The following is a 1,153,433-nucleotide window of genomic DNA, read 5'->3' as shown; positions in this document are numbered from 1 at the left end:
CAAGTCTACAAGAGCTTATGCTACCTGCTTCTTTCTTTGGTTAGGCCCTGTACAGACCAGCCAGAAAGGCTGGCACAATGCACCCCCAACTATGTCCCCCAGGGTGCCCTGACACTGTGAGCCACTCTACATGGCACACAGCATCATGGCACACCTCCAGATGATGCAGCACTGAAGGTGAACCATATAGTTGCGCCATCACAACTATGGCACCCTTTTGCACCCTTTTGAGGGTGCAAAAAGGAGCCACTTTTTGTGTCCTCAAAAGGCCAGATTGAGGCTACAGCATGAGGTTGCCATGGCCCCAATCCAGCTAGGGAAAGGGGCAGCATCCTGCCACCCCTTAGGGGTGGTCTGTTGAGCCCCTTAGTCTCAAAGGGGCTACAAGATTATTTTGCAAAATAATCTCTTTCATTGAAGAGAAGAATTGTATTCTTTACATCTCTACTCATTAAAGGAACTTTCTTCCCACTCATTATATTACTTTTGAAATGTAACTTCATTTTACCCTTATTAACAAAGATATGAACTTGCTACAGTCACTAAACATAGTCATTGCAACTACAAAAATGACAATACTACACACTGTTGCAGCACTCTTATTCCACTTTCACTACTATGGTTCCCTCCTGTCTCATTCTGGGATTTGTAATTTAATAAAGCCTAAGAGCTTTCTGGCTGAGAATGCTAAATGTCCCTCCCTAAACTGCAAATTGCAGGATTCCATAGGTGGCAACAAGAGGAATAAAAGTGGAAAAATAACATGGTGCTAAAGAAGAGTGCTGAGGATACCATGGACAGCTAAAAAGATAAATGGGTGCTACAACAGATAAAGCCAGAGATCTACCTGGAAGCCAAGTTGACAAAACTTAGGCTGTTGTACTTTGGGCACATCATGAGAAGGGAGAACTCACTGGGAAAAAAAATAATGCTTGGAAAGGTGGTGGGTAGTAGAAAGAGAGGAAGACCACATGCTAGATGGATGGACTCTATTATGGGTATGAGTTTACAGGACCTAAACAGAGCAATGGAAGACAGGGAGTCTTGGAGATGTGTCATCCACAGGGTTACCAGGGGTTGAGATCGATTTGAGGGCAGTTAACAACAACAACAAATAGCATTATAGCATTATGGTGCAGTATTGTCCTAACATACCCCTGACTAAAAAGTCTACCTTTTGTGAGCTAAAACTCAACAAGTGAACACAACCTGATCCTTTCCCACAATATTGAAGTCCAGACATCCAGTCAAACTCAAGCCCTATTCAGGCATCCTGCCCTTCACACAATAGGGTAGAGTACAGTGACGAATATGCTAATTGAATGAAATATGAAATATTTATTTATATCCCCCCTCTTCCATTTTGGGGATCGAGGCGGGTAACAACATGATTTATACAATACACAGTAATAAAAACAACAAGAAATCCATGAGACCCGAACCCTAACCCTCCCTCCCAACTATAAAAATTTTAAAATAATAAAAACTTAAATAAAATATATGACAATACATCAAAAATTATTACTCAATCAACAAATAAGGAGGAGACTGGTGAGATGGGTGGATTCAGTCGGTTCTGGGCATAATTAATCAGGGAAGGCCTACTGGAGGCAGCCTGAGTAGTGAAAAACAGGCACACATGTGCACATGCAGCCCCTCTGCACTGTCCCAAAGCACCCTTGGAACCGGACCCAGACTGGCTGCTCCAGGAGGCTTCTACTGCCCCCCTCATGTGTTTTGCATGGATACATGCAGCCCCTCTGCACGGCCCCCTCTCCTGTGCCCAAGCTCACGGGAGGCTGTAGTATCTCATCTGGAGGAGCTGCTCCTGGACGTTCTATTCAGTGTCCTGGGCCACCTGGCCGAGCCAGACCACCCGGCCATCAGCCACATCCTCCTTCAGCTTCTGGTTCATGAGCACAACATGCCTGTTGGAAGTGCCGCTCACCTGGGGCCCGGTCAGCAGTACACAGTAGGTGTGTTGGCTCCACTCAAAGATGACCCCTGCAAAGGCAATAATGTTCTCTGTGCTGTTGTTCATCTCCAGGAGGACATTGGGGAGGGAGGAGTGGAACAGTTCTGCCCCTTCCATCACATTCCCCATTCCCAGGACCTTATACAGTACATGATGAAAAGGTGAACCTCTGCACAGGGGACCAGGGTGTCTTCTTTACCCATGAAGGCTCTCCACATGATTAAAAACTTTGATCTTCGATAGACTTAAACTGCACAGAGAACCTTCATGAGTAAGAAAAACTTTCCACTACAGATATTTCCAACTGTGGAAGACAATGATGATGCTGGAGGAGAACCAGGCAATAGGTTGAGCTCCAGATGTCTCTGTCATGAAGTGGTAATCTGTTGGGTAAGGAGGAATGCCCTCAAAGGATTTGTCAGTTTCTATTCATATCCCACTTTTCTTCCCAAAAGTAGTACACAAAGTGGCTAACAATAAAATTCAAGTAAAAGAGAATACAATTAAAACATAAAACAGGTATAGAATAATTTTAGATAGATTGATGAAAAGAAACGTGCACTTCAATTAAGTCTTCTTTTTTAAAAAACAAGTTTTGAATATTCATGAGTGATGTTATCTGTAACTGTCTAAAAGTTATGATGGCTAAAAGTGGAACCATTGCATGTGCATTTAAAGGCCACACAACTGACTGGAGAAGGTTATTTGCAACACAACTTGCTTGTCATATAGCCACCATTATAAGGATTGCTCCAATAGATGGATTGGATGTTGTAATTCGTGTGTTCCAATGTTCAGTCCTTAGGTAAGAGATTACTGCTAGACTGTATGTCAGTTGGGATTAATGGGTAAGTCTCTCAGAGACTAGACATTATGTTTCACCATATCCCTAAAAAAAATCCTGAGTTTAACTCGGTCCAATCTCTGCAAGATGAGCAGCTTTTCAGCACACCTTAAAAGAGATTGGTGTACTCGCTGTAGAATGAGAAATCTTCTCCATCACCCAAGAGTCTACTCCAAATCAAATAAGACTTTCTCTTTTAATAATACCTCTACTGCCTTCGCTCTGTTGACCTTAGAATGGGAATCAAAGAGAAAAAGATATCATACATAAAACAAAGAAAACGGAAAACAGCAAGAACCGAATTGAATTCCACCTAAATGTCACCTTGCAAGTTCGCCTTTATTATTTGATAGCAAGGCAATTTTGCTGACAAATCTGTTATCAGCTGTGTGTTGCACAAAAGGAAAGGAAGGACTGTGACAGGTCACTGAAAAGTCATTGTTATATAACAAAGGTCTTAGCAGCATTCTGAAATGCTAGTTATGTTATGTCACAGGTGTACAACTCAAATCATGGCAAGAATCACTTGATGGCTGCAGTGCTTATATCATACATTTCATAAATCCATTCATGCATAGCAGAAGTGTGAATTATTAAAACCAGATTGCATCTGTACCATGGATTTTTACCTAGCACAAAATTAGAAAATTTGCCTAGTAACACTGTGTTGTCCTTAAATGGAGAGTCAGTCTATCAGTTCCACAGAATGAACTGGGCTAAATTAGGCAACCCAACAGGGCTCACCCAAGACAGTTTGCTGCCTGAGCTAAAGGATAAAATGTTGCCCCAGAAGTGTATGTGTTCTGTTAAAGGTGAAACATCAGTCAGAGGCCAGGGTAACAAGCATGATCCCAATAATGCTTTTAGATGTCCATACTATATAGTTTGTGGTTTCTGTCATATGGAAACCCTATGAATGAGAGATTTCCAAGGCACCCTATTGTCAATGGCCCTGCTCAAGTCCTGCGTATTTAGGGCCATGTCTTCCTTGATTGAGTCTATCCATGTAGAATGAGCTCTTCCGCTTTTCCTACTGCCTCCTACCTTAACAAGTATTATTGTCACTTCTAGCAAAAGCAGCAATAGTGAATCATACCTTCTCATGAAATAGTCAGTCTCAGTTTCATCATTTTGGCTTCTAGGGAGAGTTCAACCTTGATTTGCTCTACTGTTCTATGCTTGCTGAAGAGCTAGTTTGAAAACTAATTGGAATAGCACCCAGACCACTCAAACAGAGTTGTGAATCCATTTCTAATCACAAGCATACTTTTGGTGGCAAAACTAGGTAATGGAATTTATGGCAGCAAAGACTGTTGTCATTTTAAATTTAAACTAGAAGAGGTTTGACTTAGCTTCTACTATTAAACTCTTTTTCTCTGCATACCAGACAATGAGGGGTAACATGGCCGTGTAGTGTGGAAAAGTGTGCTTCTTTTAAAACCCAGGATAAACATTTTTTTAAAGGGGAAAAAAACAAACATGCAAGATGCCATTTTAGCACCCCTGCAACCCATGTTCAAAGACTGTTAGAGGAGAAAATTTCTTTGTCTAAATCCCTGAGTTTAAATGAAGACTGTTGAATAATGCAAGTTCATTGAAATCAATGGCAAAGACTGAAAATAATTGATTTGAATCAAAACACTCTACAATCAAATTTGGAGGGATTGAACTGTTGGGTCATACAGTGGTTTCTGAATGGATTTGATTGAATTGTATTGAAGGATCTTGCATCTTCATTACATTAAACTGAAGGTAGTGTAAATGATGTCTTTTTTAACAACCTTTATTGTCTCCTTTTTAAGTGCTGATAGCTAGATTACACTAGGACTAGAGATGCCTGGGAATTAACTGAAATATGGTGAGGTGAGGGTGGGGGTCTGAAAGAAAGAGGGCAATTTGCTCTCCTTGATGGATAACTCTGTGGTTATTCTCTTTAGATTTAGATTCTCAAATGAATAAATCATATACCAGCCACTGTGCTTTATATCCATTATTTTGTGATGTTTTAGTCTCATGAAATAAAGGCTTTCTATCTTATCTCCTGTGGGCATGGCAACATTGTGAACTAAGCATCCACTAATGTTAGCATACAGCTTTAGACTCAATATTTCCTCCGGTCTCCCCATCCCTCAATATTTGCAACAGATTGCTACAAAATAATTCCAAGTAGTTAGGGTTGCTCCACAAAAGCCTTGAAATGTCATAACTGTTTACATCAACCTCCTGTGAGTTGATAATTAGCGTTAATAGAGATTTCTTCTTGTTACAACATATTATCTGCTTGTTAATTGTTGACTTGAGGATTTAGAGATAAAGCTTGTCACAATGTCAGGGGTGAGCACCTAAGTTTCATTTAAATCTAGAACCTGATAGAAAGCTGCCTTTTAATAATTCATACAAGTGATTCTTCTGTCCCAGAACTGTCTTTATCTGGTATGGAGAACTTGAGGCCAGTAGACCTGTGGCTTGTGTGGCTTCTTCCCAATCATTAGCTAGAAATCCATCTGGGATTCCACTCCAGATGCTGTCTAGGCAGCTGTAATGTTTTCTAACACTTTTCTTGTGTGGAGAGACCAGGCCAATCTCAAGCAGCTGTATAATTTTATTGATGATACAACTGCATACCATTGGGGCTGACTTGGGAGAAAAAGGAAAATGGAAGAATGAATATCCTTTTGCAGACTGTTACAGGCTGGATGAATTTTAGTTGACAACTCCTCAGCCTCTGAATGTACCATTAAAAGGTTTATATATCAGTAAAAAAGCACATATAACCTGGTAAAATGTATAGATAGTAGAATATAGAGTCAATGGAGATTATCACATGGGAGGTACAGCATCCTTCCCTCATTCTTAAACACTGCTCATTGCGTGATTGGGGGCCGAAGATTATCACAGCCCCATGCACCTCTTTCATCCTTCTCACGTGTGTAAAATGTAATGGAGCCATCCTTGTGCACTTCTCCCATCGGTAACATGTAATGGAGCCGTCATTTGGTATTAATGGGAATTCCCGTGGTTTCTCAGCAATATCAGGACTCAGCAAATGCAAATGAGAAATCACCCAGGGTCAGGGGCTTTCGCAGCAGACAATGATAACTAATTAAGCAGACACTAATCCTCTTTACTTATCTTCCCACCCTGCCATCAACAACAAAACAATACACAGATTATCATGGAGATCACCCCTCCCTATCCAGGGTCACACAGTATATATATCCAACTCTCTTCCATGCCAGCATTCTCTAAAGATGCCAGCCACAGATGCTGGTTAAACATCAGGAATAAATTCTTCTAGAACATGGCCACATAGTCTGAAAAGCCCACAAAAACTACTCCTAGATCTCTTTCACATGTACTGTTGTCAAAGAAGGTGTCACCCATTCTGTATGTGTGTATCTCATTTTTTCTGCCTAAATGTAGTGCCTTACATTTCTGCCTGATGAAATTAATTTGGCTAGTTTTGCTCCAACTGTCCAATGTGTTAATGTCATTTTGAATTCTAATCCTACCCTCTGGTATTAATTATCCCTAATGCTAATCCTATTCTAATGCTATCCTCTGGTATTAGCTCCCCCTCCCAATTTTCTGTCATCTGCAAATTTGATAAACATGTTCTCTATTCTGTCATCCAAGTGATTTACAAAGCTGTTGAACAGCACTAGTCCCAGGACAGAACCCTGTGGCACCCTGCTAGTCACTTCTCTCTAGGATGAGATGGAGTCACTGTTGAGTACCCTTTGGATTCAGTCAGTTAAGCAATTAGAAATCCATCAAACTGTCAAGTTGTCCAGCCCACATTTTATTAGCTTTTTTGCAAGGACATCATGGAGGGCCTTGTTAAAGGCCTTACTGAAATTAAGATATGCTACATCCACAGCATTCCCTTCATCTATCAAGCTTGTAAATCTACTAATAAAAGAGATAAGATTAGTCTGGCATGACTTGTTCTTGAGAAACCCATGCTGACTTTTAGTGATCACAGCATTTCTTTCTAAGTGCTTATTATTATTATTATTATTATTATTATTAACCTTTATTTATAAAGCGCTGTAAATTTACACAGCGCTGTACACACAGTCTTTTTAATTAGACCTACAGTCTGTCTGTTTCATGATCTGATCTAAAATCTTTCCTGGCATTGATGCCAGTCTGACTGGGTGGTAATGTCAGGGATGATGGGAGTTGTGGCTCTTCACCTCTGGCCTGGAACTCACCACCTGGTTGTGCACCACACTGACCAGTTTTGGCCAGTTGTTATATCTTTGCAAGAGTTGCAGAGAACAGGCTGAAGACCCTGACAAACTCTCCAAGCCTTCTCGCTCTTGCTTCCACAGAAGTCTTCACCCTTCTTCACCAGGGTCCTGCTGGTTCTTGTATCTTCACCCAAGACACCAGACAACTCAGTAGTCTTATATAAAAGATCTACTTTATTCTACTATATACACAGCTCCAAACTATCCAACACAACAATACTCCTCACTCCTACTATCCACAACTACTACCCACAAAATACATTGGGATTCATAGTCATTAATATAGTCCTTGGATCATACCACCCACTCTTGTCAGTATCCACCCAGTGGGCGTGTACAACCATTCTCATTGGCTCTCTTGTTTCTATCCAGAATTGGTGATTTCATCATCTCAGCCTTGACCACTTAACAATTCTCAGGTGTGTTCAATTATCCACTTTACATTTTCTGTCCTTGGCATTCAGGACTTGTTAATTCCATTATCTTTTACACCTGTGTGGTTGCTACTTGCTTCTGCTGAGTCACCCTGACTCTCACATACATGTTTTATTTCAATCACTGTATGTCCCATGTTGCTTTTTCCTTAACAGGTAATTATCTGGGTCCCCTTTTATTTCCTTTTTTTGAAGACAAGGACAACATTTGCCCTCCTCCAGTCTGCTGGGACTTCTCCATAGGACTTAGTTCCAGCTATATATGTATTACCACTCTAACATTATTGATTTGCCTGGATTCACCTTTCCAGAATTCAAAGGAAGAAGTTATAGACATATGCTTTACTCCTATTGATTTTGATTGCACTTATACTGTGCTCCACAGTGCTGCAGGCAATGCTTTTAATATGCCATCCATCTTCTATAAATCATATATGACTAGTACTTAATTGATACTCAAGGCACTTAAGGGCATTTTCACCATATTGCTGATAATCTTCTTTAACAGCTAGAAATTCAGGCATGCACCAACATTTCTTAACAAATTATTATTATTATTAACCTTTATTTATGAAGCGCTGTAAATTTACACAGCGCTGTACATACAATCTTTTTAGTTAGACGGTTCCCTGCTCTCAGGCTTACAATCTAAAAACCACAAAAGGTTTCATTCCAGCAAAAAATATTTGAATTACAAAATAAGACAATGCAGTGACTTACAAGAATGTTGCAATGTAGCAGGTTTTCATATCTGAAGCTATGTATTCAGCTGCCACTAGGTACAGCTACTGTCTCAGTCAGAATCAGATGCAAATACAGCTGTTTGATTATGCCTATCTTATGCAAGGGAATGTTGTTGTTTGCTTCCATGTCTATCACATCTAATAGAAAATAAAGTATCCTTATTGTTTGCCAGCCTGCAAATATAGTTAATGGTTCTTGATTATCTGAGACTAAGTATAGTCTAGGTGTAAATTTACATTTCAAACTTTCCCCAAGTACACAATTAAACAATATACATTGAAAAAAACTGAACAGCCCATACAAAATAGAAGCAAAAAGCATTCCAAATGGCCATGTGAGGGATTTTTGCTTCCTGAAATCTTGTGATTGTTTCTTTACTTTACCTTGCTCTACCTTGCCCACAGAGCAGCCATCAAAGCTCTTTTATCAGCCATTTACATTTTCATCCAGAGCCATTAACACATCATTCCTTCATTTCATGTACTCCACATGGCACATTCAAAATCATTAAGGTTATCCAAGCATTACTAAGATGCACTGAAGCATGTTTTGTGGTTACTTTTTACATTGCTGGGCAATGGTGCTACAGTTTACTTAACTTTGTTAATGATTCTGAAGGAATGACAAATCTGGTAAGGCTCCTGAAATGTTTGGGGAAGTGTGAGGACCTGGACTGTTGCCCAGAAATATTTTATGGTTCATCTGCCCTTATCTATATCTCCCCAGAAAGGCATCTTTAGGAAATCTAGTGTTAATATAGCAGGCTTTCTATAGTTTCTTATTTATTTCTTATATTTAAACAATTTACAAGTATTCACGGATCCTTCCAAGTGCCTAATCCTTGGAGAGAGCCAGTATAATGTAGTGATTTGAGTATTGGACAATGACTCTGGACACCAGTATTTGAATTTCTGCTTGGCCATGGAAACCCACTGAGTGACCTTACACAAGTTATGCTCAGTCAGCCTCAGAGAGAGAGAGAAAGGCAAACCTCCTCTGAACAAATCTTGCCAAGAAAACCACATGACAGTTTCACCTTAGCAAAAATTCAAAACACACCACAACAAATTGTGGAGTTACCTAAATAAGCCTAGGAATATAACAGCATCATGGATAATACATGCAGTCATTTCCATATTGAGTGGCTCAATGTCATCTTACCTCCGCAAAGTGACCAAGGCATTTGATGATTTTACGTTTTGCTGAAGACTTCTGGAAAAATGCTAGAAGCATGAATTGGAGGTGGTGGTGAGGAATCACATGAATCAATGTTCTCCCCTACAGATAACATCTGTGCAAAATACTAGATGTCAGCAAGAATGGATTTGGTCTAGACCTCTGAGTTTGCCAGATTTTTACATCTTGGATACCTTTTGATGGAATTCAATCATGCAACCATTCCTTCACCAAAATGAAGTGTTACATTCCAGCAGTAGTGATGACCTGACGGTTGACACCAGAAACCTTCTAAGTGTATTTCACTTATACCTAAGAACAAAAAAATTATGTCTGTTTCTGTTCCATGTCACCTTCCTTAGTTTGTACCATTCCATTTCTGCATAAATCTTTATATTCAAATAAAATCCTCTCAAAACAGTACATAAATGTGATTTTTTTAAAAAGTATTTAAAAGTGTGTTTACTCTCAAAATAATCTTTAAATGTATATTTTGATAATGTTCAACTGCTGAAGACTGCATTGGAACATTCAGAGAAGTACCAAATAAGATGAAGAGTCTATTTCTAATGTGTACATTAGCATTGGATGGGGGGGGGTTAATTTCATAAATGAATTGTCAGACTAAATTCTCTAAAGTAATCATACTTCTTGTGCCTCTTCTTTCTCATTTTTTTCTGCCATCCACCTTACCTGCTCAGCACTGCTGTCTTCACATAAGATCCTCCCCAGTCCATGCACAGAAAGATTTATTTTCATGCACTCTTTCATTAGTTCTCCAACTTCAACCAGTAAGACTGGTTACAAAGCAATAGACACAGCTGCTGAGTGACATCTTAGAAGAGTGGGGGAAGAATATTCCATATTCAGACTAGCAGAGTACAGCAGAGGCTTAGAGATTAACATGCTGACTCTGATGATCTTGTCAGCAGTTTGAAACCCAAGCATTGCATGATGGAGTGAGCTCCCATCACCAGTCCCAGCTTCTGCCAAGTGAGCGGATCAAAAGCATGTTAATAGTGCAAGGAGATAAATAGGTACCACTTTGGTGGGAAGGTAACAGCGTTCTCTGCAGGTATGCTGTCCACATGACCATGGAGTTGTCTTTGACAACGCTGGCTCCCCCAGCTTAGTAATGGAAGTGAGCACAAACCTCTGCAGTCAGACATGACTAGACAAACTTGTCAAAGGGGAAAGCACAGTGAGTTTATCTCCATTAAGCAGGTATAACTACTTTGGAGCTTATCTCTATTAAGCAGGTATAACTACTTTGGAACTTCATAGCAACTTAAAAAGGAAAACCTCCATTTATTATTATTGTTCATGAAATCCATTAATGATAGTGCAGAATCCTAAAACATAATCACAGAAACCTACCAAGCTGGCTTCCATGTGCTTAATGTTGCTCAGATAACCTTTAGGGAGGCTCCATGTGTTGCCTGGCTGCTTCTAGCTAGGAAAAGAAATCAGCAGAAAGTGACCTCAAAGGAGGAAACAAGAGACACCTATAGCATTCTATACTTATATCTTTTAAAAGACAGAAGGGGGAGGCACTAGAAACAATACTATACCCCTATTGTCCCCTTCACCTATTCAGGCTTTGGACTAGACCATAAGTTTAGCATGGGGGATCTCAGACCCTTACAATTGGTAGGCATCAGTTAAAGAGATGGTGGGGCACACACGATATCACAAAGGCACACCACTCATGGGGCTGTAATTCAGATCAGAAGGGGTGCCCCAATAAAGAGGCCTCTGCAGACCATTGCAGTTGTTGGCCCTGATCCAAGAGCCTGATCCAAGAGTTCAGTGCTCAATCTAGCTAGTTTTCCTTCATTAAAGCAGGGTGTGTGTGACGTTTTCCTCCCAATTAGTAAAAGGCTATTTCCTGCAATTAGTCCTTTGAGACCAATAGTGCAGATAAAGTATCAAAGCACAGATTGGTTAAAATGTTCTAAATGACCAATTACTACTCAACCTTCTCACACAGAAGAATGAGGGCAAATCCAGATGGCGCCTTCCTATGTGCCTCAGATAAATCATTCAGTACACAAGGGTGTGTGTGAAAGTGTCCCTCGGGAAAAGAAATGATCTTTTCGCCAGTGGCTTACTCCCATGCTTATAGCAACAGGGCCTCATACTGATTTTGCAGCCCATCATAACAGTGCCTTGGACTGCTGGTAGAGCTGCATGAATGTTCTATAGAGTGCTGCAGGTCAGGGATTCTCACTCTCTCAAATCTTCCACCTTTCCAACAGCTTTAAGAAAGAATCCAGCAAGTGAAACTTTTTCTTTCCTGCACTTGCATGTTGGAAATATCTTTGGCTGCCATATTACAGCTTGTCACAGGATTGTTAAAATAAGGCTGCGGGGAAAAATAATGATTTCTTTTAATATTGTTTTTATTGTTATATTGTTCCTTATTCATTTTTTCATAATAATAATAGTAATAATCATGGGAAACATTTATACGAGTGTGTTTTAGTATCCTTCTCTCAGCTATTCTGGAATGAAGAACTAATTGTATGCCACATGTGAACTGGGCACGTACATCCAATTTCTGTGTTTGTAATGTATATCTTTATTCATTACTATTATATAATTTTTGCACAGATGACATACTCCACTTATTCTTTGATCATTCCCTTCCCAGTAAGGTTTTAAAGGCAGTACATTGCCTTCCTTGTCATGGAATACATAATCTAATCAAAATGAATCAATTGCAGTTTGTTACAAGCTATAAAAGATTTCCAAGAAATGTCTGCAAAATTTTTATGGCGTACTGACTGTTTCTTCTTTTTGCCTTAATTTATTAAAATTTTCAGTAATGAAATATGCATCCTTAGTGGCCTTTCTTACATATATTTATTTGTCCTTATTTCCCACCTCTTCTGTGGGAACAAATAGAATTTGTCTTAGGCAAAAAGGGGAAAAGAAGAAGAAGCAGGGCACAAACCTTGTTAGATTCTTCCTAGTTTATCAGCACTCATCTGCTAGCTTTATTTTCCCACAATGGCCTGAACCTAAATTGTTATGCCTTTGAGCAATGTTCTTTAGAGTACCATTGTTGGAAGTATGTTAATAATTACAGGACATTAGTAGGCAATGAAAGTGCCCAGTAGCTGGTGGGAAGCTGTCAGAGCTTTTTAGGTTTTTGTCCCCACCCCTTTGAAAATTATCACCCTTCTGAAGCTCAGAGGAGTGACAACAGTTTCACTATTGACTCACTCTGTGCTCTGCTGGGATGTCCTGCCGGTAGTATTTTAGTATGTTTTAGTGTGGTCAAATATACACACAGATCTATAGTGCACAGCTGGCTTAAAGAACACATATTTTAATTCAAACAGTCTTATTCATAGCTTTAAGTAGATTTAAGTAAAAGCAGGCCTGTAGCTAGGCTGGGGCAACCGGGGCATTGCCCCGGGGGCCCCAGCCAAAGGGGCCCCCAAACGGCAGTACACCAAGAAGGGAGCATGTGAATGCTCTGTCATACTGAGCCCTACTTTCTGCTCCAGGGCACCTAAAGGCCTAGCTACAGGCCTGAGTAAAAGAGAATGGCATTAGCATCTTCATTATCTAAAGTGATTTTCAGAAAGGAAAGTAGAGGCTTTAGAGGACATATGCATGAAAGTCCATCAGTACTAGACATTTTCTGGAATAGAATTGGGTGGCTCTGCCCATCTCTTATCTTTCTATACTTCTACAGCAGTGGTGGGTAAAGTGTGGCCCCTAGGGTTTGGGGGAGCCTTCAGAATCCTAGGGGTATAACTCTCCATGCTCTCCTGGGAGGCTAATGTGGCCCACTGGCCCTCCACTGCTGTCCACTTCTGCTGTAAAATAATGTGAAAAGAAGATTGGAGACATTCTGCTCAGAGCTACTATCAGTCCTACAAGCTGGAGCCAAAAAAGAAACAGCACCTGGGGGTGACTGATTTGTCTTTCTTCTTGAAAATGCACTAAACAGTGTAATTAATTTTTCATATTTATATCAATGCTTATGTCACATTTGTGTCAGGAAATTTCTTCTGATGGGGGGGAAGAGCTTGGAGAAGTTTTCTTCTTCTTCTTTTCTGTATTATAAACTATGTAGAATCCCAACAGCCACCAAAGCCAGTCCAAAAAGTAACTTTTCTGAGTTTGGATCTAGTTAGCCCTTCTTTCATTGCACTAGTACAATGACACATTGCAATACAAAATAGATAAAACACTTGCTTTCCCAGCACAGCATATGTTTTAACCACAGGGGAGTTTATGCAACATAGACACTAGCGAGGGTGCAGTTTACACATCAGTTCTGCATTTTCAAAGCAGGGGGCTGGCAGCTGCTGAGAAACATGCCCATATGGCAGCAGCTGATCTAGTCTCTGGAAATGAGGCATGTAAATGGTAACACAGGCTGTTGTTTTCCACAGATTCAGTCATTTGGGAAGTAGAGCAAAATTACATATTGTAATGAACTCATTCTGTGATGATGCCAAAACTTCTGACAGTGATTGGCTGCACAGTCCTGATGTCAGAGAAGGACAGAGCAAACAAAGGCATATTAAAATGTTTCTACATTTGGTTATGTTTTCTTTGTTTCTATAAGACAACAATAACAACATGACTTTTATAATGTATAGAACACCCATCCAAAGGGAAGGTCCTCATATGGGAGGGGAAACAAAGCAAAGAAACCCCCATATTATTTTGTCATCCAAAATGACCTCAGTGACCCTTCCATACCATATTATTTTTAAAAATAAATTTTCCTTCAAAAGATACCTATTACTGGTAGTAATTAAGCTCAAAATTAACAATAATAAAGATAATAATGCATTTGTGGGGGGAATTTAAAAACATACAACTTGCTAATGCTTTATGAACCATTTTGTAGAACCAAAGCTTTTGTGAAACACATCCAGGCCATGCTGGCCATACAGCAAAGTGTGATAATGACCAAAATCCACGAAACAGTGATACCTTTGTTGGGATGACCAAAATGCAGAAAATGTCATTAACTTTCAAATCTCAACTGGCTGCTTCACTGGGCACAGATGTTAAAAATACTACAGAAGGAAAAAAAAGTGATGATCTTAGCCACAGGCCTGCATTTTGTCAAGATGCTATTGATGGTTTTCTAATTATGGAGGGATATCTATGCCGGCAGGCCACTCCTCCTTCTGGGGGAAACAAAGCATTTTAAAATCCAGAAATTTTAAATTCCATTAGAAAAACAAAAAGATACTTCCTATGACATCTTCCAGGATGTCACAGTCCTTTGTAAAGTCACAAACCCCTTTATTAGGCAGAGAACACTGAATCTCTCAAGAATTTTTTTTGGTAGCATTAGTTAAATCAGGCCAATTGCAATCCCAGTTAAAAAAATGTTCTACCTTTGTTGAAAGTAGAGACATCAAATAATAAAATCCTAAACCACTAGCTCCCTCTTTTTTGCTGCTAAAATGTGGTATCTTCACATCCAGGAATGTCTGGGAAAGCAGCAAAGAGCTGATAATGAGTCCAGACAAACACAAAAAGACTCCACACAGAATTTGTGGAGCAAGATAAGTCTTGCAAGGCAGACTTACAGGCAAAGGCAGACGAAGTCAGGAATCAGTCCAAGTATAAGTCAAAGGGTCAAGCTAAAAGTGAAGTCAGTCAGTTGAGGTCAAGGGTTCCAGAAGAGCAGCATGGTCAGATCAGTCCATAGTCCAAAGGGTTAAGCCAAGAAATCAGTATTGAGTCAGGAAGCAAGATGCTTTCTCCAGAGAACTCAGATAACTTCTGACAAAATCTCTGGTGTCCTTCTCAGGCTTTTATCATTAGCTCACAGTAGCACAGGCGGTTCTTTTGATAGGCTACCATTTTTCATAAAGTCTCCTCGAGTGCTGGAAGCACGCCCTTTCTGATCTTCTCTGGCTCAAGCTAGGTAGAGCTAGGGCAGAGCTAGGGCCAAGCTCGGGTTTCAGCTGAGGCTCCAGCTCAGCTTCAGAGTTGTCCTCTGAGTCCTCAGCCAGGCCGGCCCTGACAAAAAACACATCCAGAGATAGCCTTGTTGCCCATATAGCAAATTGCAAAATCCACAAAACAGTGCTACCTTTATTGGACCAAACAAAATACATAAACTATATGTCACAAGCTTTCAAAGTTCCACTGGCTTCTGCATCATTCACTGCATTCACAACTGGCATTTTTGTTTGTCTTACAATATCCTCTGCATTTTATTATGTGTTGTGATATACTCCATCCCCACCATAATGCCCATTAAGACAGTATATTGCTGAATTAATGTGGAAGTGATTTTCCTCTTAACCCACTGTTCCACTGCAGACTACTAGATTTTTTTTTTGTGGGTGGGGGGAGTAACAATGGACTAAATTCATTGAATGGCTCACTTGTTAAGAAGACAAATGGCTATTTTATATTTAGTGCCCATAATCATACTGTTAGTTCCAATTAGAGTAAACCCCTTGAATCAAGGAGTTTAATTAGGCTTGCCATTTCACAGTTCCAGGCGGGACCTTCCTGGTTTTTTGACCTTGGGGAAGGTCCTGTCCTGCCTCTGCATTCTGTCCCAGGGACAGCTGGACTCCTGGTTCTTGCCACTCCATCTCAGCCTTCCCTTCCCAAAGCAGCCTCTGCTTGTGTTGGAGAGGCTGCAGTCAGGCTCCCAGCTCCTGCATGATCCCTATTGGCCAGGGAGGGAGGAGGAGGAGGAGCTTTTCCATTCAGCCCAGCAGAGACTACAGGGAGAGCTGTGGAGAAGGCAGGCAGAAGGTATGGTTTTTGCAAGGCCTGGTAGGCTTGTGTCTGGAGGGGGAGAACAGGGGAAGGAAGGGTTTCCCCAGGGTTTTGCAAAGATTTCTTCAGAGAGGGGTTGCCATTGCATCCTCTGAGATTGAGAGAGACTGATTTTCCCCAGGGATTTTGCAAGGTTTCTTCAGAGAGGGGTTGCCATTGCCATCTCCTGAGGCTGAGAGAGTGTGATTTAGCCCAGTGGGGTATTTTTATGTCCAAGCAACAGATTGAACCCTGGTCCTTCTCTACCACTGCCTCCTAATGTCCCTTAATTCTATTATTATTATTATTATTATTAACTGAAAAAGTCTCTTTCCTCAGATGCATTTAGTCTCAGAAGTGCAACAAGATCTCTATGATATAAGGATTTATGTTAATGTGATTGTTTGCCTTTAGTTGGTTGTGTCCCCCATTTTTTTGAATGTCCTACATTCTGAGCTAAATTTTGTCCAACATTTTATCCTTGATTTTGTCCTACATTTTTCTATGTTTTGTCTCGGTTTGCTGATAGTGAATTATGGCAATCCTAGGTTGAATCAACTTACCATTCAGCAGTTTATTTAATAGGTTTGTTGTGTTTGAGACTAAAGAGTTTATCGCATGGGGGTTAAACCGCTCCCCAGCGCGTTCTAACGGGGGCAAGCGGGGGCGCGCACGGAACGCGATGGGCACCAGATGGGGCCCAAAACGCAACTTTATCGCACGGGGGGATGCCGCCGCCGCGTGTTCCCATCGCGTCCCAATTCGGTTCCAGAGGGCGCCATTTCTGGGAACTGTTTCAAAGCATCCCCAGAAATGGCGCCCTCTGGAACCGAATTGGGACGCGATGGGAACGCGCGGCGGCGGCGGCGTCCCCCCGTGCGATAAAGTCGCGTTTTGGGCCCCATCCGGTGCCCATCGCATTCCGTGCCTGCCCCCGCTCGCCCCCGTTAGAACGCGATGGGGAGCGGTTTAACCCCCATGAGCTAAACTTCAAAGTAATGACATTCAGCCCAGCGTGTTCCAATGAGCAATGTGTTCCATTCATTAATGTTTTTGGGTTTGTTAGTTTTTAACCATATGTGATGGTCCTGTGAAAAGGCAAAAAGTATTGGGTTCCGATTCATAAATTGTTGGAAAATATTTTAAAAGTTAAATTCAAATGAAGCCAGATGTTTTTGTTTGTTTGTTCGTTTTGGTTTGGATTGGGTTTTTTTTTGCTGGCCATGATGGACAGACATCTAGAAAAAGAACATGGATATTTATTTATTTATTTATTTATTTACACTACATGGTGTAGTGTAAATAAATAGAGTTTTGTTTCATAAAAGCACAGAATTGGAAAGACTACTGTTCCAGTACAAAAGGACTGGCTGATGAAACTATACAACTTGGCAAAAATGAACAGGTTGACAAGATTGATTAAAGAGTGGCCATTGTCAAACTTCAAGAAGGAATGGAATGTACTGATTATAATATTGGAGAAATATATGGGAGGAAATTAACAGTATTAGGTTTCAAGGATGAATAGAATTTCATGTACAGCAGAAGAATATTGAGCATATTGAGAATGAGAAAGTTAGATAAAATAATAATTATATCCAGCAACAGGGAAATAGGAAGGCAATGGTGGTGTGTTTAATTTGTATTTATATTTGTTGTTCTCTTTTGCTGTTATGTCTCTCTTCTCTTTGTTACTTTTTTACTGCTGTAATTCATTCTTTTTTTAAAAAAATATGACTTTGGTTTCTCTGTCATGATGTAGGAATTATGCTATGATATTTAAAAAAATAAATTAAATGATTAAAATGCAGTGTATTGGGGTGTAAGAGAAGAGATTTGCTCTTGGTGCACAGCATTAAGCTTGTCTGAAACTTCACAATTCTCTCTCTACACACTTATCATCATCTGTGCTAAACATACTAAAGCTGATCCTTAGTCTTCACTAGTATATAGATCTTCCCTTATTTTATTCTTGTATACACTCACTCCTTCCCAAGATATTCCCTGACTTCTTTCTTTCTTTCTTTCTTTCTTTCTTTCTTTCTTTCTCCAACAGCCATCATATCTGTGGCCTGTTACAGACAGCCAAAATAAAGCTGCTTCGAGTCACAGTGGAGGTATGGTGTTTCAATGATGCATGCGTCCTAAGAGTCCAGAAGCCACACCAAAGCCACGCTCCAGTCCTTCCATCATTGAAGCACCATACCTCCACTGTGACTCGAAGCAGCTTTATTTTGGCTGTCTGTAACAGGCCTGTATTTCCTTGTTTGCCTTCAAGTTTTACCTCTGGAAATACTTTTGTTTTATTCCATTATAGTGCTTTTTTCTTTTCCTTTTACTTGTGCTTGTTTTCTTTTTCCTCAGTGATTCCTATGTGTACCTGTAACATTCACCTCAGAAAGCATTTTAATGAATTTAAGGTTCCTGACAGACTGTTTTCTACTAAATGCTTTTTGTAATCCCCAGCTTTCCTCCAGTTAACTTTTCAGGCTACACTAAAAAGCACTATACATTTCCTTTCAGTAATTCTCTACTGTTTACCCAACCAGTTACCTCAGGAATCTTCCCCTCCCCCTCCCCCAAGAATTTATCCTCTGCCTTTTCACTTCTCTTTCCCTAAGAACACCGCTTTCAGCAAAACTCTATCACATGTCCACTCTCAAAACCTCTCTTTGGTTTTCTTTTAGCCAAATAGTCCAACTCTGAATGTTAGGCTGCATAGCACCAAAGTCATCTTGCCTGTAAGAACAAATAAATTTGTGGAGAATGCAGTGTATTTGTTTTCTTTGGAAGAAATCCTGGAAGCCAAGTTGAGAGCATCTGAGTAAAACTTAAGGGGAACAGAAACAACAAAAATGTGGTGGTGTTGGGGGTCTACTACAGACCTCCAAGCCAAACTGAGGACTGGGATGATGCCTTCTTGGGGTCCTGTCTTGCCCTTAGGAAGCAAACCAGACTCCCAGCATGAAGAGTCAGTATCGCACAGTGATTTTAAGTGAGTGTTCAAGCTCACCAAAACATCAGCTGAGAAATAGAAGTCGTCCAGTCTTGTCTAAATCATTCACAGCAGGTGAATTCAGTCCAGACAGGTTGTCCAAAGGGTAGTCCAGAAGAGCAGTCAGATGTCCAGGCAGAGTTCAAGGCAATCAGTCAGGCAATCGGTCATAGCACATCAGTGTAGCTTCATCCCAAGGAAAAGGTTGGTTGTCAGTGCTTGACTGGGGGAAGTGCTGAGTTTTTATAGCCCACTCGGGCTTTATAATACAGTTCAGTATAAGTGTGGGGCTATACAGACCACCCCAAATGGGCAGTCTTAAGCCACCCCTTTACTGTCTGGATCAGGGCCACGGCAACCTCGTGCCACAGCCCTGATCCAGCCTCTGGAGAGCGCAAAAACGAGCTGCAAAAAGCGTCCAAGGGGTGGCATAGCTGGGTGGCGTGGCTTTATGATGCCCCTTTGGTGCTGCATCATGTGGATGCAGCAGCAGAAGTGCATCATGATGGTGTGCACCGTGTGGAGTGGTGCCCTGGGGGCGGGGTTAGGGCATCCAGCATAAGGACACTGAGCCCTGACTCCACCTATAGGCCGGTGCTTTCTGCCAGTCTGTATAGGGCCTGTATTTAGAGAGTAATCTGCGTTGATTCTCTGTTTTACTACTAATTTTTCATTTCTTACATTAATCAAGATTCCTAATTGAAAACCAAGCATACATATGTTTCATCCCAGCTAGTGGTTTTCCCTTTAATGCAGACTATTATTTCATGCTACATTTTTTGTTAAACTGAAAGCTATGAGAGAGAGCAGAATTAATGTGAAAGAATTACTTTTTTGAACAATTCCAAATCTACCCAGCCATTTAGCATGGTAGCAGGTCATCATACTGGGACTTGTAGTATCACTTTTTCCAAACTTTATTGGAGAGTTTTACAGTGCTGGGATGAAAATTAACCTGCAGATCATGAAGACTCTCTCACTCAAGAGGTAAGATGAATGAAGAAGTGATGACAGCAGTAAAAAAGATGTGTCAGCTGCTGGTTTTATCTTCAAAAAAGCTGGCCCCTACTGCACAACCTTGTCAAGGCAACTCTCTCACAAAGCAACAGAGAAATGTTTCTATTGCTTCATCAGTTTTCAGCAGGAGGCTATAAGGGAGAGGTCACAAAATCTCTTGAAAAATGGGAGGTAAAAAATTCCACACACTGCAGGGGCCCTTGAATGAAGGAGGTCACCTGGAGTAAGTGGGATTTTGGATACTTTTCTTTAAAATACTCTTGAGCAAAGAAATTTACTAAAGATACTTGCAAATCACTTTTCTACTCACCAAGGCCCCCAAAGCAATATTCAATAAAGTCATAATTTTTCTGATTTCTGTATATGGTTGTGAAAGTGAAAGCTGACAGGGAAAAATCAGAACATTTGAAATGTGGTGCTGGAGGAGAGTTCTATATATACCATAGACTATGAACAAGACAAATAAATGGGTATAGGACCATTTGTTGTTGTGGTGTGCCTCCAAGTCATTTCTGACTTATAGCGACTCTCTCATGGAGTTTTATTGGCAAGATTTGTTCAGAAGAGGTTTGTCACTGCCTTCCCCTGAGGCTGAGGGCATGTGACTTGCCCAAGGGCACACAATGGGTCTTATAGTCAAGCTGGGAATTGAATCCTGATCTCCAGAGTTTTAGCTCAGTACTCAAATCACTATGCCACGCCAGCTCTCCGAGACCATAGCACATTAGAAACAAAAATGACTAACCAGAGGCTGTCATATTTTGGAAATATCATGAGCTGACATGATGTACTGGGGGAAAAATAATAGTGTTTGATTCATTGGGAGGCAGTTGGAAAAGAGGAAGACCATTAACACAGGTGGGTTGAGTCAATCAAGTAAACCACAATCCTGAATTTGCAGTTTGCAGACAGCTCCATTATAAATAACAAAACATTGTTACTGATGAAAAAGTCCATTCATTTTCCTTTGCCTTTCATTTCCTGGCTTTGGGCAGCTTGAGCCAATATGACATTTCTGCTATTATATTGGCAGATTTTTGATCACTGAACTTCTTTCCATTGGGATAACTTACTTGTACTCAGATTTTAGTTTTATTTTAATAAAACCTAAAGGAACTGCTACAGTTTTCTAAAGACAGCAGAATTTTGTCAGAATGCCCATGGCTGGATAACAGAAAAAGGAATTTCTAGCTACATATCTCAAGGGGAGGTTATGGATTTCAGATTTGAGAACATAAAGCATTGGCAGAACCTTTGCTCATTGTAATCACTATAATTTACACACTCTTGGTCATCCCCATCAGTAGAATGGATGCCAAGTTTGAAAAATGTTTGCAAAAACCTGAGTATGTGGGTTTTGTCATAGTTTCCAACTGTTAGTAGCTACATGGGCATGACTAGTACTTGAGATTAGCTAATGACCCCTTTAAGAGATTGTAAAATAAATATCTAATGTCCTTTATTCTACAGTTAGGAACATAGCTGGCATCTAAGTGAATGCTGAATGCCTATTCTTACTTTTGAAATGCATCTTGGTTGAAATCTCTTTAAAGCTCTACATGGCTTGGGTCCAACCTATTTGAGCGATCGCCTGCTTCCATATAATCCGCCCCGCACCCTCAGGTCCTCTGGAAGGAATCTATTGCAGCCTTTAAAAACCAGACTAACTGCTACCTCCCAGAGGGCCTTCTCTGCAATTGCTCCCAAACTATGGAACGGTCTACCGGACGAGATCCGTCAAATTGCCAGCTTAGACAGCTTTAAAAAAGCTGTCAAGACGGATCACTTCCAGCAGGCCTTTCCTGAATAAAAGTGCCCGGCCACGGAATGACTGCCCCCCACATCATGTATTAGCCCACCGCTCTGTCCTCGTATTTGTGTGTGTGTGTGTGTGTTTAATAGATTTTTAAATTGTACATGTTTAATCCTATTTTAAGGGGGGGGGAATTTGGGACATAATTTTGTAAATGTGGATTTTAATATGTTGTGAGCTGCTTTGATTGTCTTGTAACAGAAAAGCGGGATATAAATAAAAGTTTTATTTATTATTTGACTGACTGAAGAGTCTTCTATTGTCTAACATTATGGCCAAATGAATGCTATAGCTTGTCTTGAACAAAATCGAATTTAGCTTTCCCCTTAACTTATGGACATTTTAAAACAAGCTGAAACTAGATATGTGGAAACTCATGAGGCCAAGAATAACTGTTGGCTTAGATAATGGTGAGTGGAGAGCATTTGACTGGTGGCAGCAGCAGCAAGTTGGCAATTTTTTCTGCCACAAATTTATAACTGAACTTTCAACTTGCCCTACACCATGGCATATGGTGAAAGTGTGGCCCATGGATAACATGGAACCCTAAACCTGATTTTACTGCTTATAAAGCACCTGAGAAAACTGAATTACAAAAACTTCTGAGCCTATCTCTGCAGCCTTTAGAGTCACATTTTTAATGAAAACTGAATGCTGAACTTCACACTACTTTGAGTAAATTACATGTAGCTGTGCCACACTCCAAAATAAGTAAGTACCCACTGCATTGCCATTCCATTGTACACCCACCCATCTCATCAGCCACACAGTCACATGTATGATGCACTGCCTATACACTGTCTGGTTTGTGTATGTTGCAATTGCATCTGTTGCATTATTGGCAATCTGCCCTGTTTGATGTACTTTCATGTTTTGGCTTTGCCACAGTCGGCCACTGGCACTGGGCTGTTTACATGCTGGTGCAATGGTGTGCATTTTCTGTGTTAAGTCAGAGTATCCAAGCTTCTTTTTGCTCCTGTTTATAGCCCAAGAGCATGGCTGCATTTTGCTTTCTACCCGCTTTTGCCTTGTGCATCGTCTAAGTAGCTAGGCTTCAAAGTGTTTTGAAGCCCCTTTATTTGGCTCATTGGGTGATCCCTACATGAGAGTCCAAATCTATAGCAAGATCAGGGTCAAAGCTTCTGTTCAAGATTATGGCAGCAGGTAATCTGTCTCCCTGGTCTTGCTCAAAGCTTTGAAAAGTTACTGTTTGGACTATAACTCTGACAAGACCCTAGCCATCATGGTCACTGACTGCAGTCAGCAATTTTTCCAAACAATTTTTCGAGTAACAGTTTTGCTGCACTACTGACTGGATGTCAAATTAGCCTTGAATTACTCAGGCTCTGAAGTATTTGCTGGATAATAGGAGTACAAGAGATGAAGGTGTGTGTGAGAGAGAATTTGTCGTACCATCTATACAACTGACAAGAGATGAAAGTCTTTAGAACTCCTCAGTTCTGCTGCTTTACTCCAGTTAATAATGGAGGCTGAAAAGCTGAGGACTGCTTTACTCCAGTTAATAATGAAGGCTGAAAAGCTGATTCTAAGTTCCAAGAAGCCTGCTGAAAGATGTGGATATTCAAAAGTAAAAACAGTTGCTTGCTGCTCTCCTATTCTCTTCAACAGATAAATGGGGCACAGACTTCAAAGAATGATAGGTCAAGAATAGGTGGCTAATTTGCTCCCTCCAACTGAGAGGTAGCATCTGAATTCCATCTGCTACCTAGGAACTAACATTATGATTTCAGATTAGGTTGTGGCCAATGGGGCAGTACAGGTATCTGTAGTATGATGGTCACCACTACAGATAAATTGTTGAATAGAGTGGAGTCACACCCAATACCAACAGAGTTTCTTCAATGGCTGGCTTCATTATTCATCATCATCATCATCATCATCATCCATCTGGGCTGAGAAAGGAGTATTTCGACAGGCCAGCTCCCAGCTGCAGTGTCTGCAAGAATTAACTGGTACAAATTGCTGAGCTGGCAACTCCTCTAATGCACCTGTTCTCTGTTTATGTCATAGAATGGACTCAAATGTGAAGGTTGATGATCCAGAGGCTATGGACAATTAGGAAGTTATATATTTGCACAAGATCCATGTTATGATTTCTATATATATATTACAGACTCTGATAGTTTGCCCCCTTGTTTGCTGTCATGTTACTGATATCAGACAGTAGGATTAAGATACACATGCCACTGTATTGCCATTACAGAAATACCATGTGTCTTTTCACATTTACAGATGCATGGAATTCAGCCTTTTTATTATATTTCACTGTGGGATTAACCTTTTGTTCCTTTCGCAGGTCATTTAGGGGCTGTTGGATGTTACGAATCTCTTTCTCTCTCTGATGCCATCATAGGTTTGTAAGCAGTGCAGGAGGTTGTTTAAAACAAGCATGTTGGGGACAAGTCTTGGGAAGCTTTGGAGCCATTAAACCAAAACCCTCTTATTTCATCCTCCTCATAATTTCATCACTATTTTTTTATTATTTATTCAAAGAAGGTTTCTAGGTACCTTAGAATTAAAACACAAAAGTGAAAAACAATATGTAATACAAACCAATACCCCACCCCCTACCAAATAAATTATAAGAAAAATTATTTGGTAGGGGATAGCAGGTGATATTAAAAACTCGTTGAATCATATTCTACTAAATGACTCTAGAAAGGACAAAATTACATTGTAACCCTAAAGTTGGTCTGCCAGTTTCTATTTCTTAAAAACCTCTAAGAGGGGAAGTGAAAGGAAAAAAATATTTGTGTTGGGGTGGGGGGGTTATGGAAAAGGCACCTTCTCTTCCACCTAACCTTACCAATGTTATCCCAACAGAGTTTAGGAAGTAGTAGCTCTGTCATCATGGACCTGGCCCACACAATCCTAGTGTTGCTCTATGTGAGTTTTACACCAAAGTTTGGAAATTTTTGTGACCATCTAATTTTGTCAGCCTTCCTACCTTAAAAATTTAACTGTCCCAAGGTATTGCATCTTGTTCACCAAGGAAAGATGCAATGTTTTTCTTTCAAACCTTTGTTTTGGAAGGTTTGTTGGGATACCTACCTCTGCTTGATGTTGCCCTTGTGCACAGCAAGTAGTTAAAATTCTATTACATATTTTGTTCTCTTGTGTCTTTTATAACCAGTGCTGTAATCGGCTAATTGCCCCCTTATTGAGAGGCAAACTGAGCCATTCTGAATTATTTTATATTAATTTTTGTTGCAAGACAAATGCATGAGTATTACCCTGTCGGTTGCAAATTTTTTGTCACTGGCTGTTAAAATTAGAGAGAACTAATTATTAAAAAGGGGTCTGACTAATGGATCTATATCCTAGGTCTATAATTTTATAATCAAAACAATCTCCAGTGTTGTAATCTAATCTGACCACTTAATTTTATTCTCAACTTTCTGTATTTTAAAGTATTTTAATGTATTCTCTCCATTTTATATTGGTTCATGTGTTACGCAACCTTTCCATTTATGTGATCTAAGGTACTGTATGCCTCAGTGGGTCTGCTGACCATAAATAAAGATTGATAGGAAATGGGAGGGAAAAGATAGAAGAAATGTGCTGAAAACAATATTTAATTAAATTGGAGAGGTAATTCTTAAAAGATTAATAGGTAAAAATGAAATATGCCATAAGACCAGAGAAAAGGAAGTAATGAATGGAGTGTGTATGGTAAACATTATAGATAAATTAGTTGATTCATTTAGATGAAAGTTTTAATGAAATTTAGAAATTTGTAATAGTGTTTGATTGAGTAGGGAAATGACAAATTAGTAATGGAAAGGAATGATTGCTAACTATTTGTGTGTGGTTTCTGTTTTTTGTGATACATGGCTTGTTTTTAAATTGAGGTGAAAATATTAATTAAAAGATTTGTAAAAAAAATGAGGAAAGTTAAATTTATCCTGGTTAAGAAGAACTGTAATAATAAAATCAGATATTTTATCAAGGCTTTTTATTGTTTTCAAATGAATCCCCAAACACTGAATTATTACTATTTCAAAATTCCATACCAGTAAACTTCAGGTCCAGTGGGATTTTGAAATTAGATCTAGATGCTCACTCAGTTTGAGACCCTAAAACTGGCCATGTGACATATAAGCTGTCTGGACTTATTCATTTCTTATATTCAGCTACCCATTAATAAATGATTTCTCTGTTTTGAATTGTCATTCTCTGCAGAGTGTTGATGTGTGTGCACCTGTATGGTTGAAAACTGTTGCATAATGTACCATGCACTGCTGCTATTTCAAGCAATATCCACAACCTCTTGACATTGCCTGCTTCCCTATGGCATCTACAGTGATTGCCTGTGCTGAGAAGCACTCTGGACCTACTAGCAACATTTGTAAAGTTTGCCAAGTGCCTTGCAGCATGACGAGAGGCCATCATTAAAGAGTGTGACTTTGAATAACCTGGCTAATGTGAGTACAAAGCTGCTAAAAAGTGAACACTGCTGAACAGCTTCTCACTGAGCCCAAACTAATGAGATTAAAAAAAATACTTCATGGGCTACACCATTTCAAAAAAGAGAAATGGGCAAAAACCTTGAGTGTTCAGGGCTATTAAGAGTGGACAAATATTTTTCCTTCTGTATTTATTAGTCAATGTTTATTTGCCTTAGGCTCTGGAGAGTAACACAACCATTAAAATTATATAAACCATAGTAAATGTAGATTAAAGTGGGCAATTAAAATATTCTTATATGTGTCCACTGCCAGTGAACACCCACTTAAATAAAAACTCTTACATCATTTCCCAAAAATGAACACTTAAAAAAAAGAAGTTACAGAATTGGATAATGGCCAATACCTTTTCTCATGAACATGCTACTGTCTTCTGAAACTTGCTGCAGAGAAGTTGCTTTAGTTAAAGGAAGGCTTCTGAAGATACAGGAAAGCTTAGGAAATGCCCTTCATGACATGTTGAATCATATTTGCTAAGATACTTATTGGTCATTGCTGCCAGTATGGTGCACATATGCAACAAACTTGTCCAAGAGAGCCTGTGACATTGATATCATGGCTTCTCAGTGTCTCATTCATATCAAAAGGTAGACTAGCATTTAGCTTCAGCTTCTGCATAGTCTTCTAGAAAAGCTTCATGATTATGAATAGTGATTGCTCAGTTTAACAAGCAGGCATAGCAACTGCAAATGTTAAGGTCACGGTGAGCCCAATACATTAGGCTGCTTGAGGCACAGATGCTGCCTGTTTCATAGCATGTACAGAACCTGACTGGAATGGCCATTGAATTTTATTCCAACACTGCCAACAGAATAACATCCTTCACTGAACCTGAGGACAGCAGTTTAGGCAATGGAGCACACAGAGCAATGTCTTCTAATATTTTGTTGTTGCTGCCGCCTCTTTTTGCCTTATGGTAGTTAGTTAAGGTAGATGAGTAAGCAGGAAGGATAAAATAAATATTTAAAAAAATTGTATTTGTGCAACAGTGATACTTTCTTATTCTGTGAATTAGTAATGTCTTCATAAGGACCATGAAAACAGCACCTATCGCTTCAATAAAAAAACCATCTGGTAGGCCTCTGGTGCTGATCTACATGGTCTGTCTGTGAAGATGATCAAATCAAAGTATAACAACTTCCCTTTGCTCTGTGTCTACAGTATCATGAGACCTGTACAGAAAGCCAATCCTATCCTGAGCCCAACAAAATCCCAATCCCAGCCTGAGCCCAACACATATCCTAGGATGGGGATACTACGTGCACAATGTCTAACTGGGCTTTCCCAGCTAGATATTTTATTCAATGCACTCATGTCAATGTTACTATGACAATATCAGTGAGAATGGCAACCCACTTCTGGAAAGTGAATTCTGTGTATACAATAAGGGAGTTCATATGTTACACTGTACACATATTTAGGCTATAAAAATGCATGTTCAGATGTTTGTGAGAATTTCTACCTGGGTTCATTCTTGAATTGTACCTAGACCATGAAATCTCCTTAAATCCAGAGTATAGGTAACGTGTACAGCTATAATGAAGCAGATTTCTATTTAAGGGGATTGATGAACACAATCTAAATATACAAAGTTTCAGCGTGTACATCTTGCACTGAGATTCCCCCCCTTAGTAGGGAGTTCTGATGAGGATATTGTGTGTATATGTGAGAGAATCATGAAGGAGAATGGAATCCCTAAGAGGAGAAAGAAACTGAGGAGAGCACAATGAGAAAGTAAGTGTGTGGATAAAAAGCACCAGCTGGAACACAGAACCACAGCTATCACCCTCATAGAGCCTTCTTCATGCAACAGCTGCTTCAAGGTTAGAGAATAGCACAATGAAGCCTAGAGCTGCTGTCCAGCCTTAGATCTGTAACAGGTAACAAGCCTCAGACTCAGACAAATTAGACTCCGATCTTTCCTTTTTACAATTTTTGCTTTTAGATTTAAATTATCTGAATTGCTCTTACTGCTTTCTTCCCCATTTTCCAACTTTCTAAGAAATAAATCTTGTCAGCAAATATTTTCTACTTTCATTAGCATTTTTATTCCATTTTGAAAATTTCATAACAATATTTTTGATGGGTAGTTAAAATAAACATTCTGTACAGTTGAACTACTTGCATTTATAAATTAGTATGCTTTTGCCAGAGCCTGTTTGCTATTCAGAGACTCGGTGTCAAGCTCTACTGACCATCCCTATGGACACCATCAAAGCTACAGGCAGTAGTGACTGATCAGTCTCTAAGAAACTATAATTTAATATGCCATGAAGAGCATTTCCTAACCTTATCTGTACCTCAGAAGCATTCATATTTCTCTATAGGGTAGCAACCATATTTTTATGAACAAATGATTAAATTTTAAAAAATCAATTTACACAAGGTCCTCATGTCCAATTCCTTATTTCTTCTGCTTGTTAATTAAAGAAGTCTGGCTATTTGAACAGCAATAGACCTGTACAAGCATTTGCCTAAACATGTATATGGTTAAAACCAAGGCTGGGGATATGTATGGCACATAAGCCCTACCCCACCATATCTCTAAGTACCTTTGGTGTATATTAGACTTTTGCACATTGTGCATGAAGGTCTGGAAAGGGCTCTATAACTGAATTCATGGTACAACACATATCTGTAACCCACCCATCTCAATATCACCTCAACATCCACAACAGAACACAAGGCACAACATGAGCCAACAATTGATCTCTGTGATAATTCTCCTCTACTATTTTTTGGGCAAACTAACCATTACAATTGTACCAGAAAAGAAATGACATTACTCCTTGCCACATTGCAGTCATGATATAATACCTATGTAGATTTGTCACTAGAAAGTGGAACTCATTATAATTTGTTATTGGTAATTAGTTACTTCCCCCCCCCCCCCCAAAAAAAAAGTGTGAAAGCTTCCTTCTATGGCTGTAAACATTCACTTACTATGTTCAAGGATGTGTGTGTGGGGGAGGGGGGAGATTGCCAGTTTTCGTGTGTTTTTCATTTTTTTTCACACTTCAGGACTTTTTCAAAACAATAATTGATGCAAAAAACCCCCCTTATTTTTATGAGATTTTTTTTTTTTTTTTGGCAAAAAAAAAAAAAAATTCCCCCAAAAACAGTGTATAAAACATGCCTTTTTATTACAAAAGAAAATTTTGGTCAAAACACACAAAATTTATTTTTGAACAAATTAAATCTTCACAATTTTAATATACAATAACAAAAATCTCATTAAAGCTGACCATTTCCCCTACAGTTTTTCCCAGCGTGTTAAGCCATCCTTTCTGATGGAGAGTGAAGGAATTCACATATGTTTTTTATATCCCCATGTCCTTTATTATCTCAAATGTTACCAGTGCTGCATCCATGTTAATTGTTTAGGCACAACTGGTAAATTATAATGTGTGCTGCGTGCCTTATGGCAACTGTAAGGTGTACCTATCACATGGTTTTCTTGGAAAGATTATTCAGAGAAAGTTGGTCTTTGCCTTTGTCTGAGGCTAAGAGAGTGTGACTTAGCCAAAGTCACTCAGTAGATTTCCATGGTCAAGCAAGGATTTGAACCCTGGTCTTCAGAGTCAGAATCCAATGCTCAAACCATTACACCACTCTGATTCTGGCATTTTATATTCCCCACTGAAAGATAAGGGGAAAGAAACTTATTGTTTTCTATCTACACTTAACCCCATGTTAGGATTGGTTAAATTTTCCAGTTACAACTGTTAGCTCTCCCTTAACTCCTTTCTTGCATCTAACCATTCTCCCTCCTGTAATTGCTTGGTGTTGGAATACAGCTCAGGGATATTGGCCCGCATACTTCAAAAGTCACTGGGGAAATTTAGTACAGGATAAAACAGAAAAATTCAGGAGAATGCTTCAATTACAAAGTAAAGCCCAAAGGGCCTGAGGCTTCCCTTAGCACTTATTCTTTTTTTCCCTCCCAGATAATTTCTTGTGTAGGTCTAAAATGAAAACAGACGGCTAGCAAAGGTTTCTTTGGAGTATCACACTACTTGCGCAAGATTGCAAGGGCTAACTAATATCTTTTCCTTCAGCGCAAATTAAAAGGGGAGGTGAATTAACAAGGCTTTGAAAGCAACAACACTGTTTGTGCAAGCTCCCAACAGAGCTTGGCATTATACCACCGAGATAAGCCTGTGTAAATTACAAATGGCTTATTTGCTTTAGAGATTGTTAATCTTTAGAATGGGAGCAAATGAGGAAGTCAAACATATTGATGACCCAATCCTGCTCATGTTTTCTCAGAAACAAGTTCTCATTTGGTTCAATAGAATTTACTCTCCAGTAGATGTGCACAGAAATGCAGACTGTTTTTAAGGCCTACCCCATTTGTCCTTCATTAAATTTTTGGCAGTGGTGAAAAGTCCCTCTACCTTTGGTGACTTTTGGGGGTTTTCTCCAATCAAAAGATTGTTGACAGGGTGTTGGCTGATTCAGAAAACATTGCCTCAGTCAACTGAAATTGCCATTCTTTGAGGGGGAATTATACCATCCCTCCCAATAACACTACATTCAACTTGAACTAAAAAACTAGCTAGCTTTCAGTGCATCCTCATTTCTTTTCTTAATAGAATAAATGAACAAATGCATAAGAGTGAAAGATTTTTTCTAGAAGTAAATTTCTAAATTTTGCTTTAAAAATATTTTATTATTATTATTATTATTATTATTATTATTACTAGAAATTTACTTCTGGGAAAGCATCTTGAACTCCTATGCATTTGTTCATTTATTGAATTAAGAAAAGAAATGGGGGGTGCACTGAAAGCTAGCTAATTTCTTAGTTCAAGTTGAATAAATGTATCATATGTAGACATCAGATAATAACAGAAGAAATAATATTTTTATTTGTATTTGCAGAAAATTTGCATGTTCTCTAAACCTTGCTAATAGTTTAGAACATGCATATTTTCTGCAAATGCAAATCCAAATATTCTTTCTTCAGTTATTTTCTGATGTCTACATATGAGACATTTTCATCCCCTAAAAGGTAAGCAAGAATTTTTTATATTGACCCAACAAGGTAATATGACAATGTCAGTTCTGCACATGAAAAGTAAAACCATCCTAATGAAGGAAGTAGGTACACTCAAAGCCTTGCTATGTTGGAGAACCTTCTTCCTCCCCCACCACCTCCTCAGTAGACTGTTCTTTCACTTTTTATACTATGTCAACCTTATTGTTTGGACTGCTGTAACCCACTCTTTGGTAACTTCAGTGGGTTCAAAATGTGGTATCTAGAATGCTAGCAGGGACCAGTTATAGGGAGCATATAACTCCCTTATTGAAATAGCTTCACTATTGGTTTGTTTCCAGGCACAACTCAAAGTGCTGGTCATGGCCTATGGAGCCTTATATAGCTTACATTCAGACTATGTGAAAGACTGTATCTCCCCATGAAACCTGCAAGAACTCTAAGATCTTCATGTGAAAGCTTTATCTCTGTCCTGCCACCATAACAGGTTTGATTGGTGAGGACACAAGAGATCCTTCTCAGTGGCTGCTCCCACCCTCTGCCCTTCTATGGCAGGCAAGGCTGAACCCCTTGCTGCATTCCTTTCATCAGGAGACAATTTAAAACAAAACAAAACAAACCAGGCTTTTAAACTAACTGGGCAAGGTTTTTCTATTGGAGTGTATGTTTTATTTATTATTTATTATTTATTTTTGCATATTTTAAAATAATTTAATATTGTTTTAACTGAGATGATGTTAAGTGTTTTTAAAATTGCATGGGTAGATTTTGGTTGATTTCTTCCTGTGAGCCTCCTTGGGTCCCACTCTAGGAGAAAAGCAGCATATAAATAATCATTAAATCTTAGGCTAGCATGCTAAACCAGTAGATCATGGTATTCTGGCAGAATGAAAGATACTTCAATCATGCCCCTGAATTACTCATTTGTGCCTCTTGTACTACCCAAAAACTTATTGGGAAATATATTTGTCCAGAAAGCTTTTTGTGGATATACTGGAGGCCTCTAGGATGAGAATACTTCTTACCTCAAGCTGCTCAGGCCTAATTCCCACTTACCTTATAGTCCAGTTCCAGATCCAAATTCTTCATTTGGTTCCAGTCCTGGCGTGGTTCCCACTATGCACTGGGTTCTGTCGTAGCAGAGGAGGTCACAAAGAAGGAGAGTTGTACAGAAGCCAGGAACACTGGGAAGGAGGTCACACGGGAAGGAGGCCGAGGAGACAGACTGGCCAGCAGGTATAGAAGCGTAAGGGACACTTTTAGAGGCCAGTAGGCTGGGGATATTGCAGCTGCCCCCTCCCCATCACAGGGAGTGGATTCGAGTCTGCCTCCCTGGTTCCCATTTGGGCTGAATCGATTTATTTCTAAATAAATTGATTCAGCCCCAGAACACCCTATTTTACCAGCATCTTTTTGACATGGGTTCAGTGAACAAAAACCATGCTCCCCCTTTCTGAATCACTTCAGCGATTCGAATTAAGTGGGAACCATGGTGGTTTAAACTGAATCATTTGGAATCACGATCTGGTTAAAACCATGGGGGAAACAAGGCCTCAAATTCTTTTTTATTATGAAAAGACACTTCTACATTTGTTCTCTCCTGGAGCTCCCTAGCTGACATCTCACAAGGTTTAGCATTGGTTTGCCTACTGCTTAAATCTGAGGTAGCCAGGGGCACGTTCTGTACGGGCCCTATTGGACGCCGTCATTACGCGCGAGGGGCGGTGCTTCCTGACACACCTTGCCCCTCGCATGTAACAAGGGCATCAAAATGGTGGCGCCCTATAGAAATGGGCACCGCCATTTTGACGTGACAGACGCCTAGTGTCCGCACATCTCAGCTCCCTTGTGGCGCTGCAAGTATGCCATTGGTGCCTTGCGACATCACAATGGCGCCTCAAGAAGAACCCACTTTTTGCAGGTTCTTCTTGCTGCGCTGGGGAACTGCGCGGTTTGTCCACTGCGGTTCTCTCGTGCAGCAACCACGGGCACCAGCAGACTGCCCTTTTGGGTGGTATGTAAAGCGCCAATATTACCTGTTTGGCTAGTCTTTACCCAGATTCTAGGCATGCTGTTCAATAACTGTGTAGACCACAATTACTGAAAGAAAAGGGGAATCAACACTTGTATGAAACAATTAGAGAGGGGAGTCTACACAACATCTGCACATTTGTTTCACCCTTCTGTGTTTTCCTTTATTCTATGTACTTTTGTTTCCTTCCTACCTACAGGGGTAATTTGTCCCTTGTCTTAAGTTCTGGTGTCACTAGGATGGGCATCACCTAAATCTCAGGAAGACCTTCCTGATGGTCAGAGCTGTTCAACTCCCTTAGAGAGTGGTTGAGTCTCCTTCTTTGGAGATTTTTAAACAGAAACGGGATGGCCATCTGTTGGTGATGCTTTGATTGGTGTTCCTGCTTGACAGAAGGTTAGACTCAATGGCCCTTGTGGTCTCTTCCAGTCCTATTATTCTATGATTCTATGTCTACTCAGAAGTAAGTCAATTGAACTCAATTGAACTCTGGTCCAAAACACACTGCAAAAATAATCCAGTTTGAGAATGCTTTAACTGCCCTAGCTCAGTGCTAGGGAATTCTAGGAACTGTAGTTTTGTGAGATATTTAGCCTTTTCTGTCAGAAAGCTCTGGTGCCACAATAGACTACAATTCCCAGGATTCTCTAACACTGAGCCAGGGCAGTTAAAGCATTCTCAAACTGGATTATTTCTGCAGTGTGATTTGGACCTGTGCCTCAAGTAGATGGGTACAGAATTGCTGCTTTAAGCAATCTAACTGTAAACAGCCAAAACCATCTTGTGTAAAAAGCTACGAACTGTGTGATACAGTTATATTATAATACTTCCCATTAAATGTTATTTTAAAGGAAAATACTTACATATTACAGTGCTAATACTTCTAATAAATAACCGTAAGAAGTCTTAATAATGTTCTGGTTGTCATGACTTGATGAAATATATTTTTCCTACAAGTTGATCACAGGAATATATTTGTTTACTTTAAAGGGAGTGTAAGAGTAGTACATGATGAAAATAATATATTTGTTTATTGTATAGCAGGTACAAGATTTATGAGGTTACTAACTTTTCATTTTCTCCCACTTAAGTGTTGCTGATGACTAATATGCCAATAACTATATTATTCACATTTTGCAACATTAAACAGATTTTGCAATGAGGCTGATTTTTTTAAAAAAAATTGTGTGTGTATCTGTGTGTGTGTGTGTGTGTGTGTGTGTGTGTGTTATATTGCATGTTTGTTGCAACCACAATTCTAAAAGAGTTCAAAATTGCATTGAATGAATCTGATATTGGAAGATGGAGCTGCATTGTCAAGACTGAAAATTATTTCAAATTGCAGTTAGAAAGCATCAAATTTTATTTATTTATTTATTTACATTTATTTCTTCCATAAAAACATTTTAAAAACATATGAACACACAAATCATTTTATCTCTTATATACAACTAATATTAATGGACAAGTTAAAAAAAAACCCAAAACAAAAAAAAACCACCCACTAATCCTACAACGGATCTATAGTAAACATTCAACATTGGACATAAACAAATCTAGAACTATACTTCTAAAATACTTTACAACATAAAAATGACTTCCTATCCTTTACCCGGGTTATTCCTTAATTTCCACACATATCTTGAGATAGCATCAAATATTTAGAAATAATCTCTGTTTAAACTTTGTGAGTTCCAATTGTGGTGGCCCAGTTACTCCACATTATGGGGCAGTACAGACCGCCGCAAAACAGTGGTCTGTATTTGCCTGTTTTAATGCCAGAGAGACGGCACAGGCCCCAAACTGCACGCTGTCCCTCCAGAGTAAAAGGAACCCAGTGTTTCCGGGTTCTTTTTGTGGCGGCAAAGTTACACCAGTGGTGCACTCGCGACATAAGCGACGTGTGGTGATGTGCGAACGCTGCATGTTGCTTACATAAAAATGGCAGCACCTGTGTGGACAGAATGCTGCCATTACTCTGCCATGCTGTGCTAGGGTTAGGGATCATGCCATTGGTGCACCATCCCTAACCCTAGTATTGATGCCAGCATGGTGCATTCAGCCCATCTGTTCTGGGCCTATGTCTTAGTAGAGGAGTGTGCTGTAAAGAGTTGTAGTGTTATCAAAGCCTATCTGAACTGTAGTAAAGGGGGAATTACAGGGTCTCAAAATCCTGTAAAAATAGAAGGAGATACTCATCTCCAAGATTATGGCCAAAATCAGCAGTTTGGGCCTCTCATACTCCCCAGTGAAACATTTTCAGTTTCCATATCGCTCACATACTATACCATCCAAATTTTTGTGACACTTCCAAGGCCCATCTAAAGTTGCAAAAGCCATTCTTCCAAAGCTACCTAGAATAATGCAGAGCCACATTACCTGTGGTCACAGTTGAAGAGAAGGCCTAAATTGCAGTGAAAGTTGTGGGCCTAAATACCCTAAAGGCATCAGATTATGTCTGATTTTGGAAGCTAAGCAAGGTCAGTCCTAGTTAGTACTTGGATGGGATGGCGCCAATGAAAACCAACTCGACTTGAACACCACAAATAAAATTGGGGAGGGGAGGAAAACACAAGTTACAGGCTATGAAAGTTCCTGCTGTGGAAGATCCAGCACCTTCTCAGGTTGACATGTCTACCAAGATGCTCCCCTGGAAAGGCTTGCAAGTTGTCCACAATGGAACCCCAGCTCTTGAAGAAATGGGACAAAGTGTGGACCCTCAGTTTGTAAAACAAGGGGAGATTCACAATAAGGATTCTGGTTTGGCCTCCTCCTGGAGTTGGCAGCGCCAGTGACAGGTCTGGAAGCAGAGGCATCGTGCGGCTCCCTAAGCCTCTAGTCCTATACTAGGCTATATTTCAGAGGAAGGAACTGGCAAAACCATCTCTGCATATTCATTGATTAAGAAAATTCTATGAAGGCAACTTGAAGGCACAGACACACAAAGAGTGAAAGACATAAAGCCTGCTGTAGTTAAGGCTCAGACCTATTAATCTTATTGGAATAATGTCTGTGCTTTACCTATATTGCCTTAGGTTCTACAGATCTTGATGGCTTGGTTTTTGTTGCATGCAGTTTTGTTCCCGTTGTGTTGCTCAAGCCCTCATCTAGATAGCAGAGAAACCCATGAGGCACATGGAACATCTAACCATTACACAGTCCATGTGGTAACTTATAGCATTTTAGCATTTTCTGAATGAATACCTTAGACAGTACCCTGTGGGACCCCCTCGTGACCCTGTGGGACCTCGCTCCAGGATGAAAAAGATCCATTGTTGAGCACCCTTTGGGTTCAGCCAGTCAACCAAATTTTAATAAAGTGACATTTGGAAAATAGTTGCAGAGCAGTAAGGCTCACTCTGGGGAAAAGGGAGGCTTGATATATTGACATATGGTATACTGGCCAGTAGCTTACTAGACTATTGCAACACTATATTCTTCCCTTAAAATGTTGTAGCTCTGATGTCAATGAGTCACTGAAATGTAGCATTGCTTACAGATATAGTGGAAGAAAGTAATGTCAAAATGGCTGTCGAAGAATATTTCATATCCTGAGAAAATCCTTCAAAAAATTAAATACACGAATAGGGACCCTGTCATGTGCATTGAGAGCTTAAGAGAATGTTCTGCCTTGCTTTTAATGCATCTCAGTTATAGCTGATGACTACATGCATTAGGCTCTTCTAAGTTGTGGTTCCAAAATTCTGGAACTCATTCCCTCATGAGGTCCCTGCTGGGCTACTTTCCCCTGCTGGACTACTGCTTTACAACTTACAATGAGGAATGCATACAGACATTAAAATATTATAACTAGCTAGACCAAAATATGGTCTAAATAATATCTCAGCAGAATTTACTGACAACATTAGAAACAGATTCACACTACTAAACATAATAGACCAAGAACCAGAGAAACTATGGTCTGAGGCCAGGCACATAATAAAAGAAGACAGACACTTTCAGTAAACAAACAAAAAGAGAAAAAACCATGGATGACAGAAAAAACATTACAAGCAATAAAGTAAAGAAGAGAAGAAAAACAAAAGAGAGATAGGAACAAACTAAGAATTAAGAATGCAATAGTACAATGGCTTGTGCGGGAAGATAAAGTAAATTACTACAATGACCAAAGCAGAGAAACAGAAGACAACAACAATAAGGGAAGAACAAGAGATCTGTTTCACAGGATATAGAAAACCAAAGGAAAATTCAAACCAAGGACTGGGGTGCTCTATGACACTAAAAATAACATAATTCAAGACCAGGAGGAAATAAAAAGACATTGGATGCAATACACAGAAGAATTATACAAAAGAGATGACAAAATGAAGGACACATGTAATGAAGAGCCATATGAAGTTGAACCCCAAATTCTAAAAAGCGAGGTGGAAACAGCAATAAGAGAAATAGCAAAAAACAAATCACCAGGAACATATGATATTCCAGTTGAACTGCTGCAATCCACATAAACACTCTAGTGATAACCAACATTTGTCAACAGATATGGAAAACAATTCCAACAGATTGGAAGCGATCGATATACATCCCCATACACAAAAAGGGAAACATAAGAGAATGCAGCAACTATAGGACCACAGAACTGATCTCCCATGCAAACAAAGTCATGTCAAAATTCTACAACATACACTCCAACTATACACAGAGAGAAATCCCAGAGGTTCAAGAGGGATTTAGGAAAGGAAGAGGCACTAGGAACCACACTACAAACACACTATGATGGCTAATGGAGAGCTACAGGGAATTCCAAAAGAAAATCAACACGTGCTTTATAGACTATAGCAAAGCCTTTGACTGCAAAGATAATGAAAGGCTATGGAATGCCCTTAAACATGGGAGTGCCAACACATCTGATAGTTCTGATGGGGAATCTGTACTCAGGACAAAAGGCTACTGTCAGAAGAGAACATGAAGAAACAGAATGGTTTGTAATGGGCAAAAAGGTCAGACAGGGCTGTATCTTTTCACCCTATCTGTTCAACTTGTATGTAGAACATATTCTAAGAAAAGCAGGCTTGGACACAGAAGAAGGAGGGGTGAAAATAGGAGAAAGGAATATCAACAATCTAAGATATGCAGATGGCATCATAGTGCTAGCAGAAAACCTCAAAGACCTGGAACGCCTACTAAGGAAGATCAAAGAAGAAAGTGGAAAGGCAGCTTTAATGTTGAACATAAAGAAAACAAAAATGATAACCACTGAGGACCTTCACAACTTCAGCCTAGACAATGAAGAAATAGAAATAGTAAAAGAATCCCCATACCTGGGATCAAACATTGACAGATTTTTTGTGGGTTTTTTTGGGCTATGTGGCCACAAAAAACTATGGATGCCTGCCATGAAAGCCTTCAACTTCACACACATTGATAGAAATGACGACTGCAGTCAGGAAATCAGAAGAAGATTAAGAATGGGGAGGGTGGCTATGAAAGAACTAGAAAAGATTCTAAAATGCAAAGATATACAACTGAGCACAAAAGTTAGAATGATGCAAGCCATCTTCTTCAGTACAGTCCTGGTAAGAACATTTCCATATTAAATCATATTTGAAACAGAGAGAACTTGAAGTTTGAAAAATTCAAAGGAAGGAGAAAATGTCATTGAAAGATTCTCTCTTTTCTGTCCTGTAAGCCATTGCTGAATTGAAAGGCCGGGTATTTGTCATGCATGCGCCTAACCTACTGTAGCCTTCCTCTTATCTATTTCCATCTGGCCAGTGTCTTCTGCCTTTTCAGTGTATGCAAATTAGTACATAGAATGAAACTATTCAATTTTCTCTGCTACAGTTGGAAGTGAAAAAGCACCATAGCTCAATTTTGTTGGATTTACATATACACAAATTTAGCTGAGACATGTCCACTTGAATCTCTCTCATATATACTGTATTCTGCACTCTAGTATCAACAACCAAAAAGCATATATAAAATATGAAAGTTTACATGTAATAACTAAAGTGCCAGACTAATGAAGTACCTGCTGTCCAAATACCCTGCAATGAAAAAGGGATGGGTTTAACTCATATCATATTCCATAAAGTGCTGTAATATATACATTTTTGTGAATACTATCAAATAAAACTGATCAGTCTCCTGCTATCATTGAATGCTACTGCTATCATAAATGAATTCCCTGAAATATTTTTGCAGGCCCAAATTGAATGGTGATGTGATGCCACCAGTCTTCCTGTCTTGATTGTGCAGTCCTACTCATGGATCTATGAAGTCCAAGGTCCAAGCTTTGTAACATGGAATATTTTTGTTTACAGACTTGCAAACCAACCATTCTTATTGGAAACCCACCTTTCTTTATCTGCATGAAAAAATAGAAAGTCAACAACAAGAAAAAATTTCAGTGAACCAGATCAATTTGTTTCAGTGTGCCATTGTTGCACAAAATATAATGTGCAAAATCCAAGTTTTAAGTGGCAGAACTTTGGAAAGCTCCCCTAAACTGTTTAAAACCTAGCTTTAAATATTTCCCGCACCCTCTGGATCAGCTTTTGGAGTTGGAGTGGGAGCTACAGGGAAAAGGAAGAATCACCATTCCTCCATTTCCACTAGATTTTGTCATTACACCAGGAGGTACCCTCCACTGTATTCTGCCCAAAGGAATAGCCATGTGATGCATTCATATTACTAGATTTCAGTGCATTATCTTTCACGGCATATCCCAAATTCATTATTTCAATGGACATGTCCAGATTTTTTTAGGGGAAAAAAAACTAACTTCCAACATATTTGAACACGAGGAAAAGACTTGTGTTTCTAACAACAACAACAACAAAAACAAAAACACCTCCCACAATTTTCTCATTGCCCTTCTAACAAAGTGTTGGCTAAATCTCTAATTTGTAGGCAATGTTAAATCTGGGTGACAGAGAACATGGCAAATTTAATTCTGGATTCCTAAAAATTGTATATCTATAGATTATCTCTTTATGTTGTAGCCCATTCTCATTGGTTGCTCAAGCTTTCTGTGGCATTTGACAATTAGCCAAAGCTATCTTTTTCTCACTTTTTAAATTATAAAATGTGACAAATAGATTTTTTTGAAAAAATTCAAAACTTCCTGAAAGTTAATGAATTCTGCTAGAAATAAACCAATGACCATAGTGATCTTATCTTGTGATCTTGTTGTTGTTGTTGTTGCAGTATACCTTCAAGTTGTTTCCAATGTATGGTTATCCTAAGGTGACTCCATCATAGGATTTTCTTGGTTCAGAGGAGGTTTTTCCATTGCCCTCCCCTGCGGCTGTGAGTGTGCGAGCTGCCCAAGGTCACCTAGTGGGTTCTCATGTCCAAGAGGGGATTCTAACCCTATTTTCCAGACCTGTAATCCAGCATTGAAACAACTACATTTTATTTTTATTTTGTTTATTTTATTCATTTGTATGCTGCCTTTCTCCCAGAAGGTACCCAAGGAGCTGTCACACTGTATTTCATGGTTTCATGGTACAAGCCATAAATCCAGATAATGTCATTTCACACACACACACACACACACACACATTTTTACATCCTCTTTTGGATGGTACCGTACACAATCCAGATATGCATTTGAAGTATATTAGATAATTGCACCTTATCCCATAGCCTTTCCAAAAAGCCTTAGAATGAATAAATTATTTCAATATGTCACGGGGGGGCGGGCAACACCTGTCAGAGGAGCTTATCACACAGGGCTGCAGGAATGCAGCCAGCACAGAATGACACGGGGTGTGATGGGAACAGAATGGGGAAAGGATGCATTTTACTGCACATCGGAACACTGCTGACGCTGCCAGAAGTCCCTGTTCTGTTCCCCATCTATCCCAGAGGAGGCAATTTTCAAGAACTGTTCTGAACAGTTCTTGAAAATCAACTCCTCTGGGACGGATGGGGAATGGAATGGAACACGGACCTCCGTTGGCGTTGGCAGCATTCCAGCATGCAATAAAATGTGTACTTTCTCTGTTTCATTCCCGTCACGCCCCCTTTCATTCTGTGCTAGCTGCATTCCTGCTGCCCCATGCAATAAGCTCCAGAATCATACAATCATAGAATCATAGTGTTGGAAGAAACCCCAAGGGCCATCCTGTGCACTCCTGCCAGAAGATCATCCAGCCTTTGTTTAAAACCTCCAAAGAAGGAGACTCAACCACTGTCCAAGAGACTTTTCTCCACTATCAAACAGCTCTTGCTTGGAGTATATCCACAATGAGCATTAGAAGAATGGAGAACAACTGCATGAACTTTGACTCAAGACTGTGCCCTCATATGCCATCACAACCATGGACAGGAAATCAGGCCAGCCTCCTTATCCTCCTCTTCGTTTTCTGGTGTATAATTTTTATGAACACAAACAGATACACACACACACACACACACACACACACACACACACACAAAACAAAACACATAATAAAATGTTAATAATAATAATAATAAGTGAATTATTACAATTATTATTAGCCTGCCTCTCCCTTTTTGATTGAAAAAAATAAGCAAATAACAGGTACATAATACAAAGTCATAAAATCACAATCCCCATTCCCCCCAAAATTTGTTTAAAAACAAATTCAGATTAAAATTCCAATTTGAATTAAAAATTATAAAGGCGGGTGGATAGTAGCGGTAACAAACAAACATTAAATCACAAGGAAAAGAAAGACAAAAAAAATTACTTCTTAATTAGTTTTCAGTCACTCTTCCCCCATTTCAACATGTACATATCTGTTATATCAGCTTCGCATCTAGTCTTGTCAGCATATCTCTAAGTCTTTATGATCTTCCAAAAGTTTTACCACTTAACTCTTTCTTCTTTCTATTTTAACTACTTTCTCCTTTGTTCTTATCTTTGTTCTTACCCTGTTTTGTTAGTGTTTTTCTCACTTTCACCTAAGCTTATATGAAATAACATGTATTCTTTGTCATTGAGTATCTTTAACATTCCCATCTCTGTACATGTTGGTTCTTCTTCAGATGATAATTTAAATTCAACCATTTTTCCTTCCAGAATAGCAAAACTGGTTTCCAATCTTTAAATACTTTCTCTGTGGATAGGCCAGCCTATTCTTCTGACTCTGGGATCTTCCTGCCTCTGCCAGGATTGCAGCCATAGGTCCAGGGGCTGCAGGAGCAGCCAGTTCTCACTATTCTCACATTTGAAGATTCATACTCTTCTTCCTATAATCTCTTTTGCAAAACTGAGAAGGCCTAGGTTCCCAGAGTAATGTAGACATAATAAGCAAACTAGATCAGGGGCATGTATATTCAAGGCATTCTTCCACATGTAGTCCTTAAGTCTGTACCTCTTCCAGTCTATCAAATACTTCAGGAAACCCTGATAATAATTTTGAATTTTAGAGGATAGAAGGGTGGGACCTAGAGGCAAAAGGGAATTGGGTTAATTTTGCCATGAGGGGAAAGGTACCAATGAAATGGACATTTAATTGTTAGACAAGGTAACAAAGAGGCAAATAACAGGGGAACAGCCAGACTTTATCACTCAGCATGAAGGCTAGATCTTGGCTATGAGAATTTTTGTCCAGACAAAATTACCCTTCAATTACCTATTGTTTGTCTATCTAAAATAATCAGTGTGTGTGTGCGTGCACGCGCACGCACCTGAAGCCAGAACTCTAAGAGAAACCTGGCATGTATTATAAGGTGACTCCTAAGGATTGTCCTATATTTTAAGATTGATTTATTCTTTTTATTTTTTAAAATGAAAGTTGCAATTCTATCTTTACTCAATAGATAGCAGGCTTTCTTGATTATCAGAGAAATTTACTTTCTCTAGAGGGCCACTAGCCAGGTCCATGTAGTTTTTCCATTGGCAGGATTCTTAGGCTCTTCAAACAGGGGAGAGAGAAAGAAGGGAAGTGGGGAAGAGAGAAAGAAAGAAAAAGAGAGAGAGAGAGAGAGAGGATGTCCCTGTTAAGGTTAAAAGAAAATAAGGAAAGGGAAAGGAAAGGAATAAAAACACCTTTCTGGTAGTAGTCGTTGTAGTTGTGTGCCTTCAAGTCATTTTCAACTTATGGGGGCCATTCAGTGTACCTTTTACCTCGGTTAAGGAACTAGATTAAAAGCGGGAAGTTCATACTGGCCCCTATTCTTCTACACCCGAATTCAAGGCTTGCACACCCATTCAGGGGCAAATGCCCCTTGGTGTGAATCTTTTGAAAGCGGAGTTTTACCTGTATCTTTTGAGAAAAACTGGGTGCTCGCAAATGTGAACTTGGACTCGGTCATGTTCGGGTCAAGTTCAGGGGAGTGATTAGGTCAGAGGGAGCGCAGAGGGAGGAACATGCCTCCGCTCACGCAGGCAGCTTTTTCTCTCTTCCCCCCCTTTTTTGTAATTTTTATTTTTGACAGACTATGCAAATAGTTCAACAGGTTGATACATATTGACAGAATGTGTCTGCTTGTGCTACATTTTCATTTCTGCTTGCTGCCGGTATGGCAGGTCACTTTGCAAGAGGCATTTTTAAAAAATTATTTATGTGTGTAATATGCGAATGCCACAATGCAAATGTTACAAATGTTTCCCTTTCAATTTGGCAAATTGATACAATATGTGAATGCTTTTGCTTCATATGTACATGTGTATTTTAAGGCATTCTGGGGTCGCAGTCAGAGGGAAAGCAGGAGGATTCAGAGATGGCATTCTGGTGAGGCATTATTATTATTATTATTATTATGACGGGAAGGCAATGGCTTCGGAGGTAGAATTAGGTTGGAAGGGAAGGGGAGACAAGAGGCTGGAAGGCTGCAAAACCCATGACTTTGGGGGAATCACACTCTCTCAGCCTCAGGGGAAAGGCAATGGCAAATCTCCTCAGAACCAATCTTGCCAAGAGAACCCCAGGATGGGATCGTTTTAGGGTTGCCATAAGCGGGGCCAAACCGGGTTATTTCTCCAGTGTGGATGCAGCCTCAGAAGGACCCCCAAGTGCTTCTCCTTCAAAGGAAGGGAACCTTTACCTTGACGAAGAAGGAAATGTCATGCTCTTGCTTCTCTTCCAGAAGTGCAGCGAGGAGGCTGGGCTCTTCCCCCACTGCCTCCTCCTCCTCCTCCTCCTCCTTTCCTTGCATGCCATTCACCTACAGGGCAGCCCCTCTTTCCTCTGGCCCTTGGGGGACTCCCTCGGAGGAATTGCCAGCCTGGACTTCGGGGGTGGCCTCCTCTTCCTTTTCCTCCTCCTCCTCCTCGGGGTCCCCTGGGGATGCAGAAGCAGCATCTCCCCCTCTATCTTCTTTCTCGGAGGCTTTCCCCAGATGCAGCCTGGCTCCGCAATCTGCCGCCCGACGGAGCCTCCGCCACCTTGGCTCCCACCTCTCCATCCTTCTTCTCTTTCTCCTCAGCTCCTTCCTCCTTCTTGCTCCTCTCCCTCAGGCATTGCTTTCCCCAGCTCCTCTCCTTCTCCTTTGTTCTCCTCCTTCCCTCCTTCTTTCTCTTCTCCCTCCTCCTCCTCTTCCTCAGATTCCTCTCCTGAGGCTAGTTGCCTAGGAGGGGCACCACCACAATAAACACAACACCAAAGTTGGAGGAATGGCCACAACTTTATTAACTCAACATTAAAACAGTGTAGGGTTGGCCCAAAGCATGAAGTCATGATCTGTAAAATCGAACAACACCCCGGTTGATCGATGACCACAATTTCAGGATGATCTATGGGCTAGGGGATGCAATCTCGCAGCTATGTGAAGTTCTGATTGCCTCTTATCCCTTAAGCCCCTAGTCACCGGGTAACGTAATGGCCCCCACAATGGCCATAACGTATGCCCTCAATATACCCGGGTCCAAAGGACTCCCTCTCCAGTGCTCCATAGCCCTGGAAACTACTCTTAGCAGATCATGGCCTATGCTGCCGCCCCTCAGTTGTGATAAAAAACACACCAACCCTAGAGAGGGAGGGTGGGGAGCTGAGCAAAAATGGCCCCGAACGCCGGGCAACAAGGCCTTATATAGGCCACTGCAAAGAGGGAGGGGCCGGGAGCACACTCCTCCCCTCCAGGGCAGCCAACCAATCAGTTCTCTGGAGGACCAGAAACCAGGACCATAGAGAGGTCCTCTGAGCTGCCTAGAGCAGCCAAAACAGGAAGTTCCTCCCCGACCCCTTAGCCAGCCAATCAGATGATTTTTTGGCCCCAGCAAAGCATGCTGGGGTGTACCAGGCCCGGTAGGGCCTCTTCGGTCGGCGCGACCTCCCGGCGGCAATGCAGCTCGTCGGGGGAGTCTGCTGGCTGTTCTTAGTCTTGGCTTCCTATTTGACCCTTCATTATCGTTCACTCCACAGATCCAAGCTACAGCCAAATCATGCAGTTTCTTTCTTTATAATCTCATCAGAATTTGACCATTTCTTTCTGTTTCGACAGCAAAGACTTTGGTGCATGTATTGGTGATATCGCTCCTAGATTATTGCAACTCATTGCTAGTGGGTCTTCCTATTTCCCACCTTAGCCCCCTAATTTCTGTGCAATGCTTAGTGGCCAGGATCATTTTCTCTGCCAGTCACTTTGACCATGTTCCCCCCTTGTTGTTATCCCTCCAATGGCTCCCCATTCCTTTCACAATCCACTATAAAAATTTTTCTCCTGACCTTTAAAGCCCTTCAGGGCTTGGCTCCCTCTTATCATCTCTCCTTACCACCCTCCACACGCATTGAGATCTTATGACACCAGTCTCCTGACCCAGCCAAGTGTCTCCTCCTCTCGTGCTCAAATCTGCACCTTCTCATGTGTTACTCCTCATGCCTGGAATCTCCTCCCCATACAATTAAGAACTATTCCTTCCTTGGCTAATTGTAAGGCCAAAATGAAGACTCTCTTGTTTAGCGAGGCATTCCAAATTACTGGTTGTTCATCTGCTGCTTATTTTGTCTTTATTGTATACTAGTTAGTGTTATTTTAGGGATATTTTAATCATGTAATGTTGTTGTACACTGCTTGGCAGGTTTTATTCTCCCCCCCCCCCCTTACTTTATTTGACCCTTACTATGTAAAGTGCTGTGCAAACTCTACAGCGCTCTATAAATAAATGTTATTAATAAATAATAATCATAATCTATGGTGCCATTGGAAAGTCGAATGTGAGTGAATTACAGCACTCCTTAGAATGATATCACGTGACCTTATGGAGCATGGTGAACAAAGGGCAAATAAGGTGAGAAGACACCATCTTCAGGCACCAGCTTTTCAATATGTCAGACACAGTAAAGACTTCGGTTGGCTTCATTGTAAGCCTCATCTGTTTCTCCTGTTGAGGCTGTGCTGTCACCCTTTTGAAGCTACATCATTTCATGTGTGAAGACATCTGAGGAAGGCTCAGTCTTCCAGCCCTTGTTCCTCCTTTTGTCACAAGTACCATAGCCAACTGTGATGTATCAATTTGTGCCATCCAGTACCATACCATGGAAAAGACAGACAACTAGGGCCTTAATTCAAACAGTTCATGCCATATAGGGTCCAGTTTTGTAGCAATGCCACCAAGCCTATGCTTATCCTTTTGGTCCTAATTTGAAGGGATGCCTTCCAGCAAACACACTATATGTCCCATAGTGGATTGATGTCATCTTGGTCCCAATCCTTGGGCTTGCCAATGGAGGCACAAACCTAGATTATACTTAACAACTGGTTTGTCAGCTGGTGGGAACATTACCCACTGTGGGCAGTTCTTATCCCAGGTGATCAGTTCAAATTGTTCTTACCCCAGGTGGTCCAACTCTATTTCCATGCCCCCCGCAGCGTTTTGGATAAGGGTGGTATGCTCATGAGGGATGTTTATAAAATGAAAAAGCCCTGGATGTACAAGCTAACCTGTGCTATGGTAAATTTTATTTATTCAAGGGGTATAGAGGCCTTCAGTGTTTTGCTGCCTAAGGAGGCAACAGATGGACAACAAGGCTCATCCAAAGAAATCAGTTTGTCCAGAATACACAATGCAGCTCAACCTGGGGCCCCATGTGCCAAAAAGAAAGCATTGGCATTTTTATCTTCAATCTAATCTTCCTTTCAAATTCCCTTCTTCAATCTAATCTTCCTTTCAAATCCCCTTCTGCTTCTCAGCATCACTACTTCACCTCTGAAATATATATCAGGCATTATTTTTAATGCAGTTGCCAGACATAACCTTTGGGGCATAATATGAAAGAACTGGAAAAATAATTAGACCACCAGGGACTGTGGTTCCCCTAACACTCATACACCTTCTTTCATGCATGCAAGACCTCTCAAGAGATGGATGCTGGATATACTATAAATAAAGTCAATAACCCACATTCAGTATGAAGTAGTTTGGGAAAATGGGGCCTAGTGTTCCTGTAGCATTTGCGAATTGTACCTTGGACACCTGGAAAAATGGTGGTGGCTACTGTTGCCACTGCTGCTGCTGAATGCCAGTTTGCTGACCTCAATTTTCTTAGCAGAGAAAAGAACAGGTCAAGCAGAAAGTATTTAAGGAGAAAATGTGTTTCCCTGCAGATGGAAAGTCAGTTGTAGTAGATGGCAATATACTTCCTGAAATCCACCAAATTAATTTTTATATTGCACTGTGAATGCAGGAGCAGGATGTAGGAGACCTAATGATAATGGGCTTTGATGTTGTACCAGAATTCAACCGAGCAGCTTCATAAGAAGAAGTATCAGAGCACAGCTCCATCTTCTGTAGCTGCAGCAGAGATGGCAATGCTTTCTAACTGCTGTACAATCCAGGATATTAACTGGAGTAGTTTACATTCCCAGTGCAATAAATGATGCATTGTGAAAAGAAGATGAAAACACTGGGCTCTAATAATGTCTCACATTCCATTTCAAGACATCTCACCTCCAACTGTTGTGATTCTGCAATTCCATGTGTTCCTTAAAGGTTATATTTTGAGTATCTATATCATGGGCACTAAGGTCACTGAAACGATGCTGTGACATAGAGTAGCAACAGGCATGTACAAAATCCACTGAGTTGCATTTGTGACAGACAAATATAGAAATACAAAAGTTGCAACAGTTTTTTAGCACACAAGGATCGTAGGCTGGACTGTATTGTGGACCCAATTGCCTCAGTGTTCACCTTATTCTGCAGCTATGAAAGCAGTCCTTAATCAGGCAGATCAAAGATATAAAAAGCTAGCTCGATTTTGTTGCCTTTTCCCAAATTCCACCTACATTCTCATGGCCTCTTTTATTTGTATCCACTTGCAAGAATCCCCCCCTTCCCGCATACATATTTTCCATATGTATTTTTGTAATGCACATGTTTGTTTACTCACTTTTTCTTATGTGGCATTTCATATCTATTTCCTCCATTAAATAGAATATATTTGTTATAGTTATATAGTTAAAGTGCATAATTTGTTTTGCCATTTACTTTTTTAAAAGTATGTTTGGCATCCCACAACTATTTCATCAGCATCACAAATCTGTGAATTTCTGAGGTCATGTGCATTGTGGCCAAAATTCCACTGCACTGCTGGTGGAGTTTAAATCTTTGTTAGCACAGTTACACTGGTAGTCCAGTGAGAAAATCTGCTCCTTCTGCAGACCAGTAGTCTAGCAAGGCCAAGGGCTGTCTGTCAATTTGCATGCAATGCTCTTTGGCAGAGCATATGCTCATAGATATAGTGCATGCAAGTTCTATGTTCAGTGGCTGGCATTCTTAGATAAGGCCTCCACACCCCCCACGCCATCGGGGAGAGAGGCCAGAGGACTCGCCTGCGCCTGTTTGGGGCATTTCCCTCCACCGGGAGGAGGCCGGTGGCAGCGGCCTCTATAAAATCTCGGCTTGCCGGCCCCGACGGAGGATGCCTCCACACCCCCCACGCCATCGGGGAGAGAGGCCAGAGGACTCGCCTGCGCCTGTTTGGGGCGTTTCCCTCCACCGGGAGGAGGCCGGTGGCAGCGGCCTCTATAAAATCTCGGCTTGCCGGCCCCGACGGAGGACGCCTCCACACCCCCCACGCCATCGGGGAGAGAGGCCAGAGGACTCGCCTGCGCCTGTTTGGGGTGTCTCCACTGCCGCTGCTGCTAGCGCGGCCGGAAGAACTGTGGCTTGTGCCCTGATACCATCTGGGCAATCTGGAGTCTTTTGTTTTTGTGGTAACTCTGGGGGTTGGAGGGCTAATTGCTGTTTGGATATTGTTATTGCTGTTATTGTTGTTATGTAATATTGGCTGTTTTGTGATATGCACTGAGAATTATATTGTTGCCTTTGTATTGAGATGTATTGCCATTGATGTTATGATGTTATGATGTTTTTGAGATATGCTGTATTATGTTATTGTTTGCGAACTGTTGTAAACCGCTTTGATTAATTCATTTTAGAAAAGCAGTATACAAATAAATCTTATTATTATTATTATTATTATTAAACCAGGAATGAGAAATGTGTGGCTTATGGACTGCATGTATTCTAATTAGACTTCTACTTTGTTTGGTTCTTACAATACTCCCCTGAAACTGGTATACTGGGGGACAAATTAGCCTCTGAGGGGCACACTTGACTATTTTAAGGTTATTCTTCCTACCTGAGATAGTCCTTTTCACAATGGAAAGTGACATCATTTTTTTAAAATGGGGGATGGCTTCAGTTTAGCAAGGCTGCAGGGGAAAATGTAATGGTATGGTTTCTCAACCCTTAGGGATGCCCAGCCCAACTTAGATGATACCAAATGAAATAGAAGAGTGATCTGTCATAGTGTAAAGCCTCTACACTGTTGAGCATAGCATAAGAATTTTCCATGCAGAACTCTCCTATGCTGTCCCTTTTACCAATCCCAGTACTCACAGTTTTGTTGTGATATCCCTCCCTCATGGTGGCAGTGGAGAGTAGGGGCAGGGGATTGGAGTAGTGGCTGGTTATGTTCCATAGCCAGATGCAGACTGATGACATTTTCTTCTGAAATCCTCTGGGGTTTTCCTAACAACTCAGTAGATGATCTCTTTGGTCTGCATCTGACTATGGAAACACAGGGCCTGGACAGACTGGCACTTTGGGCTGTCCTGGGCCCAAACTAGGGCTATGGTACGGCACAGTGTTCACATGCTTCCAAACCCTACCATGAGCCACGGGTGCCATCTTGGCACACCCCCGTTTACACGGGGCATGCCATGATGACGTCCGCCTTGTGCAGCGCCTAAATGGCGCGGTGTATGGAGGGCATCATAACACTGCAGTTATGGCGCTCATTCTGCTGTGCAAAAAGAAGCCCCTTTTCAGGGTTTCTTTTGGGGCTGTGCACAGGTTGTCACGGCCTGCTTCCAGGACAGAAAGGAGTGGCATCTCACTGCCCCTTTCTGCCAATCTGTCCAGCCCCATAGATAGATGTTTGCCTAATTCCCTCAACTCACCTCCAGCAATGGAATGGCCATATGGGGTATCTCAGTGCACCAATGAGTCTGGGGGAGAAGCCTTAGTGAAGGGTGTGGAAGACAATAACAACCTCTGTGACAACTGCAACCACAACAAAAACACATGCAGGCAAAAGGTGGCATCTTGTTAGTGGCATACACATTACACCTGTGTAGGCAACTAACAAGATGCCAGCTAGTGAGTGAAATAAGAAGATAAAATAAAAAAAAGAAAGATGGGGACTAGTACCTATTGTGATGACACTGTGAATAGGTCATAGTATGAGCCATTAGAAACTAAGCACAAGAAAATAAATTTGTGAAGAATGGTGGAGATTCCACCAGTCTGTTGCCCACTAGTTGCCACCATGTTGTGAACAATTAGCTCCCACTCATTAATTACCTTGTCTATATGAATGGGACCCCATCACCAGCTGACAGGTTTTGAAGACCAGTAATTTGATTTAAAAGGTATTTTATGTTTCTTGCTTTAATACTCCAAACCTATTTTTCTATACTGCAAGCAGTGCATATTATTAATGTCTTTAACAACTGTGCTTAGGCATGGGAACAGAATATAGCAGAGATTCAATTAGTTTAAACAAATGATAATTTATTTATTTACAATGTATCCTTAAACAGGTTTGAAACATATTGGTGTAATTAAATATATTTTGAAACAGTCTCTTTGGGTTACTTGTATTAATGAATTGATTATATTAGTCCTTGTCCCTAACCAGCCTTTTTCAGTCTATCATGTAATCTCCATCTCCACTTAACTGAATAACTACTGCCTAAGAGGACTTAGGACTTTATCACACGGGGGGGGGGGGGGGTGTGTGTGGATTGGAGGTTTAAAGTGACATTATCCTGGGAAAGACATGTGATTGCGGGAAGATTTTCACCCACATTGCGATTAAAGAGGATTTATCCCAGGAATAACCAGGGAATAACCAGCAACAAATCATTCACAGGATTTCCTCATGAATGATTTGTTGCTGGTCATGCCCTGGTTATTCCAGGCTTAAATCCTCTTTAATTGCAATATGTGTTGAAATCTTCCCATGATCACACAACTTTCCCAGGATAATGGCAGTTTAAACCCCTTTTACCATTGAGATACCTGTTCCCTCTCTAGCAAGAATACTGTATGCCTGTGAATACAATGCTGATCTCCAGAGTGCTTCTTCAGTCTTCCCTTCAGTACACCATATACTGATGCCTGAAATTCACTGTCTTCTGCTGATGCTGTATATCGTTCTTGCTCAGAGGCTGCCTCTGGAGTTTTTCTCTCCTCACATGCAGCTGTCTTCCAGAGTGATTTCAGCTTTGCCTCCTGGTTTTCCTCAGCCTTCTGTTGTTGGTCTCAAGCCCTGCGGCTCTTCCTAGCCGCTTTTGACTTCTCTCTGCAGTGACTGCTCCCCACTGACTTCTTTATTCATTGACTGCTCCCTGCTGACTGCTTCCAGAGTGAATCAACTGAAATGAACTGATGCCTTGTATATATTCTACAGTCAGAAGAAACTATCAGCCAATCAGATTCTCAGTGGGTAGAATTTCCATCAACTCACTGTAAAAAAAAAGAAAGAAAGAAAGGATCAGTAGAGGATCATGGAATGTTAACCTTGTAACAATTAAATATTACTGGTTTGGATGTCTTTTCTTAACAGATAAGGCAAAAAACCTCTCTTGTGTGATCAAATTTGCTTTAAAGATTTCCCCTTGTCAGGTTGCTTTTAAAAGCTGCAATCTGCATCTAGCTATGTTCCTACAGTTAGATGCCCAATGATACCACCATCTGGAGCCTCTGGGATCCTGAGGAAATCCCAGAGGAAGTCAGCTAATAGACATCCAGCTATAGCAAGATAGCTTGTTATTTCTCCACAAATACCATCACCCTTTGGCTAGTACAGTGGTACCTCGGGTTACGAATTTAATTCGTTCCGCGGCGCCGTTCGTAACCCGATACATTTCGCAACCCGAAAAGGCACTGGAAACCGCTAGCCGCGGCTTCCGATTTGAATTTCGCGCCGAAATAAATTTCGTAACCCGAAAAATCCTTCGTAACCCGGAACAGTTTTTTCCAATGGAACTTTTTCGTACCCCGGAAATTTCGTAACGCGGTGAATTCGTATCCCGGGGTACCACTGTAAATGGAGGAAATGTAGAAACTGAAAGTTAGGTTGGGGTGAGTGGGAGACATGTCTTAGTTTTTAGTTCTGCCAATTCAGAACTTTGCAATATGTCTCCTGTTGCATGATTTCAGTCCTTGTCTAGTTTAATTCCTCAGTGGTGCCTTTCTCTTACAACCCAGGTTCAAAACAAAACTTGACAACCCATTCCCTCACTTTAAAAACAAAACAAAACATACATATATCTGTTTATTTTGAATGTTACATCATCACTGTCTTGCAACTTAGGACCAAAACAGATGGACAGTAAGTGCTGCCATGAAGCAGCATGGCTGGCTGCACATTTGCCAGCTTCATAGCGTTTTGGCAGTGCGGTACACACACCATGCTGAAAAAATGCTAAAAAGCCACCTCTGCCACAAAGCCACCTTTTTCCTGGCTCAAAAAGAAGTAGCTTTCTGCTGCTTCATTTTAAGCTGGGAAAACACCAGGTTGGGGACATGGCGTGCAGTTGCCACAGCCCCAACCTGGGAATCAAAGGGGCAGTGTGTCGCGCCTCCTTCATGGCCATCTATTTCAGCCCTTAATCTTGATTTGTCTTAAAGCTGAGCTCACAAATATTTGTTAGGATCTAAATACTCCCCACCCTGAATTCTGAAATGCTATTCCTGGCACAGGGAATGTCTACACTTCCCACACTTGGTGTTTTGATGTGAAAAGAGGGAAAGTCTCCAGGTTCATTTTACCCAAACTTCAGGAATATTCTGTTTGGTAACAGTACCTGCGTACAAATGTCAAGATTGCAAAACACTTCAGTAGCTGTACCCAATTGTACAAGGGAAGAAAAGCTCTGATGATAACTAGATGTTTTATGAAATAGAAAATTTAATACCATGCCTAGAATTGAGCTGTGCTTTTGCAGGCAAGAGAGTTCTTGAATACAGCTGTCTTTTTATGGCCATACCCTATGTTAGGATTTACCTTTTCCAAATTGAAATCCATCCTATATTTCATAGAATCACAGAATCATAGAGTTGGGAGAGACCACAAGGGCCATCCAGTCCAACCCCCTGCCATGCAGGAAATCCAAATCAAAGCATTCCAAACAGATGGCCATCCAGCCTCTGTTTGAAGACCTCCAAGGAAGGAGACTCCACTACACTCTGAGGAAATTTGTTCCACTGTCGAACAGCCCTTACTGTCAGGAAGTTCTTCCTAATGTTGAGATGGAATATCTTTTCCTGTAGCTTGCATCCATTGTTCCGGGTCCTGAACTCTGGAGCAGCAGAAAACAAGCTTGCTCCCTCCTCACTATGACATCCCTTCAAATATTTAAACAGGGCTGTTATATCACCTCTTAATCTTCTTTTCTCCAGGCTAAACATCCCCAGCTCCCTAAGTTTCTCAATGTCCTTTTTAAATTGTGGTTCCCAGAACTGGACACAATATTCCAGGTGGGGCCTGACTAAAGCAGAATACAGTGGCACTATTACTTTCCTTGATGCAGCCTAAAATTGCATCGGCCTTTTTAGCTGCCGCATCGCACTGTTCACTCATGTTCAACTTGTGGTCTACTTGGACTCCTAGATCCCTTTCACACGTTGTCTCCTTCAGCCAGGTGTCCCCCATCCTATATCTGTGCATTTTTTTTCTGCCCTAAGTGCAGTACCTTATATTTCTCCATGTTAAATTTCATTTTGTTAGCTTTGGCCCAGCTTTCAAGTCTATTCAGGTCATTTTAAAAAACAGTTTCCCACTCCTGTTGTACGCACACACTGATTTGAAACTTTTTGTACTTGCCAGGGAATATGACAATTTAGGAAATCAAATGTATCAAAATAAAATATAAATTCTCATTTGAAATATAGATATATCACTCATCCATTGACCACATTGAACCCTTCAAAATTCTATGGTAAAGGAAACAAGTACCCTTAGGTTAACTACTTGGCAGGTGTACTCAAAAACATTTTGACAGATCCAGAAATATTTTTTGAAGTCTGCCCAAAACCTCAAACTGGCACAAGGAACAGTTATGTTTGACAATGCTCTAAGGCATGCTTTTCTGGTCTGAAAATGCCTGAGGTAATGTAGGGGGGAGAACATGGCAGTTTAGCCTTTTGAATACACTCTAGAACGTTAGGGCTTGTGGCCTTGGGCTATTTCTCTCTCTATCTATCTATCTATCTATCTATCTATCTATCTATCTATCTATGAAATCCTAGTGTTTGTATAAAATTGCATATCATTTTGTTCTTGAGAATAAATTACAGAGTGGCTTATACATCAAAAACAGTGTAGAAACAAGCAGTAGTAGAACCTCCTACTATGAGCACATGCAGAACTGTAATTTTTCCTGCCATCTGCTTTGGTTCTGTCTTATGAAACAGAGCTGTCTTTTCTGTTTCAGAGGTGCTGATCAACATGATGCTTGTCAATGTCCAAATTTTGATAGCTTCAGTATTCAGGAAAGGGAACTAAGGGGGAAATGTTAGATGGAGATGGGGAAAGATCCCTACATACCTAATCAGCTCCTATATTCTAAAGCAGAGTTGAGTAATGAGTAGTTCTACAGATTCTGGTGGACTGCAGTTCCCACTATCCCTCACCATTGACTGTACAGAGCATAGGAATTAGTCTAGCAATATTTTGAGAACTACACATTCTCCCACCCTGTTCTAAGGCCATCAAGACTGAAAATGTCTGTGGGATAAGGATCTACACAGAGACATATTTATGACTAATTTAAGTCCTGTTTATTTCCAATGAATATACACTAAACATGGGATCCAACCCAATGTTATTGTGATGGGCTGTTGAGCTGAGAAGATTTTGATAAATTTTCAATAAAGTGTCAATTAGTCAAATCGATTCCTTCAAGCTTCCTCCTCTTCCACTGGCCCATTTCATTTCCAAATTATTATATTTTTTTAATGGAGGTGGAGGAGAAATATTTTTGTGGTGGCCTCATATATTTGTGGGAAACTCAAATCTATAACTTTATTGTAGATATTTTATTATATGGATGTCTTATTTTGTTTTCTACATTTTAGAAATTAACACAGTGTTGCATTGTGGGCAGGGCACTCTGCGACATATTGGCCACACGTGTGTTCCAAGCAAACTCTGTCTTTCAGGCACAAACCCACAAACATGTTTCACAGATGCTTCAAACTTTACTTAACAGAATTCACAGGTTCCAACACCCAAATAAACTTCACTGTCAAAGGCAGTCTCTAGTGCTTTCACTGAGATTCCTCGTCAACCTCTCCCTTCAGACTGGACCACTTCTCCAGGGTTTCTATTTCTGCTTTGTCTCTCTCACTGAGCCTTGGACCCTGCTCCCACTGTTCAGCCTTCGAATCCCACCACTCTCCTTCCAGCGTTCCTCCCTCCTTTTGGCACCACTCCCCTTCATGGGGATACCTAAAGCCTCATTCCTCTTTTGGTTGTGCCCCAACTCTTAACAGCCCATGCTTCCCTTGCAAAGTCACTGGGCATCCCTCTCTTCCAGGACTCCTAATTTAATTACCTTCTCTGTCCCTGGTCTGACCGCCTCACTGCACCCAGTTCTTCCACATCTTGCCCTCCTCCCCGTGTGCTCCTCTCCCTCACCTTTTAGCTCTCTTCCCCAGGTCCACACCCCTTCCTCTTGGGCTTCCCCTGGGTCCTCCCTTCTCTCATGTTGCAGTTCTGCCCAATCAACCCTCTCCTTGCCCTCCCCTTCCTGACTACATATTTTCCAATGATTTTTAAAAACTTTCCAAAGTATGGACTGTAAGCCTAGAAATGTTCAGGATTGTAACCAAAAATGGCTTCCACTCCCATTTTATTCTGGGAGGAACAGAATCAGATAATATAAAATTTATTGTGAAATTGTAAAAATTACTTGCCTTGATCTTCATGGACCATTATTTGTTTCTGTGCACCACATATGATGTTTTCTTGTACATTCTTACACAATCCATCTATATTAATATTATCTTGTATGGAGTGTGTGCAGAAGTAGTTTTGTTTGTCTTTTCAAATGCTCTTCTTTATTTCATAAGTTTCTGCATTTCAGACATCACCCTTTTCTGGACTGCACAAGTCAGTGTGCTTAGATAGGGGGGAAAAACCCAATATGTTGATTGATAGAGATACCACAATAGAACAGCAAGATCCACAGACTAAAATGGTGAAGGGTCTGGAAACCATGCCCTGTGAGGAATGACTTAGGGAGCTGAGGATGTTTAGCCTGGAGAAGAGAAGATTAAGAGGTGATATGATAGCCCTGTTTAAATATTTGAAGGGATGCCATATTGAGGAGGGAGCAAGCTTGTTTTCTGCTGCTCCAGAGTTCAGGACCCGGAACAATGGATGCAAGCTACAGGAAAAGAGATTCGACCTCAGCATTAGGAGGAACTTCCACGACAGTGGAACACACTCCCTTGGAGTGGGGTGGAGTCTCCTTCCTTGGAGGTCTTTAAACAGAGGCTGGATGGCCATCTGTCAGGGATGCTTTGACTGAGAATTCCTGAATGGCAGGGGTTGGACTGGATGGCCCTTGTAGTTTCTTCCAACTCTACAGTTCTATGATTCTATAATTCTATGATTCTATGTGCATAACTAGACCTTGGCTGGAGACACCCTGTTTCCTCCAGAGCTATTTTCAGCCCCTTTCCAGCTCTCTCTCATGGTTTGTTCCTTTACTATTGTAGCACTGCTGATAGTTACTGGGAGAAGACAAAGAACTAGGTAATCCAATTAATTTTTTTTATTATTTGTAAAGCATGTGAACATACAACCTACAACATATAACATATATGTATAAATTACAAAACAGAAAACATCAAAACAGAACAAAACATATTGGATTCAGTTACCTCTTGGATATATCCTAGATCCTAACCCACATATTATATCAAGTATCTTATACTTCCTAGATGGTCTTTACCACTCTTATTTGTTCATATACGTTTGTTTCCTCTCTCTTTGTGCTGGTTTCCCTTAGGGACCAATATAACATAAAATAGACAGCAACCCACAGGATTGACTGAGTGTCTATCCTATATATAACCCGCTATATAGCTTCATAGATAACATGGTTACATATACTTATAGCATATATTTACAACCTTTCTGACATTTCCACCTAAGTCACACATGCATTTAATTCTATCTATATATTTTTAATCAAGGTAATCCAATTAAGAGGCAAAACAGACTGGCTAGAAAAGCCAGCATCATGGTGGAGCTGGAGTGTCGCGGCTGCATGCTGCATGTCCCGACTCCGCTCTGATGCCAGCATCACATTGCATGCCCAGCCACATGGCTGGGGGCATCACAGTGCTCCTTTCATGCAGCATTTATACACAACGCACCAAAGAAACACTGAAAAGCCACCACCACAGTGTCAAGGGTGACTTTTTTCCAGAACTAAAAAGAGCGGCATTTTGCTATTCTTTTTAGAACCAGCAAAATGCCGGATCAGGGAACGGTGTGCAGTTGCCACTGCCCTGATCTGGCACTGAAAGGGATGGTGGGAAGCCACTCCTTTGGGGCCATCTGTCGAGCCTGAGAGTCCTCAAGACTGGTTCTGTCTGTTACCTTTCCCACACTACCTTTAACATTTCATCAAGCAGTGTCCATATATTTGCAAACATAAATTTGCATTCTTAAGGGCTAGAAAGCTGAATGTTTTTAATGACTGAGGATCAATTTAGGTGCTGAATTTTACATTCTGTCGATTAATCTGCTTCTGACATATAATGGTGAAAGAATCAGAATGAATACAGCCCTGTTAAAGTATTGTCATGTATATAAACATGCATGGCATTGCACCCATTGATTTGCCTTCCAGAAGAATCCCTTCTTGTCCTGCTATTGTGCCATTCAAAAGTCACCATGAGAAATGTGTCATCTGAGGTAAACATCAGCAGGATGGTTTCTAGCACCTATCCAAAACCATAAATTGTGAGATTACAGGTATACTGAAGGATGCAAATTTTGCATTATTACATTCTCTCACACAAGCATGACTTTCTTTCTTTTTAAAAATAACAATTTTCTTTTGATGGAATGGTGATACTTTTTTGCACATCTCTTTGTGATTTTTCAAAAAACCCTTTCCCAAAAATTTCACTTCACAATAACCTTTTTGCAAAATTTCATTGCACAGAGTAGTAGTTATACAAAATATGCTTTTTGTGGGTGGTGGGGGAGCATGCATTTTGTACAAAAGGCCCCCTTCTCCCAAGCACACACCATTTGTTGCTATTGGTGATGCTGAGGAAAAGACATGTTGGTTGGTTCATTCTTGCACAGGGGTGAAACATCTTGTGGCAGTTGACAATTTTTTCAGCTATGTATTTCAGTGTGTCATCACACCCTTCTGCATCAAAGACCAAAAAAGTGTGAACATTGATTGCATTCCGAACATTCATACCATCATTCCTCTCTTTTCTCCAAGCTTTCCTGCCACCATACTGATTTACTAGAGTAGCATATTAAAAATAAGTCTGATATATTTATCAAATGAAATAAAAAATAAATCTATTACATAAAACAGTGTGAAAGTGGTTTTCCCCCCAGAAAGGTTCAGTTTTTTTCCTCTGTGGTACAACAATACAGTTGCATCAAGTTCAGATTTTTAGTATGGCTTTCAGAGGTATCCGTTTTTGTTTACACACCTTGTAAATCAACAAATATGTTATTAAAATAAAGGTGCTTTATTAAACCCAACCTTTTATTTTCCTGGAATCAAAAAGTATTGGCTCCTTCTTTGATGCAGGCATATTGATTCTGAGTCAAAGAATAGAAGGACAAGCTTATTAGCTGCAGCACTTGTCACAATCTAGTGTTCCATAACACATCAATAAAGGGCTCAGCACCTCCATAACAAAGAGAATTGTGTAATACTTTGAGATTTTTGTTTTTTAATGGACACAAATGCACATCACCTAAAGAACTTTCAAACAAACACAGAAACAAGAACAAAGATACAGGTTTGTTTAGGCCTTTACTAAGGCTTGAATAAGAACAACTAAAATTTTAGCAGGCAATCTGACAATCAGCCTTGCACTTTCACTATTTAACAGAGCTTTAAACTATTATTGTTAGGTTACATTTCCCAGATTCAGCTGTACTCCAGAAAATATGCCTTTTCAAAGCCCAGCATTTCAGTATATGATATTTGGTTGCTATTTTTTCAAAAATAGAATGCAGTCAATTTTCTTTCAATAGCCTATTGTGTTAAGCATAATTTGACAGAATTGGGGGCATACTCATCAAATTTGCAGATGACACCAGATTAGGAGGAATAGCTAATACTCCAGAGGACAGGATCAAAATTTAAAATGGCCTGAATAGACTAGAAAGCTGGGCCAAAGCTAACAAAATGAATTTCAACAGGGAGAAATGTAAGGTACTGCACTTAGAGCAGAAAAATAAAATGCACAGATATAGGATGGGGGACACATGGCTGAATGAAACTATGTGTGAAAGGGATCTGGGAGTCCACAAGTTGAACATGAGTCAACAGTGTGATGCAGCAGCTGAAAAGGCCAATGCAATTTTAGGCTGCATCAATAAAAGTATAGTGTCTAGAACAAGAGAAGTAATAGTGCCACTCTATTCTGCTTTGGTCAGGCCCCACCTGGAATATTGTGTCCAGTTCTGGGCACTACAATTCAAAAAGAACATGAGAAACTGGAGCGTGTCCAAAGCAGGGCGACTAAAATGGTGAAGGGTCTGGAAACCATGCCCTATGAGGAACGACTTAAGGAGCTGGGGATGTTTAGCCTGGAGAAAAGAAGGTTAAGAGGTGATATGATAGCCCTGTTTACATGTTTGAAGGGATGTCACATTGAGGAGGGAGCAAGCTTGTTTTCTGCTGACCCGGAACAATGGATGCAAACTGCAGGAAAAGGGATTCCACATCAACATTAGGAGGAACTTCCTGACAGTAAGGGCTGTTCAACAGTGGAACAAACTCCCTCGGAGTGTAGTGTTCAGATCTTCAGACAGAGGCTGTATGGACATCTGTCGGGGATGCTTTGATTGAGATTTTCTGCATGGCAGGGGGTTGGACTGGATAGCACTTGCGGTCTTTCCAACTCTACGATTCTGTGATTCTACCTTTTTTTTACTTCTGTGGTAAATTTGGACTGCATCTGTACTGCAGAAATAATGCAGTTTTATACCACTTTAACTGCAATGACTCAGTGCTATGGAATTCTAGGATTGGTAGTTCTATGAGATATTTAGCCTTCTCTGTCAGACAGCTTTGGTGCCACAACAAACTACAAATCCCAGGATTCCATAATATTAAATGGTGTCAGTGAAAGTGGTGTCAGACTGCATTATTTCTGCATTGCAGATGCTGCCTTTGTTTTAACATGACTACTATCATGTACATATTTGTAATTAATGAGACCATCTGATCTAATTTGCTTCCTGGTTACTTTTTTAGCCATGAAGTTAGAATGTGTACCTCTTGAATTTGGGAATAGCCAAAGCTGTCAATGTCATTTTATGTTACAGCTTTCAATTTTATATGAAATATTTATTCTCCTCCCTCCCTCCCTCCATCCTTCCCTCCCTCCTGCTCCTTTCTCCTGCTCCCTCCCTGTATGAGTGTAAAATAACTGTACCCCACCAGATGGAGGAAAATATTATTAGTGCTGTTGTTCTCGTAATGCAAAGCCCTATTCTCATTTTTAGATGGAGAATGATCAAAATGCTTTCGGTCCAAAACACACTGCAGAAATAATGCTTTAATTGCCTTGGCTCAATGCTAGGGAATTCTGAGAACTGTAGTTTTGTGAGAGCTCTGGTGCCATAACAAACTACAATTCACTGGATTCCCTAGCAGGGCAGCTAAAGTGATCTCAAACTGGATTATTTCTGCAGTGTGTTTTGGACCTTAATTAAATCTCAGTATTATATTCTAAAAATAATATATGATTCCTTCCTTCCTTCCTTCCTTCCTTCCTTCCTTCCTTCCTTCCTTCTCTTTCTACACAGGTGTTCTCCCAAGTGGTTAAAAAAAATGTCTGTCATGTAATGTGACATTCCCATGTTTTGCCAGCATTGTTTAACTTGGTCACTGGAAGGTAAGCATGGCTTAATTTCAATTTCTGAAGGCCGAGATACATGTCTCTGAGAAAATCCCACCGTTGGCAGAAAAAACGGAAAAGAACAGGAAATATATATTCCCCCTGACATCTATCTTAACCTAGGTTACCATCTCTGGAGTCCTTCCTTTGGCCTGTCTCTTCCCTGCACATTGCCACAGATAGCCTTGTATGCCTCCACACCTTTTTTTTTTTTTTTTGTCTCCTGTGGAATTTATTCACCTATTTCCTCTCTGAGCAGAAAAAACAAAAAGGGAAAACTGCTGATTGATTTCACTCTTGGAAAGTCCCTGTCATCATGTTTGATGACTTCATTGCAGAAATGAAATAGGCATGGGAGATGCAATGTTTTCAAAACAATTTGGAGCAGGAGGAGGAGAACACAGGTAGTGGGAGGCAGTGGGCTGGCAGAGCCTGGAGACATTGATGGCCTTTATTCGTCAATTCCCATGTTGTGCTGGGCCTGCTGCAGGCTGCAGACAGAAAACAATATTGTTATGATTCTTATTAGTTTTTATTTTATAAAGCCTGAACTACACTCTACAGGGGCTTCAGCCAGAGCTGCAAATCATAGCCATGCCTGACTGGCTGCCTGGGCACCTCATCTTCTCTCTAATGGACTACCTATCTCCTGGAAAAAAAGAAACAGCAACAACAAAAAGAAAAGAACAATAATAGACAGTGTTTTTCTCATCAGCGGCACTAAAGGTAGTAATTTTGGGAGCCTGCTGGCTGTCTCAGAACTCACCAAAGCAGGAATCTTTCTTATGTCTACTCAGCTCATCTAACATAACATGGGATATGAGTAGTGTGATGACAGAGATGTACATACATCCAGTAGGAGCTTACCTTCACCCTAAAAAGAGTGAAAGATTATTTGAGGTGGACATATACATGTACTGTTGTACGTGTGTGTCATCTGCATCATGTTATATGTGCCAAAGGGAAAGGTCCTTGTGTGTTTTCTCCTCAACTCTACCTAAAAAGATTCTTCTGTTTGAAAAGTTTATGAATGATTTCTGGTTGCATTTGTTTGAATAGGTGTCATGATTGCAGAATTTGTGATCCATCGAGAAAAGTGCTTGTATAGTAGTCATCTAGGGACTCAGTAAATGTCCAGGTTTTGCTGACAACCTGGGACTGACAAATGAGAGGGGTTTTCAAGAACTTGCCATGCCACAGTTTATGCTTTTTGGATTATATGCAGTTTGGTGTGTAACAAAAGAAGTGAGTTCAAATGCCTGAGAAGTGTGTGTGTGTACATTTATAAACTCACACTTGGTAAACAATATGGAGATCTATAAAGCTGGAGCTTTTTGAAATTATCCAGTTTCCATCTTGAACCTCATTCCATCCTAATTTCATATAATAATAATAATAATAATAATAATAATAATAATAATAAGTTTTATTTATAGACCGCTATTCCGCAATTATCATAGCGGTGTACAGTAAAAATTGCAATACAAAATTAGCCCCTACCCACCCCCTCACTCCTTCCAGGCTGGATGATGATAGTTGGCGATGGAGGGAGGGCTCTGTCTCTTCAGGGCAGTCCCGATGGTGTTGGACCCGCCCCCTCACTCCCTCCAGGCTGGATGATGACAGTTGGCTGTGGAAGGAGGGCTCTGTCTCTTCAGGGCAGTCCCAATGGTGTTCGATGAAGGGGGGGTATGCATTTTTTTGTGTACATTTTTCATGTGTACGTATTTCTGTGTGTGTTTTGCTTAGTGCACCCTTTCATCGGCGCAGGAAGGAGCTCCAAAATGGAGCTCCTTCCTGGTCTTGCATTGCTGGCGCAGCCTTTAGATGGCTGCGCCCAGCAATGCAGAGGAGAAAGGGGCCAAGTTTCTTCTCCTCCCCACTGCTGCGGGGTGTCCTTGGGGCTTCAAGCCCCAAGGACACCCCTTTCCAGGCCTTGGGGAAGTGACCTTTTGCCGCTTCCCCGCGGCCTGGAAAGCGGTGGATCGGGGCCTCAGCGGCTGCCGCTCTGGTCGCTGAGGCCCCAATCCAGCGGGGAAAGGGGCAGGTGCAGGCCTCTGCTTTTCGGCGGTCTGTAACGTGCCAGAGTATCATATTGCAAACATTCTTTGGATAATGAAGTGCACCAAAGAATTTCCGAAGACAATCAGTTTATGTTTTATAGATTATAGCAAAGTCTTTGATTGTGTAGATTATGAGTAATTCCTAAAGAAATGAGTGTTCACAACATTATATTGTCTGGTGTATAACCCTGTACTCAGGACAAGAGGCTACTAACAAAACAGAATGGTTTATAATTGGCAAGAGGGTCAAGATAGGCTGCATTTTAATCAGTTTATCTATTCAATGTATATACTGAATATATCATACATAAAGCAGGATTAGACTCAGTGGAAAGAGGCATGAAAATTGGACTTTAAAATTAAACACTTTAAGATATGCAAATGACACCATACTACTAGCAGAGACTTAGAACAATTTATGAAGAAAGTCAAGAAAGAAAGTGCAGAGCCAGGTTTACAGCTGAAAGTTAAGAAAAAAATGCAAGACTACAGCTGATTTACATAACTTTAAAGTAGACAAGGAAGGCATTAAAATGGCTAAAGATTTTCTATACCTTGCCTCAATCATCGATCAGAATGGAGACTACAGCAAGAAATCAGAAGAGCAGACCTTGGAAGGGCAACCATTAAAGAAGATCTTGTTATATAAAGATACATAACTTAATATTAAAATTAGGATTGCCCATGCTATCATATTTCCAATCTCTATGTATGGTTGCAAAATCTGGACAGTGTAGAAAGCGGAGAGGAAGAAAATCAGCTCATTTGAAATATGATCCTGGAGAAGACTACTACAGATACTGTGGACTGCTAAAAAGACAAATAAATAGGCCCAAGTGCAAATAAAGTCTGAACTCTCCCTAGAAGCCAAGATGACTAAATTGAGACTGTCATATTTTAGACATATCATGAGGACACATGGTTCATTAGAAAAGACAGGAATGCTTGGTAAGGAAGAAGGCAGTGGGAAAACTGCATTCCAGATAGATAGACTCAATTAAGAGAGCCACTGCCATAAATCTGAAAGGCCTGAGCATGGTTGCTGATCACTGGGTGACTTGGAGTTCTCTCATTCATAGGGTCACCATAAGTTGAAGTTGACATGATGGCAGTGAACAACAACAACAATCTCAAATTTGTCATTTTGCCTAATCCCGGTAAAAGCTCCACCTCACTTCCCAGCCTGACCACTGTGTACTAGCAAGGCCAGCAGTTGTTATCTCAGTTATGTTAGTTTTGTATTGCTATCATAAAAATAATAGCATTATATATTAAATATCTATTATTGTTCAGAAGGTTAAGGCAATCTCTTATCAGCATATGTATAGCTGAAATTTCCCATTTTCTATCATCCATAAGTCTCCCTTGATGACTACTTGTTAACTTTGGCAAAACTGAGAATCATTCTTCATGGAAATATATAAACAAACTAGAAAAGAGACCAGCATGCTTTGTAAAGTATGGAAGAATTATGGGGGAATTTGCCATACTCATTCCCCTGTACTTCCTCAGGGAATACAATGTAGCACAATTTCAGGTGCCACTTTGTATTCTGTTGAAATACGTTCACATTGAGTCTCCTCTGTTAAGAATGACTCATAACAGAACTCTGAAGGAAAGACATTAGATAAACTCATTTTCAAAGCAGAAGCTTTTGAGTGATGCCCCCAGGGAGGACAGTATCTGGATGCTGTCAGGATGAAGTCAAATTGCAAAGATCATTGAGAGACAGATTTTGACACCACAGCATGAGGCTGCCCCAAAGATGTGCTGGCTAAAGTAAGGAGGGGTTGAGCTTCATTTTCATTCACATCTGTTCTACAGTGTAGCCAGGTGAGTTCACAAAATAAGGTTTAATGTGTTCTGGCATGATGATTCCATTAAGAAAAATATGAGTTACTCCTATCACATTGTATACAAATACACAAATATAAAGTTCCAGCCTTGTAGTGGGGTTGTGTGGCAGCCAATCCCCTTGTTGTTAGCACTCTAATCTTTGGACAAGCTAGTTCTCCCACACAGTGAGGCAGCCTTGGTGATCCTGTGTGCACCCCATAAGCAAGCATGACTGGAGCATTGCAGAGACAACAACTTGTGTCCACATGGAAGAAAAATTATTACAACTGTTCTCATTTGACTCCCTTTTTAGATAGACCACACAGGTATTGAATACACAAGGAAATCACACAAGAACCTCTGGTGGTGATGGCAGGGCATTAGGTCACTAGAAGATGGGCTCGTCCTAGAGATCATCAAGCCAAGCCAAATAGGAATCAATATCCCTTTCCAAACCAAAACCTGCTCAGTTTTTGGCTAACTTTGTGCTCATCATCAGTATGAATCCTACCTTAACTCATGCTGGAGTTTCAGCATCAATGGGCTATAGGTGTTGTCCAAGTTCCCGCCTACTTTCTGCCCTTATCAAATATAATCTCTGTCTGTAGTACTACTGATACATACTCCAGAAGCTAGTCCACTGTCTCAGGCAGGCTTATGTGGTCCATTTTCATGAAGACTGCATGTTTTCCCTCATTCTTTTAAGCATAAATTATAGTGAATTGAAATAAGTATCTATTATTTGGGGGGGGGGGGGGGTTATAAGGGATTTGCTATCTGTACAGTGCCTCTCTCAGCTGTTATCAACTGACAAACATGAATTATTTTTAAAGAAACAACAGAGGAATCCTGCATAGACATAATGATTGTGTGTAGTTACTCAAATGTGTTTAGGCAATCAACTGCTGAGCAAGACGCTGATGTAAGAAATAAGACAAAACTCTGATAAGTAAAACCTGAACAATACAATGTATGGATATAAAAGGACTTTTTAGATCACCATGTAATCTAAATGATAAGAGTAAAGATATCTTGAGCTTACTGAAACACTGCTTTCATAGTTAAAGCTGGGAGGCCCTTTGAGGTCTCAAGAATGGTCATAGAGGACTGAATGAGTTATAGGGGGCTGAGGGTTTCCAGACTTATTTTAGACTTTTAGCTGTAGGAATATTATGTATAGATGTGTTGAGCTATGTGTGTTAATATGGAAATATGGATAAGTGCTTGTAACCAATGGTGATTTACTACTTTGGTAACTACATCTGATAACACAAATTAATTGTGGCCACCTTGTTGCAATTATATTTTTCTTTTTCAAAGATGTGTTGTTATATATGGATATAACATATAACTCATATAAATACATAGAAGCTAAAATGCAACACAGAGTGTTCAGCTATATAAAGAGACAATTTTACCATGTGCCCAGGGGCTTTCTTTCTCTATAAACTAACTTGCACTGTAAAATTTATTTTGTACACTCAATTGGAAAAGGACATTTAACATGACAAGGGAGCCCAGAGGGGTTTCCACAGAATCTAGATTGAAGATACTTCTAAATGACTAATGTACATCCACTTTTGGCAGAGGTAATTAGAGAGTTTCACATAGGCTGATGATCTGTATGAAAGGGAATACCGGCCTGCCTGCCTGCCTGCCTGCCTTTGTTTCTTTCTTTGTCTCTCTGTCTCAGAACATGACCTATACATGAGCAAACAGTCAGGAAGGAAGCATAAAACAATCTGACATTCAACAACAAATAACAACATAAAAACTGAACTCTATACAATAGTTGTATTATCTCTGTAGCAGTGATTAGATTAAGGGGGGGGGGGGGGATAAGAGAGCCCTTCCTGGATTTCATAAATCATACCTGACTCATTCCAGTTCTAGCCCTTGTAGCTCAAAGTAACAACAGCTAGTGGGCTTGCCTACATGGGCCAAATAAAACAGTATCTCTTCATCATCACTGCGAACTGCTCAGATAATGAACAGGATGATTCGAGATGAATCCTGGCTTTTTCATGGTCTCAGGTCTTTAATCCAGAGAAAAAAGTGGAGATTTACTCTGGTTTTGAGCAGAAAATCCAGATAGCCATGGGTACAAATGGATGCACTTCATAGCAGTATTGCCATGAAGGGTTGGGTCCAGGGTTTTTAGTGGGTGTGACTGGTTGGGTCTGGCAGGTATGGTGTGTGTCACCATGTTTTTCTATTGCAGTGTATTCCAGTGGTAAAGGATTAGATCAGGGGTCAGCAACCCCCGGCCCGTGGGCCTGATCCGGCCCACGGAGGTGGCAGGACTGGGCCCTGCTCGCTCCTGCCGCCGCCGATTGCCGCCGCTCCGGGCGCCATTTTGTTCTTCAAAATGGCGGCGCCCATTGGGAGGCCCGGTGCAGCCCCTGGAGCCCTCCAACAGGGCTCCGGCAGCCACAGCGGGCCTCTAGGAGGCCCGGTGCGCTCGCTGGAGCCCTGTTGGAGGGCTCCAGGGGCCACAGCGGGCCTCCAAATGGGCGCCGCCCTCCTCCCTCCGCCCTCCTCCCTCCTGGCTCCACCCTCCGCCCTCCTCCCTCCGCCCTTCTCCCTCCTGGCCCCGCCCTCTGCCCTCTGCCCTTCTCCCTCCTGGCTCTGCCCTCCTCCCTCTGCCCTTCTCCCTCCTGGCTCCGCCCTACGCCCTCAGCCCCCCTCCTCCCTCCTCCTCCTAAATGGAAGAGCGGGGAAAGGAGGAGGAGGCAGAGTGAGAGAGAGAGAGAGAGAAAGAGAGACACACGCACACACACACCGAGAGCCAGAGCCACTCAGGGCCATAACTACCATGGGGCGAGAGGGGCACCGCGCCGCCCTCCCTTGCCTCACAAATGCCTCTCTCTCTCTCTCTCTCCATCTTCCCTCCTTAGCCCAGCCTCCCTTTCCCAGCAACAGAGAAGTCAGGACTGGGGGCCTGAGGGGGAGGTGCTGGTGCAAGGCCGGTAAAAAGGAGCCGAGGAGGAGAGTGAGGGACGGGAATGGTGCCAATTTCTGAGGGCTGCCTCAGTCAGGCTGCATCCACACTGGAGAAATAACCCAGTTTGGCAGGGCTTTAACTCTTTTCTGGCTCAAGAATATGGAATTGTGGGAGGTAAAGTATGTGGTGGGGCCCAGATATCAAGGTTTGACTCCTTTCTGGCTCAAGGCTGTGGAATTCTGGGAGGTGGAGTATGTGGTGGGGCCTAGATATCAAGGTTTCACTCCATTTTGGCTCAAGGCTGTGGAATTCTGGGAGGTGGAGTATGTGGTGGGGCCCAGATATCAAGGTTTGACTCCTTTTTGGCTCAAGGCTGTGGAATCCTGGGAGGTGGAGTATGTGGTGGGGCCCAGATATCAAGGTTTGACTCCTTTCTGGCTCAAGGCTGTGGAATTCTGGGAGGTGGAGTATGTGGTGGGGCCCAGATATCAAGGTTTGACTCCTTTTTGGCTCAAGGCTGTGGAATCCTGGGAGGTGGAGTATGTGGTGGGGCCCAGATATCAAGGTTTGACTCCTTTTTGGCTCAAGGCTGTGGAATCCTGGGAGGTGGAGTATGTGATGGGGCCCAGATATCAAGGTTTGACTCCTTTCTGGCTCAAGGCTATGGAATTCTGGGAGGTGGAGTATGTGGTGGGGCCCAGATATCAAGGCTTAACTGGTTTTCTGGCTCAAGGCTATGGAATTCTGGGAGTTAGAGTAAGTTGTGGGGCCCAGAGCTCAAGGCTTAACTCTTTTCTGGCCTCTTTTTATAGGACACGTCCTACATTTCAGATTTCTACCCAGAAGGAATTTCAAAATGTCCTCATTTTTTGTAAGATGACCAGATGTCCTCCTTTTCTAGGATGTGTCCTATGTTTCAACCTTCTAGCCAGGAGGAATGTCAAAATGTCTTTCATTTTTGGTAGGATGACCACATGTCCTCCTTTATCCAGGACACGGCCTACATTTCAGCCCTGCCCAGGAGCAATGTCAAAACGTCTTCCATTTTACCAGGGTGACCAGACGTCCTCCTTTATCCAGGACACATCCTACATTTCTGCCCAGGAGGAATTTCAAAACATCCTGGTTTGTTCAGAGCTTGCCTTTGCCAGTCTTTCCTTGAGGCTGAGAGTGTGTGACTTACATGCCTAGTGGGTTTTCTTGGTTTGTTCAGAGATGTTGCCTTTGGTGACTTGGCTGTGTCTGAGTGTATGTATGTGTGCCTTCAAGAGGTTTTCTTGGGAGGCTGGTTCAGAGAGGGTTTGACTTTGCCATCCTCTGAGGCTGAGAGTGTATGACTTGCCCCAAGGTTTTCTTGGAAGATTTGTTCAGAGGGGATTTGCCTTCACTTTCTTTTAAGGTTGTGACAAGCCCATTGGTTTTTTTTATGCCCAAAGAAGGGATCAAATCTCTGTTCTCCTCCACTGCTCCTTCCTGCCACACTTCCTCAGATACATTTAGTCTCAGAGGTGCTCCAAAATCTCTATGTCTTTGAATTCTATTATTATTATTATTATTATTATTATTATTATTATTATCTGAAAGAAAGAAGTTGGCAGCATGAGCTTTCCTAAAGTCTGCTTCCTCAGATGCATTTACTCTCAGAGGTGCAACAAGATTTCTATAATGTAAGCATTAATATTAATGTTTATTTTAGAAATTAATGATGTTTTTGGCTTTTAGCTGGTTATGTCCTCCATTTTTCTTGAATGGCTTACATTTTGGGGTAAATTTTGTCCTACATTTTTTCTACATTTTGTCCCAGTTTGGTGATAGAGAATTATGACAACCCTACCCCAAAGGAGCCACGACATGCGGTTCCTTTGTCCACTGCAACAGAGGCCCCATAAGCACCCTGGAGCGGCACTATGACGTCCCTCATGTGCTGCACCATTTGGACATGAGCCATATCATCGACATGCACCCCATGTAAACAGCGGTGTGCCAAGATGGTGCTTGGGGCTCACGGTAGGACTCAGGACATTAAAAAATATAGGGGCCTCAAATGTATTTTCTGCCCCAGGGCCCCTAAAGGCCTAGCTACGGGCCTGGAGCCACTGCCACTGCCACGTGAGAGGTTGGTTCATTGGGGGAGGGGGGTTATCGGAAGCTACACCTACTACCTGTGCCTTTCCGGGTTGAGACAGTGTGCATGCATTTTCCCTGTTTTGTGGCCTTGCCTTCTGGTAGCTTCTATGCATGCAAATATTGTTATTATTATGGTTACCCCTTGGTATTCTCTTTGCAAAATCCCTCCACATGGGTTTGCTTGCTCCTTTGTGGTTTGAGACACAGTGTGCATGCATTTTTCCTGTTCTGTGGCCTTGCCTTCTGGTAGCTTCTATGCTTGCAAATATTGTTATTATTATGCTTATAATACACTGTTATTTAATAACGAATAAAGTTTGTTTATTTAACTTTACTTGTTCTTGTTCTTCATTTTAAATATTGTATATGTTCCCATTTTGTTTTTTACTTCAAAATATAATGTTTGCAGTGTATGTAGGAATTATTCCTTATTTTTTATTTATTTTATTGTTTAAAAAATTATTTAATTATTTATTTTGGGGCTTCGGCCGAAGGAAGGGACTGAGGAGGAGAGGCCAGGCACATGCCTCCTTCTCCTTGCGGGGCTTTGGTGGAAGCTCCGCCCCTGGCATGCTGCTCCGCCCTGGAGGGTGGAAGCTCCGCCCAGCATGTGGCTCCGCCCCCAGAGGGTGGAAGCTCCACCCCAGTGTGCGGCTCCGCCCCGGAGGGTGGAAGCTCCACCCCCGGCTTCAGCCCCCCAGTTGTCTGAAGGACAGCAACCCGGCCCCCAGCTCAAAAAGGTTGCCTACCCCTGAGTTACATTTAACTATCCAATCCCTCTTCCTACTTCCCCGGATTAAGTGTTGGTTTTGTTTGTACTCTTTTTAACCTCTCCCTTTCTGATCCTTCCAGCCACCCATCTGATCTGTGCTGTATCATCTTTGATCTTACCATTTCACCCTCCAATTCTCCCGTCAATCATTCATTATCCTGCTCATACAGAGATCTCAAACACTCACACTCTCTGCCCCACCTTCATACATATATTGCTGATCTCCATACAAATGACTGGGGAAATGATTGGAGAGGAGAAGGGCAAAAACAGTACCAATGAATGCAATAGTTGGGCAGGGTGGGAGGAAGTGGGGGGGGGGGGGGCTAAACAGATCTCACTCCTGACTTCTGATCTTATGGCCAGACATTTTCATACATAAAAGATGAATAATATACAATTTTCTTTTTTCATAGTGTGTGTGCACTTGCGTGTGCGCGTGCCTGTGTTTACATTTAAAATTCCCTCACTCACTCACTGAGGTGGCAAATGGGGAAATGGGATTGGCTGGGTAGTCATCCGATCAGAGTAGATACAATAGATTGTCAGGCAAACAATAAGAGCCATTGGCGGATAAGTTGATGCATGCTGAGAAGGGGGAAGGAAGCAAGTTTTTTGGGGAAATGTATGGTTGAGTGTCCCAATGTCACCTTGCTGTGTCTGTGAATGTGTGGTCATTCAAAGTCATTTGTGTGGCCACTGTGGACCAGAAAAATGCAAGGTGAGGTTGATTTTTTTCATCAGCATATATATGCCCATTAACAAACTAACACTTTCTCCATATACTACATATGGCAAACTCATGATCCTCTTCATGTTAGAAATAGGTGTACACATTGAATTTGGCTAGTACAGATGGAGGAGAAATTCATTTTGATTCTATTTTTTTTTTTTACAGAAATACCAACCTAAACACATATTTTCTTTTTAAAATAAAATGAAATTTAGGTTTAAAGGGCAAGAGAGAGTTTTTGTCCTCATATGTTTTCCCAAGGCATTGAGGGAAACTACAGATTTTTCTTATGTTCTTGTAAATGCTGACAAAACCCCAGGCAATCTTAATAAAAATCCACCAAGTTGCCTCAAAGTTCCTGTAAATATCTCAAAATTCCTGTGCAATTTCAGTCTTAAAAAGAACTTCTAGTGTCATTTGACATTTTAAAACTTCATTCTTTTGATAGCAGCTGTAGTATGAAAATGAGACAGGAAGCCAGGGCAGAACATGAAAGGCAGGGTTTATTTGATGACTGTGACAGATGCAAACAACAGTTTTAACAAAAGAGGCCAAAGATGAAAAACATGACAGGAAGGAATGAGGCAGCTAATTGTCTGATATCAACAAATTATTTAGGGTAATTAAAAGCAAAAAATAACACCAAAAAGCTGACAACAAATCTCCCAAGACTGGAGAGATGATTATTGAAATGACAAATGTTGTCAAATATAAGCAAGTGTGATGCAATGTACATTTTGAGACAAAAACATTCCAACTTCATATATATGCTGATAGAGGTTGAGTTAATAAGAAAACTAGGGAAATGACCTTGCAGTTGTGCTGGATAGCTTGATCAAATAGTTGATCCATTGCATGGTAGCTGTGGAAAACACAGATTTTGCTTTGGGGATCCCTAGGAAAGGATTTGATTATAAAGGTGCCATTGTCATAATGGGTTTAGAGAGATGGATCCTGGAACAAATCAAGTCTGATCTCTCACTAGAAGCCAAAGTCACTAGACTGTAGCTATTATACTTTGGAGGGATCACAAGAAAATGCAACTCAATGGAAAGGCAATAAAGCTAAGGGAATATAATAGGGTAGGGAAAAAAAGAGAAATAAGAGAAATAAGCATTGCAGATGGATTGACTCAGTCTATGATGCCAAGGCCCTGAGTTTGCAAGTCCTAAGCGGGGCTGTTAATAACAGGTGCTCTTGGAGATCTCTCATTCATAGGGTCACCTTAAGTCAAATTGTTGACACATAATAACAACATAGGTGTGATCACAGTTGGACTATTGTGTACAATTCTGGTTACTGCATCACAAAAAGGCTATCAGAGAGCTGAGGAAAGGGCAAAAAAGGAAAACAAATTATCAAGTTATTCTCTAGTGAAGTTACAATATGTAAAGCTTTTTAGCTTGTTAGTGGGAACATGACAGAGCCGTACTATAAACTTAATATAGACATACATTTTCCTCCTTATAACATTGGAACAAAAAATCATCCAATGAGACTCTTTTTCACACAGTAGTTGGAATGCACTACCACAAGATGAAATAATGGAAACCAACTTGAATGGCTTTAAAAGAGAGTTACAAAATTCAAAGAGGATAAGGCTATTAAAGGAGTCAGTTGCTATAGTGGTTTGAGCATTGGACTACGACTCCAGAAACCAGGGTTTGAATCCCCGCTCAGCCATGGAAACCTACCAGCTGACCTTTGGCAAGTCACACTCTCTCAGCCTCAGAGGAAGGTAAACACACACACACACCTTGTTGCTCACACCTGCTATTCAGTAAGTGGGGACAGGGTGTGTATGTGTGTGTCTAAAAACTGGGAGACACTAGTTCACTACATAACTAAGGTGATCATGTAGCTAAATGGATGATCCCTAATTACGAGCACGGTTAGCAAACCTACCTTTTATCAGAAACTATGCTAGAGGAGTATACTAGAAGTTAGTTCTTAATGTGGAAAGAAAAGGAAATACCAACAACATCACAAACCATATGCCCACTAAGTTTAACCCATATAAATTTAGCCCAAAATATAAACCATGAACTGCCACTGAATGCCCTGAGAAGCAAAGTGGTGATAAGGGAACTGCTTTTCAAAGATCAAGTGCATATGGGCTACTCTCTCCTTGATTATTAGTCAAGACATGTGACCACAAATACACAAAAGGTATTTGAGGGAAAAGGTGGCCTTGATATGCAATCACAAATAAAATCATTTCTGCAAACTATGTATCTCATGGGAAATGGTGGTTTTCTTCCACCAGTTATATATAAGACCCAGTCAATTAAAGACACATTTATCTGAAGACATTTTTATCAAGACGCCTTCTAGCACCATCTGTACAATATCCTGGCCCAGTATAACAAAGGGGAAGAAAACCTTAGAAGAGGGAGTCGCCACACTTGTATTCACTGTTTAATTTCTGGAGAATCAGGGGAGATGTGTGCCCTAAGGCAGAGTGAAGGTTACAATTCAATGAAGAAAAAAACCACATTGTTTCTATTTTTGTTTAAAATAAATCTGGCAATGTTTAAAAATATCTACAGAACGGCAAACATAGTAGGCATTTGATATTCTTATCACCTGTGATGTCACAAGCACTATCTGATATATGTCCATGAAAATCTGGGGCAGAAGGCTAATTTAGGGAGTGCAGTGCAGGGCAAGTTCTATAGAACACATAGCTCTGTGGTCATTTGGTATCTGCTGGGGTTTGGTTCAAGGACCCCCATGGCTATCCAACATCCATGGAGTACAATCATATACAGTGGTGTAGGCAAAATGGTCTCCCTTATACAAAATGGCAAAATCAACATTTGATTTTAGGATTTTTTTAAAAAAAATATTTTACAGACATGGATGGTTGACTCCATGGATGCAGAATCCATGCATACAGAGGGCCAATCACATTGCCAATAGCTGCTTCTTTGTGTCTGTTGGCTGGGGTGGATGCCTCACTGTTTAATTGTAGAGATGGCCCTGTTTTTTTAATAATATAACATAGTCTTTTTTTGTTCTTCCACACTTGTACAATCCTAAAGTGATAAGTCCATCCTATGTTGTCAAGGCACTACAAACAACAGATGGGGCAGATGGCATGGAGACAGCAAATTTAGTGATAGTGTCAAAGGTTAGCATTGCTAAGCACCTGATGAGCAGTAATTTTTTAAAATCCTAAGATCTAAGCTTGGTTTCTATAGTAAAGCCCCCGCTGCTGCTTCCTTGAAAACACCTCAAGGATGCATTAACTACGTCCAGGATCCAAATAATCAACTCAGCCCTGACCAATTGCACAAGCTAGGATGAATAACTGTTCCAGAGAACATGGTAGATTTTGGTTATCTGAGCAACCTGTCCACATGCCTAGGTAGCACACAAAGAAATTTATGGATACTAACATGATTAGAAGGCTCTCTAGCATTTCCTCCCTGTCTAGAATAACAATGGCAGCCAGGTCAGTATGGATGGGACTCCTGGGAGTGATTTTAGCTGCAAAATGCTACATACACTGGTCACATCAGGTTTCCAAGTTGTCCACTATTACCAGGGACAAATTGTAGGACAACTTCTAGACCAAACTGTAGGACAACTGCAGGACAAAACTCAGCCCAAAATGTGGGACATTTAAGGTCCTACATTTTTCTTAAATGTCCTACATTTTGGGCTGAGTTTTGTCCTGCAGTTGTCCTACAGTTTGGTCTTGAATTTGTTCCACATTTTGTCCCTGGTAATAGTGGACAATTATGGCAACCCTAGTAAAGGATTCCTTTCACCATTTGACAGAGCTTCAAAGGACAATATTGAGCATATGCAGTGGTTTCAGAGAAGGAAGTTTTCCTTGTTAACATCATCACCACCACCAATCAAGATAAAAAATGAATTATTCTATATGTATTTATTTTGAGACTTCTGTTGTGACATACACCATTTGTGACATATTCATTGACCCTGGCATTTCATTAGTCCTAGTTTCTAAGCGTGCCAAAGAGCAAAATATATCTCTGCAACTGAGTCAACAACATTTGGGCATGTTTCTATCAATACCGCTGGTCATCCCCAGTAGATGCTGGTGGCTTCAATGCCAATGAAATGGTGAATCCACTCAGGGTTCAGTCCAAACTTGGAGGAGCTGTCTGAAGTTCTGAATCCATTTGCCAGGTGGAGTTGAACACCTTGCATAGCTCCTTTGCTTTCTGAATTTTACAAACAAAAATCCAAGGCAGATTGGCCACCCTATTGACATGAGAGCTGTCAGCTTTTGCTGGTTACTGCCCTACTACAGGCATCATTTCAGCAAATGGGGGAAATGCAGATGAGGGGAAATCCTCCAGAGACTTCAGACAACCACATGGATTCAGTAGTCTCAAAATGGGTTTTCAATTCCAATTTGCAAGATGATCGAGTAACAATTGGGCTGTGCCAATGCAGACAGTAGGTTCCTACAACCATAGGCCATCTTCTATAGTGGGCCCTTGGTATCTGAGGGGTTTGGTTCCAAGACTCTCCATGGATATCAACATCCATGGATGTGCATGTCCTTTTATGTACAGTGGTGTAGTAAAATGGTGTCCCTTATATAAAATGGCAAGATTAAGGTTTACTTTTTGGATTTTAAAAATATATATTTTCAAGCCATGGATGGTTGAGCCTGTTGATACAGAATCTATGGGAGTAGAATGTGTGGATACAGAGGACTGACTGTACATCAAATAAGAGAAAGAGAACCAAAATATGTATCACAAAATGTGCTAGGCCAGCTATTATCATGTCCCACCCCTATAAAGGTGATCTCAACATGGATTTTAAGATCAGTGAAGAGTATCATTCTTGAGGACCTCAGTGTCACAATCAAGACCATTGACTGCTAGATAGATAGATGGCCAATACAATGCCAATCCAGTTTCAAACTCCTGCTATGAGATACAACCACACAAAACTGCATAACGTTTGACAGGATACATGACCAGGGATATGAAATCCTGAGACAGCTCCCTGTCTCTCTGTTCAAACTGGTGCTGAAGGGGGGAGGAGCCACGAGCGATGGTGTGAGCAGCTAAGATCGACCGCTCCTGAAAGCAAAGCCTAAAAAGCTAAAAAAATCTCTCCTAATGAGAAAAAAAACTGTGAGTAACTGCAAATAAATATATTGGAAAGGGAAGAGAGCAGATTGGAACTGTTTAATTAAAGTTTTAAAGGGAAGGAAGAGAAATAAACAGCAATCTTACATACGGCTTTGCCGGCTAGAGGTTTGTCAGTCGAGCGGACGCTTGGATTGCTGGTAGATGTCTAAAAGCCAAAAGAAAAAAAAGGAACTCAAACAAACAGTGATAAACTGGGGAAGAGTGTCTAAACAACACCCTTCCGATAAGGCTTATAGTCGTTTGCAAAGAATAAGTTCACAAGAGAAGCTTGGAACTTGTAATAAAGAAATGAAAAAGACAATGTCTATGGAGGCGGTGGGAAAAAATGGAGCTAGACCTAAAGAACATGGCGAAGTTCCGGGAACAGAGCCAAAACAAGAAGAAATAAAGATATGGTTAGAAAAAACTCTCACTGAAAACCAAAACAAAGGTTTTGAGACCATGAACGAGTTGATAATTAAAAATAATGCTATTTTAACAGAAACTACAGTGGTACCCCGGGATACGAATTGATCGCGTTACGAAATTTCCGGGGTACGAAAAAGTTAGATTGGAAAAAACTGTTCCAGGTAACGAAAGATTTTTCGGGTTACGAAATTCATTTCGGCGCGTTTCGGCGCGAAATTCAAATGCGAAGCGCGGCTAGCGGCTTTCCAGCGCTAACGGAAAGCCTTTTCGGGTTGCGAAATGTATCGGGTTACGAACGGCGCCGCGGAACGAATTAATTTCGTAACCCGAGGTAGCACTGTATAACTAAGACAATTATGGGTGAAATTAACAAATCTTTTCAGATGATTACAAAAGAAATTGAACAAGTGGATAAAAAAGTCCAATTAATACAAAGTCAACAAAAAGATCAGCAAAAAATAACTTTGGAACATTCAACCAGATTGGATCAGCTGGAAAGGAAAATTATTGACTTGCAGGATCGTAACAGAAGGAATAATATCCGCATTCGAGGCTTTCCTGAGTTGCCAAATGAAACATCCAGATCATTAAAAACAGAAATCCTTAAATGGCTACAAAGCATTGTCCCTCAGATGACTTGGGCAGAGGAGGAAGTGGAACGACTACACAGAGCATCAACAGTTAAAAGGGGCTTGACCCCTAGAGATGTAATCATGAAAATAACAAGTTTCTACAAGAAAGATCAGTTAATGAAAGAAATCAGGAAACTCTCAGGAGGACTGAAATATGGAACCACCACAATTGAAATTTACAATGATTTATGTCCAGAGACTATTAGTTGGAGAAGAAGCATTAAGCCTTGTATTGCAGTTCTGCAAAAAAATGGAATAAGATACAGTTGGGGCTATCCTGTATTTTTGAAATTTCAATGGAAAGGAAAGCAGCACAAGATTTTCTCCATGGAGCAAGGATTGCAGCTGTTGGAGCAATTGGATCTGGCCAAGCAAGGAGGAGAGAGCGACAAGGGTGCAGCTGGAGGAGCCAAGGAATGATAGAAAACAAGGACAAGGACGTTGACTTTTTTGCTATTCTATAATTTTCTCTTTTTCTTCTTTTTCTTCACTTTCTTCTTTTTTTTTTAAAGGACATGACAGGAGAGATTAATAATAAACAACCAGGAGGAAGAAATGGACCACACATCGGAGAGATGGCTTCTTTCTCCCCCCCCCCTCCTGGAGGGCTAATAGAAGCCATGGGCGAGGTCTAAGACCGTGGGGATGGAGGAGGGGAAGAAAGGATAGGTGGGTTAAATGGGGAAGGGGGGAGGGACGGGAGGGAGGGAGGGAGGGGGGAAATGTTTGTAGGGGTAGTGCACTGAAGAGCCTAGATAGAAGATGTAGAATAGCAACATGGATAACAAAATAAGGATAGCAACATTAAACGTGAAAGGACTGGGGTCTGTAATTAAAAGAAAAAGGATTGAATCATTAATGAAAAAACAGAAAGCAGATATTTTTTTTATTCAGGAAACGCACCAAGCGAAATCAGGATTGTCGGAATTGAAGATGAACTGGGTTGCCACATATGAAAAAGCATATGGTACTTCTAAAGCAAGAGGAGTAGCAACCTTAATATCTAAGAAATGTGGGTTTGATATACTAAAAGTTAAGTCAGATGAAAAAGGAAGATTTGTATTGGTGCAAGGAACGATGGGGGGAGAAAAATACTTGTTGGTAAATGTGTATGCTCCAAATGAAAATCAAATGGAATTTTATGAAAAAGTATTTAAGGAAATGGAGGATATGCAGGGAGATTACACAATTATGGCAGGAGATTTCAATATGGTCATGGATAAGGTTAAAGATAAATCAGACCCAACAATAAGGGACAGACTTAATAAGATTACACCTTTGAACAAGATAATGAATAGGAAAGAATTAAAAGATGTATGGAGATTGATTAAAGGAGATGAAAAGAACTATACTTACTATTCAGCGGTTCATAAAAATTATTCTAGAATAGATTTCATTTTTGTATCCAAAAATATGATGTCAAGGGTATTAAATAGTGAAATAGAAGGAATAAAAGTTACAGATCATGGAAGAGCAAACATGGATTTCATAATTAAAAAAGATTATAGAGAAGCAAAAAGATGGAGGTTAGACACTAGCATACTTAATAATAAAGAAATAGTGAATAAAATAGAGGAAGAATGGCAGGTTATATCGGATATTAATAACAAAGAGTTTTCTCAAGCTTTATTATGGGATACTATGAAAGCAGTGGCAAGAGGGATTTGTATTAGGGAAACATGCAAGGTAAGGAGACAAAAGGAAGAGAGAAAAATCAAATTGGAAACGGAAATTGAAAAATTAAATAAGGATTATATAAAGAATAGAAGTAAAAATATATATATAAAACTGCAAGCGAAAAGAAAGGAATTAGAGAAGATAGAAATAGATCAGATCCAGAAAAATTTGATATATTTACGGAGGGAGTTTTTTGAATATAGTAACAAAAATTCAAAAATGTTAGCAAGATTAACACAAAAAAAGAAAGAGAAAAATCTGATAGGGGTTATAAAGGACAAAACAGGGAAAAAATGTATGCTGATGAAAGAAAAGATAAAGATATTTGAAGAATACTACAAAGATTTATATACAGCAGGGGATAGTTCAATTGACAAAATTGAGGAATATATAGAGAAAAATTGGAGAACAAAGATAGAAGAAGAGGATAAAGAAATAATGGAACAACCAGTTTTGAAAAAAGAAATTGAAGAAGTGATAGATAAATTAAAAGGAGGGAAATCACCAGGAATGGATGGATTAGGACCAGAATATTATAAAACTTTTAAAAAGGTTTTAATACCTAAATTAGAAGTGTTATACAATAAAATTTTAAATGGCGAAAGGATCCCACCATCATGGGACCACTCAATGATAATATTGATTCCAAAACCGGATAAAGATTTGTCAGATCCAGGCTCATACAGATCTATATCCCTTATCAATCAGGATGCTAAAATATTAACAGCCATAATGGCAAAAAAGAATGAATAAGTTTATATATAAATATATTCAAAATGATCAATGTGGATTTGTACAAGGAAGACAAATGTCAAATTTAATAGGAAGAGTACTGAATAAAATAAATATAATAGAGAAAAGAAAGCAGAAAGCAGGAATAATGGCATTAGATATTTATAAAGCTTTTGATTGTGTGGAATGGCCAGCATTAAAAATAACGTTAAAGAAATTAGGTATGGGAGAAAAGTTTAGAGGATTGATAGATCAGTTATATTTAAATAATACAGCAGTAGTAACAATAAATGATGGAATAACAGAACAAATTTCAATTTCTAGAGGAACAAGGCAAGGATACCCTCTTTCCCCGGTTTTATTTGCAATAATTATTGAAATATTAGCAAATATTATTACGGAGGATAAAAATCTGGAAGGAATTGGGATGAGAAAATTGAATAAGATAAGTTTATTTGCAGATGATACTCTATTAACAATTAGAGACCCCTTGGAAAAAATGAATAATGTGAAAAACCATTTAAAGGAGTTTGGACAAATGACAGGACTAAGAGTCAATTGGAATAAATCAGAGCTAATGTTGTTCAATTATCCAAAAACGGAAGAACAGGAATTTGTAAAGGATGGAAAGATAGATATAAAGGTAAAAGATACAATTAAATATCTAGGAATAAAAATTACAAAAAATCTACACAAATTAGAGGATCAGAACTATAAAAAATTAAGAATAGAAATTAAAAGGAAATTAGAAGAATATAAAAATATAAAATTATCATGGTTCGGTAGAATCGCATTAATAAAAATGAAAATTCTGCCTAAGATTAATTTTTTGTTTAGGATGTTGCCAATACAAATATCAGAGGTTGAAATTAAAAATTGGCAAGTATTAGTGAATAACTATTGTAATGGGAGTAAAAAAGCAAGGATTAATAAAAGATATTGGTATAAACCCCCAAAAGAAGGAGGTTTGGGTCTCCCAAATTTAAAATTGTACTATAATGCAAACCAAATAAGATATATTATAGATGGAATCATAGAGAAAGGGGAATTAGATTGGTTAGAGATGGAAACAACTGGAATAGAGGAAAAATTGGAAAATATATTTTTTAAAGAACTTACTATGAAAGAAATGAAGGAAATAGAAAACCCCTTTTTAAAGAATATATTAGAAATTTGGAAAAAAAATAAAGAAAAACTAATGCCAGCTATTTCACCTTTAACACCAGTTATAATGCTAAAAAATTTTCCAGTAAATTTAAAGGAAGAAGTAGGGAAATTAGTAAAAGGTCAAGAAATACATAGGATAAGAGAATGGATGAAGACTATGAGGGAGAAAGGGAAAATAAAGGAGAAATTGCAAGGATCAAAATTAACTTGGTATAATTGTATTCAATTGGAACAATGGATAAAGAAGTATGAGAAAAATATAGGAGAGATTAGAGAATACACAAAATTTGAACAGTTGATTAGGCAAAGAGAAAGTATAGAGGCAAATGAAACTTTGAAAGGGGTCACAAGTGAAATATATAAATTATTATTAAAATATAATGAGAAAGAAGATTATTTAAAGACAACATGGGAGGATGATTTAGTACAAAAAATAAATGACCACGAATGGGGGAAAATTTGGAATCAACGCCATTTAAAATTTTATTCTATACGAATAAAAGAGAACTACTACAAAATAATTTGGAAATGGTATTTAACGCCTGTAAGGTTAAGTCATATAAATAAGAATTATTCAAGGTTATGTTGGAGAGGGTGTCAAGAGATAGGCACTTATATGCATATGTGGTGGGGTTGTAGAACTGTAAGGAAATTTTGGCAAATTGTATTTGAGGAGATAAAAGAAATAACAAAAATTGATTTAGAATTTAGTCCAAAGATAGCGTTATTATCTTTATATGATAAAATTAACTGCACCCAAGTTATAAAGGATCTAATTACAAATTTATTAACAGCGGTGAGATTAATGATAGCAAAAAAGTGGATAGACCAGGGAGATTTACAAATACAAGATTGGTATAGAGAGATTTGGCAAATAGCAATTAATGATAAGTTAACTAGTGAAATTAAGTTTAAAAGAGGAATAATCAAGAGAAATGATTTCGAAGCAATATGGAAAACATTTGTACAAAAAGTTTTAGGAAAAGGAGGAGGTGTTTTACCACCAGAGGAAGAGTTACAATTCTGGAGATAGAGTAATAAGAAGACAGGCTCGGGTGATGGGGAGCACTTGGGGGAAGGGGGGAATTATGAAAAATATATGATGAAAAGAAATATGAATTAAAGTTAGATAAAGTAGTAAAGAATGGAATATAAAGGGATATATTATATGTATGGGGAATATAATGTAAAAGTCCTTTTTATATATTATTGTAAGGTGAATTTAATCAATATTTTATCAATTTATTATAATAACATGTATTAATTTCATTCTACCAATAAAATAATAATAAAAAAATAAAAAAACCCAAAAACAAACAAACAAACTGGTGCTGAAAAAGACAACTTGGTGGACACATATGAGAGCAGGTTAACCATTCTCACTTCATCCAACTATATCTGGGGGTGGGGAGGGGGGCACAAGCTGAAGTTGGCATGTTTTTTATGGACTGAATCAGAAAAAAAAAACCATTCTATTCCATTTGCCAACCCTTTCCCTTTCTTTAAATATAGGAAATTGTGGGCAAATTAGTAATGTTAATGAGGTGAGAAAATGAACTGGAAAGCGATAAAATGCACAAATGTCTCAATCCCCTTTTGTTCATCTGATGCCAATGCACCTCACAAGGATAACACCTTCTGTGTTTTGCAGTTCAGCAACAGTGTCCCCTTGCTCCTGCTCTCTTGAAAGTATAACAGACTAAATGATAGCATCTCTCTTCCTCCCTCCACAGGTCCAGACTATGATGCCTGAATATGGCTAGAGGGTCAGCCTTTAGACAGAGTGGCCAACAATGCAGTTGCAAATGTAAAGCTAGCTAAGTGTCAGCCCATAAATCTTGCTCAGATCACCCTCTCTGCCTTGATCAGGAGACGGCTCAGTTATTGTTGCAGCCAAATATGCCAGTCTTCATTTTGTACAAGGAGAAGAAAATGTCTTGACTGGAATTTGCAAACTACTTGAGGGTTTCAGACACCCAGTTCCCACTTAATTTAGTGACAATTGAGTATCCCTTAAATTACTTTGCAACTCTCAGTCAGAAACAGTACTAAAACTCACAAGCCTAATGGCATTTTGGCCTTCCCTTGGGAAGACAAAGTATCCCAGTCATTTCAGCAGGCAGATGATGATGATGATGATGATGATGATGATGATGATGATGATGATGATTTGTTATTTCTAAACTCTTCAACTATGTTGTTGTCATGAGAATCAATGTACAATGAAGTAAGCAACGACCAATAAAAAACCTGATATCTGCCCCAAAGAGGCTACAATCAAAATGGTTAAGGTTAATTGCGTGGTATATACTTTGAATTATAGAAGTCTTTCTGGTATTCCAACAGAATGACACATTACATCACTTCTGTGAAAAAATGAGGAGGAATCCACCTTTCTCATTGGTGTTCACTACAGCCCATGAATCTTGAAGGGAAGATGCAGTTTTTTGTGGGATGGGGCAGGAATAGTTTTGGTGTGAGACATGAGGGAAGTGAGGGAAGGCATGGACTGGTGTACCTCTTCTGCAGCATGATAAGTCTGACCTGAACAATAAAAGGAAGTTTATCCTGGTTGTAGAGATGGGCCAGTGTTTCAGCTTTGCTTACCTACACATTTGAACTTTGCAAACTTTGATAAATGCTGATCAAAAGCCAAGGGAAATGAAATTCTCACTTCTCCTAGTTGGAAGACTTACTTGTCATTTTGAGACATGTATTTTAAAGCATCAATAATGTCTATAATAGGCTCAGGCCTTATCTGTACAGACCAAAGACTTATTCTCCCCCTCCCCACCATTCTGGTGTCATCCTGTTGAGACAGGGCACATCCCAAACCCTGGTTCAGGTGCAGGCAGTTCGGATAATGTCTGGCACATTCCACACCAGAACTGGGGTTTAAAGCCTTAATGCAAAATTTAAAAATTTACCTGTCACTTCAGGTCTTCCAGGAAGATCCAGAGTCCTTTGTTTCTGTGCCACAGTAGCTGTCTGCATGGACATTCTGTCAAGCTTACCAGTGCATTCACCACCACTGCAGGCCATTCGTTCTGAGGTCAGAATGAAGTGTCCAGCCATTTGCTTATCACTGGGTGCCTTATTCTGACCTCAGAAGAGAGTGACTCATGGTGGTTGTGGTGGCAGACACACTGGGCAGCTTGGCAGGATACCTGTGCAGACAACTGCTGAGGCTTGGAAACAGGCTGAGGTAAAAGGAGAAGGTTGCAGCAGCTGCAGGGCCAAGATATCCTGTGCTACCCCCAGAGTATCCTGGCCAGTGCAAATGAAGTCAGAGTTCAACTCCTGAAACATGAATACCTAGAGTGTGCAGAGAGGCTATATAGGAAAGCACACAGTCAGATCTTTGACACGTGATCCCTGGAACAAGGGTGTCTGAAATATGATGGCTGGGTGTTGTTGTTTTTTTATGTGTTTCATTTCTTTCAGTAACTCTGTGCTCCTGAAGGTATCACAGTATGTCACATTTTCTTGATATTGATGGAAGTAAGTTGAAGTAAGACATAGATGGTCTTCTTGTGTCTATCTTGACTTATGGTATTTATAGGGAAAAGCCAGTGAATACTGATTTGCAACAACAGCAATTCCTGACAAGGCAATGGTGAGTATGTAACAGTTAAGCAGTGGCCTTGCTGGTGAGAATCCCAAGTTCAGATCCCTGCTGAGCTGTGAATCCTTCCAGACAGGCTTGAGAAAACTACAGTCTTTCAAGCTAACAAACCTTGCTGGACTGTTGAGAATTAAATCACTGCTGAGCTCCATAGAGAAAGGAGGAGCACAAGGTTTTTTTAAACCTCTTTTAAAAGAACTGGCAAAAGGAATTGTAGTGCTGAGTATTATATAGCCTCCTGTTGTGTTGGTTTTGTTAGTATTATATAACTGCAAAGTCTACCATAATTTTAATCTACTACATGAGCTAACACAAAGCCCACATAAAAAATAGGTGTAGAACATGTCAAGTGAATTATTGCCTCTTTCCTTCCACTGTATCAGTAGTCGGGGACCTCTTTTGGTCAAGGGGCTGAATTCCAGCTCTGCAAAAATCTCAGGAGCCTCATTCTAGCTGTGGGTGGGCCTAAGGGTATAGGACTGAGACCAAAGCCCTGGTAGCCCTGGTGGTGCAGTAGTTAAATGCTGGTACTGCAGCCACAATGTTGTGAGTTTGATCCAAAAGGGTTCCAGGTTGACTCAGTCTTCCATCCTTTCATAGGTCAGTAAAATGAGTACCCAGCTTGTTATGGGTAATTGGCTCAGATCGTAAACTACTTAACAGGCTGAGGTAAAGGGGGAAGATTGTAGCAGCTGCAGGACCAAGCTATTCCAGGCTATATCACCAGAGTACCCTGGTCAGTGCTAATGAAGTCAGAGTTCAACTCCTGAAATATGAATACTTAGAGAGTACAGAGAGGCTGTATGGGAAGGCATGCAGTCAGACCTTTTTGAGTTCTGCTTGAGCACACAATGAAACAGTATAGAAATGTAAATGCTATTGCTATTGCAAAGCGCTGCAGATGGGAACAAAGCAGAGATGGACATGAGAAAGTGTGATTCTCATCAATTTTGGAATTACAGGTCAATTCTCTTTATATTTAGTGGCAAGTCCCAGTCAAATACTTGACTTTTTAAAAACAATTATAAAGTATTAAAAGAATAGAATATTTAAATGACTTGAAATATGCTCTTATTACCAGTTACTGCTTGCAGATAACAGCTGGGTTTCTGCTGTCTTCATTCAGCTCTGAGGAGGGAAATCCCAGCTCATATCTCCAATAAGTCAGCAGATACAAGTACAATGCTGGAGGAAGAAGAGAGGCATCTGCTGAAGAGGCATATGGGCCAATGGGGAATCTCTGTAGGCCAAACCCAGCCTATGGACCAGAGGTGCCTGATTCCTGGTATAAATCTTAACTGTTGAGGGGAGACCATTGGCAATTGGGTAAGAGTCGTCTTGGTTGTAGGTTTTGTTTCCCAAGAAGGCACATCCCTGAAACATTTCACTATCTTCTTGTTGCTATGCAAATATTTTATTATTGTAGGATTTTACAGTTAAGGTGTAACTGCTGTTGATTTTATTTACTGCACACAATTTATGGACTATTCAGTGTTGTGTTACCTTCACTAGAAGTATTTAAGCAGATGCTGTGAGCTATCAATGAGAGATGCAGCAGTTGCATTTTTCATTGTTGATCAGGTACTGAAAATTTTGTGGGGAATGGCTTGGACAGGATGACCTCTAAGATTGCTTCAAACATTTAAGATTCTAAAATCCTATAAATGTTTTACATTTTGTTTAAATGTTTGAACTGCCTTTATATTATTTATATGAAAAGGCAGCATAAAAATGAGTAAAATAACTTCATAGATAAAAACAAAAACAAAACTACTTTGCTGAGTCTTGTGATGTTCTGTGCCTAAAGGCAGCAAGTGCCAAGGAAAACAGACTTTAGTAGGGAGAAGCAGTCCCACGTGAAACAGGTAAAACAGATACACAAGTAATCACTGTGCAGGTCTCCCTTCTGACTTCTAATCAGGGCTGACCTTGCTTAACTTCTGAAATCACACAGGATCTGGTTCCTTCAGGTATTTAGGCATTTTCACTCCAAGTTATTGCCCTAATATGAAAGGCTATCATGGCTACTGTTGCACAATTAATACTACTATGTTTCTTTTAAAAATGCTTTAAAATCATAATAGTTCATAATTTACCTATCCAGGAGATGTTATGAAGAGAACTCCTGTTCAGTTTCTGGGTGTTGCCAAGTGAAGTTCTCCATTGGCAGTGGTGATTCAAATGTCAGTGAGGCAGTGAATCCACTATGGATTTTTGTATTAATTCTAAAGTAGCTGTTACTGAATGCTGTCTCCAAATTGGTTCAGCACCTCCTTTCCAGTTCAAACTAAAATTGGAGTGGATTTACTGTGCAGTTGGCTTATGGTTTATCAGCTGCCACATGACATATATTATATAATTAGAAATGTCACCAAATTCTGACATCCCAGTAGATGAAATTTGGCAATGATAAATTGGTATTTCTGATATGAACCATGTCAGAACAGTTGTAGTTCTGGAACACAAATGGATAACATATAGCCCTCTGGATGTTTTGGAGAGTCTGGGGCTCCTGCCATCCATTACTACCCTATCTATCTATTTATTTATTCATTTCATTTCATTTATATGCCGCCTTGCTCCCCAAAGGGATCCAAGTATCATTATTATTATTATTATTATTATTAAACTTTATTTATGAAGCGCTGTAGGTGTAGGCTATCCTAGCAGGATGATGGGATGATGATTACTACCCTACCCTACTAAGCTACCCTAGTAGGATGGTGGGGATTCACAACAAAAACTGGAGTATCACATGTCTGTCTTAAGGCTTCTGCAATATGGTAGCCTTTGCTATTATGTATACCATTGACATAATAATAAATACAATGACAACAATGAAGCAGGTTGTTGCAGAAGTGCTCTGTTGGTGCTACCATAACTGATATTGGTGTATTGGCAGCAGAATTCTGACCACAAAATTCTAAAACAAATTTTGGAAAAGGAGGTAAACATTCAGTATGTTTGGAAGGGGGGTAGGGAATGAAAAGATGATTCTTTTCTACCCACTTGTGTATCCCTTTGTTTGCTTGACCTTATTATTTCATTGGAATACTTTGAGTCATCTCTTGTCTAGGGATGTAATTCTGTCTAGGAATGTAATTCTTTCTAACAGTGGAAAGAAAAAAAAATATTCATTGCTTCTTTTGAGAAGCAATGAATTATTTTTTCTTTACATTGTGAGAAAGTCTTTGAAATCAACAGTTTTTTTAAGCCTGTTTGCAATTCAGGACTTATTCTGTACAAAATAAGCATGTTGTTACAGGAATCAGGAAGTAGTATTTTCTGCAAAGAAATATTATTTTGGTGCAGAAAATGCTGTTCTCCCATGCAAATTTGCACTTTCTGCACAAGAAACATTTTTTTCTATGCAGGACATAATAGTACAGTTGGCTTTCCTCTGTGTGTGTGTGTGTGTGTGTGAGAGAGAGAGAGAGAGAGAGAGAGAGCACAAACTTTGATTTTTGCCATTTTTTCCAAGGGACACCATTTCACTATGCCATTGTATTTAATTTGATTTGAGCATCCATGGATTTAGGTAGCTATGGCAAGGTGGGTCCTCAAACCAAACTCCAGTGGATACCAAGAGCACACTATATTTCCTGGCCAGAACATGCTCTTTTATTTGTGAAAAACCGATGTATGAATTTTATGTAGAATAGGTTCTAAACTGCAGGGATTCTTATCAGTGCAGGAGTCTTCTCATCAAGCTCCCCCAACACTCAAAAAACAAACATATTTTTGAGATTCCCCCCCCCCCCCCAAATATTTTTAAAATATTATTTTCATCCCTACTCTTGTACCCATACTAAGACCTTGGTGTGATTGGAGAATATGAAGAAAGGCATATATCAATTATAGCAAATCCCTGTTGAACCCCTGGGGCACTGCTGCTCACAGTGGCAAAGTCCACTGAAAAGACCAGGAGAATAGCCAGCAAAAGGCACGGAATCTGCCTCAGTATTGTAAAATCTAACCAAAAGATTGTTAGCAGGTGTGGGGTTTCTATATCTCCTCCTCCCTTCAGTCTTCTGACTTGTTGCAGTTTGTTTTTCTGCTGTGCACATCAAGAATAGATGCTGCTGCAGCAGCCTATTGAAGCTAAGACCATGTTTGACCTTGGAAAGTAAGTGCATTAATCCACTGCACCAGGCAGTCCTTCCTTTCCTAATCCTCTTGCTGATGAAGGACAATATTATCATGTTGGCAAAGTCAATGGTAATGCCTTACGACAAGCTGCTTCCCTCCAGCAACCCCTGCATTATATTAACTTTATCTAGAGATTGCTGAACTGCTGGCAAAAGAAAGGAAATGGGGGAGGCTGGTTCTGCCTGACTTGTTAGGCAATGACCTTCTTTTAAAATATCCCTAGAGAATATTAAAGAGCTATGTGAGCAAAAGAGATCCATTTGCAAAAGCCAGTACCCCACTGCCCTCATTTTAATACTCAGTGTGTCTTCGCCTCAAATGCATAGTCTGCTTTATGACTGGGGTATCCCAACATCTTGGCACACTGTCACTATGCCAACCAACCAACCAGCCAATCATGCCTCATTTGGTGTCACATTTTTTCTCATTTTAAGAAGTGCACTTTCTTAATTTTTAAATGACTTCAAATCTAACAATTGTGGGTGGTGAGACCTTTTGCTACAATACCTTAACTGTTCTGCAAACCCATTGTGAATAGCAGAAGCCTACAGACAGAAAACAGGGATGATTAAAGAAACAAACAAAAAATAATGTTTCACATTAGCCTTAAACTAGAATCATTCAACCCAGCTTTTGGGTGGGGATTATTATATAACTATCTAAACTTCAATATTCTGAAGGTTTCACATTCAGAGTCTGATATCTAATTCAATGACTCTGCAGTCAAATAAGCACAAATACACAAAGGCTAACTAATTCCCAATCCAGTAAACTGTTCTTTTATTTACTTCTATATTTAAATATTTATCTACTAAATTTCCTCTTCGGAAAAGTGTGTCAGGGTGTGTTTATAGCCTGCCATTTGTAAGCACACCTTAAAGGAACAAGTGGCTGCATATTGTGGAAACCTGGTTCTCTTGCAATATAAATAACATATCCACAGAAGAATATAAGAACATAAGAATATTGGATCAGTCCAAAGGCCTATCTGGTGCAGCATTCTATTACCACAGGGCCAATGAGATACAGGACATGAGTTTAATAACATCTTTTCCCTTGTTTTTCCCAGAAACTGCCATTATGAGGCAATACATAGGAACCATTACTAATATCTTCCTTGCCCTGCCACTATTTGGTATAACGCAACTGCCTTAGTAAACTAGTGTGGCATAATGGTTTCAGTGTTGGACTATGACTCTGGAGATCAGGATTCATTTCCCAGCTTTGCCATGAAACCCACTGGATGACCTAGGCAAGTCATATTCTCTCAGCCTCAGGGGAAGGCAATGGCAAACCTCTTCTGAACAAATCTTGCCAAGAAAACCCCAAGATAGGTTTGCCTTAGAGTCACCATAAGTCAGAAATGATTTGAAGGAACACAACACACACACACACACACACACACACACACACACCCCTGCCTTAGGCAACAGGTACTGAGGAGTAGCAAAGGTAGACCCTTGGCCTGAGTCCTCTGCCTATTCCCCTCTGTTGATGGCTGTTATTGAGTTACCAGTATTCAATTGATAATCCAGATAGTTTCTCCATGTGGAATGCAGCATGGTCCAGGTGGAACTGTCCTTCACTTCTGGAATCAAAATGATTTGGTTCAGTCCTGGATGTTGTTTCCATTGCCCTCTTTCTCCCCCCACCCATACACACACACACTCAATTTTTTGCTTAGTTTTGTCTTCTTTCAAAGAGTTTTCTGTAAAGATGCTCCAGCCAATGTGTTCTCTTTTCTTCCTATCTGTCCGCACCTTCTGACAACAATATTGCTCCAGCTCCCAGCTGTTCGTATGCATCACCATTGCTGTCACTCACCTCTAGAGATGTAGGGTCCCCCTGCAGATCATCCATTAGGAGACACTTTAACAGTTTCAAAGTGAGTATGTCCTTTACCTGTGCTGATTGATTTGAAAGAAATGGCTTTTGTTTCTTTTCTTTTCTTGTTTTGTTTTGTTATTGACTGTGCACAAATAAAGCATTTTCTACAAGATGATATTAGTTTGTTAGCATAGCCAACACAATGCTGACTTCAGCAGGTATGTACGTTTGTATGCATGTATATAAAACAAACACAATTCTTTCATGTTGGTACAGAAGCCAAGAGCCATTTAGAGCAGCAGTCCCCATATTATCTCATTATATAAATTATCTCACCTTTGGTAACAATGGAAATTGAGGAAATTCTGCATAAATTCACCCCGGAAAAAAAGAAAGCTCAACTTCCTTGATTCTTTGAGTTAAGAAAGGTTGAGAACAGAGATGGATTGAGAGGCAGCATAAGTCACCATCTAATAAAGCTTCATGTAAAATTCATGAGAAGTAGGCCTAGGACCACACAGGATCTCTCATACTCAGCACTATTTGGAAGAACCACAAAATGTGGTGGGAGGATAAAGAGAACCAAAGCATTTCTTACCTTTTAATGTGACTGTGATCAATCACATCTGTAACTGACACTGACATCCACTTTTCAAGGTGAATTTAGAGCATCTTTCTGTTTCTGCTCTTTGACAACTTGCCCAGCAACTTTCCCCAAGCTTCTGCCCTCATGGTTAATGATACTTCAACATTCAACATCCTGCCCCTTCACATGGAGGCATGGGGATTGTACTCTAACTTGTTCGGAGGGCAGAACACTAGATTGAGAGAGGCTATTTTACGCCACTAAGAAACCTTAAGCAAGTCACACTCTCTCAGCCTTGGATGGAGGCAAAGGCAACCCCCCTCTGAACAAATCTTGTCCCTATTCCTCCCTGCCCCCCCCCCAAAAAAAAACCCTCTCTGATTTGTCTTAGGGTCGCCATAGGCAGAAATGATTTGAAGGCACACAAGTGCTCTTAGGTGACATTTGTAGGTTGAGTAAGAATTTGAGATATGTAAAAAATCTACCAATGTCTCATTTATGGCCAAGACAGACTATCCCATCAGGACAAGACATCCTATTGATGATTGTCAAGCTCTTACAGGATATCTGACTTCCAGTGTGAGAGTAAACACTTTGCTTTGTGCAATTTGTACACACAGAGAGAGAAAAAACCCCTTAGATTTTTAGTTTTATGAAGCTAAGCAAGAAAAAAGTACAAATTGATTACTGAAAAAACTGGAGACAACCCCCTATCCAAATGTTTCTACATTTAATAGTCTATGCAACAAGGTAAGAGTTGCTGCAGTTTTGCACTTTGTGCATTCACAGAAATGCTCTAAAATTGGTTTCTCAAATGTACAATTTCTCCAGCACACACAATCTCACCATGTTGCAGTGAGGAAGAAAATGTTACCTTTCCTATTTAGTGCAGAGTATGAACTACATCACAATTTACATCCCCAATAAAGCTAAATGTGATATGGGAGGTACAGTGATATATTAGTGGAGAAAGACTTTGAAAGGTAATAGGAAGGTTTCTGATATTCATGCTTTTATGCATGGCAGTGAAAGTTATGGCTAATATAAGCCTGGCTCCCAGGTGCTGTGTTTACACCAAAAGTAAATTCATCTTCTCTTGCCTGAAAATATTTACCACTGAACAGTATCACTGCAATCTAAATATAAGTGGACAACTTGTCACCTTGTCCCACAACAAGGCAGTATCTGCAGTTCACTTATTTATTTTTAATTGCATTTCTACAAATGCAGTCATGCTAGCTGAAAGACAGAATAACTAGAGCTGCCTGCCATTGCCTTAACTCTACCACAGGTGAACCCAATATAGTGTTTACTCTTATATCAGTTTCAAAAATCATCATGGATATGAAGAACATTTTCATTAGAGATTGACCAATTAGCCTATCTCTGAGCTATACCAGTTTCCTATATATTGAGTCATGATTGCATTCCATCCAACTTTCACTGTGGTAAGCATTAAAAAAATACCCCACAAACATTAAAATGTTAATTTCCCTTCATAAGCAATTTTCCTTTACTCATGTGTCCTGTACACAATATCCTTTCCCTGTGTACAATTTTTTACCCAGAGTTTTAGACCTGAAAGCTGAATTTCAAAGTTCAAAAAAGTACACAGTGCAAAAAATAACTGTGAAAATCCAATCTATAGATTAATCTGGCAATGTAAATTAGACTATTTCAATTAAAAACAAGGACCTAATGACATTCTATTCCATTTTGTCATTGTTTTTTCCATATGGTTTGTCTCTTGGCCCTACATGGCTTGGGTCCAGAATACTTGAGGGAATGCCTTCTTCAGTATTGTACGTCCTGCACATTAAGCTCCTCTGGGAAGAATTTATTACAGCCTAAAAGATCTAGGCTAACATCAGTTTCCCAGAGGGCTACTGTTGCTCCAAAATTATGGAAAGACCTGCTGGAGGAGACCCACCACATTTCCACTTTGACAGCTTTTAAGAAAGCACTCAAGACAGATCTCTTCCAGCAGGCCTTTACAGCTTAGTTACTCCTCCCCAGATATATAGATATAAATCTGGATACAAACCTGAAATGAACATGATCACGATTATGAAAAATGCCTCCTTGTCTGCTTATTTTCTTCCAAATTCTAGTTGAATGTTTTTAATTTTTTACTGTTTTTAATGCTTTTATACTATGACTGTTTAATCCTGTTTTAGCATTGGGAATGGGGGGCAGGTATAGGGATTGTTTTCTTCTTAGATTTTATTGTAACTTTGATGCATTTTACTGTTGTAACCTGCCTGGATTCTCTGTGATAGGGCGGGCTAGAAATAAATCTTTATTATTATTATTATTATTATTGGCATGATTGGGCATTGTCTAATAACTGTGGAATTGTACAGACTGGCGAAAAGCTCCAGCCTGTAGGTGGAGTGAGGGCTGTTGCCAGGGTACCATGGTGACACACCTCTGGCACTGCATCCAAATCATGCAGCACGGTGGCTATGATGCCCCTTTGAGGGCACAAAAAGGAGCCAGGTTTTTTGGCTCCTTTTTGTGCTCTGCAGAGGCCAGATCAGTGTCACAGCATGAGGTTGCCATGGCACCAATCTGGCCAGTTAAAGGGGCAGCCCATGTATTGCTTGAAAGGGTAAACAACACAGACCAGAAGCAAGCATCGTGGCAAAAATATTTTGTAACTCTGTTGTGTGCGTTAACTTGCCAGTAGAAGCCTCTCCATGAATATTTATTGTGTACTGTGATTTTAGTCCCCCCCCCCCCCACAGGTACACAAACACATATACACACACCCTGTAAAACAAGAAGACTGAGCACAAATAGGAAAAAAAGAAGAAGCAAAAAAACACCTCTGATACAGAATGAGAGCACTTTAATGGAGTGCTCTTGGCACAGGCCTGTCAATTTGCTGGTATCTATTTGGTAACCAAAACCATAGCAAAGCTAACAACCCAACCTCTCTGATTTTCTGAAAAGTAAATACTGTTTCCTACACACCCCCATGGCAGTGGCAAGACACAGCTGGATTCGCCAGGGAAGTGGCATGCTATTAATCATTTTCAAAATGGATTGTTCAACCTTACTGTTTTCGTCTGAGGAACAAGCTATCCATTTCTATCATGGGAATATTCCAGTAACTGGATCTTGATGGGCTGGTTTAATATCTCATAGGATCAGACTTGTGTCACAAGATCACTGTGAGGCTTACTGAACTCTGATGCTGCTATTTATTTATTTTTAAAAAATGAACTTGGGTTAAGAATAGTGCCCCCTTTCCTGAAACATTATTTCTCCCTACTGTCTAGCAGAGTGAATGGGAATACAAGAAGAGTGTCCTTGGGCCATATATGACCCATGGTCCACAAGTTGCCCTGATGTGTCATAAAATCATGATGTATTCCATGAAAAGTGCCCTTGCCCTTAAAATAGCAAAAAGATCATCATGATTTCATGAGTCAATTTTGGTCCTGTGGAAACTGCAGTCATCAGGCTAGAACCTCAAAGCCACCTTCCACCATTAGCACATACTCAGGGTATGGTTGCTTTAATGTTTATTTTTAACAGAAGTCTCAGTGGATACTGTTGTTGGCTAGAATTTTAAAACTGGGAATTTAACTTGGAGAATACATTTAGAAAAGGAAGAAGGAGGAGTGAAGACAGGAGAAGGAACATCAACAAGCTAAGATATATGGATGACACCATACCACTAGCAGAAAACATCATAGACTTGGGACAAATACCAAGGGATGTTAAAGAACAATGTCAAATGCAGGCTTACTGCTAAACATAAAGAAAACAAAAATAATGGATTTACATAAATTCAACCTAGATAATGAGGAAATCAAAATATTCGAATATTTCCCACACCTTGGATCAAACATTGATCAGAATGGAGACTGCACTCAAGAAATCAGAAGACTAGGAATGGGAAGGGCAGCCATGAAAGAACTAGTCAAGATCCTAATGTGTAAAGCTATACAACTGAACATTAAAGTTAGTGTCATCCAAGCCATTTGCATTACCATGTGAAAATGTGAGAGTTGAACAGTGAAGAAAGCAGATAGAAAGAAAATCAACTCATTTGAGATGTGGTGCTGGAGAAGAGTGCTGGGGGTACTGCAGATGGCCAAAAAGACAAATTAGTTTTTGAACTTTCCCTAGAAGCCAAGATGACTAAATTGAGACTGTCATACTTTGACTACATCATAAGAAAGCATTAGAAAAGTCAGTAATGCTAGGAAAGGTGGGAGTTCTTACCTCCAACCTATATCCTATAAACTGATAAGCCCTTTCCCACATCTATCTTAGGGCTGAGAGGAGCTCCACTTCTCAATGTGGGGGCTAGAAAAATGCTTACATCCAGTCTGCAACTGATTAAGATGGGGAAAAACAGAGCTTTCCCCACTCAATAGTTGGAAAGGGAAACTTTTCAGTGCTGGATAGGAAAAGTAACTCCTCCCTCAGATAATTTGCATTACTTAGCTAAGAAGATAGGGAAGGAGAGAAAGAAAAACAAAAACAAAACAAAGAGATATAAAATTGAGATTTTTTTTTCAACCAGACCGCTTGAGACCTCTGACTAAACCCTGATTTGGGGCTCTTCACACCTGAAGAAGGTCCCAAACAGCAAATTTTGCACACCAAAAATGGCTGCAATATCATTTCCGATTCTGATGAAGCCTGCATGGGTTGGAGGGCTTAAAATAGGGTGGGCACAACATCTGTTCCTCTGCAGCCACCCATGCATAGTGCATGGCACTTAAACAATATCTTTGTGTTGAAATCTGGGAGGGGGGGAGACTTAAGATAGAACCCTCATCTACTACTGGTATGCTGCCTGTGGTGTGTTGAGTCTTAGGCCAAAAATACTCCCACAACAACATGAGACCTGCTAAGAGAAATGGGCACATGTCTTTGAATGTTCTTTAGAAAAAAATTGTTACCATATTTCCCCTCTCTTATCTGGTAGTAGTAGCACATGGCACCGCTTGCAGACATTAATCTGGCAACAGTTTCTCCATCCATGCTGTGGGTTGCACATTTTAAAAATTTGTCTACCATGCAACTACTAAAAGCAGAAGGGAAAAAAAATAGAAATCTTATAGTGAAAAAAAATCTAGGAAAAAAAATAGCAACCCTAGCCATGGCTGGTTGTGTTTAGAAGTCAATAAGAAGACAGAAGTGTGCTATGAAAGTTTAAAACCTAAACACAACACTTTGACTATTTAAATTATGTGTCTCTATGTTTTGAAAACCTGTCTCCTAATATTTAAGGCTGTGGCTATCTTTTGAAGCTTCAAGGCTGCTGGCACCGTGTTTCTTCAGCAGGAGAAGAACTGACTACTGAGGCTGCTAACAGCAAAGAAAGAAACAATTTCAGCATTTAACAACCTCTGGATCAGTAAGCCATATATCTCCTGAGCCTGCTGTGCCCTGCCAGGATTTCATTCTGTCTCATTAGCTGGAATGTTCCATTTTTGGTAACCCCAGAGGTCACTTCTTTTGCACATTTCTTACTGCTTCATAGAGGAAGAGGTTTTCTTCCCCTAAGTAAGAAGCTGCAACTAGTCAGAGCTCTCTCTTTACCTCCTTGCTCACATTTTCATCTCCTCATGTGCTTGTGAAACAGACAGGTGGAAGCCACCAGTTCTGCTATGCTGTTAATGAGTGGGGCTGCTCCTTCCCAACTCCTTTATTCACCGTAGGCTGGGAAATACCCCCTGCAGTTATTAAAAACACTGTTAATCTTTCCAAGGTGTTTGTAATTGGTGTAGCTCACCCACTGGGCTTAGCAGAGAAAAGAAGGAAGGTACAAAGGTCTCTTTCTTTTTCAAAGTTAGATTTTAAATTTAGATCTCAGTAAGTTTTTTTTTTTTTCATCTGTGGAAGGTCAAGTCTACTGATTGTTCTTCCCTAAGAAGGAAGTGACTCATACTGGGGGAGCTTTGCAATGCTTTCTTGTTTTTCAGACCCTTAAGGTGTGCTGTAGAAGCAAAGCAGACTTATTCCATAGATGGCAGTTAATTCTTGTAAGAAAGAAATCCAGTGTGCCATTGCATTCTGTCCCTCTTGCTTGCCCAACTAAATACATTTATCCTAGCTCACTATGCACTACCCTCCACATCATGACAAATTACACAACAAATCATCAGCTAATGAAGGAAATGCAGTGGCTTGATACTCTGCAGGAAAAAACCCCCACAGCTCAGTCATCCTGCCCCTGTCCACTATTCTGGTGCTGAAAAATCCTCCTAATTATTGCCACTTACACAGTGAACACTAACAGTTTTATATTTGATATCCAGCATTTAATCACTGATGTTCAGTCTTTAGGAGTCATGTTTGGGAATCTTTTGATGGTTTATTAGCATTGTGTGGTTAGCTGCAATGGCTGACCTTGTTCATCAGCAATCAACCAATTAATGGCTTGATTACTGATGAGGAATATTGGTCACAACAGCCAACTGCATAGTGTTACTTTGTGGAGCCCCTGACCTCTTGCTTCCTCTTTCTTTTAATTACTTTTTCTGTGTGAGTGGCTTTTGCTCAGGAGGACATGTTAACCATTAATTTTTGCTGACACGGCATGTGTGGAAGCATAATGCTATGCAGAAAAGATTAGAGCATGTTTTGCCTATGTGCCCTCTCTGCTTGGTGAAGAGCAGCATGAAGAGTCCAAGTTAGTAGTAGCATGCCATATAGTAAATACACTCTCAAAGCAGGCACCCTGTTCCCAGAAAGGGATCTAACATTCATTAAGAGAGGGAAATAGTTTCAGCATCAGTTACATTGCACTGTATAGAGAGTGCATCTATACTTCAAAGAGACAGAAGTTTGATACCACTTGGTTATGGCTCCAGCCTATGGAATCCTAGGATTTGTAATATAAAGAAATATTTAGATGTCTCTGGTACACTCCCTGAACTATAGCTCCTTAAAAGAGCATTCTAAGTACCTCACTAAACTAGAAATCTCAGGAATTTATAGGATGGAGCCACTTAAAGTAGTATCAGGCGGGATACAGACCACCCAAAAGAGCAGTCTCCCGCCACCCTCATTTGTTGCGTGAGGGAGCCGCAGCGGACAAACCATGTGGCTCCCTATCGCAACAAAAAGAAGTCGCAAAAAGCGGCTTCTTTCTGCGGTGCCATTATGACTCTGCAAGGTGCCAATGGTGTACTTGCGGCATCATGAAGGCGGTGAGATGTGAAGACGCTAGGCATCCATCATTTCAAAATGGTGGCACCCATGTGTATAGGGTGCCACCATTTTTACACCCTCGTTACGTGCAAGGGGCAAGGCATGTCAGGAAGTGCCGCCCCTTGCGCATAACGACGGCGCCCGATAGGGACTATCTATACAGTACCTCAGACTGCTATAAATGTGTAGTTTAGTTAGATCCCAAGTGAAACAGCCACCCTACAGAAATCAACAGGGCTTGAAACAGAACTCATTGATCAAATATATTAAATTTATTTCAGTGGCTTCACTCTGACTATGTTTGTATATATGCAGCCTACTGCATTTCCCACTAGCTAAAACCCGTTACCAACTGAAGATGTGGTGCTAACCCCAATGGTACAGATCCAAAAACAAATAGTTATGATTTTGTTTTGTTCTGCAAAAGCTGTGAGAGAGAAGGGGGGGGGGGAGAGAGAGAGAGAGAGAAGGAAGATCTTACAGCTGTAATGGTGCTGTACACAACAGAGCCTGTATCATACAAGCTGCAGTTATCAGAAGCTCCTTTTTATTAAAATTCATTATATGTTTGTTCCCTCCTGTTACTTTAGTCCTGTATACTCCTGCCTAAAAAGCATTCTATTTTCTGCAAATTTAATTATCCCAATGCTTTGAATTTTCCCCAGGCCATTTAGATAAGTGAAGTTATACTCTGTTACACAATTATCAATTTCTTCTTAAACACAATGCACCAAATTGCCTTCCCTAGCTTCAGTACAGGAAAGTCAGGATTAAATGAAAGGAAAATGTTAATCCTGATTTTATAGACCAAAGCTCAATAGCACCAAGGCAATAAATGCTATTGACCAAGAGAGGCAGACAGTATTTGTATCATTTCAGGTACATTATTGTCATGGACCCATGGATGTTAGAACAACTTTCTAAATTCTACAAGGAACATAGAGATAGAGATGTGAGCTCTATTCAGGCATTATTGATTGAGGATTAAGTAAACATGCAAGGAGAGGGGGCACATGAGTCTTGCCCCTCTCCATTCCCAGTTCTGTCATACTACACATGGAGGGTGACATTTTGAAGGGAAAAAAAATAAATCCACTTCTATGTAGGGTCCCCTGGGAAATCAGGGTCTTGAATTACAGGGAGATTCTTGACAGATAGCTTTCCTTTGCAAACTCATGCTCTCCTCATGAAGACAGTGACAGAATGAGAGTTAGCAGACTCCCTTTCCTTGTGTGTTAACTTAAATAATATTTGATAAGGCCATAGCTCTAAGCCCTATTTGGACATTTTGTTTTGTAACTAAAATGAACACAGGTAGAAGGGGAGTGTGCTAGTCCCAACTCCCTCTACCTTCATTCTCTATGTGTAGACACTAGAAACAAAGTGGAGATGTCTCCATAGGCAGGAGAACTATTTTCTTTTTATTTTCCCTTTCCCTGTGAGGAAACTGATGACTGAGAGAGTTAGGGTTAGCACACTCAATTTTTGTGGTTTTGCTTAAAGTGCATAGCACAATGCTTGAACTGTGCTATAGCTACAGACACAAAAATTAAAGACATGAAGCAGATTTGGTCATTCTGCCTATTCTTACTTTACCTTGTGAAATAGCTCAGTAATTCACAATCTGTGTCCTGCATATGTCCTATTTTTGGTCACTGTAGAAGTGGGGGGGGGGGGGGCTCAACACTTCCCCAAACTTTCTATACAGTCCAGTATTTTCTCCATTAAAAAACCCCCTCAGGAAACCAGTTTTTCATTGCTGATTTGAATATTTTTCAATATTCTTTCCATCCTTACTAGAGGGTCACTCATTTTGTACCCTTTCCTTAACTGTTAATGCACCAAATGTTTGAATGTGCAATAGGAACTACCCCAACCTTCTTTACAATTCCCCTGTCTCATAGTGTGGATTGCTGGAATGTCCATTCAGTGCCCAGTAGAGAATGGGTGTGGTTGAAGAGCATCTGGCTATGTCTTGACAGGTGCCTACATAATGAAGGAGTCTTCCCCAGGGATCTCCCAGGGTCCTCTGGATAATTATTGTGTATCTGACTATAGGAACATAGCTGGACACTCCTCCACCACACCATACTCTCCACTAGCCACTATATGGCTGTGTTAAAAGGGTCCCAGCATGAGACAAGTGGGCACTGAGAAAGGTGAGCATGGTCTCAGGTAGCTAGATCTGTATGCCTTTTCTACCAATGCAGGATCTTGGTCTTTTTGTTTTTTGTTTTTTCTTATCGTGCTAGGGGGGGGGGGGGAAGGCCATTCTGCTGGATTTTATCTAAATACCTCTCCCCCTCTCACCCACACATATACTCTAGACGAATGCTAGGTTCAAAGCATTTTGCTTCATATTAAATTGTAGCAAGAACGCCACACTGCCACGGCTGCAGCCATTTGCAGTGGTAGCAAATAAGAACAAGAAACAATTGTACTACTGGTTTGTACTACTGGTTCTGCTAATGCTGTGCTCCACAGTCAAGAAACTGCATGGCATGATCTATCCTCTGGAGAAATATGGTTTGATGCTCCCTGCACAATCTGTTTCTTTTCCCACAGAAACAAACAAAGCCATTCATGCACTCCTGTAGAATTAAGTTTTGAATATAAGTCCCATGAAGAAATGAATAAGGTTTAGAGTCACACATTATGCTGCAGCTACAGGCAACCTTGCACATTATAACAAGCACTGAAAAAGGATGAACCATTAATACATACCTCCTAGTTTTGCACTGATATACTTGAGGACAACACAGATGCCACATGTATGCAGCACAAAGATGCTGATGGGGGGGGGGGTGTTCAGGGTTGCACCAAATAGCCCCTTCCTACCTTGCATTCAAGTTGACCTTGAACAGATTTACCTTCACTTGTAGGCTCCATGCAGGAATGATGCTGAGTGCTTTTAGGGTAAGGAGTGGAGCCAGAAGACTCCTGTGTCTGAATCTTGGTGAAACCAGGCATGACAATAAATGCATGATAATATTTATCATGATGTTCGAGGGATTTCATCATCCCGCCCCCCCCCCCATTAATAATAGAAACTGCAAAATGGAGGAGATGGAGAAAGTTCAGCTATGTGACATATGGGGGCACAAAGACCAAGACATTCATTCTATAACAGCCCCACACTAAACATCCCCAACCTACTTCCCACTTCCATTAAGAAACTTCCATTGATGCCAACAATACCATCACTTCAAAGGGCAGTTGCAGCTTTTCAAGGGTGTTTTGACAAAATTTGGGGGAAGCTTATCCCACCCCCCTTTGCATGCACTGAAGTCCCAGTCCAACTCAATATTCTCCATAGCTATTATTGAAAGGGGGGAGAGGGAGAGGGAAATTGAATGCATGAGTGCATGTAACATTAGGTCTGTATTGATCCTGAGTGTGGACAAAGAAAACATCTGTACAAACCAATGCTTTCCCAGGAAAGAGACAGAAAGAACAACCCTGAGTTTTTTATGCCCCAACCTTCAGTGAGAAGATTATGGTCCTATCAGGTCTACAGACCTCCTCATATAGACCCCTCGATCCTCTGCTTTCCCTCTTCCTTTTGTCATTGTCTTCATGACCAATTTTGCTACCCAGAGTGCTTGCTGATTCTCCATTCCCAATTATGCAAATTGCTGATGCTTCCTTTTGACAGGTTTCATGTGCTATGGATATGTGCTGTCATAAGGAAACATTCCTTATGAGCAGTACCATAGGGAAATAGCATCACTAGCAGATTATGCAAACAACAGATACACATAATAATCTTCAGAGAGGCAAGGAGGAGGTAGTGGAAATTTCAGAAAGAAAATAAGTTGTCTATAAGATCAGAGAAATATTTGAGGTAAAATGATGGAAACACAATATCCAAATAATGTGGAGTCTGAAAATGATAAATATCAGCAGGAACTGGAAGGTTGCAGTGTGAAACTAGAGACATGGGCCTCGAGAGGAACCAAAATTCTAAGGAGAGTTGCAAAGCCATGACACCTGGCTGGATGGGTCAGGACCAGAGCTTGGGAAAGTTACATTTTTTTAATTCCTAGTTTCAACAGTCCTTCAGTTGGTTCTTGCTGTTCCGAGACCTGTTCTCTACGCTTTGCACCTGTGCAGTGTTCTTGCACCTGGGATGAACATAGAAAATCTGCTTTGACAGCACATTTGGCCTTAGTATTACACTTGGCTGTCCTTTCTCACCTCCAAATGCATGCCTTTGCCAAGCCTTCATTTCCTAGAAATGTTCTTCTTCTAACTCTTGTCAGTTGTAAATGCAATTGCTATTCACTTCCCATCAGCTTCATCAATGCCAGAGAGGGAAAAGGGAGTGCAGTTTAGCATGTGGGATTGTACAGCAATGTTGTGAACAGGAAATAGATATTTAGCATGACAGACCACATCATTTTCAGCAGATAGTGTGTTGTGTGTATGTATGTTTCTTTAAGTTGTCTGTCGACTTAGTGCAAGCCCATGAATTTCATAGGTTTTTTTTTATAGGTGAATAATACTCAGAGGTGGTTTTGCCAGTTTCTTCTTCTGATATATAGCCTACAGCACCTAGTATTTTCTGATGGTCTCCCATTCAAGTACTAACCAAGGCCGAGCCTGCTTAGTTTCCAAGAGCAAGTGGAATGTGGTGCCTTTAGAGTATTTAGAATCTAGAGAGTGTGTTACAAAGGGCCTATTCAAGGTGTTTTTGTTTCTGAATGAGTACCTTCTGACACAGAAGCCCTGATATTTGGAAGAATATTCAATATTGAGCACAGCACATCCAAACATTTGATGCATTGACAGTTAAGGAAAGGGTGACAAATGAGTGGCCCTCTAGTAAGGATGAAAGAATTCAAAAATATTCAAATCAGCAATGAAAAACAAAACATATTTATTTTTGGTGCAAACCCCCCCCCCCAGTATTTTCTTTTTAATTTTTTTTAATTAAATTTTATTTTAAAAAATTGTACAAATAATATTCCATCAATACATCTCCAATCTCATAACCTTATACATCGAATAATAGAAGTCTTCTAAATACTGTTTCTCTTTAGCATTTCTGTACTTCCTGGTGAGCTGAAGTTTTACCACATTTACTTAATGTTTATTTTACTGAACTCTTAGCATTTTCATTACCACTATTGCTTTTTGAGCTTTCCAAACTTAACTTTCCCCGACACTTCCTACTATACCAACTACATCTACTTTTTCCTATTAAAAGACCAATTCTTTATCATCATAATTTCTTTATCATAGATCTTCATCTATTCTCAACATCCGTATATACAATTAACTTTAACCTAATTACAAGTATAGCTTCAACTAATAAATTAGTACTATCCCTAAATCAGAGTATGATTAAGTTTCTAAGATCGTATACATTTTGTTGTCATTTTTGTTTTGCAGATAATCTTTCCAGACCTCCCATTCCTTATAGAAGCTTTCGAGTGGCTTGTCTTTCAATAAATATGTCAGCTTGTCAATTTCATATAGATCTAACATCTTCCATTTCCATTCTTAAATCCCTGGACATTCTTCTTTTTTCCAGTTTTTAGCAAATATAATTCTTGCAGTGGTCAGGGTGAATAACATAATCCTCTCGTATTTCTTATCCAGATTAAGATCTTCCATCATATTCAAGAGATATAATATTGCGATCGGTCTTCCTTTAATTCCAAATATTTTCTTCATCTCTGTGTGGATACTTTTCCAAATATTTTTGGCTTTAGGGCAATTCCACCACATATGTAGATAGCTACCGACTTCTTCTTTACATTTCCAGCATATGTTTTTATTTTGTTTAAACATTTTTGCCAACTTATACGGAGTAAGGTACCACCTATACATGGATTTGTATATATTTTCTTTTAGTTCAACACTAATAATTTGTTTAATTTTTTCCTTCCAAAGTCTCTCCCATTGTTCTAATTGAATCACTTCATTTAAATCTTTCGCCCATTTTAACATAAATTCTTTAACAATTTCGGTTTCCAATTCATATGTCAGTATTAATTTATATAATTTTGAAATTTGTTTCTGTGGTTGTCTTCTTATTTTTTCCAATTGTGATTCTCCTTCTCCAATTCCACCTTCTCTCATATCAAGTAGAAATCTTTTCCTAATTTGTCTATAGGCAAACCAATTAATTATATACCCTGCCGACATTAAATCTTCTCATGATTTCATTATTATTTTCCCTTCTTCCTATATCGTAAAGTCTTCATAAGTCACCCATTCAATCTTTTTATACTCTTCCCTTCCACACATAGCTTCATTAGTTGATGCCCACAAAGGTATTTTTGGGCATCATTTCTTCTTGTATTTTAGCCATACTCTCATCAAAGGTTTCCTGATTAGATGATTCTTGAAATTATTATCATATTTGATTTTGTCATACAGCATGTATCCGTGCAATCCAAATTTCAATTCAAATTTTTCCAAATTTAAGTTTCTTTTATTTAAAACCAGTATTTTCTATGCAGAATGCAAAATGCAAAATGCAAAATGCAAAAAACAAAACAAAAAAACACTGTTTTTGATGTTTTCAAAGAATAAGTCCTGAACTACAATTTTGTAGGATTATCTCACAAAGATTGAGAAAAATGGCAGAATTATTTGTTCAGTGCCTTGAGGACTGGACCACAAATCTGGAAAACAAGGTTTGATCCTTGCTTGACCATGGAAACTCAGTGGAAGAATTTGACCAAGTCACACTCTCCTAGCCTCAGAAGACTTAGGCGGGTTATAGACCGCCCATTTGGGGCGGTCTGGATCCGCCCCTTTCCCCAGAGTATCGGGGCTTCAGCAGCTACACCGGCAGCCGCTGAGGCCCCGATCCGCTGCTTTTCGGGCTGTGGGGAAGCAGCAAAACGCCGCTTCCCCGCTGCCAGAAAAGGGGTGTCCTTGGGGCTTCAAGCCCCAAGGACACCCCGCGGCGGCGGGGAGGGGGCGAAAGGGGCCACTTGGCCCCTTTCTCCCTTGCTTCGCTGGGCGCAGCCATCTGAAGGCTGCGCCCAGCGAAGCAAAGCGGCGCCGCGGACCAGGAAGGAGCTCCGAAACGGAGCTCCTTCCTGGTCCGCGGAAAGGGCGCCCTAGGCGCCCTGCCGCGGATTGAGGATGTCATGTCTGCGCCGCCCCGTCTAGAGGAGGCGCGGCCGTGACGTCCTCATGGCGGCGGCCATATGGAAGGGCCGCCGCCGTTTAGTGCGTGACGGGCACGCACTAGGGTTAGGGCGGTGCGGAAGCACTGCCCTTTTGTAACCCTAGTGCGTGCTCGTCACGCACTAAAGTGCCGGTGTGTAACCGGCCTAAGGCAAACCATTTCTGAACAAATCTTGCCAAGAAAACCCCATGATAGAGTTGTCTTAGGGTTGTCATATGTCAGAAATGACTTGAAGACATAAAACAACAAATGAAAATGAAATGAATATAATTTTATATCCCTGCCCTCTAGATGTTGTTACCACAGAAACAGTTTATTAACTAAGGAGTAACTTATTGGTATTAATTAAGGCATAAATTCACTAAAATTCAACCATACAGATTAACAGTTAGGCTAGATAATAGAATTTCTTCTGTAAGAAAAATCAAGGTTTCTTTGGATCATATAGAATCCACACATTAGGCTGAATATCTACTGATTAAATCAGGGGCAGGAAAAGTATGGCCTGTGGGCTGCTTGTGATTCCCGAGAACCCAATATGATGGGCGGGTGAATCTTTCTTGATTACTTTTGGTTGTCAGTAACCGAAATTCCCTCTAGGTGACATGGAGGAAGTTCACCATGATTTTGTCCCCCCATTTTAGTCCTGGGGAGTCATTTTTCTAACAGGTGAACTGATAGTTGACTTCCATGGCCCCATCTCCACTCACAGATAAATCAGTATGCGATCCGAATTGATGGATTAATTCAACAGTGGAACGTGGTTCCCACTATATTTGTCCTGATCACATTTTCCCCCTCCAAAATAATCCACTTGTGGTTCACATTCAAGCATGACTCAATTCAAAATGAACTCGCTCCAGCCAAAGGGCAAATTTAAATCGATTCCAATCCACATGTGGTTCACATTTGTGCAGATTTGATTTATCAAAAAAGAAGTGAAAAAAATCAGGGTCAAAAAGACATGGGTTAAATGGGTCTAGCGCATGGCCTCCTTCTTGCAGTTGCTTCAGTGAATCAGATTATGTGAGAACCAGGGTCATTTGAACCGGTTCAAACCAATTCATGGTCCGGTTTAAAAGATAATGGGAATGAGCATTTAAAAAATTGATGCTTCTGGGTCTAAAATGCACAGGGGTACTAAAACATGGCACCCCCCCCCCCCCCCACACACACACAGCCATAGAGAGTATTTGGCAAAATTTTGGAGTAAAGTGGTTTGTAGGAGGTATGCAGTGAGATGTGTGAATCTCCAACACCTTTAGGAGGGGCACGTGGTCTCCTAACCACCAACAGTTGCCCCCACCTTGTTTAAATGCTCCAAAATAAATATGTATGAGGAATATGTTTCATAATATGTGTAAGTATTTTCTTCGTCTACTTCTCCCATAAATGTAAGAAACATGTAAAGACTGCAGATGAGAAGGGTAACCATAGACAGAGAAATAACAAGCAGCATGAAGGAATCAAGAAGTACAGTACAACAAAAGGAATAAGTATGGTCGATGGGAAGAGGGGAAAATGTGAGAAGAAAACTCAGATGGAGAGAAAGGAATAATTACTAAAGCCATCAAAATAAGTCACCAAAAGCAAAAACAAACAAACATGGCTTCTTAACTCTCCCAAAAGTTTTAACTCACATGTTCTTTTGGTATCAATATCTGTCCCTCTGTTCAGTTATTGTCTCTATGCAGCAAAGAGGATGGAAAGTGAAATTATGAGCCTTCACAGTCAAAGCCCCTTCTTCAAAACATAGTGATTTGAGAGCTTCTGGTAAAAGTGTCCACATATTAAGGTGAATTTGTCCATCACTTGCTTTCATGGGCCTGTTACAGACTGCCATAATAAAGCTGCTTCGGGTCTCTTTGGAGGTATGCTATTTAAATGATGCCTGTGTCCTAAGAGTCCTGAGGTCGCGCCAAAGCCACACTCCATTCCTAAGCACTGGAGTGCAGCTTTGGTGCAGCTTCCGGATTCTTAGGATGCACACATCATTTAAACAGCATACCTCCAAAGAGACCCGAAGCAGCTTTATTTTGGCAGTCTGTAACAGGCCATGGAAACAAAACCTGAACAACACTCCGCCATGCCTTTCTAAAGTCTGAACCATTGGTACTGATGCACATCTGATGCACATCCTCAATCCAGATCATATTGCTAACTGAAACTTTTCATGGAATTCAAAAAGGTGGCACTCTTCTTGCTGCAGAAAGGGATTCTGTCTCACACAGATATTTTCTTAGGATGGGGCTAATGGGAGTAACCAAGTATTCTTTATAAAAACAGAAAAAGTGTTCAAATTTTTATACCCCCCCCCCACTCCTCTTTTTTTGTCAGCTATTGATGTGATAACATCACTGATCAATCCATTTGTGGGTACAAGTGTAACAAAAAAAGTAGGTATGGATACAGAAAAAAAATATCAGTTGACTGTGGTTTCCCATTCTGAAACATCTGTTTGCACCTTGAACTGTTAACTCACAAAATGGATGCCAGGGAATTATTATCCTCATATTCTTGTTGCCTCTCCAGGTCACTCACAGCTAAACGTCTATCTTTAGGGAGCGTATTTTTTTCCTCATTCTGGATATAACAATTCTCCTTGTTTTATTTAACCTGATCTTTTGAAAGAGAAGTGCTCATGAAGAGAGTCTGATTTAAGTGCTGCCTATTCTCTTTAGCCTCCGGTTCACCTCTTCTGCATGTAAACAAATCAGAGACTAACTACACCTTAAATATGAATGTGAGTGACTGAGCGCTGATGCCATTTAAAAAAAAAAACCGGAACGCAGTAGCTCAGTCTTAAGACAATGTGGATCTTTTCATTATGCACTGGAATAGGTTAGACCTTGAAGGAAACATTAGAGAAGAGGTATTTACAAGGGTAAAATAATAACCCTATGTAGTGGCTTTCTCTGATAGCATTCACATTTCATTGTATTATTTCATTATATATATATATTTTCCAAAGCTAGGATAGGACAGGATATTATGTTTGATATTTGGATTTTAGGCTCTACTTTTTTTGTACTGTTGGTGTATCATGTTTGTATGTGTATAATTCTTTTAAACGATAAAGATTAAAAATAACAAAAACAGCTTTGAGAGAGAATTAGAATGGCAAAGCAGTGATGTGCATTCATGTACACACAACTGCCTTCTAAACCCTTTCTTCTCCTGTCATTCTATCCTGTAATCACTCTTCCCTGCAAGTCCCTTTTCAATTTTGGAAATATGTTGTCCTATGAGAAAACAAAACAAAACAAAACAAAAACATGCTTGCAAACAAGCATTTGAGATTTTGCAAGAGAGGCATAATTGATGGGAAACTGTTGAGAATACCTTCTTCTATTCTAAATTACCGTCTTATTCCAATCAAGGATGGAGAAGGTGTAACCTTCCAAATGTTGTTCGATTGCAACTCCTATATTCATTCAATATGATAGCAAAAGATGATGGGAATTAGAATTCGCCATGTGGAAGGCCCCATGTTCTTCAAATGTAATATATGGGCTCAGTTCAGGACTCACTTACATACATACGTGTAATGTGTAGCCAACTCCTCACCAGAACTTAGAATAATTCTCCTGATCACCTCACCACAAAATTCCTAAGCAAGTGTACAGCTTGCTGATATCAGGCATACAAGTGAGGTGGCAGGGGTGTAATAAATACCAACATATGTTCCTACCTACAGACAAATTATCTGTTCCTGACAGAACAAGAGCACTGTTCGGGAAGAATTTTGCCTTCCACAACTTCATTCCAAAACTGTGAGAATGAACAGACCCTCATTTATTTTGAGCCTATATGATATAGGAAACTTCCTATAATCATTAATGACAAGTCTACTTAAATTGCATTGAGATCAACTTTTCCAACAAACTGGAAAAATGGTCCAGTGTCACAGAAATGTAGTATAGGTTGTGGTGGTTTCCCCCCCCACACACACACACTTTTCAGAGGAAGATGGTTGTTAAAAGGGAGGGCTTGGAGGATGCCAACTGCCCAGTTTCACACTTGCATGACATGGTGCTAGTCACTGACCATTACTGCCTGACAGCTGCATTCCATGTTCCAAATAAAGCACACAGATCTCCAGCTCTTAAACTGGATTGCTCAAGTTTTATGTTGTCTAAAGGGGGGGGGGGGGGGGGGGAGAGAAGTCCCCACTTCATAAAGGCCCAGTTTCTTGTAACGCTGCTCAATTTCCTTTTGGTCTCCACTCATCATTTCAACCTGGTTTGTGGAAAAAGGCACAGAAAATAAGAATATATCACATGGCATGGGTTGAATAGAATAGAAAGCCCCATCCAAGAGGTTTTCATGGCCCTTTGTATTCCCCTTTTCCTGTCTGCTCCTGTATTCCTGTGCAGGGGCATTGTGGATTAAGAAATTATCAAGTTTGTTATCCATAAATCAGTTAGTCACTTGTAATTAAATAGCTGCTGGTTCTCTTTCTCTTCTGACTCATCCTGACTCATCTTCCTGTGGATGCTCTTAGAAACACCCTACATTGGAAGCCAAGGTAATCTTAATAGGGAGACTTTTCTTCATTGTGAATGTCCCAACAGAGAACATCTTCATTTCAGGTCTCACAAGATTTCATTAAATGTTCAGGAATGTAGGGTATAAAAAAATTAAAAGGAATTCCACAGGCTAGGAATAGGATAGCAGGCAAAAAGTACCACGAAATAAGGGTCTGTAGTAACTAAATCCATCCACATTAGACATAGCTATTAATCTATTAGCCTTAGCTGAAGCATTACAGAAAACTATAATGTAAACACAATGACTGCCACTCCAGTTTACGCCTTCTCTTCAGTTGTATGACAGTCTCAATTTAGTCATCTTGGCTTTTAGGGAGAGTTCAGGCTTGATTTGCTGTGTGACCCACTGATTTGTCTTTTAAGCAATCCACAATATCCACAGAACTCTTCTCCAGCACATCTCAGATAGGTTTATTCTCTTCCTGTCTGCTTTCTTCATTGTTGAGCTTTCACATCCATACACAGAAATGAGAAATACAATGGCACATACAATCCTAACTTTAATATTCAATTATGCATCTCTATCCTTCAGGATCTTGACCAGTTCCTTCATAGCTGCCCTTCCAAGTCCTAGTCTTCTTTTGATTTCTTGACCACAGTCTCAATTCTGATTAATGATTGAGCCAAGATATGAACTACCGAATTTAAATGTCTTTGTCTGCTTTAAAGTTATATAAATAATTTGTGATCATTATTTTTGTTTCTTAATGTTTAGCTTTAAACCTGCCTTTTCACTTTCTTCCTTGATGTTCTTCAACAATCCTTCCAAGTCTTTGCTATTTTCTATTAGTACTATAATGTCATCTGCATATTTTAGTGTTGATGTTCCTTCCTCCAATTTTTACATTTCCTTCTTCAAAGTCTGATCCTGCTTTACATATGATGTTTTCAGTATACAAATTAAACAGGGTGCATCTGTTCAGCCTTGCCTGACCCCATTGCCCATTGGAAACCATTCTATCCTCATAGTAGCCTCTTCTCCTGAGTACAGATTATGTAACAGTACAATCAGATGCTGTGGCACATTTTAAAAGAGAGATCCATGGATTTTCATGATCTATACAGTAATAGGCTTTGTTATAATATATGTAGTACATGCTGAAATAGATTTGAAAAAATCAAATCCCCCCCCCCCCCCCGTGGATAAAATTATCTTAAGTGGAGTGCACTATGGGGGTTTGGGACTTACCTTATTTATGGGATGGCTGAGGTGTGTGCATATGTCCTGTCTTTTACAAGACACTCATGTTTTCTATGTTCTGCAGTCTTCCCAGTCTTCAGTTAAAGCCCAGGAGAAGACATGAAGTGTCTCACTGCATGAGGTTACAGCAATGGAGAGCAGAAGGAAAGAAAGAAGGAAGATAGAGCTCTTAGAAAAAATAATAAGCAATAACTACTTGTCTAAAATCACCCCCCTGGAAACATTTAAAAAGAGGCTTAAAACCTTCCTCTTCTGTCAAGCTTTCCTCTCTGGAAAATGAAGTTGTGTATTTTGATCCCATCGACTCTCTGCCTCACCCTATTGAATGACTGTTTTAGATTTGTATATTGTGTTACTGGTTTTTTCTATTTTTATGATGTGTTTGTAACTGGTTTTAATTCTGTGTAAACTGCTTTGATCTTATGGAAAAGCGGTATATAAATAAAATTTATTATTATTATTAAAATGAAGACACTAGAAAAATACTGAAGTATCCTGATAATGAGGCAGATTAATAAAAGAATCATAGAATCATAGAATCGTAGAGTTGGAAGAGACCACTAGGGCCATCCAGTCCAACCCCCTGCCATGCAGGAAATCCAAATCAAAGCATCCCTGACAGATGGCCATCCAGCCTCTGTTTAAAGACCTCCAAGGAAGGAGACTCTATCACCTTCCGAGGAAGTGCATTCCACTGCCGAACAGCCCTTACTGTCAGGAAGTTCCTCCTAATGTTCAGGTGGAATCTCTTTTCCTGTAGTTTGCATCCATTGTTCCGGGTCCTGTTCTCTGGAGCAGCAGAAAACAAGCTTGCTCCCTCCTGAATATGACATCCTTTCAAATATTTAAACAGGGCTATCATATCACCTCTTAACCTTCTTTTCTCCAGGCTAAACATCCCCAGCTCCCTAAGTCGTTCCTCATAGGGCATGGTCTCCAGACCCTTCACCATTTTTGTCGCCCTCCTTTGGACACGCTCCAGTTTCTCAATGTCCTTTTTGAATTGTGGCGCCCAGAACTGGACACAATATTCTAGGTGGGGCCTGACCAAAGCAGAATACAGTGGCACTATTACTTCTCTTGATCTAGACACTATACTTCTATTGATGCAGCCTAAAATAGCATTGGCCTTTTTAGCTGCCGCATCACACTGTTCACTCATGTTCAACTTGTGGTCTACTTGGACTCCTAGATCCCTTTCACACGTAGTTTCATTCAGCCAGGTGTCACCCATCCTATATCTGTGCGTTTTATTTTTCCGCCCTAAGTGCAATACCTTACATTTCTCTGTGTTGAATTTCATTTTGTTAGCTTTGGCCCAGCTTTCTAGTCTATTCAGGTCATTTTGAATCTTGATCCTGTCCTCTGGGGTATTAGCTATTCCCCCTAATTTGGTGTCATCTGCAAATTTGATAAGTATGCTCCCAATTCTGTCATCCAGGTCATTGATAAAGATGTTGAATAGCACTGGGCCCAGGACAGAGCCCTGTGGGACCCCACTGGTCACTTCTCTCCAGGATGAAAAGGAGCCATTGTTGAGCACCCTTTGGGTTCGGCCGGTCAACCAATTACAGATCCATTTAACAGTTCCTTTGTCTAGCCCACATTTTGCAAGCTTGTTTGCAAGAATGTCATGGGAAACCTTGTCAAAGGCCTTACTGAAATCAAGATATACTATATCCACAGCATTCCCTTCATTCCCTTCATTCCTTGTGGAAGCCTTGTCCACAAGGAAAGGTGATGTTCAGGAAGCTATACAACAGATTTCAAGAAAGAACTACCTTCACATCTATCTTTCTTCACAAGAAGAATATCTTACAGCCCACCAGGTTTGATTCAAAATTGCTGTCAATGATGCCAGAGAGGCGTCTGCTGTGACTCTACATGCCATTTCAGGGGGAAAGGACCTCAAGCACACCAATCTAATGTAATGCATTTACATCATATTCACACACACACACACACCCCCGACCAACATGCTTAGAAAAATATTTTGTAATAAATTTAATCCAAATTACTGGTGTCCATCTCTTTATTTTTCCTCTCCATCTGTAGCTTTATGCTTAGGACTGCTACAATGAAATCCAGTTTTTAGTTCCAACCAGAATAGACCCATTAAAACTCAATAGGAGTTTTGTAAATAAGTATTTATGCAAATTCCATGTATTCAATGGGTCTACTTTAGGAGGGACTAATAATTGGATTTAAACCTAGATTAGACTAAATAGTTTTTAAAATGGTCTATTTAAGGGAACTTTGGAAATCCATTGCCTAGGTTTTTTTTCCAAGAATCTGTGTACAATCTTTCAACCAGAATGTTAAACAATTCTTCCTAGAGTTTTGCATAGGAAAGATTGCTGCAAATGATGCACATGAATCAATGTGATTATATACTTCTCTCAAGACTAAGAAATATTCTGCCTCTCTCTCTTCTGAAACCCACTTCTGTCATTTCAGCTGAAGCATGCCAGAGATAGTTGTGAAAGTAGCAATGAACACAAGAGACTTCAGGAGACTTATCCAGGCAAAACAAATTGACAAGACAAGATTAATATCCAGGAACTATTAACTATAAGACAGGACAAAAACACAAAATGACAGAATATCCTTAATAGTCACATACAGTTCCCAACTGAGACCACTCAGCAGCATCATTAACAAGCTACAACCAATTCTGGGGAATAACAATCATTTTCAGAAGCTCTGGGAGACAAAACATTATTGGTCTACAGAAACCCTCCATATCTTACTTACAACAGGATATATAACATGTATGGTAATACAGGGACAAGACCCTGCCACAAACCTAGATGCTAATTCTGTCCCCACATCTACTCTGGGAGCAATATTAAACAGACCAATAATATCATTCACAGCATTAGAGGTACTCCAATGTGATATATGCCATGCTATGCCAGCAATGCTCCTCTACACATTACATTGAACAACATGAGAATATCTATGCAAGAATGGACACAAATCTGACATTAGAAATAGCAATAGCCCAAAACCAGTTGCAGAACATTTTAACCTTCATGGACATGCAGTGAGTGATTTACAGATTGCAGTTCTTGACCACGGAAATTACAAAGGAAGATCTGAAAGTCAGACTGCTGAATTGAAGTATATTCACGAATTCCAATTCATTAGCAGATATATGAACAAGGACAATGGTTTCATGGCACACAACATATATTAAGACAAGAGTCCTCTTTACTGCACATATAATAAAAGGAACCTTCTCAGGGAGACTTTTGAACCCTAAGAAATGGACTTTTGTTAAACTGGTTTATTGCTTTCATGCATCAACACCAACTGAACACTGCAAATATCTGAAAGATCTGATCATCTTATGTAGCCCTCTGAAAATTTAGAACAAGGGTCATTATTTACATTTTTCTGGATCCTATTACTCTCTGTCTCACACCCACAACTGCATAACTACACTCTATGTCTGTGGCCTTAATACCATTTGGTACTGCAATCAAAAACCTAGGTTTATAGCTATGAAATGTGTTGTTGGCCATTCAAGTCATCTCCAACTTATGGCAACTCTTAGGTGAAGCTATCACAGGATTTTCTTGGCAGGTTTCTTCAGAGGGGGTTTGTTATTGCCATCCTCTGAAGCTGAGAGAGTGTGACTCACTCAAGTTCATCCAGTCAGCTTTCATGGCTGAGCAGAGATTTGAACCCTGGCCTCCAGAGTCACAGTCCAGCACTCAAACAGCTACACCACACTGGCTTTCCACAAAAGCTACTGCGAAAATAAAAACAAGTTAGTCTTAAAGGTGATGCCACATTTCACAACACCTTTTCTCTGTTGTCCTTCCTCCTTTTGAATTTTTCCACACACATCTTATACCAATCCTGATCATAAGAACCTTCTATTCTAATTTTTCAGTCTCCATTGGTACTTCACCAGTCTTTACAGACGTTCTCCCACACTTTTGTCCATGTCTACCTGATTTTTCCACCTTTTCTCACTTTCATATTTCTTCTTCTTCATGAAGGGCAATTACATTTTCCTGGTCAGACACAAGCAGGCCAGAGACAAGACACTCAGAGAATGTATTATCTACTTTGCTTCAGCAACTGCATCACAATGTTCTAACAGTCAGAATGAGCAATTCGAACCAGTGCTTCTTATAATATAGGGCCCAAACAGACAGGACAAAATAAAGCTGCTTCGGGGTCACTTTGGAAGTATGCTATTTAAATGATACACACATCTTAAGAGGCCAGAAGCTGTGCCAAAGCTGCACTCCAGTGCTTAGGACTGGAGCGTGGCCTTGGTGTGGCTTCCAGCTTCTTAGGACGCATGCAGCATTTAAACAGCATACCTCCAAAGTGACCCCGAAGCAGCTTTATTTTGGCCTGTCTGTTCAGGCCCATAGTTTCTAGAACATTTACAAAGGCCTGGTACAGACAGGCCCTGAAGGATGCCCTTGTCATGTGCCACACTCCGCTCGCCCCACGCATGTGATGAGGGCATCCTTGCTGTGCGGTGCCGCATAAACGGTGTGCGTAGCAATGACATCACTGCTGCGTGGCCTCCAGATGGAGCCATGCAGCAGCAACATGCCCGCGCCACCACCAGCAGTTTGCGATGGTGCAAAAAGGACCCGCTTTTCAGTGCTCCTTTTTTCTTGCATAGCCGAGTTGCGCAATTTGGTTGCTGCAGCGTGGCTATGTGCAAAAGAGAGGCAGCGGCTGGCCACCTCTTTCTGGTGGTCTGTACCCCACCAAAGTTCTTCAAATATTGCACATGTGCTAAGTTTTTTCTACTAATCCATGTATTTTAGATTGAGGCTGGGGGGGGGGGGGGGTAGGGAGTATTGGTCAGTCAAAATATCAGGTGGGCCATCTATAGTTTTCTTTTGAGTGAAAAACTTATTTTATCAGCTCCTGTGCTCTTCTTTTCCAGGGAAAAACAACATATGCAGAATGTAAGGTTCACTTGCTACCTTAACAGTTTCTGGCAGAATTCCCTATTAGCCATGACAAATATTATTATGCTGAAGTCTGTAGCACCTTAAGCAAATGCCCAAGTGAAGGCATGTTAGCTTCCTCTTCATTGACCTACTTTGCCTAATGGTAATAATGCCCTAGACCTGGGTACTGTAAACTGAAATATGGGGAGACTAGGATTGGGGCACAGTCTTATAGTCATGGAGGGAGGGGGTTGAGCAAGATCATATTTTGCAAGAGCCCAGCTTTTTGAAGCTGCCATGCATCTCACATCTTTTCTGTGGTGCCTTAGTGACTCACTAAGCAGCAGGAGGGATTGATCTCCAAGCGCACAGGTGCATACCATGCCTTTGGCACTTATGCAATATTGTTCACTCCCTAATTCATTCCCAGCACACAGCACACCTTTCCTCACATTTAATGCAGCTGTCTCTTGAATACTGTCTAACTTGCCTTCCTCCCTTTGAAGCAGACTTTGGTTGGATGAAACGCATACATGAACAGTGATGCATTAAATACCATTCTTCTTCCAAATGCTTAGCTTCAGAAGGGGGTCAGTCAAACAGCCAAATTGTCAGCACTTCTCTTTAAGCATTTATGCCTCAGTTGGTTTCAATTCTCTTAGGGTCTGATTAAACTGACAAGGAAAGGGATGATTCAGAAGTGCTTATTATGGGGGGAGATGGGGCAGAATGAAACAAAAGGGGTCACAGGGAGCAGTAATTTTTAAAAGCTTCTGAAAAAAAAATCTTCCATTAATGCATAAGTGTCTAGTTAGAGACAAATGGGCAGAACCTCCAGTAAAACCAACTCCTGACATCTCATTAATTTTCATTCTAGAACGTCAGCAAGCTTGGGATAAGACAGATAAGCTCCCAAGCAGACAGATGAGTGAATGAGCTCTGATTCCCAAGTTGCATGTGTGCATAGGACAGTAGCCAAAAATTTAAGGAAATCAGTATTTACTTATGAACCAACTCAGATTGTTGTCCAGTTTATGATGCCAGATTATCTTGTATATGTATTCATACTCTGTGTATACATGCTCAGATCTTCGTGAGAATGTGGAAACACATAAGACTCTGTGTGAACACATTCCATTACATTTGGGCTGAGATCTTACATTATTTCAACATAGTGTAAATATCCTCCAGTGGAGTTATGTTATACAACTCCTATGTTATTGGGTGCCTTCAAGTCACTTCTGATTTATGGTGACCCTAAAGTGAACCTATGAGGTTTTCTGAAGCTGAGAGAGCTGAGAGTGTATGGCTTGCCAGGATTACCCATTGAGTTTCAATGGCCGAGCAGGGATTTGAACCCTGGCCAGAGTCATAGTCCAACATTCAAACCACTGTACTAGGTCATACACCTCCTATATGGAATATCAATACAGCACAACATATGTGGATCAATTTTCAATGTGCATGGCTGACAATATGTTGTACAATTGCAATGCACAATTTGCAGAGGCAATGCATATTCACATGGCACTCTGTACTTTAATGCACTGCTGCGTGTGGAATGATCCTCACATGTGCAACTACACTTGCACCAAGAACAGTTGAACAGGACTATAGTGCATTGACAACATAAATCAATTCACATAAAGAGCACAACTTACACCTGTGTTTGTCACTAACAGAATGCTGGCCAAAAAATGTACCAGGATACAAATCCAGCAAGCTAAGTACAGTGTACATGTGCTGTGGGTTACATGTGAAAAATTCTACCTGCATACAGAACAAGAATCTGTGTATATATGGACATAGTACACATTCCTCATCAGGGCTATCATATGTAGTGGCACTTCCATTTCTTTAAGGGTATTCCATAACTTTTCATTATCTATGCAGTCAAAGGCTTTGCTATACTCTATAAGGCACATGCTGATTTTCTTTTGATATTTTTTGTTCCATGAACCATCATATGTTCACAATGTTGTCCCTAGTCCCTCTTCCTTTCCTGAACCCCACTTGCACCTCTGAGATTTGTCTCTCTGTGTGTATTGATATATACACTACAGTATTTTGAGCATGATTTTGCTTGCATGGTAAATTAATGCTATAGTTCAATAGTTGCTGAAGTCTTTTGTGTCTCCTTTTTTTGTGGATGAGCATGTATATTGATTCTTTCCAATCCGTTGGCCATTGTTTTGTTTTCTATATTTGTTGGCACTAGAGTTGCTTCTGTCTGTGTGGATTGTAGCAGTTCAATTGGGACATCATATGTTACTGGTAATTACATGTGAAAGGGATCTAGGGGTCATAGTAGACCACAAGTTGAACATGAGTTAGCAGTGTGATGCAGCTGCTAAAAAAGTCAATGTGATTCTAGGCTGTATAGATTCTAGAAGGATAGTGTCTACATCAAGGGAAGTAATAGTATCACTCTGTTCTGCTTTGGTCAGGCCTTACCTGCATCCAGTTCCAGGCACCACAATTCAAAAAGAATATTGACAAACTAGAGTGTGTGCAGAGGAGGGTGACCAAAATGGTGAAGGTTCTGGAAACCATAAAACCCTATAAGGAGAGGCTTAGGGATCTGGGTATGTTTAGCCTGGATAAAAGAAGGCTAAGAGGTGATATGATAGCCCTGATATTTGAAGGGTCATCACATTGAGGATGGAGCAAGCTTGTTTTTTGCTGCTCTGGAGACTAGGACATAGGGCAATGGATGCAAACTATAGGAGAAGTGATTCCAGCTCAACATTAGGAAGAGTTTCCTGCATAGTGACAGTGGAACACACTCCCTATGAGTGTGATGGAGTCTCCTTCTTTGGAGGGTTTTTAACAGAGCTGGATTAAACAGAGTTGGGGATACTTTGATTGTCTATTCCTGCATGGCAGGGGTTGGATTGATGGCCCTTGAGATCTCTTCCAACTGTATGATTCTATGATTCTATTATTTATTCTTCCCAATTTTCTGTCAGTATATCTTCCACCTTACTTTCTAAGATTTGTGGTTCGGCTTTGTATGGTTTTTCATTCCATGTAGTTTTTTTAAATCATTTTATCATCTCTTTTATATAACTCTCTGTGTATTGCTTCCACTATATTTTTATATTTTCTTGTTCATGTAGTATGTTCTTATTATTATTGTAGAGTATCCCTGTTCTTGGTTTGAACTTTTCTTTGAGTTGTCAGATCTAGTGGAATTGATCTCAGATTATCTATGTTAAATGTAACTTGTGAACATGTTTGAAGAATTTTGTGAACATCAAATATGTGCCTAATTCAATTTCAGTTTAAAATTGTCTCTACACAAGTCTTATGTTTCTGCTTTCCAAGCCAGCCACATTATTTACAAACTTCTCTAGCAGATTCAGATAATGACATCTTTCATTTTTAACCCTCCCATGTTTCCTCATTGCTTTTTCCATCATAACACAAGTAAATCAGTCTTAACATGGTGATTCCATGCCACCTTACTATGAATAATAATGGAAGGAAAGATGTAATAGCTCTACAATGAATTGTGTGTGTATACACATACACATGCAAGATTAATTACTAGGACTAGAAGTCCTCCATCTGCAAGCAGCCTAAGTCAAAAGGTATCCATTCTGTATCTTCTCTCAGTCAAAACAAATAAGCCACCATCCTCTAAAGGAGTGCAAAATTTAGGGGACAAATTCAACCGTCACATATTTTTATTCTAGATTAAATTACAGTTGGCTCTCCATAGCCACAGATTTTTTTATTCATAGATTCAACTATCCATGGTTTGAATACACACACACACACACACACACACACACACACTGTATATATTGAAAACTGTCTTTGCATAGTGTGTGTTTCTCTGTGAGTTGTTGCTGAATATATTCTGAAAGTGTTGGAACTCTTGTGGTCAGGGCCTGCCAAAATTTATGTTTGGTGATGGTTGGGAAAGATTAGTGAAAAAGATACATAAGTGAAATTCATGTAGTTTTATAGTTTTGATATTATTTTCAGAGCAATTTAATCTGGACAGAGTGATCCATGACAGATCTACTGCTGTTGACTTTGTAAAGTCATGGGATTAGTCTTGTGGTGCCTTAAAGATTAATATATTTATTGGGAATAAATTTTCATTTGATTGTTCTGATGTGTAACCTGTACTCAGGACAAGAGGATATTGTTAGGATAGGATATAGAGAAAAGGAATGTTTCCACTTGGCAAGGAGGTCAGGTAAGGCTGCATTTTATCACCCTATCTGTTTAATTGTATGCTGAACATACCATACATCAAGCAGGACTAAACCCAGAGGAAGGAGGTGTGAAAATTGATGGAAGGAACACCAACAATCTCAATAGGCAGATGACACAATACTGCTAGCAGAAAGTTACAAATACTTTAAACAATTACTGAAGAAATGCAAGAAAAAAAGTGCAAAGGCAGGTTTACAGTTGAACAACCCTGAGGAAACTGGGAGAAGGTGTGAAAGTTAGAAGCAAAAAAGCTTTGGCCATCCAGCTTTTTGGGAACAGAGCTGCCATGCAATTGGTAGGAAGCTGTGAAACATATGAATACTGGCAAGACTCCAGCTTCAAAAGAGAATAATGGTTCAAAATAGCATTCATTTGGCATCTTTTTGTTTGTTCTTCTGACACCAATGTTATGATGGTGTTATGGAAAATAAGGAATAGAAAGGAGGGTGCAACAGCAAGCACTGCTCCAATGGTCAATCCCAAAAGTCTTTGTGCTCTAGGGAGTATTTTGTGTATTTTCTTTTCTCTGTAAGTTGCTCAGTAATTTTATTACTTTACAAAGCAATGTCCAATGGCTTAACTAGAGATCTTCCCTGCTGGATACAATGGAGACCAAAGGAAAGCCAGCTTACTTTAAAAGTAATCATGGTTTTCTAGAACAGGCTTTGTAATCACGGGTTATCAAAGTGGCCACTATGCTATCACATAGTGAGTTAGAAACTTTAATACAGAAGGCAGTTGATGGAAGTGGAAAGGCTTTAATCAGCTCTGGCATGTGGGATGAGAGGAAAAGATATACATTGTGTTTGCTAATTTATAAGGCAATGTAAATGCTTTTCCAAATACACACAAAAACTGGCTGTCTGAACCTAATTAAGGCTGTTGAGTGACAACAATTGTACCTTCTTACCACATCATGTGCAAATCATGGGCACTAAAGCAAAACAACGAATACTTAAGGACCAAAGTACTCTTGTCTGCATAATAACCAGCATGTTCACATACTGTGGCTGGGGTATATTTTATTTTATATTACAACAGCTTTCAGCAGGACTGATCCAAAAAAATATAGTCTAAGGAAAACAACAACAACATGGCACCCTCTTCCTGTTCCACATATCAAAGGCTGACTGAATTTTAAGTTTAGCACTGATGATCATAGAATCATAGAAGAGACCACAAGGACCATCCAGTTCAACCCCCTGCCATACAGGAATACACAATCAAAGCACCTATGATAGATGGCCAAATGGGACAATGGCTTCCATTAAACTTGACAGTATCACACTAGCTTAGGTGGAGAAGGTGCAACAGTCATCATCTCCATTTTCACCTCCTAGCATGTGCCATGTGAGGTAGCAACCTCATTTCCTAATGGTAGGGTTGGCCCTGGCTTTCAATAAAATCCATCTGCTAGGCAAACATGTTCTAGGACATCCTATTGCAGATTACAATCAAATTTTGCCAAAAGCTTTATTTTGAATTTGGTATGTTAATTTTGGATAAAAATAATCTGAGGAATTTCAAGAAAAGCTAAAAAAAAAATGTAGAAAATATTAAACTGATTAAAAGTGGTATAAAATGAGATAAATTAGTTGTGTGCATGCAAAAATGAAGGACTACAAAAATGAAGGTGTGAAAATGGACAACTACAAAATTCCCAGCTTGGGCATGAAACCCACTGGGCAAGCATCATTCTCTCAGCCTCAGGGGAAGGCAATGGCAAACTTCCTATTAAGAAAATCATGATAGGTTCACCTTAGGGTTGCCATAAGTCAGAAATGACTTGAAGGCACACAACAGCAGCAGCAACAGTAGCAGCAGCAACAACAATGAGATTAGAAGATCTTCACACATTTTTTATTTTTTTGGTATTTCAGGAGGTTTTTTGGTTTCTTTTTTCAGAAAATTCATGCGTTAAAAATTGTACAAAAGTGTTTATGCATTGAAAATGTACTGCTTTCTGATGTAATTACTCCATTTTATGCAAAAGGGGGGGGGGGAAGCAGAACCCAGTGGGTTTGGGGCAAACTTTCTTTTTGACATAATTTCCTGCAATGCAAAAATATCTTGCAGCATTTCACAATTTTTGAAGAGGCTTTCTAAATGTATTCAGACAATCATTTTTGAAAACTGAAAAATCTGCAAATGTACTTTACATCTATAGTATGTGTGTGCATCTACCATTAGGAGTGCTGCCAAAAAAGATTTGGTGTTGTGCTGTGAGAGCACTATCTCATTTTCTGGATTAAACATGAAATATAAAAAAAGTAACTGATATGAAGTCGAAGGCTTTCATGGCTGGCATCCATAGTTTATTTGTGGATTTTTGGGGGGCTATGTGGCCATGTTCTAGAAGGTTTTCTTCCTGACGTTTCGCCAGCATCTGTGGCTGGCACCTTCAGAGAGTGCTTGCCTGGAAAGGACTTGAGTATATATATTGTGTGACCTGGGAAGGCAGGAGTGATTTGCCTTCCCAGGTCACACAAGCAGACACTAATCCTCCTTTGCAGACCCTCCCACCCTGAGGCCTGCCATTAGCTACAGAACAATACACATGCAAATCACTCCTGCCTTTTCAGGTCAAGCAATATATATACCCAACTCCTTTCCAGTCAAGCATTCTCTGAAGATGCCAGCCACAGATGCTAGCGAAACATCAGGAATAAACTCTTCTAGAACATGGCCACATAACCCAAAAAACCCACAAAAAACTAAGTAACTGATATGTTTACCAATGCGAGGGAGTCACGGGGCAGATTGATTTCCCAATAGCCAATCCTGCTTCATGCTGACTGTAGAGTGAGATGCCACGGGAGGAGTACATATAAAAGGGAGGAGTAAGTGACGGTTTGGGAGGCAGAAGAAGAGAACCGTTTAGTTTAGAAGACTTCAGTGGAATGATCAGGTAGAGCTCCATTGAGAGAGTAGGGAGAGTTAGGCAGATGAGTGAAGTCAGAGATCAATTCAGGGAAGGTTAGTAAATAGAATGTGAGTGGGGAATTGCCTGCAACTGTTGATTTATTGTAACCATACTATTTGTGAATCTGTCTAAATAAGCCACATTCTTACTACATGTTATTAAATAAAGTTAAGGTTTGTTTGTTACAAAGAAGCTTCTGCCTGAGTGTGTTCACAGCCATATAGACACAGGAAATATGCAACCAAAGACATCAAACGTTTAAGAGCAGGACACTGGGGACCCTAGCCCTTATACATTTAAGAAAAGTATATAAAGGGTGAATCTTGGGCAGATGTCATTGACAAGAGGTCTTCTCATGTCTCTGAGGTAATAAAGTAACCTTTCAGCATAGACAGGAAGCCCCTTGTAACAACCAATTACAGTGAGAGTTATTTGTCCAATAGGCAAGAGAAGCAGCCTATTACTGCATGTCAGGGAATGGAATAGATCCTTGTAGCCCCTTCCAGTGTTATGATTCTATCCTGGACCCCACTTTTGCTTCTTTATCTCTGATGATTTCATGATTGTACCACAATTAACAATTTCTGCTTCTCTAACTCAAATCTCATTGTAAGGGGGGAAGGCACTACTAATAGGATGGCAGATAAAATCAAAACGAGGCGGATGAAACTGGGCTCATAGCTAATATTTATTTGATATTGGCTCACTGATCCCATTGAAACCCCATGAAGAAATGGGGGGGGGGGGTTACTCCTATGTTGCTTTCCTTTCTATTTTAAACATATCTCGAGAAAATAAAAATAGTCTTGATCCAATGCTTGTAGGCAGGAGGGGGTGAAGATAGCCTGCATAACATCTTGGTTCTCTGGATGATCCTGCCAGTAAATATACCCAATGGTGTGAATGCTTTTCTGACACAAAGGCTTGAGGACTGAACTTGATGAGATCAATGTGGTTCACTAAGGCCACTGAGCAGCTATTGGGCAATAATAACTTTCTGCAAGCTGGATTTGAACTAGTGATCTAAACAGAGAATGGCTTCTAAGCACTTTAATAATCCCTTAAGATGTCTGCTACCTGCCTTACAGCCAGCAAATAAGACCTTGCTGTCTGCCTGTCAGTTTCTGTCCAAAGATCAGACAAAAAAACAAAACAAAAAAAAACCAAAGCAAAAAAATAATAATGATGAAAAAACAGAGCAACAACTCAGAGACTGTCCTTGCTGCAATAATTTTGCTTCTGATTTCCTTTGTACATGGAGTTGCCTATAGTAAATTAACACACATTATCGCACCAGGGAATCTATTGTGAGTCCAATGTTACATTCCTACCCTGCCATTGTTAAACATGGCATGCAAGTCTGTTTTTCCAAGGAAGCAATTGAAAGAGGACTAAGTACTTGCATTTTGAATCTGCAGCTGGGAAAGAGTGAAAGCGTGGATAAGACTGCAAAGCACAATAATGATGGTGGAGGAAAGACAGCACCTATTTTGTGGCATTTTAATAAACCGAATGGATCTAGATTGTCCTCTTATCAGTCTCCAGTTCCCACTTTGCTTGCATGAGACCTCAAGAGTAGCGTCTTGTGACACTGGGCTGTGTTGCCATGGAAACTCCTAGGATATCATCAATAAATGCATGGCAAGGTTACATGGAACTAAACATTCGAACTTTGGGGGTATAAAAGAAAGAAGACTGATATGACAAATTTCCACCTCAGAAAATTGACTATGAAATAGCTATGTTTGTCAGAGTGGCAATCTTTTTTAGTAGATTTATTCTATCACAGACCACCTTTCAGGCTTTGAGCTTCAATGCTTTAAACAGGATACAATATATTAACTGTATTTTTAAAGCCACTTTGAGCAACCAGTGGAATGGTGTGGCTCAAGGAAGGTAGTGATTTTCAATGAATCTTCTATCATCTGCCAAACATGCTCACATGTAGACCTCTGTACTCTCTGTCCAACTTCTTTGCCACAGTGAGTCAATGAATCTGCTGAATCTTTCCTACCATAGCGGCTGGGCTTGAAAAAGGTGAATACCATGAAACTAATTCAGTGAGTGCAGCTCTAGATCAAGCTAGATGAACATGAATCTCCTTTCAGTGTTATTGAACATTGGGTTGATCACTCTACTCCTGCTTGTTGATCACAAGACACCCTGTTCTGACTTCAGCAGAAGTGCCAGCATGCTGGCCAAGCACTCTCAGGGAGCTACTGTGCCAGAGAGGAAGTGGCAGAGGTAGCTCCTTGTGCTGCTTAATGCAGGGTAAGTGGGATGTTGCAGCTCTTGGTGTGTGGACAACTGGATAAGATGAATCAGACTTGCTCCAGCTGTCCATGTGGACAAAAGGACTTGTGTAACTCTGGTTTTTTTTGGGAAACTCCAGGATTTTGGCCAACTCTACTCACTTTGTAGCAAAGTTGGCTTAAAGGCCAAAACCACAGATTCTCCCTGGAAGAAACCATTTATCAAGAAGACTGCCAGCTCCTGCTTTGGGGCAAGTGTAGCATTTTTCATCAGTGTAGACAAACTCCTGGCCTCTAAACCATGGCTTCTACCCAGATTATCCCATGGCCAATCCTCCTAGTCCTCTGTATAATGAGTCCTCTGGGTGAAAGAATCCCAATCACTGGGAGATAGATCCCTAAAATTATTTAGAAATTATATAGAACCAAAGAAAGGAAATTTATCTGGGCAAGTGTGATCCATTTTCCACCCTAACTGTTATAAGGTTATATAAGCATGTTGCTAATGGAAACATTTACCCTTCTCTCATTTCGAGCTGTCAGTCTGCTCCCAGCCATACACAATCAGGCTAGGCAACCTCTCCAAACTGCAAACAATGGACAAGTTCATGCTTTATCAGGATCGGGTAGCAAAAAATATGAGTAATACAGTAGTGTTTTTTTTAAGTATTCAGGTTTAAATTCATATTAAGTTAATTAACATTACATTAAGATAATTCAGTCACTATTAAGTTAAAGATCAAAAATTAAATAAAAGGGGTATTCAAGCTATACTGAAAGGAATAAAAATTATAGAATAGTGAATAAAATCCACAGGAGCATAGCAAGCTATGAACATTGGTCCATCTAGCTTTGTGCAGTTGACATTGATTGGCAGTGGCTCTCTGAGGTTTTAGACAAGATTTTCTTTTCTAGTCTTACCTGGAAATGTTGGGAATTAAACCACAGCTGTAATGCATGTTCTGTCACTTTTAACCTCCATGTTGTGTCTCTTTCATTCTGTGTACATAGTAGTCCTAAACTTAGTTCTTCCCATCATAGCAAAGCTGTGCTTCCACAGCACAACAAACAAGATAGCACAGCTATGTGCTAGTTCTGAGAAAATGGGGTGCACCTCTCCCCTGGGGATGTTAAGGCAGTCCCCCCAAATAAAAAGTGTACTTTACAATGAAATTTCACTTTAGCACCCAAATTTCTAGCATTGTGCTAACTTAAAAGTCCAATTGAACAATTAGAAATACAGATTAGGCATCAAAAGAAAAAAAGGAGGGCAAGCCAAGTTACCAAGGAAATGCAGACAATTCATATAAGAGAGTTCCAAGCATGAATGATTTTCAACATCTCACTCTTTGTATTGTTAGAAAATTGAAGGCTGAAAAAAAAATTCATTGTGGGAGCACAATTCATATTGGGGGGATGCCTTCATTCTCTCCCCACCCCAATAGCTACACCCTGCCTCTACCTCTTTCCCTCTCTCTTTTATAAAAAAAAGAGCAATAAGGTGTTCTTTATCAATTAGCTTTTATAACATGAGCTTTGTAATTATTATTTTTGTCTGATCACCCTGTGGAGAGGGGAGACTCATCAGCCATCCAATCCATTAAGTCCACTTTACCCACCTCTTGCAGAGTTTCTGATCCTTCCAGAGTCTCCATCTTCTTGCAGATTCTGTGATTCTTGCAGGTTCTCTGATCCTTCCAGGGACCATGGCACAGATTGCAAGTGCAGACAGTGCAGCTGGTGGTATAAATTCTTTATTTCCAGTAAATATACTAAATGATGTCACTTGAATTCCCTTGCACATTGAAATAATAAGGAGACATGGGGCTGTGCCTGCCTGGTGACCATGCTTCCCCTGTCATTACTGATATGCATACTAGCCATAGTGAGATACACATTTAACATCCATTTAGGTAACATATGCATGTATCACCTTATATATGTTGAGCTGTTCCACATGTGAGGGAGGTTCCAGGCCTCATAAATATATTCCACTTTGTAGATGAGCTCTTTGCACATATGTTTGTAGATGTATGGTGTCCCCTCACTTTGGGCTGACAAAGGTCATGACTGTTGAGCATCCAATCATAGAGGATAGCACCCACAGCTCTGTGTCTTTTGTCTACTGTCCATGGGGTGAACATACAAGAAGGTGTTCTGTATCACCTACATATCATGACTGGTAGAGGTCATGACAGATATGACCATGGCAGCCATGAAACTCTCCTAACCAAGTAGAGGGAAGTCTAGTGGGGTCTGATTGTATGTATGTATGTATGTATGTAAGTATGTATGTATGTATGTATGTAGAAAGAACAGTGATTCCCAAACTCTGACCTTCCTAATGTTTTTCGACTTTGGCTCCCAGAATCCCAGATTATTGACCAAGATGGCTGAGACTTCTGGGGGATGAAGTCCAAAACACCTGGAAAGTCAGAGTTTGGGGGCCACTGATGCATAGTTCCCTGACCACAGGCTTACAATCTAAGCAGAAATGACACAAAAGGAGAAGAGAAAAGCAGTGGGGATGCGGATCATGTCCGGTAGATACTGCCAGTTCTTCTCTCCCTTCAAGGCCAGGGCAGTGGCAGTTGGAATGGAGGGAGGGTCTTTCATCTGCCTCTGGGGCTAGGCATGGTGGAGTTATGCTTACCTCTTTTTCTCTCCCTCAGAGGCCAGGGTGGAAGTAATTAAGATGGATGCAGGATCTTTCATTTGGGGCTAGGTATGGTGGAGCTGTGGCTGCCTCTTCTTCTCTCCCTCTGAGGCCAGGGTGGTGGGAGTTAAGATGGAAGGAGGATTGCAGGGTGAGGAAGACAGAATCCTTACCCTGACTGTGGCTTATCTCCTCAGCTGTTATTGGTGTGTGAAATCATCTTGAGAGCTTGGTTGTGGAGAGGTATACAGTGGGCTAGGGAATGTTCAGCAGCTCTATCCATGAAATGTTGTAATAAAAGTGGACCATTTGCACACTTCCAAAACGACCAGGTCAGTTCTGTGTTCAAAGATATTACACTCCTGCTGACACATCTAGTTTGTCCCTTTGTGATTAGGAATGCTGAACAGATGCCTGATATTCAGTGGGCTGAATAAACCAGAGCCAAACTAGAGATTGCTGAGGGGGCTTTCATTTTTACAAGAGATGCAGAATGGTTACTGGGCAGGGAATGTTTGGTTTATTTCCTAGAGGATTTTCTGCCCCCAGTCTCTTGATGTTTGCTTTGAAATACAGCCTGCTGTTTTGACACCTTTATATTACCTTTCTGTGTTCATTGGAGCCTTTGTTGTTTTAACATCAAAGTGATGCTGTCCTGCTCTTTCAGGGAAATGCCTGTCTCATGTTCTATAGAATATTTCAAATCTACCTTAATGGGTCCTAAAATGGATTCCACTGGTGCTCCATGTATATATGATGACTTTAACTAAGGTCTGGACTTGTGTTTTTAACAGTCACCAGTATAGTCCCGGAGATACAAATTATGCAAGAAGATCATTGGATATTTTGAACAGACGCGTTTCATTTCAGCATGGCTTCTGAGGATAGTTAAGAATTTCATTTGGATAATATCATTTTAAGAGAACAAAAAAATTATCAAATTTCTTCATAAGCAGAACAGAAAGAAACGTTTTAAAAATGGATTGTGGGGGAATATCAAAGTGGCAGGGAATGTTGAGTGCAGAACTATTTTTTTTAAAGTCTCCATTGGAATCTCTTTGCATTCAGTTATGGTTGTGTTGCTGAATCAAGGTTGCCACCACTTCCCCCCCTCACAAATAATTCTTCATTTTTAATGTTTCATGGCAGGCAGGTGCAACATGGGGCTCTCCATCTGTACTTAGTACTTTGATTATTACAGATGGATGAGAATTTCATTTGATTCATTTTTGTAAACCTTACCAAACTTTGCAAAATATTCAAAAACAGAACAGAATTACATTGGGAATTTAAATTTTAAAAATACCATTAAAACTGACAGATCCATCAGCAGGATCATTCTGCTCTACTCTTTTCATAATTGCAACATTTCAGAGAATTGTGAGGTGATTTGTCTTGTTGTTCTGGATATGTATTTGGCCATTACCATGTTCCTATTTCCTTTTCATTAACTTGGATGAATACGTGCAGTTTTCATACCTCTTAACTTATTTCTTTTGATCCTAAACTATTTTACTGGAAGTTTCTTTCTTTCATCATGGCTAGATCCCTTCTTTTCCACAAATTCTTGGGATGATCAACCTCCTAACTGCTGGAGTTTGATTATGAAATTTAAGTTCCACACATGAGTCAGTAAGTTAATTGGATTCTAAAAAGAGAGTAGAACTCCCTGCAGGACTCTTAATATATGCCTACAGCATCTCCTGGATCAAGAGTGCCAAATTGCAATCCATATGTTCTCCTGAAGAGCTGGACTGTTCCCCCCATAGTGGCATCTTTGAGGTTGGTGTCATCCGGTGTGTGTGTGTGGGGGGGGGGGGGGATGAACTGCCCCGCTCTCCCTCTGCCACCCACCCGCCCAGACCACTGCAGCCCCTGCAAAGACCTTCAGAGTCCAGTGTGGCTGCAGCCATCCCTGACCCCCCCCCCCCCCGAAATGCCTTCAGAGTCTGGTGAGGCTACAGCCATGCTGGACTCTGAAGGCACAGCCCCCCAGTAACTGCTACTAGTGAGGGGGCAGCTCTGCAGCTTCCAGAAGACCCATTTAGGGTCCTGTGTCATTGCTTGGTGAGTGGGAAAGTGTCCCTTTTCACTCACCCAGTAGCAGTGCCAGGCCCTACAGGTGTACTGCCCCACTTGGTGACACCTACCTCTGGGGTAACACCTACCTCTGGTGTGTAACCTGGTGTGGTACACCTTGCTGCACTCCCCACTTTTTGAATTTTTGTGTGTGATATTTTCAAATTAGTGTACAAATGAAAGGAGGTTTGTACATACGTTGGAAGTATATACCATGGTTTGTTTTTTTTTGTTTTTGTTTTTTGCATAATTTTCAAATGTCCACATGTTGTCAAATGCATTTTTCTTTCTTTTAAGGAAGCCTGGTGGTGCTGTGGTTAAATGCCAGTACTGCAGCCACAAGGTTGTGAGTTCGATCTCAAAGGATCAAGGTTGACTTATCCTTCCATCCTTTTGTAGGTTGGTAAAATGAGTACCCAGTTTGTTGGGGGAAATTGGCTTACAGATCTAAACTGCTTAGAGAGTGTGTGGTTCACTATTAAGCAGTATAGAAATGTAAATGCTATTGTTATTGCATCTTTTATAGAATGTATTGCAAGATCTGTATTGCAAGACATATATGGATTTCCAGCTGTGTGTGTCCAGTTCAACATTCATTCCGGAAGGTGTAAAATCAGAGACATCCATTTTAATAACTCAAAGAAGCTGATTTGTCAAACGTCTCTAACTGTATTTCGAAGAACCTAAGACAGTGGTCATACACTATGATAGTGATGAGCTGCAAATCATCTGCCTGCCATTGATAACTGCCATGGGTACTGTCCCTTCTCTGTAACTTCCCTAAGCCATATTTAGGAGTCATGTGATTTGCCTTTTCTATTCCTCGAAGTATACAAGGATCCTACTCCACTTCCCCTGAAATTGCCACAAACACAGCCATGAAAATCAAAACATCCCACAAAGATCAGGGATTTTGTAGCATTTTGAAAATTAACTCAGATCACAGCAATTTATGGATCTAGAAGAGGGACCAGAAACATATTTGGAAAGACACCATCCTTTTTCTTCCAGGTCTAAAATCAGAAAAGAGTTTGCTTGATTTTGGGCTTCAGTGATTGTAGAAGCTGTTATTGTTACAAATGTGCTTTCTCCAGTTCCTTATCTGTGAAAGAACATGTTTAATATACAGTTGGCCTTCTGTTTCCACAGTATCTGTATCCATGGATTCACCCATCCACAGCTTGAATATATATATAATATATGAATTAATTTTAGAGAACAAAAAGCAAACCTCAATTTTGCCATTTTATATAAGGGGCCCCATTTTAGTATACCATTGTATATAATGGGACTTGCATCTCCATGGATTTTGGTATTTATGGGTGGTCCTGAAACCACAATGGATCCCAAGAGATCACTGTACTTCACTGATGTCTAGTGTATCTAGTTTGGCCATAAAAGAGATGATGCATGGAGACAAAAAGAAAAGGGGAAGCTGCAAAGTTTGTATCTGTCTTAAAACAGAATTCAGGACATGTTATGGAGACTTAATTGAACTTGGTTGGTTTGTAGACCATTTGTAGACCTAGACTGTGCTCTACAGGCTAATGATTACTCCAGCTCAGACATCAGAAGGGCTGCAAGATACAGAAAAACCCATAGGAGTGCAGACAAAAAACCACCCAAAGAGAAGGTATTTTTACTATTCATCAAAGGAGTTGCAGACAGACTAGGGCACACATGAGGCAAAACATCAAAAATAAACTTTTCTAGAACACAGCCTCATAGCCTGAAAAACCCACAAATACTATGGATACCAGCCAAGAAAGCTTTTGATTTCACAGTTCTGAGGAACTCAAAAGCCTGCTCAGTCTTTTGTGACATTTCAGTTGGCCCTAATAAAGGTATTAGCATGTGATGTTTGATTTTAACTAACAGACAAACAATGTCTTGTACATGTTGATACACAGTAAGTATTTATGTGTTTTAAAAAATAGTAAACTAGCTTTTAAGGGACAGTAGTGCTTCTCCCCCTTCATTTGCCACCATAATAAATCAGAGTGTTATCCACAGTAGTTCTATGGGAAGACAGTGAGAATTATAATTCTGTATTTGAAAATGGGTTTATACTGAAAGGATCCCACTGAGGAAAATATTATTTGAAGTATTTCCTTGTCAAGGATTTTGATATGGCTTAATCTGAAGTTAGCTTGTACACAGTTTCACCCAAGGTCTCAAATAGAGGATAGCAATCTGTCCTCACTGTTATATTCTTCTCATTGTTTAACCTTACTGGGATAGATTCTCCTCTGTCATAAGGGACAGAATTGCACAGGTCATCAGTGGGAATCAAGTCAGTCTGCCAATCCTGAAAGCACTGTCTTTTGTAGCAGTTTCTGGTCTTAAATTGCCCTCAGTTTTTAAAACAGACAGCTAAGGCAATAATAAACAGAAAATGTAAAAAGAAGTTCCTAATGTTTCAGATTCTAGAAGCTTATACTCCTTCCCAAAAAACTTTTTAAACTACTTAGTGCTGACAAATTGTGTTGTTTTAGGACAGGATTAAAGGCTTTTGGTGTTATGGTTTTTTTCTTTGTTTGTTTTTTTAATTAAAGTGGTGTGATATTAGGGGATATGGCTTTCCAACTGACAGTTGCCCACACCTCCTTTAAAAACATGAAGACATTTCTATAAGATTGGAGGACAAATATTTTTCAAAAACTCTTCATGGTACAAAATGTATGTGGAAAGACCCTCCCCCTAAATCACCATTCTCTACTTTCTCTGGCTTGAAATACAAGAACTGTGGACATACAAGATGAAAGTGTAATTACAGTGAACGGCGGAGTTACACCCACCGCCATTCTTTTTCTTCTTGTTCATTTACAATAGAAATGCCCATGTATGCCATGTTTTCCTTCTGTGTCCACTGAAAGAAGAATTTTCATTTGGGGTAGCCAGCGAGATCTACTTCTTACCTTTCATCCTAAAGAGTCTTTGTGCCACCTCTTTTTTTGGAGGAGGGGGACAACGAATCCTAACTGACAAGTTAACTGGGCAAATGTCAAGTTAAGAGAAGGTGGCTGGACCAAATAAAAATAGCAATCTAAACTTTACCTAGGGTTAAGGGACAGGTGTTGACAAGAATAATCATTGCTATGTTGTGAGAGATATTTAACTGTTGTTACCAGTGGCTCCCATGTCATTGGGGTGGTGAATCTTCTCCAAGCTTTCCCTGGACTATAAAGGAGCTATCCAACTTTCTGAACTTGTAAATTCTGAAAGGATAGGTACTTTATATAGCTTCTTAAAAGTTTTGACTAAATCCCAGAGCAGAATCTCCACTGAATTGAAAACCATCACCTATCACTCATTGTGACTTAAGTTAAGAATGCTAGATCCAGTTCTATAGATTAGGTCTTTGCTTTCTTTTATTTCGTGAAAGAAATGTCATAATATCCAAAAGAGGAGGGAAGTGACAGCTGCGTTTGTAAATGATCTCGACAACCTCATGCCACATTCAAAACACTGATTTTAACAGTTTTGTATTTTGACTTCTGCAGGGAAGACTGAGTTGTCTTTTTCTCTCCTGCCTATCTGCCTTCCTAGTCCAGAGGACTGTTGCCTTGGAATGCAGCGTCCCAGCAGGGAAAGGATTGAAGATATTTAAGAGGCCAAGGGCAGCCCAGGGCTATTGACTGGTCTGTGAAAGCTGGTGGAAGGGCTGTCTTGCTGGTCCCCAGGCAGCCAATCAATGCTAATTCCCTGCTGATCCTTGTAGCCGCTGGCCCATTGCTCAAGCAAGAGTGCTGCCCTGCTGAGCAATGATTTGTGGGATATAATTGGCTTAATGCTTGGCTTGGTCGTTTAGTGTTACTAAATGACATAACATCAGCTGCCTTCCAGCTCCACCAGGAATAAATCTCTGTAGGCAAGTAAAACCTAGGGTAAATTGGCAAGTTTTCTTGCAGAGGACAAACAAAGACATTTTTTAAGTCATTGAGGTCTAAGTTTGGCAAATTCCATCAAGGATGTGTGGATAGTCAGGATGGTGTTTATGATTCCTCATAGTCCATCAAAGCTCCTCATGTTCATACTCTGTGCATTCAGCATATCCCTTGCAATCTTCAGACTCATCTAATGTCATTCTACTCATAGCAAAAAATAAAAAGTGTGCTTGAACCTCTGAGGCAGATTTATTGCGATATTACTTGATGAAGGAAACAACACCCTAATCCTTTGGCTGAACAGAATAGTCAATGCATGGGGAAGAGCATAGGATTACTCCAATTGTCTATAGATGGATATGTCTGTTCTGCACAGGACATAAGATCTCTACTCACTTAGAATTCCTGTAGTTTGCAGAGATTTAAATGTGTACAGAGATTGTCCAGGCATACAAGGTATGTCTAGTAAAGAATTTATGACAGCATTTTTGGATCATGTAATTTATTTTTATTTTTATTTATTTATTCCTAGGATTTATATACCCTCTTTATCCCACAATGGGATTCATGCAATTCAAGAAAACACACACAAACACACTGTCAGGAATGACATGTTCTGTTGTTTGTATGTGTATACAAAGTATTTGTTACCCATGGGCCAAACTTGGAGGGTACGTTTGTCTCTCACCTCCGTGCAGTTGCCCCACTTTTCTGTGGTTGCAAATGAAAGAAGGGGAAAAGCCAGAAGCTCACATGCCTCTTAATGATATTGAGCATTGGCAGCTAATCCAAAAAGAGGCTAAGCCCTTTTTAGTTTAAGATTGGCTTTCTTCATATCATGCAACTATAAGGACAAACAAACCTAACACAGTAAAAGGACATTTGCTCTCTGTGACATTATTGTACAGCCAAATATGATTGGCCACATGACAGCAATTCTGTTATTTGTCAGGAAAACAAAATGATTCTGAACAACAACAACAAAAAGATGCAGCAACTAACTGGAGCAGCAGACTGATATAAAAAGAGTAAGCTATCTAAGGTTATCCATGAAGGATTTCAAACCCCTGAAAACCTCATTTTTGTGTTAGCTTCCTTACACCCCTCCTTCTTTGATATCAGATCTGCAATATGGTCAAGTATGACAGCATCGATTTAATCATCTTTGCTTCCAGGAAGACTTCAGGCTTGATCTGTTCAAGGACTTATTTCTCTGTCTTTCTGGCCATCCATGGAATCCTCGGCACTCTTCTTCAGCACCACATCTCAAATGAATTGTCTTTCGATCCACTTTCTTTACTGTCCAGCTTTCATATCTATACATGGTGCTGGGGAATATAATAGCTTGGATGATCCATCCACAAACATCTAGTAACATTTCCCTTCATGTCACCCATTGACTTATGGAAACACCCTGAATTTCACAGGGTTTTCTCTAAGGTAAGGAACGCTCAAAGATGGTTTTTCAGTTCTTTCTTTGGAAAAATAGCCTACAACACATGGAATTCATTGTGATATCCTGTCTGAGTACTAACCAGAACAGCCACCATGAATATGCTAGCATTTTATACCTGTTCTGCCAAGTTATTGAAAGGGGAAAGATGGAAGGGAAAAGAGTAAGAAAAAGGTAACAGCAGAGAATAACAGCAGATAGCATTCTATATAATGTTAAGTTCAGGATTATCCCAGGCCCTGCAGTTTCTGGTCCAAAACCTGAGACCTGGGAAAGGGCCTGTGATGATCTTGATTTCAGAAAGGCCTTTGACAAGGTTTCCCATGACATTCTTGCACACAAGCTTGTAAAATGTGGGCTAGACAAGGCAACTGTTACATGGATTTGTAACTGGTTGACCAGCCGAACCCAAAGGGTGCTCAACAATGGCTCCTTTTCATCCTGGAGAGAAGTGACGAGTGGGGTTCCACAGGGCTCTGTCCTGGGCCCAGTGTTATTCAACATCTTTATCAATGACCTGGATGACAGAATTGGGAGTATACTCATCAAATTTGCAGATGACACCAAATTAGGAGGAATAGCTAATACCCCAGAGGACAGGACCAAGATTCAAAATGACCTGAATAGACTAGAAAGCTGGGCCACAGCTAACAAAATGAAATTCAACACGGAGAAATGTAAGGTATTGCACTTAAGGCGGAAAAATAAAATGCACAAATATAGGATGGGGGACACCTGGCTGAATGAAACTACGTGTGAAAGGGATCTAGGAGTCCAAGTAGACCACAAGTTGAACATGAGTCAACAGTGTGATGTGGCAGCTAAAAAGGCCAATGCAATTTTAGGCTGCATCAATAAAAGTATAGTGTCTAGATCAAGAGAAGTAATAGTTCCACTGTATTCTGCTTTGATCAGGCCCCACCTAGAATATTGTGTCCAGTTCTGGGCGCCACAATTCAGAAAGGACATTGAGAAACTGGAGCGTGTCCAAAGGAGGGCGACAAAAATGGTGAAGGGTCTGGAAACCATGTCCTATGAGGAACGCCTTAGGGAGCTGGGGATGTTTAGCCTGGAGAAAAGAAGGTTAAGAGGTGATATGATAGCGCTGTTTAAATATTTGAAGGGATGTCATATTGAGGAGGGAACAAGCTTGTTTTCTTCTGCTCCAGAGAACAGAACCCGGAACAATGGATGCAAGCTGCAGGAAAAGAGATTCCACCTCAACATTAGGAGGAACTTCCTGACAGTAAGGGCTGTTCGACAGTGGAATGCACTTCCTCGGAGGGTGATAGAGTCTCCTTCCTTGGAGGTCTTTAAACAGAGGCTGGATGGCCATGTGTCAGGGATGCTTTGATTTGGATTTCCTGCATGGCAGGGGGTTGGACTGGATGGCCCTAGTGGTCTCTTCCAACTCTACGATTCTATGATTCTATGATCTCAGTCAAGGTTATGCATTAAGTCCTGACTACAAATGCTTGCAGCTTCTCATTCTCCCTCACAAACAGAGAACATATTTTCATAGTTTTTTGTGAGTTTTTGGGGCTATGTGGCTATGTTCTGGAAGAGTTTATTCCTGATATTTCACCAGCATCCTGGTGAAATGTCAAGAATAAACAGTTCCAGAACACAGCCACATAGCTTGAAAAATCCACCATATATATATATATATATATATGGATGCTGGTCATGAAAGCCTTTGACTTAACATATTTTCATGTTTGGAAATCAAGACAGAAATCTTAGATAATAGGACTGTACACAAATAAAGCTGAAATGAGGGGATCGTTCTTTCTCATTTAGGTAGGGAGAAGGTATGAGGAAGATTTAATGTAGCCAATTTGCTTCTAGCCATAAGATGAATGCAGAGCCCAGCAGAGGGTGAGCCCTGGCACTGCAATGACTGGGAGGGAAGGAAGAAGCTAATTAAATTCCTCCACATTTGCAGCTTTGACTTTTATGGATTTGATTATTCATGGATTTTATTAATATGTCCTCTCTAGGAATAGCTAGGTGCTCCAGCGCAACCCTATGGTCAGCTTTAACAAAAAGTCACATTGAAGGACCTAGAGATTCCTAGAGAGAACACTCCACTAGCTCCTCCAGTACAATTCTATGCTCAATATCTGGCAGATGTTGACCAGAGTGTTGCACTGGAGGACCTAGAGATTCCTGGAGAGGTGTTCTCTCAGGTAAAAACATAATGCTATTGTTATTTGCAGTTTTCCCAGATTCATAGAGGTCCTGTGCCCAGTGAATGTGGAGGGATCAGTGTCCATAGACTTCCTGGGGAGTTTCATCAAGTTGTAGCAACAAATCAATTAAACCTTGCAAACTGCAGGAAGCTGCTGCTCTATACTAGCTAGGTTTTTCCTTTCCTTTTCTTTTTGCAAGGAGCTGAGTCCATCAAAATTGGAAAATGTGCACCCTCCTCTCCCATCTGGACACGACCCACAAAAAGTGGAGCCTCAGGGCCAGACATTCAAATATGGCAAACCTAATTCTATAAATTCATATGTCGTGACCTTAATATGGACATTGATTACACAGGCCACATGAGACCCCCAGCTATTTTTCAATGCCTAAAGCCACCTTCAAATTTAAGTGTCTAACATGTGGGTTTTTTTTAAATCTACAAAAAAGTGAGTTTACAAGAAAAAAGTTTCCCCAGCAGTCTTTTAGAGAAGACTATCACTTAAAACAAGGCATATGCTTTCCAGAGAAATGGGAATTCAAGCAATATTCAAGCAATATTAAATGGCTATTTCCTAGTTTTAGTTTCCACCATATTGCCACATTTCAGTGGTGATAGGGGCAGGATCCATAGTCATTGACTCAGGGGCAGTACAGATCAGCACTTTGTGCTGGCCTGTACATGTGGTGAGGGCTGAATTTCCGCACACTCTAAGCCCTCACTGTGCTGCCTGGGCACCATCTTGGCATGCCCCTATCCACACTGCATGCTCCATCCTCAGGTGCAGCTCTCAAACAACACTGCACGGAAGGGGCATCATCATGGTGTGCCAGCACTCCTATAACGCCCCTTCCAGGGAGCAAGAAGAAGTTGCTTTTCATGGCTTCTTTTTTGTTCCCTGCAGGGAGCGGATCACTGCCGTGATGTGTGGTTGCCACAGCAATGATCTTGGACTAAAAGGGGCGGCTACATGCTGCCTGTTTGTAGAACCTCTCAGTAGATCTTTGGCTGGAGGTGTGGCAGACAGTGTTGCCAATTTCGCGACTTTCACGCGAAAACGGGGACTTTTCAGAGCTTTTTGTGTGATTTTCGTGCCTGGCTCTAATTCAGTGCCTTTTCCGTGACTTTGGCCCATTTCAGCTCCAGCCTGCTGCAGAGCAACCAACCCTTTGGAGTGTAACAGTTTTCAGCCAATCAGAGAGAGGGCTGGAGAAAAAAGTCTCTCTCTCTCTCTCTCTCAATGACTCCCTCTGAGAGCGAGGACGGAGCAAGAGCAAACCAACCAACCAACCAACTGTTTGGAGGAATCACACTAACAGTTTTCAGCCAATCAGAGAGAGGACAGTGATTGCCCCCCCCCCCCACCTCAGGCATTCTCAGGCTCCAGGGGAAAGCAAAGTGGCTGCTGTGTGATCATGTGAATGTGATGTCCCTGTGTGTGTGTGTGTGTGTGTGTGTGTGTTAGTGATTAAATATGCCTCTGAGCATGGGCAGAGCACCTGGTCAGTTGGCATCCCTGCCCTGTCTTCCAAGAATTTTGTTTTGTGGCTCTCTTTTTCGTTCTCTTTTCCATTGCCATCCATACTGCAGAAATAATCCAGTTTGGCACTGCTTCTAACTGCAAGGCTCCCTGCGATGATGGGATTCTGGGCACAACAAACCACCAAGCCCAGAATTTCATGCATGGAGCCCTGGCTGCCGGTAAAAGCAGAGTCTCAACATGTCACAACAAACTACAATTCCCAGGATTCCTTGGTTTGACAAGGGAATTGCCTCCACGCTTCCAGATCACAGCCCCAGAGAATGAGTCTACAGGATATCAGTGTTGCCAGTTTAAGTCCACTTCTTCAGCTACATTTGGATTTAATAATGATAATAATAATAATAATAATAATAATAATTGATGATGATAGAGAGATCTTGTAGCACCTTTGAGTCTCACTGAAAAAAAAGTTGGCAGCATGAGCTTTCCTAGACTTAAGCATATTTCCTCAGATGCATGGGAACTGTAGTTCATTGTGGCACCACAGCTCTTTCTCACAAAACTACAATTCCCAGGGTTCCCTAGCACTGAGCCAAGGCAGTTAAAGCAGTCTCAAACTGGATTATTTCTGCAGTATGGATTGGACCTTGAGCATTTTTAATAACGAAGGTCCAAAACACTGCAGAAATAATCCAGTTTGTGACCGCTTTAACTCTCCTGGCTCAGTGCTAGGGAAACCTGGGAATTGTAGTTTGTTGTGGCAACAGAGCTCTTTTTGATAAAGAAGTCTCAATGTCTCACAGAACTACACTTCCCAGGGTTCCCTAGCACTGAGCCAGGGTAGTTAAAGCAGTCTCAAACTGGATTATTTCTGCAGCGTGTCTTGGACCCAACTCAGGCTGCATCTTCACTCCAGACTCCAGAGACAATCCAGTTTCATACCATTTTTACTGCCATGGCCCAGTGCTATGAAATCCTGGGAATTGTAGTTTGTTGTCACACCAGAGTTTGCTGAGAGAGAAGATTAAATGTCTCCAAAAACTAGAATTCCCAGGATTCCATAGCACTGAGCCATGGCAATTAAAAGGGTGTCAAACTGGATTTATTTCTGCAGTGCGGTTGCAGCCGAACACATTTCTATTTGGCACAAAGCTTCCTGAACCCCCTTCATGTCAAAATAAATATCTTAAAAAGACTGAAAGATTCTTTGTTTGGTTCAATGGTGATTTTGAGAGTTGAAATAAGTTACAATTATTTGTATTCAATTATGTTTACATTTATTTGCAAAACATCTGCCATTTTAACATTATGGGAATTTTCTGGGAATTGTGACTGAATATTCCGTGTGATGTGGGGGGATTCAGCGTCTTTTGGACAAACGTTTTCAGGAATTATCTTTGAGGCTTGTTGGCAACACTGGTGGCAGAACAACCTGTCAGGAAAGTCTTACTCTTTGGAAGGGAACCAGCTGCACGGGAAGGGGCTACTCTATTTCACTTGAGAGGTTTCTGCACACATCCCAATAGTTTTCATGAAGAATGAGAGCACAATAGATATCACCATTAAAAATACTTTGAAATTAAAATGCAAGTACATAGAGACTTTTACTTCCCTAAGTACTATTCAGAATGTGTTCTGATTCCAAATATTTTTGCAGACAGGGCAGAGAATGGCACTAGGAGTACTGATAACTTCCTTAGAAAAATGCCATCCTAGCACTCTGGGTCTTACTCTGTCAGTGGAATCTGCCAAGATTTATAACGTACCAAGTGAACTGGGTTCATCAATTTAAGAAGTACATTTTATCCTGGAAGATGAGACAAGATGGTTGACAGATTCAGCAAGGGTGAGCAAAGAGTAAGGACTCTGACAAATTGACTATTGGCATTAAAATCAGAAATCCACAGATAGGACTGGGACATTCCAGGAAGTTAAGATGACCAGACAAGGATGAGGCCAAAGGAGCAATATCTACAGAACAGCTCATTTATAGCCCATTAACCTAGCCATTCTGTGTATTTCCCTTCTCCCTGAATTGCAAGATGTACACAATTAGCTCATGCTATTCTTTGCATGCCTCAAATTGTTGTAGTCCAAAGCAGAAGTAGCAAAATTGACTAAATGAACCATTTACATTGAGAATAAGTCACCTGAATTGCTTTGAGCACCACAGATCCTGATTTTTGCCTACATCTCTCTCGGGACAGAAACATAAAAAAGGGCATTTTACATTTCTAGAGACAAAGACCCAAAACACAATGCAGAAACAATCCAGTTTGAAACCACTTTACCTGCTCTGACTCAAGGCTAGGGAATTTTGGGAACTGTAATTTTGTGAGACATTTAGCCTTCTCTGTCAGAGAGCTCTGGTGCAACAAAAAACTACAATTCCCAGCATCCTCTAGCACTGAGCCAGGGCAATTAAAGTGGTCTCAGTCTGGATTATTTCTGCAGTGTGTTTTAAACCAAAGACAAACCAAACCAAAGGGTTCTGACAAAGAAATAATTAAGAAAATAACAGCACCCTGGAGCAAAAAAATGTAGTATTTAAAAGGGTATAAATACCCCACTGGAAGGTATAAAAATGCTAAGGGTAAATATATATTGATAATAAAATTTTCAAACCTCAAAACCAGAGAAACTAGCCCTGGAGAAAAGCCAATCAAACAACAGAAAGGATAGAGAACCCCCCCTCCTTTTTTTCGTTGGCTAATATGGAAAAGAAACAGTTATATTAATAAAAACACAAGGCCAGATGCGTTTCGACTGACGTCATCTTCAGTGGCCTGCCAATGTTTAAAATATAAAATGTATAATAACTCCTTAGCACACAATGTGACTTTGCTGAATTCAAAAGCTGCAATGAGCTTAACCTGCTCTCAGAGTGTCTTATATAACCAGCTGTGCTGGTAATGAGCATAATCCTGCTAAGACTCAAGGAAAGATCCTAGCATAGGGTGTAAAGTAACAATAAGAATCTGAAAATCACCATCACACATGAGGTCAACGTGAATTAAAAAACCCATCAATGAGTTCATTTGAGTTCCAGTATTTATGGTTATGTATCAGATATCCCATCTGAATACTAAATTTTAAAGGAAATACTTCTCCTGTACCATCAACCTTTACAAATCCAATATCGGGAACCATCATGCCAGAACACAAAGAAAATAGGAAACAGATATAAAAATACTCAAACTAACCAATTCACATTTTCATTTAAACCACCCAGGGATTCAGAATTCAAACGATGGATCCATTTGAGTTCCAATATTTGTAATTGTTTTATTTTTTTCATATTAGATATCTCATCTATCCACCAGAATTTGAATGAATCAAAAGTGTAATGTTCCTCTACAAAATGTTTAACCAATGGGGCTTCCAATTTTCGATTTTTGATACAACTTGTGTGTTCAATAATTCGGGTCCTTATCTCTCTGCTGGTCATACCCACATAGATTAGTTTACAAGGGCATTCAATTATGTATATTACATTTTTACTCGCACATGTAAATAATTTATATAATTCATAGCTTTTACCATCAGCAGTATTAACAAAACATTTAAAATTACTGCTGTGTCTACATACTGAGCAATGTCCACAGATGTAATGTCCCTTGACTGTCAGACTTTTTTGTATAACTGGACAATCAAAGCCTGCCCGTACTAATATATTCTTGATGTTTTGAGTACGTCTGTAAGCGAACATCGGTTTGTTTTTGTATCCAGGTATATTTTCCAGCAAATGCCAATGCTTCATAATGCTTTCTTTAATCCTCTGTGAATGTGTATTAAAAGTGAGTGGTATGACCACTCTATCCGGTGCTCTCTTAGGTCTAGAATCAAACAGAAGTTTCCTTCAATCCAACCTCCGAACTTTATCTTGTGCCTCTTTAATAACCTTCAAGGGATACCCTTTCTCCAAGAACTGGAGGCATGTGATGTTCAATTCCCTTTCAGAGCCTGCCAGCGTATTGCAATTACGTCTAATACGTAAGAATTGTGAATAAGGAAGGTTATTTTTAAGAGGTTTGGGATGGTAGCTATCGTATCTTAAAAATGAATCTTAAAAATCTTAAAAATGAATTCACATCCTTTGGTTTTCTATATATGTTACAAAAGAGCCCCTTTCTATATGAATATTAATATCTAGAAAATTCACTGTGCACGGATTGTATGTCATATCAAATTTAATACTTTCATGGATCCCGTTAAGAAAAACCAAAAATTCCTTAAGTGAAGTCTCAGAACCCACCCATATACAAAAAATATCATCTAAGAATCTCTTCCACGTATTTATATGGGGGGGGGGGGATAACTCATTACTTAGTATATGGCTACCTTCAAAATGATCCATGTAGAGGTTCACCCCAGAATTGGGTATGATGGGTATCAAAATTCAAAAAATTGTAAACTTAAATGATAAACCCTTTCAAATATGGAATAAGGAAATAACGAAATTTATCTGGGATGAGAAAAAGCCGAGGGTTAAAATGAAAATGGATCTCACCCCAGGAAGCATTTTATAGAAGAGAGATGATGGGAGGCGAGAAATGGATAACATATACAACTTTAATTAAAATGGAAGGAAGATGTAGGAACATAAAAACACTGGAAGAGCTTCTAGAGGAGCGGGTGGAGATCAACTGGTTTAATTACCAACAAATCAAAGAGTGATTTAAAAAAGATAGTACAGAACAAGGGTTTGAAGGAAGAGGAAAATGAGTTAGATAAAATAATAACTGGGGATAAACCTAAACTGATTAGTAACATTTATAAACTCATACTTAACTTGGACCAGGAACCAGAAACTATCAAAAATGTAATGATTCAATGGGCACAAAATGCAGGGCATTCAATAGAACTTAAAAAGTGGGAAAACATTTGGAACAAAATAGGGAAATATACAAAATCACAAAATCTGAGAAGAATTTCTACAAAATGTATCCACGTTGGTATATTACCCCAGAAAAATTGGCCAAAATGTATAAGAACAACTCAAATTTATGTTGGAAATGTAACAAAGAGCCAGGGACATTCTACCATTGCTGGTGGACATGCAGCAAAGCAAAACAATACTGGAAGAATATAAATAGTATTGTAGAAAAGATTCTAGAGAAAAAAATACAATTAAACCCTGAATTTTATTTACTAAACATGTCGGGCCCTGAAGTAGGAAAAAACCATGAAAAAATTTGTTCTTATATGACTACGACAGCACGTATAATGTTTGCACAGAATTGGAAATTAAAAATAGTACCCGAAACTACAAATTGGCTAACCAAATTAAATGATATGGTAGAATTATGTGAATTATGTCCCTATGCTGTTTCTCTGAGAGCCTTTCATTTAAAAATACCCTAGTGCTCTCTCATGACTACATTTCTTTTTTCTGTGTGAAGCCATAGTACCCCTTAATTTTGTACAAGTATAAGAATTAGATAGAAATTGTAAGTGGGAAATGTAAATTCTGTGGCTGATAATTTTGCTTATGTCACTCCAGAAAACGTATCAGAAGCTTGCTCCCCATAAATTGAAGGGAGTGCAGTAAGACAAGTTGTTGCTGCTTTCAAACTGCAATTTTAATATCCCAGGTTTACTTTTGCTTTTGTGAAGGAGTTTCCTTCTTTTGCTGTTGATGCTTGATTTTCCATGCTTGCATGGACGTACTGTGCTTTTCTTCATGCCTGCTGAAGGATAGCTTAAGGCAAAATTTCTTCAGCTGGAATTTCTAGAAAAGAGCTTCAGGCAAAGTGGTTGAAGTTTTCTCTCTTTTCCCCATTTGTGGTACCATCTAAAGCAAAAGTGGGCAACATGTGGCCCACCAGATATTAATTAATTAATTAATTAATTTGTTTATTTATATACCGCTATTCCAAAGATCATAGTGGTGAACAGCACGTAAGCTAATTAGCATGTAAGCTAATTTGCCCCAACAGTCTGGGTACTCATTTTAGCAACCTTGGAAGGATGCAAGCCTGAGTCGAGCTTGGGCCCTTTTGCTGGTCTTGAACTCGCAACCTTGTGGTTTCAAGTGAATGGTTGCAGTACAGGCATTTAACCACTGCGCCACCAGGGCTCCATTGTTACACTACAATGCCCACATAACATCTATTGTTACACTACAATGCCCACATAACATCACATCTGGCTATCCTAGCTCGGATTGATGGGAGCTGTAGAAATGATGATGATGATGATGATGATGATGATGCAGATGATGTGGATGACAAACCAGCAGTGCAGCAGAGACCAATAGGACAGTTCTATCTATGCATGTCTAATCAGAAGGAAGCCCTGTAGATTTTAATTGAAATTTTGTTGTTGTTAACTGTGATTAAATTGACTTTGACTTATGGTGACCCTATGAATGAAAGGCCTTCAAGTCACTCTGTCATCAAACATTCTGATCGGGTCTTCTAGACTGCAGCTTCCTTGACTGAGTCTATCCATCTGGAATGTGGCATTCTTTTTTTCTTACTGCCTTCCAAACTTGCCAAGCATTATTATATTTTCTAGTGAGTAATGTCTTTTCATGATATGGCTAGTCATCTTGATATGGCTACTCATCAAGGAGAATTCAGGCTTGATTTGTTCTAGGAGTTGCAATAACAAGTTGCCTGTCATAAAATGCTGGGAGTTAGGTGGGATGGGCTATACAGCAGAAATGGTATTATTAAAACATGTTCTCAGACACAGGTATTAATGCTGGAATGAAGGCAAACATGACAAACCTGTTCAAGATCATTCTTTGGTTGTAACAACATAGAAAGCATGGTATGAGAAAGAAAGGAGAAGATATGTTTATTGATATGATAATGGAAGTTCTCTCCCCCCCCCCCCCCCCCCAATTGTATTGAACCCTTGTCTTGTTTCTTGGAATTCATTTTCATAAGTTTCAAATCCACTAAAACCAAATTCCTGAATTTACCAATAATATTTATAATTGTATACCAATCCAACTTGCTGAAGCTGTAGAGGTCATCTTTTACTAGTTAACAATCTGTTGAGTGAATCCCTGTAAGATTGAAGCAGATTTATGCATGACATTTCTCTATCTTGTAATAGAGAAAATGTAAATTATTTTATAAGTCAATGCAATAGCTTTAAGTGAATTTGACTCTGAGGTCTAGTGTTTTCATAGATTTCACTCCTTTCTACTACTATCCCATGCTGCAAGTCATTTGATACAAACACACAACAGGAAGGAGTTAGGACTGAGTGATTAATTCAGATTTCTTTATTTCTATTTTCTAGTCCTGCATTCTGCATATTAAATCTCAGGAGATTTATTCAAGAGATGCTTCTGCTTATAAACCTGAGAGCAAAATGCCATCAAGAAATAAAAGAAAGTAAACAAATGATCATTGTCCAGTAGAGGTTCTGAATTTGACATGGGATGCATATACAATGAATAAACAATATACCAGCATTGTTCTTCACAGGGAATCCTCAGAATGGCAATGCACAGCAGAAACATTTTAGAAAATATATCCTGCCCGAAGATAATCCAGAAAACAACAGAAGAGATAAGTGCTAAGAACTGATGTATTGTTTGGCCAGTGCTCACAATAATGAGGGATGGCAAGTTGATGATGGGCCGTGAAGTCATGTGTTTTTTTCTCTTTATTTTCCTCAACAATAGAACAAAAACACGAACAGCTTGTCCACTGAGTGTAAAGAGTCTAGTCAGGTTAGAGGGTGTGGAGAAGGGAGAGCAGCTGATCAATAGGACAATCATAGCAAAGATTTCCTTTAAGAGGCAGTCCACATGTTATGCAGAAAGAGAAGGTTGGCTATCTGCAATGTGCCAGTTGAGAATGAGGCGGTGTATCATATTGTTGTAAAAGCACAACTTAGGTCAAGACTGTCAGAAAGACCTTATCTTCCAATATGCACCTGCTTAGGTCCTGTGATCGTTTGGGGAGGGCTTTTCCTTGGTTAGCAAATTTCCCACCCTCCCATACTGTATCTTCAAACATGTCATGGATGAAAACTGGTAAAGAGAGTTCAAGATGGTAAAAGTTATTAATGTGGAAGAATATAGAAGCTAGGAGAAGATGCAGCAATTTATTTTTGCCTGAATCCAAAAGAAAGGGCAAGTTTTTGCTCCCCTCTTCTCTTCCCCATTGAGTTAACCAAGTACAAACTACTTTTTCCAATTTGGACTCATTTTGCAGCAATTCAAGTAAGTTGAGGCCAACGGGACAAAGTGGGAGGAGAAGAGACAAACTGGGACATTTTAAAATCAGATAAAAAACTGAGATGAGAGAGGATTAATTGGGACTGCCCCTGCCAGGTCAGAACAACTAATAGTATACCCTCACAGACCTTTCTGGGAGGATACAGGAGAGACAAGCTTCTCGGAGGTTGCTTCCAAATTGTGGAATTTTTCTGGCTCCCTCTCTGCTTTCTACTCAGTAGCAGACCTTGCACCTTTTTATTTAAACAGGCTTTCCATTTTTTATGCATGGTGGTGTAATTGGTTTTTAATGTGGAATTATATATATATATATATATATATATATATATATTAATAATAATTAATAATTTGTTTTATTTATATACCGCTATTCCAAAGATCATAGCGGTGAACAGCAAGTAAGCTAATTAGCAAGTAAGCTAATTTGCCCCCAATAGTCTGGGTACTCATTTTAGCGACCTCGGAAGGATGCAAGCCTGAGTCAAGCTTGGGCCCTTTTGCTGGTCTTGAACTCGCAACCTTGTGGTTTTGAGTGAATGGCTGCAGTACAGGCATTTAACCACTGCGCCACCACTGAATGTGTTTTTAACTTTTTAAAATGTTTCAGTTGGACTGTTTGTCTTTTAATTTTTGTCTTATTTGTTATTTCCGCTATTTAACTTATTCTAAGCAACATTGGCTCACATATAGAAAGGTGAGATATAAGTTAAGAATTAATATTATAAATACTCACCTGTGTAAATAAATATTCACCTATTCACCTGGTAGTCAAGGACTGCTGTCCCAGCCAAGAATTTTCACTGGATCCACTCCTTTTCACTTGCTGCCCCTCACTCCTGTAACCTCCCCCCCCAGCATGGTTCATCACCTCTTTAACCACCTTCAAAACTGAGTTAAAGACAATACTGTTCAGGGAAGCATTCCCAGACATTGCATGATTGTTATCCAATGTTATTTTAATTTGTTGTCTGCTATATTTTATTGTTTGAATGTTAAGATATATTAATATGTATTAGGTTTAATTATTTTCATTGAATGTATGCCATAGGCAGGTTTATTGTATCTATTTTACTTGACTGTATGTATAGTGCTGTGTAAATTTACAGCACTTTATAAATAAAGCTTAATAATAATAATAATAATAATAATGTAAGGAGGGATTGTAAAATCCTCTTTCTGCATTTAGAAAGCTAGCATTTTAGGAGAATGTGCAGCAGATAGAGAGAGAGAGAATAAGAGAGAGTTCAAAACATGTAGAATATGTAGAACATTGTAGTGACTTGTATGTTTTTAGTTACAAATATTGAAACAACTGCTGAGTATTGAATATCAAAATAATTCATCTATCAAGAACTCTCAAGAGTTGTAGGAAAAAAACACCACACATGGCTTTTCCAAGCTTTTCTAATTTGTCTAAACAGTATATGTTTATAAATAATAATAATAATAATAATAATAATAATAATAATAAATTATTTATAGCATAATTTATCTATCTTGATTTAGCCAGAGTTGAGCAGCATTTTTGGATTCCCCTTTAGCTACAGCATTCAACATAGCCAAAATACAGGAAAGTCTTTTCCTATGCTCATTTGAATATATTCCCTTCAGAAGTACTTGAAGGTCGGTACAGGAAAATCCCAATTTAGAATCAAGTTTGTGTATGTGGAGAAGGAAACACTGAAATTGTTGTCCATGTCATACTCTTTTGTTCTTTGAACATAGATTCATGAAAAAAGTTAAGCCTCTTTGTTACTATTTTCTAAATCTCCTCCTTGAGGATTGTGATCCTATGAGCATATTAAAAACAACTAAAAGTACATTTATTATAGTTGTGGTATTGGGATAACACATAAATCATCTCTTAAAACATAATTTCTTAAAAATCAAATAGCATCTATTATCCACATTATCATATACATACCTATTATCAGGGATTTCTGAAGTTGCAGTCTGCACTCTCAACAAAGTGGACACTCTGAGACCTCATTCCCACTACGTTTTAAACCAGTTTGCAAACCTATTTGAAGTGGTTTAAATGACCTTTATTCACACTTGAGGAGAATTGCTGAAGCAATTTTTTTTGGGGGGGGGGGGGCTCATGAACTAGACCCATTTCACCTTTTTCTTTTTGACGCTCATTTTTTTCTGCATCTTTTGCAATTAATTGATTCAGTGTGAGTGTGAACAGGATGTGAATCGGAATCTATAACGTGATCAGATGATCATCCATTGAAGAGGGTCCTTTTTGGAATCAAATCATTTATTAATGTGAACGAGAAGTGGGTTATTTTACAACAAGAAAATGTGATCAGGGCAAATGCAGTGTGAACCACACTCCACTGTCGAATCAATCCATCAATTTGGATCACAAACCGAGTTATTTGTAAGTGGGAATGAGGCCTGAATATTACAAAGAAGGGACTAGGACTACCAATGGGTTCATATTTATGGATTTTTGAATAATAATAATAATAATAATAATAATAATAATAATTTATTTCTATCCTGCCTCTCCAATAAGATCGAGGTGGCTTACAGCAATAATAAAATCCATACAATAAATAATAAATAATAAAGCCTTTCATATCATACATGCTGATCCTGTCATTGTAGTGGCATTGAATTAATGTGAACTCCTGTTAATGCAAAATGCCAAAGTAATGCCCCTTCAGTGACAAGACAATGACAGGATCAGTGTGACATCATTTGAAAAGCTTTTGCACTTTCTGGATGGGATATTGTCCGGATAAGCACAATGTCTTATGAAAGTCCTTCTTGCAATCACATTGGAAGAATGGGACAGGGACGTGGCAATGACATCCCATCCCCAGTGTGATAATTTCCAATTCCACCATATAGAGAATCAGCTTTGAATATATGCGGTTGCTTCTGTTGTGTGCATTCACATTTTTTCCAGCTTATGGTGATCCTAGGGCAAATCTATCATGGGGTTGTCTGAGGCTGGCAGTGTGTGATTTGCCCATGATCACCCAGTAGGTTTCCATGGTTGAGTGAGGATTCAAACCCTGATTTTCAGAGTTGCATTCCAACACTCAAATCACAATGTCAGACTGTTTCCTTTAGAATATATGATGACATCTAGTCAAATCAGAGAAAGGGCAATGTTTCCTGCCCTTATTATATTGTGACACTCTGCAAAACAAGAAGGGAAAATTACTTTTAGTAATCTGGAAGGATGGTACGATTTCCACCACAATGAGAACCATGAACAAGAAGTGGGAACTGGAGATCAAGAGATGAGTGAGGCAAGGGGCTTTGTGAAACCTTTCCATCTCTCCCAATCATTTGTCCAAGTTCTATAAACTTACCATATGTACAGTATATACCACTTATTCATCCATACTGTGGTAACAGTGTTATAATCATACATGCACAAACATAATACAGAACCAGTGTGTCCCAGTTGCGAAAGAAACTATTAACCTTGACAATGAAATTGAGCAAGCAGAACTAAAACTGCTATTACAGTTCATATCCCAAGCAATAAATGATGCAATAAAGCCTGAAGCTTTGTTTAGGTGGGGAAATAAATGTGGAAGAGCACAATGACGATATCACTAAAATCAACACATTGTGTCACAATATGAAAACCTGAAAAGCCTGGTAGCAATAGAAAAATAGCAGGCTGGTTAAATAGGGAAGGTATCTTAAAGACTAAAAGGGGTTTGCCTTCTGTCAGCAATAGGAAAACTCAACAGAAAATATTGGCTACAAAAAGAAATGGTTGGTATGAAGCTGAGAGAAGAGTGAGCTCTTATTTCTTGCCGTGTTTCTACCAAGTGCTTACATGGAGAATAATAATTGGAGAGTGCATTGAATGGCAAACCCACTCATTATTAACTCCATGGATTTTCAGAAGCCATTTGTCAGCACCTTGGGTTGTAATTCATTATGGATCATCTTGAAGTGTTGAGGTATGCTAGAAAAACTCATTAACATCCTTAAGGAAGAACACGAGGACTTGAAAACGAAGATCCACATTGGCTTGCAAAGAAGGACATATTTTTGCCCTTCCTTTTAAAAACATGATCCCCAATTCCCATTACTGAAGCACATAACTAAGTAGGCCAGGACCAGTGGAGGTTGATGGCTCCATTGTAAGTAAGGTGGTGAATATGTTTTGTATTTCAGTCTGAATTTAAAATGAGCTATCCTGGGGGTGCTCCTTGACTCGTCGCTCCTGATGACAAATCAGGTAAATGTGACGGTCAGGAGTGCCTGTTATCAGCTTCGGCTGATACGCCAGCTGCGCCCTTTTCTGGAAGTAAGGGATCTCGAGACCGTTGTGCACGCGCTGGTAACCTCACGCCTTGACTTCTGTAATGCGCTCTACATGGGGCTACCCCTGTGCTTGACTCGAAAATTACAGCTGGTTCAAAACATGGCAGCCAGGCTTGTCTCAGGAACATCTAGGAGGGACCACATTACTCCGGTTTTGAGGTCCCTCCACTGGCTGCCTATCAGCTTCCGGGCCCAGTACAAGGTGTTGGTTATCACCTTTAAAGCCCTAAATGGCTTGGGTCCAAGCTATCTCAGGGACCGCCTCCTCCCGTACAATCCTCCCCGCGCTCTCCGGTCCTCTGGGAGGAACTTACTGCAGCCTTTAAAATCTAGGCTTGCAGCGACCTCCCAGAGGGCGTTCTCTGCTGTCGCCCCCAAACTCTGGAACGACCTGCCGAATGAGATCCGTCAGATAACATCATTAGACAGCTTTAAAAAAGCGGTCAAGACGGATCTCTTCCGGCAGGCCTTTCCAGACTAACCATCCCGGCCCAGGTTCCCTGATTCCCTCATTCCTCCCGTGGCCCCATCTTAGTGATGGTCGAGGATCAACAGAGGGATATCAGGGTTTTTAGTTTTAATTGCTGTTTTTATGCTTGATATTGTGTTTTTAATATGTTATACTGTTTAATATTGTCTTAAGGGGGGGAGGGATAAAGTGTTTTTAATTGTTATATTTTATATTTCACTGTTGTCAACCGCCCGGATTGGTTTGCCACAGGGCGGTATATAAATAATAATAATAATAATAATAATAATAATAATTATTATTATTATTATTATTATTATTATTATTATTACCATAGGCCTATTTTGGAGATAGGATGTAGCATGTTGACTAATTCACTTAATGTTCAGGCTTAAACCTGGAGTAGATTCAATGCACAAATGACACATTGCCCATATTACCTATGCAGGGATAGGGAAAACGTATGTGTATGTGTGTGTGTGTGTGTGTGTGTAGGGGGGGGACAATTGCCCCCAGATAAATCTTTTTCACCCCATAGATGCTTTTAAAAAGTGCCACAACTGGTGCATTCTGCAAATTTTTTGCTTTTCCATCCTCTCCAAAATGATGTGATAACATTTCCATTTTCAGCACAATTCACAGTACAACTTGCTGGGGATGTGGATAGTAGTGGAGGCAAGAAAAGTCTAGGACCTTATCACATTTTCCATCCCTGGCCTATTTCATAATCCTCATTATGTATCCAATACAGCTATATTGTGTGGAGACACATTAATGGATGTGAAGAGCTATGAAGTCTACAGCTGTAGATGTTCCTCAGTCATCCTTACCTGTGTCAAGATTTTCTGGATTAAAACATTTTAATCTGCATAAATTTGCTCAAATCTTGCCCATTGAGTCCAGGAAGAAAATATAGCAGAGCTGTGAAATCGCAGCCTCCTGTTTCAAAGGAATGCATGGAAATAGGAAACTTCTAGTGGTGGGCAGTCAGTGATGAGAGCTAGTTTAGTGTCGTGTTTTCATCACTGGATTACAACTCTGCAGACCAGGATTTGAATTTGTGATTGGTCATGGAAACCCACTGGGTGACTGTGGGCAAGCCACATTCTCTCAGCCTTAGAGGAAGGGAAAAGAAGACCTTTTTGCCAGATATTGCCAAGAAAACCCAGTGCTTGGTTCGCTTTAGGGCTGCGATAACATGGAAACAAGTTGAAGGCATACAGCAATGAAAGCAAAGTGATAGCATCCATTTTTCTTAGGTGCATAAGCCCCAAGAAAATGCAAGTGTACCAAATCTCACATTGATTTGCCCTCTATGTTCAGTTAGACCTGCTGTGCACCCTCCATTTTTGCCCCTTATTCTGCCCCATTAATTATGTTTTGTATGCTCTGAGTGACCTCAGTTCAAAATACCATTAACCAAGCACCCTTAGGTTCTTCAGGAAATCAGTCTCTGCTCGGAAAATAATGATTCATTAAGTATTTTGCCCTGATGTTATGTTTCCAGTATGACACCAACAGCATCCTATATGGAATTAAGTGCAGTTGATTGAACTAATGCACCCTACCCTGCTGGCAAAACCAGCAGGAGAATTTAAAGGGCAACATAGTTATTTCTACCCATCTACCAATCAAGAAGAAAGTACTATCTATTCATGTTAGAGCATATCTTCTGTCCTGCAAGCTCAGGGCAAGCTCCTCTCTCTAGACAAAAGGAAAGAAGCCAAACTGCAATGTTTTTTGCCCAATATAGGCTTTATGAATAGGACTCATGCCAACCAATAACCATCCATCTGATCAATCCCAACTTGCATTCTCCAAACAATTCCCAGAATTATTTTAAAAATAAAGAGCCATACCTCTTCTCCTCAATCCTTCTTCAAACCTAACTCTTAAAAGCCTCATTTAGAAAACAGAAAAACTAAATTCTTAGGATGTGAGGTTGAAGTCTTTCATGGCTGGCATCCATAGTTTTTCGGGCTATGTGGCCCTGTTCTGTGTTTTGCCTGCATCTGTGCGCATATATATATATATATATATATATATATATATATATATATATATATAATTTCTATCTTCCTGCCTCTCCCAATGGATCGAAGCGGGATCACAACAAGGTTAAAATTACAATTACAGCATTAAACCCACAGTTAAAATAAAAACATAAAAACATAAGAACCTAAAAACATTAACAACAATCAATCATGGGGTCAGCTGGTCTCATTCCATACTAGTGGTCTTCATAGTAGGTCAAGAGGATAAGTGCGGTGGAAGAGCTCTGTCTTTACCGCCTTCTTGAAGGTTTCTAGGGATATAACAAGGTGGGTCTCCTCTGGGAGTCCATTCCAAAGTCTAGGGGCAGCTATGCTGAATGAATATGGGTCACACAGTATATATACCGCACTCACTTCCATACCACCAGCCTCTGAAGATGCCAGTCACAGATGCAGAATAAATTCTTTCAGAACATGGCCACATAGCCTGAAAAATCCACAAAAAATTATACATTCTCAGGAATTCAGAATACCACACAAAATGCCAGTGATGTGTTCTAGGCAGCACGGTTATCAAACAGCTGGGGGAAGTTGTATATTTGGACTCCAGTTCCAAAAATCCCCTAGTGATCATAACAAGCCATCCTCACTAAAAAATTCTGGGAATCACACCCCAACCATAAGTTTTCTAATATCTGCTCTGTACAACTAAGACTAGTTCCAGAAACTATTAAAAATACACAGCCTCTCTGACTGGTGGACATCTTAGCTGGAGAGTCTGGGAGCTGTGTTCCAAAAGGTAACTTTTCTAAATAGTGATCTTTATAAGAGAAAAGTTCTACTGGCATGGGGAAAATGAACCTCCCCACTGCACTATTTTTCAAAATGTGAATTCACTGCAAGTCAATTTCTAGGACTTTTTATGGCAGACAGACATTGAATATTTGTTGTCTTTTTGTCTTCATTTAAAGGCCCAAAGACATCCAGACTGCAACTTACAAGGATATAAGAACATCATAATATGAAGAACAACCAAGTTATATAAAACATTTGCAGTGCAGAGTTGGGATTTAAGAATACATTCTGATGTAAAACACTGTATGGTGTAAACACTTGAAATGTATAAATATATTGTCTCTTCCTTTCATTGTAATTTGAAGTGTTGTTGCCACTGCTGTGTAGCTTATTGTGAAACAGCTGGAAATGGATTCCAACCACAACATTCTGTATGAAACAGCTCATGTGGTATAGCAGAATGGGCCTTATTTTCAAAGAGCAAAAATTAAAATGAGAATCTTGTACCATGAAGTTAAGGGGGAGGGAAACCATCCAATTTAGAGCATTAGAGGAATCAATGGAGACCAGTTCTAGAATGAGAAGTTGGGATTGGTTTGGTTCTGTAACCACAGAAGTGCTTGGCTCAATGAAATAAAAGTGGTTGGTCTGAAACAAAGTTTTTTAAAATATCATTTTGTCTCTGAGACATGTAAAATGAAAACATGGTAGCAGATTATATAAAACGTATGCTCTATGAAACCCATGCAAATGAGACAGTTTGACAGTCAGGGCTCCCAATGAAAAAACCTTGAGGGTAACATTTACAGAATCTTAGATCTGGTAATATTTGGTGAAGCTCCATATAAATGAATGTGAATTAAGTTATAACCAGTTCAATTCCAATTTATTTTAATGGATCTACTCCAAATTTGACTATGTCTGGATCCAGCTTACAACAGAAGAGAAGGGGGAGACTGGTGCTTTGCTTGTTCTGAAATATGGAATTGAAAGTGCCATACATAAGATCCTCAAACAGTATTCCAAACAGTATCTGGTAGGGATGACTGAAGAAAGTACACTGAAATAAAATACTACACACATGCACACAGACGCACAGACGGATGCACGCATGCACGCACGCACGCACGCACACACACACACACACACACAGATTAGTGCAGAAATGTGAATAGGGGAGATTTCAACATGAAATCAAGTAAAAATAACCTAAATCAGAAACAGATTCTTAGTGTGTATATACTGGATGGAAAAAATATTTCATAATATTAGAAAAATAACTGAAAAACATGTTTTCCAAGTTCTGAGAAACCTTGACAAGAAGATTCCTGGATTGACAAGTATTTTTGCACTTCAGGATGCATTCTATGCAAAATTCATATATGCTTGTTTAGCACAGAAAACAGCATTTTCTGTGCTTTAAACAGTATTCTCTGTGCAGGAAGTATTTCCTGTGCAGAAAAGGTTTTCCTGTGCAGAAAATACTGTAATTGGGGTTTTAATCTGTGCAAAATTCATAAAAGTCATGTTTGCACAGAAAACATTTTTAACCAGATTATAGCATATATGTGCAGAAAACATTTTTTCTGAATAAAAATTGTTTTCTGGACAGAAAATGCCCCCCACCGCCCCCCCGGTCAGAGATTGCTGTTTTCTGTTCATGGCAAACATTTGTAAATTTTGCAAATGCCACAAATTGCAAATAGGCTTTGAAAACTGCATGGCTTTCGGATGCTTTCTTGCACTTGAAAGAAAATTGTTAAAATTATCAATTGCTTCCTTCAGAAGAAACTTAGGGGTGAAACACATGGGCTGAATGAAGCAGCTTCCAGCCACTTTAGAGGCATGTCAATTGGACAATGCACACCTCCAAAGTGGCTGGAAGCCACATCGAAGCCATGCTCCTGTCCTTAGGACTGGAGCAAAAAGGAGTCAGGATAAAATGACTTCTGGTGGTGCCATTTGGCCCCTGAGTGCCTTGGGAGCAAGCTATGTAGACACAGAGTCCCAACTGGCTTCTGGTCAGAGTGGACCAGGCTGCTCTTTTGTGACCGCCTCCTCTGGCCCTTTGTGAAGAATTGGATCTCGTGTGTGTGTGTGTGTGTGTGTGTGTATACATTCTGTGTGGAGAGGACTATAACTCCCAGAATCCATTTCAATATAATCTAATTCACAAGATTTTGTTCTTTTGGTTTTCTGCAGGGGGGCATATTTTTAAGAATAACAAAAGGTAATAAATACATGAAATTCATTTATATAACAAATCCATTTACTGACAATATATTTAGAGCCTGAAGAAGGTCTAAAAAATAGACACAGGGTGAACCATGTTGGGCCTTCTAACCAATGAAGATTTTTTTTAGCATGTCGAAATTTGTATCCTTTGTGTGTGTGTATAGATACCTAGCCATTGATCAAATCCAGCCGTAAGCAGCTTTATAAAGGTTGTTGTATCGTATGACTGTGGCTTGGTAATGGGAAATAAATATGGCACCATGCAGATAGCTGGAACGTTTTTCCACATATTTTTAAAAATCTGGACTAACCATGATATAATTAGATTTTCTTTGTTTTCTTACATTTTTGAGAGAATTCATAAAAATAATTTTTAAAAATTAAAAAAAAAATCCCCAATTCACAGTATGATTTGGCATCACTAAAGAATCCCCACTGTCAGGATGAGATGTCTCATAAATAATTGTCCACTCTATATAATGTTGTACTTATAAAAATGGCTATGGGTGGAGACAATAGACCAAGATTGGGATCACTGTCAGAGAGCTACATTGTATGAGGAGATCCCTGAGGTTGAAAGCAAAAGAGCCACATTCCACCTTAAAAATAGCAGGGGCTCACAAGTGTTCCTAACCTTTCTCTCTACTCTGGCTTTCTCTCCACAATCCAACTGTCTCTGCCTCTTTGACATTCTTGGAATTGAACTGCCTGAATGTTTGAGAGCTGCATCTCACTGCCCCAGGCAAGAGTATTGATTAGTCAGTAACCTGAGAAGGAGGGCACCTGCTGACTTGGTTAAAAGAAGAGGCAAAAATAGATAGTGATAAATTGGTTTATAATTATCTGTGAGTCCCTTTGTTTGCAAGGTTGGTACAGCCAAAGCTGTGTTCAAGAATTAGAGGTCTGCAAGGTGGCTTTATTAAGAAGTTGTCTACAGAGTGAGCATTTTTAGTTTTTAAAGTGACTTATCATACTTACATAATGTTACGTTCCCTTGGGAGCTTCCTGTCTTTGCTCATTGACGGAATTATACAAACCATAGCTGGTGAAATCTTGTGTTAAGTGCATGAAGTTGGAGTGGGGGAGGGAGACTTTTGTTGGGTCCTAATTTTTAAATTAATCATTCTGATTCCTTCTCCCAAGCTGATACATAGATTAGAATAGAGACAGATATATATATACAGACTTTCTTCTGGTCTGCCCCTGCTTCCATCCATCCAGTTTCTTTTTCATTTTTTCCCTTCTTTATAAAGCCCAAATCCATCCCTTCTATTTGCATTTTTGTGCAATTTACACATTTTTCCAGACTACATGTATTGGATGCATGCATACACCCTGTTGACATAAGCTTCGGTGTGTTTTTGTACACCTTTGAAATGATCAATGTTTTTCCCTACACTTTCCTAACATTCATATTTCATAAAAGGCACCCTCATCCATATCATAGTGTGTGGATTTCAGAAAACAACATGTATTTTGCCAGGATCCTGTCTGGTTAGTACAGACCAGAGATAATCTGCATAAATTAGACAACTGATATTGAGTCCTAACTGAAATAGATAACAATTATTTTGTGGACTGCCTACTTCTGTGATATTCTGTGATATGGTTCTTACCTGCATACAAAAATGCATACATCAGGAAAAGTTTGTGTAAAAATGTGTATTTTAGGAAAAGCTGCATACAAAAATGCATCTTAGGAAAATAGCATAGTGAATGCATAAAGTAGAGGGAAATCTTACAAAATAAATATACCAGGTAAAAATAATAATAATACAATTTTCAATCTTTTAAAAAAGCTGACTGATGAGTCATTTAATGGATAGGATGCATCTCTAGATCAAAGCTTTGAAAAGCTGCTGTTGTTTTAAAAAGAAGAAACTCCCAGAAACTTACAGCTAACAAGACCAGTTCCAAGCTCTAAACTGTGAATTGAACATATGCAAAATTGACAGACTGGAGTAGAAATAAACTGATTTGTTCATTCATATCAGGATCTAACAGAGTCCCAGTGGTGAGGATCAGACACATCAGCTAGGGATCCAACAAAATGAAGTTACCTCCTGATACCAATGCTAAGAATTCCTTACAATCAGGCTGACTATATAAGGGAATTATTAAAAATGAAAGAATTATGGCTTTGCTACTCCTAAGGATACATCTGGAAGTAGTTGAGTGGTTTGTGAGAAGTGTTAGCGATGGGAATAATTAGTCTGTTACATGGGAGTTTATCTTTGTGCAGTAAGGTACAATCATATGAAGGCTGTGCAAAAGAAACTCAGTGTCACTCACTAACATGGGATTTGTATTGGTCTTTTCTGAACAGAAAGAGGTAACGATTCATATCCTTGTAATTTCAAAGGAGAAGTAATCAAAATACTGAGTTCTTACTTCACGGAAAATTTTAAAGAGTTTCTCTTTCCATTCATTCAGTACCAAATTAAGCTATTCATAAAGGAAGAATGGAAGACATTTTCAGCAGAACAATGCTTCTGAAACTAGCTTACTTGAGAATCAATGTGAAATGAATCAGTTTCCATTCTTTCCTCTAACAGTGAACAAGCTTGATTCTATCATCCTTCCAGCTTGTTCCCTGGTGAACTGATTGTATAAAAGAGATACCGATGGTTTCATATAAGCCACCCACCAGTACAAGAGGCTGCCATAAAAATGCTTGTGATAGAAGAGCGTTTGTCAGAGAGTAAAGATTATGGTAGACATGGAAAGAGTCCATCTTCTATCATAATGGCTTTTCTTTGTCCCCCCCCCCCCCAAATTAAAAAATCAAAATATTAGTTACAGTAATAAACACATCTTTAGGGCGATCTTTGCTATTGTGTCCATTAACAATTCATCTGCAAATTTCTCCACAAATCATGAGATCACCATCTGTGATCCTTCAGTACTTCTTTTGTCCTTCATTCTTTTCTTAAATACCCTTGTAAACTGCTGCTACACTACAGAATTAATGAAGTTTGACACTGTTTTAACTGTCATGGCTCCACTCTATGGAATCCTTGGCTTTGAAGTTTGCAGATGCACCAGAGCTCTCTGAAAGAGAGGGCTAAATATTTCACAAAATTACAAATCCCAGAATTTCAGATTGCAAATCCCAGTGAGCCATGGCAGTTAAAGCAGAATCAAACTGCATTAATTCTGTAGTGTAGATGCACCCATTGCTTGCTCAGTCCCTTTCATATTATGTTTCTTCATTCTTATCTTCTTCATTCGTTTCTTCCCCTAGAGCAAAATTTCCTTTTTGTTCCCAAAATGGCTTTCCTTGTGGCAGCCCTAATAGCAGGTTAAATGACATGAGTGAAATTTCTGGAAAAGAAGATAGCGAGAACTTCAAATTGATGGGTGTAAGAAAGTCCCTACAACAAGAGCAAAAGTATCTGATAAACTCTTAAATCTACAATAATCTGGCTTTACTCCTTTCCCTCTTCTGCCACAGTTTAGTTGCCTAATCTTGGCTGCTTTGTAGTTTCACTTGTAAAGCAATAATAGCATCCACCTGCATTGCCAAGTGTTTTGTCAACCCTTAAGAACATTTAAATGCTGTAACAAATAGAGAACATAGCCCAGCCATATCTCATTAGTAAACAAAATACAAAACAGAAGCAATGGCAGTGTCCTTGAAGACAACTCATTTGTTCTGTTCTGTGTTCTATGCTCTTCTGTCAGACCTTGGAAAATATACTTTTTGGCTTTTACCTCCCAGAATTGCTCAGCGGATGTGGCTACTAGTTACAAAAGCTGGAGGATACTGACAATGTTTTTTTCAATGCTAACTTTCACAAGCTCTAACTACTGTTTCCAATAATGTTTGGATTTTAACTCCGATTTCAGTGGGATGCTTCACTGCATCATGTCCTCAGGCAAGTTCACATCACACTTCTTTAGGCATGATCAACGAAGTCATGATGAAAGACAAAGTTATTTTTTCTCACCATAACCTGAGTTTTCTCAGTTAGCTCATACTCTGCAATCTCTATCATGTGCTTTTCTTCAGTTTTGTTTCTCAAGGCAGTCATCTGGTAAATATTCATCTGTCATTCCAGCCACCTCTCATCAAGTCAGTCAGTCCCTATCATCCAATTCTTTCTTCTGCTGAGAAGAGTCCTGTTCTAATGAAGCTTTAGTTACAGGATCAGGTGAGCTGGCACAATGCTGACAAGAGACACTTGGGTTGGTAGTAGGGCCCAGGAAAGTAGGAAGTATAGGAAGATACTACCTAGAAGACAGTAAAGTATAAATGACAAGGAGATGTGGAACTGAGGAAAGCGGCCTTCCATGTAATCACTGAAAATAACACACCATTTCTTGGGCTAAATATTTCTAGTGCAATCTACAATTATAGAAAGGAAAGCAAATCTGTACTTATTTGATTTGCATATTCGAGATATAAAAATGTTTTCTCTCCACTGGACAAGATTACCAGAGGTTTTGTGAATTTTTAAACTCTTTTTTGGGGGGACAGGGCCATTTGGGACTTTTTAAAATAATTTGTGTGAAAAATGTTATTGTACAAAAAACAAAAAATAAGGAAAAGCAGTGTCTTCTAAATAACCATCACTATAAAAACAAAACACTGTTTGTGTTTTGTTTATCTTCATAATTTTTTCATAGTAATTCAAAATGCCCCCCAAACCTCAGGACAATTGACAATTTTTTCCACTGGGGTGCTTCAGTGTGTCAAGCCATCCTTTCTATTCAGCTCAAAATTGCATGCCAGTTCAAAATTGCACATGGACTTTTGCCTGCAGAATTCCATGGAACTACAGTGTCTAGAACTGAGTAGAGTCAGCTTGTCTATAAAGACAGAATGCTTGATGTTGACAGTTCATCACACTGAAGTAAGGTTGTTGTTGTTGTTGTTGTGTTCTTTGAAGTCATTTCCAACTCATGGCGACCCTAAGGCAAACCTATCATCAGGTTTTATTGGCAAATTTTCTTAACATCAGGGAAGAAAAATGGAACAATAGCCATTTTACAAGATCCAAAGAGACCTTTAAATATATTCTTCTGGTGCCTTGAGTGTACTGTACTGTCCATGTAAGTTTTTCTTCAGGTCACAGCTGCAGGGTTCCTTTTTGTGAAATCCTCCCATTTGCATTAGATAGACTATGGCCTGTTACAGACAGCCAAAATAAAGCTGCTTCGAGTCACAGTGGAGGTATGGTGTTTCAATGATGCATGCGTCCTAAGAGTCCAGAAGTCACACCAAAGCCATGCTTCAGCCCTAAGGACTGTGTATCTCAAGGCGTCGTCTGACACCCCAACCGATAGACTATACAAGTATAACTTGTTAATCAGAATTCTCTTCACACACACAATTGCTCTGTTTAGGAGACAGAACAATTGAAATCTGATTTTCAGTGAAGATTTCCTCACTAACACCAATGGCATCAGTTCTTCCTGAGGTCAGGTTCTGTAAGCTAGAGATAAGAAATGTCTACTAAGGAGTTAACTCTGGTGTCACTGTCTTCTGGACTAATGATGTCCCCAGATGGCACAGAGGGAGAACATTATTTACTGAGGACACCAAGCAAGCAATTGTTCTCTGGGAGAAAGTAATAAATTTTGTCACATTTCAGTGAGTCCATCACTGCTACTCACAACCTCAGTGATGCAGAGCTCTGTTTATTCCTTCCCCTTGAATATTGATGCTATAATGGAGGACTCCGTTCGCTCCACCCAGCCAATCTGGAAGGGCACTTGTGAGGTTTGAGTTTAATGTTATTGCAGTAGTAAGTAGCAAACTGAACTGCAACTAGAGCTGGATTTCAAGTCATGGTCATAAATAGCAAGCATCCCCCTTATTGCTTCTTCCAATTCACCTTGAGTTCTTTTGGGTTGAGATACCACTGAACTGTAGAATGAACACACATGGGGGTTGAAGCTGCAGCAATTTAAGTAGCAGAACTGGTCAAGTAAGATTGCAAGCAGGATGCTATCTCATCCTAATCTATTTTCTATGGCTTCATTCCTTTCCCGTGATAGAGAAGGGGGCACTGGGACTGGGAGACCTAGCATGGTGTAATGTTTTGAGCATTGGACTATGACTCTGGAGAATATGGTTTGAATTCCAGTTTATCCATGTAAACCCACTGGGTAACCGTGAGCAATTCACACACTCTCATCCTCAGAGGATGGCAATGGCAACCCCCCTCTGAAGAAACTTGTCAATAAAACCCTGTGATAAGGTCCCCTTAGGGTCGCCATAAGTTGGAAACAAAGACACACAACAACTAGAACTGGCAGTGTACCTAAACATTCTGGTTCATAGAATTAAAACACCCAGCTTGCCTCAGACATTACAAAAAAATTGGAGTTTACTATGATTCATTCAGAGGGAGTGATTTTCTATACCTACTCCAGAAGATCCTCTAGAATTGCCATTTGTCTTTCACAAAACTGTATGTATGGAGGGGATAATTTGGGAGATGATAGGCCTCAGGGAGCACTGGGTAAAGTAGAGTTCAGCTCAGCATGTAAATTAGTAAGAAAGAGAATGAAGATGGAAAAGTCTTTCTTCCAAATTAAAAATAAAATAGCAGTCACTCTGCCTTCATGCAAACCTTCTGATCAAATTACATATGCCCAAAGTATGGCTCCTAAGAAATGTGTATTTCAAATTAATTACTCACTGTCCTTTGGTATTTAAATCATTCAATCTAGGTGCTAATCAACTGCAAAAAGGACCATCCCTAGCCAAGACATTTACCCTTCCCTGATCTTAATGGCCCATTCACAGCTTTGAAGTAGGAAACTCTGCAAGTCTCAGTTCTTTAATTTTATGAGGAATCGCCACTTGGAGAATCTTTTTAAGTATATTAAGTGAAGCCTGGCATCAAAGGAAGTAGTCTCAGTTCACCTGACCGTAGAAGCCTTGTTAACATTGGCTCACATAAAATATTAGCATTGTAAATTAGTTTAGCCTCTTTAAGTTGATTGGGCCAGTGCCCCAGAGGCTACCGCCCTTCCTTCATTTCTATTCCTTTGAAAAGAAACTTGGCTACCTGAAGAAAGGAATCTTAGATTGCTTCCAGGGGAATTTCTCTCCATCTCAACACAAATTGCTTAAGAAGAGAGCTTGTAAATGTCACTTTTACAAAACCAAACAACTGCAGCTTCCAGCATCTCCCAGCTGGCATCGCCAGTGGCTATACCAAAAAGTATCTGTGAAGCTCTGCCACAGTCATCATCTGGGAGTGGGAGTCACAATTGCCCACCCCAGCCTTGATCCTTGCAAATCTGTTGGTTCCAAAAGTCCAGTAACATGAGCAGCTGTCCCACTATCTTATTGAGGTGAGAAAAGTGGATGAACAGTTGTAGCCAGAGGAATGGGGCACAATTACAAGTACCTTGCAGAATAATTGCCAGAACCTCTTTCTATAGGCAGTTCTTCCTAAGGACAGGTGACTATAGTATAAATAACCTGGTGTTATCCAGCAGACATGAAGCATGGAAATTTAGTCAGAACACACAAGGCTGTCTGGAAAGCGGGAAGTTTCAGATTCCTCTCTCTTAAGGGAAGTCACTTTTCTGTTGCTAATGAAAGTGAATTTTTATTACCTTTATCTACAGTGCAATAATAATAATAATAATAATAATAATAATAATAATAATAATAGCCCTTTGTCCTTGGTCCATGCGTGACCAAGAAGGAGAGTAGCCTTAGCCTTTGCCTACATTAGGATTTCTCCAGAGCAACTGAACTATAACAGAAAAAAAATCTGGTACAAAATATAGGTCAATGTCTCTACTGTAATCAGTCTTCATCTCCTGTATGATTTTAAAACATATTTTGCCTGATGAAGGAGCCAGTGGAGCTTTGAACACTTGCATGATCTCGTTGGAGGATTTAGGATGTCCAGTAAAGATATCGCTCTTTTGTGGATGTTGCATTTTGTTATATTTTGCTCCATGGCCAATACAGCCACCTTTGAATATATATATATATATATATATATATATATATATATATATGAGATAAATCAGATCCTAAAGAGTAAACATATAAAACTGTATGAAAGTTAGAACTGGACCCGGAAATCAAATCTCAGCTTTTTCTATGTATCAGCTGGATCAGTGGTTTTGACAAAGAAAACACAACTGGATCCTAGGAACTTAAATATTATTTTCTTAATCAACTACCAAGATTTTTTTTTATTTGGATTTCCCCCTCTCAAAATTACACCATCATAGATAGGTTGCCTGCAGTCGTGCTGTTTTTTAATTAAAGAAAAGGTGTTTATGCTCAAATGCTAGACCTTTTAGAATTCAGTTTGGTTCCAGAACTAATTCCAGCCAGTTTAGTTCCAGAACTAGCTCCAAATTGTCAATTATCCATAATTAATAATGGAAATTTGGCCATCACTATGTGAAGTTTCTCTGACTAACTTTTAGGAAACTTTATTAACTGCTCTTTGAGACAAAATAAATGAGGCAGGAAAAGCTGAAGGGAAACACAATGATACCAGATATTGTGCCAAGAGATGTATACAAGAATCCAGTCAGATGAAAGAGGAAGAGTAATACTATCACACTGAATGTAATCTATTCAGTGTCCCATCGGGGCAGTTATTAATTGCATTGAAAAAGATAAATGGCCATTGGCTCCATCACCAAAGGAAATAATTCTACTAATAATGAGGCCCAACTGACTAACAGAGATCCTTGATAACTACAATTTTTCATAATGAACTATATTTCATTAAGAATGTGTAGAATGTAAACAATAAATTCTGAGGGTTGCTCATAAAAGATTGCCATCCCATAAAAGAGTTCCACATCAGCCCCCACAAGAAGATTTAGAAAGTTCCACCATCTTGTTTTGTTAGAATCACAGAGTTATAAGGGACTCCAAGGACCATCTAGTTCCATTCCCTGCCATGTAGGAATAAATAACTAAAGTAGTGCCAATAGTTCCTATGAGGACCAAAAGGAAGATGTTAATGGTTAGTGGGCTTGACAAGTGGCTAATAAACATTGCCTTTAGGCGATTTCAGCTTTAAAAAATCAGAAAGTAGCCAAAAATGACTTACAATTGCATAAGCATGGCTCATCAAATATCTTGAAGAGTCAGATACATCAGCCTTCAGAGCATGTCTACCTCTTCACTACAAAACAATTGCATTTGGGTTGCACATTGGATAAGAAAGTAAAAATTTGGGTAGAAAATGATTAATATTTCTTCCTCATCTTTGTCTTGGAGTAGAATGGTTTTGTATCTAGTACTGATAGAATGTGGCCAAGTGAAAAATGAGGACCATACAAACTAAGAATGATATCAGGGTATAAATTATCTTCTTTTCTTCCCTGTGTCAAATGAATCCAGATTTAACTGAATTTTTTTAAAGAGCAAATCAAGTTTGTTTAAATAAACTCTCCTCCTGGTTACTCACATCCTTAGAGGGAATTTTTCTGCTTTAAGTGTCAGCAATTGAAATTGTTTGAAGTGCCATGAGAAATTTCAGCTAGGAAAGAAATAATTTTTAGACCTTTGAAAAGGAAAATATCAGTAATTTTTTTCAACAAATGGTATGTACTTCAGTTGGGTGGTATGGATGATTGAGTCGGTGCTCTGAACCAGGGACAGGCAAATGTATGGGGGCCAGGGACCAGTTGCTCCCCTCCAGGTCCCTTTGTGAGGCACACCCCCAAAGCAAATCAAAATGTGCCCATTTTCTTCTGTAGTCCATCTCAAAATGTCATTAGGAAGCATATCTTCCAACTGCTTCGATTTGGCAGGAGCACTCCTGATTAATCCTCTGTTGTCCCACTTTTTGCGCTAGTCCTAAAAGTCTGACTTTCTCTCTCCTCCTTACACTTTACCCTTTTGTCTTTGACATATTACTTTAGTAGGTGCTAACAGAGCTCAAAGTGCAGAAGTAGTTTGTACTCAGTTAACGCTGCAAGGAGGAGAGGAGAGGAGGAAGAGGCAAAGTCTTGAACTTCCAAGTAGGCTTAAGCAAATGGCCTCTCCTAGCTTTTGTATTTTTCCTCATTAATAATAGGAAGATGATTCGTCATCTTGACCAAACGTTGGCCACAAACCCCAGTTTTCATTAGTGAAATGTTTGAAAGCATGAGGAAGTGCCATTTTGAGATGGACTATAAGGAGAAACAGATGTACATATTTACAGCTAGTATAGGTTGCTGTGATGCTTTTGAGGATGAGGTGAGGGGATTTTTTTTTGCCATGTTTTCATGTGTTGGGGCCTTCTGTGTGGTTTGGGAGCAAAAATTGCCTAATGACTATTGCTGTGTTTTTAATAGGGGATTTGAGCTTCTTTGGGGTACTGATAGAGGGGCTTCATGGACCACAAAGGCTGGAGCTCCCAAGAACCTTCAAGCTGGGAGAAAAGAAGAGCCATTGTTTTCCTGGACCTCTAGCACCAACAAGTTGTGTTTTGCTCTCAGCAGTAGAACCACAGAACTCAGAAGTTAAGCAGAAGTATACTGGTAAAGAGTTACACTCTGCCAGCAGCCAACAGAATCTCAGTCATGATAGGAATGTAATTAATGTGCATTAAAAAATGCAAATAGAGGAGGGTGATTCAGATTATGCAGGGGTGCGTATGATGTAACTCTTTTTCCCTGACAATTTCCAACAAAAGTCTCCTTCCTTATGTTACTACTTGCATTTCAGTGGAAGGCTCCAATGCTACCAATGCGAGCTTACCTTGATATGTAAATTTTAACTTGAAAGAGAAGATTTTGTTTTAAACATGGCACAGAGAAAAAACTCTCCTTAGCCGTCCTGCATGGCACCAAGGTGGTTAAGCCTCCATCCATAGCTATTTAAAAACAAATAAAGAAAACATACAAACAAACAAACAGAAAACAAACAGGTTACATCTAGTTGGGCCATAATGTACCAGTCTGATATGTTACAAAATTTCATTTTGCAATGGAGAGTCCTGAATACCTGAAAGAAAGGATAAGAAATTACTCTGCTTTAGACTCTGCCAGTCAGAGTACACAACATTATCCTAGATGTACCAAAAATGTTCTGATTTGGAATAGCCCAGCTTATATTTACAGTATGCCCTTGCCTTATGTGGGGGATCTGTTCCAGACCCCTCCTCGTAAGGCAAATAGTGCATATGTTTGAGTCCCATTGAAAACAATGGGGCTCATGCATTATGTGCGTGTGCACCATTGCAACCCCATCACACGACTTTCAGCATAAGCTAAAAGCCACGTAAAAGATGCCCACATATGATGCGGGCGCACTGTACCAGGCTCATTACTGGAGGCATTCTGTTTCTCTGTTCCATCAACTCTCTTCCTTGCTGTCATTGACACAGGGCAGTGGGAAAATGGGATAGCTCGTTGTCTTTTGTATCATTTTTTCCTTTATGTTATTGCAGTCTCTCCTGCCCTACACCCATTCAAGGGCAGCAATTAATAGGTTGAAGGCAGTGTTCACTTTAATTGCCCAGGATGTTTGCATACTGTTGAATATTTTCCCAAATGCACATACACTTTTTAGAGAGAACGGATTGTTTGAAAGACCTTTTACGATAAATTCAACAAATCTCCTATTACGACTATAACTATTCATGGCTGAGTTAACTCTTCACACATTTTATGGATCTCAAGTAATATAGAGCAAGTCAAGGGCAAGCCATTTTAAAGCCCCTTGTTTTCCTATTAATTCACTTTATTCCTGGGTAACAGTCCATATAATGCAAAGCTAAATGTGTGTTTATATACACATGGCACTGGCAAAATCTAAAGAATGATGAATGTAAAGTCAGAGGCCAATTGTGGCCAGGTACATGCCTGAATGATGCCAAAACTCATCGGTCATGATCCTCATCATGGAGATGTAGCATAGAAGTTCCACATGAAAAACTATACTATGGCTTCGCTCTCTCTCATTTAATCCACCCCCACCCCCACCCGCTGTTTTCATCCAGGATCCTTTATCATTGCAACTGGCTAGATCACTACTAGGAATATAAAGAATATTCACATATCTTCTCATTCTCAATGAAAGAAGCTGTCTTGATACATTGAAGCACCTTACTGAAAACGTAGTCAATTGGCATGAAGTTGTTGGGCTTGGAATTTCTTTTTTTGTTTGTTTCTTTTTTTTTTTCTTTTGGATTTTTTGCACTTTAGGGGAACATGTGGTGGATGCGACGGTCAGGAGCACCTGTTATCAGCTTTGGCTGATACGCCAGCTGCGTCCCTACCTGAGCCGGGGGGACCTAGAAACAGAGGTAACGCTCTGGTAACCTCTCGGTTGGATTTCTGCAACGCGCTCTACATGGGGCAACCCTTTGTACCATACCCGGAAGCTGCAATTAGTGCAAAATATGGCAGCAAGACTGGTCACTAACATACCTAGGGCCAGTCATATAACACCGGTCTTAAAAGACCTACATTGGCTGCCTATTCGCTTCCGGGCACAATACAAGGTGTTGGTTATAACCTATACAGCCCTAAATGGCTTGGGCCCAGAGTACTTAAAGGACCGCCTCTCTCCGTACAACCCGCCCCGCACACTCAGATCCACCAGGCAGCATCTGTTAAGAGTTCCGGAGGCCAGATTGGTCAATACCACCAGAAGGGCCTTTTCCACCTCGGCCTCTACTCTCTGGAACTTGCTGCCCATCGAGCTCCGTTCAGCAACCTCCCTAGCCCAATTTAAGAAGGGGCTGAAAACGTTCTTCTTCAAGCAGGCTTACCCCTGATTCTTTGCCCTGAGAGTCCCCTCTCCCCCCCCCCCCCCCGTTAGTAGTTTGTGATTCGGCACAAGTTATTTTATTGTTTTAATTGTACTGTTTTTTAATTTGTATTGGATGTATATGATTATTGTTGTAAACCGCCCTGATGTTTCGAAGAGCGGTATATAAATAAAGTTTTTATTATTATTATTATTATTATTATTATTATTAACATTTCATTTGTGCAAGACACTTTCCCCTTCAAAACCACTGTTTCTGTATTATTCACAAAGTAAAAGGCTTTTTCTACAAAACCACAATTTCTTACACAAAATCTCTTTCACAAAAAATCTCAAGAATTTGTTTAAAAATGTAAAAATGTGCATCTAAAAAGGAACAAAAAAAGTCTTATACAGTGGATCCTTGTTATACGCTGGGGTTTGGTTCCAAGATCCCCCGTGTATAACAAAATCCGTGTATGCTCAAGTCCCATTAAGTATAATGACATAGCAAAATGGTGTCCCTAATAAAAAATGGAACATCAAGGTAAATTTATACTTTTTTGGAACATTTTCAAACCGTGTATGCTTAAATCCGTGTATAAAAAATCCATGTATAAGAAGGGCCGACTGTAGTCTTACCCAGCAGGGGGGAAATGACACTCTTTCTTGCATTGGAAAATGAAATAAGCAAAGATTTACATCTCTAGTATCTGCACACCAATCTACTTTCTTTTTTAAAAAAGTGTTTTCATGTCTAATCATTGATAGTGAAGCAAAGCTAAATTTATTAGTAGGAGACTTAAATGATTATCACACTAGGGCTTACCATCTCTCAATCGTCCCTTGATTGTTGAAGAAGCACATGTGTGTGAAAGCCTGGTGTGCTTCCTCAATGTCAGGGAATTGTCAGCTCCATCTAGCGTCACTGAATCATTCAGGGAGAGTGAATTTTCTTTTAACACAAAGTTTCCATTAAGAGGAAATTCTCTCTCCCTGAATGATTCAGTGACGCTAGAGGGAGCCGATGATTCCCTGACACTGAGGAAGCGTGCCAGGCTTTCATACATGTGCACTTCCTCAATGATCCAGGGATGATTGAGAGACGGTAAGCCCTAGTGTGATAATCTACTTAGACAGAGAGACATCTATGGCAATATAGGAAGAAATAATCTTATTCTATAGAAACATAACCATGGTATCTATGTGCAAGAAGAGCAGAGGGTTGAAGTTCTGTTATTGTTAGAAAAATCTGGATGTGTCAGGCAACAGACAAGTTGAAAGAACATATAAACAATACAACCGTCTTAGGATTGTTGAATAAAGATGAGAGGGGGGCAAGAGAAAGAATTAATGAACAGAGGTAGACCTCTGTGTTCTGAAGGAATGGAGCATATTAAGAGGGTTAAAGAAGGGTATATCAGGGTACTGTTGATACAGTTATTGGTATGGCAAGAAGCTGTAGGCCAATCCAGTTAACCCCAAAGTGATTTTGATTGCAGAGGGGAGACAGAGGACCTTTGTGGCCTTCTACTTTTTGTATGTCTCTGCTCTGTAACACCAGAGACCTAAACTACACAAGGGTCCTAACCAAATAGCAAAAGCTCTCAGGTGCAAAGATCTGGCCTTTGACATACTGGGGGCCGCAGAGACAGTGATGAAAATGTGTGGGAGGGGGAAGGGCCAAAGCTATCATTTCCTCTTCTCTCTTTCAAGTAATGGCAATGGGGAGGAGGAGAAAATGTCACTGAATAGTGCTTATGTTATTGGGGTTCGAAGTAGAGGAAGATGGAACGTTCTTCTTCATTTTGTCTACCTAGGTTACTTCTGCTTTGAATTAGCCATCTACATTTATTATCCAGGTGGTGGGTTGTCATGGCACACGATTTGCTTTATAGATAAAAGAGTTCAGTTTCAATCCCTGGCATCTCTGGGTAGAACTCAAAACCTTTTCTCGCTGAAACTTGGAGAGTTGCTGCCAGTCAATGTAGACAATAATCTGTGTGGACCAATGATCTTATATGGCTAAGCTTCATCTGTTCCTAGTAGAGCTTGAGGAAGTTACTTTTGGATTACAACTCCCCAAGTGGTTCAGGCAGCATGATAATTGGTTATGCTGTCTGAAGGAATCTGATAATTTAAATCCCAAAAGGAAAATGTTCAAACCGCTGGTTCCTGATGTACTTGGAACCACTGTGAATCTGAATTTTAAAATGATGTTGACTCCTTTTCCCACTGAAGATTAACTTCCATCCTCCCCCAATTTGAATGTTCAAAGTGACAAGAAAAGAAAACAGTTTAATGCTGACTTCAGCATGTTCAAGGACAGGGGCTCTGAGCTCAAACACATTCTGGAGAACCTTTGTATGTAAAAACAGCTGTGATAGTGTTTGATAAATGCTTCAGGATTAAGTATGAGCTCCCTGATCTCTCTGACCAGCTTGTTTCAAAACAGGTCCAGCTGAAAAGCAGTGATAATGATGAGGTCCTTTCTGTTGTGTTTGTAAGAACATTTCCATTTAAATGCATATTCTGACCTTCCTCTCAGGCAGAATAAATAACCAATAAATTATTCAAGCAAGTGTTTAACATAGCTGGAAATTAACACTCTTTCAACACTGCCCACACTGACAACTACCTACAAGGTGTGAGAAGAACTAAAACAATTAATTGCTGGGTGAAGCTGATGCATCAGCATGCCTCAGAATGTATATTCACCCCAATGTGTCTGCTCTATTCATGACCTAGCCCCAGAAAGTTTATTTAAGGTGCGGGACAGATGGCCCTTTTGTGGTATAGTGGTGGAGTAGCTAGAGTTAGGGACCGTGTGGCAACTGCAAAGTCCCTATCTCTAGCACATACTGGCAGCACCAGTTATGTCACGAGTGTGCCATTTCACAGTCAGACGTAACTGGCACGGAGGAAAAAGAACCCTCTTTTTGTGGGTTCTTTCTTCTCTGGAGGGAAGCCGCACAGTTTGCTGGCTGCAGCTTCTGTCTGGAGGAAAAAAGGCCTCAGGCAGGCCGCCCTTTTCGGGTGGTCTGTCCCAGGCCATAGCCCCCTTTCACAACATAAAAAGCAAAAGTCATTTGATGAAGTTGAATGGTGGGGGACTAAAAGCAAAAAGGAGATATTTTTCCCCATAATACACAATTAATCTATGGAATTCACTACAACAATATGAGGTGGTGGACATCAAGTTACAATCTTATACTCAGTCTTACAATTTGGGGTTAACCTACACTGAAGACATTGCATGCAGTTCTTTATCTGTTCTTACTGTAAAATATGTAAAGTACTTTAAAGTAAAAATGAAGTCTGTGGGAAGAGGAATGGCCTCTCTTCCAAAATGTATCACCTGGTATTGACACTGGCAGTTAAGAAAGAAAAAAGAAGTGGCAAATTTTGAAAGGAAGAGTGGCTAGTGAAGGAAGGACTGTATTTCCCCATGTATGGAGGTCTTAACTAGGAAATTGGGACTAAGAGCCTTCATGACTATTTTATTGTAATTAAAAAAAAACAGGCAAAGAATTATGTAATACATCTTTAATATAACATGCAGTTCTAACCTTGGCTAGTTTTAATAGTGGTTTAAATATATATTACCTGCAATATGTGTAAAGGCACACCAATAAAGTATGTGATATACAGCCTTTTGCACAGTATGTGTGTCCCACCTTTTATACCTTTGGTAAGAATGAAAGAGTAAATTTAAAATCTGAATTACATACAGCAAAGTGGAAAAAAAATCAGTTTTTCAGAATCATAATTCAGTATGGACTGACTTCACACTTCCCAGTGAAGCACTTTATTGTGAAGTTCCAGAACTATCAGTTTGTAAAACCTTAAGCAGACTCCAGCTGCTGTTGTTTGGACAACAGAAGTGTCCAGAAATTGACAGGAGATGGATAGCAGAAATTAACCCTTTAAAGTTGTTTGATACATTTCTTAATATGTTGTTGTTTTTTCCCTACATTTTTTCAGCACAAAAATGTCCTGTGCAGACTACAGCCCAAACAGGATGCATGTGGGTGTGCATATAGGGATGCATATACACATACAAGATTCTAAAGAAAAAAATCTCTCTTTATATTGTGTGTGTACACATGTGTGTGTGCCTCTTTGAGTTCAGTGGGACTTATTCCAGAAAGTAAATGCAGAGGACATAATTGCTACAGAGACCCAGAATTTGTGGAGATATCTGCTGGTTTCTGACACCTCTTGAACTGCACTTCATAAAAGTACAGTCTATATTTTTAGATGGTATGGCTGGTTTTCAGGCCTAGAACCTTGATCTGAAGGAGAGAGGGAGGGAGGGAAGGGGTGATGTGAAGCAATTGTCAGGATCCAAATCTCGGATTTCCTGTCATAGCTTATAGATACATGCTTGTTTATAGTAGTTTATGCTTGATGAAAAGATGTGTTTTCATGGGTTAATGATGGTGTCAGCACTCACAATCCTTGGAGTGGTTACCAAACAAATGTGTGAGGAGTAGAGATTGCACTGAGAGTTTCAAAGCCAGTCCTGTGAAAATGGTTGATACAGGGTTGGAAGGAGCGGTTGACTCTAGGAATGAAATAATGTGAAAATGTTTAGTTCTATGAGTGAGTTGGGTGTCAGTATGCTCAATGTTTGAATTGCTCTGTGCTTTAATTACACTGTATAACCACTCAATCCTTAGTCCTGACAACTTAAGTCTGCTAAAAACATCTTTGGTTTCTGAATAAGGTTTTCTTGGTTTTACTGCTAAAACCTGGATTTCTGAACACCAGACGCCTGGTGGCACAGGCATTAAATGTTTGTACTGTAGTTACAATGTTGTGAGTTTGATCCCTGCAGAGCTCCAGGTTGACTCTGCCTTCCATCCATTCATAGATCAGTAAAATGTGTACCCAGCTTGTTGGAGGGCAAAAACAAAACAAAAACTGGATTCAGCTTTTCAAGCAATTCCATTTACTGTCAGTGCTCCAATCCCTAACCTGTCAGATAATCAGGGTCTTTTTCTATCTCTACACAGCATCCCTCCAGAGTAAAAACAACCCAGAAAAACAGGGTTCTTTTTTAGCTGCCGGGCAGACATCATGAGTGTGCCAATGGCGCACTCGTGATGTAAGCGATGTGCAGCTACGTGTATATGCTGTGCATCGCTTACATCAAAATGGTGGCACCCCTGTACATGGGACGCTGCCATTAGTCCACTGCCACTCCATGCTAGGGTTAGGGACTGGGCAGTTGGTGTGTGGTACCTAACCCTAGAATTGGAGGTGGCATGGCGCTTTGGGACTGTCTGTAAACTTTTTTCTCTTTCTTCTTGCCCTTGACATGTGTATTTTATTGTTTTCCTGTTCCTGTTTTTTGTAGTAATGTTTTTAACTGTTATACTGAATTTTAATCCTGTATTGAAATGTTTTTATAAATTTTGTAAGCCACCCTGATCATATCCATGGAAGGGCGGGGTAGAAATAAAATTTATTATTATTATTATTATTATGCCATAGGCTTTTATTTTTGCAAATGAAACAGAAATTTGAAAAACAGAAATTTAGTTGAATAAAAGTGATTTGAATCAAATTAATTTGTTGAGACTCATGAGTCCTAACCCTCTCTCTTTACACACACACACACACACACACACACACACACACACACACACACAGAGAGAGAGAGAGAGGGAGAGAGAGAGAGAGAGAGAGAGGGAGAGAGAGAGAGAGAGAGAGAGAGAGAGAGAGAGATGTTCAACAGTTCTGGGTCCAAAATGTGAACAAGAACAACACAAATCACTTTGTGAAGTCGAAGACTTTCATGACCGGCACCCATTTTTTTGGGTGGTTTTTTTGGGCTATGTGGCCATGTACTAAAAAAGTTTCTTCCTGACCTTTCGCCAGCATCTGTGGCTGGCATCTTCAGAGAAAGATGCCAGCCACAGATGCTGGTGAAACGTCAGGAAGAAACTCTTCAAGAACATGGCCACATAGCCTGAAAAACCCACCAAAACTACAAATCATTTTCTTCTCCCTGCCAATAGTACTGTTTTGTTTTTTAGGCAATGTCTCTTGAACACTAGTGTGCTTGACAGGTAACCCAAATACCCACTTCCTTTCCACATTGTTTTTGCTCCTTCTTTCTTCAGCTTCTTTGGTGCAAAATGAGGGGTGAGGAAAGAAAAACCTGCCATGAATTTATGACCTTTTGACTATTTCTGCTGAGTTTGATATTACACATTGATTTATTTTTCACATGGTTTCATGTCTCCCCAGCTGGGGCGGGAGAGGTGTAGTTACTAGCCTGGTAAACAGAGCTCTATTATACTGTATAGCAGAGAGAGGGAATGTGTGGCCTTCCACACATGGTACTGCAACTCACCTTATGAATGATAATGGGGATAGTCAAGGGACATCTGGAAAACCATAGATTCCTCATCCTATTTTGCTGTCAATTGCCCTGATGAAGGAGCTTATAGACAGCAGTCTAGCTGGACTCTGAAGCTTAAATGACACTAGGCAGCAGTCCCATTTGTTTGTGCTTGTGATTCTACTTATATTTCCCCTCATCTGGTTTATTGCATCATCCCATTTATCCCTCCCCTTCTCCACAGCAAATAACCTAAGAAACATTGCTAGATGTGTCTCTTTCTGCTGCTGCTGCTGCTGCTGCTGCTGCTGCTTAGCTCAAAGTTTCACCTCAGGTGTCTTTGGGTTAATTAAAACTTACAGAAGCTGATGCTCAAGAGTGGGTACAGTCATCTTTCAATACAGCTAAAGCATGGTGCTGTCTGACAATTTTAATATGGGGGCACTTATCTCAGTAAGGATAGTTTTTATGCATGAAAGCAGGTAAGCTTATAGCTGAACACTACCTGTGTGACTCCCCTTCTTTCCAAGTCTCCATACTTTGGAATAAGCTCATTTAATAAAAAGTCTGCACTTTTGCTGTTTTTCAGCCCTTATCTCCTTGCCATTTCTGCTTCAGTTATTCATCTATTTCCAGTGAGGAAAAGTCCTCACTCCCCCCCCCCCTTCCCACCAAGAGAGTGGCTAGGGAAGATTGTGCATATCAGACATGTGGGGAGAGTCATGTAAACATTAAATACAAATGCAATTTGATCTAATTCTACAGTGGATTACAAACAATATTTGGTGTTACTTGTGTCTTGTGCTTGTTTCTCCTTCAAAGTACCAAATTTGGTCCAGTAATCTTTCCTGGGTGAGTTTCTATCACATTTGGCACCACATCAAACTGGAAAAAAATCCAGATCAAAAGAAAGAGGAATACAATGAAAGCTCATCATGGTCCATGCTTAACAAAGTAGATATGTCAGGAGATCCAGTTCAAAATATTAGTTACAACATTTTAAGGATGAAATCCTCTTGGTGACACAACAACAACAACAACAACAACAACAACAACCAATAATAAATAATGTCTTACCCACCTAGAGGTGGGGAACAACAATTAACAAATATTAGTTTGTTAGGAAGGATCGAATTAGGGGAATTTAATTAACTCAAATTTACAAGAGGCGTGTCCTAACAACGCACGCAGCGGATCGGGTCCCTATGTGTATCAGAGGTCATCTAGTCCAACTCCAAGAAACTGAGACTCCAATGCCAATGAATTGCAATCAAAATATAAACATTTATTAAAGCCACTCAACAAAAGGGATCACACACACACATACACACACACACACACATTCAATGCTAAAGCAAGGGAGGGGGAGAGTTTGGTAGTAAAGGAGAAAGGATAGAGGCACCATTGAAATAATTACCTTAGGAGTCTTCTCCAAAGCGATGGATGCGAGGGATGGTGGATGGTGAACACGGCCGCGGGGAATGGGGAAAGCAAGCGGCGACCGTGGTGGCTAGGAGCTGAGTTCTGGCAGACAAAGCTAACTTAGAGGCCCGAAAGAGACAGTGAGCATTGGCTTAGCTCAAGTGATTTCAGCAGAGCCCAAAGCTCAGGGAACTCAAGCCTGGAGCAGCAGCTCTGACAAGCAAGGTTTTGAGGTTTGGAACTTCAGCTCAACAAGCCCAATGAGGGCAGAAATCTTGGTCCTATTTATATTGAGAAACATATCCTCAGGCTATGGATATCTGATGAACAAAGGTCTTGATGGCTATCTTTTGTCTAAGTTTAAAGTTAAACAATGGATACACAAAGGAGAGGTCTGACACCTTTCAGGGAAACGCAAATATCTGAATGGCAGAGCTGTTTAAGACAATCACTTGCTCATTAGGAGAGAGGCTACTTCTTTGTCCTCTTCTCTTTGGGGCTGCCTGCAAAACTGGTAGGGCAACTCCCAGAACTGGTTTCTTAAGGTTTTAAATTTACCTTTTTCTAGGTCCAGCCAGGCTTGCTGGCTACGTGGTCAGCTCGCTTTTAGGGTAATGGCGGCTTGCGATGGGGTCAGTCAGGGGTCATGATTTTTGATCACTTGGCACCCAAAATTTATATAAAACCAAACTTGGTAACAAGTTAAAACACACATCAAGTTAAAAGGACAAATAAAATGTATACACATTAAAACGATGCACATCAAATATTCAACATTTAAAATTCATGATTTAAAAGTCATCAGGATAAGCCTGCCAGAAGAGACTGGTGTTCATGAAAGCGTAATCTCTAGACTCTGGCGGGTTACACACCGCCATTAAAGTACGGAGTCAGTCCGTACTAGGGTTAGGAAGATGTGGTGCTTCCGCACCCACCTAACCCTAGTACGGACTGAGTCCGTACAAAATGGCAGCTCCCCTTCCACAAGGGGGCCGCCATGATGATGTCACGACCGCGCCACCTCTATACGGGGCAGTGCGGACATGACATCATCGGTCCATGCCAGGGCACTTAGTGCGCCCTTTCCGCGGACCAGGAAGGAGCTCCGTTTCGGAGCTCCTTCCTGGTTTGCGGCGCTGCTTTGCCTCGCTGGGCGCAGCCTTCAGACGGCTGCGCCCAGCGAAGCAAGGGAGAAAGGGGCCAAGCGGCCCCTTTCTCCTTCTCCCCACCGCCGCGGGGTGTCCTTGGGGCTTGAAGCCCCAAGGACACCCCTTTTCAGGCTGTGGGGAAGCGGCGTTTTGCCGCTTCCCCGCAGCCTGAAAAGCGGCGGTTCGGGGCCTCAGCGGCTGCCATTCTGGCAGCTGAGGCCCCGATACACTGGGGAAAGGGGCGGGTACAGCCCGCCCCAAATGGGCGGTCTGTAACCCGCCCATGTCTCTGTCTCTGGGGTCATTCACACTACAGAAATAACCTGTGTGGAACCGGTTTATTTCTGTGAAATTAACAGGTGGGGGGGGGCAGAAAGCCTACTTAAACCAGTGCATTTGACATTGGGTTCCTTAACAGTTCTTTTTAAAAGATCTGCAAGATCTGCATCTCTGATAGTGTGAGTAAGCTATTAGATTGATCCAGATTGTGCTGCTACTGTTCCAGAAATGGAGGTGCCTCCATTTTGCTCTGAATGGTGAAGTGAAAATGGTGGCAAGTGGGAATGGTGACTGAGTTTAAATGCCCTGGTGAGGTTCTGTAGCGTAAAATGTAGTGAGAACACCAAGCCAGTTCAGTGCAGAGATGCAGATCTTTTCAGCATAAGAATCTAAGTGTGAATGAGCCTCAAGTCTCTTTCTCTTTCTCTCTTCCCTCTATTTATGTCCAAATGTAGAAGAAATTATGACCAGTGTAAGGCTCTACGTTCCTCCTTGAGGGAAGGTGGAACATTCCTGCATACACCCCTTCATCTTATTCATAGCCAAAGGGTTCTTATGAGTACGCATACCTTGACTGTTGTTGCACACCTGCATATACCACTAAGAGGATCTAGCCATAGTATGTTGTAACAAACATATTGAATGGGGCCTTGTAAACCAATTGGCAGCCAGTGCAAATTAAACAAAATTTAAGTAGCATGTTCCAGTGTCATTTCATAGGCAGAACTATGGCCTGAAACAGAGAGGCCAAATGACACATTTTGGCCATCCCACCCCCCTCCACGCCGGAGGCTGTGGAGCTGGCATGGGCTTTTTGCTGCCCTCCTACTGGTGGAGACCAGGGCAGTTAAAATCATGCCATGGCTTGTTGCCATGGCATGAGGCTTTAGGGGGTGTGGTTAAGAGCATGCTTTGCCTGTCATCCCCTGGGTGTCTCATTCCTGGATTAACCGTCGACCCACCCACCCGCCACTGGTATAGTGTGAAGTTTCACTTGGTCGCCTAGGGGCCATGTAGGAATTTTCCCCCCTTTCCATGGGGTTTTTCGCCTACACCACACTGTTCCCAGTGGCATAAGGGAGATTGACTGAGGTGGAGTCACAATAATACATGATTTGGTTTGAAATTTGTTGATTCCAATTGGACGTATTTATTTATATTTTGCATAAATCTTTGGATTTGATCTCGGCGAGCACCTTGGACACCCTACTGGGTGTTAGGAAAATTTCTGGAAGCACCTCTATGGGTCTTGCGACCTGGGGGGGGGTGGATGAAAGGAATGGACCTTGGGTCTGGCTGGAAGGTATACCCGGACTTTAATCTTCGCAGATTGGGAAGGGGGATTTCTTGCTGGGCTTCCTTATGCGAGCTGTCCAACGGCAACCCAACTTATGGACTGTCGTTGAGGGCCCAGGTGTTATAGTCCTTGATAAGCTGCAGAGGTAGTCTGCGGTAAGACACCGGTATGCAGCTTTGCCTGTCTCCCACATTTGTTTTGGTTATGATACTAGTTGCAGTTCCATTAAGAACTTAATAAATAGGTTAATAAATGGCTCTGTTTTTAACCCATACAACTTGTGTCTGGTCTCTTTATTCCAGGGGTAGGGTAGCAATCCACGAGTGTTTGGAGCATAGCATTTAGATGACGTGATACTGATGCTGCATCTTCCGAAAAGAACTGAGCAAAAAAGGAGCAGAAAATCTACTCTTTTTTGGCGGCCCAGTTCAGGACTGCAGTGGGAGCCCAGATTGGGGTCAGGTACATGTGGTCACTACAGCCCTGGTGCAAACAGTGTCACAGCAGTCCTGCTGTGCCCATCTGCCTACACCTCCAACTATGCCTTTTAGGGGATTGTGTTCTCTGCTCTGTCTGCACTCAAAGAATACTTCAAGCTACTTAATTTTCAAAATTACATTGAAAGACTCCAACTTTGGTAAATTCTGAGAAATATTTATTTTCCTCTAAATTTCTATATCTTGGTCACAGAGGTCTCTGCTTTGGGCTTTTCATCTGCCCAAGGCAACATTTTACCATGATTCTGTGTTGTACGATTAGCATTGTCTGCATGCACTGCCACAAGATAAGCGTGTTTAATTGTGCAGAGAGAAAGCACACACTTTTGCAAGGAAATGGATTAATGGGGAATGCTCAATATGTGATTTTTCATTTGCCAGGATCGAAGTCTATTTAGTGTGCCTATCTCTGTGTGGAGTGTTACAGCCCTTTTCCACCCACACCAACTTTCTCAGTGTATGCAACAGCTTCCTTGGGTTGCAGCCAATATTGAGGTTTCATGAAATTTGATGCACCATTGTTCGCTTTCTTCTCATAGCCTTGTCCTTCCTCTGTCTGATGGAACAGTGAGTAATAATCTACATGCTGGGCAGACAGGAGCTATTCGGGACTTACTGCTGCCATTTTCTTTGTCCTCAGCATGGTTCCTGATAGTTGCAGTTGTGATAATTTAAGTCAGAATAGATACCATCTTTGCTTTATCTATCAATACATTTTACTGTGTTATGTGTTATGTAGATTGCCTGCCATTTCTTCATGGGAAATTGGGACACCAGGCAAAAATGCATATGTTACAGAACTAATAAAAAATCATATGAGTCAAACAGAAAGTGGTCAATGAAAAGGAGACAATGTACACAGCCATCAAGGAACTTTTTTTCCAGTTCCTTCCCAACTGCACTGTATTCATTCCACCTTTAAATACAAAACAACAAAAACTCACTCTCTGTTTCCCCTTTGGTTTTCTACTCCATTATTTTCAGTGTTTTAATTCATTAAGCTGAGTCCCCTTTATTGTTATGTTTATTCCCTTGATCTCCACTAAAATATCAGTTGCATAGGAACAGACAAATAGGCAGGAGTGTAACAGCTTGACAGGAGGGTGCAATGAGTCACAGTTTGTCATTCCCTGCAGACAGAAACTTCTGAATATCTGGTGATGTTACTGTTTAACAAGTGGCTAGCATATAGAGGCTGAAGCTGCTACAGGTCATGTTGGAACAGTATGGGGAATAAGGAAAACAATTCTTATTATAGAACTATATCCAGGAGTCAGAAGGATTAGAAATTTACTTTATTGTGGCCCTGCTGGTTGGATGATTTGGGGGTCTACAGTCCAGTATTTTAACCTTTCCATATTTTGGGAGTTAGAACATGGTTGGGCTAAAGCCATGTGAATTTCTCAACACTTTTCTTTTCTTTTCATCACTTCTTCAGTGCTTCATAGAATTGTGAAGTCCTTTGTTTATATAAGGTATTCATACACATATGTTGGGACAAAGTACATTTAGAAATATGTATCCTTTCAGAAAATACATCAAAATAGCAGAAAAGTTAGTTTTTAGAATGAATATAATAACATGCTGAAGCCATCCCAATCTGATCAGTAGTAGGATCTTTATCTGTGTGCAGAGCATCTTCCCACAATTGCTCAGTTAAGGATAGTGTCAGTGTTTTATTAGATTCATTTTTCTGCAATGTAGATTCCCAAGTTCTGCAAAATACCCATTTAAATATGTATTCAAATATGATTTTCCATTGTTACCATTGTGGATTTCAGATATGGGAGGTTGAAGAATTTATGAGTGAAAGCAGGTAAAATAGATCCAGAGCAGAGTCAAATACTGACATGTCCATCTGTAAGTATGGCAACGTTGATATTAAGAGCATAGGACATGATCTGAAGCCCTTAATGCCTTTCCTTCTGGTGATGTCCTCACTCTTCTGGAAATGCATCTATTTGGAGGTACAGATATGCTCAACAATAAAAGTTAAGATTATTCATTATCTTAAAATGCTCTCCATTTTTGGAGCCTGAGTGGATTTGTAAGAACTTAAGTTCTTCTTTTAACCCTAAGGTTTTTAAATTATAGAAGGAATGTTTCAGGTTGTAGAACCAGCTAACACAACTTCAATAATGTTTGCAGGAACTGGCTAAATGCTGCAGGACACAGATATTTCTCTTCTTCACTGATACATCCTATAGTTGGATAGGAATGAAAAGAGATGTCAGATCCATCCTTCTGCCCTAAGACCATAAAATGCATGGTACTGCTTACATACACCTACGCATACATACACACACAGAGAGGCTAACAGAGACCTCCAGTGCTGCTTTTTCAGTGCAGGAGCCTGGTGTGTTAAAAACACCTTTAGGCAGTCTTTAAAGTCTATTAGTAATTTAGAAAACAGAAGTCTCAGAAGCAATATGCTCTGCTACAATGCAACAGGCACACAAAGATTTTCTATCTTTTCCCTTCTATTTCATGACAGCTGTCTCAGACCAATACTAAGCTACAGGCTTGGAAAACCCTCCAGCAACCCTTCATCATATTGCAGACCAGTTAACTGTAAAAAGAGCATCAATGAAGTCAGCCTTGAGTATGTAAGACAAGTGAAGGGGGAAGATATCTCAGTGTGATTGTGGATAAAGTAGACTGTGTTTCCAATATCCTTGCTTGAGCAGTCTTGCTTACTGCTCACAGTCTCCTATAGAAGACTGCATCATCAGGCCTTCAGAGTGGAGTGAAAAGTGTGAAACAAGAGATGAATGTAGGTTGAGGAGAGTGCCATGTACTAAAAGAGGTATGAGAAACTGCAGTGGGTCTGGGAGCCAGTTTTCTGCCATTAGGATCTTCCATGAGCTGCATAGACTGCCAGAAACAGCATGAAGCAAAACAAAACTAACTGGTATTACTTTTTTACATTGAACACTGCACAGAGGCCCTGCAGACACTGTAAGACATGTTTCAGAGATGAATAGCCACTGCTCAAAATTTGCAGGAGAGATAATTTGCCTTTAAAAAAAACAGTAAAAGGATAGGCTTGATATTCTGGATAGGTCAAAGGCCACACGCACACGCACACTGACTTGGAGAGCCAGGACTGTACATTATTCACCCTTGTATTAAGTGAAAAGGATTTAGCAGGCCATGTGGAAAAGAGGAAGAGAAAAAGAAGAAGCACCTCACCATGTTGAAAGATGGACTTTACTAGCCCAAAAGTCCAGAACACACAAGTTACAGGGGAAAAATATGAGGGGAGAGAGGGAGGGAGAGAGAGAGGGAAGGATGATTGACTAATCTTATTTATAAAGCCATTGAAACTGCAGTGGCCTGGGTTATAAGGTAAATTCAGGAAGTTTTTGTGGGTTTTTTGGGCTAAATTCAGGAAATTCATAAAGTGAATGTTTGTATGCTTTCTCCAGTCTTCCATTCCTACAGATGGCTTTGTTCCCCTTAAAGCCTCCTTGGCCAATATGATATGGGATTCTGCTGAGAACAGGTAGGAGGGGGTGAGAAGCATTCCCTTTGGTGCTGGAGGGGGAGATAATGAGAAACTTTCTTTCAGATGAGCATCCCAACTGGGGGATTCTAGGGTCCTAAAATGTAACTCTTCTCAGCTCAGGTTTTAGAATTCAAACCTCATTTGAGGCATTCTTCCCCTGGCCCAGCATCCTCCCATTTCCCAGCCCAGGTTGGTCAAGAATGACTTCAAATTAGGAGCCCTTTGTCATTTCATAATTGTGATGAAGAAGACTGTGAAGTGCTATGTAGCTGGAGAGAAGATAGCTGTGTGGGAAAGATAACCAGGGATCTGGTGCCAGAACAAACTACAGTTTGCAAAATTTCATAATATAGAGTCATGGTAATGAAAATGGTGTCAAACCAGATTATTTCTGCAGTGTCTGTCTGCATGACAGACTTTTGGTTAATTGGTTTTTGATGGAATCCACCACCACCACCACCACCACCCCCCGGAAATCAAATTAGTTGTTCTTGCTGCTGTTAACATTAATAATATGCCACCATTTGCCCCAAACTGAGACTCAATGTAGTTTTACACATGTAAAGGATTACAAATGAGTTACAAACATACAAAATTCCAACATTAAAATAGAATTAAAGTATTAACAGTATTAAAACAATTTAGAACAGATAATTAAAAGATTTGTTTTAAAAAATACTGTAGAAAAGTATGCTTAAAACATTACAGCATCCTTTTTAAAGCCCTTTCTTTAAAAACCTTTCAATTCTAAAAGTTTTTTTAATTTTATAAAAGCCATCTCTGCCAAAGAAAGAACAGCAAGGAGGGGGCTATTCTAGTCTCCAGAGTTTAGGGGTAGCCACCAAGAAGACCCCATCTTGTATCCGCCAACTGATCCTGTGAAGGTCATGGGACTGAAAGAATGTCCTCTCTTGAGGATTTCAGATTCTAAGCATAGAATAGGTGAAAATATGGTTTGTCAGCTTGGATCTAACCCATATAGGGCTTTATAAGGCATGACCAGCACTTTAAATTGTCCCAAGAAACAGAGGAGCTGTAGAGCTGTTGGATCAGTGAAGTTGTATAATCCTTAGAACGGAGGATATAGCTGATAATTTCTTGATGGAGGAAATAGACATTTTCAGTTAACTTACTATATTAAACATGTGCAGGATTGCCTTTTCACCAGTATTGAGTAATCTCAGCCTCCTGAACCCATTTGCTTATACACACATGACCCATTTGTTCACCTCCCCCTAAACCTTTGATGCTTGATGATGTTTGCTAGCAACTGATGCTGCTTATATTGTGGTAGGAAAGCAGCTCACATCTGCTTATACCATCCTCCCTTGGGATCCATGTGTAGTAAAGCAGGGGCAGCTGAGGGAGTTGGGAGGGGTGAAGAGGGTCAGGTGGCACAGGAGAAGGAGGAGGAGTCAGGGGAGGAGCCAGAAGAAGAGGTGTGGCCCCAGGGGGTTATAAGTAGTCAGGAGGAGAGGCGTGTGGGAAAAGGGAGATGTGGAAGAGTGGGTTGTGGAAGGGACAGCCCAGGTAACCCACAACCCTTGACGAAAGGCTATACCTGTTTCCCTTCAAGGGAGACATGGGGTGCAGCAACTGGGGCTGCACAAGGAGAACCAACTAAGAGACCCCAGACTGGAAAGAGACTTTGTTTACCCTAGAGAAGGAGACTAGAGGCAGCAGGAAAGAGGTAGTCTGGAAGGCGAGTGGTGGGACCCAAAGGGCGAGTGTTGGGAACAAGGCCCAAAACCAAAGGAAATAGAGAAGGCCGAGAGGGAGCCGCTGGAGAAGTACCGAAGGGAATGCCGAAGGTCAGCGGCAAGCCACAAGGATCCAGCTGAAGGGCAGAGGGGATGTAGAGGAGACTCCCTAGGGGCCAGACCGGAGGTGGTTGAAAGTTTATGTTTGTGAGAAGAGCTTGGGACTAAGTTGCAAGTTGTGTTGACTGGGCATTATTAAAGTTTCTGTTGCAAGCACCCTCACCTGTGCAAGTTTGTTACTCACGAGGAGTCAGTTTCCTAAGCTAGAGACCCAGGATGCAGCCGGCCACGCCTGTCCCGCTCACACCATGTCACTTGACTACCTGTGGGGGCAAATGGAGGGAGTTAAAATGGGACACTCACCCAGGGGGGCATGCCTCCATTCAAGCCAATGGGGCTTGAAAATGTGCAATTTTCCAGAACAGATCCCTTGTGAAAACGGAGGGAGGACTGTAGTAGGATATAATAACTGGCTAACAAATCCAGTCATTTCTCCTAACACCAAACCATGTTTTTCAGTGTTGTAAGATCCACAAACACACATTCTTAAGTTAATAGCTTCAACAAAGGACTTGCATTTCAATGACATTGCCAGAATTTTAGTGGGTGATGGAGCCACAGTACTCACTTGAATTCTGCTACTGTGGTGGCATAATTCATCATAGCTAGCACACCACTGACATTCCCACTAAGTGTTAGCTTTTAAACATACAGGGTTTTCATTATTTATCATTTCTATCACACTTCCATGTGCAAAATGCCTCTCTCTTTCTCTTTCTCTCTCTCTCCCCCCTCTGAATATTGATGTTTGTGAGATATGTTAATCTGAGAGATAGTGATTCATAACTACATGACTCTGGAATTCTTCAGTGTAAAAGCATGGTATGAATTTAAGGGAGGGAGGGAAGCGGGGAAGAATATCTATATCTTCCTTCTGAACCACTCTGTCTACTTCACTACACTTGTGAAATAGTTGTTTTATCATTGTCTTTGTAAATCATCGTTAAAGTAGAAGTGTGCAGGAAATAAGAGGCAGAACTTGTTAAATTACTTTGCAAAAATTATTGTTCTGTTACTCATCACAGTGCTTAAAAAGTTACCCTTACCTTACAGCCTGGGATGCTGAAAATAATTAACTTGTTGTATTAATTGGCACACTGATTTAGGCCCAGTATAGACTGACACTTTGTGCCGGCCTGGGGCCAAAAGTAGGTCTCAGGAGAGTGGAGCATCTGCACACTCCTGACCCCTACCATGTGCCATGGATGCCACCTTGGCGCACCATCATTTACACGGGGCATGCAATGAAAATGTCCACACGGCGCAGCACCCAAACAGTGTGGCGATGCACGGATGTCATCATTGCGAGTGAGCATGCCAATGGCGCCCTGTGCGTGACAGAAAAAGAAACCACCAGGAGTGGGTTCTTTTTAAGCCTTGCGGAGGCTGCAGCGTTTATCTCCCATCAAGGGCAGAAAGGGGCGGCATCTGGCCGCCCCTTTCTGCCCATCTGTATCTCCCCTTATACTTCACCCTCACTTTTTGATATCATTTATAGGGGAAATAACCTTATAGTTGACAAGAGAGTGGTATAAATGTGCTGTCAAACTGTTTCTTTAAATGCCTTTAGTGCTGGAAATACAGCCGGCTGTCTGCATCCACAGATTTTTTTTTTATCCATGGATTTAACCATCCATGTGAACTGTATAATTGTATTTTAAGGGGGTTGGGATACTGCGATGGGATTGTGTTGCACAGAGAGGCAAGATATAAATAAATTTTTATATTATTATTATTTATTAGTGAAAATATTCACAAATAATATAAATTCCAAAAACAAAACTTGTTTTTGCCATTTTATATAAGGGACATGATTTCATTGTGCAATTGTGTTTAATGGGACTTGAGCATCCATGGATTTTGGTATCCACGGTGAGGGTGGTAGGCTGGAACCAAACCCCAGCAGATACCAAGGGCCCACTGTAATTAGAAACTGCTATAGCTTGTTAACCCCAAAAGTAGCCAGTAGCCAGTTATACAGTTTCTTTTAACTTATACTGAAAGACTCCCCAAACTTTCTTAGAGGAACAGCTTGTCATTGAGCATCCAAATTTCTGGGTATGTCAACTATCCCTTCTATTGTTTCAACTAGGCTTTTCTCCTTCCTATTTTCACGTAGGTGGGCATACAGTCCAGGAATCTTTAAAACAAAGGGTCTGGGATATCAATGCACAATTAGATATAGCCTCATTGGATGGCTGTAAATCTCTAAAGTGGTTATCTAAAAATAAAACAGTATTTGGCCTTGAAAAATATCTTAGATCACACCTAACACAGAGCCAGAGAACAGCATTCACTAGAACAAGATTTGAACAACTGAACTCCATGGTAAGAACAGGGCGATTCCAAAAAATACCTTACCATGAAAGAATATGTATTTGTGGTGCTTCAGCTGTAGAAGACATTACACATATCCTGTTCTACTGTTGTCTATATGATAAGGAGAGATCCCATTACTTACAACCATTTTTGGTCAACATGACCAACTGAGATTCCACCGTCAAATTGTCCCATCTCCTTTCTTGAGAGAACTTACACCCAATGTGATGTATTGCAAAATTTATTGTAAAAGCTGCTTATTTAAGAGATCAGTTTATCACACAAAACGGAGTCTCATGCCATGGAGATGAGTTTATTTAATACCCTTATTGATTTACTTGACTCTGTTTTAGGTGGTTTGTCTCAAGTTTTATTTTTGTATGTATTTTGACTCTCGGATTTTCTATTTTGTATTTTGCAATTTGTATTGTGCATTTCTTGATTTAATTTCAAATTTGGTTTTAATTTTTGATTGCTCATGTTCCAGTGCCCTCTAATCTGAAAACAGGGGCTGTTGTTTAGAGAAATAATTGGCAGGCAGCAAGTATGAGGTGCTTCCATTGGTACCTCAGATGAGTTACTGGGTTGAACAATAGTGTATGCTTTACTTCCTGAGAAGAGCATGCAACTTGCATTTTTGTGAATGTCATGTAAGAAAAAAAGAAATTAAGAAATCTTTGTGTGGTCTAGGTGATGAAGAGCACATCTTGGAAAAGTTACTTGTTTGGTACTACTAATAAAGAGTGTAGACTGCAGTTAGAGATTCTGGTTAAGGATAAAAAATACCCTGGCTTAGAACAGTGGTCCCCCAACTTTTTTGGCTACTGCCCCCTTTCATCTTGGGTGACAGCCCTAGTGCCTCCGCCCATGCATATTTCTTTACATAAAGTCTAATGTTATATTGTAAATTCAAAACAATCAGTCTTGGTCACTGCTCCCTTTGCCACCTGGTCAACCTAGAAACAGAAACCAAACAGCTGGCTGAGCAGGGACCAAGAAGCCTCTTGCCCATGCTGGCCTTGTGGCAAAGGCCATTTGAAGGCAAGAGGCCTCTTAGTTGCTGAACAGCCAGCTATTTGGTAGCTGATCCCAAAGTACCCAAGTGCAAAGGGAGAAGTTTCTCCCCGGTGAGGAAGGACTCTCTATGCTTCTTCTTTGGGGTATAGAATCATAGAATCATAGAGTTGGAAGAGACCGCATGGGCCATCCAGTCCAACCCCCTGCCATGCAGGAAATCCAATCAAAGCATCCCCAATAGATGGCCATCTAGCCTCTGCTTAAAGACCTCCAAGAAAGGAGACTCCACTACACTCCAAGGGAGTGTGTTCCACTGTCGAACAACCCTTACTGTCAGGACGTTCTTCCTAATGCTGAGGTGGAATCTCTTTTCCTGGAGCTTGCATCCATTGTTCCGGGTCCTGTTCTCTGGAGCAGCAGAAAACAAGCTTGCTCCCTCCTCAATATGACATCTTTCAAATATTTAAACAGGGCTATCATATCAGGGGTATGGGGGTGCAGTGTATATAAAGGGCACATGCTCTGGAGTGGAAACTGGTGTGGACAAGGAAAGGGAGAGATTTTAACTACAGGAGCCACTCCAAGGTGAAGGACTCTTTAAGAGAATTGACCCTAGGTACTTTTTATCCTCTTTCCCCGGAGATATACTTTTCCAGAGATGTGCATCAAGTGTTTGCCCCCCAAAAAACATTTTTTCTGCTATCTCTTCTCTCAACCTATCCAATGAAAGAAAGCAGGAACAGCATTGCAGCTCCAACAAGCTAGCCAAGTCCTGGAAAATCTAAGAAAGCTTAAGCAGGGTCACAGATTTGTTGCCACTTTTCTTCTGCCACCATATGCTCTAACCCATTGCTCCATTCAGTCAGTCTGTCTCAAAATGGCACCAATCCAAACCACAGAAAAGATGCTCTGCACAGAAGTCCAGTGATAATTTCCCAAACGCCCCTACTAGCAAGAGACATAGCTAAGGGTGCAGTGGTTTTAAGGGACCCTGAAAAGTTATTTCCCACCATAGTCCTAAAGGCCCCTGGTTCCCCTTGTTTTTCTTGCACACCAATACTTTGAGTTAAAGCCCTCCTGTCACTTCCCCTCACTGCAACATCTAAATGTTGTGCTGCCAGACTGCCCAGAAGCCAGCCCATGCGTGGGCAACTGGGAGGCGTGAAGCCAGCTTTTGGGCAGCTTCAGCATCAAAATGCCGTGCTCTGAAGCTGACCGGACTGCAGCTCTAAGGGATAGTATGTTTTGCTCCCAAGTGTACAAAAGTTTATGATAGAATCTTTTTTACTCAATCTCAGAAGTGCTACAAAATTCCTTTGCATACTGAAATTTTAGACTAACATGTGAATAGGTGGAGGGAGATACAGGACTGTCCCCTAGAGATGGAAGATGGAGGACTTCAGGACCAGGGAGTGCCACTGGAGCCAGAGAGGAGAGCCAGCAACCCAGAATAGCTGAGAATTGGATGAGGAAGGGTGAGCCTGAGGGTTTAAGAGAGAAGGGAGAGGTGGACGGAAAATGGAGTGAAGAAGAAGAGGCGCCTGAGGTGATTTGGGAAAGGAGAGAGGGGAGGGAAAATATTGAGGGAGAGGAGGGGGGATGGCAGCCCTGTCTAAAAGAGGCTTGAGAGGTAGAAGAGGAAGTTGGGGACTGAACAGCCTGAAGGAGCAAAGGGTGGAAGGGTTCCTGGCTGAGTGAGTTTGAGCTGCAACCCTGGATTCCTGGGAGGGTGGACTGCCTGATTTTCACCATGTGGCAAGGATGCCCCAGTTGTGCTGGGACATTAGAGGGAGGTGCTTGCCCTTAGATGGCCACCCAGAGGCTTGGGAAAAAGTTGACTCTGAAAAGTTGGCCCAGTACAGATGGGTGGAAAGCGCCATCCTCAGGCCAAAATTAGGGTTTGGGAGCACGCAGTAACCACATACTCCCAATAATATGGAACTGCAACACCATCATGGCAGCCTCCTGTCCACACAGGAGGTGCCATGTTGACGCAAGCACCTCATAGAATCCAGACATTGCTGGCAGGAAGTGGCATCATGGTGGCGCCCTTTCCTGTTTTTGGCATCATAAAAAAGAAGATCCATCTACTTGTATACACAAAGTCATAGATACAATTAACAACTTTGGTACAACATCAGGATTTAAAATAAACACACAAAAATCAGTGATTATAACTAAAAAGGTACCCTTAGCTGAAGAAAAGGAAATACAAGATTGTATGAAATGCAAAGTTGTGACAAAGAGCAAATACTTAGGAATATGGATTACTAACAGAAATATTGAACTCTTCAAGAACAATTGTAAGTCCATGTGGAAAAAAATTAAACAAGAGCTTATGAAATGGTCTAAATTAAATCTATCATTTTCTGGAAGAATCGCTAGTCAGAATGTCAGTGCTGCCAAAACTCAATTATCGTTTCACTAATATCCCAATCATCTCGAATCTAAAAATATTAGAAGAATGGAATAAAGAAATAAGGAAGTTTGGGCGGGAAAGAAACCACATGTAAAATTGATACACATGTAAATGGTGGCTGTAATTTACCAGATCTCCAGTTATACTTTCAAGCTAACAGTTTAATTTGGGTGAAAGATTGGATAAATCTGAACGATGACAAGTTGCATGCTTTGGAGGGATTTAACATCTGTTTCGGCTGGCACGCGTACCTATGGTACGAAAAACACAAAATTAACAGAGATGTTTAGCATCACTTTATTCGGAAAACCATTTTGACATCCTGGTTGAAAGTAAAGCAATTCTTCTATAGGAAAATTCCTGAATGGATCTCTCCCCATGAGGCATTCTTTAATAGAACACAGATCTCCAAGTGGCTAGGGTATGAGGACTTATTAATAAAAAATAATATGAACAATTAGAGTTTGAAAATGATAGAAGAAATAAAGACTATGGGGATAGAAAAACACTGGTTTCTTTACTATCAACTCCCAAATAGGTTCAAATTGGGTGCAGAACTTGAAAGCTTTGAATCTGAGAAAAACGATCTAGACAACATACTTTTAAAAGAGAAACAGAAATTAACATTTAAATTATATAAAATTTTGTTGCAAAGAAAGGTGGAACAGGATGTCGCAAAGGATTCTATGATTCAGTGGGCCAGAGATATTGGCAGAACAATTGATTTGGAAAGCTGGCAAAATGCCAGGAAAAAAACATTGAAATTTACATCTTGCCAAAATCTTCATGAAAACTTCAAAAAAAAAAAATTGAATTCCAGTGGCATCTGACTCTGGCTAAGATTGCTAAAATTAATAGAGGAAAGAATAATCTCTACTGGAAATGTTTGAAAGCAAAAGGAACATGGTATCACGTCTGGTGGGAGTGTCCTAAGTTAAAAATTTTTGGAATCGAATCCATTCAGTAATAACTAAAACCATTGGAGTGAAGTTTGAAAAACTTCCAGAGATGTATCTCTTAAATATTAAGATTTTCATTTCTCTAAATGCAAAAATTGCATTATGTGGACTCCCTTTGCGTTAAAAGGAAATCTCCCTTGCTTCCCTGCTTCCCTTGCAACGATTGAAGAATGCTAGCAGGGAGACTCGTTTCCATGGAGAATAATGAGCGCTCCCATCATTCACACACAGAGCCTGCTTTTCTCTTTCAGCTGCTTTTGGAGGACGTTTAACCAGAGATTCAAGCAAGTGTGAAATCTTCTATGACAAACAAACTTCCAAAGAAAATAGAAACTCTTCATTGGTGTAAAATTCTCTACATGACTACAGCTGGAAGGTTACTTCTGGCTCAATATTGGAAATTAAGCACAATTCCAACTACAGATGAGTGGTTATTAAAACTTTATGATATGGTGGAAATGGACCATTTGACAAACATTATTCATGGAAAAGAGGAGGAAAAAATTGAAAAGGAATGGGAGACAGTAAAGGTTTTGTGTGGTAAACGATGGAAATAATTGTACTAGAGTGCAGTTAGGAAAGTATACTTATAAGCAAGTTCTACTTTACAATAAGAATAATAGGGATGTGTAAATTAATAAAGCAATAAATATACTGAAGTTATCTAGACATATTAAATATATAGGGAAACAATGCAAAATGGCAGTAATATACACACAAGATGAATGTTATAGGAAGGAAGTATACCTACTTAATTTGGAACAAAAACAATAACTGCAGAAGGTTTTTGAAATTCAGTTTATTTCAAATAGTTAATTGTTATGGATTGACTATAAGATTACATACAATTGGGTAGACATAGACAGTTGAATACCATATATTATTTGACATGAAGATGTTTAAAACTGTTTTTATGCACATTTTTTTATATTTTTTTTTTTAAAAAGAAGCCACTCTAGGCAGTTTCTTTTTGGCAGTGCATCAGTGCTGCAGCATGCAGCTGCTGCAGCACCGACTTGGGGCCATGACGGGCGGCACAGAGCTGCCTGTCTCTCAAGCCCCTTAGAAAAGGAAACTCCTATGAAGGGCAAGACCCTGATAGACTGGTAGCAAGACCTGCATGGGTTGTTGGAGAGTTGTGAAGAAACATACCCTGACTTCAAGGACACCTGAGTTCAAGGACATTTAAGTTGTTTCAATAAAGATTTTGTTTAAGCATCATGGCCAGCTTGAAGGACCTTTATTTGTTTGGTTGCCCATGCACATACCCAGAATGCCCAACCCCACAGGAGTGACCTGTGACCCGCAAAGCATGGCCATGTCTCTGAATTATTGCTTATTAGAGATGTAATGTGATCAGTCCACTGCCTAGGAAAACTGGCTGTTCAGAAGAATTTTTACCAGTTTATGCACATGAGGGCGGGGCTGGTGTAGCAGGCTGCATGCTTCTCCTTAAGCTCCTCCCCTTTAGGCCCGGCATGGGTGCAACAAACTTACTCCAGCCACGCCACGTGTTCGATAACTCTTTTAATGTAACTCAGACTTGAGCCCCAAAGTAACAGTAAATAAACAAAGAAACGCTTTCCTCAGCCAAACATAAAACCAATACCCCTTCCGCTCAGGTCTCCTCGTTAATAGGGGCCTTGGGGAAAATTCCCTCAAGCTTCAGTCTTGTCCTCTAAACCGACGGACTCCGAGTTCTTTTCCAGCTGCTCTTTGTCCGCCTTCTCCACCTCGGGGGGTTCTGGGCCCACTTCCCAATGGTCCCCTTTCGGGTCCCACCACTCGTCCTCCAGTTCGTTTAGGGCTCTCAGCACCCACTCCTCTGTGTCGGAATAGGTAAAGTCCCCTTCCTCCCTGGGGTTGCGCAGTAGTACCTCCTCATGCGGTTCCTTCTGCCGCGTTAGCAAGTGTCGGCGCAGAGAGACTGGTGCCCCGTCCCGCTGGGGAGTTCTCCACACCTGAGCTTTCCCTTCCACAGCCACGGCTGCGCGTCCCGTTCTTCCACGTCCTGTCCTTTCCCCCGTGCGCCTCAGCCCTTCCTCTTTTATCTCCCCTGGGGACCACTCCCCGCCCCTTCCAGGCTCCGCCTCAATCTTCTCCCTACTCCCTCCTCCCTATTCTGCCACCTGGGCGCCCTTAGCCTCCTCAACTCTCCCCAGTCCAGGCATCACCTCCTTACAGCACAATAGTTTCTGGATCATTTAATCTGAAAGCAAAATTCTCCCATCCTACACACACACACACGAACAAAGAAAACCAAAGCAAAGTAATCTGTTATCTTACAGAGAGAAATGCAAATAATCCTAGATTTTGTATTGTCTTGTTTCATAGTAGTGTTCAGTACATGAAGGGAGGGTGTTGTAGGAGAAGATGAGGAAAGGAAAAACAAAAGGAAGACAAGATGTCTTTTCTTTTCCCTTAATTAATCTTGGAAGATGATGACATCTCAGGATGAAAAATGAGTAGTAAATGCCCTGCTAACAGCCTTTCATAAAGATCTATCTCTTTGACAAATGAGCTCCAAGCCACAGGACTCAGGAACTCAACTCTGTCAGTACATTAGTGGGGGCTTTGCAGTCAAAAGGAAGGAAGAAAAGAATCAAGTGTGGAGGAATGGGAAGCTCTTCAGAATGAAAGCTTCTCCTTTATGTTTCTGTAGTCATTCTGTTAAGAAGTATCCTTCATCAAAGGGCATAATTTTGCCTGAAGCTTGATTACAGAAAAGGGGACAACATTTGTTACATATCTGTGACCCAGTCTTCCTTTACTTCTTTGATTCTTTTCCCATGGGAAGGAGATTTAGATCAGGAAAATGGAGTTGATGTCACCCATACGCACTGTGCCATTCCCCTATTTGGATCTGTGGTCTCTCCTCCTCTGCCATTTCTTCATGGACTCGAGTTGGGCCCAAAATGTGGAAAAAGCTTACTATTCATGTTTTTGCTGTCATTTTAGGATACAAAAAAATTCTTTCAGAACACAGCCACATAGCCCAAAAAACCCCACAAAAACATATGGATGCTGGCCCTGAAAGCCTTCACATATTAAAAACTAACATCAAATCTGTAGAATGTAAGAATTCCATTCATTTTGTACCTTGAACTTATTCAGTTTTTCAGTTTAAAACCATACCCTCCAACTGTCTCAATTTGACAGGGACCATCCCAATTAATCCTCTTTTGTCCCACTTTTTTCACCTGCTTCTAAAGTGTCCATGTTTCTGTCTCTTCGTTCCAATTACCCACTTTCTCCTCACCTGCAAACTGAGTTCAAAACACAAATCTGGTTTGTACTCAGTTAACTCAACCAAATAGAGGAGAGAAACCTTGCCCTTCTTGGTAGGTTCAGGCAAAAAATAAACTGCTGCAGCATCTCCTAGCTTGTGTGTTCTTCTTCATTAATAGCTTTTATCATATTGTACACACTTTGCCCACCTATGTCTTGGTTTTCATCCATGAAATGTTGGAGGGTATGCTGAACATGCAAGCTGGAGTGCAGATCTATTCACCCTATCCAGATGCAGCTCTGTGGGAAAAACTGTAGCCCAAAATATCCATGAGGTGCCCTACCCCTATTATATTGTATTCAACGTCACAGTGTGATAACTGGCCATAAAAGAAACTTGTGGAGGTTTGCATACATTCCAAACTTCCATTAGAGCTAGCAAACGCTCCATGCCTATATTCACTAATTGCAAGTTTGTATGTTTGCTTTATAAGAGTTGACAGCCTATATTTATGGTAACTTCCCATTTGTTTGGTTCTTGCATCATGTAAGCTACAACCATCATTTTTCTTTGACTTTTATTTTTTTCCTCCTCTTTCCTTTCCTGTTTCATTTTTTAGTACTACACATGCCAACCAGAGTGCAGTTATATTTCAGTATTCACACCATTCAGATGCAGCTCTGTAGAACAAGGAACACAGACAAAAAAGTGTGCATAAGATGTATAAAATAAGGCATACTTTACTAGAAAAAGTATATAGAAAGAAAAAAAAAGTGACTTCAAAAAGTACATATAAAAATCAAAGTTAAAAACCAAAATGCATAGGAGAAAGGTATGCAAAAATGCATACAAATCAGACTTTGACAACAATGACATCTACTAATACAGGAAGCTGGAAAAATAAAAGGTATAAATAAAAAATGTTTGGATTTGTCCATACCTACACATCTGTATACAATCATCATTTAATGCCCTACATGGCTTGGGCCCGAGTTACGTAAGGGAACGCCTCTCCCTACACAATCTGCCCCTCACTCTCAGAACATCAGGGAAGAAATTATTGGAATATACGTAAACTAGACTAATTACAACTTCCCATAAAGTGTTTACAGCCGTGGCCCCTAAACTATGAAACAGCTTACTGAAAGAGATCCATCTTATTAACACTTTAGAAGCCTTTAAGAAGGCACTTAAGATGGATCTCTTCTGGTGGGCCTATCCATCTGACCTTCTATAGCTGATCTCAAAGAATACTCCCACTTCTGACTTTAATAGCCTGGAAAACAGACAATGATTTGGTCATTTTAGTGATTGGTAGTAGTTTGGTTGTTCGTTCTATTGATTGTATTTTTAGATAATACTGTATCTTGTATTTTATTGTTGATTTTATTCTCTGTTGTAATCCCGCCTCGACCTGCAGGGAGAGGTGGGAAATACAAATAAAATTATTTATTATTATTATTATTATTATTATTATTATTATTATTATCATACAGGTGGAACCAATATGCTGGACTCCAGATGTTTTAGACTGCAGTCCCCATAACCCTCTGCTAACAATGGTCAGGAACTATTGAACATGAGTTTTCTTATCCCCTTCATATTGTAATTCAGCCTCACAGTGTGATTTTTTTTCCCTAAAAAGATTTGTGGAAAGTTGTATATACGCTCCAGACTTCCATTAGAGTTAACAACCTTTGCATGCTTATACTACTAATTGTTAGTTTGCATATTTCTTTAAAGGAGTTTATGCATAGTATATATTTATGGTAACATCCTGTTTATTCCCTGTTAGCGCACTCTTTCTCATCTTGCATCATGTAACCTACAGCCTTCTCTCTCCTCCGTTAGACAATGTGTGTGCTTATGAACAAATATTGTATGTAAATCTAATATGTTTTTATAAACAAGTAAATAACTTCTTTCTTTCTTTGCAAGAAAGTGTTGTAGGGGGACTGTTAAAGTGCATGTTTCTTGCAAAGTGTTTGGGGGGGAGGAGACTGATTGTTCAGCTTCTGACTTCTGACTGTTAATTTCTTTACTCTGCTTAAGAATATTGTGGGTTCATTGTGTGAATACTTGTAGGAATAGTAGCATCACTACTATTTTGAGTATTGCAGGGAAAAACCTACAGTGTGAGAAGAGCATTACATAAGATCCTTAGAATGCGCTGGGCAACTTTTGGGAGACCAGGAGCCATTTTTGTCATCACCCAAATTTTATTGGATTGCAACACTGCCACAAATTTGGCCTAGATATTCCAGGCTGGAATAGCTTTTGGATCATCCAACCACAAACTGCACAGTGTTACAATGTTTCCCTAATTAATCTGCATTATTTATTAAGATGTGTCATTTATTGGGATCTGTGTTTGCCAAGTGCCCATTTTATGCTAATAAATAAAAAAATAGAGTAACATCTTACAAGACTGAAGGGCCTATAACATATCGCCCTACAAAGGTCTTGCTTCAGTGTCTTTCAGAACCAGGAAATTAGAAAACATTACACCCATGAAACAGGATTTCTGACATAAACTATGTGGTGAGCCTGTGTACTCAACAACTCACTGTAAGGAGGTGCTTCCACAGTGAGGCAATTTCAAGAGGTTTTCTCATGACTTCTGTACATATCAGAAAATCTGCATAGATCCAGTGGCATGAAAGGGAATGTGGTAAGAGCAAATCTAATGATTCTCTGTATCTGGGTTGCTTTTTTTGCTTTAATGTATCTGTAGGTGAGTAAATGGGCAAGAAACCAAATGAGATTTTACTAATAACATTCCTCCAGGCTTCATCTCCAAGAATTTTGTCTGAAATTTTGTCTGAAATAGAAATGGGGAAGGTGGGGGGGGGGTTTCTCTTTGTATTTATACTGATAAAGCCTGGTGGGACCACTTAATTCCAGAGAAACACAATGATGTAACTACAGCTGACCTCTCCTCTCAGTGCTGGTAACGACCTCAGCTATAGACGTAGAGACCCATAAAAGCCATTCCCACAGGACAACCACAACTATAAAGTTTATTACCCAATAAAGAATGATCTGCAAATTTAGAGGCTTTTTACTGATCAATAAAAGCAGCATTAACTAAATGATCAGTGCTTACTACCCCTCCCCACTCATGTTAGCCCATCCCAGCTATGCTGAAACTACATCTTTTGGGCAAAGTCCAAATTTCCCTTTAATCAGCTCTGGAAGATGTAAGTAATGTCTAATGTGCAAATGAGTAGCTAGTTGCCTGCAAGGCTAGTATAATGATGTTGAAATAACCATCAGGTCTACAATTCTGTTCAGCAGCAAAGGCAAAGGTTTCCTTGTTGCACGATGGACAAGGCCACATCAAGTTCTGGCAAAAGAACCTATGGATTTTGCATGCTGGGTAGGCAAATTTTCTCTCTCTGCAGTACCCACAGCCAGGAGTATGTGCTTGGAACATTTTCAAGGTTTTCATAGTTGAAAAATTATATCTTGTGATGCCTTCTTTTTGTTTAAAATTTACTATTTTGTTTAAAATGAACTAAATTTTTTACTTCATTTGTATTCGTTCTTTCATGTTTCACATTTAACTTTGCATGTGGGATGGTTTTTATTTTAACTGAATGAGGGAGAAACCCCCCAGCTGAGATCTCTGCCTGAGAATTCTAAATACCCCTCCTTAAAACTGCAAATCCCAGAATGCAACAGGAGGCAGCTAGAGCAGTTAAAGTGGAATAGTAGCACTATAAGGGTATAGTGTGATAAATGTTTCTGTCTTCTGTTAGCATTTTGCCATCTTCTCCATGCAGTGGCCCTATCGTTTCCTTCTTCTTCCTTTTGCTGCAGACATATCCATAAAAGCCCTTTTTGTTGTTCTTAACCTCTCTATGTTTTGCCAGCATCTGTGGCTGGCCCTTCTCTGAAGATGCCAGCCACAGATACTGGCAAAACGTCAAGAATAAACTCTTCTAGAACATGGCCCCATAGCCCGAAAAACCCACAAAAACAATTAGAATTAAAATTAAATAAAAACATTAATTCAAATAACAGTGGGCAGAATCTTAACATATATGGGAGAGATCATTGTATGGCCGAGTGTACATGGTTATAGAGTGTACATGGCTGCATTAGAAGTCTAGCAGTAGGCATAGCTCTAGTAGCAGTCAGTTCCTTGGAAAAAATTCCAGTTTCCAGTTCACAGAAACATCAGGAAAGAATCTTTCTGATAATCATAGATTAACTCATTTTAGAAAATTCTGCCAATGTGATTTCTCTGCAATATAAAAGTAGGTAGGAATGAAATTTTCTTGAATATATATATGATTATTGGAGACGTTGGCCTGAACACCTAAATATTCATCCCAACATATTGAAAGCAGAAAGTCACCTCCTGTGGTGAAGTAACTGCTGGCATCCCAACAGGCTTCGGTTTAACCAGGCCAGCTTCTAATAAGTGTGAAATGAAGCTGCATAGAAAAATATGAGCTTCTGCCTAGAAATGCAGAGCTTCATTACATATTGGGGGCAATGGTAAATTGTGCAGAAAAGAATGAAAATAATGTTTACTCAAAGGTGTTTTCATGGGGAACTAGCAGTGTTTGGATGCTGAGAAGCAAGATTAACCCAGGTGTAAAAAATGTTGCTAAGGACAGAATGCATTTAAAATGGAAAAACTTCAAAAGCAGAAAGAATTGGTACTAAAATAAAGGGTATAGGAAACCTAGTGTTCTGAACATGTTTTAGATGACAAATCCCATAATTCTTACTCTTAGCCATTGACATTCTGGCTGGAGCTGATGGGAGTTATAGTCCAAAGTGTTTGGAGGATAACAGGTTTTCTCCCCCAGTTTAAAGAATGGTGGCATGAAAATGCTTGATTTTTGCTTTTTGACAGAATAAGTGTATCCCAATTCACATATGCCCTTAAAATGTGCTTTCATGTTATATAAGATACAGATCTTTTTTGAGATTTTAAAAGAAGGGCATCACAACCACGTTTAGAGTGGATTAGAGTGGACCACTAAAATCAGTGGAGCCGAACTCAGTAATGAATAATTTTCCCCACTGATGTTTAGTAGGAAGCAAGACTAAGGGTCCATACAGACAGGCCAAAATAAAGCTGCTTTGGGTCACTTTGGAACTATGCTGTTTAAATGACACATGCATCTTAAGAGGCCAGAACCTAGGACTGGAGCATGGCTTTGGCATGGCTTCTGGCTTCTTAGGATGCATGCATCATTTAAACAACATGTCGCTAAAGTATCTCTAAAGTGACCCAAAGCAGCTTTATTTTGGCCTGTCTGTTTGGGCCCTAAATCTGGATTTAACCCATTGAGTGAATTCCAAATGTCATTCCCTAGAAAACCCCAGTCAATTTTAGAAGGAAACAAAAATAATACAGAACAAATCATAAATGCAGACCAATCTCAGGGTTTGAACCAATAGTTCAAGAATTCTACATCTTTTATGGTGAGGAATGTGAGACAGTGAGAAAAAGTATATAAGAAGATGTGAAAAGAAAAGGAAAAGAAAAGAAGATGTAAGATAAAGGAGTGGAGTATAGAAGAGAAGTTAAAGGAAAGAAATGATTACGGGAAGATAAGGGAGGGAGTTATTCTAGTGAGACTTATGTAAGATGACTAAGAGGGATGTTTTATTATTGTTGTTTAAAATATAACTGAATTGAATATACTTGTGGATATTGGATGAATTTATGTATATGTAAATATCATGGTTTTAATAGTAGTGGTGGTAGTAGTAATAATAACAATAATAATAATAACAACAATCAATTTTACATCCTTTTGCGACCTGCAAGAGAAAAAACTGAATCTCTAAAAATAAATGGGGAAAGCTGGTTTGCAAAGGACTTATTCCTAAACATCACTTCCTAAATGTCCTTCCATGTTTGTATCATTCTTTTTTGTTACAGAAAAGTAGTGAACATTGATATAGATAAAAGTGGTGAACATTAATATAGATAATAAATATAACATAATAACATATCATTTGTGTGTAGTGTACATCAACAAGAGGAGGCCTGCAGTCTTTTCATTTTGTTTTTAATTAATCCTACATGTACTCCTTTGCCCCAATAGAAACCACTCCCCAACTCCCAGACTCACCCCCACCTCAATTTCTGAACCTTAGATGATCTGGTATGTCCACACAGTGAAAACAGATGCACCCCTGGTCTACTGAAAAGGTGCTTTGAAAACATGCATTTTTAAGGCAACATGCCATTTCTACTTGTGCACTCTATGCAATTACACCTTTAGTTACACTGTTATATGGATAAAAGAAAACAGCAGAAATTCCAAAGGCGAGCCCTCACTCTCCAAATACAGAATAATTCAGAGAGAAATCCTTGGTTTTATTACTCACCACTGAATACGCATTAAAACCATTGCCTGCTCTAATAATGCTTTTCTTCATCTTCAGCGAGCCATTATCGGCACAGGTGGGAAAACCAACTCTAAAACACTAAAAGCTGCAATCAAAATTATTGATGCCATTCTAAATGAAACGTAGGAAGCGAACAAGAGACAAATAAATTATAACCATCATGACTAGGGCCTAATACATTATTTTTGTGGCGTTTTATGCCTCAGTCCTTTTTGTATGGCTTGACTGCTACTATTTCAAGGCTCGATCTTAATTATCAGAGTCCAATTAGCAGATTTTAAATGGCTTTTATTAGCATTTGTGGAAATGCTTTCAAGAACTGCAACATAAAGTAAGACAATGAGCAACAGCATACCATAAACAATACTAAGGAGAGAGAGAGAGAGAGACATCTAGAGTTGATCACAGTAAAGTCAATAACAATTAGCTGGTTCTGTATAGATCTAGAACATTCCATTCCATATCTGACTAAAAGGGCCAATGGACTGTTGGAATGACAGGACATCTGGGGCCTTCTAGGGTAATAACACCAAGAAGCAGTAGTTGCAGTTAGCTCTGTATGACAAACACTGGAAAAAATTAAAATAATAAAATGAAAAAGAAAAGAAACACCTGCATAGTACGAACAAGTGTAATTTCCATGAATGAGCAAATAAAAACAATTGTAAAAGAAAAAAGCAGACACCAGGCTAACACAAAGAAGTGTAATTTTTTCTGAATCAATAATGTAACAAAGGAAGTTTTACTAAAACAAAAGTAGTAACAACATTTATGATTTTTGACTTCCATTTTGGTGGCAAAACCTATAGATCTATGTTTGTTTTTTAAACATTCTGTGAATAGCTGGTAATGCAGGCTTATCTGCTTTCCCACTTTCTCACTGTTCACACATGCTCAGTAAGGAATTCTGGAAGCAGCTGCAAATTTACCATGTTACTGTTGTAGGCAGGTATAGATATCTACAATAGGATTAGCTAGAGTAGAATCCCATTCTGCTAAAACACATTGCTGCAACACAATTCTGAAAGTCTGTGTTTCTCCAGCCATCCTTCACCATCCTCCTAGTTACAATGCTGCAACAACTTTTGAGCTAGACAGGACAATGGGAAAATGTTGGAGACTTGGTAGACATAAAAATAGTTCATAAAATGGAGATTCTTTGTTAGAATCTTTGTTAACTGATGCTTGCCTGCACTTATTTCTTTTATTTCTTTTGCCCTCCCCTGCACATTTCACATTCCCTTGTCTCATCTTATGCCTTCTGAGACATGTCTGCATGGACCACGATACTCTAGGGCAGCCTGGCATATCCTGGCCACATGGCTGCACACAACTGCCCCCATACATAGTCCCTTATTCCTGCTGTCTGAACAGGCTTCCCACTCAACCATCCGACGCACCTGCTACCATCATAGGCTATTAAAATTTAAATTTTATTTCCTGGAGTACCCACATTGCCAGAAGGAGAAGGGGTCTGCTTGCATGACTGTCCCTCCATAACACTTAAACTGAGAACAGCTGCATCTTGACAAGATGCAGGCTTGTGCTTAACATCATTAAAAAAAAAATCTCCTGTATGATTTTTAACACCTTTGACTGATGACAAAGCCAGAGGAACTTCTATAGCATACAACATGTATTTTGTGCATTTTGGTTTTGGAGGGAAGGCCTACAGAGCTCACTGCCATTCTCCACCTGGTTGGCATTCCCATATTCTCTCTGTTTTTGTTTATACCCATTGGCCAATCAGAAACTAAGGCCTAAGGCAGCCAATGTTAAGCATTATCAGTTTTGGCACACACCCACATGCTTACACAAATCCATTCACTGCTGTGCTCTTCCGAACAGCAATCAAATGAGACCTCTGCACCCCAGATGATTTACTTCGTCCTTCTCAAGCAGGCAACCATTAATCCTTGTTTCTGAAGCCATGGTGTCATTTCACAGAGACATATGGCAGTGGGAATCATGGAGCCCCATAAATAAGAAATGATTCAAGAACCATTCATCTTCCTTCCTACACACTGTCTCAGCTATACCAAGGCCTTTACTGGATTCGCCCTTGTCCCTTGCTTCCAGAACATGACACTGCATCATGGTCAAGGAATGGCTCTGTAGTCATCGAGCTTAGCTGTGCATGGTGATTTACCTTGGATGTACTGTAAAGATCTTTTAACCTTTCCCCTTCCTTATGTAGGCGGAAGGTGCATTGTTCTCAAATTTTCCTCTGGGTTTCTTTTTCTTGTTGAACAATGGGAAGGAAAAATAACTCCTGTGGTCCAATCAAGTATTATTTTCCTTTCAGCATAACAAGTACAAGGTGAGGCACTCCAAAGAAAACCTAACTTTCCTTCCTAATCTCAGTTTCTTTCCCAAAATAAATAATCTTTTTTAAAACAGCAAAGTTTCCAGAAACTCATTCTAATGACTGCTACCACAGTTCTGGGATCAGAAATAAATTCCTGCATGATTTGAAGGTAGAGAAGTTCCCAAAGCTGTTTTTTCTCCTCCTCATTTGCTGCCACTGCCATGCTCCCCCACCCCCCATGCTAGATGGAAATTGCCTGTTTTGATGAACCAATGTTTTTACAAGTGGAAGGGCTGCTTATGCTGTATATAGCATTTTTTCTTTGTGGAAACCTGAAAAGTACATAATCTCAACAATATACTGGCTATGGCCAATCAACCTACTGTGGGAGAATATACTGCGTCAGATGGTAATTGATTCTGAATACAACCCAGATTTCAGCACTTCTAGCTGTCTTAGGCTCTTTGTGTCCTGCACAGCCTGCTGATCAGAAATACTATGACATATTTTCTACAACTTGTTATTAATAATGGAATCTGAGGAACCAGTTAGGGGGCAGTAATAAAAAAATAAAAAATTAAGTGAGAGCTAGCATGTTCCACTGAAAAAAAAATTATAGTTGGACCTCCAAGGCCTATAGTGATTTCAGAAGCATATCTGAATCTCTAATTGTGTGGCACTGCATGTCACAGTTCCTCTGTTTCCATTCTCTATGGCCTTTGAAGTTTTCCCTTGCCATATGATGAGCATAAGCCACAGTGTCATGAATATGAGCTGATCATTTAGTAATGTCACTCTATATTTGTCTGTTCCTGGCAACTCCAGCATTGTCATGAAGAGCTGTGATATCAGCTCCTGAATCCTAATCAACTGATTTAGCCCATAGACTATGTTCCCCCTGCCTTTCCAGTCCATAACAATCAGAGCAATTGCATGGGTAAAGGCTCTGACTGGTATTATCAAACTATAGATAATTGATAGCCAACACTAGTATAACATGAACAAGAAGAATTTCCTTGTGTTCTGCACTATCTTTGTTGACTGAGGACATATGTGCCTTTTTCAGTGAGGTAGCACAGAAAAAGCCATTTATTTGCCATTAATTTTTAATGATGCCTTGTTTCCAATGAGAACCTGTCTGTCTTTGTCTGTTTGTTGCTTCTGAGGAGATTCGTTACTTTGATGGATTTGTGTAATTTTTCTCAAGTGCTGTAGGCGACAACAATAAAATTTACTTTATACACACAGGAAAAACACACAAAACTGCCTTCTCTAGAGCTAGACTAATAAGGAAAGTAAAAAAAGGAAATCAAATAATGGAGCAGAATCTTCTGAAAGGTAAACACACACAATGTTATCAATGATGAAATCAGATCCAATGTTCCAGATCTCTGAGAGCCAAAGAACCCTTTATCTGGCAGGATGGCTAGATCAGCAAATTATTCCCTAAGATTTCAGGGACAAACGTTGAGAAAACAGATCAAGTCCTTCTGATGTCATAAGGTAGGTCCTTGAGATGTCACAGAAATGAAGCAGGCAAGAGTTGACAGGCATGCTGGCTGGAACTGCATCTAAGTCAGCAGATTGTGGAAATGGGCATGAGGGCAGTAGAGGTAAATATGCCCAGAATATGGGCAAAATCCAGCTAACCAGGCAATGTGCACCCCACAGCCAGAGAAAGGATCTTTTGATGCTGAGCATGACACAAAATGGACTCAGTATCTGCAGTATTTTTTTACTGTTACTACTAGGGCTCACATCCCACATGGTTATACCTGTAGCATGCATGACATGGGGAGTGCTGGGGCTCTATGCCACTACTTCTAAACTGGCACAACAAGAATAGTCACAAGTCATAACACTCGCAACTCCATTCCCTGTCTTTCTTTAAATAGCACAATAGGTCCCACATACATGCTGTATTACCTGAACTGGAACTGGAACTGATAGCCATCTGCCAAATTATTTTGGACTGGGTAGCCTTGTAAAATTCTCAGCTGACTTTTTGTATGCAGCTTCTAAGGCGCTTTTATTTCTAAGTGCCAAGGTGCCTAAGCCATTTGAGAATAATTTAAGTGCAATTATTACCTTTTCCAATGCCTATCTTGGAGAGGTTACTATTTGAATCATAATTCAATTCCTGATCTGGGATTCAGTGTGTATTGAACCTGTTTTTGTGCATATATGTATGGCACACTGCAAAGCTGGACTACTCCCTCAGTGTTCAGTGGGAAACAATGTGAAGATATATTAACCACACCGAAATTAGTAATGGGGGTGCGGATGGTGACAACTGTTTATTTGCTACATCTTATGCAGTCTTTACATGGCACAAGTCCAGAGATATGCACCAAGTCCCCCCCCCCCCCCCGCTAGCCGATGGTTTCTTCTTGCCTACTTGTAGCACCTCTGAGATTAACTGAAAGAAAGAAGTTGGTAGCATGAGCTTTCATAGACTTGAGCTTAAGGAAATAGACTCAAGTCTTAAAGAGCTCATGTTACCAAATTCTTTCTATCAAATACTCTCAAAGGTGCTACAAGATCACTTTGCATAATGACTTTTCAGACTAACATGGCTGTTGCTTTTAATTTTACTCTTTTAAGAAAGTTACACCTGTCTTCTCCCCAAAGTGGTTGGAGTGGTGTTTTTTTCTAGTCCATTTTTATTATTACATCTCTTAAACTAGGATGAACAGCTGTGGCCACAAAGACAATGAAAGAAATGTCATTTAAAGTAGGGTAAATAAACCAGAAGTGGCCAGAATTCTACTGAAGGGCCACATAAATAGTTTGAGGGTCCCAGGCCATACTTTACCCAATCCAGTCCTAGACACAGGAGGAAGCAATAGCAGTGAACAATATGGATGTCCTATAGGGAAGTGGGAAATGTGTGTGTGTGTGCGTGCGTGCGTGCATGCATATGTGTATATGTTAAGCCTTTAGAAAATGCATTGCCTTGAAGAATAAAATCTCTAGAAGCCCTTTGATGTGTGAGGACCTTTGTCTGACCAATAGTTATTTTTCACATCAGTTTGCTGGCATTTGTTATGGCCTGACACTTTTGGACTCTTTGAGTCAAAACCAACATAACATGACTTGAACTCTATTTCATGCTATCCAGTGGCCTTGATAAGGTCTGAAGCAGGTCTGGCTGCTGCATAGGATTGATCTGGTTGTGGAAGAGATCACTGATAAGGTGTTACTGATTAAAGCAAAAGAAAGAGAAGCTTCTCTGAAGGACATCCATGGTCCCCATACAAAAGCCTATTTCCAATCTCCAAGGGAACATGGTCATGATCTATGACTTCAGTGGCCAAGCAACAAATGAAATGTTTTTGCTTTTCATCCATGGCCTGAAAGCAAGCACTGACTGTTATGAGAACTGAAAATGCTTTGTGGAGAAGAGAAATTATATGCTTCCTCCCTCCTCCCATCCCCAGCCCAAAGAATGGCCTGCTTGTTGTTTTGCTCAGTTCATGGCCTTGTGTGATATGCCCAGGACATAAATACTTTTCAGTTTTAGTTTCTGGAGGCAGAGGAAAAAATAAGGGTGTTCACAGAAATTATGGTGGTAGGAAGTTGGTATTGGAGCTACTGAGGAATACAAAAAAAAAAAAAAAAAGGAGAGAGCCAGGTTAGAACATCAGAGGCAACATGTTGCAAGGTACGAAAATAGAAGGTAGAGAAGTCTCTATGTAGCATAGGGTGTTTAGGGAAATTCAAACTTCATGAATTCTGTTATGTACTGCAATGTATTTTTACAGATTTTTGTTTTAAATCATCAACTAAACTTGAAATGCAAGGAGTTTATAAGCAACCTAATTCCTATGTGGATCCTCCATATTGGGTACCAGGTACTTATTTGTACCTCATAAATCTGGAGCTGGAGCTATTTTGTTGATGGTGGCTTCCTCCACAGCCTTGGCTCTATCCAGATACGTGGAGTACTGGATGGGGAGGCGTTACAAACCGCTGCTTTGCGGCAGTCTCCTGGCGCTGCTGTTTGCTCCGTGAGGGAGCCACCGCAGCCAAACCGCGCGGCTCCCTTACAGAGCAAAAAAGAAGCTCCAAAATGGAGCTTCTTCTGGAAGCACGCTCATGACGCCGCGAGGCGTCATTAGCACCGTGTGACGTGCGGATGCACAGCGTCCGTTACGTCAAGATGGCGGGGCCGTGTGGAACGGCCGCTGCCATTTGTTACGGACAGAGTCTGTAACAGGAATAGGGGCGTCTGGAAGAGACACCCCTTTTTTAAACTGGGACATCCTGAGGACGTCCCAAGTGTCGGTTTGAAACCCGCCGTACTCACACGCTAGTTAGTTAGGAAGGTTGGCTAGTGAGTAGAGGTGGGACTTATCCAGTAGACCCAGGAAGCAGGGGACTTAAGTCAGCTGAGTCACCTGGACATAAAAAGAGTTATACTCCTGGCACCAGGCTCATTTGTCTTCCTCGTTCCACCACTTGAGTCCTTTGTTGTAATATGTTCTGAACTTTAATAGGTTTGAAGGGCATTGCCATGACGTTGTTTAGTTGATGAGGAGGAATTTTAACCCATAGACCAACTAACCTCTACACCTGTGGTGGTTTCAACTCTTCCATAACAATACCTGACTATTTTAGATTTATACACTGTTAATATGTGTGCCTTTTTGTCAAGGCATGTTTGAATATTAAGTCAGATACATCACAGGAATTAGGTAGGCTTAAACCCCAGTATGGGGATCTCCTTAAAGGACTTTGGAAGTGAGGTTCACAGGCAGCAGCTCAGTTTAGAGGCTGGTATCCTGATCCCATTCCAGATAATGTTATTGTTAGAATTCACACAGCTGTCCACAGTGTAATTGAAGTCATTAGTCCAACCACTTCCAGTGACCTCTCCAACAAATGAGTTGGTATGAATGTTGGTTGGGAGGCCAATCAACCAATAAAACAGATCAGCCCATTGAACACCATATTCCACTGGATCTGTAATCAATAAAGTTGTGGCACATCACCCAGTTCACAGTATTAGTCCTTTTCTTGTTCTCCTCATCTGCTTGAGCCCATACACCTATCACCATTGAGGCATGATATATTCTATGGCTTTTAGGTTTGGACTGCATGTACCAAAAGGCCCATTCTCTCCTCCTTCTCTTGTCATCCTGTTTGGACGATGGACATCTCAAACCCTGCTTCTGGTGCAAGTAATCTGGATGATGTCTGGCATGATCCACACCAGAACTGGAGTATAACACCATTAAAATGCATTTTAAAATATATATCTTTTGAATTTTCAAAAGATTTCCAGAACATCCAGAGCCCTCCACTTCCATGCCCATGGCAGCTATTCTGTATGGGTGTCCTTCTGACCTGCTTGGCACATCTACCACCACCATGAGTTGCTTGTTCTGTAGTCAGAATCAGGCACCCAGCCATTATCACTGGGTGCCTTATTCTGACCTCGGAAGTGAGCAACCTGCAGCTGTAGCAGAAGCACCAGATGGCCCAGCAAGACACAGGTGCAGACAGCTGCCAAGGTGCGGAAATAGAGGGTCAGATAATGAAGGGAGATCAGCTGTGGGCCAAGATACTCCGGGCTGCCCCTGCAGTGTCATCCCTAGTTTAGACAAGACCTTAGTCTTATTGGGAGAAAGTTTGAGAAAGAACTGGCAATTAGGATTACACAAATAAAGGATGGAAACCTAATGGTTAGTCTCAAAAAGAGTAGACTCATTCACTTGCTGAATGGCGAGTCAACACATACATAAATTCAACTGATTCAATGGCTCTGCTGTAGTTGGATCTAACAAGAGAATTAAGCTAAATATCTTTTGAAGTTGGCCAATGAATCTAGTATTTGTCAGATGTTTCTTGTGCTTATTTTCCCATGTCCACCGCAGGTATGCACAGCTCACACCCCAAACTTACATTCCACTGTCCCTAATGCATATTGCCCAATTCTTTACATTATTCCCATAATTCCCCATCTATGTGTCATTCTTTCACACGTGGAATTCTGTTGCATGTTTTAACTGATGTATTTTAATTGATGCTGTTCACTGTTGAATTGTTGTTCCCTGTCTCAATCCATAGGGAGCAAAAGGAGCAAAGGATAAGAAATAATAATAATAATAATAATAATAATGCAGCTCCATTGTTTGACACCAATAACAACAACAACAATAACAATAACAATAATGGGTATCAAACAACAGAGCCGTATGTGCATTAGTTGGTTCTCTTTGTGTTAAGTTTATCTCATGCAGGAGGCAAATTGGCACACAGTCTGTATCCATGTGCACGAAATCTATATTATGGATGTTAAGTTGGTACCCTCTTTATCCATATATATATATATATATATATATATATATATATATATTCCATATATGTAATCTAGTTCTAACCATTACCAAAAAGTAACTCTAATTTGAAATTTAATAGATTCCAACCACTAAGTGGAAGCACTTTGTAGCCAGTGCCCATTATCAGATAAGTTTCTAAGCTGTCACTACATAACACTAAGGAATTTATAAATCACCACAAATTGCATAAGCAGTTGACATGCCAAATATATGCTGTTATTGTCCTTACACAGAGCAGCTGTAGTATCATACTAAAAACTATTTGAAGTTGGTTCCAAGTACTGTTAGTAGCAAGTAATTTCGCCTTCCAAGGATCCCATTTTCCATTAAAATGGAAGTGCTACCCAGGGGTGATTTTCTCCTCAATACTTCTACATCTACAGAACTTTGTGAATGATCTCAGGACTTTGAATACAGCTCATTGACTTAAAAGTCAGCTTATACTTAAAATACCAAGGCATAATGGGACGCAGTGCCTAACATGGGAAATTATCTTTGAATTTGGATATAAACAGACCACTTCTATTTTGAAAATAATGTAATACCATAGAGAGAAAGCTGATTACTTAAAATTGCTCCATCAGAAATATGATTTCAAACAGAAAATCAAGTGTGTGCAATTTTGTAGCCTTCAGAAAATACACATTTTTGTTTGTTTGTTTTCTTTTTCATTTCATTTTAATGCTATCTACATGTTCTGGCGATCAGTGGAAAAATCATTTGCTTGTGGACAAGAACTATCAATTATTTTTATCCCAGCTACCCAATCTTATTCTACACAATTACAAAATCCAATAAATAAAGGAATGCCAGCCCTCAATTATTTGTCTTATTTTCAGTAGCATAGTATTCCCTGGATAATTTGACTTTTACTAGCCTCAAGGCAACATTGTGCTGGGCGAAACTTATTAGCATCTACGTAACATACCATAACCAAGATCAAGCTGGGAAGGGAACCAACTTGTTTTGAGACTGCAGGGGATGCTGATTAGACACTGAATTTATTTAGTGGAAAAGTACACATGAGTGCTGCTGCTAGAATAACTTTAAAACTGTAAGGGAAAGTTTTGCGAAATTGCTAGCTAAATTGAGGCTTTTAACTTCTTTCCTAGACATACAAGGAAATGGTCCCATTTACACATGTATTGATCACAGCAGTTGAACGAAAATGGGGTCTGACAAGCACTCAAGCATTTGTGGAAATGAGGTGCTTATTTAGATGTCAAAACATAGACATAGGCATGTGCCGTTTGGTCCCCATCAAAAGAAATATATTGGCCTCTCTTTCTAGTGAGGGTTGTTGCTTTCTAGAAAATTTGTTTCCTGCTCTCTACCAGGCACCACAAATGCAGGAGCTGGTTATAATAAACATGAAAAAAATCAATGACATAATTTGGAAGATTCATTTGTTGACTGTTACCCTGAGAATTCCACATCTAGTGGCTGTGCTGGCTGGGGTATTCCAAAAACATATTTCAGGGCAAATAACCCTCCTTCAGTATCCTAGTTGTCCACATTATATTCTGTTTTTCCCTTCTATTAAATATTTGATTACATCCCTATACAGTAGACTGGTGATGCTGCATAAGTAGTAAACTTTACCGTCTTCAGGGGGACTTACCCCGGGAGGGATATGATTAAGACTGTGTGTTTGGTTTTGATTTTTCATGTATGAAAACACTTTACACACATTATGCCATGAATCCTCACAGTTTCTCTGAAAGGCAGGCAGTTTAGTGCTATTTATTTTACAGAAGAGACTGAGAAAGTCCAAACTAAATTTTGTGATCACACTGGGCTTAAGGTCAAGGTCTCACATTCTTCTCTGCCAGTTTTCTCAATAATCTCCAACCAGAACCTCTTCCTTAGCATGGAGTCTACTGAAATAAAAGGAACAGCTTGATGTATTTATCCTGTATAATGGTAGGTTTCTAGTGTTACAGACTTGGTAATTACTATGGAGTTTCTCTGTTGTTTTCATGGTCAGGGTCAAGTATGAAAAGGGTCTTGAACTCAGTGATCATGTTATTATATGCAGATTTATAGATTAACACATTTTTACCTGGCACTGAGTTGTAGGCTATGTCTACATGAGCCAAATAACATGCCTCTCCCCATCCTTTCGATAGGGAGTCCAGACAATGCAGAGCCCAATCACCAGTTCTGCCACAAACAGTCCAGATGCTATCCAGCCCATTCACTGCCAAATCTGGGTATCTCTTTCTTAAAGTGGATTTAAAAAGTCACAGTTTTCTCTGGATCTTCCCAGAAGATCCAGTGTTCCAATGCAGGATGGCTGTTTAAAATGTGTCCTGCTGTGCTTCCTGGCACAGCCACTGCCACTGCCACTGTAGTTCACTTTCTTTGAAGTCAGACCAATGTTCCCAGCCATGGTCTGATTCTCAGTGGTGGCCATCATGGCAGGTGGCATAGCAAGACACATGTGCAAACAGCCACATGGCAATGGGGGACATTGGTGCAGCTACAGGGCCAAAATACTCTGGGGTGCTCCTAGAGTATACTGGACCATGAAGACACCACTGTTGTCTCATCCATTGTTAGTGGATGAGGGAAGAGGATAGGTATGCTGCAGGCAGCTATGCTGTTGTTCTTTATCCAGCACTTAACTATATTTTCATGCAAACACTAGAATGAGGAAGCATAGCTCATTCAGCAAATGAGGGAAATTATACCTAACAAAATGTGAAAGCAGTGGAGAGGAATGAGGCCTTAGCTTTGCCACAACTCTTATCTTTGCCACTTTAACAGACATGAAGAATGCAAGAGTGCAAAGCCAATTTGTCTGCAAGATTTAAGTAGTTTTCTCTACCCTAATCACAACAGCAATAAGTATTTGTAATGTCATTTAAAGCCCTAAATGGCTAGGGGCCTTGTAAATTGGAGGAATGCCTACCCAAGAACTGAAATCTGCTAGATGGGCCCTCATCTGTACCCTGCCAGCCAGGATAATATGCTGTGGGACAACACCAGAGAGGGTCTTCTCTGATATGGCAACACAGGTATGGAATACCTTTCCCTAAGAGCCCCAGTTGGTGCCAATTGGCATTCCAGTGCCAAGTGAAAATGCAGCTGTTTATTAAAGCCAATTTGGCATCATTAGTTTTATAAGAGCCTTCACATGGATATGGTTTAAAATCACTTTTAAACTATTTAACCAGTAAACATTTAAGGGTAGCCGTGTTGGCCATCGAGCAAATACAATATTATCCAAACAATTATACTTTTATTGAGCCAACGAAAATGCACGATTACATGTTGCAAACTTTCGAAGTCACACTGGCTTCTTCCTCAAGCAAACAGGAGAAAGAAATTGAAGATGGTAGTCATAGGCCTGCATTTTCTGTTTCTGGTCTTAGTACAGATGCTAGGGAGGGCTATCGCCAGGCTGGCACCTCCCCCTTTGGCCATGTGGTCACTGGTAGATTTTCAAAGTCAAGGAAGCTTAGTGTCCATTTGCAATTCAAAGAAGATGTTTAATTGAAATTCAGCATGTCTTCTTCCTTTGTGAAGGAGTCTGTGGCTTCACAAAGGAAGGAGACATGTAAATCACTTCCTCCCAACCAAGGGTAACACAGTATATATACCCCACTCATTTCTATGCCACCAATCTCTGAAGATGCCAGCCACAGATGGAGGCAAAATGTCAGGGATAAATTCTCCCAGAACATAGCCCAAAAACTCACAAAAAAAACCTATGGATGATTGTCGTGAGAGCATTCAACTTCACATTTAACCAGTTTTAATTTGCCTTTTTAACTTGTTAAATTTTAAACTTGTTTTAGCCTTTTTAGAATTATTATTATTTTTACACTGTTTTATAATAAGTTAGGTTGGTTTTACTGTATGCCACCTTGAGATCTTTAGATAGTGGGTGGGATACAAATATTTTAATAAATAACTAAAATAATAGGTGGGCTATCCAGGGGAAGTATTAGGTCTGAACATTATTATAAGCAGAGTGAGGTGACTGACTCAAGGGGCAGATGCTGGGAGGCTGGCAATAGCAGTCCCCATGCTCTTTTTTTATTGACACACACAACATGTCATGAAGCCTGTCCTATGTCACCTAAGCTGGCCTGTTCCTTTCAGTTATGGAAGGGAATACTAGTCTTTCAGCAGTTTTTAACTATGTCCCACTGACAGTCAGTTGTGATCTTCTGCACATGCAATGGGGAGAGCGTATATCTTTTCTTTCCCCTCAGGAGTCACGTATCAGGTCTGTCATGGGAAAATAATATTTCCCCCAAATATAGTACTTCCAATGACCAGAAATGGTGTCATCTGTTCAAAATCCAGGAGGTGGACCTGGTGTATTTATTTGTTGAATAAATAAAGCACATTTATTATACGAACATTGAATGGTGTGGAAAGAAACTACTTGACTGTAAACATTTTAAGAGCCACCAATATGACAGTTCAGCTAGCATTTCCACATGTCAGTCATTGGTGCTTTCATGTATCTAGGTTTAAAAGGTTATTTGTGTGTGTGTGTGTGTGTGGGGGGGTTATATCAATGTATTCCAAAGTTCATTTTGGTACATACTGTATATACCCCTGTATAAGTCTAGAAATTTTAGCCTAAAAATTGACCTCAAAAAAATGAGTTGACTTACCTACAGGTCAATGTATGTATTATACTTTAACTCTTATTTAAAAAGGAGTCATCCCCTGGTGACAGTCAAGAGTGTAATCTTTTCTGGAAGCACCAGTCCTTCTCTATTTTCTTATCCATCCAGCCTTTAGTGTGAGCACAAAGTTATGCCTGCTGGAATAAGTTCTTTAGCATTGTTTCCTTTGCTTCATCCTTCAGATCCTTTGTTACATGTCCCTAAGTTTTACCCTCGACTTAGCCATGGGTCATATAAAATTCATAATTTTGGCCCTAAAACCTTCCCTTGACTTATACATGAGGACAGCTTACAGTCGGGTATATACGGTAGTTCATTTAGTACATATAGTACATAGCTGCAGCTGAAACACATGTATTATATTTAACTGGCCATATCTCAAGATGTGAAATAACAATAAAATACTATTCTGATTTTTTTAAAAAAAATACAAAAGGCAATCTATACTTCTTTATTGGTAGTGAAGGCTTGTGAAAACAAAGATGTACTACACATCAAAGTTTACATTTCCTACTGCATTTCCCAGCCCAAGGGTAAAGGTGTATGGATGATTCCTGTATGGGGTGAATAAATGGCAGCTTCATTTTTCTAGGTCTCATAAAAAAAAAAGAAAATTAAATTCTTTCCATGTTATTCATGTAGAAATTTGCAGTTTTTTCACTGCCTGTTACTAGTATGGAGGCAGCCAAGAGGTATCCGCTTGCCATTCAGCCATTAAAGATTAGGAGTTTAAAAAGGTAACAAATAAACAAAAAGGAAAAAAAGAAGAATTGGTAGCCCCAATTCTGCACCATAAATATGACTAGATTCACCTTGAGATTTAAGAGCTAAGCATTTGAAGTCCTGGATTGGTAAACCTGTCATTTTCTCCTACTTTCCTTTTGTAAAAATCTCAAATTCTTTCCATCATGATCATGAAAAAAATGCATATTTCAGGAAGATCTTGTGACAAATCAAACAAAACACTACATTTTGGAAAATACAAGAAACAGCCATGTGTATTTAAGTCTGCAATTTCAATAGACACATGGACAAACCCTCTCTGCAAAGTTTGTCAAAGTCAAAAACACTAAGTTCCTACCAAGACATTTCCCTGTAGTCCTTGTTAATTCCTTAAGATTTTCCTCATCTCTTATCAAAGTCTAATGTTCAAAGAAACAGAATGAAGCTGCCTCAGCAGTTTTCTCTTATTTTCACTATTGCTCAATCAAGTCCATTAACAACCCCTTTTCAGCTTTTTCCCCCCTTCTGTAGCTTTCTGCAAGGAAAAGTAGCCTTCCTTTTCAGTAGAAGCTGCCAGGCAGAGCTGTCTAGAAAATTCACTTCTTTATGCCGTTCCAGGAGCTGCCCCCTTGCTTTTCTTCACAGTTGCTGAGTCCATCTGCTTCACCCTCATGAAATCCATGCCCTCAAACCTCTGCTCTTATCACACAAAAGCACAGCAATCTCTATGTTCAGCTGTGAGGTTCAGTTTTGCTGTAATAAGGTGTTGTGGGGCAGACACCAAAGAATCACACGAAGGGGGTGCTTCTTTCTAGCATTTGAACATGCCATTTTTTTGCTGTTCAATAAAGGAAATAGCATTGCTTCTCATGCTTGGCTTCAGTTGAGAGTTTCTGCCTGGGGCTTTCCCTGTGCTACATTTGTCTGGCTTTGTAGTATGGTTCTGAAAGTATGTAATTCTTTAAAAGTGATGTGTACTGCAGCATTACTATTGTTAGACAACTATTACCTCCATATTTAGACATTGACCTGCTGTTATCAGACTAGGCCTGGCAAGTCTGCTAACCTTAAAATTCTGCTGCAGTTTCTTTACTATATGGCAGTAATGAACACTTCCTCTAGAAACAGCATTTTTTGCAGAATCTCAGGTACATCTTGAGCATATTTTCTCAGATTGTATATTTAGATGCTGTGGTTCCAGCTCACACAGACAGACAAACCAGGACTGGCCCTTTATACTTCTTTAGGGGAAACATCTCTCCATAGTTCTGTGCCCATTGGGATGTAGTTATGGGAGAGAAGCAAAATTAGAACATTGCCCCCAAAACAGTTCTCCCCCAAAGGAAATTTTTATTTAGTTCTCAAATGTCTAGCATGGAAGTAACTTAAAACTGTTTTGTTTTAATTTATAATCATCTTGTGTTAGCCTTTTTGTAAGCTGCCTTGCATCCCATGCCAGGAGAAAAATGGCATAATAATCCATCCACCCATCCATCCCTCTCTCCCTCAAGAGTGCATTTAAAAATGCAATGTATCCAAGGAAAAGGGGCAGGCAAAATTACCAAGGGGATGCAAACAGCAAATATAAGAGTTCAAGGTGCAAATGAGTTTCAAGTTTTCATTCTCTGTAATGCTGGAAATATACAAGACACTTATCCTGTGGGCCCCATGCAGCCTCATCAATTTCTTATGCAACCCAGTGTTCCCTTCCTCAAATGTAACATTAAAAAATGGAGAATCACACTTCTAGAAGCCTCTAGAAAGTACGATTTAAAATCATAGTATACCCATCACACACCTGTACCACTTAAAGGTGAGAAACGGGGAGGTAGTATAACACTGAAAGTTGAAGTGAAGTTTTGGCTGCTTCAGGTTTCATTTGGAAGAGTGATGTGCCAGGTCCCAAGACTGAACCAAATTGTTCACTCGATCTGCCTAAATGCCCACTCTTGACCTAAATGCTTATAAACCACCCTGGTGTGGCCTGATAGTAAAGAGAACCTATCTAGGATTCAGAGATTTTAAAAGAGTTACCTCTAGCCAAGCAAATCTCCAATTCCAGAATTTAGTATCCATACTACTTCTAAAGGTATAATGCATTAATCTTATCTCCTATCCCTGGTAAGAATGGAAGGCTGGAGGTTTATAGAGCATTAGCAGTGCTATTGTATATTTATCTAAAATCTAACAAACCTTTACCATATCAGCTCATTGGAGCATTTTAGCATTTTCAGGACTAAGTCTTTAGATAATCTTATCAGATAGAACATAGAGCTTTCCATGGAATAAGCTATAACATGATTGTTCATTCAACTACAGTATTTTAAAAAGTCTACTAGTGCAGATCATCTTCTCTTCTCCCATCCTGATAGCTCATGATGTCTTATCGATTATAATGGCTTTACATAAATAAGCAATTAAAGGCTTACCATGAGAAAAGCTTGAGAAAAGTGCCCTTGTGTTACTTGACAATATAAATCAGCATGACAATTCTTAGGAAAATACATATTAGTACAAAGTTGTTGACAGATACATTTCAGTATTATCCCACTGTAAAGGTCTGAAAGGTCATTCATCAAGCATATGAGTGATCTCTGCAACTGTATCCTTAAGAAACACAACTAGAATAGAAATGGAATCGAATCCTAGCAAGGCCTGTCCCTTCTTTTGAATATGTAATGTGTTTCTTTCAAATATGAAAGGACTGTTTGTTCATTGTTCTCCCATGTGTATACTAGGGAGGGGTGGACCACATTTCTTTGCCCTCCAACTCTACCCCTCCCTGTGTCTCCCTCAAGAGATATTCAGTGCTTAGTTCTTCATCTATGCTCCAGTCACCAAGTCTTGTTTTTCCTTTCATCTTGCTGGATAACCTGTGACTGACTTGGATGGGATTAACTGCCCAACAGCTCTTATACTTCAATCACTTGATTCATAGGAGAAGAAGCAATCATTAAATATCTCGTTAGACTGTCAAAAGTGTAATGTATAGGAATGTGAAGTTAGGAAAAGTAGAAATGAAAATTAGGTTGTCCAAAGCTGAGAGGACATGGGCTATTGATGGGGTCTAGAATGGTAACCCCCATAAAACACATTTTCCATAATCTTCCTATACAGGGCTGGTAAAATCCTCCAATTTAAGTAATTTTATATTATTGTAAATGACACCATAGTAGACATATTATCAAATATAAATTAACATTATGCACACATTTAAAGTCATACATTTTTCTTTATTTAATTCCAAAGTGTAAGGAATCTGGGATTGTAAAAAATGTAAATGTAAGGAATCTGGGATTGGATAGAGATGAGGAGTATTTGCTGTAACAAATGCAGATCATGTGGTTATAGCCTTTGGACAGAAAGATGTACAAAAATGAAAGGTAGATAGATGGCAATATTATATTTTGAAATACATAAGGTTTGGTTTTTCTTAGAAGGCATAATGGGGTAGATGGGTCAATTGAAAGAAGGTGATTGGCTAAGGAAATTGAATAAACTAGCAGAAATAGTTAAAGAAAAGGAAATTATAAAATTATAAAAAATTACAATTAATATGATTCTGCACATCAAAGGAAAGGGATTTTGAATAAATAATAACTTTGTTCCCTAAGGTAGGAGGAGGGGAGGGGAGGGGAGGGGGGACGAGTCATAGCAGAAGGAACATTAATATATGGGCTATTGGGATAAGTAACTTGATGGTTATATGTTAGTATTAATGATTTTGTATTAAATTTTGGGTATATCAAATACACACACACACACACACACACACATATACACACACATAAAAATAATTATTGCAAATATCAGTATCAATAATAATAATAATGCATATTCAAAGAGCTGAAATGAACACTCAGCCAAACTTAAAACCTTCCAATTTTGTCAAATTTGTATCCATTGCGTTCACATGCAGATTTTTTTTTTTTGTGTGTGGTTTTGCAAAATGTAAGTGTTCAAATGTAAGTAGGAAACCATAGTTTGGACATAACTAAAGTTTGAACATTTATTTTTGTGATGTGTGGTTTGTTTGTAGCAGGAACTCATCAATTCAGATTCATTCTTTCAAAGATATCTCAAACCTATTTGCTAGTCTTTCCCCTTCCATGGTTTTATGAATTCAAAGCTTAGGAGTAACTCCAGTGGAGCAGTGGAATATGTTAGTGCTTGTCCTGTTGTTTTTTCCCATTTGCTTACTTGTAGTTTTGGTATATGAATGTCCTGCCGAGATGTTTGCATATAAACTAAACAAACATACCAACAACAGCATGGGTGGACTGAGAATCTGGTCAGGTCTTCATGCCTTCAGACTCCTCCTCTCAACCCACTGAGCACAATATCAGCTACTGTGTTAGCTAAACAGACTTTGTGGTACAATAATCATGTATTTTTGCAAAAGGCTCTACGTCTATCAGACTTTTAAAAAATAAACAATAGTGTGGAGTGTGTATGTTTATTTATCACACCTACAGCTGATAGCAGCCTATGCAGGCTATTTTTCCTGCAACAAAAGATAAACAAAAAAACAGGGAAATGTTTTCCCAGTCTTTTTCTTTCTAATTTCACTCCAGTCTGACTGATGGATGCTGCTGTTCCTGACCACACTGAATGGAGCAGCTGAGAACAAAATTGCTTCTGAGCTCAAATAACATTTCACTCATATTTATTCCTGGCTAAAGTTTAGTTGGGAGACTCAGCTTGACAACAGTTCTCACAAAGCCCATGTTCATTTCTTTGCCAGGGTAGCAACGTATATGGGTGCCAGATGAGGAATAAATTAAGCTAACCCCATTTTTGCATGTAATATCTATTCAGATCCTCGAGGCATGTACTTATCAGTAACATTTTTACTTAACTACATGGAGGGGGGGGGGCAATAATGAAATTAGAACTACAGTACTTTAGAACACCAAGGTAATAAGGAATAGATTCGCTCCCCTTTCACTATAATTGTACATCACTAGTTAATTTGATTCCTACAGAGGTGCGCCTTCAATAAATGATGGAGGAGGAATATCACATAACTCAAATGCTTCAAGCCAGCATAGCCAATGGTGAAGGGCAATAGGAGTTGTAGTCCAATAATAGCTGGAAGGCAACACATTCCCTTTCCATATAGTAAGTGATGTATTAGAAACTGGAAGGCATGGTGCAACTGCAAAGTAGTCACTGTGGCATGGTAGTTAAGTAGAAATCACTAAATCAATCCAGTTGGTAATCAGTTACCCTAAGATATCTTTATGGTAAAATATGACTCCTCAGTCTTGTAATTACAGGAAAGTGTATATTCTGCAGGCCCCTAGCAATACAATTCATAATTTTTGATCAAAAATACTCTTCTACTCTGGAGGGTTCCAGGTCAGGCAGGGACGTAGCCAGGATTTTAGGAAGGGGGGGTCCAGACTAAGTGCCACCATTATAATGGGGCTTGGGCGCGGCAGCACAGAAGCACGCACCATTCATTTTTCTAATGGAAGGGGGGGGTCCGGACCCCAAGATCCCCCCCCCCCTTGGCTACATCCCTGGGTCAGGGGCACCAAAGGCGGAACAAAAAAAAGCAAACAAACCACAGAAACCCACCACCACCATCACCATTTTCTCTATGATTTGTAACATCTTTGCATGATGAAAAGGAAACCATGTATGATGTATTTTATGCTTTGGAGATGGCCCAACAAAGACCCTTTACTTCTCTGTGGATTTTGTTGTTTTTTCCTACCTCCTTGTAATCCATGGGGCACACCATTCACATCCCTGCTTTACAAAAATGTACAAATGTTTTGAAAAGTACAAAACCCCTCCAAGATGGACCAAAAAAACCAACAAATATTACTCATTGCTCTGCAGTGAGAAGGAAAATGTTGGCACTAAACCATTGACCATGCAAAAATGAACCAATTCCGGATTTACACCTCTAGTCTTGAAGCCTGAACAAGGCACTTACTCAAAACTTGGAGGCAGGAATGGTGAGCTGACAGGTTTTCTCAGTAGATAGGTCAAGTAGGAAACAAATTGTTTGTGGGTGAGACATCGGTGGGATCACACTCTGAGGGGAGAAAGTTGAAAGACACCTGCAGCCTCAGTTCATGCCTGCACAACTGATCAACCTCACTGCAGATCTTGCTAGTAATTTGTTAAATAAATCAGGGTCCCTAGTTCATCCAATGCCTGTGCCTCAACCTTATCTTCTGGGTGGTGTACAAACCAATCTGCTATTCTTGGGGGCAGAACTGAGATCCAGGCAAGCATACAATTCTAACTTTGAGCATCTCTCCCCCCCCCCACCCGCCCCCATTTTTGAAGTATCCAACCAGAGGGTTATGTTGGTAATATGGTATGCATGTGTCTCCAGTCTTATAGCAATCTTATGAATCTTGCTGAGGTTTCCTTAAATAAGCAATAGTCAAAGGTAGTTTGCCACTTCTTAATGGGAGACTGCCAATGAATACCAGGTGCTGTAGACTATATTTCACAGGAATGTTGGTAATATCATACTGGCATTAATCTATTATGGCAGCTTACTGTTGTGTTTTCTTAAGCACAAGAGAATTTAATAGCAACTTGTCCAGGTCTAGCAGCTGTCACTGAAGGGTAGAATCAAGATATTAGACAGGAACTGTTTCTAAATAAATGTATATCCTTCATCCATCAAGCAAGAATCCTTTTGGATAAGGCTGGCATGAGTTGTTGGCAAATACAAGGCTAATAAAACTTGGGACACATTGTTATCTTTGTGGAATAACTTCTCAGAGGAATGTAAATCTCAGATTTTTGGATAGGCTTCTTTCTACTTTTGGATATGATTTTTTGAACTGAAGGAGAAAGAAAGAAAGAAAGAAAGAAAGAAGGAAGGAAGGAAGGAAGGAAGGAAGGAAGGAAGAAAGTAAGTAAGTATCACTGGGAATTCATTGGTTCACAAGAGAAGAATCTAGCCAGTATGCTTTTACAGATACATAAAATCTAGCCAGTAACATTTGCAGGCACATAAATGTTAGCCAGTAAGTTTTTACAGATAGCAGCTTCGTAACCAGTGGAAAACGCTTCAAATACCCCATTGCCCACAGTTAAACCCACCATGTAAGTGTTCTGTAATTAATAGCAGTCTCATATAAGCTGTTCTTCCAGTACCACAGGAATTAGATCTCTCAGTGCCTGAATAAGTCACCTCAGTGTTTCACCCAGAGAATTAATGCTCAACAATTACACCAAATATTAAAGGATTCTAGTGTTTGTTGCACATATTTAGAAAACAGCTGTAAGCTTTAGCCTGATGGCATACGTCTTTCTTTTCCATATCATACTGTAACACAAAGAGAAAGAGAAAAAGGAGAGAACATCTAAAGATATGAAGGTCAAGAATATTAAGATAATTGTTTAAATTAAATGTTTCCCATGAGTCTTCAAATGTTTCCCCATGAGTAACATTTTCGTGACATTTTGAAGCAGTCAAGAGTTGTTGGAAATGAATGACACAATATAAATGGTGTGGTATGACCATGGTAACTGATTAGCATGAAATGTATGTGGCAGTTTTGAATATTGCAACATTTTACAGTGGCATTAATCCACTAGTCCTGAAAGTCAAAATGATTGCTTGCAAACATGGAACTTAATACTCTGTTTTTCAGGCTACGAATCTCTTGAGTTATTGCAGTGAAGTAAATGCCTTTAGGATTGTATCCTAAATATCTGCCAGGCACATCCTCTCCTAATGGGAGGGAGGAGAGAAGAAAGATGAGTTGAAGGCGACTATTTAAATCTGTTGCAATGGTGTTTAAAAACAATGATTAAAAAAATAATTCTCTCTGATACCTTTTAAAGAAAGCTACAGCACATGAACTGAAAAGCCTGGAAATGCATCCCCACAGATGGAGCTACGAGCTGAGAGTAAGTAACATACCACATGAACTCATTCTCTGTCATTAACTTCAAAAATGGTTTCAACATTTATTCAGACATAAACTGACCCCAAATTATTATCCCATTAACAGCAAAAAACAAAACAAAAACCAACGCTGTTGCTAAGTAATTTGAGTTACTGGCCCATTGCTTACTTCACTGGAAATCTTTCAAAAAACAGAAATATAAACTAGTAGAGTGGGGATGCCATTCCTCCCCTATAGCTATTCACCTTAGGAGCGGCAGACCGCTACATTCTGGTCCCACATCCAAATATCACAGACAGTGACAGCCTAAGGTTAGCATTTAGTTTATTGATCAGTCATGCAAATTCTTCCAAAATCAGTAGCATTTGATCTCTACTTGAGACATAGGATCAGATTACATGTAAACCCAAAGCATAGTTTGGTGGTTTATGAACAAGAATCCAACTTGTATGCTCATATCACTGATACCTTTCCTCTTCATATTTTCATCACAAGCTCTGTGTAAGGTATGAGGGCTACGGATTGAATGCCACCTATTCTTGATGTGCTGCACTGACATAGCTGAGACTCTGGGTGCATTTGCAATGAATGAATGAATGAATATATTTCCCTTGTTTATCAATGTTCCAGGTATGGTGGTGATGATGACTGCACTGTTTCATTTCAAACTTGAAGCAGTTCATATTCTTTCTTGGAAAAGTCCCCCCCCCCTCTTTTCCAGTGATAACAATTTCCAACTGTTTCACTTGTCTCAAAGCAGGAGCAATTAGAGATATGAATAATTCTTTGAGCTGACACTATGGGTGTGCCCTGTTGAGGTTGCACAGCCCCCTCCCAATTCATCATGGCATCAGAGCTGTGTGGTGCTTTACTAGTTTGATATGAACACAATTTTTTTTTAAAAAAACAAAACATGCTGTTCTTTCTTTCATTTTACTTTTCAGTGCCTATTTTTCCAAAGCCTCTAGCCCAGTAATTCCCAAACTTTGGTTTTCCAGATATTTTGGATATTCAGCTCCTAGAATTCTTGCCTGCCGGCCAAGCTGCAGGGTCTTCTGAGAGGTGAAGTCCAAAACACTTGGAAGACCAAAGTTTGCAAACCACGGCTCTAGCTCTTTGAAGCTTTATACAGCACACTTCTGAAGCAAATTCCATTGCATCCTATGAAACTCTGACAGATACATGAAAATAGACATGTCTACTCAGAAACAAGCCACATTGCCTTCAATGGTACTTTCACTCAGGTAAAGGTACATATCTACTCTGAAACAAGCTAAGAGGAATCTTACACATGTATATGCTGATTTCATCAGCAAATGGGGAAAACTTTAATCACAGCAGCAGATCTCCTTCCAGAGAATCCAAGAAAAGAATGGCAGCATAAGCAAGTAAGTAAGGAGGCTACAGCAGGAAGAACTAGGGAATACTGCTGCTTCCATAAGTTTATTCTTGTGAGCTGTACAAACACTTCAGCAAGAAAATGTGGCCAATAAATGTGCCTGGAGGAATAAGAGGAGGCAGGGTTTTGATAAAGACACAGAACATCATCATGGAGGAGGAACAAAAAAGAATGAGACATCTCAAAGAACCAAGTGAAGTTAGAATTAATTTAAACGATTGTTTTAAAAGTACAAATGAAAAGGTGCTGGTGATGGCAAAAATGGTTATCAATGACATCGGCTGTATGTTTGCATCATGTGAATCAATTATTTAAGTCCTGAAAAAATACTATACATTCAGGCACAGATAGAGTCACTTTAATCTGTGTGAATTTACCTTCTTTCTCTTGATGTTAAAGAGAAAGCTGATGATCAAGAACTGGTACTAGAGGTGGGCTGATCTCAGTCTGATTGTTAGGATAGGATCTGAGACAGGAATTGGAAAGGGAAAGACATGAGTATTTTACAGCTGTTCTGGGAAGGATTTCAGAGCAGGTATGGATAGTGTGGTATGCACAGACAGACAATCTGGAAAAATTACTATTTTAACAATAAATGATAATCCATCAGCCAGCAAGGCAATGCTGGATGTGGGATCCTGCACACTGCTGTTCAAAATCTAACTTTTCCAAGCCCTGTGTACTAACTATGTATTCACTATGCTGAAGATGATATATCAATAGCTGTATATGCTTTTATCTATTTCCAGTCGAACTGTTTTATACATATGCTTGTTCTCTTCATTACTTACCTTTAGCCTCTGAGATCAAATACTACCTAACCAAATTAGAGTTCTAATAAATTTGCACCAAAGAGGTCATTTTGAAAAGGCAAGACATGAAATCCAAAATCAAAGACCTTCAGTTTTAGGTATGGAAAGAACCAGTGGAGGCTTCTGAAATGAATCTCTATGATATATGGCTGTCTGCTTTATATCTAGGAGTTCTTCAGTAAGAAATAAGGAATCATTGTGTTTAACACTTTCCTTCTTCATCTCATCTTAGTTGGGAGACTTAAGCAGGAAGACACATATATATTTAACTAAGGAGATCGTGATCTAGGGTACTCACCCTATATTTGTTTTATTTATAATACTTAAACATAGAGACACAGTCACACAAAGGCAGTCTTTCATTTAATTTTTTAAAAGAATCTCTTTGACTAAGTGCCAATTCATCAATGCATTAGAAACAGAACATTAATCTGCTCCTCCCGCCTCTGCCATAATTGTAACATTTTCCTTTTAATGAGGTGGAGCAGGAGAATGGGAAGGTAATTGTGCCGATACTGATGGAAGGTTTCTTTTATAATTTTCAGACTAATGATGACATTTAACTTGTATTGTTTCTCTGCAGCAAGGGGCCTTCCTTCAGAAAGAGATGGATTACCATTGGAGGTAAGGTATAAAGAATCTACCCCAAAAACTGGCACTCTCTCCCAAATCACAAACATGTTCTTCTTGCATCATGGCCAGACAATGAGCTCTCATTTATTAGCAATGTGAATGTACCAGATTTGGCAGACTGGATGGACAGAAAGACAACAGTTGGGAAAGATGCAAAGAGGAAAACTAGATGTCTGCAGGCTGGTCAGTATGAGACAACTATCCATATGTCACTCAATGGAATGATTTTTAAGCTAATGGGCAAACCTGACTTGTATCCCTCTCTTACAGTAGGGATAGTGGCTGGAAAAAATTGTTTGTCACCATGAATAAAAAGGGATCTCCTGTTTCCCAGTATGGAACTGGAGTTGTGACTTCTATTCAAAGGCAAGACAATCATGTCTATTTTTTGAAATGGGTGGCAGGTCAGGCCTGTGTCAGAGATGGGTGGATATATGTGTTTTGCTTTCTCCTGCATACCAATCCTAATGACAGCAGACATAGTAAAGTGGTTTAGGTGGTGGACCAAGGATCCAGGAGACCATTGTTCAGTTCCTAGCTCACCTGTGAGAATACAGTGAATGACCTTGGGAAGTCACACTCTCTCAAGGCAATGGCAAACCACTCAAATAAATCTCACCAAGAAAACCCTACGATAGGGTTGTCATAAAGCTGAAGTGTCTTCAAGGCACATAGCAACAACAAGATACTAAACTTTTCGTTAAAATTCTAGTAAAAAAAGAATTGAACTGACATTCTCAACCATTACTGCTTTTTATGCATACCATATTGCACATGATTAAAATACATATCCTATTGAATGGTTTTTCCCTTCAAAACTCTTTTGACAAGGGTCTGCTCTTTTCCTGGTGAGTGTTTTGTTTATTTCAAAGGAAGTGCCAAAAATTAAACTTGCATCCTATACCATCTTAACCAGATATTCCAACAGCATGAATCCTCTTGAGTGCCTCATCTCCCATGCTGACAGACCATAGAGGATTAAGCAATGGTACTGAGTACACAAAGCTTTACTGTTCCACTCCCAAAAGGAATGTTGAGTAAAACAGAAAATCCCAAACTCATGTAGAGGCTTTATTTTCCAACCTCCCCTTGTCCTCTGAAGCAATAGAAGCTGTCTCCAGCACAGCCTGAAAACCAACTGGGTTTCCCAATTAAAAAGAAAAAGAAAAAGAATAATTCCCCTTTCAAATACTCAGTAAACAGATTCTCAATATCCAGTTGGTTAGTGTAAACGCTGCTCCCTGCTAGCTGTTCTCCTACTTTCATCAAGCAAAACCAACCAAAAAAGCCTTACACTGTAAAGTGGGAAGGATTACTTGCTGAGAGAGCTCACTTTTGCACAGGATAAGCCTTGCTGGACAACCTGTTGTTCCTTCCTTCCCCATCAGTGAGGTTTTTTAAAAAAATGGTGCTCTTTTTGAGGTCAGAGACACAGTGCCCAGAATTGATCGTATGGATGGGCACCTCATTGTAAGCTCACAGGGAGTGAACCATGGCAGCAGTGGTGGTGCTAGGTGACACAGTGGGACTTGTGTATAAGTGGCTGTCTGCCTGGCATTGCTGCAGATTGCTACAGATTTTGTAGCATATTCTCAAGGAAAAGATGAGTTATTTTGTACTGATTTGAGGGTGGGGAGAAGGGTGGATTCAGTGCAGAAATGGCCTTCCATTGTGAAAATAGTCCATACTCAAATCGAGGATTTAGCCCTGTGTCATGTGGACTGATCAAAACTGGTTTAATTGGTTTGTGGAGATATGCCCTGAGACTCAAGGGAGTTTGCAAAAGATAGAGAACTGCAATAAAAACAAAAGTTGAGATTAAAATAGTATTAAACTAACAATGGCATTGATACATTTAAAATATTACTTTAAAACAAAGGTCAAAAACAGTACAGCACCTGATCTTTTTAAGTAATCTCCAAAGGTTTACTGAAATATAAAGGTCTTCTCATCTGCTTCCAAAAACAGCAAAGAAGGAGCCAGCCTAATCTTCCTAGAGAGGAAGTTTCAAACTCTGGGAGCAGCCACAGAGAAGACCGTCTCCCACATTCTCATGAAATGTGCCTTTGAAAGGGGTGACATAGTGAAAAAGGCCTCCTCTGAATATCTTAAAGCTTGAGAAAGTAAATATGGAAAGATACAGTCCTGCAGAAAATCTGGACCTGAGCCATAAAGGCTTCATAGATCGGGGAGAAAGTTGTATGTAAATTAAAACAAACAGAAAGTCTGCAGGAATGCAAACCAGTTATCAGTGAGCACAGGTTTGTGAAGTTTGTTAACTGTAGCGATCTCGCAGTACAGTTACATCATATTTTGCCCATATCTATCTATTTTTCTAAAAGATATACTAAAGCCCAAGAAAAGGTAGAAAGAAGAGAAGCTACTCTCAGAAAGGGAGATAAACTGAACATTAATATCCATGGCATTTGCCCTAAGACAATTGCAAGAGAAATGTAGAAAGCAGAACAAAGGACTCTATGTAACATTTGTCGACCTCACCAAAGCCTTCGACACTGTGAGTAGAAAAGGTCTGTGGCAGATCCTGGAATGACTAGGATGCCCCCCCCCCCCCCACAAATTCCTCAAAATGATTATCCTGCTACATGAAGGCTGGCAAGGTCAAGTCAAATATGGTGACGCTCTCTCTGAGCTCTTTCTAATAACTAACAGAGTGAAACAAGGTTGTGTTCTCGCTCCAACTCTCTTTACAGTCTTCTTCAGCATGATGCTCCAAAGGGCTATGGCAGATCTCGAAGAAGAAGACAGCATTAATATACGCTATCGTACTGATGGTAGGCTGTTTAACCCAAGCTGCCTGAGGGCTCGCACGAAGACTCTAAACTATCTAGTCCATGAGCTGCTTTTTGCTGACGATGCTGCCCTCATTGCCCATACGGAAGCAGCTCTGAAGCATCTAACATCTTGTTTTGCTACAGCTGCAGAGCACTTTGGGCTGGAAGTCAGTCTGAAGAAAATGGAAGTTCTCTACCAGCCGGCACCACAGGAAGAACACTACCATCCTCACGTCACTGTAGGCAAATTTGTACTTAGGTCCATGTAGCAGTTCACCTACCTGGGAAGCATCATCTCCTCAGACGCCAAGATTGATAAAGAGACCGATCACAGATTAGCAAAGGCGTATAATGCATTTGGAAGGCTTCACAAAAGAGTCTGGAGTAACAAACACCGGAGGCGAAGCACAAAAATCAGTGTGTATAGAGCCATTATACTGTCTATTCTCCGTTATGGGTCTGAAACATAGGTCACCTATCGCCAACACCTACGACTCCTCGAACGCTTTCATCAGCGCTGTTTATGCACAATTCTAAATATACACTGGACTGACCATGTGACAAATGTTGCTGTCCTTGACAAGCAGGGATCACTAGCACTGAGGGCATGCTATTGTGGATGCAGCTGCGTTGGCCAGGACATGTTTCTAGGATGAAGGACCATCGCCTCCCCCAAATAGTATTCTATGGTGAACCCGCCACAGATCAGCGTAAGAGGGGCGCTCAAAAGAGAGATACAAGGACTCCCTGAAACAACATCTCAGGCTCGGCCAAATTGATCACCAACAATGGTCCACCCTGGACTCGCATCGGGAGGCATGGAGACACACTATCCATGATGCTGCAGCCTTTTTTGAAAGCTCACACTGAACAAGTCTCGAAGAGAAATGACAATGCAGAAAGAACCACAACCCGGAAACATTACCCAAGGAGACTTTCTGCTGTGCTTTCTGCAACCGGACTTGTTTATCTCGGATTGGCCTTTTATTCATCAACACGCTTGTAGAAAGCGCGGGATGAGTCCTTCCTGAATCTTCGTATGTGAAGAAAAGCCAGAGAGAGAGAGCATATCCATAGACACAATCTCTATGTTGTTTGCAGGCTCCTCTTCTCTATACAGAATTCAACATTGTTGTTGTTGTAGTTGTTATTCATAACTTCAGCACAATATTAATAATGAGTGTGATAATTTAAGGCAGGGTTTGACAGTCTACACCTGATTTCAGAAGCACTCTGCAAACTATCAATTCTGGTCTCTATAAGAGTGTTGTATCATGTGTCTAGCAGCCAACTAGGTAAAGAAAGCAGGGATGTTGGGTGAGAGAGAGATGTGAGGAAGAAAGAAAGAAAGCCTTCACCTACCTTTGGTTGTAGTTCTGTCAGCTACTTCAGCTACTGTCTTCAACTTTCCCTCCTGATGAAAGCCCATGAAAGGCCATACCCCCAACCCAACAACCACTGGCCTGGCCATGGAGGGAGACAAGAAGAGACAGGTACAGTTCCATCATCTCTAGGCCCAGAAGCAGATGAAAGGTGCTTCCTCCATCCCAAATACTACTGCCTTGGCCTTGGAAGGAGACAAGAAGCTGGCACAGCTCCTAGGGTCAGAAGGAGATAATAAGCCATTACAACTTCTATTGCCCTGGCGGAAAAAGGAGAGAAGAACCAGAAGTATCTGTTGGACTTAATCCACTCCTCCACTGCCATTCCCTTTTCCTTGTTTGACATGTCTTATTTATCTTGTAAGCCTGATGGCAGGGAACTATTAAATCAAACATTTGTAAGCTGCTCTGAGAGCCTTTGTGGTTGAAGAGTGGGGTATAAATACTCTAAACAGACAAACAAATCTGCTCATACCTGACATATGGATCCCAACAGATGACCCCAACAGGAATGCAATGTTCAATTGAAACAAAAAAGTTGACCTTCCCTGATTTGCAATATGGATCAAGAATTAGGCAAATAATACTTAAAATAGATCCCATAGAATAAGATTAAATTCTGGATTCCTCTATTGATCACAAATGTTAAACATCTACCAAAGAAATACTCCAGAAAGAAACTATTCATGGATTTGTAGAAGGAAGTGACAAAGTAACATATAATGAAGCATGTGTATGCTAAAAATGAGCCAACAGTTCTCTAAAGCTAATGAACTGTAGATCAGCAGCTAATTTCTCCCACAATTCTCTAGCATCAGTTTTTACCCAACAACATTCCCTTCCATTGTTATGATCAGCTATTTAGTGTGAACAGTGAGGTAGATGTGATTTTATACTGCTTGTTGTGCCTACTCTCATTTATCCCTAGCCATCATGGCTACTAGCCAGATCACACATATCATTCTCATGTCACAATAAACCAATTCCCTTTTAAAAGTACTTCTTTAACTCATTCCAGAGTGACTCCCTGCCTTATCATAACAAAACATTTTTCTAGCTCATTGTGTATCTCATTATATAATATGTAGCTTTTTATTTCTGTTTTGCTTTTTTTTTTAAAAAATGTAAAACATTTGAAAATGGCCTACAGTTGGGGGGGGGGGGGGATTAATGCATTAGTCTCCCAGCCTGAGGCCTGCCATTAGAACAGAACAATACACATGCAAATCACTCCTGCATTCCCAGGCTCACACAGTATATATATATATATATATATATATATATATATATATATATATCCACTTTCTCCAGGCAAGCGTTCTCTGAAGATGCCAGCCACAGATGCTGGCGAAATGTCAGGAAGAAACTCTTCTAAAACATGGCCACATAGCCTGAAAAACCAACAAAAAACTTTGTCATGTCCTATTAACAGAAGAATATTTTAAAAATCACATAAGAATATAAAAGAGCAATACCAGATCAGACCAAACACCTATCTAGTCTAGCCTTCTGTTTACACATAAGTCAAAATAGATGCTTATGGAAAGCCAAAGCAGGATGTGACCCTCTAGCTCATCTCCCTAACAATTATATGCAAAAGCATATCACCTCTGATATTGGAGGTAACATACCACTACTTGAGGGAATGCCTCTCCCTACACAATCCACCCCACACTCTCATAACATCTGGAAAGAACCTATTGGAGTACTCAAAACCCAAGCTAACAACAACCTCATACAGAACATTCACTGCCGCAGCCCCCAGATTGTGGAACACCTTGCCGGAGGAGATCTGTCTTATCACCACCTTAGATGCCTTCAAGAAGGCACTAAAGACAGATCTCTTCCAGCAGGCCTACCCACCTGATATTTCATAAGAGATCTTAAATACTCCACTTCTGATCTGATTGTATGAATGTTAGTGTGAATGTTAGTTGATGTTTTGTTATTTTAGTGAATTAATAGTAATGTCATTGTTTTAACGATTGCATTTTATATGGAATTGCTTTAGTTGCTGTAATCCTACCTCAATCCGCAGGGAAAGGTGGGAAATATAAATAAAAATTATTATTATTATTATTATTATTATTATTATTATTAGTGCTCATTCATAGTTTTATTTCTCATTTATTTGTATAAATCCCTTTAAAGTACTTCATTCCTCCCCCCCCCCACTTTTTTCACCCACTTAGGTTCATTGGCTAACTCCAGTATTAAGAGAGACAGACCGGGGGGGCAGGAGCGGACCTGACCTGACCTGACATTTCTTCAGTCGCTTTCTCCACACTATGCATTATTTTTTTTATATTTCTGTGATATTCTCCTTTATTGATCTTGTTTCTAAGTTAAAGAGTTCCAAGTGTTATTATCTTTCCTCTTAGGAGAGTTGCTCCAGCCCCTTGAATATGTTGATTTGTTTCTCCTGTACATTACCAGTTTTGTGATATCCTTTTTTGAACTGGAGTGTCCAGAACTATACATAGAAAATCCCAGTTGTGTCATGTGGTGCTTGACTGTTGTATATTTTTTCCAAGCTTGCTTAGAATGATTATAGTAAGGATAATTGTAAGGTGGCATTTTAGCATAAAAAAGGTAAAGTGTGAAAACAAGGAAGCATAAGTGAGTAAAGAAGTAAAGATACATGATATGATGTCCAAAAATGGATGCTGATAAACATCATTTCAGAAGGAACGGGCTAGGATTTGAAGCTAGGAGATGGTTCTGTTTGTTTGCAATAGATGGTAGAGTCATCAGGGTTTTAGATCAGGAATATATCTGAGATGATCTGATGAAACATAAAGTAAGCATAAGCTAAATTTAACATAGTTTTAGTTTTGATGGTTGTCATTTATGTTGTTGTTTTGTGCCTTCAAGTCTCTTCCAGCTTATGGCAACCCTAAGGCAAATCTATCATGGGATTTTCTTGGCAAGATTTGTTCAGAGAAGGGTTTACATACATAGTTGAGGTGACATATAGTTTAATAAAAATGTGTTTGTTCAATCACACCAGGTTCTTTGTCCTGACTCTCCAAGGCTTTTTCAAAGCAGCAAAGGAAGAAATATTTTAGGGTATGGCAGCAAATGATAATCAGTAAGGCCCTTATCACACGTGAAAATTGGAACTCCAATCCAAAGCCATTCCAAAGGGAAGGGGAAGTAGATTCAATTCAAATCTAAGCCAATTCACGTGATTTATTATCTCATTCCTGAGGCAAAGCTGAGCAGATGCAACATAAGTTATCATACCATGCAGATTCAACAATTCGAACTGGCACCCTTGCACATGCTCACTGGGGTTCTGAAAGCATTGAGAACTTTAATGCTTCCGGGGAGAAGAAGGGGGCCACTTGCTGTTTCCTGTTTCACGTGAATGCTAGCCTCACATGAATGAATGCTTCACGTTTCTTCTTCCTTTCTATTTTATTCTATTTTTATTGTATTTCAACAATTTATAATAATAATAATAATAATAACTTTATTACGGCCATTTGGCCAGCACAAATTTCAACAATTTAGCAATGCCCGCAACTCCCGCCATGTGTGGTCTCGAGTATGTGTACGCGAGCATGAGTGTGTGCGCATGTGTGGTGTCCAAATATAGATATATTCACATATATACATACATACACACAGACACACACACATGTATATATGTATACAGATACATATATGTGTATACACACACACACACATATATATATGTTTATGTATGTATATGTATGTGTGTGTGTGTATGCATATATGGAGGTAAATATATATACACACACACATATATATTTGTAGATATGTACACACACACACACATATATATACACACATATATATATAGGAGAAGGAAGAAGAACAACAGTGGATGCAAACGGAGGCAAGATCAGGGTAACAAAAGAAGGAAGAAGAGGAAGAGAAGGAAGCAGAAGAACGGAGGGAGCAAACGGAGGCAAGATCTGGGTAACAGAAGAGGGAGGAAAAGGAGGAAGCAGAAGGACAGAGGGGGCAAACGGAGGCAGGGGTACCGGAAGCAAATGGCACAAAATTGCAGTTTCACATCATGGGAAATGTGGCACCTTGGAGGTTGTGGGGGAGTGTACCAGGACCAAAGCAAAGTTGCATTCCAGACCAAGACCAATTTGAATTGGATTCGAATTGACCTTGGAAAAAGATTTGTGAATTTGCTAGTTCACTGAATTCACCTACTTCTGGAGTGATTTAGGATTGGGCTTGGGATGACTCAGCATAGACAGCAATCATGTATGATAATCTATCACGTAATAACGTGAATTCCCATGATTGGGTCCGGAATGGCTTCAGATTGGAGTTCCAAAAATCCTCATGTGATAAGGGCCTCAGAAGTGGCAAAGTAAACTGTGCTATTTTTTAAACTACCTTCTTGCTCTTGAAGAATGAACACAGGTGGAAAGGATGTGATTCTTCACACCATAGATTCCTTCTTAATATTGGGAAGTGAAAGGATTATGAAATAAAATGTTGGCAGCAACAGCAATGCATTAAGAATGAGAACTCAGGACCATATTAAAAGGAATCAATAGTACTTGCAGTGATTTTCAAGAATTAGGAGGTGATAATGGCTGAAAATGTTTGCTAAGAAGAAAATGGAGTGAAGCATAAATAGAAGGGAGCAACCTAAACCCCACGTTTCAGAAGGTGGGAAATAGAAATTATTCTACTGATTCACACCAAAACAGTGAATTTGAGAGCAAAGACTATTTGGGGCAAAAGGAAAAAGAGACTAAACAACAATAATATTTCAAGCTATCTCCTATGTGCTGGTCATAGCACAAGAACCTCAACACACACTTTTGTCAGTCATCAAAGAGATCAAGAAAAGCAGTACAGTCCCATGGCTGAAAGCATATGAACTTAAAATAATATTGTGGATTGAACAAATATTGAAGCAAAGAGTGTGGTGGGGAGCTGTTACATCAAATAAATGAATATATCTTACAGAATGCAAATAACAAAAAATGAAAAGCAGCCCTATAAAGATGTTATTTGCCTAAGCTTATTCAAGAATGTTTGATGAAGAAAGTGAAATGTTCTTGCCTTTTCTCCCAATAACTAGAGCAGAGAATTGAGTTAGCACAAATTTTCTGCCTAGAATAGTAAATTTTCATGACAATTTTACAAGGCTGTTTCAAATGTTCAGCAAGGAATAAAATTTAATATAAACGTTCTCAATCAAAGACTGATGTAGTGGGAGATGGGGGTAGTAATATACAGGAAGATTCTGGGAGAGATACAAATGTTACCAAAAGAGGAAACTGAATGTTAGGATGCAATGGGAATTTCTTTCTGCCTGTCATTCTTTCTTTGTCATACCATATCAGCTTCCTTTCAATGCTAACCCAGAATGAGCAAGACTTTGGAGAAAGAAGACTTTTTCATAGCTCCATACACTTGCTCCCTTCCCAAGACCATAATGGAGAAAGAGCTTCCCTGAAGAAACCATGGGTTGAATGGAATCAGTGAATTCTTGCTTCTCCTACACCTTTCCCTGTTTCCATATCCTCAAAGATCTGTATGTAGTTGTAAGCTCTAGGAGAAATTTTGAGTAAAAGATACATACAATGCCATTCTATCACTGAAGTCTCCTGATGTGCAGGAGGCTAGACTTTTCATATGCTAAAGTGCCTTTACACTGTAGAATGTACAGTGGGCATGGAGGCATTTTTGTCTTGTTTTAGTCCCCTCCAGCCAATTTAGCTTTTTTAGACAATAGGAAATGAGCTAAAAACAGTTTGTGTTCATGTCCAGTTTTAAATAAAAGGTCTCTCCTGGGTCTAAATTGGCCTGAGTGGCAAACACGTGTAGAAATGGCCACAATGCCGTGTAAAAGGCATGTGAGAGCATTTTGGAGCTATACACCACACACACACACACACACTATTTACTCATGGGGGGCAGGTCCATAAAAATGGCCCTGGGGACTGTATTCCACAATGTGCTCAGCCTTGGTCTATGGTGCAGCAAACTAAGAATGAATTATATCCTCTCATCTCTTACAGCCACTCTTCTTTCTCATGTTTCTCCTTTTTCTTGCTGCCTTTCATGATTCCTGAAACTGTGATCCTACAAGTATCCCAGCCACTCATAATCACTGCCTTTGTGTTCCTTTGATCTATGTTCTGTCCAGGTTGCTCTTCTTTCTGACTCCCTTTTTCAGTGCCTTTGTCATTAGTTCTTGAATTTCATTTCAGGCATTAAATCAGAGACTGGATGGCATGTATGCCTACAGAACAATATGATTTAAGTGACATTTCACCCACCTACCAGTAATTTACTGAACACAGAAACAGACAGGAAACATGGAGCAGATCATGAATATATAGGATTATGATTACCATTATTATAAACCAAAAAAATCTGTTTTTTGTTTATTCGCCATGTGTGATACAAATATTAAAAAAACCACACAACCATCTGGTCATTGATTTCAGACAGCAAAAGATAGCCCAAAAGTGCAAGAATACATGAAACATCTAAACCTTCACTGAGGCAACAATTTAAAGGATTTCAAAGTCTGTTTTCATAAGCCTTTTGGGACTCAGATGTAGTATATTGATTAAACTTCAGGAGCAGTTAAAGGCTGCTTCGGCATGACTAATTAATACAGTGATGCCCTGATGCCCCTGCTTGTTGTTTTACCTAGGTTTATTCTGTCAAATCAATTAATATTCATAGCTCCCAAGAAAGAAGCCTCTGTTTATCATCTGATAAATCGATCAATGCATTGATCCATTTGAAATAATTAACTGTCTTGTCCTTTGGGACTGACAATTCCATTCCTATAGTGTCCAAAGAGACCATACATTGAAATGAAAAACATTAATACAACACAGGGGAAATCAGACAATACTTGTTGAGTCAACAACAGAAGCAAGTGAGCTTTTAATATCCACACACTTTCAACACCCAGCCTTTTAAGTAATGCTCAACACACTGTCAAAATGATCTCTCTCCTGCAAGAACTGATCTTTCCTGATAATGATTCTTGTTGCTAGATCTCTTCAACTTGAGTGTGTAACCGTTCTTTTGACAAGGCATTTTGTCTTCACCAGGCATGGTTAATCTGAATTGAGGCTGCACATGGCAGTTAATTACAATGGATGCTGTTGCATCATGTTTCAGTTCAAGCCACTGATTGGTGCCAGGGGAAAGAAATAATGGGTGTATGTGGGTGTGTAATTCTCTGAGCTTCATTGTCACAATGGCCTGTTTAGGAGATTACATATACAGAAGAAAGCAGGTAGCAAGGGAAGATAAAGCTGCCAGCACTGCAGGGTGATTTCAGAAAGGATAGTTCTATAAGGAACATCTCATTCTTCCCAGAGCTATGTTGTGCAGATAGAAACCTTAGGTTTTGATTCATTATTGTATTTCTTTCTCATTGTTTCTAAAAGGAGTTTAAAGCAGGTGTGTATGGAGGAGGAAAGAGATTGGCAGCCTTTTTAGTGATATATGCAGCTGTAAGTACAATGTACATCTGGGTATCTCTTTTTCTGGTCATAGAGAGGAGTCAAAGCATAGTTTTACCTGGGAGGAGCTTTATCTTCCCATGCAGAATCTTGGCCAATATTTTGCAGGTAGTGTTGGTACTGAAGTCTCACTCCTCTTTTTAAACCAACTTCTTTAAGGAAATATTTATAGAGGTTGGTAATGTATTCCACCAGTTCCTTCCTACTCTGAACTCACATTGGGCTTCACCACTGAATGCTGCCAAGAATAGAAATCTTTGAGCCGTGCACATTGGAAGTATGTGTTGGCTTCCATCTACTCAACCTGCATCTTACAGGGGAATTGGAGGGGAAAGGATGGTGGAACTTGGGAAGCTGAAATTATTGTGGAGTTGTGGCTGATAATTTGGGGTATCTAATCCCCAAGACTAGGATAGGTAGGAACAGCTTTGGCCATTGCCTTTGAGGAACTCACTATAGTAATTTTGTTATGGTGGGCCTTGGAGAAAGAAGATCCTGCAAGCAAACTCCCAGAAGTCCACATGTGCACAGTCTTCCTTCTGTGGACTTATTCACTGTCATTTAGAATTAGATGCGTAAAACTGATCTGCTAGAAGTGGATTTGGTCTTTGGTCAAGCCTCACCTGGAATACTATATCCAGTTCTGGACACCACAATTTAAAAAGGATGTTGACAAGTTGGACTGTGTCCAGAGGAGGGTGACCAAAATGGTGAAGGGTCTGGAAACCATGCCTTATGAAGAGAGATTTAGGGAGCTGGGTATGTTCAGCCTGGAGAAGAGAAGGTTAAGAGGGGATGATATCCCTGTTTAAGTATTTGAAAGGGTATCATATAGAGGATGGAGCAAGCTTGTTTTCTGTTGCTCTAGAGAGCAGGATCTGGAGCAATGGATTCAAACTAGAAGAAAAGAGATTCCAACTCAACTTTAGGAAGAACTTCCTGACAGTAAGAGCTCTTTGGAGGTTTTTAATCAGAGTCTGGATGGTCATCTGTCAGGGGTGCTTTGATTCTGTGTTCCTACATGGCAAGGAGTTGTACTAGATGGCCCTTATGGTCTTGTCCAACTCTATGATTCTATTCTTCTTTTATTCCTTCCCATGTCAGCACCACCACCTTCCTGAAAATGCTATGCAGAGGATTAAGTGAACCTGATGAAGGGGGGCAGGCTGTAGCAGAGGGAGAGAGGGAAGGCAGACCTTCCACAAGCTGTACCCATTTACTAGCATAGTGTGGGCATCATATTGCATTATTATTGTATTGGATTATATTATATAGTACTGTTGTATTATGAGGGCTAATTTTATGGGAATTTTAACACTGGAAGTTTTACATGCTCTGTATGTATTTTATCTGTTGTGATCCTACCTCAATCCATAAGGAGAGGCAGGAAATAAAAATAAATTATTATTATTATTATTATTATTATTATTATTATTAGGCCTATGAGCTGCCCGGACCTGGTGTCTGCACTTCCACTTCCTGCTACTAACAAATTTGCTACCAGAATTTTTTTTTAAAAAAATGATTTCTCCTTACAACATGGAACATTTTGTTCACTTTCTTTTTGATGCTTGAACATGTTCCCATGAACCTCTTGGAAACAGAATTCAGATTACAAAGAACAGGTGTGCAACCCATGCATCTTGTTTTAAAGAGAAATTGGATGGGAGGGTTTACCTTCACCATTGTGGTGGCAAATTTACCAGCACAATAACAACATGATAAGACACTGTCCCCAGTGGATTCAGGTGGACCATGACCTCCTGCTTCCAAGAGTTGTCCATGTATTGGAAGGCAGAACTTGGATTAAATTTAGTATCCAAGATGTCTTTGTTCTGCATCACAACATGAGTTAGTTGCTTTCATAATTTTCTTTCAATATTTTTCCTGTTTGCATGATTCATGTAACTTCTCACAAAACTGTTCTAGTAATCAATACTGCTTGTGTAAAATATTTCTACTGTGACTTTCAACTCAGTGGGTATACAAGCAGCTTATAACTCCAGTGAAGAACAAAACAGATATAAACATAATAATGAAATATAATTGAAAATGGATGAATCTTTCAGTTTTGGTTTCTCTTAGTTTCTTGTGTTTCCAGACCATGCTTTTTTCAATTTCTGTATCAGTATGGGGCTTTTAAAAATTTTACATTAAAAATTGTTTTCCCCAATATACACATTTTTGGAAACAGTTTCTTCTCATACCATTATTTTTAACACTTCCAACAAATAAATGGGTATATTATGAATTTCAGACAATTACATATAAAATTCTATGACATCTAAGTCCAGAAGGATGACTGCTTACGATGTCCATATTTATTTATTAGAGTACTTATACCCCGCCCTTCAGCCCTAAAGGCTATCAGAGCCTTTATTGTTTCAGGAAGTGTGAATTTAGGAAGTTTGTATCAAAACACAGCTGAAAAGAATTCTCATCTAACTCTGAATACAGTGCATTCAAATGAATAGGCAATTAAATAAACTTAAAGCATAACAAGACATTTCCTCAAACAATCAGGAAGCCCCAAAAGCTAGCTGAAAAAGAAACATGTTAGGTATTTAAAGTACCTTACATTTACATTTAAAGTAAGGGAGGTGGTGGCTTAGTGGTTGAGATGCCAATTCTGATTATTGGAAGATCAGAAGGTTGGCAATTTGAGGCCTGAGTGTTGCATGATGGGATGAGCTCCCATCACTAGTCCCAGCTTCTGCCAACCTAGCAGTTCCAAAGCATGCAAATGCAAATAGATAAATAGGTAATACTTCGGTGGGAAGGTAACAATGTTTGGTGCAGTCATGCTGGTCACATGACCACAGGAATAGTCTTCAGACAATGCTGGCTCTGGCTTAGTAACAGAGATGAGCACGCCCCCCTACAGTCAGTTAAGATTAGACATTCATGTCAAGGAACTACCTTTACCTTTATACATTTAAAAGTCAGAAACTAAGGAATGAGCATCCTTGCTCAAAGGGATGTGAACATTCAACAGTTTTGGTTTTATTGTCTTTCTCAGAATCTTATCTGCATTCTCATTCCATCCCAGTACTATGTCAAGTAGCAAGTTCCCACCCTGCCTTCATGGACATTTCTGCATAATTTTGTATAACTATTCCCTGATATACAAATTTTTATTCCTTTTATTTATTTGCTTCACCATGTCTGTGTATATTTTTTTCAAAGCTATGCATTTCTATTCATGTATATTTTCAAAATATGTATGCCAGTCCACAAAGCCCCCTGACCTCCCCCCCCCCTCCATTTTTTAAAAGGTGCAAATTTGGGGGTGTTTTTAATAAAAAAAAAACAAGAAAAAGTCCCCCAAACATAGTAAAAATGCCCGATCCCTACACAGAAAGTCTCTCAGAACTCCCATCATCACCTTGACTTTCATTGAGGACCTCCTCAAAATGATGATAGGAAGTGACAGGACATTCTTTCCAGTTGCCATTTTGGGAATGAATCCAATGAAGGCCCAAGTATTTGGGAACACAGTTGTGGGAATGTTATCCACAAGAGGTAGAGTGGGAGGAATTGACCTCTATCCCCCACATGGCCTACCCCATTCTGTATGGTGGAAGATCCCAAGCAGAACTTTTGTGGAGGATAGTAAAGCAGAAATCAGGACTGTGCAGCCCTCTAAATGTTGTTAAACTGCTCTTCACATATGCCCGAATCATAATGGCCAATGACTGGAATTATTAGAGTTGTGATCGGCATCAGGAGATATAGGAGAACCTGGTGCCTAAACATTCCTGGGACAAGACCATTAAGAACTTAAAAGTTAGAACAAGGTCTTCGAACTAATTTTAGGAGTCCAGTACAAACTGAGTGGAAGTTGTTTCAAGACTGGCATCCTGTGTTCTCTGTAGCCTATCCAAAGCAGCAATCTTGTGGCCATTTTCTGAACTTTCATGCTTTCTATGTACTCTTCAAGAGCAGCTCCATGCAGGATATGTTATGGTAATAAAGTCTGGAACTTACTGCAATGTACAGTAGGCATTTTTTTTATATACTGGGAACAGACATAGCTGGTATATCAGAATAATTAGAAGTATTCAGAGGGATCACTGTTATCTGGATCCCAAAGCATCCCCAGCAGCAAAGCCCAGTCTTCAAGCAGAATACAACTTAAACAGGCTGCACATTTATCCAGTTTCAGCTATATTTCCAGCTGAAAGCTTTTCTGTTTGTTTCTGATTATTCGCCCTCATCCTGTCCATCAATGACTTAGAACACCTGTTCAGAACTTCCACTGCCTCCCTGGAATTAATTGGAAAGGAGAGATTGAGGTCAAGTATCATCAACATACTGATGACACATGACACTTCAAATGTGCAGAAAACCTCACGTAGCTGTTCCATGTAGTTCTTCAATAATAAGGAAGATAATATACAACCTTGCAGAATCTCACAAGCAAAAAGCCATGAGGTACAGTAGAGTCGTAAATCTTCAAAAATTACATTCTCTCTGGATAGAATAAGTAATTTTGCCATTTTTGCCTCCTTGCTAGTAGAAACCGATTCAAAACTACAGTTTTCGAAGACTATTTGCAGTACAGGACTTATTTTGTGCAACAACAACAACAACAGCAGCAAAAACGTGCATAAAGGGTTTTTTGTGCAAAAAATAACATTCTCTGTGAAGAAGTGTTTTTTGTGCTGTTTTTCTCTTTCCATAGAAATGTTATTTTCTACACTGAAAAACTGCTTTCTATGAAATAAACTTTTTTTTTTCTGGAAACAAAAATATTGTTTTCTGAGCATTTTTTTCCAGACTTTTTATGCAGAGTAAATGCAAAGATTTCACCAGCTTAGGTTCCTCCTGATTAGGGTTTCCCAAGACTTAAGAAACTTTTAAAAAATTATACTTTTGAATATGCTTTCCATCTCTAGGGTACAGCAACAATCCTGAGGCAGTACTTTTTGGACCAACCTTCTTGGAAGGACTTGAACCACTGAAGCATAGAAGACATCCTAATTTTATTCCCATGGGACACCACGGAATGACACCCAGGACACCCAGGCTCCCACTGAAGGTCACTGGGAGATCCAGGAGAACCAATAAGACTGTTCTCATCCTCTCCATTTAGCATGTCAGTTATCCACTGTAGTTCCCACAGGAGATTTTGCCCCTCAAAATGAATATAATAATGATAATGATAATGATAATAATAATAATAATAATAATAATAATGCAAGCTGATGCCAGACAGATAAGGACATCAAACACTGGGATGTTTTAAAATGTATGTATTTATTATAAGCATTTATACTTGCTCTCAGTATAGCTCAAAATATAGCAATGAAGGAAAAACACATTCACATTCTACTTTCTCAGGTTTTGTTGGATTTACAGCCTTGGCCTCAAAAGAGTCTGAACAGCCATAAAATAAAGGGAGAGTCCCCTTTCAAGGACAGCAAACAAACAGGTAAGTGTTAAAGGAAATAAATACATCACACCCCATAGACAATCTCTTTTTAATATGGAGTAGTTTCTTCATTCTCTATGTGGTGGCTTAGTGGTTAAGATGTCAGTTCTAATGATCAGAAAATCGGAAGGTTGGCAGTTCGAGGTCCAAGTTCCACATGATGGGGTGAGCACCCATCACTAGTTCCAGCTTCTGACAACCTAGCAGTTAGAAAGCATGCAAATGCAAGTAAACAAATAGGTACCACTGCAGTGGGAAGGTAACAGTGTACGGTGCAGTCATGCTGGCCACATGATCACCAGAGCAGTCCTTGGACAATGCTGGCTCTTTGGGTTAGTAACGGAGATGAGCACCACCCTCTACAGTCTGTTACAACTAGACATTCACATCAAGGGACTACTTTTACTTTACTTTTAGTTTCTTAGCTATGATATATATATATGTGTGTGTGTGTGTGTACGCGCGCGTGCACATACATGTGTGTGTGTGTGTGTTTCTGTATTAAGATGATTATGCAACCCATTATGGGTAATACTACATATACTGTAGTTACCACTTTCTATCTCTATTTTACACACTCTCTTACCCATTCAATTAAAAAGAGTTTACAGGGGGCATGCAGTTTGGGATGAAATATATTTTTTGGACTGCAGTTTCCAGACTCCACTCCTAGTCAAAATGGCCATGCTGACTAGGGGGGACTTGGGAGTTGCAGTCCAAAGAAACAAACTGTTCTAAGCTCTGGCTGCTAACACAAGAGAGCTACATTTCAAGAGATGAAGGCATGCTTCTCCGCCTACCACACCCACCATTCTGATCTGAACAGATTGCAGTTGATTCTTGACAGTTCCATCACAGCCAAAATGAAGCTGACACACTGCAGAGAAATGAGAAATGTGTAGTTATTAGGAGTCATAAGCTATGATTAATTGGGATGCAGTGAAAAGAACAATCTATGGCTTGCTCAGCAAAGAGATGCACGATAAGACTGTAAACATTTAAAGTACGTAAAAATGTCCCATGAAGAAGTGGGATTATTTATTGTTGCATAGTGATGAAAAACTGGCAGAATGCTTTCAGTTAAGAACAGGAGAAAAACCATGGGACTCACTTCCTGGCAGCAATATTACAGAGAAGCATGGTGAGCTGCCATCTTGCTATCTAGTAAAGCAATCACTGTTTCTTCACTGCTTGTCACTTGCTGATAATACTTAGAATTTATTTAGTGTTTTACAAAAGTATTTAAGTTACTTCAAATGCATTAAGACTCTAAGAATTACATAAAAAGTTCTGTGGTACCATTTATTACATTTGTAAGCCTTCTTTCAAGAATCTCAAAGAGACAGCCATGTCAGTCTGTTTCAACATAAAAAGGAAGGGGGAATCTCATAAAAAGTAAAATCTCTGAAACGGAGCCATATCCAAAGTCTTTAATAAACCTATTCTTGCAACTCAGTAAGTATGTTAGGTTCCCAGAAACACATAATCTTAGAGTTGGAAGGGCCATAAGGGCTATCTAGTCTGCCATGCTGGAATACACAATGACAGCACTCCTGAAAGATGCCTATCCAACCTCTGTTTAGAAGCCTCCAAAGATGGAGAATCCACCACCAGCAACCCAAGGCAGGCTATTATACTGCTGAACAGTTCTTATAGTAAAGATGTTCTTCCTAACATTTATGTAGAATCTCTTTTATTCTACAGACAGTGAATACTCAGCAAATGCAGTTGAAGGGGGATTTATTGTCTGATTTAGTTAATTCTATTGTTATTTAATACTGTTTTAATCTTGATTTTGTGTTTTTAACTATATGTGTTTTATTGTATTGTGCTTTTTTGTAAGCCACCTTGAATTCTAGCCTGGGAAAAAGATGGGATATAAATAAAGGGATGGGTGGATGGAGTTAAGGCATGGTGGTAAATGTCTTACAGAGAGCTAGTCTTCTTCCAGCCATTTAAAACACCTGAAAGAAATCAGTCCACGGTCCTTTCAATTGCTCTGATCCTGAAATGTAGGCATGATGTGAATCACCATAGGTTCATTAAAGCTAATTAGTGCCATTTGGAGAAGGAATCTATCCCATCTGGTTATAAAGCTGAACCCCATATGTGCAGACAGAGGGAGCAACGGGGAAAAGATGGGGAGATTTTAGACAATATTCTTCTACCATCCTTGCTTTGATCTTTGGGCTGTTTTTTTTTTTTTTTTTAAATGCATTGGTTTCATATCATGCCCTCCTCATTTCCAGGCTGTAATTGGATGGCTTTTGTCTTGTAACTTCCTTTCATGAGGAAAATGATAAAGTTTTCCTTGGTTTTAAAGTTGCTATGAGTTAAAGGCAGGGAAAAAACACAACATTATCATGCTTTGGGAGTAGAACTTCCATTTGATAAGTCCTTGTTGAGTTCATGTTTTTGACCAAACCCTCTTGGTTTTTATTGAACAAAAGGAATCAGCACAGAAGAACCATCAGCAAGCTCTTTAAAAAGAGAGAGAAGAAAGAGAAAGGACTATTTATAACCTGTAGACATCTGATCTGAGCAGTGCTAAAACTCCAATTCAAAATATTGACCAATGAAAAGTAAAATAACTACAATAAATAACCAAGCTTCTCTGGACAATCTCCTTCATGACAAGGAGAGGGATCATAGAAATATAGAATCATAGAGTTGTAAGAGACCACAAGGGCTACCCAGACCACCCCTCTGCCATGCCTCAGTCAAAGCACCCCCCCCCCAACAGATGGGTATCCAGTCTCTGTTTAAAAGCCTTCAGGAAACTACAATCGAACAGCTCTTGCTGTCCAGATATTCTTCCTAACGTTGAGGTGGAATCTCTTTTCCTGTATTTTGAATCCATTGCACTCGGTCTTATTCTCTGCAGCTGCAGGAAACAAGCTTGCTCTCCTCTCAACAAGACACCCCTTGAAATATTTAAACAGGGCTATCATATCACCTCTTAACCATCTCTTCTCCAAGCTAAGCATACCCAGCTCCCTAAGTCTCTCCTCATAGGGCATGGTTTCCAGGCCCTTCAACCTTTTGGTTGCCCTCCTCTGGACATATTTCAGCTTCTCAATATCCTTTTGAACTGTGGTGGTCCAAACTGGACACAGATGTGGAATACACAGAAAAATAGCAGAAAAAAATGAGGAAATCCTATCTGCAGCCAGGACCTGTAGGAGGAAGGTTTAGCTGGTACATCAGGCTGGGGCTTGGAGACCCAAGCAGGGGCTTCTGAATTTCTAATGGCCCCCTTCCTTAAAAAGAAAAAGAAAGAAATAAAGAACTTCATAGGTCCACTACATTGCCTTGTTTTACAAAGGTTAGCAGACATGTAGCTCTTTGTGTATTTTCTTGGTTTTTTACTAGGATCTGTCTATTTTTCTTGTGAAACGAATGGATCATTTCACCCTGTGAAATGGGGTGTATTCACTTATACTTCTAAATTCTGGTTGTTGATCATTGCTCACATTGGCAATGTAATCAGGAGGGCCATCATTTTATTACATAACATATATTTACTATGTCTTTCAGGTTCAAATTTGACAAGTTCTTTTTAGACTTAGAAAGTATCCTCACAAATCAGGGTGGCAGAAAGGACAGGAAAGGACAAAAATAGAGGCAAGGCAGAAAAAAGGACAGCAGAAACTCTTCCAGGTAGGACTAACACCACCTAATACACTTCCTGCAGAAGACTTCCCAAGCTCCTCTGTTCTGGAAGAATTAGAAGAAATTTGTTTCTTCCCCTCTAAAAGAAGGAGCTGGTGTAATCACAAGTGAACCAACAAATATAGACCAGCAGAAAATAAAAACAAAGACTCAGATGTAGGAATGTAGGAAATGCTCCATCAGTTGATGTAAAAGTAAGTGAAATTCTTTTTTTCCCCTGATTGTTCTGACAGGAGCAATGTTGAGTCAATTGTTGGCCTTGACATGATGGGTAATAATAATAATAATAATAAGAAGAAGAAGAAGAAGAAGAAGAAGAAGAAGTTTATTTGTATTTTCCTGCTTCTCCCAATGGATCGAAGCAGGATTACAACCAAATGAAAAAAGAAAAATACAAATAGAAAAAGAGGTTTCTAGGGCCACATCCCAATACCTAAACAATTCCCAAAGGACATAAACAATCAAGCTTTTTCAGAAAGTGCCTTAAAATTGCAGGCTACTAATGGAGAACTATGGCCCAGTACACACCGCCAGGAAGCGGTATCCTGGCAGTGATAATAGGGCTCGAGAGCGTGCACCAACCAAGTGCTCTCGAGCCCTTGATGTGTTTAGAACACATCAAATGACTTATAATTTGTTTAGTTGAAACTTTCAATGACAGGAATCATTAGAAATTGCATAATTTGCTCTGTACATGGTATGTCAGATACCAGGTGGTTTGATGGACTTGAAAGTATCAAACATTATGAATCTCACATTATCAGCATTGTTAGTATTGCAAGATCTTTTAGATCCTGACTAAACAGCCAAGAGAAGGAATGAAGTGAATGTAGTATTAGCATACCTAAAAAAAAAAGTTTGTGTGTTAACATTGGTTGTTCAGAATGAAGTGTTGGCTCAAATAGATATTTGCAACAAGCTCACTCAAGCCATTGGATGTAGAGATATCTAACATTGAAACTCTCCTTGAATATTTGATAAAGTTACAAAACAACTTGAAAAGCATCTGGAGTGAAGCCAAAGTGGTGACATCACATCTTCAGATGGAAATCAAAGTCTCCCATTGCCACAGAGGCATGCATCAAAAAAGAAGGGTGCACAGCGACACAACACCTGATTCCAATGTGACAGAAAGGTCTGTTTGGAAATATTGTTGACAATTCCAGCTACAGTAGCATCACTAGGAAGATCTGGACCTTTTGAATATTAAATACTCAATTTTGAGAGGCGCCTCATCCCTGCCCGTCAGGGGCAGTGAAAGCAGTCTTGTTCCACCTGGCAAAATTTCTCTCAGAAGCCCTCTTTGCAGTTTATCTTAGAAAAAACAAGGATTTGTTAATGCTAGGAGCCCTCAATCTGAAATAGCCTGAAATAGCTTGCTGGGAAAATACCCTGGTCACTCTGACGCTTTTTACATCAGCAACTTACTAAATAGCCAGGTACCCGAGGTGGTATTTAGGGTAGCTAAGTTCTGTTACATTGTATGCAAACTCCGATCCCAAATGGTAAATGGGAAGTAACATAGGCAAGTCTGTAAATCTGTTAGGTTAAGACATTTAGGGAAGAACCTAGGAAGTAACGAAGTTCGACCTAGGACATGTCTGAGTTCAATGTTAGTCGACAAAAATTGGGATCATAATATTTTAGAATATGATATCTGCTGTTTACCATTTAAGTTGCCGCCTTACTTTGCTTATGCCTCAAAATCTGTGCATACTATAGACATAAAGTTTTAAGGCAAGGGAACTGGGAACTAACAAAGCCAATTTTGTATAGACCGTATGATTTTAGGAGAACCCTAGGAGAGTTGGCGGTTGGCACCAGATTTGCCTTAACTATTTTTTGAAATGGTAAGAGCCCTTGCTTTTATTTATGATTTTAATGCTTGTATAATTGTGTATGATGTTAATGTTCATAATCGTGTATAGAAATCTATGAATTTCTATTATGACTTTCCATATTTATATGCTGTGATATTGTTGGTCAATGACCGAATAAATTTTATACATACATACAAATAGCCTGTGGTTTACAATATTCTCTCCTTCCCATCCCCTGGTATTCTTTAATACATTATTAATTTTGCAGAATAGCTGCCACTCTTCCTGGTGTTACAAAAAGGTGTGAACCACCCTGCCTTACAGAATTCCCTCCGCCTAGCTCAGCCTCTGCATACCCACCAATCCCTGTAATTACTTCTTTGTTCTAGACCTCATTTGCAATTGCTGTAATTATACTCAGTAAAACACAAGGCAATCCCATTATTTATTTATTCAATCATTCATTCATTCATTCCCTCCCCCAAGACCAAAAACAGCATTGAGAGTAAACAGCTTCTCTCCAGACAGCAGGATGTCGAAGCCTAGAAGCACCACAAAAGGAAAGGACTGTCGAGTTGCTGGTTAAACAAGAGGGTGGCCCAACTCAAGAAAACATAAAAAGCTGCCTTAATTACTATTCCTACTTGGACTGCTTATTGGCTGAGATACGTCAGCCCCCCTGCAAAGCCTCCTGTGATCTGTCTAATCATTGTTGTGGATTTGTAACAAGCTTGGTGGTTCCAGCTGAAGGAGCTTTTCCTTTCTTGCTCCACTTTCCTCTCTAATCTTTAATCATGGTCGCTGCAAAGGTCAAAAGTATTCTTCATTAACTCCTAGGCTGCAGAGCTCAAGACATCTTCCTGTCATTTGGCATAGAGGGAGTGGACAGAAGAAAAGCTACAATAATCAGAATATAGTTGAGTCATGATTACCATCAAGGGTCTTTTCCTGCCAGTTGAGGAGCAGTGTGTGTCTGTCTGTACATTTCTATATGAGTGGGTCTTGTCTCTAATTTTGTTGTCATGTGCCTTCACGTCAACTCCAATTTAGGCTAATCCTGTCATAAGATTTTCTTGACAAGATTCACTAAGTGGACTTTTGCCATCATATTTCTCTAAGATGTATCCACACTGCACAATTATAGCACTTCAGTACCACCTTAATTGGCATGGCTACATCCTATGGAAACCTGGAAGATCTTGTATGTTGTCTCTAGTATACTACCTTCAGTTACAACACTAAAGCTCTCTGGCACAGAATTATAAGTATCTCACCAAATTACAAAGCTCGGGATTTCATAAAATAGAACTAAGGCAGTATCAAAGCACTATAATTAGGCAGTATGAATACACCCTGAGAAAATGTGACTTTCCCAAGATCATCCAGTGAGTTGCCATGGCTGAGTGAGTATTTGAACCCTGGTTTCCACAGCCCTAGTGCAATGCTCAAACAATTATATCACACTGGCTCTCGTGGTCCTTTTACATCACACAGATATAGCACAATTTATTTTGTTATATCTGCCATGGCTGCATCCTATGAGTTTACAGTTTGGTGAGACACTACATCTCTCTAATAAAGAACCATCCATAAGCTGCAAATACTATGTTGGGCTAGCTCAGGCAGTAACCATGTTGTAGGTGATTCCAAAGTTCAGGTTTCCTTTAGTTCTTATCTGGTATTCATAACTAGGCAATGGTAATCTGCAGAAACAGGGTTTTGAACATGATGTTGTGATAACATGCATACCATTTTCAGCCTTACAAGTAATCTACCCAGCATAGCTATTTCACCCCAAATAATATAGTAGTAGTGTGTCATAATGGTTTCAGTGTTGGACTATGACTTTGGAGAACTGGGTTTGATTCCCAGCTCAGCCATGAAACCTACTGGAAACCTTGGACAAATCACATTCTCTATCCACAGGGGAAGACAATGGCAAACCTCTTCTGAACAAATCTTGCCAAAAATGCCTAATAATAGGTTTTGCTTTATAGGGTCATCATAAGCTGGAAATGACTTGAAGGCACATAACACACACACACAGTGAGGGGCTTCTGACTGAAGATGAAAATAGTACCACTTGGTTGTTGAATGGCTCCAAAGCAAGAAGAAAGTGTTGTATGTATGGTCTTTTTTGCTGATGCTCCTAACACTTCATAAGAGTTCAAGATGGTGAGGAAGAGGTGAGCCACATTCATGCTAAAATTACCCAAGGGGTAAAAAATAAGAGTGAACAAAGTGTGCCACGTGGGCTGCATGTGGCCCCCAGTATGACGCTTAAGCATCACACAAACCTATGTATGATCCTTTCCTGACTCTCAAAAAGATTTTCCCCCAGAAAAAGGCCAGAGTACATCTGCCTTTAGAAGACAAATAATACATCCCTGCAACTTCTGGCAGTGTGGTTCGCCTTTTAAAGCAACTCTCAAAAGATTTTTACAGGCAAAAGTATCAGAGGGAGGATGCATGTGGGAAGGCAAAAATGACCCTGGATCTTAAAACATTACCCACCCTGATCTAAAACAAAGATATTTGCTGTGTCTGTAGATTTCTTAAATTCACAGTGCATGGAATATAAATAAATAAATAAATAAATCTTTTATTTTTATCCCACTTTCCTGTGATGAGACAATCAAAGTGGCTCACAACATATAAAAATATCCACATTTACAAAATTATGTCCCAAATCCCCCCCCTTAAAACAGGATTAAACATGTTACAATTAAAATATCTATTAAAAACACAATTAAAAAAAATAAAAAATATAACAAGGACAGAGTGGTGGGCTAATACATGATGTGAGGGGCAGTCATTCTGTGGCCAGGCACTTTTATTCAGGAAAGGTGCCTAAGATGGCAATTTGACGGATCTCGTCCGGCAGGCCGTTCTATAGTTTGGGAGCAATTGCAGAGAAGGCACTCTGGGAGGTAGCAGTTAGTTTGGTTTTTAAAGGCTGAAATAGATTCCTCCCAGAGGACCTGAAGGTGTGGGGCGGATTATATGGGAGCAGGTGATCCCTCAAATAGGTTGGACTCAAGCCATGTAGGGCTTTAAAGGTTACAACCAACACCTTGTACTGTGCCCAGAAATAGGCAGCCAGTGAAGAGATTTTAGGATGGGTGTTATTCGGTCACTCCTAGTTTTTCCGGCGACCAGCCTGGCTGCCATATTTAGCACTAGTTGAAGTTTCTGGACTAGGCACAAGGGTAGCCCCATGTAGAGCGCATTACAAAAATCAAGTCGTGAAGTTACCAGTGAATGTACAACAGTTTCTAGGTCCTTTACTTCCAGGAAAGGGCGCATCTGGTGTATCAGCCTGAGCTGATAGCAGGCGCTCCTGATTGTCTCATTTACTTGGTTTGTCATGTGACGCGACGGATCTAGGAGCAACCCCAGACTGCGAACACAGTCCTTTGTGGAGAGCGTGACCCCATCTAGGATCAGAGGTTGCAACCCTGTACCTGGTTTGGGGGCCCCTACTGTAAGTACCTCCATTTTGCCTGGATTCAGCTTGAGTTTGTTTTTCCTCATCCAGCCAATTACCGCTTCAAGACACTGAGTGAGGGGAGAAATGCCATCTGTTGTCATAGCTGCTGATAGGGACATGGAGAAATATATTTGAGTGTCATCAGCGTACTGATAACACCCTGCCCCATGTCTGTGAATGATTTCTCCCAGCGGCTTCATATAAATGTTGAATAGCATCGGGGACAGTATGGCACCTTGAGGGATGCCACATTTAAGCTCCGTTTTTGAGGAGCGACTGTCCCCGAGCATCACACTCTGGAATCTACCCGAGAGGAAGGACCGGAACCACTGGAGTGCAGTGCCACCGATTCCTAACTCTCCCAGGCGTTCCAAGAGGATGTCATGATCTATTGTGTTGAAGGCCGCTGAGAGGTCTAGAAATACCAACAGGGTTACAGTTCCTCTGTCAATGCCTAGACGAAGATCGTCAGCCAGAGCAATATGCCTGTTTGTGACTGTTTACATATTTTATGAAGATTCTGAGCTAAATCCAGTCTAGTACAAATAGAATAAAAATTCCTATTTAATAATAATAAATAAACTGTTTATTTATAGCCCGCTTTTCCTTGGCAGATCAAAGCGGGTTACACAGAAGTACACAAATGTACACTTTACAAACAGTAATCACATAAGCATCCAAATCAATATATAATCTATTAAAAACAATATTAAAATTACAAGATTAAAACCATACAAAAACTAGCTTAAAGTGCTGGTGCAATGAGTGCAGCGGGGGGAGAGCAGATCTTACAACATCTGGAGGAAAGCCTGTTGGAAGAGGAAGGTTTTTAACTTCTTCCTAAATAGGTCAAGGGAGGTAGCCGAGCGGAGCTCACCGGGAAGAGAGTTCCAAAGCTGCGGGGCCAAGATAGAGAACGCCCTCTGTGCAGTCACAGAATACTTCGTGTCTGGAACCCTCAACAGTTGCTTCCCGGCCGACCTGAGAGCGCGGGGCGGATTATATGGGGAGAGGCGGTCCTCCAAGTACCCTGGGCCCTATTTGAGCTAGATTACATTGTTGTCCAAGCACTTGTGCAAGAGGTTGTACATATACAGTACTGGAAGCCTCCCTTGTGCATACTCTGAAAATGCATAATTGCACCATGGACCTTATGCTAGGGTAGAGTGGGAACTGTACAACCCTCTAGATCAGTGATTTCCAACCTTTTCTATGCCCCCACACCCCTAGGAAATGTTTGATTAATGTCCACACCCCTTTACAAGCTATATCACATTTAAAGAAGTTTAATTTCTAATTTCTGAACCACAAATAGAACCACATACAATATTGTAGGTGAACAAACTGAACAACAATAAAAAAGCTTTTGAGTCCGTGCACAAAATGCAAATCTAAATTGTGTAATTAGATTCTAATTTATTCAGAAAAAAGAGTGATAACTTGTGACTCATCATTCAAGAACGCAAGCCACTATTTGTCACACCCCCGAAGTTCCATCTCGCACCCCTTGGGGGGGACAGGACCCCCAGGTTGGAAGCCCCTGCTCTAGATGTTATTGAGCGCAGCTCCCCGCATTCCTTCCCATTGACTGGTCTACTCAGACTTGCAGTTCATCAACATCTGGAAACATCACAATTTCCATCCCCAGGTTAAGGCAATGAAAACATTAGATACAGTCCTCTGGCTTTTGGTAAGGTGTCAAAATTGTTTGAGTAATATTTATCATAATTATAATTTTTTACTGTCTATGAACCATAAAATGGAGAAATAGTCATACTTGATTGAACTCCCATATAATCCCAAAGCCACAACTGTAAACTGAAACTGTGCTAACCTTTTGGGAAGGAAATAAGGATCACAGGTGCTGGGCATTTCCAGTTCTCTTACTGCCACTATAGCCGGTATGGAGAATGTTTTCAGCTGGACTGAGTTATTCTAAGCATTGATGATAACTGCTATTAGTATTCCTGTGCTTATCTAGATCCTCATCCTGTTAGTAGTTCAGCAACCCTGGTTAGCCAATGCCTCCATTTTGACAGACTCTCATTTCCTTATGTAAGGAGCGAAATATTTCCACAGTATAGGTCACATCATTAAATACTTGCAACTAGAATTATTTATGAGATGTTATAGCTTTGCAAATTGTGGCTCTTGAAGTATTTTCATAAGTATTTATGAGAAACCGAGGGCTAGTAGATCATTATGGGATGCCAACAGAGGTTGCGACTTGGATTCCTCCCACACACACACACCCTCAGTAAGATTGCTTCTTTTTCAGTATTTTGATATTTCATCTTTTGGGAGCTTGTTTTTTGTTTTTTCCATCTGCAGGTTAAATGCTTAACCAAGTTGCTACAAAGGTGAACAATGGTCTCAGTTGCAAGGCCTCTCTATGAAGATAAAGGAGAATATTTAGCATCAACAGAATTATATTTTCTTTTAATCCTCCATCACATTGTAAATACATTTGCATCATCATCATCATCATCATCATCATCATCATCATCATCTTCTTATTTATTAATACCTCACCTTGCTCTCAAATTGAGACTCAAAACTGGTTATAAATTGAAAGTTAAAAATGTAAAAACATTAAAACAGAATTAAACTGTTAACTATTAAAACAGTTTATAGCATACACTTAAAATGGTAAAAGAACAGTACAATCTAAATTACAGCAACCTCTTACAAGCTCATGTAAAAAAAAAAACCTTTCCTTCTAAAAAACTACAACAAAAACACCCTTCAATTCTAAAAGTCTTGTCAGAATAAAAAAACAAAAGTATTTGCCAGAAGGAGAACAGCTAGTCTCACCTTAGGGTGTACTAATAAATTTTTTCCTGATGTTCTGAGAGTGCAGGGTGGACTATATGGGGAGAGACATTCCCTCAAATAACTAGGACCCAAGCCATATAGGGCTTTATAGGTAATAACCAACACTTTGTATTGAGCCCAGAAGTTAATAGGCAGCCAGTGTAAAGATCTTAGTACCGGTGTTATATGGTCTGACCTGGAGGCTCCAGAGACCAATCTGGCTGCAGCATTCCGAGCTGAAGCTTCCGAACCTGGTACAAAGGTAGCCCCATGTAGAGTGCATTACAGAAGTCCAAACAAGAGGTTACCAGTGCATGTACTATGGTTTCAAGGTCCCTTCGGTCCAGACAGGGATGCAGTTGGCGTATCAGCCAAAGCTGATACCAAGCACTCCTGACTATCACATCCACTTGAGATGATAACTGGAGAGATGAGTCCAGGAGTACTCTCAAACTGCGGACATTGTCCTTTAGGGGAAGTGTGACCCTGTCCAGGACTGGATGACAAATTTCCCTGCCTGGGCTTGGGGTACCTGTTTTCTCTGGATTCAGCTTGAGTTTGTTTTCCCTCATCCAGCCCATTACTGACTTCAGGCAGGCAACCAAAGGAGAGATGCCATCCTTAGTCACTGTATCAGTCGAAGACACGGAGAGATAAATCTGGGTGTCATCAGCGTACTGATAACACCGAGCTCCGTGTCTCCTGATGATCTGTCCCAGCAGCTTCATGTAAATGCTAAATAGCATGGGGGACAGAATGGCGCCTTGGGGGATACCAGATGTCAACTCTCTTTTGCGAGAGCAGCTGTCCCCCAGCCTCACCATCTGGAACCTTCCCAAGAGGTAGGACCGGAACCACTGAAGCACAGTTTCCCCAATACCTAACTCTCTCAGGCATTCCAGAAGGATACCATGGTCAATGGTATCGAAGGCCGCTGAGATGTCCAAGAGCACCAGCAGGGTCACATTTCCCCTGCCGATGCCCAGACGAAGATCATCGACTAAGGCGACCATGGCAGTCTCAACTCCGTATCCCACTCTAAAGCCAGTTTGAAGTGGGTCTAGATAATCAGTTTCATCCAAGACAGCTTGGAATTGAAAGGCGACTGTCCTCTCAATCACCTTGCCCAAGAATGGTAACAGAGAGACCGGTCTATAATTACACATCTGCAGGGGTCAAGGGAGGGTTTCTTTAAAAGTGGTTTCACTATTGCCTGTTTCAAGGCCGATGGAAATATCCCCTCCTGAAGAGATGCATTAACTATACGATGTAAGGAAGTTTTTATTGCATCTCCTCCCTGAACGGTCAACCAGGAAGGGCAAGGATAGAGAGAGCATGTCGTCCTTTTCACACTACCAAGGAGCGTGTCCATGTCCTCAGTATTTACAAACTCAAAACGATCCAGAATAACATTGTTTCCAGAGTCACTGGATACCTGTGACTCTGGAAACAAGTCATGACCAGCACTGTGAATTGTTTCAGAGGCAAGGTGGCAGCCCGTGGAACTGATGGAGCAGGGGAGTCATGTAATCTCTGTAGTCAGACCCAGATAACACTGGGACTACAGTTTTAGATACCAAGGGAAGTTTCTGAACACTCTTCGGGGGTAGCTCTGCATAGAGCACGTTACAGCAATTTAAATGATGTAACTAATGCACATGTCACCATGGTGAGATTAGGCAGCTCCATGAATACACACAGTTGGCACATGAGATTAAAGTGTGCACAAGCACTTCTTTTTTTTTTTTAATTATTTTATTGGTAGAATGAAATTAATACATGTTATTATAATAAATTGATAAAATATTGATTAAATTCACCTTACAATAATATATAAAAAAGACTTTTACATTATATTCCCCATACATATAATATATCCCTTTATATTCCATTCTTTACTACTTTATCTAACTTTAATTCATATTTCTTTTCATCATATATTTTTCATAATTCCCCCCTTCCCCCAAGTGCTCCCCATCACCCGAGCCTGTCTTCTTATTACTCTATCTCCAGAATTGTAACTCTTCCTCTGGTGGTAAAACACCTCCTTCTTTTCCTAAAACTTTTTGTACAAATGTTTTCCATATTGCTTCGAAATCATTTCTCTTGATTATTCCTCTTTTAAACTTAATTTCACTAGTTAACTTATCATTAATTGCTATTTGCCAAATCTCTCTATACCAATCTTGTATTTGTAAATCTCCCTGGTCTTTCCACTTTTTTGCTATCATTAATCTCGCCGCTGTTAATAAATTTGTAATTAGATCCTTTATAACTTGGGTGCAGTTAATTTTATCATATAAAGATAATAACGCTATCTTTGGACTAAATTCTAAATCAATTTTTGTTATTTCTTTTATCTCCTCAAATACAATTTGCCAAAATTTCCTTACGGTTCTACAACCCCACCACATATGCATATAAGGTGCACAAGCACTTCTAGCCACCAAAAAAAACCCCAAACATCCAGGTTGTAGGCTGAGTCCAGGGTTACATCCAAACTACAAACCAGCTGCTTCAGAAGCAGCATAAACCCATCTAGCATAGGCCAGATCCCTATGGTTTGATCAGCCTTTTGACTGAGCTTTTCTTCTCTGGATTGAACTCCAGTTTTTTTTTTTGCCCCCATTATTACTGATGCTAGATCCTGGTTTAGAACAGAAACAGACTTCTTAGAGTTGGGGGTGGGTAAGAGAGAATAAATAGAATTGGGTGTCATCAGCATACTAGTTGCACTGTTGCTCAAAATTCTGGATGACCTCCCCTAATGGTTTCATGAAGATTTTGAACAGCATGTTGAACAGCAGAGTCCTGAGGGATCCCATAGGCCAATAACAAAGGAGTCAGACAAGAATACCACAGTACCACTTTCAAAACTTGCCTCTCCAGGAAGAAATGGAGCCCTCCCAATAAGATCTAGCCCATTTTCTGTCATACTCTCTCCATGTCTTCTGCCAATGTTGCCGTAGTCGCCATCTCACTCATTTCATCACTCTCGGCCCCTTGGAAAATCAAGGGGTAGTTTGGCTACTCCACAAGAAGGGATAGTCAGGACTGATAATATCCACTGCTTTGGCCATTTCTCCATTCCAGAGGTCAACCAGAGCTTCAATAGAATGCCAAGGTGACATGAAAATCCCTAAGAGCCATTATAAATCCATCTGTATCCATTGGTCTTCTGAGGCACACCATCCTAATCAGTCTCCCACCCTTGTCCTAGTGAATCTAAATCAGACCAGGCAGTGATTTTTCCACGACAACAGAACTATAGAAAGTTCCTCCACACCAAGACCATTATCACCTCTTCCTGCAGGGAAAACAAGGACCAGAGTGTGATCAGTGTCATGAGTAGGGCCAGATACTATGTAGAACAGACTCATTGTTGTCATGAAATCCTGACTGCAGGCTGTAAACCAAAATAATCCTTATTCTATCCCACCCACCAACTTTCAGATAGAAACATTCAAACCTGGCAGACTGTCGGACAGGGGCCCTGGTCAAGAAATGAAATCATGCAAGTTCAAAGTAAATTAAAATTTTGGTGAGCATTAGCGCTATTATCTGGTTTCAGGGTGATAGCGAAGCAACCATAGCACAGTAGCAATCACATCCTTTGAAATAACATGAATGAGGAATCATAGAGTCATAGAATTGGAAGGTACCCCAAGGGCCATCTAGCCAATTCCTCTGTGAATACAAGAATCCACCATTAATACATCACAGTCAGTGCCCATCCAAGTTTAATTTACAAATTTCCAATAAAAGAGAATCTACCACCTTCTGAGAGGGTTTGTTCCACTGTAAAATAGCTCTTGCCTTTAGGAAAATCTTCCTAATCTTTATGAATGAATGAATGAAATTTTATTTCTATACTGCTATTCCTTGCAGATCACAGCGGTTTACAATATCTCCATCACAAAAACAATATAACAACCCATATCCCAACAATACAAAAAACCCACCCATAGCAATTAAACACAATACAGAATAATCTAGAAACATTCCATACAATCATTCACAATCTAAAACCAATTAAAACCATACAGCAAAGATAGCTGGATCGAACAGTATGCAACGAGGGAGAGAAAGGATGGTATTAAGGCACATGGGGGAAGGCTTGACGGAAAAGAAAGGTCTTCAAATTTTTCCTAAAGAGATCTAGAGAGGTTGCTGAGCGGAGCTCGTTGGGCAAGGAGTTCCAGGTCTGAGGGGCCATGGTGGAGAAAGCCCTTTGAGAAGAAAAGACATACCTTGTCTTAGGAACTCTTAAAAGATGTTTTTCGCCCGATCTGAGAGCACGGGGCGGACTGTATGGGGAGAGGCGGTCCTACAAGTACCCTGGGCCCAAGCCATTTAGGGCTTTAAAGGTCATTACCAACACCTTGTATTGCGCCCGGAAGTGAATGGGCAGCCAATGTAGGTCTTGCAATATAGGTGTTATATGGCTGGTCCTGGAACATCCAGTGACTAGCCTTGCTGCCATATTCTGAACCAATTGTAGCTTCCGGGTTTGGTACAAAGATTGCCCCATGTAGAGCGCATTACAGAAATCCAACCGAGAGGTTACCAGAGCATGTACCACCGTTTCAAGGTCCCCCCAGCCCAGGTAGGGTCGCAGCTGGCGTATCAGCCGAAGCCGATAACAGGTGCTCCTGACCGTCGCATCCACCTGAGATGTAAGGTGGAGCGACGAGTCCAGAAGCACCCCCAGACTGCGAACTGAGTCCTTCAGGGGGAGCGTGACCCTGGTCAGGACAGGTGGACAAATATCCATCCCCGGGCCCGGGGAACCTATCACGAGTACTTCCGTTTTCTCTGGATTCAAGCTGAGTCTGTTTTCTCTCATCCAGCCCGTTACCAACTCCATACAGGCATTTAGAGGAGAGATGCCATCCCTAGTCATTGCATCAGTCGGAGACACAGAGAAACATATTTGGGTGTCATCAGCGTACTGATAACACCGAGCTCCGTGTCTCCGGATGACCTCTCCCAGCGGCTTCATGTAAATGTTAAATAGCATGGGGGACAAAATCGCTCCCTGAGGGACAACAGATGTAAGGGCGCCTTGTCGGAGCGACAGTCCCCCAGCTGAACCATCTGGAATCTTCCTGAGAGGTAAGAATGGAACCACTGGAGCGCAGTGCCCCCGATACCCAACTCCCCCAGGCGTTCCAGAGGATACCATGCTCAATGGTATCGAAAGCCGCCGAGATGTCCAAAAGCAGTAACAGGGACACACTACCCCTGTCCATGCCCAGACGGAGATCATCGACCAGGGAGACCAAGGCAGTATCAACTCCATAGCCTGCCCGGAAGTCAGTTTGAAATGGGTCTAGAAAATCCGTTTCATCCAAGATCCCTTGAAGCTGGAAGGCAACTGCCCTCTCAATCACCTTCCCTAGAAAAGGCAGCAGCGAGACAGGCTGATAATTATTTCGAATTAGGGGGTCTAGGGAGGGCTTTTTTAATAAAGGTTTTACAACGGCCGCTTTTAAACTTGATGGAAACCGCCCATCCCTAAAAGATGAATTAATTATCCGGCGTAACATCTCTGTCACAGCCATTCCCCCCTGAGCTGCCAGCCATGAAGGGCAGGGATCGAGAGAGCACGTCGTCTTCCTAATGCTACAAAGAATCTTGTCCACATCCTCGGTACTGACAGACTCAAAATGATCCAGTACAACAGAGTCCACGGAAGCTCCGGACACCTCTACTCTAGATTCTGAACTAATACTGGCATCGAGATTGGCCCTTATCCAAGAGATTTTATCTGTGAAGAAGTTGTTAAACTCGTCACAGCAGGCTTTGGATGGTTCCAAAATAGGGTTCAGGGGGGGAGGCAGTTGGGTAAGCTCCCTCACTACCCTGAACAGCTCTGCCGGACGCAACTCCGCGGACGCAATATGTGCAGCATAGAACGAATTCTTTGCTGCACTTATTGCCACTCCATAGGCCTTCAAAAGAGAGTCTAGAAGTGTCTTGTCAGCTAAGTGATGATGTCTTCGCCAGTTGCGCTCTAGTCGTTGCACAGCCTGCTTCCTTTCCCTGAGATCTTCCGTGTACCAGGGCTTTTTATTGGAAGCAGGCTGGAAAGGACGCTTGGGAGCGATGCTGTGTATAGCCCTGGAGAGATCTGTATCCCAGGTGTTAGGGCATCAACAGAATCGCCATCAGTACCAGCCATATGCCCCTCTAGGGCTTCCTGGAACCTTTTGGGTTCCATCAGCCTTCGAGGGTGGACCATCCTAATAGGTCCACCACCCCCGGGAGGGATCTGGGTAGAAGCCTTGATACTAGCCTTGACCAAGAAATGATCCGTCCATGACAAGGCAGAGATATTAGTTACCTCTGCCCATGGAGACTCCATGTCCGTACGAAAGACGACATCGAGCATATTACTGGCGGAATGCGTAGGCCCTGAGACCAGTTGGGACAGGACCATGGCAGTCATGGTAGCCATGAACTCCCGAGCCGCACCAGTTGGACCATGACCGGCTCCGAAGGGGATGTTGAGGTTCCCCAGGACAAGAAGCCTAGGGGACTCCAGCACCAACTCTGAGACCAGCTGCGTCAGCTCAGCTAGGGAGTCTGTTAGCGCACGGGGTGGCCGGTAGACCAACAGAATCCCTAAACTGTCCCTGGCCTTCAGGGTCAGGTAGATACACTCGATAAAGTCCATTTGTCGGACATGGTTCCTGGTCAAGGAAAGGGTGTTCTTATGGATCAAGGCAACACCACCACCCCCGCCGCCCACCTAACCTGGTCTGGTCCTTAACTGAGTACTCGGCTGGGAGGGCCTGTGCCCACACCGCTTCACTCTCAGGCCCGAGCCAGGTCTCAGTAATGCAAGCCAGGTCACAGCTGTTATCATCAATTAGATTGTGTATAATGTGGGTCTTATTCCTAACAGACCTGGCATTGCACAGGAGCAGAGACAGGGTTTGGGGTACGGTTGGACTGACCCTCAGATCTCTTTGGTTAGGAGAGTGGATGGAAGGAGAGATAGATATTACGCATCAATCTCGCCTTCCCTTCCGATATAATTCCACTCTCCTACCGCTATATCTCCCCCTGCCCCACACTACTCCAATAGGAGCCCCACTTAGCCTAGCAACACCACCCGTCACCTCATCAACCTGAACACACCCCATGTCCATATAATCTCCCCACAATAGTGCAACAATACCACAGCAGAGGATGACTACCGCACAAGTCATTCCTCTGCTGCAGACACAGCTAACAGGATCCCGCCCCTGGTTCTCCTGCGACAATGTGCAGTTGCGCTGGTGCGCTGAGATGGAATTCCGTCAGCGGCGTCCTCTGGGTCAGTGCACAGCTGCGCAGTTCTTACACCTAACACCAAAGGAGCCACTCCGGAGACAGAAAAAACACATAGCAAACAGTCCTTCGGGGGCCTTGGAGGGGGGCGGGACGAGGAGGACACCAGCGGGCTGGCTTTTGAGCCATCTGTGCCACGGACACGCCCCTCCCCGCCTTCCCCCAGCTGTTCCTGACTTCCCTCAGTCCTGGCTGGAGCGCTGAGATGGAATTCCGTCGGCGGCATCCTCTGGGTCAGTGCGCAGCTGCGCAGTTCTTACACCCAACACCAAAGGAGCCGCTCCGGAGACAGCAAAAACAAGATCTCCGGGCGAGGAAGCGGGACCTGCGACGGCTAGAGCACCACTGGCGGAAACACCTACACTTAGCCGACAAGGCTCTCCTAGACCGCCTGTTGGAGGACTACGGAGAGGTGATACGAGCAGCTAAGAACTCGTTCTATGGTGCTCGTGTCGCGTCCGTGGAGTCGCGTCCAGCAGAGTTGTTCAGGGTGGTCAGGGAGCTAACTCAGCTCCCTCCCACCCCGAACCAGATCCTTGAACCTTTTAAGGCCTGCTGTGACCAATTTAACAACTTCTTCGCGGATAAAACCTCTCGGATAAGCGAAGATCTTAATGCCGGCATTAGAGCAGAACCTAGGGTAGAGGCATCCAGAGCCTCCGTGGACTCTATTAAACTGGATCAGTTTGAGTTGGTAAGTACCGATGATGTGGACAAGATCCTTGGAAGCGTTCGGAAGACAACCTGCTCTCTCGATCCCTGTCCCTCATGGCTAGCGGCTCAGGGGGGACCGGCTGTAACCTTGTTGTTACACCGGATTATAAATACATCACTGAGGGATGGGCAATTTCCAACCAGCTTGAAATTGGCCACCATAAAACCGCTGCTAAAAAAGCCCTCCCTCGACCCCCTGGTGCATAGTAATTATCGACCAGTCTCGCTGCTGCCATTTTTGGGGAAGGTGATCGAGAGGGCGGTTGCAATCCAGCTTCGATCGATCTTGGATGAAACGGATTATCTGGACCCATTTCAAACTGGCTTTCGGGCGGGCTACGGGGTTGAGACGGCCGTGGTCGCCTTGGTCGATGATCTCCGTCTGGGCATCGACAGGGGAAGTGTGTCCCTGTTGGTGCTCTTGGACATCTCAGCGGCTTTTGATACCATAGACCATGGTATCCTTCTGGAGCGCCTGGCAGAGGTGGGAATCGGGGGCACTGCGCTCCAGTGGTTCTGTCCTACCTCTTTGGGAGGTTCCAGATGGTGCAGCTGGGAGACGTGTGCTCCGATAAGAGGGCCCTCACAACTGGGGTCCCTCAAGGAGCCATTCTGTCTCCCATGCTATTTAACATTTACATGAAACCGCTGGGAGAGATCATCCGGAGACATGGGGCGGGGGGTTATCAGTACGCTGATGACACCCAAATAGTTTTCTCTATGTCTCCGACTGATGCAGTGACTGAGGATGGCGTCTCTCCTCTCGTGGCCTGTCTGGAGTCGGTAATGGGCTGGATGAGGGAAAACCGACTCAGTCTGAATCCAGAGAAAACGGAGGTACTTGTGACAGGTTCCCCTGGTCCAGGAATGGCGGTGGTTCCACCTGTCCTGAACGGGATCACGCTTCCTGTGAAGGACTCCGTGCACAGTCTGGGGGTGCTTCTTGATTCGTTGCTTCACCTTACAGCTCAGGTGAATGCGATGGTCAAGAGCACCTGTTATCAGCTTCGGCTTATTCGCCAGCTGCGCCCATACCTGGCCCAGAGAGACCTTGGAACGGTGGTACATGCTCTGGTAACCTCTCGTTTGGATTTCTGCAATGCGCTCTACATGGGGCAACCCTTATACCATTCCCGGAAACTACAGATGGTACAGAATATGGCAGCCAGACTGGTCACTGGTACTTCCAGGGCCAGCCATATTACACCTATACTTAAAGATCTGCATTGGCTGCCCATTCGCTTCCGGGCACAGTACAAGGTGTTGGTGATAATCTATAAAGCCCTATATGGCTGGGGCCCAGGATACCTGAAGGACCGCCTCTCTCCATACATTCCGCCCCGCACCCTCAGAACTTCTGGGCAGCAACTACTGAGGGTCCCAGGGGCTAGACTAACCTCCACAACGAGGAGGTCATATTCCATCGTCGCCCCAGCCCTCTGGAATACGCTGCCCATAGAGCTCCGCTCGGCCACCTCCCTGGCCCAGTTTAAGAAGGAGCTAAAAACCTTCTTATTTCAATCTGCATTCCCCGAATGAAGTTCCAGCTGGTCTTCCCCCCCCCCCCCCCCGACGACAATGGTGATTGGCTGATGGTGTTTCAATTTTGTTTTTAATATGAATGTATTGTATTTTTATGGTGTTTTTGTATTGTTATTGTGCTGTTCACCACCCTGATCGATGGAAGGGCGGTATACAAATAAAATTTTTATTATTTATTATTTATTTATTAAGACAGAAACTCAACTGGAAATGAGCAATAAAAGATTACTCTACTACTACTACTACCTTCTCTCCTTCCTCCTCTTCTTCTTCACCATCACTGAATTCAATGCTCTTTTAAGCAATCAATCTATCGGTCAATAGTCATTCCAGAACCAGAATCTAATTCTTAGGCTATGTTCACAGACTGGGGCTGAAATGAACATTTCAGATACATAAAATTTGATGAAAATTTCCAAATTCTGAATGTGTAATTGCAAGATTGAGATTTAATTCAGATTTGGAATCTCGGTGTTTTTAATCTTTCTTTTCAGAATTTAAAATGAAATTGCTTTAAAATTCTTGGTGTCTCTCCAGTATTTTGATATTGGCAGGCATAAAATATGAAATGTCATAAGCTGTCAGGTGGGAAGTACTAAATACATAATATGTTACCTATCAAATGCTATCAGATGCTAAATATAACTACACATCAGTGACCAAATCATGTGAAATAGTAAATGCTGCTGCACACTAATTGTCAGCACTATATGTCATCTATCAACACCATTATATGTCAGCTATCAAGTACTGCCAAATATCCTCAGTCAAATATCAAAACTGATCTCAAGCATTATTGGATACAAATTCAGCTATCAACTATTCTGCAAACAATGTGTGAAATCATTCATTCACAGACTATCTGAAGATCACATGAAATGTTCAGATGAAAGGTGTTGCTTAGTTTTTCAGCCAATTGATTTTAGCCCTTGCATGACATTAAAAGCAAGCCAATGGTTGCATTTGTCCCCAGTTTTCCACTAAGACACAAACAAGTCATGGATCCGCACTGTGGAGTAGTGTGATGACTAATATTTCTTGGCTGCCCTTACTGACAGAGGGAATACCCCATTGATCCTCCTGTGTCTCCTGGATCCATTTCTGTCATACTTCTCAGAGTGCCTGGACTGACCTGGACTGGCTTTTTAACATCACCTGCTTGCTCCTTTATTCACTCTCTGACTTGCGTTCAGGGCAAAGACACAGGATTTGAGATCTCCTGAAAGGGCAGCAAGTTGTTAGCTATTCATTTTGTTATTACCCCCTTTTTACTGCTAAGAATAGTGAAGTGTGCCTGCTGTTTTTTTTCTCTCATGTACCAAAATAATTTGGTTGACTTTGGATACAGTGCTCTCTCACCAAGGTGGCCCTATAAAGGGCAACATTTGATGTTCTGCTTTAGGCAGATAACTATGTTGGGCAGGCCCCATTTGCCCTGCCCTGCCCTGCCCACAAAAGGTCTAACAAGGTAGAGTGATGGAAATGTACATGCAATCTACCTGGAAAGCTTTAGTTGAATTCTCTGGGACTTAGGACCTACACATAGGACTGAGCTGTAAGGCTGTCACATTGTGCCTACATTACTTGAGCAAGCCCCACAGAAACACAGCAGGAGTTGCTAAGTAAGCATGTGTAACATTGGGCTGCATGGAATCAGCAAAGCAATGCCTCCTGGGAGACTAAAGAAACAAGGTATACCACAGGCTACAGTGAAAGGGAGAGGGAAGATGTAGTTCCATTTTTAAAAGGTGCAGAGACAGTTTTCGCTTCTTTGTGTAATCCTTACTTTTATTTCATTACTCTGTTTCTCTTGCTTGCTCAAGTCTCCTGATGTCTTTAAAGTTTCACATCAGAAAATAACCACTTTCAAGCAAGAATAAAACAAACAAGGTCATTGGAAAAGATGAAGAATAATGAGGTTCTTTTGCCAGGAATCCTTGCTCTTCATTTTGGCATTCCCCTCCTCCCCTTCCTCTTTCATCTTGCTCTGGAAAAAGAAAAAGAAATCTTTACTAATCCCTTTGGAGCCCTCGCTCGGGCTCTGCCTGTGATGTGAGAGGATGCCAAAAATAAAAGAATTTCATCAAACCATAAGAGAGAAACAGCTCCTCCCCCTCCCACCCCAGGCCTCCTTCCAGTGCTTGTGTTGGGGGGGGGGGTGAGGTAGGGGGCAGGTGGGCACCACTTCCCTTGTTGCCTCCTGGTGGGACCACAGCCATGTAACTAGGTCACATTTGCACACAGCTCGGACTCTGCAGAGATTTCTCTTTCTGCCTTAATTTCTTTTCCTTTCAGTCTCAGGGATTTGGGAATTGATGAAAGTCTCAGAGCAGGTTTTTAAATAGTTGATTAAACAGCAATCAGCAGAGAACTAGCTACGAGCAGCCCTCCAAGAACAGGGGTGGCTTTTTCTATTCAGTTATATTTGTCTGACTCTCATCTAAGAGCCACTTCACAGACTAGTTGATGGTCACTCATGTTTACTACTGATGCGGTAAGGAACTATGCTGAGTCCTGACTACTCCTTAGTACATATACAGTGCATCCCTGCCAAATGAATATAATCCCTTTAACAGCTGATAGTAGTTATCGTGATTATTTGGAGGCTACGTAAATACATTTATATTGCAGAATAAATGCTACAATAATGATTTAATCAGAGTTACAAATTCTATTTGAAATTACAATTTAACATCAGGTCTTCAAATTGTTGTCTCTGTGTAGCAATTCACTGTTTGCATCGTTGAAGCACAGAGTTGCAAACCTCACTTAAAGTGTCACTTGTAATTTCACGGCACTTCTCTATTACTGTAATCTTTAATTGTATTTGGTTTTGTGGCACAAACTCTGTCTTAAGGTACCTCCCTATAAGAAGCAGCTGCTAAATGGTGTATACATTTTGGGGAGATACCCTGTATATGTATGTATAATACATTCACATGTTAGAGTTTTACAGGTAAATATTTACATATTTTGTCTGTATTCTTTTAAAAAGCAACTTAGGATGTACCTTTAAGGGCCATTCCCACTACGATTTAATCCAAAGCACCATTCGGGCTATATGATCCTAGTTCCCACTTGAAATCGATCCTGATCATGATTTGATCAATTTCAGTGGTGATAAAGTGGGGCAAATGCAATAAAACAACGATCTTTCCTGAGACTACTTTCAAAGTGGTTCCTTTGGAAAAATCGATTCCGAAGAGTGTTCCCTACAGATAGGAATCAAACAAACAAACAAGCTTAATTTATATACCGCTTCATACTGCCTGAGCAGTGTCTAAGCGGTTTACAACTGTAAGCTAATTTGCTCCCAACAGTCTGGGTACTCATTTTAGCGACCTTGGAAGGATGCAAGCCTGAGTTGAGCTTGAGCCCTTTTGCTGGTCTTGAACTCGTAACCTTATGGTTTTGAGTGAGTGGCTGCAGTACAGGCATTTAACCACTGCACCACCAGGGCTCCTAATCGATTCTTTCTGGAGGGGGAGGGACGAATGGGAGAAGGGGTGGAAGATGTCACACACACACCGTGCTGAATTTTTTAAAAGTAAAAGTTAATCAATAAATTGATAGTTTGATTTGGCATTTACTTGCAAAGGCATGTAACTGCCAAATCATTCAATCAATTTTGTGACCAATTTATTAAAATACACACACACCCAAACAGCACATTAATTTGCCTTGCCTTCCTCTCCTCCTCTTCCTCTTCCTTTTGCCCAGGACCCTCACCCTTCTTTGTCTCTCCTTCCTCCCCTTCCCTCTCCCCTTCTTCTTCCTCACTGCTCCCCCACTCCCATCCCTTGCCTTCCTCTCCTCCTGGTTCTCTGCACTCAGCCCCAAGGATGAGCGCCCTGGGTGAGGGGCATAGCAGTAGACCAAAGTCAGGCCGGGCCAAGTGGCTGAGCATCAGGGAGTTCTCATCGTATGGCTGCCAGCCCCACAACAGGGTGCTCCAGCCTGCCAGCCAGCCAATCACCACCGAGGAGGAGGAAGGAGAGGGGGACAAGGTGTGAAAGAGCCCAGCCGGCTTGCCCAAAAATGGTGGGTGTGGCGGGTAGAAGGCAGGGATGTCAAGGGAAACCCACCCCTGCCCATGGGTCCTCCTTCTCTAGGACATGCTCTCCATTTCACACACACACACCTGCCACACACAGGCTTGTAAGTCCTAGCTACAAAAAGAAGTGATTTCATAGAAGTAACAGAAAAAAAACCTTTCATGGTGAGAACTAGGTCCTTTTGGAATCAAATTCCAAAAGGCAGTGAGAGCAAATCAGGATTAGATTCAACCTACAAGTGGGAATGACCCCTAAGATGACAGAGATATCCCAGATGGTCCTGTCATTAGGCAGAATATGGCACCTGACTCAGGTGGAAGATTGTAAAGGACAGGGAATAGAGTCTTTTGCTTGCCCTGTATCACCTAAGCTGGTTTGCTACCCTCAGGTGTAGTGAAAGGTGTTGTCCCATCAACAGTCTTTAATAGGTTTTAACAGTAAGTCTGATCAACTTTTGTACATGGAATGGAAGAAACCACAATTCTTTTATCTCATACACAAAAATATCTTCAGGCAGTCCCAAGAGTTATGAAATCAGGAGTTCTCCTATGTATGCTGATATTCTTCACACCCTGTTCCATATTCATTAACCACATTTCTTCCACAGAACCATAGCCATCTGCATTACATGCAATCAATGATCAATTAGGTGTTTTTTACACTTCTGAATCTCTGAATGGATCTCCAACCTATACTGTTTTTCCACATTCACATAAATTGCAGGAACAAGAATCTTGTGGATAGCCAGCTTTCCACCAAACCATTCTGAAAGTTTCTCAGGTCATCAGTTTTTGTCACAATGGCCTTGTGAAATGTGTGGGATTAGAACTGGTTAAAACCTCACCCCAACTAAAGTTTTTTGCCATATGCTTTGTAGTTCAGGTTACAGCTAGGACATGCCCTGATGTTTTATCTATCTCTATCTGCAGAAATTTAGGGCTCAGTTGAAAGCATGATTTTCCAGGGTTCTAGTTAGCACAGAAAGTCTATTGTGGGGAGGGGAAAGTGTGGTCCCCAGAGCCCACTTTTTAACCCCCAATCACCCAAACCCTGCCACAGAATGGCCCCCTCTCTGTTGTCCTTCCACTGGCAAGCTAAGACCTCCCAGTTCAGACAGGCATTTAAAACATAAAGTTTTTAGATAACGTCCTAGGGATGTTGCATTATTTTAAAGAGTATAGTTTTTAAGTGTTTTTATCTTTATAACTGTATTATATTTTTAAACTAATGATCTGTTTTAAATTGTAATAGTTTAATTCCATTTTAATTATCACTTTTGTAAGTTTTTAATCGTATTGTATTTTTAGACTGTAAGCTGCTTTGAGTCATAATTTGGGGGGGAGTGGGGATACAAATAATAATAATAATAATAATAATAATAATAATAATAATAATAATCTTTTTTCAGTATAGTTTGGGTGATCTTTACACCCAAATTGTGCTAACTAGTAGAATCCTCCCATACCTCTACAAAGTTCCAGAACACCCTACTCCAGATACAGTCTTTTTCAGCTGTACCTTGGCCAAAATTGTGACCAGCCACTTTCAGTCACCAGTGGACTGGTCAGGCTGGAAAAAAAAGCAGTGCTGGGGCAGGTAGTGTGTGTGTGTGTGGGGGGGGGAAGGTCCAACTGTAGGTGGGAAATTGGAACCTAACCTCCTCCTGGAGGTTGCCCATCTTGACTATATGAATGACATCTTCTACAGATTGTTCCTTTCTCTACATGGAAGGCAAATGTGATGTGTGCTGGCTGTGGACTGTGCACTATCCGTTTTATTAACTCAGCATGATTATTTACAAAACATTATTGTGTGCTGCTCAATCAGATGTGTATCTGCTCTGCAACTACCTAATCAATGCACTGAAGTTGTTTGCGCCCAGAGGTAACATGCACCACGTAATTCAGGCACTAGCTGTAACCTTGGGGCAGATACAAGGGCACACCAGATTTCCTATGATCCCAGTGCTTCCTTTGCATTTTGCTTTGTGTATTCATTACAGATTTCATATACAGATACCTTATCTAAGATGGCAGCATACCTACCTGATTATAAAAGAGTGAAGGGTTTTTGTCATATCCCTGGCAACAGCTGAGAATCTCTTCTTATTTTGGCTGATATTCCTCTTGTTACCTTGCTCATGAAACACAGATACTTTTAACTGCTTAGAATCTCTTCATCAGTCTTGATACAGATCTGTAAAGTTTAGTTCTGTGTACTTTGGAAGAGTATGTCACCTTGCAGAAGGACAAACTGTAGCTCATGTGAAATTCTGAGATTTTCAGGTCATTTTTAAAAAATCTAATCACATATATATATATATATATATATATATATATATATATTTCCATAGCAATGCTTCTCTGACACTTTTTTCCCAATGCTTTTTTTTCTTCCTCCTCACTGCAGTGCCATTTGTTACTGTCGTTATCCCAAACAAGGGTACAAGCCCTGTCCAGTTAAGGATAAATGTTGTTTTATTGTGTTTAGAAAAATGGTTGATACAGCTTTTATGGTTTCTGTCATTCTCTACATATAATTTCAGCTCCCCTTTTTGGAGTTAGTCCAAGTGTTTGGAAGTAGTGAGAGAAATGTTGAGTTGTGACTTGCCTGATGAACAGATGCTGTCATTCTATGAAGGACTCTCATTGCTGGTAAACTGCAGTTTGTTGTTTTGTTTGTGCCTTCAAGCAATTTCCCATTTATGGCAACTCTAAGGCAAACCTATCATGTGGTTTTCTTGGCAAGATTTCTTCAGATGGGGGTTGCCATTGCCTTCCTCTGAAGCTGAGACAGTGTGACTTGCCTGTGGTCAGCCAGTTGGATTGTTGCATGGAATCAGATTTTTTTTAAAAAAAAAATAAATTAGCCAAAAAAGTTAGTGTTTTTTTTAGTTCAGTGCAAAATCTATGCATTCCTCCAACAATAAGAACTCTCTCTGTTTTCACCAAAATGTTTTCTCTGCTGTTTTCTGTTTTTTTTTTAATATCTATAATAGATAGATAGATAGATAGATAGATAGATAGATAGATAGAATCAGCAACCTTGAATGAAGTGTTATGACTTGTTTGTCTGCAAGACTAACCTTTCTCTTCAGGCCAGTAGATGCCAAAGCACACATGCTGCTGTCTATATATATATCAGTCTTCAGAAATGGAGCAGTCTGCATTGCTAGACACTCTATAACTGAGAGTCTGAGGAGGCAGCCTTCTCATTATCACACTTGTTGAGGAAAGTGCATCTTGCTGGAGATGAAAGTCCTTTCTGTTCTCTCCTTTGTTCTCAGATCCTGTTTCTTCCTACTTCCAGGTGTTTTGTACGAGGTAGGGGATGAAGGTCAGCATTTGCTGCTCGGAGTCTGTGTATTTTCCAAATGTGCCAGCATGACCTATTTACACCCATCTCTCTGACCTGCCATGAAGTGAGGCTGCAGATGAAAACTGCAAGGAATGCTTGGGGAGACTGGATATAGGCTTTCTGGTGAAATGAACATTTAAAGAGGAAGGGCCTAAAATGCAGGCGTGAGAAGAGGCAAGGGGACCTTGGTGCTATTTTCTTGTATGTTTCTTAAAGCTGCTATTATGACATATTTTTAAATTAAAATGTTTTCTGAGTAGATATGGTTGTGATTTATGTCTCTCTGTCCTTTACTCAGGGATGCTGATCCATTCCTTTTTCACCTCAGCTAATCCACAGGGTGAAGCAGAAAGCAGAACTGCCTAGAAAGGCACCAAGACTGAGGTGTGATCTCAAAAGAGTATCTGTCCTTTTATGGCAAGGGTTTTACAAAATGAAATGAAGAAACTGAAAAGGGGGCCTCTTGTGTGCTGTCAGACAGATCCTGTCCAAGAGAAGCTGAATACCATGAAAATAATGGCCTTTGAGTCTGGATGAATCTGTGTTTCCATTGTCTTCAGAATATCACTATCACTCCTGGAACAAAGCATGAGCTCTGAGATGAATTCTTTTAATGTTTTAGGGTCATCAACCAGGCTGGAGGAATGAAGAGTAGACCAAAAGACAATTTTATGCTCAAGAATAGAGATGTAAAGAATATTCATCAAAATTCGATAAACTGAAGAAATATTTGTTACTCAAAGATTTTGAAAGATTTTTAAAGAGAAGAAATTATGAGCACTTCTCAATTGACAAGTAAGAATTTTGATTTTAAATTCAATAGCCAGGATTTGAGTATTTTGCATAAGCAAAGCTACCATTCATACTGAGTTTTTCTAGCAGAGGAATGTTCTTTAAACCTTTGCCAAACTTCCTTTGACATGCTAATTGACTTTGAAATGCCAGGTAATTAATATAAATGTTTGCCTCCTTTGTCTTTAATTTTCATTTGAGAAATCTGTGAAAAATACTTCTCGACAGGGAGAGAAAAAATAACCTTTTGAACGTGGAACTTTTGAAAAAAAAATTTTTTTTAAATTGCATTTAGTTCTCAAAGGGATAGAAGAAAAAAATTGGTTCGTCACACTACTCAAGAGCTCCCAAGAACCTTCTGTACAACAACACATGGGATTTCTCGGTAATGTCCCCAGACATCTTCTGAACAAATCTTTCAATTACCAACTTCTCAACAGCAAAGGAGTATGAGTAGCCTATATTATTTATACCCTTTTGCCCAATTGGTTCAGAAGAGGGCACAATGAAACAGTGTCTGGGCTCAGATGTAGGAGTTTCTTAGAAAAAGAATGTTAGTTCCATGCAATGTTTGTGGATGAGTACATGGATGGTTAAGAATTACAAATCTGCACAACAGGAGGAAAGGGGTGAATCTCAGTCCAGACACATCGTAGCTCAAATGTCCAATGTGCTGTATTTTTCCAGCCCTTTCCTGAAGACTGAAAATACCCTTATCGTCACAGTGCACCTGTTCACACAGCCATTCTGAATCTGGAAGGTTTTATTTGGGAACAAAAATCTGATTGTGATAAATGAATTAAATGATAGCAGAGAGACAGAATACTTTTCCTGCTCTCACAAGCCTCCCGCTTGAAAAAAAAACTTGTTCATTATAAGAGAATACAAAACACCCTAGCAGAATCCACACCTAATGAAAAGCTGATTTACCAGAGACTCAGTTCATTACTGGACTTGTTGAGTAGAATATAGCCCTAAGGAGACACAACATAAATCTGCTGAGTAAAGGGGGGTGGAAAGATTGGGTGAACTCTTTCAAGCAGTAAGATGCTTGAAAGATGCTGGTGCCTTAATGGAAGCCCTTTCTAATGTTTATCTCTTCCTGGGACATTTCCATTTCCTCTTAACAAATAGGATGTTCATAGGTAAGAAGGTGGTTTGTCATTTCATAGATCTTTGTGAAACATGATCTTTACAGAAGATGCTACTCTATAAAGTAAGCACTTCCATGCCTCATTTAATCTGAGAACAATCCTCTGATATATTCAAAGATGGAATAGGGTTGAACAAGGGTTGTGGGAAAGTGACTTGTCCAGACTCATCCAGTAAATAAAGGATGATGGTAATTTTCATTTGGTCTTCATTTTTAAATGAACTGAACCAATTTCATTCAGATGTACTGAACCACAATGCAAACTGAAACACAGGTATTTTTTGGATTCTAGTCTTCTGATTGCAATTTTTACTACACAAAATTACTTTCACAAATGTGTACATTAGGGAAAGTTACATACGGAAATGTATATTTTAGGGAGAAATAGTAGAACCTGAAAATGGATAACTAAACAATTCTGGGAATTGCAGTCCTTGCCCACCACCCCCAATATTTCCCAGGTTCTGATAAACACATATAAAAATGAATATATTAAGGAATGTTGCAAATGCAAATCTTAGTGTTGTGTATTTTTAAATAATGAGAATAACATGGAAATTGGATGAAACAGTTGTATGAAAGACTAAAAACATATGGAGCAGATATAGATTGAATTATTGTTCACATAGGCGGGATACAAACCGCCGCTTTGCGGCGGTCTGCCGCCGCCGCCAGTTAGTCCGCGGGGGAGCCGGAGCCTCCACACGGCACGGCTCCCGTGTAGACTGAAAAAGAAGCTCCAAAATGGAGCTTCTTTTAGAGTCGCGTTTGCGACGTAGCGAGGCGCCAGGGGCGCACTCGCTACGTCACAAAGGACGCGACGCATACGGACGCTCAGCGTCCAATACGCAAAGATGGCGCCGGCCATGTAGAAGGGCCGGCGCCATCTTGTACGGACGGAGTCCGTATTAGGCCCAGGGGCGTCTAGAAGAGACGCCCCTTTTTTAAAATGGCCATTGTCCCCTTCTTCCTTTTGATACCAATGTTTGGATTTCAGCTCAGTGCAGAGATGAGATACTAGAGGTATCTATTGCATGACTGAGATGTTCACACATGGTATTTAGCTTCACTGTAGTAAACCAGGGATCTGCTTGCTTAACTAGTTTTACAACAGATGTTAAAATATATGATATGTACATTCAGGGGTATGATCCACAAAAGTATGTTTCACCCCTTTTTTATATAAAATGGTTTTAACTGATTATTATATTTGCCTTTTTCTGTTTGCCCTGCAATATCACAGCAAACTAATGACAGTGAACAAAAATGGATTTATAGGATTCAATGGCCAACAAGACAGAAATACCTGCAGACCTCTGAATTCCTGGAAAGGGGGGGGGGTCATTACAGAAGATGGAGGCCTAAACAAAGAAATGGAAAAGTTGTCAGAAGTTTTTTAACAGAGGTTGGCTCATCAACACTCAGGGGTATGTGAGTGGTGAATTCATGTGCAGGGAGGAGGTTTGGCTAGATATCCCTTTGGCATTCCTTCTAACTGCCAAGAATTTCATAGGTTGGAGCTACAGTACATAAAGTGGCATTAAACTTTCTACAGTGTAGGTGTGCCTTAGGAAGATCAACATAGACTGAGCACAGAAAAAAACAGTCTATAACTTGAGAATGTCTAATGTTCTATCTCCACTTTACTCACAGGTCATATTTAAAGAAATTCTACTGGGTTTACATTCGCCCATTTAAATGGTTCATGATTGGAGGTTTCTCCACTACAGCGTATGTCAAGATTCATACTGTGTTCAAAATTGTTGTTTTTAAAAGAGGAAATCAATGCAGGGCTATAAACATATTTACACATTTCAGTATCCTAGCAAATCTTTTATCTTACCCATCACAAGAAAATATTTGAATTAAAATAAGATATTTTAAAGTAAGATAAATTAAATTAAAATAAGATATTTTAATTCACACACAAAAAAATCTAAATTAAAAGGAAATCTCTTCTGAAAGTAACTGGTTTGTCTCCACTGTGTGTCCATATGCTAGGACTGTGTGTCTATTTGGACATAAAATGTTAACTTAAAAATGCATTGTTTACTCATGATACCACATGCCTGCTGAATGTGAGATGTCTTGCATTTCTGCCATCTCCAACAGTGTGGTGATGGCCTATATTCCTAAAACAGAATGGGAAGTTCAAGGCAGGCTTGAACCATTGAGGTGCGGACTAGCAGTGAAAATATATATGTTTGAGCACTGCTGCAGTTTACAGCATTGTAGGCCAGTTTTTTCATCTGTTGCAGTAAGTGCTCTGTTAATTTAACACATGTAGAGGCTTCTGGGTTTTTTAAAATAATATTTATAAATACAGGGTCCACATCTGATATTTCTGAGGTAATTGAATGTTAATAGGATTCATTAGTGATTGAGACACAGTTTATTAGTCCCATGTCATCTCTCCTACACAAGGCCAATGAATTCCATGTTTTATACATCATCCATTTTATAAGGGAGGCTTTTAAATATAAAAATGATTATTTTCACTGTGTTATTTTCTTTCATCTCCTAATTAGGCCTCTGAAGGTTTAAGATAAGTTTAGAAAAGTTTTTAATTTTAGCTAATTTTTCAGACTAGACTTTTACTCCTTGCTATTAAATGGTTTATAACCAAAGCAGATGCCAGTTTGTGAGACTCCTTGGTTTCTCCTCCCATTTTTATCTCTCTGTGTTGTTTCATTTTCTTAAAAATTGGGGCTACAAAGCTATAGTGCTAGGGATGGTTTGGCTGTCCACATAACTACAGCTCTCCCAATACTTTACTGGTAGCTGAGGATGATGAGAATTATATGCCAAAACATCTGGAAGGCCCCAAACCCTTGTTCCCGCTGTCATATTAGTGGTAATGATGATTCCATAGGAGAGCTTGCCAAGTTCTTGAGACTTTAAGGCTATAAGAAAATAAATAAATAATATATATATTTTTAAAAGGGGGTGGGGGGGAGAGAAGAAGAGATGGGCTGCATACACACTATTAGACTGAGGGACCAGAAACCCAATCTCACAGATCTGTACTTCATGGGTTAGAAGGGGATGACACACTGGGAACTTTATCGCACAGCGTTATGATAACATTCCGGGAATCGAATGAGAACAGAATGTAGTGAAGTTTACTGCACAGTATGGGTCCCATCGAGTTCCCATTCTGAGCTCAAAGTGTTCCAACAGCGTTCCAGGGTGAGAATGATGAAAAACAGTTCTCAGAAAGATGGAATACTGTTACATGAAAAGTTAGTGCAGTAATCTTAGCCGTTCTTATATCCGTTCTGTCAGTCCTCATGTCCTGATTGACTGAGACAATTTCCTCCTCTGCAGTCCTAGAGCGTCCAAAAAGCCTAATGCTCTTCCGGGTATGACGTGGCGCCATGTTAACATGTAGGAATGATTTTCCTCAAAGCAGAAATGGTCCCCCCCCCCCACATCATATTTAAACAAATGTTTACATGTGAATAGTTTTTATTTTTTATGGATACACACACACACACACACACGTGTTTGTTTATGTACACACACACACACACACACACATATATATACACACACATACACATATGTGTGTGATATGTATATGCATGTATATCTTTCTTTATATCTGTATGTATATATGTGTGTGTATATATGTGTGTGTGTGTGTGTGTGTGTGTGTGTGTGTAATTGGTATTGATACATAATTGTCCACTATTACCAGGGACAAAATATAGGACAAATTCGAGACCAAACTGTAGGACAACTGCAGGACAAAACTCAGCCCAAAATGTAGGACATTTAAGGTCCTCCCTTTTTCTTAAATGTCCTACATTTTGTGCTGAGTTTTGTCCTGCAGTTGTCCTACAGTTTGGTCTCGAATTTGTCCTATATTTTGTCCCTGGTAATAGTGGACAATTATGGCAACCCTATGATATATCTTAATCTAAAAGATATAATCACAGATGCATGTGTGTGTGTGTGTGTGTGTGTATTGTGTGTGTGTGTGTGTGTGTGTATATATATATATATATATATATCTCACATATACACAGAGGCATATGTATGTGTATGTATGTGTTTAGATATCTCTCTGTGTGTGTGTGGATAGATAGATAGATGATAGATAGATAGATAGATAGATAGATAGATAGATAGATAGATAGATAGATACAATTGTTATGGAGATACACATATATGTATACACATATGCATATGAGTGTGTATGTATGTATATGATGTTAAGGAGAAAGTGTGTGCAGATATGTATATAGATATATCTGTATGTGTGAGTGTGTGTGCACGCATATATATATATATATATATATATGACCTAGAACATAACTACTTGTCCCCTCAAAAATTTGCATACCAACCCACACTGCAAGTAAAAACAAACTGTGATGAGGAAAACCTAGAATTTGATTACTAGAAGAAAATCTATCTATCCACACTGATGAAGTAAAGCATTTTCAATCCTTAGTAAACATCACCAGTTTTTAATTATCAGTATATCACCAGTATATCATTAGTAGTACATCATACAGATTTCAAATGGACTTTTTTTCTTTTCTTTTCTTTTTTTAATAATGTAATACCACACTGTTCAAGGGGAAAAAAAACTTTAGAATTTTTTTTTAGAAAACTAATGTATACTGGGTGCCAGTTTTCACATTAAGAAAGATACATCAGATATTTATTGACCTTTGTTAGATGTAGAGACAACATTGTGATGCTGCAGCAAAGAAATTTAATGGTATATCATGGTATACCATGAGCAATCAGTGTGATAAAACTGGAAATAAGGCAAGTGGCTAAAGTGCATTGAAAAAACATGGAAATTGGATGAAACGTTGGATTGAAAAAACAAATGCAACAAACAAACAAACAAACAAACAAACAAAAAACAAGAAAATATAAACTTTTATTGTAATAAGAAACAAAAGCACCCATTCAAAGGGGGTACTGTGCAATATAATGTGTTCCCATTATGTTATCATCTCGTTATTACTTCTCGAATGCGATGAGTCCCGTTCCCAGATCATTTTGTCATGGAACATTTTCAGAACTCTATGGGAACGTTACAAGTTTTGATGCAATGAAGTTCTGGGTTTGAGGAATTACATGTTGAGTTATATCGATCCTATCAATCTAAAAAAAAAAGGGGGGGGGATGGCCAATGAAAAAAGCCGACAATAGAAAGGGTGCAGCTGCTACATTTTCTGTGGGCATTCCATTTATTTAAATGGGGGGCATGGATGGAGAGAGAGAAAGGAGGATGAGAGCAGGAGGTTCTGGAAAGAAAATATACAGGGCAGTCCAACCATCGCAATGTTGATTTGCACAAAACAGCAAATAAAAGAGTGTCCTCCAGCAACTGAAGTAAAACAAGCATATACAAATGATACAAACAGATCATGACATGCTACTTGCTAATACATATGAAAGACTGGCTAAGGAGATCATCAGACAAGGGCAAAATGCTGAAAATAAAAGGCATACTCCTGGCAAAGTCATGCAATCATGCTGAGGATTTTTAGACACATCACACTTATCCAGGACTTAACCCATGAAGATCCACAAATGCTCCAGCAACGAACCATTCAGGGAGAAGTCCCAGGAATTGTTTGTTGCTGGAGCACTCCTGGATCTTCAAGGGTTAAGTCCTGGATAAGCGCGATGTGTCTGAAAATCTTCAGTGTGATCACACAACTTTGCCGGTAGTATGCCTTTTTCTTCCCCAATTTCCCCCCATCTGATAATCTCCTAAGTGGGTATGTTGCAAGAGAAGGAAAATATGCTCCTGCTCCAGAATAACCTCAGGGTTTAGGTAGCAACAGAAAAATGGAGCTTCACAGAGGCTTGCAATGGCTTTGGCATCTACAATGCTTTTATCTTGGTGTTCTTCTGACCAGGGTTGCTTAGCCCAGAGGGTTTTTGGTGTTTGGGGTCCAGATCTGTGAGGCTGGGTCTGCTGGATTCCTGTATGAGGAATAAACTTAGAGTTTGAGGAACCCCTGCTGCAGAGGTTGTGGGCATGAACTGGACCAAGAGCATGAAAGCTCAAACAAAATTGAAAAAGAAACAGAACAGGCATACTGAGGGTGTTGGGATTCCGTTTTATGCAAATTATTTGATGTTCTGAACCTTGAGGGAAAACTGCTGCTTTTAGTTAAAACAAAGACATTTTCTGAGGAAAAATGGCTTGATATGAGGTGATCTATTGGGTGGGTCTATTGGGTGAGTGTGGGTCATTGTAAAGGTTCACCCTGACCAGGGGAGAGATGAGGAAGCGACGAGAACAGCAGAATTGGCAAAAGGGGGACTGCATTCCAGTCAGAAACATTTTCATGTTAAAAGGAATGTTATTATACTCCTAACTTTAATGAAACAGAAAATAAACCATATACAAATGATATGGACTTTCTCTATTATTCCTTCATGAGGTTCCCACCCCATGAAAGTTTTGGACAGGTCCACTATTGGTAGGACGTTTCTTTTGCCTAGTGAGATTGCCCAGATCACAACAAAAGAGACTGGAGCACTTGTTTCGTTTTTCTCCCCATCTGTTCCAAATCAGAAGGGATTGCCTAACTTGTAGTTGTGGGCTGGCCCTTCCATTTCTTTAATTGTGACACATGGAAGTACTTTAGCCAGTGTCCCTTCTTATGTGGGATCTCCACCTGGTAGACAGCAGAAGAAACTGTCTTGGTTCTTTTTTCCAGGTCCTAGTCATTTTGCCAACAAAGTGTGTTTGTCTTCTGAGAATGCCATATACATTACAGGCACATTCCTCACTGGGTGGCGAATGAGCAGCCCAGGGGCTCTATGCAGTCCCTAACCCCCAATTTTATAACCTCCAGCATCCACTGGTGAAACCAAAGTCATAGAATCATAGAGCTGGAACATCCTTGCCTATTATTATTATTATTATTATTATTATTATTATTATTATTATTATTTTAAATGCAATATTTTCCAGGTGATTTTCCATCTGAAACCTGGCCAAAATGATTCCAAACCACCCACATATGCAGCAATTTGGAAATATCACCCTCCCAGAACTCTAACCCTGAAGCAAAACAAAAGCAAAGAACTGAAAATCAGGCAATATGATACACAAAAGTAATAGAACAATGCAGACATAGGGAATCACAGAGAGTGAAATTGGTCTCTGGTTGCCACGCAATTCCCCACCACCATTATTTTCCTGTTACTAACAGCTAGACTATTCTTGCTAGCAAGTATGTAAAACAATGCCTCTCAATATGTGACACAAGCAAGGCTTTCCAAGAAAAAACAAGAGTGACCAAACAAATCTTGCTTGATGTTCATATGCTGCCTTGTTCCTTGGATAAAATTTAAGGTTTCCCAAACTTTAATGTTATCTGTTTTACATTAGGGATGGCTGGATCACCATAGTTCTGGTCCTGTCACATGCGCTCATTCATAAATTCTATTGGTCCTGTTTGTTTATTGGTTAGAAAATTTTCTTATACTCAAAATAATGCACAAAAATAACAATGGAATGCTTAATTTATTGCATTTAGTTTCCATTTATTTTGTCATAACATACAGCTTTGCATATATTTTCTTTTTAAAATGTGTATTTTTGATTTATAGTTTAGAATAGTGTTGTGACAAGATGTGTCTGAAATATTTGGAAAACTATGAAAACTGAAGGATAACTGCATTCTGAACCATGGATTAGCCCTGAAAGTGTGAATCCAGCAACCCTAATTTGCATTCCCTTATAAGTACTTAAAGTAGCCAGACTGAAATGTCAGGCAGAAGGGATCATCAGAAGGTCTGATGACTGAAATAAAGAGTCTCCATTATATCCTACCAAGGCATCATGTTCTTAAACAAGCAGCAGTTCTTCAAAAGAAAGAAACGCTTTAAAAAAGACATTTGGCAAAGCTGTCAAGGCTATACAAAAATTACAGCTGCAGTTGTGGCATAAAATAAATTGGAAAGCATTCTAAAATGTAAGCTTTTTATTGAATTAAATATTAACATAAATAACAAAATGACTTGAGAACTGAATGTGGTATTGATTTAAATATTTAATCTGGTAAAAGAAACTATATGAGTGTGGGAGGGGGAAGAGTTGCCCGTGGTTCATTTTGCTATGCTGCGTCTGCTGCATATGTTTAGAGGCTTCATGGGAATTAAAGTAAAAGATCAGAGGATTCTGATGAAGCATCAACAGGATCTTAGTTGGATGGGGGAAAGCGGGGAGTATGAATATCCTGCAGAGTTTCATAAATTGTCAGCATCTGGAAATCAAGGCAGTTGTTTTATCTCCAGAACCTCCTGCAAAACAATGCAGAAATCTGGCTCCTACAATACCCAAACAGAACATTATTCATATATTACAACATAATAAAATCATTTAATAAATACAATTAATGCATACCACCCTTCTAATACATGTACATCACTCAGAAAAGGACATGACAACAAAAATTCCACAATCAAGTACCAAATAATCATGCAACAATATAACACAGGATCAGGGTCAGCTGCTATGTCAGTTGGGTAGTGAATCTGTTCCATGTTTTAGTCTAAATTTAAAGAAGCTAGCCAATAATTTGTGATGCATAGTCTTAGGATGGAATGGAAATTCATTGGAGTCACATTTCCATATGGCTATACAGTATCTGTTTGTACCTCTGAAGCTTTACAATGAAACAGAGCACATCTTGTCTTAAAAATCCATACATTTGTGAAGCTTGTAGTGTATTTCAAAGAAAGAAAATGTGCACAAACCCACATGCTCAAAGCATAACTAAAAATGTCTACATTTGAAAAATCCATAGCACTGTGAAAATGCTAACAAACATGCATACATTTTTAAAAAATCATATATTTAGGGAAATGTGTTCATTAAAAACTGTACATATTTTATGCAGGAGGAATACAGAAGTCTTACAATCATGGTACAGAACTAGAATAAAATGAAAAAGCTGGTGGAATTTTGAGAACCTGAAAGACAATAACCCGTGTCAGAATCGCCTTAGAGTTACCATAAGCCAGAAGCAACTTGAAGGCACACAGCAATGATATACGGTCCTGATCTCTTACATCTATATGGCAACCAGGTTGTAACACAGGAATCTTGTCTAATTTTAGAGAAATGACAGGGGATAATGAAGAACTGGCAATGGACGCATTGATTCTAGATTTGTCTGAGACAACAAAGTCCATGGCTAAAGATAAGATTTAAGGTAGGCTTCAAATTTATGTATCTGTCATCTGCACCACAGTGTATCTCAATTGTGTTTTGGGGTTTGTCTTGTTTGTGCAATAATAATAGGGGCACATGGATAGATTCTTAATTCAACTTATTTTGGCACAGAAGACCAATTGTCTGTTTAGAAGAAAGGCACCTCTTCATTGGGGCACATGAAAAGCAACATCATAAAACAAAGATATACTTGCCAAATTAATGGTTTAAAAAGAAAACATATATGACGAAGAATGCCCCCCTACATCTCCTTGAAATGACAATTTTTCTATCAGCTGAATAAAATGTATTTGTTGTTGTTGTTGTTATCCAGTGCTTTTACTTCAGCTCTGACATGGAGTGTACCCCTCTTATAACAGATTAAAACAACTCACTTTTTCCTCCACAAAGTATATCCCTATTTGATTACTGATTGATTTTAATAATGATTTAATCTTTGAATCTTCACTGAAATACAAAATGAAAAAGCATATTTAGCATCCATGGACCCATGTAATGTGGTTTTATGGGAAAATTTTGCAAAGGGAAAAGCAGACTAACAATATTCTGCATTGTATTCTGTGGTTTGTGCACATGCAATTTGAATTTGAAAAGTATTTAAGAGAATAACATGCTCTAAAACAAGAGAAAGTAAACAGAATTGAAGTTCAAGAGATGTTGCTTTGCTCAGTGTCTGAGTAAAGAAAAGGAATGGGCAACCAAGGATAGCAATTGGAGCATAACCATCTTTCACAAAAACAGCTAAATCAAAAACGTATTCTAAACAAAAGAGCTGACAAAGATGAACTTGATTTTGGCTTTGATTCTGCACTTAGAATCTCTAGTTCAACCAACTGGAAATATTGACAGATGTTAGGATTCCAGATCTGAAACATGGAAACAGCAGTTTCCAAATAAGAACAAGGCTAGTTTTAAAACCGACAATGCAAGAATTTACCATAAGACCTCTGCAGAGTAGACTGACTCACCACTAGTACTGGGCACAGCATGATTATGTAAGTGCTAGTGGTAATATTGGGACAAGGAATACTTGTTCAAGGTCTGGAGCAGTAGTGCTGTCAGCAAGTAGAAAATAGGGTTTAGAATGTAGACATTATATAAAGTCAGACCAATGGTTTGTTAGCTCATTATCACTGAAAGACATCGATCTTTTTTGGAGATGCCATGGATGGAATCAAGGGACCTTTTGCAGTCCTCTGTTATTGAATTTTGGCCCTTTCCTGATATGACTATAGATTCCCAGGCTTATGACAAAAAATGCTGTTTTAGGAAAGATAGGTATATTTATCACCCATTATATTTTAGACGAGACATCACTGTTACTCCAAAGCATTTAGATTTGTGGTTGATTCAGTGATTCTACATACTGTTATGAATAAATGCATTAGTAAAAATCATTTATTTATTTTGTCGCAGTGACCACATGGAACTCCTCTGTAATGGACTGGGGCTTGATCAGGGCCACTACACCAAAACATATTAGAGTACAATCAACATGAAGAAAGCCATAGGGTAGTTTTTTGAAGAAGTAGCCATATTAGTCTCTTGCAGCATTAAAAAAAAGGAAGGCAGGGCCTTTAATATTAACTTTTTTTTATTTTCACACACATTTTTGTGGATATAAACTTACTTCTTTGGATATAGTACAGAGTGATAAAGCCACAGGGATATAAGAACACTGATTTGGTGACAAATGCAGATATTTTACTACAGAGAAACACACCGTTTGACTGATGGAAGTCAGAATTCCTTACAGACAGAGGTGTACTGCATCTCCAGGCAACAGGGGCTAACCTACTGACCAATACAGTTTTTCCGGGGTGGTTGCCTCTGAGGGCAGTGAGACCAGGTTGTGTATGTGGAGTATCCTGGACCTGGAGCTGCCCTGACCCTCTCTCCATTCACTAGGGCCCTCTGTTATGATGCCACAATGAGTTACTTTGTTCTGAGATCAGAACAAAGCAATAAGTGTCAATGACATGGCTGGGTGGCTCATTCTGATGATCTCAGAGCAAGTGACATGCTATGATGATGGTTGTGCTCAGTAGCATAGTGGGATGCACATGCAAACAACAACTGGCATTTCAATGGAGAGTTTCAGATCTTCTGGGAAGATCCTGGGCAAATAGTAAGGTTTTTTTTAAAAAAAAATATTCTATTTTAAGAAGGCTAAACCCCAGATTTGGTGCTGAACAAGACAGATGTTGTCAAAACTGTTCGCACCAGAATCAGGGAATGGGCCCTGTGTTGTCCAGACTTCCCATTGAGCAGACAAGGGCCCAGCCTAGTCTCAGTCCCACACCACAAAGCAAGATCAAGGCTGTAGGCTGAATAGATTTATATAGTGAATGTTTAAATATACAGGTTGCTGCTCTCTCCTATAGAAACCTGGAAAATAAAAAAGACAGACAGCTATAGCAATAGATCACTCTCAGCTAAGCCAAAGGATAGGGACATGTGGTCTCTAAGAAGCTATCAAGAAAGTAGATGATCTCATGTTTTAATCTCCTGAAATGCCATGCTTGGGTAAATAATGCAGTGTGGTCTCTTGCCTGTGTGATTTAGCCCTCTTCAAGCTGTGTGTTACCATAATGGAAACTCAAGGCAAGTTCTACTGATATGCAGGCCACATACACAACACCTTCTTTAAATCCCTATGCTGGCTTCCTATCCTAAATGCTGCTGAAATGATTTGTTCTTGCCTGAAAGCTTTCTAGCTTTGTCCACCCATTCTGTTTTGTATCACTTGATATCCCCATCCAAGACTATCATTCCTCCTGTTCTACTGCCCTCAACTGTCCACTTTTTTTCTGTTTATAAAAGAATATCCACCATTGTCCCTTTGCTGTCCATGAGATCTAGAACTACCTCTCAAAACATTAGGTGGATACTGCCTCTTTTACTTACCTGCACATAGAATCATAGAATCATAGAGTTGGAAGAGACCACAAGGGCCGTCCAGTCCAACCCCCTGCCATGCAGGAAATCCAAATCAAAGCATATCCAACAGATGGCCACCCAGCCTCTGTTTGAAGACCTCCAAGGAGGAAGACTCCACTACACTCCGAGGAAGTGTGTTCCACTACATAGGATGTAGTCTTCAGTATCTTGGTTACCAGATAGAGGACAGAAGTTTCATTCATCTCTTTTTCAGAGATTTAATCTGATGTTTTCTGATTCTCCCAAATCAGCTGCCAAATCAGTACTTTTCAAAGGAGTCATTTTGGTTGCCAGCTCAGTAATTCATTTTTTTTCTATTAGGGTTTTATGCATATACCAATGATGGTCCAAATACCAATATAAAGAGACTTCACTAGATCTAACTACTGCTGGAGTTGTTTCCTACTTGGGAGGAAACAAATAAATAAGGGTGGGAGGAAGGGACAAGGGAGATGAAGATCCAAAGCCTTTTGACCCAAGGGGAGACCATGTACAAAAGCAACTGAGAAGCACCTGTGAAGATGAATTCAGCAAAGTAGTGTGGAACCTTTGATCTTCCAGACCTTTTGAGCTACAGTTCCTACAAATCTCTCACCATTGTTGCTTGGGCTTCTGGGAGCCCAAAAGATTCTCCATCCTGATCTATAGACTCTAGGGAGCAACACAAGATCACAGTGATGAAGACTCAAATCAATTGACTTGGACCCAAGTTGGACTTTAATCACTGATTCAACTCACAACATTTATATTTTTTAGTGAATGACCACCCCTTTCTCAGCCAGATTGGGGCCACAGCAACTGCACATCACAGTCCCAATCTGCAAAGAGCAGCTCTTTTTTGTACCCTGGAAAGGGCATGATAGCTGTGCCACTGCAGCTGTATGGTGCTCCTTCAGCACTGTGTTTTCTGGACACAGCATCTGCACACGGCATCATGGTGCTCTGGAGGTGGAACCAGGGTGTGCATTGTGGAGATGCTACACCCTGACTCTGCCCCCCCCCCAAGTCAGCCCAAAGTGCCGGTCTGAAGAGCCCCTGACTTGCTGGCATAATTCACTTCAAGCAGCAGGCAAGACCCATATCCAGAATGTGTTTCTCAGAGCAGAACTGCAAATTTATTAGGCAATGGGTTTGAGGCAGAAGCTTTAGAAGACTATTTGATGGGCAGTGAGGACAGGCTGTCAAGAAGACCTCAACACCCGCCTCAAGCCTATTGTTTGATATGCTTGCTGTTCCCCTCCAAGAAGTGCATCAGGTCTCTTTTTTTTTCCTATTAAAACTTGAAACTTGACTTTAGTCTTGACTTGAAAGTACTGTATCTCGCAAGGACTTGAAAAATCAACTTGAAACGTGAAGACTTGACTTAAGATCTGGAGTGAAAAGTTTGAATAAATCACTGCAGGATAAATCTGTTTAACTGTTTAACTTATTAAGTTTGCATTTGCTACTATTTTTCAATTCAGCATAGTTATTGTATCTTTAAAGTGATCAAAAATGACAGGTCAATAACCTCTTCTTTCAGACATAAAACTCAATATTCATGGATTCCTGATTACTGTAAGTTGTTAAGCTACTATGATGAAGATACAAAAGTTCAAGGAATTAAGTAGATTTTGAAGAGTGGTATTAATAAAGTGAATCCGTCTGATGATAAAACTAACATGGCTTTAATTGGGTTACTAGATCTGACCTCTGTCACATATTCCAACATCCCATGATCACAACTGGGTAGTGCAATGTGAAATTGTTTTACAGGGCACCAGTGGGCCCACTCTAAGAAGCTGCTTCTAATTCACTGCAAAAGGTGAATAAAGAGAATAAAGGGTAAATAAAGAGAATCAAGAGAATAACATATTATTTTTCTTTTTCTTTTCAAAAAGCCATTTTCTATATGAAATGCTCATCTCTTGGGGCTTTCTGATATTCCCCTGTCAGTCTCCATCTATATCATGACCTCTTTGAGAGGGTGGCAGAGAAAGTAGAATATTAGGCAGTTTACTGAGTCTGAAAGTTACTCTGCGTGGGACATGCTGGCAAGAAAGAATAAGAAAGAGAGGGAGCAAGACAGTTAGCTGAAGACTGATGAAGAAAGACAAGAGGCACTCAGCAGTGACTAAGAGTGACCAAGGAAAACCAAGACAGCAGCAGAGAAGTGCAAGAGGCATCGAAGCAGAGCAGCCGACTGTGGCTGCTGGCAGATGCTGAGTCGTAAGGAGGATTAACAGAGTTCTGTCCACTTACCAACATGTTATTACCAGGCAATGCTTCTCAGCTAGTCTGAGATTTTCAATCACAATGCATGAGGTAGGTCTAATTCCAGGGACTCCTCACTGCTATTACCCCAGGGCAGGAGAACTGCTGAGTGCTTCACCTCAGCAGGCTGTGCCTTGAAAGTCTTGAGAGTCAGATGTTGCTTCCACTGAATTGCTCATGGTATCTGAACACTCAGTCCAAGACAGAGTGAATGAGAGATGATCAAACTGATATTGCTGAAAAAATGCACCTTAAAAATTTCATATATATCCACAGATTATCTGCCTCGTTAACATAGAAGCTACCATGACAACATCATTTCCAAACTTTGCACACAATGCCAGTGCAAATTCTTTGAGAATATATGTCCAGCATGAAATTGTCATTTTATAGATGCCATTCATTCTGCTCCTACCCTGTTAACTACATAATTTCTTCATTTATAGCTAGGTTTTGGGTATTAAATACTGAATTTGGGAAAGTGAATTGTAATCCATGAAAGTGCATACTAAAACAAAGCAGTTAGTCTTAAAGGTAACTGCTACCTTCCTTCCTTCCTTCCTTCCTTCCTTCCTTCCTTCTTTTTTTCTTTTCTTTTTACACTGAAACAAACTAGGATGCCTATCCTTTTGAATGTTGGCACATATCAGGGAAACAGGGAAGATGATTTCAGTCAAACTTTCTGATCAACACACATAGGATCATGTCTGCACCTGAAAATTTCAACCCATTTTTCCTGGAAAAATAATTTCAAAAAAGTTAAAGGCATGTTTTGATTTTCACCTGGTGGTCAATGGAGAAGACATTCATCAATATAATATTAGAAAATGAGGTGAAGTAACCCTCTTCCTCAGACCTGAGATGAACCATCATGTTCATTCAAGCCTCCTGGCCAATACAATTTAATCTGAGTGAACAAGATGAGCTTCTAAGACAAATATTTCTTTGGTGTGCTCAGTCATATGTACAGCAGTGGCAGAAGCAGCCATGGAATCCCCATGTTTAGTTACTGGATAGGTAAATGTTGCTCCTCAGTTTTCTGTGTTTTTCTGGCCCAGCACATACGGGCCCTCTGTGACGCCCTTGTCACATGCTAGGGTTGCTTCAGGGTGGAGTACGCACACACTCTGCAACCCTAGCATGTGACAAGGGCGTAATAATGGCAGTGCCCTGTATACACGGGACCACTATTGTTGTGTAAGTGCCATGTGGCATCCACACGGTGCCATGCCGTGCTTAAATAACGAGTGCGCCAATGACGCAGTTGTTACGCCACCCTTGCGGCGTGAAAAGAACCCACTTTTCACAGGTTCTTTTTCCACCGGAGGGAAGCCGTGCGGTTTGGCAGCTGTGGCTTCCCTCCTGCAGAAAAACAGGTGCCAGCAGCCCGCTGTTTTTGGGGGTCTGTACTGCGCCATAATTACTTTAAATCTCTTCAAGTAACATCTTAATCCTTAGCTCACCTTATAGAGCTGTCTATGCTGGTGTTCTGGGCATGTGAGAGACATTGTCTATTAACTTGCCCTTTGATCTGTTTTATGAGCTTGGAAACATTGGCCTGAATCCTGTTGCTGGTCCTAACTACAGTAGGCTCACTGAATAGATGGGATTTACTCACCATTCAACAATTGATTTACTGAGTCTACTCTAATTTGGACGAATCAAAAGAATTCCAGCCATTGCTTTTTTAAAAGGCCGAAGTCCCCAAAATACCCTAGGCAATTCTGGGAGTTATAGTCCAAAAGTACAAACTTTGAGTGAGGCCCACTGCACTCTGTTAATGGGTTCACATAATGCCCAGTCTTTTGGAACAGCCATGTCCCATCACATTAGCAAAGGCCCTGACCATTGTGAAGTCAAAGGCTTTCATAGATGGCATCCATAGTTTTTCATGGGTTTTTCAGACTATGTGGCTGTGTTCTAGAAGAGGTTTTTTTTTTCCCCCTGACATTTTGCCAGTATCTGTGGCTGGCATCTTCAGAGAACCTCTTCTAACTGCTACATAGCCTGAAAAACCCATGAAAAGCCCTGACCATTCTCAAATGCCTGTTGTCTACCTGTCTGAGGCTACTTAGCTCCATTATTATTTGGCAATGAGGACAGAGCTGTTCCTGCATGAATCCTGTGAGGTTTTTAAGAATGGCAAGCTCTGCCCTGCAGGGCACGAGTCTGGCAATTGTGTAAGGAAACCATTCTGTGCTGGCACATCCCATTTAAGCTCTTAAGCTTCTGTTTGAATTTCTGTTGTAAAACATCAAACTGATTAAAATAAAATAAAAATCTCCTTAATCCTGAGCACAGATCCTGATGAATATTTCAGCTTTGGCTTCCTTTTATGCATTCTGTAAATCCATAAAGCGGTAAAAAGAGAATTCCACTGCACATCCAATATGCACATAGCAGGAGAGCAATGAAGTACACTAGTTCTGAAAAGGAGCAGCAGTGTTAGGTGTGTCAGTTGACCTTGTTTACTTTAGCCAATGTAAGGAGTGATAAATCTCTATTGCCTCAGCTTGAGGTGAGACTGCATTGTTCAATCCCCTCTGGTGTGACTACAAGAAGCACGGAGGATTAATCTCAGAGGCAGAATACTCTGGGCACACTCTTTCATACTGGATATTGGGGTGGATCCAGGCTTAACCCCACTCAGAGTAGACCAGCTGAATCAGCGGGGCATCATTTAATTTATGTCCCAATGATTTCAGTAAGGCTGCTCTAAGCATAACTCCAGAATGGATCCAACCTAGCAAGTCAATGAGAAGGCAAACTGACATTAACATCATACAAAGGTGCCACAGCACACAGCAGCAGAGTAGGATTGTAGGGCTATTATTGGCACCTCTTGACCCTCAACAGTCTGAACAAGCAGATTAGCAGTGACTAGGAGTGACGTTTGCAGCAACCAGACCAGTTTTTGATTTTCTTTTTCAGAAGAGAAAAAAACAGCATTTATGGATCAAAACAGGCCTACTAGCATCTAGTTTTACCCCTCCCCCCCAAAAAAGCATCTGGTAGGGCTGAATTGTATTGAGGAGGTATCCAGGAGGAGCATTAGCCATGTGAGACATCCTGCAGTTTGCCTCACAACACAGAGAGAAAGCCATCACCTGGGGGAAAGTACTTCATCCCCTCACTGCTTAGCATCTTGATTCTGAATGCCCCCATGCTGTAACTTCTAAAGAGGAGTGGGACTGGTTTTGCCTATTTTGGCTTGATCCATAAATTTAGGAATAAGCGAGCCTGAAACATCTCTTCTTCCCTTAATTTCCAAGACAATAAACGAAACAAACTATGATATTTTTGTCATGGCTACTCATGTATAAGTAACTACAAGTAACTAACCTATGTTTAGTTTGATTCCAGAACTGTCTGTATTGTTGTGTCCCTGAATCTCAACATTCATTCAGAGGACATTCCCTAAAGAGAGAGAGAGAGAAAAGGCAGGCACTGTTCATCCATCACATTTATCTGTATGCCCCAGACTTTCACTCCTAAACCAGAGGACTATACAAAAATCTAAATCTCCAAAGAAAATCTTACACAATAATAATAATAAATTGGGAATGCTACTAGAAGAGGAGGGGTGGGGCATTTGTTTTTCCTTTCAATGGTGTTTTAGTTCAATGGATTTCATATTGCAAATACCCCAGTGGCCACTAGGGGGCACCATATTACCTCAAACTTCTTGTCCCCCCACAAACACATTTTAAGAGAAAACTGTAAAATCTCTGTAATATTATAAATGCTGACTGAAGCATACAAACCAGAGTGGTGGGGGAAGAATTATCCGGGTGCCTCTGCTCCTTGCCTCTTCTATCTAGCATTCACAGACACAGAGACACACCTCAGGCAAGAGTGCAGCTTTCTTATTATTTATGCAGCCTCTTCCCTTCATAAATATACAAATTGTATCCAAATTAGGCAGTAATAGGCAGGCCAGGGATTAGCTTGAAACTACTTCATTTATGGAAGTATGTTTGCATATACACATGCTGGCTGATTTGAAAATGGAGCAAAGCACGTTTAGCAGTGAGGTAGCTATGGAAACATAACCAAAATTGTTGTAGTACCTTGCATGCTGAGCCGGTTCCTACAGCCAGAGAACACTGTCAAGGGAAGAGAGAATATTGTTTCTTATAAATTATACAATGTGAGGTGTGCAGCTAGCACAATCAATACATTAGCATCTAGAAATAGGGAAGCTCCAGGCAAACATTGCTAATAGAATTATGGTCCCCAAAGACTTAATAGTGGCATTGGGCAAGGTTTTCTCAGTTCTTTGTTGGTGTTCAATCCAAGTTCTCTCCACTACCTCCCACATCCTTCTTTAAATATGTAGATCATTATGAGTTATTATAAATAAGTTTCTGTGTGTGTGTGTGTGTGTGTGTGAACTTATGGTGACTGTGAACTATGAATGTCATTGGGTTTCCTTATGCAAGGAACACTCATAGGTAGTTTTGCCCGTTCCTTCCTCTGAAATATAGCATACAGCATACCTGGTATTTGTTGGCATCCCACCCAGTACTAATCAGGGCTGATCCTGCTTAGTTTCCAAGATCAGAGAGGATCTGGTGCCTTTAGGGGATTTAGGCTCTCTGATTATACATACTGCAGCTAGATATAGTATTCCAAGCACCATCTTTCAACAACAACCAAAAAAAAAAAAACCCAAAAATATCGAGGCAGGTATGTCTTGAGAAAACTCCCTTTGCAGACTTGAAACTACCAATATTTGATGCCTAGATCTGATGACAAGTCTAGCTGTGGATCTGAATTGGACAAGAAAAGCTGTCTTTATCTAAGGCCAGGTTACCTTGATTTCAGATATATATTGTCCACAAATTACTCATAGCATACAGTGATAGATTTGACAGAAACTGAAATCAAGTTTCTAGTGTTCTGAACCAAGTTGGGAGGAAAATGCCTTCAGCAACCAAGGAAAGTGAGATAAGGATTCAGCTCTCCTCATCTGTTTGTGCTGTTTATTGAACAAAATACAACCTGCCCACCCTGCACTTTAATATATAGGAATGAAGAAGCCATGTAAACTACAAACATGGTTGTGTGTGGTTACATCTCATTTGACCCACAAAATCATTTTACATAATTATTTGCACCACGAACAGAGAAAGATGTTCTCAAATAAACTGAGTGCTTGTCTCATTCCATGTGTAATGTGTCAAATAGTAAAGTGACAACATTGTTTTGCAGGAGGAGCTATTGCACTTCTCCAAGAAAAAGGAACTATATCCTGCCGCAAAAGGATAAAAATTTGCTTGAAATTTGCATATGCTAACACACACACATATATGCAAACTGAGAAATAATTATAATTTAAACATACATCCAATACATTTCACCATAATGGGGATGACTACAGCCAAGTGATGTTCCTCCTTTTGTTTGGGTGTTGTGTTGATGGACATCTCCAAGGTCTCGTTTCACCCTTTCTGTGAACTGTTATCTATAAGATGCACTAAGATGAATAGCACATAAGACAAATGTCTGTTTTGGCCCAGCTACATGTTACACATGCTAGCTGTGTACTATTTTTCTTTTCTTCAAAGCAGAACACAAAACATCCTTGGTAGCCTGAGATCTTAAAGATGTGATCTTAAAGCACTACACCCAGAAGATTTCAGGACAAAGGGGGAGATGTAGGAACAGAGAAATAAGTTTTATTTCAGAGAAGCCCATCTGAGCACAACCACACTTACAGTGTAATCCTATGTGTGTTTACTCAGAAATAAATCTCACTGAGATCAATGAGATATCCTGCAAGATATCTGAATACAGGATTTCAACATTAATTGTGAATGAAACTGCATATAGATGATATCCAAGAGAAGCCATGCAAAGATATCCCATGGAGTAGAGTGGGCAAAGGGGGCAAGTGACACAGGTACCCAGGAGCTTCAATTTCCCTAACCTGTGCAGCCCTTAATTTTAGCTGTTTATTTTTCACAGGAAAGTGGCCTTTGTGTTATATAGAGTGCATGAGGAAATCTATGCTTTCTCTTCCCTGTTATTTTTCTTCAAGAAAAATCTGACATGCAAAGCCAAGCTCACTCCCTCTGAAGTACACATTGGTGTGATCCAGACTGGCACTTTGCACCTGCCTGGCCATGTACTAGGGTTGCCCGGGGGCGGAGTGTCCGCAGGCCCCACAACCCTAGCACGTGACGGCGCCGTAATCATGGCGGCCCCTCATCGACACAGGGGCCACCATGATTACATCATGCACGTGCTGCATCCAAACGGTATGGCGTGTGCATGACGTCTCTGTGCCCCCCAGGCCATTTATGGTGGCCTGGCTGCGGCACGAGAAGAAGCTCCAAAATGGAGTTCCTTCTGGGCGCGCGCCTCATTCCCACAGCCACAAAATGGCTGCAGGAACGACACCAGGGAGACAGGAGCCGGGCAGCCCCTTTCTTCCATGGCTTCTGCTCCTGGGGTGTCCAGGGGTATGAAGCCCCAAGGACAGCCCTGTACCTCACATGTTTTCTTATGCTGACACTGTGAAAAAGGCATAAATTAATTGACAAGTCCTATGCTCTCAGTGGCTTTCATTGATTTCATTGAGATCTAGCTGATTTGGCTCCTAGTTCTCAGTGTAATTGGCATAGTTCTCTCTTATATACAGCAGGTGTGGCTATACTGTTAAACCCAACCCATGGATTCCTAGACAACAATCCATGTGTATGTTGTCTATAAAACATAATTCATTTCATTCAGTGGTTGGGATCTAGACCCTTGTCACATTGTTCCCATCACATTCAGTCTAAGGATTTTTTGATGCCATGTGAATCTGAATACGCAGCAAAATCTTATTTCCTGCATTTGTTTCTTAAGAAGCTACACTTTAATTGATTTATTTTTTAACAGTACTCAAGACAGTGAAGAAAATGTTAGAAATGTGTTGGCAAAGTTTGTCAAAGCTGAGAAATCCGAAGGAGGCCTTGGGCAGGGACTTTTCTTGCTTCCACTGACATTCCCTATTGCCCTTTTTTTCCTCTTAAGTATATGCATAGATATGTCTAATCTCTCTCTCTCTCTCTCCACACACACACATGCACACACACACACACACACGGGGAAGAGGGCATATATGTAATCAGAGCATTATGAGAACTGCAGACCTTGGATTCTCTCACATACATGCTGAACAATTTTTTTTTTAAGTAATGGAACTAGTGGGTTTTCTTACTTTATACCCTGGATTTTGAATAGAGGCAAAATACACCTAGGCCTCATTTCAACAACTGATGCTCATTAGCTTTTCATTTCCAGGTTTCTATGACAGCTAAACAGGGTGTCACTTGCGCAAATCAACACTGTATTATTCCAGCTAGAATAGTATGTCAGCTTGGTTTTTCAGCCAGGTTGAATAAAACGACTTAAAGAGCTATTTACCATCTAAAAGTGCTATTCCTAGAAACACTAAGCTCATCTTTTGTATAGTTAGCTCAGCCCTTGCAACCATGACAGGACCTCCATATGTGTTGGGCTACAACTCTTATTATTGCCAACATCATGGCAATGGCTACAGTAACATGGGATAATGGGAGTTAAACACATCCAGAGGGCTGCAGATCGTGAAAGTATGGTGTAGCAAATAGATATCAAATAGAGAGAAGCTGCATAGGAGGACAAGATAGAAACCAGCAGAGTTTCTGTGGCTACACCAAGAGAACATGAACATAGAGAGAACAAATGGAGGTGGGGAGACATTTCTGTCATCACAGAAAATGCACAGCAACTGCAACAAGCAATACTAACATACCTTGGGCTCTGGGGGCTCTGAACCTTGTTGAGGGAGGACCCAAAGGGTTGGAGGCCACACTAATGGTTCTAATGGGCTGCCTGATGCTCAGAAGACACACTTTGCGTACCTCTGATGCAGCTACTGTGACACTAGAGTTGACAGTGAGCATCACTTAATATATTGGGACAAATTAAGCAGTGGTTTATTGCAGCTAATGTTTGTTAGTTAGTTTGTTTGTTTCAAAGGATTCTTAAGAGATTTTGGAGTTAGCTACTACAGTTCTTCAAAAACTCATCCAGATCTGATATTTGCACATGCATATCTTTATGACATGGGAGTTAGGCAGAAGTCTTTATCCATCCCACTGTTGTGTAGCTTTCAATAATCAGAAGGAGGAAAAAATCTTTACTGTCCATTGTTAAACTTTACTGTTGAATGTTTTAATAAACAGTCAAGTTCATTCCCTTAAATCGTTGCATCAGCAGTAAAACAGAGAAGTACCCTTGGCTTATGATATTCTTCTATCTGCCTCACTGGTATATTGGAAATGAAACAATAACAGATATTCAGGAGCCAGATCAGAACTTGGAAAAGTTACATCTTGTGATTTCAACTCAAAAAAATTACAGGTGGCTATGCTGGCTCATGGATTCTGGGAACTGGGTTAAAAAAACGAATATGTCCAGTCTCTGGCCATGATTCACCGGAAAGATAAAGAACTATTTAACCCAAGGATTTTTTTTAAAGAAAATAAATGAAGAATTGTGCATTGACCCTGGAAAAATTAATAACAGCATGATTGTAGATCAGACTAAGGTAATTGTTCTTTGTTCTTTTGCCCTACTTCAAGTAATATTGAATCACTCAATCATGTTTCAAGCTAAGAAAGATAATGCTTGATCCCTCAACAGTATATCTCCTTGAGACACGTTAGAAGTCCCATAAAGCCAAGACCATTGTATGATTTAAAGACAACATAGTTCCAGTTATTTTGCATTGCTTAATGCTGACATTGAGAGAACTGCACGGTGGGGCAACGATCTGCTCCAAAAAGGAGCCGTGAAACACAGCTCCTTTGTGTGCCACTACAGAGGTGCCATGAGCATCCTGGAGCAGCGCTGTGCCATCCCTCATGCACTGTGCCATTTGGATGCTCTGCATGGTGGGCATCATCATCGTGCACCCTGTGTAAATGGTGGCATGCCAAGATGGCACCTGTGGCACACAGTAGGGCTTGGGAGCATGCGGTCTCTCTGCTCTCCCGAGCCCCAGGCCAGTGCAAAGTGCTGGTCTGTACTGGGCTATTGTCACTTCATGTAGACTTCCATAGGTGACCACATCAAATTTCCACAAATCTCAGTTCTATCCAGATCATTGGATCTTCTGAATAAACATGTCTATGATCAGGCTCCACAAGGAAATCTTTTTCAAAAAGCCAAGTGCAAAAGCTGAGAAAGGGACACAGCTGAATAGCAGTTTTGTAAAATGAATAGGAGTACTAGGTTTTCAGTCAAATTGCCTGGATGATGAACATGACTGAAAAGATCTCTGGGAAGTCATCTCAGTATGTGTATGAAATTCTGTCACTTGATGAACTGGTAGTCAGCACTGGAGGTCAATAAAAGTTTGGATTTTAGTGAACATTACATTTCCATCACAGAATTTTAGGCAGAAGTGTATTAGTATTATGTGTGTATATAAACTGCACAAATTAATATATTGCCCTTACATAGCTGTTTGGCATTTTAGTAAGGCAAAACGATAATTGACAAAGTGCAGTCTATATAACTAGCCAGAATTTGGCATGGCGTGAACTATAACTCTGATTCTGTATGGTACAAAAAGGAAGTTAATCATATTACACCACCCATTATATAATGGGTGGAACATGCAGAATTATTTTCCATTTTCAACCCAAAGAGGGGGATGGTATCTTACAAATATTTCCTTTAAAAAACACACCATAGACTTGACTCCTGCAATTAACTGCATTACATTTATACATTATTTTTCAGTGGACAAAGACACTTCCCTTCTGTCTGATCTTGTTAACAAATAAGCGTATAATTGCATTTTGTCCCCTTCTCCTCCTTTTACTACCCATGTTTTAACATAATATTTAGAATTTGAACATAATATTTATAGAGAGTCAAATCCTGATAAGGATAAAACATATTTATTTTTTATTTCATTAAAATCTCCAGATATGAAACATACATTTTCAGTTGTGTGCTCAGAAAGCAATAAAGATTATTGTGCATAATTTTTCAGTAATTGATAATAAATTACAGCTGCTCCTCAGAGGCTCTGATGATAGCATTAAAGTCTCTTTTTAAAGCTTAGAAAAAGATTTATTTGCCTTAACCAATGCACAGGAGGTGGCCAGCATCAGTAGTCTGTCTGATCTGTCCCTATATTGGATTGTAAAGTTATCAGCCCATTATCCTGGGTCAGCAGTTTATGAGCTTTTTTTCATACATCAAGAAGCTATTTGGAGCCCACCTACCCACCCAGAGTAAAAGCCAAAAGTAAATTGATCCTTGCCCATGTCTACCTCTTGGGCAGGATTTAACTCATAAGATCAGACATAAAGAGCCAGTTGAAAAGGAAAATCTGAATATGGGGTGTCTTTGATAGGTTGGTTTGTTAGTTTCCACTCAGTCTAAAGATCTATTCTCCTCCTCAAGCTGTATTTTGGGGGAAGCTGCTTGTGTAGGCAACTCATATAAGGAAAAGCTAGTTACAGTCTCCTCTGCATATATATGTACATATATTTTCACAATTGCAATTCCAGGTTGAGGGTGCTTTCTCTCCATTGCTTCCATTTGCTTTCCCCTCCCCGTCTCCAGCTTAGTTGACTGCAGTGTCACTCAAGGCATTGTGGAAAATTGAAAAATGCTTCCCACTTAAAATAGTTCTGGAATTTCATGGAGATAATAGACACTATGGGAAATAGAAAATGGTGCAGGTGAGCCAGCATGATGCAATAGTTTGAGCATTGGACAATCATTCTGGAGACCAGGGTTCGAATATCTGCTCAGTCATGAAAATCCAGTGGGTGACTTTTGGCAAGTGGCGCTATCTCAGCCTCAAGGGATGGCAATGGCAAACCTCATCTGAAGAAACTTGCCAAGAAAATCCTATGGGTTGCCATAATTGGAAAACGATTTGAAAGCACACAACAACATCAACAAATCTTGGTACAGTCACTTGGTGCAGAAGGCTCAAGGCATGCATCATTGAGCACTGCTGGAGCACAGTAATCTCTGTAGCTGCCTGTGTGTTCCAGCATTTGCAATTACATGAGCTTCCTTCTATAGCAGTGTATTCCATGCTAAGCAGGATGGCCCTCAGCATTAAAAGAAATGAGGAAGCAAACTCTGAGAGTAGGTACTGGGTAGCAGCAGCAAGATATTGGAAGAGTGGACTCAGAACTAAATAACTATCCTGTTATAGTTACAAGGAAAAGGTGTCCTTTGTCTCAGACAAAAAAATGTTTTGGTCCATCCCTACTGATAGGTCTAAATACTGCAGCAGAGAAAAAGGCAAACTGTGGGTTCATCTACATAATAATAATAATAATAATAATAATAATAATGCCCAGTGGGCATTATTATTATTATTATTATTATTATTATTATTATTTGTATCTTTCCTTTCCCTGTATTGGATCGAGGCAGGTAACAACAAACATAAAAACAATAAAAATAAAACACAACAAACCACAAGTAAAAACATAGCAAAACATATAAAATGCAATTCCCTATCTCCCTCCCACCTTAAAATACCATTAAAAATGACAATTCCCAACTGGAGAGTGAACATTCCAAGGAGGTCAATTTGGGAATGCCTGCCGGAAGAGATCTGTTTTTATTGCCTTCTTAAAGGCCTCCAAAGATGTTATAAGGCAGATCTCCTCCAGCAGGTCATTCCAGATTTTTGGAGTGAGAACAGAAAATGTCCTCTGGGAAGTTGTTACCAGTCTGGTTTTCTTAGACTGCACGAGATTCTTCCCAGAGGACCTGAGAGTGCGGGAAGGATTGTATGGGAGGAGGCGTTCCCTCAGGTAAGCTGGACCCAAGCCATGCAGGGCTTTATAGGTAATGACCAACCAACACCTTATACTGTGCCCTACACTTATCTACGCTGTAGAAATAATGCAGTTTGACAACATTTTAAGTGCTGTAGTTCCATCATATAGTATCCTGGGATTTCTAGTTTTAGAAGGCCTTTAGCTTTCCCTGCCACAGAGTACTGGTGCATCACTTCAGGCTAGCCTGAAGAAGAAGAGCCCTCTCTCCAGTCCATCTGCCTTGGTCCAGGCCTCAGAGGGAGAGAAGAATGCTGGACTGGATCCCCTCCCCCCTCACCATTCCCTTCTCCTTTTGTGTTGTGTCTTTTTAGATTGTAAGCCTGAGGGCAGGGAACTGACTATTATCCCCTCTGTTGTAAGCCGCCCGGATTCCCAGTGATTGGGCGGCATATAAATAAATCCTATTATTATTATTATTATCATCACAAAGCTACAGATCTCAGGATTCTGTAGGTGGAGCCATGGAAAGTAAACTGGTATCAAACTACATTATTTCTAGATGCAACCAGAGAGGAAACAGGGGCTATTAGCAGGTTCCGGTTCAGATCACTTAATATGCTGGACTCAGTGTCAGAAGGCAATACAAAAACAACAACAACAACAACAACAACAACAACAACAACAAACAGCATGATGCAAAAACTGTATAGTAGTGTAGAAACAAAGGATCCTTTTAAAAAGAAAAAAACTATTGCGTGTGTTCTTCAGAGTATTTCAGAAACACAACCACACTAAAGCAAGATTTAGTTTTTTGTTAGATAAGAATCACAACTCCTGGAAGCTCATCTGGAGAGAATTCTTTGTTTTGTAGCCATTTGGGTTAGCAAGGGAAGATCTGGGATCTGGTAGAAACATGTTCAAGCACCAGACCACATATTGTTTGTTGCCTTCCTCTGTTCCTGGAGAAAAGAATTGTAAGCATTGGAAGTCCCATAAAAGAATTTTGTTTTGTGTTTTACACAGTGGCATCAGAACATCGGTGCTCAGTTGTGATAGACAAATTCATTGCTATTCTAGAAGCAGTGGGTGAAACAATGTAAACACTCTGCAAGGGACCAAACTGAAATCCCATACATCATAGGCACAGAGCATTCCACCACATAGAGGGGTTTGATAGTTGCATGCAGATTAAAGAGATGGGACTGTGATGCAGTCATGGAGCTGGACTAATCCCTCTCATGGCAGACATGATGTTCAGGTTGCTGCCAGAGGGAATTAAAACCACCAGGCCAATTCAAACAGATCAAGTTATTCTAGAGCTGAGCAAAGACAAAGCGAGAATGATACCAAAGCAGTAAAAATAAATCAGTGACAGAGGTGGAGCAGCAGAAGACAAATGAAGTTCAAATTCCTCCTTGTTTATTTGAATGTTTGGACCACTTTCCACATGATTTATGCATTTGCTTCCATATATTTTTCATTTTTTTATTTATTTTGGAGATAATTGGATTTCGAAGCTTTGCAGCCAGACAATGTAATTGATCTCTAAAAAGATGGATTTGTCACTTAGCTGTGCAGAAACCTGGCAATTGGAAAGGGAAAGCAAATACACCGATATATAAACAGACACCAAATACTATAATATACTATATACTATTTACTATATACTCCTTCCTGCCCCACCCTATGGCACAATACGTAGGTCAGAGAGAAAGGTACAAGGTTTCACATCAGAATCTGTATGTCATCAACAGCTGGGGGCATGGGTAATGGAAGATTGGCATTTGGGGTATGACAAGTGGGCATAGTGCCATTCCATCTCTTGGCATGCTCAGTTGAAAAAATTGAAATCAGCTAACATTTGAACATTGGATGTTTCACTGCCTCACTGTGGTATATTATCTATATTGCCCAATCTTACCTAGATCACTTTTAAAAGGACCTTATTTTAGTTGCCAATGATGATTTTTCATGTATTTGCAGCTACCCACCATTTAAAATGGGGTGGGATATCATCATGTAGAATGAGGCAGAGACTTCAGGCAGTAGATTGCATGTGTCATACCAGGACAACAAATTGCTAGTTATTTATGGTGATGTAAATGTTCTGCCAGCTTCTGTCAACCTAGCAGTTTGAAAGCGTGCAAATGCAAGTAGATAAATACTGTAGGTACTGCATAGGTGGGAAGGTATCATTCAGGACAGTCACAGGACCACCAGAGTCATCTTTGGACAATGCTGGCTTTTAAGCTTAGTAATAGAGATGAGCACTGCCCCTACAGTTGGTTATGACTAGGCATTCATGTCAAGTAGAAATCTTTAACTATTACCTTGTAAATGTTTTAGTGCAAATCTTGCCATGACAGCCCCCATAGCAATTTCTTCAAGAAGAGTTCAAAAGGCAGGTGATTTTGTTGATTCATGCTAAATAAACAAATAAACAAATTTCTAGATGTTTTTATCACACTAGGAGCAAATCGTTACTAAATCTTAAGGTTTGTGGCCACTGACAAGTAAGCTACCCCCAGATATTTTGGAAAATAATAGGGATTGCTAATAAGAATATGCTGTTGCCAGAAAAATCCATTTCCTTTCCAGCTATTGTAGGGATTACAATAAATTCAAATAAAACAGGAGAATCTGGGTAGAAGTGGTGGCAAATGATGTCATAGTCCCTGCCAATCAAAAAGATCCATGACATTAATCTTATGAACTCTGGCTTCACTAGTCAGAAACTTGCCTTCAGAATGAGCTAGCAGCCAGGACATTTCTATAAAGTTATATTCCCAGTAGATTGAGCTCACTGGCAGAGATTGGTGAAAAGGCCAGGTCATCAGGGGCCTTAACACTGGTGTTTACCGGAGGATTTTTTGAGGAGGAAGCCCGCAGTTCTGTTTCAGTGATTACTTAAGACTTCTCAGTATGGACACTGAGGGAACTGCTACAGTCACCTGCCACATTGGGGGATGTTTGTCTTCTTGCCTACAGATGTGGAGAACTTCACATGCACCAAGTGAAAGTTGGTAGCACTCTTGGAGAGGAAACTCCAGCAGCTGGAGTCCAGAGTAGAGAGCAAAAGGATTTCCGGGACAGAACAGAACAAACGGTCTTGGACGAGGACCACACAGAGGAAGTTGCTGGGGAGGAGGAGGTCACTTCACATACACAGGAGGCAGGCAAATGGAGGAATGTCACACAGAGAAGTAGGGAAACAAGAGAATCGATTCAAAGCTCTTTCCCTTATCAAGGAGGATGAGGAAGAGCAACATGGAGACTTCAGGCACAGAGCAGGGGAGCTTGAGTGTTCCACGAGAGGGAACAGTTGCTGCTAAGCCTCAGAGGAGGCGGGTGGTCATGGTGGGAGACTTCTTGTTGAGGAGTAAAGAAGCAGTGATTTGTAAGCCTTACAAGATGTCTCGAGAGGTGTATTGTCTCCCCAGGGCAAAGATCCGTGATGTGACAGAGAGGCTGACAAGAATGGTCAAGCCTCCTGACCAATACCCCTTCCTTTTGGTCCATGTGGGAACCAATGACACTGCAAGAGAGAGCCTTCAGAATATCAGAAGGGATTACGAGGCTCATGGTAAGAAGCTGAAAGAAATGGATGCATAGATTGTCATCTCATCTCTTCTGCCAGTTGAAGGGCATGGTCCAGGAAGGGAGAGGAAAATAGTGGATGTGAACAAGTGGCTCCACAGATGGTGCCACCGAGAACGATTTGGATTCCTTGATCATGGTCTGTGGTCCTATGAGGACAGACTTCTGGCAAAGGATGGGGTGCATCTCACGTCAGTTGGCAGAAACGTTTTTGTCAACAGTCTCAAGAATTTGGTCGGAAGGGCTTTAAACTGAGTTATGTGGGGGAGGGAGACAGTATTCTGGAAGGCAAAAGGGCTGGAGAAAATAGCCAGACTGTCATAGAGGGAATAAGGCAAAGAGTGCAAGGACCCAACAGTGGGAGGTAAAAAATCTTACAGAGGCAGCAAGTAATGGGAACACATGGGTGTTTATCACACAGAGGTTTTTGCAGCTCAGATCCGGGGTGACTCCTGGTTCAGCTATGCAAATTCACATTATAATGTGAATGTTTTATCACACCTGGTCGCCCTTCTGTTGCCCTTCCGAATCAAGGGGGAATTGAATCCAAGACAAGTCACATGATGCGGATTCAAGCAAAGCGGAGTGAGTGCACATTGTATTACCACACTGGTGGGATTCAACGATTTGAATCGGCACCCTTGTGCATGCTCAGTGGGGGTCTGAATGCATCGCGATCTTGTACGTGATTGGGGTGCAAAGGGACACAAGTTCTTGTTCCCTGTTTCATGTAATTGCGTGATTGTGTGAATATTTGCTTCATGAATATTTCTGTGTCTTCTTCATCCCCTTTTTTTAATTTTCTCTTCCATTTCAACAATTTCAACAGATAGATAGATAGATGATAGATAGATAGATAGATAGATAGATAGATAGATAGACAGACAGACATATCTGTATGTTCACATTCACACACACACACACACACACACACACACACATTCCCCAAAAATGAGTTGCCTGGAAAGTTGCCCTGAAAGTGAAAGAACCACCAAAAGGAAATGGGGGGAAATTGCAGCACTGCATCATGGAAAATTTGCAACACGGGGGGGGGGGGGGGCTGCGGTGCTGTACCAGAGCAGAAGCAAAGTTGCATTCCATACCAGACCAATTCAGAGTGAAATTGATGTGAGCTTGAAAGCGAATTCTGTGAATTCACTTTTTTTCTGAATTCACCAAAATGAGGGGTCACTTTGGAAACATTGCGGGAGTGCCACGGAAGGAGCCCCCATGGAAAGGAATTGTGTGTGATAACATCACGTTATCACGTGAATTCATATTGTTGGACCCTCAGTCACGGCGGAACTGAGCTGCAAAAAGCTACAAAAACCTCCATGTGATAAGGCTCATGGTCTTTGATGTCTCTACACTAATACATAGAGCATGGGAAATAAGCAAGATGAACTTGAACACCTACTACAACAAAGCAAATATGACATAATAGGCACCACTGAAACCTGGTGGGATGAGTCTCATGATTGGAATGTAGAAATAGAGGGGTATAGCCTTTTTAAGAGAAACAGGCCAAACAGGAAAGGAGGAGGAATAGCATTATGTGTCAGGGATATTTACACCAGTGAAGAGATCCAGGACATCAAAACTGGAAGCCAGGTGGAAAGCATCTGGATGAAAATTAAAGGGGAGGGAAACAACAGGGATGTTATGGTGGGAGTCTACTACAGACCTCCAAGTCAGATGGAGGAATTGGATAGTGCCTTTCTAGAACAGATGACCACACACTCAGAAAGGAGAGATGTACAGTGCTACCTCGGGTTACAAAATTAATTCGTTCCGCGGCGCCGTTCGTAACCCGATAAATTTCTCAACCCGAAAAGGCGCTGGAAAGCCGCTAGCCGCCCGCTAGCCGCGCTTTCAGATTTGAATTTCGCGCCGAAAAAAATTTCGTAACCCGAAAAAATCTTCGTAACCCGGAACAGTTTTTTCCTATCTAACTTTTTCGTACCCCGGAAATTTCGTAACGCGAGCAATTCGTATCCCGGGGTACCACTGTATTAGTGATGGGTAACTTCAACTACCCTGATATTTGCTGGACTTCAAACTCAGCCAGATCCTCAAAGTCTAGAAAATTCCTCACTTGCCTTGAAGACAATTTCATTGTCCAAAATGTGGAAGAGGCAAGAAGGGGGTCAGCTATTTTAGATCTGATTCTAACCAACAGCAATGACTTGGTTAATGGGGCGCAAGTGGTGGGATCATTAGGTGGAAGTGACCATGTTCTCCTGGAGTTTGTTATATAGTGGAAAGGAGAAGTCAGGCATAGTCAGACATGTATTCTAGACTTTAGGAAAACGGATTTTAGTAAACTTTTCTTTAAGTAAACTTAGAGAAACGATCAACTTGGTGGAGTAGGGCATCATCACCACCCTCCAGTCTATGTCATTCCAGTCCATCATGGAACATGTATAAGAAATGGAAAAAGGGGGAAATCACAAAAAAGGAATTCAAAGAAATAGCAGGCATGTGTAGGAGTAAAGTCAGAAAAGTTAAAGTGCAGAATGAACTCAAGCTTGCTAGACAGGTTAAGAACAACCAAAAGGGCTTTTTTGGATATGTCCACAGCAAAAGGAAGAAGAAGGAAATGGTAGGGCCACTGTGTGAAGAAGATGGCAAAATGCAAACAGAGGACAGAGAAAGGGCAGAATTATTCAACAGCTTCTTTGCCTCAGTCTTCTCAGAAAAGGCAAAGGGTGTTTAACCTAAGGATAATGGAGCAGAGGACAGAATAGGGAAACAGGATAAATAAAAAGATAGTAGAGGAATACCTTGTTAATCTAAATGAATATAAATCTCCAGGACCAGATGAACTACATCCAAGAGTATCAAAGGGCTGGCAAATGTAATATTGGAGCCATTGGGCAGTAATCTTTGAAAACTCCCAGAGAACAGGAGAAGACTGGAGGAGGGCAAACATTGTCCCCATCTTCAAAAGGGGGGGGGGGAGCGGATTCCAATAATTATCGTCCAGTTGGTTTGACATCAATACCAGGAAAGGTTCTGGAGCAGATCATTAAACAGAGAATCTGTGAACATCTAGAAGGCAAATCACAAAAAGTCAACATGGGTTTCAGAAAAACAAGTCATGCCAGACAAATCTAATTTTTTTAATATAAAATTACCAGCTTGGTAGATGAAGGGAATGCTGTGGATATAGTATATCTTGATGTTTGTAAGGCCTTTGACAGTGTTCCCCATGACATTCTTGAAAACAAGCTTGTAAAATGTGGGCTAGACAAGGTAACTGTTACATGGACTTGTAACTGGTTGACCGGCCGAACCCAAAGGGTGCTCAACAATGGCTCCTTTTCATCCTTGAGAGAAGTGACCAGTGGGGTCCCACAGGGGTCTCTCCTGGGGCCAGTGTTATTCAACATCTTTATCAATGACTTGGATGACAGAATTGGGGCATACTCATCAAATTTGCAGATGACACCAAATTAGGAGGATTAGCAAATACCCCAGAGGACAGGATCAAAATTCAAAATGACCTGAATAGACTACAAAGCTGGGGCAAAGCTAACCAAATGAAATTCAACACAGAGAAATGTAAGGTACTGCACTTAGGGTGGAAAAAATGAAGTGCACAGATATAGGATGGGGGACACCTGGCTGAATGAAACTACGTGTGAAAGGGATCTAGGAGTCCAAGTAAACCACAAGTTGAACATGCGTCAGCAGTGTGATGCGGCTGCTAAAAAGGCCAATGCAAGTTTAGGTTGCATCAATAAAAGTATAGTGTCTAGATCAAGGGAAGTAATAGTGCCACACTATTCTGGTCAGGCCCCACCTGGTTTACTGTGTCCAGTTCTGGGCACCACAATTCAAAAAGGATGTTGAGAAACTGGAGCACGTGCAAAGGAGGGTGACTAAAATGGTGATGGGCCTGGAAACCAGGCCCTATGAAGAACGACTAAGGGAGCTGGATATGTTTAGCCTGGAGAAGAGAAGGTTAAGAGGTGATATGATAGCCCTGTTTAAAAATTTGAAGGGATGTCATATTAAGGAGGGAGCAAGATTGTTTTCTACTGTTCCAGAGAACACGACCCAGAACAATGGATGCAAGCTACAGGAAAAGAGATTCCACCTCAACATTAGGAGGAACTTCCTGACAGTAAGGGCTGTTCGACAGTGGAACAAAATCCCTCGGAGTGTAGTGGAGTCTCCTTCCTTAGAGGTTTATAAACAGAGGCTGGATGGCCATCTGTTGGAGATGCTTTGATTGCATGGCAGGGGTTGGAGTGGATGGCCCTTGTGGTCTCTTCCAACTCTAGGACTCTATGATTCTATGGTTCTACGATTCTACACTGCTAGTTATTTCCCTTGTTTTTAACTTGATTGTTCTTGCTACAAATGGGCAGAGATGGTTGAGGAGGCCTTTTGTTTTTTTCCCTCCTTGCCAAGATGACTTTGCTGCCTTCAGGTCTGGTATAATCATCCCATTTCTTACTTTGTCCCATTTTAAAATAAACTTGCTTCCATCAAAATCATTACAGTTTATTTTCCCTCCAAAATGGCAATGGTGGCAGCTACTCAATTCCCAGAAAACATCAATTGGCACAGAGCAGTGACAAAGAGGGATAAAGCAACAGAATCATATGTTATATTGGTGGATTCAGGGTTTGTTTGTTTTTTTCACTGATAAAATAGATCAGACTTCTTAACCCAGGTTAGTGCCCTATGGAAGTATTGGACGAAAAACCCCATCATTCACACCCACTATGGCCAATTGTCATGCTGGAAAAGAATGATAGGAATTATAGTTGTCAGCTATAGTAAACACATTTACACAATCCCCATTTAAGGAAGCAAAATAAATTTTCATAAATTTCATTCTTGCAAGCAAGAACTAATTTCTTAATTTTTCTCCTCAACATGAGAAAGTAGTTAAAAAAACTGCACACTTTTTGGATACTATTGAGAGAAGTGGATACTATTAGCAATTTTGGACATATTCTGTGCAAAAAAATATATATGCACATGATTTTTTGGTGCAGAAAGTTGTATTATCCTTCACAGAAAACAGAAAACAGAACAAGTTTCCTGCATAAAAAGCATCATTCTCTGCCCATGAGGAAAAACATGCTTTTTATTATTATTATTTTACTCAGAGTAAGATTCTCACCTACCTAGGATTTTTTTGGCCAGGGCAAGAAACTCTTTTTTTTTTAACATTACAAAATATTTTAAAATATTATTTTCACCCCTAGCTTAAGGAAGGCTGTTTTATCCGAGGGCTGTGTTTTCTCACTGTTTCCTATAGCAGACTTGCACTGCAACACTATTGTGTGTTTTCTCATAATTAAGTCCCTCTGCGTGCAGTAGGGCTTACATCTAGTAAGTGTCTTTAATCTTGCCAGGAGTGACACTTATTTACATTACACCTAGATCCAAATTCACGTCTGGAAAATGGCTTCTGATTTTCATAGTTGCTTATACTAGGTTTTCATAATGCACATGAATACAGTATGATCACACTGACATCCAGAGTTATGAATCACGAAAGCGCCCCATTTTTTTTATTTTAAAAAGTAAAAGGATTTAGAATCATAATAAATAGCTTTGCCATCTGGCTTAGGATCCCCTAAGACTTTGAGTTTTATGGCTCATCTCCATAGAAAGGGTTTATGAACTTCATTCTAATGTAAACTGAGAGTCTGACAGAAACTCACGACTCAAAAACTGGATCTTTGACAGCCGAAAGACACATAATAACATTGCATTGAGTATTGGCAGAAACTTTGATGATGTATGTCTTTTCTGAAATATCAATTAACTAGGGTTGCCAGATTTGATGCAGCACAGGTTTCCTGCACCTCTCCTCCTTAACTAGGGTTGCCAAGTTGCACACAAGACAGAGCTCTTGTAACTTTAAGCTCAAACAGAGTGAGAAGCAGGATGAGGTACCACAAAATTATATGAAGCCATGGCCAGCTACCTGTCTTCCATTACATTTCAATCTTGAACTTTCAACCACAGCCCTTCCCTCCTTACACAGGTGTTGCCTCAGCTATGGAGAGTGGAAGTGTCAGAAACAAGAACAGAGCTGGGTGCTTCTCTGCTCCCTTGCCCTTCATAGATGAAGCAAAAAGACAACAACGTTTGAAGACAACAACAGTGGCTGAAAGTTCAAGTTTGAAAGGTAATAATAATAATAATAATAATAATAATAGATTTATTTATAGCCCGCCCAATCACTAAGAATCAGGGTGGGTTACAACAATAAAAAATATAGTAAAAATACAGTAAAATTCAAAATTAATCCTTTTTCCACCATCCCCATCCCAGTCTTAAAACAATACTATTAAATAATCACTATATAAAACATTAAAATACAATTGGCTAAAAATTGGGGGAAATTGGGTGGCCAGGAAAAAACATAACTAACAATCGAATTTGCATTCATATTCATATTTGGGGAGGGGAAGCTAGATTGGGAAGGCCTGCCAGAAGAGATCCATCTTAAGAACTTCCTTAAAAGCTGTAAGAGGGGAGATGTGGCTTATCTGCTCCAGCAGGTCATTCCATAACTTTGGAGCAGTGGTGGAAAAGGCACTCTGGGTAACTGAAGTTAGCCTGGATTTTTTTGGCTGAAGTAGATTCTTCCCAGAGAATCATAAAGTGCAGAACAGACAGTATGGAAGAAAGTGTTAAGTATTCTGGACCCAAGCCATGTAGGGCTTTAAAGTTAATCACCAACACCTTGTACCTTGCCCAGAAACTAATGGGCAGCCAGTGGAGGGACTTCAGAACTGGTGTTATATGATCATTTCGAGAAGTACCCGTGATCAGTCTGGCTGCCAAGGTGAGGAAAGACAGCTATTTTTGCCTGATTTCACTGAGTTTTGTGTTATATTGTCCGTCTTTTCAACCAATTTAGGCTTAAAGTTACAAGAGCTCTCTCCTGTATACAACCTGGCAATGTTATTCTCAACAGATCTTGGAGCAGGATGGGGTATTTTTGTTAAGTACGACAAAGATATCTGTCCTTTCCTACCTAGTGACATGCGGGTACAATATAATCTCTCTCCATGTTGGGAAGAGCAGTACCTATTGAATCTGTAAGGGTAGAGGATTATTTGTAAGTTTGTTTTGATATTTATCAAAAATTGTGTGCTGCTTTTGGCATTCATGATGTAAAGGACTTGGGATATAGTACATTTCAACAAAGGGGAAAGTGAAATGTACAGATTCTCTCAACCCTAATTATGGTTACTATTTATATAACAGAAGTATGTGTTCTTTCCTCTTCATTCACACAAATAAAGTCATATCTAATTTGACCTAAAATAGAGAGTTCAGGGGAGGAGTTAAATGTGTTTAAAGAGAAGAGGACAACACGATTTAGCTATCCCCCCCCCCCCGAAAAATAATACTGCTTAGTGTTGGCTTTTTTTTTAAGAAAATGAAAAGTGAAACAAATATCTCTGGTCAAATAATTAAAATGTGCCATTGCTGAAATATTGCAACAATTAAGTGGGAAGGAAGGACAAGAAAGAGAGACTTCATTTGGTAATGTCAGTTAATGTGGAGTTGTTGGGTTTTTAAAAAAAGTGCTGAACTAGATTGCTTCTAGTACTGATACTGTGCCACCAATTATATATCTACCATGTGTTTGCTTATTTTCCAGTCATGCAATGGGAAATGTGCAATGATTGTTTCCACAATCCCAGTGATCAAGTGGTACTTTGAAGACACTGACAAATAGGTATGCATCATACAACAATGTGCCATGGTTATCTTAGTAGAACTCCAGTTACACTAGTGTAAACTGAATACAGTATTTGAGCAAGGGTTCAAAAATGTTACTATGTACACAAGGGAATGTGGGTATGCAAATGACACCAGCATAATTATTTTGGTTTTGCTGTTTACAAATATAAAAAACTGGGGCAGGGGTGGGGACTCAATATTAGCTGGATGAACAGGGAAGCAACCCAAAACAATGATACTGTGAGCTAGTTGATTTCAGTTTGCCATCTTATGTTAATGCTATGTAGAATTACTTTTTAAAAACCAACAACAACAAAAAAACCAAACCAAAACAGGAGGACAATGTACAGTGCAGTGTTATCAAATCACCCTCGTCAAAACTCCCTGAACGCAAGGCCCTGAATTTCTCCAAAAGTCCCTGAATGGGGGTGGGACTTGTAGGTCAGGAGGTGGGACATCTGGGTCAATTGGCAGGGTTTTAGGGTCAGGGGTGGGGTTTCTGGGGTGGGAAGTATATCAGCCATTTTTGGGGTGGGGACTTCCATGTCGGCCATTTTTGGGGGGCAGGAACTTCCAGGAACATATTAGGTTTGGATTCCCCATAATTATATTTGGCAGAAGGCTTAAATTCCAAGAATCTTCCCTGAAATGTGACAAATTCCCCAAATGGCCCTGAAAGCTTTCAAAAATCCCTATTTTTTGGCAACACTGGTAAAGTGTCCAACCAGAAGTACAATGAAAAGTCAATGAAAAGTAATGAAAGAGGGCTGGGGTGGGATGGGATTAGATAAACCAACAGCTAACATCTCTACCCATGCAACCAGTTGATGCCCACAAATAAAGTGGAAAACCAGCTGCCTCTATAAACCATGTTAGTTAGACTGAGCACAAAGATATCAGCCAAGATCTTGCATGGGAGACGTGCAGAGCAATCATTACATGCATGTGGCTCCATGCTTTCCTTTCCTTTCCTCTTCCATAGCAGTCATGTCCTGTGGGTCTACTCCTGCTGCTGCTGTTATTAAACAGCCATGCAGGGAATTAATGGAGAAGGCAGACAACTGGGCAGCAGGGTCTCCCTCTCCATCCTTCTTCAGTTTACTACTGAGATGAGCAGAGGGATGAGATTGATTTTCTTCTACATCTCACACACATATGTCACTAAGAGGATGCTAGCCCATAATTGTCAGTTTTCAACAGAAACAGATATCAGTTTTCAATGTGATGAAAAACTGTCAGAAGAATGTGGGAAATGAGATGAAAAAGCACAAGGTTAGCAGAATGTCATTTGAATCTTGGGTGGAGGAGTGGGGAAGGGTATAAAGTACTGTGCAGAAACTCACTACTAGAACAATACATTTCATCAACATAGATGAGTCCATTATCCTCCTCTTCAGCCCAAAAGACTCTCAGCATAATGCTCATACCAATAAAGTAAGATGGTCCTCAACCACAGGCTTACCATCAAAATCAACTCAAAACAAAAAGAAAAAAAATGAGGAGTCAGGGAGAAGAAAAGTGCAAATTTAGACATCAGTTCTAAAAGTTAAACAACCCTTCTTACAAGGACCACCTGAAATGGAAAGAATATCATAGAATTACAGATCTGGAAAAGACTTCATGACCATCCAGTCCAACCCACTGCCATGCAGAAATACACAATTTAAACACTCTCAGAATGCCCCAGATGGACATCCAGCCTCTGTTTAAAAAAACTCCAAAGACTATGCCACTCTCTGAGGCAGGTATTCCACTGTCAAGCACTTCTTATCACCAGAAAGTTCTTTCTAATGTTTAGGTGGAATCTCTTTTCCTTGAGTTTGAATCCAACGCTCCATGTCCTAGACTCTGGGGCAGCACAAAACAAGCTTGACGTAAATGTGGCTATCACCTCACCCCATTATCTTCTCTTCCCCAGGTTAAACACCTACTTTCTCTGTAGCCATTCCCAGGACTTTTTTGCTTTCTATCTGGTAAGCAAAACTCACTGTTACAGATACGCAGCTTGATGCCAGATTTAAGAGATTATTGCATTAGCTTCACTGCCAGGACAGGCCTGGGATTTAACTTTCTTAAGGTGGATCTTATTGCACTCACTAATTGCTGGGCAGTATGCAGCCCATATTCTTGAAAAGTTGTGAGAGAAGCCTGGGGTCTTCAGAATTGTGAATTACCTTTGGTTTTCTCTTTTAACCTTTTCTCATAAGGACTGAGGGGGAGAAGGGGGCAGTCGTACAATTAAATTAAGGAAAAGAACATATTTAAGTGCATCTCAGCACAGGATGGTAATTTGTTTTCAGAGCTCCATGTTCTTTTATATATAGATGTATTCATCCCTCTTCTCTGACAATGCACATTATTTTTTTGTTTCACTAGCTCACTTGGGTAGAGGGTGGGAATTGTTGCAATAGATAAACTGTTGGAGATCAGAAATTCTAAGTGATTATTTACCAATCATCCAGTGATCTACTTTGTGTGCACTCCTGTTTTCCAGAGTAATATAACATGTTTCTTTACAAGCCTACAGGGTTTGTAATCAGAGAGATCACAAAGGGAAGTGATGAATGTGGGTAAGAAAGGAAGAATTTGACCTTTTAATAAGGTGCCAGAATCATTCCCACATCCAACCTGGCTATGTAGTGTAATCCAAAACCAGGAACTCAACAACTAATCAGATGAACTTTACTGAGTGCCAAAAAACCTACTTTCCCTTCTGACTTGGTTTTCTAGTAAACTGAGGGACTTCTTGTAGTCATAGGAATGAGCAACGGAACTGCTGAGAAGCTGAGTAACCATTGCTATAAAGTACTATATGGAGAGCATTGAAGAGGAGCCCAGTTTGTCTAGCCCATTCCCATCTACAAAGAATCAGAGTGTGAAAAAATATTTTTTAAAAAAATTCTAGTGTGTTAATTGTTAATGTATAACTCAAGAGAGCAAGCAAGATGTAATAGTTTGAGCACTGGGCTACAGCTCTGGAGATCAGAATCTGAATCCCCAGCTGGCCTTAGAAACCCACTGGGTGACCTTGGCAAGTCACACTCTCTCCCAGTTTCAGAGAGAGGAAAAGATAAATCCCCTCTAAACGTGCCAAGAAAATCTCTGCCTGGTTTGCTTTAGAGTCACCATAAGTCAGAAACAACTTGAAGGTACACAACAAGAAATGTATTATTCGTAGGACCTAACTGTTCTAACAGTAAACACATTATTAACTTGTTACTTTTAAGCTGCTTTTAATTTTAATATTCATTTTAAAAAATGGTAAAAATGGCCAAATACCACCACACAACAAAAGTATTGTACAAGCCTTACTCATGGTGTAGCTCCAACACTCAGTGATACAATACAGTGATGCTGCATCTACAACACTCAATGCTCTTACAAAATGAACATAGTTATGTCCTCATTATGTCAATGAGCAACACATTACAGACACTGTGATGTGATAACATCCTGTGTTACTTCCAAGTTTGATTAGAAAAGAGAGTAATTCTCTCTTACAGCAACTGTATTTCAGACTGTGATTGGAAGTACGGTCTTATCCTTTGCAAATAATGATCTCTATCACTGAGACATTTTAGGAAGAAATCTTGAGATGCTCGGTGAGTATAGCTACCAGCAAACACTTTTCTTCCTGGTGGGTTCACACCCAAGCAAATCAAATAGTTATGGTTTAAAGGCTACATTTTTAGTTTAAAGGCCAGTAGAATAGCCCCCAGCATGTTATTACAGTATTTCCATAGAATTTTTGTGGGTTGTAAGGAGACTTGCTTTACAAATAAATCTCCACTCCACTCCACTCCACTTGTCAATATATTTTAAAATCAGCAGGAGATAGTGTTACTGGCTATAATGCTTCCCCATATGAATCCTATAAAGTCCCTGGTATTCTGGTTCATAGTCTTCTATACTTCTTCCTTTCTAGCATGCAACAGCTGCATACTAAGAATCCATCACTGTACCTGTCAGTTCAGGAAAGTGGCTTCAGTACTTAGCACTCTGCAGAGTGCAGCAAAATCACTTGGCATGGACTGCAGTTTCTCTCTTCCCCATCCTATTTTGCTCAGCATAATAAAGTCTTTGGGGATACAATTTCCACTAGAACTTGTTAACAATTTATAACTATTGGCTTAATACTGGGGGGGGGGGGGGAGGGGGTGTCCTTCATTAAATTAGCCTCCAATCCAGACTGTCTGAAAGAAAACATATCCTTAAAAATGCAAGGATTATACACAAACCTCACAAAGCCAATAAAAATAGAAGCAGTGAGGGTAGGTGTTTGCTGTCATAGAAGATCTGAAGTCACCAAAAACTGAGCTTTGGTATTGTTCTTTATCCTTTTCACTTGTCATTTGTAAAGGGTCCCTGTTGCAAGCATAGTCAAAGCAAAATTCATTATGTTTTTCAGCAGCTTCAGATAAATAATTGAAGCTAAAAAGGTCATGAGAAAAGTAGACAAAAATTACGGTCATCCAGCTCAAGATCTCCTGGTCACCAGATGCCTTGGACATTGACCAAGTATTCCTAGCATAGCTAATATCTTTTTAAAAAGTTATTTTTAAGGCTGTGTTCTCTGAATATAAGCCCCCTTTGATTCCTCAGGGCCCAACAGTTTGGGGCTCTCCAGATACTGTTGGGCTACAATCCTCATCAGTTCTGGACAGCAAAGTGCACAGTGGGGGATGCTAGGAGCTGCACAACGATAGATTCCCCATGCCTACATTTAGATAAGCAATAGCCTTCAATGAGATGGGAAGTGGAATCTCGTACACAAAATATCCGGAACAAAACATAAGAATACCAAGTGGTTCATCTTATTGTAGTCACACGATAGCAGTGAGATGTGAACTTTCACAGCCCCATTCTATACATTTTAATTAATCTGAATAAATGTTCATTATTATGAAGTAAGCTTCGAGGTTTATGAAGAACTGCTCGAACCCTAACTCTAACCAACAGTTAGAGAGGAGAGAGGTGGACATGTATTGCAAATCTATGTTAGGTAATGTATGGCGTCAAATAATTTCAGAATAAAATCAACCTGTGTTTTATAAAGACTTTGACTGAGTTGATCAGCAAAAACTATGGGCTGTTCTAAGAGAAAGGAGTGTGCCACAACATTTTACTGTTCTGATGCAGAACCTGTATTCAAGACAAGAGACCACTCATCTGAAGCCACAGGTCAAGAAGCACCCCCAGACTGTGTTCACAGTCTGGGGGTGCTTCTTGACCCGTCACTTCAGATGAGGAATCAGGTGAATGCGACAGTCAAGAGAGCCTGTTATCAGCTTCAGTTGATACACCAGCTGCACCCTTTCCTGGAACGGGATGACCTCAAAACCGTAGTACATGTGCTGGTAACCTCAAGACTTAATTTTTGCAATGCGCTGTACATGGGGTTACCCTTGTGGCTAGTCCAGAAACTCCAGTTGGTACAGAATATGGCAGCCAGGTTGGTCACAGGAACAGCAAGGAGTGACCATCTAACACCAATACTGAAGTCACTCCACTGGCTGCCTATCAGTTTCTGGGCACAGTACAAGGTGTTGGTTATCACCTTTAAAGCCCTACATGGCTCAGGCCCAACCTATCTAAGGGATCGCCTCCTTCCATATAATCCAGCCCTTAAAGACCAGATTGACAGCGACCTCTCAGAGGACATTTTCTGCAGCTGCTCCCAATTTATGGAATGGCCTGCCGGATGAGATCTGTCAAATTACCAATCTAGAGAGCTTTAAAAAAGCCATTAAGATGGATCTCTTCTGGCAGGCCTTCCCGGAATAAAATACTCGGCCATTAATAAGTCCTCCCATCTATCGAACTCTGCTCATGGTTTTTATTTGGTCATTATTTATTTATTTATTTATTTATTTGGTTTTTATTTGGATTATTCGGATTTTAGCATGTTAATTTTAATCTTATAATGTTTAAGCTTGTTTTAAGGGGGGTACTGTGTATATATAGATGCATTTTAGTCTGTTGTATGCCACTTTGATTGCTTGACAAAAAGCGGGATAAAAATAAAATATTTATTTATTTATTTATTTTATGAGAGAAATATGGAGAAATGAGCTGCTTTCCCATTTGCAAGGGGTTCAGACAAGGGTGCATTTTATCATCCTGTGTAATTTATATACTGAACATATGATATGGAAAGCTGTATTAGACTCAGAGGAAGGAGGCATGAAAATTGGGAGAAGTAGCATCAACAATTTACAAGATATATAGGGAACATCACAGTATTAGTAGAAATTAGCAAAGGCATGGAATGACTATTGAAAATATTCAAGGAAGAAGGTGAAAACACAGGCTTACATTTGAACAGTAAGAGAACAAAAATAATGAACACAAATGATTTACAGACATTTATGGTGCATGAAATAGAGTTTTTCTATACCTTCTGTGAGTAATTGATCAAAATGTAGACTGTAGTCAAGCAATCAGAAGACTAGGACTTGGAAGGGCAGCTATGAAGGAACTAGATAAGATTCTGAAATATAAAGATATTTAACTGAGTACCAAAGTCAAGATCATCCATCCTATAGTACTGTGGTGGCAAACCTATGTATGGCATGCATGCCAGAGGTGGCACACTAAGCCATTTTTCAGGGCACACAGAGAGTGGGGAAGAGGAGAAACACGTGTATGCCTGTTTCTCCTCTTCCCTGCAGTCCAAGGCCTTCAGCTGCCTCCATAGGCAGTTGAAGGCCCGGGAGGGTGTTGGAGGAGGAGAAGGAACAGGCTGAAGACCCAGGGGGTGGGGTGGGGGAAGAGTAGGAACAAGATTGCACCTTTTATTCCCCCCCTTACCTCCCCGGGCCATCAGTTGTCTGTGGAAAGGCAGTTGAAGGGATAGCAGGGTAGGGGAAAGAAGTCCCATCCTGGAAATCCCTCCCCCATAATGCAGAAGTCCTGCCTCCGAAAGATGGAATTCCCACCCTGGAAGTCCTCCCTCCCCCCGCCCCCCGGAAGTCCTGTCCCTTGCTAAGGTAACACTCAGTCCCTAAAAGGTTTGATTTAGTCTAAACGTGGTGCTACAAGAATTGGCAGCATCATGTGCTTGAATACGCCAAGGGAACAATAAGAAAGAATCAGCAAGCAGTGAATAGCATCCAACATACATTCCACTGAACAGAGATCAACAATGAATGAAACACCAAAGCTGCTACAGTTCATGGGTCGACCACAAAGCAAAAGCCTCGAGGCATCACTTCTGGCTCTTTCCCCCATTTGCTTAAATAAGGCTCTTTCCCTTATTCAGTTTTGCATTTCAGTCCCAGTAGGGGGTTCAGTGTCTCCACCCTGTGTCCATCAGAATGTGAATTGAAGAGGAAAGACTGCACCTCATCACTTCTGCCGAATTGGTTTCCTAATTGATGCGGCACATTTTAACAAGCAATCATGAAGAATTCTGTTGGAAAAAAAAAGATGGGAGGGGGAAATGGGCACCTTCAGTGTTCAGGCTGTTAACTGTAATTAGCCTGGTTTCTGAGATGTAATTATCTTGCAATCTCAAGGCAAACACCCTGGAGGGAGCTGCACAGTTAAAGACAATGTGGCATTAAAAATAAATTATTAGAATGATGCCCACTTACTGCTGCTGCTGCTTCAGGATCTCTCCCTGTTTCCATTTCTTATTTAGGAAGCTATATTCAGGCATGTATGACTTACCTAGCCCACCTATCTGGTGAAATGTGCATATTTGCATTCTAGTTATAAAATGCAGAAGGGAGTTGAGGCAGGACAGTGCATGTTGGGGGGGGGGGGGGGAGTAAGAGATAGAATATATCCTTGACACACTAGGACTGCTGTTTTGCTTTGTCACCCTACAATTAGAAAACCACTACATTTGTGAAGGAATTTAATTCTTACTGTCTGTTTAATAGATCACACTTGACTATGTGTTTTAGGTGTTTGAAAACAAATGATATGTAAGAAGAGTGTGATGTTGTGGTGGGGGAAATGTATAAGTTGAAAGCTCACTGGAATTCTGTTTCAAGAGCAACAAGATACTAAGACACCAACGCTATCATAGCTAGTTGTTGTCAAGCTTCATTTCCAGAAAAAGAAGACCCGGGATTCAACTACCAAGAAGCCCCTCATCTAGGAACCCTTTCTCCTAATTCCTGTTGTATAGGAAGTTTTCCAAAGGTACTTCAAAATGAGGGAATGGCACTCTGCACAAGTTGGACACACTTCCTGTATGCCTTTATTTAATAATGACTGGAAACAGGTGCTAGCAAACATTAAACTCTTCATTTATTGCCAGGGGGTGAATAAATAGAGGGTTTTCCCCCCTCAGTACTACACTCATCAGAAGTAGTTGATTGCTGCCATATTTCTCATTTGTATGCTAAATATCCTGTAGTTGTGTTTTCCCCAACTATTTATTCTACTACAGGTTAAATTTCCTTTATCCGAAATACTTGGCACCAAAAGTGTTTTGGATTTCAGATTTTTTTTCATTTTAAAATATTTTTAAAAAGCAGAATTACTCAACACCTTCTTTGCCTCAGTCTTCTCAGAAAAGGAAAAGGGTGTTCAACCTGAGGATAATGGAGCAGAGGACAGAATAGGGGAATTTCAGTACAGAATAAGTAAGGAGATAGTACAGGAATACCTTGTTAATCTAAACGAATATAAATCTCCAGAACCAGATGAACTACATCCAAGGGTATTAAAAGAACTGGCAGGAGTAATATTGGAGCCATTGGCAATGATCTTTGAGAACTCCTGGAGAACAGGAGAAATCCCAGCAGACTGGAGGAGGGCAAATGTTGTCCCCATCTTCAAAAAGGGGGGGAAAAAGGATCCAAACAATTATCGTCCAGTTAGTCTGACATCGATACCAGGAAAGATTCTAGAGCAGATCATTAAAAAGAGAGACTGTGAACATCTAGAAAGCAATGCCATAATCACAAAAAGTCAACACGGGTTTCAGAGAAAGAAGTCATGCCAGACAAACCTGATCTCTTTTTTTGATAAAATTACTAGCTTGGTAGATGAAGGGAATGCTGTGGATATCGTATATCTTGATTTCAGTAAGGCTTTTGACAAAGTTTCCCATGACATTCTTGTTAACAAGCTTATAAAATGTGGGATAGACAAGGCAGCTGTTACATGGATTCGTAATTGGTTGACTGGACGAACCCAAAGGGTGCTCAGCAATGGCTCCTTTTCATCCTGGAGAGAAGTGACCAGTGGGGTCCCACAGGGTTCTGTCCTGGGCCCAGTGCTATTCAACATCTTTATCAACGACTTGGATGACAGAATTGGAAGCATTCTTATCAAATTTGCAGATGACACCAAATTAGGAGGAGTAGCTAACACTCCAGAGGACAGGATAAACATTTAAGATGACCTGAATAAACTAGAAAGTTGGGCCACAGCTAACAAAATGAACTTCAACAGGGAGAAATGCAAGGTACTGCACTTAGGGCGGAAAAATAAAATACACAGATATAGGATGGGAGACACATGGCTGAACGAGACTATGTGTGAAAGGGATCTGGGCGTCCAAGTAGACAACAAGTTGAACATGAGTGAACAGTGCGATGCGGCAGCTAAAAAGGCCAATGCAATTTTAGGCTGCATCAGTAAGAGTATCGTATCTAGATCAAGAGAAGTAATAGTGCCACTATATTCTGCTTTGGTCAGGCCCCACCTGGAATATTGTGTCCAGTTCTGGGCGCCACAATTCAAAAAGGATGTTGAAAAACTGGAACGTGTCCAAAGGAGGGCAAGTAAAATGGTGAAAGGTCTGGAAACCATGTCCTATGAGGAACGACTTAAGGAGCTGGGGATGTTTATTTTTTATTTTTATTTTTTGAGTTTTTATCATATTTATTTACATTCATTACTTTTGATCTGTGTTTTACATATTACTTTTCCATACAGTACACTCTATACAATTTTATAGAGTACATGAATTGAGTACAGTCTTCCCAAATTCTTACATGTTTCAATACATCTAACATATATTTGCTGTTTATGTGATCCATAGATTATTCCATATTCTCTATCCAATATCTAGTTATGGGTACCCATTCAATTTCTCTTTTTTCCTTTGTTTCATTATTAATTAGTGCAGTTAAGATGTCCATATCTTTATATTCTAATACCTTTTGTAGCCAGTCCTCAATGCTTGGTATACATTCCAATTTCCAATTTTTTGCTAGTAGAGTTCTTGCCGCTGTGATCAAATACAGCATAATTCTCCAATGTAATTTTTCTGTCTTTTCGCCCAAGAAGGATGTCATATTTAATAAGTACAGTTCGGGGGACATAGAGTGTTGTATTCCAAATATTTCTTGTATACATTTATGAATTTTGAACCAGAATTTTTTAATTTTTTGGCAAGACCACCATATATGATGGTAGGAACCTTTTTCTTTAAGACATTTCCAACATCTGTCATCCTTTAAATTGTAATATTTAGCTATTCTAGTTGGTGTATAATACCACCTGTTTACTATTTTAATATAATTTTCTCTAAGGTCTTGCGATGCTGTGAACTTATAAGATTTTTTCCAAGCCTGTTCCCAATTTTCAAACAATATTTCATGTCCCAATTCCTGTGCCCATTTAATCATGTATGTGGTGACTGTTTCATGTTCCAATTCTCTTCTTACAAATAATTTATATAATCTTGAAATCTTCCCTTTATCTTCTCCCCAAATAATTTGATCTAGCTCATTTACATCCTTCTCGAAGCCTTCTCTTTTTAAATCTTTTTTATATCTTTGTGTTATTTGTAAATATTCAAACCATGTTGTGTTTATTCCATTTTCTTTTAAGTCTTCTTTGGATTTTAATTTCACATTTCCACTTCTTTCTTTCACAAGTAAATCCTTATATGTAACCCATTTGTCTTTCTCTTTTCCCCTTACAATTAGGAAAGCTTCATCAATTGATACCCATTCTGGCAACCCTCTGTAGAATTTTCCTTTTATTGTTCGCCATGTGTTTAACAATGCTTTCCTTATAAGATGTTTGTTTATAGCCTTATCCGTAATTTCTTTGGGGTACCAGAGATGGGCATGCCAACCACTATTTATATTGTTAGCTTCCAAATTTAATAGTTTTCTGTCTTTTAACATTATCCATTCCTGGATCCATAGCATACTGCAAGCTCTATAATACATTCTCAGATCTGGCAATGCACAGCCTCCTAGGTCTTTTTCTTTTTTTAAGATTTTGCTTCTCCCCGACCATTTGGGCTGGGGAGGAGATTTTGCTGGCCTCTCATTGGAGAGACCAGCATTTTAAAGGAAAACAGCATGCTCTGCTGTCTGTTGGCAGAGGAGGGGGTGGGTTTTAGCCTGCTTGGGGCTTGCCTGCCCAAACTCCTCTCACTTGGCTTCAAACTGGAGCAGGAAGGAGGCCTGAGATGCCTGTTCCTGCCCAGCACTCCTTTGGCCGGCCTTGGAGAAGAGGGGCCTGAAAGCCAGCAGGGAGCCAGCTGGCCTGATTGTGGGAAGCCCTTGGCAGGACAAGAGATCTCTGGAGGCTAAGTTATGGGGCTGGGAAGGGGGCTTGGGTCCTTCTTCACAGCAGCCCTCAGTTGGGCTCCTGGGGGAGGAAGTGAATATCCTCTTCAAGTTCTGTGCCTGCTACCTTCCTCCCCCTGTTAATAATTTCAGTAGCCATTTGGTTTGAGGAAGTTGGCAGCCATTTTATATAGCTGCCTTGCAGCCTTGTTGTGGGAAGAAGGCCTGGGGCTCAGTGAGGAGGGTCCTTCCACTGCAGAGGGCCCCAACTTTACATAACAATCCTCAATCAGACCTATTCCACTGATACCTTAAAGGACTCAGATCCTGTCTGATGTTGGGAGCTAAGCAGTGTCTGCCCTGGTTAGTGTTTGGGTGGGAGGCCGCCAGTGCTGCAGGCTATATTTCAGAGGAAAGAAGTGGCAATGCCACCTCTGAGTCTTATTTTAGGCTAAAAATGTTCATGCTAAGCTGGGTTTGCCCAGATGGTTTTTGTAGGGGAGTGTGCCCATAAACACAAGAGCAGCTGGTGTTTCATTCACTGCTGGCTGCCTCCCTTGCTGCTGAGAAGTGTGGCAGCCATTTTCTATTGGCAGCCATTTTATATAGCTGCATTTGCAGCCTTCTTCTGGGGAGGCCTGTGGCTCAGTGAGGGTGCTTTGCATCTCCAGGGGGCCCTAGTTTGGCATAACAATCTCTAATCAGTCATTTGGGAATAAAAGTTTTCATGCTAAGCTGGTGTTTAATTCATTCTATAACAGCATTCAGTGCTGGCTACCCTCCCTTGCTGATTTGGTTGAGGCTCAGTAGCCATTTTGTATTGGCAGCCAATTTATATAACTGCATTCCCAGACTTGTTTGGGGAGGTCTCTGGCTCAGTTGCGGGTGTCAAACAACTATAGAGGGCCACAGAGTGCCATAACAATCTGTAATCAGTCATTTTGGAATAAAAATTTTCATGCTAAGCCAGGTTGGTCTGGACATTTTTTGGGAGGGAGTCTGCCAGTAAACGCAAGGGCAGCTGGTGCTTCATTCCCTTTATAACAGCATTCTGTGCTGGCTACCCTCCATTACTGATCAGTGTGGCAGCCATTTATTTATTTATTTATTTATTTCCAGCCATTTATTATTGTCACATTGTCAGCCTTGTTGAGATTATGTCTGTGCTTCTACAAGGGGTGTCATACAATTTCAGGGGACCCCAGTTCCACATATCAAGTGTTAATCAGCCATTTTCGAGTTAATTTTAATGCTAAGCTGGGTCCAGTATGGACGATATTTGGATGGGAGTCCACCATTAAATACAAAGATGGCTGGTGACACAAACATATACATTCATTAGTGTTGGAATGGGTGATGTATTATACAATTCAAGTTTGTTCTGTTCAATAAGGCCTTTGGTTTTTGGAGCGCATCCTTATAATAGGAACCATCATTTACTCAGTTAAAGTAATTGCTAATAGCTCCAAAGAAAGGAATAGGGGGACAAGGGCCCCGTCCCCAAAGAGGAGGATAATGATAATGATATTCATTGGGATTCAGTGCTATCCAGGTTGCAGGCTTTGGAATCTGAGAGGGTGGAATATGTTCCAAATGCATCTTCTGGGTGTATGTCAGCTGTGATGTTGGAGCAAAAGAGATTATTTAACAAAGTTTGCCTCGTCTTATTCCCCTTGAGCAGTTACAAGCCCAAGATGAGGGTTCTTCACAGTCAATGTGTCAGGAGGCTTCCAGAGGGTCAGCAAGCTACAGTGGATGGTAATGTTTTGGACATTTCACCAGGTGAGGAACTTGAGCAACGGTTTCTTTCATCACTGGTCACTTGACCACGGGGTCTGGGCCAGTTGCAGGCTGTATCACAGTCTAACCCCATACCTGGGACTTTCATGGCTACAGGGGTGCCATCTTCCCCTTCTGCTAGGCCTACACAAGGTGAGCGCTCGTATAGTGGACATCTGGTCCAGAAAACACCTATTTTGTCTTCCTTTCATGGTTCAGGACCAACAAGCCAGCAACAGAAGCTGTTATGCTGGGAGTTTGGCTCACAGGGTGTCTGTAACTGAAAGCCCTGTAGGTTCAAGCATGAATGCTCATTGTGTGGAGGGAACGACTTCTTTAAGAATTGCACCCTGATAAGGGGACAAATGGGACATAAGGACCAGGATACAAGAAAGATAGGTGGCCCTGCCACCCCTGCTACAAAAGGGACCTAGCTCATTATCTGGCTGAAACGTTATCCCATCAGAGAGGCTGCATTGTTGTTATAAGGTTTTACTTAAGGTTTGAAGATCCCTTTTTGTGATAATTCGTGCCCCTTTCTGGCTCCTAACTTAAAATTAGTTGGGCAAATGGGAGACCTGGTATATAAATGACAATCAAGTAAGTTTCCGAAGATAGGTTGATTCAGCTCTTCAGGAACCTCCTGTTCTGAACCGGAGGGTCTCTCCATTGGGGATAGTCCCTAAGAAGACACTGGGGAAATTCCAGCTTTGACATCATCTTTCTTTTCCCAAGAGAGACTGTGTTAATGATGCCATTCCACACCAATTGGCTACTGTTAAATATATCTCTTTTGGCACCGCCATGAGGGTAGTCAGCAAATATGGATTGAAAGCAGAGTTGGCAAAATGTGAGACTCAGCTTTTCGCCTGTTGTCGGTTCACCCAGGCAAATTTGATTTGTTAGGTTTTAGTTTTGTTGGTACATTTTATATGGATCTGACACTTCCTATGGGGTGCTGAATGTCTTGTTCAATTTTTCAAATGTTTAGCACATTTTTGGAATGGGTGTTTAAGACCAAACTGGGCTTAAAAGGAGTTATACATTATTTAGATGATTTCCTGTTCATGGGGGCATCTAGCTTTGGCCAGTATCCCCAATTACTACATTGTTTTGAAACACTAGCTGGAGAGTTGGTGTATTCATCAGAGAATACAGAAGGCCATGCCAATAGCTTACCTTCCTAAGTAAAATTATAGATACTATTAACCAATGCTGGTAGAGGGTCAACTGCTTTGCTTCCCTTAGAAAGGCAACACTAAGGGAATTTCAAGAGCTCATTGGCCACTTTAATTTCAACTTTAGGGTTGTGGCCCCAGATAGGGCCTTCTTAAAATGTCTCTGTGATGCCATTTCACACTTTTACCATAGGACGAGGTTGATTCAAACTATCCACTATTTGATCTATATTCTTAGATAAGTTCAATAGTATAACCATTTTGAGAGAGGTTAAGAAGCTAGATGCCTAGCTACGTATTTTCTGATAATACAGGTTCAGTAGGCTTTGTAGTCCACTTTTGGAAAAGGTGGTATGCCCACAGGTGGCCTGTGCAATAATTAGAATCAGATATTACTTTAGACTTAACATTCTTGCAATTGTTCCCCATTTTAGTTGTCGTACATTTATGGACAAGCGAGTTGGCCAACTCTGGTGTGACAACATGGTGTTTGTACAAGTAGTGAGTTCATTGACCTCTAGATCACATAAGGTTATGAGATTAAAATGTGCATTCACATTGCATTGCTTGTCACGTAACATTCTCTTCGCAGCCTCTCTGGAATTGACAGTGAGATTCCTGATTCTATTTCCTGTATGCAGATGGAGCGATTCAGGCAACTAGCTCCAGAGGTGACAGATTCTCTACTCCTGATGTCAACAGACATATGGAGTCTTGGCAGGAAAAAGTAGTTCTGGCTATGGGATTGTCATTGACACCTGCGTCAAAGAAAACCTATGTCAGGGCGGCCAATGAATTTATGACAGTCCAAAGATGCTCAGGGTTGGCTGACCGGTACCCTGTGTCTGTTATACATTTCTTACAGTTTTGTGTGTCCTTACATGATAAAGGTTTAACAGTTTTGTCTAGACAGAACAGGCTTTCGGCTACAGCCTTTTGCTATAGCCATGATACTTCATGTAATTTTAGGATACATAAGCTACTGGAATGATGATACATTGAAGCTATAAGAACTAAGTACCCACACAAGCCTGTCAACCAATATTTTAAAGGGTCTCAGTGCTATTTGGCCACCTCTATCCACTTCCTGTTATAAGGCGATGCTTTTCCGTGCAGCTGCACTAAATGCCTTTTTTTGGCATGCTGAGGATAAGCGAGCTGGGGTAGCTTCAAGACAAGATCTCTCCAATAAGGCCCTGTTATTTCAAGATGTTACTCTATCTGAGCAGTCTTTCCTCCTTTTTATCCATTCCTCCAAATCAGACCAGGCAAAAAATGGTAGGGTGCTGCAACTACTATCATTTAGTGATAAATTGCTCTGTCCTGTTAGAGCTTTAGACAAATTTCTACAAGTTAAAGGTCATACCCCTGGCACTTTGTTATGCTATTTGGATGGGCTACCAATCACCAGGTTCCAGTTTTGTTCAGTTCCAGTAAGAATATTAAATTGTTTATGCCTTAATGGAGGTGTATTTGCCACATACTCCTTTCGTATAGGGGTTGCATCTACAGTGGCTGCCTTGGGCGTACATCAATTAGATATGCAGAGGATCAGTCAATGAAATCTGAAGTCTATAGGTCATGTTTGCAACCTCTGACTTATTTATGGTGTTTTTGTATGATCTGTTTCAGATGCAGTACGCCCTGTGATGAGACACCGTGTGTGGATCTGCAGACACATCATGGTGTTCTGGGTGGCTCGCCAAGCCAGGAGGTGCCATTTTAGAAGCCAGCTGGGGCTACCAGATAAGGCCATTGTTGAATGGAAAGAAAAACGTGTCCTGTGGTGGCACGGGCTCCTGTCTTTGGCGAAGGCCAGTTTCTGCCCCCTCTTGTTTTGGAGATACATTTGGGAGGCAATGATTTGGTTTTGTTCAAGGGCAGGGCCCTTGTTTGTCAAGCCATTCATGACATGCAGTGCATTCATGAGAGATGGCATTTTGTTATGCTGTTAGGGTTGGCGATGCTGCCACACCGAGTTTGGGGTGGTGGAGGTGATCCATGCCTTTACAATAGGGCCTGTAAAAGAGCCAACAATAAGATCTGCAAGGCTATAAATGGAGGATTGGGTTTCTACCTGGCTCACAATGATATCGTGTTGCTTAAGCCTGAGCTCTACTGAGCAGATGGCATCCATGTTTTTGAAGTGGAGAACCAGCTCTTTCTTCGAGATCTGCAAGCAGGGGTTTTGGCTGTTTGGCCAGCCTTGTGGGGGATAGGGGCTAAGCCGACGCTTGCCCCTTATCTGTGGCATAGGCGGGGGGAGATAGTTGTTTTTCCAGCGATGGAGAGAAGGCATCCTTGATGTATGGCTAGACCCTGTGGCTCGCTCTAGGTCAGGCAGGAAGTAGACAAAACTTTAGAGGCGTGTCCACAGGATAGGACTAACCCCCAAAGCAAGTTTCAGTTTCAGTTCCAGTTTCGTTTCTGCCTCTGCTCTTGTCAGACGCTTTCAGATCAGCTCTGCTGCTTTTCCTCCTCTATTTCTTTCAACAACAAAAACAACAACAACAACTTTATTTCTCTCCTGTTCCTTTTGCCTCTGCCTCCTATCTGTCCCCTCTCCTGTCTCTTTGGACTGCCAGGGGACCAACAATGATGTCAGGGGCTGGGGATCAGGAGGACAGCCCAGGCATGTCCTGTGATTCCCTGAACTTGGCTAGAGAGCAACCCAGTCACTCTCTCAGCCCCTATGAAGACAAGGAGCCTGCTGCTAGGACTGCCAGGGCCAGGTCGGAGGAGGGAGAACCCTCGTCTCCGAACCTACAGGGGCCCCACTGCACCCTCCAGCAAAAGGACCGGACCCAGGCCACATTTGAGGACTCAGGACAGGGTGTGACTACTACCCCCACCCAACTGGCCCCCCCGCTGCAAGCATTGCCACCGGAGCTCTCCTCCATAATTGCTTCCCTCATCTCCTTCCAAGCTGCAGCTTTATCTGGCCAACAGCCCTGTCCTGCAGCCCTTCCCCTCTCTCTGGGGATGACTGGCACCATTTCAGACCACCGGAGACAGCCTTCCGTCCCTACCTCTCAGCCAGCTCCAGTCCAGTGCATCCCTGTCTCTGCCCAGAGAGCCCCAACCAGGACAAGGTCTTCCTCTTCCTCCTCTCCAGTTGCCCGCTCTTCCCTGGATTCCATCCCTCCCTCTGAAAGGGGAAAATTCACCCCCAGGGAAACTGCCATTAAGCCTCACAAAAAGGGCGGGAAAAGTCTCCCGGGCTCCTCTGCAGCTGCTGCTAAGACAAAAACTAAGCGACCAGCGCCACCTACTGGCCAACAACACAAATCAAAAAAGCCCAAAGCCTCCATTATTCTGCATTCTTCTGATGATGTGGATGATGCAGAGGACCTTTCAAACAAATTATGTCACAGTGAAGAGGGCTTACTCACCCTTGACGAATTATCTGTTGATGATGATGATGAAGAAGATCCCACACCCTCCTCCAGCAGGCTTTTCCCCCAAGAGGACTTTCAAATCCTGTTGAAAAAAGCAATAAAAACTCTTGAGTTGCCTATAAATGCCACCATCCCTCAAACTCAAGACACAGACCTTCCCCAGGGAAAGGGCGACTCCTTCCCACAACCTGGGCCCCCTTCTATCGAGGTCCCCTTTACTTCAGATTTTATGAAGGTTATTAGGGAAGAGTGGTCTAAGCCAGCCACTGCCAGACCAAATCCTCAATCATTCAAAAATTTTTATAACCTTCCCCAATCGGTCATGTCAAAGCTCCAAGTCCCCTTGGTTGATGCTCCCGTTGCAGCTTTGACCACGTCCGCGGTCTACTGCAAAGATGGAGACGATGCCTAAAAAACCACGAAGACAAAAGAGCCGATTCGGCCTTAAGAAAATCATTTGATGCCTCCTCCACAGCCATCAGGGCTGCATCTACTGTCTCCATTCTCTCCAGGGCCGCTTTTACTTGGGCTAGAGACCTTATCCAAGAAGTACCTAAGGGAAACATTAAATTACGCCAGGGCATCAATAAACTTCTCAAGGTGTTGGCTTTTTCTTCTGATGCTTCTCTTGACATCATGCAACTAAGTGCCAGGGCTCAAGCAGCATCTGTCCCAGTAAGGAGACAGATTTGGCTAAAAAATTGGACGGTTGATGCCAAGTCCAAACAAAACCTCACCATGGCCCCCTTCAGCGGACAAAAACTATTTGGAGACGCACTCGAACCCGTCCTCATAGAAACCAAGGACAAGAAAAAAGCCTTACCTTCACTACTCAAAAGAGATGAAAAGCGATCCTTTCGCCAGGGACAGGGTTCCTTTCGCTCATACAAAAACAATCAATCTTCCTTTCGTTCCAGAGACCCTAGGTCCAACAAAAATCAGTGGTCTGACCGAAAGCCATGTGGCCGACAACAATACCACTCCCGAGGATTCGGAAGGCCTAACAACTCTTCCAACCAACAACAGGGGCCATCTATCTCCAAACAAAACCGTAATTCCCCCAGAGAATGACTGGCCGCCACACCTAGTGGGCGGCAGACTTCTACACTTCGCCCACATTTGGGAAGCCTCAACTGCAGACAAATGGGTTCTCACCACACTGAGACACGGTTATCTGATAGACTTTTACAACCTTCCTCACGACCACTTTGTTCCATCACCGATGTCTCAACGTCACAAAAAACACAAGTTGATGTTACAAGCCATAGATCACCTACTACAAATTGGAGCGATAGAACAAGTTCCATCTTCAGAAATATACAAAGGTTGCTACTCTATTTTGTTCATTGTGCCAAAAAAGGACGGGTCATGGAGGGCTCTACTGGACCTAAAATGGGTCAACAAATTTGTCAGAAAACGTCGTTTCCGTATGGAAACTCTAAAGACCATCCTAGAGGCCATCAGACCTCACGACTTTCTTTGTTCTCTAGATTTAACTCAAGCCTACCTTCATGTTCCTGTTCACCCTCTCCACCGCCGATTTCTGAGATTCTCCTACCACCACAACCATTACCAATACAAGGCCCTTCAATTTGGCCTCTCATCAGCTCCTCGGGTTTTTACAAAGATCATGATATCACTGGTGGCCCATTGGAGACTACAGGGAATCCACGTCCATCCTTATTTGGACGGCATCTTAATTCGCTCACCATCACTCCAACAAGGCCGTCAGGATGTCCATCTGGTCCTATCCTCATTGACAAGACATGGTTTTCTGGTCAATCGTGGGAAGAGCCACCTAGAGCCTTGCCAACATATTCTCCACCTCGGGGCGATCATCGATACCCTACATGGCAAGGTATACCTCTCACCAGAAAGAATAAACAAACTTCGTCAGACCATCAACCTCGTGTCTCGCTCTCACTCGACAAATCTTTTACTCCTGGCGAGATTACAAGGCTTAATGATATCAACGATAGACTGCACACCCTGGGCCCGATTTCACTCAAGGCCTCTTCAGTGGTTTCTCCTTCCTCACCAAAAACACATATCCTCAAAGGTCAACAAACGACTGATACTTCCTCACTGAGTCAGACACTCCCTCCTTTGGTGGACTTCTCCCAATTTCAAAACAGGTCGGCCACTCTGGCCTCCTCAAGAACTACAACTGACGACAGATGCCAGTCTGCGGGGCTGGGGAGCCACACTCAACAACTCCTATACACAGGGAAGATGGTCCGTCCAAGAACAAAGCCACAACATAAATCTCCTAGAACTCAGAGCGGTGCGCCTGGCTCTTCTACAATTCTCATCCCTGGTCAAAGGACAACCAGTGTTGATTCTGACAGACAACATGTCAACAAAAGCCCACATAAATCGACAAGGAGGCACAAGATCAAAGTCTCTAATGAGCGAGACAGAGCTTCTTTTCAAGTGGTCACAAACAAATCTCCTCTCGATAAGATCAGAACACATCAAGGGGACTCTAAATACGAGAGCCGACTGGCTCAGCAGACAGGACATAGACCAGTCAGAGTGGCAGCTACATCCCCAAGTCTTTCACATGGTGACACACAAGCTCGGAACGCCCCTGGTAGATCTCTTCGCATCGCCCATAAACAATCAACTGCCACGCTTCTTCTCTCGGTTCCTAACTCAAGGAGCGGAACAAATGGACGCTCTACATGCCCCATGGCCAGACGGGATTCTATATGCCTTCCCTCCAACGTCCATGATCAACAAGTGCCTAAAAAAGGCAAGAAAAGAAAGAGCGACAATAATTCTAATAGCCCCATACTGGCCAAGAAGACCATGGTTCTCAGAGATCCTGACAATGGCTCAAGAGTCTCTCAAGCTCCCGCTTCGCCCAGACCTTCTATTCCAGGGTCAGTTTCACCATCCAGATCCAGCCTGGCTCAACCTTCACGCTTGGAGGTTGAACGCCAAAATATGATAAAAGAAGGGCTCACGTCTAGGGTGATAGACACCATCATCAATGCTAGACGACCTTCCACCAGACGAATATACGAATATTCTTTCAGATCATTTGCCCGTTGGTGTAAGCTAAACAAACTTAACCCACTCAAGGCATCTGTGAGCTCTCTACTTTCTTACCTCCAAGAAGGACTTGATAAAGGTCTTAAGCCCAACACTCTCAAAAGACAGGTCTCTGCCATCACGTCTGCTTTTCCTCAAAAACACGCTAACAAACTGTCCAACAACTACTATGTCAGAAGGTTTCTTCGAGCAGCCACTCTCATCTGACCTCCCACAGTACACAGATACCCTAACTGGGACCTACACAAGGTACTTTCGGCTCTTACCAAAGCTCCGTTTGAACCACTAAAAGACATAGACTTAAAATTCCTTACCTGGAAGGTTCTATTCCTCACGGCCATCACCTCGGCCAAGAGAGTCTCAGAACTTGGCGCCCTGTCCATACGCAAGGAGCTCTGCGTGTTCAGAGAAGACTCTGTGTTGCTAAGACTAGATCCAACGTTTATAACCAAGATAAACTCTACATTCCACAGGTCCCAAGATATCATCTTACCTTCTTTTTGCCCTCAACCCAAAAAAGACTTGGAAAAGACCTGGCATACACTGGATGTTCGGAGGGCTCTCCGCACTTATATTAATAGAACTAAAAGGTTCCGTTTGACTGACAGCCTTTTTATCTCGTTCCACAAAAATTCCATGGGAAAAAAGGTGTCCGTTTCTACACTTTCTCGATGGATCAGGTCCTGCATATCCATGTGTTATACAGATTCTAAAAAGCCTCTTCCTGGAACTGTTTTCGCTCATTCTACACGTAGTGCTTCAACCTCGGCGTCACTCTCCACTAATGCCTCTCTAGAAGAGATCTGCAGGGCAGCTACATGGTCCTCGACATCTACCTTTGTCCGACATTACCGCCTGGACTCCTTCCAGTCATCTGAGGCGGCTTTTGGAAGAAGGGTACTACAGGCTGTAGTACCTCATTAACTCAATCTCCTTCTACCCACCCTTATTTTTGGGGAGCTATGCCATATCCCATACATCAAGGATGCCTTCTCTCCATCGCTGGAAAAATAAACATTGGCTTACCTGGTGAGATGTTTGTTTTAAGCGATGGAGACGAAGGCATCCTCCCCTCCCTCTGATTGGTCTTGATCTCCTGGCACCCAGTTTTTGAGGTCAACCATTAGTGTTTTTTCTCGTCACATTGGACGTTTACAGTTTTTTGGTTACTGGGTCTTTTTCAGATGCCCTAAAATTTGGTTCTTAGTTGTTTGAGAGTTCTTAGAAACTTTCCTTCTCTAGGCTGTTACATTAACTGAAACTTGCTTTGGGGGTTAGTCCTATCCTGTGGACACGCCTCTAAAGTTTTGTCTACTTCCTGCCTGACCTAGAGCGAGCCACAGGGTCTAACCATACATCAAGGATGCCTTCGTCTCCATCGCTTAAAACAAACATCTCACCAGGTAAGCCAATATTTATTTCAGTGAACACCTCGGCACCCTCCTAAAGGGTGAAGCTAGGTCTCTGGAAATCACGTTTAGGTCTTGCGAGTAAACGTGAAGGGAAAGAGACTTGCCTTGGGGCTGGCTTGAGATTTAAGCCCTCACTTAAGTCTGGCGAGTTAAGTGGGGGAGTCTTGGGTTGGCCTTCCAGATGTGGGCCGGCCGGGGAGCAACCCAATTATGGATTGCCCTTGGGGCCCAGGTGTTTTCGCCCTTTGGAAGCTGGGGAATTGGTCTTGGAGCAGACCATCCGCCAGCTGTTCCTACACAAGGTTCTCCCCCCTGGTTTTTTTGCAGTTCTCGAAGAAATAAGTTTAAATAAGTTGAGTTAAATAAAGTTGCCCATTTTATAACCCAGTTCTCTGTGTCTGGTCTCATTATTAATGAGTTGGTCAGCAATGAATTGTATTCTGGCCTTTTTCCCTTTCCATACAAAGCTAAGTATTCCTTTTTCCCATGTTTTAAATACTTTTTCGTTTGTAATAATTGGTAAATTTATAAATAAAAACATAAATTTTGGGAGAACGTTCATTTTAATTGCGGCAATTCTGCCTAATAAGAAAAGAGATTCCACCTCAACATTAGGAATAACTTCCTGACAGTAAGGGCTGTCTGACAGTGGAACAAATTCCCTCGGAGTGTAGTGGAGTCTCCTTCCTTGGAGGTCTTTAAACAGAGTCTAGAGGGCCATCTGTCGGAGATGATTTGATTTGGATTCCTGCATGACAGGGGGTTGGACTGGATGGCCCTTGCGGTCTCTTCCAACTCTATGATTCTATGATTCTATTTTTATTTGCATATATGTACATAATGATATAAGTATATCAAGATACCTTGCTGGTGGGACCGAAGAATAAACACAGAATTCATTTATGTTTCATATACACCTTCTACACAAAACCTGAAGATAATTTTATATAATATTTTAATAATTATGTGCATGAAACAAAATTCGTGTACATTGAAACATCAGAAAGTAAAGGTGTCACTATATCAGCCACCCATGAAAATGTTTTGGTTTTTGGACTATTTGGGATTTTGGAATTCTGGATAAGGGAGTTTCAACTGGTACCAGTTATTGGTAAATTCATTTCTGTTGTATTCTTGTATCTTCTTATGTCTCTTTCTTCTAGGTAACAGAGCACTATATGTTGCACGTCCCCATCCCCTAATATATCCCCTCACTTCCCTCACTCACAAGACATTTTCAAATTACTTTCCAAAGGAAGGGGTGCCTGTTCTACCAATGACTACAGATGGGAAGAATATTTTAAAATATTCCAAAACAGCCAAAAAACATTTTTTTTCTTTTGTGTCAAGAAACCCTGATTTGGAGAATTGTGGACAGACAAAAATCTTCACAGCTCAAGATTTATTTTATGCAAATTTTATATAAAAATAGAAAACTATGCCAAAATGTTATCGGCAAATTTAGCCCAGAATATGTCTTGAACTGCAAATATTGTTTGAAAACTGGACAATTATCAAAGCCTTTTTCACAGTGAGATGCAAGTTGCTAATGTTGGCCCAGTACAGACAGGCAGCTCCATGAGGCCCATTTTTCCCCCTTGTCCGTGCTGCAGCAGTGGCACTGCAAGGCACCAATGCGCTGCCAAAAAAGCCGCTCTAAGCAGCTTCTTTTTAGCAGCGCTGTAAAGGGAAAAGGGTGCCACCATGATGCCACTTCCTGGAAGTGACGTTTAGACGCTGCGTGGAGGCAAAGTCATCCATAGTGGCTACCATGTGGACAGGAGGCCACCCTGATGATGGAGTCCGTATGGACTAGGGTTCTGGAGCATGTGATTGGTGCATGCTCTGGAACTCTAGAATCAGCACGGGCACACTGATACCTTCCCATCTGTACCGAGCCGTTGTTTCTTTCAAGAAGAAAATTATTAAAGAATTACATTCCCACAAATGGCTGAAGAAAAGAGTTTGGTAAAAAAAATATTTTTAGATGATGGCAGCTCCCAGAATCTACTGGTCAGCATGGCCACTAGCCAACCAAGCTGGAGGATTCTGGGAGTTGTCATCCAAATATTTAGCCTTTCTAATTTTTGAATACAAGTATATGATTTGGTTACTAGACCAGGAACTTAAAAAAACATTTCCTCTTTAAAAGCTCTGATAAAACCAGTGAGATGGGAGGCAGTTTTGAGTAGCAGCTGGGTGGATGGTGAACTCCATATCCTTGCCAGCTGGAGACAGTAAGCAGCCTCAACTCATGGAGGCGTGCACTGGTGAACAGGCAACATTTTCCCTTTGACCGTTCAAAGTCAAGGGAACAATCACGGTGTTCTCAAACTGTCTGCTACTTCTATAAGGACCCCATCTGACCCTCCATCAAGGATTTGCGACCTTCTTTGGAGGCCTTTAAGAAGGCAATAAAATTGGATCTCTTCCGGCAGGCCTTCCCAAACTGATCTCCTCAGAAATTTCACTCTCCATTTGGTTAGCTGTACCCACCGGACTTTGATCTCCATCTATTTAATTAACCATTTTATTGGGAATTGTTTTTTAATTGTATTTTAGGGTGGGAGGGAGATAGTGGAACTAGGATCTAATATGTCATGTTATGCTTTTATCTATTGATATTTGATTTTTTGTTCTTGTTTGCTGTTACCCGCCTCAATCCAATACAGGGAGAGGCGGGATACAAATAAATATTGTTATTAGTAATAGTAGTAGTAGCCACAGTTGTACTGAAATACTCTTTTTTGGAGTGCATCTACACTGTAGAAATAATGCAATTTGAGCCTACCTTAACTGCCATGGCTCTATCCTACAGAATTCCGGGATCTGTAGTTTTGTGAGACATCAGTATTCTTTGGTAAAGAAGGTTAAAGACATAATAAAACTACAGATCCCAAGATCCCATTGGATGTAGCTACAACACTTAAAGTTTTGGCAAGCTATTATTTCTACCATGTAGTTGCACTCTAAGTCAATACCTGACTGATTGCATTAATGAATTTAAAGCAGGGATAGGGAAGCTTTGGCCCTCCAGACTTTATGCACTTGATCTCCCACAATCCCCTACCTTGGGGCTTCTGAAAGCTAATCTGTAGGGCCAAAACATTCTCACTACTGTTTGAAAGGGCTGAAAGAAGTTTAGGGCTGAAAGAAAGAATGGAGCCCTGGTGGCGCAGTGGGTAAATGCCTGTACTGCAGCCATTCACTCAAAACCACAAGGTTGCGAGTTCAAGACCAGCAAAAGGGCCCAAGCTCGACTCAGGCTTGCATCCTTCCGAGGTCGCTAAAATGAGTACCTAGACTGTTGGGGGCAAATTAGCTTACTTGCTAATTAGCTTACTTGCTGTTCACCGCTATGATCCTTGGAATAGCGGTATATAAATAAAACAAATTATTACATGCAAACCATAGTCTTCTGAAAATCACTGGAAAATGAAATATATTTTTCTAAAATATGGAGCAGGGGAGGAGGAATTTTATGGACCAAAGCTTATAAACAAAATGATTGCAAGTTACATCTTGCCCGAGGAAACAATTCCCAACATTTAACACACCTACTGATTCCTCCTTTGCTAGTATGCAATTAATATATGCTTTTGAATTGGAAGCTAGACTGAAAATGTAAGTGACTTTATAACAGCTTTAATGGCAGCAGCTCCTCTTGGGTCAACCTCATAATTCTTCATATAGCAGGAAGCAGCTGCATTGTCTCCTTTTTTTTTCTACCTCTCCTCCTATCTAGTCACTCACAAGATGCACAGAGCAAATCTGGAGAGCCCATTAAAAGCCACTCATCTGGAAAATAGTCTCTGGGCCTTGTGCTCACACTGGGGTCTTCTTTGCGGCTGAGAGCAATCTGACAGCAGCAACGGCAGCAGCATGTCCGTGGGGAGAAGATGGGGTTGTTAATGGCTTTGCACACAGAGCGTGTGGCAGTTTTCATAAAGTGATTAATAATTAACATGCCAAGCCTATTCAAATCTATTGAGGCTATAGACTAGAAATTCTTTCACAAATGAATCATTCGCCACACACATGCATGCATGTGCACATCTGACATATTGTTCCACTGGAAAAAAGAAACCAAAACAGCAATAGAAGCATATCACCTTTATTTCCTCAGATGGAAAAAAACCTATCTATTTTGCTTACCATCCTGAATATGAATAAATATGTGAATTTTGGTGTGTGTGTGTGTGTGCACACCTTCAAGTAGCCTGCCGACTTATGGTGACTCCATAACAATGCTTTTATTTAATGTGTGTGTGAGTGTGTGTGCGTGCATGTGCATGCATGAATGCACACCTTCAAGTCATCTGTCAGCTTGAAGTGAACCATTAATTTAATGAGGTTTTTTAGGCAAGGAATATGCAGGTGGTTTTCCCAGTAAATTCCTCAGAAATCTAACCTATAGCACCTGTTTGTTCTTTATGCTGTGTACCTTCAAGTCATTGCTGACTTATGGAAACCCTAAAGCAACCCTATCATGGGTTTTTCTTAGCAAGATTTCTTCAGAGAAGGTTTGACACTGCCTTCCCTTGAGGCTGAGAACTTGTGACAGTGGGTTTCATGGCCAAGCAGAGGATCGATTCATGGTCTTCAGGCTCATAGTCCAACACTCAAACCATCATCTGTACTGAAACAAAAAAACCTCTCCAATAGACATCCATCAAATTATATGAGAACAACTAGGCCTAGCCCATTCTATTTCCCTCTTGTATCAGCACTGAAGAGCCAGTGTGATTTCAGCGTTCAGCGAGGACTATGGGAGATCAGGGTTTGAATCCCCATTCAGCTGTGGAAATTTATGGGGAGACCTTGCGCAAGTCATACTCACTCTGCCTGATTAGCATGTAATCGAAAGGCTTTCATGGCTGGCATCCATAGGTTTTGTTGGGGTTTTGGGGGGGGGGGGCCTTCGGGCTATGTGGCCATGTTCTATGAGTTTCTTCCTGATGTTTCACCAGCATCTCTGAAGATGCCAGCCACAGATGCTGGCGAAACGTCAGGAAGAAACTCTTCTAGAACATGGCCACATAGCCCGAAAAACCCACAAAAAACTAAGAATGTAATTCTTCATTAATTTTCTTGAAGAAAGCAACAATTAATAATTTTATCAATTATCCTCCAAGCTGGCTTTGAATTTCTCTCTGGTGGGTAGAGAAGGTTAGGGAGGTCTGTCACCACGTGGCAGACAATAGTATTACAGCCTATGGACAATTTTTAATTGAGTGGGCTCTTGTTATCTGCTGGGTTTTGGTGCCAGGATCCCTTGTGGATATCAAAATTCATGGGTGATCAAGTTCCATTATATATAATGAAGTAGTCAAATGATGTGCCTTATATAAAATGGCAAACTCAAGGTTTGCTTATTGAAGATTGTTTTTAATTCCAAAAACCACTTTAGAAATGGTTGAATCCATGGATGCAGAATGGTTGGATACATAGGGATAACTGCATCTGTGATGAACATTTTCAAAATGCCTTTACTAGGTATACCAAGTTTCAGGGTTTCATGATCTTGGCATTAAGGACACAAACAGGTAGACATACTTTTATTATTAGACACACACTGAGAGAGCATTGATTGTAGTAATATGTAAGTAAATTCACTTAAATTGTTATAATCCAAAATATCTATCTCTGCAGATCTATTAAAATAGTGGAATTCTGCAATTTGTTTCATACCTCCTTTTCAACCCCCTTCATTTTAAAATACCATCAATCCAAATAAATACAAGATAACTGATTGCTTCAGAGATGCAGTTTAGCTTAGACTGTGGTTTGAACTACTTTAGGATCACAATCTTGGACCAAAGATCTAAGGTTATATACAAGACGTGAGCCAGGCACACCAGTGTTCATAGCCTTTGTAGGAAAGGGTCAGCATCTCATAATATTACAAGCAATCAATTCTTTGTTAAAGAATCTGTTTATTGTTTTGGCAAAACCATAGGTTGCAGTAATAACTACTCATGCTATTTTCTTTCCAGCTCATCCTGGACCATGAGATCCACAATTTCATCTAGAAACTTCAAGTTTAAAAACAACAACAACAACAATCTCTCTCTCTCTCTCTCTCTCTCTCTCACACACACACACACACTAGTGTTCTCTCCAGCCTTCTTCACCTCAGTAGCTTCTTCTGTCTTACATGAGTTTCCCAGTATGGGTCCAGCTGATGGAGTGGAACAATATGCCTTTATGGAGAGCAAGGAGAGTCAGGATTAATTTGCACATAAGCCCTACCAAAAGCAGGCCTACAGCCGGCAATTCTGGACAACCCCATCAATTCTGCTAATGACCAGGATAATGATGGCATTCTTGTTAGTAACTGTGGAGATAACAAGGCAAACGCTAGTCACAATTATTGTAAAATGTGCAGAAGGCAATTTGGAATAATAAATGTTTAGAATGTTAGGGTTTTTTTAAAGGGTGCTTGTCATTAGCAGCCTCTCTAGGCCCAGAGTGTAAAAGGGCCCTCTGGTAAATTTTATATAGGAGAGACCTGGAGTGCATTGCTTCCTAATTTACCAAAGCTATCTCTTCATGTTAAACCAGATGAATGAAGACCTTCCTGCTCTTTAGGTTATGAAGCAGCATAAGACCTCACCATGGGATCGCCCAAAACACAGAATGTTCTTATTTCTTATTTATTTCAAGGATTTATATCCCATCTTCTGCAGTGGATGTTTCCAGATTCTGCCTAAGTTACCATCTTTTGTTTTAGAATAGCTCAGTCTATACCAGAATGGATCCCTATACTACCACAGAAGGGAAAGGAACTATTTAAAGTATTTTTCATTTCTATAAATCATATTATTCAATCCAGTTTGCCAGGACATTGTCTATTCTTCCTACATCTTCATACATGTATGCCTGTTCCATAGTCTTGAGAGTCCTTGTGTACATATATTCTCCGCCTCTTCAACTTCCCTCACAGCTTCCTCACATTGGGTGTGTTTTGTTGCCCTATTCAATGTTCATGTCTAGATGAAGTGACACAATAATTACATAATTCTTTCATAAGCAGAAGTAGTCAGATGTTGGGGGCCATCCTGAAAATTAGAATACATTTCCAACTATCCAGGTTTATGATCACAGACCAGTCTTCCTGATGTCTAACCAAAATATCTTATTTTCTTCTTTAACAGATTATAAACTGCATTTCTAGACTTTATTCTTTCCAAGTAGGGTGGAAATTAGACTAAGAGCCCCTTCATCTACCAGGAGGAAAGACTGATTATCTTTAGAACTATGAGAATTAGCTCGAGGACAGTGTCTACAAAGATAATGGCACGGATCACCAAAGAGGCAGTGGAGTTACCACCATCCTTCCATATGTCTAGGGCACTAAAATGTACAATAACTATACACAATTTAAAATTGAAGATGTGTCTAAGCTAAGGCTGCAATGAAGAAATCATAGAAAGTTGTAGGAAAGGTGAGATAGAAAGAAAGAAAGAAAGAAAGAAAGAAAGAAAGAAAGAAAGAACGAACTAAGGCACGTTAAAGACGCGCACAAAGTACGCGTGGAGCATGTATTAGGGTTAGGAAGAGGTGTCACTTCCTGATGCCCCTAACCCTAATACGCACAGAGTGCGTAGAAAATGGCAGCGCCCTATACACATGGGTGCCGCCATGACTACGTCACGACCGCGCTGCCTCCAAACAGGGCGGCGCGGAAGTGACGTAGTGGGGCCATGCGAGGGCGCCTGGGGCACCCTTTCCACGGCCCTGGAAAGAGCTCCGTTTCGGAGCTCCTTCCTGGATTTGCGTCGCTGGCGCAGCCTGTACACAGCTGCGCCAGCAAACCAAATGAGAAAGGGGCCCCGCAGCCCCTTTCTCTGTGTCCCTGCCGCCCCCGGGTGTCCTTGGGGCATGAAGCCCCAAGGACACCCCTTTCCAGGCCGCGGGGAAACAGCCTTTTGCTGCTTCCCCGCAGCCTGGAAAGTGGCAGATCAGGGCCTCAGAGGCTGCCGTTGTGACAGCTGAGGCCCCGATACAGCAGGGAAAAGGCCAGTTACAGGCCGCCCCAAACGGGCAGTCTGTAACTCACCTATGTTAATGCAAACAATAAGATCTGGAGCAAGATTATGTTGCTGCAGGTCCAATATTCTGGAGCACATTTTAAAACGTGAGATTGTGTGAATTTGATCACTTCTTAGGGGCTCCAACTCCCCATCTGTAAAATGTGATTAATGTTTCCTTTCTTTCAGTTCAGTACTGGGGGTGGGGGAGGTGCTCTATCAATAGCATCCAGCATATTGGCAAGGAGAATGGGCAAACAGACAGCACTGTAATACTGGCAACTATGCTTTAGTGCTTTGAAATCCCTGTTCATTCCCAAAGGATCTCCAGCAAGGGTAACCAACTGTGAATCAATGGCTGTGGACTGATGGATCAATGACAACCAAAGTCTCTCCTTTGGGAATCATTAACAATTTTGTGGTCCCTAAAGGTTCTCCTTGCTATTAACTGATTAATGAATTCATTAACGCCTATTACATCAGGCAAGGGTTGGCACCTAGCAAACAGCTCTGTATCTTTGCTAGCTTTTTAAAAAATTTCTTTACAGATTGGCAAGCCATTAAGTGCTGTTTCTTGACACAGTGATCCTTTATTGATCATCCAGAAACGACCATCAGCTTACAGACTTCACCCCAAGCAGCATTGATGGGATCCGTAATGAGGTGCTATAATAAAAGGTTTATTGCCACACTAAACCTTTCCTTTGAGATAGGCAAACACTTCTTCTAATGGTGTAGATTTCAGTGACTTGGTGCCATTTTCCCAGTTCTGTGTGAAATGCTCCTCTGGGATTCACACAGACCTGTCTAACTGAGAGTCTAAAAGGCCCATTCTGTATTTTTAAGGCTCTCCCTACCTCCCTTCACAAGCAAGCATCAAGTACAGCCATGCAAAAGCCAAAAGTTTTATACAGAAAATGATTTTGATTGCAGCACTTAGTTCCTCAGGGCCTCTTTGAGACTCTGTTGATTAAATGCAGCTGCCTTTCCCTCAACAAGGGTTGTCCCCAGGCATCCAGGCATCACTAGAAATTGTGAAGAGCTGGACACACTTCATTTCTCCTCAAACAGTGCCACTATTCAGTGTGTGTGTGTGTATCTTCTCTTCACCACTAGGTTTGGACCATTCCTTTCTCACTTCCACTTGACCAGAAAACTAGGAATTAAAGCAAGTACCATATCAGGTTTAAGGCTGTGATCTTCTGTGTCCCTAATCAAACCTCTCTCCACTTCCCCAAGACTTGAAGCTGAACAACAAAATTATTCAACAAAAACATTGTTGCAACAATAGTAAACAAATTGAATTTGCATGTACAAATACAAAGCATCCGGTTTTTCAGAACAGGCAATCTTCCTGCCTTCCTAGGTTAATCTCTGTGACAAAAATATTGTCTTTTGCTATTCTGTAAAAGAAGCCTGAAAATGAAGATTCCACATATGTTGGAGAGAAAACAAGCAAAAAGAAAAGAAAAGAAGCTTTGCCAGTCTTTGTTTGTTTCCCTTCAAGGGCATTGAATAGTATATTTTATTTTTTGCTTGCTTTATTTGAACCTGGTGTCATTCTAACACCATTGTACATGGCAGTGGAAACAGATGGGGAACTTTGGCGCATTACAGAGCACCCAAAAAGGGCGCTCTGCTGGCGCCGCTAGTTGCTGCGTCCGGAAACTGCAGCGGCCAAACCGCACGATTCACAGATGCAGCAAAAAGAAGCCGCAAAAAGCGGCTTCTTTTTGGGACCTGGAAATGGCGCCGCAAGTAGCCAATGGCACACTAGCGGCATCACTTTCGCCATGCGACGTGCGGACGCTAGGCATCCATGATGTCAAGATGGTGGCGCCCATGTAGAACGGGCACCACCATATTGTACGTGCCGAGTGCGTACTAGGGTTAGGGGCGTCCAGAAAGGACGCCCCTTTCTAACCTTAGTACCTGCGCGGCATGTACTTTTTGCCCATCTGGAACGGGCCTTTGAAAGATCTTGTTTAACAATAGCATTCCATATTTGGAACATGTATAGGAGCCAGAAGAATTGGGCTGAATGCTACTTGTTCTGTGTCTTCAAGTCATTTCCAACTCTAAGGCAAAGCTATCATGGTCTTTACTTGGCAAGATTTGTTCAGAGGTGTTTGCCTTTGCCTTCTTTTGAGGCTGAGAGAATGTGATTTGCCCAAAGTCAACTAGTGAGTTTCCATGGCCAAGTAAATATTTGAATCCTGGTCTCTAGAGTCTAAAGACATTTGAGACAAAATGTAGGCTTGTGACTCTAACACTGGGGCTGTGCAGACGGGCGGCTAAACCCTGCCCGTTTTTACCCCAGAATAAGGCTGCAGCAACCACATGCCTCAGGCTCTGGAGGTAACAAAAACAACCTGCTTTTGGTCAGGTTCTTTTTGCATCCCTGAAGGGGTGCCATAGGCGCATTCGCACACCATGATGACATGCCTTCTGCACAGCGCTGTTTGGGTGCTGTGCATGATGAGTGTCATCATGGAGCACATCATGTAAATAGGAACACACTAAGATGGTGCCCAAGTGGTGCAAAGTGCCGGCCTGTAGAGCCTTTTTCACTTTTTTCCTCCTGTATGGTTTTTAACATCTTTCCCTGATGAAACATTTTTGCCAACAGTCTCAATAATCTCAATAATTAAACAGAGGGGTATAACCTTTTTAAGAGAAACAGGCCAAACAAGAAAGGAGGAGGAACAGCATTATATGTCATGGATATTTACACCAGTGAAGAGATCCAGGACATCAAAACTGGAATCCAGGTGGAGAGCATCTGGATAAAAATTAAAGGGGAGGAAAATATCAGGGATGTTATTGTCTACTACAGACCCCCAAGTTAGATGGAGGAATTTGATGATGCCTTTCTAGAACAGATGATCACACACTCTGAAAGGAAACATGCAGTAGTGATGGGTGATTTCAACTATCCTGATATTTGCTGGAATTCAAACTCAGAAAAATCCTCAAGGTCTAGCAAATTTCTCACTTGACTCGAAGACAATTTCATTGTCCAGAATGTGGAAGAGGCAAGAAGGGGGTCAGCTATTTTAGATCTGATCCTGACGAACAGGGATGACCTGGTTAATGGGGTGCAAGTGGCAGGATCATTAGGTGGAAGTGACCATGTTCTCCTGGAGTTTGTTATACAGTGGAAAGGAGAAGCCAGGCATAGACTCCTAGACTTTAGGAAAGCTGAGTTTAGTAAACTTAGAGAAATACTGAGGGTGATCCAATGGTAAAGAATACTAAAAGAGAAGGGAGTTCAAGATGGATGGGAGTTTCTTAAAAGGGAGATACAATTTAAAATAGTTCCAGTGAGGAAGAAAAATTGGAGGTGTCTCAAGAAACCAGGATGGATGACTAGGGAACTTTCAACTGAATTAAGTTTTGAATGGAACATGTATAAGAAATGGAAAAATGGCGAAATCATCAACAGGGAATTCAAACAAATAGCTAGCATGTATAGGGATAAATCAGAAAAGCTAAAGTTCAGAATGAACTTAGGCTTGCTAGAGAGGTTAAGAACAACAAAAAGGGCTTTTTTATATATATATATGTCCGCAGCAAAAGGAAGAAAAAGGAAATGGTAGGGCCACTGCATGGAGATGACAAAATGCTAACAGGGGACAGAGAAAGGGCAGAATTTCTCAACACCTTATTTGGCTCAGTCTTCTCAGAAAAGGCAAAAGGTGCTTAACCTAAGGATAATGGAGCAGAGGACAGAACAGGGGAAATTCAGCATAGAATAAATAAAGAGATAGTACAGGAATACCTTGTTAATCTAAATGAATATAAGTCTCCAGGACCAGATGAACTACATCCAAGAATATCAAAGGTCTGGCAAATGTAATATCAGAGCCATTGGCAATAACATTTGAGAACTCCTGCAGAACAGAAGTCCCAGCAGACTGGAGGAGGGCAAACGTTGTCCCCATCTTCAAAAAGGGAAAAAAGAGGATCCCAACAATTATCATCCAGTTAGTCTGGCATCTATACCAGGAAAGATTCTAGAGTAGCTCATTAAACAAAGAGTCTGTGAACATCTAGAAGGCAATTCCATAATCACAAAAAGTCAACATGGGTTTCAGAAAAACAAGTCATGCCAGACAAATCAATTTTTTTTGATAAAATTACCAGCTTGATAGATGATGGGAATGCTGTAGATATAGTATAACTTGATTTCAGTAAGGCCTTTGACAAGGTTCCCCATGACGTTCTTGCAAACAAGCTTGTAAAATGTGGGCTAGACAAGGTAAATATTTTGAAGGGATGTCATATTGAGGAGAGAGCAAGGTTGTTTTCTGCTGCTGCAGAGAACAGGACCTGGAGCAATGGATGTAAGCTACAGGAAAAGAGATTCCACCTCAACATTATGAGGGACTTCCTGACAGTAAAGGATGTTCGACAGTGGAACACCCCCCCCCCTCAGATTGTGGTGGAGTCTCCCTCCTTGGAAGTCTTTAAACAGAGGCTGAATGGCCATCTGTCAGGTATGCTTTGATTGAGAGTTCCTGCATGGCAGGGGGTTGGACTGGATGGTCCTTGTGGTCTCTTCCAACTCTATGATTCTATGAAGAAGTTAGTGAAACTTCAAAAGCTTGCATGATGCATTTTGTGCATTTTGGTTGGCCAATAAATGTAAAAGTGGCAAGAATATGAGAAAAAGAGTACTAGGAAAAGAGGAAGCTGCAAGAATACAGTGAGTATGTAAAAATGCAATGTAGTTGATCCTCTGGCCCAGGTGCCCTCTGTGACCACTCTGTGCTTCTTAATAGCTGAAGCATGTAGATGCTAAGAGTTCTTTGAGAGAACTCTTATTCACAAAGAATGAACAAATTGTCATGAGATGGAAATGGGAAGCATATTCAAAAGTATTCAAAAACTGGTTAGAAAAAAGTTGTTTCATCAGTGTTAAGAATCTCTTACAAGATGAATCCTGTACTGAGATGGATCTTCATGGTTTAGAACTTATTCATATTATTGTTTTGTACAGAAAATAAGGGTATTGGAGATAGTACTTAGTTATGCAGGTGTAATTAAGTAGCTGATGTAGAATGTTATGCATCATCAAAGATGAAGAAAACAATACTCTATGGAGATTATCATTCGGAGCAGGCAAGTGTCCTTCTCCTTTCATCAAATTGTGTTAATCATGCAATCAGGGGGAAGCTTATCACACCTCTGCATACTTATTCTATTCTTCTCCTGTCTGTAAATAGAAATGGACCAGTCATTTGGTAATAATGGGAGTTTCCATTAATACCAAATGATGAGTCTGTTACTGTTTGTGGATGGGAGAAGAATGGGATAAGTGCACAGGGGTATGATAATCTTCCCCTTGATCATTTGATTAACACAATTTAACAATTAGAGAAGGACACTTTCCTCCTGTGTGATACTGCCCTATGTTATTTTCACTGTCCCTTTGAAGCCCAAAGTGATCTGAAGTTCATTCACATGTATTTTCCTCTCAGAACCATCTCCTCCTCCTCCTCCTCCTCCTCCTCCTCCATCATCATCATTTTCAGAAATTTGTATAGAAACTGCTGTCAGTACCACAAGTGTAAGGTGTGGAAGGCAGGAAAATGATAGGAGTTTTCATCTTCACTGTTGCTTATCTTCTGGTTTGGAAAACAGCTCTTGCAGTTGCTTTAGGTTTTTAAAAATTGATTTACTTAAAATACTTATATCTCACCTTTCTTCATGCTAACAGGCCTCCAGATATTTGGCAATGAAAAATAATAAATACACAACACATATAATAAGTTTTTAAAAATGAAATGGTGAGTAATGAAATCTCTAGAGGATGACGATGTGAAATGTCCACTCCTCATTCCTTAGAGGTTATCTGTTCCAGAATTATATACTTTAAAAATATACATCCCACTGAACAGCACTGGGTGTCTGGGCCTCAAAAGTGCAAACATGAGATGGCTTTCTTTTTCATAACTTAAATGTTAATGAAGTTAACTTGAATTAAATATTTTGCTCCTGTTTCTTTGTATATTTTCCCCAAAATCAAAGCTCATACAAGCAATGAGATACCATATACAGAACCACACCCACACTAGAGGAAATTATGTATGAGCCCTGAGGATATTTTAAATGAATATCCGTACCAAATATCAAAGCACAAGGGGGAAGGGGATTGTACATGATGAAAAAGAAAATTATCCAGGAAGTATCCCCCAGATGTGATGTAAAGATAGAAGTGGCAAAATGTGATGTTGCTCAACAACACCAGGAAATACTTGCTAGGGACTTGTTTCCCCCTATGATTTAAAGTGAATTGCCGATTGGTTTATATGACCATCATTCCCATTTGAAACCAGTTCTGATCCTAGTGTGATCGGTTTCAATTGCAATGAAGTGAGGCAAATGCAAAAAAAATCACTCTTTCCTGATTCTAGTTCTTTGGTGGTGGTTTTGGAAAGAATCGATTCTAAAGCACATTCAAGTGGGAACGCCAGATGTGAATTGCATAATTCTGGAGGGGAGAGACTAATGGCAGAGAGGTGTTTGCCATCCCTCCTTAGTTTTTGGTAGATCCACCATTCCTCCTCCTCCTCTTAGTGCTGCCTTTGTGCTTGTGGTGTGACCTATGAGTGCATTTTTAAAAAATAAATAAATAAAATTCATAGAAGATTTGATTTATTAATTTTGCAACTACTTGCAAAGGCAAGTAGTTGCAAAACCAATGAATCGAATCTTCTTTCACTATATATATATATATATATATATATATATATATATATGCGCCATGGAGCCCTTTGAGGGTTTTAGCACTGTGTCCTGAGCACTTCTTTGGGGGAAGCACTTCCTGAGTGATGCCCAGCCAAGAAGCCCAATGCCTGACAGTGCCCTGTCCTTACTTACAGCCTGGGCTGCCACTTATGTCACTGATGATGCACAGATGATTGACATTCATTTTGACGTTGTGCAAACTAGTGGGGATGATAATCATGCCAAAAAAGAAGCAATTACAAGGACATAATGAAATCTACATTCATAGTGGGAACGACAGACCTTTTGGAATCGATTTACCAACACAGACTGAAGGCGAATCCCTAACTGATTTAAATGTAAGTGGGAATGAGCCCTAGGACACATTCACTGAAGTCCATAAGAGAAAAAATCCTATCCTTAAGGATGGAGAGGTAGCAAAAATATACTATTGACTAACTCTTTGGGATTTAAGCAGGGTGGCATTCTATGGCCTTCCAGATGTTTTAGCACTCTAGCTCCCAGCATTTCTCATAACTAGCTACACTAGGTGAGGCTGTTGGCATGTACAGTCCAACAACATCTGGAAGGCTGCATAATTCCCTTCCATAGCTTAAAGGAGGAAACAAATCAATAACTTAAAAAGTGTAAATAGGAGGGGCAAATAAATAGCCCCAGTGATAATTGGAACAAATGATCAATTTAGACCCAGAAAATCAAAATTTATATCCCTCATTTAACAGAATCATCTTCATCTTGAAGTATGTCTGAACTTCACATTTACCTGTCTGGTACCACTTTAATTGTTGTGACATCATCTAAATGAATCTGGGGATCTGCAGTTTGCTGAGTTAATTGGAATTCTGTTGTAGAGAGTTACTAGTCCACTGCCCTGAGCTACAGTTCACATGAACCCCAAGAACCTATCTACACTTACAGAATAAAATTGATCTAATTGTCAGTCCTTTTCTTCTCAAGGCTTATTGATACCTTCTAAATGCCTCATCAAACTAAAATCCCAGGATTCCTTAGGAGGCAGCCATGATAATTAATGCTTTATGAAATGGATATAATTGTATAGGGCAGATTACACATCTTGTATCTATGGTGAATCGTTTCATTCTCTTGTGCATTTGCCTCCACAAAACTGGAGTAACAAACTACAGTCAGACCTCCTTATCCATGGATTTTTTATCCATGGATTCAAACATCCACAGCTTGAAAATATTCCAAAAAAGTTTAAATTCCAAATAGCAAATCTTGATTTTTCCATTTTATATAAGGGACACCATTTTACTCTGTCATTGTATTTAATGGGACTTGATGGATTTTGTTATACACGGGGAGTCCTGGTACCAAACTGCAGCCAATAATAAGGGCCCATTGTATCTCCTCCCCATGGTTGTAGAGCACAACTGTGTGCAGTAAACCACATTGAACAGCATGAACCTATGCATGTCTTCTCATAAGTAAGCCTTGATTAAATGGGACTTCTTCTCTCCATATAGGAGAATACCCTAAATTGCCCCATTCTCTATAGCTAAGAGGCATAGTCAGAGCAACATCAGAGACATGTTCTCATCTTATATTCACACCAGGCAAGGCCCCGCCTAGAACACTGACAGTAATTCCTGGGGTTGGAGTATGTTTTGATGAATAAACATAGGTAACAGTGTTCCATTCCCCCATCCCATTCCCTCTCCCCTCACTCCCCACAGACACAACTTTGATGCATATTCTTGTCCAGCGAGGAGCAATTGTTTCTAAATGTCATCCTCCCTCCTACCCCCACTATTCTGCTGACCTTATCAGAGAGCTGGATCGATACACCGACCCTCTCGGAGTGCAAAGCTGCATGTGAATGCTGAAGAGAAGCAATTAAAATGGAATTTCAAGGATAGAAATGGGGGGGGGGAGATTTCCTCCATTGTGTCCCCAGGGAGAAAAACGAATGATCCAGAAGCAACTGCGGCTCTTAGAATTATCATAAACATAATTGGTATTTGATAAAGCAGGAAATGAAACATAATGTCCATTAATCATGGTGACAACTGGAGAACTCCACATGTGCCATAGTGCAGATGCGTCTGAGGCAGACTCTCTGCTAATTCACTTCCTGGGTCTCCAGGGAACTTCCCATTGGCATATGGGAAGCCCCATTTGGAAACCTGCCGTACAGGTCCAGGAGCTGCCAAAGGCAGGGTTTGTGATATCATGTTTCAGGGTAAATTCCAGATATTGGAAAAGTTATTTTGGGGTACAATGAGTCCCAGAATCCCCAAGACAGTAGTTATGGGGGGGGGGGGAATCTGTGAAGAATCTTGCAAATTCTGTCTAACAGAGAGTCCTCTGGGGCACTCTATATGGCAAATTTCCCCTGAAAAAATATTGCTGATACTACTGGAATTTTCTTCTATTGAAATTCCTACAGATTTGTTTTCTTAAGCAAAAGCTTCCCATTTTGCACCCTTCCTTTTATCATATACCATCTAATGCATTTTCACTGATCAGATCAAAATCCTTTTTAGTATGCCCATTACATTCCTGTAGATATTCCTTATGATTAAATGAATCCACTAAACCTTTGCTGGATATACAAGAGTCATGCCTGCAACTTTCTTTCAGAGAACCTCATACTTCCTATGTTCCTACGTTCCTGCCTTAAACCCCAACTTTTCCTTGAAGCTTTTGGAAAAAGAAAACCCTATACCCAGTTCCCAGCACTATACTGTAACTAAGATCATTTTCATACAGGGCTTTCTTTATGCAGGGGTAGTGGTTTAGTGTTGGCAAGAAGGGGGACTTTTGCTCCTAGTGTAATTCCAGTTTTTTGCTACCCAAACCAATCAATTTATTTTTGTATTATTCAGAGTTCTTTTCATTCATGTGAAAAATCCTTTTCATAGTGTCCTGATTTAGGGATCAGTTTGGGTCATGTAGTAGATATGCTTACTCAAGGTTTGTCCAGGCTTCCAACTCTTACTTTATTCCCAGTAGGGGAGACAGAAGGAAAAACTTAGTACACCAAGGACAAAGCTTCCCCTGGAAATTGCTATGATCTCCCAGATTCTAAAGCAGAACTGAGCCGATGCATAAAACAACCCAGCTGTTCTCTCCACTGAAAATTGCATGAAAAGATTTGAAATACGTTGGTTATGTTTATGTAATTTGCAGTGCAATCTTGTGTTGTTCTATGCAGAAGAAAGCTTCACTGAGTTCAGTGGGACTTCTAATTAAGACTGTACCTAGCCAGTATGAGGAAACCACTACCTGACTTCAGGGTGGTCTCATTTTACTTCACAATTGATCAGCATTCAACCACCAGATTTTGCAATTAGAAAGAATTTTACACATCCATTTGGGCAAAACAAGCAAGTTCATAAAATATATATGTGGTAGCTGTGGGAGAGAAGGGAGAAACAGATAAGATGTCAATGGTAAACAGAGGATGCAAACTTTTATGAAACTGGCAACTGAGCACTAATTGGGACAGGGTATGTAATGAAGTCTGGACTAGTAACCCATCTGTGGTATTTCCAAGTGCAAACCATATGAAAGTTGGCAGATTTGGACATACTTAGAGACAGAGCTGGTGGGTATCTGTCTGAACCAGTGTTTTATTCTGTAAATGCAGTAGAATGCTATCTAATGAGCTTTCAAAGCCTGTTAAACTGAAAGACTTTTGGAGGGGCAAAAAGAGTGCTGTGAAAAATCTCTTTCCGGGAGAATCAAAAAGGTAATCAAAGAAAGCCTCTACTATCCTGGGAAATTTCTCCATGCACCCTGATTCTCATCTAACCATGGGAAGAAAGCAAATTTAGTAGTGCCAGCCACAGCATTCACAGATGGCTGCTCCTCCTAAATAAGCATTACATTAGTGTAAAGGGGGAATTAAAGGAAGAAGTGAAGAAATTGCTAAGCTTTGAGGATGGTGGCATGTTCAGTCTTGGGTGATGCTCTAGCTGTATAAAAAGGGACACAATATTTAAAATGATGGTATGTATTATTTTAGACATTGCATGTGATTTATTTGGCTAGCACTCAGCAGCACACAATGTTCTAGATCTTCACAATAACTTGTCTGTAGAAGTGTCAGAATGTAAATAGCTTCTACTGCAGCTATTTCCAGATTAATGTATCTTTCAAAATGCTTTGCTATTTCATTACTGATCAAGTGCTTACAGTTCTCTCCCATCTCATGCTTGACCACAAGATTATGTTAAGCAGGTTTTGAATCCTCAGACATCTCTGTTGGCTTGCATAATGGAGACTGTATTTTGGCTTTCTCTAATGATACATACAGCTTTTGAACAATCTGTATCTCTTTCATGCAAGAACCAATCCAGCACTGAAATGATCTCAGAATTTTACTCTGTGGGTGAAAAATGCTTCTAAGACTGGGACTATGTTAGCAGTTGTATTTTTTCCAGGGTTACCTAATGGTGAGGGAAGGCAAACAAAATCTGCCAGCTCCAAGCTGTCTAGTTCATGAATGCCTTACCTCTTTTAAGATTGCAGTGAGAACCTGTAATTCCATGGGGGCAGACCACAAAATGAGATTACTTTGACAAGTATTCAGTGTAACCATACTATGCCTTGGCCCATTTGCTCTCTTAAGATCATAGTTTTGTCCATTTGATAATTTAACAGGCTGTTGTTTTAATTCTATTGGTAGTTTCAATTCTATCCAGGAAGCCTCAGTTCTGTTTCATTTTTTATTAATCCATGACAATGTGCAAAATTTCTCACCCCAGCTTGACTCCCAGAAGGAAAATTTGTTGATGTTGATTTAGGTGAGCCTTTAATGGTTGTGTTATGGGGGGAAAGGAAACTATAATACAAGGGAAAGAAAAGGAAAAGAAAAAGAAAAATACTATGACATTAGCTGCCAAATAGGTGAATACCACAGGGGTGGGATTCACACCTTTCAGGTCATTCATGGCTCTCTACATTATAATTTCAGTTGTTTCATCTGTGAATACTTGTGACCAATTGCATTTAACATCTTAGTCCCAGTTCTCTGTCCACCATTAAGCACTCAGAGATAGTCCTTTCACATTTGCCCTTAGTGCATCCCCCATGTGCTGGCTCAGCTATTTTGCTAGTATTCAGTTTGTCCTTTGCACTCCAAAAGTTTGGTTGCTGGCTGGAAGGGCATACAAAAAAATCTGGAAAGATCCTAAACACATTCTTGATAGAAAAATCTAAATTTAACTTTAATCTGGCTTTTGGAAAATTTCAACACCTGCCTAATGATGAGAACAAGCTTTCTTAACCCTAATTAATAAGTAGTAAGAGAAATATATTTGTTTTCCAGTTCAATGCAGACTCAGGGTGAGTCTACACCAGCAATTTAATCTGGGATCAGTCTGATTATGCCCCTGACCAGCTCTGGACAAACCACATGCACCAGGCTGAATCGAGTGCAATATGAGTACGTACTTGCCAGCTGTTGTACATACGGCTCAACTAGGTTGATTTTGCATTGGCTCTGCTAGATCGTCCCCTGTTTTAGGAGCTTCTGACACAACCTCCTTGTGGAAAGTAACTCTGTGTAAAGTCTGCGAGGTTCGCTGCTGCTTCTGCTGAGGACAGCAATGAGCACCTGTACATATGAGCTTCACTGGCAGGATGTGGGGGATACGGGCCACACTGACTGACACCATGAAAGGGAGGTGACACCACTGAAGGAGGGGTGACACCCAGTGAACACCCCCACCTCCCTGCCATCCACCATGGCATGTGGAAGGTAGGGAGAAGGCCTAGCTCCCCCGTCCCTGCCGCATACTGCTTTGATTTAGAGTAAAGCCACATAGGACAGGTAGGGAGAGGTCCTGACTCCTGCCTGTCCCTGCTCCAAGCAGCTTTACTTTAGAGTAAAGCCACACAGGACAGGGAGAGAGAGGGCCCGGCTCCACCCCAACCCTGCCTCATGCAGCTTTACTTTAGAGTAAATCCATGCTGGACATGGAGGGAGAGGGCCTGGCTTCTCCTCCATCCCTGTCTATACAGCTGTGTTTCAAATTGGATCAGTGGTGCTAAAAATCTTTAATTTTCTGGACCAGTTTGTTCATTCCTTGGGATATGTTTTATTCGGTCAATGACCAGCATCCCATTCCTTGGGAAGTTCATCAAAAATTTTGTTACACAGCACATACCCCAAGGACAGGAAAAAGGTATAAAACCCCCTCAAACATCAGCAATATCATTCACTCTCCCTGATAAACCCACACTTGCTGTCTAAATCTCCAGCAGACCTCTCTCCCAGATTGTTAAATATACCCCCTTCTTGACCCTTAATCTTATGTTATTCAACTTTTCAACCTTCCCTTTTTGTTGTGTTGTGTGAGTCTTATTGATCAATCAGCAATTTTGTGTGTATTTGAGTGCTCCCTTGCACATTTCTAATTTTTTTAAAAAAACTCATTATTTATTCAGAATTGGAATTTCTTGCGGTTAGTTCTGGTATAGAGAGGTGTAAAAAGATCCCCAGTTACCCACTTCTCTCATGCCTCCATTTAGGCTAATTAATTTCCCCAACATTCAAAGGACACACTTATATAAAGGACACATCTTTTGGGGTAGAATTTCCCTGCACTGATCAGCTGTGGAAAGGGATGGTGTGGCTCTTGGCATGTAGACAACTGGATCGGGCTGAATCAGACTCAGTCCAGCTATCCATGTGCCAAAAGAATCCAGGACCATGCTGAGGTTTCTGGGAAACAATGGGATTTCCCTCCAAATTTGCTTAGTTAGGAGTAATGTTGGGTTATGGGAAGAAAAACTTCTAGTTCCTCTCTAGAAGTAGCTGTACATCATCCAGACTGCCAGCTCTGGCTTTAGGGTGAATATGGCATTTTCCACCATAGTACACAAGCCCTTACTGAATTTTACACTTTTGAACCAAAAACAATAAAATAAAATAAAATAAAATAAAGCTTTCCAAAATTTGCATTTCTCCAAATTTTGCTTTGGCATACCCCAGTCAAAAAGAGTAATTACAATGGGTGCTCAAATATGTAAATATATCTATTAGTGCAATTATGAAGCAAAACAGATGGGCATCCAAGAGTGATCAGAAGCCGCTTCCAGACTGATTGCCCCAGGGCATAGCCCCAGGGGTGCCTTCTGCCGTAGTCCCAAATAGACCGCAACAAGAAGCAGAAAAGATCTGCTCTTTTGGGGGCCAATTTTGGTCCCCCTTAGGTGGCTCCAGTGTAGCCCTGGGGTGGCGTCTGGACTCTCTGGGGGCATGCATCATCTAAATGCATTGGGGAAAATTTACTAGGAGAAATGCACACAAAATGTGTATGAATATTCATGCAAACCATAAAAAAGAATCAGACTGTACATATTGGGATGAACTAAATTAAGGATTGGAAAAATGAGAAACAATACAAAATCCAGAATTGACAGGTTTGTCCAGTCCTATCTGAGAATTGGTTCTAGTGTTGTTGAATCTTTTTTGCAGTTCCCACCTCTGTTAAAAGTCCTTTGGTCTTTCTCCAAATTCATCTCATATTTTACTTTGATGAACAGTGATGGAAACAAAGGCATGTCATGGGTTTGCAGATTATTGGCTCATTCTATGACAGTGAAAGGGGATGTTGGCAATGTTGATATAAAACACTAGAGCTATCACAAGCAAAAAGGACCCCTTTTGACCATCAGCATACTTTAGACTAGGAGTGGACAATTGCTGATGTTTAGGGAGTTGAATTTCACACCATGGAGGACCTTGAAGGGCTCCCTGCCCCATGGTGTCAATAGGGTTAGTGTTACCACAGTGCAATAACTCATGTTGCCCCCCCCCCTCAGGCAAGCAGGTACTTCAGAGTAGACAATATGGAGAGAGTATGAGAGGGTAGGGGGCAGTGAAAGGAGAAGTGACAACTGGAGGGAAGGGTGCTCTTCATCCACCCCTCCCTTCCTGACCACCTCGCCATCCTTCCCATCTCACTCAAGTTGCCCAATCATCCCTCTACACTTCTGCAGCTACTGTCCACCTGCTGCAGCTACTAGCAGAGGTGGGATGCTGATGCTTCCTGTTAGTCCCTCCCCCCCGCACCCCATCCTTGGCTTCAACCAGTTCTCTGCCACTGCCACCACCACCTTGTGTTTCTCTGCCACCTTTGGCTATCTTGGCTGAGGTCTTTGTCTTAGTATAGACCAAGAGCTTAGCCTCGAATTCAATTTAACTGTTCTTAAGCTAGTCCTTTCCTTCTTATCACCTTGTTGTAGAGCCACAAGACAGAATAACAACTTACCTTCCTGATCCACCCACTTCAATGAAATTTTCTCTCTCTCTCTTTGCAACCACATTCACATCCCAGTGTTATCTAACAGCTGCCAAGGACAATAGATGAGGGATTCCTCCCACACACTTATTTACTTAAAATATCATATTTCATTTAATTTTAGTGCATTTAGCTTACTTAAAATATCATATTTTGTTTAAATTTAGTCCACTTATTGTGGATAAATTGCATAAGTGGGCTATTCTTGTTGTTGTTATTATTGCTGTTGCACTACGTGGACTGTTGTTGTTACTACTAATTTTATTGTTGCTGTTTTTATCCTTGATGAGAGGTCTTCTGTTTTTCTCTTGGCCGCTGGTGAATTCAGTGCAATTATTGTCATAGAGTGTACTGCTTTTAGTTCTAATCTGCTCCAGATAAACTGATTATAACATTCTCTTCCTAAGGGAGAGTCAATAAAGGCTTGACTGGCAGTGCCCATTTTATTAGCCAAGTGTCACCATGGACTTCCCTGTGTCCTAGAGAAATGCTAATGCTCAGCAACGCTGCACAGAGGACTACTTTGCAAGCAGTCTGAAGGATTATTTAAGTATTACAATTATCTTCTCTGTAATTCAAATGCTGCTTTATCACTTTTTTCATATCAAACCTTTTCCCTCTTAAGGATATTGTTCTACTTGTTATTGTTTTTGATAAGTGGCCCATACTTCAGATTCATACTAAATGCATTCTTGAATAACCACAGCTTTGAACTGCATCTCATTACTCAGGATGGTGGAATTTAATGAAATTAGAAACCATAGTTTTCCAACATGATATACAAAAATCTCCCTGCCAAAAATAATAAAAAATAAATTGCCTTAAGAAGATTCCAAGTCACAGAGGTTCATCTGGGAGCCGCGACAGAATTATTTCAGACACTCCTAGTATTTAAAATCTCTCGGTCTACAACAATAACAGCCCCTGATCTGAGCAATGGGTCACTTTATCCTTCCATTTTGGGGTGTCCATGCTGGGTTGCCCACAGACACAGTTTACCAGAGAAGGTAATCCATGTAATATTTCTCTTAGTTGCAGAGGATCCATGGTTTGACAGTCTTTGCAAGTATAGATCTAGCTAAATAACAGATTATTTGGAAACACAAGGCTATTAGAATTAGCAGTAGCAAATAGGAACTTCCAATTGACTCCATAAAAAGGAAGTGGTCATCTTTGTGGAGCAGTCCATGTCCACAAAAATATGCGTAAAGCAAAGATTGGTAACAATGACAAAAGCAGGAAGTGTCCATGGACAGCATTGTACATGGACAGCATTGTAGACCAAGGAAAGGTAACTAGTGGAGGTAATGAAAACAGGTGTAAAGTCGAAGGCTTTCATGGCCGGAATCCATAGTTTTTTGTGGGATTTTCAGGCTATGTGGCCATGTTCTAGCAGAGTTTCTTCCTGACGTTTCGCCAGCATCTGTGGCTGGCATCTTCAGAGAATGCTTTGCCTGGAAAAACTGGGTGTATATACACTGTGTGAGCCTGGGAATGCAGGAGTGATTTGCATGTGTATTGTTATGTGTTGATGTCTGGCCTCAGCCTGGGAGGGTAATGCAAATGAGGATTAATGTCTGCTGATTGGTGATCAATTATCTGCTGGGAAAGTCCCTGACTCTGAATGGTTTCCCATTTGCATTTGCTGAGTCCTTATTTTGCTATTCTTCAGAACTGGTGGCCAAATTTTGTTCACTTTGCATTAGCCTCCCAGGCTGAGGCCAGCCATCAACACAGAACAATACACATGCAAATCACTCCTGCATTCCCAGGCTCACACAGTATATATACACCCAATTTTTCCAGGCAAAGCATTCTCTGAAGATGCCAACCACAGATGCTGGCGAAACGTCAGAAAGAAACTTTGCTAGAACATGGCCACAAAGCCCGAAAAACCCACAAAAAACAATGAAAACAGACTTTTTTTTAAACTAGTCTTTACTCTGAAAAGCTTGGGGTAACCTATGTGGTTTTCTCCCCTACACAACTTTATTCTCACAGGAAACCCTGTGTCGTAAATTATATATAAGGTGAAGGAGGAGTTAATAGCATAGATGCAGTGGGAATTCAAACATATATATATTCCTCCTACATCAGCAATGCCCAAACCACTACACCAGAATGTGGTTTGGGTGTTGGACTAAGACTCTGGGAACCAGGGTTAAAATCTCCCTTAGCCATGAAAACCATGAAAACCCATTGGGTGACCTTGGGCAAGTCAGGCACCACCTAGAATATTGTGTCCAGTTTGGGACACCACAATTCAAAAAGGACATCAAGAAACTGAAGCGTGTCCAAAGGAGGGCGACTAAAATGGTGAAGGGTCTGGAAACCATGCCCTACGAGGAATGACTTAGGGAGCTGGGGATGTTTAGCCTGGAGAAGAGAAGGTTAACAGGTGACATGATAGCCCTGTTTAAATACTTGAAAGGATGTCACATTGAGGAGGCAGCAAGCTTGTTTTCTGCTACTCTAGAGACTAGGACACGGAGCAATGGATGCAAGCAACATAAAAAGAGATTCCACCTCAACATTAGGAGGAACTTCCTGACAGTAAGGGCTGTTTGACAGTGGAACAAACCCCCTCAAAGTGTAGTGGAATCTCCTTCCTTAGAGGTCTTTAAACAGAGGCTGGATGGCCATTTGTCGGGGACGCTTTGATTGTGATTTACTGCATGGCAGGGGGTTGGACTGGATGGCCCTTGAGGTCTATTCCAACTCTATGATTCTATGATTCTATGATTGACATATTCCCTGCCTCAGAAGATAAAGGTAATACCCCTCTGAACAATTTTTTTCCATAGGTTTGCTGTAAATCAGAAATGACTTGCAGGTACACCACAACACCTTCTTACTATGACCTGTCACTCTTACAGGGGTGAGAATCATGTGACCCACAAAATTGTGTGGTCTCCTGGAGCCCCACAACCCTACAATTTTTTTTTAAAAAAATCAGCTACCCCACTGCCTTTCCCACCCAAAAATAGACCCCAAACTCTCCCTTTTGACCCATACATCAATTTTAAGGTAATCCACCTGAAGATGACTGGAAGTGACTTGTGGGTGCCTGAAACATCATTTTTAGTTACTGTTGGGCATGCTGGTGCAGCCTACCAAGGGTGTGGAGGAATCAAAAATGGCTCTCAAACCCCTGCTACAATTTATACACCTTGCAGGATCTCAGTGCAAATAGTCACATAACTAGACTACACAGACTTCTTTTATGCTAAGTTCTTAAAACACCACAAATGATGCATTGTACCTCTTTGGACTAGGACAGACTGTATTTATTTTTTATTGATTTCTCCATTTCTCATATTTGCATCCTACCAATTTTCCTGCAAAGAATTCAGAGAAGTGTACATAAGCTTATCTTACTTCATTATCATAACACCCCTGTGAGGAATGTTAGGCAACAAGGTCTTGGCTAGTTTCTTGCTCAGCAGAAATTTTATCCAGACTGGAAGAAAATGTCTTCCATACTTCCAAATGCCAGTGCAACAGCCACACCCAATCTCTTTTTTTATTTTAAACTTTATTAAAACAACTACTTATTGTATTTACATAACAAGACTAATAAAGCAAAGACAAACAAAGAAGACATTATTTCAGTCTCCGTTATTACCACATTGTCTATTACTCTTATCTTCCATAACTGAAATACCTTTTTCCATTTTTCATCATATTGCTGTGATGTTCTATCATTTTTAGACATTGCAATCATATCCAATATAGCTAATTCAATCAGCTTCATACTCCACTCATCTGATGTTGGGACAGTTTTGGATCTCCATTACTTCGCATATAACAATCGGGCAGTTGTAATCATGTATAACAAAACACTCACTTCATCTTGGACCAAATTATCAGGTATTACATCAGTTATATTCAACAAAAATAATTCGGGATTCAATGGAATATTTTTTTTAGTGTGAGTGTTATGTTTTTATGTATCTGTTTCCAATTTTTTTTTTTTACTTTACTATACTGCCACCAAAGATGATACAATGAACCACCTTTCTGATTGCACTTCCAACAATTTGTATTACCATGTTTACCTATTTTGGCACATCTAGTTAGAGTCATATAACATCTAAAGAACAATTTATACTAGTTTTCTTTTACGTTATTACATTTGGTAAAGCAAAGGTTTCTTTTCCAGACATTCTCCCAATTGGTCATAGGTATTTCTTTCCCTATATTTTGGGGCCATATTATCATGTTTGTTTTAACTGTCTCCTCTGTCATTTCCATACTTAATAAAAAATTGTAAATCTTTTAAATTAACTTGATCCTATTTTCCTTAATAATTTTATCAAATTCTGTCTCATTATCTTCTATACCATATTTAACAACTGCGTGTTACAGACCGCCTAAAAGCGGCGGTCTGCTGCCACCGCTGGTTGCTGGGTCCGGGAACCGCAGCGACCAAACCGCACAGTTCCCAGGAGCACCAAAAAAGAAACGCCAAAATGGAACTTCTTTTTGCGGCCCGGGAGTGGCGCCACGAGGCGCTAGTCATGCACTCATGCTGTCACTTCCTCCACACGACGTCCGGATGCTATGCGTCTGCGACATCAAAATGGCGGCCCCATGTGGATGGGCGCCGCCATTTTGTATGGACTCAGTCCGTACTAGGGTTGAGGGGCATCAGAAAGTGACGCCCCTTCATAACCCTAATATGCCCCTTCCTAATCCTAATACGCACTTTAGGCGCGTGTGTAACGCGCCTATGTCTCTTTTCCAGTCTTCTCTAATTTGCCAATATTTGAACCAATTAATCTGGAGGTCCACCTCCAATATTTCTTCTTATTGCCTTAAATACTCTATTTCTCCACACCCAATGAGCCACATGCAATCTCTTGATAGGTCTGGAGAGCAAAGTGTTAACCTTCCTGCAGGGAATGGCATGAGCCATAAAACACTTCAGAGCTCTTGCAGCAGTGCTTAGGGTGTCAGCAAAATGAAAACAGAATAAAACTCTAATTCAAGATAATTATGAGTTGATTCACATTGACTCTAAGCAGAGTCCTGGCTTAATTACTCATTGTTTTCTATCCAACAAATCTATAGAACTTTGAGAAACTGTTACAACTCCTACTGCCTCTTTGGGGACAATTTCCTACATATGCAAACATACAATATTTGCTCTAAGAATGGGAAATCATTTCTATTTGTTTCAACCTCACAAAACCCACCAACCATCCACAATGTGGTAAACAATACAAAAAAAATTCTGAGCTGGCTGCTAAATGAAACAGAATAATAGAGAAGTTGATTTTTAGCCAGGTGGTTCAGATATGCATGTGTATATCTTTGTTTCTCATAACCTGGCAAGTGAGCATGGTGTGTGATGGCATTATCAAATGACAACACTTCCATGATACAAGTAGGATAGTTAAATACATAAACTTGCTTTTTCTGACCATCAGAACCTGGACACATACCAACCCCAGTATTCAGTATTTAATGTAATGTAATAACTTGATGAACTGAATTAGTTACTTGATAGACTGGCCTCCTCAGCACAAATGAAACTAGGGTGAAGCAAAACAAGATTATAAAGGATGATGCTATGCAACTTCCCACATAGAAGTGGCACTAATAAGAATACAAAATAAAAGCCATTCAGTGAGAGTCATTTTAGAATGGGGTGGGAAATATGTGGCCCTCCAGATGGTGGTAGACTGCAACTTCCATGAGTCCTACTTCATATTGTAACCCTAGAGATTTGGGGGAATTAAAATCAGCTCAAATGTAGCAATGTCTACTGGCTGGGTTACTTAGCCTTGGGACCAATCCCTTTGTATACCAAGTTCAGAGACACAAAGAATTCCAGAGACAGGGTCCTAAACAAATAATGAGTTTTATTTTAAAAGGGGGAATCAACAATCATACAAAAACACAAACATGCATGCTCACAAGGACTAAGAAATTCAAAGATGTTATGCTGGAACAGAGTAGGCCAGACTGACAGAGATACTATACCTGAATAGCTAGCTGCTGCTCTTATTACAGATCTGGAGATGAAAGGGGAACTCAATTGGGCCTGAGACAAATGGAGATTGGTGAGCTAAAGAGGAGCTAGCTGAGTAAAACTGGCAGCATATCTGCCTATTACTAGACTAAGCCAAAGACACAAAGGAAGGGCACCAATTTTTATAGTGAATTTCAACCCTGGGGCAAAATTCAAGGCATTGCAAAGAGCCAGATGGTGGTGCCTTCTTTGAAATGGATTTGAATCACTTTGAAGTCAGTTTTCCAAGGTGGTAACATTGTGGTATGAATGTGAGTGATGGGCCCGGCCTGCACATCCAAGGCAAGAGGGATTAGTGTACAGGACTACCTGAATTGTTGACTCTTTGATGTCAGACCATTGTTGGTATTTCTCACTTCCTCTAGATTGTCTGGACAAACAGAACCCAAATAACTCCTAGTGCTAGCCTACGTGTGATGGAAAGATTGTAATAATGGCATACACTTCAGGGTCATAGAAGGGCCATTTAACCTGTATTTTATTTCAACTCTGACATCAAAAGACGAGGGGTCTCTCCAGTGCTCTCCAGTGCTATCAATTGTGAGTAATGCTGAGAATTGTAGTCCACAAACAACTCAAAGGACACAGATTTCCACCCCACATTTTAAGGCATGATTGCCACCTTTTCACTTGTGAATGGATGGCTCTTTCTCTTACGTTCACCTTTTTAATGTCTCACATTCTTTGTGTCAAATTTATTAGCAAATATTGGTAAGTTCTGATGAAACACAGATCAAAAAATTCTCACCAATTTGCATGGAACAAAATTCAGGAGGTACAGATATTTTCACTATAAAATGGAAATATAACTCTCCCTCCATTCCAACTGCGACTGCTGTGGACTCTGAGGGGGAAAAGAACCATCGTTGCCAGTCCCAGCTGCTGGTGAGGCACTCTCCCTCCATTCCAACTGCCATTGCTGTGGACTCTGAGGGAGAGAAGAGTGTAAAACACCCCAGCAGAGAGAGATGTTGGGTCCGGCGGGCGGGGGGGAGAAGCTGCTGGTTCTACTGACATTTGGACCTCTGCCTTCCAAATGGATTCCTCTCTCTTCAGGACTGAGACCGTGACTCAATAGGCACTGTGTTTGCCATCACTCACAGCTGCTTTGCCTGTCAGGGCTATAAAACCAGGACCTGACAAGGCTCTGCTGCAAAACAGCCCAGCAGAGAGTATGAGAGGGCCACAGTGACTATCTGGGGCAGGGGGAGGATGAAACTGCTAGTTTTACTGCTGCTTGGACCTCTGCCTTCCAAGTACCTTATAAGAAGAAGAGCCCTCCCATCTGGTGCCATGTGGCCATGGAGGGAGAGATGCAGGCCCAGCTCCATTGGGTCTGGCCTGAGCTAAGAAGCAGAGCCCTCCCTTGAGTCCATCTGGTGCCATCTGGCCAAGGAGGGAGAGATGCAGGCCCAAATCCATCAGGCCTGGCCTAGATTAAGAAGCTGAGCCCTCCCTCCAGTCCATCTGTCTTGGTCCAGGCCTCAGAGGGAGAGAAGAACTGCTGGACCTGATCCCCTTCCCCACTACATTCCCTTCTCCTTTTGTGTCATGTCTTTTTAGATTGTAAGCTTGAGGGCAGGGAACCGTCTTATTAAAAATAATAATAATTGTAAGCCACTCTGAGAGCCATTGGGGCTGAAGGACAGGGTATAAATACCGTAAATAAATAATAAATAAAAATAATCGTATTATGCCTGCCTTCTAGATGTTAAAGAGGTGGAGTGTCAGCAAAAATGACTGGCAACATCTTCATGGCATTGTAGTCATGGTTGAATAAAGAGAAATCCAAAGCCAGACCTTTCAGCATCCAAAGCGATCTGTCTTGTTGGGCAAACCTGCCAGTTTCCCATTCTCCTACATTCATTAAAAAAAAATATCTAATTCTTCCAAACAAATTTGTGAAGAAATTTGTGATTATGATTATTGGAGAAATCTTATCAAAAAAATCAATCCACAACTTTCTCACCCATTTTTTTTTATCATTTTTGGTACTAAAGTGAAATTTCTACATGGTAGGCAGCTGAAATAAAATGTCAAATCATGCTCTAAGGCACCTTAATTGTCTATTAATTACCACATAAATCATACTGTCACCCACAGGTATGCTCCTGATGGCTCATTCACACTGGACTGGCAGCAGTACTTTTTCTTGGTTTGCTCACTAACAATGTAGGTTTCCTGACCTAGAGAACAAAGAGATTTACACTGCAATGGAGAAGCTTGAGGTGAAAAAAAGTTTCATGGATAGTAAAGCCCAGAGAAGTGCTAATGCAAAAGGTTTTCCCACACTTTCCACAGCAGATCTGACCCATTTTGTGTTGACTGGGTATCTTGCTCCTTTTTTTCACTGAGAGGTTGGATGACCATGAAACAAAATCTGAACTGCATTTGGGACTCTCATTCACTGAACATCAACAATTCTTTTTTTAAAACACACACACACAACTATTTATTTCTCACCTCTATCAGAATGATGTACAAGAAAATAAGCTCAGAACAGTTTAAAATGATATGAATAGTTTTAAAAGACTAAGAGCATATTTAACAGTTTAACACTTTAATAGTGAAAACAAGACAATTTAAAACAAAAAATTAAAATAATGACATCAAAATCCACAAAACCGTGATAACTTTATCGGACCAACCAAAATGCACAATATGCATGTGGCAAGTTTTCAAACTCCACTGGCTTCCTTGTCAGGCAAAGGTGTTAAAAATCACCTTTTCAATTTCCACCAATTAGGATTTGAAAACTTTAATACAAGGCCATCCTTTAAGTAATGCTAGTGTTAGTGCCAACTGAATCTCTATGGGGAGAGTAACTAGTTGCCACAGCAGAGAAGGTCCTCTCCCACATCCTCCACAGTATATTGCTCCCACTGGCAGGACACAGAGTGAGGGTCCTCCAACATACTCCAATTCTCACTTAAGCAAATATGTAAGGAGTGACATTCTTTTAAGTGTTAAGGTTTCAAGCTATTTAGGGCTTTAGACTGGTAGCATGTTGACTCAGCAGTGTGGGGCATAGGAATGGAAAAATACTTGAAAATATTTGGAGAATGGTTGAAAAGCTGATTTCTTGAATGTAAAGGAGAACTAGAACTAATGAAAATCCTGATGAGAATCTTCACAGTTCAGGTTTCATCCTGTACACGATTTGCAAATGGTTTTGTTTTTTTGGTTTTTTTGCACAGAAAACATTTTTTGTACACACAAAAGCCACATGCAAATTTTGTCCTGAATAAGTAGCCAGTTACAATCTTTTCTCTGCAGGAAATAGTATTTTCTGCATTGAAAATGCTGTGTCATGCAGATTAAATGCTCTTCTTCTGCAAACACAAACTTCCACATGCAAATTTTGTACAAAATAAGTCCCAATGTGAGTAGTCTTTGAAAACTGCATAGTTTTCAAAGATTTGTCACACAGTGGGATAAAATTTGCTAAAATTATTCATTGCTTCTTTCAAGAATGAAATTAGTGAAGAATTGCATCCCTAGTGTGGCATAACAATAAATAGTACTTAAGCTTTTGCTCCAGCATACATCATGTAGTTTGCATGAGAAAGTCCCAAAATACAGTAGCCTCCTAAAAAGGATCAATGGTAGTAGGCTTAGGAAAATCTATGCCTGAGTTCTGGGGAACTGCTACAAGCTATGCTATAAAGTACTACATTAGAGAGACCACTGACCTGACCAAGAATTACTTTTTATATTCCAAAGACATGGCGAGAACTGAAGCATAAGTCACTATTCCAATCACCTTACTTTTATCTGTACTTGCATTCTGACTTATGAGACTCTCTTCTGTGGAGAGATACCGATTCTCCAAATACTGGTAAAGAATGTGTATTCTCCACAAAGCAATATCACATGCATCTCCTTTCTTTTGCTTAGATACAAGTATCTGAAGATAAGAAACACAAGTCAATCATACTTTCTTTTTAAATTCTTCCTTCAAACAGCCAAGGTTATTTTCTGGGAGTGGTTTTTCCCAAGTATATTTCCTGGATGTATCTGTCCAGATGTCCTTGATAACTTTTTCAATATTATTGCCACCTTTCTGTTTGAGAGAGGGAAAGAGGAAGAGAAATGGATGCTATGATTTTAAAATCTATATCTCTCAGCATAATAGCATAAGGACCTGTCAAGTCTATCAGTGCTGTTCTTTAACTGATTCATCACTATGCTCTCTGTCTGGCCCATTTTGGTTTTATTGGACTATTTCAATAAAAATCAAGACTTCCAGAAATAAAAACTAGCAGGATGCTAAGCTAGTTGCTAACTAACCAGTGGTACAAAGTTATCTCTTTACAGAAGAATCTACTAATAAAAAGAGGGATTTAAAAAAAAAATCAAGGAGTATTGGGAAATTCCCTGTCTTCTAAACCTTTCATGAAGTGTCAGAAAGTCAAGCTTTAAACTCTCAAGTTTCCAACAAGAGAAATAAAATGGCACAGTTCTCTTTACCAGATACCTTCAATTTTAATAATCTTGCCACATGCTCTGAATGGAAAGAAAGATTTAATTGCTTTAACCTGGCCACAAAGCTGAGCATGGCGGAATGAACAGTGGAAATATGTTCCATTCTCTATGCTATGAGATAGGAAGGCACTGATTAGTCCTTTCCTTGGCTGAAGGGGACTATGCAACAATGAAACTGTTCCGTTCTCGGGAAGAGTTTATAAAAGGTTGTTTTATATAGCTTTCTTGTCCATAGAGCTTCCATTACTTCAATTGCAGGATGGATGGATGGATGGACGGACGGACGGACAGACAGACAGATGATAGACAGATGTGTTTCTAAGATTTAAAAATATCTCTCCACAGAGATGCTCAAATACATTATCATAATCATTCCTTCCTGTTGGATAATAGTAGGGATAGTTCTAGACTTGACTATTGGAGATGTCTTCTGACATCTGTAGCCCATTATGGTACTCACCAGGCCAACAACATTCTGTAGCTGACTTGGATAGGAAATACAGTACCAAAATCCAACAGAAGTGTACATGGATATTGCAATAACCACCACAATGGCTGTAAGTGGCACCAAATGGCATTGTAACCTGGCAGTAGCAGCTGCATTTCTGACCCACAGAAGGGACCTCTTCTTGTGCATCCTGTAGTTGATTTTGATCATCACATATGAAGATGTATATTCTCAAAAAAAAAAAAAAAAAAAAGGAGCTGAGTTCATCCCTACTATCATTTCTTCATCACAAGATTAATTTATGTTATATCAGAGAGTTGTGGTGTTCTTCTGTGTTGGCCCAAGCATTGCAAAAGCAACAGTTCAGATGCTGCTATAATTCTCATCTCGTAGATTATTATTATTATTATTATTATTATTATTATTATTATTATTATGCTTTATTTATAAAGTGCTATAGATATACACAGCACTGTACATATAAACAGTATAACATGCCCATGTCATACAATCTAAGAAATAACAGCACAATACTTATAAATAATACATAACAATACAGGAAAGGGTTCAATAAAGTAAAGCAGGCAACAAATTAAAAATGTCAAATAACAAATAATAACCATGCAATGCCTGGGAACGCTTCTTGGAACAGGTTGGTCTTCAACTCAGTTTTGAAACTGGTTAAAGAAGTGATGACCCGTGTTCATGGGGGAAGAAGGTTCTAGGAGTGAGGGGCATCAAGTGAAAAGGGATGAATCTGGGATGGGGTAGTGAAAATCCTAGGCTGAGACAGCAGACCTTGACTACCAGAATGGAAGGCACGAGTGGGAAGGTGAGGAGAAAGAAAGTCTGATAAATAAAGAGGGGCCAGCCCATGCAGGGCTTTAAAAGTCAAGAACAGGAGATTATACTGAATATGGAAAGGGAGGGGGAGCCAGTGAAGGGATGACAATAAAGGAGAGATATGGTCAGAGCGGTGGGCAGATGTGATAATACATGCAGCTGAATGCTTGGCAGAAATGAAAGGATGGAGGTGAGAAAGAGCAAGCCCTGCCCAAAGAATGTTATGAAAATCAAGTCGTGATACCACTAGGGCATGGACCAAAATCTTGGCAGTAGAGGCTGAGAGAAATGGACGGATTTTGGCAATATTGTATGAAAAGAATCTAAATGCCTTAGCTGTGTTCTGGATCTGGGGGATACATGACAGAGAAGAATAAAAAATAAAACCAAGACTACAGGCTTCCTGAACTGGTTGAATAGAAATATCATCAACAGAAACAGTATTGAAGAGTAGACTTAGGTGGGAAAATGAGAAGCTCTGTTTTGGACATATTGAGCTTCAAGTGTCGATGCCACATCCACTGACAGACAGCTGTAAGACAAGATGAAACTTGCTGTTCATGACCCGGAGAAAGGTCAGGGGTGGAAAGATGAGCTGAGTGTCATCGGCGTACAAATGATAGGAAAAGCCAAAAGAGCTAATAAGTTTTCCAAGGAACAAGGTGTAGAAAGAAAACAAAAGGGGAACCAGAACAGAGCCCTGGGGGACTCCAACAGATAAGGGGACAGAGGACATCTTACCACCCCTGACCACTGCAAAAGATCTATCTGACTGATAAGATCTAAACCAGTCAAGAACAGAGTCCGAGAATCCAAGGTCAGAAAGTATATCAACTAGAAGACTGCGATCAATGGTGTCAAAGGCCGCAGACAAATCAAGAAGGATGAGAACAGAGTAAAGGCCATTAGCCTTGGCCCATAAAAGATCATCTGAGATCTTTGTGAGGGCTATCTCTGTAGAATGCCGTGGGCGCAAACCAGACTGAAAGGGATCAAGAATGGAGTGGGCTTCAAGAAACTCAAGGTAGCGAAAATAAATGACCCGTTCCAGAACCTTAGAAAGAAAAGGAAGAAGAGAAATTGGACTAGAGCTAGACAAAGAAGAGGGGTCATATGAAGGTGGTTTTTTTTCAGAATAGAGGAAACTAAAGCATGTTTAAAGACCGTAGGGAAAGAACCCGGAGAGAGAGAGAGAGAGAGAGAGAGAGAGAGAGATTGATTAAAGATATAGAGAAGCGAGGGCAGAAAAGAGGGAGCTATAGAAATTAGAAGATGAGTAGGAATTGGATCAAGAGAACAAGTTGCAGGTTTGGAAAAGTTCAGCAGTGTAACGAGTTCATCCAAATAAACAGGAGGAAACACAGAAAATTTTTTAGGTGAGAGTGATAGAAGATTAGTAGTAGAAGGAAAATCAGGAGGGACTATCTCAGAGTGAATAGTGGTAATCTTTCAGATGAAATTGTTAGCGAAATCATTAGGAGAGAATGATGAAGAGACAGGAGGCAATGGAGGTTTAAGCAAAGTGTTGAAGGTGGGGAACAAACGCTGCGGGCACCTCTTATTGGCACAGATCAATGATTTATAATAATTCTGTTTTGCCATGGACAGGGTGCATGAAAAGGAAGAAAGAACAAATTTGTAAAATTAGCCCACTCCCTGGACTTTTTCCAAATGTGTTCAGTTGTTCAGTTGCTCGAGAGCAGGACCAGAGAAACCCAACAATGGGAGTAAGCCAGGGCTGAGGCCTAGTCATAGAGGAAGATGCGCATACAGAGACAGGGGCAAAGCTGTCAAGAGTTGAAGAAAGAGTGGAGTTAAATAAAGATATTGCTGAATCAGCAGAATCCCCAAGATTTAGAGAAGAGAGAGATGAATCCAAGGTCTGACTGAGATGGTTAAAATTAACAGATTGAAGATCACAAAAATAGCGTTGAACAGTATGACGAGGAGGTGGAGTATAAGTAAGAGTAAAGGAAATAGATAGCCAAGCAACAGCGCTGTCAGTGGTAGTAACTTGTGAGCCACAACAGCTCTGTATTTCAGGCAGAAAAGCAGCTGGAACAACTAACTATACATCCAGACTCAGCCACAGAACAAAAATAGAATGCAAAAGATAGAAGGACAACAGACAGGTAGATAGTAAAGTAACTTGTGGCACTTCAGAAGACATCTTCCAAGTGCCAGGGGGCATGGTCTCCCAAGATGGGCTTCTCTTTCCATTCATAAACAAAGGCATGCTCTGTCAATCCCAGCATTGTTAATGGTCCAGAGAGGGACCTTGCATTGACATTCAACCTCTGCAGGCTATAAACCCATCAGCAATGAATGCTTCCTCTCAATCACTGGAGCCTTTAATTTACAGTATTCTCTGCTATCCAACTTTTTCTCCCTCTTTACCTACTTTTCTTTCATTCTCTCTCTCCTCTCCTACCTCCAGAATTGTAGTTTTCTTTGTTTGGAAATTGATATTAAAAAATCCATCTCCCAGCCACCATTTCTCATAATGATGTTTACATCAGGGGGAAAAAGGGGGGAGGGGTATTTTTTAAAAAACAGAATTTATTACTCACTGACCCAAAGCTTTGCTATACATCACGGAGGTTTTGAAAGTTAGTTTCCACAGCAACATGATGTAACATACCAGCCTGCTTTAGAAACTGCAAGATTTAACTCTTAAACACCTGGATCCAGTCTCCCACCATACATGTACACACTGTTCTGAGCATAGAATTAATTGGTGTCAGATGTATATGGTTTATTTGCAGAGGTAAGGAAATCATATTTGCTAACTATCTGTATTGCCAAGAAAGTCATATGGAATAAGTGATAGTTGGGATGGGGTGGGGAGGGGGGAGAAAGACAACTTCAGAGGGTCTGTGAAACATAGCCACTGCAATCCAGAGGCAAATGAAAAATAAATTAAATCCTCTTGTCCAGACCAAATAATAATAATAATAATAATAATAATAATAATAATAAATTTTATTTATATACCGCCTTTCCAAAGGAGCAAGGCAGTTTACAAAATTACATAAACAAAAACATAAAATATATAAACAGCATAAGCAAATACATAAAATACCTACACAATATTTAACATATACAAACTAAAATTCCATCCCTCATCCCTTAACTAAAATACAATCATCAATTCCAATTTAAATTAATTAAATATTTAAAATAGATAAATATTTAATTAATTTAAATTGGAATTGATGATTCCACGGCCATGTTGGAAGGGAGATTAAAAAAAACACCTTTTGAATTTCGTTTTTGCCCATGTGGCTCGGGCGCTGTTGAAACCAATGAGCATGTTCTCCTTTATTGTCAATTCTATAGAGACATTCGTCACCAACTGATTAGCCCACTACTGAGTAAATTCCCAGGTAAAACTGACTCCTTCTATTTATGCCTCCTATTGGATAACAATGATTCTACAGTATCCCATAAGGTGGCTAAATTTTGTTACATTGTTTGTAAACTGCGCCCTCAACTGACAAATGGTCATTTTATTACCGTGTAGAAAGATCTGTTTGGATATTGTATATGTATAGTCTATTATCAGTTTATATTTTAACCTGTTACTGTTATACTGATACGCTGTTTGTGTGGTTTTGTTTTTATACTGGTCAAAGACCGAATAAATTTTATTACTATTACTAAAATAGATAAACTTAAAATAAGCAAGTTAAAATTTGAATTATAAAATTTTAAAATAGGTAGGCATAGATGGGACATTTGGGGCAAACAGCCCAAATGACACATGGATATGCTCTCTACGTGAGCTAGGTAGATTCCTCAAAAAGATGGAGAAAGGAGAAAAGAGAACAAAGAGAAAGAAAGTGCATTAGTTCCAAGTCCACTTGGTTTGAAAGAAAAGCTTGAAAAATTGAAAAATTGCTATAATAGGAAGAGGGATGAGGGAAAACTACTCATGATCATTTGGTTTTTAATTCCATATTTCTTAGCTGCTACCTAAACTCATACAAACAAACATACAGAAATATTTTGGAGTAACAATTTTAGAATACAGATACTGGAGAGAAAATGCAACAGAACTACTAATTGGCATTTGGCATTTGCTGCTTTCATAAAAAATGGATGCAAATTATATTAACTGTACACAGACACTGCCAAATATGCAATATGAGAATAAATGTGCCCTGCATATATTTAGCTTGTTCTTCTGTGGCTTTTGGTCCAGGCCAGAGGTATCATGAGCAGGTTTCACAGGTCTGTCCAACAAGCAGCCAGTGCTTGGTTTTTACAGAATATTCATCAGTTGTTGTCTGTGGTATAGGGCATGATATGCTATGGAAGAAAAATGTTCTTCAGATGCATCAGTCATGGATGTTTGCAGAGTGCTTGGCCTTGGGGCTTAGGGTGGGAGAGAGGAGAAAAAGCATGCTGTTTTAACACATGCAAATGCAAGGGTAACCATCTTCATAGTAAGACAAATTCCGAAGTTCCCAGTGTACCAAAACCTTTAACAGGCCAACCAAAAAAGTACAAACTTCTCTTTGAAAGCTTTCAAAATGTTTTTGCTATCTTCAGTCACCAGAATTCTAAATCAGCTATTTAGTTAAGTCTGCATAACTAAGTAAAACCTCCTGTCCTGAGGCTCTTCCAATTTATTTCATTTATTTTATTTCAAGGATTTATATCCCACCTTTCTCCCACAATGGGATTCAAGCCCACATAAGAGCTGGCTGCCATATTTGAAGAAGGAGCACCTATTAATTTCTGATTGGGGTGCAAAGAAGATATTTCCTCTTCTCTTACCCAAACAGCAAGGCTGAAACAAAGACTTGTGACTGGGGTCTTGTTTCTAATTAGTGCAGCCTTACTTGCTGGTGGAGGGGGGGGAATCATCTTCCTTGCACCCCAATCAGAAGCTGAACAGACCTTCTTCACTCAGTCAGTCAGCTAATAAGATGGGATGGGTGGCATTTGTCTAGGTTAACAGTAAAACTATGCAGTCTTATTGAATAAATGTCAGTTATTCACAAATAAATCTAGGTTATAAATCTGTAACTGCAGTCTTGAATATCATCCTGTATTTTGTATGTTGCCTGTGTAATGGAGTTATTGTTGTTGTTATTATTATTATTATTATTATTATTGGTATTTATACCCCACCCTTCAGCCTAATGGCAATCAGAGCAGCTTACAATTATTATTTTTTAAAATGTAAAAATCAGACAGTTGGTCTCACAGAACTTTCAGGGCTGAAAGGGGGTTCACATGTAAAGATTTTTGCACTGTTGTCTAAAGTACTTTGCAATTATTATTATTATTAACCTTTATTTATAAAGCGCTGTAAATTTACACAGCGCTGTACATACAATCTTTTTAATTAGACGGTTCCCTGCCCTCAGGCTTACAATCTAAAAAGAAATGACATAAAAGGAGAAGGGAAAGGTGGTGGGGCTAGTAGGCTAATACATATAAAGTACATAGCAATACAGAAAATGGTTCGATAAAACAGGCATCAAAAGAATATCAAATAGCAAGCGACAATTATGCAATGTATTATCTGTTTCATTGCTATGCTACTGCTGTTAGCTCCCACATGGAACATAATGAGGGAACTTTTTGAAACTTCTTAAGGGCCCCAGCTAGCTTCATCCACCCTTGGAGGTATTTTGTAGACAAAAATGGACAAGGGAAATGTTGTTGCTTTTGTTTTATTGTCTTTATGCCCAGGCACTCCATGACCATGGAGCAGAGGTGACCTTACCTTTGTATCTGCATAGACCCTTTCTTCATAACACAAATTCTCCTGCACACACATATTTTGGGGGAAAGGTTCAGCATCTTGGATCACTCCTGCAAAGTTTGTTCTACAATCTGATACAGATTCACTTGCTCCACAGACACAAAAGCCATCAGCTGGGAAGATTCCTGTTTAGCCCCATTCTCTATTAACAAAGTCATTGTACATCTCCATTATGACTCTGGAGTTCATGGGTTTGCTATAAAAGGGAAGTTAATGTTTCTCACTTACTTAATCTTTGTCCAAAAAAAAAAAAAAGCTTCATTTTCTTAAACATCCTCCTGGAAGACCATGTTAATAACAAGATCAGTTTCACTAGTTAAGGGAAGTGCAAAGTGCTTTCATTGTGGAAAAAGCCACCTATGTGCTATATATTGTAAAGAATAAGTAAGAGAGCTCTTCCCAGCTTCCCCTAAGTCAGCAGTTCTGAAAAGAGGCCAACACTCAACAGTTTTACTCAGGAAGGCTTTGAGTGTGTTCTTAAAATAAAAAAAAGCATATCCTGACTTACCAGTGCAGCATTAAGGCTGTCTAGTTTTATGAACTAGAAAAAAAGAAGACATAAGAAAGCAACGCTATGGATACTTTGTCTCTTGAACCACTTACTCTGGTTGCTTTTTGGCACTGAACTACAGTAAAGCACAGCAGATACAAAGCTTGGATCGCTCCCCCACCCCGGGTGAAATTCAAAGAATCTCTGATCCAAAGTAGCTGGAGGGTTCTTGGTGTTGCCACTCTAAAAGCTGCTTTGCAAAATAAATAAATAAATAAATAAATAAAATAAAAAAAATTAACTTTAGATCTGTAGTCCAAAAATACTTTAAAAATTAGACTGAATCTCCAAAAATTCTGTCCTCTATGTTGGTATGGCAGTTGTGAGAGATGTAAAACCACAAAGTAGTGGTGTTAATGTATGGGGTGTCAGCTGGTGTGGGAGCAGGGCTTCCAGGGGATGGGGACAAAAGACCACACCCCTCACCTCACTACCACATCTCTCTACTCATGAGTAGAACAGCATGTGCAGAGGGATGTGCACAATCCTTCACTGCTGCACGCCACTCTACGCATGAGTAGATAAACACATGGGGGGGGGCATGCTCCTTTCCTGCTGCATGCTGTTCTGCTCATCAATAGAATGACATGCAGCAGGGTGTGTATGTGCACATTCTCTCGCTGCCATGTGTCACTCTACTCATGAATAGAACAGCGTGTGACTGGGAGAGGGTGTCACCCAGTGTGGTCCACACTTCTTGCACCCCCATCCCACCCACCCCCAGTGATACCACTCCCCCAAAGTAACTTTTTCAAGTTCAGAATTCTTAGGTGGGCATAAGGTAGATCAGGACTGGGTGATTTCTCTGGCTGATTTCAAGTCATCTTCATCCATTTGTGATTGTAAACATTTTATCAGTTCAGTTGGGGGGTCTAAATCAACCTCTTAAGATCACTTGATTGAAATGTTGATTTGTATTCGAGCAAACAGCAGATCATTCCAGTATACAATTCATTTGGTTCAGGAGGTAATCAGCTCTGCCACTCACCACCACCCAACCCACCATTTTGCATCAGAATTGTTGTAAAGGTCAGAGGTTAATGCACTGAAACATTCTGAACATATGAAAGTACAATATGTATGCTATTGTGTTACTACTTCCATTGTATTTCCATAACACAAATGGCATTAAGCCAGGTTATATTTTAAAACTAGAGGCATACATTGATGTGAGTTCTAGACCTTGATTTGTTCTTTTACAAATTGGCCTAGCTGACTTCAGGCTGATTCAAAAGCAGTTCATTTTGGCTCAGGTCCTGACCCAAGCAAAATCTGGACATCCCAAAGTTTGGGCCTGCCCTTGATTATCACTGGAAATTTTAAAAATATCATAACTTTTCTTTTTCTCAGAATTGGATAAAACTAAAAGTGTGGTAGCTCTTTGAGAGTGGATTACTCATGACAAATTTCAGACAAATAAGCATAATTGCTGGCATACAGTACTGCAGTTATAGATTCATAACTTAGGCTTATGAATCCATGATGACTCTGTATTCAGTAAGACAAACACCTTAACAGCCTGCAAACAGACTGAGTGAAGGAAGTCTGTCCAACTGGTGAACAGAATGCAAGGAATTAAAAGATATATCCGTATTAATCTGTAGAATCAGTAAATAGAAAGATATTGTACCACCTTTGAGACTAATTGAAAGAAAGAAATTGGCATCATGAGCTTTCATAGACTTCACTCTACTTCCTCAGATGAATTTGGTGGAGTGGAAGCCAGGTACAGACTTATACATGCCAATAGTATGTGAGGATGTTAATACAAATTACAAGTCCTTTGTGTATGGAAATGAAGTTGCAGGTCCAATTTTAACGATGTTCGTTAATACACAAAGACATAGGAAACTGGTCTTTTTGCATGGAGATGAAGTGGCAGATCCAGATTTGCAATGGGACTAGCCTGTGATGATGGGAATAGATGAATGTAGGGCACTTCCATGAGGATGGGTTCAGATACTGTTGAAGTGCATGTAGTGTGTCAGGAAACCATGGTCTTTGTTCAATACATTTTTGAGGGACTGTAGTTTGTGGATGAATTCCAGTTCTGCTGTTTCTCTTTCCAATCTACCTTTATAGTTCTTTTGTTCAACAACTGCTGTTCTGAGGTCTGAGATGGAGTTCCCAGGGAGATTGAAATGTTCTGACACCAGTTTTTGTGTATTCCCATTTGCCATAATTGTCCACTAAAACCTGGGACAAAATGTAGGACAAAATCTAGACCAAACTGTAGGACAACTGCAGGACAAAACTCAGCCCAAAATGTAGGACATTTAAGAAAAATGGAGTACCTTAAATGTCCTACATTTTTGGCTGAGTTTTGTCCTGCAGTTGTCCTACAGTTTGGTCTAGATTTTGTCCTACATTTTGTCCCGAGTTTTAGTGGACAATTATGGCAACCTTATACTGATTTATGTCCATTTATCCAGTGCAAGGAAGATCGTGTTTCCAAACCACTCCCCACCAGTGAGCAAGGCCTGGCAATGCAAAGAAGGATCCCATCACAATTCTTTGTTGATACATATGTAAACAAACAAAATTCTGTCAGAACCACATTCGCTCCATCAAAACTCAGGGGTTCAAGAGAATCTGGTAAAATGTTCCCTAAGTTTAAAAGGTGGACATATTGGTTGGCACTTAGTGGACTAACACACAGGTCACCAAATCCTAATCGTCCTCACTAGGGCAATATATATTTAAAGTATGCTTATGACTTGTTAAAATGTGTCTTCTTTCTTATATAATAAGGTTAAGTTGGCCAAAACATTGAAATCTAGCCAACAGAGGTCACATTGTCATCACAGCATTCTCTATTCCCACTTCTACCAAAAAAGAATCTGTTTAGTTATTAGGAGGATTCCCACTTCATCCCTCAGGGGATGTTCTGTAAGGACGTGGTCCATGACAGCATGCACTGTCTCTCAACATTTCTCCTTCTTCTTTAATCTTCTGTCATTATCACTATCTCCACTGCAGAAGGTTTTAATGAATAACGTGTTTCAAATGTATGAGCTGTGGCACTGGATTTCACTTGGAGAAAGAAAACAATGAGGTGCATTTATAATATCGCAGAGAAAATATTGCATGCCTAACACCCATAGCAAAGTGACTACTGAGCCACTTCAAGATTTTGTATACCATGCTCATTGTGCATAATCAAAATACAAGAATTAGTTCCAAGGCAGCCTTCAATTCTTGACAAGTTGCTGTTGCTTAAACAATAACAAAGGGTTTCTTGCAAACAAAAATAAAAAAGAAGAACCTAAGGCCTGGTGAGGCCAAATGTTTTTTCATAGCACACATCACCCAGAACATGTTATTGCAAATGGAAGCTGGTTATTTCAAAGAGAGCTCTGAGGCAGCAGCTCTGCTTTGCTATATGGCTTCCTGCTTCTTTTAACAAGATTAATGTCATTATCAAACTCATTCTCAAGATGCTACATCCTCCATTTATCTTCAAACCCATGCATCTTTCAAACAATGACATTGACCTCTCTACCAAAAGCTGGAGAGCAGGCAATTTATTATAAGCCTCAAATTAAACTGCCTTAAACAGTAAAGCTTTTTCCCCCATAGAGGTGGGAGAGACATGATTGCTGAAGAAGGTACAGCTTCATGAGAGTTGGGCACGTTACAGGCCACCCCTTTGGGGCGGCCTGTAACCGGCCCTTTCCCCGCCGGATCAGGGCCTCAGCTGCCAGAATGGCAGCCTCCGAGGCCCCGATCCGCCGTTTTCCAGGCCACGGAGAAGTGGCAAAAGGCTGTCTAAAGGCTGCGCCAGTGACACAATCCACAGAAGGAGCTCCATTTTGGAGCTCCTTCTCGTGCTGCGGAAAGGGCGCTCTAGGCGCCTTCATGCGGTGCGACGACGTCACAACCGCGCCACCTCGTTTGGAGGCGGCGCGGTGGTGACGTAGTCATGGCGGCACCCATCTGTATAGGGCGCTGCCATTTTGTACGGACTGGGTCCATACTAGGGTTAGGGGCATCCGGAAGGGACGCCCCTTTCTAACCCTAGTACTGACCCAGTCCCTACTATTACGCCCGTGCAGAACAGGCCTAAGTTTAGCATATGTTATATACTAGGGACCTCCTTGACAAAAACCTCATCTTGGCCATTGTTACATGAAGTTATTGTTGTTGTTCTTAACTGCACTCTAGTCAACTTCAACTCATGACAATCCTGTGGATGAGACATCTCCAAGCCTCACTGTCCTCAGCCTCTCTGCTCAGGTCCTGCAGGCCCAGGCCCGTGTCTTCCCTCATCAAGTCTAACCATCTGGCACATGGTCTTCCTTTCTTTCTAGTGCCTTCCACCTTTCCTAGCAGCCCTGTATTTTCTAACAATTCGTTTTTCCTCATGTTGTGGCCAAAGTATGACAGCCTCAATTTAGACATTTTGGGTTCCAGAGAGATGCGGAACATAAATTCTAAGTAAATGACTAGACATCTAAACAACTAGCCTTTTCTAATATGAACTTGCCCATGCAGTGACATAATGTTTGAGGGCTCGTTTCTGGGTCCTTCTGCCATCAGAGGTGAAGCAGGGGAAAAACCATTTGATGGGATTTCCCCAAATATGGAATGCTGTCTACATGGCCTATTTGTCCCAAGTCAGCTAATTTGGGCTGGAGATCAACATTTAAAGGTTCTGAAACTATTTGCAGGGATCTGTACCTTGGAGAGTTCATTTGAATCTCAAATTACCTAGAACAGATTCAATACCCCACTAAAATGGAGCTGCTGCTCAAAGTCCTTGTTGTTCACATTAGTCTACTAGGCTCTAAGTAATTTTCATGTTTTGGGATTTATTTTGGGTTCATGATCTCTTTTACTGGCTGTTTTATATGTCTTTTTCTTTGGATTTGGTTATCCTGACCCCTGGTTTTTCATGGTGTATTCTGGAATGGTTGAGACTTTTCTACTGCATTCACCTCATTTGAACTCCAATGAACTCCCTTGCTCAGCTCTGTATGCCCTGGACAGGCCTGACATACTTGTAAGCTTTTCCCACTGTAGCCAGCTTTCCTGGACAGGCCTGACTTACTTGCTGCATTTAGGTACAGGAGAACTATGAGAACTGCAGCAAAGATCAGAGAAGTAAGGGAAGCTTGAGGGTGTGGTGGTACATGATGTATGATCTTCCCTGCTGATAAAATGTTTTGGTTCTGTTTGTGAGCCCTGGCTCCATTACATCTCTGATTTGATTGCTTTCTGTGAAAATGGCCATTTTCCTTTATGTCAGCCTGACATGGTATAAATCATCTCTCACCTATTCCACACCTCACCATTTATTCTAAATCTGCAATACACATTTGCTGTATCTTTTATTGGAAGCTTCTTCACTCCAGAAAGAAAAATCTTTCCCTGAAATCCAAATTAGCATACAACTAAGGCAACCACAGCCTGCTGTCATAGTTTAAATGTGTCAATGTTCCCATCTTCACTGGGCCAACTGAGCTGACCTCTGGCTCCCTCTGCTTTTGAACCAGTGCTGTTAATAACAACTTCTCTTACCAAAGTGATGGCGAGATCGACTACTTCACCCAGCATGTTTTATCTGAACTGAAATTTGGCAGTCCGTGATGTTTTAGCAAAAACTTCTGCTAATCATTTTCAGTTCAGGAATATCTGAGAGCATCATAACCTCAGGAAATCTTCCACATTAGATGCCTGCAGGCCAGCTTCAATCTGATTATCCCTAATGGCAATCCTGATGAAGAGGTTCTTGTACAGAAAAAAGGCACTTGAGTGATTGGTTAGTTGCTGCCAACAAATGGAAATACAGTATCTTTCTCCCACAGCTTAGAAAAAATACTTTTTTGGACTACAGCTCCCAGATCCCCTAGCCAGCATAGCAACTATGCAGGGATAAAATCCTTATAATCATTCTCTATAAATAAAGTTTTCCTGCCTATGTACTGATCGTGCCAACTAGCAGAATATTCCATAGATGGTTTTAGACGTGATCATTGGCAACTAGTGCTCAGCTAATGATGAAATACAAAGCCTTTTGCCAAAGTAGCAAGTCACTCCGGGTCTTTCTCCCACCTCTTCCTGACAGCCAGAAACAAGAACACTTTGAAACATTTAAGTATTCATTTTTCCCTATAATTTTCTATAACTTGCATTTAAAAGGTAGTGGTGGTGGTGGTGGTGGTGGTGGTGGTGAATCTATTTTCAAACAACAGGAATAATGATTTCTTGATGTAAAGTACACAAAGCCAATGAATCTGCAAGCCTAGGTATTGAACAAAGCCTGAGTAATTGGCTGACTTTGTATAATTGATTTTGACAAATATGTGATTACAGATGTGAAAAGAAGGCACTTATTTGTACAATTTTTGTAACTAATCTTAGCATTAATTTCCCTGTTGTGTGATTTGTTCTCCTTTGGATAGACAAAAAGAAAAAAAGAAAAGAGGATAAACATTCTCAAAACAATGTATTTATTGTTATTCAAGAGGGGATCCTACAGACACTTAGACAGTGAGACCCTTGCAACATCCTTCTCAGTAGGCATATAAAGGATTGCACTGCCAGTGTCTGACAGGGGCCTTGTCATGATTCTCTCAAGGACACAATCTACCAAGCATTGCTTTAGTTTAGAATAGTACAATTCACTACCAAATAAAAAAAGCATGCCCAGGAAAACGTCTTTGGTTCATTTGACCCCTTGAAGGCACCAGTCCATTTCATATAGCCTGTCACATTTTCAGTATGCTATTCTAAAATAAGTAAAGTCCAGTGCTCAGTGGCAAAACATATGCTGTACTGATGGAAGAGTTAAAGTTCAGTTCTTGATATATCCCTCTGAAAGGACCATCACAGTCAAACTAGAGGTGATAGAGGACTTGTATGATAAGGATTGGTTTTATCAATCAATGTGGCCTATGACCCATTTTACATTGGTGCCCTGCCACCAGGATGGGTCTTTCCTCCCTTCTCATCTCATTTGTTGCCCCAGGTGCTGCCTGAAAGTCTCCACTTGAGAATTTCCTAGAGCAGGTTTGGGGAGTGCAGACATGGCTCTAGTGAGTAGAAGGATCACCTACTTACTTTTGCAGTGAAACAATTGAACACACATAGTGTACAAAAATGCAAAAACCTGAGGAAAGTGCACACAATACACACACACACACGTGAAAGTATGTCCAAAACAGATTGAATTTAAAAATGTCCATATTAGGAAAAATTGTGTATAAAATGGGCATGGAAAAGAAGGAATGTAAATGCACATACATTTTCATATGGTCTTGCAAACTCTGTTAGAAATGGGCCAGAACAAATGCAACATACAAAATTAGAAACTGAGTGAAATCAAACTTTTCAAATTTCTCAATCCCTAATGTGTCTTTCCCTTGTTGCCCTTTCTATAATATAAATCCATCCATTTTCAAACGCCTATGATAACATGGCAGGAGGACAGGTACAGATGTTGATCATGCCTTTCATCTCCTGGACTACATTGTAATGTTTGTGTAGTGGGTGATTATTTACACTGTGGACAGGCCATAGTGAAACACATTCTCAATGTCAACAATCTCCATCATCAAACAAGTAGTCTCATTGGACTGCTAATTCACAAAACAATAACCACAGGAAATTTTAATGTTGGACCTGCTATATCATCTCTGGTTTAAGCCTTCAAGAAATGGATGGGAAAGATCTCTTTCTGATATTTTAGAGAAACTTTCCTCATCATGCTGCCCCTCAGCTTGGTTGGACTACAACTGCTTTCATCATCAAGCAACACAAACAGTTACCTGGGTTAGGAATGATGAAAACTGTGGTCCAACGTATCTGCAGGGCACCAGAGTGAAGAAGGCTCTTTTCGGAAGGCATTACCCACTGGAGTAAATGGACCAGCAGATTTGACAATACCAAGCAGGCATCATACTCAAGGCTCAAACACAAGGATTTGTGTGCTCAAAATGACAAAAAATGGAACTGAGTTATTTCCAAAATGACATTGTCACAAGTTGTTGAATCAAATTTTCGAAAGGCAATTTTGTTTAGCTGGACTGGTTGAAAAATAAGATGCCAAATCTTTCTTAGGTGTCAGTTCAAAGCAACATTTTTCATCTTGATTTGTGCCAGTGGGTCAAAGACTTTACTGAAATCAATAATTTCACACAGAGAAAGAGTGGTTTTAATTAGCATTTTCAGAGATACAGTTTTTGTATTATGGGCATTTCACCATTTGAATAGGTCAGGCTTTCACTGGAAGAGCTACTATTTTACAAACATCAATATTTGGAACCAAATACAGTATAATCAAAGGTAATGTTATTCCTAGTATGTCTGTATCTGCTATAAAGATGAAGCCCCTATTCCACCCACTGCTTCACAATTCCTGTTGGGGCAATGTCATTGACATATTGCTGAAAAGATAGACACTGCGGATATTTTCACCTCCCTTGCTTACTCTTGTTCCTTTTACATCCTATGATTCCATAGCAGGAAAAGCAAAAGAAACACAGAGTACTAGCTGATGCTGGTGTTGTCTCCATAAAGTACTGAGTTTAGATCTGGCCAGCTGTTACAATGGGAGCTGGATGCCACACTTCCTTTAGCTCCTTCAGAATTTCTAGCTGAAATGTCTGTGCAGAGACTAGCTTAACAAAGGCTAATGGAGATAGTATTATACCTCGTCCCAGTGCCTGAGGATTTAGTACCCAGGAGAGGGAGGCATTGTTGAAAAGGGGTGTAGAAGGCTGTGTAATTAGGATTAATGGGATGACATTAGGCGAGGGGAAATTTACACTGAATATCAGGAAGGGAGAAAAACCACCTGACAGTGATATTTATGAGTCTGCGGAATGACGTCCCAAGGGAAATAGCTCCAATTGCTTAATTTATTTAATCTCCTCTATCAGACTGTCAGGAATGAGCCATTCAGAGCCCATTTTAGGAAATTTCTCAATTCACAAATGCAGGTAATAATCAAACAGTAGTCTTATCTTGTCCATGATGAGCAAAAGCACCTATGACATATGTGGCCAATAAAACTGAAATTTCAGAATAGCTCTTCTTTTCACATCTGAAGAAGCAAGTGGAATTGCAGACCATGACCAGAAATTAACAGGATGAGATCTGATCCTGAAAATTATTTCTGCAAAGCACAAACCAGAAGACAGGTTGAAAATGAGAAGTTAAATTCTTTGAACCATTTAGTTACTACCCCATGTCACTTGCTCTGCCAAATTTAAACTGCAATCCTATGCTCACTTTACTAGGACTCAGCCCCACTGAAGTGAATGACACTGACTTCTGAGTGCTATGTATATCAGAGAAAGAAATCATGCAGGCCCGCCAAACCTTTTGGGTTGTATCTCCCACTGTTCCGCAACATTGACTGCTGATGACTAGAGCAGCTGGGAGTTGCAGTTCAATAACAAATTCAGCCCTAGTGGTGCACTGGTTAAATGCCTGTACTGCAGCCATTCACAGCCACAAGGTTGTGAGTTCGATCCCAAGGCTCCAGGGTCAACTCACCCTGGCATCCTTCCATGGCCTGATAAAATCAGTACCCAACTTGTTGGAGGCAATTAGTTTACACATTGTAAACCACTTGGGGAGTATTTAAGTGCATTGATAAATGGCACAGAAATGTATTTGCTGTTGTTTGGTATAACATATGGAAGATGACACAGTCTCATTCCTGAGGTGTATTAAAATTACAGCTTAATAAATAATCAGTAAGCAATCAGAGAACGTCCTAGCCAGAGGACAGATGCATAGAGTTTTAAATCTATTCCATGGTTAGGACCAAGCAATCTAGAAGAACTTAATGTTTGGACAGAACAAGAGAGAGAGAGATTAAAATGAGCAAGCAGTCTCAAACATCTGGTTTGAAACAAGCCCCACTGAGTTCAGTCAAATTCATCCAGAATCTTCAACTAGTTCAATGCAATACATGTTTACTCTGAAACCACTCATGTAAAGTGCTATGAATGCTGATGGTGCTATATAAATTAACAATGCTGATGGTGCAGATGATAATAAGTAGTAGTTGTTGTCATCCAACAGTATCTGGACAGCCAGACTTTCACCACCACCTAGCTAGACCTTAGCTTTCAAAATAAGTTGTAAGTAAATGGTTCATATTATTCCTATGAGCAGAAGAAGCCAAGCTACACCTCTCTGAGCCCCAAAATGGAGAAAGGGAAAATCCCCAAAGCATAGTGTTCTTTAGGTAAATGAAGAAACTATCAGCGAGGCCATGAAATGCCCAAGGTCCTACTGAATAGCAGTCCCTGACCTCACCATGCTCTTTCCAGATGTTTCCTGCATGTCTCTTGCTTAATGTATTGATGAGTCTGTAAATTTGGTTGCCTACATGACCTTTGACTCTTATGTCACTACCCAGAAAAGTGACACTCCTGGGCAGGTTCTGAATGACATTTGTCACAAATGCTGGACCAATTATGAGGTTGCATCATCCTGCAAACATTAGTGAAAAAACTTGGAATTCATCCATTAGAAAGGAGAAACTATGCTATGTCAGCAATTTATTCATCAGTACTGAGATATTATTAGTATTGTTGTTGTTATCTTTATTATTATCATTTATTATTATTCTTTCCCTCAATATTGGGTCTCAAGGCAAATTACAATTTATTAAAATATACAAAACTTCAGTACAAATGAATATGTTTGTGAATGTGTGATATTATTTAAAAACAATTAAATTACAGATATAAAATATTTTAAAATTAGTTAAAAGACAGACAAAAAAATTCAAAAAAATAGCATATCATTAAAAGCTCATTGCAGTAAATTCCTGAAAGTCTGATGAAAGAGAAAAGTTTTACTGGAAGAATAAGAGTAAGGAGGGAGCCATCCAAGGCCTGTTACAGACTGCCAAAATAAAGCTGCTTCGGGTCTCTTTGGAGGTATGCTATTTAAATGATGCATGCATCTTAAGAATCTGGAAGCTGCACCAAAAGCTGCACTCTGGTGCTTAGGAATGGAGTGTGGCTTTGGTGCAACCTCCGGACTCTTAGGACCCATGCATCATTTAAATAGCATACCTCCAAAGAGACCCGAAGTGTCCTTGGATGTGAGAGAGTCCCAAAATCTGAGACCAGCCATCATATTCCACTCTGTAGTACAGAGAGAAGGGCATCCCTTGAATATCTCAGACCTGCAGCAAACTCTCATAGGGAGATCTGGTCCCTATACATATGATAAACCCTCTCATTATGAGTGGAAAGAATCAGCTATTTATGATAATAAAATTAGGGACCAAAATCAGAGTCCTTTTATAGGGCACTATCTGACAAATAATTTCTATGTAGGCATTTATTTTTACATAAAGCAGCCCTGAGCTGATAGATTCTTTACTCTTTTCCAACCAGCTACTCTGAAGAAACCAGCCACAGATTTGTTGAGGTGACAACTGAGAAGAACTCTGAATGAAACAGTCATGATGCTTCTCAAAACAACTGCTAAGCCCAAGCAAAGCTTTTCATAAAATGTTAATTAGGGAATATTTTAAGCTATAAACAGAAAAGGGGTAGGGACATTAGTTACCTATGATTAGTGATGGCAAAATTTTTTGGTGGTTTTGAAATGCTTGCCAAAATTACCCATGATCAAATATCCCTTCCTTCAGAAATGGCAGATTAGTGTTACTTGAGATTTATTTATTATTTATTTTTCATGTTTTAAAAGTGTGACTGGCTAAACGTGTGTTCAGTTGAAAAATACACAGCAATGATTTTGTCACTGGGGAAAATGTGTACCAGTTTTTACATGGGTAAACGTCCATAAATAACAATGTACATTACTAAAATAAATTGTACAGAAAATGTGTACAACTCTCAAGCAGAGAAAATAAAGTCTTGGTATCTGGTATGAGCAAAGGAAGAGGTACGAAAACAGATTAAATTTGGAGAAATGCCACACAATTTAAACTGAGATAATTTCATATCCCTGCTTATGAAAATCCATATTTAGCAAAAGCCGACTCAACAAATATATCAATGTATTGTTAGCTCTTTCCAAGCTATTTTTTATCTTATAGGGTTTTCTTGGGAGGTGGGGGGCTTGTAAAAATGAAACACATCAATCCTTGGTGTGTGTGGGAGGGGTTGAGTAACCACCAAGATAGTGTAAAGGCCTCCTGTCTCTGTGTATCTTTCCAGGTTAGTTATATGTGGTTTTTATCTTAACTCGTATGTATTAACATTTTTGCTGTACACCGCTTTGATCACTGGAAAAGCGTTATAGAAATAAAGTATTATTATTATTATTATTATTATTATTATTATTAGTGTGCCCAAAGAATTCTGGGATAATATTATACTGGAAATCCTTTATTTAATAAAGTGGGTGGGGATATATAATAATAATAATAATAATAATAATAATAATAATTTGTTTTATTTATATACCGCTATTCCAAAGATCATAGCGGTGAACAGCAAGCAAGCTAATCAGCAAGTAAGCTAATTTGCCCCCAACAGTCTGGGTACTCATTTTAGCGACCTCGGAAGGATGCAAGCCTGAGTCGAGCTTGGGCCCTTTTGCTGGTCTTGAACTCGCAACCTTGTGGTTTCGAGTGAATGGCTGCAGTACAGGCATTTAACCACTGCGCCACCAGGGCATATATATAATCTCATTTTTGTGCCAATAAAATGACCTTGGGAGCTGCATGCAGCCTGCACTTTGCCCATTCCTGATTTAAAATTATGCTCTTTAGTCCACGTTTACTCCATGTTGGATTTCTACCATCAGTTATCTGCATCTGCTGTGGGATAGAATCCACAAAATATGATAAGTAGCAAACCTTGTTGATCTTTAAGGTGCTGTAAAAATCTTTTCTGTTTCATCTTTTGATGCTGCCTAAATATGAGGATCTTAACGGAAAAGAAGTTAGAATGTATTAATGAAATGATAAGATACAATTTGACATGATTCCTTTACTGTTCTTTTTGGATATGTGGAGAAAAAAGTGCCTCAAGAAGAGCAGATGATGATCATTAATTTGCTAATGGCCACTAGAACTGTAATCAGTTATAAACAGTAGCAAACAGATATCCCATCAATAAGAATGGATGTTCAGGATTTGGATGTGGTAGTTAGGTGAAACCTAAACATTATTAACATTGGAGAAGGAAAGCAGAAAAGGAAATATTTTATTGGAAAATGGTCTTTTTGTTGTTTTTGAATAATAGTGCAGGACATAAAGGTGCAGAACATGCAACACTGTGATTTACTGAGAATGCTATGAGGATGAGAAAATGATTTACAGCTGTAAGTTAAAGTTATACTTATTGGTTGGTTGGAATAATAATATAAATGTCTAGACAATGAAAATATAAATCAGATGTATTTGCATTAATTAAAAGTGGGGGGGGAAGGAGGGAGGGAAGGAGGGAAATAATGAATATTTTTTAAAAAAATATTTTTCCACAAATTTTGGAGCCCTACTGAACACACTGCCCCACCATTATGTGTGCAGTGCCTTCTTTCATCAGATCTCCATCAAAAACAGAGGAAATGGTTGTGAAATCTTTTCCAACACTTAAAACCATTTGAATCCTCCTTTTATTTCCATTGCCTTTAGCAATCATTTTTATAATCCTAAGGGCCTCTGAACAAATCTTTCCAAGAAAACCCTGTGGTACGCTCACTTTAGGATTACCATGAGTTGAAAACAACTTGAAGGCGCACAACAATAACAACATCTAAGACAAAACAGAAAAGAAAAAAAACAAGTTATGGGCATCTCTTTAAAAAAATTCACATATTCGACAAATCAAAGGCTCTGTCCTGTGAAGAAGCAATGAAGATTGCCTCAGAATGGGTGGTGTCCCATAACTCAAAGAACAATAAAAAGAGAAATCTTAATGCATTTGGCCAATTAAAGAATTCCATAAATGGAAGGAGGTAACTTCTTCCTGACCCTTGTACCAATCAGCCCTTAACCTAAAACATGAGAATTGATTACTTTCAACTTGCAGTAGCATGTATAATTACAAATGTTATTATTGGTCATAAAATTATCTAGTCCTTTTAAAAATCTTTCCATAAGAGTATTTGACTCATTGCCCTTTAAGACAATGAATTCTATAGCATTAACACAGAGAGAAAGAGATACGTTGGGAGAACACAGTGCTAACCAGTCTGCAATATTTTCCATAAAAATCAGAGAGGGAATCTTGGAACATCAAGTGAATCCTTCCCAGTGCAGCATATACATCTCCCTGACACATGGCATAAATATCAATGAAAATAGTGCACATATTGATAGAAATAAAGCGAGCAACCTCCAAGCGCTACTGTCGTCCTTCATTTTCAATTATTTGGCCTTTAAGTTGATGTGGGGTGGAGATGAGACTGCTTCCTCTTTCACTCTGTTAATAACAAGGCTGTCAGAACTGGGACTGAAGGAAACTTGTCAGCTTTTCCTGGGAACCTATGAAGGTCACTGTAGTGCAACCTCAGCGTTCCTTGACATAAAAATACACACAAACACACATGTTGTATGCCCACACTAGAAGACACCAGGCAGAAGGGGCTAGTGAGCATGCTTCAGGCTACCTGACAGGATGGGTTGCTCCTACAGCTGAGATACCTATAAACAGCTCGATTCTGAAAGTCCACTAGCCAGCAGCACAGCTTAGGGGCATGCAGACCAGAAGCCACAAAGAGAAATGTCCCCACAACCCTACACTACAACCTCTACCATTCCAGGTGGGTCTGCTTTTTGAAAAGAGATCAGCCACTGCAGTTCCTCATCAGTGTTTGCACCTCCCTCTCACAAACATGTGAATGTTCATGTGTTATCCCTATGAATTATGATTTGGCCCAATGGTTCAGGAACCCCTAAAGAAGTGCCTGCTCTTACTAGTTCAGTTCAGTTGGAGAGGAAAAGCTGAAGAAGAGAGGAGCTGCAGCTGTTTGGTATATGAATTAGGCCATTTTTACCGGGAATAACGTAGAAGGCTTTTTATTTATGTATTAAGGAGGAGACAAAAAGATAAATATCTTACAGTGGGATTTCAGCTATATATTCCAACCTTTTAAAAAGTATTTTATTTAGGGCTCTAAGGTTTGTCTCCAAAGTTGCTACTCTACTGGAGGTAAAGCAGAAAAGTTTGACAGTCAAGTCCTACACTGGCATCTCATTGGATGCACTCAATTTTTTGGCCACTGAATATCATATATATTAATATATCATTATCATATTTATATGATAATATATATTGGACTTAAATTTTGTTTGCAATATTCATTCACCATTGGCCCCATAGAACCCAGAGAGTGGTACACATGTAAATCAGGAAGGGGAATGACAGCAGGAGCTATAGAAGGTCTTCAAGTGCCCCACTGATATGCTCCTACCATTCCCTCCAACATTTGAAAGAAAAAAAACAGGGTCCCTTTCATACTACGCAGATATAGCATTATGATTCCATTTTAACCATAATGGTTCCATCATATGGAATCCTAGGATTTATAAGAGTATTTGAAATTCTTACCGAAAAAGCTCTAGTACTTCACAAACCATAGGATGCAGTCATGACAATTCCAGTGATCTCAGAGCGTGGCCAACAGAGCTACCCCAGATTTTTTTTTCCTGGATTTAAAGATACAAAATTTAGCTACAACAGGGGAATCCTAAACAAGAGAAAACCAGACGACTGGGACCTCACTCATTGAGGTTCTCTGCTTCCAACAAAGGAAAAACTCTTTTATTGGACTTTAATCTGGGACTACAATTGCTACATTTTACCTGTACAGGTCTATACAGTGTATGGCACTTTCTACTCATCATCATTATTATTTTTATTTTTTAAAAAAACCATGCTAAATTACTAGATAAAACAAAATAAGAACCTATCTAATGTAATGAAGGCTGCAGGCATATACCCAGTTTCTCTTTAATTCAGTGGTCTTATCTCTGAGTAGATTTGGGACTACATGGTACAATGCAATTACTATCCATAATGAATGAATAAAACCCCAAGTATTAAACTAAAATACCATGGGACCTCAGTATCCACTGGGGATCCATTCCAGACTCCCATGCAGATACCAAAATCCGCGGATGCTCAAGTCCCAAAGGGTGGTGTGAGACCAGACCACCATGATCCCCATGGATACTTATAAGATGATATTTATTAGAGAAATCCATTATTTAAACAGCCTGATCCCTGCTGAACTATTCTAGAAGGGTAAAGAAAGCATACAGACATGCTTCAGAATGACCTCCTCCCTGCAGAATGAAAGAACACATGTCAAAGACCAAAAAACAAGGAGGAGTGGTCAACTATAACAAAAGGCAGTTATTTTAGTAATCCTGGCTGAACCAGTGGAAGAAGCCCTGGTGGCATAATGGTTAAATGGCTGTAATGCAGCCACAACATTGTAAGTTCAGTCCTAGAGAAGGGCTCCAGGGTCCACTCAGTCTTCCATCCTTTCATAGGTCAGTAAAATGAGTACCCAGCTTGTTGGGGGCAAGTGGCTTACACATTGTAAATTGCTTAGGGAATGCTAGTTCACAGATAAGCGGTATACAAGTGTACTTGCTATTGCTGTTGCTATAATCTGTCCATAATATTTTGGGGATAGTGGCAGACAGAGGAAGTAAACAAGCAGAAAAAGTTCTTACTCTCTGGACTTTACTGCACTCCCTGTCTCCAGCCCAGTCCGAGAACGGAACGGTCAGAACCAGGAACGAGTGTGGAATGAGTGGGGGATGCATTTTACTGCACACACCGTCCCTCACTCATTCTGTTCTGTTCCCCTTCCATTCCAGATCCGTCCCAGAGGAGGCAATTTTTGAGAACTGTTCAAAACAGTTCTCAAAATTGCCTCCCTCTGGGACAGATCTGGAATGGAAGAGGAACAGAACGGAATGAGTGAGGGACGGTGTGTGCAGTAAAATGCATCCCCCCACTTATTCCAGCCCCATCCCGGACCCTTTTGGGCCATTCTGAGACCGAGCCTGCAGCCTGTGTGGTAAACTTCTCTCTCTGTCTCAGCCATAGTATCCATAGTGTACAACAAAGCAGTCAGGAAAAAAAAAAAGCAGAACCTGATGTATCTTCCAACACTAACAACACCAGAATGGCCCCTTGTTGCTCATACCTGCTCTTATCTATTTATTATTATTTTACTTGTAGCCTGTTTTTACTCAAAGCAGCTCATGATAAGATTATTTTTAAAAGGTTTATATAAAAACACAGTTGTAGCATTAAAATAAAATGAAACAAATAATTTTGTTTGTTTGTTTGTTTAAATAAAGTGTGTAAAGGGGAATTCTACCCAATACAAGATACGAGGCACAAAAGAATCTGCAAAATCTTATATTGTACTGGTATGTACTTCAGATCAATGAATCTGTATTTGCTTCAGTACATCATACTTACGCTTCAACGTATCACAGAAATCAGGCAAACCAAATACTATAATTGTGGCTACTGTTAGGGATCATTGGTATACTAGCAGCCAGAAGGAGACATTCAGTGCCTATCTGGCACAGTTGGATTTAGAAAGTATATATCCAATAACACCTTCAAAAGTTATACACAGCAAGAAAACAAGTTATATATTTATATAATAACTAATGTGCAAAGAGTTGAATATTAAACTCCTTTTAACCTTGAGGGAGTATTTTTTCTGACAATCTATTTTCCATGCAATAAATATGAAGTTGTTAGTCTTTTGTTGCAGGAGATCCAAATGTCAAGGCTACCTCTTTCCTAACACTTAAACTGCAAGGTGTTGATGCTAAGAAAATGCAATAATGATTTACTTCGTATAACTTATTAATTGTCTAGTTGTCTAAGACAGTGAGTGATGTGCAGTTTATAACACGGAAACAATAGTGCAAAAGTGGAAAGGAAAGTTAATAAAAAAGAAAAAGAAACCCCAGAGATATCAAATGCCCATGGAGTATTGAAGTAATCCTATACACATAAGGACTGGTAATACAGTATATTTCTGGTCCATTTCACTTCTGCAGATGTACATTCATATGACAATTCCTTCCCATTTCATTATTAATGTGAAAAGTGAAGGTTAGGTCACTTTGTATGGCAATATGTTGTTGCTTTTGCTATATGCCTTCAAGTTGTTTCTGACTTATGGTGCTTCTATGGCAAATCTATCATGGATTTTCAGGGGCTATACCCCAAAATGATCAATCCCTGTGAAAGATTTGGAAACAGCAATCTTTTTGCATGTAAAACTGTTTAGTCTGTCCCCAAATGAAATTTTCTCCAAAAAGTCCTAAAGTATGAAAAAAAATATATCAAAAACTCTCATAATGTCACTCAGCAAGGGGGAAATTTTTGGAATGTTTTGTTCTTGAATGCAAGAATTAAATAGGGGAATATTTAAATCCCTATGTGAAGACTAGCTGGGGTTTTCATCCCATCTTCAACAATCTACCTGGCTATGAAACTCACCCATCTGTCCCTATCTACTTTATAGGGTTTTAGAGAGGGAAAAATAAGGAGATATTACTGCCTTGAGTTCCTTGAAAGAAAGGCATGATAGAAATGTAATAAATAGACTATTTTAGGCATGTCTGCCAAACATCCTGAAGAAAACCTGGATTTTGAAGAAGTCCTATGATACCGAACTGAACTTTCAGGGAGAATCTAACCCTGTATTTGGAACAGGAGAACTTGTCTCTTGGCTATGACTTGCAAGGATTTTATGTAAAGGTCAAAGTAGACATGGCATGTGGCCTTGCAACTAACATGTAACCTAGCAAGTGTGAAAGGAGAGTTAAACATTTTCTCTTCTACTTGGGTTCCTGCAAAAATCACTCCTACAAAGATGAATAGACAGTTTCCATTGGCATCAATGCAAGGTTTTGCTTCGATGGAAATAGAAGCTTCAGAGAAGGATTCGAGGGAGGGGGAGGTATTCATCAGCAAATACAAAAAAAGTTGTATTTCTCCTCCCTCCCTGTCTGTTGTTGTTGTTGTTTTGTTGTTGTTGTTGTTGTGTGCCTTCAAGTCATTTCCAATGTATGGCAACCCTAAATCATGAGGTTTTCTTGGAAAGATTTGTTTAGAGGAGGTTTATCATTGCCATTGCTGACAGCTAGTGTGGCGTAGTGGTTTGAGTGTTGGACTTAGACTTTGGAGATCAGGGTTCGATTCCCAGCTCTGCCATGAAACCCACTAGGTGACTTTGGACAAACCCTGTCCATTACAGTTGTAATAACTACCCCCATTCTTCTAGCTAGCTATCATCTCACTTTCCCCACAGTTCAGATGATGGCTGTTTATAATGTGAATTAAAATAGAATACACCTAAAAAGGCAATCAATTATAACAGTGAAAAACAATTTTTTAAAAAATGAAAGAAGATATCATATTATAACTAGATACTGAAATTAGAACAGCTTAAAGCCTTTTAAAAATATAACTTAGTATTATAGAAATGGAGAACGCAAAGAGTATATCTTACCCTGCAAAAGACCAATCCTCAGCAGCCAGGTTGTAGCCAAAATCTTCTCTCTCCTACATGTTTTTCTTTAAAAAGAAGAGTAAATATGAGTACCAGCTCTATTCTATCCTGAACCAAGGGTACTACTTCCCCATGAATATAAAAATGCAAAATGGCTATTATGCTACAGAGGAGTATAGTGCAATTGGTACAATGTGGTTAAAGCATGCTTTGATTGATCATCTGGATAGGCTCTAGTCTAGAGCATTGCTCAGTCCTGTATTTCGTTACATCATCTTGTACAAAATGGCTTTGTATATAAATAGTTGCTCCAGGACCATTATATTGCAAGTATTATATAAATGGAGAAACCTCAAGGGTCAGTGACTACAAACCTTTACAGCAAGGCATGATTCATTACACCTAAATCATTCATGTCAGATACTTATTATGTTGCACAGCAAGCAGCGTATGATAAAATAATCTCCAATGGAGATTGTAGTTTTACCTAAACAGAAATGAGCAGCAGTCTACAGACAGCCCCCTTCCCTTAAAATATTGTTTTTCATGGTATGCACATTCATCCCAAATACAGGTTTTGCAGCTTTTGGTACTAGCCCAAAATTAGGCAATGATATAATACCTCTGTAGTATTAGGTTCATCAGGTGCCTTAAAAACAATTAGCTGGCATCCCATACAGTACTTATAATGATGCAAGCAAGACTTATGACATTGTAAATATTGCAGTTGACATTTATAGTCATCGCATCATTGCCTTAGCTACAAATGTTCCCACAAACCCACCTTAGAAGCCAAGCAAGTATACAAAAGAAAGGAATTCTAAGGTGCTGAAAAGATGGGCATTGATGAATGAAGCATCAACCTCCTTCCCACCAGATGTGCATGATACAAAAAAGCAGTTGTGACAAGCCCCTACAAGGGTCCCTGGCACTGCTTTTTGTACTATGTCTCATTGGTAGGAAAGGGTTCGATGTGTCATCATTCAGCATCCTACTCCCCAGTGCCTCAGAATTCCTTCAGTTGGTGCAGCTGCCAGGCTTCTAAGTTATGTTTGGGGAGGCAAATCAGCAGACAGAGCTACAGCAACAGAGCTCCATTGTCACAGCTGCTTCTGACAATGTAGGCTCTCAGTCAACTATCTCTTATTGCAACGTTCAGCTACCTTCCTGACTGCTATACTCAATATATGGGAATAGAGACAAAGGAGAGATAAACCATTTGAGAGAAAGCAGCACAATACCTGCTTTGTACACAAAAGGTCGCAGTTTCATATCCTGGCATCCCCAGTTAGAAGAATTAGGTAGAAGTCAGGGGAACACACTATGGCTGAGATCCCAGAGAGCTTCTCCAAATCATATGAGCAAATATTTCGTTAGAAGGACAACCAATCTGACACGATATAGAACAATGTGAAGTCAAAGGCTTTCATGGCCAGCATCCATAGTTTTTTGTGGGTTTTTTGGGCTATGTGGCCATGTTCTAGAAGAGTTTATTCCTGACATTTTGCCAGCATCTGTGGCTGGCATCTTCAGAGACTGCTGACCTATACTGTGTGATCCTGGGTAAGGAGGAGTGATTCCCATGTTAATCTGTGTATTGTTCTGTTGTTGATGGTCGGGCCTCAGGGTAGAAAGATATGCAAAAGAGGATTAGTGTCTGCTAATTGGTTATCCTTGTCTGCTGAGAAAGCCCCTGTCCCTGAGTAGTTTCTCATTTTCATTTGCTGAGTCCTGGTTTTGGTATTCTTCAGGATTGGTAGTCCAACTTTTTTTACGTTAAGGGTTTCTTCTTTCCTGTTGAAGTTGTCCAAGTGTTTGTGGATTTCAATGGCTTCCCTGTGCATTCTGACCTGATAGCTGTTGGCATGATCCAGAATTTCAGTGTTTTCAAATAGCATTTTGTGCCCAGGATGGTTTGTAATGTGTTCTGCTACTGTTGATTTTTCTGGCTGACCCAGTCTGCAGTGTCTCTCATGTTCCTTGATTCGTGTTTGGACACTGCATTTGGTGGTTCCTATGTAGACTTGTACACAGCTGCTTGGTATCCAGTAAATTCCTGCAGCTGTGAGAGGGTCTCTCCTATCTTTCGCCGTGTGCAGAACTTGCTGGATTTTCTTGGTCAGTTTGTAAACAATTTGGAGGTTGTGCTTCTTCACCACTTTGCCTATTCTGTCTGTGACTCCTTTGATGTATGGTAGTAATACCTTCCCTTTGGGTGGTTGCTTGTCTTCACTCCTCTGGGGTTTTTCTGGGGCTAGCAGCTCTTCTGATGTCTGAACTGGAATAACCATTCACCTCTAGAGCTCGGTGTAGGTACTTCAATTTATCTTCCAAGAAATGGGGTTCGCAGATGCATTTTGCCTGGTCTACCAGTGTATTTATTGTGCTTATTTTTTGTTCTGGGTGATGGTTGGAGTTCTTGTGCAGGAATCTGTCTGTATGTGTAGGTTTTCTGTATACTGTGTCATCCGAACCTTGGTTCGGTTTGTGGATGACTAGGACATCCAATTGCAGTGTTCCTTCCTTTTTCCATAGTGAATTGGATGTTAGGGTGGATGTTGTTCAGATGGTTCAGGAACACAGCCAGATCTTCTTCTCCAAGACTCCAAATGGTCAAAGTATCATCCATGTATCGGAATCAAGTTGTGGGCTTTTTCAGTGCTGTTTCCAGGGCTTGTTTTTCAACGTGTTCCGTGTAAAAGTTCGCTATCACAGGGCTTAGAGGGCTTCCCATTGCTACCCCATCTCTCTGTTCATAGAATCCATTGTCCCACTGGAAATAGCTTGTGGTGAGGCAATGTTTGAACAGGGCTGTGATGTGTTCTGGAAAAATTTGTCGTATGAGTGTCATAGTGTCCATTATTGGGACTTTGGTGAACAGGGAGACCACATCAAAGCTGATTAGTATGTCTCCAGGTTTTAGTTCAAGGTTATTGATTTTTCCTATGAAGTGAGCTGAGTCCTTGATGTAGTGTGTGTGTGTGTGTGGGGGGGGAGGTTATGCTCTATATGGGTTTGTAATTGTGTGGCCAGAAACTTGGCCAAGTCATATGTGGTGAGGGATCCAATAGCACTCACTATGGGTCAGAGTGGAATGGAATCCTTGTGGATCTTGGGAAGTCCATATAGTCTTTGTGGGATTTGCACAAACTTTGTCTTGTAGTTGGCTGAATTGAGGAGTTTTTGATCAATTGATCAGGGTCAGGGGCTTTCCCTGCAGACAATGATCACCAATTAGTAGACACTAATCCTCTTTTGCATTTCCTCCTACCCTGAGGCCCGGCCATAAAAAACAGAACAATACACAGAGTAACATGGGAATCACTCCTCCTTACCCAGGATCAGACAATATATATTTATATACCCACTCTCTTCCAGGTCAGCATTCTCTGAAGATACCAGCCACAGATGTTGGCAAAACGTCAGGAATAAACTCTTCTAGAACATGGCCAAATAGCTGGAAAACCCCACAAAAAACTATGATATAGAACTGTTTCGTATTCTGTTGTGTTCCATAGCATTCAAAAAAACATCAAAACAAACAACTTAAATAGAAAAAGCAGCAGCCCTCAAGATGGAAGTTCATATTAAAGGACTGGAATTTCACTTGAATGAGAAAAAAACCCTGTTTATGGTTCAGTTCTAATTATACTGTCATTGCCTTTAGGCATCAGTAGCTTCTAGTTGTATTCCACAGAATCCTAGGGGAATTGAAAGAAGTGAAGGAATCTGCTCATGATGTGTCAGAACTAAGAGGCTGAATCTATCTTAAGCATAGAGGTAAGAGGGGGATGTTTTAAAAGAGAACATGAACAGAAATTCCTCACTATTTTTCAAAATCCTTTTATGTACACACTTCATGCTATATTTTAGAATTGCTGTAATTAGTGAAGGAATATGAAACCTGTGTCATACCTTGAGATAAATGAAAATTTCTTTTAAGTTTTTTTTATACTTTTTTCCCAAAACATGCAGATTTAATTATATTCAGGATTTGAATTTGAAGTTCAAAACATAAATCAAGTGAAACCAAACTGATAGTTTTTTCCATCCAGACCCATTGCATGAAGAGGTTAACCTGGGACTTTATCATATCAGGTGTGTACAGCACCAAAATCGCATCAGTCTAGGAAATGCAAACATACTAGGTTGGGGACAGTCATTATTGCACAGCCCTTCCAAATTACCATGGTGCTGCTTCTGTCCCTGCCCCTGTCTACTGCATGCCAGCATCCATAGCCTCATCTCCCTGCCCTTGCCGTTCCTAGCATACCTTTCTGTCTTTATTTATTTAATTTTTATTTTTAATGTAATTGCATGATCATGGCAATCCATTAAGTAATAATAAATAAAGAAAAGATAAAGAAAAGAAATTAAAAAAAAACCTTCTTGGGAGTAGTAGCAAGGGGGAGAGGAGTAGATTCATGCCCACTCACACCAAGTCACTGCCTACATATCAAAAATGCTCCAGGAGGAACCTATTATACATGTATCAACAACAAACAAGCAGTACATTGTCCATCAACAAGAAAGAGCGATCTAGTGACAGATGGACTATAGAGCAGCTACTGGACCTACATAACATGGTGTGATAAGGCACAGCTACAGACTCTGTTATCTTGCTCTAATTGCACTCTTAAAGCCTTGTGTGATAAAATTCTTGATAAACTTTTCTAACTCTTTTTGAATCCCTTGTACTCAATTGGACTAGGACTGCCATTTCTCTTTCCCAATGATTAAAACCTGTGTGTCAATCAGACACAATACAATCCTCCCCATGCAAGGAATAGCTGAACCTAGGACAAAAAGGGAAGGTGAAAATTTGCTTCAATTAATTTTTTGAAGAATTTATAAAATATCCTCACTTTTAAATTTGAAATAACTTGATGATTCAAAAATGCCAATGCAGATAAAATGAAAGATTTCCCTTATTCATAACTACCATTATTTTTCAATCTATTTAGTGGGTAATTTGGAGGAGAAAGTCCATGTGAAGTAACCGTGACATAACATCATTATGCCTTTGAAGCACAGTGTTGGCTCAAGCATTAACAAATCAATGACACTCAAGTTACAGAAGTTAGATTTCACCAATGAGCTGGTAAAGGATGAAGGCATCCCAGCAGGTCTGTCTTGCCCACTTGCCTCCAAGGGTAATCAAAGCCTCTTCTCTAATTTCCAAATGCCATCCTTGTCTTAGCTACCCAGCAGCTTTTTTTTCTTACATAAGCCTGGAATCAAGCAAAGAACAAAAGGCCAGTTGTCTGACTGTTGTGAGAGGATGTCAGAACAAAGCTGACATATCTAAATTCACTATCTAATTAAATCTTTTTAATTATCTCCACCAGCCCCAGATCTCAGTGTGTGTTAATAAAACAGGGATGCACCTGTGAAGCAGTTAACTATTCATCACCCAGTTGGAGGAAAGGGTATCATGAGAAAAGGAAAGGACAAGAATACAAAAGGAAGGATATAAATAAATGGTAATTATGCAAGAGGGAAACTTTTCTTCCAGTATTCAATTATGTTGGTTGAGTCTTTGCCTCATTAGTAAAACAAAAAGGAAGACTTTTTTAAAAGTGCAAAAGTGCTCTGTAGGTTGTTTTTCTACACTGTAGAAATAATTCAGTTTTATGCTACTTTTACTGCCATGGATCTTCCAATAGAATCTTGGGATTTGTTAGTTTTGTGAGGCACCAGGACTCCTTGGTAGAGAAGGCTAAAGAACTTATAAAAATGACAAATTCTAGGATTCCACGGGTTAGAGCTACATCAAAGTGGTGTCAAACTCCATTATTTCCACAGTTTTAACACAGATTTAACTGCCATGGCACAATGCTATAGAATTTTGGGATCTGTAGTTTTGTGAGATAGTCAGCCTTCTCTGTCAGAGAGCTCTGGAGCCACAACAAACTACAAATTTTCTTTCAATTCATTTTCAATTGTTCAAGCTACATGTTCTTTCCTGACTGAACATGAAGCAACTTGTGAATATTATTAAAGTCTTTAAAAATCAATTGAAAGTGGGGGGAAAACCTTACACAGGTGCACTCATCAAATTCAATATTTACAACCACTCCTACTCTCCATTTGTCTGTCTGATAGCTTGTTAAATATAAGGCACCCTTCAGGGGAAGAAAAGAAAGGGTGCCATCTTAATTCACCACTAACATGGTTGAAAAGATAGGGATTCAAAAGCAAAGCACTAGAATGGATTAAGAAATCCACCATTTCATTTCCCCCTGCTCAATTTCTTTCTTTTCTTTTTTTTAAAATGTCAAATTCTTCAAATATGAACTACGTTTTGTTTTTGAATTTTTTTTTCAAAGGTCAACTGCATTATCATCTTTCCTTGGATTTAATACTGGACAGGTATTAAGAGAAACAAGTACACTGGAACCAAACCACGACAAGGCATCTTCCAGGGCAGCCACACTGCTTTATGGGTGACTTCATTATAAAACAGGGGAAAAAATAGAAACAGAGAAAACTAGCTGGTTTCCTTGCCACACTCCAGCTCCATGTACTTCTGTGCTTTTATGATTGTGCTATACCATGCTGTTCTGCTAATGGTGGCTGCTGTCTGTGTGGTACTACTGACTCTTAAATTGCCACAGACTGTGATGTTTCACTGACACAGAAGTCTCTGCATATCACTGGGGGAACTGTTAGACTCCAAGAGAGGAGGTCCTGAAACCCATGGTGGTGTCAAAGACAACAAGGAAATCAGTATGCTGAGAACTTCACCAGACAGCACAATAAAAGACACTCATATAACCTTGGAAGGAGGCCTGGCATGGAGCAAGGGCTTAGATAGAAGGATCCTAGGAAGGAAATCCAGTGCCCTTCTGGAAACCATCATATCTTGACAGGTAACGAATGAAGCAGCTCACCTCTGACGTTAAAAAAGGTAGTCCAGCCTATGATGATTCAGGTCAGTGATATGCCTGATCCTTTATAACGGTTCCACTTGAACTCTTTCTTTTTAGTTCATGTAGCTTATAATAAGATTGGAATGTAAGAGTGTAAAATTCTAACAGATGTATCTTCTGGGTTCCTGTTGCCAGTCCACTTGGACGTGTCCCAGACATTTTATTTATAGGACATATTTCACCACTTTGCACCAGCTTTCTGGCATCTCTCCAGTAGCTCTAAAAGCAATAACCTCCATTTTAGACAGCTGTGGGTGATGCTTTTTATGATGGCTTTACATTACTGAAGTGTCCCAAAGTAGCTTTTGGTTCCAAAGGGATATTCAGTGACTTCACCTTGGACAATGGACTACTAGCAGAAGTTGAGTGCTACATCCTACTGAGACAGACAATGGTCAAAGGGAAATCAATAATCAGACTCTGCATAAAATAGATTTATTGTTTAGCAAATGGATAGTGAAAATGTAAACTCTTAGTGAGGGCTAATGCTTGCTAGGTCAAGAACATTTAAAACTGGGTTTTTATTTGACTGTGGGGGAGAAAAACCTCATTGGGATGGGATTTTAGAAAGGATTTTAGTTATTTACATGGTTCCCTTCTGGCTCATCCCTCAAATCCATTGAACTTTAAGTAGAGTATTATTATTTTTTAACATACATCTCATGGAGATTTGTTGCTGCTGGAATATATGAAAATCCCAGTTGTTTTTTACAGCCATTTCTTCGTTCCCAGCAATCTACCCCACCCCCACCCCCATGTCATTCTCCTAAAAGTAACAGCTTTGCTTATGAGACAAGGGGATGGATATCAAATAATCAGAAGTGCCAGTGGAGTCTGAAGATTTCAGTCATCATGATTTGCAATATGAACTGCCCGTTACAGACTTTCTGGACTAATGTGTGAATCAGAACTTAATTACCCAGCAACTTTTGTGCATTTTTACTATTGTGACATATGTCTCAGCTAAAAACAGAAAATCCCTTCTAAATGTGTATTTCAATGTGGGTGTATTTTAAAATCACAGATTAATGTGGAAAAGCCGACTTATGGCTGAGCACATGAAAAAAGTGAAAAAGACCAGAAAATCCTCCTCTGTAACATTTTACTTTCTCTTATGATTTTTCTTAGACAATGGAATCAAAGGCTGAATCGCTTCAGATAGGGGAAGCTCACTTCATTATGGCCTGTTACAGACTGCCAAAATAAAGCTGCTTCGGGTCCCTTTGGAGGTATGCTGTTTAAATGATGCATGCATCCTAAGAATCCATAAGCTGCACCAAAGCTGCACTCCAGTGCTTAGGAATGGAGTGTGGCTTTGGCGCAACTTCCGGACTCATAGGACCCATGCATCATTTAAATAGCATACCTCCAAAGAGACCCCAAGCAGCTTTATTTTGGCAGTCTGTGGCGGGTTATAGACCACCGCTTTGAGGCGGTCTGCCGCCGCCGCCACTTGCTCCGTGCGGGAGCCATAGCAGCCACACCGCGCGGCTCCCGCGCGGAGCAAAAAAGGAGCTCCAAAATGGAGCTCCTTCTTGCGGCGCCTCTATGACGTCACGAGGCGCCGCTGGCACATTTGCGATGTCATAGGCGCCGCGACACGTCCGGACGCTATGCGTACGATACGTAAAGATGGCGCCGGCCGTGTGGAACGGCCGGCGCCATATTGTACGGACAGAGTCCGTATTAGGCCCAGGGGCGTCTAGAAGAGACGCCCCTTTTTTAAAATGGGACGACCTGTGGACGTCCCATGTGCCGGTGTGTAACCGGCCTGTAACAGGCCTATGAGTAGTAAAGAGAGCTTCCAATCCCGTATAGCTATGTAATTTAACATGCTTACAGTTCATTTTCAGATTTTTCCCAGCAACACAGAAATTGGGAGGGGTATTCCCTTACTACAGGGAGGAAGAGAGGAGTGGTCTTATTGCTCCTCTCCCAATTTCTCAAAGGTTATGCAGATGGTGTAAATAATCCCAGTAGAATGTGAGTAGAATCTGTGTTGTTCACATGAATTGCCAAAAGCCCCACAAAACCCAGGAAAATAGATCTGAGAGTTTTTTGTTTTTTTAGTTTTCCTGAAAGATAAAACTCTGTATGTCTTGAATATCTTTTGAATACACCCACATCATTGACTCCAACTTTATTGACAGTGCCGACACATGTGGGCAACAGAACTCAGAGATATGCACATTGAAGTGGTTCCGATTAAAAAATAGTGTGAACAACAAATCAGGAATGTATGAGTGAGATTATTTGCATAGTTGTGTTGCAAAACAAAACATCTATACAACCCCACAGTGTTGTTGGGAAAAATCTGAATTGGAACTGTAAACATGTTAAATTACAGAGCTCTCTGGGATTAGAAGACCTGCTTTATTGGGACTTCTAACTGCATGGAACTCTACAATTGCCTTCAACCAAATGTGATTCTAGCATTTGGAAAACATCACAGACTTGACTTGGAAAAATTACTAAGGAAGGTCAAAGATGAAAGGCAAGCCTAATGTGGAACATAAGGAAAACAAAAATAATCACCAAAGAAGAAATATAATGAGCCCTTGGTTCCAGGATCCCCCCATGGATACCAAGTCCCATTAATACAATGGCATAGTAAAATGGTGTCCCTTACATAAAACTGCAAAATCAAGGTTTGCTTTTAGTAATTTATAGTTTTTTAAAAAATGTTTTCAAGCTGTAGTGGTTGAATCTGTGGATATAAAATCCATGGATATGGAGGACCGACTACATAAATTCGGCCTAGACAATGAGGAAATTGAAACTGTTAAAGAGTTCCCATACCTAGGATCAAACACTGATCAAAATGGAGACTGAAGTCAAGAAATCAGAAGACTAAGAAGGGAAGGGCAGGTATGAGAGAACTAGACAAAATCCTAAGAAGTAAAGATATACAACTGAGCACTAACGTTAGAATTGTCCAAACCATTATATACTCCATCACTATGTACAGATGCAAAAGCAGGACATTAAAGAAAGGCAATAAGAGGAAAATAAACTCATTTGAAATGTGATGCTGGAGAAGAGTGCTGAAGATATCATGGACAGCCAAAAAAAAAACCAAATAAATGAGTCAAGCCTGAAATCTTCTTGGAAGCCAAGATGATCAATCTGAGACTGTCAGCCTTTGGCCACATCATGAGAAGATATGATTCATAAGAAAATTCACATCCCCTGGGCCACCATTGCTGAAGATGTGTGTTTGCTGCCCTCTTGAATGAGGCCAGGAGCCAATTAAATGTGGTGTTTCCACCCCACATCAGGGAAGGGTTGGGGGTGGAGCTGAGGCTATTTAAGCCAGCACCACCCTTCCTTATCCCTCTTTGATTTGTTGTCCCACCCTCCTGCTTTGACTTCAGTGTGACTGTGTAGGTTGTGTTAAGGGCTGGGTAGGAATTTTCTCCCCTTTCCAAGGGTTTTTGGCCTACATCACACTGTTGTTCTGGGACTTGGAAAATTGGCTTAGGTGTGGACTTAAATAGGTGGTCACTGGCTGTTGATGGGGGGGGGGGATTAGTTGTCAGGTGAACACCTATGGCACCCGTTTGGGCTGAAGGTTAGGCTTCTTATACTTTATCTTTAGGTCTTGTGACTAAGGGGAGAGGGAAAGAGACCTTCCTTAGGGCTGACCTGGGATATAATCCTCAATCAAGTCCTGTGAGTTGAAGGAGAAAACCTCAGGTTGGCGTTCCAGATGCAAGCTGGCCAGGGAGCAACCCAGTCATGGGTTTTTCCACAGAGCTCAGGTGTTTCGCCCAGGGAAAGCTGAGGAGGCAGTCTGAGGAATAGACCACCTGCCACAGCTGTTCCCACACCAGGTTGCTCCCTTAAAATTTTACAGGTTTTCAAGAAGACAGTTAAATAGGTTAATTCAATAAAGTGGTCCATTTTACAACCCATATATGTGTCTGGTCTCTTATTTCAAGTTGGACAGCAAAACAATTACCAGGAAAGGGAGAGAGTAGTAGAAAACGAAGAAGACCACATGCCAGATGGATAAACTCAATAAGGGAGGTCGTGAATCTGAATTTGCAGGACCTAAGCAGAGCAGTGGAGGACAGGAGGTCTTGGATATGTCTCATCTACAGGGTCATGATTATCTGACATTGATCTCAGTGCAGTGAAGAACAACAACAAATGCAATTCCAAATCCTTTTCAGTCTTTCCCTGGAAACGCAAAACAATAGAGAGTAGAGAAGAGAGGACTGGATCATGTGTTTCTAGCTCTCTCTGTTAATTTAGAGACATAAACCCCTGAAAAGGACTGCTGTAAATCAGCAGACAGAATTAGAATGCAAAAGGCTGATCTATAGTGTATACAGAGAATCAGTGTGGTGTTGTGGTTTGAGTGTTGGATTACGACTCTGGAGATTAGGCTTCAGTTCCCTGCTTAGCCATGGAAACCCACTGGATGACCTGGGTTGAGTCATGCACACCCAGCTGCAGAAAACTCCATGATAGGGTTGCCTTATTGTCACCATAACTGTGGCCGAATTGAGATGAAGAGGTGAAAGCCTGAAAAAGTTATTTTGAAGAATAACTACATCTGGAATCCCACAGCCAGCCATTGGGATCCTGAAAACCATAAACCTAAAAGCAATTTTTGCAAGCTGAGGAACAGATCAGTAGTGTATCCAAATCTACCCTGACAGTTTTTTTAACCGCCATCTGGGAAACTGGGACATCTCTGGCTTCATAATCCATGTGGTAGTGATTGTTCTTATTACAAATAACACTTCCAAATGACCTAGGCTTTAAAATGTGTGTTGTTGAATAATCCTGGAGGCCACTGATTTGAAAGGAGTCTGTTTGATTCCAAATCTTGTTCTGTTTTAAATTCTGCTTTAGTTTTCCACAAGAGCTTTAGCCACAGCAAAGTGTTCATTAGTTATTTTCCTTAATTCTTTTATATTTCTTGATCCCTTCTGTTGTATTCTCTTGGACTTGAAAACACTGCTTTCCAGCTTCATTTCTGTTGGATCACCTTGGATATTGTTCTAATTGTTTTTGTACCCAATATGCCCTCTGTCCGTGCTATGTTGCAGCCTCTGAAGCAAAAAATCAGAGGACATTTGCAATGTAGTCAGGAATATGACAGGATATATAGCTAGCAGATGGAGGCCATTGAGCTCTAAGGGATAAATCTGTTATATGGACTTGACACTCAAAGGCCCTCTTAGAGGAGTATGCGGTGAATTTTTTCACTGACAAATAGTAGCAGTAAGATGACCAATAGACGTTAAAATGTTATGAAATATGAATATACTAACCAGGAATCTTGCTTTCCTCAGTGGAATTTTTTTACACTGTCCCAAAGCAGACTAGAAGAATATGTAGCTTAAAAATGTGTTTTTTCCCTAAACGGCTTTCAAAATCTTCCTGTGGGCAATGCACAGGCCTTTAGGTAACCACCCATCAATTGTCCCAATAGCAAATCCTCATATTATTGAAACTAAGGGAGGTTTGCCAAATTAAACGGTGTCATAATGAAAAGAAGTATCTGTCCTGAACCTTGACCGAGTCTTTCATTTTCCAAAGGTACTGCTGTCTCTTCTTATCTTTTGCACTGCAGCAAAACAGCAGATTTGTAATGCTATATTCTGCACAACTCCTGAGCTGTAAAGTGCCACCAGAGATCTTATCTTCCTGTCCTCTTCCTTTTTTTCCTACTTCATACCACCTACTTTTGGTTGTTTGGTTTTACATCATGTCCTCCTGCCTTCCCCCAAAAGTGGTACACAAGAAGACTTGCTGTATTAAAACAACCATCATCATCAAACCAAGTATTCTTCTCTGGAATGATTTGATTTGAATGATGACCTGCATTCCTTGGACATTTTTATTTATTTATTTTTAAATTAAAGGAGGGAGTGAACAGACAGGCCCAGCTCCACCAGGGCTAGCCTGAAGAAGAAGAGCCCTCCCCCAGTCCATCTGCCTTGGTCCAGGCCTCAGAGGGAGAGAATAGCCACTGGACCCCATCCCCTTTCCGATCACCATTCCCTTCTCCTTTTGTGTCATGTCTTTTAGATTGTAAGCCTTAGGGAAGGGAACTGTCTAATTAAAAATAACAATTGTAAGCCACTCTGATAGCCTTTAGGGCTGAAGGGAGGGGTATAAATACCATTAAAAAATTGAACATTACAACAAAGTAATCTGAAACCCCTAGAATACTTGTAAAATGGATTAAAAATCAACACATAGACTATATTTTAATACTGGCATTATTTTATATCTGGTTCTTCACAGATGATATCCTAGTGGCACTCCAAGTCTATATTCACCTTTGTTTGTTTGCCCTCTGTGACTTTCCCAGCATTATTTTGTGTGTATGTTAGAGAGAGACAGAAAGGTATAACTAAGAGATAAGTGGCAGAAAATAGCTGAAGGGTAGGTTAAACAGGGAAATGGCAACCAGTAATAGTATTTTTAAAATAAAAAGAAAACACCAAACACACACACACACACACACACACACGGAAATACCATCCTCATTTGAAATGAAATAATGTTTTCCGTAAAACAAAAACAAAACAGACATACTATCATAAACAGTCCACTTTGACATTTTTTTCTGTCTGAAGAAAAAAAAAAAACACCTGATGATATACTTCAGGTTTACATTTTAAGAAAGTACATGCATGCAGGGTTAGTTTAAGTACAATGACCTTGATCTGGATCTCTATTTTCATAGATTCCCCCTCCCCTCTACATTTCACTTATGTTGTTGTTGTGTGCCTCCAAGTTATTTCTGACTTATAGCAAACCTAAAGCAAACCTATCATAGGGTTTTCTTGGCAAAATTTGTCAGATGAATTTTGCCATTGCCTTACCCTGAGCATGGGACTTGCCCAAGGTTTTATGGGTTTTATGGCCAAACTGTGAATCAAACACTGGTTTCCAGAGTTGTAGTTCAACACTCAGACCGCTATGCCACTCTGGCTTTCTACTAAAGGGTGGTCAGCTGTTTTTTTGTTTTGTTTTGTCGTGTTTTTTTTAAAAAAAAACTAATTCCATAATTTCACATTTCAAATCATGTTAAGGTTATAGGGAATACTTTTAATCAGTGGCACAGTGAAACCAGGGTTTTCAGGTTTGATGCATAAATGTCCCTTTCTGGGGAGCACATAAGTATGATTTGTGCAGATTTTAAATGTTTGTAGGGTTGTGTGTGTGTCGGGGGGGGGGGGTAACTCTTGCTATGTTTGTAAGCCTCCACTACATGAGTCTCTCACAAATACAGCAGTGAGAATGGCCACCAGTTTGTGGAATCTTGCTATGACACTGAATACACCTCTTAAACAGGGCCTTAGAAGCCATAAACAAATAGATGTGGTGCTATGAGCTCTGAAGCCCTGATGAAAAAAAGAAAGAAAGAAATGTTCAAGTGAACAAAAATAGAAACAAAGTAAAAAGCAAAGTAGATATCACTCAGTGACAGAAGAAAAATGCCTGGCTGGATTCTCAGAGACAGTGAAATTCCTATAAACAATATGGTAGTGGCAGATGAAAAGGAACTGAGGGAAAGAGCAGGAAGACCAATGCTGATGAATCAGAATCCATGGGGCTACTACCAAAAATTGGGCCACTTAGCTATAGAAATTTCCCAAGCAGACTCTGCACAGGTGCAAAACAACTCAAAGAACCACAGTTCCAGGTAATCAATCCATTCTTTTATTAAATTATTAAGAGTAACAAAATTGCCAGCTACCACTTTCTTTGGGCATCTATGTCCTTTCTGAATTTAGCTACAATCCTCACAGAAGCCAGAAAGGAGGATGAATTTTTCCAGCAAAATATATATTATTGTAAACCATTATTGCAAAGTATTTGGAGGTGGCTTGCACTTGAGTGGATGACAAAAAGGCATTATCTTTACAAAACGTCAAATCCTGATGGAGTTAGAAAATCCAATAACTGATTTGTTGATATAGATCAACATGGCTGCCTGCTTTTTCAGAACTGCCTTGGGAGTATGGCCATGGGACAGCTGTGTTGCGATTCACATGTCAATATTTACAACCTCACCACTGCTCCTGGTGGGTTTTAGGAGCTGTTAGTTGAGGGAAATTACATTAGCCATTCATTCCTCATTTGTGTTATTATGCAGTATCACACGGAAATGAGTACTGTATGGGAAAATATCTATTATAAATTAAAGCAGTATATAAACAGAAATGAATATTAGTTTTAATAAACATACTCTCCCTGGGATTACTACACAGTGTGCATCCAACACTATAATGCCTGTAAGCTTAGAAAAAACTTATTAAAATAATCAGAGTAATTTTGTAATTCACACTTGGACTGCAAATCTGATGGAGCTTGCAGTAATATTTAATGAAATATTACATTGTTTAAAGTATTCCCAGTGAAATATGCTCTTAATTGATTTCTGACCTGTGAAAAACACTTCAGAGAAAAGAGAGCTGAGATGGGATGGGATATTAGCCTCCTGTTTCAACCATTTTCCTTCCTATGTGCACTTTTCTCATAGAAAGCCAGTCTGACACCAACAAACACATCATGGGAGATACCACAACACTACTTTAAAAAAAATCATATGGTGGAATTAAAAAATAGAAGCGCCACTAATAGGAATCTAAAGTTCATATCTGCAGGCCTTCTTTCTCTACCACCTCCAGATCCTGTAGATCATCAGCTTGCTCCAATGTTGTTGGGTTTTTATCAGCCAGTTGAGAATGCATTGCCACTGGGAGAAAATTGCCTATTAAGCTAAATATGGCTTTTAGTGCTGGATTTCTTCAAACATGAACTATAGGAGTACTCACTGATCTCCAACAGTTATCATAGATGCTCAGGTACGTGTTGGAAAAGAATGTCAAGAAATGCACTTGGGGTGAAGCAGACAGCCCTGAAGGAGTGGCTCTGCACCGCCCCTTTGAGCATTGAATCGGGGCTGCAGCAACCGCATGCTATGGCTCCAATCTGGCATTTTTCCAGCTCCAAAAGAAGTGACAAAATGCCACTCCTTTTCGGGGAAGAAAAAAGCTGCCCTTGCCACCACCATGGTAGCTCTTCTGCATTTCTTCAGCACAGCATGTGTAAATGCTTAGCCACAGAAATGTCATGATTCCATCCGCCATCTGGTCAGGTGGGCAGCATGTTGCTGGCTTGGGGGCAGAGTCAGGGCATGTGCCATGTGTATGCCATGCCCCCACTGCACCGTGATGCCAATGTCTGTATGGCCCCTTAGATGCTTTGGGTGATGATTCTTCCTAAAAGATACAAAATGTTAGAAAAACTTGTGTATGAGTTGAGCATCTCGGAGCTCATTCATACTACACACAGTGCTATTATTCCACTTTAACTGCTATGGTTTCATCCTATGGAATCCTGGGATTTTTAGTTTATTGGGGCATTAGAACACTCTGGCTAAGAATTCTAAATGCTCCTCCTTGTACTGCAGGTCTGAAGATTTCAAAGGATGTTTCCATGGCAGTTAAAGTGAAATAACAGAACTACAATAGCATGAATAGGCCCTCAGTCAAGTAAAGGATGACACTAGCTTGAATGCAGTAATTTACACCAGTGTAAATCATTTCTTCAAATGTGATATACTAGCATCATGGGACATCAACAAACTGTCTCTGTCAGGAGATAAAATTGGACAGTTTTATCTCCAGATGAGAATGGCTTTTGTTGTTCTTCCCTTGTCAGCACACTGCTGAGGCCATTATATCTCTGCTGACTTGCCTTCTTCACCATCACCATAGTCACAGTGGTCAATAGGATCTTGGCCTCTGACTACCCTCAATGGGCTTAATATTTCTATCTTGCATTGATCACCAGGCAGGTTTCACAATCATAGCCAATGATAATAAAGACCCAATAAAAATATTTAAAATTATTATTGTGCTCTTTTTCTTTCTCACTCCCTTCATGGGACCCCTGCTTTCTTTCTTCATAGTGACACAATGCAAGTGAAAAGTTTTTGCCTGTTAAAACTGCATGGGACAAACTTGCTCATCTATAGGAGGAGGAGGAGGGAGGGGGGGTTAAAACCACTTCAATCTGCCTGTCTTTATCCCTTTTTATCCTTATTCCATTTTTTTGTATTTTATTTTATTTTCTATTAGAAAGTCATTAATCTTCCTCATAGACTCACAACCCTGACAGCTGAGCTCTTGTCATACTACTGTCATAGCACTCCTGAAGTAGTCCCCCCCCCTCTGTTTTAATGTACCCTTCAAAGCTCACCAGTTAGTTACACTGTTTTCGATTAGCAGGCCAGGGAGAGTGAGGTCATGTGAAGAAGAGATGAGAGGGAAGCAAGAAGAGGAGGACATGCAGGGGATCCCACAAGGAACTCCAACTCCCGCTGAAAAGGTCAATGCGTATTTGAATCATCTGCAGTGCTCCATGACAGAGATATACACTCAGCCCAATGCAGTGATACTTGATAAAGAGGTTAACGAAGTGGAAAGATTGCAGCAAGAACAGAATAGGCCCCTCTTCTCCCATGATGCACCATTTTGTTGCCATGGTGATTTGAAAAAGAATTTTGTGTTGTTGCTGTTTTGGAGGCCTTTCTCTATCCCTACTAACCTTGACCTTTTGTGTGTGTGTGTATGGGGGGGGGGGGGGTTAATAAGAGATAAGGAATTCCATTTCTTCTTATCTAGTTGTGGCTGGCTGCCTTAGTAGCTTTGATGAAGGCAAGAGGTGTACCAGGGGCTGTCAAATTGTCGAAGCATGTTTAGATTCCAAATTGATAAGCAACAGAAAATAATGTAGGGGTTGTTAATTAAGGGTGATATGGGAAAGAACTCTCTTTCCTTTTTTCTTCTCTCTTTTTTGCTGATTAATAAATTCTGTATGTTTCTGAAAAAGCAGAAATTATTATTAAACCTATATAAGAGCAGGAAATGAAGGTTGGGGTGGTAAGATAAGAAATGTGCCCTCAGTCAACTATGACGATGCCTTGGGGCTAATAGATAGATAGATATGTTCAGTTAAAAAGAAGCCTGCATTATTATGGTCACAGTTTATGTTCAATAAGCAGTCCAGGAGTACTGATACTTCCTTCTTGCTTTTCACAGAGCGAGTGGTCAGTGAGAAACAACTAATGATATGGAATTAGTTTAGACAGGTTGAAGGTGAGAAGGTTTTGATGCCTATACAAAAAGATCTGAAGTTCACCACTCCCAACTTAGAGCAGTTTGTAATGTATCTCCAGATAACAACAGACAAATTTCAACATTTGGCACAAGAAACTGATATTTCCATCCTTGGCTATTCTTCTTGCAAACATAATATCTTACATGGGTTGACTTCTGAGAAGTCTCTTTTTCAGTTCTGCTCCAAAGTTTTATGTACACATCCAGGGCATAAACTTCAAGATTGCTTTTCCTTTTAAAAGGATCAGAAGTGTGAAACCATGAGAACACCACACATGTATATATTAGTTTGGCTACAGCTGATTCTGTCTCTGGAACAACAATGCATACATCCATTGAAAAGTGACTCTCCAAAATAATGAAAAGAACAGATGTCTGTACTTTTCATGGTACAAATGTTATACTCAATGGTCACAAAGCATGGTATAGTTGGATTTCAAATCCTAGAAGATTAGTTAGTGGGCTTGACATGAGTGCAAAATGACTATTAATTTTTATCAAAGACAAGACAGCATCTTTCCTTAGCAACAACAGCAGTTTGTCTTAGCAACAAAGCACCAAATAAAAATGGTGTGTAGTACCTGTGGGGAGAATAGCCTAAATCTTGTTGCTTCCAGCTAGAACAGAACAAGTGAGTCCATGGGACTTAGATAAGTGTTGGTTTACAACTCAGTGGTTGCAATCCTGCATGGCTCAGTATAACATGGCAGTTCCCCATGTTCAACTATACTATATGCAGCCATTTTCTGCCAACACCCCTAAAAGCAAGCTCAAATCCCTTAAGGCATTCAAATATGACTAGTATATCACTTCTCAGTCTTCTCCAAGCTAAACATACCCAGGTCCCTAAGCCATTCCTCATAAGGCAAACATTAATACTTATAGATTATACTTCTAACATATCCCAGTTCAGCACTGCTGTAGTATCTCAAGACAGGTGTTGATGCATGTTTCCACATCTTCCTGAAAATGAGTTATTGTAGACTTCAAAGTACATATGGATGGAGACAGTAGTTCCTGACACACATATCACACTGGCATTATAGAATTTGGTTGCCTGTCTGCTAATACTTTGAGTAGCAGAAATGTTCTAATTTCTGTCATGATGGCCTCTGCTCCTTCTGACTGTTAGATATATTTGCTGCTTCTAACTTCATTTTTGGGTGAAAATAAATGGAGAAAGAAATAAAAAACAACACTGTGGTTCAAGTTTATTACAGACCATCAAACCAAGACAAGGTGGGGGATAAGGTTTTTCTGAAATAAATCTCAGAAATCTCCAAGAAGCAAGAATTGGTAGTTATGGGGGACTTCAATTATCCTGATAACTGCTGGAAGACTAGCTCTGCTAAGCATAGGCTCTTGAACAGATTCCTAGTGTGTCTTGCATATAATCTCCTCTTTATAAAAGTGGAGAAAGGAACAAGGAGATCAATAACAATGGCCTTCATCTTAACCAGTTGGAAGGAGTTGGTCACTGGAATCAAATCAGTTGGTACTTAAGGGAGGAGTGGCCATGTAATGCTAGAATTCATGATTGTGGGACCGGCAAAATAAGTGTACACTCACCCCTCCTAACTCGCAGATCTGGGATCCACACCCTCAAATATCTGTGGAGGAGCAACCTCTGCTATTTCCATGGCGTGTGCATGCCCCATTCAAGCCTATGAGGCTTGAATATGCATGAGCCTCCATTTTCATGAGGGAGAGGTCCAGAATGGATCCCCCACAAAAATGGAGGGCCAAGTGTACAGTCAAATGAAAACCTTGGATTTTAAAAAAGGTGATTTTCTCAAGCTCAGGGAAATACTGGACAAAATCCCATAGCTAGAGATGTTGAAGGAAAAGAACACCTAGCATGGGTGGGATTTCATGAAGAAGGAACTGATGAAAGCACAATCAAAACAATTCCATAGAAGAAGAAAAATGGCAACATTTGAAAAAGCCAATGTTGTTGCACAATAAACTTGGGGAAGAAGTAGAAAGAGTATGCATAAAAAAGGAAGGAAGGATAAATCACAAAGGAAGAATACATATGTGTAGCCCAAGCTTGAAAGCTCAAAATAATTTGTCAAGGCAAGCAAACAACAACATTTTTTTCCAAATATGTTAAAAGCAAGGGAATAATGAAGAAAAGAGTGGGGCCACTGCTCAGCAAGGATGACAATATGCTAACAGATCACAATGAAAAGGCAGAATTGCTCAGTACATATTTTGCTTCAATTCCACCCTTCCCTTAAAAAACAACAACTGTGTGCTTCAGTGCATCAGGAGAGACCTTGGCAAGGAATCCAGGTTGCAAATCAAGACCAATAAGGAGTTAATAAAGAATCACCTAGGCCTCAAGCAGACAGCCCAAAGTGGCCACTGTAAGGCCAGTCTGGGGTGGGGCGTGCACACAACACATGCCCCCAGATTTCTCAGAAGCAAATGCAGAGGCCACACCAGGGCCACCAAACATGGCTCAAAACCAGCCATGAAAGGAGCAGTTTCTTATTGCTCCTTTTCGTGGCCTGTTCAGAACCATGGCAGTGGGTGCTCCGGGCCAACACTATCTGGTTTCCATGGTCCTGTAGCAGTCCCATGGTGATCAGCCACTCCTTTAGCCTGTATACTTCCCCCCTAGTTGACCTAAATGGGTTCAAATCTGCAGGGCCAGATTAACTGCATCCCTGAATACTGAAGAAACTTGCTAGTGTACTTACAGAACCACTAGACATCATTTTTCTAGAAATCCTGGAGAAGGAGTGAGATGTCTGGACTGGAGATGAACAAACATTGATTCTCTCTTCAAATGGGTTAAAAAGAAAATTCAGGAAACTACAGACCAGTCAGACTTACTTCAATACCAGGAAAAATATTAGAACAGATTATACTGTAATTTGCTTGCAAGTATCTTGATGACAATACAGTGATTAGTAGAAGTCAGCACGGGATTGTTAATAACAAATTCTGCCAAAATATATATCTTTTTTTGATTAGGCCACTAGTTTAGATTTCTGTAATGCACTTTACATGGGGCAACCCTTGTACCAGACCCGGAAGCTTCAATTAGTGCAGAATATGGCTGCTAGGCTGGTTACTGGATGCCCCAGAGCCAGCCATATAACACCAGTCTTAAAAGATCTTCATTGGCTGCCTATTCGCTTCCGGGCCAAATACAAGGTGTTGGTTATCACCTACAAAGCCCTTAATGGCTTGGGCCCAGAGTACTTGGAGGACCGCCTTTCCCCATACAATCCGCCCTGCACTCTCAGATCGGGTGAGAAACATCTTTTAAGAGTTCCTGATGTTAGGTATGTGTCATCTCGGAGGGTTTTCTCTGTTGCAGCACCACAGCTCTGGAACTCCCTCCCCAACGAGCTCCATACTTCCACCTCCCTTGATGTCTTCAAGAAGAACCTGAAGACTTATTTGTTCCGCCAGGCTTTCCCACCGTGAGCCTTGTTGTTATGCTTCCTCCTGCAGTGTTTCGTTGTATTCCATTCTACACAGCCACTTGTATGGTTATTATTGTATTGTACTGTTTGTAAATGTTTTTATTGCTATTTGTGATATTGTTGGGGAAGGGGGTTGTGATGTTTTTATCTGTTTTTATCTTGCTGTACACCGCTGTGATCTTTGGAACAGCGGTATAGAAATAATTTATTATTATTATTATTATTATTATTATTATTATTATTATTTAGTAAATGGTGGGAACTCTGCGGCTGTCATTTATCTGGATTTCAGCAAACATTGGATAAGGTCCTCCATGATATTTTGATTAGCAATCTGCAAACAAAGAGGGAAAGTGGAAGGAGGAAAGAGTAACTGGAATGCTTTAAAAGCAGCTGAAAAGTTGGGTTCAGAGGACAGATGCCCAGGGGAAACAAAGGGAAGGTATGTTGCCCTTACCTATACAAAATTCCTCATGGAAACCTTTTGTAGTGACCAAGGCCCCAAGGATCCCCCTACCCTGCAATTTTTGCCTCTGCCCACCTCAAGGAAAATCATCTCACTGCAACCCTAGTGGCAAGGGAAGTTACATGAAATCTTCCAGTTTTGAGCAGCCTATTTCTCCAATGCTTCATTTTGTTCATGGCCACTGGGCTGTGGCCTTTTTTCTCTTTCAACCACCACCTATATTCACAGATTTTTAAATGGCTTCCATGCTTGGGCTGCAACACAATGTATTGCCTTCTGTTACTGAAGTTATAATCCATAGATTGCACTGGGGCCTAGACTAGACAATGTCTCTGTGTGCTGCATTTTTAGCAGCATAGGCAACACTGGTCTTTAAACTCCACACAGCTCCTTAAATTGCCTTTGTGCACTACTTGCCCCCAAGCTCCCTGGAGTTCTTGCTTACTTGCAGAAATGTGCCTGACCCATCAGTCACTGGAAACATGCTACATTTCATCTTCAAGTGTGAAAGGGGGAAAAACAGTCATAAAAGATTTATTGAAACAAATTTCTCTTTCAGTGGAGAGTGCAGGTTGATATGATCGCCTTTTCATTTTGTCTTTCTCTCTCCTCCTGAGCTTACAATTTGAACAATTGCCCAGGCTTGTCTGTCCATTCCCAGCCTGCCAAACCATTTTCAATAACAAGATCCATCTCGTCCTCCTCAAGGTTTTATTGTCTTCATATCCTTGGAGAACAGATGCCTTCACTCCCTTTTATCACTTGAGCAACATGTGTTTAGATTGTAAACATCCTGATAACACTTTTGTTAGCTAGCTCTTCAGAAGTGAAATAATAAAGCTATTGATAACATTTCTAGTAGTGATGCTCACAACTACCACCCTACACTGTCATTACTAGGAACAGACAGACAACATGTGTATCTTGTTTCGATATGGATTTCATCATTGCTGAATGCACAAGATAAAGCTTCAGAAATAGTATCCTTGATCATGTTACTTTGCTCAGGTAAGGTAATAAAGAAAGAAATATTATTTTAGCCCAGTTCTCTTTTAGGAAAATGCAGATCTCTGAAGCCAACACCTAAAGATGTTTTCCCTTTCCCAGACTCATATTTCATTTGTGTCTGATTCTGTTTCTCAAATCTGTACGAGTCTGTGTGCATAATTAAATTGTACGCACTATTTGAAGTCAAAAAGATGTGTTTAAGCAATATTATTTTCTACAGATGTGTCTGCAGGTGTTACTCAGTGTGAAGTTTCCACCCTTCAGACAGTCCAGGAAGTATGGACCAAGACAAGCCTGCAAAACAATAGACTTAACGTGTAGATTATTCTCTGACATATTAAGGATTTTTTTAAGATATAAACAATATAATACTCATAATATCTGTGTATAGATTTGAAAAAGGGACAGTGAAGAAAACTGAAAGGGAAAAAATGAATTCATTTGAAATGTAGTGCTACAGCAGAGTTCTGCAAATATCATGGACTGTCAAAAAGACAAATAAATGAGTCTGAGAGTAAATCAAGCCTAAACTCTCAGTAGAAGCCAAACATGACTAAATAGAGGCTATTGAACTTTGGACACATTGTGAGATGGCATAACTTACTAGAAAAAAATAGTGATTTGGTGAAGCTGAAGGCAGTAGGAAAAGAGCAAGATTGGACTGGAGCTGAATTGATTCAGTCAAGAAAGCCATGACATTGAGTTTGCAAGGTCTCTTGGAAGTCTTATATTCATAGGTCACAATAAGTTGAAGGTGACTTGATGACACATAACATACAGACACATATACACACAAAGATAATGGTGGAAAATACATACTAACTACACAGAGGAGCAGAAGCAGTAGATAATTGTTTGCCTGTGACATACAGTATCTCATTCAACTCTTTTAATTTTTATTCATGTGGATTCTTAGAAAGTGATCACCATCACACAGTAATCTTCAGATGTCTTTGTAGCACTTTTTGTTCATGCAGAAGACTACAAAATATCTTTCCTTGCTAATTTTTTAACCATTCCTAATATTTTTGAAATGAAGACAAATGCAACCAGATTCATGCTATGAAATGGATGGATTTTAAGTCAGCTCCTTGGAATTTAGTAAAGGCACCCAAGCCCTATTTTTAACATTTCGATGAAGTCAAAAATTCCTTGCATCTTAATTTGGGAACATGGGCTGAGGGACAGCAGAGACAGCAGAAAACCTCACAGCCACATTTCCTTTTCCAAAACAGCCATTTCCTTAAATGCTTCTAAATTAGCCTTTCTTATTGCATTTATTCTCCCTCTTGATGTTGTTATTATCCTGTTTACCCAGCATCACTCTGTGAGCATCTCCAGGCTCCTTCCAGCCAGCACACACAATACGTTACAATTATATAATTACACCATTGTAATCAAATAATTAAGATACTTGTTAAACACATATTAGAGCCTACAAAGAAAAACGAGTGGCAGACGCAGAAAAGGCATGGACAAAAGAGAGGAAGGGTGGGAAGTAGGTGGTTCTACTAGGGATTCTAGGCTTTGGCCTTTGGTGCTAACTGACTGAGATTATTTGTTCAGGCAACTAAATAAGACAGTACAGTTGTAGCTTTACAACTCAATCACTATCTTATTAAAGGAGATTTTTGAGAATTTATTAAGGGCTATAATTTGGATAGTGCTATTCTAAATTAATTTGGAACACTGTTGTTTAGTTTTCATAAATACAGATGGTCAAATGTATCATTTCAGTTTGACTTGGTTTCTCATATTTCCATTTCTAAGGTCAATCTATCCCAGATCTGCAGTGAATTGTAGAGATTTTGTAGACTACGTGGAAATTCATGTGTATTATGGTGTTATGTGTGTGTATGAATTTGGGTATGCATCTTTTTCATATTCACATGTTTTAAGTATTAGACTCATGGAACGTAATCACTTCACAAATTCTGCCATAATTTCAACAACTTCCACCCACCATCTACCTGACTCTGGAACACTCCAGACAGAACATTCACTTTTTTGACAGCACAGTGCAGCTATATAATGGATATCTAAGCACCATGTTATACCGATAGCCTACTGAATGCCACACATACTTACATGCTTCCACACAGAACACACTACCAAATCTATTTTTATAGTCAGGAATGTCAGTATAAACATATCTACTCCGATCCACAAAAGAGAAATTAAAAATGCATGAATTTGCAGCTGGAAATTCTCAAACTGCAATATCCACCAAATGAGGTGGAAAAACAAATCCATAAGGCAAGATTGATACCAAGAAACAATCTAGCACAACACAATCGAAACCAGACATTGAAACTACTAGTTGTCATATATAGTTCCCAGCTGAGTCAATTCAAACACATCATCAACAAATTACAACCAATTCTGGAGGAGCCTACTGACCCCAGCAGAAGTGAGGCTGGTAGAGCTTTACTTGCTTAAAGATCACCCACTCCATCTTAAACAACTACTTACTGAGAACAAGACACATAACTAGAATAAAATATGTTTCTTGATACTGGGTAACACTGAAAAGGAAAAATCTGGATAGATGAGAATTTCAGTTGAGGACTTATTCTGTGAAAAATCTCCACATTGTTTTCACACATAATGTCATTTTTTGCACAGAAAACAGCATTTTCTATATAGAAAATAATATTTTCCATGCAGTTTCCAGGACAGAAAATATTTCCTATACAGAAAATGCTATTCACACACATACACCATGTGTGAATCTGGCACAGAATAAGTCTCCAACTACAGCAATTTTTGTATAGGAAACAACATTTTCTATGCAGAAAATATTTTATTAAAATCTAAATGTTTTATGTGCTGGAATATTATTTTCTTCACAGAAAAAAGCTATTCCATGTGCAGAAAATGTTGTTTTCTGCACAAAATGTCACTTGTGAATTTTTCACAGAAAAAGTCCTAAACTCTGAATACTTTTCATAAACTTCAGTTTTCAAAGATTTTCTCACAATGGGAACAAAACCATTATAATTATTAATTACTTCTTTTTTTAAAAAAATGTTATTTCTTCTATTTACATTTACAGCTACAATTAAGGTACTAATAATTCTTTCAAAGATACATATACAGGCAAAAAAGGGAGAATATTTATACTAGAATCACTAGCAGAAGTGGTAAAGAAGAAATGGAAAGAAAATATGCTTCAGTTTAAAAGATGGACTTCCATTAAATTATAGATATAGACCTCAAGAATCAGTAAAGAACTCCAAAACCAGCCTATAAAAAGATGAAAGTAATGTTGGTAAGGTTTCTTTTTTTGTCCTCCCTTCCTTCCCTTCTCTTCTTCTTTTAGAAAACTTGTAGCTATTGTATGTTGTTTGCATATCTTAAATTATTGACATTTCTTCCTCCTATTTTCACTCCTCCTTCTGTGTCCAACCTTGCTTTCCTTACAATATGTTCAGCGTATAGGTTAGACAGGTAGGGTGATAATATTCATCCATGTCTGGCCCCTTTGCCAATTGGAACCAATCTGTTTCTCTGAGTTCTGTTCTGACAGTAGCTTCTTGTCCTGAGTACAGATTGCACATCGGGACTATCAGATGCATTGGCACTCCCGTGTCTTTAAAGGTGTTCCATAGTTTTTCATGATCTATGCAGTCAAAGGCTTTGCTATAGTCTATAAACCACATGTTGATTTTCTTTTGGTATTCCCTGTTGTGCGCCATTAGCCATTATATGTTTGCACTGTGGTCCCTAGTGCTTCATCCTTTCCTGAACCCTGCTGGGACCTCTGAATTTCTCTCTCCATTTATGGTTGGAATCTATGGCAGTGTACAGACCACCCCTTTGGGGCGGCCTGCACCCACCTCTTTCCCCGACAGATCAGGGCCTCAGTTGCCACAGCAGCAGCCCTGAGGCCCCGATCCGCCGCTTTTCCAGGCTGTGGGGAAGCGGCCTTTTGCTGCTTCCCCACGGCTTGGAAAGGGGTGTCCTTGGGGCTTCATTGTTGCGGCCTGTGTGCTGCGCCCATAACCCTTGTTGGGACCTATGGAAATGACGCACAGTGTCCACCACGACCACTTGCAGAGTTCAACCACGTCAACAGGACGCCAAGAAGAAGGAATCTGTGAAGATGTCTTCAACTAATAATGACTCTTACAAGTCTTCACTCTAAACAAGGGCTTTAATCTTCCTTTGCAGTATTTACAACATAGATATACACAGTGTATTGGACATCCGTCTCTAATACACACTATTTACACCAACCAACAATAACACAACCTCTCAGGCAGCCACATTAACACACAACCATCTCACTGCCTCTCAGTAACAGACACAGCCTACTCTCTGAGGCACCAACTGTCTCTCTGTAACAGTTGAGAACTGACAGTTGACAGTTGCATCAACATTTCGATGATGCCCTGTTTGAATGCTGACACATTAATTGCCACTGGAGCTGTAAATTATCTGCACAACAGCTCCCCCTAGTGGCCACACCAATGTCATTTTCTGACATTCCCCTCCAAATGACATGTGGTGTGCCCCATGTGTCATTTACCCTAGTTCCATGTGTGTTTCTATGAACCTTCCCGTTCCACACGTCCTTTGATTTCCTGGATCTCTTCCACCCCTCCTGCTCAGTGCATGTCCCCCTGAGCTTTTCTTGGGTGTTCACAGATCTCCTGACTGCTATCACTGAAGAGACCTGTGCTTGCTTCACTACAAAGAACTTGCCCTTCTGAGACCTCATAGGTATCAGGAACGTTCCTTGACTACCCTCAGTGTCACTGCCACTAACCCTGGCCTGAGTGTTTTGCTCCTAAACCTCAACCTGTTCTTTCTTTACAGTCTCTTTCTTTGGTTTTGACTGCAAGTCTCCAGGCTGTTTTAACACACCTGTTCCTTCATCCACCACATCAGTGCAAGCTCGTGCCTCTTGCACCACAAACCTCTCTGGTGGTTTCCTGACTCGTTGAGTCCTTCGTGGAATAATCTCTGTACACCCCCTATCCCCCTTACTTTCACTACTTGTCTGCACCTCTGCATCTGCAGATGGCACTTTCTCACTCACTCTAGTAGTGATGGGTGAGGTCTGTATACTTCTATGTTCCCTGGAGGTGCTAGGCTGGCCATCTGGCTTAACCTCTGGTGTTTGTGTGTCCACTGAATTGCTAGGCTCCTCCAAAGTGCCTTGTTTATGTAAATCACTAGGCTGATGTGAAGTGACCGGTTCCTCATCCTTCACATCCCTGGATGCTTGTACCCCTCCATTTTCAGAGTTTGTGTTAACACCAATGTTTTTAAACTTAACAAAAACATCTTGATTTGGATACACTTTTTCCCACCCAGCATGGGTTTCAAATCTAGCACTTCTGGAATACAAAATTCTGTTCCCATCCATTAGGAACCTGTATTTTTTCCCTTCATAGCCCATAAAACGCAGCCTTTGGCTCTTAGGCTCATTCTTTTTCCTGAACTGAGAAGCAATGTACACAGAGGCATACTGGCCAAATACCCTCAAGTATTTTAGGTTGGGTGCTCTGCCATATAACAGTTTATATGGGGTTTGATTAATTACACTGCACCATGACCTATTTACAATGTGGCAAGCCGTTCTTGTGGCTTCTCCCCACAAATTTGCTGGTGCTCCAGAATCTTCCAGCATACAGTCCCTGATTTGATTAATCATTCCTATCCTGTGTTCAGCTAAACCATCTTCTGCAGGACTACCAGGATTCGTGGTCTTATGCTGGATTCCCTTCCGCCCAAACCATTGCTGTAATTTGTTACAGAGGAATTCCCCACCTCTATCCGTCACAAAAGTGCCCACTTTGTAGGGAAACTCCCTCTCAATGGAATTCATCCACTTCTTGATCATATCAACAGCCTCACTTTTGTTTTTGGGCATTGCAACGTAAGAAAACCGGGTATGCCTGTCCACAATCAGTAAAGTAAACTTGTTACCCCCTACACTCTTTACTCGATGTGGCCCTGACAAGTCTGCACGTACCACCTGAAAAGGCCTTTGGGTTACGCATTTGCTCACCTTTGCTACAGGATAAGCCTTGACTTTTACCTTCTTACACACAGCACAGTCAAGGTAACTATTATAGTTCTCTACCCTGAACTCTGGGCATATCTTTTCCAAATTTCTCAAACCTTTGAAACTTATATGGCTCATAACTCGATGGAAGTAATGTGCACAACCATCATGCAATGGCTTATTTGTTACATTCCCACACTGCCCCTGTGCCACCATGTGGTAAATATGGTTTTTCTTTACAGCTTTACCACACACTACGCCCTCTTTGGATACAATCCCTTCATTCCCTTTGAAAAGGATCTCATACCCATCAGAGGTAAGAGAAGATACACTTACAAGGTTATTTAGCAGTTTTGGTGCACATGGTACATTATGAAAAACCTTTTTCAAACCTGGGATTAACACAGACCCTTGTACTTCCTCCTTGCCAGAGTCACCATCTGCAAACACAACAGTGTCCACTGGTGCTGGCCTTGGGCTCTGTAGTTCATCCCTGTTAGGGATCATGTGATGAGAACACCCACTGTCCAAAATCCAGACAGACTGGTCCTTTTTCCCACTCACAACTCCCTCCACAGAAGTAGCAAGCCCCCTCCCATCCTGGGGCTTCTTCTTATATGAAGTCTGTCCTTTCTTTGCCGCAGAGACCTTCGGACAGTTCTTTCTCAGATGCCTAGTCTCTCCACAGGAATAACATCTCCGTGTCCTGCAGACAGCAGCACTCCCCTCCTCGGGCAAGGATGTAGGTTGGTTGGTTGGTTGTCGTCTCCAGCTGGTCGCTCCCTTGAAGCTCTCCTCAGAGTCTCTCCTCTGTACTTCCTCCAGGATCCTTGATGCAACAAGGTCCACATTCAAATCAGCTTCAGCTACTCCCTGAAGGTTATACATCAGAAATTCCCAATCATTGTTTAGACTACTCAAGAGTATGTAGGCTTTCTGGGATTCTTCTATTAAGATGCCATGCTCACTGCACTCTGCGAAGTTGTCCTGCATTTTCTTTAAATGCACAAGCACAGATTCACCTTCCTGTTGCTTGCAGCAGTATAGCTTTCTGCTACAGAGCATCTTAGACAAGGCTCCAGCTGGTTGATTAATGCTTTCCAGTGCTTTCCACACATCAAACGCTGACCTCTTATTTCTGATGTGATTCAGTTGGTTTGGCTCTACAGCTAAAACAATTGCTGCTGTAGCCTTTTCGTCACCAGCTAACTCGTCTTCATTAGTAGGATCTGGCTGTTTCTTTACATAGTCCCATAAGTCCTGCTTTATCAACAAAGCCTTCATGTAGACTTTCCAGGAAAAATAATTTTTGTCATTTAATTTTTCAAATCTGATGGCCGTTTCCACGTTGCGCTGAGTCGGCGACTTTAACAGACGCAAACAAACACACCAAACAGACTGATAAGAGTAGAGTCTGTGAGTAGACACACTTAACTCACTTCTCTTCAGGACTTTTTCTCTTCAGCCCTCCAATAAGCCAAACACAGCTCACAAGTTGCAGAACTAGATCTCCCACAGCTTCTCTGGTGAAACACTCTGCTACAAAACCAGATGCCAGCACTATCTGCACATCTACTCTGTCTACACTGTAACAGGTTCTAACAACATCAGAGGTGCATTTACTTGCTTATCCTCCAATATGATAGATAGCATCCCCTGTCAGCAATGCCCCTCTGCACTCTACATTGGACAAACAGGGCATTCTCTACACAAGAGTATAAATTGACATAAATTAGTGGCAGAACATTTTAATTTTTCTGGGCATACAGTCAATAGCCTTCAAGTTGCTGCTCTTAAAACAAAAAGAAAAAAGTTACGTGAAGAGTGGAAAAATAAACCACTGAACTGTACACAGACTTAGTTTTTTGACTTCACATTGTACACAGACTGCTTTCATGCCTCATGACTAATAAACCAGCTGCTTGACAGATATGTTTTCACCTTGCACAAATCTTTGTGTGCTTATTTTACTACACTCACAATTTGTATTTTTCTGTATCCTGTTACACTCTAGTCTCAGCTCCACAACCATGGAACTCCCTTGTTGAAACAGCTTCATTGGCTACCAGTTTGTTTCAGGGCACAATTCTATGTGCTGATCATGACCTATAAAGCCCTGTACGGCTTAGATCCAGAGTATCTGAAGGACTGTATTTCCCCATACCAACCAGAAAGTGTCCTAAAATCTCTTGGTTCTACCACCATCACAGGCTTGCTTGGTGAGGAAACAAGACAGACCCTTCTCAATGGCTGCTCCTATTCTCTGGAACTCCTTCCACAGGAAGCTAAGTTTGCCTCCTCTTTGGTTACCTTTTCCTGGCAAGCAAAGATGCTTTAATTCAGATAGACTTTTCATATATAACCATATCATCGTGGAGATTTTATACAAGGTGTGTGCTCTATTCATGTTTTTAAGGTTTGTATGTTTTAAGTGATTTTATATGATTTTAGCATGATGATTTTAATCCACCTAGAGAAGAGGTGAAGGCTCTCTGAAGTATTGCTGCTAAGTTCTTTAAGTCAGTGCAGGGAAACAGGAGAGGGCTTAGGCATTGTTGCTAGAATTCCTGGGGGAAAGAAGGGAGTGAAAAACAGGATGTCCCATGTGAGATATATTTCAGTTAGTAATAAGAATATGGAGATTAGCAGTGCTTTTAAAGGCGCTGTAGTTTCTATGGGCTGAAGAGACTCTGCCTATGCTGAGCAAGCTGTCCTGCCAGCTCATTATAGAGACAAGTTTAAAAAAAACACTTTGCAGCATTCACTGGAGGCCAAACTAAATGTGTCATTCATTGCATGAATGCAATTTATATTTGGTTTGTGCCTAAAACAATTATACACTAATCCTCAATACAGGGAGTTGGGAGCTCTCTAAAACATCCCATGGATTGGCAAAAAAACAAAAACAATACACAGACAAATAAATGGATATGAGAGCAAATCAATCCTGAACTCTCATTAGGAGCCAAAATGACTAAACTAAAATGATCATACTTCAGACATATCAAGAGACAACATGGCTCATTAGAAAAGACTAAAGTTGAAAGCGGTAAGAAAAAAGGAAGACCATATAACAGGTGAATTGTCTCAATCAAAAAAGCCACAGTCCTGGGTTTACAAGGCCTATGCAGGTCTGTTAATAACAGGGTCTCTTGGAGGTCTCTCATTCATAAGGTCACCATAAGGTGAAGATGGTTTGATGGCAATTAACAAATTTAAAAAAATGATAAGCTATAACCAGTTCTGGAGAATAATGTTCTCAAGAACTCTAGGTGGTAGTCCATTATTCTATAAACCTCCAAATCTCAAACAGTGACTCTCCTTCAATAGGACACATAGAATGGATGAGAAGACATGAACAAGAACTTGAGAGAAACCCAGACAACATCACAAGACCTAATAATATCACCCATAATATTAGAGGTGTATTCACTCACTCATTCTCTAATGTGATATGTAATCCTTTGTCAACAATTCCGCTTGGCACTCTGCACTGGACAAAGAGGACTATTTCTTCACAAAGAGATAAATGGATACATATCAGACATTAGGCATGATACGACTTCAAAATTGGTTGAAGAACATGTTGACATTTCCTGGCAGCAATCCTAGGACCCTGTCAAAAGATCAAAGAGAGACTGGAAAGAGAAATAGCTGAATATATCCACAGTCCAATGGACTCCATTGACAGTAGTTTGAACAATGATAATGCTTTCTTGGAGCACTACACATATTAAGCACTACTTAAAATCTTAGCTACTAAGTGGGGTTCTCTTTCCTGCTTTATTGTAAAATTGTATTGGCCCTATAGCCCTATCAATTCACTAGACCAAGAAATTCCTTCACTATTCATGTTTGCCTGCTCATCTTGGCTTACATGTAAAACCTGCCTCTCACCTTTGTCCCTTTAACTATTCTTTATGACTGTTGTCGAGTGTGAAGTTGTCACCCCATCAAAATACTTGCTTCTTTCACATCTCTGTTATATTCATACACTATTCTTCATGACCCTCTCACTTTCACAACAATGGGGTGAAGTAGGATGGCCAAAAGGAGTACTCAAAGACCACTCTGGGTGTGGTTGGGTGGAGACCAGAAGCAGCTTTTTGCTGATCCTTTTTGTGTTGGTTTTTCCTAGCTTGGTGTACCCTCCACAGAGCTTTTGAACATGGGGGGAGGGGGGAGGGTGTATCATTTGAACATCATGCCCCCAAAGCAGCCAGAAACTGCTTTATTTGGCCTGTCTACTTTTGGCCTATGCCTCTGAATACTCTAACTAAAAGTTGTACATGTTGGCTGAAGGGATGAATAAATATGCAATCTGATACACATTTCCTTGGATATCATTGAAAACAGCAGGACTTAGTTCTGAATAAATACAGATAAAATTGGACTTTAAGTTTGCATTCTTATGGGAGCATGCTGTAGTTATTTTACAGTAAAAATCCTATCACAAGGATTCCCCCTCTTCACTCTCTTCACCTTAAGATATGAGGCGCATGATGAAGCACAAGATCTTTCTCTGTGTACATCATTTACAACATAACATACAACTGTAACAAGGTTTTAGGAAGAGAAGTGCCTTCTCTAACGTCTCAAAAAACTTACAAAGATCACCAATTATTTTCACCAATTAGGATGTCACTTCTGATTACAAACATAGGCCCCTTGAACATATCACATTGCTCCCTCATGTGGTATTTTAATTTAAAGCAGGAGCAGGGGGATGAGTGGCCCTTTTGATGTTGCTGAATTCCTGTCATCTGCTGGAAGTGAAAAAATGAGCAACCATGTTTGCATGAGTGATGATGTGGCACTAGGGGCCAACAGAAGTAGAGGCAGGCAGTTAAGACTCTCTGGCACATTCCCTCTTTATGGTTTATCTCTGTTTCTTCTTCTCCTGTAGACTGCACTCACAGTATTGAACATAGGAGTTTATCACGCTGCCCTTTCCCAGCCTTTCTGCCCAAGATAGGCACAGGATGAAAATTTTTAAAAGTGGATTTTATGTACACCTCTGTGGCCTGGCAGGAGGCATCCCATACCCAATCTGGACTTCTCCCACACCTTGCAAAGAATGGGGAAATCCCATTCTTTCAAAAAGTGTGGGAGAAATCCAGATCGCGTGTGGGATGCCATAATGGGGTACAGATGCCTCCTCCCTGCACATGGAGGTGTGCAATAAAATCTGCACTTAAAAGTTTTCATCCCACACCTAGCTTGGGAGGAAAGAATGGAAAAGGGCAGTGCAATAAACTTCAGTTTTCTCCCCCACACACTTCATCTCTCTCCTTCTTAATTTTGCATCAAATCAAAGCCGAGCTCAGCTTTTCTGTCTCTCAGATATACACTACACTCTAGTAAAATGTCCTCTTCCCTTAAGATGTTTATGTTGCTGATGATTTCAAACACCACCTTCTATATATGTTAACACACTCAGCCCTAGCTAGAACAGTGAGGCATGATGGGAGTTGTAGTCAAAAAACTAGAGGGCTCACATTCCGTGCCCCTGATTTTATAGTACCAATCCTTATTGACTGATTGGTTTGTTTCATTTCATTTATATGCCGCCTTTCTCCCAGAAAGGTACCCAAGGCAGTTCACAGAAAAATCATTTGAATAACTCTACAATAAAAAAATATAAAACAATTAAGATCAACTTGCTAAAACAGTATAAAATTGCATTAAATATACAAAAGTTAAAAAACATAACCAGAACATACACCCTGTATAAAAACATCCTTGACAACAATTATATATTAAAAGCCTGTAACAGTATATATTAAAATCCTTTCTACACTCATTTAAAGTAGACACTGTTCATCTCAATGGATGGTGCCATTCTTAGATATGATAAATTCCTGGAATAATTATAGATGAATATAGGATGAACACTGGTTCTTCCCCTTTCTTCCATGTAGGGTTATAGGTGGATAATATGTGGTCCTCCAGATGTTATTGGACTGCATTTTCCATCATCCTAGCCACCACAGCTAATGGTGAAGGCTTCTGAGATCATACATTATATCTGCCCAATAAGAAAAAGTTCTCTTGGCTGCAAACAAAACATCACAAATGTATATGATAAAAATATAAACACATCATACATTGCAACAGCATCAAGATGAGAACAAGTACTCCACCAAGTTTTAGTTCATGAGCTTACAGGTTCAAGAGTTCAATGACATCAAGCATTCAAATGCAGTAACACTGCAATGGAAGACATAGTCTGCTTCTAATATGAAATCCTTTTGTCATTAGCTGCTAACCTTTGTCAGTGTCAGCCAGACATTGAGAAACAGACAAAATAGAGAGAAGAAAATTATAGAGAGACATCTTTGTCAGGAGCAACTGTTAGGCCAACACCTTTGAAAAGTGCCCTAAACAGTGCTTGGAATGTTACTTTTTAGAAGGAACTAGATGCCTTAGCTATTACCCTGATCATGCAATACATTCTTCATTCCTCTGGTTATCTAATACTTGCTATTGTTACTATAGTCCAGAAAAAAAAACTTGTTGGGTCCAAAACACCCTGCAGAAATAATCCAGTTTGAGAGTGCTGTAACTGCCCTGGCTCAGTGCTAGGGAATCCTGAGAATTGTGACACCAGAGCTCTCTGGCAGAGAAGGGTAAATGTCTCACAAAGCTACAGTACCCAGAATTCCCTAGCATTAAGACAGGACAGTTAAAGTGGTCTCAAACTGGATTACTTCTGCAGTGTGTTTTGGACTTATGTCACCATAACCCAAATGACTCCTAGCATTCATGATATGTCAATGGCTATGAGGACTATGATACATTCTTTGGTTTCCTTTCTGGTTCTGAAACTCAGCTATCAGTTTTTCAGGAATCATAGAATCACAGAGTTGGGTGGGACTCCAAGGGCCATCTGGCCTAACTCCTTGCCAGTATAGGGTTAGCACCACTGAGTTCTAGCTCTCTAACTTTTCAAATGTAGCACACATCTTTTAATCAAGACTACAGACTTTCATGCAGACCATGGGCAACTCATGGACCAAACAGCCCTCACAGTTTTAAGGAGAGACACTCCCCTGCTCAGTCTACCCACTGTTGCATGGAAGCTTTATTTAAACTCCTAGCATTAAGTAGGAACCTCATCAAAGAATGGAATGAATATGCAGCTTCTGCTTGCTTATTTATTCTGTTCTATGACTAGCTTGATTACAAACAATATTAAACAATATTAAAAATTGAAGTGATCATTATCACTACAGTTCTTTGCCCATACCAAGAGGTCCATCATTTATGCTAGTGCTCCACTGTTTGTGCTCTGGGAAAAAATATTGATCTACTTGTACAATGGGAACAAGGACTGGCATCAGTGGTGAAGGAACTGTAAACTAGGGCTGGAACAGATGGGCAGGCAAAAACAGCTCGATTCTGCTTTTCCCAAAGTGAGTCGAAACCCTGCTGCTGGCATGGCCTGCTTCCAAGCCAGGCCGAATACACATGGCCTGATTGTAAGGCAAAGCCACACCATCACACAACCACATCCCCTGCAACCTCCAAATACCTCCTATGTCCACACAGATGCCATTTCATTGCATGGCCACCCCTTTGATTGGCCACACAGTGGCACCTGTGATGCTCTATCTTTACAGGGCATTAGTGTGAGAGTGATACATTGGCAAAGCACAATCATGGAAACCCCCTTCATGCCCCCCCCCCCCCCCGTTGGACTGTCTGGTTTGTATATATGATAATTACATCCATTGGAGTTGCCAAACTTTCATTTCTTTGCTTTATCACAGCCCTGCACTCACATCAGGGCATTTATATGCAGCCCAGCCTTTACACCCAGCCTTTAAAGGAGCTAGAAACTGCTTTATTTTGCCCATCTGTTTTGCCCCAGAGACTTTTCTTAAGCAGAAGATCAAGTGGTACAATAATATTGATCTCTTTTATGTGCATGTGACATACCATTCATCCATCTTAAAAACATTCACCAAGAACTAGGGTGCAATCTCATGTATTCCAACTGGAAAATGAGAAAGTTATTTGGGGAACTACAGTTGCAGAATCTCCTAGCCAGCATGGCCAATAGTCACACTGAATGGGAAATTCTGTGTATTGTAGTCCCAAAATAACAATAACAACAACAACAACAACAACAACAACACATGCAACCTCTGACCAGGAGCACAGAGACATGTGGCTTTTCCTTGCTGTGGTGCCTTTTTGCAAATTGGCTAAGAATAATTTATACTTCGTAGTAATATTATGTCTACAGCTGCCTGGTATGTGCTCCCCAGGCAGTAGTGAATGTGGAGTGCTGTTAAAGCAAACCGTTTTCCTTTAGATACAGTATTAAATCTCTGATTCATGGTATGCAAAAGAACTCATATTGTCAATTCCTGTTCTAAGACATGCTTGGTTTCCTTTAAGAGATACTACCATCAAGTCCAGAACTGATTAAAGATGGGGAATAAAATAACCTGTAGGTAAGCCGCTGTATATATAAGGCATGAAAAAGGACCATGAGAAGAAACTAAATGAAATGAAACATATTCACTTAGAAATGAGATATGGAATGACTCCACTATTTCAGATGCAACCCTGGAGGACTTCTTACCATGTCTTAGAGGACTTTGCTTAACCAAGTCATTTTGAATAGGATTTATTAACATCAGAGTGTTGATTGAACTGCTAAAAGCACATCCCAGAGGATATCACAGACATTTGCAAAGGCACAATGTGGTAAGCTGCTCTAGTCCTTGTAATTTCAATCACAAGGGACCCTAAAGTGATGATTACAGTACATGCTGGCCAGTGCTGTTTCCTTGACTTAACCACAAAGCCTGAAACAATCTTCTTAAATCTTTCAGTAATTTAATAATTGATTTTAAAAAACATTTTTTCTTCTTTTGCTAAAGTTTAAATTATAATCAAGGGTGATGGAAGGTTAAGCCTGATCCTATACAGGTTTACTTAAATGTAATAATAATAATGATAATGATAATAATAATAATAATAATAAGCTTTATTTGTATACCGCTTTTCTGTGGCTGATCAAAGCGGTTTCCAATATCAGATTAACAATACAAAACACATCATGATTCTGCTTCTCTCCCCTCAAGATGGTGGTCGGGAGGAGGGCTCTTCTTCTTGGCAGGCAGAGGCCTGCTGTTTCTTGCCTGCTTCTCTCCCCTCAAGGTGATAGTCTTACTCCCACATAAATAGGCATAGGATTGAATAGTAGAGTTATAATAGTGAAATCCAGTTTCTTGCCTTGATGCTATACTTCCCAGAAATAGCTATCTAGTTATTCTGCCCACAGTGGGCCATAACTGATCCATACATATTCTTTTATTATGAGCTCCTATTCTTCAACATTTATTTACCACCATTGTGTCAATGGTGCCACAGCACAAAAGGTTTTCTCAGCTCATGGTACCAACTGCCTAACGTCAGAAGGTAAGGGGATCTGAAGAAAAATTTTACACATGACAGGCATGTACAAGAAAATGCTGTCTTCAGGTATCTAATCCCTGAGCGATGTACAGCTAAGCCCTGCATTTGGAATGTTTCCACATGGAATTTAACAAGATAGAATCTAAGAATAGATAGAAAATAATAATAACTTTATTACGGCCAATTGGCCAGCACGAATAGATAGAAAAAAAAGGAAAAAATGGAAGAGGGAGAAAAACATAATTTTCATCAACCTTCTGTGGACAAAGTGAATATGTATACCATCTATAGGACAGAACTGAGGTTGAAACAAATGAACCCCCAAATTCACTCTAAATTTTGAAGGGGTTGATTTGGAAGGTACTGTTTTATTGATTTGGGGGGGGTGGGAATTTTTAAGTGCTTTCCAAGGCAGTCTCTACTATAGGGCAGATGGGGTAAATAAAATTGTTTCCTTTTTTTCATTTTGCTAAACTGTAAAAATGATGTTTTTTTTGCTGTCCTTTACAGCAGTGAAACTCTCAATTGCTGTATGCCCTCCTCTTATTCTCCATTTCCCCCACAAATACCTCTTGTATAACATCTGTACCTGCATGGCAACATATGGATTTAGCAATGAATGCTAACAAGGATATAATTCGTCACTAATTTTCTTCTCAAATGAAAAAGCAAAGAGTTTCAGTACATTTCTTTTTACTGAGAAAAAGTGTTTGAAAACTATGTTGTTTTTGAAGCCTATTCACAGTTCATTACTTATTTTGCACAAAGTTATTGGATAGTTTTGTACCAAATTCCCAGCATTTTCTGCATAGGAAACAACATGTGGAACAACCACATGAAAATGTTGTGCAGAATAAGTTCTCAATTAAAGTATTTTCAGCTCAAGGAACTGGTTTTCCTCTGCATAAGAATATTAATTTCTGTGCATAAAATGCTGTTTCCTCCCAATTTTTGCAGAACACAACCACATGTGAATTTTGTGCAGAATAAATTCTGAACTGTGATGGTTTTCATCTGTCCAGGATTTTTCTATTCTGGTTTCTCAAGACAAAAAGTGGTTTCTTTGTTTTTAAATCAATTCTTGAATACTTTCAAATATTCTTTCAATCCCTTCTAATACTGAAGGGGAAAACTATATTTCCTACAATGAATCTCATACAGACCCACCCTGTAATAGACACATGCTTCATAAGAACCAATTTCATTCTTAAATGAGAATAAAACTAAAGAAAGAAAGTATAATTTGTTAACTTTTGGTTTGGTTTGGTTTGGTTTCCTTAATAAGGAACCTTGAAATATGGGATGTATGGACATAGGGCAATGTATCTTTCCCAAAATAGTTGATGGGCATATCAAGTCATCCTTTTGAGTTGACTATAAAAGGATCCTAATGACAACTTTAAGTACCATTTGATTGCCTGAAAAAAGAGGCTCTGCTTCTATTGTTTCATTTCTTTAGTCTTTCCCCTGTTCCTGCATTCTCTCCTTATTCTTGACCTCTGCTCTTGCTTTTCCTAGCAACTGCCTGCATCACCTCCTTAGAGAGACCCACCTCACATTTTGAAGACTATTGATGTAAACAAACACTGAGAACAAGGAGCAGAGTTTGGGTCAAGTCAGTAGTCCAGACCACAGAGGGAATATTGTTGGAGGAACATTTCAAAGGGGGGTGGGGGCTATTTGCTACACTCCTGAATGCACTCATTGTTGGCAGTATGTTCCCATGAGCATGTGACACAGTTCAAAAGTGGAGGTTTCTAGACACAGCTATATCTGGAAAGCATGGCTTTTGCCTTGTGGAATGCTCTTAATTAACCATAGAAAGCATTTTGTAAAAATTATCATGGAAACCCTGACCCGTTTTAATAGATGTGAGTAAATGTCTGGTCCCATCAAAATGGGCATTTCACAGTGGCTGATACTGTCAGTCTGCTTCAGTTAATGAAGGTACAAAAATAATTAAAACCCACCATGTATCCATCAAGAATGTTAAAATGGTTGATCAAGGGGCAAACTTGGTACTGTCAGAGTAGATTGTGGCTACGCTGACTGCACCAAAGCCAGGGTGCATTGTTCACACACCATCTTTAACACCTTGCTTGAGAAGTTCACATTACATAGAATTGGATTTAACAAAGATTTCTTCCACTTGGGCTCCTGTTTATAAACCTTTCAGATATCAGGGCCACATAACTCCAAATATAATAAAACCTTTTCTCAATGATAGTACTTTAACTAGTTTCACAAACTGCCTATAGTATTATACAGGTTGAGTCTTTCTTATTCAGAATGTGGAAATCTGAAATCTGAAATATTACAAAATCCAAAACTGCCCATATGGCTGGCTAAGATAGTGACACCTTTGCTTTCTGATGGCTCAGTGTACATAAATGTTGTTAATTAAAAATTATGTATATAATTGCCTTCAGGCTATGTTTATCAGGTGTATATGAAACATAAATGAATTTCATCTTCTGACTTGGGTCCTATCTCCAAGATATTTCCTTATGTGTGTGCCAATATTCCAATTTTCAAGGTAAAAACCAACACTTTGAATTCTGCCTGGAAATGGGCTTGTAGCCAATGTAGATGTTTCAATGTGGAATTCACATGATCCCTGTGCCCGGCCCCAGTCATCAGCCTGGCCATAGCATTTTGGACCCGATGAAGTTTCTGAAAAGTTTCCAAAGGCAGCCCTATATGGAGCATGTTACAGTAGAAATGTAATTAAGTCTTGTGTCACCATAGCCAGATCTGACTTTGCAAAGAACAGGCATAGCTAGTGTACTTGTTTTTACTGTGCAAATGCATTTCTGGACACAGCAGGTTAATAATAATAATAATAGCTAAAACTTAGATATCCAGGCTCAGAGATGAGTCTAAGGATACACCCAAGTTGTGAACCTGAGATTCTGGAGGGAGTGTGACCCCATCAAGCACAAGCTCAATCCCTGTTGCCTGGCATGGCTTCCGGCTGATCAGGAGCACCTCTGTCTTGTTTGAATTAAGTTTCAGTTTGTTCACCCTTATCCAGTCCATTACTGACATCAGACACTGTTTAAGTGCAGAAACAGCTTCCTTGGAATCAAATGAAAAAGAGGTAGAATTGTGTGTCATCAGCATATTGATGAAACTGAACCCCAAAATTCCAGATAACTCCTTCCAGCAGTTTTCTGTAAATATTAAAAAGCATGGGAGACAGAACCGAGCCCTGAGAGACACCACAGAATAGTGCCCAGAATATTGACAACAGACGTTTCTCAGCATCATTCTGAGTTCACCCCTTCAAGAGTGACTAGATCCACTGTAAAACAATGCCCTGAAGTACAATCTCAGAGAGGTGACCCAGAAGGATATCATAGTTGATGGTATTAAGAGCCGCTGAGAGATCCAACAGAACAAACAGGGACAAATTCCCCCTGTTTGGTTCACTGCATAGATCATCTACCAAGGCAATCAAAACTATTTCTGTCATATAATCAGGCCTCAAGCCAGGCTGAAATGGATCTAGATAATCCATTTCATCCAGGAACCCCTGAAGCTGGGAAGCCACCACACAGTACTTTGCCCCAGAAAAGGAATATGGCCCCATTCCCACTTACATTTAAACCAGTTTGTGATTTGCTTTTGCTCCGTGTAGGTGAATCAATTCTAAAAGGTCCATTGTTCCCACAATGAAAGTGGATCTTTTCATTATCCCTTTGTATTTGCTTCTTTTTTGGAATGATTGTCCCCCATGTCATTCATTTGTGCATCATCGGTGACATAAGCGGCAGCCTGGCTTGGGAACTATATTTTTTTTAGAAAAAAAAATTGATAGAAGATTCAATTCATTGGTTTTGCAACTATTTGCTTCACTGAGCTGCCATCAGCCTGATCACTTGGCTTACCACCCAAGTAGTTGCAAAATCAATGAATTGAATCTTCTGTCAATTTTTTTTAAAAAAACCATGTGTCCATAGGTCACACTGAAAGCACAAAGGCAGTGCTGAGAGGTGAGCGGGAATGGTAGATCTACCAAAAACCCAGGAGGGGTGTTTACAATCCCTCCTCAGTTTTTGGTAGATCCACCATCCACCGCCTCTCAGCGCTGCCATTACTCCCTGCCTTCCAGAATGATGTGATTCAGATCTGTCATTCCCATTTGTTGAACACACTTTGGAATCATGTTTTTTTTTTTTTTCAAAAGAACCACCAAAGAACTAATATCAAGCGCAGGGTTTTAGCATTTGCCTCACTTCATTGTGATTGAAACGGATCACAGTAGGATCAGAACTGGTTTCAAATGGGAATGACAATCATATAATTCAATCAGCAATTAGCTTTAAATCATAGAGGGAATGCGGCCTATATGGTGGAATTCATAGAGGATTTTTTTTTTTCATTAATGGCCTCGCCACAGCCTCTTTTAGACAAGATGGAAATTTGCCATGCTGTGGTGAGGCATTCACTATTCCCCTTACCCAATGTGCCTGTCCCCCTCAGGCTGCTTTTAACAGCCACAGGAAAAGCATGGGCCCATTATGCATGTGGTAACTCTCATTTCTCACTTGCCGAGGCAAGAGGAAGAACCCCAAGAGCCATCAGGAATTCATCCAGATCCTCAGGTCTCCTGGGGCAGACCATCTTAATCCTCCCCCCAAAGAGGCTGATTAAGCCTAAACCCCACCAGGTAGTGATCAGTCTATGACAATGGAATTTCCAAAAGTTACTCTACACATAGATCACTGTCATCCCATGCAGAACAGAAAACCAGGTCCAAAGTATGTCCTGCAGCAGAGATGGCCTGAGCTGTTATTGACAGCCCCATGGTTGTCATGATAGACAAGAAGTCCTGAGCTACTGCTGCCACAGCAATCTTTGAAAAGATGTTGAAATCCCCCAGTACAACCCTGCCCCCAACATTAGCTCAGCCAACTTAGGAAGGCAGACTTTTGAGTTTCAGGGTGGCCAATACACTAACAACATCCCTCTTCTGTCCAGACTGTAGGATGGGGCAGCTGGTGAGGGAAATAGCATCCTGATAGATCACTGCCACACAGCTTCCCCACTACCCAGGCCATACCTGCTGCTGTACAGAGAATTCAGATGAACAGAGCTGGAAGAGATTAAAATGCAAAGCTTCATCTAGCCAGATATCTTAGTATAATACAAGCCAGGTTGACATGCTCATAAAGGATTAAGTTCTACATCAAGGAAGTTTTCTCATTCACTGACCTGGCAATGAGCAGCAGAATTTCAACCCAGTGATCTGTTGCCAACGCTATCCAGACTATTTGAAGTGGGCAGAGGTTTAGGCATAACCAACACCATGAAGATCTCCCTTCTACTATGATAATGGGACTGTCTCCCTGTGCCATCTCTCTGTGTGTGCCCATCATTATAACAGCTGCTCCCTGGACTGCTTCCTCTCACATAACCAATTTTCTTTTGTTAGCAGGCCAATTATTTAAAAGTTTTAAAAGACCAGCATTCCAAAGTAATACATATTATGAAATAATCTAAAATAACCATTAAAAAATGAAAACACCACATACACTCAATTGGAGTATTTTTGTTTTGTTTTGAAATCCTCTCCTGTCTCTGTCCCATGGACACATGCATACCTATACACATACACATGCACACAAAGCAATATTTGGGCCGAGGGTCATCTGCCCCTGGAGTGGCTTCTGGATGTGATCAGCTCAGAACTCAGAACAGGAAGAGTCCTTCATCCTAGTCATCTGAAATTGCTTCTGGCTGCTGCTGTGGTGACTCTGACATGGTCAAAGAGAGCTCAGCCTATACAATAGTTAGTACTCAGAAGGCTGGTTTTCAGGTGAGAAATCTCAATGAAAAGTAAAACAACAATAACCATTTTGTTCTGGAGTGTTCCTTAACCATTGCTTCACATATGGGCTCAAAAATATTGTTGATAGTGGAATGGGGTAGCTTGTTTCCAGCACATTTTTTTCTGGGAGCTGTAAAACTCTTCTCTGTGTAGCAGTAACCTGGAGTTGTCCATCCCACTGCCCTATGTTCCTAGGAAGCTACTAAAAGAAGTTTCTCAAAGATCCAGTTATCAGTATCAGACAGCAATGTGTTGCTAGCTTGTTTTTCTTGCTGGTACATTTGTTTCATATATATATATATATATATATATATATATATATATAGAGAGAGAGAGAGAGAGAGAGAGAGAGAGAGAGAGAGAATATTTGTGTGACGGCATGAGCATTAATGAACTTCCTTGTTTCTAGATTACTGTATTTTAGTTTTTCTGTCATTAAAAGTAATTTTTGTTTCCTTTATTCATTGTTTGTTTTTTATGTGCATCTAAAGAGACTTTAAAAATATTTTAAAGGATACAAGTCAATGCATGCTTCCTTCCTCACCCCTCTGAATGAATGCATTATCTATTCCAGACAAAGGTGACAAATACTTGTTTATTACAGTCTGCAAACAGGACATTTTTAAAGGGTGTGTGTCATTTCCTTTCTTTGTAATTCCATACGCTGTAAATTCCCTAAACCTTTGAACTCATGTCTGCTTAACAAACTATTATCTGTTTAAACTTTATGTTCACTTTTTAAAAAGTAATTCATAACTCTGGAGCCTTGAGAGAAAGTTCACACAGAAAAAAGAAAGAAAGAAAGAAGAAAGAAAGAAAGAAAGAAAGAAAGACGTATATACTCATGTATAAGTTGACTTCATGTATAAGTGAGGGCAGGTTTTGGGGACAAAATCATGGATTTTGATATGACCCATGGATAAATCAAGGGTCAAACTCAGAGGCATGTAACAAAGGATTTAAATAAAGGGGGGAAACACTACTTTGCTCCCTCCTTCTCTCTGTCTCTGGACCTCTTCCAAGAGTCCCAGTCTGGCCATGCAAAATATGGACACAAACCTCCAATTTCCCCCCCTTTCTCACAAATTTCCCCAAGGCTGATGGCTTGCAAAAAGGGGGAAACAGACCTTCGATTTCCCTCCTTTCCCCACAACCTTCCCCAAGGCTGACCGCTTACAAAAAGGGGGACACAGACATCCGATTTCCCTCCTTTCTCCACAGCTGTCCCCAAGGCTGATAGCTTGCAGAAAGGGGGACACAGACCACCGATTTCTCTCCCCTCTCTCATCCCTTCCTTCTCCACAGATTTCCGAAGGCTCACAGAGATGTATTACTGTATTGAGCCGTATATACGTCTAATTAGGATTTTGGAGCCCATTTTTGGGCTTAAGTTTTTTTGACATATAGATGAATTTATACGATAAACATGGGCAACCATAATTGTTTAATTATTTACATTCATCTGAAAGGGATCAACTTAATGAAGCTCCATCAGTCTGGGGTCTCCAAGACCTCCCACACTGCTGATGGCCCCAGGGGAAGCTATCTAATTAACTTTCCTTACATGACCTTCCATAGACAAGGCTACCCTCTTCAGGTCATTGAACCCAAAATAGGAGATCCACTCTAGAATGGTCCCAATGTTTTCTCCTGTAATGATCCCAGGGGGCCCATAACTTTAAGGGATAAACAGAGGCTCACCATACATGTTAAACAGGTGCCTTCAGATTCTCAACAATATTAATTAATTAATTTGTTTTATTTATATACCGCTATTCCAAAGATCATAGTGGTGAACAGCAAGTAAGCTAATTAGCAAGTAAGCTAATTTGCCCCCAACAGTCTGGGTACTCATTTTAGCGACCTCAGAAGGATGGAAGCCTGAGTCGAGCTTGGGCCCTTTTGCTGGTCTTGAACTCGCAACCTTGTGGTTTTTGAGTGAATGGCTGCAGTACAGGCATTTAACCACTGCGCCACCATGAGTCCTCTCCCTGATTTTCCTGCTAAAAAGCCAACTATTTAAGCACCACCCAAACCAATAGCCCCATGGTTCCCATCACTACTCAATGCAGAGTAGGCAAAAACAAACAAAAATCCAAAACATAGCTTCAACCATGGGGGTAAAACTTAGTATCTGGCCCCAAAGTAACTTACTGAAGTCAGCAATAGTTAGTGAGGGATGGTGGGCCAAGCAGAGAAGAAGGGAAAGAGGAAACAGGGAGGCAAAGCCAGACCCCTTATTGGTGGGTGCTCACTCCCATTATATCATGATGCAACCATTGCAGCATTTCCTTTTCCTTGCCTCATTCTGTTGGGCAAAGAAATGACACCAACCAAAGAGCCCTCTGTTGACTGTGCATTCATTGAGCTGCTTAACTTCTTGGTCTGGTATATACCCACATAAAGTAATGGCCACATCCACACATACACACCACCACCACCACCCACATAAATTTTGATCCACACCAGTTAAAAAGAGTATGTTGTTTAGAGATGGATAGTTTGATTCATTTTTTTTAAAAGGAGGGGGGGGGTCATTTCCAAAATCCATACTTTTTAAATAAACATGGTGCAAATAATTGAGATTAAAAGTTCAAATGAGGAAATGACCATGGTCATTGTACTGAATTCTCTTCTTTGATAGGCTCCTTATCTTTAAGACTATACACCTGCCAGGTAACACAGAATCCTCTTCGTACTGAAAATAGTTGTTTCTACTGGATTTGACTGCTGCAAATAGCTGACTTTCCCCAAATTCCCATGATCCAAAAACTGGCAGGAGTAGACTCAGGATATACAACCTTTTTCACTTGGAGGACTTGGGAACCAGGACCACATGCACATATTTACACTCTTTCCCCCATCCCATGTTTCCCACATACACACATGTACATTTTCCTATAGAAAAATACCTCAGCACCCAAGGATAGGGAAGTTTAAGCTATAAAATCTCCCATCCCCAAGTGATCACCACCAAGATTGTTTTTTTTCTGTCTACCACAACTACCTACTAAAGGATGGAAAACCATTATTAGAATTAGGATCTTTATGGTTCAAAGAGTGCTGCCCAGAAATCTTGATGATCTTTTGCTGGTAACTAGTAGGATGGCAGTTTTCCCATCACTAACTTGCTGATCAGTTGGGCTGGAGGAAAAAGGGACTGAAGTGAAAATTGGGTTTAGCATTATATGGTGATATGCATATATTACAGTAGTGTGATTTAAATCAATGAAAGCAAAGCATAGATGAGACACAGTCTTTAATATGTGCTGGCATCTAAACTTCTAAGTTTCATTGCCAGCATCTGAAATTTCCCACATTGTCTGCCACTCGGGTCCTATTGTACTTTCCCAATAGACTGCAGTATCCACTCAGAGTGAGTCCAAACTAGGCAGCTTACATTTCATTCTTATTGAAATCAAGCCTACTCATTCAATTAATTTCATTAGCACTAAAATATGATCACCTTTGTCTAGATACAGCCCATTACTGGTATATTAAGGAGTGACATTTATCCAAATGTTTAAGGCATCAAAATCCTTCTCTCTGCAACATTGCATTTGTATTTTTACTAGTATCTTTGGTATTTGCATCCCTTTCTATGTGCATTTTCAGGTTTTTGTGTGCTGTACAGGTGTTTTGTAAATCTCCAGTGATTTGAAACAGCCATACTGTATATTCAATAGACAATGCAATAAAAACAATTTAACATTTTCCATTCACCTCTGAGCACAATATTACAATATTCCTTGCTTGTAGACGCAAGAGAGAAATACATTTAAATAATGCACAAGTGACACTTCTGATTCTTTTTTCCAGTCCTTTCTGTGGAATGTAACATCTGTAGCACTTTGTACAGGCCCTAGGCAGTTCAGCTGAGCAATGAAGGTGGAGGAGAGCAAACCTTGATCGCTAGCCTAGATAAACTCAGTCAGTGTAGTTATATTTAAGTGTTGTGCTATGTGCAGAAGGATACTTCATACATTAGTTACACAAGAACAGACAAGAAGATTTTCAGTGCAATAGAACTATACAGTTAAATGTTTATAAAGTTACAGTCCCAAATGGAGCTCCCAACCCACAGTTCACAGCCTTTTGACTACAGTTTTTGAAAATTGATAGGGGGCTTATTCTAACTAATTTTCTAAAAAGAGGATTTGGGTATCTTCACTCTGGAAAAGCACTGTAAAGACGATGGTTGGGTTACAGGATAGATCTGAATCTCTACTATCCCTGAATATTCCCAACTCTGTAATTCAACAATATACATACAGTCTCAATGTATCTGTTTCTTACGCATATCTAGATTTATCTCAGCCCTCATTTTTCTCTTTGCCTTTTTTTGCGATATTCTGTTTTAAAGATGATTCTAACTTCATAAGCAATGTATTATTTTATAATGTATTTGATGTGTTTGATGTTTTATTTTATTATTTTTTATGCTTTTTATGGATTTTTACAATGTATTGATGTTATATTTGTTTTGACGGATTGCTTTCTTTTTGTAATGGCATATGGTACACAAATAAACTTATTTACTTACTTACCCTGGAAAGTAACACTTAAAGGGTGAGATGATCAAAATCTTCAAATATCTGATGGGCATGTCTCTGATAGGTGACAAAATAAATTTGTTTTCTGTACCTACACAACAAATGAACCTTTCTTTTTGTGGTCTACATCAATTTCACATGTGTCATTTGATCATAAGTCTACTCTATCCAGTTTATGCATCAGTCAGCAATAAAGTATTCATGTGCATGTGTACGCACACACACACATACTGATATTCATTTACGTTTGGTACAAATGTTGTTCAGATAGGATGATACAGGGGAACACCTTCTGTTCTGTCCCTAAAATTTAGAATGAGAAATGTAATGCTGTATGAAAAATACAGAAATCTTATATTAAATCTCTTAATTCTTCCTGCCTGAAATTCATTTATTTGTCTTTTTATTTCTCCTTATCATTTAGTTAAGGAGATTTAAAAAAAAAAAACTTCCTGATAGTAAGGGTTGTTTGGCAGTGGAACAAATTACCTGAGGTAATGGTTAGCTGAGAGCCTGAATACCCTTAAGACACCAGATCTCTCCCCCCCCCCTCAGATCTAGGAAGCTAAGCAGAGTCAGCCCTGGTTAGTACTTAGATGGGTGAGTACCAATGAATATGAGGTGCTGTAGGCTATAAGTCATAGAAAGGAAATGGGAAAAAAACACCTCTGAGTCTTCCTTGCCTAACAAGACCCTATGGAAATTTCATGGGGTCACCATAAGGCAAATAAGGTGATTTGAAGTGTGTCTCTGTGTGTATGCACATACTGTTTTGTTGGAATCTCTTTACAAATAAACTTACCATTGATAGAGCGTACTCTCCATCTTTCTTTCTATGCCACACTTTTAGACATGCTCTTAGATAGACAAATGGTTTTCCTGACATCAGAAGACCTTTGAACTTTTAAGAGGATAAATATGGGTGGAAGAAGGGTGTTTTTGGTACATTCCCATTTTTCCGTTAAAAAATAATTATTAATTGTACAAAAAGCCATGGTGTGTTTTAATTATAGCCATAAAAAATTACCCCATTCATCAGTTTCTAATCTGCTATTTCCTTGCAATCGGGAGGCAACTGTTTTATTATTGATTAACTCTTAGCAGACCACAGACATAAATCAATCCTACAGTTTTACCATATATCAGGGTTTTTTTTGGGGGGGGGGGGTTACAATGGAACCTCATCCTTCAGCAGGCAAGACCTCTTTTCTATGAAATCATTATCGCATGGTTGCTCCAGATAGCTTGGTTATTTTCACAACCTGCTTATAATTCCTTAATTGCCATCAAGACTTTCTGGTAATAGGAGCTACACTGTATTATCAAAAAATTTTCTTGGAGTGGAACCACAGATTTTGATGAAAGTAAAAAATATTTGTCACATCAGTTCTTAACTGTCATCTAGCTCTCCATTTTCCATTAGTGATTAATCCCCTGTCCAAAATATATTTTCAAGGCATTTCCTTGGGTTGTTTGGAAAATAAGTTATGCATTGTTGCAGTTTCATTTCTGGTATTCTTGGTACATCAGTGCAGAATACAGCTACTGTATAAAATTCAGTGTATCTATTTTATCATTATAATGTCACAAATGGTCGTAGCTTTCACATTCTACCAGAATTCTTCATCAGGCATGATGATACACAAACTATCAGATAAGAGAGAATCAAGGGGTCTAAAATCTAGTCGGATGGGTTATCCATTGTGTGTGTCTGAAGTGTCAGCTGCACAGATGCTGGGGCTATTATTTCTGCAAGACAGACAATGCAGATTCAGTGAGGGGAAAAAGATGTTAAATTATCAGTGTGCAGTCTCTATAGGCAAAAGACTGGCTGTAACCCCTATAAATCTGCCCATTGCCTGGGGGAAAAAATAAACTCCCTCACAGGCTTGGAGAAGAGCAAGAATAACATAGCTCTATCTGCCAAGTTGGAAATTAAATGTACGTGTAGCACTAGATGAAAAAAAAGTCATTTAAAGTGAAAACACTAGTCATCCCTAATGGTTGGCAGGACAAGCCTCATTTAATTTTGTTTCCATTTATGGGCCACACAACTACTTTGTGCCTACTTGCTTTTTGCATTTGTTATTGAATGTAGCTATTAAAACTGTTGCTGTGTGCCTTCAAACCAATTCTGACTTGTGGTGACCCTATCTAGGCAAGATTTGTTCAGAGTGGACTTATCTTTGCCTTCCTCTGTATCTGAGAGAGTGTGACTTGGCCAAGATCACCCAGTGGGTTTCTATGGCTCAACAAGGTTTTGAACTTTGGTCTCCAGAATCCTAGTCCGGCACTCAAACTACTGCACTACATATGCCGGCATCTTATGGCAGTTTGAGCATTAGATTACCTCTAGAGACCAGGGTTTGATTCTCCACTTGGCTATGGAAACCCACTGGATGATCTTGAGCAAGTCACACTCTCTCAGCCATAGAGGAAGTCAAAGATAAGTCCACTCTGAACAAATCTTGCCTGGAAACATCACATGATAGAGTTACCTTAGAATTACCAAAAGTCAGAAATGATTTAATGGCACATAAGATAACAATTACAATTTGAGATCCTTGGGTGTGCCTCAGAAGAATCATATTAAAATAGTAGTGACCAACTTTGTTTTTTGTTTTTTTAATAACTGTTCACACATACTTTAGGAGTAACTTTTGTTGTTGTGTACCTTCAAATCATTTCCAACTTATGGCAACCCTAAGGTGAACCTATCACAGGGTTTATGGGAGCTGAGACTGTGTCACCTAGTGGGTTTCCATAGCTGAGTGGGAAATTAAATCCAGATTTCCATATTTATAGTCCTACACTCAAACCACCACATCATGCTGGCTCTCAGGAAAAACTACCCTCCTAAACAACTCTACTCTGAATACTCAGTTTTACTAAATATATGCACATCCTATTAATCTATTCAGAAGGGCAGAGCTAAAGAAGCAAGCCCCGGAATACCAAATAGGTACAAGATGACCTATTGGAACAAGAAACATCAACAACTGCAGATGACACCATCCCAGTAACAAAAAATAGCAGAGAGCAGAGACCTGGAATTATTACTGAAGAAAGTCAAAGAAGAAAGTGCAAAAACAGGTTTATAGTTGAACATTAACAAAACAAAAATAATGACCACAGATGAATTGCATAACCTTAAAGTAGATTATGAAAACATTGAAATAGTTAATAATTTTCCATACCTTGGCTCAATCATTAATCAGAATGGAGACTTCATTTAAGATGACTAGACTGAGACTGTCATACTTTGGGCATATCACACAGGACTCACTAGAAAAGATTTCAGTGCTTATAAACATGGGGGGGGGGGAGGAAAAGAGGAAGATTAATAGATTTAATCAAAGAAGCTACAGCTATGTGTCTTCAAGACCTCAGCAGGGCAGCTGATGATAGGGTGAATTGGAGGTCTCTCATTCACAAGGTCACCATGGGTTAAAGCTGACTTAAGGACTGTTAACAATAAGCAAGCTGATGACACATTTCTTGAAATGTAGATATGATAGCAAAAAATAACATGGATATGCATCTTCCATATGTCCATATGAGTTAGATGTCCAGTTTAGAGTTAAAGCCTGAAGAAGAAGAGCCCTCCCTCCAGTCTATCTGCCTTGGTCCAGGCCTCAGAGGGAGAGAAGAATGCTGGACCTGATCCCCTCCCCACCATTCCCTTCTCCTTTTGTGTCGTGTCTTTTTAGATTGTAAACCTGAGGGCAGGGAACCGTCTATTATCCCCTCTGTTGTAAGCCGCCCGGATTTCCAGTGATTGGGCAGCATATAAATAAATCCTATTATTATTATTATTATTATTATTATTATTATTATTAAACAGGCCACAACTTCATTAATATAATACATTAATTATTCAGAGTATAAAGGTGAGAAGATCTACATTTACAGGGCTGATCAACTGCTGTTACCTGTCCACATTCATGCTGTATGAGCCTACCATTAGCTCAACCCTGAGCCAATTCCACTTGCTTTTGGGAGACTGGAGAGGACCATTTACAAGGTGCTGCCCCTCCATTGGCCAAATCCATAAGCAATCTTTCTAGGGCCTCCCCCTCAGGGGCACTACTAGGGGGACAGTGGCAGTGAATGATGCACCAGGTGAAACCCTGGGGGGGGGATGATACAACTGCTCCACAAACACTTGCCTTTGGGCAGAAACAGGCTGAGATGTTTGCCTACTTCTCAGTGTAGAGATAGTGTGAGTGGGGTGGGGCTCAGTGTGAAGAGAAAGGAGGGGCCCAGGGTTTATTTCAAAAAATTAAATTTTAAATTTTGTGCTTTTAATTTTGCTAATTGTTTATGTCACCACTGTTGTTATCATGACATTGAGCATTATACAGGAAATATTCTTTTCAAATTTTCTTTATAAACATCACATTTTACCCAATTTTCACTTTAACCACATGGAACAATGTACATGCATAGACACTGAGGCTGTACACATGATATTGTAATTTAAAGCTGTACATTTAATTTTGCTAATTGTTAATGGCACCACTGTTGTTACCATGGCATTCAAAAATACATAGGAATTATGTTTTATGAGAAACTTTAGTACAAAAGCAATTGCAAAGTGTTCTGTATAGTGTAGTTTGTGAGGAGGTCAGTGGAAGGGGTGACACCAAGGATCACCACACTAGGTGTGATGCTACTGGTCCCTCTCCCCCTCCCACATCTACATCTCCAGTATTTTTAGTGTATTGGTCTCCTCTCATTCACCTTTATCCCTGTCAGTTGTGACATAATGCAAGAAGCAACATTGTTATCAGATAGCATACTAAACATGAACATAGACACAGTCATCTTACCCCACTTAGCCTCAGTTTCTGTAATAGTCCCCAGGAAAGGTGAAAGGCATGTTATGCACATTTACACACCCAAGTCTTCCAGGCTTCACCAGGCAACCAGCAAATGCCTAGGGAAACCCAAAACGTATGAGTGAGTGCTGAGTGGCAGACCACAAAAGTGGATGGATAACATGGCACATGACTATATAAGGACTATAGGAGATGAGCCTCTCACAAGATTTCTGAGCCTCATGAAACTAAAATGTCACACTTTTAGTGCACTGGTATCCCCTCATTCCTCTTTATCCACTTCAGTTATGGAATATTTCTAGATCTCAAAAATGGCTACAGTTTGCAGCCATCACAACATCCTTCGCAATCTTTACCTGTTCAGCTTGGTCAGGCAGCTCAGCTGAAATCAAGTGCCAGTGATGCTCGCCACAATAGCATCTCCCTTAACTAGGTGCTTTCAGAAAGAGGCCCATCTAGCCATCCATCCCTTTATAGCCCGCCTTTTTCACAGAGACCCAAAAAATACGGGCCAAAAAGTCTGGCTTCTGGCTGTTTCGGGGACATAGCATGCAAATGATGCATGCCCCCAAAATGGCCAAAAGCCATACTGAGGCTGCCTATGATGCACTGAGGTTGTCAGCAAAAGGAGCCAAAAGTCACTCCTTGCCAGTAGCTTTCTTGGGACTGCAGTGCCAGCCCGCTTTAAGAGCGGGTAATCCAATCGCCATGGTCCCTGGCCAATCAGGACTGAAGCAGCTCCAAGCTGCCAGTCTGCTTTGCCCCAGACTGAGACTCAAGGCAATGTACAAAAAGCCAGAAAATAGATTTATTCCATTGTGTGCCTTTTTTTGCTGAAAAGGTGGTATAAATATTAAAGAAACAAACAAGAATTATCCACCTTTCGTACTCATCACTATTTGTCCTACTGCTACCTTTTTATAATATTTTGAAACTTACTGCTCCTGGAGAAACTACTGAGGATAAAGTGAGTGCTGAAGCTATTAAACCTGGATTAAGTATCTGAGAACAAACCCTTTGACCAAACATAAATTTAGAAACAAGGATGTATTTGATGGGGTTAGGCATCACATTTGTTACATCAGATGACCACTGTACAAGCCATTAATTAAACAACAAGATGAAGATTTATTCCTTTGTTTCTAGAGTGCTATAAATTAAACACACTCTTCGGCCTTGCTAAATGGCTTCAGATTCCAGCATGAGGCATTCAAGCACTTTGCAATCAAGAAAATATAATTCTGTAGTTAAAGGTTAACTCTCTTGTATCTCTCTCAGCAAGATCAAACAAACTACAATACTGTTGCCTTGGTCAAAGTAAGCTTTCCTTCTCAGAGCAGCTAAATGATAAACCCACTCACAATCTCAGCATATGAAAAACCAATACTATTTTATTTCTAACTCTGCAATACAACCAGGTGTAGTAAATAACGGGTTCTTCACATTCATGTCAGCAGTGGAGGTGGTTGCATCTGATGTTAGTGGAGTGGTGAATCCTTTTCAGGCTTTAGGAAGTTGAACCATAAGCACAAAATATGATCAGAATCTTGGATAGTTTTCTTAGAGTTCACTTTAAAACCAAGAGTAGCTTGCCACTTTAATAATAATAAATAAAAATTTTATTTGTATACCACCCTTCCATCAGATCAGGGCGGTTCACAACAGTTAAAACACAATAAACATACACATTAAAATCATACATCATAACAATATTACAAAAGCATAAAAACAAAAGGCCCCAGGTTAGCCAATCCCGTTGCCAGTGTGGCAGGGGGAGGCCTATAGGACCTTATTCAGGGAATGCAGTCCTGAACAGGAAGGTCTTAAGATCTCGTCTGAATTGGGCCAGGGAGGTAGCTGAGCGGAGCTCTGTGGGCAGCGTGTTCCAAAGGGCCGGGGCGGCGATGGAAAAAGTCCTCCTGGTAGTAGAGACAAGTCTCGCCCCGGGAACCCTAAGTAGTTGCTGCCCAGATGTTCTGAGGGTGCGGGACGGAATATATGGGGAGAGGCGGTCCTTCAGGTATCCTGGGCCCAAGCCATTTAGGGCTTTATAGGTCAACACCAACACCTTATATTGCGCCCGGAAGCGAATGGGCAGCCAATGGAGATCTTTTAATACCGGTGTTATATGGCTGGCCCTGGACGTACCAGTGACCAGCCTGGCTGCCATGTTCTGCACCATTTGAAGCTTCCGGGTTTGGTATAAGGGTTGCCCCATGTAGAGTACATTGCAGAAATCCAGTCTCGAGGTTACCAGGGCATGTACTACAGTTTCAAGGTCCCTCTGGGCCAGGTATGGGCGCAGCTGGCGAATGAGCCGAAGCTGATGACAGGTGCTCTTGACCGTCGCATTCACCTGAGCAGTCAGGTGAAGGGACGAGTCAAGGAGCACCCCCAGACTGCGCACGGAGTCCTTCACAGGGAGCATGACCCCGTTCAGGACAGGTGGAACCACCGCCATTCCTGGACCAGGGGAACCTATCACAAGTACCTCCGTTTTCTCTGGATTCAGCCTGAGTCGGTTTTCCCTCATCCAGCCCATTACTGACTCCAGACAGGCCACGAGAGGAGAGACGCCATCCTCAGTCACTGCATCAGTCGGAGACATAGAGAAGATTATTTGGGTGTCATCAGCGTACTGATAACCCCGCGCCCCATGTCTCTGGATGATCTCTCCCCGCGGTTTCATGTAAATGTTAAATAGCATGGGAGACAGAATGGCTCCTTGAGGGACCCCAGTTTTAAGGGCCCTCTCATCGGAGCGCACATCTCCCAGCTGCACCATCTGGGACCTCCCAGAGAGGTAGGACCGGAACCACTGGAGCGCAGTGCCCCCGATTCCCACCTCTGCCAGGCGCCCCAGAAGGATACCATGGTCTATGGTATCGAAAGCCGCTGAGATGTCCAAGAGCACCAACAGGGAGACGCTTCCCCTGTCGATGCCCAGACGGAGATCATCAACCAAGGCGACCATGGCCGTCTCAACCCCGTAACCCGCCCGAAAGCCAGTTTGAAATGGGTCCAGATAATCCGTTTCATCCAAGACCCTCTGAAGCTGGATTGCAACCGCCCTCTCGATCACCTTCCCTAGAAATGGCAGCAGTGAAACAGGCCGATAATTGTTATACTCCAGGGGGTCGAGGGAGGGCTTTTTTAATAAAGGTTTTACCATGGCCAATTTAAGAGCAGATGGAAATTGCCCATCCCTCAGAGATGTATTAATAATCCGGTGTAACAATAAAGTTACTACCGGTCCCCCCTGGGCTGCTAGCCACGAGGGACAGGGATCGAGAGAGCAGGTCGTCTTCCGAACACTTCCGAGGATCTTGTCCACATCATCGGTTCTCACCAACTCAAACCGATCCAGTTTAATAAAGTCCACGGAGGCCCTGGATGCCTCTACTCTAGGTTCTGCCTGAATGTCGGCGTTAAGACCTTCGCTTATCCGAGAAGTTTTATCCACGAAGAAGTTGTTAAATTGGTCGCAGCAGGCCTTAGAAGGTTCAAGGATCTGGTTCAGGGCAGGAGGGAGCTGAGTTAGCTCCCTGACCACCCTGAACAACTCTGCTGGACGCGACTCCGCGGACGCGATACGAGCACCATAGAACGAATTCTTTGCTGCTCGTATCGCCTCTCCGTAGTCCTCTAACAGTTGGGCTAGGAGAGTCTTGTCGTCTAAGCGAAGGTGTTTCCGCCAACGGTACTCTAGCCGTCGCAGCTCCCGCTTCCTTGCCCGGAGATCTTCCGTATACCAGGGCTTGCGTTTGGAAGCAGGTCTGAGAGGACGCTTGGGAGCGATACTGTGTATAGCCCTCGAGAGACCGGTATTCCAGATACCAGTCAGGGCATCAACAGAATCGCCGTCACTTCCAACCATGTGTCCCTCTAGGGCTTCCTGGAACCTCTTGGGTTCCATTAGCCTTCGAGGGTGGACCATCCTAATAGGTCCGCCACCCCCGGGGGGGATCTGGGTAGAGACCTTGATTTTTGCCTCAACCAGGAAATGATCCGTCCATGGCAGGGGGGAAATATTGGATATTTCCACCCACGGATTTTCCACATCAGAACAGAAGACCAAATCGAGCGTATTATCTGCGCAATGCGTGGGACCCAGAATCAGCTGGGACAGGCCCATGGCCGCCATGGTATCCATGAATTCGCGAGCCGCACCGGGTGGAACATAGCTGGCCGTGAGGGAGATGTTGAAGTCGCCCAGGACAAGTAGCCTGGGCGTCTCCAGCATCAGTTCAGCGACCAGCTGTGTCAGCTCGTTAAGGGAGTCCGTTAGCACATGGGGTGGCCGATACACCAACAGAATCCCTAGACTGTTCCTAGCTTTTAGGGTCAGGTATATGCACTCGATATAGGACGTCCGTCAGATGTGGTTCCTGGTGAGGGACACGGTGTTCCTATGTATCAAGGCCACACACACCCCCGCCCACCTAACCTGGGCTGGTCCTTCACCGAGAACCCGGCAGGCAGGGCCTGAGCCCACACAGCATCCCCTTCAGGCCCCAGCCAGGTCTCGGTAATGCAAGCCAGATCACAACTTCGATCCTCCAGTAGCTCATGGAGGATGTGGGTCTTGTTGTTAATTGATCTGGCATTGCACAGGAGCAGCGACAGGGTTTGTGGCACGGTTGGAGTGACCCTCAGGTCCCTTAGGTTGGGAGGGGGACCGGAAGGGGAGATAGATATGAGGCATCGATCTCGCCTTCCCCTGGAACGCAAGTCCCTCCTCCCACCGCCATACCTCCCCCTGCCCCACACAACCTCAATAGGAGCTCCGCTCAAGATGATGTTATCCCCTTCCTCCCCAGCCCATGCATCCCCCGCGTCCATGACCTCCCCCCCACCCTACACCAACAATATAAAGAGCAGAGGGTAGCCACCACAGGCATCCTCTGCTCTAGGCTAACCCACCACTTCCCTAGCCCAGCAAAAACTGCGCAGCTGCGCAGATGCGGAGTCCCGCTGCGGTGCTCCTCAGTCCGTGGGCGGCACTCCCAGGGCGGTGCGCAGATGCGCACCTCCGACACCCCGGGAGGAGGCCGCCCGGCAGAAGCGCGGCTTGGCTGCGGAGTCCGGCGAGGCGGGGGCAAAGGGGGTGTGACAAGAAGGTCCGGCGTCCGGCTTATAAGCTCGCCGCTCTCACCTGGCGAGCTCACTCCCTGTCTTCCCCCCAGGAGTCTTTTAAAGGGCCCGCTCCCCGGCTGCCGCCAAAGGCCAAAGCAGCCAAAAAAGAGTCCCGCTGCGGTGCTCCTCAGTCCGTGGGCGGCACTCCCGGGGCGGTGCGCAGATGCGCACCTCCGACACCCCGGGAGGAGGCCACCCGGCAGAAGCGCGGCTTGGCTGCGGAGTCCGGCGAGGCGGGGGCAAAGGGGGCGTGACAAGAAGGTCCGGCGTCCGGCTTATAAGCTCGCCGCTCTCACCTGGCGAGCTCACTCCCTGTCTTCCCCCCAGGAGTCTTTTAAAGGGCCCGCTCCCCGGCTGCCGCCAAAGAGAGGGTGTGTCTTTGAGGCACCCCATGAATTGAGGCCAGGGTGTTTAATCAGGGCATGGCTGCATTGGCTGAGCCTGGGCACATGAAGGGGACAGACCAAAGCTATTTAAGTTGTCTCACCTACTCCTTCTTCCCTCTTTCAAATTTGCAACCTGCCCTCCGGCCTTAAGGACAGTACGAACTTGTTTGGGTACTCCGGGCCGAGTAGGAATTTTCTCCCCTTTCCCCGGGTGTTTTTGCCTATCCCTTACTGTAACTAGGGACTGGTAATTGGCTTTCAACAGGCTGCTAACTAGGTTTCCCTGGGCTTTAGGAGGGGGAGGGGGAGATTCAGTGTATTTTATATGTATTATCCTATTATTTCTTAGATTGTACACCATAGGCAGGTTTACTCATATATTTATTGTTTTTATGTACAGTGCTGTGCAAATCTACAGCACTAAATAAATAAATAAATAAATAATACACAATAATACACCTAGGCACCCCCTTGTGGTGACAGGTCTGGCTCTGAGCAGCCTTTATAAGTCAATGGACCTGGAGGTTGCTCAAAAAACAGCCTTTGGGGTAGATATGGGGGTTTTACCCTCTCTTACAAACTCGGAGTTTGGGAGAGTGTGCCTCATGTCTACCTCCCTATGAATGGCTGAGAATACAAACCGAGTTGTTGAATTGCCCTCAGACTCTGGTGTTTTCGCTCAATGGGAAGGCTGAAGAGATGGTGTCAGAACAACACCTGGCTTCAGCTGAACCCGCATGAGGATTCCACCCTCAGTTGATGTCACTCAAGAGTTAAAGTTAAGAGTTTAGATTCTAAGCCTGAGGGCAGGGAACTGTCTAATTAAAAATAATAATTGTAAGCCGCTCCGATAGCCTTTAGGGCCAAAGAGTGGGGTATAAATGCCATAATAAATAAATATGTTCTCGTTAAAGAGGCTTCAGGTCTAATAAATGGCCCATTTTTATACATCCACTTTATGTGTCTGGTCTCTATTTCATGGTGGGGTCTCAAATGTGGCTCATGGTAAATAATATGTCCCAATCTGGTCCGTGCAGGTTCAGCTGTATCAGATATTTCCAGGGCTTCTCTCACAGTACATAATTTTAGCACTTTGATTGTTATACATCTTATGACATGATGGGGTATGTGGTTTAGTGAGGCAGTAGAGCTTTCTAGCCAAGAATTCAGCTAAAAAATTCCCAATCTGAAATCTCAAGATTCTGTAGAATGTTACCATGGCAGCTGGACTGGAATCATAACACTGTAATTGCATAGTATGAAAGGGCCCCAGATGATTTTCAGCAGCAGACAAACAGGGCACAGTAAGAGGTGGCAGTTATGTCTAAATTGAATTCCAAAGCAGACAGTAGGTGGGGGCAGTGGCATCATTAAGGTTGGCATCACTTAGTGCAGTAATTCATGGTGTTACTCCTCCCACTGACCTCCTCTCATACCACACCATACAAACTCCTTAATAATATTTTTGTACTAATGTTACTCATAAATCATAAACCCCATATATCACTGAATGTAATGATAATAGTTGTGACATAAAATAACTAGCAAAATTAAAATTATACATTTAAATTACAATATCATATGTACAGCCTAAATGTATTTACATGTACAATACATAGTTTTATGTGGTTAAAGTGAAAATCGGTGAAAATTGGTTAAGATTGATTAAGATCTGATGCTTTTAAATTTTTTTTAAATAATTTAAAAATTTATACTGAATAGAAAAATCAATTTTAAAATTTAACATTTATTTTATAAAAAAACATGGGGCCTCTCCATTCTGTTTTAAAGGGAAACACACAAACACCATCGCCAGTTTGTGCCCAGAGTCAGATGTTTGAGGAGCTGTGGTATCATCTCCCCCCCCCCCCTTTTAGGGTGTCCCCTGGTGCAGTACACACCCTGTGCCTACCCTTTGTGATGCCCCTGGGCAGTGGGACATGTTCAGATCTTCCAGCATTTAAAACCAACTGTAACAACACAAGGTGCTGTGATCTGGACTGCCTCTTCAATCCTTTAAGTTGCTGTTCCCTTCAAAGGGAACAGATGTCTGTTTGCCTTTCTTTCACTCTATACAGGGTTAATTGGAAATTCAAGAGGCTGCATGTGATGCTGATCTTTACAGGTTCAGACACAGTTTGTCCATTTATCTCAGCAATGTATCTAACACAGAGCAATGCTCCCTCCTCTATGAAGTAACTGTTTTGGAGGGTGCCATTCTACGAAATAGCCCACCCAACTCAAATATATGAGAAGACATCTAATCGCAGATGTCCCACATAAGATCTTCATACTTTAATCCTTTCACCCGCATGCTCAAGGTAAATACCATCTCCTAGTATAAGAACTGTGTGTAGAGAGATGATTCTTACTCTCAAAGGTAACATTCTACTAAGTTCTGTAGCTGCATCGCAAAGTCAGACCTTTCTTCATCTCTGTGCAATCTAGTGAGTTCTCAGCAATGGTAACAGCTATAAATGAGCTTAAAAGCAAGCAGTTTTGACAAAACATTTTAAATTTCAATCTTAACACATGAAAAATGTTGTATTGTGTAATGTATTTTGTTGAAGCTTGGTCAATTTGTGTCAAAACACATCAAGATTCAAATTCAGTTTTCATTCCTCAGTAATATTTGAGAAATAGAAAGTTGGAAGTAAAAGAAAGTGCAAATTTTTCATCTGAAAGTAAGCCAAGAAGTGTGTGTGTGTGGGGGGGGGGGGTTGCCAAGGTTTTGTTTTTTTCTCAAGAAAATGAAATTTGGAATATTGGCACCCTACACAGAGAGAAGGTTTCCATACAGAAAACATTCTTAATGTCATTGTGTCCTGGGCAAAAGCCTTCCCAGCTGGGTACGCTGTTAAGGAGCAGGTCTGGGAAAGTGGGCGAGGGGGCCACATCAACTTAGCCAGGAACCCAGTCTGGACAACAAGGCACATCGAGTGTATTTACCTAACCCTAAAAACCAAGGACAGTTTAGGGATTCTGCTGGTTTACCGTCCACCCTGTTGCCTAGCAGACTCCCTGGCCGAGCTGACACAGCTGGTCTCGGAGCTGATGTTGGAGTCTCCTAGGCTTCTTATCCTAGGAGACCTCAACATCCCCTTCGAGGCCGGCTCATTAGATTTAACAGGCGCAGCTCGGCAGTTCATGGATTCCATGACAGCCATGTGCCTGTCCCAATTGGTTTCAGGTCCGACACATTGTGTGGGTAATACACTTGATCTGGTCTTCAGTAAGGACAGGGAAGATCCATGGGCAGAGGTAACTCATACCTCTCCCTTGTCATGGATGGATCACTTCCTGGTTAAGGTGGAACTGACGGACACAACATATATCCCCCGGGGGGTGGAGGACCTATTAAAATGGTCTGCCCTCGAAGGCTGATGGAACCAAAAAGGTTCCAAGAAGCCTTAGAGGGAGCTGTGGTTGGGAACGATGGCGATTCTGTCAAAACCCTGGTTAATACTTAGAACAACAATCTTCCTGGGGCACTAGATACCATCACTCCTGAGCATCTATTCCAGCCCGCTCCGAATAGAGAATCCTAGTATACAGAAGATCTCTGGCAGATGAAGTGGGCTGCACAACAACTAGAGCACTGCTGGCGGAAACACCAGTGCATATCTGATAAGACACTCCATGAAAAGATGTTGCATTCCTATGGCGTGGCAATCGATGCAGCAAAGGATTCATTCTGTGCTGCATGGATTGCATCGGTGGAGTCTCGTCCAGCAGAGCTGTTCAGGGTGGTTAAGGAGTTAACTCAACTACCTTCCACCCTGAACCCTTTACTAGAACCCACTACAGCCTGCTGTGACACTTTTAACAATTTCTTCGCTGATAAAATCTCTCAGATAAGGGCTGATCTTGATGTTGGCATTTTGGCAGAATCAATAAGAGAGATATCCAGTGATTTTGTAAACAGGATTAAACTGGATCACCTTGAGTTTGTAAATACCGATGACACGGACAAGCTCCTTGGAAGCATAAGGAAGATGACTTGCCCCCTCGATCCTTGCCCTTCTTGGTTGACCGTTCAGGGAGGTGATGCAATAAAAACATCTTTACAGCTTATAATAAATGCATCCTTTCGGGAGGGAATATTTCCATCCACTTTGAAACAAGAAATGGTGAAACCACTTTTAAAGAAATCCTCCCTAGACCCCCTGATCAGAAATAACTATAGACCAGTCTCTTTGTTACCATTCTTGGGCAAAGTGATTGAGAGGGCGATGGCCTTCCAACTCCAAGCTGTCTTGGATGAAACTGATTATCTGGACCCATTTGAAACTGGCTTCAGGGCCGGTTATGGAGTTGAGATAGCCATGGTCGTCTTAGTCAGTGACCTCCGTCTAGGCATCAACAGGGGAAGTGTGACCTTGTTGGTGCTCTTAGACATCTCAGTGGCCTTCGATACCATACACCATGGTATCCTTCTAGAATGCCTGAGAGAGTTAGGTATTGGGGGCACTATGCTCCAGTGGTTCCACTCCTACCTCTCGCGTAGATTCCAGATGGTGAGGCTGGGGGAGAGTTGCTCCCGTAAAAAAGAGCTGACATCTGGTGTCCCTCAGGGTGCCATTCTGTCCCCCATGCTGTTTAACATTTATATGAAGCCGCTGAGTGAGATCATCCGGAGACATGGGTCATGGTGTTATCAGTATGATGATGACATCCAGATCTATCTCTCTATGTCTCCGACTGACACAGTGACTAAGGATGGTATCTCCTCTGGATGCCTGTCTAGGGTCAGTAATGAGCTGGATGAGGGAAAACAAACTCAGATTGAATCCAGAGAAAACAGAGGTACTTGTGATAGGTACCCCAAGCCCAGGCAGGGAAATTTGCCACCCAGTCCCGAACGGGGTCACACTTCCCCTAAAGCACAAAGTTCACAGTTTGGGAGTACTCCTGGATTTATCTCTACAATTATCATCTCAAGTAGATGCGATGGCCAGGAGTGCTTGGTACCAGCTTCGGCTGATACGTCAACTGCGCCCCTACCTGGACCGAAAGGACCTTGAAACTGTGGTACATGCACTGGTAATCTCTCATGCAGATTTCTGCAATGCGCTCTACATGGGGCTACCTTTGTACCAAGTTTGGAAGCTTCAACTAGTCCAAAACACAGCAGCCAGATTGGTCACTGGAACTTCCAGGTCAGACCACATAACACCTGTATTAAAATCTCTACACTGGCTACCAATTAGCTTCCGGGCACAGTACAAAGTGTTGGTTATCACCTTTAAAGCCCTATATGGCTTGGGTCCAAGTTACTTGAGGGAACGCCTCTCCCTGTAAAATCCGCCCCGCACTCTCAGAACAACTGGGAAGAATCTACTAGTTTATACAAAAGTTAGACTAGTAACTACTTCTCAAAGAGCATACACAGCTATGACTACCACGCTTTGGAACAATCTTCCGGAAGAGATCAGAATGATTCCAACCTTAGATGCCTTTAAGAAGGCACTAAAACACATCTCTTCCGGCAAGCATACCCCGCTGATCTTCTATAAGATCTGATGTAAACTTCACCGCAGGAAAAATTAAGATAACTTTATTGCAGGATGTATTGTGGTTTTATTATTGTACTGTCTTATGTTGTTCTGGTTTTAAATTGTTTTTAAAATTGTAATTTTAGAAATTTTGTCTGTTGAAATATTGTTGTAATCCCGTTTTGATCCGTCGGGAGAGGCGGGAAAATAGAAATAAAACCTATTATTATTATTATATTTATTATTATACTTATTATTATTATTATTATTATTGAGAATATTTACACATTCCCTAAAGAAGTAAGAATTTTATGTGTCATTGGAGAAAAAAGTCATTCTAACCTGGTTAGCATCTATTGTACAGCTCTCCTTTTTGAAATCAGTGAGAAGGAACATGTTAAAGGATAAAAACCAGAAAGGAAAGCAGCCATTTCTCCCACCACATCATAACCTTTTGTCTTTCTCATTTAAACAGAATTTTAGAATAGATTTCACCATCTTAGTATTTCCACATACTCACCAACCTACCAGTAGGATTATACATTTATATGTGTTTAGACTGAAGACCTGAAATGGAATACTAATTGCCACAAATGGCCAAGGACCAGCTGAGCCAACCTCCAGCTGAAGCTGTGCTGAATCCAAATTTCTTCATCTTTAAGGCTTTTGGCAGTTAGTTTGGAGCACTCTCCCACTAGATGGAATTTATGCTGGGCTTGTGTGTCCCTGGCTGGAGGAGGTTTTCATCTTGTATGAGTAAGCTCTTTCCTTGTCCCACATTTCCTCTGCCCTGGTTTTGACTCTACTGCTAGCAAACCATTCTGTTGGCAGAAATCAGAGATCAACAAACAAAAGAAGACTTGACGAGTAGAAGAGCATCGCTTCTGGCTAAAGGTGGGTTCTGCCAAATGCAGAAACTTGCACTTAGTCTTAACTTTTTACTGTTAGTGCAATGTTGAGGACTGCAGAGTTAGTTATACAAGGAAAACATGCAGAGGAGAAAAATCTCCCATGGATCCAGGCCCAGGACAGCATTAAACATGTGTCTCATTCTCTTCCAGATCTTGGCTCATGTTCCAGACAATTCACATGTGTGGTCAAAACTCAGGCTGAATGTGAGGAATTAAAAGAAAATCAGCAACTGTAGCCAGGCACTGTGGAGAACAATATCAGGAGGGATAGGAAGAACGAGCTGCTAACTCTAGCAAACATCAATCAAAGCTGGATAAAGGCAGAAGTAACAAGCTCACTTAAAGTGTCACCTCACTGAGAGCAATTTGATGTATTCTTCACAAAGGCAATTATTTATTCATAAATAAAACAAAAAAGGGTGATTTTTCAAAGGCTGCATTGTTTGGAGAGGCAAAGGCAGCAAGAAGCCCACCCAAGGAGAACTGCCTGACATTTTCTTCCTATTGTTGGATGGTGAGTTTTTCCCTGTCTCATCATACCAACTGATTTAATTATTTTAAATGAGAAGAAAACAGGACACTGCTACAGCAGGAGCATCAACTTTGCTGACTGATCTAAAAAATAAATAAATTTCTTTCAATCCCGTAGGCAGAATTCAGAGGACCACATACTGGCCCTTGAAAAATGGAGCAGTATAGGGCCACTTCAAAAGTTATGCATTTCCTACAGGGAGATACAGACAACAGTGGCGAATCCACATATAAATTGCCATAATGTTCTCTACACAGGATGCAAACACAGAAGGTTCTTACTATGCAGGAATACTAGCATTTCTCAAACTATCCATTCTCATATCAAGGCAGGTTAAATTTGTTTGTTTAAAATATTTTTATCCTACCTCTCAATTAAAACTTGCAAGTATTTTTAAACTCAGTAGCTATTTCAAACAAACATACAAACAGCTGACAAAAAAGTTTAAGAAGGCATTTTGATTGCTAAACTACCCTAAAACAATTCTGTAAACTACTACCTTTTACTTGCAATCTCTGTGAACCTCCTTGGAAATTTTGAATGTTGGTTTACACAAACAAATGTCTTGCAACACAATATACTCTCAGCAAACACCCCAACATTTTCAGCCAACAGACAGAGGAATCCGAGGCCCAAATTATAAAAACCACACTATTCTCAATAATCCTATCTTTAGAAATAATTCCTCCATAGTTCGGAACATGAAAATACTAATTACTGAGCTTCCATAGATGTTCTCAGAAACCAGGGAAGTGTATAAGTGATTTTTGAGACACACTGGCTGATTGTTGATCATTATGGTGCATTACAGTCAGTGCAAAGGAAACTTGTAGCATCTCTGAGACTAATGGCAAGAAAGAAGCTAGTAGCATGAGCTTTCTTAGGAAGTAGGCTCAAGTATATGAAAGCTCATTCACCCAGGTTGTTTCTTTGTTAGGTGTGGAGCAGAGCACCCAAAAAAGGCAGATGGGGGTTGCCACAGCAATCACACACTGCAGACCCAATCTGCATTGGAGCCAGCCCAAACAGGAGTGGAAAAGGTCTGTTCTTATTTGGGCTGGTAAAAAGCCACAACCCCAGAGCAGTTTCTGGGCGCTCTGACAACATGCAGCATGTAAATTCCATGGCCCCAAAGTGTCCTGAAGCCACCTCTGTGTGATTGGCTCAGTGGCTTCTGGGCGGCTTGGGAGCATGAGGTGTGTAAACGCCACACTCCCAAACTGCCTGGAAGGAGGCTTAACTTGCTGGTCTGTTCCAGCCATAGGGGCTGGACAGACTGCCCCAAAAGGGTGGGCTGAAGCCACCAGTTTTTGTATTCAAGGGACGCCACAGCAGGCAAACTGTGCAGCTCTGCACCAAAAAGAACCCGGAAAAAACGGGTTATTTTAAGTCTGTGTGGCGGATGTCAAGAGTGAGCCATTGGTGCACTGTGGTTCATCAGTGACATAAGCAACGTGCAGCAATGCCTATACACTGTGCATCACTTATGTAATGATGGAGGCCACCATCATGGCTCCATTGTTACGTGCTAGGGTTCAGGAGCATGTGGTTGGTGCATGCCCTAGAATCAGTGCTGGCACACCGCTTCCCACCCATCTGTCTTGGGCCTTAGTCTCAAATGTGTAAGTAGTAAGTAAGTAAAATTTTATTTGTATACCGCCTTTCTAAGACCAAGGCGGTTTCCAACATTCCACATAACAATAACAATATGACAATATGTCAATATAAACAGTATAAAATCACAAAAACATAACATTAAAAACCTTATACAATAAAAACAATAAAAACCACCACTCATGCCAGCTGACATGCTGACAAAGGGGGCGAGGAGAGAATACTTCAGGGGTCAGAGAGTCAAGGGTAAGCCTGCTCAAATAGGAATGTTTTTAACCCCTTCCTAAACTGAGTAAGGGAGGCGGCCGAGCGGAGCTCAAAGGGCAGCGCGTTCCAGAGGCTGGGGGCCGAGATGGAAAAGGCCCTCCTAGTAGTAGCAACTAATCTGGCCTCTGGAACCCTTAGCAATTGCTGCCCGGTTGATCTGAGTGTGCGGGGCGGATTGTACGGAGAGAGGCGGTCCTCTAAGTACCCTGGGCCCAAGCCATTTAGGGCTTTATAGGTAACAACCAACACCTTGTATTGCGCCCGGAAGCGAATAGGCAGCCAGTGTAGGTCTTTAAGGACCGGTGTTATATGACTGGCCCTGGCTGTACCAGTGACCAGTCGTGCTGCCATATTCTGCACTAATTGCAGCTTCCGGGTATGATACAAGGGCTGCCCCATGTAGACCGCATTGCAGAAATCCAAACGAGAGGTTACCAGAGCATGTACTACAGTTTCAAGGTCCCTCCGGCCCAGGTAGGGACGCAGCTGGCGTATCAGCCGAAGCTGATAACAGGTGCTCCTGACTGTCGCACTCACCTGAGATGTAAGGTGAAGCAACGAGTCAAGGAGCACCCCCAAACTGCGTATCGAGTCCTTCACAGGAAGCGTGATCCCGTTTAGGACAGGTGGAACCACCGCCGTTCCCGGACCAGGGGAACCTATCATGAGTACTTCCGTTTTCTCTGGATTAAGGCTGAGTCTGTTTTCCCTCATCCAGCCCATTACCGACTCCAGACAGGCCACGAGAGAAGATGCCATCCCTGGTCACTGCATCAGTCGGAGACATAGAGAAAACTATTTGGGTGTCATCAGCGTACTGATAACCCCACGCCCCATGTCTCCGGATGATCTCTCCCAGCGGTTTCATGTAAATGTTAAAAAGCATGGGAGACAGGATGGCTCCTTGGGGGACCCCAGATGTAAGGGCCCTCCTATCAGAGCACACGTCCCCCAGCTGCACCATCTGGAACCTCCCGGAGAGGTAGGATCGGAACCACTGGAGCGCAGTGCCCCCGATTCCCAACTCTCCCAGGCGCTCCAGAAGGATACCATGGTCTATGGTATCGAAAGCCGCTGAGATGTCTAAGAGCACTAACGGGGACACGTTCCCCCTGTCCATGCCCAGACGGAGATCATCGACCAAGGCGACCATAGCAGTCTCAACCCCGTAACCCGCCCGAAAGCCGGTTTGAAATGCATCTAGATAATCCGTTTCATCCAAGATCGATTGAAGCTGGATTGCAACCACCCTCTCGATCACCTTCCCTAAAAATGGCAGTAGCGAAACTGGCCGATAATTGTTATGCATCAGGGGGTCAAGGGAGGGCTTTTTGAGCAGAGGTTTTACCGTGGCCAATTTTAAGCTCAATGGAAATTGCCCATCCCTCAGAGATGTATTAATAATCCGGTGTAACATTAAAGTTACTGCCGGTCCCCCCTGAGCCGCTAGCCATGAGGGACAGGGATCGAGGGAGCAGGTTGTCTTCCTAACACTTCTAAGGATCTTGTCCACATCCTCGGTACTCACAGACTCAAAATGATCCAGTATAACCGAGTCCACGGAGGCTCTGGACACCTCTATTCTGGTTTCTGCTCTAACGCTGGCACCGAGACCTTCCCTTATCCGAGAGGTTTTATCCGCGAAGAAGTTGTTAAATTGGTCACAGCAGGCCTTAGTTGGTTCAAAAATCAGGTTCGGGGCAGGAGGGAGCTGAGTTAGTTCCCTCACCACCCTGAACAGCTCTGCTGGACGCGACTCTGCGGACGCGATGCGTGCGCCAAAGAACGATTCCTTTGCCGCATCTATCGCCTCTCCATAGTCGTCAAAAAGACGGTCTAGGAGAGCCTTGTCAGGTAAGCGCTGGTGTTTCCGCCAGACACGCTCTAGCCGTCGCAGCACCCGCTTCCTTGCCCGGAGATCTTCCGTATACCAGGGCTTCTTTTTGGAAGCAGGCCTGAGAGGACGCTTGGGAGCGATACTGTGTATAGCCCTGGAGAGATCAGTGTCCCACATTTTACTCAGGGCATCAACAGAATCGCCGTCATTTCTAACCATATACCCCTGTAGGGCTTCCTGGAACCTTTTGGGTTCCATCAGCCTTCGAGGGTGGACCATTCGAATAGGTCCGCCACCCCCGGGAGGGATCTGGGTAGATGCCTTGATTTTTGCCTCTACCAGAAAATGATACGTCCATGACAGGGGGGAAATATTAGATATTTCCGCCCACGGAATTTCCATGTCTGAACAAAAGACCATATCAAGTGTATTACCCGCAGAATGCATAGGCCCCAGGACCAGTTGTGACAGGCCCATGGATGTCATGGTATCCATGAATTCCCGAGCCGCACCGGATGGAATATAGTTGGCCGCGAGGGAGATGTTGAAGTCCCCCAGGACCAAAAGCCTGGGGGACTCCAGAATCAGCTCCGAGACCAACTGTGTCAGCTCGTTAAGGGAGTCAGTTAGCGCACGGGGTGGCCGATAGACCAACAGAATCCCTAGACTGTCCCTGGCCTTCAGGGTCAAGTAAATACACTCGATATAGGAGGTTTGAGGGACATGGTTTCTGGTCAGAGACAAGGTGTTCTTATACACCAAGGCAACACCCCCCCCCCACCCACCTAACCTGTTCTGGTCCTTCACTGAGTACCTGGCAGGTAGGGCCTGAGCCCCACACAGCTTCCCCTTCATGCCCTAACCAGGTCTCAGTAATGCAAGCCAGGTCACAATTGTTCTCCTCGAGCAGGTCGTGGATGATGTGGGTCTTATTTTTGATGGACCTGGCATTGCACAGGAGCAGAGACAGGGTTTGTGGTATGGTTGGAATGACCCTCAGATCTCTTTGGTTAGGAGAGGGATGGGAAGGAGAGATAGATATTAAGCATCGATCTCGCCTTCCCCTGGAACGCTGATCCTCTCTCCTACCGCCATACCTCCCCCTGCCCCACACTACTCCAATAAGAGCCCCGCCCAAACCAGGTAAATTACCCTCTGCTACAAGATCTCTTTGCATACTGATTTTCCAGAGTAACATGGCTATGTCTTTGAATTCTATTACAGTGCAATCTTATGCATATTTTCATAGACATAATCCCTCTGAATTCAATGCAGCTTATTCTCAAGCAACTGAGTATAGTGTTGTAACTATACAGTCACATCTTGGAATCAGACTAGTAGCAGCTGAAGATTTTTTTATTAATAGACACTATGATTATTATTTTAAAAGAATTTTAAAGAATTGCATTATGTGAATTTTTATTGCTTATTAAATATAATTCCTCTCCCTTATTTTAGAGCTATACTATACTTGTGTGTACAGTTCTGTGCAGTGGTGGATATATAGGCAGGGACATAATTTGAATGTTGCCAGTGATTTACAAGGAGGGAGAGTCTTCTCCAAGACTGGTCATGAATGCTTATAAGTACAGTCCTTATGAATGGTGAATGGAGAGAATTAAAATGGGGCGCATGCTCCCAAGGGAGTGCACATCCATTTGAGCCAACAGGGCTTGAATATGCACATTTTTTCATTTTCATGGGGAGGAGGAGGTCTGGAACAGATCCCCTGCAAAAAAGGAGGGGTGACTGTACTTGTGATAGGCTGTGCTAACTCATTACAACTAACTTTTCAATACATCACAAAGGAATAGTCGATAGTCCATATGTTGCCATATGTTTCAAGCTGGCTGCTGGAAGTACTACACAGTTGCTGTCCTTCAGTTACCTTGGACCTCATTCCCACTATAAAAAGAATCGAATCGCTGATCGAATTAAATGACCCTTGTTCCCATTTGAAACTGGTTCCTGTCGAAGGCAAAAGAACTGTTTTTTACAGACACTAGCTTAAAAGAGGTTCTTTTGAAAAAACGTGATTCCAAAGAGTGCTGAACAAGTGGGAATGACAGATTGGAATCACAGCATTCTGGAGGGGAAAGACTAATGGCAGAGGAGTGTTTATCATCCCTCCCCATTTTTGGGGGGGAGATGTCATTCCTCCATACCCCCTCCATCTGGTGCTGTATTGTCATTTATTGGTATGACTTTCGGTTCCTTTTTTTAAAAGAAAAATAAAATTAATCGATGAAGTGACAGAATGGTTTAGCAACTACTTGCAAAGGTGCTAAACCACTCTCTCTCTTCATCGATTAATTGTATTTACAAAAGAAAAGAAGAAAAGAAAAGATGCACTGCCCTCCTTCCTACAAGCCTCCCTGGATGCCTGCGCCCTCCTTCTTCCAGGCTTCCTGGATGCTGGCACCTTCCCTTTCCAAGGCTTCCTGAAAGCCAGTGCCCTCCTTCCAAACCCAGGGCAGAAACCAAATCACAGTGGGATCAGAGCTTGAGAGAAATATGTTTTAGAAGACAGTTCTCACATTACCCCAGTCAGCCCCACTACAAGCTACTGTCTAGGGACTGAAGACGTGTAGTCTGAAAAGTAACTTTTTGAAGTCCTAATTGAGGACAATACTTCCTTCCCTCCCTCTCAGGTTTTCTGGGTTTTTAAAAATGGTGCACACCAATAGCATGAAATGTGACTATCACCGTTCATACATCTTTCATCTATTTTCCCCTGGATGCACACCCATTACCAAGAATGTTGCCACCCACTCCCATTTACAGACTGTGAACAAGGTAGCAAGAAATTTGAACTAACAGAAAGAATCGATAAATAATGTTAAACCACTAAAGGAAGTTGAGAAACGATGTGCCAAGTGCATGAAACACTGAGATGAATATGTGGAATATCATGTCAATTCCTTAGCTCTAGGTCATTCTCTTCTTGGTGGGGCCAAGAACATTTCTGCATCCTTTGTAACCATAATAAAATGAGATTGAATGGTATGCATCTAAAGTTTCCCTTGGTTCTGATAAAACAGTCTTCCTGCACAGCACAGGTGGAAAACTCAGATGTTTGGGATGTCAGCTTCCCATATCCAGAACTACCATGGCCAGTGGTAAGGCAATGTAATCCAAACCATTTGGAAGGTGCAGAACTTCTCCACTCTTGCTCTAGACAGGAAGTTTTCTTCCAGAGGAAAGATTCCTTCCTCTTGGGAAAGCCATTTTCATTAGAAGTGAACCATTGTAGTCAACCCCCATGTTTTTGTCCCAATCTAAAGCTCAACATTAAGATTCAAACTATTTTTTTCAAGTATTTTTCAAACAAAGGCCTTCATTCCATTCAAACACCCAATCAAATGAGATATTCAAACCTTCTCCACTTAAAATCATAAACCCTTTTATTGGACAGGCTAGGGTTGCTTACATTCAATGCTTCTATGTGTCTTTCACTTCTTTACTGATGCAAAATGAAATAAAACCACATATTTGGGTTCCATGAAACTGAATCCTTCTTCCAAACATTTTAGCTTGTATTGCTCTGTGTGATACACGTGCACAAAAAGCACACATAATCACAATTCATTATTAATACCGCCTTTCTTGTTATAAAATGGTTCTATATTTTAGCCTTTCAGATGGAGCTGGTTGACAGTGAACTTAATGTGCCAATGGCAACTACACTGAGCATGGAATGCTTTGCAATTCTCTTTTAATCTATCTGGCACAGAGAGACTTATGGAAAGTGGAGTCCCCTGACAGTTCATTAATTTGGAGAAGGTGTGCTACTGCAGAGTGCTGCCAGGGTATACACACTTACAGTAACACACAGCACCAGAAACCAATACTTTAACTCACTGCATGACACTCACCCCCACCCTCACCCCTTCCAAATCTCTTGCCAGGTCTGGCTCTTCCAAAGTCTGTTCTTAAAGACAGTTTGGTTTAATGATTTGCTGTGCTTAACTATTGAACAATTAATAAATAATGAATAAGAGGAGAAATATTATTTATTGCTAAATGAAGACATCATTCACCAGGAAAGGTAGAGCTTAGTGGAGCAGTTGCTCTAAGCTGCCAAGGAGATCTATGCATTAATCAGAAAAGGCCTTGGCTCCTCTCTTTGCCATGTTCCCATGAGTGCACAGGTGCCGCTTCCATCAGAAGCAAGCTGAAGCAGACAGATACCAACTGGGAATCAAATCCTCAGGGAGAATCTGCTGCTCAAATATAAAAGGCAGTAGCACATGTTCCGCCATCCCTTTTCAGAGAGAACTCAAGGGACCCAGACAGCCATTAGCTGTGCAGGCAGATTGACCCGTGTAGGAGTGATGGGAGAGAGGAGCCATTTGTTCTTATGCAGCATAGGAGGCCAAATAACAATAACAACAACAACAACAAAACAGAGGGCCAAACTCAAGTTAATTCATATTTTTATAATTCCAACTGCACATTATAATATTACATGGAGATGAAAAGGTTACACCAGACAAATCCTTCACTAAATAAAATGCAGTGCCTTTTATTGCTCCCCCTAACACTTACAATAGTTCAGATGCTGTGCTGATTATAGTTAAGACACCTGCAGGAAAGCATGCATTCTAATTCCTGGAGCACATCTGTACACAATATTTTCGGTGGATAAACAAGTACATATTTTCACTGCTCACTGCTCAGAAAGACCTCTCCAACTGAAGGAATCAGTATTAAAACATCAAACATGGATCAATGAGGACAAATGTTAAGTAGTGAACACTGAAAGACACAGCATGGTGTAGTGGTGTGAGCATTGGACTATGACTCTGGAAATCAGGGTTCAAATCACTATTCAGCCATAGAAACCCACTGGGTGACCTTGGGCAAGTCACAGTTTCTCAGCCTCACAGAACACAAAAGAAACCCCTTTCTGAACAAATATTGCCAACAAAACCATCTGATAGGTTTGACTTAGAGTCACTGTAAGTCAGAAATGATAACAACAATGAATACTAGTGGATGAAAAATTCTACTTTCCCATCTATGCTGAGCAGGATTCAGCTGTCATTGATTGGTCATGGAAGGGATCTTGGGATTTAGAGGATGTCTGTGTTAAAATATTTATCATTGGCCCAGTGTATGTCCACTGTGAAAATGGCAAAATCCATCTTACATATCATTAGGAAAGGATTTGAAAATAAAACTATCAATATGCTTCTGTATACATGTATAGTATGACCAGATTTGTAATACGGTGCAAAGGATTGTACCTCAGAAAAGATTTTGTGGAGCTGCCAAAGGGCAACTCCAGAGTTAATGTCAAAAATCACCCATTATGTTTTCAGTTTCATAATTTTTTTTGTGATGCTTCCACAAGGAGGAGTCTCTTTCCAGCTTTCCCTCTTATTTTGTTTGGAACATTACATTTTTTGTTTCCCTTCTGTGTGCCATGGGCACAGACCTGTATGCAAGCATCTTCAGCAGAAATATTTTCAAGGAATGTCCTGTAAAGGGAAAAGTGCATACCAGCAAGCTTTCTTTGGCTAACCTTTCACCTGAGCCAACTGCTACACGTCAATATAGATGTGCTAATGTAACTTGAATCCACAGAGGGCATTTCCTGCCCTTTCAAGATTATCTTTCTGATGAAGCAAAAAGCTTCTTTTTATTTCAAAATCACCACACCACCTCTTCTCTATGCCCAGCATTCACTCAGACCTCCCATTGGGGATATTTCCAGGTCATTGATCAGAAGGCTGGATCCTGGGTGGAATAGTGTTGGGATATGCTGCTTTGATCTGTGTGGTTACAAAGAAATATGGCCTTAGATAAAGTCAGCAAATCTTTCAACCTGTAGATTCTCCACATCCTTGAGAACAAGCTAGTAAAAGTGCAGGTTGCTGCTGCTCTTGTTTTATACTGCTGAAGGATACCACTTATTTTTTCAGTTGCAAAGCAAAGTACAATAGCCCAAGGGGTGTGAATTGTGTATTACATGTTACACCTCAACCATGGCCTAAATCCTATGGTTAGTCTTGACTAAAGTATTCATTCAATCAATGGAATTTTCCTATGTGTTGACATTCAGGGTAGTCAGCCATCAGGGGATGGTACAATTTACAAAGAAGGTTGTACACTAGTTCTGTCTAACAATGAGGGGGGGGGAGGGAAAGCTAAAGGATGTATTTCAAGTAATCCTCAAGCAATCTTTCCAAGCTTTGGGCTCCTGAACATTCTTAGACTACAATGCCCATAATCAGTGGCCAATATGGTTGATGATAGAACATGTAATAGCATCCCTTCCTCTGTCAGGTATTTTTGCTAAAACTTCCCCAAACTGTTTTAATCTTTGCAATTGTTCTTGATACCTGGATATTTTCAAAACCTATGTAGGTAACAACAGTTACCTGCAATAGCAGAAAAAGAGAAAAATACTTGGGGGTAAAAACCTGTGACTCCTTTCTCTCCCACTGCTTTTCCATTGCAACTTACTATCATCCTGAGAGTGACTTGCAAGAGAAAGTCAAGAAGTTTTTGTTATCTTTGGTGGGATACAGACCGCCCCTTTAAGGCAGCCTGCACCCGCCCCTTTCCCCTCCGGATTGGGGCCTGGGCATCCACAGTGGCAGCCCCAGAGGCCCCAATCCACCGCTTCTCCAGGCCTTGGGGAAGTGGCAAAACGCCGCTTCCCTGTGGCCTGGAAAAGGGTGTCCTTGAGGTTTCATACCCCAAGGACACCCCGACAGCTGCAGGGATGGGGAGAAAGGGGCCGCTAGACCCCTTTCTCTTCTGTATCACTGGCGCAGCTGTGTAAAGGCTGCACCAGCGATGCATGCGGCAAAAAGGAGCTCCATTTCAGAGCACCTTCCTGCGATGCTGAAAGGGTGCCCCAAGTGCCTTGCAGCATCGTGGGGACATCATGCCCATGCCAAGCCATTTCTCCATGGCGTGGCCATGACATCATAATGGCGGCACTAATGTATACAGAGTGCCGCCATTATCATGCCACCGCGACGTGCTAGGCTTGCGGGTCGTGTGGTGGTGCCGCCCTTGGGCAACCCTAGCACGTATCCAGACCAGCACAAAGCACCGGTCTGGAAAGCCCCTTTGACTGCTATGTAGTGTTTCATTTGATTCTCAACTGATAATGAACAGTTCTTGGGAAACATAAAGGATACAGAATATTTTTTTAATTTCTATTATATAAAAGAAAAGAAAATACAGGCAAATACTCACAACAACAAACAAACAATACAAATACAAACAATATAAATACAAATCATATACAAACAAATGCATTCAAACATATAATCTATCTGTTTGCTTAATTAAATAGTTCTGTATCTTTCTTTCCCAGTTGGCTTTACCTTACATAAATGTAATTAAACTGTTTCTTTCTAACTGGGATATCCTCAAGGACTACTATATCTTTTCTTCATCTTATGTTTCCAACTTTAGTCTTTATATACATTCCACATTATAAATAATTAACCACCTCCCTATAACTGATTTCTAAAGATAGCCAACATTAACTTGTGTTAAGTTTTACTTACTCAGTGATTGCAAATTAAATTGTTCTTTATCTTTTATAATTTCTTAGTACAATTGAATTTTCTTCTCCAATTCCTTTACCCATTTATAACATCACTTTAGTTTTGTTATTCTTTCTGGTTTATCTTTGTTAGTTACATGCACCTGGCTGAACAAGACTACATATGAAAGGGATCTAGGAGACCAAGTAGACCATAAATTGACCATGAGTCAACAGTGTGATGCGGCAGCTAACAAGACCAATGCCATTTTAGGCTGCATCAATAGAAGCATAGTGTCTAGATCAAGTGAAGTAATAGTGCCACTCTATTCTGCTTTGGTCAGGCCCCACCTGGAATACTGTGTCCAGTTCTGGGCACCACAATTAAAAAAGGACATTGAGAAACTGGAGCGTGTCCAAAGGAGAGTGACTAAAATGGTGAAGGGTCTGGAAACCATGCCCTATGAGGAATGACTTAGGGAACTGGGGATGTTTAGCCTGTAGAAGAGAAGGTTAAGAGGTGATATGATAGCTCAGTTTAAATATTTGAAGCGATGTCATGTTGAGGAGGGAGCAAGCTTGTTTTCTGCTGCTCTAGAGACTAGAACGCAGAACAATGGATGCAAACTACAGGAAAAAAGATTCCACCTCAATATTAGGAGGAACTTCCTGACAGTAAGGGCTGTTCGACAGTGGAACAAACTCCCTTGGAGTGCAGTGGAGTCTCCTTCCTTAGAGGTCTTCAAACAGAGGCTGAATGGCCATCTGTTGGGGATGATTTGATTTAGATTTCCTGCATAGCAGGGGGTTGGACTGGATGGCCCTTGCGGTCTCTTCCAACTCTACGATTCTATGATTCCATATTTCCATTGCCTTTCTATCATGTCTACTGATGTATACTGGATTAAAGCTGTTCAAATATCCATGCTCATCATCTCTCATAGTCTTACTAACCATTCTTCAATACTTGGTGTTTCATTTTTCTCTCTCTAATGATTTGCATATATAATTCTAGCTATTGACACCATGTATAACATTATCCTTCGAAAAAGAAATTCTATCATCTTATCTACTTCATGGATCATATTTAACAAAAAGAGTTCTGGACTCATTGGTATTTTAATTTGTAATATTTCCATTAGTCTATGAATTTTGCTCCAGAATTTCTTTGCTAAATTGCATTTTCACTGCATATGGTGGAATTGCTTTTTTAACATTTCCAACATTTCGTAGTTCCAGTGTTATACAGCGTGTTTAATTTGGCTGGATACAGATACCAGCGGTACATCATTTTAAGGAAGTTTTCTTTCAAATCTTGGCAAAGGGGAAATTTGTTGGTTAACTGCCATGTCTTTTCCCAATATTCCAACTCAATGTTTTCCCCATTGTATCATCACATGTTTTATTGTTTCATGTTCTAAACTTCTTTCTTTAAATAATTTATAATATTTTGATATATGGTGACCTTTTTTATCTATTATTATTTTGTCCAGTTCCATTGTGGTTTCTTCAAATCCTTCTTTTCTTTGATCTACCTTAAATCTTTCTTTCAGTTGCATAAAAACATACCAGTTGTTGATTAATCTTTTCTTTTCTAATTGTTCAAAGTGATTCAAAGTGAGTACTGCTCTTATCTGATTGAAGTTCCTTTGGCATCTTTCCTGGTCAGAACATCTCCAAATTTTTGGTCCCAAATTTCATGTTTGCTTGCACCCATCTCCAGTATGTCAACTATGTAAAAACCTGACTGTCTTCAAAAGATAGCTATTCCATGGCCTCTACAGCCATCTCATTGTACACCCACAAATTTCATGATGCATGCAATGTATCTACAAACTGAACTATTCTACAATTGTTCTTTTATGAAACTGTTCCATTTCCCAGAATGTATCTGAATCTCCTTTTATGCCAGGGCATCTACAGTAAGTGAGAGCAGACCTACCTAGCCACTTATCCATTTATTTATTTAGCAGCTACTGGGTGACCTTGGGCAAATCACATGCACGAAGCCTCAGGGGAAGGCAATGACAAACCTCCTCTGAGCAAATCTTGCCAAGAAAACTCTATGATATGTTCATGTTAGGATCACCATAAATTGGAAATGACTTGAAGACACAGAACAACAACAAAAAATAATGAGTCCACCTTGTCATCACCCTAACTGACTTCCTTCAAGAAGACCATTTTTCCTTTCTTGGGATGCTAGGCGCCACTCATTTCCTATAACCCCATAACTCTTCCTCTGAATTCCTATGGCTGTGATCCTACAGCCATCACTATCCTGCTGTATCCATGAAAGCAAACAGGCCTAGAGAATGAATCCTGCAAGCTCTCATAATACAGAGCAATGCTCCCAATCTTGTCCCCTAGATGGGATTGAACTACAATTTCCATAATTCCCAAGCAGTGTTAGTAATGGATAGGGATTATGGGAGCTGCAGTCTAACAGTTGGGCATTTACGCCTTTGCTTTAACAACAGTTCACACTTCATAATATATCCCTTATAATAATAAAAAAAAATCTACACTGGGTTACACTTCTTTTATTACCAAAATTGTTAGGTTTAAACTTTAAATCATGATAAGAAATCAGCTGGGCATATTCAGTCAAACTTCATCCCCTTTCCCTCCACCATTCCCTTCTCCTTTTGTTTTGTGTCTTTTAGAGTGTAAGCCTGAGGGCAGGGGACTGTCTGATTATAAATAATAATTGTAAGCCGCTATGAGAGCCATTAGGGCTGAACGGTGGGGTATAAATACCTAAATAATAAAATAAATAAACTGCACATGCCTAAAATTCACATATGCAAAGTTTCAAGTTGAACTCTTAGCTTCTCTAGTTAAAGCCTGGGCAGCCAACTACTGAATCTTGTAAAGCTGTGGGATGTCATCTCCCATGATCCCTTACTACTATAAGCTGAATAGAGGTGAGATGAGTCACAGTCCAGCAACATTTTGAAGGGTACATTTTGCCCGCTCTTGGGATCTCAGGAAGTCAGGTTAGAGTGGCTCTCTCTGTTTGACAAGAAACCAAATAGATTAATTCAGTACATAGTGTCTCTTTATCTTGAGTTCCAAAGGAGATGCAGGCATGAATTAGCAACTTTTTCATATGTTGGCATCTGAGTGCGAGTATTACTGAGTGCTATTTCATCATCAGGAGCCACATGTATGGAAACAATTTTCCTTCCCTCCTGAATTCCAGAAAATGCTTGCATCAAGCCATTGAACTGAGCACCTATTTCTGCAGTAAATGTTTGCATATTTAAACTCTCTCCTGAAAGCCCACCTGTACTATACTGCCTATAAAGCATCTGATAGTAATTAAGCAGCTGGTGTATTGCAATGACTGTTTATTGCACCATTCCTCGCAGTCTCACTTTTAACTGTGGCTGTATTTTCTTTTCATGTTAGCCGTTCCATGAATTCTTCTTCACAGAAATCCTGAACAAGATCTTCCTCTCCAACCAAAGTACAAGGAACTGGAAACATCCACTATCCGCTATGTCTGGTACAAGGGCAGGAAGTATACCTTTTCTCTTCCCACTACACATTATACACACAAAGAATGACATGAAAGCTGGCTTCTGAAGAATCAAAATGCTATACAAGGCATCAGGTGGATTCACTGAAAAATGATCCCTGGAGCCCAAAAAGACAAATTGCCTTAAATACAGAGACCAACACCAAGCAATCAGTCTAACTTTAAAAAGTAATAATAGGGGCATGGTGTTTATACAAATCTGGGAAAGTATTTAGCAACTATGTAACCTTTCAACAATAAAGGAGATGTCACCCTGACATAAAGATTATTTATTTTAACAATGTAGCAACAAGATGGCTTTTCCCCCCTTTTTGAGTTCTTGGCATCATGTGATAAAATTAATTAAATGCATCTCTGACCCTGCTGGGCTTCTTTAAATATTTGCACTTCTCCACTGCGCTGTTTGGTTAATGAAATGAAATTAATGAGCTCATTAGATTCTGCCTTAATCTTTCAAATATAAACGTGACAGTCAGGCTCACTTATTCTCTCTCTCTCTCTCTCTCTCTCTCTCTCTCTCTCTCATATTTTCCTTGTTTGGAAATTTGCTTCTGGGGAGCCAAAACTGAATGGATGAATTATCCATTATATGAGCAGCAACCAGGCAAGGCTGTAAATCTGAAAAAGATGAGGATTACGTTCTTGAATCTTGGATATTTAAAGTTGGGCTTCAACATCCTCATTTGTGCCTTCCTTTGAGTGTTTTGCTTCTTGAAGATAGCAAGTCCACAGTGGATATTGCAGAAGAAGTAGGATATAATAGTTCAGCAAAGAATATACCAGCCCCCAAGGAGAACAAAATGCAAACCTGAATACAGTCAATTCCAGAAGAAGTTATGCTTCATGAATTCAGCCACTGCATCATGCTTTCCTTCCCTCTTCCTTTCCAGTTCAATTCCTCACATCGCATGTATTTTAGACTGCAAGTGTGAATGTAGGGAATGTGTATTTATTTTTGCATGCTGCCCTGGGAGTGTTTTTGGTTGAACAATGGGGTTAAAAAATATCAACAGTATTGAAATAAATAATAAATAAAGCATGGCATGGATTTTGCAATTCTTAGAACTGGATTAGATTAGGATTAGATCAGAAGCTTTATTGATAATAGTATTAATTGACACTGATACTAATCAATGTTGTTGTTGTGTGCCTTCAAGTCATTTCCAATTTATGGTAACCCTAAGGCAAAACTATTATGGGATTTTCTTGGCTAGATTTCTTCAGAATGAGGTTTGCGAATAAATTTCCTAGTCCAATTCTTGAAACACTACAATAAATCAATCAATATCCTGTATTTATTTTCTTCTAAATATATGGATTTAGTATTAGTCTCAGTTCTGGCATTTAATTATCAGACAAAAATAATGGAGGGCAGATTATGGCTATTAGCCATGGTAGTTGAAGGGAAGCTGTCATGAATTACTTACTGGGTAGCAACAGTGGGAGAAGACTCTTGTGGCTTCTTGGAAACATTTAGTTGGCCACTGGTGATGACAGAATGTTTGATATGGTCTTTAAGTGCTCTTAAGTGCCCATCCATCCCCTCCCTATCGCCCAGCTTTCCTTCTTCTGCTCACTTTGGAACTGTTGCTCTGCTGATTCAAAAGCAGCAGTACTTCATGATCTTTTTCTCTCCTGGTCTCTCAATCTTCTTGCTCTGACTGAAACTTGGCTCCCGGCCCATGCTACTGTTACCTCTGCCGCCCTTTCTTATGGCGGTCTTTCTTTTACTCATTCAAGCCGTCCTGAGGGCAGAGGAGGAGGGGTCGGCATCTTATTGTCCAACTCCTGCCAGTTTCAACTGCGTTCTTCCCCCCCCCCCCAGCTATTGTTTTTCTTCTTTCGAATTTCACTCTATCCGACTCTTCTTTCCTTTACAGCTGCGTGTTGCTGTCATTTATTGCCCTCCCCCACCCCCACCCACCCACCCCCCGGTTCTGCCAACCAATTTCTTTCTGATTTTGAGTCTTGGCTCACATTTTTTCTTTCAGATTCGGTTCCCTCTCTGATTCTCGGTGACTTCAATATCCATATTGATGATCCTACAAATTCTTCAACCTCTCGCTTCAATTCCCTCTTAGTTTCCTTCGATCTTCTACTTCACTCCAATTCTTCAACTCACAACTTCAAGGTCACTGTCTTGACCTTGTTTTTGTTGCTAAGTGTGTCATCTCTGACTACTTGACATCTGACTTTCCTCTTTCTGATCATCATTTAATCTCTTTTACTCTCACTTATATCCCACCCCCTCGTCATACTGCCCTCCGCCAATTCCGTAACTTCCAATCTGTTCACTCCAATCTTCTCACTCAGTCCTTGGACTCATCTCTTGCTGCTCTTAACCTTGGGGACTCTGCAGATTCAGCTATGTCTTTGCTTAACTCCACTCTTTCCTCAACTCTTGACAGCTTTGCCCCTATATCTACGCATGTGTCCTCCTCTTCTTCTATGACTAGGCCTCAGCCCTGGATCACTCCCATCGCTAGGTTCCTCCGGTCCTGCTCTCGAAAGTCCAGGGAGTGGGCCGACATTATCCATTATAAGTTCATTCTCTCTTCCTTCTCGCACGCCTTAGCTATGGCAAAACAGAATGATTATAAACTATTGATCAGCGCCAAAGAGAGGCGCCTGCAGCGTTTGTTCTCTTGTTTCAACACACTACTAAAACCTTCTGCTCCCCCTGTTTCTTCATTATTTTCTCCTTCTGATTTTTCCAATTATTTCATTATAAAAATCACTACTATTTGGTCGGAGTTGACTCTTTCTTATTTGGTTCCCACCATTAATCTCCTGGCTCCTCCTACTAACAAATTCTCTGTGTTTTCTCCTGTTTCTCTGGATGAACTCTCTACGCTGCTGAACTCTTCCAAACCTACAACCTGTTCTCTTGACCCAATTCCTTCTCATCTCCTAATCTCCATTGCTCCTTCTTTTTAGCCCTCCCTCCTCTACATCTTTAACCTCTCTCTCTCTCTACTGGCTCCTTACCCTTGATCTTTAAACACGCTCTAGTTTCCCCTATTCTGAAAAAACCTTCTCTCACCCCTTCTTCTTTGTCTAGCTATCGCCCGATTTCTCTTCTTCCTTTTCTTTCTAAGGTTCTGGAACGAGTCGTCTACTGTTGCTGTCTTGAATTTCTCAAAACCAACTCCATCTTGCACCCTTTCCAGTCTGGTTTCCGCCCACAGCACTCCACAGAGATGGCCCTCATCTCAAATGATCTCCTGCGGACCAAGGCTAATGGCCTTTACTCTATCCTTGTCCTCCTCGATTTGTCTGCGGCCTTCGACACTGTGGACCACTGTCTTTTAGTTGACTTACTTTCTGACCTTGGCTTCTCGGGCTCCGTTCTTGATTGGTTTAAATCTTACTTGTCAGATAGATCTTTTGCAGTGGTCTCGGGCGGCCAGTCTTCGTCCTCTGTTCCCCTATCTGTTGGAGTTCCTCAGGGTTCTGTTCTGGGTGCCCTCCTGTTCTCTCTATACACACTGTCTCTTGGTAAACTTATCAGTTCTTTTGGTTTCTCTTATCATCTGTATGCCGATGATACTCAGCTGTATCTTTCAACCCCTGACCTCTCGCCAGGGCTTGAGCAGCAAGTTTCATCTTGTCTGACAGCTGACTCCCACTGGATGTGTCATCGGTGCTTGAAGCTCAACATGTCCAAGACGGAGCTTCTTGTTTTCCCTCCTAAGCCCACCCTTCAATATTCCTTTTCTATTTCCATTGACAACATCTCTATTCAGCTGGTCCAGGAAGCCCGCAGTCTTGGTTTCATTTTTGACTCCTCTCTCTCATTTATCCCTCAGATCCAGGCCACAGCCATGGTCTGTAGATTTTTCCCCTATAATATTTCCAAAATCCATCCATATTTTTCTGCTTCCATTGTAAAGACTTTAGTCCATGCCTTAGTGGTCTCACGATTAGATTACTGCAACCTTCTCTTGGCAGGGCTTCCTCTCTCTCACCTCCACCCATTGATTTCTGTTCAGCACTCAGCTGCTTGTATTATCTCATTTGCTTGCCAGGACGACCATGTCTCCCCCCTATTGTCATCCCTTCACTGGCTCTCCTTTCCCTTCTGCATTCAGTACAAGCTTCTCCTGCTCACTTTTAAAGCCCTGCATGGGCTGGCCCCTCCCTATCTCTCTGAACTTCTTTCTCCCTACATTCCTACTCGTTCCCTCCGTTCTGGTAGCCAAGGTCTCTTGTCCCAGCCCAGGATTTCTATGGCTCTGGCCTGGATTTGTCCCTTCTCGCTTGCTGCCCCTCACTCCTGGAACCTCCTCCCCTTACAAGCATGACTCATCACGTCTCTAACCAGTTTTAAAACTGAGTTAAAGACCATATTGTTTAGAGAAGTGTTCCCAGGGAGTCTGTGATTGTGACCTGGCTGTTCTGAAGCTTGACTCAATATTTGATATTTGCTGTTTTAACTTGTTTTCTTATGATGTTTTTAACTTGTTGTTTTAACCTCTAGATTGTACACCATAGGCAGGCTTTTTATATATCCTTGATTTTATTTGGTTTTTGTACAGTGCCGTGTACATTTATAGCACTTTATAAATAAAGCTAATAATAATAATAATAATAATAATAATAATAATTCTTATGTTAATATAGAGAGATGGCAGAATGTTACATTTATGTTGTTGTTATGTATCTTTACTGGTTATGCAGTTATGTATCTTTGACCAGGTATGCGGTCAAGGAGCAGGTCAGGAGAAGTGGGTGAGGGGGAGGAGTTGCCTTGGTCCATAAAAGTACACTTTGACCAGGAGACCTATCTGGAAAACAGAACACATTGAGTGTATTTACCTGACCCTTAAGGCTAAGGACAGTCTAGGTGTTCTGTTAGTATAGCATTCCTCTATTACCTAACAGACTCCCTGGCCGAGCTGATCTCGGAGCTGGTGCTGGAGTCTCTTAGGCTTCTGGTTCTGGGAGACCTCAACATCCCCTTCGAGGCCAGCTCATTAGATCTGACAGGTGCAGCTTGGGAGTTCATGACTTCCATGATAGCCATGGGCCTGTACCAATTAAGTCTCGGGTCCAACACATTGTGCTGGTAATACACTCAATGTGGTCTTCAGTACAGATCAGGAATATCCGTGGACAGAAGTAACTTAGACCTCTGCCCTGTCATGGACAAATCACTCTCTGGTCAAAGTGGGACTGAAGTCCACTACCTATATCCCTCTCGGGGGGGGGGGGGTTAGGACCTATTAAAATGGTCCGCCCTCAAAAGCTGATGGAACCCAAAAGGTTCCAGGAATCTCTAGAGGGATTTATGATTGGGAATGACAGTGATTCTGTGATACCTGGAACAACAATCTTACCAGGGCCATAGACACCATCGCTCTCGAGTGTCCTTTCCAGACTGCTTTAAATAAAAAACCATGATACACAAAAAATCTTCGCCAAATAAAGGGGGCTGTGCAATGACTAGAGTGCTGCTGGCGGAAACATCAACGTTTATCTGACAAGACACTCCACAAGAACTCATTGGATTCTTATGGAATGGCAATAGATGCAGCAAAGAATTTTTTCTATGCTTCACATATTGCAGAGTCTCATCTACTGAGCTGTTCAGGGTGGTTAAAGAGCTAACCCAACTACCTCCCCCTCTGAACATTTTATTGGAACCAACTAAGGCCTGCTGTGATGCTTTCAATAATTTTTTTGCGGATAAAATCTCTCAGATAAATCCTAGTCCAAGACTCAAACTTCTATACCATGATGGCTTAAATATATACAATTCCAGATATGCACACACACACCTATGTGTTTTTGTGTATGCCTGTATGTGCATGCAATAAAGAGGGAGAGAGAGTGAGATGTTGTAACAGCAGCAACATTAATAGAAGGGGTAGATCTGGAACAAACTACAAGCTCATCCCTTTCAGTATAGCACTAGACAGCCATTTTGCCATTGACACTATTATGTTCTAGCTAAGTGATACAGAGGGAAAAGAAAATACATGTTCACAAAGTAGAAGAGGGATGAATAGCACTGAAATGGATCTTGAAGCTTCTGTCATAACCATGGGACTCAAGCAGTTCCTGCATAAGTGAGATGAGTGTCTGGATAATTTTACTGCTCTTTCATTAGACAGGGTTGGAGAAGGTGTTTCAATTTGAGGTAGCAGTAACCAGCTGAGTTCCAGCCCCAGTATTCAGATGGCTACATTGGTCAGAATACTCCAGGCTGCTCCTAGAGTATTCTGGCCCTGAAACTACCCCAAATTCCACCATTATATACACATTCTGGAGTTAAGCTAGGCAGCTGTTAACACAGTGTACCTCTATATCACCTGCCATCGCCGCTGTGACCTGCTCCCTCTGAGGCCAGAAATAAGATGCCCAATGTCCATTGTATGATTGGGCACCTGACTGTGACCTCACTGAGTGCACCAGAGGCAGTGGGCAGCACAGAGGAATGTTGTGTAAACAGCACCTGGGATTATGCTTCAGATTTTATTGGAAGGTGGGGGGGGGGAATGGTGAGGTTTTTCCCCCCCAAATGATTTAATGCAGGTATGGCCTGGACTTACTGTGAAACTGTCTTTCCCAGTCCATAGTCGAATTGGGACTTTGGCTCTGCATCATGAAGACAGGACAACATGATAGAGGAGAAAAACTGCTTTATTTAACCCATGAAGACATGCCCTAAGAGTTCCAAAGGCTCCACTTACTTCAGATCTCACTCCTCCTCCTGAATCATGCAGGCAAGGCTAGATTAAAATGGCTAGGGCCATGGAACAGTTTGGAGGGGAAAGACCGCCTTTGTGCATGTGTACATGCTGTTCTATAAGTTGGGAATATATATGCATTAAATATAACAGACACCAGTATTACAGCTTTCATGTGTGAATCCATTTTTAAGCCTGCTATTTGGATAACAATAATAGCTGAATTCCATGCAGTTTTACTCACTTTTTTGAGTAACACACAATATGTTGGTAATGGAAACACTGGAAGTATTGGGAAGTGACTGGTGAAGAAAAGGGAAGCTACACATATTTCCTTCAGCATTAAGAACCTATCCTTTGAGGGGACTGGAGCAATTTCACCAACTAAACTGTTGATAAACTGATATCAAGTAAAAGAAGCACACTGTCTTTAGTCATGGATCAGATATAACCGCAGAGGTTTCTCTGATGCCACTCATCATTGGGAGAGTGAAAGCATGCCTGCTATTCAACATTGGTTGGAGCTTAGAGGAGAGCATGTTTGAGTGTCTGCACAGAAAATATGAGAAGCTGCTGCAGAAGGGGGGGGGGTCATATTAGGCCCACAGACCCATGTCTTCCCTCCCAGTATTTTAAATTTTCTGATATTTTTTTCTGTGTCCCAAGCACACAGGTAGGAAATCAAAGAGCAGGTGGCTGAAGATACAAGTCATTGATGTTATCAAGATGGTGAAAGGTTGCTATGTGTCTTCAAGTCATTTCTAATTTATATTTACTCTAAGGCAAACCTATCATTGGATGAACTTTTTCTTTTAATAATGGTGGGGGGGGGGGGGGGAGCAACAGCAGCCCATTTGAAGCTCTCCAAAAAGAGACAGACCAGTCCCAGCTGTGACTAGAGCACAAAATATTCCCTGGCCAAGATGATGTAGGCAGTTTACAGACCGCCCCTTTGGGGCGGCCTGTACCCACTCCTTTCCCTGACAGATCGGGGCCTCAGCTGCCACAGCGGCAGCCCTGAGGCCCCGATCCACCGCTTTTCCAAGCCAAGGGGAAGTGGAAAAGGCCGCTTCCCCGTGGCTTCAAGCCCCAAGGACACCCCAACAGTGGAGGGGAAAGGGAGTAAGAGGCCACTCGGCCCCTTTCTCCTTTGTGTCGCTGGTGCAGTGACACAAAACCAAGAAGGAGCTCCAAAATGGAGCTCCTTCTGGTGCCATGGAAAGGGCGCCACAGGCGCCCTTCTGCGACGCCAGGACATCACGTCCGCACCGCTGCATTTGGAGGCGGCACGGCCATGACGTTGTAATGGTGGCGCCCATGTGGACAGGGCGCCACCATTTTGTATGTACGTAGTAGGATTGGGGGCATCTAAAAGAGATGCCCCCAGGCAACCCCAGTATGTACAGAGTACGTACTTGGGTGCCTGTTTGTAAAGGGCCATGCAGACCTCTTTGTATATATGTCATGAATAAGACACCTATATATGAAAGTGGTCAGAGCTTAGTGGGATCATATCTATCTCCCATAAAGCAAGTCCCAGGTTTATTATTGGCATTTCCCCTTGAAGAAATCTCCAGCATCAAGAATGGAAAAAATACTTTTTGCTTTAGAAAGTCATAACAAAAGGTATGTATAGGTCTAGATGGGTCAATGAGGTCTAATTCAATATAAGGCAGTGTAATGCAGAAGTGGTTAGACTCAGCATCAGACTAAAGAGATCTGAGTCCAGGTCTCTATTCCTCATGAAGTGAACTGGGTGATCTTGTCCTATTCTTTCTCTCTCTCTCAGTATACCCACTTCACAAAGCCATTGTGAAGACAGAACATGGGAAGCAGGACCATATATTGTATACAACCCCTGAGCTCCTCAGAAGAAAGGTGGGATGAAAATGCAGTAAAAATGATCTTCAGCTGGTTCCAGCCAAAGATGTTGCTTTAACAGCAAGGCTGAATGAATATTTTATAAGTGTACAAACACATTCCTAGGTTATTACATATTAGGTGCCTGTTTGTCCTCGTGTGTGTGTGTGTGTGTGTGTGTGTAGCAAAATATATTCTTGTCCATAGTAAGAAAGCTGGTAGATGAAAGCTGACTGTGGCAGCTCAGAATATGTTCTTATAACTGTTTCTGCATTTCTAAAGTGCATTCCTCTCTTATCTGTGCTGTTTACCAATATGTTCAATAAATCATTATTCTTTATCTGATACGATGCCTGTGCCGCATTTTAAGTGAGGCTTACAGTTATGGGAAATGCAGTGCGAGGAGAATATAAATGACCAGGTAACAGTCAATGGCTCAGCTGTGCCTAGTAAGGCTGTTAGTTTATCACAGAGCTCTATAGCCATCCCAACTGTGAAAGGAAAACTCTGTTTTCTGGAATCCTATACTGAAGAAGGCAAAAATAATAAGATCAGGCATTTAAAAGTCTGGTGCTATTTCTAACTAAACTCGTTCTTGCTCAGCAACTTAAAACAAGAATAATAGGATTCCTAAAGCGAACACTGCTGCCTCTCCATCCTGAAGTATGCTCTAGAACAGGGATTCTAGCACTCTCTAGACATTATTGGATTTTCAGCTCTCAGTAGCCCTAGTCAGTCTAGCCAACAGTGAGAAATGTTGTGAGATACAGTTCAATGACATCTGGTTGGCAGCCCAGAGATGACAGGAGCAGGATTATTGGCTTCAGTCAGTGACACCTTTTTATGGATCCAGTAGAATGAAGTGGTAAGATAGACTGCAACACCTATAAGAGATATCACTTTTGAATGCTCTATCATCCAAACATTGCCCTGTTGATTGAAAATTTGCACTAGTTGTTGTTTTTGTTAACATTTAGAAATATTTAGATTACACATGTAGTCTAAACTGGCTGAGCACTATAGAATGCTATCATGCAGAATGGTGCACTGGTGGACCAAACCACAGAATAAGGTAGTTCCATGTTGCACGATCATGATATTGGCTGTAGCTTTATGGGTTTGCTAATCCTGGGATTTCTTATTACACCTCAGCCATGTTGGCCAATAGTCTGGGATTCTGGGAGCTGAAGTCCAAAATTCCTTAATGAGCACAGTTTGGGGACCACTGGTTTAGGCAAACGTTAGTTTCTCTTCTTTGGATACTATTTTTATTTATTTATTTCTAGGATTTATATCCTGCCTTTCTGCCACAATGAGATACTATTCTGCCACTAATAGTGTATCTAAAATGCATTCTCTCTCTCCCCTCCCTTTGTAACTTTTGGCAATAGTTATCATATGATGTGGCATTATCACACTATATTGTTCCTGTCTCTGGTTTGCTTCATTGGCTGACATTGCTTGGGATGGGAGGGGTGTGTGACTGAGCCATGTTGATCAATAGTCTGGGATTCTGAGATCTGAAGTCCAAAATCACTTAAAGAGCACAGTTTGGGGACCACTGAGTTACTTGTGATATTTTTTAGCATTTTCCCTAAGTTATCTTCAGACAGATTTTCTGATTATCAAGTCTTGGTATGACAATGTCTATACTTGGCAATCACTGGTCTCACTCCTTACTTTGGAAATTATGGGTGATCCTTTCCACTCCAAATCAACCACTCATATACAGTCTTAGTGATTGTATGCCATGCTTGTTAAATTACAAATTTTGGAACATGAAGCATAGAAAATTAATACACATGGAGGGGATCAGGACAATGTCTTTCCTTGAATTGCCTCATGACCTCTACTTTGTAACCCCCAAGACTGAACTTTTAAGTCTCATTTGCAATACTGAGAGAGAAAAGAGAAAGAAAAAAAGAAGGGGAGGAATCAGGTCTTATGAAAATCAGTTTTAGCACATCTCTAAAACAGGCAACAAGGAACTGTGACATCCAATTTCTGGAGAAGGGGAAGCATAACAGTAATTAAATTTTCTGATCTTGTTAGCCAATTTCTCCAATCACTGCCCCAGAATGGAGATGGGGAAGAGAGAAGGGGCATGCTTGCATCAGCAACGCTGGTGAGGGAAATTAGGTTTTCACGGATTATTGGGTTAGTTCCACTTCTCCCACTTTTTAATTTATTTGTCTGCATGTTCCATAGAGCTGAAAGGCCGAGAATTTCCCCTCATTTTTTCATATTAAAACAGAGCAGGTGGAGGGGATAATGAAAACATGAGAAAGGTGGGAGTAAATGAGAAAATGTTTGAGTATGAGAGAATGACAGATAAAAATCTGGGTGTCATCATTGTAGCTGTTGTTTTTTAAAAATCCTTTCATTGCAGCCATCATTGTTGTTTCCATCTTCAAAGCTGACAAAATAGCCTCTGAACATATTTATATGGCAATATCCACTTGGCATGGTATGAATTTTTAAAAAGAATGAAAATATACTAACATATTGCCAACTTTTCATTTCTTTGTTTTCCCTTCTCATATTAAAGAAATCAAACCAAGAATCAATGTTTGAACCTCCAGGGAATTTCTCAGGGGCTTGAATGTTGACATTCTTTCCAATTGTTTTTGAAATATAAAGGAATGTCCCAAATGTACCTAAGGGAATTGTACAGGTAAATTATATGTGGTTATTTAAGGCTAAATAGGGAGAGGTCTCCTAGAAACAATTTACAGAAGGTGTTGCATTTAAAATATCTGACTTAAGCCTTCTTTTCAAGAAGAGGATGAGGGGGGAAAGGGAAAACTAACAACAATAACAATCTCAACAGCATTTGGCTTATGAACTGTAAAAAACAGTAGTGCTTCAGTAACAGCCAGCACTGCAACCATAATATTGTTGCAGTACAGTTGAATTCATGGTAGGTTTCTTTGGCCATGAAAGTTCAAAGTTCATATTCAGGGTCAGACATGAAACTTATTTCATGGTCTTAAAAAAAAGACAACAAGGTGAAGCTACCTGCATTGTTGTTGTAAAGATGAAGAAGATAAGGAATATAAACCACTCTGTATGCTGAATGGTATTATAAACTAGTCAATTCTATCATGTATACCACTTGACTTTCCAGTTGCCAGGAAATGAAGAGTTACAAGCTTTGACTCTGGGACATAGTAACCACAAAGAATTCATAATTAAGTGGAAAACTGTATAGTTATATAAATTTGGGCCCACATCAAGTGTGTCACTGTACTAGTGCAAAGCCTCTAGCAGTTGAACATTTTCAGAATCAATGCAAGGATTGTATGTAGTCTAGTTTTCATTGCATAAATTATGGTGCAAAGAGCTTGCAAACTTGCACCTACACCTGATTCCATAACCACTTGTGCAAAGGTGTAACCCAGTGCAATTATACTACATTTTCATTGATATTCATGGGGGGTTAGGGGCATAAGACTCTCATGAATGTGAAAAAGCCATAAATATGGGGGAAAGTCCAGAATGGAAGAGGAGGAACACATGCACCTTTTAAAACTGCTCTGTTCAGTCAAAGGACTTAGACTCTGAAGACATCGGGGAGGCTGAAACAGGGGCTGATCTGGGGCTGCCTGGATCAGCAGTCCCAGAGCAGGCTCAGGAAGCCGCAAAGGGAGAAACAGATTCTATGGACTCCAGGCTGCAGGTGCTAGGACCTGTGGATAGAAGACAGGTCAAGGAGGCTTTGAGGTGTTCTTCCGGGCTAGAAGCCAAGAAGAGAGCTAATAGGTTTCAGCTGAGAGAAGCAGAGGCTTTTTAATAGACTTCCAGCTGCAGAGGTTCTTTGCAGCCAATAAACAGTCTTGCAGCCTTGTTGTTCCTGTATTCCTTGCTCTTTGATTCCTGACACTAGTTATCTGACCTCTGGACTTGCCTTGTGACTATGCTCTTGCTTCTGCCCTTTGCTGTGACTGACTGGTATTGTGTGTTCTTTGGACTGGACTCTGGACTATTCCTTTGTATATTCCCCTGCTGTGCTGCCCTCAGTAGAGGTAAGCAGGACAGCATCCTTCCTAACTGCTCTAATCCTAGGCTTGGCTTTTCCACCCTCCTGTCAAGTGTGTGCACCCTTTCAAACTGCTCCTATCCTCAGCTTCCCCCTCCCCCCACCAGAAGCATGTGCATTCCCTTCCAGGCCATGCAAAGGGGCACAGTCAATTTTTTTATTTATTATTATTATTATTATGTTCATTTATATCCTGCTTTCCTCCCAGTACAGGGACTCAAGGTAACAAATAATCAAATCATTGAATGTTAAACCCATGAATATGGAGGGCTGACTGCATTAAGGATTTCAATTCCATTAGTATTTAATTAGATTTAAGACACACAAACATGCATGTTTGCTTACTTACTAGAAATCACAAATATTTTCCCTGATCTGTGTTTAGTAAAACTAAAATTTTAAAAATATTTGCTACCCACTTCCTAATTTTGGTTGGCATGCTGTACTGAAGTTACAAATTCATAAACTAAAGATATGGATCCTTTAATGCTCCATATTCAATAAAACTATATAGCCTTACTGTAAGACAACATAAAAACTCCCCCAACCCACCTTAATAACCAGCAGCTTCATTGGGCAAAGAAGGTTGGTTAAACTAACAAATGGAACACAAGAAGGAGGATTTTCCAACAACACATCAATACTCTGCAACAATCAAGAGCAGGATCCTGGCATACTCCTTGTCCTTGGTATAGAGTACAACACAGACAGCTAGGCAGATGAAGAGCATAGTAGACCTACCTCTCAAAACCCAGAGACAGAGCAGAAACATGCCCATGCAGGAGACAAATGGGGGTACCCCCATCTCAGCCACAAAACACAGATACAAACCAGATAATACTTACTGCAAGTGTACACAAACAAGAAGGGGGAGGCTTGTGTTAGTCAAAGAGTATTTATAGAAAATATGCTGCAATCAAACAACAAATGTGGGAGTCTTGCTGTTGTTGTTGTGTGCCCTCAAGTTATTTCTGACTTATACTGACCCTATATAGTGTTTTCTGGGGCTGAAAATATGTGACTTGCCCAAGGTCACCCAATGAGGAATCAAACCCTGGTCTCCAAGTTCATAGTCCAACATTCAAATCACTACACTTAGCAAAAAGAACTGCAATACTCGGGCAGTAGCCATACCACTCCAAATTTGCACTTTCTTCATGTACCATTGCCTTATACAGATGACTATATGACTGACTTGGTAAATGACAGTCTAATATCTGTCCTTCAGTTTGAAGAGCTGTTCACTCCACTTTGGGGTTAGAGATTAAGAACCATCAGAAATTAGAGTAGTTGCTCTCTAATGGTTTAGCACCAAGTCAGCCCATTATTAGGTTTGTCAGGCCCTGAAATTTCAACACCAAACCTAACACAGGGACGTAGCCAAGAGGGGGGGGGGTTCTTGGGGTCCGGACCTCCTCCTTCCATTAGAAAAATGAATGGTGCGTGCTGCTGCGCCACCGCGCCCAAGCCCCATTATAATGGTGGCACTTAGTTTGGACCCCCCCCCTTCCTAAAATCCTGGCTACGTCCCTGCCTAACACCTAGCAATAACCCTTTGTGATGTCACAGGAGGCAGGCACTGGCGATGTCATAAGGGTGATGATACATGAGTCAGCCCCTGGAGATGTCATTCAACAGGATAAATTAAGCATCAACTGCAGTTATGCAAAGTATACCATCCAAAAAATAAACACCAAGTTTAAGTAATGAGGAATATATATATACACACAGAGACTTTTCAAGACAACTCTGTCCCTGAGATTCTTCCCCCTTGCCCTAAGAACTAGAAAAGAGGGGCAAGGCCTAAGATCTGGGAACCTGGTGAGATTGGAGCTCAGTATTTGCATCTAACTACTTACTGATTTGTATTTTCCCCCAAATAACCAAAGTATCTCTATGGGCCGAAGCAGACTGCAGAAATAATCCATCTTGAAACCACTTTAAATGCCCTGGCTCAGTGCTAGGGAATTTGGGGAACTGTAGTTTATTATGGCACCAGAGTTCTCTGACAGAGAAGGCTAAATGTCTCACAAAACTACACTTCCCAGAATTCTCTAGAATTGAGCCATTTTATTACTATAATCATGGTATTAAAGCCATGTGTAGTTATCTCCTTAATGAGCAAAAACTTTACCTCTTTTGCAGCATAACATTTTAACATTACTTTTATCTATTTAAGTGTCCAGTCATTAAATCCTGTGGGACAAATAGGATATTAATAAATAGAGATTTATTTTAAAAAAATTAAAAGAACTACTGCGATAGCAACTATTTTTGCTTACAACATACAACAGTGCCTCAGAACCACAACAGTAATTAATTTCTTTTTAAAACTGATTTTTGAACCCTCAGCAAGATATAATTTATTCTATTTAAACTATAGTGATTGTTTTGAATACATACACACACACACAAATCAACATGTGCAAATTGTTGTGCTCTTTTGCTTCCTTCGGGGTTTTTTTTTTGGGGGGGGGGGAGTAGTAAATCATTTCCTCTGTTTTGGCCATATTTACATGTAGTTCAAGAGTTGTGCCCATTTGTTTTCACCTGTCTCCTCCATCTCACAATTTGTTTGATTCATAGCATAGCAGGCCCTGATCTCTTAAAGTAGCAGGAGACAGTGAAGCAATTCAATCACACTTAAGGCCTGCCCTACCTCAGAAGAATAACAAACTTTTGTGGCTGCGAGTTAAAAAAAAAAGATACAGTCTCCTTAAACTGTCAAGCAAGTTATGAAATTTATCCACTGAATAATCGGGGGGGGGGGGGGGAACCACACACAAATAAAACAAGGTACCCTCAGGATCACAAAATTTGTAGGCATAGGCCAGGTCTCATGCACACATCTGGTCCTTCTCCTTCCAGATAACCATGATTATCAATGTTCTTGTTTAATGATATTATTATATTATATCTCACTCCCCCCCGCCCCCAAATCAGGGACTCAGTGGTGTACAAGGTTAAAACAGATATACTTTTAAAATGTGTGCATTTTGCCTGTTGATTTATGAATTTCATACGGTTTTCTTTGCAAGGAATACTCAAAGGTGGTTTTGCTAGTCTTTTTCTCTGAAATCTACCCTACAGTACCTGTTATTTGTTTGTGGTCTTTTATCCAATTACCAACAAGGGGCCTGACCCTACTTAGCTTCCAAGATCAGATAACATCTGGTGCCTTTAGGGAATAAAAATCATATCATACAAAAATTAAAAATAAAACAACAAATAAACAGTAAGGCACATTTGCCCTGAGCAATCAGACATCAAAGACGTGCAAAAACAGAAAGATTTCTACTTGCCTATAGATGGATAGCAGGGAGGGTGCAAGTCTAACCTCCCTAGGAAAAAGAGTTTTGGAGCTGGGTGCAGCCAACAGAAAGGGCCTCTCCTTGTTCCTATCAGACACACCTGGAGAGTGGTGGGACAGAAAGAAGGGCTTCCTCATTATATTTATGTGAAACATCCTAAGCAATGGTTAAAGGCAAATGTTTTTGTGCATGAAATGTCCCCTTTTGATTTTGCTTAGCAAAGAGGAAACCAGATTGCCAACAAATTGCCAATGGAAGTCTGAAACTCTGCTTGGAGAGTGACCCCTTCCCCCTGGAAAGTGGTCCCTGTTTGTCTGCAGCTGTATCGTGAATAGGAGTGTGTGTGTGTGTGTGGGGGGGGTGTCTTGGCTGCAGCAGAGCACAAGATGAAGCAAAACACTGGTGGAGGGGGGAGAGAAAAGATGTGCCTTATTTTGGCTCAGAAAATAATGTGTTTGTTCTGCTTTCAGCAACATTACAGCCAAGAGAATGAGGCCTCAGGGAGTGCTAGATCACACAGTCCAGGTGTCTGCTCTAAGGAGGAGAAACTCTCCAGGTTTCCAAGCAGCCTTTGCCAGAAGTTTAGTAATTGAAGTTCAGCTTGACCCCTGAGTGCTTGTCTGCTCTTTGGGAGGAAGCAGAGAGGCTGGGCATAATCGGAACAAGCTCATAATTAAAAGCTTTTTAGCCTTTATGAGTTCCCAGCTCACATAGCTGTGGCGGGAGGAGTTGTTTTCATTTTACCTCATTATGTCTAGAGCATTGAAACCACAATGAATTTAAGTGGGCTTTGCCAACTCTTGTCGCTTGCTGAACAAAGAAGGCATCAGGGATGTGAACAACTGCAGCAGAGTTCATATAAATGTTTGAGTTTGCTGGCAGAGATTAACCACCACCAGGAAGCAATTTGTTGGGGAGTGTGGCAGTGTGGTGGAAGCAGTGAAATAGAAATTTAGCTCTCCCAGAGCTATAAATTGGCAATTCGAAGTACTTGGGGCAAGTTTGTAATGAGCACTTTTCATACTTTTAAAACATGGTGCTATACCCTCTGGATTCATCTTCTGGAAATCTCCACCAGAGGTCCTTGGATGTTGATCAAAGGGAAAATATATTTTGGAGTTCAAGAGTTTGCACTGCCTTGCCTCTTTCTCATATATGGTCACACACACTGTGACTCTGTATGAGAAAGAGATGGGGGAGAAAGCAAAAATGTTAGCATGTTAGCCAGCAGAGGGCAAGGTGATTATTGTTGTTGTTAACTGCCATCAATCCAACTTTGACTTAGGGTGATCCTATGAATGAGAGGCCTCCAACTCACCTTTTCAGCAACAGTCCTTCTCAGGACTCACAGAGACAGGGCTGTGGCTTCCTTCGTTGAATCTATCCCGAATGCGTCCCTTCTCGCTTGCTGCCCCTTACTCCTGGAACCTTCTTCCCCCACATGCACACCTCATCACTTCTCTACCCAGTTTCAAAACTGAGTTAAAGACTATATTGTTTAGAGAAGCGTTCCCAGAGGCGAGCCCCTCTCTGACCCAGGAAGCCTCCTTTTAACCATCCATTAAGAAGCCAAGCCCTTCCTCCAGTCCATCTGCCTTGGTCCAGGCCTTGGAGGTGAAGAAGATCTGCTGGACCTGATCCTATTCCCCACCACCACTCCCTTCTCCTTTTGTGTCGTGTCTTTTTAGATTATAAGCCTGAGGGCAGGGAACCGTCTGACTAAAAGATTGTATGTACAGCGCTGTGTAAATTTACAGCGCTTTATAAATAAAGGTTAATAATAATAATAATAATAATAATAATAATAATAATAATATGGAATGCCATCCTCCACTTTTCATACTTTCATCTATCTTACCAAGCATTATTGTATTTTCTAGTGAGTCATGTCTTCTCATTATATGACCAAAGTGGGACAATCTCAATTTAGCCATCTTGGGCGCGTTACAGACCGCCCTTTTGGGGTGGCCTGTATCCGGCCCTTTCCCTGCTATATCGGGGCCTCAGCTGCCACAATGGCAGCCTCTGAGGCCCCAATCCGCCGCTTTCCAGGCCACGGGGAAGCAACAAAAGGCTGCTTCCCCGCAGCCTGGAAAGGGATGTCCTTGGGGCTTCATGTCCCAAGGACACCCAAGGGCGGCAGGAACAAAAAGAAAGGGGCTGCCTGGCCGCTTTCTGTTTTGCGTCGCTGGCGCAGCCATCTGAAGGCTGCGCCCAGCGACGCAAAGCTGGAAGGAGCTCCGAAACGGAGCACCTTCCGACACTGTGGAAAGGGCACACCAGGCGCCCTCGCGCGGTGCCCGTACGTCACTTCTGTGCCACTCCGTTTGGAGGCGGTGCAGTCATGATGTACCAATGGCAGCAGCCCTTGTGTATAGGGTGCCGCCATTTTGTACGTGCTCAGCACATACTAGGGTTAGGGCATCCGGAAGGGACACCCTTTCCTAACCCTAGTATGTGCCGAGCACGTACTTTACACGTGTCTGTAACGCGACTTGGCTTCTAGGGAAAGTTCAGGCTTTATTTGCTTTAGGACCCATTTATTTGTCCATGATATCCTCATAACTCTTTCTAGCACCACATTTCAAACAAGTTGATTTTCTTCCTACCAGCTTTCTTCATTGTCCAGCTTTCACAACCATACATAGAAATTGGAAATAAAATGACATGGACCAGCTGACTTCAGTATTCAGTGGTATACCTTTACACTTCAGGACCTTGTCTAGTTCCTTCACAACGGCCTCCCCAGTTCTAGTCTTCTGATTATTATTTTTTTTAACTACAGTCTCCCTTATGATTAATGATGAAGCCATGATATGGAGAACCTTGAACTATTTCAATGTCTTCATTGTCTACTTTAAAGTTATATAAATCATCTATGGTCATTATTTTTTTCTTAATGTTCAGCTGTAAATCTGTCTTTGTACTTTCTTCCTTGACTTTCTTCAGCAATTGTTCCAAGTCTTTGCATTTTTCTGCTAATAGTATGGTGTCATTTTCCTATTTTAAATTGTTGATGGTCTTCCTCCAATTTTCACACCTTCTTCCTCTGAATCTAGTCCTTCTTTCCATATGATATTTTCAGCATGCAACCAGAAAAGACAATGTAATTTTCTTTGTTTTACTAATGTTGATTATTTTTTTTTATTTGTCTACTCCTCTAAACCACAAAGATTACACATAGCTGAGGTTGTAATTACAATACAGGACCTTGCAGCTCCATTAGTAACAAAAGTTATTTTTTTAAAAAAAATACTGAATTATTAAATTTAAACTGTACTTTTAATATATCAAATATGATATATGCCATACTACATTATACATAATATATTTAATGTGCTAAAGTAACAAAGTAATGTGCAGTCTCTAATATTGATTTTTTTTAAAAAAAAAATATCTACCGTTTTCCATTTTTTTTCCTGAAAAAATTATAACAACCCTGGGGTCCCCCCCCCCCCCCCCCAATGTTCAGAATCTCCAGATCTTACATCTCTGGATTTAACAATGTATAATTTCTAAAATCAGATGGAATTGGTGTGTTCAGGGTGATATGGCGGTTTCAATGTCTGAACAGACATATATATTAAATACTGTTAAAGACTTAAAGACTCAGAATGTTGTGTTCCAGCATGTAAACACAGTCCCTTTAAAATGAAAGTGTGTGTGCTCGAGTGGGTGGGGAGAAGACATATAGCAAAGCTAGGCCATTATTAAATCATAGCTTTTAGGGGAAGGGGAAGGACATGTGGCCATCTGGGGGATGCCACTTTTAGGCCCAGAGTCTAAATCTCAACCCCTATCACACATATCTTCCATGTACAAAGGGAAACCAGCACCAAGGATATAATAGTAATAGTAATAATAATAATAATAATAATATTTATATTGTCCTGCCTCTCCCGATGGATCGAAGCGGGATTACAGTCAAATTATGCAATCAACAATAATTCTAAAACAATTATTTAAAATCACAATATAAACCATATGCAATCTAAAAACAGTTAATACAATATAAAATCTTACTGACAACCTGAGATAGACTCCTGATCAGGAGGTAGTATTTTTCTGAGGTCTCTGTTGTAAACCGCTCGGATTCCCAGTGATTGGGCGGTATATAAATAAAACCTATTATTATTATTATTATTATTATTATTATTATTATTATTATTATAAAAGATCAGGGGGGTATGCTTGCCGGAAGAGGTAAGTTTTCAATGCCTTTTTGAATGCATCCATGGTAGAAATATGCAGCAGATGAGGAGTCACTGGGGCAGATATTAGTTCCTCGCTGTGTTTCCACTCTTTGCAACATATCTGAGAACTTGGTAATTTGACATATGAACCAGGCAGAGAACAAATTTGCTGGAGAATAAGGATGACACAACTAGGTTGAAACTAAAAGGACATTAAATCCTTTTTTTATTTTTTATTTTTTATTTAATATTCTTAAAATTATACCATACATAACATCTATCTGTCTGTCTGTCTGTCTGTCTGTCTGTCTATCTTCTTACATTCTTATGTTCTAATACATTATATCTAAATATCTTTAATATACCACCTCAGTGCTTCCCTTCCCAGAGCCATTCCCATCCTTATATTCCATCCAAAATTTCAGCTCCTCTCGTGAAGGTAATTTCCAGTCTTCTTTTCTCAGTTCTTTTTCAATAATTTTTTCCATATTTCATCAAGTCATTTCTTTTCCATAGTCCTTTTCTCACTTTCAATTTACATGTTAATTTGTCATTAATCACTAATTTCCGTACTTCTTTATACAAATCCTCCAATTCTACATTTATTTTCATTTTCCAATATCTTGCTATGATTGATCTCACTGCTGTAATCAAATTTGTTACCAAATCTTTTTCCTCTTTTTTCCATTCCCCAGCATTATATAATGATAACAAAACTAGATTTGGTTTTCTATCTATTTTCATATTCATAATATTTTCTATTTCTAATACCACTTTTTCCCAAAATTTTTGTATATGTTTACATTGCCACCCCATATGGATATATGACTCCACTTCTTGACAACCTCTCCAACAATTTTTTGAATTATTCTTATCAATGTTGTGTAATGTCACTGGTGTCAAATACCATTTCCAAACCAATTTATAATATACCACCGTTCACTCTCGACATGCTCAGAGGTGCAAGGAACATACAAAGCTGCACAACACATATTATAGGAAATCAAATGGGAAGAGCATGAATCAAGGGAAGGTAGACACAGTAAAACAATCAATGGAATAAAAAAATATTGCAATACTTGGGGAGAATGAGCTAAACTGGACAGCAGTGGGACATTTTGAATCAGATTACAGTGTGCCACTGATCCAAGTTATACAATAACCATACTCCAACTACAGAGTCAGAAGAAAATGAAAGTGTAAGATTCTGTGCTGCAGTCCAGTGGGATATTTATCACACAACAAAAGAGGACTTCTTGTTTATCATAGGTGATTGGAACACAAATGTAGAAAACAGAACAGAGTCAAAGACTTTAGGAAAATTTTACCTAGGATCAAGAAATGAAGCAAGAAACTGACTGAATTTTGCAGGGCCAACAGTTTGTTCATCACAAATACCTTCTTCATACATCTGGAGAGAAGACTATACATCTGGCCATTGCCAGATGGCCAATACAAAAATCATATACAGTACATAACTGGGACCAGAAGATGGAGAAGCTCTAGTCTTGTGGCAAAAACTTGATCAGGCATAGATTATAGCACAGATCATGAACTACCATCAAAAATTTGAATAAACCTAAAGAAGAAAGCTAAACAAGCTATCATGCTGAAATATGACCTAAGAACATCACAACAGAATTTTTTTAAAATGTTAAAAATAGATTTGCAGTCCTAAGCCAAATTGACCAGGAACCAGATGAACTATCTACAGAAACAAGGACATGTGCTTTATAGACTAGCATAGTCTTTGACTCTACAGATCATTGAAATCTATGGATTTCTCTAAAAGAATTGGGGTTGTTACTACATTTGATTGTCCTGATACCTGTACTCAGACACGAGACAGTTGTAAGAACAGATAACAACAAAGTCCTTCATAGTGCCAAGCAGATATAAAACACTCATTCCCATGAACAGAACTGAGAAACTGAAGCCAAGGCCATTAATTGGAATGGTGTAAATTACTATGCATTGTTATGTTTCTTCTCGACATTCCTGACTTGGGGCAGTCATATGCTATCACAAGGTTTTCTTGGCAAAATTTGTTCAGAATAGGTTTGCTTTTACCTTCCTCTGAAGCTGAGAGATTGTGACTTGCCCAAAGTTACCTAGTGGATTTTCATGGCCATGTGGAGATCTGATCCTTGGTCTCCAGAGTTGTAGTCCAGCACTCAAACCCCTACACCATGCTGATTTTCTATTCTATACTGTGCACAGTCTTAAATAATAGTCTACATGTTACATGATTTTTTGAAATAATATGGTGAGGAGGGTAAAAATATTAACACCTAGTCGTAAGTATTTTCAATGAATCATAGAATCATAGAGTTGGAAGAGACCTCATGGGCCATCCAGTCCAACCCCCTGGCATGCAGGAACACAAAATCAAAGTACACAGTCACCAGCAGATGGTCATCCAATATCTCTCTAAAGACCTCCAAAGAAGGAGACTTCACCACTCTCTGAGGCAGCATATTCCACTGCTGAACAGCTCTTACTGTCAAGAAATTCTTCCTAATGTTGAGGTGGAATGTCTTTTCCTGTCATTTGAATCCATTGCTCTGAGTGCTGTTCTCTGGACTTCTCAACCTTCTTAAGCTTCTGTTTTCTGGGTTAAACATGCACAGCTCCCTAAGTCACTTCTCATAGGGCATGGTTTCTAGACCTTTTACCATTTTAGTTACCCTCCTCTGGACATGCTCCAGCTTGTCAACATTCTGTTTGAATTGTGATGCCCAAAATTGGACACAGTATTCCAAGCGAGGCTTGAGCAAAGGGGATCTAGACAGTACTAATGTCGCAGCCTAGAATCACATTGGCCTTTTTTAGCTGACACATCACACTGCTGATTCATATTTATCTGATGGTGTATTAAGACTAAGACTTTGGTAGAAGAGGGTAAAAATTGGAGTGAAGAAGTTCACATTTGTGTGTGTGCCCTCCCCACAAGCCTGAACATCCCTATTCAGCCTGGTTAATACTTGGGTGGAAGACCATAAGGTAGTATCAAGCATCTTCATATCATATGGACAGAAAAGGATGTTGCCAGATTGCTGTTATCAATCAGAGATTATGATCCTTTGTTAGGTGGGCCAGTAGGTTGACTCATTGTAGGACAACTTCCTGTATTCCTAAGTAAATCCCCTTGATTTCACTAGGGCTGTCCCAATACACCCAGTGCATCTAAATGAAAAATCTGTCTCCAGTCCCAGGTATATCAGTCAACAAATATCAGTCCTTGGCTCTCTCGATGTCAAGAGTGGAAATTAGGAAAGTGTCTCAACACAATGGAATGCTTATAAGAGATGATGTAGAAGTGGAGAACAAGAGATGGAAAGAGCACCTGCACTCCAGTTCTCCGATGACAGAAATGCTTTGGCAATGATTTGCATTGACTACAGGAGCTCCTGCTGTACTAAATCAAGGCAAAGAATTTACAGCAAATTAATGAAACTAATTTTCTGACTGGAATCATCTTCTGTGAATTATCATGTCCTTACTCATTAAATAAATTATCTGTGTCTTCCAAGACATTAAGAATGTATTGTAAATTACACTCCTTCATAAATAATTTGTTTCTGCACAGGCTTAAATATATAATAGGAGTGGAATATCGACAGGGGTGGGTAGAAGTACAGTGGAAAACAAAAACCTCCAAAGTGAATCAGAACAGTCAAAGGATAAGGCAAGTAATTAGAAGGGGGCAAATCATAGAAGGGGAAACATAAAAGACAGGGGAATAATAGATGGATGGAAAATGGATAGAGGTGAGTGTGAGAGGAAAGAATTTGTTGGAATAAATCAAGAAATATCAAAGTTAATACAGAATGAGAGAGAGAAGAGTAAAAAAAATATGCAATCTTTGGGGCAACATTAGAAATGCACACTTGTCCCTAGAGCAAGTCACAAGAAAGGCTGTTCAGTGCTGGAGCAAATTTAGCCTGTTAATCATGGCACACCTGGTAGGTACATCAAGTTGTCATACCAAGTAGACTGCTGGTATAATCTTTGTACAGATGAATGGGCTCCAGTAACAACAGCCCACAGGGTGTAATCAGACAGGACTCAGAGTGTGACCAAAATTAGCAAGAAATATAGTATGCCGCAAAATAAAATGTACATGTGTGGTCTAGGGATGGAAAGAATTTTTAAAAATGATTGAAAATGTGTTTCTCTCAAATCCTGTAGAGGAGAATACTAGAAGCATGAGAATCATTGCATTTTGGGACTTGTTTGGATGCAAGTTACAGTACATATGTGTGTGGGCCGGGGTTTGTTTTTGGTGTTTTTTCTTTTCTTTTCTTTTCTTTTTTGCACAAAAACACATTTTTCATAGGTAATAGCATTTCTACACAGAAAACAGCATTTTCTGCACAGAAAATGGCACTTTCTGTACTAAAAAAACCCCTCTCGTGCTTTTTTTGCACAGAAACTGAAGATTTCCATGTTCTTACAATGAGAAGAAAAATGATAAAATTATTCATTCTTTCCTGTAATAGGAAAGTGTACAAAGATTACCTCCCTAGTGTGGTCAGATCTTCCATGCAGGTTGAGCATCACCATCATTTTACATAGATGTTTGACTTGGACAGGAAACCCTTAGGTAATGTTACAGATCTCCAAGCCTAGGATGGTTCTTTTATGGAATTGGATAAATATGGGATTGCTGAGCCCATCACATACATTTTTCCTGAAAGTCAATGAATCATTCACTGAATTTTTTTTTCTATGTGCAACTCAACATCAGACCAATTGGAGGGAGCAAAGAAGAGAGATAACAGCCCAATGAAAACAAGGGAGGCAGAGCAATATCTTCACTGAATGTACAGATATGATATTTACTCCAGACAGTATGCAAACTGGCAGATAGAGATAAGGTGATCCTTTATATTAGGGTTGGATAATTGTTCAGGGGAAGGATATCATTTTCCTACCCTGTGCTCTCATAGCAGGCCCCACCAGCACTTTTGGACATGCCTGAATTATTTTCCAGCTGCCATTTCGGCTGGTTTTTTTTTTTTTTTTAAGTTTCTAGTGTTTGTAGGTTTTGCTTGGGTACATCAGAGGGGAAGCAAATTTTCACTGCAAAATTGACCAATTTTTTTAAAAAAATAAAATAGTTTGGGGGCTTTGGGAGGCTTCTGAGTGGTTTCGGGGGTCACATTAGGAGTTTGAAGGACCATGTCATGACCAACAATGAGGAGGACCTGGAGAACAACAAGGAGGAACTTGAGAGAGTGCTAGACCCCTGCCCTGCCTTGCCAGGTCCTAGTTCTGCTCTACCAGATCCTGGGACTGTTGAGTCTCCTTCAGGGGACATTCTGGATCAACAGCCTAGCCTTGTTTCAGCAGAAGTGCCAGGCCTGGGAGATATAGAGCAACAGCCAGGCAATGAAGTTCCCAACTTCAGCCAAAGGTGGCCAGAAAGGGAGGGCCTCCAAAGGTCAAGAAGGATAGCTGAGAACTGAGCATTAATCACTCAACAGCTGCAATCAGGGAGCGGCTTTGTGATTTAAGACAGATGTGAGACGCTGACTCCATTCGTCAGAGATTATTGCGCTTTCCATTTAGTGAATGCTGTTGGCTCTGGCTTTCCTGGACTCTTGACTCTCTAGACCTCTGACTGCTCTTGAACCTACAACCTCGGAACGGACTCACCAACCAAACTCTCTGACATCCTCGACCTCAGACTGAACTGGTATTTGTGACTTCTGGAATCCTGAATCTGGACTGGTTTGTGGCTCACCCTATTCGGACAGAGGACAGGACTGTTGTTCATAAACTGTCTGTTGGCTGCTCAGCCTTGTTTCCTTTGCTGAGGCACTCTTATCAGTTTGTGTGTGTGTGTGTGTGTGTGTGTGTGTGTGTGTGTGTGTGGTGGTGGTAGTAGCATTCCCGGACAGACCACAAGAAGCTGACAGGACTCACTTTGCCTGCTCCTGCTTTACATATTCTGGTCCTGAGTTATTTTATTGTTTTATATATAGATTCCAAACTTTTAAACCTAGCCTGGTGGACTAAAAGTAGCCAGCACAATTTCCTGAGCATAGGTGTGATATTCTGCTAATAAGACACTTATATAGCCGATCTCACTGCAGAATTCTTCAGCAGCTGCAGCCTTTGAATCAGCCTTAAAGGGAGTCTCATATAAAGCACATTGTAACAATCTAGTCTTGAGGCTACCAATGCATGGATCATTGTGGTCAATTTGGTCCTGCCCAGAAATAGTCCTAGCTTTTCTTCCTGTCGTAAAAGCTAAAGTTGATGAAACTGTCCTTTAGCTTTTGGGAAATGTTTTGAAAAATCTCTAGCACAGCAGTGAATTAAGAAGCATACTGAGGCCATATCCTTGTTCCTTTAGAGCAAGTAAAAACCCATCCAACTGTCCCAATTCGTGGAGGTGGGAACCACATACTCAGAAACTTTCCATCTTATCAGATTCAGACTAAATAATTAATCTTCACCCAGCTGACTTTTACATCTGTGCAATGCATCTGTACAATGCAAAGAACTTAGAGTAAGCATTATGGCAAAGTTCCTACATCGCCAAATAAGGGTAAGAGTTCCACATGCAGAACTCCAATATAGATTCCCATCACCACATCCCAGGACTCACCATAATGCTGCAGTAGTCCTTTCTCACAGGCATTGCATTGCTGGTGGAGAATGGAGAAATTGAGAAGTCTTTGATTGTGTCTCCATAGCCAATCACAGACTGAGGATATCTTTCACCAAGATTACTGGCCTAGATATGACCACTTATTAAGACCATGATTGCTGTTTCTTTGGATATGTTCAACTATATGCACATATCTTGATTCTCCCCCCCCCCACCTTCAACAAATCCACTGAAAGAGATATGCACATAGCATGTTTAAATGCAAGCGAAGGGGCACATCTCCAGCAATATCAATCAGTATTACAATATCTGCATCCTGTTGTATTGAACTATTCCTCTTCCCCTTTCAGGGGCAAAGCTCAATGAAAGAGTATGCAGGTACAATACCTGACATTTTGAAACAGGTCTGGAAAATCTCCTTTCCAAAAGATAAGCCAGGGAACCACTAACAGTACTATGCTGGAAGGATCAGTGGCCTGATTCAGTACAGACAGTACCTTCATATTCATATTCATATTCTTTTGGGGTGGCTTAAATGGTTTCATTTCTTATCATTCTATGCACACTGGATATTTTTGCTAAGACGCAGACAAGTTTCATACTTGTCCAGAAACTGGAATTTCTATAAATTCCTGGAAAAGCAAGAAAGACATGACAGGCATTAAACAGATTTCTTTTTCATAGCTTTATTGTTTTGTACAGTGTGTCAAGATGGTGACAGAGGCCAGCTCAGTGGGAGATGCTGAAAATGCTGCTGTACCGCCAGTTGTTTTGCATGTGTTTCTCTTGCATAATTATCCCCTTGGAGCTGGTGATTGGAGGATCCCAGGGGTGCCAGAATGCAATATGGTGTCTCTCAGCAGGCTCACATGCTTTGCGCCAAAGGGCTGAGAGGATTTGGAAATGAAGGCCTTGTGCTCAACATTCTGATGTTCTTGAAGTCTCAGAGCAAGAAAAGTTAGCTGCTTGTGAAATCCTTCCATCTGTGATCTTATTTATCCATGCTGCCAGGGCTATTTGTTTTGTTTCAGGCTGGAAACTAGGCTGGGATCATGGCTTAATTGCATTGTTTGCTGAATTAATTGTTCTGTTTGATCTGCCTTTCTCACAGGATGCCTATGGGAACAGGATGATTTGCCTAGCTCAGAGGAGGAGGGTGTGTGTGTATTTTCCAAGGGAACAAGATACAGGGCATGCAACAAGCAATAGAAAAATCGTTATGAGCCAAAGCTAAAGAATGTGTACTATAAAGATCAGCATCCTGGGAAAGATATACACAACAGAGCACAATGAGGTAAAGAAAAGCTGTATGTTCTCGTTAACATTCAGGATGTAAACTGACTTTTTATTATTATTAAGCAGATGGTGATAAAGGATCTGTGCCATAATTACTACCCCTTATCAATAACCTTGCTGTTGAAATTTAATCCCACACAAACTGCCCAGACCTGGAGCTTATCAGTTTTCTGCTCCTGGCACAGAAGGCATTAATCAGAGCAGGAAGACATACTTGAAATAATTGTCAAAATCTTGTGAAGTGTAGGACTGTTAACATTCAGTCCATTTAGTGGAGGGTGCTTTATTCTGAGCTAAAACTTTGCTATATTCAGCTCCATACTTACAAGGGGTGACTAAAGTATTCACTAAAGGCAACATGTAGCATCCTGTGGCACTTTTTGCCAACTTTCACCTATTCAGACTCCATAGACCACCCTTTTTTCTTCACAAAAATTGTGAATTGTTTTTCCTGGAAGCCTCCATGGAGTTTATCCCATGACTTAATAAATTGATTTAGCTCTACCCGGCTTAAATCTTAATTCAGGCAGCATCCTAATATTATCACAATGTTTTTGCTGCCTAATTTGTCACCCAAAACCAGCCCGGGTCCATCCCTGCCTCCAGAAGTGTTAACTCAGAAAACTCCCAGATCTGAAAAGTTAGCCATAAAGAGCACTTCTGGAAACAGGGATGGACACAGACTGTATTCGGGTGGCAAATTAGATAGCAAAAACCTTGCAATAATCTCAGGATGCTGGCCAAATTAATATTTAAGCCAGGCAGAGGTAAATCAATTTATTAAGCCATAGAATAAGCTCCCATTCACCTTTTACATAGATTGCAGGGATACCTTCCAGCATTTCACATCATTATCATCATCATCACCAGTACCACCACCAGTATCATCACCATCAATAGTAGCTTTTCCAAACTAGAAGAGGTTGTCTTTTGGTTCCTTCAGTCCCCTCTCCCATTTATTTCAATCAATGTGGTCCCCAGAGAGTCCCAGGGCAGAATATTGGACCATGAACCCACCAGATTTGCCCAGCCTTGTGTCCACTGATTGACAGCAACATCTTTCCTATGCCTGCCTAAGACACCAAGATTTGAATCTGGGACTTTCTGCATGATAAGTATGTGCTCTGCTCCAAAGATACTGCTTGTCTTCGTAACCATCTCTTTAACTGCCATATCTCCAAGCTATAGCCACAGGAAGTACCAGTAACAAAACATGCAGTGAAATAGAAGGGACTGGGGATTTACTCACCACCACTTGTTGAATTTTGAATCCCAGAGGCTCCCTCCCAGGTGCTAGGCCTGGGGACAGGGCTCCGAAACTCAAGCCCCAGGCCCAGGCCAGACCCAGCCCTGGCTGACTGGGTGGCAGACTCCGCCCCACAGCCAAGCCGGGAAAAAGAAGAAGGGAGAGAAGGAGGAAGGGCAAGAGGGAAAGAAGGAGAAGGGAGTGGAGGAGGAGGGAGGGCAGGAGGGGATTTTGTCCCCAACGGGGGGTGCTTGCCAACTGCGAATTCTGAAATCTGTGGATGGCAAGTTCACAGATAAGAAGGGCCCACTGTATATATGTATGTATTTATTTCATAAGCAAATAGGGAGTAGTCATTCAGGCCAGCTATAGAAAACCCAGACAGAAGAAATGGAGGGATTTTTAATGCATGTTCAATAGATGCTTTGTGCTCTAGTTGGGAGTCTATAGCTCATCATTGTTTTTTGAGGAGTGAACCAATGTAGACAAGCACAAGACAAAACAACTCACATACCTGTACTGCATTTCTACAACTGCCCCAGTGTACCTTCTTTCACTCACTAAAAATCCACAGACCCCTGCGGAGTGGCCACAGTCTGTCTCCAAATGACTTATCCCCCTACAAGACAGTTAAGAAGTGCAAGAAAAATAGAACAGTTACAGATATAAAAAGATTTGCTAACTCCCTGCTGTGAGATCTTAAAATATGGGAAATAATCTTTCCAATTAAAGCAGTTTCATTTATTCAGTTATTACCAAAGATCGTTTCAGGAGAGGAAAAGGAAAACTAATATAGATGCAATGACATGGGAACCCACTCCTCTGCTTTATAGGAACTGAGGAATTATTTACCAAGAGTGATTCCTGAGGCTTTTATCACACCAGGCCCTTTCTTATTCACTGAATTTTAAGGGGGCTTCAGAGGATGTCATTTCCCATTTGTAACTCCTCCTTGCTTTTCCATTGCTGCTTCTGTCTTTTTCTTTACCAGAGAAAATCCATTAAGTAGGAAAAGATTTAATAGCTATATAGTGCCATCTAATTTTTACTGTGAAGAGTCCTCCAACTGCAAATGCTTTATTTTCCTCATTACAAGTTTTGAATAAAATATGTATCTGATCACCTAAGAGGTAGTCAGTGTGCCTGCTCTGTGTTTATCCTCATGTCTCCAGTGAACTAAAAGTGGGGACACAGAATGAACATTGAGACAAGATATTAATTCCATCAGATCACACCAGAGATGGTCAGTCAACACAAAGGTTGATTTTGTGGGTATTTTAATATGAGTGTCTTGAAGTAAATACAGACCTATTTTGGTTTAAGGATACATTTTCTTTCTCTTTCAAATTTTCTCCTTCATTAACAGCATTCACAAGCAATAGCAAAAATACAGATATAAATGGTTTAAATATATATTTTAATCTGCCTCATGAAAAATCTCAGAAAGGCAGTAGAAGGTGATCTCTGTAGAACAGTGTAGATTATAAAATCAGTACAGCTCACATTCAGGTCTCAGGCACTCCAGGTCTTACTGTTAAGCCTTGCAGAATGTTTCCAAACACTCTATCAGCGGTGGCTGATGGTTTTGTTTTCACTGTGGAGGTGTATATTTGGGGTGAAGGACTTTATCACCCAAGGCTATAAAAGCAGAAATTTAAGAGGATAAAAGAGACTTTGGCTGATACTTAAAACACAGTGTCATGTCTATCCTGCTGATGCCTTGCATTCCATGCATTACTGTAGTGTGCTTTTTCATGGACAGGCAAAACCCATCAATAGACTCCCGATCTCCCTGCTATTCCATTAGTACCTTTGTCCGCTATTACATTACTTCTCTCATCCCTCCAACTACAGTTTTTCTTCTTTGATAGGGGCAAAACAGACCATCCCTTTGGAGCGGCTTCCTGCTGCCCCTTTCCTCCCCAGATTGGGGCCACAGCAACTGCAGCCCCAATCTGGCACTTTGCTGGAGCTAAAAAGGACTGCAAAATGCCACTCCTTTTAGCTCTGGCAAAAAGGCACCCTTGCTGCTGCAGAGGTGGCTTTTCTCCAACTCTTTGGCACAGTGCGTCTAAACACTGCACTGAAGAAGGGGCATGATGCTGCTCAGTCTGTTTAGCGCCCCATAGATGCCTAAGTCTGCAGGAGCTGTCCAAGGTTCTGAATCCTAACACTAAGACAGATTCAAAATCTTTAATAGCTCTGTTCAAGCTGAGACCAAACTCAGGTGTAGATTCACCATCTTCCAGACAACAGAGTCATCAGTTGCCACTGGAGTCTACCAATTCATTGATTTCAATTCTCCTTTCCCATCCATTTTCCATCCCAAGGAGGAGAAAGATCACAATTTAACCAAGAAATCCCCAACAGTGAGACTCAGACAAGGCAAACTAATCACACATATGCACTGTCTGCATTAATCTTCTTTACTTTTTCTGAATGCATAGCTTTGGGGTTGTTGCTTGGAACAAGCTTTCTTTAAAAAAAAGAAAGAAAGAAAGAAAGCAGGCATGAAGATTTTCAGACTGGCTAGGCATCTATTCTGATGTCATTGGTCACAAAGCAAAGGGCCCTGGCTAGCTAGAGAATTGCCTTTTCGGTTCAGCCATTCTGCCCATATAACTTCCCAGCTATTGGAAAATTCACTGAAAAACCTTTCCTGCCCATGGGACTGATTCAGACCCTGGCTCATCAAGGATTCTACCTCTTGAGCATTATCTGCAATTGTCTTACAGTGATCAAAAGGCTGCCTTCCTGACCAGATGAGGAACAAGGGAGCGCTTGGACACTGCATGCCAGATAAGAAGGTGGGAATGAGGGAAGGTTATTGAACATGTCCTTTCTGCATCATTACATTGTATTCACTTCTTTTTCAATTGTCAGAATGTAAGAGGATGATGGTGTAATCTGATCTTTCTCCTTATGAACTGCAGACACTTAATACTCCTTTCTGGTCACTTCTTGAATGGACACAAAATTGCAAAGGCAAGGTACCTGAACGGACTTAAGTTCAGACAGAATAGTGAGGTTCCATCTGAACAAGGTTAATCTTCTGCAGGCACAATTCTACCACTGATAAGCAAAACCTCCTTGAACAAAAGTAAGCAGAGCATACCCAAGCAAGAGCAGCCCAAGACATTTTGCTACATGAGGCAAAAGACAAGATGGCATCCCCTTCATTCTATTTTATTGTTGTGTGCCTTCAAATTGTTTCTGACATATGATTACCCTAAGGTAAACTTATAATGGGTTTTTTCTTGGCAAGATTTGTTCAGAGGGGGTTTGCCTTTGCCTTCATTTGGGGCTGAGAGAGCATTTCCTGCCCAAGGTCACCCAGTTGGCTTCTATGGCTGAGCAAGGACACAAATCCTGGTCTCCTGGTGTCCTAGTCCAATGTTCAAACCACCATGCCATGCTGGCTTTCACACTCTGATTCTATTTAGAGATACCAGATAGACTGATAGTTTACATGAACACTTGGCATGGGAAAATATGATCCACTACCCTGGAGGGTAGTAGACCAATTTAATGGTTATTCATAGGACTGGTATGTATGGTTTCACTTACCCATGTCCAAAATATGTTATCTCTGGGCATTTTCTATGTCCTCCAGCAAGTCTCTATCATATGCTTCTGGCAGAAGTTGACTATAGAGTCACACTGGAATACCTAGAAATGTCTAGACAGGTGTTCTCTCTACGTCTTCCAGCACAACTCTATGATCAACTTCCTCTAGAAGTCATTCATTCCAATAGGGTTTGCTATTACCAATGTTTTTCCATTTCTGTGGTATGTCTGGGAACATATTTCCCATGGATACAGGGGTCATACTGTAATTCAGGCCATATGGCACACACAGCTCTATCCTCCAAGAGAGGACAAAGGCCACAAGGCTCAGGAAAATTCAATAAAGCCTGATATTGTTGCCCCACTCTCCCTCACATTAGGGTTGGCCCTGTCTGAAGGAAATCAGATCCATCCAGTGTCTATGTATGGATATGAAACCTGGACAGTGCAGAAAGCTGATAGAGGGAAATCAACTAATTTGAAATGTGGTGCTAGAGGAGAAAGTTACAAATATCATGGACACCAGAGTGACAAATAAACTAGCCTTATTATTATTGTTGTTGTTGTTATTATTATTATTATTATTATTATTATTTCTTACCCACCTCTCCCATACATTGAGGTGGGAAACAACAATCAACAGATAAACAACATCAGTTAAAACACATCAGTTAAAATACGCATCCATTAAAAAAGACAAATAAGATATACACACATTAAAACAATCCACATTTAAAATGCATCATTTAAAATGTACAATTTAAAAATCATCTGAATAAGCCTGCTGGAAGAGATTGGTCTTTTAATCTGTCTTGAACTCAGACAGTGTATTCAGCTGTCATATCTCTTCCGGCAGGTCATTCCACAGTCTAGGGGCAGCTGAAAAAAATGTCCTCTGGCTGACAGTTGCCAACCTAGTCCTGATTGACTGGAGTAAATGTCTGCCAGAGGACCTGAGCATATGGGGCAGATTATATGGGAGGAGATGATCCTGTCAGTAACCTGGAACTAAACCATGTAGGACTTTAAAAGTAATAACCAACACTTTCTATCTTGCTCAGAAACTAATTGGCAGCCAGTGGAGTGATTTTAATATTTGTATAATATGATCACTCCTGGATATCCCAGTAATCAATCTGGCTCTCATGTTTTGAACTAGTGGAAGTTTCTGAACTTGTTACAGAGGTAGCCCAATACACAGTATATTGCAGAAGTTCAGCCTTGAGGTTATCAGCACATGCACTACCATCTTTAGGTCCTCCAGCTCTAGGTAGGGGTGCAGCTGACCTATCAGCCGAATCTGATAGTAAGCACTTCTGGCCGTCTCATCTATCTGAGCTGTCATTTGGAGCAAGAGAACCAGAAGCACCCCCAAGTTGTGAACACAGTCTGTCAGGGAAAGTGTAACCCCATCCAGAACTGGTAGATCCACCTCCAAACCCAGGGTTATCACCTTTGATGACAAGCACATTTATCTTGTCTGGATTCAGCTTCAATTTGTTTTTCTACATCCGACCCATTCATCCAGATATTCATTCAGAAGAGACACACCATCCTTAGCTGAAGCTGTTTCTGAAGACAATGAAATCTGAAGTTTGATGAAAGTGGAACTATTGTACCTTGAGAATATTCTGAGAAAACATGACATATTGGAAATACACTAATAATGTTAGGAAAAGCTAAAGGAAGGTGGAAAAGATGAGCAGAGCACTACAGATAGATTGATCCAATTATGTAATTCACAGCTCTGAATTTGCAAGTCCTGAGCAGAGCCATTAATGTCAGGGTATCTTGGAGATCTCTAATTTATAGGGCCTCCATAAGTCAAGCTGACTTGACAGTACAAAAAAGCAAATATAATGGCTACAATAGGTTAGAGGTGGGAATAATATTTTAATGTCCATGTGGGGCAGTGGAAATCAAGAAAGAGGCTTTTCAGGTGTCTGTAAATTCCAATAGAGAGAATCTTTTTCATGCCCTTTTCTTCCCACCACAGCCCAGTATTCAACTAGATAGAAGTCTATAGTCTCCTGATCCTCACCTGGCTCACATGGGGGGTATTAATTAATTTAATCATTCTCTCTTATTGAAATTAATAAACACAGTGCATCCCTACCAAGAAATCAGCACATTGTAGTGTTTTGAGTGTTCCACTACAACTCTAGAGACCAGGGCTTGAATCCCTGCTCGGCCATGGAACTGCATTGGATGGCCATGGAAAAATCATGCTTTCAGCCTCAGAGAATGATAAAGGCAAACTCTGTCTGAATAAATCTTGCCAAAAAAACCTGGCATAGGTTCACCTTTGGGTCACCATAAGTCAGAAATGACTTGAAAGCACACAGTAACAACAATCCCGACCATAGGTTCATTTTTTAATAATTCATCAGTGATGATGGAGCTCAAGGACCTGATACCTATTTAGATGTTTTATGGGGTATTAAAAACCAGTTTTATTAAGAGACACCCAAACAGGATTTTGTTACTAAATATCAGGTAAATATCATACATAAATATAAATAATACACTTTGCATGTTTTCCTTCCATATTCAGACCTTTTACATCAGTACTTCACCAGCAAAATCAGTTCTGCTATAATTATTTCATGTCTGGCTACAGTGATATAGCCTCTCTGATCCTGCCCACTACATGTGAAAAACAGAATGATTGTTCAGGGTGGGCTTCAGAGCTGTGGGAGCTTTGGGCACTGTGGATGGAAGAAGGAAATACCAACCTCCACAGCACCGAGAAACTGCCATGGGCAGGTGTATGTGAAACAGAGGGTATGTGACTCATTTATAATTTCCCTGAGTGGATAAGTATCTTTGTCAAACTTTTCACCACCCTAACCTTATATGTCCATCCCAACTGCCCCTCCCCTGGGTTTGGAGGGAGAAAGGAAGAGGCAGTCACAGCTTGACTGTGCCTGAACCCAGGGACAGATGGGGGTTCTCCCTCCATCTTAACTAACACCACCTAGGCCTAAAATAGTCAGAGGAAGAAACAGGCACAGCTGCACTATGACTAGCGCCAGAAGCCGATGATAGGCCCTCCCTCCATTCCAACTGCCACTGCTCTGGCCTTAGAGGGAGAGACGAACTGGCAGTATTTGCTGGACTTCATCTCCTTCCTCACTGCCATTTCCTTCTCCTTTTGTGTCATGTCTGTTTAGAACATAAACATGAGGGCAGGGAGCTGTCAAATTAATAATCTGTAAGCCACTCTGAGAGTTTTTGTGGCTGAATAGCAGGGAATAAATACTCAAAATAAATAAATATAAACTGTCCAAAGCCTAAGCATGAGAAAACAGCAGTAGGTCTTCAGAACCAGTTGTTACTCCAAATGAACTCCTTTCCTCCCCTAGGCCTTCCCATTATCCAGGAACATTGAATCCTTGTTACAAGAAGGCCTTACCAGTCGACCATCAAAATTAGTCCTTCCCATGTTGTCCATCATCATACAAGCTCATTCTCCTTAACCTTTATTCCTGACAAGACAAAATCTGCAGCTCAAGCTATGTGATAAAGAGAGATTTCCTTGTTCAGCATAAATTACAGAACTGGTATGTATTTCTTTGTTGAAAAATGTGACTCAGGATGCCGGGTTATTTGATGCATGGTGTACCTTCTGGGAGGTTACTGACCCTGGAAGTCAAGACACTTGGCTTCAACATCCAGTGCAGCCATTAAACTGCTTGGGTCAGGGTGCAGTACATACTTTCCCTATCACTTTTGCCCAGTCCTCCTCTCTTGCCATTTCTCTGTTACTGATGTGCCAGAAATGTTGGTGTGGCTCAGTTTCTTTTCAACAGAGCAACATCTGAGGTTCTACATAAGAGCATCAATCATGGCAATTTGCTGCAGAGTGGTGACAGAACTAAACTTAAGCCAGCAGTCAGCCTGGTACCAATTCAATAATGATATTTTCCTGCTGCAAAGGGACTCTTTCTCCCTTCCAGTATCACCATTCTTCTTACAACACGCTTCTGAACATGTTTACATAGAAACAGTGGTAGCTTATGGATTCTATATTAGTGGGGTACGAAATTTGTTCCAGATTTTAGTTTGAACATTTAAAGAATGATCCAAGGTTGTGAATTCTATCTCCAAAAATAGACCTTGATTATATAATATTAGTTTAAACACACACACACACACAACCAGTCCCCCATAGGCTTTACTTATCTGTGAAACATAATATGCTTTCCAACCATCTCAGGTTTGCAGGGACAGTCTCAATTAATCTTCTGTTGTTCCATTTTTCCCACTGCTTTTACAATGTCCATGTTTTTCTCTCCTTTTCCCACTTTCCCCCTTTGTCCTCAGTTTACTCCAGTCACTGCAAACTGACTTCAGAGCGCAAAAGTAGTTGTCATTCAATTCAGATGGGAGGAGAGGTGAGCCAAGAAAGAGTGGAACCTTGCCCTTCCCAGTAGGCCTAGGCAAAAGCAAATTGCTGTAGTCTCTGCTTGTTTCTCTGTTCTTCCTCACTAATAACATTTGCCCTTTTCATCACATTCTGGGATTGCTTGATCAAATAGCTGTTTTCATCTGTGAAATGTCGGAAGGCATGATATAATGATCCCCTAACGTAATATCCAGTGGCTTAGTGGTTAAGATGCCAGTTCTGATGATCAGAAGATCAGAAGGTTGGCAGGTTGAGGCTTGAGTGCTGCATGATGGGGTGAGCTACTGTCACTAGTCCCAGTTTCTGCCAACCTAGCAGTTCAAGAGCATGCAAATGCAAGTAGATAGATAGGTACCACTTCTCAGTGGGAAGGTAACAGCGTTCAGTGCTGTCACGCTGGCCGCATGACCAGCTGAGTAGTCCGCGGACAATGCTGGCTCTTTGGCTTAGAAATGGAGATGTGCACCATCCCTACAGTCAGTTATGACTAGACATTCATGTCAAGGGACTACCTTTACCTTTTTGATTTCATATGAATAGTTTCCATTCAGTGATAGGAAAGCAGCATGATGAGGGTCAGCATTACTATTAGTAGAATGTCAGCAACTCTTTCAAAAATATTTTTTGGGTTGTCAGAACTTACATATTTATGGGGATTGCTTTTCTTCTACCTAAAGAATGACCTCAACCTCTTTCTGAGCATGTGCAGAGTATTGTTCTCACAACTGTGGGAGATAGCCAGGTTCTTTCTTCTTGAATCTATCTAAACTTAGGAACAGGTGAGTGCAAAAGTGTGAGTTTAATAGATTGGAGCCCCATCACCTTTTTGTTAGCTTAAACAAACTTCAGCCCTATGAGAAAAAAATAGCTTGGGAGAAAGTGGCAAAGGGTGCCATATTCTGATTCCATTTCCTTAGTGGTGCACTCAATAAAACGTCATAACAGCAGAGAAATTTAATGATAAACGTAAATAGATCAATAGCATTAGAACAGCTTTTAATAGCTGCCTCAGGCTTTCCATGCCCTCCATTCAAAATTGTCCAGTAGCAGTAATTAATGATTCAGCAAAGTAATTACTTTCTTGATCCCTCCCCCTCAAACCAAAAATTTAAGGTTGAGAACTCTGAATGCTGCTTGGGCTATATAGCAAATCAATCTGAAGAGTGATACTATTACATGTTCAGGCAGCCTTTAAAATAACCCTGAAAACGTTTAAAAAAAAAAAAAGGCTTACCTGGCCTTCTTGCCATAAACTCATTTTCACATCTCCCTGTTTATAGTGTACATGAAGTGATGTGAATGGATGTAACTAGCCCTCTAGTGTTGTTATTGTGGCTCAAAGAACATATTAGTAACATTCCAGCTACCATATTAGGGCTGAAGGATTTTCCCTGCTCCCTGTTCTCTTTATTTTGGAGCTCTGCATAGCACTCTAAAACCTGCCCCAGATGTCCAGTCCTCCACAGCAGTTTTTGAGGATATGGAAGGTTTTGTATTGCAGGAATGTGCTTATGGAATCAGTTCCATCAGTAGAATAAGCCCATTGGATCACAGTGTATGGCTGAGATCCTACATGAGGATAGCATAATGTCACATTCTGCATGCAAGGTTAAACACTGATTGTGTTACACAAATCCTGTGCTGAATTGGAATGCTGTGCAACTGAATGGAAACTCAGATGTTCATCCAAATGCACAACAAACTTACATGTTCATCATATGAGTGCCATATCTGTCTCACATGCATGCCATATTAACAGCTGCATGCACAGTTTCATTGCATACACAATTCAACATCTGCAAACTTGGGTTGGGTGTGCATGTTCTGCATTGGAAAGAAATCTCCAGCCATTTACACAGGGGAATGCATACATGTTTCCAGCTACTGTGTTTGTCCTCCACTTCAGTCCCCTCTCCCCTCCCCTGGTCTCCTGATCCTTATGCCATTTAAAATAAGTAATCTAGAAGGTAAAGTCTGGGATTGTGAAAACATAAAGTTAACATTCTGGTCTATAGGACATGCAACAGGATGTTTACTTTAGGGCTCAGGCTAGGAAACAGTAAATAGATACAACATGTCCCTAAACATGAGGATATTAGGTGTGCCCATTAAACATGGTAGGGCAGATAGCTCATAACTTCATTGTGCTCCGTTTTTTTAAAAAAAGTTAATTTAGATATTCCTTTACAAGCAGGACAGAAACTATTTTTAAAAAAAATATGGGAGAAAGCAAAATAAATAAATAACAGAATCACCTATCCCTTTTTGCTTGAAGATTTCTATAACACTAAATGTGATTAGCATACTAGCTGTAGTCTATGCTTAGTCCACATGGGCTAAGTTTTATCTATCTATCTATCTATCTATCTATCTATCTATCTATCCATCCATCCTATGTATATATTGCCTCTCAGCTTCCAGGGCAATGAACAAATAAAAATCAATTAAAACAATGCAAAGATTTAAACATTTAAAAATGCATTAAAATACTTATTTAAAAACTCCTAAAAGCAATCTAAAAACAGTTCTCCAATCCAGTTTTGAAATAGTTAAAACAGCAGTTTCAAACACTGAATGCCATGTAGAACATCACTGTTTTGGCTGTCCATTAGAAGTTAAAAAGAGATGGCACCAGCCTAGCTTTCTTGGGTAAGGAGTTCTACAGTCGAGGCAATGCTATTGAGAAAGTCCTGTTTAGTATACCCACCAACTTAACTACAAAAGTCTTGGGACACACAACAGGACATCCTTTGAAGATCTCAAGTTTCTGGGAGACTCCTATAGGAGGATGCAGTCTTTCATATATCTTGTCCCTCAGTTGTCTATAAGTCAACACCAGCACCTTGAATTGAGCATTGGAAACCTAACAGGATGGGTACATCCCATCAGTATTTGAGGGTGAGAGTAAGTCACCCATGCAGTCCAGACCTGCCACCACTGGTTTGCCCTTTCTCCCTGCTCCATAAACCAAGATCGCTTTATGATACGGGTGAACAGAAACAATGAACAACCTCTGTGGCCTAGTACAAAAGAGTGAAACAACCAAAGTATGAAGACGAAATGAGGAAGGAATAAAATACATCCTACAGCACTAGAGGCCAGGGGACACAACTGTGTCCTTCCATACTTGTTTGCTCTGTGACGTCTGTTAGACCTAGCTGGCATATCTAATGGTAAGCCCAAAAATACCTCAGTCTTTGTGCCTCAGTTGCCCAGTAGTGCTATATGCTTATATTGGTGAAATGGTAATTCCTTCTCTCCACGGAGTTACTATTCTATCACAAGGGGATAAAATATTAAAGAATTCTTATAAACACACACCTTCTTTCTAACTAAAATTCATAGGGTTATTTGAAGGAAGCCACAGCATTCAAACTGGTATAAGGAAAATTAGGTAATAGGGAGAAATTAATCTGGTTTACATTTTGATTCAAATCAGTTTGATTTACACTTCCTGAATTGAGAACAGAACGAAAATGCAATTGTCCTTCAATTTTCACAGTTCTCCTAATTTTGGCATGCAGTTTTCTAATTTAAAAAATATGGATAAAAATGCTTATGTTACAGTAAATTGTTTATCAAATGCATACTCTGGGGGAAATCACTTGCCAAAAATGAATACATGGGGAATACATGAAGCATAGGGGGGAAAATCACATTATTTTCTGGGTTGACTTTGTAAACAAAAGAAAACAATGACAGACTGGCACAAAAATAGGATGGAACGACTTTGTATTTGAGGGAAAAAATTAAAATGTTACAGAAAGTGGAAGAGAGAGTTTAATCCATCTTTAACACTATCCATATATTTGGTATATATGTGTAGCATAGATATGCCAACATTGTAACAAATATGTCAATTGCAGAAGAAGAAAGCAGGAGAGATTGTCCTTTGTGTAGAAGAATAGAAATAAAAGACCAGTAAAACATGAGTGGGGGGAGGGGGAAATTAATAAGCAAATTAAAGAAGTAATCCTTCCATCCTGATCAGTAAAGAATTATTTTCTCTCTCTTCTGAAGAATTTAACTGCAGATCAGGAGCTTAATATTATGTATGACAAGGACTGCCCCTGAGTACTTCAATTCATACAACCATATGAGGAACTAAGTGACAATGGACTCCTATGCAGACTCCATGTTCTTTTCTATATCCATTATCTTTTTTTAAATATTATTTTAAGTGATTCAAAGTATCCTTTTCTGTGTCAAGTCAAAACCTGTTATATTGCTCTTACAAGGTCGCATAAAGAAGAAAGAGACAGAAGCAGAGAAAATCAACTACCAGATGAAAGGTTCACTTTAGCTGAACTCTTTACAGTAAGTTATGGGTGAGTGCTGTGCATTGTGCTCTGTTTCAGAGATTGTTTTGTTCTGTCCCAACAGCAAATGTTTAATCAGGGTCAAGGTACTGAGAGCCTTGAAGTGATGTGAGACTGCTGATTTGCCAAATGGAATAGAAAGTGAGAATAATGCCAGTCAGCAACCTTTGCATACCTATATTCACTATTTCTATTTTGCATGTTTGCACATTTCTGTTTGTTTGTTTTTTAATCATGCCACTCTCTTCTTGCAGCACTCTAACCTACAGCCACTTCCCTCTTCTCTCTGTCCATCACCATGTGTTTGATTGTGCACAAGTAATTTGTAAGTAAAGTAACTTTATGTGTTTTACAAAGATTTTTTCTGCTACACCGAATACATGGGGATAGGTGGACATGGGATTAGTTGTTGTTCAGCTTCTGCCTTGTCTTGCTAATTATTACTCTGCTTGTGAAATCCAGTACTATCTCTCACATTTCCTAACAAAAAGAATTTATAAAGGCAACCAGCCTTAAGCTTAAAAGTGTGGAGACTTTAGCTGGAATTAAAACTACCACTTACAGGTAGGTCTGGATAATAGAAGTGATGAGCACCTTGGGGATCATCTTGTCTGGTCCGTTCTCAAAGTAGTTTCTACAATGCAAACTGCAGCTGGAGCAAGTGCTGATACATGGCATTCCAACTCTTTTAAAATATCTATAGTGAAAAAGAGCTCATCACCTCCCGAGGAAGTTTGTTCTAATGTCAAATAGCTTTTACTCTTAGGAAATTCCTCATACTTTTTAGCTATCCTTTGCTTTCCTGTATTTTTCTTCTCTTGCTTTTAGTCCTCCCTATAGAAGCAGCAGTAAACAGAACTGCTTCTTCTTCAGTATATTGGGCTTTTAGGTATGAGAATTTCACTGGAATGTCACTCCTCTATCTGATCGGATCATAGAATCATAGAGTTAGAAATGATCACAAGGCCCATCTACTCCAAACTCTGACAAACAAGCCCCATGTTCTCCTGGCTGGACATTTTTTTTTTTCCTTTCCATCATTCCTCATAGAAATTTTCCCACTCCGTTACTATTCTTATTGCTAATGGGGGCTGGAATTCACTAAGGCAGTCACAAATATATAACCCCCATTGTTCTGTAATTATGTACTGTCTCATGGCCTAACTCAGCCCCCAGTCCCCACTTACCAGGTAGCAGCCGCTGTGATCAATGGGGCTCTGTTTCCCTGACAATTGGGAAGCAGCTGATTGACAGTTTTACACCCTCCTGTGAGCAACCTCTGGTGAAACAGCCAGAGGTAGGGTCCCCATTCAAATGTTAAGGTCCTGTGAGGACACCCCCCCCCCCCACAAAAATTAATGTGTTTTAGGAGAATTTAATATATTAGCTCAAATGATATTTGTAAGGTGACTGAGGCAAAACAGCCTGGAATAACCACCCAATGTATACTAGGTCTAAATCACACAGAACTCCAGAGGCAAATCCGAATTAGTACTAATTTGTTTAAAGCAATGAACAACATGTACACAAAACACATGCATTCATAGACACATAGATGTAAAAGGATACATCTACCTTGCCTTGAAGTCCTTCTATTAACCATTGAAACCTCTGCATGTGTAAGCCTATTCCTGGCACCAATAGGCTACAAAAGAGTGTGCGATAATAGAAAGGATGGCTGCTTACAAAGGAGGCCTTTACCCACTCATGCCAGCCTGGAGCTGGCATAGGTAAGGTATCTCCCACACCTGAAATACTGGAAGTGGGAAGAGGCTATAAGAGGATGTACTCTCTGAAACCATCTGCCTAGTCAGTACAAGCTCTGGGTGAGGAAATAAAAGGATAAAATAACATTTATGTTAATCCAGGCTGCATCCACACTGCAAATATAATCAAGTTTGAAACCACTTGAGCTACCATGGCTCAATGATATGGGATTCTAGAATTTGTAGTTTGTCGTGGCACCAGAGCTCTCTGACAGAGAAGACTAAATGTCTCACCAAACTACATAGCATTAAGTGATGGCAGTTGAAGTAGTATTAGACTGGATTACATCTGCAGTGCAGATGCACTCTCAGAAAAATAATTAGAAAAAATGTTTTCTAAGAATCTTTTCAATTTAAGCATGAAAAAGACATACTACTTTGAGTCTATAAAAAATAGTTGTCAGGATTATGGATAGGAGGCTGGGAAACTACACAGTTGTAAAAACCAACATGTTCTGAGTAGTATGCAAGAAATGCTGACAGCTGAATTTAGATGGTGAAATAACCCTTATTTGAAATATGGTGAGAACTCATACAACAGCATAATGTTTAACCGTAAGATTTAAAGCGATTTCATGTTTTCATTGGATCAGAAATTGCTTGAGAAGAGCTGACAGTGCAAGATCACAGATTTCTGGCTGTTGGACCCAATGTGAATTAGTAAATGAAAGGGTGTGCATATTAAAAAAGGTGTGTGTGTGCATTCATGCATGTCTGCACACACACAATATTCACAGTCATACATTCACAACACTTAACTTTATTGAACTTCCAAAATATTTCATCCAGCCTTTTGGGTCACAAAGGACATCAAAATTCTGTTTTTAATACATCTGAATTGTAGTCAGTTGCAAATAAGTGTGAGACAGTTAAAAAGTTGTTTCAGCTAGAGCTGTGCCGGAGAAAAAGACTTAGTTGAGCCCCTGAGGCAACAATTCAGAAAACAATCCACTTTGGCTCAGATGATTTTTCATGCCATCTGAATTTTACTTGGGTCCAGGTACTTGGGTCACCTGGTGCGGTCATTTATGGGGGGCGGGACTTATGGGGCAGGACTTTTGGCAGACTTCCAGGGTACGTGGGAGCTCACATGCATAGCTGGACATGCCACTGCACACCCGGACATGCACCTGTGTGGCCCCAGGGAGCAGTCACTCTGCCCTGGAGAGGGTGGGGGAACATGTGTGTGGCCCTAGAGAGGACAAGGAAGAAGCCACGCAGCCCCAGAAAGAGCCAGAAAGAAGCTGTGTAGCCCCGGAACGGATGGGTTAGAAACCGCTTGGCCCCAGAAGGGGATGGATAGAAGCCATGTTGCCTTGGACAGGGTGAGGAGAGAAGCCACTCGGCCCTAGAGAGGGCCAGGGAGAAACTGCATGACCCCACACAGGGCTGGAGACCGACTGGGTGTCACCCCCCTCTTCTGAACTTTTACCCCCCCTTTGGGGGTGTCACCCAGTGCAGTTTGCACCCCAGCATCTCCCCAGTGATGCTACTGCTTGTGTCTGAATCTAAATATTGATTCAAAAATCAAAAATCTAAAGCTTCATGTGTCCTTTTCAAACCTATGCTTTGAAGAGTTAAGCATATTTTGGTGGTAGCAGTGATGGACCAAAAGAGGTTTGGTGGTGTGCTCCATGCCAGGTACACATGACAAGGGGGTGCAATGACAACTCCTTACTCGCCCCTTCTTCAGTAAGTTACCAGAAAAGAAGAAGGGTTGGCAGCAAGAAACATGAATTGAATAGCAGACAACCTGCATCAACTGAAGCTAATTTCCTCTCCTCTCTCACTCCATCCCTTGAAATGTTGTTGAGTAGGGTAGAAAAAAAGGCAGGGGACAGTGGTGGGACAACATTAGCTTCCTTTGGAATAGGAAACAATTTCCCCTCACAGATATAGCCCTGCTGGTCTGTGAAGTGTAAGGAAAAGGTGAGAGGGAGGGGGGAAAAAGGATTCTAGCAACCCCTCTAAGACTAACTCATTTCTAATTTAGCATGACCACTTGTGGTTATCAATCCACTTCTTCAGATGCAATAACTGATGAAGTGGCTTTATATCCACAAATGCTCATGCTAAAATAGAAATCGGTTAATAATAATAATAATAATAATAATAATAATAATAATAATTTGTTTTATTTATAGACCGCTATTCCGCAATGATCATAGCGGTGTACAGTAAAAATCTTAATGCAATACAAAATACAAGGTGACAAAGGAGGGAGAAGTCTCATCCTTCAGGCAGTCCCTGATGTTGCTGGGTCTGCCTGATCGCTCCCTCTGAGGCCAAGATGACAGTTGAGGAGGGAGGGGCCTCTTCCTTCAGACAGTCCCTGATGTTGCTGGGTCTGCCTGATCGCTCCCTCTGAGGCCAAGATGACAGTTTAGGAGGGAGGGGCCTCTTCCTTCAGACAGTCCCTGATGTTGCTGGGTCTGCCTGATGACTCCCTCTGAGGCCGAGATGACAGTTGAGGAGGGAGGGGCCTCTTCCTTCAGGCAGTCCCTGATGTTGCTGGGTCTGCCTGATCGCTCCCTCTGAGGCCGAGATGACCTTAAAGTTAGTCTTAAAGGGGCTGTAAATTCCTTCCCACCTCTCTTTTTCCTTTTCATTCATCCTCAGGTGTGAGTTACAATTTTCCTCCTTCAGCATCTTTTCTTCCCAGCAGAATGGTGAGTCCAGTGGAGAGTTGGGAGGATGTTGTTCAAGGCTCATTGTCAAGTTCTCCTGTAACTGGATCAACCAGGTTACATCTAAATTCCAGGCCTTCTACCTGGTACCCATTGTAACATTTCCCCACCACCTCACAATTCTTTCCTTCTTTGTGACCCAACACCCCTATGGGTTTTTAAAGGTCAGTGACATGGATGGATGTTAAATCACAGGCCAAGTGGATAGTTAAACAAGAATAAAAGTTTATTTTAACACAAAATAGAAAAAGGTAACTTTGACATAAAGTTGTTACTATGTCTTCTTTTATTACATATATACAAGTCTGGTTTTAACTTTCTAATAATAACTCAGCCGCACAGGCTATACTGTCACTCAAGAAATTATGTAACCGAAACCCCTCTTTCTGAGTCTGGCTACACTGAGTCTCTCCTCTCTAGACTCTCCAGAACTACTATTGTCCCTCTCTGGACCTAACAGACCCTTCCTTGGTCTATTATCAAAATACTGTTCCCTCAGTCTCTAATCCTAACTATCTCCTCCACTGAACTCCAGCTTCATCCCTCAGGATTCCAAACCCTAACTGACTCAACCCAACTGCCAAGCAGAATCTTTAAACTCCTCAGCCAGCACCTGATTGGCTAGTGGATCTCTAGCTTCTGATTGGCTGGTTTGTAAGTCAGTTCATCACACACCCACCCCCTTTAATAGGTTTATTGACACACATAACCAAATGGTTATATGGGCCAAGGAACTCTCAGTTATAAATTATACTTACCCATTATATATACCATTATATAAACAACAGGTAAACATTGTCACTATATACATATATATGTCACTTATATACATTATCATATCAACCTGGTTACAAACCTTGTCTCTCTTCTTTTATCTCTTTTCAAATTGTCTAGAGAGACCATCAGCCACTACATTTTCCTTACCCTTGACATACTGAACAGCGAAGTCAAAATCCTGTAACAATAATAATAATAATAATAATAATAATAATAATTTATTTATAGCCCGCCCAATCACAAGGAATCCAGGCGGGTTACAACAGCAAAAATAAAGATAATAAAATAAAATACAATAAATAAATAAAATACAATAAAATTAAAGAGAGCGAAGTGAGTACATTCACAGTTAGGCCTGATGGAAGTTGGGCCTCTCTTTTTCATTCCCTCCCAGGTCTGATGATGATGTCATGGAGGGAGGGCTCTTCTTCTTGAGGCAAGGATTTTATTTTAATTAATTTTAATTTAATTCTTCTCATTAAATTTAAGAGAAGAGTTGGTGGACAGAGTGACATAAGTCACAGTAAATGGGGAGTAAAACTAGGTAGGGAAGGCCTGCCGGAAGAGATCCGTCTTAAGAGCCTTCTTAAAGGCTGTAAGAGTAGAAATGTCACGGATCTCCTTCGGCAGGTCATTCCATAGCTTCGGAGCTGCGATGGAAAAGGCCCTCTGGGTGACTGAAGTTAGCCTAGATTTTATTGGCTGAAGTAGATTCTTCCCCGAGGACCTTAGAGTGCGGGACGGACAGTATGGAAGTAGGCGATCTCTTAAGTATTCTGGACCCAAGACATGTAGGTAATCACCAACACCTTGTACCTTGCCCAGAAACTAATTGGCAGCCATAAGACTCTATCGTAGTAACTTGCTGTTATTTCCCCGCGTCTGATTTAACCAACACAAGGGAGAGTGATCTGTTTTGATCACGAACTTTCTCCCCCACAAGTATGGCTTAAGTTTATTTATAGCCCACACTATAGCCAAACATTCTTTTTCTGTTGTGGCTAAGTGTCTTTCTTCAGGTAAGAGTTTCTTATTTATATATAAGATCGGATGGATCTGACCCTCTTCCCCTTCTTGGCTTAACATGGCACCCAGACCAACATTAGAGGCATCTTTAGTAACTATGAAAGCCTTGGTGTAATCAGAGCCATCAGAACCAGAGCCGTGGTCATCAGATGTTTTAATTCCATGAACGCACATTTTGCTGACCAGAGAACTGTAGCAGGCTTATCCTTTTTGGTTAAATCGGATAATGGGCTGGCAATGCTGCTAAAATTTGGAATGAACTTCCTATAGTATCCTGCCAATCCCAGGAATGACAACACACCTTTCTTTGAAGTAGGGACGGGCCAGTTAACTATGGCTTCTATTTTAGAAGTTTTTGCCTTGATGGTCCTGCCACCCACAATATATCCTAAATATCGGCTCTCTCTTTTCCCTACGTGACACTTTGAACTTTTGACAGTCATTCCACTCTCTTTCAGTTTTTCCAGTACTTTAGCGAGATGTTGTATATGTTCCCCCCAAGAGTTACTGAAGATACCATCGATGTAGGCTACCACACAATGTTTTAACCCCGCTAAAATGTTGTCCACCAATCTTTAGAAAGTGGAGGGTGCGTTTTTTAACTCAAATGGCAACACTATAAATTCATATAATCCCCTATGTGTAATAAATGCAGTTTTTAACTGGTCTTTAGGGCACATAGGCACTTGCCAATATCCCTTGGTCAAATCCAGGGTGGTGATATACTGAGCCCGTCCCATCTTTTCAATTAGATTAGGCGTCAGTTTGGGTGACTTTGTTTAACCATCTATAATCTACACAAAACCTAATAGTATGGTCGGGTTTCTCCACCAAAACTACCGGAGATGCCCAAGGACTCTGTGATGGTACAATAATCCCCATCATTAACATCGTATCAATTTCATCACTTATGTTATCTGTTAAAGGTCCAGTGACACGGTACGGGGAAGTAGCAATAGGCGTTGCTTCTCCTGTGTGGATATGATGGACTATCCCATTTATTCTCCCTGGCATATCTGAAAAGATGCTCTTAAACTTAGTTAACACCTGCATTACTTATTTTCATTGTTGGGGAGTGAGAGAAGGGTCAAGAGTAATTGCTTGTATCTTTTCTTTTCCCCCATTCTCCTGTCTCCAACTGGGAATGGCAATCCCATCATTCTCAGTCTCTTTAACCACATATAATACTAGATTTTCTCTCCTGTGATAGGGTTTTAACATATTCACATGTACAAACTTACACCTCATCTCCTTCCCCAAGTCCACTATATAGTTTATGTCATTGATTTTCTCTGTCACTTGAAATGGATCAGACCAGGCATATTGTAGTTTGTTTCCTCTTGTTGTCTGCAGAAGTAAAACTTCATCTCCCAGCAGGAACTCTCTGACGCAAGCCTTTTTATCATACGACAACTTCTGTCGACCTTGAGCCATCTTTAAGTTTTCCCCGGCACTTCATAAGGCTTGGTTTAGGGACGTCATCAAGTTTTGGATATAAGATACCACATCTTCTGGCTCTTTTTCGACAGAATTTTCCCACTCGTGTCTAAGAAGGTCTAAAGGTCCTTTTATCTTACGTCCAAACATTAGCTCGAATGAACTGAATCCTAAGCTTTCTTGTAGGACTTCACGATAGGCAAATAATAAATGTTGTAACTTGAGGTCCCAGTCTCGTGGGTTTTCTGTGGTATATGCTTTAATCATGTTGACCAGTGTCCCATTAATTTTTTCTACTAATCCATTGCCTTGTGGGTGATAAGCTGACGTGGTCAAATGTTTAACCCCACAGACCTCCCATAGTTTTTGTATCAACTTGGAAGTAAAAGAACTTCCCAAATCTGAGATGATCTCACTAGGAAATCCTAGTCTACAAAAAATGTCTATTAAAGCGTTGGCCACTGTTAGGGTCTCCATATTTCTCAGAGCCACTGCCTCTGGATATCTTGTAGCATAGTCTATCAGCGTCAGAATGTATCTCCCTCCTCTCTGAGTTGCCTGGGGTAATGGACCCACAATGTCTATGCCTATCCGGTGGAAAGGCTGTGAAATTATCGGTAATGGGTAAAGCTTTGCTTTGGTCTTATCATTGGCCTTGCCAATTCTTTGACAATTATCACAAGATTTAATATACTGGATAATATCTTGTTCCATCCTTGGCCAGTAGAAATTTAAGGATATCCTCTGGGTAGTCTTTTTTATTGCCAAATGACCCCCAAATGAACTAGCAGGGGCCATTTCTAATATCTGGTGTCTATATTTTCGAGGGACCACTAACTGCTTGGGGACTTCCCTCTGTGTGTTATATTTGCACTTCAGGACTTCCCTATATAAGTTGTCTTTTATGACTCTAAATCTGTGAGGGTGTTCCTCACTCAAATCTATGTCACTTTTGTCCTCGGCCAAAACAAACAAAGGTTTCAAACTTTCATCCCTTCATAGTTCTTGACTAAATTCGGGGTTAGCTTTGATTTGACTCTGCTCAGATCCCTCCTTGCTTGAGGTATTTGTCTCTTTAACTTCATCTGGAAGAACTACTGCATGATCTTGGTTTTCTTTCAACTGTGGATTGACTTCCCCTGAAGAATTTTCTTTTTCTTGTTGTCTAGTGACTACCCCTGTAAACCTAAACTATCAATCTAGGTCATTTCCAATTAGGCAGGGAAATGGAATGTCATTCCATACTGCGAATTTCCACTGCAAGTTATGTCCCCTGAATGAAATATTTACTTTGCTTACTGGTGCCTTAAAGGCAGGACCCCCTGATCCCTTCAAGATCATTTCTTCTTCTGGGCACCAATCTTGAGGTTGTACTAAGTGTGACTTAACGATACACACCTCAGCCCCTGAGTCACAAAAACCCCACACCCAGTTCTTATTTATTTGTATCAATTCTCTATGTTCCTCTGGTTCTAACTCTTGAGGTAAATTTGTTACAAATAAGCAGGGTTTTGGAGACATATTCCTTCTAGCGTCCGTTACAGTTCCAACTGTCATTTCTATGGCAACTGCCGCCTCAGGTTGATCTCTGTGGCAACATTCCTTTATGTCAGGCCTAACTGATTTTATACAATAAGCTGATTTTATTTTGGATCTGGAGTCTTCATTGAATATTGCTGGACAATTATATCTTAGGTGACCTAATTTTCCACATCCATAACATTTTTCAAGGAAGTTGTTCAAGGCTCATTGTCAAGTTCTCCTGTAACTGGATCAACCAGGTTAAATCTAAATTCTAGGCCTTCTACCTGGTACCCATTGTAACGTTTCCCTACCACCTCATAATTCTTTTCTTCTTTGTGACCCAACACCCCTACGGGTTTTTAAAGGTCAGTAGTGTGGATGGATGTTGAATCACAGGCCAAGTGGATAGTTAAACAAGAATAAAAGTTTATTTTAACATAAAATAGGCAAAGGTAACTTTGATATAAAGTTGTTACTATGTCTTCTTTTGTTACATATATACAAGTCTGGTTTTAACTTTCTAATAATAACTCAGCCACACAGGCTATATTATCACTCCAGAAATTATGTAGCCCAAACCCCTCTTTCTGAGTCTGGCTACACTGAGTCTCTCCTCTCTAGACTCTCCAGAACTACTATTGTCCCTCTCTGGACCTAACAGACCCTTCCTTGGTCTATTATCAAAATACTGTTCCCTCAGTCTCTAATCCTAACTATCTCCTCCACTGAACTCCAGCTTCATCCCTCAGGATTCCAAACCCTAACTGACTCAACCCAACTGCCAAGTGGAATGTTTAAATTCCTCAGCCAGCACCTGATTGGCTAGTGGATCTCTAGCTTCTAATTGGCTGGTTTGTAAGTCAGTCCGTCACACCCATTAGGACTATTAGTTGGCCCAGACTGTAAGATTTCATTTTCAAAAGGTAAGGGCTGAAACAGATGGCCTTAAAGGGGTGGCTTAATGCTGCCCCTTTGAGCACCTGATCAGGTTCAGGCAACAATATGCTATGGCCCTGATCCAGCATTTTTCTGGGCCAAAAAGAAGTGGTAAAATGCTGCTCCTTTTTGAGGTGGAAAAAATGTGCCCTTTCCACCACAGAGGTATTTTTTTTCTGTGTTTCTGTGGTGCAGAGAAGTATCACAGAAATGCTATGACACTGCCCAATGTGTGGTCAGCGGGGCGGTGAGATGCCAGCTTGGGGGTAGCGTTGGGGCATGCAGTGTGTTTACACCACACCCCCACACCAACCTGAAGCAGGCATATTTTGGCCATAAGTCTCTAGCCCATCTGGAAGATGACAAAGATTGCAAGAAAGGACCCTCTTATCTTGGAGGAAAAGATCTTGCTTTTGCTATTTCAGCATCCTGGGAAAAAGTTGCCAAAAGTTGTCATTTGGATAGTGTTAGTATGGTGAAACATGGTCTCTGGAAAGACCAAAGGTTATCGTGTGGGTTTGTTTGTTTGTTTGCTTGCTTGCTTGCTTGTTTACAGAGCTATAAGCAGCTCACATTACCAAGATATGGCAATCATTACAGGATTTCCAGAAGAATCTTAGTCCTGTTTTATTTTCCCCAGGCTTCTTGAGAGCTAAACTGGATGCTCCCTGATGGAAAGGAGATAGATGCACAGATAGATAAAACCATATTGAGGAAAGGCAGATGTTTACTGTGGGTCTTAAAAAGAGTGTAGGACCAACAGTCTTTACTGTGGGTTCAAGAAAATTGAATTTCCACTGTCTGCATTTCCTTTATGGCCATTATTGTTATTTATTTCATTTCATGATTATTGAAAATACTTTTGTTGTAGAGAGGAGGGGGCTGTGAAAAATGTATCTGCGCCAGATGTCAAATTTACTAGGTATGCCACTAAGTAGGACAAGGTGGAGTTGCTTCTTCACTGTGCATCACTTTATACCTGCTGCATTCTTTGCTATATTGTTGCTCATTCATCCAGTTCTGTGAAATCTTTTGGAAATAATTTGTGGTATATCTGAGGATAACAAATCATACACAGACCCACAAGCTAAATTTCAGGCAAAAGACATCTAATAAGAAAATACACCCATGCCAAGCCAATTGCTAGTGGAAGCCTGCAAAGTACAGAAACTTAACAAACATTCATTTATGGTGCTGTAGTGTAAATACAACATAGGACAATAATAAAACTACACCAGAGGCATACAAGACTTTCCAGGGAAACCCAATGATGTGAAAAGCCAGTATTTTGTGGTTTTCTTCCTCTTATTTTACCACTTCTCTCCATTGTTGGCTGTTTTATATCCTGCAGTTTCTGTGGTGTTCACTTTTATGGGAGGCTCAAATAGAGTCAGGTTTGTTCTGAAAATACCAGTAAAACTAACACTACTGCAAGACACAAGGTGAGAAAAGTTTAGATGGGCAAGAGCTTCATTGACTCAACAGCTCACCAGTGTTTAGCTGTCTGTTCCTTCTTTTAATCATCTTCTTTTGCACAATTGTAATCAGTACATGAAATTCCATATTTTCAGTTTCTATTCATCTCCAAATACAAAAGTTTCCATCCTATTTAAAACAAAATAATTATTCCAAAATAAGATAAAAGGATGCCATTGCTAAGAATTACTAGTTTGCATAATGAAATAATTCCAACTGTGTATCATAGCTATTAATTTATTCATCTGAACAATTTCTAAAGCCTTACATAATTATCAGTAGAATTTATTGAATTTTTCCTGTCGCTAGCTAGAACAACTTTACCTGCCATTAATGAGTTTACAATCTATTTTTTTTTAAAAAAGATTAGGTTTCAATGAGCTGAACTAATAATAAAGAAGAGCACATCTGGACATGTGTAGGCTGCTTTGCCCCAGTGAGGAAATGCCACTCTGCCACATGTTTAATATTATAAAATAAGATTTCCAGGTAAGAAGTTACAGCTTGCAAGTCTGTAAAGTCCCAATATAATTAAGCATTGGTACAGCCTGAATGGGGCAAATGGTTAAGAGTAGGCTGTAAAGGGTTACTTTTTTTGTCTTGTTAACTATAGCTCCTTGATTTCTTCCATCCAGCATGGTGTTACCTTTTAGTTGTCCAGTGCTAGGAGGCAGTTGGAGTTGAACTCAAAATAATAATAATAATAATAATAATAATAATAATAATAATATCCAAGATTCCATCTGGACATAAAGACAATAACTCCAGACTATATTCCACAAGGGAATAATTCCATAGCCATACTCGTGTAGCATAATGACTACAGGTGATTTGGCAACCCTTCTGTTCCAAACTCATGGTAGCTAGCATCACACCAGCTGGCATTAGGGAAACCACTCTTTCCATAGTTTCCTATCAAAAAGGGGGGATATTAAATGGAGAGCCAGTATGGTTTGAGCCTTGAACTGACTCTGGAAGGGTTCAAATCCCAGCTCAGCCATGTAAACTTACTGGGTGACCCTGAGCACATCACACTCTCTCAGCAACATCTCCTCAGCTGAAAAAGTTCTTTCTCAATGGAGCTGTGTGAATGCATGCTGTCTTGCACACTGGGAACAAAGTGGTCTAGCATGTAAGATTCCCCTTCTTCCAGTGTGGTTATGAATGTGTGCATGGCAAGTCCTTCAGCAACTTGTGTCATGTTATTAGACTGATGGTTGTTGAAAGAGTCCTTAACTGACCTGGTACTATTGTAAAGATGACTGGGACAGTACTGGTGAAGACCTCTGACACTTGCAGGGAGTTACATATCTATACAAAATTATAATTCTTGGATTTCACTATGCCAAACAGTGCAGTCAATGAAACCAAGCTGAATAAGAAATGTGAAGTTGAAGGCATTCATTACCAGTATCCATAGTTTTTTGCGGGTTTTTCAGGCTATGTGGCCATGTTCTGGAAGAATTTATTCCTGATGTTTCACCTACATCTGTGGCTGGCATCTTCAGAGAATGGTGGAATGGAGGTTGTGAGGTATATATATATGGGTGGGTGTTGTTCAGATGATTCAAATGCTCTCAGCGAAGGACAGGAGAGACCCTCTTACGTCTGCAGGAATTTACCACATACCATGCAGCTCTGGACAAGGCTACAAAGGACCACCAAACACAGTGTTCAAACATGAATCAAGGAACACAAGAGACACTTGCGACTATGTCAACCAGAAAAATCAGCAGTAGCAGAACACATTAGAAACCAAATTGGGCATAAAATGCTATTTAAAAACACTGACATTCTGGACCATGCCAATAATTATCAGGTCAGAATTCACAGGGAAGCCATTGAAATCCACAATCACCCAGACAACTTCAACAGGAAAAAAGAAACCCTGAAAGTAAACAAAGGCGGGGTACATACCGCCGCTTTGCGGCGGTCTGCCGCCGCCGCCAGTAGGTCCGCGGGGGAGCCGGAGCCTTCAGACGGCCCGACTCCCGCGCGGACCGAAAAAGAAGCTCCAAAATGGAGCTTCTTTTACCGTCGTGTTTGCGACGTAGCGAGGCGCCAGGGGCGCGCTCGCTACGTCACAAGCGGCGCGACGCGTACGGACGCTCAGCGTCCGATACGCAAAGATGGCGGCGCCCATGTGGAAGGGGCGCCGCCATCTTGTACGTATAGAATACGTACTAGGGTTAGGGGGGTGCGGAAGCACCGCCCCTTCCTAACCCTAGTACGTATTCTATACGTACTAAATGGCGGTATGTATCCCGCCAAAGTTTGGCTACCAGTCCTGAAAAACATCAAAATCAAGACTCAACACATGCAAATGAACATCATCCAGGGTCAGGGGGTTTCTCAGCAGACAACAGGATCACTAATTAAATGGACACAAATCCTCCTCACATATCCTCCTACTCTGAGGACTTGCCATTAACCAACAGACCAACACACAGATCAACATGTACATCACTTTCTCTCAACCAAGGGTCACACAGTATATATAACCCACACACATCCATGCCAGTATTCTCTGAAGATGCCAGCCACAGAGGCAGACAAAACGTCAGGAATAAATTCTTCCAGAACATAGCCACATAGCCCCCCCCCCCAAAAAAAAAACCCACAAAAAACTATGAATAAGAAATGTTTGTGCAGTCATGTTCTGCTTCTGATGGACTCTACTGAAAGGAGATTTGCAGAAAGAGAAAACAGAGAGAAAGAGTAAAGCCATATTTAAAACAAAGAGTGCAGTACCTTTTTTAAATGAATACATAATTGTCCTCCCTGCTTTCAACCTTGTGCCATTCATTCCTGCTTTCAACCTTTCTTAAACTCATTCTTAAAGCATGAATTCGGGCAAAGAAACATTTAAAGCTATTTTATATACCAAGTCTCTGAAATCTTTTGTGTTTGGAAGATTTCCATGAATAATAAAGAAAAAAACACAAAAAACCTGGCTGTTCTGCTTCTACCTGTAGGGTTAATTTCCCACTTTCCTAATGTTGTTCAGAGCCCCCAAACCTTCCAAACCCATATGCAGTCCTCATGTGGTTGCAATTGGCTTTTATTGGAACTGAAGCTATTAAATTCCTGTACAGCCCTTCTGAGAGTGCGGAAGGAAGTATTATAAACCAATGGGTGGACATTAAATCTAATGGGAGATATGTGGTTTGTCTGGCCAATGTTGCTTCAACAGTTAAACCATCCTCCAGTGGTATGGTGCTAAATTATTTTATGAGCATTGGCAGAGGGAGGGGGGAGGCTGAACTCTATAAGAAGAAAGAGAGCTCACAAGAAAAAATGGTGGGGGGGGGGGTCTAGTGCATCTTCCTTCTATGTTTCCCATGTTTGTTTCCCCTGCAAATGCTACAGATTTCCCATGGCTGACAGGATGAAAAATGCCACCCACCTAGTGCTACCTTCTTTTCCCAAAACATGACATTTTCCTAACCTTATCAAAAAATTATTTTCTGGGTTTCCTCCACCCCCATATTCACTCACACACAAAACTGTGACACTAAAGAGTGTTAAAGGCAGCAACACCACAGTATTCTAATTTTCTTCTCTGAATAATGTTACCAGTCTTACAACCAGTGTGATGTAATGGTTTGCACACTGGACTGTGATTCTGGAGACAAGGGTTCAAATCTCTGCTCACCCATGGAAACTCATTGAGTGACCTTGGGCAAGTCACACTCTCTCAGCCTCAAAGGGAGGCAAAGACCAACCCCCTCTGAAGAAATCTTGTCATGAAAACCCCATGATAGGTTCTCTTTAGGATTATCAGAAATCAGAAATCACTGGAAAGCACACAACAATAACAATCACCAATTTTGTATCTTCGATTATTTCTCAAATTTGATCTATTTACTTAGACAATAATATTTGTCCTGCCTTCCTGCTCGTAAAGACAGCCAATCTAGTGTATGCTAAATGTTCAGTTTTGCAGTAGAGCTTTAGTAGGTGAAACAAAGCATATATGGCTTATGCAGGCCTAGCTATATTGTGAGGCATCTGCCTCAAACAGATGCTGGGTGTCATAAAATGGCAGCATAATGTTAGTTATTTAATTCATCATCATTGTATTTTTATGACTAGAGATAGGGAGGGAGGTGTATGTGGGGATTTCCACTTCTTGTGCCCAAATCATTTACCTACTTTTGAATGCTGCATGCTTTGAATTAGTTGGCTGGAGGATACCATATGCTATTATGCCTCAGGCAGTGCAATGTCTTTTCTGTCACAAAGCTTAAGTAAGACTGTGGTTTTCCTATCTGTAGCCTCATGCCAGGAAGAAAGTCTCAGTGTAAGAGGCCATTGTCCTGTAGTATCTCACTCTGAACAATCCTTAAATCACTCAAGTTTCTTGCTTTAGATTATTTAGGATACAGAAAGAGGACCTTCAAAGGACAGTTGGTGAATCTTCTCCATAGTTTAGACTGAGCTTTAAAAGAGCTATCACTGTTGTGTGCCTTCATATTGTTTCCAACTTATGGGGACCCTAATGTGACCCTATCATGGGGTCCCCCCTGTTCTGGCATCATCCTTTTCCATTGATGCATGGTCAAAACTACAGAACTCCGAGGTCATCCACTTAAGGTCAGCCTGTGCCTTGCCTTTAATCCCTGTTTACATTCTTTGGGGCCTCAACTTCAAATGCTCATACATGTGTACCTCTTATTACTTTTACTATATCTATATATGCATGCTAAATATTAATTTTTAAAATCCATCTACCTCAGCATCATCCTTTTCCATTGATGCATGGTCAAAACCACAGTTGTGGTGTGGGCAGTCCGGATGACATTCAGAATGGCCTGCAGCAGAGCTGGGGCATAAAAAGATTAAAATGAACTAATAAGACTTACCTGTTCCTCCAGATCTTTTAGGAAGATTCAGAGCCCTCTGCTTCTGTGCCATGGCCACTGTCTGCATGGGCATCCCTCTGAGCTGGCCAGCACATCTGCTACTGCCCTGGGTCACTTATTATGAGGTGAGAACAAGGTGCCTGACATGTGATTGGATGCCTCATTCTGACCTCAGAAGTGAGCAACCCACCAGCAAGCCCAATGGGACACCTGTACAGACAGCCATGGTGGCAAGAGGGCAGAACGGGGAGGATGTGGGGCCAAGATACTCCTGGGTACCCCTGGAGTATCCTGGCCAGTGCAGACAAGACCTAAGACTGAATTGAGTGGTTTGTTATATATGTAAGATGTTGCAGCTGTCTCTAGCAGTGTTTTCCTGACTCCACTTTGGAGGTTAGGATTGTTCCTGAATTTGTTCCACTTAGGTTGTCACCGAGACCTGCCTTTTATCTTGATTCCTGTATACAGGATTTGCTAATTTTGGATCTTTTTGAAATACCTTTCTACATACATCTCTTTCCTGACAAATTGTGTGCCTTACGTGCTGGTGAAATACTACCCAGGCATCGTGACTTCTTGGAAACAGATGTTGGTTTGCTTCATTGACTTTTTACAATCCAAGGTTTCTATCATACAAAAAGGATTGCAGACCTTTTGAGTAGCACCACAAAAATACCAAGGATATGTACTGGGATTTCTGTCAGTGTCAGAAAAGCAGCTGTGGCTTCAGGAAATAGGTTGCATGTGTCCCAAGCTCACTTTTTACCATTCCTTCCTCCACAAAAAAGTTATATCATATTGAATAGGCATAAGTTCCCATGTTTGAGAGTGGCATTTACCCAATTGAAGATACTCCAAAACATATTCCTCACAAAAAGCATATTCCCCAGGAAAGCTGAATGCATGATATGGGGTGAATTTCTGGAAAGTACAAAACCTGGTGTATTCTTGGGTTTTAATACACTGGGTACAAATGACATGGCAATTCCATAATCACAAAAAGTCAACATGAGTTTCAGAGAAACAAGTCATGCCAGACAAATCTAATCTCTTCTTTGGATAACATTACCAGCTTGGTAGATGAAGGGAATGCTGTGGATATAGTATATCTTGATTTTGTTAAGGCCTTTGACAGGGTTCCCCATGACATTCTTGCAAACAAACTAGTAAAATGTGAGCTTGACAAAGTAACTGTTACATGGATTTGTAATTGGTTAACCAGCCGAACCCAAAGCTCAACAATGGCTCCTTTTCATCCTGGAAAGAAGTGACCAGCGGGGTGCCACAGGGTTCTGTCCTGGGCCCAGTGCTATTCAACATCTTTATCAATGACTTGGATGACAGAATTGGAGTCATACATATCAAATTTGTAAATGACACCAAACTAGGAAGAGTAGCTAATACCCCAGAGGATATGATCAAAATTAAAAATTACCTTAATAGATTAGAAAGCTGGGCCAAAGCTAACAAAATGAATTTCAACAGAGAGAAATGTAAGGTACTGCACTTAGGGCAGAAAAATGAAATGCACAGATATAGGATGGGGGACACCTGGCTGAATGAAGCTACATGTGAAAGGGATCTAGGAGTCCAAGTAGACCACAAGTTGAACATGAGTCAGCAGTGCAATGTGGCAGCTAACAAGGCCAATGCCATTTTAGGCTGCATCAATAGAGGTATAGTATCTAGATCAAGGGAAGTAATAGTGCCACTCTATTCTGCTCTGGTCAGGCCCCACCTGGAATATTATGTCCAGTTCTGGGCACGACAATTTAAAAAGGATGTGGAGAAACTGGAGCGTGTCCAAAGGAGGGCGACTAAAATGGTGAAGGGTCTGGAAACCATGCCTTATGAGGAATGACTTAGGGAGCTGGGGTTGTTTAGCCTGGAGAAGAGAAGGTTAAGAGGTGATAGGATAGCCCTGCTTAAATACTTGAAAGGATGTCATATTGAGGAGGGAACAAGCTTGTTTTCTGCTGCTCTAGAGACTAGAACGCGGAGCAACAGATGCAAGCTACAGGAAAAGAGATTTCACCTCAACATTAGGAGGAACTTCCTGACAGTAAGGGCTGTTTGACAGTGGAATACACTCCCTTGGAGCGTGGTGGAATCTCCCTCCTTGGAGGTCTTTAAATAGAGGCTGGATGGCCATCTGTCAGGGATGTTTTGATTGAGATTTCCTGCATGGCAGGTGGTTGAACTGGATGGCCCTTGTGGTCTCTTCCAACTCGATGGTTCTATGATTCTATGATTCTAAGTGGTTAAACTGGATTACTTCTACCATGTAGATGCAGCCTATGTCCCAGTCCATTAGTTCCCCCTTGTTAAACCTTCCCAACTTGTTCCCAACTTCCCATGTGACAAAATTCAGTATCTTCAAATCTAGGAAATATATTTAGGGGTAGCCATTGAAAGAGTATCTGCACAATCCGCCTTCAGTATCTGCAGACTTGCTATCTGTGTATTTGACTATCTACAGATGGCAAGGCCACATTGAGGCTATGTCAGCAGCAGAGGAAGAGAAGGAAGAGGAGGGAGGAGGTAGAGGAGGAGAAGGAGGAAGAAGCAGAGGCAGCAGTGGTGGTTCCATACTGCAGGTCGTCTGCTCACCCCTGGTGAGAGGAAGGAAGGAGGGATGGGAAAAGACAGGAGGAAAGGCAGAGGAGGAGGAAGGTGGTGACAGCCCCATGCCTCCAGCCGCCTACCTGCCTCCAGTAAGAGGAGGGAGGGAGTGGAGGCAGGAGGAACAGGATGAGGAGGACACAGAAGAGGAAGAGGAAGCTGCGGCAGCAGTGGCAGTCCCATGAAGCCAGCTGCCTGCCTGCCAGTGAGAGAACAGAGGGAGGGAGGGAGGGAGAAGAACAAGAGAAGGAGGAAGTAGCAGCAGCAGCCCTGTGCCTTCAGCCACCCTCCTGTTGCCAGTGAGCAGAAGGAGGGAGGAAGAGGAGAAGGACGAAGTGGTGGTGGCCCCCTGCCACCCACCCCATGCAGGTGAAGGAGGAGGGAAGGCATCCCCGCATGAGGGCTGGTAAAGTTTCATTGTCCCCAATGGTGGTGCAGCTGCATGGCTGTACAACCATTGGAGACAATAGAACTTGAGCGTCTGCGGATTTTGGTATCCGCGGGGGCACGGGGTGGAACGGATCCCCTGTGGATACCAAAGGCCAGCTGTATAATTTCTTTTGACTGGTAGCACTAGAAACCACTCGTTCAAAAGCACCCGAAGAAAGCGAAGAGCATTTCCCAAGTGAAATAAATTAACACTGTGATACTGATTTACACCAGCATAGACTTCAGCCCTAATAATTTTCTTTCAGGAACAAAGGACTAAAACAGGAAACACCTCTGACCTCAAAAGCCCTGAAAAGAGGGAGAAAAGAAATGGAAAGGCAAGGATGCAATACATCTGACAGGCACTGCTCTATGATTCATTCAGAACATCTACAGTGGCAACCCAGTGTTTAACATAAACAGAGGGAGAGAGGAAGCAAGGAGAGAAACAGCAATTAACAATTAACTTTCCTTATGAATTAATTGCCCATTTTATTTGGAGAAAAAGATGATAGAAAATTCACAACTGTTTGGTTTGGAGCAGGGAACTGGCACTTTATTCCAATGCCCCCTCCTCTCTCCTTGCCTGCAAGCTGCGATAATTGTTACATGATGTGAGGGAAGAGTCCTGGGCATGCCATAAAAAAGGGAAATATATTTCCCTTTGCTTCTTTTCCTCCCCGCAGAGGCACATGAAATGTTGAGGGTAATCATAAATGGTTCTTGGCAGAAAGAAGGTCTATTGTTGTCACATGCAGGAAATGAATTCCATCCATCGGGCCCGGATGCTTCACTCACCCCCAACTCCATTGTGGCAGGGTGGCCTCTAAAGATCCAGCTTCACAATATCCCCCTTGGCAAGTCAACATTGGCAAGGAAGAGGCAGCAGGTGGTGCTTCAACAAGCAGGTTCGCTGAACTTCATTTCTGCAGCTATGTTAGCACTGGGGCTAGGGTTACATCTGAAGGGTGGAGGAAGAGATGCATTATCACCCTGGACCAACAGCTGTGCCAAATTCAGTCAAAGTGTGAAAAATTACTTTTGGGGTGACAATTCCTAGAGTCCTCCACCCAGCCCCTCAATGGCCATTCTGGCTGGGGAATTCTTGGAAATTTATTCCAAATATTAACTATTCCAAGTTCTGGAATCAATAAACTGCTTTCTGGCCTCAGGCTGATATTTTGTATTAAATTTGGACCACCATCAGCATTTAAACTACAAGGGACTCTAGTATACTAGTTTTATTTTTTAAAGAACCTTCTCATTTTAAAAACCAAACCACACCCAGTAGGTGTATTCTTGCTTGTTAATAACCATGAAAACACATTAATTTTATAACCTTTCTATACAACAATTCCTGTTGTCAACCAAAAGGTGAAAGAGTTTACATTTCATTCATTTCATAAAGCATCTATATAGCTCAATGCACTTTTAAGCATGTCCTTCATTTCTGCATGCTTTGGATATGAACAGAAATATATTTTTACCTTATTAAATCATTTAACCTGCAATGTAGGCCAAGCTCCATCTGGTTTGCCATGATATTCAATTAAGAAACACCCTTAAACCTGGCATTTTCAAATCATTATTTGTTAAATAAAAGCACCTGCAAAGTACTATGTACCCAAGATAAAGCAGTAGAAGTCTGCACATTTTACATTAAACAGAGATCAAAGGTAAATAACGTAAAAGCTTTCCTGAAAAATCTAAATGAAAAGTCCTGACTTTGGGGGGAGGGGGGGCAGGTAGAAATTGCAGTGTATGTTTCAGTGTAGAGATGAAAAATAGATAGTAACTAGATACTGAAGATGGAGACAACAGTACATGATGAGCATGTGTACAGCAGAAGTTTTATCTAGAAATCAACAATTTCACACCTCCATATTCTATTACAAATGGATTTCTTTCTGTCATTATTTTTCTTCCTCCTGGATTTTCATCCCCCCGTCATCTCTTTTTATATTCAAGGATTCTATTCCATAATCTATAGAGTTCAGTGATAGAGCTAAGATATATTCTGTGGAGGGGGGTAGTAATTTGATATAGAGTCAAATTTTTGATTCTGGTCCATTTTTCCTACAAACCTATAAACTCTGGACTTTAAACTAATATAGGCATGAAATGTACTAGAGTTTAGAACTTTGAGTGTTGCACAGATTAGTCATCTTGAATATTTTCTGTCTGTCATCTTCAACATATTTATTAGGTGGTAAATCCAATTGAGCTCTGTGGGATTTTTTAAATATTTATTTATTTATTTATTCATTCATTCATTCATTCATTTGAGTAAACATGCTTAGAATTGCACCATGAGATTTGAATATCTGAAGCTCCATCACAGAAAGAACTTATGCATCATCAGATATCATCTCCTTTCCTCCCCTCCTGCATTGTTGGAGGGGAGGAAAAGTCTGCACAATCAGGTATGAGTTAGGAGTAGAGTTCAAAGACATATCCTGGAATACAATATGCAAAGTGATCTTGTAGCACCTCTGAGACTAACTTTGTGAAAGTTGTTGTAGCATAAGCTTTCACAAACTTCTTCAGATGCATGGAGTCAACTAGTGCCTAGGAACAAGCTTTATCAACTAACTGTATGAATAGCCATAGAAATACAAAACTTGTGGGTATGATGATGAGGTGACAGTTTTAACTATGGCCATTAAAGGACAAAGACAGGAGGAAAGATGTTGCCTAATGCCAGGGTGGGTGGATGATCATATGAACAGTGGAGGAAGTTTTGGAATGTAGTGTTATGCTGGCTGGAAACCAGAAAAGAGATGCAATAAACTGGCCAACAGCACACTCCTGAGGCTGGGGTGTTAACTATTGTTTTAATATGGGTAGTGTGCCAGGAAGCTATTCTTCTATTCAATACACTATTGATGGGCTGGAATTTGTGGATATATTTCAATTCAGCTGGCTCTCTTTCCAATCTTTCTTTGTAGATTTTTTTTGTTCAAGGATATGAGTTGTTAAGGGCTGGTGGTATCCATACTGTATGTAGACCACTCAATTTCTTTATACTCAGTTATGCACTCTTGTTCACTGACATTTGAATGTCTAAAATTTTCTCCTATTGCAAAGTGATATATCTGAAGTAATGGAAGAGTAGAACACCTGGGTAGCCAATTCACACAATAATTTTATGACTGAAATAAACAATAATCAAGTGAAGACATGTGTGAACAAACCTTTGAGGACTAGATGATTAAAGATAAGGATGGGCCTAAATCCAAATAATCCCAACTACAGTTCAAAAAGTTGAATCAATAGGATTCTAATATATCAATATTTAGGCAAACATACTAGGTAGCCCCTAGTATTCCATTATTTCAATGGGCCTACTGTAATTAAAATTAATAATTGGTTTTAGGCCATAGTATTTAAGGAGGTAAAATTATATGAATAACCTATGATCTTGAATAAATGATACCTTTCCCCATCCAATGAATATGCATTAAGTCAGTGATTCTCAACCTTCCTAATGCTGTGACCCTTTAATACAGTTCCTCATGTTGTGGTGACTCCCAACTGATGGTCTTGGTTCCTAGGACCATTGGAAATATGTGTTTTCCAGTGGTGTTAGGTGACCCCTGTGAAAGGGTCGTTCGACCCCCAAAGGGGTTGCGGCCCACAGGTTGAGAACTACTGCATTAACTGGAGCAAGGGCACACATGCCCTTCTGTCTATCATACCTACCAGATCTCTAACATCCCTGGATGTCCACATGTGGTTGCAAAGTAAATATATGGCCTGTGTAAATAATAGCCAATGCTTATATACTGAGATTTCAGGAATGATTATTCCATTTTATCCAGTAATAAGATTGCATAAAATGGATCCAGGCAAGTCAGTTTTTACATGTGCAGGGCATACCTGAGGGTAGGATGAACAGTTAAATATTCACTCTGCTCTATACAGATGGGTCATATGGCAAAGTTCTGTCTATAATGGTTCTTTCATCACTTGATATTGCAATCAAATGATAATTGTAGCTGTATAAATTCAGTCCAAATATGCATGACATGCTGAATGCCGTTATCCTCAATCCAGTGCAAAGTTGGTTTCAGGAGATTATCGCACCCAGAAATCCAGCCAGGATAGATGGGGGATTTAGAAGTCAAAAACAGATGTTATTGCACTTACTCGTTCGCAGACTGTATGCAGCCCATACCCATTCTGGGCAGCTCATCTGCAACCCAGATCTTTTTCAGGAATGGGGAAATCCCAACTGCAGCAAAAATCTGGGTTGCAGACAGGCTGCCCAGGATGGGTATGGGCTGCATACAGTCTGGGAACAGGTAAGTGTGATAACACCCATTTTTTACTTTTAAATCCTGCATCTATCCTAGTGGGATTTCTGGGTGCAATAATCTCCTCACTGAAGCCCACTGAAATGCTAGGTGAAGTCTATGTTGGAATGTTTTTATAGTACAAATTACCTGCAAAGTGTGATCTGGCCAATTAAGTATAAGATATTAAAATGAATATCTTGAGAAACAATACAATATTGATTTAAAGCTAAGATATTTCACATTTGGGTGTTTCCACCCTGAAGCTGACTTCTGGATGCAGAATTTTCAGGACTTATTGATCTTGTGTTTTGAGCTTTTCTTCGCGTTAATGAAATGTAGAAACAAGTTATTAAGGGTATTCACTAGATTTAGAAAAATCTCAAATTGAATTGGACTGATTAAGATAAATTTAGGATTGATGAAAAGCAAAGGTCCTTTGAATCACCCTGAAATTTATCTGAGTTATCCCAGACTATGTGTCTTGAAAAAGTGATGCATTTGCCTGAAGCTTTTCATGTAAGGACAATGCCTGCACCTATTCTTTTAATTTTGTATGATACTTACATAAGAGTATACCTACAGTGCAAGCATACTATTCACCCACAAAAGCAATGGTGTGGTAGACAGTGAATTCCATTTTAGTCCTCTTCCCCAAATGATCTTTAAAAGTACCTAAATATGCAAATGCACAAAATCACTGAATTTGTCCTCCTGAACTTTTACTGGGGTCTTTTTAATGGTCTTCTCTCGCTCTTTCTCTGTCTTGAAAACCTGCTTTTATATAAACCATATGCATCTATCTGTTGGAAGGATGGCAGGATTTATTCCTTCTCAAAAGGGGGCAACATCTGAAAATTTATAAGAAATTCTTCAAGGGGCTACCTAGTATGTTTTTCCCCTCGTTGTACAATGGCATTTGGATGGCTGTTGTGTGCAGCTCTACACTCCTGATCTAGATGGCCAGTTCTTTAATGGAGGGAGGGAATACCAGGAAAGCATCCCACCTGGATAACAACTGCCACCCTTCAAATCCCCCATGTAAGTACATTGCCTGTAAGAACTTTACACTCTGCCATCATGGAAGAAGATTTTGGCCTATGATTCTTCCTGTTTCCCACAATTTGCCTGATGAAGAGATGTGAAAATCTCAAATGCTCCCACATTTTTGTGTCATTCTAGTTGGTCTAATAAAGGTATGACCACAATACAGGACTTGCAAGGTTTCTTTTCTTTTAGCCAAGATGGCTATTTCTGCTTCTAATGTGATGTAGCCAAGTGGCACCCAAACCTTCATCTCTCATAAAAGAGAGAGAAACACAGAGGCATAATATGTGGCTGTGACCAATTCCTTTGCCCTTATTATTACTCCTTTAAATTTTCCTTTTTTATATTCCTTTAAATTTTCCTTTTAAAAAGCAGTCTCATTCCATACATAGTACATCACTTCATCACTTCAATATTCTCATCCCACCCCCTGCAGTATCCCTCCCCCTTGTCCCATCTTCTTTGGCTGCTTGGAACAGGAGGCTGAAGCAAATGAACAGCTTCAGAGATACCAGGTCCAATATGCAGCAAGTGTTCACTAAAAAAAAAAAAAATACCTGTGCAGCATGTGTTAGATAAATTAATGTTGCCTCCAGAGCCTTGATTTGCTTAGTCCCAGAAGAGTTATAATGAGATGTGACTTGGAAAGGGAAGGTACACAGTGAAGTAGGGCTTGGGCTCAGGTTAATATATGCAAATTAACTGGCATGTAAATTACCACAAATTTAAAAATAAATGATTGCATAAGGAAAAAGTCCTTTAATAAAAAGAGCTGTTCATTCATGAAGCTCCCTCTTTTGACCCCTTGGTGGCGGTGGGTGCCCCCCCCCCCCTTAAGATTTTGTTTTTCAGAAACTTCACAAACTCTGTATTTCTTACACATTGTTATCACTGATATGGAAATTGTCTGGAAATGTAGGCTGTCACATTCTACTCTGTCTTTCCTTTAGAGAGAGAGAGAGAGAGAAGGAGAGGGAGAGAAAGAACTTTTATCTTTGCTTTCCTTCCTTTCTCAAACAGGTAGGAAGAGGTTATCTACCTTGCTGCCACATCCAGCATTAAATTAAAATTCTCACACAACGAGGAAAGCTATTCTGAAATCATGAAAATTTCAAAGCAGAAATCCAATAAGGGTGATTTTTAAAAATCATTGTTCTGTGCCATTCTGACTTTTTCCAACATGTGATAGTAGTGGGGCATGCTGCAACAAGCAGCTGCAGCAAAATCCCACAGAGGTCCATGCTGCTGCCAGTCTCTGCATGGCTCACTACTAGAAGAGGACTAGATGCATCATCTGCCAGAGCCCCACTCTCTAGTGCTTTGGAAATCCTTCGGAGGGGGCTGCCTGGCTTCAAAAGTAGGTTTAGGGCAGTGCTTCTCAATTATTTTCTGTCATTCTCCCCCCCAGGAAGAAGAAAACATTTCGCGCCCCCCGCACGACTGTAAATAGTATAATTTGTCTATAAAATTGTTATAAGTACACCTCTGCATAACAGAGCCTCGCGCCCCCCTTTAAGGAGCCTCGCGCCCCCCCTGGGGGGCCCGCCCCACGATTTGAGAAAGGCTGGTTTAGGGAAACATTTTCAGTTGTTGCAATTGTGCAATGACTGTAAATGTGAATCCCGATAGCTACAATATTGTGAGCCCAGTTTATAACATCATAAATACTGAACTGGATGCCAGCCATATATTTTAAAGAACACATTTCACATACCTCCAAATTTTAATAAAGGAAATTTAAGTTTACTTTATTGCAGAGTTGGGATACAGATGCCTGTGGTGATAACAGATGACATTGGACTGTACTGTTATAATTCCTGACCACTGGTTATGCTGGCTAAAGCTAGTGTGAAATAAAGTGCAACAAAATGTATAAGTCCACAAGTTTCCTACCCCTGCTTCAACATGACAGCTCTCTTGGCTAACCAGAACAATAAATTATACGTTGAGGTAGGTTGCAAATTTGTTATGTTACCTTAATTGCCAGACCATAGTCACTGCCAACGCTCTCACTCTGGAATCCACCACACTCCGCACAGGGCAGTGGCACCAGTTTGCCAGACTCTTTGAAAGTCTAAATCATGCTTTCAGTTGTAAACTATGCTATCACAAAGCATAATTTGGTATAGTGAATCATAACAGTTGAGTCCTTTAAGAAATGATCAGGAAATGATCTTTATCACATTTCTCCTCTGCAAATGACATACTTGAAGGTATTTTCCTTAAGCAAAGCTCTACTTAACTATGGCATTGGCCAGATGGCATTTCTGAAAGTGCCGCTGTGTTGACAATCAGCAAACTCCTGGTTTTCTTTTTTCTTTTTATTTGATAGCTAAAATGCTTGTGATTCAAACACTTCTTGGAATGACTAAGGGGCAAAACAGATGGCCCTGAAAGTCCGCCTCTATGCCGCCCCTTTGAGAGCTGGATTGGGGCCACGGCAACCACATGCTGCGGCCCCAATCCAACATTATTCCAGCCCAAAAAGAAGCAGCAAAATACCATTCCTTTTTTGGGCAGAAAATCAGGCACCCTTTCCCCCATAGCAGTGGCTTTTCGGTGTTTTTGCAGCCTGGTGCTTGTAAACACCATGCCACAAAAATGTTGTGATGCCACCTACTGTGTGGTTACTGGGGCAGCATGATACTGGCTTGGGGGTGGCGTTGGGGCATGCACCATCCATATGCTATGCCCCCATGCTATCCCAAAGCTGACTGTTTTTGCTAGAATATTTTGGCCCTGAAAGTGTATGTGTATAAGAAATCGTGTGCACTTGAGATTAAGTTGTGATTTTTTTCCTGCTTGATGAAATTCAGCATTGCCTATCTCTTGAACATTTTTATAAACCAACTTCACTCAAAGGATTCCAGGACAGAATATAACATTTGAATAAAACTCAAAAGACATATATCTTATACCAAAACAAATTTATCCAAATAAGATACCTGCTCACATAATTTGTGTCTATCTGAAATTTTAAAGGAGAACAAATCAGCTATAATTTGAGAATTCTCTTATTTGAAAATACACCACCATCTACCAGCCATATGGTGACAGAGATGCTATGTTAGCAAATTCCTGCCTCACCTGCTAATAAGCGAGGGATTTTATTGAGATACAAGTTAATTCCATCTCTCTTGGGAAAGCCTTTCTTCTGGCCTGTGTGTGATAAGAGCTGTAAAATTCATATGGAGACTAAAGAAGTCTAATTATAGCAATTAGCATTACTAATTTTATTTCAACTATAACCCTAAATCAGTCCACAAAGAGAAATTTTATCTAGCAAACACTGAGTTCCCAATTTACAAGGGAGGAAATGGGTGAAATTTTGAATTCAGTGTGCACTGTTTAAATTGGCTTCATAATATACAGGTAGAATAAGACCAATTTAAACACTATTAAATTGATAAATCTTTCTCCCTCTCCATTTATCAAGACCTTCCCTCCAACGTGTACAATGATAATAGGCATACATGTTCCAAATTAACTTGCATGGACATAGCCCATTAAGGAATTACAGAAATATTACCTTTAAAAGGTTGTTTTAAAACGTAGTAGGAAGGAGAGACATGATAGTTTCAGATGTTTTCAAATATCTGAAAGGCTGCCATGCAGAGGATGGAGCAGTTTTCCTCTCTGCTCTTCCAGAGGATCGGATTAAAACCACTGGGTAGAAATGGCTGGGAAGTGTTTTTCAGTTTAACACTTGGAGACACATCCTTGCTCTATACGCTGTCCTTTGATGGTAGAATAGACTTTTGTCACAGGTATTTAAAGAAGAAACTAGTTGGCAGTTTGCCAGGGATGCAAAGTCCCTTCTGTCTCTATAATTCTATGATCCATGTACCATCTAATACAGTAGGCCATACATTTTATTTGGGTGGTCTGCAGAAAGACTGCACAGTAGTCTAAAATAAATGTTCTTGACCTTACACTTGATGATGATGATGATTTTGTGATAATGGGAGATTTCAGTCCATTTTTATAAGGGCTGGATTATCAAACAGGCTAACAAGTCCCCAGCTGAGGGCTTGCAATTTTCATAGTACAGTCCTGCTGCAATGTCTACATTTTCTACTAAGTGAAGGGGTCTTCTCGGCACTTTAATGTAAGATCTGGGATTTCAATAAGATCTAATGGATGGATGATGATATAGCACCAGTTTTGATTATGATGCCTGTACAGAAGAGGGGGAAAATGCTGAAATATGAGTTGGATGCACATGTGTTATGTTTGTGTTTTTAGGACAAAAAAAAAATACTAATTGGCCCACTGAGACTCATACAATTTTAAAGCGGTCCATGAAAAAATTTCATACTGCTGATTTATTGCTATAATTTTCCTGGAATCCAAATTGTAGTATAGTGCTCACAGTCCCCCAAATCTGAGGAAATTCAAACTTACCCTCAAAAGGAAAAGGAAATACTAGAGACCAGGGCCATCCCCACTGCACATTTATAGCATTATGTTACACTTTAAGGCCATAGCAACATCCCGTGGATTCATGGGATTTGCAGTTTAGGAAATAAGCTCTCTAGTCCATCACCAAACCTCAGGACTCCACATGATGTTGCCATTGCAATTAATATGGAATATAGGGCTTTAACTGTGTGGAGTAGATGAGCCCCTAAACTGTCTTTGTTTCATTTACAAATATACAGTTTGAGTGGACATTACCCAGTGCAAAAGCAATCACATAGGAGAAGACTGCAAATCATAAAAATGGATTCCATCCCATTATTAAGAATCTAAATCACCTGTGAACCATTGCATTCCAAACTGCTACTGCTGCTGAGTTCTCTGTTAGGATGAACAGATGTTCCTCTCCCTTTAACAGTCACATAGAAGGAAAAATTTGGCCGGCCCCACTATTCTCTCCCTGCATGACAACCAGCATGTGCCAAAATGCCTTTGTCATCTATTAAAAGTACAAGGATCCTATCCTCCCTTACATCTGGTCACTTATCCCTGCACAGGGATTTCAGAGCAGGGAAATACTTTTTTCAGTCTTACACTGGCAAATGGATATGACTCGTGTTTTAGAGCATGTGTAGGCATATGTGGCACTCTAGTTGCTGTGGACTGGCCTACAGTCCCTCACTATTGACCATACTGGCTTGGTCTGATGATAATTACCATCTGACAAGGGACATAGTTGCACTCCCTTTTTCTAAATATTTGGAAGATCTATTTGTCTAATGTTCTCTTATTAAAAATTAAAAATTATTGTCAATAACCAGGGCATCCAAGATCAAAGAGGGAAAAAACACATGGTATGACACTGACTCTGATGTTCACAAGGTTGGTAGTTTGGCAGTTTGAGGTCCAAGCGCTGTGAGATGGAGTGAGCTCCCATCACTATTACCAGCTTCTGCCAACCTAGCAGTTTGAAAGCATGTTAAAGTGCACATAGATAAACAGCAATAGCAAACAACAACAAGTACATTTCTATACCATTTATCAGTGCACTTAAGCACTCCCTAAGCAGTTATCAATGTGTAAGCTAATTGCCTCCAACAAGCTAGGTGCTCAGTTTAGTGACCTATAGAAGGACGGAAGGCTGAGTGGACCCTGGAGCAGTGCCTGGGAACAAACTCACAACCTTGTGGCTGGGAATGGCTGCAGTACCAGCATTTAATCACTGAGCCACTAGGGCTTCTTATACAGTAGGTACTACTTCGGTGGGAAGGCAACAGCATTCCATTTAGTCATGCTGGCCACATGACCATGGAATCATCTCTGACAATGCTGGCCCCCTCATCTTACTAACAGCGATGAGCACTGCCCCCTACTGTCAGACATGACTTGACACAAAGGGGAAACTTTTACCTTTCTATGAGAGCTGTAGCTATTTCCAGTGGAAGTACCAAGAAGGGGCTATCTTGCAATTGATTATTGAAACAATAACTAACCACACATTACACAAGGCTGTAAGTAGGCAAATCGTTTTTAAAATGTAGAGGTTCCAAGTAAGGATGCTCTGACGGGAGGCTTTCTTCTTCTTGGTGATCAAATGATATTGCTCAAATTTTGTTCCTGCTCTCCAGCCCATCAGAATATATTTGCCAGTTGAACAATTTGCAGATACTCCAAAGCAAACAGAGAAAATGGGAGCTTCCCATCATCATTGTCATTCAGGAGGTAAAGCTGCCTTCCCTTTGACAAATTCAGCACTCTGCTCTTACAAGCATATGAGATGCCATGTGGGAAATAGTGAGAGCTTGGCAGCTTAGCCAAGATGAGAGAGGATGCTAAGTGAAATATAGACTCCAGCACTCAGCATTAGGTTTAGTAATCTAGGGCATGGCAGGTGGCTATTTTCATAAACTGGAGCATACCCCCAGGACCACATAGGAGGCTCTGGAATCAGGAGCCTTCACAGCGCAGAGCACAAAGTTGTGTCATGTGCATTTCTCATTTTACAAGGTTGCAGCAGCCAGCAAGGCTGTGAGGCAGCTGCTAGAGAGTTCCAGTCACCTCTCTGTCTGCTCTTAACTGAATGGCTGGCATTATTGTTAACTCTGGCATGCTTTCCTTCTTTTGGCTGTGCACAAGGGGCTACTGATTTATGCTAATACAAGGGTTCTAAGGAAGCATGGAAGAGGTGTGCCATATAGCCCGCAATTCTGCTTTTGCATCCTTAGGCCTGAATGTAACAACCAGGAAACAGATTCTTCTGTGGACAGTCTCTCCCAAGAGCCAACTAAATCTCAGCTAAGACTCAGATGTTCACCCATACTGCTATAGGAAACAAAACAAAACAAACATGCCAGGAATTGAGAAAGGCTAAACATAATGAAGGCAGCGATTTTTCAATTCCAATTTGATTCTATAATTTTCCCAGCTCCTTTGGTTATTAGGATGGCTGCCATCCTAGGTGACACATCAAGACTTGAGATGGATGTCACTTGAGCTGACAAACATGAATCTATCTCTTTGTCCTTTGTTTTTGCTTCCCCTTCCAAAGAGCCCCCATAGCAAACTTTGAACATACGTTTGGAAGGAAAAGCATAAATAAACAGAGGTGTTGGAGTATTAGCATCAATGCTTTTTTTGGAGATCTATGTTACCCTTGAGAAGGGGGTTGTTCTTGTGGTGCACAGAACACCCAGCTGACCAATCAGAAGGCAGCTGAAGACCAGCCAATAGGATGTGGGCTAGGACTTTTGAAAATTCTGAGCTGTTAGAAAAGATAGACAGTTGGGATTTGAGGGTTGAGGAAATAGATGAGTCCAAGAGAGGACTGGGTTCCATGAGTTCCTGAGGGAATAGTCAGTTAGGGCTTGGGATCCTGAGAGTGAGGGTTCCAGGGATAGAGAAGGACGGTTGGGGTAGAGTCTGAGTGGTAAAGGGCTCCCTATCATTGTACTTCCAGGACTCTAGAAAAGGGAGTGGCTGGAGTGTGATATCCTGTGGGCTATTGTTAACTTTAGTGACTGTTAAGTCTAATTTTAAGAGAGGAACTTAATAGAAAGATTGAGTGAATCTTAGTTATAAGAAACTGGTGATTTAGCTAAAGACTTATAAAGCCAACTGTAACTATAACAAAGTAGAAAGTAACAATTACATAAGATATCATATTAAAACCAACACTGTTAAACCTTCTTGTAAATAAAGTTTTATTTGTTTGATTCAAGAAGGACATGCCTGGACTTGAGTTAATACCACACTACTCACATTACAAAACTCAGGTGGCAGCCGTGGGATAAAAACTCCCAGGTGCCTGCCATCATAAAAAAGGATTGTGGTTTGGGTGTGTATCACATAATTTGATGGCAGTGTTAGAGTGAAGGTTGACTAGATGGGGCCTTCACATAATTGGGTGGCACAATAGGAAAGCTTCGTTACATAATTTGGTGGCAGCGGTGGGATAACAAAAGTCCCAAGCGCCTGCCACAATAGAAAGGTTATTTGTTACAATCCTCTATGCAGAAACACTGATGTATATCTCTGGTAATTTGGTCAGTGTGACTGTGAAGAGGTCACTTCGCATACCCCTCCCTTTCTGGGGGGTCAATAAATGTTATTACCCATTGTTCAGTCTCTTCCTCTCTCTGCTCTTACCAAGCATGGACTCAAAAACCAGGCTGTGCTACTAAAGATGTTTTTTCTTCTTACATGAAAGTCAGCTCTAGGGACACTTCTACCAAGTATAGTTTTCTCTACTGATTAGTTATTTTTATAGAACCTAGATGTAACAATAAGCCTGTTTTTGCTTCCGAGGGAGCCCGCAGCAGCTAAACCATTTGGGCTCCCTCCACACCGAAAAGAACCCACTAAAAGTGGGGGGTTTGGCACGTGTTGGTGCTTCCATCAGTGCACCATTAGCACACTGTGGCACATCAATGATGCAAGCGTGGCACCCCGATGTGTGGACGTAGCACCATGCTTGCATCATCATGGTGTCCCCGTGGGGACGGGAGGTCGCTATTATGGCGGTGTTCATACGGACTAGGGTTTGGGAGCTTGCGGTTGGTGCGCGCTCCCAAACCATAGAATCAATACCGGCACATCGCTTCCTGCCCATCTGTCTTGGACCTAAGTTTCTTTTTACCCACTTATATATCCTGTTTATTTATCAAAAGCTCAGATCTAGTTGTTTTTATGAAATAGCTGTGGAGTACACACTTATTGCTGTGTTGCTGCTGCTAAACCTCTTAACCACAAATAACCAAACAATAACATAATCCTAACAAGAGGTAGCCTTGCCCTCCATGAGCTATGCAGGTTCTAAGCCAATCTCCGCACAGAGACTATGTAATCCAAGTGGCAGATCAGATGCTTCCACAACCAGCAATAATTGAAATCTCTTGCTTTGTGGTACTTCCCTCCCCCCCCCCCCCCGGACTTCCAGTTTAATGCCACAGTATTAAAGTAGTCATTTCGGTGCCTAGCATACCTAGAACTCTTCAAATGTACTCAAAAGGAAGATTGGTCTTTGTGGAGCTTCTGTACCTGCACAGATTATGTGAAATATATCACACTTTTGATGCCATACTTTTGCATTTTAGGAGTACAGTCAGCCCTCTGTATCCATGGGGTGGGTCCTAGAACCAAACCCTAGTGAATACAGAGGGCCCATAGTACCATATCCTCCATATCTGCACTTCCACTCCAGCTCTATATACTGGGCGTATGACTGGCACAAATGGTATGATGTTAGGCTTTCATTTTATTTTATCCATTTATATACATATTACCACATTTGAAATGACATCTCAAAGTGGTATACAAAAATTGCTGCTGCTGCTGTTGTTGTTCTGTGCCTTCAAGTCATTTCTGATTTATGGCAATCCTAAGGTGAACCTATCATGGGTTTTTGTTTGTTTGTTTGTTTGTTTTTTGTTTGTTTGTTTGTTTGTTTTTTCCAAGATTTATTCAGAGTAGGTTTGCCAATGCCTTACCTTGAGGCAGAGAGCATATGGCTTGCCCAAAGTAACCCAGTGGGTTTCACAGCCAAGGTGGGAATCAAACCCTGGTCTCCAGAGTCATAGTCTAGCACTCAAACCACTATGCTACACTGGCTCTCATACAAAAATATCTCCTTCGTAAGTCATTTGTATGTACCCCTTTGAGATGTCATTCCATATATGACAATCCATTGGTTGATGACCAGCAAGATTTCATCTGAAGATGATAGTGATTCCACATGTTTATTTCTAGGAAGCCATGTCCCAGATGTTCTAGAATTTGTAAGCCAGCAACAAAAATTTGAAGTGTGCTGGCATATCTTCAAGACTTCTGGGAAGTGCATAATTTTGCCCCCATATCTCCTCTTTCCCCTGCTGAATAAATAGTGTACAAAGCACTTTTGCACTTTAAATTCAGTTTATAGCAATTAAAGTAAGCTGAGGACAAAGAAGAAAATGTGAAGTGGAGAGATAAACTGGGACATTTTTAAAGCAGCTGAAAAAGTGAGTCAGCAGAGGATTAATTGGGACAGTCCCTGTCAGATTGGGATAGTTGGAGGGTATGGTCTTGATAGCTAACAAACACCAAATATAGTTGTTTCAACATGTACATAGCTCAGTATAGTAGTCAACTTCCTAGCCACTGAATTTTGTACAAGCTGCATTTCATAGATCGCATGCAGATATAGACAAACATGAAGCACATTATTGTAATCTATACTGCATGGACTATAATGACCAGACTGTTGGAATCAAGGAAAGTTTTTAGGTACCATAAACTGAAACCTTCCCAGAAAAGTCACTTCAGTTGTAACAAACATAATGAATCCAAGAATATCCCCAAACTCTGTACTTCTTCTCAGAGAATGTAATCCAATCTGGGACAGGAGCATTTCCCAATTTCTGTACCCAAGCAATGCTTATGAATAGTGTCTCCAGCTTGTCAGGATACAGACTCAGGTTGCTGGGCCTCAATAAGCCAACAATTGCATCTAGCTACTGGGTCAGCACAGGGTCAAAATATGTGCAGCCTATCCTGACATCTCATTCCAAACTGTCCTTGTGAAAACATTTAGAGGCTCTTGACTAGGGATGTGAAGATCTGTCAGACTTATTTGCTTTAGTAAGTAAGTAAGTAAAATTTTATTTGTATACCGCCTTTCTAAGACCAAGGCGGTTTCCAGCATTCAATATAACAGTATGACAATATAAACAATATAAAATCGCAAAAACATAACATTAAAACCTTATACAATAAAAACAATAAAAAACCCCACTCATGCCAGCCTAACATGCTGACGAAGGGGGCGAGGAGAGAATACTTCAGGGGTCAGAGAGTCAGGGGTAAGCCTGCTCAAATAGGAATGTTTTTAACCCCTTCCTAAACTGAGTAAGGGAGGCGGCCGAGCGGATCTCAAAGGGCAGCGCGTTCCAGAGGCTGGGGGCCGAGATGGAAAAGGCCCTCCTGGTAGTGGAAACTAATCTGGCCTCTGGAACCCTTAGCAATTGCTGCCCGGTTGATCTGAGTGTGCGGGGCGGATTGTACGGAGAGAGGCGGTCCTCTAAGTACCCCGGGCCCAAGCCATTTAGGGCTTTATAGGTAACAACCAACACCTTGTATTGCGCCCGGAAGCGAAGAGGCAGCCAGTGTAGGTTTTTAAGGACCGGTGTTATATGACTGGCCCTGGCTGTACCAGTGACCAGTCGTGCTGCCATATTCTGCACTAATTGCAGCTTCTGGGTATGATACAAGGGCTGCCCCATGTAGAGCGCATTGCAGAAGTCCAAACGAGAGGTTACCAGAGTATGTACTACAGTTTCAAGGTCCCTCCGGCCCAGGTAGGGACGCAGTTGGCGTATCAGCCGAAGCTGATAACAGGTGCTCCTGACTGTCGCACTCACCTGAGATGTAAGGTGAAGCTACGAGTCAAGGAGCACCCCCAAACTGCGTATGGAGTCCTTCACAGGAAGCGTGATCCCGTTTAGGACAGGTGGAACCACCGCCGTTCCTGGACCAGGGGAACCTATCATGAGTACTTCCGTTTTCCGTTTTTATATCAGTGATTCCTTACATTTACCACCGACGTTTACCTCAGGAATCACAAAGTATTTATTTATTTATTTTCTGAGTGTGCTAGTCTCCTACCAATATCTTCAACTTTTACCTCAGAGACTAGTCACTTTTATCAACTTAAAACTTATTTTCGGGTATCTGGTATTTCCACTCAGATCCCTATAACTTCAGCCTATATCTGGCCACCGGTTCTCTTTTTGTCGAGGCTTTTTTCTTTCTTTCTTCTTACAGTCCCCTACAATTTACCATAACACTTTACCTCAGGGACTGATATCTATGTTCCTATCAAGCATAATCAGTATCCAGGCAATCTCTTACACCATACCCTTGACTATTACCTCAGAGATTAACCCTACCGATTTATGCTGTTTTAAACTGTCGAACTTTTACTTTTTTTACTGTTTTCTCTGGATTCAGGCTGAGTCTGTTTTCCCTCATCCAGCCCATTACCGACTCCAGACAGGCCACGAGAGGAGAGATGCCATCCCCGGTCACTGCATCAGTCAGAGACATAGAGAAAACTATTTGGGTGTCATCAGCGTACTGATAACCCTGCGCCCCATGTCTCCGGATGATCTCTCCCAGCGGTTTCATGTAAATGTTAAAAAGCATGGGGGAAAGAATGGCTCCTTGAGGGACCCCGGATGTAAGGGCCCTCCTATCGGAGCACACGTCCCCCAGCTGCACCATCTCGAACCTCCCAGAGAGGTAGGATCGGAACCACTGGAGCGCAGTGCCCCCGATTCCCAACTCTCCCAGGCGCTCCAGAAGGATACCATGGTCTATGGTATCGAAAGCCGCTGAGATGTCTAAGAGCACTAACAGGGACACGCTCCCCCTGTCCATGCCCAGACGGAGATCATCGACCAAGGCGACCATAGCAGTCTCAACCCCGTAACCCACCCGAAAGCCGGTTTGAAATGGGTCTAGATAATCCGTTTCATTCAAGATCGATTGAAGCTGGATTGCAACCACCCTCTCGATCACCTTCCCTAAAAATGGCAGTAGCGAAACTGGCCAATAATTGTTATGCATCAGGGGTCAAGGGATGGCTTTTTGAGCAGAGGTTTTACCGTGGCCAATTTTAAGCTCAATGGAAATTGCCCATCCCTCAGAGATGTATTAATAATCCGGTGTAACATTAAAGTTAATGCTGGTCCCCCCTGAGCCGCTAGCCATGAGGGACAGGGATCGAGGGAGCAGGTTGTCTTCCTAACACTTCTAAGGATCTTGTCCACATCCTCGGTACTCACAGACTCAAAATGATCCAGTATAACCGAGACCACGGAGGCTCTGGACACCTCTATTCTGGTTTCTGCTCTAACGCTGGCATCAAGACCTTCCCTTATCCGAGAGGTTTTATCCGCGAAGAAGTTGTTAAATTGGTCACAGCAGGCCTTAGTTGGTTCAAGGATCGGGTTCGGGGCAGGAGGGAGCTGAGTTAGTTCCCTCACCACCCTGAACAGCTCTGCTGGACGTGGCTCCTCGGACGCGATACGTGCGCCAAAGAACGATTCCTTTGCCGCATCTATCGCCTCTCCATAGTCGTCGAAAAGACGGTCTAGGAGAGCCTTGTCGGGTAAGTGCTGGTGTTTCCGCCAGACATGCTCTAGCCGTCGCAGCACCCGCTTCCTTGCCCGGAGATCTTCCGTATACCAGGGCTTCTTTTTGGAAGCAGGCCTGAGAGGACGCTTGGGAGCGATACTGTGTATAGCCCTGGAGAGATCAGTGTCCCAGATGTTACTCAGGGCATCAACAGAATCACCGTCATTTCCAACCATATACCCCTGTAGGGCTTCCTGGAACCTTTTGGGTTCCATCAGCCTTCGAGGGTGGACCATTCGAATAGGTCCGCCACCCCCGGGAGGGATCTGGGTAGATGCCTTGATTTTTGCCTCTACCAGAAAATGATCCATCCATGACAGGGGGGAAATAGTAGATATTTCCGCCCACGGAATTTCCATGTCCGAACAAAAGACCATATCAAGTGTATTACCCGCAGAATGCGTAGGCCCCAGGACCAGTTGTGACAGGCCCATGGATGTCATGGTATCCATGAATTCCCGAGCCACACCGGATGGAATATGTGTTTCTCAGAATCCCTCTGGCATTCTCATCCAGTGTAAGTTCTTAATAGGCTGCAATACTTTCTTCTCCATGGACATTCATGAGTATTTGTGTGTTTTTTAAAATGCATATAAGGTTGATGCATTTTTGCTATTGTTTATATTTTTACACATTTTTCATAATAACAAAGCATATCTTGCTGTGTTTTTCAAATGCATATTTAGTCATGGACATTTTTCAAATGTATGCATCCCTTATATGCATTTTTCTTCCTTGAAATGTGCTGAAAACCTTAGAAAAATATAACTGTATGGAAAGTGAAAGATGTACTTTCCCCATTGCTGCTTTTGAGAGGTGTGAAATTGATATTTTCATAGGGAAATAGAAACCCACTGAATTTATTTTCCATTCCTCCTTTTGATTTTCTCCTTTTGTGATCTAGTAACCATATAAAAAAACATCAAAGTGGAATTCATGTTACATCTTCTCTCCTCAATCGCCAAAGAAACACAAAAACAAAAGAAATAAGAGGCAGTCCAGCTTATGCAAAGAAATTTAAATATAACTTTCTATGGCACTGTATTACCCATGGATTGCATTACCCCAAGAAGTCAATGAGACCTGAACTGGGTCAACAAAGTTTAAAGGTTTGGGTAAAGTTCATGAACATTAATAACATTTGCAGCTATGCAAGCTTATAAAATGTTACAATCCTAATCAAATGTCATGCTTCAGTGTGTAAGTTGATCACCTGGGGAGGGATTTCCTCTTTGAACACCTGGCTAGAAACACTGAGGTGGTTTATTGTTGTGACTGTTCCTACAAAATCATAACTTTTCCTTCCTGTAGATATGGCTGGAAACTTTCAGTATCACCAACCCTTTTGTCATTTCTTTCATTGGTGGATAGAATCAAGCTCAGATGCAGGTTTATGTGGGGAACAGCTCATATGAGTTCTTTCCAAATGGCATGGAAATTTCCTTCTAGCTTCCATGGCATTAGGCAAGTTTCCATGTTATGTATTCAATTATCTCATGAGATTGTAAAGTTCAGTTACACCACATTGTAAACTTCAGTTATTGATGTTCATAAGCTACTGGCTTCTCTAAAATAACTGAAAATAGGTACTAATTTTTTTATTTTACTTTCATTACATTCCCCTACACACTAAAGGATCAAACTAGCTTTTCTTGCATTTAAGATAGTTAGTCATTTTGCCTTCTAAATAACAGTTGTATGGGGGTGGGGGGGGGGGGGGTGGGGGGTGGATCAAGATTTGGACCACAGTGCATACAGAAGTTACGGTTATGCCTACCTTGTGATGGTGAAGTATTGTTAATGACCTAAGGAGAAAAAACATCAAATCTTTATTATGCCTTATGCTTTTATTACAGGTTATGGTGAAGGTGGAGAAAAGTACAACAACATTTGCATTAAGGACCATGTGTTAACAGTGGGCAATGGTGGTGACAAAAGATATCCCTGCTCCCCTGCTCTCCTGTTTATCTTGTCTAATCTGTCTTGTCTTCACATTGACTGATACCCTCAGTGTAATTTTATTTCATTCCTCCTTAGTCTCATCTTCTCTCACCCCTCCAAACACTAGCACCCAAATTTATCTTGTTGACTTTAAATAAAGCTCTGGAGGAAAAGTTTGTCAAGTTTGGGTCCATGAATGCAGCAGCAATTACAGTGAGGGAGCAAGAAAGAGGAGGAAGAGAAAGGACATGGATGCAGCAGCAGTGAAGGGGGCAAGGAAGAGGAGGAAGGAGGAAGATGAGGGATGCAGCAGTGACAATGAGTAGGAAGGAAGAAGATGAGGGATGTGGTAACAGCAGAAGCAGTGAGGGGTGAGGAATAGGAGGAAGGAGAAAGAGGAGGGATGTGGCTGCAGCAGTGAGGGGGCAAGGAAGAGGGGAAAAGAATAAGAGGAGGAGCCAGAAAGAGGAGGAATGAAGAAGAAGCAGTGGTGCAGCAGCAGCGTAGGGGGAAGAGGAGGAAGAAGGAAAAGTCTGCTGAGTGGCAGCAGCCACACTCTCTCAGCCTTAGAGAATGGCCATAGCAAACTTACTCTGAAGATATTTACCAAGAAAAGTGGGAAGAGAAGGAAGACGAGGGAAGAAGGGGGTGACAGTGCATTTGTGGTGGTGGTTGGTGGGAAAATGGGGATAAAGAAGGAGGATGCAGCAGCACAGATCCAGAGTAGTAGTTTCCACTACCAAAGGTATGGATCCTTGCAGAGCAGTGAAACATACTCACTAAATGACCCGGTGCCAAAAGCAAAAGGTCATCTGTTTTTTTGATGCCCCCCCCCCCAAAAAAAAAAAAACTGCACCGTGTGCAGTTGTGGTACAATGTGAATATCTATGAAATAACCCAGGTTCCACACCGCGTTATTTCATACTGTGAATGGGGCCCCAGTTGTTTGGATGTATCTCCCACACTTAATCTTAACTTCCACATGAGAAAGGTCTTTCTCTAACATTAAAGAAGCTGCAAAAAATGTGAGAAATAAATTGAGATGTGGAAGAAGACAGACCAAATAGTGATTTGGAAGGAGAGAAGTGGAATGACAGGAGTGGGAGGACAGCAGAAGAATTATCGGGTTTTTTCTTTTCTTTTCTTCAAAAGGGTTACATTGCTAGAAAATAGAAACATTCCTTTTTGGAAAATATTCCATAATTATGCATCATAAAAATAATTAGGTTATGGTGAATTAGTACAAATGTTTACAACAAAATTGCCATGCTAAACATTATGGGTAATAATATGCTAATTGCTGCAGAAGCAAAAGATGATTATGTTTCAGCAATATCAGAAATTGCCAACTCTGCGCTTCTAACCAAGGCTCAGTACTTTCTACAGCATCTGGGAGGCAAACAAAGCAGGCAGCCAACTAACTGACCCAGGTGGCATCCTGGCATGACATGTTGCTGCCATGAAATGTACATCTATTGAACAAAAAATGGTGGCTTCCTACATCTGCTTGCAGTTTATTTAATTTTTTTAATAATCTTTATTAATAATTAACACAAGCACAAATACATATACTCAAGTACATACACACCTACCACACTAAACTACTACATTTAACAATTATAAATAAAAACAAACTTCCAAGTCATCTAATCACAATTGATATCCATACAATTTGACTTCCAGCATGTCTTGCTGTTTACCTTTATATAGATATAATTTCCTATATTTAACTCAACCCCCAAATTTTTTTAATCACAAACACTTTTTCCAACTATATTTGTACCCTTGTAGTAACTATTCAATATTTCTTATATCCTATTATATCCTAATATGTTTCCATTATTTGTCTTATTCTATATTAATTTTGTCACTTTGTACCTTTGTTTATCTTGCACTATATTCACCACTGTTGACCAGTCTTCATTGAACTTGTCAACTGATTTATTTCTGAGTAAACTTGTCAATATATTCATTGCTGTATAAGCCAATATTTTTTCATACCACTCTGATACTGGGAGTATCCTATTATTTTTCCACATAGAGACATATATTATTCTAGCCCCTACCAACAAATTAAACATTTTCTTTCCATTTAATTTTTCCATCACTTTATCTATTATTCCCAGGAGAAATATTTTAGGATCTTTCTTTAAATTTATTTGTAAGATCTCCTGTAGTTCTTTATGTATTTGGGACCCAAAACTTTTTTCAATGGGACAAGTCCACCACATGTGGAAGAATGTTTACTTCTCCTCATACTTCTAGAATTGATTATCATTACTTTTTTCCCCATTTGAGCCAATTTATCAGGAGTAAGGTACCATCTGTACTGAATGTTATAAAATGTTATAAAAGGCGCGTTCCAGACGTACGTACGGAGCTCCTTCCAGCTTTGCGTCACTGGGCACAGCCTTTAGATGCCTGCGCCAGTGACGCAAAGCAGAAAGGGGCCAAGCAGCCCCTTTCGTTTTGTCCCCACCGCTGTCGGGTGTCCTTGTTAAAATTGATTCTTTGTGGTAAAACCAATACATTTGGGATTAAATTTACACCTCAAATAGTATATTTCATATGAGAGAGTGCTTTCCCTATATTGACCAAGTAGTTTTACAAATTTAATAACTATGACTGAGTAGTATCCATTTAAATAAAGTTACAGTGGGCCTTTCCCTTACATGGGAGATCCGTTCCGGAGCCCCCTCCCCCTCATAAGGCAAAAAGTGTATGATTGAGCCCCATTGAAAACAATGGGGCCTGTGCATGCAGCATGGTGCAGTACGTGTACCAAGGCTCGCACACCATTTTTTTATTACAACGCAGCTTCAGCATAAGCTGAAAGCTGTGTATGGCACACCCGTGTATGGCATGGGTGCACTGTATTTGATTGTGGTATACACCATCACCATGGATTTCCTTGGAGAAGATGCAACTTCTATCTGTTGATGGTGGGTTTGATCTCCTAGACCTTAGTCTATATCACTGAGACTGTTTATTCTCTAAGTTAGGGTTTTTCAGCCAGGGCTCCCAGGAACCCTATGGTTCCATGAGAGGTTATTAGTAATTTCATGAGATATTGTGACTGGGGGGAAAAGACACATTTTTGAGCTATAAATATAACAGTTTTTATGCAGGAATTTTCTGAGACCTGAAAAATCATTGCAAGGGGTTCTCCAAAGTAAAAAGGTTAAGAAAAGCTGCCTTAGGCACTCTTCTTACACAGCATTTTTTATCCATACTGACTCTTTTATCTTGGACTATGCTGGAATCTTCTTGTCTGCTTTCAGAGTACTAACCAAGGAGATCTATCAAAGTCAGAAACTTCCCCCTCCCCACCACCACCACCATTCTTGCAGTTATGGAACTTTGGCATGGAATGTTCTACCATCTTTATTTTTATCCATTTTCCCATGCTAAAATAACTTTATGGGATAATCCAGATTGGAAAATTGAGAAGAAGCCTTTATGTAAAAGATATGATAAAGCAATTGCTGATTGAGTAAGTCACACTCTGAACCAAGTGACTGGTTCTGATTATGAGTTTTTCTCATTTCTAGGAGTAAGGACTAGATGTGATCTGTTATCTTCTACAGAATGATAGTTTCTTCAGTTCCAGCAGGGATGGGAAGAACGCATCTCTCCAGATGTTGATAGACTGCAGTTTTCAGCATTCCTCATCACTGTTAATACTAGTTAGGTCTTACAGTCCAATAAAACCTGGTGGACCATGTTTCCCATCCTTTTATTGTAACATATGTTAGTATCTAGGTATATCCCTGAAGCATTGAGTGCCTTCTTTCATGGAAATATTAACTAAATCCAAAAAAAAAAGGAAACCTGTAATTTCTTTATTAATACTTACTATACCTTAAGTAAATAACTAATGTAAGTAAATCAAAAACAGGAGTTTATCACATGGGAGGGAAGTGTCCAAAATCCCATGCATAAATGGGGTTTAAACCCAGGAAAATCCTGCAAGAGCAGGATTGTTTTCACACAATGGTTGCTCAAATTAAGCATTCATGCAACATTAACCCGTGCAAAAAGCAGCAATATCGTGCTGCTTTTTAACTTTGGGATTTTCCTGTAGTTAAAAAGTGGAGCAATTTTGCCGCTTTTTCTATGGGTTAATATCATGTTAATGCTTAATTTGCGTGACGGGTCTGAAAAGAATCCCGCTCTTGCAGGATTTTCCCAGGATTTAAACCCCATTTATCCATGGGATTTGGGTACTTTGCCTCCCATGTGATAAACTCCACAGTCATTCTGGGGTCTAGGAATAAATGGAAATATGAATTAGACATCTCTATTTTGACTAACCTATAGGTCATGGACCTCCATAATACCAGCTCCATGTATACTGGATTATTTAGTAAATAATATAATAATAATGATTTATTTATAGCCCGCCCAATCACGAAGAATCCAGGCGAGTTACAACAATAAAATACATCAATTACAATAGAGTTAAAAATAAAACCCTAGACCTACCGCCCCCCCATACCCAGTACTAAAACAGAATTAAACAATAATAGTATAAAAAACATTAAAAGCATTTTTTAAAAAAAAAAAAAAAGCAGAAACATAGGTGGGGAAGAATAGACAAATGAGGGGACAATATCTCTATATCTGGGGAGGGTAACTAAGTTGGAAAGGCCTGCTGGAAGAGATCCGTCCTGAGTGCTTTCTTAAAAGCTGCCAGAGTGGAAATGTGATGGATCTCCTCCAGCAGGTCGTTCCATAGTTTAGGAGCAGTGGTAGAGAAGGCCCTCTGGGAAACTGATGTTAACCTAGATTTTTTTGGCTGTAGTAGATTTCTTTCAGAGGACCTTAGTGTGCGGGGCGGACAATAGGGAAGAAAGCATTCCTTCAAGAACTCTGGGCCCAAGCCATGTAGGGCTTTAAAGGTGATAACCAACACCTTGTACTTTGCCCAGAAACTAATAGGCAGCCAATGCAGGGACTTCAAGACCGGTGTTATATGGTCATTCCTAGAAGTTCCCGTGATCAATCTGGCTGCCATATTTTGTACCAACTGAAGTTTCCGAACTTGGCACAAGGGTATCCCCAAGTAGAGCGCATTGCAGAAGTCCAATCGAGAGGTTACCAGTGCATGTACTACTGTTTCCAGGTCCCTCGGCTCCAGGAAGGGGCGCAGTTGGCGTATCAGACGAAGCTGATAGCAGGCGCTCTTGACTGTCGCATCCACCTGAGCTGTCAGTTGGAGCGACGAGTCAAGGAGCACCCCCAAGCTGTGAACAGAATCCTTCAGGGGAAGTGTGTCCCCATCCAGAACTGGCTGACACAACTCCATTCCTGGATTTGGGGTTCCTATAGCGAGTACCTCCGTCTTACCTGGATTCAGCTTGAGTCTGGTTTCTCTCATCCAGTCCATTACCGCCCCAAGACAGGCATTCAGAGGAGAGATGCCATCCTTAGTCACTGCTTCAGTCCGAGACATAGAGAAATATATTTGGGTGTCATCAGCGTACTGATAACACCCCGTCTCCGGATGATCTCATTCAGCAGCTTCATGTAAATGTTAAACAGCATTGGGGACAGAATCACGCCTTGAGGGACGCCCGATTTGAGTTCCCTCTTGGCAGAACAACTGTCCCCAAGCGACACCATCTGGAACCTCCCTGAGAGGTAGGACCGGAACCACTGCAATGCAGTGCCTCCAATACCCAACTCTCTCAGGCGTTCCAGAAGGATACCATGGTCAATGGTATCAAAGGCTGCTGAGCGGTCCAAGAGCACCAACAGGGTCACACTTCCCCCATCGATGCCCAGACGGAGATCATCGACTAAGGGGACCATGGCAGTCTCAACTCCGTATCCCGTTCTGAATCCAGTTTGAAATGGATCCAGAAAATCCGTTTCATCCAAGACTGCTTGTAGTTGATTGGTGACTGCTCTCTTGATCACCTTGCTCAAAAATTGTAGTAATGAGACTGGTCAGTAAAGGTTTTATTATGATACTTGACAACTGGCACTGTAATGTTCCTCATGCATCTCTTTAACATTAGCTTTGTTTGTGCCCAGTGGTAATTTCTTTTTGAGTAAAGATTGTAGGTCAAATTTTGGTTTGGAGCACTCATTTTATTTCATAGGTTTGCATGCACTCAAAAATTGTTAGCTTACATATTGTGGAAAAAAATATTTTGGTCTACAAAAATGGATTCTCCATGTCCTTTTCATATCTAAAAGACTTATATAGTAGCAGTGAAAAGATAAATGTCCACCCTCTATTATTCAATAGCCTGAAGACATCATATCCCTTTCAGGCTACTACTGTAAAGTTTATAGACATCAACTTTACCTGGACACTTGTTTGGCTATTTTAATACCTTTTCTAATGTTTATGCATAGATGGTGCCCTATTTCCAGTCTACTATCTCCCTTTTAATTTCCTTTTCCTTCTTTCACACTTCAAGATGATTTCACACACACACACACACACACACACACACACACACACACAAAAGATAAATGGTGGGAAATACCAGGGTTTTTCAAAATAGATATCCACCTGAACAAACTATCCCACATTTTTTTAAAAAAAAAAAAAAAATGAAAGCAGCAAATACAAAAAATATTTTGCACCTTCCTTACATCCTTTATCAGTAGCACTTTCTCCACAGGAACCAGTAGCTCTTATGTACCGTACTGTGTAACAGTAATTCATTTAGGACTCTGCCTTAGTTGATTAACAGGAAAATCCAGTGGCTCAGGCAGCAACATAAATCCTAACCCAGTGACACTTTCACCAGTGCAAGAGCCAATCCTTTGGCCTCATCAAATTTGTCCTTCCAGAATTGGTAGCTCTCCAAAACTGGGCTTCTCCTGTTTACACCCAGATTGTGCGATAAATGCTCTCATTTAAGAGTTTAATCAACTTTTTATACATCTATTTTTGTTCCCATTTTTGAACTGCACATTATCACTTTTCATACAGCACATTTTTCCATTTGCATGTTTTGCATGCAAATTTACTCTCCCCCCCCCCCCCATCAAAGAACCCTAACTACTCTGTAAGGAGGAAGGGAAAATGAGTGACACAACTTGTCATCATCACCATCTCTTCTTATTGTTTCTGCATATCAGATAGGTTCCTTCCATTCTCTTTCAGAGTAAACTATTTAAGAACTAATTGAAGTTTATTATTATTTTTTACAACGTAGAACTGGAGAGAGATTTTTAAATTGATTTTAATTATTTTTCCTATTTATTTGTTCATTTGTTCATTCATTTATTTGTTCATTTATTTTTAATTTGTGTATTTGTGGTCTCCCAGTAGGAAGAGGGTGTTGAGCAGAGGTAGAATAAAATTTGTGCTGTAAGTTTTATTTTACATTTTGGGTAAGGCAGATCAATGGGAATTATTAAGGAGTAGGCAGAATTTATCATTTACACTTTGCTTGGTTTCATTTCCTCAGGTCATCCCAAATGGAATACTTAGATCATGAGTCCTTTGAAAACAGAGGTGGATACCAATGAAATTGCTGTAAGCCATGGTAAACCCATGAAACAGAGATAAGGATAAATATAATATGATCTCTTTTTTTAGCCATTTTGAATATGATTTCATGAAAACTTAGGATAAAAAATATATTGCATGTTATGTATGTATGAACCTGGAAAAGTGAACTATTAAAAGCATTACACCTACAAGGAAATAAACCTAGCAGTGTGAAGGGAAATGGCTTTTCAAAAGTAGCATGACTAGAACGTGGAACGTTATTCTAAAAATTATTTAGAATAGATGACAAGAACGTGAGATGCTATTCTAAAAACATTTTCTTCAGTGTTGTTGCTTTTTTAACACATTACTTCCCTAACCCCCAAAACACCCTCTTCAATCAACATTTGATGGCAAAAAGAGTCAGTATTCCTTGTTACTTCACAGCAGGTTTTGTAGCCATCCCTCAATTTTTTTTCATGTGTTATCTTCAAACTCTAAATATTATGTGAAAACCTAAAAACAAGCTACAGAATTACTTTAGTGTTACAGGACCCATTGCAGAAATGGCTTCGTATGGTGGAAGTAGAAGACACACAGAGCATCTTTCCTCCCAGCCCTTCGGGTCAACATGTCTGTTGGCTAGTGGCCATGCTCATGAAGCTGGTCTAATTTGAAACAATGTATAATGTTGAATCAAATGAATATGCGCATTCTCTGACCTATTTTACTGTGAACCTAGGAGTGATCAAGTCCCAAAGTTCAGAAGAAAGAATGCAAAAAAGAACCCATACTCATCAGCTTTATCTCTAACACATTTTACTGAGAGCTCCCTGTATTCCTAAAATTCAGTAACATTCCTTAAGATTTTAAGTTATTTAGGGCCTTATCAAGAAAAATGAGAGGCTGTGAGATAGAAATGGCATTGTGCTTACCTTACTGTATGCCTATAAGGACTTCTACTCTACTGCTTAGGGAGATGATCCTAAATGAATGGCTTTTATCCTGTTGGAAAAATCTGTTTGGCAAAAGCCACACATTTATGACCAGCTCCATCTGGAGGGAGAACGGAAATACTATGATAGTGGGCAGGAAGGTACAGCAGAAGCTGTTTCTGTTTCACTGGCATTCATCATTTTTCTGAAATGTGATAAAGCCCTTAGTACACAGTAAGAAAACCCTATGAAACTTATAGGGCTGCTATAAGTAGGTAGATGACATAAGGAAAAGGGTTTCTTATATCAAGCATATTCACTGACATGTTTACTTTGATCAGATAAAAGTAGTAGTGAAACAGATGAAAAGTTAGGAATTAGGTACTAATAAAGACTAAGAGGATGAACCACCCTCTTAGTCTTCTGAAGCATCTCTCCAAATCTTCAGGTCTCTCACCTGTAAGCTAAAAACATTCACATTTTCTCCTCTCAAACAATAAATATTTTCAGTTAAAAATGTGAGTATAACAACTCCCATCGCACATATATTGGCTGAGGGAGCACACCAGGGCATGTGAAGTATGATGGCATAACACTTCATGTTGTATCATAGGACAAGGGGGAAGCATGTGCTGGTTTGTAATCTATGCAGAAGCTTGCCATCCAAATGCTCATAATTAATGAAAATATTAATTCTGCCATTAACTTCCCTGTGGCATACATTTAAGTGTTTTGCAAAGCAAACAGGAAATCTTTCTCAGATTTTAGAATTTTTCCCATGAGCAAATATATAGTTTTTTTCAACTTGGACTGTTTTAGATTTGTAAGCAGCCTTGAGCCCCTGTACTGAGAGGAAGGTGGGAGATTAAAAAAAACATAAATAATCATAATCATAATCATAATCATAATAATCAATTTTGATATTGTCATGCACCATTTTATGTGAGAAGGGGAACAGAATATTAGGGTTGACCAAAACAAACAAACAAACAAACAAACTATTATCACCAACCAGCTCTGGTCTCTCAATCAGCTGTAGGAAGATGATATTGTCTTGCTGTACCTCCAGAAGACTCTCAGGACCTCCTGGAAGATGCCTTTTTCTTCTTGTAGATGGCTGTCCAGCTGCCTCTCGTCCTTTCCTGATTCTCCCTTGGGCACACAATGGCTATGAATAGAAACACCCATCCAGAAAACATGTAGGTGGCTTAGCAATGGAAACATAGTAGCTGGGGGTGCTGAAATCCTCCATCCAGCACAATAAAATAAAGAACGCATGCTGGCATAAGTTGGAGTTATGTTTGTGCTCAATATCAAGGGTGGATAGATGGCTTTGAGACAATTCCCACCATCCACAGCCAGCATAACCATTGGTCATTTTGGCTAGGGATGATGTAAGAAGTAGCCCAGCACTTTTGAAGGGTGCCAGGTTATGAAAAGTTGGCATTGTTCATTTCCTTTGTTTGCTGTTTGTTGCCCGTAGGCTTTGTAGCAATCTTAGCTAAAGCTAAGGGTGGTGGTGAACTCTTAGCCATTCAGATATCTGGGGCTTCAAGTCCCAGAAGTCCCAGAAGACATAGTTAATGGTAAGGACTGTGAGAGCTGTACACTAAAACATCTATAAACATCTGGTTTTCCCCCATCCCTGTGCTGAAGTGTTTGGAGATTATTTTCACTTAGCAAAAGACCTGCTAAAAGGAAGGATGTGCTGGAGGTTGATAAAACGAGGCATGATGTAGAGTAAATAAAGAGAGAGACTCTCTCTCCCTGTCTCGTAACATTAGAGTTAGGGGTCAATAACCCAATGGGATTAACTGGCATTACATTCTGGACAAATAAAATAAATTACTTATTCACCCAACATGTAATTAATTTATGGAGTTTATTGCCACATACACCTTCCTGTAAAATATTGAATAACTAGTGTATATATTATAAAGAAGTATCTCAGAAACAATGCAGTTTCAAGGCTAGTTACCACAGAAAGTGTTAGAGACATGGGAAGGGTGAGTGGAAAAAATTGGATAGACCAGATCGTTACCTAAAATTTGTGTTGTTGTTGTGTGTCTTCAAGTCATTTCCAACTAATAACAACTCAAAGGTGAATGTAACATGGGCGGGTTACAGACCGCCTATTTGGGGCGGGCTGTACCCGCCCCTTTCCCCGGTGTATCGGGGCCTCAGCGGTTAGAACGGCAGCCGCTGAGGCCCCGATCCGCCACTTTTCAGGCTATGGGGAAGTGGCAAAACGCCACTTCCCCACAGCCTGAAAAGGGGTGTCCTTGGGGCTTCAAGCCCCAAGGACACCCCGCGGAGGCGGGGAGGGGGAGAAAGGGGCCGCTTGGCCCCTTTCTCCCTTGCTTCGCTGGGCGCAGCCGTCTGAAGGCTGCGCCCAGCGAAGCAAAGCGGCACCACAAACCAGGAAGGAGCTCCGAAACGGAGCTCCTTCCTGGTTCGCGCTAAGGGCGCCCTAGGCGCCCTGGCGCGGAGCGAGGACGTCACGTCCGCGCCGCCCCGTATAGAGGCGGCGCGGCCGTGACGGCCATCATGACGGCGGCTCCGTGTGTACTTTCATGGCGGTCTGTAACCCGCCATGAAGTTTTCTTGGCAACATTTGGTAAGAAGGGTTTGTGCTTACTTTCCTCTGCAGTTGAGAGAGTGCACTCAGTGAGTTTCCATGACCAAGCAGGGATTTGAACTCTGGTCTCTGGAGTTGTAGTCAAGAACTCAAACCACTACACCACTCTGGCTCTCATGATGTTCCTCTAGGTTTGAAAAGCGTCTAAGCCCACTCCTGCTGGCATAGATAAGCCTATGGGGCCACGACACTCAAAGTTCACAGCATCCAAAGAAAGAAAGCATAATGTTTAGGTTGTGCTGCACCTATCCAAGTAGAGGGCTTTGCATGCTTATCTGACTTGGGGTCAGATAAAATTTGGGCTCTCATCTCATTTTCCCTGGCAGGCTCCTCATCACCAAACTCTGTCCTGGGAGTAGTAGTCCAATTAAATCTGGTCAGCACAGATCATTTAAAATAGCATTTGATTCATTTATTAAAATTAGAACTTAAAATTTTACAAATTTCATCACAAGCAGGATGGAAAGAATCTATGGACATAGGTGGAAATTTCCTCCAATGAAGCATTTTTCTACTCATGTTTTTGAATGTTCTAATCTGTTGAACACCTTGTGTATTGTGAATCACATCACAGACTCAAATTGGACTGAGGTCTGCATTCACTTGTGGGAGGTGTGAACTGGCAATTTTGCATTACAATGTGAACCCAATAAATTTCTAATCCATCCCCAGCCTTGAATATTTTTAAATACATCACCATTAATATAATTTTTACATAGGTTTCAATAATGCAATTAAATAATCCAATTTACTAGTGCAATTTTAAATAACACAGTTTTCATTCTTCTACCCACATTTACTTTTGTCCCACACAAATATAGGAGGGGCATGTACGGAATCTGAAAAACATGGTGCTGGGGGATGATATCTCACAGCTGCTAAGAAAATGCCATATGTTTGTCATCCTCATCCTCCAATCAGACTGGGCATCATACATACTAGAATTTATGAGTTTGCAACACAATAGAATTTGCCAGAGCTACAGTCATATTTACCTATATTTGATGAAAAATATATAAAGTGGAGAAAGGGCCGTTATTAGTGTATTCGCAAGGTTAGTGTGTGCAGGATGCTGGGGAGACTCAGGTTCAAATGTCCACACACCCAAAAACCTCCCTAAAGTGATTTACATTCACTTTAAAATATCTTGCAGGGTTGTTGTGAGGCTGACTGGGACAGCCATACTGAGCTTCCTGGAGGAAGGATGGAATGCAAATATAATAAAACTAGAAAAAGAGAAAATAAACATTCACAGTAAGTTCTGCAAGCTTGCTCCTTCTATCGCGGAGTCCTTTCTCTGTTGGAATTCAGATAGTTGTTTAAGAATCCATTCTCCTTAGAGACTGTTCCCAGGGGTATGTGGAGCCAATCCCTCGTTGGTGATGCAAGTCAGCAGTAAGAAAAGCAGCCTGAGGGTGAAAATGGAATATTTGGTTAGCATTCTGACAAGTCATGAATCAAAAGTGAGTGAAATTGCTCTAGGGCCCCTTGGCCTGTCAGTTGACAGCACCCATTTGGTAAACCTGCAGTGCTGTAATTTGGTGCACTGCTGGCTCTGGGTACACAAGCACAGACTGTGATGTGCAAATTGATGGATATTTAATCGACAGCATGTACTGGCTGCTAGCCACAGATTAAGGCTGGGCTATTTTTTTTCCCTAGCCAGTGCAGACAGTGGGTTTACTCAAGCATTCTTGATGGATTTTTCCCAGTTGTCATGCTAGCGGAGTCTCTTTCCATTCTGTAAGTCACCACCAGCCTTCCTTCCTCAGCCCCTAATTGATTCTCTTTCCCCCAGCCCCACATCTGAATTTATGCAGGTTCTCATTAAAGGAAAAGAAGAGGCAATGAAAATCTGACATGGCTGAACATCTAGAATTAATTTCTCCCTGACACAAAATTTGTACTCTGTGGTTGCCACTAAGAGAGAAGCCTGATAAAACTGCATAAGAAAAATAGGCTTACATACACAAAATAATTTCAGAAAGGGAAAGGGGGAATTAATGGTGGGCAAAAACACCCAAAAAGTGTTAGACATCCATCTTTTCACAGGGGAAAGTAGAGATGTAATCCTTGATTATTTCATTGTGACATACAAGGATAAATAATTCTCCCTGTTAATCTTTTTAGTAAGAATAATATCCATATTTGAGCATCTGAAAGTGTTGCAAACCATTCCTGCTACAGAAAAACACTATTTCCTGTGTAGGAAAACATTTTTCCCCATAGAACAACTGGGCAGGGTTGTTTAAATCTTCATTTTGCAGGAAAATCCTCCAGAAAACTCTGGGATGTTTGCCTACTAGGAGAAAATTGCGAAAATTTTGCTTCCTGGTGGGACTTCCTGACTGCCAGGAAAATCATTTTTCAATTGGGAAACAAATAGTAGAGAATATATTTCCATCCTTAGAGAGTAAGGATACTGCTCTCTATTTGTAACAACCCTGTTCTTACACTCAAGAGCACCCTCTGCCCCTGAAAATGTGATGATGACTCTTCTGTGCCCAATGATGGACGCTGTATCCATTAACTTTCCAATACCCTATCCTTCACTGCCTTCTTAAGTCATTCTGTCTGGGGATTCTGGAGTTGTATTTCAAAAAAGTAATTTTTCAAAGTTCTGCTTCAGATTGAACTGATCATTTCTTGGATGACAAGTATGCTTGGAAACTTTGGTTGTATTGAAGAAATTGGGCTAGTCTCTGTGCATTCTCTCTTTCTCACTTTTCCATAAATTCAAACTGATTGCCTGAATAAGGTTATAGCAGTCTGATCACACATATTAACTATAACTCAAACATATCTAGCACTATTGGAACAGACCATTATGGAAAGAAAGGAGGAGATTATCACATGCACTTTAAAATGACTTATCACAGACAGGATAAAATTGCCTTTAATTTTAAAAGCGGATGTTATCATACTCAGCCACAGCTGGGCAAGTGCAACCCGTCTGCAGCCTGGATCCCAGCTGTGCTTATCCAGTGGCTTTTCAAAAGTAGGAGCTTGCTGTTTTTGAAAAGCTGCTGGATAAGCGTGGCTGGGATCCAGCCTGTAGATGGATTGAACTCACCCAGCTGCAGCTAGGTGTTATAACACCCACTTTTAAAATTGAAGGCGACTTCATTCTGTCAGGAATAAGTCACTTTAAAGTGAATGTGATACTCTCCAAAGTACAGTGCTACCTCGGGTTACGAAATTAATTCGTTCCGCGGCGCCGTGCGTAACCCGATACATTTCGCAACCCGAAAAGGCGCTGGAAAGCCGCTAGCCGCGCTTCGGATTTGAATTTCGCGCCGAAATGAATTTCGTAACCTGAAAAATCTTTCGTAACCCGGAACAGTTTTTTCCAATGTAACTTTTTCGTACCCCGGAAATTTCGTAACGCGATCAATTCGTATCCCGGGGTACCACTGTACAAGTAAAAAAGATAAACTTGCATATTATGTTTTTGAGACAAGCAAGAAAGGATTAAGAACCACTGCCATGGCCTTTGCTCATATGATTTCAAAGGAGGAATATTTGGCCCTCTAGGTGTTTTGGAATTCAACTCTTTTAAATTCCAACCACCAGTTCCAGTTAATAATCAAGAGGTTCCCATACCTTGGTTAAAAGGAGTAGTGCTAGCTGTTTTTATAGTTTTATCAGAAATCCCCTTTAGATAGTTATATTTCTTCTGTTGCAAAGCACAAACATATTTTGGATCATTTTGAGTTTGTAAATACTGATGAAGTGGACAAGCTTCTTGTATGTGTAAGGAAAACAACATGCCCCCTTGATCTTTGGCCATCATGGATGACCGTCAGGGAGGTGATGCAGTAAAAGTTCTATTAAGATCTATAATCAATGCATCCGTCAGGGAGGGAAAATTTCCAAATGAACTAAAACAAGCGATGATTAAACCACTCCTGACAAAAACCCTCCCTTGATCCCCTGGTGAGAAACAATTACAGACCGGTCTCCCTATTACCATTCTTGGGCAAAGTGATCAAGAGGGCAGTTGCTTTCCAACTTCAAGCTGTCTTGGAGGAAACCGATTATCTGGACCAATTTCAAACTGGCTGGGATATGGAGTCAAGACTGCCATGGTCGCTTTAGTCGATGATCTTTGTCTGGGCATCGACAGGGGAAGTGTGACCCAGTTGGTGCTCTTGGACATCTCAGCGGCCTTTGATACCATTGACCATGGTATCCTCCTGGAATGCCTGAGGGAGTTGGGAATTGGAGGCACTGTGTTCCAGTGGCTCCATTCCTACCTCACGGGAAGATTCCAGATGGTATCACTGGGGGACAGCTGTTCTTCTAAAAGAGAGTGACACCTGGCATCCCTCAAGGCGCCATCCTCTCCCCAATCTGTTTAACATTTACATGAAGCCACTGGGAGAGATCATCCAGAAACATGGGGTTCGGTGTTATCAGTATGCTGATGACACTCAAATCTATTTCTCTATGTCTCCGACTGCTGCATCCCCTCTGGATACCGGCCTTGGGTCGGTAATGGGCTGGGTGAGGGAAAACAAACTCAAGCTGAATCCAGAGAAAATGGAGGGACTCACGATAGGTACCCCAAGTCCGGGGAAGGAGATTTGTCAACCAGTCCTATATGGGGTCACACTTCCCCTACAGGATGAAGTTTGCAGTTTGGGAGTACTCTTGGATTTGTCCCTACAGTTGTCATCTCAAATAGAAGCGATGGCTAAGAGTGCTTGGTAGCAACTTCAGTTGATATGCCAACTGTGACCCTATCTGGACCAAAAGGACCTTGAAGCAGTGTTACATGCACTGGTAATCTCTCGCTTAGATTTCTGTAATGTGCTCTACTTGGGGCTATCTTTATACCAAGTTCAAAAGCTTCAATTGATTCAAAATGTGCCAGCCAGAGTGGCCAGAGCACATCAAAGTTTGACCACATAACACCTGTGTTAAAATTTCTTCACTGGCTACCGATCAGCTTCCGGGCATAGTATAAGGTGTTGGTTATTACCTTTAAAGCCCTATATGGCTTGGGCTCGAGTTACTTGAGGGAACGCCTCTCCCTACATAATCCGCCCCACACTCTCAGAATATCAGGGAAGAACCTATTAGAATATCAAAAGGTTAAACTAACAACTACTTCCCATAGAACTTTACTGCTGCTGCTCCCAAACTGTGGAACAACTTACCGGAAGAGATCCATCTTATTACCTTGGATGCTTTCAAGAAGGCAGTTAAGACTGATCTCTTCTGGCGGGCCTACCTACCTGATGTTGTATAAGAGCTCTATTAAAATGAAATGCTCAACTTCCTAGATCATGCTTATTATGTTGCTATGATTCTTATGTAATTTTTTTATAATGCTTGTATTTTATTGATTGTAAATTGTATTTGTATGTGTATCTGTATTCATTTTATTGGATGTAATCCCGCCTCGATCTGCAGGGAGAAGAGTGAAATATAAAGAAACTATTTATTTATTTATTTGTTATATTTCCTTTTCTGTATTATTCCAATGATCGTTCCATGTTTTACAACAGCTTCTGTACATTCCTGGAATGCTAGAGCAATAAAAAAAAATCCAACCTGTTGTTGTTGGTGGTGGTGGTGTTGTGTAAAAAAGAAATATTCTGACCATGTATAGTTTCACATGTAAAGGTGATGAAAAGCAGATGACTATCATGACTTCAAAAATAAAATTGAGTTTGTTCATCTATATTAGTAATTCCCTGAGTGTGGTGGAAGGATCCACAGGAGCAGTGAGGTAGAACAGGGGCAGTTGTGGGGTGGTGAAGGAAAAAAAGGAGCAGCATAGAGGCTTTCAGTCAAAATATTGGTGTGCACAAAAGTTAGAGCATAAGGCGGCAGGAGAGAAATGGTGGCAAAAAGGGGCTTTCAGATTTGGGACCCTGTTTAAGCTTTGTGAGCTTTGCTGGGACTTGTTTACCAGGTGGGAGTTGCACTGCTGCTCTTGCTTTCTTTCATCAGACAGGCTGAGAGTAGAGATCACAGAAAAACTTCTTTGTGTCTATGGGAGAGTGGACACTTGAAGCTGTGTGGAGAAGACGTGTCTCTGGGGAAGGAGTATCTGTGCTTGATTCTTGGAAAAAGTCCTTTGTCTTGGAGTGGCTCCTGTAGTTAAAATCTCTTCCTGTCCAGCCCATACCAGTCTCCAGTCCAGAGCATGTGGCCTCTGTAAAGCCCCAACACACACACTCGCTGTGCCTTTCTCTGACATGATGATGGATTGACAGTTCCTCCTTTCTAAGGAGAAGCTTCTCCCTTGCACCTGGTCACCCTGAGCAGCTGCCTGAGCAGCAACCTCTTGTCTACACTGGCCTTTGCTGCAAGGCTGGCATGAGTGACAGGCTTCTCAGTCACTGCTTATCCAGTTGCTCAGCTGCTGCAACCAGGATGACTGGGCAGAAAGGGATCATCGACTGAGCAGCCAGTCAAAATGCAACCAAAAAGCCTCTCACCTGCACCAGTCTTAGCTGCAAGGCTGGCACAAGCAAGAAGCTTCTTGATCACTGCTCAGCCAACTGCTTGGCTGCTGTTCCCAAAGTGATTGGGTGCAAAGGGAGCAACAACCAAGATTGGTTGTTTTGTATTTGCAGTAGAAAAGATAAAGGTTTTCCCTTGACAAGATTGTCCAATCATGTCCAACTGTTACTAAGCCAAGGGAGCCAGTATTGTCAGAGACGGTTTATTATTTATGTACTGATTTAATTGTTTGGAATATTTATACCCCACTTTTCAGCCACAAAGGCTCTCAGAGTGGCTTACAAATTGTTAATTAGAAAGTTCCCTGCCTTCAGGCTTACAATCTAAAAAGATATAACAAAAAAAGGAGAAGGGAATGGCAATGGGGAAGGGGATCAAGTTCAACTGTTCTTCTCGCTCCCTGAGGCCAAGGCAATAGCAGATGGAGGGAGGGCCCTTCTTTTTTCTCTGGGCTAGCCCTGATGGAGCTGGGCCTGCCCTTCTCTCCCTCTGAGATCTGGGCCATGGCAGATGGACTGGAGGGAGGGCCCTTCTTCATGACTACACAGAGGACAGGAGATCTGATATCAAAAAATAAGCATGGGACTACTGTTGCTGTCCAAAAGGAAAGGGGGTGGTAACCTGAAAAAGTTTGGGGACCACTGATCTATATAATGCCTAACCATCTATATAATACCTAACTATCTATATAATGCTCCTGTTTTTATCTATTTACTTAAAGCATTTCTGACTCACCTCTCAACTCATCAGTGCCCATGAGGTAATGTACAACGAATAAAAACAATTGAACATTAAATGCATGAATACAAACTTTAAAAAAAATTCAAAACAGACTAAAACACTTCTTAAAAATAATTTCAATTCAGAATGTTAAAATAGTCACAACAGTTTTAAGGACTGAAGCCTGTGTGAAACAACACAGTCTTGGCTGCCTACCAGAAACTGAAAAGTGAAGGAGCCAGCCCAACTTTCCGTGAGAGGAAATCAATATAGTGCTACTGCAAAAGCCTTCTGATGTGCACCCTTAGAACTTAGCCCCCCCTGGATGGTAAGGTGTGCAGTGGAGCCTGCACTAAGGATCTCAAATTTAGGGCTGACTTGTATGGGAGGAGGCAATCTTTCACACATCCTGGCTGAAAGCCATTTAAAACTTGTAGGGCAAAACCAGCCCCTTAAACTGAGCTCAAAATCAAACTGGAAGCCAGTACAGTTCTTGTAAGACCACTGTTGTACGGGTTTCTTTCACACTATGCTTTTCTCCCAATCGAATGATCAGGGGAGGAGGTTTTGCTGGCCTCTCAGGTTGCAAGATCAGCAGTTTTAAGCATAGGTACCAATGTGCATAAAGCCTGCAGAGAATGAATATTTATTTTTACTGTGATTATTTGCAGCAATGGCAATCACTAATATCTTGCACTTCCAGCACTGTGCTGCAGCTCAGTGCTACAAGATCCAGAAAGCCATTGTCCCAATTCCCTTTCCTTAAAAAGCTACTTCTTATTTGGTAGTTGGGTAACCTAGAAGGAGAAGAAGATGAAAACAAACAAAAAAACAAAGGGTTAGAAAACAAGATGTAGTCCCATCTTGCAAGATGGGATTAAGGATAGGCATTCAGTCTGAAAAATTCCCTGGTTACTGCTTGAATGGCCATAAATATAAAAGTATGCTGGTGTACCAGACATGGTGGAGGCCTCTGACTTCAAGATATATTCAATGTCAGATGCTGCTGCTGCCATAAGAAGAAGGCAAGGACCCAGTGAAGGGTGAACGATGGGGAAAGACAGGTCTCTTATTGTTTTACTTGGACAGCATAGCAACCTTTCTTAAACCATATTTTCACACTGGCTTTTCCACCTAAAAAAGATGAAGGGAGTGGAGACTGCCATATTGGAGGCTCTGTCATCTGAAAGATGGATTTCCAGGCTCTGATGACTTTAATACATTAGGCTGCAACCTTTTGGAGTTGTGGCTGCTACACATGTATGATTGGTCCCCTGTGCCCATTAATCTTGAACACCATAATTTCTCAGTGCTCAAACTGACAGAAGAGTTCTCAAAAGCAGAGGGATGGGCACAGAAATGCTGAATGTATTCACTGAGAATATTCTCTGCATATCATATAAACAGGATGACTGCAGATCACACAAGCTGGTTTGTAAGTTAAATACATTTGTAGGGTATGATGCATGTGTGTGAGAAAGAAAGAGCTAGAGAGAGCTCATATCTTCCATTTTTATATTTCACATTTTAAAAAAAGAATTTTAGGTGCATAAGAGAAACTGTTTCCAAACCTTCTACCCAGTTGTTCAGCTTAGAAGTAAACCTGTGGTGGCTCCCAACTTCCTAATTATTCTGGCTTGTAACTTCAAAGATACTGGGATGGTGACTGATAAGCAGATGGTGCCACTTAATTTTATGAACAATTATGTGAATTGAAATGCATGAAATTCCACATGGGATTGCAATGCTTCTTTTACAGTCTAGGCCCACAACCACAGTGTTGCATAATGAACAGTCTAGGTTCCTTTTATGCACCAATACATGCCAACATTGATCAGAATGAGGCAACATGTACCATATGTTTTCCTTTCCTTTCCTTTCTTCTTTTCTTTCTTTGGAAGTATCAGTCACAAGGCAGTAGGAAAATTTGGATTGAGACTCTAAAGAGGTGTGTCCCTGTTCATTATTTTGCCACTGAAATTCCTCTAAAACTACTCTTTGTGCTAGGACTGAACAATGCTGGGGAGGGGGATGTCAAGAATCAAACACAATATCCTTCAACTTTCCTTATTTGAAAGGGACAGTCCCAATTAATCCTCTGCCACTCCACCTTTTCAGCTGTTTTTACAACATCCCAATTTTTCTCTCCTCCACCCACTTTCCCCCTTTATCATCTGCTTCCCTCAGTTGTAGCAAAATGATTTTAAAATGTGTATGTTCCAAGTATGTGATTCTTCCCTCTCCTACCCTCTCAGTTACTCAATTAATTCAGCAGCAATGAGAGGAGAGGAGAGGAGAGGAGAGAATCGTATCCTTCCCTGTAAACATAAGCAAAAACAAACTGTGGCACCCTCTTGTAACTTGTCTGTTCTTTCTCATTAATAACTTTAGCCATTTTGACTACACTCTGATATTGCTTGGACACATGTGGACCAGCTTTCATCTGTGAAATGCTGGATGGTATGGAACAGCACAGGGAAAGGGTCAGTCTCCCCAGTCCCAATTAATATTTCCACCAGAAGAGGAAGGTATTAGCATGCTTTAGGCATCTCAGTTTCTGCACAAATATGCAATAAAACAAGGAATGTAAACACCCTAAAATGGAGAAAGGGACAGCCCAGTCAAGACTGAGCCAGATCGTTGGCCACAAAATGAAGTGGAAGAATGGAAAACTGGGGCATGTGTATTGGGGGGGGGGGGGAGAATGATCAAGACTAGCAAACTACCAGAACAAAAGCATCACTGCAACATTTTATTATAGATCCTACTTGTTTCTTAAGAAAAATAAAATATGTCAAAGAGAAAGCACCCCATAGTAAGCCTGTTGTCTATTCACAGGGCTTCAGAGTGAACTGATCAGAAGATTGCCATTTGACCTCACCTAAAATTATTGAGGCCCAATCCAACACAGTAGACTTTGAAAGTATTTGCTGTAACAAGCAGGTGTCTCATTTCTGCCCCAATCCATTTTTCTCTTCCTAGGCCTCCCACAAGAGATGTGTGGCAGTACCGGCTGAGGAGAGGCATCCCTTTCTCTCTCCCCCTACACCAGGACCCAACTTTCAGGGCTATGGACTGCACTGCTAATAAATAGCTTTGGCATATAGAGGCCCAACAAGCAACTCAATGCTTGGCCTCTTTGCATTGCAATGCTAAAAGTTTTGTTTCCTGGTAGAGGCACGATGGTGTGTTACCATCTGCTGTGCCCTGTTCATTATGCACTAAGTCACTGCGGTCAGCTCCCAGCAGAAAGTTAAGACAGAGGTAAACTAGTATTTGAAAACAAAGGGGGACTCTCTCCATCCTAATTAGCAGCAGGTTGAGAAGTGCAGCGGTGTGGGTCAAAGGTCACTTCCCAGAAGGCTTTGCTCGGGATTCCAAAACACCCACTTAATTCAAGCAGCTTAGCACACAGAGTCAGACTAGAGCAATTATGCTGCTTGAATTTCCCTAAGGATGGTTTTAACAATGCAACTCTTAGAAAAAGATTACTGCAGGAGTGCTTTTATTCTGCCACCTTGGAACTGGAGGAGGTGGAATATAGGTTACTCCTTGCTCCAGAAGTGTTCCTTCTTTGTGCCTCCACATTAGGAGGCAGTATCAGGCTTGTAGAAAAATTAATTAGGAGACACACACACACACACACACACACACACACCTTCCAGTAATAGCATTTGAGCTCTCCAGAATACATCAGTTTTTCAAATGAAAATTAACCTTTTCTTTTTAAATGTTCAGCCCAGAATAATTTCTAGAGATCTGGATTTTACCCAGGGTTATGGGATCATCTGTCTCAGCCTTAACATTCACTTTGTCCTTTAGCCCAACTATACCTTCCCTGAGAGGAGATTTAATCATTCTTTTAATCTGAGTTAACATTTCCTTGATATTCACCCAAAGGAAATGAGGTCACTATTTCAAATCATTGCCTTACGTCACTGCTAAAACTTTAGGCCTGGTGATAAAGTTAATTTCATTGTGTTCCAAAGGGATCTCAGCTCTGATAGTATTCTTGGAAATCATTGGCTGTGCAATCAGCTTTGCAGAATCCTAAATTCAAAATACCATGGACTGATAAAAATACCCCTCCCCCCCAAAAAGATAAGTTCCTATCAAGCCTGAACTACTTCTCAAATAGTGGGGCGGGCCCCCCAGGAGGGGCGCGAGGCTCCGTAAAGGGGGGCGCGAGGCTCAGGATACAGTGTTATGCAGAGGTGTACTTATAACAATTTTATAGACAAATGATACTATTTACAGTCGCGCGGGAGGCGCGAAATGTTTTCTTCTTCCTGGGGGGGGGGGGCATGACAGAAAATAATTGAGAAGCACTGCATGATTCAAGTGAAACTGCCATACTTTGGCCATATCACTAGAAGAGATGACTCACTAGAAAAGTTTATAATGCTAGGTAAGGTTGAGAGAAGTAGAAAAAGAGGAAGACCACATTCCAGATGGATAGACTCAACCAAGGAAACCACAGTCCTGAGCTTGCATTACCTGAATGAATGAATGAATGAATGAATGAATGAAATTTTTATTTTTATCCTGCTTTACCACGATGATCAAAGCGGAGTAAAGATTAAAATTTCAGCATCAAAATACATACATAGAAATAAAAACAATATATAAAATCAGATTAAAAACTATTACACAGCGAGCTGAGTTAAATCCATAAACATTACGAGAAGCAATTACAAAATAGGGAGAAAGGAAATATCACAACTCATGGGGGGAAAGCTTGATGAAAGAAGAAGGTCTTCAAATTTTTCTTTAAAAAATCCAGAGAGGTGGTGGAATGGAGCTCATCGGGAAGGTTGTTCCACAATTTTGGGGCCGAAATGGAAAAGGCCCTTTGCGAGGTCACAGCATATTGCGCAGTTGGGACCCTCAGCAAATTCTTCCCGGCTGACCTGAGTGTGCGGGGCGGATTATATGGGGAGAGGTGGTCCTCCAAGTACCCTGGGCCCAAGCCATTTAGGGCTTTATAGGTAACTACCAACACCTTGTATTGGGCCCGGAAGCAAATAGGCAGCCAATGGAGATCTTTCAAGATAGGTGTTACGTGGTCTGCCCTGGAACATCCAGTGACCAATCACGCAGCCATGTTCTGCACTAATTGAAGCTTCCGGGTTTGGTACAAGGGTTGCCCCATGTAGACCGCATTACAGAAATCCAATCAAGAGGTTACCAGAGCATGTACTACAGTTTCAAGGTCCCTCCAGTCCAGGTAGGGTCGCAGCTGGCGTATCAGCCGAAGCTGGTAACAAGTGCTTCTGACCGTCGCATCCACTTGAGATGTCAATTGGAGTGACGAATCGAGAAGCACTCCAATGCAGCAAACTGAGTCCTTCAGGGGGAGCGTGACCCCATTCAGGACAGGTGGACAAATTTCACCACCCGGTCCTGGGGAACCTATCACTAGTACTTCTGTTTTCTCTGGATTCAGGCTGAGTTTGTTTTTCCTCATCCAGCCCATTACCAACTCCAAGCAGGCATTTAGAGGAGAGATGCCATCCCTAGTCACTGCATCAGTCGGAGACACAGAGAAACAGATCTGGGTGTCATCAGTGTACTGATAACACCGTGCCCCATGTCTCCAGATGATCTCTCCCAGCGGTTTCATGTAAATGTTAAATAGCATGGGGGACAAAATAGCTCCTTGAGGGACACCAGATGTAAGTTCCCTTGTATTGGAGCAGACGTCCTCCAGCTGTACCATCTGGAATCTACCCGAGAGGTAGGAACGGAACCACTGGAGCGCAGTGTCCCCGATACCTAGCTCCCTCAGGCGTTCCAGAAGGATACCATGGTCAATGATATCGAAAGCTGCTGAGATGTCCAAAAGCACTAACAGGGTGTAATGACTGGGCCCTACAGTCATTTGGGGACTTCTCCGGAACCACAAAGGGTTAATCTAGGGGGAGGTACATGCTAATAAGAGCTGACATCACATGCTAATGAGCTGTGACATCATAGCTGATGTAAGGTCTAATTGACCAATCAGAGAGTAGGACCGCGAGATTCAAGAACATTCCATGGAAAACCTTTAAAAGGTCCTTGGGGGCCATGTGGTTCTTTGTCTCTCCCTCCCTCCTCTTGGGGGAAACCAGATGTTTTCTTTGTTCTCTGGGCAGCTGGGGAACCGTCTCAGGAATGCAGGTGGAGTTGGCAAGAAGCCAGCTCCCTGCATCCAAGAACTCAACACGGATTGCAAATCCCATCACTGTGTGAGTAGCTAGGGAATGTGTTAGTGCACTTAGGTTTTGTTATGTTTATCTAATAGCTTGCCTGAAATGAACATCTTTGTAACTATGCTTTCTATACCTGCAAGGCAAGGGGGCTTTGCATGAATGATACCTTCCTATCCTATGCTATTTCTTTAAAATAAACATCTTTCTTTAAAAGTATCTGCTGTCTCTCTCTCTCTGCTCCTGTACACGCGTCTTAAGCTCGGTTACTGGTTGCTGATTACTGATTGCTTAAACTAGATCTATCCCTAGCAAGTCTCACTGTGTGCTTAGGGAACGTAGTGTATTTAAAATTCACTGAGTGGTGGCAGTGAGATATAGGACCTCAAGGGGTCTCATTCAGCTCAGCAGGGAGTGTGGGAATGGAGACCTAGGAGATCCTAGAAGGGAAGTTTTAAGGGACTCCCTGGGAGTAAGAGCCACGCACAGGGCTCATTGCCCGAGGGATCACCACACAGGGACACGCTTCCCCTGTCCATGCCCAGACGGAGATCGTCGACTAAGGTGACCATGGCAGTCTCAACTCCATAGCCCACCCGGTAGCCAGTTTGAAATGGGTCCAGATAATCCGTTTCATCCAAGAGCGCTTAGAGTTGGAAGGCAACTGCTCTCTCGGTCACCTTCCCCAAAAAAGGCAGCAGCAACACAGGCCGATAGTTGTTATGTAGCAGGGGGTCTAAGGAGGGCTTTTTTAGCAGAGGTTTAACTACTGCTAATTTCAGGCTAGATGGCAGCCGCCCCTCACTAAAAGATGTATTAATTATGCGGTGTAGCATGGATACTACCGCAGTTCCCCCTGAGCTGCCAGCCATGAAGGGCAGGGATCAAGAGAGCACGTCGTCCTCCTAACACTTTGAAGGATCTTGTCCACTTCCTCGGTACTCACAAACTCAAAGTGATCCAGTTTAACAGGGTCCATGGAAGCTCCGGATACCTTTCTTATAGATTCTGAAAAAGTACTGCCGTCGATATCAGCCCTAATCCGAGAGATTTTATCCGTGAAGAAGTTGTTAAATTTGTCGCGGCAGGCTTTAGATGGCTCTAAAATAGGGTTCAGGGAGGGGGGCAGTTGAGTCAGCTCCCTCACTACCCTGAACAGCTCTGCTGGACGCGACTCCACGGACGCAATACATGCAGCATAAAACAAATGTTTAGCTGCACTTATTGCCACTCCGTAAGCCTTCAAAAGAGACTCAAGGAGTGTCTTGTCAGCTAAGTGATGATGTCTTCGCCAGTTGCGCTCTAGTCATTGCACGGCCTGCTTCCTTTCCCTGAGATCTTCCGTATACCAGGGTTGCTTATTGGAAGCAGGCCGGAAAGGACGCTTGGGAGCAATGCTGTGTATAGCCCTGGAGAGATCTTTATCCCAGATGTTAGTCAGGGCATCAACAGAGTCGCTGTCAGTATCAACCATATAACCCTCTAGGGCTTCTTGGAACCTTTTGGGTTCCATCAGCCTTCGAGGGTGCACCATCCTAATAGGTCCTCCACCCCCGGGAGGGATTTGGGTAGAAGCCTTGAGCCGAGCCTCAACTAGGAAATGGTCCGTCCATGATAGGGCCGAGATATTCAGTACCTCTGCCCACGGAGTATCCATGTCCGTGCTAAAGACGACATTGAGAGTATTACCAGCGCAATGCGTAGGCCCTGAGACCAATTGGGACAGGCCCATGGCAGTCATGGTAGCCATGAACTCCCGAGCTGCGCCTGTTGGACCTTGACTGACCTCAAAAGGGATATTGAGGTCTCCCAGGACGAGAAGCCTGGGAGACTCCAACACCAGTTCCGAGACCAGATGTGTCAGCTCGGCCAGGGAGTCTGTTAGCGCACGGGGTGGACGGTAGACCAACAGAATCCCTAGACTATCCCTAGCCTTCAGGGTCAGGTAGACACACTCAATGAAGTCCGTTTTCCGGACATGGTTCCTGGTTAAGAGAAGGGTGTTCTTATAGATCAAGGCAACACTGCCCCCCCCCCCCCGCCCACCTAACCTGATCTGGTCCTTAACTGAGTACACAGCTGGAAGGGCCTGTGCCCACACTGCCTCACTCTCAGGCCCCAGCCAAGTCTCAGTAATGCAAGCCAGGTCGCAGTTCTTATCCTGTAAAAGGTCGTAAATTATGTGGGTCTTATTCCTCACAGACTTGGCATTGCACAGGAGCAGAGACAGGGTTTGTGGTACAGTTGGACTGACCCTCAGTTCTCTTTGGTTAGGAGGGTGGATGGAAGGAGAGATATTACGCATCGATCTCGCCTTCCTTTCCGTTGTGGTTCCACGCTCCTACCGCCATATCTCCCCTTGCCCCACACTACTCCTATAGGAGCTCCTATTACATTGTCACAATTGTCACAATCACCATTCACCTCCCCGAGCAATCCACACCCCATGCCAGCTATCTCTTCCCCTAACGACGTTACAAACCCAAGAAAGAGGAAGACAAAAAACAACGTCATTCCCCTGTTAATGAAACTCAGCTGGCAACAAACACCAACCCCCTATCCCTGCTATGCAGCTGCGCAACTGTGCAGCTGCGGCACTGCAGATGGTCCGGGCAGACGTCCTCCAGGCTGCGCAGTTGCTCAGGGTCAACAAAACAAACCAAGTCCTGGAGGCGCAGCAACAGCAACAGCAACAGCAACGTCCGCTGGCCTCTGTTGGGGGCGGGACCAGGGCTGTTGATTGCCAGAATAACTTGGAAGTTTTTCATTCATGGGATCACCATAAGCCAAAGTTGACTTGATAACAGTTATCAACAAACTCAATCTTTCCTTAAATGGCTATCCAGAAAGCAGCAATACTGCAGGAACTATTGCACTTCCCTTGGCACCTTAAATTTAGACTTAATGAGTCTGATCGTCATTAGAGACCTGGGCCCCTTCAAAACTGCAGTTGCAGTGCTATGAATCTTGGGATTTGTAGTATAAGGAGGGTTATTTCTAATTCTCAGTTAGAGAGCTTCAGTCCCTACCAAAACATCAAAGCCTAGGATTCCAAAGGATGTTGACATAGTAGTTAAAATGCTATAAGCACACAATGTGAAAGGGAGGATCACTAAAAAAATGTCTACAAATTCGGTTCTCCTTCTTTGCCAGACATTCAGGTCCTCCTTGTTCGTTGTTAGCAGGATGGGTTTTGTGGCATTTCAAACAATTTGCTTTTTTCTTTTCTTTTTTGAGTGTTGGCATCTTTACTTTAAAAACAGTGCCAATAATTCTATCTTAATTGTTTTACACTACTAGCTTTTTTTCCACATGAAAAGATGCAGGTTCTTTTTGGACAGTGAACATGGGACTGGCTCACACATGTTGTTCATGTCCCCAATCTGTGCATGTGCATTTCAAAAGGGCGTATGTGCCTATGATCTCCATATGACAAGAATACGGGGCTGACCTTCCTATTAGGCAGGGTGGTGAGTGGCGAATTGGATATATATCACCAGAAAGCTCTCCATTGCTCTGGGACAGCCTTTCTTGTCAACTATAGAAAATGACACTTTGACTGTTTGTACTCAGAGCCATGTATTTCAACCTAATCATCTATGTGGAGAATAACACTAGTTGCTTCATGTGGCTAGCAGTGTTCTCCACAGAGCTCATCTAGCTTCTCCCTTGATATCAGAGGAAAGCATAGGATGGATGTCAGCAGTAATGATGATGGAAGCATGGTGTGGGCAATGCAATGGGGCTAGAGACAGATTCCTTCTCCCCTACCTAAGACACTGGGAGACCTCAGGACATTGGGTTCTGTTGTTGTTTTTTAACCCAACATTCCAAACACACACACACACACACACACACACGCACACACACGCACACACGCACACATGCACGTGCACATAGTTGTAGGTTTAGATATTCAAATTACACACATGAGCTAAGATCCTGTATTGCACAATATGGCATAGTATTTCTTCTGGCAATACTACCCCATTGGACTCACTGTTTAAGTGCTTCAACACATACAGACACCAGCCATCCAGTGGCAAGTAGAGAATGGGAGGAGGAAATCAGAGAAGCATCTAGTTGATGATATCATCCACTCAGATTTACCATCCTCTCAGCAAATGATTTAATCATTGTTCCTCTCACTATGGGGACATAGTAAGACACTTCTCTGTTTCCCCTCCCACCAGCCACCATATGGTCTGGAGGAAGACTGTTGCAGTAAAACAGTGGAGCTTTGGTTGTTTCAAAGGGAGGAAGAGAATATCAGCCTCTACAATGACCAAACAAAGACATATACAAGCCTGTGTTGGACTTTTGCTTGCATATGTCACTAACATGTTGCCAGCCATGGATTCATTGAATGGCTGCCACCATGTCCTATCTCTCCTTGAAACACAAAATAATATAATAAAAAAAATCACTCTTCACAAAGGTGGTTTTCTGCACTAAAATCTATGGGTTTGTGAAAAAAATATTTTGCGTCATATGCAGTGACTGAGCAGGGAGGGAATTTACACCCCTCCCCCCCCCTTTATTTATTTATTTATTTTATTTTATTTTATTTTTTTTTTTTTGCAAAGAAGCCACCAGATGTGAAAAATCTCATAGGGACTATCATTTTGGAAGCTAGGTATTTCCTTTCTCAGTAATCAAGTATTCTTTAATATCTAACCATAGATCATATAGATGAAAATAGGGAAATGTTGGTATCATCCAGTTCTCATACCATACATTATTCACCAAGTCAGAGCCTTTTTATGCTATATTGTGTCTTCCATTCATTTAAAAGCCAGAAAAGAGATTACTCTTTTGCTTGAACATGTGCTGGAAAAATATATCAAATGCAATAGATTCTCCTACAATGTCATCAACAAATCAATATGTATCTCAATGACAGAAGAATATGGAATTGTTACAGTTTCTATTACCTCTTTCTGCCATCTTTCCTCTGAAGAATTCGAGTTCAAAGGGCTCACAGGTGTTTAATCCTTGGAACACTCTTGTGATGTGCATGAGGCATAGACAGTATCACTGGCAAGGTCATTTGGAAAGCTTTATGTTTGTGTAGAGTCTTGATCTTCAGTTTCCACTAGTGGTGTAGTCAAGTCAGGGCTCAGAGGGTCAAAGAGCCCAGGACCTTTTGATTAGCAGGGATAATGATGTCTCCCACCTCAGTCTTCAGTCTTTTCTTTTTTTTGTTGGAACTTAGCAGCAGGGAAGGTGGAAGGGAGGGAGAGAAAAGAAGAAGAGATGGAGACAGAGAGAAGGAACTGAAGGTGAAGGAAGGGATGTAGAAAGCAGGAATGGAAAAAGAAGGATGAGAGAAAGGAGAAAGGGGAAAAAGAAATAATAATAAAAAGAATGGGAGACAAAAAGTAGTCCCTCAGATATTTCCCCAGAAGGAATGTGGCCCTCTACAAAACATTTTTAAAAGTTAAGTTATGGAACATGTTTCCCAGGCAGGTATGTCTTAATGCATATTAAAGACCTTTTCATTCAAAGTGGCTTTTATGTGATACTTGTAGTTCTCTCTTTTAGATTACAATTTAGTTCTAAAGTCATGGCCTATCATGAGCTGCATTTAAATTCTTATACAGTACAACATGCTCCAGTTTGTTTCAAATGGAGGCTGTATGATTATTTTACAGTGCAATGCTCTTCACATCTACTTGAGATCTGCATCTACCCACTGAATTCAATGGGACATACAGTACTTTCAGGTAAATGGGAATAGGATTATTCCGCGCATATGAAACCATCATCCCACCTGGCATCACTTCAAATGCTGTACTTTTCAGTCAGGGCAGGTTGCATACCAATCTTTGACTGAGCTACTTATTTAATATTAATTCGCTGTTGCTTAGTTTAAAATATTGGTATCCTGCCTTTCCTTTAAAACAAAAAGGAAAAGAAAAAAAACCTAAGTCAATGCTAATAATAGTGATGTAATTTTTTAAATTGCTGTTTGAGCTGGTTATAATGCTTATTTGTATAGTTTCTTTTGTTGCTATTGTTGTTGTTTTGGCTTTTACTTATGAACCACCCTGAGGGCCTCCAGGGGTTAAAAAAAAAAACAGAGATAAAAATATTTTAAAACTCTTATTTCCCAAATTGTCTGATCAATGCTTATAGCACAAAGTTACGTAAATCTACTAAAATGCTACTAAAGTGACTTACTCCCATCCATCATCCATCCACCCCTTTATTTTATTTCCCATCTTACTTCCAGACTGAGACACAAGGCAGCTTACAAAAAGGTAAAGAATACAATAAAACACATATAGTTAAAGCCATACAAAACTGAGATTAAAATATTGTTATATAACAAGAGAATTAAAAACAATGGCGCGTTACAGACCGCTGAAAAGTGGCGGCCTGCAACCGCCCCTTTCCCTGCCAGATCGGGGCCTCAGCAGCCAGAGCAGCAGCCGCTGAGGCCCCGATCTGCCGCTTTCCAGGTCGCAGGGAAGCGGCAAAAGGCCACTTCCCCGAGGCCTGGAAAGGGGTGTCCTTGGGGCTTCAAGCCCCAAGGACACCCTGCGGCGGTGGGGAGGAGGAGAAAGGGACCACTTGGCCCCTTTCTCCTCTGTGTCACTGGGCGCAGCCATCTAAAGGCTGTGCCAGCGATGCAAGACCAGGAAGGAGCTCCATTTCAGAGCTCCTTCCTGCGCCGACGAAAGGGCGCACTAAGCGCCCTCGCACAGCGTGACGGCATCACGTCCACGCCGCCTTGTTTGTGACGCCATCACGGTGGCCCCCATGTAGATGGGGCGCCGCCATCTTGTATGTCCTCAGGACGTATTAGGCTTGGGGGCGTCAAGAAGTGACACCCCTTTTTATACCTAGGATGTCCTGAGGATGTCCCTTATGGCGGTCTGTAACGTGCCAATATAGTATCACAAAAGCCTCTTTTCATTGTTAAAATCAGTTTCCAAAGGATTCCTGGAAAATAAAGGCTTAAACTCTCACTAGAAACAAAGAAGGAACTACCCTAACTTCCCTAGAGAGGGTGTCCCAAAATGTGGAAGCAGACACTGAGAAGGCTTTCTCCTGCTTTCCTAGCAACCATGACTTGAGAAAGAGAGAAGTGCCTCTTTTGCAGATCTTAAACATTGAGTAGATTCATATGGGAAGATACAATCCTTCAAATAGCCTGGCTTGAATGCTAGAGGTCTTTATTAAAACATTCAGCACTGGAATTCATGGCCACCTGGAATTTGTGCAGCTATCTTATACTATGAGGTGGTTTTTTTTTTTTAATGTAGTGACATAAAAAGCCACACACACCCCATTAATAAATCCTTTCCCCTCCTTTTCAAGCTGGATCAGCTCTTTACCAGTCAGGTATGCTCTGACAATAAGGGCTATTTAAAGAAACAGTGGGCTTAACCATACACATGCATACTGTGAGCTGGCAATCCTGATTATTAATGAGTTCGGAGATACAGTGCCATCCTTGTCTCTTCCTGCTTATGCTTCCCTATGGGAAACACCATCTCACCTTCTGCAACAATTAAACTTTCTTCAGTTCGGCTGGGTAAGATAAATCCTCTATATTGTGATGGCTGCTCTGTATGCTGAGCATAAAACAAAAGGAGAATCAATACAGAGGGGCCTTTTCTGATGGCTGTGCTTTTGACAGTGCCTTTTGTTGCCAGAGGAGGCTACTGGTACTATAGCTGTATGCTAATGAATCAGTGTTGTCCCATTAACCCACAGTGCATGGGCTCGCTGGATTTTGCCGGGGCTTTCTTTCTTTCTTTCTGAAACCTCTCCCTCGATCAATATTTGATGAGGGTAATTTCAAAGACTTGTTTAGTATGATCTCCACATAAGGAGTCCTTCAGAGTATTTATCACATTGGAGGGATAATTACATTCAAATCCTGAGACACTGTTGCTAGGTTACTGCCGCTTGCCATTCCTCCAGCTTTTGTGTATTCAGACTTCCATCTCGCCTCCCCCTTTTTGCTCCTCCTCCTTTATGGAGAGCTTTTCAATATTAGGATTAAAAGGGGGAGGAGGCATGAGGCTTAAGCCAAAAGACCCTTTTAATGAAGCACACAGGCCCATTATTGCTTCAGAAGAGCACAGTAGGCCATGCTCTGGGCTCCCACCCACAAGGGCAGGAATCAGGTGCAGAGGAGATGAAGGACTGTTGAATGATGCCACTTGAGACAGATTATGGAAGTGGGATGGTGATAAAGAGGGCATAATGCTAGAGCAGAAGGCTCTAGGGATGGTACATCTCCATGGCAGGAATAATAACAATGCCTTTCCTTTCCCCTTTCAAAATTCTAAATTCAAAGCAGAGTAATCGGCCACTTTCAGATATCTCTTACACTTTTCAAATTGTATTGACTTTCCATAAGCACCTTGGATATCCATGGCAGCTCAGAAGGTAATAACTATAAAATCATATGTTGCTGAGCATCATGAACACTATGGTTGGAATCCTATTGGTAACATATGCTGACAGAACCTGAGGACTCTGTCAATGTGTGTAATTTTGGACATGTTGTGGAAGGAGGTACTAAATACTCCTTCACACAGTGCCTCTCCCACTTGACAGGCAGCTTCCCAAGCACAAGAACATGTGCTCCAAAACTATTGTTCGTAGTTGGTGAATGGTTCAGCATGCAGATGCAATTCCGCAGCCAGGAGAAGTGAAGACATGTCACCCTCCCAGATCTTCAGATGTTACCTTCTGGATCTTCAGCATGTGCTGAGATGCTCACTGAAAATCCTGGAGAGTGACATCTTTTACTTTGGATGTTAGCATTTTTTGGTAAGCTGCACAGTTAACTTATGTTGTTGGGTAGCCATTTAAATATAGTAAATAAATAATTATGCTGAAATACACACACACACACACACACACACACACGTCTCTATGTCAGCACTCCGTATCCACAGATTCTTTATCCAGAGATTCAATCGTCACTGGTCTGAAAATATTCAAAAAGCACATACAGTGTTCCCTCCATGATTTCAGCTTTGACTTTTGCAGATTTGATTAATATGTTCTCTTCAGGAATCTAGGAGTCAGCTTCTGCCAAAAGTCATGCTGGAGGACATAGAGATGCATAGAGAAAAGTTTTCTCTAGGTATTTGTAGGTCCTCCAATGCAATTTCATGGCCAACGTCTGCCCTGGAGGACCTAGAGATTCCTAGAGTGGTGTTCTTTCACATTTTTTTTTATTTGCAGTTTTTCGACTTTCATGGGATTCCTGTGCCCCTAACTGTACAGTCCAAAAAGAAAACCTTGATTTTACTATTTTATGTAAGGGATACCATTTTATTATACCATTGTAAAAAATGGGACTTGAGCATCCACGGATTTTAATATCCAAAGGAGGTCCTGAAACCAAACCACAGCGGATACCAAGGACCCACTGATTTTTTTTCTCCCAAAACACAAATAGATGTGTGTTTTCCTTCAAAACGGTTACTTAAAATTAATGTCTTTGAAACAAACTCCTAGAACTATGTTGTAACATCTAGCAATGTATAAAATCTGATGCATAGCTGAATTACAAGATGCACATTGATCTGAGAGGTGTGGCTGAGCACATCTTTAACAGAAAACTACAATAATTAAATCCCACACCCAACCCAATTAGGGGGAGGGCTTTCTATCTGTCTGTATTGTGCCAAACTTTTTCTACATACAGGACAGAAAATCTAACTGGGAAAAATGACCCAAATGAGAATCTAATGGGGCAGTGAATGGTGATGCGGCAAGTTATTATGAGTGTAAAGGATGACACTAATACTGAGTTTGCTTTCACAAAGGTTTACTAAGTTGCAAAACTATTTTTAAAAGTGATATGCATGTTTGAGAGGGAAAACAAGAGAAAGAGTTCAGTGCAAAAGTGTTCACCATCCATAAATGCAGGGCAGTGCTTCTTTCTGTACTATAAACTGGATTTCTAGCATTGGCCTGAAACAAGTGGGCCAAATAACCCAGCTTCCAGCAGGGACGTAGCCAAAAGGGGGGGGGGGGGTTCTTGGGGTCCGGACCCCCCCCTTCCATTAGAAAAATGAATGGTGCGTGCTGCTGCACTGCCGCATTCAAGCCCCATTATAATGGTGGCACTTAGTCTGGACCCCCCCCCCCCTTCCTAAAATCCTAGCTACATCCCTGCTTCCAGCCATGTCCAGGGCGTATCATTTAGATGATGCATGCCTCAAGCACAGCCAGAAGCCGACCTGAGGCCATGTCTTTGCTGAAGAACCAGGCCAAAAAGGAGCAAACAAGATCTTCTTTTGTCAGCTGTGCAGTTGCCATTGCCCCAGTGCAATTGGTGCCAGAGCAGCCGCGGGCTGCTTTATCAGGCCTGTCTGTTTTGACCCATTGTTAAACTGACAATCTTGATTAGCTATATGATTTCACTGATATTTGTGGCATCTACCAGCAGTGTAGCAACTGGAGTGATACAAAATGAGAATGTCTCCAATAAAAATTCACATCACCCATTAAATTTTCCTTCAGTTTCCCCAAATTCTAGCATTGCAGTATATTAAAACTTCAGGTGAGCTTTCAGCTTACTCCTTGCAATGCTAGAAATTGTGGGGCTGGAGAGAAAAAAATAATTTGGGGGCAATTTTTTTTGGGGGGATCCAATGTCTTCATCTACTATCCCCATAACTATACCCTTGGCATCCACTATTTGGCTGGGAATCCATAGTAGAAAAAAAAAAGCCTTTTTAAAAATGTTATAAAACTATCTGACAAACATTCAAACATTCAACTAGGCCCACACATGTAACCTTGTGCTCATCTAGACCACAGTTTGCATTGCTTCTTACATTTTGGCCTGCTTCTTCACTCTTTGCTGTTCTGCTTCCTGAGGTTCCATGCAGGAAGATTTTCCCATGGAGCATTTTGAATATGTGTATGCAGTTTATCCACGTTTGTTCCAGATGAGACATAATGATAACTTAAACAGGGATAAGAAATGTTGAGCCTCCAGATATTGTTGGGACTACAACTCCCATGATCTTTCACCAGAGGCTATCCTGGTTAGGGCTAGTGGGAACTGCCACATGTTCCCCACACACCACTTCTTTGAATCATATTTGTAAAATGCTGTAACATGAAAAATATAGTAAATTTGTTATCATTCCTTAACTAAATACCCTCATCTGTAATAACACAAACAAAATGCTGCTGCAGTTACAAGATGTCAAACAGCATCTACTCCACATCATTATTGTTCTTACTTTTTAATTTACCCCATTGAACATCTTGCTGTCACATGACTTTTAAAGACATGGTTTATGGTCCATAAATTATCATGTTTCATAATCTAAGGATAGATTATAGCTTTCATTGCTGACATGAAACCAACTGAACAAATAGCCAGTGGAAAGACAGGGTCAGGATTTTTCAACCAGTGATCTCCAGAAATATTATTCTATGGATGAGACACAGAAGAAGAACCAAACTGCTTTTGTTCTCTTTCAGGTTTTAAATAATAAGAATTATCGTACAATAGGGAGCGTTATCATTAATCCCCACAGTCAAGCTCAAAATGAGCTTACAAACTGTGCAGCAGTCACTGTGGGAAAAGCAATTATGCTAACAGCAACAATAACAACAACAAGAAAAAAGCACAAGTCTGATCTCCCTTGGTTATATGGAGGGTAAACATGACTGCTGTCAATTTGCAACTGGAAAGAGACCCAAGTGCATGGATCTAAAACAGACAGATACACAGCCTGTCACATTCTATATACTGGGCTTGAAGAGGAAGAATTTAGATGGAATCTATTAGTTTAGCCCCTAAATCAGTCTTCCTGTTCCCAAACAATTTGATTACTTCATGTCCTGTTGGAACAGAACACTCACTGATATTCCTCATGCACATACATGTCAAGCACATTTTGGGTCAAGAGTTCAGTGAATATCAAGAGTGTGGTTTATTGGTCATGTAGGAAAAATGTGGTTTTACTTTGTTTTGTTGCCTAGCCTGTTGATATCTAGGGCTTTGTGGTATAGTCTCTAAGTAAAAACATCTCAGTAGAAAGGAAATTTACAGTAACTGGCATGTTTACATTCCATAAAACAGCCTTATAAACACATGTCTCACCATCTGCATTTGCACCCAGGTGAATGAATCTTATAGAAAAGTCAGTTTACATAACAACTGGCCAGATTTTGTTTGCCTTTTCATTACAGCAACCTTCTGCAGCCTGTTGACTTCTAGATGTCTGGGTTCCAATTCCCAGCATTCCTGCCTAAAACTATAGTGATTGGGGCTGATGAGAGCTGAAGTAGAAAACATCTTCAGGACACCCGGTGGAGAAAGACTGTACTAAGATTATATTACATACACTACATAAGCATGCTAAAATGTATCTTATCCTGTTCCAAATGCCAGCATTAAGAAAATCAGTCTTTTAAACAGCAAGTTAAAAAAATCTATTGGAAAATTTGGGTCCAAGCACAGACATCTAGTTCCCATGTTGGAGGAATTTGGTATCTTGGAGAACATAAAAGGACAAGGCATGCCCCTGGACAAACAACAGCTAATAGTTTTTTTTTTGGGGGGGGGAGGAGTGGGATATAGTGAATACCAAAATCTGTGGATATTCATGTCTCTTTAAAAACAATAGCATAGTGAAATGATGTCCCTTATATAAAATGATAAAATCAAGGTTTTTCTGGAATTTATGTATTTACTTTAATATTGTCAATGTATGGCTGAATCTGCGGATAAAGAATCTGTGGATTCAGAGGACCAACTGCAATAGAACATGGTTGTGACACAGGGGAGGTTTTGCCAGTATGGAGACCCGAGCTGTGTCCATATGGGCCAAATATCGCATCCTCCTTCCATCCTCATGGCATGTAGTCCTGATGCTGCAGTGCCCAGTCCCTAGTTCAGATGCTAATCGGACAACTACCAGCTGTATACACTCTTGATAACAATTTTTTTAAAGTCACCTTTTGCTCTGGTTCTTCCAGAGCGTTGTGGAGCAATAGGAGGTGGCTGTTTACAATGCATCTCACTATGACACTCACTGCTGCCACATAAGTTCAGAACAGAGTGCCCAGCCATAGAATCAAAGCTGCATGCCTTGTTTTCAGCTTCACAGGGAGTGACTTGCAGTGGCAGGTGGCACAGCAGGACATATGTGCAAACAGCCACCTTCCATCCCTCCAGAGTGCCAGGTAATGGGAGGATGTTGAAACAGCTCTGGAGCCAGAATAAGGCTGCTCCCACAGTAGCCTGGCCTGTTTGTACCCCAACCCAGAAAAAACAATTGTCAGAACAGTCATCAAACACTGAGGAACAGATTTGCCCCAAAAGAAAAGTTTAGATGCTAAATTCCATATTTTAAATCTAAGCTAGCAAACCGAAGAAGCACTGAACTGTGAGGAGAAGGACCTTGGTGGCAAGTGTTTTACATATATGGAACAATGCAGATATAAATCATACAGGGCCCAGAGAGATAAGGTATGTACTTATAGGCAGGGATTGAAATGTTTACTTACTTTGCTTTGTTACTTTATTACATGAAAGAACAAAAAATATCTCAAGATTTCACCCCACTGGGTGAGTGTACACAAGGTTTTGCACATTTTAGAATAACTGTCCATGATTTTTGGGCAAAACTTTTACAGTTCTTTTTTGGAACCTAAAAAGGATTGTAGTTGGAACAAAAGTGTTGTTGTTTTGCACAAAACACACTGGCCTAAGTCCTATTGGATAGTTCCATCTAGAATAGACTCATTGAATCATCTATTGAATAATGCACCAAAATCTAGGTAAATGACATTAATTTAGAGGGTCTGCTCTACTTGAGACTAAACACAGGATTCAAGCCACTTTAGAAAATGTATAAAATGAAAGGTTTGTGTGAAAAAACATTTTTTGGATAAAAAAACATTTTGCACAAAAATTATTTTGCCAAATATCTCAAAATGTGAAAAATCTTGTAGCAGTTGCTGTTTTTTATAGTGTCTTGCAGTAACATATATGGATGTAAATTTCTTCTCAAATGAAAGGATGAATCATTACTATAGTTTTTGTTTCATTGCAGAAAAAAATGAATATTTTTTCATAGTGTTTTCTGAAATTCTCTAGTATTTGAATATCCTGAAATGGTCTGGAGATTTATTTTATTTATTTTTTTTTGTCTGCATGGAAAAATACATGTTTTTTTTTTTTTTGGGGGGGGGGGGGCTTATTTCCATGTGCAAAAAATAAAAATAAAATAAAATCCTGCACTCTAAGCCAAGACCAGCATGATGCACATTTTTCATCAAGAATGAGAAAATTTTCAAACAGTGTTTACATCTTTAATCCTGTGTAATGATACTGGCTTTCCACCAGCAAGAATCAGGCCCAACGACATTTAAATCATGAAGAAAAGAAGGGAGATAGTTTTTTTCCCCTTGGCTATGCAATGTAAAGGGGTTCTGCTTTGGCTTCCAGACATGATGTGATGGATGCTGTTTATCATTTGAAAGAATGAGAACAGTACAAGACAAGAACATAACCAATAATTCAATTTATAGCAGAGATTTGTCAGGACTTCATCTGACATTTAACTCTTCTGTTTGAAAAGCAGTTATATTTCATTATTGCAGATTTGCAGATACAGACCCTCTTGCTCAGGTGAGATGCATTATAACCCTTCCTATTTTCTGCTCAGTCATATAGCAAGAAAAAGCAACATTTTAAAAGACTAGTTTTCCCCATGACCTCTGATGCAACCTTGGATTTTTTTTTTAAATTAAACTGCTTAGTTTTCCTGCAGCACCCTTAACCTGGCTTGTTCTATATATAGTCTGCAAATTGATTTAGATTGTCCGAATCCCCTCACCTGTTAAGATCAACAGATCTGAACAGCAAACACAGTTGGATCCCTTAAGGCAGACAGTAGGCATCCTTTAGCCTTCTAGAAGTTTTGACCAACAAATCCCATGAGGCATATCTGGGGCTGAGACACACATATGCAGGTACACATGACCACATACCTATGCACAGATGTACATGGGGTGGGAGTTTTAGCTGTGTCCTCATAATTGTGACTTTGTGCAAAATATGTGCACAGCAGTTTGAGATTTGCTAAGGGAAGGGAAGCGAAGGAGAAAACCCCTTCCCAGGGATCTCAACTGACATTTCTGTTGTTGCAACATGTGTCTAGCAGTAGCAGTGCTGGCTAATTCAGAATCAGTTCATAAATGGTAAAAATCAGTAGCACACAGGTTAAATGTTGTACCTGAACCACAGGTGAACCACATCACTATAACATGATACATCTTCTGCAATAGTTGTGGCTTGTAAGAGTGCCTTGCAATGCACTTCATTGACTTCAATTGGACTTACTCCCAGGTAAGATTGCAGCCTTTGTCTTGGAAATACTAGAAGCAACTTCTGGAAGCCATAACTATCCCAGCAATTGGATATCTCTCCTCTCTGTCCTTGTGGCAACAATGTGCAGTCCATTTTTCTACAATCTGAATAGCATTGGTAAAGTAAATACATTATCATTCCAATGGTCTCATAATGATAGCCAGTCTCCTCGTCTATTATGTGCTTCAAGCAACAACACACTGAAGCACTGAGCCATTGTTTTGACAGCATCATATATTTTATAATTCCATTTGGCTGAATAATGAGATTGCAAAGAATCAAAAAGATGAAAAGGGAAACATTGAGGAAGGAGCTATGAAGAAGAGCTTGATCCTGCCTGGTGGGTGTATCGCAGAAAACCTATAAGAGCAGTTTTAGCAAAAGGGGTCTGGAGGTCTATATTCCACATACACAGAGCCCATGCACATACCAAAATAGGAGTTTTTATCACTCATAGCCTCTGAACTGTGAGATGCCTTGGGCTTAGAGTGGGTATATTTGCAAACTGCTTTTCCCATACATATGATCTGCTGTGTACATTAAGATAGTCATAATGGTTATTAATACAGTTCCTAGTAAGGACTCTCATGTTTTATAGAAGGCATGTGAGTTGACTATGTTTAAGGAAACAGTATGACCACAGAAGAGAAGCAAGTTTTTGATACTTTTGTATCCTATTTACATACTTGTTTTCTGCAGCCACACAGACCCCTCAGCCTTGTATTTTCTTTTCCAACCATCCTATGGGCCCAAACAGACATCTTAAGATATGTGTGTGTGTCATTTAAACAGCATACCTCAAAAGTGACCCGAAGCAGCTTTATTCTGACCCTATATGCACTCTTTTAGAGCACTGTTTTTGTAGAAGTTCTTTACAATTCAAAATAGACAATCAGTTGCCTAATTTGTCCAATAACCCAGTGCATATGATATGACAGAGACTCAAAACTCTTAGATTTGCAAACTACAAAACCCACCTTAAAAAATGAAGAAACAAATCAACAAGGAAAGGTTAATAACAGGAACCATCTACTTTAAGAAAGAGCAAAAACAAAATAACAAAACACCCTTAGTGGTCACCTACAGTCCCCCTGAGATGATTCAAACACAGCATCAATAAGCTGCAACCAGTTCCAGATAATATTTGCGGGATACAGACAGTCCAAAAAGGGCAGTCTCCCGCTTCCCTCATTTGTTGTGCGAGGTAGCCGCAGCGGACAAACCACGTGGCTCCCTCACGCAACAAAAAGAAGCCGCAAAAAGCGGCTTCTTTCTGCTGCACTATTATGATGCCGCAAGGCACCAATGGTGCACTTGTGGCATCATGAAGGCACTGAGACATGCGGACGCTAGGCGTCCGTCACGTCAAAATGGCAGCGCCCATATGTACAGGGTGCCGTACTAGGGTTAGGGAGCATCTAAAAACTATGCTCCCAAGCAACCCTAGTACGTCGTCAGGACGTACTAAAAGGCCCATTTAAATCGGGCCAATATATCCCTTTCATAAGTTCTGGGAGGCAGCCCTTTATTGTCCTACAGTGAGCCTCCAAATCTTAAACAACTTACTTACAATAGGGTACATATTCTCTGGCTTTAGTTTGTGAACGAAGATTCAGGAAGGACTCATCCTGTGCTTTCTACAAGCGCATTGATGACTAAAAAGGCAATCCGAGATAAACTAGTCCGGTTACAGAAGGCACAGCAGAAAGTCTCCTTGGGTGATGTTTCCGGGTTGTGGTTCTTTCTGCGTTGGTGTTTCTCTTCGAGACTCGTTCGGTGTGAGCTTTCAGAAAAGGCTGCAGCATCATGGATAGTGTGTCTCCATGCCTCCCGATGCAAGGCCAGGGTGGACCATTGTTCATGATCAGTTTGGCCGAGCCTGAGATGTTGTTTCAGTGAGTCCTTGTATCTCTTTTTTGGGGCACCCCACTTATGCTGACCTGTGGCGAGTTCACCGTAGAATACTATTTTTGGGAGGCAATGGTCCTTCATCCTAGAAACATGTCCTGCCCAATGCAGCTGCGTCCTCAATAGCATGGCCTCAATGCTAGTGATCCCTGCTTGCTCAAGGACAACAACATTTGTCACATAGTCAGTCCAGAGTATATTTAGAATTGTGCATAAACAGAGCTGGTGAAAGCGTTCGAGGAGTCGTAGGTGTTGGCGATATGTGACTCATGTTTTAGACCCATGAAGGAGAATAGACAGTACACACTGATTTTGTGCTTTGCCTTTGGTTATTCCAGACCCTTTTGTGAAGCATTCCGAATGCACTATGTGCCTTTGCTAGTCTGTGATCGATCTCTTTATCAATCTTGGCGTCTTAGGAGATGAAGCTTCCCAGGTAGGTGAACTGTTGAACGGACTTAAGCACAGATTTGCCTACAGTGATGTGGGGATGGTAGTGTTCTTCCTGAGGTGCTGGTTGGTAGAGAACTTCCATTTTCTTCAGACTGACTTCCAGCCCAAAGAGCAGTAGTAGTAGCAAAACAAGATGTTAGGCGCAGCAGAGCTGCTTCCGTATGGGCAACGAGGGCAGCATTGTCAGCAAAAAGCAGCTCACGGACTAGATAGTTTAGAGTCTTAGTGCGAGCCCTGAGACGGCTTAGGTTAAACAGGCTGCCATCAGTACGGTAGCGTATATAGATGCCATCTTCTTCTTCGAGATCTGCCGTAGCCCTTTGGAGCATCATGCTGAAGAAGATTATAAATAGAGTTGGAGCGAGAACACAACCTTGTTTCACACCATTAGTTATTAGAAAGGGCTCCGAGAAAGCGTTGCCATATCTGACTTGACCTTGCTGGCCTTCCTGTAGCAGGATGATCATTTTGAGGAATTGGGGGGGGGGGATCCTAGTCATTCCAGGATCTGCCACAGACCTTTTCTACTCACAGTGTCGAAGGCTTTGGTGAGGTTGACAAATGTTACATAGAGTCCTTTGTTCTGCTCTTTACATTTCTCTTGCAGTTGTCTAAGGACAAATACCATATCTGTAGTGCTCCTATTAGCTCTATTGGCTTTAAGGGAGAAGTTCTTCTGCAATAGCAGAAACTAATCTGTTAATCCTTGCAAGGATTTTTCCAGCGATGGAGAGCAGTGTTATACATCGATAGTCTGAGCAATCGGATTTTGCTCCTTTTTTCTTATACAGTGTGATGATGATTGCATCTCAGAGATCTGATGGCAGTTCACCTTTTTCCCAGCAACTCACAAGGAGTTCGTGGAGTTTAGCATGGAGTACATGACCTCCGTGTTTCCAAGCTTCAGGTGGAATTCCATCAATCCCAGCTGCCTTGCCATTTTTCATCTGTTGTGTGGCCTTAAGGGTCTCTTCCAAAGTGAGAGCTGTGTCCAATTCATTTTTCATCGGTTGTTGTGTCATATGTTGAATAGCTGAGTCTTGGAGTACTCGGTTGGCACTAAAGAGGCTTTGGAAATGTTCAGCCCATTGGTTCAGAATGGAACCTTTATCTGTGATTAGTATTTGACCATCTGTACTGTATAGGGAGCTTTGGACCTGATACGTACGTCCAAACACTGCTTTAAGAGCTTTGTAGAATCCTCTGTAATCACCCAGATCTGCACAACGTTGTGTCTTTTCTGCTAAATTGATCCACCACTTGTTCTGAATGTCTTGGAGATTTTGTTGGAATTGACTACATGAGGTGAAAGGCTGCTTTTTTTACATGGCAAGATGGCTGGGCGAGGTTTGCCTGGTGAGCAGTTCTCTTCTTTGCCAACAGCTCCTGGATCTCTTGGTTGTTTTCATCAAACCAGTCTTGATTTTTCTTGAGGGAAAATCCTAAAGATTCTTCTGCAGATTGCGGGATGCTGTTTTTGATATGTTGCTAAAGCGCTGTAGGAGAAGAGTCTACAGGATGGTCTTCAAGTTTTGTTTGCAAATTTACCTGGAAGTTGTCTCTCATGGCAGCTTGTTGAAGATTGCTGACTTGGAGTCTCCTCTTTAGGATGCCACCCCTCTTAGGTTTAAACTTAAAATGAAGATTTAGGCCCGTTACACACAGGCTTAAAGGTACGTGCAGAGCGCGTACTAGGGTTAAGACGGGGCGGTGCTTCTGCACTGCCCTAACCCTAGTGCGTGCTGTGCGCGCACAAAATGGCGGCGGCTGTTCCACACGGCCGCCGTCATCAATACGTCACGGACGTATTGGGGTCGCGGCAGGGCGCTTAGGGCCCAGAAGGAGCTCCGTTTCGGAGCTCCTTCCTGGTTTGATCCGCTGGGCGCAGCCTTTAGACGGCTGCGCCCAGCGGACCAAAGGAGAAAGGGGCCAAACGGCCCCTTTCTCCTTCTCCCCGCCGCAGCGGGGTGTCCTTGGGGCTTGAAGCCCCAAGGACACCCCTTTCCAGGCTGCGGGGAAGGGGCCTTTTGCCGCTTCCCCGCAGCCCGGAAAGCGGTGGATCGGGGCTTCAGCGGCTGCCGCTCTGGCCGCTGAGGCCCTGATCCGTCGGGGAAAGGTGCGCCTACAGGCTGCCCCAAAGGGGCGGTCTGTAATGCGCCTTAGTTCACATCTTATGAGGTGATGATCTGTTTGACATTCTGCACTGGGCATCACTCGGGTATGATGGACATTGCAAATATTTCTCTGGTGCACTAGGATATAGTCAATGAGGTGCCAGTGTTTGTTTGTTTTTGTTTTTTTTAAATAATCTTTATTAGTAGTTTCAAAACATGAAAAATATACATTAAAATAAACAACAATTTCCAATCCAAAAAAAGTTTCCCCTTCAATATTTCGTATATTACCGTAAATTAATCCAAAAAAAAAAGAATCTTGATCATATGGACTGGATTTCGTCGGGTCATACTGACTTCCTGAGACATTTTGGCGGGGTACATACCGCCGCTTTGCGGCGGTCTGCCGCCGCCGCCAGTAGGTCCGCAGGGGAGCCGGAGCCTTCAGACGGCCCGACTCCCGCGCGGACCGAAAAAGAAGCTCCAAAATGGAGCTTCTTTTACCGTCGCGTTTGCGACGTAGCGAGGCGCCAGGGGCGCGCTCGCTACGTCACAAGCGGCGCGACGCGTACGGACGCTCAGCGTCCGATACGCAAAGATGGCGGCGCCCATGTGGAAGGGGCGCCGCCATCTTGTACGTATAGAAAATGTACTAGGGTTAGGGGGGTGCGGAAGCACCGCCCCTTCCTAACCCTAGTACGTATTCTATACGTACTAAATGGCGGTATGTATCCCGCCTTTCTCTACCTTTGGGGGATTTTTCTTTGATCTCTATAATTGTTCCTTGTTATTTGATGTTTCGTGATGCATCTCAGATCGGTGACAGTTTTCATTGAAAGCTTATTTTCTAATATCCCCTGTCCAGCATCAACTTAGCATTTTACACTTAAGCTAAAATGTAGTAGTCCACTCTTGATTACATTGCAGGAGGTATTTGATCAATCTAGCTGCATTATTTCTGTCGCCCCATTCACTTGCTAAAGCGATCACGAAACACATTCATAGTTCATACCTAGTCCTTCATTTTCTCTAAGGAGGACAAGCCTCCAAAAATAGGATAACATTCTTTAGTTCCACAACCTCTACGGTGCCAGTGTTTGGATCGGGGATGCATCCAGGTTGTCCTCAAGCTATCTTTCTGCTGAAAGATGGTGTTTGTAATAGTCAGCTGCTGTTCTGCACAAAATTCTAGCAGTAGGCGTCCATTATCATTACAGTTTCCAACACCATGCTTGCCTAAAACACCTTTCCAGGCTTCAAAGTTCTTTCCCACTCTGTCATTGAAGTTATCAAGGATAATGATTTTGTCTTCTGCGGGGACTTTTTGTATATGGTGGCGTAGGTCTGAGTAGAATTTGTCCTTCTCCACAGGGTCGGCTTGCATAGTTGGGGCATATATACTGAAGAGAACAACATGTGGGAGGCGTAAGGAGATAATGCGATCAGAGTGTCCTGTTGGCAAGGTTTTGAGTTTGGAGGCAATGGAGTTTTTGGTCATAAAGCCTACACCTGAAAGATGTTTTTCAGTTTTGGGTTTGCCAGACCAGTAGAGTGTGTAGCCGGCACAGTGTTCTTTAAGGCTGCCTTCCTCGTGGAGACGAACTTCACTAAGAGCAGCAATGTCAATGTTAAGTCGTGACAGTTCATGGGCTATTAGAGCAGAACGATGCTCAGGACGTCCACTATCTGCAGAATCTTGCATGGTTCTGATGTTCCAGCATGCAAGCGTTAGTCTATTTGCACCTTTGGAGGCTGGTGTGTGCCTTTGTTTCTTTGTCTTTGTTTGACCGCATCAGAAGATGCCCGTTGGCCATGGCTAGCCAACCGTGTATATGGGGATGAGCTTTCGTTAGGCCACCTTTTCTAGGCCCCTCTCCATATGGAGCAAACAGTGCTCTCCTTAAAAAAGGCTGCTTGGTCATTCAGGATGCTGCCAAACAAGACTGTCATCCTTCGGGTCAGTCTCAAGCGACCAAAGTCCTGAACCACTTGCATGCAGGGTTGGGTCTGCGGCTTCCAGTGCATCTTTACACCTGCCGTTTCATCCCTCGCCTATCGCTACAGGGCTTTTTTAGAAGTTGGATGTATCCTTCGAGCCTGTGCAATGGCTTTTTCTTGTGGAGCTCAGCGTGCACAGAACTGGCCTTACCCTTTAAACCAGAGGTTCATCTGCTGAGGCCTTGACAAGCATGGATGGTGGCAGCAAGGCTTTCAGGTCATAGGTTTGATTAGAGTTTCTTTCTCTTAGATGGTTGACCTTACAAGGTTAGACGAGCACCATTTGCCCGGGTTTGGGATTAGAGTTTTCCTTCTCCTAGGATGGTTGCCATAAGGCTAGAGAGCCCATCCTGCCCTTTGGTGCTCTTGGTCAGACCCTTTGGTTGTGACCTGTCTGTCATGGGAGGCCCTACCAGTGGCTATTATACCACCTCCAGCATAGTTCACAATTTCATTAGGGTACGCAAGCCTCTCCACCCACGACAAGGGGGCATCAATGGAGAGGAGGGTACATAATATGGATGGTAATACAGAGACAAGTCCCTTCCACAAACTTGAATGCCAACTCTTTGTCACATCTACTCTGGGAGCAATGACCAATAATATCACCCAGATCAGAGGTGCATTTACTTGTTCTTCTTCCAATGTGATGTATGCCAACAATGCCCCTCTATAGTCTTCACTGGACAAGCAGGATGGTGTATGGAGCTTATCCAAATAACAAATAATCTGGCTTACCTCTTCCGGCTTCAATTCAGGATCCTCTGGATATTATCATACCTAAATTGCCACTAACCTAGCCAGAATATTGCCACCCGGATGCATCCTGGGTTGAAGCATTGCTCAGCCAGCCAATTTTTGAAGTCAAAAGCTCCCTGACTTCTAAAAAGTGCTGGCTGAGTGAGGCTTCGACCTGGGACGCATCCCAGCAGTGGCATCTCAGCTAGATAAGCAGCAATTTAGTTATGATAACATTCAGGGGCATCCCGGATTCGGAATGCAAGCCAGAAGTTGTAAGCCAGCTTATTTATTAATGGGATAAGCTGCTATATTAATGGTTCCCAAAATTTGGTCCTCCAAATATTTTGGACTTCAGCTCCCAGAATTCCTGACTGTTCATCAAGTTGGCTGGGGCTGCTGGGAACTGAAGTCTTCAGTTTAAATTCCACTATACTTTTCCTGTGACTTGCCAGAAGCTAAAATTCTGCTCATTCCTCTGCCCCCCACTTCTTTTTTCTGCTAGGGTGCAGTAATGGTGGTCCCATTCTCTCTCTCTCTCTCTCTCTCTTTCTCTCAGTCACTCTCACTTGGTAATGTAAGGAAAAGTAAAATAGTCTTATAGGTCTGTTACAGACGGGCACCCTAGGATGGACTCAGTCCGTGCTAGGGTTAGAAAGGGGCGTCTCTTCCAGACGCCCCTAACCCTAGCATGGACTGAGTCCGTATGAAATGGCGGCGGCTGTTCCACACGGCCGCCGCCATCTTGACATAGCTGACGCGCTGCGTCTGCACGCTGTGCTCCAGAAATGATGCTGCGAGTGCGCGCTTCAGCACTTGTGGCGTCTCTTCCGGTGCACAGGAAGGAGCACAATTTTCGCACTCCTTCTTTGCAGCATCCGAGAACCGCACCGTTTGGCTGCTGCGGTTCCCGGATGCTGCAACCGGCAGCGGCGCGAGACTGCCCCTTCTGGGCGGTCTGTAACGCGCCATAGTTTAATAAAATAATTTATTTCCCATGTCTCTAGCTGGGTGTTTCTTCCTTCAGACATACTAATAGGTGTATGGGGACAGATAGAGAGATCAATGGCCACTGACTTCCACCTGTCATTTTTTAGCTTAGACTAATAAATGAACAGGAAAATTCCATTTTTGAAAAGCTGCGGGAGAAGCTCAGAGAAGCCTAGGTGCATACAGGCTAACTCCTGCCCAGCCATGGAGCAATGCGATAGGGTCAATCTTTGAGTTTTAGATCTCACATCTATCTCTGCTGGACTTCACTGTGCAATAATCTTCTTATATCTTGGGGCAGGAGGATCTGTGTACCTGTATGCCAAACTCAGAAAAGGTGTAGCACTGGGTGGGCAGTGCCAAATACTGTGTGCATTAAGGTTTTTAGTACAAAAGAAATATGCAATGCCAAGAAGATACCAAACATGAGATATGGAAGAGACTACCCTTGATTGCATTGCACCTTTGAAAACAGCACAATTTAGCAGAAGGAGAGCCTAGTGTGATAAGCCTCTTAGTCTTTAATGGGCAAGCCAGACCAATCAACTTTACAAATAACTTGCTTCTGGTACAGGTGAAAAACTGGTAGGTTTAAATGTTGACATGGATAAACTCTGTCATGTGCATTTTTAAAAAAGTTCTTGGGCACATGTCCATGCACTTTGCCATTACCCACTATACAGCACCCTAACAGAATAGTCTATAGAATATGAATTTCCAAAATGAAGTAGGAAACCACAAAATTATGAAACAGGGCTAAATTTGACAGGGAAGTTATGGATAACCAGCCCCCTTAATGTTCATTCCTTGATGTTCTTTACTTAAGAAAGGAGCATTTACTGCATGAAAGAAGCGGACAAATGGGGACAAATGGGGTCTCAAGGGAAGTTACTTTTTATTGCTAATGGAATTGAAATTTTATTGCATGTCTTTTATTGCCCTTTGTCCCTAGTCCCCACATGGCAAACAGGAGTGGACTTTGCCTGCAGTGAGATCCCTCCAGAATAACTGACCTGTCAGTCTTTAAAATATGAGACAGTGGCCATTCTAATAGAATTTAAAAGAACTACTGCAGAATTTAAAACAGTAGCCAGCCATATTGCCCCAACACATATGTCTAGCAGACAAAAGAATCAAAACTCAATCTTCTCTAAAAATATATGAAAAGTAGTTTTATTCGCATCATGTGCATAATCAAACACGGGTTCAGGTTCCTGAGATAAGATCAAGAAGAAAGAAAATCTACATGGTTTCAGGAAGATGGGAGCTTCTTATGCAGACAGAGAGAGAATGCAAAAGCATGCTTCATGGATAGAGAGAGCAATTAATATTGAGATAAAATCAGAGAAGACAAAGAATTCCTACATGACTTATGAAGAGAGAGGGTGTAAACAAACAGGAAGCATAAAGTCTAAAACTCCTAGAGCAGCATGCAGTCTAACTACTAGTGAGTTCAGGCATGCAAGATTGCTATATTTAACATGAGCTACAACAGAAAGAACATCTGATACACAGTGTCTGTCCTGTACAGTTTCAAAGGGTAGGGTAGAGCATTAGACACTAGGATTTATCAAGGATGAGAGAGAACATCAACCTCCACAACGACAAAAAGGACGATATAGTTCAGGATTCTGTTTGCCCAATAGCCAAATAGGTTTGGAATTCTGTTGGTATTTTATGCACATATAACTTCCTTTATGTATGCAGTACTGCTTTGAGCATTGTATGATCTCTTTATTGGTTTCACAGTTGTGTAAGTGCGATTCCAGAAATGCAACTATTGTACAGACAGTTGTTTGTTTTGGAATAGTGAAGAACTATTCATCAATGTGCCACTTGATTCACTGGGGTTGTGGAAATAGCCATTGTGCATTTCCCATTGCACTTTAGGAAAATGAGAAGGCACACTTGCAGAGACGTAATTAGTTGCACAAAGTTGGTATTCAGCAGAAAGTGGTATAGCACAACTACTCCCCAACTATAGGAGTAAAGATTTATATTAGGATATAAACCTTCATAAATTTTATTCTCTCAAGCAAGAATGGGGAAAAAACCCACCATTTTATTTTTTGTTGCAAGAAAGTGATTCTCAACTGCAGTTTTCAAAGGCTATTCACTAAAAAAGACAAAAAAGAGAAAGGAAATGATAGAATAATATTTCCTTTGTAGCTGTTGTGCCCATAGCTATCTTTATCCAGTCCACCATTGCTTGAAGTAATGCAGTTAAAGCTGGCATCGTGCTCTAAGAGGATTCTCACTATAATGAGAAAGTTCCTTGCTTCAATGTGACAGGAGTAGATTTACCCGGAGAAATGAGGGACAGGGTTCATGTCCCTTTAACAGTTGAGTGGTAAAGGGTTTTTCAACACCTGCTAAAATTCCCTCTTTTACACAACTGTTAAAGGGACAGAAGCCATATCCCTTATTTCACCTAGCAGCCTTTGGCTGGAAATTGCTAGTGGTGTATCATCAGTTTTTTTCAGATCTGAGGAAGGAAAAGCAATAAGATCCAGTGAAGGAAGGGAAACAATAACAATCAAATGAAAGCTAAAGCATTGTTTTTAATTACGGAAAATTAAACTCATACTAAGAAAGAGGCTCCCTAATGGGAGGCTGGTGGAAACCTGGGTAACTTTCAAAGGTCTGTCTTGAGTTCTGCATTTTGCTTTATGAGCAAAACAAATCTCAGATTCCATTTCCCCAGTGTAGCCACAAATATGCACAATGCAAAGGCAGTGGGAACAGAAGCCAAGCAGATATTAGTATAACTGGCAAGAAGTGCGTGGGAGCTGAAAGCATCTAATGCAGTGAGGAGAAAAGCTGGATAAACTGAGATCATTTCTTATTAATTGTTACATATATAGAACTTTTTTCTTTAAAAAAAAAGGCCCAAAGATTAATTCACAGTCTTTATTTTGTTGTTAAAATAGCTTTTTAACCAGGTCACTATGGAGGAGGAATTTACTTGAGTTTCTGGTTGAGGTGGAATTCTTCCTGGTGATCTCCTAATTCCAGCAGTATTCTCTCCACTTACCCCAAGGGAAACGGAGTATCTGTATATTTTAGCACACTTCTGTCTGCATTGTGCCTAGGTTCAAAGGTGTTTTCAGTGAAACACATTACCATGGGCAAACTCCTGTTGGTGACTTCTTTAACCAGGTGTCCAGGCAGCACAAGCATTTTTATGGACAATGTGCACTAAGGTATCCAGTACCTCCTTATACAAAGCCTTTTCTAAGCTGCACCATGACATCCAGAGGGCACCCAGTAATCTCCCCTTCACAAATTACCGGCTGAGGGGAAAAGCTCCACACATGTGCCATGCCGGTACCATTGCACAGGTAGGAGTAAAGGAGCAACTTTCACCATCCCATATCCCCTGCAATGTGCATCAATAGCTGATGTGCCTGGGCACAGATCTATCCCTACTCAATTATTGAATCCCTATATCCAGCTTTGTATTCTCACCCTTTCCCTAGTTCAGTCTTTTCTTTCCTTACATTCTGGACATGGTGATTACCTATTTCTAAGGTGCACATGTTCAGTGACATGTACAAGACTTCTATGAAAGGAGTGTGTCATTGTTCCTGGTGCTTTGTTGGAAGTTGATTGGATTATTATAACTTCTTGACTGCATGGACTGTTCCATTGATTTCAAGGAATACAGCACATACCATGAAATGCATGGTGAACTGGGCACTATTCAGTTGCATATTCACAGATAATTCTTCACGCAAAGAGCTTTCCAGGAAATTACATCAGACAATGAGGTGATGAATATACTGAATGAGGGACTGGAAACTCTGTTTTCCTTAGGAGCTTATTGTTCAGCATTTTAAACTGGCTCCAGCCTCCTGGGCTGCAGCTGAGATGGAGGTGGGAATTATTGCACACTAAATCACCACCAAATCACTGTTTGCCATCAGCCTGAGTCCCAGCCGCACTCTGCCTGCACTTTTTAGAAGTTGGGAAGGTTTCCAACTTCAAAAAAGTGCTGGCAGAGTGCAGCATGGATCCAGCTCGGCCCCAGGCAGATGGCAGCTGCTGGTTCAGTGGTGATATAGTGTGCTATAATCCCTGCCTCCATCCCGCATCCCAGCTCCAGCTTGGGAGGCTGGAGCTGGTTTGAAATGCTGAGCAATAAGCTCCTTAGTCAATTTTCATGATACACAGCAGAAATCGGGTTTGTAATTCTCCTATCCCCCGATTATATAAAATCTTATTCTTAAGCATCTACACTTTTATCAAAAAGACTAGATTTAATATATCCTCCCTCAAATTATAGTTCACCTGAGTAGATAATTAAAAGACTATTAAGGAAGATACATTTTGATATGTAATTACACTGACTTCTCCTGCAGTAGCAGGACTTCAAAAGTGTTTCCAAAACAGCTCCCACTTTTAAATTTTGGCAGTTCAGTAATTGCTGCTTGTCGTAGATGTACACTGTGATTCCTTTTTCCTAATAATATTGCCATTTCTCAGGAAACATGAGCCAAAAAGTACAGAAAACATTATTTGGATTAATTCACTAGAATAGAAACAGGACCTCTTGGATACCTATTGGGAATATGCTCGATGTCGTCTTTAGTACGGACTGGGATAATCCGTGGGCAGAGGTATGTAGTACCTCTGCCTTGTCAACCATTTCCTGGTTGAGGTTCGACTTAAGGCAACTATCCAAATCCCCCCCCCCCCCGGCGGTGGAGGACCTATTAGGATGGTCCACCCTCGAAGGCTGATGGAACCCAAAAGGTTCCAAGAAGCCTTAGAGGGGTTTATGGTTTGATCTGATGGTGATTCTGTTGATGCCCTGACTAACATCTGGGATAATGATCTCTCCAGGGCTATACACAGTATTGCTCCTAAGTGTCCTTTCTGGCCTGCTTCTAATAAGAAACCCTGGTATACAGAAGATCTTCAGGAAATGAAGCGGGCCGCGCAACGACTAGAGCGCAGCTGGCAGAGACACCAGCGCTTATCTGACAAGACACTCCATGAGGCTCTTTTGAAGTCTTATGGAGTGGCAATAGGTGCAGCAAAGAACTCCTTCTATGCTGCACGTATTGCGTCTGCAGAGTCGCATCCAGCAGAGCTGTTCAGGGTAATGAGGGAGCTTACCCAGCTTCCTCCTGCCCTGAACCCTATTTTAGAACCAACTAAGGCCTGCTGTGATGATTTTAACAACTTTTTCGCAGATAAAATCTCTCGGATAAGGGCTGATCTCGACGCTGGCACTTCAACAGAGACAATAGAAGAGGTGTCCAGAGCTTCCGTGGACTCCATTAAACTGGATCACTTTGAGTTTGTTGATACCAATGAAGTGGACAAGCTTCTTCGAAATGTTAGGAAGACAACATGCTCTCTCGATCCCTGTCGCTCCTGGCTGACTGCCCAGGGTGGTGATGCTGTAACATCATTATTGCAATGCATAATTAATGCATCATCCAGGGAGGGTAAATTTCCATCTAGTTTAAAATTAGCAACAGTTAAACCGTTGCTCAAAAAACTCTCCCTGGACCCCCTGGTGAGAAATAACTATAGACCGGTCTCATTATTGCCATTTTTAGGTAAGGTGATCGAGAGGGCGGTTGCCTTCCAACTCCAAGCAGTCTTGGATGAAGCCGATTATCTGGACCCATTTCAAACTGGCTTCAGATCGGGATATAATAATAATAATAATAATAATAATAATAATAATAATAATTTATTTTTATACCGCTTTTCCACAATGATCAAAGTGGTGTACAGCAAATGCAATAAAAACAACAATACAGAATAAAAATTTCAATAAAAACATAGCAATAACACTATATTAAAACATTACATTAAACAAATAAAACCAATTACCCCAAATCAAAGCCAGCTGAATTGTTAATCCACGATGCCAGTATATATAGGGGGAAGCCACATAGTATCAAGGGACATGGGGGAAAGCCTGGTGGGAAAAAAGGGTTTTAAGCTTCTTTTTGAACAAATCCAGGGAAGTGATGGAACGGACCTCAAAGGGAAGAGTGTTCCAAATTTTAGGGGCCAAGATGGAGAAGGCCCTTTGCGATGTTGACGCATATCTCGTGGTTGGAACCCTCAACAAGTTCTTCCCGGCTGACCTGCATGTGCGGGGCGGATTATATGGGGAGAGGCGGTCCTCCAAGTAGCCTGGGCCCAAGCCATTTAGGGCTTTATAGGTAATAACCAACACCTTGTATTGTGCCTGGAAGTGAATGGGCAGCCAATGAAGATCTTGCAGAACAGGTGTTATATGGTCGGTCCTGGAACATCCAGTGACCAATCTTGCTGCCATATTCTGCACTAATTGAAGCTTTTGGGTTTGGTACAAGAGTTGATGATCTCCGTCTGGGCATCGACAGGGGAAGTGTGACCTTGTTGGTGCTTTTGGACATCTCAGCGGCTTTCGATACCATTGACCACGGTATACTTCTGGAACGCCTGAGGGAGTTGGGTATGGCACTGCGCTCCAGTGGTTCTGTTCCTACCTCTCGGGAAGATTCCAGATGGTGCAGTTGGGGGACACTTGTTCCTCTAAGAGGGAACTAACATCTGGGGTCCCTCAGGGAGCTATTTTTCCTCCACTTTGTTTAACATTTACATGAAACCTCTGGGAGAGATCATCCGGAGACATGGAGCGCGGTGTTATCAGTACTCTGATGACACCCAAATATGCTTCTCTGTGCCTCCGACTGCTGCAGTGACTAAGGTTGGCATCTCTCCTCTGAATGCCTGCCTCGAGTCGGTAATGGGCTGGATGAGCCTGAATCCAGAGAAAATGGAAGTACTGGTGATAGGTTCCCCAGGCCCGGGGAAGGAAGTTTATCCACCTGTCCTGAATGGGGTCACACTTCCTCTGAAGGACGAAGTTCGCAGTCTAGGAGTACTTCTGGACTCGTCTCTGCAGTTGACATCTCAAGCAGATGCGATGGTCAGAAGTGCTTGCTATCAACTTCGGTTGATACGCCAACTGCAACCCTACCTGGGCCAAAGGGACCTTGAAACGGTGGTACATGCTCTGGTAACCTCTCGCTTAGATTTTTGTAATGCGCTCTACATGGGGCTACCCTTGTACCATGTCCAGAAGATTCAGTTATTACAAAACATGGCAGCCAGACTGGTCACCGGTGCATCCAGGTTTGACCACATAACTCCTATTCTGAAAAATCTTCACTGGCTGCCCATTCGCTTCCGAGCGCAATACAAGATGTTGGTTATTACCTATAAAGCCCTACATGGCTTGGGCCTGAGTTACTTGAGGGACCACATCTCCCCACACAATCCGCCCCGCACACTCAGAACATCCGGGAAGAATCTGTTTGAGGTTCCATCTTCCAAATATGTCTCCACATCCCAGATGGCTTTTTCAGTGGCGGCCCCGCAGATTTGGAATAGTCTCCCCAAGGAGCTCTGTCTCATGACCCCCCTAGAAACATTTAAAAAGAGGCTTAAAACCTTTCTTTTTTGCCAAGCCTTCCCTCCCCACCCCCCGAGGAATGAAGTTGAGCGCTCTTGATGCCATTGATTCTCTGCCTTACCCTATGAATCATTGTATTTGTATAATTGTATTACTTATTTTTATCTATTTTTATTAGATGTTTTTAATAGTTTATAGTCTGTAAACCATTTTGATCTAGGGAAAACGGTATACAAAATAAAATATTTTTATAGGTCCCTTACAGACCCACTGGACTAGGCAAGAGAAACATATGCCAAGGCTGGCTGTTTATTCACAAATGACCTATTATGATGAAAGGAAAGGAGAAATCATAAACCTTCATTGGGAATGGTAAGTATTTCTTTCTTGGCCTGCAAAGGGTCAAACGACTTTAAGCCCTATCACTTTTGGCTTAAACCCTGTTTAAGTCACAAGTCTATTGCCCCATTGCTCATGTTACCATAGCAAAAGAACATCACCCACCCATGTGATTTGCTCTCTTATACAGAAGCAATAAAAACAGCCAGTCCCCCCCCCCAAAAAAAACAAACCTGAATGTCTCACACTATGACAAGACAGAAGAAGAAGGAGGAACAGACAAAAGAGTAGGCTGGCCCAGTGGGAGGAAAGCTCCTTCCAAAGGTTTTCATTATTGGATGAAGATGGCTTCTATACCCGCAGCTAATAATAAAAGCTGTTTCTAAAAATATGTCTCTGTAAGTGTAGAAGGGATAAGGGAGCTTTTCCTTCTCTGTTCTAGTCAGAAGGCTGTCAGTTACACTTTCCAAAAGAATCTTTCTTCTTCGATATTCCCCATCCATTGGAAGGGCTTTCAGAGAAAAGGAAGCAGCATAGATGTTTATAGGTTGCTTTTCACTGTATAATGTGGAGGAGTGACTTATGACCACTGACTCAATTTTAATGTATAAAATTGTGTTATTTTCCCCCAAACTAGGATAAAGATGTCCTGTTTTGCCTTACCCAATAATCTTCTGACAGAGGAGGTAAGTGATTCATCTTAGAACAGGTGAGGTAAATGCTAGATCCGGATTAAAGGAACATTTCTAGGGTGGATTTCCCCCCTTCCTTTTCCAACTATATCAAGATTGGGCTGAAGGCTATAATCATAGTCTTGCTGACAATTGAGTACTAAGTCTATACCAAGACTAATTGTGAAGTCCATCCCTACCAGCTTTTAAGAACATTATTAAGAGATGATTTTGAGAAGCACAAGGTTTTCAGTGGTGCCATTTTAATGGCAGTGCTATTATAGACACAAAAATGCTTGTGCTCAGGGCAATTTTTCTCTTAATTACCCACTTGAAATAGTCTTCAAGATTTTTTCTTTCTGCTCCAAACATAATCTCACAAAAGTGGCCACTGCTTAAATCAAGTAGAAGAAGCAGTATGGAGCAGATAGTGAAAATGCAAAAAACCATCATAGAAACTTGTTTTGATGCTCGTGTTTGCTGTGTACAGCCCAACTGGGCATTTGATGTCTGGGCAACAGAGAGGGAAAAAATGTGCAACAAACCAGTGGTCATCTGAAAGGGATCAATATCAAATTGTGTGTGTATGGTGGATGCACATTCCAGAACAAAACTCCATGTGGAAAAAACTGATGAGATCACCATTAAGACTCCTTTTGAAATGAAAACAGTAGCATCTTTATCTCCTTCCTCCTCTCTTGCTTCCCTTGTCATTGTAGCATTATTTTTGTGTTACTGTACATCTTCTTTAAAGGGCCTAAAGACATCTTGTCAAGAGTAGATGCTTTACATGTTGAAGCCATTTCAGGGTTTTGTTTCTACTTCTATTTAATGCCAAAAGGTGCATATAATACAGAGGACTCATTTGGTGTGCTGATCAAATATCAGCCACTGCTGTGCCAGCCTCCAGCTCTGTGATGAGAGAGGAAGTAATTGGATCAAGGTGTTCCACCTGAGGCAAGCAAATAAGCCCCTTGGGCTTGCAAGCCTCGGAAAACAGCTGTTGACTATGGGGCCAGCTAAACAGTGGCAGGTCACCTGGGCATCCTTTCATTAAGATAGTAATTGAAAACCAGTTCACAACAGTAGAGTCAATACAACAATTTTCTCATTCCAGGGAAGGATCTGCTAACTCCAAAGACAGAGTTAACACATTCCAGAACTCTCCTCTTAAAAGCATCAGGAGGTAGTCAAGAATGTCTTCTGCCTAGACATGATGAAAGGGATCAATATCCAATTGTGTGTGTATGGTGGATGCACGTGCAAGAACAAAACACAGACTGGAAGAAAGATCATCTATTAGCACCATAAATTCTGAGACATGATTTCCTCAGCTATGTCTTGTGTGGATTAGATTTAATTTGATATCAAATGTATATATCATCCCTCAAAAGACAAAATACATCACCCACCAAGAGAATAAATGTGAGAAATCATTGACTTGCATAAAATCAGTTATGTAGGGGAAGACAATGGTCTGTGTGCCTGTCCAGATGCAAATTGTTTGTAGGTAGCCTCAAAAGTGCTGCTCTTCTCTCTTGTAATTGTTTTTTACATTGAATGTGGACTCCCCATCTTCAGATGGAGGACAGCACAGAAGCCAATCCTCACATAGTCCATGAAATAAATGTTCTCTGTGTAATAAGAAACCTGACTACCCTATTGGTTAGACAATGAGCAAATTGTGTCCATGATGTCAATACACAATAGACTAGCAGAACCAGCATGGTTTGAATGTTGCACTAAAATGCTGAGAGACCAGAATTCAAATCCCCTCTTGGCCATGAAAACCCACGGGGTGACCACACCCTCAGCCTCAGAGGCAGACAAGGGCAAACACCCACTTAACATATTCTGCCAAGAAAACCCTATGATAAGTTTGCCTTAGGGTCTTCATATGTCAGAAATGATTTGAAGACAGACAACAATAATAGACTAGCACATGACTAGCATCTCCAGACAAAGGAATATCATGTAGCAAGGATGAAAGGAGCCCACTTGAAACCTCTGGAAAAAAAATACCACTCATAGAAGACATATATTGGGGGGGGGGGGGAAGGGAGGAAGAGAGAGAAGAGACCCTTGCCTGTGATATGCAAGTAGATAAAATAAATGTAGGGATTATGCTAATTGCACCCCCTCTGATGTCATTTATCTCATGTGGTGAGTAATGTTGTGAAGAAGAGAGTCTACACATGATCCTGAGTGCTGATGTTCCAGAATTCCAGATTACAGGGATTCCACAGATAGAGAAGGCTCTCTTCACATGATAAGAGTGGAAGGAATGAGTAGGTATGGTTGCTTCTACTGACAGCCATCCTCTGATGGTCATTACTGATCACACATATGTTGCAGATTTTCTTTCAAGCACTAGAAGCTATGAAAAACTTGTGTAATAGTGGATAAATGTTTGGACCATAAACAAAGGCTTTACCACATTTCTTCCAGCTCTTGGGAAACAAACCTTGCTATAATCAAATACAGTGATAAGCATGCTTGTGGATATCAGTAGGGCTAAACATGCTTAATTCTGTGGTGGAAATATGACTTCTGTATCCAGCTGCAATTCATTTCAGGTATGACATCTTGCATCATAGATTCATGTGAGTGCTGAGATCTCCATGCAGGATTTTGAAGACCAGGAATGTTAGTTGCATGCAGGGAAACTGAGCATATGTTATACCTGAAACATGTTGGAATCAATGGGACTTGAATGCATAGTTAAGCTCACTCATTTCTAAAAGTTAGGGCAGCTTCATATGTACATTTTTGACAGAAATTAATCAGGCTGTTGTTACCAAATGAAGACTTTAATTTAAATCATGGTAAAGAATGGCATAAATGTGCAGTACATTGACTGGGATGTCATGATGGCAGAAGAGATGATGGTATGAAATAGTCTTCATTTAAAGCTTTTGTCCCTAACATTGGACTTTAGGGACTCAGAGGGTGGTGGAAGACAGTATCAGAATGCAGTATGCCTAAATACCAGAAAGACAGTAGAACCCATCTAAGTAGGGTCATAGAATCAGAATCATAGAGTTGGAAGAGACCACAAGGGCCACCCAGTCCAACTCCATTCTGCCATGCAGGAACTCACAGTCAAAGTATCCCGAACAGATGGCCGTCCAGCCTCTGTTTAAAGACGTTCAAAGAAGGAGACTCCACTGCTCCCTGAGGGAGTGTGGCATGTTACAGGCTGCCCAAAACGGGCAGTCTGCTGCCGCCATCATTTGCAGTGCAGAGGAGCCCCAGCGTCCAAACTGTGCAGGTCCTCCGCGCAGCAATTAAGAAGCGCCAAAATGGTGCTTCTCCTCGCGGTGTGCTTATGATGTCGTGAGGTGCCAATGGCGCACTCACGGCATCATATGCGCTGCGCGACGTGTGGATGCAACGTGTCCGCTATGTCAAGATGGTAGCGCCCATGTGGAACAGGTGCCGCCATTTTGTACGGACTCAGTCCGTATTAGGCTTAGGGGCGTCAGGAAGTGACGCCCCTTTCTAACGCTAGTACGTGTGGAGCGCGTACTTTATGCCCTTGCGGAATGGACCAGTGTTACACTGTTGAACAGCTCTTACTGCCAGGAAGGTCCTCCTAATATTTAGCTGGAATCTCTTGTCCTGTAGCTTGCATCCATTGTTACAGGTCCTATTTTCTGGAGCAGCAGAAAACAAACCTTATTAACATTTGGATGAGAGGGTGCTTATGAATACCAGGTGCTGTAGGCTATATTTCAAAGGAAGTAACAGGCAAAACCACCTCTGAGTAGAGTATTCCTTGCCTAAGAAAACCCATAAAATTCATGGGGTCATCATGAACTGACAGGTAACTAGAAGGCACATACACACACATCAATATTTCAGAACAATGTTACCATGCTAAATTCTCAAATGCCTAGTATTTCATTTTGTTCATTTCTATACTTTTTATTCAAGGCAATTTATAATAGATTAAAAGGAATAACATAAAGAATAGATGATAATGATAAGATGCATTGCTAAGACAATCACAGGGAGGAGAATCCCAACTTTTGTACAGATATTCTCAGTACTAAAGGGCTGAAATCCAAGTGTTAGTATAATAGTATCAAAAGATTTTGGGTTAAAATATGCTGGTATTGCAGTGGAAAAGAGGGAACATTGTAAGAGCTGACTGTTGTCTAGATACTGACGACACCTAACCTCTAAACTGGATGACCTCACTGTGTGGTTTCATGGAGATCTTGAAGACCTGTGGAACAGTACTGAACCTGGAGTAGCTTTGAATCTAGTTGATCATACTGCAGACCCACATTCTGGCCTAAACATTCTCTGCTTTCAATCACTGAGCAAGCACAATCCCTTCTGATGATGCAGCACTCTGCCCTTCTTGAAGGAAACCACAACAGACTTTTTTCTCCCTGCATGTTTAAACCAAATATTGATTTTACTTTTTGTTTGTTTGGTGTGACTTTTCTCCATGGCTGCTGCTCCAGTCCTAAGACATTATCACAGGGATCCAGAACATATCTCATATTCTCTACAAATGTGTGACTGGGATACTGCAGCAATCACACTCTTCCTGATTCATCTTAACCTTGCCTCCCTGCCCTGTGGACTACCTGGCTTGCCTTTTGATTATTTTAATTTTAATTTTAACTTTTTCACACAATCCTGGAGTTCTGCTACTGTGACTGAAACTAGAAAGAAAAAGAAAAAAGAAAAGAAAGAAAAAGAAAAGAAATAATAAAGATAATTAGCCTGCTTGGGAATAGTGAAGGGAAGGGGGGGGGGGCAGGAGGAAAGGACTGACACTACATGACTGCCAATACTGAAACTGCCTTGGCAGTGATGTTTTACATTTGGGGATCTTTGCAATTGCATGCTCATTGATGGTTTTCTCCAATAAATGAAAAGGGAAGCCCTATCCGTACTTTGGGAACACAGTGGCTATGGGTCAGAGGCATCATCTTGTGATAAGTATAAACAAAGTTGCTTTTTTCCAGGTCTAGTCGCAGTTTAAAAGTTGTGTGTAGTAATCGCCCTAGATTATTTACCTATTAGGGATCATATAATGAATAAGGTGATGTCATAACACTTTGTGCCAAATCAGATTTGACAGTAAGATGGAATCACTGAGAACAAATGACGGCAACATGAACACCATCACAAGACATTCTGAGGAGTCACCAAAATAAGAGGGTGTCAGAGGGTGGAAGAAGAGGAAGAATCGGGTTGGGGTCCCACTCCTGAAGACGATGTGCTGGGGGACACTGGCGAAGCCAAGGAGGATGGGGAGGACTTGGCTCGAGGAGCAATAGCTCCTGGGGCAGAGACCGGGGAGGAGGGTGTGTTGGAGGATAGAAAAGGGGCAGAGGGGGAAGACCTGGGGAGGAATGAATGAATGAATGAATCTTTATTTGTATACCGCTATTCCCATGGTCACAGCGGTTTACAACAGTAATAAAAACATACCGAAACTACGAAATCCAATAGAAAGACATCCCCCCCACATTAAACAATACAGTACAGCAATAAAATATCCATCATTCAATCACAGTTAAAACAGTTAAAAACCAAAGCACCAATTACATCCAATACAATACAGCAACTCAAGGGGAGAAGAATGGAATTAGGGAACATGGGGGAAAGCTTGACGAAAGAGGTGAGTCTTTAGATTTTTCCTGAAAGACTCTAGGGAGGGGGCTGAGCGGAGCTCGTCAGGCAGAGAGTTCCAGGTCTGCGGGGCCGAAGCAGAAAAAGCCCTATGTGCAGACACCACATATCTTGTATCAGGGACTCTCAAAAGTTGTTTCCTGCCCGACCTGAGAGTGCGGGGCGGATTATATGGAGAGAGGCGTACCCTGGGCCCAAGCCATTTAGGGCTTTATAAGTAAAAACCAACACCTTGTATTGCGCCCGGAAGCAGATTGGCAGCCAATGAAGATCTTTCAATACCGGTGTTATATGGCTGGCTCTGGAGTTGCCAGTGACCAGCCTAGCTGCCATATTCTGGACCAATTGTAGCTTCCGAGTTTGGTACAAGGGTTGCCCCATGTAGAGTGCATTACACAAGTCGAGTTGAGAGGTTACCAGTGCATGTACCACTGTTTCAAGGTCCCCCCGGCCCAGGAAGGGTCGCAGCTGGCGTATCAGCCGAAGCTGATAACAGGCACTTCTAACTGTCGCATCCACCTGAGAAGTCAGGTGAAGCGACGAGTCCAGAAGCACACCCAGACTGCAAACTGTGTCCTTCACGGGGAGCGTGACCCCATTTAGGACAGGTGGAAAAATTTCCATCCCCAGACCAGGGGAACCTATCACAAGTACTTCCGTTTTCTCTGGATTCAGGCTGAGTCTATTTTCCCTCATCCAGCCCATTACCGACTCCAGACAGGCATTGAGCGGAGAGATGCCATCCCTAGTCACTGCATCAGTTGGAGACACGGAAAAGACTATTTGGGTGTCATCAGCGTACTGATAACACCGCGCCCCGTGTCTCCGGATGATCTCTCCCAGCGGCTTCATGTAAATGTTAAATAGCATAGGGGACAAGATCGCTCCCTGAGGGACCCCAGATGTAAGGGCCCTCTTATCGGAGCGACAGTCCCCCAGCTCCACCATCTGGAATCTATCCGAGAGGTAGGAATGGAACCACTGCAGAGCAGTGCCCCCGATACCCAACTCCCCCAGGCGATCCAGAAGGATACCATGGTCGATGGTATCGAAGGCCGCTGAGATGTCCAAAAGCACTAACAGGGACACGCTACCCCTGTCCATGCCCAGACGGAGATCATCGACTAAGGCGACCATGGCAGTCTCAACCCCATAGCCCGCCCGGAAGCCGGTTTGAAATGGGTCTAGAAAATCCGTATCCTCCAAGATCCCCGGCAGCTGGGAGGCAACCGCTCTCTCGATCACCTTTCTTAGAAATGGCAGCAGTGAAACAGGCCGATAATTATTTCGAATTAGGGGGTCAAGGGAGGGCTTTTTTAATAGAGGTTTTACAATGGCCGTTTTTAGACTGGATGGAAATCGGCCCTCCCTGAGAGATGAACTGACAATTCGGCGCAACATCTCTGTTACCGCCGTTCCCCCTTGAACTGCCAGCCATGAAGGACAGGGATCGAGAGAGCACGTCATCTTCCTAACGCTACTGAGAATCTTGTCCACATCCTCGGTACTTATAGACTCAAAATGATCCAGTACAACTGAGTCCACGGAAGCTCTGGACGCCTCTACTCTCGATTCTGAACAAATAACAGCGTCAAGATCAGCCCTTATCCGAGAGATTTTATCCGTGCAGAAGTTATTAAATTCGTCACAGCAGGCTTTCGATGACTCCAGTATTGGGTTCAGGGGGGGAACCAATTGAGTAAGCTCTCTCACAACCCTGAACAGCTCTGCCGGACGCGACTCCGCGGACGCAATACGTGCAGCATAGAACGAGTTCTTAGCTGCATCTATTACCACTCCGTAGGCCTCCAAATGAGACTCTAGGAGTGTCTTGTCGGATAAGCGCTGAGGTCTCCGCCATTTGCGCTCTAGTCGTTGCGCAGCCCGCTTCCTTGCCCTGAGATCTTCCGTATACCAGGGCTTTTTATTGGAAGCAGACCGGAAAGGACACTTGGGAGCGATACTGTGTATAGCCCTGGAGAGATCAGTGTCCCAGATGTTAAGTCAGGGCATCAACAGAATCGCTGTCAGGAATCGCCGGAAGGAGGAGCAGAAGTGGATGCCTAGCGTGGAGGGAGACACGGGATATGAGGAGGAGATAGTGGCTAGAGTTCGGGACGCCTGGATAGCGGAAGCCAACCACTGGTACCTAAGAGGGCGGCGGGACGGGAGCACTCTGGGAAGTGACTAAGGAAACCCTGCGGAGGGTTTCTTTGCCTCTCAGGTTCACTCCTTGTCCCTGGATGAAGCCAGCGAACCTTGCCAGGCCAGTGATAATCCAGGTCCTTGTTTATTGTGGGACATACGAGGCTGGTGTTGGCCAGCCAAGAGAATCTCGAGGGGAAGGGCAGGAAGAGAGGCGGGCCCTGAGGCTGAAGACACCCGCCTGGAAACAGAGTCACGGCGTTAGACCTTAGGATGGTGAAGTAACCAGTTTGAGTTTTGTTCACACGTGAGTTGTTGTAGTTACATTAAAGAGCACTGAGCATACACTGGCGTCTTCATCTCTTTGTCATGGATCCACAACTACCCACCTCACCTGCCAGTGTAGCCAGGGGCTCGGCGACAGAGGGGCTGTTCATGAAACTGGTATTCATTTTAGCTCAGCTTCTATGTGTACATATACATGTATTCACACAGTGTACACACAAAGGAGTTTATCACGCGGGGGAGAAAGGGTCATGCTCCCATTTTTTTCTGTTACCATTATGGAATTGCGCATTTGCACAATAGCAATGAAACAATAATGGGAGATGGTCACACCTAAACCAAAAATGATGCAGTTCCACCTTAATTACAGAAGAATAGCGCTTTTGGTGTACATACCTGAAGCGTTATGGTTCCATTTTTGTAGTCTCTGCACAGGTGCAGAAGAGATATCCTGGCGGTTCAGGAAGTAATATTGCCGAATAGCAAGCTGGGAATGAAACCACAATTTCAGAAATGCACAATTGCGCAATTGTAGTGCACACAAGTGTAAGTACACACTTGTGGCAATAACATTTAGATTGAGCTTTTGAGATGTTAATACCGATTTAAATCGTTAATACAATGTGACGGGAACATGACACTTTGATAACTTGTGGGTAATGCGATCATCCCGACATCATGTGATCTTCTTCTTTGCGATTGTACCATGGTAACAGAAAAAAAATGGAAGCATGATGCTTTCTCCCCCGTGTGATAAACTCCATACTCACACTAACAAGAATTATGTTGGTTACTTTACACTATAGAGGATACAACTGAATATTTCATCAGTCTTTTAAACAATGAGTCAGTACTTAGGTAGATCCAAATGAATGAACGGATATACTCTAGTCAGGATAAAACAATAGGATTTAGATTACAGTGTTTATTCTTCAAGGAAGAAGGACCTTTTAATTACTAGTGGAACTCCTCAGCTAATCCAAGTAAATGCTTCCCTTGTATGTAGACTGGCACAGAACTTAATCACTGGCCCATGTTGTTCTAATTACAGTCTAGCCAATGGCTCTATTCTCCCCCACCCTGGTGATATGTTGAGAGGGAAAGGAGATTTTACTGTAAATATTTTGTTGTGCCCAGAATCTGCTTGCATCTTTTCATTATCACTGTTCTGTAGAGCTGCTACTTGTTTGGCATATGCAATGAAGCCAAACATCTGAGCAAAGGCAGGATTATGGGCAATTCTAGCTAAGCTTCCTCAAAGCTCACAGATGGTTTTCAGACTTTTGAATTCTCCAAGGGAACTGGCCTCTATCCACTCTTGGGAGTCCCTCTGCTATGAATGGCTTTTCTGTAAAGTTGAGCCACTAAGGAGGGAGAACTTCAAATAATGATTAAAGCTGATTAAAGTTTTCTTTAGGATTTGTAATTTTTGCCCACCCATTCTTCATTAAGGGACTAATAGAGCAGAAGTGTCTGCTTTCTGAAGATGATAGTTCTCCTTAGTGACCCTAGGTTAGGAATTCCCTTCCTTATTGCAAACTGGGAAACAAAATTAATTTATATAGCTGTTGTTATCTACTTGTAAGCTGTATCTCCCCGTGTGTTCTCTGTAATCACAATGTTGCACTGGATACATGTGTGCAGCAGCTAACAACTATCATTAAGGAACCTTGAGAGCAATGGCTATAGGAAATTAACTAAACTTTTATTATAGGAACTCCAGTAGACATAGGAAAGCTTCTAAGTGTGCTAAACTAAGCTAAGCTAGAACAGGAAGGTGAATTGGGCCCTGTACAAATTAAGGTCTCGCAATGCATGCCCCTGCTCCACCCCCATGGTGCCCACATGGTGCAGAGCATTACGGCACTCATCCGGCATTATGTCCATATGATGCAGCACCAAAGAAGTGCCGCATAGCCACACCACTACTACTATTGTGCCCTCTCCAGGCTGCAAAAAGTAGCCACTTTTTGCAGTTCCTTTTCATGCCCTGGAAAAGCTAGATTGGGGGCATGGCATGAGGTTGCTGCAGCGCCTATCTGGAGCAAAAAGGGACGGCTGGAGGCTGGCCCTTCAGAGCTGTATCTATAGCCCCTATGTTAATTTCACTTTTGAAGCAGTGAAAGAGCAAAAAGGAGGTTGAGTGAAGAGGTGAAGTTATCCCTAAAAATATCATTTTAAAAGTGATTAGGATTAATGGATAAAACATGGGATTTTAAGTCACAGAAACATTCCTTAAACCTATCCCTGTTGCTTTCTCTAAAAAACATGTAAATTGAGAGCTAGGTTCTAACTGCTGGCAAATGTTTCATAAGGACATCCTAAATAATGTCTTCTGTTGGATAGCATTTTGGTTTAATAAGTCTTTGCTCATATGTATGGTGATATTTAACACAATTAATTCTTTAAACACTGGGCATTGTTACATTTCCAACAGCACTAAGCTAAACTATTTTTACATTTGCATGTCACTTGTGTATATAAATTAGACAAATTAAACCAATTTATATCAGCTGGCATCCTGTTGTTGACATATACAGTAATTCCAATTATTCCTATGTATGTCTGTTTTGGTTCTTGTTGGGGAGCATTCACCTGTCTGCTGTGGACATCCCTACACAATGATTTATTGGCAGGGGGCATGGGGCAGCAAGGCAGCATCCTCTTATAATCCTGTAGCTGGATACACAATGACAGTCCCACCCTGTGGGACCTCGCAAAGACCCCTAGTAAGTCCTAGTGGATGATGTTGTCAACATGTGCCCAGCTATAAGAACATATCCAGACACAGTGTGGCTTTCCTTCATCTGTCCCCAGCTTCTAAATGGCCAGGGATATGTGAGAGACAGGTGAGCTCTGCATGTAGACAGAGAGGGGGATCTGACAAGTTCTGTCTTGCAGAACCTTACAATGTGTCAGATGATGCCCGTCACAGCCCTGTTTTCTTTCATGTTACAGACACTAGAGAGTATTCACGGTATAAAAATAATGTAGTTTGACATCACTTAACAGTTATTGCTTCATCCTACAGAATCCTGGGATTTGTAGTTTTGTGAGGCAGCAGCATGCTTTGGCAAAGAAGGCTAAAAACTATGTAAAACTACAGATCCCAAGACTCCATAGGATGGAGCTACAGTAGTTAAATGCATCCTTAGTCTGTTCTTGTTAGGCTGGGCATCATTTTGCACTGAAATTGTTTGTTTGTTTTTTAAAAATCATGTTTTACACAATCTATTCTTTTTAATAAGGAGGAGAGATATTTGTACAAAGCACACTTTGATGTGAGAGTCATCTGACTGCAACATCTGTCACCCAATTTATCACCAGGGTTGGGTGTATACAGGACACTGCAACCTGACTGTCTGATTACTGAACATTTTATATTGTTAAATCTAAGATTTCTAAGTAGGTATGCTACCATTTCATTATTCTTCCACCCAGAAAATGCATCTTAGTGAGTCCTGAGACATGCTTCAAAAATGAATATGATGACTCACAATTCTTCTCCAACTCAGATTTTAATTTGCATTGGAGAAGTACTCCTCCTTGCCCTTGACATGACTACTACTCAGGCAAACTGGACTTGTGCAAGTGGTGTCATTGTTCATGGATGTGCATTGTGGATAGATGCACATGTTCACTGCCCAGTGATGCACACATATACTTATTATTTATTCTGTTAAAACATTTGATTTCTTGATTCTACTACACAATGTTACCATTCAATACACAATCTGCAATGCATGTGTAAGTCCACATGCAGAGATTTGTGTTACACAGCTGCAATGCAGGATCATGACATATGTTTTCCAGAGTTCCTGGCATCTGGTTCATACCATTTCTACTACTGAGAAGGAAGGATACATATTCTTCCAAAAGAATCAGCAGGTAAAGCGATTAGGAGGAGAGAGACAGAACCTCATCATGCTCTTGGTGACATTCAGAGAACAATAGAGTATGAATTGACTCATGATTAGCCTTGGAAATAATTGAGTTGTTTTGCATCTTTATGGGAAAATGACCTGGTAAACCAATCCCAATTATGACTGGAGACCAGAGGAGTTCACCCATCAAGAGCACTTCTCAGATTGCATGCCAAGAGCCACTGCTGGGATGCAGTTTAACCTTGTAACGTGTGCATTACTCAGTTGCCTTCTGAGCCCTCAGTACTTCATTTGTTGGCATTTAAAGCTCCACAGTGTCTCTGGTGATGTCTTTGATGGCATAGGCCAAGATTCTACATGGTCAAGTCGATCTGTGCTGTAGTTCCCCTGCCACCAGCCCCATTACTCACAATTTTCACTGAGATAGCCTATGCTACAAGCTGTTCTATTGTTGGTGGAGTGGGGAGGGGAATGGAGAAGCATCAGGCTAGGTTCCATAGCCAAGTGGAGACTGTAGCCAGGCAAGGGAGGAGGAGATGAGGGTTGGTTGGGTGAGACAGGGAGAAGAGGGAAAGGAGGACCCAGAGGAAGAAAATGGGAGAGAGGTCCCGCCCAAGGAGGGAGGAATAAAACGTGAGGGACAGGTGGATATGGGGAGGGGTGGAGAACGTGGAAGACTGGGGCATGTGGAGGCGGTCACGACAGGGAGAAGTGTCGTCGTCAGGGGTCCAGGATGGGTAGGCTGCCCAGTGACTTTGCAAGGTCGACACAGTTTGCTGAGAGTAGGACCCCACTCAGAAGTTATATTGCCAGACCCCAGGAGGGGAGGGGACTTTAGATACCCTCACAAGGGAGACTGGAGGAGGCAGATGAAGGAGTCTCTGGAGGGTGAATGGTGGGACCCTAAGAGGGGGCAGTGGGAACAGAGGCCCGGGCCAGAGTCGAAGGAGAAAGTGGATTTGTAGCAGCTGGAGAAGTGTCTGGGAGGAAGCCACTTGGAGACGGAGCCCGAGGAGCTGTGAACTCAGGAAAAGAGGAGAACATTTGGATGCCCGTGGTGACATAACTGGGGCTCAAGAACTCTTATTTGTTGATGTAAAAGTTTAATAACCTTTCATTGAAGTAAAGTTTGGAGCATTAGTGGATGGCTATTGTATTTCTTTTTGGGTAACCAAAACCTAACTAGATGCAGGTGGACTGCCAGGATGTCTCAGGGAGAGAATGCCCCACCCACTGAGACTGTGGACATCTTCCACCCAGACTGACTATGGTTATCCACAGGTCTCAGCAGATGATGCCACTGATATGTTCATGGCCATGGAAACATAGCCAGATTCTTCTCTGATTTCTTTTACTCCACTGCCAATCAAATGGCTTTGGGGTACCAATTTTAGTGACAAAGTGAGTATGGGGGGGGGGAGGAGAGTTTGATTGTTGTGGAGGGAGGAATGGAATACCAACTTCCTGAATGACAAAAAGAAATGCATGCAAAGCGTAAGATGGAATTCTGTTTGTATATGTAGACTATATTTAAGACGAAGGAACTGGCACCTCTGACTATTCCCTGCCAAAGAAAACTGTTAAATTCATGGGGTCACCATAAGTTGACAGGCAATTTGAAGACACATATACACACACGTCACCAACAGGTTGCCATCCATTGTCTGTCCTATCTTCTTATTCTGTTGCTTTTAGAAGCATCTGATAGTTTATTTATTCTTATTATCTGGATGAATTATACACTCCTTGATTTGCCAGCATCCTGCTGATATGAGTTTAGATTATTTTCTTCCAGCTCACTTTTACCTCCCCTCTTTCCTTAATAGCAAGATTAGCTTCCCAGTTGCAAATTAATTAGCCAAAAATAAACTTGCTTATACTTTCCATTGCAAACAACAACAATAAAACCCACTGAGCAAACCTTATGTAATTCCATCCTATATATAACTGCCAATAAATTAAATTCAATGGGGCTTACTCCCAGAGAAGTAGATATGGAATTACAGCTGTAGGCTCTTAATCTCTAAGGCTGCTTCCTGCAATTGTACATTGCAAAGTCTTGCCAGTTTGCAAATTTTGTTGACTGTGAAAATAAAATAGCTGTTAGGGGAGCCACTACCAAAGTCTTCCTTCAAAGTAGCTATAGCAATGTTTATGCCATCAAATTATAGCATTAATATGTAGGACACTGTTGGAACTAGAGCCAGAAGATAATACTACTATTTTTTATATTATTTTGCACTTAGCAATGGCTTTAGATGTTGCAGATTGCTTTATGTGGTGCCCCACAGAAGACAGAAAGAAAGCAGAATATTTTTCGTCTCACCGCTCATCTGTTTTCATTACAACAGAGGGCACATACAGATCAATATCTGTGAAAAACTGTGGAGTATTTACATACTGTGGAGTTTCTGTTGCGGGGCAGTGCACTAGTCTCTATTAGTTGCCAAGGTCTACAGTGTCCTCCAACATTTCTTTCATTTTTTAATGGGGGTCAGGATATTGATCCATTAGCTTTCCAGAAAGCATACAGGCACCCAGTGAAGCCTCAACAAGGACCTGTGTAGGCTTTAGGCTGTTTAAAAGGTTACATATGTCATCTTCATAAGAGCATAAGAGAGAAGGTTCTAAGAAGCCATTGAAGCTTACAAACTATACCTTGACACATGAGACACAACAGAGGAAGATAAGGATCGTGGAAGCAGGAATTAAAAGGGAAGGAACATGATTGTTGCAAGTGCTAAATGACTTGGGAGTTGGGAATTCAATATTAGAGGAATTGTCTTTCCTTGTTTATACCTGGTGATGGATATGAAGGCTCCTTTTGCATCCCAAGATAAGGAACTGAACATTATCTAAGGAGAGTCTTATAGGCTACACTGCTTCATTTAGAAAATGTCATCACATTGGAATTCAAGAAGCTCTGTTGCTGGTCTCCTTTTAGCACCAAGTTTAAATCTAGCTATTTACCTGTGTTTTAAAGTAGCTCAGTTTTCACTTTACTTGCTTGGGTTATAAAAAGTCACTGTTATGATCTCAGTGGACTGTGGATGACCGTTGTATTGTTTTTGTTGATTGTTATTGCAGTTAGAAATTTATTGATCTCAGAAAAGTCAAAAATATTTTAATAAATATATCATTGCACATGTTTAAATTTAGGATAGGACAAGTTGGTCCAGGGCAAGTGATTAGTGTACATGCTGGTGAGGAGAGTGGGGCTATTGAAAAGAGAAAATATATAGTTCAGTAATAAACATAATTGACTAAACCTGGTGTAAGATGAGATCCCATACCTTTGGACAGCCCTTACCAAACCTGACTGTTTTCTGAAATGTTGAACTCACACCATCCCCAGGCAACAATGTTATTTAGGCATTTGTAGTCTTTATGTAGCACAAATACCTAGAATGGGGAAAGGGAACAAAAAGACAGCTTTTGAAGATGCCAATAACAAAACCTGCACATGAAGTCTATGATGGCAACCTCCATGCCATTTTTTTAAATCCAGTTTTTCTTATTCCAGGGACCAATACTTTCAATAATCAATTAATTGCAACTTAGTGCTGGTATAGACTGGCACAGTACGGCGGCTTCATGGTGCTGTGGGGGCATGGCGTTCAAACTGTGCATGTCCCCACATTGCCAGGAAGTCGCATGGCTGGCTGCACATGTGCCAGCTTCATGGCATTGTGGTGGTGTGGCATTTAGATGCGGTGCACCACCACAGCACTGCAAAGGCCTGGCAGGGCAGGAAAAGTCACCGCAAAAAGGAGCAGCAATTTGCCACTCCTTTTTTGCAGCTGCTAAATGCTGGAGTGGGGCCATGGTGTGTGGTTGCCGCTGTGCCCACCCAGCTTCTTCAGGGGTGGCATCATGCCACCCCTTCAGGGCAAGCTGTTCCACCCCTTACTTAAAAATACAATTTCAAGTATTAGTTTGTGATTTAATTTTCCAGTCTCTTAATATTTAACCAGATTATATCCTTTGTCACACCTAATACTCCAAGCTCTGACCTTGCCCATCCTCCTTCTAACATTGCTAGGGCCTCACTCTCCTCTGACTTTGGTCCTGCATACTCCATTGGTTACAGTGATTCCCAGCTTCTAGTGTCGCAACAAACTACAGTTCCCAAAATTTCATAGTATTGAGCCATGGCAATTAAAGTGGCATCAAACTGGATTATTTCTGCAGTGCAGATGCAGCCTTAGTTGTGTTATATCATGTCTGCTCACCCATTTGGTGATGGATCATGTACAGTCAGTTGCTTTGAGGGTTTAAACCACATGGGCACACTCCAGATGTTTAAATCAGGTGGGCACACTCCAGGCTTCACTGCTGCATTTTCAGCTCTTCCAGATATTGGCAGTGTGCCATTGCAGATGTCATTTCAGGTGACTAGAAATTATTTCACATCACTCCTGGGCTGCATTTGCACTGCAGAAATAATCCACATCGACACCACTTTAACTATCATGTCTTAATGCTACGAAATTCTCGGACTTGCTCTATTTAGCCGTATTGCAGGAATCTGAGAGTTTCTATAGACCAGCATTATACACCAGTGGGGGGGGGGGGGGGGGGCATGGCGTATGCACGCCATCCAACACCATATTGGCGTCACGCTGTGTGCCCAACCTCACAGTGGGGGGGCACTCCATTGGTACAGCATTAGAACATGCTGTGCCAAAGGAGGGCCGAAAAGCTGCTGCCATGGTGGCAAGGGTGCTGTTTCCATGGCACAAAAAAGAGCCGCTTTTTTAGGCTTTTTATTTTTATTTTATTTTTTGTGCTGCAGAAAGGCCAGATCGGAGTGGCATGCAGTTGCCATGGCCCCATCCAACGCTTCCAGGGGTGGCATGGAGCCGCCCCTTAGGGGGCGCCTATCAACCGCCTAAGATTTCTTTCAGCTGAAAAAAATTGGAGGGGTCCTGAGGGTTTAAAGCATTGGTGAGAGACCATACTTGGTCCCCCCTGGCTGCAAGCCGCATAAAGAGATTCTGAAGATGTTTTGTCTTAAGCTTCTTGACACTGGAGTTTCACTGGGGGAAACTGGTACAGCCATAAGCATTTATTTCTCTTGTACCTTTCTTATTTTGGAAGTCCCAAAGATGTGCCTGGATGAATACTTCTAATACAATGAATTTAGTTACAAGACCTATTTATCTTTCAAAGGAGATTGTTTTGCATTACTCATGTGAAATTTCAGCCCTCTCATGATTCCATGTTTTTTGTGGAAAATGTACAGATCACCATTTCTCTAAAATCCTTAGCCAAGTCCAGCAGAATGCTTGTTAATGTTCAGAAAACCAAACTCCTCCAATGATGAATTTCATATGGAAGGTAAAAATATTGTCTAGTCCTGCACCCCCACTTCATCACTGTTCACTATTTAAGGAATTTAACAGGTTTTTGTTTTTCCTTGAAACGGAAATTTATTTCAAACAAGGGATTCTAAGGAGTTGTTATGCTGCAAACTAGAATGTTGGGATTTCCATTAAGTTATCACTAAAGAGGTGACATCCTAGCTTGGGAAGAGATTTTTTTCAAACGTGAAGTCATTGAGACAGTCTGTACGGTTCCAAGGCTTTTTCTGAAGGAATAAACACCACCTGAGGGTGAGGTGGGAGGAGTTGAATTGGAGATCCATGTGCAAATCATTAGGTAGAAGTGACATATGGGGAAATGCTGCAGGTCAGATTGTACAAAGAAAACTAGCGCTGCAAGGCAGCATGTTCTATTTTGTAAAGAGTAACCTCCAATCTGGCATAGCAGTTGAAGGATGTTATTTTAAAGTAATACTGTGAAAGCAAAGCCTGGGGGTTTGATGTGCAAATATTTCATGCATTCCTAAAGTCACAGCTCCTCCCAAGTGGCCTGGGCCAAGAAATACAGTACAGTACCAGGAGTATGCGAAGCACAAACTGTGAATTCTCTTGTATTGCTTTACTATTAGTGAAGTGACAGGTGGCAAGGCAAAAAGTATAGTGTGGGGTGATGTGGGAGGAAAAAAGACTAGACGCCAGGATATTATTCACCACCTCTCTCAGTTCTCTCACTTAGGCCTTGCTCTCCCTGAGAAGATCAATCTATGTCTGGACTAAATTCTTTCATCCTGCTTTTGAGGTTTCACAGGATGGAATGTTGGTCCACACCCATAGTTCATTCATATAGAAAATTAGAGGGCATTTCACATTGCATAGTTATAGCACTATCTTTCTACTTTAACTGCCATGGCAACATCAAATGGAATTCTGAGATTTGCAGTTTAGGGAGACACTAGAGCTCTCTAGCTGAGCATTCGAAGTCCCCTTTCCTGAATTGCAAATCCAAGGATACTATAGAATGGAACCATGGCAATTAAAGCAGAATCATACTGCTATATTTGTCTACAGTGAGCCCTTGGTATCTACTACGGTTTGGTTCCAGGAGCCCTTATGGATACTAAAATCCATAGATGCTCAAGTCCCATTATATACAATGGCATAGTAAAATGGTGTCCTTTATATAAAATAGCAAAATCAAACTTTGCTTTTTGGATTGTATATATTTTTGGAAAATTTCCAAGCCATGGGTGGTTGAATCCATGGATAAAGAATCTGTGATTATGGAGGTTTGACTGTAGTATGAAATGGCTGAGGGTCGTTGGGAATAAAGCTGCTTTACAGTCTTTCTCCCTCATAGTTTCCTATGCCGAAACAGTTGTTTCTCTTCTTTACCCATGCATACTGTCATGTGAGCTCTTTAAACTGTAATCTGATATAATACAGCTCAGAGACAGGTTTATCACTTGAGAGCTGGGCCCTAGATTTTCTTTATATGACTATTTCACTCCTGAATAGCCAAGTAAGAGAATCTTTGATGGAACTATGAAAATAGAAACTAACTTAATTCTTGATAATTGGACTTAGCTAGAGGTAGGAAGCAGATCTTACTTATCCCAGTCCTCAGTAGTCCCCAGGTGAGTGCTTCAAATCCCCCTCTTCACAATGACTAATTCAATTCATGCTCTCGAGGGAAGTCAAACATGTGGGGTCATCACTGGAATAGGAACAAACCTGCGAGTCAATAATGTTATATTCCCATCTGAGAATCTTTCAGACTAAGAAACAATAACAGTTCCCCCATTTTTTGACAATACATGTTTTACAACTAATAGGATCTGGTCTTTCAGTTGCTAAAATCCAGATTTCATAGCAACACCAACCTTTTCACACACATTTCTTGTTTTTCATTCATGTCCCTTTCCTTATCTGGGCTTTAATCCAACATCCCCTCAGGGTAACACAAATATTGACATACGGAGATACATCTACACCAGCACTATGCAACCCCAATGCAGAATAGCAACATTAACCAAAACATGCCATGACTGAATGCTGTTGTGCAATACACAATGTGAAAGCACAACATGCAAAATTTTTGTATGCACTACTTGCTTCCCCTGCTGTCAGCAGTATCCATTGTGCTATGGTGAATAATTTGCCTAGCATGGATGTCAGCCTTTGTATGTCACTACCTGTAGCAAACAGGACTTACTCAATGTTTATTTTTGAAATGTAATTTCATATGTAAGCAGCATGCCAGTAACCAATACTGCAATTCTATGTACATTCAGCTGAGAGTAAGTTGCCACTGAAATTCAGTAGGAGTTATTATTTCTAGGTAAACATACAGAATGTGCACAAGTGTGTATTTTTGTGTATCGTTGGCCTGTTACAGACTGCCAAAATAAAGCTGCTTCAGGTCTCTTTGGAGGTATGCTATTTAAATGATGCATGGGTCCTAAGAGTCCGGAGGTCGCGCCAAAGCCACACTCCATTCCTAAGCACTGGAGTGCAGCTTTGGTGCAGCTTCCGGATTCTTAGGATGCATGCATCATTTAAACAGCATACCTCCAAAGAGACCTGAAGCAGCTTTATTTTGGCAGTCTGTAACAGGCCACTGTGAAGTATAGATCTGAGGTATAGATACATATGCTAATTACCCCTATTTCAAGTAGGTGGAAGTGAAAGCCATATTTTTCCCCTAAAAATGAGACAACACTTTTTTGAACTATGCATGTACCCTTCACAAAGAAAAGCAATTAATACTTGGGTGTGTTTGCCCAAATGCAAAATACTGTGTAGGAAATGGTTAGCAGAGTGAAGCATTTTGAGGTTCTTGCTAATACAAATTGGTAGCTGTTGTTAACATAAGATCAGGTAAGCACAAACTTGCCCCTTTCTCTTTGGATATTCTTCAACTTCCAGTGTTAGTGGTATCTTTCTTTCTTTCTTTCTTTCTTTCTTTCTTTCTTTCTTTCTTTCTTTCGTCTTCTTGTTTTAAAGGCCAAGGCTATTTTCAGAATTTTTATTGAGTGCAATTTTCTTTTTAGTACAATATTTTCTGAAAGTTACTATTACAAACTCTGACAATTTTGACACAATAAACAAGTTGAAAGGGAAAGAGAGGGGAATGTACAAGAGGGTGCAATCCTTTACAGACATCTCATTAGCTATGTACAGGGCAGGGCTTCTTGTTGGCTGGGACAGTGCATGCGACTGCAGGAGGGTTCTTCTCTGTCTCTGCTCATCTGGAGAGGGTATGTCCTTAACATGAGGGGCTGGCATCACCCCCAGAAGGCCACAGCTCATCTGCAGGGCATGGCTACCTTGCCAGTGGAAAAGGAGGAGGGAGCTCTGGTGGTAAGCTTGGCTGTCAGGACTGATCTCTTTCCATAGCCTTCTGGCATCAAATACTGGAATGAAGGTCCCTAAAATGAGGAAAGGTAAAATACAGAGACACAGAAGCAGAAAATAAGTTTTCTTTTTAAAGAAACTGAGCACACTTTCTATGCCAACTAAAAACTTAATTCTGTTTTTGGTGGATGAAATCAGTAATTTTAGCAATTTCTTCCTTCTGTAAGAAAGTCTGGACAGTTCGCTGAACTGCGAACAGTCTTCAAAAATCACATATTTTTTTTAAATGCCATTTTTTGAAGATTGTTTGCAGTTCAGGACTTGCCCTGTGCATAATCATGTGCTATCTTGTGCAGAATACAGCATTTTCTGTGTAGAAGATATATTATTTTCTGGATTGAATATTTTCTGTATAGAAGATGTTATTTTCTGTGTAAACAAAACAAAACAAAAACATATGTGCGAATTTTATGCAAAATAAAGCCTAAATTGTGAAAATTTTCTTCATTCCAAGATTCTCTGTGTCAGGATTTCCTGACACTCAAGAAATATGTTTGTCAGTCATTTTTTTTAAAAAAAATATTTTCATATTTTCCACCTCTAATGCCATCACTATAATAGGAGACAAGGAAGATGTTGAACTCTATGGTCCAAAACACACTGAAGAAATAATCCAGTTTGAGACGGCTATAACTGCCTTGGCTGAGTGCTAGAGAATTTGGGGAACTATAGTTTTGTGAAACATTTAGCCTTCTCTGTCAGAGAGCTCTGGCTGTACAATAAACTACAATTCCCAAGATTCCCCAGCACTGTGCCAGTGCAGTTAAAGTGGTCAAAAAGTGGATTATTTCTACTGTGCGTTTTGGACCTATGTGCTTCAGATAAGTCTGTAACATTTTTAGCCTGAATCCTGTTGGCTCATCCCAACTATAAGGGGGTAACTGAATCAGTTGTGAAATGTTGAGTCAGTAAGTAAGAAACTGCCACTCATTCAGGAGGGCTATTCTGGCTGGGGATGAACAACATTTAGGACTTCCATTATTCATAAATTTAATCAATGGAAACTCATATCATTAGGATGGATGATATCAAAACTTTGAATTTTCCTCTTAGAAAGACAGGAGGGAGAAGCAGTCTTTTGCCATTCTCTCTCCATGTAACAATTTTTATTTTTAGTTTAAAAAAAATCCAGTTCCTTCCCATTGCAAGTATTGGATCTCCCCCCTCTGAAAATGGTGTTCTCTTCCTTGGCCTTCAGTGGAGAGATGAGATCCCAGGAACAGTATCCCACAGACTACAAGAGTGCATTTAAAAAAAAAAAAAAAAAAGGGGGGGGGTTTACTGCCTAGGAAGATGCCTTCTAAAGAAAAGGCCCATCTATTAATTATTTTTAAGGTCATTGTCAAACCTGTAGATATCATGCACCACCTTAGAAGAAGAATGTACGCCACTCTGACATATAGTTGGGTTAAACTACATATTATGGTAAATAAAGAGTGTGTAACTCGAAATGCACTAAAAAAAGTTCTAGGGGCTGTACACCAGCCATTAAGGCAGGCCTGGGGTGGAGTCGGGGTGTGGGATCCACATGACACATGCCCTGACTCCACCCCCAGGGTGTTGTGATACTTTGCACCACTCCAAACAGCGTGTGGCATCACAGCACTCCTATGGTGCTGCGTCCACATGGCGCAGTGCCAAAAGAGTACCTTAAAGCCACAGTGCCACAGCTATTGCACCCTTTCCAGGGTGAAACAAGGAGCCGCTTTTTACAGCTCCTTTTTGCACCCTGGAAAGGCCAGATCGGGGCCACAGCACGTGGTTGCCACAGCCCTTATCTGGCACAGCTGGAGGCAGCTGCAGGCCGCCCCTTAGGGGCAGTCTGCACAGCCTCCTAGTCTGCATCTTGTCCCATGTTTTACTTCTAAGTAAACAGAAAATTCATACAGAACTGTGTGCTACATTCTAATTCAACATGTAGTTTAACCAAAAAGTAATATATGGCTTTAATACATACATGCATATCTATAAAGAAACTACTTATTGTCCATAACAACGGTTCCTTTCATGTGCAAATTCATGCAGATTGAACTGATTAATGAGCAGTTAAACACAGATGATTAATCAGCTAGGATTTCTTTGTTCAGATGCCAGATTTAGTTTTAAATTGGTTATTAGCAAAACACAGTGTTCTTTTGTTAGCTCAGAGTTGCAAGGGGACTCGGGATTCTTCTTCCTATCTAGGATGCTCCCTGCTCCCCAAAGGACTAGTAACCCCTCAGATGTTCACTATGCATACATGTGCAAGACACTTCTGGGTCCAGACATGCTATACAATTATAGTGCTAAAATTCCACATTACCTGCCATGGTTCCACCCTACTGAATCCTGGGGTTTGTAATAGTGTTAGGAATTGGAGTGCTCTGGATGAAAATTCCAAATGTTCCTCCCTAAACTGCCTATCCCAGGATTCCATAGGATGGAACTGTGGCAATTAAAGTAGAATAATACTGATATAATTGTGTAGTGTGGATGGGACTATGGTGCTCAGACATTTAGATTCTCCATTATCTGGTGCCCTTCAGTCTTTGTTACTTGGCAAGATCCCCCATCTAGGCTCATCACATAGTATTTATCATGCATATTAGTGCAACATTATGTATGAATGCATATATTAGTAGGATAATATCTATAGATACAACCAAATATAAACACACACACATTTGAGATTTAAAATCTTGCTATTTATGAATGTTGGGTCTGTTCTAGCCCACCTTTCATTTTGAACAGACAACATTAATGCTAACTCTTGTTGGGAGTCAGCAAGGTCTCAAACCCATCCTTGATCCAAATGACTTCAAACATCAGCTTTGGATCCGCTTCTAGCCTACATATCTTTTTGACATCTCTCTCATTATCTGTTAATCCTGTTACTATTTTAGATAGTACACAGATTGTTAATATCAAATGCTGACTCCCCATGTAAGAAAAAAAAACAAGCATCCTCAGGCAGGCAACATTAATCTGGTTTCTCTTCCCAATCTACTATCCATTATGTTCGAAACAAAGCAAATGGAGCTGGTGATGTTATTCTCACCTGCCCTATATGACTTCTCCATGATTGTGCTATTAAAGCAATCTGTAAAGGATAAGTAATATTGCAGCAGCAACATACCTGTCCCTTGACCATATTGATTTTGCAAGGCTTCATTCCTAGGAAATCTGGGAGGCAGATATTCTTGGCCATTATTTTTCTTTGTCCTTCATTCCCTTTTCTCTTTGAAAATACTTTATTTTTGCTTTACTGCCCCTCCTCTGATCTTGTGCTAGGCTGAAGTAATTACCCCTGGCCTCCACTCTGTGCTAGAGATTAGCTCTAGCTCTTGGATATGTTTGCTGAAATCTATGCCCCTAGGCAGTAGAGTTAATAACAGGAGATTTGACACCTCTATTGCCCTAATGCCAGCATGAGCCATAACTTTAATAAAACAGGGCTTGCTTAATGTTGCAGCAGTAATAACCCCTGTCCAAAGGTTGCCTCCTTCCCCTTTGCAATTCTCCCACAAATGGCTCAAACTGCCTGCATTTTACCAAAAACTCAGCATAGCCTTCATTTCTACCTACCACTCAATTTCAAACTCATGGTGGGGCTTAAGAGTAAATTATGAAATCAAATACTTTATGAAATGAAAATGTTGAATTCACATGGGTTTTGAAACACTTGAGCTCAATTTCTGTATGAGATAGGTATGGAGGATCTCTGTGTCAAAAATACAGTAACAAAAAGATGACATAAACAAGAAAAAGTGATGCCAAGATGCCAATACAAGGTAGATATGTCTAGAGAAGGAAGGAGGGAACTTCATTCCATTTGTAATGTCATGTGAACCTACCTAATTCATACTGAAGCAATACTCACTTGATTGATTCGTAATGAATCAATGCAGCTGTTTTACAAATTTTGCCTCAAAACATGTTCTTTGGTGAAAATAACACACAAAATGAATTATATTGGGTAAAATTGTTTGAAGAACTGTATATTAGGCGAAGAAGTACACAAAAATCATGAGAAGCACACAATAACCTGTGTGTGTGTGTGTGTGTGTGTGTGTATAGTGCTTGCTTTTGCAGAAACAGGACTGAAAAAGGAGAAATTGAGAGAAACCAAGATTCACAGATTCATCACTAGAAATATCATTGTATCTATTTATAGTGGAAGCTAGTTAAGTATTCCCCCCTGAAAAGAGCAGCACAGGAAATGCCTATTACCCATGCTGTAACAGGGAAGTGCAGCCCAGCAGCAAAATCCCATTATTTAGCCACATCAGGGGGGCAAGGAGGCTTTTAATACGCAATTGCACCTTGGAAGTATTAAGCTACCACATTAAATAGCAAAGCAGGTGACCGCTGTGTCCCCTTGCCTAGTTCCTGATAACTAGGGGCTGTCAGCACAATTATATTGAGGGGTTGTGTTCCACTATCCTAACTTACTGATGCTTTAAAATGTCCCCGCTGTGCCTGACATTTCACTTCGGTTAAAATTCATCATCTTTTGGAATCAAATCATTTTTGGAAACCTATGTAGTAATGAAACTTTTATTTAGTAATCTGAAATACACCAGAAAAAAGGGAGGGAGGGAGAGAGAGTAGAAACCAGACAGATAAATGCAGAACAAGGAAACAGAAATGGAAATTATCTGTTAGAAATGAGATGTGTCTACGTATGTGGGCAAAGCACACACATAACAGGGATATTCATTAAATGAATGAAAGATCAACTGAAATCAGTGTGATTCCTTGATAATGCTTAGGAGCAGGTAAATTTCTGTAATCAGAAGGTATATACAGGATTTAGACTAAGGATGAGGAAAATATATCCTGTAGGTTGCATGCCCCCTGAAGGCCTTTTTTGTATCCTATGATCATAGGATGGTGCACACATTCAATGGTGCACACATTCAAAATGTATTATTTAAAAAGTAACATCCATTCCCTCATGTCTTTCCCAACACTTTGGACTATCAGCACACAAATGGCCAGGATATGGTATTCCAAATTATTTGGAGGACATCAAGCTGTTTCCCCTGTAAGCACGAAAAGGAGCTTATGTATCCTCCATGAGAAATGTGTCATGGAAGATACATCCCTCCTTTAGTGATCTTAGGTCCAAAACACACTGCAGAAATAATGTAATTTGAGACTGCTTTAACTGCCCTGGCTCATTCTGGGATCTGGGCATTCTGGGAACTGTAGTTTTGTGCAACATTTAGCATTCTCAGAACTACAGTTCCCAGGATTCCCTAGCACTAAGCCAAGGCAGTTACAGCAGTCTCAAACTGGATTATTTCTTCAGTGTGTTTTGGCCCTAAGATCACTAAAAGAGGAATGTAGGGTCTGGAACAAGGAACAGGTTTTTCTTTATTCCCAGCCTTACAGCCTGCATATGTGTCTCATAGGATATAATGGGGATTAATGAAAAATATTTTATTGATAATGCAGAGCCATTGTTATTATTATTATCATTATAATTTCCACTTTGGAACTCAAAGCAGCTCACAATTTAAAAGAACCATACAACTAAAAACATACAAGAAGAGAGCATTGAAATAGATTTAAACTATTTGTAGTATTAAAACAAGCCAACTTTAAAAAATAAAATCCAATTAAAAAGATACAAAATCTCTGAAATACACTTGTTAAAACAATACAGCACTCCCTAGCCCATTCTTTTAAAACATTTAGTTTTAAAAGCCAGTCTGAATAAAAAGGTTTTTGCCTGCCCAGGGATGGGCAACAAGGAAGGGATCATTATGATCTCCCTAAGCAGGGAGGTCCAGAGTCTAGGGGCAACCACCAAGAAGGCCCTCTCTCATGTCCCCACCAACTGGGCTTGAAATGGTGATAGAATTGAGATGCATGGTGTCTTGCAAGGTATAAAAAGACAGGTCTCTTCTACAATCATCTAAAATCTGATACAGAGGAAAAGAACAAAAACAGAGCCAGAGAAACAAGTAAATAACAGGCATTTATTTCTAATATTCTCTCACACACCCCACTCACTACCTAAAGACTCTAACCCCATATATGGGATTGATGAAAAACACTTGCCTTCAGGTCTAAAAGGCTTAATATTTGACAAATCCATGGTTCCTGGGGACTTCTTGCTGGGCAAATAATACCATCCCACACCATCGCACACATTCCATTCTGTTCCATTCCAGGGAAGATTTCACAATTTTTTTGGTTCTAATCTACAAAGCAGCAGGCAAATTTCCAAGACAGCTAGAACAGAACCATTTAATGGATGTCCTTTATTTTTAATTCTTCTTTTCATTAGGTCTTCCTGTTTTGCTGAAGCTGGCAGAGGGAGAAGCACCCCATCCCCTAACAAATTATAGCAGCCTAAAAGAATTAATTCAGTCAAGTGCTGGATTAACTACAGTTTCAGGAAACCTACAGTGTTCAAATAAACTCGAAGCAAAATCTAATGGATTAATAATTTAATAAGTTAATTAAAGATTTCTCCAAGCTCAAAGGTGAACATATTTGTTTTGAGAACAGGGAAACTAATGGGATATGTGAAGGGAGTAGGAATGAAGCAAAGAGAAAGAGGTTGATTATATGGTGGAGAGAAGGAATGGTGGAACAGACCTCAAGCAGCAGTTGGGAGGGGAGGGCTTTAAGGAGATATAGTGGAACGAGGAAGAAAAAGGGTTAGACTAAAACTAAGCCACCCGTTTGCCTTTATATGTCACTATAAAATAAACCAGTAGTAGATGTTCTCAAGTTCCTAAGAATATTGTTTGTTGATACTAATAGTGTAAGAAGGCAGACATAATAATTTTATATCGACTTCAGACCCAAAGCCTGGGCAACACTGTTTCTGGAAAGACTGCAATATAGCTAATAGTGATAAAACCATGTTACTAAGATTTATTTGCAATTAAACAACCTAATAAAAGTACAAAGTGTTGTTAACACCCCATATAATATCTAGGCCATGAGCATCCTCTGTTCCAAATCTGATGTAGCAGAAGCAGCTTTGCAAAATGGTGCACAGATGTTATGCTACTCAGCTCCAGGTTCAATGCTACAGTAAATTACAATTGTAAGGATGAAATGAAAGGCAGCATAGATTGAAAATGGGCTTGAAAATATGGAGGAATGGTGTTATAAGATAGATAAACTGAAGGAGTGGGGAGAGGAGGAAGGTAGAACAGCCACTATATCATCTAATTGTTCACACAAACACTCCCTGGCTAGTTGCCCTAACAATGTCTTTTCCCTGGGGAATGCCAATTGTCAGCAGAGTGCAGTTTCACACTTTATGGGGAGGATAATTTGACAACCACAATTAACTCAAATTGAGCTTTTTGATTCTCCAAGGGAAGCCATCACCTAGTTAAAAGTTGAAGCACACTGTTAGCACTGCTCCCCTGCCAGGTGTGCACGAGCAAAGCTTGTTAATTTCCAGAAGTATTTGCAAATGGGTACAGAACAAGAGACATAAAGACACAAGTCAGACACTGAAATTGGAATCCTGTTGGTATACTACCCTAACAATTGCAGTTTTTCCAGGTTCATGCAGTGGTAACAAGGGAAGACAGAAAGACCTGGTTCCAAACTGCCTGTTTCTCCAATGCTTTATTTCCTTCACAAACCACTGTGCCTGCTGCCTTTTCCTCCTGCTGTCTACACTGGGTTTATTATTCCAGCATAGTCCAGCAACAGGATTCTGGCTGCAGTAATTGCAGTATGTAATATCATTCTTGACATGGAGCCAAACTGTTTTTTTTGTTTGTTTGTTTGTTTTGCTATTACAGATAATGAATAAAAATCCAAGTTTTTGGGGATTATGCACATGTATTTGGAAGACATGTGACTCAATCCTCATAGAAGCAAGTGACCAAGCAGAATACATTCAAGAGTATGAGAGAGAGAGTAGATGGAGTGCTAAAGCAATTTTTTTTTTTATTATATCCCATTACAACTACTGTAACTCATTCCACCTGGGGCTGCCTTTCAAGAGTGTTTGGAAACTTCAGCTGGCCCAAAGAGCCAGTCTATTGACTGGGGTAGTTTACAAAGGCCACAAAATGTCCCTGTTGAAACAGCTTCACTGGCTGTCAGTTTGTTTCCGGGCACAATTCAAAGTGCTGATTATCACCTATAAAGCCCTATAGGTAGGGTTGCCATATCCCGCCGGGGGGCGGGACAATCCCGGTTTGGGAGGGGCCAACCTGGTCCCGGTCCGGTTTGGTGCCCAAACCGGGACAGCCCCGCCCACCGCGGCCACCTCAGGCCCCACGGCGGCTCCAAGGCCTTGCTGAGGCCTGGGAAGGCTCTCCGCGGTTGGAGCTCCAGCCGCGGAGACGCTCCCTCCCGGGCCCCAGCGAGGCCTTAGAGGCGGCTCCGTGGTCGGAGCTCCGGTCGCGGGGTCCTCCAAGGCCTCCGCAAGGCCAGGGAGGAGGAGGAGGCCGCTTCCCACCGCGGCGATTGCCGCGATGAGGAGCGGCCCCTGCCTCTTTCCCGGCCTGGGAGCCTGCTGAGGCTTCCTCCCACGCCGGGAGGAGGAGAAGGACGCTTCCCCTTGCGGCGATCGCCGCGATGAGGAGCAGCCTCCGCCTCTTTCCCGGCCTGGGAGCAGGCCTAGGCTTCCTCTCAGGCCGGGAGGAGGAGGAGGAAGCCTGGCACCGCGCCCTTCTCTGCCTGGGAGCCGGCCTAGGCTCCCTCCCAGGCCGGGAGGAGGAGGAGGAGGACAAGGTTTAAAAATCTAGGACTTTTTTGTTTTAATTTCCTAGCCAGGAAATTTAAAAAAAAAATGTCCTACATTTTCAAACCTTGTCCTACATTTGTCCCGGTTTCGAGGTCCTTCATTATGGCAACCCTACCTATAGGGCTCAGGTCCTGGCTATTTGGCAGACTGTGTCTCCCTGTATGAGCCATCCTAGGCTCTGAGATCTTCAGGAGAGGCCAGTCTCTCAGTTCCACCACCATGATAAGCACAGTAGGAAATTAAGATATGGCCTTCTCAGTGGCTGCCCCTAGACTCTGGAACTCCCTGTCCAGGGAGGCCATAATGGCCCCCTCCTTGCTGTCCTTTTGTCTATTTATCCAGACAGGCTTTAAAACCTAAAGTTTTTAAAGAATGTCCTGTTTTAAAGTGCATGGTTTTTAAGTGGGTTATTTTTTTATTTGTGTTCTATTTTTTTAAATAAGTGATCAGTTTTAATACTGTAATATTTAATTCTATTTCACTAGTCACTTTTGTATGTTTTTAATTGTGCTTTCAAATTGTAAGCCACTTTGATTCCCAATTTTGAGGGGGAAAATCAGAATAATAATGATAATAATAATAATAATAATAAGCAAAACTAGTCTAGATGGTCCCAAAATGTCCTAAATCCAGTTGCCAGTCCCAGTTAGCCTCAATGACTCATTGGCATTTAGTCACGAGTGACCAACAATTCAGCAATTGAGTCAGTGTGTCTACTCTAGCTAGGATTAGCAACTGAAGTTAGGCCAATGTTATAAATTCCTCCCACAAGCTCAATGACCATGATCAGGATACACTAAGTATACTGGAGAGAAAACAGGAGAATTGCATGATAACTTCCAGAATCCCCCCCCCCCCCAACAGCACAATTATGTAGATTCCAAGAGTGGTACCAACCTCCACCCCCCCCCCCCCCAAAAAAATCTTACTTGTTTCAAGCTCGTTTCAAGCTCTACCTCCTTACATAACTGATGTTTTAATTCACTGAGTGTCTATGCCACAAGACTCTGCACAATGTGAGTCGTCAGAGAATTCTAAATCCTAGATTGCACTTATATTTTCTGTAAACTCAAGCATCTATGCACATAAAAACAAAGAAAAGGTGGAATTCAAGTAATCTTGATCCCACTTGCTTTCTTTACATGTTTGCTGCATCCCGATTGCAGTCATTTGCTCATGGCTTAAGTAAGACCTCTCTGAAACGCATGTGAAAAATACATCTCAGAAGACTTGTCATCACCACAAAATGTTCTTGGAGCAGCCTTTAAAATGAAGCTGTACAATTGTCGCAGCATCACCAACCAACAGGATCCACCATAGTAATCTCAGCATGGAACATTTTAATTTTATTTATATATAATTAAAAATGTTCAGCAAAGGACAGTTCAGTTCTAATTGAACTTGACCACAGCTTTTTTAAAAAAATATTATTTGGGTGAACTGACAGAAAACGTGAGAGTCAGGACATGAGTCTGGGACAAACAGCAATTTTCAAACATGGGAACAAGCCCCTTTCAGACCTGCCACTTCTCCCCAAAACTCTCTTCCACCAGATATTTTCCCTTCAGCTTACTCCCAGTTCCATACTTACAATAGAGACACAAGTCATAGATCTTATGTTTGGGGGACTGGCAGAAAACAAAAAATTGCTGGGGAAAATGAAAGCTGAGAGGTCGAGTGCTCACATCTTACTGAAATTCACAAATGCTTGCAAAGAAGGACCAGCTGCTAGGCTTTGAAGAAATGTTGGAATGGAACATATAATTCCACTCTTTAGAGTTCTTTGGACACATTGTGGGATTTAAAGGTAGCCTTTGCATTTCAGGCTACAGATTTGTATCTCACTAATCATCAGGAACCACAGGGCTTGTATTATCCTGGAGTCTGATTTTCTTCCCTAAACAAATCATATAAACCTTATGAAGTATTCTTTATGTACTGAACTAAGCATCCTGAAATTTCTTCCTTCAAACCAGCAGCTTAGTGTTTGGTTCAGACAGTGATAAGGATTACTAAGGAAGCTAGTAGTGAATGAAGAATCCTTAAGCCTTGGTACAGAAACCTGATTTTCTCCTTCACCTCCCTGCAACTTTCAATAAGTCAACAGCCACTCTAAATTTGATGAATTCCTGATGCTTCAGATTCCTTAATGTCTGAGAGGTTTAACAGTAATCAGCCAAAGATATGATGAAAGGACCTAGCAAATTATTCTTGTTAGATTTTATAAAATGTAACCTTCTCAATACATTCAAGATTTTTAAGAAGCTGTAGTCTTTTCATTGTGTGTTTCATGTTACTGAGTTCTTTGACCTAATGATAGTTTTGGGGATAATATAGTCATTTTCAGTAAAACTGGGAAACCCAAGAAAAGCAAGCCAGCACTATAAGAAATGTAGATACAGTATTACATATATAAACGAGATGTTTGTATTTTGAAGACTCAGCATTTTTCTGTAGAGAAGCAAACAATCTGACCCTTAATAAACAATGTCTATATGTTACAAGATTGAACGTTCAGGCTTAGTGTACAATACACAGAATAAAAGAGTCCCATTGTAATTTGCATTCAAGGTTTGGATTAGTGCTTAAATTCTATTAAGTTTTGTGGAACTTAGACAGACTTAAGTCTCTTTAGGAATAGGAACTAAGTGGCCTCTCAGATACTGAACTCCCAGCATTCACAATTGGCTAGGGCAGTTGGGAACTGCAGTCCAAACACATTTGGATGTATTGCCCTCTTAATAAACCTTTCTTTTCCCAATCACCATTTCTCTTAATAGATTTGCTGTATGTGATGATAGGGTGTGCATGAACTCTCATTCTTCACCCTTTTCCTTGGCTGCTTACTGCCTCAGGCCTCATAGTGATGTCTACTCATGTTTCCTTTTTGAACCCACAGAATAAGTAGATATGCTAATCCTCCAAGGAAAGGAGCATCAAAACTGCCAGTAAAAGATTGTAAAAATAAGAAGAGTGGAGACTGGCCTTCAGAGAATTAGCTAGTGAATGTAAGCAGAATGGGCAGGTTGACTTCCTATAGTCTACCAGTTCCCAAACTCAGAACCTATGTACAGTTGGGGGAAATCCATTGCAGCACATATTCACATGAATCCACTGTGCTCTAATTGTGTTTGGAGGGTACTCCAAAGCAAGGCATGCTCGTAATTTCATCTCTCTGTTAATGTTGAATCTTGGGATCATGTCACACTAAATTAAGTGCTTTTTACCCCACAGAGGTAAAAAAATCAACAATAAAATATGTCCAAAACCAATGTTATGTTGTTTAAGCACTTTTCTAAAAAGTTACTCTATTTGAATATGGAGAATACTATTACTCATCTGGGGATATACTGGGGGTGTTTTATACCAATTCCTCATCTTCCTGATAATCTTTGGAAAGCACAATTTGAATTTTAGATAAGATACTCTCCAGGCATCCTCCTTCTGAAACATAGCTCTTGGCATGGGCTGTATTTCATGCTGTCAGTTCCACTCATTGCTAATTAGCATGGAGAATTGCACTGATGTTAACCATCATTTTCATCCCTTCTCCCCACCTTCAAAACAAGGGTTCCATTGCCTAATGAGACCCCTGAGGATAATCAGAAAGCCAAAGGGGACAAATTCATTCGTGGTGTAACTTAGCAAACTTCAGTACTGTTATTCCCAGGGTGATATGTTTCTGATGGTAGCAAAAAGTATAGGCACATTGTGTTCATGGAAGAGAGAAATAAAAATTGGTGTAGGCATTATATTGTAAAACCACAGAAGGAGTAATTTAGCATAACATGAAATCAAATTATGAAGACATAGGGTTTAGTATCTCTTTAGTCGCCACAGATTCTTTATCCACAGATTCAAATGGCTATGGGTCCTGGAATCAAACTGCAGAGAATAACAAGGACCTATTGTGAAATACATGTTCATATATTCAAAAATGAGTTTCTGCAATTTACTGAAAACAGTACACGTGGATTTAAATAGGTAGTGAATGACTTATTTAAGATGATAAAAGAGATGTCACCTAATTTCCAGATGATCTTCCCTGTCACACTAAAAGTTGAGATTCACAGCTAGGCTACATGTTACACTCACCATATGAGGTGTAGTCAGGTTACAACTACTCTTAAGAGCACCTTCTAGGCAGCCAATGATAATCAAAAGTTTGGAAGTGTTTGTCTTTAAGCTTGCTTTAAAGCTGAAGGAGAAATAAACACTCCTGACCAACAGGTTCTTCTCATTATGTCATCTAGTTAAAATTCCTCCTTACTGTAAGAAGCAGGAAAAAAATAATTGAGTGAGATACTGACAAGGGAAATTCTGTTGGCCAACAGTTCCTCCTCCTCACTTAGCCTTATGTCAAGGAAAACTCCCCCACGGTTTCCTCAAGAGCTAACTGTCTAGAAGGCACCTCCAGAATTCTCACCTGCCAGAATCTGTCTTCTTTTCACATGATAAGTGTAGTATGCAGTCAATCTACTGGAGACAAATGACTGATCATTTATTCTGTAAAGTTTACTGGGTTTTTTTGTACATTTCCTTTTTTAAAAGAGTTTTAGCAGATGGCTTTTGCCACCTCCTATATTAACCACTCATTTCCATTTTTACCACTATCCCCTCACCTTGCCCCTCTCTTTTTACAAGCTAATATGACTTTCCAGATTTTGTATTGATAACCCATTGAGGATTCTCATAAATGTAACTCTCTGAGATCAAAAATGTTGTGGGGGGAGCTGCTGTCACATTGTGCAAAAGGACCTTCCGAGTTGGACAAATAAGTGCCAAAATTTCAGCTTTAGTTTTTTTTTTTTTAAATGATCATGTACAGGTTCTAAATCTTGAAAGGTCCACGATAAGGATGAAGGAGGATATAGAGATACAACACATACAGCTAGAAGTTATTTTGTGGGGTGAAAGAAAGAAATACATTAAAGAAAATTGAAGTGATGTCAAGAAAAGGTTGAAGGAGTTGATTTCTTACTTAGGCATCATTAATTTGATGAATTTCCTTCCTTCCTTTCCTCATTCTAATGTTTCCACCCTTTCTTTCCTAGCAGAAAATCTGTTTTCACCTGCTGAGTATAGTATGGATTTAAATATAGCATGGAATAGAGATAGGAACTTTTCTTTGTGGGTTTTTTCTTTTCTTACTTACATGATTTCTCTGTTATGGTTCAATGAATCTTCCTTTAGTTTTTCGCTTCTTTTAAAAATAATTTGAAAAACTGTCAGTATGTTATTGGAAACTTTCCATTTTGGCAATATCTTGTGAAAGAGGGCCCCCAAATCAGATTATGACATGCAAATTAATAACATTTATGTAGATCTCCTCTTTTTACTTACTAAGGGCTTTAAAGGGGAACCAGATGCAAAATGCCTGGTTGAAGTGCACAAGTTAACCTCCAGTCAGAAAAGCAAAGCCTTTTACATTTTACAAATTGATTTGCCTGCTACTGAAACACACAAATAGACCCTGTGTGGGGAGCCGGTTCACATTAAGATTCATTTGCTACAGTTTAAAAATGAACTCTGAAAAGGGAACCCAAAGATTTGACAGCTTTCCAAGAAAACACATTGCAGTTAAAACTTATTAGCAACATTTACAGATCAAAGGGAAAATCTACCTTGCATTCTCAAATTGCAAATGGGTAGCTTGCAGTTGCAAATCAGCAGCAGTAATCATAGTAATTCGCCCGAAACCATAATGCATAAATGATGCTCTGTGTTCCCTGTCCTTGCCAGCTGGAAAACTCCTATAGCATCAAAATCAGCTACAGCCTCCAGTTTCTCTGCCAATTCATTGTATTACAAACATTGTTCCTACACTTGGTGGGAAGTCTGTTGGATTACACCTTGTGACCACAGGGAAAAAGCCATGTTGTGCATCTGTCTATTTCTGACAAAGTTTTCACAGTGCTGTAAGAAATATATTTGAACATACAAAAATAAAAGCAATACTTTGGATGGGATTTTGAAATGCTAATTCATCAACCTTTTGCCTTTGCCTAACTTTGCTTATAATGAAACTAATGGGAATGTAACTTTTGCTTTGTTCTCCCTTTCCTGTGCATTGGGAAAATAAGTGCAGCATTCTTCAAGGTTAATTCCTTTCAAAATGAAGGAAGCATAAGATTGTGGCAATGCCATGGTGCACTTTCTTGATTCATATTCAATGGGTGTGAAGAAAACATGTCATTACAGCTAGTGCTTTGAGTCCTAAAGAACCACTCCTGAGAGCTCTTGTTTGTGATATGCTACTAGCTCCAAGAGTCCTCAGTCTCATTTATGCCTATTTAGCTGGATCTCAAGGAGAAAGAAGATTCTCATAGGTTTTTCCTGGCAGAATATGCTCAACTGTAACACTACACTAAATCTGCTCATGGTATGGCCTTTTGTTGGGTAACTTTAAACCATGGTCTTACAGCTTCAAGAGAGCCACTATGGTGCAGTGGTTTAAGTGATGGAGTAGGAATCCAGGAGACCAGGATTCAAATTCCTGCTCAGACTTGGAAACTCACTGTCACATTCTTTCAGCATAAATGGAAGGCAATGGAAACCCCTTTCTGAACAAATTTTTAACATGAATATCCCATGATAGTTTTGCCTCGTTGTTGCTGTGAGCCAACTTATGGCAACCCTAAGGTGGACCTATCACAAGGTTTTCTTGGCAAGATTTTTCCAAAGTGGGGTTGCCTTTGCCTCCCTCTGAGACTGAGAGAGTGTGACATGCTCAAGGTCACCCAATGAGTTTCCATGGCTAAGTGGAGATTCCAAACCTGGTCTCCAGAGTTGTAGTCCTATGCTCAAAGTTTTGGGTTGGAATTGCCAAAAGTCAGAAATGACTTGAAGGCACACATCATCAACACCTTAAAGCACCCATTTACTGAGATAACCATCTATATTTCTTCAGTTATGAATGACATAACATTCCTTTCCCATACCACTCCTTCTTTACCATTTCTTCTGTATTTCTATATATTCTGATATATGTTTGTTTGGAGGGAGTAGAATTCTCCCAGTTCTGATTTTTTTAAATAAATGAAAGAAGGAAGAGCATATGCAACCACTTTTTACAGTCGCTTAAATCATAGCATCATGATGACTATGAGATGCTAATCACATATAATCAGGGATAAATTACATCTTGTAATAAAAAAAAGATAATATAGATTTAAAAGTAAATATAAAATTAACATTCCTACATTTTTTCTTATTTCTTTTCCTTTTTCTTTAGAGCTTTCCCTAGCTATACAGTGCTTTTAAAAATAAGATGAAATAATGTTGTGGCAAACAGTGTCATATGTGGCTGCCAGCACTGGGCATCTTTACCTGAATTCTAAGATCCTTGGGTCAGAGCTTTCTCTTGGTTGAACCATCATCATAGGTATGTTGGGTGAGGATACAAGAGAGAATCTAAGTGGATGCTCCCAGACTTTAGATTTCCTTCCCATGGGAAGCTAGTTTGCCCCCCATCCCCTATCCCTGCTGTTTTTCTGCTATCATCTATCTATCTATCTATCTATCTATCTATCTATCTTTTTTTTACCTCAGGCCTTTCAAGGTTAACTGTCTGATTCACAAGGTCTTAATTGTGATGTATTGTGTGTGTGTGTGTGTGTGTGTGTGTGTGTGTGTGTATATATATATATATATATCATTGTATTTGTTTTTTGAAATTCATAGAATTATAGAGTTGGAAGAGGCCACAAGGGCCATCCAGTCCAACCCCCTGCCATGCAGGAAATCACAATCAAAGCCTCCCCGACAGATGGCCATCCAGCCTCTGCTAAAAGACCTCCAAGGAAGGAGACTCCACTACACTCTGAGCGAGTTTGTTCCACTGTCGAACAGCCCTTACTGTCAGGAAGATCCTCCTAATGCTGAGGTCGAATTTCTTTTCCTGTAGCTTGAATCCATTGTTCCGGGTCAATCCAATCATAGCATCTTGATGACTATGAGATCCTAACCACATATAATCAAGGATAAATTACATCTTGTAATTCTCTTGAGCAGCAGAAAACAAGCTTGCTCCCTCCTCAATGTGACATCCCTTCAAGTATTTAAACAGGGCTATCATATAACCTCTTAACCTTCTTTTCTCCAGGCTAAACATCCCCAGCTCCCTAAGATGTTCCTCATAGGACATGGTTTCCAGACCCTTCACCATTTTAGTCACCCTCCTTTGGACATGCTCCAGTTTCTCAACATCCTTTTGAATTGTGGTTTATAAACATGATTGTTTAATTGTATTTTTTAAAAAAACTTTTCTCCTCCCCATTGTTTTTAACTGTATTTTGTTTTAATTCAAATTATGTGCTACCTTGGGTCCCTTAGTAGGAGGGGCAGGGGAAATAAATAAATAAATAAATCTGCTAATCTCTGAGCAACCATTTGGGAAGTCTGTTCCTGGACTTTAAAGATAAGCTTCAACCCTAACTGTAGCACTGGTCTTTTTGAATCCTTAGAACGGATACTACTAATCTGCTCTAGTATCATACAGTGGTTTTGTGAAGGTGGAGGGATGAAAGGAGCCACTGAGAAGATAGAGGCTTAAGGGAAGTCAGTGTTACCTAAAAGGAAAAGTGTAGGTAAAAGATACAAAGAAAGGCATTTAGACAGCATTCATAGGAGAATGACCAGAGTTGTGAGGTGGTCTGGAAATTAAAAACGATGAGGAATGGTCAAAATAAGTGGGTATTTTTTTTTAGGACACAAGGAAGTTAATGGGCTGAATGACAAGCGTCTTCAAATAACTGATGATTTGTCGTACAGGAGAGGGACAATACTTGTCCTTGGTTGGGGGGGAAGACTGGAATGAGTGGGTGGAAATTGCAAGACAAAAGGTTTTGGTTAGGAAAAACTTAATGGTCAGGCAGTTCTTGATGATGCACAGACTGTCTTGAGACAAGTATTGTCCAGAATATTAAAATATTTTTTTCACATCCTCAATGAGAAAACTCATGTTATGAGAGTCGTTGCAAATTTTTCATTTTTTCCCCACATTTTGGACTTTTTTGCAAAAAAAATCTTTTGCAAAAAAACTTTTGTACTTTGCACAAAAGCTTTACATATACATATTTTGAATTTGTGGAAAGCACAATCATCTGTCTTATTATTATTATTATTAACCTTTATTTATAAAGCGCTGTAAATTTACCAGTCTTCTACACTGGCTATTCAGTTATACATGTGTAACCAAGTAATGTCCTGGCCCAAGCCCTCAAGCCTATGTTAGCACTCAACAGCCACACTGAGGTAAGAAGGTCTGTTCAGTGGCCAATTGGGGCACAAGGAGGATGACATTTCCAGCTCCAGCTCACCCATGAGCAAGGCTGAAACAATCAGGAGCATGACTCCTCCCACAATTCCTCATTGCAGCCTCATTTGCATGTGAGATGTGGCTAGAAGTACCATCCTCCTAGCACTCCAGCTGGTAGCCGAACAGATCTCCTTTGCTCAATGTGACTGCTGGGTTTTGAGGTGGGCTGGGCAAGGACATAATGGTGCCAATCACAACTTTTTTTTACTTACACCATACAAAGCAAATACAGTTCCATAACTCTAGGTTATGAATCCATACCTGCAGTACAGAATGCAAGCCAATTTTTCTACTTTTTTTGTATTTTAACAACAAAGTGAAAAAGAGTAATGAAAAGATACATAATTTCACTAGTGAGCATAAAACTTTAGAATTTGGGGGTCTATCTACAAGAACAAAGTAAATGAAGAATCAGATACTGCATTGGATTCAGTCCTTTCCTTCAGGCATTTAAGTAGAGTCTAAAGATGATAAACAAAGAAATGGCTAGAAAGAGAGCATGAGAAAAAGAATTGTTAGGAGATCAAAAGAGAGAAGGCAGGTGGACAGAAGGTGGTGAAGTGACAAGATGTGAGGTTCACTTGGACTCAGTTCAGTTTTGGCCTCAAGTTAGAGATAACTGGAAAATTTACATATACCCCTACAAAGCTCACCCCTAGTCTCATTTCTTTATTTTGACTCAGACCTTTGATTAAAACAAGGAAGACCATCTTTAAATATTGGGCTATCTTTCTCTAAATACATGCTACTGGCTACTTAGTTATTAATATGTAACCAAGTGGGTGGGGGGGGGGAGGAATGCTTTGCTTCCTCCTTAAAATAATAGTGGGCCTGACTGCCAAGAGCCATGGGATATCTGCTGTGGGCTTGCTGTTGTTTCCCATGATGAAATATTTAGCTGCATGTAATTTAAAATGAAATATGAAAATATATGCCCTGCAAAATAAATTGTACAAAAATTAAACAAATTTCTTAATAAACAGTGGGCCCTCTCCATATGCCAGTATCCATTCTGGAGAACCCCCTTCCCTCTGCTCATGGGGAAAAATGCTTAAGCTCAAACCACATCAGTTTCAATGGGGGAGTGTTCCCATGTTTGGCGTGGCATGCACATGACGGGGGGGGGGGGGGCATACCATTCATTTTACGGCAGCTTAACCTTCCACATAAGGTTAAAGCCATGCATACATATGGGAAATACAGTGGCAAGGACAATCCTAGGTGTAGTATTCAATGATATGTCTTTATACTTCAGGATCTCATCTTATTCCTTGATAAGCACTGAACTAAGATATGGAAAATATTGAACTACTTCAATGTCTTCTTAATCAGCTTTAAAGTTATATAAGTAATCTGTGGTCCTTAGGTTTGTTTTCTTAATGTTCAGCTATAAATCTGCCTTTGCACTTTCTTCTTTTATATATAATATGATATAAAATAATGGCATTATATAATATAATGATGCAAAAAGTCCACAGAACAAAAGTACCTTTTCTGTCATAGATGTCAAACACCAACTTAGTTGCACAACTCATTGCAGGAAGTAATCTCATCATGATCCATCAGCAATTATAAACTGGTGCACACTATCCAGGTCATCAAGGAGCATACTCCTTTGTATACCTAAGTGTGACCCATCAGTTATAGCTGTTATTCTAGAGATTCAATATAAACACATACACACACACACATACGTATGGGTGGGCAATTATCTAGAGCCCAAGACTGCTGTTGCCTACAAAGAAGAATCCTGGAGAGTGTGAAAGTGCAAAAAAGGAAAGAAAGGGGTTTCTCTTTTTCAAAATTGGTACATTAAATCCAGGGAAAGCTGATGGGCTGAAAAATAATGGCCCGAGTTTACTCTTATTTAAAAACTGACTGCCTGCTGCTTGCGCTGCGATCACCACTCAGGCATTCAGCACCATTTCAAATTAAATATACATAAGTGCTTTCCAAGAGCTGTTAATTTGAAGGTCATTAAAGAGCATAAAATATATTTCCTTTATTTATAAAGAGATGCATAATAATGCTATGCATATGGACTCCTCTCTCAGTTCTTGCAGCATTTATTATCTCCTATATGAAAGCGATTGACTCCCCCTGGCTACCAGCTATGCACTCTGTCATCCTATTTGAATTACTGTTATCAGAAAGCAGCCTCCTTTGTAACCTTTCCATCGCTTGCTTGCAGACAAAGATAAATACAGAGAAACAGAAAACACTGGCATAGGCTCCATGTTTGCCTATGGATTCTGAAGGAGGAGGAAGGTGTGCATCCGAGATGCTTGCTTGTTGCCCAAAGACTGGAGCAAAGGTATTAGGTGCTCTGGCCCTTAACACCAAAGAGTATGCCAGTCAGTGTCCCAGCATACCACTTGGCCTGTCACAAAGCACCCAGCCTGCCAGGTGTGCCCCTCATTTTTGTAGTGCTCCATTGAATCATAAACAGCTGCTTAACAAGAACAGATTTTGTGGTGCTCCATTGAATCATAAACAGCTATTTAACAAACACCACACCATCTCTCCATCTGTCCTGTGTTAGCACCTTTCCTGACAGGTTGTATTCCTATTTGTACAGAGGTCTCAGCCCTACAAAACTCATGACCCACAAACTCACTCCCTCCCCTATTCCCACAGTGCAGCCTCCTCATGCTCCCCTCCCTCTCAACCTCTCTACTACTCTTTCTTCTGCTTTTGCCATAGCTGTCTGTTTTATGAGATAAATTACCTGGTGTTACAGCTTGTCAGTATTCTCACAGCGTATCTACTACATGGGAGGAGGGCTGGCCAAGACTGGGGTGGGTGGAGGAGAGAAGAGTAGGATGGGAATTTGCTGTTGCCATAGAAATGTAGAAATGAAGCTGACAATTGAAAACCATTTCATAGATTTAAAGACATGACTGAGAACAAGGCAGAACAAGACCGATTCCATCAAAGAAAATAAAGAGAAAGATGGAATTGGCAAAAAGATAAATTGATAAACAACGAGCAGAGAAAGATACAACCAAAGAAATGGCTTTGCTGTGGAAGCAAGGGAGATGAAGGAAATGTCAGTGTGCTCCTCAATCAAGGAAGAGGGATGGCAAGACAGAACAGTGACCATAACATTATTTTATCTTAGGAAAGCTGAAGACTACAAATTCAGAGCAACTGTCACAACTCTGTAGGTCAATAAGAATGTAAAGAATCCTCTGGGTCAATTCAAAGGCCCCTTGAGCCCAGTATTTCTCTTCCCACCAAGGCCAACCAGAGGCCTAGGAACTGTACTCTCCTCCTCATATACAGCTGGTATTGAGACATACTGGAAGAAAAAGAGAGCCTTCATGACACTGGTGCAAATGATTAACAATACAATGGGCCCAAGGTATCTGCTGGGGTTTTGTTCCAATAGAGCCTAAAGGTACCAAAATCCATAGATGATCAGTTTCCATTAGATATAATGGCACAGTAAAATGAAGTCCCTTATATAAAATGACAAAAATCAAGGTTTGTTTTTTTGGAGTTTCAAAAAATTAAGCTGTGGATGGCTGAATCCGTGAATGCAGAATCCATGGGTATGGAAAGCTGACTGTACTAGGGACTACATATTGCCTGGGAATTACTTTTATACAACCCTTCAGTCTTATTTCTGAGGCAATTTAAAGAGATAATCAAACAATTAATAGAAAACAATAGCAACAACAAGGCTGTTTATCACCTCCTGGAGCTGGCTGATCAGTCAGCCACAATCAGCCCAAGTGTTATTATAATCTTACTGTGGTCCAGTTAGACATTTCAGCAAAAATATCAACGTTGATAAGGTAAGCAGAGAAATAAGGGACATCCAAGTTGAAGGAATGCTGGAAATAGGGTGAAAAATTAATTGTTTGATATCTCCATCTCATCACCTGGCATGGTGCAGTTTTGGTTTGGTAATTTTCCTTAATTCATCCTTTCACAGTGATCATTTTAATACTTACCTGTAGTTACTGGTTTTTAAACAACCAAGAAATGTTTCTGATGAAACAACTTAAATAGTTTCTGATGAAACAAAATATTTTTGTATTCTATACTTTATCTCTGTTGCTATTTGCCATCAAGTCAGCTTCCACTTATGTTAACCATACAAAAGAGAGAGCTCCAGATCAGTCCTGCTTAGGTTATCAGCATGCAAAAATTGCTATACCCAACAATGCAAACTTGAGGCCATAGCTTCCTTGACTGAATCAATCCACCTATAATGTGTTTTCCCTCTTTTCCTACTGCCTTCCACTTTACCCAGCATTATAGTATTTTCCAATGGCTATAATCTCTTATGATGTGTCCACAGAATGATAGCCACAATTTAGTAATGGCGGGTTTGAGGGAGAATTCTGTTAGATCTGATTTGCTCTAGGACCCATTTATCTGTAGTATATTTAGAAATGGCCACTTGCATCCATCACTAAATATCTTGCTTTCTGCCTTTACATGTGTACCAGCCCAAACATCATTACAGTCACATCTTGATCTAAGGGCCTTAGCTAGGCTAGACTTGTGCCCCTTCTCCATGGTTCCATTCATTGCAATTATAGCGCTATGAGTCCACTTTAATTGACATTGTTCCATCCTATTTGCCATTTATAGAGAGACATTTAGAATTTTTAGCCAGAAAGTTCTAGTGTTTCACCAAAGTATGCATCCCAAAATTCCATAGGATGGTGTCACAGCAGTGAAAGTGGAATCATAGTGAAAGGGTCCCAATACAACTTGAACAGCATATATGAAGGGAAAAATACATTAATTAGTGTAGACTATTTCCTCATGGAATGACTGCAAACACAAAGGCTTGCAAGTGTCTCTTTTTTTGTCAACCACTTCTTCAATGAGATCAACAAAATCATTATGCAACTTCTACATAATTTAAGACCTATTCTTTTTTACTCCTTTCTTGCATAGTTGCTATGTGGATGATTATTTGTACACTGCTGTAGTTATAGACCACATCACAGAAAAAGAAACACAAAACAAAATCTGTCACTGTATAAATAAATAATGTAAAAAGAATACCCAGAAATGCTACAAGAAATAGTACAGAAAGAAATTCTAAGCATAGTACAATGATATTTGGAAATAACCTTTTTAAAGTTCAAGAATATGAACTACATGACCATGAATTCACATTGGCTTCTTAAGATACATTCTTACAGCCCTAGGAGGGTATCCCATGGGCACTACATATATCAGATGTGGATGAAGAGAGAGGTCTACTCTTGCATGAAAGCCCATTCTGAGCCACTGTGGAAGTATCTGTGGCTAATCCCAGTCCTCCTCTTTCTGTATTAGAGAAGGAGGAAAAGTGAAGGCTATGGACTGTAGACACTGGAGAAGAAATTATGACTCTGAAAAATAAATACACAATTATCCCAGCCTGCAGATCCATAATAGAAGGGAATTTGCTAAAACAAAGGTTTAGGGGGGGGGGGGGGAACAGATGTAGAGAGAGAGAAATGGTGAAATCAGGGCTTTTCTCTCACTTCTTCCTATGCTGGCATCATCCCAGTAGGGGGTCTTGATATTTCAGAGGCTTTAATGTTGGAGTTCTCTGACAGCAAGGTTTGGGTTGCCCCCACATGCCCATATTGAGAAGTGGTTGGGCAACTATGCTTTACAGAGGACACTAAGAGCTAAATTCTATATATGATGGCAGAAGCATGCAACAGCGAAATCATCAGACATCCTGTGATGAGCAAGTGCTACTAAAAACAGTCTGAGTCTAAACAAGGTTTATAAACATCACAGATAAGACCAACTAGACCTTCAGAACTATGACCCAATATTACAAATTCTGTTAAACACACTGTCTCAGAGAGTAGTGGAGTCGCCTCCTTTAGAGGTCTTTAAACAGAGGCTGGATGGCCATTGGTTGGGGGTGCTTTGACCATGAGTTCCTGCATGACAGGAGATTGGAATGGATGGCCCTTGTTGTCTCTTCCAACTCTATGATTCTATGATATTAGCAACAGTGTCCCAGGTAGAATATGCTTTTTAATACCTTTGGATATATCCTAATAAAAGCAAAAGTCATGTGAAACAAGCACAAAAGCTCCTTCAACCCACCTTGTATGAATATCAATAGACTAGTACAGAGGATTAATATTCAGAATACACCTTTTCTATGAATGCTGTATTTGATTTGACAACATACTTGAATACAGATTTTTGTACTCAATACTCCAAAAGGGATTTATGACTGGCTATCAGACAGGGCAAAGAACACTCCCTTGTGTTGTTAAACAAGGGATTTTTCCCCCTCAACTGGTCTGGGGAACCTCTGCAAGATAAAACATCGTTATTCTACATCTTGTTAGCATCTACTACTAACCTGGGCTGCAGGCAACCTTCCTAACACAATCAAATGCCACTGATATAAAGAAGATTTTGTACCCCAACCTTTTTGGTGGTAATTTCCCAGAGATAAAATGGCAGCTTATCCTTCTTTTATTTTACTGCTTCCCACAAATACCGTCTTATTCATTTTCATTTTGATGAAGGAAAGAAGTCATCTAATTCAACCATCTTCCATAGGTTATATAAATATTCATTTATTAGTTCTCCATAGGTTAATTCAGATCTGTCAACTGTAGTATTCAACAGTAAATGGTACTAAACTCAATGGACCAAAGGTTCACATACCATTATCACGTCTAACAAGGAAAAATCCTCCCCAAGCCCAAATATGGTAATCAGTCAACTTGTGGATTTCATTCAATGTCAGTTAGTGAATAACCTTACCATAAATGTCACTGTACATAAAATTTGTTCTCTGTATCTAGATTTCCATAAGACCCAGAAGAAAAGGAGGTCAAAACCAATGGTACTATAGTTGGATGATCCTAGCCTGGCTACTCCATTTTGGAAGGATCAAAATAAAAAAAAAATCAAGATAACTTCCATAATGTTATTCAGTTCTTGGCTTGGAATAAACAAGATTCTTAGCATCTACATGAGGATCCATATGAGTGGCTATAATGATAGCAGCCGCCAGACTGTGATGCTGAAAAAGAGGCTATGCAATTCCTAGATGTAAGAAGAGATATCAAGTGGAAAGAGATGCTTAGAGAGGATGACGCATCTTTTTATCATACCTACATTTAGAATATAAGCATCCACATCCCAGACACAACACCAAAAAGAAGCTACAGTTGCAAATATATGGATATAATGAACACAGGGGCGATAAAGGTAACTAGCTTTCCAGTTGACTAGTGAGAGAGATATTTTTTTATATTCTTCTGTGATGCTTACAGCTCTCATCCAGACATCTTGAGCTGATGCACACTTCTTTGGGAACTTTGCCTGTTTGTACAAAAGCATTTTGCATCCCAATAGTTGATGGTTCTCCAACATTTTTCCTACATGTATTGATGATTAATGTGCAGGAGGAGGGAGGGAGGGAGGGAGATCACATTCATTCATGCATGCAAAGCTCTGAGAGATTAACATTCACTTGTGAAAGAGATGGGTACAAGAACTTCTGAGCTCCTTTAAGAGAAAATAAAACTCACATAGGCACTGCTAGCAATTGGACGTGTCTTATTCTATCATGGAATTACAACTATTTTTATAACTCAGATATATCACACAAAGGTAAGTCAACACAGTGGTTGTATGGATAATGAACCCACTTGTGCCAAGCTGTCTAATGGAGTAGTAGAATCATTTCCCTCTGAGGTAAAAGCATTTTTCAGACAGGCATTGGTAATAGATGCTTTAAGTCTAGGGACTTCCTCACATGGGAAAATTGGAAGGTTAAACTGGTCACAATGCAGGGTCATCCAGGGCATTAGGGACAATTTTGCAATTGCTTTTCAGACTACGCTGAGCACAAACTGGTCAGAATCCAGACAGAAAGTGAGGTGAATCAGGGAATAAACATTTTCGTAAAAATACTGTGTTTTCATGTCCAACTCATTCACGAATTCACCCTCTTCACACAATTGCAGCAGTCTGAAAACCACATCCTCGATTCTCCCTGTTCTCAGATCTCCCAGGTTTCCTTGCTGTGCCAAGGAGAGGAGGCAGACTTGTTCTTAAAGGGACACACACACACAATCCCTCTTTCCCTTGCACGGCTGGTCTCCTCCTCTAATGGAGCCTCTAAGCAGCCTCTGAAAGGGGACAGCTATTGGGAGAAGGTAGAGAGAGAGGACGTTTTGGATTTCCTCTTGTACAGGAGGGAGACATGGAGGATATGTCCTGGAAAAGGAGGACATCTGGGAGTTTCTGCCCTCGCTGAAAACAGACAAGTTTATGGACCAGCCACCTCTTCTTTCTCTCTAGTGTGTGTATGTGTGTGTGTGGGGGGGGGGGGTTAAGGGAGTATGCAAAGGGAAACCTCTGCCTGCCTTCCTCTGAAACAGCTTCTACGGCAAAGAGGATTTTCCTCCCCATTTCCCTTCCCTCTCTGGAGCATGTCTGTGTATGCACTTGTGGAAATGACAGTTTGGACAAGTTATCTCCAAGCTAGCAACGGGATTTGTCCTCATCTGTCTGAAACCCAAATTCGCTTTTGACCCACTTTCTTGCTTTTAACCCCTTGTTGTGCTCTCTGTGTGATAAGCATTAGTAAATTTACTTGCTTTTCTGGGATGCCAACACTTTAACTATTTTCTGGATGGAAGCATATCCCATTTGAAAAAGTCCTAGGAGAGCTTGATTCCAGATATAAAGTGTTTTCACACTTCACAATTATAGCAGTATAATAGCACTTTAAATACGATGACTGACTTATGAAATGCTGGGCGTTGTAGTTTGGTGTGGGATGCTTATCATGCTTCATTATAAAAATTCATTAGAGCTCTCTGGCAGAGAATTTTAAGTATCTTACCAAACTACAAATTCCAGGATTCCAGTGAAAGGAGGCATGGTAGTTAAAGTGGTACCAAAGTACTATGATTGTGACCTGCTAGGTCTCTTCTAAGTCTGAAAGCTAGCAGCATTTTCAGCCTTACTTGAGAAGGATGAGCCACTTGCACCTACTTTTTGAGTTGCTAGTGTGAAGTATAAACTGACAGCTGGTTATGTCCCTTTGATGGTGGCAGCATACAATTAGAACACATATAGCCTAGTTAAAAGCCTCACTGAGGGATGATTCATTTGCATAAACTCTCCACATATTCCATTAAGAGAAGATACTACTTCCTTAAAAAATTCAGATGTAAATAAAGAGGTGCTAATTTAAGTCATCCAATTTAAAAGAGTAATTGCACTGGTAACAAAATTAACAATAAAATCAAATATAAAAAAGAAGAGCTGAAAGATAGATTGTTGAAGAAATAATGAGAGACCACTCACAATGAAGGGATGGGGAGATAAGTATGGGTGGGTGGACAAAGGCAATACAGGAACCTACCTCTGATGCCACAAAATCAAAATCAATATATATCAAAATCTTTAGGTCCACACACTGGAACTAAAGATCCATGAAGCTCCTCTTCTGGTCCCTGGAATGCTGGAGGATTAAGCATTCTTCTGTCCTGTCATCTCTACAGTTGTTTATCCTGTTAACAGTTCTACATGAAACCCTTGTTGCATAGTCCACTCTTCTGCTTCCTTCCTCCTATGAATTCATTTGCTTTCCTTTTCAGTTTCCCAGTACTCATTCCATGCACAGTTGATCTAGACAGAAAGCAACGGATATCATGTCTATCACCCACCAAATCCCCAATTTCCCTGAAGGTGATGGATTTATTATCCATCAGTCCCACTTTGTTGTTTTTCTGCTATGGACAAGCAGTGAGTGACTCCACAGTTAAGTTGACAACATACAGACGCACACGCACACACTTGCGGGAACACCTTTTTTCTTTTTCTTTTTTCATGAGGATTTTTTTTCCTTTTTGCAAAAAAATGCAAGCAAAAGAAAAAACAAGGTTTTCTATTGAAGGTACAACTCTTCTTCAATATGAAGACATTAACTAGATTGGTCTGGATCCCCCATGCAGTGGTCAGTGAAGTCCTTTGGTAACTGAAGGAACAATGTCTTGATATTCTAGTAGGTAGCTGCAGAGATAGTTGAAGAAAATTCCCCATGGTTTATGAACAAAAAAGGGAACTGGGTGGGCAAGAAGGACTCTTGGAGTAGAGCCAAAGAAGAGAGGGAAAGAAATATGACTGCTGAAGATGGTTGCCCTGGGTTATACCTCTCTCTTCTCCACTGGCCCATTGACTACTGCTCACTGGTGGTGGGATTTAAGTCTCTTTTTCTCCCACATTGGTTTGTCTTCACTGATTTTTTTAAATATATGATTTGTACATATTTATATTTATTTATATTCTGTTTCCCATGGCATCAGTAAGTGTGCTTCTGTTGGTGAGAAACGGAAGTTGCCACTTAGAAACAAGTCCGGTGTCCTCTGCCTGCAGCTCATAAAAGTTCACTGGCAATCCAACCTCTGCAAACGTCTCACTGTCTTGTCAGCGTACCCTCCCCTCCCACATCCAACCCTCATCTGTCCTCTCTTCTTTTCCCCTACTATTGTAAAAAGAGATGAAGTGTCATGCCATTGAAGTTGGTGACTGGCTCATCTGCACTCTCATAGATTGGACACTGTTCAGGATCTTCTTCTGATGTCCAGCTAAGGTCACTCCTATTCTTAGAAGATCTCTGCAAAAAATAAGAGATAGGATCATGGCCATGCATCAATGCCAGCCTTTGTCCCCAGTAATTCCCTTGGCTATCTGGATATGCTGATACATAAAATGGCAAGTTCAAAATACAGCAGCAGGAACTGTTAAGCTGGTAACTTTAAAGATGAACAATCTATATTGATAAAAACAACAATAACAATCTGAAATCTAAGAAAAAGTTTCAACATGAATTTTGAAACTTGGTGCTTGCTTAGTAATTTGCCATTATGGCTTTATGATTTTCTATATGTTATTATATGTCACTAGGTAGATTTTCCAAAATGGCTATAAATGGTCAGGAGTATCTTTGCTTCATTCCCAGATTGTTCAGAATGCTGAAATCTGGACCAGCATTAATAAATACATTGCTGCATTCAGTTGAAAAGTGCCTCCATTCTCGTCTCCAAATCATGGCAGCAGTGGGGGGGTGGGGATTTCTTCTACACTTCCCACCAATGGGCAATGAATACTTATCAGTATGACAGATACTGAAGTGAGAATAAGAACATGCCACTTACTCTGATGTCATTTGTGCAACTAATTGAAGGGATGTGAATCCTGCAGTCAGAAAACTATCTCTGTACTGGTTCATTTTGATGGCACTGAGCCAATCTTCTACTGAGGTAAAGGCAGTGAAATCTGGGATGGAGCGATCCAAGAGTGGCTGAGAAGGCCTGGAACAAAAGACAAAAATTAGACTTCTCACTAACTTCCCTGTTCCTCTGAACTCCTGCAGGACATATTTCAACCTTTCCTATCATCCCATTCAAAGCAATGCAGTCACACCATACAATTAATTATTTTACTTAAAATATTAATCTACACGCTTCATCTGTGGCAGGAATGGGCACCACTGGCCCATGAGCCACATAAAGCCTCCAACAGCTGGTTTTGAACCTCCTGGAGCCTGCAGAAGCCAAACACCACCCTATTTTTCAATTAAAAAGAGCAAACAGAATCCCAACCCTTGGAATTCTCCTGAAAGCCTAAACTGCTTGAAAACACGATATACAGTACAACACTAATCTATGTCTTCTTTTAGATTGTTAGCAAACTATAGATCCTTGCACACTACAGAATTCTTGTCCTGTTTAATTTTTAATTGATATGGCAAAATCCTACAGAATCCTGGGGGTTGTAGTTTGGTGTGGCATTAAAAGTTCTCTAAGAATTCTAAATATCCCCCCCCCCCAAAAAAAAAAAAAAAAAAACCCTGCAAACATCAGGATTCCCATAGGATGTTGCCATGGCAGTTAAAGTGGAATCATAACACTGAAATTATGTAGTGTAAAGGGCCCCCGTTCTGCATTGTTTGATTAAGCAGGAGTATAATCCAGGGACTCCATGGTCAACAGAGGCTCCTGCATAGTTACACTGTTTCATGAGTAAATCTGGTAGTCAGAAAAATACCCTGCTCCTGTCTGGGCTTGTACAAGTTTCCACCAACCTCTTTTCCTCTAAGAAGTGGAGTGGGGTAGGGTGGCAGTGGCAGTGGCAAAAGAGCAGTTTGTGAAGTATTAACGCCTAATGGAAAACAAGGCCAACGTCATTAAATAATGAATTGCTCACAGCCTTTGCTCCCCTTTGCCTTGTTGGCATCCCAAGCCAAAGGCAAAGAGCAGCAGAGATGCCTGAGCTGTGTGCAGTTCATTATTCAGTGAATTAAATGTCTAAAGGAAGAGTTAATTAAATGGTTGCACATGATGATGTAAAACAGAATGAAAACAAATATATTTAAAAAGCTGGGCATTCCACCACTTGAGTCCCTATATTGGAAGAAAGGTGGGATATAAGAAAGTAAAATAATAATAATACTAATAATAATAATAATTCCTCCTGACATTTACTCGATGTTTTTCTTAACTAACATTGCAAATTATCTCAGATTTGATTCTCAAATGTGAACCTATTCTGTAGAACTTGGTAACATGACCATTTATTTAAAATTATTCATTAGTCAGTCAAGCAATCAATCAGACAAAAAAGAAAGATGATTGATTAGCAATCTAGTTGATAATTGGCTGGCAGCACTATTTGCCATCCCAGATATGGCTTTCAAGATTCCCATATCTCTTTCACAGTGCACAATTATAGTAATTTGGCATTACTTTAATTACCATGGCTCCATATAGTTTGGTGAGGCACCAGGGGTCTCTAGCAGAGAATTCAAAATACCAAATGAAACTACAAACCTCAGGATTCCATGCACTGGAAAGTAAAGTAAAGTGGTCCCAAAGTGCTATAATCAGTAAGTGTCACACGGCACAGCAGCTAGAAACTTACACAGTGGTGATGGTAGCCACAGTTTTGAGGCTTGCTGGATTTCGGATCATTTTGTCTAGGGTGTTAACTATTTCAGCAAAGCGTGGTCGGGTGTTGCGGTCTTTCTGCCAGCAATCTAACATAAGCTGATGGAGGGCAGCAGGACAGTCCATGGGAGGAGGGAGCCGGTAGTCTTGCTCAATTGCATTAATTACCTGCAAAAACAAATGTGTGTTTGATATGTTAAAGAGAGAAATATGAATATTGAGGATGGAAAACAATGTAGAAAGTAAACAATTTTTTATTCCTTTTCTTTTTCCAGGCAACATGGTATTTTGACTTAAAGATAAACTCCCAGGTCATTGCCTGGATGGGTACAAACTCTTTGGCCATACTCAACAGGAAGAGTTTTTATATTGATTCAGTTTTGGGTTGGTATCTGTTCCACTTCCTCTATGTACAATATGAGTTTTCTTTGAGTCTCTAAAAGGCAAAATGACTAATATGAGGCATAGGAGCTAATATTAACTTGTTGTTCCCATTCCTTCTCTGTTAGTCCTTTTCAATGGGGCCTTGGCCAATTCCATGCCTGAGGTCTAGGGTAAGTGCCCTTCTTGCTCCCACCCCCACCCCACTGGGCAACCCATGCTAAATCCAAAACAAAAGGAAGGAAGGAAAAGAGCATTTTTTAGTCAAAAGTGTGAAAGGAGGAGCAGAGCATGCACACACAAATTAACCACAGAAATATTTCTGAGACTCTCATATGTTCATATGTGAAATAGGTCTGGTATGTTTTATACTCCTTGATTTGGGCAATGATGTGTGGCATCAGACTTTTCTGCCCCAGCAGAAAAGGCTATCCAGATCTTCTTCTTCATGGCTCCTATTTGCCCTTAGAGGGAAGCTCCAAGCAGTACCAAGGAGGGCTGTTCTCTAGATGTAAACACTAGTTACAACTCCTATTCAGACTACAACAGAGAAAACAGTGGTTATGAGTGGGGGGACTGGCCTGGTGTTGCTTGGCTGCTACTATGTAATAAAGAAAATCCAGCTAAGGGCTTTGTTTTTAACAGTAAAACTTACTCTTTTGTGTTTAATTCAAAGAGATTGGCTACTGATATGGCAAGGGGGAGAGGGGACAGATTTACCTGTCATAGGAGGACAGAGCTTGCTTATGTGAAGCATTTTACTCATTTTCCTGGTGTCATATGCACTATGCTCTTGTAATGATGCTTCAGTAAGAATCTAGTTATATGTATTAAGCTGCTAAATCAGTGCTCCCCAAACATATTTGAGCTACTGCCCCTTTCCTGTTGGGTAGCAATCCTAGCGTGTCCCCTCCCCCCCCCCCCCCCGTGCATATTTTTTGATATTAGGTCTACTGTTCTCCATGTAGTATGCTGGCTACATGACCACAGATTCGTCTCTTACAATAGTGGTTCCCTTGGCTTAGTAACAGAGATGAGCACCTCCCCCTGCAGTTGGACATGACTTGACGATCTTATTGAGGGAAAACTTTACCTCTTCTACTGCAAATTCAAAACATGCAGTCTTCATGCTGCTCCCTTTGCACCCAATCACCTTGGGAGTAGCAGCCAAACAGCTGGCTGAGCAATACCCAAGAAGCTTCTTGCTTATGCCAGCCTTGCAGCTAAGGCTGGTGCAGGCAAGAGGCTTATTGGTTGCTGTTTGACTGGTTGTTCAGTTGCTGCTCCCTTTGCACCCTGTCATCCTGGGAGCAGCAACTGAGCAGCTAGCTGAGCAGTAACTGAGAAGCCTCTCACCTGTGCCAGCCTTGAGCAAAGGCCTCTTGGTTGCTGCTCTCAGGGTGACCAGGTGCAAGAGAGGAGGGATTCTCAATCCTTCATCTGGGCAGAAGAAGGCACAGCTAGTGTGTGTGTGTACGAGGTTTACAGAGGCCACATGCTCTGGATTGGAGACTGGTGTGAGCTGAAAAGGGAGAGATTTTAACTACAGGAGCCATTCCAAAATAATAACTGATAACCTTTCCAATAATTGATAAACTTTCCAATAATAACCAATAACCTTTCCAATAATCGAGAACTGATACTCCATCCCTAGATACATCATCACCATTATTATTTATTGTATTTATAACCCAATGTTTAGAAATGCTCTCAGAGCAGAAGACATGTCTTCCCCACGCAGCTTCAAGTGTCCACTCTCCATAAAAAAAAAATTGTTTCTTCTGCTACCTCTTCTCTCAGCCTGTCTGATGAAAGAAAGCAGGAGCAGCAGTCAAACTGCCAGCCAAGTCTCAGAAAAGCTCACAAAGCTTAAGGAGGGTCCCAAATTTAAAAGTTCCTTTTTGCCACCATTTCTCCCCCGTCACCATATATTCTAACTCTGTGCTCCAGTCTGTCTTTAAACTGTGCCACTCTGAACCACAGAAGCAATGCCCTGTGCCCAAAACTTGCAAGAGTTTCATAACTGCCACTACTAGTAAAAGATGCCAGTAAGGAAGAAAACTCACATGGGCAGGCAAAGGGTGGAAGACACCACTACACAAAATGAATGGCGAGGTTGTGTGGTGGTTTTAAGGGACCCTGAAAACAAGTTTCATGCAACCCTCATCCCTACCATGGCCCTAAAGACTGCTGGTTCCCCTTGTCTTTCCTGCACACCAGTACTTTTACTGAAGGCCCCCATGCCACCCCCTCTTTCCCTCACTGCCCTCTACTGCCCCCTTTCTACTTCACCACCCCCCTGGATCCTTCCACTGCCCCCAGGGGGTGTGCCACCCACTTTGGGAATCACTGTGCTAGATTGTTTGGGAAGTGGTAGACTCTGCTTTGAATTCAACCCATTGGAATTCTGAGCCATTTTTCCTACCCTTGGGCCAATTATGCACACCCCTGCAACTTCCTTTCTGAAACCGAGCTCCTTTTCAAGTGACAGCATTCAGCACACCAATACAATGAGTGTGGGAGTAAAGAAAGAGGCATTCCCTGTGCACAAGGAGTAACAGAAACACTCCTGGTTCTGAAAGAAGCAGGCCATTCAGAGGTTAATTTGACTTCAGATGCTTCAAGACAAAGGTAGTCCCTTCCCTGTTACAGCAGCTGCCACTCTCATTATCTCTGCCTATCAAGCTCTAGTGTAGGAGTTCATCAAGTCTCCATGCCCAGCTCATAAACCCTCTGAACATTTTCAAAGGCCTGCTGGATTCCTAGCGTCCAATTACCACCACACTGGCTGGCTTCAATTCTCAATTCTTCTCCCTTCCCTGCCTTTTTCATCTTAGAAACTCTTTCTTGCAGCAGAGGTTCAAGAGGTGAGGTTGGGGGGAGGGGGGAGAGAAACAACAGACTGAGGTTGGCACCTCATAGTTAGCATTTCCAAGCTCAATGTGGACTGTGGCTGGAACCAACTCTAACTGCTCTATCTGAATACTATCAGTAGCTAAAGCTGCAAGACCCTAATATGAATACATATTGTGTTCCAGGAACTAAGGAAAAATCATCCAATGGCATTATAATATACTGTTGGCTATGCCTGATAAATGTTCTTCTACATTTTAGCCAGGTATGAGAAAAGTGAAGCTCTCAGGCCACATACAGTCCCCCAAAGCTGTTTTTGTGGCCATCTATTTCTCCAGACTTTCCTTTTTGTACCCCCTCCCCCCAAAATAATTCCATACTCTAGAAGCCTCTACAACCAATACTTTGCCTGTTAGTAAAATTCCAGAGCTTCTCATGCATTGCTATACATTTTTAAAGTACCTGCTTTTCAAAACTATAAGTAGACTTCTAGCTGTTTCTCAGTTTTTACATATTTGTTTCTTGGTATTATTGGAAGCCCATGTAGCCTCCAAAAAGTCTCAGGGGCAAAAAATCAACCCCAGATTCATGCCACTACTCCAGAGCCTATTATAGATGTTCTGTGCAGCCAAATACATGAGAGTAGATGGTTCAGTTCTAAATAGAAAAAAGTGACCCAATAGCCTTAAGACTGCAAAATCATCACACACCCTTTTTGAAAGGTGAACTGAAAAATAATATGACACACATTTATAATGTACGTTGGCAAAGAACATAAAGGCCTGTTACACACGGGCTAAAAAGTACGTGCAGAGCGCGTACTAGGGTTAAGGCGGGGCGGTGCTTCTGCACCGCTCTAACCCTAGTGTGCGCTGTGCGCGCACAAAATGGTGGCACCCGTTCCGCACGGCCGCCACCATCAATACGTCACAACCACACCGCCTCCAAACGAGACGGCGCGGTTGTGACGTATTGGGGTCGCGGCAGGGCGCCTAGGGCGCCCTTTCCGCGACCCCGGAAGGAGCTCCGTTTCGGAGCTCCTTCCTGGTTTGGTCCGCTGGGTGCAGCCTTCAGATGGCTGCGCCCAGTGGACCAAAGGAGAAAGGGGCCAAACGGCCCCTTTCTCCTTCTCCCCGCCGCCGCGGGGTATCCTTGGGGCTTAAAGCCCCAAGGACATCCCTTTCCAGGCTGCGGGGAAGGGGCCTTTTGCCACTTCCCCGCAGCCTGGAAAGCGGCGGATCGGGGCCTCAGCGGCTGCCGCTCTGGCCACTGAGGCCTCGATCCGGCAGGGAAAGGTGCGCTTACAGGCCGCCCCAAAGGGGCGGTCTGTAACGCGCCAAAGTATCCTTCACCTCAGGGCTGGTCCTACCGTGGTTTTGGGGAGCTTTTCAGGCTATGTGGCCATGTTCTAGAAAATTTTCTTCCTGACATTTTGCCAGCATCTGTGGCTGGCATCTTCAGAGAATGCTTTGCCTGGAAAAAGTTGGGTGTATATATACTGTGTGAGCCTGGGAATGCAGGAGTGATTTGCATGTGTATCGTTTTGTGCTGATGGCAGGTCTCAGGCTGGGAGGCTAATGCAAAACAGGATTAATGTCTGCTAATTGGTGATCATTATCTGCTGGGAAAGCCCCTGACTCTGAATGATTTCCCATTTGCATTTGCTGAGTCCTTAATTTGTCTACCAGTCCTATTCCTCAGGACTGGTAGACAAATTTTGTTCACTTTAAAGGTTTCTTCTTTCCAGTTGAAATTATCCAGATCTTTGTGGATTTCAGTGGCTTCCCTGTGCATCCTGACATGGTAGTGGTTGGCATGGTCCAGAACTTCAGTGTTTTCAAACAGTATTTTATGTCCAGGATGGTTTGTGGCATGTTCTGCTACTGCTGATTTTTCTGGCTGGCCCAGTCTGCAGTGTCTCTTGTGTTCCTTGATTCTTGTTTGCACACTGCGTTTGGTGGTCCCTATGTAGACTTGTCCGCAGCTGCATGGTATGCGATAAACTCCTACGGCTGTGAGAGGGTCTTTCTTGTCCTTGGCTGTGCGAAGCATTTGCTGGATTTTCTTCGACAGTTTGTAAAACATTTGCAGGTTATGCTTCCTCACCACTTTAACTATTCTGTCTGTGACTCCTCTGATGTATGGTAAAAATACCTTCCCTTTGGGTGGCTGCTTGTCTTCACTTCTCTGGGTTTTCCTGGGCCTGGCAGCCCTTCTGCTGTCTGAGCTGGAATAACCATTAGCCTGTACAGCCTGGTCCAAGTGCTTCAGTTCATCTTCCAAGAAGTGGGGTTCACAGATGCATTTTGCTTGGTCTACCAGTGTTTTGATTGTGTTTCTTTTTTGTCCTGGGTGATGTTTGGAGTTCTTGTGCAGGTATCTGTCTATATGTGTGGATTTTCTGTATACTGTGTGACCCGAACATTGGTTCTGCCAGCCACAGATGCTGGCGAAATGTCAGGAAGAAAATTTTCTAGAACATGGCCACATAGCCCGAAAAACCCACAAAAAACCATGGATGCCGGCCATGAAAGCCTTCCACTTCACACTGGCCCTACAATTAAACAAAATCAGACAACTAGCCCAGGAGCACCTTCAGCCATGCCCTCTTTTGGGAAGACAGATCTGCCTTGTACAACATAGCCTGTCTAGCACATCTAAGATCCAATTTGCACTGCAGAAATAATGTAGTTTCACACCACGTTAACTGCCATGGCTCAATGCTATGGAATTCTGGGATTTGTAGTTTTGTGAGATATTTAGCCTTCTTTGTCAGAGATGCCACAACAAAGTACAAATTTCTTAGCATGGACAGTTAAAGTAGTGTCAGACTGTAGTGGTGTCACTAGGGTTGGTATAACCTGGTGTAATAACTCATGGTGTCACTGCCCTCCCTTTGACTTCCTCCTTCACTACACCATATGGAATCCTTAGTAATTTCTTTTTGTACTACTGTTACTCATAAATAGTAATTTCTGAATGTAATGACAATATTTGTGACATAAACAATTAGCAAAATTAAAATTACATCCTTAAATTATAATATCACATACACAGCCAAAATTTATTTATATACACATAGTCTCATGTGATTTAAGTTAAAATTTGGTAAGATGTGATTTTTTTTAAAAAAAAATATCAAAAGTAAACAATATTTAAAAATGGACAAATTAAAATTATTTTTTTAAAAAAACCCTACTGACTATCCTATTTCTTACCAATCAGCCTTGTCCCACTCACACCATCTCTTCAGAATTTTAATGGGACCTGGGTGAACTCCACAGCCCCTTTCTGCCCAAAAGCAGATGTCTGAGGAGCAGTGGTATCATCACCCCTTAGGCTGTCATCTGATACCATCTGCACCTCCCTAGTGATGGCACATCAAACTGCATTATTTTTGTAGTGCAGATCAGATCTAGGTTAGACTGCTGCCCTCAAGTTGCCAGTGTTGAAGGAAAATTAAATGGCCAGTCTGGTTCACTTCCAGCTTGTAAAGTGCAGGTGGCACCAATTTCTCCAATCTGTCTCAAGCCAGCCATGTTTCTTCTCTCCCATAACATGGGAATCTGGCGTTGGATGACAGAAGGTTGAAAACAGATCAAAGCAAGCATTGTTTTCCCCAAGTACCACCTACGTAACACAGGAGTGGGGAATTTGCACCCTTGCAGGTGAATAGCTATTGTTCTCACTTCCTGCCATGTTTAACCAGTTTAGATGGAATTGAAAAAAATTGGAATCCAACTAAATATAAGGGAAATAGATTCCTTAGCCTAGTTATAGCAGATTTGGGGAGCCTGTGGCCCTCTAGGTGTTGTTAGATTTAATCTCCCATCAACCCCATTCAGCATAGTTAAGGGTCAGTGAGGTTGCAGTCTAACAACATCAAGAGGTTCCTCACATATGATTTAAAGAATTCACTGACACAGGATGTGGCAAGGAAAAGTTAGACAAACTAATTAGAGATCTCTTCAGGATGAATCGAAGAGCTTAGAAAGGTTCTTTTTCGACTGCAACATACATAAACAGTACCTGTTTATAGCCAGCAAGTTTCTGAAAACAGATCCTGATGATATATTGTACAATAGGAGATTCTTACCTTTATAATCTTCTGGTAGACATTCTGGAAGCATTTGAACATGATGCTGAACTAGATGGGCCCACAATCTTTTTCAACAAACATGTTCTGTCTACTTAATAAGATCTTTTTCTATGAAAAGAGTACATTATATGCTAAAGGAAAAGTTACTCAGAGACTTTGAGTTTGTTAAAGTCCAAGTGGCAAAAGGGCTGGAAAACCATTAAATAATTCCTGTGATGGTGAACATGAACCTGACAAAGTGGCTTTATGAACATGAACCCTCTCTCCCTTCACAAAAAACACTAGAAGATGATTGCTTTTCTCTAATGTAAAGTTCATAAAACTCACATCTTGATTGGACATGTCCCAATAGGGCCTTTCACCAAATGACATCACTTCCCACATGACAATGCCATAACTCCATACATCACTGGCAGAGGTAAATTTTCGATATGCGATGGCCTCTGGGGCTGTCCACCGCACAGGAATCTTCCCACCCTGTTGGAGAAAGAAAGGCATGTGTTAACAGTGAGCTAGTGAATGCAATGATGCTTCCTTGTCTGCTATAAAACAGGTACATGACATTCTGTATTTACCACAACTTCTTAATATGCCCAAATGAACTCTCTTCATTCTCTATACTACTTTAGTCTGAACCTTCAAAAAGAAGGTAATTCACTTCTCAAATATGTTCGTGGGCAGGATACCTAATATTCAACTGAGAAGAAAACAGAACCATAAGAAAAGTTTGACCTCTTTTCCTCTTTCTTGGTACAGTGGAAGATTTTGAAATTTCATGTATACAGTGATTCAACATACTAAGATCCATAGTTTACAATAGAACTGTGCCAAAACTTGGGAAATTAATGAAGTCAGCCGACTCCAAATGATGAATTGTCAAGAGATGGATGTCCAGATCCCACATAAAACTTTGCACTTAATATGCACATTATTTTACACACACTTACGTTTAGCATAATATTTTGGGAAACTGTCATCTAAGGAACTCACTGTTCATGATGTGGTGGCTCCCATGTACATGGAAATGTGTGGACATTGTATTTGTCAAATGCATAGGTAACATTTTTTATGCTTACATACAACACAGTTCACATATGCAAATAAAACAGTGGGACTATATGAAGCAGGAGACTGCAAAGTCAATGACTCCTAGTTTCTTGAATCATACTATTTGTTGTCCTTTAGGACTATTAGTGTGTAGAAATATGGGCCATTCATCTTCAGTTTTATCTGTCAGAACTGGAAAGTGCAGAAACCCACAAAAGCTTTCAGAGTCATGGCCAAAGCCAAATATCTAGGGCCTTTTCTTCTTCTCCTTATTTCCACTGACTTTTCCATTATACTTATTGCACAAGGAATTTAGGGCTGGGATTTCAGTGACTCAGTGGCGGGATACATACCGCCATATAGTACGTCTTCTATACGTACTAGGGTTAGGAAGGGGCGGTGCTTCCGCACCCCCCTAACCCTAGTACGTATAGAATACGTACAAGATGGCGGCGCCCCTTCTACATGGGCGCCGCCATCTTTACGTACTGGACGCACAGCGTCCAGACGTGTCGCGCCGCTTCTGACGTAGCGAGCGCGCCCCTGGCGCCTCGCTACGTCGCAAACGCGACCGTAAAAGAAGCTCCATTTTGGAGCTTCTTTTTTCGGTCCGCGCGGGAGTCGGGCCGTCTGAAGGCTCCGGCTCCCCCGCGGACCTACTGGCGGCGGCGGCAGACCGCCGCAAAGCGGCGGTCTGTACCCCGCCAGTATTACAGTTTGTTTTATATCACTGCTTTTAAGATAGCGATGGAGAGAAATACACTGAAATCCCATTTTAATGTAAATTTACCTAATTTGCATTTCACAGAGCAATATGCAAATGAAATAAATTATTTTGATATTAACATGTCCTTGAATATCATGATGCAGCTCTCCACACTGACTATAGTATACTAATAAATAGATTAATAAAAATAATGCACATAAATGTATTATATTTGGTGAAATGCATTACAATGGTTATTTGTGTATTTTTCAATAATGTTTCACATTTTGGGATCTTTTTGCAAAAATGTCCTTTCTGCAAAACCACTGTGGGTAACTGGTGTAAAACAAATGTTTTTTAAAAGCAAAAACATTAGTTTTGTACAAAATTAGTTTGATAGACAAAACATGAAAGGTGGTGTTGGTGGGAAGGAGGGACAGAAAATGTACTGATCTTTCCCCTCTCACTCAAAGTAGTAGTAGCAGCTGACTTTTCCCCCTCTTGCTGGGCTGTTTTGAGGAGTTGATATACCCTGTCTCATCAAGGATGAGAAACATTGAAAGTAAGCTTTATTTCTTTAGTAGATAATACAATTGTCTTGTTCCTGCACATATACATACCTTGATGCGGAAGACACATATAACTCCTGCAAGGGGTATCGGCGGTGAGAAAATTAGCATTCTGACATTTGTTCCAGCTGTGATAGTTAAACATCAACAGTAGCTAAACTAACAAAATATCATTCCCATGAATGCCAATGAACATGCAAGTGTTTTTGAAAGGACAGTGTGTTTCCTACAGAGAATATATAGGTGCTCTCACACTTCCTAGGCCCAAAAGCAGACGTCAAAGGCTGGTAGCAGCAGCTGTTTCCCTGCACCTCTTTGCATATCAAGTAGAAATGATGTCTTTGGGGTTTTATCCTGAGTGACACTGCCTCACCCTTGGCTGTTTTGTATTGTGAAGCACGCAAACTTCCTTTGCTTCAGGCCGCTTCCCCTAAGAAGGATGGCAAGCGAAAGACAAGGAAGTGGGACTGCTCTTGACACAGAGATGACAGCTCATCATCAGACGCTGAGCACACCAAATGAGGAGCAACAAGTATTTTGGCCACTAATGCTCAAATTATAAAATTCATGTGCTAGGAGACAGCTAATGTGGGCATCCCTTCAGAGCATGACTGCAAAATAGATCTCTGAATAAGCTCAACTGATCATGCTTACTATATTATATATGGAATTAGATTCAATGCCAGGATGATAAGGACCCTATTAAAATACAAGAAACTGAGAATGTACTTGAGATGCCATAATGGTTTCTACAGCAATGGAGAAAAATTCTATAGGAATTTTATGAAGCCTGTTCCCCTGGTAGAAATATGGATTCCTACCAGCTTGGTTGGATTCACACAGATGAAACAATTTCAGTTTCCCTGTGCTAAGTGTACTAGTCCAAAAGCTGTTATCAGCAATGATATTGTTGATACTCATTTCAATATAATTGAGCATGCATCCTAGGCAACTAGACACACAAAGGAATGAAAGAGTTAGGAACTTTGAAGGCTGCCTTATGCTGGTTCAAACCTTTGCAATACTGTATTTCCATATTTGACAGGCATCAGTTCTTCAGTATTTCAGACAGGACTCTTTCCCTTTTCTATCTGGTCAGCTCTGGTATTCCTTGGTGATTTTCCATCCAAGTACCAATCAGACCCAATCCTCATTGAATTCAGATAAAACTGAGTGTGTTGGGGATACTGCATGCATAACAGGTTTGGGGAAGAAAGTGCAGGCTTGAGCAGATCTAGCAGGGGCAAGGGAAAAGGAGAGAGTCTACAAGTCTTTAAAAGTGCTTGAACATTTGCTGTACCCAGGCATTACAACTATCAGGTGGCTAAGTAGCTTTGGGGATTACATTTCCCAAAATTTCTCATCCACCGGCTCATACTGGTATGGGGATTGCCAGATTTAAAGTCTGAAGAAGTAACATTTTCCAAGTTGTGGGATAGCCAAGTATCTGTTGTTGTTTTTTGCTGGATTACCTCATATTTTAAGGGATAGCCAGGAATATATCAGGTGTCCATAAGTGGGTCTTGCACATACAGAGGATAAGACAAGATGGGTCGTTGTTGTGAGTTTTTGTTGTTACTGCTCCCCTTTAGCCAGTCTTTCTTTAGATTTCCCCCACCACTCCCTTCTCTATCTTTTTCTCTCACTTCCAAACTAAGAAGAAAACTCGTGATGTGAGTTCTGCTACAGATAGAAATCTCTATTCATTTTGTTCTCACACACAAGAATGAAAATAATCGAATATTTGCCTGTTGGGGAAAAAAATCATGATACTTCCCTCCCATACTTTCAATTATTTGTCACCTTTCAATGGGAGAATGGCAAAATTTTCACTTTTGCAAAACGTAACTTTTTGTGCAAAGAAAATCCATTTTGTGAAACTTCAACTCATTTCACTAAGAATGTATTTTAAACTAAAAGTCCTGAAATATGAAAAACAAATGAAAATGAAATTGCCATCTTATTTGATTTTTCATTGAAATTTCCAAAGCACTGAAAATGTACAAAACCTCTCATAACATGTCCAGAAGAGCTGAGACATCCTTTCTTGTTAACCAAGCAGCAGCAAACATTTGTTACATCTGTAGTTCCTGCTGCTTAATTTCCAATAGCAGGGGAAATGGCAATATAGCCCAAAATTGCATTTCTGTTATTTGAACAAGCAGGAGAGGAGAATGTCTATGTGTATAGTTGATGTTATAGAAAACTGTTAATTGTATATATTAGAGAAAGAGGAAGGGAAATTGTTGAGATATTGGCAGTCAGGAAGTAAGGGGAAAGCATGCTACAAATAAATTAAATGGATTTTTAAAAGTGAGGCTTGCTTTCTTTAAGTGAATAATAATAAATGTGTTGGGCAAGCAGGTGAATCACACAAATTGAAGAATTTACAGGTATTGATTGCAAAATGGAATTTGTAAATTCCCCAGCCTTTGTTAAAATGTGATTTTAAAAATTAGGAGCAACAGTGTGGAATATTTGTATAAAAACTAGAAAAAAATAGATGGTGCACACACAAACACACACACATATTCTAGACTCAGCTAGGCTCCCTACACAGATAGGCTGAATTTAATTTTATTTGGAGAGGGTGATGATGTGATGATTGACTTGAGTGGGGGTAATTATAAATGAAGGGAAATTGATTTTGGAGTAGAGGTAGGGACATCTAGGGATAAGAAAACTGAATAAAGAAACTGATCTTGGAGATCTGGGGTGGCATGAAAATTAATTTATACTATAGGGGCAATTTTGATGGGGAATAAATTACTTTGCCTTTTGAAAAAATTAAATGAGAGATTTTTCCCCTTCTTTCTTTCTTTTTTTTAAGAATCATACATGAATGACCACATACAAATTCTGTGCCACTTGCCACCCTCTTTTGTCCTCTCCTTTGATGGTCTTTTTCCTTTATTTTGACAATATGGAAGGTGCCTAACCAAGCTGTTTTAAGCAACACAGGCAAGAATAAGGGATGGAAAAGCAATCCAAATTTCATTTTGGATTGATTCATTACCTAATTTTCTCTGCAGAATCATAGAGTTGGAAGAGACCACAAGGGCCAACCAGTCCAACCCCCTGCCATGCAGGAACTTACAATCAAAGCCTGACAGATGGCCATCCAGCCTCTGTTTAAAGACTTCTAAGGAAGAAGACTCCACTACACTCTGAGAGTGTATTCCACTGTCAAACAGCCCTTACTATCAGGAAGTTCCTCCTAATGTTGAGGTGGAGTTTCTTTTCCAATAGCTTGCATCCATTGTTCCAGGTCCTGTTCTCTGAAGCAGCAGAAAACAAGTTTGCTTCCTCTTCAATATGACATCCCTTCAGATATTTAAACAGGGCTATCATATCACCTCTTAACCTTCTCTTCTCCAGACTAAACATCCTCAGCTCCCTAAGTCGTTCCTCATAGGGCATGATGGTCCCCTCTTTGTCATTCTAAGGGACATAGAAGAATAATTCTTCCCAACTCTCCAGGGAACAAGAAACATATCAGAGCATCAGAGAGGAAGGAAAGAGAAAACTCTTGCATCACATCTCCCTCCTTGTGCTACTATTGCCTGCTGTCTCCTATTACAAAGGAAAGGAAGGGAAGGGAAGAGTAAGTTTTGGATGTGAGGTCTGAATGGGAGCACATATGAAGACAGCTGAGAATTGGGTGGCTAACTGTGTGGCTAGGGAGTTCAGATCTCCTTTGATGTGAACATTTCACTATATTTGTAAGTAACAAGTTACAAATTACTTGAAATTAATTACTTTTTTCAATATTAGAGGTATAACTATACCATATTATGGTAATAACTTAATGAAGGATAGCTTCACTTTCTTTGTGTTTAACTGAAACTTCTTATTTCCTTTTTTAATTTGCAGGAGTATAGCCACATAAGGCTATAGGAAGAATATCAGCATGGTTCAAGTTCTAGCACATGTCTACCTTGTGCCTCTGGTCTGCTCTAGCTATTGAGATCACACTGTTCTGAATGTTGAGGTGGATGAGGAAAGGGTATCTTTTTCCAAAAGGCTTATGACATTCAGGTGTTTTTTTCTTTCTTTCCTAAATTAGCTAAGTTACTTTTGAGGGTGAGAGAACAAAAAGCTATTTTTTTAAAATTGCAAGTGTAATAGTAACTTTATTTTTTTAACTCTGGGGGGGGGGGACCTTTTGTTTGTCAAAGGTCACATCCCTTTAGAAGTAATCTGTCAGGGTCACAAGCAGGAAGTATGTAAAGATTAACATACTGATCTACACAATGGCTGGCCCTGCTCCTTTGCTTTCTTTTAACCACCCTCTCCCTCTTTCTCTCTCTCTCCTACTTCCTTCACAGTGGGCTACCAGGTGGGGGCAGCTTTTTCTGATCACTTCTGAAATTAGGAGGAAGGCTGTAGCTTGATTTCCTAAGACTGATGACTTATGCAATACTCCTATCTGTCTAATTTGAGGACAAAATACCACAATTTATCCTTAAACTTTTTCTTATTCATTTCAAGGATTTATATCCTGCCTTTTTCTAACACGGGTCTATGAGACATCTGAGACCTGGGACATCTTCTCCACTAAAGAATCTATTCAGTGAGGAAAGGTCATGGAAAGTCTGGCAAATAAGACTGAGTGTGCCTGAGTATGTTCATCCACGCCCAGTTATTCCCAACACATAGCCCAGTTTTACCTTGTGACGACTTATTGGATGGGTGAGAACTATCATGTCAATTGACAAAATTATGGAAACAAGCACCAGAAATGAGCACCAGACACAGCACATGAACTATTACAAAACAATGAACTTATTTCGCAACTAAATGATTCATACCATAATTAAAACTAATGCAGAAGGGAAGAGTAATGCAGACAAACTTAGACTATGCCTGAGGAAATAGCTTTCTCTAGCTTTCGGGGGCTTTTCAAAGACAGATGACAAAATATTGTTCTTTGAAATAAAAATGAATAAGTAATGTAGAAAGGAAATATTTACTCAAATATTTGTTTTCTCTTACCTTTCCCCAGAACACAGCTACAGTAAAACTGCTGTGGGAAGCAGTGATGTAATTTCAGGCAGTGTATCAATTCCCAGCTGCTGGGAAGGCCATTTGTGGCATAAATTATCTATAAAAATACAGATGAGAAAATCTGCTTTTTCTCTCCAGAGGTGTGAGAGGCCACTTCATGGACAATCCAGGCAGCTTGCACTGGGCAGTTTAAACTCACATTGATTTATTTAAATGGGCTTCAACAGGCAGCCTGGAGAAGGAGGAGAGCTCCCAGTTGAGCTACGGATGGCTGATTCAAGAATCTTTCTGCTCAGATTCTCAGTTGGTGTAAAGTGACATTGCACCAGTAACTTGCAAGGGCACCTGCTCCACTGACTCACTTCTGTAGGCAACTGACTCTCTGGGACCAGTGAAATTTATACCAGCTTATAACAAGTCAGACTTTGCTCAGTTTTCTGGCTTGCTGTTTCAACTGTTCCCATTGATTCTGCTGCAAGTGGTGTCAGTTCTGTGATTCAATTTGAGTCTATCCAATGCCAAGAAGAAATGCCACAGTTAAGTGCCTACCAACAGGACTTTCCCTATATATTACATCAGCCAGTTAAAAAGATGTCTTGCAGTTCATCTGGAAGCACAATAGATGAAAGAATTTATGTGCTAAGCTGAGAACACAGTTCTAGAACAAGTACCATGCTTTCAGTCTCAACTTCTCAATAGTGCAAAAAGGGCACACATGGCATTATTTCCCACATAATGTATAAAGGAGTCCCTCCCAGCAAAATGCTACCTCTGGTAGAATATTCACAAAAAGCCAGGATAGTTTAATGGTTAAATCCTAACTGTTGGAGTATTGGAGTAAGACTGAGGAAATCTGGGTTCCACTTTTCACCCTACCATGAAGCTTACAAGGAGACCTGTGACCATTTACCATCTCTCACCTTAACATACCTCAGAGAGTTTTTTCAAAGAGAAAATGGAAGGAGGAAGCACACCACTTTGGTCCTCATAGGAAAAATTGAATCCCAGAGTATTATGGTGCCAGAAGGGGACTTGTGGGTTATCTCTTGCCCATTTCTCTTGCTCAGTGCAAGATATAAGTGTAGCAAATAAATAAAGGCTGGATTCAGGGATAAAATATAATACCATGATGTCACAGATTGGAGAGAAAATATCTTCGTGAGGGAAGACTTTGTGCAAGAGGTAGCCTAGCTGTTCACGCTCTTTAAAGTGAGAGACAGGCAGATAGAGAGACTGGTTAGATGTATCTTCAATATATAAAATCAAAAGTGCATAGATTTTAGACTCTAGAGTAAGGAACAGTGAGTGGGAAAAGTGTCACTGACTACAGAAAATGAAGAGAAACTGTTTCTGTCCAGGCATTACTTACCAGCTGCATATCTCCCATTAATTTTCTACATTAAGGGGAAACCCTAGACAGTCTGTCTTCCCTGTTTTCTTTGACATATATGTAGCCTGGCTTAGTGGGAGATAAAAGCACATCTGGAGGGGGAAAATCCTGGTGTTGAGGGTCTGATGGGTTCACTCACCAATCTATGTTTTATGACATCATATGGCATGCTGGGTCCAGTTGTTTGGAAGCTGGATGATTTAAAAATGAACCAAGATATATCAGGAATAAATAGGGGTCTAGGACAGGGAGACAGATTTAAAATTAAATATTTGCTGGGGAGGTCGGGGATGGACACAACTTAGTGCTGGAATGAGCTTGCTGGGGAAGTGGTAGAAATTGGAGAGTTTTAAAACAGCAAGAAAAAAAACGAGGCACTAAACAAGATGCTTTATGTATGAGAACAGGCTAACACAGAGCCAACAAAGTGATTCAATGACTTTTTTTCAACTCTATTTTCTGTCATTCTACCAAGATAAATCAAGCACAGTGAGAGTTACTGACAAGTGCCCAAACCTGCAGATGATCAGAAGCTGTCGGTAATCAGTAGTTGCTATACTTGGGGATATTAGCCATGGCTTTCTAAGTCTAAGCAGGCCAGCAGTAGAAGTCATTTGAGTCAAGCATGAATATGGAGCCTGAAAAGTCTTGTAAGATTGCAAATAATGCTAAAGCCACTGTGACTTGACGTAGTCTCTTGCCAAGAAATTTGTTCCAAAAAAAAAGAGAGATAGAGAGAGAGAGAACTGTGAAATCCTGCTGCACTGTTTCAACTCTGATCAAGTGTTCAGAACTCTGTTTGTCAGACTTTTCCCATGGAGGAAGCAATGACCCCTTTCAGTAAAGAGCCAAGAATCCACTCTCTGAACCAGGCAAAATCTCTGCACACACACAGTGGCAGCCTTACATTGCTGTGCAACTGGAAATTTAATCTGCATTCCAAGAGAAGAACTCACACTTAACAAGCTGTTGGCAACCTAAGATCTTACAGAGGAAGCTGTGTGGTACCTCAGCAACAACATAAGCTTCAGAAAGAACAGATTTCCTGTGTCTTTGCAAATTTCATTTTTAGCTGAATGGTTGTGAGGGGGTTGCTGTGCCGAGCCTATCACAAGTCCTAATGATAAGTACTAGTTTGTTGTTCCCTTGGATTTGCCATCTGCTACAATCACCTGTTTGTTTATAGCAACAGTTTAGTTCCTAGACCCTTACAGCAGACACTTATTATCTACATCCATTTTCATCTATTGTCTTGTCTATTTGAACCAAGATTGTCTCTTGCAATATGTTTACCATTGGATGTTGGCCCTCATTACTGCCATCTCACTATTAGCAACCCACAGATTATGAATGTACTAAAGATGTTAAATTACATATTCAGGTTAGATCATTTTGCATTAAAATCATTGGAACAAGAAGGCAACTGTACTACCATAATACTCATTACTGCTTGACAGCTAACTGCTGAAAAATGTACCCTTCCTAGCTCCAAAGGAAACAACCAGGATATGAATACCTCCCAGTATCAGTTTTGTTGAGTTTCTCTGACTCCTAGCTGAATTTTCTTCCCATACTCATTTCATATCAGATTGAGTTTTCTTTTTGCACTGAAATTCACACATTTTAAAAACATTTTTCTAATTTGTACATTTATTTTGCACAATTTACTTAATTCAGACAGCTATTTCCTGTTGAATAAAACATATGTTACAGTATATATTTTTCCTCAATTGTGCTCATTTTAAACATTTACATTTTAAAATATGCTCATAATTTTGTACACGCTTTTATTCTGTAAGCCTTGGGAAAATGTGAATGCTTGAGGCAAGGTGTACATTTTCTTATAACAAGTTTCAGAATGTGTGAATATGCTACTTTCATTGAGCCTGTCAAGTCCAATGACATTTCTTTCATCCCTAGAAACAGGTACTTACCAAAGAGCTGGTATAAGTTGGGTCTGAGGTGTCATCTTGCAAGTAGCGCGAGAGGCCAAAGTCAGACACTTTGCAGACTAGGTTGCTGTTGACAAGTATGTTCCTGGCTGCAAGATCCCGGTGGACATAATTCATTTCTGCAAGGTACTTCATACCAGCTGCAATCCCTCGTAGCATCCCCACCAACTGGATGACTGTAAACTGTCCATCGTTTTGCTGTATTAGTGAAATGTAAGTGACAGAATTTCCTAGTTATTTAGAGTTAACCTAGAGTCCTTGCTGGGAGCAAGAGCCCATAATGAAAGCCTAAGGGGGAAAAGAGCTCTTTGGACAGGGGAGAAGATTGATATTTGGGAAATTGAGTCTGAAGGCATTGTGGGAGAAAGGAGAGCTCATAGACAATTGCTAAAGAAAAGGATCAGAACAAGATGTGAAATAGGAAACTGAGGGAGAAGGGGGGGGGGGGCAGAAAACAGAAACCAATGAAGGGAATCTTCATTTTACAAAGAACCATTACCTAATTGTAAAAGAAGCTGTATAATGATGATAGCAGAAGCCTGGAAGAAAATGGTCAGAATTCTACATGCACTATTTAGCTATGTAAGCAGCTTAGTCGCATAGCTATGTAATGTCTCCTGCACTGATCCCGCCCCCATCCTTACTTACTGGCCAACAGATGCCACACATAAGAGGGATCTGTTCTTTTGTCAATTGGGAAGCAGAAGAGTAGTGCTTCCATGCACCAACATGAGCAATCTCTGGTGCAAGGGGGAATTGTGATAGTGATCTGGCTTCTGGATGTCACAGCAGAGAATATTTGCCATGTGGGTGTGTGTGTGTGTGACATGACTCTCTTGAATTGATTCATCTCTTATTAAAGGTTTGCATGTGTAGGCCCAAGCTCATACTATAAGTGCTGAACCCATTAAATGGTTCCATTCTATTGTCACATAAAACATAAAGAAATAAGTAAGTAAGCAAGCAAAAGATAACTGCACTTACCCGCAAAAAAGAATCCAGGGCTCCATTTTCCATAAATTCTGTGATAATCATGACTGGCCGGCTTTTGGTGACCACCCCCTCTAGTCGAATAATGTTTGGATGGTCAAACTGACCCATGATGCTGGCCTCACTCAAGAAATCCCGCCTCTGCTTCTCAGAGTATCCAGCCTTTAATGTCTTAATAGCCACATAGATTTCTCTCTTGCCAGGCAGTTTCAGGCGCCCTTTATAGACTTCGCCAAACTCTCCTATAATGGAACAATTATTATTTACAACTGTGCACAATCTTGTACTAAGAACTACCCAGCAGCTTCTCCTGGGTGGCTCTGTCCTATGATATTCCAAAGCTTTCTGTTAAAAGTCAGTGGCAGGATGATGCAGGTCTAAAAAAAACAGCTGTACATAAAGTGCAGTCCCAGAGCTCTTGCACCTTTGATGATTGTGTAAATGAGGAAGATTTTCCTAGATCTAGCTTTTCTCACAGCAAAATGACATGACAAGCTGTATTTTCTAAAATTCTCTCTCCTTCACAGCTATGAAAGATCCAGAAACCTCTAATCAGTTAGCTCCTCTGTACCCTGTTACAAATATTGCCTGCTTTTACTGCCAAGCTGTTCCATTGACTGACACCTATATCAACAGACAACTTTATATATTTATTTTTTAAAAAATCACAGTAATTCATTTACATCTGCTCTGTGACCTATTGTATTTTACTCAATCAGTAGTTAATTCAATAGCAATATGTTTTATGTTAAAATCTGTTTTGTTTAAGAGAAATGTCAAAATGGTAAGGGCAATGGAACAGACTGCTTTGGGAGGTAGTGGTCTCTCCTTCACTGGAGGTATTTAAGGGAGGCTGGATGACCATCTGTCAGGAATGTTGCTGTTGTATCCTGAATTGCTAAGAACATAATAACAGCCTTGCTGGATCAGAACAAAGACTTATCAATCTAATCCAGCATTCTGATCATGGAGTGGTCAACCAGATGCCTTTGAGAAGCCCACAAGCAGGACAAGAAAGCAACTCATGTTCCTCAAGAACTAGTACTGAAAGCCCTGCTCCCTCTGCTCCCTGAAGTAATACATAGTCATAATGATTTGTAACCATTGGTAGTCTTATCTGCCATGATGCTGCTGAATGCCCTTCCAAACCTGTCCAGATCAGTACCCATCACTGCATTGCGTGATAGTGAATTCTGCGTTTTAACTATGTGCCGCATGAAGAAGTACTGACTTGTGTCTGTCTGAATTTCCCACCATTCTGCTTCGGTGGATTAGTCAATTTCTAGCATTATGAAAGAGAGTGAAGAATGCCTCCCTGTCCACTTTCTCTGCATCATATATAATCTTGTACAGATGTTAGGTGCTTTATTTCCAAGCAAAACAATACCAAAAGTTGTAACTTTTCCTCATATGAGAATTGCTTCAGACCCTTGATTGCCCTTTTCTGCATCTTTTTGAGCTCTACAGGATCCTTTTAAGATGCAGTATGCAGTAAGATCTTGTAGCACCTTTGATACTAACTAAAAGAAAGAAGTTGCCAGCATGAGCTTTTGTAGACTACAGTCTACTTCCTCATGGAAGTAGACTGAAGTCTACGAAAGCTGATGCTGCCAACTTCTTTCTTTCAGTTAGTCTCAAAGGTGCTACAAGATTTCTCTGCATACTGATTCTACAGATTAACACACCATATCTTTGAATTCTACCAGTTTTAAGATGCGGAGACTGGAACTGTACACTGTATTGCTAGGGGCAGGGGTTATACCATGGGTTTATATAAGGACAGTATAATATTTGTAGCTTTATAATTTATTCTTTTTCTAATGGTGTCAGAAGCTTAGTAGTAATTAATTGTATTTGTAATTAATTCATTCCTTGAACTGCACAGATATAACTGCATTATAATGGTAACTTAATGAGGGCTAACAACACTCTTTGTAGTGTAACTTTTATATTTATATGGGTGTGGCCTAATTGAATGACGCAGAAGGAGTTTTGTGTGGTTTGACTGCTGATTCAAACTTTTCCTCATGGCACTGCCTGCAGATCTTTTAAGCAATGAAAGTCACTATTTTAGTAACTGAGTAATTGCAAGTAAAGTTTCACTTTTTAAAATTCTAATAAAATCAGGGCTATTAACACTGTGATGTTAAGTTATATGTACATAAGATATATGTACAGGAAAGACAAGGATAAATTTAACTGCCACCATTAATTAAAAAAGTTTTTAAAATAAAACTTTAAAAAAATAAAAATAAAAAGGATAGAAAATACTGAAGGGTGGGGCTGTTTTTAGCAGCTGTTACACCAAAGCAGATAAAAAAGTTATATAATAGAAACAGAATGACAGAGTGAGTTTGTGGTTTGAGCTCTCCCTTTCCCCAAATCTTTATGTTCCACCATCTTCTTTCAAAAAATTGAAAGAGTTCTAATAGGATAATGAAAGCATTTGATAGAGGGAGCAAAAAGGCTGAAAGAGAGAGAATTAAGGTCACTTCCAAACAAAAGCTCCTACAGCAAGCACAATTCCAATTCAGGAAGCATTTAAAAGAAGAATCTATTCCCAGTTTGGTACACTGACTCTGTTCTGATTGCTTTGCCAACCAGGCTGATAGTACTAGTCCATTTGGACTGGTAGTGATGAGAATACAAAACTGCTTGCAGGTGTTAAGCCTGCCAGTCTAGAATACATGATGCTCACTGACAGCTTCATCTAGAAGAACATTTAGAGGGGAAAGGAGCAAATTGAAGCAATGAAGGCAAAAAGCAAGCAATGGATGTAGCCAGTGGACAACCATGGATGATAAACTGTCAATTGCATGAAGCTTAAAAAGGGAGGGGAGAGACTACAGAGTAAAAACAAATAAAAGCAGATGGGCTTAGACACACTGGAGATATGAACATGATAGGTCAGCAAACAAATTTCATCTAAACTAAGCTTGGGGAATCTCTGGCCTTTCAGATGTTTTTGGATAGCAAATCCCATATATTCAGCCCAAACAGAAAAGGATTATGAATGCTCCAATCCAAAATATCTGGAGGGCCAAAAGCTCCACACCTCAGATATAAATCCACATGAGTCTGATTCTAGGTCCTATGGTAATGGGTGTAACAGGGAAGGGGGTATGGTCTAAATAATTTCATGTCCAATTTATGATAGACTAAGGAGTGAGGACATTCTTAGGAAGAATGCCAGATCATTCCTGCCCCACCAGAAATATGTTTTGTGATCTCAGTTAAGACTTTAGACTCAGGATTAGTTATAGTATAACTGAGAAGTAATCCTAAGTGGCTACTCTTTATGTATAGCTGGAAAACACTTAGGAAGTCTAGGGGTATTATAGAAAAAATGGGTAGATCAATCTTTACATGGTGCAGATATAAAATATTTTTCTTCAACTGACAACAGTATCTCCCTTTGATATGTACAACAGACTGGGATGCCTGGTGCACTGTAATCCCGTATGTTGCTACTATTACTTCATTCCTGCTCATGTTCTTGAAGCTGGGGAGGGGAAAAGAAAGACATACCTCCTCTGTCTGCCAGTAAACTCTATTCACTGAATTATTTTGATGCTGCACAGTGGGCAACCAGCCACATGGGTTTCTCCAGGAGCTAAGAGGGTTGCCCCTCCTCCTTCAAGTAGGCAAATATCTAATTAATATGATGGCCCTTGAGATGTTCTCCCAGCTGACACGGGACTCCATCATAAAAGAACAAAGCCAATAATTTGCATAAAATAAAAACATTGAGCTAATAAATGCTATGATTCCACATTCATTTTATGCAAGCTACTGGTTTTAGTTATCTGGAGTGTTTCTTTTTTAAATGAAGGGTTGGCCGGGGTACCCATCCTACCTCAAAATTAGTTAACAGCTTGAAAAGGGTAACAATCCTGTTACAGCAGATAGCAAAATGCCAGAAACTAGGGAGCTATTGCCCTACCTCTTTGTTGTTAATTAAAATTAGGGAACCCAACAATGTATTAAAGTGAGTCAGTTAATTAACCACTGTCTCTTAAATCACAGAAGATTCAACTAAGTGCCAGTCCATCATTAATTGAGTGGGATGTGCTGGAGCACCCACAGTACAGGGGAGAAGGAAGGAAGGAAGGAAGGAAGGAAGGAAGGAAGGAAGGGTGGCAGAGGACTGGCACTGAACACCTATCCAATGGGGGAAAAGTCACACCTGCTCCAATGACTTCTTCAATCTTCACGAAAGACACATCAATTTCCTTGGCAAACTCACGAACAGCTTCATTGGGATCCTCATACGTAAAAGGGTCAATGTAGATCTTCATTCCTGGGGAACCTTCTCAGTTTAGAGAAGATCAGGACAAAAAAGAGGGAAAGAGAGAAAAATCATATTCATCTCTGGGAAGAGGGATTAACAACATGTCTCCTCAAATCCTTCTTCCTTTCCTATCTTCACAATTACCTTTTTCTTCTTAACTCTCACATTCCATTTTCTATTTCTCCTGCTATATTGTTCATCACTTCCCCTAAATTATCTTTTTTCCCCTGCATTCTCCTTGAAATGTAGAACATATTAGTTATAACTGGCAGATTGGGAGCAGGCCATAGGTTACATCCAGACAGTGGGTGCACACTTGTTATTTATTGAAGCCGTACCAAATCTATTTGCAGGCAAAGTCAAGGAAAAAACTGCAGGTAGAGATCAATATTTATCAATGTGATACCTTTTTTACACCAGGTTGATTGCAAGGGTTATGCCAGGTGGTTGTGGTAAAGCAGTAAATGCAGAGCAACAACAACAGAGAGAAAGAGGAACAGCAGCAAGCAGGAAGGGAAAAAATGAATAAGGAGGAGGAGGAGGGGGAGGAAGAGTAAAGACAGAAGGAAATCACTGTGGGAAAAGTTGGCTTAAAAATAAAGAAACAGAACAAAAGCAAAGAGGAAAAAAAGATTCAATCAGAGTAACAGAAGATCATTGTGGTGCCCTTCCAAAAGAGGAGGCGTATACAGACCAATGAAAGCTTTAAGAGAGAAGAGAAAGGTGTTTTTCAGCTCTTTGACATTCTAGGAGTTTTCCAGCTGATTCAGACTGACCAGCTGTGCAACTTGGAGTTAAGTGCCTCTTTAAATGTCCTCCTTCATTTGGCCCATGTACAATCAAACCAAAAGAGTCAAGTTTTGAACCCAAACTAGTTTTCTGTTTTTATGGTAAAGATGGTGGAAGGTTTATGATGCTTCTGTTCATGCATAATTTAAGTCATTTTTATTTATATACCTTTGATAGTTTTGTGGCTGCTTCTAAAATGACAGAATGCAGCAATTACAAACAAGTGAACATCCTAATGATCAAATACAGCTTCCACGATAAATATTCTCAAAGTTTGCTTTAGCCTCCTAAAAGCCTGACAAGATCTCTTATAGTGGACTGCCAAATCTCTACATAGCTAGGAATTTGTGGGGCACCAGAGGGAGTTTGGGAGGTTGCCTGCAGGAATAAACTTTGGTAGAAACCTAATTATTTCACTCATTAAATTTTAAGAGAAATTTCACACTCAGAAACACAAATCTTATTGATGGAGGCACTTCCTCCCATCTGGTGCACATTAAATAGTGGAAAACATGAATCTAACAAAATCTTGTCCAGTATTGTGCACTTGAGCTTTTAATCTTTAAAGTCAGAAAACCAGGACACAAAAAATATGCAGCACCACCTGTTATAAAAATGAGAGGTGTTAGGAAGGGAAATTAGTGTTTCAGCACCTCCCAAAATCTTAATATAACCCTTTATGGCTTTATGTGTTGTTCTCAAAGGATCTTGTTATATTATTCTGGCTCCATTGCCCTGAAGCGTGTTGATGTAACTATGAGACTCAGTAAAACTCATTGACCAAAATGTGTTAGGGACTGTCCAGCCAGGAAGAATATCATGGTCCATACAAGAACTTGGAAAAGTATCTTTCCCAAGCTCTGGGCCAGGCAAAGCATGCATTACACCTTCAGATTCTAAGTAGGCAGGTGCAAGACAAGTCAGAAGGCAAAGTGGTCACTGGAGACAGGACTGGGTTAGATCTTAGAAGAATAGTCTTGCATTTCTGGCTCATTCACTGATTGCTAGGTAACTCTGAAAAATTGTTTTCTCTTACTTCAAGGCTGGGAATCCTGTGGCCAATAGGTCACATATGGCCCCTATTACCATTTTTGCAAACCTTGCCCCCCCCTCCTCCCAGTTTCTCTCCTTCCAAACACTACAAGGCCTTCTACATTACACAATTATAGCATAATATCCTACATTATTTCTCATGGCAACATCCTATGGAGTCCTGGAATTTATACTTTGGTGGATCACTAGAGTTCTCTGTTTGAGAATTCTAAATATCCCTTCCCAAACTGAGGCGGGTTATAGACCGCCCATTTGGGGTGGGCTGCACCTGCCCCTTTCCCCGCTGTATCGGGGCCTCAGTGTGCAGAGCGGCAGCCGCTGAGGCCCCGATCCGCCGCTTATCAGGCTGCAGGGAAGCGGCAAAACGCCGCTTCCCCGCAGCCTGAAAAGGGGTGTCCTTGGGGCTTCAAGCCCCAAGGACACCCCGCAGTGGCGGGGAGGGGGAGAAAGGGGCCGCTTGGCCCCTTTCTCCCTTGCTTTGCTGGGCGCAGCTGTCTGAAGGCTGCGCCCAGCAAAGCAAAGCGGCGCCGCAAACCAGGAAGGAGCTCTGAAACAGAGCTCCTTCCTGGTTCGCACAAAGGGCGCCCTAGGCGCCCTGGCGCGCAGCGAGGACGTCACGTCCGTGCCGCCCCATATAGAGGCGGTGCGGCCGTGACGTCCTCATGACAGCGGCCGTCTGGAACGGCCGCCGTCATTTTTTATGCGCGGAGCGCGTATTAGGGTTAGGGAGGTGCGGAAGCACCACACCTCCCTAACCCTAGTACACGCTCCGCACGTACTTTCATGGCGGTCTATAACCCGCCTGAAAATCCTGGGTTCCAGAGGATGTTGCCATGAGAGTCACAGAAGAATCATACTACCATAACAGTATAGTAAGATAGGGCCCCAAGAAACTTCCAAGAGTAGTGCTTTTCCTACACCCTTTTTAACTCCCCCACAATATAAAAAAGCACATCTAAATTAATGTCCATACTGGGGAATTGGTTGTGAATGAGAGGCCTTTTGATCCAGTAGATGCTTATCTTCTGAACATCCAAATGTTCCCTTTTATCCCCCGTCTCAGCTGGAGGGGGCACCATAGGAACCTCTACAGTGTCTCGGGGGGGGGGGGCACTGTGTTTGGAGCAACATTGGTGCATTCCCCTCTGCAGTTGCAGCATCATTTTAACTTCATCAAAGACCTTGGAAGGTGGGATGCTTTCTTTCCTCTGATCCCTATGTCACATTCCCATTACCCCAGGAACACAACCTAAATTTACCAAAGGGAAAGTTGTTGTTGGGACAAAAACTTTGGCATACAATGGGCCCAAATTCTGTCCTTTTGCTGCCAGTAATGATACCTGCAATGAAGTCATGTGTGATTTGCCCAGTTCATAAATCTTTTTATAGTTTCATCACATATACTTTTACTGTTCCATAAATCCTTTTACAAGTGCAGCTGATGCTCTACCAGGATTACAAAGAATTTTACAAGACCATAACCAAGGCCAACTTACAGATTAGAAAAGCAAAACAAACATATAACACAGGCAGATCAAGTTGGAGGCACAATGACCTTCTAACTTGGAATATTACCCTCTCTACCAGTGTAGATGGCTTGGCTTCAAAAGGGACAACTATTGGCTAGCTTGAAGGTGTATGTGCTGTTGACAAGTGGTTCTGCAGTCAAGTTTGCATTGAAAGAATTGGCTGGAATTTGGAAGCAAACTATCAATAATGGTGGTTTGGTTTCTTTGGAATTTTGGAAAAATTCTTTGGAAAAATATGAAATTTTAAAGTCAGACTAAAATGCACACAATCAATCACTGGGCTGTCAATTGAGCTTTATATGCTGTTGGGAACAACACAGATACAGTAAGAAGGATGAGGTACAAAAGACTGCATATTAAATCCTATGCAGGTGTTACTGTGTTGATCCAGTATGTGAGAAGAAGAGCATATTAGACCTACCGCTCAATTTTGCATGGAAAATAAGGAGTGTATCCTAAAGGAAGCTCTTGTAAACCGAAATCCCCTCTTTCTGAGCAAGAGCACTGATTTCCCAGTGTCCTTCCCCATGTGGAGAACCTCCATATTTACAGAAGCTTCTCCTCATGGTATTTATTGATTTTCACACAATAAAAGTAATAATGAAGGAGGAAAGGCTAGCACATTTCTTTCCTTGTTTTGAGCAATCTTGTCAACCTTTGTTTGCCAAAGATTCTTGGATTATTACATTAATATAGCCTTCAGGGTCATTCTGTACTGTCCAGGTTTTTTTTAACCACCATTTCACTGCTAGAACTTTCCATTCAAACCAGCTCAACAATGTGAAGAAAAGTGATCATCCTGTTCACCTATTACTTACATAAAGTACTTACATGTCTCAGCTTCTATATCCTCCCTGGATTTCCTACCAGTCTTCCTTTAAGACAGAGTTGTGGGTCGTACAGCCCTCTAGATGTTGTTGGACTGTATACCCCAACATCCCTAGCCAATGGTGAGGAATGCTGGAAGCTGCAGTCCAACTGTTCCTAGAACATCAAATGTTTCTGACACCTTTCATTAGAAATCACTAGGTCCTTGGTAACTTTTTTACCTTTTCAGACTTTGCCTTCACTGTACTCAAAACTTTTGGATAGAGACACTCCAGTTCAGGAACTATTTCAACCTCTGGTGAAATGAAGCCTGATTTAAAGATGATTATAGGCACACTGTGTGTGTGTGTGTGTGTGTGTGTGTGTGTGTGTGTGTGTGTAGATAAGATAGATAGATAGATAGATAGATAGATAAATAGATAGATAGATAGATAGATAGATAGATAGATATCCATATAGATATTATTGACAGATATTACCCCAATGTGCATAATCCCCTGTGTGTGTGCCTACTACTATCAGTGAGGCACTGAATGTATTTGGTAAGGTAAAATACTGTACATAAACAAATCCAGTGATATTAAATTAGGAGTGGGCAAAATGAACCCTATTAAGCCATTGTAGTCATTTTCCTATTCCCATGAGCCAACAACTAATGATGGTTAGAAAACTATACCACCAAAAATCAACAGCAACACCACTTATATGAGAGGCTTCTTCTTTCATTCCCTTCAGTTCTGGAAGGAAAGGAGACATTTTGCCCTGGATAATAGCTGGACTCTATGGTTTAAGATAGTGGTCTGTAGCCTTCCTGCCCTAGAGGGACTTGCTGGACCTGCTACTGAACTGTACTGCTGGTAGCAAAATCAGCCACCACTGTCAAACGTTGTCAGTACCTCTGCAGCCAGAGTAAATTCTGGGAGGTTCAATGAGCTGCTCTCAACATGATCCTTGGGATGTCTACTATGATTTGAATATCAATACTCCCATGCTGCACACAAATATTTCCAGGGCATTCCATAATTTTAAAACTTGCTTTTTGTTTTTAAAAAATGAGCTAACAAAATGAAAGGGAAATTTGGAGGGCAGAGTCCTCATGCAATCTATACAGCATAACATGTCTGCAGAATTTTACTTTGTCTCAAGGAAAGGGAGGGTTTGTCTATCTGCTCCTATTAATAATTTCTAATATTCTGAGCAAAAGCCAGAAGGTATATACCTATTCCTACCTGGCTCATTTTGCTTCATTATATACCAGCTGTCTTAAATTTGCTCTGATTGAGCTGCCTTTACAATTTCACTGGGATATGTGTTTTGCTTTTGCTTTACAGGAAATAATTCCTTAAAAATGGTACCAGACAGTGAGGAAAAGTGCTGCTTTCAGAAAACAGTTAGCAGTGGGAACACATCAGAATATGGAGACATATGGCGAAGTAGAGCAATGGCTTAGGGAAGGAGGCTTTAGCTAATGGGCATGAAAAGTGCAGAAATGCCACAAAAGAACAGAGTGACAGCAGGGAGGAGACGTACTATACATACAAACAGGACGAGTGGCAAACCTGTTTGCAAAAAGATTTGGTGACAACAGAGGTGGCAAGATCATCCTAAAGAGTCTCTGGGAAAGAGTTCAGATAGTAAAAAAAAAAAAAAATCTATCCAAATGTCATGACACTGAAAACTAACTTCCTGAACAAAAGGACAGTGAATGGCAACCACAGGGATTTGTGTACTTTGATCTCTTCACCTGTATTGCAGAAACAGTACCACAACAGTGAACAGGCCTTGTATGTTAGGCCAGAATCTTTAATGAACTGTATATCAGTACCACTGTTCACAGGCCTATAGCTGGAAGTGTTGATCTGGGTGGCCTAATACTGGAAGCCAGAAAAATTAAACTCAGAGGCCAAGCAGATGGGACAGAATAGCATTGGGGCTAGGATGGGTCAGTCCTTGGGTCACTGCAGTGATGGGTGGGTGTTTACACAGTCGTCACTGCTCTAACCTAGGACCCACTACTGGCATACTCTCCTTACTTTGTGGCACTATTGCTCATACTCAGAAGCCCCTCATCACCATGTCTGATCTAGAAACGGAGCTCCTGGCTGCGCCTGCGCCTGATGGGGGGCTTCTGAGTATTAACAATGGTGCCGCAAGGTAAGTAGTGGGGGGCACCTGTGTAAACCGCTGGGGGTTGTCACGGAGTTTCCAGGATTAGGCTGGATCTACTGGATCCAAGTTTGCTCTACGAGGATTGGGCCTGATCCTGGCCCCAGCGTTTTGGCCTGTGTCATCTAAACTAGATGACACAAGGCTGTGGAAACACAGGCCTTTTGGCCCTTATGGAAAACCCTTACATATAGGCCAGGTGTGATACTAGTAAATACACCAATCAGCCACATCCTCCATTAGGATATAAATATGTGCACAGGCAGATATTTAAACACACCTCAGTGAAATCAAGGACCAGTGTTTCTGCTCTAAGAGGGTTTTTCCATGGATATGGACCAGTCTGTCCATCTAGATAAATTTGGTCCACACCTCATAGAATTCCAGGGCCACTCATATGACATTAGTCTCTGCTGCTCACATTTAAAAATACATGCAGACTTAAGCCAGAGAGGCATCTTTGGAATGAGTCTATTCCAAACACATTTCTAGGAGCTCTAAGAAGTATTAATCTCTCAAGGATGCAATTTGATACATTTTGTATAGCAGCCTCCTCCACTTTAAGGAGTGTGTGTAGGAGTGTGTGTGTGTGTGTGTGTGTGTGTGTGTAGGTTCCTCAGGTAATCTTTGGCCATGAAACCTAGAATAGACACTGTAAGATCCTCCAGATGTTGCCAGATTCCAATACATGAGGTACTTTCATACTACATAATTATAGCACTATGATTTCACATTAGCTGTCATGGTTCCATCCCATGGAATCTTTGTATTTGCAGTTTAGGAAGCAATGTTTCAAATTCTCAGTCAGAGAACTCTAGTGCCTCCCTAAAGTAGAAATACCAGCATTCTATAAGGTTTTGGCATGCCATGCAATATGTAATTTTAGCTTTATAATTGTGCAGTATGCAAGGGCCTTAGATATCCTTGCCCGTGAGCTGCACTGGCTGGAGCCAATTCAATCAAAGAGCACAATGTTTTCTAGAAAGGCACAGATTTGTTAGCATTTTAACAAAATTTGTTAAAAATTAGTTTAATATGGTTTTACAATCTTGTATAGTTTGTATACATGATATTTAGAATAATATAGTATTTAGTATAGAGAAGGGAGTTCAGGATGGATGGGAGTTTCTCCAAAGGGAGATACTGAAGGCAGAATTTCAAACAGTTAAAATTTGGAGCTGTTCCAATGGGAGGTGTCTTAAGTAACCGGGATGGATGATTAAGTAACTTTCAACTGAGCTAAGTTTTAAATGGGTGATGTATAAGAAATGGGGAAAAAATGGGAAATTGCTAAGGAGGAATTCAAGCAAATAGCTAGCACATGTAGTCAGAAAAGGAAAAGCACAGAATGAGCTCGGGCTTGCTAGAGATGTTAAGGACAACAAAAAGGGGCTTTGCGGGGGTATGTCTATTGCAAAAGGAAGAAGAAGGATATGGTAGGGCCCTTGGAGAAGATGGTGAAATGCTAACGGGACAGAGAAAAGGCAGAATTACTCGATATCTTCTTTGCCTAAATCCTCTCAGCCTGAGGAAAATAGAGCAGAGGACACAACAGGAGAAATGCAGCACAGAAGAAGTAAAGAGGAAGTACAGGACTGCCTGATTAATCTAAACGGATTAGATCTCCAGGACCAGATGACCTATATTCAGGAGTATTAAAAGAACTGGCAAATGTTAATATCGGAGCCATTGGCAATAATCTTTGAGAACTCTTGGAGAATGGGAGAAGTCCCAGCAGACTGGAGGAGGGCAAACGTCCCCATCTTCAAAAAAAAAAGGGGGGGGGGAATCTCAACAATTATCATCCAATTAGTCTGACATCAAGACTAGGAAAGATTCTAGAGTAGATCATTAAACAGAGACTCTGTGAACATTTAGAAAGCAGTTCCATAATCACAAAAAGTCAACATGAGTTTCTGAGAAACAAGTCTTGCCAGACTAATCTGATCTCTTTTTTGATAAAATTACCAGCTTGGTAGACAAAGAAAATGCTGTAAATATAGCATATCTTGATTTCAGTAAGGCCTTTGACAAGATTCACCATGACCTTCTTGCAAACAAGCTGGTAAAATGTGGGCTAGACAAAGTAACTGTTACATGGATTTGTAATTGGTTGACTGGCCGAACCCAAAGGGTGCTCAACAATGGCTCCTTTTCATCATGGAGAGAGGTGACTAGTGGGATGCCACAGGGGTTGTGTCTGGGGCCCAGTGCTATTTAACATCTTTATCAATGACTTGGATAAAGGAATAGAGGGCACACTTATCAAATTTGCAGATGACACCAAATTAAGAGGAATAGCTAATACCCCAGAGGACAGGCTCAAAATTCAAAATGACCTGAATAGATTAGAAAGCTGGGCTAAAAGTAACAAAATGAACTTCAACAGGGAGAAATATAAGAAACTCCACTTAGGTAGAAAATATGAAATGCATAGATAAGGATGGGAGGCACCAGGTTTAAGAAGATTACATGTGAAAGGGATCTAGGAGTCCTAGGAATTGATTCTGACGCAATTCCAACAGCTGGAAACACCAGATCAGAATCAGTTCTGACAAATGGCATAGAGCTGTCACCACCCCTCCCCAGAGTCACCCCCCAGTGCTGACTTTTTTTTGTTTTTGTTTGTTTGTTTAAAAAATAAACATCAGAAAATCACTATATTGCATGATGGTGCATGCCTTTGACCATTTTCTTATATGAAGTCCCCCCCCCTCCCAAAAAAACATGACACGGAAATTTGTATTTGGGTTAAGGCCTTAGCATGGAGGGAGGTGTACCATTCCCTGCCAAGGTGACTTCTGGATAGAAATTTCTCTGTTCCTTCCTCCCCACACTGTTACACATTCACAACCACAGAGAAAATTAACAGTGGAGAAGAAAACAGAAACCTAAGATACCAATCTTGTATCTGGCTGTGCCTCTGAGATTAGTAGATGCTCAAGAGGCTGTGTTGGGGAATGCAGACAAGAAGAGGGGTCATTTCCCTCACCTTCTTGTTGCAAAGACAATCAATCCACAAGCCAGTTGTTACTTTTAGCAAAAGAAAACAGACAACATAATATAACCAGCAAGGGAGGCAATGTGGTATAGTAGTTTAAGTGTTGGACAACAACTCTAAAGACCAGGATTTGAATCCCTGCTCAGCCATTGAAACTTCCTGGGTGACTTCGAGCCTGAGAGAACAGCAAAGGCAAACCCCTTCTGAACTAATCTTGCCAAGAAAACCCTGTAATGGGGTCACTTTAGGGTTGTCATAAGCCATAAATGACTGGAAGGCACACAACAATAACAAAACAATCACAGATTGCCCACATCATATGTAGTTTAATGTGAAGGCAGATTATAGTGGGAGATGCCAGTTGTCCAGTTTACAGAATTCCACTTAATGATTTGTCTGATGAGGTTACACCAAGGAACACTTTATTAAAATGCTTCATTTTACTGAAGAATTAATGTGACACACTCTGTACTTATGTCCCCCAGAAGTATCATGGATATACTAGAAAGTTTCAGGTGAGCAATTCCTTGATTGTTCTCAATAACTAGAATGTTTCTTAGACTGATTTTAGATCTTCAAACACTGCTGAACACAACTCACTCACTGGCATTTGCTGGTTTTAAACAAATTTAAGCTTTATATTTCACCAAGGCATGTTCATATTTCTTTTCCTGCAGTTCTGAGGATTCTTGTTCTACAGATGAAACCCTTCACATTATCAAAATCCTAAAATGAAGTTGTAAATTCCCTAACACTTTTATTCGTTAGAATATGGAAGTATTACTGTAAGAAATATTAGATATATGGCATATGTTGTCTCACACAAATAGAAGTCCAATAAAAATCAGTCATGGTCTATATAAGATCATTGTGCTCAACGTTCTCAGAAAGTTTGTTACTTAGAAAATTCATATACAAGTGTAACTTTACACACTTGATATAATGTATTTTTGGAATGTTTAACAATTGTCTAGTAGAGTGTAGTCTGGTACAAATATGAACATAGTTTTGCACTGCTGCAAACAATTCATGCAGTCTGAGGATGGAGACTTAGGCGTGTTACAGATGTGCCGAAGGGGCGTGCTAGGGTTAGGAAGGGGCGTGTTAGGGTTGAGAAGGGGCGTCACTTCCTGATGCCCCTCAACCCCAGTACGGCCCGAGTCCGTACAAAATGGCGATGCCCATCCACACAGGGTCCGCCATTTTGACATCACGCGGCGGAAGTGCACGTGCGTGACTAGCGCCTTGCGACACCACTTCCAGGGCCCAGAAAGAAGACATTTTGGCGCTTCTTTCTGGCTGTGCCCAGGAACCGCGTGGTTTGGCCGCTGCGGTTCCCGGACGCAGCAACCACCGGCGGCGGCAGACCGCCCGTTTTGGGAGGTCTGTAACTCGCCTTAGATTATTTCTTTAAACTCTAATCATGCTGAAAAAGACACTCTGGCCTGTTACAGACTGCCAAAATAAAGCTGCTTCGGGTTTCTTTGGAAGTATGCTAAGAGTCCGGAGGCCGTGCCAAAGCCACACTCCATTCCTAAGCACTGGAGTGCAGCTCTGGTGCAGCTTCTGGATTCTTAGGCTGCACGCATCATTTAAACAGCATACCTCTAAAGAGACCCGAAGCAGCTTTATTTTGGCAGTCTGTAACAGGCCTCTGTTACTATTTTCTGGTTTATGATAGTATACTGTAGGCACTTTCTAGACAAAACACAATCACCCATTCTATCTTTGCTTACTGAAATAAATTTTACATTTCTTTAAAATCACTAGATTTAAATGCTCCAATGATAGCAACAAGTTAAGTCGGCTCTTCTGTTTTCAGCTGAACTGACAAAATTTTGTACTTAAGTCAATGTCAGGGATACACAACAGAACATTTAAAAATAAGGAAGTAGAGAAGAAACTATAGATAGCGTGAAAGCTCAGTATTGCCCATTTGCAGTATGTTTTCAGTTAATCTTTAATTCCACAACTGCATATTCATTTAAATCATAATGAAGATGTTTTCTTTCAGACCTTTTTGAAAGAAAGAAAAAGTCTGGGAAGTTTGTAAACTCAAAGGCTTTCATGGCTGGCATCCATAGTTTTTTGGTGGGTTTTTCGGGCTGTGTGGCCAGGTTCTAGAAGAGTTTCTTCCTGACGTTTCACCAGCATCTGTGGCTGGCATCTGTGCCAGCCACAGATGCTGGTGAAATGTCAGCATGAAACTCTTCCAGAACCTGGCCACATAGCCCGAAAACCCCACCCCCCAAAAAAAATAATAATAATCTGGGAAGTTTGTCTCCTAAACTGCAAATTGGATTTCAGCTGCTCCTAATTTGGAGTTCTTCTACATTTTATTTGATTTACTTAGGTATTGCCACTGGAATCTGGAAAGCCCTAAAGAGTTATGTGCATTCTGTTGGAGAGTTCCCATGAAACACCTGGGAACAGTTCAATATAATTGTTTACAGCTGTTCCACATGCACAGTGAGTGTGTAAAGCATGTATAAGTGTGAGTAGAGGAGGGTAGATGGGCAGTTATTATTCATTGCTCAAGCTTGTTGCTTTGCTACTTTACTACTCTATTAACTTTTTTTCTAATGCAGGTTATAAAGACTCATTTGCTGCCTTTCATAAGCTTAGGCCTGTTACAGACAGCCAAAATAAAGCTGCTTCGAGTCACAGTGGAGGTATGGTGTTTCAATGATGCATGCGTCTTAAGAGTCTAGAAGTCGCACCAAAGCCACACTCCAGCCCTAAGGACTGGAGTGCAGCTTTGGTGTGGCTTTTGGACTCTTAGGACCCATGCATCATTGAAACACCATAACTCCACTGTGACTCGAAGCAGCTTTATTTTGGCTGTCTGTAACAGGCCTCTGTTTAGATTCCAGGAAGGCTCCCAATATGATATGTTTACTGAATAGGTGATGGAAAGTAATTTGCCTGTATTTCACTGTGACTAATGAATTTATATGTTTTAAAAGGAGGAATTGTTTTTTGAAAGCACTTTTACAGACTGAAGAAAATATTTTTTTAAAAAAAAGTCAATGGATTCTTTCCAAGGCCTTGCCTTACTTGCCAATCAACTACAGCAAGCATGAAGGCAGTTGCTCTTTTACAGTAATCTGTGACAAACTCTCATTTCTGATGAGCTGAGGGCTATATGAAGACCACCTTCTCAGGGGCATCTGCCAAAAGCCTGATGACAAGCCCATACTGCAAGAAATAACTAGATGAGGAGCAGACAACCAACAAGTACTATATACCCTGGCTTCTCTTCCCCCCCCCCCCTAAAATACATATTGGTAATTCTCTCCCAACAGATGCCCCCCCAAACAAAAACAAAAAAAACCCTCGGTTTAAACATCTGGCCAACGAAAGCTAGAGGCACAATTATCAGAGGCTGAGGATTTCCGTCAGTACTTTTTTAAATCCTTACATTCTCCCTGCTGCTTTATTCTCTGTTCTTGATTTGCTTTGTTGAGCACCTCTGGAGGAAACCCAGACTCCCACACACACTTAAACTGCTCCTAGAACTATGCTTACTCTTGCTTCTCTGCCACCTAGCCATAAGCATATAAGTTCAATTTTCCAGGTCATAATTTATAAGGGGCTTTTAAAGTCAAAGAAAGGCCTGTTACAGACTGCCAAAATAAAGCTGTTTCAGGTCTCTTTGGAGGTATGCTATTTAAATGATGCATGGGTCCTAAGAGTCCGGAGGTTGCGCCAAAGCTACACTCCATTCCTAAGCCCTGGAGTGCAGCTTTGGTGCAGCTTCTGGATTCTTAGGATGCATGCATCATTTAAACAGCATACCTCCAAAGAGACCCGAAGCAGCTTCCGCACCCCCCTAACCCTAGTACGTATTCTGTACGTACAATATGGCGGCGGCCGTTCCACACGGCCGCCGCCATATTTACGTATCGGACACTGTGCGTCCACACGTGTTGCGGCGTCTATGACGTCGCGAGTCTGCCCCTGGCGCCTCGTGACATCATAGAGGCGCTGCTTAAAGAAGCTCCATTTTGGAGCTTCTTTTTCGGTCCGTGCGGGAGCCGCGCGGTGTGGCTGCTGCGGCTCCCGCATGGAGCAAGCGGCGGCGGCAGCAGACCCAAAAACAGGCCTAACTCTTTTCAACATCCTTCAAATAAACCCCAGATACTTCCCACAAACATTTCTCTTGTGCATTTCTCATACCTGTTCCCCAATAGGTCTTCTACTTATGGCTCTTAATTCAGTCTCCTTGTTTTCAAGCCAATTTCAAAAGTATCCTTATAAACAATATTATATTTTCAACCAGGGGAGGGAAACACTTTATGTGGAGCTTTCACCATTTTCACAATTTTCCTGGCCCATTCTCAACTTTCCAGAGGTTTCTCCCACACTCACCTCTACCAGTGCTGTAATGCTGTAGCTTATCACTGTATACTGCCTCTTTGCTGTATGCTCGCTTCCTAGGAAAATGAAAAGTATATGCCAGTTCAATCAATGCTTGAGTAATACAATTTTGCATAGGTGTTTTTGCTGGAGGAGGGGACATAAACCTTGACAACCTAGCTATATATGGTATTGGCTGGCAGAGCTTTTCTAGTATCCTGGTAACTAAAAGTATAATCCAATATGTGCTTTCTGTGACAGAAAACTGGGTTCCATTGTATTCAATGGGGATTACTTCCTGTGTGGGAATTACAGCTAATGTCCTTCAACAGAAGACAGACTAAAAATAAACTCCACATGGGATAGCCCACTCTAGAAACAGACTTTGCAGAAATTACCAGGATATTTTCCTTTCAAAGCTACAAAGGTTTTTTTTTCTTTTTAATTATTTAAAACATCTCACTTAAAAAGACACATTTGCCATGATGAGCAACTGAGAAAACTTATGGCACAGATTTCTGCAGCTGTTTCAGAATGAAGCGCAGGAGAGGAATAAAACTTTCAAACTACTCTGGATTCATTGTACTCTAATTGTATAGTGTGAAAGGGTCTTTATTTTATTTTTTAAAATGCTGTTACATTCACATGACATCCGAAGTGATGCAGAAGACACTTGTAGCACCTTTGAGGCAAATTGAGAGAAAGAAGTTGGTAAATGCATCTATTGAGGTTATTCTTAAGTCTATGAAAGCTTATGCTTCCATCTTTTTTCTCTATGGCTGCATCTACAGTACAGAATTCATTTTGACATTGTTTTAACTACCATGGTTCATTGCTTTAACTGCCATGCTATGGAATTCTGGGATTTATAGTTTTGTGAGATATTAAGCCTTCTCTGTCAGAAAGCTCTAGTGCCACAACCAAGTACAAATCCTAGGATTCCATAGGATGCAGTCATGACAGTTAAAGCTGTGTCAAACTGAACTAATTCTGCAGTGTAGCAGCAGCCTCAGTTAGTCTCAAAGGTGCTATAAGATCCCTTTGTATATTGATCCAGACTAACACATCTTTCTTTGAATTCTCCCAAAGTGATGTTACTAATAATGTATTACTTTCAAGCTTTGGATTTTCCATGAAAGGAGAATACTGATAAGACTCTACTCCCATACTTGAGAGTGTCTTGTCCTTCATAAATAAGGCATGTCTTAAAAAAAAATTAAACCAAATTTCCATCAGTACCCACAAATACTTTTTTCCCTGTGTATCCATTGCAGTTCATCATTCAGTTCAAGTCAGCCAGAGCTGCCCTGCAGCAAATAAATGTATTTGCACAGTCTTCTCCAGGAAAATTTAGCCTTTGGAATTAAAAGGAAAAACTACATTTTATAATGGTACCTGCTGCAAACAATGGAAATAGCCACCAAGGAGACAATAAAGACGACCCCTGCTGCTGCAGACCCAGCAATCAATGGCAGTTGTTCTCTCAGTTCTGACTTGTAGTCATCTGGAAAATAAAAGAGTTTTGTAATTTTCTGGTCTGCTCATACAAGCCTTCATAGTTATTACTAACCTGCATTTTTATTTTATTTCCCACATTTGTATCCCATTTCCCTGGATGGTAAACAGGCTTAAAAGATGGTGATTTGTTAAAGGCTGCAAGCTCCATGGGTGAGCAGGAATTTTAGACTATCACTATAATTTTAAACCCTGTCTAAGCCTCCATCCACTACCATACTTTCCATATGAATCAGATTCTGCCTTGCTTATATTTGAAGGAGTTTCAGATCCTACAAGGAACTTTGCAGTTCAGAAGCTTGCATGGTGGGGAAAGGATGGTTTACACTGTAACACCAAATCACATTTGCCACTATGTTCCCCTTGTACTCTCAGAATAATTGTTTATTTATCTGGTTTTGGCATATCTGTTTTTTTTAATCATTTTTGTTTTCCCTTCAACTAGAATTGTCAAAGCTATGCTTTTCACTTGCCCTACAAACCAACTCTGGATGAAACCCTAGGAAACAATATCCTTTGTAAAAAAAAAATCTTTCACTTACTTCATAAAGTGCTCAGACAAATTACATTATCTCTTTGTATTTGTATAGTCCCTAACACAATGGTCCTATAGACAAAACCAGTTAACAATTTAATTAAATTAACATTATTGCTTATCATTTGATCATTCTGCCATTAATGCCTAACAGCTAAAATAAATTGGTACAAACAGAAATATTTCACACCTCTTTTTAATTTTCTTATTCTCCTTTGCAGCTAATTAAAGACAAGCTGCATTATCTCCTTTCTGATGCCTAAATCCTAGGCAAATTTTCATCTAACAATCAATTGTTATTTAATAATACAGAATATCTGTTCTTGTTGAAATTTCTATTAGCTGCTTATACTTCAGACAGAGTATCATTCTTGACTGTCTAATTGCAAGTTATTATAGAAACTCATTTCAAAAGATTTTCCTCCATTCAGTCATACAGTGTATGTATGCATGTGCTCCCCATCTTATTCAATTAGAACTCTTGGACACTTGATGGGGAAGTCTTTGTAGCACAACTGACTTTGTTATACATTGAAACTGGCTCCTAGTTAGAGGTCTCCATGGAGGAAACCACTAGACTGAGAAGAAAGAAAACAGTAGAATAACATTTACATTGTAAAATTAATACAGATTGGCTAGATTGAAATTGGTTTTATTCATTTGTTAAAAACCTTGACTAGAATCCTTTTGGGGTTTTATGTCTTCGTAAGTGGACTCCCATCTGCAGGGATTAGAATTGGGCAGTTCTGTAACATCCATATTCAGTAAGGGGCTGCAGTTATATTACTATTTAGGGGAACCTGCAAAGTGACCAATGCACATCAGTCCTCATACGCATCAGTCCTTTTGTGTGTTGGGACTCTGGCTAGGGAATGCCAGCTTGCTTCTGTACAGCCTGATGCACACCAGGATACTCTTGGCAGTATTCATCACATATCTTTGCAATTCACTAATATGATTTCTGGTACATAGTACACTACATAGTACCTTTCTCTAGGGGTGCATCTACATTGTAGAAATAATGCAATTTGACATCACTTTGACATGGCTCTGAGCCTCATCACATTACAAAAGTAAGATGAGAGGCAGTGAGGTAGAAGTGGCTTTCTGCTTCTATTTCCACATGCCCTTGAAGCAGAACTGTTTTGTTTCTGACTGAGATCATGTACAGACAGGCCAAAATAAAGCTACTTTGGGTCACTTTGGAGGTATGCAGTTTAAATGGTGCATGTGTCCTAAGAGGTTGGATGCTATGCCAAAGCCATGCTCCAGTCCTAAAGACTGGAGCGCAGCTTTGGCATGGCTTCTGGCCTCTTAAGATGTGTGTGTCATTTAAATAGCATACCTCCAAAGTGACCCGAAGCAGCTTTATTTTGGCCTGTCTGTATGGGCCAAGACTCTCATATATGTGCCTTTTGTCCTGCTGGAAAAATCCATTTGACAAAAGCCATGCTTTTACAACTGTCTCCCTCTGGAGGGAGAATGGAAGCACTACGATGTCATGATGGGGATAAACAGAAAGCCACTTCTATCTCACTGTCTCTTGTCTTTCTTTTGTACTGTGATAAGGCTCTCCATCCTACAGAATCCTGGGATTTGTAGTTTTGTGAAGCACCAGCAAACTTTGGTAGAGAAAGAGAAAAACTTTGTTAAACTACAAATCCCAGAATTCCACAGGATGGTGCTACAGCACTTAATGTGATGCAAAACTTCATTATTTCTATTGTAGCTACACCCTGGGGGATTCTGCTTATGGAAGAGACAGAAGGGAGGTAGAAGTTGATGAGATGCCTTTTTTCATTCTGGCACCCCATCTCTATAATATACTTCCTCAGAAGCACCACTTTGTATCTACTTTTAGGTATTTTTGGCACCCAGCAATTAGCTTTCTGATTTCCTAGGCTTGGGGGAAAAAGAGAGTCTGTTTATATTCCATGGTATATATGTTTGCCTTAAATTAAAATTTGAAATTTTATTTTTTAAAAAACAAAAAAAAAACTGGGGCCTCTCCTTTAGCCTACCACTGAGCCTCACCCCACTCACACCATCTCTTCAGCATCTTATGCCACAGCCCATTTCTGCCAAAATGCAGATGTCCTCTTTAGGGTGTCACCTGGTATGGTCCATACCTCCGCACCCCCTAATTCAAGAATTGAAGAACTCATCCCCAGTCACCAACAGTACATAAGAATGAAAACACAGGTGTAAGTGAGAATGTCTTGTTTCATATTTCTCTTCTCAGATGTCTCAATCCTTTTTTATTCTATTGCTAAGGATCAAAGCATTAGTCATCTGAATAAATTCTGGCCTTTGCTGTTATTAAGTTTGAGATTAAGTTTTCTTTTATGCACTTTTGTTTGTTGCTGATTGCTAATGGACTGTGCTATTGTGTGAAAATATATTGATGATCTTCATAAAATCTTAGTTTAGTGTGTGTGGGTTTTTTCTTTGTTCTATCTTAAATACAAAAGAATTTGGGACTGTTTCCCAGAAAATAATTCTAGAATCCAAAGAGAACCTGATTATGCTGGTGAAACTGTTTTTTATTTTATTTTATTTATTTTTGCTTTTCACCTGGGACAGGACATGGGAGCATGCTGCTGAAATTGTGCCATCAAAAGGCATTAGTAAAGGGGATGGAGCCCCAGACGATTTCTAAAGAATACTTTGTTTTTATGGATGCTGGATGCTAACCACTAGGAATGGCATGCTTTACTAAATTAACATATAAATCCTCTTGTGCATATAGCACTGACTGCTACTGGAGGTGGAAGACTCAGTATATTCCTCTGACACAGAAGGGCTATACTTACATCTCACAGAAACCATTTGCACGCAGAAAGCTTTTTGTTAAAAAAAACAACTTTTAAATGGTCAAGATAAAAACAAAGATAAGAGATTTCATCCAGATTAGTCCTCCAGCTGGCAATTAATCAAACATCTCTGTAAATCACCTGGCTCTTGCTTTGCTGCCCCACAGGGAGGCAAGGGTTTGCAGAGACAAGTTGATTTAATCCAATTACGTCTTGGAGGTTTGACAAAGAAAGCAGCTCCTTTCTCTTCCTCTCACCAGCTCTTCCCCTCCTTCCACACAATTTCTTTCCCCCTTTGTTGCCTCGACACACTCACCATCAGTCAGAGTTTGGAAGCACATTTTCCCACTGTATTTCCCATAGCCAGCAACAGTTCGGGCTCGCACCTGTACCACGTATACCATTCCTGGTCTCAGCCCATCAATTCGTGCTGTGTTGGTCTGGCTCTTAGCCATGGAAGAATTGTATTCACTGTGGTCCTTCAGGAAATAGCAAATAAAGGGGAGAAAGATTTAATAAAAGAGAAGAATCAATGTACAGTCATCCTTCCATATTTGCGGCTTTGATATTTGCGGATTTGATTATTCATGGATTTCATTAATATGTTCTCTCTAGGACTGTCTAGATCCTCCAGTGCAACTCTGTGGTCAACTTTAACTAAAAGTTGCACTGAAAGACCATTTGTAGCTACTCCAGTGCCTTTCTATGGTCAGTGTATGTTGGATACTGACCACAGAGTTGCACTGGAGGACCTAGAGATTCCTAGAGAGGTTTCCTCTCAGGTGAAAACAGTGTTTTTGAGATTTGCAGTTTTTCCATATTCACGGGGGTCTTGTTCCCCTAACCCTAGCGAATATGGAGGGACAACTGTATTTCCAAGATCTACTTTTGTGCTGGTAAGTCATCAACACTGCAGTGACAATGAAGAGCAACATGAAACTTTGTACAGGTTTGAGTCTCCTGTTTCTGGAATTTCAAAATCCAAAATACTCCAAAATCCAAACTGTTTTTCATGGATGGCTGAGACTGTGACACTTTTACTTTCTGATGGTTCGATGTACACAAATTTGTTTCATGCACAAAATTATTAAAAATATTATACATAAAATGACCTGTAGTCTACGTGTAGAAGATGTATATGAAACATAAATAAATTTTGTGTCCCATCTCCAAAGTATCTCATTATGTATATGCAAATATTCCAAAATTAAAAAAAAAATGAAATTCAAAATATGTATGGTTCCAAGCATTTCAAATATGAGAGACCCAACCTGAACTTGCATTCTTCTTTGGCAGGAACAAGGAACATGCAAAGCATGACAGATTACAAATGTCTAATCCAACCTAGCAGAACAGATGCAGTGGAATGATGATGGAGATGATTATAAAATCTAAGCAGGCTGAAAAGATTCTGCCTTCCTGGCAACAGCTGATAGAGTAAAGGTTTGAAATATAACCTCAGAGTACCCAAAATACTCCCATTTTGACTCCAATTAACCTTTCTCAATAACAGTAATGTTACCATGTATTTGTAATCAAAGGGACAAATAGTCCTGTTGTTATTGTTGGCCCTACTTTAAAAAAATACTGAAGGCACATTTCCTCACTCATGAAAAGGAAGTTCCATCTTCTAAAGTATTTAAAATGGAGGGCATCACATTAAAATGACTAATCACTGGTATGTGCTTCTCTGCTGGTGTTCCCAAGCATATGGGCTGGGGATGAGGGGAAGGAAATAAAAATACTTTGGGAGAGGGGGGGAAACCCTAAAAAAAGTAGTCATCAAAAGTGAAGGCCTACAACACTGTATATTAAAGATCATTGCTACTAGCACAGAAAGTAGCCAATACGTACCTGTACAAATTGCAGTGAATATATTCTGCCATGTAAGACAGAAAATAGATCACAATGAATATTAGGAAAATACACTAGCCTTTTGCTGGAAGCATAATGGTGTGTCTACAGTGTAAAATAAATTAGCATTGAATATTCTGTACATTTGGTATATAAAATCCAGACTTTGTTCTGTGTTATAGGCAGAGACTATGATAAGCTTCAAATACCTTCTGAAAACTCGTTACAGAGAATTTCCCTAGCATGTAATTACTTTGACATTGCTCTTTTTTATTGCTTTAATGTAAAATATTTATGTTTACATTGCCTTCTCAGTATTAATTATTGTTTAGAGTACATTGGGCACACACTGCTTAGATATTTTATTATATTAAGGTGTATAAAATTTTGTAAGTAAGTAAAAGCCTTCCTGTCTACTAGTACTGTTTTTCAACCCTACTTCAACTCAGTTTTGAATGTCAACTAGTATTCTTACTGAACAGTTTTACATTCATGTATGGAAAGCCTGTGACTCTTGGATATGGTAGACGTATTTGCTATCTCAGATATTATTGGCATGATCATCATCATCATCATCATCATCATCATCATCATCATCATCATCATTTTGTCTCTACTTGGTACTGAATTTTAATATCAGAATTCAAATACTGATTTGGAGGATTGTGGATGAGTTCTAAATGTTTCATTATTTTATCTCAGAACTCAATCAATGCATTTTCTTTTCCTATCTTGAAAGCGATGGCATGGCCCATGGACTAAACTACATGATTCAGCTGATAGGGTTCCATCAAATATTTCCAAAAATTTGGCTTCTGTCTCAAAAGTTTAATGCTCGCATTTCATTACCTTCTCCTTCCAGTTCCTGCCCCATGTGCCAGCTGAGCAATGGTATAGGTGGCATGGCCTCAATAAAATTCCAGTTAAGCTGCTCAATCCAACGCACTCACACAATGAGTTGTGTGACTGGTCTCTGAAGTGTGCATCAGGCAAAGGCACCATCACTATCCATTGCTTCAGTGACAATGAGGCCTGAAGAAACAATGCTATTCTATCCAATTTTTTGGCCTGGAGATTGTCATATACTATTTCTTATGCTTCACTTTCCAGATATTCATTTGACAGGTAGAAAATAGAAGGTGAAAAGCAGTGAGTTGCCCAAGGCTACAACAGTACCCTGTGCTCGAATTCACAATTCCTGTCGGCTCAACACTGAATAAATACGATCAAAATTCTATACAGATACAGTATATTTTCCCGTATATGGCCATTTAAATCAAGCTCTCTCCCTATTCTGGACATCTTTCATGTCACCTATTGCTACACACACACATTTGTTTGGGTGCTTCCTTTTCTCCTGGATTCTTTCACTTCCCCATATATATTCTGTATCCCATTTCTGCATAGGTAGCTTTTTCATCACAAACAATAGCTGGAGCACCTGGTAGATCTGTCTAGTGGGACTGCAATTTGATCCTTACTCCCTGACAATTTGGTATTTGATGTCACTAGTTGTTCCTCAGGAATTCATGGGAAGATGTAGTTTCCACACCAAGCTATATCAGTCTCTGTTGGGCTCTGTCTATCTCTTACAAGATGATCAAGCAAGAGTAATCTTTGGGATAGCAGGGCTTTAAGAGAGAGCTTCAGGAAGATAACAGAGGCACAGCAAATGACCCAACTGCAATGCAACTTCAAGGCATGCCATATTTACCAAGGCATTTGTTTCCAGAATCAATCCTCATTCAAGAAAATGAAGAAATAAAACAATTATACACAGAGGGAAGTTGGAGGCATTGATTTTAGTTATCTTTTTTTCAAAGGTTTTTCTGCAGCACTGAAGCTTGGGACAGGAATTTCCATTCTGCTGCTCTTGTATGGCTCAGCTGAAGAGATAAGAGGGATGCAGCTAAGATACAGTGGTGTATGACTGAAATTGAAGCTATAGTGAGAAAGTAAAGATTGGATGAAGGAAGACACTTCATAGGTTGTAAAGAATAGCTCATGGAAATTGTGTTCCATGAGACACTTTATGGCCAGGTAATATAGGTCTCTCCCTGAATGAGAAAGCCCACAGAAGGGGGTCATGTCTGTGTAAAAATATGCCTTTGCATTGAAGGATGAGGAGTCGGTAGGAAAAAAGAAATCTCATAGTAGGATAAACATTAATAATTCTATAGGAAGATACATTTAGTACTAGAATGACTTTAATCTGAAATTTTAGTGAGCGTCAATATGAAAATAGCCCATCTCATTTTAACCAGGGAAGGATACAAATCTGAATTACACATTGTAATAGATCTTTTTTCTTTTTTAAAAAAAATCTAGGTGGTACAGTTCTTTCAAAAATAAAATTGTGCCAGTGAAAAGTCTTGCCCAAATCTCATTTCTACCACAGGGTGGCTCCAACTAGAATTGGCTCACACAAAATATTAAGCATTGCACAACATGGCGGGGGACAAGTTTCAACCCCCTTCCCCACATCATTGATGGCCCAGCCCAATGCCCTTCCCTCAAACACAATCAAGGCTTACGGTGACTGGTCTTGAGCCCAGAGTGCTGCTAATCTCGGGGATGCAGATCCGGCTCACTTTCTCATAGTAACGAATCTCATAGTCCAGGATGATGCCATTGGGCTGTTCCGGCTGTGGCCATGACAGCGTGATGCTCCTCATGGTAGCACTTACCTGGTGCATAATGGGAACTGTGGAAGGAGCTACGGAGAAAGGAGGGCAAAAATGCAACAAAAATGAAAATTCACCTAAGGGAAGGAGGAAAAAAGCATTTTAAAAGAGGTAATTGAAAATAAAACATCAGGCTGAACACAACAAGAAGAAGACAATAAGAAGAAAGAAGAGACTTGATGATAAATAAAATGATGCAGTTCTATTCAACAGCACACAGTATTTCAAGTAACAGGAAAAATATGTCACATTATAGCAATTAGTTTGTAGAATTAGTTTGTTTTTCTGAAATACAGACTTGTAAGCAAACATGCAGGATCTTGCTTGCTTACAAGTCTGTTATTTGGTCAGTGTGTAGAAATATGCACACACAAACATAGCTGATTCAGGAGTTGGTATATATTGTGGTACTGCTTTGCAGCATTTATACCTTATTGGTAGCCTTTTTAGTTTTCTTTTCACTTTCCTCATTCTCTCCTAAATGGCTGAAACCATATATCTGCTTCCTTTCTTGATATGGGCTACACATGTATGGCTCAGTTGAAGTCACTGCTAGTTAACATCTGGGACAAATGTCTTTTTCCATTAGTTCTGTTTATTGACATTTGATTCAATTATTTTTTAATTCTTGATTTTGCCTCCTTCTCTATCTCTATCTTGTCCTCTCTCTTATTCCCCCAGTTCCCAGCTAACCAACTTCTACTCCCATTCTCTTCTTTCTCTCCTTTCTCTGAACACTTGTATACACTGATCTTTGCCTAGCCTTCCCATGACATTATAAATAGAAAAATGAATCTCTCCTTCACAAATACACACATACAAGCTGTTTGATCTTTCTTTGTTGGTTAACTGAGTCTATGCAGGTCATTTCTGCAAAAACTGACCTTATGCAATAGCATCCCCTACAAGGTCAGTGTGTCTGATGTTGTTACGGATGTCAAGAATCTCAGCGCCACCTCAGCTGAGCAAGGCTGCCTACAATACAGCTAGTTTCACGGAAAAGCCATCCTCCCTTTGCTATGGTGATAAAGATCCCTTTTATTTAACTGCTGTTTGAAGAACATTATTGCAGCAAGAGAAATGAAATGAAAGCAGTCTGTAAATAATAATGTTTTAATATTTAAAAGGCTAGTTGTTTTTAATTAGAATTTAAAATTCCTGGGGACTCCATCAAACAGAAGCTATGCTGGCCTCTCTGCAAATAAATACCAAAAGCCAGAGAGAGCTTCTCATTCACTATGAAGCCAGCATAACTGATCATTTTTTGCTACAGTATCACACTATCCTTCAGAGATGACAAAGCTATTCTAGGGCTGTATGGTACTTTTCATAGGTTTGCTCATCACCAAGAAAGGGGGCAATACTTTATATGAAAAGGCAGTCCTAGGCAAAAATGCTAATATATTTGGGGATTTTTATTTTAGAAACAATACAGGTACAGCAGGACATCGCAGCTTTTTATACAATTATACAACTTTATGTGTTGCATATGTTAAGTGGATAGAAAGCTAATCACTTATCTGGGCTGCCCAAAAACATGACCAACAGTATATTCTTCAGAGGCAAAAGGAAAGCACTTTTCACATAATGATCAAGTCACTGCAAAAATGTAGTTATACCTATTGAGTGGAGTCTAGATTAGACTTTGAAAAAAGTTTCTGTTTTTTTCAAATGCTGACTGAAGGATCCTGGGTATTGCAGTCCAAAAAATTAATTTTTCCACACTCTCTTAAGTGTTGAGCTGATAGGCTGTTTGTAGATTACCATACTTCATAGTTCAAGGACTCAGAATAGCAGAAGCCAGATGCCATGATTAACTGTCTAACAACTACAGCCATATGAAACGCCTGCTGTCTGTAATATTAGACATAGAATACGGTATACCAATCCATAACACTGTTTCATGAAACTCAGTAGTGTCTACCCTGACTGGCCTTTCCAGGTTTTGAAATCAGAATTTTTCCAAGATATATGTGAAGATGCCAGGGACCTAATGTGGGACCTTTGCATACAAAGCATATGCTCTACCACTGAGTGAGATATCTTCCCAAGCCAAATCTAAGGGACAAAAAGTATATGACTAATGGGAGCCAGTGTGGTTTGAGCACTGGAATCTGACTCTGGAGACCAGGGTTTGAATTTTGGCTCTGTTGTATAAACGCAATAGGGTGACCTTGGGCAAGTTACACTTTCACAGCCTCAGACGATGAAAATGAGAAACCTCCTCTGATGAAACACACCAAGTTAACTCCATGATATGGAGCTTTAGGATCACCATAAGTCAAAATGACTTGAAGGTGCACAAGAATAGGAACAACAACAACAACAAACAAAAAACAAACAATCCTTTTGGGAGTGTTAGGAAGCATTAGAAGCATTAGTAAAAACATATTCTTTAAAGGAGATAAGTAAGGTATTGCTAGTCTTTGCTTCCATATATCCATTCTGGCAGTTGTTAAGCGTGAATCTCTGCTTGCTCATTTGTACCAGAAAGGACCGTGTGAAAAGACCACCTCCTGTATTTATTTATTTTAATCTCTGCTGTGGATGGAAGTCCACACAGAATTAAGGCAATATAATTTATGCTTCATTAAACAAGTTAATTTCCTGTCTGGTCCTCCTGGGACATGAAAGTGTCTCATTTTAAAGCCCACTGAAGCATGTGTTGAGGGCTCTCCAGAGACTAATCCCGAGAGTCTTCTAAACGCTCTCTTCTATACTACATTTGGGAGTCACTGTCCAGTCTCTTGATTTAATGGCACATACAGCAATGTCCCTTACTGGCAGTTACTTCTTCACCAGTTCATAAGAGTGATATTCTACACAGGTGACAAAATGCTAATAATGTTAACTTGCTACTGACCCAAATATGTTTATAGAATTTATAGTTCTCCTAGGATTCACAATCAATCTCCCTGACACTGGTGATTCCTAACTATCTGAAAAGGTTATTAAAATGCATCCCATTTGAATGTTCCCTGTCTGCAAAGTGTGCATGCATGCACTCACGAACATGCACACACAAACATCTGCCATTATAAATTACTGAACGTATAAGTAGATGTAGATCATTTAAAGAGGACGAATATTGCAGAGCAATATGAGAATACATGTACACAAACTAAAGCTTTCTGAAAAATCTGAATATACCCATTCCATTGACCATGATAACAATGAATAGTGCTCTGACACTAAAAACCTGTGTGTATTGTTTGCAATCAAGTATCTGAATTAAACTAGCCACAACCTAGCACTAAAGGTGTAATCACAAGTTACAATGGTTACATTTTGGTTATATTTGTGCCTTAAAACACAGGATGCTTTAAATGGTTATGTAGCAGTAGAGTGTGGGCCCTTGCACTTGAAGCAGAAAAACAATGAATAAGGAAGGTAATTCTTCCCACAGCTGCTTTTCTCTGGCCCAAGTTCCAACATGAGAGATATCCTCGCAGAAGGAGCTTTGAGCAAGGTTTAAAAGAAACTCTCCCACTGGGTTTCAACTTGAGCATAATGGTGTTGTGCTAGAAGTAATAACCAGGTAACAGAACTGACAATAATTTAATTTCCTTTAAACAATGAAGCCTCCAGGAGTTATTTTAGCACTACAAGCTCAAAGGTCAGGTATAAATAGGATAAGGAGTCAAGTAGAAGAGAATGCATGAAACATCTTTGCATAATGAGTATCAATATTTTATAAGCAATACTGGAGCCAATAATGCCTAGGTTGGGAGCTTGACCCTCATTGGGGGCAGGTGCTAGAGACGATCTCAGTGGGAGACATATGAAAGAATCCAGGTTCAATACCTGGAATCTTCAGATAAGACTGAAAAATATCCTGTCTTAACGCTGCCACACATGGTCAGCTATACATGGCCAGATAGACCAATAGTATGGCATAGTATAAGGCATTTTCATATGTTCCCATGGAGAAGATCCTACATAAAAGACAGGAAGCACAACTTTATGCTCATAGACTTACAGGTTGCACAATGCTGCCTTGCTAGGGAACTGCAACACTGTTGTGTGCCTTCAAGTCATTTTCAATTTAAAGCAGCCTTAAGGTGAACCTATCACAGGTTTTCTTGGCAAAATTTTCTCCAGAGGAGGATTGTCTTTGCCATCCTCTGAGACTAAGAGAGTGTGACTTGCTCAAGGTCACCCATGGCCAAGTAGGGATGCTAACCCTGGTCTCCAGAGCCATAGTCCAGTGCTCAAAACACTATGCCACACTGGCAACATTACATGACCAAATGTGCACCCACATTTATGTAGTTAATGCACAGTGCAACTTGCATGTACCATGTATATGTACAATGGCACTGTATGTACATCTCCACTTCCACAATGTATATTTCATATTAGAATGTTCAGCTGCTTCAGTTGCTAAATTTATCACGGGTCAAACAGCAACAGGAGTCCAATGATCTTAAGTTTGGGAAAACCTGCTTAGCTAAACACAGAAACTGTTCACTTTCTATTTCTCAAGGAGCACAGGGTGCCTCACCATCTTCCAAATGGCAAATGTACTGTCACACTGTCAATTTTAGTGATACTGTGATAACAAAAGGACTACAGTTTTCTCTATAAAATAAGGAGGAATAAAGGAGCATATATCTTCTTTTAAAAAATCAACAACACAGAATCACATCTCTGACATCCTGGGGTAACAAGCCTGCTTTTTAAAAAAAAGATTTTAAAAAAGAGCATGATCCCTGCCTGATTTTTTTTCCACAATAGAAACTGAAGTTTTGCCTTTTTTTTTTTTTTTTGGCTGCCATTGCCACCCCATGAAAAAACTGTCAGTGTATTTGCTTCTTCTTTAAAACAGGGGGTGCATCTCCTCTGCAGAAATAATCCAGTTTGATACTGTTTTAACTGCCATAGCTCAGTGCCCAGGATTCATGGGATTTGAAGTTTGTTGTACCACCAGAGTTCTCTGAAAGAGAAGGCTAAATATCTTGGAAAATTACAAATCCCAGAATTCCATAGCATTGAGCCATGGAAGTTACAGTGGTGTCAAATTGCATTATTTCTGCAGTTCAAATGCAGCCAGGGTGCATACTCTCTGCTTGTGTAGTTTTCAATAGAAATGGGCTGCTGCTGTTATACCACAAAAACCTACAGCATGGTGGTAACTTCAGTGGTTCAGCAGCAGAGGGCCACTCATGATGGGCCAGAGGTCCACCCAGGCTGTCAGGGAGTCCATGGTTGGGAAGTTGCCCACTCTTACACTAGATCTTCTCTGACCCTGCTTAAAGATATTTATAGCTCTAAACAATGCCTGATGGACACTGCTTGGTCTGAATTATTATTAATGTCCAGAACTTGGACAAAGTATTTGAAAGTTTAAGGCCGTGTTGTACACAGCAATCAGCATTATGACTCAATTTATAAATATGTGCAGGTGATCTGATTCTGAATCAACCAGAGGGAAATTTGCCCATCAGCCATATGCTAAGGTTGGCATGATCAATTTTGTTTTATCCTGGTGAAGTGAAAACAATGATGTCAGAAAGCTTATTTTCTTCAGTGAAGACTTTTACTGTGCCATTTAATACCTCATTCATGGAACTTGATAGCAGGTCTAGACATCATTGTAAGGGATGCAAATCCTCATTTGTTTCATCCTCACATCTCAAAAATGTTTCACCTCTTTTGTGTGGTATTCATGGTCCATCTCAGGAGACCTTTTTCTTCTGTGATTTCTATTTTTGAGCAAATGGCATAAATTGCTCAAATTGTATAGCTAAATTACAACAGCTGCTGCCTTGCTGCATGGTCTTCTACAGATTGCACCCATCATATGAGTTATTTCTCTCTGTCAACCTGTCTTTCTGCTATTGTTCTGTGTATGAATGTATGTGTATGCCACATGTGTTCACTACCCCACAAAGTGAAGAGATGCTCATTTTAAGTCAGAAAAGCTAAAGCACAGAATGAACTCAGGCTTGTTAGAGAGGTTAAGAACAACAAAAGGGGCTTTTGGGGGTATGTTCGCAGCCAAAGGAAGAAGAAGGAAACGGCAGGGCCACTGCGTGGAGAAGATGGCAAAATGCTAACAGGGGACAGAGAAAAGACAGAAAAGACAGAATTACTCAACATCTTCTTTGCCTCAGTCTTCTCAGAAAAGGAAAAGGGTGTTCAACCTGAGGATAATGGAACAGAGGACAGAATAGGAGAATTTCAGCACAGAATAAGTAAAGTTATTGTACAGGAACACCTGATAAATCTAAATGAATATAAAACTCCAAGGACTAATGAACTACATCCAAGTGTATTAAAAGAGCTTGCTAATGTAATATTGGAACCATTGGCAATAATCTTTGAGAACTCCTGGAGAACAGGAGAGATCCCAGTAGACTGGAGGAGGGCTAACATTGTCCCCATTTTCAAAAAGGGGAAAAAAGAGGATCCCAATAATTATCATCAAGTTAGTCTGACATCAATACCAGGAAGGTTCTAGAGGAGATCATTAAACAGAGAGTCTGTGAACATCTAGAAAGCAATGCCATAATCACAAAAAGTCAACATAGGTTTCAGATAATAAGTCATGCCAGACAAATCTAATCTCTTTTTTTTAATAAAATTACCAGTTTGTTAGATGAAAGGAATGCTGTGGATAAAGTTTATCTAGATTTCAGTAAGGCTTTCGACAGCATTCCCCATGAATTTTTGCAAACAAACAAGTGAAATGTTGGCTATACAATGTAACTGTTAAATGGATTTGTAATTGGTTGACCGGCCAAACCCAAAGGGTGCTCAACAATGGCTCCTTTTCATCCTGGAGAGAAGTGACCAGTGGGGTCCCACAGAGGTCTGTCCTGGGGCCAGTGTTATTCAACATCTTTATCAATGACTTGGATGACAGAATTGGGGCTAGACTTATCAAATTTGCAGATGACACCAAACTAGGAGGAATAGCTAATACCCCAGAGGACAGGATCAAAATTCAGAATGACCTTGATAGACTGGAAAGCTGGGCCAAGGGTAACAAAATGAATTTCAACAGGGAGAAATGTAAGGTACTGCACTTAGGGTGGAAAAATGAAATGCACAGATATAGGATGGGGGACACCTGGCTAAACGAGACTATGCATGAAAGGAATCTAGGAGTCTAAGTAGACCACAAATTGAACATGAGTCAACAGTGCAATGCGGCAGCTAACAAGGCCAATGCAATTTTAGACTGCATCAATAGAAGTATAGTGTCTAGATCAAGGGAAGTCATAGTGCCACTCTATTCTGCTTTGGTCAGGCCCCACCTGGAATATTGTGTCCAGTTCTGGGCACCACAATTGAAAAAGGACAATGAGAAACTGGATCGTGTCCAAAGGAGACCTACTAAAATGGTGAAGGGTCTGGAAACCATGCCCTATGAGAAACGACTTAGGGAGCTGGGGATGTTCAGCCTGGAGAAGAGAAGGTTAAGAGGTGATATGATAGCCCTGTTTAAATACTTGACGGGATGTCATATTGAGGACGGAGCAAGCTTGTTTTCTGCTGCTCCAGAGACTAGGACCTGGAGCAATGGATGCAAGCTACAGGAAAAGAGATTCCACCTCAACATTAGGAGGAACTTCCTGACAGTAAGGGCTGTTCACACACTCCCTCAGAGTGTGGTGGAGTCTCCTTCCTTGGAGGTCTTTAAACAGAGGCTGGATGGATATCTGTCAGGGATGCTTTGATGGAGATTTCCTGCATGGCAGGGGGTTTCTACTGGATGGCCCTTGCAGTCTCTTCCAACTTTATGATTCTATGATTCTATGGAGAAGCTATGACCAAAAAGCACACTATAGTCTAATCCCCATACAAGAGGTGAGAAATCTTGTTGGGGTTAACAAACTCTTAACAGGCTGTCTTGACATGTTGAGATAGTTTGCCAGTAGTATGTAATTTAGCAAGATTTCTTCAAATCTCTAATGAGATGCTGTGGGACTTTTATTAGTGTCTTCAGTTTGTATCCCTCCAATGTTTTGTGTGTGTGTGTGTGTGTGTGTGTGTGTGTTTCTTTCATCTTCTTTTTTTTCTTATCAGAGAAAATCAGCCAAGGAAAAAATATTGAACAGTTGCACAATGCCTTGGAATGGTGAGCGGTAGGAGCCCTCTGTCTAGAAGCACCATTTGGATCAGTTTCTCTGTGTTGTTTTCTGCTGTGAAAATTTCATTCCTGGCAGATATTGCCATGTATTTGAGATAGCTGAAGAAGTATGACAAAAGGCAATGTAATTGCTAGATTTTCCCCTATAACAGTTGTAGCTTTTCTATTACCACAGAGTGTTATTTTATCATTAGGTTTCTTAAAACTATTTCTTATTTTATTGAAAGCTGCCTTGAGTGCATGCAAAGGTGTGGGATATGGAAGTTTTAAAAATAAATACATAAACTATTGCCTCTGGTATACACATTCATCCCATTTATTATCTCTGTTCACAGATTTTTTGAAGAACTTTCAAACTCTGCCTAGGCAGAAACAGTAATGGGGGGTGGGGGAGAAATGAGAACAGCAATTAACATTTATTTTATCAGACTGCCACCAAATCACTTAAAACTATGATCCAAAACACACTGCAGAAATAATCCAGTTGGAGACTACTGTAACTGCCCTGGCTCAATGCTAGGGAATTCTGGGAACTGTAGTTTTGTGAGACATATAGCCATCAATGACAGAGAGCTCTGGAGCCACAATAAACTGCAATTCCCAGGATTCCCTAGCACTAGTCAGGGCAGTTAAAGTGGTCTCCAACTGGATTATTTCTGCAGTGTGTTTTGCACATATCTCCAGACTCTGTGTGCTTCAGAGGTGAGTGGTGATTTGAATCCACATTTCCCTGGTTTAGGGAGATACCTACAGTAGCTCTGACTGGGCAAACCACAGTAAAGACCTCTAGAAATTAATAAATAATATATCACATTGGTCCTTGGTGTGACAAAAAGAAATCTGATCAAAATCACAACACTAGGGGAAGAAGGGTTAACCCTTTTACCTCTACTTCCATTTGCTCAGTTAATATCTTCTGCAAGCTACTTTTTGCTTCTCAGGGGAAAAAACAGAGGTACACATTTGATAATACAGGTTGAGCACCCAAAACTGGAAATCTGAAATCCTCCAAAAACAAACTTTTTGCCACCAACAGCCCATTTCTGCCTTTGAGATGGCACTCTTGCTAATTTGTCTCTCAAATCTTCAGTCTCTCTCCAGAGTCGCATCTCGTACACAACACAAGTAGGGAATGAATGAGACACAAGACTGGACAGAGAAGAATGTGCAGTAGAACCATGGCTGCCACTTCAAAGGTGGCTGGTGGCAAAAAGACGTGAGGCTGTAGAGAGACTGAGAATCTGTGAAATTGTGGAAATCTAAGTATAGTCCTCAGGATGAATCCATGACTCTCACCATTTCAGAGATTCTCATGTCTCTCTCCAGCCTTGCAAATGCAGTAGAGTTTACAAAATTCCAAAAACAACGAAAAAAACAACTCTGAAATGCTTGTGGTCCCGAGCATTTCAGATAAGGGATACTCAACCTGTATTACTATGTTTTTCCCTACTGAGGCAAATAGCAGCAATGGGGAATGCCCACCAGTAAAATGGCATGGAGAAATAGCAAAACACCACCTTTCTCAGCACCACAATCTCACAATGGGAACAATTTTTTCTGCTCTGACTCTTAACTACTATTCTCTTATAGCAGAGTCCAGCTGGTCAGAGCCTGGAGTTGTATCAGCCATGGTAAAAAAAAAAAAAACAAAACAAAAAAAAACACCAAGTAAGTTATTGTGAAGTCAGGAAAACTGTCAGGAGGGAGGAGATGAATCTGAGCCAGTAACAGTCCAAGGTCAAGAACCTTGAAGGTTTTAGCAGTAAACAGAGCTATAAAATAATCCTACTGGTGTAAAAGAATCTGACTATCCAAAGCAGCAACAGAAGACATTGATCAGAGATTCATGAGGATGTGTTGTTTCCAACATTGAGTAAGATCTATTGAATGGCTTATAATGCTGAAGGTTCCCAGCATCACTCAGCTTCTCAGCTGTACAGGGGTCCTCAGATAGGTTGCTCCCGAGAAAACCTTAATTGTAAGCACACATACTGCATTTGAAGGAGAGAGTTTTGGCTAGCTGGTTCGGTCTACACCTTTTCTAGAGCACTGTGTGGATCTTCTTGTTCCTATTCAAACCCCAATCTGCCTTACCTAACAGAAGAAGGGTGTGGATGATCTTCACCTGTTAGACTGGGTGTTTGCTGAGTCTCCTCCCTTTCCTGATGGTAAGATAAGTTTGGTGCCTCATCTCATGAAGTGAGGATGGAAGGAGTGATGTTTGGCAAAACATATGAATAATCAAAGCCAAAGAGGCCTCCATACTACACCCTAACCATTTTGATATCAATTTGATGTACATCACTCTTGCAATGCTGAACAAGCAGGAGTCATTGTATTTATTTCATTTATTTAATTGTTATTTTATTGCTTGCAAGCCACCATGAGGAACCTTGCAGGAAAAACCCAGCAAATCAATGCAATAACAACAATGATCAGTTGCTGCTGCTATCTATTGCTACTGATATTGTTGTTATTATTGTGATTACTATCAAACTGGAGTACCTACACCATAGTTGGTCATGATCACAGACCTTCCCATGATTTTGCATCCTAAATTCCTCACTATGCACAGTCCACTACACTATAATACAAACTATGTATGTGCAGTACAGCCTATCGGCAGGAGATTTTCCAATTGGATATTTATGATTTGAATCTCAATTTTATTTTGGTCTTTCTGCTGTGGGTCAGGCAGTCAGAGAGTGCTTAGGAACTCACTTAGAACAGTGGCGGCTCATTCTTTCCAGTGGGTGATGTTGACAGTCCAGCACTGCCTTTGTTTACACAGCACATTTAATCCTGGGTTTTTAATTTTAAAAACAAATCCTTCCACATCCGCTCAGAGAAGATGATCATTTTCTGAAATTAAACACTTAGCTTGATTGCTGTTTTGTTAATTGCCACATTCACAAACTCCCCTGGTGCTCCTGCCTGTTTAACATGGATAATGCTGCAAAGATGAGCAGGATCAAATTGGTGTGCAGGTGGATGGGTGGGAGAACTGAGGCCTCCTCATCTTTGCTCATTCAGATGAATTGCCCAGCATTTCTGCACAAAGGGAAAGAATTAAACTAAACTGGAAATGTCTTTTTAAAGTCATACAAATGCAAGATCAAAGCAGAAATAAAGAGAAATACATTTCTCAGGCCCACTAGAACAAAGGGGTATGTAAAGAATACAGCAAGCCATAATAGCTCATTATAGAAAGTCTAGTAATACACCCCAGACATAAATTTCCATACAGTGCTCAGTTTGTTTAAACACAGGGACATTTTGAATTTCGCAGAAAGATTCAAAGGTAGATTTGCTATTAGCTTGAATAATTGTCTAATTGGTTTATAAATCAATCCTTCATTTGTTTAGTCATCTCCCAGCTTTCTGCCTTCAAATACAGCCTCAGCTAAGGATAATGTGTATCCTCTGAATGAATGCCTGGAGTTGGTAATGGGCTGGATGAAGAACAACAAATTGAAGCTGAATCCAAACAAGACAGAAGAGCTTACTGTCAAGGGTCCTAACCTGGATTTGGAGGTCTGTCAACTAGTCTTGAATGCAGTTAACACTCTCCCTGACAACCTTTGTTCACAGCCTGAGAGTGCTTCTGGATCTGTTGCTCCAAATGACAGCTCAGATAGAATGCAACAGCCAGGAGTGCTTACTATAATTTTGGACTGTTATGTCAGCTGCACTCCTTCCTAGAGCTAGAGGATCTAAAGATGGTAGCACACCCACTGGTAACTTTGAGGCTGGACTTTTGCAATGTACTGTACATTGGGCTACCTCTGTACCAAATTCAGAAGCATCAATTAGTTCTAAGCACAGCAGTTACTTGTACATCTAGGAATGATCATAGTCACCAATATTAAAGTCACTCTACTGGCAGCCAGTTAGTTTCTAGACAAGGTTGATTATTACCTTTAAAGCCCTATATGATTTGTGCTCAGGTTACCTATGGGATAGCCTCCTTCCATATAATCTGTCCCATACACTTAGGTCCTCTGGGGGCATTTACTCATCAGCCAGGACTAGATTGCCAACTGTCACCCAGAGTACCTTTTCTTTAGCCGCCCCCAGACATGCCAGAAGAGATGTGACAGCTGAGATTTAACAGGTTTTCCCTACATTTTTTAAAAAAGGAATATGTGAATCAAATCAGAATCTTATGTTCCATAGTTTGGGGAGTGAGGGTATCTTGTACATGGATATGACACTTGCCCATACACACCTTTTTGGAGTTCATGGCTTAGATCAGTAGTACTCAGACTTGTTACCCTTGGGACCCCCCTTTTGCATCTACGTATGGATGTTGTGCCCCCTATGCTAAATTTTGTTTATTTAGTTTGTGTATTTTAATTCACACATTAATGTATATTCATATTTTAACATTTTATAAAGAAATAGCATCTTCCAAATTGGAAGTTTTATTTAAGTAAATTCAATATGCACGTGTGAGGAGGAGGAGGGATCAGAGCCTCCAAGTTTCACATACCCCTTGAGCAACCCTTGTGTTCCCTCCCCTCCACAGGGGTCTCTCTCCACTGTTTGAGAATCACTGGCCTAGATACTACATGCCCTTAATGCATTTATGATATAGATTTCTCATCTTATTCACCTGCCTGTTCCTCCATCCACTTTGGGATGTTGCAGTGAAAGTTCCAAAGGAAGCTTTCAGAAGATTTCATCCTAAACCTCTGCATCACTTGATAAAATGGGAGTTGCAGCCCATATGCATACAAGTCATTAAGAATGCTTGGATTTTGGAAGATGGCAGAATGTTAAGTCGCTAATCACTGTAGTGGGTGAAAGTGACAACCTTCACAGACCAAGCAGCTGGCTTTTACCATCAATTTCCTCATGGAAATTTAGCTAAAATATCCCCCTAACAAAAGAGATCTGGATGGGTCCATCAGGATCCCTGAGGACAAAGGATTAATCTCGATCCAACAGATCGGGATGGACATCCCTGAGAGGACAAGGACAACCGCTGCTGTGAAGGGGGCTGAAACAGCAAAGCAAAGCTCTGCTGGTTCTGTTTTTAACGTTCTTCCCTTTGGCTTAGAAGATAGGAAAAGAACTAAAGATCCTCACTACACGCACTCATCTGGAGATAATTAGACGGGCAAAAATATATAAAAATAAAGAGAATAAATGTTGGAGATGCCATAATCAGCCTGGTACTTTCTACCACATGTGCTGGACATGCCCAGAGATTAAGAAATTTTGGTAGGCAGTTCATGAAATAATCCAGGATATATACCACCTTAAATTCTAATTAGATCCTGAGGTGTGCTTCCTAAATATAATAGATGATGCAAATGAAAGGAAATATTTGCAATTATTATATTTGATATCTACAGCCAGGATGAGAATAGCAAAATTTTGGAAAAGCAGTATGACACTTAAGATTGATGACTGGTTGCACTGGAAGTTATAGAAATGGATAAGTTAACATTCATGTTAAAAGAAGGAAATGACAAAGATGGTGACAATAAAGAAATGGGAATATGGGACCCGTTAATAGAGTACTATAGTAGGAGATGGAGTTCAAAATGGTTTCTCTTTTTAGGAGTAGTCTGGTCCGGAGGTAATCAGACAGAATTCAAGATCTAATAATATTATTGTCTTCTCTCCCCTTAATATTTGCTTTCATTGACTTCCCTTTATTTCTTTTTGTTGTTCTCTCTACATATACTCTCTTTTACTTATAGATGGGTAAAAGATACCTAGCCTACTAGATATGTGTTATATGTGTTATAAGGAAAAGTCCATCCTAATGTATGTTGCGATTTCTCTTTTTATGTTCATGATATTTGATATATAGATAATGTAGTCTGAATATTAGATTATTACATACTTCTTTAATAGAAAGGATAAAAAGCATTAATTTTGAAAAGAAGATGTGAATGTTAATAGGATCGGGAAATGAGGAATACTGTATACATAACACTGTTCAAAGACTCAGCATAAGACTATAATCTGTATAAGGGGATGTATCTTTTTGTGCGGCGGGAAAATAATATTTTTATAGAATAATTAAGAACTCGCAACTTTCAACTATGTTCTTTTTATTGTTTTTATATAAAAATGCTTGGATTTCAGCCAATTTAATCTCAGTGAAATCAAACTGAAGCCAACTGACAATATCATCCTAAATCCAAGTGCTATGGTTTAACATTGAAGACTGGACTGTTACACTTCTAAATCATACAAACAACTTGGACAATCTCTCCCCACAGACTATCATCCTTAAAATCTATTTGATACAGTAAGCTACGTTTTATAAACAACTGGGAAATAAATGTTAAAAGTAACTCAAATCTTCTGACTTTAAACTGGTTCTCTATTTCCTCTTATACCAGCACCTACTCAAGATAATTTGATGAATGTAAGGCATTGTATGTCCCAGCTCTAAACACAAATAAGAAGTCACACATTCTTGTAATCTCCTTTCGAGCTTACAGTTTCTATGCTTGTTCTCTCTCAATACCATTGCCTACTCTAGTGTCATGATGAGCTGATGTTACTCTTGGAAGTCAATTGATTTTGCCTTCTGATATCATGCTTCTCTCTGAAAGCTATCAGTTCAGCTGCTCTCCCATCTCATAGGTTCTTGGACAGTATAGATCCCAATAAATTAATGTGCACTGCCGAGGTGGGTGACTTGTGGCTTTCTGGATGTTATTCAACTGTACCTCCTATTATCCCATTATATTCTGACTCCTCCTTCCATAACTGTCATCTTCCAGCCTATGAGGGAATTGACCAGGCAGGCCCAGATCCATCAGGGCTAGCCTGGAAGAAGACACTCCTCCCTCCATAACTGCCATATTCCAACCTATGAGGGAGTTGACCAGGCAGGCCCAGATCCATCAGGGCTAGCCTGGAAGAAGACACTCCTCCCTCCATAACTGCCATATTCCAACCTATGAGGGAGTTGACCAGGCAGGCCCAGATCCATCAGGGCTAGCCTGGAAGAAGAGACTCTTCCCTCCATAATTGCCATCTTCCGGTCTGTGAGGGAGTTGACCAGGCAGGCCCAGCTCCAACAGGGCTAGCCTGGAAGAAGAGACTCCTCCCTCCATAACTGTCATCTTCCAGCCTGTGAGGGAGTTGACCAGGCAGGCCCAGCTCCATCAGGGCTAGCCTGAAGAAGAAGAGCCCTCCCTCCAGTCCATCTGCCTTGGTCCAGGCCTTCGAGGGAGAGAATAATGCTGGAACTGATCCTCCCCCCCCCCCCCCACCCACCATTCCCTTCTCCTTTTGTGTCATGTCTTTTTAGATTGTAAGCCTGAGGGCAGGGAACCGTCTATTATCCCTTCTGTTGTAAGCTGCCCGGATTTCCAGTGATTGGGCAGCATATAAGTAAATCCTATTATTATTATTATTATTATTATTATTATTATCCCTACAATCATAGTCAGTGATTTCTAATGATTGAAAATGCAATCCAGTAAGTTTAGGTAGTCCACATGGTGCTCACTTGGGCCTCAAACTGGCAACCTTCCAATCTTATGATTGACAGAACTGGTGTTTTAACCACTAAACCACTGTGTTCCTTTAATTTTCTATTTATTTATAGGTGTTTCATTACATAGGACTTGGTGTAGAGATGGGCTGGTACTAGTCTGTCTGCCTGTCAAAGGGGGCAGGGGGCAAGAGGAACTCTGTTCTAGTATACTGAATATTAAAGAAATGAAACCAACAATGTTTATTAAAAGAAAAAAGGATTCAGTTGGTAGGCAGGCCAAGTTTATTTACTTTCAGAGCTAGCTTGCAGGGTTCCATCCTCTTCAAAAGAAAATTGAACCATCCAGCTTGACAGTTTCATCTACTATCATCAACATTTCTGTGTTGTAAACCAGCCAGCTTACCAAGGAATTCATGGGAAAGTGTAAATGGTATGCCAATTCAGTGCTCTTTGGCGGGGGGGGGGGGGGGGGGGGGGGTTAAAAAAAGGAAAAAAGACATGAAAACAAATTTATAGCAGATGCAACATAAACACTGCAGAAGTCCTGCTCTTCTTTCCACATAGAATCACACAAAATCACAGAGCTGGAAGGGACCACAAAGGCCATTTGTACAGCCTCTTACCATGCAAGAAAACACAATTAAAATACTCCTTTAAAATGGCAAACTTTTGGCTATGGATTAAACAACTCATGGGTTTATGGTTTAGATCATTGTTTCAAAGGCTGGACTAAAGAGTTTATCACATGGGGGAAATCCCATGCAAAAACAGGATTTAAAAGGTAGAAAAAACCCACAAAAGTGGGTTGATTTTCACACGTCATTGTTAAACTTGTGTTAACCCACACGGAAAGTAAACAAAAGCCGCTCCTTTTTACTTTTGGGATTTTCCAAAAATAAAAAGGAGCGGCTTTGTCTACTTTCCCTCCACTTTGCATTTGTTATATGTTTTTTTATTTTATTTGGTTTGTTATATGTTTTTTATTTTATTTTTGAAGTATATGTTTATTCTGCCCAGTTTCTGTAGCAGTTTGTATATGGCTTTAAATAGCCACATGAAAATGTGTGCACATCTTTATGAGCATTTTTGTGTGTATGAAGATCCATATGCAGGTTTGTACACATTTCCCCTTAATATTCACAACTGTGAAAGAAGTCTTCTCTAGCATTTGTCTTTTTGTATGTGATTCCCCCCTAATGTTTGCATTTTTGGGTGCAAGTTTTGGTCGAAGAATTGTGCTCCAAAATTATGAGAAGTATAAAAAGTGAAGTATAATTGTGTTCCATTTTATGCATTATTTCAAGACGAGTGAGCTGGGCCAGTTTTGTTAAAAATGAAATCAAATAAACAAAAATCTCTCCTGTCCCTATGCAAAAATGGAGTTGTCCTAAAGCAGTAAGATGTGAGAAGTAATAACTAATGGGAAATGTTAGCATGGCAACAATTTTGACATGATGATGATGATGATGATGATGATGATGATGATGATGATGATGATGATATTAATACTAATAGGGCTTTTTAAACTTGGATGCTAAAATCTAGAGGGCTGTACTGGATGGAAGTGATAGATCTCCAGAGCAAACAGTCTATTAGCTAGAGCTAGCTAATCACAGAGAGAGGAGAGAGAGAGGAAGGGGGATGAGGGATAAACAGAGAGAACAATTCAGAGATAAAACTATTTATACAGTTAATTTATACAAATGATTAAACTTGTTGATGGAGGAGATCCAATATGCTATACTTGTATTTTACAGCCCGTTACCAAAGGGAATAAGTCCAATTTACAATATTTTACACAGCAAGGACATTCCAAGGAAGTGGTCAGAACTGTGATCAATAACGACGTTCTCAAAACCATTAAAAGAGGTACCTAGTCCCAACAAAAGCTAGGAATAAAATGAAAGAGTGTCCTGAAAATACAAACAATTAAATAAACACTGATTGGATGGAGGGTTATTGGGGTGGCAAGAGGGACAGATGGGGAGATAGCTGTTACAGGAGAATGAAAAGAAAAGTAGTGTGAAGATGGATATATGGGTGAATGGGCAGACAGATGGCTAAGATAAGGGTACTGATCAGTTCCTTTGAACCTGATAAAGACACTGAAGTTTGTTTCTGTTAAAAACGCTTAATTAGACTAATTAAAGAGAAGACAATTGACATAAATACTACTTTTTGTATGCTCAGAGCATGCAATTTTCTACATCATTTGTCATTACTTGGAGTCTGGTTTTTCAGGCATAGTTTTAATAAAGCCCCATGCAGACTCTGAATGCACCCTCCCATTGAAAGTAAATGCACGAGATACAGCTGCCTATAATAATGTGCTTTCCCTTTTACTGTCTGCATAGGCAATCACTCTTGTCGTTAGAAATATATTACATTTTTAGGTCAGCAGCGAAACAAAAAAGGAAGGAGGCCAGCAAAACTAGATTGTTAAGCATCAGTGTCTCAGTCACTGCCAAATCTGCACAATCTATTCTTCCTATGCATTCCCATTAACCTCTCTTTAAATGCTTCTAGTGCTTGGCACCCCATTTTAACCTGCTTAAACAAGTGCTAACACCTCATATCTTAGTGCCATATATATATATATATATATATATATATATATATATATATATATATCTTTTTGGTCTTTCATACATTGTTCACATTCTTAAAAGCACTGCAAGTAAATGTGTTTCAGCTGGATAATGACAGACCATGTCTGAATACATTGCAAATATCAAGTTTGTAAAATAATAGTGGCTCTGTGGCAGAAACAGGTAAGGAGAGAAACGTAAATGGACAGATGGGGAAAAGAATGACATACAAACAGAAAGGGAAGGGTAAGAAACAACACCTAAAAGGACACGCTCTATAGGAGGAGGATGCCACAATGAAGGGCAGAGTAAGGTCAGATAGCACTCTTTGAGAATCCAAGGTTAGACAACAGACCAAAGGGTTGTTTGACCTGTTCATATGGAGGTCAGCTTGTGGTCCTTTGCTTACTGGGGCAAAGCCACTTTATGTGAATGGTGAAGCTGATGAGCAGGTGGGCACATGTCAAAATGGAGGGGGGAAGGAAGCAAGCAGGAAAAACAAACAAAAGAGCACAGATGAAAAAGGTAGGTTGGGTTATACTTGGTTAGAGATATAGATGACATCCGGTAGGCACAAACCTAACATGACAACCTGACAGAGTTTTTATTCCTGAGGGATGGGATGCTAGAATATTTATGCCAGATTTTGTTGCAAACTCTCCCATGGGACAGGAATTAACAAAGACTCTCATTTTTGCATATCTCATACAAAGCAGAAATTACCATTTTCTTTCTGTAAACAAAACAGATTGTCATCTGTTGTTGCCTTCTACTGTCAGTTTGTTAAGCTTTTAGCCAGGGTCATCACCTGTTAGTTGTCCCTTTGTCACCTTTTACTCTGGTTTCATATGTACAATTCATGTATATATACACCCAGATTCATTGTCATCTGGGTATCACCACTTCTTTTCAACATAATCTCCTTTTATTTTAATTTTATTATAGCTGGAATTACTTCTATCTATTAAAAATGAATCTGTGGTAGTGGGTAACAAAGATGAGATAGATGCAAAGAAATTATTTATGTGTGGCTTTGTTGTTGTTAAGGGCACTAACTGTACAGCTGTTCTTTATCAGCAACATGGAACCAGGCATTCTTCCTGATGGGAATGATGGTTCTGTGAAGAACATCTCAGATTCCCAGCACTAAAACTACCACATTTTGTTATCTAGGAAGATATTCATTTCGGTTTAGCCCTGCTTGCTCTTGGTCTGGCTTTACTTGGAGCTAGCCACCATCATATAAAATCTTCCTACAATGCCACGATGAAAAACACAAGAGCAACATGGCTAATTAAAATGCTGAATGGTTCACAGGTGCAGGGACGTAGCCAGGATTTTAGGAAGGGGGGGTCCAGACTAAGTGCAACCATTATAATGGGGTTTGGGCACGGTGGTGCGGGGGTGCACACCATTCATTATATAATTAATTTAATAATTTGTTTTATTTATATACCGCTATTCCAAAGATCATAGCGGTGAACAGCAAGTAAGCTAATTAGCAAGTAAGCTAATTTGCCCCCAGCAGTCTGGGTACTCATTTTAGCGACCTCGGAAGGATGCAAGCCTGAGTCGAGCTTGGGCCCTTTTGCTGGTCTTGAACTCGCAATCTTGTGGTTTTGAGTGAATGGCTGCAGTACAGGCATTTAACCACTGCGCCACCATGCCTCTAATGGAAGGGTGGGGTCCGGACCCCATGGACACCCCCCCCCCTTGGCTACATCCCTGACAGGTGCCAGCTGCAATTCCCAGCACTGCTGCAGCCCTTTGACTAGTAAACCTGCTGGGGGGGAGAAATGATGTGTGCCATATTACATTTTGCTAGAGGTTGCCTCAAACCTGAAGTCAGCTGCACCATAGGCTCTCCAGTTACAGAAACTTCTAGCTATAGATATTTTCCCAGTAGCATGTGGGAGGGAGCCTAAATACCCTAAAGACCCCACATTCCATCTGACTTTGGAAACTAAGCAGAGTCAGCCCTGGTTGGATGGGAGATAACCAATGAATATCAGGTGGTGTAGGCTACATTTCTGGGGAAGAAACGTTCAATACACCTCTGAGTATTCCTTCCCTAAGTAAACTCTATTAAACTCATGGGTTCTCCATAAGGTGGCAGGTGACTTGAAGGCACACGTGGACACACATGGGGAAGGGGTAGAGAGAAAATTGGCATAAATTGAAGATTTTTCTGGAAATCCATTGCAAATTATTAATACTAAATCAACAGAGCCAAAAGTGATGTCTTTAACAGGGTTGGGGAGTAGGAATATGAGTAAGGAGTAAAGGAGTAAGAGGTTTTTACAGGCCTAGGAAAAAGAAGTAAGAAAATATATTTGTTACTCTTTATTCCTGTTATTATATTGTACATGCAAACACCAAAAAACAATTTTTATTATATTGCACTGGGGAAGGGACTTGGAGGCAAAGAGAGACACTTACACACACACACACAAGCCTTGCAAAGCAACAGGGGCTTTTCCCCAGGCCTGGGGAGTAAGGGGTAAGGAGTAAAGGAGTAAGAGGTTTTTACAGAAGTAGAAGTAGGAGTAATGTTTAAAAAATCTTACTCTAGAGTAGGACAAAGAGTAACCCCAAAATCACCACTACTCACCGGCCCTGCTCTTAAAATTACCTTGATGTTGTTAATTCATTTCAAGAAGAAAACAATGCAGAAGAGCTACAAAATAAAAACCATGGCACTTACCAGCTTGGTTGGTGGTGATGTTCACTGACACATGCTGCGGTGGGAATGGGCTTTTGTTAGAAACTCCATTCACAGACTGAATCTCAAAAGTATATGGTGTGTGGGCCCATAAGTTGCTGATGAAGACTCGGGTTTCTGTGAGGCCCAACTGCCTTGGTACAAATTCCACATTGTCATCACAGCGGGAGCAGCTTCGACGATCTGCCCGACACTTCTTGCATACAATATTGTAGGTTACATCTTCACGGCCTCCTGTCTCTCGAGGCGGATGCCACTCTAATATAATTGATGTCTCATTGACTATAGAGATCACATTGCGAGGTCCTGAAGGAACACCTGTTAAAAAAACAATTTGCAAGTAAAGTTTATGCAAATAAATGTCTGGTTGTGATACAATGGATACCTCCACTGAGATGGTGTACAGATTAGAAAAATGGAATGCCTTAGATTTGGATATTTTTGTAGTACCTCTTGTGACTTCTATTGGAAAGAGTCAAATGAAACAAGAAGCTCTCCTTCCCTCCCAATTGAGTGTTTAATCCACTATGTTGTATGAGCTGGTGCCCTCTTCAGAATCTCAGTAATTACCTTAACTGAAAGACTATCCCCCAGATCAGATGGGCTAGTAATGATACCACAAACATTTTGCCTTCTTTTATAGAACAACTTGGCCCAGTTGTTTGAGTTATCAGTACCAGTCTGACACATCTGGAAATTTCTCCTTGAAGCTAATAACGAGGACTGCATCTGAGCTGCATAAATAATGCAGCTTGATGCTGCTTTAAATATTGTGGCTCCATCCTATGGAATCCTAGGATTTGTAGTTTGTTGTGGCACCAGAGCTCTCTGACAGAGAAGGCTAAACATCTGACAAAACTACAAACCCCAGAATCCCATAACATTGAGTCATGGGAGTTAAAGAGGCATCAAACTGCATTATTTCTGAAGTGCAGATGCAGCCTAGGTCAGCAATGGTCAGAATAGGAGTGCTGTTGCCTTCTTCTTTGCCTTGGCTCATTGATTTGGGTCACCAAGGGTTGTGAGATTCCTCTGGAGCACTTGCTGTCTGTCTATAGCATTTTTTTGGTCTCAATTGTTTAGAATATTGTTTTTGGGACATTTATTATTCACTTATTAGTAAAATTTACATCCATCTTTTTCTCTCAGTGAGCTCACAGTGGTGCACATCACTCTTCTCTTCCCCATATTATCCACACCCCAACAACACCATAAAACAGTTTAGGCTGTGGTATAGTGACCGGTTGAGTATTATTGACCAGTCAGTTTCATGACTCAGTGGAGATCAGAACTGGAATTTCCCAAGTTCCGTTACAGCATTCTAACACTATTCCACATCTGCTGGCATGATATTAAAGCCTTTTGACCTCTCTGCAGCAAACATAGCACTCAGCTATCCCAGTTTGTGAAAATCATCTTGTGCATTTTTGAAGCTGTTACAGGTTTTCTCCATTGTTTTATCAGCCCCACCAGTTCACTAAAGGTTTCTGAACTGTTGGATCTGACTATCTTTACTAGAGGCTCTGGAATTACAAGCTCATCATTTCAGTTACCGTATATACTCGTGTACAAGTTGACCTCATGTATAAGTCGAGGGAAGGTTTTAGGATCAAAATCTTGGAATGTGATATGCCCCGTGGATAAGTCGAGGGCAGAATTTAGGAGACAGATTTTAAAGTTGGCTTCAAAGTGGAAGTGGAAGGGGGAAGGGAAGAGAAGCTTGGTTTTCAGAGGAAACGCAAGGAGGAGGAGACTGAAGAGAAGCAAAGGTTTGGAGATCAGCTTACAAGCGGTCTGAAATACAAAGAAGTGGCAAGGTTTGGAGATGAGTTTGCAAACGTAGGGAAAATGGGGAAATGCAAAGAAGAGGCAAGGTTTGGAGATCGGCTTGCAAACGGAGGGAAAATGGGGAAATGCAAAGAGGAGAAAGAAAAGTTTGGAGATAAGATTGAGAAGGGAATCACTCCATGCACACTCACACTGGTACCTCGCAGCTCTTTCAGCAAGAGCTGCTGAGGCACGGAGAGTGGGACATCAGGGCTACTTTTAAAAGGAGCTTTATGAGTATTATTACTGTTTCTTGTTGTTGTTGTTAACTGTCCTCCAGTTGATCTCAAGCCATGGTAACTGTATTGACCCTTGTATAATTCGACCCCAGATTTTAGGGTCAATATTTGGGCATAAATTTCTCAACTTATAGTTGAGTATATACAATATGTGAGGTTCTTGATTCTTTTAAATCATCAATCTGACAATCTTATCCCATTTCATATCTCCATATTCCCCCAATGTTTCTGAATCCACACAAATAAATCGTTTCTAGGATGAGACTCACAGGCCTTATGAGCTCATCTAATTGCAAACATTCAAGGAAACTGATAAAAAGTACATTTAAAAGAAAATGACCATAATATTCATCTGGAAGAGATGGAGGTCAAAGGAAAGTAGACCTTGCCTCTGAAGTCTTTGCCTTTTTATCTTTCCGCAACACCTCTTTTAGTCATATGCTAGCTCTATAGCTAGACTCAAAGAAGAAGGAACTACAATAGCAGTATGTCTATAATGAGTGCTGAACAGAAATCAATGGGTGGAGGTGAGAGAGAGGAAGCCCTGCCAAGAGAAGGTTGCAGTAGTCAAGTCGAGAGACCACTAGGGCATGGACCAAAGTCTTTGCAGTAGAAGCAGAGAGATATGGATGGAGTTTGGAAATATTATAGAGGAAAAATCTACAGAGCTTGGCTGTGGCTTGAATCTGAGGGATAAATGACAGAGAGGAGTCAAAAATGAAACCAAGACTGCGAGCTTCCTGGACCAGCTGAATAGAGATGCTGTTGACAGAGACAGAAAAGGAATATTGAAGGGTGGGCTTAGGAGGGAAGATAAGAAGCTCCGCCTTGGACATGTTGAGCTTCAAGCGCTGATGGCACATCCAGTGGGAGACAGCTGTCAGACAAGATGAAACTTGCTGCTCAAGCCCTGGCCAAAGGTCAGGGGTGGAAAGATACAGTTGAGTATCATCAGCGTACAGAAAAACCGAAAAACCGAAAGAGCTGATAAGTTTACCAAGAGACAGTGTGTGTATAGAGAGAACAAGAGGGGACTCAAAACAGAACTCTGAGGAACTCAAACAGATAGGGGAACAGAGGATGAAGTCTGGCCGCCCAAGACCACTGCAAAAGATCTATCTGACAGGTAAGATTTAAACCAATTGAGAACGGAGCCCAAGAAGACAAGGTCAGAAAGTAAATCAACTAAAAGACAGTAGTCCACGGTGTCGAAGGCCGCAGACAGGTCGAGGAGGACAAGGATGGAGTAAAGGCCATTTGAGATCTTGGTGAGGGCCGTCTCTGTGGAGTGTCGTGGGTGGAAACCGGACTGGAAAGGGTCCCAAATGGAATTGGTTTTGAGAAACTCAAGACAGCGAGAGTAGACGACTCGTTCCAGAGCCTTAGAAAGAAAAGGAAGAAGAGAAATTGGGCGATAGCTAGACAAGGAAGAAGGGTCAAGAGTAGGTTTTTTCAGAATAGGGGAAACTAGAGCGTGTTTAAAGACAGAGGGGAAGGAGCCAGAAGAAAGAGAGAGGTTAAAGATGTAGAGGAGGGAGGGCAAAAAAGAAGGAGCTATGCAGATTATAAGATGAGAAGGGATTGGGTCAAGAGAAATGCAGAGAATTTGTTAGTAGGAGGAGTCAGGAGAATAATGGTGGGAACCAAATCAGAAACAGTCAACTCCGACCAAATAGAAGTGATCTTTGTAATGAAATAATTGGCAAAATCGGAAGGAGAAAATAATGAAGAAACAGGGGGAGCTGAAGGTTTTAGTAGTATGTTGAAACAAGAGAACAAATGCTGTGGGCGCCTCTCGTTGGCGCCGATCAATAGTTTATAATTCTGTTTTGCCATAGCTAAGGCGTGTGAGAAGGAAGAGAGAATGAACTTATAATGGATAAAGTTGGCCCACTCCCTGGACTTTCTCCAGAGACGTTTGGCCGCTTGAGAGCAAGACCAGAGGAACCTAAAGATGGGAGTGATCCAGGACTGAGGCTCAGTCATAGAGGATGAGGAGGACATGCACGGGGCAAAGCTGTCAAGAGTTGAGGAAAGAGTGGAATTGAGCAAGGACATAGATGAATCTGCAGAGTCCCCAAGATTGAGAGAAGCAAGAGATGAATCCAAAGATTGAGTGAGAAGATTAGAGTTAACAGATTGGAGGTTACGGAACTGGCAAAGAACAGTAAGCCAAGGAAGTGGGATATAAGTGAGAGTAAAAGAGATTAAATGATGATCGAAAAGAGGAAAGTCAGATGCCAAGTAGTCAGAGATGATACACTTAGCAACAAGAACAAGGTCAAGACAGTGACCGAGAGAGTGAGTTGAAGAGTTCGAGTGAAGTAGAAGATCGAAAGAAGCTAAAAGGGAATTTAAGCGAGAGGTTGAAGAATTTGTAGGATCATCAATATGGATATAGAAGTCACCGAGAATCAGAGAGGTAACAGAATTTGAAAGAAAAAATGTGAGCCAAGACTCAAAATCAGACAAAAATTGGTTGGCAGAACCAGTGGGGCGATAAATGACAGCAACACGGAGCTGTAAGGGAAAGAAGAGTCGGATATAGAATGACATTTGAAGGAAGAAAAATAATAGCTGGGGGGGGGGGGGGGGAGAAAGAGTTGAAACTGGCAGGAGTTGGACAATAAGATGCCAACCCGTCCTCCTTTGCCCTCAGGACGGCTTGAATGAGTAAAAGAAAGATAGCCATGAGAAAGGGCAGCGGAGGTAACAGTGTCATGGGCTGGGAGCCAAGTTTCAGTCAGAGCAAGAAGATTGAGATAGCGGGAAAGAAAAAGATCATGGAGTACTGCCGCTTTTGATGCAGCGGAGCAACAGTTCCAAAGAGAGCAGAAGAAGGGAAGCTGGGAGACATCAATGACTCTTGAGGGTTCAGTGTGATTATAAATTATTGTTAAATTGTAATATATCAGATATCAGGAGTTTGAAGTTTTAAGATTAAAGATTCCAGTTTTACTACAATCTTCTCATGTTTGTTGCTTTTTTGTATAATGTTTTAGCAATAATCAATCACATTTACTGTGCTGTTTAGTTTTGTACTACAGTACTGTCTATTTTTAAAATATAATGAAAATATGCTTGTTAGTTCTTGAATACAGAATATATTGAGGAATTATGTACACAGTCGCCCCTCTGTTCTCGTGGACTTGAGATCCACAGTCTTGAATATTCACAGAGAGGTGACCTCCATTAATTTCAGTGGGGCATGGCCCCACGCCATGTGCACCTCATGTGCTCATAGGCACGCACCACATTCAAGCCTTGAATATCAGCGAGTCTCCATTTTCACAAGGAGGACTGGAACGGATCCCCCGCAAAAACGGAGGGCTGATTGTATATGCTAAACTTCTCACAATTTCTGGCTTTGGTTCTGATTTTTATGTAAAATGGGCTACATCCTGTACTTGGGGGGGTTACCAGCTTTTGCTGTTTACATTTTGCCCCTCATTTGTATTCTGACATCATGCAAACAGAAGAAATCTGTTTTATTAACATTTCTAGATAATTGATCTAGATTATTGACCTACACTATCTCAAGGTGTCTCAGCCTAGCTATGATTCTTAGCCAGCATGACCAATGGTCCTAGGTACTGGGTTTGAAAGGCACCAGGTTGTGGGATATGATGAGAGATCAGCTGCAAGTTTCTACTGCTGGAAATCTACTACAAAGCCAGATCTAATCCACAGGAATCATGTCACCATAGACAAATAATACAGAAATGATACATAATACATTTTTGTAAAAGGTAACATTCCATGAGACATATTATTAGGGATCAGGAAAGCCCACACGCTGTAAAAACAGACAAGAGGCTAGAAAAAAATGTTAGAAGCAGAAAGCAGTTATTAACGGTTCAGTATGTCAGACTGAAAGGATGGGTATTTAGTGAGGTCCTGCAAAGGTCTTCTTCTATGTCAACTCTCTATGCAGTTATTATTTATTAGCAACCTGAACACCAGAGTTCAGTGTACATATATCATATCTATAGGCAGCACCATTCTAGCAATGACTGAAAACATGTTGCAGAGTAAGAATTAAGTTTTTATATGCTGAGGAAATAGAGCTGGAATCAATTATTGGATATACAATATAAACAAATACAGTGTGGACCATGCAAGAAAATGTAATCAAAGGCACACATATATAATGTGAATTCTGAGCAAGGAATTGTACCACAAAGTAAGATCACTGGGCTATAAGGAATGACAAACAGTGTGAGTCAACAGTGTGGCCATGCTGCTGGCAAAGCAAACAGCATAATGGTCCAAGCTCTATTAAACAAGCACAATAATTATTCAGTCTGAGCAGTGCTACTATATCCTCAGCCAGAGAATAAAAATCAGACTATAATACATGTCTTCAAAATCCTCAAAACCAAACTCAAGGCCAAATATTGACGTTCTAGAGATCTGAAGTCCTGCTCTAAAATTTCTGCTGGCCTCACTCAAAATGCATTGTGCCTTTAACAAATCTTGGACAACAAAATATTAATGGCTGTGAAAACATATTATCCTAACAAGTATTACACATTACTGGAAATTCTACATTTATGAGACACTTCAAATTCAGTTAAACAAACCATCTACATTCCCACAATCATTGAATACATCTCCACCAAATTATGTCTCATTGGTGCGTTACATTGCCGCCGCCGCCATTTGCATCCAAACCGCGTGGGTCCTCCGCGCTGCAAATAAGAAGTGCCAAAGTGGCGCTTCTCTTTGTGGCGCACTTATGATGTCGCGAGGCGCCAGTGGCGCACTTGCGGCATCATATGTGCCACGAGATGTGTGGATGCAATGTGTCCACTATGTCAAGATGGCAGCGCCCGTGTGGAATGGGCGCCGCCATTTTTTATGGACTCGGTCCGTATTAGGGTTAGGGGCATCAGGAAGTGACGCCCCTTTCTAACCTTAGTACGCATGGAGTGCGTACTTTATGCCCATGCGGAACGGGCCATTGTTTCACTAAATCCTGCAGTATCACTTTTTCTGTCAACATAATAGATGCTTATGTTCAAGTGATTCAACCAGAGTTTAGGAAATTGGGCATGGAAAATTATTTGGATCTTTCTCGATTCTATTACATTCTATCCCATTCCCACAAATGTATAACTATGCTTTATACTCAGGGCCATATTACTACTCAGAACTTCATCAGATGAAGTGGGTTTATATTCACAAAAGCTCATGCTAAAATAAAAATCAGTTTGTCTTAAAGGTGCTGCCACATTTTTTCTCTCTCTTTTCCTTCCTTCTTTTCATATTTGAAAGAAGTAACACTTTACAGTTCAAATTAAAATAAAGTTTCACCTGCATTATTATTTTTAAAAACCCCAAACTTCCTACCCTCCTTTTCTCAAAACCGACTACAACAGTTACTTTTTAAAAAATCTACCTACCTACCATCAATCCTTCTCTTCCTGTATGGATTAAATTTCAGCTTGTCAGCCTACATCCAGCCCAATGCTGCCCAAACAATTGTTAAGGGTCTCCCAGCCTTCTTGGCTTCAGCTGAAAAGGAGATGTAGAGTTGGTGTCATCAGCATTTCAATGGTACCAAACTCCAAAGTCAAGATGGCATATACCAACAGTCCCAAACTGAAGAGAACAAGATACAAGTTCACATCTTGAAGACTTCCACAAACCAGTGGCCAAGGAATTAAGCATTAGCTTGTTCCAACAATTTTATTGGAAGAATGTCCAGCCATAAATAACCAGAGCCAAGAAAATGCTTCACAGTCCTATGCCAGCCAAGTGTTCCAAAATGACATCTCATAGCATTACACTGAATGCTACCTGCAGACCCAAAAGAGATGCTGTCTTCATGACTGGCTGGAAGCTTAGGTCATTCATCAGATCTATTGCCACTTGTCCTAGAAAATGTCCTGAACCCAGTCTGACCCTAAATAATTGGTTTCCTTCCCTGCCTCCCAAAAAAGAAAAGAAAAAAAGGCTGGAACTATTCAGTAATAACAATTTGGAGACTAGCTGATAAATAACCAGTCAAGTAATTTTCATCTAATTGTCTAAAATTCATCTAATCATACAGGAACAAAGCCTTCTTCCAAGGAAGTATTTACAGTCACCACTGCCTATGTAGCAAATCCCCTTAGGCAGCTTTTAACAACAAGATTGGCACAAATCTAGTAAGCAAGTGTTTGCCTTCAATCTTCCAGGCAACACATTCACACCAAAAGGTTAAAGAAACAAACTAATTCATGGAAATAAGCCATGATCTGAAGATCGTGCGCTCAGTGTAGATTGAGTGACTTTATCAAAAGAGTGTCATGCAAAGTGCTGTCAGCTGGCTACCTAGGGTTTCCCTTCACTACTTTGAGGTCTGAGAAATAGAAATCCCCTCACCACATGGAACAACTCTGCTGGCCAACACTTTTCTGACACTGGGAATGACACCCTGGTGGCAGAGGTGTATTCTGTCTGGTCTCCAGGCATCTGAGAATATAATTAAGAGACAAGTATTTCAGCACCTCACTTGAAAGAAAATGAATCCACAGCCATACTGCTGAATCTGTCACAACCTACTTCCACTCAAGCCCTTGAGGGTTTTTCAGCTACAATCCCCATTCCAAATTCTCTGCTTCCCTTCTCTCTCCCCCTTTCTTCATAATTACATTCAGAGAGGCACTTTGAGAGAGCTTCTCTGATCTGTTGTCATGGTTACTGCAGATGAAAGCATTTTGTTAAAATTGCTAGAAAAATGCTATCCTTTAACGAAAATTCCATTTAATTTTTCCCCCCGTCAGCACAGTTAAAGTATTTGTCATGAGCCATCTAGCAGTTAAAGCTTTGCTGTGTACACAGTGGAAAGGTGCTGTGCTGAATGTGAACCACTAAAGTGATGCTGCACTTAAAATCTGTTACCATGTGTGTGACATAAATACACACAGAGAGACACAAATGGAAACCCACAGAATTTAAAAGTTTTATTACAATTGTTTTCTTTTTAATCTAGATGCTCTCAGGTTTTTCCATCCTATTTTCCCAGTAGCATATATGCAAGTGTGAAGGCTTTTGTTAAAATATAATGAAGTCCCATGGCTTTTCTTCATCAGTTCCCAATTCTTTCCACTAAGCCCTGACCATAATTCAGCATCTTTTTGCAATGTCCCGAGTTTCCCTAAAACTGCTACTTCCACTAGCTATCTTTTATTATTAATATCTATAACACAGGGGAGAATATAGTTTCTAATGTGGTACCCACGCTAGTTTGTTTCAGCAAAAATGACAAAGGCTCCTATGGTAAGTTTCTTGAAGTATGAGGTTTCATGGACTTCATCAGGTGCATGAAGAGCTAACCAGATGATTGATAGATAGACAGACAGACAGACAGATAGATAGACAGGCAGACAGACAGATGTAAAAAATTGAGAAAAGAGAAAATAATAATAATAATAAAATTTTATTTCTATCCCGCTTTTCCATGGTGATCAAAGCGGCGTACAGTATGCAATTAAAATACAGACATGTCAATAAAACGATTTAAAATATCATATTAAAAAAAACTAATTACACAGCCAGCTGAGTTGAAAGTCCGAGAACATAGCCAAGGTCATAACAAATGGGGGGAGAGTGTATAATATCACATCTCATGGGGGGAAAGCTTGGTGAAGAAAATAGGTCTTAAGGTTCTTTTTGAAGAGATCCAGGGAGGTGGTGGAACGGAGCTTGTCGGGAAGGTTATTCCACATTTTTGGGGCCAAGATGGAAAAGGCCCTTTGTGAGGTTGCTGCATAATGCGCAGTTGGGACCTTCAGCAATTTCTTCCCGACAGATCTGAGTGGGCAGATTATATGGGGAGAGGCAGTCCTCCAAGTACCCTGGGCCCAAGCCATTTAGGGCTTTGTAGGTAATTACCAACACCTTGTATTGCGCCCGGAAGCGAATAGGCAGCCAATGAAGATCTTTCAAAATTGGTGTTATATGGTCAGCCCTGGAGCATCCAGCGACCAGTCTCACTGCCATGTTCTGCACTAATTGAAGCTTCCGAGTTTGGTACAAGGGTTGCCCCATGTAGAGCGCATTACAGAAATCCAATCGAGAGGTTACCAGAGCGTGTACTACAGTTTCAAGGTCCCTTCGATCCAGGTAGGGTTGCAGCTGGCGTATCAGCCAAAGCTGGTAACAAGCGCTTCTGACCGTCGCACCCACCTGAGATGTCAGTTGAAGCGACGAGTCCAGAAGCACGCCCAGACTGTGAACAGAGTCCTTCAGGGGAAGCGTGACCCCGTTCAGTACAGGTAGCGAAATTACAGTACCCGGGCCTAGGGAACCTATCACTAGTACTTCCATTTTCTCTGGATTCAAGCTGAGTCTGTTTTTCCTCATCCAGCCCATTACTGACTCCAAGCAGGCATTTAGAGGAAAGATGCCATCCCTAGTCACTGCATCAGTCAGGGACACAGAGAAGCAGATCTGGGTGTCATCAGCGTACTGATAACACCATGCCCCGTGTCTCCAGATGATCTCACCCAGCGGTTTCATGTAAATGTTAAATAGCATGGGGGACATAATAGCTCCTTGAGGGACACCAGATGTAAGTTCCCTCTTATCGGAGCAGACGTCCCCCAGCTGCACCATCTGGAATCTACCGGAGAGGTAGGAACGGAACCACTGGAGTGCAGTGCCCCCGATACCTAACTCCCTCAGGCGTTCCAGAAGGATACCATGGTCGATGGTATCGAAAGCCGCTGAGATGTCCAAAAGCACTAACAGGGACACAATAAATTTAACACTGTGATTCTGCATGACCCTAATCTAGAGGACACAAAGATGTATATTTTGAATGAAATGAAGCTTTCTGCACCAATAAGACAGTTTTACATAAATTGATTTCTTTTGCAAAAAGTCCTGAAGTATGAAAAATCATAGAAAAGTACTCAAAAATTATTGTAATATTGTCCAGAGGGTGGGAATGAAATTATTCATTTTTCCATGTAGTAATAAATCAAGAGAAGATTTATTTCCTAGTTTGGTCTGAGATTTTACTAAATAGCTTCTTTTTATCTCATATAGCTTCCCTAAAATCTAGTTTGATGAAAGATGGCTTGGTGGGAGGAGAACTCACTTCAGATTTTGCAGGAGCTGAGGGGTATTTGGAGGATGTTTCACCAAATGAAGACAGTATCTACATTTATGAGTATGGGTTTAACATTCTGAGAGGAAGCATGAATGAATGACTCTGGGACAGATTAAAACTAATTTTTTTAAAGAAAAAATATGAGACATTTGAGAAGAAATAGGAGAGCACATGAATGTGTGTGTATCTGCCATCAAGTCGCCTGTTGATTTATGAATAAATTTCACATGGTTTTCATAGGTAAGGAATACTCAGAGGTGAATTTGTCAGCTCCATCCTCTGAAATATAGCTTACAGTACCTGGTATTCATTGGTGGCTTCCCATTCAAGTACTAACCAGGGCTGAGCCTACTTAGCTTCCAAGATCAGGCAGGATCTGGTGCCTTACATGTCAAAAGGAAGACCCTGAGAAATGAACTAAACATGTCTCTCTCCCTCTCTCTTGAGGTTTTTTTAAAAAAATAATGTTAAATGGTGCAGCTCCAAGATATTCAGTTGCTTTCAGCCTTTCCCAATGAGCTTTATTTACCTAATCTCTAATCCTCTGTGACATCAAAGACAGATTACCCAATGGCTAATAGAAGCTAGTGTCCAAATGCTATTGTTATGGACAACTAGTGTAAACACAACATAACACAAGTGTTGAATCAGTGATTGAATCAATGGGACTATTCAGTTGGCAAGAGCAACTGGATTTAGAACTGGCTGCCCCATGAGAGTGCCTACTGCATCTCTATAGCCTGTGTACTTTTAAGGTTTGGTCTCTTGCTTGGTTTCAGAGATTCAGCTCGAAGAAGGGTTATTAGAAGTGATACCATCAATCACAGCACATAGCCTTTTATCAATTTATTTGAAGGTTGATTGGCAGACTTTTGAGCATCAGACATTATAGCTCCAGTGCCTTCTTTGGCTTAAACTTGGAATATAAAATCCAAGGAGTAGATATATTGTATTTCTGATACTGGTCAGTAAACTGTGATTTCCAGCCTAATAAAAAGAAGACAAATTGTGTATCTTTCACACAGTGAGTCCAGAGGACATGGAGAATCTGTTCCTGCTATTGTCAGGTGCAATCAGGCTCAGACTGGAGCCTGTCATATCACAGCCTAGGAAGATGGCACTACAAAGCCAATCTAGTATCACCTGCTGATATGAGACTTCTAGAACTGTAGATTTTCTTTCAACTAGACATTATGGCTGAGACAGATTTAGGACTTTATCAGACAGGAGCAAAAAAGACAGGAGCATAGTAATATACTCCTGTCAATATCACACAATAATGTTAAGATTTTCACAAGACATCATGTGATGTTGTGGTTATCGCGCAATTATCCTGTGAATAAAGAGGCAAGTCACACTCTCTCAGCCTCAGAGGATGGCAATGGTAAATCCCCTCTGAAGAAACTTGCCAAGAAAACCTCATGGTTGTTTGCCTTAGGGTGACCATAAGTCAGAAATGGCTTGAAGGCACACAACAAGTGAATGCTTATGTTAATCCCAGTGATTCAGTGGGCCTACTCTAGTTAGGACAAGCTACTGGATTTAAATCTATTAGTCTATCAAAGCCAGTACTGTCCACTTGGACTTGCAGCAGAGTTCCCAAGACAAAGGTCTTTCACATTACCTTCAATATGAACTACTTTACCACCCTTCAAAGTCAGTTTAGGCACAAATATCCCAGGTTGCTGCCACACTGCAGAATTAATGCAGTTTGACATCCCTTTCCAGCGTCTTTTCCCCAAGATATTTGCTGATCCCTTTGATTTAACAGCTACAAATGAAATATAAGGGGAAATATCCATAGGGTTATGTTTTTCAAATCCTTTCCCCTTAGACCTTTTAAATTATCTCATATGAATACATCTCAGTGCTAATTTCACTGTTTGAATTATAAACTACTGGGGAGTGTTAAGGAAGGGAATTTATAGCTGAAAACCTGACACTGTTTATCTTGTCTGTGGCTGTAATGCCTGGAACCACAGTAAAATGAAGGGATAAATAAAATTAATTTTACCTGAAAGATTCTACAGCAAACTATCATTGGCCTCACTCTTAATCTCCAGTTCATTGTCAATTCTTGGTTTACTGCTAGAATGTTGCCCAGCATATGTCAGTATTACATCTCAGTGTGACCAAGGGAAGCCACCTTGCTGTATCACTAAAACTATCATGAGCAGCATTGATCTAAGATCTAAAAGGGTGGAACCAAAGATGCTGAACCCTGGAATCTGTTTTTAAAGTCTGGTTTCAGCTCTGTCATCTGAAGTTATAACTATAATATCTCTGAGCAAATGCAGAGGGCATAATGGAGTAGCCCAGCCCAGTATTCAAAAACACACAACTTATTTACTTCTAGAGAAGAAGGTATAACTTCAGAAACCTTTAAGGGCTCCACCCTTTGAAATGTAAACTGCTTAGTTTAAATCGCAAAACCTGGCAGTTTGTCTTTCTTCAATACTGGAGTTTTACTGAACACATTCAAAACAAAATCTTTTCAATTGCTCCTACTGCCTTCTTTCCTAGTATAAGTGCTCTGTAACTGGTGTTAAACTAAAATTGTGCCAAACATGGGAATGTCATTAATGCACTGCTGAAACATTCAGGAAATGCAATGAAAAGATATGGACATGAATTCAAAGAGCAGCGGTAGCACCTAGAAACATACAATACTAAATTTATTTACTCCTATGACATGTAACAACTTGGAAATTGAACAGCTGACACCTCAAATTAGAACATTTTAAAATTAAGCCTTAATGAGAAGAAATAAAAATCAACAAATTGTCTTTATACACACACACGCACGCACGCGCACACACACACAGAGTACTCCTCTAGTGAGGCATACTGTAAATCAGTTATGTAACAAGAGGCAATAAAATGAATTTATTTACTACCACACTTCCACCACCAGTGATGAGGCAGAATATGGAAATTAATCTCTTTTTCCAGATACACATTAGACAACTCATGCACAGTTACCTACAGAAGCATAACTGCAGAAAGCATTATGCTGATGTGGGCCTCCTAAACTAGCAAGCTACCGTGGAAGTTAGATAAAAAAGTAGGTTCTTTCTTTGAACAGCAGAGGTTAGCCCGGTAGCCACCCCACAAGGGGAAAAACAAAAACAAATCTCTCTCTCACTCACACACACACATTCTGCAACTAACCTTGAAATACATACACACACACCATGTAATATGCCTTCAACATATCCTCGTACAACCAAGTATAAATTAAATATTGAGCATGTCACATCTGGGAAAATCATACAACACAATGACAGAAAGTAATCTGACAGCTTCCCCTTCTCTGACTGCCCCCTCCCAATGATCTGTAAAACATGAGACTGAAAAGTAAAGAAGGCTGCAGAGTCTACCTCTCTCCCAACACAGGACCATACACAGCTCTGGAAATCATGCCCTGTGAGAAATGACTTAGGGAGCTGTGTATGTTTAGCCTGAATAAGAGAAGGTTAAGGGTTGACATGATGTTGTTGTGTGCCTTCAAACCGTTTCAGACTATGGCGACACTATGGTGAGCCTATGTGGCATTTTCTTGGCAAGGTTTGTTCAGAAGGGTTTGCCATTGCCATCTTGTAAGGCTTAGAGCAGGGGTAGGCAACCTTTTTGAGCCAGGGGCTGGGTTGCTGTCCCTCAGACAACTGGGGGGCCGAAGCGGGGGGGGGGGGGGGAGAGCTTCCACCCTCCGGGTGCAGGGCCGCATACCAGGGGTGGAGCTTCCACCCTCCGGGGGCGGGGCCACATGCCGGGGCGGAGCTTCCATCCTCTGGGTTGGGGCTTTCTCTGCTCCCTTTCCCGACCTCCAGCTGTCTGAGAGACAGCTAGAAGTGGGGGGGGGGGATTGGGAGAGGGGGTGACAGGCGCGCGCCTGCTCCTCCTGCCCTTCCTTGACCCCCAGCTGCCTCCCAGAGAACCAGTAGGGGCCCATGAGGGGCAGGAACAACAGGTGCACGGCCCCTGCTCCTGTCCTCGGGGCTTTGCCAGGCCTGAGGTGTCCTCCGAAGGACACCTCAGGGCTGCAAAAGCCCCACGGGGAGGAGGAGGCGTGTGCCTGCCCTCTCCTCCTTGGCCTCTTCCTTCGGCCGAACGGGCTCCAAGGGGCCCTTTCGGCCGAAGGGGAAGGCCGAAACCACTCTCATTGTTAAAGCATACCTTTTAGCATTGGAAGCACTGAAAATACACAGAAATGCACTTTGAAAAGTCACACTGTCTCACCTTCAGAAAGACTGCATGTCCCACAAACTGACATATCATCATCACTACCACTCTCATTGTAAAAGCAGACCTTTTAGCATTGAAAGCACTGAAAATACACAGAAATGCACTTTGGAAAGTCACACTGTCTCACCTTCAGAAAGACTGCATGTCCCACAAACTGACATATCATAATCACTACCACTCTCGTTGTAAAAGCACACCTTTCAGCATTGAAAGCACTGAAAATATGCAAAAACTTTGGAAAGTCACACTGTCTCACCTTCAGAAAGAGTGCATATCTCTAAAACTGACATGTCATCATCATCACTACCACTCTCATTGTAAAAACAGGCCTTTTAGCATTGAAAGCACTGAAAATACACAGAAATGCACTTTGGAAAGTCACACTGTCTCACCTTCAGAAAGACTCCATGTCTTCTTCCTACTACTCCTCCTGCTCCTTCCTTCCTCCTTCCTCCTCTTCTTCCTCATTCCTCCTCCCTCCCTCCCTTCTCCTCCTGCTCCTTCCTTCCTACTTCTTCCTCCTCTTCTTCCTCCTCCCTCCCTCCCTCCCTTCTGCTCCTGCTCCTTTCTTCTTCCTTCTTCTTCCTCCTCCCTCCCTACTTCCTCCTACTGCTCCTTCCTTCCTTCCTCCGTGCTCCTCCTCCTCCTCCTGCGGACCCCCTCCTCCTTCTCTCCAGGCCTGCGGTTGTGGAGCAACCGCGGGCTTGGGGAGAAGGCGAGGGGGACCCTCGCCTCCCTCTCCCCAGCCCCCGGCGCCACTGCCTCTCCCCGCGCTCTGGGAGGGCCAAGGCTTCCCCACAGGGCGGGGGGAAGGCCAGCGCCGGCTGTCCCAGCGCTTTCCCCACCCCTCAGGGAGGGCAGAGGCCGGCCCTGAAGGGCAGGGAAAGGCCAGCGCCGGCTGCCCCAGCGCTTTCCCCGCCCCTCAGAGTGGGCAGAGGCCGGCCCTGAGGGGCGGGGAAAGGCCAGCCCCGGCGTCCCCAGCGCTTTCCCCACCCCTCAGAGCGGGCAGAGGCCGGCCCTGAGGGACGGGGAACGGGCGTGGCGGCGGTGGCAATCGGTGGCAGGGCCGGCCTGGGGCCGCTCCTACGGTGCCCGCAGGCCGGATGCAGCCCGCGGGCCGTAGGTTGCCGACCCCTGGCTTAGAGAGTGTGACTTGCCCAAGGTCACCCAGCAGGTTTTCATGGTAGAATGGGGTTTCGAACACTGATCTGCACAGTCATAGTCCAACACTCAAACCACTACACCACACCTTCTCCCTCTGACATGATAGCCATGTTTAAATATTTGAAAGGATGTCACATAAAAGATGGAACAAGCTTATTTTATGCTGCTCCAGAGACTAGAATACAGAGCAATGGATTCAGATTACAGGCAAAGAGAGTTTACCTAAACATTAGAAAGAATTTATTGTTGGTAAGAGCTCTTTGACAGTGGAATACACTGCCACAGAGTGTGGTGGTGTCTCTTCTTGGAGGTTTTTAACTGAAGCAAGATGGCCATCTATCAGAAGTGCTTTGATTATGTATTCCTGCATAGCAGGAAGTTGGACTGGATGGCCCCCGATGTCTCTTCTAGCCCTATCATTCTACAGGTCAGTTCCTGTCCCCTATACCTGTATCTCACGATCTTCCACAGAATAAATTGCTTACGATCTCATAACTTGAGTCCAGCTATAATATCATTATCCCAATTCTATAATACTTGGAAAGCAAGTATTATTGGGATCCTACAACTGCAGCTACTGGTATATTATTTATAAAGAGACTCTAGACATCTCAGGTATCTACATGATTAAGCACTCATGTGAAAACAATCAATCACGAAAAATCTGTCTTGGGTTCCATTTTATGTCACACATGGGACAGCTGCCATCAAGTGGATTCAAAGTCTCCATTCCCTCTATATTATAGCAATTTATACCTGGCTGTCACCAATGTTAAGGATAAATATCTTCCAACAGTGCACTAAATGATTTTATCACAAGGATCTTATGCTGTCAAAACTTGTCCATAGAGCTAATTGTATATCATTTTCCTGAGTTTTCTTTCTTTTTCTTGGTAAAGTATAATAATAAACACATTTTCTGATGTCTTGACCTTGTTATACTGCTACAAAAACATGTAACCCATATGCTAATTTCAAAATTAGGCATTAACAGCATTGGGCCATTCCCTTTTTAACAAAGAAGAATGATGTCAAAAAGAACACCATATCAGTACAGACAGTTTCAAAGTACTGTTCAACAGGCCCATTTAACAAGTAGACATCAGAAGTCTAGAGACTCTGAAGCTCACCATATAGATAGGAAATATAAGATGAGACCTTGAATATTGAAATCATCTGACATTTAACTTACAAGAATGGGGGGGGGGTATCCTTACAATTAAAGTAACATTTAAAAACATCTATGCCCTCCAAGGGCTATCTGTTTACATTCCTATTAATTTTTTATCTTTCATGGGAAGAGCAGAAAGTCAAAAAAAGTGTGCATTCTATACAACATACTGCAACTGCTTATTAAGAAAAGTGGCTATGGCCTCCCCAAACCTAAAACCATGCAATGTTGCCCAGGAAAGATAATGGTTTGGAAGGAGGATGAAAACAGAAAGCCGCAGAAAGACAGGAAATATTAGCACTATTAAGATATGTGGTCCTACAGTCCAGTCACTTTCCACTGTGCCCTCAGGGAGGGCATGGAAGGATCCGGGTATATCCCTGGACTTTGATCCCTACACATATGGATATCTCACACAATGGGACAATCCCAGCATAAAAACGAGGAGGTAAACCAATAATTTATCACAGATGGACAAATTTATGGATTAACAGCCTAGTATATCTTACTGGATTGTTCAATTGTTTGAAATCATGTGTGGTATGATATGGTGGTCCAGACACTTTGGCAGCTTCTGACACTCCTGAATTATTACACATGGTAGACATTTTCCCACAAGAACACGGATGTTTATATCACTGTGCTGGGAGTTCAGCTGGGTCCCAGTCTGGATGAGCTGCAAATAAATGGGCTACTAAAATAGAAAAATCATTATTTTTTCTTTGGACCTTCATTCCAGCAAACATCAAAAAGTCATCCAGGGTGTACAACTGCAACTAACTCAAATAAAACTCATCTTTGTGCATACTGAGCATCAACTGCTTTCTGCCAATAAAACATATTAGACCACAACTGATGTGGGAAATGTTCTGAACATGGAGTAACCTTCAGCCATATCCTGTTCAATCATCATTTCCTTCTGGAAGAACATAATGGAAAGCAGCAGTTTTGTACAAGAAACATCTTTGACTTTTTTGTGTTTCAGCGGCTAGTAGAACATCTACCACCACAATGGAACACTGTGAATGGACATAGTTAATGGATTTTGCAAGCAGTATTAGCAGACAAACACACTGTCTTGGACCAATGGAAATCTAGAACCACACCACACAGAATGCTGGATGGGAGGCCTTTCGGCACTATCCACAAGGGAGAAAATAGTATTGTATAAGAAAGCAGAAAAAAATATTTAAATTTATGGTTCACTTTCTTAACAACTGCTTGACTTAACATGACTGAGTATTCCAAATGTTCTTCATTTCTCTCATGTTCCATATTATTTGCCTTCCCTCCCTGTGTCTTGTATATGCATGCATGCAAACAAGCATGAACTAATTACATATTAAAGAAGAAGAACTAACCGTTGTTTAGCTCTAGAAAGGAAAAGAAAGTTTTAAAATATTTTTAAAAACTGGTCAGGAAACCTTGCTGTGAAGAATCCTGGACTGATGTTTCTTGTGTAAGGAAACCTTGATAAGAGTTTCCTTGATTGATGAGACTCTTCAGAAGTTTGGGATGTATTCACATGTGTTTTTTGTGCAGAAGATAGCACTTTGAAAGGAAACAGTAATGTCTGCAATGGGAGATAATATTTATGTGCAAAAAATATTATTTTCTGTTCAGAAAACATGATTTCCTGTGCAGAAAATTTTATTTTCTGTGTAACCACCCTCCCATATGTGAATTTTGTGTGGAATAAGTCCTTAATAGTCTTCAAAAATTGCATTTTTCAAAGATTTCCACATGGCAGGAAGAAAAATGGCTAAAATTACATGCTGCTTCTTTTGAAAACATCTTGGCTAGGGTTCTGCATATATGATCACCTCAAAAGCTGGGAAAGGACAATGTCTGGGAGAGGTATGTGGGTTGGGATAGATAATCAATTTGCTTCTTTTATATCAAAAACCAATAAAATTTAAATTTAAAAAGAAGAATGGATCCACATCACATGAAGATGCTGTTCCAAACACTCATTCCAAACACTCTTAGTCATTATCCATTGTTCTGTGCAAAGCATATGACTGTGTGTATGTGGCTCTAATAGTAAATGTTAGTACTTACTTGTGCAAGCCACTTCTGATGGATCAAAATCAGCACGGTAGTAACCATTGCGACAAGTGCAGATTGGGGCAGCTTCTGACATGGAGCGACTGTTAGGAGGACACTGTGTGCAAATTCCTGCACCCTGGTTGGCTTTGAACATCCCTGCAGGGCAAGCTAGAATAACACAGGAAAGAAGAAAAAGTAAGTTTTCAGTCTATCGTCAACATTCATGTGCAACATTCATGTATATTAATGTATAAGAGATGTTGTGAAAGGACAACTTTCCGAAATATTAGATACAATAATAGTACAGTTTAAAGGCAACAATATTGAGTGTTGAAATTCTGTATAAAGAAAATTTATAAAGAAACAAAATAAAGTAGTGAAAAGCCAAAGACAGAAGAGATATGATTAATTTAAATATTTCTTTGAACTGACTCTGAAGTTTTTGATGAGTTTGTACATTCTTTAAAAGTCACCTGCATCACAGCTGTTTTGTATATGTTCTGATATAAAGTAACAATATATTTGTAGAGTCTTTTCCAATTTCTACTTCTGTTCACCTGTAATAAGTTACAGTTGCTCACTCATGGTTGCTAGATGACAAACTACTCCAGTGATAAGTAATGTTTGTGAGCTTGCATAAGCTAACATTAGTTTAGCATACAGCTGAACACTATTATGAAGACTCTGCAAGGAGTTATTAAATAATCTGTCCCTCTTTCACACTAGAAGAGAGACTATCAAAAACATCAAGTAGAGAGAGCCACCAAAATCAAGCAAAGGAACACTGCATCCATAACACCTTGTGCAGACCAGCCTTAAAGGTCAGCTTGGGGGATGAGTTGGGGCGTAGCATCCACATGATGCACACCCCAACTCCACTCCCAGGACAGCGTGACACTCCATGACACAGCGCTGAAGGAGTATTGTAAAACCGCAGCACCAAAGCTATTGCGCCCTTTGTAAGCCTCAAAGAGGAGCCACTTTTTGCAGCTCCTTTTTGCACTCTGCAAAGGCCAGATCAGGGCCACAGTGTGTGGTTGCCGTAGCACCAATCTGGCTGTAAAAGGGACAGCAGGAGGCCACCCTATATGGAGTCTATAATTGAGCCTTTCTTACATACATACACACATGTGCGCACACACAGAATCTGCCCTACAGAATCTAGGGCAAGTGAGTTCTTGCTGAATTTATTTGTGAATGCATTCTTTGGATAATATTTTCCAATATTATAATTATTACTGGTGCACAATCATCCTGTAAGTTTTTCAGAATTATCCCATTCACATGAAAACAGGGTGCAATATGTTCTTGCTTTTCTAAGGTTGCTCTTTTTTTTTTAATTCTTAAAAATGTCCCCTACGCCATTCACAGCACAAAGAAAATCTTCTTTTGCTACTTACTCTCCTGCCATTTCTTTGAATGGCTTCAGAACAATGTGGCAAGACATGATGTTGCAACATCCCAAGCAACTCCAAGATGTGGAGTCATCACAAGGTGATTTAAAGATTTCTACTGTTTAATTATTGGCAGATCAATGCCTTCAAACAATTGTAAAGTTATACTAAACCTCATTGGCAGCAGGTGTTCATTTGGACTAATTTGTTGCTTCTTTCTTACTTTTAATTTTGGCACTTGGTCAGGTATCCATAATATCTATACAAAATTGATGTTATAAGCAATAAACATTCTGAACAGAAGGATGAGTAATAAAAGGAAATAAATATCTATTTTCTTTTTTTTTAAAAAAAGGCTGCATCACATCTGAGTTTTAGGCAATGTAATTTGGCTAATTCTGCTTGGCCAAAGTTTTACTAGCCATCATGGTTCTTTAATAGCCTAGCATATCTATTATAGCCTCAATCTAATCCTTTCTCCAAAATTGACTGTATCATAAATACTATTGCTCTATTCAGTTTAATTGGCATATTTGGCACAGTAATTTATTTATTTTTCAGGCTGAATTTAACCAAGCCATTGGGATTCAATATTCTAAAAAGGCTGTTTCTAGGTTTCAAACTCAACGATGCTAATGTGGAATGATGAGGCAAGATATTTGTCTTAATGAGATGGGTGAGCTGAAATGGGCTGTTGACATGAGTCCAGTGTGAAGTCTTTGCATAATGGCTAGTTGTCTGTGCAGCAGTATCAGGGTGGGAAGTTTAGAAAGTGAAATAAATTTATAAAGCGAAAACAAAGTTAAGAGGCATTATTCTGACATGGTATTGTATCATCTAATCATAATGATGGATGGTGAGCCATTAAGGACAGAAAAATCACACAGCTTACTCTCACTTACAAAATTCTCTTCATTCTGATTGGCTGTGGGTGTCTAATTTGCATAATCACTGAATAGTAATATGTCTGTGCATGAAGAATATCTAAGCCATATGACAGCAGCTAAGATGGCTTGTGAGACTTCCCAACCACTGCTATGGCAGGTATGCACAGTAACAGAAATAGCGGCGAGAGAGAAGGAAACAGGAGGGAAATATCCACAGGAGTTCTACTTAACTTTAGCCCTCAGCTCTTCAAATAATTCATTTCTGGTTGGTTTTAATCCAGTTTCATCATTCATTTAAAATGCTTCTAAAATTACAACAACAACCTGAAGGGTATTTTGATTATCTTCCTAGAAACTTATGTTCAAGGTGAATGTGTTTCTAGGATGCCTCAGAGTTTATTCAACCGGAAGCTAGCAATTAATTCATAAATCGGAAGCCCTTTCCAGCTAGAGTGATAACAATGCTTTAATCCTTGCCAGTGCAAGGATGCATTAATCAATCATTCTCTATGGGTTGTGATCCTAAATACAAAAAAGGGTGAAGAGAGAATTGCTTGCTCCAACATACGCAGAAGATGTACATTCCAAAGCTGAATTCATTCTATTTCTGAATTCCCCAGAAGTCTTCTTTGTATCAGGTACTAAGTAAATAAAAAACAATGGATTGCACAAGATGGGAGTTAGATCTCAGGGCTATATTTTGAACTACCTGTGTAATGCAGTAAGTGAGGAAATAGTAGAGATCCTTTTAGCTTCTGAGAAGAGCAGAAAAGGAAACTAAATAAAGTGCTAGTCTAACAAGAAGACAGCTTCTATTTGCTTCAGCCAAAAACTTGGAACTCTATAATGGAATCGAAATGAAATGAGAAAATGATGTTTGAAAGTGTAGAAGATCCGGATAAATTTATGGGCAGATTCCTGGAACTATAATGGCTTATGTGCCTTTCTGGTCACACTTGGAGAAACAATAGTCATAAAAGACAAATCCTCTAGTTGTTGCTTGTTTTCTGCCAACAGTCACTTTACTGGCATCCTGCTAGTGATGTATGCAGGCGTTGTGCTATGGATGCAGAGTGAATTTTTCGGATAATGTTTAACAGTTATATCCAACTGACAAGAGTATAAGCCGAGTGTGCAGAACTCATGCACATGCGGTTGCACACTGGTAAAGAGTAGTGTGCAAATATGTACTGTGCATGTGCACGCACATTGGCTTCCACTGTGCTTTTGATGTACTACATTGCCATTCAGATGGGATTGCCACTGGAAACAAGTGACTTGAAGGCACATGTGAAGGCACATGTGAACACACATACAACAGAAGTGGACCATAATTCAACTTGTGGTTATAAATGCAATATGTGGCACAAATGCAAGGATTTTGAGCTTAGAGGTCAAGTGTTCATTTCCCTGTCCCTGTCAATATACATAGATATATGCAACCCAGAGTGTGAGAACGAGGATGGATATCTTTTTAACTGTTAAAAATGCACAGTCTTCCTTGTATTTTGTATAGAGTTTGCAGTATAACGGTTGCATAAGGCCACCTAGTGCTATGATACTTCAGCTAAACTAGAGATTTAGCTGAACCAGAGATTTTTCAGGGGATGGTTATGTTATTCACAAGGATGGGTAATTCTGCTTTTTTCACTCTTTGTGACAGTCACATTCTTTCAAGCCCAACATCATTTCATCCTATTTCTGTGCCATTTAATGAATGTTCTTTTAAAGACTTACATGAAAAAATAATAATATGCATTTTCATGTATACATGCTTTATTAATATACACTTGTTGGCAGCACTTTCCCTTCCTATATAAATATATTTGTGTAACTTCCTTATGTTGTTGCACTCAATTGACCCTACACTATGCATTTTTGTAAGTAGCTTTGTTAGAAAATTTCAAGAAAAAATCCAGAGGAAGTGCAAAAATGGAAAGATAATTTTATTCAAATTGATATATTCATTCAATAAGTATGAATTACGATACTTCGTTAATACCAATTAAACAAATTTATCCTCTATCTATCATTCTTAGTCATTACAATGATTCATTTTTAGGTTTTCTCTAGTGTCAAGTAAGAGAGAACATCCAGAGAGTCTAAAAATCAAGGGAGAAGGAGAGACCATTATTTAAGGAGCTGAAACTCGGAGTTTAGATGCAACAACATTGAATTTATTGCTAGCTTTGCAGAAATCATTTCCTCATGAGTAAAGTGAGTGTCCTGGACATAATGTTATAAATCCTAAAATGCAGAAAGGAACAAGTGAGACACTGCAAACTGAGGAATCCAGAGATTTGCAACAAAATCCTGTCCTTTGCCCCCCTCTGTTGCATAAGTCCTACATTTTAAAATAAAGCCAGAAATACTTTTCCTCCATTGATTGCACATATTCTGTTGGAAGTTTATGACAATAAGCAATGCTAGTAGAAAGTTCTATGCAGGGGTATTGCAGAATCAAGGTTGGACAGATCTGCCAATTTCCCTATTTCTGTTTTTTCTCCTATTTTACAGGTTTTCTACTCCGCTTCCTCATGTTGTCATTTTTTGTAAAAATTTGTATTAAAAATGTGTTGATATTTTCCTAAATATGTGCTTCTTATATGCCTAAGGTACAATATTTGCAAGAGACATTCTTTAATATCAGTGGTCCCCAAACGGTGCCCTTTAAGAGATTTTGGACTTCAGCTCCCAGAAGGCTCAGCCATATTGGCCAATAGTCTGGGATTCTGGGAGCTGAAGTCCAAAATCTCTTAAAGGGCACAGTTTGGGGATCACTATTTAATATAATACTATTTGTGCATTTTCCCCTTATTAATGTACACATTTTTATGGATAGTTATATTTTCCCTAATACATCCTGTAAGCATTGCTGTGATACTTGTTCTTTGCTGTTGTTGAGAGCATTGGATCACAAAATTATGATAAGAACAAACCTGACATATAGCTGCATTCCAGTTTATTGATTGATTTAGAAAATGAAAAAATAGTGATTTTTAAAAAAACCAAATTGCAAACAGAATGAAATGACCCTACCCCATCCCAATACCTAGACAGGATGGCACGCTGTGGAGGAATTAAAGTGAGTGGAATCCAAGTAAAGATATATTCTCCTTAGCCAGTCCCTGGAGTTACCGTTGATGCAAAACAACTGTTATTTGATAGCATACACTGGACTAGTATGCTTTATAAATACTTTTTTGATCCATAAATGTGAGAAAGAAAAAGAAAAGAATAAGCAACAATATGCAAAATGAAACATCACATGAGTAGAAGCTTGCCTGTGCAATAATATTTTTCCTTATCCTTTCCTCTTTGGTTTCACTTCAAATCTACCCCAGGGGTCCCCAGAAGCTCTTCAAACACAGAGGATCTAGGAATCCTAGGGAGGATGTGGAATAAAGAAGGGACAATTGAGAGAAAGTGATTCGTGAGTTCTGTGGTGGCAGTATATCTGCAGATGATCTGCAGCAGTTACTGGATTTTGTGTGTACAGTGGGCCCTTGGTATACACGGGGGGTCCATTCTGGACCCCCCCGCGTATACCAAAATCCGCATATGCTCAAGTCCCATTGTCCCCAATGGCGGTGTGCATGCACGCGCGCCGCCATTGGGGACAAAAGTCCCTCTTCTCCCCTCCCATCCCCCCCAACTCTTTCTTTCCCTCCCTCCCTCCCTCCTTACCTCCTTACCTTTTCTTTGCAGCGGCCGCCGCCCAAGCCTCCTTACCAGCACGGATGGAATAAAGGCCGGGTGGGGGTTTTGGAGGCCAAAAAGCCTCCAGCCTGCTACCTGGCCCTTCAGTGGCCATGCTGGAGGAGCAGCGCCAGAGGCCTCCTCAGCCTCCTCTCCGCCGCCACCTCTGCACAGGGCCCAGGTGACAGGCTGGAGGCCAAGAGGCCTCCAACCCCCCCCCCCCACCCAGCCCTTCCGCGGTGACTGTGGTGGCGAGGAGGCCGCAGAGGCCTCTGGTGCTGCTGTGCCGCTGCCTCAGCCTCCTCGCCACCATAGCCAGGGGAAAGGCCAGGTGCTGCTCCTGGAGGCCAAGAGGCCTCCAGGAGCAGCAACCAGCCTTTCCCCACAGCGGTGGTGGTGGCGGTGGCAGTGGCGAGGAGGTGGAGGAGTTGTGCCTGAGGCCTCTGAGGCCTAGTCTCCGCTGCCGCTGGCACCTCCATGCAGGGGCCGAGTGGGGCTCTTGGAGGCCTAGAAGCCTTCAGCCCGCCCCTTGGCCCTTTCATGGAGGTGGTGAGGAGGGGGACTCTGGTGCTGCTCCTGGGCCTCCTCCCCGCCGCCTTCGCGCAAGGGCCAAGGGGCAGGCTGGAGGCTTCTCGGCCTCCATTAGCCCCACTCAGCCCTTGCGCGGAGGTGGCAGGGAGGAGGCCCAGGAACAGCGCCGGGGCCTTATCGCCACCTCAGCAAGCATGCCTCCACCGCGCCGTAGCAGAAGGGCCGGGTGGGGATATTGGAGGCTGAGAAGCCTCCGGGCCACCACCCGTCCCTTCTGCAGTGGTGGCAGCAGAGGCATGCAGGCCGAGGCGGCAAGGAGGCCTCTGGCGCTGCTCCTCTGCCTCCTCCCCACCGCCTCCGCACAAGGGCTGAGTGACAGGCTGGAGGCTTCTTGGCCTCGAATAGCCCCACTCGGCCCTTGTGCGGAGGCGGTGGTGGCGGAGAAGAGTCAGAGAAGCAGAGCCAGAGGCCTCCTCAGCCTCCTGCCCGCCTCCGGCACCTCCACTCAAGGGCCAGGTGATGGGCTAATGGAGGCCTAGAAGCTTCCAGCCCGCCCATCGGCCCTTGTGCAGAGGCGGCAGGGAGGAGGCCCAGGAGCAGTGCCAGAGGCCTCCTCCTTGCCACCTCCATGCAAGGGCCGAGGGGCGGGCTGGAGGCTTCTAGGCCTCCAACAGCGCCACTTGGCCCCTTCACTGAGGTGCTGGCAGCAGCGGCGACGAAGCCGAGGAGGCCTCGGGCACTACTCTGCCTCCTCACCACTGCCACTGCCACCGCTGGGGGAAAGGCTGGTTGCTGCTCCTGGAGGCCTCTTGGACTCCAGGAGCAGCACCTGGCCTTTCCCCTGGCCATGGTGGCGAGGAGGCTGAGGCAGCGGCGCAGCAGCACCAGAGGCCTCCTCGGCCTCCTTGCCACCACAGTCACTGCAGAAGGGCCGGGTGGGGGGGGGGGATGGAGACCTCTTGGCCTCCAGCCTGTCACCCGGCCCCTGTGCAGCGGTGGCGGCAGAGAGGAGGCCGAGGAGGCCTCTGGCGCTGCTCCTCCGCCACGGCCATGGAAGGGCCAGGTGGCAGGCTGGAGGCTTCTTGGCCTCCAAAACCCCCACCCGGCCTTTACTCCAGCCGTGCTGGTAAGGAGGTCCAGGTGGCGGCAGCCTCCGTGAAGAAAAGGTAAGGAGGTAAGGAGGGAGAGAGGAAGGGAGGGAAAGAAAGAGTTGGGGGGAAGGGAGGAGAGGAGAGGGACTTTTGTCCCTAATGGCGGCACACATGCATGCGCACCGCCATTGGGGACAATTTCCCGGATTTGCCATGCGCATATACTCAAATCCGTGCATGACAAATCCGTGTATAAGGAGGGCCCACTGTATTTTAAAGAGCAGAGGTAACTGAGAGATGTAAGAAAAAATACTGGCATAAAAACAGATCTGTCTGCATTACATTTGCTTTTACTGATGTTACTATATCATTAACTCTTTAAGAAAAGTTGAACAGAATTCTGGAAAAGAAAAATCCCAAGCCACTGTGTTTGGTTTTACAGTAACTGTAGCAGCTCTGTCTGGTTTTAGAACTAACTTTTGCTCAATGAAATTGCTTGAATTTCCTCGAAATAGAGTGAAAGATAGGCATGTACTGTTGATATACCTCTGAGTAAATTTCTACAGGTGCTGCATTCAGTTCTTTACACTCTCAAGGGAAGATTTTCTACTATATTTCCCTACCCACCATGACATGTTGGTTAGGTATTTCAGTACTGCATTGACATCAGTTCAGGTTCCTCAGAAATACACATTGAATTATTTTGTCCTGGACAGGACAAAATAAAACAAATAGCCATTGACTATTTTGGGAAATTATTCAAAGCAGACAAAATTTCAAAAGAAGGAAAACTCAAAATATGAGAATTCATAAAGAAAGAAGAAATCCCACAGTTCATGGAAAAGCAGAAAGAAGATTTAAATGCACTAATAACTATGTACTGCAATAAGAAAACTAAAAGAGAATAAGGCACCAGGACCAGATGGTCTAATGGCAAAATATTATAAGACATTCGTGGAAGAACTATCAACTCCACTATAGAGAAAGGAAAATTACCACAAACCTGATGCAGTGCAATGATTGCTTTGATATCAAAAGAAGATAAACACCTTGAAAAAATAGAAAATTATAGACTGATATTATTGCTAAATCAGGATTACAAACATACTCTACATAGCAATTCTAGCAGAAAGATTTTTAAAAGCATTGAACTTTTGGATCTATGAAGACCAAACTGGATTCTTATCAGGAAGACAACTTAAAAGCAATATAAGAATGGTTATAGATATTTTAGAACATTACAAACATGATAAAGATAAGAAATTAGGAACAGTCTTCCTTGATCTGGAAAAGGAATTTGATAATGTAAGTTGGGATTGCATGAAAATAGTAATAGAAGAAAGCAGAATAGGAGAGCGATATTTAAAGTGGATTAACACTATCTATAATAAACAAAGTGCACAGATAATTATAAATGAGGAAAAGACAGAGAGCTGTGTCATGTACAAAGGCACACATCAAGGATGCCCTCTCTCCCCATTTCTATTCATTATGGTGATGGAGGTACTGACCAGAAAAATAAGAAAAGATCAGCAAATTCAAGGCCTACAGATCCAAAATCAAACCTTTAAATTGTGTGTCTTTGCTAATGACTTAGCGATCTTTCTAGATAACCCAACAAAGAGTATCAGAAAATTAACAGAAATCTTGGAACAATTTAGCAATGTAGCAGAAATGAAAGTTAACAATAATAAAAGTGGGATACTTCCAAAAAATCTCATGAAAAAAGGACTGTCCGAAAACAATTATGTTAAAATATGGAAAGAAATAAAAGAAGATCTTTTAAAAATGGAAGACATTACACTTATCACTCTTAGGAAGAATTGCTTCTATACAAATAAATATTTTACCGAAAATGCTATATTTGTTCCAGACACTACCCATTATAATAAGTGAACAACCTTTTAAAGTATGGATAAAATACCTGAGAGAATATATACGTCAAAGTAAGAAATCCAGGATTAAAGTGTCAGTAAAGCAAAATCACAAGGAAAAAGGAGGTCTGGGCATGCCAAACCTGCAAATATATTACAACGCAAACGTGCTTACTTGGTTAAAAGAGTGGATCACAGTGGAAAACAAAACATTACTACCTCTAGAAAGCGATAACATGCAGGAGGGATGGCATACCTTTCTATGCTATCATTTATGCTACGAAAAATACCTGGTAAAAAAAAGCACCTGGACAAAATATAAAAAATACCTATATACAATGATTCCCAGATGGACTTCTACAAACAATCATTTAATAAAAGAGAGAATCTTTACAAAGGAAATTGGCTCAGATACAAGGATATTCTAATAAAAACAACAAAAGGAGACAGAATAAAAACAAAGGAAGAAATCCAAGAAGAAGGTATAGAAGTTCACTGGCTATTTCACCAACAAATCTCCAAAAACTTTTAAAAAGATAATAAGATCCAAGGAATTGAAAATAACCCAAAAGAATTGAAAAAAAATCCTACCACAAGGAGAAAAACATAATGATAACGAAAATCTATAAGATGCTACTCTACTAGATACAGAATTAAAGGAAGAAACGATCAAGGTAAATATGATAAAATGGATGCAAACTATAGGAAAGCAAATTCCACTAAGTTGGGGAAAAGCCTGGAAATACAATTTAAAATTCATTAAATGTAACAATCTTAAAGAAAACTATTATAAGCTTTTCTATAGATGGTACATGACATCATCGGAACTTGCAAATATTCAGAACAAAAATAAAGATAATTGATGGAAATGCGAGTACCAAATGGAATATTCTACCGCATGTGGTGGCATTGTAAAAACGCCAAGAAATTTTGGAACATAATTCATAAAAATATATCAGACATATTACAAAAGCATATATCCAGGATGGAATGTTTGTATTTGAAATTATTTTATTTTGAATTCAAATTAATAATAATTATAATAATTTTTATTACTATCTTCCCACCTCTCCCAATGGATCGAGGCGGGATCACAGCAAGGTTAAAATTACAGTTACAATATTGCAGCATTAGTTACTGCACCATTAAAACCACAGTTAAAAGAATAAAAACATAAGAACATAAAAAGCATAAGAACCTAATAACATTAACATCAATCAATCATGGGGTCAGCTGGTCTCATTCCATACTAGTGGTCTTCATAGAAAGTCAGGAGGATAAGCACGGCAAAAGAGCTCTGTCTTTACTGCCTTCTTGAAGGTTTCTAAGGATATAACAAGGAGGGTCTCTTCTGGGAGTCCTTTCCAAAGTCTAGGCGCAGCTATGCTGAATGCCTTTAGGGAAGCAGAAACATGTTTGGATGCTGGTATCTCCAACAAGTTCTTCCCACTTTTTCTAAGAGTGCGGGGTGGATTGTATAGGGAGATGCGATCCCGTAAGTAACCTGGACCCAAGCCGTGTAGGGCTTTAAAGGTAATGACCAACACCTTATATTGTGCCTGGAAGCTAATAAGTGTTATATGGTCAAGTCTCGAAGAACTAGTGACCAACCTGTAAAAAGTTTTACAGGAGGAAAAACACATATTGAATTAAGTATCTAAACAATTGCCTATGAATGTGAATCAAGTAACTGAGAACTGTCATGAGAGATTTGGTTGATATGTGCTGGGTTGGCTTGCAAGATAATAGAATTTATTTTATACTGACTCTTTTCAAATTATGTTTACAAATACAGTACCCATTTTCTCTGCTTGGTGCTTACATAGACCCTAAACCTATATAGGTTTTCTCAAGGATCCTAAAGTGGGTCCTTGGTATCTGCTGGGGTTTAGTTCCCTGATCCCCCATGGATAACGGAATCTGTAGATGCTCAAGTCTCTTTATATACAATAGCATAATAACATGGTGTTCCTTATAAAACATGTCAAAATCAAGGTTTGCTTTTTGGAATGTATACATTGTTAAAATATTTTCAAACAATGGATGCTTGAATCTATGGATAAAAAAAAAATCCTTGGCTACACAGTGTTGGCTGTAATATCCTTTCTCCTCCCAAGTGGGCAAAAAGGCTTCCTCTGGACATGCCTCCTTTTTCCCTTTGTGGCTTTACCGAAAATGTGTTAAAAGTGAAGCAGCGATGTCCTTTGCAAATGCCAGGCCCTTTCTGTTTCTTTATCATTTATTGCCGGCTGACAAAAATTTACTCTTTGTTAGAAAGGTTATTAAGAAATACCTTGATAGCACTAGTTTCATTTCTTTAGGGGGAAGAGAAGGCAAGGCACTTGAGTCTCATAAAAACAAACTGGAGAATGTACAGAAATAGACAATTCAATCTATTTTGTTTGACGACTTGGCTCTACCCTCCTCTCCATAAGACTTAATGGTGAACATGAACCAGTTCTGTTCATTTCCACTAGTGCAACACTAGGCTTGTGTACTGATTGTTGCTGTTGTTGTTGAGTGCCTCCAGGTTGTTTCTGATTTATAGTGACCTTAAAATAAACCTATCATGGGGTTTTCTTGGAAAGATTTTTCACAGGGGATTTGTTTTTGCCTTCCTCTGAGGATAAGAGTGTCTGACCTGCCCAAGGTGACTCAGTGGGTTTCCATGGCCAAGTGGGGATTCAAACCTTCAGTGTCATAGTTCAACATTTAAACCATTACATCATGTTGACTCTCAGGTATTGATTATACTGTTTGTATTGATTATATTGTGCTCAATTAACAGAAAAGGAAGATATCCTGCAGGATGCACTCGGCAAAATAAATTATAAAGAAACAACAGAAAAGGAAGTTTATCTCAACAATATTTTAGAAAGTTTTTTTAAAAAAAAAAAATCTTGATGATGCTCATTAATCAAATATCCTGAAGCATCAACTTGAATTTGAGTATATTCTATTTTATTTATTAGAAAGACAAGTAGAGCCACTGCAAGAACACAATAGCTATTAAAAGAATATGAACTTTCTACGTGAAAGAAATGAAACTAATCAAACTTTGCTGTATTAATGTTTTAATATTCTCTACTCTTAAATATTTGGGAAAGTTTTGAATGCTAACCAAAGTTTAAAATGAACTAATATACTCAAAAGTGTTAAAAGCCAGGTTTCAAAAGAATGTTCTGTTTATTGTGCAATGAAAAATACAATACACAATGATTATTATGGTGGTGGTTATTAATCATCTCTATTTTATGTAAATATAAAAGTCATCAAAGCTTGCTTTTTTTTTCTAACTCCTCCATCTCCAATTCTTTCACCTGCAATTACATTACTTCTCCAAGAAACCTAATAAGTATTTCATAAACAGTACAATGACTGAGATAATGGCAAGTGCCTCTTATCACTGGTCTGCTGTATCAGGATATGAGACATCTCCTGACAGCCAAAAGGAGGAAATTAACAGGAGCAAGCTGGAGCAACCACTTTGATGCAATTTCCTTGTGAGATAGCAGGACATCTAATCTTTATTGGAGTCCTTTAACCTCTAATTCAAAACACACATACAGGTCTCCCACTTCTTTCAGATAAGGATACAAAATATCTGTTACAAGATGGGTATAAGAACCACCAAAAATGGTGAGAAAGGAACAGCGCCATCTCCACTATTAGGAAGGTAGCAACCTTAAAGCAGATCTTGAGTGTCATGACAGCAGTGCATGATTCATTATTTAGTTTGTATTTTGAATGCCACAGCTAAAGAGTGGGGTTTATGGGATTCGTTGTATCTAGTGAAAAAATAACTTGGCTGGCCTTATATACTATGCAACTTGGGTCGGAGATACTGCCACTTACCACTTTGCCCCAGGCAACAAGATGTATTGTGTTGGCTTTACACATGAGAATGGTCCAGGTTTTCTGAAACTACATTCATTTTCCCGCAGGCATTCTTAGCATTACTAGTTTCTTGCATGCATAGCACATTCCATAATACCTTGTACATAATTGTGTTTTTAAATCTGTCAGCTACCCTGGGGATTTCATTGAAGTGCATAGCATATATCCCTCTAATTAAATTGAATTAAATTAATAATGTTCATATTTCCTCCAGGAAACGCATTACACATATTCAGAGCTCTTCATATATACACACACAAACCAAGCAATAAATATTTTTTTAAAAAGATAGCTATATAGGTTCATCTGAGGAAATAAACAAAACATATAGACAGACAATACCTTTACTGCCAAAATGAAGTAAACCAAAATCCCACAAATATGTGAAGTTTCTGAATCCTCTAGAACTCCTCCTCAGGCTAGATAGTACAAAAGTATAGTAGATATGAGAGGAAACAGAACATTTCGAAATTTAGCCCAGAACTCATGGCCATGATGTTTGCAATTAGTCTCAAAATCGAAAGTGAAGATTGGATAAATCAATGGTAAGTGTTCCAGTGTAAGATTACACCTGGTAAAGAATGTTGGGACAAAAATGCAACAACTGGTCTCCAATGAAGGCTGAGGACTGAGCTGGGAAGGGCATGAGGCAAAAGACCAGGCAACAAAATCCATGGACGCTTTTGTAGAGTTGAAATAATTTCAATAATCTTAATGGTTACAGCTGTTAGATCATTGATGCAAGGGTAGTGAATCAAAATATTGGACAACCCATCTGATGACCAATGAGCTTCACATCTCAATTTATCTGCTGGGGAGTTTGAGGGATGACATTAAATAGTATCCACATGGATGCCATTTACCTTGTGTTTCCATATGTCATCTAGGAGTTGGTTAGAAACTGGATATGTCAGCTAGGCATGCTGATCTGACTGCCTCCACCCCTAAATCCATGATGGGGGTTGGCAGAGTAGGTGAGATGCTACACAGGCCCAGTCTCCACCTTAAAGAAAAAAATGTATGCAGCCCAACACCACCCACCAGCCCTCAATGTTGTCACAAAGTGAACAAATAGAATTTAAGCAACCCCAAATTAACTGCCCATCCTCTCTCATAAACACACACGACAATAGTAGGACCAAGAGAGGGAAAATGGAGAAAGCTGCTTCTGAGAAATATGGCCAGAAAGTTCTTATATCTTTACTATGGTAATGCAAAAGAAGTCTTCATGTCCAGTCAGAGATGGTTAACTGGCCAACTAACTGAACGGATGTGCCAGGATCCTGTGCTCAGCCTGAGGGCCCCTGGGAAACACGCTGCTGGAAGGGAAAAGATGGCAGTCCCTCCCACACCTCCTTCTGCATTTGACAGTGAGTGTTCCAGGAACATCTGGATCCAAATCTTTCAGAAAAAACAAAGGCCAACTGTAACTCAAACATCTCTCTCCTGGCTGAATCTGCATAAGCAAAGGTACAGAAAAACATGAAAATGTTCATATCTAAGGTAGGAAATATGGAGCCCTCTATGGATGTTGTTGGACTTCAATTCCCAGTGTTTCCAAGCATTGGCTATGCTCTCTAAGGCTAATGGAACTTTCAGTCCAACAACATGATTCCCATTCTGCTGTTATATGAACTAAATTGAAGATGAAATAATCTCTTACAAATTCTCACAACTCCTGTATCTCAGGTTAGTATCATGCCTATATAACAAAGAAGGCTTATATTAAGAGAAAATAAATTTGTGATCCTATTTTTCCTATTCTGGACAGAGAGAGAATAGCTTACTTGCCCATGCCACCAAAGACAGCCCATCTGGAGTGTTGTGGCATAGGGTTGCCTTTTGCAAGGGGCTGCCTTTAGCAAGTGAATGAAAGCTTCACTTACTTCCAAGAAAGAGCATCAAGATTATTGTTTGGGTCTAGGCATATGGAACACATCTTACCAAATCTGAAACAGTTATGCTGGCTCCTGGTCCATGTTTCTGAGCACAATTTAAAGTGCTGGTTTTCATTTTCAAACAAAATGTCACTAGCACCATCTTGATCTGATGAACTTGCCTCTTCAACTTCACTGATTATTATTTAAGAACCAAATACCTTTTTCTAGATAGCATGGGTGGAGGTGAATTCTAGCATATTTCTTTTCTTTCTTTCTTAAAAAAAAACAAACCCTGCATATTTATTTCCTAGTCTCTGTCTTGGAAGCAGAAAGGAAAAAGTTGAAGAAAGCTAAGGAGTGAATAGAGTTTGTTATTGATTGTTTGCTCTCCTTTGTTTCTTTGACCCATTGAGACTTAATAGTGGACCCTCTTGAAGACAGAAGTGATACTGGTAAAATTCCTGTAAGCTGTCTCCTGGTGTGGGGAAAGGCAGCATGGGGGGTAAACTGCCTTGGTCCCCAGAGGTCAATTTGGGATCTGACATGGCTGTAACCACCTGAAAGCCCAAACAGAGGGAACTTCCCTCCCTCAGCAATCACTGCCAGTAGAAGAGGCAGTGCCAGTCCCACAGAAGTCTGTTTGGGCTCTAGCATGGCTGCATCTGCGCTGAAACTCAAATGGAAGGGACCATCATGGCTGCTAAGCAAGGAAAAAAGGGACATGGTGCCCTTTCTCACTCACCCAGCAGCTTGGTTGGGTGTACCACCCTACTGGGTGACACACCTCAGCATGTCACCTGGTGTAGTCCACACTCCTCAAACCCTCCTAATAATGAAGATGCCAGGTAGTGTTTTGTACCTTGATTGCAAGGTCATTGATGCATTTCCCTTGTCAATGAAAAGGGGAAAAGAGATCGCATTGTGTGATAAGTATCACCAAACCTGCTTTTTTTCCTGCTGTAAATGTGGTTTAAAAGCTGTGGGTAGTAATATTCATAGCTGCATAGAAAATCAGGATTAAAAAATGAGTTAAAAAGAATAAATAAACAGCTTGAGACATAAGTACCTCAAAGCACAATCCGTTATATACTCAGACTCCTATTGGAGTCTGTTATACTGATTCCAAGCTGGGTTAGGATTGCATCCTTAGGAACAATCTGCTACCATAGGAACCTGCCCAAATATTATAGTTCTTCAGAAGACCATCTATAGTTAGTTCACTTTGAACATAAAAAAGGATTATGGCAACACAGAGTGCCTTCCAATTGTGAGAGGCTTCTCTAGTACCAAGTCTTGTATCTCTTATTGTCAAATGTTTAATAGATGAAAACTGGGACACATATGGCGAAGAAACATCAGAATGTGGTGAAACATTGTTAATGAAGAAGTACAAGCAATTACTGAGTATGAGGTACTTCTGCACTTTGAACTCAGTTTGTTCTAAAAGTAGTAAATCAAGGATTTGCATACTAAGAGGGAAAGAGGGAGTATAAGAGAGAAACTGGGGTGTGAAGTCAAAGGCTTTCAAAGCCAGCATCCATATTTTTTTGTGTGGGTTTTGGGCTATGTGGCTGTGTTCTGGGGGGAAAATATTCCTGACATTTCACCTGCATCTGTAGCTGGCATCTTCAGAGGTTGGTGGCATGGAAGTATGTTTGGTATATATACTGTGGCGGGGTACAGACGGGCAGGGGAAGACGTCTTGGAGGTGTATTCTGCTGAATAAGGAGCCTCCAGACCGCCCGCCCCGGGGGCGTGGCTCAGGTGGATGGGGCTTCCACATGGGGGGCAGTGAAGACGCCTCACCTGGGGCCGTTTCTGACCTGCAGTTTCCATACCGCCGCCTCGGAGGACGCTGCAAAGAGAGAGGCAGCTTCTGCACGGGCGGCCAAAAACGGGGCTTTTTTTTTCTTTTGCCGGCTGGCGGATGCGCAGCTGCGCAGCTGCGGCGCTCAGCACCGGCGGCAGAAAGCCTATGTGCACATTTAAAGCGCCCAGGCCCCTTTAAACTTTTTCCCTCGCCCTGCCCAAGAACAATGGTGGTCTCCTGCCAGCTGGTGATCAGCTGGTGTTGGTATCCTTGTCCGCTTGCACGTTGGTAGTGTCACCAGCATCATGGATGCCTCCTCTCCTTTGGTCCCCGCGCTGTTGCTGAATCTGCAATGCACAGCCACAGCTGTCGCTGCTGCCACCGCTGTCCCCCTGCCATCCCCCATCACCTCCCTTGTACATATGTAAATATTTAAAGTTTTAGGGTTTTTTAATGTTAGGTGAAAATGGCACAGGAATGTGTGTAGGGGTTCACTTTAAATTCCAAACTTTCCCCAATTCTAGCAGCGCATGCGTACATGTTGCTCTAGGGTTAGGGTTAGGGTTAGGGTTAGGGTTACGAGCATTAAAATAGAGTGTAGCTGTACTGCAGCTTCCACATCTGCATGGCATCTGACGCTCTAATTAGAGCCTCGGTGCAAACTGCGCATGTTCCAGGACCCCGACTCATTATGCGACGCAGCAGACACGGAGCTTTTAAATGGGCAACTTACATTAGTGGCGTAACAATTCTGGCGTACTGGTGCAGCAGCTTATAGACGGAGCTGCGCAGTTGCGCAGTATATAGAAAAGAAGCGGGGAAAAGCAGCACCTTTTTAATGCCGCTTCTTCCCGCTTGGGGCGTGCGGGCGGCGTGTTCATGGCGGCATTCAGGTAAGGGCCGTCTGAAGGCTATACCTTCATGACGTCATCAACACACCCCTTTTTGCCCGTCTGTATCCCGCCTGTGTTACCTTAGCAATCCATTGCTAATTAAATAGACACAAATATCCTCCCGCATATCCTCCCACCCTGAGGCCTTGCCACTGAACAAGAGCAACACAGAGATTAACATTTAAATCACTTTCTCCCAACCAAGGGTCACACAGTATATATATCCCATTCATTTCCAAGCAACCAATCTCTGAAGATGCCAGCCCACAGATGTAGGCAAAATATCAGGAATAAATTCTTGCAGAACATGGCCACATAGCCCCAACCCCCCACAAAAAAACTATAGAAACTGGGACATTTTAAAAGCAGCTGAAAAAGTAGGATGACAGAGGAGTACTCAAACTTGTCCTTGCTAAATTGGGGCAGTCGGAGAATATGATGTCTTAACACCATTTTATTACTTTTTTTTTTTTTAAAAAAGAATAAACTCTGACCTTTTGTTTTTAAGTTACAGCTGTCATTCTATATATACTGCTCTTTCTGCTATTTGTCTTCTCTTTTCAGTTATATTTATTGTTTTATTTCATGTTATTTGTTGCTGTTAACTATATTCTAAAACTCCCCTGTGAGCCATTCAGGGAATTCCCTGAAGAGCAATGTATTGAAGATACTAAAAAAAACCATGAAGGAAGAAATTTTGCCTAGTGAGTTCATTGCTGAGATAAAACTTGAACAAGAACTTCCCACATTCCAGCTCTTGCTCACTCTTAGTTACTACACTACACTGCTTTATTAGAAGCCTACATTCTTCTCTCTTCTATGTAGATTTGCTGTTAGTGAACTGAGACAGACGGCAGTGGCAGCAGCTCAGATGGAACTTGGGAGTGTCACAAAACATGTCCCAGATTGGTCCAACAAGGATAAAATGGTCTAAATTTAGCAATATGTACGCTGAGTATTTAGACAGCAAAATAGCAATCAGATGGTGTTTGGCTAATAGATTTTTTAAAAATCGGATAGATTTTTGTAAATAGAACCATCCATTAGCCTGCCTTTACCTGAATGCTATTTAGTCACATGTAGGGATGGAAAGAGTATTTGAAAATATTTGAGAAATATTTGAAACTCATGTTTTTCAACTATTGAGAAACCCTGAAAAGAAGAATCCTGGACTAATGAGAACCTTCACAGTTTAAGACTTATTGTGCACAAATTTTGCATGTGGTTGTTTTGTACAGAAAACAACATTTTCTGAGTCAGAAACAGCATCATCTCTGCACAGAGCCATTTTTATGCAGAAATTGCTGTTTTCTGTGCAAAATAACCACATGCAATTTTTGTGCAGAATAAGTCCTGCATTTCAAAAAAGATCCCAAAACAGCATGTTTTCAAATACTTTTTCTCAATGGAAGAAACTTGCTAACTTTACTCATTATTTAGTAAATTTGGGAAATTTATTAAAGCATTACATTTTTAGTCACATGGGTACAGGCCCTTTTGATGAATGTATGCGCTGTCAAGTCACCATAGGGTTTTCTTAGGTAAGGAATGCTCAGTTCCTTCCTCTGAAATATAGCAATAGCAGTAGCTTCATTTATATACTGATTCATACCACCTAAGCAGTCTCTAAGCAGTTTACAACTATAAGCTAATTGCCCCCCAACAAGCTGAGTACTCATTTTAGTGACCTCGGAAGGATACAAGCCTGAGTTGAGCCTGAGCCCTGGCTGGTATTGAACTCACAATCTTATGGTTTGTAAGTGAGTGGCGGCATACAGGCATTTAACCACTGCACCACCAGCATCTGGTCTTTTTTGGAGGTCTCCCATACAAATACTTCCCAGGGGCTGACTCTGCTCAGCCTCCAAGATCAGGCAGGATCTGGTGCCTTTAGAGGATTTAGGACTTATGATAGTCTCAGCCAAAACCACTTACATTAGTAATTTTTTGTGGGTTTTTTGGCCTATGTGGCTATGTTCTAGAAGAGTTTATTCTTGACATTTCGCCAGCATCTGTGGCTAGCATCTTCAGAGAATGAGCATCTGTGGCTGGCATCTTCTAGAACATGGCCACATAGCCCGAAAAATCCACAAAAAACTATGGATGCAAGGCATGAAAGCCTTCGACTTCACACTTACATTAGCTTCTTCTAACTTGAGGCCCTTTAAATATGATGATTTCAAATGCCCATCCAAATGCCTGCTGGACATGCTGATTGGGAATGATGTGAGTGTGCAGCCAATCTATCCAACAGACATGGAATGTGTGTGGCTTACATGATAAGAGATAGGCTAGATTGTTAGAGTTACCAGCCTTCAAGTGTTTATTAACATGTTACTCTTTAGGAATTAACATATTACTCTTGAGGAGATTATGTACAGCACACAAGTATGGTAACTTGTTTAGTTTTTCCACATTTTCTGTCTTCTTATATTATTATAATATACAGTCATTTTATCTTCTCTCTCCCAAACACCCCCACTTAAAAACCTATGTCTCACACCCCACCCTTAAGACTCTATGCAGTTTATAAGTGAAACTATTTTATATGCTTTTACAAAGGCTGATCTTATTTCTCTCTCCGCTGCATGTGGTGGGTAGGCGTGGAACTGGCTGCCTATTTAATTAGTTTGCTAAAGATTCATTTCTATCTCTTATCAAAGAGCTACATATAACAGGGACTTATAGCTGTCTTGAACATTCTTGTAGAGAAACATGAAAATTTTGTGATCATCTAGATATTGTTGGGAGAGCCAGCATTGTGTAATGATTTAAGCATTCAACTATGACTCTGGAAACCAGGGTTCAATTCCCATCTTGGCCATGAAACCCACTGGGTGACCCGGGGCAAGTCACATGCTCTCAGCTTCAGGGGAAGGCAATGGTAAACCTCCTCTGAACAAACCTTGCCCAGAAAACTCAGGATAGGTTCACATAAGGGCCGCCATAACTCTGAAAAGAGTTGAAGACACAACAACAACAAGAACAAGAACAACAACAGGTATTGTTGGACTGAATCTCCTAGCATCCCTAGCTAGAATAGCTAGCGTTAGAAGATGCAGTCCACCACTATCTGGATGGCTGCATTATTTCCACCCCTGTTCTGGGAAATGTAATGTTATTCAAACATCAAATCTATCCACCAGTTATAATTGCTTGCCTGAATCCTGTATCACATTTTACTTAATGTAACTTTACATATACTTATCTAAAGTAGCAGAAGTATTAAGGAACCCTGTTAGTGGATTGCAAAGATGTGTATCATCACATCAGCAAAGGTGCCCAATGTACAATAGTGCCCACTGCATTGTGCAATTGCCCAGTTCTAATTCCCACATACCTAAATCCACTTACAAAGATGTAAGTTCCCTGGATGGCCCTAGCGGTCTCTTCCAACTCTATGATTCTACAGAAGTCTAGTCCATGGTACTAATCAGTAGGAGAGCAACAATAGCTATGCAACATCAATGTCCACAATGTTTTAATATAAGCAAAGAACAAGTACCTGCTACATGACTCCCAAGACACAGTACATGACTGTTTTCTTTTAACCATATTCCCTCTACCATCCCTACCATTACTTCTACAGACAACAGAATCAAACAATGACTCTTTGTATAAAGTATCCATGTTGCTAGAGGTTACTAACCACAGCTATTTTCTGGCAAAGCCCAGAAAGAACCTGCAAGAGGATTAACAAAGGCCCCTATTTTGCATAAAACCGTCATTAGTTCCCTGCATTGTATCTTTTGTTAGCAATCAAGAGTCAAATACCAGCCAAAACCATTTATATGGCTTTCCTTTCACACTCTAGAATTTTTCTTTTATGACTATTACACTTTATTTATTTTGGCTGCTATTCTAATGGCAGGAAAGGAACAGTGCAATGTAACTAATGCTGCACAAACTGGCTGAGATTACAGCAATCAATGGGGATATTTAGGACAATCAATTTGTCACTGGTCAGACTATTCCACATCTTTATTTTTCAAGTATCTGTAGATTAAGTCTCAGAATGGCAGAGAGCTGTAACTCAGGAATTGCAAAAGCTAGTAACTTATTTACCATTATATTCAGTTTTAGCAATTATATTATTATATGTAACATTTTCTTATATATGAATGGCAAATACTAAATGGAATCCTTCAAAAGTCATTACAACAAATATCCATTCAGGAGAAACAATAATGAAACATAGGTATTCTTGAAATAAGATACACATCAGACTGATTACAGAGGAAGACTTAATAAATTTAATACACATTGAATCTAATTAGATATGCTTCCCAGTAAAAGGCCTTGTTTGCCACTAAATATGCTTATGTTGCACATTGCCTTCAACAAAACTCATTTGTCAACAGTTTAGGGTAAGACAAAGATGTGAACTTGTTAAACAGGAATGTTTGTGTCAATGGAAGCTGATGGATGTACCACATTCCAGGTGCTAAACCAACCCCTGATTTTAGTGCCACTCCTAAACTAATCCTACTTCATCCTGGTATTGGCAGAGCTCCCATACAACTCAGAGCAGCTGTTGTAAAATGCAGGTTGGTTTGCCATCCTCAAGGCAGCAGATCCTCTAACTACACCTGGTTTGAAGAAGGATGCAGTAGCTAAATGAAGCTGCTGGGGGTGGGGGGGATTCTGCCAATATGATGTCATCTAGAGTGGGCACACCATGTCAGCCTGCCTCAGATTCAAGCATCTGCAGATTGTCCCACCCCATTATTATCAATGTGTTCCTTGTAGCAAGCTCCAGTTAACAATTTGGCAGAAGTTCCTGGGAGGCCGACGCAAATAACCACATAATGCAAAGCTGGAAGAAAGGCCACAACTTTATTAACACAGCAAACAAACAAATTGGTAGGGTTGGCTCAATAATAATAATAAAATTTTATTTCTATACCGCCCTTCTAGAAATCAGGGTGGTGTACAACAAAGCAATCCATACAATCAAACATATTAAAATACATTAAAAACATTACAATAAAAACAAGCAAACTCATGCCAGCTCAACCAGCTGACGAAGGAGAGGAGAGAGAATATACTGGGGGGTAGAATCAGGGGTAGGCCCGCTCGAAAAGATATGTCTTCAACCTCTTCTTAAATTGGGCCAGGGAGGTGGCCGAGCAAAGCTCGGCGGGCAGCGAGTTCCAGAGGTTGGGGGCCAAGGTGGTAAAGGCCCTCCTGGTGGTAGTAACTAATCTGACCTCTGGAGCTTTTAATAATTGCTGCCCAGTTGATCTGAGTGTGCGGGGTGGATTGTACGGAGAGAGGCGGTCCTCCAAGTACCCTGGGCCCAAGCCATTTAGGGCTTTGTAGGTAATAACCAACACCTTGTATTGCGCCCGGAAGCGAATAGACAACCAATGAAGGTCTTTAAGGACCGGTGTTATGTGACTGGCCCTGGAAGTACCGGTGACCAGTCGTGCTGCCATATTCTGCACTAATTGCAGGTTCCGGGTATGGTACAAGGGTTGCCCCATGTAGAGCGCATTGCAGAAGTCCAATCGAGAGGTTACTAGAGCGTGTACGACAGTTTCAAGGTCCCTCCGGTCCAGGTAGGGACGCAGCTGGCGTATCAGCCGAAGCTGATAACAGGTGCTCCTGACCGTCGCATCCACCTGAGAAGTAAGATGGAGCGACGAGTCTATAAGCACCCCCAGACTGCGTACTGAGTCCTTCACAGGAAGTGTGATCCCGTTCAGGATAGGTGGAACCACCGCCATCCCTGGGCCAGGAGAACCTATCGCGAGCACTTCCGTTTTCTCTGGATTCAGGCTGAGTCTGTTTTCCCTCATCCAGCCCATTACCGATTCCAGACAAGTCACGAGAGGAGAGATGCCATCCCTGGTCACTGCATCAGTCGGAGACATAGATGTTTATCACACTATGCTCTTAAAGTGCTACTATTCCACTTTGACTCCTCTAGCTGCCTCCTGTTGCATTGTGGGATTTGCAGTTTTAAGGAGGGGTATTTAGAATTCTCAGGCAGAGATTCTGCCTGAGAATTCTAAATACTCCTCCTTAAAACTGCCAATCCCAGAATGCAACAGGAGGCAGCTAGAGCAGTCAAAGTGGAATAGTAGCACTTTAAGAGCATAGTGTGATAAACATCATAGAGAAAATTATTTGGGTGTCATCAGCGTACTGATAACCCCGCGCCCCAGGACTCCGGATGATCTCTCCTAAAGGTTTCATGTAAATGTTAAAAAGCATGGGAGACAGAATGGCTCCTTGAGGAACCCCAGATGTAAGGGTCCTCTTGTCGGAGCACACGTCCCCCAGCTGCACCATCTGGAACCTCCCGGAGAGGTAGGATCGGAACCACTGGAGCGCAGTGCCCCTGATTCCCACCTCTACCAGGCGCTCCAGAAGGATACCATGGTCTATGCTATTGAAAGCCGCTGAGATGTCCAAGAGCACTAACAAGGACACGCTACCCCTGTCTATGCTCAGACGGAGATCATCGACCAAGGCGACCATGGCAGTCTCAACCCCGTAACCCGCCCGAAAACCGGTTTGAAATGGGTCTAGATAATCCGTTTCATCTAAGATCGATTGAAGCTGGATTGCAACCGCCCTCTCGATCACCTTCCCCAAAAATGGTAGCAGTGAGACTGGCCGATAATTGTTGTACAACAGGGGGTTGAGGGAGGGCTTTTTTAACAAAGGTTTTACGACGGCCAATTTCAAACTAGCTGGAAATTGCCCTTCCCTCAAGGATGTATTAGTAATCCGGTGTAACATTGCAGTTACTACCGGTCCCCCCTGAGCTGCTAACCACGAGGTACAGGGATCGAGAGAGCAAGTTGTCTTCCTAACACTTCTAAGGATCTTGTCCACATCCTCGGTACTAACAGGCTCAAACTGATCCAGTACAATCGAGTCCACGGAAGCTCAGGATGCCTCTACTCTGGACTCTGTTCTAATGCTGGTATCAATACCTTCACTTATCAGAGAGGTTTTATCCACGAAGAAGTTGTTAAATTGGTCACAGCAGGCCTTAGAAGGTTCAAGGATCTGGTTCGGGGCAGGAGGGAGCTGAGTTAGCTCCTTCACAACCCTGAACAACTCTGCTGGACGCGACTCCACAGACGCGACATGTGCAGCATAGAACGAATTCTTAGCTGCATGTATCGCCTCTCCGTAGTCCTCCAAAAGATGGTCTAGGAGAGCCTTGTCAGGTAAGCACTGGTGTTTCCGCCAGACGTGCTCTAGCCGTCGCAGCACCCGCTTCCTTGCCTGGAGATCTTCCGTATACCAGGGCTTCATTTTGGAAGCAGGCCTGAGAGGACGCTTGGGAGCGATGCTGTGTATAGCCCTGGAGAGATCAATGTCCCAGATGTTGGTCAGGGCATCAACAGTATCACCGTCATTTCCAACCATATACCCCTCTAGGGCTTCCTAGAACCTTTCGGGTTCCATCAGCCTTCGAGGGTGGACCATTCTAATAGGTCCGCCACCCCCGGGAGGGATCTGAAGTATTGAACAACCCCCGGTTGTTCGATAAGCAACATGCCTGGTGACCGCCAGGCGCTGGGATGGCCTAGGGGCTAAGGAACGCCATGTGGCAACCATAACACCAGGCGCTCGCTTGTTCTCAAAGCCCGTAGTCACCGGGAGGCGTATCCTCGTCGTGGCCCCCACAATGGCCACAACGCATGCCCTGCTCACCCCTGGGTCCCTACTGACAACCAAACCAGTGCTCCATAGCCCTGGTATCCAACCAATCAGATCCATGGCCTATGCTGCCGCCCCTCAGTTGTGACAAAAACCCACAGACCCGAGGGAGAGAGGGTAGGAGAGCCGAGCAGCAAATGGCTGCGGGGCCTGGCTGCATGGCCCTTATATAGGCCTAGGCCCCGCCCAGTCACCCCATGGTTTGGGCTCCTCCTCCAAGGCAGCTCAACCAATGAGCTGCCTTGGAGGACCGAAGACCCACCATTGAGTTTTCCTCTGCCCGTCCTAGAGCGGAGCGGGTGGAAGGGGCGGGCCCTTCCGCTCCATGCCACCAATCAGGTCGGAGGGCATGCCCCAACCCAGAAGTTGGGGCGAAACGGCTCCGCAACGGCTCCCGGCAGCAATGCGGCCAGCCCAGTAAGGCGGGCAGCCGCATTTTTCTGAGCACCTTTCAAAGGCAGCCCCACATAGGGCACATTACAGTAGTCTAAACAGAATGTAACCAAGGCATGTGCAACCATGGCTAGAGCTGACTTCTCCAGGAACAGCTGCAATTGGTGCACTAGATTTAACTGTGCAAAACCACTCCTGGTCACTGCCAAAACCTGCCCCCCCAGACTCAGCACTGAATCCAAGAGTACGCATAAACTGCAAACCTGTATTTTCAGGGGCAATGTAAGCCCAGATCTTTATTCCCAGATCTGTCTTTCAACTCACCAGGAGCACCTCTGTCTTGTCTGGATTTTCTTTTTTTTAAAAAAGGGATCTAGGCAACTACAGAGCAGTCAGCTTGACTTCAATACCAGGAAAGGTTCTAGAACACGTCATTAAACAGTCAACTTGTGCACTTAGAAAGGAATGCTATGATTACTAAAAGCCAGCATGGTTTTCTCAAAAACACTGTGACACCTAATTGTATCTCCTTTTTGGATAGAGATATAAGTTAGGTGGACCAAGACTGTGGATGTAGTATATCTTGATTTTACTAAGGTTTTTGACAAAATTATTCATGATATTCTTGCAGACAAACTTGTAAAATATGGACTAGACAATCTTACTGTTAAGTAGATTTGCAACTAGTTGACTTACAGAAATCAAAGACTATTCACCAATGATTCTTCTTCAATGGAGAGAAATTACTAATGAGGTACTTCAGAGTTTTCTCTTGGACCTGGTGTTTTTCAACACCTTTATAAGTTATTTTGATGACAGAATTGAGGACATGCTTATCAAATTTGCTGATGCCTCCAAATTAGGAGGGATAGTTAATATCTCAGAGGACAGGATCAGAATTCAGGATGAATTTAACAGATTGTAGAGGTGGGCCAAAATAAACAAAATTAATTTCTACAGGGATCAATGTAAGGTACTTCCCCTAGGGCAGGGGTAGGCAACCGTTTTGAGCCGGGGGCCGGGTTGCTGCCCCTCAGGAGACTGGGGGCCGAAGGCGGGGGGTGGAGCTTCCACCCTCCGGGGGCGGAGCCGCATGCCGGTGGTGGAGCTTCCACCCTCTGGGGGCCAGGCCTCCTCCTCTTTGTGGGCCCCTGACGGGGCCCCAGGCCCCATCAGAGGCCAGCAAAATAGCCAGCAGGGGCCGCCAGCGCTGGAGGCCTCCCCGTCTTTGCCAGCCCCTGATGGGGCCCCAGGCCCCGTCAGAGGCCGGCAAAAAAGCCGTCGGGCGACGCCAGCGCTGGAGGCCTCCTCCTCTTTGCCGGCCCTTTTGCCGTCGCTGGGGCCCTCCAAGAGGGCTCCGGTGGCAGCAGTGGGCCTCTGGGAGGCCCGATGCCATCACTGGGGCCCTCTTGGAGGGCGCCAGCGATGGTATCGGGCCTGGCAGAGGCCCCCTGCCACTGCCGGGGCCCTCTTGGAGGGCACCAGCGATGGCAACTGGCCTCCCAGAGGCCCGCTGCCGGGGCCCTCTTGGAGGGTGCCAGCAACGGCATCGGGCCTGGCAGAGGCCCCCTGCTGCCGCCAGGGCCCTATTCAAGAGCTCCGGCGGCCGCAGCGGGCCTCTCAGAGGCCACTGCCAATGGCGGCGAAGTCTCACACGACCTTACTTGTGGTTGCACGAGACTTCGCCTCTAGGCGCCGCCATTTTTTTTCAAAATTGCGGCGAAGTCTCGCACGACCACGGGGGAGGTCGCGCGAGATTTCGCCCCCATTTTGAAAAAAATGGCAGCGGCTGGGAGCTGCAAAAGCCGCAATCGGCAGCAGCGGCAGGGGAAGGCAGGGGCCGGTGGAAAGGTCTCCGCGGGCCGCATCCGGCCCGCGGGCCGGAGGTTGCCGACCCTTGCCCTAGGGAGAAATAATGAAATGCATAAATATAGGATAGGGTGACACCTGGCTTGAAAACACTACATATGAAAATTATCTAGGTGTCTTAGTAGACAATAAGCTAAACTTGAGAGACAAGTATATCACAAAAGTATGAGCAGAGGCCAAAAGGAAAAGAAAAAGCCAATGCAGTTCATCAACTGGAGCATAGCATCAAAATCAAGGAAACTGAGAGTACTATTCTATTCTGCTTGGTCAATCCTTACCTGGAGTATTGTGTCCATTTCTGGGCACTGCAGTTCAAGAAAGATACTGATAAACTAGAAAAGTGCTAGAAACCAAACCCCATGAGCAATGACTGCAGGAGCTAGGAATGTTCAAAGTGGCAAAGAAAAAATTGACAAATAATATGACAAGTCACATACATGGAAGCTTGTTTTCTGCTGTTCCAGCAACTAAAACACAAATCAGTGGATGCAAATCATCAGAGAAGAGATTTCATCTAATTATTAGGAAGAATATATTGACTCTAAGAGCTGTTCAACAGTGGAAAATATTATCTCAGAAGATGGTGCTCTCTCCATCTTTGGAGATCTTTAAACAGAGTTTGGATGATGATTTTTGGAAGTGCTTTGGTTATGTATTCCTGCATGGCAGGGGATTGTAAGGGGATGGCCCTTACAGTCTCTGCCAAATATGTGATTCTATTATTTTCCCCCCTTTCTCTTTCCTCCTTTTTCTGAGAATATTGCAGACTGTGACATTTTCAATCTTTCTCAAGTTCTGTTTCCTTAGCCTTGTGGAAAACTACTCTATTCATCATGTTCTTTTGCTTTTCTTGCTATCCTTTTGAAACAACAGCCTGGTCAAGAAGATCCTAACACTTAATTCTACTTGCAAGCAGACTCCCCCCACCCCCAAAGTTCCCCTTTTTCTGTCTTGTTGTTTAGTGTCTGCTATCTTCTTTTCTTCACCTCTCAATCTTTCTCCATTCCTTAGCCCTGATTGCAATCGGCTTCTCTTGTGGTGGAAGAGTTATATTAAAATGTCATCCCAGTGTGTAGTTGCTGTGAGAAAGGCAAATTCCGTGCTGGGAATCATTGCGGGGGGGGGGGGGGGGTCAAAACTAAAACGACCAATATTATTATGCTCTTAAACAAATCTATGTTGCCACTATATTTGTAATACTGTTACACTTTTGGTCACTGCGTAGACAGATACTGTGGAACCTGAAAGCAACTCCTCTACAGTGAAAAGTTTGGGGCTTTTTCGCTTAGAAAAAAGTCAAAGAAGTTGAAAACATCCTAGATTGTGTATAGGGTAGCAAAAATAGACAGAGTTTGCTTGTCCAATGAACCTGAAGGGACCTAACACATCAGAGGATGTACTTCTTTACAATGTATAGTTAAACTACAGGATTTATTCCTGCAGTATAGAGTAATGGCCACTGACTTTGATGGTTTTAAAGTAGGATTTTTAAAAAAGCAAAAGCTGTGGAACATCTAGTGAACTCTTCAAGAGAAAAAAGAGATCCATCTCAAATGCTCATAAGATGGTCTATTGTTCTATTAAAAGCCTGACACATTTAAGCCTGGCATGTATTAGATGACATGTATCTATGTGTTGTCTTCTTATAATTTTTCAGTATAGCACCCTTAAGGCCTGGAGAAGCCCTTATGAGTGAAAATGTATTACCCGCAGCATTAGAGGTACTAGTTGAAACACAAGAGTGCTATTGCATTCATGTTTTTCTGTGAGTTTTCCCCAAACACCTAACTGTGCACTGTGCAAACAGAAACTGGTCAGACACCAGTCCAAGCTCTTCTTATGTGCAAGTTGGTTAAGAAGCATTATGATTTTAAAATTAAATTATTCTTAATTTCATCCTTAAATGTGTCCAAAACATATAAGCATTTGGAAAGATAAACAGCATTATGATAAAGAGAGAAGGCTCTCCATTCTCCAGAGTGTAGAAAATGAAATGACAAACAGTGAAGGAAAACACAAGGTGGGAAGGTCAGCAGGTGTAAAAAAAAAAAAAGGCTTCCATTCTTTGCCATATGGCCCACTTGGTGACAAAGTTAACAGGTTGTGCTTGTTTGGTGTTAATTACAATTAATCTGAGTGATTCCTGTCAAAATAAATGAACAAAGTGCATTTTGCACTACATAATGCACACATTTCGGTTATTGCTTAACTTGCTAATTTGCAAATTTCTGTAATCTACATTGTGTCTCTTGTTATTATTATAAATTATCATCTCTCTCCAATAATTGCAGTCTGTCAGCCTACATTTCCCAGTAGTTTCAGTTGAACACATCATTTTTCACTTCCTATCCTGAACTGCTCAATATTCTTTCTGAGGGTTGCTAAAACACTCAGATTCAGCTCCCATTAAAACAATAATACTGTTTCTGTTCCATCAAAGGGGGTAAAGTAACAAAATCTTCAAGTGAGCAATTGAATTTCATGAAGAAGAACTTTCCTTTGCCAGTTACCTATTCATATGTAAGTGTTGTAAAACTCCTTTGAAAGGTGCTAGAGTAGAGGGTGAGCAAAGTAAAAAAAAAAAGTTTTTTATTAAAAATGCCCACTCATGCTTTATAAAGGGTGCATGAGCAATTTCATTGCACAGATGAGTCCTTTTTTACAGTGGGAAGTAACTTGGCAAAATTCCCCCTCTGTATCGTTGCTGTATTCCAGCAATTCAAATCTGGCCATATAATTTGTATTCAAATCATGCAAAATACGCATATTAATCCTTCTATTTTTTTTTCCTACCACAGTCTTTTAGCCTCAGTACCATTTGTATAGCAACTATTCTTTTGAGAGAACTAACCAAGTAATGTTTATAGTTCTGGAGCTGCAGTTAAGAAGTTCAAGTCTTTGTTTGGCCAAGGGATTTACCAAGTCACTGCGGGCCATCACTACCTCTCAATTAATCTATCATATAGGGTTGTTGTGTGAATTAATAGTAGCACAGCAAGCATGCGAAGTGGCCATATATATCCCTAGTGTGGTAAATAATGACAACATTTTGTCATGCAAAATGGCACTTCTAAAGTCATTATATACTCATCAGATCACTATCATATTTTTTTGGGACAGCTTTTAAAAAATGATGGCATAAAAATACAGAACCATGACCATATCAGAGGAAGCCTCTGAAGTGCTTGCCATGTGCTTCACAAGGAAAAAATGTAGAGGTGGGTTAGGGCAGACTTACAAGCTGTACCCCCTTCCTTTGCACATTGCCTCACCTTTTAACTGCTTCTTTTGATCTTCGCACCTTTTCACTGCATCCATCTTTTTTCTTGCCTCACCTCATCTCTTAACAATGCCTCCTTCCCTTACTCCACAGCTGTACCTCTCTGCTCTCCTTGCCTCACCTTGCATCTTTGTTCCTGTCTTTTTCTTCTTACTCTGCATTGCATGCATCTCCCACCTTTTTTTTACAACAGAAATAGTGAATGAACGTGGGGGATGGGGATGCCCAGTGTATAATTATTATGTATTTTTCCTGCAAGGAGAAGGTTTCTTTTGAAGACAAAATAAATAATAGAAATGAATCTGTGATGCTTAACTTGTAAAAAATATTCTCACCAGAAACAAAGGCTGCAGATTTTTCTATTTTTATTAGCACTTGGGGGTGGAAAAAATCCTTTAATCCCTAAACAAAGTAGGCTGCAACTGAAATGCTAAATCAGCCTTACTTACATCTAACGATTCATTTGCAATTTAAAGGGATTATTTTGGCAAGGCAATGTACAAGAAGGAGACTTTTAACTATATGCTACTGGTTTCTATAAATGTCATTGGAGGAGAGGAGACAGACAGAAGGATGGTAAATAAATTTGCTTCCTTAAATTAACAAATTAGTTTGCATAACACAAAACAGCATTTGGGCAGATCTCTGGCCTGTGGAGAGATGCCCTAAAGCCTAGTTCAAACATAATGCTCAGCATTATGCTAATAAACTTTATGCAATGCCCTTCCTCCCCAATCTTCTACTTTCATACACAAGGGACAACTTTGATTAAGCCACACTTTCCAGTTAAATCCAAACTTTAAGAAACTGTGGTTTAACTGCAGTGTGCTCAAGCGAGAAAATGAAATGTAGAGTGCATCCATACTGCAGAAATAAAGCAGTTTGACACTACTTTAAATGCTATGGCGCCATCCTGGGGGATGTTGGGATTTGTTTGGTGAAGTACTAAAGCACTCTGACAGATCAGGCTGAATACCTCACCAAAATACAAATCACATAATTCAATGATGGAGCCATGACTGTTAAAGTGGTGTCAAACTGCTTTATTTCTACAATGTGGAAATGTAGTTTCTTAACTAGTCAAAATATCCAGATGTAAACAGAACATTTTAGTTTCTTTCTTTCTTTCTTTCTTTCTTTCTTTTTTTTTTTTATAGGAGGGAAAAAGTGTGGAAACATGAAACCAAAACTTTATTTCTAGGTCTTACAGTGTTAAACCACATTGCAGCAGATTGTCTATTCCAGGCCTAAGAGTGGCATCTATCCAGTCCAAATAATTGGCATGAATTCATCTCAATGTCTTTATCCACTTTTCAGGCTAACAAATATATATAGTGAAGCAAATTCTCAATCTATGGAATGGATTTTGATATTAATAGGTTAAGCCTACACAGTTTTTACTGGCAGTGTTTAAAAGCCATCACTGAAATCCTGAACATTCCTAATGACATGCAACAGTGGGCTGCTTTGATGTACTGATTAGTTCCTAAATTATGGAATTTGCAATTTACATGCATTCATGCGCAACTGAGGGTCAACATGATAGCAGCACCATGTTTGTTTAGTCATTCATCTTGCCTGTCAAAAAAGGTGGTTGCTATCCAACTTTTTTTACTTCAAAGACATGCCCAGACCCCAGACTAGATGCCAGCCAGTAGGAACTGCAAGAAAAGAGCCTAGCTGAGTTGAACTGGAAGCAGGGCAGAAAAATATATATATACCTGTCTATCCACAACTGTTATCTCCCAGCACCACATTCTGCATGCATTACATTGGTTCTTAAGCATTTAGCATTGTGCGTGTTAAACCCTCCCAACTTTCCCCCCCTGCAGCCCAGGCACAGGAGGGGGATCAAAACAGAGGATGTGCCTTGGAAAATACTCATAGGTCAGTTAAACAAACTGAGAATCATTTCAGTAAGGTCTCAAGACAAGTATATCTGTGTTGAAGTCCTTTCTACAGAAGCACTACCTAATCTCATTTAATTAGGTTTCATTAAGAGAGATTTCTTGTCATAAGAATAATTACGTGATACAAAAGGAGCCCTTCATTACAGAGATAGGAGTGGGATTTTCAGAACAATTCTGTTGCCTACAACCTACACAGAAGAAAGATCTACTAAATTCAGATTGACTCAATCACAGGTAAATGTGTGCAGTATTGCAGCCTTCATTTGGCATCAACAATGTTCATAACTATAGAGGTTAATGAACCCAATTCTCATTTATGTTCTGTGGATTAAAACCAGAGTTTGTAAAAGACAACTTGTTATTTCCGTTAGACAATGATGGTGGTGGGAAATCAACTCACCTGGAGTAAAATTTTACAGATCCCAAGGACCAACAAAAAGGCAACAATTCCTAGAACAAATCAAGCATGAACTACCCCTAGATGTCAAAATCATGAAACTGAAACTATTGTACTTTGGACATATCACAAGAAGATATGACTTGTCAGAAAAGACAATAATGATAGGCAAAGGTGAAGGCAGTAGCAGATCAAGAAGATGGTATTACAGATAAACTGGCTCCATCAAGGAAGCCACCACCCTATGTTTGGAAGCTATGAGCAAGGCTGGTAGTAACAGAATCTTTTGGAGATCTCTAATTTATTTTTGGGTGACTTCAAGTTGTTTCTGACTTATTGTGAAACTAAGGCAAACCTATCACAGGATTTTCTTGGCAAAACTTTTTCAGAGTGGGTTTCCTCAGAGGCTGAGAGAGTGGGACTTGTCCAAGGTCACCCAGTGAGTTTCCATGCCTGAATGGGAATTCAAATCCTGTTCTCCAGAGTCACAGTTCACTGCTCAAACCACTATACTGCACTGGCTTTTCTTCATAGGGTGGCTAAAAATCAAAGCCAACTTACCAGCACATAGCAAGAGTAACAACCTAATGTACTGCCAAGCCTGGCTAAATTCACATGTGATTTTTGACATTTTGGTAGTTAAATCACAAAGTAGGTGGTAGTTTCAAGGTTTCTGTTTCAGTTCAAGACAGGTCTGCTGGAAGCAGCCAATCATACATCCTGCCCAGCATTTAATTATTGTTCTCTGTAGTAAATAGTGTGTAAGTAGGGTTGCCATAAGTCAGGACCTCCAAACCAGGACAAATGTAGGACAAATGTAGGATAAAATTTTTAAATGTAGGGCACATTTTTTAAAAAATGGAGGACACGCAAACAAATTGATGATTTTTTTTAAAAAAATTCATATAAATGCATGTTTCTTAGGCATGATCAAAATGGAGGACATTTGGCATTATTCCTAGACAGATGGCAGAAATGTGCTTCCCTTTCTGGCCAAAAACCAGAAGAAGAGGAGGAAGAGTGGAAGAAGCACAGGAGGAGGAGGAGGAGGAGAAAAGGAAGAATAAGAGGAGGAGGAAGAGGGGAAAAGGAGGAGGAGGAAGAAGAGGAAGTAGAGAGGAAGAAAAAGGGGAGGAAGAGGGGAAGAAGAGTATAAGGTGGAGAAGAAGAGGTGGAGAAGAAGAGGAGGAGGAAGAAGATGAAGAAGAAGGGGAGGAAGAGGAGGAGGAGGAGGAGAGGAGGAAGAAGAAGAGGAGGAGGAAGAAGAGGAAGAGGAGAGTAAGAAGAAGAGGAGGAGGAGAGGAGACAGAAGAAGAGGAGGAGGAGAAAGAAGAGGAAAGGCTCTTTCCCCTGCCTAGCTGCCTCCGTCGCCAGCAGAGGAGGCGGCAAGGCAGGGAAAGGGGGCCTCGCTGAGGCAAGGCCCTTTGGCCCTGTCAGGCCTCCTCGATCGCCGGCGGAAGAGGCAGCAAGGCAGGGGAAAGGGAAAGGGGGCCTCGCTGAGGCGAGGCCCTTTGGCCCTGTCAGGCCGCCTCCGTCGCCGGCGGAGGAGGCGGCAAGGCAGGAAAAGGCGACCTCGCTGAGGTGAAGCCCTTTTCCCCTGTCAGGCCACCTCCTTCACCAGCGGAGGTGGTGCCAAGGCAGGGGAAAGGGGGCCTTGCTGAGGCAAAGCCCTTTTCCCCTGTCAGGCCGCCTCCCTCACCGGCGGAGGAGGTGCCAAGGCAGGGGAAAGGGGCCTCGTTGAGGCGAGGCCCTTTAGCCCTGCCTGGGCACCTCCGTCGATGGCGGAGGAGGCCAAGCAGGGAATGGGCCTCCCTGAGGCGAGGCTCCTTTCCCTGCCTGGTGTCCGTCGCCGGGGGGAAATCCCAGGGCGAGGGCAAATCAGGGTGGGACCGTGCGGACCCGCCCCAAACCGAGAAAGTCCCGCCCCAGGCGGGATATGGCAACCCTATGTGTAAGTCAGTTGATTTCAGTAACAGCAGACTTATCTACCCGTCTGAAATACATTATTCTTGAAGGGCATGCCAGATTAAAAGGAAGAAGGTGAGGAAAATTATATACATGAACAGTTTTTAAGATTTATACCTATTCCCTTAAATCCACTAACATAGTTATAACACTCTGGGTCATTCTAAGCAACTTGAATTTTTACTTTGCAAGGTTCCTGACTCTTTCAAAGAATTTTACATTTGAGGGGGGGGGGTGTTCAGGTGATGTCATCTTCAATTAGTAGCCTTCTCATGTTTTTCCATTTTGTCTTCAGTCTTTTTCTTATCAGAAAAAACAATCTGTTGAGCAAGAAAAGATGGAGCAACTGCAGAGCACCTTTTGACAATAAGTGCTAAGATCCATCTGTCTGAAAGTGTACTTCAGCAACATTCTTGGTATGGGATTTTCTTCCTCTGCTATGTTTTAAAGAAGGTTCTGAATAAATATTAGAAAGAACTTCCTTATGCTAAGAGCTGCTCAATAGTGGAATAGACTATAGTTGGTCCACCACATTTGCAGCTTTGAGTTATTCATGGGCTTAATAAATATAGTAGAATCTCGTTAATCCGACCTTCGTTGATCCGACATTCCGGTTTATCTGACGTCGGACTGGTCGGTAGGCATGGCTTTGAGCCCTGACCATGCCCCCAGCACCAGGCCCCAAGCGAGGCGGCAGGCACTGAGCACCAGGCCACAGGTGCAGAGCACCAGGTGGCAGTGGCCCCGAGCGCCACCCCACCAGGCCGCAGGCGTGGAGGCGGCAGCAGCCCCGAGCACCACCCCCACCAGGCTGCAGGTGTGGAAGCGGCAGCAGCCCCGAGCGCCGCCACCACCATGCCGCAGGTGCGGAGGCAGCAGCAGCCCTGAGCACCACTCCCACCAGGCCGCAGGCATGGGGGTGGCAACGGCCCTGAGTGCCACCCCCACCAGGCCGCAGGCTCCAACCGCCCTGAGTGCCAGCATAGGCTTTTCCTATGACCCTCCGGATTATCCAACTTTTTCGACTATCTGACCTATGGGACTGCCAGTTTACGTCGGATAATCGAGACTCTATTGTATATTCTCTAGAAATCTCTAGGTCCTCCAGTGTAACTCTGCCAGAAATTGACTATAGATTCACAGTGGAAGACCTAGAGATTCCTAGAGAAAATGCTTCTTCGGGCATTTGTAGGTCCTCCAGTGCAATTCCATGGTCAGGTTCTGCCACATGATAGCCATAGCATTACACTCTAAGACCTAGACATTCCTACAGAGGTGTTCTCTCAGATTAAAAAAGGTAGCTTTTATTTGCGCACGCATGCACACACACATTCACAGAGGTCCTGCATCCCTAACCTTATAAAATCTGGAGGGCTCATTGTACTTTGGAAGATGGAGGACTCCTTCATTAAAGATTTTTAAACAGAGGTTAGATGTCCACCCCTGAGGGTTCCTAGTAGATCCCTATTATGGCAGAATGTTGGCCTAGATGAACTCTATGATTCTATGATTTTAATTAAAAATCTACCTTCAATACAATGGTGGTCTGTATATGTTAGTACTTCCTAACCACCACTAAAGGCATTTTCTATCACAGGTGGGCCTGCTCTGTAGACAAAGATGACAAGAGTCCAGAGAATGTAGGAGCCCTGGTGGTGCAGTGATTAAATGCCTGTACTGTAGCCACTCATTCACAAACCATAAGGTTGCGATTCAATACCTGCCAAGGGCTCAATCTCTACTCAGGCTTGCACCCTTCCAAGGTTGCTAAAATGAATACCCAGCTTGTTGAGGGCAATTAGTTTACAGTTGTAAACCACTTAGACTGCTTAGGTGGTAAGAAGTGGTATATAAATGAAACTGCTATTGCTAATGTACAAATGGATACACATTCGTTTTGATAGATCTGTTTTACCAGATTTATGTTTTTTGCTTTTACTTTTGAAACATGGCCTAAGCTCAATTGCATGATGTTTATGTAAATTCTCTGTGGCAGCATGTGTGTGTATGTGTTGGGGGAGGTTTTTCCTTCTCTTCTATCAACCTCAATGATAGAAAATTGTGTCTAGTTTTCAACTAATGGCAATTTCTTAAACATCATACCATTGCTGCCCTTGAAAACTATCTCTTGCATGAATTAGTGTCAGGAGCTATCTGTGCATCAAATCCTGTGGAGTAATGTGATTTTGTTTGCAAGTCAGAAGGACACAAAGAAACATTAGATGCTCTGACAACATTTCAGAAAGGAGTTATCTGAAAGTCTTTTAATTCTCTCAATATATTCAAAAATTTCTGAACGCATTCCACTTGTCACTAAGACTTAACAATAAGCATTGGAAAACAATGGAATTGCTCTTCTTTGCACAAACCACTCAAAAATAAAATCAGTTTAAATGTGTAGGGTGAGGAACCTTTAAATTTGTCTTTTCTGACCATTTGCACCATTTGCCACATCAAGGTACAGAAGGGATTAGAAAACACAGCCAACTTCTTCCTTCTTATCAGAAGACTCCTCCAGCCAGTTCCCATGCCAGATGGAGAACTCTGACAGTTGTGGTCCCCAAAGTACATTTTTCCAATATCCATCTGAAGAGAAAGTTGGACTATGCTTTCCACCCCTCCTCCTTAGCCTCTCTCCCCAGCTGCCTGGAGCCGAATTCCACTCCAGCTTTATGTTCTCATAAAGTGGTGGGGCTATGGACGCACCTCCATTGTGGGAGCACCCACTTCTGAGTATTCTTTGTCTAAGAAAGCCCTATGAAATTCATAAGGTCACTATAAGTAAAGAGGCGAGTTGATGGAACTTACATACACATAACTGATGATTGGGAGATTATTTCTAGTCATGGTGTTAGTGACCTAGTCCACCCTTCTCCTTGGATCTACAACATGTGTCTCCAACTGGCTGCTCTTCAGATTTATTTTTTTTACATTCTCATGTACCAGGAAAGGTCATTTTAATCCACCAGAGTCACGTGTAAAAAAAAAAAATTCATACAGAATTAGACCTGCAATGTAGGCATTTTAGAACATTGTCTGTAAGCAGCAACAGCAAAATCCAGTAACTCGACATGTAGAATATTTGGTTTTTGGTTTTATACACAAAAATGGACAAAATTGATCCAAAGACATGCACTGCCTTTTGCTACAGCAATAGCTCTTTATTCTGAACAATGTAATGTACTGGGGCAAAAATGCCCCATGACATTACTCAATGAACAATGATTCCAAGAAGCAGAAGTCACATGATTTATTGTCAGTAGGTTGGTTTCATTTGGGAGGTGGGAGGACACTGGCATTTTCAGTAGATTCAGGGATTATAAAAAGTGTTCATTAAGCCTAATCTTAATCACTATTTATTTATTTATTTATTAGAGTACTTATACCCCACCCTTCAGCCCTAAAGGCTATCAGAGGGGCTTACAATTATTATTTTTAATTAGACGGTTCCCTGCCCTCAGGCTTACAATCTAAAAAGACATGACACAAAAGGAGAAGGGAATGGTGGTGGGGAAAGGGACCAGGTCCAGCAGTTCTTCTCTCCCTCTGAGGCCTGGACCAAGGCAGATGGACTGGAGGGAGGGCTCTTCTTCTTAGTTCAGGCCAGGCCTGATGGAATGCTAAAACTTCTAACCTTACTGTTAATTTTCAGAACTCTCGAATTGCAATAAGATCAGACAATGCTCTACAACTCACTCAAGCCAATTAAAAAAAATCTCAGTAACAGAGGGTTGAAAAAACAATCATCACCACCATCATCATCTCATCATCATCTTTATTATTACAGTGGGCCCTGCACATTAACTGGGGTTAGGGATGCAGGATCCCTGTGAAAGTGGGAAAACTACAAATAAAAAACAAATACTGCTTAAAGTGGGAGAACACTTCTCTAGAAATCCTCCAGTGCAACTCAATGGTCAACATCCACTAGATGCCGACCATAGAAGCATCCTGGAAGACCTACAAATGCCTAGAGAAGCATTCTCTCTAGAAATCTCTATGTCCTCCAGTTCAGCCTCTGGTGAAAGCTGGCCATACAGTAACATTGGAGTATCTAGAGGTGCCCAGAGATAACATATTAATGAAATTCGTGAATAATCAAATCCACAAAAGACAAAGCCACAAATGTGGAGGGCCAACTGTCCTTATATTTATATCCTAACTTCACTCCAATGAGTAACATATCTCGGTCTCCTTCAGTTCACTTTATTGCCACAACATCCATGGCACATAGGGGTGCTTTCTTTTCCCATAGGTGACCTGTCTGTATGATTCTTCTCCATTTCCATCTGTGGGGGAAAATAGCACCTGTGATCCATAGACTATCTGGGCTAAAATGGTGATAGTGATGGCAGTGGCTATGTCTCACAAGTGGCAGTGGTGGGGCAGCAGTAGGAGGAGTAAAATGACTGTGGGTACAGGACTAATGGCAGAAGCAGAGGGAATAATCATTGACTGGCAAGTGAAAAAGATGTGCTGCCAGCTTATGAGAAGCTAAGGAACTGGCATGGCAACTTTCTCTTTTGATAGTGCTAGCTTTTTCTCCCTTCTGCATATCCCTGCCACTGCATATCCCTGCAAAAGGTGTGCTGCACCACTCTAACTGACTATTCCTCTGGCATAAAGCACAAACAGAAATCCAGCCAGTAGGAAATAAATAAATAAATCTCCTCCTTACACTGTATGACATCATAGACTGTGGCTGAGTAATGTATATCTTGTAGGGATGCAACCACACTGGCTTCCAGGTTGCTTACAAGCTCACTTCAAGGTGATGGTTTTAATTTACAAAGACTTAAATGGCTTGGGGTCCAGGTTATAATACTGCCCTATTTTATATACATAGGTCTGCTAGGAATTTAAAATCTTCAGCAGTGACATCACTGTGTGTCTCACCATATCATACAGCTATGGCACACAAAGAGATTTCTCGTGGCACGCGGATGATGGGAAGAGGAGGAACAGGTGCCTCCTTCTCCTCCTTCCCAGCCATCCAGGGCCTTCACCTGCCTCTGGAGAGGCAGCTGAAGGCCCGGGAGGGCAGGGGGAAGAAATCCCACCCTGGAACTCCCAACCTTGGAGGGCAGAAGTCCTCCCCCGGCACCAGGTAACACCTGGTGCCGGAAGGTCTTTTAGCTTGGACACTTGGTCCCTAAAAGGTTCACCATCATTGCTCTAGGGAGAACATTCCAGAGCTGAGGCACCACAACCACAAAGATCCTGTATGTAATCATCATCAAGCTAAAACCAAGGAAGATTTTCATAATTAGACAGATATCTAAAAGAGGAGGTGAACCCTGTTGCTGTAATCCTACCCCAGTTTACCCAGTTAATCTAGAGTGGGCATGCACAGAATTACACTGTTTCAGAGTTGTTTGATGTTGTTGGGGAGTTACGACTGGATACTTTGCTTACTCAGAATCCAGGAGTTCTTTTCTCCATTGAATTTTGATGACTGTACAATTTGAAACCTATGTGAGAGCTGTATTGAGAGTTTACAGCACAGAGAAATGGAAAATAGGAAAGTATTTTAAATTAGAGAATTTAAAAGAGGCACCAGTTACAAGTTTGCATTTAATGGATATGGTTAAATTTAAATAGCCACTGATGGGGAGGGGGTGGGAATAAAGAGATGAACAGTTTAGCTTTCCTGGGAACATTCTCCCCAGTGCTGAGATTTATAATGGAAGCCAGCTGCAGCCACAACCAATAAGTAACAATATGTCCGCTTTAACTTGCCACCAGCCTTAACTAATCAAGACCCTCTGAAATATTTGTCAGGGTGATTCAATGTTGTGAGCTCTATATAAATCTTTGGATACAAGAGATTGTTAAAATGTGCAAGGAGACTTTTGCATTGCAATTACTATACTGCCATTGGGGAAAACTTTGCAGGTAAAATGTACTCTTGGGCTAACTCATCTTTTAACAACAATTTCATATATCCAGACATGGAAACAAATGTAAGAAAAAGTGCTTGGCACAGTTTCCCAGCTCTCTTTCCTGACACTCCCGCCCTGTTCCATTTGGCTTTTCAAAAAGCAAAGTCAACTGAAGAATTTGTCTGAGCTAATTTAGCACAAGTGGCTATCATTCAAGATTTCCCTGGTTGATAGCCTGCCTCAGTTATAAATACACTAGGTGGTCAAAACCAAGCCATCATCTCTCAGCTTCAACTATACCTCTACAACACAGATACCACAATCCAGGACCATCTGCAGGACTGTTGTAAGATTTACCAAGATATGGCTGAAGTCCTTTACTCCTGTCCACAGCCTTGAACTTGCAAGGCCTGAGGAGACTGTTGATCACAGGGTAATTGGGGAGTCTCTGTTTCATAGGGTTGCCATGAGTAGCAGCTGACTTGATGTCAGTTAACAACAACATCCTACGTTTATTTATATCACATCCACCCTCAACAAGATCCCATGAAATTTGAAAACATAATGTCTCTCCCAAATTGAAGCTTGGATCAAATTCTTTTCATCCTGGATAGAAGTGACCAGTGGAGTCCCACAGGGCTCTGTCCTGGGCCCAGTGCTGTTCAACATCTTTATCAATGACTTGGATGACAGAATTGGGGGCATACTTATCAAATTTGCAGATGACAACAAATTAGAAGGAATAGCTAACACCCCAGAGGAAAGGATCAAAATTCAAAATGACCTGAATAAACTGGAAAGCTGGGCCAAAGCTAACAAAATGATATTGAACACAGAGAAATGTAAGGTATTGCACTTAAGGCAGAAAAAATGAAATGCATAGATATAGGATGGGGGAAACCTGGCTTAACGAGACTACCTGCTTTATCACACTGGGTGGCAAACAGGATTTAAACGAGAGTTGATCTAGAGAAAACCAGGAAATGCCTGATGTTTCTTGCACAATATTTCCTGGTTTTCTCTGGTTTGGCTCTCGTTTGGATCCTGTTTGCCCCCTAGTGTAATAAAGCAGTAGGTGTGAAAGGGATCTAGGAGTCCACAAGTTGAACATGAGTCAACAGTGCGATGCTACAGCTAAAAAGGCCAATGAAATTTTAGGCTGCATCAATAGAAGTATAGTATAGTATCTAGATCAAGGGAAGTAATAGTGCCACTGTATTCTGCTTTGGTCAGGCCCCACCTAGAATACTGTGTCCAGTTTTGGGCACCACAATTCAAAAAGGATGTTGAGAAACTGGAATGTGTCCAAAGGATGGTGACTAAAATGGTGAAGGGTCTGGAAACCATGCCCTATGAGGAACAACTTAGGGAGCTGGGGATGTTTAGCCTGGGGAAGAGAAGGTTAAGAGGTGATATGATAGCCCTTTTTAAATACTTGAAGGGATGTCACATTGAGGAGGGAGCAAGCTTGTTTTCTGCTGCTCCAGAGAACAGGACCCGGAACAATGGATGCAAGCTACAGGAAAAGAGATTCTACTTCAATATTAGGAGGAACTTCCTGACAGTAAGGGTTGTTCAACAGTGGAACAAACACCCTTGGAGTGTAATGAAATCTCCTTCCCTAGAAGTCTTTAAACAGAGACTGGATGGTGAAACACACTCCCTCAGAGTGTGGTGGAGTCTCCTTCCTTGGAGATCTTTAAACAGAGGCTGGATGGCCATCTGTCGAGGATGCTTTGAGAGTTCCTGCATGGCAGGGGGTTGGACTGGATGGCCCTTGTGGTTTCTTCCAACTCAACGATTCTATGATTCTATGATTCATGGGATAAGTGACAGAGCCCATGTATTGCTTACAGAAGGTTCAATCTCTGGTATTTCCAAGTACGTCTAAGAAAGAGTCCTGTCTTGAAACCCTAAGCAGTTACTATGAATTTACAATACTGAGGTAGATCAGCCAGTGATATGACTTTCCCCCTCTCCTTATTCCACTGAAAGAATCAATTCATGTTACTGGTCTATGTTCCAAGTAGCTCTTGGAACTGATGCCAGCCTTCTAAACATGGTGCTTTTTAGCAGCACTAAAGACAAATCTGGAAGCTTATCTGTACTATATTACACTACTTCTAACCAAACCCTGTGCTCCTAAATTTAGGAGTGGAACATAAAGGCCCACCCCCTTCGTTAATGCTTTACAAATATCCCTTGTGCTCACACACTCAGCTACACAATACTCTCACCATACTGCTACCTCAGTATTGGGTAACTGTCCCACTGTTCAGCATGCTCCCCTCACCTCTTTTTTTCCACACTTGTTCTATAATTTTCAGACTGCTGTTTTGATGCTACAACCATAACATGAGATAAACCCACAGTGGCTCTCACATTGCTGCTGCTGCTGTTACAGCATCAGCATCCCAATACATGTTTCTTCCTTCCACATCTCATTGTTTGTAATTAGCACATACAGTGCTTCTTTAGTACACTCACATCCCAGCAAGGTATACATTACGCAGTCACAGTCTATGGTGATGCCATACAGTGTCCATATGGCAAATCAGAAGTGACATTGTTATGCTTTTTTAATAGAAAGTTCCATGGTCACATTATACAGTGTGCCTGTAGGTCTCTCTTTTTTTAAAATTATTTTAATAAATATAAACAGTGTTACACATAGCCTGTGCTCTCCCCCCACCACTACCACCACGGATCAATAGAGATTAGAATCAGTACTCTGTTTACATTCAAAAAACCTTCATTCATTATATGGGATATGGATTTAATTACATTGTTAACTTCATTGTACTCCGTACTCCCTTTAACCTTCTCAAGTAAAAATTTCCCAACCCAAATTCCAAGCTCCTTCCCTCTATTTTCCAGTATATTTTAATCACGTATCCCTGAAAATATCAAATAGCAAGTTATTTACCAAATACTTGTCTCCTTTGTTCATGCTCCAATTTTTACTCTACCACCCTAAAGCTACTATAGCTTGTGCTGCTTTTAATATATACTTAACTGCTTTTCTTCATTATTGTTCATTCCCTTGTTCTTCAGATTTAGTGTTATACAATTCTCTTTGCTCCCAGAAATGTACATCCTTGCCTATTATTCTGTTAATGTCACTTATAACTTCACCCCCCAATTCTTGAACAAAAGGACATTTCCACCACATATGCATGTAAAAACCCTTGGACCATCACAGTGCCAAGACTTTAATTACAGGTTTTAATTAGAAAGTGCTAATTGAGGAGTACTATACCATCACCCTATTAATTTCATCTGTTGCTCTGTTATCCTAGTGTTCTTGTTTCTCTAACTTCCTGTATCTATAATTGTATATCTTCCCTTGTTAAATTTAAATCTCTTTCCCAAGCTCCTTTCAAAATGTCTAGAATTTTAAACTAACTGATTATATTGCTCTGTATATAAATCCAATGATATCTTTACCTTCTTTTAACATCATTTTGGTAATCCCCTCCAATTGTGTTGTATTATCTTGCTTCATATTTTTGACTATATATTCAGCAGTTTATTTATTCCAGCTGCACTGACCCAATACTACTTTCCAGTTAAGTTGGCGAGTCTCTCCACTCCCCATAGGTTATCTTGTTTATCAAGCAGGTCTCCTATAACTCTATAACCTTCAGTTAAAAAAAATTAAAATAAAATATTTTTCTAAAAAAACCTGTAGGTTTTATTGTTGTTCTTTTTAAATGAAAATAAATATATTTTATTCCAAAGACTCAAAGAAGTGTGTATGATCAACCAAGAGAAATCTTAGATCCATTTGCTATCAATTACTCTTATGCCAGACTGAAGGGTTATATCAATAAAAAAATGTGGTCCCAGAACATAAATACAAAAGGGATCTTTTCAGTTGCATCAACCTTTCTTATTTTGCAGAAGATTCTTCCTTTGTTAATTCTCTTGTTAATCTCACATGGATATTTTACGAAAGTAGTTTCTCAATATAATTTCTTTGTAGTATTCTCCAAGGAGAATGAAATGGTATCATTTCTTATCAAGCTTAAAAGGAGAAAAACATGGAAAGAAAAACTTCCCTGTTTCCAGCAATTCTACACCCCATCTTCAAGGTCCCATCCCTTATATTCTGTTGTGATGAAACCAATAAAGCCTGTCTAGCACTTTTTAATTTTCACACGTCTAATATCTCCCTAGTGTCAGTTGCAGCCACATGTATTGTCTTTCTGAATTGTGCTGAAAGAAAGACACCATCCTGTGGATGCTGACCCATGAAATCACATTTCCCTTTTGGATCTGATGAGACTCAGCAAAGCAATTAAAACTTCTATAGTTTCTTTTTGTTTCTGTGAGCCCTACATATGCTATTCAACCCTATGGGATAACTAAAAAAGAGTCAGATGAGGGACAGCTCTTTAAAAAAACCACAACCTTACTGTGTGGATACCACATGCCAAACCTAGTGTTTCTTAGACTTTTGCAGGGAATGGGGTGCTATGTAAGCACTGGTCTTAACATATAAAGTCCTAAACAGCTTTGGCCTGGTGATCTGAATGACTGACTGCTCCCATAAAAACCACCCATAGTTTAAGTTCTGACTTGGAGGCCTATCTATATGCCATGATCAGTTCTTGAAACATTTACCTTTGGGGACTTTGGCTCCCAGAATCATGCAGCCATCATGGCCAATATCTGTGCTGGCGGCAAGATTCTGGAATGAAAAAAGGAAACTTTTTCCATGTTCTGGAAAGGGAGGATAGATTGATGGGATAATAATATAATCTCTGTGATAGTACCTTTCCTGTAGAATTCTTTCCCTCTTGTCTTTAGGTTTTAGACAATCTGCTATAATATTGTTTTACATGGCTCTTTAGAATTTTAAATATAGTCAGTCAAGCTTTTTAAAAAGATTTTCTACTGCTCTTAATTCTACTGTTTTTCATGTTGCACAATTTTTAAATATTTAAAAACTTGTCTTTACATTTAAATTTTAAGTCACCTTTGGGACCCTTTTACATCAAGAGACACAATGAAGTTATAAATAAATAAATATGGCTGGAGGCAGCAGACAGTTGCCTCTCCATGTGATTAGAGCCATAGTATGGTGAACTACTACATCCCTACTGAGATTTCTCAATCCCACCTAAGAGCTCTAAAATTATGGAAGGCCAAAATGTTTTCATTCTCCTCTGGGTTTTAGTTCTGATGTATCCAGTTATTTACATGTATGTATATTGTTCCCAGACTTCAGCTCACTATCCAGACTGTTGTTCCAAAGCTGAGTTAATTTGACAGACCTAGCCATAGGGATGCCATTGGTATGCACCAAGGCCAGAGGCCTCTATATCTGCTTAGGGGCTTTTTCTTTGCCTCATTTATGGCACACAGACTACAGGCCCCAATGCTTACCAGTGTACACCAGGCCCAGATGATTCTTGACAAGCTTAATAAACGTTAGCTTAATGAACACTAAATTCCCCAGATGATAATTCTGGAGATATGATACAGATGACCTCAAGAGTGAATTCTGCAAGAGGTTCCACTCATCTTAGGGGGATACAGATGGGCGTAAAGGGGTGGCGACACACCACCCCTTTCTCCCATGGATTGTTGCCATGGCGATAACATGTTGCTGCATCGATGTGCCATGAAAAAGGAGCTGCAAAACATGGCTCCTTTCTCTGCCGCTGCCGAGGTGCCATTAGCGCCCTGGAGTGGCACGGTGACATCCCTTGTGCACCGTGCCTTTTGGATGTGGTGCATGAGGCACGTCATCGGCATGTGCACCGTGTGAGAATGCATGTGCCAAAATGGCGCCTGGACAGCACGGTAGGGCTCAAGAGCAACAGTCCGTTATCCCGAGTCCTAAAATCAGCCCCAGGCCATCACTTTGCGCCAATCTGGACTGCACCTTAGTCCTCAAATCTGCTGCTGAAGTCTGGATATTGCCTAACATTTAATAACTACCCTATGATATCATATTATACTTTGTTGATAGCCTTTCCATTGCCTAAAGTTCTTTATTGATAAGTCTCTGCCTTGTTTATATCACAAAGGGGGAAAGATAAAAGTAAAGGTTTCCCCTTTGACATGATCGTCAAGTCATGTTTGACTGTAGGGACTGGTGCTCATTTTCATTTCTTTGTTGAGGGAGGTAGTGTTGTCAAAGACATCTCCATGGTCATGTGGCCAGCATGACTGCACGGAAAGCTTTTACCTACCTACCAAAGTGGTACCTATTTATCTACTTGCACTTTTACATGCTTTCAAACTGTTAGGTTGGCAGAAGGGACTAGTGATGGGTGCTCACTTCATCATATGGCATTTGGGTCTCAAACTGCTGACCTTATGATCGTCAAAGTCAGTGTCTTAACTGCTGAGCTACTGAAAGACTATGATTCAGTGCATAGCATTTTTACAAAAGTCCTGCTACAGCCTCAGGGAGAAAACAGGAAAAAAAGTACTCTGATGTTCTTTGTGTCTGACATCTTTGATCTATCCCCTTCCAATTTATCTAGTTATTTCCATTCCAATATATATATATATATTAATTTATTAGGTCTTGTGGCTACTAAAAATATTCTCTCCAGCATTACTGAGCACATGTGGGAGAAGGCTGTAAGTAGCAGAAGGATCATATCTCTAGCAGCTGATTGACAGACTAGGAAGAATGTGAGAATACATGAGTTTAGTTCTCACTGAAATAAACTGTCAGCTTCATGAGGAATAGACTCAAAGCCCTAAATGCTCTTCAAGAGTCATTTAGTTATATGATTTCCCAAATTCATAGACTAGAATGGTCCTGCCCAGACTAGGAATGTGAATGATACATGCAATTTTTACAGTCAGAAAAGAGAGATGTAGTAGTGATGGGCGACTTCAACTATCCTGATATTTGCTGGAAGTCAAACTCAGCAAAATCCTCAAGGTCTAGCAAATTCCTCACTTGCCTGGAAGACAATTTCATTGTCCAAAAGGTGGAAGAGGCAACAAGGGGGTCAGCTATTTTAGATCTGATCCTAACCAACAAGGATGACTTGGTTAATGGGGTGCAAGTGGTGGGATCATTAGGTGGAAGTGACCATGTTCTCCTGGAGTTTGTAATACAGTGGAAAGGAGAAGCCAGGCAGAGTCAGACACACATCCTAGACTTTAGGAGAGCGGATTTCAGTAAACTTAGAGAAGTATTGAGGGCGATTCCATGGTCAGAAATACTAAAAGATAAAGGAGTTCAGGACGGATGGGACTTTCTCAAAAGGGAGATACTGAAGGCACAATTTCAAACAGTTCCAGTGAGAAAGAAAAACGGGAGGTGTCTCAAGAAACCAGGATGGATGACTAAGGAACTTTCAACCGAGCTAAGTTTGAAACGGAACATGTATAAGAAAAGGAAAAAGGGGGAAATCACGAAAAAGGAATTCAAAGAAATAGCAGGCATGTGTAGGGGTAAAGTCAGAAAAGCTAAAGCGCAGAATGAACTCAGGCTTGCTAGAGAGGTTAAGAACAATAAAAAGGGCTTTTTTGGATATGTCCGCAGCAAGAGGAAGAAGAAGGAAACAGTAGGGCCACTGCGTGGAGAAGATGGCAAAATGCTAACAGGAGATAGAGAAAAGGCAGAATTACTCAACACCTTCTTTGCCTCAGTCTTCTCAGAAAAGGCAAAGGGTGCTCAACCTGAGGATAATGGAGCAGAGGACAGAATAGGGGAATTTCAGCACAGAATAAGTAAAGAGATAGTAGAGGAACACCTTGTTAATCTAAATGAATTTAAGTCTCCGGGACCAGATGAACTCCATCCAAGGGTATTAAAAGAACTGGCAAAAGTAATATCGGAGCCATTGGCAATCATATTTGAAAACTCCTGGAGAACAGGAGAGATCCCAGCAGACTGGAGGAGGGCAAACGTTGTCCCCATCTTCAAAAAGGGGAAAAAAGAGGATCCCAACAATTATCGTCCAGTTAGTCTGACATCAGTTCTAGGAAAGATTCTGGAGCAGATCATTAAACAGAGAGTCTGTGAACATCTAGAAGGCAATGCCATAATCACAAAAAGTCAACATGGGTTTCAGAGAAACAAGTCATGCCAGACAAATCTAATCTCTTTCTTTGACAAAATTACCAGCTTGGTAGATGAAGGGAATGCTGTGGATATAGTATATCTTGATTTCAGTAAGGCCTTTGACAAGGTTTCCCATGACATTCTTGCAAACAAGCTTGTAAAATGTGGGCTAGACAAAGGAACTGTTAAATGGATCTGTAATTGGTTGACCGGCCGAACCCAAAGGGTGCTCAACAATGGCTCCTTTTCATCCTGGAGAGAAGTGACCAGTGGGGTCCCACAGGGCTCTGTCCTGGGCCCAGTGCTATTCAACATCTTTATCAATGACCTGGATGACAGAATTGGGAGCATACTTATCAAATTTGCAGATGACACCAAATTAGGGGGAATAGCTAATACCCCAGAGGACAGGATCAAGATTCAAAATGACCTGAATAGACTAGAAAGCTGGGCCAAAGCTAACAAAATGAAATTCAACACAGAGAAATGTAAGGTATTGCACTTAGGGCGGAAAAATAAAATGCACAGATATAGGATGGGTGACACCTGGCTGAATGAAACTACATGTGAAAGGGATCTAGGAGTCCAAGTAGACCACAAGTTGAACATGAGTGAACAGTGTGATGCGGCAGCTAAAAAGGCCAATGCTATTTTAGGCTGCATCAATAGAAGTATAGTGTCTAGATCAAGAGAAATAATAGTGCCACTGTATTCTGCTTTGGTCAGGCCCCACCTAGAATATTGTGTCCAGTTCTGGGCGCCACAATTCAGAAAGGACATTGAGAAACTGGAGTGTGTCCAAAGGAGGGCAACAAAAATGGTGAAGGGTCTGGAGACCATGCCCTATGAGGAACGACTTAGAGAGCTGGGGATGTTTAGCCTGGAGAAAAGAAGGTTAAGAGGTGATATGATAGCCCTGTTTAAATATTTGAAAGGATGTCATATTGAGGAGGGAGCAAGCTTGTTTTCTGCTGCTCCAGAGAACAGGACCCGGAACAATGGATGCAAGCTACAGGAAAAGAGATTCCACCTGAACATTAGGAGGAACTTCCTGACAGTAAGGGCTGTTCAACAGTGGAATGCACTTCCTCGGAAGGTGATAGAGTCTCCTTCCTTGGAGGTCTTTAAACAGAGGCTGGATGGCCATCTGTCAGGGATGCTTTGATTTGGATTTCCTGCATGGCAGGGGGTTGGACTGGATGGCCGTAGTGGTCTCTTCCAACTCTACGATTCTATGATTCTATGATTCATTTGCAACAAGCGTAGGTATCTTGATGCTTCCCCATGGTGATGACAGTTGCTTGGGATGGGTTATCAAGATAAATCACTGACAAAATGATCAATTGCTATGAGATTTGTCATATTTGGGAGCTTATTTGGAAAAATAAAAATCATTTGTGCAAAGTATGCAAATCCATACCAGGCTCCTGTTTTAATTTTTGCAAACCCTCCCACATATACAGATATTTTTTGTTCCTCAACAGTGTATTCTATACAAAATATACTTTTTTTCTGTGCAAAAGAAGAAGGGGCAGGGGAGTTTGCAAATAAAATATTTTGCAGACATAGGTTGTTCACCTCAATGAGCATAAGTCATTAGCAGAATTACCGAGCTAGAGCACAAGTGAAGTCTTGTATCTGAGGACAGGCACTGAGGACAGTTTGACAGCATATCCTTTGACAGCTAGATCAGCAGAATTTAAAGGGACTGTTCTAGACGTTTTGCATTTCTATGTTACTCTGTAACTTCTGAGTCTCTCCTGTTCTGGTCCAAGACCCTAGCTGCTTTGCCATGCTGGATCTCATTAAGATAAAGTGGATAAATTCTAAAATGGGCTATGATGAATCACATTTCTGAAACCTCCTCATCACAATGCAAAAGCCCATGACCCAACTCTCTATAGATACAAAACTGCAGAGCAAGTATAGAATATTATACCCGATACACTAATTTTCTACTTACAGGGACTTTTCACACAGAAGAGCATTCAAAACAGTATTTCCAGCCTGCAGTCTGAAGTTGTGCAGTCCATGCTATCACTTCATTTTTTGTCACTTCATATTGCTAGATGTGTAAACCAAATCTGAATTGCTGTTCTAGTCTGGAGATGTGACACTTTAATCATGCTCTGTCCAGCCCCTTTTGCTAGCCGATGGCTTCCGCTTTATTTATTTCTCTTCTTTTACAGATCCAGATCTACCATTTCAATTTTACCTGCATTACATTGTGGACAACCTATTCGGTATCCTCTTATTCTCTGATTAAATGCAATGTGCCATTTTGTGAAAACTGGTGTCCAGAAATGAAAATATGTTTTGTAACAATGAGGCAGCTATACTGCACAATATTCTTTCTGATTCTTCCCACCCCTTGCAGCGTATTCTTTTGTAGAAAAGAAAATTGTGCCCCCTGCCCTCCTGGTTCCATCCCTCACATCCGCCTTCTGTGCCTGACAAATGTTATTGTGGCTGCATGGCTGGAGGGCTGAGGTAATGCTCTCCGTCACTTACTGCAGCAGTGTGAGCAGGTAAATCACAGTGGTGGTACATAAGTGATGGCCTTCTGAACACAAAATACTAGAGGGAAGCCAGATTGCTATGGTAAAACCATCTGTCTTGCAGCAAAACCACACCACTGAGGAGAGGAACAGCATTCCTTGTGCTCTTTCCTAAACAGCTAGCTCTGTAAATCTTGGATTCTGCTATCAGGATAAAAGGAAAGTGTTGTGATGGTGGTGGTATTCCTTTGCAGCTGCTTGATTAGAATTTTGAGGTAACCCAACCTCTTATAAGCCTGAGAAGGACTAGTCTTGCTTGGGTTAGCCTTAAACATTACAAATATTACAAATGTTAAGCATTACAAACTTGTTATTTGTTTTGTTTTGAAACATTATCCTCACACTGTTTTAGAATCTGCTCATCAAATGAAATATTGAGTTGTCTGGTTATCAGTTTCAGTCCTCTATGCTGCAGTTGTGCCAGCACACCTACTAGTGTGTCAAGCATGGAGCGGGGAATAGAACCTATTCTAAGGAATGACTGACTTTCACAAACAGAAAGGAATGGTCTCAATATTATGAATGGGCAGGGCAGTGGAGAGAATCTAAAAACTAATGCTTAAAATTAAAAATTTCCACTAGGAAACAAAAGGATTTTTAATTATGATTCTCATTAAACATTTCCAGCTGTTTTAAATGGATCTTTCCCTATGGAGAGCATCTGCAAGCACCAGCCTGTGGTGACTGCACAGAGTGTTTCTGCAAATGGAGTATGCCTGTAAGCATCATCATATGAGCTATAGCAATCAGATCATCAGGCATATAGATCCCCGTATAATTCAAATAACAATGCATAGTGCATTATTTCCCTTACACTGTAGTTGAGTAAAACATACACTGCATTCTGTGCCATTCCAGGTACGAGAATGATGTAGAGAGACTAGTGAAGGCTATTTAACTGTATACCAAGGACTGAATGGCAACAGAGTCATTTCCTAGGTTAATTCTTAGCAGTATAGCCTTAATACTGCAGTAATGTCTTTTCCTCTCACCATATTTAGGTTCATGTATTGCAGGGAAAATTTCATTTATACGGGTTTTCCTTCTGTTATGTTACATGATACAGGATTTTCTACATGGCCCTCCCATTATATCTGGAAGCTGTTCTCACAAAGGTAATCTATCTATCTATCTATCTATCTATCTATCTATCTATCTATCTGCATACAACATCAACATACCCAGTCCCTATAATGAATGGAGCAGTTCATAAGTAGCCAGTTATTTAATAATCCTTCAACTCCGTTTGAGAACTAATTCATACAATTCACACTAATTAATGCATATTAATTTATAGATACAACTATTGGATAACATGTTGCATGTATAAATTTTCATTTCATGAAAAATTTCTTGAGGGTTTGTTATGAAGCTAAAGCCATTTGGATTTTGTAATTATTCAGAAGAATGCACAACTAGTCCATTTATGTTTACCTACTTCACATAGTCCACAAACCCATTTACCAAGCTCTGATTGGTTTGCATGCATTTTCTAATACTTGGAAATATTCAGTCATCTTTAGATAGAAGATTTGTTCTAAGTGATAAGCAGCAAATGCATTAATTAAGAAATCACAAATATCCAGGTTGCCAGTCAGTAATTATGAGTCATTGATGATAATTCTGGGAAACCTGTGTGCAATGATAAAGATCTAAATAGGATAATAAAGTCAAAGGCTCCACACACTAGTTCACGTAAATAACATACATTGGAAAGAACAAACACTACCTAACTTCTCCCCCCCCCCCCCCACTCTCACACACACACATTTCCATAGGAATTCTTCATCACTGATCCTTCCCACTATGAGGGCCTCCATTTGCTACATTTTGAAATGTATCTTTAATTAGTATCAATATCTGTGTTTAATCAATGTGGACACAGCTTTAACAGTTACTAATAAAACACCCTTTGATCATGAATACGGGCATTATTTTCACATATGACAGACAGAGAGCATTCCTGCTTTCCATGTATGTGTAATGAAATATAAACCCTAAACTAGCCAGGTTGCACAGTCTTCAAGTGACAATCTTTCATTTTCCATCCCTGTATTAATAGCAGTCAAACATGCACACAAACAGTGGCAAAGAGTCATATGAAAATGCAGTTTGTGTCTGACAGAATGAAGAATACATCATGTCTAATGTTTCTCATAGGTTTCCCCCTCCTTTTGTACTTCAAGTAAAAGATCTTTCCCACGGGACAGGTAGTGCGATAGGTCTCTACTGCTGCAGCTCTGATAGTCCAGCAGTCACATGGCACCAGTGGACACAATTTCCCTCCTCTCCCCTTTCCTCCCCCAATCCCCCTCACTATTCCCAAGCCGGCTGAAGTTGCTTTTCCTTCATTTCCCTTTTCTATTTCTTCCTTTTAAAATTTAATTTAATTTTCATCACATTTTATTTTATCATTTTGTTGTTGTGTGCCTTCAGCAAGTATTTGAATGCAGTAAGTACATGAGAGCAATCCGTTCTCTGCCAGTTTATGCAGCCCCAGTCAGAACAAAAGCAGTGGGATGTCTACCCAGTTGCTAGTGCCTTCTGGATTGTAAGTGTCCCATCAAGCAAACAATAAAGGAGAAAGAAGGAAGTGGAGAGAGGGGTTGTGTGAGAAGGCAGTGTCTGAGCCCATGCAAGAAAGCAAACTGTTTCATCAGAAAATAGGGAACTCAGCAAACTAGAGTGGCCTTGTTTGAAAAACAAACCCTGACTTTCAAAAGGCAGTACAGAACAGCAAGTGTGGGATCAGGGATCACCAAAGCGGCATAACTGCATGAGTCCAGAGAAGTGTGATAGTAATACCTCTATCTCAGTTTGTTTACAGTATATTAGCTGCAATAATCTGATTGAAGGAGAGCATTGTTAATAAAAGGGGTAAAGTCAGTGCCTCTACTTTGATTGGATTTGATAGGGCTGGTGGTGGCTGGGTGGATGCTAGGGAGACAATAAATGAATAAAAGAAGCCAAGAAGAGGATGAAATCAGACTGCTTTGCCAGTCTGCAATGGATGAAGAGGAGTCTATGATGTAGCCTCTGAGCTGATAATTTGCTAAATATGCCAGACATGCTGGTGATGCTGTTAAGAAAAACACACACTAAACTATGTTAAAATAGATATAGATGTTTATAGCTATGTAATGCTCAAGGGTATTGACCCTTGGAAGCCTGTAATAAAATCAACATATGATGCTTTATATACTATGTTATGTAATGTGATGAAAGCAAAAGACCCAAGCATTGCCATGTCTGTGTTTCTTCCAAGGGGACTGTGAATGCTTTTATATCTTTGACTGTATATAATAAACATCCTAAAAGATTGCCAAAGATCTTGCTTATTTTCCCATATAAATATCCTGAGATTCTAAGACTTAAGAATGCTCATGAATGGAGTGTTAATGTTAACTTTGCCTATCTGGATTTCACCACTATCACAAGTTGGACATCTGGGTGGCCACAAGGTGATAACCCCCAGAAAGAATCCAGATGAGTTGACCCTCAGTCCCTGAGTCCAATGAGAGGGGATCAGAAACCATGCCTGTTTCACTGTTGCAAACTCTGCAAAGGACTCTAAGCTCAGTTCATTTCTCATACAGAAAACGAATTCCTGTACTCTAAATTTATGCTGAATGGGTTCCCATTCATTATGTGTGTGTATGTATTTTCCATTTCACTCTAGCTGGTGTATCTGAGGGTTCTAGCTTTTTAACCCCCCCCCCCAAAAAAAAAAAACACCCAACAACCCAGAAACAAAGTAGACTGGACAAACCTGAAGACTGCCCTGGGATAATACAACAGTATAATCAGAGCTTTTCAGAATGAGAACACAATTAGGAATGAAGAACCAATCACATCATATTGGCTTATTCATCCTTACAGAACAGGAATTTTTCTTTCTGATAATCTAACTTCACGAGTCAAGATAAACTAATAGACTATAGTTAGTGAGACTGTCTTTAGTCTGAGGAGTCCTTGAAGCAAACAAAGTAGTTCCTCCCTTCAAGCTCTGTCTCTGTTAAAGAGCTAGAAACAGCTGTCAGATAAGTAGAACCTCTCCCAGGCAATGTTTTACCATTTCCCCATCTTCAAAGGGCAACAAAGGACTTCACTCCTCCAGGTCCCTTTCATCTCTCTCATTATTTTTCCAACAGAATAGGAGAAGCGAAGTTTGGGTGCTGATTGGCTAGGATTTAATTGGAACTCTAGGAAGGCACTGCTCTGATTCCTCACAATTACATTTCTTTTAAAACAGCCTTTTAATGATTTGATTTCCTTTCATATCTAGCCAACTACTGCCTGCCTACTCTAGGTCCATCAGGACTGGCACTACAGCTCCACACACCGCAAGCAGAGATAACGCGATGGAGGCTGCAAGATTTGTCAGGCTTCAGTGGCAATGGACAGCCATGCCAAAATCTTATGGAAGCAACTCTAAAACAGTCCTGCCTTCTGAGCCATTCTATCATGCTAACAGAAAAAGATGGTATATTTAGCATTTTAAAAAGATCAGGAGCAGGAGAGGGAAATCAAGCTATCAACAGTGGGACTGCGTTTCTAGCAAGCATGGAATTCCAAATACCTTGGAATTTAGCCTTTTGTGGTCTCTTCAGCAACTGACACAATCCCTTCATTCCTTTCCCTCTATGATTATTCTGACAGCCTTGGGGTTATTGTCATCATTTCACCATGAACTTTAAGAAAAAACTAGTTCCTTTACAGGAGAGGTTAAATCCTAAAAAAAAAAAAAGACTGCATTACTAATTTTATCATCTTCCAAAACTGCTCTAACTATATTTGAGTTCATTATTCTAACTATCATTCAGGTTTATGGTTCTAAAGCCCTCTCAAATTACTATCCAGTGATGAGATGCAGTAGACATTATTCAAAGGAAGATAAGCATCCAGTAAAATCACAACCACCATTCTCTGGATTCTGCCTTGATTATGCCAAGGAACTAGCTACATATTATTATAGTAACTGGTGCTTTTAATTTAAGCTGCATCTGCACTGCAGAAAAAATGCACTTTGACAGCACTTTGACTGCCATGGCTCAACATTATGGAATCCTGATATTTTTAGTTTCTTGTGGCACTAGAGCTCTCTGATAGAGAGAGCTAAATATTTCACAAAACTACAGATCACAGAATTCTATGGCGTTGAGCCATTGCAGTTAAAGCAGAGTAAAACTGCATTATTTCTGCAGTGCAGATGCAGCCATAGAGGTAAGTGAAAAAGACACGCAAGACTTTTCAAGAACAAGGAAAAAACAGAAAATTCCCTCAAGGATTATAGCTGGGAAATGTTTAGCATGCCAGAAGTTTTGGATTACATCTCCCCAAATGGCTATCTATCATAGTTGTTGGAGTTTCTAGAAGTTAAAATCAAAAAATTCTGAAGGACCGAAGTTCTGCCATCAGCATCCTAAATAAAGCATACCAGAGGTGTAGCCACACTGTATAATTATAACTAGGGATGCCATAACCCGGTGGCCACCGGGAAAAGCACGCTTTTGGGGGCCCCTCCCGGTCACGGTCTGGTTTGACCCCCAGCAACGCACTGGACCCGGCCCCACGCGCAGGCTTCTGAAGCAGGAGCTCGTCCCCTGCTTTGTTGCCAGCCGGCCATTGGCCAGCTGGCCAAAGGGGATGGGCTCCTCTGCGCGCGCCTCCCAGGCGTCAGCAGGGGCCGGGGCAGCGATCGCGGCCGGCCCCCGCGCGCCTTCCTGGCCTTTAAGGAGGCCTAGGACTCCTTAAAGGCCAGGGAAGAGGGAGGAGGCCGGTGGCGATCGCAGCCGGCTCTCCCTCTCTTTCCTGGCTTCTAAGGAGGCTGGAGCCTCCTTAAAGGCCAGGGAAGAAGAAGGAAGCCGCCGGCGATCGCAGCCGGCTCTCCCTCTCTTTCCTGGCCTTGGTCTCCTCAGAGGCCAGGAAGGAGGGACACTTTTTTATGTAGGACACTTTTTTTATTAAATGGAGGATGCCCCGTGCCCCTTCCTGGCCTTTAAGGAGGTCTCTGTCTCCTTGGAGGCTGGGAAGGGGCGTGGGGTGTCCTCCATTTAAAAAAAAAAAAAAAAAAAAGGGAAAAGTGTCCTACATTTGAAAACGTTGTCCTACATTTGTCCCAGTCTGGCAGTCCTGAGGTATGGCAACCCTAATTATAACAGTTTGCTACAACTTTAACTGACATGGCTCTATCTTTTGGAATCCTGGGATTTGCAATTTCCTGAAATACTTATAGGTAATCTAATAACTAACTGCATATAGCTATGTGGCAGTGAATTCTAAGTAGCCCTGGAAACTACAAATCCCAGGATTCCACAGGATCAAGCCAAGCCATTTTAATTATTATCATGGAGGTGTAAAGTATGTTGTGTGGATACACTCCAGAAGTATGTTGCAATGTGCTCTGACACATGCATGTATATAGAAACACACATAGCTATCAACTCCATTTATCATCTTTCTCATGCAGTTATGACATATTTGTATAAGGATTATAGTCTAGATAGCTATAAGTCAGGACCTCCAAACCAGGACAAATGTAGGACAACATTTTCAAATGTAGAACAACATTTTTTAAAAAATGGAGGACACACAAAAAATTGATGATTTTTTAAAAAAAATGTTTATATAAATGCGTGTTTCTTAGGCATGAATAAAATGGAGGACATTTTGGCATTATTCCTAGACAGATGGCAGAAATGTACTTCCCTTTCTGGCCAAACCACCCCCCTCCATTCCAAACAGCACATTTCAGAATTGAACATGGCTTTATTTTAACATGGCCTCTTGCATATTTCAGAGGCTTATTGCATAACCAAACTCTTTGGGTTTCACACTGAACATAGGTGAACATGGCTATGCATATTGAACATGTCAAGGTGGTTTAACAAGAAGTGGATTTGCCCTCGGTTTCAGGTGTCTTGCACCAGCTATACTTCTCAGACGTGTGTACTTGGTCAAGGTACTTTGGTTTTTCTTCACTGTGCATGAGTTTGTAAAAATCAGAGCAACTTACATTGGCCATGCCTCAGAAGCTGGCTGATATCAATATCACCATCATCATCATCATCATCATTGTTAAAGCAGACCTTTTAGCATTAAAAGCACCGAAAATACATAGAAATGCACTTTGGAAAGTCACACTGTCTCACCTTCAGAAAGAGTGAGTACATGCCTCAGAAACTGACTGATATCATCATCATCATCACCACTATCATTGTTAAAACAAAGCAGACCTGTACAAATGGAATGAAACTCCTCCTCCTCCTCCTCCTCCTCTTCCTCTTCCTCCTCCTGCTACTCTTCCTCCCTCTTCTTCTTCCTCCTCCTGCTACTCTTCCTCCCTCTTCCTCTTCCTCCTCCTGCTACTCTTCCTCCCTCTTCCTTCTCCTGCTACTCTTCCTCCCTCTTCCTCTTCCTCCTCCTCCTCCTCCTTCCTTCCTTCCTCCTCCTGCTACCTCCTCCTCCTCCCTCCTCCTCCTCCTCCTCCTTCCTCCTCCTACTACCTGTTCCTCCTCCTTCCTCCCTCCCTCCCTCCCTCCCTCCTTCCTCCTCCTCCTCCTCCGGCCCCTGCACCCTTGCCAGGCCTGGGTCAGCCCACATGGGGACTAGAGGAGGAGCTCCTCCTCTGGAGGCTGGCTGGCCAATGGGGGCAGTCTGGAGCTCCAACAGCCCACCCCCTGCCAGCAGCCATTGGCCAGCCAGCCCCAGGAGGAGAAACTCCTCCTATTTTGCCCTGTGCGTGGCCCTGCAGGCGCGCGCAGGGCTACAGGAAGCTGCCGGCAAAGGCCTTATTGGTGGTGGTGGTGGCAGCGGCGGCAGCAGTGGTGGCAGTGGCAGCGGCGGTGCACTGCTTGCGCTGCATAAACGCTACACACAACGGCCAGCGCAGCTGCCGCTGGTGCCAGCAGACCTGGGGCAATCCCGGGTCCAGGAAGACACCGGGACGGGGCACCTCCACCTGGTAAAAAAGCAGGATTGTCCCACCGGGGGGCAGGACATGGAAACCCTAAGCCTAGAGCTCATGACAGATTTGTTTTACGCAAAAACAAATCAAGCTAATGCTGCTGGAGAAGGAAAGGAACAGTATGCAAGGGATGTGCGAGAGAGAGGAATGACTAGGTTTTGACAACAGGCCACTGCACAAGGTAAATGTAGCAATTTGACCACTGTACAAATCTACCAGTGTTGTAAATGCACACAAACAATAAGTGAGCAAAGAGCAAAAGGCCTAGCATTACATTTGGGTAACTGACATTCATTGTCTCCTGCTATGTGTGGTCCTTTGGACAGCTGCCATTTCAGACCTACAGCAGTTTAAAAACACATTATATGGGATGCTCTATTTTTATGTCATGGAAAACTTGCCATACCAAATATATAATGTAGCACCACATCTGTGTAAGATGTGATTCATGCTATTTTAGGTTAAGCCGATTACCAGGAGCTATTTGCAAATTTGGAACAAAAAAGCTACTCCAAGATATAATTGCAAACAGTACTCATTCACATCACTTTTTTATTTCCATATTTTGAAAATATATACACAGTAACTTGTAAGATAAACATGAGCTTTCGAGCATCTGGTTTTGTCCCCTACAGGCTATGCTGCATATTTAACAAAGATGTAAAAAGGAAGAAGAGGTCCTGCCCTAAATGACTTAGTGGGTTAATTAAACCAGACCGTCCCCTTTAGAAAAACAGGCTGAAATCTGCCTTGAGTTACAAGAGAGTTCGACTGACTTCTCAGCTTAGTCTACTATAAATGCTTATTCATGTATAAAATCTTAGCAAGCAACCCAAATAGTTTGCATTTCCCTTATTGCAAAGCATATGCAGTTAATTTAAGAAGCTTTTGGGTGGCATTTGGAAAAGTATTAGGCAGCTGTGTTAGGTGATGAACCCTGCTGTTTGTTTACTGTTGGGATGCCAGGACCTACTCCTCAAATCTCCATCTCTGGCCCACATTAAACTGACTGGGAATACTCCTAACTGATTTCAACAGGGGAGGAATATTTCCCCCAAAGATGAAAAAACATCAGTAGTTTAAAAGTTGGAGACTCTGTTTGGTGTAGTGGTTTGAGTGCTGGGCTAGGACACTAGGAGATTAGGGTTCAAATCCCCGCTTAGCCATGAAAATCTCCTTGGTCATTGTGGGAAAATCATACTGTCTCAGCCTCAGAGGAAGGCAAAAGCAAATGCCCTCTGAAAAAATTCTGCCAAGAAAACCCATGATAGGTTCATCTTAGAGTTGTCATAAGACAGAAATGGCTTGTAGGCACACAACAAGTTTCAGATGCAAAACGATGCTGGTCTGTTGAGGGTCATAGTCAAAAAAGGAGCTTAAAGGTGCAAAATGAATTTTAAAATACCACAAATTTTCACCACCCATTGCCATAGCATCACACCAGCCTTAGCTAATTGAATGTTGTTATTTCCTGAGCCCTGCATTTTGAGGTCTAAATGCTGTGCTAACCCTTATGTGTTTGGTTTTGTGAGGGCAGAAGGGAACATTTAATCATTGATGGGGTTAAGGGGAAGTACACGATGGAACAAAGACTCTTGTGCAGTTTACAAGCTCCCTCAACTTCCTCGCTCTGCATATTTTAAAGGTACTACATCGCTGAAAAATACATTGTTCATTTATTTTGACAAAAGCAATTTCAATTATTAATGATAACACTTCCATAGCACACGTGTAAGACGGCTGTAGTATAATTTGTAAGACTATAAAAGGCTTTAGATCAAGAGTAATGCGCTGACTCAGCCACACTTCTGAGTGCCTACTATTCTCTTTGACTTCCGTGGCAATAAAAGCATCCAGGGTTTGCCGGACTGAGCACTTTATTTGCATGTGCAGATATATACGTGTGTGCTGCCTTTTTGCAGTAAATATAAGTAATTCAGTCCATTCATTCAGACTGCATTCATTTACAGCAGAGATGGGGAACCTCAAATCTTGGGATCAGATTTGGCCCTCTGGAAAATACAATTCAGTCACGTTGAGTTTTTCTGACAGTCATGGCCCCTTCTCCATGACCTTTTTATTTGGTAGTTTTCCAGCCCTCCCCTTTCCCAATTTTTAAAAGGTTGAAATGCCTTTCCTAATGCTTAGTTACTGGCAGAAAGAACTTTAAGCTAAAATATGCTTATATTTTGGGCTCTTCCCCTTTGCCTTTGTCATCATACACCACTGGAATGCACCCAAATTAAACCAGCTTTTAAAAAAATAAGATTGGAGGAGGTTGTGGGAGAGTTTTGGAGAACTGATGAGGACTTAGGAGTCCCAAATGTGGGACTCCAGAGCTGCATGTGGTCTGTGTGCCACCCTATAACCAGTCCTGGTCTACACAGACCCTTCCTTCATAATGCCTCAAAGCAACATGTTGACTCCAAAGACTCTTAATCCCTCAACTCCCTTTACCCTGCATTTTTTTAAAAAAATCATTTTGCCTGCAAAGGATCTTGTAAGCTTTAATATTTGCATCCAAGTGTTGCAACATAACTAAGCAGCATAGACAGAAGAGTCCTTCAATTAAGTTGTGTATTGGTATTTCACTGGCTGCTTGGACCTTTGGGAACAGTACTTATATAAAAATTGTTGTATTGTTGTTATCTATCTATCTATCTATCTATCTATCTATCTATCTAACGACTTAAATTGTAATTGTGCTTGCAATAGTCAATTATAGTTAACCCCATAGAACCCAGAGAGAGGTACATAAATACCACCAAACTCAGTGAAACTCAGTGGCCCCCGGGACAATTCCGCTTTTGGGCCCCCCCTGTCTGCCCCGGTCCGGTCCCCCCCAACCCCAGCCTTTGTCCCGCCTCTGGGTTGGCCCCGCTCATGCGGCCATTGCCGCGGCCGCTAATGCACCTGGCCGCCAACCCACCTCCTCCTCTTCTTCTTGGGCAGTGCCACCCTCCTGCTCCTGGGCAGCGCCACCTTCCTCCTCCTCGCCAGCGCTGCCGCTGCCACCGCAGTGCCACCCGCGGCAGGGCTAGGAGCTCGTCCCCTTGGGCCAGCCGGCCATTGGCCAGCTGGCCAAAGGGGACGGGCTCCTCTTCCCTTGCGCGCGCCGCCCCGGCCGCAGTATGGGCCAGCGGCAGCACGCGCACATCCTCCACATGCGCTCCCTTGCGCTGAGGAGGAGGAAGAGGAGGAGGGGGAGGATGAAGAGGAGGAGGAGGAGGTGGAAAGGTGAGTCAGTGGCCATTTCAGGTCTGCCTTGGGTTTTTTTTTTTTAAATTAATTTTTAAAAATATTAAATACTTATTTTTTGTTTTTTTTATTTTATCAATTTTTATTATTGCTTTTTTATTTTATTTTATTTCATTTATTTTTATTATTGCTTGTTTTTATTTTATTTCATTAATTTTTATTATTGTTTTTTATTTTTTATTAATTTTTATTATTGCTTGTTTTTATTTCATTAATTTTTATTATTGCTTGTTTTTATTTTATTTTATTAATTTTTATTTTTGCTTGTTTTTTATTTTATTACATTAATTTTTATTATTAAATATATACACCCCTGCCTTGTTTTTTTATTTTTTCCCATTATTTTTTATTATTAAATATATGCAAGTGCATTTTCTGTGTATTTATGGAGCTTTGAATGCTAACAAGTCTGCCTTTCTTGGACAATGATGATGATGATGATGATGATGATGGTGATGGTGATGGTGATGGTGATATTGATATCAACAAGCCTCTGAGGCACGGCCAATGTAACTTGCTGTGATTTTTACAAACTCATGCGCAGTGAAGAAAAACCACAGTCCCTTGACTAAGTACACACTTCTGAGAAGTTCAGTTGAACCCGAGGGCAAGTACATTTCTGCCATCTGTCTAGGAATGATGCCAAAATGTCCTCCATTTTGATCATGCCTAAAAAACATGCATTTATATTAACATTTTTTAAAAACCCTCAAATTTTTGCGTGTCTTCCATTTTTAAAAAATGTGTCCTACATTTGAAAATGTTGCCCTACATTTGTCCTACATTTGTCCCGGTTTGGAGGTCCTGACTTATGGCAACCCTAGTGAAACATCATCTGATTATACATATCTAGGACTGCACAATTAACTATTTTCTGTAGGATGTTCCTCTTTAGCTCAAGAAGACTAGAATAGATGCTTTACAGGACTGCAGCTTCATTTAATATACTAACAACAGGATTTGTTGGATAGCAGTTTTAACCAAGTTTAGTCAGAAATAACCATAATGCTATACTATTATTAGTTTGCACATTTAGGTATGTTCTATAAGAGTCCAGGCACCAGAAAATATACACAATATTTTAAGAAACAGGGAGGCGTTTGGCTCTTTAGAGCACCAAGCTTCATTGATTAAATGCTATATAATTCAGTGCAATGCTGCAGCCTGTCTCCCCACTTAATAAATGGTTGCTGCTTAGCAACAGCAATGATTACCATCTGCTTTTGCTAACTGCTTTAATACTGACCAAGTTTATTAATCTGAATCAACAAAGGACAAGTGATGAAGTTCTCAGAGGCGATTTGAAGGTGCTTAACCTTCTCATTCTTTCATATATACTTAATCAGCCCAGCTCAGCAGCATGGTATGTCCTTATCTACCTTGTAATGGCTATTACAAATTATATGGGATCATCAGCATATCGTTCTGTGAATGGTTACAACCCATCCTCATAAAGCAAAGTTAAACACTTACAATGAGGACAATAATCCCTTACAGTCAAATAGAAGGAGCAATGTGTGTGGCCATCTTGAACAATCCACAAGTTCTAGAGGTGCAAGGTTATGTTATGTAATACTCTGGCCCCCAAATCAGAAACAAGCTATTTTAGTAAGACACATTTTGCATACAAAAACTGGCATCTCCATTTTTAAAGAATGTAGAAAGTGACATCATGCACCTGGTGGATGTAGCGTCCACACGCCCGGCAATCCTTGCATGAGATTGTTAAGCAAAATGCAACATGGGACATACAGTGAAAGAAATAAAACATGTATGTGAAAGTCACAATGACTAAGCAAAAACAATTAAGAAGCCACACAGGTGAAAAAGCTAATGTAATTTAGAAGACTTGAATGTCAAGGACAGAGTTATAGAATGTACAATTGAAATCACCTGAGATTCATTAAGTGTACAAGGTGAAATGATGAAATTCTTAAGTATGGGTGGAACTATGTGAACCAATCAAAATGGATGTACACGCCCACTGGGTGGAAACTGACTAGTGGGTGGTGATTAACAATGGCTATAATAATTGCTATGTTTGCCAATGTATTTTGTGGGTAGTTGTTGGGTAGTTTGGAGTATTGGAGATTGTAGAGATTGTGATAATAATTGTATATAGTAGAATAAAGTAGATCTTTTATATAAGACTACTGAGTTGTCTGGTGTCTTGGGTGAAGATACAAGTGTCAGCAGCATCCTGGAGAAGTTTGGAGACATCTGTGGAAGAAGAGTGAGAAGGCTTGGAGAGTTTGTCAGGGTCTTCAGCCTATTCTCTGAAACTCTGCTGCTTTGGAAGAAAAGCATTAACCACTGACCAAAGCTGGTCAGCTCTGCTGCATAACAAGGTGGTGAGTTAGAGCCAGAGGTGAAGAGCAACAACTCCCATCATCCCTGACAGTGATGAGGGCACCGCAGTTGCGGTGTGCCCACCAGATGGGGCGCATAATGGGGACGTCGCAGCTGCGCTGCTTCCAGATGGGGCGGCGCAGCTGCGATGTCACTGCGCCAGCTCTGGCGCTTTGCAGTGTCACAGCAGCCCCACAAAAAGGAGCCACTTTCGGGCACTCCTTTTTTGCTCCGCAGCAGCGCCACACAATTTGCTTGCTGCAGTGCTCCTGTGGAGCAAAGAGCGGCGCCGCGGAGGCGCCTCTTTTTGGCGCTCTGTACCATGCCAAAAGTATTAACATACCACAGGGCTATTTCTGATACAATAATCTATGTTTAGGTTCCAACACTGAAGTAGCAAATACCCACATTTTGCATCAGTTATGCAAGTTGAATGGATGTATAAATCATAGCTTTTGTCTTTTAAACAAGTTAAGACTGAAAATCTAATCTTTTTTTCTGTTGGTGATTTGGAAAGAAAATCTCTACTTTATATACTTCATAACTAAGGTTTTATTTAATATTTAGGTACTGGAGTTTATAATACCTATGAGATTGCTTTAGAATTGCCCTATTTTGGTTGCCATCTGTGCACCAAGTCAAGACAGTTAGAAAAAGGAAATATAAATCCCTATCCTAATATTAGGGAATTTCTCCTTCATTTCAACATCCAAATTTCTTTCAAAAGAGCTGTGAAATATTGTAATATAAACATTTTTTGGGAGATGCTTGAATAGTTTTGGGCCCTTGACAGATTCAGCCCTGAAATTCAGCCCTGAAACCACAAATGATTGTATTGTTTCCAATGCCTTACACAGAATTTCCAATAAGCCTTCTTGAAATCCACCAAGTTTTCAACAAAGCTATTTAAAAGTCATGGTTGCATGTATTATCCTAATGAATTAATATGTTTTCTATAATGATTTTAACAGTTCAAAAATTGTGCTCTTTTAACCCTTTTCTGACATTCTCACAATACTTTAACCTCTAATATTCCAGTGATATTTTTGCCCTTCCTCATAAGAATTTTTATTCTTATGAGCAAAGCACACAGGGCTAAATCTGACATTAATCTTACTCTACAATAAATACACTGAAATGAGTGTGGTTTGTTAGTTCCAACAATTTAAGACCTACTATTAAATTCAGCCCATAAAGCAAATGGTCTGTTTGTGAAGCTTGAAGACTCTTATTCCAACATTATGACATTGGACCAACTATCCTGTGAAGACAGCATCTCTACAAGTCACATGGCTTTGGTTGAAATGTAAACGGAACATCAAAATACCCTCAGGAGGAAAAGGGTTAATATTTCTCCCATGATATCATCAAATTTTTATGCAGTTAAAGTATGAGCATCAATTTTGAGGGATAATTTCCTTTATGACAGATAACATTAAGAAACAAACCTTATAGATGCAACTACTGTAAAGAAGCCCTTCTTCACAAACAAGAAGCCTTTTGGGAGAGAAACCATTATTGTTTCTTGCTTCTGGAGACCCATTGCATAATTTGCTGCTAACAACAACCACTGCAATCAGCTGATACACATTCTTGGAGAGGGTGTATCTAGGCAAAATCATCAAAGTCTGCCATTCTGGATGAAGGCAAGTCAGTAGATGAAATGTATTCCTTCATTTCAACAGAGAGAATGTTCTGTAATACCAGCAGTCAACCAGCAAGATTTAGAAAGTGAACAAAAGCAAAAGAGAAGGATTTTGATGTCTACTACAGCTGCACATTTGAGAGCTGTTGTCCTCGTACACACCTATCTGCTCAAGATACTGTTACCATTTAAGAACATAGTGTTTACAGTGTCAAACACAATATAGAGGCGGTACACAGGGACTGCAAAATGCCACCCCTCTTTGTGGCAGCGCATTGCTGCAGCAACCAAACAAGGTAGCAACGCTGTGCAGCAAAAAAGGAGCCGCCTAGAGTGGCTCCTTTTTGCGGTGTGATAAGAAGTGGCGTCCCCTTATGATGCCACTTCTGCCCAAAGGCATGTGGATGCTCCAGCACCCTTATGTCATGAGGCTGCGCCCCTTGTGGGCAGGGCCACAGCCTTCTGACATAGTGGCACCAATATTAGGGCTCGGAGTATATAGATGCTGCATGGTAGCGAGCCCTAATTTTGGTGTCAGGCATCACAAAGCACCGTGTGTACTGCCACATAATGTTGTCTAAAACACAGTGAAAGAAAACTGAGATCATGCCTGTAATCCTCATCCCGCTTAATTAGGGACATATTCATCATGGCTCTGACCACAGTGGGGCTGCCACATTCACTGAGGTTAAGGGCACAGGATCCACATGAAAGTGGGAAACCTACAAATAAAAAAACACAGGGTTTTTTTTTAACCTTAGAGAACACCTCTCTATGAATCTCTAGGTTCCACCACACAATCCTATGGTCAACATCAGCCAGATGTTGAACAAAGAATCATGCTGGAGGACATGCAAATGTCTAGAGAAGTGTTTTCTCTAGGAATATCTAATCTGTGCTCTGGGCCCTGGTCATCAGAACTGGTATCAAATAATGCAGATACAATTATTCTTAAAGAAACTGCTTCAGATACAGGAATATCCTCGCCCACTTACTTTTTTTGAAAACATGTGTATCTCTCCGGCTATATATTCTAAAGGCCAAAGAACATATATAATTGTCTTCTAGAAGAAACATTTGGGAATTCAACGCTTCATAAGGCACGATGGGAAGCAGAACTTTCCCTTTCAATTGATAGTAAGACTTGGGAAAATATATGGACTCATTTACCATTTAAAACTAAGTCCATTGCCATTAAAGAGAATACTATCAAGTTGGTCCATCAGTGGTATCTCACCCCAGTCAAATTGGCTCGTATGTCTACCAATGCTAATCCAAAAATGCTGGAGGGGTTGTGAAGTTAGGGGAACCTTTTTACATATGTGGCTGGATTGTCCCATGGTGTATGAGTACTGGACAGAAATTTTACAACTGATCTCCAAGATCACTAAACAAAGTATACAATTATCACCACTCCTGCTCCTGTTCTCCATTTTTATGAATGAAAATAAAGCCCTGCAGCATAAAGAACTTATTAGTGTGCTTCTGGCTGTTGCCAGGCTTGAGATAGCCAAGATGTGGAAAACTGGAATGCTGCATATTGCAGGATGGTGGACTAGACTCTGGGACTTGTGGTTAATGGAGAAAATGGCAGATAATAACAACAGATTGAGAGGCTTACACTCTGGATTGACCTTTCATAAAATTTGGCACCCATTTATTGAATACATCCAGCAAGATTTAGTCTCTAGACATCCCCCAATTTTAGCTAAATTTTTATGGAAAGATGTCTTTCAGGATCCCTGAACATCCCTTTTATCTATAATTTTCAGGGCCTTATCTGGGTTATATCCTTTATTTATTGTTGTTTTGGTATACTTTTTGTTGTCATGTTTTGTTTTAGAATGTATTAATAAATTTTAATCAAACAAAAGGAATATCTAGGTCCTCCGGGATGACTCTATGATCAGCATCTGACAGAGTCAAGCTGAAGGATCTAGAGATTCCTAGAGAGAACATACCAATTAAATCCAAGAATAATCAAATCCACAAAAGTTACAAATGTACTGACTATATTTTCATTTAGAAGACTCAAACTGGAGAATACTTTTTATTTATTTTAACTACCAACACATGAGAAATACAGGTGGCATCCACCTCAGGCTCTATTTCTGGTCTTCGGTGGTAAGGCTTGCAGTGAAGACAGTGTTATGTGCAAAAATAGGATCCCTGAGCAATGTTATGGCATTTCTCTCTATTTACATTGCTAGGCTTTCTGTACAGTGTGGGACTTATTTCAGATGTGCAAGGATTCTCAAAAGCCACTCTTACATATGTTTTTACTTTTCCTACAAAGGGGTTTGCTCTGGAACCACAGGAAACACAAACTGCTTTTGCAGGGCCACTCTTCTTTTCCTTTTTTGAGTGGGAAGGGAACTAGCTGTTTTTGAACAAGCATGGGTGAGAGGTCTTACAAAAGTCATTTGCAAAGTTCTTTTCTTTCTTAAAGCAAACATAAGGTAGACCACAAATAACACACATGTGCTGGTAAACACACATTGGAAAACTGGACTGTTTCTCTGGAACTTGATGTGAGCATGGCATCGACTCTGGTGGACATTTTTGCAGATTTTGCCCCACCAGTATTTCTGTGGTTGTCTTCAGATTGGATATACTTTGTGCTCCAGAACCTAAACATTGACACATGACTGTGGGCTTATCTGAGAAAAAGTGTGCACTTTTACAAAGTAAGCATTGAAAAATTCTTACACCTCAGATGTGCGTAAAACACTGCTTAGGGATGCTTTACTCAAATATTCAAGGAATGTATACCATTGTGCACACAGACATATTCAAATTTGGAAAAATGTATAAGCTAAAAGGAGGACCCATTGTATCCCATAAAAAGAAAATATTAAGGTAGAAATGGAAGTCCTTGGATCTAGACCTTACAGATGTGCATATCCAAGGATATAGCTATGGGAAGGAAGCAAATGAAGTTAATGACCATGAAATAAGAATTCCCACCTCCCATAAAAAATTTCTTCACTCCCCAAATTTATAGCATTGTAGTAACTTAAGTTTCTAGTACTGCAGTTAACCAAGCATTTAGAAATACAGTACAGTTTAGCTATCCAAAGAAAAAGGAAGGCACAATTACCAAAGAAATGGGAACACAGAAAATATGAGTTCTAGATGTGAGTAATATTCAGTTTTGCACTCTCTACAATGCTAGAAATTTGGGGATTGAAATAAAATTTCATGGGGGGCAGGATTCTTATATGGAGGGGCAATTCCTTCATTTTGCTCCCCATGCCATAACTACACCCTTGTACATATCTCAGCCCATGTGTCCTGAGATCTCCGTACTGTCAACAGAAGTTTTGACATTTGGGGAGTTGGTCAATCTCTTTGGCAAAAAGTAGCAATAAGTCCTGCTCATCCACATTTCTGGTTTGGAAAAGGACTGTGAGGTAGGGAAGGGGGAGCACAGAAGGACCTGTGGTGAAGCTGTTTTACATGAAAGATACAGATAGGAAGAAATTATCCCTACAGATCTGCAGTGTCACATCCCAGAAAAGTTGACTGTATGATTGATTGTGAGGAATGCAGAAACTTAGGAGATTATTGCATTCACTTTAAAGAAACTTATCCCTGCCAGGATACAGTCATGTTTGATTTTAAAAACGGGTGTCACCACATGCAGCTGCGGCCAGGGGTGTGCAACCTGTATGCAGCCAGGATCCCAGCTGCACTTATCCAACAGCTTTTCAAAAACGAGAGCTTACCATTTTTGAAAAGCTGCAGGATAAGCGTGACTGGGATCCAGGCTGCATACAAGTTGCACTCACCTGGCTGTGGCTGCATGTGATAACATCCGCTTTTAAAATTAAAGGCGACTGTATTCCATCAGGGATAAATCATTTTAAAGTGAATGCAATAATCTTCATAATGTAAATAATCTGAGAGCAGTAATGGAGCTAATTTTTTTTTTAAAAAAAAACAAATATATTTTATAATCACTATCTAGATGACTTGATAAATAATACAAGAGATCACTGAAAATTCTATTGGGTGGAAATTGATGATGTAGAAATTAAAGGTAGAATATACAAGGGTTTTCTTTTGGTATAAGATTAATGAAAAGACTTAGAAAGTATAAAACACTGGTTTAAGCAACCAACAAAAACAAGAAAGGAAGTAGGGATATAGGATTTATGAAGCAGTAATAGTGTAAGATACAAAGTTAGTATTTATACTGAATTTTTATTATTATAAGAATATTGAGAGCATTTTGATATAATACTGTATAGTAATGAAAATACACACATTTGTGTGTGTGTGTGTGTGTGTACACACACACACACACACACACACACACACACACGAAACAGTATATAAAAAGAAAGCAGAGCAAAGAGATATTATCCAGATAGAGAAAGGAGGATGATGGAATGGCAAAAGAGTGGTAGCAGTGCTGTTACTGTAATAAAAATTAATCACTCAGAGAAGCCCAAATGCCATGACTTCATCTTCTCTCACACACAATGACTGCTGGGTAAATATTGACTGAGAAAGTGGAGCAGCAGCTCATTGTGCCTGTGAAAGACGAGTATGATAAAGATGATCATCATTTGAAACAGGGAAGGAGGATGAGGTATAAGCTTCTGATGAAGGATGAGGGTTACCTAATCTCCCATTATGAACTCTATGAAAGGTAAATGATCACAGAGAAACATCAGAAGAGGCAGAGGCATGAGGAATATATTATTCTATGAAGAGACAACACAACCTTGCTCCTTAATCATACACTGACTTCCTCTTCTATCTTGCTTCTCCTTTTCCTTTCATTTTTCTCTTCTCTTAATATTCACTTATTCTTTCTTTCCCTCTTCAGGTGATAGGCTAAGAGACTAGCATGGAATGGAATTCACGATAACCTAGAATATTTTCATGCCTGAAGTGAAATCTCAGGTGGCATTTTGTCCTCTGGCCTATGGGTAGCTTTATTTTTTCAAAAAATAAAACAAAAAAAGGGGATGATGGCAGTAAAATGGCATCCCCTCTAGATTCTGTTTCTGATCATAACTGTTTTATTCTACTTTGTGATAAGTAACATCAACTGGGAAATGTAGGAAATTGGGATTCCAGTTGTGTGTGACATAAAGAATCCTTTCTAAATCTCTTGTTTTGCAAGAGAATATGCCTTAACAAATCACACCATCAAATTGTTTTGCAAAAGATTTGTTTGTGCAAACATTTTTTTGGCACAAAAAGTGTTTTTGGCACACTGTGGGTTTTTTTTTGGGGGGGGGGTTGCACAAACTGTTTTTTTGTACAAAAACAATGATTTGTCTCAAATTGTCTTATAATGCAGAGAGAGAGAGAGAGAGAGAGATTCTGTCAAGAAACTCTCACAATCATACCCAGCATACCCACAAGTATTCCCAGTGTAGAAAAATGAAATAAGTAAACCTTTTCATTCTCCAATGAGATATGAAGGAACATTTCCAGACTTCAAATTCTCAGTGAAACTATCAGTTCAATCTATCCAGAAACTCATTGCAACATAAAGTGCAACTTGACTCAGAAACGCACAGATTTATGAGGCTTGTAAAATCATGCATAAATTTTAAAAGCTGAGAATGGTTAAAACAGATACACCTGAAAAATCCTACAAATGTATTAGTCAATGGGAGTGATGTGTATAGAAATATGTAGGTTATTAATTATGGAGTGGGAGAACTACATACGTATAGTAAGAAAGAAAAAATTCTCAGAATCTGATATGAATCAAGGGTGGGATGAAAATGCAAGTGGGATTCAAAGAAATGTAACAGAATTCAGAGAAAGAGATTTTCACATCCCTAATCTTATGCCACTGACACATATGAAAACATGCTCTGAAATACTTGGTGAGCATCTTCTTACACAATCAGATTTTTCCCTTATCCATAGCAATCATTAGTCATTATCAACTACATGGCAGGGTTTAGAGAAGGGTCAAAGATTTAGTGACAAAGTATCATCTGGCAAATTCTACATTCAGTCCCTAGTATCTCCCATTAAAAGAATTAGGGAGCAGGGCGATGCAAAACCATATGCCCAAGACTCTCAACAGGAGTTGCCAGTCAGAGTAAATTCACTGCAATCTTATTCTGGCATAGTTGTGTTTATTCAGAATGAAAGGAGGATTATGCACTATACTCACCCCTCCAGTGCCATCATTTTGATTTCTGCTTGGGTGGATGATGACAGTTTGAAGTGCAGTCTGAGGAAGCCTACCACATGGATTGGAACCATGATTTCCCAAGGTTCCCATTCATAGGGAGAACCTCCACAGATTGCTGAGGCTCTCAGTTTCAGCTGTATCACTATCCATGCATGGAAGGCAACAGAAATTATGATGGAGAGGGATGAAACTAATGCATGCTTCCTCCTCACTTGTTGAATAAACACAATACCAAATTGATAAGGTAGCTGCATAAGTTCAACAGATACATTCTTTACACAGAAACGTTTGCACCCACAGGTACTTGTTGTTGTTTGTAGAAATGCACTAAGAAGAAGCAATCAGCTACAGAGTGTGTGAGGTCAGAGCTGAAGCTCCTGCTTCCCATTCCCCCTCTTTGTGCACAGGCAGTCAGAACAAGATCCAGATAGGTCAGACATTTGTCTTTGACCTCAGGACCTTTGCCAGATATGTTCAAGGGCCCCACAACACTTGGCAATAGGGCTGTTCTGGCACTTACCCGGCCCCTCTCTTCTATGACCTTTTTAATGAGGGCTTCAAAGAGTGTGGAAGTAACAACCACCCATCAGTCAGCATTACTAGTTCTGGTGAAAGTACTGTGCAGTGAGAGAGAAAATGTGCACTTTATCTATCTGATCCTCTCCCTTCTTACTAGGAGACAATACACGGGTATGTGTGATAAAAGGTCTTGTTGCTTATTACCGTGCACCCGCGTTATACGTGGGCACGCCATACGCAGCTTCCAGCATACTCTGGAAGAAGCCTTGGTGCACCCAGAAGTAATGGGGCTCCAGCATATGTGTTATTTTCCTTATGCAGGGGTGTCCAGAATGGATCCCCTGTGTAAGGAAAGGGCACAGTGTATTATTGCTTGTCTACATGGGCTGTTCCTGAAGTGTTCTGGTCCTGAGCTGCCGCAGATTCCCCTATTATCTCTGCACTCCACAGTGATGCCAAGCATGTGTCTACACACATGCCCTGCTGTTTCACCCTGCACCACTGCCACTGGCGTGAGTCTCTCCCTCTGAGGACAGAAATGAGGTTGATGCTGGCATCTGTCACATGGCTGGGCACGTCACTGTGACCTCAGAAGGAACAACTCATACCAGTGGCAGCAGTGTAGGTGACATGGTGGGATGTATGTGTAAACAGCCTCCTGGCTTTGCTAGAGCGTCCCATATATTCCTGTAAAATGTGGAGCAAAAAGTAAGTTATTTTAAACTGGTATAATGGATGGAAAGGGCGGGTTTGGTATGGATTTAGCCTTACATCATGAAGACAGTGCACACTTGAATCAGGGATTTGGCCCTGTGTTGTGAAGACAGGTCACAGTGAGGAAAGAGGGATACGGCTCCAGTTGGCCCATACAGTCATACCCCAGAAGAGCAAAACCTGGGAATAGATCCAGTGAAATCTATAAGAGAAAAAGGAGACATGCCTCATGTTGTTATAAAGATGGTCTTTTGTTTGCTAAAAGCCCTGACCCTGTAGGCACTCTTAATGCCTGCTTCAGGGTGCTACATTTAAAACACACACACAAGCCAAATACATAAATGCATGATGTCCAATTACATAAGAAGAAGAAGAAGAAGAAGAAGAAGAAGAAGAAGAAGAAGATGATGATAATGATGATGATGATGATGATGATTTCTATATTGCTTATAGCTTGTACATAACTACTTCAAATCAAAACTGCAGAAATATTGAGCCAGGAAAAAAACATGTACCAGCAAAACAAAGGCAGGTGAATAAAAGTTGAAGGTTTTATTCCCTATCTTATGGTGGAAAAAATAAAATAAAGACAAAATTTAAGGGTACAAATCTGGTTTAAAGGAAAAGGGACTGTCTGAAAATTGAAAGACTTTGCAGTTGTAGGAGATAGTCAACTACTTGTTAAATGTTACGTGCTTTTCGTCTTATTAGGTTTAGCACAGTCAGTGTGCCATAAATTTTCATAAGCTGTAGTCATCTTCCCCAATCTAATACCCTATTGAGACACTTGGTTGTAGTCTCCATTCCACGGCTAGATGATTTGGGTTACAGCCTAACTAGGGATGGAAAACATATTAGAAAATATTCCCAAGTGTGTTTTTTAGGTGTTTCTTTAGTGTCAGGAAACCCTTTTTTTGCATAAAACTAGCATTTTCTGCACATGAAACAGCATTTTCTGTATAGAAAATAACATTTCTCTGCAGAAAAAAAAATTATTTTGCACTGGGAAGATAAAAGACAACAGTATCTATCAGAGAGACTGCAATAGATTAAAGTGAAAAGGAGAGGAAGGATTGATTTTTTTTTTTGGGGGGGGGGGGAGCCAAGCACTACAAATGTGCCACTGTCTTCATTGACCAGTGCACATCCTTATTATCAAGCAGCTATTCCACATAAAGATAAACAGAACATTGATCCAGAGATTGCCTACACTGATGGTTTCTGAGATGGTTTCAGGAAGGGTATGTTCAGCAGCCCAACCTAATTACATTCCCCATCAGTTTCTCAGCATTGAAAGGACTATGGTGATATTGCTTCAAAACTACTTGTATAATGATTTTTCACCATATAACTACATCAGTGGTTCCCAAACGTTTGTCCTCCAGGTGTTTTGGGCTTCAGCTCCCAGAAGACTTAGCCATCTAAGCCAACAGTCAGGAATTCTGGGACCTGAAGTCCAAAACATCTTGACGATTAAAGTTTGAGAACCACTGAACTCCATGACTGTCATTACATTCTCTTTCTAAAGCATACATATGATTCATTGTGGCCCAGTCCATATGTCTCATGAGACGTATAAACCTGTAATGCAATTCTAAATAGGCACATTCACAGTAAGTCCAACTAAGACTGTCTAAACTAAGTGCACAATTTTGCAACCTTAAATTGCTACAAGTTACCAAAAATGTGTCAGCAGTTTGTAGTTTGTCCAATGTTGTCCAACAACGCATTGCTCATCCCTACCACATGCAATATGAAGTGGACACTCCAACTCTACTTGAGTTACAGCAAAATATTGCAGGATTTTGTTTTTTCTTAACAATAATTAGCTGGTTTTAAAGTTGATAACCTAAAGCATCTCTGCATTAATAAAACCTACCATTCTGGTGCTCTGGTTGACTAACGCTCAGTGTAAAGATGTAGCCATTTTAAGACCAATGCATTTTTATCAGCATATAGCTATGTTCAAACATCTTGGAAGGTGATGAATAAAAAATGTGCTTGTGATTAATGGCTCTAAAGGGAAAGAGTGCGCATGGAGCTCTAAACAGGTGATCAGCCAAAGGTTACTCATTGGTCTGCTATTACCCCAAGACTCTTTGACACCAGTTCACAACTTACAGGAAAGGCTTTAGCATTTAACTTCTTGATTAGTTGCTATTTTCAAGGCTACTCCTCAATTTATGGTTGCTTTTATTTGACTCTGGAGTCCTTGAGATACAGTGCTGTTGCATGTTCAAATCCATCCCTTGATACTATTATTCTAAATGCTATAAAATGATTAAACATTGGAGATTTTTGAAAAATTATCATTGTTGACAATTAAGTTTGATAAATTAAGAATTAAGACAAAATAGGTGTGGAGGTGATTGGAGGTTACAAATTTGAGAATCCCCCACTCAACCTAGCCACTGTCCATGCTGTGTGGGTAATTCTGGAATCTGTTGTCCAAATTTTCCAAAATTTTGAATTAAAACTATTTCAAAAGTGAAAGAGTTATCCTGAAAGAACAATATTGAGCAACAGTCTTGCATAATATACATATTTTTTTAAACAGGAAAGGGGGTTTGGTGACATATGACCCTCATATAACAGTGAATAATAATGCAATAGATGCTTTACAATTAAGGTAAAGTTATATATATATCTGATTGGGGGGATACTGTGGGGAGCTTTCTGTGTTTTGGAGTTTAAAAGCTCCAAAAATCTTCCCGTTTCTCAGGTAACACTCAGGAGAAGTCCCTAATTTCAACAGGACTGGCAGTGGGTCTGAAAAGAAAACAACACATTCATTCAAACAAAGCAAATGAACAAACCCGAATCTCAACTAACTACTGTACAATGGGAGGCAGACACCACATCCAAAGATACTATGGCCTTTTCTGCCTCCCACAGAGATCATTATTTTTAATATCAATATCTCCTGTTCTCTTTAGAATATCACGTCTTAGCCTCTAATTTCTTGCACTTTCTCCCACGCTATGCAATTCATTTAGCAGCCATTTCATTGTTCCTAATAGTTAGGCTATTTGCCTAAACTCATCTCCTAATTCTGAACACCCTTGATCACTATTTCCAGGACACATAATACCTCACAGCTGAACAAATACTAAAAATGCTGCAGCACTCTCTTTACCTGAGGGACATACAACCCAACCTATAATTGCTGGCCCTCAACTCCCTTAGATCTTGGACTGAGAGTTCTTTAGCATAGTTTTAATACTACTTAAGCCAGTAGCAATGTTCTGTGTGGTCTTGTCCACAAACATGAGAGCAATCTGGACCAGGTACATACACTACAAGGTTTGCAGACCTATCTGCAGGCTGCTGTACAGGTTTTGACCTATCCCTTGTTGGCAGTCCTTTTTCATCACTTCCTAGGGCTCACTAAAGGTTGGGAGAAGAAGGGAACAATGATTGTGTCTGCACTGCTTCCTCTCAATCTGGATTAAGAGGTGCAGGATGGAATTCATTCCAGTTTTTCCAGTCTGTTCCAGTCAACCACACTGCACACCTGACCTGTGTCTGTAGTTTCCTCAGAGTATGAGTTGCTGGGACAGAGTGAAAGTCTTCTGTGAAGCTTTCAACACGCAATACAAAAAGCAACAAAGCAGAAGAACAGAGCTGCAAACGAAACAGAAGGAAGCAATTGTAAATTAAGCGAGAGTTCCTAAGAAACTTGAGAAGATGAGAGGAAAGAGGACCCAACAAATGTAAGAGTGCAAAGAAACTTGCTATGATAAAGCTTGATGAAGTGAGTAGCCCTGATTAAATTTGTGCATGCAGAATTTAGGAAAGCACCCTATTCTATCTATACATACACTTTTAGCACAGGAATGGAAACCTTGACCCCTGAGGCTTATCTAGCTCATGAAGGTTTCAGGGGATGGCCCCAAAAGCTCTAACTGCCAGAATGGGGAATATCCCACATACTTCTTCTTTTGTTCTGGTTAAGCCAAGTGGCACATGTGGGAATTTTGCTGTTGTCCCTATTCTCATAAATCTCTTAACAATCTTAGGGGCTGAACAGACTGACCATAAAAGCCATCTTCCAGGCAGCTTGAGGGAGTGGCGTTTTGATACCACGTGCCCTGAAGCTGCCCAGAAGCCACCCAGCCATTCAGCCACTCTGGGGGCATGGTGTTTTGACACTATATGCCCCTGGGGCAGGTTCAAGCCACCCTGGAGTTGTGGTGGGGCCTCCTAAGATTGCTTTTTACCTGCCTAAATAGGAGTGGATCTTTTCAAGCCAGCTCCGTGGCAGACTGTGGCTGTGGTGTGTAGTTGCTATACTGCTGGGGTGAGCAGTGCTGAGGCAATCCCAATCTGCCCTTTTGGGACACAATGGCGGGATACAGACGGGCAGGGGAAGACGTCATGGAGGTGTATTCTGCTGAATAAGGAGCCTCCAGACCACCCGCCCCGGGGGCATGGCTCAGGTGATGGGGCTTCCACATGGGGGGTAGTGAAGACGCCTCACCTGGGGCCGTTTCTGACCCGCAGTTTCCATACCGCCGCCTCGGAGGATGCTGCAAAGAGAGAGGCAGCTTCTTCACGGGCGGCCAAAAACGGGGCTTTTTTTTTCTTTTGCTGGCTGGTGGATGCGCAGCTGCGCAGCTGTGGCGCTCAGCAGCGGCGGCAGAAAGCTTATGTGCACATTTAAAGCGCCCAAGCCCCTTTAAAACTTTTTCCCCCGCTCTGCCCAAGAACAATAGTGGTCTCCTGCCAGCTGGTGATCAGCTGGTGTTAGCATCCTTGTCCGCTTGCACGTTGCCAATGTCACCAGCATCATGGATGCCTCCTCTCCTTTGGTCCCCGCGCTGTTGCTGAATCTGCAATGCACAGCCACTGCTGTCGCTGCTGCCACCGCTGTCCCCCTGCCATCCCCCATCACCTCTCTTGTACATATGTAAATATTTAAAGTTTTAGGGGTTTTTATTGTTAGGTGAAAATGGCACAGGAATGTGTGTAGGGGTTCACTTTAAATTCCAAACTTTCCCCAATTCTAGCAGCGCATGCGTACATGTTGCTCTAGGGTTAGGGTTAGGGTTAGGGTTAGGGTTAGGGTTAGGGTTAGGGTTAGGGTTACGAGTCTTAAAATGCGCTGCAGCTGTGCTGCAGCTTCCACACCTGCATGGCAGCTGACGCTGCAATTAAAGCCTGGCTGCAAACTGCGCATGTTCCAGGACCCGACTCATTATGTGACGCAGCAGACACGGAGCTTTTAAATGGGCAACTTAAATTAGCAGCGTAACAATTCTGGCGTACCAGTGCAGCAGCTTACAGACGGAGCTGCGCAGCTGCGCATCATACAGAAAAGAAGCGGGGAAAAGCAGCACCTTTTTAATGCCGCTTCTTCCCGCTTGGGGCTTGCGGGCTGAGTGTTCATGGCGGCATTCAGGTAAGGGCCGTCTGAAGGCTCTACCTTCATGACGTCATGAACACACCCCTTTTTGCCCATCTGTATCCCGCCAATGTTTCAGCCCTCAATCTCTTAACATATATAGGAGTGAAGTGAGACTTTCTGTGACTTGATTTGGGGCAAGAATTTGAAACAGGGATTCTGAAGAAGCTTTGTTGTAGTGTGCTTTCAAGTATTTTTGGCTTATGGTGATAAGGCAAACCTATCATGAAGTTTTTTTGGCATGATTTGCCAGGAAGTTTGTCTTTGCCTTCCTCTGAGGCTGAGAGAGGTCGCCAATTGGATTTCCATGGGCAAGCAGGGATTCAAACCCTGGTCTCCAGAATCATAGTCCAATACTCAAACTACTATATCAATAGTTCCCAACTTTTTTGTCCTCCAAGTGTTTTCGATTTCAGATCCCATAATTCCCAAGTGTTGGCCAATCTAGCTGGGGCTCCTGGGATCTGAACTCCAAAACAAATGGAGGACCAAAGATTGGGAACCATTGCACTATAGCATGCTGGCTGTCCCAATGACGCAAATTTTGTTCAAATTCTTGAATGCAGCATTGAGGAAAGCACCCCACCCCACTTCTATGTATAAACCCTATTCTACTTAGAAGGGGAGCCATTTTGGATGTCCATGGCAGCACACACCTCCCCTGCCCTCTTTCTCCCTAGGGTAAGTTTTTGATTTTTAGAGAAGTGGAGGCAGGTGTTACAGGCTAGATAGCAGTGTGGTCGATCAGTTCCTTGCTTGCGTTACTAGTAGAGAATGTAGGTGCAATGGGGAGAAAGCTTGCTATCTTATATATGATTTCAGAGAAAACACCGTGATTCTATTTCCAGCACTCCCAGCTTATGTTCCTGATGGGACATTCAAACTGGTTGGGCATTAATCCACCTGCTATCTAGAGTCTAGCACCTGCCCCCACCCATTTTCACAAAGACCAGAAACCTTACCTAGGGAAAACAGGCATGAAAAACATCTTGTCCCAGAGGAATTATAATTCTAGGTTCCTCAGTGGCACAGACACTCCATGGGTAATTTCCCATTAAGAACACTTTCCCATTAAGACATTAATTTCCCATTAAGACATAAGTGTTTTCTCTTCCCAGTACAAAAAGAACGCCCTACATGGAAGTGATGGCTGTAGGAATACTTGTCAAAGCTGCATTTTTCAGTGTTCAATTGGAATTAAAAAAAGATGTAAATATTCAAATTTTTCCTCCTTACAACCAAGGATGAATTATGTTTCCAAGTTTCTCCTCACTGTGAAAGATGCATACCTCTGCACAGTTTTTGCCTGGGGGAATTATTGTTTGCAAAAATGCTCATTGGGTTTTGTATTAAATATGTAGAGATTTGTGCAATAAATGCATTTTTTGTGGGGAAGACCCCATTGTTTCCAGCAATATGCATGGGGTTTTAAAACCCACCAGTTTTGCAGAGAGGAGGGAACATATGTGTTTTGGAAACAGTGAGGGGTTGGTGCAAACAATAATGAACAGTTTCCATCCTTGGTAACAATTTGGTCTACCTTTTCTCTCCTTTTAAATTCATGCTAATTCTGAGACTTTTCTTGCTCCTTCCCTTATTTCCATGTTTGCTTCCATTTGTGCAACTGTTATCCTTCTCTGACGCATCTGAGCTGTTATCCCATTTCACACTTTCTTTGAACCTTCCCTTCACTCCCTCCATGTCTGTCCACCATCTTTAACACATAGGACTGTCCAGCCAGGTTTTGGAACATCAGAGTCTCAGGTGCAGGCCCACACCTTTGTTCTCCTGAGTATCCACAAAACAATCAAATCTGTCTGTCTGTCTGTCTGTCTGTCTGTCTGTCTGTCTGTCTGTCTGTCTGTCTCTCTCTCTCTCTCTCTCTCAAACTAGAGGGAGAAACATTTCTTTGCTGTTATTATTCTTTCACTGTCTTGGAAATATACTACCAACTGGTATTTCCCTTGGTAACCTCAAATGGAAAAGCTCACTCACACCTTGTATATCGTGCCAGATTATTAATGCCCCATGTAGTAAACCCTAAAGGCAAGGAATATTGGTGAATCAATGGAATTATTAATGGAGTTGTTAAGGAAACAGAGGATACAAGGATTCCCCATTGCAAGGAATGTAACCTAGTCCTCTATAAATTTTCTAGGTTAGCATTTTCCAAATCAAAGCTAAACTGTCTTCCATAGTATTCCCATACATGCTGCAAGGAAAGGCAAGAAATTATTTATATTCTCTAATAAATCAAGCCAATCCAAAGACCAGTCTGTAGTTAACAGAAATTCTGCAGTCATGTTTAATACTCAGTAGGTATGGACCATGAGTTCCCTGAGGTTGCAAAATCCTAGCCTGAAAGTATGCTCCAAATATGATATGTCTTTCTCTGGCCCTAGTAAATTATTTTATAATGAGGTATTCACTCATCAGACCCAATGTTTTTTACTGTATCTGGCTGCCAATTTTCATCCATGTCATGTGGAATTCTTTTCCCTCACTGATCGAGAGATCATTTAAAATGGAAGTGCCAAGCAGTATTTAAACTTGGGACTTTAAATATGAAAAGCATGCATCCTTCCATTACGTTACCAGCCTTCTGTAGCATCGCTATGACAGCAGTAGCCCTTGAGTGTGTAGAAAAATGCCTGCACAGGGCTAACAAGTCCATTGCAGCAAGGTCCAACCAAAAGCCCTGAGGTGCATATCAATATGTGCATTGATACTGAAAAAGAGAAATGATAGTGCTACCTGGAAATTACAACAAATAACTTGCATTATTCAAATTACTTCAAGTTTTCTCATTTCATTCAAGTTGTCCTTAGTTCCTCTTTACTCCCCCTTATACTGCCAATGTTATTACTGATTAAAAAAACAAACAAAAACAAAGGGAACACTGAACTGGCTTATCAAAGCTTCTATCTGGGGAGAGGGAATGGGAGTGGAGTGGGAGAGAGAGCTACCATGTTTTCTTGGTATGATGATCATTTACTTCTTCCCATAAACTCTGAGTCAAGAACTCTGATACTATCAATGCATCATTCAGGCAGGTGGGGAAGGGTCATGATTAACCCATGGTTTTTACCAGTGATTTGATTAGCAGTGTTTTATTGATGGGAACCTCCATTCTAACATTTGAGCATCAGTCATTACTTCACTGAGTGTCAGAGCAAAGAAACAGAACTGGAAAACATCATGCTCTCCACTTCCTATTCTGAATCAGCACAACGACCTTGGGCAGTTTATCTGACCCTTCTTGCCTCTAGAATCTAAATTCATATCAACTTGCATCAGAGCAATTAAGCTCTCTGGCAAAAGGGCCTCCTTCACACTGACAGCAGGCAGCCTTTGAGGTTTTTTTTTTTAAATGTTATTCACCAAGCCTGACTGAGGAGCAGCTACATGGAGTTGGTCTCTCTTTTGTCTAGTATGGTGGCTTTGGCAGGCACTGGAGAAGGCTGAATTGTTTAGTGACTCTATCTCTGTCAGACAGCAATGATTCATCTATCTACTTAAAAGCTATCTATAAATCTCTCTCTGCTCACTGGTCTATTACACTGCTTCCCAATCAATCTACATCTCTTAGCACCATCAATCAGTCCATGTGTACATCTTCACCTAAGAGCTGGGACCAGCCAACCCAATGCATCCATGTATAGAATTTCTGTGTGTACTATGACTATTAATCGCTAGCTGGGTGGGTGCCTGGCTGTAGCTGCAGTCTACTGACTCTATCCATATCAATCTGTCATAGTTCTCTATTCTTGTATATAGTGGAAGCAATCCTGAACAGTAGCAAAATCTCTAAGGCAGCAGACCACAGATCAAGCAGGTAATTTTCATCTGCCTACAAAAGGCCCATGTGCAGGCAACCTGTGCACCTGAAGAAAAGAGGTACTCACAATCTAGCACCAAAATATGAAGTTTTTTGTCTTTTTATCTAAAGTTACATCCCTAGGTTATGGGAAAACATATAGGAGAAAAGTAAAGGAGAACTACCACGTCTGAAGTCTGGAAAATGCTGCCCTCTAACTCTGAAAATTTTGCTCAAGAGATATCCACAGGTCAGTACTCCAGATATGTTCCAAATCAGTTTATTATGGAACTATAAAAACCCATTTAGACATATGTTCAGGCAAAAGAGTTCAGCAGCAAGCACCACTCCAAACCTAATTTGTACAAAATAGTGAGTCAGAAATTGAATCCAGCCCACAACATTCAATGTGTCATGACCACAGGTTGCATCTCCCCTCCCCCATGTTGTGTGAAACAACAGGTCTGTTTGATCAGCATTAGCAGGGAGGAATGTGAATACTTCATGTAGTAAACAGCTAGATAAAAGTGTGCATGTTCTTCAACTCCTAAGTGAGACTATTCTCAAATCTGCCTTCTCTGTTGTTTTGTGTTGTGTTGTTTTGTTTAACTTCTAGAAGTAGATCTGTGCTCTTGGACACATATAAGGATCATATTTCACAGTAAAGAAAGGCATTGCCTGTTCTGATGCTCCCCACTAAGACATAAAATTGCATCAGCTTATATAAAAGCCATTGTATCTTGAAAATTCAGTGAATGTTTCTTCATAATTTGTAGCAAACAGAACACAAAAACAAATAGTGATAGACACAGACATTCCTATTACCCAATTTGTTACACAAATTTAGCCCTGTTGAGGGATTATGATCATGATATCTGTGACACTATACATCACTGTTGGCATTCCCCACTATGTAAAGAGGCAGGTTTTTCTATTCATGTAGGCTTCACTCAGAGTTCTAAACTCCATGAAAGAAAATGTTCCTCACTGCAAAAGTGATTCCTCAACATAGGGGATATGATTAGAACATACCTTCTAACTTTTCACAGATCAAAATGAGGAGACGTATAGCCAAGCAACATCAGAGTGGGGTCAAGATGGCAAAAAATATTAACAGATAAGCTAGGAGATGCTGCAGGAGTTTGATTTTGTTTGATCCTACAGGGAAGAGCAAGACTCTATCCACTCCTGTCCTCTTTCCCCTGCTGAGTTAACTGAGTGCAAAGGGTGAAAGTGAGAAGAGAAAGAAACTAGGACTTTCTAAAAGTGGGATGACTCAGGACTGTCCCTGCCAAATTGGGACAATTGAAGGACATGCAAGAATGATGAGGGAGCAGGTGAGGCTAGCATGCTTATCTTTACTCTCTACATGCACATGTTCATTTAACCTAGAACAAGAGCTCTCCATAGGGTTTTTGTATTGCTTGTACAGCAGAGTTAGTTAGCCAAAGTACAGCTTTGGAGGTGCTTGTGTCTCCTTAAGACTTTTTATTTTGTTTTTGCAACCTTCAATCCCCCTTTTTGCAGCCTTATTCCAGAAGCAGAAAATACCCTCAAACATATTACAGTTGCCCACCCACACCATTTTTTCCTCCAGATTTAGGGTGATTAATCTGAAAATTTGACACCCTTTCTCATAAAAAGGGGGGGGGGATATATATACAGCCATCCCTCCATATTTACGGCTTTGATATTTGCGGATTTGATTATTCACGGATTTCATTAATATGTTCTCGCTAGGAATATCTAGGTCCTCCAGTGCAACTCTATGGTCAACTTTAACTAAAAGTTGCACTGAAAGAGAGCATACTCTACTAGGCATTGGTAGCTCCTCCAGCGCTGTTCTATGGTCAGTGTCTGTCAGACATTGACCACAGAGTTGCCCTGGAGGACCTAGAGATTCCTAGAGAGAATACTCTACTAGGCATTTGTAGCTCCTCCAGTGCAATTCTATAGTCAGTGTCTGTTGGATGTTGGCCACAGAGTTGCCCTGGAGAACCTAAAGATTCCTGGAGAGGTGTCCTCTCAGGTAAAAACATGGTGTTTTTGTTATTTGTGGTTTTTCCATATTCACAGGGGTCTTGTGCCTCTAACCCTAGCGAATATGGAAGGACATGTATTCTTCACATCCTCAACCAGGGATCCTTTCACACCGTACAATTCTAGCACTGGAGCCATTTTTAATGACCATGGCTCCATCCTATGTTATCTTGGGATTTGTAGTTTAAGGACAGGCATTTAGAATTCTCAGCCAGAGAACTCTAGTGCCTCATCAAGCTACAACCCCCAGGATTCTAACATGGTTTTTTAAGAACAGGAAAATCTAGTTCTTGAAAAAGCTGTGGCAGAAATCTGAGTTGCAGACAGGCTGCCCAGGAGGATACAGGCTGCCTACAGCCCGGGCACAGGTAAGTACAATAATACTCATTTTCATCTTTTAGATCCTGTGTTTCTCCCGGCAGCATTTAAGGGTGCGATAATCTCTTTTATTACAGCTTCACTTCACTCAGCCTGCAGTAACCATCTGATGCCTACAGAGACACAGAATGGCCAGTCCAGCAGGACAAACTGGGACTTTTTGCTTTATCTTTTACCTCCTAATTTTCACCCCATCTTGCCCAATGAAAAATTCTGGAGAATGTGAAATTCAGAGCATTTTATGCACCATTTCTGTAAAACTTTAGTGGTCCTAATTAAAAATACTACCCACCTCTAATATTGGCTATTACCTATAGAGCACCAGCCTGCTTTGTTTTTATGTGCAGAACAGATGAAACCAAGGGACAATTCACATCATACAACTTGCACATTTGTGGAGCACTATCAGCATCAGTGCACCAATATTACAAAGATATAATTGGAGAAAAGCTCTACTGAATGCTCACTGAGAAAACCTACAAAGACTGAAGCTGAGCTCCAAGATCACCCATCACTGAATAAAATCAAGGAAAATTGTGTGTAACAAAATATGCTTTGCTGATCTGTGTGCAACACAGTGTTAAAATGATGTCTCGGAGTGCTGGAATTAATGTACTGAGGGGGGTGGGAGGTTGGAACCATGGAATCCCATCACTACGCTCTTTCACTAAATCTTTACTGAGAAGTGGAGTCAGACCACCAGGTGTCTCTTTTATAATGAGCAGGTTTAGAGATTAGTAATGTTCTACTTGAGAAATATAATTATCCAGGCAGTATGTCAGACTCTCCATGCAGAATTACAATCAACGGCTTGTGGAGCTAAAAACCCCTCCTTATTTTTATATCAATCTTAACGAATTATTAATAAATGCATCCCGTTATTATGACAATGTAGGGTGTCAAAACTGGCTGGGCTCTGCATTTTTCCCTGTCTCTCTACCCTGAGATTCTCTCAACTGTATTTCACAATTTTAATATTTCATCATAGATTGATTCTACTGGCAGCACAGTGCTCATTTCTTCAATTCTCATGTTTTTAATATGAAAATGATTCCATTTTTATAGGCTACCATGTGCTCATACACAGGATTTTATTTTATTTGTACAAAAAAAAGTTTGTACTAACCTCTATAGGAGTTTTTCACACTGTGCTTTCCTGGCTTTTCCTCCTGAGCTAGGTGCAGGGCAAAAAAATTTAAACATGGATTTTATTGCATGCCTCCATGCCCAGACAGGAGGCATCCCAGACCCAATCATGGCATCCCAGATATGATCTGGACTTCTGCAACTTGCAAAGAATGAGAATATCCCATTCCTTCAAAAAAATGCTGGAGAAGTCCAGATCAGGTATAGGATTCCACAATCAGTTATGGGATGCCTCCTGCCTGGGCACAGAGGCGTGCAATAAAATGTGCTTAAAGGTTTTCATCCCATGCCTAGCTTGGAAGAAAAGGATGGGAAAGGGCAGTGTGATAAACTCGTATGCTTACAGAATGGACACATTTTTAAATAATAAACAGAGCTAACTAGAAATCAGGATAGTGATTTACATGTGTCCAGCTATAAAACTGATTTTTTGGATTTGCTTGTACTTAATTTATGAAGGTTCACATAATTCTGATATCTTTAAACAGTGTTTTTTTTTTTTTTTTTAAAGAGCTAGCATTGGAAGGTTACTCATTGAAGCAGATTCCTCCATTTGGATCCTATGAGATGCTGAGAAACAAATATAAATAATTTTACTCAAGTGCAAGAACTCGGAAAACATTGTCTCTTGATTCCTCTCTTACTTCCATAGTAAGAGAAAGTATCTAACAAGCTGGCATCATTGGCACTGCAACTGCTTTGCTAATTCATTTAAAGGCATGGCAATTGAATTCATATGCTAATTCATTCCATAATTTAATACATTATTTTTTCTACTTTCTTGTCCCCTTTCTACACATTATCTTTTTTCTAATTTTGCTCAGCTTGAGCTTCTACAGTAATTTCCTCTTCTTCCATTTTATGTTTTTAAGTTTTATTGGATATCTGTAAGCAAAAGTTTCTTTGTGTTTTGCCTGGTAAAAGCCCTATCATATTACAGTTACTACATAAGTATCAAATGAGGATGAGTTGTTCACAGACTAACATTTGGCTGAATGGGAGGAATCCTATCCACGTGAATCTGAAAACAATCCAGTGGAAACCACAAGTGCATTGCATGGGAAAATATGGCCTTGAACAACTGTTCAAGTCAAACTCATCACCTTGACTCCCTCAGTGGATGTGTCTTGATCTGCTGACTATGGTGAAAAATGTGTGGTTTCTTCCTGTCAGCACAGCAAATCTTACTGAACAATAGGATAGACAGTTTGGCACATTTGCTTTGTACATTGCCTGCTTACAACCAAAGTTTGCAGAATTAGAACTGATCGTCAAGTTCCCCTGGATCAAATATGTAACCTTATCAAAAGAAATCAAGAAACAAAGTAAAGCAATATATCATGGAGGGGACGGTGGCTCACACAGGGAGGATTTTAAAATGGTACTGAAAATATACATGAGTGAAACTCAGAAGCCTCCTTCAATGATGTGTTATCAGGAAAAATCTTACTATCTATGGTCAGAAGCATGCACTTTAAATGCACATTGAAATGAATGATGTTCAACAACCACATTCAGAGGAATCACAGCTAACCACATGTTTAAGAGTGCACTTGCAAGAATGTGCTTGAACCAACAAAAAGTGTATTGGTGAAGTAGATCTGAGCATTTCATTCCATCTGACCTGCACAAATCACAGAGTTGCCACATCTACATTTCAAAAAGGAAGAGTTTATAGGCTAGTACAAACAACACAACCACCAGTGAGCAAACTAGCAAGACACAAGGGACTAGTGCTGTTCAGTGTCTAAAATATCAGAGTAGGACTGAAGGAGATCTTCAAATGCCTGCTCAGTCACAGTCCCTGTATCCCAAGGCAACCTTACAGGTCTGCTGTGATGATAAAATAGGAAAGTATGCACACCACCTGGAACTCCTTGGAGTCAAGGTAAGTTAAGGAATTAAATAAAGAGAGAGAGGAAACAATGAATCCATGATCACAGCCAACAACAGTTTTATAATTATCACAGAAAGAGATATGGAGGATAACTTTCCCTAATATCGTTTTCCCAATTTAAATTTCATCCCTTGACTGCCATTTGTCCCCTTAGGGGAAACACACCTGTGGTATGGTATCTGTATGTTTTCTTCTACTGGGGAAACAGTTAAATCCCCTACCCACTTTCCCATCACTAGAATCCTCTCAATCTTATTTGCCTTCTCCACCCCATGAAGCTGAAACATCACATCATAGATGAAACCAGCCCCTCACCTTGGCTGGTTTGGTTAGGGTGGTGGGGCCTCCCTCTTTGGAAGTCTTTAACCAGAGGATGGATTACCATCTCTCAACAGTAATTTAGTTGTATATTAGTTGCATGGCAGATGGCTGGATTAGATGACCCATTCTATGAAGCTCTAACTGATAGAAACTATCTGGTGGAAATTTTCATGAAACTGTGGGCCATTTTGCAAGAATTTTACCAGGCTACAGACTGACTCCAGTGATTATGGTTTCTTTCAAGTCACTTTAAGATCATTTAGTGAAAGCGTATCAGAAACCACACACTTGGGACAAACTTATCATGGCAGCTTGGGGACCAAAGTAGCTTGTTCCATCTGCAGCAGCTCCCATTCAGAGACTGTTCAGATGGCCTCCTTAGGGCAGCACTGCTATGTCAGGTGACCACGAGAATCCACAGCATCTGAAATTTCCTTCATCTACTTTCTTTTACAACAGGAGTGGGTACAGTGTGGCACATAACCCATTTCTGTGGCCCATGAAACCCCTCAAACCCCTCTCAAGCACCTCATAAAGTTTTTTTTTAAAAAATCTAAACAATTTTTACTATTCATTGGCCAAAATCAGTTCAAAATAGAACATCATGATTTTGATCCCCAATGTCATTTTGGAGCAATGATACAGTCCACAAAGAGTCCGGTGAGTGAAAATGAATCCTGTCCTCATTAGATTTGCCTACCTCCATTTTATGTCTATAAGAGTCATATATCACGTTGTCTACTGCTGAAAGGACCTGCAAAAAGGAAACAAGATGAGGAATAATGAGAGACATCAGTTAGCCCTAGACCATAACTGTGCTGACCACAACAGAAACAAAACAGCCACTGCTTGACTGAATAAAAGGTTTTGCTGCTCTGTTGGGTGAGATCTGTTGCTACTACAGATATTGCGTATATATTGCACATAGATTGATACATACACACACACACACACACATTTGTTTGTTTTGTCTATATTTACCCTCTTTCAAAGACAAAATATATTTAATGAACTCTGCTAGCAATAGTAAAATAATAGAATATTGAAACTTGGAATGGTATATATATTGTTGTTGTTGTTCTTGTTCTTGTTGTGTGCCCTCAAGTTGTTTCCAACCTATGGCAACCCTAAGGTGAACCAATTACAAGGTCTTCTTGGCAAGTTTCTTAAGAGGGGATTTGCCAGGCAGAGAGAGTTGCCCAGGGTCACCCAGTGAGTTTCATGGCTCCATGAGGATTCGAACCCTGGTCTCCAGAGTCATAGTCCAACACTCAAACACCACACTGGCTACAGTGATATCAACTTCTTTTGTAAAGGAGTTACCTAAAGGGAGAAGTGAGAATAAACCTATAAAAGATAACAAATTATATAATAATATAATGCTAAAGTAAACAGTGAGGATCAAACAGGACAGTAATGTAAGGAAGGAAAGGTCATTAAAAGGAGAAATGGCTCATTAGGTTCCTTTCTCTGTGTGAAGGTCAACATGGGGTAAATGTTCTGGAAAGCAAATCCTATCTTGAAATTCTGATTGCACCCTTTGGTAGTAGTTTCAGTCTTCAGTTGCCCATATGAAGCATTTTCCCCAAGCAACAACCCAGCAGCAATCTGACTTGAGACCAAATGTAAACTTTTATAAGTATGGATGATTAATTCTGAATGCTTTTTTACAAAGTTTATCTCTGTGTCAAATTAATTTTTGTATTAGCTTTGAAAGAGCCACAAAACTCTTTACTGAGGAAAACATTTTTAATATTAAATGTCTACACTACCTGGGGTTTTTAAACACCAACCCTCCTGTTTCAACTGCCTTGGTTGTTGGGGCTGCTTCTCTGTATCATTTCCCTTCTTTTTCTTCTTTATCTTTGCTCTCACTAACTACCTTTTGTCCACACCTAGGAATGCAAATCTTTACTTATTTAATTATTGTTGGTGAGAACAAAGCTTGAATCCATGTATTAAAAAAAAAATCGGTGTGTAAGAAGGGCCAACTGTACCACTGCTTCAAGGTCCTTTTGGTCCAGGTAGGGATGCAGTTGGCGTATCAAGCAAAGTTGGTACCAAGCACTCCTGGCCATTGCATCTACTTGAGATGACAACTGTAGAGATGGATCCAGGAATACTCCCAAGCTACGGATTAGAAATATCTACTCCAGCTTCGATCTTTCTATAAGAATTGTACTTGTGCCCATGCACAAATTGGAAAGTGCCCACAATGGGGAAAAGTTGGGATGACAGACATGGAGGTTCCAAACTGTCTTTTCTTCTACTAGAGTGCAGTGTTGACCCACATACAGTGGCAGTTTGCTCCCACAAGGTATAGTAGTGACTACTTCCTTCAGTATCTCTAAAAGGGAATTAGAAAAATTGAGGGAAGCATGGCTATCAACAGCTCCTAATCATGATGGCTGTAGTTCACTTTCAGTAGCAAGGAAATAGTAGTAGAAGGATGCTGTTGCATGGATGTCCAATATGTAGGCTTCTTGTAGGAATTTGGCTTGTTGCTCTACAGATGCTTTATTAGTTGGGCCTTTGGTATAATCTAGCATGGCTCCTCTGAATTTCTTATCTCTCATTCTCAAAGACACTGAGCATTCAGTCCACAGCACTTAAGCTGACAGACTGTAAACAGGCCATTAGAATCAGTTAGACAGCATATACTTACAAGTGTTCAACACAGCCTTCTTGTGGCTAGTAATTTTAGTGATGGTTGTTTAAGTCTCAAATTAGAGTACCTGCCATGTTTATTTCCAAATGATAGACATGCACACCCCTGTTCCTGCTGTCATCGATTAAAAACCATTATCCCAGTCTCACCTGGATCTGTGTTGGGATATATAGCAACTTCACATGCAAAAATCTTTTAGGAATATAAATGCATGTCTATGGTAGTTTTATTGCTTACTAACAGCCCCTTCTCATTTCCTGCTTACTAAGAGCACACTTCACCTTTTGTCCCTGAGAGAATCGCCATTCTATCTCTTTTGTTCTTGTCCAGGGCAGCATGCCTTCCCTTGCATGCTAACGGAAACTTAGTAGTCTACCTTTCTACCTCATCTTCTTTGCAACATGCAACCTGTGTTTTTCTTCAAACACATCATTTTGTAAGTAAAGTCTAAGAGACTTTGTTTTAATTTGGGGACACGTGGGCTGAAAAATCAAAGTGGCTCTAGTTCTCCTGATCACCTATATTCTGCTGTGTTTGCTCAAGATTAAACAATCTCTCCTACTTTCCTGAGTTTTCTAACGAATCTGAAGGAAGAAAATTCCAACAATCTGCCTTGTCTTGCTTTGCTTTGCCCTGCCTCTCAGTATTTGACAAAGCCCTTAACTTATCAGGTAAGAGGTGATATAGTTTGTATACTGACCACATGATAAATGTGTTCAGAGAGCAGGCTTGCACAAGGTCTTGCAACATGAAAATAGAGCATCTCCGGTTCCCATTTTTGATTTACCAAGAATTGGGCTGCAGTATCTAGTTCTTTTGCAAACAGACTCTTTTGCTGGAGATTTTAAAGAGAGGATTAATTCACCAGGGCTGGAACTAATCATCTGGGATATAATCACTCTCCCATATTTTTCACCCTTCCCACAAGCCCCGTATATGTAATTAATTTAAAAATAATTAAGAAATGTTCCCCTATGAATATTAATAATGGAAAAACCCATAATTGTTATTACATGGAACAACTTTGTGGCATGTTTCTTCTTCTTCTTTTTAGGAGGAGGCAGAAGGAGGGAATGTTGAGTTAATCGAGTGATCAGAGCAGCAAAATGACTATTATTGCCCTGTAATTTATTCACTTGCATGCATAACCCATTTATCACAAGCTGCCACTGCCACTGGAGGCTTTAATTCAGCTTAGCGTAGACATTTAAATATATATATATCATCAAATCATGCAAGCATGTACAGGAAGAGATGACACAACACTGAAAATGCCTGTGCCAGAGCCACTTGAAAGATCAGCTGGACTTCAGTTATAAAAAGTTAAGAAACGCCACAGTTCTGGGAACACTGCTGTTTCCCATTATTCCTATGGTAAACCTACACCATATGCACAGCCTGGGGCTACAAAGAGAAAGCAGAGGGGGAGCTGTTGAGCTTTTCCTTGCCAGGCATTAGTGGTTCGGCATGGAGTCCATGTCCAAAATGGACACCTCAAAGCTCTTCATGCAGCAGAGGTTCATGCAGCAGTTAGGAATGATACATTCATTGGGTGTGTTCCTTTTAGAATTCATTTTCAGTCTGGTTTGGCATAAACAGAAGTGCTCTGGAGTGGAGGGAATGAAAGGCAGGCAAATGAGAATCTGTATCTTCTCTCTTGTGGGAAAGAACTGTTGAGGAAGGTATGCCAAGCTCAGTGAAGATTAAACAAGCAGTCCACATGCTACAGAATTTCACATGTGGATGTGTTGGCATCTGTATGAAGAAATATCTAGGTTCAGAATGTTCTTGTCGGGACCTGGGAAATCAGGTTCAAGGCTCTTCAGAGCATGACTGGTGATTTGTAATGTGACCTACTTGTTGCTGCAAGGAATTGCTGCAAGTTGAAAATAGAAAGCAGGAGAGCAAGTATGCTTCATTGGTTCCTTGGCAGATAGGTGGGGTATAAATGTATGAAATGAAATAAATAGCAACATATAGTAGTCTATTAACTCAGCATAAGATACCAAAACAGTGAGATTACTTAAAACCAGGGATATAAAAATTATTCATACATTTTCTCATCCAGGTGCAAAAGGGTATCTCAACATGATAAGGCATCTCATCCACCCCCCACCTCCAAATGTCAGCCAAGAGATGCTGTTCACCCTGTGCAAGAGCAGTATCCCAGCAGCAGCAATAGAAAAAGTATTGGCTGGCATCCTGTTTAGCAGTTACAATTTAATGAGATAGACTTATGATAGCCTAACTATTTGAGATTTACATTTAAATGGATGACTGAATGTAACCCCCCAAAAAAACTACCTTTGCAGTGTGATGGCACCTTGACTAAAGAATTTCCAAGGCACTGGAGATTGAGGCACTGGGGGAAAGATGGCCACAGCATGCTCCTGGTCATGGGGTGCCTTGTGATGAGCAGACTGAGAGGGTTCTCTCCAGCTACCTATTCTCAAGACATTCTATGACTGTCAGCACACTGCAGATGATCTTTCCCAGTACCATGATCTATAGCATCATGAAAACATTTCAGCTGGAGTGCTGCTAAACCATGAGGGTAGGTTGTTTGTGGGGACGGGAGATACTATAAATCATAACTACAATTATGAAGTTCTGCCATCGTAGCTACAATTACAGTGCAAAAAATATTTTTGCACACAAATGTTGCCTTTTGAAGTAAAAATTGCCCTAACACTAATTCTTAGTTGCATCTAGAGAGAACCCATTGCACAGTCGGTCTACGATAATCACAGGTTCTGCATCCACGGATTCAACCAACCACAGCTTGAAATTATTCAGAAAAAAACCCTCAAAACTAGACCTTGCTGTTCACCATTTTATATATGGAGCCTCATTTTACTACAGAACTGTATATAGTGAGTCTTGAGCACCCACAGATTTTGGCATCCTGGCACCAAACCCCAGAGTACACGGAGGACCAATTGTATAGATATTAATTTCGCTGTTGTTGTTGTTTGCCTTCATGTCTACTTCAATTTATGGAAATTCCATCATAAGCTTAATGTAGCAAAATTTATTGAGAGGAAGTTTGCTTTTCCTTAATTCTAAAACTAAGCGAGAGGGCTAAGCAGTTAAGATGCTGATTCTGATGATTGCAAAGTTGGCAGATCGGCAGCTCGAGACCCAAGTGTCATGTGATGGAGTGAGCTCCCATCACTAGTCCCAGTTTCTGCCAACCCAACAATTCAAAAGCATGCAAAAGTGCAAGTACATAAATAGGTTGGGGTTGTCTTTGACAATGCTGGCTCCCTTGACTTAGTAATAGATATAAGCACCACACCCTATAGTCGGACTTGACAACCTTCTTAAAGGGTTGTCAAGTCCTTTACTTTTACCTTTACGATTAAGACCAAGAGGGTACAACTTGTCCAAGATCACTCATTAGGTTTCTATGGCTGAGTGGAGATTCAAACCCTGGTCTTCCAGAGTGCAAGTCCAACACACACCGCTAAACCATACTGGCTTTACTACTAGTAGTATTAACTTAAAGTTCAGGAATTCACTTGGTCTACTCCAGGCTAGCTGGGACTAGCAATTTGATTTAGGCCAATTCTTCTGCACAAAATATGTTTAAGAATATTTTCACCAAAACAAACAAACAAAAAAAAAAAAACCCAACCCTGAAATGCAAAAATCATAGAAAAAATATACAGGAGCTGCTATTCTCTTGCCTAGGAAGAAGAAAACTTTTACATTATCATTGTGCAGTATAAAAACAGGGAAAGGGATAATGTGAGACTGGACAACAGAATGATGGGGTGTGTAAAGCTAAAATGTAAAAAGGTTCTACCTTTACTGCTAGAGTTGGACATTATGCCTCAATGTCTCATTACCAAATTTATAGCAGATAAAGTTATAGATAACTTTTAATACCCCACAAATCTTGATAAAGCTAGACAATATGAAAGATGTAAAACTGATGACTTGCAATCATGTTTTTATTTTGACAATCAGACTTTATGAACAGGTAGCTGTACAACATAAAATAATAATAATAATAATAAACATTTTATTTGTATACCGCCCTTCCATACGATCAGGGCGGTTTACAGCAAGTAAAAATACACAAAAATTTCAATAAAACCACATTAAAAATTACATTAATACACTTCATCACAAAACAAAATGAAGATAAAACAACAACAAATGCCCCCGGGTTAGCCAACCATTGCCTGTGCGGCCTTTGCGGCGGGGGGGCCTATAAGGACTTAGTCGGGGAATGCAATTTTGAACAGGTAAGTCTTCAACTCCCATTTAAATTGGGCCAGGGAGGTAACTGAGCGGAGCTCTATGGGCAGCGTATTCCAAAGGGCCGGGGCGGCGATGGAGAAAGACCTCTTAGAAGTGGAGGATAACCTCGCCCCAGGAACCCTAAGGAGTTGCTGCCCAGATGTTCTGAGGGTGCGAGGCGGAATGTATGGGGAGAGGCGGTCCTTCAGGTATCCTGGGCCCAAGCCATTTAGGACTTTATAGGTCATTACCAGCACCTTGTATTGCGCCCGGAAGCGAATGGGCAGCCAATGGAGGTTTTTTAAAACCGGTGTTATATGGCTGGCCCTGGACGTGCCAGTGACCAGCCTTGCAGCCATGTTCTGCACCATTTGAAGCTTCCGAGTTTGGTACAAGGGCTGTCCCATGTAGAGTCCATTGCAGAAATCCAGTCTCGAGGTTACCAGGGCATGTACCACAGTTTCAAGGTCCCTCTGGGCCAGGTATGGGCGCAGCTGGCGAATAAGCCGAAGCTGATAGCAGGTGTTCTTGACCGTCGCATTCACCTGAGCAGTCAGGTGAAGCGACGAGTCAAGAAACACCCCCAGACTGCGCACGGAGTCCTTCACAGGGAGCGTGACCCCGTTCAGGACAGGTGGAACCACCGCCATTCCTGGACCAGGGGAACCTATCACAAGTACCTCCGTTTTCTCTGGATTCAGCTTGAGTCGGTTTTCCCTCATCCAGCCCATTACTGACTCCAGACAGGCCACGAGAGGAGAGACGCCATCCTCAGTCACTGCATCAGTCGGAGACATAGAGAAGATTATTTGGGTGTCATCAGCGTACTGATAACCCCGCGCCCCATGTCTCCGGATGATCTCTCCCAGCGGTTTCATGTAAATGTTAAATAGCATGGGAGACAGAATGGCTCCTTGAGGGACCCCAGTTTTAAGGGCCCTCTCATCGGAGCACACGTCTCCCAGCTGCACCATCTGGGACCTCCCAGAGAGGTAGGACCGGAACCACTGGAGCGCAGTGCCCCCGATTCCCACCTCTGCCAGGCGTCCCAGAAGGATACCATGGTCTATGGTATCGAAAGCCGCTGAGATGTCCAAGAGCACCAGCAGGGACACGCTTCCCCTGTCGATGCCCAGACGGAGATCATCGACCAAGGCGACCATGGCCGTCTCAACCCCATAACCTGCCCGAAAGCCAGTTTGAAATGGGTCCAGATAATCCGTTTCATCCAAGACCCCCTGAAGCTGGATTGCAACCGCCCTCTCGATCACCTTCCCTAGAAATGGCAGCAGTGAAACAGGCCGATAATTATTATACACCAGGGGGTCGAGGGAGGGCTTTTTTAACAAAGGTTTTACCACGGCCAATTTAAGGACAGCTGGAAATTGCCCTTCCCTCAGAGATGTATTAATTATCCGGCGTAACAATGAAGTTACAACCGGTCCCCCCTGGGCTGCTAGCCACGAGGGACAGGGATCGAGAGAGCAGGTTGTCTTCCGAACACTTCCAAGGATCTTGTCCACATCCTCGGTACTAACCAACTCAAACCGATCCAGCTTAACTAAGTCCACGGAGGCCCTGGACGCCTCTACGTTAGGTTCTGCCTGAATGTCGGCGTTAAGACCTTCGCTTATACGAGAAGTTTTATCCACGAAGAAGTCATTAAATAAGTCACAGCAGGCCTTAGAAGGTTCAAGGATCTGGTTCAGGGCAGGAGGGAGCTGAGTGAGCTCCCTGACTACCCTGAACAACTCTGCTGGACGCGACTCCGCGGACGCGATACGAGCACCATAGAACGAATTCTTTGCTGCTCGTATCACCTCTCCGTAGTCCTCTAACCGTTGGGCTAGGAGAGTCTTGTCGTCTAAGCGAAGGTGTTTCCGCCAACGGTACTCTAGCCGTCGCAGCTCCCGCTTCCTTGCCCGGAGATCTTCCGTATACCAGGGCTTGCGTTTGGAAGCGGGTCTGAGAGGGCGCTTGGGAGCGATACTGTGTATAGCCCTCGAAAGACCGGTATTCCAGATACCAGTCAGGGCATCAACAGAGTCGCCGTCACTTCCAACCATGTGTCCCTCTAGGGCTTCCTGGAACCGACCAGGTTCCATTAGCCTTCGAGGGTGGACCATCCTAATAGGTCCACCACCCCCGGGAGGGATCTGGGTAGAGACCTTGATTTTCACCTCAACCAGGAAGTGATCCGTCCATGGCAAGGGGGAAATATCAGATATTTCCGCCCACGGATTTTCCACATCCGAACAGAAGACCAAATCAAGAGTATTACCCGCACAATGCGTAGGACCCTGGATTAGCTGGGGCAGGCCCATGGCAGCCATGGTGTCCATGAATTCGCGAGCCGCACCGGGTGGAACATAGCTGGCCGTGAGAGGGATGTTGAAGTCGCCCAGGACAAGTAGCCTGGGCGTCTCCAGCATCAGTTCAGCGACCAGCTGTGTCAGCTCGTTAAGGGAGTCCGTTAGTGCACGGGGTGGCCGATACACCAACAGAATCCCTAGACTGTCCCTAGCTTTAAGGGTCAGGTAAATACACTCGATATAGGACGTCTGTCTTATGTGGTTCCTAGTGAGGGACACGGTGTTCCTATGTATCAAGGCCACACACCCCCCTGCCCACCTAACCTGGGCTGGTCCTTCACCGAGAACCCAGCAGGCAGGGCCTGAGCCCACACAGCATCCCCTTCAGGCCCCAGCCAGGTCTCGGTAATGCAAGCCAGATCACATCTCCGGTCCTCCAGCAGGTCGTGGAGGATGTGGGTCTTGTTGTTAATAGATCTGGCATTGCACAGGAGCAGCGACAGGGTTTGTGGCACGGTTGGAGCGACCCTCAGGTCCCTTAGGTTGGGAGGGGGACCGGAAGGAGAGATGGATATGAGGCATCTATCTCGCCTTCCCCTGGAACGCATGTCCCTCCTCCCACCGCCATACCTCCCCCTGCCCCACACTACCTCAATAGGAGCTCCGCTCAGAATGATGTCGTCCCCTTCCTCCCCAGCCCATGCATCCCCCGCGTCCATGACCTCCCCCCACCCACCCTACACCGACAAATAAAGGGCAGAGGTTAGCCACTACAGGCATCCTCTACCCAAGCTAACCCCAACCTCCCTAGCCCCGTAAAAACTGCGCAGCTGCGCAATTGCGGAGTCCCGCTGCGGTGGCTCTCCAGTCCGTGGGCGGCTCTCCCGGGGCGGTGCGCAGATGCGCACCTCCGACACCCCGGGAGAAGACCGCCCGGCAGAAACGCGGCTTGGCTGCGGAGTCCGGCGTGGAAGCAAAGGGGGGCGTGTCAGGAAGGTCCGGGCGTCCGGCTTATGAGCTCGCCGCTCTCACCTGGCGAGCTCTCTCTCCCTGGCTTCCCCCCAGGAGTCTTAAAGGCCCACTCCCGGCACCGCAAACGCCAAGCAGCCAACGAAAAAAAAAGAGTCCCGCTGCGGTGGCTCTCCAGTCCGTGGGCGGCTCTCCCGGGGCGGTGCGCAGATGCGCACCTCCGACACCCCGGGAGAAGACCGCCCGGCAGAAATGCGGCTTGGCTGCGGAGTCCGGCGTGGAAGCAAAGGGGGGCGTGTCAGGAAGGTCCGGGCGTCCGGCTTATGAGCTCGCCGCTCTCACCTGGCGAGCTCTCTCTCCCTGGCTTCCCCCCAGGAGTCTTAAAGGCCCACTCCCGGCACCGCAAACGCCAAGCAGCCAACGAAAAAAAGAGTCCCGCTGCGGTGGCTCTCCAGTCCGTGGGCGGCTCTCCCGGGGCGGTGCGCAGATGCGCACCTCCGACACCCCGGGAGAAGACCGCCCGGCAGAAATGCGGCTTGGCTCCACATTGTGGAGGAACATGATAAATTATTCTGTTAGAGTGCAAACACATACTGGCACTTCAAGGGAAAAGATGTGTATGGTTTTGCTCCACAACATAATAGTGATGCACTAGATTTGCACATAGCATTGGTGACAGCTCCGGCATGCGGTATCCTAAAGGCAAATTCAGCAGTTTAGATGCTCATTTTCTGAAATGTAATTTGAAATACAGCTTTATGCACTACAGAACAGGAATGAGCATAGTGTGACCCATGTATCACATGCAGCCTTTTGGACTCCTAAGTGTGAAACCTGATGTCCACCAGAAGTCCCCCAAAACCTTGGGGGAGCCGTTTTCAGGTAATTTTTGTCCCCAAAGTAGCCAAAAGCCCCTTCCCCTCCAAAGCACCTACAGCTGTGGCTATTTGGTTCCCCTGCCCTGCCCTGCCCTGCCCTGCCCTGCCCTGCCCTGCCCTGCCCCCCAGAGCCCTCCAACATTCCCCCTCACCGAAAGAAACCCACCACCTTGGCTCTGTTCCTATTCCCCTCCAGCAAGCTGGACTAATACCAAACAGCCAAATGAAGTTATCACCTCATGGTGACTGGTCTGTTATCACAAGATTTGCAGGGGGGTTGGTTTCCTCAAAGATCTGAAATCTCACAAGAGAACTTGGGTTACATGAGGTAGCTTTATATAATTGTTTCTAGTTTTTCACAAACTTTGCTATCTCCTATGTCATGATCATGCTAGTATATTTGAATTTGTGGCAGGCAGCATGGGAACTGCACAGTCCAAACTAACTTGTGGGTCCCCAGGATCCAACTCAATCACAAAGGTATTGGTCTGAAAAAAGCATGCAGAAACCTCTGCCTTGAGATCCTGATGTGTAGAAAATGTATGAAGCCTGCATAGATCCTATGGAAGGGATTTAATTTAAAATCTGCCACTGCTTAAGCAATATTCAAAAGAAACTCCTAACTACTGAGCAGAGAAACCCATTACCACCATCTCTATGTTTCCCAGGTTCAAAATTTTTTCTCAAGCTGCTAATTTTAAACATTAAGTAATTTTCAGACAGCTGAATCTGTCTTTAGGATTGTGCATTATTTTCCTGTGATGATTACTGAAGCAGCAGCAGCAACAAAAATCTGCATTTTCAAAGGAAATGAAGTGTTCCTCCATTTTCTACTTCAGCAAATATTCATATTTGTTTGCAGTCATTACTTGTTCAATCTGCTGTTCTTTTTACAACATTGTTTTAATTCGATAAAGTTTATTGTGTGCGTGTGGCAGGGTGTGTGTGTGTTTCACAACATGATCCCAGTGAATTGCGTTTCATGTTGTAAATATGATGATACCACATCTGAGACACAACCAGCCGGATCTGACCAAGTAAGATTATTAGCAAGGACAAATGAAGCAAATCATTAATTTCTCACTCTGATTGGAAAGAAATTCTTGATATTGAAGAAGCTAAGCCATGGCTGTGCCTTACTGTAACAGTTTTAACATAGCACATAAAAGCAGGCAGCCTTGGGCCAATTATCTTCCACTTTCAAAAGGAAATGTTTTTCTTTCATGGAATGAAATTTGGGCTGCTTTTCTGAGATTCAAAATGGTTGTTTTACACAGGGAAACACAAAAATTTCAGTTTAGCACTATCAATTATCTTCAAAAATGGCTTCTTTCTTAACTCTCACCAAGGTTGACTGCCACTTGTTTAGCTTCTGAATCATCGTGACATAGTACCTGTGGAAACAGTCTATCCAAGCAATTATCTGTGCATCAGCCCATCCATCATCCATAGATTTACGTCGTAATGCAGAATTCTCTTTGTCAGATTTACAGATGTGTGTGTGTTGTCTCTCACACATAGCTTTCATGCATTTCTGTTGCCCATCAATATTAAGCATTTAAAGTTATCTCAGTGTATTCACAAGATGTAATTATATTTTTACTGTTTCAGAGATATAAAAATCTCTTGTTTGAATTCATCTTTCACTATGAACAGTTTTATAGTAGAAAAAAATGCCTTACTGCATACAACTGGGAGTGATTTATTCTCTCCCTGTTATTTCTACATATGAACATTATTTATATGGATTTTGTGTAATTTGTCCCTTTTTTAATTACACCTTCTCTTCTCCTCAAAGCAATTAAACGGATCTTTCCTGGCGTCCACTTCCATTGATTTCAGTTACGCCCATGGAGAAGCTATTATCAGCCTTAATCTCAGGAACCACTAGGTGCCAATAAAGCCTTGAAATACATAAAGCAATTTCTGAAATCTCCACCTTCTTTTCTCTGCATTATGCATATCTTGCGCTTACCTTCATTCAGGCTAAAAAAAATGTAAAAGGATATACAAACTTGCACTAGTCTCCCTTTCTCTATTTTCCCCGAACCTTTAACAGAATGCTTAGATCAATAAGACTACATATAAAGCCTGAATATCTGTCTTCAAATATCTGAAGGGCTACAAGTATATGAAGATGAATCAAATCTACTCTCTGTCATTCCAGAGGGCAGAAGTAGAACCAAGGGGAGAAAATTGCAGGGACTCAGATTGTGGCAAAACATTAGAAGATACTTCTTAACACCATGAGCTATTTGACAGTGGAACAGGCTTCTTCAGCAAGCAATGGATTCTCCTTTGCGGGAGGTATTTTAAGAGGCAACATTGCCATCTGATCTGCCAAGGATTCCACAGATGCATCTTGTATTACAGAACCTGCAACGAACAGGATTGTCAGGTCTCCAAGTGCTGGGACCTTATCGCACACATTATTTTCCCCGTTATGGGAATGGGAAGGGGACTCTCAGGGCCATGCACAACCAGGAAAAAACAGATTATACCACACAGCAAATCATTGACAAAATGGCCCTGTTCCATTCCGTGGTGCCAAGCCATCCTCATTCAGTGCTGAGGGGCATCATTTTGCTTGGTTGGAAAAGAACATTTAACGCTCCTCAGCACTGAATGGGGATGGCTTGGCACCGTGGAACGGGGCCATTTTGTCAATGATTTGCTATGTGGTAAAATCCATTTTTCCCTGGTTGCGCACAGCCCTGAGAGTCCCCTTCCCGTTCCCATAACGGGGAAAATAATGTGTGCGATAAGGTTCCTGGTTGATGTCATGGAGAACTGTTATGCTTCCCTAGGTCACAAGTAATGATGCAAAAAATATTCACTGTTATTCATTTCCTGATTGAAGAATAGTTTCCCCAGAAGTTGAGAAACCCAGTTGGGAAGAATAACACAGAAATGAGAACTTTGCACAGGTTTTGTCCAGTATTCATAGAATGAAAATGTTTCAAGAAATTATTCTGTGCAGAGATGCATGTGGTATTTTTCTAAAAATCATTGGGTATGGGACAAAAAAAAAATACCTCTCCAAAAAAATACACTGGCTGGCATCTTACACTGCAGCTACAGATCCATAACTGCTCTATACTCAGCTACACTACATATTCATGGTTATGGAACTATTGCCACAACCATAAATGTGCCCCAAATCCCACCTTAAATTCTAGGAAGCCACCCTAAGCAATGGAAGTATGAAGTACTAAGGTACTTCAGAATTGTGTGGTCAGTGTTCTCCTGCCCCCAAGGTATAATGCCCCACTTGACTATGCTGCAGACCCCTGTTGTTCAGATCAGCTCCCTGGAGTTTAAAGTGAGATTCAGGGGTCAATTCCTTAAGTCATTCATAGCTGTATTTACATAGTTATGAATGTGAGGTAGGTTCTTGGCCACTGTTTCATGAAACACAGTTTTTCTGTGTAAAATTGGTGTCTGTTGCACAAAACACTAATTTTCAACAAAAAAGGATGCAACTTTTTAATAGGGTTGGCTGGTTTTTACACCAAGTGACTTTTTTTTAAAAAAAAAATACACTCTTGGTTTTTTGTTTTTAAACAAGATCATATATGTAAGTCTGGTTGTTATTACTATTTTCCAACCCTCTTACTGTAACAACAACTGTCTGAATTTAAACATTTTAACTTTAACAGTTTATTGGCAGTTGTTCATTGTCAGAGCAGTATTTAGTGCTGGTTGCTTCTTTTGAATCACTTTGTTTTATAGTGCAAGAAATGCTATTCAGAAACAATTCCTTCAGTTTGCTTAAGTTTAACCAAAACAATTTGCTTTAAAAGTGAACTTTAAATAAAATAATGATTATTTAAGCTAGTGGCCATAACATCTAAACTGCATTTTGCTATTTAATTTTCTGATTTAGTCCTATGTTGGTGCAGTTCTATACTCCAATAAATAGAGGTTACCAACTTGGCAATATAATTCTAAAGTTTTATTGAAACATGTAAATCACATCAAAGCCTAATAAATTTGGATTGTTAATGTCAGAAAGCATTGAAACAGGGTTGAACATGCTTTCTAATACATAACGTTTCACAGTATTAATATAAAAAACAGGATTCAGAAATGTTCATTAAAACAATAATGAAAAAACTGGTTTAAACAACAAAAAAGTTAAAACAAACAAAAAACAATGGGGGTTGAATGGTTTTGGTTTTTACATATGTCTAATTTGGAGTCAATACCTTTGGAGTATAAGATGTGGTTCACCTTGTGGGAAATTAATTAGACTTCTCCACTGTAAGAAAGTACAGCCATGCAAATCTAAACTCAGGAGGATAGCTAAGACTTTGTATCAAGACAGAATAATCCCTTGGGACCAAAGCTAATATCCATGCAACAACAGCACTAATTGTAAAACCTTCCTTCTTAATCCAGATAAGGCTGAAGAGACCAAGAAGTATTATCATGCGAGATTCTGACCCTATTGAGAATCACTGAGCCCATCTACCTAATCAGGAAACTTTCACATGTGTGCCAGGAAAGCTGATTCAGAGAAGCCAGTGTGGTATAGTGGTTAGAGTAGTGGACTATGACTCTGGAGACCAGGATTTGAATCCTGACTCCGCCATGAGAATCCACTGGATGACCATAGGGAAGTCATGCTCTCTCAGCTTCAGAGGATGGCAATGGTGAGAAAAGGGTCCTTCTTGGACTTCTTGGATGACAACCTCGGACTATAAAATTACCTCTTGGACTGCAAATATTCAAATATTCTCGTTCAGGAATTCATAGAGTTGGAAGGGACCACAAGGACAATTCAGTCCAACCCCCTGGCATGCAGGAATATACAATCAAGATGGCCTTCCAATCTCTGTTTAAAAACCTCCAAACTCGGAGGCAGTATATTCCATTGTTGAACAGCTCTTACTGTCTGGAAATTCTTCCTATTGTTTAGGTGGAATCTCTTTTCTGATTGTTTGAATCCACTGCTCCATGCTTTAGTCTCTGAAGCAGCATAAAACAAGCTTGTTCCATCTTCAATATGACACCCTTTCAAATATTGAAAAATAGCTATCCTGTTACTCCTTAACTTTTTTTTTCTCAAAGCTAAGTTGTAGTCCAGAAAACACAATATGAACAGGATCCAACCTGTACACCATCCACCAAATCTGCTTCCAATTTGAATCCCACTCAGTTCAAATGTCATCGTGCTCCATTCCCTCCTGGGCCTGTATGAGCAAGAGGGCTTCAAGTTTGCCTCTACAGAGCTTGTGTTGTGTCACACTTCATTCTCCTCTATCAAGGTTAATAACATTATTTCAGGTTTTTCTGGCTTCAAACCCTCTATGACCAGCTTGTGAAAAAGCACTTTGATCTCCTTTGGGATTCTTGCCATAACTAAGTTTTTTGCTTGGCTTTATGACAACTTGACCAGACAATTCCCAATAAATCTCCCAAACTAAAGGCAATAAGCTAAAAGCAGAGATCAAAATGCTTGTCACATGTTCTATGAGAAGGTCTCCTGTGGGCAAGCAAAACAGGCTCCATCTCCTCATATTTATAAATGAGGTATGTGAATAGATCTTCCTGCAAACCACCACCACTACCTCCCATCCCATTGTCATACAAACTAATGCACGTTTTGAAAATGTTGCTGTGTGCCTGGAGTTTTCTCTGATTGAAAACGACTAACAACAATCCTACCTCACAGAATTGTTATGAATGTAAAGTGTGGAAGAGCCATATATGCCACCTAGAGTTCACTGGAGAGGAAAGAGTAGAAATTGGTAGGATAAGGATAATTTGGATTACATAAGGATGGACATTCATAAAATGATTCCACTCTTTCAAGAATACTACAACAAACTAGCTTTACAGGATATTCAGTTGTACATGTTATTGTTCAAATAATGGCTTATGAGCTCCCAGGGGAGAAATTCTCCATTCTTCAGTATGGACAAATTTGAACATGGAGCATGGCCTTCTACGTCAAAGGTCTGTGAGGGGCAGAGTAGGGATCAGAACCATGATCTTTTTCACACCAATTTTAAGCAAAGTTAATGCCTCTAAAAACAGCTATAGAGAAGAAAATCAGAAGGTCAAATGAGTCAAAAGCTTTTCTTCATCTCTGTTGAATGTGAAAGAAGGACAGCAAGTAAGACATCTACAGAGTGTTTTAACAGGTGACTCTGCTCTCAATTAGGCCATGCCAGACTCTCCCTCAACTTGTCTCCTATCCTTGCCCTTCAGGGGCTGCTGTTGAGTCACCTTGATCGTGCATTTAGCTACAACAGCAAGGTTTCTTTACCAAATGAGAGACACTTTCAGTGCCAAAATAGTTCATCAGAGAAACCTTTTCCCATTAAGCAGTTGGCCATGTCTCCACCTTACTAACATTTAAGAATATAATTATCATCATGTGAAAGGATAACTGAGCCAGCCAGGAAATTTCTCCTGCAGAATTTATTTCACTGAAGACTGGTCTGGAGCTCCATCTGTAAATAGAATCCAAGACCTAAGATACAATATACAAGAGTACATATGGTTCACAGAAACTCATTTGGTGCACCTGAACCCCATCCACCCATACATGTTGATCTGAGCTCTGTCTGAGGCTATTACAGATACTCTCTCAGAAGTGCAACTGGAGAAGTGATATTCATACGTTATATCTAGGGGCTGGGAAAGTTAGGTTCTGCACAATTACTCCAGAGACATACTCTGCTGATCTCATGCTTACATCTACTGGAGAACCATTCTCAAATCATTATTTTAGTACCAAATCACTCAATTACTGTCACAATTAATTCCTTTCTCCAATAAGTAGGGTGATCTAGTGCTTTGAGTGCTGGACTAGGATACTGGGATTAATGCCAGCTGGGTGATCCTGGGCAAGTCACATGCACTGAGCCTCAGAGGGCAGAACTGGCAAGCCCTCTCTGAACCAATCTTGCCAAGAAAACCCACCTTCAGGTCACCATAAGTCAGAAGTGACACGCAACAAAACTGTTAATTAATGGATCCCCCCCCCCCCCAATAACTGAGGCACGGCTAAGTTATGGGGGTATCTTAACAAGCAACAGCTTCACTCCTTTCATGATAATAACTTTCAGTTAACTTTATAGTTATGGAAGTGGCCTCACTAAATAGTGATGGAGGAATAGAGCAGCACATGGCTTGTGATATGGTTTGCTATGTGCTTTGTGCTGCTGCCTTGAGTTCTGTTGTGAGTGCTCCAACACTGATGATGTGAATAGGAGGAGTGTGTGCTTTGTACCACAGGTCAGCAAATTGTAATTTCATATTGATTTCCTGCATGGCAGGGGCTTGGACTGGATGGCCCTTGCGGTCTCTTCCAACTCTATGATTCTATTCTATGATTCATATGGGCCTTAACTAAAAATAACTAATTTAGATTGTTTTCATAGAATCCTACAGTTGGGAGGAGGCACAAGAACATGTAGTTCAACTCCCTGCCATGCTGGAATGCATAGCTAAAGCACTCCTGAATATATCCATCCAATCTCTGTTTAAAGACCTTCAAAGATGAAGAGGTGCCATCCTTCAAAGTAGTCTGTTCTTTGAGAAAAAGGGAAGTAGAAATTGACATACTTTAAAAAAAACAAAACATGTACAGTAATTTAACTGCTTTGGGGAACACTAAGCCACTCTTCACTAAATACTTTTTAACAAAATATTTTCCAAGCTCTGCCTAAATATGGGCATTCTAACACGGAAACCTTTTTTTTAACTAGTCCTTTTCTCTCTCTGATCTCCACACCCTGTGGCTCCAACTATGATTTTATGACACTTTCATGATGTCAATCATTCTTCTGAAAAAAAGACAGTCAGACAGACAAAAAAAAAAGAATTATTTCTATCACTACCAAATCTCCGCTTTATTTTCAGAAAAATACTTTACTCAACTATGCTTGGAAACCTCTGCATAGACATTTTGTGTTGTATTTTGGCTTCAAAATAGGTGGACAGATTTTTCGAAGATGCTAAGCATGTAGCCAACTCTACTGATAGGTTCCTTGAACAGGGTCATTTCCCTCATTCAGGGAGACCCTTGAGTTACCACATTTAATTGAGTTTATTCATGCTGCTCTTCCTATATTTCATTATATTTTTATTACATTTCCTTGGCAGGCAGCCTCTGTCTCTAAGTTTAGTGATGGCTCTTTGAACATTATTGCTGTGCATCTAATAGGGAGCACTGCAGTTAAAAAGAAGAAAAAGAAGAAGAGCTTCCTGGTTGCTTCCTAATCTTTAATAATTAACTCTTGGAAGAGTGAGGGATATCAACTTTTCCTTCCTCTGGCTGTTTTGTCCTTTTAGTACAGTAGATGGCATTAATGTCACTCAACATCAATGAATATCATTCCTTTCCCCCTTAGAGCAGATAATCTGCAGTCCATCTGGTCTGCCCTTAAGCTCTCACAGGAAACTTGCCTGCTTATCTTTCCAAGAGCAGTTATAGAATTAGGCAACTCTGCTCTTGGGGTGGAACCAGAAGACCCTCTACATTTTTTTCTTTGCACCTCCATGCCTTTTAGTTCCTGCTAACCAGCTGCTCTCTGCCCTGACCGCTGGTCTCTGATGTTTCAGCCATGTATCTATTCTTGCAGCAAAAAGAAGAAAAATCATCTTGAAGTGTAGAGTAGATTGAACCCACTTCATAAAGAAGGTGAAAGATGGCATACTTTATACACCCCAATCTTTTTTCTTTTCTTTTTTTAATCACAGCAAATAATTAAAAAGCACTTCAGGGAAGAAGATTCTTTCCCAACTCAGTCGAAGGCTTTCATGGCCGGCATCCATAGTTTTTTGTGGGTTTTTTTGGGCTATGTGGCTCTTCTAGAACATGGCCACATAGCCCAAAAAACCCACATAAAACTATCAGTCCTGCTTTGCTAGTTCTCTACTTAGCGGATGTTTAGGCCATTCAAAAGTTCAATTAATCACCTGCAATCTCAAGATAATGTGCTACTACCTTAGGATATTACCAGACTTATTCAGCTCAATGTGTGGCCAAATTGAAAGTCTTACTTGAAAAATATTTTTTTTTCTTACCCTTGAAGTCATAACAGTATGAGTTACCACTATTCAGTATCAGGATTGGATTATACCTTAACTTCTTAACTCAGTTCAGAAATAACAGTCGGTTTCTCTCTTGCATCCACTGTTAAGTCAAAGCTGATTCCCACAACTCTGTGTGTGTGTGTGTGTGTGTGTGTGTTCGCCTTGGCTACATGACCATCTGATTGTTCTACAGCTCTTGGCCAGGATGAATTTTAGCTCATGATGAAATTCACAGAAACTATCTCACAGTAATCAGAAAAGCATCAGACATAAGATGGCACAATCACATGAGTGCTTGGTCAAGATCCCATATGTGATATTATTCATTGGTGCCATAGGATAATAAAGCTGTGAGCTGGCTCCTCAGTATTTATCGGGATTACCAAATCCTTACTCAGACATAATGCCAAAACTGTTATAACTTGGAACATTACTCAGAAAATCTTGGCTGTGTGTATTGTTATCCAAAAGGTAACTTTTCTAAGCTCTCATATTTTTCTATGACCTGAGGTATTAAATGATGCAATGCCATCTGTCCCAATCATTCAGTATTCTTTCAGTTGTCAATTCCCTGTGGCCAACAAGACTCCATATCAAAAAGAAATGTGTGATGCAGGGAGACAGTAAGACTGGTTATTACTGCATTGGCCAGATATATTTGATACACCTTCTCCACAGCAAATTGGTTCTGGATGTTTTCATTCCATAAGCTTTATTGAGAAACAGGTCTCTGGGGACATGTTTCTGTGTGAAGATTATGTTTGCATTATATGGAAGGAGCAATAGTGGGGGAATCCCTTCTCACAAATGACAACCTCAGGAACTATAGCCATTTAAGAGAGACTGAGGGAAAGGTAACTCGGGCTCAGTTGTCTAAACCTGATTCTCTCCTTCTACCCTGAAGGTTCTTCAAAGAGGAAAGGAACCTACTGTATCCTACATGACCCCGAGGAAAGAAGGATTAGACCCCAAATAGAGCACACTGTCATTTGAGTGTTGAGTTGTGACTTTGGAGATTCCCAGCTCAGTCATGATACCAATTGGGTGACCTTAGGTAAGTAATATGTTCTCAGCCTCAAGGAAAGGCAATGGCAAACCTCCTCTGAACAAATCTTGCCAAGAAAACTCCAAGACAGGGTTGCCTTAGAATCACCATAAGCCAGAAACAACTTGAACACACAACAACAACAACAACAACAACAACAACAACAACATAAGGCACATGAAAGGGCACAAGGTGTCTGAGACCAATTACACCTGTGATTAAGAGTAAGGCCGGACTACCTCCATCCCCAGCTGTTAATAGAGGCGGCTTCTAGAAATGATTTCAGCAACATCAGGATCAAAAATACCAAGAGTCAGAATCTTTCTCTTTTAAAACAGAATGGAAGGATTTGGCTCATATGGTGTAATACTAGTTTGGAACTAAGTCCCATTGTTGTTTTTTTTAACTGATTTCACGTCCCATGGAACATGGTCTAATATCCTAAGGGTACCAGATCTCATCTGATCTTGGGAGCTATGCAGGGTCAGTCCTGGTTAGTACTTGGATAGAAGAACGCCAATGAATATCAGGCGTTGTTGCTATATTTCAGAGGACGAGAAATGGCAAAACCATGTCTGAGTATTCTTTGCCTAGAAAAACCTATGAAATTCATGGAGTCAAAGGCAACTTGATAACACATACACACAAACACAATTTCCATGGAGCACACTTGTTAATGAAGCAAACACTAGAGTGTAGGTGGGGCACATTTGACTGAAATGGGTCAAACCAGGTGGCCACTCACACATCTCAAAACAAACAACAAAGGGGAAAAAAGATACTGATTTTCCTAAAAATGCATAAACTCTATATATACTATCCAAAATTAGAAATGATTTTTAAAAATCATTTAAACAAAATTACATCACCTCTATAATACAACGTAATGTGATGTTTGTGACTTTTTTGCCAATGGAGTAATAACTTTGGAGAGACAACTTCAAAATCCTTGATCTCCTGCCTTACTATATCTTCTTTCTTTAAATCAGATATGGGCTGGACAGCCCTTCAAGCAGAAGATACCTTCAAAGAGAGGACAGACTTCTAGCAGCCCTTCAAACAGAAGCCTGTGCTTTGTAAAACAAGACATGTGGCCCACCTAAAATAAGACTTGTCATGGAGCAAAATACAGATTATGTACCAAAAACAGTTTCACACCGCCTACTCCTTTCATTGTTCTGCCAGAAAATAATTGTTCCTAAGGAGACCTAAATTCATAATTATATCAAGTAAGTACTAATTGTTTGCCAAATCCATTGAGAAAATGCTTACTAACTGCTAATATTTTAACAGATATTCTACTAAAAATTGAGTGAGAGAAAGGAGTGGGAGTGTTTACCCTGCTTCTGTTAAAACAGAAATAAGCATATGGTGAAAGAGAAAACCATTTCAGACACTGATGAGACAAGTAACATAATTAATGGCCAAGAAGCTTTCCAGGAAAGCTGGAAACTGAAGCACCCATAGGAACCTGGCTATGATTTACAACTGCAATTGTCTGCCCTACATTCCAAAGAGATTATTATGAGTTTACAAAACAGGGGCAAAATTCACTTAAGCAATTTTGACTCAAAACTTATAATTACACATTTGTAACTGGTTCGTTTAAAGAATACATAGGGATCATGAAAGTCCCCTAATCCTCATTTATTGGGCAGCAGCCTCTATGAGCAACAGGGGTCTGTTCCCCTGTCAATTTGGAAGCAGCTGTCTGACATTTCCATCCCACCACACCCATATGAGCAATCTCCAGTGAGTTGCGACAGGGTCCCTGCTTCTCACTGTTGCATTGGAGATTGCACACAGGGGGCCCATGCGCATTACCTTTTAACCCGGTTTTGAAATCGATTCTTCCATGTGAAGTTCATATTGGGCCCAATTCTGTCACAATCCATGTCGAGGAAATGCCCCTTAGTGCGGGCTATCAAGATTCAGGCTAAAATCCATCTTTTCTGAAAAGACCCGGGTTCCGCGAAATATGAACTTGCCCTCAATCATGATCAGGGCAAATTCAGGGAGGGATTAAGGTCAGAGGGAGGGTAGAGGCCAGAGTATTCCCTCCCCTCATCGGAGGGGAGGAGGAGGAGGAGGAAAGAGCCAAAGGAAAAGGGGGAATCTGGAGGCAAAGGGTGACAGGAGGCAAAAGGGGAAATCAGGGTGATGAGGGCTGCAAAGGGCTGTCAGAGGGAGGGTGGGGGGGAGTGGAGAAAGTGATGGAGGAGGATGAGGATGAAGGTGCCGTGGGAAGAAGGGAGCCATGGAGGGCATTCTATGACAGAGCAGGAGGAGGAGGATGAAGGAGCCAGGGCAGCTCAGAGGGAGGGGAGGGTCAGAAGGAAGGAGGAGGAGGAGGATTGCCAAGGGAAATTGGGCTTTGGGGCTAAGCCAGGGGATGTAGGGAAATCAGGCTGTAGCAGAAGCAGCCTCTTTTATTTTTGACAATTTATGCACATGATTTTTTGGGTGACATGTCTGTGTGCTTGCTTGTGCTACTTTCATTTCCTCCTGCTCCTGGATTATTATTATTATTATTATTATTATTATTATTAGTGTTATATGAGGATGCTATAGTCAGAATGCCTGCGCTGCATTTCCCTTTTATTCCCAATTGATTCCATGGGTCAGTTGGAGCTAACAGGTCACTCTCTCTCAGCCTCAGTGGAAGGCAATGGCAAAGTTCCTCTAAAGAGAATGTAGCAGGAGGAAAAGGGTCAGGTCAGGTCAGGTCAAAGGCAGGGCACAAACGGAGCTCGCATCAGGCACCTTCCCCCCCCCCTTTTTTTATTTTTAACATTATTTTTTACAAAATACAGTGCGCCCGTGCCATACGCGGGCGCGCCATACGCGGCCTTGAGCATATGTGCTCAAGCCGCGGCGCGTGCGCGGGGCAGAAGGGGTGGCGTGTCCCATTCAATTGAATGGGCGCGCACGCCCGTTGTGCCCCGCGCATGCCTGCGCCGCCGCACCACCGCGCACGAGCCCCATTGGAAACATAGGCGAGCATAGGCGGAATTCGCCTTACGCGGAGGGATCCAGAACGGATCCCCCGCGTAAGGCGAGGACGGACTGTATGTGCATTTTTTTTTCTTGAGGCAGATATATACATGGATAGAACGTGGCTAGCTGCTTGTTCCCTTTCACTTTCATTTACTGGCTTCCAGCAAAGGAGAAATGTTGCAAAGGGCAAGACTTGTGAATGAATGCTACAATTCGAATGTCACATTTGTTGCTCTTGTCAATTTGGCAAATTGGCAAAATGATACATGTTTTTGCTACTGTCTCTAAGGGGTAGCCCTGAACTGCTTTTAAAGGCAAAAAATAATGCATGGCAATCGCATCCTTTTCTGGCATTTCCAAGGTGAGGAAATTATTATTATTATTATTATTATTATTATTATTATTATTATTACATGTGTAAGAGGCATTCTGGGGTGGCAAGGAGTGGGGGATACAGGATGCATTAGCTTGCATTTTGGGGTTGAAAATGAGGCCAAGGGCAGATCATAACCTGCATTGACCCAAATGCCCACACACACACACACACACAAAAGAGGTTTTTAAATTTGATTTGACAAAATGTGCGCATTTTGTGCCTGACTCTTTAAAAAAGGGGGAGGAAGCACACCTCCGATGCTCCAATGAGTGCTGCAAACGTCACCTATGACGATCGCTTGATTGATAGCAGGCACCTTCATGTTAAACCTGATTTCTTGTAGAAGGTATTCGGGTTAAAATGCCCCTGAATTGTAGTGGGCACTTGCTAACAGATAGATTCGGGAAGGGGGCCTCTGAATCTGCCCAGTTCCTTCAGGAGCAAACCCGCCAGTGGGAATGGGGCCAGGAATTGGTGGGAACATCAGGCTGCTTCTTTCCAATCAACAAGGTAATATATCACTATTGCTCACAGTGGTTCCTATCCAGTAAATGAGAATTGTGGGGGTGGCAGGCTGGGAGGTCCTACTTAGCAACATAATTAAGGCAGTTATATCGATAAATAAAGGATTGAGAATCATGGCCAGGGTCTTTTCATTAGTGAATGGATTGTAAAGTTACCTCATTAGGTCTATCAGATTAGCCCCCTTCTTTATTAAATTTTAGACTATGAGGGTGTATCTGCATTACACAGTTCTGTCAGTTTGATAGCCCTTTATCTGTTATAGTTTTATCATATGAAATTGTGGGGTTTCTAATTTGGTGAGATAGATTTCTCTACTAGAAAATGCAAGTCTGCTTCCCTGAACTACCACACTAACAGAGGACCTACTATACTACAGATCAAGGAATGCTGGTGAGAGAGCCATAACTGTTAAAGTGTTATCCAATTCTATAACTGTGTAGCACAGAAACATTTGTATTAATCTTTTTGGCTCTTTTTTCTTGAGTTCTAATGGCGGGCTACAGACGGGCAGGGGAAGACGTCTTGGAGGTGTATTCTGCTGAATACGGAGCCTCCAGACCGCCCGCCCCGGGGACGTGCTTCAGGTGTCGGGGCTTCCACACGGGGGGCAGTGAAGACGCCTCACCTGGGTTCGTTTTGGACCCGTAGCTTCTATACCGCCGCCTCGGAGGACGCCGCAAAGAAAGGGGCAGCTTCTGCACGGGCGGCCCAAACCGCGGCTTTTTTTTTTCTTTTGCTGGTTGGCGGATGCGCAGCTGCGCATCTGCAGCGCTAAGCAGCGGCGGCAGAAAGCCTATGGGCACATTTAAAGCGTCCAGGCCCCTTTAAAACTTTTTTCCCCGCCCTGCCCAAGAACAAAGGTGGCAGAGGAGAACGTGGTGCCCATCCTGGCATCATGTGTCATTCTGCACAACATCTGTGAGACCAAGGGCAGGGTCCTGGATGAGGGCATGCGATATAGGCGCCGTTTTGTGCTGCCCACCCTGGGAGCAATCACGGCGGATGAAGAGGATGCCAAGAAGGCAGCAGGGGAGACTGTGAGGAATGCCCTGGCAGATTTTTTTCTGACAAGGAGAATCTGAAGCATGGCTCCTGTGCCATCATCTGTGATGTCAGAGTGCATTGTTCTGTAATAGCATAAGCACATGAATAAATGTATCCCATTATCCACAGTTTGAGTCTGCCTATCATTCCTGATCTGTGCTGTGGGCATGTTTTGCCACGTGCCTGAGGGGGACACACACAAACACACACACACAAAAGGTCTCCTGGCGCCTGTTTTCCTGGGTGAAAAAGATACATCAGCTCCAACTGCCAATTGCCCCTTTGACAATGTATCAATCCCCCTCAAATTCAAGCTTTCATAATGGCTCATTTGAATGTATCAATAGGGCACCCAGAGGGCATCTATTGGGGGAGAGATTCAAACTGCTCCTCTGAAAGCTATCATTGGCCTAGGACCACCTTGGCCTAACGGCCCTGAGCCGTAGGTGCCCATATATACCCGTGCGCAACTGTGCAAGACCCCAGGACGGCGATCAAGATGGCAGAGCCACGCAGGAGGGTCCCGATCCGCATGGCCTACTGGACCGATGAAGAGGTCGGGATCCTCCTGGACTCCCTGATGCCACAGGCAGCTGCGAGGAGGGTGATGGCCAGCACCAACAAGCCCAACCGGGGGTACTTTCTCGAGTCCTCTCGTGCCCTCCGAAACCAAGGGTTTCAAAGAACGCTGCACCAATGTAGAGTGAAGTTTAAAACTCTCAAGGCAGCGTTCTTTGAAACCCTTGAGGATTTCGGAGAGGAGCCCCCGGTTGACAGGCGGCCACCATTCTTCTCACGGCTGAAGGACCTGTGGGTCAGGGGAGATAGGCCCAGACCGGAAGATCGCAGTCCTCCAGGTAAGCCAGAGCTCTTGCCATGCCCTGTCCTACCCTCCTTGACCCTTCCCTTGCCCTCCTCTCCTTCCTGCATGGTGCCAATGCCATCCCTCCTCTTCCCTTCTGCAGGCGTGCGGCCGAGGCGGAGGCGGAGGGAGGGAGGGCACCGTGCCAGGTCGCCCTCTCCACCATCCTCGGGGGACGAGGATGTCCCCGAGGGTGGGCCACAGCCAGGACCAGCTGCTGTGGCCCCTCCGCAGCCAGAGCAGGCTCCTCTGGCGGCAGGTAGGTCCCCAGGGTGAGGGGTGGGGGTTGCCTGACTGCAGCCCCCACGACACTTGTGCCCTCGTCTGCCATGCCAGCATGGTAACTTGGGCCTTTTCTTCCTCTTTTGCAGGGTTTGAAGTCCTTGCTGCTGTCGCCGCCGCTGAGGAGCCTGGCCCGAGCCGCCGCCTGCCAGGGGAGCCAGGGGACTTGGCCCTGGATGCCAGGACCCTGGATCGAGTCCTCCAAGCCCGGCAGCAAGGTAAGTGCAGAGGTGAGCCCAGGGAAGGGAGCGGGGGCACCCAGAAACCCTGCCTGTGGGAGTGGGTGATGGGCTCCACAGGCTGACCCTAACCATCCTCTTTCTTTTCCCCCCACAGAGAACCGGACGGAGAGGAGGTTCGCTGCCTTGGAGGACAAAGTGGAGAAGCTGGCGGAGAGAGTCTCCTCCATGGAAGAGACCCTCCAGGAACTCCTCCGCCGGCTTCCCGCCCCACCGCCTCCTCCCCCTCCCTGAAGCAGCTTCCCTCCCCTGCCCCCTCTGCCATCCCCCTTCACCACCACCCTTCACCCTCCCCCTTCCCTTTGTAAATATTGTATATAGAAAAATTTTTTATTGTTATTGTGAATAAAAAACTTTATTTTTAAAAAAAATTTGTGTGGTTCATTATGCGCAACTGCGGCAGTGTGGCTGTGAGTGTGAATGTGACAGCTAGGCAGGAGTGCCGGGAGGTAGCAATGTCCAAACTCTGTCCTTCCAGGCGTTTGGACTTCATCTCCAGAATCCCAGACCACAGGGCAAGGTGGCTGGGGATTCTGGGAGATGAAGTCCAAACACCTGGAAGGACAGAGTTTGGACATTACTGGTTTGGGGACCAGTGAGCCAGGCCTGGTGGGAGGAGAGAACAGGAAGGGTAGACTAGAGTAGATAGGGCTGGGAGGGAACACATGCCCTGGGAGGCGAAATGATGTCTTTATGGGACATCATGGGACCTAGTGCCTTGTCAGTGCTCCCTGCCCCTTGATCCCAGGCCCCCTCTAGTTGCCCTTTGCCTTTGGGGGTGGGGTGTGGGCGGTGGGACTGCCACTGAGTCACTGAAGAGGCTGGAGGATGGCCCAGCAAGAGGCTGCTGAGACAACTCCACCTCCATGGCAACTCCCTGCTCCTCAGCTGGAAGGATTGCTCTTGCTGGGGGCTCCTGCTGCCCTACTCCTTCCTCCACGACCCTGGGGACAGCCCTGGCTCTTCCAGCTCTTGCTGGGGGCTCCTGCTGCTCAACCCCTTCGTCCACGACCCTGGGGACAGCAGCCCTGCCTCTTCTACCCTGCTCCCTACGTACCCTTCTGCGTCTCGGGCCACCCTGCCCTCCCCTCATGATCTCCAGCATTTGCCCCATCAGAACAGTCTGGGCTTCCAAGGTGGTGTTGAGTCGCCTCTGCTCCTGGTCTGACCTGTCTATTGATCTCTCCTGATTCTGAACGGCCCTCTCTTGAACTTCCACTGCCCTCACTTGAACTTCTAGGTTCCTCTCTTGAAATCCCAGTGCCCTCACATTAACTTCTAGGTTCCTCTCTTGAACTCCCAGTGTCCTCTCTTGAAATCCTAGTGCCGTCTCTTGAAATCCCAGTGCCCTTTCCATGAGCTCCCTGCGGGACTGTCTGCCCCTCCTCACGGGCGGCCAAAAACGGGGCTTTTTTTTTTCCTTTGCTGGCTGGTGGGTGCGCAGCTGCACAGCTGCAGCGCTAAGCAGCGGCGGCAGAAAGCCTATGGGCACATTTAAAGTGTCCAAGCCCCTGTAAAACTTTTTCCCCCGCTCTGCCCAAGAACAAAGGTGGTCTCCTGCCAGCTGGTGAACAGCTGGTGTTGGCATCCTTGTCCGCTTGCACTTTGCCAGTGTCACCAGCATCATGGATGCCTCCTCTCCTTTGGTCCCCGCGCTCCTGCTGAATCTGCAATGCACAGCCACAGCTGTCGCCGCTGCCACCGCTGTCCCCCTGCCATCCCCCATCACCTCCCTTTTATATATGTAAATATTTACAGTTTTAGGGGTTTTTATTGTTAGGTGAAAATGGCACAGGAATGTCTGTAGGGGCTCACTTTAAAGTCCAAACTTTCCAAGCAGCGCATGCGTACATGTTGCTCTAAGGTTAGGGTTAGGGTTAGGGTTAGGGTTACGAGTCTTAAAATGCGCTGCAGCTGTGCTGCAGCTTCCACACCTGCATGGCAGCGGACACTGCAATTAAAGCCTGACTGCAAACTGCGCATGTTCCAAGACCCCAACTCATTATGCGATGCAGCAGACACGGAGCTTTTAAATGGGCAACTTAAATTAGCGGCGTAGCAATTCTGGTGTACCGGTGCAGCAGCTCTCATGGCTTCTTCCACTTCTCGATATGTGTCAGCATTCAGGTAGGACTGCTCCAGTTTCTGCAAAATGTTTGGCTGGGACCATATAGCTATGAGGTCAGCCGTCTCAGTATGAGACCAAGACGTCCCCCTGCCTTTTTTCGGGGTGCTGGTGGATGGCTGTGCCATCCTGCCTGGTGGCAAAGGGGAGCCGCCGCACAGCTGTGCCAGGAGCAGCCGAACTGTGCCCGTTCCCAGGTGAAAATGGCGCAGGAATGTGTGTAGGGGGTCACTTTAAATTCCAAACTTTCCCTTATCACTTTCTACAACCAAAACATCCGCCGGCAAAACTTACAACTTCCCTTGATTCCAGCAACGCATGCGCACATGGAGCTCTAGGGTTAGGGTTACGAGCCTTAAAATGCGCGGCAGCTGTGCCGCAGCTTCCACAGCTGCATGGCAGCGGATGCTGCAATTAAAGCCCGACTGCAAACCACGCATGTCCCGGACCCCGACCCAATATGCGACGCAGCTGACACGGAGCTTTTAAACGGGCAACTTATATTTGCGGCGTAGCAATTCGGGCGTACCGGTGCAGCAGCTTACATACGGAGCTGCGCACGTACGCCGCAAATCAAAAAGAAGCGGGAAAAAAGCAGCACCTTTTTAATGCCGCTTCTTCCCGCTTGGGGCGTGCGGGGGGCGTGTTCATGACGGCATTCAGGTAAGGGCCGTCTGAAGGCTCTACCTTCATGACGTCATGAATACACCCCTTTTTGCCCGTCTGTATCCCGCCATTGTAACTTTCTGATTTTATTGTAATTAATGTTCTCACTTCTGTCTGCATTTTATTGCCATTATGTGTTCACTTTATTCTCCATTTATTGCCATTTTCATCTTAGTTATGTTTATCTCCCCAAACACTCAGTGAGTAGAACTGAAAAACTATGACAAATATTAGAAATAATTATAAAAACGAAAGGCATTATCATTATTCTTATTTTTAAAAAATATTTCAAAAAGCACACCTTGATTTTCCCATTTTATATATGGGACACCATTTTAGTACACTGCTATATATACTGGGAATTGGAGAAGAGTGCTGAGGATTCCATGGATAGCCAAAACACAAATGGATCCTAGAACAGATCAAGCTGGAAATCTCCCTGGAAGCCAAAATGATTAAACTGAGGTTGTTCTACTTTGGCCACATCATGCACAACTCACTAGAAAAAACTATAATGCTTGGAAAGCTGGGGGGAAGTAGAAAGAGAGAAAAGCCTCATCCTAGATGGATGGATTCTCTTAAGGCCACAGGTATGAATTTACAGGACCTAAGCAGAGCAGTGGAGGATAGCGAGTCTTGGAGATGTCTCACCCAGAAGGTCACCATGAGTCAAGATCAACTCAAGAAACCAGACCTGTTTCCCTATCACTACCTCCAAATTCAGTTGTCAATGGCATGCCAAAATAAAAAGGGGTTTGCCTGCTTGCAGAAAGAAGGTAAGGAAGGTACCATCTAACCTCTCTTGGAGTTCCAGGGTCTGGGAGCAGCCATTGAGAATGCCCTCTCTCATGTCCTTACCAAATGTACCTATGAAGGTGGTGGGACAGAGTGAAGGGCCTCCTAAAACGATCTTTTTAAAAAACCACTACAGGAGACTAAGGAACTTATTGCTCTGCTTAAATAATCTGGCTCATCCAAATATAAGCCTAAATTGGGAGACAGCTGGGTTATAGCACAAGGATTTCGCTGCCGAAGCCGCTGGGTGAGTACCCAGCCTTATTAATGGTTGCCAGAGGTCGCCTGAGACCCGGGCTTGAATTTGGATGAGGTAAACTAGGTTATTTAAGCAGAGCAATAAGTTCCATAGTAATGTTTTATTGATGTTAACTGTTTCTTTTGTTTTTATTGTGTGTTTTTTTCTTTCCCTGCTAACCTGGCAAAATCAAAGAAGCTTTTTTGCAGGTGTTCCTTACAATTCAGGGACTAACTGGTAAGTTTTCATTCAACTTATTGGAAAGGGAACCAATAACATCAGAGGACAAGAGAAACAGCAGAATTGGAGGTCATCTACAGACTACAATCCCTCAGCAACAAACTGAACAAAGACAATGGCTTCCTGGCCCACTACACACATTTCAAAATTATCTGACCCCATCCTCATGAGGGCATCTTATAGTCATCTGTTCTCTTCACCTACAGGCTAGTTTCCCATGCCAAACTTGTCTTGCCACTACATTTCCACACACAAAGGCTAGTTCCCAATGCCTTTGTTTAGAAAAAAACATAGTTAAAACTGGACTTGCCACTTCATTTCCATACACAAAGGATTTTGAATTTGAATTGACATTCTCACATATCAATGGCAGATATGTCTGTCCCTAGTTTCCATTCCATCAAATGCATTTGAGGTGGTAGATTTTAGTCTACAAAATCCCATGCTGACAACTTTTTTCAGTTAATCTCAAAGGTGCTAGAAGATCTCTCTACATACTTAAACTCTTTTATGATCTATAGTCTTCTCCTCCTTGTCCCACTAATGGAGCAAAAACATCCTGTCACTTTCCTTTTCACAATCGTTTTGCAACCTCCCCCGCCCCCATATATAGGTTTTTTTTTACAATCTCCCTTCCATTTAAAACTAAAGTCAGGGCAGCTAGATGTTAAAAAAAAAGAGTAAATCTCCTACTCCTTAGAATATTTAAAGGCAGCATAGACCACTGCACACCAAAAATGCATTTGTGTTTTTACAGGTGATGTTTAACTGGCTAGATCCACAAGAGGATATATCATGAAGTTTACAGAAGGATTAAGGACATTTTCTCTCTGCTAAACATATTATGAATGGCTCTTTCTGCATTAAAGTGACTCTCTTTCTATTCATACACAACATATTAATTGCCATTTATCAGCATAGTCTTCCAGGAACAGCATAAATACTGGATGTCCTTTACATTATTTAATATGGACTCCAAAATACAATAGACCTGTCCAGTGTGCAAATGTCAGGAACAGCAGTACCTCAATAGTCATGTTCTATCTGGAAAGCAAATAGTCTCTGCTTGGCAGTACACACCTACTCTCATTTATTATCTGCTGTACAAATCCTGATGAGAATGTGGAGATTTACTTTAGACAGGCAGTTCTGCAACCAGATCTTAGTTGTGAAGTATAATTTGCAATTTGCACTTGCTCTCTAAGAACTAATTGTTTTTGAAACTCATATGGATAGGAAATCTTACAGCATCAGCCCACAAGCCAATTAAGACAAAGCACATGAGTTTAAGATAGTCTTGCCTCACAGATATCAACAAATTTTAATTGGTTTCAGTGCAAACTCTCCAATTTTTTTTTAATTGAATGGGGAAAAAGTTAAATATAGGAAGGGATTATTTTCTGCAAATCAGGAAAGGAATGCACAAGTGTCTCAGTTTTGCTTTCTGCTCAAAATAATTCCTTTTGACAATTTTTGGAAAGTTCTAACCAAACCAAATACTCAACCATCTCCACTGGTGAATTTAACACAGTGCTGTTGCCAAAATGGAGGTGACTTTACTGCACCTGCCTGCCATCCACTGTTGAAAATGAAGAACTGGAGCCTTTTCACACTACAAAATTGCAGTGCCATGGTGTTGTTGTGTGCTATCAAGTTATCACTGACTTATGGCAAATCCGAGGCAAGCCTTTCATGAAGTTTTCTTGGTAGGATTTCTTCAGTCGAGATTTGCTATTGCCTTCCTTCCAGGATGAATGAGTATTATTTGTTCAAGATCGTTTGGTGGATTTCCATGCTGACTGGGCATTCAAACCCTGGACTCCTAGAGTCCTAGTCCAACACTCAAACCAAAATGCCAGACTGACTTTCACTAGAGAGACACCAAAGCTGTTTGGAAGAGAATTTTAAAGATCCCGCCTTAAATTGCAAATCCCAGGATTCTCTTGTGGAAATTAAAGTAGAATTATAGTGCTATAATTATGTATTATTATTATTATTATTAACCTTTATTTATAAAGCACTGTAAATGTACCCAGCTCTGTACGTACAATCTTTTTAATTAGACGGTTCCCTGACCTCAGGCATGTAGTGTTGTGTAGTGGTTTGAGTACTAAATTATGGCTCTAGAAAGCAGGGTTCAAATCCCCACTCAGACATGGAAACCAACTGGGTGACCTGGTTGTTGTTATTGTTGTGTGCCTCCAAGTCATTTTTGACTTATGGCAACCATAAAGGCAATCCTGTCATAGGGTTTTCTTGGCAGATTTTTTTCCCAGAGGGGTTATTTCCACTGCCATTCTCTGAGGCTGAGAGAGTGTGACTTGCTTAAAGTCACCCAGTGGGTTTTTATGCTCCAGTGCGGGATTGAACCCTGATCTCCAGTTGTAGCCCAATGCTGAAACCACTACACCACATTGCCTGTCATGTTCTCTTAGCCTCAGAGGAAAGCAGTGGCAAACCTCCTTTGAAAAATTCTGCTGTGATTGGTCTGTATTATGGTTGCCATAAGCAGAAATGACTTCAAAACAACAGTAACAACATATTGTGTAGTGTGAAAGGGGCTCTGGTCAGAAAAATAGATAGAAATTTTACTTCAGTACAACAAACATGGGAAATACAGTGAATCAAAACCAGATGTAAGAGCCCTCTGTTTCAATAAAATCTATTTCTTTCTCTCCTATGTTAGATTTGCTTTAATTTTTGTTCCATCACATTTATGAAAAAATCTGTATGTTTGGGGAAGGTCTTACTAAAAAAAAAAATCAAACCAAATTCTCACCCATTTGCACCATGGGGAAGGCCTGATGGACTAAAAAAAATTCTAGTAGGTGGAGGGGCAACAAAAAGGGTCAACCTAACCTCCTTTGGTAGGGAGTTTTAGAACCTGGGAAAGGCTACTGACAAAGCCCCAGTAGAGGCACACTCTGGCATGACACTAAATCTAACATTGCGCTGACAAAAATTTTGAAATTTTCCTTCCCTTTGCTCCCTTCTTACAGCCCTGCACACTTCCCAAAATCTGGTTATGGTTGTCTTTCCAGGTCTCCACAGGTGGTTGATGTGCTTCATGGGGGAGCTGAAGTGGAAAGGTTTCACTCTTCCGCTTACTACCATTGGAGTCTGCCATTATACCAGCAGAAGTCCATCACTCCATCCTGTATATGGAAGGAAGCTGTCTGAACCAAGACATAGCATTTTCTCACTTGCTGGTGTCACACATTGTCAGTTATTAGCAACATTTGCCAGGAGTGTTTCTCTGATCAAGTCATGGCAGAAACATTATGTGTATTATTAACTGTGCTAACAGAACAACTGTTCTTTTAAGTGCTTATTATGTCAGGTATAGAAAATGGAAAACCCCATATATTCTATCTCTCACAAAGACTTTTCCTCCTGCTCCTGGAGTTGTGCTCTGCTGGCGTGTGCAGCCATTCACTTGCAGGCTGGTCATCCTGGGACAGAGAAATAGCTGGTGGGATATCCTGAATGAGGGGGACTGTAACCCTCATGCCATCTGTTGTTACCTCTGATGTATAAGCCAGGAAAAAAAAGAATAACCAAGGTGATACAGGATAGTTACATCCACCAGATAGTACCAAAGGTGATAAACAAGTAAGAGAATGCAAACCGAACTAGCCATGTGTCATAGATCCATTATTCCTTCTCCCCACCTCACTCCCACTCCCCTGGCTACCACCATTGCCTCTATAAAAATATCATGTATAATCACCTTCCTTTTTTGTTCTGTGCATTTTGTCACAGCAGTCGGTTGTGCTGCATTTGGCTGTCTTTTAAACCAGATATTATAACAAAGGGGGGAATTACACACACACATACACAGAGAAAGAGAAGGAGAGAGAGAAATTTCTCCTTTGGTAATTGAACTGGGAACAGAGGGGGAGAGATCAAAGAAATGCATATCAAGTGATTTCCAACAAACCACAATTACATTTACATGCAAGTACCGTACAGACTCCCTGCAAGCAGCATTATTATATGCTGTATATACAATTGCATGTTTTAATAGTGCAAGTTTCCTACTGACTTGAGGATGTGGGGCCTACCAGTGGGCAGACCCTATTTGATACCGACACAGCTTGAATCCAACAATCATGGAGAGAAACTGTAAAGGGTCCCTGGGAATATCCTAGTACACCTTGCCAAACGGTTCAGACACAGCAGGTTGATCTACACTGTGCATTTTCTAAAGGAACTCCCAGCAAAAGAAATGTGAATGTTGGCTGTGAGACTGTAGTCACGATGCCTCTCCAAGTTTCATCATGCCCACTGGTGCTATAGAGGGGGAAAGCTGGGCATTCAGATGGATCAGTAAATAACCAGAGCTCAGAGCCAGCAAATAACTGCATTTGGGCTGTATCCCAGGACAGGGAAGGAAATGGAAGAAGGACCTGCAGAGATCTTTTCAAGGTACTGAGCAGTCATAGAGGCCAAGGAGAAGTTGCCAAACAGCAAAACTATAACCAGCATTGTGTTGCTGACCCATGTTTGGAAAGTTCAAAGGCAGTGGGCTTCCTTATTGCCACTATTCTGGATCCCAATATAGGAAAAGCAGAACTTAATTGCAGGTGCAAATCCCTTTCCCACTGGACACAAAGGGTTGTTTGGAAGTCGGGTGTGTGTGTGTGTGCAAAGAGCCTCCCAAAAATGAGATCCCTACGTCATTTCCCAGATATCTAGCTGAGCTCCAGAATTTCTCGTGCGACTTATCATTTGTTAGCTTGTCAAAATCCACCCAGGGCAGGTCCTCTGTGCTTGCTGTATAGCTGTAAGAATACTGACTGGTGCAATCTGGCCCCCTACAGCACCATTCTGATAGCCAAAACTCAATCTGTTGACATTCTCCCTTCTTGATAATATTGAATACAGAGCAGCTATGTCCCCAACTGAGCATCACCACAATTAAAGCTTTCAAGAAACAGAGAACCCATATTGCCTTCATTCTCTTCCTTTCCTCCCAGCTGTTTCATTTCTCCATTACATTGAATTATTCCAGTTCTTTTTCCAGGGATAGACTCATGCAGTTCCCTGGCAGCAGGCAGGACTTCCAAGAGTGGGTTCAGGCTCTGGAAACGGAGTGGGGGTTGGAATTCCTGCTAAGGTTACCAGATTTTTCAGTCTGCAATATGCTACAACCATTTCTTTTACCAAGCCAGCTCAAGACTGACCAGTATGCATGAGGGAGGTTGCTGCAAGTCTCCTTATGAGAGACCCTCTCATGAATGTTCCAGGCTCTCATGAGACTTATCTCATAAGTGTTGAGCTAAGTTTTATATAGTCTTGATACAGCAATTTCAGTGTTGGACTACAACTCTGGAGACCAGAGTTTGAATGCCTGCTCAGCCAAGAACACCACTGGGTAATCTTGGGCATGTCACACACACTCGGCCTCAAAGGAAGGCAAAAGCATCCCCCCTTGAACAAATCTTGCCAAAACAAGCAAAGAAAGAAACAAGACATCAAGCCTTAGATTCTCCATAGGTCAGAAATTGAAGGCACACAACAACAACAACAACAAGCCTCACATGCTACCTCAGTTTCCTGGGCTTATACAGCTCAGGGTGTTACTAGGGGTGTGTGGGGGTGCAGACAACAGCAGGTAATACCCTAAGGGGGGGTTGATACCACTGCTCCCAAAACATCTACCTTTTTGGCAGAACTAGACTGTGGAGTTTGCCTGTATGCCTTTAAAACACTAAAGAGGTTATGTGAGTGGGGTGCGGCTCAGTGGGAGGAGAAAGGAGAGGACCTGTTATTTTTTATTATTATTTTAATTTTTTAAAAAAATTAATTTTCTTATTTGAATTTTTTCTTAAAAAACATCAAATCTTACCAAACCTTCACTTTAACAACAGGAAACTATGTACAGTGCGCCCACATCATACATGGGCGCAGTTTACACAGCTTGCAGTTTACGCTGAAAACCACATGGGGAGAAAGGGGTGGCGCATCCCATAGGGAGTAATGGGGTGTGCGCCTATGGCATGCAAGCACCACTGTGCCGCCGCATGCATGAGCCCCATTCATTTAAATTTGCTTTACACAGGAGAGTCCAGAATAGATCCCCTGCGTAAAGCAAGGGCACACTGCATATGTAAATACATTTAGGATGTGCCTATTATATTGTAATTTAAAGGTATTATTTTAATTTTGCTAGTTGTTTTATATCACAACTATTACCATTACATTCAGTGATATATGGGAATTATGATTTATGAGTAACGTTAATACAAAAAAAGTTACTAAAGATTCTGTATGTGTGGTATGGGAGGAGTTCAATGAGAGGTGGTGGGCACACCATGAGTTACCGCACCGGGTCATGCCAACCTTAATGACACCATTGGTACAGCTGAGAGCAAGAAAGGCAGGTCCCTGTCATGCTTACAACTAGAATAAATGGTATGTAATTTGAGCCGATTTTGCTGTGTACCAAATGCAAGTCACATTCAGAGGATGGCAATGGCAAGCCCCCTCTGAAAAAAATTGCCAAGAAAACCCTGCCTTAGGGTAACCATAAGTCAGAAACAACTTGAAAGCACACAACAAGTGCTCAAAGGTTGATCTGTTGTGAGTGTGGCTAAATCCTGTTCTTCCTAGTCTTGCTAGATTAAAATGTATGGGATTTGGCCACTCTGCCTCAAAGACAAAAACCTATATAACATAGTCAAGCCCCACTTCTGAATTACTCAGCCCTGGGAATTTTTTACCAGCTTCCCTTCCCTTGTTCTTGGCCCTGTAAGCACCAAACGATCTAATATCACCTTTTACCCTCCTATGATTTGGTCACAAAACAAATGCTAGTCATCTCACCCCCTGCATTTTTTATGTCATAAGAACTTTAACTAACTGAGCTGCATTTAAGCCATGCCACAAGCTGATCCATCAGGTTCCTTTATGATGACAAATGTCCCTGCAGCACAGCCCATCAGATTGCATTTTGGCAAGCCTTTCTGATAAGATGGCAGCATGACATCTCCTTGCAGCCGGCCCCATCAGATCATATTGAACTCCCCTGCTGCAGCGAGACTTGGCAGGTTGCATTTTAAGCAGAAACATTCTCTTGCAACCTGTCATCACTGTGGGAAGCACTCAGCTGCCTTATCTTGATCTGCTCTGCTCGGGCACATTAAATTGCATTTTGCTTTCCTACATACTCTTGCCAATCTACTCTATAAACAAGAAATATAAAATAAAACAATGTTCACTGAACACTTATGGGTTGATCAATTTTTTTTAAAAAAAAATGTGTCCTTCAAATTGTAGAGGGGTGGAGTGAATAAATAGATGAAACACAGAGTTGTGTTTGGTTGGCTGACATCAGCAACACGTTAAATCAATCAACAATCACTTGTTATGGAAGCTACTCCATGTCATCACCCCCACCATCAGAATAATCTTAAGAGAAAGGAGCTGGCAGCTTTAAAGCTTGCCTTCATTGTCTTTCAAATATGTATTTCTCCCAAAGTATTATAACTAGCTCTTTCTTCTAATAAGTATTTACACGTCGCAAACATTGCTCTTATGCTCCAAATGGGATGATAAGTCCTCTGCTCAACAATACAGTTTGGTTATTTACTTTGCGTTACACCCTACTTAACATCTCTTTATTTAATTATTGTCTCTGAATATACTCTCGAGGGAACTGTGGACATATCAACCAGATAAGCAGGTCCCTTGTTTTACTGCCTGAGAATATAAGGTAAACATGCTGCCTTTTTGGAGAAGACCTTACTTATAGTTGCAAACTAAAGGGTTATATTCCAAGAGAATGTTCTCCCATGGCTTCTCAACAAGTTCAAAATAAAGGGAACAGTTTCATGGTGTTCATTTGGACTTCCACAATTGATGGGAGAACAGCAGCTTTGGAAGCACCTTTCATCCCATCTTTGTGGGGGTGCTAGACAGGCTATCCTTTGTGGTTCCTCCTAAAGTAGACTCTCTCTCTCTCTCTCAGACACACACACACACACACTGTATTGATCCTTATTTGTTCTCTCCTCTTCTCCTAGATCCCATTACAGCTGTACAGGCTCTCAACTGCTATCTCCTAATATTGCTACCATCTGTACCACATCTAGTACAAATAGAAATCTGCATGTAGAGCACTAATGAATGTTGTTATTGCTGCTGCCATCAATTTGCCATCAATGTGATTCTGGCCCTGTCTTCAGAGGCCACACAAAATGTCCTCCCCTCCATTCCAACTGTGACAAGTCTGGACAACACAGGGCCCAAACTCCAGTTCTGATGTGAACTGTCTGAAATCAAGAATAACACCCGCAATGTGCTTTAAAAAAAACACCTTTTGCTTGTAATCTTCTGGAGTCCTCCATTGTCTTGCCAGGCAGCTGTTTAGAATGCATTGATGAACATGTGAACAGCTGTCCAGTGTCACAATGGAGAGCCCCAAATAACAGAAGGATATTGGGACAGTTCTGGGACCAGAATACTTTGAACTGCTCCCAGAATATTCTGGCCCATGCTAACACCACTTTTTGTTTACCCCATGAATTAGAGACTTCCATGAATCCTGGTCATAACCAGTACTGCTTGAAGTCAGGGCCACGCTTTCCCTAATTAAAATAATCCAACTGTAATGTAATCTTCCCCTTCTTCTACTAACTTCTACTTCAAGTGAGTCATCTCATTATACAGTTATGTACAAAGTATGATAGCCTCAGTTTAGACATTTTGGCTTCTAGGGAGAATTCAGGCTTGATTTATTCAAGGATGTATTTATTTGATCTTTTGGAATTCATAGTATTCATACAACTCTCTAGCAGCACAACATTTCAAACGAGTTTCTTCTAAATTAGGGCTCAGGAGAGCAGAGGATCTGCACACTCCCAAGCCCTGCCGCACTGTCTGGGGACAGCGCAGAAGGAATGTCACCGTGCCGCTCCAGGGCGCTAATGGCACCTCAGTAGGGGCAGAGAAAGAAGCTGCGTTTTATGGCTCCTTTTTCATGGCGCATCATTGCTACACCGTGTGGTTGGAGCAGCCATGATCTGTGAGAGAAAGGGGCGGCCTCTATCCATCCCTTTCCCCCCATCTATACAGACCCTACGTAAGCTTTCTTTACTGTCCAGATTTCACAGCCATACACAGAAACTGGAAGTATAATGTCATGGGTGGTTATGGTTTCAGTATTTAATGTTACATCATTACATTTGAGGATCTTATCTAGTTCTTTTGCAGCTGTCTTTCCAAGTCTCAGGGTATATCCGCACTACAGAAACAAAGCACTTTTGACACCATTTTAACTATCATGGCTCTATTCTACAGAATCCTGGGACTTGTAATTTGCTGATTCAACAGAGCTGTATGTTAGACTAGTCTGAATACCTCACTGAACTACAAATCCTAGGATTCTACAAGATGGAGCCATGACAGTAAAAGTGATGTCAAGTTGCTTTATTTCTGCAGTGTGCAACACTACACCTCTTTTATTATTCAATACAACAACAAAAAATAATGTATGTATTCCTTTTAAAAATGTACATCTTAATGCACTTCGAAGAAATCAGTTCTGGCTTTGAAACCTGTCTCCCACCACTTCACAGGGAACAGAAGTAAGTAGTTAGGACTGGTGAGAGTTGCAGTCTAAGTACATGCAGATGGCTGCAAATTTGCCACTGCTGCTATGCTCTATAAAATCAGAAGTTAATCTATGGTGGAATATATAGTTCCAGTGCTCTCATAATGTTTGGCAAACCAAAGTGAATCCTTAAAGTGTGTTTTAGAAGGGGAACTATGGTTTGCCCCATAAGACACTATGTAGAATCATTCCACATTCAGAAAGAGACAAGGCATCTGCTTTGAAATCTACAAAAAGTCAATTTTCATTAGAGTTGGTATAATGGGAATAAATGCTAATAGAACATGAGTTTCTGGTCCAATTACAGAATGTGACTGCATCAAAATATAAATGTCTCAGCATTTCTGTTTGGCATTTATATCAGCTGTGGCAGGGCCAATTGTGAGGCACCGGCTCATATCCATTCATGAAGTTGCTTAAACACAGCTGGAAATGCTGGTGCTTTGTATTCCAGCCATAAAAGAGGCTGTGCAACTAAAGGAAGCATCAACTTCAATTTCCACAATTACTGAATGCAAAATACCAAGGAATCTATTCTACCTAATGGTGAAGAACTAGACTCCTGTGGTCAAAGTTTCCCATGTCCTTGCCATTATTAACCCTAGAGTTTAGAGAGAGAATTATTGGAGCTGTGGTCCCAAAAAATCCCTTTTCCAAGTTCTGTACTCTAAATGTAGAGGAAATATTCAAGTAAGATGTCATAATAAAAACACAGGTAAGATTTTTACACAGTGAGAAATTCAGATTGAAAATAAGGGAAGAATAGAGAAGTCTGAAACTATTTACAGATCCACACAGGGATGTATATTGGTTCTAATAATAGAATGGATCCACTCCCTAGTGCTCACACTCAGTCCAGTTAAAATGAAAGGACTGAAAGCAGCCAGCTACCTGGCAGTGTTTCGAGACATAGTTCACATGCTTTTGGTGCTAAATAAATCAGGAATACAAGCAATGTACTGGTCCATCCTGTGAGGAGGCAACAGATGTGGAACTAATGCTGTGATGTAGTGTTTATTTATTTATTGAAGCATTCACCATTATGCCCTTCAATCCCCAAGGGACTCTCAGAGCAGCTTACAAAGGTATTTTTGAAAGACAGTGAACAAATCAAAACAGTTGGGGAAGGGGTTAAAACAATAAATGAAAAGTGAAAACAGCAGAGCTGCAGAATAAAAATGGGAATTAAAAATAACAGGTCAAAAGTCCTAGCCTTATAAAGTTGAAAGGATTACATATGATCAAGACTTGAAGCTTTCTTCAGAACCAACAGAAGGAGGAATTCTGTCCTGACAATGTCCTTATTGACAGGCAGGCAGTAAAGACCTCTCGGCCAAATAAACTACATGTAAATATTCAAAACCTACGTGTGCACTCTCAGTTCAACAAAACAAGAAGACACACATCATCACCAGACTCTGATGTTGCTTGGCCACACATGTCCTAGTCTTCATCTCTGAAATGTTAGAAGATATGGAGTATGTGTTGAGTTTCAAGACACTTATAGCTTTACAATACAGAAAATCTAAAATATCCTAATAATAGTTCAAAGATGTTTTTAGGCATAGGGGAAGGTGAAAAAATTGTATAGAGAAAGAAAGAAGGAGAGAGAAGGAAGATGAGGAGAGAGAGCAAGGAGAATGGATGTTGTAAGAGAAAGAATGTGAGAGAAAGAAAGAGAGAGACAGAAAGGGAAGAAGGGAGGAAGGTAGGGTGGAAAAGAGGGAGGGAGAAAGGGAATAGGAAGAAGACAGGTATAACTAGGAGAATTGGTGACAGAAGGAGAAAGAGGATGAAAGAGAGGGGCTAGGAAAGGAGAGAGAAGATGAGTGAAAGTAGATGTGGGGAGGAGGAACAGAAACAGAAGAGAGAAGGAGAAGTTATTTTGCTATAAGTTGTGGGAGGAGAGGCAAAGGTGAAAGACGATGGCAGGGAAGAAGATATTTAGCCAGAAGCTGAGGGAAAGAAGAAAATGGATTACAAAAAACAGGGCCTAGGGAACAAAGGAAAATGTGAATGTAGGAACTTTCAAAGTGGAGAAGAAGTCAAAGGATAGGAGAGAGAAAGAGAAAAGGACAAGATGTTTAGCAAAGAAGACATTCTGCCAACAGCCGGAAGAGAAAGAACTTTAGCGAAAGAAGGTGGAAACAGAAGTGTGAACTCAAGAATGAAAAGAAAAAAGAAATCAATTATCTAAGCACAGATGATGAAGAAAGACATATATGTATATACCACACATTTTGCTAGCAGCAATATAACCCACATATGCTTAAAACTAAGAAATGAAACTGTATTTCGGATTTAACCATTTAGTGTAGGGTGAACAAACTGAGAACATATGTGGAAATCCACAATACAACAATGATGTAGTACAGTATTGAATTATTCATAAGGCAGTTATCCTAAAACGGCCCAATATTCCCCCCTGAGCTTGGAGAACTACTGTGTGTGTTTGTGTAATTACAATTCCAAGGCTATTCCCATATTTAGTTACCATTGTGTTGTTTTAAAAGTGTAAAAATAACTCTAAGTCTCCATTTCTCAAAAGAAACTGTAACTAACTTGAGCCTTGGGGAGAGGAGGGTAAATAATAATAATAGTTGTTGTTGTTGTTGAGGTGGCAGGAATAATTAATTCCAAATAATTTATCAGATTTATAACTGCATTACAATCTCATGAACAAAGAGCAAAATCAGCACTGCTAGCTCAATTGTTCTTGTTGTTATTGAGTCTCCAATCCTATGCACCCTTACCATTGGATATATTCTGCTTTCTTCTTAGTATATATTCATATGTTTCATTTGCATGGCTATAATCTCATGCAAACATACTAAGGTGCAGTCTTCACAGAGTTACATGGAATATATTGGCTACTTTTATTTCCTTCTGTTTTTTTAAAAAATATATGAAATAAACTTGCTTCTGACAATGTGCCATTTCCTCTGGACTTCTCTATGATCTGGTATTCAGTTTATCATTGTGTTGCTCCTTCTCCCATGCCCTTTGTGAACATTTACTTACCTTTTCAATTCTGTCAGAAAATCAATTCCTTTTCTTGCTAGGGATGAAATATAAAAGAAAATCTAAAAATAGATAAGGTGCTTAGTGATCACTTTTGCTATTGTATTCTTAGTTCTCACTTGAAACAAGTAACATATTAAGACAATTGGTAATTCCTCTTTTGCATGTTATGGTGATTTATTTTTCAAAGTTCAAAAGGATATACCATTAAAAAAAAAGACAGAGACAAACTGTCCATAAGGTTAAGGACTTTATATTTTATATTTCCTTATATTTAAATAAATTCCAAAGAGTCAGCTGTGTTGCTATTGTTTTTCTAACTACTTCTCCATGAGACTTTTCAATACTCAGTGAGCACTAGATGGTTTCTGAAGGATCCAAGTCCCTTCTGAGACCTGAACCCAACTCAATAAATCATTAGAAAAGGCAAGGAAGTTCTTCCTACTGCCACAGAAAAGTTTGTATCTGCTTCTGACTCAATAGAATAAAGCCAACAATTTTGAAACAGCTTTATCCCACCATTTTTAAAAATAAGCTTGTGAAAAGTCCCCTGGAAAAAAAATCAATACAAGCTTTTTTTAAGGCTAGAAATCAATATGACATTCAAACGTTCTCATTAGAACAAGAGAAGAACCCCCACTGTATTCCATTCTATTGAGAGGAGTTCTGGCAAGGGTGAAGGGGAGGCACAGAGCCACCTTTCAGATCAACCTTCTGACTTGAAGGGACAATATAAAATTTCGCAAAAGCAACATTTTAAAAAAAAACTACTTTGAGACTGTTTTGCTCTGCAAAGTCTTCCCATTGATTTTGCTTCTTCAGAGCAGGCAGACATATTTTTGATCAAAGATGCCAACGTTATAGCATTGCCCCCACTCCAAAACATGCATGTGAACACCAAGGACTGGCTGCCTTATGGAATCCCCCTTTGTGCTTTGCAACATGAAAGAGAATTTTCTGATGCAATTGTTTGTTCCTTTTTAGGAGCTTAAAAATCAAGGAGAACCAAGAGCATCCTTCTTCCCCACCACACGTGTACGCACACACACACATGTGCACACACAACCAAATGGCTTGATCTCAGCACAGACATGGATATAAATGCAGAGTTACACAAATGTGTCCAATTTGTTCCTGTGATGGGGTGACCACTAAACAAGGAACCAATAAAGCTGGACATCTGAAGGCTAAGCCAACAGTGGTTGGTGGTTGCTGTGTCCCTGGATAGGCAAATAAATTCTGGGTTTCTTTCTGAATTTGAAAAGACTATCCAAGGTTTTGAACTAGTTTTGGTGATAGGACACTTCAACTTGGATACCTCCTTTAAAGTTTGGACTAAAACCCAGTGGAGAGTCACTGTCCCACACAAATGGAATCAACAAGACACCATTGAGCTGAATAACATGTTATTAATAAACAGTGGCGTCACTTGGCTTGGTGTCACCTAGTGACGTAATTCTTGGTGTCACCAACCTCACTGACCTCCTCTCATGCCACACCATGCAGGATCCTTAGTAATATGTTTTGTACTAAAGTTACTCATAAATCATAATTCCCATATATCACTGGAAGTAATGGCAATATTTGTGACATAAACAATAATCAAAATTAAAATCATAGTAAGTGCCCTATACAGATGGGTACCGCCATTTTGACGTGATGGACGCCTAGCGTTTACACATCTCGGCGCCCTTGTGATGCCGCAAGGGCGCCATTGGTGTCTTGCAACATCACAACGGCACCACAAGAAGAACCCGCTTTTTGTGGGTTCTTCTTGCTGCACTGGGGAACCACGTGGTTTGTCTGCTGAGGTTCCCTCGCGCAGCAAACACAGGCGCCGGCAGACCGCCCTTTTTGGCGGTCTGTAAAGTGCCATAGTTTCATGTGGTTAAAGTGAAAATCTGGATAATTTTCTTTAAGTTAAAACCTTGGGCCTCTCCTTTTTCCTCCCACTGAGCCTCACCTAACTCATACCATCTCTTAAGAATTTTAAAGTAATGTAGACAAACACCACAGCCGGTTTCTGCCAAAAGGCAAATGTTTGGGGAACAGTGGTGTTTTCCACCTGTGCAGCCCGGACCCCCATTCCCGTGACACTCCTGTTAATAAGAAAGGTACCATGGTCTGAGTGTTGGACTACAAGTCTGAAGAATAGTATTTTATTCCCTGCTAGGCCATGAAACCCACTGGGCAAGTCACATGCTCTCAGCGTCAGGGGAAGACAATGGCAAACCACCTCTGAACACATTTTGACAAAGAAAACCCTATGATAGGGTCGCCTTAGGATCACCATAAGTCTCAAATGAATTGAAGGCACACAATAACAGCAGCAACCACTACTACTACTACTACTACTACAGTACATACTGTCACTTGTAGGGAAACACAAAGTCAGCATGAGCTAAGTGACACTGCTTGTTGCAAATAAGGAGGGAGAAACTTTCAAGACAGGGATACTATTTTCAGCAGTAGCCTCTTTATTTTATCTAGTAATATATGCTAGCACCTAGAGCTTTAGCAGATGGTACGCTTTACATTGAGTCATTTCAATCACAGTTACCTATTTTGGAATCCTGAAAAACATGGAGGAGAGAAAGAAGCTGTGAGAATACTGAACCAAGAACCAATTTACATTTAATACACTGTTTTATTTTATATCCAAAGCCACATCCAATGAAAGCACATTGGGCCAAGCATAACTGTTAGTCCCAAATAGAGTTGAGCCATTAAATCAATGGTTCCTAAGTCAAATAATATGTTATTCCCATTGATTCAACTCTGGTTGGCACTAAAATTTAGCTCACTGTATTGCATTGTAAGTGATCTAAGTACCCTAAAGGCACCAGATCCTATCTGATTTTGGAAGCTAAGCAGGGTCAACCCTGGTTAGTACTTGAATGTGAAACCACCAATGAATACCTGGTGCCATAGGCTATATTTCTGAGGAAGTAAATGGCAAAAACACCTCTGAGTATTCATTGCCAATGGAAACCCTATGAAAATTCATAGGGTCACTATAAGTCAATGGGCTACTTCAAGGCACTTGCACACATTGCATGGTAAAAAATAAATTGAGTTAAACAAGAGAAACAACAAAAGCAAGAAAAGAAATCTGTACCGTGCTATCTCTTTGAACATACCCAGGCTCATTTTATTTTAGAAGCTGCACAGAATGGGACCTGGTTAGTACTCGTATGGATGATCCTAAGATAATACCAGAAATGTCTTGGTAGGTCTGGCTGAAAATTTGTACAGCCCATGCCAGTCAGAACTAACTGTATTGAATTATATGGAGCAATGGTCTGCTTCAGTGTAAGGTGACTTCATATTCTCCTATATACTCCCAGCACAAGGCTCTGGACAACACATGTATTTCTGGATTATAAATAAATAGACAAGATAGTTTGGTTTCAGTTTCCCTCATGTTATTTAAGTCTGTTATCAAGATACAAGAATTAAGATGGGTTGAGCAAATTGTGGCCCTCCAGGTATATATATACTGCAGTTCCCATCAGCCCTCACCAGCATAGTCAATGATGATGAATGGTGGGATTTGCAGTCCAACATCTAGAAGGCCTAAATTAAAGTATACTGATTATTATTATTATTACTATTATATTTATTTATATCCCACCCTTTCCCCAAAACTGGGACTCAGAACAGCTTGCAAGATTAAAACAGTACAATTATAAACATAGGAAAATGTTACATTAAAACAGAATTAAATTATTACAATATTTAAAAAGATAGCAGATAAAAGAATAAAATATATTTTAAAAGACACAAGTGTTTAAAATTCATCTAAAAGAATACGACATCCAGCCAAAGTTCTTTAGGAACCTTCTATTTCAAATGCCTGTCTGAACAGGAAGATCTTGCCTGCAGGCAGAAGAATAACAAAGAGGGGGCCATTCTAGCTTCCCTGGGAAGGGAGTTCTAGTCTAGGGCCAGCCATGGAAAAGGCCCTCTCTCGTGTCCCTATCAATTGTGCTTGCAATGGGGGTGGGATGGAGAGAAGGGCCTCTCCTGAAGATTTCAGAGGCTGGGTCAGTTCATAAAGGGAGATATCGTCTGACAAATTGCATAGACCAGAGCCATATAGAGCTTTATAGGTCATAAACAGCACTTTGAATAGTGCCCAGAAAGAGAGTAAAACCTTCTCCCTATTCCATACTAAAAAAAGACAGCTGTACATGAACTGAATCTTTCAAGGTGTGCACCATACATTTCCAGGGACAGGATAGGAAAGGGTCTCAAATCACTGGTGTAACATTTGTGCTAATAATGTCCAATTAAGATCCCCATTAAAACTCTTTGCGCTCATTAGTAAAAATTGTAACTAGGTTTTCCTGGCCATTTTCCTCATGAAATTATTACGAGTGTTAATGGATGTGTTCATTAAGGCATCATTTAAGAAAAATTACATCTGTCAAGGGTTCCCCCCTCCTGCCTTTTGTAGAAGTATGGTCTTTCAAAGTCATCTACCACCTAAATCTCACTGAAACCTGAAAGACAACCAGAATAAGCAGCTTGCCTGTTCCACCCAGTGGTGAAAATGGGAAAATATAGCATGAAAAAAGCAACACCTCTGGGAACAGAAAAGCATGCTAACAGGAGAGTGAAGATTTGTCAGTGATATTATTTCCATCAGGAAAATAGTTTTGTAGTTGTGGCTACTGAGAAAAACAGTGTGTGGCAATTAGATCATATTCTTTTCTTTTTCCAGAACCAGATCAAGATCAAGTACAAATGTCCAGATCACAAAAAGGGTGCAAGTCAGAATTAGTATACAATAGCAGAGAATACAATGGGGGGAACTCCATTTTCTGGAAATTATACATCCAGAGAAATTGTACAGTAATTGTAACTACAACTAGATACAGTAAACGATAATATGTTAGATGAAGGCTATATTTTATTCCTGTTACCTCATTTACAGTGCTTTATAAATAAAGGTTAATAATAATATTAATTAATATTAGCTTATTCTTTCATTCCTGTCTGCTCCAACAAGAGGATGCATAGGGGGATGGTATGTTGACTAGTTATATTTGATAGCAAACTGAGAGTTGAAATGTGCAGTCTAGTGAAACCTGAATTATGAACATCTTCAAAAATACGTGCCTATCTACATGGCGCCCAACCTTTGAAAAATGGGAAGGGCTGCTCACACCTATTCTGCACAATCTTATTTATCAAGAAGCCAGTGATTTCATGCATCATAAATCATATAAGATGGCCCTGGATTGACAAAAAATATATTTATTAAGCAGATAGCACCCTGACAATTGGGTGACAATAGCAGATGAAATTTACTCTACAGCTTTTGCAAACAGGCTTTCAAGAGGGCAAGCAGATGGGTAGGAAGTTGTGACCTGGATCCTGTTGGCAGTTTTAACTATAGTGTGTCCCTTGAATCAGTTAGGTAGATTTCATCCATCGAAAGAGGATGCTCTAGTTATAACTAACACCACAATTTGGCCCTGTGCGTGAGCCACTAAGAACACCTTTACAAGTGCTGTTCAGAACAGTTCCAATCAGCTGGCTAAACAATAAACCTAAATCAATGTATACATACAATAATCAACAAATATGATGTGCAGAGCGTTCAGCACTTTAGATAATTCTTTCAAAACTAAAACCCCCAAAGCAGCATTACATACATTCCAGTATTCCTACTTCTTGGTCTGAAAGAGAAGCATGAAATTTGGCAAAATACGCACATATACATAACAGGACTGAGATCTTCTTTGATGCTGGGAAAACAGCTATACTGCAGAATGGCACAACCACAACCAATCAGTGGCAGTTTAGGTTGGGGGGCATGGAATTGTACTCTGGCACAATCCAGCTGCTGTTATGGAACTGGGGAAGGAGCATTGTGCAAAAAGGCACTAGATACCCCTTTTCATCACATCCAAAAAGGCAGTGGTCAAAAAAGGACGTGTGATGACTTGTTAGAGAAGTCATCAAAAAGGTTCCAGCCAAGGAGAGAATGAGGATGACTTCAAAACTTCATGAAAGGAGGTTGAACTCCATTAATAACAGGAATTTCTACATGAAATCACAAGACCATAATTACAAATCCAGATAAATGAATCAGAAAAGCAACAAAACAATGTTTTAAGTTCCATTTCAAGCAAGATTATTAGCATCAAATCACAGTGGCAAAAGAAAAGCGTTGTGAAGACCTCAGCACCAGATGCAAAGAATGCTGCCATTTTGAAAAAAAATATTGAGGAAGAATCATCAGAAATGGTTTGTTTGTTTGTTTGTTTGTTTGTTTGTTTGTTTAAAGAAATAACTCTCTTTATATATTTGCTTTTCAGATTTCAACTAGTTCTCAGAAATTTTAGTGGAAACTTAGTAATAAATAAAACTTCTCATCATTTCATCTCTTTTGAGAAATGTTAGGGAAAGCCTCCAGTATTTAAACTGGTAGCCTGCTTTTGTGGGAGTGGGAATGAGGAAGCATCCACCCACATATAACATGTATACACAAAGCATTCATGAAAATGATACACTTTACAGTCCTTTTAATAGAGACAATTGCAGAATGGAGCCATTGAAAGAAATGAACAGTGGTAGTTTGTAAGAAACTCTCTCCCTCTCCCTCTCTCTCTCTCTCTTTATCTCTCCACCCCCACCCCTTTTTAATGGTGAAAAGTTCCCCCTCCTGTAAAGCCATCTTTTTAGGTTAGAAAGACCTTTGTCACTTGTTTTGTCAAAATAACCCACTCCCACTCCTTTGGAAGAAAAGCTTGCTCCCCGTTATTCTCCTCTCCGCCTTTAAAGACGGATTGATTTGCATGGAGGAAGAATTACTCCCAGATCCCTTCTTTCTTTTCTCCACTCCCTCTTTCTCTCGCTCTAATTAGCAATTGCTCTTCTGTATGGATATTCATTCACACACACACAAAACAGAGATAAAGAGTGAAGAATGCGTGTGAAAGGCAGGGGCAGATGGTGTCTTCTTAAGCTCCTCTTTGCACCACAGCCATCCTGTTGGCAAATAATGTACAGTGTCTATCTAAAGATCACAGCCCAGTGATGGCAGTAGAACTGTGGTGGGCTATGCCCCATTCAGGCAGCAAAATAAGGAGGGAACATGAAAAGCTATAACAGGAGAACATGCAAAGGGGCGAATGAATGAGGGAGGGAAGCAGGGAGGAACCCTGAAAATAGAGCTGTTTCCCAGCTGCCTGCAAAGAAGTGGGTCACCAGCACAAAAGCAGGGGCCCCGCACACTGTTTCAAACAAGCCCATAGCTCTCTGGGCATCCATCATGTTCTTTGTGGGTCCTAAACTCTCCCAGTACATGCAACAGCTTTGGTTAGATTAATGTACAAATTTCAAATTATATTAACAGTATATCTTAAAAAGTGAATAGACATCTTCATTACTGTTCATTTGATCATGGATTCAGATACAAGTTGGGCTGGTGAATCAGCATTACTTCATCACTGCTTCGGGACCTCCTGCTATTTACCCATCCTCTCTAGTATGTCCAGGGAAGTCAGAAAACAATGGTCCTAGAGTTCCTGAAGGATGCCCCATAATTACCATCATTTGGTGGGACAATGGGACTTTGTAATATGATTTTTATTGCTTTTACTTTCTGAACCACTCACCAAATGCTTACAAAATGAGGTGGAGCCCCTGTGAGATACCCTCAATTCTAATGACAGGATGGTAAATGAAATTCAGGACCACTGCTTTCAGAGTCCCTAAAGAGTTTTAAAGGGACTGGAAATAGTGGCCAAGTCCAGACAATAATGTCAATTAAAAGGATGGATTTTTTTTCACCATTCAGAAATCAGAATATCAGATGGGCTTTTGAGCAACTCATTACCATCTGTGTTCTCACATGAAGGGGGCATTTCACTTACTTACAGACATACTGGCATACTTACAGAGTCCAGAGTCCCATAATATCCCCACATGGTACTATGACATAGAACTTTATCGCACCACAGGCTCCAGGCAGGACGAGAATGGAACGGAAGGGGCAGGAACGAGTGTGGAATGAGGCGGGGATGCATTTTACTGCACGCAAAGTCCCTCACTCCTTCCATTCCGTTCCCCATCCATTCCCCATCCGTTCCAGAGGGGGCAATTTTTGAGAGCTGTTCAAAACAGTTCTCAAAAATCTCCTCCTCTGGGGACGGATTGGGAACGGAAGGACAGGGAATGGAACGAGTGAGGGACTTCCTTGTATGCAGTAAAATACGTCCCCCACTTGTTCCACTCCCTTCCAAGCTCCTTTTGTCCCATTCTTGTCCCTGCCTGGAGCCCTGTGGAATAAAGTTCATAGCTGTCCCCTAGACAGTAAACTAATCTAAAGTCAAGGCCATGGACTTTATTATGGGAAAGTGGAACATGAAACCAAATATAGTAACTAGTATTTGGTGGCTTTGGTTCCTAGTATTTGAATATGCAAAAGTGTTGCAAAGGGATTATTCTGTTGGGGAAAACATGGGAGTTTTTGTGCATGTCTGTGCATGCACACATACACACAGAGAATTTCAAGTACAGAAAACACTTGTTTCTACTGAGGGGAACCAATTTTTGTCCCCCCCCCCCCTCCAAAAAAAATCTCTTATGTTTTTCACCACAAAATGATTCTTCAGAAACATTTCAGAATGTTCAAAGACAGGGAGAATACTGTGAAGGAATATTCTTTTTCTTCCACAGTGGGGAGAAAACCACCATGATTATTTGTCCTCACATGTGGGGATAAAATAATTGAGGATTTTTATCCCTTGCCCCACCTATTTTTGACTCTGACTCCATTTATCTAATACTGGTTTCAGCTCCCATCAGATTTCCCCTGCCACCCTCAGTGAGGTAGAATACTTTGACTGTGAATAATCAAAGCTCACCACCTACATACCTCAACAAGAAGCACAATCATTACAGCAAAGGAAATATAAAATGTGCTGTCAGAAAAAGCACAGTTTAAGTTTCCTGGAGGCACAAGAAATAAGCCAGGATATGGAAACAATATTGAAGAATACTAAGAAGCAAAAAACCAGAAAGAAACATGCTGACACAATTTAATGATAAAAAATAAAAAAGCAATAGGTACAATATGCAAACTTGGTTCCATGGAACCTTGGTTCTTCTCTAGGGGATGTACAATATAAGAAATAGTCTGGGATTATGAATGATGTGCAAATCTTCAAATGAATGATATGAAGTAGAACCACCAACATTCCTAAACCCAAATCATATGGAAAAGGGGGGGGGGGCACAGAGCTGCCATGAAGGAAAACTGGGGGGAAAGTGTTTCAGACACAATGCTCTCATTTTACTTAATAATGAACTATTTCCTTGACAATTAAAGAATGCCCATCTTTACTGCAGGTGGGCACAATGGTTTATTTATGCTCCATAATAGTTTCACATGTGTTCATTTATAGGTCCATTTCATATTGCTTCCTCATTAATTTTCTTTTTTGTAAAAAATGTGCAGCAAAATTGGTGTTTACACATATTTTCTACAAAAGATGCATCCATATTTTCCCCTAAATAATACATTTTTAAATAATTCTGAAATACTGTTTTTTTTTATATGCATTTCAGTGAGGGGGGAATTAGCCCTAAACTTCACTGCAAAATCAAGAGAGATACAAAATCAGAAAGGTCACTATATTTTTATTTGCATTCTAGTTCAGAAAGGCAAAGATTGGGTTGGTTCACTTCAAAATGCAAAGGGAATGAAATCCTTGATAGCTACTAAAGCAAACTCAAACTGTCAGTCCTGAACGATTATAGACATCCTATTGTTTCTATTCGCCTGTGAAGTATAAATGCAGGAAATCTGTCATTACCAGCACTATTCCTGATAATGGTGGGGCGGGAGAGATATTGGCTAGGAATGCGGACACCCCATCATTAACATTCTGCCAACGGAAAATGTTGTCCCCTTATCCCTTTCATGAATCTGGCCTTGGGAGTGAACCAGAGACAGGCTGGAGAGAAAGACAAATGAGAAGGGGAGACAAAGATAGCAAAGCCATGGGGCGGAGGAGAGAATGAAGGATGGGGGGAGAATAGTCACGTTGCAAAAAAACAAAAAAACAAAAAAGGAGACATTTTAAATGGAAAACCCTGAAGAACAGGAAAAATGCATACCACAACCAATACTATAGAAGATGGAGATGAGAAACTTGCCAGAGCAATTAAAATTCAACTTAAAATAGAGCTAGATACAACTTTTGACATAATAGAATATATGGGAGGTGAAGTCGTCAGTTAAATTATTTGCCCATAAAGGTTACAACTATGTTTTGGTAGAACAAAACTGAAGTGTGTGTGTGTGGGGGGGGGGGGGGGGCTTAAGGAGTACTCACATATTTACAATTTGGAAAAGTTACCTTTTGGATTATATATCCAAGAATCCTTCCATTTCCTATGTCTAGGGTTTATGGGAAAGAATGGGAAAAGAGGAAATTATTAGATGATCTTGTTCTTGCTTGGTGACCAAAGACCAATTAAGGCATAAACAGAAATCCACACTGTTTTCACAAGGGAATGAGAGCCTGATCAACAAGAAACCTCCAAAAATCACCTGCCTGCTATCATCAGGAAGCCCTCCCCCTTAATTCTCATCTTACCAAAAAGACTGAAAATTTCCATTCAAAATTGTTCCAATGACCTGGGACTTGGCACAACTGAACATGCTGTTCCATAGTCACTCTTTGCCCATGTGCTTCTTGTTCTTTGGGAGGGCAAGGACAAGAGCAAGGTTCTATTCCAAACTGAGTACTAAAAGAGTTTCCTATGGAAGGAGACTGGATCTCTCAGGAGAACACATGATTTCTGCATCCTCTCCATACTTTGATACAAATCAAAGGGCACTTTTTGAAAAAATGAAATAATCATCTCACAATTTTCACCCTCTGTTTTGTTGCTCAGTAGTCAACCTGCAAGCCAAATCAGGCTAGTTCTCCAGCCTGTATCATTCCTAGAATTCAAAAATATAGCCATGTTAGTCTGGAAAATAAATATGGAAAGGAATCCTGTAGCACCTTTGACATTAACTGAAAGAAAGAAGCTGGTAGCATGACCTTTCATAGGTCTTGACTTGAGCTACAGATGCATGGGAAAGCAGGCTCAAATCTATGAAAGCTCATGATGCCTCTGTCTTTCTTCCAGTGACTCTCAAAAATGCTACAGGATCCCTGTACCATTCCTACTACCATTGTCATTGCACTTCTCTTCTGCTGCTCCTGGTACACCAGAGCTGTAGGGATGTTTCGGATATTCATTCTTTATTAATTCTGATTGACCAGTGACCTGATCAAACTCTCTGAGACTAACAAACGGAGCAAAGTTTACCTACTAAGCTACCAAATCAAAGATGTTTGCTGCTGTTCACAGCGAAAATTACCAAAAAAAACCCCTCCATATTAAAGTGTATTTCAGAACATGAATTTCAAAATAAAATATGCTTTTCATCATAGACAAGTTTTTTTAAAAAAAAAAAATCTTTCCCACAACATTCCTCTAATCTTTCCCTTTTCTAAATTCACTAAGGCTGCTCTATGGCTTGGAACTGCTTAGGATCTAACAGTGCCTGCTCTGAACAGTCAATGCAGAAGCAGAATACAATCATAATATCAAAACGGATGAAAAATAACTATAGCTTTTAAAACTTAATAATTTTAAACTTCCCAAATAGATTATCATTACTAACCACAGAAGCAACTTCACACAACTTTTTTTGTCTTTTAAAATAAGTTTCTTGGTGTACCTTTCATGATAAAGTTCTTATAACAGTTCAAACTGAATAGTTCAAACATGCAAAAACCAAACGAAAAACCAATTTTAGCCTTTTCCCCAATAAACCTGTAAGCTATCCAGCTACAGGAATAGATGAAAGCTGCTCACTGTCACCACTGTATCTAAATTTTTCAGTTTCAAGGCATTCTATTCAAAATGTGCCTTCCCTAAAAGTTTAAACATCTAATTGATGGAAGTTGTTCAAAAACAGTCTCTTTTGTGAATGTGATGAAAGGATGCCGTACTATAAAAGCCTCTTGTTTCTGTGTTTAGTGGCTCTGATGGTATATATCAATTTGTTCATTAATGCAAGCGTCCATGTTCTGTTATTCTTCCCCAGGATCAGTAACTTTTTCAGCAACTTCCAGCAGTTTGTGATTTTATGTCTTTAATCAATTAATAAATTTGACATTAGCTCTTTATTCGGTGTCTTCCATCATCTCCAGTAAGCGTAGAGTAATAAAGCTCCACATTTTAAGACTAGTTCTTTATAAAACCAATTCTGTTTAAAGCTTCATCCCAAAAGGTCCTTAATGTCTGTTACTCAACCACAAATGCTCCAAAGTTTCTAGTTCTCCATGTCCCTTCTAATATAAACTTGATAACTATGGGTTTTCAGGGGCTATTTCTGATTTAAGGTACGTAGATGCCATTACAGAGAGCCAGCATGGCATAGTGACTTGAGCACTGGACTATGACTCTGGAAACCAGGGTTTGATTCCCACTAAGTCATGAAACCCACTGTTAACCTTGGGCAAGTCACATTCTCTCAGTCTCAGGGGAAGGCAATAGCAAATCTGCACTGAACAAATCTTGCCAAGAAAACACCATGATATGTTCACCGTAGGGTTGCTGTAAGTTGGAAATGGCTTGAAGGTACAGTGCGCCTATGTCAGATATGTGAGGGAAACAAAATGACATGCGAGCCATGTTAATGGGGCTCGAGCATACGCACTATTTGCTTTACGCGAAGGGGTCTGGAATGGATCCCCGTGTAAAGCAAGGGTGTGCTGTACATAGAGAGAGATGCCATTTATATTTCAGCAGGTATAAGTAAAACTCAGATGGCCCTAAAACTTGTTGGAGTTAGCTCAAGCTCTTTATCCATAATTGTCACAGAGGCTATCTTAGCTGATTGGAAATCCAGAAGTCATGGCTAATCTAGTGATTTCACAGCTACCAGCATCAACTTGGAATAGTATGCCATTAGAAAGCACATACACACTAAATGCGTTTCAGTGGCTTGTGACACATGTTGCGGTTTGAATTTTGGAGTAGGATTCTAAAAGAGCAGCAGTGCAAGTCATAATCTCTCATAGGACTTTATCACATGGGATGAATCCCATGCAGAAACTAAATTTAAACTGAAAACAACCCACATTTGCGAGTTGTTTTTCAGACGACATTCAGAATTAACCTGAACAGAAAGCTGAAAAAGCCCACATGTTTTTCAGACGATGTTTGTGTGAAAGAGAAATAATGGAAAAATAACCCGACTGCAAAGTCATTAAAACCAGCTCCTTTTTACTTTCTCCAAATTCCGAAAGTACAAAGGAGCTTTCCATGTGTATTTTTTTCACATTATTTCTCTTTCACCCAATGAATCTGACAAACAACACTCGGATTTTAAAATCCTGTTTCTGCACGGGATTTTACCAGTTCACCCTCTGTGTGATAAATCCCATAGTCTAAAAGGAATGCAAAGACAACCCTCTTTTGCAGAAATCTCATCAAGATGTGTGATGTTTTTATGATATGTATTTTAGACATGATTGCCTGTATGGAGATTTTTGGTTGTAATCCTGCTTTGATCCGTTGGGAGAAGCGGGAAAATACAAATAAACTTATTAAGAAAACTCTAGGGCATTGTGACCATAGGTCAGAGCCAACATGGAGGCACACACCAACACCACCACCAACAACAACAACAACATAATTGTAGATAATCAAATGTTTTCTCTGATAGCACCAACCTAGCTTCCTAAGACATATGCAAAGGCCATCAGTCACTTTCCTATGGCATAAGCGAAGATCATCATTCAGGCCTCAACCGTGCTAAAAGCCAAGCAGAATGAGTAACAGTTAAGGGAATCTTTGGAAATACAACTTGCATTCCAGAATACCAACAATTTCTCTGGAATTGAAAATGAAGAAAGAAAAGTCTAGATTGGAAGAACTGTAGGGATGTATATACTGTAGAACACATCAGACAAATAAAAGGGGCAACAAATACACACTATAACTATTAATACAATCTTACAACATCTTTAACATCTCAAGATATAGAAGTTACTCCTCCTGTTCTTGTTTTAAGGTAAAGCCCCTTGCAGCATATGCCCAGAGGCAGCAAGAAAACATCAGAATCACCTGCTTGTTCCAAGTGGAATCACACCAGATTGCTAGTACACTTTTTTTTTCAGTTTGCTGACCCCCATCGATTTAAATGTCCAGCTGTGTTGGGCAGTGAAATCTATCTTATACTCAGCAGTTTGTCACTTGAAAATCTTTACCTGTGTTACAACAAGAATTAATCTTAAAAAAAAAATCGGAGGGAGATCCCACTAGATAGCCCAGCTTGCTTTCTTCACTTTTAGGTGTAAAAGTGTTTTGAAAAACAAAACCCGCTTCACAGTTCAGATAGTTTGTTGTTGTTGTTGTTTTTGTTTTTTGTTTTTTGCACTGGTTGTGGTAAGCAAGTCAAATATGAAGAGAACATAGAAGAAAGCAAAAAACAATCAACCTATGCCCACCACAGAAGAGTTTAGAGGTGCACAGCTTCATTTCACACTTTTTATATATTTATACTTATATGTGTTTATGGAAGCTACTGCCAGTATAACATTGTTTTAACTATAGCAAAGTTATTGCAATGCACAGTACAAAGTGATACAAACAGTGATGGATGAGATTTTCAATACAATTTATTTAATAAGAAATTGCCAGAAATAAATAAATAAATAAATATGGGATGCAGAGAATCTGAATATATTTTTTTTAAAACTGAGAAAAAACAAAATTGTTAAATTTGAAGTTTTTTGTGTGCTTAACTCTATAAAGTATGGATTTCAATTCCAGTATAGTATATCCAATTATGTTTGTGGTCCTGAATATATATCATCTCCTTCTTCAGAGGCTTCCCATCTTTAACACATATGCAGAATGCCCTCTCCACACTGGTAATTGCTATAATGCTATACTTATTAAATGTAGCTTGTGCAAATGGGGGACAATTTTGTTTCATTCCCAATTTTTTTAAAAGTGTACCAAAATTTGCAAACTTATTTAGGATAAGCACCAAATAAGAATTCATGGGAAGGTGTGAAAAAGATTATCACTTGACAGAGCCAATGCCAAGGAGGGTTTTTCCTGAGGAACACACCACGGTAGGTGGCCTACTGCCAAACCCTGGAGCTTCTTGTCTCACTGCACTTCCTCCATGCTACCACTAACTGTTTACCTCTCTTCTGTGAAGAAACAACCAACCCGAGAAGCACTGAGAAGAAGCAATAGCCTCCAGATATCTTGCCCCATCCTCCAAGTGGTGGTAGTTATGAAGCAGAAGAAGCTGACAAGTGAATGAACAGCAAAGTTTATGGTGAAAAGGAAACAGTACCAGCTCTGAAGACATCTTGCCCAAGGACATCCCAAAAAAACCCTGAAACCAGTATACACATGCCCCAGTTGATAAAGTCTCTGACAAATAAGATACTTTTTACAAAGTCTTTTTATGCTAGTCCATCTCCCCTTTTTTCTGTCTAGCTGGAGGGTATTTAGCAGCATCAACACTGGGAGCATGGTAAAGAAAGGCTGGAGAAAAACATTTTCATGTCAAGCTGCAGCAACATGTCAGTAGTAAACAGTGAAATGGAACTTAAGGTGGGGGGGAAGAAAATTTTACTGCAGCTCATCCCATTGTAAATGGGTATGCTTGCCTACAACAAGCAAGGTAAACAGCAATTATTGAGCATGCATGAAATGCAAAAGGGAGAGTACAGGTAAGCTTGCTTTGCCAGCTCTCTCTCACCAGTACATTGAGAGAGAGAGAGAGAGAGAGAGAGAGAGAGAGAGAGCACAGAGATCTATACATTTTACCACCAAAATGGAAATTAAAAAAAAGATGGAGGCTGGTGAAAGAAAAAAAAATGTCCCTGGATGCATTCTGGAAGAAGCTTTCAGCAGGTCTCTAGAAGGTTGATATGTTTTTGTTTACTTATGCAAGGCTTACTTGATCTGGTTGTTTCCTTTCAAATGTACATATTGTTAATTATGGATACAAAGTTTGCTGAAACATATTGAACTGCTCTTCTTTGTAGTCTAGGAATCTATCCAAAATCTTTCCATGTTATTTCTGCCTTTGGTACCAAAGTTTCTTTTAATGGAGTAGTGTCCAGGAACACAGCTCCTTCATTAACTGAGGTATGCCTGTAACTGTTAATAAGAATTTTAATCATCCTGTTTTATTGATTCAGTCAACAAATCTCACAAATTCAAACAAGATGAATACACAAAAAGTCAACATATATCACTAAAATCCATAAAGATAAATTAAGTTTCTCTAGAGTAAAACTAAAGTTATTTTAGGGCCCGAACAGACAGGCCAAAACAAAGCTGCCTTGGGTCACTTTGGAGGTATGCCGTTTAAATGACGCATGCGTCCTAAGAGGCTGGAAGCCATGCCAAAGCCACACTCCAGCCCTAAGGACTGGAGCACAGATTTGTCACAGCTTCTGGCCTCTTAAGATGCGGGTGTCATTTAAAGGGCATACTTCCAAAGTGACCCGAAGCAGCTTTATTTTGGCCTTTCTGTTTGGGCCCTTCGTTAGGTTAAATTTTTCCTACTATCATGATTCAAATTAGCTACAGTTTCTTTGATAGGCTCTTTTTTATCAAGAGAGAGAGAGAGAGAGAGAGAATATTCTCCTAACATTCCTGGATATAATCAATGCACTATTAAGTGTATTTTGGAGATCACAATAAAAATTACAGGAGATGAAAACATGACTTAAACATACAGTTTCTTCTGAATCCTAAGAGCCTAATAATAATATCATAATAAATAAAAATTTTATTTATATACCGCCCTTCTTAGAATCAGGGCGGTGTACAGCAAATATACAACAATACAGTGATAGAACTATACAAAATTGGTTAAAAACAATTCAATAGAAATAATAAAATACATGCCGGCAAAACAGTGCAGACCAAAAAAAGGGGGGGGGGGAGGAAAGTATTCTGGGGCAGAGGTCAGTGGTAAGCCTGCTCAAATAAGTAGGTTTTTAACCCCTTCTTAAATTGGGCTAGGGAGGTGGCTGAGCGGAGCTCGAAGGGCAGCGAGTTCCAGAGGTTGGGGGCCGAGATGGAGAAGGCCCTCCTAGAAGTGGAAATATATTTCCCCTCTGGAACTCTTAACAATTGCTGCCCTGATGATCTGAGTGTGCGGGACGGATTGTACGGAGAGAGGCGGTCCTCTAAGTACCCTGGGCCCAAGCCATTTAGGGCTTTATAGGTAATAACCAACACCTTGTATTGCGCCCGGAAGCGAATAGGCAGCCAATGTAGGTCTTTAAGGACTGGTGTTATATGACTGGTCCTGGCAGTGCCAGTGACCAGTCGGGCTGCCATATTCTGCACAAGTTGCAGCTTCCGGGTGTGGTACAAGGGTTGCCCCATGTAGAGCGCATTGCAGAAATCCAAACGAGAGGTTACCAGGGCATGTACAACAGTTTCAAGGTCCCTCCGGTCAAGGTAGGGTCGCAGCTGGCGTATCAGCCGAAGCTGATAACAGGTGCTCCTGACCGTCACATCCACCTGAGATGTAAGGTGGAGCGACGAGTCCAGGAGCACCCCCAGACTGCGTACAGAGTCGTTCACGGAGAGCGTGATTCCATTCAGGATGGGTGGAACCACCGCCGACCCTGAACCGGGAGAACCTATCACGAGTACTTCCGTCTTCTCTGGATTCAGGCTGAGTCTGTTTTCCCTCATCCATCCCATTACCGACTCCAGACAGGCCACGAGAGGAGAGACGCCAACCCCGGTCACTGCATCAGTCGGAGACATAGAGAAAACTATTTGGGTGTCATCAGCGTACTGATAACACCGCGCCCCATGTCTCTGGATGATCTCTCCCAGCGGTTTCATGTAAATGTTAAAAAGCATGGGAGACAGAATGGCTCCTTGAGGGACCCCAGATGTAAGGGCCCTCTTATCGGAGCACACGTCTCCTAGCTGCACCATCTGGAACCTCCCGGAGAGGTAGGAACGGAACCACTGGAGCGCAGTGCCCCCGATTCCCACCTCCGTCAGGCGCTCCAGAAGGATACCATGGTCTATGGTATCGAAAGCCGCTGAGATGTTTAAGAGCACTAACAGGGACACGCTACCCCTGTCCATGCCCAGACGGAGATCATCGACCAAGGCGACCATGGCAGTCTCAACCCCGTAACCCGCCCGAAAGCCGGTTTGAAATGGGTCTAGATAATCCGTTTCATCCAAGATCGATTGAAGCTGGATTGCAACCGCCCGCTCGATCACCTTCCCCAAAAATGGCAGTAGCGAGATTGGCCGATAATTATTATGCAACAGGGGGTCGAGGCAGGGCTTTTTTAATAAAGGTTTTACTAATCTGCTAGAATAGGGCATTCCCCTAAATTTCCCATCAAGAAGGAGTGAAACTAACACATTAAAGAATTTAATAATACCTGCCCTCCTGAATTTTGGAATATTTAATTTTACAGATAGTTCAGTCAATGTGAAGAAAACCTTATTTGGTGCTACTATTAGTTATATATTGAATGAATAGAGTACCAAGAACTTTAAGAAATTACTTTGGGGGGGGGGGGGGGATTCATGCCAGAATTCATCCAGGCAGAATAGCCCATGCCCAGATCCCGTTCAGTGCTGGCTGAGCCTACTAACATTAGAAGGTTATAGGGTCTAAGGTTGTTCCTGCTGCTCACTAGACCCTGGACAAGGTTCAGCCCTTCTTTCAGGGCCACTGATTGGTTTCAAGGGTGTACCTGGAGTTGATGGCACAGCCAGGCAAAAAGCATTGTGCAAGGAAGCTCTGGATACCACCATGAACAATATTGTTTACACTAATGTAAGCAACTATGAAGATTCCAGCCCTAAACTGTAACTTTTAATCAACCAAAGGGACGCACAAAACGGCTTTATACTAGATCAGACTATTTATCAATCTAACTCTGTATTGTGTACTTTCCAAGGTCTCAGGACAGGGACCTAGCCAAGGGGGGGGGGGTCTGTGAGGTCCTGCCCCCCCTTCCGTATGATACAATGAATGGTGCGTGTCGCCACGCCACCATGTCCAAGCCCCATTATAATGGTGGCACATAGTAAGGACCCCACCCCCCACCCCTTTCTAAAATCCTGGCTATGTCCCTGCTCAGGAGGAACCTTTCATAGTACAGTTATAGTACTGTGATTCCATTTTAACTGCTATGACAAGGCCTTCTGGAATCCTAGGGTCTATAGTTTGGTGAAGGACTAGAGTTTTCTGGTTGAGAATTCTCAATACCCCCGCCTAAACTGCAAATCCCAGGATTCCATAGGATGGAAATGTGGCAGTTCAAGAGCAATCATAGTACTATATTTGTTTAATGTAAAATGGTCTCTAATCTGTTACATGATATAAAAATAAAGAGAGAGGTAGGTGAAAATTGAATCCAGGGCCTTCAGCATGGTATGCATGTGCACTGCTCTTTAACCAGTGTGTCCAAGGCAGTTTGCTAAAAGATTGCCATTTCAAAACAATTTCAGCATTTAACTTCTTACTTTGACTATAGCAAAGCTTCAGTTTCAAACAAGCAAAATGTCAGCAAACCTATTTTATCCTTCAGGTAATTTCCCAAGAGCAGTGTGTTTCAGGTTGGTAGTTGCAAGACAGTAGTAGCTCTAGCAAAGTGGGAGCTCTGCTTCACATCTCGGGTACAGAACACCCTTTTAGCCACATGCTGCCTTCTGTGTCAACCTAGTTTAAGTGGCTGTTAAAGCACTTCTGGCACTGTGAGCTTCCTCAGAAGTGGCATGAGAGTACTCTGCATATGTTGCAAATGGTACAAAGAAAACCTTTCAAAGGTAAATTTGGTTTCAGCCTCTGTACACTTTTTTATAAATTGCAAAAGAGAAATTAAATCTAAATCCCAAATATGGCAACAGATTCCAGAACAAAATCAAAAAAGTTATGTCACAATAAATAATGTCTTCTAAAGATAGCTTATCCAACATTGTTAGCTTTTTACCACTTTTTGTTGTTTACATGATGCATTCCACTGATAGAATCTGTGGTTTTATAGAGATTTATCATGGATTAAGGTAATCCAGCATGATTTAGTGATTTGAGTATTGGACTAGGAGCCTGATGAACAGGGTTCAAACCCCACTCAGCCACAGAAACCCACTGGGTGACCTTGGGCAAGACACATTCTCTCAACCTAAGAAGAAGGCAAAGGCAAACCTCCTCTAAATATATATTGCCAAGAAGCCCCTGTAATAGGTTTGCATTAGGGTAGCCATAACTCGGAAACAACTTGAAGGCAAAAACAAACAAACCAAAGAATAAACCCCATTAAACACAGAGGGATGTTTTCATAAACATGTATTAGAAGAATTACAGTCGGCCCTTCTTATACACAGATTTTTTTATACACGGATTCAAGCATCCACAGTTTGAAAAGGTTCAAAAAAAGTATAGATTTCAAATATCAAACCTTGATTTTCCAATTTTTATAAGGGACATCATTTTGCTGTGTCATTATATTTAATGGGACTTGAGCATCCAAGGATTTTGTTAGCCACGGAGGATCTTGGAACCAAACCCCAGTATATAACAAGGGTCCACTGTATGTCAATCAGTTTCTGAAACTGTACAAATTCTTGGCACTATAATGCTAAGTCCTAAGAACATGTCCATGAAAGATTATATTATGATAAATGTGTCTGGCTGTAAGGTTCCACAATAAACTATATAAAAGATGTCAACTTTTTGCTTCCTTTTAAACTACATATCTGAAATCTATTAATCAGAGACAGTTATAAATGGGAGGGGGACTGCAGTCAGTCATAGTTCATATACTTATATACACAAATGTACATTTGAGTTACTAGAGATGGGGGATTCTAACACTGAACTCTCAAGGAGGCCTACATAAAGACCACATACAGAACCACATCAAGGCAATGAATAATAATCCCATTTTACAGCTGAGAGCCATTGAGGCCAAGAGCATAAGGACATCAAAGGGAAAGAGTTTGTTTTTTTACTTGCCATTGTTAAATTACCCAGAGTAAAAAAAACTTGCTGATCTTCTGTTAATCGCCTGTAGATCCTGCTCTACTTTCCAGTTCTGAGTGATGTAAGAGATTTATGGCTGGATCGTCTGCCTTGGTCTCAACTAAAACGCAGCTGCTAAGTGGCAGGCCAAGAGACTTTTTGCCAGCAGGAAGAAAGTAATGTTCCCTCCTTTTGGGGTTTCTGGAAAGAAGAAAGGCTAAGGTAGTCAACAGGTTATGAAGAACCCCTGAGCTCAAATTAGTTCTGGTGGGAGAGAAAATATCTAGGCTCAGAATGTCTTGCTAGGTCATGTTCTTTTATTCTATATCATTTCATTCCTATGCTGCTTTTGTCCCAGAGGGGAACTCAAGATAGTTCACAGATAAAACCATTTAGAAAAATTTTACTATAAAATTTTTAAAATAATTAAAATCAACTAGCTAAAAACAGTATAAAATTACATAAAACATACAAAAGAAAAACATAACTGAAGCATATATCTCATTGGTGGATGTTAGAATTCTACAAGTGGCAACTGGTGGCTTCTATATCAATGCACTGTGAATCTGCTCTCAGGTTTAGTCTATAATTTAAAGGAAGCATCTAAGTGCTGAAACCTATCACTAAAACAGGAGCTTCAACGAGTCCTTTAAAATTAGTGTTCAAGCCAAAGTGAATTTGCTACCCCACTGACATGGAAGCCTGTATTAGGTTCTACTAAATAATAGATCCAACAAAGCTGAGGCCCACCCGTCTCTTCAACAATAAAAACAGAGATATTTGAAAGGAGGATAAATATCACATATAAGTACAAGGAGTGGGAAATGCAAAAGTACAAGCAGAGCTGTAGGACTGAAGTTGGAGTCAGAGTCAGAATCAGAAGCAATTATGGGTGGTGTTGGAGTCAGGGTTGGTAGAAATATACCAACTCTGACTTTTTAAAAAAATATCATATTAAATGCTTAGTTTGTTGCCTATTTACTTTCATATCAATTTAGGAATGTTTTCTCCTTAGAAATTTTAATAATTTATTTGTGTGTGTGTGTGTGTGTAATTTTATCAATCTACATAGCTACTATTTTACTACAGTAAATTTGGCATTACAAATCAGCATGCATTTGCCATTTATGAGGTCTGACAGTAGAAAAATGGAGGAGCAGGAGTCAAAGGTTTGGCCTACTAACTCCACAAGAGTTCTGTTTTTGGTGGCACCACACTAACAGGCCTGGTCACTCTAATCCCAAATCACACCACAAATCTCCCAGGGACCTGAAACATACCTCTGATGAAGATTGTGCTCTGCCTCTGCTTTTCACTTTGGGGCTCTGAATGAGCAGCTAAGTGCCGATAAAAGCTGGTATTAATGGCTCCCTAAGTGCCCCCTGAGTTTGGCTGTCAGCACGAAGTGCTGTGGTCTAATAGCCCCCATGATATCTGCTGCTTTTGTTCTATAGATGGTGGAAAACAGGGAGAGAAAGAGCTAAACAATGCAGCTCTATTTTTCTCTTCCCCCACCCCCATCAGTGGAATTAGGCCTATTTTCTCAGCCTTCATATACTGGGATTTTTTTTGTGACAATTCCCCCAGGCTTATTAAGTGGCTCATCTCAGCTGCTCAGGTTGACGATGGCTTTGAACAGATGTCAGCCCCATGCTTCTCCTGGGAGCTTGTGAGCCGTGAGCGAGAGGGAGGGAACATGCCTCCTTAATGCACCAAGTGGATTCTGCCCTTGCTGGGGAACTCACATGGACCAGGTGACAAACAAAACTCACAAACTCTGTTCAATTTCCCTGAATCAAAACTGAGACAAAACTGACATATTTTTCAACCTTGCCAGACATCTCAGTATATCATAAATCTCTCTGTGTGTGCATGTGTGTTTAAAGCAAGCAAAAGCATCAAAGGCAGCTTGTAGCTTCCATGCCAGTGGAATGGTCAGTCTGTTTATAGTTCCAGTTTGAACTTTGAAGAAATTGCTGAGCCCTTTCCCCAGAACAGGTTTAACACCTTGGGTACCTCCTTTAAAATTCAGTCCAAAACACAGAGTGGCTTCTCTGCCTTACTGACTTGGAAAGCTTGGAAGGGTTTAATTGTCTTCCTAACCCTATAGCACTGGTCACTGTGGTGCTCTTCACCAAAGGTCAGCAATGTTAATGAGAATTATCTGACCAGTCAGCTCCAGCAATCATGACTTCTCCAGTCCCAGCAACATTAATTACTTCTGCCTGCCCTGCATTATATTGGGGAAGGGGGCAGGATAAGCATTTAGTTTATATATTTAGCTTGCCAGAGGAAGGCACTTCAGCCTGGAAATATAATCCAACAACTGGTCCAAGTCATGTGTTGACACAAAAAAAGAATCTCCCTATGCCAACTTTTGGCACTGACTTGGGACCATTTCAAGTGAAAAAAGTATTTATTGGGAAATTACATTATTTGAGAGAGAACAATAGTATTTTCTGGTTACAATTATATTGCTAATGAAGAGAAGACTGGAGAAGGAAGAGGGGCAAACAGAAATTAATCAGGACCTGAAAGGATCAGCCTATTGGTGGGGAACCAAGAGAGTGGACAAAAAAAAGACACTTAGGCGGGGTACAGACAGGCAGGGGAAGACGTCTTGGAGGTGTATTCTGCTGAATACGGAGCCTCCAGACCGCCCGCCCCGGGGGCGTGGCTCAGGTGTATGGGGCTTCCACACGGGGGGCAGTGAAGACGCCTCACCTGGGGCCGTTTCTGACCCGCAGTTTCCATACCACCGCCTCGGAGGACGCTGCAAAGAGAGGCAGCTTCAAAAACGGGGCTTTTTTTTTTCTTTTGCCGGCTGGCGGATGCGGCGCTCAGCACCGGCGGCAGAAAGCCTATGTGCACATTTAAAGTGCCCAGGCCCCTTTAAACTTTTTCCCTTGCCCTGCCCAAGAACAATGGTGGTCTCCTGCCAGCTGGTGCTCAGCTGGTGTTGGCATCCTTGTCCGCTTGCACGTTGGTAGTATCACCAGCATCATGGATGCCTCCTCTCCTTTGGTCCCCACGCTCTTGCTGAATCTGCAATGCACAGCCACAGCTGTCACCGCTGCCACCGCTGTCCCCCTGCCATCCCCCATCACCTCCCTTGTACATATGTAAATATTTAAAGTTTTAGGGGTTTTTTATTGTTAGGTGAAAATGGCACAGGAATGTGTGTAGGGGTTCACTTTAAATTCCAAACTTTCCCCAATTCTATCAGCGCATGCGTACATGTTGCTCTAGGGTTAGGGTTAGGGTTAGGGTTAGGGTTACGAGCATTAAAATAGAGTGCAGCTGTGCTGCAGCTTCCGCATCTGCATGGCATCTGACGCTCTAATTAGAGCCTCGGTGCAAACTGCGCATGTTCCAGGACCCCGACTCATTATGCGACGCAGCAGACACGGAGCTTTTAAATGGGCAACTTAAATTAGCGGCGTAACAATTCTGGCGTACCGGTGCAGCAGCTTATAGACGGAGATGCGCAGCTGCGCAGTATATAGAAAAGAAGCGGGGAAAAGCAGCACCTTTTTAATGCCGCTTCTTCCCGCTTGGGGCATGCAGGCGGCGTGTTCATGGCGGCATTCAGGTAAGGGCCGTCTGAAGGCTATACCTTCATGACGTCATCAACACACCCCTTTTTGCCCGTCTGTATCCCGCCTTAGTAATAGTAGGTATATTGTGCAAGCACGATTCACATGTTATGACCTTCCTTGAAAGGTCCTCCTCAAATGAGGGGGAGAGCAAGGAGGATGAGTTCTAGAAGAATGAATCTGACTAAGAGCTGGGCACTTCAACTTTCAGCATAGTTCTGAGGCCACTGGAGGACATTCAAAGAGAATTGTAGAGCCTCCCATCTACTTTTTAAAAATTCAAAACACTCCTCACCAGCAGGGCAGAGGTGGACAAAGTGCAGTCTGTGAGGCACATGCAGCTACCAGGGCTGTTTTCATGCCCCCCCCCCCCGAACTCCTTTTGATAAACAGTCACCCCTTCTAATGCGCGGATCTCAGATCCACGCTCTTGAATATACGTGGAAGGGTGACCTCTGCTATTTGCAATGGCACGCACAGGGGTGCGCTCCATTCAAGAGTATGGGGCTTGAATAAGCGTGAGCCTCCGTTTTCATGGGAGGATCTGGAACGGATCCCCTGTGAAAACAGAGGGCCAACTGTATATGTGAAGTGTATTTAAAAGTGAATTCTGCTCTTCTTGTTAAAATGTCTCTCCTGGACCTATTTTTAATAGGGAGCGAGGGAATGCAGCCCTCTAAGGGTCTCCTTGTGAGCTAATAATAGCCTTCCAGGGTTGTCTAATCCCTGCCCTAAGGGTCATTGATGACAATTTAATCATATTTGTGCAACCAAGAGTTCTTTAGGCCCAGGAAAGGTCTTTATTTAACAGAGAGGTAACATGGGAAATGAGTTCTTATTTACCTGCTTGTTGAACAAAGACCTCTTCTAAGCATAAAACAGCCTATCCCAGGAGAAGATTAAAGAATGTTTGGGTTTGGGGGGCACATTAGGGGTGGGAGGCTGGCCTCCATCATCCCTCTATGGTCCCATACATCCCCTCATTCCCTGACGGATGTCCACCCCTGCATTAGGCAGAGTGAAGCAGTTGTCTCAGGCAGTAAATGCTGGAAGACAGTAATAGCAACTTTTAGAAGAGACAAGTGTGTGTGGTTTGCAACCTATCCTAAGCTGTGGTGGAAAATGCTGTCTTACTGCCAGTGCTGAAGTGCCACATAGTTCACAACAACTGCATTCTGTTTCACTAAGTTTCAGCAATTTTAGCAGTGCTAAATGCCCCTTTCTCAGGAAGATGCTGTTCTGTTTAGGCAATAGTCCAAAGCTGCAAGTTCCACAGTTTAATATATTTTAATGAGGGAAAATTATATGCATTCATTTGTTTCTATCAACAACTGCAAATATAAGATAAACTGCAAGGTAGAAAGTATGTCATAAGTAAACCCTAGAAAAGTTCCTGAATCCCCCAGCAAGCAATGGCTGAGGAATTCTGGGAGCTATAGTACAAAGGCATAATTTCTCCAAACATCTGATTATAGGGATGAAAGAATTACTGTTCTACTTTCTTTAATGTTCAGTTTTTTAAATAAAAGGTGGTTCCTTACAGTTTCTATATCCTTTTACAAATCTGTTTTTAAATCCACACAAAAATTAGTAAACATTTTAGTTCATTTTCCTTAATATTTAATATACTTGTACATGTTGTTCTATAAGAGAACTCACAAAATTTTAACACAAAAATGTTTAAAACTAATGATAACATATTCTAGTCTGTGAATAGTGGTTTAAGTTGGTTTGTATTAACTTCTCGCCCAAACAAATTTTGCCCCTTCCAGTCAAATCTTAAAAAACAACCTATGACCTAAATCCTGCTGTTAATTCTGATTAGAGTAGAGCCAGTGAATCTTTGGAATTTACCTATGTGTTGTCTCACTATTCAACAGTAGATTGAATGAGTCTGCTGTAGTTGAGAACAACCAATTTTTTGCCAAGCTATTTATGTTATTGATGCCTTCACTGCACTAAAGGTTCATACAGTGATCAATCTACAAATTCTAATGAGCAATGCAACAGTGTACATGGCTGAGGCTTACTAGTATGCATAAGCTAACATCCAGGGGAAAATCCTCCTCCCCCATATATAGTGCTTTTTCACTCAAATGGAAAGCAACCTTGGACTAAGGAGATCATTGCATGCCAAATCCACAACGAGATCAAAGTAGGTTGTAATTGTCACCCATAGATTTTATCACACTGCCCTTTACTGGCCAGTAGGCAGCCCATATCCAACTCAGGCTTCTCCTGCAGCTTTTCAAGAACAGGATTTTTCTGTTCTTGAAAAGCTGCCGGTGAAGGCCGGGTTGGATATGGGCTGCCTACTTCCTGGGCACAGGGCAGTGCAATAAGATCCATCAGTGACAGTTTCAACCCACGTCTATCCCAGTGCAGATCTGGCATGCGAAAATCTCCTAAAACTGAATGACAAGCATTCAGCTTTCAGATGAAGTTCTCAGAATTCATTCAAAAAGTTTGTAACCTGCCTCATCGCCACAAGATAGCCAACAAGTCAAAATATTCACAACGCATCTTCTCTTTTTTTTTTTTTTAAAAAAAAGGTAATTTCCAAGTATAACAATATGTGTGAGTTTCTTTGCACTGGCTTTCAGCTTTCAGAAAATTACCCTTTTTGCTAAAGAACTAATTTTATTATTGCTTGATAAAATTATCTCAAAATATTACTGTTTGATCTTTTCAAATAGAATCTTACCATGATGAAATCCCAGGTATTGTTAATTAAGTCAATAGAAAAATGTCCACTCCAGTACTTCAACTACACCCACCAGAGCAAAAGGGCCAACATCAATGAGAAAATGTATTCTAGCAGACACAAATGTTCCAATTTCATATTCTAGGGCTGCCCAGGAGACAAATAAGACAGCAAGTAACTAAGCACAACTTTCTCAAAGGCCAAAGATATTCACTTATGATCAGTGAAGTAGCATATGAAGTGATCACTTAAGTTATTTTTCCCCCAGTGAAGCTTTGTGCAATATCACAAGAAATCAATGACTGTTCTCTTTGCTCAACATCTATAGTGACTACAAAGCCAAGGTGAAAAAAAGAGAAAACCAATCTGCTCACTAAATAATGCCATGAATTGTAGTTAAGGCCTTCACACACACACACACTTTTTCTAGCCTTATATTCTGAAGGTGACTGTTGTGTGTTTGTGGATTAAGAGGGGGTGGGTTTCCTCTGGGCACAGTTCACATAATCCATTCATCTGCAAAAGCTCTTGGCTGAAAAATTACCCAAGGTGTGACCCATCTGCTGTGAATGCTGACTCTTACCATGATCTTGCCAACATGATAAGGATTCATGGCCCATACTGTGAGTCCTTTGGATTCATTTCCAAGTCCTGGCAGAATTAAAGAACAAGCACAATCCACAGGAGGAAACCTCATAGGCCAATGTGAGCAGATGTTTAAAGGGCATTATTGGCTTTTCTGAGGTCACATATTGAATCCTTCCCCCACTTTTGTTTATAAATAGCCCCCTTTAACCATATGAAATTACCTGGGTTCTTGTGTCTCTATGGTTTAACATGGATTTACAGGAAACAGCTGTTGGATCCTCAATAATTTGGATCTCATATATATATATATATATATATATATATGTATTCACTTTCAACATCTGTGACTAATGCTGCAATATGAGGGGGGGGGGGGCTAAAACCATCAGCAATGGTTCTGTGGTCCCTGTTCAAGTTATTTAAAGTTCTATACTGCTTGAAATCTGAATATCTAAAAGAATTTGTGTTTATTTTGAATCTGTCTGGATGGTAAAATCTTTAGAAGAGATGCTCTTGAGAATACCATTACCTGTGGAGTGCTGCATGGTGGGCATATGGCACAGGGGTCTCTTTTGTGTTGCTTCCAGATTTTGTTTCCCTAAAAGTTGTTGTTGGTGCTTACTTTCCATCCTTTTGAGAAAGATGAAAACACATCTCTTCAATCTGGCTTTTAAAACTATTTTGATGCTTGTGCATTTTTGCTATGGTTTTCGTAGTGTGGTGGAGTCTCCTTCTTTGGAGGTCTTTAAACAGAGGCTGGACAGCCATCTGTTGGGGATACTTTGATTGTGAGTTCCTGCATGGCAGGGGGTTGGACTGGATGGCCCTTGTGGTCTCTTCCAGCTCTATGATTCTATGATTCTAATGGTTTCATTTTTAGTATGTGTTTTTTGATGTGTGTTAGCTACAATGAGTACTTTTTAAAGTCATATTTAGGATTCTCATATTTTGAAAAGCAAAAAAGAAAAAAGAAAAAAGGGGACACATCTATTGACTGAGTACTTCAAACCATCAATCACTATGATGACTCTCACTTTAAATAATCTTTTATATAATCTGTGATGAGCCAACATGGTGCAATGGTATGAGCTTTGGATTATGACTCTGGAGATCAGAGTTTGAAATCCCACTCGGCCATGGAAGCCCACTGGGTGACCTGGGACAAATCACATGCTCTCAGCCTCAGAGAAAGGCAAAGACAAACCTCCTCTGAACAAATCTTGCCAAGAAACACCCATGACAGGTTTGCCTTAGGGTCACCATAAGTCAAAAATGACTTGAAGGCATACAACAAAAACATTAACAACAACAGCAACATAGCCTACTATGCTGCTACTAGATAATTGCTACTAGAACTATTTGCAACTTTCACTGTATTTTTTAAAATTGTCCTCCCTTCCCCACCTGTTCTGAGAGCCACCTCACTTACTCCACCAAGCTGTCCTGTTCCATCACCACCAAGTGGCCAGAGGAACCCTTAGCCACCTCACTCAGCTAGTTTATCTTCCAGTTCTTGGTCTGTCTCTTTCCTCTCCACCCCCCCCCCCCTTGCACTCCTGAATCTCCCTCTCTCTCTCTCACAGCACTCCAGAAGCCAGCAATAGGAAACCATGCCTATGAGTAATTATTTAGGGAGCTGGGTATGTTTAACCTGGAGAAGAGAGGATTAAGAGGCAATATGATAGCCATGTTTAAATATCTGGAGAGATAATAATAATTAATAATTTGTTTCATTTATATACCGCTATTCCAAAGATCATAGCGGTGAACAGCAAGTGAGCTAATTAGCAAGTAAGCTAATTTTCCCCCAACAGTCTGGGTACTCATTTTAGCGACCTCGGAAGGATGCAAGCCTGAGTCGAGCTTGGGCCCTTTTGCTGGTCTTGAACTCGCAACCTTGTGGTGTTGAGTGAATGGCTGCAGTACAGGCATTTAACCACTGCGCCACCAGGGCTCCTGTCATATTGAAGGTGGAGCAAACTTGTTTTCTGCAACTCCAGAGAATAGGAGCCAGAGGAATAGATTCAAGCTACAGGAAAAGAAATTCCACCTCAACTTTAGGAAGAACATCCTGACAGTAAGAGCTGTTCAACAGTGGAAGATGGCGCCTCCAAGTATGGTGGAGTCTCCTTCTTTGGACGTTTTTAAACAGAGGCTGGATGGCCATCTGTCAGGAGTGCGTTGTGTGTTCCTGCATGGCAGGATGGCTCTTGAGGTCTCTTCCAACTCTATGATTCTAAAATTCCTGATGGAGACACTGAAATAGTAATAAGAAGATGGTTTTTGAGGGAAAGTGGCAAAGAAGCAGTGGACATTCTGAAAATCCCTAGACATTTTTAAAAGTCATCCCAGAAAGAAATTTTACCTCTGATACAGGGAGTATATCTAGGAAAAGCAGGATGTATGGTAACCTTATTTTAGTGGAAATGTGAGATTAACAATGCAGTGAATGGCACATCAATTATTTGATTTCAGTAAAAAAAAAAAAACATCGTTTCCACGAAGACATCATTACAACCTCCTCACTCCCATGCCTGAGCAAGAAAAACCTAAGCATGTAAAACTCACACAACCATGTATTGCTTGCCTGTTTATCTTTTCTTTCCCCCTACGTTAAATTTTAGACTGTAAGCTCGTTGGGGCAGAGACTTGTGCTTTTATATTCTATAAACAGCTATGCACAGCACTATAAAAAAAACAAATAAGCTAATAAATGAAAACAACTGATGGTCAACTGCACATTGCAGCCAAATAGTTACCAAACAAATGTCAGTGACTAAAAATAATAATGATTGTGAGAAAACAGTGGGTGTCATTATTATCAGGGAACTCCAACTGCAAGGTTGTGGCCTTGCCAACAGTAAGTACAACCTCTAATTCCATTTTGTGCTTTCTCTATTCTTATACAATCAGTGATAAAGGAATTCAGAGAAGAAAGAAAGCCAAGGGTTCTATTCCCTCCAACCACTAGCTAATAACTACACAATTTGCCTTCAATTGACTTTGCTACCCTGTAAACCACCCCAAATTAATTTGCAGCTTTGCTTATATAAAGAATGTCATGTTTCTTTATACCGCTATTCTTTGCCTGTCCTACAGCCTATGTGGCACTAGGGCTGAAGACTAATATGAGTAATAGTAGGACTTTATTTTCTAAAACATAAAGAGCCAGGCACTGCATCTTCATCTTAGATATCTACAGCAGCTAGATAACCAGTTCATTCAGTCTGCAATCACCAGCTTGAGACAGAGGGTGCATCTGTAGAAATAATGCAGTTCAGTGGCATCCCTAAGGTTGGTGTCACCCAGTGCGGTAACTCATGGTGTCACCCCCCTTGACTCATCCATATAGAATCCTTAGCAATTTTTTTTGCATTAATGTTACTCATAAGCCATCATTCTCATATACCACTAAGTGTAATGTTAGTAGTTGTGACATAAACAAGTAGCAAAATTAAAATTATACCTCCAAATTACAATATCATATGCACAACCTAAATGTAATTACGTATGCATAGTGAAGATTTGGTTAAAATGTTATATTTTCAAATAAAATTTAAAAAGAATTTTAAAAATTTAAATTAATTTTTTTAAAAATAAATTTAAAAATTTGAAATTTGCATTTTAAAACATTATGGGGCTTCTCCTTTCTCTTCCCAATGAGCTTCAGCCCACTCCCACCATCTTTTAAAGCATTTTAAAATAGCCAAAGAATAGGTGTTGGAGGAGCAGTGGTGTCACCCTCCTTAGGGTGTCAGCTGGTGTGGTCCGCTCCATAGTGACACCACTGATGCAGTGACACCACTTTAACTGACATGGCTCCATCCTACAAACTCCATTCACCATCCTGGCATTTGTAGTTTGGTGAGGCACTAGCATTTTTTGGCAGAGAAGGCCAAAGACCTTGTAAAAGTACAAATCCCAGGATAAAGCTAGTGCAGTTAAAGTGGTGTCGAACTGCATTATTTCTACAGACCCTAAACCAATGGTGGGCAACTGTGGGGATGTTAGGGCCAATTTTCACCTGCATGTGTCCTTTGGCAGGCTTCATGAGTGTGCCCAACATGTCACATCACTTCCAGTTTCAATTTTAGCTAATTTCCTTATTACACCATATTTTGAAGTAGTTTTCAGTCACAGGGGGATGGGGGTGTGTGTCTCACCTAAAAAAGGGAGTCTTAGAGGAGTAGGCAAATTCAAGCAGCCTTCAAGGATCACATTTTGGAGCCTTGTGAGACACATGCAGCACATGGGTTGTACTTTAAAAACATATGGTCTAAATGCATACTTGACAGCTACATCCATTATCCTATTTATTTATTTATCCTTTCCCCAACCCCCTCCTTTTTATGAGAACTATAATACTGGGTCTCTGCTACTGAAACATAGGAATGCAGCAGAAGTGTGTGTGTGTGGGGGGGGTGTTAATCCCCACCCAAATGCAACCTCCTATGTGCCCCCATACACCCCAAGATCTACTGTGGTGTCAGATTTAAACCATTATCATCTAGCATGATGAAGAACTCTGGAGAACTCAAAAGCTTGCACACTATTTTGTGACACTTTGGTTGTCCTTATCAATGAAGTTACCCAATTGTTCAGAGTTGAGTTTCTTTTCCTGGTCCAACAGAGGTGTACTTGCATTTTGTGATTTGAATATGTGATTGTAGGTTTTCCGATGCCATTTATGATAACTAAGGTGGGAGAGGGAACATAGAAAAATGGTTTAGATAAGTCCCTATATTGTACAATATGTGGATATAAAAACAGACCTACCTAGTGCTGGAGTTACATTCTTAAAAGCAACTACTCAGAACTTTGGATCACTGCCTCTCTCAAAATGCTACTAATTACTTGTATTTATTTACTCCAAAGGAGTAACCTTTTCCATCTTCAGAAACAAACAAGCAATCTCCATTGAGGGGGAGCACAAAGCCTACAGATGAATGGCAACTAGAGATGAATGTCAATTTATATTTAAAAGAGCTAGTTGTCTAGAATGAGCTAGTAAACCCTTTTTCTGTTGTTCTGTTTAAAGAAGACCCTTTGGCCCTGGATTAAACTGGTGAAAAAGTCATTTGGTTTGTGCAGATATGCAGCATTGGATAATTGCACTGCAGTGTGTAGCATGCTGAGGCTGTGTGGTCAGTGACATGGGGTAAATGCAGACTGATGGAAAGAAAGGAAGAGGGTGATCCAGAGTGGAAGCCCTTTTGTCAGCTTTACACTCTTAGTCTTCTTTGCACAACACAAATAAAATCTTTTAAGAAGATTATACTTTCACGCCTTCCCTTGTTCCCTGGAGACTGGAAGGTCTTGGAAATGCATTCACAAGCAGAGAATCCCACTTGTTTAGTATAATGATTGTATAATTACATGTACTGGGTGGCGTCTTCCTCCTTTTTTAAAATGGAAATGCAGGTGGCTGTTCTATTAAAGTAATGATTTGCAGACATGAGTCTGCCAAAATCTTGGCTTGATCCCTTTGCAATGTACAAAAGTCTTTATACTCATCTGTACTTGTAAAACAAAGGGGTCTCCTCAAACCTTGAGTTGTTTCTTTCTCTTTTTGTCTACAAAGGACACACCCTCTGTATAAATTCAATAGAGCACAAAGAGACATCTAGTGACTGGATACTATACTGCAATCTTGTTTACAAGATACATACACACACCCCTTCTGATCAACACACACACACACACACAAAATCCTTTTAAATTATAATGAAATTTATGTATGATATCATTTGTGGTGATTTAACCACAGAATTCTACTGTCAAATGGAAAAGAGGAAAACATACCTTCGAAGAAAATTCAGTAACTTACTGGCAAAATAACTTCTGAGTATTCTTTGCCTTTAAAAAAAATGACCCTATGAAATTCATGGGGTGGCCATATATCAACAAGCAACTTGAATGCACATTCACACACACAATCTCTAAGATAAAGTACTGAACACATCAAAATGCTAATAAAAAGCTGATTAAATTTAGGGCACATGGCAGCCACTAATTTCAGTGTTCTGAAATATTTAGAAGCCATATCAATGGATTTAAACACATCACATCATTGTACAGTCATAAGTTCAAACTCTCATTCAGTTATGAACCCTACTTGGAAAATTCAATAACTCTCAACCTGCCCTAACAGGGTGGTTGAAACTACAGTGGCTGCTGGTAGCTTCCATGCCAGTGGAGTGGTGAAGCTGCTCTTGGTGCTTTAAAGCAGCTATCCAAGGTGCTGAACCCTTTTAACAAACTAAATTGGCTCCTCTAAAGTTCAGATTCAGCACGCCAATGACATGGAAGCCACCAGCTGCCACTGTGTACAAAGAAAAATGGAAGAGGGAGAGAACCATGCCAATTCCTTTGAGCTCCTAGAGAAAGAGGTAATCTTAAAGGTAATCAACAAGCAACCCTGTGCTGCTACCAGTGACTCTGTAGAGTGTACACAATCTGCATTGACAAAAGATTTAACAGAGCTAAAAATTATAAGCGTGTATAGCCATATATCCAATTGATAGTACCAAATAGAGTAGACCCAGTGACTCACACAGGATTTGCATATGTATTCACTTTCCATTCAGTAATTATTTCAAGGGAGCCAGTTTGGTGTTGTGCTTTGAGCACTGGGCTACAACTCTGGAGACCAAAGTTTGAATCCCAACTCAGCCATGGACACCCAAGTCACACACTCTCAGAATCAAAGGAAAGGCAAACTCCTTCTGATAAAATCTTGCCAGGAAAACTCCATGATAGGGTCATCTTAGGGTCACCATAAATCAGAAACAAGTTGAAGGCACATAGCAACAAACAACAACAACAACTGTTTAAACGGGTCCATTCTAGCTGGGATTAACAGGTTGGATTTAGTATGGATTTAGACCCAAATATTTAATACTATTACTTGTTTGGGGAAACCTGAAGTAATGTCTAAAAGTAAAAATCTGGAAAGATTATTTTTAAAATAAAGAAAAAATATTATTCTCACATTCTCACAATTTTGAAGACTATACAGACCCAGGTATTACCTGATCGATGTTGAATTTTTACTGTTTCTGTTTTTAAAACTGCTTGGGGTAGTATCTGGATGCGACCATGTCCCACATTCCAAAATTCACATTGCCTGGCCTTCTAGCAACTTTGGACTGAACACTTTAAAATGAAATCCTATTTTCAAAAGATGGAAAATGTAAGTAAAGCCACCAGGCATAAAGCAAAATCTGAGCAATGTTAATATAAACTCAGAAAGCAGTGACAGAAAAGAAGAAATCACATAATTTCCATATTTATAAATCCATCCCCTCTGAGGATACCAGCAGGCAGTATAAAATTGACGGCACGCATGGCAAAGCCCAAAACAAGAGGGAGAACAGTTCCAATTAAGGGAAAGAATCAGAGTGTCATTCCCAGAGTTCCATTTAAATCAGAACCAATCAAGGCTTGTTCTGATTCCTGCCGCTTCTCTCAGGAAATAATGAGAAAGATGAAAGAAGCCCAGCCAGCCAACGCAGCCACGCACAGCCCTTTGAAGCTAAGAAATCACAAATATCACTTTGGAGAGTTTTGTGTTCATATGGCAGCTGTTGCATGGCCTCCTTCAAGGGATTGATCTGCTGTTTGATTTCCCTTTACCACAGTCCCTGCACCTCAGTGCTAACAAACAACCAAGGCAGGGCTGGGCAGGCAATAGGGTTTCAAGCAGCAAGGGAAAAGGAGAAACATCAGAATCAGACAGTAGTGGTAAAATGTGAAGTTCACACTCTCATCTTGACAGTCACTATGCTAACACCCCTCTAGATAGACCACAAATACGGCTGGCTACATTGATCTATATTAAAAAGTCATTTCTTTCCGTTTACAGCTTCACAGGAGCAGATCTTTTGTAAAGCTAATGATTTTTGCCTACCAGAGACCAAGTCATGGAATGTAACATGGAGAGTTCATAACAATACATTGTTACTGGGAGGGTTGCAGTTAAAATCATGCAGCTAATATCATCTCTGCCTATGAAAAAGTCCCAGGGCTTTAACCCTGTGAATCCTGGGTCCAGTTCAGACCACACAGTCAGCCTACAATAAGAGGTAGGTCCCAAATTACTAGTATTTCTGAAGGTATTTGAAGTCATATTCACATATGTCTCAAGACTTATCAAATTAGGGGGTCACATCACTTCTTTCCACAATCATTCACTGTTCTGTTTTTGTTTTTCTGGTAGGAAAAGAGAAAGAGCACATTAAAGGCAGATAGACTCAGAGAAGGAAGCCACAGCGCTGAGTTTGCAAGAGCAGGGTTGTTAACAAGGACTTTTGGAGGTCTCTCATTCATAGGGTCACCATAAGCCAAAGCCAACATGACAGCACTTAACAACAGAGCCTAGAAATGTTATTTTGGGGGAGTATAAATCCTAAAATTCACCAATAAATATGGCCATGGGCCATGCTGGCTGAGAGAGGTTCTGAGAGAGGCAGTTATAAGTTTGCCATGATTTGGTTATAAAGGCATCAGAGCTTAAAAGCTATAGTTTTCATTTTGTAATCTTGTCTCACAATGCTTCTTATCCCACTACACCAGAGATATTTACTGTGGCCCTCCATTGGTCTGCTGAATTAAAACTTCCATGGTTCTCCACTATATAAAGATTAGGTCTGCTGGAATTTGCAGTCCAATAAGATATGAAGGACTGCAGTTGTCCATCACTGTCTAGGCAGTACTATATTATGGAAGTTTTAAATCACACACAAATTCCAGACATTCCTTGGGTACAAGAATTCAAGGAGGTTAGCAAGTCACTACAGTCAAAGAAGAACAGAAATAAGCCATTAGGTAGAGTAAGGCACCTGCCTCAGACTTAAGACACCAGAAAGTAATACCATAGATGGCATGACAACAGAAGTCTTAGAGTGTGCATTTCATAGACACTAAGAAGAAAATGGTTTTTTTGGAAATAATGTCCGGTTGTATTAATGCAAATGCCTAATCCATGTTATATCCTATGTACTCTCCACTTTCCCTCTTTTTTCTTTTTCTCTCTCTTTGTAATCATAATTTTAAAAATACACTTTTAAACTTACATGAGCAGCTTTTCTTCCTAGTATCTGAATCTGGCATTCTTTTATTGACATGAGATCATGGAACCCATCTAAGTGTGGGGTTTGGACCTTTTTGAACATGAAAATACTTCACTCAGAAGGAAATTATCCTTCCGTCTCAATGTCTCCAATCAACATAACATGAAAAGATAGAGCTAGGGAAGTTAGTGGGAAAAGTGGCCATACATTATACATCTATGAAAAGGTTTTTAATTTTTTTTATAGATTGTTTACATCTGTTTGGTAAATCAGCCACCTACTGTGCTTGGTGTATGTATGTTATGCTTCACCAAGAGAAAAGACAAGTATTTTAGTCCAGAGAAGATTCTGCCAAATTATGGAAACCTCAAAAAAACTCAAAATGTTCCTAGCTTCATCCTTATATTATCAATAAAACATGCAGATGTTGGTTGTGTTGATGTGTTGAGGATAGTGATGAAAAGAAAATTTTAAAAATAGAAAATGGCTAAAAAACATGCTTTGTGAGTCACAGGACAACTTGATAAGGAGAATTCTAGACCGACTGGAATCTTTGCAATTCATGCTTAGAACAACATTTCACACACAGGAAATGTCCTTTTCTGTTTTTAAGATGCTGTTTCCTGCACAAAAATTGTGTTTTCTGCTCACCAAAAACACTCCACATGCAAATATTGTGCAGAATAAGTCAATCCTGACATAGCATTATTCTAATGTTGTAAAACCATGCAGAACAAACAAACTCTCCCTTTCTCTCATAGTTTCCATAAACCTTAACACTACTTTCTAAAGAACATGGCTTCCTTACAATCTGGAGTCCTGATTTCTCAGACTTCCAAACTGCATGACCAAGCTTCTATAATGAAGTCCTACAAGGAAAAGTAGGTAAAAATGAAAATGTGAGAAAGAGAGGCAGTCTGCCATTGCTGTCTTCTTACTTAATATAAAGGGCAGCTTTCTGAAGAAGAGCCTCCTATCTTTATGGAGACTTTTCACACAATCCAGAACCTGAGGAAAAAATCAGCATGCCTGGTCACATGAAGAACTTACACAGACAGCAGAGATGCTCCACTTCAGAAAGTTACTCTCCATGTGAAAAAAGAGGTATCAAAGTGAGGCAAGACTAGAGTACTCTTTCTTCTTGCATGTTTGTTTTATTTGCTTTTCCTAATATGTGCAAAGGACTCTCCAGAAAGGCCTTCTCTAAAAAGTGATGAACTAATTGCAGGGGACACCTAGGGCAGGGACACTTAGAAAAGTTATTTTTAGACTAAAATATCCAGAAGCCTTCAACCAAAAAAGAACTTTTCCAAATTCTGGGTGAGGTTTCCTAATTTGTGTTTTATTCTTGACAATTTCATAAGGCCTGCAGAGGTATAATGTGTGCAGCAGACCATGTGCCAATAGAACTTTCCCATAAAATTAGGGTATCATTTCAAGGAGCCTTCCTATATAAACATCAAAAGTTAACATTATTCCAGATTTTGCCTTGCATGAAGGTTGTACACCTTTGGTTTAGTTATACAATGCATCAGACTCCCCCAGTCAGAGTACAATGGTGGGGAAGAAGCTTCTATCCATACTGACCAATATGTCAGACAAATAGCCCTCTTTCACCCTTAGTCAACTTTTGATATCTGTTTAATATTTAAAGGGATGTTTTGCCAAGTAGTCACCAAGGAAATGCCAGTGCAAGGAAAACAGCCTGCCCAAATATGGAGATCTGGTAGACTTTACTTGAAAGTGCTAGCACACATAGTCAGGATATGTCAACTGAAGCTGGAATTTGCATAATCCCTTCATCCAGGAGTATGATCGTGGATGACATTCCAGGTACTTGCTGAAAATTGGAAATCAAAGGGCACTGCCATCTGGAGATGATACTTTTCTGTGTAAGATGCTTGCATTTATTGTCCAGACATTTCCACACATCTCTGGCCATTCTTCGTCCTGGAAATTCACTCAAACTCCTAACAATCTGCCTCAGGACACATTTTACCCTATAAATATAGCCCGTTTGGGCAGTTACAATTTGGTCTCACTTGAGTTCAGACAGCCACCATTTCTCTCTTGACTCACTGGCAAACATAGACCCACCCAAATCCAGGCTGTATGCTGAGCAGGACTCATCCACTGCATCCTCTGATTGGTAAAGTATTGCTTGCTGCAAAACCCTCTAATTCACTGTCTGTTAGCACATTTACACTGTTAGTTCTTGTGTGTGTGTGTGTGTGTGTGTGTGTGTGTGTGTGTGTGTCTCTATGTGAAAGTCATTTTCCCCTTTGTTGTTATAAATAAAACTAAACTAATTTGGAATCTGCTGTCTAGAGTTCTTTGGGGTTGAAACAGTTCTATATAAGTTAGATCCTAGCCTTAAAGCAATACCTGAAGCCCTCTTGCTGTTTTCTATTGAGCTAAATTCATTCCCCTAGCACTTTAGATAACAATATGACAACATGAGCAGAAAATGTAACATCCTGACCAATAGAAAAGTGTACAAGAGAAGCTATAGTATACCATCCTTGTCCAGGAACACTGCCCATCCTTCTATGTGGGTACCATAACTTCCCCCCTCCCCCCGGCCAAGAAAAGCACAGAAAGCTTCCATTTAGATTTTGTAGTACAGTAAGCTAGGCCTTGGAAGACGCAAGACTATTCCACCATTTTGTTAGACCCTAGTACAATACTAACCCAATCCCCCCCTCTTTTTCTCCTCCATCAGTTTTATTCCTCTCCATTATTCATATTTAATCTTTGTATATTATTTGTTTTCCATTTACTTCAGCACCTGTTCATGATGCACTAGATGGAGAAAATGATATAGTCATCAATTATCGCTAAAGTCTTTTTATGGTTGTATTGCATTACAGTGTGGCTGTAAAACACTGCGCGTGCGCACACACGCACACACAAATATGCATGCATACACGCACAGGGAAAACTATTCCTGTTATTTTTCTGTTTCTTTTTCCTTAAATTAACCGTAAATAAACTAATACTTCAGTTATTAAACCCAATAAACATCACTGGTGTTTCTGCAGTACAAAGCCTCCCCATGTTCTTTTTAAACTAGATAAGAATACTGAAGTTAAAACTGGAGAAATACCTTTGGAGAACCTTTTGGGAGATTGAACAGTCATACAAATATGGCTTTACTCATTACCAGAAGTTGGGGACAAATAATAGGGATGAATATCTCCTTTATTTTCTATTGATAAGCTTCTCAAGCACACCTGTCTACTGCTACGAGATGCTTGAACTAGAGCAAGGAGACATGGGTGCTGTACAGACTGGTGCTTTGCACCATCCTGCACGTGTACTAAGGTTGCCTCAGGGTGTCCTTTCCAGACGCCCCGCAACCCTAGTACGTTGTAATGGCTGTGCCCATTCTACATGGGCACCACCATTACGACGTCACAGCCGCACCGCCTCCAAACGGAGCGGTGCGGACATGATGTCCTGGTGTTGCGGAAGGGCACCTCTGGTGCCCTTTCTGCAGCGCTGGAAGGAGCTCCATATTGTTTTGTTTTTATTATTATATAATTTTATTACAAAACAAAACAAATAACATTTACCTAAACCATATAACATAAAACATATAACATATATAACATATAACATAGGCATCTTATCACAAAACACAGTCATCCCTAATCCACCATCCCTCCCTCCCTCCATCCCCAACCCAACATAAATACCTTTCACTCTTTCAGCTTCATTCTTCCTAAGACCTTGACAGACATTGACAAGACTTCCTTGGTCTAAACCCTTACCGTTTCACTGTATTTTCTAACTGCTTATCTGTGTATATCTGTTTACAGATGTTTATTTCCAATTTTTTCTATGACTTCACCCGTTACCCTTCTTGCTATCTTGTTTTAATTTTTTACAATGTAAAGTTCTTTAGCTAGTCAATTCCTTCTAATCTAAGCTTACTTACATTCGTAAGTAACTTGTTAGATTTTATCTTGTATGTTTGGCCATTTCTCCTTTATATAAATGTACATTTTTTCCCAGTTCTTCTTATCCTGCTTTTTCTTCTCTTCTATTTCTGAAATCATTTTTGTATTTTCTCCTAATCTTTCAGAAATTATGTCTGTTTCTATCAGTTCCATCAATTTGTTAATCCACTCCTCTATCTCAATATCTTTCTTTAATTTCCAATATTTCACGAACATTAACCTAGCAGCAGTCAACATATAAAAATTATTTTCCCATAGCTCTATTCTATCTTATCCTCCAACATTCTAAATTTTAAGTCCACATCTAATATATCTTTGATTCCTTTGGCTATCATTTTCCAAAATTTTTCTGCTTGAACACATTCCCACCATAGGTGAAAAAGGTATCTCTTTCCCTTTCACACTTTCAACATAAATTTTGTCCTTTTCCATAGATTCTACATAATTTTTCAGGAGAGAGGTGCCATCTATACATGATCTTTACAAAATTTTCCTTAATATCCTGACTAACTGTATATTTCATTCTTTTCCCCCATGATATTTTCCATTGTCTTAATTCCAATGCTTTTTTACAATCCTTTGCCCATTTTATCATATTTTCTTTTACTAAATCTCCTTCCATTTGAAATTCCAACAATGCCTTATATAATCTAGATAATACAGCAGGTTTTTCTTGTACCATAATTTCTTCTAACTTTGTTGGTTTCTCCACCATTTTCATTGTTCCTTTATCCATTTTGTATCTAGCTTGTAATTGATGATATAAAAACCAGTCACACTTGTGACCTTCCGTTCTAATCTGTTCCAAAGATTTCATTACAAATTCTTTTCCCTTTTTTATTAATACATCTTTATAAGTCAACCAATTTTCTTTCTTTTGGACATCGGTGTTAAACAATGCTTCATGGGGGGATAACCAGAGAGGGGTAAATGGGCTAATCCATCTTTTATATTTTTCCCAAGTTTTAATCAAAGAAGCTCTTATAAAATGATTTTTAAAGGCAGCGTTAACTTTGACTTTTCCATAAAACATGTAGGCATGATATCCGAATCTTAAGTCATGACCCTCCAGTTTTAATAATTCCTTTTCTCTTAATCTAATCCAGGCGCTAAGACATTCTAAAGTACAAGCTTCATAATATGTTCTTACATTAGGAACTGCCAGCCCTCCTCTAGCCGTTGTATCTTGCATATAATTTTGTTTTATTCTTGGTTTTTTCCCATCCCATATATATTCTGAGATCTGTTTTTGCCACTCTGCAAAGAGTTTATGATTCTTAATCACAGGGATGGTACAAAATAAAAATAATATTTTTGGAATTAAGTTCATCTTTACAGCCGAAATTCTCCCCAATAGAGATAATTTCAAATTTTCCCATTCTTTCATCTCCTTCTATATCTCTTCCCACTTTTTACATAGTTATTCCAAATTAAGTCTGCATTTTTCTTTGTTATTATTATACCTAGATATCTTGCTTTTTTCATCACACTGAAACCCGTCATGTCTTTTATTTGTATTTCTTCTTCTTTTCTCATATTCTTCGTAATCACATTTGTTTTATCTAGATTTATTTTTAGACCTGCTATCTTTTCAAATTCTTTAATGTGGTCTAGTAATACTGAAATACAAGAAATAGGGTCATCTATTGATAAAGCAACGTCATCCGCAAAAGCACAAATTTTATATTGATCACCTTTTATTTTGACTCCTTTGATCTCTGTTGCCTCATTTATTCTCCTTATAAAGATATCTAAAGTAATCACAAACAACAATGGGGAGAGAGGGCATCCTTGTCTTGTCCCCTTTTTTATTTCTATTGGTTTGGTTCTGCTTCCACTAATTATTATCTTAGCTGTTTGTTTTCTATATATCGCATTTATCCATTTTTGGAATCCCACTCCAATTCCTATTTGTTTTAGGATCATTTTCATTAGTTTCCAATCCAAATTATTGAAAGCCTTTTCGAGATCTAATAAAACCAAGGCCAGTTTGTTTGTTTTTTTTTTTTTGTTTTTTTTTGGTTGTGTACTTCGTAATATTCTATTGTATCTATTATTTGTTTTATATTGTCCTTTAGTTGTCTATTTGGAACAAATCCACATTGTTCTTTGGAAATTATATTTCTTAATATTGTTTTTAATCTGTTTGAAAGGATGCTTGCGAATAGTTTATAGTCTTCATTTAGAAGAGAGATGGGTCTATAACTATTCATATCCTCTTTATTTTTCCCCTCTTGGAAGGAACTCCATTTTGGAGCGCCTTCCTGGGTTTGTGTCACTGACACAGCCATTACACGGCTGCGCCAACGACACAAAGGAGAAAAGGACCAAGTGGCCCCTTTCTCCCTTTCCCTGCCGCTGTTGGGGTGTCCTTGGGGCTTGAAGCCCCAAGGACACCCCTTTCCAGGCCATGGGGAAGTGGCCTTTTATTGCTTCCCCGCGGCCTGGAAAAGCAGCGGATCGGGGCCTCAGGGCTGCCGCTGTGGCAGTTGAGGCCCCGATCCGTTGGGGAAAGGGGCAGGTACAGGCCGCCCCAAAGGGGCAGTCTGTACAACGCCATGGTCTCATTATCAAGGTGAGTAGCTCTACTATGTCTGGGGCTTTGGCTCCCAGCTGAGTTCAGAGTAGAAGAGGAGATAATATGTACTGGAAAAACAGTGCAAGGACAAAAGATAAAATATACAGAAGTAAGAAGGAATGGGGCTGAGAGAAACCAAAGACCAATCTAGCCTAGCATTCTGTTCGCACAGTTACCAACCAGATGAAGCCATAAGCTAGTTTGTATCTTCCTATAAAGGGACACAGTGGCTAAGTGGTTAAGACACTGATGATTGCAAGAAGGTCAGCAGTTCAAGGCCCAAGCACCACATGACAGAGTGAGCTCCCATCAGCAGTTCCAGCTTCTGTCAACCTAGCAGTTCAAAAGCATATAAAAGTGCAACAACTCACCTACAGAGGTATAATGTTACTGGATAGAATACATATACTATTGACAGCTTTATTCTCCATGAATTTGTCCAGTCCCCTTTGAAGCCATCCATATTAGTATCCATCATTACATCTTCTGGAAGTGAATTCTATAGCAGCAATCTAGCTTCACAGTTCCTCCCCAAGGTCCTATAAAAAGCAGACTCACAGACATTGGTGCTATAAATTTTAAATTATATGTTGGAAAACACAATCATGGATCTGTTGCAGTTTCTCCAACATCATGCCCTCCAGATGTGATGGACTAAAATGTCCTAAACCACCAACTAGTATGCTGGCTGGGGATGATGGCTGTTTTAGTCCATTTCATCTGAGGAATAGTCAATATGGGGCAAATGATCTGTTACATTACTTCTGTTTAATCCTTGGACTCATTTTCGTGAGGTACTATTTCCATCTTTTAAAAAACTGCACCAGTAGCTAGACATTCTTTTTAGAAAATGTGCTAAAAGCAAAGCAGTATATTTGCTAATATTAAGATGGTGTTGGCAGGATGTTGTTTTAGAAAAAAATTAGAAGTGTAAATGAGAAAATAAGGTCATAGTGTGTCATGTAGAAGAGTACATGTCTTTGTTACTTTAAATATTTACCAAACACTTGCAGGCACTTCTCTCAGAGTTTCACTATAAACACAGCAAACATTCTCTGAAATGACTGTTCAGAATGTGTGGTGTTGGGCACATGGCCAACGATGTATCAGCATATATATATTTATCATTCACTTGACAGATGTGACATTTGCAACATACAGTGGTGGCTGGTGATTTTCATGCCAGAAGGGCAGTGATTTCACTATGGCTTTTAGTTCATATTCTCCAGGATCCCTCCAGTGTTGAATCCTATCTCCCACTTGGACAGCTCCTTTAAAGTCCAAATTAAACTCTAGAGTGGATACATTGGCCCTATACAGACAGCCAAAATAAAGCTGCTTCGAGTCACTTTGGAGGTATGGTGTTTCAATGATGCATGCATCCTAAGAGAGTCTGGAGGCTGCACCAAAGCTGCACTCCAGTCCTTAGGACTGGAGCGTGGCTTTGGTTTGGCTTCTGGACTCTTAGGACGCATGTATCATTTAAACAGCATACCTCCAAAGTGACTTGAAGCAGCTTTATTTTGGCTGTCTGTAACAGGCCATTGCTTTGCTGAGTCAGCAACTGCTACTGGGGGCATGTAGCTGTTCTATCCTCAGCACCCATTTGCAATGAAATATTACCAGTATGCAGCCTTACATCTGCAATGACAGATTGCATCCCAATGCTTGAAGTTCCCTAAATGTATGTTCTACATATTCTTATCTCCCCACCTATGTAGAGCGCCTACAATATCTGTGTTAACATTGGACAAAACTGAAAACGTCACACTTTTCTACCATCTGGACAAGATTTTTACTCATTCTAGTGAAGTCACCTCTTTTTACCAGTATCCAAATTCATGTTCAAAAGAATAATGCACCTTAATTAATTTGTGTTTATCTAAAATAGAACCTATAAAGGGAAATACAATATCTAATTACTATCCACACTCTAGATTTTGAGAGAGGAACAGGGAGGTTTTGATTCCTGATTCTTCCTCTTTGCAATGGGTAATTAAACAGCAATAAGCATATTTACATAATAGTTAATGGAGCTCTTCACATCCTCCACCGTACCTATGAAGCAGGCCAGCAGGTCAGCCCTCCTGACACAATAGGCAGCACAACAGCATCATGTCATAACATGACACAACAGGATCACTGGATCAATCAAACAGAGGCTGCCTTGAGTTTGATTTTGTCAGACGGGTATTATTATTCTGCACAGATAGGATAAAATGTTGGCTGAGATGTTTTGGTTATGTTAACTTCTCCCTGGACAGAGCTAAGGTCACTCTTGAGTTTTATAAAAATGCAGAGTGGTATTTTCTGTATGTTGCTACTGCCACAGTCCCATTTATTCCATCAATAGCCCTTTCTTAAATACTGATCACAAGAAATCTGATCTTCCAAGCCATATGCCAAATAGATATGGGAAAGGGTGCCAACACAACCACATTTCTGCAGAAGCCTATACATAAGACTGTAAAGTTGCACCTAGGCTACTCACCATACACAGAACTGTTCATTTGATATAAAGCAGATTCTTCAGTATTGGAACAAAATAATATGAGTTAAGTCTTATATTCCAAACAGAAAGTTATACAAACTTCATGATCGAAAAGCCCATTCAAGCATTAAAGTATTTGTATGTTTCCATTACTTTCCTGCTACAAGGAGAGCCTTTGCTTTGACAGGAGACTGTCCACATAATCCTGAACTGTGAACATGAGATTTACATTGAAATAGACAAAGCATAAGGGCAAGTTTTTAGAACCCTGCACAAGAGAAATTGATACTGACAGACATTAGTTCAGAGCTACTATCAAAGAATAACCAAAATATGTAAACTTGTAATTAACCAGGTAATACCAATCATGTTGGCATCGACAAAGGTTCAGTTTTACAAGATGTTACTGACAAAATGTAGTTCAGAGTCAGCTCCTTAAAAGGAACTTTGAAACTGTTCTATTTCCATGACTTCAAGGAAGTTCCTTAGTTGAGTAGGCAACAGCCATCTAATCACATTGCAACAAATTATCCTCTTACCTTTGCAGGCCACATTGTTTTCAGGCTCATAACCAGCCTTGCAGGTACAGCGGCCAATGGGAACCATCCACTCCCCATCACCATTGCAGTACAGTTTAATGGGCACATCCACCTCCTCAGCATTGGGAATGCATGTGCCTCGTGCAATCACAAGAGATGTGCTTTCTGCTCCTGTCATAGTCTCTGGAAAGATGGCAAAATTCTGTACCACACTGGGGCATTTCTTAAAGAAGACCCTCACCGACAGCAGTGACATGCATGCCCCATAATCCTGAAAGGCAAGGTAAAAGCCATTGCGATTGAGAGGACCAAAACTCCTCACCTCTGTGTTCACCTTCATCAACCTGCCACCAAAGTCCACCTGAGAGAAGCTCTCATCTGCAGCAATGGTGTCTACTTTGAGGTAGGGGGCCTCAGTCCAGAAGGCTGACTTCTTGGTGGCAATCACAGAGTCTGTCTCATAGTAATACAGGTTGAAAGTCTCCTTACAGGAACCAGGGACATTGGGAAGGCTGCTACAGTCCCGCACGGTGAAGCGCATCTCCGTGTAAATTCGGTGTGCGCCCCTTCGGTTTATGAATGTGGTGAGAAGCCAGTTATTCTGGTTGGGCTCAAAGACGTTGCACACTTGGTAAGTACGGATTGTGTTGAGGTTCTCATCGTAGCCACTGACTTCTTCCCACTGCATGAGGCAATATTTTTTTGATGGGGAGGGGGAGGAAAGAAAAAAAATCACACAGTTAAAAAGAAAAAACAAAGATATAGCACATAAAACCAAGGGTCATTAATCATGACAAGTTACAAAGGCTTTGAGGATCTGCATGCTCTACTTTCAGGCCTGAAAATGTGAGAAAGATCCCTAATTTTAGGGTTTGTCCAATACTCAGGAGCACAGAATTAGCCAAAAAAAGAACAAAGCCAATAAGCTAAGAGCTCCTGGCCATTTTTCTCTATTTCATTCCCCCCCCCCCTCTCTCTCTCTCTCACACACACACACACACCCCTAACAAAATGACATATACTTTTCTTTTCTTTTTAACTCATATGCTAACCTGCCTCTTGATGCTGATGCAACTCTGAATCATTTCATGTCCTGAAGGTTCTATGACAGAGATAATCAAAATCAACAAGTTTCTGCTCTTCTGGTTGTTTGACCTCTTTTAACCCCTAATTGGCAGAGCTGCCATAAGCTTGGCAGTTTCCTGAAAAACACACTTTTCCTGGATGGAGCTGGCAGATATGTAAATCTACTTCCAGAAAGGGAGGGAGGGAATCAAAAATGGTGAGTCAGATCATTAAAATTAACACCCCAGTCTAGTACAAATTAAATAATTTCTTTCACTTTTTGTGATATCTGTTTCTGTTAGTTAAAAAGAAAGATACTCGGTGTAAAATTGCAGGTGGCCTGTCAACCAGGAATTAATACTTCATACTCAGAAAAATTGTATTCATTGGATTTATGCATTATAAACGTTTGTACATCCCTGACATCTCCTTGCTCATAAGCCAGCAGACCAGAATAATAATTTTAAAATAGGATAATATATAAATGTGAATAAAAGCAATAATAAATGAAAACAAAAACATTTAAATGGAAATATAGATAGAAACTACTAAACTAGAATTTTGTTGAGATCTTACACTGGCATAGCTCTGCCGAAGAAAGTTATACTTTTTACACACTTGGGTAAGGGCTTGTCTAGTATCCCCACATGCAAGCAGTTTCCCATTTGCCAACACCACACAGGGCCAGAGTTGCAACTATAGCTCTATCCCTGCACCCACCATCAACCAGAATGACCACCAGAACAGACTTTGGAATAGCCTGGAAAGACTACCAGAACATCATCTGGAATTTTACCATTGCATACTTTACCGGTACAGGATTTTGCCTTTAAACAGCAGTCCTATTTGCATTTAAAAGTAAAGTATATGCCTTCAAATTGCCTGTCAACTTATATGGATTCCCCCTGAATTTTATAGGATTTTTTTAAAGCAAAGAACATTTGAGCGGGTTTATCATGGCATTTCTCTGAATGTGTGTGATGTTTGCCTTCAATTCATTTCTGACTTTTGGTGTCCTTAAGGCAACCCTATCATGAAGTTTTCTTGGCAAGATTTGTTCAGAGGAGGTTTGCCATTGCATTTCCCTGAAGCTGAGAGCATGTGACTTGCCTGAGGTCACCCAGTGGGTTTCATGGCCAAGCTAGGAACTGACCCTTGGGTTCAGAGTCCAGGGTCATGATGTCATTATTTAGGGATAAATCACATTGGCTTTAATCTTGTTTATTTTTTAGCAGGCATGTACAGGATTGCACTGTGAGGTTGCAACCCTATATAAGAGGGGTAGACAACTTGTAGCCCTGCAGATGTAGTTGGACTACAACTTTTATCAGCTCTACTTGTATGGCCAATAATGACAGATGATGAGAATTGGAATCCAAAAGAATCAGAAGAGCTACAAGTTACCCACCTTTGCTATAATCAGACACTCAGTAGCATTTACATCTCAACTAACTAGACATGCATAAGATTGTACTGTAAACACTCAGATATCTGGCACAGAAAAGTGGGCTAAAATATAGTAATAATGGTACCAACTCAGTTTCATTTCTTTCAAAGTTTCGTAAGAGGGAAGAAGGATATATATTTTAATGTCCAACTGAAGAAACCCATACCACAACTGCAAATTGGATTCATCTACTCCACAATAGCCTGTCCTGCTCTGTTTTAGAAAGACAAGGAGATGTTCGTTCTTCCAGATGTGCAAGATGAATATAAATAGATCACTCTGTTATCAGCAGTCCAAAATGCATCCTGACCAGCGTGTGAAATGGCAAGTTATCTTATGTGTGTTGCATTAAACTATTATGTATTTATATGGTTTGCCCCAGAGATAAGATGCATCCACCACTACTACCACCCCTGAGGACATTCAACTTCTAGAAACCATGGGAAAATAATTGAGCTCTGAAGGCAATTCTATTAACTCAACCTGTTTTTAAGGCATCCCCAGCATCTCCCCCCAAAAGCAAAACCAGTGGTTTACCCCAGAAGCCAGGAAACCAGGGAAATAATTGGTGCATATGAACCAATGGAAGTTTCAGACTGACCTTGTTTTAATAATGAGATTCAACACCTTGGACAGTTCTGTTAAAGATTGGATTTACTGCCCAATTGATACAGCAACCATCAGCCACTGATATGAATTTGCACAACATAGGGAGTAAACAGAAATGGGGTGCCAGCAAAAAAAATAGCACTTCCCTTAGTCCCCACCCACCTGTCTCTAAAAAAAATATTTCATACTATAAAGGTGCAGTGCATTTTTGCTAAGCTAACAAGAGTGGCATGAATAAATGGATGGACTGCAGTTGTGATGAATGGAGATCTATTATTAATAGTAAGAAGTAGATGCCACATTTTAAAAGTAGATAGTTTAAAAGTAGCTACTCAAGAAGGAAAAAATTCTACCTTTAAAAAGGAACTTATTTATTACTCTGATAACTCAACAGTTAGTAGCTGTTACTCTAATTTGGAAAGTGCATCAGTGGTTTGCTTATTACAAATGAATTATTTCACTCTCATGCCATTGTAAAATACAGAAAAGGGTTCTCTGGTTTCCCCAAGAGGTCAATTCAGATTTTGCATTTTGGAAATTTGGAGTAAAATGCCAAAGACACCACAAAGCAATCTTTCCTTAGCACATCCAACATACACAGCATACACCAAAAGTGCCAGGTTGGCTGGAGTTCTCTATAAACAGACACATTTCTTCAGATGGCATGCAATTCAATGGCACACATACTGTAGCTCAGACTGAAAAGCAAAATTGTGGTGGTGGAAATAAAGTGATAAAATTAACCATATGTATTAACCCTGCAAGCATGAGGTTGCTTCTTGAAAATAAGGGATCACTGAAAAAAGCAGCTAAATGTATTTCATACAAGCATGTCTGTATGGTAGATGTTACACTTTATAATTCAGTGGGTTTTATTACAAGGAAATAATAAACACAATCAGTTTCAGAGGCAGATAATGCCCACCTCCTTTTGAACATCATAACCTTGATTGGACCACCCTTCCTGGACTCTTGTCCAGACTCACCTGCATAAACAGAGCACAGAAGAACATATGTCTGCTTACAGATGCTTTGGGTGACTTCATGAAATCATTCACTCAATTCGGCTTCATTTCCCATCTCCCTCTCCCAAATAAAATAATAAAATAATAAAATAAAAATTTTATTTATATACCGCCCTTCTTAGAACCAGGGTGGTGTACAGCAATATACAACAATACAACAATGGAGCTATACAGAATTAATTAAAACAGTTCGATAAAAATAATAAAATTCATGCCGGCAGAACAGTGCTGGCCAAGGGGGGGGAGGGGAGGAAGTATTGCTCTAAATCACATAAGCCACCTCAGATATGCAAAGAAACATCCCCCTCCTCTCTAAACTCTAAAATCTCTCACACAGCTCACACCAGTCCAGTAAATATAAGAGAGTGCACACCCTGTGCTGATGTTTGAAGCTGCCAGCCTGGAAAGCAGCACACATACATACCCATACATACCCATCTCTCTCTCTTTCTCTTTTTTCTCACAGCAGTAGCAATCTCTTTCATTTAGGCAGAATGGAATAAAGCAGAAAAGGCAAGCCAACCTTTTAAAAACATTTAAAAATCATATCCCTAATCCGAGTTTGTGGAGTAGCTAATGTTAGCATATCCTTATTCTCTTTCTCTCTTTCCTCTTCCCTGTTGTTGCTGGCTCCTGCTTAACACTGCCTGCACAACACCTCAGAAAATGTAGCACACTATAACTATCCCTCTTCCTATCTCACTACTCAGACTGAATGAGAATATATTCAGTAATGAGTAACAGGCAAAAACCCTGTTACATCCCTTTGAAAAGTAGTGAATTACAGCCCTGACCATTACAGGCAAAAATAAAAAGTACAGCTTCATACCGTAAAGAAGTGACTACTTACCAAAGACACATGTTAAAAGTAGATGTAATGTCTGTGCAGGTGTATGCAGGTGTGGATGAGAGAATGGGGAGGAATCAATACTAGAATGATTTATGATTGAAAGATAGAGATGAAGGAACAGGAAAATATTTCAATAATGTGTTCTTTTTAGGGCGTGGGCAAGATTTCTGCTTATGAGTGCTGAAATGTACAGTCACCTGATTTCCTATAGCTGGCTGCTTATTTATCACACAGAGAATATTCTAGTCTTTCATGATCTTAGAGTTTCACTAACCAGCCTTAGAGAATGAATCCATGAATTAGGAGGAAATATCAAGCAGAGTGTGCAGACATTACATTTTTGGACTACAGTTCCCAGATTCCCCATTTAGCATGTTCTCTCAGGATGAGAAAGGCAATTGCCAACAGAAACAGTCCCAGTTATTCTTGGTAATGGAAGAAGAAGCACCCATTTGGGTCTGCTCTTGTGAGTCTCCAACTAGAGCCTCACATGGAACTATCCAAGGTGCTACTTATGTTAAGCATTCTTTTCACCATACTGGAATGTAGGGATGTATTCCCTAAGTTTCTACTTGAAAGAAAGGACAAATAATTTTATTATTTTGTTATTAAATTTTATTACTATTTAAATCAAATACATAGAAACAACATTTAACATATATCCCACAAATCATTAGCAAACAAATAGCTAACATCTAAAACAAACCGATAAAGCACTATGACTATTAAACGAGCATTCATTTCCTCTCTTTCATTCTCTTGATTCAATTAATTGAAGCTTAAATTGAAATTTCCTGCCTGGTTGAGTTCACCTTATCTTTTCTGTAAATATCATTCACTCTTTCTATATGGTATATTCCATGAAAACTATTATATCTTTCCTCCTGTTTAATCTATATTTTGATTTTTAAATCATAATTGAAATATATCAATATGCTTCTTGCTTATCTTGTTTGTCCAATGTCTATTTTTATATTTGCATATTACATTGTGTGTGTGTGTGTGTAGTATTGATTTTCTCCTTGTTTTATTTGATATTTTTCCATATTTTTATCATGTACCCTTTTTTCTTCTATCTCATCCAATAGTGTGTTTTGAAGCAGAGCTGTTAAAGAATCCATATTTATCATTTCAACTACTTTTACTAACCATTCTCCAATGTCTAGTATTTCATTTTTCTTCCAATATTTAGCATATGTGATTCTAGCCAAAGAAATTAAATATAGACAATACAGAACAAATAATTTTAGAAATTTTCTTCCCACTATGAAAAAATCTTAATAATTCATGGTTTGGGTAGCTAATTTGGAATTTGGGACCTATTTATGTGTTTCTTTTGCACAGATAGCACATTTTCTGCACAAGAGACAGAATTTTTGGCAAAGAAAATATTTCTACACACAAAAAAATATTATTTTCTGTGCAGAAAATGCTGCTTTATATGCAAGTCAACCATGTGCACATTTTGTACAGAATGAAGTCCACAATTACAGCATTATTCTGCAGAAAACAGTTTTTTCTTCATAGGAAATAATACTTCTACATAAAAATATCATTTTCTGTGTCAAAAATGCTGTTCCCTTCACAAAATAACCATATGTGAATTTTGCACAGAACATGTCCTGAACTTCGAAGATAGTCCATGATTCTTGTTGCCAGAGTTTCTTGACACTCAAAAAAAAATCTTCTCTTTAAAAAAAATGAATATTTTTTAATATTCTTTCTACCCCCTGGAATAAGCTCTTTTTCTTCTTGGTAGCTAAGTTCTGTCAGGACCTGAAACATGACATGCTTGAAGCTTGCATACTGAACCTGACTCTGGACTTGCTTGATTTTTCTTGCTTCTCCTGCCAAATGCTTAGCCCAAATGTACACATGTGCACATGTACACATACACAGAGATCTGATCAGCCAAGAATCACATCTCTCAATACACAGCTTCAAACAAGCGACAGTCCCCCGGCCACTCTGTTGCTGACTTCAGGATCAGCACAGTTCACCATGGGGAGTCCCCAGTGTGAAACTGAAGGACAAAGTTTATCAGCGTATCTGATTTAAATGCTATATTGAACTCAGAATTAATTGGAATTCTAGATTTCTTTCTCACAATCATAGGTTAGCATAACAAAACCACAGAGTAGCTACATCAATTGTGTTCGAAGGGGCCCTCTATGTACTTATCTTAGAGTTGGACTCTACAGACACATTAGACTTGTTACTAATATTTGTAATATTTTATCCCCTCCCCCCCACCACCATTCCCTTCTCCTTTTGTGTTGTGTCTTTTTAGATTGTAAGCCTGAGGGCAGGGAACCATCTATTATCCCCTCTGTTGTAAGCTGCCTGGATTTCCAGTGATTGGGCAGCATATAAATAAATCCTATTATTATTATTATTATTATTATTATTATTATTACCTTCTGGCAGGTATCTTATTGGTGACACAACTATACTGGCATAACTGGCACACACTGATGGTACAGCTGTTATGAGGAAATAAGGCACTATTGGAGCAGGCTGCTTGGAGACAGCAGATTGTCTGTGCTGTTCCTCATCACCTCTGCACAACCCTCAGAAAAGTGACAACTTCTAGCATATTGCTCCAACACGATTCTGGCCACACATGTGCACAGACACACCTGCTTCACATAGATCTAAGGAAATGGGTTCTAGTTCACAGAGCTTTTGACCACAAGAGTAAGAATGGAAAGAATTTTCATGCATATTACAAAAAATCGTAAAAATTTCTTGAGAGATAGGAAACAATGACAAGACAGATCCAATAAGGGAAGAATCTTTACTGTTCAGGACTTATTGTATGTGGTAAAAATGCAAAAGCAGGTTTCCCGCGCAGAAAACAATACTTTCTATGCAGAAAATAACATTTCTGAACAGAAAACAGAAAAAATGCTCATTTTTAAACAAAAGTGCTGTTTACTAGGGGGAAAAACCCTATGTACTTTTTTCTGCACAAAACAACTATTCTCAAGACTGAATAATCTTCAAAAACTGCAGTTTTTGATAAATTTTTCACAGTGAGGAGGAAAATCATAACATTATTTGTGAACTGAACAGTGTGAACTGAAAAAGATTTATATCCCTACAAATGAGATCTATTAGTCTTTAAGGCAGAGATAGGCAACATGACGTCTTTTAGATGTTTTGGACAACAGAACTCCTGACCATTAGCCATGGTGACTGGAATTAATAATGGTAGTGCAATTCATGCAGATGACATCAGGTTGCTTATCTCTATTTTAACATATCACACAGGTCTTTCTGTTTGCTGCAACAGACTAACATGGCTACTCCTTGAAAGCAGTGAATGCAGCAATCTTAACCAGCATATTTCAACAAGGCATGATGGTGAAAAAACCACTTCACTCAAGTTATGGCTGTCTAAAGAGAAATCTTTATCTTCAGGCTCTTAAGCGACAGCAAGCTATTTTTTAAAATTATAGTGAAAATCACATTTACTAAATATCATGCCAACAGTTTAAATATTATTTTCTCCTTGTTTTCCTCTGTGAACACACTACAATACAAAGGTATTTTGTGGTATGATGTTCCTCAAGTAATGACTGTATTGAGTGAGCATTACGTGAACATAAATGGGAGGGACAGGAAGACATCCATGTAATCTCATGTGGAAAATGAATGTTGTGTATGAAACTGTGGTCCACATATGTTTTGGAAATGAGGAAAATAATGTGAGAAAACTTGCTCCAGGCAGGCCTCTCCATTTTTTGCTTTTATGAGCAGCACATCGATCAAAACTGACAGAGGAAGTGTACCAATTTGGAGGCGGATTAATGAAGGGGCATCAATGTAATGTTGGCTACTGTAGCAATTAAGAGGCAGGGACAACGTATGCCTGGGCCTATGGTGGCATGAGAGTATCACAGCACAATTTATAAGCCATCCAAATTGCTCACTATTTACAAGCTGATCATTTGCCACAGCATTATTCATGCAGCAGCCTTTAAGTGCTGCTCTGGATCTGATGCATAATTCCAAGGTGCACCAGTGCCACTGAAGCATGAATTAATGGCTGTATCACAGCACATTATCAGAAGGATTTTAATTTTTTTCATAGAGATAAAAACATTACATATGTAAGCAAAACTGTATGCTGTGAAATGTTAGGCTGTCACAGAGAGGAACTGAAGTTAGCATCATGATAAAAGGCTCAGAGATTATTATATGTATATACTCAAATATTAGTATTATGTATGTATAATATACACTTTATTCCATACATTTTATTGCACTAACACACTATCTGTCTGTCTATATAAAGACACACTATAGAATGGGCATTTGACCGACTTCAAGTTAAGTTCTACTCCACTTCAAAAGTCAACAGTCTTTTCCTCACTAAATACACAGTTCTGTTATAAAATAATAATAATAATTAATAATTTGTTTTATTTATATACCGCTATTCCAAAGATCATAGCGGTGAACAGCAAGTAAGCTAATTAGCAAGTAAGCTAATGTTGAGCAACAGCAAAAGCTCACAAAACCGTAATGCCATCAACCATTTACCTCCTTCCTGGGTGATGATAACAATCCCATTAACAGGTTCCATCTATGCCTGCATGTATAGCAATATAAACATTATTTGAAAAGCATATACATTTATACATTTGCTATTATGCTAGCTTCTGTGAGAAGTGTTATCTGCTGATAAGGGCATTCTTTCCAACCATTGCAATAACTTATTTATATACCGTTTATCATTCATTCCAGAGAAGGAGCTCAGAATATCCCACAGAGCTGTATTATTAGGAAGTATCTACCAACCATTAGGAATACAGTCTCCCTTCTTACAGCCATTTTGTATCAGCACAACTTTCAAACAACAAGAAGAAATCATTTATTTGGCAGTTAGAAGTGCAGAAATAACAGGATGAGTGGATGAGGCTATTAAACAAATTGTCTACTGTAATGAGAAATCTGTCAGTAATATTAATATTTTTGCTTTTTTGTGTTTTGCATATTAAACTTAAGAGTTAAAACATGTGTTAGAATTCAAGATTTTAAATGGTACATCTTGGAATAAAATACAGGAAAATCTTTAATTTACAGGCCTGAAGATTATGATTGCATTTCATGTCAAGCAACTAAAACAAAATTCACTTTAAAAAATCAAATCATTTGGACATAGCAACGAGGAAGGAACAAAAGGAAATTATCAGCTGATTCCAAGGAAAACCTATACATGGTTGGTATGAAATCTAGGCAGGAAGCCAAACTAGTCATTGTTGGTTTCCCAAAGCTTCTCATTTTGGAAAGAATTAAATCAGTCTTCTTATTGGAGGTGAGATATGCCAGCTGTTTGCAACCTCTATAAAAACTGGGAAATTACAGCACTTTGTGACCTTCTCATTTGACTGAGCCAAAGATGCTTCTGTGTTGTTGGCAGGCTCCAGAATCAGTGAGAATACTTTGTTTACAATCCACTATTAAATACCAACTTAACCAATAGAGTTTTAATGCTCTTTCTAACAATGGTTATAGCTATGCTGATTTAATGCAATGCATTGGAAATGCTGAAATTCCACCAAATATTGCAGATATATGTAAACACCTGTAGAAGAATTCCTCAGCAGATGAAAACTGAGATATATGATGTCCATGTATTAACAACATGGGTTCAAATTCTGTATTGAAGTTTGAGATTCATTACCTAGAGTCTGTAACTGCTCCATATTCACTAATCCCATGTAGTCACAGCCTACTTAATAGCTAGCAGCTGCTCTGAAAGGTGAAGGTCTGTTCTGTTGTGAATCAGGCTACAAGGAGGATGTTTCCACTACCACCCTCCCACCAGCAAGCAAGGCCACAACAATCTGTTGCAGTTTCTTATCACAAACTTGCTCCCTGGCAAGAGGGGAGTGAAATGTAATCCTCTTTGTGCATCAATCACTAGCAAAACATACCTCCATCTCTTGGAGTGACTGTTTTCTGGTAAGGTAGGTTTGAAGAGATCAGTCCAAGAGATGTTCCCTAGTTATGCAACTAAAGCAGGTGATACATAAAATAATAATAATAATAATAATAATAATAATAATAATAAATTTTATTTATATACCGCTTTTCCACAGATCAAAGCAGTGTACAGACAATTAAAACCATACAGACATTTCATAAAAGGATAAAATCCCATAATAAAACCATACAATTACAGAACTCTAAGCACAATCATTCGCCTTCAAGGGTAAGCAGGGAATCGATGGCAACAGGGTAGATAACTTCATTCTTCAGGGGGGAAGGCTTGACAAAAAAGAAGAGTTTTAAGCCTCTTTTTGAATGTTTATGGGGGGGTTGTCAGATGGAGCTCATTCCACATCTGTGGGGCCAATACTGAAAAGGCCATCTGGGATGTGGCAACATATTTGGAAGGTGGAATTACCAGTAAGTTCTTCCCAAATGTTCTGAGTGTGCGGGGTGGATCATATGGGGAGATGCGGTCCCTCAAGTAACTCGGGCCCAAGCCATGTGGGGCTTTATAGGTAGTGACCAACACCTTGTATTGCACTCAGAAGCAAATGAGCATTCAGTGAAGATCTTTCAAGATAGGTGTTATATGGTCAAACCTGGACGCACCAGTGACCAATCTGGCTGCCATATTGTGTACTAACTGAAGCTTCCAGACTTGGTACAAGGGTAGCCCCATGTAGAGTGCATTACAGAAATCTAATCGAGAGGTTACCAGAGCATGTACCACAGTTTCAAGGTCCCTTTGGCCCAGAAAGGGCCGCAGTTGGCGTATCAACCGAAGTTGATAGCAAGCACTTCTGACTGTCGCATCTACTTAAGATGTCAACTGCAGAGACGAGTCCAAAAGTACTCCTAAACTGCGAACTTCGTCCTTCAGGGGAAGTGGGACCCCATTCAGGACAGGTGGGTAAATTTCCTTTCAAAGGCCTGCGGGACCTATCACCAGTACTTCCGTTTTCTCTGGATTCAGGCTAAGTTTGTTTTCCCTCATCCAGCCCATTACCGATTCCAGGCAGGCATTCAGAGGAGAGACTCCATCCTTAGTCACTGCATCAGTCGGGGACACAGAAAAGCATTTTAGGGTGTCATCAGCGTACTGAAAACACCACGCCCCATGTCTCCGGATGATCTCTCCCAGCGGTTTCATGTAAATGTTAAAGTGAGGGACAAAATAGCTCCCTGAGGGACACCAGATGTCAGTTCCCTCTTAGAGGAGCAAGTGTCCCCCAACTGCACCATCTGGAATCTTCCTGAGAGGTAGGAATGGAACCACTGGAGTGCAGTGCCCCCGATGCCCAGCTCTCTCAGGCGTTCCAGAAGGCTACCATGGTCAATGGTATCAAAAGCAGCTGAGATGTCCAAAAGCACCAACAGGGTCACATTTCCCCTGTCGATGCCCAGACGGAGATCATTGACTAAGGCGACCATGGCAGTCTCAACTCCATAACCCGCTCTAAAGCCAGTTTAAAATGGGTCCAGGTAATCAGTTTCATCCAAGACTGCTTGGAGTTGGACGGCAACCGCTCTCTCGATCACCTTACCTAGAAATGGCAACAATGAGACTGGTCTGTAGTTATTCCTTACCAGGGGGTCCAAGGAGGGTTTTTTAAGCAACGGTTTAACTGTTGCTAGTTTTAGACTTGATGGAAATTTTCCCTTCCTGAATGATGCATTGATTATATGTTGTAACAGTAATGTTACAGCATCACCACCCTGGATGGTCAGCCAAGAAGGACAGGGATCGAGAAAGTGTGTCGTCTTCCTAACACTTCCAAGAAGCTTGTCCACTTCATCAGTATGAACAAATTCAAAGTGATCCAGTTTAATAGAGTCCACAGAAGCTCTGGATACATCTTCTATAGTTTCTGTTGAAATGCCAGTGTCGAGATCAGCCCTTATCCGAGAGATTTTATCTGCAAAGAAGTTGTTAAAATCATCACAGCAGGCTATAGTTGGTTCTAAAATAGGGTTCAGGGTGAGGGGAAGCTGAGTCAGCTCCCTGACCACCCTGAACAGCTCTGCTGGACGTGACTCCGCAGATGCAATATGTGCAGCATAGAAGGAGTTCTTTGCTGCGTCTATTGCCACTCCATATGACTTCAAAAGAGCCTCATGGAGTGTCTTGTCGGATAAGTGCTGGTGTCTCCGCCAGCTGCATTCCAGTCATCACGCGGCCCGCTTCATTTCCTGGAGACCTTCTGCATACCATGGTTTTCTATTGGAAGCAGGCCGGAAAGGACGCTTAGGAGCGATACTGTGTATAGCCCTGGAGAGATCGTTGTCCCAGATGTTAGTCAGGGCATCAACAGAATCGCCGTCAGATCCAACCATAAGCCCTTCTAAGGCATCTTGGAACCTTTTGGGTTCCATCTGCCTTCGAGGGTGGACCATCCTAATCGGTCCTCCATCCCCGGGGGGGATTTGGGTAGTTGCCTTAAGTCGAACCTCAACCAGGTAATGGTCCATCCATGACAGAGCAGAGGTACTGCCTGCCTCTGCCCATAGAGTGTCCCAGTCCGTACTAAAGACAACATCGAGCGTATTAACTGTGCAATGCGTCAGACCCGAGACTAACTGGGATAGGCCCATGGCCATCATGGAAGCCATGAACTCCCGAGCTGCACCTGTTAGATTTTGTGAGCCGGCCTCGAAAGGGATGTTGAGGCCTCCCAGAACCAGAAGTCTGGGAGACTCCAGCACCAGTTCCGAGACCAGCTGTGTCAGCCCGGCTAGGGAGTCTGTTAGCCCACGGGGTGGATGGTAGATCAACAGGATCCCCAGACTATCCTTAGCCTTCAAGGTCAGGTAAATACACTCGATGAAGTCCATTTTCCAGATGAGGTTCCTGGTTAAGGTGAGAGTATTTTTATGGACTATGGCAACACCTCCCCCCCCCCCGCCCACATGTCCTGGTCTGCTCCCTAACAGTATACCCGGCTGGAAGAGCCTGTGCCCACACTGCATTGCTCTCAGCCCCCAGCCAGGTCTCTGTAATGCAAGCCAGGTCACAGTTCTTGTCTTCCAAAAGATCGTAAATAATGTGGGTCTTATTCTTGATTAACCTGGCATTGCACAGGAGCAGAGACAGGGTCTGTGGTATGGTTGGATTGACCTTCGGTTCTTTTGGGTTAGGAGGGTGGATGGAAGGCAGGATAGGTATTAAGCATCGATCCTGCCTTCCCTTATATCGTAATTCCTCCCTTCTACCGCTATATCTCCCCCTGCCCCGCACTACTTCAACTGGAGCTCCGTCATGTAGATCTAAATTAACGCAACCCCCCACTTCCCCACCAGAGTCATCCCTACAATACAACATTTCCCCACTAAACAGTGACACAGTCAGTGCCTGGAGGAGAGCCCACATTAGGCTCATTCCTCTCGCCCCTATGCTCGCCCACTACAACCCTACCCAACAACTACACAACACAACTAGTACACAACAACGTGGCTGCACATGTACACAGCTGTGGAGGTGTGGATGGTCCGGTGCTCCTCAGGCGCTGTGCAGCTGCACAGGGGTCAACTCACACAAACCAAGTCCTGGGGCACAAAAACACACCAACACACGCCTGTCCTTGGGGTCAGAATGAAGGGGGAGCCGGCAAGCCGGCTTTAAGAGGTGCCGCTCTCACCGACACGCCCCCCTCGCCCTCCACACAGCTGTTCCCGGCGTCTTTGGAGGTGTAGATGGTCCGGTGCTCCTCAGGCGCTGTGCATGATGTAAATTGATGTTCCTTATGAAAGTTACTAGAAATACCATAGGAATATAATACAGTGTCTTACATGTTGAAATGTACTCCTTATAATATGCCTAGACTATATAATGTCTATAGGAGCAATGTGTATAGACTAAAAATGTCTATGTGATAATGAACCACAACAAGGAGTGTATAATCACATACACTAATTGGTTTACTTAATAAATATATAAAGGATTATAAGGTATGTGATTATTCTCCTGTCATATAAATTTCCTGAAAAACCAAAAGTTTAAGAGATTCTTCAAAGGAAGGTTGATGTTAATCCACCTACTAGACAATACGGTTGTTTACCACATTGGGAGCTTACATAACAAAATATAACTCTCTAAAAAAAACCTCTAGCTATAGATAGATAGATAGATAGATAGATAGATAGATAGATGATAGATAGATAGATAGATAGATAGATAGATAGATAGATAGATAGATTGGCAGGCATAAGAAAAAGCCTTAAATCCCTCAACAACATTTGGGGAACCATGCTTGTTTAATACATTTCTTCTCAATTTATATGCACATAACTAATAATAATAACTTATGTATTCTTTGTTGCTTTTGTTACTTTTCTTTCCTGACATTAGTTAGCATTCACATCTTCAAAAAGAAGACCAGAACTGCTGCTAGAAAGTGTCTGCCCTCTCTTGTACCAACACCAGATGCTTGTGGAAACTGGGGTTTACCTCTCAGTATCCTGGGCCTCAGTGGGCAAGGTGAGTTGGACAGTTCCAAAATGCTACTGGGTTGACATACCTCACTTTGACATCTAACTGAAGTGAAGATACCAGGATATCTGAAGATGTGCCTCCTCCAATATTTACCCACCTGCACCCTAAAGTGTCATTAACTCACTCTCTGCAGTAGAAGCCAGAAGTATCAGACATGGATGAGGAAGCAGATTGTCAGGAATCTACAGCCCCTGATTGTGAGTCTGGACTCTTTCTGAATCTGAGGAGCAGTGGGCTTAAGCAGAGGGGGGCCCTGCCTCCCCAGAGGAGGTTGTAAATGTTGATGGCATATTACCATCCTTCAACACTGTGGCAGAAGACAAAGAGAGATTGTGCCATTCCCTGAGGCTGTTAAGTATGAGATGTTGACCTGACTAGGCACCTGGTGTTTTGGGACAGCCGTCTATAAATCTCTCAGCAACTCATTGGCATCTCTGTTGGCTTGCAGCCATCTTAGCTAGGTAACTGGCAGTACTCTCCAGCATTAGTATTTTCCTGACCTTGGACTGGCTTCATTTTGACCACTCTGTTCACTCCTTGCTGGCTTTGTGTATCTGGACTGTTGACCTGCTGTAAGGGCTTCTGGACTGGCTAACAACCACCCTTGTGCTTTTTCCTCCATCTTGTTTGGATAACCTGTGACTGAGCTGTGCTGGATTCACTCCCCAACAGCAATAGCATTCCAACCACCTTCTTCTTTGGACATTTGCTGACTGGTGTACAGGACATAAAGCTGCCATTCAAGCCCCCCTCCCTCCAGCTGCCCTCACCAAATGAAATAAGATGGATGGTAACAAGAAAGAGAAGCTTCTCAACAAGGGGACTGTCCATGGAATGTCCTTTGACAAGCTTACCAGGCACCTAAATTATGGTCTTTTCAGCACCAATTGAAGACCTTTCTTCTCTTCCAGACATTTTAACAGTTTTTTTTAAAACTCTTATTAGATCTTAGCACTCTTTCATCTTGCAGTTAGCTTTATTTTGGTTTTACATGTGGTAGTATTTTTTATTTTTTCAATACTAGTTCCATCTTGATTTTATTACATTCTATCTGTAGTCATTGTTTTACTGTTTCTGTTGTATTTTTTATGTACTGTACACCATCCATAGCACTCTTGAACTTTTATCGGACTGCTGAAAAGCTAAATAAAATAATATAAAATACTCACTACCATCTAAAGACAGGGATGTACAAGACCATTACATCTAGGAAGGGAGGGGATACTAACAAATCTTGAAAAGAGCTTGGCAGATTTATATTTTGGACAGCAGATTACACAACCTCCCAGCTAGCCACAAATGTCAAAAGTTTATTAACTATTATCAACCCTGCAATTTCCTGGTTCCTTCTCCACTAAATCAGCTTTTTCCAACTTAGTACCTTTTAGATATTGTTGGACTGCGACTCACATCATCCCTCCCCTCCACCAGTCCTAGCTGGTGCAACAGATGGCCAGGAACCATGGGTGGTGTAGTTCAAAACATATGGGGGCACCAAGTTCAGAAAGCCTGCCCTATATCCTTTTTTTAAAAAGTTCAGGGTTACACTGAGCAGTTTCCAAACCTATAGTAAGGAAGTTTCTTTTTGTGTCTTGATGTGAGAATGCTAACATTTAAGCATCTCTGACCAATTCAGAACCATTTCACAATTCTCTACTTACATTGTTGCCTAATTTAATATAGCCACACTGGAGGGGACCCTAGAAGTATGGAGAGAATCTTCCAGGAGTACAGAGGGCTGCAGGAGGGAGGTCAGATAGGAAAATACAATTACATAAGCAGGCTTCCACTCATACAACCTAAAAAAGGAGCCAAGGGACTGGCATTTAACTCTTAGAGGTTTCTACTTCCAATATAAGTAACACTTTCTTCAGTTGTGACTCCATTTGGCATGTTTTACCTAAACGGCACCTAAACATTTCCCAAATACAACAGCAGAGAATTTCTTGAGAAATTTATCTGCTTAATAAGGGGGTGGATAGCTTTACAAAGGACAAGGGTGACCTAGATTTCAAAGGAAATGTCATTTGTGTTGCTAATGGGGTTTATATTTTATTTCCTGGATGTTAAGACGCTTTGTCTCCCAGAATCCACATGGCTAAAAGAAATGTCCTCTAACTGCATGGATGTCCCTCCATAGCATCTTAATTGAGAACAATAACATTTTGACAAAATGTAGGCCTATGACACTAACATCATCATCCCCCCCCCAAAAAAAAACCTGGTATGATTTTTAACAATTTTGCTTGATGAAGAAGCCAGTGGAGTTCTGAAAATTTCAAACATGCATTTTGTGCATTTGGTTGTCCCTATAAAGGTATTACTCATTTGTGGATTTTGGATGTTGTTCTACTTCACTGTATGGTCAACATAGCTACCTCTGGATCTACAACTGCTGTAGGTAATTCAGTGGGAGACCATGGGCAAATGTTTGTCTTTCACACAGCCCAGCCTACCTTCTAGGACAGTGATGGCGAACCTATGGCACGCATGTCAGAGGTGGCACTCAGAGCCCTCTCTGTGGGCACATGTGCCATCACCCCAGCACAGAGTTTGCCAGAGTTTGTTACTAGAAAGCCACAGGGACATGGCACTTTGCAATAAATAAGTGGGTTTTGGGTAGCAGTTTGGACACTCGGCCTCTAAAGGGTTCACCATCACTGTTCTAGGATGTATTAAGAAGACAAAGAAGTGAGAAGGAAAGTCCTGTACATCACCTTGAAAAAATAAACCCAACAAAGTAACAAACTATTTGGGTAACAAACCTGAGCAAAGATCATGCTGGAGCCACAAGATGATCAACCAATTGTAGCTCCTACTTGATTTGGCTCAACACAGACCTATCTACAGGGAACTCCTTTAAATATCAAAATCTGGTCTCACAAATGTTACACATCTGCCAGAGCCATTCTTGCAGTTACGATGTGATTGTAAAAGGTCTGAAAATTTTCCAAATGGGACATCAAGTGTAATGAAAATATTACCATAAAGGCTTATTAAAATAAAATAAGGACAATATTAATGATAGAAGTACACTTTTGAGTGGATCCCACATTGTCTTTCTAGCCTCACGAGATATCACGTAAATAATCAAGGAACACATTCCTGACTTCCATGCAAAATGTTGAGGTCACACAGAGAACCTATTGCCAGCAGGGATCCAAAGAATTTCTGGGTTTAATTTCTGCATTTATTAATATTAATGCTATTAAGGAATTTATTTAAAACAACACGGGTTCATCAAGACAGATTAATACTGACACTAAAATTAATTTCACTCATCTTTAATAAGCCTAAATAATTTAGCATTCCTTCTCTTCAATTATTTATTTAAAATATTTACATACTACTTTCCTAAGCAAAACATCCAGTGTGATTTCCATTTTAGAAAGGCATAACCTTAAAACAGTAATACTTTATTTACTCTTCATTTTATCTTAAATGTATATACAATTGGCCCTCAACTTTCATGGGTTCTATTTCTGCATGTTTTTATTACTCATGAATTTGTAGCTGCTGCTTAACTGGCTCCTCCTACTTGCCCACCTCCTCCTCTCCATCTCCTTTCCTGACAGTATTTTCAGCTTGTATCTCCCTTTTGCACCTTGGCACTGCCATGCCTCTGCCAGATTTTCTAAACCTCTTTGCCTCCTAGGAACTCAATATTGTTTTGACACCATTTTTAGCAGTATTTTGACCACCAGCACTGTGTCCTTCTTCCCTCACTCTTCTTCCTCCTCCTCATCTCCTTTTGTCAGGGTGCCAAGGTGGGAAAGGGAGGGTCAGGCTAGAGCTGTTGGCAGGAAAGGGTATGGAGAGAAAGAAGATGACAAGGAGAATGGGTTGCTGGCAGCAGAGGCTGCTGCTAAAATCAGTTTCAACAGAATTCCTAGGAGTTGCTTGGAAAATCTAATGGAGGTGTCATACTGCCAAGATGAGAATTGGAATTACGGGCCAGGGCTGTCACCCAGTGGGATGGTACTGGCACCTGAAGGGACTGGCACAACTACTGGGTGAGTGAGAAAGAGCACTTTCCTGCTTGCTTGGCATGCACAGGACCCTAAATGGGTCCTCCAGAGGCCATGGTGCCATCCCTCTCTTTACCAGTGCTTTCAGGGTCTGGCTGAAGGCCTTTCTGGTGGGGGTGAGGCAGCTGCCAGGGCATTCAGGGTCCGGCATGGCTGCAGTTACACAGAATTCTGAAGGCCTTTCTGGGAGGTCACTCTTGAGGCCACAGCACCACAGTGCACCCCTGTCAACAGTGGTCCGGGGGGGGGGGGAGGGGTGAGCAGGAGACTGGGTGGGAAAGGAAAGGCAGTTCTCCCCCCCCCCCCCCCCACACCAGGTTACACCAACCTTAGTGATGCATCTGGGGAGCATTATGATAATTGCATTTTTCCACTTTTATCCTACGCTCCCTAACCCCTGTGAAAGTTGAGGGCCACTGTATTATATTCCTCAAAAAGAAAAAAAATGGTGACTTACAAAAATAAAAAATAAACAACCTTCAAACAATAACTTCTAAAAAGCAGGAGAAAAATATGCAGCTTAAAGACAGGGTAGTCCCATCTATAAGATTGTGCAGTAATCGAAACCGGATGCCATAAAGGCATTGATAACTACAGTAAAATTGTCTGTGTACAGCTTGGAAATATTTTTAATTGAATATAATACCCAGGTTGAATATAATAGCCAGGTTCCCCAAGTCAGAGGATGTGGTGGCTTAGTGGTTAAGATGCCAGTTCTGACAAACATAAAGTTAGAAGGTTGGCAGTTCAAGGCCCAAGCATTGTGTGACGGAATGAGCTCTCGTCACTAGTCCCAGCTTCTGCCAACCTAGCCATCTGAAAGCATGTAAAAGTGCAAGTAGATAAATAGGTACTACTTTGTTGGAAAGGTAACAACATTCCACAGAGCTGTGCTGGCCACATGACCACCAGAGTTGTCTTCGGACAATGCTGGCTCTTCTAGCTTAGTAACAGAGGTGAGCACCACCCCTACAGTTGGACACAAATAGACAATCTTGGCAAAGGGGGGAACCTTTACCTTCTTCCCAAGTCAGCATGGCTCCTGGTCATGTTGGCTAGAGGATCCTGGATGTTGTAGTTCAAAAGAAATGGATGGTGGCAAGGACAGATAACACTTTTGACTACACCATTATGGCACTACAATTCCACTTTAATGATCATTGTTGCATCCTATAAAATCTGCAGTTTTGGGAAGGTTATTTAGAATTTCCAGTCAGACAGTTCTAGTGCCCTCACCAAACTACACATCCCAGTACTCCACAGGATGTAGTTATGACACATAAATATGAATTGTAGTGCTGTAACTGTGCAAAGTCAAAAGTCCCTGGAATCTACAGTTTCAAATGCAAGGCATATCTAGTGAATAATTGTACATATCTTCATTTTAAGAATGACTTACATTCATCTCACTTGAGTGGAACTGAGAACTGAACTGAATCCAAAAAGCAGCAAAAGAACTAAGCCACCACTGCATTTAAAACTAATTCATTTTGTTGGGAATATTTTATTAACAAGCTTTGAAGGTGTCCCTTTGTATTTCACTCATAAATGGCCTTAGTTTACACTCTGGTTCCTTTGTGCTGAGCAAATTTCTGTTGCCATTGGCATTTCAAGCAAAGTTGTAAAAAATTTCCATAGGTCCATTTGGGAATACCATGACTGAAGAATTGCTTGTGACAAGCAGGTTTGTTTTTGTTTGAATCATAAGGAAATGCTGGCAGGCATAAAAATTTTATAGTCCCAATTTATCACTTTGATAATAACCTGGGTTTCATTTGCATTGGCTATGACGTGTTTAAATGTGAGTTTAAAAAAGGGTTCACTCCTCCTCAGTGCTCAAGTACAGGCATCTTTCAGAAGAAATTGTCTTTCAGCCTACTGTACCTCAGTAGAGTGTCGAGAGGAATGAAATAAACAAAGAGAAGTGTAGACACAGGGTGAATTTTCGCATTGCATTTTTCTCCTACCTACTCTTTCACAAATAAGGAAAGAAACTTTAGAAATTCTAAGTGGTATGAGGCCACCCAGATGCATCCCAGGTCAAAGCCTTGCTCAACCAGCACTTTTTTGAAGTTGGGGATCTTCCAATTTCAAAAATTGGCTGCCTGAGCAAGGCTTCGACCTGGGATGCGTCCGAGCTGTGGCATGCCAGCTAGATAGGTGGTGATTTAGGTATGATAACATCTGGGGGCATACCGGATCCTGAATTCAAACCAGAAGAGGTAAACCAGCTTATTTGTTAATGGGATAAGCTCCTGAGTATCATTATCCCTAATTTGGGGGGATCTCCTTAAGAGATCTTGAAGCTGGAGGATCACAGAGGTAGAGTTAACATGGAGACTGTGTGATCAGCCTCCCTCACAGGTGGCATGGAAATCAAACAGTGGCTGGCAGTCACATGTATTCCTAGTTGTTACTTCATGGTAGGCCTGTCAGAATAAAAACTGGTGAGAGCTCCTGTATCTTTAGTGGAAGAGGGAATTTCAGCAGGTGTTGCTTTGCACCTGGTTGCACAACAAAGCAAATCCTGTAGAAATTCATTCTTCTACACAACCATTAAAGGTACAGGAGACCTCTCCAGTTTTTTATCTGGCAACTCTACTTCATGATTGCTTACACCTGAGCAAGCATGCAGAGGATGGGTATGTTGGACAGTAAGTGGGTTGTCCTGTCTCTGGATCTGTTGCCGCATGCCAAACCAAGCCAGTATAGCTGTAATTAATAATGTTGTGGCCTTTTTCATGCAATCACTGTGTGGGATCATGTTCTTCATCTCCCTGCATGTCCTGCCTGACTGAGGCTGGGCTTGCAAAAAAAAGTGCTTCAGCCTCTTCTACAGAATAAAGAGCTCTCACCAGTTTTCATTCTAGCAGTCCTTTTTTTGCAAATGGCACTGCTAGATTTTCTGGAGAAAATAAACTGATTTACAAAGACTTTAGAGCCACAAGGCAAATTAATGTTAATCATATTTTTTCAAAAGCATGTTTAATGGTGGTACTTTTATTCTGAAGGGAAAGCAACCAGGGGATCCAACTTTATTTTGAAGGAAAAGCAGCCACCGCTGACCTTGGGCCCATTTCTCACAGAAAATGTCTCCCACACTCCTGCCACACACATACACACACAATTTGACCCCAATGGTGTTCTTTGCAATCAACCTAGTTTCAGCAGCAAATAGCAGCTAGAGGTCTTTTTTGACAGGAAACTATAAAAGGTCCCCAATCCAGATTAGACACGTGATATTGGGTTGGAATTTCATGGCTACTTGTCCTTCAAAATAAAGTAACTCATGCTAAGTATGCTTTTTAAGAAGCATGATTAAGGTAATCTGTAGTTTGGAGGCTCTTAGAGAATTTATAAGAAGTGCAAGAAAATGTCTGAAAAGTAATTCATTTCTGCACAATTCAAGACATTTTCCAGACTGTTACATAGTAATGGTCCTTGAGATGCTCCAGTGAAAGTCAGAAAGGGCAAACTCTGAAAAGCCATCTTGGAAAGCCTGTCTCTGACAAAGATTAGAAAAGTAAGGGTAGATAAAAGTGTGGTCATGTAAAATGAGAACACAATAAAGGCCTGTAATAAAAGAAAAGCTGAGCAACAGGGAGATTGTCAGTAATTTTTGTAGAGCTGCCTGCATAAAGTGGAGAGGACAGAATCCAAATTGAAGAGAATCAAGAAAAGAGAGAAAAAGAAAATGAGACATCAAAGGCAGGATACTCATTTCAAGGAACTCAGGAAGGAGATGAAATATGATAACCAGTGGAAGTTGGAGAAGTCATTTTTTGAGGATTGGAGGAGGCCCTGAAACTGCCCGGGACAAAATAACTGATACCTAACTTCAAATACAGAGTACAATTACATGACAAATCAGATGTGCTCCACTGTCCACCTTACAGATCTAGTATTATGCTGTGGATTGGCTGTCCATGATGCACAACACTTGCCTATACAGTATTGACTGCCAAAGGATACAGCACCATCTCAGCTTGTGCAAGCTATCAAGAGTGTGCCAGGTTTGCTTGCACCACATATCTCTTCTTTCTGTTATGGCTCAGGTTACTCCTTCCCTTGAATGTATAATCACATCCATTGGGCCAGAGGTGGGCCAGGTTTTTTTACTGTCCTTAACATCTCCAAACTCCACAGACTGACTTTTTCTCCTGGCTCCCCTAGATGATTCCCACAATTGAGTAGAAACTTCCAAGAGTAAGAATTTTTCTTTTAAATAATTTGTATCTCCCTATGCACTATTTGATATAAAAATGACTTGTTCTGAAAAGCCATACAGTAGACATCTGGCCATATCTGTTTTTGTTTTGTTTTTCTTTAGAGGGCATGTTGGGCAGCTCATACAATCCCTGAAGAATCTCAGGAAGCATTAACTGGTCCTTGAACCCATGGAAGTTGACTATTCTTGATCTAAGGGCATAGCTAGCCAGAAACATGGAAAAGGCATGTAGCTGGGTTAGAGAGCTCTGTTTGTTTCAAGAATATTAGTCTATAGAAATCTCCAGACCTCGACAATCCCTTATTCCCTTTTCATCTGGTCTGCAAGTGTATATACACACACATACCACTGATGCCACAAGTCACCAACCCTGAACTGTGGCAAAATCCCATAGCCATTCCGACAGCTGCCTCTGCTGTTGACACTGTAACAGTGACAAATTCATTGTTCCGACAAGATCCCTTTAAATAATTCACAGGGAGCTGGAGATTAAGACAGTGTTGTTTTTTCTCTGTGGCTCTATTGAGGTTTAAAACACTTCCAGCTGGGAGATTTAAAAGACTATAATGGACGGTTCCACCTCCTGTTTCCCCTCCCCCCTTCTATTCCCAAAAGCCAATTCAACAATAAAACAGAGAATTTCAGAGGTGGAGAGAAGGAGAATTATGGGTGGGGGAAATCAGGGAGGAAAGCTTGGCTGGAAACCATAGCAATATCAGGCATGCTATTCAGCTGTCATTATTCCAAAGGTTCATACATGTCATTATCATACGCACTAAATAAGTGCTGCCTATCATTCCTGTCCTTAAAGGGGTGAATAAAGACAAGATAAGGGAGGAACTAGGGGTGTTGCCCTAACAGCGGGGCTGTAAACAAACATCTAAACATCTGGGCACCCAAACATCTAATTTATATCTATGTATCTGTGTGCATCTGTGTTCCAGAAATGCCTCTTATGGGGTGTTTTCTTCATTCTCATGGGTAGAAGGGCCTTTCTTGGCTATGGATTGCATTCTGATGGAATATCAACTGTAGTCCTTACAAAGGGCAACTGGCATCTAAAACTCTTATTTGCTGAATGTCTTGGAAGTTTTGCAAGTTTTCAGTTCTGAAGTATCCCATCTATTTGTGTGCACAATTTAGACTTTGGTCTCCTTTCTGTGCAGCTAACCCAAGGAAAGATACAGTTCCAAACAATTTCAAACCCCAAATATATGCATTCCCACACATCACCTCTTTCTCAACAAAGCTGCAGGCATGCAAATAATGAAAATCTGATTTGCTGTATTGGGAAATATACTGCATTTTGACTTTTATCATGTGCATATGCTACCTCACAGATGACCTGTATGATTTTCAAATACATGGTTGTTGTTCCTATATGCATGTATACTGTGTAGTATCCACTATCGATGAAACACCTGTCGTTGTTGGTTGACTAACCAAACACACCTGGGGATCTGGCTCATCCACCTGTGCACTCCATTATGGAGTCTGAACCTTCCACTAGAGATAGCCACAAAATCTCACTGTCTACAGCACAGTGTCACAAATCTTTGGTGGTCTGCAAAGGACTCTCAATTCAAGGTGTATCAAGCTTCACCTCTCCTCTTTTAAAAATTTATTTGGTCAAGTGGGCTATGTGTTGAGAGTTGGACATGGGTCAGCATGGATTTGAATAACCTGCTTGGTCATGGCTCCCCGAGAAAGGGCTATTGTTCCTCTGTTGTCCTGTGTCAGCTCACCATCTTGTAAACAGGAATGAACCCATCTCAAAGGCTTGCTGCTAAGACAAACATAATCCTGACACAGTGCACACATTAGAATACTAGATAAAGAATGATTAGTAACCCACATTGGCTCCTTAGTGTCAGTTGAAGGGAGGCAAGTGCAGATGGCAGGTCATTAAAATACAGGCATATGAAAGAGCATGTTGGAATGATCAAAAACCTGTGTCACCACTCAACTCAAGAGCACAAGAGACTCCTATTGTCATCTCTCTCCAAAGAAAGCATCAAATCCTCCCCATGTCTGTCAAATCCATCCTTCAACTATTTATCTACACCAGCAAAGGATTCTGCTCCTCAGAGCTCATTCTTCCTTTAGCAGATGGTTACACTGACCTGACTGGCTTTTATTATTTTTACAGGGAATAATTATTTCCTAAGGATAGGTGTTGTTGCTATGTTTCATTTTAAAGACACAGATGTTAATTCCTATAATAGTCTCTGTAGGCTACAATAGGTTAGCTAAAATTTGAATGGTGATGATTCTTGCCATCCTATAGTACAGAGAAACCAGTAATATAATACCACATAAAGCAGGCACATATCAGCCACAGTGCAGCAGTAAATGTGTTACAACCTATGGAAAACTAATCTTCACATCCTACCTGGGAATTAAGGACTGCTGCCAATACAGTTTGCATTGAGTCCAGGACTGCAAGAAGTGGTTAGGAAAGGGCTCTTAACAGGCCTCACTGGCAGCCTCACATAAAGAGCATAAGCATGTAAAACAGCCAGACAGTTAATGTGCTGCATATGTCCCAAATCCAATTCTAGATTGATTTGGCTTCAGCACTTCAGAGCCCTTGTTTGCTCTGTGTGATTTCAGTGTTCTCAGAAGCCTAGCTTAGAAGCGAGTTTCTTGCAATGAATTATTATTTATAATAAGGACCTGTGGAAATTACATTTTAAAAATAACCCTGCAACTGGGAACAGAGTTGTTTTATTAGTGTAGCAAGTAATATTTTCTAGTAACTTTCCCACATGGATTTTTGAAGGCATTTTAGATGCATTTTAACTGGAATGTTTTGAGACTTAAGTCAATGTGGGCACTGCACAGAGGGCAATGGACATTTTTCCACCCTGCACCTACCCGGCGGGCTATACAGGCATGTTTGGCATTCCCAAAGTGCCACATCACTTTTAGCCACCATGCTGGCCAATTTGAAGACAACCTTTTAGATTTCTTTTTTGTTTGAAAGATCATGGGTGGTAAACCCCTGTGGTACAGACACATTTTGGGTGGCATTGGGCCAAAAATTTTTTTTTACAAAAATCCATCTAAAAGTAGTTAACCTGGATCCCAGGGTCCTAATGGTTTAAGCCAATATTCTCCAAACTTTGGCCTTCCAGGTATTTCGAATTTCAACTCCCAGAAGCCCTACCCAGTTTGGCCAACAATCAGGAATTCTGGATCTGAAGTCTAAAACATCTGGAAGACCAAACTTTGGGAACCATTGGTTTAAACCACTCTCTTATGCTAAGATATTCTTTTTTAAAAAAATAACAAAACATAATGTAAAAGTAGCAAGAACCATCACAACAGGGCAAGTATTTTACCTAACATGGCAATGACTAACAACAAGTAACAAAAAGAGATTGCTTTTAGAATACTTAAGAGTAAATTTCTGAGATTTGCCTTGAGGTCAAATGGTAACTGGGTGGTGGGAAAGAGGTTCTCCGCTTGTGTTTACTGCATTCTTGTGCCACTGAATTGATCAAATGAAACTCTCACATATCCCGTGTCTAATCTGCACTGCTGAAATAATGCAGTTTGACACTGCTTTTACTGCCATAACACAATACTATGGAAATCTGGGATTTGTAGTTTTGTGAGCTATTTAGCCTTCTCTGCCAGAGAGTTCTGGTGTCACAACAACCTACAAATCCCAAAATTCAATAGCGTGGAGCCATGGCAGTTAAAGCAATGTCAGAGTGTATTATTTCTGCACTGCAAATTAGACCTCATACAGAGAACTGTGCAATTTTTAGCAAACATATTTTTGGAGCAAATAGCAACTGACTTGGTCACACTGGTGGGTGAAGGACTATACCTTTGTGGTTAGGGTTGCCATAAGTCAGGACCTCCAAACCGGGACAAATGTAGGACAAATGTAGGGCCACATTTTCAAATGTAGGACACGTTTTTTAAAAATGGAGGACACATGAAAAAATTGATAATTTTTTAAAATGTTAATATAAATGCATGTTTCTTAGGCATGCTCAAAATGGAGGACATTTTGGCATTATTCCTAGACAGAAGGCTGAAATGTACTTCTCTTTCTGGCCAAACACACACACCCAATTCTACAAGAACATTTCCCACTCCCAAGCAGGCATAGCATTTAAAGACCACAGGCAGTCCCTTGTGCCACTGCAAACTACATTTCCCACTCCCAAGCAGGCATAGCATTTGCAAGACCACAGGCAGTCCCTTGTGCCACTGCAAACTACATGTCCCACTCCCAAGCCTTCTTAGCAATTCCCACCTTCCTTCTTTTCCTTGCCCCCTCCAACCCCTCCCAAAACCCCTCACCTCCTCTTTTCCCCCAGGTATGTCTCAACTTTGGGGGGGATTTATGGGTCAGATCCCTTGCAAAGTCTTTTTTCTTTTCTAATAGGGGCAAAGCCTTGAGAAGCCCTGGACCCCTGAGAAGAAGAGGAGGGGGACTTAGAGAGAGGGGGCTAGAGGCAGCGTTGCCATAAGTCAGAAAAGAGTTGGGCACACAACAACAACAATGCCAACAACAGCAGAGGAGGAAGGGGGAGGAGGAGAAAGAAGAAAAGGAGGAGAAAGAAGAAGAATAGGAACAAAGAGAAAAAGAAGATGTGGAGGGGGAAGAAAGGAAGAAAAAGGAGAGGAGGAAGAGGAGGGGAGGAGGAGGAGAAGAAAAATGGTACGTTAGGGCTTACCTGTGAGACGTCCCTTTCCAGCAGAGAAGGTCCGGGCATCCTGATGTTGGGTAGCTCCGCCTGCAAAGGCTCCTGGAGGCAGGACAAAGTTTAAACAGAGGCCCGGGGCCCAACGCCGCCTCCATGGGCGGAGCGACCCCCAGAGACCTCAGTCAGTGACCAGCCCAGCGACTGGTTAATCTTGAAAGGCATTGGTGACCAGACTTGGCATCTAGAAGGCAAGGCCTGAAACTCAGAGTAGAGAGAAGGAAAAAGAAAAACTGTGAGTGTGTCCCGACCCCGATCCTTAGGCGTCTGCAGGCAGACAGGGTGGGAAGGATGCCCGGACCTTCTCTGCTGGAAAGGGACGTCTCACAGGTAAGCCCTAACATACCATTTCCCAGCAGAGAAGGGTGCCGAGCATCCTGATGTTGGGATTTACAAGAGCTCTGACCCAACCAGGGAGGGGCCTGCTGAAGCCTTGGTGGAGTCGGACACTATCTGTTGAAGGACCCTGCGGCCAAAGGCCGCCTCGGCTGACTGGAATATGTCGAGTTTGTAGTGTCTGGTAAACGTGGAGGGAGTTTTCCAGGTGGCAGCTCGGCAGATCTCTGACAGGGGCGCGTTAGTGGAGAAAGCAGCCGAGGTGGATGCACTTCTGGTGGAATGTGCCAAGATGCCGTCTGGCGGGGGAAGGTTCATGACCTTGTAGCATTCGAGGATGCAAAGCTTGATCCATCTTGATAGCGTCGACGACGATACCTTTTTGCCCTTGGATCGCGGTTGGAAGGAGACAAAAAGTGATTCTGACTTTCTGAAGGCCGCAGTCCTCTTGAGGTATATCTTTATGGCTCTGCGCACGTCCAAGGTATGCCAGGCCCTGTCTAACTCCCCAGTTGGTCGAGGGCAGAAGGTAGGCAAGACGATGTCCTGGGACGAGTGGAAAATCGAATTAACCTTGGGGATGAAGGTCGTGGGTCAGGCCTCAATACAACGGAATCGGGTCTAATGATGCAGAGCTCTTTTCTCACCGACAGCGCCCCAATCTCTGATACTCTGCGGGCCGATGTGAGGGCTGTGAGGATGAGCGTCTTGAGGGTGAGGAACTTGAGAGACGCCTCCCTCAGCGGCTCGAATGGCTGTACCGTCAGGGCCAGAAGAATCTTGTGTAGGTCCCAAGACGGGAATCGATGTCTTGTCGGGGGCGCCCTGTTGGAGACCCCCTTGAGTAATCTCCTAATGTGAGGATGGTGTGATATCGTAGCGGCCCGTTCGTGGGGCAGTATCGAGGTGATTGCTGCCACCTGTCTCTTTATTGTGTTAGGTCGGAGGCCCTGGCCAAAGCCGTCTTGGAGAAATTGGAGTAACGTAGCAACAGAGACTTTAATGAAGTCCTTCTTTTTTCTCTTACACCATCTCCTAAACGCCCTGAAGGTGTACTCATAGATCTTCATGGTGGATGGGCGCCTCGATGCCAGAATGGACTCGATCACCTCAGAGGAGTAGCCATAGCCGGTTAGCATGTTCCTCTCAATTTCCACGCGTGAAGCTGAAGCCAGGTGGGATCTGGGTGATGTACCTGACCCTGGGTCAGTAGGTCTGGTCTGGCTGAGAGAGGAAGACTCTGTATCGCCTGGCTGAGAATCTCCGAGAACCAGGGACGTCTCGGCCAGGCTGGCGCTATGAGGATGACCTCCGATTCCGACGTTCGAATCTTGGACAGGAGGCGAGACAGCAGCGGGACTGGAGGGAAGGCGTATAGGAGACCTTCTGGCCAGCGGCAGTTTAGGGCGTCGAAGTTTTCTGCCCCTTGGGTCTTGAACCTTGAGAAGAACCTGGGAGTCTTGGCGTTGGCAGGGGACGCGAACAGGTCCAGGACCGGGCGGCCCATCGTCTCTATTATGGACTGGAAGACTTCCGGGTGAAGGCTCCACTCTCCCTGGTCTATGTCGGTTCGACTCAGCCAATCTGCTGTGGTGTTGAGCTGTCCCTGCAAGTGTTCGGCCTCTAGGGACAACAGATTGGCCTCTGCCCACGATAGCAGGGACTGGGCTTCCGTCATGAGGGACCGTGATCTTGTGCCGCCTTGCCGGTTTATGTGTGCCTTGGCGGTGATGTTGTCTGTACGCACGAGGACTGACTTGTGACGGATTGACTGGCTGAAGGACCTGAGGGCTAGGCGGACCGCTCGTAGTTCTAGCCAATTGATGCTGTGGGACCGTTCCTCCGGGCCCCACCGTCCCTGGGCTAGCAGTGGTCCGCAGTGAGCCCCCCAGCCCCGAAGGCTGGCATCCGTGGTGATCTGGACTTTTTCGGCCGTCCAAATGGGTCGACCTCTGAAGACTGTTTGGGCTATCCACCACCTGAGGGACTGGCGAACGCTGTTGGGCACTAGTATCTTGCGATGGCTCTTCCGCGCAATGGCCTTTTGGTGCGGGAGAAGCAGCCACTGGAGGGGTCTGGCATGGAATCTCGCCCAAGGTAGGCACTCGATCGCTGCGATCATCAGACCCTGTAGGTGAGCGAGTGACCGGAGGCTGGTACGAGACGATCGTAGCACCTGTAGCGTTGACGTCCGGATGGACTGGATCCGGTCGGGGGGAAGGCGGACCGTCCCCGACTTTGTGTCTATTAGGGCTCCTAGGTGGATGATCGTTTGGCTGGGGTGAATGGAGCTCTTTTCCAGATTGATCAGGAAGCCATGGTCCTCCAGGGACCTGAGTATGGTGGCGGTGTCCTGGATGGCTTGAGTCCTTGAGGGGGCCCTGATCAGGAGGTCGTCCAGGTAAGGGTGAACATGGAGACGTTGAGTCCTCCAGTGGGCGACAAGGGCTACCATGACTTTGGTGAAAATTCTGGGCGACGAAGAAAGCCCAAAGGGGAGGGCCCTGTATTGGAAGTGGCGCCTGCCATATCTGAAGCGTAGGAAACACCGGGAGGATGGGTGAATCAGAATATGAAGATAGGCATCTTGTAGGTCTAGAGAAGAGAGAAAGTCTTTGTGGCGAAGGCTGTCCAGAATGGTTTTGAGGGTTTCCATCCTGAATTTCTTCTTGCGGACAAAGCGGTTGACTGGTCGCAGGTTTAGGATAGCCCTCCAAGTTCCATTTTTCTTTGGTACCAGGAAGAAAGTGGAGTAGCACCCTTGGCCTCTTTGAGCATCTGGCACAGGTTCGATGGCCTGAATGGCGAGTAGACGATCGATGGCTTCCAGCAGGAGGCGATGTTTGATGGGGTCGCTGGACTTGGGAGAGGGTATGAACATGTTGGGGGGAGTGCGATGAAACTCTATCCTGTATCCCCTGCGGATGGTGTCGAGGACCCACTTGTCCGTCGTGGATCCCTCCCAAACCCCTGCGAATCCCTGGAGTCTGCCTCCTACTGGAGGGGCACCGTCATGACTGTTGATTTTTGGAGGTGGATTTGGAGCCTCCTCCTTTCTTGGGGGAGAAGGGAGGGCGATTTCGCTTGTTGAATTTGTTGTCGCCCCATCTGGGCTTGGTGGACCTGGAGTCTCTGGTCTGAGACTGAAAGGGAGAGAAGGACCGTGACGATCGAAAGGAAGACCGGTTCCTGAACTGTCTCTTGTCATCTTTCTTTCTTGACGAGGGCAAGGTTTTCTTTTTATCCTTGCCCTCTACCAGCACTGGTTCGAGGGATTCGCCGAACAATTTAGTCCCTAAGAAGGGAGTGAAGGCCAAGTTTTGTTTGGACCTAGCGTCCACCTGCCAATTTTTGAGCCATAGCTGTCGTCGCACTGCTAGTGTCGCCGCCTGGGCCCTGGCGCACTGTTGTACACAGTCCAGGGTGCCATCTGCCCCGAGAGCCAACGCTTTGGTGATCTTGTTGATGGTTTGTCGGATCTTGGTGTCTGCATGGGGCAGTAGCTCCAGCAACTCCTTGGTCCACTGTAGCGATGCGCGCATCGCTAGAGAGACTGTAGTGGCTGCCCTGATGGCTACCGAATTGGCTTCGTGTGCTTTCTTGAGTGCCCCCTCGGCCCTTCGGTCTTCAGGGTTTCTAAGCGTGTCCTCGCCATCCCTGATGAAAACTGTCGAGGAGACGAGGGCAGACACCGGGGCATCCACTAGGGGGACCTTTAGACTATCCATGACTGCCCGCTGAAGGATGTACTGCTTCCGAATTGCGCTGTGGTTGGGTCTCGATGCTGCTGGTGTCTTCCATTCGTCCCTCACAACCTGCATGATGTTGAAGGGGCATGGAAGTTCCTGAACCGTGGTGACTGGAGCAGGGAAAAGATCTTCTCCCACCCTGGGGAGATCTGAGTCCAGAGCAGGGGCAGATGGGGGTGGTAAGGCGATGCCCAGGGTTTTGATTGTTTTCTTTATTAATGCTGGATAGTCCTCTGACTTGAGGAGTCGCGAAGACATGGGGGCGTCACTGGTCGAGTCTCCCTCGTCCTGTGAAAGCTCTCCCTCCTCGGATTCTGAGGCCGCAGAGTCTATGCTGGCCGGGGGACCCTCGTCCTCCGAGGAGTGGGGTGAGGAAGATCGAGCCCGGCTGTTGGATTGGGCTGCATATCGGGCCCTTTTGGCTGGGGGGCGAAAGTCCTGAGATCCGTCGGAATCTGAATCCGACTGTGAACCCCGTCTCTGCGATCCTCTGGATCTGGCGGCTTGGGCTTGGACCTGGGAGTCTAGGGGGCTTTGTAACCCAAGGTCATCTGGGGACGTGGACTCCCGAGGGGACCCATGATAGGCGGAATTGGATGAGGAGTGGCAAGATAGTTCTCCCCGCTGGCCCCGGGGAGGCATGGCTTCGGCCTGTTTGGCCAACTCGCGGCCCGAGTCGCCAGTATGGCGGCCCCCATTAGGCGCCGCATGGCCTAGCGGCCCCCCTTCATGGTCGCCCCTAGCGTGGCGGCCCCCATAGAGGGCCGCGCGGTCTCCTGACCCCACTTCCGGGTCATCAAGATGGCGGCCGCCATCCCCGACCGCATGGCCAAGATGGCGGCCCCCATCTTGGCCCACGTGGTCTCCGCCGCTAGGGCCGACCGCGCAACCGCTGGCGCCCGCCGGGTGCCAGATGTTGGGCCCTCCCATCCCAAACCACCCCTGGTGGGCGAGGGGGACCCAAGGGAACCCCCACTGGGGGGAAAAGGGGCCGTTTGCGCCGCCTGCGGTCCCGGTCGCTGGGCCTCCGGCTGCGGAGGGGCCCTGGAGGAAAGGGCCTGGCCACCCGAGGAGGGGGGGGACGAGCGGAGGAACAAAGGGGCCGGCGCCCCAGCCCTGCGCTCCGCTAGGCTGGCCCCGCGGAGCGCCGCCGTCGCTCGTTCTTTGGGGGAGCACAGAGGAGTCTGCGGTCCCCGGCTCCCTGGGGAGGCCCCAGAGAGCAAAGCTGGGCAGGAGGGGTTGGCTTACCTCCTCCCCTGGCGTCCGTCGCGGTGGCGGTAAGGGCTCTCCAGCCTCCAACCCTGGCCGGGTCGGCGGTGGTGCCCTGGGCCCTGCATCGGTCTGTGAGGGACCTCCCTCAGCCCGGTGCGGCCCGGCTCCCACTTCTCCTCCTCCATCCGGGGTCAGAGCCCCTGGGCGCGCTTCCGGCGAAGCCGGGGCTTGCCTGGGCTGAGTGGGAGCCTGCTCGCCCCCTGGCCTGGCCTCTTCCTCGCTGGCCATAAGGAAAGGAGAAAGGCAGAGCGGAAAGGAGGAAAAGGAGGAAGGAAAGGTTTTTTTTTTTTTTTTTTTTTTTTTTTTAAAGAGCGAAGGAGAGAAAAGCAAAGGTAGGTGTAAGCCAGGCCAAGTCTGGGGGAGCCAATGGAGGATCTTCTAAGAAGCTGGGAGATGCGTCCTACCAGGAGCTAGGCAGGAAGAAGACTGAGGTCTCTGGGGGTCGCTCCGCCCATGGAGGCGGGGTTGGGCCCCGGGCCTCTGTTTAAACTTTGTCCTGCCTCCAGGAGCCTTTGCAGGCGGAGCTACCCAACATCAGGATGCTCGGCACCCTTCTCTGCTGGGAAAAAACGGAATAACAAGGAGAAGGAGTGGAAAGAGAAAGAGATGAGGGGAAGCAGCTTGCCTGAGTGCAAAGCCCTCCCTGCTTGGACATTGGAGCATGCCAAATAAGGAAGCAGAGGGGCTGGCCAATAGGGGCAGGGCAGAGCAGCAGACCCCGCCCCCTGCTAGGTTCAGTCGTGCTGCTGCTCCAGCCCTCTTGCTCAGCACTGTAGCAAAGGGAGGCAGCAACCCTGGGAGCTCAGAGTCGGGCAGCTACCTGGGAATGGGGGGGAGGGCGGGGCGGGACCGGGCACGCCCCCCAGGAGGCGGGAAAGTCCTGCCCACCACTGTGAAATACAACCCTATTTGTGGTAGAATGCAAACAGAATTAATTCTGGTCATCTCCCCCCCCCCCTTTTTTTTTTTTTTTTAAGGATTCAATAAGAGGTGATAGGAAAGATCTCTTCCTGGGTCCTTGGATGGTGTACCATAATGGGGCTCTCTATGTCACCATGATTGGCGACAGTACTGAGGAAAGGAAGAATGGACTGCAACACTGTGCATGTTGGCTGGGAGATACTGGGAGAGGTTATCTCAAAAAGTAATTTTCTCAAGTTGTGACTGATGGTGTACATTAAGAAACAGACAGGGGTTCTTTCACTCTGTTGAGTCAAATGCAAGTGTGGGCAAAGTACTTTTAGACCACACAAGACCCCTGCAACTGTTTTTGCGGCCCCCAATCCCTTCAGCCTAAATGGACTACCTCTTCTAGTAACAAAAAAGAAAGTCAGTTGCCACTCTGGAAACCTCCAAGGCTAGTGCTTTACCTTATAAACAGATTGCAGGGGACCCCTGAACTATTTAACATTAAAAATTACTCATTTTTCAAAAACAGCAGAGGATAAATGGATCATTCACAGAGTTAGTATCTGTGTCATATCACACATTTGAATGGCAAATATGGACCCATGGCAAATGCATTCAGTCCCCACATTGCCCACCCTTGACAAAATGGGAATCAAATAGATTGGCCACCTATAACTTCATGGAAAACTACAGTTAACTGAAAACTTCCTGGCTTATTGTTGAACATAAAGACTAGGATAGTGAAGGCGTAGCATGTGTTAAGTTCAAACCAGGCCAGATTAGAAGCTTTTTTCCTTTCTTATTACCAAACGTCTGTTGATTCAAAACTCATTGAGTTGAGGCTGCATTATATTTATGTCTTCTTTCCTTAAAATTCTAATTATTCTGATTCTTATCATAAATATTTATATAAGCTGAGTGGGTAAACTAGTTTTGCCAAAATATTACAGAAAGCAAAGAAGAAGACTAGAGTGCTCTGAAAAACAATGCACCTCTATCCAAAGTAATTAATTATGGTCGTAATGCTATGTACACATACTTGAGAGAACATCCTAATGGAACTTTCTTCTGAGCAAACAAGAACAGAATGGAGCATGGCTGCTTTCACAGGATATAATTAAAACCTCATTTGAGCATTCATTGTGAGCGTGGGCACACACACCATTCATTCATTCACACACACACACCTGCTCTTTATTCTTTATTCGGTCTCTTTTGCTATTGACAACATTATTCTAATATCTTTCTCAGATAAATAAACATGAAGCCCTAATAGTGCCATGGGGTGCTACATGTGATCCTTCTATTTCTCCCATGTTATGACTGTTCAGACTTATTGTCTGCAAAAGTTTATGCACCTGAGACCATTTTTGTTGCAATTGACCTATTTGCACTAACTGTGCTTTGAACTATGGACTGGAACATTAAAGCAGTAAATTTAATGCATGGCTTCTCAATAACCTATCCTAATGAATTCAGTGAGATGTACTTCCAAATAAATATGCATCATGTGACCAGGTTTTAATTTTTTTACTTTTCATTTGTCCTTTGTTATTGTCACGCTCTTTAATTTTTGCCTTATTCTTCTCTTTCCAAGGTCTATAAAGTTTTATTGACACACACTGACTATGTTTCACATTTAATAGATACTCTTGTTCATTCTTTGTTAACTGAGCTGATATTTTTTTGAACCTTTCAGCATTCTTACATTAACTTCTATTTTTCTGCTCATAAACTGCATATTTCATTAGCTTTTTCCTTTGGCATTCCACGGTATTTTCTTTTTCTTTCTGTAACTATTATAGCACTCTTCCTTGTTTTTGTAGCAAAATTGACACAATGAATTATAGTATATGTTTCCTTACTATGTGGATATGTTTCCCTGAATAAATCTTTATCAAAATCTTTCTTGTACCATTTTCCATTTTTGCATATGTCCGTACATTTTTCTCCCATTTTTCCTGTATTATATTCATTTATCAATTTGTACATGTTCAAAAATTTTACCTGTACATGCTTCTTTTTTTACGAAAATATTCAATAAGAAAAATTAAATATTTATATTTTCTCATTTTTTAGAACTGATCCAAACGTTCATAAGTTTTGTTTTCATGAGAGAATCTATGTGAATGTTTGGTTTACTGTTACTTTCTCCTCACCCACCCACCTCCTACAAACCCTGCTCACTAACAGCAGCTCAGAGAGAGAGGGAGAGATGCAACAGCCCACAGGCTATTTTCTAAGGGTCGATTGAACTGTACATACTGAAGTTTGCTGCCACTGCCTCTGCCTCTCATCACACTGAGTTAATTGAGTGCAAACTACTTTTTCACTTCAAAACCTGCTTGCAGCAATTGAAATGAGCTGAGAACAAAGGGGGAAATGGAAGGAGGGAAGAGAAACTGGGACATGTTAAAAGGTCTGAACAGTGGGATGACAGAGGACTAACTGGGACTGTCCCTGCCAAATCAAGACAGTTGGAGGATAGGGACTATAAGAGAAGAAGTGATGATAGAAGTAGCTGTAGTGATGAAGAAGATGAACATGAAAATAATGAACATATGTGCACCAGTTACCCATAACACATTGTCCTTTTTTGTAACAAAAGCACAATAATAGTGCATTTACAAAGTAATGTAAAAAGTAAGAGTGTTACTTGTGGCTTAATGAGTTGCTAGTTACATTTTAAATGCATTTCTAGCCATTTTCAGATATGCTTTCAATTATCACCATCACCATTTACTTCTCAATCTCAAGGCTGGTTTGTTTGTTTGTTTTTTAAAGCAAGGACAATGATGTTGTAGTTTTATTATGGTCACAGCCCAGCCTCTGCAGTGAGAAAAATAAGAATAAAATGAATAGGTACAAATTACAAGTCTAGACAAATTCTAACATATATACAGACAATGCCAAAAATGTAAGTTTCTTAGTAAGGAACCCAGTGGCATCTGCTGCTTCTGATAAACTTATCAAGAGAGTATGGCCACCTGTATTTGAGCAGCAGAATCTAGAACATAAACTTTTGTCACCATAAGAGTAATTTTCATTAATGAACTCTGAAAGATGGATGATACAGTAGGAATTATCAGATCTGCTTGTAAAAGCTACTAAAGTTGGGGTAATATATACAAATGCTGATGTCCTTGTAGAACAGGTAATAGAGAAGCACCTATGCAGCTATTTCATCTATGTCTGATTGACAAGGACAGGCATGTTGGTTGAGGGATATGTAAGTACTTCCTTGGTAAGTTAATGGTAAGTATAAAACAACCAAGTTAAAGGCTCTGTGGTATCTAGGAAATGAAGAATAAGTTCTGTGTTTGTTTTTTTTAAGTATTTGCAACACGAATGGTCATGAATCATTTTTGAGGCTTTGTAATACGTTACGTAACAAATTGCTTTCACAAAGTAACTTTACAAGCTCCACAGGGAAGAAATAATCATGGGTAGGCCCTTGGCCACTTCACCAAACTTCCCTTAAAATTGAAAATCTAGGTCTGCTAAAATAGATGCTTTCAAATGAAGTTCACAAGAGAGCGAATCACATGAATGCGCTGTTTTCATTCCGCTTTTTCCCTTCTGTTCTTTGAATTTTCTTCCTTTGTTGTTTTTCCTCTTCTTTACCTGTCTCCTTTCTGTATATCATCCATCTGCCTTCCTATCTGCTTTGCCTTCAAACTCATCTTTATTCTCTTCCTCTGCAGCCCCTGACTGTGCATGGTATCTGTCTGCCTATCCATATGTTTGTCACTAGATACCATATTTATCTATCCACCTGCTCTGTCTTTTGTCTGCATTCACATAGTTCCTTGCCATCCACTGATTACGTATTTTCCTGGCAATTTCTTTCTCTGAGATAGCAACAATAAATTCTGTTTCATATCACTAATCTTTTGTTATGTTTTCCCCCCTCAAGTAGTGGGCAAGGAAATTATGTTAGTTCTCCTAAGCAGGTCACATAGCAAAGTCATAAACGATGCAAAGAGACACACATTAAAGTAAATCAAGATGGCTTGTATACATGGGTTATTTACTCCAATTACCTGGGCTCACTGCATCCAAAACCTCAAATTGGGTGCAGACTGTTTTCATAATCTCCACACCAGATTCAGCCTTTCTTTCCCTTAACCTGAATTTTAAAACCTTACCATTCACTCCAGGTTTTGGGCACTCTCTGTAGTGACGACAGGCAGCCTACCTTCTCATGTGGTCCCTGCCAGATGCTGGGTGCCACTGCTGTGGGTGTGAGTTTCTCTAAGGTCAGAACTAGACATCCAGTGTCAATCACATAGATGGGCGTCTTGTGACCTCAGTGATGGCACTGGGCAACAAATTGGGATCATGTAGGAAGGCAGCCACCCATTGTTGCTGCGGAGAGAACACAAGCAATGGGGCAATTCAGGGCCAAAATACTCTGGGGACAGCCCAGAATATTCTGGCTAGTGAAGACAAGGCCCAGGTTCCTTCAGAGCATAAAGAACAGGGATGAATGTGCTCCAGAGCCCACAGGGTTTCACGCTGCCATTTTAAACTCCTCTAGAAGGTCACCATGTTCCACTGCAGCAGCTATTTTGGAAGACAAGGTTTAATGTTTGGCTGCTGTTTTAATGTGATTTAATTGGAAGGGAAATTGCTACAAATCACTTCAAAAAATGGATCATGTGGGTACAGAGGGGATAACAGCTGACAAACTCCAGCAAAAGTCAAGTAGCAATATCACAAAAGCTCGTGCTTTTTTCAGAGAAGTCTGGAAGAGTCCTTCGGATAAAGTTGTTTTGATCATAATGTACACCAAGAACAGAGACCTTGTGTCTCCAGATGTTGTTAAACTACAGTTTCCATCATAAACAAACATTGTCTATGCTGATTGGCACAGATAGGAGTTAGATCCCAGCACCATTGGGCAAGGGCGGGGGGGAATGAAGTTCTGCACCTCTGCTGTAGAGACTTTTGGGATTCATTCCCATGCAAAGTATGGGCTTGTTGGGTAACCTAATGCTGTGGGAAACCAGGGCTTAACAAATGACTTTTGGTCCTCCAAATGTTTTGGGCTACAACTTCTACAATCCCTTATCATTGGTCATGCTAGATGGGGCTAAATGAATACTGTAGCCCAAAACATACAGAAAACCAAAGATTGAGAAACAGTGTTCTCTCTCTTCTTTGGCATAGACTCCCACAGATATCATATGACTGGTTTTAAGCAAACCAATCAAATAATAAATAGAGGGTTGATTTAAGCACAATGGCCTGTTACAGACTGCCAAAATAAAGCTGCTTTGGGTCTCTTTGGAGGTATGCTATTTAAATGATGCATGGGTCCTAAGAGTCCGGAGGTCGCACCAAAGCCACACTCCATTCCTAAGCACTGGAGTGCAGCTTTGGTGCATCATTTAAATAGCATACCTCCAAAGAGACCCGAAGCAGCTTTATTTTGGCAGTCTGTAACAGGCCAATGGCTTCCTTTTCACCAGAGTTCTCTGGTGTATGATTGCTATGGAGAAAGATGACAATTTAATACCCTGCTAGAAGAATCCCCCCCCCTCCCCGGCCACATCCATGAGAATTCTCCATTCCAATCCATTTTCCATTCACCATTTATTCCCCCCCCCCCATAAAAATAACTCCAAGGCACTTCTGCAGAGAAATCATGTACAAACTGGCCCAAAGGAGTGAAGTATTGCAGCAAAATGAAGCCTTGTTACAGTAACAATCAGCCACAGCTTTCAATGTGCTTCAAATTTATACAGAGAAAAGAAAATCTTTCCGAAGATCAATTAACACAAGCTATTTTCAATTTTTGCTATGAGCTTTCCTCTACATCTTTTTGACACAAGAGCTATCTGTCTCTTTGGTCTTTCCATTCTTTGATGAAACAATAATCTCCAGTACAGCATCTTTCTTTCTCTAGCTAGCCCTCTGTCACCTATTTAAACCTACCTAATAAGCCAGCGACCATCTTTCTAAGTGATCTTTTTCCTGTGCACCTGTCCCTGTCTTTGTTGATCACTTTTTCTGTCAGTGGAATGTGAGCCAGGTTATTTTATGCTCCCATTCTTCAAATACTCCCATTGTACCAAGAAGAAGTTTTAAGTGCCTGAAGGTGGTTTGTTCCTCATTACTTCACCAAACTGACATTAATAGCCAGCAAAGAGCACTGCTGAGTGCAATTATGAATGGTGTTCAGGTACGAAAGCTGCTTTGAGCCTGCTAATGCTTCCTAATTATAATCCTTTAGGTAGAGAGTGTATGAGAGGCATGGAGGGAAGGAGTGCTAAACATTGACTTATGCCTGCTCAATTCACCTAGAAGCTGGCAGCAGTCCAGGTGGAAAGGGCAGGTCTTGGCTCTTTTCTTATGAGGGCAGCAGGCCTCTATGAAACCAATCCAGACAGATATGAGCCAACTCATACTTTGCAGCAGATACATTGTGCCAAAAAAACATGGCAAATCACAGACAAGCATGAATCCTTTCCACATGGACAGCTACATAATAAACCAAAGCAATAGCCAAGGCAAACTTCCCAGAACAAAAGGGACAGGAAAAACAACAGCAATTGGTTTATGGCACTCTGTCATGTGGAAAATGCTAGGCAGCCTTAAATGAATATTCCTTGGGATGAACAGATCTCCGGGATTTCTGAGAGAGGTGTCGCCCAGTCAAGAACAGGATGCATGTTTAGATTCCTGACTAGAATTTCCTCCAACACCACATGTATGACTCCTCACCCAAGAACCAGGAAAGAAAACAGCTTAAGATATTCTTAGAAGGACTGTTCCAAGGGCAGTACCATCATGGGAGCATGGATGCATGGAACATTTTATCAATAAATCTTACAATAGAGAGACTATCTATCTTAGATATGCCTGCCAACCGTCCACTCTGCCAGTGACAATGCAATTCTATATGGCTTTTTACTGATTTTACTGTGCAGGATCAATCTGTTAAAAACTTCTTACATCACCACCCCCAGCAACACGTGAGAATGCTGGGTCAAAACTAACAAAAAGAATGTTAAGAGGGAGAAACACAAGGTACTATATTTAGGCAAAGAAAATGAAATGCACAGATATAGGATGGGTGACACCTGGCATGAAAACAATGCATGTGAAAAGATTTAGGAATCTTAGCAGCCCACAAGCTAAACATAAGCCAACGGTGTGACCCTAGGCTGCATCAATAGGAGTGGAGTGACTAGATTGAGGGAATTCTATTCTGCTTTGGTCAGACCTTACCTGGAATACTATTCACAGTTCTAGGCACTGCAATTTAAAAAGTATATTGACAAGGTGGAGTGTGTCCAGAGGAGGACGATCATAATGGTGATAAGTCTGGAAACCATGCCCTATAATAATTGATTTAGGAAGCTGAGCATATTTAGCCTGAAGAAGAGAAGGTTAAAAGATGACATGGCAACCATGTTTAAATACCTGAAGGGATACCTTATTGAAGGTACAGCAAGCTTGTTTTCTGTTGCTTCAGAAACTAGGACATGGAGCAATGGATTCAAACTACTGAAAATGAAATTCCACCTAAACATTAGGAGGAACTACCTGACAGTAAGAACTGTTCTGACAGTGTAATATGCTGCCTTGGAATGTGAGGGGCTCAACAAACTGCCCTGAAGAAAGATGCCCCTTTCCTAACCAGATCGGGGCCATGGCAACCACGTGCTGTGGCCCTGATTCACACTTTCCAGGGAGCAAAAAGGAGCCACATAAGCCCTGGAAAGGGCTCCATAGCCATGTTGCCGCAACGTCACAACACTCCTTCAATACTGTATCATACGGATGCAGCACCAGAGGAGAGGCATGATGCTGTGCGCCATGTGGAGCAGCATGCGGTGTCATGGTGTTCTGGGGGCGGAGTCAGGGCATTCATCATCTGGAGGCGATGCCCTGACTCCACCCCCAGGCCGGCCTTAATGGCTGGTATGAAGAGGACCTGTGTCTCCTTCTTTGGAGCTTTTTTAACACAGGCTGGATGGCCATAAGTTGGGAGTGCTTTGATTGTATATTCCTGAATGGCAGGGCGTTGAACTGGATAGCCCATGTGGTTTCTTCTCTATGAGTCTCTAATTCTTCCCAGGTCTAGACAGTGGCGTCATCCAATGCAGTCATCCATGGTGTCACCCCCCCTCATTGACCTCCTCCTCCCATTTCACACCATACAGAATCCTTAGTAATTTTTTTTGGCACCAATGTTACTCATAAATCATAATTCCCAGATACCACTGAATGTAATGCTAATAGTTGCGACATACACAAGTAGCAAAATTAAAACTATACCTTCAAATTACAATACCATATGCATAAGCAAAATATATTTACAGTACTTATACATGGTGAAGATTTGGTTAAAATGTAATGTTTTTAAAGAAAATTTTTAAAATAATATTTTTAAAAAGAATATTTTTTGAAAAAAATTTAAAAAATTAAAAAATGAAATTTTAAATTTAAATTTTAAAAAATTAAAAAAAAATAAAAATGTTTAATGTAGCCAACTTCCTACACTGAGGAAAGATCACTGTGCTGGAGTTTACTGAAAATGTAAGAGGCAGCATCCAACCTGTCCCTAAGGGTCAAGAGGTAGGCTTCAAAGGTGGCAGCATCAACTCCATACAGCAGCCAAGCCTAGCAATAAAATGTCAGCCATTTCTTGCCAAATCATACTACTATACACAGCTGGAGAACTTACCAAGAGTGGTATTATTACTGCTTGGAAATCCACAGAGCACATGGTATTTCTTTTAATTCTCAGCTTTTTTCACCAAGGGGTGTAGGGAAGGAGGAATAACATTTACGCTCCTGATGACTGTGATCCATGAGTCAGTTTTCCAACATTTCTGTTACTTGGAATGTTTCATTATCACTGTCCTTAGCAGACCTCAGCTTCTGGGTGTTTGGGATTGTGGGGTTTTTTTAATGGAAAAAAAAGCATGAGCCAATCCTCAAATAATAAGGTTGTTTTTATGATTCATAACTGACTGGAAGGAACAATAACAAACACTCCACTCATTATAAGAGCCCTGCTGATAGAAAAATATACATAGGTTTGTTCGCATAAAAGGAAGCATGCCAATTTTACCACTGTTTGGGTTGAAACTGACAAAGTTTAAGTGTTTCATCCAGTTCAGCACAAAGATATTTCATACATATGTGAGTGCACAAACATTAAGGGTGGCCTTAACATTAGTTACACTGAAGAAGCTGCCTGGGTCAACAGCTTTGGGGTGTCATGAAAGACAGAATGGTGTCATTAATCTATTGTTCAGTTTTTTACTGTCAGGCACAAGAAGAGATACTTGTGGCATTTTCTGCCTCCGATGACAAAATAACTTAGGGCTAATCTACATACATAAGTGTACTACACGGATTGGTGTGCATTTTCATACATTAGCATTAATGACTAATTTTATTCACTTTCCTGCACAAATTTGCATCTATTCACCCGCCCTCTGCTGAAAATGCACATCCATCTAAATGCATGATAAGCAGATGGACAGCCACATGTGTGATAATGCAGATTTCTGTGAATTTCCGTGGCTACTCAGGTAAAAAATGGCAAAGTCTTTTCTCATTGAATTTAAGGAAGTTTGGGCAGGTGGCACCCACAAAAAGCCTGAACTCCTTTGAATTATGTATGGCCAGATCATATTCTATTCAACTGTAATGAGGAGTATTTTAAACATGTAATTAGCCCTTAATTAAACTAGGCTATTATGCAGCTTGATTTGGGCTGGTATCATTTTCTTCTCTGCCTCTGGCAGCAAAATAGCATGGAGCAGCTCTCTTCCCTTTTCCATCTCCTTTCTTGCACCTCTCTCTCACTATTATTTCACCTTATAATAAAAATAAGAAAGTCCTCTCCACCATTACTTTCAAACACCAACTGAACACATTAAAAAGACAAGTATTTGGTATCCACTCACCCCTGAAGGTGGGTTTGCTGTCCAGCCAAGTTCAGCTGTGGCTGTACGAGTATCCATTAGAGTTTCTGAGGATTTAGAAAACAAAAAAGTTAGACACTAAGCAAATTAGGAGTCTGAACAAAACAACACTTCAAAAAGACTACAGAAGTGAGCCTGGAGATAATGTGTGCTCACTCAAAATCAATAGAACATTCACAACGCTGGAAATAGAAACATGCTTAGGCACTTTTTAAAAACGAATGTTCTTATTATGGCATCAGCATTCCTGGATCAAAATCTACTTTCACATGCAAATGGACTCCATTCAATGAATGCATATTGTACAATAAAAGTTCCAGTTTTTCAGACACTACAAGATACTCTTGTTTTTGCTGCAACATACTAATATGGATTCATGTCTAGAAACAGATGTAATATACACATTGTTTTTAAACCAGGGATTTCTCTATTTTCAGGGCCCAGTCTATTTTCCAGAAGTAGTTTAGCTTACTTAGATTCTATAATAAGGTTGACATCATCATCTAACAGTATAAGCTAGGTGCTATATGAGATCATCAGATGAGAGAGAGTGCCTTCTCTTTTTCAGGAAATATCTCCACATGGGCAATCATCAGTGAGTGCTTTTTTACAGTATGTATGAGGCAGCAATATAATTTGTGGTGTTGCCTTACTTGCTTTTTTTTTTAAAGGACACATGCAATCTCATTGCATCTTTTCTCCTTGTAAAGAACTGTCTGCCATGATTTAGAACAAAATCAAGCTGCATATAGTTCCCAACAAAAACAATGGGACTTATGACATGAGGCTAATTTGTCCTTTGATTTCAATGAGATCCAAGTTTGTTTGTTGGATTTATATCCTGATTTTCTATCCAAAAGTAGACATTACATGACTAACCATGTTGAAATCAAATCAAATCAATTAAATTAAAATATAGAACAGATTAAAAACACAACTAAAGTATATCATTTCAATTGACATTAAGCTGAATTGACAAAGGCTTTGACATTAATCTTAGCTGGCAAAGGCTTCTCTGAACAAAACATTCCTTTACAACAGGGAAAGGATCAGGCTAGCTGTTGCCCCCCCCCCCCACATTGTTTGTATCCCCATTGCGCAACAGTTGTTGTTGTGTATCTTCCAAGTCATTTCTGACTTGAGGAGGTTTACTCATTTTTAAAAAGCAGAAATGGACCTCACAATCAAGGTTTGCTTTTTAGAAATTGTTGTTTTTGTTTTGTTGTGTTTTAGTGTTTTCAAGCTGTGAATAGTTGAATCTGTGGATGCTGAACCCATAGATATAGAGGGTCGACTTTAGATATTCAGTCTCTCCCCCACCCCGTCCAGTCAAGGCTCTAAACTCTAGTAATTTAGTTTAACAAGTTTGAAAACTGATCCCTTGTATACATAAATTTGTCACATTTCAGCCAGAGCCCCTCTTGGAAATGTGATCCAGATCACCTATTATCTTAAGCCTGCATCACCAGTTGTCATACCACTAGCATTTCAATAGATGCCATACATTTTTTAAATATATATATATGTGCAAGGCAAGTGTCATGAATTCAAAATGCTGGAATAGAAGATATAAATATGCCAGCCGCTGCAGATCTGTCCATAAATTCTATTGTTTGGTTCAGCAGTGAAGAGGATGAATGTGGTCAGTTATTGACTTTTCCATGAGTAATTGGCAGCTGCCTCACCAAATCAGTACTATCATTTCCCCCTATTGTCTGCATTGGCATCAACTATGTATATTGATTTGTTGCCCAAATGTCTTATCTATGCTAGCAAAAATCAAAAGCATGAATATTAAATAATCAGAATGTGTCTTCTCCCCCCCCCCCCCCAAATAATGGTGTGTTTTTTTAGTGGATCTTTTCGTTTTGATTTTTTGGAGGCATGGAAGTGCTTTAAACCTGTTAATATTTTTCCACTCTCTCTCCTCCTCTCTTTTTAAAGAATAACAATGGCAGAAACAAAAACATAGACAGACAGATGGAGAAAGAAATTATCCAGGTTTTATTTATTTGTTTTCAACAGATTAAGTTGCTTGTCTGCTGAAATTCCCCTAAATGTTGAGGAAAGATATTATGTTTGTCACTAACGTCTGGTCAAGCAGCTTTTTTTCTAGCAAGTGGATAAGCTATTAATATCTGATGTACTGTGATTGTAGTGGAACCCAACCCCCCTCCCCTTGAGAACTGCTGCAACAAATTTGCATGATATGTTACTTATATTTTGCCTTGAGCTCATTGGTGGAAAGGCAGAATATAAATATAGCTTAAAAGCTTTCCTTTGAAATACCCTGCATGCATTTTCTGGGGAGGTGTCCAGAGCACTATCTAACCCAATTTTATGGGGTCAGTTTCAGTTGATACAACCTGATAACATGGACAGAGTTCTGGGGGAGTGGGGAGGGTGTTCAACAGCTTCCATCCTTGTTCATCCTGATAAGTGGCTAGGCTTGGGGAAAAACTGAATGAATAGATTAATTAAATGAGGGCAATTAAGGACTCTTTAAGAGAAGAGGCGATTTTAATGACTACCTTGAAAGAGGTCATTGGGTGGTCACTCTTTAAGAATTTTCTTTGCACCCTAGTGATTTGGTAACTATTGTCATTTTCAGGAATTATCTCAGAAAAGGTGGTGGCAACTCATTTCCAGGTACATTTGGTTAACACATTGCAAACCAATGCAATTCAGGTTTAGGTTTTGTTTTGTTACAGAAACAACTTTGATTGCCCTGACAGAATTAACCTGATGAGCAGCTCTATTTGGGAAAAGATAGGGGGAATGTGAGCATGTTGATGTTCCTAAATAAGTGGATTTTGATACCAGTAGTTATGGTATCTTTTTGGACCAACTCTACAGATTGTGGTGTAGAGGTCACAGTGATATAATGCTTCTGTTTTGATTTGATTTGATTAATTGATTCATTTTCATATGTCAGTTTTATTTGCCAAATTCATTCCTCCCCACACCCACACACCATAATTTATTTTACTTTCAAGGTACAGCCATCAAACATCAGCCCCAGTGCAACCACCAAAGTGTAAACCAAGGCCAGGTACAAATGGGCGGGAAACGCTGATCTGGTGCTGATTCTAGGGTTCGGGAGCATGCAGCGACTGCACACTCCCAAACCCTAGTCCATACAGATGCCACCATCAAGGCAGCCTCCCATCCCTATGGGGGCTGCCATGAAGCACGGCGCAGCATCATGTCACAGCAGCACTCTATCATCATTGACATGTGACAGTGTGCCAATGGTGCACTCATTGATGCTATGTGGTTTGGCTGTTGTGGCATCCCTCTGGACAGTTTGTCAAGCCCCTTAATTGTCAGAGCAGAAATCCAATCTGACATTAGTCAACGTAAAACATTGTATAAATTAGATAAATTGCACAAATGTTCATTGTTAAAACTGTGAAGTTTGTTATGGGAGGAAAGCACAAAGTCTTTCAACCCAATAAAAAGAAAGGATGGTGAGAAAATGCAGGTAGGATCTGGTGAATGAAATAAGATGAATAGAGTTTTTTTAGATCCCTAGTCATACTGCTCATTCTTTATTTTCTCCACTTGTGTGGTTTGCTTCTCAGACCTGGGAAGCTTTTCTCCCCTGCCCTGGATGTTTCGATATGGGTGTGTGTGTGAGAGAGAGAGAGAGAGAGAAAGAGAGACAGAGACAGAGACAGAGACAGAGAGACCACTGGGCAAAGTCACTAGAGGGCCTGGAATGAGTTGTCATCAAAATGGTGATGATACCTGTTTGCTTTGGCAACTCAGTTAGAAGAATCACAGAATTGATGGCTGGACTTGATAGAAGGCTGAATGAAGCCAAGTAAACTGATACTGAATCAGAAACCTTGTGAATAGGTGGTTCTTAGGCCCAGAAACTGAGTATGAAGACTGTATAGACTGAAAGAACAATGTAAATGTGCAGCTTGGAAATATTCCTGGATCCAGGTTTTTCTCTGAAAGCCTATAATGGTGCAGTAAAAAGTGGTAATAGATGCTCCTAGGCTTCACCTGGACTGAAGAAATAATCCAGTTTGACACCACTTTCATTGTCATGGCTCAATGCTATGGAATTCTTGGAACTGTAGGGACCATAAGAGAAGAAGTGATGATAGAAGTAGCTGTAGTGATGGAGAAGATGAACATGAAAATAATGAACATATGTGCACCAGTTACCCATAACACATTGTCCTTTTTTGTAACAAAAGCACAATAATGGTGCTTTTACAAAGTAATGTAAAAAGTAAGAGTGTTACTTGTGACTTAATGAGTTGCTAGTTACATTTTAAATGCATTTCTAGCCATTTTCAGATATGCTTTCAATTATCACCATCACCATTTACTTCTCAATCTCAAGGCTGGTTTGTTTGTTTGTTTTTTAAAGCAAGGACAATGATGTTGTAGTTTTATTATGGTCACAGCCCAGCCTCTGCAGTGAGAAAAATAAGAATAAAATGAATAGGTACAAATTACAAGTTTAGACAAATTCTAACATATATACAGACAATGCCAAAAATGTAAGTTTCTTAGTAAGGAACCCAGTGGCATCTGCTGCTTCTGATAAACTTATCAAGAGAGTATGGCCACCTGTATTTGAGCAGCAGAATCTAGAACATAAACTTTTGTCACCATAAGAGTAATTTTCATTAATGAACTCTGAAAGATGGATGATACAGTAGGAATTATCAGATCTGCTTGTAAAAGCTACTAAAGTTGGGGTAATATATACAAATGCTGATGTCCTTGTAGAACAGGTAATAGAGAAGCACCTATGCAGCTATTTCATCTATGTCTGATTGACAAGGACAGGCATGTTGGTTGAGGGATATGTAAGTACTTCCTTGGTAAGTTAATGGTAAGTATAAAACAACCAAGTTAAAGGCTCTGTGGTATCTAGGAAATGAAGAATAAGTTCTGTGTTTGTTTTTTTAAGTATTTGCAACACGAATGGTCATGAATCATTTTTGAGGCTTTGTAATACGTTACGTAACAAATTGCTTTCACAAAGTAACTTTACAAGCTCCACAGGGAAGAAATAATCATGGGTAGGCCCTTGGCCACTTCACCAAACTTCCCTTAAAATTGAAAATCTAGGTCTGCTAAAATAGATGCTTTCAAATGAAGTTCACAAGAGAGAGAATCACATGAATACACTGTTTTCATTCCGCTTTTCCCCTTCTGTTCTTTGAATGTTCTTCCTTTGTTGTTTTTCCTCTTCTTTACCTGTCTCCTTTCTGTAGTTTACTGTGGCACCAGAGTTCTCTGGCAGAGAAGGCTGAATGTGTCACAAAACTGCAAATCTCAGAATTCCATATCATGAGCCATGGCAATTAAAGTGGTGTCAACCTGGACTGTTTCTTCAGTCTGGGTGCAGCCTGGGAGCATCTATTACAAGTTTTTACTACACCATTTCCTGAATTGGGGATAATCTATAGTGATTGTTTTCAATTCTATAGGGAGCAGGTCTTTTGTAAAGTGAAGAGGTCTTGCTGACTTAAGACCGAGGCACCACAAAATAAGTAAAAGTACAACAGTGATGGCTCAGAATAATGCATTGACACTGGGTAATCTATTTCCCTGTAGCTACTGTGAGGATTGCAAATCAATCCAAAGGAGAAAGAGAGAGACCAAAGAAGGTAGCAAATGATGTTGTGATCATAGTTTTTGTAGGTTTTTCGGGCTATGTGGCCGTGTTCCAGAAAAGTTTCTTCCTGACTTTTCACCAGCATCTATGGCTGGCATCTTCAGAGAATGTTTTGCCTGGAAAAAAGTTAGATGTATATATACTGTGTGAGCCTGGGAATGCAGGAGTGATTTGCATGTGTATTGTTCTGTGCTGATGATAATAATAATAATAATAATAATAATAATAGATTTTATTTTTATCCTGCTTTTCCGCGATGATCAAAGCGGCTTACAGATTAAAATTCAACATAAAAATACATACATATCAATAAAAACAATGTAAAAAATATCATATTAAAAACTATTACACAGCCAGCTTAGTTGAATTGATCCAAAAACATTGTGAAAATCGTTACACAATAGGGGGAGAGGGCATAATATCACATCTCATGGCGGGGAAGCTTGGTGAAAGAAAAAGGTCTTAAGGTTCTTTCTGAAAAGATCCAGGGAGGTGGTGGAACGGAGCTAGTCGGGAAGGTTGTTCCACATTTGTGGGGCCGAGATGGAAAAGGCCCTTTGCGAGGTCACCACATATTGCACAGTTGGGACCTTCAGCAGATTCTTCCCAGCTGACCTTAGTGTGCGGGGCCGATTATATGGGGGGAGGCGGTCCTCCAAGTACCCTGGGCCCAAACCATTTAGGGCTTTATAGGTAATTACCAACACCTTGTATCGGACCCGGAAGCGAATAGGCAGCCAATGGAGATCTTTGAGGATAGGTGTTATATGGTCTGCCCTGGAACATCCAGCAACCAATCTCGCAGCCATGTTCTGCACTAATTGAAGCTTCTGGGTTTGGTACAAGGGTTGCCCCATGTAGAGCACATTACAGAAATCCAATCGAGAGGTTACCAAAGCGTGTATTACAGTTTCAAGGTCCCCCCGGTCCAGGCAGGGTCGCAGCTGGTGTATCAGCCAAAGCTGGATTAGCTCAGGTCCACCAGATTCGCCCCTTTTCACTCACTGCTCCTCACTCCTGGAACCTTCTTCCCTCACGAGCAAGGGCCATCACTTCTTTAACCAGCTTCAAAACAGAGTTGAAGACCATCCTGTTCAGAGAAGCGTTCCCAGGCATTGCATAATTGTTGCTTGCTATTTGATGTTCTTTTGGTGCCTGTTTCATCGAACCACTTCCTGTATTGCTATGTACTTTATATGTATTAGCCTACTAACCCCACCACCTTTCCCTTCTCCTTTTATGTCATGTCTTTTTAGATTGTAAGCCTGAGGGCAGGGAACCGTCTAATTAAAAAGATTGTATGTACAGCGCTGTGTACATTTACAGTGCTTTATAAATAAAGGTTAATAATAATAATAAGATTGCTACTCCTGATTGGACTACCCTAAACTATCCTCAAAAATGACCGAGGAACTTGAATTAGCAAAGAATGCAGCTGCTAAAATATTATCAGCTGTAGGTAGTAAGAAGTGTATTACACCAGTCCTAAAGGAACTGACCTGCTTGCTTTTTTGCACTTGGACCCAGTTCAAGCTGCATACCTATAAAGTCTGAAACAGCTTGGTGCACGTACCAGCCTGCCCATGTCCTAAGATATTATTGGGCAAAGTGCAACCTTTGCACTTTGGTTCCCAGGGGGTTAAAAAACATTTTTTTCCCTCAAAGATGACCCTAAATGGCCTGCATTGGTATGTTCTATGAGTTTCATTTCCCTTTATCATTTTATCATGGGATGCGACAGCTAAAAAGCCAAATTCAATTTTAGGCTGCATCAACAGAAGTATAGTGTCTAGATCAAGGGAAGTCATAGTGCCACTCTATTCTACTTTGGTCAGGCCCCATCTGGAATACTGTGTCCAGTTCTGGGCACCACAATTCAAAAAGGATGTAGAGAAACGAGCGTGTTTAAAGGAAAGCGACTAAAACGGTGAAGGGTCTGGAAACCATGCCCTATGAGGAACGACTTAGGGAGCTGGGGGTGTTCAACCTGGAGAAGAGAAGGTTAAAAGGTGATATGATAGCCCTGTTTAAATATTTGAAGGAATGTCATATTGAGGAGGGACCAAGCTTGTTTTCTGCTGCTCTGGAGAACAAGACCTGGAACAATGGAGGCAAGCTGCAAGAAAAGAGATTCCACTTCAACATTATGAAGAACCTCCTGACAGTAAGGGCTGTACAACAGTGGAACACACTCCCTCAGAGTGTAGTGGAGTCTCCCTCTTTGGAGGTCTTGGTGGTGCAGTGGTTAAATGCCTGTACTGCAGCCATTCACTCGAAACCACAAGGTTGCGAGTTCAAGACCAGCAAAAGGGCCCAAGCTCGACTCAGGCTTGCATCCTTCCGAGGTCGCTAAAATGAGTACCCAGACTGTTGGGGGCAAATTAGTTTACTTGCTAATTAGCTGACTTGCTGTTCACCGCTATGATCTTTGGAATAGCGGTATATAAATAAAACAAATTATTATTATTATTATTATTATTATTATTATTAAACAGAGGCTGATTGGCCACCTGTCAGGTATGCTTTGATTGAAAGTTCCTGCATGGCAGGGTGTTGGACTGGATGGCCCTAGTGGTCTCTTCCAACTCTATGATTCTATGATCCTATGATTCTATCATTGCATTTCTACTGTTTGCTTTTAAATAGAATATTCCTCACTGCCCTGAAAAGTTGTGATAAAAAGTAATTTATAAACATTGGGAAGGAAGGAAGGAAGGAAGGAAGGAAGGAAGGAAGGAAGGAAGGAAGGAAAAGAAAGATTGATTTTATTCTAGATATAGAGCATTTCCCCATTCCTAAACATTGTGAGGAATGTTTTACAAGGGGAGATAATCACTGAAGACAGCAGGCTAAAGAGCACCTACCCAATGAGCAAGGTTTCCATCCTTACAGTGTTAAGTAACAAAGGGCCCTTTCACACACTGTGCTTGGTTATAGGACTGTGATTCCGTTTCAGTTGCCATGGCTGCATCATATGGAATCTTAGGCACCCTAGTTTGATAAGGAATTAGAATGAACAAAACTACAAATCCCAGGATTACACATGATGCAGTCATGACAGTAAATGTGGAATCATAATGGGATAATTGTATGGTATCAAAAAGCCCCCTGGTGTTTTCCTTTCTCATGCAGACATAAGTGAGTCTCAAATTTCAGCAAAGAATGGTGTATAAATAAAATGGAGGAGGAGGAGGAGAAATGGTGATAGTGGTGTGCCATTCTGCTAAACAAGAAATAGTGGGTAGGTCTGCTACTAGAGAGGACTGCAGCCAACTGCTCCCAAAACATGGCTGGAACCTTCCATGAAAAGACATCTAAAGCAGTAAGCAAGCATGCCTGTCCAAGTAATCACTGCAGAACTTTACTTTTGAGAGGGCTGGATCCTATTGATGCAATAAGCCTACTTTATTATGCCAGTGTGTGCAGTGGCGGAAGTGGTGGAAAGGCCCTAGGCATCATGGTTATGAAGGAGGTAGGGCTTTGGAGAAATAGGTTGTTTATCATGGGCAATCTGCCTTCCCTTGCCCACTGCATGATCTTGGAAACAGGGCAACAGCTAGCATGGTGTACCAACTAGAGGCTGGCTGCAGAGTACAACTCCCAGAATTCTTGATTCAACATGCTGACTAAGGGATTCTGGGAACTGTAATCCAAACAGGGAAATTTTTAAGACTCTGAATGGTGGATGCAGGAAGAAAACAGTGGGACAATCTTTTAAAATCAAGAGAAATCCTTAGGCATAAGCACACTCCGAGAGCTGGTGATTCTGTGGTGGTGAATTTTTTTTTTATTTCCCCATTACCTTTTTGTATTCGTTTTCAAGTTCAATTTACTGTGTCCAATTATAGTTCAGGCTCTCCCCCCTCCACCACCACCACCTTAACAATAGTTTATGTTGAAACGTTTTCCCTCTGTTCTTTGCTTCCTGTCCACCGGTTCAGCACACTCCCAACTTGCTTCCCTAGAGAGGTTTTTTTTTCCTCACTGACACAGGAATGTACTTATGATAAACTTCAGCCAGCCACCAAGGTGCTTCCTCTACAAGCCGCTCTTCTTTGCCTACTCTCTTGGCAGTAGTAGCTGGTGTTCTTTGAAACTGTTTACTGGTATGGTTCAAGAAGAAAAACAGACAAAGGGAAATCTTCCTATTGAACAAATATGTGTCCCCACCCCACCTCATCATCCCCTGCCATGAAATCCAGCGGGGTGGAGGGTTGGGGTAGGATGGTGTTGTCTTCCTCAGAGCTCAGCTTCCTTATCTGTTCTACAGTGCATAACTGTAATACACGGGGGGATTAGTGTTAGCAGCCATGGCTTGTCACACAGCTTTGCTCTAACATGACAAATGAGCACTTGGTTCTATTAGTGCACGGTTTCTCTCCTTTTCTTCTTCCTTTTAGTCTGTTCAGCCTCCTCAGCCCCATTCATTTATGATGGATAAAAGCTTCTAAAGATGGTGGATTAGATCCTGACCTCTGGGAAGCCTCTCCAAGGCTGGGGAGGATGTTACCTAGTCATGGGTCACACCTGTAGTCAATTACAAGTGCCCTCAGCTCCAGGGCTCCATACAGAACATCTGTAGAGCATTAGGGCTGAAAGAGTTTCTCTCCCGGTGACTGAACTTCATTGTGAAGGAAGATTGTCTCTCTGGGATTTTTATTTCTACATTTTAGGAGGCACAAAATGCGTTGCCAATTCTTATACTACCCCCACTCCCAAGTCTATAAAAAGCAACTTAGAATGCAAAAGTGGAGGAGGTAAAGCTTTTTGCCGCATGGAGATAAGAGAGAAGAAAAAGGTGAAGGAAGATTGATAAAGTGACTTCAAAGGCCACTTAGTCAAACCCCCTGAGAATACAAGAAACCTAAGACTACTGCAGATAGTCATAATCTACCAGTACAGTAGATAGTCACCACCTATTGATCACCCACAATAGCGAGCATTTCATCCAGTCTCTGCTTAAAAACCTCTAACACAGTTTCGGATGCTTAGCCTTTGTATGGCAGAGTTCTGCTGGCAAAGAAATAGGCCCAGCAAAAATATAATCATCTAGGCTCACAGACTTTTCTTAAGCAAATGTTAATTTCTGGCTAAAAGTTTCTGGATAAAACTAGAGTTGCCAGATGGAATCCAGGATGAGGCTCTTGTAACTTTAATCCTGAACAGATTGTGGAATAGGACGGGGTATCATAAATGTCTGTTAAGTAGTACCTCATTTGCCTTCCAAACCACAGTTTTCAGACATAATCATCCCTACCCAACACAGCTATTGCCTCACAAGTAGGGACGTAAGGGAGGGTGCACTGAGGAGACCCAGCTCCATTACTGTCACCAGATACATGGCAATGTCATCTCTATTCCAACTGCCATTGCCCTGCTCTCAGAAAGAAAGAATAACCAGCAGTATCTGCTGGACTTAATCCCCTTCCCCACTGACATTTCTGTCTTTTTTGTGTCATGTCTTTTTTAGATTGTAAGCCTGAGGGCAGGGAACTGTATAATTTGTAAGCTATTCTGAGAGCCGTAGTGGCAGAAGAGTGTGATGTAAATACTCTAAATCAAATGAAATGAATTCTTCAGTATATATGACCTTTTCTCACCAAGTGTGTGAACCCTGCACCATGTGTGGTGATAGTTCTATCAACAAAATTTAATATAGCTCACATCAAAGATATAGCTCTCAGGACTGTGGAACCATTTTGCACAGCTGATACACAAATGCAATTGAATGTTTGCAGATGCTTATGGGAAAAGGCTTCCAAATCTTGCATCAATTGATGATCCCTTTCCTTAAAAGGGAGACAGCAGATTTGTGAGCACATGGGGCAGTATCCACAAAGATCTGACACCTACAGTGCAGTAGGTCACAAAAATAGTAGGGCTGCCTCTGTATCACAGCTTCTGGGCTGCTCCCAAATCAGAATTCTGACCTCAATGAAATTTTTTTGTCAGTTCCCAAATTTCAAACATTGAAGAGAGTGAGACATGGAAAACTGTTCACATCATGAAGTCTTATACTTATCACATTCACAGTCTTTGGTAACTTGGGCTTGTTACTATTTTTTGGAAGCCTAAACTGTATTTTTAAAAGCTCAACTGAAGTTTTACAATACTGCAGTATTAGAAATTTGGGAATTAAGGAAAACTGCATTGTGGGGGGAAAGAAGTTTTATTGGAGAAGTGGCTCCACTCCCTCCCTGTAGCTACACATCTGGAACATATAAATACTGGCCACTACTGATTGAACTTGCATGTACAGGTACAGCCAAGTAAAGAATTTGTGTCACCTCTCACTCCACCAACTGATATACAGTAAGGTCCACCACATGACATATGGGCTCTTTGCACCTAGGGTTGCCATAAGCCGGCTGGGGGCGGGACAATCCCGGGTTTTGACCACTAGGGGGTGTCCCTGCACGGTTTCCTCCTTGTCCCGGGTGGATGAGGTTGCCTTTGCTGGCCCTTGCAGAGCTGCGCGCAGGGCTAATGAGGAGGACTTCCTCCTCCTGAGGCTGGGTTCTCCAGGCCTGAGCCTGTGAGGGCTGGCAGGGGGCGGGGCTGTTCCAGCCCCAGTCTGCCCCCATTGGCCAGCCAGACTCAGGAGGAGGAGTTCCTCCTCTGTTGGGCTGGGCTGCAGCCAGAGGGGAAAGGAAAGGGCCATTTCCTTTGCCCTTTTTTGGTGCCAGGGAGGAGGAGGAGGAGGAGGAGGATGAAGAGGAAGAGAAGGAGAAGGAGAAGGAGAAGGAGAAGGAGGAAGTACTGTATGTGTTTTTTAAACTGTATTTTTAAAGTGCATTTTAAGCTGTATTTTTAAACTGTATTTTTAAAGTGCATTTTAAGCTGTATTTTTTAAACTGCATTTTTAAAGTGCATTTTTAAGCTGTATTTTTAAACTGTATTTTTAAAGTGCATTTTAAGCTGTATTTTTAAACTGTATTTTAAAGTGCATTTTAAGCTGTATTTTTAAACTGCATTTTTAAAGTGCATTTTAAGCTGTATTTTTAAACTGTATTTTTAAAGTGCATTTTAAAGTGCCTTTTCTGTGTATTTTTGATGCTTTTAATGCTAACAATTGTCCCTTGCTTCGACAATGATAGTGTGGTGATGATGTGATTTGAGTCAGCTTCTGAAGTTGAGAGAGTGTCACCTTCCAAAGTGTGGTTTTGGTGTATTTTTTGTGCTTTTAATGCTAACAAGTCTCCCTTGTTGTGACAATGATGGTGATGATGATGATGATGGTGATGGTGATATTGATATCAGCAAGCCTCTCAGGCATGGCCAATGTTAGCTGCTCTGATTTTTACAAACTCATGTGCAGTGAAAAAAAATCAAAGTCCCTTGACTAAGTACACACTTCTGAGAAGTAGAGTTGGTGCAAGAAACCTGAAACGGCAAATCCACTTCTTGTGAAACCACCTTGACATGTTCAATATGCATAGCCATGTTAAACCATGCTAAGTGTTAAACTCAAGGGGTTTGATTATGGAATAAGCCTCTGAACTATGCAAGAGGCCATGTTAAGTAAAGCCACGGGAAGTGCCCAAATGTGCTGTTGTGTGTGTTTTGGAATGGAGGGGGGTGGTTTGGGCAGAAAAGGAAGTCCATTTCTGCCATCTGACTAGGAATAATGCCCAAATGTCCTCCATTTTGATCATGCCTAAGAAACATGCATTTATATTAACATTTTTAAAAAGCATCAATTTTTTCCGCATGTCCTCCATTTTTATAAAATGTGCCCTACGTTTGAAAAGGTTGTCCTACATTTGCCCTACATTTGTCCCAGTTTGGAGGTCCTGACTTATGGCAACCCTATTTGCACCTAGAATCATAGGCGAGATACAGACCGCCCAAAAAGGGTGGTCTGCCCGCGCCTTATTTTACTGCATTAAGGAGACGCAGTGGAAATCCGTGCAGCTCCCTCACGCAGCAAAAAGGAGCCGCAAAAAGCAGGTCCTTCTTGTGGCACCATAAGGACATTGCAGTGCGCCAATGGTGCACTCATGACGTCCTTATGATGCTGGGACGTGTGGACGCTAAGCATTAGTCGTGTCAAAATGGCAGTGCCCATGTGTACAGGGCACCACCATTTTGACACCCCCGTCATGTGCTAGGGGTGAGGCCAATATGGGTGGTGCGCCATCAGCCAACCCCTAGCACGTGATGGGGGTGCCACAAAGGCCCATTTGGAGAGGGCCATTGAGTTGGAAGAGACCACAAGGGCCATCCAGTCCAACCCCCTGCCATACAGGAAATCTCAATGAAAGCATCCCTAACAGATGGCCATCAAGTCCTCTGTTTAAAGACCTTTAAGGAAGGAGACTCCACTACACTCCAAGGGAGTTTGTTCCACTGTCGAACAGTCCTTACTGTCAGGAAGTTCCTCCTAATGTTGAGGTGGAATCTCTTTTCCTGTAGCTTGCATCCATTGTTCTGGGTCCTGTTCTCTGAAGCAGCAGAAAACAAGCTTGCTCCCTCCTCAATATGACATCCCTTCAAATATTTAAACAGGGTTATCATATCACCTCTTAACCTTCTCTTCTCCAGGCTAAACATCCCCAGCTCCCTAAGTCATTACCCAAGCAAAGTGGACACAGAAAACCAGGGTCCTCTTTTGCAAGGAATGTCCCAGAATTCCTCTGCCAGCACTTCTGTAGAATGAGTCTTCTAGCTCCTCCACCTCCCAGTGACCAAAAGAAATGGAACTGCATACTGATGCTTTCTTTATTTCCTTGCTGCTTTTTTTCATGCCTTATGTTATGTTACTGCTGTAGATGATATTTATTGCTTATTGTTGTTTTATCTTATTTATCCTGAGTGTTGTGTATTTGGGTGGAAGGTATGGCAGGTAGAGAGTGATAGACACAGACAGACAGACATGAGAATATCTTTCTCCAACACTGCATGCCGCCACAAACAACCACTCATTTCAAAGGCCTAAAACAGCAGTCAATTAGGCGATATAAATTTTGGCACTGTTTTAGGAGGGGCACCAAGTTCTATACCAGCTAAAGTTCTACCTTGGCCATGTGTGCATCTGGACAACAAAGAACCCAGGAGGGCAATCAATCATGGGTAGGGGGAGAGAAGCAGTGGGAAAGGTGGTCAGGGGCCAGTGTAAAATCACTTTTCTCAGCTTGCTAATGAGGGGGATACAATGGATCACAGCCTGAGCATCATTAATCAGACAAGACGCTTCAGTTCAGAGCCATCTTCATTCCTGCTTCATGCTTTGCTCTTTCATTTTCAGACACTCTTTCATCTGCTTTGTTGCTGTCAGATGTTTCACGCCCCATTCCCTGTCTTCCTCCCCCTCATCCCTGATTTCCATCCAGCTTTTCTCTTTTCCATCTATCCCGTCTTTCTCAACAGTCTGTATTTTAACTCTTTAATTAAACTCCATAATGCCACACACTGATTTGTTGATGAGATGTAATGCTCAGATGATCCCATAAAGATTCTTTTGGGAGATATCTGTCTTTCATAATAGCTGATTTAGCCAAAGGTCAGTGCTAGTCCTACCATTATTTACAAGTAGGCAGCCACCTCTGTCAGCAGATTTTGGATGTTCATGAAAGGGCACCATGTTGTTAGTTGTTTGCTTTTGAAATTATTGAATTGTACTAGCAGAGACAGGGAGAGATGATGTGGAATTTTCTGCTTCATGCACCAGAATAAATTGGCTGGGTTTGGGTACTATGTGCCTTCACTATGTGAGTGGAGAGCTCCGTCTGCTGTTTTGCCTCAGGCAGCAAAATGTCTTGGTTGGGCCCTGGAAGCTGATTTTTCTTTTTCTTCCAGTGCCATATCACTCAGAAAAGGAAAGAAAATGCCTTTTGTGATAGACTAACTCCACATTTAGTTGTCTTGGGAATACGGTATGGGCATCTGAACTGTTTACTCACAGATATTTCCTACTAAACTAAACGTGCACAAGACAGGAATACTATTTACATCTACAGTGTAAACTCTATCAGGGAAACAAAACAGAAGCTATAAGGGTGAAGGTGTAGAAAAGATTTATGTAAAGAAGTCCAAGAATAGTGTTAAGGAGAGCAACACGACTGCCACATTGGATTGCACTTGCTTTGATGTATTTTTAATAACAAGAAATACCTTTCTAACACCTGTTGTAGGAAACTTACTCAAGGTGCCAAAAATGGTGGAAATTGCTTGTTGGGGAAGGTTTTTCCTCTACACTGTCTGTTTCAGTGGTGATAAGGATTGAGTGTTCTTTTTCATAAGGCCTTCTGAGCATGAGAAAATGCTCTGCTAGTTTGTACTTCTGTCCTATTGGGCATTTTGCTTTAATATGTATTTGAAATTTCAAACTTTGTGAGCCGCTTTGGCAATCTTTTTTTAGTTCAACGGGAGGAGTATAAATATTGGCCAGAATTCTGTATAGCAGCATAGTTATTTAGTTATGAACATCATGCTCGCTTGGGGAATCGTTGGAATTGTGGTCGACAAAATGAAATTTTCTAGACTCATTTTTCCCTGGCATAAAGGGATCTCCATATATTATGGTAGGGAAGGTGCAGTGTCTGGAATTCACTGTTGTAGCCCTTAAAGACTGCTACCATTCCCTGAAGCCCCAAAATTTAAGAAAATTTGATCTCATTTTCAGGCCAAAATCACTGAAAACCACATCCAAAGCTCCCTGAATGCATGCAAATATGGCAACCCCCTCCCTAACTCTCTTCAAACCCCACCCCCTCTCAAACACCTTGTTTTCCTTTCCTCCTTTGAAATGGCAATAGGCAGTGAAACAACATCAATTCCATGTAGCAGTTTGAAGGCGAAATGGACAAAGAAAGAAGGCATTTTAGTACACTTAGGTGGGGATGCAGACCACAGAAGTAGTGGTCCTACACAGTTCCCCACTCCTTTCATACACAGTCTTCCTCAATCTGAACTCCATGCCTCCTACACATCTCATAGGTAAAACTGGGGAGGGACAATAGGATCATGATGTCATCAAGGTTGAGAAGAGGGATAGGGAAGCAAAATCCCTATATCCCAAACCTCTAGAAGGTGTGGGCTTCTGGGGACCTGGGAGGTTAAAACAGAACAGTAATATTACAAATTAAATTTGGGTATTTCAACAGACTAAAGGGTAGCTTTAAAGTCTTAATCCTCAAAGTGCTAAATCTCAGCATATCCAAAGCTTCTATTGTTGTTGTTGTGTGCCTTCAAGTCTTTTCTATTTATGGTGACCCTGTAACAGAGATTTCTTGGCAAGATTTGTTCAGAGATGGTTTGCCACTGCCTTTCCCTGAGGCTGAGAGAATGTGATTTGCCCAAGGTCACCCTGTGGATTTCATGGTTGAGCTGCCTGGGAATCAAACTTTGGTCTCCAGAGTCATAGTCCAACACCCAAACCAGTATACCATGCTGGATCTCAAGAACCTATTAACACCAGGATTTATTAATATGGTTTGGAAATGGCACAATGACATACACCTTGAGAACAAACTACTAGACCTTAGTAGTAGTGATGACAGTAATATATGAATTTCTAAGATTTAGGGAGATGACTTGATAATCCATTTTGCCCCAGGCCAGGTCTCAGTGAATCTTCTCAACATCCATTAATGTGGGTGGTGGGGTGGTGGGGAGTGATCAAAACATGCTGAGGTATAGAAGGAGAGCTTCCTGTGTGCGCAAGTGTGTGTTTGAAAAGCAAATGCATAGCAAAACTCTCTGAGCATGTGTTGGCCTGTGCATGTTTGTATGTGTCCACATGTGGCCTTCAAGAGCAAAAGGTTTGCCCACCCCATATTAAAGTACATACAGTTGGACAATAGATAAGACATTGAAAGGTCCAGTCTAGAAGTTTAGTCACTTTGCTTGTTTAATGCCTATCAAATGATGAGTCCAGCGGTGGTTGCACCTTTATCATGAATCTCTCGATGAAGAGGCAGTTGCTTTAAGAGCAAATTGAATGCACTAAGTAAACTAAAATTCTTGCACAATCACAACTCAGCAGATCTCCCTGTTCCACACAGAGCTTTCTATGCTGAAGTGCTGCCAGAAAGAGCCTTTTTTCCTAGGATTACAAACACAGAAAAGTCAAGATGATAAACAATACAATTACTTTCCCAGTAACAAAAAGTCGGCATTGCCTAAATGGCTAAAATTCTTCAAGGTATTTGCTACCTATTCTGGCTGTTGAGGGTTATTAGATGTCATTAGCTGGCCATCTTGCAAGGGTCATTACCAGCACATCCTCCAGATAGGGGAGATGAACAAAGAAGATCCAGGAACATGACTTTGTGCTAAAAATCCATGTGTAGATCAACACAAAAATCACCCACATTATGTTTAAATATAGGTCTGCATATCACATTCCAGTCTCAAACAGAGAAGAACCACTGAATCAAATCTTGGTTTATAAGTGAACACTTATGTAAGTCCACTTGATTCAATGAGTCTGCTCTAGCTCTGATTTGCAGTTGGACTTAACAGAATACCATAGTACAAATCAGACTTGGTACAAGGCCATAAAGATCCAGCATAGTGTAGTGGTTTGAGCATTGGACAATGACACTAGAGATCAGAGTTTGATTCCCCACTCGGCCATGGAAATCCACTGGGTGACCTTGGGTGTGTCACATATTCTCAGCCCCATGATAGTTTTGCCTCAGGACGTTCCAAGTCGGAAACATCTTAAAGGCACACATCAGCACAAGGACATAGTATAAATGGGGCCAATGGTATATCAACACTCCTGTAAAAGGAGTATTTCTGCGCAGTACATTGGTCAGCTTCACACTTGTTCAGGGTTCTCATAGACGGGCAGTTAAGAAGGCAGGAAATCAAAAACATATAAATTGTCTTCCCCTTGTGCATATGTAAATATTTAAAGTTTTAGGGGTTTTTTATTGTTAGGTGAAAATGGCACAGGAATGTGTGTAGGGGTTCACTTTAAATTCCAAACTTTCCCCAGTTCTAGCAGCGCATGCGTACATGTTGCTCTAGGGTTAGGGTTAGGGTTAGGGTTAGGGTTACGAGCATTAAAATAGAGTGCAGCTGTGCTGCAGCTTCCACATCTGCATGGCATCTGACGCTCTAATTAGAGCCTCGGTGCAAACTGCGCATGTTCCAGGACCCCGACTCATTATGCGACGCAGCAGACATGGAGCTTTTAAATGGGCAACTTAAATTAGCGGCGTAACAATTCTGGCGTACCGGTGCAGCAGCTTATAGACGGAGATGCGCAGCTGCGCAGTATATAGAAAAGAAACGGGGAAAAGCAGCACCTTTTTAATGCCGCTTCTTCCCGCTTGGGGCGTGCGGGCGGCATGTTCATGGCGGCATTCAGGTAAGGGCCGTCTGAAGGCTATACCTTCATGACATCATGAACACACCCCTTTTTGCCCATCTGTATCCCGCCTAGGGCTGTTGTTCAAGAGAAAGGTGATGTGGGTGTGTGGTGTGCATGTACTGGTTGACCACTATCAGCAGCAATGCTTTGAGCTAGATGAGTGGTTGATAATAACTGCAAAAAGAGTCCACAAAATTCCAACGTAGAAGCCCTTGTGTGTCACCACTAAGGTTACAGAGGCGGGATACAGACGGGCAAAAAGGGGTGTATTCATGACGTCATGAAGGTAGAGCCTTCAGACGGGCCTTACCTGAATGCCGCCATGAACACGTCAGAATTGCTACGCCGCTAATTTAAGTTGCCCATTTAAAAGCTCCGTGTCTGCTGCGTCGCATAATGAGTCGGGGTCCTGGAACATGCGCAGTTTGCAGTCAGGCTTTAATTGCAGCGTCAGCTGCCATGCAGGTGTGGAAGCTGCAGCACAGCTGCAGCGCATTTTAAGACTCGTAACCCTAACCCTAACCCTAACCCTAACCCTAACCCTAGAGCAACATGTACGCATGCGCTGCTTGGAAAGTTTGGACTTTAAAGTGAACCCCTACACACATTCCTGTGCCATTTTCACCTAACAATAAAAAACGCTAAAACTGTAAATATTTACATATATACAAGGGAGGTGATGGGGGATGGCAGGGGGACAGTGGTGGCAGCGGCGACAGCTGTGGCTGTGCATTGCAGATTCAGCAGGAGTGTGGGGACCAAAGGAGAGGAGGCATCTATGATGCTGGTGACACTGGCAAAGTGCAAGCGGACAAGGATGCCAACAGCAGCTGATCACCAGCTGGCAGGAGACCACCATTGTTCTTGGGCAGAGTGGGGGGGAAAGTTTTAAAGGGGCTTGGGCACTTTAAATGTGCCCATAGGCTTTCTGCCGCCGCTGCTTAGCGCTGCAGCTGCGCAGCTGCGCATCCGCCAGCCGGCAAAGGAAAAAAAAAGCCCCGTTTTTGGCCGCCCGTGAGGAAGCTGCCTCTCTCTTTGCAGCGTCCTCCGAGGCGGCGGTTTGGAAACTGTGGGTCTGAAACGGCCCCAGGTGAGGCGTCTTCACTGCCCCCCATGTGGAAGCCCCATCTCCTGAGCCACGCCCCCGGGGAGGGCGGTCTGGAGGCTCCGTATTCAGCAGAATACACCTCCAAGACGTCTTCTCCTGCCCGTCTGTATCCCGCCAGAGTCTTTCTCCTTTCCATGTTTCACCCAGAACAAGAGTGACTGTGGGCAGCACCTGTCTTTTTTCTTGTCTTCTTCCTCACACTCCATGAGCAGCAGTGGAAGAAATGCAAGGAAACTTAGGCTAACCAGCAAATGTAGAAACTTAAAAAAAAAATTGTTTATACCACATCCCAAACTGAAATAGAAATAGGAAGGGTACAGCAATCCCCGAAGGCCTGCTAAACTCTAGGCTGGAGATCTGATATGTTATTTTCTGTCCTTCCTAGGAAATGTATCCAATGCTTGTGGATTTATGACCACCTTGTGGCATCATTCTGCCCCCAGTAAGAGAACACGGTCTCCATGGGGATGGTGGGGGAGAGGAAGGAGCAAGCTCCATTTTACCCCAGTGCCTTAGGCAGGCCAGCCAAGTTGTGGCCTTTCTTTGTCACTCAGACCTTTGGTCACAGGAAGAAAAAACCCACAACTGCCAAAGTGCCCTATCCACTCCCCATGGCAGCTCACGTCTCTTCAGCACCTAAGGGCAACAAAAAAAGAAAGCATTCCTCCTGGGGGTTCTACCTCTTCCCACCCACACGGTGGTCCGAGTCTCCCTTTCTGATCACATGCCACAGGGAGGACCCTACTCCTGAAGGCAATCTTTCCCCCACTACAGCGGAGACCTCTCTGCTCAGTACTGGCCTGGCCGACCCATTACACCAGTGGCGGTTCTCATCCCAAAAATCATATCAAGATTTTTTTTTATTACAAAATTTATCACAAAATTTCTGTCCACTATCCTAAATTGTGGGACAAGATCATGGTGTACTTTATTGTCTTCCCAACATCATATTCAGTAGAGCAAGGCTTCAGTGCAGTTGCTCAGCTTCTTTCCAAGCAAAGAAGCAGACTGAAAATACCAAACATGAGCATCTAGGACTTCTTCTTAGAGTCTTCCAGCCTGGTGTTGAAAAACAAATGTCACTACACCAAGCACACCCATCCCATTAAATCTATGAAGACAATTTTTTATGAATCAGGTGTAATTTTTTTTTCCAAATTGATAAAACCATGAAATAAATTGTTTTACAAAGTTAAGTTTTATTTGTGAAATACATATGTTTGTTTAACTTTATAGTGCTAGATTGGTTATTCTCAATATGCAGTAAAACAGAAGAATCTACTATCAAGAAATAGGCATGGGGAGACACTAGGGCTGTTGTTCAAGAGAAAGGAAGGTGGCAGCTCAGAAGTTTGGGAATCACTGGAATGATCAAACAAACAAACAAACAACAGCAAAAGACGGACAAGGGATGCAGGGACGTAGCCGGGGGGGGGGGGGTCTTGGGGTCCGGAACCCCCCTTCCAATAGAAAAATGAATGGTGTGTGCTGCTGCGCCGCCACGCCCAAGCCCCATTATAATGGTGGCACTTAGTCTGGACCCCCCCTTCCTAAAATCCTGGCTACGTCCCTGAGGGATGATGAACAGGCTGTGTTTTCAGAGAGGGTGTGTCTTTGCCTTCTTCTGAGGTTGAGAGAGTGTGATTTGCCCAAGGTCACGCAGTGGATTTCCATGGCTGAGTGAGGATTCAAACCCTGGTCATAGCCCAACACTGAAACCACTACACTACATTTGTGCAAATACAACTTTCATTGATGGAACCCATCTGAAATAGAGTGTGTTTCCTTTTTTCTTTCCATGTTTTGTATACCAGGCTGCATACTGTTGCTATGTAGAGTTCATAAAACCTTTCGCTTTAAAGAAACTCATTCCAGATGCCTGCTTATGTGCTATTGAATACATGTACACAGGATTCCTGCTGCAAAGGCAGGGGGATAAACAGCATTTTCCTTTTCCTCCAAACACCTAGCCTTTGGAAAGTACAGTTTACATTTTTGCTGGGGAGGTAGTGATCTCACACTTTGGCCTATCCTTGAGCCAGGGATATGAGCACTGTCAGAAGCAGCTAGGTTCTGCTAGAATGAAGCTTCTTCAGCTGCATACAGTAGATTTTCTTTAATGGACACATTACTTTAAACTAAGCCTTCACCATCTGTTCTACTCCCTAATTATCAATACAAAACCAAAGTCTACTCACAATTACACCAGTAACAAGTAAAGATGCCAGCAATTAAAATGCACGAACATACTCTTTGAGGAGCAGAATATCCATCTGTGATGTTATTCTCACGTTCCAGACACAAATCAGTTCTGGAGGGAGAAAAGCAGAGTGTTGGGAGGAGGGGGAGGAGGGGGAGGAGGAGGGAGGGTAGGAAGAGCTGCTTGAATCCCAAGAGCAATAAACCTTCCTGCCAGCTTGCATGCTTTTTCCTAGAAGTAGCTTCCTTTTAACATAGTTCTGCTGAGGTGGGATAAGCTTTTGTGAAAATTCTTACTTCAGCAATCAATATAGCAGGGTCATTCAGGGCATGGAGGTGTAACACATCCACTCAGTAGACTTAGGAGATGTTAGCAGGAGTAGCAAGAAACTGTCAAATGCCAGATACACCAGTTGGGGCAGGTAGTTGTAGTATACATCAGCCAAAGCAAAGCCAACATCATCTTACCTCTTGCTTTGTCAGCTTGCAGTCTTGCTAGAATGTACTTTCTCTCTGAGGAGTCTCCACTATATGAAAAGGAGGGGGGGAGGAACAGGGGGGGAGGGGGAGGAAATGTGGTAGCACCTTTAACACTAACTGGAATTTATTTTCAAATGAACTTGGGTGGATATAAACCCACTTCTTCAGATGCAGTACCATGTGGTATTTTACAATTGTGGGGGTGGAATACATTGTAATAGGATCCAGAGTGGTGCAAATCAAGACCTTTCCATGAGGCCTAAAAATAACTCACTACTGCATCCGAAGGAGTGGGTTTATATCCACGAAAGCTCATACAAAAATAAAAGTTATTCTTAAAGGTACTGCCACGTTTCCTTTTTCCCCCTTTCCTTCTTCCTTAGAATCATAGAATCATAGAGGTGGAAGAGACCACAAGGGCCATCCAGTCCAACCCCCTGCCATGCATGAACTCACAATTAAAGCATCCCTGACAGATGGCCATCCAGCCTCTGCTTAAAGAGCCTTCTTCCTTTTTATGCTACAAGAAACTAGCACAGCTACTTCTTTGTTTATTATATAAAATGAAGATAATCAGCTGTGATTCAGTCCAACAGCTATGTTTCTGACAGCACCCTAAAACATGTTTACTCAGAAATCAATCCTACTGAGTTCAATGTGGCTTATTCCCTAGTAATTGTGTAGACGATGCAACTAAAATCTTATTTTGGGTTTCCTTCATTAGGAAGGAGTTTGGCAATTACAGAGAAGGAATGGATAATATCTGCAGATGGAAGAATAACAGTGCAAGACAGTGTCACAAATAATCCAGGAAACTGACAGATAACAGAGTCCAAACAGCAAAAAAGAAGCAGTGAGCTTTGGGCTTCTGAGTATATTTAAGGAACAAAGTCATGGGAAATATAACCATGTGTGACTTATCAGATAGCAACTAAAATGTGCCTGATACTAATTAATGCTATTTTTGGCAATTTTCTTCTGCTTATGAATAATGAAGATAGGAAATGCATAATATTTTAACAGCCCTTCATCATTTAAGTGGGCCAAAGGGTACTGAACAAACAAACCAGAAGGAAACACTTCATAGATGTAGTCCTGGGATTCAAGTTCAGCACATACTCGGATTCACATAATGATACAGAAAACTTGATGAAGCCAAGTAGGTCTGGCTCTGGTCAGCTTCTGAGTGAAAACTGACAGCCTAGGAAAACCCTACCTCATCTTGTCACTGTGAGTGCTATAAAATAAAAGGAAACTCAGGATGGTTGAGTGCCATCATTTGGGGAATAAAACAGGGGCACTGACAAATAAGGCACTTGTTTCAATATGTAAAAAGTTGCAACAACAACAACAAACACCAAAATGGCCTGCAAAAGACCTGTGAAGTTCTGGCGCTTCCAAGTGGTCTAAAAGAATAGATGCATTGGTCAGACTTGGTGCTACTGAAAGATCCAGGGAATTGACAAGATCACATTTTTCTATTGCCCTGGCAAACACTGTTTCTCAGAATAATCAATGCAATTTCAGTCATGAAAGGAAACTGCAAAGGGCACTGGAAAGGTTCTGAATAATCAATATCATTCAGAAGTACCTCAAAGGGCTGCATTGCCCACTTAACTTGCATACCCCAAAATGTTTCCCTATAAAAGATCTGTGTGGCTTTTTCAACAGAGGTCTTTCCACCCAACTCTGAAGAAGAATCACTAGCTCTAAGAGGTATTTATCAATATCCCATATCCTGTCTCCCCACAAAGAGGAGTCTCTCTGCAAACACTTTATAGATAAAGTGTTCTATAGGTTGCTGCCATACTGCAGAAATAAAGCAGGTTGACATCACTATAATTGCCATGACTCAATGCTATGGAATTCTGGGATTTATAGTTTTGTGAGACATTTAGCCTTTCCTGTCAGAGAGCTCTGGTGCCCCATCAAACTGCTTTACTGCTGCAGCATAGCAGCAGCCATATACAAGAGAAAGGGCCCATACAGACAGGCCAAAATAAAGCTGTTTCGTGTCACTTTGGAGGTATGCTGTTTAAATGATGCATGTGTCCTAAGAGTCCGGAAGCCATGCCAAAGCCACACTCCTGGAATGTGGCTTTCGCATGGCTTCCAGACTCTTAGGACGCATGTATCATTTAAACAGCATACCTCCAAAGTGACACGAAACAGCTTTATTTTGGCCTGTCTGTACAGAGCCAAAAGCAACTGTGGCCCTATATTATATATTTTTGGCCTGCAACCAATAGCCCAAGCCAGTACATTCAACGAGAATTTACAGGCCCTCCAAAATTTCACAAATGAAAACTGCAGCCAAGCAACATCAGAATGTGGTCAAGATGGCCAAAGTGATTAATAAGGAAGGAAGAGCATGCAAGCTTGGAGAGGTTTTTGCCTGAGTCTACAGGCAAGGGCAAGATTCTATAATTGTCCTCTCCTCTCCCACCTGCTGAGTTAACAGAGTGCTAAGTACTTTTGCACTCTGAATTCAATTTGCAGAGACTGAAGTAAGCTGTGGACAAAGGGGTAAAGTAAGAGGAGAAGAAAGAAACCGGGAATGTGACTAAAAAATAATATGACAAAGAATTATTTGGGACTGTTCTTGCTAAATCAGGACAGTTGGAGGAAATGAAGATATCACAATTGCTGCAGTCCAAAAATATTTGAAGGCTCACAATTGTCCACTCTCTTCATCAACCGTCTCTCCGCCATCTCAAAGTGAGAGCAATAAGATGGAGCTATAGCAAAGTATCAGTATTAATAGTGGAAATACCTTAATGAATTCTGAAATTACCATTAAGTCATAAATTGGAGGAGATTGAACCTCTTGGATTTCCATTAAGCTGTGGAACAAGTGACAGTTATGAGCCAGTTCCTATTGTCCCAATGTTCTGTCACACTCTAAATTGACCAGAATAGTATTTTGCAGATAACAAACAGGTTAGATTTATGCTGTTTGGAGTCACCCAGAGAAGGAGCAATTTTAATGGTGTTACAATCATGCATTAATTTCTCCCAGGTGTATTCAGCCCCCAGAGGTACTGATTTAGGTTAATATATGGCATAAATGTACCTATATCAGTACATATCTATCTACTATATACTATAAGTATGAAAAAGGAATCAATCAAAATATAATAGTTCAAACACAACTTATGTCATAAATTACTGTCAAAGCTCTGTTTCACACTAGACGATTATAACACTTTGATACCACTTTAACTCCCATGGCTCCATCCTATGGAATATTGGGACTTGTAGTTTTGTAAGGTTAAAATTCCTTGCCAAAGAATTCTAGTGCCTCCCCGTACTTCATTCAAAGATTCCACAGCTATTACCGTTAAAGAGGTATCAAAGTACAGTAATTGTCCAATGCAATGTTTCACCAAGATTACGTTTTTCACTTCCTAAGGAGAGATACAAAACATTTAAATGTCTAAACATGAAAGGATTTTTTCCTCAGTTCACCATATAGTTGCCTCAAAGGCACCAATGTTTTAGCTGTACGTAAGGAAAACTGTGAATATATACTAAGGACAAGAGAAAAATAACTGCAAACTCCTGCACATCCTACTACCTAAGCACAGTCTCTTCCAACTCTATGATTTGCATACGCCCCCCCCCCCCCGTCCATCTTTCTGGAAAGTGGGGTGAAAAGGTGAAAGTTGAAGACTGAAACTTGGACTTTGTAGTAAACTAAAAATGATATTATTTAGCCATCAATAGGATCATACGACCACCATATGAAGGATTTTTCAACATATCTGGATAATGGTTAAATGTTAATATAGTACTGAATTCTTCAATAGTGTCATGTTTTTCTCAAGATTTCACATTTCTAGACTTTCAGAGTGTTTCCAACAGAAAACAATGTGGTTTTTTCCTTTCCTCTTTCCAAATTTAGAGGAAGCACAAGTGCAGCTGTGCTTTCCATAGCCCATCGCTTGCATTCAGAATAAGCTGGCCTCTCCTAAAGAATAGCATGTTTCAAACACTTTGACATGAGTCGTCCCAAGCTCTCCCATAACAGCCAGATATTTTAATTATGGCTCTGGAGAGGTAGAGGCTGTGTAAGAGCAGGATGACCCTTTTTCATTTGTTAAGCACTGCTCTGTTTAACAGTTCCCTAAGAGCACCGGTTCCCAAAAGAGCTGCTTACAATATCTATACACATTCAATCAAAACTATTACAGCAACAACTAATTATGGGCCATCATTCCCATGGCTCTTTGCCTTTAATGGAGCATTTTGCTGCTCCCAAATTACTGCAGAACAACTCAGCAAGTACATAACAAGCAATTCCCATCAATCTCCCACCAATTCATTATGATCAAGAATTATCCACAGAATGGCTGCAACAAGTAAAGCACAGCAAAAGCTTTAAACACCTCTACAATCCATTGTTTGGTGTTTTCCACCAGCCTTTAAAAATACATCAAGCCTCCTCTAATACCTCATATTTACTGCAGATCTATTATTGGCACTCTTCTAAAGAGCAGGATGAGAGGATATGATCACACCAGCAAGACATGATACAAGTTGAGTAGTCACTGTATCGTTTATATAGGCACACAGAGCATAGAGTCAAAAAACAGTACAGAGGAGGAAAAACTCAAAAGAGTATCTTGTTTCAAGGAAAAGACAAAGGCAACTAGTGGCTGTTTGTGTTTAGAAAAAAGACAAGCTAGAAGTTCATAAATGTATGAATGGGTGGAAGAAAGCAGGCAGGAATAGGTACTTCAGTCACTCCCATTACTCTGCTGTTATGTGCTTTCAGGTCAGCTGTGAGATATAGATGATTGTGGCCCATTCTAGACGGCCTTTGCGCCGCCCTCGTCACGTGCTAGGGGTTGGCCAAGGACCTAGCATCCATACCGGCCTCACCCCTAGCACGTGACGAGGGCGTAAAAATGGCAGCGCCCTATACACACGGGTGCCGCCATTTGTACGTGCTGGACGCTTAGTGTCCGCACGTCGCCATTGACTTGCGACATCACAAGTGCGCCATTTGCGCACTCATGCATCGCAAGTGCAGCGCGAAAAGAAGCCGCTTTTTGCGGCTTCTTTTTCCACCGCTGGGAAGCCTCCCGTTTGGAGGTTGAGGCTTCCTGGCTGCAGAAATGGAGGCAGCGGCAGAGCGCCCTTCTTGGGCGCTCTGTAACGTGCCATAGATACAGATAGTGTTTTCTACTGTAGTGTTTTTCTGGCAAGACTTCTTCATAGGAGCAGGGATGTAGCCAGGATTTTGGGAAGGGGGGGGGGGGGTCCAGACTAAGTGCCACCATTATAATGGGGCTTGGGTGCAGCAATGCGGCAGCATGCACCATTCATTTTATCTAACAAAAGGGGGGTCCGGACCCCAAGAACCCCCCCCCCTTGGCTACGTCCCTGATAGGAGGTTTGCCATAGCCTTTGACATAGGCTGAAAGAGTGTGATTTCCCCAGATCATTGGGACAGTTTCCATGGCTATACAGAGATTCAAACTCTGGTTTCCTGGAGTCCAATACTCCAACCTGGCTGGCTCCCATAATAGCACCTGCATTTGGAATCATAATGAACAGAAGAGAGCACTGGATTAGCTTATAGAATTCACTGCCACAGGATGTGATGTGATGAAGTGAAGATTATTAATTTAGATGGCTGTGAAGGATGACCGGATATGCAGAGCTTATGAGCTATTGCTAACTGAAACCAGTGTATTCAAACATAGCATTCCTTTCAGAACCAGATGTTGGAAGGAAACTGGGAGGGCACAGCCATCAAACCAAAAATGTATGAGGACCAGACTGCATTTTTACACAACCACACTTTTCCTTCCCTGTAAAATAACATCTCTGTCATCTTCACTGCTGATGGTAGAAAAGAAGGTGCTTAAAAGACCATTTGCCTAATGCTTTCCCCACCTGCTTTTGCTTCAGTTCTCAATTGCTTTGCTCCCTGGGGGTTTAAAATATATATTTTAAGCTCCATGGAAAGAAATCTGCTAGTGGGCTGAACAGAGAAATATAAGGGAAGGAAATGGTTACGCTGAGAGATTCAACTCTCCTTAAGGGAACCTTGGATCACAGAACCTCATGCCTAGGCTAGGGCTCTCCTAGGTGATGGCATCTGGAATATTGAGAAGGATCCTATGAGCTCTTCCTGTAAGACTGCTTGTATATTGCATAAGGAACATGTATAATCAGAACTCTGTGATCTCATCATTGGATTCCTGTGTGTTGATTAGTCACTTTCATGGCACTAACAAAAACTAATAACATGAATGGTAACTAAAATTACTGATAGTGACATAGTGCTGTGCAACAAAGCTACTGGAGTCAATATGGTAGCAGTGATCGGTTTCTATATCATCTTTCCGACCCTACCATTATTGTTCTGCTTTTACCATGGATGCTAGGGGAGCATGAAATGCTGTATTATTGCAAGCTCTCACAAACCATAGGCATGCCTATTCAATACCAGGCAGGAAATTGTCTCCAATGCAGGATTCAGTAAAAGAACCACAGATATGAGTTTGGTGTGGGGAAAAGGTCCACCCTAATATTTTGTATTGTGCACATTGTTATGCACCTCTGCATGCCCCACACTGCATTCTGTGGTCCTCATATTTTGATATCTCATATCTAAAGATAGCACATTTTAAATGGAATCTCTTCCCTAGGCATGGAGACACCTAAGTAAACAAAACTATCAAATCTAAAGTGCTTCATTCTTCCTCTAAATCATCTGCATTTCCTCTTGACAGATGAGGCAAAGGAGCTCTTTTTGCACCCAAAGCAGTAAACCAGCCTCTCTGCCTAACCCCTGTTGTGATCCCAGCCAAACCTCTTCATTTACCCTTCTCAGGGCCACCCCAATCCCATTGTTGCTTTTGTTAAGACCATCAGCCAGTTCATAATCCTTTGGGAGATTCCTGGGACAAGCCATTCAGCCTTTGTTACCTGACTAGATAGCCCATCATTTAGGGCTAATTTTAAGGTATAAATATGTCCTCAAAACGTAGCTGCTGTGCTCACAGCTCAACCTGCACTCATGCGTGTGCTTTGTGTATATAGGGTTGCCATAAGTCAGGACCTCCAAACCGGGACAAATGTAGGACACATTTTTTAAAAATGGAGGACACACGAAAAAGCATTAAAAGCACCAAAAATACACAAAAAAGACACTTTGAGGGAAAGGGAAATAAATGGGCACCCACCTCCTCATCCTCCTCCTCCTCCTTTTCTTCCTCTTACTTCTTCCTCCTCCTCCTCCTCATCGCTTGAATTTCACACCAGGAAATGGCGCTTTTCCCTCCCTCTGGCCAGAGGCCTTGGTCCTCCTCCTCCTCCTCCTCCTCCTCTGCCTCATCCTCTTCCTCCAAAGCTCACTGGCCAATGGCAGACTGGGGCTGGACACAGGCCATCCCCCGCTCTTCTGCCATTGGTCAAACAGCTTCGGGGATGCGTGCTCCTTTTTAAGGCCCGTGCACAGGCACGCAAGAGGGGCAAGCGCGCGCTGCTGCTGGCTGCTGCCCGGGCAGCGCAGCAGCCGGCAGCAGCTGCGCAGAAGAAGGAGGAGGAGGAGCGGAGGAGGGCGGCACGGCGGAGGAGGAGGAGGTGGGTGGCCGGCCAGCACCAGCTGCATTAGTGGCCGCAGCAATGGCCGCATGAGCGGGCCCGGCCCAGAGGCCAGGCCCAAACCCAGGATCTAGGGGGAACTAGGCCGGGGCAGGCCCGGTTCCTCGAAAACTGTGATTGCCCCGGGAGCCGCCGGGATATGGCATCCCTATGTGTATATAATGTGTTGCCCTCAAAACCCTCCAGTCTGAGTGACTCCAGCCTTCCACGGTTTTCTCTTTGGACAGGTAAACATAATTGCAAACCCTAAAAACTTCACTGTCCCCATTCACTTGTCCATTTCAGTTAACTATGTATGCTGTCTGTATGTGTTTGAATTGTGTGTGTGCATGTGTAAGTTGGTACTCTGCATATCTTCTAAATAAAGATTCTTTAATTTACCAAGAATCTGGAGTCCACCCAGTTGGTACGGGTGTGTGTGTGTGTGCTCCTCAGTCTAAAGGTTACCCAAACCTCTCACAAAGCTAATTTTCCCAACACTGACATCTGGTAGGGACCCACAGTCCCCATACATGTGACTTGTTCTTTGGATCACATCACACAAATACACACAAACACACATTTATTTCTTCCTTCTTTTTACCTTTGGATCTGCTCATACTGCTCCACTGTACTCTGCTCTCAGCACTAAAACCTCTGCTGCTGATTTATATTAGGTTTACTTTAGTCAACGCTGATCCTGTTACATTACTCCTCCTATGACATACCTTTACTGAGAACTGCTAAAGCAGGACATTATTTTGGGTATCAGCCTGAGAGAAAATGAAAACTGTTAATAAATAAAGTAACATATACAGATTGAGTGTCCCTTAACTAGAATTCAGAAATCCAAAATACTCCAAAATTCAAAACTATCCACATGGATGGCTGAGTTAGGGACACCATTGCTTTATGGTGGTTCAGTGTACACAAGCTTTGTTTCATGCACAACATTGTTTTTAAAATATTATGAATTACCTTTAGCCTACATGTATAAGGTGTACACAAAACATAAATGAATTTCATGTTTAAACTTGGTTCCTATCTTCAAGATATCTCATTATGTACATGCAAATATTCCAAAATCTGAAAAAATCCAAAATGCTTCTGGTCCCAAGAATGCTGGATAAGGGTGGCTCAACCTTAGAAACAGGAATACCCTGCCCCACAGTGAGAGGGTCTTTAAATATTTACAACACTTATTCCTTATGATCTAGTCCTGTGTGATATTCAGCATTCTGGACTTAGTGGCAGCTGATGGGCTACATTATCATACAATAGGGGCCTAATTCATTGTAGGAAAATGGGAGCAAATTATAGGTGTGGAATGCAAAGGGAAGAGTAGGATGAGCACCTTTCATCTGCTTGCATGGTCTTGACCTAGCCTGAGTAAATAGTGTTGGTCTAGTTCTCGCTGAGCAAAGCAATCCATTTATCATAATCCTATTGAGAAACGACACAGTAAATCAAAGAGACAACCTGCCTGCAAACAAATTACAAAGAGAGGTGTTGGCAAGAGGGGGAGATAAGAGAGCAGGAGGAAAACCAAAGAACAAAAATTGAGAAACAGTGCATCTTGGGAGGAATGGGGAAATGAAGAACAGTTCAAAAACACTACCGCAGAGAAAAAAGAATGCTGCTGTAAAACACAAACTGGTAACAGAATACTGTTTAAAGTATACCCCTTCTGTTGTTAACATATGAAGACCATACAATGTGATGCCACAGATATATCCAAAAGGGTTCATTACATCCAGATATTGAAGACCTTCAGGCAAGTATGATTTTAAGCACAGTTGAGGTAAATGTGAATCCCACTGCAAAGTGACTGCACAAAGAGAAACAAACCATCCTGTATAAATAATGCTGCCAATACAATGAAATCCTTACCAAGAATCATGTATTTTCTACTCTCATGGAATGACAGCATCCCTTACCTGGGGAAAAACTACAATAAAGGATTGCCTCTTCTAGTGCAACTTACACTGCAATAGTGTAAAGAAATCTGACTTGAGGCAGTAAGTAATACTTTATCATGGGCATCTATCAAAAAGGCTAAAATCTGAAACAGGGTTTGTATAACCCTGTATCTTTCATCTCTAATGCACAAAAAGATCATTTTTGTTAAGATAATGATCTTCATGGAGATTATTCTTTTTAAAAATTCTCAACGCTTATGACAGAGAAAAGAAATGCAATTGAAGATCCCACACTACTGACATGTGCTGAGATAGTTTTATTTCTCAGACCTCATTATATAAACCCTGGCTAAAAGCTATAGCCAGAAATTTATAATCAATAGAAATATATTCCATTATTCAACCCACCATAAAAAAAAAATAGACTACATTTTTGAAAATAAACCTTACCAACTGTAACATTTACTAAATGTGATTAGAAAAATTCCAGACACTCCTTTAAAATAAAACTGGCTACATAAAACATATTTTCTTTCTTTATTCCTGTAACTCATTGGACAAATAGACATTATTCAGTTCATACAATTAGCAACTGAAGGAACATTTTATTTTAAGTAAATAGGTTTGGAGGCCATAATGCAGTCCAGGATTTTGCAAGATGTCTGTGTTCAAAGCAGGAATGAGAATCATATAGCAATTCAGATGTTACTGGATTTAAACTCTCATCAGCCCTAGTCAGCATTTCTGGAATGCTGATAACTGTAGTCCAATAACATCTGGAGAGCCACACACCTTGTCCACCTTGGGTTTAATGCTTTCTTTCTTCTTTCTTCCATCCAGGTAATCAAGAACAATCAGTTGGCTAGCCAGCAACTAAAGTTCTGTTCTCTCCTGAGCTTCAAGAGCTACAGGGAATGTGGTTAAAGGGGAGAATAATTCAATAATTGTTAGCTATTAGCTTCCTTTGTATGCTGTGTTCATGTCCATGTGCAACATATATTACATTGAAGGCTTGGGGCTTGGTATACTGAGGTCACACTAGAACAGTGAAGGTGAACCTTTTACAGGCCAAGTGCCCAAACTGCAACCCAAAACCCACTTATTTATCACAAAGTGCTGTGACCCCCTGGCTTTCTAGGGCTCCATTCCCACTACCGTTTAAACCAGATTGTGATTCATTACGATCTAGTTTAAGCAAACATGGTTCCCACTTAATCCGAATCACTGAAGCGATTCAGAAAAGGGGGACATGCTTTTGATCTGTTTAACCCATGTCAAAAAGATGCTGTTTTGTTGCGGGTCTTTTCAAATAAATTGATTCAGCCCAACTGGGAACTAGGTAGATTCAAATCCACCCTGGCAATCCCCAGCTTCCCCAGACACTCCTTCTCTAATCTCCCGGCCTCTCCATCTCTAATCCCCCGGCCTCACCTTCTCCATCCCCCAGACTCTCCTTCTCTGATACCACGGCCTCTCCTTTTCCGATCCCCTGGCCTCTCCTCCACCCCCAGCCTTACCTTCTCTGCCCTGGACTCTTGCCTCCTGGCCTCATTCCCAGTGAAAAATGCTCGGAGCCAAACTGAATCATAGATTAGGTTTGGGACCCAAATTAAAAGGTAAGTGGGAATGACCCTAGTAATGGACTCTGGCAAACTGTGTGCAGGGGTGATGGCATGTGTACCCACAGAGAGGGCTCTGAGTGCCACCTTTGGCACAAGTGCCATAGGTTCACCACCACTGCACTAGAAATATTAGGGAGTCTCTCGTTGTTATTTTAATTGCATATGATCAAGTACTCTAGACTGAGGATGGAAATCCTTGACTATTTCATCCCTACATGCAAGGGCAAAATGATTACAGTAGTTTTCTGCAGTAGAAAACAAATATCCATGTGCTGGCTTCTCCCCATATTCAAATGTTCCAAAGTTTAGTGGAGGAACTAAGCTGGGGAGAAAAGCATGCAATTCTTCGCACACATAAAAAACTGTTTTTCTGCACATGAAACAGGTTTTTCTGTACATGAAACACGAAGTGCATGGTTTTCTCCACAATATAATTCTTCCACAGCAAATCAGGTTGTCAAATACCAGAAGAACATTGTGCAAAATTTGACTGGTGTATTTTTCTTCCTGACTGGGTTTCTGGACTATTGAGAATTTGATTATTATTATTTTTACCTGGGAATAAATAACTACAAATATTCTTTTAATGGATAAAGTGTTTCAAACTTCTAACCTGATTTAAGAACTTTATCATAAGCCTCTGCTGATTGGACTCTGTAGGAATAGAAACCTCAGGCCTTTTTACACTACACAGTTATATGTATGCATATATGAATGGTCTGTGTGTGTGTGTGTGTGTGTGTGTGTGTACAGTGTTGGGGGGGGGGTAAGAATTTTCAGTCAGAGAGTTCTAGTGCCGCACTAAACTACAAACCTCAGAATTCCATAGGATATAGCCATGGCAGCTCAAGTGGAATCATAAAACTGAAAGGACCCCTGGTTTGTCCATTTGTACTATCACCACCCCAGCCTATATCCCACCATTAGCATGTACGAGTAAAGTAAATACTATAAGGAGAATAGCGATATCAAAACATTTATCTGAAGCATCTTGGCATTTCACAGTTTGCTTAACATTGCTGTATGGTTCATTTTCTTGCATAATTTTTGCTAGAAAAGCTTCATACTTTCTACAGAAGCAGGTACTTCTACACACACACACACACACACCAATGTTACAGTACAAAAATGGGGCAAAATCACCCTGCAGGGAAAGAGCTTCTATATATAACATGACTGCAACTAGTAGTTGTTTCAGTACAAGTAAAATCCTGAAAATTAGCAACAGTGTTAAGGACTTGTAGGGTTAAGATCAACTTTTAATTAAGGGATTTGTTTAACAGCAGGAAGCTTTTACTCCCACTCCTTCATGCTACAGAAGGATGAATATTCTGAATTTTTCCTTCATTCTCATCCCGTATTCTCGTATTTGCTGTGTTTGCATTCCCCTTCTAACTTTAGATATCTAAACTAATTTCTAAATGCTCAGCTGAAGTTTAAGTTATTGTCATGATAGAAATTTGGGGACAGAAGACAGGGTTCATTGCAGGGAAAACAGAATCCTTATTTAGAGAGCAATGCCTGCATGTTGTCCTCCTCCCCCCCCCCTTCCCAGGAGATGCACCTCTGAGAATACTGTTGCGTAACAAAATGGGGTGCTCAGTGCAAGAATTTAGCAACAGAAAAAACAAAGTATTCTTTCATATGAGCCAAATCTGATAAAGATATCTGCGGAGTGAAAGCCACCTCTCTGCATAGATCACCTTTTCTACTCTGGGATATAACTCTCTAGCGCAATAGGTTGGAATTTATTTTCTTCCTAACAGCACATAGCAAGACAAGCCACTTAACATATTTAACATATTTATAAATTAGATTTTTTTAAAAAATAAAATTAGTTGAGTTCTCTTGTTTATTCAAAATCCTGCTCAACCAGTGTTGGTTCAAACTAGAACAGACTTACTAAAGAAAGGGAATTTGCATAAGTGTTGATTTAATGAGTGCATTCATTCAATGGGGGTACTCCAGCTGAGACTAACTAGTGGATTTAGCCCAGTGTTACAAAGCACAAATTAAGAATAATCCTATTATCTCCAATGGTCTTATTCTTATAGAAATGTTACATCCTATTCATTTGGTGTGAATGTTTAGCTGTCTCTTCTACACAAAGAAGCTTATAGCACCCTTATCCAATATTAGTAACACTGTACAGACATAAGAACTTGCTAGTCAAATGGCAGTTATTATTCCCTGTTCCATAGTTGTCATGAAATATGATCTAAAATTTATTGGGAAGGAGAGACAGAAAGACTGCCCTTATCATTCAATTTGATTAAAGACTAAACCATGTTTGCCCTTAAACATTTCTGCCCTTGGACTGTGAATCATAACGTTTATCACAATTTTTTTTTAGAAAGCCTATGCCTGACTCTCACAAGAATTTCTTCTTTTAGTAAGAACTGGTAGGAAGGAGGAAGGTTTGGATTATGCACCTTTCAGCCATGTGCATTTTTCAGTCATGTGCATTTGAAAATTTTGAGCATTGTTTTGTATGTACCTAATTTCATGAAAGACTTAGCATCCATGCACCTAGCAAATGGGTGAATGCTTGAGATGAGCTATGTATTTTCCCACAAAATCTCAGGAACTGGAAAATGCTACATTTGTCAAGGTTATTAAATCCACCACCCCCCCCAAAAAAAATTCCATCTTCCTCACTGGATCATCCTTGGTCCACTGCTATAATGTAGTGGGCAATCTATGACCAACACCATGCTAGTTTAAATAGTTTTTCATTAATTTACAGACATGACAGTTGGTGACATACAATGCTAGCTGGTAGCTTCCATGTTAGTGTGTCAGTGAATCTGGTTAAGATCTTAATCTGAATTTTAAATGAGCTATATAAGGTTCTGAACCCTACTTCTAAAGGTGCTTTAGTTGTTTCAGATTTGGACTAAATCTCAGAAAGGACTGACCACCTGAAAGATATGGGAGCCACCAGTCATCAGTGCTCTACTGCCCAGCTTCTTGAAAGTTCTCTGCCTTGAGCAGTCATTTGCCTCTCATTAGTTGTCTAGACAGTCATCTTTCCACATTTGCAGATTTGATTACTTGTATGCCCTACCACTGGAAAACTATGGTCTCTCTAAGCATCTCTAGGTCCTCCAGTGAAATTAATTGGATGTGGAAGTCGACCATAGAGTTGTGCTGGAAGGCATACAAATGCCTAGAAAAATGTTTTCCCAGGCCCATTCGTTTGAATGGGGCTTGAGCATCCACTTTTTTTCTCTTACGCCGGGGGGGGGGGGGGGGGGGTCTGGAACAGATCCCCCATGTAAGAGAAGGGCAGACTGTATTTGCATTTTCCACCTTCATGAGAGGGCCTGTACCACTAATTCCTATGAAACTTGAGAGCTGATAGTATCTGCTTTTCTCTCTTGTTCCATCTAGCCTATGTCCTTATTTAGATTTTATTCAGGGTCCTCCCATTACTTCTGTTTATTATAACAATACAATTTGAAATAAATACAAAATGTAATAAATAGGATTATAGGAGGCACCATATTTTAAATTGCTGCATTTTACAATGCCCTGATATGTCCAGTTATCACTTTCCTGTTGATAGTGCCTTTATCCCGAGCTCGCCATATACAAGTAGCAAACAGCTGTTTTTTGACTCTCGTGACAGGGAGGACAGAATTTGGGGAATGCATCAACAGTACCGCATGACCCCTGAAAGTTGTAAATACAATGATCAAAAAGATTCTCAAGTCTCAGTGCTAATGGAGCATAAAGCATTTACTATGTGTGCAGTATTTGAGATCAATGGAAGCACAATGTCTACTGGGTATTTTAGGGATTTATTGTTGGCAGAAACATTCTAATGCCCTTGTTAAATTTTCATCACCAACGAGATAACTTCTCCAAGGTCTGTCTAACAAAGCTTATCTGATCACTCTCAACTTCAACCAAGTCTAACACAGTCACAGCCCCTCCCAAAGGTTAGCCCCAAGGGAAACATCTGCCTTTTTAATAAAAAAAAAATGTTGTCCAAGTATAGATTTCACAAACCATTTCTCAATAGAAAGTCCATTTATTTCTATAGGGCTCTGTCACTTGCAGCAGCTTTATAAGCAAGACTTTTAGTATACATCAGTAGCTGGGGTAGGAATTATTCATCCCTCCGGATATTATTGAACTGCAATTCCCAGCAGCCTTAGCCAGCATAGCCTGGAGTGAAGTGCTGGGAGTGAGTGCTAGGATCTGGAGTCCAACATAAGAAGGGCTGCATAAATTCCATCCCACAATGATAAATGTGGGCTCAGATTTAGTTCTAGGACCCCCCGTGGATACCAAAATCTGTGGATGCTCAAGTCCCAATAAATACAATGGAATAGAAAAATGGTATCCCTTATATAAAATGGCAAAATCAAGGTTTGCTTTTTGAAATGTATATATTTTTTAAAAAATTCAAACTGTGGATGATTGAATTCATGTATACAAATTCTGTGGATATGGAAGGCCAACTGTATCATATCTGCTAATCCTGTGTGATGTTGTAGTTACAGTGTGTTAGAGTTAGACGAGGACTCCAAGGGATCAGTGTTGAAATCCTTGGCCAATGATGGATCCCCCCACCAGGTGATCTTGGGCAAGTCACACACTCCCTCACTCTAATAGGAAGACAATGGCAAATCTTTGCTGAATAAAGCTTGCCAAGAAAATCCTGGATTAGGGTTGCTATAAACTGGAAACATAAAAGCAAACAACAATCCAGTTATAAACTGGATTGAGGGAGGGAGGTATTTTAAAATACACACTGGACACTGATGGATGCTCCAGGGAGTTTAAAGACCCATCATTGATCCTGGCAGTATACAGCTGTTTTGGGAGACCTGTTTCATCAAATCACCTCATGAGAAGTAGCCCTGGCTCTGAAGCAATCCCAATGATTTTAAAATATTGTGTGAAAAAGTGCATAGCACTGGCAACAGCACAGAGATGGGAATTGCAACCATTTGAAACAAATATGCTGAGAGCCAGAAGGGGGATAATGTTGGAGGTGCTGCCAAAAAGAAAAGTAACTATACTATCAGTCAGAGAGAGATGATAATCCCAGCCCCAATCCAAATCACTCCAGCTCTGAAGATGGCCTTTTAACGTAACTGTATTAAAGTGGAAGGATCCTGAAGGGAAACTACATAGGCACACTCCCTCCTCGTGCAATATGTCAGTGATGGTGAATCCACTCTAGCTTTTAAGTAAAACTTTAAAAGATTACCCAAGGGCCTCAAGCTACTCCAAGGATATGAATCAGCACTTTGTATAACTCCTTCATTATTCCAACCAAAACCCAGAGCAGTTGCACTTCCCCACTGATATGAGAGGGGACCGGTGACAGCAGCACCCTCAAAGCCGGTGAAGCCTCCAAACCCGCCGGAACGCGAGAGCACTCCAGGCCCAGCACCAGAAACGCCATGCACAGCTGCGAGGAGGCGGGGACCGGTGGGAGTGGCACCTTCAAACCCAGCTTGCCGGTGAAGCCTCCAAGCCAGCCAGGACGCGAGAGCACTCCAGCCCCAGTGCCAGAAACACCATGCACAGCTGCGAGGAGGTGGAGACCGGTGAGAGTGGCAACCTCAAAGCCAGTGAAACGTCCAAGTCAACACGAACTAATATTACAACAGCTGGAGGATATAGTAGTACAAGGTGGTTATTAGAATTTGATATTATTGTCTGATAGTATTTGATAGTATTGTCTTAATTATTATCTATTTTATATTTTATTGTATTGTAATGAGTTTTTGCTGCTGTGATTGGATTTGTATATTTGATATTGGGTTGAGGATATATCTTAATAGACTTTAATGTTATTAATTTAATCGTATTTTGATTAATTTAACTGTATTTAGTTAAGGCAAGGGGATGAATTTTTAGTTGTATATTTGTTAGTGTAATTCTTTATGTCATTGTTTATGCATTTTTGTAAACCACTTTGATCTGTTGGAAAAGCGGTATATAAATACAATTATTATTATTATTATTATTATTATTATTATTATTATTATTATTATCTATGACGGAAATCTATTGTCCTTGATAAAAAGTAACAGCTTTGCCAGCATGATCCAACTTGGTTGAAGCCTCTACTGGATCAGGTAGAGAGAGATCCACAAATAAAAGAATTAAAGTTATTTTTGATTGAGTGAAATTTCTCATTAGCAGGATTTTTAAAAAGAAATGTTAAAAAAGAGACATTTTTGAGGAAATTATTTCTTTTAAATGCCTGCAGATATCTTACAGTCACAGGAGGTAGATTTTGATTGAACTTTAGAAGGAACTTCTTGATCATAAGAGCAGTTCAGCAATGGAACCAATGACTAACTAGAGAGTTTATCACATGCTGTTTAAAGTGAACTACCCTATCAGCATTTAATTTTGAAGCCAGATTTTATCATATGCATGGGAGGCCAGGTGAGTGCAACCTGATTTCAGTCTAGGTCCCAACCACGCTTATCTGGGAGTCTGCCATTTTGAAAAGATGCCAGATAAGCACTTATAGTGCTGCTATTCCACTTTAACTGCTCTGGCTGCCTCCTGCTGCATTTTGGGATTAGCAGTTCAAGGAGGAGGGTGGGTTGAGGGTTCAGATTTAATCTTGTAAGCCACCCCGATTGCATTTTGTAGAGAGGCAGGATATAAATAAATATTATTATTATTATTATTATTATTATTATTATTATTAAAATTCTCAGCCAGACAGTTCTTAGGCTTCACTGAACTACAAACCTCAGAATGCAACACGAGGCAGCCAGAGCAGTAAAAGTGGAATAGCAGCACTATAAGAGTGCAGTGATGTGGCCAGAGCAGTTGTGGGGTCTCTCTCTCTCTTTGGAATGTATTCAACAAGAGGCTGGAGAGCTATCTGGTGGGGCTATTCTAGCTGGAGTTCCTGCACTAATTGAGCTGCTGGATTTGATGGCCAGTGAGGCCCTTCCAATTCTATGGTTCTATAATTTTATAATTCTAAAAAGAGATACCTCATTCTTTACATACAAGTGGGAATGCCTCTTGCAAGATGAGATTTGCTATGATACACATAAATAAATAATAAATAAAACTTTAATTTATATCCTGCTTTTTGTTACCACAATCCATTTTGTTACTCATGCATCAAATGTGGGTGGGGGAATCATAGAATCATAGAATCATAGAATCATAGAGTTGGAAGAGACCACTAGGGCCATCCAGTCCAACCCCCTGCCATGCAGGAAATCCAATTCAAAGCATCCCTGACAGATGGCCATCCAGCCTCTGTTTAAAGACCTCCAAGGAAGGAGACTCTATCACCTTCCGAGGAAGTGCATTCCACTGTCGAACAGCCCTTACTGTCAGGAAGTTCCTCCTAATGTTCAGGTGGAATCTCTTTTCCTGTAGCTTGCATCCATTGTTCCGGGTCCTAGTCTCTGGAGCAGCAGAAAACAAGCTTGCTCCCTCTTCAACATGACATCCTTTCAAATATTTAAACAGGGCTATCATATCACCTCTTAACCTTCTTTTCTCCAGGCTAAACATCCCCAGCTCCTTAAGTCGTTCCTCATAGGGCATGGTTTCCAGACCCTTCACCATTTTTGTCGCCCTCCTTTGGACACGTTCCAGTTTCTCAATGTCCTTTCTGAATTGTGGTGCCCAGAACTGGACACAATATTCTAGGTGGGGCCTGACCAGAGCAGAATACAGTGGCACTATTACTTCTCTTGATCTAGACACTATACTTCTATTGATGCAGCCTAAAATAGCATTGGCCTTTTTAGCTGCCGCATCACACTGTTCACTCATGTTCAACTTGTGGTCTACTTGGACTCCTAGATCCCTTTCACACGTAGTTTCATTCAGCCAGGTGTCACCCATCCTATATCTGTGCATTTTATTTTTCCGCCCTAAGTGCAATTCCTTACATTTCTCTGTGTTGAATTTCATTTTGTTAGCTTTGGCCCAGCTTTCTAGTCTATTCAGGTCATTTTGAATCTTGATCCTGTCCTCTGGGGTATTAGCTATTCCTCCTAATTTGGTGTCATCTGCAAATTTGATAAGTATGCTCCCAATTCTGTCATCCAGGTCATTGATAAAGATGTTGAATAGCACTGGGCCCAGGACAGAGCCCTGTGGGACCCCACTGGTCACTTCTCTCCAGGATGAAAAGGAGCCATTGTTGAGCACCCTTTGGGTTCGGCCAGTCAACCAATTACAGATCCATTTAACAGTTCCTTTGTCTAGCCCACATTTTACAAGCTTGTTTGCAAGAATGTCATGGGAAACCTTGTCAAAGGCCTTACTGAAATCAAGATATACTATATCCACAGCATTCCCTTCATCTACCAAGCTGGTAATTTTATCAAAGAAAGAGATTAGGTTTGTCTGGCATGACTTGTTTCTCTGAAACCCATGTTGACTTTTTGTGATTATGGCATTGCCTTCTAGATGTTCACAGACTCTCTGTTTAATGATCTGCTCCAGAATCTTTCCTAGAACTGATGTCAGACTAACTGGACGATAATTGTTGGGATCCTCTTTCTTCCCCTTTTTGAAGATGGGGACAACGTTTGCCCTCCTCCAGTCAGCTGGGATCTCTCCTGTTCTCCAGGAGTTTTCAAAGATTATTGCCAATGGCTCCGATATTACATTTGCCAGTTCTTTTAATACCCTTGGATGGAGTTCATCTGGTCCCGGAGACTTAAATTCATTTAGATTAACAAGGTGTTCCTCTACTATCTCTTTACTTATTCTGTGCTGAAATTCCCCTATTCTGTCCTCTGCTCCATTATCCTCAGGTTGAGCACCCTTTGCCTTTTCTGAGAAGACTGAGGCAAAGAAGGTGTTGAGTAATTCTGCCTTTTCTCTGTCTTCTGTTAGCATTTTGCCATCTTCTCCACGCAGTGACCCTACCGTTTCCTTCTTCTTCCTTTTGCTGCGGACATATCCAAAAAAGCCCTTTTTATTGTTCTTAACCTCTCTAGCAAGCCTGAGTTCATTCTGCGCTTTAGCTTTTCTGACTTTACCCCTACACATGCCTGCTATTTCTTTGAATTCCTTTTTCGTGATTTCCCCCTTTTTCCATTTCTTATACATGTTCCGTTTCAAACTTAGCTCAGTTGAAAGTTCCTTAGTCATCCATCCTGGTTTCTTGAGACACCTCCCGTTTTTCCTTCTCACTGGAACTGTTTGAAATTGTGCCTTCAGTATCTCTCTTTTGAGAAACTCCCATCCATCCTGAACTCCTTTATCTTTTAGTATTTCTGACCATGGAATCGCCCTCAATACTTCTCTAAGTTTACTGAAATCCGCTCTCCTAAAGTCTAGGATGCGTGTCTGACTATGCCTGGCTTCTCCTTTCCACTGTATTACAAACTCCAGGAGAACATGGTCACTTCCACCTAATGATCCCACCACTTGCACCCCATTAACCAAGTCATCCTTGTTGGTTAGGATCAGATCTAAAATAGCTGACCCCCTTGTTGCCTCTTCCACCTTTTGGACCATGAAATTGTCTTCCAGGCAAGTGAGGAATTTGCTAGACCTTGAGGATTTTGCTGAGTTTGACTTCCAGCAAATATCAGGGTAGTTGAAGTCGCCCATCACTACTACATCTCTCCTTTCTGAGTGTGTGGTCATCTGTTCTAGAAAGGCATCATCCAATTCCTCAGTCTGACTTGGGGGTCTGTAGTAGACTCCCACCGTAACATCCTTGTTGTTTCCCTCCCCTTTGATTCTTATCCAGATGCTCTCCACCTGGCTTCCATGATTGATGTCCAGGATCTCTTCACTGGTGTAAATATCTCTGACATATAGTGCTATTCCTCCTCCTTTCTTGTTTGGCCTATTTCTCTTAAAAAGGTTATACCCCTCTATTTCCACATTCCAATCATGAGACTCATCCCACCAGGTTTCAGTGATGCCTATTATATCATATTTGCTTTGTTGTACGAGGAGTTCGAGTTCATCCTGCTTATTTCCCATGCTCTGTGCATTAGTGTAGAGACATCGCAGACCATGGTTCCCTTTTACTTGCTGCCTGTGCAAGTTTTTTTGCCTCCCACTGTTGGGTCCTTGCACTGTTTGCCTTGTTTCCTCTGTGTCAGTTTGACTATTTTCGCCATCCCTTTCTCCTTCCTTAATATTGTCTCCCTTCCCCTCGGAACTCAGTTTAAAGCTCTCCTGATCAAGTTCTTGAGACTGTTGGCAAAAACATTTCTTCCAACTGGCGTGAGATGCAACCCGTCCGTTGCAAGAAGTCCCTCCTCATGGAACCGCAGCCCATGATCGAAGAATCCAAATCCTTCTCGGCGGCACCATCTGCGAAGCCAGTTGTTCACATCTGCTATTTTCCTCTCCCTTCCTGGACCATGCCCTTCAACTGGCAGAAGAGACGAGATGACAACCTGTACATCCATTCCTTTCAGCTTCCTACCAAGCGCCTCGTAATCCCTTTTGATGTTCTGAATGCTGTGTCTTGCAGTATCATTAGTTCCCACGTGGACCAAAAGGAAGGGGTATTGGTCAGTAGGCTTGACGAGTCTTGTCAGCCTCTCTGTCACATCACGGATCTTTGCACCTGGAAGACAACACACCTCTCGAGACATCTTGTCAGGCCTACAAATCACTGCTTCTGTACCCCTCAGCAAGGAGTCCCCCACTACGACCACACGCCTCCTCCGAGGCTTAGCAGCGACTGTTCCCTCGGGTGGGACTCTCAGGCTCCCCTGCTCTGTCCCTGAAGTTTGTCCATGCTGCTCTTCTTCATCCTCCTTGATAAGGGAAAGAGCTTGGAATCGATTCTCTAGCTGCAAGCTCCCCGAACAATTCCTTCTTGGCTTACTTCTCTTTGTGACATTCCTCCAGCTGTCTGCCTCCTCTGTTTGGCAAGTGGCCTCTTCCACCCTAGCATCTTCCTCTGCGTGGTACTCATCCAAGATGGTTAGTTCTATTGTGTCCAGGAAATCCTCTTGTTCCCTAATCTGCTGAAGTGTAGCTACTCTGGACTCCAGCTGCTGCACTTTCTCCTCCAAGAGTGCTACCAACTTGCACTTGGTGCATGTGAAGTTCTCCACTTCTGTAGGCAAGAAGAGAAACATCCCACAAGAGTTGCAGGTGACTGCAGCAGATCCCTCGTTGTCCATACTGCAAAGTCTTTAGTAATGAGTATAACAGTCAATCTACTGGGAATACTTCTTTAAAGGAATGTACTTAAACTTAAAGGGAAGGTTCTGTTTCAATATCCGATTCTAACCTGATGCCACTTGAGCAGAGTTGTTCAGTTAAAGAAAACTAAAATTTGCGCGCCGTTAGGCGCGCGGCTCTGGAAGTTGGTATATAAGCTAGTCTGCTAGCTCCGCCCCCTTGTGACTCACAGATGTGACTCACAGAAGCTCCTCCCCTTCAGCAACGAGCACACGGTCTCAAGCACACGGTCTCAAAATGGCTGCCAAGCAGCTCCTCTCCTTCTCCTCTCTCTGGCCGGACTGTTCTGGAAGGCTCTGGAAGTTGGTATATAAGCTAGTCTGCTAGCTCCGCCCCCTTGTGACTCACAGATGTGACTCACAGAAGCTCCTCCCCTTCAGCAACGAGCACACGGTCTCAAGCACACGGTCTCAAAATGGCTGCCAAGCAGCTCCTCTCCTTCTCCTCTCTCTGGCCGGACTGTTCTGGAAGGCTCTGGAAGTTGGTATATAAGCTAGTCTGCTAGCTCCGCCCCCTTGTGACTCACAGATGTGACTCACAGAAGCTCCTCCCCTTCAGCAACGAAGCTGAGACCGGGAAGCTGCTTTGTTTATCATATTTCTTTCTACTCAAATTCAGATTTTTGCAAACCCCAACTACTGTTTAAATAAGCAACTAAAAGTCATGCAGTTAATAAACCAAGGCTTCTTTAGTCAGTTTACAAGTAAATATTTATTCCTGTCTGCACACTTTCCAACATGAGAAAATGTTTTGAGCCATATAATGAATGCATTAAAATAACAGCAGATAAAAATTTGAAACTGAATGAGAGACTGATATGCTGCAGCAAAATAAGCAGTGAAATAGGAAGCATAGTGAGGTTTCATCAAGATCCTGGAGCGAGGCAGTTCCCTGTCTCCTGTTATCTGCATAGTTTCACTTTATCAGTCCCCACAAGTTGGCGAGTGTTCCAAACATCTTTCCAATCTCCACCATATGGAGTGAATATGAGAGTGCAAATGAGGCAAGGAGCCTGCGTAGCAATGAGAAATAAATCTGTCCTGGTATCATGATGACAGTAAAGTCCAACACTTACTATTCTCTCTTCTGTAAAGCAGCCAGACCCAGCAGCAACAGAAGGGACAGCAGGCCTTTATAGAAGCTGCTTCTACAACTCCATTTCCTTAATTCCCCCACTCCTTTTCACTATATACTCCAAATGTACATCATGAATAGGTTATGTTTTTATCCTGCTGTTTCTTGTACCCTGCTTCCCCCCTCCCCATTTTATCCTCACAACAGCCTTGTGAGGCAGAGTTTAGAGAAAATAATTGGACCAAGGTTATGAAGTTTTATGAAGTAAAAGGTCCCATTTGATCTAACAGAAGCACAAAATACTGATAGCTTAATGGTGGCATACAGCCTATGGCCAATTTAATGCAGCCCACAGAAAGTGATCAATTCAGACTTCTTGTAAGAGCCAGCTGCCCTCTTCTACTCTTCTATTTGGGGAGAAGAAAGAAAGTGGAGGAGAGGGATGAGATGGTGAAGGGAAAAAAGGGATAGTCCTACACACGTTTACCTCTGGTCTCACACCCACCACTGTGTGACCTTCCCAACTACCTTGCACACAGGAAATATGGCCTCAAAAAAAGAATATATATATATATATATATATATATATATATATATTCTCTACTCCTTTTCTAATCACACCACATTGACTTTCAATATTATCCATATGTATTCTGGTTTGTGGCCATAAGTGCCCCAATATTGTGCCCAGAGGAATTCACCAGATACAGGAACAGTTCCAGGGGAGTCAAAACAATAGTGGTGAAAGCCACATAGAGTCTTCCAACCAGGGCCTTCTTGGTTAGACGTGTATTCATACATTCAGGATAAAGTTGACTGAATGCATGAAGAAAGGGGAAAGGCTACTCCCTTTTTGTTACGACTCTCTTCAGGTACAGAGCAATAATCTGAAAAGGAAACTCTTTGCTGCTCATGAAGGCTCTCCACATGAGCTGGAATCTGAATGGGGCCTTTTATCATTCCCACAATCAGCAGCAGATATGTAGAAAAGACAGATATCACATTAGGAAGGGGGAAATTGTTTGTTTTTTAATTATCAAAATACATTATTTGAGAGTCAGGAAACCACAATGAATATTTTCCTCTACTGAGAAGGATCTTTGTAGTTCAGGATTTTACTGTGTGAAAAATTCACATTTTTGCACAGAAAACAGCATTTTCATACAGAAATATTATTTTCTGTGCTGTTTCCTGCAATAAGTGACTTGAAGGCACAGACCTCCTGCTAAGCATACAATGGCAGACCTCTGACAGCAAAATTATGGAACAGCAGCTTGGCAAAGAGATTCATCCTAAACACTTCACTGTCACAACTAGAAGCAGGCTGTTTGGTGTTGCCGGATTGCTCCCAATACACCTTTCAAGTGGATGACACAATGACTAGGTTTTACTCATCTTTAGTATCTGAATTATCACTTTTGAAGAACTGGGGAAGCATTTTCTCCCAGTTCAATCAAGCCAGCTATTTCAGTGAGGAGGGTGGGCATAAACTTTGTCTGCAGCATATGTCCTCTAAAATGACTCTTTCAGTGCGTCTTGCCACATGTCTGCCAGTGGCACTGAAATCTGGGGTTTTATCGCACAGGGCAAATGGAATGGTATAAAAGGGACTGGGAAAGGAACAGAATGAGTGGGACACGCATTTTTACTGCACACAGGAACGCTGCCACTGCCACCGGAAGTCCCCATTCCATTCCGTTCCATCCCCCATCCGTCCCAGAGGAGGAGATTTTTGAGAACTGTTCTGAACAGTTCACAAAAATCTCCTCCTCTGGGATGAATGGGGAACAGAATGGAATGGAATGGGAACTTCCAGCAGTGGCAGCATTCCTGTGTGTGATAAAATGCATCCCTCACTCATTCCCCACTTGTTCCCTCACTCGTTCCATTCCCTTCCGGGCCCTTTTTGTACCGTTCCATTTGCCCTGTATGATAAACCCCCTGGACTGCATGCATGAGCTCAGAAATAGGTGGCTGCCAAATTGTTAGGGCTATCCCACAACAATGGTTGAATAGCGAATCCACCTCTTTCCCATCCATGTCAAGAAATATGGGACCCAAAGTCAGGCAAGTTATATCCTAGCACCTGAGACAGAAAATGTCACAAGTATTACTACCAATCCCTGACAGTTTAAATTCAACAATAAAAAAGTCGATCACTAACAATGTCCAGATCTGGGGGCATCTAGGGGATGTGGTCCAAAAGAAGTAACTTTTTCAAGCTGTACAATTTGCAATTTGCAGACCTTTCAGAATATCCAAAGCAGCAGTGTGAGACATGGGGTGCATCTACATGGAAGAAATAATGTGGTTTGACATGCTTTAAGTACTGTAGCTCCATCCTATGGAATCTTGGGATCTGTAGTTTTACAAGGCCTTCTCTCCTGAAGTGTGCTGCTGCCTTACAAAACTACAAATTTCAGGATTCTGTGGGATACAGCCATGGCAATTAAAGTGGTATCAAACTGTATTATTTCTAACAGCAGGGTTGGCTACATACAATGTTACACCTGCCATGAAATGGAAAGAATGGAGTAAATGACCTTTTGTAGCCCCTATGCCTCCCTTTAGTGGGAACAATGCTCCCTCTTAGATTCTAGAACTGCTGAAACAAACAAAGCAGTGACTGTGGCCTTGTGCAAAAAGTGAAACTTAGAGCAAGCAAAAAGAATAAAGGGGGAGGGTTTGGAAGGAATCTATTGCCATAGCCTGTGTCTGAAAGGAACAAAGAGGAGAGCAAGGGAAAGGAAAAGAGGCTGCAGTGGTTCAAAGTGAAGGAATTCTCCCTGACGCCTGGCTAATGAAACCTGAACCCTCAGTGCTCTCTCTCCCTGACATTCCATGGTTGCTGAGCACAAATCAGAACCTGCACAACAGGGGATTAATTTGGGCAGCAAGCAATGGTTGGAGGAGGGAGGGAGGTCTCAGACAAAGGAAACTAACTGCATCCAAGCCAAGGTAAGAAGAGCTTCCAGGGAAAGAAACTCAGCAAACACCTACATCTGGGAAAGGAACACACATTTTCAGGAGATGATTGTTTCTAATAATAAATATCACAATATTTCATGGGGGGGGGGGGGGAAATACTGATATCAACAAACCAGAATGCATACTAAATTCAAATTAGGAGAGCAGTCTGGTGCTCTTCCAATTCACCATTTGTGTAACCACGCAAACACGTTATCTTTCCCCTTTTCTCTACATATTAGTCTTTTAAAGCAGGTCCAGAATTCTACCTGACATCTTTGGGAAGCCACCAGGGCTCCAAAAGGTCCCTCTACATGGTCCCAAGATATTGGCCAGTTGGGTCTGGATGCTGCCTTTTTAAATCTTCCACTGTGCCCTGATATAGCGTCTCCCAATGCCAGATGTTGTTGGATTTCTGAAATAGCCATTGATGAACAATGCAGTTCAACTGCCCCTTCCTGACAAGTGCTGCTCTGGAATGTTATGGAAATCCAAAGTGGCAGCTAGGGACTCAGATATATAAGAAAAGGATCACTATGCCACAGTGGCATAGTGTTTTGAGCATTGGACTCTGGAGACCGGGTTTCAAATCCCCGCTTGAGCAGAAAAGCTAAGTCATACTCTCTCAGCCTCAGAGGATGGCAATGGCAAACCCTCTCTGAAGAAACTTGCCAAGAAAACCTTATGATGAGTTCTCCTTAGGGTCACCATAGGTCAGAAATGACTTGGAGGCACACAACAACAAGAAATCACCTTACCAAGGACTAGACTTGGTCCAAAATAATTTTATTACTGAGGGGTAGATCGGGATGTCTAGACTGGAACTACGCTGAAATCCAGCAACAGTGCAGAGTAGCATTTGATTCTCAGGATGGTACAGCATTCTTCTCCGCATCAGGGAGCAACACAACAGGCTGCTTGGGAGAAATTGCCAGGAGGCTGCTGTTTTTTTCCTATCCACACCATCGAACACTGATCACTGTGACCTCACCCTGTCCTATGGTAGCACCACCCCTGACAAGGCTCTCAGTCCTTGAACCTATAGTTTAGGACAGTATCTGCACCGTAAAAGTGGAAGTAACATAGTGTAAAATGTGACAAGTGAAAGATATATGAGCTGTGCAGTAGCTCTTAAAGCTTTGGGTATCTCTTAAAAGAGGAACAGTGTAGCAAGGTGAACTCTTGGCAGTATCCAGCCACTGTCACAGCCAACAACCATTCCAATAACTATACGTGGCTGCAGAGCAATGCCAAAACATATGGCAGTATCACCTACATGCTTACCAACTATAGCCACTTCAAGCATTACTAGAGAAGCACTATCAGTCAAGTATGCAATAAAGTCCACAATCACATTAGGGATGTTTCTTTTGGTAATACTGGTAGGGAAACCTATGCACCTTTCTTGTTGTCAAATGTACAGCTAGTGCATGCATTGGGAGCTTATACATTCAATCAGAGGGAGAGATAACCAAGTTCTTCAGGATGCAATCAATGTCTATCAAAGCCACAACAGAGTTCCAATCCCAGTGACCAACTGTGCATCATCACACAAAGTTAAGCCAACTAGCAGGTCAATCAGAGACTGATTAATGCTTGCAAGATTATCTTTTATGTGCTGTAATATATTCTCCAGCATTTAACTCAGCAGGCAAAATGAGGTGTTACAAAAAGGATTATCTTTTTATGACATGGTAGCAAGAGAGCAAAGTGCCTGTGATAACTAACTGCTGCACATACTCCCTTTTCTACAATTATTTTGAAAATATTACCAGAAAAATATAGTTTCCTGAAAACTATACACAGTACATTGTTTGCATCTTAACACCTACCCTGTATTTCTACAGTGTGAAACAGAAATTTCATTCTAGCATGAACACATTCATGTTACCTTTTAAGCATGCCCATTACTTTACCAATTGGGGGAAAACTCAGTACTTTATGAATAATATAAGAATAATAAGTGTAGAAAAAACCTCAGTACTTTGTCAATATAAGAATAATAAGTGTAAGTCTGTGTGTGTGTGTTTGTGTGTGTGCTTGAACAAACCAGATTGAACACCCTGAAACAAAAGCTTTAACTAATAGGGTGTCAATTTCCCAACGTTCTTTTAAATTTCATAGGAATTCCTACAGAGTTTCTCATTTTATTCAGATCAGGCACAGCCTCACAGGTGGACTCCAGGGTTCTGGGTTTTTGTTGTTTTTGTTTTTCAACCAGATGCCCAAGTCCCACCAGCCAGGTGAAAAATAATGGTGCCAGCAATGAAGAGCAGATGTACTCTTGGATTTAAGAGACAGAGTGTTTGCAATTAAGAGACAGAGATTGGGTACATCCCAGGAAAACAAAAAATATTATCCATATAGCACGAGTCACATGTCAGAACATCGGAAAATTGTGGAATGACATATGCCTTCATGTCCAATGAACTATGAACACATATGTGCAGATTTAGTGATGGGAAAACTATTATTCACTTTGACTTTTGATGTAAATTGTTTTGCTTTATAGAGTGCCTTTTCTTGGTGAAAGAGAACTTTAGCCAACATATATGTATGTACACTATAAGTCACAAGCATTAGTGGTAATTATTCAAACATAAATCCTTTTTGATAGGGGTGATTCTCTTGTCTTTGTCAAAAATCTCCCATGGTTTGAAGCTGCTAAGCCCCAGAAGGGGTGCTGCTGTTCCTTCTTACCAGAGGGAATGGGAGGGAAGGTGAAGGTGATTTAGACAATGATGCTCTGGCTAGTCTGGGTCCCTCTTGGAAGGAAAAGGCATGTTACTGTGCTTGGAAGTACCCTGCCATTTCTCTACACAGACCACCACCACCAGGCTGAGGCCAGGTGCTTCTCCATGGTCTGAATAACCCTCCCTCCCTTCTCTCAGGAAATAGCATCAGTAGAAGTCCTTCCTGGGACTTGATAGCTGCCAAATGGTGGGAGATGGTGAAACTGCACTTGATGTGTGGGAAGAACACATTTTTACACAAACAGCTCAAGAGAATAATAAGGACAAGATGGACAGGTAAAAGATCTTTATAACTCAGCTACTCTAACCTAGAACTCCAATTAAGTGCACCCATCAGGAACCACAAGTGCTGCAGCTGGAGTCACAAGGACAAAAACACCCCCCCCCCCACATGGAAAGAAAAAGGAGAGAGAGAAGTGAGTTGAGAAAAGGAAATTCTTGCCTCAGAGAAAGAACATTTGTCATCTCCTCCATCCCTCTTCCACAGAAGAAGACAGGAGCTTCAAACATCCATGGCTGAAGATTGTCTCCTACTTCCCTTTTCTTGTTGTTGTGTGCCTTCAACTCATTTCCAACTTATGGTGACCCTAAGGTGAATCTATAAACTGGAGAGCGACTAAAAGTGGTGAAGGGTCTGGAAACCATGTCCTATGAAGAACGACTTAGGTTGCTGGAGATGTTTAGCTTGGAGAAGAGAAGGTTAAGAGGTGATATGATAGCCCTGTTTAAATACTTGAAGGGATGTCATATTGAGGAGGGAGCTGACTTGTTTTCTGCTGCTCCAGAGACTAGGACCCAAAGCAATGGATGCAAGCTACAGGAAAAGAGATTCCACCTCAACATTAGGAGGAACTTCCTGACAGTAAGGGCTGTTCGACAGTGGAACAAACTTCCTCAGAGTGTAGTGGAGTCTCCCTCCTTGGAGGTCTTTAAGCAGAAGCTGGATGGCCATCTGTTGGGGATGCTTTGACTGAGAGTTCCTGCATGGCAGGGGGTTGGACTGGATTGCCCTTGCGGTCTCTTCCAACTCCATGATTCTATGATTCTATGGTTTTCTTGGCAAGATTTGTTCAAAGGAGATTTGTCATTGCCTTCCCCTGAGGCTGAGAGCATGTGACTTGCCCAAGGTCACCCAGTATCTTTCATGATGGAGTGGGGAATCAAACCCTGGTCTCCAGAATCATAATCCATCACTCAAACCACTATACCCTTTGCAGTCAATGAAAACTATATACTATTTTATCCATTCATACTAACTCAACAGGTACTACTAGTCTCCCCAAACACAGTGGACAAGGAATAAATATACTGCTTGCACAAAGGAGATGGGGGCTGTTAAGCTACAAATCTGCAAATGCAGATATTATGTTCACTATAGTGAGCACAGATACATTGATTCATGAATGTCACACACTTTACTCCAATAATTGTCGCTGCTGGCCACATATCACCTTTGACATATTCTTACAAGAGAATATTCCAGGACTGGAACTGGAAGTGCTGCTGTCTCTACAAAAGAGGTGAGTGAATATTGTCCTAACAATAACACCTTCTCCCACCCAGACAACAACAGGAATCTTAACTGAATATCCAACCAAAGGGAGAGAAGACAGCTGAGTTGAGGCAGGCAGAATAGGGAAGCAAAAGATGGCAAGACCCTTGCTTAATTACTCAGTAGTTCCTAATGAGCAAGTACTCACAGGAACCATCTGCTGCAGCTGCTACCCACTACTGATTGACTATTGCTTATTTTGTCCCCATATGCATTGCTAGGTATAAACTGAATTGTGCATGCCTTCCAGAGATTCATTCTGTGTCCAGTCTCCACACCAAGAGAAGGTTTAAGCACAGACCCCTTCACCACAACAACTGGACCACATTTAGTATTTTTGCTTTCATTCTCCCATACGCTAATTTTTTTTGTACAGATAAATTGTTCTGGAAAACTCAAAAGCTTGCACTTTTGAAACATAGAAGAGATGGAAGGTACCTCCCAAAGGTAATCTAATCTAACCCCATGCCAATGCAGGAAATTCACAGGTGAAGTTCTCCTCCCAAATGGCTAGCCAACATCTATTTGGAGACAACAAATAAGGGACAGCCCACCACCATCAAAGGCATCTCTAGCATTTTAGGGGTCTAAGCATGGTGTAGTGGTTTGAGTGTTGGACTATGACTCTGGAGAACAAAGTTTGAATCCCCACTTGGTCATGAAATGCATTGGATGACCCTGGGCAAGTCACACTCTCTCAGCCTCAGAGAATGGCAATGGCAAACCCCCTTTGAAGAAACATGCCAAGAAAACCTGTGACAGGTCACCACAAGTTGGAAATTACTTGAAGGCACACAACAAAAACAACAAAGGCACGTTCCAGATGTGCAAAAAGTACATACTAGGTACGTACTAGGGTTAGGAAAGGGCATCCTTTCTGGATGCCCTAACCCTAGTACGTACCTGGTACGTACAAAATGGTGGCGCCCATTCTACATGGGCACCACCATTGGGACGTCACGACCTCACTGCCTCCAAACGGAGCAGCGCGGAAGTGACGTCCTGGCGCCGCATGAGGGCGCCTGGGATGCCCTTTCCACGGGGCCGGAAGGAGCTCCGAAACGGAGCTCCTTCCAGGTTTGTGTCGCTGGTGCAGCCTTTACATGGCTGCGCAAGCAACACAAATGAGAAACAGGCCGAGTGGCCCCTTTCTCTTCGTCCCCATTGCTGTCAGGTGTCCTTGGGGAATGAAGCCCCAAAGACACCCCTTTCCAGGCCGTGGGAAAGCGGCCTTTTGCTGATTCCCCGCAGCCTGGAAAGCAGCAGATCGGGGCCTCAGAGGCTGCAGCTGTGGCAGCTGAGGCCCCGATCCGGTGGGGAAAGGGGCGGGAACAGGCCGCCCCAAAAGGGCAGTCTGTAAACCGCAAAAAACAACAATAAACATATTGCCCAATATGTTTGGACCTTTAAAAAAACCTGTCTCTATGTTTCTCTTGTCTCTTTGCAAAAATCATTGCACTTTCAACACAGAAGCAAAAAAAATCATATCCTCATTGCTAATGCCATTGATATTCACAGTGAAACCTAATCACAAGGACCAGTGGCAAATCAGTTGTTCCTAGGAAAGGTTGGAGCATTCAAACTGGTTTCTCAAGAGCATATTTCTGTCTGGGTTCATAAAATGCATTATATATACATACAGGTTAGTCTCCTTATAGCTGCTGTTATTTAATGAAAGAACCAAAACCTTACTATGGGTACAAAAAATAAAACACCTTAAGGCATTTGTGTCCCTCAAGAATTTCTGGATGGAAGAAGGTACTGGATAGAGAACTGGGACCAGTGGGAAAGCATCACAACAGTCTAAACTAGTCTAGTAATTCCAGGTTTTTATGGTTTTATTTCTTGAATGTACAATTATGGCACATGATTTGGTTATGATTAGATGGTTAAATATAGTCTGACTTGCAATGAATTATCTGTGTTGTCACCAGATGAATTATGTGCCCTTCTCACATAGTTCATACATTATTGTCAGTGAGCTAAAGCACATTTAAGTTAACAGGCTTTCATTTTTTTAAAAAAGAATATATTTCAATGTTCACTTTTCCATTTATCCTACACACACACACACACACACACACACACACTCTTTGACCTCATAAGCAGACACTAAGCATTAAAATTTTGACTGCACTGAGTTTTCAGGACTTACCCAAAACAGGAATATAACTAATAGAAGCACAGGGGAGGTGGTAAGAGGAGTATAGTTTACCTTGACCTAGTGATGATAGATGGGGTGGGGCATTAGGTTGCAAATACCTACGAAAAAATTAGGTTGATTTATATGTAAGAAGCATCTTTATGCTACCTGAACAGGGCTAAGTAGAGTCTACATACATTATGTATATGTCCGGTGTGTCTCTTTTAGAAGTGTTAACAAGGTGAGGTGAAATGGTAGAATAAGGAATCATTACTATTTGCTCTTTGAAAAAGAAAATATAGCCCAAAGTTCTAGAGGCTGTGCTCTGCAGCTTCACTTCCTATAGATTTTACTGTCAATTTGAGTAGTCTTTATGTATGTATTCATAGGACAACTGGTTTATTGAGTAAATAATCCATCTGCCAAGACCTCTAAATGTTTGCAGACAAAATAAAGTGTATCAGCAATGAAGGAGAAAGAAAGGTGTAGATTTTTAAGACACAGAAAAAGATATCACTGTTCATTAAAACAGAAACATGTACATGCACTAGTTTTCCTCCAAGGCTAGAGTACTGATCGTGCCACATTTTAAAAAAAACAAAGTAAATATACATTGCAGCACTGGAAAAAATGCAGAATTATTTTATTTTAAAATTTGTACAGTTGTGGGGTGCTGCTAAGGATGGGGAGCATGTGATTGTAAGCCTGAGGGCAGGGAACTGTCCAATTAATAAGATTGTATGTACAGCGCTGTGTAAATTTACAGTGCTTTATAAATAAAGGTTAATAATAATAATAATAATAATAATAATAATAATGTGCCTTCCATATGTGGTCAAACTATACCTCCCATAGCCATATACTATTGGCTATGCTGGCTCAAACTGATGGAAACTGCAATTTAACAACACCAAGAGGACCACACATTCCCCAGCCCTGAACTTGAAAATGCTGTTCATCCAGCACTGCAATACAACTTTGTTATGTCCAGTGGTATCCAAAGAAGCATCAAGGATGGTACCAACTGTTGCAGCAACAAAACTGCTAGCATGATGTTTTAAAACTGATTTCTTGATGCAACACTATCCTGTTCTCCTTACACAACCCCATTATATGATCTTATTTTAAATGTTCCTTCGTTGCAATGAAATGGCAGCTGTCTGCTAGCTAAGAAGTTTCCATTCTACAGTAGACAGATTCTCAATGTTGCATACATTTATTATTATAAGCATTTCCAGGACCTAGAAATTATGCTTCACTATAGTTTACAGAAGGCTTAAAAAAGGATTTCCTCTGTTTAAGTCTCTATACAACCCATTCACCCAGCTTTATAGGACATCACAGTGGGTTTACCTAAAGTGTTATAGACTCAAAGCCTGGCAAGAGATCTCCATGCCTGTTTATCAAAAGATTCCCAAACTCAGAAACAGTAAAGAAGACAATTTCTGCAGCATCCATAGCTAGTCACAAAGCATAACAAGTGACAAGGCAACAGGGGATGGGATGGGACAGGGAGATCTATCATAATATAAAGATTACAGGACCCTTGTGTTTGTGAATGTTTGAGAAAACAGGTTTGACACAGAGTTGAGTTACTTTCTCTCAAGTTCTTGGTGCATCATTTGAACCATAACTTGGAAAGCTGCTTTTTTGGAAAATAACTCCACACAGCTGACTGGGAAATTCTAGGAGTTATAGTCCAAAGAAGTAACCTTTTCATGCTCTTATCTGAATTTTGTTTCATGCAATGAATGTTCTGAGCCCTATTTCTTCCTTGTTTTGTATAATAGTGATGAGAAGCTAGACTGGCCACTAGATGAATCTTGCTTTCATTATGGTTGTTATATGCCTTCAAATCATTCTTGACTCTAAGGCAGTGATGGCGAACCTATGGCACGTGTGCCAGAGGTGGCACTCAGAGCCCTCTCTGTGGGCACATGTGCCGTCACCCCAGCACAGAGTTTGCCAGAGTTTGTTACTGGAAAGCCAGAGGGACATGGCACTTTGCAATAAATAAGGGGATTTGGGGTTGCAATTTGGGCACTTGGCCTCTAAAAGGTTCACCATCACTGCCCTAAGGTGAACCTGTCACAGGATGTTCTGAGGCTGAGTGTGTGTTAGTGGCCCAAGGTCACCCAGAGGGTTTCCATGCCAAGCTGTGATTCAAACTCTGGTCTCCAGAATCACAGTCCAATGCTCAAACCACTACACCACACTGGCTTTTAGACAAACCTTTGTTAGACAAGATGGACAATAATCCATGGTGCTTTCCTTTTTCTCTTATCTATTGTTGCTTTGTCATTGTTTGCCATCAAATTGACTTTGATTTATGGTGATCCTATGAATGAGAGACCTCCAGGATCCCCAGTCATCAGCTGCCCTGCTCAGGTCTTGCAAACTCAGGACTATGGGTTCCTTAATTGAATCAATGTACCTATAATATGGTCTTCCCCTGTTCCTGCTGCCTTCCACTTTGCCAACTGTTATAATCTTTTCCAGTGAGTAACTTCATCTCATGTATGCCCAAAGTACAACAGCCTAAGTATAATCATTTTGACTTCTACAGACCCAATTTGCCCTGAGAATAATTCATTTCTTTGTTTGGCAGTCCATGCTATTTGTAGAACTCATAATGCATTGATTTTCTTTCTATCGGCTTTCTTTACTCTCCAGTTTTCACATCCATAGAGATCAGACATATTATAGCAACTGTTGTCACTAGTATCATCTAATTTTTATTTATTTAAACACCAAAACCTAGAATGCAACAGTTCTGTCTCTTCCCATTTGGGGCAGGAATTTGCAGAAAACATATGACTGGCACAGAGTATCATTTGTCTGTCTGTCTGTCTGTCTGTCTGTCTGTCTGTCTGTACTTGCATCTAGGAGCTAATGGTGCATCTAAAATCCTTGCACCACTAAAGGATTACAAGTGACTTAAAATCTGAATTAGTGGTTTGTTGTGGATTGGACCCAAAGCTTTCCTTGCAATTACGTATCTCTTGTTTGTAGAGACTGCAAAAATGTATTTCTGAAAGGTTACTGCTTCTCCTTGTGGACTCCCCTGTGAGCAAAATACCAACACTGTCCCATCTTGTGTTTGCAGAAGTGTTTGTCACAAGTATTGCCAGAAAAAATGTCAGTGACTTTTGGGATGTCTTTGCATATTCATCTGAGCTAGTTAGTGATTAACATCTGTTGTGGTTAAATCCTATTACTGCCTCACCAATGAGTCTTTTCAATGGCTATCATCAATTATCTTTCCTAAGTGCAAGATTATAGTTAGATATCACACAGTACTCAACCACAAACCCACAACATAATGTATCTGCAAGCCCAAATCTTTGAAAGAGGAAGTGTATAAAATCCCTTAGTACCATACAAATAATTTCTGCAGGAGGCAGAGCTCCTTTGTGGATTACTGTGGCATACACTTAACAAAAATTTGCCCTCTATGCAAAGAGACATTTTTCACAGAAGTGCAGTTTAGCTGATCAAAGACAATTCTCTTGGAACTGATGAAGAAGTTGATGTAAATAGCTTCTCAAATAAGATGGAAAATTGGATTCACATTTAAGAGAGAGTTCAATTGAAATAATGATGCAATATTGTAAAGAACCAATTCTTAAAGAATACAAATATATGTCACAACTAATACAATAGCTAGGGGCTTCACTAGGTGGGTGTGGGGGTACCTGGATGATATCTTAGGGGGAAGTGACACTATAGCTCCCCAAACATCTGCCTTTTAGCAGAAACAGAATGTAGTGTTTGCCTGTATCTCTTTAAAATGCTGAAGAGATGGTATCAGTGGAATGAGGCATGATGGGAAAAGAAAGAGGCCCCAGTTTATTAAAAATTATTATTTTTTAAAAAAGTAAAAATTCTTGTAAAATTCTTGTAAAAAATTCTTTTAAAATATCACATCTTACCAACTTGTCACTTTAACCACATGAAACTATATATGTGTACATACATTTAGACTGTGCTTATGATATTGTAATTTAAAGCTATAATTTTAATTTTGCTATTTGTTTATGGAACAACTAGTTTTTTATGTCACAACTATTACATTTGCATTCAGAAATATAAGGGAATTACTATGAATAATAGTAATATTATGAATAACATTAGTACAAAAAACATTACAAAGGATTGTGTATTGTGTGGTATGGGAGGAGGTCAATGGCATGGGGGGGACACCATGAGTTACCACACCAGATGACACCAACTCTAGTGATGCCACTGGCTATACCCCTGTTAGCCATAAGACAAATTCCAAAATCCATATTGTAAGTAATGCTTTTATATGATAGTTTATTAAAAAGCCATAAAAATCTCTATGCACACTTTTAAAAACACAGGCTTCATCATTCAGCAAAGATACTGAAAAAAGCAGACTGATGAAAAGGGAGTGTGGAATGACAACATTAAGTTGTGGTGTTTGTATGCTGTGCTAAGATGTTATGAAAGAGTGTTCAGAGTACCAAATTAGGCTCTTTAGGTTGCACTTTAATGGCTACATAGGCTTACTAAGCACTGAAAATCTAATAAAACGAAATATATATATCTGGTTTTCCATTTTTAGAAAGAAAAAAAAAACCTTCAAAACTAAGCCATATCAATATCCAGTGCAAAGTTCACAGGCCACTTTAAAGGAATTCTCAAAATGGAAACCCATTTATTATTTTTTCTCTAAGAAAGGAAACTCAGTTTTGGACAAATAGCATTGTCAGCTGAATAAATTAATCAGATTTCTGCTGTCCAATGTAAGACATTACTTTTTCTTAACGCACAGAAATGGTTCCACAGGAAAAGCATCAGTTGCATAAACAATTCTGCCCCACCCTATGACAGAGGAATTACAGACCTTGATTCAAAGCTGATGGTATTATTCAATGTATCTATGTGTTTCTGTGTAATGTAACGCATTACCCTGAAAATCAGAGATCCCAGTGCCACTGCACACTCCTTAGACATTTTACTGCTCCTCCTGTTGCAGCTGCTCCAAGTTGAATGGGGGCTCTGCTAGGACTGGATCTTAAATTGGGCACCCTACTAATCTTCTAGAATTGGAACTCATCCAAAACTGGCAGAGCTCCTGTTAATTCAGAGCATCTGTGGGAAGAGCAGTGGCAAAATCCAGGCTTAATTTTCCAGGGTCAATTTTCCACTCCTGCAGTGACAATTCCCCTGCTGCCGCATGTGCTACTTTTTCTGCAGTCCAGAAAGGTAACTCTCCAAGATATTTATATATAATATATAAAATGTTATTTCTATCCCGCTTTTCCACAATGATCAAAGCGGCGTACAGATAAAATTCCAATACAAGATTACAAACATAACAATAAAACAATTCATATTAAAAAAACTATTACACAGCCAGCTGAGGGAAAAGTGCAAAATATTACAAAAGTCGTTACCAGTAGAGGGAAGGGCATAATATCACATCTCATGGGGGGAAGGCTTGGTGAAAGAAAAAGGTCTTAAGGTTCTTTTTGAAAAGATCCAGAGAGGTGGTGGAACAGAGCTCGTCGGGAAGGTTGTTCCACATTTTTGGGGCCGAGATGGAAAAGGCCCTTTGTGAGGTCGCCGCATATTGCGCATTTGGGACCTTCAACAAATTCTTCCCGGCTGACCTGAGTGTGCGGGGCGGATTATATGGGGAGAGGCAGTCCTCCAAGTACCCTGGGCCCAAACCATTTAAGGCTTTATAGGTAATTACCAACACCTTGTATTGGGCCTGGAGGCAAATAGGCAGCCAGTGGAGATCTTTCAAGATAGGTGTTATGTGGTCTGCCCTGGAACATCCAGCGACCAATCTGGCAGCCATGTTCTGCACTAATTGAAGCTTCTGGGTTTGGTACAAGGGTTGCCCCATGTAGAGCGCATTACAGAAATCCAATCGAGAGGTTACCAGAGCGTGTACTACCGTTTCAAGATCCCTCCGGTCCAGGTAGGGTCTCAGCTGGCATATCAGCCGAAGCTGGTAACAAGTGCTTCTGACCGGCGCATCCACTTGAGATGTCAGCTGGAGCAATGAATCAAGAACCACTCCCAAGCTGCGAACTGAGTCCTTCAGGGGGAGCATGACCCCGTTCAGGACAGGTGGACAAATTTCACCACCCGGACCCGGGGAACCTATCACTAGTACTTCCGTTTTCTCTGGATTCAGACTGAGTTTGTTTTCCCTCATCCAGTCCATTACTGACTCCAAGCAGGCATTTAGAGGAGAGATGCCATCCTTAGTCTCTGCCTCAGTCAGAGACATAGAGAAACAGATCTGGGTGTCATCAGCGTACTGATAACACCGCACCCCATGCCTTTGGATGATCTCACCCAGTGGTTTCATGTAAATGTTAAATAGCATAGGGGACAGAATAGCTCCTTGCGGGACACCAGATGTAAGTTCCCTCCTATCGGAGCAAACGTCCCCCAGCTGCACCATCTGGAATCTGCCCGAGAGGTAGGAACGGAACCACTGGAGCGCAGTGCCCCTGATACCTAACTCCCTCAGGTGTTCCAGAAGGATACCATGATCGATGGTATCGAAAGCCGCTGAGATGTCCAAAAGCACTAACAGGGACACGCTACCCCTGTCCATTCCTAACAATTTATCATGATTCTTACTATTATGCCATCAGAAAAGAATCAAAAATGCTCTTAGGTTCCCCCAAGTAGCTAATTCAGATATTGTGCCTCTGAAACTCCTAGAAAAATACAAAAGACATCACAGAGGAATCCTATCAGTCAGTTATATGCCAGAAAGTAGCTCTGTTCCACCTCATCAGTGCAAAAGCTAACTAGGTACAAAAGAAGCATGCTAGCATGAGGCTTGTTGGCCCTAGTTCTGCTCCCTCCATTGCTTCTTTCACTTATCTCACCTGGAAAGCATCTTTATGAAAGCTCTGCTTTTCAGAAAGGGGGTGTGAAGTTACTATGTTTGCCCTTCTTAGGTGTTTATTTTCTTTACAGTCATAATGCCTGAGTAGGCTGTTAAGGGACTCAACAGACCTGTGATAAATGCCACCCAGGGGGTAGAATGGGGTGTGATGTCCACACGACATACACCCCAACACTGCCCTGATGACAACATCACACCACGCACCCAACCACATGGCAAGCAGCATCACAGCATTCCTCTGGCACTGCATCCAAATGACACAGTGCCAAAGGAGCTCCAAAAAACTGTGGTGCCAGCAGCTATGGCACCCTTTCCATAGCTCAAAAAAGGAGCCACGTTTTGCAGCTTGTTTTTGCACCACAGAAAGGATAGATCAGGGGCACAGAGTGTAGTTGAGGTGGCCCCGATCTGGCAAAAAAAGAGGCAGCTGCAAGCCATTGACGGTTTGTTCAATCCCTAAGTTTCTCTGATGAATTTCAAAAGCAAATTATAATAAAACATACCACTTATAAAAACACACCAGTGATTTACTTATTTTACAAAACAAATCATTTGACATTAGCATCCATGTTGATAATCTAAAGAAATTCATGCAGTAAATTTTTCCTGACTACTGTTCTCAAGCCCTCTACACCACACAATATTCCTCTTTATTAAGTTACATGATACCTTGGACAATATGGCAAGATGCATGGAAGGCTGCTGAGAAGTGTAAGGGACAGAAACCATTCCTCCCATGAAAGAAATGGCAATTTACTACTCTTATCTGAAAGAGAGTCCCATTAAACTCAAATAGTCAGGCACAGGACTAATTAAATTATCCTAATATCCAAGTCTGGTTTGGAGAAATTTCTTCCTCCCTGAGAAGCTCGTGGTTTCCCACCACAGATGGTGCAAAACATTCACTTCAGCACTCCACAGAGAATTTTGGGGGGAGCAGGTGGCTGTAGAGGGAGGGGGGAACTTCCTTTCACAATGGAACTCCCTTCATTTAAGTTATCATAGGAGCACAGCCATTGTATCTCCAATGTAGATCCAGATTTCTTCTCTGGTGTAGCTGTCGAAAAAGCACTGAGGAGCAGATCTTCTGTATATAGCAAGAAAACATCCCTGAGCTGATGAGCCAGGAACTTTTGCATGAACCAGCTGCAACTTTCCAGAGAATTTCTCCTAGAACTTTACCAAAGATAGACCAATATATGTGGGAATATATGTCTTGAAAGCTCAAAGTGTTTGGTTGCCTATTTTTTGCTCCTGAGCTTGAGGGTTTGTCCATCTGAGTGCATTCCAAACAAAGTTATTTTTGAACTACAACTCCCATAAACCCACAACTGTCTGGGGGAGGGGGATGTTCCTGGGCACCACAGTCCAAAAAAGCATGTCTTTGCAGGTTATGGAATGGGGGGCAGTATTTGAGAATCCCAAACCAGTTTGGGGACTCTGAAATGGTAACTTTCTATGTGAATCATATACTGAGGATCCTATCATATTTTGGAAAGTCGGAAAAGAGCTGCATCCGTATCTGAAACTCAAGCATACTGCTAAGAACGTGCGCTTTGTGTCTTTTAAGAACTTTTATATTACAAAGCAAATGAGGAGGATCACATAGCTACACACACATTCATGTACATACAAATATTATCTCTCCCTTTTCCCTACACTTAGCATTGGCGTCCTTCAGTCACTTCCTGTGCATAATCTTTGGGGAACCGGTAAGAAAAAGCAGGCATGACATGATGCTTGGCACCTTTCCTGAAAAGCACACTCCAGCCCCCAGCCTAGACACCCATGCAAGCTAAGCTAGAAAAAGACTCCAAGGAGCAAGCATGTGGAGAACCATCTGCACACTGGGACAGAGGCCAAGGCAGGTTTTTTTTTATTTGTGAGATGAGTTTCCTGTGTGGAAATGGATGTATAACTGCCTGAGGATGTAGCCCTCCTGCAACCAGCTACACGTCCTTAAGGGATGCTTCATACATTACACAGTGACATTTCACAGCTGTGTTACCATGTGTATATTCCACAGGAAACTAGGGACAAAAACAGATTCCTAGGAATTGTCATAAATACTTTTTTCTCTTTTACATTCACACATTTCTGTGCTACAAATCCAAGTATGCAATTTGTAAAACAGCCCCATGTCCCCATTGAGAGAAACATGATTTCACTTTATCTAACTGGCTGCTGAACTGCTGCCTTACTCTAGAGAAATGCTTCCTGGGAAACCATCTAAAATGCATCCTGTCCATAAAAGAGGTTTGGTCTTTTTGTAATGTTCAGCCTAAGATTCCAAGCCATCTACTGAAAGATGAAGAATCCTAAATATAACTATTAAGGCCATGTTTAATTTGATTTATTTGCTCTTTATAACATTGTTTTTATAGCACATTTCAGCCCCAATTAGAGTTCTCAAAGCAGTTTGCAACAGTTGTTTTAAGAAGGCAGTAAGCTTGTTTCCAGTGTATTTTCTCAACATGAATCCTTCTCTGAAATCATTGCTGCATTCTAGGACTTTCCAGGCTCTACTTGAACCCCACCATTTCCCCCTTCTCTATAACTATAATCCTGAAACTGCAAGGGGCAGGGGATCATCTTGTGCAGAGAATATTAGCTCTCACAATGTGAGACTGTGTGAGAAGAAGAAGGGAACAATCCACATAATCCTAAATTTTGGCTTGGCTCTCAAATTTGTGGTCTTCTGTCAAAAGCTATCTCTGACCATCTAGAGTAGCAATAGTAACTCACAGACTGATGTTTGAAGAATCTCTTAAACCACATTATTCAAAGTGCTGGTTATGACCTATAAAGCTTTATATGGCTTAGATCCAGACCAGGGACATAGCCAGGATTTTCGGAAGGGGGAGTCCAGACTAAGTACCACCATTATAATGGGGCTTGGGCGCGGTGGCGCAGCGGTGCACACCATTCATTGTATCTAACAAAAAGGGGGTCCAGACCCCAAGGACCCCTCCCTCTTGGCTACATCCCTCTCCAGACTAACAGACACACAGAGGACCCATTCCCACTAGGATATGAATCAGTTTCCTGATCAATTTATATGTGTATCGTTCACACTGGGAAATATTTCAGACCCGACTGCATTCAGTTGGAGTCGCATTAAAGCGAAACAAATCCAAACAATCTCATGCTTTTTTGAGACACTAGTTTTTTTGGCGGTTCTTTTGTAAAAAAAATTGATTCAGAGGAGTGTTGTAAAAGTGGGAATGACGGATCTGATTCACATCTCACCCAAAGTTGAGAGTGGTGAGCTGGGTTCCTTTGGCCTAGCAAGCCCTCACCTGGCAGAGCAGGGCCCCACTTTCAAGAACCCAGCTTTGAGGCCGCTATGGTCATGGATGGGTGCGGGACCTCTCTAGCCCAGCAGCCTCCTTTAAGAAGTCAGGGCCGCTCATCTGGCTCAGCCTGGCCCGCTCCTCTGGGGGTCTCTTCGGATGGGCATACTCTTCCTAGCCTCTCCCCCCCTCTATCCTAGCAGCCTTCCTCTTGATTCCTCCTCCTCTTCCTCTTCCTTTCCCGATGTGATCTCTCAGGCTGAAGTGGGGCTGGGGCAAGGAGGAGAGGGAGACAGAAGACCACCACCGCTGCTATGGACAGAGAGGGTCCCCCAAAGGGTTCTGGCAAGCAGCAGTGAGGTGAGGGGCTCACCAGAGGGCAGCCCAATAGGAGGTGAAGGAGGAGCCACTGGGGCCAAGCCTTCCCACCATGCCACCACCTCTCCTCTGCTGTTGTTGCTGTTGTTGTGTGTCTTCAAGTCATTTCCAACTTATGGCACACCTGTCATGAGATTTTCTTGAGAAGGTATGCTCAGAAGGAGTTTTCCTTTTGTTTCCTCCTCCTCCTCTTCCTCTTCACCTTCCTGTCATTTTCATCTCTACATGGCAGCCATTCTCCCTCTCCCTGCCTCCCTCCCCCCAGTCAGTGTGAACAACAAAGAGGAATAAACGGCCCCAGAGAGATTTGATCACCAAAATAACTCAGTTTCCACACCGGGTTATTTTTGTAGTGGGAATGGGCCCTGAGAAACTTCTCAGTGGCTGCTCTTGGGCTCTGGAGCCATCTTCCAAGGGAGGACAGAACAGCCCCCTTCCAATATCAGGCAAATCCAATAAATCATCAGAATTAAAAGTTTTAAGGAAGGGAGTTTGAAGAGGATGCTTTATTGTTTCCAATGTTATAATTTTAACTGCATTTTGTGTGTACATTGTAATTTTTCATACTGATAGTTGATTAACTCTATTTTTAATGTTGACTTTTGTATGTTTTAATTATACTGTATTCATTTTTAAGTTTAAAGCCACCTTGAGTCCCAGTTTGAGGAAAATGTTCGGCATAAATAAAGGTGATTGGGGGGTGATTACATGTGCTAATGCAAAGATAAAAGGGGTCTAATGAGTGATTTCTGGTTGTGTCACCAGGATTGGTGGAAGTATACGCCATTTCTTTAACTACCTGAAAGTAGAGCTGCCATAAAACCAACTGTCAATCAAGGTTTTTGACTAGTTAAAAGCATCCAAAAAATTACCAGCATGAAGATTCAATCTTTACACTTAATTGGTGTCAGGAGTTATTTTGAAATATGTGGGAAATTAAGTGGAATGAAGCCAGTGGAAAGATGAGGATAAATTGTGAAATTCTGTTTAATACTATTGTGGTTCTTTATTTAGTTGACAGTTGGTGGCTAATTCTGATTACTCTTCATGTAAAATAGCTATCCTTGAACTGTACACACAAATTTCCCAAACTACATCAAGACGAACTCTCGTCTGACATGAAGTTTCTTGTTCTTTTGCAATCTACAAGCCCAGTTACCAGAGCTAATGGGCTCCTGGACCTGTCTGTTTCTATGATCTATAGCAATTTTGAAAGGTCTGGAAACCATGCCCTATGAGGAACGACTCAGGGAGCTGGGGATGTTTAGCCTGGAGAAGAGAAGATTAAGAGGTGATATGATAGCCCTGTTTAAATATTTGAAGGGATGTCATATCGAGGAGGGAGCCAGCTTGTTTTCTGCTGCTCCAGAGACTAGGACCCGGAGCAATGGATGCAAGCTGCAGGAAAAGAGATTCCACCTCAACATTAGGAGGAACTTCCTGACAGTAAGGGCTGTTCGACAGTGGAACAAACTCCCTCGAAGTGTAGTAGAGTCTCCTTCCTTAGAGGTCTTCAAACAGAGGCTGGATGGCCATCTGTCGGGGATGCTTTGATTGTGATTTCCTGCATGGCAGGGGGTTGGACTGGATGGCCCTTGTGGTCTCTTCCAACTCTACGATTCTATGATTCTATGAAAGTAAAGTCAGTGTTATCCTTCATTATACATGGAAGTCTCTGCTCACTTTAAAACAATATTTTATAATAAAATAGGCAACATGGTGTTGTTGTTTTTATAATGTTGTCCTAGATACTGCCAGTTTCTACCATACTTCTTTGGTGAAATTCTTTTACATGCTGATATGTTTTGCCATTGTGCATTTCGATTTACAGAGTATCAGCAGTAGAATAATGCAGACTTAAACTATGATGTTCACTGCCACAAACATGATGTCCAGCTTACAGCAGCTTTGAAACAAATTTGACAAATTCATAGAGGATAAGGCTTTGACTATTAGCAATATTGTGTCTAATACCCAGGGAAAGGGACAACCTGCTTCTGAATACCAGTTGCAGGAAACAACAGTGGAAGAGAATTAATGTCCATTGGTCTTTCGTCAGAAGGTCTAACCATTTAATAATTATCACACGGGTACAAGATTTAACAACAGAAGGTAGGAAGATGACATGAAGGAGATGAAGGTTTTCTGAGAAGCAGTCCTAAGTACAAAGGACAGCAAGGGAGAAAGGTCAGCATCATCTGAGAAACTAAACTATCACAGATTTGGACAGGATCTTAACTCGGAGATTATCTAGCCCAATGTTCTGCTCAGCAGAGGATGCAACTATAACATCCCTGAAATATTGCTGTTCAACTATTCCTTTAATATCTCCAGCAAAGAGCAAGAAACAAATTTTATATAGGTAAAAAGTACTCATGTAGAACACTATGGGTTAATGTCTGCCCCCAAATATCAACACAATATGGGACCCTGTGGATGGGACATCTTCAAGAATCCCTATCCTTCACTGCCCTGTCCAAATCCTGCAAGGCCTTGCCCATAACCCCTCTGATTGAGTCTATCCACCTGGTTTATGGTCTTCCCCTCTTTCTTCTACCCTCTACCTTTCCTAACATTATTGCTTTTTTTCTAGTGATCCATGCCTTCTCATTATGTGGCCAAAGTACATTAGTCTCAACTTGATCATCTTTGTTTCCAAGGAGAGCCCTGATCTGATCTGTTCAAGAACCCATTTGTTTGTCTTCTTGGCCTGTCCATGGTATCCTAAGTACTCTTTTCCAGCACCACATTTCAGATGAGTTTATTTTCTTTTCGTCTGCTTCCTTCACTGTCCAGCTCTCACATCCATTCATAGTAATTGGGAATACAATCGCCTGGATGATTTTGACTCTAGTGCTCAGTTGTATGTCTTTGCTGTTCAATATCTTTTTCAAAGCTGCCCTTCCCATTCTTAGTTTTTTTCTTATTTCTTGACTGCAGACTCCATTCTGGTCAATGTTTGATCCTAGATATGAGCATTCTTTAACTATTTCAATTTACTTGTTGTCTAGATTAAATTTGTGTATTTCTTCTGCGGTTATTATTTTTGTTTTCTTTATGTTCAGCATCAGACCTGCATTTACACTTTCATCTTTTACCTTCCTTCTTAACTGTTCCAATTCCTGAATGTCTTCTGCTAATATTATGCTGTCATCTGCATATCTGAGGTTGTTAATGTTGCTTCCTCCTATCTTCACTCCTCCTTTTTCTCATTCTAATTCTGCTTTTCTTATGATGTTTTCAGCATATAAATTAAACAAGGAAAGTGATAGGATGCAGCTTTGCCTGACCCATTTGCCTATTGGGAATCACTCTGTTTCCTCGAACTCTGTTCTGACAGTGGCCTCTTGCCTTGATACAGATTCCTCATCAGCATTATCAGATGTAGTAGCACGCCCATGTCTTTGAGTGCATTCCATGGCTTTTTCTGATCTATACAATCAAATGCTTTGCTGTAGTCTATGAAACACATGCTGATTCTTTTTTTAAAATTCTTCGATGTACTCCATTAGCCATCACATGTTTGCAATGTGGTCCCTAATGCCCCTTCCTTTTCTTAATCCTGCTTGCACCTCTTGAATTTCTCTCTCCATGTATGGTTGGAGTCTATGCTGCAGAATTGTGAGCATTATTTTGCCTGCATGTGAGATTAGTGCTATTGTCCTATAGTTGCTGCAGCATTTTCTTGCATTCATCCTTAATTATGTCTTTGACTTCTGTCCACAGTTCTTCAGGTTCCCATTCAATTATACTCAATAGTTCAAATCTGTTTCTTACATTGTCCTTGAATTCATCTGAAATGTTATTCAGGTCATATTATTGGCACTGTTTTAACAGTCTCTGCTATTCTATATGTTGTTAATCGGTTTAGAGAGGTTTCACCATGAACTAGGTATAGTTTCCCATCTTCACTAGTGTGATGCCCCTTCGGTGCTGCATAAATGTGGACTGGAGGGGTGTCATCATGGTATGCATCGTGTGGAGTGGTGCACATCAAAATGGCACCCTGGAGTGGGGTTATGGTGTCCAACGTGTGGCTGCTGCACCGTAACTATGCCCACAAGCCAGCCTTTTGGGCTGGTCTGTACAGGCCCTAAGTTTCTTCCCAAAGGTAGCAACAAGTAATTTCAGCACTTTTCTTCCTGCTAAAATAGTATTTGAAAATCATACAGTTTTCAATGGCTATTCGCAGTGTGGGTCTTTTTCTGCATGCAATTTACACAGGGCTGTTTTTCACAGAAAACAACCTTTTATGGGTAGTGAACAACATTTTTTACATGGAATATAATATTCTGATACATAAATATTAATTCTTGTGTAGAAAAAACATTATTTCTGTACAGAAAATACTGTTTTCTGTGCATCAACCACGTGCAAATTTTACCCAGAACAAATTACCAAGTGCAAATTTTGTACAGAATAAATCCCAAACTGTGAATATTCTCACCACTCCAGGATTTGTCTCATTAAGATTTCCCAGCACTCAGAAAAACATGTTTTTGACCATTTTTCTAAAATTTTCAAATATTATTTCCATCCTTGCACCAGACTCTGATTTCCCTCCTGCTCCCCAGCAGTCAGAGAACGCATGGCTCAATTGTAAGTCTGAAGATTTTAGTCACTGGAATACCACCATCATCAACTCCACAATGACCAAACCAAAGCTATGCACAGGCATAAAGCAGGCTTAAACTTTTGTATGCCATTAAGTGGATGTCTGCTATAATTTGCCTGCTGAAGGTCCCTGGTTCGTTCCTTGGTATTTCCAGACAGGGCTGGGAAAGACTTCTGTCTGAAAACCTGGAAAGCTGCTGCCAGTCAGTATGGGCAATAATGAACTTGAAGAACCAGTGGTATGACTGTATATAAGGCAGTTTCACATATTCCATGAATGAAATGCTCAGATTTACTCAATTAATAAATGTGGAAAATTACTAATGTATATATTTCTTAAGAGATCTTGTAGCACCTTTGAGACTAACTGAAAGAAAGAAGTTGGCAGCATGATTTTATAGACTTCAGTCTACTCCCTCAGATACATTTACTGAATTCTACGAAAGCTCATACTGCCATTTTCTTTCTTTCAGTTAGTCTCAAAGGTGCTACAAGATCTCTCTACATACCGATCCTACAGACTAACACAGCTACAATATCACAGGTTACTATGATAAATCCATCACCACGTGAGTTACTAAAAAAAATATGGGAACAGACACTAGTTTCTCTTTTTAAAATAGCTTCTTTAAAAAAAAATCCACTGAAACTCTTTATCGTTATGTGACAATATATTTGCCTATAACAGTATCTGAGGAAAGAAAATGAAAATTTTCATCTGCCTTGGTCCAGGCCTCAGAGGGAGAGAAGAATGCTGGATCTGATCCCCTCCCCCCATCACCATTCCCTTCTCCTTTTGTGTCGTGTCTGTCTGGTTAAAAAATAATAAATGTAAGCCGCCCTGAGAGCCATTAGGGCTGAAGGGCGGGATATAAATACCTAAATAAATAAAATAAAATAAATAAAAATATTGTGAAGATTATACCATAAATATAGCAACTAACTCAATTTTCCCATCTCATATAAACCACAATTCTATCCAATTTCTAAGTAGTTTAACCACAATGAAATTTGAGTTCACTTACATGATCAGCCTTCCTGTTTATAATCTTAAAACTTCAACTGGTGAACAAAAGAGGACACGAAAAACTAATACACAATTCTATCAAAATTGTTAAGTGGTACCATAACATCCGTTGTCTTCAGAAACTAGCAATGTTGGCCATTTTCTTGGGCTAACCTGAGGCCTGACCACTACAGGTATCTATCAGTACCCTACATGATCCATATTAGATTCTCCCCTCAGAACTGGCAAAGGGAGATAATACAGTCACAAAATAGTTGCCTAAAATCTTGGTAGAGGAACCTGGATATCATCACTCATGCTAGCAATTAACATGATCCATTACCACACTGCTGATGGTGCACAAGGACACTCTGTCACTTTCTGACACCACACAGCTACTACCATTGCCTTTGAATTTTGGTGGCAGATGAAGCAACAGAAGCTTTCAAAGTGTGGGGGGAATGTATCCTTAATTCCAAGAAGTTGACCACATCAAATTTAGCCAAATTGTTCTTTAAACACAGCCAAAAGGCAGTTACCTTGAATAAATTAACTGATGTCAAACCTAGATTTTCCAATGTATTATAAAATACTGCATCTTTACAAGCTAAATTAATGTGTGTTATATCAGGATTCTTGATACTACCATCCAAATCAATATACCAGTTAAAGTTGGAGTAGTGACATTCATTACAGTCATTCAATGAACCAAAGACTGATGCTTACTGGGTGGCAAAATAATAACTTTAAAAAATAGTTAATGTTCTCCCCTTCTTTTGCACTTGTTTTTTTAAAGGATCAATCATCTTTCCAATTTTAAAGAAGGCAGAATGTACTGCATCAGGAAAAAGAGCCAAAGGAAGCAGCTCATGATTGCTGTATATTTTAAATTTCACCAAGTAGCCTTCACAACTTCAGGGAACTACATCAATCTGTCAGCTGCCTTCAAATGGAAATGGATATTATGACATGCGCTCGTCTCAATAAAGATAAAAAGAAAGAGTGTACGTGGTGAATGTGAGGGAGGAAAAAAGAGATTCATATGATTGTATGGAGATGTATGTTACACTGGCAGAGGAACAATGATTGCAACAGTAGCATCTGCAGATTATGCAGATTTTGAGTGAGTCCTCTCCTTTTCCTAAGAAATTGTAGTCAATGACGAATACTTTTTTGGATCAGACAATTCATTTTTTTAAAAAAAATGTGTTAATAATTTGATAAATCAGCTGTGATGGGCCCTATTTAGGTCATGTTCTCTTGCCAGGCAAACTTATGAGAAATAAATTTGGGTTTTCCATGCACTTCAATGGTCCTAAATCGGCAGGGATAGTCCCAGTTAATCTTCTGTCATGGCACTTTTTCCGCTGCTTTTAGGATGTTCAAGTTTTCCTCTCCTCCCCCCACCCTTTCCCTTTGTTGTCAACTTTTTTCTTTTGGTGCAAACTGAGTTAAAAGGGCAAAAGCAGGAGAAGAAAAAGGGTAAAATCTTGCCCTTTCTTGTAAATTCAGGCAACAGTAAACAGCTGCAGCCTCTCATAGCTTATCTGCTCTTGTTTATTAATGATCTTTGCCATGTGGACCATATTCTGATGTTGCTTGCCCATGTGTCCAGGTTTTCATCTATGAGATCTTGGATGGAATGCTTTCCATGTGGAGCCAATTCCTACTGCAGATAAACAGGAAGGGTGCAGGAATGCAAACAGGAAGCAGTTTGCATTCAATTAACTCAGTGATGGGGAGGGGGACAAGAAGAGAGAAAGACGTCTTGCTCTTCCCTGTAGGCTCAGGCAGAACCAACTGCTGCAGCCTCGTCTAACTTGCCTTTTTTTCTTCATTAGTAACATTCATCTACTTGGCCACACTCTGATGTTGCTTGGCCACATTTTTTCCCTGGTTTTCATCTATGCAATGTTAGAGGGTATGGTTTTCCATCCATTTCCTCATTTGGAAAGATGCCAGCTCCACCTGGTGAGGAAGATTGTGTATAGCCATTAACCATAGGCACTTAAAAGATTTGATCCTGAAAATGGTACATGAGTTGGCAGAGGATCACAACATATGATTCTGCTCCTGTGTGGCCTCTAGAATATCTGATTGCCACGCACATTTTAGGGTGAAGTGAATAGTGCTGGCAGTACTCTGTTTGGTATAAGAACATATACTGCTGCTCAATCAGTAATTAATCCAGAACAGTGCAATCCGGGTTGTTTTAAATCTCTCCAAATATTCACATGCCTCTTCCTCTCTTAGATCTCTCCACTGGCTTCCATTTTGGGACAGGGCTCATTATAAGCTTTTAGTCCTAGTATTTAAGGCAGTTTAACCTCAGTTTATATTTGGCAGCTTGGCTAGCATGGTATGTACCATCTAGAAATTTAAGGTCTGAAGACAAAGGATTATTGGCAGATCCATTAACTCTGTCAAGGCTGTGAGTCTTTCAGGATCTGGCTCTGCATATGTGGAACAACATTCCTTTACACTTCTAGCTGGAGGAGGATCTGATCCATTTTCGTAAAGGGTTAAAGACCTTTCTCTTTGATTTGGCGGATTAAGTTGCTGAGCATGCCTAAGGTGGCTGAGATAGGCAGTGACTGAGGCAGGTTTTGTTTGTTTTGTTTTTAGCATATTAGCATATTATTTTTAGTATTTTATAGTGTGGTGTTTTATTGTACAGTTTCTATTGTATATGTTTTGATGTACCACTCTTTGATGGAAAGGGCATTATAAATAAATATTGTTTTTGTTGTTATAAGATATCACATAATGGAGGAAAGTATTAAATAAAAGGGATTTGATTACCTTATATACTTGACTATTTTATGTCTAAGTCAAGGGCAGGTTTTCTGACTAAAAGTATGGATTTTGATATGATCTATGGATAAGTCAATGATAAAACTTTGGGGCATGTAACAAAGGATGTAAAGGATGGATCAAAGGAGAACAATGCAAAAAAAAAAAAAACCATTCAAAAATTTGGCCAGGCTTAACTTTGTACTCACACTAAAGGATGGATGGATGAAAAAGTAGAAGGGGTCATTGTTTCTTTTAGGTTCTCCCAGAATAGACTAAGCTCTCAGCTTTTGCCACTCTACTCAGAGAAGGGGATGGATGGTTCCTCTTTTAAAATAAGAGTTAAAGTACAGTACTTGCATTGACTTGGGGATAAATCAATCCAGGTTTTTTGGGTCAATTTTTTGACTAAAATTTCTAGACTTACACATGAGTATACAGTATATAGTATCTAAACATGGTTGTTGTGTGCCTCAAAGTCATTTGTTATTTATGGCAAATCTATCACAGTGTTTTCTTGGCCACTTTCTTCAGAAGGGGGTTTCCATTGCTCTAAGGTTGAGAGAGTGTGACTTGCCCAAGGTGACCCCATGGGTTTCCATGGCTCAGTCAGGATTTGAACCCTGGTCTTTAGAATTGCAGTCCAAAGCTCAAACCACTATGCCATGCAGGAATTAATAAGTTGTGGAAGGACAAGACAAAATAATAATGCTTTTTTTTTTTTTTTACATAGGCCTGTTACAGAATGCCAAAATAAAGCTGCTTCGAGTCACAGTGGAGGTATGGTGTTTCAATGATGCATGCATCCTAAGAGTCCAGAAGTCGCACCAAAGCCACGCTCCAGCCCTAAGGACTGGAGCGTGGCTTTGGTGTGGCTTCTGGACTCTTAGGACGCATGCATCATTGAAATACCATACCTCCACTGTGACTCGAAGCAGCTTTATTTTGGCTGTCTGTAACAGGCCATAGTAAAACACAAACAGGCATGTACACCCATATTTAAATCTACAGAATAGTGGCCAAGGCATAATCACTGCAATTTAAAAAAAAATCTTTCTAGCAGATTTCCTTTCCATTAAGAGCATTTAATGTATTTGAAAAAGAAAGCTCTGTAGCACTCAGAGCACCCGAAAGTCTACAAATAAATACAGAACAACAAAAATAATAAACTACATCCCAATTTAGCCTATTCAGTTTTATCAGAGCTAGACAGCACAACAAAACAATTTAGTACCAAGAAATATTTCAAACTCCTACAGAGATCAGGAAGATGCCAAACTATTTACAAGATATATAAAGCATCCAAATGTTAAAGTTTCAACTGTATCATCCCTGTGCTGGGCAGAACACTTCCTAATGGACTAGAATCCCTGGCAGATGAATTCTCAATTTGAGCTAATAGGAACTTTGTTGAATGCTGTGTATGAAAGAGAGCATCAGAGCTTGGGACGTTGTCATGAAGAGTGTAAATTCTCTCTCTGTCTCTGTCTCTCTCTCTCTCTGTGTGTGTGTGTGTGTGTGTGTGTGTAAGTAAAGTAAAATAACTTTATTGTTAAAAGCTAAAAGCTGTCACAATTTGATACAGGTCCAGCCAGTAGATACAAAAGCAATATAAAAGGATCAAGACACAGAATTTCTGGGGGAAAATACAAATAAAATAATAATAATAAAATAATCACATCAATAAGATACACTAATGCAACAATAGGGATAAAAACATGGCAAATGAGACTTGTAATCCTCACTCCTATCTTGAGAACTAAGTCTAATCTTACCAGCAGCCAAAGCAAATTTTGCCACCATGGAGGTAATGAATACATCATTACAGCCAAAAGCATACAGATCTGCTGGAAACAAAATCTGTCAGAAAGAGAGTGTAAAATATGATCAAGGAACTTTTGTCTAGGTGTCGTGTGTGTGTGTGTGTGTGTGTGTGTGTGTGTGTACATGTGCATGCAAAATATTGAAAAATAAAACCAACTGCCAACTGTTTGGAAGAAACAGGACAAAGGGGGGGGGGGGAGAGTTAAAAGCTGGGATAAACTTCTGATTATAAGACAGGAGTGGGAAACTTGTGGCTCTCCTCATGTTGTTGGATGGTAAGTTCCATCAACCCTTGGGAGTATAGTCAATGCAACAGGGCCTCTCTCTGGTGACATAATATTTCATGGTAGATATGTTGCCTGGACAAAATCCCTGTTGCTTGATTGACTGGCTAATATTTGCACATTTGCAAATCAAGCAAACAGACAAAAGCATACATGGCTAAATTTCCAGTGATTTCCCTTCAAAACTCTTGTATGTTTGCCCCAGATATTCTCATTGTGTGAGGAGCATGGAGCACTATAGGCAACCAGTTGCAATGCCTCTTCTTTTTTTGGTATTATCCCTTTGGACAAGGTTCAACTAAGATGTTGTTGTTGTCACGTTCAAGTCACTTCTGAGTTATGGCAACCCTACTGTCAAGCTATCATATCTCGGCAAGATATGCTTATCGGGAGATTTGCCTGTGCCTCCCCCTGAGATTGAAAGAGTGTCACCCAATGGGTTTCCATGGCCCAGTGGGAATTTGAAACCTGATATCCAGAGTCGTAGTTAAATACTCAAACCATTACACCACACTAGCTCTTGACTTTTATCTCAACTAAGGCACAGTACAGAGTGCCTAAAAACGGCACCCTGCTGGCACCTTTTTTCTCTCCACAGGAAAGCCGCAGCTGCCAAACCGCACGGCTTCCCTGCGGCATAAAAAGAACCCACGAAAAGCAGGTTCTTTTTACGCCGCAGCTGCGGTGTAACAAGTGGGCCACTGGCACACTCGTTATGCAAGCACTGTGCGGATGCCATGCGGCGCTTGTGTAACAATGGTGGCGCCCATGTGTACAGGGTGCCACCATTTTGATGACCTCTTCACGTGGTAGGGTTGAGGGGCGTCTGGAAGTGCCGCCCCAAGGCAACCCTAACACATGACGAGGTGGTGTAGTGTCTGTACTGGCCCCAAGACTGATGCTCTCAAACCTCTCTGGATGGCTGGGAAATGTGCTTAGTTTGAAAAAGAATTTTGTAAAAAAAATAGCCTACCTGCAGGAAGTTTTGACTTCCAAAAAGCAAGAACAAAAGCTTGGTCTGCCAAGAGTGTGTTGCTGAGCATAAAAATTCTCTCCATTTTGATTAAAATAAATATGTATGACTTGAACATTTTGTAAGATAGACTTTTGGGTTTGAGATTCCACAACACCCCCTCCCCATCTCACCAAACATCTGCTCACATGCTGAAAACCTCAGAACTCCAACATCAGCTTATTTATGTCTCAGTTTCCACTATGAAAGTCCATTGAGACCATAACTACTCTTGCCAACACTTTGGTGGTAGCTGGCAGCATAACTGACATTTGGGCCATAGTGATTCACACACACAACACACACACACACACACACACACACACACACACACCTACCTTATGCCAGAGAGATTCCCTATAACTGAACAGAGCAGGCGAGCCACAGATTTCAGAGATACCACAGGAGACTTCATTACTTGCAACCCTCTATTATGAAAAATGTGTTCAGATAATTTATTAAGGCCAGACAAAACCATGACAGATGTGTGTGAAACACCACCACAGCCACTATAAATGAGTTAATGTCTGTGGCCAATTATGGGTTAGAGCAGCAATTCCCATGGAACTGAGCCATGAAAGCATTCTTGCACGTGTTCATATTGACTTCCTTCATTGCTGTGAATCCCAGTCACATCCACCTTCATGTGCTAGCTTTCTCCAGGCCCAGCAGAAAGCATCCAGTCCAGTATATTTCTTATGATTCTGTTTCTGATGGACTTTCTTTGGTATCCTTCTTTGATACTGTTCAACTCTAGAGAATCTTACTGTACTTTCTCTGCTGTTGCTTTTTGTCTTTCATCATTTCAATATTTTCAGATACCAATGAGGGAGTATCTAAATTAATTTTTGATAGGAACTTACCAAACCTTGCAAATGTCTTCATATCCCGGATGGAAAGAATCTGGGATTTGGGGGGGGGGGGGGATGAAAAACCCAAGGAATTGAAACTGATAGGTCAGAACAGTTCACATTTTAAAATAATGTGGATTTGAACCTCTGGAGTACTGAGCCATGTTAGTGCTAAATTGCATTTGTCACTTTGTCCCCCAGAGGCTCCTCATCTTTAACTCTTAATTGCAAACATGTACAATGCAGTCCCCTCGATGATGGAAACAGCTGCACCTACAGAATTTCACCAATAAAAATGGGGAAAAACTATATTTCAATTTGTCTTTGAAGAATTGCCATCAGGTACATATTTTGTCATGTCTGGGGAGAAAAGAACTTGATTTTTTAAAAAAAAAATAGTAGGGGGGAAGTGAAACTTACAGATTTCCCCATTCATTGTCTCAAGTAGATTTGTTTTCTTTTTGTTTTATTACATTCTATTTATACCTCACCTTTCTCTCAATATAGAACCAAAGGTAGTTGACAATATGAGTCTGTAGCACCCCTGAGGTTGGTATCACCCAGTACAGGGAGGAACAGCCCTGCCCTCCCCTTTCGCTACCTACCTGCCCAGACTACTGCAGTCCACCCAAAACCTTCAGGGTCTGGTGTGGCTGCACCTGCACTGGACCCTGAAGGCAGGTCCTCCTCCAAAGGCTTTCAGAGTTCGTCATGGCTGCAACCACACCAGACTCTGAAGGCAGCACATCCCCAGCAGCTGCTACTAGTGAGGAGGTGACACTGCAGCCCACAGAAGGCCCATTTAGGGTCTTGTGTGGCTGCTGGATGAGTGGAAAAGCACCTATTTTCTCTCCCCCAGTAGCTGTGCCAGTCCCAGAGTGTACCACCCCACCAGGTGACGTGCCCCTCTGAAGTGTTACTTAATGCAGTCCACACTCTCTCCACCCCTTAGTAAGGCCACTGAGATGAGTAAAACCAAAACAATAGGGAATACAAATGTTTTTAAAAATAAGAAAATAATAACATGAAAAACATTAATTTAAAATAGTTTTTAAAAGCTAAATAACAGAAGTACAAAAGATTCCCATTAAAGGACCTTATGTAACAAACAGTTAAGATTGAAAGGCCTGAGTAAACAGAAAGGTCTTTACCCACTGCTGAAAAGAGAGTCACCATATCTTCCTGTGCAAGTAATTCCATAGTCTGGGAGCATCCACCAAGAGGTCTCCCTATCTTCTCCTCAACAAGCGTGGCTGTGATGGTGACAGGACCAAGAGGAAGACCTCCCACAAGGTCCTGAAAAAGCATACTGTATATACACATGTATAAGTCTAAACATTTTAGTCAAAACATTGACCCAAAAACCCTGAGTTGACTTATCCATGGGTCAATGTAAGTACCATAAGCATTGTAATTTAACTCTTATTTTTTTAAAAGGAACCAACTTATATTTTTTAAGTAACTATTTTAAAAAATGAACTATTTTTTTTAAAAAGGTGAAAGGCAAGAATGTAATCTGTCCTGGAGGCACTGACTCTCCCTTCTCTCATCCATGTACCCTTTAGCGTGAACACAAACAGTTATGCCTGTTAGAATTTTGTAAATTCTTTGGCATCATTTTCCTTTGCTTCATTCTTTAGATCCTTTCTTACATTCCCCCCTAAGTTTTACCCTCAATTTATCCACAGGTAATATCAAAATCCATAATTCGGCCTCAAAACCTGTCCTTGAATTATACATGAGGTCGACTTATAGTCAAGTATATACGGTACCCTCCAACTATTCTGGTTTGGCAGGCACAGTCTCCATCATCCTCTGTCATCCCACTTTTTCAGCTGCTTTTAAAACATCCCAGTTTCTCTCTCCTCCTCCTACTTTCCTCATACTCCAAAAATGCTCAAAACTGAGTTTAAAATGCAAAAGTAGTTTTCACTCAATTAACACAGCAAGAGGGAGAGGCTAGGAAGCAAAAGAGTTTTGCCCTTCCCTGTAGACTCAGAGCAAGCTGTTACAGCCTCTGATAGCTTGTCTTTTCTTTCTCATTAATAACTTTTGCCATCTTGACCACACTCTAATGTTGCTTGGCCAGACATTACCCAATATCCTTCTGTGAAATGTAGAGAAAGTATGAAACGTCTACTTTCAAAAGTAACTAGAAACCATTACTCATTACAATAAGGAAGTGAGGAGAGGTATAATTGTCACTAGTGACTTAATTATACCCTTCTTCTCCCTCAACTCCAAAAAACTCAGCAGGAAACTCATCAGAGTTAACTATTATCACTTGCAACTTGTCATTTCTAAACTGCTCTTCCATACAACTTTTGATGAGTATGCAAGTACAAACATAGGTGGAAAATATTTAGAAATAACATGAACACACGTACACGCACAAGTACCAGCAATTAATCTGAACAAACTAAAGGAAATGAAATCATTACATCTGCAGCTACAACATCTAGAAGAACAAATTTCCTGCCGGGATAATAAATGGATTCTTTTGTTTCATGTTGGCTCCAGCCATGTGACTACCTTGGCCTATTCTTCATCCGGAAGATTTTGCTGTATAAATACCCAGATGGCTTTGAATTTCAACTGCTAAAAACATATTCAGTCTTGCAGACAATTTTCTATTCCCCTCTTGTGCCTCTGAAATACATTCAAAGTATTTCCAAGATGAGAAAATAAAACATGAAAGCAAACTAACTATATAAGTGACCAGCTCTCTCCAATAGCACACGTGGCCTTAGAAGAGATTGAACATCTTGACTGTCTTTGAGACACAACTGTTTAAGCAAAAATTCCAGTTTTATATTTCCATTTATACAGAAATGTAGAGTATATGTAATTATTTTACATATGCATTGCTAAAAAATTATCAAATACTATTAACACAACTGACATTCAGACATGAAAGACTGGTTAATTAACTACAAAAAAAATCACCACTTGTTTTTACATCTCAAACAACCCTGATGATGCCCATATTAATATTACAACTGTGAAAGCTTGTGTTCATTTTATAATTTTATGAACAATAACATTTATTTTTTCAATCTGCATATTTTAAAAAGTAGTTTTGAAACAAAAGTTAAATCAGCACCTGTTTTTTCACAGGTTTCCATAAATAGGAAAAAAATTAAAACATTTTGCTCAACAACATAACTTTCTCACAACCGATATCAGGGGATACTTCCACAGAATCGCTGTCCAGAGTCCCACAGATTCTGGTTCAGACTGGAAAACATGTCCTTGCTCCCACAGAGGCCTTTATATACATATACCCTCCAACTGTCCCAATGTGGCAGGGAACTCCTGATTAATCCTCTGACATCCCACTTTTTCAGTTGCTTATAAAATGTCCCTGCATCTCTCCTCATCCCACTTTATCCTTTTTGTCCTCAGCTTACTTCCATTGGTGCAAACTGGCCCAAAATAGTTTTACACAATAAAGTCAGCAGAAGGAGAAGAGAGGGAATAAAATCACAGAATCACGGAACCATAGAGTTGGAAGAGATCACAAGGGCCACCCAGTCCAACCCCCTGCTATGCAGGAAATCACAATCAAAGCATCCCTGACAGATGGCTATCCAGCCTTGGTTTAAATACCTCCAGAAGAGACTCCACCACTCTCCGAGGGAGTGTGTTCCGCTGTCAACCAGCTCAGTGATGGTGAACCTTTTAAAGACCGAATGCCCAAACTCAGTGGTATTCCTGCACCTGGTGTCACCTGGTGCCAGGAGGGGGACTTCTGGGGGCGGGAATTCAGGGGGCAGGATAGTGGGACTTCTAGGGGGAAAACACAGGGGGAAAATGGAGGACCTGACCAAATACAAGCTCAAAACAAAAACAAAACAAAAAAGCCACTCACATAAATATTAAGTTCATCCTTCTCAGCCCTGCTCAAAATGGAAGATGTTTTGGAATGCTTCCTGGACAGCCAGGCCATGAAACCAACAGGGTGACCTTAGACAAGTCACACACTCTCAACCTCAAATGACGGCAATGGCAAAAATCCCCTCCAAACAAGAAAACCCCAGGATAGGTTCACCTTAAAGTCACCATAAGTTAGAAACTATTTGGAGGCATGCAACAACAACCAACATATTAAAGCACAGCAGGCACACTACAAGAACAAGAACAACAAATATGTCAGGTCTGCACAACTTGGCAGTAGGCAAGGGCCAAAATTATAAAGGCTAAACTTCTTCAGGCTGCAGATAGGTTTTTATTGGCTCACTTTCCAACTGTTCACTTGAGAGGCAAGCGTTAACCCTTCCTCTGCTGCACTGCCCAGCTTTTTCAGGAGAAAGCTGGGTGGCAAAGGAGCCTTGATGGGTAAACACTGAGATCTACATTGTAGATGCAGACTGAAAGAAAGAAGCTGGTAGCATGAGTTTTTGTAGATTTGTGCCTACTTTCTCAGATGCATGAACGTTCAGTTAGTCTCAAAGGTGCTACATGTGTAGAGGTGTCTTCAGCAGCCCCCCCCCCCCCCAAATTGCTGGCCACCAGCCTTCAGAGTCCCATGTAGCTGCTGCCTGGTGAGACTCCAAAGCCAAGCCTTCAGAGTGAGGGAGAGGCAAAATTAATAGAATCATAGAGTTGGAGGGCCATTCAGTCCAACCCCCTGTCATGCAGGAAATCTAAATCAAAGCATCCCCAACAGATGGCCATCTAGCTTCTGCTTAATGACCTCCAAGGAGGGAGACTCCACTACACTCTGAGGAAGTTTGTTCCACTGTCGAACAGCCCTTGCTGTCAGGAAGCTCCGCCTAATGTTGAGGTGGAATCTCTTTTCCTGGAGCTTGCATCCATTGTTCCGGGTCCTAGTCTCTGAAGCAGCAGAAAACAAGCTTGCTCCCTCCTCAATATGACATCCCTTCAAATACTTAAACAGGGCTATCATATCACCTCTTAACCTTCTCTTCTCCAGGCTAAACATCCCCAGCTCCCTAAGTCATTCCTCATAGGGCATGGTTTTGTGACCTTTCACCATTTTAGTCGCCCTCCTTTGGACACGCTCCAGTTTCTCAATGTCCTTTTTTAATAGTGGTGCCCAGAACTGGACACAGTATTCCAGGTGGGGCCTGACCAAGGCAGAATAGGCTCCACTCCAACTTAAAGTTATTTTCTTGTGGGGTATGCCAGTGTGTCATAGTGATGTGAGCATTGGACTATGACTCTGGAAACCAGGGTTCAATTCCTTGCTCCACCACAAAACCCACTGGGTCACCTTGGGCAGGTCACGTGCTCTCAGCCTCAGTGGAAGTCAATGGCAAATTTCCTCTGAATAAATCCAGCCAAGAAACCTCCATGATAGGTTTGTCTGAGGGTCACCATAAGTCAGAAACAACTTGGAGGCACACAACAACAGCAATAAGAATGCCTCAAGAAAGCAAGTGTGGTGTAGTAGTTCGAGCCTTGGATTATGACCCTGGAGACCAGGGTTTGAATCGCTGCTTGGCCACGGAAACCCATTGAGTGATCTTAGGCAAGTCACATTCTCTCAGCTTCAAAGGGAGGCACTGGCAAAACCATTTCTGAACAAATCTTTCCAAGCTGTTGTGATAGATTCACCTTTGTGTTGCCATAAGTCAGAAATGGATTGAAGGCACACAACAACAAAAACAAGGAAGCCACAATAGGAAACCTAGAGTAAAAGTTTAAAAATTGGAGACCAGGATTTGAATCTCCTCTTGGCCCACAGGGTGACTTTTGGTAAGTTACAATCTCTCAGCTGCAGAGAAAGGAAAAAGAAACTCCTCTTTAAACAACTCTTGCCAAGAAAACTATGTAATAGGGTCTCCATAAGTTGGAAAAGACTTGAAGGTGCATAACAAAGTCCCATTAATTTCTTTGGGCAGCAACACCACCACACCCCACATTAGCAACAGCTGCTGGGGTGGTGGTGCCTTCAGAGCCCTGTGGGGCAGAAACCCCATAAGATCCCAAAGGCTGGGGGGAGGGGAGTCTTCAGAGCCCCATGGGGCCTAAACCCTGCAGGACTCTGAATGGTCTGGGGGAAGAGGAGTCTTCAGAGCTTCATGGAGCAGAAATCCCACAGGACCCCGACGGCTGGTGGGGAGAGGAACTTCCAAAGCCCTGTGGGGCAGAAACCCCATTGGATTCTAAAGAGGGGGGGGGGGAGAGCCTTCTGATCCCCATGGGACAGAAACCCCACAGAACTTTGAAGGGTGTGGGGGGGGGGGGGAGAAGGAGCCTTCAGAGTCACGTAGGACGGCAGAGGTGGCAGTAAGGAGAAGGAGGAGGGAGGAAGTAAGAGGAGGAGGCAGCAGCAGTGGGGGGGGGGGGAGGGGGGGGGGAGGAGGAGGAGGAGGAATTGCTGGTAGAGGAGGAAGGGATGCAGCCACTTGCCGCTGTGAAGCAGGCTTCAGGACTCTATGCTGGGGCAATAGCATGCATGCCCACATAGAAAGAGTGAACAAATACATAGCATAGTTGGTTGCTGTTCAGAAAATAATGATTATAGAGAAGTGCTGGTTTGACCTTTGGGATGAGAAAGCAAATATGTCTTAAAAGTGAGAAGTTTTATATGAATGGCACTCAGCTGAGAGGAATTTAAGACATCTATTCAGGACTTAAGCACACTTAATACACCATGTTTCAATTTCTTACCAAAATCCCACCTAAACTAAAAATAATTTTAGAGACCTCACAGAAATCCTGATTTTCATCTTTTCTTAAAAATAGCCACAAGTGGGATCCATCAGAGGCAAGGCACTGAGTTAGTACTCCCCATATCCAGTTTCCTTTATTTAAAATATTCCCATCTCAAAGCTTTCTATGATCTCTTTATGGTCTGTAGATACACTTATCTTCATTATTTAAAATCTGTACTATTCTTTTAAAAAATAAGAATGAAACAAGAAATTCCATCTCTCTGTTTATTATTCATGTAATACATTAGTTAAAGGAGGTGGCTTTTTAGCTTCAGTTACAGGAAACATAACCCAGGATGGCCTCTGTGAATCATCCATCAATGCTAAGCAAAGAGATTGTTTGCATGAAGCCATCACTCAGAGTCAGGAGAAAAGGCCCCTGTGATGTGTTTGCCATAGAGAGCAGGAAGCAAAACCAAAGCAACTACTTTTGTGGTGGATCAGAACATTGGTCCTTACCTCACAATGATATTTTAGAGCATGGAAATAAGAAAAATCATCAGCGATCCAGTTGCTGAAGACTGCATGTTCCACAAACATTCTGCTCTTATCTGCAAAATGAGGCACTCTGCAGAATCACAGGTCTAAGAGAGAATGCAAGCATGATCCAGTCCAGTCCTTTGAGAAACAGGTTTCCCTGGACCAAGGGTAGACAAACCATGTCCTGCCTAGTGTTGCTGGACTCATCTTTCATCAGCCCAGGCCAGCATAGCCAATAGTTAGAGATATGGGGGTATGCATTCCAAGACCATTTGAAGGGTCACAGGTGGCTCATACTGTGCTTGACAATATTGCTGACAGAGGGTTGTTTATTCTACCCCCTAAGAAGAAGATTCCACAACTCCCCACAATATCTTGTTCTAATATCCTTCTGTTTTTGCATATAAGAAACTTCCCCTAACTTCTAGCCCAAATCTGTCATACTTCAACAGAGGCCCTGTATCATTCATTGATCTGTGGCCTCAGTGAACAGATTCTTGCCCCTTTGTCCTTTCAGCAATGTGAGAGCCTCTTTCATGTCACCTACTAGCATTCAGCTCTTCTTTTGATAGCCTGTCTTTCAAACTCTTTAATCATCTTTGTTCGTCTTGGAGGCTTCTCCAATGTATGTTTATCTCTGTCCATAATGCTCTGATCCTGTCTTAACTAGAAGTACATTGTTTCTGTTAATAACAACCCAAGCAGCACATGGCTTTTCACAATAGCCTCATGCTTCTGTCAGACTGCAATGTAATACAACCCTCAAGGTGGTCCTTTGTGGGCACAGAGCTTAGTCAATCTGCTTTGTCTTTATTTATGCATTAATCAGTTCCCTCTAAATTCATGTCACTTGCAAATTTGAGCAAAGGCAACACTTCCTCAAGTATGAGCTTTTTCACACAGGAGACTGAAATCACTCTTCCAGCCTCTTGTGTGCTATATATGTTATTGCTGGGTTCTTATTGTGAAGAGGTCTTAATAAGAGAATAGAGACATGTGTAATAAGAATGAGAAACCCAGCCAAAACAATTTTACATTTGCATTGAAACAGAACTGAAGTTTCTTTAAGACAGCAAACAGAGACTTATGAACATGAATTGGTGACTGGAATTGGGGCATAATATGAAATCTGCTTTGCCTACATTAAATCAGGGATAGGTTGCCTTTGGGCTTCTGTCATTTACTGCTATTATAGTTTTCTGCTAGAACTCCAATGTTTAGCCAAATCCAGTTGCAAATTAGTGTGTGAGCAGACACCCTCCTAGAATTTGGGTAGCCACTTAACATATTTCCGTTTTTGTTTAAAAAGAAGGAGAGCTGTGTTACTCATAAAGACAACTAGAGGACATCAAATTGTCAAACAACTTTTACAGAGCAGAATGTATTAAAATTTTTTAAAAAATACTACAGTTTAAAATTCAATACATCTCACAACAGTGGAGAAGTCTGTTACCTGCTAAATTGCCCTCCTTTGTTATCACTGAGGCCCTCTTCAGACCAGCCATTAAAACCAGCCTGATTACACAAAGCTAAGTTTTTAAAAGACCTTTTTGTTGCTGCATTTTTTTTTAACTGGTAGGAAAAAAATCCTGGTTGATCCTATGGATCTCTAAAAGATCTACATCTGTATGTCCATCATGTAAAGATATACATCAGGCCACTGGATCAGGTCTGATTTCATCTTCAGATTTTGTTATGTTTTGTGTTTCTTCAAAGCATCTGTCACATTAATCCAATCAAACATTAACCTGGTAATTTTAAAAAGCTCTGATACTATTAAATATTTCTAACTGTTACTAAGGGAAATAAATTGGCTCCATGGCCAACACAAGACCAATTAGTTCTGGTCATAGCCCTACACAAAACAGGACAGAGGTTGTTTCATGACAAATACAACTGGAATTGGTTTCCTGTGAGCTCAAAAGGGTATGTGTTTATTCTATACAGTGATCAGAACACTTCAGCAGCAGGATTGAATCTATTGAAGTTTTTTCATAGCCTAACCTTGTGTGAAGACCAAAAATTGCTGGTGATCTTGTGAATGGCATGGTTAATTAACTCCAATTTTCAACTGAACTTTAAAGGACCATCCCAAGATTCTGAACCTATTGTGGGAATAGTGATGAGCAACCTGTATAGGTCCTTTAAATTCTGGACTAAAACCCAGTATAGATAAACTGCTCATGGAACCCACTAGACACTCCTGGTGACAGCTCCCTAAATCTGCAAACCTATCTATATTTATTTATGGATGCGCACCAGTAAACATAACAAGATGTATTTTTGAATAGGACAAGGCTGCATGTCACTGTTGTAAAACATAAAACATCTCTGTACTCATGGTAGATCTGAAAAGTCCACTGTTTGCTATTTCAGCTGAATGCTATGATGAACAGCACCAGAGAGGGTGTGTATATGTGCTAAAGGCAAAATATAAGCTAGGATCATTTAGAACTAGATTTATCCTTATTTTAAATAATTCCCAAGGATGGTAGATTTAGCTAATGGGTCTATAAATTGCTGGTTCTTCCTCTCCCCCCCCCCCCAAATTTTCAGAAGAAGGGACTGTTTGCTCTTCACAAATCCACTAGAACTTCATTTATCTTCTAAGACTTCTCAGAAATTATTGCTAGCCTCCCTGAGATTTGTCCACATATTGCCTTCAACAGCCAAGATTGTAATTTGTCAAACTTAGATTCATTCAAGAAAGTCCATATATTTTGAGGTCAACTCCCCCCCCCCCCCATCCTCAGCTCACTTTCAATTTGTAGAAAAGATAGGGGGAGAGGGATTTTGAATTCCCAGAAGCCAGCTTCAAAGTTTTGTGGCAGTCATTCCATCAGGCAAGTTTTATTGCTCAACTTAGGTAACAGCAGGGCTCTGCTGAAACATTAGAACAAAGACAGAACTAGAATTACAGCTGATGACTGTTTGAACCCATAACATTCTACAGAGTTAAGAAAAAAAATATATGGGTTATTTCAATTAACTATCTTGTGCATGGCTACACCACCTTTGTGACCACAATAAATTTCACAACTTGGTAAGCAGTGTAGCATAATTCAACAAACTGTTTTATAAAGATCACCAGTACTAATCAAACCAGATGAAATGTTTCTAATATATCTCTTTCTTGGATTATTATACACAGTGCAATAAAGAGCAAGTATATATTCAAGTGAATGAGCCCATAAACAGCAGTCTGCAAGGCACTCTGCAAGGTGCTGCATAAGGATTCAGATTTCCATGGAAGCCAAAACTAATTTTTATTTGGTTTCTCCATCTCTTTTTAATATACTGTGGTAGTACTGTAAATAGGGTGCAGTACAATCCAGTTTAGAGAATGAAATCCAGCCTGTTTCAGAAGTTTGCAACCATTTTAAGTCATCAGAGTGTAACCATTTTATTGACATAAGAATAGAATTAGATAGGAGCTCCCACTCAGTCATTCAAAGAATGTCTAGTTAACACAGAGAATTTCATATTGCAGTGGCAAGCTCCACTGCTTCCAACAGTAGTACAATATATGAACATTACACCCAGAAAAGTAAATTAAAGAGCTGTTATACATGAAGTGGATTGTGCTAATGTCACATTTTCTCTAAAAAGCATTAACAAGAATCTGCAAGTCTAACCAGGCAACAAACTTCCAAACCCAGAGGTGGTAGTCACCAGATATATTCCCTGTCTTTGGCCCACACTGATGCTGATGGAGTCAAACCCCCATGTTATCTCATCTCTAATAGCTCAGAACTCCATTCTGGTCCCTATGATTATTTAAGCAGCTGTACATAATGGAAGTATGTGTTTTCAACCACATTAATTTCCCAGTGTTATCTTAGGCAAAGAATACTAAGAGGTGGTTTGCCACAGCCTTCCTCTATAAATAGCCTACAACACATACAGCTGTATCAATATGGTTCTGTCAAATTGTTCAATAATAGTTATGATGAATGACTACCTTCCCCCCTTGTGTATTCACTGAATGTGCTCTCAATTAATAATGCATTATCATGAACAATGTTGTTGTTGTTGTTGTGAGCCTCCATGTCATTTTTGACTTACAGCAATCATAAGGTGAAACTATCATAGGCTTTTTTTGCCAAGTATCTTCAGAGAGGGTTTGCTATTGTCATCCTCTGAGGCTAAGAGAGTGTGACTTGCCTAAGGTCACCCAGCTGGTTTTTATGCTTGAGTGGGAAATCGAACCCTGCTCTCCAGCACCATTGTCCAATGCTTAAACCACTACACCATGCTGGCCTTTTGCATTTTCTTTTCCCCTGACCTTATTGTTTACAACAAGTGAGAACTGTGCAGCTCTTGAGATGCTGTGTGGCTGCTCTTCTGACTATTTCTACTCGGGCAATGCTGGCTAGGACTGCTGGGAGTAGCAGTCCAACAACATCTGGAGAATCACACCATTCCCACTCTTGACTAGCCATCCGCCTACCCAGTGTGTCTTTATATGCCAGTAATTCTAGATAACATTCCATGCATTTGATGAAGTATACAGTTCATTCGAAGAAAGCTTATGCCACAAGAAATTTTCTCTCACAAGGTAAAAGAAGACACTGGTATTTAAAACTAATATGATTACTTCTCTGAAAGAAAAGAGGAGCTAGCAATGCGGTCACAAGTTCTCCTTTTTCTTTTCATGACACTCTTGTACTCTTAAGGCCAGCATGGTGTAGTGGTTTGAGAACTGGACTAGGACTCTGGAGACCAGGATTCAAATCCCAGCTTCACCATGTAAACCCAGTCGGTGAGCTTGGGCAAGTCACATTCTCTCAGCCTCAGAGGATGGCAATGGCAAAGCAGAGATGGGGAAAATGCACAATATGAAAATATCACCAGAATGCTAAATAATTTGAGAAAAGAAGGGTGAATTTAATATGGGGCTGTCTTTTCAGTGGCATTTCTGTGTCCAACAGAATCTTTATTTCAATACGTGATAAGGATTTCTGCCGACTAAAGACATACTGAGGGCTGAAAGGGGTCTAAAGCTCCCATCCACTCTGTATTCAGTTCCACGCTCAGTTCCTCTGAACCTGTGGGGCTTCCATCTTGCAATAACTTTCCAGTTCCCTTACAAGCTTTCAGTACATTTCTATTATATTAAAAAAGAAAAAGAAGAAGAACAAACCAGCCTTTTTATACACATCATAAAGAAACAAACATACAAAAAAGGACAAATCCAATTTTGTGTTCCTTTGAGGTCACCCTTAAGGTGGCACAAAGAGATACAGCCTTGTAAGAAATATCTGAAAAACACAGCTGCTTGTCTGGTTTCAATTTTCTAACAATAGTGCTACACTGAAAGCCTCATTGGAAACAAAATATTTACATTTATACTTTCCGCTTGTATACATGCCCTAGAAGAACCAAGCAATGTCACATTTGTGGCAATGTGTACAAGAAGGGTGTCATCTTCAGAAGGAAGGAATGATGAAGCTGTTAATCTCTGGGACATCTAAATAAGGGTATATTCACAGTGGGCATTTCATGAATGAATTGAAATTGTAATTTGTAAAAAAAAAAAGATTATTTTTATGATCTATTACTGATTATTTGTATTATATTGCTAGAAACATACAGCACCCAAACTTTCCATTAATTTCCTGCAATTACAGCTTGAAATCATGCTTACACTGCAAATGGAGGCACATCATTCACCATTCATCTCCCTTTGCTTCTCTTGTCATTCTTGCACAGCCTTCTTTATATGGAGGGGAGCAATATGTGCCCCTCTGGGTCATTTTTCTGGTCCCCAGGGGCCCCAAGGTGTCAAAAAGGCTTTGAGGAATAAATGGCCCACAAATGCCCTGTAGGAAGAATGGAGGTATTTCTCCCATGTTCTCATCCCCTCTTCCTCAACCATTTTAGATCCAGGAGAGGCCTTTATTAAAAAAGGAAGCAAACAAGAAATGACTTCCAGTCACTTCCATTTGTTTAAAAATAAAAGGGAGAGAGGGATCCCCTGGGTCTCCAATGGTCCAAAGAGCCCTTAAAACATGGTGAAAACATGTCTAGGGACCTTATCAAACTAGCAAGAAATGTAATTTAAAGTAGATTTAAATTAGAAAAAACCCGCAAATGTGGGACGTTTATCACAACGTTTCGCCAGACCAGAAATAATGCAAAAATAAAGCGAAGGTATGGGGGCCAAAAATGGCAGCTTTTTACTTTCAGAATTTCCCAAAAGTAAAAAGCTGCCATTTTTGTCTCCTTTACCTTTGCTTTATTTTCATGTTATTTCTGGTCTGGTGAAACATCGTGTGATAAACTTCCTGCATTCGTGCTTTTTTTTTCTAATTTAAATCTACTTTAAATCCTTTTTCTCAGTGGGATTTCAGTAGTGTGATAAGGTCCTATGTCCCATAAAGGGCTTTTGGTAACATTTAGGAGCAATGTTTTTTCAGGAGAATGAGCATGAGGAAGAAAGCTATATGAATAGCTAGTGTTTTTTCACTTTTCACCGTAACCATTTTCATTGCCAAAGAGACAAGCCACTTTCTATAGAATATTGGCTTGTTTTTCCAATTATAGGTACTCTTCCAGCCAAAAACGGGGCTTCAGCACCTTGCTTGCTTCCTAATCCTTTTTTGGATGGTGAGCAATTCAATAACTATCAAATTCTGTGGCCCCCACTGAAATCAGTGGTGTTACAATGATTGCATTTGGAGTGGGCTATGACCTTAGTAAAAGTCTTTTTTATGCTAATAAAAGAAAAAGAGAGAGAAGGAAAAAACACAAAAGTACTAATTTATTAGGTTATTGATGAGAAGGATTTAAGATAAAGAAATCAGGTGGAAACCACATTTTAAGTAATTCTTGTGTATTTAAATATCGGTTGACATGTCGCAGTTACAAATGCATAACCTAGAGTTATGCATCTGTAACAGCTCCATATTCACTATCCATACAGAGTCACGATCATAGCACTATTGCCCCAACTGTAAATGTCCCCCATACCTACTTTACCAGGCATCAGTTACATCAAGTGAAGGAAGTTCATTCTGCTGGGAATCAGGATGTGGGCTGATGATATTTCCACCTGCTCCCACCAGCAAGCAAGGCTGCGACAACGAGAAGCAGAACCGTCACTGAAATTACTTATCGCAGCCTCATTCACCAGTGGAAGGAGAGTGGAAACCTTCTCCTCCTTGCACACTAGTTGCCAGCAGAATAGACCTTCTTCACCTGTTAAGGCTATTACCTGGTAAAGTAGATGGGAGAATTGGGCCAGGGGATGTCAGAAATGACTTGAAGACACACACAACAACAGCAGTAGAAGCAGCAACAATAATTAAGTGGATGATGTATGGCTACGAGTCAACATTAAGTAGCATTGCCAGATGCTGCTTATTTATTTGAAAACTCAAGGACTCCAAGAAAATATGTAGCTGCTGACTTAAATGTATTGATATTTACCAAATATCAAAATCTGAAGGAAACCTGACTTCCTATAAAATAGAGCTGCAGGACGTGTAGCCACATATTCTACACCCCTCTAATAAAGAAAACAATGGTTACTTTACGTGACAGTATGGTCAAATTTATGGTCTTTATTACAGTTAATAAATGGGGACAAACAAAGGATTAGTTTTAATGGAAACTGACTCTTTTGTACATTGGAATAAATATGCAAAGTGAACAACAGATTTTACTTTTTATTTTAAAGGTTAGGGGCAACATGTAGGAAGAACCTCCTAACAGTAAGAGTTGTCCAACAGTGGCATTCATTAGTGGGCTCTCTTCTGTTGGAGCTCTTTAAATGGTCAGCTTGTGGGGAAGTGTTTATTCTGCATTCCTGCGTGGCAGTGGGTTAGACTAGATGTCCTACTGCTCCTTTCCAACTTTATGATTCTATAATTCTGTATCTTTCATCCTTGTCTGACTGTGGTACAGTCTACTTTTCCTTTAAAGTGAACGAGAAAAAAATTAATATTAACTTCATTGTATGAGTTGGGGTTACAATTTGTTTCACCATGTATCTAACACAAAAACACCCGAGCAATCATCATCACACATTATCACTGCTACCGCACATTCCAGAACATGGCTCTTTTCCCAAAACTCCCCGTCTGCAATAACTACTAGCGGAATAAAATTCCAGCTAGTTAATGCAAGCCAATAATTTAATGCTGTTTCACAAGATCACTGAATGCTTTTCAATATGGAGATGGCTCTTCCAGGCATATTCCAATTGAAATATTTAACAGACTCTTAGGGGGATACTTTTATGATGGGCAATGTGCAAAATATATTTGGTATATGGAAACATTAATCCTCAATTTTGACCTAAATGTGACCAGTAGAAACTGAACAACAACAAAAAAAGAATTGACTGAAACTTTTTAAAGCCTTGCTATTGTGGCTGACACCAGGTTCCTTCTATAATCTCCCTGCCAATAAGTTTAATGATAGATATTTGTCAATAATAATAATAATAATAATATAAAAAACAGTGAAAAGAATCAACAGATATTTAACTGGAAGGTGACTGTTTGGCTACAGAATTCTTATAAGAGCTTTTAGAAAAACGGGACTCCCTGTTCAGCGTGCAGAGATGAACTATTAAATGTGGAAAATGTTACTTCATGTAATAAAGACCACATCGAAAGGGGTCATCTGGGAATTCAAATTTACAACTTGTATCAATTTCATCAGCTATAAAAGTTCATCTCATTTCTAAATTTCTCGCCAACTTCATAAACCATGTTTTATTATTATTTTCTGACTCTTTCCTAACTTAATAAAATCCTTCTCTTCTTTCAAGAGTGATTTTTTTTCAAGGTGAACTCTTAAAATATTTTGTATGTTTTCCAGCATCTCAGGTTCTGAAACAAATGTGAGAATATTTGAAACTTAATCAGAAAAGCTCTTTAGTGAGTTCTGTCCTAATTTTCTGACTTTTAACTTCAATTATCCAATGGAAGAATTTATTCAAATAAATTATTGTATAAAAGCTAATTAGATATATAGGCACAAATCCAGTTGGTAATTCCAACTAAAACAGGCCCATTGAATCAATGGAACTTCAATATGTGTTGATTGAACATGTTCCCAATGATGCAGTGGGTCTACTCTCAGTTGGGGTTAAACTGGATTCAGGCTATTGTTTTCTGATCTCATGCTTCTTGCTGCCACCTGCTTCTATAAAGATAAATCACTGATCATTTTATTTATTTAAAGAATATATATGCTACCTTTTGATGATGGTAGTGGTGGTGATGATGATTGCTAGCTGGCATCCTGTTCAGTATTTATGAGATCATATGCTGGACTTACAATCTCATAACTTTTCAGATTCATGTTCATGATTAAATGTGATCCTAAAACCTACCTAATAAACCAAGCAGTAGCTCCATCCTCAAGGGAAACAATTAGGACCAAGGATGTTCATTCTGGCTGCCTGTCTCAATACACCCCACAGTTGGGGGAATAGTGCAGTTTTGAATTTTGGGCTACAGCTCCAGCAGCCCAGGGCTGGAATCCCCACACAGGCATGGAAACAACCTGGATGGCCTTGAGCAGTGGTGTCACTAGGGTTGGTGTCAGCCGCTGCGGTAACTCATGGTGTTGCCTCCCATTGACCTCCGCCCATTTCACACCATACAGTATCCTTAGTAATGCTTTTTTTTTGGCACTAATATTACTCGTAAATTTTAGTTCCTATATAGCACTGAATGCAATGCAAATAGTTGTGACAAAAACAACTAGCAAAATTAAAATTATACCTTCAAATTACATCATCATATGCACAATCTAAATGTATTTACATAGACATAGTGAAGATTTGGTTAAAATGTTATGTCTTTAAAGAATATTTTAAAAGAATAACAAGAATTTACAATTTCATTTGTTAAAAAAATAAAATTTTGAAATTTGAAATTTTAAAAAATTCTGGGGCCTCTCCTTTCTCCTCTCACTGAGCTTCACCCCACTCCCACCATCTCTTAAAGTATTCAAATGGGAATCAGATTAATACCACAGCCCATTTCTGTCAAAAGATACTGGTACTGTCACACACACCCTTTAGAGTTTTATCTTGTATGGTGTGCACCCCCGCACACCCCTAGTGATGCCAGTGGCCTTGAGCAGATCATACTCTCTCAATAGCAATAGCAATAGCATTTACGTTTCTATACTGCTTAATAGTGAACCCAGCATTTTCTAAGCAGTTTACAATCGGGAAGCCAATTGTCCCCAACAAGCTGGGTACTCATTTTACCGACCTACAAAAGGATAGAAGGCTGAGTCAGCCTTGGAGCCCTGGGCTCGAACTCACAATGTTGTAGCTGCAGTGCTGGCATTTAACCATTGCACCACTTCTCAGCATCAGAGGAAGGTGATAGCAAACCCCCTTTGAACAAATCTTGCCAAGAAAACCCCATGATATATTGTATTCACCGAAGAGTGCCATGTGTAACTTACATTTATATGTAGACTAGCCCTAACAGAAGGAGTTCTCCAGAGAATTTCAGGGCCAAAGTAGATTCATATGGAGAGAAACAGTCTGTCACAAAGCCTGGACCTAACCTTTACATTCCACCTGGAAACAGGCCAACAACCAGTGGAGCTGTTGTAGCGGGAGAGGATATAGTCCCTGTATGCATGCCTGTGGCTTCTAGTTGTCTGTTACCTTATGGCCAGCCCAAATTAACACTGCAGCTGCAACTGCAGCCCTTTGTGCACTTCAAAAGAATGCCCAACACAAATATATAAAACACATTTTAAAAATCCAGTTCCAAAGAACAAAAGGGTAAAAATAAATAGTAGTTTACCAGTGCTGCATGCAGTAAATAAAACAGAGACTGAAGCACATTTTAAAGGTCAATTTAAAGATTGACAGGCACAATCATATAGTTTTAAAACTACTGTATATGATTTTTGTGAAAACTGACAAATCAACAAATCTTTTAAGGGACAAAGTGCTGGAGACTTTTAAAGAAGAATGGAAATTGTTTATAGAGTACATGAGTAGTAATTGAGGAAGAATGATAGTACCATGTTTTGAAGCTTAAAATGAATAATTAAACATTGTAGAAAAATGATAATCACTTATTTAGTAGCCAAATTTTAGGTTGCTTTAGCAGATTTATTATTAATTATAATCACTTTCCAGAAAGGTGAAATCATATATTTTCCTAGTGTATTAGCATGTTTGTTGTACAGTGGTACCCCGGGATACGAATGCACCGCGTTACGAAATTTCCGGGGTACGAAAAACTTAGATTTAAAAAAACTGTTCCGGGTTACGAAGGATTTTTCGGCTTACGAAGATTTTTTCGGCGCGTTTCGGCGCGAAATTCAAAAGCCGCCGCTAGCCGCTAGCGGCTTTCCAGCGGCTTTTCGGGTTGCGAAATGTATCGGGTTACGAACGGCGCCGCGGAACGAATTAAATTCGTAACCCGAGGGAGCACTGTATTTTGTTAGTTGTGTAGCTTTATTAGAATTAGTTTCATTAGATTAGCTTCAGTTTAGAGATGTGTTGTTTTTTGTAAAAGTTTCCTCTTTGTATTAAGCTTTTTGCTTTTAAAACTGATGTACTGTATTAATACATTTAAAAAGAAAAAGAAAAGGTTGACAGGCTATGCATACCTTCTTCAAGAGACAGATAAGGAACCACCACTTAAAAGGTACAGTCTATCTTCCCACTAATCTGATTAAACCTAATGGATCAGTAAGTAAGGCCTCTCAGCTAGAGGTCTCAAACACATTCATTTGGATTATTGTTATAATTATTTGCTATTGACTTCAATTTAGGGTAACACAATGAGCAAAAGACCTCCAAGAACCCCAGTGATCAACTACCCTGTTCAAATCCTGCAAATTTAGAGCTATGGCTTCCTTGATTGCATCTATCCACTTGTAATGTGGCTGACTTCTTTTCCTATTCCTTTACACTTTGCTGAGCATTGTCATAATTTCCCATTAGTCACAACACCTCATGATATGTCCAAAATTTGTATGTGTATAATCCTTCAAATTATCTAATACCAAGCTAGTTGGGCTTTTAAAGTTCATTGGACTTCACCTAGTAGGTTAAGACCTAGAGCACAGTTACAACCAAATCTAAAGTTGGCTGGATTAGTGGTGCTTCTACTATACTCAAATAGGAGAAGTGGGGAAGAAGACGCTTGGACTTTACTTGTTCCACTCTGCTATTAAAAGAAGAAAGAAAAGAAGCCCCAAAACTCTCAAAGAAACTGAGATGCCAAAGGATGGCAACTTGTTAAGTGTTTCCCAAACCTGGGTTGACCCAACTTAGGCTTGTCATATCCCAGGAACTGGTGGGACTATCCCACTTTCTGGGGGGCGGGCATGGTCCCATCCTGCCCTCCCCCAGTTCCCGGGTGGCTGCCCAGCTCCAGGCTCCCGTCCCTGCTGCCTCCCTTTTATAGTGCAGAGCCGAGGGAGCACAGCAAGACTGGAGCTGGCAGGCTCTGCTGGTCTGCCCTGCCCCCTATTGGCCAGCCCTCTCAAGGAGCAGGCAGGACTCACCTCTGCACCTTTGCGCCTGCATGCGGGTGCGCAGCAAGGTGGCAAGGCGGCAATGACGGAGCGAGGAGGAGCAGGCAGGCCAGCAGCAGTAGCTACCATCCGGGTAGGCCAATGGGGGGGGGGCAGGAGGAAAGGGCCCTTATCCTGGCACCCCATGGCGCCATTTTCAGCATTTTTGGCTTCTGGGGCAGCCTGGCCAGGGGAGGGGAAGGAAAGGGCCCTTTCCTGGGACCCCTGCCCCCCAGCCCTTCTCCTCTTCCAGGGAAGGGGCCCCGAAGCTCCAGGAGAGCTGCCACACCAAAGGCGAGGGACGCCTCAGGGACCCAGCCTTCAGAGAAGAAGAGGAGGAAGAGGCCTCAGCAACAAAGTGGTCCCCAAGGAAGCGGCCTGGCTCAGCAGAGGAGGAGGAGGAGGAAGGGGATGGCACCCAGGGAGAGGCAGGAGGGCACCTTCCACGCCCCTCCTGGGCCCCAGGCTCCCACCAGGATCGCTCCCATCGGCCATGGAAAGCTCCCTCCCCAGCCCCCCAAACACTCACCCCTCCCCTCTCTCTGACTCCCTCTCCCTCTATTACCCCTCTTTAGCTAAACCCTCTCTAACCCCCTTCTATCTACCCCCCTCTCTCCATCTAAGCCCCCCTCCAACCCCTCTCTATCTACTCCCCCTCTCTCTAATTCCCTTATTTAAGCCCCTCTATCTAACCCCCTCTCTAAGCCCTCTCTAAGCCCCTCTATCTAACTCCCTTATTTGTCTCTACTATCTAAGCCCCCCTCTAACTGTCCGGGATTGCTGCCAGCAATCTCTGACTTATGCTGATAACCAAGCCTGCAGCCAACACGTGTAGGCAAAACAAACCTTGTGGAGAAGCAGTCAAAGAGCAAGCCGAGGAAACAAGCCGATGTCGGGGTTGCAGAAAGTCAAGCGTGCCAAAAGACGAGCCAAAGTCAGGAAGCCAGAAAGCAGTGTGGTCAAAACAGTCCGAGGTCACAATAGCCAAGAGATAACAAAGGTCTGGTCCGAGGTCAAGATAACAAAGTAGCAAGGTAACAAGATGTCAGGAGCTAGATCGACAGCAATCACACCAAGGGCTCATGCAATAAACTCAAGCCTCTCTCCCACTTAAATCAGGGAAACTCTCCCTCGAGCCACCTGAGGCTGGTTTGCTAATTGTTTTTCTGCAATCCTCCTGGATCTGCGCCTGCAAGCACTCTCGGCCCTTCTCTCTTGATAAGAAGGCACCTGCAGGCACGCCTCGTCTCCAGAGTCACCACTAGGCTGTGGCACCATAGAAGGCCTTTCCTCAGCACTAGGACCTGGTTGGACCTCCTGCTCTGGGGCTGGGGAAGCACAGCTGGGACCTGGCAGAGCAGAACTAACACCTGGCGTAGCCTCAATCAGCCCTTGCTCTGGAGGGGGCTCATCCTCCTCCTCCTCCTCCAAGAGCTCATCTTGGCTGGCCATGACACTAACCCCTCTCTATCTAACCGCTCTCTCTAATCCTCTTTATGTAACCCTAACCCCCTCTAACTCCCCTCTAGCCCCCCTTTTCTAACCTCCTTTCTCTAACCCCCTTATTTAACCCCCTTTTTATCTAACCCTCTATCTATTTACCCTCTCTCTCTAAGCCCCCCCCCCCCCCATCCTCTTCTTCTCAGGGATCTAGGGCTTCTCAGGGCTTTGCCCCCATGCAAAAGACAAGAAAAAGACTTTGCAAGAGATCTGACCCACAAATCCCCCTCTTGAGTTGAAACCTACCTGGGAGAAAAGAGGGGGTGAGGGTTTTGGGGGCTTTGCAGGGGGCAAGGAGAAGGAGGAAGGGGGGAATTGCTAAGAAGGCTTGGAAGTGGGACATGTAGTTTGCTCGCACAAGGGACTGCCTGTTCTGTTTCAAATGCTAAGAATGCTTGGAAGTGGGACATGTAGTTTGGAACAGCACAAGGGACTGCCTGTTTTGATTCAATTGTTAAGAATGCTTGGAAGTGGGACATGTAGTTTGCAGGGACACAAGAAATTGGCTTTGGTTCAATGCTAATGTTCTGTGGACTTTTATTTCCAATTAAATATTTAATCCAGATTGGTGTATTTTTTATGCTATTAATGCTAAGACAAGTCTGCCTTGTTGTGACAATGATGGTGATGGTGATGATATCAGCAAGCCTCTGAGGCATGGGCCCACGCTCTCTGAAGGCGAGAAAGTGTGACTTTCCAAAGAGTACTTTTTATGCTTTTAATGCTAAGACAAGTCTGCCTTGTTGTGACAATGGTGGTGATGGGGATGATGATGATATTGATCTCAGCAAGTCTCTGAGGCATGGTCACTGTAAATTGCTCTGATTTTTACAAACTCATGAGCAGTGAAGAAAAATCAAAGTACCTTGATCAAGTACACACTTCTGAGAAGTACAGTTGGTGTAAGAAACCTGAAACCGAGGGCAAATCCACTTCTTGTTAAACCACCTTGGCATGTTAAATATGCATAGCCATGTTAACCCATGTTAAGTGTTAAACCCAAAGGGTTTGGTTATGGAATAAGCAACTGAAATATGTAAGAAGCTATGTTAAATATAACCATGTTAAATGTTAACCCATGTTAAGTGTTAAATCCAAAGAGTTTGGTTATGCAATAAGCCTCTGAAATATGCAAGAAGCCATGTTAAATAAAGCCATGTTCAAATGTGCTGTCACGTGTGTTTTGGAATGCAGGGTGGGGGTTGGCCAGAAAGGGAAGTACATTTCTGCCATCTGTCTAGGAATAATGCCAAAATGTCCTCCATTTTGAGCGTGCCTAAGAAACATGCATTTATATAAATGCTTTTTTAAATTTTTTTTTTCAGTCGTTTGCATGTCCTCCATTTAAAAATATGTCCTACATTTGGGGCTAAATTTTGTCCTACATTTTTTTACATTTGTCCCAGTTTGGAGGTTGATAGTTATGGCAACCCTAACCCAACTACATATGAAGTAGGAGGTGAAAGGGCCATTGATAGTGCAAAACAGGATCATGAGTGATAATAGTCCCCTGCCTCTCAAGACAATTTCCCCCATAGCAGGGTTTCAGTATCAGAAGGAAGACCGACTAGGAGAAAGGCAGTTCAGGAATCTGAGAGGTTTATGAATCAATGGAAGAAACATAAGCAGAACTCCAATGAGTCAATGGCAATGACTGCTCTGAACTAAAACTCTCCAAGTCCCCTAGCCAGCATGGTTGGAAGATTCTGGGAGTTGTAATCCTAAAAAGTTACTCTTCCAAGACACAGTTATAGGGAGGTCTTTCCTCCCCCATGCATCCCTTTCACTGTCAGGCAAGTATGGGCAACTGCACAGGAGCCAGGGATGGTTCTGTACACCCCTAGTGAGCCACACTGTTGCATCGTCAATAAATCACCTTTAAGGTGATTTTTGGCCATTTTTGGCCATTACTGGGGTGGGAAGGTTTGGCTGAAACAAGCAAACTGCCTCACTAACGTATAGTTTTGGCATGTTTTGAGTTATTTGGGAGATGGAAACTTGCCAAAAATATTTAGAAAAAAATGGGGTGGGGATGCTGTGGTAGCTTGGGTGGTGACAATAATGGAGCTGAAGTTGTATGTAACCCATGGACCATACATTCCCCATCCCTACTGTAAGGGCTGAACCTTATGCATAAAAGCACATGCACATCTCTCTCTTGCTCTCCTCTCGCTCTTTCACTCACTCTCTCACACACACACAGACAGTACATTCAATTGTGGCAGCCCAGGTTTAAACAAATAGATTTTCCCCATCACATATTATAGCTCTAAAAGACGCTTCTTCAACTTGGTACTCTCCATATCTGCTGAAATGTAACTCCGATCATCCCCAGCCAGCATGAGTGTTGGAATCCACCATATCTGAAGGGTACCAGATTAGAGCTGGATGTTTAAGGACATTGCCACAAACATTGCTTTAAATGACTTGGCCCTACATCAAGAATCTGCTGCATTTTAAACACACAAATAAGGAAAATAAATGGATTTTCTAATAAGCTTAGATTTAGCATGCAGTTAAGTTCCACAGCACTCCATGATCCAAGCCCTTAATTCAGAACTAAATGATCTTGTACTATCTGAAAGAATGTTACTATACTCCAAGATGCCACCAGATTTTAAAGGAAAATTAGGCTACTGCTGTTTTGCCTCTTTAAAGTTGAGTAGATGTGTGTGTTATGTTTGCCAAATCGGGAAGGGGGTGTTTTCTTAACAGACATACAAATCACTTTTTATTGGTATCCACAGACATGCCACTGGGGATAACCAACATTCTGTCACTTGTATTTAGTGTAATTTTTATTGCCTCTCAGCCTGCCAGGGCCCTTAAGATGAATGATAATAAATAAAAACTTTATTTAAAACATAAAACACAAAAAGATGAAAGCGATAAGAACATTGGATGGGATCCTGTATTACAGTTACAGATGTGTAACTTACAGTTATGGATCTGTAACTGCTCTGAATTCAATTATACTACATAATCACGACTATGACACTTTTGCCATGATCCTAAATGCCCCTTCAATCCCACCTTAAAAACCAGGAAGGTGTTCTAAGAAATGGAGATCTGTTCTGCTTAGAAAATACTGTAATTTAAAACTTGCATACACAGAGTTAAAACATCTGGATAAGATGCTCGTGGTTTTAAAGCTATACCAAATAATACAGTCTTAGCTGTCCAAAGGAACCTCAAGGGGGATGTAGCCAGCATGACTTCTCTTGGGAAGGGGTTCTACACAGCAGTGCTGCTGCAGAGAAATCCCTGTCATATGTACCCCTTGCTGTGGTGAGACATACAACAGGGGCATTGTATACATGGGCCAAAAGACCCATTCCCCCCTTTCTGGCATTTGGACGACACATTTCCCAAACTCTAGTTCTGGTGCAGGCAGTCTGGATGACATTTGGCATGTTCTGCCCCAGAAACAGGATATAGCTACGTCAAAATGATTTTTTAAAAAAAAGTTACTGTTGCTCTTGTGCATTAAAAAGTTATCTCTATTAGCTTAATTGGTTTCAGCATTTGCTGCCCCGTGAAAACTGGGAGGGGCATTCTGCAAATTTCTAAGGTGGGTGAATTTTAAGTATTTTTCAGGCTACAATCTGTCCAGTGGTTGACTGAAAGACATGTTGCAACTTGATGCAGAACATAAAATGGCCTCTTCTTTTCCACATCAAAGTGCATGGTACCCAAGCTTGGCCAAGCAAGGCAGAAAATACCACAAACAGACTGAGAACATAAATATAATAATAATGAATTAAATAACTCTGTGTTCACATTTCATAATCATCCCCTCCTGAAATGAAATGTTTGACGCATCTGTATCATAATGCATACTGGTAGTCAATCTCCTGTTGTTATGTGCCTTCAAGTCGGCTCCAGCTTATGGAAATCCTATCATGGGGTTTTCCTGGCAACAGTTATTCAGAGGAGGTTTGGCATTGACATTCTCTTACACTGAGAAAGTGTGACTTGTCCAAGACCTTCAGATGGCTAATATGAATGAAAAACAATTTCCATATAACAATCAGTTCCCCACTGGCAGATGGTAAAATGTATACCCAGTCTTTTGGTATATGCATCTGTTAAATGTATATGCCTATACTTTCTAGGGGGTGAAACTAGAAAATGGGGAACTGAAACAGTGAACAGGTTTCTTTGAAATATACCCATCAGTATTTAATCACAGTATTGCATACTAATATTTTAAAATATTTTTCATGCCAGACAGGAAGCAGGTGGCATCCATGTCTGTATAGTTTTTTGGTTTTTTTTACCAACTGGCAATAATAAAAATGTAAAGGTGATTCTATCTCAAGTATATTTTGTTACCATTAAACGCAGTGGAAATGTACTCATTGTTAAATAGTTCATTAAACCCTTTATGCAAAGGTACTCAATGGCTCATGAGCGCAGATATTATTTGGTGCTACTGCACTTCTGAGAATCTATTATGCTACCCACTGAACGAATATACAGCAAATCTCGTGCCCTTTTCAAGTTTTCTTGAAAACACAGCTCTCAATCTTTGCTTCCCTTAATCTTTTCAGTCTGTGTATTGACAGGTCCCAGGACTGATGAAATAACTTTCAATGGGATCCAAAATAGTCTCTGCGGTGCATGCAGAGTTTTAAAAATCAGAACAGCAAACCATGGCTGTAAACACCAAAGGGAGTAGAACCTGACAATGGAGATCAGGATTGTCAGTGTTCTTGGACACTGTGTCCATATTTGTACTGGGATGACAGCTTTGCAGACAGATGTCTGGTGAGACCAGCAATTTGATCCAGCTAGACCATGACAGGAGAGAATTCCCATGGATCCATCTGCCAATCTTTCTTAGTACATCAGAATTTGGCTGAAACTGGAATGAAATAGGACTTCTTAAAGGGCCTTGCATCTCCAAATGCATATGAAGTGTCACAAGAGCCAAATGGTCATACAGGTCTTGGGGTTAATAGAACAGCAACATTTATATAATCAGAGTGGTAGGAAGGAAATAGAAAATATAAGAGTAAAGAAAATATGCTCAGTGAAGTTCGTATGTTGCAAGATGATCCAGCAAGATGCAGTGATTAGAGTGTTGGACTCCAGATTTAGGAGATTGATGCAATTCCCCTTAGAGCCATGAAACTCACTGGGGCCAATGTCTCTCTCATCCTGATCTATCTGATCAAAAGGAATGTTTTAAAAATAAAATGGGAAGCAGCACCCACATAGGCTGCCTTGAGCTTGCTGGAGGAAAGGCAGGATATTAATGTAACAAATACAATACAAATACTTTTTGAAGCCAAATACAATTTCAGAACATTTAAGAAATGTCAGATGAAAAGAAGAAAAATGCCGTTACAAGGGGGCTTGCTTCCCCAGTGCTCACATAGAAACAAAGCAATTAGTAAAGAGTAACCCTGCAGTAATCCAAACATTTGACAATGCCAGAGACAGTGGGACATTGTTTTGAAAACTTTCCACTTATAAAATAATTGCAAGAGGAGCCCATCTACTCCTCAGATGCCACAAGGAAGACAACTGTCTAAGAAAGCATCAACTCATTCTGCCAGCATGCCTCAAACTGAGCACAATTGCCTTAAATCAGAAACTTATGGAACAGAGCAATGGAAACTACTCAATAGAGTTGACTCTGCTGGACAGCAAGGTAAACCAGCCTGTGTTGTGTAAAACACTGGGATCATGGTGGAAAGAATGAAAGCAAGACAGGAAATATTGCTTAAATAGTGTAGCAAGGCCTTCTGAAATCTTGGCTCTAGCATGTAAGAAGGGCACCACTGGCGTCTTGGGCTAGAACTGCCACCTATTATAATTAGAGAATTCCAGATGTGATGGAATGGACAAATAAACCTCATGCAGTTAGCAGTGGCATCCTGTACCTACTGTCACCCAGGGGGCAGGGCTTCTGGGAGCAGTGTGCATGACCTCCCTTGGTGCCACCCCATCTTTTTCCTCACAACAAAAAGGACAGAACAGCATGGGGTGAGAGTGCGCACATGGACATCACAGGGGGAGGGAGTGCGCACACAGATGGCACGGTGGAGAGGGAGCACACACAGCCTCCCTCAATGCCATTCTGTCCTTCTGCTCATGAGGAAAAGGACAGGATGGCACAGGGAAGATAGGGCCCGACCAGGTGTCACCCCTCTTCTGGGGTGTCACCCAGTGCAGGCCACACCACCGCATCCCCTTTGTGACACCACTGGCAGTTAGTAGTTCTAAAACTGTAAAGCTGTGGTGGGAATACACCCTGCAAGTAGCATTCAACCCCACCTCAAGATTGTTTTCTAACTCTAGCCCCTTCCTCTCTTCCCCAAACCATCCTCCTGTCAAAATATGATGCACAAGATTGACATTTCTGCTCTGCGAAACCTCCAAGACAGGTGATTTTGCCTTGAAACAAAATTCAGTCCCACCCCTTGAACCTTATCCCTCTCTCCCAAAAAAGTAGTTTTACAAAGTTAGAAATTGACTTTTCCCTCCTTTCTCCAGGTTTAGAGGTTGGGGGAAGGGGGGACGGGTGGAGGCTGAAATGTTGCGCCCAGACTTCCAGAGTTTGCCTGTCACAGCTGTAAAGCATACTAAGCAACTCTGGAGCTCACTTTTCTCACATGTTCTTGCTAGAAATGAGGATCACAAAATGAATTCTAGTGTTTTAATCATTCCTGTAACTAGGGCTTTGACATAAGTTTACAAGCTCTTCTGTAAAACTGTTGGACACAGCAGTTTCAATATAGAGACAGCAATTCAAATGCAGAAGCAGGTTTTGCCACTATTGAGGCTACAGTTAGCTGCTCTGTGCAAAGATTGCAATCTCCGGAATCAGCATACTCCCGCACTGATTTGCCTTGCTAATATCTACCTGTGAATCCCTTTTTCTCTTAAAGCTGTGTACAAATAAAACTAGTGTACCTCTTTCCCCCTGTGAAATATTCAAGAACACGGTTTCAATTATCGTATACCCAATTTGGCAGTCTTTTCATGCCGGCACTTATTTTTAAAGACATTATGTTTCGTGAATGTATGTGGAACACACATTTCTAGTAAGGCCATGTGGGTGCCATTAAAAGGCTTCAAAATGTAATTGACTCCTATTTTATGGCCAATTTTAAGTATCTTAAGTGGGGGGAAATCAAAGAAAATGTAAATGAGATTATAAGATACCTCTGGACTGTCTATTACAGATCAATACAAAAGAATGGCCAATGTAGATATTCCAGTAATTTTGTAATTTACTCATTATTAAGGACAACTTAGAAATCCACCAGTGTGTGGTGGTTGGAGCACTGGACTATGACTCTGGAGACCAAGGTTCAAATTCCTGCTCAGCTATGGAAACCCATTGGGTGACCTTGGGCAAGTCACACTCTCATACCCTCAAAGAAAGACAACAGCAAATCCTCTCTGAACAAATCTTGCCAAGAAAATCTCATGATAGGTTCATCTCAGGGTTGTCATAAGTCAGAAATGACTTGAAGGCACACTACAATAACAAAGAGTGACAAGTCCAGTGAAATTACTCTTCCCAGTATATTGTTCTACAAGATTTTAACATTTATCAGGGATAAGGAATATTTGCCTGCAAACAATATTGCTGGACTAGAACTCTCATCATCCCTCACAACTGGTTATGCAGATTGGGGCTGACAGGAGTTGCAGTTTAACAGTATCTGAAGTGCCATACCTACCCAGGCCTGACCTTGATGACAGACAGTTTGTAATGGTTGAATAAGGATATAATAAGATAACCTGACATGTTGTTTCTCAAATGTTTGGTAAGACATCACCACTCCTCACATACTTTCAGAGATTTAATTAAAGCTAAGAAGCTAAATCTTGAGGGAGGACTGTTGGAATATTTCAGAAAGTGGTACCCCCCCTTATTTTTTTTCTTTTTTCTTTTTTTAAAGCTGGAGCATTCTGAGGTTAGAGCCCTGTACATTTTTTACAACACTCTTACAGGTCAGGGCAGAACTGATGGAGATGTAGCATTTATTGCTCTCTCTTCTCTCTCTAGCATATTTGTCTATCTTTACAATCTCCTTATAAACATATTTTATAATAATCTATGCTTTCTTGCATTAGCATGCAACGAGGGACCATGAGCCTTTTCATACCATACGTTTACAGCATTAGGATTCCACTTTGACTACTATCTCAGCAACTTACAGAAGCCTAGGATTTGCAGTTTAGAAAGAGATAATTAGAATTCTCCACCAGAGAACTCTAGTTCTTTACTAAACTACAAACCCCAGGATTGCACATGATATGGCTGTGGCAGTTAAAGTGAAATCATGGCATTATAACTGTGTGGTGTTAAAAGGCTCCAGGAAACATCTCGATCCAACGGATCCATAGCCTCCTACTACTCCGATTAGACCTGATCCTCTCCTTTACCTGACTCCTAGAAATCAAAGCATTAGTGCTGGAGAGGGAAATGCCATGGAAAGCCTTTTGAGGGCTAGGATGGGAGATTTTAAGTTCAGATCTCATCCTAAAAAATATGAAACTCTCTCTGTCCCCCTGAACAAAGAAAGATTATCTATCAGGATTGTTCTATCAGTTAGTCAAAAAAACAAGAGAATGAAACATTGATGCAATTTGAGAAAGTTCAAGGATACATTTGAAATGTTATTTGCTCTAACCAAAGATATCTTGTATCTTCTTAGAGAGGAGGAGAATGCAACACTTGTAGAAACAACCACAACAACCACACAGCAATTGATGAAGAATCAGAGCTTAGAATATCTCTTTTCTGGACTACATCTCCCAGATCTGGTGAGTGGTCAAGCTGGGTAGGGGATTCTGTCCAAAAGAGTGACTTTTCTAAGTGTTAAACAGAATGGTGCCATTAAATCCTAAGATAGCCTTTCCATTTAAACAAAACAAAAACAACCTGAATCCTATGATACCTTTGCCTATCAAATGAATAAGAACCTCTTTTTTATTGGATAGAAAGGAAAACTTTGACATATGTTCTCTTTCTGATTTCTGGAACAAGGCTCTTGTTTTTATAAATAGGATAATGGGGATTAATTTTATGGATGCAATTATACTCTTGTTTGGTTATGATAAGGATGCTGTTGCTAAAGAAACAACAAGAACTGACAGTAAATTTACTGATAGCAGCAAACATTTTAACTGCACAATATTGGTAGAACAATACGACACTAAGAATTAATAAATAGCTTTACAAGATATGGGACATTGCCAAAACAATCAACTAATTGTATTATGACTTACAAAGGCAGAAAACTTTGGACAATTTCCAATCAAGATGGAAGGTATTTATCACATTTAAGAATTTTAAAGATATGATTAATCTGTCTCTTAATCCTCCACTTCAGTCCCACTATTACCACTTGCCTTTTAGTAACTCTTATTTTTTATAGTGATCCAATAGTCCAAATGTTCTAGAAACTAATTATAATGAAGCAGAAGCAATACCTGGTAGAAACCGCAATCTGTTAACTTTCTTTGTAGAGTGTTTCTTTCTTTTTTCCCTATCATGAAACAGGAATAACAGTAGCTTTTCAACTTATTTTAGAAGGCCATTTCTTCCTATCATGTCATCTTAATATACCTCCACATCTGTTTCACTACAATGAAAAAGCTGGAGATTCCTGCTTGGAATGCTACTGCTAGGAACTGAGATCCAATCACAAAATGCTATGATAACATCTGACAGATTTTTGCCATTCTGCAGCCACTTTTCCAGACAGTCTCTCCAACAAAAGTAAACATACAGTACATGCTGACACAGAACATATGAATGTAGTGAAGGCAGTATGGCATTTGAAATGACATACATCCCACTTTTTAAAACCACTAAATTTGTACCACCGCCATAGCATTTAAAATACCCTGACAACAACACACACATACACAGTTCAATTAATAAATACTCCTCCCAAACCTCAAAGCATCCATTTTAGAGATTACACTACTGTCTCCCATAGAGCCAGCTGTCTAGGCCAAGCTTCCTGTAGAAATAATGCAGTTTGATACTACTTTCACTACCATTGTACAGAATCCTGGGATTTGAAGTTTTTTGAGCCACCAGCATTCTTTCCTAGAGACAGCTAAAGACCTTATAAACTATAAATCTCACAAGTCTAGAGCTACAGCACTTAAAGTGGTGTCAAAATGCATTATTTCTATGGTACAGATGCACTCTATGTTTTTGAAGATTCTCCCAAATGTTCCTGATTTTCCCAAATGGTAGATTCTCCCAAATGGTAGATTCTCCCAAATGTTCTTGATTCAGTATGTTACCAAGTTTGGTTTTATATAAATTCTGGGTGCCAAGCGATCAAAAATCATGACCCCTGACTGACTCCATCACAAGTCACCATTACCCTAAAAGCGAGCTGACCACGTAGCCAGCCAGCCCTGCTAGGCTTGGTCATAGGAAAAGGTAGATTTAAAACCTTAAGAAACCATTTCTGGGAGTTGCCCTACAAGTTTCGCAGGCAGCCCAAAGAGAAGAGGACAAAGGAAGTAGCCTCTCTCCTAATGAGCAAGTGATTGTCTTAAACAGCTCTGCCATTCAGATATTTGCCTTCCCCTGAAAGGTGTCAGACCTCTCCTTTGTGTATCCATTGTATAAGTTTCAGATTAGACAAAAGATAACCATCAAGACCTTTGTTCACCAGGCAGCCATAGCCTGAGGATACGTTTCGCAGTATAAATAGGACTGAGATTTCTGCCCTCATTGGGCTTGTTGAGCTGAAGTTCCAAACATCAAAACCTTGCTTGCTGAGCTGTTGCTCCAGGCTTGAGCTCCCCGAGCCTTGGGCTCCGCTGAAATCACTTGAGCTAAGTCAATGCTCACTGTCTCTCTCGGGCCTCTAAGTTAGCTTTGCCCGCTGGAACTCAGCTCCTAGCCATCACGGTCGCAGCTTGCTTTCCCTGTTCTCCGCGGCCGTGTTTCACCATCCACCATCTCTCACATCCGTCGCTTTGGAGAAGACTCCTAAGGTAATTATTCCAATGGTGCCTCTATCCTTTCTCCTTTACCCCCAAGCTCTCCCCCTCCCTTGCTTTAGCATTGAATGTGTGTGTGTTTGTATGATCCCTTTTGTTGTGTGACTTTAATAAATGTTTATATTTTAAATACAACTCATTGGCATTGGAGTCTCCGTTTCTTGGGGTTGGACTAGATGACCTCTGGTATACAAATAGGGACACGATCCGCTGTGTGCGTTGTTAGGACACACCTCTTGTAATATTTGAGCTAATTAATTCCCCTAATTTGATCCTTCCTAACAAGTAGCTGCTTCACATGTAGGCATCTAAATAGGAACACTTGGGGGCAGTAGTTATTTCTTGTAGGCTGCTGCCATGTATCAGTGACAAGAAGCTTGAACACTAAGAAATTAATTGGAAAGACCACTCAAAGGGCAGGCACACCATCAGATTATCTACATTTATATGAAAAGATGTTTATCATGCAGTTTATTATGCAGCTTCCAAAGGGGCATGAATAAAGTCTTCTGTGGTGTGCTTTAAAAAGTACACCTGTGCACATGATCAGCTTCCACACAAGTGTCTCCATGTGTTGTACTAGCCAATGAAAAGTAATAGGAACAGTAACTGCCATGGCAGAAAAAGCTGTGATAATCACACACAAATAGCTGTGATCATTTAACCTCTACAGAGCCTGTTGTCCTGCAGGAAAATGTCCTCCCTCCTGCCTTTCCAATTCCTAGGTTCATTTCTGGTATTCTTGTTCAGCTACGGTAATTACTCATGCCTTATACATTGCCCTAGGGCTAAAGATGGCATGCCTACCAAGTAAAGTCTACATCTTATTTTTGTTTTAACATATTGTAAGCTGCTTTGGGCTCCATTTTGGAAGAAATGCAGGTAGGTAGGAAGGAAGAACAGACAGACAATTAAGGTTAATAAGCTCATCTACAAGGGACCAAGCTTGGTCCATAAGACTAGTGTGATAGGAGGGGCACTACATTAATGTACAACATCTGGAGGACTGTCACTGAGAAGAAAGCAAAGACTTGCCTTCTGCTGCTTTAGAAAGCAGGACTTGGTTTAGTGAGTCTAACTTACAGAAGGGTTGATTTTGGTTAAGCATTAGGTAAAATGTCTAGAAGGCAAGAGGAGTTTGACAACAGAACCTACAGTTCAGGACTACATGTTTCAGAAAGACATTCAACAAGGGACACAATTTTTACAGCTTTTATACATATCAGTGAATCTAGTCAATCAATAATTGTACTCAATACTCAACCAAATTCCTGCCAGTTCACTAGACCTATTATAGTTCAGACTAACAATTAGATTTAGATTTAGGCAATGTAGCTATAAGAGCCAGTGTGGTGTTGTAGTATAAACAGCGGAGTATGACTCTGGAGACCAGGATTGAAATCTCTGCTGAACTATGGAAACCCACTGGGTGACCTTGGGCAAGTCACACTCTCTCCATGCCAGAGGAAGGCAAAGGCACACACCCTCCCAAAACACCTTGCCAAGAAAACCCTGTAATAGGGCCACCTTGCTGTTGCTACAAGTCAGAAACATGTAGAAGGCACACAAAGCAGCTATGAAGGGGAGAGGAAAGGACCTGCCAGGCACCAGTCCTTCAGCCATGCCAAACCTCAGTGTTCACACACAAAATATTCTATTTATGATTTTCCCATTGAGCTCTCTGTTTGTTAAGTGGATGAAGAGGGGAACAATTTGCACCAGTCAAATCTTCTGTGGTGATTTTAGTCTCCTGAACAAAAGCAATTATCCTTGCATCAAGAGGACTCCAGTGAGAATTATAATGAGGCATTTTAGGCCCTGCAGCTAAGCAATTCAAGAGAGCAGCTTGACCAAGCACAATCTAAATCAAAGAAAGACTGTCCTTCACTTCTGTTTCCATGGCGGATCTAAATTCTCTGTCACAGGAATGAACCCCTTACTCTAGAATAATTCTAGCTAGAGTTTAGTACTAATGTAAATCCCGCTGCCTTGGAATTAAAGTTCATACAATACTGTGAACTGGAATGAAAGTGGAACTGAATAGGAATGTGAAAAATTCATGGAGGACAAAGTGATCAACACCGTTTAGTCATCATGGCTATACATCACATCATATCAAGCCCTCCCTTCAGCCACCATCTTGGGGGGAGAGAGGCAGGCTGGCCCAACTGCCTGCCTGAAGAAGACAAAGCCCTCCCTTCAGCCACCATCTTGGGGGGAGAGAGGCAGGCTGGCTCCAACTGCCTGCCTGAAGAAGACAAGCCCTCCCTTGTATTGTTTTTAAATTGTATGGGTGGGTTTTTGTATTGTTGCACTATGTATTGGTTTTGATGGTGTTTTTGTAAACCGCTGTGATCTACAAGGAATAGCGGTCTAGAAATAAAATTTCATTCATTCATTCATATCAAGTTTGGGAGTCATCTGGTTGGCCATACAGTGGGCCCTTGGTAACTGCTGGGGTTTGAGTCCAGCCCCCGCCCTCCAGTGGATACCAAAATCTGTGGATGCTCAAATCCTATAATATACAATTGCATAGTAAAATGATGTCCCTTATATAAAATGGCAAAATCAAGGTTTGCTTTTTGGAACTTAAATCTTTCTTTAATATTTTCAAACATTGGATGCTTGCATCCATGCATAAAGAATCAGAGGATAGGAAAGTAGACTGTATCTGAAAGAGGATACTGAACGAGACAGAATGGGGAACCTTCAGCTTTTGCTTTGTTCAACAACTCCCAGGGTCCCTTACCATTGGTCACAGAATCTAGCATTTCTGGGAGGTCAAAAAGATCCAGAAGGCCAAAGATTTCCCATTCCTGAGACAGGCTTCTGGTCTGAGTCAGTGAGGATCTTCTTGTGAACTTTATTGGTTCCATGGATAGGCCTTGTTTGAGGTTATGTCAGATGGTGATGGGACAGCTCTGTCTGAGACAAATAATCTATGATGGCTGTTTCACAAATGGAACAGATTAAAGTTACCACTCATTAAGGATAAGTATCTACATGTGGATTCATCTGTCCTTTTACATCACACCTGGATGGCACAAAGTCTGACTACATGAAGGCTATGAAGACTAGATAGGATATCCAAGATTACTCAAAGAGCTAGAGCAGTGCTGGAGATATAACCAAGCTACTTGATACTCATCCCAAATCTTTCAGACTTCCAAATCCAGCAAAAGTACATGTGGAGACATTTCCCCCATGCTAATTCTGTTTTCTTCAGACCATAACAAATGCCAGTCCCACAAAACACCATGTTGATTCTCCCTCATGTCAACTGATATTTGCTGGTACAATTTCCACTTACCTAACAGGAGCTGCACCTACAAAGAACCAAAATGAGGTTCCTGCCAGTTTAAATCTAACAATGCACCATGTATTACCAGGTCAGCACACAAAAGGAAGTTGAGGAAAGTAACATTTTGAACTACAATGTCCAGAATTTCTCAGACAGCAAGGCCAGTGGAAATCTTGGTGATTTAGTTCCAGAAGATGACATTTCTAAGTTTAGCCTCTGAGTTCTGGCAGATGGGCTTCATTTTTGCTCTTCCTGCTGCTTGTCTGCCTTCAGCTGCTTTCCCGCCCACTGATATCTTTCCATTCACAAGTGGGGAAGGAGTTGGGGATGGAGCTTTTAAAGAAAGGCTGATGAGGGAGAGAACAGGCTGGCCCAGAATCATCAGGGGCTAGCCTGAAGATAGAGGCTCCTCCCTCCTTAACTGTCATCTTTTGGCTGATGAGGGAGAGAACAGGCAGGGACGTAGCTAGGATTTTAGGAAGGGGGGGGTCCAGACTAAGTGCCACCATTATAGTGGGGCTTGGCTGCGGCAGCGCAGCAGCACACACCATTCATTTTTCTAATGGAAGGGGGGGTCCGGACCCCCAGAACCCCCCCCCCTTGGCTACGTCCCTGGAACAGGCTGGCCCAGCGTCATCAGGGGCTAGCCTGAAGATAGAGGCTCCTCCCTCCATAACTGTCATCTTTCGGCCGGTGAGGGAGAGAACAGGCTGGCCCAGAGTCATCATGGGCTAGCCTGAAGATAGAGCACCCTCCGTCTATAACTGTCATCTTTCGGCCTGTGAGGGAGAGAATAGGCTGGCCCAGTTCCACCAGGGCTAGCCTGAAGAAGGAAAGCCCTTCCTCTGGTCCATCTGCCTTGGTCCAGGCCTCAGAGGGAGAGAAGAACCGCTGGACCTGATCCCCTTCCCCACTCACCATTCCCTTCTCCTTTTGTGTCATGTCTTTTAGATTGTAAGCCTGAGAGCAGGGAACTGTCTATTATCCCCCCTGCTGTAAACCGCTCGGATTCCCAGTGATTGGGCGGTATATAAATAAAACCTATTATTATTATTATTATTATTATTATTATTAAAGTGAAGAGTATCAAAGGAAGAGTTAAATAACAGCTGATGGCAACATGAAAAGCTGGACTTTTTGTTTCTTTTTTCTTCTTTGAGACGAAAGAAACAAGTAAATGTATCATGTGGAGTTTGGTCTATATTCTATGTTCACTCAGGACAAAGCAACAATATGAATTATTATAAACAAATGAAAACAATAAATACATTTGTAGAAAAAAAGAAAAAAATATTTTAAAATGGTGTTCAATGGCTCTCCTCACACATCAGTCTATGAATGTGGAGCAGAGGGAAGGTTGCAGGGGGAGTAATGTGTTTACTGCATTTGGAGCTCAATGTAGCGCGATTGCCTTACCCTGCCTCCCAATCCACTGGGGGAAAGGCTATGCGAATGAACGAACATGGCGCCGGCAATGCAGAAAGAGAGGAAAGAGGGTGACACCCCCAGGCCAGCCCATTGAGCACTGCTTCTCCCACCCCCAGGTTCTTGAATCAGATGCACTTTCGTTCCCATTCATTTGCCCCAAATCAGACTCTGGAGGCACAGGAAAATTTGCTAAAAAGCCACTATTTTTTTAAACCGGTTTATCAACCTAAAATTCGGATTTTTCAGGATAATTCGATTCAGATACAAATCCCAATGGGAATGATATCGGAACAATGTGGGTCAAATGCACACTCAAATGGAAACGATGCACCCATGATTTGCATCCTGATCCATGTTATAGACCAGTGGGAATGGGGCCCTTATGTAACAGGGAGCCTGATGATGAATTCAGATCAATCTGGGCAAAGGATAAGTATGTATTAAGGGTGGGAATGCATTTAATAGCAAATATATTCTATTGGGTACCGAATTACCCACAAACTTTCAAATTAGAACAAGAAGTAAATGTTCCTTGAAATGTGGTGCTGAATGTTGATAAAAATGGTCTAACTTTTCAGCTTGCGATCATAGCTGGAACAGCATCCTGCCATTTTATAAGCCAGCTGGTACAGCCTGACCTGGAATATTGTATTCTGTTCCAGCCACTGTCTGAAAGATGACATATATAGTAAAATCAAAATAAGTCCAGAGAGAGGCATAATGAAAATGGATTCTGCGGTAAAAGCACACACAAATGGAAAGACTAAAGAAGTTTTAGGGAGAAGAAAAATAAATGTACACAGGGAAGTATGTGATGGAAAGCAAAAATGGACACCCCAAGGTAGGCAGCAAGAAGTAGACAGTGTCCCCCATATGCCACATAGTAAAAAGCAAAATGAAGATTTATTTTTCCTGCCACTAAATAGCCAAGAAAACATCTGAAAAAACACTTATGGAAGATGAATATCCTTTGCAGCTACAGAGCAGTACAAATGACAGAATGGTTTCACTCAGTTGTGGTCTGGAAGACCTGGGGCCCTTTCACACTACACATTTTTGCACTATGATTCCACTTTAACTGCCATGGCAACATCCTGTGGAATTCTGGGATTTGCAGTTTGAGGAGGGGTATTTAAAATTCTCAGCCAGAGAGCTCTTAGAGTCTCCCCAAACTACAATGCCTAGAATTCAACAAGTTGCAGCCATGATAGTTAAAAGTGGAATCATGGCATTATTGTTCTGTAGAGTGAAAGGGCCCTTGTTCTCATTTTCAGTCCTTCACATTAGCTATCTGTTGACTTCTAGGCATCATATGCCAGATACAACATCTGGATTTTCCTCAAATGTTAAACACTATACACACAATACTAGCAAATAGACAACTGAAGCAAGGGGTTACACCCCATATCCATTAGTCATTCCATTTCACAAGAGGAAAGAAACAAATAAAATTAATGCTCTTCCCCCTTTTTCCCCTCTGACTCTTTCACAGAAAAATCCTTAAAAGAAAGCCACCTGCTTATTAGGGGTATGATTGTCAAAGAACATAAACAAATTACTGTCATTATCTCAAGCTGTTCTTCAACCATCCCCTCCTTTTACACTTTTTTTAGTTCTCCACCTGTCTTCAAAGTAGAATATATATTAAGAATGACACTTCTGCTCCCCAACAGAAAAATTATTTTGGTTCTCCAGAAGGAGGTGGCTGTGGAACTCTTTTAATGATTTGTGTTGGCAAAATGCCACTGTGTCTTGCTGTATATTTTTCTTTTCCTTGTCCAAGAAGGATTTCAACCAAGGATGACAATGTCTTTTATTAAGCTAACTGAGCTGGTCAGAGTGTGTAAGTTTTTGAATTTCACAGATCTCATCTTCAGGTTTCAAATGCTTTAAAATTTACCTAGTCTTACTCAGAGATGGTAGGCTATATTTACACAGTGGGCTAGAATCCTGTGTGGCCCACTATAGCATGTTAGTTCTACATGAAGAACTACACCACACCTAGTAATTCAACACCACCTGGACTTACTTTTGAAGTTCTGAAACACCCTCCCCTTATTGCTATTTACATAGCAGGTGGAGAGGGCCATAGCTGTCTCCATAGCCAGATGTGAAACAATTACATCATGGGTTGAGGTCCATATTCCTCCAGGCATCTCAGCAGATGATATAATGATTTCCCAACTGGCTAAAGGGAGACAGACAGACAACCCCTTGTTCTTGATCAGTCAAGGAATGGCCATGGGGAGACAATAGCTGTTCAAAGGTAAATCTAAGGGGGAGATTTTGATTGTTGAAGAGAGGGTATACAAACCTTTGCTATGACCCCCCCCCCAAAAAAAAAAAAGATTCACACAAGTTTAAGGTGGACGTACGTCTTCATATTCCACTAACAGGATGCCATTATGTGACAGATCCAATATTATTCAGTTGATGAGAGGGGTTTTTAAAATACCCCTATCACCAATGCAAAGGATGCCTGAAAACCATGTGAAATTACACCCTGCACGTCCCAGAGACCACAAGGAGGCCTTTCACAGGGAAAAAAATGGAAGGGGCTGCAACATAGGCAAACTTATCTCAGACATCCCCTGCTTTCCACTAACTATTGTATGACCATGTCAGGGGCAGGCAGCAAGGAAGATGTGGGTTTACAGAGGCAGAAGACAGGAGACAAGGAGTAGTTCCCACCTGTATAATACTGTAGTTACATTATATTTCTAATATGGAGTCCTGGTGGCACCGTGGTTAAATGCTGGAACTGCAGCCAAAAGGTTGTGAGTTCGATCCAAGGGGCTCAAAGGTTGATTCAGCCTTCCATCTTTTCGTAGGTTGATAAAATGAATATGGAGCAATTAGCTTACAGATTGTAAACTGCTTAGAGAGTGCTGAGTTCACTAAGTGGTATAGAAATATACATGCTATTGCTATTGCTACTACAATGAAATTGACTATTATTTTTTGTTCTATGGTCTATGACTAGGAATGACGTCCTGTATTGCAATTACAGATTCATAGCCTAAAGTTACAGATGCATAACTGCTCCATATTCAGTTATACTATGCATTCACAATCAAGGCAATATTGCCATGGTTGTAAATGTCCCCCAAAATCCCACCTTAAATTACAGAGAACCATTCCAAAGGTCTGTTCTGCTGATGACTGGGGCACAGCAGGATAATGTTTCCAGCCCCCTCCTACCCATGCAAGGCTGCAACAATCAGAAACATAACCCTTGTCACAACTCTTTGGAGATTACCGCACTAGGGTAAAAGCGTTCCCCAATGCGTTCTCACGGGCGCGAGCCTGGAACGTGATGAGGGCCAGAACGCTAGTTTACCGCACAGCGGAATGTCGCCGTTGCCGCCAGGCGTTCCAAATGTGTTCCCAATGTGTTCCAGGGAGGCTATTTCTGGGAACGTTTTCAAAACCGTTCCCAGAAATGGCCTCCCTGGAACACATTTGGAACACATTTGGAACACCCGGCGGCAATGGCAGCGTTCCGCTGTGCGGTAAACTAGCGTTCTGGCCCTCATCACATTCCAGGCTCGCGCCCGTGAGAACGCATTGGGGAACGCTTTTACCCTAATGCGGTAATCTCCTTTTTGTCTTATTGCAGCAGGGCCCTGGCAGAAGAAGGCTAGAAACATCATCCTGCCATACCCTGATTACCAACAGAACAGACCTCCATCACTCTGAGTAGCTGCAACTGTGCAAAATTTTTACCACTGTATTGTTCTTCTTGACTGGGTGTCCCAAGCAGGAACCCATTTTTGGCCAAGAAATTAATAATGGTAAATATTCTTTTCATTTCTGTGCTGGAGCATTTCGCCCAAATATGATGTTCCTCCTGGCAATCCCTTTTGTCTAATGGTTAGTCTCTCTCTCTCTCTCTCTCTCTCTCTCTCTCTCCCTCCCCCTCCCTCCCTCCCCCTCTCCCTTTTACTTCCCCCTCTATATGTGTGTGTGTGTTTGTATAAGAAAAAGAAGCAACCTGAAAGAAAGAAAAAGGTGCATACTCCCAAGTAACAATTCCAAAATGGGAAATCCAGGCTTCTATGTGCTTTTCCCCACAAAAGATAACCACCCACTTTAAAAAAAAAAAAAAGCACTAAAGAGTATTTCTCAGCCAAATTATAGAAATAGGCCAAGAGGACATGGATACTCATATTAATTGGGTCACCTGGGGTTACCGGCTTTGTAGACAAAAGCTGTAATTATTTAGCCACATCAAGTTTCAGTGTCTGTGTTTCTTAATTGAGCTCAGCTCATTAACCAATTTTAGCTAACAACTGATTATTAATAAAAAACATGGTAGGCTACAACAAAATTATCTCCTTTTAGGAGGGTGCCTCTACCCACCCATCCCCACTGCCTCTTGTGTGGATTATGGTGCACATGAAAGAAGATTGGGGCTCTTGCTAACTAAATATTATCAAAATGAAATATTCAATGGTGTTCTTGTTCAATTATTCAAGGCAAGGATAACAATTTTGTTTATCATTAGTCCTTTCTTCAGCTGAACAGATGCTTTTTTCTTTGTGTTTTATTGGCAGGCGCAAATTGACACTAACTGGCATGTTTTCATTATGATGCACAGAGATTTCGCCTCAAGACTCCCATGAATATTATATTACTTTCAGAAAAACAGGCCTTCGAAGCAGTGAGAAGCTGAGAGTTATAGGTCTCAGCAGCATTTCAGAAACCCTCAGTAGCAACCTGTCACAGCAGTCTACACACACCTCTATACAAGTCTTTGAGAGCAGTGTGCTAGATATTCTACAACTGGCAGGGGGTGGGGGGAGAGGGAGTGTGTATGTGTGTCTTTTCTTTTTAAACATAGCCCAAATAGTAGATTACATTTTCTGCAATCTTTCTCCTGGGATAAATGAGTTCTTATTCCCACTAAGTTACTGATACCATGAAACATTTTTGTTTACTTTTAGGTCTTTCTAATTGCTGATGAAAGGGACATTTCCACTTATCGAGTGTTAAATACAGGCATTATCCCTTTCATGCAATACCTATGTAAGAAATAACATGTGGATTTGAGAGCACATGTTCTATAAGAAGAATAGCCCCAAATTTAGTCCTCTGGCATCTCCATGTAGGGATGGTGAAAACTTCTGTCTGAAACGGAAAGAGAGCTCCCAACAATTAGAGCAGACGAGAAATTGGGGAAACGTGGCTCTCTATGTCTTGTTAGATGGTAACTCTCATGATCCTTCAATACTAGCTAGGGTGATTACAATCCAACAACATCTGGAGAGCCATGTGATCCCCACTTCTAGGGTCAGAAAGTACTGAGGTTAATGAACCAATGACCAGATACAATATAAGATAGCTTTCTATGTTCCTAACAGTCACACTTTCTCTTGCTCATTCTGCTGCAAGCCCCATGATCAACCCCATAATCACAGCAACTTTCTGATTCTGAAGACAACTCATGGCCATTCTAACCATCCTGAAGTTCCAAAGGATTCTCAGCATAGTTCTCTGTGTGGCCAGAGTGGGACCAATTACATCCTTGCTTCTGCCAGTGTTGGGCAACCTGCATTAATGTGGTAACTGTCATGCTAGCATTAGCTGCAAAGTCATAGTTCCTGGTTCTGTCACGTTGGCCCCATACAGACATGCCAAAATAAATCTGCTTCAGGTCACTTTGAAAGTATGCTGGAGCGTGGCTTTGGCGCGGCTTCCGGACTCTTAGGACGCATGCATCATTTAAACAGACCTATTCAGATTGTTAGACATGTATTAGTTTTTAGTTTATCATACAGATGCTAGCCAGCTGGGAAAACATCTAGTTCTAGAATGTGGAAATAGTTCAGTAAACTCAAGTAGAGGAATAGTATATATACTTTCTGGAGTTTTGTTATTTGACATTTTTAAAATGGGATAGATTATCAGTTTCCAAATTGCTGCAGTCAGAAAATGGCATGATTGATCTGCAAGAAAAAAAGGATGGTAGAAAGGGGGCATGGAAGACCAAAGGGTATCATCAGATCACATTCACAAAGTGGTAACACTGTATGGGAAATTATAAATTAGCTTTTCAACCAAAGATATGCTGATTTGAATTAACAGATCATAGAAGTGCAGAACCTATCTATTAGAACGCATAGAATTTCCTGCTACCAGAAAAATTAAATAGTAATAAATATTGAACAAAGGATGTTAATCTTGATCCAGTGCTCTTTAATAATTCATAAATATAAATATAAAAAGGCAAGGGCCTTTTCTGCTTGTCCAATTTTTCTCTTTGCTGTTTCTCATTTTGTGTATTCTCAGAAAATTGGCTGTGCTGAAAGTTGCCATCAGTCATGACTGGGAATGACCAAGTTTACGAAGCAAGCAGGATGGGGTGCCTATGTCTGCTCGCATTTGGTAGAATGATGGTTTACCACAGTCAGAAAAAGATACAGAGCTATATAGGAAAAAGAAATGCCTTGTGTGCAATGATATACCACTATTTGCCCAAGGCAGAATTTAATTCAATCCTGTTTCACATTATTTCACAGAAAGATTATCAAGAACTACACTATGAGCTATAATTATTCAAGTTGCTCCAATCTTCTGAGTGCTTTTGGGTCAGATGAGATCTTCTGATCTGTAGATTCATTTGCCATAGCTACCCAGGATCACCCACCAACATGGTCCCTTCACACCTCACAGAAGCAGTTACTTATCATTCAAACCTTGGGATACTTTCGGCCATCCAATTCTTGTCTCAACCTTAGAAGGAACATAAAGGTTGTATATGGGATGTAGTTTCTGTAACTTTAATCCTAGAATCATAGGATCATAGAGTTGGAAGAGACCACAAGGGCCATCCAGTCCAACTCACAATCAAAGCATCCCCGACAGATAGCCATCCAGCCTCTGCTTAAAGACTTCCAAAGAATGAGATTCCACCACTGTCCAAGGGACTGTGTTCCATTGTCAAACAGCACTTATTGTCAGGAAGTTCCTCCTAATGGTGAGCTGAAATCTCTTTTTCTGTAGCTTGCATCCATTATTCCATGTTCTAGTGTCTGGAGCAGCAGAAAATAAGCTTACTTCATCCTCAATGTGACATCCCTTCAAATACTTAAACAGGCCTATCATATCACCCCCTAACCATCTCTTCTCCAGGTTAAACATACCCAGCTCCCTAAGTCGTTCTTCGGCATGGTTTCCAGACGTGCCCTCCTCTGGACATGCTCCAGTTTGTCAACATCCTTTATGAATTATGGTGCCCAGAACTGAATACAGTATTCCAGGTAAGGCCTGACCAAGGCAGAATAGAGTGGCACTATTACTTCCCTTGATCTAGACACAACACTTCCATTGATGCAGCCTAAATTAGCATTGGCCTTTTTAGCTGCCACATCACACTGTTGACTCATGTTCAACCTGTGGTCTACTGGGACTCCAAGATCCCTTTCACACATAGTCTCATTAAGCCAGGTGTCCCCCATCCTATATCTATGCATTTCCTGTGTGCCTTCAACTTATTTCTGACTTACTGTATTTTCGGGGGCTGAGAGTGTGTAACCTGCCCAAGGTCATCCAATGGGTTTCTATATCCTAACAGGAGATCATACCCTGATCTCCAGAGTCATAGTCCAACACTCAAACCACTTCACTTTGTTGGCTCTCCCAGGCAACTTAGATATACAGTGCTACCTCGGGTTACGAAATTAATTCGTGTAACACTGCAAATCCATTTTATCAAACAGTAGCAACACACTATCATCCATATATGAAATCAACATCATTGTTTTACCCTTAGCCTTTAATCATTTTACATTGCTACAATTTTATATTCTGACTGCTACTAGATCTAGACATAACACAAGAGTTGACAGTCATACCTAATTCTTTTGGCAACAGAAAAGAATGATCACTCAACTTGCTCAGGGTGGCCATATATGGCTTTTTATATATAGCTTTTTATCAAAATAAAAAGTGTCTAAGGTTTCATGCAGGAAAGGTTACTCTACACTGTCAAATGCATTTTCATTATCAAACACATCTAGATGTATTATTAGCAATTTTTACACCTTACATAACTCATAAGGTTTATACTTTTTCTAATTACAGCCATTTAGTTTTTGCCTTGATGGAAACCTGCTTGTTTTCTCTCTCTCTCTCTCTCTCTCTCTCTCTCTCTCATGTAATTAGGAATTGTGCTGGCCTGTTGTCAAAACACAAGAAGACAAAAGCAACGAATAGTAAATATTTCCTCATCATTGCTCAATAGTGATACAAGCCTGAAAGAGAACTGCTTGATGGATCTTTATTTGGTTTTGATAATACTAGAATTCTGGCTTTGTTACAGGATTTGGGTATGTTTCATTCTTTACTACAGTTAATGGTTTGGCAGACCATTTCTGAAATATCTTATAGTAAACAGTTATAACTCTATCTCAACCAAGTATTTTATTCATTTTTAACTACTTCTTCCTCTGATACTACTACTTCCTCCTCCCCCTTAAAATTATTTATCTTTAGCTTTCATTGCTGGTTTCAAATGTAAGCATTCCTTATTTTTTTAAAAAAAATAATGTTCACTGAATATAATTTCTTATAATAATTTTAATTCAGATGTCTGTTATTTTTTATGGCATATTCCTTTCTGAACTTTTTGAACTGATGATACAACAATAAAAGAAAAAGAAAAAAATAGCAACCTTGGTCCTTTTATTTGATAAAGTCAATAGTTATTTGCCTTTCTACATTTTTAAAAATATCCTTTCTTAATGAAATTCATTTTCTGTTGTACCTATAGTGTCTAGGGACTTTTTCACATGGGGAAAATTGGAAGGTTAAACTGGTCACAATGCAGGGTCATCCAGGGCATTAGCGACAATTTCACAATTGCTTTTCAGATGACGCTGTGCACAAACCGGTCAGAATGCAGACAGAAAGTGAGGTGAATCAGGGAGTAAGCATTTTTGCAAAAATACCATGTTTTCATTTCCATTTCATTCACAAATTCACTTTCTTCATGTAATTGCAGCAGTCTGAAAACCATGTGCTGGATTCTCCCTGTTCCTAGATTTCCCAGGGTTCCTTTACTGTGCCAAGGAGAGGGAGACAGCCTTGTTCTTAAAGGGATACGCACGCATGCATGCACACACACACACCTACACCTCTTACCCTCACGCGGCTGGTCTCCTCTTCCTGCAGCCTCTAAGCTTTAAGTCTAAGGGAACAGCTGGTGGGAGAAGGTAGAGAGAGAGGATGTTTTGGAATTCCTCCTGTACAGGAGGGAGTAATGGAGGCTATGTCCTGGAAAAGGAGGGCATCTGGGAATTTCAGCCCTTGCTGCAACCAGGCAGGTTTATGGACCAGCCCCATCCTCTTTCTCTTGTGTGTGTGTGTGTGTGGTTTTATGGGAGTTTGCAAAGGGAAACCTTAGCCTTCCTCCCTCTGAAACAGCTTCTGAGGCAAAGAGGATTTTCCTCCCCGTTTCCCTTCCCTCTATGGAGCATATCTGTGTAAGCACTTGTGGAAATGACAGTTTGGAACATGAGCAAAAAAGTTATTTCCAAGCTATCAACGGAATTTGTCCTGATCTGTCTGAAACCCAAATTCGCTTTCAGCCCACCTACTTGCCTAAGTAATGTAATTTTAACCCCTTGTTGTACTCTGTGTGTGATAAGCATTAATGAATTTGTTTACTTTTCCAGGATGTCAACACTTTAACCATTTTCGGGATGCAAGCACATAGCTCCACATGTGAAAAAGTCCTAGGAAAGTTTTCAAGCTTTTCAGTTCCATTTATCTCCAGATTATCTACCAATTTTTGATCCCCTAGTTTTCATTTTCTTTAGATACTGTCCTGTCATTTCCTCTCCCTCTTAAACATGCATACAATATCTGGCTACATTTTTTCAATTATTTTTCTCATCACAAAATATGCTTAATGTCACATTTTATTTTCATTTTTTTAAAAAATTGCCTCCACTTCTTCAGTTTTTGACTAGTTAGTGAACAAATATTCATCTTTTTACCACATACACTTCTCTTTTTGTGAACTTATTTCACCCTCCTCTCATATATCCACATGCACATCACTTCAAGTAACCTCAACTTCTGTTATTTTAGTTTTTTAAAAAAGAAATTAAATTGTTTTAAATTAATTTTTTTAATTTATATTTTAAAAACTGGGGCTTCTTCTTTCTCCTCCCACTGAACCTCACCCCACTCACCCCATCTCTTCAGTGTTTTAAAGGGATGCAAGCAAATACCACAGCCTGTTTCTGCCAAAAGACAGATGTTTGGGGAACAGTGGTGTCATCCCCCCTTAGGGTGTCACCTAATGTGGCGCACACCTCCACTCCACCCCAGTGATGCCCTTGCTATGTGCAAGTGTTCCCATATCAGTTTATGCCCGGCCACATGACCAAAGTGGCTGTGGTGGGAGTTGTTTCTGCCATGCATGAGCATATTCTCATGTTTTCCATCATTCTGACCACCCACCTACAATCCCATAAGAATGGGTGCATACCTGGGCCATTACCTCAAACCTCACAAATGTTGCCTCCAACCCCTCTAATTTGTTGCCTCATTTTTAAAATTTAATTCCCAGGAAAGTGAGCATAGGATTGAAACCATATGGTGCAATCTTATACAGGTCTACTCAGATCAAGTCTCACTGAATTTAATAGTGCTCACTCCCAGGAAAGTGATTTTTAGTGCTTGCCCCATTAGACCCCCCCCCTGCATCACCCTACTCAAAAGGACATCTAAAGGCAACCAAATATTCAAAGATCCAGAACGCAAAGGGAAAAAATGGTATTGACCCTTCAAGTCTTCCAATCTTTTTAGGTAAACAAGAACCCAGGCAATGCATCTCTGGCAACTCCATGCCACCCACCCACCCGCTGGTCACTCCCCAACACCCTGACCCTACATTCCCCCCCCCCCCCCCAATTTCACCTTGATATCAATTCAAGGGTCAAACTACACATTCAGTTAAAAAAAAAAGATTCTTCCTCAAGACAGCAAAATAAACTGCAGATTTTTTGTAATCACCTTAAAGCCCACAGACATCAAAAAGAAATGATTTCATGTCAGAACAAGCTAAATGTTACATGTTCCAACAGAAGTGAGATTGAGGTAAGGACGCGTTATGTCACCTGTGTAGATTCAGCCTGGTTCTATGCAACTGGTAGAGGGAATATAAAATCCCTCAGCCATTCATTCTGAAGAATGGACATGGGAACTTAACACCTGCCAAGGTCGAAATCCAATTATTACTCTCAAATAGAACAGATCTACTGAATCAATGGGACGCATACAAACTCCTACTGATTCAGTGGATCTACTCTAGTTGGGACTAGCAATTGGGTTTCAGCCCAAATCAGCCAATTTATTAAATATGGTGAAACAATAGTGTCATCAATCCAGCAGGACAATGCACACCCACAACTGCGCTAACATTAGCCAACTATGTCAGATGTGCATGATGCAACATTCAGTGAACAGATACCTACTTATTAATTCCCCACTGTTTCAAGGACAGCTGTAGCAAGGTTTTCTCCACATCAGACTAGGTCTTGTCTTCTATGAATGTCAGAAAAAAATTCCTCTTTTAGGATGTGCAGCATTTAATAACACTGTATGTAGCATTAGTCATCACAGTTATCTGTATCCTTGAAAAAGGACTTTGGCATTGCTCCTCCTTAATAGCAGAAAATAAACTAGCACCATCCCTTCTGCATGCTTCTTTGTGACACATACTCAAACAGCAGGTGAAATCTTTTTGTCTTCCCCACTTACCCAAATAAAATGTTATCACAAACTAAATTTCAAGAGCAAAGCCCCTCCGTCTCCAAATACACAATGAGGTTAGGCTGGAAATGGAAAAAATTAGGCTTGATACACAATAGGGGTGTGTGTGTGTGTGTGTGTGTGTGCGTGCGTGCGTGCATACACACACTCATGTCTGTGTGTTTTAAGCAAGGGATTGCTGAAGATGTCAGCTGTGCTATTTCTTCAACCCTGGGTCAGAGAATGAGAACCCCCGGATTTCCTTCAAAGCTATTGCAGATTGCAAAGCTATTGCCATAAGCAGGGCCTGATTACCACTGGTTTTGATGTTCCAAGAAGAGAGAAAGGGGACAAAGAAAGAGCTAAACCAGAAGAGCTTTTACTAAGGCGGGTTACAAATGGGCAAAAAGGGGTGTGTTCATGACGTCATGAAGGTATAGCCTTCAGACGGCCCTTACCTGAATGCCGCCATGAACACGCCGCCCGCACGCCCCAAGCGGGAAGAAGCGGCATTAAAAAGGTGCTGCTTTTCCCCGCTTCTTTTCTATATACTGCGCAGCTGCGCATCTCCGTCTATAAGCTGCTGCACCGGTACGCCAGAATTGTTACGCCGCTAATTTAAGTTGCCCATTTAAAAGCTCCGTGTCTGCTGCGTCGCATAATGAGTCGGGGTCCTGGAACATGCACAGTTTGCACCGAGGCTCTAGTTAGAGCGTCAGATGCCATGCAGATGTGGAAGCTGCAGCACAGCTGCACTCTATTTTAATGCTCGTAACCCTAACCCTAACCCTAGAGCAACATGTACGCATGCGCTGCTAGAATTGGGGAAAGTTTGGAATTTAAAGTGAACCCCTACACACATTCCTGTGCCATTTTCACCTAACAATAAAAAAACCCTAAAACTTTAAATATTTACATATGTACAAGGGAGGTGATGGGGGATGGCAGGGGGACAGCCGTGGCAGCGGCGACAGCTGTGGCTGTGCATTGCAGATTCAGCAAGAGCGTGGGGACCAAAGGAGAGGAGGCATCCATGATGCTGGTGACACTACCAACGTGCAAGCGGACAAGGATGCCAACACCAGCTGATCACCAGCTGGCAGGAGACCACCATTGTTCTTGGGCAGGGCAAGGGAAAAAGTTTAAAGGGGCCTGGGCGCTTTAAATGTGCACATAGGCTTTCTGCCACCGGTGCTGAGCGCCGCAGCTGCGCATCCACCAGCCGGCAAAAGAAAAAAAAAAGGCCCGTTTTTGGCCGCCCGTGCAGAAGCTGCCTCTCTCTTTGCAGCGTCCTCCGAGGCGGCGGTATGGAAACTGCGGGTCAGAAACAGCCCCAGGTGAGGCGTCTTCACTGCCCCCCATGTGGAAGCCCCATACACCTGAGCCACGCCCCTGGGGCGGGCGGTCTGGAGGCTCCGTATTCAGCAGAATACACCTCCAAGACGTCTTCCCCTGCCCGTCTGTACCCCGCCTAAGACTCCAGTGCAACAACTGACAGAAATCCTCAAGCTTGAGCTTAGATTGTTCCAGAATTAAATGCTGAGAAACATGTAAAAATGAAAATATCCAAGTCTCACTAAAGTTTACAAGAAGTGGGGGTGTCAGAATATCAGGAGGTGCTTGGCACCTGGCAGAGCATGTGTGCATTTTAATAGCTCTTTACCCTACATTTTAGGCAAGGGAAAGGGGGTGTATAATTGTGATGGAAACCATCTCAGTTGCCTCACAGAAGTGTCCCTTGGTTTTATGGTATAACCTGCTTTGTTTCATTATGGCTTGACATTGTGCAGATGTGGCCTTTGCTAATGTTAAAAAATTTTTAAAAGAGGAATGTTTCATTCCAATGAAATAAGAACCATCATAAAAAATTCCTTGTCACCATTTTATGATCACTGGAACAGAGAAGTTAAGCAATTTTAAAAGTGGCTGGGAAAATATCCACACTTACACCCCTCCACCACAAAAATCTAGAGGTGTTCTGGTTGAAAGTTAAGTTAATAAGAGTCTCATTGTATATAATGAACTCTTGTATAGTTTAAACATACATAGTCGCCAGAATCCTATATCACCTTTTACTTAAGGTAACTTTACATATACTTAGGGCATTACCACACAAGCCCTGTACTCAGAGCAGTCATGCTAGTTTTGTAAAAATCAAAATTCACCCATTTCAGAGCAGCCATTATCTTCACAATCATACAACTGGGGCTGCTGCCACCATCACACTCTCTTCCTGACTCCCTCTTAACCACAGCCCTATACCCTACCCAATGTGCCTTTTGTTTGTTTGTTTTTAAACTTTTTAATGCAATTCAACTGCAATTGAAGTTTTAAACAACACACAAAAGAAATAGGAAAAAAATGCAGGCACCTTGGGAATAGTGTGTGTGGTGGGTTGGGGGAATACGGAGAGAGGAGTAGACTGTGATGCCATGCAACTGCCAATATTGCAACTGTCCTAGCAGCAATGTTTTACACCCAGGGACTTGCATGCTTGCAAGACCATTGACAGTTTTCCCCTGTCAATGAAAAGGGATGCCCTAAGTGCACTTTCGGAACACAGCAGCTACAGGTTGGAGGCAGAAGAAGGTGATAAGTATTCTCCTGAAGATGCCAGCCACAGATGCTGGCAAAACATCAGAAAGAAACTCTGCTAGAACGTGGCCACATAGCCCGAAAAAACCACAAAAAAACTATGTGATCAGTATTGACAAAGCCGCTTTTTCTGGCTGTAATTGTGGTTCAAAAGCCACATGTAGTGTTCTTCCTAGCTAAGTAACAAACATGCTAAGAAACTATTAGAAAATTGTGAAGATGCCTATCAGAACACTGGCAAGAATGCCCAATGTGCATCAGTCACTTTGCCAGCTCTGCTAAGTAGTTATGTAACAGCTGCCCTCTACTGGATACAGACATTATAAAACTGGCTAATTTTGATTGGTTCACCTTTGGGTCGCTATAAGTCAGAAGTGACTTGAAGGCACACAACACACATACACAAGTCCACTTATGAAGATGCAGTTTCCATACAGGATTCAGGCCAATGCCTTTCTTAATCAGATACTGTAGGGCAGGAATGAGCAACTGCCAGTGTTAGGAGAAAACGCTGCCTCAGATAATGTGATCTCAGACAACAGACCCCTTCTGCCACTGCAGCTCCTCCCTCCATTTCAAACAAATTAAAACTTTTTCCACCCAAAAAATGTTTGGAATGCCCCTCTACTCCCTAGAGTTGGGGTTGGCAAAATGTGACCCGTAGACTGCATGCAGCCCGCAGTGCAGTTTTGTAGACCCCCAGGTGTCAAACAAAATGCACATTTACTCCCAACATTTATCATGTTTGGGGAACCATGGGATATTTTCTTTTCCTTTCACTTTATTGGGCAGACCTATATTAGATGGCAGACATGGAAATGCATGAATAAATTGAACGTTACCCCACAAAAGAGAAAACAAACAAACAAAACTTTCCCTTGAATCTAGCAAATTTGCAATTTTTGTAGTTGCTGTTTGGCTCTCACCTTTTCCCCAGTTTGAATTCAAAGCAGCTTACAAGAGTTAAAACAGATACAGCTAAAGGGTCATCTCATACAATAGTTAATACAGTGGGACCTTGGTATCCATTGAGGTTTAGTTCTCGGACACACACACCCTGTGGATACCAAAATCTGTTGGTGTTCCCATTAAATACAATAGATAGTAAAATGGTGTCCCTTATATAAAATAGCAAAATCAAGATTTGCTTTTGGAATTTATATATTTTGGGAATATTTTCAAGCCATGTATGCCAACTGTATAATTAAACCACTGATAGAATTAAAAGCAGTTGGTTTTATTGGTTATTGAGGACAAACCAAATACAGACAAGACAGTGCATTATAGCAAAACATAAAATGTGCTATTTTAGAAATGTTGTTCTTGACGTGTTGTTGCTTGCTTATTTGTTTTACTGTACCAGGATGTGTGGAGGGGGGGGGTTCATTCAAACATAGGCGTTTATCACACTGAGGTTATTGGAGCTAAGATCAGAGGTGCGTGCGGGTCGAATGATGCGAGTTGACATTATAACAGGACTGTTTTATCACACCTGGTTGCCCATCCGTTGCCCTTCCGAATCGAAGGGGAATCAAATCGAAGGAAGTCACGTGATGCAGATTCAGGCAAAGCGGAGTGAGTGCAAATTGTATTTCCACACCGGTGAATACCATGGGAGATTCAACAATTTGAATTGGGACCCTTGCGCATGCTCAGTGGGGCTCTGGACGCATCCTGAACCTTTGCACTTCCGGGGTGAAGGGAGCCTGGCTCCACTTTCACGGGAATGACAGCTTCCCCTTTCTTCCCCCCTTGTAGTTTCCCATCCCTGGCAGCCAAATTCAAAGGGTCCTCTGTGTCAGAGCCCCCATCCATTTCATCCACATCTACATCTATCCTCTTGTCATTCTCCTCATCTATTCCATCTACATCTCTCCTTCCCTTTGTAGCAGTTGCCTTCTCTTACGTTGCATCCACACTGGGGAGATAATCTGGTTTAACTCCACTTTAACTGTCCTGGCTCAGTGCTATGGAATTCTGGGAACTGCAGTGTCCTGAGACATTGAGCCTTCTCTGCCAGAGAGCTCTGGTGCCTCAGCAAACTAATAACTTAAATTGTTGTTGTTGTTGTTGTTGTTGTTATTGTTATTATTATTTTAAAAATAAATTATTATTATTATTTTAAAAATAAATTATTATTACTATGGGAGTTGGAGTTTGTTGTGGGGTCCTTGGCTCGAGGCTATGGAATTCTGGGAGTGCCATCTCTGCCTCCAGCCTCCTTTTTCTTTCTCTTCAGATCTGGATCTCCATCCCTAGCCTCACATGAAGGATAGGGAATGTCACCTATCTCTAAATGCTCTCTGCTTCATCCAAGTGTATCACCCACCGGCAAAATTGTTGTTGTTGTTGTTATTATTATTATTATTTTGCAGTGAAAAGTTTATTATTATTATTATTATTATTGTTGTTGTTGTTGTTGTTGTTAATAATAATAATAATAATAATAATAATAATAATAAATTTCTTTCACGGCAAAAATAACCAGTGTAGAAACTGCAGTTCTACTTGGAAGTAAATCCTGCCTCCACCTTGGCCCCACTTTGGAGGACATCCTGCCCCCCACCCCCAAAGAGTCCTTTAGAAACTTTACTAATCCCACTCTCTCTCTTTGCCCCCTCTTTTCCCTTTCTGTCTCCCCCTCATCTCCCCCCTCCTCACCAACATGTCTCCTGTCCACATTAAAATGTGAATGCATTTATTCAGGGGAAGCAACAGAAGCAAATGGGGCAAAAATGCAGCACGGCATCATGGGAAATTTGCAACCCAGGGGTTTTGCAGTGGTGTTCAAGAGCACAAGCAAATTGGAATTCCACAGCAGACCAATCCGCAGTGAGTTCGAACCAAGCCTCAATGTGAATCCCATCAATACACTTATTTAGCGAACTCGCCAAAATGAGGAGCCAGTAAGGATTCAGTGAAGCCCCACAGAAGCACCACACAAACAACTCCCATTGAAAGGAACCAGGTGTGAAAATACACAGCGTTATAACATCAATTTGCATCGTTCGATCCACACTCACCCCTGATCTTAGCTCCAATAACCTCAGTGTGATAAACACCATACAGTTCGGCAAATAATGCTGGGATGGTACAATGGGGGAAGAGACAGCAGACCCATCTACTGGTGATGATACCATAAAACAGCAGCAAACACAGTTGCAATTGCATTTTGGCTCTTCACTTTTGTCTGTGGTAGGAATACGACAGTGAATCATATTTAACACAGAGGGGAAAGAATGTGCAAAGCACAGGGTTTTACAAATCAGCTTGCCAAAGCTTTCACTGAATCTACTGAGTAAGTAAAAAAATGACCTGACTGAGTCTGGAAAGATTTTCAAAAGAATCAAGTAAGTATCATAAAATGGTGTTTTCTTTATAGGGCCTAGGAGGAAGAGTCTCACTTTGACTTCAAATCAAATAAGGTGGAATAAATTGCCATATCATACCTCACACATACTTCAGCCAAAATTTCCTTTTTCTGTTGGAAATATCTCCCAGGATATTACTTTATTATCAAAGTAATTTCCTCAATAGACTACAAATAATAACACTTTTCTTTGTAAAGTTTGGGAAGGTTATGATTAAAGTTCTTGAGATCCTAACAGGGACTACACAGTGCAGGCAGGCATAAAGAAGCTTCTAGAACTAATTTAAAGGCCCCATGACTCTGGAGCCTTGACAAAGGAATCAGCCGGGGCTGAGTGAATGTAGGCACAACCGTTTCACATGGAGCATGAAGAATTGCAGCATGGCCAACAAAGAGAAACTGTTAAAGCATCTAGCTGTGTTCAGAAGAATTGCAGTTTGAATGCTGTGTTAAAAAGCCTTGATAAAGGTAATGAGTAAGAAAGTCAATTATAAATTATAATCCTAAACAATGCATCTGATCTAAACTCATTTTACTCCCAATCATGAGCTAGACTGAACCCTTCGTAACTGTTCTGTAGGTTACATCCAATTGTAGCAGCTTTCACCAGAGGCTTTGTCATATTCCTGCAGGACTAATCTCAGTCCAGAAAGGTCTCCCAGAAGTATCCAGGGTGGATTATCCTGCCCACGTTAAAGGAGACTACCTTCCTGGTTGTTCAGCATGCCAGCTTCTCACAGATCATTTGCTCATTCTCTTAGCAAGAGGTTTAGCAAATGTGGGAAACTACCTGCTATATTAATACTTCACTTCCTTCCGGTGTTCCAGGGTGATGCTCTATTCCACCCATAAGATCTGAGACCAAGAGTTCAATCATAGAAAAGCACTGGTGGGATCTGATGGGGCACTGAGGCCATGGCAAAAGCCTGAGTGCTAAGGATCCCTGGTGGCACAGTGGTTAAATGTTGGTACTGCAGCCACAACACTGTGAGTTCGATCCTGAAAAGCTCCAGGTTGACTCAGAGGCTGTGCAGACCGGCCATTAAGGCTGGCCTGGGGGTGGAGTCAGGGCGTGGCATCCATACAACGCACACCCCAACTCTGCTCCATGGCAGTATGATGCCGCTTACCATTCCACACGGCGTGCGGTGTCAGGGTGCTCCTCTGGCACAGCGTTTACATGGCACAGCACCAAAGGAGCACCTTAAAGCTGTGGCTATCTCGCCTTTTCCAAGGTGCAAAAAAGGAGCAGTTTTTTGCAGCTCCTTTTTGTGCCCTGCAAAGCCCAGATTGGGGCCATGGCGTGCAGTTGCCGCAGCTCCAATATGGCTGAAAAGGGGCAGCTGCATGCCGCCCCTTTAGGGCTGTCTGTAGAGCCCCTTAGTTTCATAAATAGCATATTTATTTTTTTCAATAAAATATTGTTTTTTAAATGGTATGAGACTCCCATAGTAATCCAAGGGGAAAACAGTTGTGCCTCAGGTAGCTAAAGTTTAAGAAATACTGTATTAATGTTTATAGGAACATAGAATTCTCCCATAACCTTAAATGCCTTTAAACTCTACAAAAGCACTACTTGGTAACCTCATTCTATCAGAAATCAATGGCAGCCAAGCAAGGTCGATGACTTCACTCCTGTTCAGCTGTTCCACTACTGCTTCTGGCTATAAAGGAAGAGCCTAGATGCTATTGAAGACATCCATCGCCCCCCCCCCCACCTTCCCATTTCCAAAGCTACTCAACAAAAGGATGATCTGGCTCCTCAAAATAAAATCCAGCAGCTCCTGAAAACTGAAGCCTTTCAGAAATCCAGGTAGCATCATTCTAGCACCATTTGTGTGGCCAGATTTTAATTACTCTATGAGAACAGTTTAGAAATGAAGTGAGACATTGAGGACATTTGAGAAATCTCTTTTGTTGGAAGAGATGGCTGGAAATGTATGGGAGAGATGCTTCATTGGACAAGGAAAGACTGCAGCTCAGTGGTAATGTTTACTACACACAGTTCAATCCTTGGCATTTTTAGATAGGATTGGAAAAGTGGACCACTCATATAATAACAGGGGTGAGAATCATGTGATCCTGCAGATGTTGGTGTACTTGCAACTCCCACCAATCCTAGCCAGCACTTGCCCCCAGCAAGAAATGACATTGGTAAATGTGCCCAAGAGCATCATTTACATGGGCTTTCCTACCCCAGGTGAGTGTTTCCTATCATAGGTTACTCTTCCCCTCTCCCACAGGTAATGGCTTTTTGTTTGGGAACTGAAGGGCTGGCTAGTGACGATGAGGACTGGCTATTCTGAGCCTGATCTCAGTTTGAAGGGATTTGTTATCAACATGAAATGGAGAGAGGCTTTCAAGACTGTGAGTTTGGAGCTTAAACTCTTCCTGTGGCAAACAAATCCCCAGAGAATTCCTGCAAACCTGGGTTCAAATTCCTTCTCAGCCAATGAAACCCTCTTGGTGACCTTGGTTGAGTTGCATTTTCTCAGCCTCAGAGGAAAGCATGGCAAACTACAGCTGAACAAATCTTGGCAAGAAAATCCCACAATAGGCTCACCTTAGAGTCACCACAAGTCAGAAACAACTTTGAAGGCATACAACATGATATGATGGAACCTTGGAATCTGTAGTATTTGGAGGGGCTTGGAATAAGGTGCCCTCCTTATCCATGAATTTTTTATCCATGTATTCAAGCAGCTACAGCTTGAAAATATTTTTTAAAAAAGTATAAATTCCCAATAGCAAACCTTGATTTTGCCATTTTATATAAGTGACACTATTTTGCTATGCCATTGTATTTAATGGGACTTGAGCATCCATATATTTTGTTATTCACAGGGGTCCTGGAACCAAACCCCAGTGGATAACAAGGGCCCACTGTACTGCTATTCAATGGAGTGGACTAGAAAATAGTAACTGTCTCACCAAATTACAAATCCCAGGATTCCATGGAATGGGGCCGCAGCAGTTAAATGGTATCAAAGGGTGATAACTCTGCAGTGTGGATATATCCCAGAGGTATTGTGGGTGGGAAGAAGCTGTTAGGTTGCCAGCAGCAGCTATTTTGCCCAATTGTTTATAAGGCAGGGTGGACAGCTGCCGCTGAACCAAGGACTGCTTTCTGGGTTGGCAAAATCCTGAAGTGCCACACTTTTGTTTGTGTATTTTCCTGACTCATAAAATGAGTAAAAACTTTGGAGGATGCTGTAGTTGTGTTCCATTTTACATTTTGTCTTTTCACTTTGTTTTGTATCTTTTTTCATTCACCTTTTCTGAATTGCGTTTATTAATTGCTATGGTCTAAATTATGCCAGCCTAATTCAAGTAAATGAGGCTTTACTAAAACAAATAGCCCCATTGACTCCAGTGGCACTAGTTTTGTCAATTAGTGCCTACCAAAGTGAGCAAAGATTATGCATACTCTCCCTCAGAGGACGTGGTCTTACTGGCATGTGAAGGCTCTTAAAATATCATTGAAAGCTTCAATTTGTAGCAGTGGTAACCAAGGCTGCAAACAGCTGTCTTAGGCCCAATCCTTAGTGGGGAAACTAGACTTCTGGCCTACTTAGTGACATTATAACCTCATCTGGAGGTCACTCAGACAAGACATGTTGGGCAAAAATAGAGTTTTTCTTCACTATCCTTACTAAGCACTAAGCATTACTGAAGACACCCAGATTTGCTTTTGAGTGAATGCGCACAGAGCTGTATTGTTAACATGTTATATGTATGTGTGTGTGTGTGTAACCATGTGTGTGTCTTAATGCAGGAGGAAATTCCCCTTCAGAAGTACAAATTTCAATCAGAAGGAGAATCTACTGACAGGACAAGGAAGATTCCCAAGGGGGCAGTCTTTCCATAGCTTTTCCAAGGGATCTCTTTATAGCTCTCTCCCATGTCACTCTCCTCCCCACCCCAAAGATTGATGATGTGGCCATTGAGAAAATAAGTTTTGCCCTATAACTCTTAACTTCATGACAAGTCAGAAGAGGCGAAGGATGGACGCTTAGACCAGCACTGCTAAAAAATTATATCAAGGGATGTGCATATAAAGAACAGTTTTTCCCAGGGCCTCCCTCTGCCATATACTAAACCCAGAGAGTTCCAGTCAGTTGCTGGTATTACTTGGTCATTTTTGGAGAAGACACGTAAAGTTTTTATTCATTTCTGATGTTGTCAGGACCCTAACAAACCCATATTTCCTTCCCTGTGGGGAGGAAAATAAAGGAGTGTGCACGGGACCCTTTCACATCACACAATTATAGTTCTATGATTCCATCTTAACTGTCATAATTCCATTTGATGGAATGCTGGGATTCGCACTGCAGGGAAAGATTTTGAGGATTGTCAGCCAGAGAGCTCTAGTGACACAGAGAACCCCCTGGATCCCACAACATGAAGCCATGACAGATAGGGGAATCAGTGCTATAACTGGTTGATGTAAAAGAGCCCCGGCCTCAACCATTTTCTAGTCTGCTTTCTCCGTCTACTAGGCAAGATATAGATCTCTTCCATCACCCATATATCCATCCTCCTTTCCTCTTGCTTTCCTGTTGACAGCAGATATGGCAAATGGCAAAACCAAGTTTGGTTGGAAGAGGGAAACTGTTTGCTATTATCACAGAAGAATCATTTTGGAAGAAAAGCATTTCTCCAGCCTTGGACTTCCAATGTCATTTCAGTGTGCCATGATAGCATGACTAGTGGCCAGCAATTCTAGGAGTTCCATGAATCATGTGGCCTTCCAGATTTTGTTGGACTACAACTCTCATTGGTTACACTGGCTAGGATTGGTGGGAGTTGCAAGTACACCAACATCTGCAGGATCACATGATTCTCACCCCTGTTATTATATGAGTGGTCCACTTTTCCAATCCTATCTAAAAATGCCAAGGATTGAACTGTGTGTAGTAAACATTACCACTGAGCTGCAGTCTTTCCTTGTCCAATGAAGCATCTCTCCCATACATTTTCAGCCATCTCTTCCAACAAAAGAGATTTCTCAAATGTCCTCAATGTCTCACTTCATTTCTAAACTGTTCTCATAGAGTAATTAAAATCTGGCTACACAAATGGTGCTAGAATGATGCTACCTGGATTTCTGAAAGGCTTCAGTTTTCAGGAGCTGCTGGATTTTATTTTGAGGAGCCAGATCATCCTTTTGTTGAGTAGCTTTGGAAATGGGAAGTTGGGGGGTGGGGGGGCGATGGATGTCTTCAATAGCATCTAGGCTCTTCCTTTATAGCCAGAAGCAGTAGTGGAACAGCTGAACAGGAGTGAAGTCATCGACCTTGCTTGGCTGCCATTGATTTCTGATAGAATGAGGTTACCAAGTAGTGCTTTTGTAGAGTTTAAAGGCATTTAAGGTTATGGGAGAATTCTATGTTCCTATAAACATTAATACAGTATTTCTTAAACTTTAGCTACCTGAGGCACAACTGTTTTCCCCTTGGATTACTATGGGAGTCTCATACCATTTAAAAAACAATATTTTATTGAAAAAAATAAATATGCTATTTATGAAACTAAGGGGCTCTACAGACAGCCCTAAAAGGGCGGCATGCAGCTGCCCCTTTTCAGCCATATTTGCTGGGGGCAAACAGTAAGAGTTTTCTCTGCACATCAGTTTAATGAGAAGCAGAGGAAGCTACACAATCCATGCTCCCTGGCAAGAAATCATGAGCATTTTCATGAGCATTCTTCTTCGGTTATACAAGGGTTCCCAGGACCTAGCACATCTCTAAGCAGGTCCTGTGTGTGTATGTGTCTTCAGGTCACCTGTCAACTTATAGCAACCCCATGAATTTCATTGTTTTCTTAGACCTTGTCTCCATGAGCCAAATAAAATGCCCTCTCTTGGTCCACTCAATGAGGAGACCACAACAACTGGCCCAGACCCTGGTTCTGGTGTGAAGAGACCAGATGGACAGTCCAGTTCAGTATAACACCATTAACACACATAAAAATTACTATGTGCTCCGAATCTTCTGGGAAGATCCAGAGCCCTCCATTCAGACACAAGGCAGCTGTTTGAAATATATCCCACCCTGCCACCGAGTGCTTCTGCCACTTACTTATTCTGAGGTCAAAATAAAACACCCTCAGAGTGCCTTCAGAGTGAGGGTGTTCTGCCCTCAGAGTGAAGTGACCCAAGGTGGTGGTGAACACACTGGGTGTCTGATCGCACATTTGCGATCAGCCACCCAGCATTGGAATTGGGAGGCTTTGTAACGGGGTGGTCGGGGCAACTCTGGAGCCAGGGTACTCTGGGGTGCCCTGTGCCATGCAGACATGACTTTAGGTAAGGAATATTTAGAGGTGGTTTTGCCAGTTCCTTCCTCTGAAATGTAGTTTACAGTACCTAGTACAGTTAATCCTTGTTATCTGCTGGGGTTTGGTTCCAGGATCCCCTGTGAATACCAAAATCCATGGATATTCAAATCCCATTAAATACAGTGGCATAGCAAAATGGTGTCCCTTATATAAAATAGAAAATGAAGGTTTGCTATTTGGAATTAATACTTTTTTTCAATATTTTCAAAGCGTGGATACTTGGATTTAAAAAAATCTGTGGACAAGAGGGCTGACTGTATTCATTGCCAATCTTCAATCCAAGTACTTACCAGGGCTGACCCAGTTTAGCTTCAAAGATCAGACAGGATCTAGTGCCTTTAGGGTCTTTAGGTAGTAAACAAGTACCTATTGTCATTAACCTCATTCCCTTTTTCAAAGACAAGGCCATACAGGGGGGCTTTGGAGGAAGAGGAGTGCATGTCATAACCACTTGTATGCTACTCCTTTGGTTTAGTTTGGTTTGGTTTGTGTGTCACTCAGCTATCCCAGAAAATTGAACTTTTTGAGGGGTTTAAGCATATATTCAAAGAACAATAGGGGGAAATGTTTTTTCACAGCAAGCTGAGCTGAATTCACCCATCAATCCTTTGCGCTGGGCAGTAATCATTAACTCCCCCTTCCACAAGGACATCACTTACAGAAAGACACCACACAGTCCTAATCATTCAAAGGCCTCAGAAGATCCTAGTATCTACTCCAGAAGGCTAACACTCCAATTTAGATAACTTATACCTTTGTCCCACCATCTCCAAAGGAATCAAAACAAAAAACCTAAATCAGTGCACTTCAGTCAAACTTCATTCTTGCAGACATTTAAACCACTGTCAATGTATCCTAGAGCAATTATTCAGTAATCTCAGCAATTTAGACCAATATGGCACAGTATTCTCCAAAGGTAGGTACTTGTGTCACCCTCAGGGCCTAACCATTCTGTTCTTGGCAGAATACAGCAGACACATTATATCTAGGCTTGCCATATCCCGCCTGTGGGCAGGACTTTCCCAGTTTTGGGCGGGTCCGCACAGTCCTGCCCCGGGTTGGCCCCGCCCCCGGGATTTCCCCCGCCCTCTGGCTTTGTTGCAAAGTCTGCAACAGCGGTGGCGGGGGAAAGAGAGAGAGGCCTTTGTAGGCCTCTCTCCTTTGGCGGGGGGGGAGGCTTCCCTCCCCTCTTTGGCTCCTCTGGAGCTGAGGGAGGGAAAGAAGCCTCGCCTGCCGAGGCCAGACTTCTTTCCCCGCCTGAGCTCCGCCGGCAAAAACGGAGCTCAGGCGGGGAAAAGAAAGCCTCCTTGGGGGTGGATTCCTTCTCCGCCTGGGCTGCTTGCAACGGAGCCCAAGCGGAGAAGGAATCCTCCCCTCAGAGAGGATTCTTTTCCCCCGGGGCTTCGTTGTCAAAAATGGAGCCCAAGGGGAAAAGAAAGCCTCCCTGGGGGCTGATTCCCTCTCTGCCTGGGCTGCTTGCAACGGAGCCCAGGCGGAGGAGGAATCCTCCCCTCAGAGAGGCTCTTTTTCAAATGTAGGAACCCCCCCAAAAAAAGGGTCCTACATTTGAAAATTTTGTCCTACATTTGTCCCGGTTTGGAGGTCCGGACTAATGGCAACCCTAATTATATCCAAACAGTGTGTGAGAATGATTTACAAGTCTGGGCTGGAACATCAGCCCATATGGCTTGGTGAAATGGGATTCCATAGAATGAAATGCCTAAGGAGGTGATGCACTCTTTTCTTGTGCTTTTAAAGGAAACATTTGAAAGGAGGTAGGGTGGGAAACATTAAGCTAGGAATATTCTCTTCTAAAGAAAGGTGTTTGACCAGATGACCTAATAAGAAAGTTCACTTTTTTTCTTATAGGCTTCATACATGCATAGTTTGATACCTGCAACATCAAAGGTACATCGCATGTGTGAAAGGGCTGTGGCAGTTCATACGCCATAGATGGAGCTCCTGTATCATTTCAAATGAAATGTTTTACTTTTGAATTTTTTAAAATATATTTGTATTTTTCATCTTTTTCTTTTATTCTCTAAATGCAAAAACAAAATAATATTTATGAATACAAACACAGAAAGATAATACATCATTAAGATTTCAAGACACAAAAACCACTCTATAGTTTACAGATTCAAAGACTACTCTGATGAACCATTTGACAAAGGTAATGAAAGAAATCCCAGTAACCTGCAGTTGCCAGTTCTAATCAGAGTCCAGATGTAAGACCTGGACTGTTGATGTTTCACAATTTTAGTTGTCTTTTAGCTCAGTTTTCAAGCATCACTCAATCCTGCCCACTTAGTCTACTCTTTAGTAGAATGAAGTTCTGCTCCTAATTCCCCTGTCAACAAGAGAAAGGCTTCTCAGTTGCAGCACCCAGTAGAACTCCTTGTCAAAGGAAATTCATCAGACCTTTCCTCAGCTGGCATTTAGACACCTGTGTTCCATCAGTGGAATCTGGGTTCACCCACTGAAGCTGAGCACTGGGAGAACTGGGACAAATGATGGGAAATACTTCTCCACACAGTGCCTACTCAAATGGTGGAACTTGTTAGCTACCATAAGATGAGGAAACAGCCACCAAGTTGGAATGATTTACAAGAAGATGAGGCAAATCTCTCTCTCTGGCTTTGCTTCGCGAACGAAGATTCAGGAAGGACTCATTCGCGCTTTGTACAAGCGCGTTGGTGACTAAAAAGGCCAATCCAGGACAAACAGGTCCGGTTGCAGAAAGCACAGTGGAAAGTCTCCTTGGGTGATGTTTCCAGGTTGCATTTCTTTCTGCGTTGTCATTTCTCTTTGAGACTCATTTGGCGTGAGCTTTCGAAAAAAGCTGCAGCATCGTGGATGGTGTGTCTCCATGCCTCCCGATGCGAGGCCAGGGCAGACCATTGTTGGTGATCAATTTGGCCAAGCCTGAGATGTTGTTTCAGGGAGTCCTTGTATCTCTTCTTTGGGGCGCCCCTCTTACGCTGACGTGTGGCGAGTTCACCGTAGAATACTATTTTTGGGAGGCGATGGTCCTTCATCCTAGAAACATGTCTTGCCCAGCGCATCTGCATCCTCAATAGCATGGCCTCAATGCTGGTGATCCCTGCTTGCTCAAGGACAGCAACATTTGTCACATAGTCAGTCCAGTGTATATTTAGAATTATGCGTAAACAGTGCTGATGAAAGTGTTCAAGGAGTCATAGGTGCTGCAGATAGGTGACCCATGTTTCAGACCCATAAAGGAGAACAGACAGTACAATGGCTCTATAGACACTGATTTTTGTGCTTCGCCTCAAGTGTTTGTTACTCCAGACTCTTTTGTGAAGCCTTCCGAATGCACTATATGCCTTTGCTAATCTGTGATCGATCTCTTTATCAATCTTGGCGTCTGAGGAGATGATGCTTCCCAGGTAGGTGAACTGCTGAACAGACTTGAGCACAGATGTGCCTACAGTGATGTGAGGATGGTAGTGTTCTTCCTGTGGTGCTGGCTGGTAGAGAACTTCTGTTTTCTTCAGACTGACTTCCAGTCCAAAGAGCTCTGCAGCTGTTGGGAAACAAGATGTTAGGTGCTGCAGAGCTGCTTCCGTACGGGCAACGAGGGCAGCATCGTCAGCAAAAAGCAGCTCACAGACTAGATAGTTTAGAGTCATAGTGCGGGCCCTCAGGCGGCTTAAGTTAAACAGGCTACCATCAGTACAGTAGCGTATATAAATGCCGTCTTCTTCTTTGAGATCTGCCGTAGCCCTTTGGAGCATCATGCTGAAGAAGATTGTAAATAGAGTTGGAGCGAGAACACAACCTTGTTTCACACCATTAGTTATTAGAAAGGGCTCCGAGAAAGCGTTGCCATATCTGACTTGACCTTGCTGGCCTTCCTGTAGCAGGATGATCATTTTGAGGAATTTTTTTTTTTGGGGGGGGGGGCATCCTAGTCATTCCAGGATCTGCCACAGACCTTTTCTACTCACAGTGTTGAAGGCTTTGGTGAGGTCGACAAATGTTACATAGAGTCCTTTGCTCTGCTCTCTACATTTCTCTTGCAGTTGTCTAAGGGAAAATACTATGTCTGTAGTGCTCCTATTAGTTCTAAAGCCACATTGGCTTTCAGGGAGAAGTTCTTCTGCAATAGCAGGGACTAATCTGTTCAGCAGTATCCTTGCAAGGATTTTTCCAGCAATGGAGAGCAATGTTATACCTCGATAGTTTGAGCAATCCGATTTTGCTCCTTTTTTCTTGTACAGGGTGATGATGACTGCGTCTCGGAGATCTGATGGTAGTTCGCCTTTTTCCCAGCAACTCACAAGGAGCTCGTGGAGTTTAGCATGGAGCACATGACCTCCATGTTTCCAAATGGAGGCAAATACATGGTGGATAAAACTAGTAATGTCTATTAGTCATCATAGCTATGTCTCAAATGCAGAACTAGAGACATTCCTCCTCTGTGCACCGTTGTGGGGGAACAGAAGTGGGAGGGTGCTGCTACATTCAGGTCCTCTCTGCAGGCTTCCCATTGTCATCTGGTTGAAAACCATGGGAAAAGGATGCAGGATTAGCTAGACCTTTGGTTTGAATCAACAGGACTCTTCTCTTCTATGAGAAATACTATCTTGTGTCTATCATCAGTGATGGCCTGGATGAGAGTGAACAAACTGAAAATATATCCAGGTAAGACAGAGTTGTTTTTGGCCAGTTAAAAGACAGATCAGGGAACAGGGATTCAGCCTGTGCTGGGTGGGGTAACACCTCCCCTGAAAATGCAGATCCACATCTTGCTTGTACGCCTGGATTCAACCCTAGGCCTCAAAGTTTGGACTGAAGTGCATTTTCACATTTAAGGCTTCTGCAATTTAAGACACTGTATCTGCCCACAATGGCACTTGACTTAGTAACATCTTGTTTAAATTACTATAATGCACCATACATGGACCTGCCTTTGAAGAACATTCAGAAACTTCTGCTTGACCAAAGTATTGCATCCAGATTTGTGCTGGCTACAGGGAGCACAAAACTCCCTTGTGCAATAACTCCACTACCTGTCAGTCTGTCTCTGGGCATAATTCCAAATCCTGGTTACAACCTATAAAGCCCAATACAGCTCAGGTCCAGGTTTTCTGAAGGGCCACATTCTCCCATTCAAACCAGACTTTGTTTTGAGATTTTCTGTGGAGGACCTCCTTCCTGTCCCACTGTTCTCACAGTTAATGTGGTAGAAGGAGAGGGCCTTCTCAGTGCCTGCTCAAAGGCTCTGAAACTCCTTTCCCTGCAAGGTTAAAGTGGTACCCTCCTTGCTATCTTTCTGCAGGCAGGAAATGCCTTTTTTTGTTTGTTTGTTTCAGCAGGCCTTGAAAGACTGGTTGCTTAAGGGCAAAGGGCTTTGGCTAATGTGCTGGAGTTTCTATTTGCTGTTTTTCTTGTGATTCTTTAAAGATTTTTAACAGGGTTTAACTTTGTGATAGTTTTAACTTTTTAACTTTTGTGAAATTTTAGCTATGTTTGTTTTAACTGTTGTAAGCCGTCTTGAGTCCCGAACTGGGGAAAAGTCAAGATATAAAGAGGAGGAACAGGAGGAGAAAAAGCAATTCTCAGGTAGTTGCTACTACTCTTTTTTGCAATAGAAGGTTGAAATAAGAATATTGGTTGGAATCTTGTCAGTTAGTCCCAACTAAAGGAGACCCATAAAACAATTACTTAATAGTGAGTCAACACATAGGTTAATCCCACTGAGTCAATGGTTCTACTCTAGTCAGGACTGATAACAGACTTTAGTACACTATAATTAACCTAATAAATAAAATATATACATGTTACATTTTCTTTCTGAGATAGTGAAAAGATGTCTATTTTTTTCTGGTGTTACAAAATTCCACATTTTCTTTTAAAATCTCAGTAAGGGGGAGATCAGGATGAAATTACATCATCTAGCCAACACAAACTGAGTGCCATTAGAAGTTGTGGTTGTGGATATTAAATCTCTGTTTATATTAGGGATTAGAATTGTCAGCACGGAATCAGATGACAGCAAACATCTACTGATAGGTCCAGAAAAGTCTATAATCATGCTTCAAAACTCAGAAGCCACAAGTCAATCCCAGCATATATGTCACAACCTCCTTTTCAGCTGAACCCATTCACACTTTTCAACTGGCAGTCATCATAAAATGAACAGAAATTAAGTGTAAAGAAATCAAGGACTTTATATACATGATCAAAACAGGCTTGTAGTTCTAGAATATGTTCATTTATACAAGGTTTTAAGGTTATCAAGCTGTGAGCTGAAGAGATGGAGGACAGAATGAAGCTGGCATGTTCTGCTTCAACATTCCATAATGCTGGGAGCCTGGTGCCCTCCAGGCGTTTTACACTACAACTCCTATCTGCTCCAGCCAACACATGCAGTGATTTGGGACAGAGGGAGATGGTATCCATAACATCTCCAGAACACCACGGTTGCCCACCCTTGTGTTAAGCGGTACCAAGATCTTTCAACAATGGGAGCACAAGCAAAAAACAGCAAGGATGAAGTCATCTACCCAAAAGTCCTCATTCTATAAGTAAAACTAATAGGAAGGCATTCACCTCTCTTCCTAAGAACTGCAGTGGTCTGAATGGATCAGGTCATAGAAGTATTATGCTACCACAGCTTGGCTTTGTAATTTAACATTTAGCATCATGCCTTTATCCTCTAGTCTTCTCTACAAATGCTAACAAATTCTCTTTCTGGCACAAGTGCAGTCATCCTATTATGATGTGGTATTGTTTGCCCACACTCGTTCTCTTTTCTCTCGGTCCTTACAATGGAGTTCCAGTCTCTGCCACAATCCTAAAGCCACCCTATTCCAAAGCAGTATTGTGAAACCATGCAGCACAACCAGCCCTGCCTTGCCACTCCCCGCTATTGTCATGTTTTTCCCCCTTGCTTTGCCAAGATCTAAGACATTTTTCACTATGGTTACTAGGAATTACCCGATAAGCAAAGCTGTTTGCCCTGGGGTTAGCTTAAATCTGCACTCTTGAGATTTCCAGAACAAAAAGAAAAGATGGGACAGGATTGGAGGAAGGGAGAAATTAGCTGTAATCCTTCATAATTTGGTGCTGAAGTACAGGTTGATTCATATATCTGCTTTCCAGACAGATAACAAGACTACCAGACTGTGAGCAGTTTTGTGCGTGGTAAAGTATCCCTGTGGAGGGAGGGTATATGTGAATGGCGGTTTACCTTTACCTTTAAAGTATCCCTCTGGAGAGAGGACATATGTGAATGGTGGTTTTATGGCCTCAACATCAAGTTGCTTCAATGGTTTCCTGAATACACTGTATTATTCTTTAAAAAAAAAAAGCTTTAAGGAAATTTTCTATAGAAACATAGGCTGTTTCTGTTTTAATTTATGAATGCACTGGGTGCATTTTTGTACTTATATACTTTTTTTTAAAGTTATAAATGTTTAAAGTGTTTGGTAAACAACAGGGAAAAGGGAGATACAAAAAACAAAACAATACTTTACAGAATTGCTGAGCAAAATTCCAAAGAGAGTTTCTTATGTGAAATCCAAGCCTTTGTATATTCCCCCCAAGAAGGGGCATGGTCTTGGTGTTTTCTTGATCAAGCCTTAAACATTTGGGAACTTCCTGACAGTAAGGGCTGTTCGACAGTGGAACACACTCCCTCGGAGTGTAGTGGAGTCTCCTTCCTTGGAGGTCTTTAAGCAGAGGCTAGATGGCCATCTGTCAGGAATGCTTTGATTTGGATTTCCTGCATGGCAAGGGGTTGGACTGGATGGCCCGTGTGGTCTCTTCCAACTCTATGATTCTATGATTTCCCCCCCACCCACCCAAAAAAGCATTCTCCTTCCTTTTGAACAAGACTAAGATGCAATAAAAAGCAGTGGAATCCCAGCCACATAAATCAGACTTTCTCATTCTAAGTAGCCAGGCTATATCCCAGATATGCCTCCTCACTTTCCTGGTTCAGTACACTTAAATGGTCAGTTTTGTGTACAAAAATACAGAAGAATATGCATGCTAGCAAAAGCCCTGCATCAATTCCTTTTTTGTCCCCTCTCAGAAGCAAGAAACAGAGAGACGGTTTCAATTGCAAGGGTCGCCTTATCACCTCCGCAGTTCTTCTTGCTTTCTAATTGTCAGCAGGAGAGACTCCAGCAACATCCAGAGGCTTCTGACAGTGAACAGCCGGACTCCTCCCTTGCATCTAGCATTTTTTTAAAAAAAGAAAGAGCCCCTGCAAAGCCAGCCCAGCTAGGAGGAGAAGAGTACCAGAGGATGAAAAAGGGGGGGGGGGGAGAGGAGAAAGAAGATATCAGAAAGGCTTCTTTCCCAGCTAACAGCATCCCTCCGCTGCATGTGTGGGGAGACTGAAATGTGGACCCAGAGCCCTAAACAAAAAGCAGGAGTTTGACTGTCACCCTGTTATTCACAGCAGACAGCCCCAGGGGCTCTAAAGAGCATGATCCCTAGGGGTTCAGGAGGTGAGGATCTCGGCAGAGAGGTTTCCAAAGTTTTCTGCTACCCTGTTGCATCTGAGAAGCAGGGCAGGCAACTTGGTGACTCAGGGCCAGGTGAGCATCTTTGGAACTTGATCCTTCATCACCCGAGCATCACTGGCAGGGCTTCTCCTTCTCCTCTTCCTGCTTTTGATTCCTGAGGATCCAGCCTTGCAACTCTTTTACAGAGAAAGAAAAGAAATGGGGCCTCTCCAATGGGAAGAGAACCCAAAAGTTTCCTGTGTCTGAAGGTTTGCGGAGGTTCGCTCCCACGACCCCAGCCATTCTCCCCCCACCCAATCTTTGTGGCTGAGGAAATAAATCCACTCCATCTCTCTTCGTGGGGCTGCAAAAGTTACTTTCAGAGGATGCTTTTCACCCTACAATATAATCTTGGGAAGGAAGGGCAGTGGATGGAGGGGACTTTCTGCTACTCTGGGGGTGGAGGGAGCTTGGGATGTATCTACATTGTAGAAATGACCTGGTTTGACACTGCTTTAACTGCCCTGGCTTAATGCTATGGAATTCTGGGGATTGGAGTTCACTCTGGGGCCACCACAAACTCCAGTTCCCAGAATTCCATAGCATTGAGCCAAGGCAGTTAAAGCAGTGTCAAACCAGGTCATTTCTACAATGTGGATGCAGTCTTGAAGTCTTAGATTGAAGGCAAAAGGAAATGATGTACCTGCCCCATCCAATGATGTATCTGCTCCAATAAAGACTCCAGCTCCAGTCTATAGCCCTGGGCTGTACGGTGGTGGAAGAAGGTGAGCTCCACATCTGGAATATGTCAAGGCTCAAAGCCATAGCAAGATCAGTCCTTCCCCACCCCCCCTCCTTCCTCCCCCTGAGTGGACCCATGGATCCAGAGAGAAAAGAGGTAGGTCAGAAGGGCCAAGGTGGGCTCTGGGGTCAAGGCACCCACAAGTCAGGTTTTCCCAAAGGCACCCAAAGGGAGGAAAGGGATCAATGCCGGGTCTTGCCTTAGTTTCATCGCCCATCAATTCCCCCCTCCCATCTTATCCACACCTTAGAGGTCCTGTCCTCCATTTCCACTGCCCCTCCTGGCTGAATGTCTCAAAGGTCCTCCATCCTGGTTCCACAACCCACCCATAGCTGTTAAAGCGGTGTTAAACTGGATCATACCTGCAATGTGGATGGACCCTTGACTTTGCCATCCCTCCAACAAGGTAATGAGGGGGTTCGAAAGGAAAGGAAGGGGGAACAAGAATCAGAGAGAAGGAGGCACGCCTTCTCTCTTTGAGAGGGAAAGGCAGGCTTTCTTCCAACTCTTGCACCCATCATCCCCAACCAACCTAGAGGGGGGAACAAACAGCCTCCAGAAAAGTTTCTCCCCCCCAACCCAACCCACCTTTCCTCTGCCCCACCTTCCCTTACCTTCCACAGCTGTGATGGCCGAGGCCAGGCAGAAAAGCACCACAAAATCCAGTGCCATGGAAGCCCCAAGCATGACTGTGATGATGATGATGATGATGCAGGAGATTTTTTTAAAAAATAGATTAAAAATTCACATATAAAAAAAGATAGTTCCTTTGTCGGACCAGGTTTAGTTCCTCCTTTCTAGTCGGTGGGGGGGCTTTTTTTTTATCCCCTTCTTGTTTGTTGGTCTTCCTTCCTTCTGTGTCAACATAGATCCTTGCGAAGAAGTCCACTTGGGAATCGCCGGGGAGGGGATCCGTGTCTAGGTGCGTGTGTGTATGGGAGATCGCGTGTCAGTACGGGCGTGGGGTGTATCTGTGTATGTGTGTGTAGTGTGTGTGGGTGTGTGCAACCCAGAGTGATCCTCGATGCTGGTGTCACATTGCAAGCGGTAGGGAAGTGTAGAGTGAGCCCCAGTTCAGCCACTGAGGATGAAGGGAGGGGGAGATTGAGAGAGAGAGGGTGCCCCCCCATCCATCCATGCATCGCGCACTAGCCACACTCTGCCCACCCCCAGCGGATCCTGTCCAATCAAGGAATCAAGCCCACCAAAATCCCCCAGCCAATCAGCGGCCAGCCCTGGCTTCCACACTGGAGATGGGAGTTTCAGAGAAACTTTTGCCTTCGCTAGAGAACGAAGGCGAAAGCAGGCGCCGCCAAGGAAGGGAAACAGCGACTCCTAGTGGCGTCTTGCCGCCACTGCGCCTCCTCTGGACACTGAGAATTATTATCATCATCATCATCATCATCATCATCATCATCATCATCATCATCATCATCATCATCATCCTGCCTTCCTCCCAGTACAGGGACCCAAGGCAGCTTACAAATCGAAAACAGTTCAAGTAAAAACACTATAAAGATGCAAATATTTATTTATTTATTTATTTATATCCTGCCTTTTCCCAAAGGACCAAGGCAGGTTACATAAAAGAGATAAAATACCTAATACAATGAAATCAATGTTAGATATCCCTTATCCCATACATAAACTAAAATGACAACATTATAATTACGCTGAACGCTAAACTAACCACATTATAAATACAAATTAAAATGATTTTATTTTAAAATGAGACAAATTTAAAACAGGCAGGATTGGGGAGGGGACTTTAAGGAAAAATGAGGGCAATCCAGATCTTTATAATGGGAGGCTAGTCCGGGAAGGCCTGTCTAGATGCAGTAAAAGACTGGATGTGTGAGAAGAATAGAGTGAGGCTTAATCCAGATAAGTCAGAAGTGCTGCTGGTCAGTAGAAAAACCAATCCAGGGTTTGGATCACAGCCTGTTCTGGATGGAGTTGCTCTCCCTCTGGAATACCAGGTTTGTGGCTTGAGTCTGCTCTTGGACCCAGTGCTACTCTGGAACCACCAAGTTGTTGCAATGGCCAGGAGTAGCTTTGCCCAGCTTCATCTGGTGTGACAGCTGTGCCATCTCTTAGAAAAGGCAGATCTGGCCAGAGTGATTCATGCCTTAGTTACCTCTCAATGAGACTACTATAATGTGCTCTATGTGGGGCAGCCCTTGAAAAGTGTTCAGAAGTTGCAGCTAGTGCAAAATGCAGTAGCCAGGCTGGTGTCAGGTATGAAATTTAAAGACCATATAACACCAACCGTGCAATAACTGCACTGGATTCCAATTTGATTCTGAGCTCTGTTCAAGTGCTGCTGTTAACCTACAAAGCCCTAAAAGATTCGGGGCCAAGAGATCTGAAAGAGCACCCCCTTCCACATGAGCCTGCCAGAAATTTGAACTTGTCACAGGAGGCCCTGTTGTGTGTCCCTGCACCTCATGAAGATAGGTAGGTGGATAGACAACACAGAGCTTTATCTGTAGCAGTAGTGTCTTGACTGAAACTCCCTACCAAAGGAAGGAAGTCAGCCAAAACAGTGCTGTTCTGCATGGCATTCAGTGTTTGAAACTGCTGTTTTAACTTTCAAAACTGGATTCTAGGATTGTTTTTAAATTGCTTTTAGGAGATTTTAAAATAATATTTTAATATGATTTCAAAATGTTTTTATATTCATAAAGTTTTAATTGGTTTTAATCTGTTCATTGCCTCACTAACCCTTGTGGGCTGGGAAGAGATACAGAAATACTTCAAATAAATAAACAATTCAGACCAAATAAGCAAGACTGTATGCCCTTCCAGACACACAATTATAACAGGATGATTCCATTGTAACCATCACTACAGTTTGGGGAGGCACTAGAGCTCTCTGATGAAGGATTCTAAGTGGTCCTCCCTAAAGTACAAATCCCATGATTCCATTTGGTGGAACCATGGCAATTACAGTGGAATCAGGGCTCTAACTGCATATTGTGAAAGGGCCCAGGTCAACAAAATGAGAGAATTTACATGCTAAGTAATATCCAGACAATCAAAAGACCTTACATAATCCCAGCCTTCAGGGCCCAGAGATTTTCTCAACCCACGGCTGTAGCGAGAAGGCCTTTCCTTGGTTTGGATCATTTTAATCTCACTAATAACCCCTAGGATGGAATGACTTTTTTGTCACAACAGGAACAATCATTTTAATTATGTTTGGGCAGAGCAGAAACCTCCTTTCCATGTGGAGAATCAAAAGAACATTGTTGAATATTTAACAAACTACACAGCAGAGTAAAGACTGTTTGTTATCTATTTATTCCACAACGTTAATTGTGCTCAGTGCAGAGCATTATATGATGTTTAGGCATCATTTCCCCTTTTGTAATTTCTAATCAGTTTATAATAGTGTGGCATAGTGGTTTGAGTTTTGAACTATGACTCTGGAGAGCAGGGTTCAATTCCCAGCTCAGCCATTAAGCATACTGGATGATCTCGGGCAAGTCACATGCTCTCAGCCTCAAGGGAAGGCAATGACAAAACTCCTCTGAACAAATCTTGCTAAGAAAACCCTTAATAGGTTTGCCTTAGGGTCAGAAAATGACTTGAAGGCACACAATACACACACAGTGGTTTGTCCTCTGGACTAGGACTCTGGAGACCATGGTCTGAATCCTCACTTGGCCATGGAACGCCACTGGTGATCATGGTTAAGTCACACTTTCTCAGCCTCAGAGGATGGCAATGGCAAGCCCCCTCTGAAGAAACTTGCCAAGAAAACCCTGTGATAGGTTTTTCTTAGGGTCACCATAAGTCAGAAATAACTTGAAGACACAAAATAATAACGTTTATAACAAACCATACAACATTACAGAGTCTCAACAATGTAACAAATTACAAGACTATGTGAAACAGAGATCAAAACAATTTAATAAATAGCTGATAAAAGCCAGTATTTTTAAGGAACAACAAAAGGACCTAGTCATTGCTGTGTGGCATATCTCACACAGTCATTCCAAAGAGTTGTTGGAAATTATTTCTTCCTGCATCACCACCCAGCACAAAATTTACTACACTGCGGCGCATTACACACGCTCTGAAAGTATGTGTTAGAGTTAGGAAGGGGCATATTAGGGTTAGAAAGGGGCATCTATTCTAGACGCTCCTCAACCCTAGTACGGACTGGGTCCGTACAAAATGGCGGCGCCCTTCCACACGGGAGCCACCATCTTGACATCGTGGACGCATGGCGGCGCCACTTCCAGGGTGCAGAAAGAAGTGCCATTTCGGGCTTCTTTTTTGCTGCGTCTGGGAACTGCACGGTTTGGCCGCTGCTTTCAGGTAATCTGTAATGTGCCTGGCTTTCATTGTGTCAACTGTCTCAACAATTGCAGGAAAATATCAGCAACCAAGACATAGCCGTGCATCCCAGCAAATGGTAATTCAGTTCTCCTTCGTACTGCTCATTTACGCTCAGCATCATGAAGATGCTATTGTGCTCATCTGTGGAATTTCCACTGGGATATCTTTCCACTGTGGGAAAAGAAGTGCAAACTAGATCAGCCTCTGGCATGTTCCAGGACAACTCTTCCTAATGTTCTTAAGTACCATTAAAAAAATGGACAAAAGGAAGGATGAAGATGCAGCAGCTTGAAAGAAAGCACATAGCTCTCTACGCACATGGGTTCAACAGCCACAGTGAGGAAAAGAGTCTCCTACCAAGCTGAGAAAGACGTCTTTTTTCACTACACAGTTATAGCACTATGATTCCAACTACCATATCAACAGTCTATGGAATCCTGGGTTTTCTAGGTGAGGAAAGTGTATTTAGAATTCTTAGTCAAAAGGCTCTGCAGCCTCCCCAGAAATTTGTGTGTGTGTGTGTGTGTGTGTGTGTGTGTGTGAGAGAGAGAGAGAGAGAGAGAGAGAGAGAGAGAGAGAGAGAGAGAGAGAGAGTAGATGTGGGTGCACATGATGACATAGGCATGTGTAAATGCAGTGACACCTGGTGGCTTCCATGTCAGTGGGGTGGTAAACTGCTCTAAATTTTATTCTGAAGTCTGTCTATCTATCTATCTATCTATCTATCTATCTATCTATCTATCCATCCAATATCCCACCCTTTTTTTTCCAATGATGGACCTCATGGAGGCTTACACGTTATTAAAACCAGTACAGATTAGGAAATCTGCAAAAATATTAGTAAAAACATAAATATACAGGTTATTTTAATAACAATTAGAGTTAAAACCACTTAAAATTCATTAAAACGTAGTATTAAAAAAACCTCAACAGAACAGTCCAGCATACCATTAAAACCATCACATGGAGGGCGAACTGGTAAAATCTTGTGCAGAAACGGGATTTTAAAATCCAGGTGTTGTTTGTCAGATGCGTTAGTGTGAAAGAGAAATAACGTGAAAATAATCCAAATGTAAAGCTCCTTTGTACTTTTGGAATTTAGAGAAAGTAAAAAGGAGCTGGTTTTGATGGCTTTGCGTTTGGGTTATTTCTGCGTTATTTCTCTTTCACGCAAATGTCGCCTGAAAAACATCCGCAAATGTGGGTTTTTTCAACTTACTGAAAAACAACCCTCAAATGTGGGTTGTTTTCAGTTTAAATTTAGTTTATGCATGGGATTCATCCCATGTGATAAACTCCATAGTCAATTCCTAAAACCCTGAGAGGAGGAAGGGGGGGAGGGGAATCAGAGACTCCAAGTCTTGTGCCTCCCCACAAGGGTTCTGCCTCATAGTCTCAAAACCATTGCTCTTGGGCAATTAGTTCCATTGCTGTCAAGAAGGTCCTTCTAATGTTCAAATAAAATCTACTCTCCTGTAACTTAAAACCATGAGACCACTCCTCTGGTGCAGCAGATAGCAGGCCTGCCCTTTTCTCTCTACAACAGCCCTTGTGGTATTGAAAGAGTGCAATCACGTCACCCCTGTTTAGAGTCTGGTGTCACCCCCTTAGTCTTCTCTTCGCCAAGCTGAATATGCCCGGCCCCTTCAACCTCTCCTTGTAGGTTTTATTCTCCATACTTCTTATTATCCTTGTTGCCTTTCTCTGAATTTGCTCCAACCCTAAACTTGGAAATTATGCTTCTGTTAATGCAGGCTAGGATATTATTTGCTTTCTTTGCTGCAGCATCACACTGCTGGGCCATGTTCAATTTATAATCAACAATAATCCCAAGGTCCTTTTCACATGTAATACAGCTACCAGAGATATCTCCTATCCTAAACCTAGACATTTGTTTTTGTGGCCTAAAGGTAGAATATTACATTTATCTCTGTTGAACTTCATTTTATTAATTTCAGCCCAGTTTTCTAGTTTATCTTTCGAATTCGGTTTCTATCTTACAATGTTTTAGTTACCACTCCCAGTTTTGTATCATCTGTACATTTGATATGGATTCCCTCCATCCTATCATCAAAATCACTGATAAAAAACATTGAGGAGTGTCAGCCCCAGGAAAAAACCCTGTGATACTCCACTTGAGACTTCCTTCCAATCTGAAGCACAGCCACTGATGACAGCTCTTTGAGGATGATTCTCCAGCCAATTATGGACCCATCTGATGCTGTTTCCCTCTATTCCACATTTAGTCAGTTTACCAATCAAGATATCATGGGGGACCTTATCAAATGTTTTGTTCTGGTCCAGATAAATTACATCCATAGCAATCCTACAATCTACTAAAGTGGTGACCAGATTTAAAAAAAAAAAAAAACAGATATAAGATTAGTTTGGCAGGATTTGTTCTTGACAACCCCATACTGGCTCCTACCAATCACTGCATTGTTATCAAGATACTTGCAGACAGACTCCAGTGTGATGTACTGAGGTCAGGCTGACTAGCCTATAGTTTCCTGGCTCTTCTTTTTTGGCCTTTTTATGAAGAGAGGGACAATGTTTGCTCATCTCCAATCTTCTGGCATCTCACCTATTCTCCAACACTTCTCAAAAATGGTGGCAAGTGGTTCTGCAACTACATCAGCAAGTTCCTCCAGAATGCAAGTAATGGGAAGAAACAGTCTAGCTCTAGGAGTGACTGTACACAGAACAAACTGGATCTCTGTCTTTCTCAACTCAGAGGGCAAAGTGACAAGAAAAGTAAGATTGGGAGTGACAGATCACAAGCTGAATCAAGTCTCCTTATTAATATGCATCTCCTGTACCTTGATTTTCAGGCCCCTCCCCAGAGAAGAAGGGAGAGAGTGCCACTAAATCAGCTGCTGCAGTATAGAGTGGTGATATTTTATGTCTCTACATGTGTTTTATGGTGATAGAGAAACATTAGACCCTTTCTCTTCAATCAAAATGCATAAATAAAAAGTGCTAGTTTGACTCCCACTCACCAGGGCCTGTTCCCCCTCCCAGAACTTCTAAATAATGTGCTCCACACATTGTGGAATCAGTTCACAGGGGTTTGCATTCATGCCAGTGGTATCTCTCTCAGCTGGAAGGTTGCATGCATACACATGTAGGTTTGAATATTTTCTGGGATCCTTTACAACCCATCTTCCTCAGTCCAAGTTGCATTTCCTAGAATGGATTGAACAAGATGTTTTTTGGACTACACCTCTAAGAATCTCCTAATCAGCATACTGGTTGGAGGATTCTGGGAGGTGCAATCTCTGAGTGCCTTTTTCTAGCTTTGTACTAGCTTTGTTCCGTGACTGCACAGAGGGCGTTTTCTAGCTCAGCCCTGCAGCTTTGGAACTCTCTTCCCGGTGAGCTCTGCTCGGTTACCTCCCTTGACCTGTTCAGGAAGAAGTTAAAAACTTTCCTCTTCCAACAGGCTTTCCCCCAGATGTTATGAGATTTGCTCTCTCCCTGTTACACCAGCACTTTATGCTAGTTTGTTCGGTTTTATCTTGTAAATTTTTACTCTGCTTTTAATTAATCTGATGTATTGTTGTGGTTTTTATATGAATACTGTTTGTAAATTGTACATTGTGTAGTACTCTGTTGTAACCCACTTTGATCTCCCAGGAAAAGCGGGCTATAAATAAACAGTTTATTATTATTATATAATGTAGAGGAGTCTCCCTGTGGCCTCCTGCTGCACCTTTTCTAACAAGCTCCCATCCTTAGAAAAATTCTGCTCAGGGAGCATTTTTGCTGGTCAAATGCTAGATTAAAACCTCTATGTAAATGAGTGAGATGGGTTCCCTGAGATAATTACATAAAGCATATGTAATTATGCTGCATGTTGATTGGTGGCTTCTCTGCACAAACAATAAGGGAGCACGTGGAGTGAATATTATTGGGACTGATGGTTAGGGACAAAGGTACCACAGACTCTGCATGGGCAGCTGTCTGTATTACTACACTAACTTTTATTTCTACTTCTATTTATGCATTTTTGACCTTTCCTACATATGTTTTGGAGAAAGGGCCTGTTATCAAGTGGCTGTAAGTTCAGCCTGAAAGAATCTTCAAGATCAGTCTGGATTTATTTAAGGCTGGAGGCTATGACTATATCTTTGGGCATCACAGTTAATGCGCCTACATTTCCTGAATTTTCAAATATGAACAGTTAAGCTTTATGATCAGCAACCCACACAGAGAGAAATCAATGGCATTTTATGGAGCAGTACTGCCAGTAGCTTGCACATGGATATGTCTAAGTCAACGTAAGTTTTTATGAGTCTTTTGGAGACATCTAAGATCCCTAGTGATATGGACTCTTGTCTTGCATATTGCAGAACTATCGCTGAGGCTCCTGGCCAAACGAATAATGATGCATATCTTCAGAAAAGCTGAATAAGATGGAACATGTTAGTAGTGAATTTAATTGTGCAGAATGTGGAGAAAATAGATAGGGATAAATTTTCTACCTCTGTTATAGCACTAGAACCCAGAATACTAGGACGCTAGAACTCAGGATAAGAAACAGCTTCAGAAACAGGAATAGCACACAGAAATAGCACACAGTTAAACTGTGGAATCCACTGCCACAAGATCAATAGCTGGCAATATGGGCATGTTTAGAGGGAGGATTAGACAAATTCACAACTGATGGAGCTACCAGTAGTGCTAACAATGATAAGCATACAATCCTTCCTCTACGAAAGGCAGCATTTTCCTCAAAAACCAGTTGCTATTAAGAAGGAGGTAGCTATTGTACCCATTTGCTGTCTGTGGATTCTCATTGGCATTTGGTTGTCTACTGTGAAAACAGAGTGGTAGACTAGATAGACCTCTGGCCTAATCTAGGACTGCATTTCTTAGGTACTAACAACAGAGAAGACACCATTTGTGACCCTTCTGTGTGTTTCTCCACCATTTTCCCATCATTTTTACTTCAATGTTTCTGGACAGATAGCTCTAGCAGTACCAATCAAAAAGCACTGTACTACTATTCCATCTTTCACTTCTGAATGTTTTTTTTTCTCCTGGTAAGAAAACAAGATGTAAAACCTTTGGGGAAACATGGAAGGAATACAAATTTTAAAAAAACCAGTGATATCTGGACCTGTTGTAAAATTCTGTGAACAAGGCTACAGGGATATGTTAGAATCTTATCCTTGTCTGGAAACATTCATAGATACTCCCATTGGCAGCAGTGTGATTAAAGCTTAAGGACTCACTAGACAGCCATGTTGCCATCTTTCCTTCTGTCAGAAGCTCTACATTTATGAGTTGCATTAGAAGTGGAAACACAAAAGGTAGCTTTTCCCCATATCATGCTGCCCTTATGCTGAATTTCACCATACCTACTGCCATTAATGTCATGGAGGGGGGAAGGGTGACAACATGATTTTCCATCACATACAGGGATATGAACCCAGTTAAAATGAACACCTGCTGAAAGCATGCTGGTTGGAAGAAAACCCATTTGGGCATCATGTATACTGCAGAAGGACAAAGACAAAGGGACACTACATATATTTATAGAAATGTCCATGCCACTGCACTTATAACAAAAGGAATCTTCTCAGAGAGAGGTATAAAGCCAAGAAACCTGACTTTAGCTAAGTAGATTTATTGTTTTCACACATCAGCACCAACTAACTACTGTAAAGGTCTGAAAGACCTCATTCACTTCACCCAGACCTTTGAAAATTTAGGACAAAGGACCAGATTGGCATCCTTCTAGATCCTACTGCATTCTATCCCACTCCCGCAACTGTATGAATATGCTTTATACCTGAGGCCTTAGTATCACTCTGTACTACATCTGAAGAAGTGGGTTTATATCCATGAAATCTCATGCTAAAAGAAGAACCAGTTAATCTTAAATGTGCTGCTACATTTTTCCCCATTCCCTTCCACCTTTTTAAGATGTGAAAAACTAACATGGCTAATTCTTTGAAAACTGCAAAAGGAAAAGATGTTTTTGAAGGCCTATCCTGCTGTTGAACTCTCCTTGTAGGTAATATGCTTCTTGAGCAGAAATGTCCAGCCTTTTACATTTCCAAAGTGGTGTAAACACTATGGGGTTATCTGCATGGGCCAAATAAAATGTCATAGAATCATAGAATCAGAGTTGGAAGAGACCACAAGGGCCATCCAGTCCAACCCCCTGCCATGCAGGAAATCCAAATCAAAGCATCCCCGACAGATGGCCATCCAGCCTCCGTTTGAAGACCTCCAAGGAGGGAGACTCCACTACACTCCGAGGGAGTTTGTTCCACTGTCGAACAGCCCTTACTGTTGGGAAGTTCCTCCTAATGTTGAGGTGGAATCTCTTTTCCTGCAGCTTGCATCCATTGCTCCGGGTCCTAGTCTCTGGAGCAGCAGAAAACAAGCTTGCTCCCTCCTCAATATGACATCCCTTCAAATATTTAAACAGAGCTATCATATCACCTCTTAACCTTCTTTTCTCCAGGCTAAACATCCCCAGCTCCCTAAGGCGTTCCTCATAGGGCAAGGTTTCCAGACCCTTCACCATTTTAGTCGCACTCCTTTGGACACGCTCCAGTTTCTCAATGTCCTTTATGAATTGTGGCGCCCAGAACTGGACGCAATATTCCAGGTGGGGCCTGACCAGAGCAGAATATGGTGGCACTATTACTTCCCTTGATCTAGACACTATACTTCTATTGATGCAGCCTAAAATCGCATTGGCCTTGTTAGCTGCCGCATCACATTGTTGACTCATGTTCAACTTGTGGTCTACTTGGACTCCTAGATCCCTTTCACATGTTGTCTCCTTAAGCCAGGTGTCCCCCATCCTATATCTGTGCATTTCATTTTTTCGCCCAAAGTGCAGTACCTTACGTTTCTCTCTGTTGAAGTTCATTTTGTTCGCTGTGGCCCAGCTTTCTAGTCTATTCAAGTCATTTTGAATTTTGATCCTGTCCTCTGGAGTATTAGCTATTCCTCCTAATTTGGTGTCATCTGCAAATTTGATAAGTATTCCCCCAATTTTTTCCTCCAAGTCATTGATAAAGATGTTGAACAGTACTGGGCCCAGGACAGAGCCCTGTGGAACACCACTGGTTACTTCTCTCCAGGATGAAAAAGTGCCATTGTTGAGCACCCTTTGGGTTCGGCCGGTCAACCAATTACAAATCCACATAACAGTTGCCTTGTCTAGCCCACATTTTACAAGCTTGTTTGCAAGAATGTCATGGGGAACCCTGTCAAAGGCCTTACTGAAATCAAGATATACTATATCCACAGCATTCCCTTCATCTACCAAGCTGGTAATTTTATCAAAGAAAGAGATCAGATTTGTCTGGCATAACTTCTTTCTCTGAAAGCCATGTTGACTTTTTGTGATTATGGAATTGCCTTCTAGATGTTCACAGACTCTCTTTTTAATGATCTGCTCTAGAATCTTTCCTGGTATTGATGTCAGACTAACTGGACGATAATTGTTGGGATCCTCCTTTCCCCCTTTTTGAAGATGGGGACAACATTTGCCCTCCTTCAGTCTGCTGGGACTTCTCCTGTTCTCCAGGAGTTTTCAAAGATTATTGCCAATGGCTCCGATATTACATTTGCCAGTTCTTTTAATACCCTTGGATGTAGTTCATCTGGTCCTGGAGACTTAAATTCATTTAGATTAACCAGGAAATCCTGTACTATCTCTTTACTTATTTTGTTCCCACAGATGACCAGTTCAGCAACGAACCCACCATACACCACTTTATAATTAAGAAAAAAATTCACTGTTTGCTTTGGATTTTCCTAGAAGCCCTCTGTTGCAGTGCTGGTCAGCTGTTTATATGCCCCACTTGCCACCTGCCACTATGATTCACTCACTCTGAGGCCAGAATAAGGCACCCAGCCATGTGATCAATGCTGGGCACCTTGTTCTGACTTTAGAGTGAGCAGCTCACCTTGGTAGTGGCACCACCAGGCCGCACAACAGGATATGTATGTGAACAGCCACTTAGCATCAGAACAAAGGACTCTAGGTAACAGGGAGACATCCAGGGCTAACTCCAGGGCCAGGATACTCCAGACCTGAAATATTCTGGCACATGGAAACACTGCCTCTGTTCCATGTATAAAGCAGGTGGGCAACTGTAGTAAGTCTAGGGCCATGTCTTTCACCATGGGATCCACAGAGGTTGTATGGATAACTAAAAATGCCTCCCAAGAAAATAGAAATGGCTAAAATTTCACTTCTGGGTTTTTAAAAATGGGAAGGATATGTTAAATATCCTTGTTTTTTGCTGCTTGGGATGTTAGAACATAAATCTACAGATTTAAATTACAAGAAAAGAGATTCCACCCAAACATTAGGAATAGGTTTTCTTTTTTATTATTAATATAATAGCTGTTCAACATTAGATTGCTTCAGAGAGTCGTAGACACACCATCTTTAAACAGAGGTTGGGCAGGCATCTTTCATTAGTGCTTTTGTTGTGTATTTCTGTGTGGCAAGGGTTAGATGAGATGGCTATTGTTTCCTCTTCCAGCTCTCTGATTCTATTATTCTATGCAAGGCTGAAAATTATTTAAAAGATGAATCACCTCTACAAGATGAGCAAATTATTTTTCTTTTGGCTAGAAGATGGACAATCCAGGAAGTGTGGAGGGATGAGGGCCACAAAAATAGCTTTGGGAGCCACTGACAAGTCCAGGGCTGCACCTTGCCCACCCTTGGTATAAGAGCTGCTGTCTTTCTGGCAGTTCCTGATACTATTTCTTTATGGAACTGTAGACCACTGTAGAGCTGGAGCTGGGGGTGGGGGGGGGGTCAAGGACTATGTAGTCCAGTTCTCTGCCATACAGGAACACACAACTAAAACATTCCCTAAAGACAGCCACCCAAACTTGTTCAAAGACATCTAAAGGAGAGGAGTCCACTACCCTCCAAGGAAGTCTAACCCACTGTCAAACAGCTATTACAATCAAGTTCTTCCTTAATTTTTAGATGGAATTTCTTTTCTGGTAATTTGAATCCACTGGTCCATGTTCTAGTCCCAGGAGCAGTAAAAAACAAGTTCTTCCTTCCCTTCAGGTATTTGAATATGGTTATCATATCATCTCTCAATCTCTTCTCCAAGATAAACATATCTAGCTCCTTTATTATGCTTCAGTCCTCTTTCTGTTATCAAAGAAAAACCTCAGTATCAAACACCAAACGAACTACAAAACTAACAATATTAGCCAGAACAATCCATGTGATTAAGAGCATCCAAAACTTGAACAATTAAAAATAAAAGGAAATTGTAATTCTATTTCCTACCCATCCCTCCCTTTCCTTACTCAAACCTGCACCTTGCAGAGCTCCCCAACAAAGAGCTGGGATGACTAACTGCACCATTGTTTTAGGATTTTTCTGTTCCTTTTCCAAGTCCCTGTTCCTTTTTCTCTTTTTTACCATCCAGCCAAACAAAGGATCTTGGAAAATTCAAAAGCAGTTTGTGAGATTTCACTTGGTTTTGATAATAGAGTTGCCTAGTTGTGGGCTATTAATTCTTTTCTTCATGGTCCAGTATGGCTATCCTCAGTTTTGTTTTTGTTTTGTTTTTTAAAACAAACAATGCAAAAATATTGCTTCTGCCTATAGTAATAGGAGCTGCTGAGTTCAACTGCTACACCGTGTTGGCCTGATTGCCCAGTTCGGTTCAGGTCTGTTTAGACATTCAGGTCTCATTAAGCCAGTTCAGTGGAGGCAAATCACTTTGCAGCAGCAGTTTTCTAGCATATGTGTTTCTTTCTCATTGCTGGTTGCTATATCTCTGTGAATAAAAAAAAGAGATGGTTTAACTAAGAGCAGAAACACTAAGACCTCCTGGCCAATTTCTTTTCCCAAATCAACTGTCATACATGACATATCAAGTCCCTCCCACCCTCTTCCAGCAATCAAATAATTCTCCCTAGAAAGCCATTATATGTGCCTCTAACTGCCAGAACATTTGACATCAGTCTATTTAGCTTTCCCATGCCCAGAAACAGGAGCTAATCCAAACAATGTATTCAAGGCCAATAGATGTGGCCGTAGAGCAAGGACCATCTGTTTGGCATCAAAAGATTTCATTTGTCTTGCAGAAGGGCATCAACGGATTTGCACCCAAACAAAGAGCCAGGCACACAGCATCAAAGCGGCTGCCCAATGCCGCTTCAAGAATTGCATCGACAGCCCACACCACTTTCACTTGTCACACAAATGGCTCAGAATCTCAAGCCATCCCGCTGGCTTTGGACACAGTCTAAGTCCCATCAGAAGGCATGTCTACAGAAAAATCTGCTGAGCCTCTCCAAAAAATTGGCATAGGGAAAACTGGGGTATGTGTTGATGAATGCTGACAGACAAGAAGGACACCTGCTTATTTCCTTCGTTGATTGCTCCTCTGCTGTCAAGACTGGGAGAGGGAGGAAGGGGAGAAGGAAATGCTTTCTCTGAGCCATCAAAAGAAATAATAATAATTTTGAGAAATCATTAAATTACATGTTTGAACATCCCTGTCTTTGTATGATTTTTGGAGAATGGGAGTGAGCCAGCCATGAAGATTAACAGGAAAGCAGGACATAAACCATCCCATTATTTCTCACACGCTCACATCTCACATTTACAAAATAAGCCAACCTCTCCGCCCATGCAGTGTATTAGGAGCCCTTGGAATGACTGGTTACAACAAACAGAAGTTACTGAAAATCAGCTGCAGGGTAACAATTGGCACAGGCTGAATTACACGCAACCCTGGCGGAAGAAACTGTGCCACCTGAGGCAGGCTTCTTGCCATTGCCATTGCCATTCATCCCCACCTCCCAGCTTTGAACATTGTTTTCAATGTTTTGTGACTTGCAGCAGTGGATGACCCCAGATTTGGTGAGGGGGGATCCATCTTCTCAGTGTTGGGTTCTCAGGAAGGAGTCTTTGGAGACTCATATGGGGAAAATCAGATTAAAAAGGGATTTCCCAGGAAAGTCGTGTGATCGTGGTGAAGAGCAAGTCATTGTGGATGAAGTGGCTCCAAAGAACACTATCACCATCTGCTGTGAAGGTACCAAATACTTTTAAATTTCAAACAGAATTTACCCTGTCATGGCAAAGCAGCCATCATGGAGGTGTGCTTTGAGGCTATCTAACCTGTGATGCCCTGGCTGCAAGGAAGAAGCCCTTCATAAAGTCGACATCAGAAGGGCTGCCAGGCCCAGGAAAACCCAGAGAAGTGAAGACAAGCAGCCATCCAAAGGGAAGGTATTTTTACCATACATCAAAGGAATCACAGACAGAATAGGCAAAGTGGTGAGGAAGCACAACCTTCAAATGGTTTACAAACCAACCAAGAAAATCCAGCAAATGCTTTGCTCAGCCAAGGACCAGAGAGACCCTCTCACAGCCGCAGGAGTTTACTGCATACCATGCAGCTGCGGACAAGTCTACATAGGGACCACCAAACGCAGTGTGCAAACAAGAATCAAGGAACATGCAAGACACTGCAGACTGGGCCAGCCAGAAAAATCAGCAGTAGCTGAACATGCCACAAACCATCCTGGGCATAAAATACTGTTTGAAAACATTGAGGTTCTGGACCATGCCAACCACTACCATGTCAGGATGCACAGGGAAGCCATTGAGATCCACAAACTTCTGGATAATTTCAACTGGAAAGAAGAAACCCTTAAAGTGAACAAAATTTGGCTACCAGTCCTGAAGAACAGCAAAATAAGGACTCAGCAAATGCAAATGGAAAACCATTCAGAGTCAGGGGCTTTGCCAGCAGATAATTGATCACCAATTAGCAGATATTAATCCTCGTTTGCATTAGCCTCCCAGCCTGAGGCCAGCCATCAACACAGAACAATACACATGCAAATCACTCCTGCATTCCCAGGCTCACACGATATATATACACCAAATTTTTCCCAGGCAAAGCATTCTCAGAAGATGCCAGCCACAGATGCTGGTGAAACATCAGAAACTCTGCTAGAACATGGCCACATAGCCCGAAAAACCCACAAAAAACTAAAGAAGCCCTTCTTCAGCAGTATCAGGGTAAGTCATGGAAGGGCCCTACAGCATAAATGCCATCAGGTTTCTTTCATTGTTCCCATTTAAAATTAAGCATTATTTAATGTCAAGATATGTGGATATATACCAGTGCTTCTGTAACTTGGTGCCTTCCAGAGATATCACAGTTCCCATCAACTCAGTATAATGGAACCAGGTCCCCCCAACACAGTAGGGGAGCACCAGGCATGGAGGACTAGTATGTACACACACTTTGGAAGCAGGAAGAAGACAAAGAGGCCAATGGAAAACTTAATAAGACATTCTCTCCAACTTTGTCAATTCCACCAGAGACCAGACATGAGTGATAAAATATGCACCCCATAGTGGTGAGAAGTGAGGAGGTTCCATGGTGTCAGACTGATGCCAACCACATCAGGATGAGATTGCATCTGAAGGATGTAAGGATTTCCTGATCTACCATCTGGCATAGATTTAAAAACAGAAAACAAAGACAAACATTAATTGCAATAGAATAAAAAAAAATGCCCCAAATAAAAAAGCATGCAAGGTTTTAAATTCACCAGAATATTTTATCAGATTGTGTAGTTAAAAGGGGAGGACTGGAGTAAGATCCAAGAACATCCCCAAAAGCAGGCCAGATGTCCCAACTATAGGTCTGCTGTTAAACTTTGTCTCAAGATGGAGACTGCTGGCTGAGCAAATCACTGGTGGGGGTGCAGACGTCAGATCACACCTAGAAATACATTCTGGAATAAAGAGGCAATGGGGTCTTCATTCTGAAGCACAAAGGCCAGCTATGACTCACAGTTACACTGAGATAGAGGGTGCATCCACACTGTAGAAATAATGCAGTTTGACACCACTGTGAATGTTGTAGCTCTGACCTATGGGATCGTAGGATTTGTAATTTTAGTCTTTACCTTTTCTGCCAAAGAGTGCTGATGCCTCACAAAACTATAAGTCACAGGATTCTTTAGGATGGCGCCATAACAGTTTCAATGGTATCAAATTACATTATTTCTGCAGTGTAGATGAACCCAGAAAGCCCAGACACCAAAATAATGGGATAAACATGGATGACTACAACAGTATATCATACATCACCCCCACCCCCACCGCCAACTTTCTTGATTTGACAAAGGCAGTCCTAATTCACCCCATCATCCCACTTTTTCAGATGCTTTTATAACGCCCCAGTTTCTCCCTCCTCTTCCTCCTTTCCCCTTTTGCAAAAGTAGTTTTACTCAATTAACTCAGTAGTAAGACAGGAGGGACAGGGTCTGGTTTTCCTCATGTATAAGTTTTGCCATCTTGACCACATTGTCATGTTGCTTGACTATGTGTCCCCATTTTCACCTGTGAAGTATGGTATATTACTCATAAACCAAAATACTTCTCAACCAGTGGAAGGAAAGGGTGTGAATACAAGGCGCTAGGTTACCCAGTCCAAAGTCTGTTTGATCAGGTCAGAAAGCAATTGGAGAGTCAGGTATATGACAGCTAATGCTTTGTTAGATTCACTGATCCAAGGAGTGATCAGAAAAGTCTGACAGAGTTGTGCCAGAACTGCAGTTGCCCAGACTTGCAGGTTTGCCCCTCTCAATCAGCTGTTATGCACCCCTGCATACCCAACACTGTATTTTGAGGTCTTCATATTTTTATATTGCATATCTAGAGATAGCATGTTTTGGTGACTTTTCAGGAACACTAGGTCATTTCCTAGGAATAGGTACATCCAGATAAACAAAACCATCCCCAAGTAATCTGCATTTCCTCTTGAAACTTGAGACAAAAGATCTCTTTGCACCTAAAGCAGTTAGCCAGTCTTTCTCTGCCTACCTCCTTTTACATTCTCAGACAAACTTCTGCACCCATCATTTCAGGGGTATTCAGATTCAATCACTATCTTTGTTGCACTAGCATTAGAACCATCAACCAGTCTGGAATTCCATTCTCAATTCCTGGGACAAGTCATTCAGCCTTTTTTACTTGGCTAGATAACCCATTGCCTAGGACTAGTTTTAAGGTATAAATAAGGTTTCAAAACCCAACTGCTACACACATGGTTGGCACATATACCTGGACTCTGTGTATGTTCTGTGTCACCCTTGGACATCCCAATCTGAGCCACACTAGTTTTCCACAATTCTCTCATGAGACAGGTAATATAATCCCACTACACCCCCTAAAAACTCCATTATCCCTTTTCTGTATTTCCATTTCATTTAGCTCTGTATGCTGTGTTTGTATGAATTGCTTTCTTGTGTATGTGTGACTGCATTCTGCATATTTTTTAAATAAATAAAACCTTCTTAATTCACCCAGAACCTGGAATCATCACAGTTAGTACTGGTATAGATGGATGCACATGATCCAAAAGGTACCCATGCTAATTTTCCCAACATTTGAAGTACTGATAGCAGCTGGTGGGGACTCTCCAGTCCCCCTGCCACACACACCTGTTCTTTGGATAACAGCCCTTGTTCTCCTTTCCAGAATTTTATAGTACTAAAAATCTCCTCCCATTCCCTTCATACCTGCCACTTGTGATAAACTTGCCCCCAAACAACTTTATAGAATACCAGATATCAAGTTAATTTGACCCAGTTTTTGTGGGTAGAACCTGAGAGGTACAGCCACACTGAAAAAAATGATGCAGTTTGACACCACTTTAACTACCATGGCTTCATCCTACAGAATCCTGATATTTGCAGTTTTGTGAGGCACCAGCACATTTTTAGCACAGAAGGCTAAAAACCATGTAAAACCATAGATCCCAGTATTCCACAGAATGGCACTACAACACTTAAAGTAGTGTCAAACTGCATTATTTATACAGTGTAGATGCAGCCATAAAGAAGGATGGAGTCAGGTAAGGCAAATTAAAAAAAAAAAAGGTACAATAACATAGATAAAAACCTTCCTGGATGCTGAAGTCAACCAGATTAAATTTGGCAATCACATGGGATGTATGGAAGCACATAGAGAGGGCCGGAGGGTCATGCTGAAGGTTGACCAAAAATGGATGGCCACAATGCCAGCAGACCCATCTATTCCAATCAAATCTCTCAAAACTTGCAGTCATACAAGACTTGGCATAAGATCTCAGTGGAGATTGCATACTTCCTCCCATACCTACCACTGAAAGTGCACTTGGTCAAGCTCAGGAGCTCAACATGCCCCCACCCGTGATGGCATCAGGGTGAGATATCTGTTCGTGGCTTTGGATAAGAAACGTGCACATTCCAGAATGGCATGGAACAAAAGCACAAAGAAATATCTGAACTTGGAAAGTGTTTTGTTCTGTGCTAGGCAGGAGGGGAGATGATATTAACATTTAAAATGGCTGAAGGACAGCAGCATAATCTATGAATAGTAGCAATATGTAGGAATTAGTGAGGACTAGGAAAGAGATTCCATAGTGATCATGCAAACACTTGGAAGTGAAAGTGTAATTTGAGCCTGAGACAGATATCCTCATCCTAACTATGCACATCTTGGCAAATCTTAGCTCTTTCCCTCCTGAGACCATGTGTGTACCAAATGGCACTAGATAGTACAATAATAAGGTTGAGATAAGACAGCAAGAAATAGACATCCCTCCCTGCAGGAGTTTATCTGCCAGTAACCAGCCTATGAATAGGCAGTACTTCAGGTCTGATGGGCCATCATAATCTGGTCAGGAAGAACAAAATTTAGCAGACATTTTATCTGTAAGATGGGAGGGCTTTGATCAGAGGAAAGACCTTCACAAACAAATGGCAGTTGTGGCTGGCAGAGTTTGGCCTGCCAGGAACTGGTCACAGAGAACAAAGGGATGCATTCATTTGACACCAAAGAGAAATCATGGCTCCCCTTTGGTCAAGAAAGATTCAAGATTAAAATACAGATTATCCCATTTCTAATATAGCATATTTCCTAGCTTTATGCCACAACTTATTAAAGTCTGACAGTTTATCTCTTGGCTGACACATGCTTCAAAGGAAAGGCTTTTAGGTACAGTCAAAGATGGGTTTGCCATAGCTAAACAGAGATGCGGGGATGAATAACAGTGTAAGCGTAAGATCCATTTAGTCACAGTGGGCATTTTATGATTAATCTGACATGGCTGATCCACAAGCTGTCTGTCATTTTGCAACTGTCTGGAAGAAACACTCTTTTTCTAACTAGGCCCCATGAACACATCAGGTGCTAAACAAATAGACCCTCTTTAGGCACATGTCAGGGCTGCACCAGCATTTCTCAATTATTTTATGACAATTATTCCTAATGTTATACTGGAGTAAGTTTGTGATGCTTCCTGCAGCGTCCAGGAAAACTTGACAAAAATTAATGGTGTCTGCTGGTGTTGCTTATGACATTCTCAATAAACACACACACACATACACGTACACCAAGAGCCTCCCCCCCAACTGTGTTGATCTATGTCAGCAAATCAGTTCTGTGTATTTCATCTTTGCCTGGAGCAGGTCTTTTGCAAAATCAATAGGTTTTCGTTGCCTATTCAAAAGCAAGGCACCCCTTCCCCACCAGTCTACATTACAATAGGAAGAGTTCACAACAATATAATGTTGATAAGGAAATCCATTCACCTTCCTAGGTTCTGCATCTTAGCCCAGAGCGAACAAGGAAGGCCAAGGAAGTAGAAGATCATGTAATCATAAACATCATCATTAAGAAGGAGGGAGAAGTTGAGGCTACCACAGTAGGAACTTCCATTCTGGCACTTTATCTTGAGAGAGCCTTGCTCCATTATTGGGCATGCAATAGAAAATGTTTCCACAAATAGCCTTATCTCCAGGGAGTCTCCAATTCTGCATGAAATCAGTATGTAGCTATCAGTGCATAACTTTAGGCAGTTGTCTGAGTGGAATCCAGAGTTGGGAACCACATAATCACCAACATTTCTTAGATGAAAGCTGCCATTGATGTCTTTTTCAAATTCCAAGCCACAATGGACATAAATGGCTATCCAAAAGTCTACAGGTGCTGCAGGAAGCACCAATGGCATCATTTTGGAGAAGGCTACAATTATTTAAGATTAAAGAGTATTGTGGGGGGGGGGGGGGCATTCTAGTTCTATAGCTCTAGCACAGACATAACAGTTATACCATCACCACTTCCAGAAAGCTTCTGGAAGTGTTTCTAGACCTTCAGAGAAGATGTATGTGCCCTGTGAGCTTGTAATAAGGAGACAGACAGACAGACAAATGGAGGAAAGAAAGAAAGAAAGAAAGAAAGAAAGAAAGAAAGAAAGAAAGAAAGAAAGAAAAGGGCATTTTTGTTTAAAAGAAGAAAGAAAAAAAGTGTTTTCACCAAGGGAGTAGCCTGTTTTTCACTAGAATGCATGAGAAAGGTCTGCTAACACTAAAAAAAAGACTAGGGAGGCATTAACTTTAATGTGTTAATAATGTTGATGGTAATGAATTCCACCTGCTAGTATAGGAGTATTGACAATAATAATCTGCCTAGTATTTAGAATAGAGAGTAAAGCAGGAAGGTGTTTTTTTTTTAGTTTATATTTTGTTGGTTGCTTTTTTGTTTGATTTTGAAGATTTGGCAGAAAAATTCAGAAATATTTCTCCCTATTGCCAACATTTAAAAGTTGATTATGATTAAATACCCATTTGCTTCTCTCTTCATATCAAAAAACTGCTGCCAATAGTGGCTACTGCATACTGCCTAAAGGTAGAGGCAGTCTTCCCTTCCATACAAAGTCCATTCTAGGTTACCCCTGCCCCCCCCCCCCACACACACACACGTCACCGGCCTAATTTAGATGGGAAAGCTTTTTTTTTTTAATCACCGCTGCTATTAAACAATTGAAAGTTAGAATTTCTTGTTGGTCTACTACAAATCATCCAGAGATCAACTGGTAGATCCCAGTCTACCTTGAACTCAGTCTTGGTGAATCATAAAATCATAGAGTTGGAAGAGACCACAATGGCCATCCAATCCAACCCCCTGCCATTCAGGAAGAGCGTCTTTGCTTATTATTGACTTGCATATAATTTTAATGAAACGCATGTGAAAACAGACTCATATTCATGCTACCTTTGCACTTAGGCCAAGTGGTGAGACTGCAAGCAGATGACAAAATACCCTTAAGGCCTCCATCTGTTCCTCTGAGTCTGCTCCTGTATGAACCCAGGGGCCTTCCAAGAACTTTGTTCTGTGCTACTCAGTGCAAGCAGATGGTGCTTTTGCAAAGTGAACTAGTCTCCTACTACAGACATTTTCATTTCCCCTGTCAGTCTCTGCCCAGAGAGCCCAAGGGCTTGTATCTGCTGGGAAATGCTTCCCAACCAAGCATTCTCTTTAACCCCCTATTAGAACAATGATGTTTTAGACAGTAAGGGTTTGCTGCATGCCTCTACTTTATATATGTTGCTTCTAGAACTTTCCTCATTTGCTCAGTCACCCATTCTGGGGATGTAACTAAGGAATTCCACCATTAGCACTACTTTTCCATGGTGGTGGGACTACATGCTCCTGTAAAGCAAGAGGTGCTAATGCTGACAGCAACAATGCTGCTAGTAAGGTCTCCTATGTCAGATAGGCTTTTGATGAGTAGCCAGAATAAATACACCAAGCAGCTACTGGGCTGACATTAGTAATGAGGGGTGACACTAGCAGAGGATCTCTCAGAAACAACAACAGTGGCACCATTAGTGCCATTAAGCAGGTGCAGGGTGTGTGGACCACACTGGGTGACACCACTGAAGGGGGATGACACCACAGAAGGGGGTGACATGTGGTGAGTGCCCCCACCTCCCTACCACACACCACAGTATGCAGCAAGGAGGGCCAAACACCCCCCCAGTCCCTGTCCCATGTGACTTTACTTCAAAGTAAAGCCATGTGCAGCAGGGAGGGAGAGGGGCCCGCACACACACCCAGTCCCTGTCCCACGTGGCTTTACTCTGAAATAAAGCTGCACAGGGGAGGGGGTTGGAAGCAAGCCCTCTTGGATCCACCCCAAAGCCCCACCTTGAAACCCCACCCCCGCACCAGGTAACACTCTGGTGCAAGACATCACTGAGAGGCACCATAGCTAACACTTGTGTAGAGGAGGCATGGCAAATCTCCTTTTGAAGCTCTTTTACTAAGAAAACCATATGATTAGATAATCCATAATGAAAGAAGAGATAGTGTCCAAAGATAAAGCTTCCTGGGCGAAAGGCACTCAACATGCTACAGGGATACAGCAGAGAACAACTGCGAGTATCACTGTGACTAATGATGCAACTGGATTCAAGCTGAAAGGACGTTCCACTTTTGAGCTGCTCAGAGGCAAAAGGAAAGTCTGAAGCTACACAACATATATTATAGAAATATGGAATGTGAAAAGCATGAATCAAGGAAAGCTACACATGGTAAAACAAGAAATGGAATGTACAAACATTGTAATACTTGGGATGAATCAGTTAAAGTGGACAGGAACGGAGACACTTTGAGCCAGCTGTGTTCACTGTGAACAGTGTTTTATCCAGGAAATGAAAATCTAAGAAAAAATGGGAAGACATTTCTAGTGAGGAGAGATGCAGCAAAACTAGTCAAAGAGTCTGTCTGAATCATGTTAATAAGACTTCAGGGACAACTCATCAATATAATCTTAATCCAAATGTATGCTCCAGCTACAGAGGCAGAAGAAGAAGAAACTGAAAGAGTCTATGCTGGTGTCCAAGAAGAACACACCAAAACAAGATTTCTTGTTATTCATAGGCAATTGAATGCAAAAATAGTAAAGAGAGCAGAATCAAAGAGTGTAGGAAAATTTGGCCTAGGATCAAGAAATGAAGCAGGAGACGGACTGATGAAATTTTGTGAGCCCAACAGTTTGTTCATCACAAAGACATTGTTCAAGCAACCCAAGAAGTGACTGTATACATGTACATTGCCTGACAGCCAATATAGAAATCAAACTGACTACATAACAAAAGCAGAAGATAGAGAAGTTCCATTGTCTCTGCAAAAACAAGATCAGAAGAAGATTGTGGCACAGACCAGGAACTACTAATAATAAAAATTAGAGTAAAGCTGAAGAATACTAAACTGACCATCACGCCAAAATACAACCTGAAAAACATCCCCATAGAATTTAAAGCTAATATGAAAAATAGAATTGGACTATTAAACTTAATTGACCAAGAGCTAGAACTTTGGACTGAAACCAGGGATGTTGTCATGTAGGAATGTAAAAAGACACTATGTGCAGCTGAAAAGAAAACGAAGTCTCAATGGATGACAGATGTAACTGTTCAATGGTGTGTGCACAGGGACAAGGAAAACTACTAAGGAAGAACAAAAGACCTCTTCCACAAGATCCGAGAAACCAAAGGGAAATTTAAAGCAAGTGGGGATACTCTATGATTAGCAAGGGAACACATTCATAATCAAATAGAAATTAAAAGATGATAAAACCAATACATGTAAAAACTATATAAAAGAGATGAAAGCGTGACAGATTAATCTGAGAGAGAAAA

The 1,153,433-nt window shown here is 41.2% G+C and overlaps 1 protein-coding gene across 2 annotated transcripts; it reads right to left on the bottom strand.

Annotated features, from left to right (window-relative positions):
- Window positions 1-636,583: 636,583 nt before the first annotated feature.
- On the bottom strand, window positions 636,584-1,129,617 carry EPHB1 (EPH receptor B1). Of its 2 annotated transcripts, none has more exons than XM_089509381.1 (17): window positions 1,129,184-1,129,617; window positions 979,767-979,831; window positions 935,101-935,782; window positions 754,748-754,903; window positions 734,920-735,255; window positions 713,909-714,090; window positions 709,837-709,999; window positions 706,053-706,161; window positions 704,670-704,734; window positions 690,828-690,950; window positions 686,636-686,883; window positions 685,634-685,849; window positions 675,308-675,457; window positions 667,622-667,815; window positions 665,857-666,012; window positions 664,062-665,315; window positions 636,584-636,667 (listed from the first exon to the last, which is right to left on the bottom strand). In XM_089509381.1, the coding sequence occupies exons 1-16, from the start codon at window positions 1,129,254-1,129,256 to the stop codon at window positions 665,207-665,209; spliced, it is 3,027 nt and encodes a 1,008-aa protein (XP_089365507.1). In that variant the 5' UTR covers window positions 1,129,257-1,129,617; the 3' UTR covers window positions 636,584-636,667; window positions 664,062-665,206. The 2 variants fall into 2 exon arrangements, with proteins under 2 accessions (XP_089365507.1, XP_089365508.1); XM_089509382.1 differs by lacking the exon at window positions 1,129,184-1,129,617 and adding an exon at window positions 1,128,932-1,128,979.
- Between the last annotated feature and the right edge of the window lie 23,816 nt (window positions 1,129,618-1,153,433).

The sequence above is a fragment of the Sceloporus occidentalis genome, unplaced genomic scaffold (genome assembly GCF_023333645.1).
Source record: "Sceloporus occidentalis isolate IW3139 unplaced genomic scaffold, rSceOcc1.0.p SCAF_2, whole genome shotgun sequence".
In the NCBI taxonomy this organism is placed as follows: domain Eukaryota; kingdom Metazoa; phylum Chordata; class Lepidosauria; order Squamata; family Phrynosomatidae; genus Sceloporus; species Sceloporus occidentalis.
This window is presented reverse-complemented; position numbering and strand designations above follow the sequence as displayed.

Coding starts and splice junctions, on each gene's coding strand:
- EPHB1 (XM_089509381.1), bottom strand. CDS start 1,129,256: ATGCTTGGGGCTTCCATGGCACTGGATTTTGTGGTGCTTTTCTGCCTG. Junction 714,091..734,919: donor CATCACCACCAACCAAGCTG/GTAAGTGCCATG, acceptor CTTTCTCCGTAG/CTCCTTCCACAGTTCCCATT. Junction 710,000..713,908: donor TGGGCTCAAGACCAGTCACC/GTAAGCCTTGAT, acceptor TATTTCCTGAAG/GACCACAGTGAATACAATTC.